This window comes from Natator depressus, chromosome 3, assembly GCF_965152275.1.
Source record: "Natator depressus isolate rNatDep1 chromosome 3, rNatDep2.hap1, whole genome shotgun sequence".
Lineage (NCBI taxonomy): Eukaryota > Metazoa > Chordata > Testudines > Cheloniidae > Natator > Natator depressus.
This window is the reverse complement of record NC_134236.1, coordinates 142,764,606-143,863,678: the sequence shown is the minus strand read 5'-3', so window position 1 is coordinate 143,863,678 and position 1,099,073 is coordinate 142,764,606. Positions and strand designations below refer to the sequence as shown.

Genomic DNA, 1,099,073 nt, shown 5'->3' with positions numbered 1-1,099,073 from the left:
AAAACTGATGTAACCCTACTGATGTCAATGGAGTTACACTGGTTTAACACTGGTGTATGAGAGTAGAAAATCAGGCCCAATATCTGAGTTACCTCTTTAAACAATAACTTTTCTATGGCTAGACTACTAATATTTCACCATCAGGGATCATTATGTTGTTTATTAAAGCATTCACAGCTACCTCAGGATTTTTTACTTGAAAATCCAGATTCTCTTCAGACATGTAAATTGCTATTCTTACGAAGACCAGAGGTGCTGAAAGTAGGACAAAAATAAAAACCACATAAGACATCTTCTAGTGAATGAAGATGTTCTCTGATGCCAGTAGGTTAATTTTGTCCGAGGAGAACATTGTCAGATATTCTCCATCTTCTGAACTGACGCAGGAACATTGTTGAATTTCCACAGAAGCCCAGCGTGTCTCCTGCTAATTTCAGAAGGTAGTAAGGAATTTTTCCAAAGGTTTCACCAGTTCCAATAGGAACACAATTCCCAAAAGACCCTGATATTGTTAGTTACTTATTAGACCATAACATAGATCACAATAATTATCCCAGTAGATGGGGAAGACAAAGGTCAGACTCCCACAGACTACACACATTATGTGCCTCTGAAACTTGCCTTTGGATTGATTGTATTCAATTTTATACACAGTACAATAAAGTCTATGTAAAACAGTGAGCTGTCACAGTCTGTAACTGCTTTTTATAGGAATAGTGTTGGGGGTGCCACCAGAGCCAGTGCAGGATATTTTGCGCCCTCGGCGAAACTTCCACCTTGCGCCCCGGAGAGCTGCAGTAGCAAAGGGAGTGCTCAGAACCGCGCAGCGCACCCTCCCCGGAGAACTTTGCTCCGCCAGGGAGCCGGGAGGTGAAGGGGGAGAGGGGTCGCGGGGAGAGGCAGTGGTGGCTAGTGCTTGTGCTGTTGATGACACAAATCACCAAATTCAAATGTCACCATGGTGAGGAGCCCAGGCAGGCAATCTCTCTCTCTCACACACCTCTCTCTCCCAGGAAGATTGCAGCCACAGCAGCAGCGAGGCCGGGCTGGACGCGAAGCGGGATCGGATGAAGCACAGCACCCTGGCAGAGAGAGGGGAAGCCCGTGGCGAGGCGCAGGGACCTCAGCAACTCGCTCGCTTTGGAGAGGCTCTTCCCCGCACGTTGGAGAGCTCCAGGCTGGGGGTGGACAGAAGCGCCACCGGAATGGAGAGAAGCAGAGTGCCGGGGGAGGGAAGGTGGGGGGACGGATGGACAGAGGCGCACCCTGGAGGGTCAGCCTTGCGCGTTCCACCTCTCCCCTTCCAACCCTGTGTTCCCTGTCCCCTCTGTCCTCTCCCCCCTTTCCTCCATCACTGTGTCTCCTTCCCTCCTCCTCCTCTCCAGCGTTTTCCTCCCTCCCCAGAGACAAGGGAAGTGCCTGGGAAATGCAACCGAGGCAGGTCACCGGAGAGCCAGCCCCACTTGCCCGTGAGAAGATGTGCCCTGCCTCAGGTCCAGGGCACAGGCTTGTGATAAAGTGCGAGCAGCCATGCCTTGCCGTGGACGTCTCCCCAGCAGAGAGAGGCTGGAAGTTTCCCATGGGGGCGATTCCCAAGCCCTCTGATTCCGGCTCCTCGATTTATTTGCCCCAGGAAGAGGTTTTTCCTGGCAGGAGAAAGGAACAAAGATGAACCCTCCTTGCATGCACGGCTGGGTTGCCATGAGGCAACCTGCACACAGAATGGGCCAGAGCTGCCCAATGTAGCGTGTGGAAGAGACAGAGCGCAAGGGAGACCCAGGTACGGGGGAAGGCGGCTTGGGAAAAGGACCGAACTGCGCCCCATCCCATTTTGGATGAAGCAAAAAACAATTTTGGGGCACCGTGTTTTGGCGCCTCCAAATCTTGGCGCCCTAGGCGGCCGCCTAGTTCACCTAATGGTTACACTGGCCCTGGCAACAGGGGATGGATCACTTGATGATTACTTGTTCTGTTCATTCCCTCTGGGGCACCTGGCACTGGCCTCTGTCGGAAGACAGGATACTGGGCTAGATGGACCTTTGGTCTGACCCAGTATGGCCATTCTTATGTTCTTAACAAGGGCTCTTTGTGAGAAAAACACGGAAGAGCATCTCAGTGCCACAACCTCTCCCTCCCCCCAAGCTTTTAGAGGTGGCATGTGTAACGATGCTGGTTCTGGTAGGACCCAACTGAGAGTGCCAATTCAGGACTAATTGCTTTAAGCAGGGCAGTTACAGCCCAAGGCTTGGGTTTTTCCATCTCTAAGGCAAACCAAACCAGCCAGACAGATTGGACTTTGGTTTTACCCCACTGCCACTACAGGACCGTGGTTGCAACAATGATCTATGGGATCTACGGTCCCAGATTATGTCAATAATGTCACAGCATGGGTACATATTATGGTTGCAGACTATCCCTAAACAACCATAAAGATTTGAAACCAAATACCCTTCTCTCTTTGTTTTAACTCCTTTTGTTTTGCCAGCTTTATTTGTAAATAGAACTAACACAAATGTCTTTTTCTGGTAAGCGATTTTAATAATTATTTTGGGGGGCCCATTGTTTTCTTCCTCTTTTTCAATAAATGTTTTATTTTAGGTTCTTCCCAACATTAACATTTTTTGCCTTCATTATCTCTGAGGAACAATTTGGCTTGGATGCTGTTTCTCTCTGAAGGTCATCCCCTAGCACCTCTCTGAGCATAGGTCTTCTACTTACCTTCTGTTGAGCTGCTATCCCTTCATCCATCCCCATGCAGAGAAAGAAACCTACCTGGGAAAATTAATCCATCATCCTAAAGCCCCTTGTTAATTTAATTACTTCTACATTGTTCAAAAAGATGTTCTTCAGAATCTGATTTTCCCTACCCCTGAGCTATACCATTTTGGTGATACACAAAGAGCTTAGTCATATGTCTGTCAGTTCTCTTTGTAAAACTCATTTAATGCACCTGACTAAATGGTAAAACAAATCACTTATTGATACCAGAGTTTAGTTATCTAATCTCTCACAACAACTGTAAAATTCAATTAAATGTTGTTCTTTCTGAAGTTAAAAGAACAATGGACCTTGGCGTTTCTTATTCTCATCTCTTTCCCCTGCATGCACTTCAGTCTTTGCACCAGTGCTCTCAATGAGAGGTTACATAAGACAAGATAACAACATGAACATGAACAAGACAGCTACAGGCAAGGAATACATTTGTAGTTACTATTATTTTATTTGTTTTACGAAGTATAGGCTTAATCCTGCTCCTATGGAAGTCAATGACAAAATTCTCAGAGATTTCAGTAGGACCAGACATGGTCTCTATATGATCATCTTTTGGTTGAGGGGGGTGAGGTGAGGGAAAGAAACTGTCCCAGAAGCAGTGTTTCCCTTCCCCTTGAATTCTGGTGGCCTCCTGTACGTGGGACTGAAATTCATTGTGTTCCTGTATAAACTCCACATAATAACATATTCTGGAAGCATAGTTCTACCTATACTTTCCACTGTGAAATAAATCTGTACTAAAGAGCACAATCCTGCCATAAAATAAGAGAACTAATTCATTATGTTTATATCATTGTAACCCCTACTAGTGTAAATGCTGAAGCACAAGGAACCACAACTCTAGGAGTTCACTGTAGTGTGATCCAATGGATAGGGCAACAGATTGGGATTCATGATATGTGGATTCTAGTCTAGGCTCTACCCCTGACCTGCTGTGTGATCTTGGGCAAGTGACTTCACCACTTTATGGCTTTGTTTGCCCTTCCACCTCTTGTCTGTTTAGACTATAAGCTCCTTAGGGCAGGGACTATCTCTGATTGTGTGTTCATACAGCACCTGGTATCATGGGGAGAGTCTTGGTTGAGACCTTTAGGTGCTACCATAATACAAATCATACATAGACATTTTCACACTGAAGAAATTCTAGGAGCTGTTGATAGGAAGATTAATAAATTAGTTACAAAACATTCTAAGGTCCAGGAAGTGTTCAAAGGGTGCAGTGACAAATTTTTCAAAACCTCCTAAGTTAGTGCTTTTGAAAATGTTTACCCACAATTAAAAACAGATTCAGAACACTGATTTAAACAAACTATGAGTCAATTGTCATTTGTCTGTTTCGAGTAACTGCAAATTCTTGGACAATGGCCAAAAAGGAGACTCCATTCCCTTAGGACAATACTAATGTGATGTTATCTAATTAAAATATAATCATGCAAATCATTATTGCTACCACTGCTATATAATTGCAACGAATCATGTACAAAGTGTGGCGTATGGCCAGAAAGGGTTAAGCAGCTTGCAAGGTAAATAACCCAGAGCCAACCTTTAAAGTCATGACAGGAAAGTATGCAAATGCTAATTAGGGCCATTCAATGGTAGATAGGCTAGAAATTTGAAATGCAAACCTATATTGTTAGAAGTTAGAAGTGATCCTAATTATTTGTGTGTAATCATAAATGTTAGCCATGTAAACATACAGTTCCTGTCTGTCACTATAGCTATTGATTCAGAGATCAAAAGGGAATATGAACATTTAGATGAATCTTGGGTGCAATAATGTCATTGTCTATCTTTAAAGTTTGCGATAAACTGCTTAATGGATAAATTATCTTATGTTAATCCATGTAGTTAATTACCAGTGAGGTTTAGGAAACATATTGTTACATCAAAAGCCTATTGTTCACCCAGGACTGTGTGGTCAAGTGGCTGCTAGAAAACTGTATAAAAGACCCTGGGGTCCCAATCCTTTTTATCTCAGATCTGCTTGAGGCTTCATTTAGGGGAAGCCTAAGCCATAAGGACTGAGATCCCAGTCCTGACTGGACCACCCAGAATATAAACATTGGACTATAACCTATGAACTATTTCTGAAAGAACTTCTTGCATCTACAAAGCTCACCATCTCTGCTCCATCTCTTGCATCTGAAGAAGTGAGGTTTTTACCCACAAAAGCTTATGCTCAAATAAATCTGTTAGTCTTTAAGGTGCCACTGGACTCCTTGTTGTTTTTGTGGATACAGACTAACACGGCTACCCCCTGATACTTGACATAGAGTCATAGAATCATAGAATATAAGGGTTGGAAGGGACCTCAGGAGGTCATCTAATCCAACCCCCTGCTCAAAGCAGGACCAATCCCCAACCAAATCATCCCAGCCAGGGCTTTGTCAAGCCTGACCTTAAAAACTTCTAAGGAAGGAAATTCCACCATCTCCCTAGGTAACGCATTCCAGTGTTTCCCCACCCTCCTAGTGAAAAAGTTTTTCCTAATATCCAACCTAAATCTCCCCAACTGCAACTTGAGACCATTACTCCTTGTTCTGTCATCTGCTACCACTGAGAACAGTCTAGATCCATCCTCTTTGGAACCCCCTTTCAGGTAGTTGAAAGCAGCTATCAAATCCCCCTCATTCTTCTCTTACGCAGACTAAACAATCCCAGTTCCCTCAGCCTCTCCTCATAAGTCATGTGTTCCAGTCCCCTAATCATTTTTGTTGCCCTCCACTGGACGTTTTCCAATTTTTCCACATCCTTCTTGTAGTGTGGGGCCCAAAAGTGGACACAGTACTCCAGATGAGGCCTCACCAATGTCGAATAGAGGGGAACGATCACATCCCTCGATCTGCTGGCAGTGCCCCTACTTATACATCCCAAAATGCCATTGACCTTCTTGGCAACAACAGCACACTGTTGACTCATATCCAGCTTCTCGTCCACTGTCATCCCTAGGTCCTTTTCTGCAGAACTGCTGCCTAGCCATTCAGTCCCTAGTCTGTAGCGGTGCACGGGATTCTTCCGTCCTAAGTGCAGGACTCTGCACTTGTCCTTGTTGAACCTCATCAGATTTCTTTTGGCCCAATCCTCTAATTTGTCTAGGTCCCTCTGTATCCTATCCCTACCCTCCAGCGTATCTACCTCTCCTCCCAGTTTAGTGTCATCTGCAAACTTGCTGAGGGTGCAATCCACACCATTCTCCAGATCATTTATGAAGATATTGAACAAAACTGGCCCAAGGACCGACCCTTGGGGCACTCCACTTGATACCGGCTGCCAACTAGACATGGAGCCATTGATCACCCGTTGAGCCCGACAATCTAGCCAACTTTCTATCCACCTCATAGTCCATTCATCCAGCCCATACTTCTTTAACTTACTGGCAAGAATACTGTAGGAGACCGTGTCAAAAGCTTTGCTAAAGTCAAGGAACAACACGTCCACTGCTTTCCCCTCATCCACAGAGCCAGTTATCTCGTCATAGAAGGCAATTAGATTAGTCAGGAATGACTTGCCCTTGGTGAATCCACGCTGACTATTCCTGATCACTTTCCTCTCCTCTAAGTGCTTCAGAATTGATTCCTTGAGGACCTGCTCCATGATTTTTCCAGGGACGGAGGTGAGGCTGACTGGCCTGTAGTTCCCAGGATCCTCCTTCTTCTAAAGATGGGCACTACATTAGCCTTTTTCCAGTTGTCCGGGACTTCCCCCGATCGCCATGAGTTTTGAAAGATAATGGCCAATGGCTCTGCAATCACATCCGCCAACTCCTTTAGCACTCTCGGATGCAGCGCAACCGGGCCCATGGACTTGTGCTCGTCCAGCTTTTCTAAATAGTCCCGAACCACTTCTTTCTCCACAGAGGGCTGGTCACCTCCTCCCCATGCTGTGCTGCCCAGTGCAGTAGTCTGGGAGCTGACCTTGTTCGTGAAGACAGAGGCAAAAAAAGCATTGAGTACATTAGCTTTTTCCACATCCTCTGTCACTAGGTTGCCTCCCTCATTTAGTAAGGGGCCCACACTTTCCTTGACTTTCTTCTTGTTGCTAACATACCTGAAGAAACCCTTCTTGTTACTCTTAACATCTCTTGCTAGCTGCAACTCCAGGTGTGATTTGGCCTTCCTGATTTCACTCCTGCATGCCCAAGCAATATTTTTATACTCTTCCCTGGTCATTTGTCCAATCTTCCACTTCTTGTAAGCTTCTTTTTTGTGTTTAAGATCAGCAAGGATGTCACTGTGAAGCCAAGCTGGTCACCTGCCATATTTACTATTCTTTCTACACATCGGGATGGTTTGTCCCTGTAACCTCAATAAGGATTCTTTAAAATACAGCCAGTTCTCCTGGACTCCTTTCCCCCTCATGTTATTCTCCCAAGGGATCCTGCCCATCAGTTCCCTGAGGGAGTCAAAGTCTGCTTTTCTGAAGTCCAGGGTCCGTATTCTGCTGCTCTCCTTTCTTCCCTGTGTCAGGATTCTGAACTCAACCATCTCATGGTCACTGCCTCCCAGGTTCCCATCCACTTTTGCTTCCCCTACTAATTCTTCCCGGTTTGTGAGCAGCAGGTCAAGAAGAGCTCTGCCCCTAGTTGGTTCCTCCAGCACTTGCACCAGGAAATTGTCCCCTACACTTTCCAAAAACTTCCTGGATTGTCTGTGCACCGCTGTATTGCTCTCCCAGCAGATATCAGGGTGATTGAAGTCTCCCATGAGAACCCGGGCTCGCGATCTAGTAACTTCCGTGAGTTGCTGGAAGAAAGCCTTGTCCACCTCATCTCCCTGATCCGGTGGTCTATAGCAGACTCCCACCACGACATCACCCTTGTTGCTCACACTTCTAAACTTAATCCAGAGACACTCAGGTTTTTCTGCAGTTTCATATCAGAGCTCTGAGCAGTCATACTGCTCCCTTACATACAATGCAACTCCCCCACCTTTTCTGCCCTGCCTGTCCTTCCTGAACAGTTTATATTCATCCATGACAGTACTCCAGTCATGTGAGTTATCCCACCAAGTCTCTGTTATTCCAATCACACCATAATTCCTTGACTGCTCTGAATCTGGGAGGTAATGTGTCTGATCCTTTGGGATTAGTAGAATTTTTTTATATGATGAATAAGATTTTCAGTAATCCTCATCATATTTAACTTGGGTATCTAGGTGGAGGCCTGAGGCCAGGTTACTTTAAGGGAACGAGTGAGGTTACCCTGTGGCTTCTGGGTAACCAGTGAGGTCTTATAGAAGCTGTTTTGTACTGGTTTGGTAAATCTAAGTATTGGACTATCCACCAGCTTTGGGGATTGTCTGCCCCATTCTTTGCAGTTCCCCCTAATTGAGTGACCCCAGTTGGCTCCCCTGGGACTCCGGTCACAACTACCCTCATTTTCATGGAAAGAATCTAACCATTATTGTATGCCAGCACACCCTGTAGCCCATACGACCCCTGTCAGCCTCCCCTTATTTTGCCCGTGCAGTAAATTTACCTACTTATGCTTTAATCTACCACTGAGAGATAAGAGTGCATGTTGGGTGTTTTCCATGTCTCTGACACAGCTGCATTACAATGTACGTAAACCCATTCCCATACAGACTAGAAAAACAATGTTCTGACAATATATTGGCATTTCTTGCTTTTATTTCTTGGAAACATTTACTCTATTCTGGTCATAGGGAATGAATCTGACTGGACAATGCATAGCATGTACTTGTTACCCCAAGTGGCTAATTTTGTGAGTGATCCAGTTGGTAATAGAAATTGGTGGTAGTCGGGTATTTCTTTGATGCAGTTTTCTTTACTAAGAATATACAAAGTCCTGTGTCTCTGAACACATGAGGAAACAGCTTCATTTGCTCACAGCACCGAGAACACTCTTCACCCTGACCCAAAAACCTCTTCCCAGGTTTCTTCCAAAGTCAGCCACGGCGCTTTCAGCTGCTTCTTCAGGCTGCCTTTCCCACTTTTTTTCAGTTTTCTGTGTTTTCTCTCCCCCATCCCTGGTCACAATGGCCAGTCGAACCCTCTACCCACCTGGGGTACTAGTTTGTGAGCAGAATAGTCTCTTACAACTGTCTTAAATGGGGGACTAATTCACAGGTTTTTTGAGTCAACCCATAACAAGTTTTTGTCCTGCTAATAACATAATATTTTGCAGCACAGGCTTGTATTTTAAAATGCACCTGCTTCACATTTTATGAAGATACTGCAATACATGTAAGGGTTATGTTTAACATATGATCTATTACATCACACAGAGAACATTTAAACAATATTCAATAGTGTTAATGCGGAAATATTTGTGTTTAGCTGAACCCACCAATTCTCTCTCCCCCCAATTTAATTTTGTCATATTCAGATTTTCCCCTTTCAGCTGAATACACAAACACCTGAAATTTGGTTTGATTTTTGCAGATGACAATATACTATGGTTTTGCCACAAACGTTAGCGAACAGCCATACTGCGGAGTGTTACATTTATACACTGAGCAAGCTGTGGATACTGAACAGTTATTTTTATAGCGCCACAGTACTCTCATGAAGGTACTGACCTAAGTATGGGGCTCAGTACTTCCTTAAGCTCCTCAGTACCCCTTGAGCCAATGCCACCCCTCAAGAGAGTGCAGTATATAGTAACTTCTGTGGCTAGCTGTCTCATTTGCCAGGTAAGACGGGGGAGAATGCCATGTGCCTGCTTTCTTCTGTACCTTTTGAGGGTAGCTTCTGCCACCGTTGTTAGGTAGGCTGCTCCTGCTGTCCCTTCTTGTGATCTCCCTGGTTGCCCACCTACACATGCGCATGCGCACACACACAGGTGTCAGGCCTTGGGCCTTTACCTCTTCTGGGGTGGAATTCTGCAGTTTGCCTGCTCTCAGACCTGGACCTGGGTTACAGCCTCCGAGCACCAATCATGACTAATTCAGAGGTGCAACTGGGATTTGACCCTGCAAGGGTTTCTCTTTGTGAACCTGTGATGGGATGATTTGCCCCTTAAGGGTAAGGATGCCTAGGGAGTCAGCCCACCCCTGTCATGTGGCATAGCCTCTTTATGATTTTGGGAGGTCTGACATGCAAAGACCGAGGAGATACTGGGCGAGAGGAAATGGTTCTGGGAATTATTTGCTATTTGGGAGGAATTCTATTCCTGTCCCTTTAAGGGTCCCAGGCCAGGCACCTTGCAGAGTGTGTGGGGCAAGGTTCCCATCTTTCCCCAGCCAACCGGGATAAGCTTTAGGAAGGGAATCCGTATATGCTGCATTCTCCTTTGTAGTAATGCAGGTGTGAAGCAGCAGAAGCCTAAGCTGTTGATGCTGAGCTTTCTGGGGATGAAATGGGAAAGGGGGCCAGCTAAATGGGAAGCGGGGGCTAAAGCCCTGCAGCTGGCCCAGGTTACAAGTTCAGCTTCCAGGAGCAGAGTTGGGTGACTCCTGCCTGGTGGAAAGAGTCAGAGGTACTATCTAAAATACAATCGCAGTTCCAGGAGGAGGGCTGGGGCAACTCATCCCTTAAGGAGGGAAAACCATAAGGGTGGTTTGAAATCCAGCGTAGGGTGTGCCAGAAAGGCTGAGGAGCCACTGAGATCAGGGGCCATAGGCGATGCATAGAGGAGGGCATGTGGAGTCCAGAAAGTGTCCCTCCAGATTTCTGTTTGGCCTGTGGGGGGAAGGAGGCGGGGGCTCCCTTCTCCTGCTGTGCCTGCCCCCCAGCATGCTTGGCCCCTGTCCCTGGAAGCCGGGCCCAGGTGGGAAGCAGAAGGGACAGGACCAGCTACTTCTCAGGCTGGCCACTTTGGGTCACTGCTCTGTGCAGCATAGAGGCTGCCTGAGAGAGCCTGGCTGGGGCGGTGGCCTGGGCCTGGCTGCCCAGGACACGGGCCAAGCAAGACAGAAATGTGGTGGTGGGAGAGGGGGAGCTGTCCTGGGCCGGGCGCAGAGGGGGCGGAGTGGGCCGCTGCCCCAGCCAGGCTCTCTTAGGCAGCCACCGTGCTGCACAGTGTCAGCGACGCAGAGCAGCCAGCTTCAGCCAGCATGAGAAGTGGCTCCCTCCCGCTCCCCGCCGGGGCCTGGCTGCCAGGGAGAGTGCTGAATGTGCTGGGGGGAGGTGCAGCGGGAGAAGGACAGAGGCCACCCCCCACCCCCACCGCCGCAGGTAACTCTGGTGCAGCAGGGAGAGCGCGGCAGCCCTGGGCCAGGTGCAGGGCGTGGAGGTTACTGGACAGAGGAGATATGTGTGACGGTCACATGTCCTCCCCCACTTTATATTGTGTTCCCCCCACCCCACCCCACCCCCAGTGTCAGGAGGCATGAGTCATTTATGACTGGGCTGTCAGCAACAGACCAGGGCAAAGCCCCCCAGGAAGCGAGACCCTCTGGAAAAGAAACACAGGGTCTGACCCGAGGAATGACTTGCAAGAGGAGCACGGTAGGTACCAGGCCAGGAAAACAGTAGGGGGTTGGGGGAGATTGGTAAGAGGGTTAATAAAGGCCTTCAGCAGGGACTCTGGGGAGCGCAGTGCAGCATGGAGGAGCACAACCCTTGAGTTCCAGAGTCATTTGCTAGTATCTTTTTCCATCTGCAGCCCTGGGTCCCTGGCTGCCCCCCGCAGTAAAGGAACAGGTACTCCAAAATCTCTGGAATGTCAGCGGGCAAAGATTTGGCTGCTGGGAGCTGTACAGATAGCCGACAAACAAGAAAATGGAGGCTCCCCACCCCCAGAACAAGATGGCTGCAGCTGAGAGCACTGTGTCTATGATGGGCCTGCTGAACATAAGAACAGCCATACTGGGTCAGACCAATGGTCCATCTAGCCCTGTGTCTTGATTTCTGACGGTGGCCAATGCCAGATGCTTCAAAGGAAATGAATAGAACAGGGCAATCAAGTGCTCCATCCATTGCTGTCCAGGCCCAGACTCCCAGCATCTGGCAGTCAGAAGCTTAGGGACACCCAGAGCAGGGGGTTTCATCTGTCCTTCATGAACTTATCTGGGAGAGTTGCTGCAGACACAGTAGATATCAAGGCCAAAATACAAGTGACTGTTACCTCAATTATCTCTTTTCTAAAAAGCACTGAAAGGATGGGTGAAGTGGGACAGAAGGAAGAATGTCATTGATGGAAGTTCAGGTACAAAGGCTCTCTGCCCAAGTGCAGAAAAGCCCTAGACTTATCTTCTAAATCTAAAGTGGCAGAGCTCGAGGGAAGGTTTCACTGCAATAATCTGAAAATTATAGGAGTATCTGAAGGAGCAGAAAAAGGCAACCCAGTGGAATTTGTTCCCTGGCTCCTTTCAGAAGTACTCAGCTGGGTGGACGATTTTAAATTTGATTTAGAGAGAGCATATAGGTGCCTGGCTCCTAAACCAGCCTCAAATACCAAACCTTGTGCACTGGTTATCAAATTTCTCAGATTTGCTTTTCAAAATCATTAATAATAGTATTGCAGCTAGCTTGTATGGGGGGGGATTATTTTTCAAGATTTTGCAATAGATGTGGTTGAACAACAGAGATCAACCTTTAGAAGAGCAAGGGTACTTGCCAAGCAGCGAGGGCTCAAATATTTTATAAAGTTTTCAACTCAGTTTCACGTCAAGGTGGGTGAGGTGCATCTGTTCTAAAAGCAACAAGAAACAGAATGTTTTTTAAATAGTCTGCAGTGAATTGAGTACCTGTTCTGTTTTATATCAAGTTTACTTCCCAGTTGTTGTCTGCCCTACCTGCACTTATGAGCTTGTCCAGTTACAGTACTATGAGTGACTAACTTACATATTTGAGTTACCTCTTCTGCTCCAAGCTTATACTGTGATATACATGTCCCAAAAGTTAATAATTCTCATCAAACGGCTGAATATGAAGTGCCCCAGCAGGGGAGTTAAGGAAACACCTCATCTCAATTTGATCTTATGGGAGCGAACTGACTGTGAAAAGGATTTATTTTAGGGCTGTCAAATGATTAAAAAAATAGTCACTATTCGTCAGTTTTAATTGCACTGTTAATTCTAGAATACTAATTTAAATTTACTATAAATATTTTTGGAAGTTTTTCTACATTTTCAAATATATTTATTTCAATTGCAACACAAAATACAAAGCATATAGTGCTCACTTTGATTTTTGATTACAAGTATTTGCACTGTAAAATGGATAAACAAAAGAAATGGTATTTTTCAATTCACCTCATACAAGTACTGCAGTGCAATCTCTTTATTGTGAAAGTACAATTTACAAATGTAAAATTTTTTTTACATTACTGCACTCAAAACCAAACCAACATAAAACTTTAGCGCCTACAAGTCCACTCAGTCCTACTTTTTTTTCAGCCAATCACTAAAACAAACCATCACTGGGTACAATCATTTATGAGAGATAATGCTGCCCAATTCTTATTTACGTCACCTGAAAGTGAGAACAGGCATTCACATGGCACTGTTGTGTGTGAAGGGATCTAACAAGCTCCCAGACAATGCCACTAGATTCTGCCAAGTCACTGGGAATCATTGGCTTTCTCTGCAGTGGGTACTGGAAAGTTGTACAAATAACAGTGTGGCTCTAACAGCCTTTACGAAGGTCAGTCCCATAACATGACTGTAAACTGGAGATATACAGGAGAAATGCTACACAATGTCCTGTGAACCTCATCAGAGATGCATCTATACTTACACGTTCTATGTATGGGCGTACACTTCCATAAATCTCCACAGGAGGTGATGTGAGAGATCTGATCCTGTACAGCTTGTCAAAGCTAGATCGATGGCTGCTTGTAGTCTTTGTGCTTTGATGGTAGTGGAGGAAGTAGTGCAGGAAGAAGAAAAACGTGTCCCTGACCATCACTGTGTAAAAACAAGGTGGGAGAAAACAATGTGGGAGAGTGCACTGGGTTCATGGACCAATAATGAAAAACTTCTGCTTTCTGATTATTCCCAAAAGAAGCTGGAGACCCCCAAATCTCCTTATTTCAGGTATACACATTGGGACTCAGTTCTGCACCTATGAATGGGATGGTAAATTGTAGGTGTGAATTGGCATAGATATTGGTCTGTGTAACAAAGAAAGACAAAATTCTCACTTCCAAACAGATTTAAATAATCAATGGGCATGAAGTCAACAGTGTTCACCCTGGATATCTGCCCACCAGTGATGGGTATTTGTGGGAGCTGGGAATTGTGAGGTTCAGTACAGACCAGTGAATCATAATGTGCTCAGCTTCTGGATTCCATCCATTGGAGAGCCTTCTCCAAGAGCCATTGTGCAGACAAAGGTGTCACGGGAAAGGTGTTGTCATGGTTAGGAACACTCTGTACATTTCTAACTGTCCTCTATGGAGCAAGTGATCTTCATGAGGCTGCAGCTGCTGCTTACCTGAGATAAACCCTCTGTATGTTTAATGCCTTCTGCAGGTGACCCAATAGCAGGATTTTGCTACAGCTAAGGCATACTGGATACATAGTGGCATGTTCAAGTGGTTAAACAGAGTCCCCCCCTCCACAAAATATTTTCATTAGGTAACAAGCTCTAGCCCAGTGGTTCTCAATCCATGGGCCACATGCGGCCCAATTAGCACACAGTTGTGGCCCAGCTGTGTGCTAAAAAAGAATTCAAAATTAGCTGCTCCAGTCTGGCTGGGGCTGAGGCCAGGCTGGCTGAGGGGGGTACCGCGACCGGCAGCCCTGCTGGAATGCTCCTGTCATAAAACCATAGACTCATAGAATATTAGTGTTGGAGGAAACCTCAGGAGGTCATCTAGTCCAATCCCCTGCTCAAAGCAGGACCAATCCTCAACTAAATCATCCCAGCCAGGGCTCTGTCAAGCCAGGCCTTAAAAACCTCTAAGGATGGAGATTCCACCACCTCCCTAGGTAACCTATTTCAGTGCTTCACCACCCTCCTAGTGAAATAGTGTTTCCTAATATCCAACCTAGACCTCCCCCACTGCAGCTTGAGACCATTGCTTCTTGTTCTGTCAGCAGCAGGCTGGTGAGTGCCGCAGGGAGGCAGGGTGCGAGAGAATGGGTCTCTGAGAAGGTTTATGGGGTGGCTCTGGGCAGTGAGGGGAGAAGGGGAGCTGAGCAGCATAGGCATGGGAACTGGGGGTTTGCAGGGATATTGCAGCACTCACAGGTTTTACATGGGGCTCCACTCCTGGCCCCGTGCCTGAGGTCCTGGCTGCCAGCCTGTGGTGGGGGTCCCAGCTGCCCCACCCGATGCGGTGGGGCTCAGGTCCCAGCTGCCTGGCGTGGCAGGGTCCAAGGTTGTTTTTGTTTTTTCCTTCAGAGGAGTTCCTTCAGAGGGCTCAAAGAAAGGGATGTTTTGGCAAAGACTTTTTGCCCATCTAAACCAAGGGAGGAGTCAGCCGTTTACTTCCCCACAAGCTGAAATTTTGGAAAAGTGAGCAAGAGAGCTTTTGCCTGGGTCAGGGCAAAGGTGCCAACTTTCCTTGGCACCGGTGGGTGCTCACGCCCCCCCCAGCCCTGCCCTGACTCTGCCCCCTCCCTGCCCCTATTGGACACCTCCCCAAATCCCCGCCCCGGCCTCGCCTCTTCCCCGAGCATGCCATGTTCCCCCTCCTCCCCCTTCCCTCCCAGCTCTTGCCGTGCGAAACAGCTGTTTCCCAGCGCAAGCACTGGGAGGGAGGGGGGAGAAGCAGGACGCGGTGGCATGCTCAGGGAAGGAGGTGAAGCGGAGGTGGAGGTGAGCTGGGGCGGGAGACCAGGGCGGGGAGCTGCCGGTGGGTGCAGAGCACCCACAGAGTCGGCGCCTATGGGTCAGGGTGTTGTAAATCTCTTTTAGACTGTGATAAAAAGCCTTTAACCTCTCATTCCAAAGGATTTGATGAAAATACTTTAGCTGTTTGTTTGCTAGCCACCACTGGCACAGATGTATTTAAGTAAATGTTGTGTGGGTTGGAGTATTTCTTATTTTTATGTCAGTATAGTTACTATAGCTAAACTAAATTTTCATGTGTCTTCACACAGAATGGGGAATTAAATATTTTCGTGTGTAAACATGCGCTGTTACTAAAGGCTGATATTGTGACTTGAACAAACATTTGTTATGAAATGCAAGATGGAATGGAGAACGTGTCCATACCAGGAGCTGTTTCACCCTTTCCAGAGAGAATGGAGAAGCTGTTAAAGAGCAATTGGTACAAGAAGATTTTCCACCTCATAGACCACAACTATAACAGCTGTTGCCTCTGGCAAGGATAATTAATGCCTTATTAATGCTCATCTTTAAAGATTTGTTTTTTAAAAGGGGGGGCAAAAGCCAAGAAATGGTTGTTTGTACATTCTTGCTGAGTCACTTTAACTGGAAATTATATTTTTTTGTAATACTAATTGGATTAAACACATTTTATGTGTATAAAAAAGTCGAGTAAGAAAAAGAACAGTTCAGTAAATTGGGGAGTGACAAGAAAGAGGCAAAGGTTTATTTAAATGTAAATATTTAACAGCCACAAAAACAGGCATGTTTGCTTTATGAATGTTAGAAAAGGGGCCAAAACAACAATAAAATGTCAGTGCTTGTTATTTCTCAGGGCACAAACCCAAACTGCCTGTCATGTTCAGTCCTGTAAACCTGTTACAAGTCATGCTCTTTTTCTGTCTTGCTTATGAGTCACTTCCTCAACAGCAACTTAATTTTTTATGTACTGAACTACTGGAATGTGCCTGTTCCATCGAAATGAAAACATCTCCACAGTGATCTGTGTCTCTGGTACCTTAAGTCTGGACTACTGCTATACTCTGCTGCTAGCTGACAGGGAAGGCCACATAAAATTTGCAATTGGTCCAAAATGCATCAGCCCCTCTCTAAAACTGAAGATTTAGACAAGATCACGTCACATTAGTGGGCTGCAGAGGGTGTGTCTAAACTAGACTTTAAAAAAAAATCCAGTGTTGCTACCACCAGTACAGTTCCAGCAGTGGTAGCGCAGACAAGAGTGCTAGTGTAGAAAGGCTATCAGTGAACATCTGAGCTATAGCCTCCATGTCAACTAGACCTGCTCTGAGCAAACCCAATCCCCACTGAAACATATTACAATAAAAAGCCTCATCCCTGGTATTAGGAGCCCTTCAGTCTTCTATTTCTCTTCTTCCTCCTGCCAAACTGCTCATTCACCATCTCTGGATCCTGGTTTTCCTCAGCAGATTATAGGATCCTGGCAATGTGTGTGGCATGTCTCAGTTCAGGTGCTTGTCCCCTTGCTCTTCCTGGTTCATGGGCCTGGTAACCTTTGCCTCTTTCTTGTCACTCCCCAATGCACTGCACTAAGCCTCTATGATGTCCAGAAGCACCTCGGTCTGAGCGGAGGGGATAAGTTCCAATTATTTGAACCACCTTGTCATAAACATACAGCTAAGGGTATCATAAAATCCCTCCTTACCTGTAAAGGGTTAAGAAGCTCAGGTAACCTGGTTGGCACCTGACCAAAAGGACCAATAAGGGGAGAAGATACTTTCAAATATGTGGGGGAAGGTTTTTGCTTTGTTCTCTTTGTTGGTTCTCTCCGGGTTAGCGAGGAAACAGGACAGGGAAAATACATCTCCCAAAGCCCTACTTGAACTAAGCATCTAGATTACAAAAATTGTAAGTAAAGCAAGGAAATGCGTTAGTTTATCTTTTGTTTTAGCTTGTGAATTTTCCCTGTGCTAGCGGGAGGTTTATCCCTGGTTTTTGTAACTTTTAAGTTTTGCCTAGAGGGAAATCCTCTGTGTTTTGAATCTGATTGTCCTGTAAAATTACCTTCCATCCTGATTTTACAGAGGTGCTTCTTTTACTTTTTTTTTTCTTCATAATAAAGTTCTGTTTTTTAAGAATCTGATTGGGTTTTTAGTGTCCTACAAACCCAAGGGTCTGGTTTGTGCTCACCTTGTTTATTTTTCAAGCCTCCCCAGGAAAGGGGGTGTAAAGGATTGGGGGGATATTTTGTGGGAATAGGAACGCCAAATGGTCCTTTCCCTGATTCTTTGTCTAAATCACTTGGTGGTGGCAGCATACCTCAGTCCAAGGACAAATAGAGATTTGTGCCTTGGGGAAGTTTTTAACCTAAGCTGGTAGAAATAAGCGTAGGCGGTCTTTCATGCGGGACCCCACATCTGTACCCTAGAGTTCAGAGTGGTGAGGGAACCCTGACACAGTTCTTGGCAAAAGGGGTAGTCATAACCCAGACTGACTGCGATAGTTCTAGGCCCTATTATATAGGACTTTGAATCCCTTTATTTTCTCACAACACTGCTTGCTGATCTGAGTGATAACCATTTTGACCAGTTGCTCAGCCATTTGATCAGTTATTAAAATATTGAAAATTACTGACTTCAGCTGGTCCTGGATCTCCTCCTCTCCTCTGATGTATACCAGAGCCTAAATGTCAGTCTCACACCAATTGGCAGCACATCTGCAAGATGGCCTCCTCTGAGACGTGCTGGCAATAATCAGAATGAGGCCAACAAGTCAAAGAAGCTAATCATTGTGAAAAGATCATGCAGCTGAGCTCAATGTTGTGTGGATAAAATGATCTGTACAGGTAAGCATCTTCATCTTGACCTTTGTTTTGTGGAGTACCATCTAAACAGTGACTGATGCGCTGTGCAATAGCAGTTGGAGGAGTATTTGCCCATTGGGATTATTATATCAGGGATCCCCATCCGCAGTGCCACTGTGCTGGTGGAGATTGGCACCATGGTTAGCCTTTCTTTAAGAGAGTTTAATCCAAATGGTGGTTCTAAGGTCTGGATCATGGGGAATGCTTACAGACACCTTTGCTCCACAGCCTGCTGGACTGTACCTGAGAGGCACAGTGCACAATCTAGTCCATAATATTTTAATGTTCTTATAACCCAGACAAGAATAGGTTCAGCCTACAGTACAACTAAGTTTTATTGTATCTCCTCTCAACCGAGGCTGTATCTGCATTAGACTTTCCAACTGCTTTTAACAATGAGGGGTTGACTATGACTTGATAAAACAGATGTTGAACTTGGTTGACCAAGCCCACACCATGGACAACTGAATTCAACATCAGTTGCATGGTGCTTGGGACAGCTATATGTTATACCTATTGACAAACACAGATGAAAATGGTAATATAGACCCAGCCTGAAAGTCCTCGGAATGGAATTACACTGAATAATTCTTTCTTGCCTTGCATATATTTATTTAAAATAGATTCTATATGAATGTATAACTATATGTTATAAATTGCTATGAAATAATTTTAAAGCATGACTAAAATATGTTTACAAGCTGCTGCATACTCTGGTTATTTACCTAAATAATTGATATTTGTTGTTAAACTGACTGTATGGATAACCACTAGCGGAGTAGCTGACAACTTAATAAGGGTAGATTGGTTCTATGGAGTGATCTGGATTGCATGGTAAGATGGGCTGATTTGAACATGTTTAAATGCAGCCAGATGCAAAGTCATTAAGGAACCAAGACTATAGAGCACACCTATAGGCTACGGGACTGTATTTTGGAAAGCAAGATTCAGTAAAAGACTTACGAAGTCACAGTGGATGATCTGCTGAACACGAGCTCAGAGTGCCATGCAGTGGCTAAGAGAACAAATGCAATCCTTGGAGGGGAATATCAAGTAGAAGTAGAGAGGTGTTGTTCAGCATCAGAGAGACCATCGCTGGAATAGTGTGCCAGTTCTGGTGTCAACACTCTTAAAAGGATGTTGGCAACTGGAAAGGGGGTCAGAAAAGAGCTACAAGAATAATTTGGGATTTTGAAAACCTGCCTTACAGTGAGAGACAAAAGAAGCTCAACTATTCCAGAAAGCTTAACAAAAAGAAGGTTAAGAGGTGACTGGACCATAGTGTAAAATGCCTGGTAAAATGGGCTGATCTGAACATGTTTTAATGCAGCCAGAAGCAAGGTCATCAAGGAACCAAGAATATAGATCACACCTATAGGCTACGGGACTGTATTTTGGAAAGCAATTATTCAGTAAAAGACTTACGAAGTCACAGCGGATGATCAGCTGAACATGAGCTCAGAGTGCCATGCAGTGGCTAAGAAAACAAATGCAATCCTTGGAGGAGAATATCAAGTAGAAGTAGAGAGGTGTTGTTCAGCATTAGAGAGACCATCACTGGAATAACCCTAAAAGCTGAAGCTCGACAAATGCAGACTTGAAATAAGATTAAAAAAAAAATTAACAGTGAGTGTAATTCATTATTGGAACAACTTACCTAGGGCTGTGGTGGACTCTCCACCACTCAATTTAAATCAAGAATGGATATCTTTCTAAAAGATCTACTCTAGCTTATCCAGAAATCATGGGCTTGAAGCAGGAATCACTTGGTGTAATTCTCTATGGCCTGTGTTATGCAGGAGGTCAGCTAGATGATCATAAATGGGCCCTTCTAGCCTTGGAATCTAGGCATTAACTATTAATATTATCGGTTATAGCGCTGTGCTACATTCAGTGTGGTTTTGTGGTTAGGCCACAAGAGTCAAGTGACCTGGGTTCTAATCCTGCCTCTTCTGCTGCTTTGTTATATGACCTTAGGGAAGTCACTTTTCTTTTCTAGCTGAGTCTGCAGTGGTAATATTCAGCTCCCTAATTCTCCGCTGGTGGCAGCGATGTTAGACTAGCTGGGTGGGTCTATCAGACAGCTTAGTTCCCCCAGCCAGAGCTCCCAAGTTTTGTTAGCTCTATGTCCTCCCCTGCCACTGCTCAGCACAGGGTGTGTTACCCATTAGTTGAAGTTTGTGGTCCATATATAATTTATTTGCAGATTAGTTCAGTAAATACTTTGCATAAAATGTCCCACATGGAGCTGCACAGCAGTTGATAGTTATGGAGAAGATGAGGTGGAGTTATGTTACTCATAGAAGCATAGTTTTGGAAGGGACCACAAGGGTCATCTAGATTAAACCCCTGCCAAGATGCAGGATTTGTTGTGTCTAAACCATCTGTGATACATGAAGGGGGGGAAGGAGGAGTAGCTCCCTTTGATGGACACGCAGCCAGCCAGTTAGCTGTAAATCCCTCTTGGTCTGTTCTCTGCTTGCTTTACCTGTAAAGGGTTAAGGTTACAAGCAAACAAAAGCATCTGGGGTTAGCACAGAGGAGATCCACAAGCCAAAATAAAAAATAAACCTGTTTGTGTCTCACTAAACATTCCCTATCCAAATAATTTCTTCTAGGTATGGAAGATGAATTTTCATACCTGGTTCAAGCCTTATACAGCATTGCTGCTCCGTCCCTGCAGCCCAGAGAACAATAGACAAAGGGAAAGTTTCTTTCCCAATTTTAAAAAGTTCTACCTTCCCATTGGCTCTTTTGATCAGGTGCCCTCTCCTTTTCTTTTACCTGTGGGCTTGTTAACCCTTTACAGGTAAAGCAAGCAGTGAACAGACCAAAAGGGATTTTACAGCTAACTGGCCAGCTGGGTGTCCATCAAAGGGAGCTATTCCCCCCCCCCAATGTATCACACCATCCAAGACAGATGGATCCAGCCTCCTTTTGAGAACCTCCAGTGAAGAAGCTTCCACAACCTCCCGAGGTGTCTGTTCCATTGTCCTACTGTTCTTACAGTTAGGAAGTTTTTCCTGAGATTTAATCTAAATCTGCTATGCTGTGGTTTGAACCCATTGCCTCTTGTCCTGCCCTCTGTGGCAAAAGAGAACTTTTCTCCATCTTTCTTATGGCAGCCTTTCATGTATCTGAAGACCACTATCATTCCAACTTAATCTCCTCTTTTCCAAACGAAACATACCCAGTTCCTTCAGCCTTTGCTCATATGGCTTGCATTCAATCACTTTGATCATCTTTGTCGCTCGCCTCTGGATCGTTTCTTGTTTCTCTACATCCTTTCTGTACATTGGTGACCAAAATTGGACATAGAACTCCAGCTGAGGCCTAACCAGTGCCGAGTAGAGCGGTACCAGGGATTTCCCTAGACTCCCCCTGAATTTCCCCAACACCCCCTCCCAGGTACATGCAGTGTTGCCAATTTAGTCATTGGTTGGAAATTTGAATTGAAATTGAAACATTAATACACACTTTAAAAGCATATACAGTATATGAGAAAATACTTGTACCTGAGAAAGCATAATAGGTTTGAAAAGTATGAACAAAGACTGGCTTCCTCACATAACTGTTATTTATGACTATGTCAGCACATTTGTTTTGGCTATATTGGCCTACCTACTAATTTTGAATGATTATTTATAAGCAAGGTCTAAATGAGCTCTCCCCTGACCACAAGTGATGAGCCAGTGGTGGGTGGAAAGGCCTCAGGACCAGACTGTATTTACATGCACACACCTACTCTGCCTGGGTATCCAGCAGACAGAGCTGTGCTACCAAGTGATCAATTTTGGCTGGTGTTGGGTTACAGATCACTTAAGTATTAAATGTGGGGGTCATGAAATGTTGTTATCCGTATTGTAGGAGTAAAGGGCAGCAGAACTGTGCTTAGCCTGCCTGAATGAGGGGGTCTCCCTCAGTGCGTAATTTGTGATAGGGCTTGCCAGGGCTCAGCCCCAGCACCTCTAGGCTCAGCCATTCATAGCCCTGGGACCTCGGGGCTTCTCACAACAGTTATGAAAGTAACAAACTTGCTTGAGCCCTGGCACCTCTTTCATTACAAATTAAGCCCTGGTCACCCGCAGCTGAACGGCACTCCCCAAGCAGGAGGTTTGGATGCCATACCCTAGCGAAGAGAGAGAGGGTGGGGCACAGGTATTTTGCTTGGTGGTGTGGGCTCTGCCTAAGAGTCACAGGCACTATTTGACCTGTCCCTCTTGCCTGTTTAGAAATAGAACTGATTAGGCTTCGTAGAGAGTCTTTTGGTTTGTTAAATGACCACTAGATCTGAAATCACTGATAACCAGGTCTAAGTGCTTAGACCTGCTGTGGGAAAGTGTTTCTGTGGAAGAGACAGCCCAGCGTGCACTAGCAGCGAGGTTCCCCCACTGAGAGCTGAAATCACTGAGAGCTGGGTGGAACCTTGAGAGACCAACTCGCAGAGGTCATAGTGGCTGGTGGCAGCAGAAGGTGACAGTGCAGGGCCATTGGGGCAGAGCAATAGAGTGAACGGTGGTACGACAAACAACAGAGGCCAGAGTATTGGACTATGTTTTAGTGACTTTGCTCCAGAATGCTAGATTTGTGACTGGGAAACTTATATAAATATATGTTTCCTAGTAGGCCAAGATTTTAAAAATGCATTATTTGCCAAGGTCGTTATCTCATAACATCACTATCTCAAGAGGTCATTATCTTGGGGAGTTTCTGTACTAAACTTTTTTATTATTAAAATTATTTTTACGTAAGAATGGCCATATTGGGTCAGACCAGTGGTCCATCTATCCCAGGATCCTGTCTTCCAACAGTGACTATTCCAGGTGCTTCAGAGGGAATGAACAGAACAGGGAATCATCAAGTGATCCATCCTCTGTCATCCACTCCCAGCTTCTGGCATACACTCAGAGCATGGTGTTGCATCCCTGTCCATCCTGGCTAATAGCCATTGATGGACCTAACCTCCCTGAACTTATCTAGTTCTTTTTTGAACCCTGTTATAATTTTGGCCTTCACAACATCCTCTGGCAAAAAGTTCCCTGGGTGACTTGCATTGTGTGAAGAAATATTTCCTTTTGTTTGTTTTAAACTTGCTGCCTATTGATTTCATTGGGTGACCCCTGGTTCTTGTGTTAAGTGAAGGGGTAAATAACACTTCCTTATTCATTTTCTCCACATCAGTCAAGATTTTATAGGCCTCTATCATATCCCCTCTTAGTCGTCTCTTTTCCAAGCTGAAAAGTCCCAGTCTTTTTATTCTCTCTTCATATGAAATCTGTTCCATACCCCTCATCATTTTTGTTGTCCTTCTCTTTACCTTTTCCAATTCCAATATATCTTTTTTGAGATGGGGTGACCAGAACTGCAGGCAGTATTCAAGATGTGGGCATATCATATATTCATATAGTAAAAGTGGAGGAGCTTGGGTTGCCAGACTGATCAGCTAAGCCAATATTAACAACCTACATGAAAAGTCTGCAAAACACCATGCCTGTGGACTGTGTCAACATGCAGAAAGCCTTATAAGACAAAAAGAAAAGAAGTACTTGTGGCACCTTAGAGACTAACAAATTTATTTGAGCATAAGCTTTCGTGAGCTACAGCTCACTTCATCGGATGCATTCAGTGGAAAATACAGTGGGGATATTTATATACATAGAGAACATGAAACAATGGATGTTACCATACACACTGTAACTAGAGTGATCGCTTAAGGTGAGCTATTACCAGCAGGAGAGCGCGGCTGGGGAGGGCGGGGGGGGGACGGGACACCAGCAGTTGACAGTTGACCAGCAGTTGACAAGTGAAGAGTGAAGAACTCTCTCACCATATTCAAAATATGTGCATACATGACTGATGAATGCACCAATGCAAATAGGCATCAAGTATTAAGTCATTGCATATGTTATCTTGGTGTCCGTGGTAGTCCAGTAGATGCATTCTAGATGTTCAGGTTATAGAAGACACATCAACTGCATCTGTGACATCTTAGAAGAGTTAAATGCTTGTAAATTGAACCCCAGACAGATGGCTGCTTGTGCATTTGATGGAGCTACAAACTTCTACAAGCTTTGCTCAGAGAAAAGTGTAACCCTAATCTCTCCAGGCCATCTACTCCAGCTAGGGCTAATACAAGCTGCAGAATCTTTAAAAGACATTAAAAAGCCATACATTTAATGGCTTTTTATACTCTTTTTTTTCAGCAAGAGTCCAAAAGGATTGAACGTCTTGGAAACAAATAGACGATACACTGGGATTGAGGTTCAGATTAGTCCAACCTGGGAAAACCTGCTGGCTTTCTCATGAGCGATTCTTAGCTTTTGTCTTAAAATTACTGCAACCGTTATTACTGGCTTTGGAAAGTATCTACCAAGATAGGACAGATCTAAGTAGTGAAGCTGGTGTACTACTTTTGTTACTAACTTCAGAGAAGACTATCACCATTCTCTCTCTTGTAAGTCTATTGTTGAAACCAGTTGGGTCATTAAACAATGTCATCCAGGCATCTGCCTCAACAGTCGTAGATCTTTATCCAGCCACAGAAGCTCTCCTTGGATCAATCAGAGAGCTATCCATTGAAAATGTACTGGAAGAAGAAAAGACTTCCGTCCAGATGTTGACTAACGAAGGTATTTATATTGACTCCTTTAGTGAAGAGGACAAGGAGTGTTTGTTAAGCCAGCTGAAAAAGTACACAGACTTGATTCTTACAAATCTACAGTAGCGATTTCTGGATTCTACTCAGCCTCCACGTAGCTTTTACAGATGCCTGTCTTATAAAACAACTACAGTTGAGTGGAGTGAGGCACTACCAGCAATAGGGCCGCTATGTGATCAGGACAGAATAGAGAAGTTTGAACACAAAGTGGAAGATCATACGACGAACGAATGAAGATTTAACTTCAACTTCTTTATCATCACTAGTGGTTCGACCCAACCTTTGTGCTACGTTTCCTGGGACAAAAGAAGTAGGAATTCATCTCTTGCTACTCCCAGTCACAACAGCTACAGCTGAGCGTTCTTTTTCCTCGTTGAATAGAATTTTGTGTTCTGAATGAAGTCGCCTTCTGCCTGAGCATGAGCATGAGCATATAGTGAAGGACTGGAAGTAACGGACACACAAGAAGACACCAAAGAGTGCAAAATTACAACAAGAAACCAAGAACGTTGTAGATGTTGTGCTTCATAGTAGGCTTGAGTAGCCAACTTTAATTTCTGTGATGATTTTAAAACATGAGTTAAATCTAATAAAATGGTTGTGAAATATTTTTCAGTTTTTACTATGGTGCCATACAGCCAACCTTTGCCCTCACAGTCTCAACCCTCATCGGCCTTCACACCCACCTCCCCCCGGATATTCCAACACCCCCCCTACTTTCAATTCCTGGGGAAAACACTGAGCGGTACCATCGCCTCCCGTGCAGGGACAGATTACCGTATGGGGGGCCCCGCAGGATCGCTGGAACTCTGGCTCTGCTCCCTGCTCCTCCTCACCCTCCCCCCCGGGGCCGTGCATCTGGCCTGGCCAGAGGGCGGGGCTTCAGGGGGAAGAGGACGGAGGGGCAGGGCAGGAGCTGTAGGGTAAGCACATTCCCACCTCTCTTACAGAGCTTCCCCCCCGAGCCCCTCTCCTTCCTCCTTTCCTCTTGTGTGGAGCTGCCCCCCCAGCCCCTATTCTTCCATCTCCCTCCCACGCAGAGCTGCCCTCTCCCCCGAGCCCCTTCCCTTCCCTCTTTCTCTGGCGCAGAGCTGCCCCCAAGCCCTTCTCCTTACTTCTCCTGCCCGTGCTGAGCGCCCCCCCATGAGTCCCTCTCCTTCTTTCCTCCCTCACAGAGCTGCTCCCCCCCCCACTCCCCCTGGCCCCCATTTTACACATGGGTATAGTGAAACACACAGAGGCTAAGTGAATTGCCTACAATCAAGCACAAAGTGAATCAAATATCACTGCTAGTTAGAGAACTCAAGAGTCCTGACTGCCAGTCTCCAACACTTATCAATAGACAATGCTGTTTTAATAAAAACCCTCATGTCTCAGCTATTACAATATTTGGCACTTAGGCAGAGTTCTTTGGCATATATTGGAATTGGAACAGGTTCAGAAAAGGGCAAGAAAAATGGTTGGGGTATGGAACGGCTGCGGTATGAGGAGAGATTAAGAAGACTGGGACTTTTCATCTTGGAAAAGAGATGACTAAGGGGGGATATGATAAAGGTCTATAAAATCATGACTGGTGTGGAGAAAGTAAATAAGGAAGTGTTATTCACTCCTTCTCACACAAGAATTAGGGGTCACCAAATTAAATTAATAGGCAGCAGATTTAAAACAAACAAAAGGAAGTATTTCTTCACACAACGCACAGTCAACCTGTGGTACTCCTTGCCAGAGGATGTTGGGAAGGTCAAGACTATAACAGGGTTCAAAAAAGAACTAGATAAATTCATGGAGGATAGGTCCATCAATGGCTATTAGCCAGGATGGGCAGGGATGGTGTCCCTAGCCTCTGTTTGCCAGAAGCTGGGAGTGGGTGAGAGAGGATCACTTGATGATTGCCTGTTCTGGTCATTCCTTCTGAAGTACCTGGCATTGGCCACTGTCGGAAGACAGGATACTGGGCTAGATGGACCTTTGGTCTGACCCAGTATGGCCGTTCTTATGTTCTTAATGCTGTATTATGTGTACAGACAGCTGCAGCTGTCCACACTCACTCACCTGAAACTACAGGCTCCAAAACTACTGTCATAAGTATCAGCAGGGTTATTCATTCAAAACCAAACAATGTATTGACAAGATGACAACTTTAAGACAGCCACATTTTTAGTGGATTGAACCATTTATTTTCATCCATATTTATTTCTGTGCTGCCTATTTCATATTTGTGTTTGATTCTTTGACATGTAAAGAGACAAGGCTCCCGCCCTAAGCAGTTTACAATCCAGGATTTTCCAATGAATATGTAGCTTATATTTAGAGTTTTTAAACTTCAAGCTGCTTTATAAAAACTTGATTAATCCTCACTCCCTTCTGAGGGAGATAAGTAAGTAAAAATCATTTTATGATGTGGAAACTCAGACAATGCAAAGTTACGCAATAAGCAAAGATCACCAAGCGAGGAAGAGAATTCATTTTTCTGGCTCCGCAGTCTGTGCTCAGATGCCCTGACTACATCAGCTTCTCAAACCACTTGAAAAGGAAAATGCACATATCGTATCTAAGTTAAACAGGAATAATTGACGTATTTTAAACCCTTAAATGTTTTTCTTTGTTAAACTCATTGCAATAAGATAAGCAGTTCTAACTCATTTAAAACAATAAAGGCAGTAAAATAAAGTACAGCAACTGTACACGGTGACTTTGTTGTCTTCAGTAAATAGCTGGTTTCCCCCCAGAGCTGGTTTTTTAAAAAGACTTTTCCAGCCAGCCCAGTACATTACATATAAACTATCTAGGTTTTTCTCTGCTCCCTCTAACCCTCACTCAGATTCATTCCTTCCCTCTTTGAATGGGCCTTTTAGACAACCAAAATTTCCCCTCTCTTTTAAATATATATACGCACTGCTCCTTTGTGCTTTGTCTTTGTAAACAGACCTTCCCTTTTTAAGCCCTGTCTCCCGCCCCTCATCCCCCCGAGGTCCTTTTTGGCAAAACTGGGCATTTGTCCTATTTGTTCTTGCTAACTAATGATTAGCCAGGCCAGGAGGCAGGGCCGTGGGGGGAAAGGGAGGAGCAGGGGGCGGGGCAATGTTCTTTGTGCCCAGGCCCCCAATAAATCTTAATGTGTCTCTGCTCCTGTGACTTGCATGCCATGCCTCTGTTAATACAACCTAAAATTGCATTTGCTTTTTATGCAACAGCATTGCATTGCTGACAAATGGATTTACCATCCCTGCATCCGATGACACACTCTGCCCTCCCAGCTGCAGTGGAAGGCAGACATTTTCTGAAACTGTATCTTGGTTGTACATCCCTCCATATTCCGGATAAAGTTTATTCTGTGTGATGTTTTTGTTAATATCTGATATTGCTCCACACACAGAGGTTATATCAAATAATCCTGTTTGAACTGTGAACTCAGACTTAACTTATTAAATTCTTACAGAGTTTTTAGCACAATAAAAGAAAATTAGATACACTAGTCCTTGTATTTTCTAGATCTCCAGGGCCATGTTTCTAGAGCAACAGTAATGGATTGTTTTTTGCCACAGGTGTTTTTAACAAGTAACAGCCAAAAGCAAATTCTGGACCTAATCCTCCAACTAAAGGAGCCAGCTAGGTTTAATAAAGTTGAAGCTGCAGACCAACAGGGATTTAGTGATAATAATAGCATAAGATATCATGCATGCAAGGATTTAAGATATCTTGTGACTTTAGGAAAGATTAAAGGTGAAATTCAGTACTTCCACTTCCCCACAGACACAGTGCTAGAGTAAAGGGGCTTTATGTGGGTCAAATACATGGCAGTTGGGGGACAGAATCTATCCTCTAACACAAGTGTAGAGCATGGAGTAGTTATGCAGCAGCTATTACTCCATATTCTGGGTTGGAATAGGAGCCACAATCTCTGATCATGCCCTAGGTTGGGGTTTGTAGCCCATGTCTCCACATGACCCCAGACCATAGGTGCTGGAACTAGAGGTGCAGAGGGGGTGGGGGTGGGGCTGTGCTGCAGCACCCCCAGACTTGAAGTGGTTTCCATTATATACAGGGTTTACAGTTTGGTTCAGTGGCTCCCAACACCCCCACTAGAAAAATTGTTCCAGCACCCCTGCCCCAGACTGAGCCCTAGGGTAAACTACAAATACTCATAGAATGTGTAGAGTCACATTTGCAAACATGTTAACTAACTAGAGCGAGCACAGAAGTAAAATGCTTAGCTAGACCAATCCCTAAGGGCTTGTCTACACAGGAAATTTCAACTGGTATAACATGCAGCAGAGTAATTAAATAGATGTATTTTACACTAATTACGTATGTTCAGACTATAGATGTTGCACTGGAATAAACCTCTTACCAGTTGTGTTCCACACTGTGCTGCATTGACTGTAGTGCATTGCCATAGCATAGGTATTCTAGGGTTCCTGGCACTCCTCTAAGGCTCACTGCAGTCTCAAGAATTTTCACTTTTTGTGGAATACCTCTAGGAGGCCAGAGGTGTTGGGGGGAAAAGGGATTCAATTCCCTTAATTCCAATGGAAGTGAAGGGGAGTTTTGCTGGATCAAGGTCTGCAGGACCAGGCTTTCTATATAGTCTACAACTCAAACAAAAATTGTGGGCTTAATGCAGAAACCATTTGGTGAAATTCTATGGCTTTTATTATGCAGGAAGTCAGACTACACATGATCATTAACATAGTACACAAGCAAAATTATGACTTAATTGGCATCACAGAGACTTGGTAGGATAAGCCTCATGATGGAGTATTGGTACAGACAGGTATAGCTTGTTCAGGAAGCACAGACAGGAAAAATGGGAGGAGGAATTGCACTGTACATCAAGAATGTATACATTTGTTCAGGGGTCCAGGAGGAGGTGAGAGGCAAATGAGCTGCAAATCTCTGGGTGGTGATAAAGGCGGGTGGGGAAGGGGGAATCAAAAACAGGGGTGAAGTCACTGTAGGAAATACTAGACTGCCAAATCAGGAAGAGTCGGTGGTTGAGGCATTTCTAGAATAAATAATATTAACAACAAGGGGAAGAAACACAGGCCAGAAGAGGGATAGAACAGATTAAAGAATATTTAGATATACTTAGATGTATTCAAGTTGGCTGACAAAATTCATCCTAGGGTATTTAAGGAATTGGCTGAAGCAATCTCAGAATCATTAGCAATTACCTTTGAGAACTCAGGGAGGATGGGTGAGGTCCTAGAGGACTGGAGAAGGGCAAACGTAGCACCTATCTTCTTGTTTCATATGGCTTTAAAAAGAGCAATGTTAGATTCCAAGTCTAGGTTGGCAATCCAATTGATTGCTTCAGGTGATGCAGAGTGGATAGCAGAGATACGATCATTTGGGACTTTGATTGGTGAAATGTTCCATAGTTTGAAGTCAGTATTCACAGTCACAAATAGGCCCTGTTTATGGAGAAAGAAGGCCATGTGAGGTTTGGATGCAATTCAAAGTGGACTGTATTTTATGTGAGAGTGAAAAGCCACTGGATTCGTCAGTTGGGTCCTTGATGAGGTGTTTATTTGGGAAGCTGGCATCCTTCCACCTTGATCACCATTGATCTTCATGCGTCAGGGGGTACCCCTGAGTCTTTGAGCTTTTATGCTGCAGGCCAAAATGGTTTTCTGGATTTGAGTTGGAATCTCAATATATTATTTAGGTCTTCAAGGAGCTTCCAATATATGTTTCTTCTAATCTGATGGAACTCCCAAAGAATTCTCATGTCATGATGAATTTGAGGTGATTGGATATGTGCCAGTACAGGAAGCCATGGTTGTGACATTGATTTTACTGTACACATAATAATCCACACGCCAGAATTAAAATGAGACTTGTCAAGTGATGTGTGGGAGATATGGCGTCCAGATGGGTGGGCAGTAGTCTGCTATAGAATAGACAAGAGCCAGTGAGGAGGTCTGTAGAGTTTCTGTATCAGCTCTGTGGGTCATTCCTGGATGTGATTTTACATGCAACTTTATTTTGTTGTGAATATTTTTCAGGTAGTGGTCCTATCTGAGGCTTCACTCTAATATCACATCAAGATATTTCTGGGTTGGATTGTGTATTATTTGGTGGCCACAGAAATGCACATGCAGCTCTGCCCTAGCCTTTTGATTTTTTTTAGGTGAAATGCTGACAAGACAGTGTTAGTGGGGTTTAGTTTTAGCCACCTACTGAAATATTCTTCCATGATTTTAAGGTTGTTAGTTACGATTTGTCCTACGATAGGTAAATCCCATGCCTGTGTAGTCTCAGAACAATGTCATAAGCATAAACACATTTCTGTGATGATGTTCAGGGAAGGTTGCTGGCGTAGATATTAAACAGAAATGATACTAGGACCAATCCCTGTGGTAGGACACATTACGAGAGTGCGTGGTCTGCTGACCTGGTCACCAAGGAAAACACAAAACCTACAGCTGGTCAGAACTTCTCAGAAGAATTTTATTGTTGCATTACATGAGATAATTTTTCTGGCTTTCAGAAAGAGGCTGTTCCTCCGCAGGGTGTTGTAGGCAGCAGATAAGGTTACAAAAGCTGCCCCAGTTTGAGATTTTGCTGAAATCCCACCTTAATGTGTGTTGCCAAAGCTAATACTTGGTCAGTGAAGCAGCAGCCTGGCTGGAAACCCACTTGTTCATTTGGTAAAGAGTAGCATAATCCTTGCCAGTCATAGTCTCTCCATAGGCCTGTACAGATCTGCAGAGGCATGATTCAGGCTGGTGCAATGAGGATTACTGGCTGGCTTCTCAAGCTTGGCAATGGTGATAACCATAGCCTCACACCAGATCCTTGGGACAAGCCCAGAGGCATGGATATTGGAGAACTGCGCTGCCAGCCATTTCTGTCCCTTGACTCCAAGGTTTTTAACAAATTCTGGAAAGACATCATCAGGTCCTGCAGCTTTAAAAAGGGGACAAAGAGGACCTAGGGAATTATAAACGAGTCAGCCTAACTTCGATACCTGGAAAGATACTGGAGCAAGTTATTAAACAATCAATTTGTAAGGCCCTAAACAATAACAGCTAATAAGAAATAGCCAAGATTTGTCAAGAACAAATCATGCCAAACTATCCTAATTTTTTCTTTGATAGGGTCACTGGCTTAGTGGATGGAAGCAGGGGGAAGCAGTAGATGTGATATATCTTGATTTTTAGTAAAACTTTTGACACAGTCCAACATGATATTCTCACAAGCAAACTAGGAAAATGTGGTTTGGATGGGTGGGTGCACAACTGGTTGAAAAACATTATTCAAAGAACAGTTATCAGTGGTTCACTCTCAAACTGGGAGGGCATAGCTAGTGAGGTCCCACAGGTGTCAGTCCTGGGTCTGATTTTCATAAATGACTTGGATAATAGAGTGGAGAGTATGCTTACAAAATTTGCAGATCGACACCAAGCCGGGGGGGAAGGCTAGCACTTGGGAGGACAGGATTAGAATTCGAAACCACTTTGACAAATTTGAGAATTGGTCTGAAATCAACAAGATTAAATTCAATAAAGACAAGTGCAAAGTACTACACTCAGGAAGGAAAAATCAAATGCACAACTACAAAATGGAGAATAATTGGATAGGTAGTAGTACTGTAGGAAAGGATCTTGTGGTACAGTGGATCACAAATTGAATATGAGCCAACAATGTAATGCTGTTGCAAAAAAGGCAAATGTCATTCTGAGAGGTATTAACAGGAGTATCCTATGTGAGACATGGGAGGTAATTTTCTTGCTCTACTTGGCACTGGTGAGACTTCAGCTGAAGTTCAGTTTGGGGGCCATAAATTGTGTTAAGGTGTGGACAGCCACCAGAGGAGAGCAACAAAAATGATAAAAGGTTTAAACAACCTGACCTATGAGGCAAGGTTGAAAAATCTGGGCATGTTTAGTGTTGAGAGAAGAACACTGAGGGGGTGGGGACGGACCTGAGAACAATCTTAAAATACTTTAAAGGGCTGTTTCTAAGAAGGCTATGATTAATTGTTCTCCATGCCCACCTGGGACTGACTAAGGAGTCAGAGAGAGACACAGCCAAAGATGGGATCCACTACAGCTTGACTGGCAGACTGTTCTGGCTTGGCCAGGTGGACTAAACAACCTTCGTGTCTCTGTGCTAGCCTAAGGACTTCCAGTGTTGTGTTCCAGTTGTCTAATAATCCCTGCTCTGTATTGAAAATGCTGCTGACTGTTACTGCAGATACCTGCTGTGGTGCATTAGTCCCTGAAGAGCGAACGAGTCTCTGACCATGAGTCTATCTCAGTGTGAACTCGCAGGGCAGAGCTCACAGCTGGAGCCCAGAAACTCAGTCTTAGAGGTGGTCAGGCTACATGGCCAACCATGAAGGAACAATGGGACCCACTGGGCATACTGAAAGGGTTCTTCCAAGAGACTGTTTAAAAGCTGGGGCTTAGCACTGATTCTGTGGACCTATGACACAGGTGAGACCATCCTGTTAGAGATGGTCTAGGTATACTTAGTCCTGGGTCAGTGCAAGAGGCAGAACTAGATGACCTCTCCAGGTCTCTTCCAACCCTATGTTTCTATGGTTCTATAATGGTCTATTAATGCTTCAATATCCATTAATCTATATTATGGAAAGTCAGGGTCATATCATTATGCCTTTTCACTTTAAGTCCCTGTTGAAATCAATGGGAAAGTCTGCTTAAAAGTCAATGGTAGCATATGGCCCTCAGTTCTAGGTTCTTGTATGCTATTATCTCTGCAAAATTAGAGGAGGATAATGTTGACTGTCCCGAAAGAGCAGCAGTTGCTTGAGTTGTTCCTTGAGTGAAGTGCTAGACAGGAGGAAACTAACAATTCCCCCTCTGTGCTATTTATTTAATGGTACAGTCTTTTGAGCCTATTTCTCTGGAGATGGCAGTAAAACTGTCAACCATTCTTACAAGTGAATTCACAGATCCACCCACGTCCCACTGATCCTGAATATTTGAACAAATGATGGATGGCTAGATTCTGCCACCTTTATTCATGTTGAGTAATGCCTTACTCCATGAGCATCCATTAACTCAATGGGACTATTTGTAAAGTAAGGTGCTATTCAGCATGGCAGAATCTGGCCAACACACACCGAATGTGAAAGTTTTGTTAAAAGTTTGACTTAAACTGATGAGGACATAAATATTCAGGTTTGAGATGACTATTCCATCCTTAGCTAATCTAAATAGTCTAAGAATTGGGGTCACTGCATACACCGCACCTTATTAAGGCCGCAGTAGGATCTAGTGGATAGGATACGGTTCTCAGAGTCAGCTATTTCTCCTCCCTCTATTGAAGCTGCAAGTTCTTTGGGACAGGGACTGTCTCTAACTATGTGTTTGTATGGTGTCTAGTTCAAGAGGGCCCTGATTTCAATGGGGGAATCTAGACACCACTGTCATACGAAAAAACAAGATACGATATCTGGTATGTGTAACATGTATGAGTTCAGTACAACTCCTACAATATCTGGTGTGAATCAAAGGCAGAATGGAGACAACAATAACTTGGGTGTAGTTAGAGTAGGAAGCAATTAGGTAGTCTTATTGGATTTGGAAGTTCAGTGGGGATCACTTGCACCTGTAGGGATTCTGATGCACTAATGAAGTAATTAACTTACCAGCTAGATAGCAGAGAAAAAAGTAAGCTGTGTAAAAGGCTGAGCCAAGGACTAGGAAGGAGTTTCCTTTTATCTGCTACCATGTTGCAGTGTGCATAAAACAGAAGGCAAGAAATAATAATAATAATTAATAATAAATGAATATACCTTGGTAGACTGTTTGTGCTACTTAATCACCAAGTGAGCTTACTAGCCAGGGTTTCCAGGGCTGGAGGGGAAACTGCTCACTCTTAGGCCAGACCCGTAATTATAGCAGGATGGTAGCAATGCTATAGTTAAGGCTGAGACTAGCTTTACTACTTAACAGATTGCTTTTCTAAATGCTCTAAAATCCATGTGCATATGTAGATTGTCTTGAAAATTGCTGTGCCTCATAGGATTCTGGGATAGGTTTAGTCATGCAAATTTGGGGTCATTCGGTCAAAGTTTTCCACAGGATACTGCACTCCCCAAAATGCCTTGTTTGTAAAAATGTTCTAATAATTTTTGCACAGGTCTGAGGAATATGCTAGGGGAAGTAGCCATGTGAAACTGACATCAGTGGAGTCACCCTGAGATAAGCTAAAGCCTGTCGCCAAGACCAAGCATCAAAACTCAAGAGCCACAGAGGGAATCTGGAGCCAGAATCTGAGCAGTGAAATGAGTAGGAGTGCTCTAGCTTTGCTTCTGCTGCAGCCTCCTCCCCACCCTCTAGCTCTGGGCTCTTTCCTCCTTCCCTGGATTCCTCCTGTTATCTAGGTCTCCCCTTCCTTTCGGCTGGCCTAGTTGCCCATCACCTCTCCCTGGGATGGCCAGAGGGATGCCAGGGCAGCTGGTGGAGCACAGGAATGATCTCTCAAGCTGGAGGCACTTCTGGGTCTTGACCCTCCACCCCCATGGGTTGTAGGAGGCTCCTGTAGCCCACAAGAATGTCAACACAGCCAGGAGTGGTTGCAGTGGAAGGGTTCCTGCATGTGCTCCACAAGTTGCCTCTTATCCCTGCCCCTTTCCAACTATCCCAAGGTCAGGGAGAGGGGCATAAGGGCAGCTGCAGGAACTGCTGTTACAGTTCTCCCTCCCCTTCACACTGTTGTCCCTCCAACTCTGTCTCCTCTTGTCCTCCTCCATGCCAGTTCAAAACCCCATTGCTCCAACTGTAATGTCACTTGTCCCCCCTGCCTTCTCCAGCTCAGGCTTCCCCTTGTGCCTCAAACCCCCGCTCAAAATCCTTAACTTCAGTTCTGCCCCCCTGACTTCAACCCAGCTGTGACTATTTATTCCCCCCCACCCAGCTCAAAAACCCCTCCCCTTGCCCATCTCTGTTCCAGCTTCTTATCTCCATTCTCACCTGCACATCTCCAATGTGATATATGCCATCATATATATGATATATATGTGATATATGCCATCATGTGCCAGCAGTGCCCCTCTGCCATGTACATTGACCAATCTCTACGCAAAAGAATAAATGGACACAAATCAGACATCAAGAATTGTAACATTCAAAAACCAGTAGGAGAACACGTCAATCTCCCTGGACACTCCATACCAGACTTAAAAGTCGCCATTCTTCAACCAAAAAAACCTTCAAAAACAGACTTCAGCGAGAAACTGCAGAACTGGAATTAATTTGCAAACTCGACACCATCAAATTAGGCCTGAATAAATACTGAGTGGCTGGATCACTACAAAAAATAATTTTTCCTCTGTTGATACTCACATCTTCCTGTCAACTGTTGGGAATGGGCCACATCCACCATGATTGAATTGGACTCGTCAGCACTGACCCCCAACTTGGTAAGGCAACTCCCATCTTTTCATGTGCTGTATATTTATACCTGCTTACAGTATTTTCCACTCCATGCATCTGATGAAGTGGGTTATAGCCCATGAAAGCTTATGCCCAAATAAATTTGTTAGTCTCTAAAGTGCCACAAGGACTCTTCATTGTTTTTAAGTAACAAAGTTATACCCTACGGGCTAGTATCATTTTGTACCATTGTAATGTGGAATTCTCCCATTAATTACTGTGGAGACAACATGGCAGAACAAGCAGAGTCTGTTTGAACCTCTGAAGGCAAGGGAGTAGATACCTTGTTTTAGTTTCATTTACTTTCTCCCTTCTGCCGCATTTGCTATATTCCCAGATTCATTATCCTCGCTGGGAGTTGGCGTACGAGAGAGAGGAAAAAGAGGGAGAGCCTTTTTTGACCGTTATATAGAGGATGGAACAGTGATGTGTTTCTAATGTTTTCGGAAGGGACTCCCATAAAAATGTTCCCCTTAGCTTGTGATAAAACTCATGTACCCAAGGGTATACAGGTTTGTAGGGGATTTATTTATGTGCTTTCTCACTTTAAACAAACACTTTCTTATAACCAAGGAAGGAGCAACAGCACAACTTGGTAAACAAATTAATGTTAAAAGAAAAGGAGTACTTGTGGCACCTTAGAGACTAACAAATTTATTTGAGCATAAGAGATCACTCTCATTACAGTGTGTATGGTAACACCCATTGTTTCATGTTCTCTGTGTATATAAATCTCCCCACTGTATTTTCCACTGAATGCATCCGATGAAGTGAGCTGTAGCTCACGAAAGCTTATGCTCAAATAAATTTGTTAGTCTCTAAGGTGCCACAAGTCCTCCTTTTCTTTTTGCAAATACAGACTAGCATGGCTGCTACTCTGAAATTAATGTTAAATAGACTTTCTTTGAATATGTTTCTACTTGACTTTGGAAAAATGTACTGTGTGTTGTGTTTAGTGTAACACATGCTCAGCTTGTGTCATTTGAAGGGGGTTGGGAAAAGACCTTTCAGGGATTTCAGAGGTATCAATCCTGGAGCAATTCATTTGCAGATATCTGACACTAGATGCAATCTGGTGCATTCCAGCAGCAAAAAGGATTCTCCTCATAATATCTTTGAGCTCTAGAGATAAAAGTAAGTTCTGGCAGAGCTAATTTAGAAATATCTACCAAAGCCAGCCTTTGGGGCTGTGACAAACTCCTCACCCCTACCACTACCATACACAAATAAATGCCACAGTAATTAGGTATCCAGAATCAGGATAAGGAGATAATCTCAACGTTCTGCTTAAGAGTGTGGGCTTGACTCTGCACTGCCCTGCACCTCATGTTGTCATTTGCACCTATGCAGGGATATAAACTGCTCCCTTTCAGATATCTACATAGACTGAAGTGCCGACAGTCACACAGCATGTCAGTGGAAAAGCCAGGGCTGAGCCACAAGTTTCCTGACTCCCAGTCCAGTGGCCTATTCACTGGACCTTGCTGGCTCCCATTCAATTTTGCTTTAACTGAAATATATCCAATGTTGCTTCATAACAAATCCATGCTGTACATCTGCATTAGCTAAGGCATGCTTTGTTTCTTTGCCTCCATATAGCTAACTCACATCATGCAAATTGTTCAGCTTGGATTGAAAAGACTAATGGAAACATGAGCTGAGTCAGTCAAAATGTATTTCAAAGTTGTAACAAACATGATGTGTGTGTCCCCTGACTCCTCCAACAGTCACTTTGCCTGATGGCCTTGAGGAATAGAATCAGATTATTAACAGTAAATCTCTGTCCCCAAAAATAATGAATGGTTTCAGTGCCCCCTTTTTTGAATTGTTCACAATTAAGTCATAATGGTTCCTTCAAGGTCATTATCTGTTGTGGTGCTGAAGTTCAGTAACTGAACTATGGGTACCAGGATAACACAGCACATTGTTGTACAGCACATTGGTTATTGAGGGTGCTGAAGTTCAGTAACTGAACTATGGGTACCAGGATAACACAGCACATTGTTGTACAGCACATTGGTTATTGAGGGTGCTCAGCACATCGCAGGAGATGATCAGCACCTTGCAGAATTGGGTCCTTAATGCCTGAGGTGTCCAGACTGTCTACAAAGCAATAAAGGAGGTATTGTGGTTGCTGAGCTGGCAAAAACGTTAGTCATTCATCTTCAGCAATGCTTGCCACATGGCTTGGGCCATTGACATTAGACCTCTGGCTGCACATGGAAACTGCTCTTTTTCTCAAACCATTTTCAAGAACTAGTCTTGCAGCAGGTTTTAAGATATCCTGTCCTTTAGGGCACACTGCCTCAAGGAACCAAAATGACTCTCTGCAGCCTAAGGAGCTGCAGAATCTAACTTGTGGGGGGGGTTATGCCCTTTCAAAATCAGTTCTTGAAACTGGCCTTATTCTGAAACTATTGTCTTTACGCAGATAGAGCTGATACGTCTTCTCCATCTGATGCCAGCTACCACTTAGATAAAAAATGTCTTACTGCAGTTTTCTTAAGCGGATTCCTTACCGACTTAAACTGTCAAAATAAGACACTCTTAATCCAAAACATAGGTGTCTACATGCAGACGTGCACCAAAACAAAAGGCGTGCATCAAAGCAGAGTGTTGTAGTGATTTTTGGCGCCAGTTAGTGTGTAGACAAGCCCCTAGTTGTTGGAAGTTTTTTGTCTTAAAAAAAAAAAATCTGCAGGTTGGTCTGTAACTCCTCTGCATCACCTAGCAACACTGCACTGCCTGTTGCCACTGTGCTGCATAACTTGGGTTTACAAAAATCGCTTCTGTAACAATGGCAACCACCAAAATCATTGGGAAATTGACTTTAAGTGTGTTGATGTGAGTCCCCTGGTACACTTGGTATTTTGAAAGTTGGGTTTTAAAATGTAGCTTCGTAAGATCCTGCTTTATGACTGTATTGTAGGTGCTGAGGCTCTGCTGGAGACAGACATCTGCAGGGAGATCCGAGGCCTCTGCCCCAGCTGTGCTCCCATGCCTCCTGCGAATAGCTGCTGTCAGACCCGATAGAGAGCACCACATCCAAACAAGTGAAAATAATAAGCAGAGATGCTGGTTTCAGAGTGGCTGTCACAATAGCAATCTATTTGGAGAAAAAAACGAGCCGGTGGAAAATGATCTGCAAGCCCAAACCATCCCCAGCCAAGGAAGATTTTGATTTCATCACCTTTTTTGAACTACTTATTTCTTCTTGATATTCAGAATGATCTCAGTTATTTGAGCAGTTACAAGAACCCAGTTAGAAAAGAATCTGTGACAAACAAGGCAGGTATCAAAATTACTGCACTATCTCTGAAATCAGAGATAAGGAAAGAATTCTGATTGCAAATTTGCAACAAGGAAGAAGAGAGATTTCTTTTTCTCTCCAGATCTCAGTCCCATAACATGATCCCACAGAAACTAACAGGAGTCAAATAAGCATTTCCTTTAATTCCTTCAGAAATTGTGACAGCAGCAGCCCTGTAAAGCTCAGGCTCTTGTGAGAAACCAACATGCCTGGGGACCAGACTGCTAGTGAAAGTCAGAGAGGAAAAATGCATCCACATGAAGTATGAACAAAGTGAGTGAATCATCTGATGTTTGACTTATAACTCATGATGCCCCATGGTGCTCATGGTGGCTGGAGCATCCACGGAGAAAAATTAGTGGGTGCTCTGCACCCACTGGCAGCTCCCCGCCCCGCCCCCCCACCCCAGTTCACCTCCGCTCTGCCTCCTCCCCTGGGTGCGCTGCCACATCCTGCTTCTTCCCCTGGCTCCCAGTGCTTGCACTGCGAAACTGCTGTTTCATGGCGGCAAGTGCTGGGAAGGGGGAGGAGGGAGAACGTGGCGCACTCAGGGGAGGAGGTGGGGCCACGGCGGGGATTTGGGGAGGGATCCAATAGGGGCATGGAGGGGGTGGAGTTGGGGCGGGGACTTTGGGGAAGGGGTTGGAATGGGGGTGGCGCAGGGGCGGAGTCGGGGTGGGGCCGGAGGCGGCCGCGAGCACCCACTAGCGCCGGGACAAGTTGGCGCTTGTGAACGTAAGTCCTGTTAGATAACACTGTGATCCACAAAACCCTACTTCGCTGCCACCTAATTCTGTAAGTACCTAAACTCACTCAGTGCCTATGTTTTCAGGGTAAAAGTTTGCTAGGTGCATATGTTTCGGGCACTAAGCTTGCCTCATTCTACATATCCAGGTGCCTATCTCCCACCTAAGACCCAGAGCAATTCACAAACCGGACGACGTTTAGGTGCTCCTTTGCCTAAATTGCTTGTGAGGCCCGACCCAGTAGGCGTGCTAAGAGGCTGATGCATCTGATGAAGTGGGTTTTAGCCCACGAAGGCTTATGCCCAAATAAATTTGTTAGTCTCTAAGGTGCCACAAGGAGTCCCCATTGTTTTTGCTAATTCCACAGTGTTATTCCTTTTTGGTTTTTTGTTTGTTTGTTTGTTCTAAGCACTTAAAAGTTAGGCACTATGATGCTCAGCGTTGCAACACCTAATCCCCTTAGTGGAGCGAGGCCCCAGTTCTGAACTGAGACTTGATAGGTCAGACTTGTGCTCCATAAAGGTTTCCACTAAAGTCAATAGAGCCCCACTTGGGCACAGAGGTCAATGCTAGTGGATCCTGATGCAAGGGCCTAAAGCTGATGGGGACTCAGTTGTAAGATACACATGTTCATAATGGTTAGTTGTTTAACTATTGTTCTTTAAAAGTTTTAAAATGTTATGTTTGCTATATTTGAGAGAGAGATTGATAATTACTTAGCCATCTATTGTATTCCCTACTACAAATAATACTAACTGATTGAAACTGCAGATGGGCCAGAACTTTGAAATCCCAGCTCAGAAGACACTCCCCTCTTCCCAAATTTTGGAAAAGTTGAAATCTGGATTAATGAACATTAAAGTTTTAACAGTGAAAATTACCAACAAAATGAGGCCATAAAAAATTTCAGAGCTTACAGCAATACTATCTTGGCCATGTTGCACATATGATACTTAGTGTTTTTATTCTCTTTTTAAATGTGTACCATATTAATATTTATGTTGGAAAATGTATACTCTGCAGCTCAAAATGGACACTGCAGTCAAATTACTGTTCCTTGAACGTTAGTTTTCCATTTCTTGACTGGCTGATATTTTCATTGTGTAATCTTAATGTTGCATAAAAATCTCTTTGCATTTAATATTTAGAATGTCAGTGAATCCATCAGTTACCAATAGGGTTGGACAAAGTAGTAATGATACAAGGCTAGTTTAGAACATCAGAGTTTCCTGTGCTGCAAACTGATAACAAGCTGCAAAGGAAGCAAATATGGTAGTGGTGAGTTATTCATTTTTAAAAAATATATATTTTAATCACTTTAGAAATATTTAAGCATCCACCTACCTTTCCTTACAAGCACATAAAAAACCAAAGAAAGGTTAGGCAAAGGCTACCTAAATGTGATGCGTCATGATTTTCCCTGTAACACTTTGACATATAATCAGCTGCTCTTTCCACCCCCCACCTTATGATAAATGTAGCTGGTTGAGAGATTTTGGAACATTCATGAGATGAGTGCAGGACATGAGAATGTGGGAGACTCCCACTTTAGGAAGGATATGTGACTGGTATGCACTCATCAGACTGTAACAATAGCTATCCTGAGCTTGATGCATACTGTGATTATTAATGAGAACATATTGATATAACCTAAATACAAAATGGTTTTGTGTTTATATTTTGAGATTACTAATGAAAGAATTAGTACTAATTTTGGGTCAGAGTTAAGGCTGTTGTGTTGTGAAGAAATATACAGTTCTTTATACTCGATAAGAATAACTTTTTATGTCATGAGTGTAAGATTTTGATGTCCTAAAGTATTCATTTCCTTGCTTTTAAATGACTCGGTTTTACAAATGATCAAGAGGAAAAGTTGCTGTCATTCAGCAGCTTCAATTTAGTTTTTGAAAGTTTTTTTTTTAATTATGTATAGCTAAATAAAGACATCCCATCTCCTGATTTAAAACTTGTAAAACTGTGTCACCAGATTATTAAATTAAAGCAGTGCATGGTGCTGGTCAAGATGAAAGCTCTGGCTGATCCCTACCTCATTCACACCACAGGAGACACACATTCACTCTGCTAAGTTAGTCATGTATTCATGCACAGCCTGCTTTCATTCTTGAATGTTGATGGAAAAAGTCATAGCAAAGTAAGTGCCAGACCAAACACTAGAATCCAGGGTTTTCAGTATTATAGCCTACGCCTAATCTGCTATGCCACAGTACCTCCTAACCACTGAGCACAGAAATGGAGAATCCATAACACCCAATCCTGCTCCAACTGAAGTTAATGGTGCAAAAAAAAATGGCTATTGAAATCAGTGAGAGTAAAAGGACTCGGCTCCAAACTACCCACAATAAAAATAATTAACATCTTTGTTTTACAGCCCTTGTTTTTTTTTCAACTACAGCCATTCCATGAGTTCAAGGAGAGTAAACATCTCTAGCAAGGTATTTTTGAGCTAAAAGGGGCCCAAAGTCCAAAGAAATATTAGACAAGTTCAAATTTCAGATCAGGGTAACTTTTTAAAGACCTATGACTCCAAAACTATCTGATGGATTTTCTTCAAACTTTGCAGAAACCTTCTCTTTTGTTCAACTCTATCTCACCCCTCTATCAGCACACAGCATAGGGGCCATTCCAGGGGGAAGGGAGATAATTAGGGCATCCTTATGCACCAGAGATCCTTGGCTACCCAAACTGATCTTAGAGCTACTCTTACTAGGTCCCATACTGGCTCCTGGCCAGCCCAAGCAAATGAACGATGGTATAAATAACTTTGCCCTCCCATCGCCAGTCCTGCACCAAATGACTGCTCAAGAGAATCTAAGCCTCGGACAACACCCTTTCTCACCTCCATTTTGGATTCAAAACTTCCACCCAATTCAATGTTTTCCCTGCATATCACCTCTTCCGCTTTCTCCTTTCTCTCCCCACATTTAACTCATTTAATTAGATGAGGAGACAGTAACTATTCCTGTCTCTTCTGTCAGGTCGTCTTTTCTCATTTGTCATCATTGGGGGCCTGAGTGGCCTCTCCTTCTCAAAAGCACATATGGCAAAGTTCTGTTTTAAAATATTTCAGTAAGTAGGCCTGGATTGAGCAGCTGCACTTTTAAAAATGGCTATTATGCTATAGGTCACCTGAAGCTATTTAAAACACATTGTTGAATAAAAAATAGATTAGACTCTGGAAGACGTTCCTAGAAGATAAAACGGCCTGATGCTGAAATGGGCTGATAACCCACCATTCCCAATTAAGCAAATGGCAGCTGCAAGTGCTCAGCACCTCTAAAAATCAGGCTACGGTATTTAACTAGACCGAGTTGAAACCTTAACAATATATTCTGTGCTGGTTTAGAAAGCAGTTTCAGGTCTCATACACATCCATTATTCAGCTTGCATTGACATGTGGACACTTCTGTCTCCTCTTCTTTATGCAGCTTCTATCATCATTTAATTGTCTCTTTCTCCAGGAAGTTCTGTGGTGCCCTTTTATATTAAATTACTCCTACTTGAGAGGAGAACAGTAGAGATCCTATTATACTGTTTCTGGTTCATTAAGCCGGTAATTGCTTTGGTTTTGACGTCTGTAATCGATGCATATTTTTAAATGTACGATATGAGTAATACAATTACAGTAGAATCCCTATTTATGAAGTAATTGGAGATTGAGGTGTTCATAAAATGTAATGTCTCAAAATTACATGGTGCATAAGTTAATTTATTTGTTCACTGATAGTGTATATAATGGTAACATATACAGAGTGCCTGATTTTAATTTGAGAGAACTGCATCTCTTCTTTGACACCAAATCATAATCTTTTCACACCTAAACAGTTGCTTGAATGTTGGCTGAAGGACTGAAGTCACATTTGACAGCAAAAAAAATTAGGGCTATCAAGCGATTAAAAAATTAATTGCACTGTTAATAATAGAATACCGTTTATTTACATATTTTTCGATGTTTTCTACATTTTCAAATATATTGATTTCAGTTACAACACAGAATACAGCGCTCACATTTATTTTTGATGACAAGTATTCGCACTGTAAAAAACAGATTCATATGTCCCTTCATGCTTCAACCACCATTCCAGAGGACGTGCAACCATACTGATGATGGGTTCTGCTTGATAACGATCCATGTTCATTTTCATCAGCTGAGTCAGATGCCAGCTGCAGAAGGTTGATTTTCTTTTTCGGTGGTTCGGGTTCTGTAGTTTCCGCATTGGAGTGTTGCTCTTTTAAGAGTTCTGAAAGCATGTTCCACACCTTGTCCCTCTCAGATTTTGGAAGGCACTTCAGATTCTTAAACCTTGGTTCGAGTTCTGTAGCTATCTTTAGAAATCTCACATTGGTACCTTCTTTGCGTTTTTTGTCAAATCTGCTGTGAAAGTGTTCTTAAAACGAACAACACGTGCTGGGTCATCATCCGAGATTGCTATCATGAAATATATGGCAGAATGCGAGTAAAACAGAGCAGGAGACATACAATTCTCCCCTAAGGAGTTCAGTCACTAAGTAATTATTGCATTATTTTTTTAACATGCATTATCAACATGGAAGCATGTCCTCTGGAATGGTGGCCGAAACGTGAAGGGGCATACAAATGTTTAGCATATCTGGCCTTGCAATGCCGGCTACAAAAGTGCCATGCAAATGTCTGTTCTCATTTTCAGGTGACATTGTAAATAAGCAGAGGGAAACATTATCTCCTCTAAATGTAAACACACTTGTTTCTCTTAGCAATTGGTTGAACAAAAAGTAGGACTGAGTGGACTTATAGGCTCTGAAGTTTTATGTTGTTTTGTTTTTAAGTGCAGTTATGTAACAAAAAAACTACTTTTATAATTTGCTCTTTCATGATAAAGAGATTGCACTACAGTACTTGTATGAGGTGAATTGAAAAATACTATTTTATCATTTTTACAGTGCAAATATTTGTAATCAAAAATATTAAGTGAGCACTGCACACTTTTTATTCTGTATTGTCTAATACTTTGTATTCTGTGTTGTAATTGAAATCAATATATTTTAAAATGTAGAAAAGAAATCCAGAAATACTTAATAAATTTCAGTTGGTATTCTTGTGTAATTTTTTTGAGTTAATCATGTGAGTTAACTGCGATTAAGCGACAGTCCTAAAAAGAATACTTCAGTGGCAGAAAAAAAATGGTTCATACAACCAACTGTTCATAAGATTGATGTTCATAAAATCAGGCTCCTACGATAATATAGTTTAATAAAACCAGATAAACTGGATTAACGTGAAGGTTTAGAGTATGTGTCTGTCATTTAAGGATCCGAAATATTGTACTTATCCCAACACCAAGATTTTAAACCCTGGAAATTAAAGTTACTTTAACAAGTTTGCATTTTTCTTAAGTGTAAGAAATGCACAGCTCAGGCACCCAAACAACCTTAACTCTGCCCTGTAGTGACTCCATACAATAATCTTGAGACTATGATTAAGGCATTTTAGTGGTTGTAGCCCCAGATTAGATTAAACTGGCTTTTAAAGTCAGGCTCAATTTTTTTCATATGTTCTCTTTATGGTGTCCAGCCAGGGCTGAGTTAAGGTTGTTTGGGTCTCGTAACAGTGCATTTCCTACATTTACGTGTTTGAATTATATTTTAAGTATAACCTTAACTCTGAATTTCCTGGGTTTATAATGCTTGGTTTGGGATAATTACAACTCTCTGAGTTTTACCTTAAGTTACTGATACATACTCTCAACCTTAACACAAATTTAACAGTTTTTTGTCTGGGAATTTCCTTTAAAAGATATTAAATTCCTTATGAACTCTGAACAAGAAACCCAAAGATGTGATATTTCTACCATGAGATATAGCTTCAAAATCATTAGAAATGTTATCAACCTTCAATTATTCAGTTTTAACTCTTAAAAGTAGATTCACTGGAACACCAAAGCAGCCAGAGTGCATTGGCCAGTTAAGCTTGGTTTATTGTGGTGCAAGAGCAGCTCAAAGTTGCAGAAGAGCACTAGTGAATTTCATCCTTAACTTGAAATTGACTTTATTGATTTAAAAGGCTGAGCTTGGGAGACCAGCCCTATGTAAAGAGTGAATGGAGGCAGGGAGAGTCCAGTCCATGAGCCTGCTCTATGGGCTTTCCCTGTAACCCTAACTCAGTTGCCCCAGTAGAGTACTATGGGAAGCCTTTCATGCACACATGCACAAGTTAGCATGCAGCTTTACAGTCTGTCACAGCTCTTTAATCTACCAGTGGGAACTGTCTCTCTCATACCACTGACTCATTACAATCAATTGAATTTTTGCATGCAAATTAGCTGTCTAGGAAGCATATTAATTGACTGAATCACTTTTCTGACGGGTTCTGTTTAACAGTTGCGTCCATCACCTCTCAGGCTGGGTAGAAGTTCCCTGTATATCAGCTGTGATCACCTTCGCAGATCTGACTTATGGTCAGACCCTGCAGTGATATTCCCTACATAGGCAGTAACTGTGGTAATTCGTGACCAAACAGCTTCCTTTAAGGCAAAGTATTTAGCTATACCAAAAGCATTTAAAAGAAAACAGAGCTTAAAACTAGTAAACCAGCTTTGCTTTTCTCCATGCGTACCATTCTCTGGATCTGGTAGGTCCCAGCATTGCAAAACAAGGCTGACTACAGGAACAAGTATCTTAGAAGCTATCACCATGGCCTATTGTCTTTATAATGTGCACCCGAGTGTCCTTATCTGGAAAGCCATGATATGCTCTTCCCCCATCCCTTTGTTAAGTTAGATCAATACATGCACACAGGAAAGTCTTATAACCCCAGTATAAGGCCTTGTCTACACTGCCACTTTACAGCACTGCAACTTTCTCACTTGGGTGTGAAAAGCAGCCCCCTGAGCGCTGCAAGTTGCAGCACTGTAAAGTAGCAGTGTAGACAAGGTCTTAGTTATACAGTCTCTCTCAATAACTAGATTACATATCAGTATAGATTTTTATGTAGATTCCACTTTTGTCATGTTTTCTCATCTGAAATAAACATAAATGAAATGCAATGTGGAAGTGGTCCAGGGATAGAGCACAGGGCTGAACGTCAGAAGACCTGCATTCTGATACCAGCTGTGTATAGCTGTGTGTGATCTATGCATAAAAAAGGCTCCATAAATGCTAAATATTTAATATTCAAGTGAGGGTTCAAACTGCACCACTTTTCATCCAGACTGCTTGGATAAATCACAGATACAAATACTTTGAAAATTATTTGAAAACATTTCTTCATGAAGCACACTGTATGGGGGAAAAAAAGAAGCAAGAAAGCCAAATTCTGTTAAAATGCAAGGGAGCAACAAAGAATTCCATATTCTTCTTGCAAGAGTTGATAATAGAGAATTCAAATGTATTCAATTTAAACTGACAAAAGCTATTCCAGAGATAATAACGGGCATAGTTACCTGGTGCTCATTTACATAATGTGCAGCTTATTATCCCTACTTGAAACAATGTAAACGGAAAAACATTAGAACAAAGGAAAGCAGGGAGATGGCTGTCATTCAAACATACCTTAAATACAGACTGCAAAGACTGCTCTTTTTCACAATGCTGTAAAAGTGTTCTTTGTTCGGGTGGCAAAAAACAAAAGGCTGTGTGACTTGACTCAGACCATGTCTACACTACAAAATTAAGTTGACCTAACTTACATACAGTCACTGCATACAGTCACTGCAATAATTACATCGCTTGTTTGTATCTAGAGTTTTCTTCTTGTGTCAGCGGTACTCATCCTCACCAGGAGCACTTGTATCGACTGTACTATCAGTGCGTGACATTGTGGGATGGCTCCTGAAAGCCAGTAACAGTCAACATAAGCAACACAAAAAGAAAAGGAGTACTTGTGGCACCTTAGAGACTAACAAATTTATTTGAGCATAAGCTTTCGTGAGCTACAGCATCCGATGAAGTGAGCTTAGCTCACGAAAGCTTATGCTCAAATAAATTTGTTAGTCTCTAAGGTGCCACAAGTACTCCTTTTCCTTTTGCGAATACAGACTAACATGGCTGCTACTCTCAAACCTGTCATAAGCAACACAGTGTCTGTGCTGAGATAACATCAGACTAACTACATTGACCTTGACTCTACACTGCACGTGGAGGTGGAATTAAGTCAGCATAGCAGTGTAGTTACATTGTCAGGAAACCTCTGCTTAACTGCCATCTGTCTCTAATTGTGGAGGTTCCTAAAAATCCCTAGGCACCTAAAGTTTCAGCCTCTGAGCATGGACACAATGCCTCAGGCAGATGTCCAGATGCCTATCTCACACCTAAGCCCTACGTAGGGTGATCCTCAGAGCAGGTGAAGATCCCTTGCCTGTGTTGCCCGCAGAACCCACTCTTGTAGATGTGTGCAGAAAATGCCGAACTCCACACAAAATGACTGGGGGAAAGGAGGAGAAGATGGTAGCCTCTCTTATAATCTTTAGCCCAGGGGTTAGGCTCACCTCACTTAGGATGTGGAAAACCCCACTTCATTTCCCTCCTCTGCCTGATGAGAAGGATTTGAACAGCAGTAAATTTGACCCTCCAAATGTGGACATATCCACAATGAAGTCTTGCCTACATTGAGAATTTTTGGCAATTCTTCCACTTTTGGCCTAGTATAGGTGCAGCGTCTGTTGGGAGAATTGCAAAAAGTTCTCCATTTAGATGGAGTTCCAGTGACATAAAGGGAGGAAAGGGCAGTTGGGGAGAGTATAATAGGAATTTTTCTACCACATTAAAAATAGAACCACCACAACCTAGCACATTCAAGGAGCTCTTCTCATTCCAGGAAAACAGGTCTTGAGAACAACAGTCTGTTATGACTCCAAAAGAAACTCATTGTTGGATGACATTGACCAAAACCACCAGAGATCTAAATATTCTGTAGAGCCTAGGTTTGAAAGCTAGCTATAACTGACAAATTTTATTCAACTATTTTTGGTTGTTGTTAGGAAACTTGTAGTTAGGTCTGTAAAACTATTTTTGACAACATTAAAGTGCAAAAATCTAAAGTTCTAACTTCCTGCCCTTACCTCAAATACATAGTTTGATTAATGTAAGTTATTAAAACATTAAATCAGCACTTGCAGAATGTACCAGACTTCTGCTAGCTAGAAGATGACAAGAAAAATGATTGGGGCAAGCTCCACAGGCTTTGAGATGATGGGATCCCCTTGAATGGTAAATCTTGCCTGTATTACAGTGCTGATAGGGAGGTATTTGTCTCTTCTGACACATCAGATCTAAAAAGAACCTGGACTTGGTGTACACACCCAGAGGGGGGATTCTTAATATTTCGCTTTGGGGGACTATTTTGTGTTTAAACATTTTTTTTCAATTATAAATCTCTGTTTAACATATCTAGGACTTAAACAGCTATAAAAATAATGGTGCTTTGCTGGGGAGGAAAGACCAGCAAATTTAATCCAAAATGGGATAGATTGGATTCTCCATCTCTTGAAGTATTTAAATCAGAAGTGAGTCTTTCTAAAGGATTTGCTGTAGTTCAATGAGAAGTTATGGACTTAATGCAGGAATTACTGAGTGAAATTTCCTAACCAGTTACACATGTCAGACCACAAGATCATAATGGTCCCTTCTTCCCATAAAATCTATGTCTATGACTATACCTTTCTACAGCAGGAAATTAAAGAGGCTTTGCTCTTGAGTGACATCACCACTTGCACCACTTTGCCATTTGAAAAAGAATTAACATGCTGCAATAATTTTTTTTTAATCGGGAAAATAATATATCCTTTTTTTTTTAAAGGATTCTGCATGATAGTAAGCACTGTCAGCTTTGGGGCTGGTGGAATAGGACCCTACTCTCTCTTTTTCTCTTTCATGCCAGCCACAGTATCTCCTTTCTGATATAGGGATAGGAAATTACCTAAAAGCTTGAGTTTCAGAACAAAAGCTTGAAGTGAGGCACATATGCCCTGTCTGTATTCCCAGCTGTTGAGAAGAGAGAGGGTGCTAAGATTCTTTCTGGATTGCTCTGTCTGGATCCTGCTAGGGTACTCCATCCTTTTGTCACCCTCTGGCTAGTGGGTTCCGAGTACATTTGAAGCACCCTACCTATTCAGATACTTGAAGAAAGGAGCTGCAAGGGGGTGACATTCTTCTTTCTAGCCTCATTGCTAATCTGAAGGCTGCAATGGAAGGAGGATCTTTGCTATACAATCCTTCCTTTTCTTTTTTTAGGAGGCTCCTCTGTGCCTGCCTCTGCTGTTGCTCAGGTCATCCTAAGCAGCAACAATATGAAAGTGCCTTTGGCTATTTAAATGATATCATGACCGCGATAAAGGCTATGCATTTATTTGATTTAAATTAAAGTTTAAATTTTGCAGACATTGGTGAGGTATGTGCCCTCAGTCTAATTCAGATATGGTCAAGTCGTGTTCAGGAAGTTAACATCGAAGCATGGAAAATTAAAACTGAGTCCAACAATTGCTATCTACCAGAGGTTTCTGGAAAAGGCTTTTCTAAACAAGCCATTCCTGATGTGTTCCTAGCCCAGACACTGAATCCTTGTGCTAGTGAGTGAGATTCTAGGACTGAAAAGAAAGGAAAAGGAAAAGAAAGACAAGAGGAAGAGGAGAAAAAAAAGCAGGAAAGAAGAAATCCTCAGATGCTCTTCAGGGGTGGCCAAAGAACAGCCCCTCCCGGCCTGAGCGGTGAGCAACTTTGTAATCCTAAAGAGACTACAATTCCCGGCTTGCAATGGTCCGTGGACTACCGGAATCTGCGCTGCAGCGGATGGAGCGGTGCATGCTGGTATTTGTAGTTCTGCGCCCGTTGCGTTTGAGCCCTTGCCCCTCCCCCCCGGACCGCTTGAGCCTAGGGAAAGGTTGAGAATTTGAAAATTCCCGCGGTGACGGTGGCTGCTCTCGCGAGATCTGCCCCCCCTTCCCTTCCCGGTGGTGAGCGGGTGTGCGTCCGGGGGGGGGCCGGGTTGCTGCGCAGACACCGAGTGCGGCGGAACCGGGCAGGCCCGGGAGAGGCAGGCGCCCGCCTTAACCGCTGTGGGGAGATGCCGCCGCCCTGACCGGCACCGGGGAGAGGAGCCGCGCCGGGCAGGGGGCAGACGGCGGTGACACCCGCCCCAGCAGGTACCTGCGGGAGGTTCCGCTGCAGCCCGCCCGGCTAGGCCGGCTCCGGCTCCCCGGCGGGGCGGGCGGGGCGCCGGGCCCGGGAGGGACACGGGGCGGGGGTGGGCAGGGAGCGGCCCGGCGCAGCCGCTGCGGGCCCGGCAGGCGAGGGGGCGGGGGAGCCGGCCCCTTATGTAAGTGACCCCGGGCCGCGCCGCCGCCGCCGCCGCACATGGCGGTGTCTGGTGCCCGAGCGAGGGGCCGCAGCCTGTGCCCGGTGCAGCCCGACCGCGGGTGAGGCGGGAGGGTCGCTCGGCGCCGCCCCGCCAGCACTTGGGCCCGGGCAGAGCACATGGAGGCGCTGGTGGGTGTGTGGAGATCGCGGCAGCCCGGCCGGCCAAACGAGCTGTGCTGCTCCCTGGCAATGATGCTGCCTCGTCCCTAGCCCGTCCCCCTCCCCCGTCAGACAGTTTCTAGGGGGACATTTGGGCAGGAGACACCTTAGGTTTCAGGGAGGGGGGATGGGAAAGTTTGCACGTAAAGCGGGTGCATTTTTGATAGTTGTCGAAATGTAGTGCGTTTTTGTGAGGTTCCCGTGCATTTTTGACTCTTGTAGCTATGTGGCTACAGAGTCGGTGCAACTTTCCATTGCCTGCTGTTGGGTGCATGCTTTTTTAAAGTACTGTATGTATCAATGGGTAGGGCACAAAGTTGCGGATTATAATGATGGTAAATAGTTCCGAATTTCATTTCTGGTTTTCTTAAATCTTAGATATACCACAATAAGGTCAGAACTTCCATCAGTGGGAAAAATATTTTTAACCTTTTGTTGTCTGCTAATTTTCCTAACATCGACAGCCAGAAGGTGGTGTAAAAATGGGGCTCTGCAGCAGGGGCTAGAATCAGAATTCAATTAAGGCTGGTTGCCTGTTAGGGTGGGAATGGGATGGTTTAAGGGGAATGCCTCTCGGGATCTAGTCTTGTCCAGTCTATCAATCTTGACTAATAGTTGTTACTGCATGTGGGCAGCATTACAAGCTTCCTGCCTCCTGGGGTGGCTGGGGATACATCCCCACTCTTTCCCTCCATTATTTCTGTTTGCTTTTGTTTGTCCTGGAATCACTTCTGTACTGCCATACAGTGAAGTTTAGGTTAATCACTGCCATACTGAGTATCAGGATTGAAACTGACCAGAATCTTATTCGGTCAATCAATATGCTGGGTGTAGAACTGTAATAGGTATAGTATTGTTAAAAATGACTGTCAGGTATGGTTCTGTTGAAAGCAGTGATAGCTATTTACTGTAATAGTTTAAGATTCATTGTGTGGTGTAGACAAAAACCTGATGTAAACTTCTTTGTGGCTCTGTCAGGGTTCCTTCCCCACTCTGAACTCTAGGGTACAGGTGTGGGGACCCGCATGAAAGACCCCCTAAGCTTATTCTTACCAGCTTAGGTTAAAAACTTCCCCAAGGTACAAACTTTGCCTTGTCCTTGAACAGTATGCTGCCACCACCAAGCATTTTAAACAAAGAACAGGGAAAGAGACCAGTTGGAGACATCTTCCCTGCAAAATATCCCCCCAAGCCCTACACACCCCCTTTCCTGGAGAGGCTTGAGAATATCATCCTAACCAATTGGTTACAAAATCATCAAAGACCCAAACCCCTGGATCTTGGAACAATGGAAAAATCAGTCAGGTTCTTAAAAGAAGGATTTTATTTAAAAAGAAAAGAAAAGTAAAAATCATCTCTGTAAAATCAGGATGGAAAATACTTTACAGGGTATTCAGATTCAAAACACAGAGGATCCCCCTCTGGTCAAAACCTTAAAGTTACAGAAAACAGGAATAAACCTCCCTCTTAACACAGGGAAAATTCACATAAAACAAAAGATAAACTAATCCGCCTTGCCTGGCTTACCTATACTGGTTGCAATATTGGAGACTTGGATTAGGATGGGTTGGAGAAGATGGATTTCTGTCTGTCCTCTCTCAGTCCCAAGAGAGAATAACCACATAAACAAAGAGCACAAACAAAAGCTTCCCCTTCTCCTCCCCCCTCCCCCCCCCGCCCAAGATTTGAAAGTATCTTGTCCCCTTATTGGTCCTTTGGGTCAGGTGCCAGCCAGGTTAGTTGAGCTTTACAGGTAACGGGATGTTGCTTCTGGCCAGGAGGGATTTTATAGCACTGTATACATGCTCTTACAGAAAGGTGGTTACCCTTCCCTTTATATTTATGACAGGCTCCCCCTCACCCCCAAAAATAAGCCTATACTATAGCATGGTTATTGCCATACGCTTTTTTGGTGCAGTGCTGTTTCTGAATGTATGGTTGAAAATTATTTAAACCTTGCATCAAACTTTAATGTGTATCAAGACTAATAACTCTAATGCTTAGGTGGTAGATTAAGTTTATTGGCTGTAGCTAATGCAGAAGCTCAATGGGCTTGGAGAGGGGATGAAGAAGAGAGAGTCCTTTTTCCCATTTTCACTCCTGCTGCTGCACATAGAATTCCTGAGGCAGCAGAGTGAAACTACAAAAATCGTGGCTCATCACTCCTGCCTCCTTTGGATAACGGCAATAGTGAAATAAGCCTGATTCTTTTTGTATTCTGCCATAGACAAGCTCTCTCTTGCCAGTGGCTTTATTAGAGTGATGGTTAGTTTCTAGATTAAATATCAAGGTTCTCATTCAAAACTTCATGGGTCCTGTGCAGGGGGGCTTGTTTCTGAATACAGGTAGGGATGAGCTTACCAACTGCTACCACCAATAAATCACAAACTTACTTATTCCTTTTATGGGAAGATATGACAGAATTGCTGGCTCATTGAACATGAGCACCATTGTGCTTAAAGTTCCCTCTCTTCCTAACATCCCTCCAGGATTTATCAAATACTTCCGGGTTTAAAACAGAAAAAGCCATAGAACTGGATACCAGAGAAAAATAGTTTTGTAACAGTTTTCTTTACCTAATATAAACTGTGGAGGATGGTGTTTTCCAAAGTGAACTCGCTATCTTCTCTCATTTCCCTTTCTGCAGACTCTTCCCATTTTCCCCCAACATACTAGAGTTTTACACACACTTTTTACTGCTAGTCAGTAAACCAGATCATCTTAACCCCTCCCCGGTACTTGTTGTGTAATAACTGTTGCCTCCCTAAGTATAAAGTATTAGGTCCTGTACTCCCTGGATCAGTGTCAGCTGGGAGCTGCAATGCCTCAAATTGTTTTAACAGATTTCTTGTGTGGCTGATTGAAATGTTGACTTGGTCCAGCAGAAGTAACATTCAGCCTTCCTCATCTAGTGTGATAGATGCTGTAATGTTGAGACTTTCGGTAAATGAAGGATAGTATCTTGGATGATGTCTTTTCTACCCTGCCTCTACTCAGTCCTCCTTGCAAAAGAGCATGTTGAGGATTCCTCTTACAAAGTCCTCTGTATGCCACTGAGCCCTTCTTTGACTTGCTCTGCAGTAGGCAAACAAGACTACTTTTCTGTGAACCAGTCTTGCGGGTACTCCTTTCAGTTGAAACTGATGTAATCTTTTGTCCCAGATCTCTGGCTTTGATAGGTTCATGGCACGTTGACTTTCTCCAAAATAGCCCATGATATGCCTTGAACTGAACTATGTAGTATAGGGGGGAAATGGTTGAAGTGTGAGCTTCCAAAATTACTACTTTGGAACAGGAAAGAGCTGGAAGTTAAAGGTTTGGCTTATTCAAGTACCACTTCAAACTTCCCTGCTGGCTGCCTGTTTTTAGTAGCTAAGAACATACTACTGTCATGCTTACAGGGCTAGCTGTACCTCTACCTACTCTCTGATGTATCTGAGTGCCCCCACTCGAGTATCGGATCTCATGTATTTACCTCTCCTGGGTTGGAATTCTGCAGTTTTCCCACTTGGCCTGGGGCTACAGTACACTGTGTCTAGACCATGTGTACCCAGCAGGTCCGACTGGGTTTGAGCGCTTCTGATTCTTCCTTTTGGGAGTCTGAAACCAGGGTGAGTGTAGTGACCAGACAGTTGTCTTAAACCAAAGTATTGCTGAACCTTAATGGTAGGACAAATCATAAGAAAAAGGATTTTTAAACCAGGCTACATGCACATATCTTACCTACAGTCCTGTAATGGTGGGCCAGGCAGTTCTAGCTTCTTCACATACTTCAGAGTGTGCCTTTGTCAATCTGAACAGCTCCCCAAGAACTGCTTCCCTGTAGAGAGAGTCATTTTTAATCCAGCCAGGGTTTTGATCTGATCTGTTCCTAGTTGTTGGCCCTGCTTGTCCATACTACTTTGGTGAATTCAGCAGGTGGTGGAGTCACGGAGGCAGTGACTTTCCCTTTGTACTTTGCTGAAGGTATCTTAACCTGAACCATTCTTTTGCTTTCCCGCTTGTTTCCCAGCAGCCCTGTTGATTTACTCGGTATACTCATACACTAATGTCCCAATAGTCAATATACAGAATATACCAGGTCAATATACAGAATTCATAATTATAGAGCAGATCCATGTTCCTCACAAAACTTAGAAAACTCCCCTGCTTTTTTGGAGGAAGCCCTAGTGTAGACAAGGCGCAGGCAGCTTCTGACAATTATATGTACCACCATTTAATTAAACCTCCTGAAAAGACAGTTTAATGAAAACTGTGTTAAAAGTGGGGCCAACCGCTGGAGCCCTGTCTTCACAATTCTCATCAGTTCAGCTGAACTGGTGTTGGAATCAGCGGTAATTACTTTTAAATGTCTGCTATAGACAAAGCCATAGTGTCACAGAATAAACTCCTAGAGAAAAAACCCAGGGTTTTTGCTCTACAAATAGCACCTCCCAAAAAAACGCAGCCTTGTTCGTTTTGATTTTCAATCTGGCTCTGCAAAGTTGAGGGATTTCCTTGTGAGCCTGCTGTTTTTTGCCATTACCCATTTGGAAATGCTAAGTGCTATGTTTGGAAAGAAATGGAGCCATATTTGGAAAGCCATTAAAAGCATTCACCTTTGGAGACCCCTGTACTACTCCCTTGGATGTACTCCCTGGCCGGATTGTACCTCCTCTGCATATTATTCTCCCACTAGTAGCTTCAGTATCTTTGGGCACAGTGTGGGTCTTCCAAGGTAGTTATTTCTCTTTTTTCCTTCTAATGTAGCAGTGGTCTGTAGGCTGGTTCCTTGTTTCCAGGTGCATTTACGGCCTCCAGGCTCTTTTGCAATGAAAAACCTAGACTGGGAATGGGTGGTGGATTAGCACCATGTGACTTGCCAGCTTTCCACAGACCCTAGCTTGTGAACCATTGATTTAAGACCAGCCTTTACAATTTATTTTAGTCCTTTAATTAGCTGAAAAAGGGATTGATTTAAATCAACAATTTAAATTTTTTTATCTTTAAGTATCTTAAAGAGAAATTTTGCCTCTTCACCTGGTAGAAGAGACAAAAATCTTCTATCTATTTGATGTTTTAAAAGTATAGTCAACTTATTACCAAGCTAATATTTCCATTTGGTGTCTTGTTCAAACAATGACTTGTTTTTACAAATTGCTGTTCTTTAGTCTTCTTTTTTTCTATAATAAAGGTCTCTGTTGTATTTCTGACTTACTAGACATTAATTTATTCTTCAAAGCATATTCGGTTTATTGTTAGAATTAAACTAAGCAAAGCCATTAATACCAGCATGTTGAAACTTTAAAAAGCCTTTTTCCTTATGGGGTTTTTATAGCAAATAAAAATATTCAGCCCATTTTCACTTTAAAATGATTTAAAAAAAAACCAATAAAAACTCACTGCCAGTACTATCTTATCCCATTAGAAACTCTAACAGTCTCTGTTGTGATTCTGTGTCTTTTATGCTGGCACAGGAAACAATAGATCCAGAATTTTCAGTCTGGCTGACTGCAGCAGCATCCTTGCCATCAGCAACATTCTTTTCAAAATGTTGCCTTGTTCTTGGTACCAGGCTCTATGTCTGTGATACTTTTTGCCATTGGTATATGCTGCTTTTTTTGATGCTGGCAATAGACACACAAACCTTTTTAAACATCTTTCAAATAGGGTCTCTGTGTGATGTGGAATAAGTCAGGTCCCCCAGTCCATCCCACAGCATCCCTTCCCCCTGCCCTCTAAAGCTAGGTTACTGCTTGTACGTAACTTAATTGTAAACAGAAGTTGTGTTCCTTCTGATGGTATGGATGTTTCCACACTGTGTGTGTCTTCCAAGGTAGTTATTGTAAATGGCATCTCAATGGTCTATAACACGGGTGGGCAAACTTTTTGGCCCGAGGGCCACGTCGGGATTGTGAAACTGGAGGGCTGGGTAGGGAAGGCTGTGCCTCCCCAAACAGCCTGGGCTCCGCCCCCTCGCACTTTCCGGCCCCTGACTGCCCCCCTCAGAACCTCCGACCCATCCAACCCCTCCTACTCCTTGTCCCCTGACTGCCCCAACCCCTAACAACCCTCTGCCCCCAAGTAGGCCCCCCGGGACTCCCATGCCTATCCAACCCCCTCCCCCCCATTCCCTGTCCCCTGACCACCGCCCCCTCCCGGAACCTCCTACTCCTAACCACCCCCTGGGGCCCCATCCCCTATCCAAACCCCCCCCCCCCCGGTTCCCTGACTGCCCCGGCCCCCCAACAGGCCCCCCGGGACTCCCACGCCTATCCAATCCCCCCCTCCCATTCTCCGTCCCCTGACCACCACCCCCAGAACCCCTGACCCATTCAACCCCCCCCTGTTCTTTGTCCCCTGACTGCCCCCTCCTGGGACCCCCTGCCCCTAACTGCCCCCCGGGACAACCCCCATCCACTCCCCCCCCCCCCCCCGGCTGCCCTGACCCCTATCCACACCCCCATGCCCTGACAGGCCCCCTGGGACTCCCATGCCTTAATCCAATCCCCCCTGCTCCCCCCCCCCAACAACCCCCCCCCCAAAACCTCTGCCCCATCCAACTATTCCCTGTCCCCTGACTGCCCCCTGGGACCCCCCCTTCCCCTTCTTCAACCCCCCGCTCCCTTACCATGCCGCTCAGAGCAGCAGGAGCTCGCAGCCCCGCTGCCTGGCCGAAGCCAGCCACACCGGCTGTGGGGGAGGGGGGACAGCAGGGGAGGGGCTGGGGGCTAGGCTCCCCGGCCAAGAGCTCAGGGGCCAGGCCGGATGTGGCCCGCGGGCTGTCATTTGTCCACCTCTGGTCTATAATCTCTCTCCCAGCATGCACTGATAATGTAGTGCAAATAAAGCTCTTACAACATTGAGGTTGCAACCAGTGTTATAAGTAAGGCTTAGATTTTGTCAGGGATATTTTTAGTAAAAATCACTGACTGGTCACGGACAATCAGCAAAAATTAACAGACGCCCATGATCTATCTGTGATTTTTTACTAAAAATACCACTGACAAAATGAGGAAGGAGGAGGGTCCAGCACCCACAGCTTCTGGGGCTTCTGTGACCTCTGTGACATAATCGTAGCCTTAGTTATAAGCCCCTGGAATGTCTTAACGTGCCAGTGTCCACATATAAGGTTCTAAATGATGCACAGGTGCTCTCATCACCATTGTGATTGTACTTGTTCAGAGCAAATGCTAAGTACAGTGGCCAAAGTTTTCAAAGCCTAAAATTAGGCTTCTAAATCTGTATATCAGAGATGCTGTGTGTTTGCACCACCTACCAAAGTGAATAGCAGGAGACTAACAAAAATGCCTATGTAACAGTCATACATTTTATTTGTTAAATCTAGATCACCATAGCCCATTTACACTAATGAACCGACTAGTTAATGACAAATTTTGAACAGTAGGTGCTGCTGACTTGATGTTGAAAACAACTTAGTTGCCAGGATGTATGATTCTGCAAAAGGTTGTTCCATCCACACTTAGGGCTTGTCTTCACTACGGGGGTAAGTTGACCTAAGTTAAGCTACTCCACCTATGTGAATAACGTAACTGGATTCGATGTAGCTTAAGTTGTCTTACCCCAGTGTCTTCACAGTGCTGAGTCAGTAGGAGATGCTCTCCGATCGACTTCTCCAAGAAGAGTAAGGGTACTGGGGTCGACCGGAGAGCACTCTGCCATTGATTTCGCGGGTCTCCACTAGACCTGCTAAATCGATCCCTACTGCATTGCAGCAGCATTGATCTCCCCGTAGTGGAGACCAGCCCTAACACTTAAATGGTTATCTGCACCAGTTTCAGTAGCACCTGTTGTCACGGATCCACAGGTTCAGTGCTCTCAAATAGTTCTGGAACAGTCCCAGTGATGACCTCCTTCTGTGTGTCAGTCCCCTTAGGGTATCTCACTCTCACTGGGATAAGTCCCTTGGCTTCACTGCCCCCTGGGACTGAATCTTGGAGCCTTTGGCTCCTCTGCCTCTCGCCATGAACTCCTTGCAGAATCTCCCACCTGGACTGGACCCCAGAAGGAGATTTACGCACCCAAAGGGAGCAATGCACTCCCAGTTTCCTTAATCTGGAGTGACACTCAGCCAGTGTTGTAAAAGCAGAAGGGTTTATTAGATGTCTGGAACACAGAGTGGAAAGTCCTTGGTTATGACAGAAAACAGAAGGTTACAGCATAGTCCATCTGGGTCAGTTCAGAGCCCAGAGCTCTCTGATCCCTTCTGAGTCCCAGTCCAGAAGCTGCTTCTCCCCTCCAACAGCCCACACTTAACAACCCCCCTGACCCTTCCTCAGTCCTTTGTTCTTGTTCCAGGGCAAACACTGTCACCTGGCCCTCCTCCATAGCCCTTTGTTCTCCAGCTGGTCAAACCTGGTTGGTTTCCTGCAGAGTGTGAGCCCTTCATGGTCATTAGTTGCTAGGTGCCAAAATCCGGGCAGTTGTCTTCTGGGACTCTCCATGGACGTGGCCCCCTGGCCCAGACAGCCAGGCATCAGTTACACGTGGATCTCTGCAAAGAATAAACATATATAAAATTAAATAAACTAGTTATAGTGATATAAGTCTGTTATATGTTGCTCAGTTGTGTGAAAAATCCAAACCCCTGAATGATGTAGTTATGCTGATTTAATCCACCGGTGTAGACCGCACTATGTCAACAAGAGCTTCTCTTGTTGACATAGCTACTTCTTGAGGAGATGGATTGACTACATTGACGGAAAAAGCTCTCTTGTCAGCGTAGGAGCGTCTTTACTAAAGTGTTACAGAGGCTCAGCTGTAGTGCTATATGCGAAGGCAAGCCTTTGAGCAAGTGTAGAAGCTGTGGGGGTGCACTTCTGGGGGCTGGGCAGTCCCAGAGTGGCCTGGAGGATTAGCGGGGGGCCAGGAGCAGCCCGCTCTGCTTCTCTTGCCCCAGCCGTATTGCTCGGGGGACGGGGCTTGGGGGAAAGGGTCCCCCCGCACTCACCGGCAGCGGCGGAAGTGGAGCAGCCTGGCCCCAGCCTGCTCCAGTCCGCCAGCTCCCAGCCGCGGCGCTCTGCTTCCCGCTGCAGGTGAGTGCGGGACCTTTCCCCAACACCCCCTGTGACACGGCTGGGGCCGGGTCAAGGAAAGCGGAGCAGGCTGGGGCTGCGTCGCTCCGCTTCCTGCCGCCAGTGAGTATGAAGGGTGTCCTTTCCCTAACCTTCCTGCACTCACCGGCGGCGGGAAGCGGAGTGCCGCATGGCTGGGAGGTGGCAGAGTGGAGCGGGCTGCGGCCATGTTGCTCTGCTTCCCGCCACTGCTGGTAAGCGCCTGTCAGGGGGCGGGGTGTGTGGACAGGGGTCAGAGCAGTCAGGGGACAGGGAGCAGGGGGTTGGGTAGGGGGGTGGGGTCGGGTCCTGGGGGTGATTAGGGACGGGGGGGTCTCTGGAGGGGGTGGTCAGGGAACAAGGAACGGGGGGGCCAAAGGAAGTTCAGTATAATGCTGTCTCACCTATAACGTGGTGAGATTTTTTTTTTTGTCTCCTGAGGACCGTGTCATATGAGGGTAGAGGTATACTTCCAAGGATCACAGCCCTCCTGGCCACAATATCACACTGAGAGCTCATGACTCCCAAGCCCTTTTCAGAGTCACTGCTTCTCAGTATAGAACCCCCAACCTGTAAGTATACCCTGCATTATTTATTTCTGGAAGTATGACTCTACATTTGGCCATATTAAAACACACATTGTTTTTTTACATCCAGCTTACCAAGTGATCTAGATCGCTGTATATCAGTGACCTGTCCTATTCTTTTTTTACCACTCCCCCAATCTTTGTATCATTTGTAAACTTAAATCTATAATGTTGTTTTCTTTCAGGTCATTGATAAAAATGTTCAATGCTATAGGACCTAGAACAGATACCTGGGGAACCCTACTAGGACACACTTTATGATGATTCTCTGTTTACAGTTGTATTTTCAGACCTATCAGTTAGCTAGTTTTTAATCCATTTAATGAGTGCTGTGTTGTTTTTGTATTATTCTAATCAAAATGTAATGCAGTGTCAGAAGTATTAAGTATATTACATCCACAATATTACCATTATCAACCAAACTCATAATCTCACAAAAAGTCATTTGCCAGGATCTATTTTCCATAAACCTACCTTGATTGGCATTAATTATATTACCCTGATTTAATTTTTTTAATTGAGTCCCATATCAGCATTTTGTCTAGGTTCAATGTCAGGCTGACAGGCCTGTAATTATCTTCTTTAAATATTGGCCCAATATTAGATTTCTTCCAGTCCTCTGGAACTTCTCCAAAATCAACACTAATTGTCCAGAGAGCACCTAAGCTAGGTCTTTTAAAACTCTTGCGTGCAAGTTATCTGGACCTGTTGATTTAAAGCTAGACACTTTTAGCAGCTGTTGCTAAACATCCTGCTTAGTTACTGTTGGGATGGTATATTATCATTATATGATATAACTACGTTTGACTTTTTCCAAAATACAGAACAGAAATATTTATTGAAGACTTCTGCCTTTTTTGCATTATTGTTGACAACTCTACTGTTTCCATCTAGTAATGGACGGGTACTACTATTCGGATTCCTTTTGTTCCTGGTACAAATTAAAAATTCCTTCTTATTGTCCTTAACTCTGCTGGCTGCAGATTTCTGTTTTTGTCCTTTGGCTTCCCTTATCAGTTTTCTTCAATTCCTAGCCTCTGATTTATATTAATTGCTATCAACTTCCATTTGCATTATTTTTATTCTGTATATCTGCTTTCACTTTCACTTTCTAAGCCAGGTTGGCTTTTTAACCAGGATGGGCATCTTTCTTGGTTGTGGAATTGTGAGGTTTTGGGCATCTAGTAAACTATTCTTAAATAGTTCCCCATTGACATTCACATTTTTCTTTTAAATTTTTTCTCCTAACCGATTTGATTCAAAATGGGTTCCAGCTTTGTGAAATTGGCCCTTTTAAAGTGCGTGTGTGTGTGTGTATTTATTTACTACTGGTTTGAATTTTATTCTGTTTGCACATAAATATAATCAAGCCATAATCACTTGTAAGCTATCAATAGTTTTTAATTCTATATCAATTCCTCTTTATCTGTCAGATGAGGTCTAATACAGAATTCCCCTGTGTTGGATCCAATACTACTACAGTTAAGAAAGTGTCATGTATAATTTTTAGCAATTCTGAGGATGTTTTAGTCCTGGCAGGATGAGACATCCAGCATATGTCACTCAGATTGAAGTCCCCATGATAACAGAGCTTTTCTTCTTGCGGAATCAAACTCTGACTTCTTGTATCAAAACATTAAAGGTTTTTCCTTCAAAAAGAGTTTCTTGCGGAAAGAGAGACACTTATCTCTACACATGTGACTGCATGGTCTTCTTGAAACTGATGAATTTCCTATGCAGTAAGATAAAGCCATCCTCTGAAATTTGATAAGATGAGTCTTCCTGGGAATCTGAAGTATTATTTGAGTCCCAAAGTACCACATTAAAAATATTCTGTCTGGAGTGTCAGAATACTGTGAAAGGAGTCAAAAAGAAGAGATCCTGGAAAGTTGTGGTCCTAAAACATCAAGCCCTTTACTAGAAAGATCCTAGAGAAGGAGTATTTTGTAGATTTTTTGTAATCCTAACAGTTTGTATCCAACTGTGTTTCGTTTCTTCTAGAACCATTCTGAAATTTATATTATTTCCTCAAATGAGTTTAGTGATAAAGAGGTATCTCCAAGAATAGATTTATAATAGAACCACACATTTGTCATTTTAAAAAAACCAAAAAAAACTGCACAATATCTTACCTGTTGACCTGATTGATAATCTATTGTTGGGTCTGTGTGTGTGATCTGTTTTCTGAAAAACTCTTGAAATCTACACCAGAGGCAATGGAATTTTAGAAAGACTTGATGAGCTAACTGTCAAAGTCCATGAACTCAAGAGATTGTAGGCGGCCCTTATTTGTTGTGTTCTAACATGAGGGATAATAATTGCCAAAGTAAACTATAAAATTAGGCAGGAGGGAACCAAAAAACCAAATGCTTAATGGTAAATTGAAATGTCTTTTAAAAAAGATTGTTTTAACTAGCAATTATTATTTTACTAACAAGTAAGTGGGTAGACTTAAGTTCTTCCTCATTTATTTACCTGCCATGACCTGGCATTAGTACTGTTGCCCTTCAGGTTACTGATGACCTTACAGGCATCTGAAGAGCAAGAAATTGAGCACACTGCTCTGTGGGATCACCAGTTGGCCTTATTATTCCTGCCTGAATGTACAAGAGTGAGTGGCTGAGAAAATGGGACATGTACTGAGGAGCTGATTCAGACAAATGGTTTTATGGCACTAAAGTTTTTGCTTGTTTATAAGCCTCAAGATCAAAAGTAGTCAGCAGTGAGTGAGGGGACAGAGGAATAATTCACTTTTTTTAAATAAAACTTTGGACAATTCTTTCTGATGATCTTTTTTCATCATGAGATGAATATTCCAGCTCTTGGGGAAAAGAAAAATGGTTTGAAAGTCCATCTGTGTCTCCTGTCTTTACCCAAAGGTGGTGGTTTAAATTAGTTGCCAAAGTTTACAAAATGGGCCATTAAAGTTGCTACAACATACTTGTAGGTAGGTATTTAGGAGGAAGTTGTAGGGAGAAGTATTTTGATACTATTGGATATGATGGAAAGAACTACAGATAATTCAGGGTGTTGTATTGTTTGACAAACTCTTTATAAAATGTCAGATTTGTTAGGTGCTGACTAAATATACTTATTTAATGTAGTTCTTTATTTACAGTGAAGTATGCGAGACCTAACCGCTCAGGTAACAAGCAGTCTGCTGCAGTTTCCAGAAGTGACTGTTCAAGCACTTGGAGAAGATGAGATAACACTAGAATCTGTACTTCGTGGGAAGTTTGTTGGAGGTAATCCTCTTCCTCTGAAACTTGTTAATATTGGAATTAATAATTACTTGTGAGTGTGGGTTATCTAAATACATATAGTAGTGATACATTTTACTTGTGGCAGAGTAACAGCCTTTTGTAGTGGTAAACACCCATTTTTTCATGGTTTGTGTGTATAAAAAGATCTTCTGTACTTTCCACAGTATGCATCCGATGAAGTGAGCTGTAGCTCACGAAAGGTTATGCTCAAATAAATTGGTTAGTCTCTAAGGTGCCACAAGTACTCCTTTTCATTTTACTTGTGAAATGTGTTGGCTCCATTAAGATGTATCAGGTGAGTTTACCAATAGCTTTATGAAGCCAGGAGGTTCATATCAGGTGAGTTTTCCCAAAATGCTGCTGTTTTTAAGCTGTTGCCTGTTGTTCAGTAACCCACTTGGTCCTAGCTCTGGGTAGATCCCATTGTTCTTAAATTTCATGTAGTAAAAGAGTGTATGTTAATTCTGTTTTGTATGTGTGTATGCGTGCACAGTCTCAAACTTAGACATAGTAATACATTAAAACTATGTACATTTCTAACTAAACTATTTTGGGTGGACTCATCCCCAAATCATCATCTAATATTTTATAATTTCAAATGAATCCTACTGTGTTTATCATTCTTACATAAACTTTTCCCCTTATTTCACTTTAGGGAGAAATGGGCTGGCTTACTTGGCCTGTGGTCCTCAGCTTGAGGTAGTAAACTCTATCACGGGAGAACGGCTGTCTGCGTATCGTTTCAATGGAGTAAATGAACACCCACCCACTGTCCTTGTGGTGAAGGAATTTTCCTGGCAGAAAAGAACTGGACTTCTAGTTGGATTGGAAGAAGCAGAAGGGAGTGTTCTCTGTCTGTATGACCTTGGAGTATCAAGAGTGGTAAAAGCAGTTGTTCTTCCAGGAAGGGTACGTACTTTTTAATCTAAAAGCAAAGCTTCTGTTCTGTTGTATGCCATAGAATTCTGTTTCGAGGAAGGTTTTATATGGATGGTTGCAAAAATACCAACTTACAGTACATAGTGGACTTGATCTTGATATCAGAACTTGGGTTGGAAGGTACCAACTGTCTCTTAACTAATGCTGAAAGTAAAAAAAAAAAAAATTCACTTGTACTACAGAACAAGATGCTACAGGTTTCTTAGCTGTTGGATTATTCAAAGTGACTCCAAGATGGTAGGGGTTGCTAGCACTTTGAAGGACAGGACTAGTGTTAAAAATGATCTTGATAAATTGGATAATTGGTCTGAAATCAACCAGATGAAATTCAGTAAAGACAAGTGCAAAGTACTACACCCAGGAAAGAAAAATCAAATGCAAAATGGGGAATAACTGTCTGGGGAGTAGTACTGCAGAAAAGTATCTGGGGGTTATAGTGAATCATAAATTGAGTATGAGCCAGCCGTGTGACTCAGTTGTGAAAAAGGCTAATATTCTGGGGTGTGAAAACGGGAGTGTCATATCTAATTGTCTTTCTCTGCTCGGCACTGGTGAGGCCTCAACTGGAGTGTTGTTATAGTTTTGGGTGCCACAGTTTAGGAAAGACATGGATTAACTGGAGCATCCATAGGAGAGCAGCAAAAATGATAAAAGGTTTAGGAAACTAGAGCTATGAGGAAAGGTTAAAAATACTGGGCATATGTAGTCGTGAGAAAAGAAGACTGGGAGGGAACTAAATCTTCAAGTATGTTGAGGACTGTTATAAAGAGAACAATTGATTACTGTCCTCCGTGCCCACCAAAAGTAGGACAAGAAGTAATGGACTCAATCTGCAGCAAGGGAGATTTAGGTTAGATATTAGGAAAATAGTTTTAACTATAAGAATAATTAAAATCTGGAATAGGCTTCCAAGGAAGACTGTGGAATCCCCATCAATGAAGATTTTTAAGAGCAAGTTAGATGTTTGGCTAACTGTTAAGGATGGTCTAGGTCTGCTTGGTCTGCTAGGTCTCTCAAAACAGGGGGCTGGAGTAGATGACCTCTTAAAGTCCCTTCCAATCCTACATTTCTATGATTTTTGTGAGTAGAAGGGGATGAAAGATGTGAAGAACCAGTTGCTCATATAAACCTAAAAACAACCAAACCCTGTATACTTTAGGCCTACTTCCCACACATATTCTTAAAAGCTCTTTGAGTAAAATGACAATATCTTTAATAAAATTGCAAATCCTAGAAATTGATTTGTGTTGTAAATAAATTACAACGACTCCCTTAGAATCTCAAACTAGCTAACCGGAGACTGTGCACTTAGACTTGTGAACTTTCTTTTGTGTTTTGGAATAAGGCAGGGGGCATTAGCAAACAAGTTATCTTCATATCCACAGGTGAGCTTGCATCTAGTGGGAAGCACAACTTCCTTGCAAGTCTGTTTCCTGCATATATGATTGGTACCCCCAAATTAGATAGTATCAATCTAAAAAGAAGCACCTTGGACTTGGGACCCTACTTTCTTAACTGGTTTAACTGTCTGGAGTTGCTCTACTGGGTTTATGACCTTCAGTCATCCTTCTCTTAAGGAAACTAGCCAATAGAAAGTTGTAGCTATTGCTTACTGAGATGGAACAACGATCCCAGTTGGAAATATTGTAACTTTCTATGATGGCACGTTCTAACTTGGATTAGAGGGACTGAAGGAGAATCAGATGTCCACCTTTTCCACAAAACCTATCCTTCCCTCTGTTGACTCATTACTGGCCTCAGCCCCAATGCTACCTCTCCCACAGAATGAAGAATAGAAAGTAGGGATATTGCCCCTTGTTAAACCAGAGATTCTCAAGCTGTGGTTCAGAGAACATTTAGTGGTCTGCAGAGAGTTGTCTGGTCACCTCTCCTTGGTTCTACCTGCTACATAGTTTTGCCAGCTAAAGATATTATACTGGCCTAATACTGCTTTTCTCTGTAATTAATTCCTGTAATTGCCACAACGATGTTGGGTGAGAAGTGGAGAGAGAAACTTGAGTAGTGCAGGCAAAGAACCCATTAATTAACTTAATTATATAAACCTGTTTTGTTGTTGTGGGAAGGATAGAGATCTTTCTAGGCATTTAAGTGACAGTTCCTTCTCCCTTGGACTGGCACGTTTGATTCATGGGTACCCCTCTCACTATGGTTTTGTCTACATTCAGAAAGCTTTCACTGGTATAGCTACCAACTGTTAGTAAATCAATGTAGTTGACAAATATGCAAATTTTCTGAAAGTAGACAATGTCCAAATCAGGTTGCTAGGAGCTTGAAGGATTCTTTGCACTTCAATCATCTTAGTATCTGCAACAATTGGAGTTGCCTTCACAGTGACTACTTTCACTGCCTCCCTTTTCTGAGCAGTTTGAGTCGTCTTCTCTTTTGTAGGGGTTTTTAAACTCTTGAGTGTCATCTGTAGTAGTAAGCATTTATATTATAGTAGCATCCAAAGGGTGCTGGACTAACACGAGACTTCCTTCTCTCCCCTGAAGGGCTTAGTTTACAAGACAGACCATCAAGGGTAGAGGATGGTACATAACATATAAGCAAATTAACGTGGTGAAGAATTGGCATAGTTTTGTTACATGTTTTATTGGGCTTTTCAAAAAAGATTGAGATTCCGGTTGGGAAAGCAATGGGAAGTTAATAAGACAAAGGAAGTAGGGTAAGAGGGATGGTCACAGGTCATCACTTTTCCTAGCCATGATCAGCAAGTAGATTGTTTTATTAGTTTTTCCCCATGCATTAAAAATTGTGTGGAGAAAGCATGAAGGTATTTATAGGAGAGGCTGGCTGTTGGGTGGTAGAGGCTTGGAAACTTCAGAGAGAAGGCAAGGGTTATCTGAATTTTTTTTTTACTATTGATAGCCTTGTGCTCTATATAGACTTACATTATGTGGGATATATTTCATATATGCCCAAGGAGGAGTTGAATAAACAGTATACATTTTTACAAACATGTTTGACCTGTGGCTTTCATTTTGCTTTCTACCAATCTTGCCATTAGACTCAAGTTAGTTTAATCAGGAATTAGAAGCAGTCACTGAATTGGATTGGAATGCCCTGAGCTGTGACTAGGAATGTAGAGAAGCAAATAAAATTCAGTGTAGACAAAACTAATTATTTAATGTGTGTTCAGTCTTTCACTAATTTGCTGTGAACTTCATTATTAAAATATTTAAGCTTTTCTCTTGGCTTTGTAGCCCTGTGTGGGTAAGTTTTGTATTCAACACATTTAACATGATTTAGAACAAATTTTAGCTTTCATTTTCTGTAATTCATTTCTTCTGTCCTTTTTTTAAAAGCTTTAATGAACCCTTGAAATTATGGGCTAGATTCTCAGCAGATAAAAATTGTCTTACCTTTTTAGAAGTCAGTTAAATTATGCCAGTTACACTGATTTGGGATCTCTGATTTGGGCCAAGGTGTCAAACTATTAACACCTAAATCAGCTTTAACATAAGTGTTTTCATATTAAAAGAAGTAATCCTTCCCAAGGAGTGAATTAAAAACAGATTAGCAAAATAAACAAACAAAAAAAGAGTGACTAAAAATATTCTTCAGAAGTGTTTTTAATGGAATCTAAAAATGGACCACATCAATGATACACAGGTTTAGTACTTTAAATGGTTGCTTTGAGAAAGTATCAACAAACATTTTCATGAACTTTTCCGATTTGCATGGTAGCAGAAGAATAACGTTCAGATTCAGTAAGCTGGGGAAAGTTCTCTTAGTCTGCTCATTTCTGGAATATGAGTTGGCAATGGCATAGGGAAAACACAAAAACCCAGGCTGTACCACAGTGGGGAAAAAAATACTCTTTCAGAGGCTCCCACATGGAAAAGTAAATTCGAAATAAGGAAAATGCTAGGAAGATTATATGTTAAAGCAAAAAAAATACTCTTATTTGCAGCCAGATGCTAAAGAAAAAAGCTACATAAAGAAAAAGAAACCAGAAGCAGCATTTGTAGAAAGGGAGTTCAGCAAGCATCCTACTTCAGTACTTTTTCTTCTTACTGCTGCCACTAGGAGTAATTCAGCAAGGTTTTTAATCCATTTTTAAAATTTGTTGATAATCCTTTGACTAGTGTGGGAAACAGGAAGCTTGATTTATAGAGATCTGGACCCAAAGATGGCAATTGAAATTGTTATAGATCGGAATTGCTGTGACTGACATGAATGCTGGACTCCATGGCTGTGTAATCACAATAAACCCTGACGGAGGGTGTGTCTGCAGTGGAGCTGGAGGTGTAATTTTGTACTGTAGTTTTGATTGAGCTAACAAGCTAAAAATAGTGGGGTTGCTGTGGTGGTGGGACAGCCTAGCTCTCTCAAGTATGATCCCATCTGTGACCCTATGTAAGTGCTGAGGGTGGCTAGCCTATACTGCCATACATGCTGCTGATTTTAGTGCACTATCAAAGCTAGGGCATGTATGTCTACCTGAGCTGGAAATTACTTCTCCAGCTCCAGTACATATGTACCCCGTAGCTTCCAGATCCATGTCCCGTCCGTCCCTCCCATCCCATCTCTTCTCGTGCGCCCCCCCCCCCCCCCCCGGCTAACACGTGAGGCAAGAGACTCTTTGGCCTGTTCTTACATAACTAGGGACCTACCAAATTCATGGTCCATTTTGGTTAATTTCACAGTCATAGGATTTTAAAAATAGTCAATTTCATGGTTTCAGATGTTTACATGTGAAATTTCAAGGTATTGTAACTATGGGGGTCCTGACCCAAAAGTGGGTCATGGGGTCAGGGGAGTGTCATAAGACTATTGTAGGGGGGTCATGGGATTGCCACCCTTACTTCTGCCCTGCTGCTAGCTGCTGGCCAGACTCCCAGCTCTAAATCCACACCAGCAGCAGCTCAGAAGTGAGGGTTGCGGGGGGGGGGGGGGGGGGAGTTTACCATATATTCTGGCTTTACTGGCAGCCCCCAACTCGGGTTGGGGGGGCTGAAAGCTGGGGCCACAGACCCCCGCCCAGGTCGGGGGACTTACAGCCACCCTCGCTTCTGTGCTGCCTTCAGAGCTGGGCTCCCAGGTAGTAGCAGTGGAGCTTCCTGCAGCTGGGGGAGTTTCCCAGAGATGGGTCTGACCTGGCTCCGGGAGCAGCCCTTGCAGGAGAAAAGGAAGTCCTGTCCCTCCTCAGCCCGGGCCAGGACTAGTCTGGTGCATGGTAGAACCCCCGGCCCTGTGAATTTGGTAGGGCCCTATATGTAAACCATTTCCCTGTGACACAAAACATTCCATTATTTCTGTTGTGTGTTATGCTCAGCTTCTAATTCATAAGAGAATCAAGGGATAGCATATGTTGCTGTGCTGTGGTACAGTTTTAGTGCAGAAGGCTGCACACATTAAAACTTCTACTGTAGTGTTGAGTATTTTCCTGGGGTGCACTTTAGCACATCCAGAGTCACATTTTTAACCTTAAGTTAACTAGAGAAAATGCTTTCATTACCCAGTAATTCATTTCATTTCTTCCTGTTCAGCCAGGGCTAGCTTTGCATATAAGACATATGGTGGTCTCTCACGATTTTGTTTTCTGCTTGATTTCCTCCATCAGTATTCCCAAAAGTACATTGGGATGTGCATTTAAAAAGACCTTATTTCTGACTTGTTCTGATGATTTTTTGGGGGGGAAGGGGGGTTAGTCTAATCAAATGCAATCTATATATAGATGTGGTTTGCATAGTCTTATCCTGATAATTGCCTTCAGTTGTTAGTGAGAATGTTTAATTATCGTGAAAATGGTCCATCTTTCTAGGCAGGTTAGTCACTACATAGCATAATTTACAGAACACCTAAAACTTCATGAGATTACATAGCAAGTACAATTTATATTTCACAGGAAAGGCACTGTCCTTCACATTGGTAATGTTTTTCATCATATGAGCAGAGGAAGAATCAGCTTGCACTTTGAGTTTTTAATATAAAGCTGCCTTAAAATATTATTTTCAAACAGGTAGCTGAAACTGGTGAGCTGCAATATTAGAGAGCACCATTTAAAGAGTATTTTATTTAATTGTAGTACAATATCTTAGGACATTCCTCTAAAAAATATTAGAGGATATAATGGACTCCCTTCTTTCTCCTGCTCAGGGCTGTAAATTTTTTTTAATAATCTGAGAAAATACTTTTCTTTTGAATCTTATGAATTAGAAAGTAATTACAGAATCATATTCCTAATATGCCAACTTCTGTCCTGTACTACATTGCAAAACTTTATTTATAGTTTGTCAAATGGCTTAAAAATTAACATGCAGTTTTCTTCTAGGTAACCGCTATTGAACCCATAATTAATCATGGTGGAGCCCGTGTCAGCACTCAACATTTGCACCAGAGTCTGCGATGGCTTTTTGGTGTGGCAGCTGTGGTTACAGATGTTGGTCATATCCTGCTGATTGACCTTTGTTTGGATGATTTCTCATGTAGTCAGAATGAAATAGAGGCATCAGGTAAATTAGCATTTTTATATTTAAACAGATTTTCTGGTTGAGAAGTAAGAAAACTCAAGTTTCCTAAATGAGGAATGTGCATTTCCTATCTGATAAAACATAAGCATCCTGTGTCTTTAAGATCTGTTTGGCTTAAGACTGCTTATAATAGTCTACTTGACACCATGAATTCTTAGCTGATGTGCTAATTCTTTCTTTGAAAGATGTTCTAATCTTCTGGTTCTTAAGGCCAAAACTTTTTTCAAAAAAACCTAAATTTAGGTTCTTACGTCCTTATACATAGCCTGACCCTACACCACTGAAGTTGGTGGAAGTTTGCCTTTGACTTCAATGGAAGAAGGTGTGTTAAATGCCTAAATATGATCTTGTACGTAATTTTAGGTAACCGTGTTTTAAAACACTTGGTTTAAATGAAAATTCCTCTGCATGGGCACGTAGAGGAAAGGAGAGGGACATTTAAAAACCCTAATTTAAAAAACAAGCAAACCTGCATTTGGATGTATAGAATCTCTCAATTGCATCCAACATTTCGTTGTTATGGAGATATCTTAGTGGCTTCATAGTGGGGGTCGCTTTTTGAATATGGGCTTAAAGGATATAAATAAACTTCATGCTTGAGGGCATAAGTAAACCACTAACTGACAGGGTCTAGAAAGAAACTTACCCTGTGAACCAATCTTTTTCATAATTGTCTATTATGTGGATTTTTGTACGTTAAAGTATCTGGGACAGAAGACTGGTCTAGATGGACTACTGGTCTAATCCAATTTGATAATTCCTGTTTCTTAAAATGAGCTTGAAGCATAAATACTAATTGAAAACACTGCATAAACTGCACATTTGACAGGGAGTAGGGTATTTGATAATATATAGCATAATGCTAAGCTCTTAACATTTATCCTGAAAAAGCTGAAGAATGTAACCTCTTATATTGCATGATCTTGTGTGTGTAGACCTAGAAGTGATCACTGGGATCCCTGCTGAAATCCCACAAATAAGAGAAGCTGTGACCAGAGAGGGACGACATCTCTGTTTCCAGTTACTAAGTCCATCGGGAGCAGCGGTAACAACCTTATGCTACATAAGCAGGAGCAATCAGCTGGTTGTGGGATTCTCAGATGGCTATCTTTCACTGTGGAATATGAAAACCTTGAAGAAGGAGTAAGTGTGCCTTTATATGTGTGTCAATATCTGGAGGCGGGGAATTCAGTTATTTCACTTAACTGATTTAGGTTAAATAGAAAAGTAACTTTGATCAAATACTGAGTGTTGAAATTCTTGAATACAGTGTTGAAATCTTTAGAAGCCAATCCTAGATTAATCTTTTTTAAGTGGTTTTAACTGATTTTTTTTTTCTTTCTCTTAACTGATTCCTTTAACTGCTTCATCTACAAAATAAACAATCTTGGTTATAATGACTAGAATATGAGAGAACTGCTTTGTGTAAAAATTAAGGCAAAGTAGTTCAATCTTTCAGTAGTGTATAATGAATAAGGGAAATTTAGAAGACATTGATTTTACTGTAATGATTTTTCCAAGACCCTGTCACAGCTAGGTGTACTTCTTTACAAAGTTAAAGTACATTATTTACATAACTGTTAGAAATATCTCTGAGACTACTTAAAATCTTAGATGAGACCAGTGGGACAGATTGAAATTAGGGCTGTCAAGTGATTTTAAAATAATTAATTGCAATTAATCGCTCTGTTAAACAATAATAGAATACCATTTATTTAAATATTTTTGGATGTTTTCTACATTTTCAAGTATATTGATTTCAGTTACAACACAGAATACAAAGTGTACAGTGCTCAATTTATATTTTTGATTACAAATATTTGTACTGTAAAAAACAAAAAATAGTATTTTTCAATTCACTTAATACAAGTATTATAGTGCAATCTCTTTATCATTAAATTTGAACGTACAAATGTAGAATTATAATTGCACTCAAAAACAAAACAATGTAAAACCTTAGTAGCGATTGGTTGCTACTTGTTCAGCCAATCGCTCAGACAAACAAGTTTGTTTACATTTGCAGGAGATAATGCTGCCCGCTTCTTGTTTACAATGTCACCTGAAGTGTGCTAGTTCGTGCATCAAGCACCATTCCAGAGGACATGTGTCCATGCTGATGATAGGTTCTGCTCAATAGCCATCCAAAGCAGTGCGGAGGGACGCATGTTCATTTTCATCTTCTGAGTCAGATGCCACCAGCAGAAGGTTGACTTTTTTTTTTTTTTGGTGGTTCTGGCTCTGTTTCCGCATCAGAGTGTGGCTTTTTCAAGACTTTTGAAAGCATGCTCTACACCTCATCCATCTCAGATTTTGGAAGCCACTTCAGATTCTTAAACCTTGGGTTGAGTGCTGTAGCTATCTTTAGAAATGTCATATTGGTACCTTTGCGTTTTGTCTAATCTGCAGTTAGGTGTTCTTAAAACAAACAATGTATGCTGGGTCATCATCTGAGACTGCTATTACATGAAATCTCTCCCCCCCACCCCCCTCCAAGGAGTTCACTCTCAAATGTAACTATTGCAGTTGTTTTTTTAACGAGCGTCATCAGCACGGAAGCATGTCCTCTGGAATGGTGGTCGAAGCATGAAGGGGCATACGAATGTTTAGCATATCTGGCACGTAAATACCTTGCTTTCAGGTGACGTAAATAGGAAGTGGGCAGCATTATCTCACATAAATGTACACAAACTTGTTTGTCTTAGCGGTTCACTGAACAAGAAGTAGGACTGAGTGGACTTGTAGGCTCTAAAGTTTTATATTGTTTTGTTTTTGAGTGCAGTTTATGTAACAAACTCTACATTTGTAAATTGTACATTCACAACAGAGATTTCACTAAAGCAATTGTATGAGGTGAGTTGAAAAATACTATTTCTTTATCATTTTTACAGTACAAATATTTGTAATAGAAAATAATATAAAGTGAGCACTGTACACTTTGTATTCTGTGTTGTAATTGAAATAATTATATTTGAAAATATTTAATACATTTTAGTTGGTATTCTACTGTTTAACAGTGCGATTAAAACTACGATTAATGGTGATTAAAAAAATTAATCAGTTAATTTTTTTGAGTTAATCCTATGAGTTAACAGTGATTAATCGACAGCCCTAATTAAAACATCTAACAGATCGTTTGTGCCTGAAAAATAGCCTTTCCCACATTCCAGTCATGACTGAGATTGGAGACTGTTCCACCTTGGGACTGGTCACTCTTGTTCTATCACTGCTCCAGTGTCTCATCTATTACTGATGTGGTTAAAGGGATGTATCAGTGAAAACTGGATGGTTATATAGTGGGCCACAGACTCTGGGTGTGTAGATGTGGTTCTACATTATATTCTCTTTTTATAGGAAAGTGGGTTATATCTTCACTGTTGGCTTGTAAAATGCTTAAATAATATATAGCATTTATGCTTTCCAGTGTTAGATGGGTAAGTAATTGTTTTTTCTTAAAAGAATAATACTGTCTTGATAAAAATAGATCCCACGTGTTTGCTAAGATCTTGGAGAATAGAACAAGGGGTGTGCCAATCAAACTTGTGGGCAATAGAAACATGGGGAAGGACCGCAGATATTCTAGAGGCTAGGATTAAAATACATTATTAGATTAGAAAATTAACTTAAATCAAAATGGGATTCATTTAAGCAAACGTGTAATGGCTCACCAGATATTGTTGAATGTGTACATATACAAGGGTGCAATATTGGTAAGTGGTTGTACTAGAAAGAAGGTTCTGGGGCTTCGGATAAGTAGAGTGAGTAGGTCACAAAGACAAATGTATTTAAACCCCTTAGTCTAGAAACAGGTAATTAATTCTACTTGGCACTGATTTGATTTCAGCTGGAAACAATGTGCTAAGTTTTAGGTACCACATTTTGAAAAAAGACAATTCAGAGGAGATAGGCAAAAAAGATAAAATTTTGAAAATCAGGCCTATAATAAAATGCTCAGATAATTAGTTTGAGTTCTACCTTGTCAGGTGTGCAAAGGAGATGTTATAATTTATCCCAAACCACTTATGTTAATCATCAAGGAAAGAAGGAAGAAAGAAATGGTTTTAGGTACCAAGTATCAAAGGGGTAGCTGTGTTAATCTGTATCCACAAAAACAAAAAGGAGTCTGGTGGCACCTTAAAGACTAACAGATTTGTTTGGGCATAAGGTTTCGTGGGTTAAAAAACCCCACTCCTTCAGATGCATGGTAAAACTTCAGTTAAATAGAACAAGCTACTCCATTGTTGGAGATGTTCAAAGCTGGACATTCCTCCTAGAAGTGTCAAAGGAGAGAAAATGCATTGATCCTACAACAATGCAGGGGATAGATTAGAATAGTTGTTCTCAACGGGTGGTATGCAGAGATCTTACAGGAATACGTCAACTCATCTAGATATTTGTCTAGTTTTACAACAGGCTACATAAAAAGCACTAGTGAAATCAGTACAGGTTAAAATTTCATATAGATAATGACTTATTTATATTGCTCTGAATGCTATATCAGAGTTTCTCAACCTGGGATCGCGGGATAGGTTTAGGGGTGTTGCAAGTGCAGGGCTGGCATTAGGGGATGGCAAGCAGGGAAATAGCCTGGAGCCCCACACCACAGGGGGCCCCACAAAGCTAAATTACATGCTTCAGCCCCAGGTGGTGGGGCTTGGGCTGAAGCCTTGCCGCTTGGGACTGAAATCAGACTCTTGAAAGGGGTACAGTAGTCTGGAAAGGTTGAGAACCACTGGATTAGAAGACTCCATTGGAAGGTCTTTCCAATTCAAATGAGTCTGAGGAAAGATTAAGTTTATTTTACATAGCTGGATTAAACAAATTACGTAGCATTTTTGAAAACTTCTGGTCTGATCAAAAGGAAACAGGTAGAAGTCCTAAAAGTAACCCAACTACTTGTTTGCTCTTTTGGTCATCATTGTGTTTCGAGCAGATTTTTTCCACCCAACTATTCATGCTGACTGCTCATTTAACTACAATCACCCAGGAAAAAACATAGAACACATCAATAGGTGTGAGTAGTCCAAATGTTCATAATATTGTACTTATTTACATTGAAGTTTATTTGCGGTCACGTTGCTCGATTGCCTAGCTTTATTAAATCCTTCTGAAATTGTTAAAAATGTTCTCTAAAATTAAAAAACTTTTAAATAATTGTAAGTATTTCTGGCATGAGAAAATGCTGTGGCTTTTGAAGTGCTGCTTGGAACACTTGGAATGATAAATGTCAGACATCTAATCACCCGATTTAATTCCTCCCACCACTTTGTTCTAGATACCACTTTCAGCTAGAAGGAGGGAGGATACCTGTCTATGCTGTTACTTTTCAAGAACCTGAAAATGATCCCCGCAATTGCTGTTACTTATGGGCAGTTCAGTCTACACAAGAAAGGTGAGTGAAGACTGATTTAGAAAACTAAATGATCTGTTGTCCAACTGACTTTGAGAGGGCATACATACGCAACTCTGAACGTGTTATAAATGTAAATCTTTCCCTGGGCTACTAATTGGAGATTTGATCCCTTAATATTACTTTTTTGTTTACAATTGAAGGGCCAATATGTAGTGTTGTAGCTATGAATCATTTCAATCTTTCTTTTTGAATATACTCTGGCATTTTTTAAAAAAATTGTTTTTGATCACTTAGAAAATGTAAGTGTACTCAGTTTAACCTTGACAATGGAACCACAAGTGCCACCTCTATAATAGCTGAGAAGTAGTGAAGCTTTGAAGTGTAACTTCAATCTGTTGCCTTCTTGCTACAAAATGGGATTGTGAATCTTAATTGCTCTCGTAAATAGAATTTAAACCATTATAGCACTGGTGAAATGCCAGTGAAAGTTGCAGCCATGCAAATGACTTTACTTTTTGTATTTTACAAAAAGCTTTATACTTGACTTTTAGGTAGCTTTCATAGATCTCCTGCAAGTACAGAGGGACAGGACCTACTGAGTACTACTCTGATGAACACCTAGAAATGCCTTTTTCCTAGAGCAATTTTCTTGTGTTTTGTTTTGTCTGGTTTTAAATGTCCCAAGTGATAAGCTACTATCACTTGTCTTGGAAGACTATTCGTTATCAAAGGTATTTCATGACCCCTTATTTCTGTCTTTGACATTTATAAGGTACCCATCATCTTATATCTGAGCATCAGTATATATATGTGTGTGTGTATATATATGTTTTATATATATTTTATACACTCTTTTTTTTTTCTTTCCTGTGTAATACTCTCTCCATTTGAGTTGTGGCTTTCAGAGCAGTTTTTTATTGCATTTATTCAAATAGCTGTCTTAGAGCTGTTTTTTTTGTATTTTGGTTGTTTCCCAAGAGCCTGGGGAATGCTTTTATATAAAAACTTTAATTTATTCAGGTTTTCAGAAAGTAGGCAAAACAGAAGTAACTATCCTTTTAATCATTCTTTCTCAAACTCAGAACTTTGGTGGTTCTTTAGTTTCATATCATGACAAAATAATACAATCAGAGCATGCTGTGTAGATTGCAAGTTTAAATTTAAGGCTCTTTTGGTAAAGGTTCTTGCATTAACATTTCATTGTAAAGAACTGATGCTGGTAGTGTTTTTTATAGATGAATGTTAACGGTCTGGAAAATTGTGTGGTTAACATTAATCTGAAGTCCATGGAGTTAAGCAAAAAAAGCAGAGTTCCAGAATTCAGTCAATTAAATACCGAGTGCCAAATGAAAAAATCTTCAAATTTATCTCCTCTTCTCCTACAATTGTCCAAATATGACAAATTGTAATTGTTTGGAAAGTGGATTGTTTTCCAGTTTATAACAGAAACATCATCCTTTTAAATGTGCAATACAATATGATTCTGCTTTGCTTTGGCAATAGCTACTTATCAGATATTTCAGGTGGATTACAAAGGTGCTGAAATTATGCTCAAACTCGTAATTTCTTTCTAGTGAAGGAGATGTTGTGAGTTTGCATCTGCTGCAGTTAGCCTTTGGTGACAGAAAACGCTTGGCATCAGGACAAATCATGTATGAGGTAAAGTATGTATGTCTGTGAAATACAACTAACGTTGTGTATTAATCTAAAATTGGAAACAGTAATATTCGCTGTCATGGTTGGGGCTAGGGATACCATCCTCATGTCTTTCTGAATACACTAATTTCAGGCCTTGGGTCTCATGCCTTACCTGCATGGGTTGGGTTCTCCCACTTTTAGATGGGAGTACTAGGCTGTAGTACCACGTGTATCAACTGTGTTTAGTTCCACTGGACTTGATACCTGGGTTACTTCCCTTTAGGAGCTGGGACCAGTCGTGTATATATTGTAACCGAGACAGCTTTCTTAAATCAAAGCATAGGAGAAGAGGGGTTTTTTGGGTTTGTTTTTTTTTTTGAACAACCCATGTTTATAGATGGTTTGTTTCTTCCCTAAAGGCTTAGGAAGATCAATATAATCCCAGACCCTCTTGCCTCTGGGGTATGGGTGGCCATCAGTACCTCAGTCTCCCTGACCTTCAGGGACTCCCTTTTTAAATCTAGTCAAAGGTCTTTGTTCTTTCCTGTGGCTCTTGGACCTAATTAAACTGATTGGGCTGCTCAGCAGCTGTCTGAGTGAATGTATCTGCATTGTCTCTACTCTCTTGAAGTGTTTGTCAGGAGATGAGAAAATCACCTCTATTTCTTGACAATTCTGCTAGTGAATTAACACAATATATGTATACAATAAATAACACAATGACCTGATCAAGATACAGTATTCATAAATTATTACAGACCGCTGCGAATCTGTCATACTTATACCACATTAATCTTAACAAAAATCACTTTGTGCTGTGCACTATTAAGGTTTGAAAAAACTACTTCTGGAAAGTTTGACGCAAATGACAGAAATCTGACGTAGCAATTCCTCCCTCTTTACCCACTCCATTTTTGTTTTGATACTACTCTTTCCAAATATTTTGAAAGCAGTGTGGATGCATATAATTTACATTAAATTTTTGAAGTATGAATTTAGGATATTTTTGTAGGACTTTACTATGTTGTTGGCTTGAAAAATAGCTACTTTCATAGGCTTAAATCTCCCCGTGTTTTCAGTTTCCTCCTGTCATGTGCATCCCTTACAGCAAGAAAAGCTCCTTTCCCATCATAGTTCATGTGAGTGTTGACTATATAAATGTTTAGGTACTGTTCGAAGATGTCTTTTTCAATTTTGCAAAGTAAAAATTGATAGTATGAGGACAAGGTATAAATATTATAAAGTGATTAAACTTTTTTTTCTAAATATGGATGCCATTGCTTTATCTTAGTTTACATGCACAGTCATAGTGAAAGCAAAGTTCATACACTGCTCTGGATTAACAGAATGTGCTCTGCTTTACCTTAGGTTTTGATTTTTTTAGAAGGGCTTTGCATTGTAATTTAGTCATGCTTTTCGTTTTACATTGCCATGAATGCTTTGGCAGGAGAAGCATGATATGATATGAGATATGGGGAAGTTTCTCAAAATTATTTTTTCTCCCTTCAGCTTCAATTTTCCATGTTTGTGCTTCACTTTATGCTGTTGTACTAGAGCTCTGGCTAAAAAATCTTTTTCTCTGTTCTTCCCTGTGTGTGGTCATCTCCCACTCCCACCCCCACCCCCCAAGCGAACACACACAAATTTTTATACCTCATAAGAGTTCCCACCTCATGGCTTCCATTACCCTTATTTGCCCTGTACCAATGCGTTGACACACAAACTTTGTGTACCCCAGCACTGCTTGATTTCAGATGTATCTTTTGATAAAATCTGACTGGCATAACTATACATGAATTCTCAGAGTTGCTAAGTGTGTGCATGTGAAATGTTCATTTTTTTTTTTCCTCATTACATAAAGCTTGTTTGGATGAGAGAGTGTGATATGGAGGAATGTGTGGATTTATGTTTTGTCTTTAAAAAAAAAAAATCTTGAAAATGTGGGTCGATTAGGATGACTGTAGAAATGTATATTTAGCTTTTTAAGGTGGTTATTATAGGGGTTTTAAAGAAATAAAAAAGGAAAACTTGATACTTAACTATTTGTCAATAGCTACTGCCAAGTCCTTGTAAAACCGGATAATAGTAGGAATTCTCCTGAATAGTGAAAATGATGGACATTATTAGTATTTTGTATCTACTTGGTTTTGTATCAACTTACCAAAATTAGTTCCTCAGATCTAGGGTTATTGAATACTTTATTGCACTTAATCTCTGTAACATGCCAGAATATATTCTTAAAAAGTATGTAATTTGGGATTCCTTTGGTTGACTCATAAATATGGAAGAGACTGCATCTCTTAAGTGTAATATCATACACATTCATTTCAAATAACTTTTATTTGTCTTTCAGGGTTTGGAGTACTGTGAAGAAAGGTACAGTCTAGACCTCACAGGTGGAGTCTTTTCATTAAGAGGGCAGACTAGCAATACCAAACTACTCAGCTGTCAGACTATAGAAAAATTTCGCAGCCATATTGACAGAGAGGATGGCGTGAATGAAGGTTTGTTGCTAGGTCCAAAAAATTTTCCAGTTGAACTGTAACATAATGCTTTTGAAGAAAACAGTAGAGTTGAATTCTAAAAATATCTGTTAGTGCTGTACCCACAGCCCTAACAGTTTACTTGAATAGCTGTGTAGAATAAATATGTTTAAAGACTAAAAGTAAGATTTTTGAGTTGCAATTAATATGGAAAATGACAGTGGAACAGGGAAACATGATACATAAAGTACATGATTAAATTGGAAAAATTATATCTATATCTCTCTTTGAGGTGTAGGCTTTTTGATGTTCAGCTGCCTTTTTAACTTAAAGGTAAGTTAAAAGTATAATAATGCTTTGGAAACAGATTGTCCAAAGCTGTATTCTGGCTAGGCCTTTTTAATGCTGTCCTGCTCTTGTTGTGTGGAGGACTTAAAAAGGAATGTGAAATTCTTGTTTACATACAGTAGTTGCAGGAAAAGAAGATACAGCTATTTCTATAATTAGTAAATACAGCAGGCATAAGCTACAAAGGCTGCCTAAAACATGGAGTTCATATTACTCGCCAATTTCTCCGTAGGCTGTTGTGCATATTCCTTCTGTGTAGACAACTGGGCTGCTTTCAAGTTTGTTTGTATTTAAATAGCCAAATTAGATTGAGCTGTTAAACTCTAGATAATCTGTTTAACTATATACTGAAACCGGAAAGTGGTCAGCTGCTTGCGGTGCTGATGAGCCAAAAGGGGCATCTGTGAAGGAAAACTTCCATGTATGAGGAGAAAGGAGTCGTGTCCCGTCCCCCATCTGTCCCCCGTCCGTCCCCCCCCGGTAGCTTGAACGAACACAATGAAAATTGCTCTCTTTGAGTGGGAAAAAAAGCACTTTAGTTGGGTGATTTTTTTTTTTCTAGGAAGTAAGATGAACTTTAAACACCCATACTCATGGGGAAAAGTATTTGAAAAGTATTTCCCTCCCCATCCCCCTCAGGTAAATCTAAGTGTCTACAACTTTTTGAGGGATAAATGTGCATCATTTTATTTTAAAAATTAACATCATTTTTCTTTATGGAAAGATGGGGTCCAGGATTTGTAAAAGACAAAATCAAACCTCCCTGGACTCCCCGCACCCCCACCCCCACCCCCACCACACATTGTTAACCTGGGGCTAGTCTATGCTTCTCTGTTCTAAAGCATGGAGCCACTAGACTTTCTCAGTGGAACATCTGTACAAATTTAACATTGGCGAAACATCTTTGTTCCCTTACCTTGTTTTCAGAAATGTCAGAACCATTTTTTGTTGTTGAAATCCTTAAAACAACAAATCAGCCCAGGGCAGATGGTTGTATGATTAAACTTTGGCAGTTATAAGCAGCTGAAAACAGGCTCTTACAATGAAAAATGTTAAGCAGTTTTAACTAATGAAGTCCTGCCAGTTCCACCTATAATTATTTATAAAACTTTTGATATTAAGTGTTCCTTTAAACTGCCTCTCTCCCAATCCCCCTTGTACTTATTTCACTTTGAAGCAATAGTCTGAGGCTCACTAATATGACAGATAGGCACAAACTGCGTTCTGAAAATGTCCCCACATGATATCAGTCCAAGTTATAGTTTGCAATTCTCTTCTCCCTTTCAGGTAGATAGTGAACTCCTTGTTATAGTCTTACTTAAGCTATGTCTACACTACCGCCGTAAGTCGATCTATGCTACACAACTCCAGCTACGTGAATAACATAGCTGGAATCGACATACCTTAGGTCGAGTTACCGCGGGGTCTGTACTGCAGGGGGTTGACGGGAGAAACTCTCCCGTCGACTTACCTTACTCTTCTCGTCGGGGGTAGAATACAGGGGTCAACTGGAGAGCAGTCTGCTGTCGATTTGGCAGGTCTTCACTTGACCCGCTAAATCGACCACCATCTCAGAACGTCTGTCCTGGCTGTAGGGTAGACCTGCCTTTAGGTTTAATCTACACTAGAAAATTAGGTTGGCATAAGTCAATCAGGAGTGTGAAAAATCCACACCCCTGAACAGTGTAGTTTAGCTGACCTGCATCCCAATATAGACTGTGCTAGGTCGATGGAAGAATTCTTCTGTCAGCCTACCTACTGTCTCTTGGGGAGGTGGATTACCTATGCTGATGGGAGAATCCCTCCTGTTGGCATAGATAGTGTCTACACTGAAGCGCTGCAGCGTTCTAAGTGTAGAGAAGCCTGTAGTTATTTGAGCCATTGATCTGAAATAGAATAGTAGGCTTCCTGTGAGGTGAGGGAAGAGGAAGACAGCTTCTTTGCACTTAAGATTTTCTGTGAAGACTTTCTGCTACTGCTGGTCAGAGAGCACATGCTGAAAGAGCAAAAGCTGTGTTGTGGTAAACTGATGCAGTTGTTTTTTAAACTTAAAGAATCAATAACTTCAAAGATAATTTGAGCAATTAACAAAACAGAAGATAGAACAGAGGCTCACAGAAGAACACTTGTAGGAAATGGGATGGGGACCCCAGACTGGAAATGATGTACCTAGAAGAACCTAATAATGGTAAAAATATTCCTATATTAGATTTGTATAGTTACTTTTTTTCCCATATTCCCTACACCAATAGGAGAATCTTAATGTCCCGTGCTTTGCTCACATTTAGAGGAAACTCCCTTTCTGTCCCATCAAAAAACAACCCTTATTGGAAACTACTGTAGTATTAGGCAATATATGTTGTGTTTTTAAATTAAGGTATTCCAGTTATGTTATGTGATATTCTTGTGACACTTGTATTTTGAATCTGGTTGAAAAGTGGCTATTCTAGAAGCATGTAAATGAGGCAATTACACAATGATCAATAAATGAATAATGCAAACCACTAATCTGACATTCATCTTAATTTCATATTGATGATACTTGTTAAAGATGATGATTTCTATTTTTTTAACACAGCTACATATTTTGATAAATTAACTGTGGAAATATGGGAAATTCAGATTAGCCTGGTCCCAACAATAGATATTTTATTAAATCTGATATATAAACAAAATGAAACTGGATTATAGCTACTGAAGGATTTAACATTTCATTATCTTTAAGACAGTAAGGCACTCTGCCAAAATATTGAGTTTTGTGTTTCTAAAAAAGTGTTAAACAAGTAGTATGACAAGTTGAACTAAAACTCGTTACTGTGTAGCATTATCTGCTGACTTATTTTAAAGAAATGCCATCTTTCTTACAGTAATATCTCCTGATACCAGTGTGTCAGTCTTCAGTTGGCAAGTGAATACATATGGCCAGGGCAAACCATCTACTTATTTGGGCATATTTGACATAAATCGCTGGTACCATGCTCAAATGCCTGATTCTTTAAGGTGAGACTTCATTGGGTGTATTTTACGTAGCTTTCAAAATGGTTATAAATGATTAATTGACATCTTACTTGTTTGTATTTACTTTATCTAAGACCAGGGGAATTTCTTCATAATTGCCCCTATTTTGCATTATGGTCACTGGATGCTGTAGTGAGTATGACTTCTCCACACCACATCTTGGATATTCTGGTACATGAGCGAAGCTTAAGTCGTGGAGTTCCTCCTTCATATCCGCCTCCTGAGCAGTTTTTTAATCCAAGCACCTACACTTTTGGTATGTATTTCAGCTTAGCTGACTTCAGGAGAGCAAGCTTAAGAGAATTGAGGTTAACTTGTCATTTATTGATTTATTTTTATTTTTTTTGTTTCCTATGTGTGACTTTTAACAATTAGAAACACTTATATTTTACTTTCAAAATATTTCTTTAATATTGGAAAGTATTTTAGACACAGATTGCCAAATTTTGATATCTAATGCCTTTGTAATATGGCCTGTGAAGAAATGATTGTTATAGAAATTAAATAGTTTTAATTTGTGTACTGTGCTAGAGCTGTTCTATATAGTATACAGCTAGGTAAAATTTCCACACAGATGTGTGAATGTTGCAAAATCTGTAAGTGAACTAATGAGCCAAATAACTAGTTATTTAGCTTTTTAATCCACTCCCAATATTAACCCCATTTTTAATAGAAGCTGTTTACTTTGTATTGCTGTACCATACCCTCAAAAATGTAGACTTTTAGCCAAGTGCTCTTTGTTTTCTTAGATGCTACTTGTTTGTTGAACTCTGGAGTTATTCACATGACTTGCACTGGGTTTCAGAAGGAGGTACTACTTTTGTTTTTTTCTTTCTAGCTTTCTTTCTGATATCTAGAAATGTTCATCCTCTGTCATTTGTATTGAACTGACTTATATTTACCAAAGGAGGGGGGAGAGCATTTTGTGCCAAAAGGGCTATATCTTGCCCCATTAAAGTCAGTGGTAAAATTCCTATTGGCTTCAATTGAAACAGGTCCTAAATATGTGTAGATGAGTCTGATGTAGATTTCTCAGGAGGTAACGATAAAACCGTATATGACTTGGTTTGAATTCTAGATTATGGAGAGGTAACATCCTTGTCTCTCCATACATAAGGTTGCAACTGTTTCTTTTAAGCCTGGATTTTCATCATTATACAATTTAGGACAGGTAAAAGATTTGAAAATTTGGTGGATAAGTTAGGATGGAGAGGATTTTGTTTGTGTATTTCATGCATACATGTCCAAGCACAGCTTTCAAGTACTTCATGGATTAGAGCTACTGCAAGAGAGTTTGGACCTGGGACCTTACATTTTTAGGAGGGAAATTCTTTTCTGAGTTGGAAAAGGGAGAACCAGTTACATTTCACCTCACTAAATTTTTGGTATTTAAGTAGCTATAAACTGAAGTTATACATGTAGTAGGTGTTTCCATATGCAGTAGAAATTGAGTGTAGTTCTGTGCACAACACTTGTGTAGAAGAGTCTTCAGCACATGTTTACATTACTTCAAAATATTCATGAGCTGAATACTGTCTAGTCCTTACTCCCTCATTAGCTGGCACTTCAGCAGAAATACAGTAACTCCTCACTTAATGTTGTAGTTATGTTCCTGAAAAATGCTACTTTAAGCCAAATGATGTTAAACAGATCCAATTTCCCCATAAGAATTAATATAAATAGGGAGGGCTAGGTTCCAGGGAAACTTTTCACCAGACAAAAGACTACATTTTATTTAACACACACACTCTCTCTCACAAACAAACAATTCAACATCGTACACAGCAGTGATGATGGTGAAGTTGGAGGATGGGATATTTCCCAGGGAATGTCTTACTGCTACGTGATGGTCTAGCAGTCGGCTGAGCCGTCAAGGGTTAACGCATCGTTAATGCAGCCTCACACTCTACAAGGCAGCGCGAATGGAGGGAGGGGAGACAGCATGGCAGAGAGAGACAGATACAGTGTGTGTGTGAGGGAGACGTGCATTGCCCCTTTAAGTATGCTGGCTCTACTCTGAGTACATTGCCTTTTTAACTAGATTAGCAAATGGAGACAGCAGCTGCTGCCAGCAAGCTCCCTCTGTCCTGAGCCCTGTCGTGTCTCCCCAGCTCTGTGGAGATAAGGTAGAGAAGCATGGGGGCGGCAGGAGCGGAGGGAAGAGGGCACCCTCACATTAGCATCCCTCTCCCCCCCCCCCCCCAACCTCTGCACAGCTAGCTGGAGGCTCCAGGGAGCAGCTCCAAGGCAGAGGGCAGGAGCAGCACACAGCTCTGTGTGTGTGTGTGTGTGTGTCGGGGGGGGGGGGGGGAAGACAGCTGAACTGCCCGGCAATTGATAGCCTGCTGGGTGGCTGCCGTACAGGGAACTTAGGGGAGCGGGGAGCTAATGGGGGGCTGCCGGTCCACCCTGGTTTCAAGCCCCCACCGGCTAGCTCCAATGGGCTGCTCTTTCTGTAAGCAGTGGACAAAGCAGGTGGCTGCCAAACAACTTTAAGTGCGGAGTTACTGTAAACTCTGGGGTGCTGGTTCAGCCACTCAGGCAAAGAGCTATGGCTGATGCACTTCCGACTTTGTTGCTGTCCCTGTGTGAGAAGCACCTGTAGGTTTGTGTGTTGGGGGGGGGGAGAAAAAAAGCCACAAGAGTGTGCATTCTTGGCCCTTGTGGGCATTCCTTTACACTTCTCCAAAGTTGTTCTTGTGATTTAAGACAAATCTGGTAAATTACAACCATGCAGCTCAACTAAGGAGACCAAAAAGTCCCCAAAATTGCACATCCTTTCGGCTGTTTTTTCAAATCTCTTTCTCCCACGGATCAAAACCGAGAGACTCTCACTAAGTTTTTGGTTTGTGTGTGTGTATAATTTTAGCTTTCATTTCTGCTGGGATGCGAGAGGCAACATTTAAGAAGCAGCATGGTGTGTATATTAATAGAGAAGCTAGACAAATATTTAGACAAGATAGTCTAATGGCTGATGTCTTATTTGAGTAAGACTTATTTTGTGAATTGTCATTGTTCAAGTATGTGCTTTGTTGCTTTAGTATGCCATCTTAAAGATATACAGTTGTTAAATTTACATGCCAACTTGGTAAAGTATACTTGCAATGTAAGATTTCTTTGCTGCTTCTATTTTGAGAAGGGAAGCATTTTAGGGGTGTTTATAACATTTCTGTTGTAAATAACTACTCATATTTGTCAGTCAAATAAACATCAGAGTTGAATAATTATAGCTGTCTTAATTTGAAATTTTGTCATTAATGTTTCAGACCTTACATTTTTTAAAGAAATCTGGTTCTTCTTTAAATGAAGCCATTCCTGATAACTTCAATAGATGTCTTATCGCTGGCTTGCTCTCTCCGAGACTTATTGATGTACAGCCTTCTAGTTTAAGTCAGGTGAGTATATATTGGCATTTTGTTTAAATGAAATTATTGTAAAACTACAAGAAAATGTAATGAATATCTTCATACGATTTGCCTGTGGGATAAAAAACACACATATATACTACAGTTGGCTGAAATAATAGATTTTCTAAATAAATGCAAATTAATTTTTATTAAACTGTGTAAGTCCTATAGATCAACTTGAGCTGGAGAATCACTTAATTTGGTGTCAAAAATTTTTGTATCCATTGCTGAACTATGAATATATTGACATGGACTTACTCTTGACCTTCTACTCTAGTAATAAACTTGTGCACTGTGGTGATGTGGAACTTGCTTAGGATTTTCCTTTGATACAGTGTTCTTTTTACGTATAGAAAGAGCTATAGCAAAGCTTTTGAAAGAGAAAGTTGAAATAGCATTTTAAATTCTAGAAATCTGAGCATCATAACTTCTGTGTAAATTACTGTGAATAAATTATTTTTACTGGAAAGGAATGAATGTTTTACAGTGTTCAAGATCAGAAGGTCAAGTAGTCCTAAGGGTAAACCACAGCATAATGATCAGAAGGATTGGTTTACCTAAAATAACAGTAAAAATACACTTGCCTAAAATCAACTGTTCGTTTTAACATTGCATGACAATGCTTAGCTGTTGCCTACGTTTTCTGACAGGAAAAACATCATGCTGTCTGTTGAACTTGCTAGTGTTGAAATTTGCATAGTGGGGTTGAGATAGAGGGGAAACTACTAAAAATGAGCTTAAGCTGAAAAACCCAAACATCTTATTGTAAAGTGTATTGACTTTGAAAACTGTTTCCCACCACCAGAGCTAGGATCATTGGGAATTCCGATGATGGCATTAAAGATGGAACTGTGAAACAAAACAAAATTGGTTCTACCTTCTTCTGCTCTTTAAGGTTGTATTAAAAACTACTTGATGCACTTCCAGCAGAAAGAAGCCACCTTCTTCTTGTTCTCATGAGAAATACCTGATTTTTCACTTACCTTCCTTGTTAACAGACTTTCCCAAGATTATTGGAAAGATGTGATTTTTAGCTGTACTTCTTACTTCTCCAGCCAAAATATGTATTTTGAAGGCAGGAATAGTGAAGTCCTTATATTGTAATAAAACAGTAAAGTGCAAGAAACCCTTACCAAAGAACTGTTTTCATTGTGTTGCTCCTTTTTCATAAAACTGTTGCTAGTTTTCAAATCTCTGGCCAGTAGGGTCAACAAACAGCAAGCGCACAGATGTCTTTCCCCCAGCGCACTTATAGCATATAGGTATTTCTTCCTATTCTTTGGTGTGTCCTACCCCTAATCACAGAGTAAATAACTTTTTAGAATTCAGTATTTGAAGGGATGAAAAGGATAAGAGGCAAACTCTGTTAAACACTTTGAAACTCTGCTTTTGGAACGTTTTATCTACAGCTAAGATGGTCTGGAAAGAATCATCTGGGGGTAAAAAATTTCTAATCATACTTTACTAATTTTGTGCTGATTTTGTTCAAACATAATAACTGATTTGTTTTTGGCATCCAGATACATTGCATACAATTAGAAATAAATCTTATTTACTATTGCTGGCTTGAAAGCATTTGAATCTTTTTTACTATCTATTTTATCTCTGTTACATTTTTAGGAGGAGCAGTTAGAAGCTATATTATCTGCTGCTGTCCAAACAAGTTCTTTAGGACTTCTTACTGGCTGCATCAAACAGTGGACAGCTGAAGGTAATGTTCTGCTTTTTATTAATTTTATTCTTTGTCCTAGACAAGAATTTGTTCTCATGGTTTTTTTTGGTTTTTTTGTTTTTTTAAATAGAACAACCAAACTCAGCTGCTAACCTGCGCTTTGTTCTCGAGTGGACATGGAATAAAGTGATTTACACAAAAGATGAGTTTGACCGAATGTGTAAGTACTAGAGTATAGTAATTTTCCAGGAATTAAGTGTTATATTTCCTAATTTGAATACATGCAGTAATGCAGGTGTATTAGTACTTCACATGATAGTTTGTATGTACGCAGAAATGCTTTTAACTCTTCTCCTGAAGTTGTGTACAGACTAACCATATGATGTTTGTCCTTTATAAGGTGTCCCACTGTTTGATGGCTCATGTAACTTCATTGATCCACAGACTATACAGTCTCTTCAGCACTGCCAATTGCTTCTTAGCAACCTTAGCACAGTCTTGAACTGCTTTCTGACAGAAGCACAAGAGCTCACTGAGAGAGGTTTGTAACAGTATAATCAACTTAAGTATGTTTTATTATGAAATGTGTTTTCTAAGGTAGAGGAATAGGCCTGAAAGCGTGAGCTTTCCCTATTTTCCCTTTTTCAGTTTTACTTTTTTTTTTTCTTAATTTTCTCCAGCTTGCAAAGGAGGATCAAGCTGCTTGTTTGGAACTGGCAATCAGGTTCAGCAGCTGGGAGAAGGATTGAGTTTGTGGGTGGGGAACGTTGCAGTTGTCAGTTAACCCCCAGGGAGGAGGCTATGGGAGGTTGCTTACTGAGTGTGGATGTGGGTGGAATAGGGTAGTCAGCTCAAGAAGTTGTGTAAGAGGCCACTGACTGGAACAGGGGTGGGGAATCTTTTTTTCTATCGGGGCTACTGACCAACAGAAAAGATCAGTCGCGGGCAACACGCAGCCCCGTGCAGGGGCTCAGAGGCTCGGGGCTTCCCCTAGATCCTGGGGTGGGGCCAAAAATGAGGGGTTCAGGGTGTGGGAGGGGGCTCTGGGCTGGGGCAGGAGGTTGGGGTGCAGGAGGGAATGAAGGCAGCTGGAGGTATGGGCTCTGGGGTGGGGCTGGGGATGAGGGGTTTGGGGTGCAGGAGGGGCTCCGGGCTGGGGCAAAGGGGTTTGGAGTGCAGGAGTGGGCTCAGGGCTGGGGCAGAGGGTTGGGATGTGGGTGAGGGCCTGGGGCCTGGGAGGGAGTCAGGGTATGGGAGGGGGGTTCCAACCTGGGGCAGGGGGTTTGGGGTGCGGGCTCCGGCCAGGCAGTGCTTACCTCAGGGTGCTCCCAGTCGGCAGCGCAGCAGGGCTAAGGCAGGCTCCCTGCCTGCCGGGGCTCCATGCTGCTCCCAGAAGCAGCCACCATGTCTGGCCCCTAGGTGGAAGGGTCAGGGGGCTCTGTGTGGTGCACGCTGTCCCCCGCAGCTCCCATTGGCTGTGGTTCCCAGCCAATGGGAGCTGCGTAGCCAGCACTAGGGGAGGGGGCAGCGCGCGGAGCTTACCTGATCGCCCTGGCTCCTAGGACATGCCAGCCATTTCTGGGAGCTGCACAGAGTCAACCGGACTTTTAAGAGCCTGGCAACCCTTGCTTCTCCCCACAGCATGGTGAGCTGTCACGGAGACTTGCTGTGGGCCAAAAATAATGAAGCAGCAGGCTGGATCTGGCCCGCAGGCCATAGGTTCCCCATCTCTGGGTTAGAAGCTGCAGCCCCTAGGGTGAGGTGTATATTAGTAATACCCAAGAATTTTCTTGCCACTTCATGAAGCCTGAAGTCTTGAACAGGGTGAGAGCTGTCTCTCAAAAATAAAGAGGGTGGGGGGGAATCCAGGGCTTAAGGAGCTCTAAAATAGCAAATCCAGGTGTCTCCATAAGAAATGCAAAGGAGAAACTGTAAAGGAACAGTTGTTTCCAAGGGTTGATTAGAAATAAGAAATGGAAAAATTTCTTGAATGCTTTCAATACAATAAAAAAGAACCAGTTTATCAATGTCATCATAATTAATATTTTTGGTAACTGAAGGAGTTGAATGGCAACATAATTTTATAAACTCTTTCCAGGTTTTACAGATTTGACAAATAAGCAGGTTGTAACCAGCCTCATTTCTCAATATTCCCATGTGGTCATTTGGTTCTGCCGATCCAGTCTCCTTCCAGAGGGTTTAGGTAAGTTTTGAACAATAACACACTTCAGATGTGACAGGCGCGTATCACTTTGTGCAATATTTGCTTCCTACAGAAAAATTCTTAAAACCATATTTTCGTAAATTACTTTTATCAACAAATCGTGTTGGTACAGCTGTAATGTATACTTAAGTTTAGTCAACATAGACTAACCTTTTATGTAACTGTGTTAATCCAGTTCCAACGCTGGCTTTACTTTTAAGTATTCCACACATTTTGGTAAATATTTACTTGTGGTGGTAAACTCCTCCTTCCATAAAAAGTCTCTTACTAGGTTTAGAACTTGGTGTATTCAGTTTCCTAGCTAAATGTCCTTATTTAGCCAGTATTTTGATAGCGTTTTTTTATGCCTTAAAAACGAATGTATTGGCTTACATAGATGTAGAAAACAATCTGCCTATAAATGCTCCCTTTACAAATTTAGAAAAGCAGTCCCCATCTGAGATCACCTAAAGATATATTTTATTCTGCTGGGGAAAGATAACACAGAAACTCTTTTACTTCATATGGTCTGAATTACCCAGTAATCTTTATTTATGGGATAATTTTCAAATATGGGTCACTTACTAAATTGAGGAATGAAGTGAACCTTGTGGCTTACTGCTGTCTTACTAAAAAAAAAAAAAATTTAAAAGAGCAGAATTAGAATCACTTTCTTCCAAAGTTGTCAAATTGCTTGTTCTTAATATTAAAAATGAAACTCAGCAATTTAGTCTGTTTCAATTCTTTTAAAATTACTTCAGATTTTATTAAGCTTCTTGAACTACGTACTTTTTCTCTGTTGCATGTAGATGATGATATGCAGTTGTCTAGGCCTTTCTACAATTACCCACTGATACAAAGCTACTGTACTGGTCATAGACAGAAACTAGAGCGCTTGTCAAGGTAAGGTTCGTTCATAAACACACCCACCACTGAATTCAGAGGGACTGCTTTCATATGTAAAGGTGGGGGAGGGGTGTTCTTGGGCCCAGGGCCACTGTTTGTCTGTTTGAAGTAAAGTGAAACAATCCTTGACCTGATTTTAGAAATATATTGGGTAATACTGTAAATAATTTAATCCAAAGGCTAAACTGTGTGACTTCTGCAGTTCAAAAAGGTGGTTTATTTGGTAACGTGGCATTTAATGGTCTCTGATTCAAAACAGATAGGCGGCAGCACCAAGTTTCCAAAATTTTTGTTTCGGCATGCAAAGATGAACTATTCAACAAGGGTTAGCTCTTTAAATGACTATTTGATAAGACATAATGTCTGTTTTAGGACTAAATCCCTTTTTTGGAGTTCACTTGTGTACATTTTTATACTGCAAGAAGGTGGCCCTCACCGTTGTGTTCAGTTGGAACATTTAAAGAACTAGCCCTCTTCTAACTTGGTACCCAGTTAGAAATTACATCTTTATCTGAACTTTTTACAGACTTGTTTATTTTTCATGTGAAATGTCTTGACTAGGATTAATACAGATCTAAAATCACACTGATACAAACCAAATAGAAATAATTATAAAATTTTTCCAGTAGGATTGGAGCTAAGAAAGATAGTAGAGAGAAGGTGGAAAAATACAGCAGACACTCAGGCCTTGTCTACACTACAAAATTAGGTCAACCGAAGTTGATGTACAGCCACCGCAGTAATTAAAGTGGTGGTTCACATGCACACTATGCTCCTTCTGTTGGTCATGTGTGTCCTCACCGGAAGCACTTCCACCGACTGAAGTGGGGCATTGAGGGTACTGGCAGTTCTTGGAGCTCTGTTGTCCCGGGGCTCACAGCCAAGAGACGATGTAAGTAACGCAGTGTCTACACAGACATTGCCTCGCTCTAACTACATCAATTTAAGTGCTACACCTCTTGTAGAGGTGGAGTTAAGTCAATGTAATGGGCGACTTACATTAGCGGGAGCAACGTTATAGTGTAGACACTTTAGAGTAAGGTCAATGTAAGCTGCCTTACGTCGACCTAACTGCAGTGTAGACCAGGCCTTATCCTACTAACTCTGTTTAACATAATTTATCAGAGAGGTAGCTGTGTTTAGTCTGTATCCACAAAAACAAGGAGTCCCGTGACACCTTAAAGACTACCATATTGATGCCCAAATCAGTCTTAGTCTTTAAGGTGCTACTGGACTCCTCGTTGTTTTTAACATCGTTGGGAATTTGCAGGTGGTACTTTTGCCACCAGGAGTCTCCAATGGTGTTTGATGAATGGAATTAAAATTACTATTAAAGGTTGTGTGTGTGTGTGTGTGTGTGTCACTAGACTTCAAACCAGTGTGTTTCCCTTGTTCATATCAACATCTATGTACAGCACAGCTGCATGAAATTGGAATTTTTTCAATGGCAAAAGTGAGATTAGAAAGCAAAACATGAATTTTCCTTAATTTTGGCTGAGTATTTCTGTGTTGGCACACTTAGAAAATACTTTGTGGTGATAGATCTATACAAAAAGAATAGTTGTTCTTCCAGTAGTGTCCCTATGGGTGCTCCACTGTAGGTATGTCTGCGTCCCCGCACTGCTGATTGAAGAACTTCGGTAGCAGCATCCATTGGGCCTGCACATGCGCTGTCTCTCCTTTTGCTGCGCCATGAGGCTAGCCAGTGTGCACGGGCTAACTGTCCTCAGTTCCTTCTCATCTGCCCCTGGTGTGAGAGAGAGAGCCATTAGCAGTCTGTTTAAGGCTATTGTTCTTCTGTTCGCAGTTAGTTTTCCCCAGTTCTGGTTGTAGTTCTGTTTGTTTTTCCTACTTTTCAAAAAAAAATCAACCCCTCTTTCTTCGCCCCCCCACCCGAAAACAAACAAACAAACAAGCCCCCAACTCCCCCCCCCCTTTCTTTTCTTCCCGCCTTTTTCCGCTGGGGAGACCCTTCCCCTTAGTGGGGTATGCCAGGCTTCAAGAAGTGCCACACTTGTAATGAGGTGATCTCGATTGTGGATAAGCACTTTGTCAAGGTTCCTTCCCCACTCTGAACTCTAGGGTACAGATGTGGGGACCTGCATGAAAACTCCCCTAAGCTTAATTTTACCAGCTTAGGTTAAAACTTCCCCAGGGTACAAACTATTTTAACTTTTGTCCCTGGACTTTATTGCTGCCACCACCAAGCGTCTAATAAATATAACAGGGAAAGAGACCACTTGGAAATGTCTTTCCCCCAAAAAATCCCCCCAAGCCCTACACCCCCCATTCCTGGGGAAGGCTTGATAAAAATCCTCACCAATTTGCATAGGTGAACACAGACCCAAACCCTTGGATCTTAAGAACAATGAGAAAGCAATCAGGTTCTTAAAAGAAGAATTTTAATGAAAGAAAAAGTAAAAGAATCACCTCTGTAAAATCAGGATGGTAAATACCTTACAGGGTAATCAGATTCAAAACATAGAGAATCCCTCTAGCTAAACCTTAAGTTACAAAAAGACACACAAACAGGAATATACATTCCATTCAGCACAACTTATTTTATCAGCCATTTAAAACAGAATCTAACGCATATCTAACTAGATTACTTACTGACATTTTACAGGAGTTCTGACCTGCATTCCTGCTCTGGTCCCGGCAAAAACAACACACAGACAGAGAGAACCTTTTGTTCCCTCCCCCAACCCCCCCGTCCCCTCTCCAGCTTTGAAAGTATCTTGTCTCCTCGTTGTTTCATTTTGGTCAGGTGCCAGCGAGATTGTCTTAGCTTCTTAACCCTTTACAGGTGAAAGGGTTTTTCCTCTGGCCAGGAGGAATTTAAAGGTGTTTACCCTTCCCTTTATATTTATGACACACCACCCAAATCACAGATAGGGTGAAATGCTGGCTGTGATTTCTTCCTGGAGCTCTAGGAGAAAACAGAGTTAATAAGACACATGCATCTCTAAATATACTACCGAGTATATAAAGACTAACAATATTTTCCACATCTCAAGGACGATTTTAACCAGTTGATTCTGGGAAACTTTCACGGGAGAGTGCATCAGCCACTTTGTTAGAAGCTCCTGAGATGTGTTGTTTGTTGAAATCAAAATCTTGGAGAGCTAAACTCCACCGAATAAGTTTTTTTTTGTTTTGTTTTTTCCTGTGGCGGTATGAAGCCACTGTAGCGCAGCATGGTCGGTTTGCAGGTGGAAACGCCATCCCCAAACATATGGGCGTAGCTTTTCCAGAGCGTAGACAATGGCGTAACATTCTTTTTCACTGACTGACCAGTTGCTTTCCCTCTCAGACAGCTTCTTGCTAAGAGACACTACAGGGTGGAATTCTTGATCTGGTCCTTCCTGCATTAAAACTGCTCCCACACCATGCTCGGACGCATCTGTGGTTACTGGGAACGGTTTGTCAAAGTCTGGGGCCCTTAGCACAGGGTCAGACATGAGTGTCGCTTTAAGCTGCTTAAAGGCCTTCTGACACTCTTCGGCCCACTGAACGGCATTTGGCTGTTTCTTTTTGGTTAGGTCTGTCAGTGTGGCGGCAATTTGGCTGTATTGCGGTACAAATCGCCTGTAATATCCGGCCAAGCCTAAGAAGGATTGGACCTGTTTCTTTGACTTTGGGACAGGCCACTTTTGGATAGCATCCACTTTGGCCTGTAGGGGGTCGATAGTTCCTTGACCCATCTGGTGTCCAAGGTAAGTCACTCTGTTTAGGCCTATTTGACACTTCTTAGCCTTAACAGTTAGTCCTGCCTCCCTTATGCGCTCGAAGACTTTTTGTAGATGTTTTAGGTGTTCTGCCCAGGAATCCGAAAATATGGCCACATTGTCAAGGTAGGCGACTGCATATTCTCCCAGTCCCGCTAGGAGACCATCTACAAGTCTTTGGAAGGTGGCGGGTGCATTCCGCAGCCCGAAAGGGAGTACATTAAATTCACACAGCCCGACATGTGGGGTGAAGACTGACCTTTCCTTGGCGGATTCATCTAGCGGTACCTGCCAGTACCCCTTGGTTAAGTCCAAGGTAGAGATGAACTGGGCCCGTCCCAGTTTCTCTAATAGTTCATCTGTGCGTGGCATTGGATAGTTGTCTGGGCAAGTTACAACGTTTTAGCTTACGGTAGTACATGCAGAAACGTATCTCCCCATCTGGTTTGGGAACTAGAACCACTGGAGATGCCCATGCACTGGCAGAGGGGCAGATTACCCCCATTTGTAGCATATCCTGGATCTCCCGTTCTATAGCAGTTTTAGCTTGAGGAGACACTCGGTAAGGTTGGACTTTAATTGGGCGAGCATTACCTGTGTCAATGGAGTGGTATGCCCGTTCAGTCAGTCTTGGGGTGACTGAGAACGTCGGCGCATAGCTAGTGCAGAGCTCCTTGATCTGCTGTCGCTGCATACGCCCAAGGGTCATGGAGAGATTCACCTCTTCCATGCCACCAGCACTTTTCCCTTCGTAGTAGACACCTTCAGGCCACTCAGTGTCATCTCCTCCCTGGGCTGTAAACTGACAAACCTTTAATTCTCTGGAATAAAAGGGCTTTAGAGAATTAATATGGTACACCTTAGGCTTTCGGTTGGAGATGGGGAATGCTATGAGATAATTAACAGCTCCCAGGCGCTCCTGGACCGTGAATGGCCTTTCCCACGACACTTCCATTTTATGGGCCTGGAGTGCCTTTAAGACCATGACCTGGTCCCCTACTTTGAAGGAACGCTCTCTGGCATGTTTATCATACCAGGCTTTTTGCTCTTTTTGAGCATCCTGTAGGTTTTCTTTAGCAAGGGCTAAAGAGGTTCGGAGGGTTTTGTAGGTTGGTTACAAAGTCCAGAATGTTAGTTCCTGGAGAAGGTGTAAACCCCTCCCATTGCTGCTTCACCAACTGTAATGGCCCCTTAACCTCGTGGCCATATACAAGTTCAAATGAGGTGATCCCGGTTGTGGATAAGCACTCTCAGCACAAACTGTTGCCTCAGTGAAGTCCAAGTGCACCCTCTGCCAGCAGCTCCGGCTAAGATCCCGCAAGGACAGAGAGCTCCACCAGAAGATTATCTTTGTGGAGGCAGCTCTCTAACCTCAATTTCCTGACCGATGTGAGTTGTCCCCACAACCTTCAACTTCCAAGCGAAGTGGGTCGAAGAAACAGGCTGGGGACTCCTCTTGTAAGTCCTCCAAGAAGAGGACAGGAAGTCCCCTAAGTGAGCCTGGGGATAGCTGCAAGTGATCTCCATCTCACTCGGTATCCTCAGCACCGCTGGCACCGAGACCACAGTCCGGCACCAATGTCAGCTACTGGTACCATTGACAGGCCCGTGGACCCTATGGGCACCGACTCTTTGGTACCGAGAGACAAGAAGGCGCTCCTGGTACCGAGTCTACCTTGGTATCACCAGCGGTGGCTCGCCCAGTACCTGAGAGACTGGTACACACCAGGTTGCCATCTCCCCCGCCATTGGGACATTTGGTACCAGTGGAATTCCATCAGACTAAAGACCTCAGCGTGCGGGATGCACCTGAATCCCCGCCTTGATACCGATATCGTGGCAGCAAGCCTTTACCAGGCACGGGGGATATCCCCTCAATCATGCCATGCCCTTCCACTATCTAGTGAGGATTCAGACAGTGTGCCAAAGGAGGTGGTCTCACAGTATTCCCAGAGTTCTCAACAAGTTTGTCAGGGCTCAGCGGTTCAAGATGGTCACCTTATCAATGATCATTCCGACATTGGAATAGGGAGACTGGTTTTCGGCCCTCAACATCCAGGATGCCTACTTTCACATCTAGATGCTACTGGCTCACAGACAATTTCTCAGGTTCATTCTGGGACAGGATCATTATCAATGCAGAGTCCTTCCCTTTGGGCTGTCATCGGCCCTGAGACTATTTACCAAAGTTCTCTGTGGTAGCCACTCACTTATGCTCAGAAGAGAGAACGAGTTACCCATACCTGGATGAGTGTCCTCAGAGCCTGATCTCTCCAGGAGGCCCACAAAGCTGTCAACACTACGATACGCTTGTTTACAGAACTGGGTTTACAGCTCAACACCCAGAAGTCAACTCTCACCCCCAGTGCAATGCCTGGAATTCATAGGGGCTGACCTACATGCCATACAGGGCAACACCCTCCTACCTCAACACAGGTTCCTATCCCTGGTTTCACTCATAGGCAGTGTTCATTACAGTCCACAGATGCCAGCCAGAGTCTGTCTCCAACTCTTGGGACACATGGCAGCAGGCACAGCAGTGATACCACACACCAGACTACACATGCAATCCCTCCAACTATGGGTCAGTTCAGCTTACAGACCAAAGAGGGACCGATTGGACAAACCCCTGTAACTACCCACCAGCTTCGAAAATTCCTTAAACTGTTGGAAAGACTCAACCAATGTGTGAAAGGGATCTCCTTCTCGTACACGTCACTGTCGTTGCTCCTTACCACCATCACTTATAGGGTAGGGCACACATTTAAACTGCCTCACAACGCAAGGCTAATAGTCACCTACAGAGATGTCTCTGTAGTCTCCTCAAATTGAGAGTGGTCAGGAATGCCTGTGCACATTTCCTCCCATTGATCACAGGATCACATACAAAGATCCGAAAACAACAGAGCCTGCATGTACTACATCAACCATTGTGGGGGCCAGGTCGCCCTCCCTGTGCACAGAGGCAATGAGACTATGTAACTGGTACATCTCTCACAACATCACTTTATCCATGGCTTACCTGCAGAACTCTATAGCGAACAACCTCAGTCACAGATTCCCACAAAATCATGAGTGGGAGATGCACATGTCAGTACTCCACAACCTGTTCACACGATGGGGAAAACTGTACACAAACTTGTATTCATGACTTACCAGAACAAGACGTGTCCCTGCTTCTGCTCCAGGGCAGGGATGGGACAGCTCTCTATGGATGATGCTCTTCTTCTGTCCTTGGACACTTAACTCACAATGGAAGACTCCTGTCTACTCTTAATGGAATTTCCTGCCACGACTAAGCAAAGTCATGCATGGACATGTGACTAGCTCATGTGACTCCAAACTCCATCTTTTACCTGTAATTTTCCACTAGTTGTGCTGAGGGCTTTGTTTGAAACAATGGATTTCCCGCCACATGGCAGAAGCTATAAAAGGCCTTGGATTGGAAACATCTCCATTTTTCATTTTTCCTGCTCAAGCCTCTGGACTATGGACTTATACTTACAGGAGTATTCTAACCAAGGGACTGAGGGCCTTCCAATGATTTGGAAGCAACCAGAGACTTGACTTAAGCCAGCAGTTTATTCCATCACTGCTACAAGCCTGAACCAAGAACTTTGCGATTATTATATGTATTTGATTCCTTTAACCAATTTTAACTTTCAACTTTTTTCTTTTTGTAAATAAACCTTTAGATTTTAGATACTAAAGCAGGGGTGGCCAATCTGAGCCTGAGAAGGAGTCAGAATTTACCAATGAGCATTGCCAAAGAGCCACAGTGATACATCAGCAGCCCCCCATCAGCTCCCACCCCCACTCCCAGCGCCTCCCACCTACTGAAAGCCCCACCAATCAGTGCCTCCCCTTCCCTCCTGATCAGCTGTTTTGTGGTGTGCAGGAGGCTCTGGGGGGGAAGGGAGGAGCAAGGGCATGGCAGGCTCAGGGAAGGGGGCGGGAAGGGGTGGAGTGGGGGCAGGGCTTGTGGTAGAGCCAGGGGTTGAGCAGTGAGCACCTCCTGCACATTGGAAAGTTGGCACCTGTAGCTCCAGCCCTGGAGTAGATGCCTATACAAGGAGCCACATATTAACTTCTGAAGAGCCACAGGTTGGCCACCCCTGTACTAAAGGATTGGCAACCATGTGATTATTGGGTAAGATCTGGGTTATATATTGATCTGGGTGTGTGGCTGATCCTTTGGGATCAGAAGAACCTTTCATGTAATGAAATTGGTTGTAAAGAACCACTCATCTTAAAGTCTATAGTGTTTTTGGTGGTCATAAAAGGACTGGAATGCCTAAGGAAACTGCCATTCTGACTTCTTGTTAGCCAGTGTTGTAAAACAGAAGTTTACTTTTGTTGCTAGTTTGGTATATCTTAAGGGAGAATAACCACCACTTTTGGAGTGTATCTGCCCTATTTCTTAGCAGTTTGTCCTGAATTTGGTATTCAGTTTTGACCCATGGATGCATGGTGACGGCCACCTGTTCATTAACATACCTATCATGAAAATGGCCTTCTTGATAGTGATTAACGCGGCCAGAAGAACGAGAGAGAGCAGCTCTGATATCACATCCCCCTCACAATATTCTTTTCAGACAAGGCCACATCCATAATTCATCCCCAAGGTAACCTCTCTGTTTCACATGAATCAATGGATTCATCTTTCAATCTTCTACCCCAAGCCTCACCAAGACAATAGGGAGGCTCTGCTACATACCTTAGATGTTAGAAGAGCACTGGTCTTCTATCTTGATAGGACAAAGGCCATCAGGAAGTCCCCTAGACTTTTCCTCTCTATGGTGGAAAGATCCAAGAGCTGAGCAATATCAGCCCACAGACTCCTTAAGTGGGTCTTGAATTGCATCGGACAGTGCTACCAAATTCATAACTTGATCCCATCAGACTCTAACAGTCCACAGTCCACAAAGTCGATCTCATCCGTTGCCTTCTTCAAGGATGTCCCTATCTCAGAGATCTGCAGAGCAGCGACATGGGTATCAGTCCACACTTTCGCAGAACACTCTACGATCATTGGCACTGGGATTCCACCTCCAGTGCCAACCTGACACCAAAGTCCCAGCCCTCCAAGAGAGGTATTGCTTGGACGTCGCGTACAGTGGAGCACCCATATGGCCACTACTGGAAGAAGTCACTCACCCTGTACAGTAACGAAGGTTCTTTGAGATATGTGTTCCTATGGGTGCTCCACAACCTGCCTTCCTCCTCCTCTACTTCAGAGTTCCCATTTATGACTCTAGGATAGAGGAGGAATTGAGGACGGTTAGCCCATGTGCGCTGGTTAGCCGTGCGCTGTCACAACTTGTGCTGCGCCACATGTGCGGGCCCAATAAACGCGGCTACTGAAGTTCTGCTATCAGCAGCACAGGGATGCATCTACAGTGGAGCGCCCATAGGGGGACACGTCACTAAAAACCATCGTTACTGTACAAGGTGAATAATTTCTTCCAGTGATTGTATTGCCAAACTCTCTTACAGATAGTAGATTACAGCAACTAACTTAATTTGATGCTTCAATTTACAGGAACGTTCCAACTTTACATTTCCTGATGTATGAAATCACCATTAGCCCTTCTATAGCAAAAATATCTGAAAACCAGGTCATCCTTAATCTTGCCTTAATAAATTGTGAATTTAGAATATCTATTAAAATATAACTTTTTGGATTATTTTTAAACATGACCAACTGAGATGCTATGTTCCCTTTTTAGTTCACTTGTGTAAATGTTCTAAATTCAGTTTTCATATTTTTTGTTGTATAGTGGTTTTTCCTGCGTCTTACCAAACAAAATTTGGTTGGATTTTCTTTAATTGGTAAATGGATTTTCATGACAGGTTGGAATTATCGCACTGTTTTTACGCTATCAAATCCATGTTCTCTTCGATTGCAGAGGGAAATGGAATGCCGATTGCTTGATGATTGATGGACTGCTTTCCCAGTTAGGAGATCAAGTTGAGAAATTGTGGCGAAGAGATGAAGGAGGAACTGGGAAATATCCCCCTGCTAGTTTGCATGTAAGTAAGACTTCTTAAAAAAGCAAAAAAATAAAGATTTTACAAAATATTTGGTTAATTTTTCTTTTTTCATCATAGGCGCTGCTTGATCTCTATTTGTTACAAAATATTGAAGAAACTTACAAACATGCAATTGTATCCTTTTGACAGTGTTGAGAGAGATTGAAGATATAACCATGCAATATATTTGCATTTAAAAGAATGTTTCTTGAATGTGTGTGAGACAAAAGTTTAAGAAATTAATGATAAACACAGTAGCATAAACCGGAGAATTATCGTATTTTGGACAGAATGAGCATAAATTTAGGATTAATGTATTGGAATAATTGTTTTCTTTCTTATACTTTAGATTTTTCATTTTAATGGCTTCATTAAAACGACATGATTCTGTAGCAAGTAAAGGAAGTTATTCTTAGGATGTGATGCCTGCACCAAAATTATGAGACTTCTCTGTTCTCTGAAGCAGCAACAGTTACCCAATACTATTTACGGCAGTACACATTCTTGCTGAAATCAGCAATTCTCCAGCACAGGAAACAATGTTTGTCTCTGTTCTACTGAAAACGCAGGCACATGGACTATTACCCAGAGAAAGGAGAATGTGATGGAGAAAATGCTTAATTTTCAAGCTGCTAAAATATATAAAACATTTGCCTCTGCAAACTTTGTGTTACACTTAACCTAGGTAGGAGGGGACAGTTCGGATTTTAGACACAGCAACTTCACACCACAGTTGTTTTAACCTGTTAACTAAATAATTATGCACTGATCAGAGGGAGCAGGTAGAAACTAGGAAAACACAGGATGCACAGGTTCTTTACAAACCCAGTGAATTTTTTTTTATTTATGGCATGATGGGAAGGCTTTCTCATTCATATTTAATTTTTATTCTCTACACAGCTGAATTTACTGTTACAGTAGAACCTCAGAAATGGAGGTTGTTCGTAACTCTGAACAAAATGTTATGGTGGTTCTTTTAAAAGTTTACAACTGAACAAGGACTTAATATAGCTTTGAAACTTTACTATGCAGAAGAAAAATGCTGTTTTCCCTTTATTTTTTTAGTAGTTTACATTTAACACAGTACTGTACTGTATTTGCTTTTTTATTTTTTGATTTTTGCTACTGATTGTGTACTTCCTGTTCCAAATGAGGTGTGTGGGGTTGACTGGTCAGTTTATAACTGTGTTTGTAACTCTGAGGTTCTACTGTATTTTCAAGTCTAAGAACTTGGTCACAGTATGATTAAAACTTGTAACTGTGTCCCTGTTCTAAAGCATTGGTATCTGAGGCATTAGCTCAATCATCAAGATATGGTTAAGTCCTATATAGAACATATTTGTGTGACTGGCTCCTTTACCTTGACTATTTTTCAAGTAATGGTGAAGCTATCCAGAATTCCATAGCAGTTTCTCTTGATAGAAGTACAGGATTCTTTCCTTATGTGAAGTTAAGTAAGAGCAGCTCTGTTCATTAGTTTTATCACAAAACAGGAGTCCTACATTTAGTACAACTAGGAGTGCAAATCCCTGCTCCATCACAATAACACTACCATTCCAGACTTGTGCAGTAGTGTTCTTTTACTAAAATGGGAAAATATTCCAGCTTCTTTCAACACTTATAAATCAAAAGTAGGTTTTTATGTTAATTCAAAATGCAGCTTTGGGATTAAAACCTGGGTTGGTGGGTTACAGTGGGCTGAAAATTGCAAGACAACTATTTTCTGCTTGTAATACTTATTTTTTTTGTTGTTACCTTCCCTAAATTTATGTAAGAAACTTCCCTTCTTGCAAAGTTATTAGCCTTAATCAAGTACTTACTGTCAGACAATTTATTTGCTGTTAGATATCATGCATTCCTTTCCAAACAAAACGGAGACTTCATTTGACTCCTTCCCAACTGCCTTTGCTATCCCTTGGGGTCTGGTTAGACTTGTTCAAGGTTTTTGGCTTTTGGATCACAATGACTATGAGGTAAATAGTTTACTTTAAGACCTATATAAAGATGCAACGTTATGGTCTCAAGATGAACTTAGGGCATCTAATCACTAGTCAAGGGAGATAAAGGGCTAGAACCTTTACTGTTTAAATATTGTTAATGCATAAATTTAATGGAAACAGAAAGCAACAATAAATTATACTCTGAAGTCTGATTATAATTTTGTTTTAAATGGAATAGTTGTAGTCAATCTTATTTACACATATTTGAATTTTCCTAGCTACCTGATTCATCAAAGCACTTGAGCAAATTTCCAAATATGGTTTTATGCAGATTTAAATGTTTAAAATAGAGCCGAGGACTCTGCACCAAGAAATGAGGCAAAACGCTGTAAAAGTGACTTTTAAACCCAACACAGATTTAAATTGTGTATGTTTTTAATACTTTGGTTAATTCCTTACCTGTGATATTATAGCTAATATAGTATGCTTTTCAAGTTTGGTAGAATAATTTACACAGCAACTGCTAAGAAGTTAAAAGAGCAAATTTCCAAATCTATCCTCAATGAGTAGTATTAAAAGGACATTCTCACAGCTGCCTCCAGAGACTGAGAGACCAAATTGTCAAGAATTAAACGAAGTGCAACCCAAGAAACAATCAACTGAAAGCCAAACAGAAGTACTGAAATGACTAGTGAATAAAGTGCTTAGTACTATCAGTGAAATTTTGATAATTTCATTTGGTTGCAATCATATGTGCATAAAATTATGGGTGGTGTCACTAGCAGTTTAGATGACAAACAGGGTTTTTCTTAACCCGGAAACTTAAGAATTGCTTATTTGAAACTGAAATCATATTATGTGGTTATCTGAATCTGTCTTCTTTCCAATTACTTTATTAAATTAGATTGAAGGGCAAATATGTGTTTCAAATATAAACATACTATTACTTCTAATGTTGTAAATGCACCTGAAAGATGTTTGTTTTCACTTGGGAAGTTTTAGACTTTTTTTGTTGTAAGGGTTAAGTGTGTTGATAGTTTTAATAACTTTCATTTTCTAACTTCTGCAGAGTTCATTGGCCCTTTTATTTCATCCAGCTACAATCAAAACAATGTCATGGCAACATATGAAAATTATTCAAGCCTTGATGTGCCAAGGAGAGCACAGACAAGCCCTCAGATACATACAGATGATGAAGCCATCAATGTCAAGTAGCAGTGAAGTTGCACTTCACCTCACTGTTTTATTGTTTAATAGGTAAAGAAATAGAAAATATATTCTGATTAATATGTTAGTCTAAAAACTATACAAAAAAAATAGAGAACAAATTGTGGCTTTCATTGTGTATTTTATTCAATCTTTTAGTGTTTATTTCTTTTTTAACACAAGTCATGCATCTCTTGCTTCATTAAAATTGTTGATCCAAGTGTTAATCCTCCTCTGCATTTCAAAAATTAATTTCAGGTGTATGGTGGAGGCTTGGAGTCTTCTGCGGCAGCACTCCACCAGGTTAAATGTAGAAGAGTTGTTAAAACACATGTATGAAGTCTGTCAAGAGATGGGACTAATGGAAGATTTGTTGAAACTACCATTCACAGATACTGAACAAGTAAGCATGGGCAAGAATGAAGTCTTAATCAGTTGTTTGGAAAAAGGAAGCAGAACTCTAAACAATTTTGTTTCTCTTAGGAATGTTTAGAGAAGTTTTTGCAAACCAGTGCTGGTATCCAGAATCACGAGTTCCTTTTAGTCCATCATCTACAGCGTGCCAATTACATCCCTGCATTACAGTTGAATCAGTCATTGAAAGTTAATCTCATGGTAAGCTTCAGATTCTGTTAGGGTGGGGTAAATGCATTATGTATCATTTCACTGAATGTTAATTGGTATCATGCTGTAAAAATACTTAGTGCCTACACTTTTAATATATATTGTATGTTTTAAAATGTTTTATGCCGTTCTTTTAAATATTTAGAATAAATTGCCCAGCATGAAATTACAAGAAAATTTAACACTTAAAGTACTTTTCAGACACAAACAAATTCAGAAAGTAATTTTAGATAAAATTAAATGTTACAAAACAATCACATTCTGTATTTGGAGTAATCTGTTAAATTGAATTCTAAGGGATTGCTTCTACTGTTTTTTATATATGCATGCAAATGAAAAATTTCAGTAGATCTCAGTGCTACAAGGTGTCCAAACTACATAGTTCTGCCATTAGGCTTCTGCACACTGTATCTTGGAGTTTTTGCTGTGGGGAAAGTTATCTGATCCCTGCTTCTGCCAAACTTGTTATATATTTTAACACTTATCTGTACCCAGTACGGGAGGCTTATTGAGGAGATTGATGGCTAGTGTTCCCTTTTCTGATTGGGCCTCCTACGGAAAGCAACATGCACTTGCAATGTAACTCTGATTTATATTCGGTTTAAAAAAAATAAAACATGCATTAGCTTAAACTGTAGTCCTCAAACTGCTTAGCCAACATGTATGACTAAGAAATGCCAGTTTTTGTGTGTGTGTATATTAAAATAAACACAAACTTTCAAGGTAACGTGTATGTAATATGCCTTTTGCTTCACTGAAAGTTACACCACTTTCCACGTAGTGTGAGTAATTGTCACAGACTTTGAAGGAAAAAAAATATAAAAAAATAAAATGAAAACGTATAGTCTGGATTGAAGGGTGGAACTTGATCCTCTGTGTCTAATATGTATAAAAACCATACACAAACTTAAACACCCTCAGAATTTCTTAAGATGCTGCAAATATGTCAGTTGTTTGTGTTAACAAACATTTGTTCATAATTAGCTGATGTGCTTTTAATTGGTTGTTCATTAGAATGATCGTGATCCTCGTTTGAGAGAGAGGTCAGTTGCCAGAAATTCTATATTAGACCAGTATGGAAAGATCCTTCCTAGAGTGCAAAGGAAGCTGGCTGTAGAGAGGGCCAAGCCTTACCACTTATCTTCTTCAATTCTGCGAGAAGGTGAGTTTTGCTTAAGAATCCATGAATGATTAATTTCTCTTGGTTAGTGTTCAGAGATTTTATTTTTTTTTTTTTCCCTTTCATTTTTAGTTTCAAGACCCAAGCCATTGTCAACTGTGGCAAAACAAACTACTGCAGGGAATGTGCTTACAAGAGCAACTTTCATTAATAATGTGCTGTCTAAAATTGGAGAGGTCTGGGTGGGAAACGAACAGAAAAGTGATTTCTCACAGTATGATAGGTAAGAACTCCTATGTTACCATATGAAATTGCTGTTCAAACTACTAGGACAAAAAAGAAAAGGGGCAGTGTAGTGCGAGAAATGACTACTTTGTTACAAGACAGATTAAAGTTATGGAAATTAATGGTGTCTGAGTTGTCTTCTTAGGAACTTGTGATACATGCACTGGCAAACTCTCTTGTATTGATAACTGCTTTGAAGTCCATTAACCCTCACTTCTGATAGACAAAGGTGAAAATGACAGTTTTGGGAGTTTAAGGTTGTGGGAAGTGTAGTCTGTTAATTCTGCATATCTGACTTCTGGCTTTCTCTTTCTAAATCCTCGTCTGAAAATGTTGTAACTTTTTATTTGTTATGTTAAAAGAAACCTAAGTTTGCAGAGTCAAGCATTCAAAAGTTAGGAAATGCCGGTTTTAAGGTTCCCTGTGAACCTTAATTCAGCTCCCTTGTGCATCTGCATTGTTGTTCTTTAATTACATGATCAAATACAATTTTTTCAAAGGACATCTGCCTCATTTCAGCCCAAATAGTTAGTTTGGGAATATTATAAGCAATTGGAAAGTGGGGTCTTATAATCAGAAGTGTTGGGCAACTTCAGCTAGAGGCAACCAACTCCAGCTATAATAATTTTTAATCCAAATACCCACTCACAGAACCTACAAGTAGTAGTCAATTATATTCTTCTTTCATTTGCAGTCCTAGAATTGAAGAACCACCACCTATGGCACTGCCTTTCCCTGATACAGAACTACCTGATCCATTTGTTGGCACTCCAGTTACAAAGTCTTCGCGTAAAAGTTCCAGGTATAGTATATCTTCAGACTAAGTATTTATAATGGGTGTGGGAGTATGCTGAATTGTTGAGCAGTTTCCATTCTCAGTGAAAGTAGCTTCAGTTTTACCTAGGTGCTCTCCTGAAAGGAAGTGGTTAATGGAAGGCTTGCCACATAGTGATGTCCCATGTAGACAAGCCCTTAGTTTAAGTTGTCTTCATAACTATTCTAGTCCCTGTTTTTTAGCCTTTTCTATTCATAACATTTCTCATTTTTGTTATTTAGTTCTGTAATCTCTGGGGAAAAAATGTTTTTAAACCTTTGGGTTAAAATCTGCTCTGACACAGTGGTATAAATTTGGAGTGATTCTCAAAGTCAGTAGCTTTGTACTGTATTTATGCCAATATTAATGGGAAGAGGATTTGCCCTCTTTATTTACAAAATACTGTGGATACACTCATGGCAGGGGTAGTCTTTATTGATAAAGTTTGTGAATCATATTAACAATTTAATGTTTATCTGTCTTTCCACAATGGTCATGATTTTAAAAATGATTATAAAATGCAAAGGAACAATAAAATGATACTTTCTTAAATAAAGATGTAGAAAAGACCATTTATTTTTGAATCCTCAATTAAGGAGAATAAATATTTTCATGTAGTACTGTGTCGTAAGCTCAGTAGGTCAGTGTCAATACTGTAGGTTGGAATAGATCCAACCTCTTCTTTTAATCATCTGACTGCCAAGGAGAATCCTTTTCTCTGATTGTTCAGTTCATACCTTTTTTCCTCCTGCTCAGATCAGAATAAGATCTCTCTTTAATTTGCTTAGAGGCATATTTGTCAGTCATCTCTTCAATGCTTTAAATTTGAGGTGCATCTCAAAGTATTCTTCAGGTTACCGCACATCGGAAGAAGAGGATAGAGAGTGGGGAAAGGGGGGCTGGTAGAGTGAAGAGGAATGGGTAAAAATAAAGGGTGGGGCCAGAGTGGAGTTTGTCATGGATATGAAGAGGATGCAGATGAAGGACCTGGGTTTCTGAGAGTAGGAAAAAGAAAAGGAGTACTTGTGGCACCTTAGAGACTAACAAATTTATTTGAGCATAAGCTTTCATAGCTGTAGCTCATGAAAGCTTATGCTCAAATAAATTTGTTAGTCTCTAAGGTGCCACAAGTACTCCTTTTCTTTTTGCAAATACAGACTAACACAGCTGCTACTCTGAAACCTGAGAGTAGGAAGAGGAATAAGAGGATGAAAGGAGATAGAGAATAGAAGGTTAGAATGGAGGGGGAACAAAAAGGAGAGGCTCAGTACAGAGAAAGGATTGTCTGGTGGTTAAGGCTAGACTGGCAGTCAGGAGAGCTAGGTTACATTCACTCTCTCTCTGTGCTTCAGTTCACATTTGTAAAATGGGGATAATATTTCTCCTATCTTCAGTTTAGATTGTAATCTCTTTGGTACAGAGACTGACTGTCTTTGCACAATGGAGAGTCAATCTCAGTGGAGTCTTTTAGGTGCTAATGTAATGCAAACACTTAACAGTAATATAATATAGTAACAGTAATATGAGAAACTGAGAATGTTTTAGACAGGTGATTATAGGATGTTAGGTAATGTGCCCAGCTAAAAGTTGGGCAGTACAACTGCTGTAGCTAGTTGAAGGGAACCTTACTTGTTACCTTTTTTAAAAACAAAAAGTGTTTTCTAATCAGCCTGTTTAACAAATGTTCTGGGACTTGTAATTCACTTGAGTGGATATCTAATACTACATTGTTGCCTTTGGAGAAGTGGAATTTCCTCCTACAAACACTTTTTTCTCAGGAGGGATCATTTCATACATTCCCACACAGCTGCTTGCCAAAGTTGTGAGATTTTTTGTTTTGTAATTGATAAAGAAACAAAATGGCAATAGAAGCAATATCTAGTTAGGCCTCATTGGTGTGTAGTTGCATGCTGCGCACTATTAAGGCAGCTGTAATAATTCAAAAAGTAGAGTTCAAAATATTCTAATCGGGTCACATCTTGTAAGCTATCAGATCAGCTTATATGAAAACAACTTAATTTTCTGTTTTCACATTTTAAATTTAAAATAAGAACATAGAACGGCCATAGTGGGTCAGGCCAAAGGTCCATCTATCCCAGTATCCTGTCTTCCGACAGTGGCCAAAGCTAGGTGCCCAGAGGGAATGAACAGAACAGGTAATCATCAAGTGATCCATCCCCTGTCCCAGCTTCTGGCAAACAGGCTAGGGACCATCCCTGCCCATCCTGGCTAATCGCCATTGATGGACTCTATCCTCCGTTAATTTATCTAGTTCTTTTTTGAATCCTGTTATAGTCTTGGCCTTCACAACATCCTCTGGCAAGGAGTTCCACAGGTTGACTGTGTGTTGTGTGGGAAAAAAAACAAAAACTTCCTTTTGTTTGTTTTAAACCTGCTGCCTTTTAATTTCATTTGGTGATCCCTAGTTCTTGTGTTATGAGAAGAAGTAAACAACACTTCTGTATTTACTTTCTCCACACCAGTCATGATTTTATAGACCTCTATCAAATCCCCCCTTAGTTGTCTCTTTTCCAAGATGAGAAGTCCCAGTCTTATTATCCTCACATGGAAGCTGTTCTATATCCCTAATCATTTTTGTTGCTCTTTTCTGAACCTTTTTCAATTCCAATATATCTTTTTTGAGATGGGGCAACCACATCTGCACACAATATTCAAGATGTGGGTGTACCATGGATTTATAGAGCGGCAATATGATATTTTCTGTCTTATTATCTATCCCTTTTTTAATGATTCCCAACATTCTGTTTGCTTTCTTGATTGCCGCTTCACATTGAACGGATGTTTTCAGAGAAATATCCAGTGACTCCAAGGTCTCTTTCTTGAGTGGTAACAGCTAAGTTAGACCCCATCATTTTATATGTATGGTTGGGGTTATGTTTTCCAATGTACATTACTTTGCATTTATCCATATTGAATTTCATCTGCCATTTTGTTGCCCAGTCACCAAGTATTGTGAGATCCTTTTGTAGTTCTTCGCAGTCTGCTTTGGACTTAACTATCTTGAGTAGTTTTGTATCATCTGCAAATTTTGCCACCTCACTGTTAATTTCTTTTTCCAGATCATTTATGAATGATGAATAGGATTGGTCCCAGTACAGACCCCTGCTGGACACCACTCTTTACCTCTCTCCAGTCTGAAAAATGACCATTTATTCCTACCCTTTGTTTTGTATCTTTTCACCAGTTACCAATCCATGAGAGAACCTTTCCTCTTATCCCATGACAACTTACTTTGCTTAAGAGCCTTTGGTGAGGCACCTTGTTAAAGGCTTTCTGAAAATCTAAGTACTCTATATTCACTGGAATCCCCCTTGTCCACATGCTTGTTTGAAACACCTCCCCCCCCCCGCCCCCAAAAGAATTTTAGTAGACTGGTGAGGCATGATTTCCCTTTACAAAAACCATGTTGACTTTTCAACAAATTATGTTCATCTGTGTCTGACAATTTTGTTCTTTACTATAGTTTCAACCAGTTTGCCCAGTACTGAAGTCAGGCTTACTGGCCTGTACTTGCCAGGATCACCTCTGGAGCCCTTTTTAAAAATTGGCATCATATTAGCTATCCTCCAGTCATTTGGTGCAGAAACTGATTTAAATGATAGGTTACAAACCACAGTTAGTTCTGCACTTTCACATTTGAGTTCCTTCAGAGCTCTTGTGTGAATACCATCTGGTCCTGGTGTCTTATTACTGTTTAGTTTATCAGTTTGTTCCAAAACCTCCTCTAATGACACCTCAATCTGGGACAATTCCTCCGATCTGTCACCTTAAAAGAAGGGCTCAGGTTTGGGAATCTCCCTCACATCCTCAACCGTGAAGACAGATGCAAAGAATTCATTTAATTTCTCCACAATGGCTTTATCGTCCTTGAGTGCTCCTTTAGCATCTCGATGCTCCAGTGGCCAAACTGGTTGTTTCTCAGGCTACCTGGTTCTGATGTACTTAAAAATAATTTTGCTATTACTTTTTGAGTCTTTGGCTAGCCGTTCTTCAAATTCTTTTTTGGCCTTCCTAATTGTATTTTTACACTTCACTTGCCAGAGTTTATGCTGCTTTCTATTTCCTCACTAGGATTTAACTTCCACTTTTTAAAGGATGCCTTTTTGTCTCTCACTGCTTCTTCTACTTTGTTTAGCCATGGTGTCACTTTTTTGGTTCTCTTACTATGTTTTTAAATGTGGGGTATACATTTTAAGTTGAGCCTCTATTATGGTGTCTAAAAAGTTTCCGTGCAGATTGCAGGGATTTCATTTTTGGCCGTGTACCTTTTTAATTTCTGTTTAACTAACTTCCTGATTGTTGTGTAGTCCCCTTTTCTGAAATTAAATGCTACAGTGTTGGACTGCTGTGGTGTTTTCCCCGCCACAGGGATGTTAAATTTAATTATATTATGGTCACTATTGCCAAGTGGTCCAGCTATATCACCTCTTGGACCGGATCCTGTGCTCCACTTAAGACTAAATCAAGAATTGCCTCTCCTCTTGTGGGTTCCCGGATTAGCTGCTCCAAGAAGCAGTCATTTAAGGTGTCGAGAAACTTTATCTCTGCACCCCATCCTGAGGTGACATGTACCCAGTCAATATGGAGATAGTTGAAATCTCCCATTATTGTTGAAATCTCCCATTATTATTGAGTTTTTTTTATTTTTATAGCATCTCTAATGTCCCTGAGCATTTCACAGTCACGATCACCATCCTGGTTAGCTGGTTGATAATATATCCCTACTGATATATTCTTATTATTTGAGCATGAAATTACTATACATAGAGATTCTATGGTACAGTTTGGTTCTTTTAAGATTTTTACTTCATTTGATTCTACGTTTTCTTTCACATATAGAGCCACTCTCCAACCAGCACGACCTGTTCTGTCCTTCCGATATATTTTGTACCCTGGTATTACTGTGTCCCATTAATCATCCTCATTCCACCAAGTTTCTGTGATGGCTATTATATCAATATCCTCATTTAAATCTCGGCAGATTGCTGGATTTGGTGGTTCGTCCTGTTCCTCTGTGTTCTCCCTCATTTGAGAGTAATTGGCAGACACCATGTAGAGCTTCTACTTCATGTACTATATCCAGTCCATTACAGTCAAACTCACGGAGCCCCATATTGCACACGAACATTTCAAGAGCATCAGAATTGAATTTGTTGGAGACTCCTCTTGTGGTTAAGGTATGTAGAATTGGTAAACTTGAAGTATTTTTAAATTTCTTTTATGGGGAAAAAAAACACCCCACAATACATAATGCCAAGCATGTAGGTATTGAATTGTTGGATCTCCCATATGTGCATTTTATTTGTATGTACCTAATTCCATTAGAAGCAATATGTGGAAAACCGACTTAAGGAGAGGAGTATTACAAAATGATAAAATTATGTTATCTATTAACAGTTTACCAAATAGTTTACCAAATAGCTTTATAAAACAAATTTATTTTTATTGACGTGCAGGCAAGAGTGCTGAAATGGGGAATGTCAACATGTCCAAATACTTATTATGCCAGTTATGGAATAACTAGCCCCTAGGGGAAGTTTATTTTAGCCCCTAGTAGCTAGTTTGACTTAAACTCCTAAGCCTGATGGTTTATATCCCTTATATTTTCTTCTCCCATCTACTGTAACTGTAGACGTTTTTATGCGTATAAATGTCAGTCTTTTTGTGAACTTCATTAACCTCATGGCCTCAACGGTGTCTTATGACCATAAGTGCCATTGTTTCATTATTCATACATACATTTTTTGTGTGTTTACAGTTTGCTGCCATATTTGAATCTCTCTCTCTCTGTTGAATAATGAAAGTATGAAGGAACTTTTGATTTATCTATTTGATGCCATTCTCTTTGTACTTTGTCATGACCATACTTATTTGTCTTTGTTCTGAATTACATCCTCAATCTTAAATATCTCTTCATACAGATTACTTTCCATATGTTTAATAATTTTCATGACCCATCTTTCAATGCCCAGTTCGCGCAGCTTGTGCAGCAGTGATGTTCCATGAAATTGACACTTTGCATGTAGTCTTCAGTTCAGAGATCAAATTAAGATGTTTATTCCTTTACATAGAGAGCTAAAGCTTTGGCCACATCATCTGCTGCTTCTGGTTTCCCTGGGTTTACTCTGCAATCTATTTTGAGATCCAGTCTTCGTACCACACCCATAGCAACTCCTTCTGCATCTTCAGGAAGATCAATTACTCCTCCTCTACGGGCAAAAGAACCCAGAATTTCATTCAGGGAAGAGAATGCAACTTCCAAATGGACAGCTGGGGTAAGCTGGGCTACAGTTGGTGAAAGGGAAGTGATGGTGGAGAGTTTTAAAGCTTTGTAGATTGCAACTTGGTGTATGTTTTTTAAAAGCTTATGCAGTATGTCATTGTAGATTGTTCAGTGTATGTTATGTGCGTATAATGGCAAGTCAAAGGATAAGCAAAAATTAACTCAGAAATCAAAAACTATTGTAATGGTAATAGAATTTATGCAAACGGAGATTCAAGTATAATGAAATAGTGCAATGACCTTAACAGTCCTATCACAAGTTTTTGGACAGGAAATACAAGCTGCTCATCCATGTAAATTCTTTCAGGAAATTGCAATCTATGTACCACTGAAAATATTTCAATTGTATAGGAAGAAAAAGGTTATACAATCATTGGCTAGCTGTTCTTTAATGGTAGAATTATGGAAATTAATACTGTTACAACCTGGCCTAGTACACAAGTGGACACGGTAGCTGGGTCTCACATTCTTCTAAGCCAGCTGAGTCTGGGGTAGTGTCTAATCACTGTTTCTGGCTCTGGGACCATTTGGCATACCCTTGAGCTCAGACCTCACATCTGACTCCTTTCATCAGAATGTGGGATGCCACCATCTAGCTGTCCTAGACCCCATATGGTACCTGCTGATCCCCCCCAGTCACTTATACATGCTCCACCATGCTGTGATCACTTAGCTTCTAGTTTAACCCCTTCAGAGACAATATGGTGGGAAAGAAGGAACACAGGCTTAGCAAAGGGATTTCTTAACCACAGAAACTTTACTATTAAAGCACCCGAGAGTTACAGATTTTTGAAAGCAACAGAAGTCCTGGGAAGTACGCTACTCACATCTGATCTCGCACCTTCTGATAGTCTTAAGTTGTCGACATTTCAGGCTGGCAGACTCCCTCCTGGCTGCTCTCTCCTGCTAGTCCTTATGTTTGGCAATGGTCACACCACCTGCATAGAGCAGAACTTTGCTCTTAAGTAAGGTCTCTTATCTTTCTGCCATGTACCCTGCTGAGAATTTCCTTTCCCTTCCGCCCATGCTACTTGCCCCCTGTAGATAAACCATTGTTCTGGGGGCAGGGTGAGCTAACAGTTAAGACAAGCAAAACAGATGGCCTCAGGTTGCAGTCTTGATGGTTTCTCAGTGATAATCCTTCAAAAAGGTGTTAAGTATGTTTCCTGGGCAGGGAAGCTGTCTGGTATTCAGTGCAATAGGCTTACCTCATGGAAGTTCAGATTTGTGTAGTCACACCTTCTTGTCAACTGTTGGGAATGGGCCACATCCACCCTGATTGAATTGGCCTCATTAGCACCGCCACCCCACCCACCCACCCACACACTTGGTAAGGCAACTCCCATCTTTTCATGTGCTCATAGAATCATAGAATATCAGGGTTGGTAGGGACCTCAGGAGATCTAGTCCAAACCCCTGCTCAAAGCAGGACCAATCCCCAATTTTTGCCCCAGATCCCTAAATGGCCCCCTCAAGGATTGAACTCTCAACCCCTGGGTTTAGCAGGCCAATGCTCAAACCACTGAGTTATCCCTCCTACTGTATATTTATACGTGCCTACTGTATTTTTCACTCCATTTGTCTGATGAAGTGGGTTATAGCCCACGAAAGCTTATGCCCAAATAAATTTTTTAGTCTCTAAGATGCCACAAGGACTTCTCATTGTTAGTGCTAAAATCTTCACTCATAGTACAACAGAGATACAGATATCTCAAACAATATTCACCATGAGTTCTTGGAAAATAATATGCCAATTTTGGCTTATTTGCAACTAAAGCCTAATATCGTATCCCCTGTAGGAAGCCCAAGTTTCAGGAGACCATTAAAACAAGGCTAGAAATACTAATTACAAGAAAGGCCACCTCTGAGGGCCTGATCTGTGCATGGTGTAACATTGTTACTGATGGATCTAGAAGAGAAGACTGGAAAAATGGGGAAAGGATCTAAAAGCAGATCTCACTTTGAAACAAGTGTCTGGAAAAAGGCCAAAATTTCATTTATTTGTGTAACCATTAAGGAAAATTATTACAGAATGCTTTATCAATGGTATCTCATTCCATTTAAGCTAAAGAAAATATAAACAAAAGAGTCATAAATTCTGGAGAGGATGTGAGGAAATAGGGACCTTTCTGCATATGTGGTGGAATGTCCTGAAATGATATTTTGGAGAAAAATAATATAAATAGAACTTTCAGGATAACTAAAGTTATGCTACCAACCCAAGGAACCCATACTGGCTCTATTAGGTTACTATCCGAAGGAGGTTATTGATTTGAGGAAGGATCCACTGATGATACAGTTCCTGCTAGCAGCCAAATGTGCAATAGTGGCATGGAGAATTGAAGTATGCGAAATCATTTCAGTGGAAAAAAGAGACAGTCTTATATCCGTATCCAGTAGACTTTATAATATATGGCTACCATTTTTGGAATTTGAACAGAATACACAGATAACAGGTTGACCAAGCACAAATGGTCTTTTAAAGGTAACAAATACAAGTCATGAATAAGATTTATTAATACTTGTATGGAGAGTTCATGTATGTTAATAATTTATTTTTAAATCTCAATAGTGGAGTATGGTCACTTTAATCAACTTGTTCCAGACTGTAAGACTAATGAACACTGAAACCTTTTTATAATCTATATAAAATGGATATTAATTAAAGTGACATTGTCAAGTAGACTAGGGCCAACCTTAATATCTAAGGGAAGTTCCCTCTTTTTGAAAACTTGAAAACAGTAGTGGGTTGGAATATGAGAATCAGAAAGTGAGACTACAAACAGAAAATAAACTGAAAAGGAGTACTTGTGGCATCTGAGAGACTAACAAATTTATTTGAGCATAAGCTTATTTGAGCATCCGATGAAGTGAGCTATAGCTCACAAAAGCTTATGCTCAAATAAATTAGTCTCTAAGGTGCCACAAGTACTCCTTTTCTTTTTGCGAATACAGACTAACACAGCTGCTACTCTGAAACCAGAAAATAAACTGACCACAGTTCACTTTAACCCTCCAAGCTTACTGAAATCAGTGAGTAAATATTGTAGTGAAAAGTCCATTCAATTTTTAAACTCTAGTTTTAAAAGCTAAAATGGTATTAGTAACATGGTTAAGAAATAGCTTTAATTGTCAGTATATTGACTATGTCCAAATATCAGAAATAAGTTTCATATGTCATTTTTCCCTGGAAAAATTTGGGTTTCATTTATGACTCTAATTTATTTGGTTTTTTTTTGTTTTAAATAAAGATGCTGGGAGACTATAAAACAAAACCCCTTGTAGCTTCATCTGAACATAACCTTGGAGTTCAAATGGAGGACACTTGGTCTAAGGACAGAGATAAAGTTTCTCCCTTTACTTTGAGCTGTCCCGAGGAGGATCCTGCAGAAATGAATGAGTCCTCAAAAGGTATAGCAGGAGATGTCCTGGAGAAAATGGAAGTTGGCAAAGAAACTAGTAATTTTTCTGCCAGGTCAGACCAGACTACCTTGGAATATCATGATGCAAGATCACCAGGCGACTTTGAGGATGATGTTATCTTCATAACTTCTAAACCAGCTAATTCTTCCGACGAAGGTGTTGCTATCATAGAGGAAGAGATGGAGGAAGAAGGCAGTGAGGTGGTCAAAAGTGAGCCTTTGCAGTTTGAACAACAGACTTCTTCAGAGCTGGAGAAACAAACTGGTATGTGTTGTCATGTGGTCACTTAAGTAATCTAATTAAATGACCATTTTGGTGCCCTTTAAAAGGTTAAATGATAATTATAGTGGACAGTAGCTAATACTGATATAGTGTGCTAGACCTCCATATTTGAAAAGGTCCTTCCACTGTAAGCCTCTATTTTGAGGCATCCTTAACTATCTCATATGTTGCGTTTTGGGCTGACATTCCTTGTGCTTAGTCTCAGCCAAGAGGCAACAATTTCTTATTTTTGAAAGCGGATATTTCTAGTTTGGGTTTACATGTGGGTTTTTTGTTTTGTTTTTTGTTTTGTTTTTTTGTTTGTTTTTGTTTTGTTTTTGGTGTTTGAGTATGAAAGACTTTTCATCAGCTGCATTTTTACCCATTCTTTGACGCTTAGGATTAAACAGTTGCTTCAGATTTGTCATAGGCTTAGTCCTCATTGAGAAGGCCTTTGATCTGTTTGAAAATGTTGATAAGTTAGACATATTTGAAAACATCATACTGGGACTGTATAGTAATCTTTTCTGTCTATTGAATTGTATCCAAGATACGCTATTTCTGGTAGAGACATGCAAGTGTCCATCTGTTTGTGGCATGGAATTTTAAAATTGCTTTGTTCACACCAGTGGGTTATGCAGTCAGGTATTAATGCACATAGTGTATTTGAATTGAAAGGTTCTGCAGGGTCTGGGGGGCTGATTTGTCGTCAGTGAGGTGCCTCACTCCTATGTCTATGTGAGCAGCAGAAGTTCTCAACTACAGTCTCCACTTATTTACACAAGCAGAGGGGAATGATCCAGGTCCAAATATCTGTAATAAAATAGCTCAGTGACCTTAACGATCATTTGTAGTTGGACAAGAAATACAAGATGCTTTTGCAAGCATAATAATCACTAGGTAATCTTTACAAGAAACCTTCTTGTTATGTTGGGCTGTGATGGAAAGGGTTCTGTACAATTGCAGTATAAATGTGATATTTTATCACTGGCAGCAGCAGAAGGTAGTCTGTGCTGCTTCTACTTAAACCATTTTGTTTGGTCCAGCAGTGTGATCCTAATTCAGGTCACTGAGAGTAATATGAAGAGGGAGAAAGCAGGCACCCAGATCAGAAAGAGGCTAAAGAAATGCACAAAATGAAGTATGACAAGACAGAAATGATAGTGGTGGTCAGTGGTTTAGCCTGGCAATGCATTAGTTTAAGATCAAGCTTTATCCCTCGGTCAAGTGCCAAAAGCATTTGATTGTGCTTCTCTCCCCTCCTACCTTTTGGGGATGCAGGGGAGTAAAAGGATGTTACTAGCATTACCCACCTCTGGAGAGACCAAAGTCAAGCCCATCTCAACCAGGGTGTTCAACATTATGGAAACACAAAAGGCATATTGGAAAGGTCTCTGGTAAGAGGATGGAGAAGAAACAAAAATAAGTTATGGAGATAAATATCCAAAATCCAAAGAAAGGGGAAGAGGTGGACTTTATCTTTTGCTCTTAAAATTAGAAGCTTTTGTTTGAAGTTTTCAGTAGCTAATCCAATTTTTCTTTGACTTTTAATAGTCAACCACTATATACATCTTTTCCTACCCCCTAAAATTTTGTCATTCGTTCATTTGTTGCCCTTGAAAGAAAAATAATACGAGGGCAAAGGTAACAAAATATGACATCAAATTATACGGTAATGGAAAAATACTTCTCAGCAGAAGGTTCTCAACCACTTGAAGTACCTTCCAGCCCTACATTTCTATGATTGTGAGAGAGAGATTAGTTTCTTTTGTAGTGGGAGCAATAACTCAGACTTTTTGTGCATTTAAATCTCAACCACAGCAATGTATTAGTAGATCACTTTTGCATTTTAAATAAGCAAAATAATGAAGCACATAATGAGGTTTGTAATTTAAAATCAGGTAAACTTTTTCAAAGAACTTGAGTTGTGTTTAATGCAAGTAATTACCTGTTGTTCAGCTGTTAACAATGTTGTTCCTAGGATTTCTGGAAAGGACAGAAATAGCGTGTCCTACCCTTCCTGAGGAGGGTATGTTGGTGTTGAATCGCTTAAGCATCTTTCAAGTTGCTGGAGTCTCTACTTGTTTGTCAGCCGGTGAAAGGTAAATATGTAAAAATAAATAATTTGGGTATACAAATGAGTGCCATTTGGCTTTCTTGTACTTTAAAAGCTCTATTGTCTTAAGTTCAGATTGGTTCTCTGCTATTTTACTTTCGTAACCTACATCCTATCGGGGTTCCTTGCTTCTTCCTGCATAAACATAACCTCATTGGTTAATAATCAAACATTAACTCTCAGAAAGACAGTCTTCACAAAGTACTGTGGTTACAAACTGGTTAATTCAATCATGAAGTTATTTAAAACTTTCCCAATTTGAGTCTGTTAAACTGACACTCTGTACTTGAAAGTCTCACTTCTGTCTGAAAATTGTGTACCTCATGTAATTAAAAGTAATATCTAAGGTTCCTATGGCTGAAGAGTTTTCTGGGGGATTCCTTCAGTTGGTTTACTTTTGTGTATTTTGACAACATTTTGTACAAAATCAGTTTCCTTAAAATATATATCTTGCTCTCTCTGAATTAAGTATTTCATTGTATTGAAAAGTCCTGCAAGTACCTAAGCACATGTAGGAAAATTGAATAATTTATGGTAACTTTACTGGTACAGACCTTACTTTTTGTACAACTTGTTCTAAACTTTTGTTATAGTAGTTACATAAATAATCGTTCTGCAGAAAACAGTATTTTTATTACTGTCATTTTTTTAAACGATGAAAACACTTAGAGTGAAGGGACATTTAATACTTGAATCATGCCATTACTTAATGTATGTGTGTAGTTAGTTACAATGAGACCTGAGCTGAATGCTAATATTTTGGGGTAGGGAGTTCCAGTTTTTGTTCTGAATGTTCTGTTATGAGCGTGGACATGAGTGTTTTAAAACTAGAACAAAACATTTTTAAAACGCATACAGAGGTTCAACCTCCTGTTTTTCTGTTTACAAAGTGAAACTGCCACTGAAGAGTCCAAGATGCCATCATTATCAGAAGAAAAAGACCTGCCTCTCACAAGATCACAGGCTTTGGAGGCATCAGGAGGAATTTCTGAATGTATGTATGTTTGGTGTATTTAGCAACAAGTGAAAGTTTTAACTGTTGAGTTAAGGTAGCTGTAGTTAGGTGCATAAAAAGTATTTGAGCTGCCAGGGTTAAATGCACAACTTACCCTGTTACTCCACACTTAACAGATTGAAGTGAAGCTTGGCAATGCAAATTTTTGTCAACTTAGAGCTAGAATATACTTATCAAAGAACCTCTGTTTAGAGGAGGCAGAGTTAACACATACATTTTTATTGAATTGGAGATTTAGGAAAATTGATATTACAATTCATTGTTTCTATGTGCATAGCACACTGCTGCAAATAGTACATCTTTGCTGCAGAATTGAGATCAAGTGTGCAACGGACACACGCTTTAAACACCCTTCTAACTGATGGCAGGGGGCTTGGTACTCAAGCTATAGGAAAGAAGTAGCAAGGAGGGAAGGTGTCTGTACAGTCACTTTTCCTGTCTCAAGTGTTGAGGGCTCTTAACTCCTTCCTTGTGACTCTTTGGTGTGAGGCCCTTTATCTCTACATAATTCAGTCTTGCCAAATGAGGTGGGCTTGGCTACTAGGTTTTGGAACATGGAGCACCTACTCTCTCATCCTACATGGAGGCAGAACAAGATGAGTTCAGTGGCATTGCATTGGCAGCCCATGTGATAGCAAGGCAGAGGAATTGTTTTTCTTTGTGGCTTCATGCCAGCAGAAAATGTTGCTAATACCCTGTTCCACAGCTGCAGAAATGTGGCAGGCATAATGCATTGGATGTAACAGTGAACTAGTTTGGCTGTTTGGTCCTTAGGAAGTAGACCTCCAAAATGATATTTGAGGTAGATTGGTTGTCCCCAAACTTGTAATGTCCTTTGCTAGCTTTTGTTTGGCACTGTGTGGGGGGAGAGCATATAGGTCTTGTACTCAATTTATCATCATCTCCTGGCTGTGTGCGCCGGTTTCTGACTGTTTTTATTAACAGTTCTGAGACCCAGTTCATGCTGTTTTAAGAGAATATTTTGTTACCGAATTTACAGAAAAAGAATAATTTCTTTACTCAAGAACATGAGAATGACCCTATTGGGTCAGTGAAAGGTTCATCTAGCCCAGTATCCTGTCTTCCGACAGTGGCCAATGCCAGGTGCCCCAGAGGGAATGAACAGAACGGGTAATTAACAAGTGATCCATCCCCTGTCGCTTATTCCCAGCTTCTGCCAGACAGAGGCTAGGGACACCATTCCTGCCCATCCTGTCTTATAGCCATTGATGGACCTATCCTCCATGAATGTATCTAGTTCTTTTTTGAACTCTGGCAAGGAGTTCCACAGGTTAACTGTGCATTGTGTGAAGAAATACTTCATTTGTTTTATACCTGCTGCCTATTAATTTCATTTGGTGACCCCTAGTTCTTGTGTTATGAGAAGTTGTAAACACCACTTCCTTATCTACTTTTTCTACACCAGGCATGATTTTTGAGATCTCTGTCATATCTACCCGTAGCCATCTCTTTTCCAAGCTGAAAAGTCCCAGTCTTATTAATCTCTCCTCATATGGAGGCTGTTCCATACCATAGTCATTTTTGTTGCCCTTTTCTGAACCTTTTCCCATTCCAGTATATCTTTTTTGAGATGGGGCAACCACATCTGCACACAGTATTCAAGATGTGGGCGTACCATGAATTTATAGAGAGGCAACATGATATTTTCTGTCCTATTATCTATCCTTTTCTTAATTATTCCCAGCATTCTGTTCGCTTTTTTGACTGCCGCTGCACACTGAGTGGATGTTTTCAGAGAACTATCCACAATGACTCCAAGATCTTTCTTGAGTGTAACAGCTAATTTAGACCCCTTCATTTTATATGTATAGTTGGGATTATGCTTTCTGATGTGCATTACTTTGCATTTATCCACATTGAATTTCATCTGCCATTTTTTTGCCCAGTCACCCAGTTTTGAGATCCTTTTGTAGCTCTTCGATATCTTATCAAATATTGTTGCTAATCTGCCACTAAATGTAAGATAATATAGCGTTTACACTAATTGAAAAATTTTAACTCAGAAAAACTCTTTCTTACAGCTCTGGAACAGTCTTGTTCAGATCGCATGTCAAGAAATGTGTTCCCCTGGTCTACTCTATTACAAAAAGAGGCCCTGTAGAGTACAGCCCAAAGGCCTGGACAGTTTGTCAGTGATACTTAGACTGAGACTTGCAAGCCACAAGTTGCTCTTTAATGTGTCTCCTGCAACTCTGTGCAGCACATAATGTCAACCAAGAAAAGTTATTAAGCAATCAGGATGCTTTTACTATGTTATTAGCCAATTGTGGTTGATAAAAATAATAATCATTTTGCTGTGAGAATTATATAATTTTTATATGAAACAATGAACTCGCACTACTGTGGCTCTTTTAGCTAATTTGGCTCCTGAACCACTGAGATCTGAGTATCCCTGGTTTAAGTGTTAAGTCTCAAATTGGCATTTGGGATTATGCCATACTTCGGTCCATTATAAAATGGTAATTTCTCTGTTATGGCTGCTCATTAGCAAGACAAACTTTTATTTTTTCAATACAGGAAAATCCTTTCGTTAAAAAAAAATGACTTAGAGGACACTTGTGAAATCAGTTGGTCTTAACTGTATGAGGCAGGGATGAATGAATTGTGGATTGAACTGAATTCTGCTGAATCAGTTTTGTCTGACCTGTGTATAAACATGCACGAATATTAGTATTGTGTGGAAATACACTATCCCACTCTGTCAGTGATTCTTCTGTATAAAAGTAGTATTGTTTCCCTATGCCCCACCAACACCCGATTCAAGGATCTAGACCAATGTTTTAAAGAAGCATACCTACAGAGTATCAATTAATACAATCCTCAGTATTTATGCAGCAGTTAAAATGAGTCCAACTTGTGCAGCTTTTTATGTCAGGCAACTTGAAGTCAGAAATTTACTGGGGAAAAAATCTCTTTCAGCTCTGATCAGTATCCTTCACAGTGAGGATATTCCCAGTACTCATTCAGAAAACCAGCTTCAAGAGGAAAGGGTTGAGGACCTACATGAAGATCAGAAGTCAGAGGAAGCTGCAATAGAAGAAAATGTTCTGTTCCTGCAAGAAAAAACATCTACTTCTAAAAGTCCTCCTGAAACTAAAGAAGTTAACGTAAGTGAATTATTTGTCCATTTTACTAAGTTAGTACAAGACAGAAAAACTCTTAGGAAACCTGAGAAGCTTGACAGTTGGCGTCGAAATGTTTTCATGTGACCTGTAAGTCTCTTCAGTTGACTTAGCATGACTATTAACTTCAGTGCTTAGTTAGAGATCTTTGTGTTTCCACAGCACCTCGGACAATGGGACCCCAATCAAGATGGGTATTGCTACAGCAATACAAAAAACTAAGAACACACAGTCAACATCCTCCTTTTCCCAAAATCAGCTTGGACCAGTTACATATTAATCTGATTTGCTTAAATATAAACATTTATGCAAGGCCTTATGTGAAGTGGTCCAAAATCAGACATCTGTTTTAAGGCTAAAAGCAAGTAGAGGGGGCAGTGCAATTTCATTTTAACAAAACTGAGGCTCACTGGGTAAACTTTTCAGAATTTTTTCCACTGTTTCTAATTAGTATAAACAGTTTCTCAGTAATGTAATAATTGGACTGCCAGGTTGTTTCCAACTAAATAGAAATTCTATTTAGGGTTCAAATCCCAATTTATAGAACCTCTGACATTAGTTATGATTAAGGCTACGTTTTAGTCACAGGTATTTTTAGTAAAAGACATCCACGGGTCATGGGCGGTAAACAAAAATTCATGGCCTGTGACCTGTTCATGACTTGTACTATATACCCCGGACTAAATCTTGGCTGCTCTGGGGCGGCCCGGGGGTGCCAGGGCTCCTTTTACTGATTGAGGGGTGGTGGGGCGTTGGCGGGGCTGGCAGGTTCGCTACCTGGCTCTGTGTGGCTCCCTGGAAGCAGCGACACATCCCTAGCCAGAGGAGTGGCTGGGGGGCTCTGCGTGCGGCCTCTGCCTGCAGGCATCACCCCTGCAGCTCCCATTGGCTGCGGTTCCTGGCCATTGGGAGCTGCGGAGCCGGCACTCAGGGTGGGTGTAGTGCACAGACAGTCCCTGGCCACACCTCCGCCTAGAGGCCAAGGGACATGTTGCCACTTCTGGGGAGCCCCCCCAAGGTAAGCACCGCCCAGAGCTCTCGCCCACTCCCATGCCCCAACCCCCTGCCCTAGCCCTGAGCCGCCTCCTACACCCAAACTCCTCCTGATGCTTGGGTGTTGGGGGGGGTGGGCATGGTGGCCCGAGACAGCCCCAGCAGCGGATGATGCAGCTGGCCCAGGGCCTGCCCAAGCTACTCAGGCGGCCCCCGGACCAGCTGCACTAGCTGCTGCAGAAGTCTTGGAGGTCCCAGAAAGTCACGGAATCCGTGACTCCCGTGACAGACTCACATTCTTAGTTATGATTTTAAAGGGTGGTTCACTGCAGTATTCTTAAACTAAAAAATAGAATTGTTAAAACCTCCAGTTGTCTTACTGAATTTCATCTCTGATGTGATTTTTACGACCCCTCTCGCCGCATATGGTTGAAGAAAGAGCTGTGGGAGTTATTGAGACACATGTGAACAGCATACAGGGCAGACTCAGAATCACTGTGCGGTATTATGCCTGTGGTGAGAAGAGATATTGCACTGTTGTCATCTTGTCAGGATCAAAGGGCTGGGTAGGAGGGTACAACACACACGCTCTGAGCACGCAGCTAAGCACAGGGAGGCAGTCTCCATTTCTTGGCTGAGACTCTGAAGGTATATAGACATTCTGCCTTTGCCAGCTTTGGAAACTGGAGGCCAGGGTATAGAAGGTCAGAGTACTCTTGGTTCTAGGAATAGTGGGTTAGGAGCCCTCTGTGGGGAAAAGAAAGGAGCAGCTGCCATGAGAGAGGCAAAGCTGCTGAGGTTGGTGACATAGCTGCTGGTAGAGAGCCACCTGGAGCATAGGAAGGGCTTTTCTACCCTTGCCTAACTCCCACCTCCTTCTCCCACTAGCATACCTGCAGGCTTCCCTCATTGGCTTCTCTTCCCCTATGTTAAAGCCTTGAGCTTAGAGTGGGATGTCTGCCTTTCTGTTGACAATCTTTGCGTCGGTGTTGAAGGTTGTACAGTGTCAGTGTCCCTTGGGTTTAGTCAGTCTCCTAGTCACACTTGAGTGGCGGGTTTTCCTAATAAGATTTCTTAGCAATTGTTAAGAGGACAGGAGGCAGGAAAATGAGAAGTGAATGCTCACTTTTGAGGAGTTCTTAAGAATGTCTGAATATGGGTTTTTGGCTCAACCCTTTTACTTTACTTACATTCCTCTTAGAATAGACTGGAGACAGTTCCTGATCTACCTCAGACTTGTAAAACAATACAGTTGATTCCTTGCTGCTAGAAAATCTTTGTAATTGTAAACAGAAAATCTAAAACTGCTTAACTATCTGGTTCCATGTAATAAATACTTATATTCAGTCCCTTAAATTGCGTGCATTTTGTGTGTAATAGAGAATGATTTGTTTACTTCTAACTATTGTGCTCAATAATGATTCAAAAGAAGGGGGCACCATTGACCTCAATCATATCAAGGCCTGCTGAAAGTTAGTATATGCAGAAACTAATATATGAACATATATTAATATATTACTAACAAACCGGTTTACTTTTATTTTAGATTATTGAAGATGGCACATCTGATGTCCAAGCTTCAGAAGAAACAGCTGAGACACCTCCATTTAATGAGCAATATCCATCAGGCACCCTTAAACTTCAATATAACTTTAATGCTATCAAACAGCAGTTCACTTGTGACTTGCCTGATACTAAAGACACCGATGAATGTGACGCAGCTGAAGGGGATGGAGAGCTTTTCATGTCTGAAAGCAATTTTACTTTAATATTAGAAGGAGAAGAAGGTGAAACTGAGTCAGGAGACCCTACGTTAGATATGTCTACTAAACCAGTTAGCACAAAAACAGAGGACAAGCATATGAATCATGTAGGCAATATTGATAACCAAGAGAACATTACGAATTCAGTGCCCACTGTAACTAGTGATCAGGAGTCTCAGAATATTGCAGAGCCATTCCCATATGTGCCTGAACCTGTTAAGGTAGCTATTGCTGAAAATTTATTAGATGTAATCAAAGACACAAGAAGTAAAGAATTCATTTCTGAAGTAGTGGAACAGTCTGTTCATGAAAGTATACCTTTAATGAGCAAAATGGTAACTAGTTCCCAGAAGTCAGTAAAGACTCCACTAACAACTGGGCAGGAAGCAAATGCAGATAATGCCAGTGTTTGTCAAGTAGACTATGTGGTGACACCTAAACGTCCAAGGGGACGAAAGAGAAAAAATCTAAATATCCCCTCAACAGATGCTCAACAGCTGTCAAATGCAGGCAGACCAGATCTGTTGGGACCGTGTACCCTGAGGAGAAGTGCTAGGCGAACAAAAGAAACTTCTGCGATTCATGAAGGTTCTCATCTTGATTCTGATGGAAATTCTCAAGATCAGCAAATATCTCAGATCCCTGATACTCCTAGGAGAGGCTCCAGGAAAACTAGGGGGAATCATTTAGAAACATCAGACAACATTCATTCTATTGGACAGTCATTACAGATGGTTGGTACTCCAAGGAGAAGGTTAAGGAGAACCAGGGAACCTGCATCAGTACTTTCTGAACAGGCTAATGAGGAAATTCCTCTTGCTGAAGAAGCAATTAAGCTACCTGCTACTTCTAAAAGGACTGGTAGAGGTGCAAAACGTTCAGTAGGGGATCAAGAAAATAGCCAACTTTTTACTGATCACAAGGTAAAAATGGCAGTTAGTCCCAGTAAAAGTGGAAGAAAACTAAAAAGTGTTAGTTTACAGCTTACTGAAAACATCATTACTGATCAGGAGACAGAGCCCTATGAGCAGCAGCTGCCTGTGCCAACTAGAAGAGGCAGGAGGAAAAAGACTAGTACATCATCAGAAGTTTCAGAAAATCGTGAGCTTGATACATCTAAGCCTTCTCATCATCAAATGGAACTTAAATCTTCTGTAACTACTAGACGAAATATTAGGAGGACACTAAATCTGCCTGCAGGTACAGATTCTATACCCACTCTGGAAGACATACATTCAGAGGAGAGAGAGAAAATGCCTGATACCCCCAAGAGAAGAGCAACAAGAGTTACACCTGCTAAAGTAGAAAAAACAGGTACTGGAAAACCCACTCTAGAGAAAACACCTGTTCAGCCAGTTGAGGCATTGGCTGCAACCAGGACTTCAGCAAGAGCTGGACATAGAAACAGAAAGAGGCAACTACAGTCAGTATCAGAGGAAAGCACAGAGGAAGAAGGCTTGCCTCAAGGAACTGATTGCAGTCCTTCTTTGCTAGTTGCAGACCTAACTGAATCAAGACTTGATGAAATGGAGAGAACTTTAGCAGTTCATGGTACTCGTGTTACAAGGACCAGATCCAGCAAAATTGGCATGCATCAGAAGCTCTCCCTAGAGGAAAATGAGTCCTTCTTTTTCTCTCCCCCTCTCACAAAGCTTACAAAGAAATCAAAAGGTACCTGAATTATTTTCTGACACAAAATAGGAATGCTTACAATTTCATTCTTGCCTGTCAGCTACATGAAACATATTTTGAGCACAGTTTTATGTAAGGACCGTAATCATACAAAAGTTAAGATTCATATTGAAGGATACAATTCTTTTTTTTTACTCATGTCTAAGAGTTACGGGACTCGGTTATTATAGAAGCCTCTCAATATGAGGGAGTTGAAATATCACAAGTCCAGTGGAATGAAACTTAGTCTGATCTTTTGTCTTTGTTTTTAATTTCTGTCTAGCTTAAGTATTTCAAATCATTAATTTCATTACATACGCCTGCCTTTTGTTTTTCATTTGTGGAAGAAATAGTGTGTTACTCTCCCAAATTCTATGTAAAGTTTGAGTTCCCCTACTTGTAGCTCCAAAATGAGATGAATCTCAGTAGATTTTGCAGCTCTTCAGTATGTGATTGTCCTTCATGCATCTTGTGTGCTTTGATTGGTTGGGAAGTAGTTATGTGTTAGCTTTGTTATCCCAGAACTAAAGAGTTAATATGTCACTGAAATGATGAACAGTTCACACCTATCAAAGCCAGTGTTTCAGGTTATCTGGATACCCAGAAACAGGCATCATTGGATTAGTTTTTATCTGGCTCACATTTTGCAGTAAGACTTGGGAGACCAAGATGCAGCCGTTATGGGAAAGTACCAGAACTTTGAGCTTCCATGGGACAGCCCAATTTGACCCTTGTTTTAGATTTAAAAAAAACAGATTTTTACTGGGATGTAATCTTGGTTTTGCTATTCCGTGCTTAAATATTAGTTGTATTTTTATCTTTCCCCATCATTTGTATTTACATTAACTGTACATTTTGTCATTGTAGCTGAAAAGGCAGAGCATCCGGTACAGCTCAAGGATTTAGACCCAGAGTTGTCTTCTCAGTTTGTGTTCTCACCCCCCCTTTTGAGGTCGAGGAGGAAACATGTATCCAGTATTTCACGGATTGTGAAAGAATTGGTAAGTAATATTTGTAATTACTTCCTATCAGTTTCAAGCTTTTCTCTGTAACTCTTTTACAAACTATATTCTTTAATTATGACTGTCGCAGAACCCTGTTCTGTAAAACCATAATGTTTTTACAAGAAAAATTTAAAATAAATCAATTAAGTTAAAACTATTTGGCTTTATTCTTGAGAGTTAATTATAATTAATACTTGCAAAAATAAATCTGAATATATTTAAACTAAGAATAAACAAACCTTTGAGCGATATTATGGTGAATGAACTCCTAATATTCAAATCTGAATTTTCAGATGTTGGTACAATACTTCTGATGTAAGGGAAAATAACTGCTAATGTCTTAAGAAATGTGGACTTTGTATTTTTATCAGCATTCTCCTTCAGTAATAATAGAACTGAGGAAATAATTGATTTTTTTCAGTTTGGTCACAAAACAAACCAAATTAGTTCATTTTGAACCGAAATTGAAATCTTTTTTGTTTTTTTTTTTCCCCCTGGCAGAATGAAAAAGCAAAAAAAAAAAAAAAAATTCATTTGAGTCAAACAAAACACCTTGAATGTCTATTTGAATTGACATTTCTTTTTGAAACAGCTTGACTTTTCCATCGGGGGCGGGGGATTTTTCTGGCCAAAACTGTTAGCTGAATTCGGCATGAATTCATGGATAGTTTTGGTGCACTGAAAGATGCATTTTTGGCTAATTTACTATTTGCCCAAAATAATTTGTAATGCTCTATTGAATAACCATTCTCATATAAATCAGATTTTAAAACTGTTTGGGAGTAAGCATGTTTATAAATCAGTCAGCACTCCTTAGGAATGGGAGGGCGTTTATAGTATAAATCATGTATGTTTTCTGTTGCTTTAACACAGGAGTTACCAATTAAAGAAGAGGATAACAAAACAGTAGAGTTTGTGGGAAAGCAGAAAGTGAAGCGAAGAAGAGCTACAAAATCAAAAACACAGAAAGCAAGCAAGTATGAAATGCTTAATACTGTATCATCTTTACAAAAATTGCATGAAAGTGCAAAAATTCTTCATTCTAGGTTTAGGAGGTAAACTTGCAAAGTCTATAGTTCACTCCATACAGTGGAGAGGAGCGAATAGAGAGAGGTTTTCCAGCAGGAAGCCAAAGAACTGCATTTTGAGGACATTTGAATTCCTTGTTTTACAGTTTTGATGGCTCTGTAAGCATTCTCCTGAACAAACTGGTTTAAAAGCACCAGAAATCCTTTGAGAGTATTCATTCACAGTAAATTTGGGTGGGAAGCAATATTGGTAACTGCCAGTTTGAAATATTGATATAAATTTTCTGATACTGTAGAGCTGCTGATTTTTAGCTAAGTGAAAATGAATTCTTGAGTTTATCTTTGGGCCCCTTTGTGTGCAACTGGGTGTCCCATGTCCACTTTTGTTTAAATGGTTGGGGAAAATTACTGTGCCTCTTGATCCATTTATTGTTGGTTTGTTTTTTTAATTATTTTCAAGGCTCAAATATATCAATAGTTGCATTTCCATTGAACAGAATTCTTTTTCTGGAATAAAGTCTTTTTTCAGAAGTAAAGCCTAAATTGCTCTCCACCCACCTGAACATTTCAGGACTTGTATTTAGGACTAGTTTGGCTTTCTGTATCAGGTAAATGAGGAAATTATGCACGGGGGTCTTTTTAATTTAATTTCAGTAAGATTTAAGACCATATAGATGAAGGAAAGAGCCCCTTGCAGTTGGAAAACTGAAGAAGGAAAGTTTAATGATGGTTTAGCATTTTTAAACGAATATCATAAATATTCTTGCTACTTCTAGCAAAACTTCAATTTTATAAACATAGGGAGTACAATGAAAGGAACACTTTAGTGTATGCCATTGTTTCAAGCCATATATTCCAATTTTTTTAAGTCTTCTGTTTCCCAGTATATAAACCAGTTCTCCTCGATGGGGCACATTTTTTCTCTCCAGTACCTTTGGACCAGAATCCACTTGGTCAAGTACAGCCTTATTTATTCTATAGTTGTGTATACCTTTTTGCCTGCCCTCCCCTCCCTGATGGCAGAGTCGTAGTCTTCCCCATTTCCTCCTCTCTAGCAGCTGTATGCAGATTAACTCTAGTCTTTCTTTTTTTGCTGCTCCAATCAATCCCTGACTATGTCCTTAATTAGAGGCATAGTGGTGACAATAGACCTAAATCAGGAACAAATCTGATATGGGACACTTGAGATATGGGACAGTTGACCTCATTTAAGCTCTCAAGAGGCATAAATTTAAGGCAGTATAATCTCATGTTCCATCAGGAGCTATTTATTTGCCTTTTTATCTTCCTGAAAATTATGATCTTCCAGTTACTCTTTTGATTGTCAAGAGCTTCAGTCATAATGTTAATGTAGTTATACATGGAAAAATCTTACTCTTTACATGAAGTTATTAGTATAAATTGTAAGATCCTGCTTGATCATAGAATTTCTTTGGTGTGGAGGGGACTATAATTTTATTTGTTTTAATTTAGCTTTTTGGCTTTGTTTCTATCAAAACATCCAGAAATGTGGTTTTGGGGGCTCTTTGTTTTTTTTTTGTTTGTTTGTTTGTTTGTTTTTAAAAAGCATAATGTAATCTAGTTGGGACGTGTCATTTCTTGCAGAACCACAGGGAAAGAATGTTCTTGGTCACCTCCACCAGTGGAGATTAAGTTCATTTCTCCGTTTGGAAGTCCTGTGGATGGGACAAAAAGCAAACAGAAAGAAACTGCAGAAACAGCAGAAAAGACTCTTCGAAAGAACAAAAAGAGACTGTCTAATTTCCCAAAGCCAGTTGTACGCCGGAAGATGCTATAACTGTTTTTTAATTTGTAATGTACACCACTGTTTGTAAAGTCATCAAAATTGTGTGGATTATTAAAAAAAATCATCTAATTTGGAAGAGAATAATTTATATAAATTATTGTAAAATTTCATAAACGGTCTTCAATAAGTAACTCCATATGGAGTGTGATTTCTTCAGTCAATGCAGTTTTTCTATTTTATATTAAGACTTCATACATTTATATATGTAAATACAGCTTATTTTAGGAATGTTAAATAAAAATGTATACTTCACAATATGCTTATTGTCTGCTAGCTTTTTGAGAGGGAATAATGGTTTGAGTGGACCAAATTGCTTGAGAACATCGTAATGTTGTCTCGCCATAATTACTAACCCTCCAATATTAGGCCAAAACTCTCTTAAAAAATTTGTTTATTCTTACTATAATGATTAAAAATTTAAAACCTGACAGTTGTTTTAAATTTTATAGAAAATGTTTAACCCTTTGGCACCAATAATTGGGATTGTAGAACACAAGCTGCTAATTCCTTACATCATGGTTAAAATGTACTGTATTGAAGTCCGAATGTAAACAATTGTATTGAACCTGTGCAATATTTTTTTTGTATTTGTCTTAAACTTTGGGAAAGCTGCTCTTGAGTTTATAAAACTAGATCACACCTCAGATGTTTCCCTATTTTTTTCAATTTGCTGTGTCAGCATAAACTTAGCTATATAGGTGCTTTGGTATTTTCAATTATGTGCTATAGGATATACATTTAAAGGGACATTGCCTATATAAATTTGGACCAAATTTGAAAAAAAAATTTTTAGCAAACTTTAGAGTAATAGAAATGCTACCACAATTTAAAATAATGAACAATTGTCTGTGAACCTACATGCTTTTACAGTGTTCAAAATGAACACATCGTAGCATTGAAAATCTGTTAGTGAAACTGACTTCAATTATTTTAATTGTCTAAGCTGAGAGCAATGCAAGAAGTATGCAAAGATCATAGTTACAAACCAGATTTTTGTACAGCTATTTCACTGATTATCTCAGGTGGCTGTGAAAGTGTCCCTTTAAAGACTAAAATAGTATGAACAATAGGAAAAAGCTATTCCTTTTTCACGCAGACTTGGGAAGTGCTAGTCTGGTCTTTTAATATAGCAGTCTTAATTCTTTGAACAATTTAGGTGATATTTCATATATGTCAATTCATATCCAGGTGCAATTTTGAAGACTTCAGAACAGTGAAACCTGAAATTAAACTTTTTCAGTTAGTGAAAGCTACTGCAATTACTTTAAGAAATAATTTATCAGGTAACTAGTATCTTGTACACAATGAGAAAATATTAATAATTAATAGACTGACCTCATAAAAAAGAAACAGCTTCCCTGGCTGTGCTTTTGATTTCTCAAAACAGGCTTTCTCTAGAGAAGGAGTTGTATTTACTTTAAATGTTTTTCGGCTTTGGAATATCCTGGGAAGAGTGCAAGTAATAATAGCATGCCAAGCATTGACAGTGTGAAAGTGGCAGTACGCGTGAGACCTTTCAGTCAGGTTAGTAGTTACGTTAAATTTTATTGTACTTAGATTTAAATTTTAATAGGCTCTTAAGGAAAAAAGAGGACGCTCTTAACATGTTAAGAGTGTAATGCTTTGTACCTAAATTAAGTGTACAGAAATACAGTGAAATACTTAAAAATGAATACTAGGTAAAGGAGCAAACTACTTAAAAAGCAAGTGACAGCTAACTTTTTTTTTTTAAATCAACATATGTTCCATGTACCAAACCAAAATGTTTTGTAAAAACCAAGTGCTGAAATCCCTATTAGAATAGAATGAATCAAATCGTAGTAAGCATGGTGTTAGCTTAACAGGGTTTTAACATATTCTAGTTATTTGTCTTTTCCCCCCAGTTTGAAAAAAAATTCACTCTAAATAAGCACAGCAAATGATGGTACATCAAACTGCTACATAAAATGTTTAACGATTTGACTGAGTATTAAAGAATTTGTAAACTATTTTATTTTCAAACTGGTTCTAGTAAAGTGTATATAGTTTGGCAACACTTAGTGTTTGCTCTATTTGGTGGTGATTGGAGTAACAGTATTGACCATATTTGGACCTGGCATTAATTTTGTAATTTCGTAGAAGCTTTAAGATACAATAAATTTGCTTAAAAGAGATTTTGCCAAGATAAATATCATATATTAAAATCCATTTATTTTGGACTATTGAAACTTTAAAACACATTATTTGAACTTCGATGGCATTGATCAGGACTGTACTATCACAAAGAAAGACAAATTTTAAGGAGGCATTTGAATTAAGGGAGTACCAGGCATAGAGTACACGGACAAATGGTAAAACAGGATTTCAGATGGGAATGTTGGGAGGGGAGATATAGAAGGAAATTAGAGCAGAGATCTAGGCATTGGTAGATTGTGTGGTATCCTGAAGGGTTTTTTTGAAAATTGAAGTTGATTATAAGGGATTCTTCTGCCATTATAGGAAATCCAACTCCTTGAGTGGTGGTAACTAGGTCAACAAAAGCATTTTTCCATCAACCTAGCTGTGTTTGCACCAGGGCTTAAATTGGTATAGCTATGTTGCTCAGAGGGAATGATGCTGATGCTGATTAAGATTTTAAGTGTAGACCAGGCCTGATTCAACACTGAGGTTGCTCGCAAGTGTATTGCGGAGGATGATGATTGTGTCTACAGTGCTAGGAAAGGAAGAGGGGAGGGGTTATGTTTTCATTATGGGATAGTATCAGGGACATAATTCCCACTCTTGAGATACAGATTTCAGGAGACCTTTCAGGAGTAAACATGAAAATTCCTCTGAATCACTCAATCTAATTCACCACTAAATGGAAGAATGCTTGGCTCCCAGCATCTGTTCCTAAGCAGAAAATTGAGTCACTTGGCATGGGATCTGGCATTCTTTTAGATTCTCCTTCCTGAAAGGAAGAACTTGAGCTCTCAAGGACACTCCCTTATACATCCTTTCCAATTCAACATCAGTTGATGAGGAATACTGAGACTTGAGAGACAAACACCCATGTCCTTGCAGACTGTAACCCAAAAGGGAACATTAGCTAAGAAGAGACATTACCCTGGGGGGTGGGGGATTTACCCTTCCATAAGGCAAACAGACAATTAGCACAGAAAAAAGACGAAAAAGCATCCCTACTTTCCACAAGCTCTAGCTCCTTCTCCAAAGAAGGGGACCTCTGTTCTTTGGATAAGCCTAAATCACAGAAGGAGACCGCATTCTTTCCCAGATACACGTTTTAAAGTAGGAGAAGGAAGGAGGTGGCTTCTTCTGAGTTCCAGCCATGGAGAGAAGATGAGCAAACTAAAGCCAAGGGCTGATACTTTCTTGTTATGGATGGGAAATATCTTTCAAAGAGGTCATTGAGGAGGAATGGTAAAGGCAAGCCCTGAATTCAGCAGGATCCCTAAAACGCAAAGAATTAAGCTAAAGCGAACTAAGGGCACTTTTACTTCTGAATGAGTGTGTTCACACAGTGGTTTAATGTACTTTAATTCACATTAACTTCACATCTTCGTTAATTCGTCTTAACTTTCCTGAGCATCCCTGTATGGACAAGCCCATGGAAAGCAGGTGATCGTTCACAGCAAACCCTCTATCAAAATTCTCAGACTCCTGGCTGATTAAAGACTTCTATCAAGTTTATAAGGACAATAATGATATGTATAACAGTTTCAATCTTCATTTGACTGATTATGAATTACTGTGTGAATGCTGTTGATAGTCTGGATGTTTCTACTTGGAAAAATCTGCCTACAGACAAAAGCATCTTTGACCTCTTGTCAGTCAAGGTCAAAAAGAAATGTTGATCAGTTTAGGATCATACGATGTAATATGCAATAATCAAAATGCAAAGGAATAAGCTTTCCTTTACTGTCTCTCCATTTTTGTGTGAACCTTCTGTTCACTGAGCAGAATTTTAGTTGTAAGAATATTAGTGGGCGTAATCTTGCTCCCACTGAAGTAAATCAACAGGGTTGTGCTCTTTGAGAAAGAGATGTACTTTTTCAGGATGTACTTTTGAGAAAGAGCATATTACTCCTGGGAGAATTCTGCTCTACTGTGCGTGTGCATAATTGAGCCCCATATATTTTTAATTTTTTGCGCAGAAAAAAGCTTCTGCTGAAATGTTGCTGTAGTTCCACCTTTTGCCCATCAGAGGGCACTGTGGTGCTAGAACAAAGCAGCAACTCCCTGCCAGCAATGGGGGGGAGAAAAAGAGGGGGGGTCTTTGCTGTGGGGCAGGTCAGGAGACAGGGGTTATGGGGAGACATACAGCGTGGGGTGCTGGGGACTGTGGGGGGGATCAGACGGGCTCATAAGGGCTAGTGGGGGAGGACAGACGGGGGCAGCGGCTGAATGGGAGTAGAGGCACAGGGCCACGGGGGAGGGAGGTGCAGGGCCACATGGGGACAAGGAGAGGGGGTACAGGGACACACGGATGGGGTGGCTGGGTGGGGGGCACAGAGACACATGGGGATGGGGGAGGGCGTGCAGGGCCATATGGGGATGGGAGGAGTGGGTGTCTGAGTGGGGTTGGAGGGACGCATGGGGATGCAGGAACACATGGGGACAGGCAGATATGCCTGACTTAATGGGAGAGGCTAGGGGTCAGCCCGGGTCTGCATGGAGGAAGCTCCCTAACAATGCCTCCCCACCCGGCCAAAAACCTGTTCCATACTTTACCTACCCATACCCAACAACCTTCCAAGTTCACACCCAGGCTCCTTTCCAGCAATTTACTTCCCTCTCCCTCAGCTCTTCCATTATCCCTGATTCCTCAAATCCTTTCTACTGCTTCTGAGGTGTGCTGGAAATAGTTTTGTATTGTAGTTTAAATGAATTATTACTCAGAGTTCTGTATTAATATGCCTAGTAAGGAATCTATTTGGGAATGAAATCTATCATAAAACATTTCCTGAATCTTTTTTGTCTGTATTGTTACAGACATACTTGACAGTTATTTTGAAATAAATAACCAAAAAGAATTGAAACTGGTGTGATTTATTTTGTGGTGTTTTGACAAATAAAATATATAGATTTTTTTCAGAATTTTAAAATACTGTGTGTAGACTTTTTGTTGCAAGATTTTTAATTTTTTGGCGCATAATTCCCCCAGGAATAGCATACATAGTGTACCATTCTTTGTTCTGTTATGGCCATACCTACAATAGTGAAGGATTTTCCAACAATAGCTTATCAACATTAATGGCTGACATGTTTACAAAATCAGGAAAAAAGCAAATTTGGACTTGGTTACAGATACTATCTTTTCCGTTCAAATCTGTTTCTATGGCATTTATTCCCTGATTACAGTTAAACTACATTTATCTTGTTTGGTTCAAGAGAAATTTTGTGTAATTTTGTGAAGTTAATGTATTGGACCTTTTATGATGAATATGTTGTGTTATGTGTCCCAGTCGTACACATTCTCCATACCCAAATAACTACAAAACTCCTGTTGATTTTACTTGGAGTTCCACATACAAAGGGCTTGCAGGATTTGGTCCAAAATATAAATTTTGAGTAAGCAACTAGAACTGCTACTGGTTTGATAATGTGATTATAATTTTGATACAGAGGGAGAAGGATGCATGCAGCAGGTGTGTGATTTCTATGAATTCCAGCAGCACAAGCATATATGATCCTAAGAATCCAGGGCACATTAAAACCTTTACCTTTGACCTGGCTTACTGGTCCCACAGTGGATTTCTAAAGGATAAAGATGGCATGCTCGTTTCATCTGGATCCAACAGCAGATATGCAGGCCAGGTAAAATGTATTCAGAGGGCTATTTAATAGCACTTCCTGCCAGTATAAAATGTTAAACAACTCACTTTGTTGGTGATTGCAATTGTTACAATTCCCAAGAGTGGAACTGAGATGAATTATCTGTATCTACTTAATGCATGTTTCAAGCCAACATCTAAAGCTACTTTCCATTTTTATTTATGCTTCCAGTTTCTGGAACTCTTAATATTTGAAGTACCTTAATATGAAGTATATATTTGTCATAATTAAACCAGACTTTCAGTTTAAAATAGTAATTACTAACCTCTGTACTAACTAAATAGCAGTGCTTTTATGTGTGTGCATGTCAAGGTGGATTGATTTAAATTGAAGTGAATCAATAAGCCAGAAGCCTTGATTTTAAATCATGGTTTTAATCATTTTGTTTTGCATTTGTGCTCTTAAGTTATTTTCCTAAAGAAAGGAAACCATTGGTTCTTAACCTTTAAAATACGTTGATTTGCAATTAAATATAGCCCTTCCACAAAATCTGGTGCTTCTTTTTGCTAACCAGGAGTATGCACGATATAAACATTTATTTAAGTAATTATTTAGCTTAATTTACAATTATTCAGATACTTTGTTTTTACATTTTTTGTTATGTTATAAAATAGTGAATGATATTTAACTTTTTTCCTTGTGATTTGTGCCAAGGTCTTTGGATGGATATTTTTCAAATACAGCAGTTCTTAACTAATAAACTAAAATAACTCAGATGTGCTGGATACATAAGGGAAAAAAAAACTTGAGAAAATTTATCAAAATATGACTTGCATTAATAACTGTTTTATTAAACAGAGGAGGTATTATCCGTAGGTTAGTGAATTGAATTGATTGTTTCTGGTTACCATGTCCTTCAAGATATTAGAACTAGTAGAGTTCATCCTCAGACATAGTTTTTATTCATAGATTGGAAGAGGGAAAACAAGATTTTTTTCTGCTTTTGTTGTCTCATTGGTTTCTTCATTTTAATGAACTAATCATTGGACTGAACTAGTTGAATAAACTGAAATTAAGAAAATATTCTCTGCACCTGTAGAAGAGGCTACTGCTGTGAAAAGCTGGTTTAGCACTTCAGCAAATTCTGATTCCAGGTGCTTAGCCAATGACCTCAACTAGTTCAATTGTTTTGATTTTCTTTAAAACTTGGCTGCAGACATATAGTACTTAATATTGTTTTATTTAAATTATTTTAAAAGATTATAGTAAATTTAGGCCTTGTGGATAGTTGTCACTTCAAATTTAATTTTAATTAGGTTTATTTTTTTTAATTAAACCTGTATTTTAAAAAAATTTGGAGGGCTGGGGGGTGTTTAATCATGGTGTTGGGTTGTTGTTTTCTTTGTATCCCATTCTGGTGCATGTGTTTACATTCTCTATTAGTAAAAATGTCTCCTTTTAGAGAGAGGTCTTTCGTGACCTTGGTCAAGGAGTTCTGGACAATGCCTGGCAAGGTTATAATGCTACTCTCCTAGCATATGGCCAGACTGGCTCAGGGAAGAGCTATTCTATGATTGGATATGGTGCAAACAGAGGCATAATTCCAGTTGTGTGTGAAGAGCTCTTCAAACCAATTCAGAACCAGAAGAACAATCAATATCAGGTATGGTGTACACTGTTTTGTTTTCAAGACCCCTCCATTTATGCTCTCAAATTCAAATTTGGAAAAATGCCATTGCCATTTTAAAACTAACTTCCAGCGATAATCAAACATAATGCAAAATAACAAGTGAGCAGTGTTGAATTGAGGGGCTGATCTAAAACAGGAGAACATGAACCTGTCCCAGTAATAGCTAACTTAATCCGGGCATGAACACTTTTTTTTGTTTTCACTGGGTATGACTTTTTAAAGTACCGAGGTAACTGAGGCACTTCTGAAAACTTTACCTACTGTCTAGTCCAGGGGTGGGCAAACTTTTTGGCCCAAGGACTACATCTGGGTATGGAAATTGTATGGTGGGCCATGAATGCTCATGAAATTGGGAGTTGGGGTGCGGGAGGGGGTGAGGGCTCCGGCTGGGAGTGCGGGCTCTGAGGTGGGGCCAGAAATGAGTTCAGGGTATGGGAGGGGGCTCCAGACTGGGACTGGGGTTTGGAGGGTGGGAGGGAGATAAGGGCTGGGGCATGGAGTTGGGACGCAGGAGGGAATCGGGTGCAGACTCCGATCAGTGCTTACCTCAAGCAGCTCCCAGAAGCAGCGGCATGTACTCCCTCCGGTTCCTACGTGGAGTCGCGACCAGGCAGCTCTGCATGCTGCCCTGTCCGCAGGTGTCGTCCCCCAGCGGGGGCAGCACTTGGGGCAAGGGCAGTGTGCGGAGCCCCCTGGCTGCCCCTACACATAAGAGCTAGATAGGGGACATGCTGCTGCTTCCGGGAGCCACGTGGAGTGGGGCAAGCCCCTGACCCTGCTCCCTGGCTGGAGTGCCAGAGCAGGGCAAGCCCTGGACCCTGCTCCCCAGCGGGAGCTCAAGGGCCAGGTTAAAATGTCTGGAGGGCCGGATGTCGCGCCCCCCCCCCCCACAAGGCCATAGTTTGCCCACCCCTAGTATAGTCACAACCTATCTTTTCCACACAGAAGACTACACATTTGAACAGTTACCTACATTTTGAACCTCTACTTACCTACTCCTTTATCTTAGCTGTGCCTCTCCTCAAATGATACAAGGGAAAAGTCTAACAAACAGGCATCAACAGACTTTCCAACCCTCACTACTGAAGGAAAGGAATAACTTTTCTTTTAGTCATTTAAATTGTCATTTATGTTTTGTCAAACTTTTTATATTCAATAGAAATAATGGTCCTAGCATTGCAGCACAGGTTTTGCGATTATTAAATTCTCCCACGTCATCTGTGTCCAACCACAAAAATAGTTTCTATTTTTTCCTTCTGCTCTGGTGTTCCTAATAATTTCTGCATATAACAGAGTAGAAGAGCTTCATAGACTCCAGTAACCATGAGTGTTAGCTTTCACTAGTTACCATGAATAATTAATAGGAACCTGATAGCTCCTTCTAGCTATATTTGAATCTAAGGTGCAGAACACTTACACCAGCTGCTATTCCTCTCGGTGCCTCAATAGCTCAACCTCTCCCCATCTATTTCGGAGTGGTTTGCATCTAAGTTGGTGCTAGTAGAGATCTGGTTCTGCATGCGAGCACAGGAACTGCAGTTGTTGCTGCCCCTTACATAGACATTACCAGGGGGAATCTTCTTGAATTTCCCCACTTTGTTAGGTGCCACATGTGGGTTTTCCACTCTCTGACCTGATGGCAGCAGTAAACTTGGAAACTCATCTATTACCACCGCATTCACCATAATGAAGTGGAAATGCAAAGGCTATTTGGGACTACACTAACATTATGAAACTTTCTCCTCGTTATTGAACAAACAAAAGTAACTCCATACAAGTTAAGTGTGAAAAACTGTGTTTATGCACGATTAAGGCTGCAGTTAAAATCTCAAAATTTAGGAAGTGCAACAGTTAAGGTTCCAACAGCAATGCTTGCTTGTTCAGGCTATGCATAAATTGTGTTTTTCCATTTCTGGTTTCTGAATGAATGTGGCTGGAATATATTGCTGTTTATTTAATAAAATGTGTACCGAAAATCATACAAGTTTGCCACATTGCCAGATTAATGTCTGAATCTTTACCGCTTGCACTTGCTGAATTTTTCTCATAACCATAACGTTGCAAGAATGAAATTTTGTAACTATTAATATCTAGTGTAGTTTGACGAAAAATGATTTATTAAAGTCCAACATTTTCATCTTAAAATGGATAAGCTAATATGGAGTTTTCCTAAGACAAGCTGAGGAGACAAAGGCTATAGATGGAGGAGGGAGGTTGGGGATTCATAGAAACGGGAGTTAGGAGAGAGCAGTGTGGATCTGGAAAACAGTCACACAAACCAACTGTACGCATGGCTTATGCATTGACACAAGATATACCAACTGTCGGTTTAGTTTGAGACAAATGGTTTTTTTGTACAGACAATCTGTGTTCCTTTTACTTAGAGAGAACTGTATATCAAAGGTTTGCTTTTTTCAAGAGAACTTTTTATCTCCCAGCTGTTTCTTATCTTTGCAGGTTACTTTCAGTATGCTGGAAATTTATAACGAGCAGGTAATGGTGTTGGTATATCACGCTAATACTGAATCTTAATCTTTTTCCATTTGTTTATTTACTAACTTACTTGTTTTAAGTTCTCAGGCCTGGTCTACACTACACAGTTAGGTTGACGTAAGAGAACTTATGTCGGTCTAATTATGTCAGCGCACACACTACAGCCTTGTGCCACCTATGTAAGTGCCCTGCTACACTGATATAACTCCACCTCCACGAGAGACATAGTGCTAATGTTGGTGACGTTAGGGTGAGTAGAGTGCCCTACAGTCCTGAAGCCCTGCTGTATATACTCAATTTTTATCAGTCTAGTATCCTGCTGCCAGAATCTTTCCCCACTGCAGTGAAAAGCGCTCACAGTGGGGAGGCAGTGGGGAAAGGTTCCGGCAGCGCTCCACTGCCGGAGCCTTTCACTGCCACGTGTAGCTACACACTGTGGTGGCAAGTCTGGACGCAGCCTGCCTTTCACCGTGTTGCATAGCTACATGTGTAGCACCTGTATTTTACATGCCACCGTAAGTGTAGACGTAGCCCAGCAGTTACTCTACAATAAAGAACCCTCAGTGGGAGGAAAATGGTGTGTCGCCAACACCACTGCTAGCTCTTCCTCTTCCTTCACTTGAGGGAGCCCCCACCAGACAGGCATCCTGACTAGAGGCTTCCACCCAGGCTCTGGTCTTGACTTGTTGGGAATGCAGCCTGCATGTCCCTGCCAATGAAGCAGGCAGTGGGAACTATCTGGTGTGAGAGGTGTCTGTTGGTGGAGTCCCTCATAATGAACGTAAGGGTATGTCTACACTACAGTATTAGGTCGAATTTATAGAAGTCGATTTTTAGAAATCAATTTTATACAGTCAATTGTGTATGTCCCCACTAAACGCATTAAGTCTGCGGAGTGCGTCCTCAATAACGTGGCTAGCATTGACTTACGGAGCAGTGTACTGTGGGTAGCTATCCCACAGTCTCCGTTGCCCATTGGAATTCTGGATTAAGCTCCCAATGTCTGATGGGACAAAAGCATTGTCGCGGGTGGTTTTGGGTACATGTTGTCAGTCCCTCCCTCCCTGTGTGAAAGGAACAGCAGACAATCATTTCACACCTTTTTTCCTGGGTTACCCGTGCAGATGCCATACCATGGCAAGCATGGAGCCCGCTCAGCTCACCGCTGCTGTTGTGAGCATTGTAAACACCTCGCATATTATCCCGGAGTATGTGCAGAAATGAGCTAAGAAACTCCAGCATGAGGACAATTGTGATGAGGACATGGACACAGATGTTCCTGAAAGCATGGGCTGTGGCAGTTGGGACATCATGGTGGCAGTGGGGCTGGTTGATACAGTGGAATGCCAATTCTGGGCCCGGCAAACGAGCACAGACTGGTGGGACCGCATAGTGTTGCAGGTATGGGATGATTCACAGTGGCTGCAAAACTTTCGCATGCATAAGGCCACTTTCCTTGAACTTTGTGAGTTGCTTTTCCCTGCCCTGAAGCGCAGGAATACCAAGATGAGAGCTGCCCTGACAGTTGAGAAGCGAGTGGCATTAGCCCTGTGGAAGCTTGCAATGGCTGACTGCTACCGGTCAGTTAGCAATCAGTTTGGAATGGACAAGTCTACTGTGGGGACTGCTGTGATCCAAGTTGCCAGTGCAATCACTGACGTTCTGCTATCAAGGGTAGTGACTCTGGAAAATGTGCAGGTCATACTGGATGGCTTTGCTGCAATGGGGTTCCCGAACTGTGGTGGGGCGATAGACGGAACATGTATCCCTATCTTGCCACTGGACCACCTTGCCAACCAGTATATAAACCGCAAGGGGTACTTCTCAATGGTGCTGCAAGCACTGGTGGATCACAAAGGACGTTTCACCGACATCAGCGTGGGATGGCTGGGAAAGGTGCATGACGCTCGCATCTTTAGGAACTCAGGGCTGTTCGAGCAGTTGCAAGAAGGGACTTACTTCCCAGACCAGAAAATTACCATTGGGGATGTTGAAATGCCAATAGTTATCCTTGGGGACCCAGCCTACCCCTTGCTCCCATGGCTCAGGAAGCCATACACAGGCACCCTGTACAGTAGTAAGGAGCAGTTCAACTATAGGCTGAGCAAGTACAGAATGGTGGTAGAATGTGCCTTTGGATGTTTAAAAGCTCGCTGGAGCTGTTTGCTGACTAGGTTAGACCTCAGCGCAACCAACATTCCCATTGTTATTGCTGCTTGCTGTGTGCTCCATAATATCAGTGAGAGTAAGGGGGAGACGTTTATGGCGGGATGGGAGGTTGAGGCAAATTGCCTGGCGGCCGATTTTGAGCAGCCAGACACCAGGGCGATTAGAAGAGCACAGCTAGGTGCACTGCGCATCAGAGAGGCTTTGAAAACCAGTTTCATGACTGGCCAAGTTACAGTGTGACAGCTGTGTGTATTTCTCCTTGCTGCAAACCTGCCCCCTTTGTTGATTTTAATTCCCTGTAAGCCAAACACCCTCCCCCCATTGATCACAGCTGGCAAAGGAAATAAAGTAACTATTGTTTTGAAACCATGCATTCTTTCTTTATTAATTTAAAAAAAAAAGTGAGATAACTGACAAGGTAGCCCGGGTGGGGTGCAGGAGGAGGGAAGGGCAAGGCCATATTGCTTATTGTAGCCACACTACAGATCAAAACTCTATGAATGACAGCCTTCTGTTGCTTGGGCCATCCTCTGGAGTGGAGTGGCTGGGTGCCCGGAGCCTCCCCCCCCCCCGCGTTCTTGGGCATCTGGGTGAGGAGGATATGGAATTTGGGGAGGAGGGCAGGCAGTTATACAATGGATGCAGCGGGGGTCTGTGCTCTTGTTGGCTTTCCTGGAGCTCCAACAGACGCTTCATCATGTCCGTTTGCTCCCCCATTAGCCTCAGCATCGCCTCCTGCCTCTGCTCTTTGTGCTAACTTAATGCCTTCCTGGCCTCTGCCATTGAATGCCTCCATGCTTTAAGCTGTGCCCTATCAGTGCGGGAGGACTGCATGAGCTCAGAAAACATGTCATCGCGAGTGCTTTTTTTTAACCTTCTAGTCTGCGATAACCTCAGGGACAGAGACGATAGGGGGAGCATAGAAACATTTGCACCTTGGGGGGAGATAAAAAGGAAGAGTAAAATTTAAGATGATACATTTCTGAGAACAAAAGGGAGACTTTCACAGTGAATCAAGCAATTCACAGCACATGTGCTTTAAGTACAAGGTCGCATTTTGCCTTTTATATTGAGCGCCTGCCAGTATGGTGACACATCACACACGGCTGGGCAACAGAATTTGGTTTCCAGGCAGCCATGGTAAGCCTTTTGGTACACTGGGTTGGCTTCTTCCGCCTTCATGACATGTGGGAATTGTTTCAAACTGCAGCGCCCGCCTTTCCCGTAGCAAGCAATGCCGGTTGGGTTTCACATTTAACAGGAGGGGCTGCGGTTTTCAGGTGGATGTGCAGCACACACCTCTCCGCGCCCCACCGCATGGCTATTCTCTGGGATGATCCCTTCACCCCTCCCCCCGTCGCATGGCTATTCTCCGGGATGATCCCTTTTAGCTAAGCACAAACAACCCTACATGAACGGGGTCTTTTTACTGTTCCCTTACAAAAAATTCCCCTGTTTCAACCAGGTGACCATGAATGATATCACTCTCCTGAGGCTAACACGGAAAGATAAAGACCGAATGTTGCTTGAATGCGACCAAAACCCAGGACCATTCGCTGCCATGCTTTGTGCTGTAATGATTCCAGACTACTTGTCACTGGCTTGGTGTGGTAAAGCGTCCTAATGTGGAGGACGAAATAAGGCAGCCCTCCCCAGAAACCTTCTGCAAAGGCTTTCAGAGTACCTCCAGGAGAGCTTCATGGAGATGTCCCTGGAGGATTCCCGCTCCATCCCCAGACATGTTAACAGACTTTTCCAGTAGCTCTACTGGCTGCGAATGCATCCCAATTCTTCAGGGAAAATCAAACATTGAACACTATGCTTTTAAACCCTGTACTGTAGTTACAAATGTGCACTCACCAGACCTGCCTTCTCTGGCTTCAGGGTTGGGGATCCCGCCTTGGGAGGGTATTGGCTCCAGCGTGATGAAAAGGTCCTGGCTGCTGGGGAGAACGGATTCACTGCTTGCCTGCTGCACATTCTCCTCCTCCTCTTCCTCATCCACAAAATCCTCCTCCCTGTTGCATGAGACCTCCCCCCCCCCCTTTGCAAGTGTCCACGGACAGTGGTGCAGTAGTGGTAGGGTCCCCCCCAGAATGCCATGCAGCTGATCATAGAAGCAACATGTATGGGGCTCTGACCCGGAGCGACCGTTTGCCTCCTTTGTCTTTTGGTAGGCTTGCCTGAGCTCCTTGACTTTCACACGGCACTGCTGTGTGTCCCTGTTGTAGCCTCTCTCCACCATGCCCTGTGCGATTTTTGGCATATATATTAGCATTTCTTCTTTTTGATCGGCGTTTGGCCTGCACAGATTCTTCTCCCCATACAACAATCAGATCCAGTGTCTCCCTGTCGGTCCATGCTGGAGCTCGTTTGCGATTCTGGGGGGACTGCATGGTCACCAGTGCTGCTGAGCTCGTCACGCTGACCAAACAGGAAATGAAATTCAAAATTTCCCAGGGCTTTTCCTGTGTACCTGGCTAGTGCATCGGAGTTCAAAGTGCTGTCCAGAGCAGTCACATTCGAGCTCTCTGGGATAGCTCGAATTGCATCTGCACTACCCCAAATTCAAACCAACAAGGTCGATTTTAGCGCTACTCCCCTAGCCGGGGAGGAGTACAGAAGTCAATTTTAAGAGCCCTTTAGGTCAACGGAAGAGGGTTGGTTGTGTAGACCCATTCATTTTAAAATCGACCTAACGTGGCTAAATTCAACCTAACCCTGTCGTGTAGACCAGGGCTCAGAGAGTTGCAGGAGGACAGGATTTATCTGCGTAGCTTTCAGGGGTATGAGGACTTTATTGCCAGAATGCTTGTGGAAACATCAGGGATGCAGAGAGATGTTAAGAGACCTGGGTAATGAAGAAAAGGTTTTGATCTTTCTAATTCATATTTTAAGCACCAGATTGTTAGATTGTGGTGATTGATGCCTAATTCCAGACTAAAATATTCTTAATTTCCTACTGCATATGACAAGGGTTAGTGCCTCCAGAATATGAGAGGTTACTAATATAGAAGTCTAACAATCAGAGGGGATGAGTTTAAACTCTTATTTCCTTTATTTGGTTGTGGTATTGTCAAATGTCATGTTTCATTCATGCATTGTGACTTTGTGTTGTCTGTTTTATCCTGAATTTTGCAAATGGGTTATTTCTATTGATGCTATTTAGAAAAACCCATGGGCTTAATTCTGCTAGTACTCTGTGCATGAAGAGTAAGTAAGTGCATGGAGAGAAAGATAGGTAGTTCCATATTCAGAATGCTTAGAGGATTGCCATTTCATATTAATGTGCAGAGAGTAACAATTCCATACATATTAAAATGACAGTTGTGTTATATATTCAAAGTAACGAGCATTTTCACCAACTAGATGTGGTTTTATGATGTGCCAGATGGTAACAAACAGTATTTGTATAGTTAATTGCTTTACTGCTTGCTACCTACAAAATCACGCTATCGTTTCTTGACTTTGAAAGATATTTTCCCTTCTTTGTTTGCATGTTCTTTTCAATCACTACATAGCTGTATCCAGTAACACATTTTGACTGTAAATGCCTCTCCGTAGGTAATAGATTTACTATCTGAAACCAAGAAACCCGGTGGCCTCAAGGTTAGAGAAGACCAGCAACAAGGCTTTTATGTGGATGGTTTGAAACTGGTGCCTTGTGACAGCTACGCACAAATTGAGAGGTTAATGGAACAAGGAACTAAAATAAGAACCACAGCTTCAACCAGCATGAATGCTACCAGCAGTCGATCTCACATGGTCATTACCATCCAATTCAAACAGGTTCAGTATGAGGAAGCCCTATTTCCACTATTCAGAATATTTGTTTCACAAGATTAAAATTCTTATTTAACTAATTCTGCAAGAAAGGTTAAATTCACAAGGTAAATTCTCCTAAGTTCATTGCAGACACAAATTCAAAGCCCCTTCATTTTCCTTATATGCTTTGACCACATTTCCTAGTATGTTACAGTAGGTGATCTTTTAATAGAATCTTAAAGCAGTGGCTCTCAACTTTTCCAGATGACTGTATCCCTTTCAGGAGTCTGATTTGTCTTGTGTACCTCCAACTTTCACCTCACTTAAAAACTACTTGCTTACAGAATCAGACATAAAAATACAAAAGTGTCACAGCACACAGTTTCTGAAAAATGGCATACTTTCTCATTTTACCATATAATTATAAAATACATCTATTGGAATATAGATATTGTACTTACATTTCAGTATCTATATTGTTCTAGGTACTATACAGGTCGTATGAAATTTTAATTTGTACTGACTTCACTAGTGCTTTTTATGTAGCCTGTTGTAAAACTGGGCAAATATCTAGGTAAGTTGATGTACACCCTGAAAGGCTTCTGTGTACCCCCAAGGGGTATATGTACCCATGGTTGAGAACCACTGTCTTAAACTGTTTGGGGGTTCACTTACGTTAGATAATAGCATAGAGAGTACACTTATAAAGTTTGTGGACGATACCAAGCTGGGAAGGGTAGCAGGTGCTTTGGAGAATAGGATTAAAATTCAGAATGATCTGGACAAACTGGAGAAATGGTCTGAAGTAAATAGGATGAAATTCAATAAGGACAAATGCAAAGTACTCCACTTAGGAAGGAACAATCAGTTGCACACATACAAAATGGGAAATGGCTGCCTCGGAAGGAGTACTGCGAAAAGGGATCTGGGGGTTATAGTGGATCACAAGATAAAAAGAAAAGGAGTACTTGTGGCACCTTAGAGACTAATCAATTTATTTGAGCATAAGCTTTCATGAGCTACATCAGATGCATTCCGATGAAGTGAGCTGTAGCTCACGAAAGCTTATGCTCAAATAAATTGGTTAGTCTCTAAGGTGCCACAAGTACTCCTTTTCTTTTTGGGAATACAGACTAACACGGCTGCTACTCTGAAACTTGTCAAGATAAAAAAGTCAGCAGTGTAACGCTGTTGCAAAAAAAGCAAATATCATCCTGGGATGTATTAGCAGGAGTGTTGCAAGACACGAGAAGTAATTATTCTGCTCTACTCGGCGCTGATTAGGCTTCAACTGGAGTATTGTGTCCAGTTCTGGGAGCCACATTTCAGGAAAGGATGTGGACAAATTGGAGAGAGTCCAGAGAAGAGCAACAAAAATTATTAAAGGTCTAGAAAACGTGACCTATGAGGAAAGATTGAAAAAATTGCATTTGTTTAGTCTGGAAAAGAGGAGACTGAGGGAGGACATAAGTTTTCAAGTACATAAAAGGTGGTTACAAGGAGGAGGGAGAAAAATTGTTGTTCTTAACCTCTTTGGATAGGATAAGAAGCAATGGGCTTAAATTGAAGCAAGGGAGGTTTAGGTTGGACATTAGAAAAAACTTCCTAACTGTCCGGGTGATTAAGCACAGGAATTAGTTGCCTTGGGAGGTTGTGGAATCTCCATCATTGGAGATTTTTAAGAGCAGGTTAGACAAACACTTGTCAGGAATGGTCTAGATAATACTTAGTCCTGCCATGGGTGCAGGGGACTGGACTAGATGACCTCTCAAGGTCCCTTCCAGTACTATCATTCTGTGATTTGGAAATAATTTGTAATTGCTGTAGTTCTCACTGCTGTGATCATCCTTACACAGAGCTGTATGTGACAACAGGCCTGTCACTATCAAGCTGGTTGCAGGGAGTTCCTCCTTACATGGACTCAGATGCAGATGGAGCTATAGGAGTTCAGGCATCGGATTGCAAAAGTGATGCTGCTGTCACAAATGGCTTATTGCAAGGATAAGCTCCACTTGTGCCAGCCATGGCATTCTTTGTCCACATATGCACAGATGAAACTACAACTGTGTCTGGCCATCATTTGCTGGAATTGCAACAAATTCCCAATGCAGGCAAGGCCAAGATTATTGCAACCTCCTTTAGGTGTCCGTTGTTCCAGTGTGTCTGAGTATGGTATTTGTGTTGCTGGGCAAGTCTTGCTTTGACCTGTCTTTTAGCAAGTATTATTTCAAAGGCTTCTTTGAACTTCTATATACTTGCCTTCTCTGTACACTGTGGTTTGCTCCCCTGCTGATGCTGGTTCATTGGTATGGATGTAACTCTTTGTATCACAGCTGAATTTATCTTCCTAACTCCACCCCTTCTTAAGTGTCTTGCTTAATTTTTACACAAAAGTTCATTCTCCTTGAGCCATAACGTTACTTTCCATATTTTCAATAATTCTCTGCTTCTTAATGCCAGTACATAATCACAATATATTTACTCAGACTATTCACAGAGATTTTAGGTTACCGTACCTTGCTGTGATTTTAAGGATATGGCCTAATACCTCATTTTCCTTTCACTGATGGAATTTCTTTCAGATTTTTCTAGATGAAGATATCACCAAGCAGTCCATTATAAATCTGGTGGACTTGGCAGGAAGTGAAAGGCAAAAGTCTTCAGGCTCTGAAGGGGACAGACTGAGAGAAGGGACACGTGTAAATCTGAGTTTAACCACCTTGGGAAACGTCATCAGGTACAACAGGGACCTTTCTGCAAGTGGCACATAAGCAGTGTTTGTCTGTTCAAAAGGTAGGAATGGCAGCCTTCCCTCAGTTTGTATCTTCTACCTAGTAAGCTAAACATAATTCTTTGCACTTCCACAGTGCATACCATGGAGCAATCTGGAAACCCTTTATAAACATTAATAAATTAAGCTTCACAACATCCCTGAGAGGTAAGTAATTTTATCTCCATTTTAAAAGTGGAGAAACGGAAGCACAGAATATACATTGACTTGCCTATGAGCTCAGCGTCTGGGTCAGATCTGGGGAGAGAAATCATGATGTGCTGCTTCACTTGGTGGTTAGTCAGAATTTTTTAAAGCAACCAGTAGTTTTGCGTGTCTCAATTTTCAGGCACGCAACTTGAGACGCCTTTAAAATGCCCTGATTTTCTGAGGGTGGTTGCTTAGCACCTTTTAAATAAATCAGGTGCTTTTAATTCAAATGGAGGCATCCCAAGTTACTAGTTTTGAAAATCTTGACCATTATTTTTATAGATTAGCTAATGTATGATTATGGTACCACGAGCTAATGTAGTGAAGCGTCTACACAGGTACAGCTAGTGAAAGCATTTCTCCTTGTTCTTTAGTTAGATTTATAGTCAAGAGTATTGTTTAACCCTTTACTCACTCAATCATTTTTCCCTTAGTGCTCTGGCTGAGGTGGCTATGGGGAAGAAAGTGTTACACATCCCATACAGAGACTCTGTTCTAACAAAACTCCTGCAGTCGGCTCTTGGGGGGAACAGCAGGACTATCATGGTAAAGTTGACTGACTTGCTCAGAAATTGGGTTCTGGTATTTTTTTATTAAAATAGGAGCACAGTGGGCTAGATTCCCAAAGGAACTTAGGTGTGACAATGCTCAGCATCATCATGCCTAACTTCTAGGCACTAGAAAATCACTGGGATTCACAAAAGCCTGGGCTAGGCACCTCAGCTCCCTATAGGATGAACAGGGGGAGAGAGAGAAGTGTGACAGATTTCTGTTACCAATCTGCCTGAGGTGTCAGGTGATCAGGCTTAGGCCACAGGATCGTTAAGGGAGGAGATGACACAACACACCAAGTGTCTATGTTTTAAAGCTTTATTGATAAAATAATAAAATAACGGAGTGTGATGGGTACTCCCCATGTCACTCAGAGGAAGGAAGAAAGCATTAGTTCCCAAAGCCCTAACCCACTTTCATACTCACACCCACACTACCTGAGGCTGGGCCAGGCCTGGGTGTAACATAAGAAGAAGAGGGGGAGAGGTGGACGGGAGTTCTGTCCTGTGCGCACAGGTCGTCCAGGGTCCGCTGCCAATCTCTGAATTGCTCCAGCTCTCAGGAGGGTTTTAAGTCCTGGGCTCCTTTGTGGGTGTTCCAGTCCGCGACCTCTGTTCCTGGTGCTCTTTGTGCCAGTCCAAACCAGCCTTCCGTGGCTTCTTCACCTTTCCCAAAACACACCGGTTTCAGGGTTGTGAGACGGTTCTGTTTGTTCCCTGATGGCCTTCGCCATCTCGCTCCTTTTCGAGGGCCCTGCATTTCGCTCAACAACTCTCCTTTCTCATGGCTGGTCGAGGGGGCTGGCCTTGGGCTGGAGTCAGTTTCTTATCTTCGGGTTTAGCTGGAACATCAAGTTAACCTGTTCTTTTCTTCTTTCCTCCCCCTTCCTGGCCTTTTACAACCTGCAAAAGAACCTTTCAGTCCGCATTCATACCTTTAACCCTTTCCTATGTTCTTTCCACTACCTACAAAAGCATTAGCAGCATATGAGGCTAGCGTCTACCCGGCCCCCAACCCCCCTCCGGGGGGGCAACTATATTGTGACAGAAGCGCCTCAAGAGTTGGATTCACAAAAGCAAGAATGGTGCCTCATCTAAGCTAGCCAATCAGAGATGCCAAGGCGAAGGGTCTGTCCTAAGCCCCACCACTCTCTTGGAGATAGGTGACTAAGTCCAGGCTGGAGGGAGCCACCTCTCTCTGCTTCAGATTCTCAGCTGCAAACCTTCTCTTGGCGTTAGGTGCTTATGCTTTTTTAGCAAGAAGTCTGGGCATGGAGGACAGGGAAGGAGGAAGCACTTGCTCATATCTTTTAGCACAATGGTTATGGTACTCACCTGGCATGTGGGAGACCCCAGTTCAAGTACCCCCTCCACCTGAAGGAGAGAAGGAATTTAAACAGGGATCTGCTACCTCTTAGGCGAGTGCTCTAACCACTCGGCTATGGGTTATTCTGATGTGGGGCTCTCTGTCTCCTCTTGAAGCAGTTCCACTTTGGATAAATAATTTTAAAAGCCATTAGATGAGGGGGCCTGGATCCTTGGGTCCTCCCCCTTCCAGGTGAGGGCTCTAACCACCAGGCTGCAGTGTCATCCTCATGCTTGCTTGCTCGCTCACTTTCTGTCCCAATGACCAAGTGTGGCAATTCTGAGAACACCCTCCCTTATGTGCACTGTCAGATTCAAGGCCATGTTCTTTTGACCCTGCTTCCCTCAAGAAGTGTCCCTGTACAGTAATATCTATAACCATTCCTTTTTAAGTCTGTCTTTGCTTTTATAACATAAAAATAAAGTAAACAATGAAACTTATTATCTATACTTCAAGATAAGTTAAAGGCTTTTTTAATAGGACCCTTTTCTTAGTCAGTATTTGAGTCATTTGAAAATCAGATTTAAAAATGTACCTGCATCCTGCACATACCTACCTTTGCACACACAAAGGGTTTGTGCACAAATCAAGGTTTGCTAGCACAGTGGAATTTGCATGAGTGCACAAAAGTGCATGCACATTTTTGTACATGGCCTTTTGAAAACTGGTCTCTACTATTTTCTTTGGAGCCCACTGTTGATCATCCATGCCGTGGGCCAGATTTTGCCATCCTAAATAAAGCAGAACTCCCCTTGATTCTGTCATTGCCTCCAACTGACTATTCATTTCTACAGTGCTGTTAAGTGAGGGTAGCAAGAAAATGAATCGGAAGGGGCTGGTGTGCATGCATGAAAATGCTGACGTCTAAATTTTCATAACTTTTAAATTATTGAGCCAGTTTTCTTCAAACTTGAGTCTTCCATTCCTCGGTGGAGTGTGAAACAAACCAAAGGCCATATTTTCCCACATCTTGATCACACGAGTAGTCCCTTTGAAGTCTTGTAACTATTTGCTTGAGTAAGGACTACCAGTGTAAATAAGGGTATTCAGGATCTAGGCCCACATGACTAATTTTGTACAAACTAGGTTAATCTGTTTAAAATCTCTCTCTTCATTTTCCTTGCACGACCTCTAAAGATGGTGGTTCATCATCATCATCATAATTTCTGTATTACAAAAAGTGACTTGCTGTCTTAGTGACACTAAGGACTCCCTTTATGTTTAAGGGGCTAACCAATGGATTTGTCCTTTGTAAACCTTCTCTGATCTGTAATATCTTTGGTGATTGTAAAACCAATAAACAGAACTCAAATAGGGAATTTAAATTGTACTAACACTTTTTGTATGTATTCACAGATTGCAGCTGTAAGTCCAGCAGACATCTGCTATGAAGAGACTTTGTCAACATTACGATATGCTGAGAGGTAGAGTTTTGTGGTTTTTCAGGAACTGTAAAATTGTTTGCATTTCTGCTGTGGGTCCAAGATGCAGCCAGACACCTAGGCAAAATAACAAGAGACTACAGTGTTTTTAAACTGTTTTTAAAGTTGTATGAAACTTGAATAAACAAAAGCAGTGGATTGAAGTAGTAAATTAGGAGCTCATCCTTAGACATTAAGAGTGAGGTTTCTGATCACTAAATTATACGGAGGGTGGTGGTTATATATTGTCCTGGGAACCTTGGACCTCCAACATATGTCTCTTACTCCACTCCAGCTTACTTCTCTATCTTCCTCACCCTCCTAATCATCTTCTAACCCCAATTATGACTCTTCAAAGAGGTTTCCTTGCTCTCCCAAGACATCCTCACTCACTCTCTACCTTTCCTCAGTATCCAGTCTTTCAGCATAGGTCTGCTGTGGGCTCTGTACCAGGAAGTCCCCATTTCTCAGTCTCTGCTGCAGCATGCACATGTTGCCTCCCCCTGATGTTTCTTGGGCTGAGAATTGGACTAGGAGCCAGCAGTGGGGCACATGTGCAACTGCTTGAGAGGATGGTGAGAGCATGTCCCTGCAAACCCAACTTCTTACCATCCTGTTCGTGTCTTCTGTGTGACTTCAGACTTAGTGCTTTCTTACTTCCTGGTCTGATTTGACATCTTGTTTATATGGTTGTACCACTGCAACAAGACCCTACTAAAAGAGCCAGCTGGGAAAGAAGGGGATGGTTACTGTGCTGGTAGAGGGGAAAAAAGGGCTGGGACTCCTGTTTCCAATGCAGGGGAAGACCTCGTATGCCTGCAGCACCTGAGAAAGTGCTGGGTTTTTATTTGTAAAGTTCCAAAACTCCACTTAATATTTCTGAAAAAAATAGGAAAAAAGCATTTTTGCCTAGGAAAGCTCTTCTCCGCCCGTCAAGGCTCTATGCTGAGGCTGGCTGCATCATGGTGTAATAACTGACTGGCCTCTTTTTTTCTTCTTCTTCTTTTTTCATATTTGCATATGTGAAAGAACAAAAAAGATCAAGAACAAAGCAGTGATAAATGCAAGTCCAATGGAGAAGCATATAATGGAGCTGAAAGCGGAAAATAACACACTGTTGTCCAGACTGACTGGGCTTGGAAACTCTGGGAAAACAGTAGCAGATGAAACCAGTATGTATTACAAAGTTAATCATGCTAAAGGAACTACAAGTACCAGATGCATCCGTTTTTCTCAAAATGGCATCTGGAACCCTTTCTAGTGGCCCCTGGCATTAATAGCAAAGGGGGACTGGTAGAGTTGAAAGGAGGGATAGGTTCATGAGACATTCTGTCTTCTGAACTGGACAAAAGAGAAAGTTGGAGACCCTCTAAGGAACAAGGTAAAGCTATCGTGCATATGTAGTTTTACAGATGGTCACGTAATATTACTAAAAATATTTAACACTGGCATAGCATGTCTCATCAGCTGCTGTCAAAGCACTTTACAAAACATTAAACCCATTATTGCCAACCTCAAGCGTTCAAAAACCATGAGTCAAGCCCTATAAAAATCATAAGATTGGCTTAAAAATCATGAGACTTTTTACTGAAATAGTAAAGTGTATACTCTTTTTACCTGCTTCCAGTTTCTGCACCTTCAGGGTATACCCAGTTCTTGTTTTTCAGATTTTTCTCCACAACCATAAGGGCTAAAAACTGTTTAAAAATATAAAAGCTGAGATTTTCATGTAATCACATGATTCCAGTAGTTGGGGTTTAAAAAAAAAATCACATACACACACCTCCCCCAAATGTAACAAGACTAGCATAAACTCATGAGGGTTGGCAGCAGTAATCTTCACAACATGCTTGTGAGGCAGGCAGGTACCATCTCTATTTTACAGATGGGAGTCAGTCAGTCACAGAGAGGTTATCTGACACATCCAAGAAGAGTAGAAAGACCATTCCAAGGACACTTCTGAATTTAGATCTTTTTCTTTTCCTTTAGCAGAGGACTGCCAAGAGTCCAGCTTGCTTTCTAAACTTTGCATCTGAAAGTTGCTGCATTAACAGAGGGAGCTAACGGAGCTCCTGTATTTCTATCTGTAAATTCGGAGATGCTATATTATGATTTAATCACTTTATAATGGTTATTCAGACATTATCAAAACAGGTACTTCTTTTGAAAGTTAAAAATTAATAAATGAAGATTAAATTCACAGGGGTTTTGTGCCTTTGTATGTACACACATCCTAGCTGAAATTTCCTCCCTCTCTTCCCCTCCAGAAGAGCTGCAATGTTTGCTGGCTGAAAATGAACTGCGGATTCAGACTATTCAGCTAACATGGGAATATCGGCTGGAAGAAGCTCGGAAGGAATGGGAACAGCAGTATGCTGCAATTACTCAGGTAAGCTTTTTCTTTAAAGGGCAGTGCGAATTATAGACTTACTATAGTTCCTTTCTAGTCTTCCTTTGGCTATCATGTCTGTCCACACTTGGCTTGCTTTAAAAGATACAGTACTTTTGAAGTTTTTTTTTTCTTCTAAATAGCATTGCCTCTTCTTGTGCCTTTAAGTTTGGATAAATTGCAAAAGCACGCCACTTAAACTGTGTTTATATAATAATCAGTTATAACATCTTTTGTTTATAGCCATTATTGTTCCATTTAATCTGATTATGAGGAGGAGTGGTTACTTTTGGAAACACAGCATTTGTATATAAAGAAAATCAAGTTATGTACAAAACTTACAAGACCCAGGCCTGTATCACTTCCAAGCACTGAGGGATAGAACTAAAGATTTCCCCTTTAAATGAAATATGAGTTAACTAACTTTAACAAACATTTACAATGTTTTCTGACTTATTCTTTCAAATAATATAACTTTTTTAACTGGAGTGTTAAAAGTAGCCATTCTTAATACAAATTTTTTCTAGACTTTTTTTCCCAAATGAAAAAAGCTTTGGCATGTATTTAAAAATACCATCTTACCTTTGAATTAAGGGAAGGAGAGGGGATAGGAAGATCCATGTTATGGCGAGTTATAAGTTAGCCCCTCCCAATTTATTGTCTCTTGTGTCTTATCTCTTCATTCCTGTCATCTGCAATCTGCTGATGAAGTCTGCCTCCATCAATCATGTGCCTTCTTCTTCCCAAATCGCCTTTGTGTTTTCTTCCAAGACATCCTTTGTTTTGAATGGTCTCCCTGAATTAGTCAGCAAAGCCACTACCATTTCCTCCTTTGAATCCCGCCTCAAGACCCCTTTCTACTATGACACACACGGTAACTGCCAACTGATAATGGCTACATGGATGGCCAGTTTGGATACATGATATTTATTTATATTTTATAGTGTATTTTTAAAAGTTTGCTCACAATTATCTAGCTGTCTGCATAATTAGCCTACATCAGTGTATCTTATTACTGTTTCATGCATCCTCCCCTGTTCTTTCTGATTCACTGTTACACCCACTTTTTGTGTCCAGTCTTAAATTAGACTGTAAGGTCTTAGGAGGCGGGACGATCTTTGACAGGATGTTTGTACAGTGCTTCTCCCTGTGGGACTCTGATCCTGACTGAGCCCTCTGGATGCTAGTGCAATACAAACAATGAAGAATAATAAATATTATGCCTATGCCACTTAACAGATAGTAGGCCAGAGGGAAATTCCTAAAGAGTGCCCTCATTTTGAGCCTATATTTTATTTCATGATATAAAACAGCACCACCAATAACAGAGTGTGAGCTAACATAATCCATGAGTATAATACGTAAAAACAACTGTCTGCATCTTTCTAAAACTTATTAAAGCTGAAGTGAAGCTAGTAATAACCTAAACAACATGAATTGTAATTGAATCATTAATCAAACTAACCATTTTTCTACCCACTTTTATAGTTCCACCTTTGTAGCATCTGGGCATTTTTTGAAAAAACAGTTTGATTGTGTTTTGGGAAATGTTTCTGTGACAATTTATTATCTATTGTTTAGTCTTGTGAATGTTTGGTATTTAGATATTTTTCAGGATGTCCTTGAACAGCCGGTGTTTATGATCTCCTTAACAAAAGAGGAAAAAAGTAATCCTCCATGTATATTATCAGCTGTCATTTGGCGCTTTCCAACATGTCACCCTAAAATAATGTGAATCTGAACTCTTTATCAGGAGAGACGGATGATGGAGACATTCCCATATCTCTTGAATATCAATGAAGACCCTCAGCTCTCGGGGGTTCTCAAGCACTTCATTCAGGACGGTACTCTATTGTATTTGCTTCATATTCTAGTATTGAGAGCTGCACGAATTTACATAGCTCATAGGAATGCTTCTTTCTGTACCTTATGATTCATCGTAACAGAACTGCTGTTGTGCTAATATATGCTCAAGTATCGTGTTGCTCAGCCACACATACATGTAATGAGATTGTCGTGTTTTTTCAGGGTCTAACCTTGTCTAAGCTGTTTTTTTCCGCTGTCAAACGTGCTCCTTTTGTTTGTTAATGTGGCAAAGCTCACTTAAAAGGATTCAAATTAAAGGAATGTTTTCGGGTATTAAAATACAATATAAACCTAACCTGTGAAAGTAATCATCTCAGACTTGCTGGGTGTCAGTCACTAATAGCTGGAAATATGCCCGTCACTTTGCAAGTTAATTTATTGATATCTGATCCAGCTTCCACCATTTGTCACCTGACTCCATCCGGTTCTTTTCCTTTGCCTACAAAACGCTGGTTCTTCCGCTAGCAACATTTTCTTTTCATGACTGCGAGGAGCTGCAGTTTGGAGGGCTGGCTCAACTAATGAGGATCAGGCAGCTCACAGACCAATTAGGCGTTGTGCACATGGCATTTAGTCCACAGGACTAAATATCCTCCGTGTCAGGAATAGCTCCATTTCTAAATGCTATAAAATGCCTCCATAATTATTTGTGGGTGCAAAATCAAAAGCCAAGTGTGGAACCTTTTATATAAATCAGGACCCAGAATACATTAAAAGCATTAAAAATATATTTAATATTCAGATAATAGGAATAACATGACAGGTCTCTCAGTCAAACACAACTCATCAGATTCACATAGGAGAAAAAAGTTGAAATGCAATTATTTTAAGTGGTGAGTGTAACTGTTGTTACCCAGAGCACATCACTTATGCCAAAAACTTAATTCTTTCAGGTTCATGTGATGTTGGTCAGTCAGCCTCAAATGCAATAACCCTTAAAGGTTTAGGGTAAGTATATATACATTAGTAAGAAACAAGACACAATAGCCTGTGTCTTTTTTAACCAGAGGAATGTATGTTATATTGTGTATATATGAGCTGTGAGAACTTGGCTATTGTACCATGAACCCTTTTTATGAAGAATGGAGGAAAAATAGGCTAGGGGGAAACTCATTGAGTGTATTATGTATTGTTTCTGAAAAATGCCCTTTTCAAAACTGTAACAAGTGTGAAGTTAAATTTCAATATTTAATTCAAAGTTCAGCTATTGAATTGTCATAAAGCTAAAAACCTATACAACAACTTCAAAAATACTGATTTATTCTTAATTTGGGGACTTTAGTCCTGATGAGCTAGAGAGACAAGGTGGACGAGGTAATGTCTTTTATTGGATCGACTTCTGTTGGTGAGTGAGACAAGCTTTTGAGCCACTTAGAGCTCATGTTTTCAGGGCCATCAGCCGCTCCAAAACCAGCTACCTCAGTGGCTGCATCATAACCCACCAAGGTAGCTGCATGCTTTTGAGACAGTGCAGCTCACAAAACACACGACAAAACATGAGAGTGAGAGACAAACTTTGTTTTTGTTTTTGTTTTTTTTTAAAAAAAGTCCGTTAGACCTGATCTGAACAGGCTTCGATGAGGCAGCATGTAAAATGCCAGCAGCGCATCTACATTATACTTCCACCATTGCTAACGCCAATAGAGTTGAACTGATTTTAGCAACTGTGACATAGAATCATAGAATATCAGGGTTGGAAGGGACCTCAGGAGGTCATCTAGTCCAACCCCCTGCTCAAAGCAGGACCGATCCCCAATTAAATCATGTTACATGTTACACAGGGCCTTAGCTCATGAGTTCTTCAGGGTATTTATTTATTTGGATTTAAATAGATACACAGTAAGGCTTATCCCGGATTCTGGGTGTCCTTGCCATCAAATAAAAACACACAACAAACATCATTACAGATCTACAACTGCAGCACGTTCTCCCCTGTACAGATAGCCACCCAGCAGCAAATCGCATCACAAACCGAATCAGTATCTCCTCACCCAAATTCCCGAAAGAAACCCCACCACCAGCCAGATCAGCCCTTGCCAAATGCCTGCTCAACAGTCATAGGCTTTGCAGAATGCATTGAAGGTCTACAAATTTATGCTATTCTGGACCAAGTTAAGGGAGTTGAATCCCAAAGTCATGGGGCCCTCGCAGAATGCCCTGCCAGCAGCGTCTTCTGTTCTATTCCAAGGGAGCTTCAGTTTTGGTGCCTCTGCTGATCTCAAGCGTGGTATATGTCCTGTGGAGGAGAGGCAGTTTCTCTCAGGTTGGGTGATGTGGACAGTGCCTACCTAGCACATTGCAGGAGCTACTGGAATACAAGTAAAAGTTTACTATCTTCAAAATTAAAATAAATATTTTTTTCCAGGATTTTGAGATGGGAAATGTTTACTTTTAGCTTGATTCTTAAGAGATCCATGAATTGCAAAAAGTATTTTATCTTTCAGCATTTTAGACAAGCATGCTACATTCACAAATACTGAGGGCAAAGTTACCATAACGCCACGGGAAAAGTGCAAAGTTGTTGTCAATGGTGTACCCATCACTATGAAAACTAAACTGCAGCATTTGGTAAGTTTTCCTGGAGAATGAAAGAATCAAGAATGAGGATTGCAGATCAGAAAGATTCTTAAAAATTCTAACCTGAAATTGTTTCTCTAAGTAGGGAGAACATTATAGATAATTACTGTAACTTTTAATAAATAGGTTAACTTAATAAACAGGAGTAACCATGTGTTTTTAAAAAGACAGGTACCCATTTAAAAAGAAGGTATTTTGGAGAAGAAAAGAGCTAATTCTTGTAATCCTTACTTGCCTGAGTAATCTCTGTCCGGAATATAGCACTAGTGACTTTCATGTTGAGTAAAGATTACTTGTGGGAATAAGAGTTGTAGGATTGGGACTTGAGGTATTCTAGGGACAGTACATTTTAAATGAGTACCTGCCCCTTTTAAAAATACATAGCTCCTATTTGAGTGGCTCTGCATATTCCTACTCATGGGTACCGCGCCACCTTGTGGTACTTTGCAGTAGAACCCTCTTCAAGTAGTGTCCGCTAGAGCAGTGGTTCTCAACCAGGGGTCCAGGGCTCCTTGGGGGGGCCGTGAGGAGGTTTCAGGAGGTCCTCCAAGCATGGCCAGTGTTAGACTCGCTGGGGCCCAGGGCAGAAAGCCAAAGCACCCCTGCATGGGGCTGAAGTCTGGGGCCCTGAGCACTGCCACCTGGGGCTGAAGCCCAAGCCTGACCAATGTTGCTTTGGGAGGGGGGCCCTGTGGCATGGGACCACAGGCGATTGCCCTGCCCTAACGCCAGCCCTGGCTTTTATATGCAGAAAACCAGTTACTGTGGCACAGGTGGGCCGTGAAGTTTTTATAGCACGTTGCGGGGGGGCCTCAGAAAGAAAAAGGTTGAGAACCCCTGAGCGAGAGCGCTCTCACACTCCACACACACCCCACCCCCCCGTGTCCCAACACACTGAGGGTGAGACTATGTGGGGTGGACCACCCTCTCTACCTTGGTTCCTTCCCAACTGCATGCCAGAACAGATGTGAACCCTTCCTGTCTCTTCAACGCTGGGGTCTTGTTTTCTTCTAGTTAGTATTTAGTTTACATATACTAGAACCTCAGAGTTACAAACACCTTGGGAATAGAGGTTGTTCGTAACTCTGAGCAAGACATTATGGTTCGTTCAAAAGTTTACAAGTGAACATTGACTTAATACAGCTTTGAAACTTTACTAAGTAGGAGAGAAATGCTGCTTTTAACCATCTTAATTTAAACAAAACAAGCAAAAAATCTTTCCTTACCTTGTCAAATATTTTTTTAACACTTTCCCTTTATTTTTTTAGCAGTTTACTTTTAACACAATACTGTACAGTATTTGCTTTTCCTTTTGTCTCTGCTGCTGCCTGATTATGTGCTTCCAGTTCCAAATGAGAGGTGTCTGGTTGAGCGGTCGATTTGTAATTCAGGTGTTCATAACTCTGAGGTTCTACTGTAGTTAGTCAGCAAGTAGTTAGGTTATTTCCTCAGTTCCAGGATATGGAGGAACTGAAGAAGCAAAAAAAAAAAAAGCCAGGATTTAAGAGACATGCTTCCTGCACAGCTGTCTTCTCAGTATCATACGACCATGTGCATTTTCTGAAGTGTCTGGGCCATCTGCGAGACCTTCACCTCCAGAACCCACAAGGACAGGGAGGCTCATCTGCAGCTCCTTCTGCTGAAGGAAGCCCTCGGGGCTAGACCTTCTGGACCCATTCAGTCATCTGTTCCAAGGTCGAAAAAGCAGCCTCCGCTCCAGTGGCCTCCAGGTTCTAGCTTACTGCAGGGTTCCATGAAGCTGCAGCCCCTATGAGGACCAGACTCTGTTTCTGCCGCTCCCTCAGTCAAGCCCACAAGGTGAGATACGTCCAAGCCAAGGGCAGCGTGGTCAGATTCTTCCTGTTCCAGAAAACAAGTCGGGGATCAGTTCACCCATCATTGTCTGTTCTGTACCTCTGCAGCTGCAGGACCAGGGTTGGTTCTAAATGCCTCTTCTGGATCCCAGAAGATGGATATAAGCAGTGCCTCTGAACAAGGGCTGCTAGCGCTTTCAACCTCAGATGCTGCAGTATCAACGAAAAAGAAGCATAGGAGCAAGATGGCCAATGTTAACAATGCCAGTTCCCATGCATCAGAACTCTTGCACCTGTCTAATTTGGCTAGGGCAGCTATGGATCCTAACAGGAGACCTATAGCTTCAATAATGAAGGAGATGAGTTCATGTGTATCTTCAGATCTGATGATTGAACCTTCAGACCTGTTGTTGTTTCCTGATCCAGCTTCTGTTCCGGTCCCAGCTACCTCCTTGGTTCCAGAGTGTTCTGTCATTATGGCAGCTTGGGCTGTGAGAAGACCGGTTTCTCGGAATGAAGCAATGCCTATTAAAGATTCAAAGTTGCCCCAGACAGAGTAAGGTTCTTCCTGGGTCTCATGGGGTTTATGGCAGCCAGAACATATGTGACTCCGTTTGCCCATCTGAGAATGAGACCTATGCCCCACTAGATGTCCCAGGTCTACAGTCCAAGTTGGGACAGTCTTTAGCTGTTGAGTACCAGGCCTCAGAACATCATAGCTTCTCTAGACGGGTGGTCAAGTAGGATGAACATGCTCATGGGTGTGCAGTTCAGTGTCCATCCTGGACAGTGACTTTGGAAGTGTCAATCAATGATTGAGTGGGGGGGATACTCATGAAAGAACGTTGCTTATCAATGTACTGGAATAATGTAGTTGCAGATTGTCTCAGCAGGAGCAGCTCCCAGATGCATGAATGATCCCTGAAGGATCAGCTGGTTCAGACTATTCTTTCCAGATGAGATCAACCAATGATGGACTTGTTTGTGACAAGGTTCAATGGAAAATGTGCTATTTCTGTTGCAGAGCAAGCAGGCACAATCTGACTCTGTCAAATAGAATCACAGACTTTAAGGTCAGAAGGGACCATTATGATCATCTAGTCTGACCTCCTGCACAACGCAGGCCAAGGAATCTCACCCACCAACTCCTGTAACAAACCCCTAACTATGTCTGAGCTATTGAAGTCCTCGAATTGTGGTTTAAAGACTTTCCTACTACAGTGAGGGCAGGTTTTAATGTACGCCTTTTCCTTTGATACAAAAGGGGATAAGGAAGATACATAAGGACAGAGAAAGGATGATGCCCATTGCCCGAGCTTGGCCTTGTTAACCGTGGTTCACAAATCTCCTTCAGCTGTCTGGTGGAATCTTCACACGCCTCTTTCTGTCTCCAGATCTTCTGTCCCAGGAAGGGGGCAGCATCTTTCACCAGTGCCTGCAGACCCTTCACCTGACAGTATGGATGATCTGACTGTAACTCTGTCTGCACTTGAGCAGTCATGTTCAGTCAACATCGATGTGTTAAACCAACCTGATATCCTTCTTTGACAAGGCAACAAGCATTGTGGATGGGGGGAAGCAGTAAAAGAAATATATATCTTGACTCTAGTAAGAGTTTTGATATTCTCTTTCCTGACCTTCTCATAAACTAGAGAAATATAGCCTAAATCAACAGTTCTCAACCCACGGGCCGAGTGCAGCCCAATTAGCACATGGCTGGGCCGCAGCTGTGTGCTAAAGGCCGCAGGCCACGCAGATCCAGGTTACTGGCTGCCTGACCACTCAGCACCACAGAATCTGGGCTGCCCATCCCGGCAGGGCACGGGACGGTGGGGTCAGGATCACCAGCCGGCCCTGCATGATGGGGTTCAGCAGGGTATGGGGCTGCCAGCCCCATGTGGTGGGGTTTGGCGGGGTCCGGAGCTGCCGGGTCCAGTGTCGGGGCTGCCGCTGGGCACCACACAGTGGTGTCCAGGGTCCCTGCTGCCAGCCCACCCCGCTTGGAGCTCCACTCCTGGTCTCACTTTGCGGAGGGGGTCTCTGTGTGGGAGGCGCTGGGCATAGGGGTTTGTGGGGGGGATTCTGTGGGGAGCGCACTGTGGTTCTCAACCTGTGGCATGCAGCCCACAATGATAAATAGGTTGAGAACCACTGGCTTAAATGAACTTACTGTAAGGTTGGTACACAACTGGTTGGAAAACCATACTCTGAGTAGTTATAAGTGGTTCAGTCAGGCTGGAAGGGCATATTGAGTAGGGTCCCACAGGTATCTGTCCTGGGTCCAGTTCTATTCAATATCTTCATAAATGATTTGGATAATGGCATAGAGAGTATACTTATGTTTGTGGACAATACTAAGATGGGAGAGGGTTGCAAGTGCTTTGGAGGACAGGATTCGAATTCAAAATGACCGTGACAAACTGGAGAAATGGTCTTAATTAAATGGGATGAAATTCAGTAAGGACAAATGCGAAGTACTACCCTTAGGATGGAATAATCACTTGCACGAATACAAAATGGGAAATGACTATCTAGAAATATGCATAACCACTCAGAAAGAAATGAAAGTTCTTACCTGTAACCAGAATTCTTCAAAATGGCTCTGGATATTCACTTCCCACCCTCCTTCTCCTCTGTCAGAGTCCCCGTGATTGTGTATCTGCCTTTGCGGTGGAAGGAACTGAGGTGGAGAGCATGCTATGCCCCTGTATAGTCTCACCCTCAGTGCATTGGGACACTGAGGGGAGGAGCTGGGGCATGAAAGCGCTCTAGCTGACACTGCTAGAAGAGGGTTCCGCCGCAAGGGGGCACAGTACCCATAAGTGTAACTATGCAAAGCCCATCTTGAAGAACTCCAGTTATAGGTAAGTAACCTTCATTTACTATTGAAGCTTAAGTCAAAAGAATGTCGTTAACCTTAGTATGTTTAGTACAGACCTGAATGTTAACCACTGTTGTTTAATGGTTAAGATGCATGTCTGACTCCTGGGGGCATTCTGTGCCAAAAAATTAAAAATTCTGCACCAAAAAATTAAAAATTCTGCTAAATTCTGCAGATTTTATTTGTCAAAATAACACTACATAATTACACCAGTTTCAATTATTTTGGTAATTTATTTCAAAATACTTGTCAGCAAGTATGTCTGTAACAATACAGACGCACACAAACCCTCTAGCTCCTTCCCTTTCCCCCCAGCAGTGTCTTCTATGTGCGAGCTGAGCTCTGCCAGGTCCAGCAGCCCCTAGTGGCGACCAGCAGCACTGCAGTCCATTTCTGTGAGAGAAAGGAAATTCTAAATGCACAACATTAATTTCTGCAAAATTCTGCATTGCACAATGATGCAGAATTTCCCCAGAAGTAATGTCTTACTCATGGAAGCATCAAACTAGTTGTTATCTAGTTTCATTTTTACTCTGGTAAGCAGTAAGTAGTAGACATGTAAAGTACTGAGCAGGAGCTTTTTTCTATTACAGAAATGGTGTAAGGCTGAAAAGTTAACCAGTTTCTCCCAACTTCTATTGCCATGTTTATTGCTGTCATGATTTCTAGAGTGCTTTGTTCAGTCACTACCCTGTTGTCATTCTTAGCTGTCCTAGGGTACTTCCTTTCCTAGCCCTTAGAATACCGGATATTCACTCTTATCTCCTTTCAGATAGCACATTTCTTCAGTCCCTTCACCTTCCTTATGGGATAGCAGCTTTCTGCATATCAGTTTGCAGATAGCAAACACATAAAGGGCTAAAAAGAGAGCACTTGAAGTGAGAAACGTCACATCCTTGAGTTTAACCAGCACCATGTACTTTAATCTTCAGGATCGTGTTATTTTGGGATCAAACAGTGCTTACCTTTATGTTGGATTTCCTGCAGAACGCACCAATGAGGACTTGGTCAGATATGATTATGATTTCTTTCAGTCAGAGCTGGCGGCAGCAGAGGGCTTCAGTGTAGATAAACTTGGTAAGCATTACTGCTTGTGTACTGAGCTAACATAGTTCTGTGAGGTGAACGGGGGTGTGAGGAGAGTACTTCTAAATCTATCTTTCCTTTTTGCAACTAGACTTAATGTGGTCCTGATGCTGCACTGTGCCTCATGGGAAAGATGAGACCCTACCAATCTCATTTTACCTACCCAAATTCTTCTATTTTGTAAATGTTTTACATTTTAGATTTTTAAAATTTATTCTAATACACAGAGAAAGCTAATTCATTCATTAAAACAATATTTATTATGCATGTTTTGTCTCCAGTATCCATGTACATGTTTTTAAAACCTAACACCTGTAGCATTAGTGTATATTTGGGGGGTTATACTGTACTGTTGTGAATAAACAAAAGATGTTCTGAGTTTTTGCATAGTCTCTCAGAATAAGTTAATTGATTACCTGTCATGTCTCCCAGAATTATCTCTCATTTCAAGTATATGTCAATTTATTACTCACCAGGATTTCCCATGTTATTTCAAAAGTACTTGAAGTATTTATTTAAAAAAAAAAAATCAAACTTCCCCAGTAAGCAGCAATCACCAGCTTCTAAGGCCTGGTCAACACCTAAAACTTAGGTTTACCTAGCTGTCACTCAGAGCTGTGAAAAATCTCACACCCTATGGGTTATAGTTAGGTTGACCTTGCACTCACTGTAGACTAGAGTTCTGTTGACCTAGCTACCACCTCTTGGAGAGGTGGAGTACCTACATGGAAAAACCCCTTCCTTCGAGATAGGAATCAACTATGCTACATCAGCACAGCTGCAGTGCAGACATGGCATAAGAAATTAGATCAGTTTATTTTTAATAACCTAAACACCCCAGACTAAAAGTCCACACAAGATTGTTCCCTGAGAGGTCAAGATTGTCAAGTGAGCAATCCATGATGTGTGTTCTTCTATAGCTGTCTTCCAGAAGGCTTTGTGTGGGCAGGAGCACCAGAAGTGGTGTACCTTTCCCCTTGCTCCACTACTCCTCCTGCAATCAGCTGAACTCAGTTTTGATAAACTGTTTCAATTCTTACTGAGTTGTGTACTACTGGTACAAAGCTTGATAGTAACTTTCTTATATTGTTACTGAAATGGAATTATTCCTTGCTCTTCTCCGAATAGCTCCCACCTAAAATTTGCTCTTCCTCTTCTTGCTCCCACTTTCTTATATAATTACATTTGTCTTGCAGTGCATCTAGGAGATCACTGCAAAAGGTCTTTCCTTAAAATGAAATGTCCGTACTTTTTTTTTTTTTTTAAACGTAACACTTGTACTTGTTCAGTCCTGTAGCAGGGTGGCTACCCCACTCCTAAAATAGAAGGGGTTAAAAGCAACCCTGGAGAGGGCTGTGGCTGGGATAGCTGACTGGGGAAGCAGCCGCAGCTAGGCCACGCCCCAATCAGGCCCCAGCTGGCCTCTATAAAAAGGCTGTGAGCCAGAGGCCCAAGGAGTGGCTCCCTGCCTGACAGGGTACTGAGGGTGGTGCAGGGCTGGGGAAGGAGCAGGCTGAGCGGGGGCGCTCCAGGCTGGCAACTCCCCAGGCTGTAGGGCCTCGTCCAAGCCCCATAGAGGTACTGGGAGGCAGAGGAAAGCAGCAGGTCTGAACCCCCCTTTGCCTATGATGAGTGGACTTTACATTGCAGTCTGCTCCAGGGAGTGGGGACTTGGTGATGACTGGCAGTAGCCCAGACTGAGGCAAGGTGCGTATAGTGGGTTGGGGTTCCCCAGGAAGGGGAGACCCAGAGGCAGAGTGGGGGGGTACTGTCAGGTGGCAGAACCCCAGAGAAAGGGGCACCGGGGTCTGTGAGGGACACTGGGGGCCAGAGCTGTGCGGCCTGCAGAGGGCGCTCCATGCTTTAAAAGAGCTAATTCCCAATGACCAGCAGGAGGTGCCGCAGGGGTGAGTCCCACCCTCTTACAAGTCCCAAAGGCAAAATTTTGGTTTGTGGATATTAGAACAGAGAAATCCTGAGAAGCACTTGTAAATGTAGGAATTTACCATTCTTAAAGAAATGGCTCCCTGCAGTTTCAGTCAAATACACTGGTGTATGTGACTCCATGTGCTAAACTGTTGTCAGGTTGCTGTATGTTATCGAACAGCTGCTATGTTTCACATCTCAGTGGCTCCATTCCAGAGAAAAGTGCAGTGATTCCATATAGTTGTAAAATTATTTGGGAGATAAGGAACTGTATAATACAGTATATTAATTACTACTATCACTGCCTCTCTCCAAAAGATAATAAACCAAAAATATTTCTGAACAGTAACACCTATAAAATTTAGGGAAGCTGGAAAACTGTACCCAACTCCACAGCCAAATTTTGCAAATCTTCACAATGGGTTGAAGCAAAACTCCAGATCTAAACATCCATCCAGACTTCTTGTGTTTAAAATCTAAATCCGGGGTCCAGACTGTTTAGCTGTGACTAATCTCTAGCAAGCACATGAGGACCAACTGACTGGTGAATGGCCGTGCCATTGATACCATATCAAATTTTGAGTACATATTAGGTAGGTTTCCACACATGTAGGTTTCTGGGGAATATTTTACACACACACACACACACACACCCCGATAGTATTTGCCCTCCATGAGTAACCCTAGTTTAAACTCTTCCTGAAAATGGAGCGTCTTCCTCTGTTTAACATTGAATGTTGCATTTCTTAAAGGTGTTGTCAATCATAAGGATGGCAAACCAGATCCTAGCGTTCTTGCAGTATTCCACGATTATATCAAGCTAATGCCTTTGGTTGCAGAAGCAAATCAGATGAGCGAGGAGTTGAAAAAGGTAAGTAGCAGTATACACGTTTCCTCCCCAGCTACTGCTGTAGTTTTCTTTTAAACTAATAGATTAGCCTCTGGAACACGGCAGACAAACAGTGTGAGAGTTTTTTAGCACTTTCATCCCACCAGTGTTCTGGTCTTTCCTCTTTCTCCCATCTTCCTAGCTCTCTGACAGGCAGGGGAGAGAGTTAAGCTACATTATTATTTTTTTCTCTATCAATCTCTCTGTGCAGTTGTTTTCTTGTAACTGTATTAAGTACACTCAGTACAGCCTTTTCTAATACAGTTTGCATGCAGGATATTAGAGAAAATAAAGTTTTTTGTGCTGTATAACCTGGCTAAGCAATTACTAAGGAGGGGATTAGATAACAAACTGCAAGTATTTGAGGAGTGTAAATACCAAAACGGGAGAAGAATTGTTTAGGTTGTGTAAGGCGGTAAAGGTTAGAGTAATGACATGAAATTAAGCAAGGAAAAATTTAGACTGGATAAAAAGAATTCCACACTGCCCTCTGCTGATCCATCACTACTCAGAAGCTTCATCACAGCATGCTTGAATAAAGTAACCAGCCTGAACCTTAGTTCATTCCTCAAGTTTAGTAAAGTACCATGCTGTCTCTCCACTCTCTCTGAAACTCTCCAATAGTCCTTCCTTATCTATAGCAATTCACTGTTTGTCTGTAGCTCTCATTAGGGTGACCAGCACCGATGGCAGCTTGGCCATGATTTTCACTGAGTAAAATCTCCCTGTCGCTGGGGGATTAAGTGCCAAAGCAGGCAAGCTTTGCATTCAGCATTGGAGTAGCCTATTAAGGTTTTTTTTCTTCTTCCAACAAGTAAGGGACCTAGAAGCTCTGGAGCCTCCCTCTGGTTGTTAGAGGAGAGAGGGAAAGCTATTTTACTAGGCTTTCCATTTGAATACTAGCATCTGAGAAGGGACAAATGTTTGTACCCAAGATTAAGAGCCTGTGACGGTGCAGTTGTGGGGAGAGGGTCGTCAAAAGGAAGGAACTTGAGCTAGTTGGATGACTCATTGGAAGGTCAAAACCCACTCCTACGTTAGTACCAGATTTCTCTCTAGTGGTGACAGTAACTCATGTGCTACACTATAAAAGCTGGATCTAAAATGACTGCCTGCAGTACACAGCAGAGTGGCAGTAAGTGAGGCTGAGGAGGTGTCTTCAACATCTGGATGAATTTCCAAAGTTGGAGATGCCACAGTTCCCCTGGGAAGGGGAACTAAACTTCCAGATGTTGTGAGTTAATCCATTGTTAGAATTTCTCTAACTTCTGTCTCCTGTAAATGTATTTGAGATATGCTACCCAATAAAACTTCTAATAGTAATCCTTTAATATATTAGCCCTTTATGTTGCACCATATTGTGACATAGTCTCATGAAGTTTAGCTAAATCCACACTTGGATACTAATGTGCTATATTATATTCTCTTGAGAAACATTCTTTTTTCCTTTACAGGAGCTCAAGTTGGAACTGAAAGTGAAAAATCTAGCATCATCTGACTCCAGAGGTTATGATCTGCAAAAGGAAGTAATAGTAAAAGTGACTAACAAAATGTCTAACCAGGTAAAGAAGCTGAGCCATTAATCATAGTCTTGTGCTAGTAGCAGAATCTTATTGATTCTCTCACTGGAGAGAATCAATAAGATGCAAGCTACACATGACATTTACTGTAATGTACGCTGCAATAAGCTCTGCTCTCCCTCTGTCACAAACAGGGAGCTTTCTCAGTCCCCCTACTGCTTTTTCTCTTATTTGTACACTTACATAACTTCTCCCACCCTTACACGGTGTCCCTGGTTCTTCTTCAGATGATTGCACATATCCATTCCGATTTAGGTGTGCAAGCGCCCCGAGAACAGCTGTCGAGGTTTTTCCCCTCGTGGTATCCATAGGCTCGGCGTCACCCTCCCCCCCCCCCCCACCGGTCGCACGCTCATCATCACGCTGGTGTAATGGGCTCCCACCGAGCCTGCGCTCCTCAGTTCCTTCTTACCGCCTGTGCAGCTGTCGGAACTTCCCCCTTTGCTTTGAGCAAAGTGCTTTTAGTGCTTTCCGCTGTGCCTTCGTTGTAAGTAGTTTCATAGGGTAGTAGTTTAGTTAGTTCTAGGTTAGAGGCGGTCTGTCCCTCCCCCAGTACCGTGGCATGCCTCTGGCACCGGGGTTTAAACAGTGCTCTTCGTGTGGCAAGCCTATGCCTACTAGTGCCCCTCATTTGAGTTGTCTCCAGTGTTTGGGAGAGGGTCATAGACAAGAGCGCTGCAACATCTGCCGGGAATTTAAGCCCCGTACTCAGCAAGGCTGAAAGTCCTACTTATGGAGGCAGCGCTGAGACCTGCCTCAGAGCCAAGATCAGACTGCACTGAGTACTTCGGCATCAGTGCAAAGTGCGCCGTCAGCGGCTAGGGGCTCTTGGCAACGGTCCTCCTCGCCAAGAAGCAGCACTGGGGCCACCGGGAGAAGACTCGCTCGCCGGCACCGAAGGCAGACAAGCGAGCACAGCGGGAAGAGTGAGACCTGTGCCAGGCCACACTCCCTCCCTGGCACCGCAACAACAGCTGGCAGAGACACCAGTGCCAGCACCACAGACTCCAGTCGCGCTTGACAAACTGATGGGTCAGCATCGAGTGGACCAGTTTGCTGTGCCTTCAACCCTGGCACAGCCTATGCTGCCGCTAAGGAGCTAATGTCTCTGCTAAGGTGGCCCTGCCCCTACACAATACCATTTTGGGACCGATTAAGACCGTTTTGGCAGACTCCTGCCTCTGTTCCCCCCACAGCAAAGAGAACAGAAAGGAAGTACTTTGTGCCTGCCAAGGGCTGTGAGTTTGTTCTTTCATCCTCCTCTCGGGTCCCTTGGGGTGGAAGCTGCCAACGGAATGGACCTCCAAGGTCAGATGGGGTCTACCCCAAAGCCAAAGGAACCAAAGAAGGAAGATCTTCTCGGGAGAAAATCCCATTCGACACGGGGGCTCCAGTTGAGGATAGCGAACCAGCAAACGCTGCTGAGTCACTGACTATAATATGTGGGAGGCAATGAACAAGTTCAGAGACGGACTTCCCCAGGATAGTCAGCAGGAGTACTCCACCCTGGTGGCTGAGGGCAGAACAGTGGCCAGAGCCTCCTTGCAGGTGGCCCTTGATGCTGCGGACTCAGTGGCTAGGTCTGTGGCCACAGCTCTGACTATGCGTAGGAGCTCGTGGTTACAGGTGGCAGGGTTCCCCCAAGAAGTCCAGCAGGGAATACCAAATCTGCCATTTGAGGGACCTTCACTTTTTTCGGAGCCAACAGACACCAGGCTCTATGGGGTTAAAGACACCAAGGCAACATTGAAGTCCCTGGGCTTGCAGTCCCAGTTGCAGCCTAGCAATATAGGCTGCAGCAGTATGGCTGTTTTTACCCACACCAGAATTGTTGTGATCATAGGAGGCATAGGAACAAGCGTTCTGGGTGTAGGTCATTCCTGTCTTCCTCCTTCTCTACGGGGCCTTCTCAATCGGCCCAGCGTCATGCGGGCACCTTGAATCACCCATGTTGATGGGTTTGTCAAGGACAGCATACCAGTTCCTCGTGATCCAGTTTCTGTTACCCCTATTTTTTCCCAGTTGTTTTTCCCACTTCCTCCAGGCCTGGAAACGGGTCACCACTGACCGCTGGGTTCTAAACGCTGGAGTTTGGTTATACCCTTCAGTTTATTTCAACCCCGCATTCCCACCCACCTTCCCCTTCCCCCCCCCCACCCCATACACTCCTTATTCATATTGAAGCTGTAGTAAGAAGCTGGGAATGGGCGAGAGAGGATGGATCACTTGATGATTGCCTGTTCTATCATTTCCTCTGGGGCACCTGGCATTGGCCACTGTCGGAAGACAGGATACTGGGTTAGATGGACCTTTGGTCTGACCCAGTATGGCCGTTCTTATGTTCTTTCCAAGTACAAACTCCTGGATCTGCCAACAGGCACTCCTTTCTCAAGACCCCACCCTAATTTCATCACCTAATTCGACTTTGAGCCTTCCTTCAACTTAAATCAAAATGAACTCTCAATTAGATACATTAAGACTTTTGCTCTAGTTTCTGTTTCAGCATTCAGCAATAGAGAAGCTGGTGATGAAATTCATGTTGTTGAACTATTTAAGAGATGAGTACTTGATACCAAAATCTTCTTAAAAAAGAGTTTAAATGCAGAGAGAAGTGGCCAAAGAAGCTCCTATCACAGCTGTGTCTATGCTGCTGAGGGTTTTCTGATGAACACCCATCGTTGCTGTAGCACTTGTTCATTTTCATCAGCACTAGCAATAGTAGGAATGTTAGTGTCCACTGACCGTTGGGGTTTTTACCAATGTATCCTCTAGATCCGCTCTGATGGAGAATTTGATTGTAACTGTTCACAGGCTGCTTGATGATGAATGGAACAAAGCTACAGGGTTAATATAATAAAGGAGACACTTATTAATTTTTCTCTTTACAAAACTGAAATTTTAGCGACTTGTCTGTCTCCATTTACCCTTTATCATTGGGATAGTCATTGTCAAGGGAAGGATTTGAACATCCCTTACATTTTTAATCCCAGAGTTTAGGCACTGGGGAATTCTGGTTTGAGTCCATCCCTATTTGTAACTGATTTATTACAGGAGCATGTTATAATTGTGACGGGATCCCCGGGGTGCAGCCTGGGACTGTGGGACCGCTGTGCCCGCTTAACTCTCCAGCCTGGGCTGTCTCTCTCAATGCTTTGCTAGTGACAAGCAGCAAACTCCTCCAGGTGCTGTGATCACTCAGCACAACCGCACGTGGAGCCCCACACCCAGCTAGCGTGCAGGATGCTCCCAGAGCCACTTGTGAATCATGCAGAGAAAGGCACCAGCCAAATCCCTCCAGCTCCCAGTCTTGTACCTCAGGACTATACTGTCAAGAGGAGCAGTGCAAGTTCACTAATTGGTTCACCACTTCATCAATGGAAAGCGGATATACTCCAGCCTTTGTAAACCTGGGCAGATTTACCAAACACTTCAGGCAAACTCACTCGTAAAGATAAACAGTTAAACAAATTAATTGACTAAAAAAGATTGACTTTTTTGCCTATCACTTAAAATCTAAGTAGTTATCAAAAGAAAAGAAAATATAAGCACGCAGTCTAAACTCTCAACCCTATTAGGTTGGGCAACATATAGATTAAGCAGTTTTTCTCATCCCGCTGGATATTGCAGTTCATAGTACACAGGTTTTATCCTTGAACCCTGGGCCAGTCCCCTCTGTTGGTGTCTTCAGTCTTCTGAGTGTCCTTGTTGCTTGCAGCATAGGTGGGGACAGGAGAAAGGCCAACCATGGGGCCCCCGTGTTCTGTTTTATACCCTTAGTCCATGTGCTTAGAGAACACAAGTCCAAGCATGTCTGGTGGGCATTGCTGAGTCCCCAGGCAAGGTTGAGCAATTCCTCTGGTGTGGCCTTATGCAGGTGAGTCATTGAATTGTAGCTCCCTTGCTGGACTGTGGCTGTTGATGGGTTGTTTGACACCCGCCCGGGCGTTGGTTACTTTCCTTGCTGTTGTCTCTGGGGAGCTAATGTCTGGCCGATTCCCCAACTTACAGCATGTTTTACTGACAACCATACAACACAATCTCATAATTTCATATGCACTAATAATATCCATATTTAGATAGGTTATGATCTGTTGAAAGTCATTGTTCTTTCTCCTGATACTGCACAGGGCATGCTTTATATGCAAGTTCACAATTGTATATAAATGAGGAATATGTGGGTTACAGGGTGCCCTGCTGAGGTATAGAGTGTCACAATAACGTGATCCTTATTTTGATCTGGTATGTCTTCCATGACAGAGTGAAAAACCCATCTCCCCTTTCAAACTATTGCAGTTGTAGAACGTAGTGCAATTTTTCTTCTTAAAGGGTTCCCAGCTTTTCTGTTTGCTCAAATCTGACACGAACAATATAAAGCGATCACGGGTTGTGTTGCTTTCTACTTGCCTTTAAAAGCATCTTGTTTCTCTGCACGTGGAATGATGGCTCACAGGAGTGTTATATTTAAATACTAGAAAGGTAGCCAGAGTGTGTGTCACTGTAGATACCAAAGGGCTGAATTTGGTGCACTGAACTGTAGGTCCTCTTTCTCTTACTGGTGTTCATCCTATGGGTTGCACATAGAGTCACTAGTAAAGCTACCTGAAGAATCCGGGAAATCTGAGTGCACCAAAGTGAGAACCCCATGACTAGGGCCCTACCAATTTCACGGCCATGAAAAATGCATCACGGGACATGAAATAAACTCTTCCCCATGAAATCTGATGTCCCCTTGTTCCTAGGAGCTCCCCAGCAAAGGGGGCTTCTAGCTCCTGCTGCACAGTTGCTTGGGAGGGGGAAACCAGACCTGACCCACTTCCAGGTGCCTCCCCCTGCTGCAGGACGCTCCCTGGGACTGGGCAGCAACCCCAGAGGTTCCTGCAGCTGGAGGAGACTTGTGGAGTTGTGTCCGATCTTCCCTATGCTGCTGGGAGCCCCCCAGCAGGGGGTTCCTAGCTGTTAGTCTGGGCAGGGCTGGGGCAGGACAGGACTTGCTCTTTCCCTGCAGGGCAGCTCTTGGGTATCTCTCCTGGCTACAGATAGCTCCGGACCCCCTTCTCTCCACTCACTTCCTGTCCCCCTCCCTTTGCCGCTGCCTGGGGAGGGGACATTGTACAAGGAACTGTCCCCCTTTCCACATGCAATTATCATCTTATTTCAATAAAAATAGACAGGTGAGGCACTTGTCAGAATTTTTTGATTGACACTTTAGAGCAGCAAATCACTCTCAGGGCTCAGCTCACTTGAGCTTGGTAGATATGGACATTGGAGAGGTTTTGTAGCGTAGTGATCTCAATTGACTGCCTACCAGAAGACACATGCAATTACTGTAAAATGAGTGTGCAAAGTAAATCAGGAACCTCAAATGATTACTGCAACAGATCATGTGGAAGAATTTGGAAGCTAAATTCTACGTGCCAGTGGTGACCAACTATTTTGTACAAGCTGCAATATTTCATTGGATCACACATGTCGGGCAAGGGGTCAGCGCCACTTACACTCGGAAACCCATCAAAGCAGAAAGAGGGCTGGGGAGGGCGCATTGCTGGTAAACAAAAAGTTTAAAAAAAAAAAACCCACAATTTCTTCTCTTCCTAAGAAGACGACAGAGAGCTCTGAGACCCGTCATTTAGCTAGAATGGAACTTGTGGCTGCATTTGCAAGTGCTAATAGTCCATTGGAAAAATTTGATCACCCAAAGCTGCGTGAGTTCATTCAACAGAATGTACAAAATACTGGTTGCTTACCACGTGCGAATAAGCTATGACAGAACTACCTTCCAAAGGTTTTCGCTACACATTTTGAGGAGATAAGGTGTCAAATTAACTCATGTGAGTATTTTGCAATTATTTTGGATGAGTCCACAGATGAGCAAGACAACTATGTACTGCATGGTCTCTTTGATTTTATTTCTGACAAGGCTGAAGATGTACAGACAGGAAAGCTAACAGTGCTCGCTGACTTCATTTATTTGGATGCTGTTAACTACACTACAGTTTCTCAAGTGCTAATTAAAACCAAATTACAGTGTGAACTTTGACAAAGTATCTGCTTTCATAAGTGACAATGCGACTTACATGGTGACATTTTTAAAATCGGTTCTCCAAGGTCTAATGCCAAATGCTGTCCATATTACATGTAATGCACGTATAATTTCTCTTGTCAGTGAGCTGTGGGGATGTTACTTTGGTAAAGTTGATAACTGGTCAGCTACATTAAAAGATCTTTTGACACTGCCCTAGCCGCAAACTTCGATACAGGCAGCACATTGCAAACACGACTGATATTGGGGAAGAAAAAATTGCACTCCCCCCAGAGCCAGAATTACTCTTTGGAATTCCCGGTTTTGGCCTGTACAATACCGTGCAGCTCACCTGAAGTACTACTCCGAGTTCGTCTCAGAAGAGAGGACGCTGACACCAATAATGCCAGTTTTAACAGAACTGTCAACCCTTCTAAATGATGCTCAGCTGAATGAGGAAGTTCAGTTTGTTGCCAAAAATGCCACAGGACTCATGGACTTAATCGCTTGGTTTGAATCTCGACGTGTCAGAACCCACCAAGCGTACAACAAAGTAATGGACGTACTGTTCTGGGCTGGAGCACAGTCAAACAAAATCCACTCTGACAATGCTGAGTTAAATGCCAGTGCTCAGCAGGTGTGTTCTTGCCTGGCAAAGAAGCTCAGACAATATTACTGCTATGGGGAAGAGTCAAGCGATGGAGCAAAAACGGCTCAAAACTTTCAACAACCTGCAGCAAGGTTCCTAAAAGCAGTGCATATTTTTGACCTCGCACAAATGCACCTGTTGATGGTGGATTTCAGCTCGCTTAATGCAGCTCCTGGCTTTCGTAAGAATTGTAGGCTGGACATGCCTCCTTACAAAAATATTGCGAAAGAAGCGGACTGTAATTTGCCTGTGCTACAGTCCTGGAACTCGGCGGAAGGCAGAATCCCCCATCTTGCAAGGCTAGCTAGGCGCTGTCTGACCGTTCCAACCAACTCCGTAGATGCAAAGAGAGCAGTGTCTCAACACGGACAGGTGTGTTCACCACAGAGACAGGGAATGAAGTTGCTGGATGCTCCAGGCTGACATTCAATTAATGACATTTGAAACCAGAACTTTTTTTTTTAACTTAAGGCAATGGTTCACAAGTTTGAGGCTACCAATTGAGATCACTTCCCTACAAAACTCTCAGATGCCCATATCTACCAATCAGGGAGTTGAGACTTGGTGGTGTTTGCTGCTGTAAAGCGTCAATCAATACATCCTGTCAAGTTCACATGACCTTTCTTTATCTTATTGAAACAAGCTAATAATTGCATCGGTGGGGTGGAGGGCACTCTGTACCTCTCCCCCTGCAGCTGTGGACGATGGGAGCAAGAAGTGAGTTGCGGGGTAGGGTGCGGAGCTTTCTGCAGAGGTACCCAAGAGCAGCCGTGCAGAGGAAGAGAAAGTCTTGTCCCTCCCAAGCGAGCCAGGACTAGCAGCTATGAGCCCTGGCTGGGGTGCTCCCAGCAGCATGGGGGAGATCAGACCCATGTCCACCTCTGGGAACCTGCTGCGGCTGCAGGAAGCTCTGTGGTTGCTGCCTTCAGAGTCCAGCTCTGAAGGCAGCACAGAAGTGAGGGTGGCAATCCCATGACCTCCCCCCCAGCCCCAATAGCTTTGTGGCCCCCCATCCCCTTTTGGGTCAAGACCCCCACAGTTACAACACCATGACATTTCAGATTTAAACAGCTGAAAATGTGAAATGTACCAATTTTCAAATCCTATGGCCATGAAATTGACCATAATGTACCATGAATTTGGTAGGGCCCTACCCATGACCGTTTATTTTATCATCTTTCCTGTGTATCTCTAGGTGTGGGTATGGTCTAAGGCCAAGTTCATCAACAGGAAATTCCTAATGGAGGAGGTTTACCAGCATTTTTTAGATGGAGAGGATGTGTATGTGGGCCAAGACAGTGACCCATTTTGGGATCCTGTTGAGGTCATTCATTTAGGATCTGCTCACATTTGGCTTCAGTCACTTGCTTACTGCATGAAGCTGGAAGAACAAACGGAAGTTCTGAACTCTGAAGGAATGGAAGAAGCTATTCTACTTATAAATATAGTTCCATGTTCCAGTGATGGAAGGTAAAGGTTTGCCTTTTCCTTATTTGAACTAGCTCCTATCTAAGATCACTTTTAAAAAAAAATCCAATTCAGGAATTTCACAGGGTGATATGTCTGGTAGGAGATGGAGGCTAAAAACATGGGGGAAAATATAAAGACCATGTGAAATTCAAACAGGTTTACACAGGTATAAACAGGAGCAGGATTTGACCCAAAGACATTAGCACATGGGGAAAATATGCCATGTGACAGTACTGTTGATGTCCAGGTCTGTCCTGATCTCCCTGGGATTGGGCGCTACGATGACAGCTGCTCAGCCCCTGGGAAGGTGAAGTCCCTTGAGTTGTTACCAGGGTCCTACCCTAGCTAAGTGAAAGAACCACACTGATGAACTCTAGAGGGAGCTGCTACCAGACTTCTTTGCCAGATGGAGATGGGTTGTGCAAGGAAGGGCCTTAGTGGGAGATTTTAAAATTGTAAATAAGTGAAGTCTTGTTGGACCTTCTGGGAAAGAGGAACAAAGAAAGTGCATAATGAATAACTACCCATTATCTTCTGTCATACTTTACCTGCTACTGAAAAACTATTACAAAGCACCCTACATACATGAGGTAGTATGCCACTGAGCTCAGCTGTCTCGGAAACGTTTAGGTGGGGAAGCTTTGGAGGCAAGAGTACTGTGTGGGAGAAGGCAGTGGTGAGACTCCAGATAAAACAGGTTTGAGGGGATACAGAGACAATAAACACAAACATTTTTGCACAGGTGATTTTCAAGCTGTGGTTTGTGTGGCTCTGCCCTGTGGGAAGCAGAGCTGGTTTTACCACAGAGGTGAAGCTTTAGTCAGTTTTCAAGCAGTGGCACTTCTGGATAGTTGTAGGTCAAGGACAGTAAGGGTTTCCAAAAAATCATGTGACCAACTACATTTAGAGCCCCGCCCCATGAACGGCAGCTTTGTCTGATGTTTGAAGGTTATTTGTAAGCAGATTTTCCATCACCATAATTGAAGGTTAACAAACGCACGGAAGGCCAGACCAAACCACAAATTGACCTGGAATGCTTAGAGTAGTGGGAGTGGCAGGTGATGATCCTCTCTAGACTGGGGAAGAAGGAGTGTATAAAAAAAAAAGTGTTGGTAACATGTTTTAATTAACAGTATTTTAAACACCACTTAGCCCCGAGTGTAGACCTTGACCAGCTAACACATTTGTAAAGGCATTAAACCCTGTCTACACTAGATATTAAGTGATGTTTATATTCCAGGGCCAGTAAGGGGAAAAGAGTCAGTATCAATGCAGAATCTTCCTTGCAGGGCTTGTCTACTTGGGAAGTTAGTGCACAGCAAGCTAAGGTGTGAATTTACACATCACTAATTACTCTAAACTAACTCCCCATGTGGGCTCTCTTACAAAGTGCCTTTGTGTGCTTTACTTTACTACATGTCAGCGTGTACTAAGATAACTTGTGTCTGCTTTCATGGTTCAGCCTCACATTGTACCACACCCGAAAGCTCTATAGCTTGATAAGGTTGGTTAAACAAATATCTTTGTTTAGTTGTAATCCACTGAATTAGGAAACTGGTTTCTTTGTAAAGACAGTGTGGAAAAATATTTTTGGAAGGTGTTTGTGTGCCCCTTTCTCTTCCCTACCTCTATACTTTATGCTTTTTTGGTCTATTCTGTGTCTCTTTCAAAGATTTTATTGCACTTCCCTTCCCCCCACCTCTTTGTTTTCTCCTAATCCCTGTCTCTCTCACTCCTTCGAAGGATACCAGGCCTATCTCCTAATCTTGCCATCTTGGAGAGCCAGTAGCAAAGGAAATGAGCTAGATTTGTAATATACAGTCCCTTCCACATGGTTTCCTTTCCTATCATAGGTGGTTACCAGACTATTTGTGTGTAAACAGCTGTCCTCTCCTCTGTTCCCAGCCTCCTCCTCACTGACCTGATTCATTCACTAATGTCACTGTCATATATTTGCTGTGAAAGCTGAGCCAGATTTGACATGTTATATCCTTATTCCTACATTTTTAGAGCCTTCGGAGAGGATGATATGATCATTGACCCTTTGGAATTGCTGGGAAGAAGAATTGATTTCCAGATTCACATCTTACAGTGCCTTGGAGTCAAATGGCTTAGAGAAGTCACCGAACGGGGCATTCAGATAGGGTGAGGGGTTGCATTAGTTCACTGCTTCCTTCACATTATGTTCAGTTGGAATCATTGGTGAAAGCAAGAGCAGTTTCATAGTTATCCCAACAGAAGTTTCCAAATTGCATGAACTACTATCATCTGTTAGATCTCTAAGCTGCAGGATCTACTTAATGTCACAGGCTCCAAATCACAGCTGTCCTCTTAAAGGACATGTTAATAGGAGCAAGCCCTGCCTTGAACAGGAATATTTGAACTCATTTGCTCCAAACAAAGGTGAATTTCCTCAGTGAATGGGAGCAAAACACCCCTGTGGGTTGGTGGGGGTTGGGAGGACAGAAAACTTTAAGCTCCATAATACAAAATAAAATCTTGTATCATTAAAGCAAATGCATTTTTAGAGGGTGACAGAATGTTCAGTGACAAACTGCTACAGTCAACAAAATAAACCCTGAAAATGAATCAAGTGAAGTAATATTTTCACATAACATGGTTGGTGAGTGCCTGCACAAAGCATTCTATTCAACAAGAGAGAACAGCTGACCTCAAAATGTTGCCATAATTCTTTTGTTCACATATTCTTTGTTCAAATAGCTGACCTTTCCAAATACTGAACTGGGCAGTTATTTACATTTTATGTTAATGTTTCATTCGCCTAGGTACAGAGTTTATGATCTTCTGCACTCTCTATACACAAAGCCTGTCTGGAAAAACATGAATGCTAAGATTGAAGAGACAGTCCACTTCTCAGCCCTAAGTGCATCCCATGAATTTTTAAATTATTTACAAAAAAATGCTTTAATTGTTGACTTGTGGGGGCTTCAAGGTATTTCTTTATAATAATTCTTTTTAATTTGCATAGTTCTTCATGGCTGTGGGTTGTAAATAGAATCAAACCATATTCTAACATAGTTTTCAAATATAAAACTGCCTGATGGCAAGACAGAGCATGCTCACTTATATTACTGTGATGCTTTAATTCAATATTAATCCAGTATTTAAAGACTGATTAGAATTTGCTTGGCGTAACCATCTTAGAATGAGCATGTCAACCTAGCCTAGAAGGATCCAATCATTTACATCATTTGATGCTTAAAGCAGCCTCTATTAAATAGCTGTGTGGCATCTCAAATTTAAGAATCTCATTGCTTTAGAAACATTAATGAAATAAGTTTCACAACATCCCTGTGAGGTAGATAAGCATTATTACCCTCATTTTAAAAGTGAGGGCACTGAAGTACGGAGAGGCTAAGTAACTTGCCCAAGGCCATACACCAACTCATTGTCAGAGATGGGAAACATATTGTGTAGTCCTGGATTAGACATTAGTCCTTACTCTCAGTCCCCTACTCTTCAGGGTGGGAGGAACAGAGTCTGAAGTGTGACTGCATGAATACGACAGCTCGTAAATACCAATATTCACTTTCATGAGAGTTAGTGATTTTTTTCCAGCAAACACTTGCCAGGACGCAGGCATCAACCCGTCAGACTGGTTTGCTGGATAGAAGCAAAAGTAGAAACGTAGTCTGGTACCATTGTTAAGAGCGTCCATGTTCTTACATTATTGTTTAGCATTTGTGTGGACAGGGTGACAGTTCCCTGACTGTTAGGGAACATATTATAGGATAGGTTTTGATCTAGGCCTAGTGTTATAACCTAAGACAGTTACTGTTCCCTAGCATGGGTATAGTTCCCTAACATGGCCAGTAAGTTGTTCAGTCCATCCTAAAAATAGAAGGTGATTGAACGTGGATGCCAATAAGCCACAGAAGCGAGCAGTTCTTGTACGTAGCGCTTTTTGAAGTATGATTGGGCCCTGAATCTCGGAGGTTTGAGTGCTTAGATTGCACTGCTATCTCTGATATAATGGATCAGGTCAGGACATCCTGGAGGTGCTGTGGCATGACTTGTGACTAAGGCTGTGATTTAGCCAAAGACCTCCGTGACTTCAGCCAGCACTGGCTGGGAGCTGCAGGGTCCCCTGCAGAGGCTGGGAGCGGAAAATGGATCCACCGCGGGCAGCAGGGGGCCCTGGGAGCTCCACTCGCAGCTGCCCAGGGCTCCTCATTTTGTCACGGATATTTTTAGTAAAAGTCAGGGGCAGGTCATGGGCTTCCGTGAATTTTTCATTCATGCCCCTTCACAGTCATCTGTGGCTCCAGACTAACGTGGCAGAATCTGATTCCATCTTTTCATGCTCTCCCCTCTCTCCCCCGCAATTTCTGTTTTTCAATGGCGAAAAGGATGACAAAAGGGCAGAGAGAAGAGGATGGGTAACAGGAGAGGGGAATGAAAGTTCATAACATTTTTCCCCCAAAAATCTTTACTGTTCTTGTGACATTTTGGGGACTATTCTGACCGGTAACCTTGGGGGCCTGTGTTTTGTGCAGCTGTGGTGCAGTTCCCTGGCACCAGTAGCCATCCCCCAAGCTTTTCACCAGCCTAGTTACTCTTTGCAGGGTAACCCAAACAGCATTTCCAGTCCCAAGTCTCCCCAAATACATCTTCCTTGTGAAAAAACCACCCCCCTCAGGGACACAAGTTACCCCTGACATAAGCGCTCTGTCAGCGGGAGAACTTCTCCCATTGACAAGCTTCCGCTGCTTGCAGAGGTGGTTTTATTACGCCAACGGGGGAGAGCATCTTCCCCATAGGTGCTGCAGTGGCACAGCCGTATCAGTGTAACTGTGCCGTTGCAGCACTGTACGTGTAGACGGGGCCTAAAAGTCTGTAGGTTTACAGCCCGGTATCCCATGTATTTAGAACTCTAATGTAGCTACTTGTGAAATTGGTGTCTGAAATTTTCAATGTTTAATTGTTGATGTGTGTGTTTAAAAGAATCAAACATGTGATGTGAGATTTGTTATCCAAATGGTATATGTTGGAGGCAAGTTTGAGGAAATGGAGATTACTGGTGTAAGTTCAAGAGACTTGTCAGAGCTTGGAGCGAAGTTATTTTTATTTCTCCCTAAATATTTCAACTGATGTACAACGCAGATACAACAGTGAAGGCATGTGACAACAGTCTTAACTTGGCTCTCTTTCCCACAATGCAGAAGGGTGCGCTGAATTGGACTACTCCCTACAAGACATGGTCACAAGCGAGGGTACCATTATAGTTGATAATCCAAAAACTGTGATTGCAAAGAATATTGGTCTGGTGAGTCCACTTAAATTATTAGTAACATTCTTTGATAAAATCAGTGGATCTGACGAACCTGCAAGCTTTTACTTCCCTGAGGGCTTGTCTACACTTGTACTGCGAGAGCCGGCACTGCTGTACCATTTCAGCATAGACACTACCTGCACTGACAGGTGGTTGGAAAAATCCACATCCTTGAGCAATGTAGTTAAGCTGACCTTTTTTTTTTTTTTAATATAGACCAGGTCTGAGTAGTTATTTACGCAGGTAGTCCTTTGACCTTAATGGGACTACTCTAGTGATTAAAGATTGCAGGATTGGGCCCAGGAAGTATGCAGCATTTCATGAGAGGCAGTGATCCATATGTACAGCACAGAATCACTGTCATAGATAATGCATCTTGTCCACTCATGAGTTTAATCAAACAGCTACAGTACACAGCCTTCTAGCTGCTGACCTGCTTCAGACAATGCTTTGGAAAGCACCACTGTTACATAGTTTTGTTTCAACTAATTTTTAAAATCTGGGATATATTAGTAGACCCATTTAATGACAAATGGCCATGGGGCTGTCGTCCTCAGGGCGGGAGGCTCCAGCAGCGAGTGTCCCACAATGCCCCTCACAGCTAAATCGGTGGAAGCACACCTGGTGAGGATGTGCGCCGTCGACAGAGGGGGCGTAGTGTAGACATGAACCCCGGCAGTAATTGTTTCAGTGGCTGTACATGGACCTAACTAAAGTCAGCTTAATTTTGTAGTGAGGACAAGGTCTCAATTTGTTTATAGTGGGGAAAAAATATTTTTTATTTAACAAAGAACAGAGATCTGAACGAGAGCAAGCACAAATATTGGAAACAAATGATTATATATAAAATAAAATCATAACATGCGTTCTAGAGCCTAAACTTATAAACTTCATTAGACAACAAAATGTCTTATCTCACTCAAAGTTCTTCTCCTAGCCTTTAACAGCAAGTCTGGCTGTGATCCTCCATTCGTAAAATAAGCCAGCTGGCTGTTTGGCCCCTCCATGAAGGATACCACCCTCTAGTGATGCTTCAACACCACCTAATGATGGGAACTCTAGTTGCCTATTTTGATTAGGAGAGGGACATATTTGAGTGATGTTCCACATGTCACTCCTTCTCCAAGTGGTCTCAAAAAGCTAGAAAGGCACACCTAAATGGAGTGCTCTCTGTAAGCCTCGTTGGACACTGAAAGAAAGGACATAGCTCGACTTCAGCTGGAACTCATCCCAATGATTGACAGTTTGGGCAATATGCCAACTTGAGCCAGGCCTGGAGAAGACAAAGACGCAACCTCGCATTCCAGACTACATATGTACTTGCCACAATATGACCTAGCCACTTCAGGCATACACGATACCTAGGGGAAGGGTGAGCCTGGAGGGACAGACCAAGATGATGAATTGTGTGAAATTGCTCACTTGGTAGAAATACCCACCAACTTGTAGAATCTAGTTGGGCCCAATGAACTCAATTTTTTTGCATAGGTACTATAGTTGATTTTGTTTAGGATCAGACCCAAGTGACTGAAGAGATGTAGTGTGAACCAGACATGATTAAGGAATGGATCTCTGGATTTGACCCCGTTTTCCAGGTAGAGAAAGACATGTATTCCTCTCTTCCCGAGAAGTGTCGCTACTACAGCCATGCATTTGGTAAAAACCCAAGGAGCTAAGGAGAGACCAAAGGGGAGCATTGTGTAACGATAATGCTGCCCTGAGACTACAAATTTCAGAAACTTCTGTGGCTCAGAAAAATTGCCACATGAAAATAAGCATCCTGAAGATCAAGAGCAACAAACCAGTCATGATTCAAAGCTGATAGGATAGTAGCTAGGGTCACCATTCGGTATCTCATGTACTTGGTGTACCTGTTGAGACCCCAGAGATCAAGAATAGATCCCACTCCTCTCTTGGATTTGCAAATCAGGAAATACCGTGAGTAGAATCCTGTCCTTATACATGGACTTCCTTGCCACGATCTCTCATTAGCTGCTGTTGTACAAGAGAGTTAGGGGCCAGATGAGATTAGAAGCACTCTTTGCGGGTTTTAACAGTGCTTCATTTATAAGGAGGACTGCAGAATGTCCTCCAGCTTGTGGGTATGTTCCTGCACAAACTCGTGTTGAAGCCATTCACTTCAGGAGATCCTGATGCAACTTAAAATCCTCAGCCCCTGAAAAGGAAGAGTCCAGTACCGCGGTTTCATTCGGTGCCCGGGAGATGAAATAAGCGGAGCCATTGGAACCTCTCAGTCGAGGTCCCTGGACACGTGGCTCAGGCTGAACCTGTTCTGAGGAATCTGCCTCCATCCGAGTCTGCAAGGAGGGGATACCACAGGCTGGTTGGATGACCTTGCCATGGAGTGTGTTGAGGATTGCGAATTTTCAGATCAAGGAATGTCCCCCAGGTTCCAAGGACATTGGTGACAGGAATATGGCATTGATGGGAATATGGCGGAAGCAGTGCCACTGTCAGTACTGATTGTGATCCATAGGAGGTCTTGACAATCTACAATACTGGTGTCTCAAAGCCAAGGTCGAGGGGGGGAATGTCCCCGAGCTCAATCCTGACCAACACTCAAGTCATCCAAAGGCAATGGGGGAGCCACTGCAGGAGGAGCAAGCAAACATCCAGCCTTGTCCGATGCCCAGTACATCAGCTGCATCAGTACCAAGGCAGATACAGAAGTCGATGCTTTGAGGACTGACATGGGATCACACTCCCACTCGGTACAGTACCAAAACAGAAGACAACAGCGAAGGCTGGGTTGTTACCTATCTTGTAGACATGGTCTACCCTGCAGTCCTCATTGATACTGAAGATAGTAATTGTGCCAAAGGGCCCCTTTGTACCATAAGGAGGTCAACCTTGGCTGCCCACTCTGAGCCTTAGACAATACAGATTATGGTGCAGACAGTTGAGACAAGTCTGCAATCAATCCTGGCAGCACTGAGGAACACACACAAGTCATCCCATCAGCTGAATGCTCCTGAATAACTGGGGAGTCAGGAACAGAGAGGCAAGGCAAGTCTGATACTGCCTACTATGGCAATGGAGTGGGAAGAGCTGGGGCTGCTGTAATCAGTACTGGACTCAACGGGCATCCCATGGACGGTACTGGAGTTTATGGTACAGCTTCCAATTGATGCCACCTCAGTACCTGAGAGTAGGTAAATGCTCCGGCTCCATCCTGTGTACCAGAAGAATCACAGTATCAGTCTGCACTCTTGGAAGAGGAGGCAGAATCTTCCTGAGCTCTGGAGTGGTTGCAGTCCATTTTGTGGGGCTTTTTCCTTGGAGGACCAGAGGAAGGAGAATGATCTCTCTCCCTCCTGGGGAAGACATCAGAGTCTGGCCAAGGAACATCCGCTCACTCTGGTTCTGAGGGGCTAGACAGTCCTGGAGATCCCCAGCATTGTAGGGGTCTCATGGCCTGCTCCATAAGGTGCTGCTTGAAGTGCAAGTCCCTTACCACCTGTGTTCTTTTCTTGATTGATGTGCAGATAGATCACCTTTCTTTAATGTGCACTTCTCCCAAGCACCACAGGCACCATGTGGAGGGTCATATTGGGAATGGACAATGTTAAAACTTTGGAGAGGGTATTGCACCAGGATAACAATCTATCCTAACTAATTACTAGAACTAAACCTAAGGTAGTACTAAGCTAAGTAACTTTCAGCTATGTACAACAAAATCTGAGATAGAAAAGCATGGGGTAAATACCACACACGGCTCCGATTCCAGCTGCAGGTGATTAGAAAGAACAGAGGGAAGGAGATTGGGGTGGCATTGCCCTTAAATAGCCTACGAAGGGGTAAGGGCCACAAAGCACGAGTGCCACTCCTACAGGTACTGCTAGGCAGAGTTCTCCTGCTTCAGTGTGCTGGGCTTGTGCACGTCATCTCCGATGTGCTGAGTGGATTACACGTCTGCAACAGTGTAGTGAACCCCTTGTCCTCTTCTCCAGTTTGCATTTTTTAAGTGTTCCTGGATCTTATTAAATACATTGCAGGGTCTTTCAACATATTGTTGGAGGTGGTACAAGATAAATCACAAACTGCTGGGCATTTTGCACCTTGCCATGCCCGTAAATCAAGGGCTGTTGGAGCCTGCAAAAGACCTGTGGCAGACTCCAGCATAGACTGCAGCTATATCCAAGATGCAGACAGGCCAAGTCTCTGCCAAGGGCTTGGAATACATTTATTCTCACCCAGTACCAGAATCTCATGTAGCAGCTGCCCAGGAGAAATCCAAACCACAAGGGCCTCCCAAAATCAACACATAGGGAGAAAGACCCCAAAAAGTTGGATGTACATCAACATAAAGTTTTAGTCAGCCAGCCTCCAGATGCAAGTAGCTAATTACCAAACCTTTCTCACAAAACGTATTTACACTGGGACATGCTGTCTCAAATTATGGACAGGCTTACTCCTGAACATAGGAATGAGTTAAAATCTATATTGAATGAGGGGCAGCTGATAACTCATACTTCCCTACAAACAGCACTTGACACGTCAGATACGGTGGTACGCACCATGGCTACATCTGTGGCAGTGACAAGATCGTCCTGGTTCCAGGTATCAAGAATGCCCAGGGAGGTCCACATCACCCTTGAGAACCTTCCCTTTGAAGGCAATTAACTTTTTGATTCAAAGACTGCTGAGGCACTCCATTCATGAAAGGTCTCCAGGGCTACTCTGCAGTCCCATGACCTGTACATTCCAGAAGGAAACAAGCAGGACCTCAGAATTCCTATAGGCAGCATAGCACTCCCTCTAGCCACTACTATTAGCAACCTCAGAGGACATTGGAGCAGCTGGGAATCTGGTCTCTCTCTTCTTTACACTCTGGCAACACTTGCGTAGCCTGTTATGCTAATAAAAATCTCATTGAAATGAACTGGTTGCAAAATAAAGTTATTTTAGCTAGTCATATATGATAATTTCTGCTGGAGAAATTAACAGTTTGAGTTACAGTTTAAAGAAAATGAATGACCACTTGAATAATAAATACCTAACTCTTACAGAGCACTTCTCATCAGCTTTCAAAAGAGGTCAGCATCATTATCCATAGAGTGTTAATAAATGAAAGGCAAGTGAGCGTCCCTGTAGACCGAGTAACAGAACTGTAAATCATACAGGTGCTTTGCTGTACACAGACCTGTGTTCTTTATTTTCTGCTTTCAATTAATTTGAATTTATTTAGGATGGCACATAGCAAATGCTCTTATTGGAAAACTGTCTTATTTCTCTTGCTTCCCCTTGATCATTTAATGCAGGACCTGCAGGACTTGATTTTCTAAAAAAGTAAATTGATGTCACATAGTCCCTAATTAGTTAAAAAACAAACCATTGAAGTTCCTACTTAAATGCTTCTCTTTCTACCTTTCATACTGTAGTCACTCTTAGATAGCCAGTCTTTCTGTACACACTTGCACAGTCTTTGTGTTGTAAGATCTGGTATAATTTCTCTTGGTCAAATGACACTGATTATTTTTAAAAATCCGACATTAAAACAGTGAACAGCTGAATCAAACAGTGGTGGAGATTAGGATTTTGTATGGGCAGATGTGGTGCAACTGTAAAATGTGTACACGGGCCTTTGATATCATAGTGGTGGCATATTAATATTGATTCTTTGATTGATAGGTGGATTGAAGTATAAATTGCTCCTCAAACTTAGTTTGCACAATAGCGTGAACAGTGTGTGGTACATAACTGCTTCCATGCAGGGTAGGTCATGATTCCAATAAAACCTTACATCCATCTGCAGAAGGTCTTGAGAGCTAAAAATCCTTACTGGTATTGATACTCGAATGTTTTCTTTAATAGGGCACAGCTAACCAGATATCTGAACTTTACCTGAAGCTGCTGAAGTTGGAAGAGGAGACTGAGCTTCTCAGAGATATTAACAGAGCTTTAAGGGAAGAAAATGCATCTCTTAAGGATAAAGTGAAGAAATGGGAGACAGGACACCATGAAAGTCAGTGCAAAACACAAACCATGCCACAAAATTGCATTTTTCTGTTATGGTTAAGGTGTACTGTGGTGAGAGCCTCCTGGAACAGTTGGTGCTGAGAGTTTGTGCCACTGAATTTTTTTCTCCAACGAGAGAATATGGATGAAATTTCATCACTTTCAGCTAATGACCATATAAAAATGCAGAACAAAATATTTTGTGTCTGTCAGTCTAGGTTTTATTAGTAACTAATAAAATCCCTCCTGTTTTGCATTCTAGGTAAGAAATTAAAGTCTCCTAATAAAAGGGCAATTAAGATGACCAAACAGCCTCTCTCATCAAAGGAAGCTGACCAGATGTGCAACCATCGGACCAGCTATGATGCTGAATTTGCTAAAGCTCTTAAAGTCTTCTACCAAAACATGAACTTAGTGAGAGGGCAATTCCTGAAGCTGAAGCACAGCAAGCCCCCTGTATGTATGATTTTTATGCAGTTGACAGGGACTCTTTTATGACTTGAGTCATTGTGTATACCAAGCTTTGATTACCTAAGAATGAAGATACAACTCATCTTGTCCTTTGCTGTGGCTGCTATTTTCCTTCCTGTATTTGTACTGGAACCAACCTCCTCTCCCCCATGTGCTTTGCGTGGCTGTATTATCAATATCAAGGTCCACAAAGTGTAGCTATCTTATAACATGCTAGGTATTCTAACAGTGTAAAGACGCACACTGCTGATGCTTCAAATGCAAGGAGCGAAGTGCTTACTTGGCTAATGGAAAATGAGTGTTTTATCCCAGCCAGCAAGGAGGAAGGATGTCAATACCTTAGGCTCACAAGTCTTATTCTTGAGAAAAGAAGACTGGGGGGACCTGATAAGTCTTCAAATATGTTAAGGGCTGTTATAAGGAGAACTGTGATCAATTGTTCTCCATATCCACTAAGGTAGGACAAAAAGCAATGTGCTTAATCTGCAGCCAGGGAGATTTAGGTTAATATTAGGAAAAACTTTTAACTATGGGGGTAATTAAGCTCTGGAATAGGCTTCCACAGGAATCCCCATCATTGGAGGTTTTTAAGAAGAGGTTTGACAAACACCTGTCAGGGATGGTTGAGGTTTATTTGGTCCTGCCTCAGCACAAGAGGCTGACCTCTCAAGGTCCCTTCCAAACCTACATTTCTATGATGATGATCATAAGAAAGGACATGCACCAGTTTCTAGTTCTAGCCCCTAGAAAGATGCCTCTGCAGAAAAATCTCCATGGTGTAGTTTTCCTGGCTTGTTTCACTAAAGCCTCATCCCCCGTGAGTAACCTGATTGTGTAAGAAAAATATTTCTACATGAAAAACTCCAAAATGGGTCAGTCCCCTATTAAAAGTTAGTCTCTTTGATTGTGTGGCATAACACTGCTGTTAGACTATAGCTGATAGCCTGGAGCGCCCTTGAAAACTGGCAATTGGAAGGATCACCCCTTTTTTGCATCTCCTGTTTCTGTCAATGGCAGCTGCTACCAACAGTGATTGCCTGATGCTTCTAGGCTTCCCTGACCACCTCCTCCTCCTCCTCTCCCTTACCAAGGCCACAACAACTGCTGTTACTGCTCACTTGCCTAAGCTCCTCCACTCAAGGGCCCACAACTCCCAGCTCCTTGCCAGCCACAGGTTTGTAGCTGTCTTACTCTGCCTACAGTAAGGCTTGGATGCAGAGTGCATTCCCTCGGGCTGCTCAGTTAACCTTGTGTGGTTGCTCCTTCTCAGTTCTTCATAACTAGTTATGTGTACATCACATCTTGCCTACACCTTCTATAGCAACTATAAGAGTCTCTGCAAGTAAATAGGGGAGGGGAATACAATATCTGTGTTATCACAAGGTTGAAGACAGAGATAGGTAGATTGCTACTTGCTCTGGCTCGGTCAGCACTGTGTACCTTACAGCAGCTTAATCAAGATTCTGGGCTATTCCAGGTGTGAGTAAGCAAACTCATGTCACTTCATTGTGACTCAGTAATTATTCATTTTACATGTACTGTACTTCAGCACAACATTAGGAATAAAACAGGGGTGACCTGAAATGGGTAGGAGGGGGTGTGGGGCCTTTTTTACTACTTTGATATTTTTGTGTGTGTGTATTTACATTAAAAAACAGTCTGTTATGGACTTTAGTTGTTGAGAATGGAAAGAAGCATTAGACTAAGTTTTTTCCAAATCTGAACTGAGGAAAAATCTTCGCCTTCTAAATCTTTAGCATTAAATGTTGTAACTTAAATCACCCATAGAGTCTAACAGGGTAGACAAGAGCTGAATTTCTAATGTAAGAAATCTTTTAGACCTTTGTTATACATTCTGAAGCAAGAACACCAAACTCTAAAGGAGACAAACCACAGATGTAGCAACTACCAGCCTGTTACTAGTTCAGCTCCTTGCAAATAACTGTCAGTAATTTCTCTTACATTTGATCCTAATCCTCAGTGGTCTATCTGCAGAAGGAGCAGTAATTTCATTTTGTTTTTTTAAATTATAGTTGCTCAAATGCTGAGGACCCATGCAGACTAGGATACAAAGATGTTTTGCAGTCTGTGAACAGGAGAGTTCAGAAGTAGGCGTTTTGTATAATAGGAATTAAATGTGTATTGCTATATGGAAAACTATTCTTATATCCATGTACAGGAGCCTTTGGTAGTGGGGTTGGCATTATAATAAAGCAAATGATCACTTCTCCAGTTTAAAGTTTGTTCTGTAGGAACAGACATTGTAAAAAGGAGTCATTTAATCTTTTCTGCTCATAGAATAAAAATGTATGATTAGGGGAAAACAGGCATAGTACAAGTCATTTGTTTTCAAAATGCAGTGCACAGAAGTTGTTAGGTCATTAGTACCAGTCTGACAGGGTACCAAAGGAAAATATACACACAAGTCTGTACCTATTTTGACCAAATGTGTGAGGTTTTTTTTTCTATTTCTTGTAGAAACAGGTTGGTACAGTGCTCTGATATTAAATGTATTTGTCAGGAGCCTATTTTGGCGATAAAGAACTAGTAGAAATGCACTTGCTCTACATCACTGCTATTAATTTGTGTGCGTAAACTGATCTTTATTTGGGGGAGGAGGTGTGCAAGTAGTGCAATCTGGAGATCCCTGGAGAGATGAAAAGCATTGCATAGCTTCAACACCACTCACTGCTGCTGATTCTAGCTTGAGGACCTGTTCTGCTCTCCTACTTACCTTTCCCAACTCAGTTACATGTGTGCTATTTTTGTTCAACAGGCAACACCACTGCTACTATGAATCCATCTCTAGCTTTCAATTTAACTGTGATTTGTCCCATCCTTTCTGCTTTAGAGAGAATTTAGTGGTGTTTTAACTATTACCTGCTATTTTTTAGTTATTGCCTTAATCACCACCATGCCACTCTAAGACATCCATGAGGAAAAGATATATAAAATAGCATGCACTCTGAGTCCAATATATACTCATTAATTTTATTGGTCTTTTGCAGGAAGAAGATAACCTTCAGGTGCTACGTCTTTTTACAGAGAGACAATCACACATGTTGAAGGATTTTGGGGAGCAGCTTGAATCTAGCATATGCAGATTGAAAAATGATGTTGCTGTTATAGTTAAAAAGAAGAAAGAAAGCATAGCATAAGCAGTTCTTGAGCAACAGTGACTTATTAACTTTGCAGTCTGCCATTTGTAGGTGGATAGCTAAACAACAACCTTAAAGCATAAAGAGTTAGACTTAGCTTAATCCATACTTGGTGGAAGACCAAGCAGCTCAGCTTTCTTGTTTAATTACCCAGATAATTTGTACAAAGACTTCAATTTTAGAATGTGGTAATTTTCACTGCTGTAGGTCACATATTGTACTATACACAAAGACAGACCAAAACTGCTTGCTTGTCATACTAAATCTTCAAAACTCAAGTTACAAAAGTATTTCCTTCCACATCTCTAGAATCACATGAATAAGATTTATACCATGAAGCACCTATCCTCATAGCTTCTGCACTCACATAACATGTAAGTTAATTTGTTAGCCTTGTTTGATCTGCATTAACAACTCTCTTTATCTTAATTACTCCATCTACTCCTAATGTGTTCTGTTTTTCAGTGTAACTCCTAGAAATAAGGAGCTGGACTTTCCTAGTGTAAAGCCCATTACAGCAAGTTATGGAGAATTACAAGAAATTGAAGCCAGTCTTGTTTTTATAAGTACCAAATCATACAAAATGACCACAGCACAAATACGTGATCCCTTCCCCTAAACAGTCATAAATAATTAGCTAAGGCACTTGTTATCCAGGCCCTTCAGTGGTAAATGGAGTTATTTCTTAAATCCCTTGACTGACAGATAACTAGAACCTACTGTTATGCTAGCTGAAAGCTCTCCAACTACTGCCCCCAATTTACCAATACCTATTAAAATTCTATAGATGATCAGATCTAAAACACATGCATCCCATTAACCTCTTTCAGCTCATATTGATACAGGATTAATTTTTGACATCTAAATAGATGCTGAAGCAGTAATTTCTCTAACACCGCATGGTGTAGGAGTATTAATCTCTTTACATCACTACACAAAATGCTACAATCCTTTTTATATCATTGTTAGCAACAATACAACTGATTTGTAAATGTTTTTATTCGGTTTTAAATCTGAATAAGCTCTTGGTATGTTAGTTCATGCAAGTATAGTTTTCCTTGGAATTAATTTTGAAACTTCAGGCTTCTGACTTGCTAATAACAGAGAACTCAATGCCATGTTTGTTCAGCCGATCAATCAGTTTTGTTTTAGAGAAAGCAGCTCCTGGAGTATATACGCCACCTCTGTTAAATGAATTACAAAACAGGTCAAATGTATCTAATTTGAGTACTTATCAATTATCCCGACTACCAAAGATACAACCATTTGTCTTAACTACAGTATTGCTTATGCTTGTGAATTAATTGAGAGTCTCAGGATTTTGGTGCCTGCAACAGGAGCTCTTGTGATGATGCAAGCTCATTTTGGGGATTTTACAGTCAAGGCAACCTATGGCACGCATGCCAGAGGCAGCCTGTGAGCTGATTTTCAGTGGCACTCACACTTCTTAAACATTTTAAAAACCTTGTTTAGTTATATATTAGACTATTACTGGCCCGCAAAACCTTAAATTAGAGTGAATAAATGAAGACTTGGCACACCACTTCTGAAAGGTTGCCAACCCCTGGTCTAAGGACACAAATCTGCCCTTACCCCTGCCTTCATGGATGGACTGTCTCTATAGCAGAGAGGGGTCTCAAAGCAACAGGAGGCAGGGAAATGCTGCTGCATCGGGGTCCTGGACCCAGGAGTAGTTCTTTAGCGATTCCCTCTGCTTCTTGCTGCCCCAGGACCCTTGATGCTAATCCATCCATGAAGGCAGGGATCACTGACAAGTTATCTCCTGCAGGCTCTCACACAGAGCTCTACCAGCATGGCCAGCCCTGAAGCACTTCAAAAAGGTAACTTTTTTGTATAAAAGCACTTCAAAAGGTAACTTTTTTGATTTATTTTGATAGCTACACAAATAAATATTTAAAATCTCAATGGCCCAAATAACCAAAAATTAATTGTAATTATGCTTCTGCCCTGGATGCAGCAGTAGCTTTTCTTTTACTACACCTCCTTTGTGCCAGCCAGAGAAGCAGCCCCAAGGTAGGAGGGGGAAGACTAATTAAAAATTAAAAAGCTAGTTGTCCACATTTCTAATTACAGAAGACAAGACAAATAATTTAGCTGATAATATTTTATGCAGTTATCACAATTAAAGTTATTTAAAACTGTGAGGATTGGTTATTACAAATAATTATGCACTGAGTTATAGAAAGCTTTGCTTGGCTTGGGGTTTTTCCAGAACTTAATAAGGTGGTTGATTCTGTGAAGACATAGCTCACATCAATCTCTATTGAAAAAAATTGGATAACTCGATACACAAGGAGCATGCTGTGTATTTCTTGGATGTTCATTTTCCAGCTCCATTTTAAATGCACAGAGAACTAGGGGATTAAAAAGAGCCCTTGTCTGAATGCACACATACAGTACACAGGAAAATAAAGACTCACTGTTTAGGAAGAGAACTTGCATCCTTTAGCAGCGCTACACCTGCCTGAACCATTGCTACTGCTGTAGCAACATAGCCAGCATCTGCAAAAAATGTGATAATGGAGTAGATATCGATCTGTTGAGCACCAATAAGGTGTGAGACAGCTTGTTGAAGACTGATGTATATAATTAGATGGAATATAGAGCCCAAGGTGCTAACACAACCCAGTCACTGTTCAGTTTTAAACATGGATCAGAGTTTAGTAGCAAGAGACCTCAGCTTGTTTAGTACCATGGGGGAAAAACAGCATTAAACATAATTTTAAACCTTTTATTAAAGATAAAGGAAACAGTTAAAGCATTTGAATTGTAAAGTATTAAGTAAGGCTTTCATTTTAACAAACAGTTCATGTTCCTTTTCCAGTTGAGAGAATATTTAAAGGAAAAACCCTTGTTTGGCAGAAAGATGGTAATAACTGACTTTTTGCGGGAGAAAAAATTAGTTTAGAGACTGATGCTGCTGCTGAAGTCAGGTCCTATTTCCTCAGTGTTTGGGATTCAGCTGGAGCTGTAGAGGGGGTGGTGTCATCTGGGTCCCTTTCTCTGGCCAGTACATCCCTCACATCCCAGGAGACTGTGGGAGGTGGCAGCCATGTGGTGAGGCTTGCTCTTAGCCAAGCTGTCTTTAAAGACCCACAAAGGGAACAGTGGGTAGAATAGCCCATCCTCATTATTTTATCCACCAATTAGGCCTAGTTTCTGATACTAATTCTGGTTCACTGATTTCTGGTTCCATAGTTCTTGTTTAGCAGGCCTGATCTTAACACAGATCTTGAGTTATACCAGTAGACCTTTTTGTTTGTACTAATTCCATCTGTCTCCCTTTTGCAACTTTTCCTTTCAACATTTATTACTGTAAATTATTTTGACACTTACTTATGGGCTTTCATGTACATTTTACAGGTGAGCTCACAATTAGTCTTGTAATAATTGGGCCTACAACTTTACCCTACCATTAAGACTGAAATCTAGGCGACTGATTTTGATGGTCTTGACTATGGGCCCATCCCTGTGGACCAAAAGTCTCCTTCTTGCAGGCTCCTGTATAGAGAAGTAGCATGACTGGTAGATCTGGAGCTTCCTAGGATGAGCACATGGCAAACAGACCATATTTAAGAGGCAGTGGTGAGGCCCTTCCATGTGCAATGTCAAGGTTCCTTCCCCACTCTGAACTCTAAGGTACAGATGTGGGGACCTGCATGAAAAACCCCCTAAGCTTAGGTTAAAACTTTCCCAAGGTACAAACTTTGCCTTGTCCTTGAACCATATGCTGCCACCACCAAGCGTTTTAAATAAAGAACAGGGAAACAGCCAACTTAGAGACGTCTTCCCCCAAAATATCCCCCCAAGCCCTAAAACCCCTTTCCTGGGGAAGGCTTGATAAGAATCCTTACCAATTTGTACAGGTGAACACAGACCCAAACCATTGGATCTTAAGAACAATGAAAAATCAATCAGGTTCTTAAAAGAAGAATTTTAATTAAAGAAAAGGTAAAAGAATCACCTCTATGAAATCAGGATGGGAAATACCTTACAGGATAATCATATTGAAAACAGAGAATCCCTCTAGGCAAAACCTTAAGTTACAAAAAGACACAAAAACAGGAATATACATTCCATCCAGCACAGCTTATTTTACCAGCCATTAAACAAAAGGAAATCTAACACATTTTTAGCTAGATTACTTACTAACTTAACAGAAGTTTGAGGCTGCCTTCCTGATCTGTTCCCAGCAAAAGTATCACACAGACAGACAACCCTTTGTTCTTCCTCTGTCCCCCACCCTCCAGATTTGAAATTACCTTGTCCTCTCATTGGTCATTTGGGTCAGGTGCCAGCTAGGTTACCTTAGCTTCTTAACCCTTTACAGGTGAAAGGGTTTTGCTTCTGGCCAGGAGGGATTTTACAGCACTGTATACAGAAAAGTGGTTACCCTTCCCTTTATATTTATGACATGCAGGAAAGAGATGACAACACACACACAGAAAAGGTGAGATGAGACTCAGGGAAGGTACATCTCAGGACTTTGTTCTTTTCAAAGATTTGTAACTCTCAGCTGCAAACCAGTTACCTGTGTTCCTTGCTTTCCTCCCAAGTTGTCCCAAAATAAATTAAACTAGAAGCCCAGAGTGACCATAGGCCAGCTGGGAGTTCTGAGGCACTGGTTTCAGAGTCTAGGGCAGCTAGATCCCACATCCCAAGTAAGGGCATCAGACAAGATCTCTGTACCTAGGAGTGAGCACTAGAGTCCCTTACTGTCAACCGCAGTCAACTTTGAAGTACATGGGACCCAGCAGTTGGGTCCAATTTCTATAGACTGGTGACTATACAGTAAGGCATGAGGCCAATTTGTAACAATCATAGACGTATTCTCTCTTCACATCACTTTTAGCTGCTTAGTCTCTCACTTCCTAGGTGGAATATCAGAAACTGCATCAATTTACATAAGTAGTACTGTTGTAATACACCTCTACCTCGATCAACACAACCCGATATAACGCGGGTTCGCATAAAACACAGTAAAGCTCCGACACGCTGCTCTGAGCGGCATGTTAAGGGTGCTGGGCCAGGGCCAAGGGGTTGAATAAGGGGCAGAGGGTCTTGGGGGGCAGTCAGGGGTTCCTCCCCCCTCCCCACCCCAGGTCTGGGAGGCAGCAGTGGGGGGGCACTTTTGGGGGTCCTGCAGTCCCAAGTGGCCCAGGGGATTAGCGGGCGGGCCAGGAGCAGCCCACTCCGCTTCCCTCACCCTGCCCCAAGCTGTGTCGCTCTGGGGACAGGGCTTGGGGGAAGGGAATCCCCCCCACACTCACCAGCAGCCACAGAAGCAGAGCAGCCCAGCCCCAGCCCGCTCCACTCCTCCCACTCCCAGCCACAGTGCTCTGCTTCCCGCCCCAGATGAGTGCAGGACCTTTCCGCAACCTCCCCCGCAGCGACACAGCTGGGGCCAGGGCAAGGAAAGCGGAGCAGGCTGGGGCTGCATCACTCCACTTCCCGCCGCAGGTGAGTACGGGGGATGTCCTTTCCCCAACCTCCCCGCACTCACCAGCAGCGGTAAGTGGAGCACTGCAGCTGGAGGAGTGGAGCGGGCTGGGGCCATGTTGCTCCGCTTCCCGCCGCTGCCGCTGAGTGCCTGTCAGGGGGCGAGGAGTGTGGATGGGGTCGGAGCAGTCAGGAGACAGGGAGCAGGGGGGTTGGGGTCCTGGGGGTGATTAGGGACAGGGGTCTCTGGAGGGGGCGGTCAGGGAACAAGGGGGGAGGGAAAGCAAGTTCAATATAACACGGTCAGATTATTTGCATCCCAAGGACTGCATTGTATCAGGGTAGCGGTGTAATTAGGCCTACAAATATACCTTAATGGTGAGCTCAACTGTGACATATGAGTAAAAGTTCATAAAATGTCACAATAAGCCATAAACATATATTGATGGGAAAAGATGCCTAAAGGAGACAGACTGAATTAATAAAAACAAAAAGGCCTACTGATATAACTCAAGGATAGCGTTAATATCATGCCTGGTGAACATCAGAAGGGTGGGACCAAAAATCAAAATGTATTGTTCTGGAAGTAGGCCTAACTAGTGGACAATATATGGGGATGGGTTATTCCACCCATCACGCCTTTTTTGGAGGGGGAAGGAGAAATCAAGAAGCAGCTGTCTGACAACAAGAGCTGCAGAGAGACTTGCCATCATAGCTTCCACCCCCACTGTCTCCTGGGACACCAGGATCTGCCATAACACACAACTAGGCCTTCATCTTCCCGCTCCAGAGAGGGACCCAGATAACATCACCTCCACCTGCTTCCTCAATCCATCCACCACCTGGGATAAAAGACTTTTTCTTTTACAAACACCATGTGTATCTTTTTCCTTTCCCTTCATATGTCTTCTCTTGTCTGTCTGTCTCCTTTTTTCCTTCTGTCTTAATAAGAGTCTGGTATAGACTATATTTTGCAGCACTGCTGTAAGATTGTAACCAAGAGGCAGTTAAAACCTGTACAAGTTTGCCAGGTCCTAGAGTGGCCGATAAGACCATGTGCAATAGTATTTTTCCAGTAGTGAGGATGGAAGTGAGTCAACACCAGAGAGAAGCTGTATTTTCTATTTTTGCTGGTGTGTGTGTGTCTGTGTGTGTGTGTGTTTTGCTTTTAGGAAATGGGACTGGATTTAAGAACAGCAACAGCCCAACTAACTTCCCCCACCCCAAAGACAGTTATTACTACCTAAACACTGTCAAAGGGGGATGGGGAGTCCTTCTTTAAAAAATTTTCAGCTAGAGGGAAAGGGAGCAAGGCATGTTCCTAAAATAAAAGCCTTAACTGTTTTTTTCCTTCTTATCTATACCTCTAATAAAGGATTTAAAATATTTCTAATGATGTGTTTGCTATGATGCTAAGCAGGTTAAGGTCTCTCTATACCAAACCCTTGTTTAACATTAGACAGTGACAGCATCATATAACACCTTTAACTCTTTGTGCCCATTATATTCCATCAAAATTAACAACAGTACACAGGTTTCAGAGTAACAGCCGTGTTAGTCTGTATTCACAAAAAGAAAAGGAGTACTTGTGGCACCTTAGAGACTAACCAATTTATTTGAGCATAAGCTTTCATGAGCTACAGCTCACTTCATCAGATGCATACTGTGGAAAGTGTAGAAGATCTTTTTATATACACACAAAGCATGAAAAAATACCTCCTCCCACCCCACTCTCCTGCTGGTAATAGTTTATCTAAAGTGATCACTCTCCTTACAATGTGTATGATAATCAAGTTGGGCCATTTCCAGCACAAATCCAGGTTCTCTCACCCCCCCCCCCCCAAACCCACTCTCCTGCTGGTAATAGCTTATCTAAAGTGACCACTCTCCTTACACTGTGTATGATAATCAAGGTGGGCCAGAAAGCTTATGCTCAAATAAATTGGTTAGTCTTTAAGGTGCCACAAGTACTTCTTTTCTTTTTGCGAACAGTACACAGGCACTCTTCCCAAAAAATCATGGAAAAGTAGCTTGTTAGTAGCAATGGCTATGTTGAGCCTTGGAATAACCATAGAGTGAGATGCAATTAGTGTTGAAATTCCAGGTTGCTATATGAAATGGAAGTCCTCCGTAAGTTAAGGTAGTAGGCTAATTTTTTTAATTGTAGTAGTGTTATTTACATCTGGTGGTTTCATTTCTCCAGTTTAACTTCTTGCTTACATAACACCCGCAAGCAGATTTCCTTCCAACATCACTGCCTCTTTAGAACAGCTGGCAACTATACAATGGCTTCCAGCTTTATTCAAATACTCTTTACAATGCTAAAAATAATGGTCAGTAGAAGAGGGGTACATGACAAACGGCTGACCTTGGATTTTTAAGATGGCCATAATAAAGCATTCTGGCTTCTTTACCTGGTCCTTTCACTTGGGTGCAGATTTTTACATTTGGTTTGCCCTGTTGTGGATCTTGGCCCTCACAGTATCCCTCACCAAAAAATGTCATTGTAAAGGATGATCCATCTATCTGCAATGCAGAAAACAAGAAGTGCGTTCATTTACAGAGTAGCCATTTCTTTATGTAATACAACAATTTGTATCTAGAAAGCATACTTCATCTTTTATACCTTTTCATAACAATATATATTACACCAACAACTTTTCTAGTCTCTCAACCCAGATTAACTAACTTGGGCTGTAGGTTAAAAATAGCAAGTGTAGATATTTGGGCTCTAAAACCTTCCTTGCAGGATTTAAGAGCCTAGGCTCCAGCCCGAATGTCTACACTGCAATTTTTAGCCCCAAGAGCTCAAGTCAGTTAACTCAGGCACTGAGGGCTTGGCTACACTTGCAAGTTAGAGCGCATAAAAGCAGCCTCAGGCACCCTAACTCATGACCCGTCCACAATGGCAAGGCACTTCGAGCGCCTGGACTCTGCAGTTGGAGCGCTCCTGGTAATCCACCTCCACGAGAAGCATAACGCTTGCTGCGCCTTGGCTGAAACACCCCAGCGTCAGTGTGAATGAAGTGTTGCATTACTGCACTGCGATCGGCCTCTGAAAACATCCCATAATCCCCTTAAGTCAAGTGGCCACTCTTGTCATTGTTTTGGAATTGGCTGCAGGAATGTGGATATGCCCTTTCAAAGCGCCGTTTCCGACAGCCGGCATGCTTATCTGCTCTAGGACAAAGCAACCATTACTGTGGAATATTGCTTGCTGTGAGTGAGAGAGAGAGACAGGCGCACACGTGTGTGCATGGGGGTGTGTGTGTGCTGCTGTCTGAACTTACAAGACAGCATGCTGACATGCTCTCAGCCCCCCAAAAACCCACTCTCCCCCCCATACACACAACACACACACCCCCCACCCCATTTGAAAAGCACGTTGCAGCCACTTGCATCCTAGTATAGCTTCCACAATGCACTGCTCTCTGTGGCACTGCAAGAGCTGCCAATGTGGCCACGCCAGTGCACTTGAATCTGATAGTGTGAACACACTGCAGCACTTTCCCTACTGAGCTCTCCGAGGGCTGGTTTAATTCACAGCGCTCTACATCTGCAAGTGTAGCCATGTCCTGAAAGTCTCTACCATGGGTTTTTATTGCACTGTAGACACACCCCTAAGTGGCAGACTCTAGACTCTTGCTCTGTAATTTGCATAATAAAAGCAAACACCAAAATGCTGTATAACTGGGGATGAAAAAATTAAATTACCTGCTTTTGTGTTGGTCCTTTCTTTGTAAAATGTCCACTAGAGAAAAATTCTGGGTACTGCAGAAGAAAACCCAAAACTAAAATTAGAAAAAGCAACTGGCCAGCATGTCTGAAATGTTAAAAAATGAAAAACAATACTTACTTTTGTCAGGAGATTTCTTCCAAAGCTAAACTTCACAAGAAGAAAAAATAAAAGGCCAGCAAACATCAGCTTAATAACAGATGCAATACCACCCACTGTTGCATAAGCTGCATACTGCACCTAATGGAACACAAAACGATAATTTTTCAGTAAAAGATTTACATAATAATTACTCGCCTCTCAGCTCTTATCTAAGACAAAAAAAACTATTCCACTGTGCTGATGTCGAAAGATATTCCACAGCATAAAGATTCTGAAGAACCTTCAAACAACTTTTAGGATTGGCCTACACTGCAAAGTTAGGTCACTTAAGTACTGTACATCACTCAAGGCTGTGAAAAATTTCACACGTTATGCAACATAGTGAAGCTTCCCTAAGCCTTGGTATAGACACTGCTAGGTCAACAGAAAAAATGTTTCCATTGATCTAACTACTGCTTCTCAGAGACGTGGATTTAGTATAGCAACAGAAGGACCCACTCCATTCGCTGTACAAAGTATCTACACTAGAAATGCTGCAGCTGTGCTGCTGTAACATTTCTGATATACGCATACACTCAGTTCCGACCATCTCTGACTAATGCTGCATTTTTAGTATTCACAGTGAGTAGAAAAAATAAGGGGAGAATAACTATAATTTTGTGGTGCAAGCTGTAGAGAGGGGATATGATAAACAGAACAGCGCAGAACAGATCTTAAGCCAGACACACATTACTTTTCTTTCTCCTTTAAAACTACATTTCCCATCTTTTTTTGCCTTAACACAAGCAAAACTAACTTTGTTTTAAATGATTCAAGAGACTGCTGGTACTCATCTCCTGTTGAGAAAATGTGTAAAAGCTCAGCACCCACGCACTGTGAACATAGAGCATTTCTCACCTTGATGCTGCCCTCAATCTGCACACCCAAATCCCACAGACATCAATAAAAACACCAGGTGCAGATCAAGAGTGGCATTACCCCCTGATCACAATCTACTTGCTATGCTATACAGACCTGACAGTTTTGCGGGCAGGGAGTAGGGAATGAAATGACAGTATTCCTTAATGCACAGAGGAAACCATTAGAAGATGTTAAACTAGAAGAGAGGCTATTTTTAGGAGTGTTTGATGCTGTAAGTAATGTTAAAATAATAAAGATCTATGCATAATATGGATCAGTATCTAATCTTAACAGATGTTTAAAATGGTGCAGAATCACATGGAATGAGCTAGAGTCAAAATTTGTTATATTTTATGTTTGTAATATGGGCTAACCACCTAAACCTCTGGGCATAAATTACTTCATAATTAGAATGAAAATTATTAACTATATATAAGTCCAACACTTGACTCTGTCCAAAAAAACAACAGAAATAAACTTAAAGTTGCTCCAGTACTTCTCTAAAGAGCATAAACAATATTGTAACCCAACTGCTTCACCCAGTTTTATAAGTGAAACACTCCTCAGCCTTCCTCTAGCAAAAACCTGAAGTAGAAGATTAACTTTACCCTACTTTCCAAGGTGAGCAAACACCTACTCTAATGACAAGAGAGGCGAGTTCCAGGGTCAAGAACTTCTAATGAGAAAACCCTTCCCACAAAGTTTCAGTTTAAGAACTTGTTCATCTCTATCTCATCTGTATGGAAGGTATATAAAGAGAAGCATTCTTAGATAGCCACGGTACAGACCCTATAGGGATTTATAGGTTAACTGTAACTTAAACTGCGCTCAAAAGCAAAGAGGAGGCCATTGCAGCATACGGAGTTCTTGTTTTATGTACTGTACAACATGGCTCACAACACTAAGATGACAAGCTGCAAAGAGCATTTTAAGTAGTTTAGCCTACAGTTGACAAGATTCATAAAGAAATGGCATTAGGTCCACACCTGAAAGATGGTACCCTGCTAGCAAAGCACAGACTGCAGGGTGCAAAAGGGTAAAAAAAACAAAACAAAAAACTAGGACACCACAGCCAGCTGAGATTCCAGGAGCAAATGAGGCTCCCACAAGATCTTTGACTGAAGCTTAGTAAGGGAAAAGACAATGTGTTTGTCCCTTCTCTAGCAACCCTAAATCTGTAGCCAGTCTAGTCTGAAGATAGTTGATTTGAAGAGATGCTTCATGCCACTGAAAGCACTACAAAGAACACAACAGAACACTGATTTTATAAACATAAGAGCAAACTTACAGGTGTTTCTTGCAAATCTGTGTGCAAATACCGTTGAGTTCGTTTTACAACAGAGACATCTGATCCCATGAATGGAATGCAGTACTCTTTGAATTCCTGACTGTAAAACACTAGTCCTCTGAAGGCAAAAGAAACATTAATATTTTCCGTCACTTACAGTAATGTCACTTGTATAGCTATTCTTTTCAAAACTTAGTAAGTTGTAAAACTGACTTACAATTGTAAGAACTTGGACAAAAACAGAGCATTTTCCTTAAGCATTCTTACCCCATACTCTCTCTTTCCTTTGGGTTTAAGTAATAAATAATCCAAAAACCTGAGCCAAATTTATCCCTACCACAAACCAAAGTCAACTGCATTACCAAGGGATGAATTTGACTTACTCCCTGTTTTTGTCCTTTTTTGTCCTTCCATAGCAGTAAGAGCTTTTGAAATGTGATTAAGTTGGTAAATCTAGGATCAAAAGGTACTCCTAACAGTTTCTGTAATAAAGCTTTCAGTACAGGTGATGTTACAAAAAAACCCAATCAATTTTGATGCATTTTCCCCTCATTGTACCTTATATTGAAATATCAGATACATTAAGCCTTTATTTAAACAAGTTATTCCTCCAATTTTACCAGACAGGAAACATTCCTTCTTTTAGAAATTTATATTAAAATATAATATAATTATAAAGCTTTAGGGGAAAGATTAAAACAAAACAAAGTTCTGGTCTTATAAGTTTCTCTTACCTTCTTTTTAGTTTTGCACCAATGATTGGGAGAGGTTTGTGTCCTATCTGTTTTCGAAGCTTCCTCAAATTGTCTTGATCTGCAAGGCCATGAATAGCTGACTTCCAGGTTCCATCATGGATACTGTAACCCTAGTGAAATACCATGAAACTGTAACTATTCCATTATCTAAAATCCTGACCTAATGTTTAATCCAGCCTGGGGAAACACTTTCCTTATTACTACTTTCAACATTTCTCATACTATGTCTACGTGCACGACCAGCTGCATTAAAAAAAAATATCGGCACTGGCACTACTGACAGCAGCTCAGGTTATGTTCTAATGTATTTTGCACATGTTTTCCCCGCCAACTCTTTACAAATGAGCCTTGCTACGATAAATGTTTTTTATCAAAAGACTAGTTATCAGTCACATCAAGACCAATACAATTATTTTTCATCACTACCACAAAGGGCTGGCATCTAGCTTGTTCCATGGTCCAATGTAGCTTCATGGCAGTTTTGCAAAGCTGCTACAAAGGATATGATATTTTGATTATGGGTAAAAAATATTTATTTGGTTAGCTGCTGTCTCACAAACTTTGTAAGTTTCATATTATGTATTCTTGTGGCTAATAAGTATGCAATTTCAGAAGACAATATAAACAAACTAACCTCAGGTCCAGATTTCACAGTCAGGAAACTTTCAACTGCAGTTAGGGTACCTTTAATGGGGGGAAAAAAGTGTATAAAAAAAAAGGTAGCTCATAGCATATGCAGTCATACAGTAGTTCACCCACCGAGGGACACATCCAGACAAACTGTCAGAGGACTGATATCACTAGCAGAGAAGGAAGAGTAAAGTAAGACTCCAGTATTGAAGTACTTTATCTCCAAGGAAAATAAACTAGTACGATTGTGAGCCAAGGTTATTTTACTCACATTGAGTACCACAGGCAAAGTGCTTTTATGAGAGTGTATGGTATTATCCTCACTCACTAGCTCCCATCCTTGTTTTATATAAAGAAAGGACAGCTCAGTAATTAAAAAAAGGGAAAAGACAACATCAAGGCCCAAAGCATTTTTCGCCTTTGTTTTGACATTAAGCATTATGTAGGCTATTGAAACTTAGAAACGAAGTCACAAAATTTGGTAGCCCTTTTGAGTGCCATACTATAAATCAACTTGTTCCACTGCATAAAACTTACTGTATATATTTTACATTTTGCTAAGTAGTTCAATTTTCTGTAATGAACAGCAAAACAAATTTTCTCTTCCAAACCTTAGTTTACTGTCTGCTATATCTTAAAGCCAAGATACCACCTTTTAAAAATTTATAAAAAAGTATCCCCACCTGATTGACTCTTACTAATATTATGAAGTATTTTGAGCTGTATGGGCAATATCAGTACCCTATCAGAAACATATTCCTCCCCCATCCCCAAGGTCCTTGGTATTGCCCAAACAGACCACAAGACAATTAAACAACATCAGAAAGAGAAAAAAGGAAGAACAAATGTCAAGAAAAACCCCCATACATTAGTACACTCATTTTTCTCGCTAATCAAACTGCTAAATACAGATTCATTTTTATTAAAGTGAAAATTAGTATACTAAGATGTTAAGGAAAATCCTTTTAGCTAATAGCAATTATGACAGTAGATATGTGCGCATATATTTTCAAGATAATTAGTGTGGGGCCACTTAAGTGGATAATCGTGTTGACACTTTAAAGGAAGGTCACAATGAAAGGTATTCAGTATACTAAATGCAATTCTGCTGGACACAGAATCCATAACTGAGAGTGGGGTCAACTTACAGCTGAAATGACTTTAGTCATTTCAGCCTAGCTTCTACACATTTGTCCTTCTTAAAGACAAAATAGTGACAATTGAACACTGACAGAAAGAGTATATTATGGCTCCAACATCTACTGCTGTTTCTCTCATAAGCAATAAAAAAGGTTACGATTATTTCACGGAATTTGTGACTTCCAGAGACCTCCGTGACATTTTCTGCCCTGGGGCTGGAATGGTCAGCAGGCAACCCCACAGCTCTCAGCCGCTGCTGGCAGGCCCGCAGCAGCTCCTAACAGTCAGGCAACAAGGGGACTCCGGATTCCCAGCCCCTGTGGGTGGCGAGGGGGAGACCCCCCTGCAGCTGCCCAGACGCTGTGGGGGCGCAAGAGAATAAGAGCTCCCAGCCACTGTGGGTGCTGGACCTTCCTCCCTCCCCATTTTGTCAGGGATATTTTTAGTAAAAATCACGGACAGGTCATGGGCTAAAATCACGCATAGGTCAGAGGCTTCAGTGAATTTTTGTTTATTGCCCATGACCTGTCCGTGATTTTTACTCAAAATATCTGTGACAAAATCTGAGCCTTAGCAATAAACACATGACAAACAAGCCAGGATCAAGGATTGTGAATCTCAGCCCAACATAACTATCAAGATAAAGGTCACACTTAGATAAATCACCTTTCAAATTGTCTCTGGTGTATAAGACTCCCATATCTGCTGGAACAGAGTCAAAGCCACTGCTTCCAACGACATATACCCCCTTTTCTGCAGCTTTATCATTATATTTCAGATACATTCCTTCCAGAAACTGAAAAATATTAAACAAACATTTTAAGACAAATAATCCTGGACTGTGGTGTAATCTGAACTTCAAGGAAACATGCTAAATTAACTAAATTCTAACTTTAACCATAACACAGAGAGAACCTCCTCCTTTTCGGGTTCATTTAGAAGGGAGCCTTACATCACCATGTGCAGGTTAACAGACAGTGCTGCTGAAAAACCTCCAGCTCCGGCACACATGCGCATCCACATTTGGAATACATATAGAGACCATCACTCAAAGAAGTACGGTTTATATTCTAAATAAAATAAAGTGTGGTAGAGGTCTCACTTACAAGCCTATTTATTCATAAAACTCCACATCATACACATATTGTCTTATAACACAAGTCCCATCTGGTGGTAACAGTATAGCCGTAGTCCACATGTATCTATTTACAGTATTCTATGTTCTTTAGTCATAACATATTCACAGTATCTTTGTGTAAAGTATAAGACAATCAAGACATGTATCTTGGACATTGAAAACGAACAGCTCAACTGAAAAGCCACTCAAACAGAAACACTTAGCTTCACAGTAACGAAATATTTTAAATCCGGTGTTTCAGTGAAAGTTATGTTTGTTCTCTTTCCTGTGGAAGATACAGTGTTACATTCTGGCCACCCCATAAGGCCAGTGACTAATTCTGCATAATTATGCTTTCCTCATTTTCCTTTACACAAATACCATAAAGAAAATTATGAGCCATTAAGAGCTAATATCACTAACCAACAGAACATTTTATAATTTTGAATTATAGAACCATCAGACTGGAAGAGGCCGTGAGAGGTCTCCTGAACTCAAGGCAGGACTAAGTATTATCAGACCATCCCTGACAGGTGTTTGTCCAACCTGCTCTTAAAAATCTCCAATGACAGAGATTCTACAACCTCCCTAGGCAATTTATTCCAGTCCTAAACTACCATGACAGCTAGGGATTTTTTCAAGTGAGATTTTAAGCCCCAATCCAGCAAAACATTTAATCATGTGTTTAACTGTAAGCACAGGAGTAGTCCTGCTGAAGTAAATGGGACTACTCATGTGCTTAACTTTAAGAACATGCTTAAATGGTCTGTTGAATTGCGGCCTAAAATCTCACTTGATTTTATTTTTTAAAGCATCATTACTCTGGTAAAACAGAACTGTACAAACTATAATTTATTTTAAGGGAGCAGAACAAGACAGAAAAGAATCACCTTTACTATTTACTTATCTATCCTCTGATCTATCCACATCTGATCAGCCATATTTCACATTAATAACATCTTTATCATCTCCAAGTTCTGGAAGACTATATACATATACCGAGTCACTGAAATGCAGAAGCTGGCATCTTTTAGGTACATATTACATTGCTCAACTTGGGACGGAGGGAGCATTTTAATCAAGATCATCAGACCAAATCCCTACTTTTAAAAATAGTGTACATGGAATGTTTAATGCGCACACACACGGCAGAAAGGAATTCCATTTTAAAGATCTCTTCTAAAACAATTCCATGAGTCAACTCTACCAAGATTTTAACCTTAATCTCCAGCAAGATTAGGTATTTCACATGTGTAGCATAGACCATTAACCCATCTTACGGAAAAGTTACAATCTATGTCTAGGGGACCTACCAGAAGATATGACATTTTACTAATTTTGAATTTTCAAGATTTCCCAAATGATTTAGCTAAAATCATTTCTAAAGTAGAATTTAGCCTCCTAAGTCACTTGAGCACTTTTGAAAATTGTACCCAGTATTATTAATCAGCACTTCTATATGTACTCAAAGCATTTTATACACATGAACTAATCCTTACAACACTCCTGTGAAGTAGGAAAACAAGTGTTTAATATTCCTATTTTATGGTTTGGAAAATAATGCAAGAGTTGAAACCCCCAGATGACATCACATTCAAGGTTGAGATTTAAAATTCATGAGTTCCTGATTTTCAGTCCCACACTGTTTCTAATGACTCTTGACTAAGAGTAAGAAAGGGAAACTAAGAACATATTTAAAATCACAGCTTAGAGACTGGAAAATATTTTTCCTGTTCAGGAATATCAGTGAGAACTAAAGATGTGACCCAAATATATTCAATAAAACGGTCTTTACTAAATTATTCATCTGATGTTTTCAAGCGGTAAGTCATTCATTTGTTCATGCCACATACCTGAGGTTCTCCACTGATGTCAACACAACTTGTGCCATTATCAACACAAGCTTTCACTACTGGCTCTCCAAAAAACCTGTACTATAAAAACAGAAAAGGAAGCTATTTATCTTACTTGGCAAATGTGCAATAAAACAATTTTAGACAGATTTGCTCAATCATCACAGTTGGTTAGGCATTACCATTTGTTAGGATATTTCAACAAAATGTACCAGAGTTTGCCCTATGCTGACCTAAAATTCTTGAACTCATTCTTTGAGGGAATTTAAAGGGATACCATCAACTTGAAATGTAATTGGTTATCTAAAAGACAAACACTTCAAAGTACTTTCAGGCACTACATCTATTTCAGATTCCTCAGCCAGTTTTTGTGGATTTATATTACATATTTCATTTAAAATGTTCTCTCTTCTATTGCTGTGTGAGACTCACACAAACAACAAGGAAAAATTAATTACACTGGGGAAACATTCAAAGTCAATACACACCTGAAGTGCTGTCAAAACAGAAAAACTGTTTTCTTTAATCTCTCAGCTGTAGACATCGGTGTGGTTACTACTGTCTGAAAAATATTTAGCTATTATAGTTGTCTGATAGTTGCTAGTATCCCTTTAAATTTTCAGGTGCAGAATTCCCTCTGCCAACTCATCCACAGTAGATCAAAGGGCAAGAGCTGGAAGATAGGTGTTGCCAAGACGCGTAGAATGGAGTAGAAGAGCACATGATAAATCTAAATTTGTTTTATTATTGTTTTGCATTAATACTAAAGTAGATAAAATTGTCTTTACTGGTTTTATTTTCTAAACAAAACACATGCAACTATGGTGCAATACTTCACGTGCAATAAGCAGTCATTCCAAATTTACTGTCCGAAGCTGCAGCACAATCTCATTAATATTTATTTATTCCAGAAACTATATTTAATTTTCAGAGTTTCGCAGCTCATGTTTTGACTTTAAAAGGCAGCATACTCAGTTATTACATGTTTACAGTATACCAACGCCTTTTGTCTGTAACAGCATGTGAATTGCTTGTTTGTCCATTTTGTTTCTGATACTTAGAAGACTGATACTTACTGGGCCTACACAGTTGAGAACAACAGCTGCCTGTTTAGCCATATCAGCAAGGGAGGATGGGTCACTGACATCACAGAGTATTATGCCAACTTCTGATTTTAGCTCTGGTTTTCCTGAGAATCGAAAGAAGAGTAAGTGTTACAAGAGGAGCCTGGTACTATCAGGTTACTATCCTCATCAAATTTACTAGCTCTTTCTTTTAACTACCATTCTTATTTACGGTATGAATAAAACAAGGATAGGAAGCAAACGGGACGCTTTTCCAGCACATTAACAAACTAGGACTTCTCCCTCCATTTTGTGGGGCAGAGGAGGATTAAACCCCAGTGGTGTCAGAGATAAACACCAGCAACACCCTGTGTAACCTCACAACAGTTGCAAGGGATCTTGGCCTGATTAATGGGGCCAGTAGACTATGACTATTATTACAAATAATAATAATTGCTATCACAGTTGCTCCCCAAGACCCCAAACACAGATGACAAGGCCACCCCATTCCAGCAGGGCTGCCCAAATCTTCTTACTGACCGCTCAGCAGCCTGTGGCGACCAATCTCCCAGATCCCCACTCCATCCACAGGAGCTTGAAGGAGGGCTCCCCAACATTTGTGCCCAGATGCCCTTTCCATCCAGAGTGTTAGGAGTTAAAGGAGATTGAAACAGGAAAAAGAGCTCACCAGTGGAGAGGGGCATGGGACACTGGTATCTGCATGGGGGGAGGGGGAAGTGAGGAGCCATTGGGGAAGTGGCACTGCCATCCCTGTAGGGAATTACTGCTATGCCCACAAGGGGAAGGGGGGGGGGGTTGGGTAGGGGCCAGGCCATGCGGGGGGAACTGCTACCACCACAGGGGGAAGGGGACCAGGCAGGGCCATGGGGGCTGTGTGTGCTGATATCACCACAAGGGGAAGGGGTGACTGGGCAGGGCCATAAGGGGGGATGTTGATATCACCACAGGAGAAAGGGGGAACCCACGCAGGGCCATGGGGGATTTTGCTACAACCACAGGGAGAAGGGGTGACCCAGCAGGCCCATGAGGGGGAGGGGGCGCAATGCTGATATCACCACAGGGAGAAGGGCTGCCTGGGCAGGGCCATGTAGGGAGAGGCCAGGCCGGGGGTGCTGCTATCACCACAGGAGTCGGGGTGACCCGCCAGGGTGGTGGGGGAAGGGGGGGGCCCAGGTAGGACGATTGGGCCGGGGGGGGGGGCGGCAACCAGGCAGGGCCAAGGGGGCGGGTGCTGCTATCACCACATGGGGAAGGGGGGGGCCGGACAGGGCCATGGCAGGGGGGAGGGAAGGGCCAGGCAGAGCGGGGGGGGGGGGGGGGATACTATCACAGGGAGGGAGGACAGGGCCATGACGGGGGGAGGGAAGGGCCAGGCAGAGCCATAGGGGGAAGGGGGGGCCAGACACGGCCATGGGGGGGGGGGAGTGGAGGGGGGAAGGGCCAGGCCAAGCCACAGGCAGGGAGGATGACACTATCACCACGGGGGGGGGAGGGGCTGGGCAGGGCTATGGGGGAGGGGGCGGGTACTGCTGTCACCACAGGGGAAAGGGGGAGGGGGGGCAGGGCTATGGGCGGAGGAGTACTGGGCAGGGCTATGGGGGGAGCAGGTACTGCTATCACCACAGGGGGAAGGGGGGGCCGGACAGGGCCATGGGGGAGGGGGAGGGAGCGGGCCAGGCAGAGCCACGGGATACTATCACCACAGGGGGGAGGGGGGGGCATTACGGGGGAGAAGTGAAAAGCCGGGGTCCCCCGTTTGTTTAGCCCCCGTCAGGCCTCCGCCCTCCTCTTCCCTTCCCTTACCCAGCCTCTCAGCCGCCTTGTCCAACACCCCCTCCAGCTTGTCCCGGCTCCTGCCGGCCACGGCCCAGCGCAGCGAGCCCCGCAGTTCATCCCCGGCCGCCACCCGCGCCACCTCCTCCGCCACGAAATGGCCCGTGAAGCCCGAGGCCCCGAACACCACCAGCTCGAAGGGCCTCCCGGCCGCCGCCCCGCCGCGGGTCGCCATAGAGACAGAGGGCGCGCGAGCAGCTGACTCTGGCGCGAGCTGCTCCGGGACTGTGAACGGTGGGCGCGCGACCCAACGCCAGCCCCGAACGAGCCACAGAAAAGGAATCACGTGACACGCGCCAGCCCACTGCAGCCCCGCCCCTTCTGTGGATGCTCCGGTCGGAAGTTCCGAACGCCGCCGGTATGCGCCGGCCCTCCCCGCCCACATTTTCCATTGAATGCGTTCCATAAAGTGAGCTGTAGCTCAGGAAAGGTTCTTTGTTAGTCTCTAAGGTGCCACAAGTCCTCCCTTTTCTATTCAAGCAAAGTGACTGCTCAGACTGTCGGCAAAATAATTTCAATTTCAGTAGCTTTATTGTTAAGAGGAAGGATGGTTTTGTGTTTGAGTGCCTGATCTTGCATCATTGAGAACAATTTGAGTCCTAGCTCGAGCAGAGACTGAGGAGATTAGGTTGTTAGGCTATAGATATTCAGGCTGTCTGTAAAGGCCTATACGCTAAGAATTTAGGTGTATTCTTATCACTTAGCTAGTAATAGAGGTATACAAGAAAGAATCTGTGTAAGGGCCTTTTCTCACTGTGACAGTCTGAGGCCCTGTTCTTAGGCTAAGGCCTTTGGCTGAGCAGCAGAGGCAGCCATAAGCTAGGAAGCAGCCGGTCACATCCTCACATTCCAAACTAGTCAATATGGGGCTGTTAGGAAGGTGATCCGATCTATCACCTCCAGAGAAAGGGAAGAGCCTAGAAGATGTAAAAGGAAATTTAGGTTGATAGTTTTCTGTCTGGTAAGAACTCACTTATCAATAGACACAACTGGGAAACCCTTATGTTATTATAGATACAGTTGTGAAATCCTCACTTCTGTATCGTTTTGTAATTATAGTTCCCACTTTGCTATTGTTTATTGGCATGGTCTCTGTCTGGTTCTGTGATTGTTTCTGTCTACTGTATAATTAATTTTGCTGGGTGTAAAATAATTAAGGTGGGGAATATAATTGGTTAGCTAATCATGTTACAATATGTTAGCTTTGGTTAGGTAAGTTTCAGTAGAATGATTGGTTAAGGTATAGCTAAGAATATTACTATATAAATTAGGGGCAAACAGGAAGTAAGTTGGGATTTGAAAATAAGGAAAAAGGAACTTGGATTTAAGCTTGCTGGAAGTTCACCCCAATAAACATCTAATTGTTTGCACCTTCGGACTTCGGGTATTGTTGCTCTCTGTTCATGCGAGAAGGACCAGGGAAGTGGGAGAGTGAAGGAAGAAGCTCTCTAACATAGGTGTATAGTTCCTGCTCTGCCACAGGGTTGCTAGAGGACTGGAGTGAACAAGGGCTTGGAAGTTGGGAGGTCTTGAATGACTTCTGTTATTGTCTGGCTACAATTTGCACACATCATATAATTATTTCTTATGGTTTCAGAGTAACAGCCGTGTTAGTCTGTATTCGTAAAAAGAAAAAAGAAAAGGAGTACTTGTGGCACCTTAGAGACTAGTCTCTAAGGTGCCACAAGTACTCCTTTTCCTTTTTTTTTTTTTTTAATTATTTCTTAGTGCATCTTCCTCAACTTACCCCACTTACTTGTCTCATCCAACTGTTATATCTTGTCTTTTAAACTGTAAACAGTTTAGGACAGGATCTGTTATTTATGGTTGTACAGTGCCCAGAACAATGTGGCCTGCTTTAGGCTTTTAGGCAATATAAATGTTAAATGATGATCCTAGCTCTAACGCTGACTCTTGAGTAAGACATAGGGTTGCCAACATTGTAGTTCAAATATAAGGAATTGTTTTCACAGCACCCCACCCAATCATCATCATTAATAATAATAATTCTACACACCGACAGGGCCAATCAGAGTGGGGGCCTAGAAGAGCCTTTTAGCCTGGCCTCAAGCTCAAAGGAGACCTCAAAGGAATTGCTTCAAGAAATACTCAAACTTGGACTCTGTGGGGTGCTTCCTAATATCACAATTGCATTGTGTATTTTTGTCAGTTTGTCTGTATCAGTGGCTTCAGGTGAACGCACCTTCAACGTGTTGAAGCAGGTAAAGAACTATCACTGTTCAACTATGGGACAAGAGCGTTTGAATGGGCTCACCATGCTTAATATCAACTGTGACATTGCACAAAAGCTAGATTTTTCCTCAATAATTAGTGCATTTGCGCAGAAAAAGGCTAGAAAAGCATTTGTTAAATAAAAAAATATTCAAAGTATGCCTCACTTTTTTTTGGTGCCTTATTTTGTTTTCATGTGTCATCATTTTTTATTTTTATTATAGCTAGGGGCCTCAAAAGCTGGAAATGGCCCGGGCCTCTCTGAACCTCTGAGAGGGCCTGCTCACTGACATTCACCAGAGGTATTTCTTGCTGCTTTTTCAGCACTCAGCAGCTCCTGATCTAGTTGCACAAAAATGAAAAAATAAGGGACATCTTGTTATAAGGGATTGTTGGCAATCCTAAAAGACAACCTTTCTGCTCCGTTTCCTTATCTATAAAATGGGGATTATAATATCCACCTCCTGGGAGAGTTGTGTGTATTAATTTATATTTAAGTGCTTTCACCATCTAAAGGATAAAGAATGCTAAGAATTGTTCATGTAAAGCACTTTAGGACCCTTGGATGAAAGGCACTATAGATGTGCAAAATATTAGGATGGAGCTAGACTGTTCTTAGTGGTAGCAGATGACAGAACAAGGAGTAATGGTCTCAAGTTGCAGTGGGAGAGATTTAGGTTGGATATTAGGAAAAACTTTTTCACTAGGAGGGTGGTAAAACACTGGAATGGGTTACATAGGGAGGTGGTGGAATCTCCTTCCTTTGAAGTTTTTAAGGTCAGGCTTGACAAAACCCTGGCTGGGATGATTTAATTGGGGATCGGTCCTGCTTTGAGCAGGGGGTTGGACTAGATGACCTCCTGAGGTCCCTTCCAATCCTGATTTTCTATGATTCTATGATTCCAAGGGGAAAACTTTGGCTTCCTGGAATTAAGGTTAAAAAAAAAGAAAGAAAGAAATCCTCGCTCTTCTCAGAAAAAAATATTAAGAAACAGTTGGAGTTTTATCTAGAAACAAAAAATATGGTAAGTTCAGAAATTTGAAATTAAAGTTCCCCTTAGGCGAAAAAAAAAAGAGTAAAGAGCCTCTGGAAACACATCACTAAGATACATTTCTTGGTTGACTGACTTCAGATAAACATAACTGTACTCACCCCGTTTATTTATTTACTGGAATTTTAGTTTAATTTCCAAACTTTGAACAGTTTTTTGTTTTGGAGAGACTTAAAATGGTCTTTCCTTAGATTTTTTCCCAACCTGAACCATAGGAAAAAAATTTTTTGCCTCATGCTTCTTTACATTTTGAATAAATGTTTTAGAACTGTTTAGTGACAGAAGACTGCATGGAATTTGCAAGATGCATAGGGGTTCTAGCACAGTTCGCAAGACACTGCTCTTCCCCATCTCGCCTAGGCCACTTCCTCCCACTGGACACCAAACCAGCCCCTTGGCTCCCTCACTCTCTCACTTCCATATTGCCTCTTCCCTACTTTAAATTCCCTGCCTGCCACTCCCAGGCAGAGTTTAGAAAGTTCACCACAGGATAATACATAGTTTATAGAAGTCTACATTGGGCATCAGCGATATACAGACTTCATAACATCCACTAGGAGCCATATGTACATTATGAAGTGTGCATTGTAGCTGGCTGCTCATGAAGCATGTAGGCAGGCAGGCAATATATGCAGTGATTATGTTCTTTGGTAAGTATACATTAGTTAGGTATATGTTACCTAAAATGTGCACAAACTCGATTGGGGAGTGCAAAACACTGCAGTACCCTAACTACTCTGAAACTACCATTAATAATTTAATAATTTCTCCTCCCTTATACCTACACATTTAATTAATGGCATCAGTACTCAAAGACAATTAACCAAATGTGAAGTTTCTGTGCCAAACTGTGTTGAGGTAAGCTGTTTTAAAAAATTAATTAAAAAAATATCTAAAAAGTGAGAGAGAAATTGCCTCACTTTTTAGAGCACCCTGTACACACTTATGGCTCCAAGCTGTCCTGTTAAATTGGAACCAACTGATGTTGTTGAATTCCATGATTTTGCCTCATAATTCTGTCGACATCTGATATATGTCAAACTCCAGTTCCCAGTACTAAATGATTATATGAGAATCTCAGCTTGCATTTTAAAAAGTTTCTAGCCTTCTTGGTCGCAAAGCAAAGCTACAAAACATGACCCATAAAGGTGCAAAAACCAGAAGACAAATAAAAAGAACTTAAATTTTATTGTTTTGTAAAATCTCATGATTTTTGGCAAGCCAACTCATACTTTTAGAATATTTGAGGTTGGTCATACTGCAAACTTACCTGTCTTGAACCCTCTTACACCCCACTTTTCCAAAAAGCCTTGTGAAATTCCATTCAAACGCTCCAGAAAAACTTTATGCTGGATTAAATTCATGCCTGTGAAATTTCAAGCAGAAAGGTTTCTGCTTAGCAAATGTAAGGGGGGGTGTCAAAATCCATTTTATAATCAGGATCCTAGAAATCTGTTTCTGTTTGCCACAGAAAAAACACAGAATTTGTGCTTTTACAGAAAGTCTGGAAGGACTTGGGCTAACAGCCCCAGCCAGCAGGGCTCCCTCTGTCAGATTTCATTTTAATTGTGGGAAACACTGATTTTTGTGGGAGTTTCTAATTGGAGAATTTGGGGGGAGGAAGGGGTTTAATCACAGGAAACTAGAATCCATGCTTATAATACAAGGTTTGCTCCAACCTTAACTGGGGCAGAGGTTAGTTACTCTCCATTACTTAAGTGTTGCCTAACACAACTATAATAAATTATTCTATGGGAAAGCAGTGGGTTGTAGAGTTGTTCATTAAGAGGTGAGCTGAGACATAAGTACAGATCCAGTGCCCAGTCCCTGCCTGCAAGGGAGGCTTCCTCGGTTTGGCTTCATCTTAAATTAGTTTTTAAAGCCTCACTTTCTGGAGATGAAGGATTTTGCTGTTTCTTTTATAACCTTGGATTTATATTTTGAAGAAACTTATATCTTCTATAAGTACCAAAATCAGGGTTGCATTTCAAATTACAGTGCAGCCTTGTGAGGAGTAAGAGGTGAACCAGGTGCAGGGATTGAACTAATAGATTTGATGGATGTTCAATATATAAGAAAGAAGAGAGGCTGCATATCTGTAAATGTTTTACAATAAAACAACATTACTAGATTTCCCACTTCTGTTTCTTTTGTCTTCTCTCTCAAGAAATAGTTTGTCTTTTCCATTTAAAAAATAGATTTTGTGGTAAATAATAATATATAATATCTAAAATCTCACTAATTTTTTGAAGTCTCCTTTACAAAAGAGAAGGTTACTCACCTTGCAGTAACTGAAGTTCTTAGAGATGCATGTCCCTGTGGGTGCTCCACTCGAGGTCACAGTGCGTCCCGGCGCCCTTGTCTTCAGTACCAGTGCCTGGCCAGGATGCACGCACTCAGCTGCTGTCTCGCGGCGTCATTAGGTTCTGCCTGAGCATGCGCGTCCTGCACCCCCCTCAGTTCCTTCTTTACCATAGAGTTGTCTGATTAGGACTCCAAAGTAGAGGGGAGGAGGGTGAGTAGTCCGGCACCCACAGGGACACACATTTCAAAGAACCTCAGTTACTGCACAGGTGAGTAACCTTCTCTTCTTCTTCTTCAAGTGCTGTCCCTGTGGGTGCTCCAATCCAGGTGAATGTGAAGCAGTACCCACTATGGTTGGTGGGATTTTGGAGTTGCGGTAGTGATAAAGGTAGACAATACTGTGTGGCCTACTATGGTGTCTGCTGTGGTATCCTGTGTGATATCATGTTTGGCGACTGTGTGGTCAGATGTCCACGTGGCCGCCTTGCATATGTCGGTAATAGGTATGTTGTGGAGGAATGCAATGGATGTTGACATCGCCCAAATAGAGTGAGTTCTGATGCCCTCGGGTGGTTGAACATTCTGAGTCTGGTAGCAGGATCTGATGCAGTCAGAGATCCACTTGGCGAGTCGTTGCTTAGAGATAGCAGCACCCTTTGATCTCTCAGTAGTGGAGACAAATAGCCATGGGGATTTACGAAATGGCTTAGTTCTGTCTAGATAAAATGCAATTGCCCGTCTGATGTCGAGGATATGTAATGCCGCTTCCTGTGGGGTCTTATGAGGTTTGGAATAGAATGCAGGTAAGTGTATTGGCTGGTTAAGGTGGAAGGTAGACACCACCTTGGGAAGGAATTTGGGGTGTGGTCACATTGTAACCTTGTCTTTAGAGAAAATCTTGTAGGGAGGGTAGGCCATCAGGACGCTTATTTCACCGACCCTTCTCACTGACGTTATGGCAACCAAAAAAGCTACTTTCATAGACATGTGGAGCATGGATGAGGTAGCCAGGGGCTCGCAGGGAGGTTTCATAAGACCTCGGAGAACTAGGTTGAGATTCCAGGGGGCTGCTAGTGGATGAATCTTAGGGTAGAGATTTTGCAGGCCAATGAGGAAGCATTTTATGGTGGGGTGGGCAAAAAGTGAATATCCATCCAGCTGATCATGGAAGGTGGTGAGAGCTGCGAGGTGTACTCTGATAGAACTGAGTGAGAGCCCGTCCTGTTTTAGTTTTAAAAGGTAGTCTAAGATGTCAGGGAGGGTCGCGGTCTGGGGTGTCAAGCGTCTGTGGAAGCACCATGTGGAGAGCCGTTTCCACTTTTGCAGGTAAGTCTTACAAGTGGAGTCTCTTCTACTGTGCAGGAGGACGTACTGGACCTGCTCCGAACAGGCTAATTCATGGGTTTGAAACCATGAAGGAACTACACCGTCAGATGGAGTTTCTGGAGCTGCGGATGGAGAAGCCGACCATTGTCCTGGGAGAGCAGAACTGGTCTGTTGTGGAGAGTCCTTGGAGGATGGATGTACATGCGCAGCAAGTAAGGATACCATGTCTGTCTGGGCCAAGCTGGACAATAAGTATGACCCTGGCCTTGTCCTCTCTGAACTTGCATAGAACCCTGTGTATCAGTGGGATCGGCAGAAAAGCGTACATGAGGGATTTGTTCCACGGAATGAGGAACGCATCCCCTAGGGATGCGGTCCCGAGTCCCGCTCTGGAGCAAAATAGATGTCATTTGCAGTTCTGAGTTGTGGCAAACAGATCTATCAACGGGGTGCCCCAGTGGGAGAAGAGCTGTCGTAGTATTGTGGGGCTTTAAGAAATGAGACTCCTGTAAGGAGCCTATGCCGTGGTGTGACGGAGACTCACGATGTGTGAAGTGCCTCGGCGAGTGCCTGCCAAGTGTCTCCATTGTACCAGCCTGAAAACCAGGGCTCATTGTGACAGGGACTTACAGCTAAAAACGCTCCTGATGGAGAAATCTGTGCAGCTGCCTATGGAGACAGGCACAAGTAAACCCTCTCCCTCACGCTCCCCTGCTAGGTCAAAACCGATCGGGAGCGTGGCTTCACTCTCTCAAGCGAAGAGGCAGGAAGCCCCAACGTCTCCGCACAGAGACTTTCAAAAGGGTAAAAGGTCTCCTCTGAGATCTTTTACCCTCGGTGCTGGCAGCGCTAAAAGCAGGCACCTCCGACCGCCCCAGCACCTCAGCCGCGGCTCAAGCGGGGCACAAAAGCAGGGACCCGACTTCCCACAATGGGAAGCTCTCCTCGGCATCAGTCCCGTCAGCACCAAAGATAGACCTGGTACCAGCAGCGCGTTCCACCCTGGTGCCGACAAGAACGTTGGCATCGAGCCTGCCCACCACACCTGTAGCAGACGTGGACCCCATGCAGGGTGCCTATAAACGGCACACAGCACCCGCGAAAGCAAAACAAACGTCGCTGTAGGCTTCTGCTCATACTTTGCACTTCGCAGGGCCACAGCCCATGAAGTTGGAAGGAAGAGTCAAAACCAGGCTTACAAGGGAGAGCCAGTCACTACAGTGACTCCACTGTAAAGTACTATATATAGTGTCTCATTGGGTACCATAGAAATCACTGTTAAGTCTGATCCTATTTAACATTTTCAGTGAGAGAATAAATACCTCATTCATGACATTTGTAAATTGCAGTAAATTGAGAATTGCAAACATGTATCAGGTGAGAGGAGTAATTCAAAGAGACCTAGAGAAATGACCAAATGAGATTCACATTTTTTAAAATGCAAGCAATACATCTGTAGAAAATGAATTTGAAATACACACATCCAGTGGGAGGATGAAGCCTGGGGAGCAGTAATGCTGGAAGAAATTGAGGTATAGTGTACAGCAAATCAGACATGGATTAGTATTGCAGCCTGACATGTAAAAGGTATTTCGATCTTTGGGCTGCATGTATAGTGGCATCAAGTTACAGAGAAGGAGGTAAAAGTGTCGCCCTCAAAAGTTCTAAGGTCAGTCGCATTTAGAATACCGCATTCTTTTCTGGACACCTCATTCTGATAAATATATTGACAAACTGAAGGAAGTTTAGAGAAGAGCAGCAAGAGTTATTAGGGAGCCGGAGAGACTGATTCATAAGGAAAGATCAAAAGCACTATATATGTATAACTTGCCTAAGACATACCTGCAGGCAACTAGGACAACACTACAAGTATTTGGTGGTGGAATTATTTAGGCTGTCACAAAGGGGTATTCCTGAGAGAAATGGAGCAAAAATAGGAAAAACTTAATAGGTAAGTTTGATAACAAGATGATTTCAGCTGTTGAATAGTCTCCTGAGGGATGGGGTGGACATTTAAAACTAGACTGGAGAAAATGTATGCTAGGGAACAGTGTTGCAATAGCAGGGGGTGGACTGGACTGTTATTTTCCATCTTTAATCTTTATTATGATTTTTGGTCATAAAATTATCTAGACCCTTTCCCCTACCATAAACAACTTCCCTTGATCCAACCTCTCCAGCTAGTGCCCCATCCCTATAAATTGTTGTATCTCTTTCCGAGGGGAATTCCCGTGCAGGTGCAATTGCATGGGACTGTGGAAGAATATATGGTGCTATAGAAGGACCACTTCACCCATGTTCACATGGTCCTCCCTCTGCCAGTGTAGAAAGACAGGAGAAAACATCCATTTGGTTCATACAGATGCCCTTGCATAGGAGATCTACTTGGACAGACCTCTGCAGAGGCCGTGTGTGAGTGTGTGTATGGTGGGAGGGACTGCAGAGGTACTGCTCTCTGTGGCACCATCTCCTGCAGGGATTACAATACTGAAATCTGGTGATAGGTAATACACCTTGGAGCTGCATTGTCTACTCCAGGGGGAATTCTACACCAAAAAATTAAAAAAAGTCTGTGCACAATATTTTAAAATTCTGCATGATTCTGCATATTTTATTTGTCAAAATAACACAATATAATCATGCCAGTTTCAATTATTTTGGTAATTTATTTCAAAATACCTGTCAGCAAGTATGTCTGTAACAATACAGACAAAAAAAAAAGATTCAAGCAATTTTTTTTGACAAATAGATTCCTTACTAGGCATATTAATACAGAACATTGAGTAATTCATTTAAACTACAATACAGAAACATATTTCCTGCACCCCTCTGAATCAGTGCAAAGGCTTGGGGGAGTCAGGGGTAACGGAGGAGCTGCGAAAGAGGGAAAGAGCTTGGGAGTGAACCTTGAAGGTTGTTGGGTGTGGTGGGAGAAGTATTGAACAAGTGTTTTGGAGGTCGGGAGAGGAGGGATTGTTAGGGAGTTGGAGAGCCTCCCCCATGCAGATCCTGGCTGACCCCAAGCCTCTCCCAATCAATCAGACACATCTGCCCCTGTACCTCCATGTGGCCCTGCAGCCCTCCTCCCGCATCCCCATGTGCCCTGCAGCACCCCTCCCATTCAGCCCCTGGCTCAATGATGTCACCCCACTAGCTCCTGAGCTCATGTTCCCCGCAGTCTGTCCCCCACTAGCCCATCTTTGAACCTCGCTCTGTGACAACCCCAGCAGCCCTGCGTACCCCACTCTTGTCTGTCCTAACCTGGCTCCATGGACAAGGTGCTGTGACGAATGCAGCCAGCTGCTGGCTGTTCTGGTGCCATAGCTGTCTCTGGTGGGTGAAAGGCAGAACTGCAGCACTTCTAGGGCAGAATGTATTTTCTGTGGGGAAAAAAAATTCTGCACTGGACATGAATTTTGTGTGCGCATAATGGCACAGAATTCCCTCAGGAGTAATTATCTTCTTCTAGGTCTCCTACATCGCTACTACCACGCAGCTACAAGACAAGCCTATGAGTTGTGCTCTGCCAGTAGCGAAGGAGTCAGGGGGCAGCAGCAACCCTCACTGCAAGAGGGCTCCTATCTCTTCACAAAAAGGATTCTAATGGATAGTCAGGATCTGTGGAGTTGGAATGGGGTGTGGTCTCCAAAATCCACAAGTCCCAATCCCCTCCTCTCAGGGCTTGGTTACACTTGCACGTTATACTGCAATAAAGCCTCTACCTTACTCTCCATCCACAATGGCAAGGCATGTAGAGTGCTCTGACTCCCTGGCTAGAGCACTCCTGGTACTCCACCTTGGCGAGAGGAATAACGTCTGTTGCATATTGGCTGAGACGCCTCAGCGTCAGTGTGAACGAAGAGTTACATTACTGCGCTCCTACTGACCTCTGGAAACATCCCATAATCCCCTTAAGCCAAGTGGCCTCTCTTGTCATTGTTGTGAAATCGGCTGCAGGAATGCAGAAGTGCCCTTTCAAAGCTCCGTTTCGGACAGCGGCTGCTTATCTGGTCCGAGAAATAGCAAATATTTATTGTTTGCTTTGAGTGAGTGAGAGAGAGGCGGGGGGGCAGGGAGGTCTGAATTTACAAGACAGCGTGCTGACACACTCTCAGCGCCCCCAAAACCCACTCTCTCTCCCCCCACATACACACAACACACTCCCTGTCACACTCCACCCCACCCCCCCCGCATTTGAAAAGCATGTTGCAGCCACTTGAACGCTGGGATAGCTGCCCATAATGCACCGCTCCCAATGCAGCTGCAAGTGCCGCAAATGTGGAAATGCCAGTGCACTTGCAGCTGTCAGTGTGGACAGACTGCAGCGCTTTCCCTACTGCGCTCTCCAAAGACTGGTTTAACCCAAAGCGCTCTACATCTGCAAGTGTCAACAAGCCCTGAGACAGAGAGGTTCCAGGGACTCTGAGAATTTTTTCTTGTGTATTTCTGTGGAAGGAAGTGATCTAGCCTTCAGACTCATGCTTTACACAGGAAAAACTCCCATCGATATAGCAGGTGAGGATGTACAAGACTGAGCTCAGGATTTGGTCATTAGTGCACATACATTTTCCCATGGAGAACCCAAATAAAACACAGATGTTATGTAGAGCTGGTCTGTCTTCCCCATTTCTATCTGATCTCACATTTTATAGGCCAGTGTTGCTCAGCACCACGCAGGACCAGTGCCTCAATTACCAGAAATAGGAAGAGATCTGAGGTCCTGTGAAGCAGGAAATAGTTGTAATGCAGTGCATTTTGGTCACATCCCTGACCCTTCCCTCAACACACACACAAAACCAGGCCTTTGTAGAGTTCTACACCACCAGCCATATGTCAGGGAGACTCCACTATATAGGATCAGTTTCCATTCATTTTAAGGAAGGCTCTTTTAGAGCTGCGTGAAGGGACTCAATCTCAGTATATTTATTAAAAAAAGAAAAAGGAGTACTTGTGGCACCTTAGAGACTAACCAATTTATTTGAGCATAAGCTTTCGTGAGCTACAGCTCACTTCATCGGATGCATACTGTGGAAACTGCAGAAGACATTATATACACAGAGACCATGAAACAATACCTCCTCCCACCCCACTCTCCTGCTGGTAATAGCTTATCTAAAGTGATCACTCTCCTTACAATGTGTATGATAATCAAGTTGGGCCATTTCCAGCACAAATCCAGGTTCTCACCCCCCCCCCTTTTTTTCAAAAAACCACACACACAAACTCACTCTCCTGCTGGTAATAGCCTATCCAAAGTGACCACTCTCCCTACAATGTGCATGATAATCAAGGTGGGCCATTTCCAGCACAAATCCAGGTTTTCTCACCCCCCCATTAAGATTTTACTTCAGTAAGCAGTGTCATCTTACTTTTCACCTATCAAAGTCTGCTTGACTCACACAAAAATAATGTAAAGTTGAGCTAATTAATTGCTTGTCACAAATAGCTGATTGCATGAAACAAATGACTAAAGTCTGCACAGTCAGTAAAGGTGGTGAGTGACTCAAAGAGAAAGACTTGTTTAAACCCGTAAAAAAAAGAAGGCTGGATGAAGGGTTAGGTCTCCTTTGTCTTTGAGCTCCTTCTAGTGGACTGTATTATGTTTTTCTGTACACAAAACCCTTTGACTTTTAGTTCAGATTAAGGGAAGCAACAAAACAAAAATCAAGTCTTCTTAAGAGCTCGTGCTATATGTCTGCTCTGTAACATGTTGCATCAACGCTTTCTCAACACGTAGGCTGCTTTTGAAGACAAGCAGACTTCTGGACAGGTAAAGGTACAGTACAGAAGAAACCAAATTCTAACAGTTATATACAAAGGGATTGAATTAGAGCAGCTTGCAGCAGCTCAGCAAGCTGGTACCATTTCATGGAGACGACCATCTTGTGCTATATAATTTAAACTTTCAATAAAAAAAATAAAGTCGTTAGTCATTGTAGTGGCAAAAATAATGTTCAAAATGGGAACTGAGGCCCTGTCTACACTGATAAGTTTCTGCGCAGTAAAGCAGCTTTCTGCGTTGTAACTCCCGAGGTGTACACACTGCCAAGCCACTTAGTGCGCAGAAACTGCGCAGTTGTAGCGCTTTAAAAAAAAAAAAAACCCAAAACACACCCTGACAAGAGATGTATTAGGCTTAGACTTACGGCAGCGCTTTAACATTGCCAGCTTTCTGTGCCGGGGCTATAGTGCTGTGGTGCAGTGTAGAGACCATGGCGATTACAGCGCCATGATTGGCCTCCGGGAGGTGTCCCACAGTGCCTGTTCTCGCCTCTCTAGTCATTGGTTTGAACTCTACTGCCCTGCCCTCATGTACCAACTGTCATTCCCACCCCGTACTTTCCTTTGGAAATGTAAAAGTCCCCTTCTTGTTTGATCGGTGATGGGTGCAGTGGTCTCAGCACACCTTTCCAGATGGCCATGCCTGCTCCACACACCAGGCGATCCCCAGCTTGGAGCAATGGTGAGCTGCTGGACCTTGTTGGCATTTGGGGAGAGGAAGCTGTGCAGTCCCAGCTTCGCTCCCATCGTAGGAATTACGATACCTACGGACAGATTTCACGATGCATGACAAAAAGGGGCCATGACCAGACACATGGCAATGTAGGGTAAAAGTGAAGGAGCTGCGGAACGCCTATCACAAGGCATGCGAGGCAAACTGCCTGTGATGTTATTGACAGGAACGGTCACTGTATAGATCATTGTTGCAACCAGGGTCCGATGGTTGCACCAGGTATTGTACAGAGGAGGCCAAGTGGGGTGTCTGTGGAAAGGTTGTAGTTTGCTGGTTATGACTGTGCTGTCTGTATCATTTTTGTATTTGAAGTTATCAGTATTGGATATGTACTTGTTTGATTCTAAGTAGCCTCAGTGAAGCATTTGGTCAGCTTCTTGAGAAAGGACTATTCTCAGTGAGTGCCCAGTCAAGAAACCCTTAACTGACAATGGACTTTGGGAGATGCCAATCCACATCGGAGCTTTCCTGGGAATGTTTAAACTAACATGTGAACAATGGCATTGGCCTGCAAAAAGCTAAATCATCCATAGACATGTGGCTTACCCAGTGGCTACAGACTCCATCTTGTTGTTGTGATTTTGCACAGGAGAACAAAGGGGTTTCCGCCCACAAGAGGGAGAATATAAAAGGCCCCGGAAACCCCTCCATTTTGTCTTCAGTTGGCTGAAAAGATAGCCTCTCCACCCCAAAGAGATGCCTGAAAGAAACTGGAACAAAGGACAGTAACTTGTGAGTGATTGCTGGACCCATACTAGGAAGGAGTCTAGGCTGTGAAAGAAGCGTATTGGAACATCTCTGAGGGTGAGATTTACCTGCATTTAGTTTCCTTCTATATTAGGCTTAGACTTGCAGCAGTGCTTTAACATTGGCAGTGAAGACATGCCCTAACACAGCTTCACTTTTTATGTGTCTCTGAAATAGAGGGGGATGGGAGAGTGGCACACAGGGGCTTGTGGGGGAAATGCATGAAGGAATGCAAGGTGCTCCTGATGTGTGTAATACTCTTAGCCTAGAGAAGCTACCAAATGTGTGACCCCCTTAAGTTTTTCATAGAAAAAATGGAAATTGTTAAACAAAATGAAAATTGAAAATCTAATGGACAGCACACTGCACTAGGAGTTAAGGGACCCAGATTTTCTTTCTAGCTCTGTCATTGGCTTGCTGTGTGACCACTCCACCTCTGTCTCCCACTTTGTGTTCGTACAGTGCCTAGCACAATGGAACCCTATGCTTGGTTGCTGCCCCAAGACGCTACTACAGTATAAATAATAATAATGAACAAACAGTGGAAATAACCATGAGTATTTTCCTACATTGACCTTCTCTGATCTCTTAATATTTTTGCATTTTTCATTGGACCAAATTGTGACTTGATTATCATACACATTGTAAGGAGAGTGATCACTTTAGATAAGCTATTACCAGCAGGAGAGTGGGGTGGGAGGAGGTATTTTTTCATGCTTTGTGTGTATATAAAAAGATCTTCTACACTTTCCACAGTATGCATCCGATGAAGTGAGCTGTAGCTCACGAAAACTTATGCTCAAATAAATTGGTTAGTCTCTAAGGTGCCACAAGTACTCCTTTTCTTTTTGCGAATACAGACTAACACAGCTGTTACTCTGAATCCAACCATGACAGTAAGTTACATCCAGGGCCGCCCTTAGGCATACGCAGCATATGCGGCTGCATAAGGTACCCAAAAATTTGGGGCACCCCTGGGTCTTAGTGTCCATCCTCCTGCCTCTTCCTATCCCTGTTCTGACCCTTCCCGCTGGCTCCCACCACAGCTGGCTGCTGCAGCCTGGTGAGTCTTCCCCTGAAGGGGATCTAGTACTTAAAAGTGAAAAAGCCTTCCAGCTTGCCAGACCTATTAGCACAACACTGAAACTGTTAAAGAGCCATTCAAGTGGTGATGAAGCCATTTAACAGGCATTTGCCAACCCCCAGGTATATACTGTCAGTTTCTGAATTTTCTGACGAAAACAGTTGTGCATGACTGTAATATTTACTCAGAACGTGTTAGTCTACAGGACCTTAGTTTAAAATTTGCTTTAAAAATATTTCATTAGTGTGTTGCTGAAGATTATAAAAATCACATCGCTAAAAAATTCTTGCATAGATTTTTAGATGCACGACAGGTTTCAGAGTAACAGCCATGTTAGTCTGTATTCGCAAAAAGAAAAGGAGTACTTGTGGCACCTTAGAGACTAACCAATTTATTCACGAAAACTTATGCTCAAATAAATTGGTTAGTCTCTAAGGTGCCACAAGTACTCCTTTTCTAGATGCACAATATGAGTATTCATCTTTAGCCTTAGATGCTTGGATCTTCCGACATATGGTTTTCTAAATAAATCCTTCAAAAGACCACCCTTATCTAAAATACACATGCGCGCCCAGGCTGCTGTTGGGCATAGGGGCACCAGTTTAATAATACTGCATAGGACCCCATAAATCCTAAAGACGGCCCTGGTTACACCACCCATTCAAGCCACCCATTTTTCCAGTTTCTCTGCACCACACACATCCAAATCACAGAGTTGCTGCCAATGGCCTATATGTGGCTGTGTGTGATTCTGGCTCCAGTTTATGCTGAATTCACTAACTGCTCCTCTGGGATTCTCAGACTGTGTGAAAGAGAAAGAGGAGGATTAAAATAGACAAACAGGAAGGGGCGGGGGGGAGCTTTTACCACACTAGCCAAGGAGGTTAACTGAGTCAGTTAGAGATGAGCTTGCTCAGTACTGCTCACCTTGGAGGATTGGGACCTATACTTCCATGAAGTTATGAGAACCTCTTGATGGGCACATATATCCTTCTAACTCATGGCTACTTGCGTTCTAGCCTGTCTATGTACTGTAAAACAAATTTAGAAATCGAAGGAAAATATTGCACTTACTACTCTTTTTCCCACCCAAATTCTATTTCAATTGTAGCCCGATGTGCATTACTACTGTCTGTAGTTACATCCAGGACATTTAATCTTCCTTGAGGTTTTAATATAGCTGATAATTTCTGCAAACATTGTCCATATCCTCTGAGAAAGAAAACAACTTGCCACAGAGAAGCCACTAGATGGCATTGTGGAGTTGTTTGGCCTCTGTATTTTGATAGGTTTCAGAGTAACAGCCGTGTTAGTCTGTATTCGCAAAAAGAAAAGGAGTACTTGTGGCACCTTAGAGACTAACCAATTTATTTGAGCATAAGCTTTCGTGAGCTACAGCTCACTTCATCGGATGCATACTGTGGAAAATACAGAAGACGTTTTTATACACACAAATCATGAAAAAATGGGTGATTATCACTACAAAAGGTTTTCTCTCCCCCCACCCCACTCTCCTGCTGGTAATAGCTTATGTAAAGTGATCACTCTCCTTACAATGTGTATGATAATCAAGGTGGGCCATTTCCAGCACAAATCCAGGGTTTAACAAGAACGTCTGGGGGAGGGGGGGTGGTAAGGAAAAAACAAGGGGAAATAGGTTACCTTGCATAATGACTTAGGCTTGAATAGAGACTGGGAGTGGCTAAGTTAATTGTATCCAATTTGCAAATGAATTCCAATTCAGCAGTTTCTCGCTGGAGTCTGGATTTGAAGTTTTTCTGTTGTAATATCACAACTTTCATGTCTGTAATCACGTGACCAGAGAGACTGAAGTGTTCTCCGAGTGGTTTATGAATATTATAATTCTTGACATCTGATTTGTGTCCATTTATTCTTTTACGTAGAGACTGTCCAGTTTGACCAATGTACATGGCAGAGGGGCATTGCTGGCAAATGATGGCATATATCACATTGGTAGATGTGCAAGTGAACGAGCCTCTGATAGTGTGGCTGATGTTATTAGGCCCTGTGATGGTGTCCCCTGAATAGATATGTGGACACAGTGGCAACGGGCTTTGTTGCAAGGATCGGTTCCTGGGTTAGTGGTTCTGTTGTGTGGTATGTGGTTGCTGGTGAGTATTCGCTTCAGGTTGGGGGGCTGTCTGTAGGCAAGGACTGCCCGTTGCCAACTGTGCCCACATATCTATTCAGGGGACACCATCACAGGGCCTAATAACATCAGCCACACTATCAGAGGCTTGTTCACCTGCACATCTACCAATGTGATATATGCCATCATGTGCCAGCAATGCCCCTCTGCCATGTACATTGGTCAAACTGGACAGTCTCTACTTAAAAGAATAAATGGACACAAATCAGATGTCAAGAATTATAACATTCATAAACCAGACGGAGAACACTTCAATCTCTCTGGTCACGTGATTACAGACATGAAAGTTGCGATATTACAACAGAAAAACTTCAAATCCAGACTCCAGCGAGAGACTGCTGAATTGGAATTCATTTTCAAATTGGATACAATTTACTTAGGCTTGAATAGAGACTGGGAGTGGCTAAGTCATTATGCAAGGTAACCTATTTCCCTTTGTTTTTTCCTATCCCCTCCCCTCCTCAGACGTTCTTGTTAAACCCTGGATTTGTGCTGGAAATGGCCCACCTTGATTATCATATACATTGTAAGGAGAGTGATCACTTTACATAAGCTATTACCAACAGGAGAGTGGGTTTGTGTGGGGGTGGGGGGGGTGGGGAAAAAACCTGGATTTGTGCTGGAAATGGCCCACCTTGATTATCATACACATTGTAAGGAGAGTGATCACTTTACATAAGCTATTACCAGCAGGAGAGCGGGGTGGGGGGAGAGAAACTTTTGTAGTGATAAACACCCATTTTTTCATGGTTTGTGTGTATAAAAACGTCTTCTGTATTTTCCACAGTATGCATCCGATGAAGTGAGCTGTAGCTCATGAAAGCTTATGCTCAAATAAATTGGTTAGTCTCTAAGGTGCCACAAGTACTCCTTTTCTTTTTGTATTTTGATAGCTTACTATTTTGTATTGCTGACACTGGCCTGTAGACTGTGAATATGTTTTGTGACCTAGTTAGGATGATTTTCTGTCTTTAGGTCCCAGATTGCAAAGAGTTGTTGACTTTTTTTTCCCCAGCTGTAACTGGGGAGAGGATAGGAGAAGTCCAGAAAAGGAAAAATTCAGTGAAAAGATCTATTTTTGAAGTAGAGTCTTGAAACAACTTACTGTGCAGAGGTCAACCCTTTTGTATGAGGGGGGAAAAACTAAATACCTGCTCCATTTTATGATCTGTGCTAAGGGCACAATGTTATTTTAATTGATCTTTCTGGAAATGGGTGCTGGCTTTCAAAGTTGGTATCCATCATCATTCAAAGGGACTCAACAAAACTGTATAAAATGAATCAAAATACAATAATTAATAATTATACAACAATAAAATTAACGCATGAACAAGTCCTGTCAGCAGCCAGGTTCCTCAACTGCATTATAGGTGTTGAAACAAGACACAAATCTGCGATGGATATTTTAAATGATCAAAAATTGACAATGTTCCCCATGATACTCCATGCCCTGTTTGCAGATATTCAGGATGTCAGGGGAAAACTACTTTTAGAAAAGCACGCAATGTGAGAGGAGGTGCAAATGCCATCAAGAACAGAGAAATAATAAATACAAAGGGCTCTAGAAAGATTAAAAATGTAGGAAGGTAAAATAATCCAAACCCAGATATTGGACGAGAGGGAGAAGGCTACAGTGCTGACGTAGGGTGATAGAGAAGAACAAATTAAAATATGAATTCCTCTGGTACTCCCAGCCTTAGGTTTGCCTCTGCTCTGACCCTTGGCCCTCACTACCTTTGTTGGGATCCTGACAGAAAGTGAAACAACAACCATTAAACTCTAGACTATAACCCTGTTTTCAACTGATTATAATAATCACCCTATCTCTGAATTATGGATTCTAAAAAAGGAATTACCAAAGCTACATGGAATTTTTTTTTTTTAATAAGAAATGCAATGAAACGAAGGAGAAATTGTTGTTAATATCTATAAAAATTATTTTCAAAAGTCTAATTATTGAAACAATTTTAAGATCAAGGAACAAAAAGCCAGGGATAGCGAGTAACCTATTTGTCTATAACTGGAACTAGGTCACCAACAAATTCAATTACTCTCAGTGAGAAAAAGATTAGTTGCAATAAAATAAAAAAACCGCTATTAAAACAGAAGCTCTTATTTTCTAACTCACCTCAAAAAGCAGTAATGCAAAGCTGACTGTGTGATGATGAGAAATGAGGAGTTCTACAGCATTCCAATCACTGAAATATAATATTAAGAATTCAAAAAGAGTAAATGTACTCAGGAATAACAAGGCTTAGAAACAACAGGAACATTATAACAGCAGGTTACAGGGCTTTCAAGGGTCATTCTGCTATTGGTAAAATATCACGTTTGCTGGAAATTTGTATTAGTGTCAAATCTTAGAATGAAGATATTTTACACTTATGTATCATACATGTCTTTCACCAGACAATCTCAAAGCAATTTACAAATGTTAGATAAGCCTCACAACACTTCTGGAAGGCACAGTGGTTTTCATCCTCAGTTTACAGATGGTAAACAGAGGCATAGATAGTTAAGTGCTGAAGGTCACTGAGGATTAGGTTCTAGAAGTCTCTTACATGACTGCACAGTGGTGGTGGGAGGAGGAGTAAGGAGCCTCCTTGTCCTGGCATATCCTGCCCAGTCCTTAAACAGAATTACAGCCACAATACTTGTATTCTATAGCAATAAAAGACTGAAGTTTACAGTAATCTTACTGCAGGATACTGGGGGGAGGGACAGGGTTAAGGGTACATAGAACTGAGTGACCTCTTATGATGGGGCTGAATCCTAGCATGGTAGAAAACTGTCCTCCAGAACAAATTGACCCAATTTGTGGGTGTGAATTCAGATACATTCCATGGGCCATTTCTAGATGTGAGGTTTTGACTTTCAAATGTGGTCACATGGGAGGTTTGCTATATGCCTAAATCAGGGGTGGGCAAACTTCGTGGCCTGAGGGCCACATCTGGGTATGGAAATTGTATGGGGGGCTATGAATGCTCACAAAACTGGGGGTTGGGGTGTAGGAGGGGGTGAGGGCTCCAGCTGGAGGTGCAGGCTCTGGGGTGGGGCCAGAAATGAGGAGTTGTGGGTGTGGGAAGGGGCTCTGGGGTGGGGCAGGGGGTTGGGGTGCAGGGGGGGTGCTCCAGCTGGGGGTGCAGGCTCTGGGGTGGGGATGAGGGGTTGGGGGTGCAGGAGGGTGGTCCGGGCTGGAACCAAGGGATTCGGAGGGCTGGGGCAGGCTGTGGGAGGAGGTCAGGAGTGCAGGCTCCGGGCAGCACTTACCTCAAGCAGCTCCCGGAAGCACCAGCATGTCCTCCCTCCATCTCCTATGTGGAGGTGCGGCCAGGCAGTGCTGCGTGCTCCCCAGTCCACAGGCACCACCCCTGCAGCTCCTATTGGCTGTGCCCAGCCAGTGGGAGCTGCAAGGGCAGCGCTTGGAGTGGGGGCAGTGTGTGGAGCCGGAGTGGGGACATGCCGCTGCTTCCGGGAGCCAGGCGGCGCCACAGAACATGCAGAGTGGGGCAAGCCCCCAACCCCGCTCCCCGGCTGGAGCACCGGAGCGGGGAAGCCCCGGACCCCACTCCCCAGCGGGAGCTCGAGGGCCAGATTAAAACATCTGAAGGGCAGGATGCGTCCCCCAGGCCGTAGTTTGCCCACCCCTGGCCTAAATCATAACCATATAGTAAGGAAAATCCAAAGAGGTGGAATGTCTCTTAACCAATACACATTATATAGTAGTGATTTTTGAACACTAAACTTGGGCCCATCAGCAGTTTACTTTACAAACACTTTTTCAGAACTTTAAAAGGAGTGGTGATCCCATTAATGCTTTTTTCCTGTGGACCAAAGGGTTTGTGGCTTCTTATTTGACTTTTATTTTGCAGTAACTGGAAACAGAATTGAGGCCAGCCTGGATGCAAATTTTCAATGAGCCAGGGAAACAATTATAAGAGAGGGCCCAAGGGCAGAGGCAGTTGTCATGCCTGCCCAGAAGGGTTCATTTATCACTGTGTAGTTTCCCATTTGTTCCTTGGTAGCTCGCTTTGAGAGGCCTGCGTGGATATTTCACGTCGTGGATTTTTCAAGGGACAAATGAAAATTGCTGACTTTTTTTTAGGATTAATCTGTAGGGGACTCAGGAAAAATACTAGATGCCATCTCCCACTGACTAGTAACAAATGTATTAAGAGTTCCAAACATGAGCATATTCTTTGGAATAATATGAATATAGGACCTACACAGCAGTCTTAATCCATAGATATCAATGTACTTTACAAAGGTCGGTAAACATCATTATCCACATTTTAGAGATGGGTGTGGCAAGATGGCCAATTTTAGTCTGGTGGGTCCTGCCCTTTTCTTGGCGGGGAGCTAAGATGCCACCCTTTGCCCCTGCTCTTGGGTGTCGAGGGCCCAGCTGCTAGCCTGGGAAGGTGGTAGAGGAGGGAAGCGGGGGAGGGGTCTGGGTTTGCTCCTTGCTCTGAGTCCCAGGCCCTCTCAACCCCTGTGGGTTTCTTACGCTCATCCCCCTTCGGTGGGGTTACCCTCAGTCCTTAGATGCTGGGGGGAAGGGAGTCTCCCTGTCCTGCTGGGCAGGGTCTCCCTTACTTCAATTCTCAGGTCTTCCAAATCTCTCAACACACCTCCAAGCTCCAGTCCTTTCTCCTCCTCCTCTCTCTGCCTGACTCAGGGGGTTTTATTAGATTCCTAACAGGGCCTTAATTGCCTGCAGGTGCTCCAATTAACCTGCAGCCACCTTCCCTAGTCTACAGGAAACCATGCCTTAATTAGCCTTGAGCTTATATATTTCCCCTCTAGCACTCTCCCACTGCTCCCTGGCCCTCCTGTATCACAGGAGAACACAAGCCTCAAGGAAGTTAAGTGATATGGTTATTATAATATGCCCTGCTAGAGTTGGCAACAGAACGTAGGTCTCCTGAATCTTGTGATAGATGATCTGCATGAGAAACTACTGTAAACAAATCAGAACCCTCATTAATCTTAACAGAAGAGAAAGTCAGCACTACGTTTAACACATTTACTAGTCTGGAAAGTGGAGTTGTGGTAGATCACTGGTGTTTTGAGAGGAAAGTTAGTGCCCTAAGAGGATAGTAAAATCTATCTTTATCCAGTGTTTACAACGTGCTATGGAGGTCTGTAGTTGTGTTGTTCAGTAATATACCCTAATTTCATTCCAGTTTTAGTGCTTAAATGGTAAGAATATTTTGCACATGAATAGTGCTTTCCATTCAGATATCAAAGCACTTTACAAATGTGGATGAATACTATTATTACAGATGGGGAAAAGAAGGTAAACTGTGGTTAATGGATTTCCCAATGTGGCAGAGAGTCAGTGGCAATTCAGAGGAGAATATCCAGCTCTGATGCCCATTCCAGTCCCCTATCTGCTGCAGTACAGTGCCTTCTTGGCTCTGATTTTTAACTTTGTGCACTTACAATTGTATTGTCATTTTTTTAAAAAAATGTAATTTTGCATAAGTTGGGAGGGAAGAGGGTCTATCATGGGGAAATCTAGATCATATCTTTTTCATCTAATAGGCGCTTTTTAAAAAAAATTAAAGGTCCTTATCTTGCAGTCTATTCCCACTGCCTAAACATACACACATCATCATCTTATAGCAGTGGTGTCAAGTGCTGATAAACAATATTTAACTCCATCCCAACCAGTCCTATTTGGGTAATTAATTCAGGTTGTGAAGACTTGACATTGAATTGTAAGGGATAGGTGGGTAGACTGGGTAATCCACCTGCTAGGGTTATTTCCTTTTTCCCATGTGCAATGGAGGTGGCACGTGTTTAACTTTTGATCTCTAATTAGTACCAGCAACATCCACTGTAAAACACAGGACACATAGATCCAAAAGAATGAACATGCAACAGTATTTTAGCTACTTGCTGTCTAATGTGGGAATAGTTTTGACCTACTTCACTGAGTGACTAACTCCATCAGACTTAGCTGTTGCAACTTTTGTAAATGTTTGAAAAGAAACTAGCAACAGAGAGAGCCACTGACTTTCTGCAAAAGAAGAATGTGAAGGTCACTTAGCAAAAGCAAATCTACTGAATTTGTACCTTATGCCAAGGATGCCGAAAACTTTTGGCAAAGGAGGAGGCTGTATTGCCAATTTGCCTAAAATACATCAGACTGAAGCTGCCTTCAGAAGTGCAGCCTATAGAGACCACTGTTTGTAGCATACAGTGGGATATCCCATGGCCTAGATCAAGACAGAACATTGCATGCTGGGATGTGCAGTTTCCACAGAGCATGCCAATTTAAGACAGATGATGGTGGAGGGTGACTGTGTTGTTGACGTCATGGATTACATTTGGCCATAGTTTGGCCATGCCTGCCTTTTACTTTTTGTCAGCTTCTCTACAACAACTGTAAGCCTTCAGGATATGTATCTATCCAAGCTAGGACTCAAGAGCTTTTGTGTGTTAATTATTCAGTCAAATTAATGTGCCTAAATCAATAACCCCTTTTTACTGTCCCTATGCTCAGGTACACAAGAATGATGCATATATACTAGTATAACAAATAAGAAAACTTGTAAAATCACCATTCTGTAGGAGTTTTTAGTATACACACTTCAACTCCAGCCTGGCCAAAAGTGGCCAACAATTCTTTAACCTGATAGACAATGACATAAGGCCAATTAAAAGCAGTTGTTATAGATGCAGTAAAGTGGACTGGGTCCTGGTGTTATCTCCTGACTTACTGTAGTCCAGTAAGCACCAACTTCTCCTCTCTCTCATTCCCAGGGGGAAGTACCAAAACCCAAATACAGTTTATAGACCTGCTAGTTAGTTCAAAGGAACATTACTAACCTGAAACCTACTCAATTTCAAAAAATGAATTAGATGTAGTATCATTGTAACTGTCCTTATTCTATAGTGTCTCCCATTTAACTACAACTCTTTCCCAATAAGGTGACTGAAACTGGACATTACTTTTAATGGGGTCTAACCAGTGCTGTATAAAGTGGTAGCACAATATCCTTAGATATAAATGATATACCCCTCTTAACACAAAGCAGTAGCTTATCAACTTTCTTCACTTTTGCTGCACACTAGTGTGAGAACTCAGATGTTGGAACTGTTGGTACACCCAGATCTTTTCCCTCGCTATAGTAACTAATTCAGTACCATTTAAAACTATACTTACCTCGGGCATTATTTCGACACAAGAGCATCACCTTACACTGACACTCATTAAATATCATGTTCCACTTCTGAGCCCATTAGTACTGTAAAACAGCTGAGTCTACGTCTTAACCTCATCACTTAGTTTCATATCATCTGTTTGTGTGGCTTAACCCAAAAATGTGACTTACATTAAAGCTGTTAAAATCTAAGGGAGGGAAGATCATCCATATTTTTATGAACTAATAACTCTTTTAAAAAACTCATTGCTTCAGCATGAAATGAAAAAAAAAGGCCAAACTGATATTGTATATATAGGACAGAGGTAAAACCAATGTCTTGGACCCATGTTCTCCCTCTACTGGCTCTGTAGTGCTAATTAATTGAAATGCAATTGGCCAAACCAGGCAGCCCTTAACGAATGGACTGAGTAGGGAGCGAAAAATCAAACCCCTTGCCTTTATTCAGGCAAAGGTCCCATTGAGACTAGTGAGAGAATAAGGATGGCGGCATTTGACTTTATGGCATTATAAATGATGCTGATCATAACCATCTCATTGTTAGCTTGTTCTCCCCCAGGTTGTTACAGCCACCTGCTGTCTCGTCTGACACTTAGAAGTTAACCTCTACAGGGCAGGGACCATCATTTGGTTGCAAACTTGCTGGGTTAGGGGCTGTCTGTGTTATTTGTACAGTGCTTCATACAATGGGGCCCTTAATCCCTGTTTATGGCCCTTAGGTTCTACTACAATAGAAATAATAATAACGATAACACAACAGCAGCTGGTACGATAATGAGCAGTCATAGGTGGCTTGCTCAGAACACTTGTACCTTTGGGGAAGCAGAATGGTTGTTAAAAATACGTTGTTCTAGGGTATTGGACAATAGTGAAACCAGAGATGCACATTGACTGTGTGGAGCTCATCTACTAGAGGGGAAAGCACAGGAGAAAGGTTTAAAATATTAAAGCTGCCCTCTGTGAAATCTGCTATTGTATTTGATTACTCATCACAGCACCTCTCTACCTCCTCAGAGAGATCATTTTCTACGTCTGATTAAGAGAGAAACCCCATTCTCTGAGCTTTGACACGAGAAAGACTTTGAAACTCCTTCAACTTTTCTGTATCATCATCATCATCATCGCAGAGAGCCCGATCCTGCAATGAGCAGAGTGCCTTTAATTCACCAATATCAGCATCATCAAACCTGCATAGCCTGTGGGTGACCATCGCACCATTCAGAGTGATCACAGTGGATGGTGTCGCACCAAACATTGGTGTAGCGAAGTTTCCAGATCTGACTCAGTTCTGCAAATCCATGAATCTCTAGGGCAGCGCCATGGACAGTGCCAGGTAGGGTCATGGTGTCCACCCCTTTACATGTTGATGGAGTGTTTGAGAGCACAGTGTGCCGGGATGTTTTTGACCATCCTGGTGACATGGCTGAAGAGTGTGCAATACCTCTTTGGAATATAATGAGTGACTGAAGGAAGCCCAGATCTCTGTGAGATGACGACATTTTGCACAAAGTTAATCCACATTATGCTCAGGATTTGGCACTGAGAGCACATATGGAATGCCTCTAGCCACACCAAGTCTGCCTGTAAGAGGGTTTCTGATCCCTAAAGCAATATAGATAATACCCAGGTTTGATAGATCTCAGTGCAAGTCATTTTTGTATCTATATGTGAGACATGGACTTTCTGTAGGACGTGGCAAGGTCTATTCACCAAAGACTATCTGGTTTGCTGTGACAGTTGGAACTGGTCTTGCAGCCTAGGTAGATGAATTTGTCTATGCTCTCCACTGTACTCGACTCTGTCTGCTCCAGAGGTTCTTGTCACGCAGAGACATTCAACCCCATAGTGCAGGTAGCATCTTGGAGACTTTAGAGGGCAGGGATGAAATTCTCTGACTTCTGCACAAGCAAGGCATCACTGACAGTCCAAATTCAGAACAGTAGTTCTGAATTATCTTCCCACCAGGAGTTGTGCTGGATTATATCCAGTAGCTATTATCGGTGTTTATCTGTAACTCTAAAGAGCAAGGAATGGATCTTCATACTATAAGGTTTTCTTGGCTGTCTATACAGATCTCTTACCATCTCCATTCCCTTGTGCGTAATGTGGGCTGCTCATAATAGGCTCAAAATCATATCTCGTTTGGAATGACAAGTTCTCTTGAAGTGAATTGTGGTCACTGTCTGTCACGAGTTGTTCTGGAATACTGTAGTGAGCAAAAGTGCCCTTCTGTTTCTCAATAACACTGCAACATATTATGCCTTTCAAGTACATCTAAATACCTGGAAAAACAGTCCACTATGACTAGGTAACGATGTACCTGCATAAGTCGGAAGCTAGTCTCTTCCCAAGTCTCTCTAGTAGAAGTGTTTGTACACTGTATGGTTCAGCATCATCATCTCAAGTTGATTTGTACTGGATCTCCGTTCAAAAGTCCAATATCATCAAATCTTCTATCGAGTTCTTCCACCTTTCTCAGTAGGCCAGGGCTGGCCATGGGGGTGGGCGGCCCAGTCAGGGGCCTGGGTGGCAGCCCAGTACATCCTGCCAAAGAAGGCACCGTGCACAGGGTTTGGTATCTGAGTCCCACCTGACCTGCTGAGAGCCAGCTGGGCTGACAGAGGGAGCCAGACAGGCAAGCAACAGCATCTGGAGAGGGCGGAGGGACCAGAGCTGCAAGGGGCAGTTGGACATCCAGCCAGGGGAGCAGTTGGACAACCCTCCTCCAGAGCAGGGATGCCCCTCCCACCTGCTCCACTGCTGTCTGCAGACACCACTGCTTCTCCCTACCCCACTCCCCTCCGGCTATGCTGCTCTGGACCACGAGCATCCTGTCTTCTGTGCGGAGCAGGTGGGAGCCATGAAGGTAGGGTGTTCTCCTCCCCACACCTGTGTACCCAGTCTCCGCTGAGCTGAGGTGGCGGGACAGGGGGGAATCTGTCTGTGTTGCTGCCTCTCTGGGTCAGAAGTGGGAGCTGCCAGCAGCTGCTTGTGTCCGAACAAGCATTCAAGCTCCTGAGCCTGAGTGCTTTCTTAAAGAGAGACAGTGAGATGACACACTCAACCAGGCACACACACACTCCCCTCAGCACACACACACACTCTCACTCCCTCTTTCTCTCACACTCCAACACTCACTGTCTCTCACATACACACACACACTCTCTCACACGTGCTGTCTCGCACACACATGCACAGAACACACTCACACATGCACAGTGACACACATTCCCCCGACACACACACGCTCTCTCACACACTCCCCAACACACACACACACACACACACATTCCACCAACACACGGTCTCCCTCACACAGTCCCCGCAACACACACAACACCAGGGCTCCCTGTATCCAGGTCACTTTCTCCACCTGGGGAGCCCAGATGGGGAAAGTGACCCGGTGCAGGGAGTCCTGATGTTGCTTCTCACTCCCCAGCCCCCTGACACAGCTACCTAGGGGTACACAGAGGAGAAGCATTTGGAGGGGGAGCAACATTGCCAGCTGCTCCATGCATCCAGATCAGTTTCTCCATGTGGGCGCAAGAGGGGGATGCAGGGGTTAGGGGTGCAGGGGACACAGTGCAGGGTGTGGGGTGAAGGGAGGGTGGGGAGCCTTGGGAGCCCACAGGGGCCAGGGCAATGGTGGGGAGGGGAGCGCCAGGCCCATCAAAATACAAGTTCGCCCAGGGCACCGTTTTCCCTAAGGCTGGCCCTGTAGTAGGCCATTCATGGCTGCCACACTGCAACTGAGAAGGTTGCTGGTCTTTGATCACATGCCCTCTGAAGCTTGTGTCTTTGTAAGTTGTTTCTGTAGTGGACTGGCTCATGCAGTTCAGAATACCTCCAGGGCTAGTCAGAGCTGTCAGGTGACTTCAGCTCTGGAAGGGGTTGAAGGTGATTGTAAGTCCCTCTTGAGATGATGGTGACATCAGCTCCTGAGTTAATTTTAAAGTCAGTAGTCTTGCCGTAAATATTCAGTTTTACTCCCCAGGAAGGCTCTATGTCATCACAAGTCATAGATCCCAGAAACAACAGTTCTTGATTGTCTGTAATATAAATCAACTCCCTGACTGCTTTGGTGTAGCGAACAGCTGCAAAATGCCCACAGTTCATGCATTTGTTACCCAATATGTCTCTCACTGGACATGCATCATGTCTTGTGATATGACTTTTCACTGTACCTTGTGCATGTAGGCTGGAATTTGTCCCTCTTAGCCTGGAAGTTCTCTCTCCTTGCTTCAGGGGTCTTTTAGCACTCATGCTGCATCTGTTAACTTCTAAGATAGCTTGTTTTTCAAGTTGCTCTTTGTTTGGCTGTCTCACCAGCTCAGACTGCTTTGCTTTCTGTATAGCTGTAGCTAGGGTTAAATCTCTCTTCAGTTGTAGCTGCTCTGAAGAATGTTTAATCTGTTAACCCAATAACCAGCCTGTCCCTGATATTTTCACATTGTGCATTCCAAAAATCAGTTTTCAGCCAATGTATGCAGAGCTCTTATAAAACATTATGCATTTCCCTGTTTCTTGAATTTTCCGCTGAAAACATACTCTTTCATAAAATCACATTTCTTTAAAGTAGAAGGTATGCAGCAAACATAACCAGAACCCTTTCATAGTCATCTTTGTGACTGTCTTCAGTAAAGTCAAAGGATTTAAAGATATGCTCTGCTTGCTTCCCCACAACATAAATTAAAGAATATACATACCTGTGTATCTCCAGTTTCTTTGTAGAGTTTGTTTGTAATTCAAAATCTTGCCAAATACTGCTTCCAGTCTGCGCATTGTGAAAGTTTGTCAAAGCTGAAGTTCTCTGGAGCTTTGACGAGTGACATATTGATGAGATCCTGCCACCTTTGTTGCTTTGTTCCTTCTGTCTGTAACCTGTGTTGCTGTTTTTCTTCTGTGTCTGTTCTTGGTTTACTCCTAACACTATGTCATGTGCTTCTGTACCAGATATGGACTGGCTACAGAGCTTGTTTATACACAGCAGATGTGTTCATCATAATATTCTTTAATGCTCTGCCAGGTATTGGTGAGTTTAGTTTAAATAAGGTATTATTTTACAGAGAGCCACCTCATGACTGAACAGTAGAATACAATTTAGCATTCACAATCACACCTAAGAACAGCCCATCACAGAAGTGTCACATTAGGATTTTGGAAACAAGGAGGGGAATGGCTGCTTAAGGCACATTTGTCCTGTGTTGGCCCATCAACACGGTAATATTGGGGTTGGCCCTGGAGGAGGCTGTTTGTCCTCCTGCTAGGAGAATATCTTGCTTGTGATACACAATGGCTACATTTGTAAAGTAGAGCAAAAGGCCCTGCACAAAGAAGTCTCTTCCCCAGACGTACAAATCTAAGGACTCTCAGCTGGAACATCCCAGCCTCTCTCTAGAATAAGGGTAATGCATGAAAAGAGAGGCTAAATAAGATTCTCCTGACCATACCATAAAGGCCTTTACACATTTTATCTGGTTTGTGATGGGCTAATCACCTTCTGCTCATCGCTACATACAGCGAAAAAAAAAAAAAAGAAAAGAGCAAGCGGAAAAGAATTCTTGCCTCTTTGGCCGCTCTGTACTGTGGAAGAATAGCTGTGAAATGTTCCTGTGCAGAGATGAGCAATGTGCCAGACTGAGACAGTAGAGTTGGTGGGCTGCAGGTGGCCTCCTCTGAGCGACACTGATCAACCAGTTCACTGTAAACAATAAGTTTGCTCATTTTACTACATTAGTTGATATGGGTGGCTCTTCGTAATGGTGTTGCTCTATCATGGATGAGTCATTTATTGCTAATGGCTGTCTTCTTTTGACATTGTAGGTATGTCACAGGGCCATTATTCACCAGCAAATTGGCTCAGAGATGGGGAAGTGCAGTGTGTGTCATACTTATAAAATAATAGTTTACTGCTGCTTTAATTTTCTCCTGGCTTCCAATTTACAGAGAGCTTTTAACAATAAAAAAAATTGAAATTAGGGTGTTAAAAGCACATTTGAGGGACTGAGAATATATTTGAAATAGTTTTGCAGTTCATGTAGCCAGACAGTGATAATGACATATATTTTATGGTCAAAATGTTTCAGTGCTTCAAGAGAACTTAACTTTTGCTGGGAGATGGAGTCTCGTGAAAGATGGAATAACATTAATTGTTTCTGCATTGTTTCATTTTTGCACTAATGAATTCCTCTTCTTCGAGCATGCAGAGGATTCCACCCAGATTGACAGAGCTGTGAGATGAAGACTGTGGGTCAAAAATGCTTTTGATTTTTAAGCAGAACTTCTCAACAGGGCCTTCTCTATTTATTATTTGTACTTTCCCCCAACTGATAGGACAGAAATAGTAAGGGCCAGATAGTGAATTATAAAATGAATATAAAAACTAGCCCCACAACTCCCTGATGGCAGGATCCCTATGTGGCTTGCTAATGCAATTTGTTTTAATATATGTGAACAGCATCAGTTGCTATGGGTATGCTCACTACATTATTTATTAAATAAGAATGGCATTAAGATTTAGTGCCATAGGCTGGAAAAGAAATTCCCTTACCTTATTACATTTCTTTCAAGGTCACACAGAGGTTAACTATAAAAATACAGAATGTGTACCACACACAATTGAGTCTAAGGATGTTGCAGCAACTCCAAGTTGTCCTTTCAACTTCCCTTATTGGTGGACTCATGACCAGTCCTGGAAAAGGTCTGATCTAGAAGTGTGGAACAGGAGACGGGATTCATGGGTTTTATTCCAGGCTCTGCCTCTGGTTTGCTGTGTGACTTCGGCAAGTAATTTAAATGTCATGTTGTCCCCCCCCCCCACACACACACACCTTATTTACTGAACTACTTTCTCTAGTTTTTCTTTCTCCTTGTTATATTTCTATAAAAGCTAGAGCTAGTTGGAAAATGTGATTTTTTTTTTAAATGACACTTACTGTTGAAAAGCATCTGAGTGTTCATCAAATATTTTTCAGTGGCAATTTGCCAGTCAGCTATAGAGGACTGGTCAGAAAATGAAAACAAATGGACAAAAAGAAGTTTTTTTTTTTGTCTACTATTTTCAGACAAGCTTTAATGGAAGTTCATTAATTATTCCCTTCTGCCCTCTTGGCTAGCATTAACTCAGTTCTTACTTTTTCCATGTGTATTCTTGTATTGCTGTCTCTCTTTTCATTTATTATTTTATTTTTAAAACCTCAGATCTTTGAGACAGTCATTAGGAAGCCACATTGGCCATTTTCTGCTTGCATTCTTCTTTTTCAGGCCAGCTATAGTTAGTATATATTTATGGGGTTCTTCAGAACAATGCTACTATTTTCTACATGGACAGATTTTGTTACTTTCTTCCTCTGGTCTTCACTATATAGATTCCTTAATTTTTCAGAACGTTTATTCTATGAATTCACGGTCTATTACACTGAATGTAGGTGGCTCATGCGGATTAGTTCCAAACCTTTCTCTGTTTTTCTCACATTCTCAGACTTCCTATTTCTCTGTGTATACAGATTGTATCAGTCCAGGCACTGTTGGTAGACTTCCTGCTACAAGTAATAAACAGTGCAAGATTGTTAGAAGGTATGATCTCAACTCTTCATTTGGATTTACTTTGAGTGGTGAACAAAGTGAACCAGTGCCTCACTGAACCATTAATGGGAAGACCCTAGAAGTATCAGACCATGTAAGTTTGAGAATTGCTTCAACTGGGAAACCTCAAACTGGTGAGACTCTTGTGATACCTGCAGGCAAAAAAGGATCTGTCATCGATTCTTGGGGATAAACCTGCAAAATGGCTGCATATCATTTCTTTATCTAAGAGCATGCCAAGAAGAATTTGAGACATGGCTTCTCAAATAAAGGAAAAGCTGTGTGTAAAACAGAATAAGGCCTGGTCTACATTTAAAATTTAGGTCACCATAGTTACATCACTCAGGCATGCGAGCACAAGCAATGACCAGGAAATTCGGTAGTGTTTTGGCAAAAATTAAAATAGTGGCTCTTCATGCTAAGTTCACTCAGTGCATAATCATGAGGCACTAGTTGCCAACAAATGCCTGCAGGGTGGCAGGAATAATTTTTATAGTGGGGGTGCTGAGAGCCACTGAACCAAACTATAAACGCTGTATATAATGGAAACCACTTCAAGCCAGGGGGTGCTGGAGCATCCCCAGCACCTCTAGTTCCAGCACCTATGAATGCCTGTTGATCCGAAAGTCATTCTGAATCAGGCTGTAAAGATGTTTAATTTTATTAAAGCACAAGCACTGAACTCACACTTGTTTTCAGTTTTGTGCATTGAAACAGGAAGTGAACACCAACACCTTCTCCATACAAAAGTGTTATCACGTGGGAAGACGTCTGTTCTCTGAACTCCATTCTGAAGTACAATTTTTCCTTAATTATTTTAATTTTGAGTGTGCTGATTGCTTTGTGGATGAATTAAGCCTGTCAAGACTAGCTTATCTAGCTGACTTGTTCACGCATCTCCATGAAATGAATGCCGGTTACTGGGGCTGAAAACTATGCCTTTTAATGTTCACGACAACATAAAGGCAATGATAAAGAAACTGCAGTTTATAGTACAAGAAAAAGAAAAGCGAAATTGCCAATCACTCCCAAACTTGGAAAATTTTCCATATTGAAAATTCATCCCGACCTCATTGCTGACATGAAAGAACAGTGCCTGAATTTGGTCACCAAGTTTAATGAGTACTTTCCAGACAGTGTAACAAATGAGACCAAATGAATCAGGGACCCCTTTTCAATAGACAACACTCTGCCAGATTGCTTCTTGGCAAAGGACAAGGAAAAGCTGACTGAACTGTCATCTGATGGTGGACTCAAGTTTGAATTCAGTGACTTTTAGTTGAAAAGGAGAGAGGAGGTGTGATATCAGACAGAGCTCTTGACATTCTGGATGCCCTCAGCATGATGTACCTTTGTGAAGCTGTTTTTTCTGCCCTGCTCACCATTAAAAACCAAATCCAGGACGAACCTCAATGCAGAATTAGCCCTTCAGTTGAAGCTGACCAATATCTCCCTTGACATAAAGCAACCATGTTACGTAGCAATCACACCCTTCTGATCTATGGCATGTTTTTCATTTTCTCCTTGGCTACTAAAGAAAAAACATATGTTTTTTGTTATTTAAGTGTTGCAACAAGAAAAGCAAAGTGAACACTGGCTCATATTCAACAATAATCCAGGTAAGGATGAGCAGGATCTTCAAATTTAGTAAAATGAATTAGGGTTAGGGTGACCAGATGTCCCGATTTTACAGGGACAGTCCCGATATTTGGGGCTCTGTCTTATATTGGTGCCAATTACCCCCCACCTCGACCTGATTTTTCACACTTGCTGTCTGGTCACCCTAGTTAGGGTTAGCCATTATAATAATGGCTTCTTCATTGTATTTCTTTTTGATGCAATGTTTAAAAACTTGAGATGTTTAAAAAGGATGTTAAAATTGAACACTTCAGGCTTCCTTTGACATTTATTTTGATAATAGTGTCCAAAAATACTTATGTTAAGTCTATTAAGATATAAACTAAATGTGCACAAAAAGGAGAAATTGGTATGTGGAAATTCAAACAATTTTTTTCCCCTAGGAATGTGGCATGTAACCCATCCCACCCGCCACTCGTGTCTCTTTGCCCCCTCCTTGTTTGGGGAGGCTTAGCCTCTCCTAGCCTCGTACCCACTGCCAATGGGGATGGGAGAATGGTATAAAGGTAGCTTGTAGGGAGGAATGGAGGGATGCAAAGAGACCCTGGTGTGTGCAATGGGCAAGGAACAAAGTGTGACCCCCCGCCCCACCAGTTAAATAAGTGCAACTTGTGTATAAACAGACTGGGCCCAGGATGTAGATCCAGTATTCACCTTTGGACAAGAGATCACAAGAGTTCTGCAAGCCCGCCAGTTCCCCAAAATTATCAACACTCTTTGGACAGATTCAGACCACTGATCCAATGGTGAAAGGTCACTATTCCCTATCTTGGAACCATCTAGGCATTATCTGTTTGAAAATTGTTTAAAATAGCAAACAATGCTTACAAATGAACAAAACATAGGTGGGACTGTTGCTAACTCTCGTGACTTAACTGGTGTCAATCTGGTGATATTTGGTATTTTCTTAAAGCCCCAGATCCAGGATTCATGTGATTACATAAGAATCTCCAGTTAGTTAGTTTTCAGCCTTCAAAGTTGCGAAGAAAAGCTTGAAAACATGAACCCTAAAGGCTCAACAACAACAGGCAGATAAAATGAACCCCCACCTTTTAAATTTTTAAAATCTCATTATTTTTGAACCAATCTCACAAACTTTTCAAGTCTGACTCATGATTTTTTGAAAACCTGGAGTTGGAAATACTGCATTCTGCTCTGTGATACAGCATGGCCAGAAGGCAGCAGGAGAGTGATATAGGAGAGATATGTAAATCCCAGGATGAGGAGAAGCCTTATTTCCTGTAGAGGGAAGAAAGGTGTCTATAGATTAATTAAAAGCACCTGAAAGCAATTAGAGCACCTGAAGCTAGTCACCTGATAAAACCCCCCTGCTTCAATCAGCCAGAAAAAGGAGTTGGAGCAGAGAGCAGTTTGAAGTAGAGCCGTGGCTGGCTAGAAGACCAAGACCCTAGGTAAAGAGACACCCGGCTTGTGCACAGAGAGAGAGAGAGAGAGAGGGCAGGAAGCCCCACAAGATGAACAGCAGGAGAGGGAAGTAGCCCAGGGGAAGGAAGCACTAATTTAAGTGGTTTACCACGATCCCTATGGCCCCTAGGCTGGGACCCGGACTAGAGGGTGGGCCCGGGTCCCTCCCTCTCCACTACCCTTCTCTGGGTTAGTAGTGGGACAGTAAATACCCTAGTTCAGGGGCAGGAAACTGTGCCCTGAACCCCCTCCCCCCAAGAAGAGGAAGCGCGGGACCCATCATAATTGTACTGGCAATTTGCCACAGCTCCTACTGAAGTCATTAAAGGTTTTTGTTTTTCTTTTACATTCAATTCAATAAGAGCAGGATGGGGCCCTGGTCTGTCATTAGAACATTGGAAAGTTACAATCTGCCAATTTGATTTTAGAATGTTGGATTAAAATTAAATTATGGTGCTGAAAACCAACCTAGTTTAATCTAGAAGCATGGCTTTTCATTTAGCAAACAGAGTCCAGGGATTTAGTAAAACTGCCAGAAAAGAGGAAAAACTCAATGTGAGTGACACAAATGCAGTAAAGGTATTTACAAGACAAGTGTTCTTGGATTAATAAAAAACTCTCCAAAATCAACAAACAACTCTTGATTCACAGGCCTGGTTTAGGATATTCCCACTGAGAGTTTCAGGAACTATTTCCTATTTCCTTTCATTCCATAGCCGATCCCTCTTTTTATATCTTTACAAATCACACCACCCAAAAGGTTCAGATGTTTTCTCTGGGACACTTTTTTTATTTTTATTTTTTGCTACAGTATTTAATTTACAAGCTTGGCTGATGGTCTCAAATATACTTATTGCCTTCCTTTGACAAAGGAGGCTCGTGTTAGATTTGTTATAGATTGTAGCTAGTGCCTTCAAATGGTCTTGGTTAACAGAATTAGGCAACAATGGTTTCATATGAGGGTAGCAGCCCTTTTAGTCATTGAGTGGAATGTTCCCCAGTTTTACAAGAAATCCAAATTTCAACCTAATTTGACTTGTTGAGATTTCAAACTTGTCCTTCACTCACAGAGCTTCACTAACAAGTTTCCACTATTTTGTAGTGGCCTTCTCTTTCCCACTGTTGGCTGTCAAGATTACACATACTTCTTCCAGGCACCAAAGCAAAAGAGTGAAGGTATTTGCAAGACTTCAAACATGCTTAGTGAGAAAGGTGGAACAGGGAGGCTGCTGGCAATATGCCTTCAGAGGAACGATCACACAATTTTTCCTTATAGGGACACTGTCAAGTTGAAATCTAGTCATATTTTAAGAAAGAAGTTTCAAGTAGTTTTGAATACCACACCAGCCCCTGAATCGCCCTACCAGTTGTTATGGATTGCCATTGCACAATCCTATTTTGTCTCTCCCCTGTTGCTATGTAGGGAGGGGGGAGGACTAACTGAAATTGGCTATCATATGTACAAAGTAAACAAAAATACTTCCCCCCCCTTTCATTTCTTTCTGTTACAGTAATCTCAGTCATTACTTATTACTAGCTACATAATTTTTGGACAGAAGAGTAATTTCCTGAATTGACGGTTTCCCTTTAGTTTGGATTTACCAGACTGCAGGGCCCTAACCACTCAGACAGAGACTGATGGTATGTAACAATCTAAATAGAATAGAATGTGCAGGAAGGCCACGCAGCTGACCTTACCCACAAACTGTTTTGACCTCCAAGTATAGGTACTTTTGCTATGTTCTTAACCAAGCATTTGATAATGCACCATAGACCATGTGAGCTATTTCTGCTAATAGAATTGTCCTGTAAAACAAGAATTAGTACCATTAGCATTTTACAAAGGAATCTGAATAAGGTTCAGTCCAGGCTCAGATGCCCGGCTACAGCTGAGGGGCATGCTACATAACACAGGAGGAGGGCAGTGTGTGCAAAGATGGCCTTCGGACTCCCTCCAATCCCAGGCTGCTTCTGTGCCGGTCTGGTACCTTAGCATAAATTGGAGCAGCTGGAAAGCTGTTCTAAATTACACCAGCTAGGGACTGTCTGCTCATAATTTCCAGCCACACTCTTTGCACAAGCAACAGGGCAGAGAGAGGGGCAGTGTCGGGGCAGTTACACTGGCTCTATGTCACTGAAGGATCGCCCTACCCTTGGTGATCCTCCTGTGGCCAGTTATGCTGACTCTGGAGTGGCTTTTCACTGGCAACGCAGCACAAAGCATCCAGGCCACAGTGCAGGGTCTGGGCCAGCAAGTGCAAAGTGAGCTGCTTTTTAAAATTACCTTGTCTTTTATCTCTTTAAAATTTACAGTAGAACAGCTTTAAAATAGTTTTGTAATTATATGAACCTAAAGTATAAGGATCTTTGATCTCTGTATCTGATATACTTTTAAATAAATAAATACTTTTAGCTATAACTCTTGAAGTTTTTGGTGACTGGGTGCACAGACATTTAAACCAGGCTATTGGGTTTTTTAAGAGTTGAAATTAACAGTTGGTGCTTTAAACAAACTTAATATGCTGAAACACTGAATGCAAAGTTACACTAACTCAAAAACACACTAACTGCACAGTAATTATAAATGCAGCACTGTAACAACTGAATGCATGCTTATCAACACTCCATCAGCAGTTTACAAAAAAACAAAAACAAAATCCAGGCAAATAAGAGAATTTCTTTAAAATCAATTGGAATTAAATAAATAAACCCAGACTTAAAGTGATGTACTGATCCAGCCAGTAACACTTCAGGATATAAAAGTGACTTTTCCTTTCTCTTTTTAGATTAATCCAGCATTACAATACTGTAAAACACAAGGCCCTTCTTGGGGAAAAAAGAAATTATTGTTCTCATATTTCATTTAGAAAGCAAAAGTTTTGTATTAATCTAGACATTTTAAATGGCTAGTTATAATATAAAGCTGCAAATGAGGCTTCCTAAGGTGTAACTCAACTGAGCTTCAGAGATGGTGTACTTAAAAACAAAAACCACACATGCAATTTTTTCTGGAAAATAGTGATTTCAACTTTCACTTAAAAACAAACACTTAAGCATGAGAGTGCATTAGGAATAGTCAAACATACTAGAGGAACAATCCACCTGCAAATGCGAGAAAGCATGATCATGTTCTCATTCTGAGTGATATTTTGATGATTTCACTTCATGTTATTTTATACAGTAAATGCCTAAACCTGGACATACTCCATCATACAACCCTAGTAAGCATTTACAATATTGGGTGGACTGAATTGGAGCCCCCAAGCATACTGTATCCTGAGATGGATATGTATCATTTCATACTAACACTCACCTCAGGACTCCTCCACTGGCTAGTCCATTATGCCATTAGCAGAAGCAGCTACCATATTCTGGCCATGGCTAGGGTAAAGGGCTCTATGGTCCAACTTTGCCTTTTGCTATCTTGTCAGTGGTTCTCTCCCTTACATATATGAAGGATCATGCACCAGCTAAAAACAGCAGTTCATTTAAAATAATTAATTATTACAATTTAAAAGTAAACTTGTTTCTGCACATATTGGAAAACAACAGGGCGTACTTAGTGACTCACACCTCAGTCCTGGGAGCAAAGCCAGAGTAAAAAGTGCTTTGCCTGAAGGAACTATGAGGGAATTCCTCATCTGTGACTGCAACCCATGTGACCTGGGCACCTGCACAGCTGAGTCACTTCCAGTTACTGTCAAATAAAGATAGCATTAGCAGCTACAGATGGCTGCTCTCCACTTACGCCATGTTATAACAACACAGGTCCTCAGACCATGCCCCCTACATATCCCCATCCCATGGGGAGTTAGTACTGAAGGTGAAATCCTGTCATTGACTTAAGTGGAGCCAGGATTTAAGCCACCCCTGTTGTGGTGATCCCTGTATTGCATAATGGCATTTAGAGTAAAATTTTCTAACCGCATCAAGTATCTGAGATGCCCAAGTCCCATTTTCAAAAGCGACTTAGGCACTTGGACCCTAAGTCCCATTGACTTTCAGTGAGACCTAGGCTCCAAAGGCCTGCTCCTCTCCATTGAAGTCAATGGGAAATTTATCACTGACTTTGATGAGCACAGGATCAAATCCCAAGTGCCTAAATCATATTTGAAAATGGGATTTAGGTATTTTTTGACAAGGTTACCTGTGGAATCCTACTGAATGGGTTCTCCAAGACTCTTGTATCTCTGAACAGTATCTCCTTTTGGCCCTTCTGAAGGGGTGTAAAGCACCTAAGGATTTGATCCTGAGTTCAGCTATTTTCTCCTGACTGGTACATGGGATACAGTGCAACACTAAGGGCTCTTCCATAGAACACATTGGAAACATCTAAAACATGGGAATTTAAAATTTTATTGTTTTTTTTAAATTATGTTGCAAGCCCTCATTGCAGAGTTACCTTTTTGAATATAAATTGTCACAATTCTGCCTTTCCAAGTCTGCAGACAGAAGGAAACTAAAAATTAATATGGAGACGTACGAACTGCTCTGTTCATCTCTGTCGTGTGTTCAGAATGAACCCTAATGGACTAAAATATCACAATTTTAAACTATTTATCTGGTGATGGTTTTAGTGGAAACTTTCAGCTCACATATTAATATATTGTGGTTTGGGTGATGAATAAATATGAAGGGATCTCCCATATAAATAATATTGCAAGTTTTAAAAATGAAAATATCTATATATTCTCAAAATATTTTTTGGTTATTTGTTTTTTCCCCTCAACATGGGATCTGGACAGGAAAAGAAGAGAAAAATCTAGGGAGACTAGATCTCCATGAAAAAAGAGTGATAGGAATACATGAGGGAGTTGAAAGATCTCAGGGTGAAATAAAATGTCAGAGAGATGGAGAGGATTTTCCCCGAGAGAACAAGAGTTGGTGTAATAGAGTCAATTTTATTCAAAATGACTCAGTAAAGCTCAGAGGTGGAAATCTGGAGAAGTTTGCCTCTGAACTTTGCAGCTGGTCTTGGCTATATGCCAGGTTGTACAAAACCTCTGGACATTTTGCACTTATAAATAATAACACCAGAGAGTTCTATACCACGCTCCATCTGTAGATCTTAAAGCATTTTACAGAGGAGGACAAAAATCACTATCTCCATTTTACAGAGGGGGAAACTGAGGCAGAGAAGTCACTGCAAGTGAGTAATAAAGCTGGAAAGAGAACCCATGTATCCTGACTCCGAGTCCCATTCCCCTTTCATTGGCCCAAGCTGCTTTACTATTATTAGTAAGAATAATTTCCTACACTTAGTATTGTGTGCTGGGAATGAATTTTCTTTTAAAAAAATCCCACAATTTTCCAACACTGTCCACCCAATTTGGGGAATAAAATTCCAGAGAATTTGGCAAAGCTGCCTTCAGATTTAACCCACTCATGATAACTGCCACGCACTTAAAGACATAAGGCCAATCCATTTAACTAACATAGTATGAGGGCACTGAAAATGCCAATGCATTCTCCTCACTCCACCCATAAACAAACAGCTCACCAGGACATTTAAAATGAAAAAATACATTAAGACTTAAAAGAAAAATAAGGAAACGTTTTCATAAAACATAGACTTATTGCATGATAGCTGGAGGCAACACTTTTGTGCAAACAGCTGTAAATCAAAATTGTCCTTTCATTAAGATTGCTTACAATGTGTGGCAATGGGAGACTGTGTAGAGGCTAATCAGTTTTCTATCTTCTTCACTTCCCAAAGACGTTGAATGGCTACTTGCTTGGTTTCAGAAGGTGAAGGCAATAACATTTTGCTTATTATTCTCCCGTTCCACACTTGATTTCTCCCCACCTGATTACTAGATTAGACAGTTCTTCTCAACTGGTATTTAAAGGGTTAGGTTTATGTCATCAGCTGTACCTCACCTGAAGGTGGCACATATTACAGAAAACTCGTCATCACAATTTTTTTTAACCTCTCTGGTAATCCTTGGTAAGCCTGTCGGTGTGTTGTCCCTGCTCATTTCAACTATGTGAAGGTTATCCAGTGTTTAAGTTCCTCCACACCCTGCAATATCTGGGTATAGTAAAAGTCCATGTTGGCTGCAAAGTCAGTACATACAGGCGATTCCATGTCACCAAAGGTGCAGTACAGTGCAGTTCCTCCAACACTAAGGAAAACAGTTGCTATGCACAACAGAATCAGCAAAATACAGGAGCCGCCACCTTCATCTGTAAATATAAAACACATGATATATAGTGGATAAAATAAAAGACTACACAAAAGCTTTGTACTTATTGAGATTAGCCATATGAAATCTAGAGAGAAATTTGAGATTTGTCTAACTGGAGGATTGGGGAGTATGGCAGGTACCGGAGTATGTGCATGTCGAAGTGACAAAAAATTACTACAAATTATAGTACATTCAAAAACAAACAAACAAAAAAGTGCGTGTATGTGTTTCTGTACCAATATAACAACCCATCATTAGTCATATGACTTTAATTCTGTAACACCTGTTCTCCTTTTCCTGTCCTCTTCTCGAGTCTTTTCAGATTTAGACCATGACCCTGCAAACACTCACACACCTGGTTAGTTCTACTACCACACAATTTTACTGCTTTTTTCCTACAAAAAAAATCTGACACATTTCAAATGAAAAATTAAAGAAAAAAAAAAAGTTTCCGTTCCAAAATTTTCACAGGGAGAAAAAGGGCCAGCTCTAGATAATAAGCTCTTTGGGGGAGAGAATGTGTCTTTTCATTTGTATTTAACAAACCTGAACCCTTTCAGGTGCTTAACAACAACACTGCTCTCGAGCAGCTGGCACATTCAGAGAAGAAAGTATATCCCAGTACTGGTAGCTACAAGAATTCCCCTTCAGTTCAAGCAGTAGAGATCTTTTAACTCTAGTCTGAAAAGTTTGCCACTTGGGGCTTGTCTACACAGGAAAGTTTTACCAGTTTATATTGGTGTAGTTAAACTGTTATGACTTTTTTTTTTTTGGTTTAGCTTAAATCCCTTCCCAAGTGACATAAGCTAAACCAAAAAGGGCCCTCTTATACTGGAATAAGTGTCTCCACACCAGTGTTACAATAGTATAACTATATTGGTTTAAAATCACACATTATTTTAGACAGGATTAATTATCCTGTGTAAAGATGCTCTTAGTGATGACAACAGAAATATAAATCAAGAACCTTTAACTGCAGTCTTTCCTTTCCTTTTCCCCTTCAATTACCCTGTACCCCAGGAATGCTATAAGCTCTGCAACTAATAACTATAAAATAATACTTTGCTAGACTCTCAGAGAAAAACCTCTATTTTTGGATATTTATGCTGTAAAATGTAAAATCAAGAATTTCAGACATTTGAATTGCTTGTTCAATGGTAAATTATTATTTTTTTACAAAAATGCTTCACTTTTTAAAAAACCTCTCACTGCCCCTCCTACATAAAAATAATGAAAATAACCAAAGTCTGTTTCCATTTTTAACCCCTTTACTCCATTTGGCAATATAAACAAGCCCTTTTGTTATTTGGATTGTAAACTCTTCTGGGCAGGGACTATGTCTTACTATAAGTTTCCACAGTGCCTAGTAAAATGGTGCACTAATCCTGGCCTAGGTGCTACTGTAATAAAAACTCCCTTGGACAGACAGTAGAAACAGATCTAGAATAAATGTTATACATTTCCTCCTCTCTCTAGCTGTTTTCTAGCTAAGATCTAAATTTTGATAGTTGGTTTTTATCTAACAGCATTAGAAACCGATTATATTATAAAGTGAAGGCTGAAACATGGCTAGGAAGCATTTTAAAATATTATGAAATGGCACAGCCATGCATCTCCCACTAACTTAAGTGGAGTTGCAGAGGCTCAATACCTCTCTCTCTCTCTCACTCACTATTAGGTCCTTAGATTGTTATGGCTATAGAGAGAAGGGAAAAACAATCACATAAGAATAAATGGAGCTACAGACATATTTCCCCTTGCTGTTTTATCAGATATATATTGTAACCTACCAGACTGTTTTTAAGTTTGAGATTTTGGGTACAATATAAACATGAGGAGGAGTTACAGAAATTTGCTCAGTGATTTCTCTAGATTAAAGGCACATTACTTGAAGCAAAATGTTGCAGTGGATCCCATGTCAACTGTGGATATTGGGCCAGGAAAATTTGACACTTGGAGAGGAAGGATTATGCTTGTATCTTAAAATATATATTTTACAAGCCTAGAATAGTTCCACTGCCATGCAAGATCTTATTTACAATATTATTCTTATGGATGCTACTTGTACTCTGTTTTGGCTAACCAAAGCAACAAGAGTGAATTGACTTAGCTACAGCTATTTTATGCAGTATCAGAAGACAAAGTTTATCATTTGCTGTAAATACACTCTAAACAGTTTCTAATATAAAGACAAATTCTACTTAGTAACTCTAGTGTTCCGTATCGATGTCTGGAGTTGCCCAGAATCACAGAGCAGAATTTGACCTCTAGAACTCAGGTAGTACTGATTCAGAAATGTAATTGTACAATAGTACAGAATTACCTAAAAGATACATACAAACTATCTAAAACTAACAACTATTCAAAAATATTTACAATAAGAATTATTTAGTGAAAACTACAAGTCTGACAAAACCCAAAAAACAACAACTTTGGACACAGAAAAAGTTCCTACCCCAGCCCTGGAAGGAAGGAATCGAGGTAGCTGGAGCTACATGGACCTGTTATAACCTAAGCTCTGAACTTTTGGTGTTGCAAGAGGGCATTTGTGTGGCCTCAAAGAGATCTGCTTTCCAGAAGTTTCTGCAGCTGTGGGGGACAAACATCCCTACAAGTGGGAGTATGCAAAGGATACCTTGAAAATTATTATTAATTATTTATACAGCACCATAAGGGTACATGGCACTTTTCAGATATTTAAGACAGTCTCTGTCCCCCAAAGTTTACAGTCTATCTTAGAACACAGTGAGAAGGTGAAGATTAGAGGGAAGAGAAAAGAAAAGTTACAATGTAAGATCATGAGACTGCTGATTTAGCTTTTTAAAAAAAAAATTAGTGTTTTCAGTATATCACCATAAAAATGGATCACAACTATAAGATAATATTTACTGACTAAGGGATTCCACTGGGCACTGGGAACATAACTCCCAGCAATAAAGGTAGAGCTGGGCAGGAAATGGGTTTTCCCATCCTGTAAGCATTTGAGATTTTGAAAATTTTCCCATTTCACATCAGGACAAAATCAAAATCTATCAAAGTTGTTTGATATGAGAGAGAGAGAGAGAGAGAGAGAGAGAGAGAGAGAGCGCACGCGCGCGCGCGCTGCATCTTTCACATCCCAGATGAGTGCCCTACCCACCTGGCTACTGGCTATTCTGGGATGGGTCTCTCTCAATCTATCCTGTTAGAGCTGCTCCAGTTTGTGTACATAAATAGTTATTGGGTCAGAAAGAGAGAGTAGCCCAGCAGTTAGGGCACTCACCTGGGATGTGGGGACCCAGGCTCAATTCCCTGCTTTAAATCAGATGGATCAGAGACTTGAGCCTGGGGTTAAACCAGTGGGTTATTGTCTGTTTTGGGGTGGGAATCTCTCTTGTCTGAACCAGAAATTCCATCCTGTACCTGAGAAACCATTTCCGAATCATCTTTTGTTGAAACTGGTATATTCCCATGAAAAGCTTCAGATTCAATGAACTGGCATTTTCTGATGAAAAAAATGTTTCATCACAAAATTCCAAACCAGTTCTAATAAAAGGTGACTTTACAAGGGGAAAGAAACTCTCTGTTTTTGAGGATTTAGAGTTTGTCAGCAAACCAGAAGTTACAACCTTACATGCAGTACAACTAAAACACAACATAGGTACCACCTGGAGAAAAAGGGGCCACAGTCATTGTCAGTGCTCATAGATTTGAAGGCCACATGGGATCGTTATGATCACCTCATCTAAACTCCTGTGTAACACTGGCCATAGAATTGCACAAAGCAGTTCCTGCATCAAGCCCATAACTTCTGGTTGAGCTGGAGCACATTTTTAAGAGAGACGTCTAATTTTGATTTAAAAACATCAGGTGACAGAGAATCCACCACATCCCTAAGTAAATTGCTCCAATGGTTATTCTATTGTTTGCAATGGATTTACAGCAGAGATGAACTTGGCCCAATGAATGTTACATTTTAATCCATGCTTCAACTCACTTTACCTATGTGTTTAAAAATCCCTGGATGCCAAACTTGTAACAGGATAATGTACTGAAATTCCCACGACAAGTTAAAAATACATTGTGGGAGAAACTTTATCCCGGCACTTTCTTGGTAGATGGAAAATTTTAATGTTCATGCAACAGTGGGAGCTACAAGATCTAATATGCTGAAAGTGACCCTTTTAAAATATTTCTAATTATTTGTCTGGTAGGTTACAAAACACTGCCTTGCTCTAAAATCTGTTGAAGTCACTACCTGGCTAATTTCCTTTGCTAATAAAATATTCAACACTATGTGGCAATTCTGCCAAGAGATATCCCTGATATTCTCATAATCATTTGTACCAATTTAAAACCTAGTGTCATACCTCTACTCCCAATGGAGTGGGTTTTCTTCTTCTCTCCCCACTCCCAATCTACACAAGAGGAGATACTAAGGGGAGCAGAATTCAAACAGTCTAGTTAAGAGAAGAAGTAAGAGTTGATGTATCTTCAGGGGAATAACAGGAACAAACAAAGGTAATTAGTATGCCTGCTATTCTATAGGTCCTGGCCTTCCATTGTCTATTGGTTTTTGGTCCCTCCTATGGTTTATGGTGAAAATAAAATAAATTGACAAGTAAATCTAAGTTCTTCTCAGCTCCTTTTCACATTTTACCTACATACAATCAAAGCTTTTGTGTGTGTAGAAAGGCATCTTTTCACACATGTAGTGGCCAGCATCTAACTTCCTCGAAGCTTCAAGCATTGAGAGCTCCTAAGGGAAGAGGAGCCACTCCCTGCACTCATTCCTGACCGTGTTGCCAAACAGTCCTGAAGAACTGGGAGATGGATCCTTCCACTACTGGATCCAACCCCTGCATCCCCATATCCTTCAATCTGACCACAGGGCCATGAAGAAGCCTCTGCAAAGAAGAGAAACAGCCCCAACCATGACGTACACTGAATCGGGAGCCTTAAAGAGGCTGAGAAATGGGACCTCCCAAGACCAAAACTCACCCTCACTAACTCAGAAAGGGGCTGCAAACTCCCTCCTTCCAAACCACAAAGGACAATCACTCTCACTTGTGGGGAGGAGCCAGGACACCTGCAATCCTTGGGAGGAGGAGCCAGGACACCTGACACCTCCAACCCGCACAAGAAAAAGAGCAGACACAAATTCCCTGAATCCCCAAAATCTCCGTGCCCTGACCCTCTCAGAGGGAGAGGAGCCAGGATTAGTTCTCTCTAGGAACCACCACAACACAATCTGTCCTTCAGCCCAGAAGAAGAGAAACCATGAGTTCCTGCCCCATCAGTAAATATTTTAAATACAAATATAAATTCTACTGGTTTTTGGTTAGATGATTTTGGCAAGTATGAATTAGGCCTAGTCTCAGATGACAATAAGACAAGAAGGAGCAATGGCCTCACAAGAAGAAAAGTAAGTTTTGGCTAGATACAGTAACACCGAAAGATCTTTTTGGGCCCCCACCCTGCTCAAGTGTGGAGTGACTCTTATTGCTGCCACGATTGTGATAAAGGTGCTGTGATGATAGTGATGGACTGTAGTAAAACTCATTCCAGTAATGACAGCGAAGTAAGGATTTCCCCTGCAGTTAGTTACCCCATCAGTAGACAGGGATACATTAAACATAATTTAAACCATATTTCAACTGCAAACATATTGACACCTGTGTTAGTAATTATAAAACAAGATTAAAGCCTCAAGCCTTCCAATCCCGTAGTTCTACAAATATGGTTTCTCAGCAGGCCTGGTCATCCTGGAGGGCGAGTTATGTAAGGGGAAACAAACATGCAAGTTTTTTGCATTGCTTTTTTTACATGTTGGTAAGATTAATGAACAAAAACCTACTTTTTCCACTTCTAAGGATTAGAAATTAAATGAAGGGAAATCCAGATAGGAGAAAGCTGTCAGGCATATGAGAGAGAGGAGCATCCCTCCTTCAGCCCCTTTGTTCTGGTTAACTAACTTGTTGCACAAAAACCTTTGCACATCCCTATCCATTTCTAGAATAACTTTTAGTACAGTCCATTGCTACTTTCACTGCATGGAGAATAGCTAGCAAGCCAATACAGGGCAGACAATAGCAATAATTGGTTTAAATCAGACTATTTCCTGCTTTTCTTCCTATTTAACAAATGAAAGCACAGATATGGTTTGTAATTGTATACTATGAAAACACATAAATTAACATAGGCAAGCTACCTTGATCCAAGGTGTCTTCCATTTCTTGGAATCTCACTCTTCTCTTTGGATTTCTCTGCTGGATTTGAGCAAGTGTCTTTCTTTCACTGTCATCTCTCTTCTTTAGAATGGACACCAGTCCCTCTGCTGGGGCAGCCTATGAAAGTTTATAAGAATCATTTGGCACAGAGTGACAAACAGACTGTGTTAGAAATCCAGACACGAAAGCCACTCAGTAATGGCTGTAAGGGGAGAAGGGAATGAGAACCAGCAAAGAAACAGTTTCCCCTTGTTTATTTTCTTGTAATGCTGCTGCACTTGTGAAATTATTTCTTCATGAGTACATCTCCAAATAGATAGGACAACTGCAGTGCCAAATTGCAGTATCGTTCCTTTTCCTGCTGTGTAAGAGGAGAAAACTTCTCTTTAATTGTTCTCTAAGTTAAGTATCCAGAGATCTATTCTCTTGGATCATGTATTATGTTGTAGTCTCTATTAGTTTCTATGTAGCTTAAGGCCTTATATTCATGAGGGATAGAGGTAGTGATGAATATGGGTCTTCAATACCTTCAGCGAACAATAAAAGGACAATAAATTTACTCTCTTTTTCTAAAGGTCAGTAACCCTGCACAGACCCTCACAAACCACTCTTGGAAATTACATTGCTTGATTCATTGCCCAACATTGTGACTCTAAGGCAGCACACCTGGCTCCCCTGGGAGGCAACAGACTAGTCTGGGGACACAATGTACAACAGAGGAACAGCAGGGGGAGGGAAAGCTGCCTGACAGCCACTTCTAGTTTCTCACTGTAATAAGCTCTCTGAGTAAAACAGCAGGCAGCAACTCAAAGGTCTTTGCTCTATTGGCATCCCCATAATGCAGCTGGCCATGGGAACACTCACATAAACAGTGCTCTGGGCAGCAGGTCACTATCCAGTTTTTCCATTCTCTTCCTGCAGCAATCAGGTCAGCTGCAAGAACACATTGTCTACCCCCACACAGCCAACAAAGGATGCCGCCCCTACCCCAACTAGCATGTAACTTTTTGGTGAGAGCAGAAACGGAGAGGGCAAGCAGGTAGGGAGGGAGAAGCAAAAACCAAGAGAATGTGGGAGGGGGAAGACTGAAAATTAAAATGTATTTGGAGAGTTAAAAACAGTATAAAGACGATTACATAGAGAAAACAAAGCTAAAAGGAGAGACAGAGGCAAATGAATTAGGAGATGGCACGATAAGACACAGAGAGGTGCTGGACCACCCAGCAACTGACATGGAGTGGTGGCCATGGAAGGTCTCTATCCAAAAAGGTTGGGAACCTATGTCTTATCGCCTATATTTAGTTCCTAAGACTTCAGTCCCCCCCCACCCCCGGCCCTTGGTTAAAGGACCCATTTTTCTCAGCTTTCAAGAGCTCTGTTCCCGAGTGTCTCTCTAGTGATGGATGTAAAGATGGCTCCCAAAATTCAATAAACTTCTTTCAAAAGGCAGGATGCTTTCCTTCCCTTCCTGTGGGCTTCCCATCTCCTTGTACGATTTCTACGTAAATTAGGCTTCCATAGTTTCTGATTCCATCAGGCTTAATTTTCGGAGACAGGTAGTTAGCTATGACATCCCCTCCTGTCTGGGGAAACTGTACAGCCTAATATCAATGGGCATCCATAACTCCTCATCTAGTGTTAGTACATACATTTCACAATTATATTAATCACTGGTGTGTCATCTGAGTTCTACTGAGGTAAAAGGAGACTGGCTAGCATCTCTAAACAGGGGTGTTTGTAAACTTTTCAAAGTTTTAGCTTTCAGACACCTCAACAACAAAAGCTTCCCAATAGCAAGAATAGATCTGGTATCTAGTTTTTAACAGTGGAGTTCCATGGAAATTCCATTTTTATGTTGTTTTCTATGCTGTACGATTGCCCTTGTAAATAAGTTAGTAAATGCTGTAATCAGATTTCTGTCTGACTGCAACATATTTTAGGATATGTCCTCCCAATTAAACAATACAACAGGGAATGTCTATTATTTATTCATAGATTATAAGGCCAGAAGGGACAGGGATCTCTATGGTCATCTAGTCTGACCTCCTGCATAACACATCCATAGAACTTCCCTGAATTAATTCTTGCTGTAAGTCCAATAGCTGTGGTTGAACGAGAGCATATCTTTTAGAAAAACATCCAATCTTAATTTTAAAAGTGTCAGTGATGGTGAAACCACCATAACCCTTACTGAACTGTTCCGATAGTTAATTATGCTCACTGTTAAAAATTAGCACCTTATTTCCAATCTGAATTTGTCTAGTTTCAACTTCCAGCCATTAGACCTTGTTATACCAGACTGAGGAGCCCATTATAATTTTTTTATTACCGATATATATGTACTTATAGACTGTGATCAAGTCACCCCTTTACCTTCTTTTTGTTAAACTGAATAGATGAAGCGCCTTGAGTTTATCATTAAAAATATTTTTTCCAATCTTTTAATCACTCTTGGGGCTCTTCTCTGACCCCTCTCCAATTTATCAATGTCTTTCTTGAACTGTGGACAAAAGAACTGGATACAATATCCCAGTAACAGCGGCACCAGAGCCAAATACAGATTATGTAACTGCTCTACTCCTACTGGAGTTCCCCTGTTTATACATCCAAGGATCACATTAGCCCTTTTAGCTACAGTGGAACATTGTGAGTTCATGTTCAGCTGACTATCCACCATAACCCTAAGCCTTCTTTCAGAGTCACCGCTTCCCAAGATAGAATCTGCCATCCGGTACGACCACTGTCTTTGTTCTAAGATGTAGGACCTCACATTTCCCCAAATGTTGGTGCTGATCTCATTAGATGGGCACACAGAAGAACATTTCAAAAGCACACCCTGGAGCACAGGAAAACTACTATCTTATTCTAATAAAAACCAGATAAATGGTACCACTGTCATTCAGCATTGGGACGTTCAGGCTGTAGCACCTGGTGAGCGTTAAACAGACATGGTATCAAACTGTCTGAGAAAGAATCTAAGACAGCTTAATAGAAAATAATTGAAAATACTGTTCCTTCAAAATACAAAAAGCAAGCAATTTTTTTTTAATATACCAAACAAACGAAATTATTTGTGCATACTTAGGAGCAGAAGAGACTAGGCAGAGAGATCCCAACAGAACAAAAGTAGGAAAAAGTTGGGCTTCTCAGCTCAAAACAATAATTTTGCAGAATAAAGATACCAAATATGCATTCACTGGTTGACGCAGTAACCAAGCAATTTTTGTTTGGCAAGATTAGGTAATGTCATGAGTTTTTCGTAGAAGACATATTTAAGGTAAGTAAATGGACAGAGACTGACCACAGTATCTGATATATTTGTGGCAGAGAGCCAGATCCTGCATGCAAGATACTGAACATCTCAGAGCATCAGGCTCTGAATGTTCAAGTGGCAATGATTTTCATAATGTTAGCATGATACAATCCCATTGAAGAAGAGTAGTAACGACAGTGATGTAAGAAACGGTACAGGACAATTAGTTGGACATGGTGCTTATAGTCACAGGCCACATTCCTAGTCTAAAGATAGAATCCATGAGACCAAGTAAAGTTTCTGGAATTTGATTTCTTCATAATGAGTTTGAAATGTCTAGAAAAAATAATGACAGATGACAAACTAAATACAACTTTCTGAAGGAATTTCAGACAAGTATGTAGGTCCACTTTTATCCTCTGTACAAAAGAGTGTAAGGTAGGAAAAGTCACAGCATATCAGCGATGCTCAGGTAGTGATGTGGAGCTGTTAACTTCTACTGGCTTCACCTGGATCTATTCAACTTCCAATGGAGTTGAGTATATACAGAGATTCCCATTAGTACACAAGAGGCTAAGTGATCTAAATATAGGGAAGCTATTTAGGGCCATGGCTTTTTAGAAAAATTAGAATCTATTGACAAAATGTGTTTATCTGTAGTTCTACTCATATTTTTGTAGAGACCAAATATTAAGCTCTAAATAATAAGCTGTTTCAATACTAAAGTAACATGACCACTTACAACCAAAGTAGACAATTGTATTTGCAATAAAAATAATTTATTTATATATATATATATATATATATATATATATATAATTGCAGTAACAACTCTGACTACTTCTGGTTAAACAGTAACATATTAAGAGGGTAAAAGGGTACCTACTCTGGGCAGTTAGAGGCTGTAACATATAAGAGGGTAAAAGGTTACCTACTTTGGGCAGTTAGAGGCAGAAACCTACCTCCGCCTCCCAAATTACTATTTTTCAAACAGAAGCACCAAACAATGCTGGCTTTAACTGGCTTCTTAATTTTAGTATTACTACAACTAGAGATGTTCTTTAGTAAGAGTACAGTGTGGTATATTGAAGACTGTGTTGGAATTGCAAGTTATCACTTTTTAGAGTGTGAGAGTAGGGGGTGGGAGGACGGCTGTTTCCTGGTCCTGCTTGCAGACTATGGTGTTCTGTAGCAAAGCATGGGAGACAGTCCTAAAAAGACAGCTTAAAGCAAGGTGGAGTGACCTGTGCCTTGCTGCCTTAGGGAGAAGCCTACATTCTCTCTCTGTTTTTGGGTTCTTGCATGAACTAGGAAAAGAAAAAAGGAAACGTTTCAAAGTAAGAGAGTAGCTAGATGGCGCAGGGAACTGTTGTCTGAGTAGTAATGTAAATGCACATATGAAAATTTGCTTAGTGTGTTAGTGTCATCACTATCTGATAAACATGGTCACAATTGCACAAAAAGAAAAGGTTTTCCAGAAAATGGTATTCAACTGAGTTTTAGACAAGAGCTTTTAAAAAGTTAGTTTATAACATTGTAAGAGGATGCAACTATAAGTGTTCACATTTGCTGGATGTAAGACTTGCACATTTGAGACATCTCTATAAATCCAACACCAAAATGGTAAGGGCAGTAGCACACATTCCCTGTGATCCAGGTGTTGATAGGAACAGTCAACTGTTTAAACACTGCAACTGAGTTTTCAGGATCATATGGCAAATGTGAGAGGCTACTAGTTTACTGACAGACTATGCTTTAGCAAACTTCTAGGATACATAAAGAACATAACATCTCTCACAAATTAAAACACAGAAGCAATAGACAACAAAACTGTGTGAGAATATTCACATTGAATCAAACTAAAATAAGATTTAAGTGCTAGTGTCTGTTCACAAAGCCCTTCTTTAAAACACCTATTGTATTTTCCAATTACTACATAATCCTTTTTGGCAAGAACACCAACTATTTAAAACTGGTGCAGATACTACAATGATGAGCAGTACAAAAAAATCTATAAATAAAACTGAAGTTGTAAGTATACATTATACATAAAACAGAAGTGTGCATAACAACTGTCCCTTGTTGCAGAAGGGAGAGTTACTATATTTTAGTAAAATATTTTAAGTTATCCATGCTGCCCTTTGGCCATTGAATTTCAATTGAGTTAGAAGGTGTGCCTCAATTTTTCCTCCCCAGATATTCCTATTTATAGCCTTCATAGGTTGGCAGTTATGTCCATGCTGGAAATTAACAGGACTTAAAAACAGAAAATGTATTTAGACATGCCCATTTCTGTCCTGACATCATCTTTACTTAAGAAGAAAAACATCTATCCCCCCCATTAAGTTTGAGTGAAATTTTACTAGTACTTTTATACCTACTCTGTATAAGAAGGAGTTAGTAAAAACAGATTTGTTACTCTGAAAATTAGCAGGAGTTGGCTGCCTACATTTATGTTACAGATGAGGAGGGTGCATTAGATATATATGATTTGCCACTGAACCAAATATACCTTTCATCTACTAATGAGGGACAAGACCCAACATATTTATAATCGTCAGTCTCAATTTCACAGAATATGTGGATTCAAAACTCAATATTCCAGGCTACTTTTATGGTTTTGGCCTGCTGTAATACCCATTGTAATCTAATCAAATTAGCAGAGGATATGACAACATGCTGGCACTCTACAGAAATGATAAGGATAGCACAAACACAGAAAACAAGCGGTCTGTTTCACAATTTCTGCTTCCTAAATAACCTCACAATGAGGAGCTACATACTGCATAAATGCATATTCTAATCAGACAGATCAGAGACAGAGAAAGGTCAAGACACTCCACAGAGCTGTGTTTAAAAGCAGAGGTTGATGGCATAATCCAGTAGGCACTGCACCAATAATGTCATTTCGTATTTTCAGCGACTTAACTGGTAAAAAGATAATGATTAAGCTTGGCTCTCGCAGCTACTGGCAATATTTTATAACCATTAGCTAGTCAAACAATTGTTGCATTGAGACAAAGTATAAGTACAAAAAAGGTGCATTTGTACACACTTCAGAAGCATGCAGTTTTAAAACCACATTCAAATATAGTTGAAAGGATAAAGTTAAACTCTGATGCACATTTCCTTTTGATACTCAAAGTAAACCCCATACCCTGATTGTCACTTAGGGGCTTAAGCTATTATTTTTAATGAAACAGTAACAATCAAAAAAGCACATTAAAACCCAGCAAACACAGCGAGAAAAAAAGTGTCTAAATTGGTTATATACGAGATGAATGTTATTTGACCCAGCTGAACTAGAAGTAATTGTCTACGATCAGCTCATCATAATAGAAAAAGACACTTGGGCAAAGCTGTCATTGGTAGTGTTGTTAAATTAGCCTTGCAAAATGCTAATAAAAATTTACCAGCCCAGGCAAAAACACTACTCACACTTCCTTACCATGATAAAATGAAGGGTGAGCAGGGAATGATAGTTTACTCATCTGTTGGGGGGTGGGGGGGAAGGGGAAATGCTTTAGGAAACTAGAATGTTTGACGCCTGAATGTGTTGCTATAATTGTATTGTTTGTGATAAAGAGGATCGATGGCTCCTGTTGAACTGCATAAGGAGCGGGCTAGTTATCACTAGCAGTGTGTTGTTAACTGGTTCAGGTTGTAACTGTGTGAAGTCAGTCTTGCTACTCTGAGTTTCACTCATTGCCCTGCCTGCCGATTGTTATACAGACTGAGTTTCATGTTTTAGTTCTAATACATAAAGGTTATAATACATACTAAAACAGACTGAATCCCAGGCATCTTAGACTTTCAACACCTTATACACCATCTTCCCCATTAAGGAAAGTGAGTGAGGCCTTTCAATCTTGCAGTTTCATGAGTTTCATGTTTTAGTTCTAATACATAAAGGTTATAATACATACTAAAACAGACTGAATCCCAGGCATCTTAGACTTTCAACACCTTATACACCATCTTCCCCATTAAGGAAAGTGAGTGAGGCCTTTCAATCTTGCAGTTTCATGAGTTTCATGTTTTAGTTCTAATACATAAAGGTTATAATACATACTAAAACAGACTGAATCCCAGGCATTTTAGACTTTCAACACCTTATACACCTTATACACCATCTTCCCCATTAAGGAAAGTGAGTGAGGCCTTTCAATCTTGCAGCAGTAGAATTGCCAATGTCTTTACCTTTGAAGTTATGGTCACTGGGATGTGTTAACCCTCTGACCTAACAAGTGTGACAAACTGCCAAAGGCAAGACTACATAGTTAAGCTATTAGCAGTTTCATTCTGAAGTGGACCAAATCTCTTTTGCTATATTAGCAAAAAATACATAATACATATGAATGATTAAACTTTGAAAAGTGGCTATTGGGTAGGTTCACTAGCTGCTGTTCATATTATATTTAGATGCCATCTAACCATTCTTTTCTAAGAAACTCATCAAACGGTTACCTGGGCTTCAGTACATAGCAGTAGAGGTCCTGATCCTACCAATGTTTACACATGTGAACAGTTTTATGTACAGGAATAGTTCCATTGAACTCCAATCTACAGGATAAGGGCTATATACAACAATTAGGAATCTCAACATGGTGTCGTCTCTGGACCTTGTTGGTAGAGATAGGGACACACTTGATTTCTGTGTAACAGCCCTAATATCATCCAAATAATCTGGCCACTCAAACAGGAAGTGTATAATGTAAACATAGACCTTATAGGTCAAGTTGCATCTGTTACATCTGTGAGAGTCTGACCCTTTAATGATAGGTAAAATGATGACTGAGTGGTACCTTTAATTCTGTTCCATTGTGCATACAATCTATTCAACTGCTCTTGCTGTCAATTCTTGATCCTTTCAGAAATAGTAGCAAGCTGACCTGAGAAGACAGCTTCCTCCTCTGAAATCTCTTCCAGCTGATAGTCTTCCACAGCCCAAGTTCAGTGAACTTCAAGGCCCTTTGTTAAGCTATATGTTTGTTCCAACTTTTGTCTGCCTGGTAGGGTGTTTTTTATGATTTATTGGGTTTTTGCTTGGAAAGACCAACATTTAGCAATATTTTACATTTATTGTGAGATTCCCAAGTCCTGAGAAAAAGGCCACCATGTATAAATGCCTGAAATAAAAGTAGGAACTCTCCATTCTATTTGTATAATTAGTGTTTGAATTCAGACTTAGAATGTAATGGGGATACTGTGTGAAATAATTCTCTGATCCAAATATAGGGCTAATAAAAAACCTCTCTTTATGATAAATATTACAAGAATATGCATGTATGCTTTTTATGTATATATAATGATTTTTTATGTTCAATAACTTATTGAAATCTAAGTAACAGTGTCATTAGACCCAGACAATCATACCAAATAGATACAAACCATATGGTAGGGTAAGTCTATGCAACTTATTTTGAAATAATAATTATTTCCCATTTCCTTTCCAAGTCATCTGTGTTCTGTTTTACTCCTGCTGAGACTTGCTCCATGAGAAATTTTACTCTGATCAGATTGACCCATCCAGTACTTTGTAGTCCACTATACATAGGGCCCTACCAAATTCAATGTCCATTTTGGTCAATTTCATGGTCATAGGATTTTTGTAAATTTCATGATTTCAGCTATTTAAATCTGAAATTTCATGGTGTTGTAATTGTAGGGGTTCTGATCCAAAAAGGAGTTGTGGCGGGGGGGGGGTCGCAAGGTTATTGTAGGGGAGGTTGCGGTACTGCTACCCTTACTTCTGTGCTGCTGCTGCTGCTGGTGGCGTTGCCTTCAGAGCTGGGCAGCTGGAGAGCGGTGGCTGCTGGCTGTGAGCTCAGCTCTGAAGGCAGAGCCGCTACCAGGAGCAGCACAGAAGTAAGGATGGCGTGCTATGGCATTGCCACCCTTACTTCTGTGCTGCTGCTGGTGGGATGCTGCCTTCAGAGCTGGGAGCCTGGCCAACGGACGCTGCTCTCTGTGTGCCCAGCTCTGAAAGCAGCACAGAAGTAAGGGTGGCAATACCACAATCTCCCCTAAAATAACCTTGTGATCCCCCTGCAACTCCCTTTTGGGCCAAGACCCCCAATTTGAGAAATGGTCTCCCCTGTGAAATTAGTATAGTATAGGATAAAAGCACACAAAAGGCCAGATTTCATGGGGGAAGGCCAGATTTCACGGCCTGTGATGTGTTTTTCATGGCCGTGAATTTGGTAGGGCCTTAACTATAGGATTAATTAAATGGTTTTGTTTTTCCATTACCACTGTAAAATTTATGCAACGATTTCTGCTTTCTAAATATTACACATTGAAATGATAATATCAAGTATTTCCTTCACAGAATATTGTGTCAATACATACTATTCATACTTTTTGCCAAAACCAACTTCAAAGGTTTCATGACAACAGTGGGAGTAATTACATATTGAGTGCAAAGATCAGTTGACTTGTCAAAATGTTAATGATATCTTAATTTAAATTATTTTTAACAGTACTGCTAACAAAAAAAAAATCAAAATATTATTATTTATTATTTGTATTAAAGGAAATTAACAATAGAAACAAATTAAGGGGCTGATTTCTCAGAAGTGCTGAGCACTTGGAGATTCTGTTCTCTTCCACTGAAGTTGTGGGCTATTAGCACTTCTGAAAATTAAGTCCTAAAATAACATTAAGTGGCAAGATTAACTGGAAAAAAAAACCACACAAGGAAATGGAATACAGATGGGCTATACTGTCTTTAACTCACCCTGCTTAGTCTAACAATTGCAGGCATCTCAGAACAGTGTAAGATTCTGCATACTACACATTGTAACTTTTTTGAGATTAACTCCCCTCCTCCTTTTCCCCCTGATTTATACCTCACAAACTCAGGTCTCCTGCTAAGGATGACTGGAAAAAGACTCTCTTTGGAGCGAACCAACACTGCTCCTTATTTGGCAAGAGAGAATTTGTTATTGAGTTATGCAAGGTACTCTCTTCCCTCTGTCTGAATAGTGCTGCCACAGCACTTAAAGCCCTGGGAGCAGAATGAAACCAGGAATCAAACAAGATTTCCCATAAGAAAGCAATATCATCAGTTCAGTGAGCCAGCACAGGTCTAACTTTGGTGAAGAAACTGGGTAAAAAAATTAAATGGTTAGACCAGGTATGTTTAAACTGCTAACTTTTATAGAATTTATTTAGAATTCCTTTCTATATTAAAATAAATGCTTTAGCTGTGTAGCTCAATATATTGAATTTCCAGAAGGTACCCAACATGGAAGGATGATATTTAAGGGGCTCTTCTTCTATATTTCCACAGGGGTTGGACTGGACTATCTGTAAGGTATAATTTACAAATTTTCCAAAGCAGTCTCAATTTATGCACAGAGTTTTGCACATGCAAATCAGCAGACTAATTAATTCAATGATGCATGCAAATTATGGTGTTTCCACGTGCAAATTCAGGCCCTGATTCGGCAGACATTGGACCCACATACATAATGTTAAGCTAATGAATCCAAAGAGCTGAGGTCAGCCAACTATATGAACGTGGTACCCAGTGAGGCTCCTGATCTCATGCAAGAGGCACTGGAGGAATGCAGTGTGCTCAATCTTGGAGCAGCAGTAAGGAGACCTTTGGGGCAAACTCTGTACTGACAACTCTTGTGATTTTGTCATGCATCTCACAACAGAGAGGATGGATGATCCAGTGGTTAGGGCACTAGCCTGGACTTGGGAGTCCAGCATTCAATTCTATAGTCTGCCACAAGCTTCCTGTGTGGCCTTGGTCTCTTAGTCTAAGTTCCCCATCTGTAAAATGGAGTTTATAGCACTTTCCTACACTTTAAAGATTGTGAGACACTCAGACACTATAGTAATGCAGGCCTTTCTTGAAACCCCAGTTGCTGGAATCGCATGATTATGTGAGAATATCAGCTTTCATTTAAAAAAAAAGTTTCTAGCCTTCGTGGTTGTAGACAAAAGCCTGAAAACATGAACTAAGTATACCCTAAAGGCTGAAAAAACAGAAGACAAACAAAAAAAGAATTCTAAGTATTATTTTTAAACATCTCATGATTTTGGAGGCCTGACTCGTGATTTTTGAATGCTTAGGGATGCCAATACTACACGCTATCCCAGGCCTTTCACCTGCCACATGCATAAGCATAGTGGCTGAGGAAACCTCTGCTTAATCCCTAACATCCTACATTCCTGTAATGGGGCTCAAAGGAATAAGGGCAGAATTTTGCCTTCTATTTTTAAATATTTTAGAAGAGCTTTTGATCTTTAGAATTAATTGTTGATCCTCATTATGGGCCATACTAATACAGCTAATGGTTCCATTGACCAAGCCCTGAGGCTCCTAATTACTTTTGTTTGAACAACAGAATTGACAGAGGTTAGGAAAATTATAAGTACATAAATAAAATGTGTCAGGGAAGGTTTCTTCCTGTCTAGGCTTTCCTGTTCTTATTTAAAAACATATACAGAGATGTATAAAAAAAGAGTTACAGAGTATATTATATAGGTAATTCCCCTCTCTTCTATTACTCACCTATGGGAACAGGCAGTGGAAAAACAAGTGTTACTCTATCAATGAATAAGAATGATTAACACTCAATTAAAGAAGATAATTTACAGCACCTGCCATTTACTGTGCAACTTCTTTGTATAAAATTACAAGGGAAGAAATTATTATGATTTCTCAGCACTCCTAATACCAGTCTCTGTGTATAAAATAATAATGGTAAGAATATTTCATGTTGAGACAGAGTGAAAGTCTGATATTCAGAGGTGCTGAGCCCCCAACAACTCCCATGGACTTCTGTGGGAGCTGTGGATGCTCAGTATCTCTGGAGAAAACAATCAGGCTGTAAATCAATTCAGAGGAAGAATAAAAACAAATAATTTGTTTTCCTTTCATATTAAAAATAAGTAAGTGACGTGTAGGAATATATATTTAACACACATTTTAAAGAAGGCATCAATTTCTAAGATTATAATAAATTCAATTTTTTAAAAAAGTTTTTATAGTTTTCCCAGTGTTTACCTCTGCAATCTCTATCCTTTTTGCAAGTTCATCAAGCGAAGAAAAGCTGTCATCTAATAATAAAGCTTCTGTTGAACTGCATGATGCTTGCTCCAGTGGAATATCTGGAAGAGTTTCAGAGTCCTCTTGGTTTTCTAAATTTGCAAGGGATTCTTCAGTGTCTTTTATGCTACCATTTAAGAATCTGCCAAAAAAATCTTCCGGTTCTTCATTATTTACCTCCTCCTCCTGCTGCTTTGCCATCTCCTGCAGTCCCTTGTATACTTTTGGATGTGCAGGACTGATATGTTCAGGTGCTTTGTTACTTCCATAACACATGTTTTCACAAATGTTTGATGCCGTTCTGTCCTGTGGGGATTTTCCATCCTCATATCCTAAACCAGACTTCTGCTGCTGCTGGTCTAATGCACTGTTTCCTAGCTGGCTTCTGGCAGTCTCAGTAGAGCCTGCACAGTGTTTTGACCTGAGAACATTTCTTTCAGCTTGTACATTTTCATCTTTAGAAATCAAATCAGGAGGGATATAATCAGCGTCCGTTAAAACTAAGGTGTCTACCATTGACTCACCAGAGAGTTCCACTCCAGGCTCCTTAGCCACGTCTTCTATTTTTGCCACATCCTTAGAGAACTGCTTCTCTCTCAGCTGCAAACTGTTATCTTTACCAGCATCCCCAGATGATAAACAGCCAGAACAAGGCCTGCCCACTGTCCCTATAGACTGGGTGTGTGGCTCCAGTGTTGATTCAGCATTGCAGTACTGCTCCTCCATGTGGTCCTTCCCTGCAGCTATTTGAAGACTTGCTGCTTCCATAAGCCTATCAGTTTTACTATCACACAGGGAGCTCGCACTCATCTGTCTCTCTCTGCGCTGGTTTTCTTTTCTTGGTCCAATGCCAGGCCAAGTTTCAGTATCTAAATGCAACAGGAAGACAGTTCCAGCATTTTAAAATGATTCAAAACATCAGTAGTGTGTAGAAAGAGCCCACTATGACTTGATAACACTGCACACAAATGTTTCAGAATAAATTCCCCTCCAGTGCAGATAATGCCGCTCCAGTTAGTAGAAAACTCAAAATACCCAGAATAAATCTTAAAAAAGACCCCAATTCAGCAAAGCACTTAAGTGAATGTTTAAAGTTAAGAACATGCTTAACTGATTTGCTGAAAAGGGATGGGATTACTCACATGCTTAAAGTAAAGAATGTTCTTAAGTGTTTCAAGGAATAAGGGCTTAATTTCCCCCTCAAACATATTTCATGCAAGGAACTACATGTAGATTATTCCAAGATTTCTAGAAGGAAGGGTGGGAAGGTAAGAGGGATACGATGTCATAACTACAGAAGAAATTTTTTTCCTGATTCCACTGCAATGGGTAGCGCAGACATTAGTATTACTGTTATCTATATAATTCACACACTTCATTGAGGTATGTAGGTGCATTTTTAAAAAAGCCTAACATCACAAGAATTGAATGTATTTTCCATGTCGTCCTTTGTCTTCAATATTTAACTCTTTCCTTAAGTTAATGCAAAGTAAAATAAAATATTTGATTACAATAGTCATAGATAAAAGAAATTTTAGCTGTGTAATTTATGGACTTCTGTGTGGGTAGCCAGTATGGGTTATATATTAAAAAACACAAATACAATTTGGATTTAGCTTATGTTTGGTTTCAGATACTTTCAATATAAAATTACCAGGGGAGAGTGATCTCTGTTTACTGAGCTGTTATGGAACTTTATTTTACAGAGAAGTGAGAATAATAATACACAAATACTATGAATTCAAAAAAGTTTAGAGTTACACTCATTTTTGGTTAGGAAATGTTGGTAAATTATTTATCGGTAGGTTAAAGAACTTACAATTCAATAATTATTTATTTCTAACAAAAGTACGAATTTAAGAAATAGTACATTCAGCGTCAATACAATATTGTCATGTAGCAGAAGACCAAAAAGCTAATCTGAGTTGTGACTAAACTTATTAGATATGGGCCTTAACTGGAACCTCAAATCCAACCTTCTTCCCCCCACCCCATCAGTTTTGGGAAGAGAAAAAGGGAGTGTCTGAGATTCAAATGACAAAGCAATCTCTATTCAACAGACATTTTTTTAAATAATACACAACAAATTCCTAACTCAAAATCTACTTAATTGATTTTTTGATTCAGAGTCAAAACCAGAAGCATCTATGGATCAGGTTGATGGAAGAAATCTCAAGCAGCCCCAGAAATTTCCACCATTTTCTGCTGAAGCGTCACAAGATTCTTATAAAGCTCACTTCATCGGATGAAGCTTATGCTCAAATAAATTTGTTAGTCTCTAAGGTGCCACAAGTACTCCTTTTCTTTTTGCGAATACAGACTAACACGGCTGCTACTCTGAAACCTGTCAAGATTCTTATGCCATTCAATCTGAATCCATGCTAGCTATGGATTTTGCATCAAACCTGAACCCTAATGTAAACCTGCACTGGAACAGAGCACCGCCTCCTCTGCTCAGCTCTCAAATATATTTGAAACAGTGCTGAATTTCTGTGTCTTAAAGGAAAGATTATATTTGCTGATAATCCTCATATTTTAAAACTTAATGAAATAGTAGCTGAACATGAAAAGTAAGGTTAGAAATTATATGAAAGACCACGCAGCCTACTTGAGGATGAATAAAAATCCGAACGTTAATAGATGGAAGGGATGCACAGAAGCTAACTTATAGAGGATAATGAAAGAAGAAATGGGTATGAGAGAGAGAGAGAGAGAGAGAGAGAGTTAGTTTTGAAAATTAGGCACAAAGGACAAGACAGCTGAGGGGTTTGTAATGGGATACATGTATAGGTCACAAGTTCAAATACAGCCCAGATTGTCAGCAGCAGGATTTTGTTACCATCTGTCAATTTTTCCCAGTTGATATGACCATGTTACAACAGGCACCTTTGTTGGCAAGTAGGAACACCAAAGATTAAATGGACATGGAAATTAAATCAACCTTTTTACCATGCGAGATGCCCCCTTGCGGTCCGGGTTGAAACAGACAGACATGTCTGTGTGGGGAAGCTTACACTGTATGTCTATGCTGTAACTGTACTAGAGATGGAGGACTCCAATGTCCAGCGCTGTCAGTCTTTTTATGAATATTAAGGCCTATATTTTCAAGAGTGACTAGTGATTTTGAGTGGCTCATTTTTTGGAGAGAGTGAGAGAGAGAGCATCCAATTCAAGTTACCCTAAAGGCAGCTGATTTTCAGAAGTGCTGAGAACCTGCTCTCTAAAAATCAGGCTCCTTTAAGGTGTCATGTCGGATGCCCAAAACCAGAGGCATCCAAAATAAACAAAAATCAGAACTAAATTCAAGTATGGAAGCAAAAACTCAGTCTAGAAAAATAGTATTCTGTTCATAAGAAAGTAATAAATGCTTCTAGCATTATGAGGCATAAACAGAGATCCAGGAAAGCGAGATCCTATGATTGCCTTCAATGTTCATGTAAAATTTTGGGGAGTTTTTTGTAGCTTCCCTGGGAACATTTAAAAATGTTTGTTTGGCCAACTCACATACCTTTTAGCTGATGCGGCTCACACCAACAGTAAACATAAAGCAACTCAAGATATTCGCAAAAATCCATTAAGGCTGCTTTTCAGTAATTTAATGAGGAGAGCAATAATTTATAATGTTGCTGCTAGAGAGATGCAAAAACTTGTCACCTGAAAATTTTCCACTCCCAAAAGCACATTATGGAACTTAAAAGTGCCTTTCCAGGTATGAGTCACACTGAGAAAATTAAACTCTCTTGTGGGTCCTGGGAAGCCACAGTCTTAACCTGTTCCTTTTGTTTGTCCAAGACAGCCTGCCAGAGTGATATCCTGTGGCCACCTGCCAGCTGGTGGCTTGCACAGATTTTTTCCATTTGGGATTAACCTAATAAGGCCTACAAGAAACTGGGAGTTGAGTAGTTTCTCCTGCATTTTGAGGAAGGGCCGAGGGTACAAACTAGACATAAGAACAGCCATACTGGGTCAGACCAATGGTCCATCTAGCCCAGTATCCTGTCTTCCAACAGTGGCCAATGCCAGGTGCTTCAGAGGAAATGAACAGAACAGGGCAATTTGGTGTTTGGTGGAGGCTGGAGGAGCAGCAGCAAAAACTGCTCCACCTGGGGTTGGGGAGGGGGTGAAGAGAAGGGGAAACCTCTCCCCCCGCCCAGTGGTACCCAAGGAGGACCACACAATGTGATGTGCTTGAAATCAGATGAGAAACATTGAGTTTGCATCTCATCCGTCCATTATTACTGTGGACGCTGTCAGGGTCAGACTCTTTGATGCTGTAAATCGTCATCACTTCATTGACTTCAACTGAGCGACACCGATTTTTACCAGCTGAGAACCTGGCCCTTAATTTGTTTTCCAGAGAGCAGAGTACTTGGATACCACAATGATGGGTGACTGTAGTCGGGCCTCTGACCCTTCAATGCACCCCCTTGTGGTTGAGTGTTTGATAACGATAGTCTTGCCCCAGTTTCCCTTTATTTGGGATCATGTGGCCTATAGAGCTTGGCCTCTTTTTACGGTGTTTGAGTCACCCCTTTTGAGGCAGTAAGGGGTCTCACCCAAGGTCCTAGTGGCCCTGTGAGGGGCCTCCATTCGCTGCTCCCAGGGTCTGAATTCTCCCTCTCCCTTCTTCGTCAGAGAAGGGATGAAAAGAAGTCAAAACAGAGCTGTGAATAAAGTTCAATAGCCTGAGTTAGGACAGACAGCCGCAATCTGGGCATCAGCAGTCTTTGCCCTCCTTCAGTGTCGGGGGTGGAGGCCCTCCCTCTCCTCTGAGTCCCAGCCCTAGGGCTTGATAGACAATCAAGGAGTGTGTGCTTAGGTCTCCTGCTGCCCCCCAGGGCTGCTTCCTACCTACAGTGTTCTGCAGATATCTGCTGTCTTGCAACCCTCCCTGAATCCTTCTACCAGGAAAGTGGTCTTGCTGGCTGGCTTTTTCCTATCCAGTTCTGTGGAACTCCTCCACAGTGGCTCTCAGCCTCTCCAGTGCCCACTCTGCTCTGTCTGGGATGCAGCTTTTTATCCCAGCTGTCAGAAACCAGCCATTTAGCTGCAGTGAGGCATTGCTCTCTTCATTAACTCTTTAGTGACCGCAGCCCTGTGGGGCATATATAGCCCATCACACTGATCCTTGTAAAACCTTGATGAAACTAGAGCATGTTGACCCGGCCCTGCAGTTCAGATTACGGGTGTGTAAATTACAGCACATACTAGCGTGTTGCTCTGTAACTGCTCCACGTAGGCTCTGCAAGTGCAAACTAAAAGGTACCTTGTTTACATTAATGTGTCCTGTTTCAGCTAGTGCATGCTGCCGTTTACACCCCTATAGCCCAAACTGTGGGGCCATGCAGACAAGCCCCTATATCGGGGTGGGCAAACTTGTTGGCCCGAAGGCCACATCTGGGTATGGAAATTGTATGGTGGGCCATGAATGCTCACGAAATTGGGAGTGTGGGCTCTGGGGTAGGGCTGGGGATGAGGAGTTTGGGGTGCAGTAGGGTGCTCCGGGCTGGGACCGAGGGGTTCGGAGGGCGGGTGGGGGGGGGAATCAGGGTTGGGGCAGGAGGTTGGGACAGGGGTGCAGGCTCTGTGTGGCGCTTACCTCAAGCAGCTCCCAGAAGCAGTGGCATGTCCCCCCTCTGGCTCCTACGCAGAGGCACAGCCAGGCAGCTCTGCATGCTGCCCTTTCCGCAGGCACCACCCCTGCAGCTCCCATTGGCTGCAGTTCCCAGCCAACTGGAGCTGCGGGGGCACTTGGGGCGGTGGCAGTGTGTGGAACCCTCTGGCTGCCCCTATGTATAGGAGCCGGAGGAGGGACATGCCCTGCTCCACGCGGCTTCTGGAAGCAGTGACAAGCCCTTGACCCCACTCCCCGGAGGGAGCTCGAGGGCTGGATTAAAATGTCTGGAGGGCCGGATGCGGGACAGTTCCTCAGCTTTGTCACCTAAAAAGAATCTCCCTCTCATCCTCAACCGTGAAGACTGATGCAAAAAATTCATCAAGTTTCTCCTCAAGGGCCTTATTGTCCTTGAGTGCTCCTTTATCATCCCGATCATCCGGTGCCCCATTGGTTGTTTAGCAGGCTTCCTGCTTCTGATGTACTTAAATTTTTTTTTGCTATCACTTTTTGAGTCTTTTGCTAGCTATTCTTCAAATTCTTTTTTGGCCTTCCTAATTATATTTTTACACTTCATTTGCCAGAGTTTATGCTCCTTTCTATTTTCCTCACTAGGATTTAACATCCACTTTTTAAAAGGATGCCTTTTTGCCTCTCATTTCTTCTTTTACTTTGTTGTTTAGTGACAATGGCTCTCTTTTGGTTCTCTTGCTATGTTTTTTAATTGGGGGTCTACATTTAAGTTGAGCCTCTATTATGGTGTCTTTAAAAAGTTTCCATGCAGCTTGCAGGGATTTTACTTTTGGTGCTGTATCTTTTAATTTCTGTTTCACTAACCTAACCTCCTCATTTTTGTGTGGTTCCCCTTTCTGAAATTAAATGCTACAGTGTTGGGCCACTGTGGTGTTTTCCTCACCACAGGGATGTTAAATTTAATTATATTATGATCATTATTACCAAGCGGTCCAACTATATTCACCTCTTGGACCTGAACCTGTGCTTCACTTAGTACTAAATCAAGAATTGCCTCTCCTCTTGTGGGTTCCAGGACTAGCTGCTCCAAGAAGCAGTCATTTAAGGTGTCAAGAAACTTTATCTCTGCATCCCATCCTGAGGTGACATGTACCCAGTCAATATGGGGATAGCTGAAATCCCCCATTATTACTGAGTTTTTTATTTTAATAGCCTCTCTAATCTCCCTGAGAATTTCTCAGTCACTATTAGCATTCTGGTCAGGTGGTCTGTAATATATCCCTACTGCTATATTCTTATTATTCAAGCATGAAATTGCTATCCATAGAGATTCTATGGTACAGTTTCAAGTATCAGGGGGTAGCCGTGTTAGTCTGTATCCACAAAAACAACAAGGAGTCCGGTGGCACCTTAAAGACTAACAGATTTATTTGAGCATAAGCTTTCATGGGTAAAAAACCCACTTCTTCAGATGTTTTTATGGTACAGTTTGGTTCATTTAAGATTTTTACTTCATTTGATTCTACGCTTTCTTTCACATATAGTGCCACTCCCCCACCAGTACGACCTGTTCTGTCCTTCCAATATATTTTGTACCGTGGTATTACTGTGTCCCATTGATTATCCTCATTCCACCAAGTTTCTGTGATGCCTATTATATCCTCATTTAATACGAGGCACTCTAATTCACCCACCTTATTATTTAGACTTCTAGCATTGGTATATAAGCACTTTAAAAACTTGTCACTTTTTAGCTGCCTGCCATTACATGATGTAATTGAATGGGACTTTTTTTCATTTGACTGTTTCTCATCAGATCCTACCTGTATTTTATCATCTTCCATCCTCTCCTCCTTATTAGGACATAGGGAATCTCCATTTATAGATCCTCTCCTAAGGGATGTCCGAACCATATGCTCCTCTGCATCTGTCAGCTTTCCCCCAGCCCTTAGTTTAAAAACTGCTCTATGACCTTTTTAATATTAAGTGCCAGCAATCTGGTTCCATTTTGATTTAGGTGGAGCCCGTCCTTCCTGTATAGGCTCCCCCTTTCTCAAAAGTTTCTCCAGTTCCTAATAAATCTAAACCCCTCCTCCCTACACCATCGTCTCATCCACACATTGAGACCCTGCAGTTCTGCCTGTGTAACTGGCCCTGCGTGTGGAAACTGGAAGCATTTCAGAGAATGCTACCATGGAGGTCCTGGACTTCCATCTCTTACCTAGCCGCCTAAATTTGGCCTCCAGGACCTCTCTCCTATCCTTCCCTATGTCATTGGTATGTACATGTACCATGACCACCGGCTCCTTCCCAGCAATACACATAAGTCTATCTAGATGGCTCGAGAGATCCGCAATCTTTGCACCAGACAGGCAAGTCACCATGTGGTTCTCCTGGTCATTGCAAACCCAGCTATCTATGTCCTCATGATCGAATTGCCCATTACTAATACCTGTCTTTTCCTAATAACTGGAGTTCCCTCCTGCTGGAGAGGTATCCTCAGTGCGAGAGGATACCACATCATCATCTGGAAGGAGGGTCCCAACTATGAGATCGTTTCCTTCCGTTCCAGTTGGATGTTCTCCTTCCCTGAAACTTTCATCCTCAACAACAGCACAGAAACTGTCAGACCAGGAGTGGGACCGTTCTACTGTATCCCAGAAAGTCTCATCTATGTACCTCTCTGTCTCCCTTAGCTCCTCCAGCTCAGCCACCCTGGCCTCCAAAGCCTGTACACGGTCTCTGAGGGCCAGGAGCTCCTTGCACCGAATGCACACATACGCCACCTGCCCATAGGGTTAGGATTAGAGTTAGGGTTAGGGCAGTTTACAGTTTGTAAAATATTTTAAAATATTTTAGTAAAATATATATATATAAATATTTAGTAAAATATTTTGTAAAATATTTTACTAAATTCATTATTCATTATTTCGTTCAAGAGAGTTTTCACACAAGACGAATATGTAGGGTTTTGGCCATCTTGAGTTACAACAGGAAAGTATTAAGACTTTCAGACCGGTGCTGAAAAAATGAATACATACAGTATGTGCTCCAACTCTACTATTTTAAGAGCAATACACAGGTTTAGAGGCCCTGATTCATTCAGCAGGCAGAAATCAAGCGCCAGGACCCTGGCAGCCGAAACTGTATGAGAGGGAGGGGTTACACAGCAGCACAAGCTGTAAAATAGGGGAGTCTACACATCCCCCACCATCCTCAGCCAGCTGGGTTCTGATGGAGGCCTGGGTGGAGTTTAAAGCTGCTTTCCTAGGAAGAATCTCAAGGGGGGAACAATGGCGAATCCCCTTTGGAGCCAGCTGTCTTCAAAGGCACAAATTGCAGTCCTTTGCGCATGCACTAGATGAATCCAGCCAAGAGTGACTTAGATTAATGAAGAAGCGGCATTTTCTTTCAAGGATGCTATCACACTATATATATTTTACCTAAATTACATACCTACAGTTTTATATATGTACACAGACAACACAGACATGCCCCCCATCCCCCACTCTATACATGGTAGATAAGTGGAGTCTTTGGGCTTGTCTAGAAGGAAAAGCTATTGCAAAATAAGCTAGGGTCTGAAAATCAAGCACAATAGCTTTCTGCACTCTCTCCCCATGTGGATACACTTATTCCACACTAAAGCCTTGTGAACACAGGCAGTGGCAAGTAGGGTACACACAGCTACAAGCTGCAGTGAAAAGCAGGCTAAACTCATGGTATGGTGGGTAGCTACAAGCTGCAGTGAAAGGCTCCAGCAGGCGGGGTGGCAGTGGGGAAAGGCTTAAACAACTTCCTGCTGCTGGAGCCTTTCCCTGCTGCCTCTCCCGTGCCAGAGCTTTTCCCATGGTGGGAAAAGGCTGCAGCAGTCGGACAATACACTGCTAACAATAGCAGTGTAGATGGGGGAGGCACTGCTTGGGCATATAGAAAACTGCAGGGTACACACCCCTGAGGTTCTGGTGTGTGTACTCCACTTACCTAATCCATGCCTCGCCCTCTACAGTGCTATTTACGCCCATGCTGGGGGGGGCGGGGGGGGCCATGCAGTATATGTACTCTACATGCTACTGTAAGTGTACAAATAGTATAAAGGCACTCTTAGGCTGTTTAGCTGAATCCACTTTGGAAAAGAGCCTTAATGAGTTTATAAATGACCAAATTAATGGCTTGTCTACTTGGGAAATGGCTCAGAATAGCTATTATAGAATTGCTATTCCACAATAGATTCCCATGTGGACATGCTAATTCCATACAATATAGCTTAATCCACTTAATCTCGAATGTCCTCATGGAGCATCATTCTACAATAGCTATTCCGGGCCATTTCCCCTTGTAGATAGCCTCTTAATTTGGCTATTTATCCTCTCACTAAGGCCCTCTTCAAATTCCTTGGAAGTTTCCCTCTCCTTTCTTACTACTATAATCACATTCTTGCCTCTAAAAGCCAAGTGACCGGAGACAGCCAACTAACAGATGAGACAAAACTGGCTTTTTAGTTTCCCAGGTCTCTCCATGCTATTTAAAAAATGTGATAGTCTTTATTCTGGAAAATGTATTTATATTAATTTTATCTTTCCTCCCTCACCCACCCATAATTCTCTTCTTTGTGGCTGCAGAAGAACATGCTGCCCCCTGCTGCTTACATGACTGGATTGTGGGAGGCAATAATAGCTGATTATGATAGACTTTTATTAAAAGCCACTCTTCTCCTAAAGAGATCTGCCAGTGTGAGAGCCAAGGACACATATCCACTGCTTCCCAAAGACATGTGCCAGCATGGGAGGTGGGGAGGAAGTTACATAAACACTCTTCACGGTATTGCCACCTCAGCATTCAAAAATCATTAGTCTGGCCCTCCAAAATCATGAGATTTTTAAACAACTATCAGAGCTTGTCTGGAATTTTTTTGATGGTACAGTTTTCCAGTGGAAACACAGTTTTGTCAAAATGTAAATATCTTGAGGGAACGTCAATTTTCACAAAATTTCAGAGGTAAGAAAGTCTAAATAAATTGTTTTGACAATTATGTCATTTGTTTTGAATTTTATAATATTATAATTTTTATATACAAATATTTTATATTGTACATCATAAAGTTTTGACATCAAAAGAAAACATTTTGATGAGTCTGAAATTAAATTTTTCAGAATTTCTGTTCTGCAGGAAATTTTGCCTTTCGTTCCGATTCTGAAAAAAAAAGTAAATTTAGAAATGTCAGAATTTCCTGCAGAACAGAAATTCTGTTTTCCAACCAGCAATAAAAGTAATAAATTTTGGTTTCTTTTGGGTTTCTGAACCTTCAGGCTGCAGTCGCTTCATGATTTAAAGCTTTTCTCTGCAACCATAAGAGTCACAAACTTACTTAAAAAACAGAAGGCAATCGGACATTCTCATGCAATCTCCTGATTCCAGGAACTGGGGTTGTAAGAAATATACCAACCATTACAAGACTCATGATAAAATTACGATAGCTGACAGCACTTTCTTCAGCCTTGTGAATGAGCTTAGATGCCACGGTAGTGGATGTGCTCTAAGAACCCAGACAGAAAGATAACTGTATGTGTGGGTGGGGATGGTGGTAATGATAGAGTTGTGGAATGGAAGGAGAAGAGACCTGTAGTGTGTAGAGAAGCAGTGGTTCCCTGCCACCATCACCTCCTAGCTTCTGACCCCCCGCCAAATCTCCTGGATGATGGCAGTTGCCACTGGAGAGAGAAAAGCACTGAATTTTAGACCACTTTAACTCTCACCATCTACCTCAGGAACATGCAAAAATCTTTGTTCATAGCGAGAAAAGATGTACTAGGGTTAAATAGCTTAGAAATTAATCTTCCTTCTCCATTCCCATGCAATTGTACTGTATGGGCTATCCTCAAACAGAGCACTACTGTGTCACTGCAGAAAAGGGAAGTAAAGATGAGAGAGACTTCCAGTTATCATCCTGAACAAATATTAATGATGCATTTTCTTTCTTTCAGACCCCCAAATATGCATTTCTTAATTTTTTCTTTGCTGGTATGGAAAATGAAGCTTTATACAGGATTGGTACATTACATGTCAGACCAAAATATGGATCTTTTAAATAATTAATTATATTTAATGGCCACAACTTAGAATATTTATAACAAGATCCCTTGCTAGCCAGGCATTTTATATATTGGAGGATCATTGGGTTGGCACTAGTATGACATTTGTACCTATTAAGAATAGCCTTTTGTATGTTATATGAACTGATATAACACAAAAAAAATTAAAATATTTTAAAATGCTATTTTAAAGTAATTATTGTGAAGACCATTCCCTACCGAGAACTATTCATTATTTATGCTGTGCAAATACTTTATAATATTCTGTGAAAAATTAAAGTTTGCAAAAACGATGTGCACTCTCTTTTCTGCTCCTATTATGTGCTGCAACTCCAAATGCAACAGCTGCACAATATCAACAGGAGTACATTTAAAAATATGTACACAATCTATACAAGATGTACCTGAATCACAAGCAGCGGCCTCTCTTTCTTTTAAATCTTCTGATCCCATTAATTGTCCAAACCGATTGCCTCCCAAGGACTTTTCAGTAGTTATTAGCTGTAAAATAGGACAGCACTTACTGTAACTGTTGATTTTAAATTCAAACACTGCAATTATTTGAGAAGTCTACTCGGTACAAAATTTCCAAACCAACTCTATAAAAAGTATGTCAAAGCACACTAAAGAATACCCTTACTTATATTTTCAATTGGTAAAGCAGCATCAAGGAAAACATAAATTCTTACCTTGTGTTTGGATACAAGTGGCCTGCAGCAATAAAGAAAAGAAGAATAAATGACCACTTTCAGTAACAATATTCTTCACAACAAATGTCACAATAACTACTGCACAAATCATACTAGTCCCTTCCTTGCTCTAATATTAGCACAGAACTTTTCCAACACTGAAACAGTATCAGTGCACTAGCATAGTTTAAAGTATAGAGCTGTACCATATGTTAACATCATTAGAAAGCCAATTATTATGGACGTTGCTGCACGTAATTGAGAAGGCAGTTAAAAGGATAAAAACACATCAGAAATGTTCTAAACTTCTTGTAAATGTGTTTTGAAAGGGACAACTTCAAAAATCATACTTCTGTCTGCAAATGTTTTACCAACTAGCATTAAAAGTAACATCTGCTGTAACTGAAAGAGATTTGGAGAAAATATTACTCCCCCTCTCCCCCAGTTTATTCTAGTTCAGATTTTTGGAAGAATTGTGCACCCATCACTCCCTCTGAAATCAGTGGGACCCACAGCTGGATCAACACCACTGAAAATCAGGCTATGTATTCTACAGCTTTAGATACACAATTAGCTCCATGGTTTATCCTGTATAGTCAGTCCTGTCACACAGCAATAAGGGAGAGAGAATTTGTTTTAAAAATTATTATAAAACCACAACACTTGGCAAGAGGTTTCAGGGCAAACAGAAACAATGTTTAACACATTTTTTTTTTTTAAAAGTGTTTAGATTGTAACTTGACAATATGCCTTAAGGTATACAAGCTTTTTTTTTTTTGCAAAGGCAAAGCAGAAACAGCCCAAAATAGTCTCTTAAAAAAAAAAAAAGTGTCCAGTATGAGCATTTGGATTATAAAATAAATTACTGGAAAAAAAATCACACATCTATGCTCTCAATTAGAAAAACACATAGTTCAAATATTCAAAGAGCTCTATCTTAAAAACAAAACAGAAAAGTGATTTGGATTTTTGTCACCAGGTAAATCTAACTTCAATCCCTAGAAAAAACATGGAACAACTATTAAAAGAATCTATAAACATCTAGAGAATACTGACAACAGGAATGATAACATGGATATTTAAAGAACAAGTTATGCCAAATAAACATGGTCACTAATTTTGATCAAGTTACGTAATTAGTGGAGGAGGGGAACATAGTAGATGTAATGTATCTGAATTTTAGTCAGTAAAGTGAGGACACATGGAACAAATTTCAAGGAGAAAACAGTACTTGTGCTGCTTTCATTTATGCTCAAATAAATTTGTTAGTCTCTAAGGTGCCACAAGTACTCCTTTTTGCAGATACAGACTAACACCGCTGCTACTCTGAAAGGAGAAAACAGTTATTTACAATAAGACTACTATTCTGTGCCTACAGAGATGCTGCTAGATGCTGAGTATATGGGCCAAATCTCCTATTCCAAGCCTATAGTTGGGCCGAAATCCAAACTATATGGGCCAAATCTCCTATCCCAAGACTACATGTAATGAGGCTGTATATTAGGGAACCTGACAGGCACTTGGGCAAAGGAATCCTTCATTATCAGTCAGAGACCAGTAGCAAGCTGCTACTGCAGCCACAGGGCTAAAAGTTGCCTCAGTTGCCCTAGCAGGGTTTCAGGTTTCTGCTTTCCAATGGCTCCATATCAAATGTGCTCAGACGATAAGTAAAGAAATTATTTTTTTCTGACTGCCAGCCAGACAACCTAATCTAGGCTTTGACAGTCAAGCTGTTTTCTTCTTATGCATCACCACCTGTGATAAAGGTTCTGCAAGCCAAATTATTCCCTCAGTGACACATGGATGAGAGCAAGCTGGCTGAAGTTATTGCCAGGCAAGAATGGAAGGGATGGTAGAAGGCTGGAGAAAGCAAATGGAAAATATGGCAAAAACTGTATCTGTCCCTCTGATTAAGCACATCTCTCTGCCACGTGCAGTCATTTTTACAACCTTGGAATCTGGTTAGATTTTCAGTTACTACTGGATGACCACCATTCAGTGATAGCGAAGATGGCTCTCTCCTTTTGCAACTGCCCAGGACACTGTAGTCTTTTCCTACCAAAGCAAATCTCAATGCAGTGATTCATGACTGTCACCTCAAGGCTAGACTACTGCAATATGCGCCATTTGGGGCTCTACCTTAAGTCCATCTGACAAGTGCAGAATGCTGCTTGTTAAGCGGAGGATCCTGCTTCAGTCATATAACAGCCGCCTTTCGGATTTGCACTGGTTGCCTGTGGGTTTCTGGGTGGAGTTTCAGTGCTTTGTTGGTTAATGCCAACACTTTAATGGCCTTGGACCTGCTTGAGAGTTTATTTCTCTTTCTCTGTGCCACACTATCACAGTTGAGATCCACGCAGCTGCCTGCGTTGTAGCACTCTCAGGCTATGTCTATCCTACTGTGGTGAAGTGTGGGGGAGGGATAGCTCAGTGGCTTGAGAATTGGCCTGCTAAACCCAGGGTTGTGAGTTCAATCCTTGAGGGGGCCACTTAGGGGTCTGGGGCAAAAATTGGGGATTGGTCCTGCTTTGAGCAGGGGATTGGACTAGATGACCTCCTGAGGTCCCTTCCAACCTTGATATTCTAAGTCAATCTGAGCTACATGAATAATGTAGTTGGAGTAGACGTAGCTTAGATTGAGTTACTGCGGTGTCTACACCACGCTGGGTCGACAGGAGACGCTCTCCCATTGACTTACCTTACTCCTCTCGTTCCCGGTGGAGTACTGGAGTCCACTGGAGAGCGATCTGCCGTTGATTTAGCGGATCTTCACTAGACCCACTAAATCGACCCCCAGTGCATTGATCACAGCCGCATCGATCCCGCGGTAGTGTAGACATAGCCTCAACATAATAGAAAGGGGACTTTTTGTCCAGGTATACTGTGAAAGCCTCTTTCCTTCAGAAATGGCTCCCTCCAGTCCAGAACAGTCCCAAGTCTGTTGACCTTCAGGCCATGGTGCCTCTTGTTATCTTATAATGTTATATAAATATATTAGTAAGGCTTCTGACACAGTCCTGCATGACATTCTCACATAAGCAAACTAGGGAAATGTAGTCCACCTGAAATTACTATAATGTGGGTGCATAACTGGTTGAAAGACCATACTCAAAACCGTAATCAAACTACAACGAGGACTGTGATCAATTGTTCTCCACGTCCACTGAAGGTAGGACAAGAAGTAACGGCCTTAATCTGCAGCAAGGGAGATTTAGATTGGATACTAGGAAAAACTTTCTAACTATAAGAGTGGTGAAAAACTGGAATAAGGCTTCCAAGGGAGGTTGTGGAATCCTCACTGGAGGTTTTTATAAACAGGTTGGACAAACACTTGTTAGGTATAGTCAGAGGGCTGGACTTGATGGCTTCTCAATGTCCCTTTGAGCCCTACATTTCTATGACACTACGATAAACAAACAAACAAACAAAATAAATAAAGGAGCTAAGCACTATTATTTATTATTAATATAATTGCTTCACGTAAAGAGAGTCCCTGTAGTGCATTCCTTCCCAATGGCACTAGAGAAACTCAAAAATATGAGAGCAGCTCCTCTGCTGTATAGAAAGAAACTACTTAACTCTCATGCCTAAACACCTTGGCTTTAAGGGACCCAACTGTTAGCCACTGATTGATATTACTGTAATCTTTTCTGAATGACTTGCTAAATGCAAGCCATGGCAAGAATTATGCTATGGTTAAAGTGCAAGTCACTAGCATGCTTCATCAGCCTTCTAGTACTGCAGGCACCAGACTTTGAACTTTAAACTTTTAAAAGCTCCTCATTGATGATTTTTATGTTTGAATTATTTGTGTTTGTGTCTTGCCAGAACATGATCAGATAACTACATCAGACGATAGAATCCGGTATCTCTATAGCACACAGTTTTCATCTGCTGTTTTGTTTCATCTTGAATAGTAACTTTATTAGCAAACACTACATCATATCACACTTTATTTGAGGATTGCCATCCCAATATGACTGATCATAACTGTATATTTGGGGACTAAAGGACAATTTTGTCCAACTGAATCCTCACCAGTTCAGCAAAAGAAGGCAGTAATGTGATCCAAGTATAAACTCTTCAACTCCCCAGACTATCAAAGTAATACCTGGACTCTATAGAAATATTTTTAACAATATTAATCCAGTTTGAGAAGTTACTGTAGAACAAAGTATTCTTACTACAGATTAAAACCAAACATTTCCTATCAAGAACAGCATCTGCCTTGTAGTTGTGAATTGATTTTGACCCATTTTAAATCAACTGCTACAATTTTTATTTTGGGGGACGTAGTTGAATCCATTTCAAACATCTGCCATACAAATAACAAGGAAGTACACTTTTACTTGCTAAAGTAATAAAGTTTGCTATACTTACTCTTGATGTGATGTACAAAGTTTAGCAAGATTTTCTAACTCTTCATTGTTAAGTCCTTTAGCTGAATTACTCAGAGTTGTAACTGTACTGGGCACTGCTGTTTTCCACTTTGTTTCTAAATTAAACCACAAATAGTTTTAGCCACACTGCTACAAATTAGCATGTATTTAGCCATAAAAATGTGGAAGCCAAAGAGACTAGTCTATGGCAAAATATGTTCAAGTCCAATTTTGGTTTTTATCAGTAAAACAAATCTGTTCTGTGTATGCTGTACAATTACGAAGAAGACTCTAGATAAAAAGCATATCATCATGACACAATAAATTGTGTTTTCAAGAAATGAAACAAATGTCATGCTAGTTTCACCAGAGAATATAAGAATCGACCATGGTAGCGAATTCAAAGTATAGAAACTGACCAAGATAAAGAATGATCCCTTAAGCATGCCTTTTCTTCACAAAGACGACAGGAGAAAAATCCGAGGAAAGAATAATTTTCTCATGACAGGCTCTTAAAGGTTCTGGTGAAAAAGCTACTTTTGTTTTTGCAACACAGTATTGACTGGAAAAATATTTGTTCTATTATTTAGAAAGAACAAGTTCCATAAGCTTATCTAAAAGATAACTCTCCTCTCCACCACATTAGAACAGACTGTACTTACCCCACTGCTCCTGAATGGAAGAAAGATTTGCAAGTAGCTGCTCATGATATAATCGTTCAAGCTGAATGAACTTCATTGCCTTCTCATCTGAATGGAAGGTTAAAGAGAAATACAGATACAGACAGACATATTGGGATATACTTATATTTGATACCACGTTCAAAAGGACATAGTCTAGTTCTATGACTGAAACCTGGTACATCCATTTTGGTACTTGTGTGAGTGGTTATATGGGCAGCACTCTAATAGACTTGAATAAATTATTAAACTAAACAAAAACTGAAAAAGAGTTGAAAATATATCTTCCTAAAAGCAGCATGGAAGATTCTTTTATTACATTATCATCTCTTTCCACAAAGTTTGACCCCGAGAAAGTATATTTGATCAACTATGAGTCTAAGTGCAGGTACATTATACATTTTTGTGTTAACTTACTTATTGAAAAAAAAAATCACCCCAAAAGCAAAGACAAGCATTACTACACTCAAAGACAGAACCACTCACATCCAAAAACATCAAGTGCATTTCCTCTGTGTTTTGAACAGCACTAAGCATACTGTACAACGGGGGTTGGTAACCGGCAGCACGCAAGCTGATTTTTAGTGGCACTCTGCTGCCTGCCGGGATCCTAGCCGCCAGCCCCGCTCAGCCCACTGCTGGCCTGGACGGATGAAACCCCGGGCTGGCAGTGGGTTGAGCAGCTCAGCGCGCTGCCGGTCTGGGGTTCCATCTGCCGCCCGCGCTGCTGGTCTGGGGTTCTGTCTGCCGGCCCCACTCAGCCCGCTGCCGGACTGGGGTTCTGTCCATCTAGGCCGGCAGTGGGCTGAGCGGGGCTGGAGGCCAGGACCCCGGCTGGAAGGGGCCGGTGGACGGAACCCCAGACTGGCAGCGTGCTGAGCTGCTTAGCCCGCTGCCGGTCTGGGGTTCCATCCGCTGGACCCTGCCAGCCGGGGTCCCGGCCGCCGGCCCTGCTCATCCCGCTGCCAGTTGGGGGTTCCATTGGGGGGCCCCTGCAAATGTAAAATTTATTACTGGCAAGCGAAACCTTAAATTAATGAAGACTTGGCACACCACTTCCCAAAGATTGCCGACCCCTGCTGTAGAAGCTTAACCAATAATAATAAAGTAGCACTTGGAGGCAATTTATCTCTTCCCAAAGAAGACATCTTCACCAAAAACCTGTTAGACAAAACACAGGGCATAACTTTAAAGGACTGCAAGCATTTTGATTTCCCCTTCTTAGGACAAGGACTTCTAATACAGTACTTTGTTTGCACAGCTGCAGTAAGGTGTGAACAGTCACCAGCAAAAGTTACTCCTCAGACAATCTATTTTTGAAGTATGAAGGGGTCTCATTTTTTGTGAAATATTTTGAGATTATGCTGACCATTCCTCCAGGGCCGGCTCTAGGCACCAGCAAAACAAGCAGGTGCTTGGGGTGGTACAGTTCTAGGGGCAGCATTCCAGCACTGGCCATGCCGCCCCTAGGAATGTGCCCCTGCCGCCCTAGCTCGCCTCCACCTGCTCCCCTGACTGCACCGCCATCACCGCTCCGCTTCTCCCCTCTCCCTCCCAGGCTTGTAGCACACAAAACAGCTGTTTGGAGCGGCAAGCCTGGGAGGGAGGGAGGGAGGGAGAAGCCAAGCGGCGGCACGCTCGGGGAGGGAGGCGGTGGTGGAGCAGATGTGAGCTGGGGCGGGGAGCGGTTCCTCTACCCCCCACCGTTACTTCCTGCGCTCTCCCCCCCACTCACCTCTGCTCTGCCTGCTCCCCTGAACACACTGCCTCTCCCTTGCCTGAGAGGGAGGGGGGAGAAGCAGAGCAGCGGCGTGTTCAGGGGAGCAGTCGAAGCGGAGGTGAGCGAGGGTGGGGAGTTGGGGGGGGGAGCCGCAGGAAGCGGGGGGAGGGGAATGTGGTATGCCCGGGGGAGGAGGTGGGGCTGGGGATTTGGGGAAGGGTTTGGGAAGGGGTGGAGCCGGGGTGCACACAAAAAAAAGCGGGGGTGGCCAAAAATGTTTTTGCTTGGGGCAGCAAAAATCCTAGAGCCGGCCCTGCATTCCTCCTTTACCAACCGTCTCTTTCCCCCCCTCTGCAGGGCCTTCACTGTGTCTGCAAATGTGTTCTAAAAGCTGTATACTTTCCTACTAATTCTTCTCCTGCCAAGCAGTATGAAGTTAGCTAACTGTCATTCCATTTTAAACCACCTCTTGCCAGGTGTTTACACATTCAGCTATTTCAAATTCCATTTGGCAATATACTGGAGCTGGAAACAGAGTGAATCAGGTTCTGAGTATATAGACACAATATTTGCATTATTTATACCAAATAAAATACTATAGTAACCACCACAAAGACACAAGTAGTACTTACTCTTTTTACTAACTATGGGATACAAATGTATAGCATGACATAAACAAACAGCACTAAAGGAGTTCATATTCCTTGCCTTGTATAAACTTAGTAGAAAATAAAACACAGAACACAGCAATTGCCTTATTGGATCAGACCAATGGCACATTTAATCCGGTATCCTGTCTCCACTGATGGTTAATATCAGATTCTTCAGAAGAAGGTTTAAAATCCCTATCATGAATAATTATGCAAGAGTATAGTTAGGGGTAAATTCTTTCCTAATTCCACAGAGTTAATGGTTGCAAGAGCTGTTATCCCTTACAAATATTTATTATAGTTAGCATAATTTTAGCTACCCTTACTATTGATATAAATGTCTAATCCATTCTAAATTCTTTGCCCCACTGTCTCATGGCATTGAGTTAGACAGCTTCACTAAGCATAGTGTTAAAAACATATTTCCTTTGACTAGCTTTCAATGTATTGCTTTTCAATTAAAGCAACGTTCTTCTAGTATGAAATGTGAGCACCCATGTGGTTTTCGCTCTACTGTACTTCTGTCATGTTTGCTCTAAACTAAATAGTCCTAATCTTTTAATCTCACTGACAAATATTTTCCATGCCTCTACATTTTCATTTATTTTCTTTCTTTCTTATCCCTTTTTCAGATGGGATGACCAAAAGTAATGCTCAAGGTGGTGACATACATTCTATTTTAAATACTAGCTTTACAGTATTTTCAGAATTATTCTTTATCCCTTTCTAAATACAGTTTAATATCACTTGGGCTAGATTTCCATGTTTAGAAGAATACTTTCTGAGACTTGTAAAATCTTGTATTTTGCTATTTAATCATAATGATTTTTAAATTGTCTTTCTGCTTTATTTTTTGTTTAAGGATATGCATAAGTTCCATGAGTAATGTGATGCACTTAAGTAGCCTCCACACCCATACTAAGGATATATATTTCTTAGCTTTCATCTTTAGGTTCTAAAGAGTTTCCAAGTTTTTTGAAAAACCATACTTCCTAAAGTATAACATCACAGCATTAGGTTTTAGTATGATCAATCCCTCCTAGGATGAAATTAAGTTAGATTATGTTATAGGTCACCATGACTGGCTCAACTCCTGGAATCAAGTCCTGTGTATTATTTAGGAATAGGTCAAGAGTAACCTCTTCCCATGTGTGCCCCAGAACTAGCTGTTCCGAGAAGCAACTGTTTGTGGTTTGAGAAACTATTAAACTAAACTGTATGCCTATGTAACATTTGACCAATAAATGTTTGGGTGGTAAAAATCATACGTTATTGTTTTGCTTTTGTTACCCCCAAGTTCTCCTTCAACACTGTGCACTAGTTATCATTATCCTGATGCAGAGGTCAGTAGAACACACACATAAGGCCCACCATCACTACAGTAGTATTTTTATAAATTAGGATATATATCCTATTTGGATAAGGCATATTCTTAATGCCTAATACTCAGAAGAGGATTTCTCATGTAAAACAGTTGATTTCTTTGAAGCATATAACTGTTTTGCTTATGTCTTTGTTTCTGGCAGGCACTACCAATTATATCAGTACAGCTTTGGGAAGGGGGATTTATTTCTTTACTTGTACTCCAGCTAGCTGGCTAAGAAAGCACAGCAGAAAGCACATATTGTAGGCTTACTCATGTATAAAACATGGCATGTTCACCTTTTCCTAACCCTGATCCACAGCCTGTGAACCATCAAAGTCTGTTTTCCTTTCAAATTTTTATTATGATGCCACTTTACTTTTTTACAAAATGGAGCACTGTTAATTTGGATCAATGAAAGGATACATTCCTCCTCCTGAAAATAGGCCTCAGCTATCTGTAAAGGAAAAAGAAAAAGAAAATAATGTTTAACATCACGATTCTTTGATTCTTTATTATAGTCATGCATGTATAATATTATCTTAATTTTTAAGAGTTCATATTTTATTTGTATACATTTGCTCCATGTTAAAACTAGACATAAAAGTTCTTATTCCAGGAAAGGTTTTTTAAAAGGAAAATCAAATAATTTTACAAACAAAAACCACAAAAACCCCACCCACTATATTCATTTTAAGACAAACAGATATATTTCAAAAAAGTTATACTTTGCAGATGAATATTTGGTCTTTGAGATTAACCAAGTGAGTAGGAAACAATAAATACTGACAAGACCATACAAGTAGCAAATATAACTCCTTTTTCTTATATTCACGGAAACCGATAAGCCCAAATGTTAGTTGGGTTCTAGATCTTTTAAACTGATAGGTTTTTATGCTTAAGTGATTATACAACAAAGAGCTTTATATTAAGGCAGTCTACATGGTGCACATTTTTACTTACATGCAAGGGATGAGAGTATGAATTCTCTTATCAGATATTACTCCCTCAGGACTGCAGGAAGTAAGATCATTGCAGAGAGGGAATTCTTGAGTAATGCTACAGCACAATCTGCTAAAAGGTGAAATGGGGAACACTCTTTCTGAAGGGCCAGTGTCCTGACTTATCATGCAAGAGCAATCTTTGGATAGAGAACTTTAAAGGTGTGGTGGGGGTGGGGGGGGTGCAGCCTGTCACAGACCACAGATATAACTACTCTCCTCTTTAGGTCCCTTTCACAGCACTGTGAACTCCAAACATTTGAAAATCATGAGTTGGACCTCAAAAAAAATGGCAAGATTAAAAATTAAAAAAAAAAAAAAAAAAAAAAACAGGTCCTTTTTATTTGTCTTCTAGTTTTTGAATTTATAGATTACAGTCAAGCTTTTTTCTGCAACTACACAGGCCAGAAACTTTTTTTTTTTTTTTTTAAATGAAAGCTGAAATTCTCATGAAAATCTCAGGATTTCAGGACCTGGGGCTTTAAGAAAAGTATCAATTATTGCCAGACTTGTGATAAAAAATTTTTCTGCAGGAAACAGAAAGGACCAACTGCAGGACCCATGTGGAAGAGCATCGAGCCATCTTTCCTCAATTCACTAAGCCCAGGGTCTTGAGATCCAAAAAAACTTCAACATGACAGCAGGCACAAAATGAAGCCAGATGGCAGTTCTATGACCTGCATTATAGATTTTATGAGGTAGAACCAACTTAAGTCTTTTTCCCTTTTAATGACATTGCTGTAACAGAAGGGGTTAAACATGACCTTTAAGTGACAGTTCTGCCAAAGGAAAACAATGAGAAACACAGAGAAACAGCATTTAAAGACTGTTCTACCAGATCTAGGCTGACCTAACCCATGCGTGTCAGAACAAACAAAAAGCTATCTGGCAGATAAATACAGAAGGCTAGTGAACTTTGCCTGTTCCATGTAGAATCCACAGTACCATTTCAGGTTTAATTTGGAAATCAAAACATTGCTAAGGACAGGTACCGGTAAAAATTAAGTAAGGAAGGAAGACTGATTATTTGAAGTAATATTTCAGAAGATCATATAAAAATGTTTAAGAGAGGTTAGATTAGTCTGTTGGAGAGACATGGGCTCAAAATATGCAGAAGAAAAACAGAGTATATAGTATTTAATTTCTTGAAACTAGAGGGACAGACAATACTGAAAATGCAAAGTTTCGAGTTTCTGGTTTCCAGAATCCAGGAAAATGTGGAAATGGATGATGAAATGAGAGCTACAATAATAAAAGCGTGGCTCAAATGGGGAGAGATAATTGGTTTAGCATGTGACAGGAAGATTAAAAGGGAAAGTCTATAAAACCATGGTCCGTTTGGTTTTAATGTCTGGTGCTAAGTGTTAGGCAACAAAGAAGAAACATGAGCAAATAATCTGTTCCATAGAAATGCAACTGTTGAGGTAGATGAATGGTATAAGTAAGAAAGACCACACAAGGAATGTGTATGTTAGAGAGATACTCAAATTAACACCCATAAACAAAAAATGAGGAAGTGCAGGCTGAGATGGTTTGGTCATGTAAAGCACAGTACTGAGAAACTCTACCAAGAAAAAAAAGACAGACAAGTCAACCCAAGAAGAAGTGGGGGGATGTCATAAAGGAAGACAGGTCAGTATGTAGTATGATAGAGGATATGGCATTGAACAGAGTAATTTGGAGGGAGAGGACTCATAGAGCAGACCCCATTTGATGGGATTAATGCAAGAAAGAAGAAAAAGAAGAGGTTAGATTAACATCTAATCTTTGAAACTCAACCAGCCTATAACCTGAAGCTAAATACCAGAGTGATGGCCATCATCTTGGCCAATGCACTGAGGACTAAAGTGGAGATCTCCAGAGCTAAAAGCATGAGGTGCTACAGCTGCAGCTAAAGAGCTAAGACTTCCCAGCTTGGGGCATAAATAACTCTTATCTTCTGTAGTTTGGCACAGAAGGGGACCAATAATATTCACCAGTGAGTTACCATGAGAAACTTTCCATATCAAAACATGGACATGGAAATAAAACCAAGATATAGTATCAATGTAGTCTTCACAAAACTAATTTTTTAAATGCCGAGTTTACTAGAATGGGTATGTTACTGATTATGTAGCAATGGACTTTCAATTAGTACCGGAAAGCCAGAACTGCAAGTATTTAGCAGCAGCCGAACTCCCAGACAAATAGCCTGAATGCCATAGTAGGATAGGTGTAGAATATAGCAAGTATTTTTGCTTGCCCAAGGTACAAAGCAAGTCAGTGGCAGAACTTGGGTTACAAATTGGGTGTTCCTGGCACGCAGTCCTACTCGACTATTCTGAGCCAACATCTCCAAAGGGGAATTGACAGATTGAATTCTAAGACTCATATTTTTGTATATCCTGACTGCTGCCTGGAATGGTAGTCCCAGAAATTCCTGGAACAACTCAAGGAGCATTTATATTTTTTGTCTTCTAATGGCAGAAACAAATTATGTGCACACTCCTAGAAATCTGAAAAGCATGTTCTGGGGTTAAATATCAAAGGATAATTTTCTGCTTAATTAAACTTAATCCTTATTACACCCTCTAGTATACTGATGCCTGGAAAAAATTATTGTAAGCTTTTTATTATACCATTCTGAATTTTAATGCTTTAGTGATTCTGTAATACAGCAGTTGGTTTTAAATTGCACTTGTTCATATGAAATAAAAAGGTGATTAAAATTAATTCTATACTGGGTGAACAGTTGTGAGACGTTACAGCTCATCATATTAGAAAATGATAGAAACATATTACATATACAAGTTATTGGCAGGCTGTATTAGTAAATCAGGCCCTTCATGACAGATTAATCCATTCCAAAGAAGATGATGCTCTAATTACTGCTCATTTCACAAGAAAAGAACAAGCTTTGTTCTCCAACCATTTGATTTTTTCCAGCTTAATAAAAATATACTATGGCCAACATGTCAAGTACTTATTGACTTTCTTTCAACCATTTTATTAGGGCTTGTTTCACTTGTCTCAGGAAGGACGGTTGGTCTTGTGGTTAGGACACATGGCTGGGAGTCAGGAAACAGATTCTATTCTCAGTTCTGCCAGAGGCTTCCTGCATGACTTTGAAAGAATCTGCCTCTTTGTACCTCAATTGCCTCATGGGGAGAACAACAACTAGAATTTACCTGCTTCCATACTCACAGAGGTGTTGTGAGGATAAATTAATTAATATATGTAAAGCACTTTGAGATCTCTGCACTATTTACACTGCCTTCTTTCTATGGTGTTGATATTCACGAGCCAGCACAAAACTTAGAGACCGTTTCAGGCAAGAGACTAAATTAGTGCTAACAAAGTTTCACATACATAATTAATGCAAGGAAATAGAAACTTTTCACTAAAGCACCATTTTTTAAAAATTGAAAAATTCCACTGCTAATGTAAACTGCCAGTAAAATATTTATTTTTTAATGTAAAATATATTTATGGAAACTGACGCCTATTTTATTTATTACTCATTTTGATAATTTATATGACTGACAACAAGAGGCAATGCAGCAGCAAAGGAACCACTATTCCGCAGAAATCAGCTGAAGAGCAGTTTCAAATGAGAACACTGTTTTCAACAATGGTGGCAAAAGAATAAGTCCATCAAGTAGCACTGTCAGACACTATAAGAAAAAGGAAGCTAAAGTGATCCCCCCAAAATACATCATTCTGGTCAATATGTAGAGCAGGGGATCGGCAACCTTCAGCACACGGCCCACCAGGGTAAGCCCCCTGGCGGGCCGGGCCAGTTTGTTTACCTGCTGTGTCCGCAGGTTCGGCCGATTGCGGCTCCCACTGACCGCGGTTTGCCGTTCCAGGCCAATGGGGGCTGCGAGAAGTGGCGCGGGCCAAAGGATGTGCTTACCGTGGGGGGGCCGCATGCCAAAGGTTGCCGATTCCTGATGTAGAGCCAACATTCAGCAAACCAACACTGTTGAACTGTGTATTATAGTTCAAAAGATCCTAGCCACATATCTATGCTACATTATAGTTACACTCCCAGTCACCCTTTGCAGGGGAGCAAAGCCACTAGCCTATTGGTAGAAATAAACAGCTGTACATTAATTCTCACTTATTTTTCAAATCCACAGCTATACATCTTACAACACTGCCTATTCTCTTGGCCTGATGTAGAGCTAAGATAGTGACTGCACTATGTCAGGTTACATGGAAGAAGAATCATCAGTACATATTAATGGAATAAAAACTACCTTCAAGTGAGTAAGAGTGATCCTTACGATCCATACATTAAGCTAGGTCTGCAATAAGAGTATTTCCAGATTAAAATGCTATTTAGAGAACCAATCTATTATTACTTATACCAATGTCTACAATCTTTTCATGATTTTAAAGGAATGTGTCCCCCCTAAACTGTGTGTAACCAACTCTGGGATAGGGCTGCCAACTTTCTAATTGCACAAAACCAAAACCTTTGCCCTGCCCTCGATCCCACCCCTTCTCCAAGGCCCCATTCCCTCTATGCCCCCTTCTCTCTGCCCCACCCTCACTCACTTTCACCGGGCTGGGACAGCAGATTGGGGTGCAGCTGGGAGTGCGGGCTCCGGGGTGGGGCTAGAAATGAGGGGTTCAGGAGCAGGCTCAGGGCTGGGGCAGAGAGGTGGTCTCCGGCTGGGGGTGTGGGCTCTGGGGTGGGGCTGGGGATGGGGATGAGGGAGGGAATTTGGGTGGGGGAGGGAGCTCAGGACTGGGGCAAGGGGTTGGGGTGCAGGAGGAGGTGTGAGGTGCAGGCTCCAGGAGGGGACTCAGGGTTGAGGTAGGGTGCTGGGGGGGGTGAGGGCGGGGGTGAAGGGTGCAGGCTCTGGAAGGGAGTTAGGGTGCGGGAGAGGGTTCCAACCTGGGGCAAAGGGTTGGGATGCAGGACGGGGTGTGGAGTCTGGGAGGGAGTTAGGGTGCGAGAGGGGGTTCCAATCTAGAGCAAGGGGTCTGGGTGCGGGCTCTAGCCAGGCACCGCTGGTCAGAGGCATAGTGGGGCTAAGACAGGCTTCTTGCCTGCCCTGGTTCCGTGTGGCTCCCGGAAGCAGCTGGACTGTCCAGCTCCTAGGCAGAGGGGCCAGTGGGCTCCATGTACTACCCGTGCCCACAGGTGCCATCCCACAACTCCCAGCCAACGGCAGCTGCAGAGCCAGCGCTCAGGATGGGGGCAGCATGCAGAACCCCTGTGGCCGCCCCTGCACCTAGGAGCCGGCCATGCCAGCCACTTCCGGGAGCTGTGCGGAGCCAGGACAGGCAGGGAGCCTGCTTTTCCCCACTGCGCTGTCAACCAGACTTTTAGTGGCCTGGTCAGCAGTGCTGACCGGAGCCACCAGGGTCCCTTTTCAACAGTGTTCTGGTCGAAAACTGGGTGTCTGGCAACCCTACTCTGGGACCATATCCATAAAAAAAGGTGTGGTTTAACATGTCTATACTAAGAATTTAACACAAGGTAATTTGCAGTTTTAACATGTACTAGATAGTTAAGGAAAACCTCCCCCTTAGGGTTTTCTTTAACCACATAACACATCTTAAAACTACAAATTGACTTGTCTACAGTAGGACTTTAGCATGTGTTACCTAAAACGTGTTAAAGTATTTTTTATTTCCAGCGAGGACACGTTCTAGGACAAAAAATAGTATAAAAATATAATCACATGTAACAACATGCTGATACACGGGATACCTGATGGAGACACAGAGGGAGTATCCTCAAGTCCATCCGTTCAAACTCTTCTCGAAGCATGGAAAAAAGGGACTGCAAAGTCTGTTTTTGTTGCTTTTGCTGATAGTTCACATTTGTCTCATCAGCATCGTCATAATGAACTGAGTCTGTAGCTTTAAGGAGAGCATTCTCTTTCTTGAGTGCTGTGGTGTCCACTGAAGGAACTCCTTTAAATGGAAACAAATACCTAGATTAGGATGCAAGTATTACTAGGAAACTGAAAACAAAGCTGCCGGTCTTGTTAAAGTCAGGTGTAACAGATGGACTGACACTGATGCAGGACTCTATTTGAGAAACACTAACACACTTCATGTATTTTTTCATAGTTATAACTAAAGGGGTGCTGTGGTCCAATTTGGAAAAATATTGAACGAGTTAAAACTGTTCTACATAATTCAGAAAGAGATTAGTGGCCTGAATGACTTCATATAGTGAAGGCTATGACACTTTCTATAGTAATCCTGATTTTGACCCCTTTGAACATTTTCTAAAACTTCCTTTTGAAAAGTATCAAGTGTGGCCTTGGTCCAAAGAGGCATTTTTGTTGTTGGAAGTTTGAGATTGATTAATTTTGGAGACATGGCACTTAAAAGACTTCTAACTTTTTGGTGGGCTCATAACTCAAAAATGGCTTAATTTAAAAATTTCAAAGTTGTTTTGAACATTAGCCTTCATAAACAACAGGCTGATGGCATTTACTATGGCTGATGGCATTTCCCCCCTCCTCCCACTATTAAAGAGCCCCTTCTGACACTCTGGCAGCTACATGAAGGACTCTGCAGATGCAACTTCCCTGAGAGGTTTTGGGGAAGTTAAGAGCAATATATAATTGCAGAGCTTGTAAATTCAGTTTGATAAATAACTATGATTATTTAAGCATTAAGAAGTTATTCACAGTGCATAAACAGCATTTATGAACTCTGCAGATGCAGATGGCAGGACTTGTAAGAGAGAGAGATACAGTTCCCTCACACAAATTCCATCAGCACTGCATCTCACTTATGTTCAATTCCCTGCTAAAGTAGGAAGGAAACCGAGCAGAGATCTCCTGGTTCCCTATGTTAATATCTCACCTCATCATTCACTGGAGCTGGGTGCCTTTAAGTTCCACAAAAATCTTTAGGAATTTGGTATTTAGCAAGCTCAATTGTACATTTATAATAGCTAAAAACTTTGTTTTATGGCCCACTCGCTGAAATAAATTATATAAATAAATAAACCAGGTGCAAATTTGAATGTAGATTAAGCCTTAGCAAGGCAACCAATTCCTCAGCTATCCTAGCCACATTCTAAGTTTGAAGTCTGCAATTTTTGAGCTATTAAGTCTCTCTTTATAAATGGAAAGATTAGTTTTTTCCTTCATCAATAACTCAAACAGCTAAAGAGATTTTCCTCAAACTTTCCAAATTAACAAAACAACCATGAGACCAAGACTCAGCCTAAAAGAGAATAAAATTCAGTTATTGTACTGTGCCTATTTTTTCTTTTGGCGAATACAGAACAATGGCTCATCCAATAAGGAGGACACTCTTTGCTTGCATATCCTGCCTTTGGGAAAGGATGGCAGCAGAAATGGAAATTTACACAATTTTTCTCAGAAAGGAGATCCACTTTGTTTTTTGAATCACCCCTCTATGGGATGATTCAAAATAAAAAGGGATTACAGATGGTACTACAGCAGTTACTTAAAAATGCACAGCTAGTGCCATAAATGAAACCTTTGAAGCACAGTTCCAAGCGGACAAATGTCTAAATATAAAGAGAGAAAATTATGATTTGCATGTTTGTTTGTTTTTAAATCCTAGCAAAGAGGTAAAGGGCTGAATGGGCTTGGAGACTAAGCTACCATTCACCTCTTAAATTCACGAGCACACAGAAGGCTTTGGCTTCCATTCCTGCCAATCATTCACGTTTTTCATTAATGTTTAAAAAGTCACACTTGAAATAATTTGAGAAATATGGCAAGTCTGTTGCTTTACAATGACTAAAAGTTATACTCTACATATTGACTACCACAACTTTCTTAAAATACATGCTTATAATAAAACAAGCAGAAAGGCTCTTTGATATTGGAATTAAATAAAGTCTCAGCCATGTACACAACATGACTGATGTAATTTAAGGCACAAGAGATGAGTAATCAGAGTCCTGAATAAATGAGGTATACAGTAATGACGTATAGACTATTTTTAGTACTGGCATTTAAAAAACCACCAAAAACATCCCTGAGGTGTTTTCAAAAATTTTTAGGCAAAAACTCAAGAAGTATACCTCATCTACGATATAAACTTGAATATATTGATTCATGGCTGGAATGTGCTTCGTAAACTTTGGTCATGGTTGTTTAACTTTCAGAAACCCTTAAAACTGTCTGAAAGCCAGTTTGTGCGAGTTTATGACCTTCTCTATTTTAAAACTGCAAGACTGAGCACCAACACATTTGGTGGCTGTGCTCCAAGCTGTCACCAGTTCTGTAATTGTTGTGCTTTGACCCTGGTTCCTTCTAAACTTTGGAAGCTGGCATTTTGCAGGCCCTCCTTGTGTTCTCTGCATGTGGAACCACATAATGGTGGTTCAGGGATAGAGTGTAGAGCTCAAGAAGTGCTGTCTGTGTTCCCACAAGGATCCCTCTTTTCCATGTACAGTTGCTAAACCTTCTTACCTGCCTAAGTTACTCAAGATAGGAATACTAATAATCTCTATAGGTGGATACATACATGGGGCTTACTGCCCTCCAAAATATGAGTGTAACTTAACACTGCTTCTCCTGTACAAATTTGTGCCTGTGCTTTTCAACTATTAATTCATGCCTGTTTTCAGCCAGATTTGGTCCAAACATTTTTACTGAGGAATACATTAGAGATGGAACCAACACTGTTTCAAAAGAATAGTTTTCTGTTCAGAACTTTGTCATGTCATCATTAACTATGTTTTCTCCTGTTTCTGAATATTGCTTTCAACTTCAGCAAACCTTTACTCCCAAAGAAATGTCATACTTCAGACTGCACTTCTTAACTACATATTCTCTAGTTAAAAGCACAACATGAGCTCTGAGTAAACCATACTCTGCAATTGCTGTCATGGAAAAATGACATTTTAATGAAACCACTGTGGCATCCTTGTTATTAAATTCATTTAGAAAGTATGTTTCAGATCTGCAAGCAGCCATACTGTGACCCACTTTTGGCCAAATTCTACCCTTCAAGTTGCTCCACTGTAATTCTGAAGTAATTCAACTAAAGTCAGTGGAGTTACTTCTGATTTACACCAGTGTAACTGAAGGCAGAATCAGTGCCTTTTTTAGCAGTATAAGCCAGAGCCTTTATCTGTGGCTGTAGCATTTCAGTCATTTGTGTATGTGGTGTAGGGAGGCTGCTTGGTTTCCCCTTTTCATTTTTCTCTCCCCACTTTAGAAGTGTTCCCCTTGCTCTCCTGCCCCCAACCTAGGAAGACCAAATGTAACTTCCTAATATTCAAAGAGTTCATTCACAAGTTCTCCTTATTCTCTGAGGCTGAACTTTCCAGAGTTCTAAACTATTGTTACTTCTAGTGCAAGGAACAGAGCTTAATTCTAAATTGTATTTCCATTTGCAAAACTGCAACACATCACTAGTGGATGGTAGCAATGGCCCATATTACAGGCCTTTCAGTGCAAAAACAAATTCATTATAACTAAGTGAAATGTACTTTTAAAAAATTTGTTACATTTTTAAATTAAATGTAAAAATTAACAGCAATCCAACCGCCGAATGGACAGACAATAAGGTGCTGATTCTGCAACCAATTTATATTGAATAAGCCTGATGAAATTAATGGGTCTCAGACTCAATGAGAATATACATTCTGATCACTGGTCCCGAACCAGCTAAAACTTCAAATGTGGTAGTCCAAGACGAAAATATGGCTGTCCCAGTCCTGAAGCTGTGGTTTCATGCTCTTAACTAAATTTAAATAAAATATTGTTGCTGCTGAGATTGTCTGGAAGCATTTCTCTAAATTCTGCTTTCTCCCTTTAGGGTACTGTGCCTAGGTCTTATTTGTATTCTCTTCTTTTCAGTGTGCCTGATACCCATTTGGTAATAAGTTTTGTTTTGTCCTTGCTTTAGTATACAACATAAAATGCCCCTACCACCACCTGCCTGAGAATGCGAGTCAGAGCTGCCACTATGAAATATTTTATTTTGGCTACCTAAATAATATTATGGATAATGTCCATCTGTTTTAATATAGATTTGATTATATTGAACAGCACTAGTCTACTCCTCCACTAGTGCTTCCAGTTGCTGGTGTTAGGAGCATACTGTGACTCTGTCCATGTTTTGTTTCCTGGTCCTCATGCAATACCTGGGTAAAATGGTCTAGAAAATGGTCAATTTGTTTAGTGCTATAATGGGCTGATGCTTTTTTTTTTTTTTTTTAAATCAGAAGGCCATTGTTTAGATTCAAAGTAGTCAAACCACATGAATAGTGGTGGTTTTAGCCTGGTGATTCTGGCATCCATATTTTCAACGGCATCTTCAGACATATCTAGATAGATCTGATTTCTCTGCAGCTTTACTTTTAGAGACCCAGAAGTCTTTACTCCATCAATTTGCCAACACAAAAGATAAGTTTTCACACATAAGGACCAAGTTTATCTTTCACTGCAGTGGTGATCAAGTTCATCAAGACACAAAATGTGCTCATCTTCATCTCCCCACGAATGCCTTTAACTTCAGCTGCGTCAGTCCCTGACTCAGTTTCTGCCATATATTTCAACTAGGTTATATTCAAATGATGACCAGTGCCTTCAGTGCTCTGGTTTGATTAGAACTCAGCGTTCATGATGGATACCTTCCAAATAGTTCAGTTACAGGAAACAACTTGCAGTTGCTGTCATCTTTTGGGACTTCACTGGTATATAGTGAAAATGTATTTCAAAATAAATTCAAACTTGTTAAAGATAGGGATATTTTCTGAGGTCCATGATGGCAAGTTCAAAGTTGTAGTTGGCTCAGCACACCACACTAACAGGAAAAGTGTCTTGTCTAAACTTGGCCTGCGCACCACACTGGATTTTTACATTGAGATGGAAGAAAACAAAGTAAAAGAGGATACAGCTGTGGGTAGGAGAATGGACATAAGGAGGAAGGGCAGTGTGGATACACTGGCGGTAGAATGGCCATGCCTAATCAGGTAAAGAATGTGATCAAAGCCAAACAGCAAAAATTAAGATGTTTGTACACCAATGCGAGGAGCCTAGGTAACAAAATGGAGGAACTAGAGCTACTGGTGCAGGAAGTGAAACCAGATATTATAGGGCTAACAGAAACATGGTGGAATAGTAGTCATGACTGGACTACAGGTATTGAAGGGTATGTGCTCTTTAGGAAAGACAGAAATAAAGGTAAAGGTGGTGGTGTAGCATTGTATATCCATGATGAGGTAGAATGTAAAGAAATAAGAAGCAATGGAACGGATAAGACAGAGTCCGTCTGGGCAAAAAATCACATTGGGGAAGAAAACTGCTAGAGCCTCCCCTGTGATAGTGCTTGGGGTGTGCTATAGACTGCCGGGATCCGATCTGGATAAGGACAGAAACCTCTTATGTTTTTAGTGAAGTAAATACTAATGGAAACTGCGTGATCATGGGAGACTAACTTCCCAGATATAGACTGGAGGACAAGTGCTAGTAATAATAATAGGGCTCAGACTTTCCTCGGTGCAATAGCTGATGGATTCCTTCATCAAGTTGTTGCTTAACCAACAAGAGGGGACGCCATTTTAGATTTGGTTTGGGGGAGTAGTGAGGATCTCATAGAAGAAATGGTTGTAGGGGACAACCTTGGTTCAAGTGATCATGAGCTAATTCAGTTCAAACTGAATGGAAGGATAAACAAAAAATAAATCTGCGACTAGATTTTTTGATTTCAAAAGGGGTGACTTTCAAAAATTAAGGAAATTAGTTAGGGAAGTGGATTGGACTGAAGAACTTATGGATCTAAATACAGAGGAGGCCTGGGATTAATTCAAGTCAAAGTTGCAGAAGCTATCGGAAGCCTACATCCCAAGAAAGGGGGAAAAATTCATAAGCAGGAGTTGTAGACCAAGCTGGATGAGCAAGCATCTCAGAGAGGTGATTAAGAAAAAGCAGAAAGCATACAGGGAGTGGAAGATGGGAAGGATCAGCAAGGAAAGCTACCTTACTGAGGTCAGAACATGTAGGGATAAAGTGAGAAAGGCTAAAAGTCAAGTAGAGTTGGACCTTGCAAAGGGAATTAAAACCAAGAGTAAAAGGTTCTGTAGCCATATAGATTCATAGATATTAAGGTCAGAAGGGACCATTATGATCATCTAGTCTGACCTCCTGCACAACGCAGGCCACAGAATCTCACCCACCCACTCCTGCGAAAAATCTCTCACCTATGTCTGAGCTATTGAAGTCCTCAAATCGTGGTTTAAAGACTTGAAGGAGCAGAGAATCCTCCAGCAAGTGACCTGTGCTCCATGCTACAGAGGAAGGCAAAAAACCTCCAGGGCAATATAAATAAGAAGAAAACAAAGAAAGAAGAAGTGGGATCGCTAAACACTGAGGATGGAGTGGAGGTTAAGGATAATCTAGGCATGACCCAATATCGAAACAAATACTTTGTCTCAGTCTTTAATAAGGCTAATGAGGAGCTTAGGGACAATGGTAGCATGACAAATGGGAATGAGGATACAGAGGTAGATATTACCATATCCGAGATAAAAGCGAAACTCAAACAGCTTAATGGGACTAAATCGGGGGGCCCAGATAATCTTCATCCAAGAATATTAAAGGAATTGGCACATGAAATTGCAAGCCCATTAGCAAGAATTTTTAAGGAATCTGTAAACTCAGGGGTTGTACTGTATGACTGGAGAATTGCTAACGTAGTTCCTATTTTTAAGAAAGGAAAGAAAAAGTGATCCGGGTAACTACAGGCCTGTTAGTTTGACATCTGTAGAATGCAAGGTCTTGGAAAAAATTTTGAAGGAGAAAGTAGTTAAGGACTTGAGGTCAATGGTAAATGGGACAAAATACAACATGGTTTTACAAAAGGTAGATCGTGCCAAACCAACCTGATCTCCTTCTTTGAGAAGGTAACAGATTTTTTAGTCAAAGGAAACGCAGTGGATCTAATTTACCTCGATTTCAGTAAGGCATTTGATCTGGTGCCACATGGGGAATTATTAAATTGGAAAAGATGGGGATCAATATGAAAATTGAAAGGTGGATAAGGAACTGGTTAAAGGGGAGACTACAGCGGGTCATACTGAAAGGTGAACTGTCAGGCTGGAGGGAGGTTCCTCAGGGATCGGTTTTGGGATCAATCTTATTTAATCTTTTTATTACTGACCTTGGCACAAAAAGTGGGAGTATGCTAATAAAGTTTGCGGATGACACGAAGCTGAATTGCCAATTCAGAGAAGGACCGGGATATCACACAGGAAGATCTGGATGACTTTGTAAACTGCAGTAGTAGTAACAGGATGAAATTTAACAGTGAAAAGTACAAGGTCATGCATTTATGGATTAATAACAAGAATTTCTGTTATAAACTGGGGACGCAACACTTGAAAGTAACAGAGGAGGAGAAGGACCTCGGAGTATTGGTTGATCACAGGATGACTATGAGCACCAATGTGATATGGCCGTGAAAAAAGCTAAAGCGGTCCTGAGATGCATCAGGTGAGGTATTTCCAGTAGAGATAAGGAGGTGTTAGTATCATTATACAAGGCACTGGTGAGACCTCATCTGGAATAGTGTGTGCAGTTCTGGTCTCCCATGTTTAAGGAGGATGAATTCAAACTGGAACAGGTACAGAGAAGGGCTACTAGAATGATCCGAGGAATGGAAAACCTGTCTTATGAAAGAAGACTCAAGGAGCTTGGCTTCTTTAGCCTAACCAAAAGAAGGCTGAGGGGAGATATGATTGCTCTCTATAAATATATCAGAGGGATAAATACCGGAGAGGGAGAGGAATTATTTAAGCTCAGTACCAATGTGGACAAGAACAAATGGATATAAACTGGCCATCAGGAAATTTAGACTTGAAATTAGATGAAGGTTTCTAACCATCAGAGGAGTGAAGTTCTGGAACAGCCTTCCAAGGGAAACAATGGAGACAAAAGACCTATCTGGCTTCAAGATTAAGCTTGATAAGTTTAAGGAGGAGATGGTATGATGGGATAACATGAATTTGGCAATTAACTGATCTTCAACTATTAGTGGTAGTTATTCCCAATGGCCTGTGATGGGATGTTAGATGGGGTGGGATCTGAGTTACTACAGAGAATTCTTTCCTGGGTATCTGGCTGGTGAATCTTGCCCACATGCTCAGGGTTCAGCTAATCGCCATATTTGGGGTCTGGAAGGAATTTTCCTCCAGGGCAGATTGGAAGAGGCCCTGGGGGGTTTTCGCCTTCCTCTGCAGCATGGGGCACAGATCACTTGCTGGAGGATTCTCTGAACCTTGAAGTCTTTAAACCATAATTTGAGAACTTCAATAGCTCAGACATAGGTGAGAGGTTTATTGCAGGAGTGGGTGGGTGAGATTCTGTGGCCTGCATTGTGCAGGAGGTCAGACTAGATGATCATAATGGTCCCTTCTAACCTTAATGTCTATGAGTCTATATGAATAGCTCCTATTCACTGTTGCACCATCTACATTCAGGCCAAATAGATTTGATTTTTTTTTTCCCAGCCTGAAGGAGAAATAGCTTGATCAGTTTTTACAGTGTATGTGTAGAATTCAGTTTGGAACAAATATGAACAAGAGGATGTATTTACTGTATAATTTATCAAATGCTGCCATGAGTAGGAAAGCTAATATGAACTGCACCAAGCTGTGTATTATCTCAAGTGTATCATACAATGGCATTTTACAGCATTTGGTTACAATTGTGCCAGGACTGATCTTTTGGAAATGCAACAAAATAACTCCATAAGGAATAGGAATAATTCTAGAGTTCTTCCTTTGTAAATTTATGTTCCATAGACCTTACTTTTAAGCAGCTGACACTCATGAATCATCATTGCTATTGCACTGAAATTATGGAGGCTCATCAAATGCAATCTATTAATACCCATTAGGATTTCAGTTCCCTCACTTATAAGCTGCATCATCTCCTTAATCAGTATATCCTGCTCAAACAATTTTGAATATATTAATATTACAGCTAATATTAAACTTAGTATTGCTGTGTGACAATATTCTGCCAATGGAATAGGAAAAGAACCTACAAGAGATTCTGGATGCAAAGCAGATGTCTGAGTTTGAAGATCTGCGTTGGATAATTCACGCAAAAGTCTCTAATGTAGCAATCCTAGTGGTCACTTGTTTGTCATTCTAAGAGCCTAATTCCAGGGATAGTTTACTGTGAACATATACAGAAACATTTATAATACTTTGTGCTTCTAGAAGCAATGTTCACAGACTCTTAAAGCACTATACCAAAGGCAGATATGATCTCCATTTTACACCTGGGAAAACTCAGTCACACAATGGAAGATGAACTTCCCTAAAGTCATGAAGCACGTCAGTGGTAGAGTCCCAATGAAAACACATGCTCCTTACTCCCACTGCATTGCTCTAAGCACCAGACCAAGAAGAGAGATGGATACTGTGGTGGTGGAAGTCAAACTTCAGTTTTCTAGGACAACATAATAGCAATGTTTAAAAATAACATACCCATTTGACTTGTCACCTTTGTTTTTAGGGAAATAAGAAAAGGAGATTGACTCAGACTGAACATCAGTGCTTCAGAAGAGGTGACTTCTTTAAAAGCTTCCCCTCCCTCCCCCCAGGCTTGAAAATCTATTCCATACGTATGAGTCAGGACCAACTTGCCCATGATTTCTTAACAGGAGAAAAAAAATTTATAACTTGCTTCCTATGTCTTTTCCCCTTGACAACTCCCCTTTCCATTTTTATAGAACCTTCTCTTCCTCTCTCCATGCCGTGTTTCCACTTGGTAGCTTGGTTTCCTATTCTGTTTCCACTGCTCTTATGTGTAGAGGGACACCCAGATAGTAGAAACAACAAGGACAAAAATACAAAAAAGCTAATTGGATTGTTTTCAGTGTGATAAAAAAAGAAGAAGAAATCCCATTTTATTCAAGCATTTCCCTCTATTTTTTTGCAACAGAAATACTGCTGCATTGTGACAGGGCATGAGAACCAGAGCATGAAACTGACTAAAACAAGGGGCATAATTGGGGTGAAAAGTAAATTAAAATTTCAATTTTGGGTTTTCATTTTTCATAATCTTAGGTGTTATCAGTAAAATATAAGGATTTTGTTTTCAAGCTTCTGATTTTTAAACCTGACAATGTTTCTAATCCTTTGTGGAGTTTTGCCACTTTTGCAGCTAGACAGCTCATTCATCCCTATAGTGGCATTCTATGCCTCTATAGTTCTTTCAGCGAATTTAGTACATTTAAGCTTTCTCTACAAAGCATTCTCTGTTTTTGCCTGATAACATTGCCATTTTATTATGAATATCCTGTTTTATTGCTATTTATTACGCATATCCTGCGTTTTGGAGTCATTTTGTAATAGCTGACTGCATACAGCCTTTAAAGAGAATATGAATGAAAGGGCCAATTTTGCTCCATTGTAGTCAGTGGATGTTTTGCACTCTGTGGGTCTATCAAGAGCAAGTGTGAGACTTGTCAAAGCAGAAAACAGTCTTCTTGGGGACTGGCCCATGCCTAGACACTATTCCTAATAAGAACTGAGAATGGCTGTAAACCTTAACTGCCTTCTGGACAAAAGGAAAAAGCTATAAGCTTCACCACTGTTTTCTCAATGATTTTACTACAATAAATATTATCAATAGAGAAATATAAAAATAAAACCCTCTTTCAGTGCAGAGAAAGGAGGAGAGCACTGAAGAGTGAGACTATATTTAGTTTACCTGCTGGAATAATATAATTTTGTAAGGCCCTCAGTACTATGGCAATGAGTCTGGGAGAAAAGCCTAGGATCATAGGGTTTTTTTTTTTTGTTTTTTTTTTGTTTTTACAGGGAGGCCTTCCTTTATGGCAAAATGCAAGGGGCGGCCCTGAACAATAGGGGTAAGGGAATTTTTTTCTGATATAATAGGAGGCCACAGCATAGAACTACTGGGCTAGGTAGACTAAACAGGGAGAATTCAAGGGGAGCCAGATCAGGCCCTAAGTGAATACCATTTCCCTTTTTCTCCAGTACAAGAGGCTCACTTATAACTGTTTCGCCTAATTCAACCCATTACTTATTTATTTACATTGTTCAAACGTTGTCCTGCCTTTTAACCTACATTCTGATGTTTTACTTCTTGGCCAACCACTAGAGCTGTGTGAGGTATGTTTATACAACAATCTCAAAGCAAGGGGACTAACAGGCAACTGGGGAAAAATTAATATCTGTTCTTTCCAGTTCAAATCTAGGCTGCTGACTGAAATTAAATGAACTGCACTCATTCTGCTCCCTGGAATCAGAGCAAGTGCAGAGCCGAAAAACCTCACAGGAAAATGAAACCCACATGTATTTCACTTTATCTGACCAAAAGTGAAAAAAATTAGTAAAATTAATGTACTGTAAAAAGTAGTTGTTATATGCAGAGCTAGAGCCATTTAGATAAAGAAGCAAGTGCTCCTCGGTTTAGCGACAGACTCCCTGACCCAGTGCCATCATGCCAAAGAAACATACTCAGATCTGGCTTCTCCCTAGAAAGATCTCATGAAACACGCCAGCACAACAGACCTATTACAATCATATGTACATTGCTGATTATTGAAACAAATGTGGTGAACTTGTACCAATTGTAGGACTTTGTTTTTGGGAGCCCATGACACACTCCCGGATATGTCTATGACATGGCTTGGAACTCTCATAAAAAACTCTTCAGGATCCTGCACATTCAGACAAACCAAACAGCAGGGCTCTAGTACTATTCTCTATCTTGTACGACTTTGTCAAGGTTCCTTCCCCACTCTGAACTCTAGGGTACAGATGTGGGGACCTGCATGAAAACCTCCTAAGCTTACTTTTACCAGCTTAGGTTAAAACTTCCCCAAGGTACAAATTATTTTACCCTTTGCCCTTGGATTTCCACTGCCACCACCAAACTTTATCTGGGTTCCTGAAAAAACGGAGTTTGGACACGTCTTTCCCCCCAAAATCCTCCCAACCCTTGCACCCCACTACCTGGGGAAGGTTTGGTAAAAATCCTCACCAATTTGCATAGGTGACCACAGACCCAAACCCTTGGATCTTAGAACAATGAAAAAGCATTCAGTTTCCTTACAAGAAGACTTTTAATAGAAGTAAAAAAAAGAATCACCTCTTTAAAATCAGGATGGTGAATACCTTTCAGGGTAATTAGATTCAAAACATAGAGAATCCCTCTAGGCAAAACCTTAAGTTACAAAAAAAGACACACAGACAGGAATATTCATTCTATTCAGCACAGCTATTTTCTCAGCCATTTCAAGAAATCATAATCTAACACATACCTAGCTAGATTACTTACTAAGTTCTAAGACTCCATTCCTGTTCTGTCTCCGGCAAAAGCATCACACAGACAGACACAGACCCTTTGTTTTTCTCCCTCCTCCCAGCTTTTGAAAGTATCTTGTCTCCTCATTGGTCATTTTGGTCAGGTACCAGCAAGGTTACCTTTAGCTTCTTAACCCTTTACAGGTGAGAGGATTTTCCTCTGGCCAGGAGGGATTTTAAAGGGGTTTTACCCTTCCCTTTATTTTTATGACAGACTTCCTAATTAAATTGACTGAGATTTCTCTAGAGGTCTGGTGCAGAGGATTCAAATGGTCACGACTGTTCCAAATTATTTAGTTTCAATATATCTTTCTACTATTTTAAAAACACTAAGTTTCACTTGACACATCTGCCCTCCACAAATACATCATCTCTTACACTCAGTTTTTGGTGTGTACTGCTGCTGCCATGTTACATATTCAATAGGTTCCTCTATCCTTACAGCTCCTTTCAAAAATTGTTTCAGGCTATGAGGACTACCTACATTATCCAAGTTAACTCTGGAACTTACTGATGTACTTACTGATTTAATATCAATAAAAATCATCTGTATTATTTGCAAACAGATTATTACAACTGTTGTCTTAATACAGTATCTATTTGTTAGATTTAGTTGTTCACACTATAGTTGATAAAATATTTTACAGCTGCCTTTATCAGTATACATTTCCAGTGTAAATAAATAGCTAACATAATACAATGAAGAATTCCTATCTTGTGAAATAACAATTATGGCTGTTGCTACAGCCAGATCTTATTTTTATGACATTAAAAACTGAGATGAAACTCATCTAGAGGATTTAGTTTAAGAGCAATATTTTGCTTTACAAGTGGATTGCCTAGAAGATGGCATGTCATTACATGGGTCTTTAAGGATCAATTTAAATCCGGTCCTAGTTAGAAAACACTAGGAATCATTACCATCTCATCACCTGCAGCTGTGATTTGACTCCCCCATCCACCATTATAGTCAGTCTTGGTCTGATCTTGACCCAGATTTGTGCTCTTGCTTGCCTAATTCCCTTTCAGAAAACCATCTCATTTCCTTCAGCACTGCATTTCCCTCAGTTGTCCTCCACCCTCTCACGATCATTTTATGACCTCTAAGCCATCAGCCTCTCAAATGTCCCGAACTCCTACATCTGCACTTGCAATCTTCACCTTAATCAACTTCAGGGCCTCTACTCTCAACCTCCCAGCCCTGGCTCACTCCTTGCATTCACTTCTGTTATTCCCACTCTACCACTGAATGCATCTAAAGGAAGTCCAGGGACCACATCAAATTTCTCGCTACACATTTCTTCTCATGCTCTGTAGTCCTCCTCGCTAAACAACTCCACTTCACTTATTTGATTAAGTCTTGCTCTTTCCCTCACCACTTCTTCTGCACCTTTGACTTTTTCTCCTTAAAATCCTGTCTCCCCACCCTAAGGAGGGTTGTGAAAAAAACAAACAGGATTTTTTTGTTTTGTATTTCTTGTGAATTTTTTGTTCATTTTTTTAAAACTGTCGCTTTGAAGTATTTACATTAATATTCTACCTACTGAAAAGATTAGTGGGTGGAACCGACTCTCACTGGATATTAACAAGAGGGGCAAAGTACATGGAGCTGTGAACTGTTAGGGAAGACTTAGTTTGACAGAATCAAGAAGCTTCTGGAAAGTGAGCAGATATAATCCAATGTCATGATTCTGTGTAATGATAGCTAGCTCATAATACTTTTAATTTTTCAGTATTGTATTCACTACGGGGCTGTTTCTCATTCTAACTGTTATAAAACATGAAAGCTGATTATCAACACTACAGTTCTTAGTGATGATCAAACATTGATGTATGAATTTAGTATTAGTAGAGGTAAGTATTTATATTATGCAGGCACCTGAAGGATTGGGGCCCCATTGTGCTGGGTGCTGTACAAACACAGAAAAGAGAAAATTGCTGAAGAGTTTACACTCTAAAGTCACAAACATATAAAGGGTAGGGAAACATGGATACCCCACCCAAACAAGTGAATGTGTGGAAGAATGGGAACAGATTTGTTAGTTACATATATTGTAGGGTTTTCATTTCTTCCTCCCCACCACCATCCAGAAAAGTGTTTCCCCACTATCAGATTGGGGAAAGCAGCAACCTGATGCTCAGGATATCACCATTTTCTTGTAAGTGAAAAGTGATGAGATTTGCCATAACCAAGGATACAATTTTGTTATGGAGGTCACAGAGACAGGAGGGTCCCAGATCGTGGGCTGCAGCCCGAGCCTGAATGTCTACACTGCAATTAAACAGCCCCTTAGCCTGAGACCCACCAGCCTGAATCAGCTGGCATGGACCAGCTGTGGGTGTCTAATTGCAGTGTAGACATACGCTCGGCTATCTAGCTCTTCCAAGCAAGAGGAACAAATCATGACATTTGGGAACACAGTGGTTGGGGTGAATGGGAGAGATGAGGGGAGACTCCCAGAAAAGCTTGGGCGTCCCTGGTATGAGGAGAGAACATACAGTACTTATAGAATCATGTGACATAAAATAATTGAGTTAAAGCTTTTCCTGATAAACAAAATGAACACTGTACATCCCTCTGACAGATTATGAGGTCCAGAATATATATTCTGTATATCTGATGCCACTTTAGATCCAGATAATGATAAATTTGCCGCAACACACTTCAATGTCAGACATCATTGTCCTCCCAATTTCATCACTGTTAATAACACTCTGGAATCAGCCTCAGGGCAGTTTCCTTTTCATGTTTGAGAAGAAACAGAAATGGAAATTGATTAAAAATTGCATAGATCTCAATTTCACTACCCATAAACTTGATTTTTCACCTTACAAGGTGATGCCATGAATATTAAATGAGAATCTGACAAATTACAGTGAAAATTTAATATAATATACAATAAATATCTTCACATATAAGAGGATTAATTTCAATACAGGGAATGAAAATTACACCAGTCTAAGGTCCAGGACTTGATATTGTCATGAACTAGTGGTTGAAAACAAAGGGTCAGCCCTTGAACTGATATGCCAGAGCATAGTGATTACTATAACCACAATACTGAACACGGATACAGGTAGATGAATTATTGTAAAATCCTTAAATTTAAAGAATTCCTTTTATTTCACTGTCATTTTCAATGAGTTGTTCTTTACCAAAAAGGGACCACACGAGTGACATCAAGGAGTTCCATGTTTATGCCTCAGTGATTTTCAGATCAAATGTGCTTGAATTAAATGAAAAAAGATGCTTCTTTTTCTAGCTGACAACCCTGCATGCATTGTTATCAGCAATATAGGTTCTGCAAGCCAAATTCTAACCTCAGTGACACATGAGCAACCTGTAGTTGTCACTGAGTTTATAGAACCCTTAGTAAACAATTCTGTTGATATACAGGAAGCAACAGAATCCAGCTCACATGACTGTAACTGTGTTGGTTCTTCAGAGCTAGCAGAAATAGCAAGTTTTAAAAATATATTAAATAAAATAAGCAGCTATGACTCTGAATACTTATATTGCTACTTTTCAGAGTAGAACTGCATTTTTAAAATGTAGCAGACTTGCACACCTTGTGCACCAGAACCTGTGAAATCAACCATACTCTACAGCAGGGGTGGACAAGGTGCGAAGGAGCCAGAATTTACCAATGTACATTGCCAAAGAATCACAGTAATACATCGGCAGCCCCTCATCAGCTCCCCCCTCCCTCGCACTCCCAGGGCCTCCCACCCACCAGTAGCCCCACCGATCAGCGCCTTACTTCTCCCTGCCTGCACCTCCCAATCAGCTGTTTTGATTAGCTGTTTTGTGGCGTGCAGGAGGCTCTGGAGGGGAGGGGGAAGGAGTGAGGGCACGGCAGGCTCAGGGGAGGGGATGGGAAGGGGTGGAATGGGGGCAAGGCCTGTGGCAGAACCAGGGAGCACCCCCCCCCAGCACATTGGAAAGTTGGAGCCGGTGCCTATACAAGGAGTCGCATATTAACTTCTGAACAGCCGCATGTGGCTCCGGAGCCACAGGTTGGCCACGCCTGGTCTACAGGCTTACTCTTTTATATTTACACCACAGTGATGACACTTTGAACACTAACTATAATTACTAAGCATTATAAAACTTTAGGAGAAGTCACAGGAATTTGCCCCTCTGAAGAGAAAAAAGGTGAGGAGAAAAAAGATGAGAAACAAGATTTCTCAGGTCCTGCAGTATTCTGTACACAAGTTTGTCTTGAAGCTCTGCAGTTCTCTCTTTTTTTATTATTTAATTTCCCCTTACTTTCTGGGAACAATATGCATCCCTAGCTAGCATGTGCTTTACACCCTGGAATAAATGAACTGGGCCTTGGGACCTTTTAGAGATGTTGCTACTTTGGTGGAGCAGTGGCAGTCATGTTAGCTAGGCCCCTTTTCCAAGCGCTCACAAACAGTAAGTGTGACTTCACAGAGATGCTATGGGAGGTGCTCCTTCACTCCTCCTCTACCTCCCACCTTATTCCTCATACAACACAAGGCATCATTTTGCCTTCAGTTAATATAATCCTTTTAATATTTTCGCTCTCGTTCAAATTTACTATCGTTATCATTCAGTGAAAAAACCTCAAAACCTGCACCTTTTAGCTTGGTGCAAGATCCAGAGTACTAATCAAGTAAGAGCCACTTTTCACAAGAAAACTGTTTGAAATGGAAGTTTTAATTAAGATTATGTGTTCTACGTTATCTGCTGTAGACATATTGCAATTTCTATGGGATTCCATAGCCCAGTGTCTGAGATTTCAAACTAGTTTCCATCCTGACTCAATATTTCTCTTTTCCACGACCGTTTAAATATTATTTTAAAGCATTTTATTTAAATACTTAAGAATATGTTTTCTTCAGATTGTTTTAGGGTGATCAGATGTCCCGATTTTATAGGCATAGTCCCAATATTTGGGGCTTTGTCTTATATAGGTGCCAATTACCCCCCACCCCCTGTCCTGATTTTTCACCCTTGCTATCTGGTCACCCTAGATTGTTTCTGTAATATGGCTGGCTTATACTGGGCTCTCATGCTGTGAGGATCAAAAATTATTTCACTTTTTAATTATTTTGTTCTGTGCCTTGTTTGTTATGCTTACTTGGCACAGAGGCAGTATTACCTCTGCTGATTCAGGCTGCTGGATCTTTACCGCCCCACAACCTCCAATAGGATGCTTTCATGTATTCCATACATTGTTCAAATATTTATTTTACATCAGTCAAGTTTGTGAGTATGTAGATTTTATACAAAAGGATCTAAAATAGTTTACGTCATGGAATGAATTGCAAATACAACTGCTTGCCCACTGAAGTAGTAGCTAAATTTGCAGCTGGAAAAGGTGGTAGACAAAGTATTAAAGAGAAGCCATTTCCGCCTAAAATCAAATCAAACTGCTTTGCAGCAGCTGCACATCACATTTTAGTTTAACTACACAACCTACTCTAGCTTGGCTGGAAAATTAAGCTGTTTCTTCGCTCTCTGACAAAAAAAATAATTGCTTCTGAAGTACTTGAGGTAGTCAAAAAGTTCAGTCCCCAGCCATCAAATACCTTTGACCAAAGCATAAAGAGATACCACATTCAGAGTATGGTTTAACCTTAAGCATGATATGCAGTGCATTTCTCCATGGTCCCACTAGCTTCTCACAAGGCACTACTTGCATTACTGACATCAGTCCATTGCTTACCCTGACAGGCAGATTAGTTCTACTGCTGTGTTAAGCCTGTCCTCTCCTCTCACAGCAATTCAATTCTGCTGCTCTGCTCAACTCCTACTCATCCCCTTAGCCTGATGCAGTTCAGCTAACCTTATTTCACTTTTACCAAGTCCCTCCCAACCTCTTATTTGATTGGCAGCTCATTGCTGCCTCTCATGTAACTCAGCCCACACCAACCTCCCCTGTTGCCTTTATACAGACATCTACTTGCCCAGATAGCACTTCTACTTTTTCCAACTTTTGTGCAATAAGATTTTTCCAAACCTGGTCTGGATCCAAATGTAAATCACTGCTGTGCTTGAGTACACCTTTATTATCTGCCATTGGCCTGAAAAAGAAAAGTCAGAAAAACCCAGAAACTGGAAAAAACAAAGCCAGAAAAAGAGAGAAAAATACAGAAAGGTGAGGAAATGAACCATAGGATGATGGGAAGAAAAACAGAGAGAAGCTTAGGTGGACAATCCCAGGGAAAGAGGAAGACAAGCAGAAACAACCTTGATGATTCTAATATTAGTATTCCACATTTTTTTCACTGAGAATTTCATCTGATTCAACTTTAGAGGTAAGCTACCAAAATTTAACCTTTGTCTAAAATGGTAAGGTAAGCTCTGTTTATCCTTGGACTGCATGCTCCCTGGGACAAGGTCCCCCCCCACAAATCATTCTTTCTGGAATGTTGGAATGCTTGAAGTACATCACAGCATGAACAAATGATTAATAATAGTAAATAATAAACCTGTTGGTAACATATCCTAGATTACTGCTCAATGTGTTTACCCTGTCAACAGACTTAAAAGAAAGGAACATGGGGTAAATGAATTTACTTTAAAAAATTTATGAGAGAATTGCCTAAATATTCTCTCTCTAGATATGAGGACAGAAGGCTGTTTGGGAAGGAACAGCATCCGTCTCTGCAGCTGACAATGTCTCAAGTACCTGAACAGCTCACAGTATCTGCAAGAAGAAAAGGAGTACTTGTGGCACCTTAGAGACTAACAAATTTATTTGAGCATAAGCTTTCGTGAGCTACAGCTCACTTTATTGGATGCATTGAGCTGTAGCTCACAAAAGCTTACGCTCAAATAAATTTGTTAGTCTCTAAGGTTCCACAAGTACTCCTTTTCTTTTTGTGAATACAGATTAACACGGCTGCTACTCTGAAACCTGTCATTATGCAAGTATCTGCAAGGAGTTCTGTTACTACAAAATTCTTAAATATTTTTATAAACGTAGGGAAAATCCTAGACAAAGTAAACTTTGTTAATTAAGAATGAAGGCTGAAAGAATCTATCAATTATTTCAGCCAAAGGACCCTTAAATCAGTGGTTCTCAACCAGGGGTCTGGGGCCCACTAGGAGGGCTGTGAGCTGGTTCAGGGGGTCCGCCAAGCAGGGCCAGCATTCAACATGCTGGGGCCCAGGAAAGAAAGATGAAGCCCCACCGCATGGGGTTAAAGGCTGGGGCCCCAAGCCCCACCGCATGGGGCTGACACCGAAGCCTGAGCAACTTAGCTTTGCACATCCCCCTATGGCATGAGGCCCCAGGTAACTGCCCTGCTTGCTACCCCCTAATGCCAGCCCTGGCTTTTATATGCAGAAAAACAGTTGTTTTGGCACAGGTGGGCCATGGAGTTTTCATAGCATGGGGAAGGGGCGGGGGAGGGACTCAAAGAAAAAGGTTGAGAACCCCTGCCTTAAATGAACATTACCATTTTCTTAAACACAAAAATTTAAACATCATGGAATTTCCAGGTATAAAGGATCCATTTGGCAAGCACACACACACAAACCATGTAATCGAACAACCACCCGAAACACGAACTATTTTATCCCTCCATACACAAATTAAGTTAATCAGCGACCACAAAAAGTGTTAATACTTCCCTTTTACTTTTCATTAACTTGTGTGATAGAAGGATAAAGCTACCTCAGATTTTCTGGTTGTTCTCAGAATGGTTTCAGGGGACAGAATTAGTTGTCTGGGTGATCTTACTTGACCATCTGAACACTTTCAGTCATTCAGGGCTTGTATTTGTTTTAGGGTGGTCAAGCGATTAAAAAAATTAATCGCAATTAATGGTGCTGTTAATAATAGAATACCATTTATTTAAATATTTTAGGAATTTTTCTACATTTTCAAATATATTGATTTCAATTACAACACAGAATACAGTGTACAGTGCTCACTTTATATTTTTTATTACAAATATTTGCACTGTAAAAAACAAAAGAAATAGTATTTTTCAATTCACCTAATACAAGTACTGTAGTGCACTCTCTTTATCATGAAAGTTGAACTTATCAATGTATAATTATGTACAAAATTAACTGCATTCCAAAATAAAACAAACAATGTAAAACTTTAGAGCCTAAAAGTTCACTCAGTCCTACTTCAGCCAATTGCTCAGACAAACAAGTTTGGTTGCAATTTGCAGGAGATAATGCTGCCTGCTTCTTGTCTACAACGCCTGAAAGTAAGAACAGGCGTTCGCATGGCACTGTTGTAGCCGGCGTCACAAGATATTTGTGTGCCAGATGCGCTAAAGATTCATATGTCCCTTCATACTTCAACCACCATTCCAGAGGACATGAATCCATGCTGAAGATGGATTCTGCTCGAAAGCGATCGAAACCAGAGTAGACCAACGCATGTTCATTTTCATCATCTGAATCAGATGCCACCAGCAGAAGGTTCATTTTCTTTTTTGGTGGTTCGGGTTCTGTAGTTTCCGTATCTGAGTGTTGCTCTTTTAAGACTTCTGAAAGCATGCTCCACACCTTGTCCCTCAGATTTTGAATGGCATTTCAGATTGTTAAACCTTGGGTTGAGTGCTGTAGCTATTTTTAGAAATCGCACATTGGTACCTTCTTTGCGTTTTGTCAGATCTGCTGTGAAAGTGTTCTTAAAATGAACATGTGCTGGGTCATCATCCGAGACTGCTATAACATGAAATACATGGCAGAATGCAGGTAAAACAGAACAGGAGACATACAATTCTCTCACAAGGAGCTCAATCACAAAATTAATTAACGCATTATTTTTTTAACGAGCATCATCAGCAGGGAAGCATGGAATGGTGGCTGAAGCTTGAAGGGGCATATGAATGTTTAGCATATTTGGCATGCAGCAGTGAAAGTAATAATAGATTCTTACCGGTACGGGGGCCGGTGCCTCAGGTGGAAGGGGCAGGGGTGGGGTCAGCCTCCTCCCACCAGCCCCTCCGTGGTGCCTGGGCCCTGCCGCCGGGGGCTCCAGCAGCAATTTAAAAGGGCCCGGGACTCTGGCCACTGCTGCAGTAGCAGTGGCAGCAGCTGGGAACCCCAAGCCCTCTTAAATCACCACCCCCAGGCCGCTGATGGGGGAGGCAAAAGGGGAAGGGACGTTAAAGTGCTGCCACGGCAGCACTTTAATGTGGGCTGCGTACGGGCCAGTACTGCCTCCTCACAGGTACGCCGTACCAGCCTGTACCGGCTCACTTTTACCCCTGCTGGCATGTAAATACCTTGCAACATCAGCGACCAAAGTGCTATGCAAACACCTGTTCTCACTTTCATGTGACATTGTAAATAAGAAGCAGGCAGCATTATCTCCTGTAAATGTAAACAAATTTATTTGTCTCAGCAATTGGCTGAACAAGAAGTAGGACTAAGTGGACTAGTAGGCTCTGAAGTTTTACATTGTTTTGTTTTTGAGTGCAGTTATGTAACAAAAAAAAATCTACAATTGTAAGTTGAACTTTCATGACAAACATTGCACTACAGTGCTTGTATGAGATAAATTGAAAAATATTTCTTTTATCATTTTTACAGTGCAAATATTTATAATAAAAAATAATATCCACTCTGATTTCAATTACAACACAGAATCCAGTATATATGAAAATGCAGAAAAACATCGAAAATATTTAATAAATTTCAATTGGTATTCTATTGTTTAACAGTGCGATTATAACTGCGATTAATCGTGATTAATTTTGAGTTAATCGTGTGAGTTAACTGCGATCAATCAACAGCGCTATTTCAAATATAACCTAGAGTTTCCATGTACAGATACACTTCTCATGTGAAATCTCTGGAACCCTGCACTGAGCAAACTTTGAAGAGAACTAAAGAAATCATATTTTCTTTGCAGTTATCACCCAATATCCAATCTTCCAAATCTTGACGGTCAAACAGCCAGTTTCCTAAGCATTCATTTATATGCTTTTCTGAGAAATTCCCAAGTTTTTATAACATGCCATAGTACTGAAACAGAAGCAATCAGACCATGCTGTAACATTCCCCTTGTAATTCTTCCTATGTCTCTCTAATGATACACTACTTGAAATGTCAATATGGATTTTCACAGGACCTTTTGTTTTCATAGTCTTTGGGTGAAAACCTTTCCCCATTGAAGTCAATGTCAAAGCTCACACTGACATCAATAGGGTCAGGATTTTACCCTGTGAACGTGGTAAGTCATGAAGTAGAGGAAATAAATCCAGACAACAGCAATTCCAAAAAGAAGAATAGAAGATAGCAGATAGCAAGGAGAAGATAGCAGATAATAAATTTAGACATGGGTTTGTAAAGTGGCATAGCCTGGACAGCAAGTACAGTAAGACCCTATACCCTAGAAGGGGAAACCATTCAGTGACCTGGCCAGAGGGCCAAGTCATGAAGAGGAAGCTGCAGCTCCTGGGGGAGACTACAAATGAAGGCATTGGGCCCGGAAGAGAGCTAATTCCCAGAACAGCTGCAGTGAGTAGAAACCCCATGACACAGTCCCATAAGATGTCCTCATAAGCAAACTAGGGAAATATGGTCTAGATTAAATTACTATAAGGTGGATGCACAACTGGTTGAAAGATCGTACTTGGGGCCCTACCAAATTCACGCCGTGAAAAACGCGTCACGGACCATGAAATCTGGTCTTTTGTGTACTTTTATCCTAAACTATACAGATTTCAGAGGAGACCAGCGTTTCTCAAATTGGGGGCCCTGACCCAAAAGGGAGTTGCGGGGGGGAGTCTCAAGGAGGATTAACGGTATTGCCACCCTTACTTCTGCAGTACCTTCAGAGCTGGGTGGCTGGAGAGTGGCGGATGCGGGCCAAGGGCCCAGCTCTGAAGGCAGCAGCACACAAGTAAGGGTGCAATACCATACCATGCCATCCTTACTTCTGCACTGCTGTTACCAGTGGTGCTGCCTTCCGAGCTGGGCTCCCAGCCAGCAGCTGCTGGTCTCCAGCTGCTCAGCTCTGAAGGCAGCAAAACCACCATGAACAGCGCCGAAGTAAGGGCAGCAAACCTGCTAACCCCTACAATAACCTTGTGACCCACCCCCTTTTGGGTCAGGACCCCTAGAGTTACAACACCATGAATTTTCAGATTTAAATATCTGAAATAATGAAATTTATGATTTTTAAAATCCTATGACTGTGAAATTCACCAAAATGCACTGTGGGTAGGGCCCTAATCATACCCAAAGAGTAATTATCAATGGTTCACTGTCAAACTGGATGGGGGTATATAGTGGTTCTCCACAGGGGTCAGAGACTTGTACCGATCACTTGGTCTATTAAAATCTGCCGCACTGCTAGGTTTCCATGTCCTTTCAGAATGTGACACTACTGAAACTTTGGCTGGAAAGACCAAACTATCTGACTGGAACTCATTTGGTTCAGTCTCCGAAGACTTTTTCCTCACTCTGTAGGTGCTCAGAATGGCTGAGACAGTCACTGATGAGGTCATAAATTCACTGGAGGCATTCACACTCTGAGTTTACCATTTGAAGACCAACATTATAACACTTGCAGAGCTACACTGGTGGATGTTTTCCAAGTAGAAAATGGAGACAAACTGCCACCAACAAGGGGTGCATTTATACCTGCTATTATCCAGCAACGGAATGGCTCCTGGAAGAATGAGCATATCCAAAACTACCCTCCCCTATTGGGCACAAAGGGTCTTGGAGGATAAACAGAGCACACTACTTACGTCTGAAGTAACATGCACTCCTGAATCCATCCTTCATCTAATCAAATGCTTATATGCCAAGACCAGATGCTCACCACCCTGCAAATGTTTGGCCAGCAGTCTGTCTTGCATGGGGATGTGCGAGTGCAGTGTGGATGAGGATCAGTGTGACATGCCTAGCAGCAGTGCCCTAGACAGAGATGACACTGCTGATGACTTAGATAAATAAATGTTTTCACTCAGAGATGTCAAGGCTAACTTCCCTAGGATTACCAAAGCAATGCATCCCTGTGTCAAAGTATCATTTAAAAAACATTAATTTGTAAACATGTTCTCAAATATATATCTATATAACTGTTCTAGGTTATCATATTTGGTACCATTGTATTCATGGGAGAAAGGGCTTTTGAATGATACTCAACTTGACCCATTTCCGACGACATATTATCAAAATTTCCAGCAACCAGAGGACCCGGAGCTGGGAGCCAGGAGATAACCAGTTCTCACTGCCACAGTGCAGTGGGTGATACCATTGAAATTATGATTCTGTAGATTTTTACAAATCAAATGACAGATCCCTTACCTTTCCATCACTAATTTGCTCATGGAATAAGATTTTACTGCATTATGCTCCCATGTTAAATATCATTCTGTGGTGTATTAACAGGAGCGTCATATGCAAGTTACGGGAGAGAATTGTCCTACTACTCAGCACAGGTGAGGCCTCAGCTGGAGTACTGTGTCCAGTTCTGGGCACCACACTTAAGGAAAGATATAAATAAACTGGAGAGTGTCCAGAGTAGAGCTACAAAGATGATAAATGGTTTAGAAAACCTGACCTATGAGGAAAGGTTTAAAAAACTGGGCATGTTTAGTCTTGAGAAAAGACGACTGAGGAGGGGGACTTGTTAACAGTCTTCAACTATGTTAAGGGCTGTTATAAAAGAGGATGGTGATCAATTGTTCTCCATGTCTCCTGGAGGTAGGACAAGAACTAATGGGCTTAATCTGCAGCAAGGGAAATTTAGGTTAAAAGGAAAAACTTTTAAACGTGAGGCTAGTTAAAGCACTGAAATAAGGCTTCCAAGGGAGGTTATGGAATCCCTATCATCTGAGGTTTTTAAGAACAGGTTAGACAAATATCTGGCAGAGGTAGTCTAGATTTACTTGGTCCTTCCTCAGTGCAAGAAGTTGGACTTGATGACTTTTCTAGGTCCCTTCCAGCCTTACATTTCTATGATTCTATGGTTTCTTCTTGACAAATCCATGATGGCTATTACTTATCACTCTATTATCCTTTAGGTGTATACAAATTGATTGTTTTATAATTTGTTTTAGTATCTTTCCAGGTATCACAGTTAGGCTCACTGGTCTATAATTCCCTGGGTCTTTTTTGCTCTCCTTTTAAATATAGATACTACATTTGCTCTTCTTCAGTTCTCTGTGATTTCACCTGTCCTCCATGAGGTATCGAAGATAATCACTAATGTTTCTGAGATTGCTTCAGCTAGTTCCTTAAGTATTCTTAGGATACATTGGGTCAGGCCCCTGCTGACTAAAATACATCTAACTTTATAAATATTATTTAACCTGTTCTTTCCCTATTCTTATTTGTGTTTCTTTCCCCTTGTTGTTAAGATTAATTGTGTTAAGCCAGAGGTGGGCAAACTTTTTGGCCTGAGGGCCACATCTGGGTATGGAAATTGTATGGCGAGTCATGAATGCTTACAAAATTGGGGGTTGGGGTACAGACTCCAACTGGGGGTGTGGGATCTGGGGTGGGGCAAGAAATGAGGAGTTCAGGGTATGGGAGGGGGCTCCGGGCTGTGGCAGGGGGTTGAGGTGCGAGGGGGGGGGGGAGGGGGTTAGGGCTCCGGCTGGGGGTGTGGGCTCTGGGGTGGAGCTGGGGGGGAGGGGTTTGGGGTGCAGGAGGGTGCTCTGGGCTGGGATTGAGGGGTTCAGAGGGCGGGAGGGGAATCAGGGCTGGAGCAGGGGGTTGAGAAGTGTGTGGTGGTGGGGGAGGGTCAGGGGTGCAGGCTCTGGGTGGTGCTTACCTCAAGCAGCTCCTGGAAGCAGCAACATTCCCACCTCCGGCAGGCACCAGCTAATGGGAGCTGCAGCGGGTGGCACTTGGGGCGTGGGCAGTGTGCATGTGGAGCCCCCTGGGCAGGCTGCCCCTACACATAGGAGCCGGAATGGAGACATGCCGTTGCTTCCGGGAGCCGCGCAGAAAGCCCCCTGGCTGGAACGCCGGAGCAAGGCAAGCCCCCAAACCTACTCCATGGTGGGAGCTCGAGGACCGGATTAAGAGGGCCAGAAGAGGCCTGCGAGCCATAATTTGCCCACTCCTGTGTTAAGCACTAGGTCACAATTAATTTTTTAGTGAAGACTGAGGCAAAAGAGGCATTAAACATCTCAGCTATTTTATTAGGCATTAAACATCTCCATTATTAGCTCTCCTTCCCTGATAAGTAGCGACCTACACTTTCCTTCATCTGAGTCTTGCTCCTAACGTATTTATAAAACCTCTTCTTATTGTCTTTTATATCCATGGCTAGCTGTAACTCATGTTATGCCTTAGACTTTCTGATTTTATCTCTATATGCTTGTGCTATTCTTTGGTACTCATTCTTAGCAATTTTTCCATGTTTCCATTTTTTGTAGGATTTCTGTTGTATTTTCAGGTCATAAAAATGTTCCTGATGTGGAAAACTATACAGAATAAGAAAAGACCAAGAGTAAATGCAGATACTTTGAACAGACCCATTTAACAAAAAGAAAAGGAGTACTTGTGGCACCTTAGAGACTAACAAATTTATTAGAGCATAAGCTTTCATGAGCTACAGCTCACTTCATCTGATGCATGCAGTGGAAAATACAGTGGGGAGATTTTATGTACACAGAGAACATGAAAAAATGGGTGTTACCATACACACTGTAACAAGAGTGATCAGGTAAGGTGAGCTATCAGCAGGAGAGCGGGAGGGACGGGGGGGGGGGCGGACCTTTTGTCGTAAATAGTTTTACTTTGTGTAATGACCCATCCACTCCCAGTCTTTATTCAAGCCTAAGTTAACTGTATCCAGTTTGCAAATTAATTCCAATTCAGCAGTCTCTCGTTGGAGTCTGTTTTTGAAGTTTTTTTGTTGAAGAATTGCCACTTTTACGTCTGTAATCGAGTGACCAGAGCGATTGAAGCGTTCTCCAACTGGTTTTTGAATGTTATAATTCTTGACGTCTGATTTGTGTCCATTTATTCTTTTACATAGAGACTGTCCAGTTTGGCCAATGTACATGGCAGAGGGGCATTGCTGGCACAGGATGGCATATATCACATTGGTAGATGTGCAGGTGAATGGGCCTCTGATAGTATGGCTGATGTGATTAGGCCCTATGATAATGTCCCCTGAATAGATACGTGGACACAATTGGCAATAGGCTTTGTTGCAAGGATAGGTTCCTGAGTTAGCATTTTTCTCGCGTGGTGTGTGGTTGCTGGTATTTGCTTCAGGTTGGGGGGGATGTCTGTAAGCAAGAACTGGCCTGTCTCCCAAGATCTGTGAGAGTGATGGGTTGTCCTTCAGGATAGGTTGTAGATCCTTGATGATGTGCTGAAGAGGTTTTAGTTGGGGGCTGAAGGTGATGGCTAGCGGCGTTCTGTTATTTTCTTTGTTGGGCCTGTCCGGTAGTAGGTAACTTCTGGCTCTGTCAATCTGTTTCTTCACTTCAGCATTTTTATGGCTGACTTAGAACGCTTCCTCAGCTCTCGTCCCCTAATGCCCCTCTCTACTTGCGCTACATTGATGACATCTTCATCATCTGGACCCATGGAAAAGAAGCCCTTGAGGAATTCCACCATGATTTCAACAATTTCCATCCCACCATTAACCTCAGCCTGGACCAGTCCACACAGGAGATCCACTTCCTGGACACTATGGTGCTAATAAGCGATGGTCACATAACCACCACCCTATACCAGAAACCTACTGACCGCTCTGCTTACCTACATGCCTCCAGCTTTCATCCAGACCACACCACACGATCCATTGTCTACAGCCGAGCTCTACAATACAACTGCATTTGCTCCAACCCCTCAGACAGAGACAAACACCTACAAGATCTCTATCAAGCGTTCTTACAACTACAGTACCCACCTGCTGAAGGGAAGAAACAGACTGACAGAGCAAAAGGCTTATCACTACAAAAGGTTCCCCTCCACTCTGCTGCTGGTAATAGCTCACCTTACCTGATCACTCTTGTTACAGTGTGTATGGTAACACTCATTGTTTCATGTTCTCTGTTCATATAAAATCTCCCCACTGTATTTTCCACTGCATGCATCTGATGAAGTGAGCTGTAGCTCACGAAAGCTTATGCTTATGTTAGTCTCTAAGGTGCCACAAGTACTCCTTTTCTTTTTGTGGATACAGACTAACATGCCTGCTACTCTGAAACCATTTACCAGAGTGAACTATGGACTAACTGTTCCAAATATTTTATGGTACTACAAGACAATGAGTTTAAAGCAGTAGTGGATTGGGTGTGCTCTAACCCAACCAAACACTGGGTCTCTACTAAACTAGACTCCCAAGGATTAATAAATAAAAAAAAAAAAACCCCACCCTCTGGAAATTTATACACATCCTTTAGCAAAAGCTACTTCATGGGTTTGGTATAGAACTGGAGATAAAGTAGGTTATTTTTCCTTGCCAGTAACACACATTGCAAATAACCCGGATCATATTCCAAGTCACAAACCAGATAGCTTTAAAGATTGAGAGCGCCATGGAATACAAATGGTTGACCAACTATTCTGTAAAGAAACTTTTCGAACCTATTTAGAGATCAAAACTAACTTTTACTGGCCCACTCTCCGATAGTACTTAAACTTTCAAGTTGGGCATGTTTCTCAACTGTCTAGAAAAGCTGTTTTAGAAAGAAAGCTAATGCACAGAAGTGATGGTGTCTGGAAACAAAAAATTATAACTCATTTACATCAATCTTTGCAGACAACTTTTGTAATGAAAAAAAAAAAAGTCCATAGATGAAACACTGGGAAAAGAATCTAGATAGACAAATTACTACACAGGAATGGGGTTTGATCTGGAAAAGGGGACCAGCAACCAGAGTCTGTAGCACAATAAAAGAAAATGTCTTTCAGTTACTGTTTCAATGGTACCTTACACCAATTAGATTTAAAACAGATCGAGATTGAATGGGATAAATGGTGGAAAAACTGTGGTGAAACAGCAGATTTTATGCATATATGTTGGATGTGTTCTGTCATTAGAGTGTACTGGGATGCAATTTGTAACTAAATATCACAAATTATTGGACATTTATTACCAAATGATCCTTTGGTAATCCTCTTGGGGCTTTCTTGGGGAAACAGTCACACAGAAGGAAAAGAAGAATTAATCTCACATCTGCTAGTAGTTGCTAGGCTACTGATAGCCTCCTACTGGAAAGAAAAATAATCCAACTCTAGAGGAATGGTTCAAAAAAATATGGGAGGTGGTTGTTATGGAAAAGTTAACACCACAATGATGTACCCAGCAAAACAGTCAAGAGCACAAATAGATGTTGAGATATCGGGTTACCTTTTACTCAATACTCAGAAAAGTACATTCACACCTGCAAAAAAAAAATCCAAGCAAAACCATCTAATGTTCTAATGTTTTTTTCAATATTAACATTGGATAGCCGTGCCTGATCTGTTAAATGTATACAATCAGAGACTTTCCTCAATTTAATAGAATCACTATAAACAACATGTCAGCATAATGTAAAGATGCTCACTCTGCATCTTGGTAACTCCCTGGGAGTGGATGTGTCATTACACAAAGTAAAACTATTTCCCCATGTTTATTTCCTCCCCCGCCCCCCCCCGCCCATTCCTCACACGTTCTTGTCAACTGCTGGAAATGGCCAACCTTGATTATCACTACAAAAGGTTCCCCCCCCTCCCCCACCTCCGTAATAGCTCACCTTACCTGATCACTCTTGTTACAGTGTGTACGGTAACACCCATTGTTTCATGTTCTCTGCGTATATAAAATCTCCCCACTGTATTTTCCACTACATGCACCCGATGAAGTGAACTGTAGCTCACGAAAGCTTATGCTGAAATAATTTTGTTAGTCTCTAAGGTGCCACAAAGTACTTCTTTTCTTTTTGCGGATACAGACTAACAGGCTGCTACTCTGAAAGAGAGGGTCTAATGATTATATTACTGTATAATGTTTCTCTAAACAAAAGCTCACTGTTGTAATGATTGTTGTATTGTCTCTGATATTTAGATAGCCAAGATTTGTAAACTTGTTAAAATTTCCTAAATAAACAAATAGTTAAACGGCTCTTTACAGCCACATTGGCCTCATACTAGTTTCTTCACATCAGGATAGTCTGCTGTTGTATCCTAAATATTGGTTTTCAACAACTGCCAACTCTCCTGAATTCCTTTTCCCCTCTTAGGTTTTCTTCTCATGGCATCTACTAGTTCTCTCAGTTTGTTAAACTCAGCTTTTTTAAGTCCACTGTCTACATTCTGCTGCTCTTACTCCTTCCTTTTCTTAGATCATGAAATCTCTCATTTCACAATCACTTTCACCAAAGCTGCTGTCCATCTTCAGATTTGTAACCAACTCCTCCTTGTTGGCCAGAATCAAGTCTTAAATGGCTGCCTCCCCATTTACTTCCCCCACCTTCTGAAACAAGAAGTTGTTCCCAACACATTCCAAGAACTTACTGTGTTTTCCCATGTTACTTTTCCAACAGATATCTGGGTATTTGAAATCCCGCATTACCACCACGTCTTGTGTTTTGGATACTTCTGTTATTTGTTCTAGAAATGTCTCATCACCTCCTCTTCCTGATTTGGTGGTCTACAATAGACCCCGACCATGACATCACCCTTGTTTTTTCCCCCTTCTGTCTTCATCCAGAGACTTTCAACTGGGCTGCATCCCACCTCCTCCTGGACCTCAGAACAAGTGTATATATTGTTGATGTATAATGTAATAACTGCTCCTTTTTTCCCTGCCAGTCCTTCCTGAACAAGCTATCCCCCTCTATGCCAATATTCCAGCCATGAGATTTATCGCACCAAATCTCTGTGATGCCAATTAAGTCATAATTTGGCTTGTGAATTTAGAATTCCAGTTCTTCCATCTACACCTCATATTCCTTACATTTGTGTACTAACATCTAAAATGTTGAGCAGATGCCCCCAATGTTTTCCCTCTTGTTGCTCCTATTCACCCTACTCTAATCTTCCATTTCATCCCCAACTTTCAGCCCCCTGTGAAGGTCAACTTTTTTTTTTTTTTAAAAACAATACTTACCTGTGGGCTTTTGACACCTGTCCCCTTTGAACCTCGTTTAAAGCCCACTGCACTAGATTGGTGAGTTGGTGTCCCAAAATGCTCTTCCCCTTCATCAGATGGACCCCATCTCTTCCCAGAAGTCCTCCTTCAGGGAACAGCATCCCATGATCAAGAAAGCCACAGGACTCTTGTTGGCATCATCTGTGTAGCCATGCATTCATCTCCACGATGCATCTGTCCCTGCCTGGGCCCTTTCCCTCAGCTGGCAGGGTGCAAAAGACCACCACCTGTGACCCTGTCTCCTTCACCCTCACTCCCAGAGACCTATAGTCTCTACTGATCTGCTTAGGGTCATACATGGCAGAATCATTAATGCCCACATCTCTGTAAAGAAATATGGATGAAATCAAAATGTTAACACTAGAGTCCATCTGTCAAAACACACTTTATACCAGGGATCGGTAACCTTTGGCACGCGGCCCATCAGAGAAAGCCCCCGGCAGGCCGGGCCATTTTTTTTTTTTTTACCTGCCGCGTCCACAGGTTCGGCCGACCGCAGCTCGCCGTTCCAGGCCAATGGGGGCTGCGGGAAGGAGAGGCCAGTGCATCCCTCGGCCCGTGCCAAAGGTTGCCGATCCCTGCTCTACACTCAAGTTACCTTAATTCTAAAATCATCAGCTTCTGGTTTGTTTACACTTGTATGGATTTAAAATCTTATCTCTGACACAAGTCTTTTGAATGCATGCATGTTTTTAAATTATATTCTTTTCTGCTTGCATTTAGTGCTCATTTGTCTTCAGATGTATTATTGAACCAAAATATCTCAAATCCAAGCTTTGGTATGTCTCTCCCAAGAGAAAAGAAAGGGAGATGCCCCATTGCCAATAAGAAACGCTTGGAGAAGCCTCCTGAAGATGAACTGGCACAAACACTATGGAGGCGGACTTTTTCTCCAAGAAACAACTGTAAGTAGTGAGAGGCTATTGTTGGAGTGTTTCTTTGGATAGGGAGGGAGGATAGGAGTGAGAGAGGAACACAGACTTTCATATGGGGCAGTTTCCATAAGTTCAGATAAATATCCAAACTTCTAGATATTTATCCAAACCATAAATCTCCTTAGGCCTTGAATTAGGATACCAATATGAAAACAACCCAAAATTCAACAAAATGCACACCCAATCTCACAGGCAGACCACAGCTTCCCTTCTCCTCCACCGTATCTGGTTTATTTGAAAAATCATTCAAGGAAAATGTTACAAAACACTGGAAACAATTCTCGGGCACAGCGAATCAAGTGTTATAAAACCACCCACCAGAATGTGTTTGTAAAACCTTGGTTTGAACACATGTATTTCTAGGGAAAAACAAAATGATTATTTAGTGGGTAGCTTTGGTAGGGCAAGATGAAAAAAGTGACTTTGAAAATGCCTGCTACTGTACACGGCTAGTCAGTTTAGCTGTTAATTCTCAGCCGAGCGCCCAAAAATTTCAACAACAAAGAGAAAAAAAAATTGTAGAAAAAAACCAGCCTGGGCATTGCTGAATCCTACCTAATGACCTTTAAACAATCCTCCAAGATACCAATGAGGTTAAAACAAAATGCACTGTATTCATCAGTATATTTTGCAACACTACAAAAAGTATAAAACCTGACATGGTAAAATCAATAACAACACAAACATTTTCACAAAGGGAAGGAACATTTAAAAAAAGCAGAATATGTAACAGAAAATTATTTTAAAATTTATCCTTAGCCACTTAGTTTAAAGATCTAAAGTTAGATTTGGAAGAGTGAATTATACAGTCTAAAAACTTGGCAGCAGCTTTACACATATTTTATGGACAGTGTGTTACTCAAGATGTACATAGTAGAAGTATTTATTAAGCTTGGGAAACCTAAGTAAATTCTGGCAATAGCAGTCCAAGATCAAGATATTTTGTGATAGAAGCCAAGTTTTCAAACGTTGATGCCTTAATAGGACACCAAAATCTTGCTTTTGAATACTCAGTCAAGAAACATGTTCTCTGTATTTGGACTTCAGGCAGAAATTCACTTTGTAATTTATCCATTCATTTATTTCACCAGTGTGTACTGTTTACTGTCTCTCACTGGTTTAGATTTTGAGGTCTAAAGGTAGGGATAGTCTGTATTTTGTATCTGGTTTACTATTGTCAGCATGTCAATAAACACACCTCTACCCCGATATAATGCGGTCTTTGGGAACCAAAAAAATCTTACTGTATTATAGGTGAGACTACATTATATTGGGGTAGGGAGAGGAACCACTCCCCGCCCCAGCTCACCTCCGCTCTGCCTCCGCCTCCTCCCCTGAGCACGCCACCGCCGCTCTGCTTCTCCCCCCATCCCTTCCAGGCTTGCTGCACCAATCAGCTGTTTGGCGCGGAAAGCCAGGAAGGAAGGAAGGAAGGAAGTGGGGTGGGGGGGATGGGGGAAGCAGAACAGGGCGGCACGTTCAGGGGAGGAGGCGGAGGCAGAGCGGAGTTGAGTTGGGGCGGGGAGCGGTTCCTCTGCGCCCTCCCCACCCCGGTTACTTGCTGCGGCCCTCCCCGTGCCCCCCCCGCCCCAGCTCACCTCCACTCCGCCTCCTCCTGTGAGCGTGCCGCTCCCACTCCCTTCTCTCACCTCCCTCTCTCCCTCCAAGCTTGCCGCGAATCAGCTGCTGGGCGCGGCAAGCCTGGGAGGGTGGGAGGGAGGGGGGAGAAGCAGAGCAGCGGTGCACTTGTGGAGGAGGCAGAGGTGAGCTGGGGCGGGGGGCCACAGCAAGTAAGGGGGGGGCAAACAGAGGAACCACTTGCGGTAACACGAATTCGGATATAATGAGGTAAAGTAGCCCCGCTCCCCGGAGCGCTGCTTTACCACATTATATCCTAATTCACATTATATCGGACAGCATTATATTGGGGTAGAGGTGTAATACCATTTTACTGAAAGTTGTTGCAACTAAAAACAAGTGTATACATTAGTTGTAAATGTGACTGACTCATGGAATAGAACTAGAGCTTCATTATTCAAAACAAAACAAACAAGAATATATAATTTTTGAAAGTACCTGTAGGTTTTCTAAAGGAGTCTTTTTTGCAAGTTGGTCTTCTTTTTCCATCTGTCCATTTTTCTAGAACAGGGTTTTCCTCTCGATGAATGTCCATACGGAAACTTTCAGAGTTCTTCTCAGTCTCATCTTCTTTGCAGCTTGGTGTACAGTCTCCACTGTCCAGATTTTCATTGTTATTGATATTGTCCTGCTCAACCTTTTCATGCATTCCCATTGCACTGTCACTGCTGGTCAGGACCTCGCTCCTGTCACCATCAAGTTGATTTTCATTTTCATCAGATGAAGAAGCCAAACGAGTTCCCACATTTCCCACACTGTCACCAGCATGAAGTCTGTCCTTTGAGTCTATCAGTAAATCATTTGTAGGAAATTCTCCGTCATCCATTAGAGCGTCTCTTGTTGAACAGCTTAAACGCTGTCAAAACAGTTCTTAGGTCTAAAATATAAAATCAGGAAATATTAACAAATATGGAAGAGAGGGTCTTTATGTCTAATTTCAGGCAATATGGAATTAAGCTTGCCAAGGCAAGTATTCCTCAAAAATGTTAAGAGGCCCTTAAATACAGCAGCACTACTGCCACATCACAACACATATAAAAAGATCTCTCTACATGGTTAAAACCATATTTTATGTACATTGTCAATACTGATCTAGAAGACAGGAGGCTACATTGTGGGCCTTTTTACTGGAATCAATTATATATTTGTATGTACATATGTACGTATGTGTTCTCCACAGTAGTATTCACTATATTATCAGTAACCAGGAAATAAACTCCTTATCTACATTTTTAAACAAATAAAATGAAACCATTTTTGTTGCATAAAGAGATGTGGTTCGGCTGAGGTAAAAAAAGGCCAGTGAGGAATAAAGAGGTGGGAGACAAACAAGAGAACTCCTCTTTCTGCCAGACAGAATATCACTTCAGATGTGCAAAAGAGCACTGTTACAACAGTTAAATATACAAGAAAATTGTTTACTGAATTAAATTATCACATTGTTTTCATGAAAACATTAAACATATTTTAAGCACACAAAGCAGCAGATAGAGCTTTAAGAAACAAACCCCTCCCATATACCTGAGGTCAATTTTGCCCTTTTGTGCATACATAGTTCCAGTGAATGCTGAAATTAAACTGATATGTACAAAAGGCAAAAGTAGACCCCAACAAGAGAAAGTTGTACCGTTCTTACTGAGGTAATTCTACATTTGTATTGACTGCTTACTTCTTTGGCTTTTACAAGCATTGCAGTGCTGATGACCTAAGTTATCAAGCCATCATAATGATCCATCACTCCAATACACACACTTGATAAAAATAATCTGAAGTGTTTAAATAATAAACCTAAAAATGCACTGCATACTTGTATTAAAGCAAAAGTTTAGAAAAACTTCCAAACATTTTAAGGACACACACACAAAAAAAGATGACATTCTACAGAACAAGCCATAAGCAGAATACTTTATCCAGATTTACATAATGCCCCTTAAGAAATCAACATTTCAGATGAAATACACATTTAATAAAGTGTGCCTGTGATTTTGTTTTGCCTTACTTTTAAGTACTTTTCAGTTGAACAAAAGATTGAGTGGCGCCTAAGGAACCCTAGATTTAATATGAACGTTGGTAGGGTCAAATTCACTAGCCTGACACAAGGAATTGTAAATACTGCCATCGTGTGCCACCAAGACCTCATGCACACCAGTGAGTACTGAACCTCAGGGAAAGGAGGTAGTTTTCTCACTGTCACCTGCCCTTTAGGCACTCTCAATTGTGGGGGGGGGAAGAGGGGCGAGGGAAAAAAGCGGATCACCACAGGCAGTAGAGGCTACCAACGGGATTATGTTGAAGCACCATATACACCAGGCTACCAGTTCTTAATTTGTAATGAAAGAGGTGTTGGGGCTCAAGCAATTTTTTTTTAAAATCGTAACTGATGCAGCAAGCCCAGAGATGCCAGCACTATGAACTGCCAAATCTAGAGGTGCAGGAGCTCAGCCCTGGCAAGCTCTGACATAAATTTAGCATTGAGGCTACCCTAATTACACCTTCTAGGCCAGTGGTTCTCAAACTTTTTTTTTCCACGGACCACTTGAAAATTGCTGAGGGTCTTGGCGGACCACTTAATAATCTTTCCATATGCTGTTTGTACCATTAACTAACTATTGTAAAGCACTTTGGATAAAAGCACCGTACAAAAAAAACCCTTAATAATTAACTTTTTTTGTTCTACAAATAAAAGCACATAACTCATATTTTCATATCAGTAGTTTTACCTTTCTAATGCGATGGATGTACTCCCTCCACCCTGTGCCGCGGCAGACCCTGAGCTAGGGCTGGGAAGGAGGGGGCGTCTCTCCCTGCCACAGCAGCCCCAGGCTGTGGCTGAGAAGGAGGGCCATCTCTCCCTGGCAGCCACAACCCTGGAGCTGGGGAAAGTCCCCTCTTTCTCTGGCCGCCGCAGCCCTGCACGTCCCAGATTCCCCCCATCCCTTCTTCCCACCCCACTGCCCCATCCCACCTATTCCCCACAAGGCCACCACCTCACCTTACATGTGCCTCTTCTCCAGGGTCCAGGCATATAATTAGTGGAGCCATGCCTGCGGGGCTCCACTAATTCAGTGGGTGGCCCTTCATTCTCTCGTGTGCAGCCACCCAGGTGTGCACCTTAGAGGGAACTATCCATGGACCACCTGAATGGAGTTTGCGGACCACCAGTGATCCATGGACCACAGTTTGAGAACCTCTGTTCTAGGCAGTACTGCTCACTTTTGGTTCAAGCATTTTCCATTCTGTCCAGCACGTCAAAATAACTGTCTATAGCCATCTGGTTTTCTTTTGGAGACAAGGCCTCCAGAAATCTCATGACAGGGAACATCCTTAAATACATTGTTGTTAAAAAAAACTACTGGATGCATCTAGCTCTATTAAACTTTATTTACAAAGCCAAAACCATACAGAATAGGAAATTTGAAATAAAAATAAAAATAGTCAACCATATTGCACATAAATAAATGAACGTTAGGAGATTTGTTCATGCTGTTAGAAAGATTTGTTACAGAGCAAAATAAACGTAAGATTAAGAAAACTTGAAAGAACCCATTCTTGGAAGCGGCTTGATTCTCAAAAAAGCTAATAATTTGGAGACTGTATTTGTGACTACCAGAGAATGAGACTTTTCAATAGTTTATTCTCTACCGTCATAATTTTCTAAAGAAAAAAAACCCCGCATTTTCCCTATTTTTCTTTTAAAAAAAGCTTGCTTGCACTTCTGACTAGCCATCTTGATTAACTTATTTTAAACACCTTGCCCTTCTTTTGCAACGCAAGTTTTGTTGAACAACTATCATGCAGTGTGCTAGGGTCACTTCTTGTAGCCTAGGTCTCCTTAGAGAGTGGTTATTTCCCCGCACTTCTTAGGTATTCCTGGGCCACTTCATTAATTGCTTTCCTAAAAGTTTTTCAATAGCTTTCAAGGCTTGGGCAGCACAGACTTACCCATATAAAAACCTCCCACAGCATTTACAGGGATTGTGAAGCTGGGCACATGCCAGAAATGTTATGGTGGCCAGTTGCCAAGGAAACTCATAAGATACACATTCTAGAAGTTTTATTGAGAAGGTGCACATAGGGCTGGGGACACACCATCAGTTTGGTCAGTGCAAGTTATTCCTTTGCTTTGAAAAGAAGAATTTTGCTTTTCTTAGTCTTGGTCAAAAATTGGTCATCTTTGAAAAGTGTTGTGTATCTGTCAATGCTGGAAGGTTAATGAGTTGTCAGTCAGGCCCACTTGGGTGGAAAGCAGATCTATGTACTTTTTTTTGCCATCTAAACTTATAAAAATGTCATTTTTTGCATTTCAAAAGTAAAGGAAAGATCTGAGGGTGAAGGAGGCAGCTCAGAGAGTATCACTGTCAAGAAAATGATTCTGTACATCTAGTGGGAAGCACCTTGTTCAAATACATTTAGACCTTAAAGAGAAATAATGCTGAAATGAGGAGTTAAAAGGCGAGAACAAGTAATAAATCAGACCAGAAAGAATAGGAAAAGTTACTAAAAAACACTAGAGTATAATTGTGACTGGGTGTACCTGGCCCTTCCAGGCGCCCTGCTAGAAGCCCTAAGGTCCTACTACATCCCTCCCCAAGAAAGGAGCAGTGAAGGTGGGTCCCCCAGGCCTGCCTAGAAAGGCTGCACAAATGCAGTCAATCAGAGCCCAGCAGTCTCAGATAAAAGGAGCTGCAGGTCTGAGCAGGTCAGTTCCTAGCTGGGGCCAGAGGGGCAAAGAAGGGTGCTTTGCTCTGGACAAAAGGAGCTCAGTGTGCTGCATTTGCTAAACCTGGGAGCGAAAGGACCTGAGAGCTCTAGCCCGAAGGTAATGGACAGAGGTGAAAAGGCCAGGTGGGAAGAGGCCCAGCAACAACCAAGTAAAGGAAGCAGCATGTGGCCACTATTTATAGGATCTCTCGGTTGGGACCCAGAGGAGTGGGCAGGCCCGGGTTTCCCCACCAGTCAGTGCTGGAGTGGCCTAAGCCCCAGAAAGGAGACACAGCTAGTTTAAAAGCCCAAAAAAGGGCCCCCAAAACAGGCCTGAAGGCCCTGGTGAGAGTAAACTGGCAGTTCTGGTGGGACTCTTCACTAAGTACCAGGGTGACCAGATGTCCTGATTTTATAGGGACAGTCCCGATTTTTGGGTCTTTTTCTTATATAGGCTCCTATTATCCCCCTACCCCCGTCCCAATTTTTCACATTTGCTGTCCGGTCACCCTACTAAGTACTAAGATGGGGATATGTTTCCTTTAGAAGCCCAAGCAGAGGGCTAGATTTAAAGGAGCCCAAGAGGGACTGAAGAGAAAAGACACTTTCAGGAAGGAGGGGCTGAGCCCAGCTTGAGCCAGGGATTGGAAGACTTTTGTTTGTATTTGTTTTGAATTTGAATACCCAGAAAGGATTAATATTGACTGTGTGACTTGACCGGAGGGCTCAGCCATTGAAGACCCGCCTAATGAGGTCGACAACCTACAGGGGGTGCCAGGAGAAAAAAAAAAAATTGTAGCAGCACCACACGCAGACGACAAGAGGCATTCACAGAGAGGTGAGTGTCCTCTGTTACAATAATCTTTAGGGATACAAAACTAAAGCTACTAAAGCTATGTTGATTTATAAATGATAATCATGTCTCTATTCAAAATAATAAAAGATTTCTCTTCAAACTCAACCTCTGTCTTGAGACTTGGATTTACAGGTCTGTAAATTGTTTATGATTATGCATTTTATGTTTGCAGTTTTCTTGGGCAGGTGGTAATTTGATTAAATGAACGTACAGTATTTTATTATTTATGTAACACCTGGACATAGAATTACCCACTCAATGCTAATTACAATCTCAGCCATCGTCCAGGTCTATTTAGAAATATCAAGTACACAGTTCAAATTAGAGATTATCTCAATTAGTTCTATCCTTCCTATTAACTGAAAAACTGTTTTTAAAAAAACTAACCAAAGAAAGCCAGTGCACACTGTAATCATTAAGAACAAAGAAAAGTCACAAAATTATTCCATGAATGTTTTAATACTTTGCTTCTTCCATTTCAAAGGGCTTTACAAATATTAAATAATTCTCACAACAGCATATAAAGTAGGTAAGTACTAATACCCCCTTTTCACACATGAGGACACTAAAAGTGACTTGTCCAGCATCAAAAAGGAATCACTGTAAAAGCTATGATTAAAATTTAGGAGGTACCTGGGCTCCATTCCTTTGTTTATACCACTAGACTACACCTTTCTTTCAAAAAACATTCCACGTGGAAGGAGCAAATTTTCAGGAAGAAAAATTAAATCACCTTCTATTATTTTAATGTCTAGCTACAACAGGAAAACTATACTTTCTTTATAAAGAGGTACCGATGAATGTCTGCATCCAACATGGACCAACTACTCTGTTGCTTCATGATTTTAAATTTGTTACTTGTCACAGTAAAACTGGTCTTTAAAAGTATATGCCTTCCCACAGGCCTTCACACTGCTCACAGAATGAGTGAACAAAAATCCAGGAAAGAATTCCTGCAGCAACAATTTCTTTTAGGGCAGTGTTGGGATCTTAATTTTCAAATAGAAACTTACAGATTTTTTTTTTTTTTTTAAGCTACCAACCCAGCTACGGCTCCAATCCTGCTATTCTCTGCACCCATGTGGAGCTCCACTGACTTTAATAAGGCTTGGTGCAGGTGCAGCAGTACACCTAGGTTCTCTGAACTGCAGGAATGGAGTCTAGATCTGTCTAAAACATTTAATTATCCAGTTTGAATTCATGTTGCAGAAATATTTCCCCAATAAACAAAAATGAAATTAATTCACTGGTGCAATGAAAAACAGTAATTAATTGTTACCAGAGAATAAGTATTTCACAGTTTGTCACTGAAAACAATAGCAGCATATAAACAATAAATAGACAAAATATTGTAGACCTTCTTCCTGCACAAAGTTTGCTGGCTTTATTGAACTGAGAAAAAGCCAGCACTGAACAGAACTGTGCTGACATCAAGTGGAGCTGAAAACAAAAGTGCTTTGATTCAAGTTGTCACACAGACTGATGCCTTTGTTAAAAATCAAAACCAGACATGGTAATTACAGTTCCAGTCCAATCCAAGGAGTAATGACAAAAGGACAAAATTAGAAAGGAGGAAATTAGATATATTTTCAAGTTAAAAAAACAAAGACGCAAACAATGGTTATGCATTTCTAAACCACTCTTCACTGGGGTATCTTGGCACTATATTTAAAATTGATTCATTTCAATTCACAAAGGACCACACTCTTCACTGTCCCTTGTTTTAGGATACTTTACTTCAACTGATTTTTTAAAATTGCTTGTTTTTGCGTCGTATTACTGTGCTTTTCTTTTTTTAATTCTTACTGAATAATTATTATAGTAGCTCCTCGCTTAACGTGGTAGTTGTTCCTGAAAAATGCTACTTTAAGTGAAACGATGTTAAGTGAATCCAATTACCCCAAAAGAATTAATGTAAATGGGAGGTGGGGGGTTAGGTTCCAGGGAAATTTTTTTCACCAGAAAAGAGACTTATACATACATACATACAGAATAAGTTTTAAACAAATAATTTAATACTGTATATAGCAATGATAAGTGTGAAGCTTGGTTGAGGTGGTGAAGTCAGGGTGGAAGAGGGTGGCATATTTCCTAGGGAATGCCTTACTGCTAAATGAGGAACTGGCACTCGGCAGAGCCCTCAAGGGTTAACATATTGTTGTTAATGTAGCCTCACACTCTACAAGGCAGCACGAATGGAGGGAGGGGAGACAGCATTGCCCCTTTAAGTATGCTGACCCCACTCTAAGTACCCTGCCTTTTTAAGCTGATCAGCAAGTTGAGACAGCAGCTGCTGCCAGCAAGCTCCCTCCATCCTGAGCCCTGTAATGTCCGTCCCCCCTGTTCTGTGGAGATGGGGTAAAGGAGCAGGGGGAGGGGGACACCCTGACATTAGCACCCTTCTTTCCCCCCGACCAGCCCCGCACAGCAAGCAGGAGGCTCCCAGGAGCAGCTCTGAGACAAAGGGCAGGAACAGCACATGGCAGTGGGGGGAATGACACCTCAACTGCCCAGCAATTGATAGCCTGCTGAGCAGCTGCCGCACAGTGAACTTAGGGGAGCGGGGAGCTGATGGGGGGCTGCCGGCACACCCTGGTTCCAAGCCCTCACCAGCTAGTTCCAATGCGCTGCTCTTTCTGCAAGCAGTGGACAAAGCAGGCAGCTGCCAAACAACATTATATGGGAGTACTGTGCAACTTTAAACGAGCACGTTCTCTAATTGATCAGCAACAAAACAACATTAACTGGAATGACGTTAAGTGAGGAGTTACTGTACCTATAAGATGGTTCTTGCATACAACTCTTTAAATAGGAAAGGCTCAGGGAATATTCCTGATCTTTACATGGCACTTCTATAGCCAAATATCTGCCACCAAGAACATCCTCCATTAGGCCTAGAGAGTTTCACGCAATGTGGTTAAGCATTACTATTCCCATATTACAGAGGGTGAAACTTAGACAAGGTTAAGTGACTTGCCAAAGGACAAAACCGATCTCCGGAAGGTCAGGTAACAGAACCCATGTTTTTTTATTCCTAGTCTGATGCCCTATCCACTGGACCATGCTGCATCCTGAAGCTTGTGTGGGGCCTTCTGTGCAACAGATAGTGTACTGCAGTAATATAACCTGAAGCATAGATCATTTTGATAGTCTCTTCAGAGAAGAATGATGGCATTTTTTAAGCTACCTGAAGATAGAAAAGGGCATTTTTGGTCCCTATCACTATTTGAGCGTCTAAGAGCAGCAGAATCCAATAAGACAAACTCCACATTACGTGGATAATCAGAGAGAATGCCCACAGTAGAGGATAACAGTTTGAGGCATTTCCTTGAAGTATTGTCCTCTCCCAACCAATATCACCATTTTACCAAGGGTGAACATGAGCCAGCTGTTTTTCATCCAGCACCTGAGAGAAATAAGTACGTAGTGTGACCGAAATGCATATGACATGCAATATTATTATGAATAGTGCAGGAATCGCTGTATATTATTCTATGTATATTGATATGCAATAATGGTATGAACACTATGTGACCAGGTCAGTGAGACGAAATTATTCTATATTTGGTTATAAGACTTTCCGGTGTGAATCCATTGTTCTAACTTATACTGGGGCTCTGAGAAGAACAAACAAGGAAACAGAATGGGTTCCCAGATAAGAACAGCTAAGTGTCCACCAGAAAGACAAAGGGGCCCAGCTGTAGATACAGGATTTGGGAAATTATCTCCCTTCAATAATGTTGTAAACCTTGTTTCACGGTGCTGGAACCTACCAGATCAAAAGGCTATAAACAGTGCTTTGATTCCAGGGTGTGGTGGTGATGGGAGGGAGGCAGTTGTCAGCAGCAGTTCAGGGGACAGGCTGACACAGAAAGAGGCAGGCGCTAGAGAGGAGTCGAAAGGAAGTGTGCCTTCTCATACGCAGGGCATGGTAAGTGTTAGAGAAAAGCAAGCATTACATTTTTTTCCCTTAAATGCTTTTGTTCTAAATAAATTATACTTTGCTTTAAGAAAGCTGTTTGGTTACTAGATATCACTATCATGCCCCTGAAGGGAACAGAACTGCAGGGTCTGAGACGAAGCAAAACCTGCTGCAGTGATCATGGTTGATGTAAAGGGGACTGCAAGTCAGTACCCAGTTTGAGATTGGGAGAATCATGTGATTCTGCCCTGAGAGAGGTAAAAGCATGAGGTCAAACACCTGAGGAGGTACACTCAGAGAAACCAAGAGGGGTCAACAGTGTAGTTAGCCCTGTCACACATGGAACATCTGGTTGATGATCAAAACCTTAACACTTAGGAGTTCACTCATCTTATACTACAAAATATATTTACAGACTTCACATGCTTGTCTTCTGATCTTTTCAACACCATTAATATTGTATTAGTCACTATATATTTATTGGAAATAACTGAATTTTAAACTAAAGAATAAAATCAGATGTTTCCAAGAACCTGCATTTGATCTGCATTTCTGAAATTCTTTGTTATATTCTGAGTATTTTTTCCTTCCTCTTAAATCTTCACACTTAAATTTTCTCCAGAAAGCTTCAGTGCCTCTTTCCCTATCCCCAGAAGCGCAAATTGTATTACTTCTCTGGGCTTCACTCCAAATTAAGAAATCCAAGGTTAGACACTGACTGGAGTTACCTAAAGGAAAGAGGAATAGTGAGGAGGAGAGTGGATTATTGCGTGTGCATGCATGTACAGAAAATTATTATTTCTAAGATCCAGGAAGCTTTCCCACTCAATTAACTAACCTGCTTTGCCGAATATAGTGTAAATTAAAGGAATCACAGTTTTGGGGTATTTCTAAATGAGCCATACACATAAAACATATATTTGACAGTGAAGTGAAAATTGTACTGTAATTCATAACTCAGTTGTACATCTCATGCTTTCTGTGCCACATAAAATAATAATGAAGATACATAGCAAGCTAATAATTAAATATATGAATGAGGTTTCAGTACTAGGTTTATCCTCCTCTGCCTTATCCAAGGCACTAGCAGCAATGAAAGTAGGAAGAAAATCTTCTCTTAGCTATTACTGTTCATTCAACCCAAAATTCGATTAGCCCTGCCTTCAGAGAGAAGTTAAGGCATATAAAATATAACTAATCCAGTCATTCAATTGCACAGATGATTTTTTCAATTCATGATCACCATGACATCTGTGAGATCAGTTGATTATAAAATGTGATGGTTGTTGCTCAATAATACTACAATGGAATGTAGTTAAACATAGGATTTTCATGACTAGCCATTAAGAGATGCCTACAATTTAAGTTCCAAACAACACACTAACTAGAGACACCCACAGTATGAGAGGCAGTGCCTTTTTAGTTACAAATTATCCAGCAGCACAATTAGTTTCATTTGTGAGCTATTTTATGCAGCTTGTTGGAAGTAGCATGTCCTAAACAAAATTTTAAACTTAATTTCCAAAGCAATAAGACACAATTAAAACACCGGCAGGGCTGGTGTTAGACTCACTGGGGCCCAGGACTGAAGCCGAAGCCTGAGCAAATTAGCTTCATGGGACAATTGCCCTGCTTGCTATCCCCGAACACCGGCCGTGCCTTTTAATCTATTGGATATGCCAAAAAAGCCAGTTGTTGTGGCACAGGTAGGGTGTTAAGTTTTTATAGCATGTTCCGGATGAGGGAAGACTCAGGAAGAAAAAAGTTGAGAACCTCTGCCCTAAGAGTGTGTGGTGGAGTGTTGTCCTGGTCATGCTTGCAGGCTAGGGACTATGTCACAAAGTGCGTGCTCAGAGTCAGTAGAGAAAAAGCCATCTTAAAGCAAGGTGGGGGTGAGTTGTGCCTTTCCGCTTTAGGAGGCGTGCCATTTTCTCTCTGTGTTTTGGGTTTGTGTGTGTTATTCTGAATTCTAGGAAATACAATAATATTATGTTGCAGCCTTCCAGCAAGAGTATCTATGACAAGCATCATCTGCAAATATCATTAAAATGTTGTTTATTTTCAGTTAAGTTATCATTAACAAAGATGTTGAATAAGACTGGATCTAATACTGATCCGTATGATTGGCTAGTCAACCATCCACGCTTTCCCCAGATGTTGCTGTTTAACATTACCCTTTGATTACATGCCTGAGTTTTCAGTTCACAAGCGACTGCACCCAAGCCAGTTTGCATTGACTTGTTAAATAAACATTTCATACTGCTGTGAAATCCTAACTAAAATTCAAATGTTTCAATCTACTGTGTTATCATCATCCATTTTTATTTAACTATCAAAAATAGCATAAGTTTTTTGGCAAGATTGATTCTTTATCAACTTATGCTACTTCTTACACACAGTTCTGATATCTGACATTTACTTTTTAAAAACATATTTATTCCATTATTTTACTGAAAACAGAAGCTCTATTTACAGATCAGGGTTTTGGAACATTGGCATGGTCGCGGGTTTTCTTTGGTACCTCCCCAGTTGTCTGTGTTTCAAGAAAAATACTCCACGGTAGACTAAATCTGTTCATTAATTCCCTTAAGAATGCATATCATCCAGGCATGCATATGTTCAAATCTTCCAGGTATCCAAGTTTTTTAATGCAGCCATCACCGTATCATCTGAGGACTTTGCTCCTGCACTTATTGAAGTCAATGCAAACCTCCCATTGACTTATGTTGCAGGAACTGGCCTGGAGAGCCTAAGAATATTCCCTTACCTTCTCTTTCCCTATAGTTATTTTTATAGGCTCTCCCTTCAAGCTTTTTTCTTTTCAAAGGATGATTTAAAGAAGGAGTTTAATATCTTAGCCATTTTAAAAATCACTAATTTAGTTCCCCATCTCATTTTTTCATTTTCTCCTTTTTACCACTCCCAACCCCCACCTTGTATTACGTCAGCCTTCTTATTCCGCTTAACTTGTTTGACTTTCATCAGCTCATTGACTGCCCATATCTTTTCTCTGCAAACCTTAACTGACTATTTTTTGTTTACTTACCTCTGCTTCTATTTCCATTAACTTTTTTAAATCTCAAAACTTTCAATCATACTGACTGCTTCTGTCACAATTTGCGTTTAATTTTTTGAAGTTACAGTATGCAATACTATTAACTTTTTATTAACAATTTTTTTTGTTGTTGCTGGGAATTGTCTACCTCAGAAGAAAGAAAGACTCGGCTGACCCTACCAAGATTTAAGCCTACAATTCCAGGAAGTTTAGCTATTTGAGAGTTATCCTTTTTCACTGTTGTAAAACTAGTGACTGCAGTAGTAGAATTAAGACTCAACATTCAAGTGGACATCATCAAGTCAAACAGTGCAAAATTTACCAAAATGTTTTCAACAGCAGCACCAGTTAGTCTTAAACCAGAGCATATTAAGTCAAGTAGTAATAGTCTCTGACCATTTAATAAAAAGTGGGCAAAAATTATGGCTGGGTTGAGTCAGCAAAAATGAAACTCTGGTGGGTTTTTTTGAGGTGTCTGTGGGGGAGGGTTACATTGGTGTTTTTAAGAGACCTTTTATTTAGAGGTTAGTGATATAACGGCCAAGTAAGCCTGGCTGTGAACTTGGATTTTTTTTAAAATCAGTTTGCTTCTCTCATACAAAACTTCAGTGTTCGCATGAAGCAAATTATTGATAACCAAAACCTTCAAGGACCTAAGTTTTCAGTGGTTCCCCTTACTCCTTTCTCAATTTTAAATGACTATCATAGTAAGTCTTGCAGGAGAACACAGTCTATTTCAAATGGTTTTCATTAGTTCAAAATAAAAACTCAGTGTAACTCGTCTGCACCAGACAAGATGGTACTATATGGTTAGACACAGTTGAGCCTATTATATAACATGAATATTCATTTTACCCACACAAAGAATATTAGCCAGAGCTAACGTGGTTACAGAGTACAAGTGAATGGGAAAGCACAGGTATAAGCCTATAAAGCATATATAGTGAGCACAGGTATAAGCCTATAAAGCATCACCTAAAGTGCGGCTTCATGACACAATATGAAAAAGTCAAACTACATGAAATACACCATCTCTGGTTTACTGCACTCATTTAAAAATGACAATTCTTAACTAACATACTGTTACAAGAGCTAATTGGCAAGGAAACTTCATATACCCTTATAAAGGGAAAGGTCTGCTTTTAAAAAAAAGTACGCTCAACCATTTGGTAGTTTTTCCACAACTAATGTTCCCTGTTCCCAGCCAATGGGAGCTGCGGGGGACGGTGCCTGGAGCTGCAGTCAGGGCAACACACAGACTCCTGTTGCCCCTCCCCCCCCACAACACTTTCCAGCCGCTTCCCGGAGTGGCACGGAGGCAGGGCAGGCAGGCAGGGAGCATGCCGGGCCGGAGCCCACCCGCCGAACCCCTCCTGCAGCCCAACTCCCTGCCACACCCCACACCCCTCCTGCACCCCGACCCCCTGCTGCACCCCGAACCCCTGCCCTGAGCCCCCTGCCGCACCCAAACCCCTCCTGCACCCCCTGGGGGCAGGGAGGGGGCGCAGTTGGGGTGGGGATTTTGGGGAAGGGGTTGGAATGGGGGCAGGGAAGGGGTGGGAAGAAGTGGGGCAGGGGTGGGGCCTCATGGAAGGGGTAGAGTGGGGGCAGGGCAGCGGGCGGGTGTGGGGGAGACAATGAGGCAGCCCTCAGGCCAATGTGCTAGTCCTCATGTGGCCCTCCTGGTCATTTGAGTTTGAGACCCCTGCTCAAGAAGGAAAGTATTAGATGCTACGATAGTGCTAGCTGATCATGCACAACTCATTGCTGTGTGCTTGTGAAAGACGGCACATGGAAGAAGAGATGGTGGTGTCTCATTTAACTATCATTGCCTCAGAAAGCTAAAAAACTTCCAGCTGGGGAAGTTCTGTTCTAGCTTGTGCTAGAAGCACAAGACGCAAGGGTGAAAATCCTCTCGGAATGGTTAAGTTTTTTTTTTTTTGAAGGACCAAAAATTATTTTAAGGCTATAGTTTCACCACCCAACCTTCCATTCCTACAGAGATAATTACCACTCTGGACTGTTGCCTCCGCAGCATGAACTCAATAGTGATTTATCTCATCACAGGATAATCTTGTCATGTACAATCTCATTATTGGATATCCTCACTACTGGACAATTTCTAATAGCCTTTTGAGTATGTATGTCAGCTGGCTATATTTCCCTCTATGAAAGAATGCAGTGCAGATTCAAATAACCCCTGAGGAGTCTCTTGCTTCCTTGGTCAGATATTCTGTTTAGTAGTTCTCTCTCAGAACATGTGAAATCTGAGCATTCTTCACGAAGCATACATAAAAAATAGTGGTCTGTCTAATTCCAGTTTATTTTCAAACAACATGTCCGGGCATACACACAGTTTAGTGGTTTGTCACTTTCTAGTGTTATAGTGATATCTGTCAAGTGACATTTACTGGCACTTAATCTTTATATTTATAATATCTATATATCAGGAATAGTAAATCACTAGGAGTCTTCTGAGAAGAAGCCTCCATATGCTGTTTTCAAGGTCTAATTTTCCGAGTTCTACTAATTACACAGCTCTGAGAAGCTGTCCTGAAAATACACCAGACAAAATCTACTCTCCTATGCTTACCATGATGATGTTTTTACTGTAAAATACTGTAAGGCTACATCATCATATGGACAGAAACCACCCCTCTTTAAAAATAACCTACACTCAAATATCAGTAATGTTTTAAATAATAGAAGCGGAGAAGGAAAAGCAGGTGTGAAATGACACAGTAATGTTCTTGACGCCTGCCATTTTGTCGAACTGTATTAGGGCTGATCAACACAGTTAGGGCACAGATTTAACTAAAACAGTTCAAAACCTGTGTTAAGGAAATCAGTGCAACTTCCCAAGTTACATTAGTGCTTAAACTGTGTAGACCAGCCCTCAGTGAGAAAAGATAATACCTACCAACTGTTTTTAAAAATGAACAAACAGAGTACATTATTGTTTTAATCTTTTCAAATGTACAAAGTATTTTCCAGACACTTATGTATAGCTAGTTTTTACATTTGTGTTTTATAAAAATACTTGACATTTTCCCTTTTCAAGTTTCATTGGGGCAAATTCTGCATTCAGCTACATTGTGAATTAAACTGATATAGCAGAACAGAATTTGACCCTTGGTTTTTGTTTTTTAAATGTGTACTAATGGTTTTATTCCTTGTTATTGTCCATAGCAAAACACTATTTTGAAGCGCAATTGCTAAAGACTGGCAGTTAGACCCATTGCTGATTTTCCACATTTTGTGTTCTTAGATCCCAAGACTTACAGCTAAAGGAACCAAGAATTTAACATCTATTGGGCAAGCCCACAAGAAGTTTTTCCTTAAGCCGAGTTTGCATTATATTTTCAGTTTTTAAAAATGTGTCTATTGTTACGTCTCTGAATACATGTACAAATACAAAACGTAATATAAAAAAATTGAGATTCCAGGATTGTCACTCATTTTTTGTGTGTCATTTGAAGCCTAGAATGTCTGAGTTAGCGTGAAACGCTGGAAATAGCTACAAGCATAATTGAGAACTCTTATTTGTTCAGACTATCAGCAAGTTCAATCATCACTGTGATTTGCAGTCTGTTATCATCCAATGTTCAAGTTCTCAGCCCTTTTCAGCTTTTTTTACACTTTACAAATTACATGCGTATGACAGCAGCAGTTTTCATAGAGTATAAAATTTAAGAACTTTCTATCCAAAAAACCTAAGTACATAAATACCTCATCCATGTGTGAAAAATAATTTATGTACTGAAAATATCTTTAAGGATAGATCAACATAATACCATCTGAAGGAGATACAAGCATGGATAACTGTAGAAAGCTCCAAATTGAGATAAATTATTTTAATCCTTGAGAAAAAATGGTGTTTTGGACACCTGCAAATCAAGATCTAAAGGTCTTCCAAGATTGAGAAACCTTCCTTGACAAAGGCGAGAAAACCACCCTCAGTAAACTCCAATTAACAAGTACTACCTGTCTTATCTGAATTGAGCATTAGCTAGCTCACTCTCAGCTAAATCCTTAGCTCAGCCAGGCACTGAGAAAGCTGATATACTGTACCATCTGGATTAGATTAGGAGGAAAATAGGAGTTGAATGCCTTTGGCAAACTGCTGATTCCATAGTCCAAAATGCCTCACTATCCCTGCCACCAATATCACATATACGTTGAAAGTTAGAAGTGACAGAATACCATCTTTCAAAAGAGATCTCGAAGGGAAGATGAGAAGTTACCCAGAAATACCTGTCTGAAATAAGAACAGAATTTTTCAAGACTATTTCCATTCACTCATGCCTGGTTTCATAGTTAAGGAAACAAAACCTCATGATCAGTGGTATTAAAAGCTTCTGACTAATTCAAACAAACAATCAGCACGGACAACACAACTTCTAGTCTCTATACCATATCACAGGCTGCAAACATAAGGACAGGGATAGAGGACATCTGAATGTAACACCTTATGAAACAGTTATGGCCTGCAGGCATTATCTACAGAGTTTACCAGGGCCACAGGTACAGTCTCTCTCTTACTAAATCTGCAGGCCCAACCCGAGGAATTTTCAAAATTACTACTTACTGTTATGGAGCATCACTAACTGACTTCAGTGGGAGTAGTGGCTATTCAACGTCTCTGAAAAACTGTCATTTATTTTATTTGGAAAGGAAGGGTAGTCCAGTGATTAGAGCACTAGTCTAGGACTAGGGAGCGCTGCTCTAATCCAAACTTCTTGTGTGACCTTGAGCAAATCATTTAGCCTCTCTATGCCTCAGTTCCCCAGCCGTAAAATGGGGATAATAGTACTGCCCTACTTCACAGGGCTGTTGTAAGGATAAATACATTAAAGTTTCTGAGGCACTCAGATACTATGGTAATGAAGTCCACGTAAGTATGATAGACAGATATGGATTTAGTTGCCCTTCTTTTAGGTACCAGAATTTGAAAAATATGACTATACCATATTCACACTGATCACACTCAGAAAGGACATCTCAATCATGTTTAACCTGAGAGAAGCAAGCATGTGAGCCAACTACATCTTAAAAACAAATCAAATTCCATTATTGGCATAAAAGGTTGACATTAATAGAGTTGTGGCCACTTATGCCAGTTATGAATTTGGCCCAAATTGATTGATGTCTAGATTATCTCTCTTCCTGTGAGCAGTTACTAAACCATATGATTTTGGTCCTAATTGTCTAAGATGTTGCTGGCTACTGTCTTTCTAATCATTTTGGCAAGGAGTTTTTGGAAAGGTTTCATGGACAAGTTTTTAAGATTTAATTTTTATTCTATTCAAAGTCAAGTACATGGCTTGTTTAGTAAAGGTCTCCTTTGTTGAACAGAAGTTATAATTGAAAATAAACACCCCTATGTTCAGATAGCCGAAGATCAACTAAAATGGGTGTGATGTTATCTGCATGAAAAATTACTTCCACAGAAAAGGCTTCCTGTGGAACTAATAATATACACAGCCTTCCATACAAGGATCTCAAAGCACCTCACAAACATTAATAAAAAGTTTCACAACACCACTGCAAGGGAGGTTTGACAAGAATCACTTCCATTTTACAGATGGAAATATGAAGCACAGTGAGATTAGGTGACAATGAGACAGCAGCAGAGCTAGGATAAAATTACACACAACTGGATTCCCAGTACCATGCTGCTCTAACCACTAGACAATGCTGCCTCTAGGAACCAAAGTAAGAGATTTGAATAATGTTCCATGGAAAGATATAAAATTAGAAGATAAATTAAGCAGCCTATAAAGAAATCAGGGTACATGCATTTAACTAGTCAAGGATCTAAAATGTTCCTATGGCCAAATGTGAAAACTCCATGCTGTGAACTTCAAATACCGCTGCAAGGGCACAAGGACATGTATAACAGAAGTTGCCACTGTATTACTGAATAATTTACAAGCCTTCTCTACAGCTTTCTAGACAGAGGCTATCCAGTTTATGGGTTGACCACAATATGCAAATGTAATTCAAAAGCTACAGAACAGATACACTTCTGGTTCCATGCATTTAGCAATGAGAGACTGGTCTAAAGCAGCAGTTCTTAAACTGTGAGTTGGGACCCCAAAGTAGTTCACAACCCCATTTTAATGGGGATGCCAGGGCTGGATTAGACTTGCTAGGCCCAAGGGCTGAAGCCAAAGCCCAAGATTGTCAGCCTTGGGCAGCAGGGCTCCGGCTACAGACCCCCTACCTGGGGCTGAAGTCCTTGGGCTTCAGATTTGGCCCCCCGCCCGGGATGTTGGAGCTCAGGCTTTGCCCCCACACGTAGGACAGCAGGGCTTGGGCAGCCTCAGGTTTCGGTCCCCCTCTCCTGGTGTAATAATTTTTGTCAGAAGGGGGTTGCAGTGGAATGAAGTTTGAGAACCCCTGGTCTAAAGCATCACAGCATTGCTTTCTAATTGCAAGGTAAAATGTACACACAATTCAAAGATTTAACCATTAGGAAAGAATTCTTTAAGATGTATACTCCAAGTTGCAAAACATTAACTAACAAAATTCAAAAACAGTGATATTCCAGGTTCTACAATGAAATCAACTGGCTGCCCATTTTATCAAGAGGCAGCAAATACTCTGGTTGGTGGGGTTTACAGAAGTACAAGATGATTAGAGGTAAAAAACTAGACAATTACTGTATAAAGTGCATATAAAGGGATTTTCTAATAAAATGTATCCTGTTTATGTCTTCTATGAAAGCTGAATAGATTTTCAATGGAGTTCATCACGAAATTACAGTTAAAAAAAAAAAAAAAAAGACAACTTGCCAAAGAAAATTAAACAAGAAAATTCTATCAAATAGGATGACACTGGCAGATCAAGTGCACACATGGTCAGGTGAGATTTTAGGGGTTTAGCTTGAAGATAAAATAGAGAACAGCATCAGAGCAAAGAAGATACGTGGGATGAGCACAGAAGGGACTGCAAAGAGTTAAGCTACTAAGATGGTTTGCAAACAGGTTTTGGGGATGACCAGGGTGAGTTGAAGCATCTTAGTAGTAATTCTAAACAGGAATTCTGAGACACAATGGGGTGGAAAGGAAAGTGCACTCATTTGCACGCCCATATTCAGAATGCTTCTAACCTGCAGCAAGTCAAAAGGAGCATGTTACAAAAATATGGTTTCTTCACCCTCCCCCCCGCCAAAAGGAATATTTACTGTTAATTTAGTGCTGGTGAAAGGTCCCAGCTCTAATAGCTCGGAAGACTGAAGTCCCCTCTATTCACAGAACAGATACAACAGGTAGAATGGAAAAGGTTGCTCCACTGCCAAAGCGCCTCAACCCATACCTGAAGTGACAATCTCCACGCCAACACAATCCTTGTCCTCTCTACTGAGACTGTCAAAAAGACTGGCCACTTAGTGCCAATGGTATGGTGATACGGACGCTACCACTAGCATCACTGGACACAGATCTGTTCATTAGGGACTGAACAGAGACCACCAGTTTATTTTATTAATTTTTATTTATTTTTTTGCTAGCTAATTCCTTTGTCAAGTCCAATGCAGGGTTTGTAAAGCCAGAATGTCAAACACCATAAAACAAAATATATTATAGGTGGAGTAGTCCTGATATTATTTTACTTCACATCAGCTTGCATTAATGAGGTGCATTCAGCATGAATCTAGTGCTCAGAAAAGGCCTCAAAATGCAACTAACTTGGCATTTCTAGCCACAGACTGCACAGAAGTGCTCCCCACTAATATGCAAGATTGACTCAACCTATTTAAAGGGGAAAAACCTGATAAAGAAGGGGTTAAGATGCTAGCCTGGAAGCTTTTTACATTGTCATATGGCACAGTCAGGTTTCCAAGCAGCCTCGGACTCTTGCTTCCCCGAGTTTTTATAATCCTCAGTCATGAAAGGAAACCAAGAATTTCAGAGTGGCTAACAAGAAGCACCCCTGCTGAGTACATTAGGCTGCTTAGTTTGTTAAAACAATGAACTGACCACCACTCTACACAGATATGTGAATCTTTTTACCTGGTGAAGGTATAAGTCTTCACAAATTAGAAAGTGTATATCGTACAATCAGTCATGTTATTTTTCTATACTATACGCCTTTTCGAGTCATTTTCTAAATAAGAAAATTACAGCACTTACCATTTTCCTAAAACTTCAATAGTTTCTCAAAGATATTGTAAGGACAGCAAGATTTCTTTAGCCCTGAAAGATTCAATATGCAGTTATCTGGCAGGCTCTCATTCTGCAACAAAATTCAGTAAATATAAAGTATTTAAAACAAGATACATTTGGGTACTTCATGACAGTAAGTTCTAACCATAAACAAACATTGTTTATTCTATCTATTTCATGCAAAAATGTATATGTTCCCAGTAACAACAGGGGTTAATAGAGGAAAAATCTCTTTGAATGTAGCTGTGGTATATAGGAGTCCATTCCCAGTTCCCAAAATACACAAAAGAATGGAAAGATGAGAAGTATGAGAAGTCTTATCATAAAACCAATGCTATTATATCATAATGTCAGAACACAGAAGGTTATAAAATTCTTGATGTAAAAGAGTTCTTATTTCTACACCATAAAAAGAGAACAGAATAACAGAATTCCCCTGTTAAAAGGAAGCACAATTTACCTTAAAGTCAACCACAATCCTTAGTGAAGGAAAGGCCTGTACTCAAATAAATCCTGATGTGAAGAAAACAGTAGTGTCTTCTCTATGAAGGACAGCAGAATAAGCTTAGGGCTTGATCATACAAATAGTCCCTGGAATAAGTCCCAACTACTCTGAGTAACCCTACTGACATCAGTTGGACTACTATTTCTGTATTAAGCACTACATTTGGCAAGAAGTGTTTGCAGAACACCTCAGTATCATTTAAAAACAAAGTTCACTGTATTTTCAAAATTGCACAGTAAAACTATATTTGGGGACAGCAGCAAACAGTTTCTCTAAGAAAACAGAACGCTTTATGATCAGTAAATTGTTGGGCTCTCTGTTACTAATTTCTCAATTGAAAACAAAAACCTCATTCAAAAATAGATTGAGAATTTACACAGCACTCAGCTGAACAGATTTTTTTCCCCCTAAGATTCAGTGAAGATTAACATGGTACTCAGAAAGGAGTACTTGTGGCACCTTAGAGACTAACCAATTTATTTGAGCATAAGCTTTTGTGAGCTACAGCTCACTTCATCTGATGCATCAGCTTATGCTCAAATAAACTGGTTAGTCTTTAAGGTGCCACAAGTACTCCTTTTCTTTTTATGAATACAGACTAACACGGCTGCTACTCTGAAACATGGTACTCAAATGCAGTTGCAGAATCAGGGCCTAAATCAACTATTTGATTGGAGATGCCAAAGGGTCAAGGAATTCCAAGTGTCAAAAGCACTGGCACAAACCCCAAAATGTCGTATTTTGTTTCCAGGGCTTGAAAAATTTATACCCCAGTGACCAATAAGATACTTTCCCTGGCAATGGGGTGGTGGGGAAAAGTTTACGCTATCAGTTTCTCCAGAATGTAAGCTCATTAAAAAAAATAGTTGCTAGACTTTATAGTTGTGAAGATACCTTCCAATTATAAAGGACATTTAAACCAATTCAGTCCTGAGTACGCAGATAGTCATCTCCATTGCCTATGTTGCACCTTAGAGCTTTACCACAGCAATGGCGAAAATGACCATTATATGAAGTTTCACAGCTGCTAGTCAAAGCCTGGTGGACAGGGCAATAGTGTAAGTGACAAGTATCATGTTAAGTGCACTCTGTTAGGCCCAGAAGCAGAGGCAGGCTCTGAACCTATTCACAAGTACCAGAAGCCCATTCACCTATGACTCCAGAGGCTTGGAGGTAGAGTGGGTCACTTCAAATTAATCAAATACCTTCTAAAATAAGCCTTCCTATTTAATCTTCTGCTTCATCTGCTGACCTCCAGCAGAATTCCTAAATTATAAGGAAAGCAATATGTAATTAGTATCTTGGTTTATAAGATCACTACAAAAGGTCCCCCCCCTCCCCCCAGCCCTCTCCTGCTGGTAATAGCTCACCTTAAGTGATCACTCTGGTTACAGTGCGTATGGTAACACCCATTGTTTCATGTTCTCTATGTATATACATCTCCGCACTGTATTTTCCACTAAATGCATCCGATGAAGTGAGCTGTAGCTCACGAAAGCTTATGCTGAAATAAATTTGTTAGTCTCTAAGGTGCCACAAGTCCTCCTTTTCTTTTTGCGGATACAGACTAACTCGGCTGCTACTCTGAAACTTGGTTTATAAGGCTGAGCAACCATTGGTGACATTTTCATTACTCACATTGTGCTGCGGTCAGATCATATTAATCTGTATGACTGTCTCTTCCATTGCTCTAGAAGTTACATGGCTTCAGACCCATTCAAACACCAAATAAACAAACACATGAAAATCAGACATGAGGTGAATTTCTAGCGCCGACTGTTAACCAGCCTTTGGACTCCCCCCTGCGCCGGGCGCTCCTGCCCAGAGCAGTGCAGCGACCTCGCTGGCTCCCCCCAGACCAGCCACCCGCCGGGGTCCTCCCTCAGAGCAAGACCCAGCCCCCGGCCCGCCGCCCTGCGGGGTGTTTACCCGTCCCCGAGGGCGGCACTGGCAGCGGGCTGCGCGCCAGGAGAGGCGGCATCTCGGCCCCAGGCTCCTCGCCCTCCCGCGGGCTGATGCGAGAGCCTCCGCCCCGCTCCACGTCGCCCCCCCGCCCCGCATCGACACCCCCGCCCCCCTATGACCCGTCACCGCATCTTCCCGCGCGGCGACAGTGCGCTCTGCCCGCCACAGAGCCGCGGCCACCCGGGCTCCGAGCCCCGCAGCCGCCACCCCGCTTCCTTCGCCTCTGCCCCTTCCCGGGTGACCCCCGCCCGGGGTCCCGCCCCCGGCTCCGCGCGGGCAGGGGAAGGGGGGTAGGCAGAGGAGCCTCCATCTCCTACCTAGGTGCCCGGCTGCCCCGGCAGGGCTGCGGGCGGCCATGGCCGGCGCTGGGTGCGGGGGTCTCTGGCGAGCTCTGCTGCGGACTCCCGGCGACGCAGGGCTAGCACCATAGAGAAGAGGAGACTTGACGGCCCAAAATCATAGAGCGGAGAAGCTTGAGAGCCTGGGACCGTGTACGGCCGCCTGCTGGCGGAAGCGGAAATGACGTAGCCTTGGCGCTTGCGCCCTGCCCTGTGTTTACTGGCCGGGAAGGTCACCCACGTGGGGGTGCGGCTCGGACTCGGAGATGCTGGCCGCGTTGCCGGCCCCGGGGCCCAGCGGGCGGCGCTCGGTGCTGGCGGCTCTGGGGGCCGCGGCCGCCGCGCTCAGGCCCTTGCTGTGCGGCCTCCCCGGCTGCCGGGCTCCGCGGCGCGGCCTGGGGCAGGAGTCGCGGCAGCACCCGGACTCCCGGCTCCAGCTGCGGCTCCCGGAGGCGGCCGAGGCGGCGCGGCTGGTCCTGGAGAGGGCGCGGCCCTCCCCCCCGCTGCGCAGGTTCATCGCCTGCCCCGACTTGGCTCGCGCCGTGCGCGCCAGCCTGGAGTGTGGCCCGGCCCGTGGCCCCGAGTCCGTCGTCCTGGAGTGCGAGCCGGGTAAGCGCCCCCCGCGGCCCTGCCCGTGTCGCTTCCTGCAGCGCCGAGCACGGACCCGCTGGGCCGCGGCAAACCTCGCCCTCATGCGCCGGGGCTGGGGTCGCGGAGGAGGGAGCTGGGAGACTAAGTGTTGCTTAAAAACCTGTCAGTGTCTGAGTTTAAACCTTTCAAACGTGTCGGCTGGGCCTCGTCAACTCTGGGGGAGCCACCTCGAGGCAGGGCCCCAGGCTGGCGGGGAAAAGCCAAGGGGTTATTCTGGGAACGGGGCAACTGCGCCCCAGCTCTTTTATCGTTAGGGCCCTGACCGCATCTGGTGCTGGGTAGGAGCCGCTGTGTTAGCGGGACAGTTGGGCTTGGTGGCTTATGGTCATTGGGGATGGGATGAAGGGAAACCTTGTAAATGTTCACACGGAAATATGAACTTAATATTTTTGGAAGGACCTAAGCAAAACGACGTAAAACATAATGCTGGGGGAAAAAAGAGTGAAGTGGTGGGTCTTGTCCAGTGTCTTCAGAATTGGTCTAATATTCTGGGGCTAGGTTGGCAATCCGCACAGCCTGAAAAGTTAGTGCATTGAACTTAAATCTGATTGCAGGTCTCTGCAAAACTGACTTTAGGCTCTAGTATTTGAAGAGGGATGGTGATTATAAAGAAATTATCAGACTTCATTAGGAGTAGTTTTAATGCTACAAAGTTCTGTTTCAGTAACACGACAAGATCTAGCATCTTTGCTGGAAGGTTATGATCACAGCTTCAAGCTCTACACCCTGATACTGGTTCATATTAAGTGCTGACACTGCAGTGCAATAGTGGGGTGCTGTGTCCTACTGGTTGTTCTTTGCATGTGATATTAAAATTAGGTCCTGCCTGCTCTCTCTGTCTGGAGCTCTTATGGAAAAGTGCCTGATGCTGCCCCACTGATGTGAAAGGAAGCTTTACCATTGGCTTTGCTGGCATTACCTTTCCCTGTTCTGCACATTTTCTAAATATTTCAAACAGAACTCAGAACAGAGTGTCTAAAGTGTAGGGCTCATGGCATTACCACATGGGGAGAAACATTGAAAAGCTAGGGATTGCTGTTGCCTCATTAGTTATTTTCCCTCACCAGTCCATTTAATAAAGGAAAAAGTAATTTTGAATATGCATGAACAGTTAAATACAATTAATTTTAATTACATTATTATTTTGGTATTGTATATTATGTTACCTGTAAGCCTACATTTCAGCATAGAAACATTTTTGACTGAACTACATACACACCTTTTATTTCAAAAACTTCTTATCACAAGTCCAGTAAATGTGGTCTCAGTATATCCACACTGCCTTTTTCTTTACGTTACAACCACACATTTCTCAGTCACTGCACAGGAGACGCTCAGCTGCTAAACAGTAGCAATGCAGGTCAAGGCTGAAGGTCCATTTAGACTGTCAGAGCTTGAAGAGAAAATTGTAGAACAACTGTAGAGATCTCCAGAAATTTGGGAGAGCGTGTCTGACTACTGTCTAAAGCTCTTATGCTGCAAAAATTTGCACACATGCTTAATTTTACTCACATGTTGCAGACTTAGGGCATAATTCTTTATCTAATCTCCGTCCCCCTCCACCTCCCTCCTGCTCCCCCTCCAATATTTAGGTAAACTTATTTTTCTCCTTCTTGAAAGGCGTGTGTACCAGTTATGTCCTTTGGGAGTCCATGTTAAATGATAGAGCTAAACAATGATGATTTTTCCAGGTCCTGGAGTCTTGACCCGGACGCTACTCAATGCAGGTGCCCGAGTGGTAGCTCTGGAGAGTGACAAAGCTTTTCTTCCAGATTTACAGGTATGTTTTTTTCTAAGGGTATCTGAAATTTGCAGTGAGGTAGGAAAATGAGAAATTAATTTAAAATCACACATCTGTTTGAATTTTTTTTACCTGTTACAAGTAACATCTAAGATAGATACAAGTTAAAGATGGCAGGAAAAAATATTTTTTGTTTTTTTAATTTGTTTACTTTCCACATTTGACAGCACTTTGCCTTTCACTGTTTCTCTCATATAGCCAGTCAATTTCTCCTGTTTGTGCAGGATTTCGAGTTGAGGTCTCGTTAAACAGGGACATACTTAGATTTGTGGCTAATAGTCACCTAAATGATCCTGACTGTGTTTTTAAGCAAGATGGTTTTCATGTGGTCTTCAGAAGCTTCTACAAATATTCTTATCTACTTTCAATGATTATTTTACCTGATTAAACTTTTGTCCTGGATCCTGCAGTTGACTCCAGGCAAGTAGACTGTTGGGTCCATGATTTGAGTGGGGCTTTGCATGGGCCTGGAGGTCTGCAGATTTGGAGCTTTTTTTGCTGTTTCGGAGAGACTGAGATTTGGGAGCCAAGATTCCTGCTTGTTTCCAGCTCTGCTATTGACTTGGCATAAGCATGAGCAACTCACTCAACTTCTTCGTGTATATTCATTTTTAGTTGTTATGCTAATCAAATGTTTGTTAAAAATTACCAAAGGTTACACAAGTTTAATAGTGCATTGCAAAGTTCCAGTTGAGCAAATGCTAAATATGTAAAAAATACATCTGCCTTGCATCATAAAAGTAGCTGGCCTACATGCAACATTTCAATAGCTAGGTCTGTGAGCAATGTTTGTTATTTTTAACTAGTATTTACAGAATCTTTTTATTTTAAAGATAATTCATTGAGTTTTTGTTTTCAGATGGAAAAATACCTAGGATGTGTCCAAATTATTGGTGTTGAAAACTTAAAATTTAACTTCACCATTGCTTTCAGTCTCTGGAGAACAGCCTACATGGACAATTAGAAGTTGTTTATTGTGACTTCTTCAGATTGGACCCTTTGGGCTGTGGAGCTATGAAACCACCTGCTATGTACTCTGAGAAACTTTTTGAAAATTTGGGCATCTTGGCAGTTCCTTGGACAGCAGGTAAATTGAAAATCAACCTAATGTTGTGGGTATGTCTTTGAGGCCTCAGAGGCAGTTTGGCAGGTGCTTGAGGGCCTTGCTTAATTTTGTATAAAATGGAGCGGAGTACATCTATCATCTTCTTTAATACAGAGATATGACTCATAGATACTACATGCCCAGTAGTCTGGCATTTTAGTGAGAGGTAAAACAGTGTATGGTGGAATATGTAGTGTCAATTGTTTGCACCTCTTTAATGGAGATTCAGACAGACACAAAGTGCATTCAGTGATGGGCCATACTGTAAGCCATACCTGAGCAACAACAAAATCTGTAAATACATTCAGGTTAAAATAATGCTTGCTCTCGTGGTTGTAACTTACACTTTAGTGTTGTTGAGGTTGTGCAGTACATATTTGAAAATTCAAAGATACCTTTGCTCATTTTCAAAACAGATGTTCCTGTAAAAATTATTGGATTCCTTCCCCAAAAAAAGGAAAGAAACACTCTTTGGAAGCTTATCTTTGTCATGTATGAACGCAGTTCCATATACAGATATGGAAGAATAGAACTGAACATGTTTGTTAGTGAAAAAGAGTACAAGGTATGTTTAAGTACAAGAGATTTCACTGATTAATAAAGAGAAGCTGATGCTTCATTGAAAACTCTAGAACATTCTGTGTAGAGGCATTTTGTCCATGTGTTGCTTAAAAAATGTTCTTCCTTTTTATTTACTTAAGGATATTTTTCTAACAAAAGGGGGAGGGACTGTCTCTCTGCTGCTTGCTCCTCCTGAAGGAATGTTTGTCTGTGAAAACACAGTTTGTTTTAAAGGAAGTGAGTGTCACAAATTAGAGTGCCCTTCATGTGAGGGACAGTCAGTAGAAGCCAGATATACTGAAGACATGCTGGTGCCTGATGGAAAACCAACACTTCTGTTGTATATTTTTTAATGCAGTAACAGTAGTTCCCAGACTTTTTCATGCTGTGACTCCCTTTGGGATCACCTCTGTTGATTCAGCCCCCTCCCCTGGTGTTTGGTATTCAGATTGGCTTTTCACAAATGAACACTCATCTTAACAGTCTACTTTGAAAACTATCATGGGGGTTTACCACCAGACCAAAAGAAAGGGATGGGCAACTGGTGGCCCAGGGGCCACATCCAGCCTGGCATCATTTTTTTTGGCCTGCCACCCTGCATGCTGGAAGAGAGGGATCCAGTGAAGCCCCCTCCTGCCAAAGTCTTCGCAATTGCCCAAAGTTCTAGAGGTCACCGGGCAGGAACTGGGGAGCATGGCCCAACACCTTTTAAGCAGTGATTCTGTATTAAATCAGTATGGCTGCTGCCAGAGTGGCCTGGAGCATTGCTCTGGCTGCATGGTCACATTGCCACTGAAATTTGACCAGCTGCTCCTCTGTACAAATAGGTGTGGCCCAGCCAAATGGTGTTGCAACCCCTGGCACACCGGGAGTCTGTTCCTGTACAACAGGGGAGTCCACCAAGAATTCAACTACTGGTGGCACCAGCTCATGCGCTTTGTGAGTACGAGAGAGGAGTCCCTGGCTGAGAGAGACTCAGCATCCTTGACACGGGGGTGACACAAGCATGGGCTGGAACGCCTCCCTGGCAGGGTGGGGAACACCAGAATTTGCCTTCCCTCCAAGAAATATCTGAATTGGCGCCACTGCTCGTGCTCTTCCAGGGAGGATCTGGCTGAAAGTAATATATATTCTTTCAGTGGGGACCACGTTCCACTGGGAGACCTACACCTGTGATTTTCTTATCTTTTTTTTTTTTTTTTTTTTTTTTTTTTTTTTTTTTTTTACAAACAAATCCTACTAAATCTTGAAATAAATATCAGGTATTTCTGTAAATATTAGGATTTCTAGATGTACCTATGTAATCCAGTTTATCCCATATGTTTCTAAATACTTAATTTGTATTCTCTTTTAAAATAAGAGGTTTAAATACCACTAAATTTGCAGTTCAGCAGTGATTTTCTTTAATGATAAAATGATTGGCAAAAAGGGCAGCCCATTTCTTTTAGTGTCACCACTATGGTGTTACTTCCTTACACTAATTTACCACTCTCTTCATGCAATTTCTGTAACCCCTCCCCCAAAAGCGCCCCCCTCACCTTGATATGAGCTGAATGCCTGTCTTGAATAAATACTGTTGGAATCCACTTCCCTAGGTAAGGGTACATCTGGCTCCATTTTTCAGTTGATCATTGTGTCAAATCTATAGTTAAAAATGAAATCACTCCACAATAGATGCACGCACTTCTGTCTTTGCTCAGTTCAGGATTAACTGAAATGTTGGTTTTTTTCCTTTCTGGAAGTTGTGTGACATATAGTATTGAGTTGAATTGCCAGGCTTCTTATGAAGGTGCCTTAGAAAACCTTTTTGGCATTCATACAATCCATCATCTGGTGCTGTTTCAACAAATTGGCTGCATGATCCTCTTTCTTAGGAATAGTACTAGCTTTAATGTAAAATGAAATCTATGCAATAACATATCCCAAACTTGGGTAATCCTTTGGCTCTTGTAGAGGTAGAGTGAATGGGTGAGTATTTTCTTGTTCTTTCATAAGACTTCTTTCACTCTCTTAGTAAAGAGGTTAATATAGACGTTCTTATGCAGTTTAAGTGGGTAATTTTAAATATTAAAATATTGTACGAAATGAAGTGGTTTTATGGTGGAATCTGTTTTTCTAATGTGTTCATCTGACAGGGAGGCCTAAAATAATGTGTGATGCATGTTGTGTGAGGTCTAAGGTGGAGCTTAAGTGAGTGGAGCTTGAAATTTTAGACTTAACTTTGAGTTTGCTAAAAGAAAAGGAGGACTTGTGGCACCTTAGAGACTAACCAATTTATTTGAGCATGAGCTTTCGTGAGCTACAGCTCGCTTCATCGGATGCATACTGTGGAAATTGACATTCTGCAATTTCCACAGTATGCATCCGATGAAGCGAGCTGTAACTCACGAAAGCTCATGCTCAAATAAATTGGTTAGTCTCTAAGTTGCCACAAGTCCTCCTTTTCTTTTTGCGAATACAGACTAACACGGCTGTTACTCTGAAACCTTTGAATTTGCTGTCTCTTGAGAACTTAAGTCACATTTATAAGGATTTTGGAGTGAATAGATACAGAAATAATCTTCTTTTTTTCCCAACTTTGTCTTTCTGTCAGGTATTGACTGCAAAACCTGGTGAACTAAGGAGTTATCAAGCATTAAGTGTGCTATGGCAAACAGCCTGTGAAATTAAGCTTCTGCACATGGTGAGTATTTTGTACTGTCTATGATGATGTCTACTGAGCTAAATGCTTTTTATAGTAAACAATGAAATTTTCTAAAACACTACATATTTTTAGTTTTCTGTGTTGAAAATGCTTTTATAAGGGTACCATTATAGTTAATGATCTGTGAACATTTTCTTTAGAACTTCCTGTCTTCAGAATTTGTGACATAAAATGTACTTATTCACTCTGTTACCCCAGATATTTACTTTTTTTTTTAAACTAAAATCTGATTGAAATGTTAACAATTATTTTTAGTTTAGATCTAAAACTAGGGTTTTTAAAGTTGGAACATCTTTTCTAAATTAAAAACAAGAAACTCAGCAGTGTTAAACTATGGACAGGTTGCTTTAAAAAGAAACAAAAAAAACCTCCAACAAATGCAGCTTTAAAATGGGGTATTTAAATAAATAAGCCTAGTAGCACTTTTTAAAGTCCCCGGGGCACTTTAGTTTTCTTGGCAGAAGCAATTTTGTGTTTCAGGCTTTTAGAGATTGGCTGCATGCTTTTTTCAGTATTTATTGAAAGGTTTGGGTTGGCATTAAGAGAATAGAAATAACGCTCCTACTTTGTGGGCTGATTGAAGTGTGTTCCAGCTCCTGCTGACTCAAACCCCTGACCCACACTGATTCTTCCTGTCCTGTTCCACTCTCCTCACCCCTAAAAGGCTGGCACCAGCTAACCCATTTGCCTTTGATAGCAGGAAGTCCATCTAGAAAATGGAATTATTTCTGACCTACCTCACAGGGGCTGTGACCATACAGTCATAAATGTATGGGAGATGCTCAGATAAAACAGTGATGGGGGCCAGATAAGTACTTAGACAGAACCCATGGGCAGAGAGGTGCATCAGGTGCACAAGAAAGAGTAAGATGGGTGGGCAGGAAGGATCCAGTCCAGGATGAACAAGCAGTAGGCAGCTGTAGACAGAACTATAGCATATATGAATTGGCAGTTGCTGGACATAAAGGGGATTCGTGCTGGGGTTTCTTTTAGAAATGAAGCCAATACAAATGTTCATGTATAATTTTGGCTGTAAAGGACCATATTTCGAAAGGTGGGAAGAACTTGGAAAGCTGGAGGTATTTTGCCGAGAAATAATTCCTTTCTCCACAGTTTTGCAGCTTTTGGCTCAATTCAGGAAGGTTACTTAAATAGGTGCTTAACTTTAAGCACCCAAGTAGTTCCACTGAAGTAAATAGGGATACTCACATGCTTAAGGTTAGGTACATGCTTAAGTAACTTCCTGAATCTGGGCCATTGTACTCTTCAGTTCATGTTTTTATTTTCAATATATTCTGCCAATTTTAGATCAAGTTTTAGAAACGATATTAGTGTAATATTTGGCAAAAGACTTAAAAAAAAAAAATTACGAAGCCATGACAAAATATTCTAAACTTGAACTTTTTTTTTTTTTCCTCCCAGGAACCTTGGTCTTCATTTTTGACTAATTCAAAAACCAGGGGACTTGCAATACCAAAGAGCATGGTAAGACCCACACATATGGTCTCTTTCTTTAGAGATGCTGTCGAACAATTTAGGCCCAAAATTTAGATTTTGGGGGGGGTTGATTGCATTACAAATTTTTATAAGAAAATTCATGAATTCACTTTATTTAATTGAGATGTTTTTTATTGAAATACTCCCTTTCATTATAGGAAATTCAGACACAATGTGCTCTGTGCATAAAATGTAGGGAGTGGATTTGTGATTTATAAACAAAAGTAAAACTGAACCCAACTAGTATCTTTTTATTAACCAAGGTGACAGAAATGCAGCAGACAGAATAAATGGGAAAAGAAGAAAATGAGACTTTTTGAAGGGACATCTCTTTAAAAAAATATATTGTGTTAGGTGCTATTGATAACGCTTTAGATTAGTAAAACAGAATTGAAAAAAAATCAAAATCCACTTTTACTTCTGATGTTTTGTGTAATACTTGTACTTCACTGTTCAGTTGCAAATTCATGTTCTCATGCTAGCACAATGATGCAAAATTATTTGGGCTATAGATATAATAGTTTAAATTGCCAGGGACAATGTTTAAATTGAAACAAAATCCTGAAGTTTAAAAAAAAATGAAGACATTTGTATCCATTTTTATTGAACTTTGGTGTTAAAACTCATCAGTATATTACATTACCCAATGATGGCTCTTTTTAAGCTAAGATTTTAGCAATAAAACCCATAAAGGACTTTTTTTTTCTTTTTTTTCTTTTTTTCTTTTTTTGGTAATACTGAATGTTACTTTGCATGTTTTGATTATATCATATTTGACAGCTTTGTAGACACATCAAATGTCCCCATAATTACAGCATAGGTCATATGAGGTGACGCTTTAGCTGATGGCTACACACCAAATGGATTGTAAAAGATACGTTCAGATCACTTCATAGAGTCAGGGGAATTAGAGATGGAAATGATCTATTGGGTCATATATCTCTTTTTGCCAGTACAAAACTACCTTTATCTTTAAGGATAAAAATAAGTTATTCATACGCTTCTCAGATGGGAGGACAGTCTTAACAAATGTTACACCACAGTATTCCATATTTGTCCAAAAGACAGATAATTAAAATGAGTTAGATTCAGATTTTTTAAGGCCAGACCATTATGATTATTTAATGTAACCTCTTGCATAACAGGCCAAAATAACCTCATCTGAAAATTTCTTCATCAAGCCTATAACTTCTGTTTGAGCTATAGCATATCTTTTAGAAAGATAACCTGTCTTGATTTGGAGACTCAAAGTGATGTAAAATCCACCATCAGTGGTTAATTACCTTCACTGTTTTAAAAAAGAATTGCACATTATGTTTAGTCTGTATTTATCTAGCTTCAGCTGCCAACCATTGGATCTCATGCCTTTTTCTGCTAACTAAAAGAATGGTTTACTTTGAGAAGTCTTTCCTTGTGACTTAAAGAAATACACTATTTGTATCAAGGAAATACAATCTTAACTATGACCTATTTTCATTAACTCTTTTTGTTGCTGCAGCTGCTGCCAAACGACCACTTATGTTTAGTACGAATGACACCACGGAGGAATTTATTTACAGGTGGCATGACAACCACAAATTCATCTACCTTTATTCTTATGATAAAACAGTGTCTTGCTAAACGCAAGTCTAAACTAATTGATAGACTTAAGTAAGTATATGGAAAAGTTATATTACAGTTTTTCACCAGACATATGACTGAAGGGTTCAGGACAATTTAGTAGTGTTTTGTTCTTAAATGATTATTCTTTACAGTCCAGATACAGGTTTCAGAGTGGTGGCTGTGTTAGTCTGTATCAGCAAAAACAACAAGGAGTCCTTGTGGCACCTTTAAGACTAACAAATTTATTTGGGAATATGATTTCGTGGGCTAGAACCCACTTAATCAGATGTATGGAGTGAAAATATAGGAGCAGGTATACATACATGAAAGGATAGGGGTTGCTGTACCAAGTGTGAGGTCAGTCTAATGAGATAAATCAATTAACATCAGGATACCAAGGGATGAAAAATAACTTTTGAAGTGGTAAGAGAGTGGCCCATTAGACAGTTGACAAGAATGTGTGAGTAACGGTAGGGAGAAATTAGTATCGGGGAAATTACGTTTAGGTTTTGTCATGACCCAACCATTCCCAGTCTAGCCCACGAAAGCTTTTGCCCAAATAAATTTGTTAATCTCAAAGGTGCCACAAGGACTCCTCACTGTTTTAGTCCAGATACAGTTTAGTGTTCCTTTAATTCTATACAACTACATGCAGAATAAACTTACAGTTGCTCAAAATACTATGTGATTGGAAATGAAGATTTTAGCAACAAATTAAAAATTACTCTGCCATTTGTGGGGGCTGAGTAATTGCATGCTGTAAATATTTATTTTTTAAATGCAGACATGCTTGCCAGTATTTCTTTTTCTTGCATAAATGTATTCTCAATTGCAGTTTGCAAACATGCATAAGAATATTAAGTTGCATATCAAAATCAGCATTGCCAACCCACAACTCTGTACCTGGATATTTTTAAACAAATGAAACTATATAATGGAGCTAGTTTAGAAGAGGGGTTCGTGCATTCGTTCTAAAAGAGATCGACAGATAACGTAGTCTGGAAATTTTTAAATTTTATAAACTGTGCTAGCTTCTTGCATGTTAAAAGATTTTCTTCTCTGTCAATTTATTAACAAGTTTCTTTACATGGGTTTGTTTCTGTAAATGCTGATTTAAAATATTAGGGTTTCCCATTATATTTTTGGGTTTGTATATAAATCTGAATTTCAACAAGACATTCTACATAATGCTGCATTAGAATATTTTAGAAAAGTAATTAGCAAAAAATATTGTACTGTGGTGTGCAGGCATGCATTACTGTCTGAATGACAGGCTGGAGCCAACAGCTGGGGTAAAATTGAGGGGTCCCTGTCCTGCCCTAGGGCTGGGCTATATAAACAGGAAGAGAGAGCTCAGAGAGATGGGAGTGGAAGCCATGCAGACTGCGGTGGGTCATGGATTCTTTCCTCTCAGGCTCTAGGAGACTTGTCTAATTAGAGTCTGTGTGGGAACAGATGCAGGATTCAGAGGTGAGGGCCTTATGAACTGTTTGTTTGAATTGCTCCTGTCCTGAGCCTTATTAAAAGAGGATATGCTCTTCTGTAATGTGTGCTGGCTTCTCTGTGCCCCTGGCTATTAAAGTGAATCTGATGCTGTCAAGTGAATTAAGCTGGGCACTCCCACAGTGCAACATTGGGCTGTAAGGGGGCACACAGGGGCAGCCTCACCTTTACATATAGATTAAAAACTGTATCGCTGATAATGGTTAAAGAGAATAATCATTAGGGCTGTCAAGCAATTAAACAATCGCAATTAATCGCACTGTTAAACAATAAGAGAATACCATTTATTTAAATATTTTGGAATGTTTACTGCATTTTCAAATATATTGATTTCAGTTACAATACAGAATACAAAGTGTACAGTGCTGACTTTATATTTATTTTTATTACAAATATTTGCACTGTAAAAAACAAAAGAAATAGTATTTTTCAATTCACCTAATACAAGTACTGTAGTGCAATCTCTTTATCATGAAAGTTGAACTTACAAATATAGAATTATGTACAAAAAACCTGCATTCAAAAACAAAACAGTGTAAAATTTTAGAGCCTGCAAGTCCACTCAGTCCTACTTCTTGTTCAGCCAGTCGCTCAGACAGACAAGTTTGTTTACATTTGCAGGAGATAATGCTGCCCGCTTCTTATTTACAGTGTCACCTGAAAGTGAGAACAAGCATTCGCGTGGCACTGTTGTAGCCGGCGTCGCAAGATATTTACGTGCCAGATGCGCTAAAGATTCGTATGTTCCTTGCTTCAGCCACCATTCCAGGGGACATGCGTCTAGGCTCATGACGGTTCTGCTCTATAACAATCCAAAGCAGTGCAGAACGACGCATGTTCATTTTCATTATCTGAGTCAGATGCCACCAGCAGGAGGTTGATTTTCTCTTTTGGTGATTGAGTTCTGTAGTTTCTGCATCGGAGTGTTGCTCTTTTAAGACTTCTGAAAGCATGCTGCACACCTCGTCCCTCTCAGATTTTGGAAGGGACTTCAGATTCTTAAATCTTAGTTTGAGTGCTGTAGCTATCTTTAGAAATCTCACATTGGTTCCTTCTTTGTGTTTTGTCAAATTTGCAGCAAAAGTGTTCGTAAAATGAACATTTGCTGAGTCATCATCCGAGACTCCTATAACATGAAATATATGGCAGATTGTGGGTAAAACACAGAGCAGGAGACATACAATTCTCCTCCAAGGAGTTCAGTCACAAATTTAATTAATGCATTATTTTTTTAATGAGTGTCATCAGCAGGGAAGCGTGTCCTCTGGAACAGTGGCCAAAGCATAAAGGGGCATGTAAATATTTAGCATATCTGGTATGTAGATACCTTGCAATGCTGTGCAAATACCCGTTCTCACTTTCTGGTGAGGTCGTAAATAAGAAGAGGGCAGAATTGTCTCCTGTAAATGTAAACAAACTTGTTTGTCTCAGCGATTAGCTGAACAAGAAGTAGGATTGAGTGGACTTGTAGGCTCTGAAGTTCTGCTTTTTGTTTTTGAGGGCAGTTATGTAACAAAAATCTACATTTGTAAGTTGCACAAAGACATTGCATTACAGTACTTGTTTGAAGTGAATTGAAAAATATTATTTCTTTTATCATTTTTACAGTGCAAATATTTATGATAAATAATATACACTTTGATTTCAATTACAACACAGAATACAATATGTATGAAAATGTAGAAAAACATTCAAAATAGTTAATAAATTTCAATTGGTATTCTAGTGTTTACAGTGCGATTAAAACTGCAATTAATCACAATTAATCAACAGCCCTAGTAATCATTAAATGGTATAGTGTCCTAATGGGAAAATATGTCAAGTTACATTATGCAGAGTGCAGTAGGGATGCCAATTCGAATAGCGTTTCTGTTAGTGGGAACCTCGCGTAAACTGAAGCACAGAAAGCTAAAAAACCCAGAACAATCAAACTCCCAGTGCAAACTAGAGAAGTTAGACTGTTGAGCTGCGACAAGCAAAATAACCACCACTTTTAAGCAGATCACACAGCAACAACTGTATTAGAGTTGCTCAACCTTATAACTCTTTTTGGGTGAAATTTGGTTCGTATGTTCTCACTCAGGGAATAAACTTTTTCTTTCACCAAAAATGTTTCACCAAATGTGGCTGTTTTTAAAGCACAGGCAGAATAGAATAAGATGTTTTTCTAAACAAAATTTGGTAGTTTTTGTTGTTGTTGTAACAACTCTAAGCCCTAGTAGGAGGCGATGGAAACTTGAAGTTTGGTAGGGACATAGTCCCTAGGTCATAGATATGCCTTTCAATGTTTAGGTGAAAATTGATTTTGATCTGAGTAAGTTATGATTTTTAAAAAAGTAATTCACGTGTGTACACTGTTTTTAAAAGATCTGCCAGCATTACATTGGCATGTCACACGCATGTGTGGTTTAGCTGAGAGGAAACTTCCTTTGAATAGCTGCTCTTGCTATTTCATTTGATTTATGTATATGTGCAGCATAAAGCTGAGTAGAAATTGAGTTTAATATGTACAAAATACCAAACTCAAAAGTAGATTAAATAAGACTGTTGAAAATAGATTGCACAGTGCAGTGGGTCAGACTGGATGCCCTAAAGTGGTTTTTTACTATCTAATTTATAAATTAAGCTTTTAAATTATTTCCGTCAGTTTTGCCTACCAATATTTTTTAGCCCCTCACTCCAAGACATTCAGGCTTCCTTATCCACTGTTACTCCATTTACTCCCTGTGGTGTGGTTATTAGTGTTCTCTTTCCATTCATAGGAAATGAATGCTCCCTGAGAAGAACCAGCCTCTGGTTAACTATTCCAATAAACAAAGTGTTTTTTCTTTCATGTGTTGCCAGTGGTTTGTAGTCAATCTTCCGGTTGGTGGATAATCCCCCTGGCAATATGCTAATGACGTTTTATAACTCAGTCAGCAAGACTGGTATAAAGGGGTATCACAGGTTCCTTCCTTGTAGACTGTCAAATTGACAGGGTGCTTACTTTCCACTAGTTGCTTATGCCAGAATCTGTAGCTGAGCTTGTGTCTCTTAATTTGCAGCTGCTGTGTATTAATAAACATACTTTTTCCTTGCCTTGAAAATAAATGCAGTCAAGATATCTGTAGGAACTGTACAGTTCCTAAATTTGATAGCAGTGACATAATATGAGTGGGAGAGACAGTGGGTACAGTAAAACAGACCACCTCATATAATGGGGGAAAAGGGATTATTAAAAAAGGAAAAGGGTAATTAAACCCTTCAGACTGTCTCACCCTCATAACAAACATGGCTTTCATTGTCCCCAGGCATTGGAATCTAAACCCATTCATGCCCTAGGTTCTGTGTTGTTTCAGTTGTACAATGAATGGAGGGGAAAATGCACCATCTGAAAAGTTTGTGATTAAACTCATGAATCTAATGGACAGAGGCCCCTATCGTCAGCATTCATAGAGAATAATTGGTGTCACCTGAGGGAATTCTTGACAGCCTGAAATTGAGAGAGAATTAATTGTGCCCAGTGTTGCACCTTACTGTTGTTTTCTTTGTAACTGAAAGAAATGCTAAAACATGAATTTTTTTTGTAATGTCTTGTGTTTCAGCTCATGGAGTCCAGACAGTGGGAGTAAACTGTTAAGGGAGCTAGAAATACCGGAAGACATTATAACAGGCAATTTGTACCCAGAAGAGTACAGACGCCTTTTTGAAGCTATGGAACGCTCTAAAGAATTTAGTCAAAGCTGGCTCTATGATGAAGTCTTCGAAAATACCAGGAACATAAATTTCTAAATCGAAACCTGCTGGTTTTGAAACAAATTATTTGTTTCAGTGACTATATTGTGATGCAAATAATAAGAAATGGGCTCAAAATCTTAGAATTCCATCAGTAAAGATTGTGTTGTCTCCTGCACGAATCAGAAGATAGTCGCTTGAGGTGCAACAGCCTGTCTACACAGGGGCAAAAAACTGTTTAAACCATGTATAGGCATGGCAGCTAACAGGTTGTTCTGTGTGCATGGGATTGAAGTCAAACTTTGCATCTTCTCCAGCAGCATAATGGCAACTGTTGTTGCTCTTGGAAATATGGCATAAAAGGAACTGCCTTTTTTGCTACTCTGCTGTATATTTGTTATATTTTAAAGAGTATGAGACCAAATACTTGTGCAATTTGGATTTGCGTGTCAGAATACTTAATTATGATTAACTTTTTCACAGTGCCCCAAAATGTTTAGACCCTTTATAAATATAAGACCTATTTTCCTTCTCCCTGGCCTAAGGAACACAGTCTAAAATTGACATGATACAATAATAGTTATGAACAAAGGGGTGAGGAAAAATGGGAGAGTGGAAAACAGTAGAATAATATGGCTACTCAGGTTAGTTATATGTGTTTCTTGTTTTAATGTATGCTCTGCATTATATCTGTCTACTAGAGCTGGTGTGCTGGGGAGAGGAATATTTATAGTAATTTTTAAAAATTGAAATTTCAAAATTCAGAAGATGTTGATCAGTCTCTTCTACATACCCTGCCACCCATCCACATGCATATAGTCTTTGCTATCTTGTTTGAATCTAAAATTTTTCTACCAGACCTTTGAACATTGTATAAACCATGAAAATTGTCTCCTCCCCACAACCTATGCCCTTTATATATTTGTTACAATGTGTGTATATTATATGTATATAAATACAATCCACTAAAATTGTATTCCTAGCCAGAGTACTTGTTTACACAACCTCTCCTCAGCCACTATACTCCCTCATTAATCAACTCTTTCCTATTTCCCCTGTACATTTGGTGTTGGGGCTAGGAAGTGTCAAGGAATGTTCCTGTAGGGGTGTCCAGGTACAAGACAACAGCATATCTGTTAAGTATATATAGGCTTGGATAGCTCAGATACTGGGAAGTTGTGCTGCTTCAGTCTCTGCTAATAGAGAAGTGTGTCTTGATTCTCCAGGAGGGATGGTGGGAAGCACTGGCTGGGCCATTATCCCTGCTCTACTACTGCAGTCCCTTCTACTGGAGACAGTCTGTGGACAATCTTTTGCAATACTTAAGTGCTGAAACTGCCAGAAGGACTGTTTCATGTAATCTCCGTTCCACCCTACGGAATTAACTATGTCCCAGAGTAATTCTTGCATATTGAGATTATATTCCCATTCACACGTTTCCTGACTGTTAGATATTATAAGCATCTGTATTCACAGGGTGATCACCATTGCAGGAGCAATTTAATTTCTGCTGTAGCAGTAATAGGTGATAACTGAATGTTCTTGCTGACGCAGCCAGCCAGCAAGAGATAATATTGTAACTCCTCCTGTGCGTTTTTTCTCTGGCATCAAATGCCTGGTTCTTGTTGCAGCAAGATACCTGCACTAAATCAAGATGCTACAGAATAGAAGGGAGATGGTCATTATAAAGTAACTGACTTACCTGCGTTACTGATAACGCTAGAATATGTGAGCATTGAATTTGAAAAAATAATTTACTGTCACTCTTAATGCTATTTGTTTACAAAACAATAAGGCAATGCACACACTCCAGGAATCAGTACATGGTATATTGGTTGGAGCAGGGGACTGGGAATTAGGAGATTTGAGTTCTGTTCATGGCTCTGCCACTAACTCTGACCTTGGTCACGTCTTTGTCCCCTTTTGTAAAATGGGGAGAATGATGCCTGCCTTTGTAAATTGAGATCCCAAAAGGTGCAATAAGTGTAAAATACTGGCTTTATATCAGTCAACTTGGACATCAAAACTAAAGTGTCTATAGCTTCACTTCTTTAATCTCATGCACTAGCCCACTGTTGCAATGATCTGTTTGCAACTCACATGAGGTCCAAGTGCCACTCAGTTTTTGCCTGGCCACTTCTCAAACCTACATGGTGCTGTGACCTCATATGCCAAGTCACAGCGACCACAGTGGAAAGCCAGGCCAAGCCCTGGGGAACAGAAGCTGCTGCTGCAGGGTGAAAGCAAGGCGGGCTCACTTTCCACCACCTTCACTCACAGGCCTCCCCTCAAGACCAGGCCTGCAACTCGCATACAACCTTCCCACAACATTGTTCGTGAGACACTGCCTTAAGGCATCTATTGATGACTGCCGTAGAGCAATGGTATAATGATTATATTGGTCTGTTTAACATTAATATTAGAGTAAATGCAACAAGTAAGTGTTCTTTTCTAATTTTTGTTTTTTACCCAGAGTACATGTGGAAGGATTGTATATTTATAAAGAAGTCCTTGTTCCATACCAGTGTAGTGTCCTTCCAGCACTCTTAAAGACAGCACAGTAGTTGGTGCATTTGTATATATTCTGGCATACGTGGGCCTTACTTAGCAGCTGTTCCACAACATGATACAAGAGAATACAGTTGGTGATGATGTAATTGAGTTAACAAGGACAGAAACAGGAGATGCATCCAACAGAAAGCTGATTGTAATTGTGTGGCAAAGACGAGAGAGGGCTGTAGTCATGGGACAGTCATATCCCAAATCTTCAGTTTGCAAAAGTTACTTAATCCAAACAGCAACTAAAAATGATTGGTCATCTCTTGTGTATGCCCTTTAAGATGTAATGAGATGATTGATAGGCATTCTATTGGCAAGTTCAACAATATTTCTACTCAAAGGGCTTGAACTATAACATTGTCTGTCTTGCAAAACAAGTCTTCTTTTGGGATGAAAGTTGAATGCTGACCCAGTTACCTAGTTCTGATTCTTTGCCATGGAGGAGAACCAGTTTCATGTGGAAGTCTGTCTTTGTTCCTGACCAGACTGAGTTCAGCATGCTCAGTTATTGGGGAGAAAATGTATCTGGATTTTCAGTAGTGTCCTCTGCAGGTGACTTAAGGAGCAATATCGATGGGCTTCGAAAGAAGACCCATGTACTTAGATAGTTGTGCTGTGGGAGAAGTAAAGTAGATCAAAATGGGGGTTATTTCAGGGGACCCACAGAACTGCTCTGAGCAGTGGGATGGGGTGGGAAGAGGAATTGTGAAAGAGAATGCTTTGCATCTCTTGTATATCACTGTAGGGTTTATTCTGAAAAAAAATTGAAATTTCGGAAAATATGAAATGTACCTCTATATTATATCGATTGTTTTTTCTAGTTTGTTTCAAATAATTCTAACCATAATTCTCAGAATTTCACATGCCTAAATTGTTTGAAAAGATTCGGTGTCAAGCTGTTTTATTCTTCATATGGTTCAGGGCTTTGCTCTAATAGCAGGGAATCATGTTACATGAAAGAGTAGAACCTATTATCTTAGCAAAATGATCTTGTACTTTAGTGCCACGATAGCCATACACATCACAAAGGATCATGGCAGGATAAGGTAAAGATAAGATGTATCTATCTAGACGCTGATGTGTCAAGAAGCACATAAAGGGAGGGAAAAGTTTGAAATCGCACTTTGATTTGTGGAGGAGATTCCTAATGAAGGTCTGTACAAACTGATGCCATAGGCTTAAATATCTTTTTGAGCATTGGTCCACGACCAATGCTTAGAACATTTCTGCTTGTTCTGCCAAAGTGTTCCTTGACCTTAAAGTAACATAATTCATTATAGTTATGGCATTAACTTGTTTTAACTGTTAACTGTTAAAATGTCTTAAAGAAAGGTAATCCCACTGCTGCTGTTCCCTCTTCCAATAAAATGCGAGAAGTCATTTGAGGCCTAGTCATAAACAGCAGCTCAAGTTGAACCCAGAGAAAGGAACTAAATCCCAATGTGAAATAAATTGAAGAAAAATATCAATACTTCGTTATTCAGACATTTCTCCTCTTAATTTTGTTGAGCCATGGTAAATGCTTTGGATTGCAACTTTTTTTGAACTATTGAGAGGCTTAAAGTTATTGGAAAAATTATTCTAGCTGATTCCCGTGCTTTAATATGTTGCTTCCTCACTCCCAAAATTCTGATGTGATTTTTAGCAATCAGTATCTCAAACAACAACAGCTAGTTTAATGCCATTTGAAAGCTGGAATCCGAGTTTTTTTAGATGGTAAAGCCTTGGATTCCAGTTGCACTATTTGTGATAATAGCTACTATGGTATGTCTGAATTAGAACAGGGGAGCAATATAGTAATTGGAAGGGCATGTACCTGGGCTAGAAACAAATGCTAGCCCTGGTAGCTTTGGAAATATGATGATAAGCCTTTTGCTAGTTGCTTAGAACAGAAAGGCTATTGTGATGCTGGTTCAGGACTGCATACAGATTCATATCCAGTATATATTCAATGACCTTTTGTGCTATGGATTAGATAGTATAACTTTTTTAATTCCTGGAGGACATATTTGGGAATTTTAGAGAATAAAAAATAGCTTCTTCTTGGAAGTGTAGTGCAATATATACTTCAATTCAGTTTCTTCTTGTAATTTTTCTTAGAGGAAAGTAGAGATGTTGCAAGGGAGAGGAGCATCAAATTATGTAATTCAAAAGTATAAATTGTCAAAGTTAGATGGACCATCTTTTTACCTCACAATGAAAAAAGAACACTTAATTTTATGACTGCAAAATATATTTTCATTCTTAAATCTTATAAGCATGTAAACTTAAAATAATCAATTTTGGTACACACGTGTTGGTTTTACTTATATGATTATGCATTCATATAGTGCCTTAAATTTGCACTGAGACATGTTCCCATTTCTAAAGATGACTCTCTCTGGATTACAGCTACATACTACTACACTGTCAGTAGTTTTAATGCTTTTAGCAATTCTAGCTGCAAGATGCACCTAAAGGTGACCTGAAAAGGAGAAAGAAAAGGGGTTAAGCCTTTATTTACTGCCTTATTATGTATAAAAGAGGCCTAAAAATAGGATGTTGGAAGTTTTTTGTTTTCTGAGAAGTGTCTGACTTCTTAAAACTTTAATCCCCAGGCCCCATCATGCATACATGTATAATCAAGCCTACAATCACTTTCATAGTAAACTCAAAACATTCCTTTGGCCAGGATATTTCCATTGACTTCAGTTGCAATTCTGGGTTTCAAGGCTTGCAGCAGCAGTCCTCTAAGAGCAGCATAATGAATTCCCCTGTTTCTGCCAGTTGCACTGAATACATCTCAAGTTCACACCAGATCCACAGATTATCATACTAAAATATTTAAAATTGTGGGATGTCTCCTTTGCATTTTACATATTTTCTTCTTACAGCACTTAATTTAGATGGTATTGTCATATAAAACTGATTTTAAAATTACCTGGGATACTAATTAAGTTGGAAGCTCCTTGAAGCAGAGTCTTATCTCTTATGTGTTGGAACAGCATCTGGACCTCGGGGTGCTACTGTGTGATACAAATAATAAAAGATTGATGTGGCAGTTTAAATTCCACACAATAACATGAATGAATGTAAATAAATCTTTTGAAGAATGTCCATTTTGAATTCACTGATACGTTGTCATGTGTATAGTTTCATGCAGGTTTAGCCTTATTAGTTAAATAATCACTACTTTGTTTCGTATATTGTTTATTTGGAGCACTGTTTAGGCAGACAGACTTGCTATACCAAATCAGAGCAGCAGTCCATAGTGTTTTGTATCTTGCCTGTGGTTCATGGTGGTGAAAATCTCTCTAATACCCCTAACCTCTTTTATAATAACCTTCATCTCAGGGAAAACTTCTTGAATCGCTGTGGTGATCTGTTCATATCTTCAGTTATGAGTTTGGAATACTTATATCCTGGTATATGTAACTACCGGTGTTATTGGTCATAAAATTACCTAGCCACACTAGCTAAGGACATACCTGCCTTTCCTGTGAATTCCTACAGGCTATAAAATGTATGAAGAAGTATTTCACTTTTTTGTAGCCATTAATTTCAGTGGTATAGGATTAATCTATTTTTAATCTATGCATCTTGTAATTTTTCATCTTCTGCTGTGTGTATACATATATATATGTATATGACTTGAGTTCCTGTATTTTTTTATTATGAAATGTATGTACATAATAGATGATTTTTAGCTGTGCTTCCTCTAAATCGAAAGGGCTTTACAAAACTTAATTAACATAATATCACTATGGGCAGAGTCGTTTTCCCGTGTCAGAAAATGGGGAAAATAAAAACAGTTGTTAAGACTTAGATCCTTAAAGGTGTTTAGGCACCTAACTTTCATTAATTTCTGTTAGCAACCTACAGTGTGCCGAAACAAATGGTACGCTCCTGGCCCTGATCTTACACTCTAAAAAGCCAACAGCCAGGCTGGGGGGAAGGAGTACAGCATATGAGCACAGTGATCACAGGGTGCTTGGCCATGCCGTGATAATATTATTTTTAATATAAACCTATATCAAGACTATCCCTAACTACATTACATCTCCCATCAGGACCGTGGGGGAGGTGGGCAGGGACACCACGCCCCTGCTAGCTGCCTGGGGGGCAGGGAGACCAGACCGTCCCCATCATCCTTGGGGAAGGGAAGAGTCCAGCCCTCCCCCTCAGCCAGAGGCAGCACAGTAAGTCCCCCGTCCCTGCGGCGGGCTGGGGCTCTCCTCGCCCTCTGCCCCCAGCGGCAGCCTGCCGCAGGGCGGGGCTTTTCTGGTTGCTAGGCCCCAGGCGGGAAGCAGGTGAAGGCATGGGGCGGGGAGCGGGTCTTTGCCCTCACTAAAGATGGCTCCGGCGGCTACCGGGGCCGGATCACGTGGGGGCCGAAACGGGTTGCGGCGTGGGACATGGAGCCAGGGAGGCTGGAGAAGTTCCCGAGCCCGGGCAGGGGCAGCGGCCTCCGCGCTCTGAAGCGGGCGCGGCCTGGCGAACTGCTGTACCGGGCCGAACCTTTCGCCTGCACCGTCACCAAGCAGCGCCTGGGCGGCGTGTGCGAGCGCTGCCTGCGCAGGTACCGAGCCGGGCCCGGTCCTCCGGCAGCCCCCAGCCGCCCTTCCCGCGTCCCCGCCCGCTGCCCCTCCCCGCTCTGGGAGGGCTTCCCCGCAAACACACCCACCCCCTCCTGTCCCTGCTGGAGCCGCGTGCGGCGGAGCCTGCCCTGCGCGGGGCCAGCCCGGGGCGCCCCCCGCCACGCGTTACAGACCCATAGACCACCCCCAAGCCCGGCTCCCGCCCTGCGCAGCCCTCACGGCCGTGGGCCTCGTGTGTGGGACAGGACCCCCGGTCGCCCGGCCTCTTCGCACCCCGCTGCGCGCCACCCGGGCTGCAGGGCGGGCTGCAGCCCCGAGCCCGGCTCCCCGCCGCTGCGCGCCCCGTGCGCGCCTGCAGCCCGGGTTTTTGGTCATTAGGAGTTTGTATCTAGCGCCGGGCGGGCAGGGACGGGCACTGCCGTGCTGAGTTGTGCTATTGGCCAGTCATAACGCCAGAAGGGAGGGGACGGCAGTGACACAGGGTGAGAGGAAGAGCAGTGGTAAGGGGAGAATGAGATTTATGTCTAGGCTTGGCAGAATTGGATTGTTTTTTTAGATAAAAATAAACATCGATCTCTGATAAAAATTAAGCAGTTCCCCCTGATTTTTTACCAATTCAAATGTTCATAGATATGGGAAATTAGGGAGGGGGCAAACAGTAGGGCGTGTCTGACAATAGTTATTTAATATGTATAGTTGGGATTATGCTTTCCAATGTGCATTACTTTGCATGTATCAACATTAAATTTCATCTTCCAGTTTGTCACCCAGTCACCCAGTTTTGAGAGATCCTTTTGTAGCTCTTCGCAGTCTGCCTGGTTCTTAACCATAGTAATTTTGTTTCATCTGCCAATTTTGCCACCTCACTGTTTACTCCTTTTTCCAGATAATTTATGGATATGTTGAATAGGACTGGTCCCAGAACAGACTGCTGGGGGACACCGCTATTTACCTCTCTCCATTCTGAAAACTGACCATTTATACCAACCCTTTGTTTCCTATCTTTTAACCAGTTACCAATCCATGAGAACACCTTCCCTCTTATCCCACGGCAGCTTACTTTGTGTAAGAGCCTTTGGTGAGGGACCTTGTCAAAGGCTTTCTGAAAATCTAAGTACGCTAAATCCACTGGATCCCCTTGGTCCACATGCATGTTGACCCCCTCAAAGAATTCTAGTAGATTGGTAAGGCATGATTTCCCTTTACTAAGACTATGTTGACTCTTCCTCAACAAATTATGTTCATCTATATGTTTGACAATATTGTTCTTTATTATAGTTTCAACCATTTTGCCTGGTACTAAAGTCAGGCTTACAGGCCTGTAATTGCCGGGATCACCTCTGGAGCCCTTTTTAAAAATTGGCATCACATTAGCTATTCTCCAGTCATCTGGTACAGAAGCTGATTTCAATGATAGGTTACAGACTACAGTTTGTAGTTCTGCAATTTCACGTTTGAGTTCCTTCAGAACTCTTGGGTGAACACCATCTGGTCCTGGTGACTTATTGCTGTTTAGTTTAACAATTTGTTCCAAAACCACCTCTAATGATACCTCAATCTGGGACAGTTCCTCAGATCTGTCACCTAAAAAGAATGGCTCAGGTTTGGGAATCTCCCTCACATCCTCAGCGGTGAAGACCGATGCAAAGAATTCCTTTAGTTTCTCTGCAATGGCCTTATCGTCCTTGTCCAGTGGCCCACTGGTTGTTCAGCAGGCTTCCTGCTTTTGATGTTCAGTACCTTTAGAAAAAAAAAATTGTTATGTTGAAATCAATGTTTATTGACGTTTACTAACAAAAATTTAATACTGCCAAGCCAATTTATAACCATATATCTCAAATGTCCCTCATTTCAACCTCAAAGTATCTACGATCCATACAGATTACATGTCCCCTCACTTTTATTGTGAAATTATTTACATCAAAAGGAGAGTCATGAAAACGAGATTATAGAAAGAGTTGTATACACTGAGGTACAACTTTTAATACATTAATGCATTATTTTGTGTGTCTGATTTTGAGCATAGGCGCCGACTCCGTGGGTGCTCCGGGGCTGGAGCACCCATGGGGAAAAATTGTTTGGTGCTCTGCACCCACTGGCAGCTCCCCGCCGCAGCTTGCCTCCGCTCTGGCTCCTCCCCTGAGTGCACCTTCCCCTCTTCTCCCCCTAGCTCCCAGCGCTTCCCGCTGTGAAACAGCTGTTTTGTGGTGGCAAGCACTTTGGGGAAGGGGTTGGAATGGGGGCAGAGCTGGAGGGGGCAGGGCAAGGGTGGAGTCGGGGCAGTGGGGGTCGAGCACGCACCGGTGCCGGGAAAAGTTGGCACCTATTATTTTGAGTATATGTCATAACTTCTGCCCCAAATTTGGACCTTGACAGGTTGAGAACTGAGAAGAATGATTACAGTAGTAATCAGTTATGATATGTTTCTAACATACACATCTTGTCAGTTCCTTTTTTCTTTTAATAATGAGGTTTTTGTCGACCATATGCACTCGGGTACACTCATAATGCTTTAAACCCCCTCCAACTTTCTGCATTTTGATTATAGTAATCAGTTAGGAAAGCAAACAAACAACCTGGTAATTTATTTATACTGATTATTTTAAGAGTAAGCCTTCCCCTCATTTTTATGAATTGATTTAATGCTGTTCTCATGTTTCCATCTGTTCCTTGTCAGTTTTAGTCTGGAGAGTCTGGGAGACTAATGGACAAGATTAGTGTTGCTGGATTCAATGACAAGTGAAAAGCCTGGTTCATAAACTGCTCCAAAGTGAAGGATTTTCTAGCTGGAGTTTATGGCTTGAGAAACAGGTTATCAGTAAATGAGATATTTTAAAAGATGTGGGTATCAGACTACTCTTGGATAGACTGGACGTTTCCTTAATTTCCATTAATATATCAAAAGATTGTAAATCCAGGCCCAGCCCAGGGATGAGCTCTGCTTTGGGTGCACAGGTCTGCCCACATGGAACTTACTGCAGGATCAGATTCCAAGTTACTGTGGAGAGCCCACCAAAATGCCTCCTTGGTGTCGGAATTCCAGAACTTGTTCTTTCACTGCAGAGCCTTAATAATTATGTGCACTTCACAATCCTGTTTTAGTGGGACTGCACCACCATCATTAGGGGAACCAGTATCCTTGCCTCCATTTTCTAGATGGGGTATTTGAGGTACAGAGACTTTGTATCTCACAAAGGTACAAAGAAAGTATGTGGCAGAGATGGAAACTGAGCTCTACTCTCTGAGATAGCTGGTGTATGTCTTATTCACTAGACTAGCAGTTATTAAACTTGAAAATAATTTTAAAAAATTGTGACGTGAATTGGTGGAGCATCAAGCTCACATACCAGTTTGGGGACCCCTGCACTAGACGACTGGCACCTTTTATGTAGATTGTTTCAAGTCTTTGTACCTAGGGAAATTATAGAATTTGGGCTAATAGGTCCAAATTTTCAAAAGTACCTAGTGATTTTGGGTGCCCAAGTAGACAGACACACATTAAATTGGCCTGATTTTCAAAATGTATTGAGCACCTGCCCTTTGAAAATCAAGTCCCTTTAAGGTGTCTCAGATTCAAAAAATCATTGAAAATTTATGCCAGAATGCATGGCTGCCGTTGTAAAACACTGTGAGATCTGCACATGAAAAAGCACAGGGTAAATGCAAAAATCTTTATTAGCTGCATTTTTCGGATTGGGTAAGTGAGGCTCAGGGAAGTTGAGTGACTTGGCTGGAAGGCACTGCGGCCTAGTGAGTTAGACATTGCCTGTAGAGCTGAATACACCTCTCTTCTAGTCTTGGATCTGATGCATAATTTTGCTGGGACTTCTTAGCTGAATAAGCAACCTGGGGAGCTGAGGATCTTTAATGGCTGTATGAAATAAATAACCACACCTCCTCAATAAGAGCTTTTCTCTTCTGGACAGAAGAGAGTCTCCTGTTGTTTATGAGAAGGACTTTGGAAGTGGGCTTGATATTGAGTCATCCCCTTCTTTGGAAAATTCCTTGTTGTTAAAATTCAACAAAACTAAAATTCCTTTGAACTCTTATAATACTTTAACTGTGCCATGACTGGCGCATATATTGCATTTTCTTCCAACCCTTCTTGTAGCCTAATCAATTATTTGTTGGGATGCAATATGCACTTTTTACAGATAACAGGGAGCTACTTAGAGTTAATTAAGAAGATACATTTGGTGGGTTTTAATTAATACAGACAAATATAATTGAAATCATAGGAAAATTAGTATATAAGTACAGTAAAGTGGTTTCCTGCATTGTTTATACTTACTTACAGCTTTACAGAGACCATTGAAAACAGAGAGATAAGGAAAAGTAAAGGGAATTCATCAGAAGGGTGGTCCTGATTCAGTTTAAACCATCTCAGGACCTGACAAACCCGAGAATAGGGAATTAAATTGAATATGTTATACCTCAACTTTATGTAACCTTCCGGATATACAGCCATATCTGATCAATTTCCATGACTGTAACAAGATTAAAACCTGTCCATTATTCACATTTGGCATTTCGGCTTTCCATAGCTACAACTTTAATTATGAATATTGATCAAGTACATGATACATTTCTTAATAATTCCTGTATTTTATAGTAGGCTAACCACCTAATAACCAGATCGCTAAAGCCCCCACTCCCTGAACTCACTTTTTGTGGAATTCTGCCGTGTACTGTACTTTTTTTGTGGTCACTTAGATTCATAGATATTAAGGTCAGAAGGGTCCATTATGATCATCTAGTCCGACCTCCTGCACAACGCAGGCCACAGAATCTCACCCACCCACTCCTGTGAAAAGCCTCTTCTTACCTATGTCTGAGCTATTGAAGTCTTCAAGGAGCAGAGAATCCTCCAGCAAGTGACCTGTGCCCCATGCTACAGAGGAAGGCTAAAAACCTTCAGGGCCTCTTCCAATCCGCCCTGGAGGAAAATTCCTTCCCGACCCCAAATATGGCGATCAGCTAAACCCTGAGCATATGGACAAGATTCACCAGCCAGATACCCAGGAAAGAATTCTCTGTAGTAACTCAGATCCCACCCCATCTAACATCCCATCACAGGCCATTGGGCCTATTTACCATGACTATTTAAAGATCAGTTAATTGCCAAAATCATGTTATCCCATCATACCATCTCCTCCATAAACTTATCGAGTCTAATCTTAAAGCCAGATAGGTCTTTTGCCCCCACTGCTTCCCTTGGAAGGCTGTTCCAAAGCTTCACTCCTCTGATGGTTAGAAACCTTCGTCTAATTTCAAGTCTAAACTTCCCGATGACCAGTTTATATCCATTTGTTCTTGTGTCCACATTGGTACTGAGCTTAAATAATTCCTCTCCCTCTCCGGTATTTATCCCTCTGATATATTTATAGAGAGCAATCATATCTCCCCTCAACCTTCTTTTGGTTAGGCTAAACAAGCCAAGCTCCTTGAGTCTCCTTTCATAAGACAGGTTTTCCATTCCTTGGATAATCCTAGTAGCCCTTCTCTGTACCTGTTCCAGTTTGAATTCATCCTTCTTAAACATGGGAGACCAGAACTGTACACAGAATTCCAGGTGAGGTCTCACCAGTGCCTTGTATAATGGTACTAACACCTCCTTATCTCTACTGGAAATACCTCGCCTGATGCATCCCAGGACCGCATTAGTTTTTTTCATGGCGATATCACATTGGCAGCTCATAGTCATCCTATGATCAACCAATACTCTGAGGTCCTTCTCCGCCTCCGTTACTTCCAGTTGATGCGTCCCCAGCTTATAACTAAAATTCTTGTTATTAATCCCTAAATGCATGACCTTGCACTTCTCACTATTAAATTTCATCCTATTACTATTACTCCAGTTTACAAGGTCATCCAAATCTTCCTGTATGATATCCCGGTCTCTCTCTAAATTGGCAATACCTCCCAGCTTTGTATCATCCGCAGACTTTATTAGCACACTCCCACTTTTTGTGCCGAGGTCAGTAATAAAAAGATTAAATAAGATTGGTCCCAAAACTGATCCCTGAGGAACTCCACTGGTAACCTCCCTCCAGCCTGACAGTTTACCTTTCAGTAGGACCTGCTGTAGTCTCCCTGTTAACCAATTCCTTATCCACCTTTCAATTTGTCTTCTCAGAAGGAGTGTGCAGAATTTATGACCTAGGGTTATCTCTGTACACCTACAAGATTTCAGCTAAATCCCAGCCTTTAGCATAACTATTCCCACAAAGCCTCATACTAATACAACAGGCCCATAATTACAATAAGCATAATAACCCAGTTATATGTTCTTCTTGCTGTTAAACTTAGAGGAGAAATTATATGTTACTCAAAATATAAACCCTCCAAGATCAGGTCAGGCTCAATGGTCAACATTCTGCTTAATAGGAAAGTTCCAAAGGAGTTTGGGGGTGGGAGGAGGAGGTTGCACACATAGTGAATCTTGGACTTTACAGACAAGAGACATTCTCCCAGTTGTTTGGCCCGAGATTTGCTTGAACTGACCCTGATGGGAAGTCCTTTGTTTGTGACAGCAATACCATCTTTCTGCCACCTGCCTTTTTTACACTGATTACGCCTGTTTACACCATTCTGCCAAGCAGAACAAGAAACGATAATGTGGTTGGTTTGTCTCTCTTGGCTTCTGTAATTACAGGCTGTTGTGTGGTATGTGCTTGAGGAATTCCGGTGAAACTGCTTGAGATTTCAAAGTATAAAACACCATTAACAACTTCTGCTTGGAGCAGCTAGTCCTGGAACCCAAAAGAGGAGGGGCAATTCTTGATTTAGTCCTAAGTGGCACACACAATCTGGTCCAAGGGGTGAATGTAGCTGAACCTCTTGGTAATAGTGATCAGTATATAATTACATTTAACATACTTGCAGAGGAAAAAACCTGAAGAAACCCACCACAGTAGCATTTAATTAGAAAAGGGGGCACTACACAAAAATTAGTAGGCTAATTAAAAGGAATGGTCACGAGTGAAATGCCTGAAAGCTGCATGGAAACTTTTTAAAAATACCATAATAGAGGTTCAAACTATATGTATATCCCAAATATAGGAAAGAAATAGTAAGAGGACCAAAAGAATGCCACCATGGCTAAACAACAGAGTAAAAGAGGCAGAGACAAAAAGGCATCCTTTAAAAACTGGAAGTCAAATCCTACTGAGGAAAATAGAAAGGAACATAAAACTCTGGCAAATCAAGTGTAAAGGTATAGTTAGGCAGGCCAAAAAAGAACTAGCTAAAGATACAAAAAATAACAGCAAAATATTTTTTACGTACATCAGAAGCAGGAAGTCTGCCAAACAAGTCAGTGGGGCCACTAGATGATCAAAGTACCCTAACCCTAACCCTATGAAGTGAGCTGTAGCTCACGAAAGCTTACGCTCAAATAAATTGGTTAATCTCTAAGCATAAGCAAATACTTCTTCACACAACACACAGTTGACCTGTGAAACTTGTTGCCAGGGGATGTTGCAAAGGCCAACAGTATAACTGGGTTAAAAAAAAAATTAAATAAGTTAGTGGAAGATGGGTCCATCAATAGCTATTAGCCAAAATGGTCAGGGATGCAACCCAATGCCCTGGGTGTTCCTAAACCTCTGACTGCCAGACGGTGAGACTGGAGAAAAGGGGATGGATCGCTTGATAAATTGCCCTGTTCTGTATATTCCCTCCTGAAGCATCTGGCACTGACCACTGTCTGAAGACAGGATACTGGTTTAGATGGACCATTGCTCTGATAGAATATGGCTGTTCTTATGTTTATGTTCTAACTAACATGAAATAATTTCCGAATGTAGGCAGACATGTTTATGTATGAAGGTAAACATGGCAGTTATTGGTACAATGAGTGAAGAGGATGGATTGTAGTACAATAATGCTCACTTCTGAAAATATGTGTAATTTGCAGAAGGCATATAACTCTGACCCCTGATCTGGTGGAATAAGGGCAGAAGGGGAAAAAACCCTAAAGCAACAACCGTAAAAGATCTTATACGTATTGTTTCTGCTTGAGGTCTTTTATATCTCATTTTTTGTGTGGGCCATAAACAAATGTAATAGCATTGGAGGTAGACTGAATTTTGGTCACACTCAGTGGAGAGAAGCATGCTACACAGAAGCTTGTAAATCCGATGGGGCAGAAGCTGGAAAATCCTATGGGAAAAATGTCGCCCTTTGATTCTGCGAGGAGAGGAGGCCCAGATTTAGTAGATGGGATCTGGGTGTGCACAGGAGAAGGGGAAGAACACAAGCTCTACGCCCTACTGCACAGTGAACTCTCTCCTGAGGAGGCATAGGGGTGGTGTCAGCTGGAGAGGCAGTAGCAGCAGCATTTCTCCCAGAGGGGCTGTGCCACTATGGAATCCAGGGCTGAGGTCATGAAGTAGTGCTGAGTCACAGGGCCTCTGCACAGTTGGTACTGGCCTCCACAGATCTGAGGTACACACTGTGACGGGTTGGATCACAGAAACCCCCTGGGAGCTGCCACCTGATGTGCCAAGACTACTTCTGCTCCTGCTTTCCTGCCCTGTCAGCTTAGGACTTCAGTGCCCTGCCTGGTTGGAGCCAGACCCGCTAGCCTGCTGCAAACCCAGACCTAGATCTGAACCACGTCCCCTAACAGCTGTGGGCTTAACTGAAAGCAGCTTACAGAAGTGTTCCTGTCTTTAACAGTCAGATGCCCAACTCCCAGTGGGGTCCAAACCCTAAATAAATCCGTTTTACTCTGTATAAAGCTTATACAGGGTAAACTCATGGATTGTTCGCCATCTATAACACTGATAGAGAGAGATGCACAGCTGTTAATACATATTCTGGGTTAATTAATAAGTAAAGTGATTTTATTAAATACAGAAAGTAAGGTTTAAGTGATTCCAAGTAGTAACAGACAGAACAAAGTGAATTACCAATCAAAATAAAACAAAACATGAAAGTCTAAGTCTAGTACAGTAATAAAAACTGAATATAGATAAAATCTCACCCTTAGAGATGTTTCAATAAGTTTCTTTCATAGACCAGACACCTTTCTAGTCTGGGCACAATCCTTTCCCCTGGTACAGCCCTTGTTCCAGCTCAGGTGGTAGCTAGGGATTCCTCATGATGGCTAAAAGAAAAGGAGTACTTGTGGCACCTTAGAGACTAACCAATTTATTTGAGCATGAGCTTTCGTGAGCTACAGCTCACTTCATCGGATGAAGTGAGCTGTAGCTCACGAAAGCTCATGCTCAAATAAATTGGTTAGTCTCTAAGGTGCCACAAGTACTCCTTTTCTTTTTGCGAATACAGACTAACACGGCTGTTACTCTGAAACTTCTCATGATGGCTGCCTCTCTTTGTTCTGTTCTACTCTCTTATATATCTTTTGCGCAAGGCAGGAATCCTTTGTCCCTCTGGGTTCCCACCCCTCCTTCTCAGTGGAAAAGCACCAGGTTAAAGATGGATTCCAGTTCAGGTGACATGATCACATGTCACTGTAAGACTTCATTACTCAGTTGCCAGCACACAGGTATACAGGAAGACTTACAAGTAAAACAGAGCCATCTACAGTCAATTGTCCTGGTTTAATGGGAGCCATCAAGATTCCAAACCACCATTAATGGCCCACACTTTGCATAATTACAGTAGGCCCTCAGAGTTATGTTTCATATTTCTAGTTTCAGATACAAGAGTGATACATTTATACAAATAGGATGACGACACTCAGTAGACTACAAGCTTTGTAATGATACTTACAAGAGACCTTTTGCATGAAGCATATTTCAGTTACATTATGTTCAAACTCATTAGCATATTTTCATAAAATCATATAGAGTGCAATGTCACACACACATCTTAGGGTGTGATTTGTGGATTTAAAGGGCAGTCACCCTGGCAGTACGGGCACCCCTTCTGCTTGATGAAACATGCAGTAAATTTCATGAGTGGGAATTGGTGGAATTTTCTGCCTCCTGTCTGTATTTATCCTGAGTCAGGGATTGAACCCCGGTTTTATTTGCTGAGGTCTGACACAAATAGCCCCTTCTATTCTCTCTCTTCCCCCTCCTCACCCCCAGCAAAAACTAGCAAACCCAAAAGCAACCTGTATGTTTCTAAAAAGGCCATTGCTGTATGATTTTTCCTGCCTTAGCCATATAAACTGGGGAACTATCTGATCTTCTGTTATTTCCAGGCCAATCATTATCTTTTTGTCAATTTTAATTCCTGAAATGGTTGTGGTTAGGAAAAAAAAAGCATGTGTGATGTTTCGGCTTTAAGAATTGTGATAAGAACATACGACCAATGGTCCATCTAGCTCAGTATCCTGTCTTCTGACTGTAGTTGGTGCCATGTGCTTCAGAGGGAATGAACAGAACAGGGCAATTTATTGTGTGATCTTGTTGTCCAGTCCCAGCTTCTAGTAGTCAGAAAGAAGAAAGTATCGTTACCTCGATTTTACAGATGGAGAAACTGAGACATGGGGGCTGGGGAGTGACTTGCCCAAGGTCACCAAGGGGGCCAGTGGCAGAGCCAGGAATAGAACGAATATCTCTGGAGCCCTAGACCAGTTCTCTACCTGCTAAGCTCTACTGCCTTCCTTATAACTCAGCGTTGCCAACTGTTATGATCTTTTATCACAAATCTTCTGATATTTGGTGTTTTTCTTATAGTGCGAGTTCTTATATTGATGTGGTTACCTGAGAATCTCAGGTTTCATTTAAAAAATATTTCTAGCCTTCATGGTTGAAGAGGAAAGATTTGAAAATGTGACCGGGTTCATTAGTATTATTATTTTATTTATTTCATTTAGCAAATCTCATGATTTTTAGCTAACCTCATCGTCTTTGAAACCTGGCTCAAAATTTTTGAACACTTTGGGTTTTTGAACACTTTGGCAATTATGGGTTACTGCACCTCTAAGCTTTGGAACATTCAGGATTGGTAGTATTGAGTTCTTGCTTCAACTGGGATATCGTTTGGTTTGAGAATGAATTTAAGAATGAAGTAGGGTTAGATATAGTTTATAAACAAAGACCCTCTCATTTTGCCAAATGTTCTTGTTTTCTTATAGTTTTCATCCAGTTAAAGCAATTGAAGGCATAATGGAGACATAATGCTGTTATATGATTGAGTTATTACTGATTTGACCCATAATGAAACGAAATGTTCTTCTTTTTTTCCCTAAAATTCAGAAATTTTGCAGAAATTAGGCCCTGCCTAGTAATTCTATTTTCTTCCCCCACCCCGAGTGACATTATTCATTAAAACAATCTTCCAGACCTTTTTTGAGTTGCTAAATATTATTAACTTAGTTTTAGGATAACTTAAGTACTTAATATATTATAACACTGTGTGCATATGTATATTATATAAGTACAATGTTTTAGTTCTTTGTTTCAAGGTTGTAGAAATAAAGGTTGTATACATAGTTTAAAAACAGAAATAACTACTGAGGTAGGCTATAGAATAGAAATGTGTTTTGTGGATTTGGGGTTATATTTATAAACAAGTACAAAATATCCAGTATAGTGTTTGCATAAGGCAAGGCATTTTGCATTTATAAAATAAACTATTGCTTTTCTCTAGGGTTATAAATAGACAAATTCAGTAGCTTAGTTTGCCTTCTTGCACCTTTAATACATTAGGTGGCAGTACAGGAACACAAATTAAAAATACTTGGCATGCTTTTGAAATTTTTGAAGCATTTTGAGAAACTGATTAGAAATCCAGGACTGTTAGATGTAAAAATCAGAATTTGAGGCCTAATCCTGCAACCCTTAGTCCTGCAAATGGTTCTGCTGACTTCCATATTACTACTTGTGTAAATCTAGTAGGATTGGGCCTTTGATTTGTGTAGAAGGCACTTGCGGGTTCAGAGGATTGATTGTGGAGTAAAGAACCTTTCGCTTCTAGATCCCACAGTGAGAGGCATTATGGTGTACAGGAATGAGCACAGGGGTGGGAGTCCCGAACTGTTAAATTCTAATCTTGGCTTTGCTGCTGACTTGTTGTGTGACCTTGGACAAGTCCTTCCAGGACAGGTTTGAGGTATAATGGCAGGGTGGTATTATTATTCAGTCATTATAGTCGGACCTAAGGTCCAACCAAGATAATAACCTCATTATGCTGGGCACTGTACAAAGACAGAGTACTAGATGATCCCTGCCTGAAGAGCTTACTGAAGGTATGCAGATCAGGCCACAAATGCTGGTAACCTGACTTCCTTAAGACATGATAGTAACAAAAAAGGTAACTTAAACCTATTTCCAAATTATATACCATCTATCTCCCAAAAGGGGGAGGATACTTAAGGATCATGAACATTTTGGAATATATTATAATGGCTGTATAAACAATGTGCATATACAATATTTATAAAATAATTAAAACATGTACTGAATTTAAATTGTTTAAAATGTATGTTTGAGAACATTCAGTATACAGAAATCAAATAAAAGGGACAAAAATAACAAGTAAGTTCGCAGCTATTACGAATTTGTAGACAATTAGTCAAATGAACACTGCATTGTGGATTCTAAAAAAATCCAACAACGTGAATTGAGTACAGGCTGGTTGGGTTAATAGCATTGTTTATCATCAAATAAATAATTAAATTATGACCAGATAGCAAAATATGATAGGTCGGAAGCTATGTGCACTGAGAAGGGGAGTTGCAAGGGAGCTACTTGTGGCTCCCAGATCCTGGGGCCAGTCCTTTTTTAATGACCCAATCAGACTCAAATAATTAGGCGAGAGAGACACCCACCCCCTGCCCCCAGTCTCTTAGCCTGCCCTGAGGGCAAACTTAGTTCTTTTTCTCCACTGGTTAGTCATGCAAGATATAGGGGAAACTAAGGCACACCTAGGATTCATAAAAATATTACAGAAAATTCCCACCTGATCACAGCACCAAAAGATAATTCTCTGCATGTAGTAAAAATACCACCTCCAAAATAAGATTGGGAATCTATGATTTTCAGTCTTCATTTTTCTTCATGGGTAAAATATTTTGCAAATGCAAAATTAAAATCAGTGCTATGAGGGATAAGCAAGTACTTAGCATTTGTCCAAATTTTAATCAATGTAATATGCAAGGACAAAATTAGCTTTAGTTTTCTCCTGAGAAAGCAGGAGAGTTTTATTTTATACCAGTCACTGGAAGTTTTATACTGTATAAGAAAATTCATAAATCATTTTAAAATGGGGCAATAATGATGTTTGCTCTCTTGACATGGGAAATTATTCTAATTTGTCATTATTTATTATTTGTATTGCGATTACACCCAAAGGCCTTAATCAGTCTAGGACCCCTTTGTGTTATGTGCTGTACGATTGAACAGGTAATTCCTGACCTGAAATGTTTGTCGTCAAGTTTAAAGCAGGATGTTACAATTGTTCTTAATCATTGTTGATATTTATCTAATCAAAAAACACTTAAATCTCCCCTAGCGCTCTACCAGCCATGTACCGTTTTGGAGTAGGTCTTGAGGAGGGATTCAAAGGAGAGGAGAGAGTAGTGGTTTTACAAACCAGTTCACAGAGTGCACTTCATGTGTCAGGGAAACCTGAAAGAAAATGTGGAGACACTTATGGGAGAAACCACACAAATAGTAGGTTGATTGTGGCGTCACTGGCAAAGCAGAAGGATGACTCAATAAGACAGAAGAGCAGGTCGTTGGAAGGGACAGAATTGTGAAGGGCCTTAAAGGGCAGGGCTAGAAAACTGAATTTAATGAAGAGAAAAAGTGGGAGATAATGGAGGGATTGAAGGAGTGGGTGACATAGTGAGGATGACAGGGGAGGAAGATACACACTTTACAGGGACTGGAGGAGGAGGATATGGGTGTCCCAAGACGAAGAAGTTGCAACAGTCAAGGTAGGAGAGTTTTAATTGTGAAATCACCTGGTATTTTCACTCAGAAGAGTTGTTTCAAAGCCAGTTGAAGCAGCAACTTTAATCCTACAAATGCAAGGTTTCAAAGTTTTAAGTACTGTTTCGGCAATATTCATTGTGACAATAATATCTGCCAGGACAGTTAGATCTTTTTTTACGGATATCAATGTTCAGTGAATGGCTTCTAGCTTTCTACCTAAATTAATCCATGTTGAGCAGAAAGACTCTTGTTTGTTGGGATCCATCTTTTGAGAAGAGGTTCTGTTATTTGAAATAGTGCAAGAGCATCAAGGTCTGGACTGACTTCCCACTTGTTTTTGATGGCTCAAAGAAGACACAGAAGCTGTGGGAGGGATAGCTCAGTGGTTTGAGCATTGGCCTGCTAAACCCAGGGTTGAGAGTTCAATCCTTGAGGGGGCCATTTGGGATCTGGGGCAAAAATTGGGGATTGGTCCTGCTTTGAGCAGGGGGTTGGACTAGATGACCTCCTGAGGTCCCTTCCACCCCTGATAGTCTATGATTCTATGAAGACAAAATATCACATTAAACAGTCCAGGATTATTTAGCTTTGAAAAAAGAAAGAGTACAAGGAGACATAATAGGAGGTAAAAACCACTAATTTAGAGAAGATTAGGTAGGCAGATGGATTCAGACAGGCTGTTGTCCCTTTGGAGTGGAGGTTGCAAGAGAGGTAGGACTGCTGTAGCAGCAAGGCGGCAGCCAAAGGTGCAGAGCTGCTCTGCTCTTGATACGAGGCTTGCAGTAGAATTCCTTCTCTTCTCCAGCCTGTGTCATTCCTGGCTATCTGAGCTTCATGCAGGGAGACAGGATTTAGCCCTACATGACTCCAGTCCAGTTTCTATCTATTTAGGTTATTTTCTATCCACAGTGGATTTAGTACCACTAGCTTCATGCCAGGTGGAATACTGTACAGAAACGTTCTCATATTCTGCAATAAGGTAAAGAGAAATGTTTCATATTCACATAATTTCTTGTTTCAAAAGATGTGCTCTGAATGTTCCTTACTTATGTTGATTTTAAGTTAGACTCTGAGTGTTATTCTAACTTAGTTTCTTCTGTTCAAGAAGTTTTAGGAAATGTAGACAAACCAAATTTTGTTACTAATTGATCTGATTTCAAGGGCTGTGCTTAATGCCGGTAATCATACTTTGCATTGTGCTTCTCTGCAGCTAACAGACCATTCTATTTATAGACTCGAGATAAATTTTTTAAACTCAGGGGTTTCCTGATGAACGTAGAATGAAAGCCAAATGGAACAATCAGTTGAGCACCAGTGCATAATTCCTATACTGACTAAAACTATAATCCTCCCTTCATAGTATATTTAGCTCTCATATTTATCATCTTAATTAGTATCCTCATCCAACTCAGAGTTCATTCTGTTATTAGTTTGATAGTTGGTGTTTGGATGAAGCTAAAGGATAGATAATTTTTAAAGTAAGTAATCAATGTGGCCTTTATATGTCAGAACATCCGATCCTGTAGTCTGTACAGAGGAAACGTTATTATTGAGCATGGGGCTACAGGAAGGAACATGCAGGATTTGGGACCTTTATACGCTAACCAAACGCATAGTCTTGTTACCAGCATTCAAGGATAAAGTTGGAGAAGATGAAAATAGGAATGGCATGTAACCAGGACAGGGCATGATCTAGGGGTGTAAGACCTGAAGAAGGAAAAGAGCTAAACAATGATACTGGGTGGGAGGATGGATGGAAAGGCACCATATTTCCCTCTAACTGCAACCCCTTTTTAAGTTCAGGGGAATACTGTCTAGCTCAAATACTAATATGAATGTGCACATGTGCTCTGAAAAGATCCTCTGTGTGACAAAGTGAGAAAGCTCTTTGCTGAAGAGGCAAGTCTTGTGAATGTAGGAGGGGGTCACTTTGAGAAGGTCTTGGTAAAGAATGTCAAGCATCAGGGGGTAGCCATGTTAGTCTGTCTCCACAAAAAGAACAACGAGTCTGGTGGCACCTTAAAGACTAACAGATTTATTTGGTCATAAGCTTTTGTGGGTAAAACACCACTTCTTCAGATGCATGGATCTGAAGAAGTGGGGTGTTTTACCCACAAAAGCTTAAGCCCAGATAAATCTGTTCGTCTTTAAGGTGCCACCAGACTCCTTGTTGTTTTTTTGGTAAAGTATGGTCCTTGAGAAAGAAAAAGATGCATATTCTGTGCAGTGGTGCTGAGGATATACAGAAAATGAAATATAAATTCCCCATCAGTTGTAACCAAAAAGTCCTTCGTATTAGTTTAATTACATGTACCTAATATTTGTGCTACACTACTACACAGGTAGTGGCTGTAGGTAGCCTAGGCCTTAGGGAGAAATGAAGAGTGAAAGAAAGGTTTTCAGGGAGAATGATATAGTAGTGGAAATTGGGAGGCTCAGGGACTAGGGTTTGATTTGTTGTTTTAGATGGAGGGTTAGGAGGAATAAGTCAGAAGGAAGAGAAGGATCTTGAGATGGGCTTTGAAGAGTCATAATTAATTTGGCACAGAATGACTATTCCAGATGGATGGGCAGGATATTAGTTATGTGAATGTAAAAGAGCAGGGATTTTCTAGGCCCCTGCATGTCCAGCATTCAGTAGAGAGGATTTCTGTTCTCCCCGATAATTTAGAAATACGTCAGACTTTTGACCCTGGGCTGGACTAGGGTGGTGTCCGTCCGTGTCCGTGTCGTTGTGTCCCCCCCCCCCCCCCCCCCGCAACTGTCTGTCCAGCATCTCAAACTACTTTGGCATTTTCAAGCTCAGCGTGGCCAAAAATGAGTCTAAAATGTTTCTTCCCAAACCCTACTTCATATTTCTATTATGATAGATAGCACCATCCTCCTCCTTGAAATCTAGAGTTCATCTTAAATTCCTCCTTCTTTTTCACACACATCCAGGCTTTGATCAAGTTTTTCCTCCATACCGTAACTATGAAATATACCCCTTTCCTTCTGTCCCAGATCAGTTCTCCACACTTTAATCCCCTGCTGCTTCAACTACTGGAATACCCTTGCACCCAGGTCTTTATGGCACAAAGCTCACACTCTCTTGTCCATCCAAAAGAACTGCTGCTCTGATAATATTTCTCACAAATAATTTTGGCCTTCTCTCTCTACTTCTTGGAGTCACTTCAGTTGCTCTTCATTGTGCTGTGCATCAAGTTTTAATGTCAGAGAGTTCAACACCAGAAGGGACCACCAGATCATCCAGTCTGGCCTCTTGTATGTCCCAGGCCACTAACAACCACCCAGCCACCTCTACACAGACTCCAGCAACCAGAATTAAATCGAAGTATTGTAACCCTCAGGAGGCTAACTTGTTGTGTGTCACAGGTAGAGAACAGGAGGGACTGAGGTGGGGGATAGCTCAGTGGTTTGAGCATTGGCCTGCTAAACCCAGGGTTGTGAGTTCAATCCTTGAGGGGGCAAAAATTTGGGATCTGCGGCAAAAATTGGGGATTGGTCCTACTTTGAGCAGGGGGTTGGACTAGATGACCTCCTGAGGTCCCTTCCAACCCTGATATTCTATGATTCTATGAATGCCCAAAGCCTTGGCAATTAGAGGGAAATGATTAAATGAGATATACCCAGATGTCCCTAGCAACTTCTTGTCCTTCCTTTTAAAACTCTGAATTTCTCAGCTTCTGCCTACATCTCAGACCTGGTCTCCGTCTTGCTTTATATTGAGTTATAATTTATGTGGACTATAAATCATTCTTCATATTAGTTTTTGAAAATGTGGTGGATTATTTATTTATATTTTGGGTTGGAGGGGGTGGATGTATGATGGAGTATATATTTACATATAGACCTACTCATTGCATTTGGCTGTCCAGACGAATTTATTAACATCATTCAGCAATTCCATGAACAAATGGCTGGAATAGCGAGCATTGATGGCACTCTAGGAGACCCATTTCCAATCATGAATGGGGTGAAGTAAGGACGTGTGCTCTCTCTTAGCCTTTTTGGTCTATTCTTTGCTGCAATGCTGGAGGAAGCCCTTTTGTGGGTTTTCAAATGGAATCTTTATACCCTTCCACACTGGTAAGCTCTTCAGTCTTTCCCCTCTGCGTGCAAACACCAAGGTGACAGAGATGTTGATCTGGGAACTGCACTATGCTGATGATTGTGCTTGATGGCGCACTCTCAAGCAGCACTAAAAGATCTTACAAACAGCTTTGCTGTTGTGGCTCGTCAGTTTGGCCTAACCATCAGCCGAAAGAAAACTGAGCTTATGTATCAGCCAGCTCCTCAACAACCTTCCCATGACCTATCAATAAACTTGGAAGGTACCACACTCCAAGCTGTCAAACAGTTTACTTATCTCAGTAGTGTGATGAACAATGAAGCGACAAACGACCATGAAAGAGAGAGAGCCAGCTCCACACACAGTCTCTCTATTACCAAATCTAGAGCAAGAAGGAGTTAGTCTACAGATAAAAAGCAAAGTTTATAATGCTGTTGTCCTCACGATGTTGCTCTCCAGGTACAAAGCATACACCTATTCTCAGTAGCACATTAAAAATCTTGACTGTTTCCATTTGCAACAGCTATGGTGATTGTTGGGTACCACAGCACTGGGTTTCCAACACAGAAGTCCTGGTGAAATCTGGTTTGGTCGGCTTGAGGCTCATTTGATCTGCACCAGTTGAGATGAACTGACCATGTAATTTGTATGCCTGAGACAAGAAATTCCTTGTGATATGGGAAATGTAACTTGTTTCACTTTTATTATTAATTTGCCCTCATATTTATGATTGTTGGGCATGTGTTATGTGTATACTTTTTGTGTCTATACATAAGTTACACATTATACACACAGAACTTAAGTTTACTATGTAAATATGGAGTGTGAACAACTGGAAGCCTAGAGCCAGGCATGGAAAAAATGTGTGGCTTAATCAACACAACTAGGCAAATGGCGCTGTGGCCTATGGTTTGTTATGGGATGATAGTTAATCACCATCATAGTTAAGAATTCAACAGCATTTCTATTTGAAGCTGAATTTTCGAATCTCTCCAAAATTCACACTGCTAGTCAGATATGCTTGATAAATGGTATGCCACTTCAGAGCCTGGAGAAAGGTTAAGGCTGCAGGATTGAGTCCCAAGATTTTAGATGGCAGATAAAATTCATATTGGACCAGGAAGGTATCAGTGTCGGGATGATCTCCAGAAGCTGAGCCACTTCCAGACGTAGGTGTCCTATTCTGTTTTTAATCAAAATATGACTCTCTCACCTCCCCAAAAGTAAAAAACCCTCACACCCTAAGTAATAAAGTAGTGTGAAGACTGAAGGACAAGGGGTGAAAGAATTTTTTGTTTTATAGGGACCCATTTAGTGCATGTATTTTAAAAGAGCTATAAAGTAAATATCTGGGTTGTGTGTTTTTTTTTTTGTTTTTTTTTTTTAAGCACAGTAAAAATTCAGTTCCACTAATATAGCTTCTCATTTGGTATAGGGATTTGAACTGTGTTGTAAATTCTTTTGTTTATATTATGCAAGAAGACAACATCTTCAAGATGATCACTGTTGGAAACATAAAGAAGAAAACTCTGTATTTCTCCAACCAGTGTCATCTAATACGTCATATCAAATATATTTCTTTTATACTTTTTATAATTTACATAGTAAGTTCTTGATTGTTATTCTGTAGTACAGAGACTTAACAGTATTCTGTAGGGTCAGGAACGACTACATGAAGAGCTTTAAACTTTCCATTTGGGAACAATGGTGCTTATATCTTATACCTGTCTATTACTTTTTCTTCTCTCATTGTTTTTACTTTCTAAAATGTTTTTACTAGACACATTTTCATGATACAGGGTCTTTGTTTTGAAGAGTTTGTTCTTCTTGCTTATTCCCTATCCTAAGTTATAATTTCATGTCTGGTTTCAGAGTAGCAGCCATGTTAGTCTGTATTCGCAAAAAGAAAATGAGTACTTGTGGCACGTTAGAGACTAACCACTTTGTTTGAGCATAAGCTTTCGTGAGCTACAGCTCACTTCATCGGATGCACTGTAGCTCACAAAAGCTTATGCTCAAATAAATTGATTAGTCTCTAACGTGCCTCAAGTACTCCTTTTCTTTTTGCGAATTTCATGTCTGTGACAGCAAAATTTCTTTCACGCCGGCTAACTGGATTTTTTTCCTTCCACGTGAGCTTTTCACAGAACCTTGGTCTTTTATTCCATAAATTTTTCTAGTAGCATAAAAAATAAGGAAAGAATATGCAGACTACAGGTACAAAAATTAGTTTAAATAACATGTTTTCCAAAGACTTCCATGTAAGGTTGGCATATCTTTTTAACCGAACCAGTAATAGAAAATGAGTGGAGTTGTGTGCTTTCTTCCATCTTTATAAATTATATACTGAATAAGTAGCACAGCCTCAAAAATTCAGTCATGTTTTGGTTTTTCAGCATGCACTGACATTTTAGAAACGCATACACTGTTTAGTATTTCTTAGCTTAGCTGACAAATATTTCCTCAAACACCAAAGTTACTGTGGCTGCTCCGCAGAATTAGAATTCCCCTTACTTGAATTTTTTTAGGCTCTCAGCTACAGCTAAATACAGTGTTGCCAACTCTTGCAAGTTCATTGCAAATTTTGTGATGGTGTTTTTTTTCTTAAGCCTTGGATCCTGGAGTCAGATGATTTAATGAGAAACTTACTTTTATTTATCAATGAAAGCTAAGATTCTAGTCCTTGTGGCTGTGGACAAAAGCTTGAAAATGTGATCCAAGTGAACCCTAAGGGCTCGGAAACCACAAGGCAAATGGAAAAAACCCCCAAAAATTACTATTTTTAAATCTCATGATTTTTTGTGTGGTCTGAATTGTGATTTATGAATGCTCCGGGAAGACAAAGCTGTAAATATGGAGTGGCAACTATAGGCGCGTGACTCTTGCATTTGGGGAGGCTGGGCACAAGCACCTGAAGCTCCCTGGAAGTGGTGGGGAGGCACTGGCGCCCAGACTGTGGCCCCCACCTCCCGATTCGCCCGTGCTCAGCCTCCTCCCCATGAGGCCCTGCCTGCGCTCTACCCTGCTCCTCCCCGAGGCCCCACTCCCACTCGGCCTCTTCCCCCAAGGTCCTGCCCCCCACCCACGAGGCCCCCCTGCACACTTGCTGCTCTTTGCCCCCTCTCGCGCGGCCCTTCTGTCTGCCCACTGCTCACTCCTCTCCTCCCCTGAGGCCCTCTCCGCTCGCTTTTCTCCACTCCCTCCTGTACACTAACAGTTCCCTAGTGCACTTTGATCTCCCGTTTCAAAATGAGGTAGGTCAGAATATACTAGCTGTTAGTGTGCACCAGCAGCATCCATAGAATCATAGGACTGTAAGGGATCTCAGGAGGTCATCTAGACAAGTCCCCTGCGCTTGTGGCAGAGTTAAGTATTATCTAGACCAGTGGTTCGCAAAGCCGGTCCGCCGCTTGTTCAGGGAAAGCCCCTGGTGCACCGGACCAGTTTGTTTACCTGCTGCGTCCGCAGGTTCGGCCGATCGCGGCTCCCACTGGCAGCGGTTCACCGCTCCAGGCCAATGGGGGCTGCGGGAAGCAGCGCGGGCCAAGGGACGTGCTGGCCTCCCTTCCCACAGCCCTCATTGGCCAGTGGGAGCTGCGATCGGCCGAACCTGCGGACGCGGCAGGTAAACAAACCGGTCCGGCACGCCAGGAGCTTTCCCTGAACAAGCAGCAGAGCGGCTTTGAGAACCACTGATCTAGACCATCCCTGACAGGTGTTTGTCTAACCTGCTCTTAAATTGTCAATGATGGAGATTCCACAACCTCCCTAGGCAATTTATTCCAGTGCTTAACTACGCTGACGGTTAGGAAGTTTTCCCTAATGTCCAGTGTAAACCGCCCTTGCTGCAATTTAAGCCTATTGCTTCTTGGCCTATCCTAAGAGGTTCAGGAGAACAATTTTTGTCCCTCCTCCTTGTAACAATCTTTTATGTACTTGAAAGCTATTGTGTCCCCCATTAGTTTTCTCTTCTCCAGGCTAAACAAACCCAGTCTTTTCAGTCTTCCCTCATAGGTCATGTTTTCTAGACTTTTTGAATAATTTTTGTTACTCTTCTCTGAACTTTCTCCAATTCGTCCACATCTTTCCTGAAATGTGGCGCCTGGAACTGGACACAATACTCCATTTGAAGCCTAATCAGTTCCTGCTAATACATCCCAGAATGATATTTGCTTTTTTTTGCAGCAGTGTTACACTGTTGACTCATATTTAGCTTGTGATATCCACTGTGACCCCCAGATCTTTCTGCAGTATTCCTTCCTATTTCCTATTTTATGTATGTGCAGCTGATTGTTTCTTCCTAAGTGGAATACTTTGCATTTTTCCGTATTGAATTTAATCCTATTTACTTCAGACCATTTGTCCAGTTTGTCCAGATCATTTTGAATTTTAATCCTGTCCTCCAAAGCACTTGTAATCCGTCCCAGCTTGGTATTGTCCGCAAACTTTATAAGTGTGCTCTTTATGCCATTATCTAAATCATTGATGAAGATATTTAATAGAACCGGACCCAGAACTGATCCCTGCGGGACCCCACTTGATATACCCTTCCAGCTTGACTGTGAACCACTGATAAGTACGGTTGGAAACCCATTCCCAAAGACTACAGATCGCAAGGGTGCAGCAGGCTAGTACAGGGTAGATTTACATCCCAGCTTGCTGCAAACTAAATGTTCATGTAGATGAGTCCTAAGTATGGATCTGCACTGTGCAGCTTGCCACAGTCTCCATGATGGGTTGACCCCAAACCTGAAACTGTGAGGATGTTTAGAGAGAGAGAGAATGGGATAAAATTTTCAAAAGTGACTAAGAAGCCTAAATCCCCTTGACTTGAATGCGACTTGGGGCACTAAGTGCTTTTCATTTTGGAAGATGGGACTTAGGCTCCTCAGTCACTTTAGAAAATTTTTACTTTCTCTTTATCCTAAAGCTGTCTTGTTGGTTGAGAATGATGTGCAACAGATGGAAAACCAGTGGGAATTATTTTTCTTGTAATATGGAATGAAACTCAACACAAGATGATAAATTAATTTGAATTTCCTGGCCAGGAGGAGAGAATGAGAAGCGCACTGGTTAAAATGTACATGACATCAGCCATGAAACAAATACACCAATAAAGTATATTTTATTGCTCAGGTTTATCCAGCATAGAACCACTAATGTGTTGTGGGTTTTCTGCTAAAACTATTACTTACGTCTGATTGCCAAAAAGTGAGTACAGTACAGTATCTGTTACTCTAAGAATGTTACTTTCCTTGGCTGAATTACAGCTGAATTACACTGATTAGCTCTAAGAGGAGCAATACTATGCCTGGCACAAATGCTGTTTCAGTAATGGCAAGTCAGTTATAGGGGCTCTTAGCTGACAGCCCCTCTTATTGCAAAGAGTTAATTTTGACACTTTCTGGCTAATACATATTTTAGCATTTTGTTTATTAGTCTTACAACAGTTTGTATATTGCTCATATAATAGTGGCTTGTGATCTCCCTTAAAAGTCTTTACTACTTCGGCAGTTATTTTTGTTGAATTGAGCTAAGTATGTTCTATGGAAAATCCTTATTTCATATCCTAATAACCCAATACTAACAAACCCAATTAGATTTTTAATGAAACATTCAAAAGAGTGCTGATATGTTGAATAATGTATATAAAACCTCTTGCTTTAAAGACCTTATGAAGGGTTCAGGTGGAACTGTTTTTTCATTCTTAGATTTTCAAATAAAAGTTTAACTATACAATACTAAAATACAGCATATGCTGATTTCATTTCCAGCAATGAAAACCCCAAAGTAGGGACTTGGAATAATGAAACTTTTTTTTTAAATAACCAATTATGAAACATTTTTATATCCAAGTCGATCCACCAGTATTTGTTCATCTATTAGAAAGCTACAGGACTACTAAGAGCTCAAAAGTTTCATTTTATGGTATTTGACTCAAGATGCATCTGAACAAGCATTCATCTTTCACTTCCCCTGTATTTCTCTATAAAGAGTATGTTCCAAAGGAAACTGTAAATGCCACATGGCAGGCTTGAGACTGAGACCCCCCTGCAAACATCCTGACCCTCTTCCAAATATCATGAAAATTCCTCCTACTTTCTCCTCAGAATGAGGGAGCTCCCTTTTGAATGCAGAGTCGCAAGGTTTTGGGGGCTAGTCTTGCAGACTAGAACTTAAGATAGGAGAACTGTCCAGGTGAAAGTGGAGATGCTTACATCTTTCATATTTAAACAGATGTGACTTGCTGATATGTATAACTGAAGACACTCTTTATGGGATATGCTTTAATGAGCTTGCCAGAAACATGTGGTTAGGGCATAGGATTGGGAGTTCAGTTTCTAAGGCCATATCTATACTTACAGGTTGATCGGCACTGCTGCGATCGATACAGTGGTGTCTATTTAGTGGGTCTGGTCAGGACCCGCTAAGTCGATGACAGAGTGCTCTCCCATCGACTCTGTTACTCCAGCTTCCTGAGAAGAATAAGGGAAGTCGGCGGGAGAGCTTGTCCCATCGACACAGTACAGTGTAGACACTGTAGTAAGTCAACCTAAGCTATGTCGACTTCAGTTACGTTATTCACTTAACTGAAGTAGCGTAATTTAGGTCGACTTACCATGGTAGTGTAGACCAGCTCCTAAGTCTGCCAAAGGCTTCTTGTATGAGTTTAAGTAAGACTCTTGCAGTGCTTATCTTCCTCTCAGGGATGTTGTGAGATTAATTCATTATTCGTTTTTAACACCGAGAGATCTTTAGACGTTCTGGCTTTAAAACTAGGATTGCCAGGTGACCAGTTTTCAACTGGAACACCCAGTTGAAAAGGGGCCCTGGTGGCTCTGGTTGGCACTGCTGACTGGGCCATTAAAAGTCCAGTCGGTGGCGCAGCACGGGCCCAGGGCTAAGACAGGCTCCCTGCCTGCCCTAGCTCTGTGCAGCTCCCGGAAGTGACCGCCAGGTCCTTGTGGTCCCTAGGCACATGGGCGCCCAGGGAGGCTCCGCATGCTTTCCCCAGCCCTAGTGCTGACTCCTCAGCTCCCAATGGCCAGGAACCACGACCAATAGGAGCTGCGGGGGTGGTGCCTGCAGGTGCGAGGGCAGCGCACAGAGCCTCCTTGCTGCCCGTGTGCCTAGGGGCTGCAGGGACCAGGCGGCCACTTGTGTGAGCCATGGTAAGCGCTGCTGGGACCCTGCACCCCGAACCTCCTCCTGGACCCCGAGCCCCAGCCCAAAGTCCCCTCCCACACCCAGACTCCCTCCTGGACCCCAAACCCCTCATCCAGAGCCCACACCCCCAGCTGGAGCCCTCACCTCCCCAACCCCCTGCCACAGCCCAGAGCCCTGTCCCGCACCTTGAACCCCTCATATCTGCCCCCCAGAGCCCGCACCCTCAGTCCAGAGCCCATACCCCCTCTGTACCCCTGCCCCAGCCTGGTGCCCTCTCCCGCACCCCAAATCCCCCTTCCCCGCCCTACCTCAGAGTCCGCACCCCCAACTGGAGCCCTCACCTCTCTCCTACACCCCAGCCCCCTACCCCAGCCTGGTGAAAGTGAGTGACAGAGGAAGGGGGGATGGAGCGAGCAGAGCAGGGCCTCGGAGAAGGGGCAGGGCAGGGCCTCGGGGAAGGGGCGGGGCGGGGGTCTTCGGTTTTGTGCTTAGAAAGTTGGTAACCCTATTTAAAACCAATGAAACATTAGCCATTAGCTAAGAAAAAATTAGGACAAATATGGAGGAAAAAAACCTGAGCTGAAGCCATAAAGGAATACAGAGCAGAAGGTGGAGGCTATTGTATAACATCCTGAAGAACATCAGTCTGGAAAACCTAGTGCACAAATAGACCCAGCAGAATGGATAAGTGATCTAGACAATTGTTCGAAGCAGAGAGGCTGTCATAAATATAAAGGGAAGGGTAAACACCTTTAAATCCCTCCCGGCCAGAGGAAAAACCCTTTCACCTGTAAAGGGTTAAGAAGCTAAGATAACTTCCCTGAGACCTGACCAAAATGACCAATGAGGAGACAAGATACTTTCAAAGCTGGAGGGGGCGGGGGAGAAACAAAGGTTCTCTCTCTCTGTGTGATGCTTTTGCCAGGAACAGAAAAGGAATGGAGTCTTAGAACTTAGTAAGTAATCTAGCTAGATATGCATTAGATTCTGCATCCGATGAAGTGAGCTATAGCTCACGAAAGCTTATGCTCAAATAAATTGGTTAGTCTCTAAGGTGCCACTAGTACTTCTTTTGTTTTGTTTAAATGGCTGATAAAATAAGCTGTGCTGAATGGAATGTATATTCCTGTTTTTGTGTCTTTTTGTAACTTAAGGTTTTGCCTAGAGGGATTCTCTGTATTTTGAATCTGATTACCCTGTAAGGTATTTACCATCCTGATTTTATAGAGGTGATTCTTTTACTTTTTTTCTTCAATTAAAATTCTTCTTTTAAGAACCTGATTGCTTTTTCACTGTTCTTAAGGTCCAAGGGTTTGGGTCTGTGTTCACCTATGCAAATTGGTGAGGATCTTTATCAAGCCTTCCCCAGGAAAGGGGGTGTAGGGTTTGCGGAGGATTTTGGGGGGAAAGACGTTTCCAAGAGGGCTCTTTCCCTGTTACATATTTGTTAGATGCTTGATGGTGGCAGCAATAAAGTCCAAGGGCAAAAGGTAAAATAGTTTGTACCTTGGGGAAGTTTTAACCTAAGCTGGTAAAAATAAGCTTAGGGGGTTTTCATGCAGGTCCCCACATCTGAACCCTAGAGTTCAGAGTGGGGAAGGAACCGTGACAGAGGCTATTAAAATTGCTGTGAAAAATATATCCAAAATAGAAATCACACTAACAAGAGGTGGTGTGGCCCTGGCAGCTCAGGTGTCTAGAGGTGGTCATTGGGAAGTTTAGACTTGAAATTAGACGAAGGTTTCTAACCATCAGAGGAGTGAAGTTTTGGAATGGCCTTCCAAGGGAAGCAGTGGGGGCATAAGACCTATCTGGCTTTAAGATTAAACTCAATAAGTTTATGGAGGAGATGGTATGATGGGATAACATGATTTTGGCAATTAATTGATCTTTAAATAGTCATGGTAAATAGGCCCAATGGCCTGTGATGGGATGTTAGATGGGGTGGGATCTGAGTTACTACAGAGAATTCTTTCCTGGGTATCTGGCTGGTGAATCTTGTCCATATGCTCAGGGTTTAGCTGATCGCCATATTTGGGGTCGGGAAGGAATTGTCTTCCAGGGCAGATTGGAAGAGGCCCTGGAGGTTTTTCGCCTTCCTCTGTAGCATGGGGCATGGGTCACTTGCTGGAGGATTCTCTGCTCCTTGAAGTCTTTAAACCACGATTTGAGGACTTCAATAACTCAGACATAGGTGAGAGGTTTTTTGCAGGACTGGGTGGGTGAGATTCTGTGGCCTGCATTGTGCAGGAGTTCAGACTAGATGATCATAATGGTCCCTTCTGACCTTAATATCTATGAATCTTGGTGGTGGCTGTGTTGGCGTTTGTTGGAAGACTGCATAGATATTGTGAGGATAAATGCTACATAAAATCTTAAAGTAGAGAGGGGTGAAAAACGGAGACCCTGAATAACCTTGTCACAGGACAGCCCACCTCTGTCAGCAGGCTGTACCATGACAAGTGCACCTGCTTCAGTTTCCCCTATCATAGTGCCCCAAAATAGTCTAAACAGTCTTTCTTAGTGCCAGTAGCCCTTCTGGGGTTAGGTTATTACAATAGTCCCCTATGCACAAACCCTAAGAAAACAAGGTCCAATACTAAGTCCAACAACCATAGTCCAGACAAATACCATCAAATACAGACCCAGCATCCCTCATCACACCCCGGCTCTCCAGCACAGCCCCAGCTCTCTATCAGTCTTCTCCCGCTGGAGTGCAACCTTGCTCTTCCCAGAAGAAACCCCACAGCCTCTATACTGGGAGGTCATCTTTACCAGGGGAGCATTCCTCACCCCCCCGGCCCTCTCAGGGTTTCTCTAAGTCCAGCTCTCCAGTTTGAAGACACCAGCAGATAAGCCCCTATGCTGCTCTCCTGCCCTCTCTGTCCCTTGGCTCCAGTTCTCTGGTTTGGAGCCAACCAGCAGCTCCATCTGCTGCTCCTCTTGTCTTCAGCCCTCTCAAGCCCTCTGGCCCTGGCTCTCTGGCTAGAGGAAGTCAGTTAGCACACCTCTGTTGCTGCTCTTCTTGCCTTCAGCCTTTCCCTGGGAAACACCTTCTGCTTCCTTCTGAGACCTTCCACCTGTCCCTGACTCCCACTCAGGCAGCTCTGATTCACCAGATCTTTGTCTCTTTCCCTGACCTTTTATAGCCTTGGGTGCTGCCCCACCCTCTCAATCGGCCAAATGGGAACAACTGTCCTGGCCCAGGGGCTCCAGACCTACTTCATTCACGGGAGCCAGTCCCCTGTGGCACACTACAGACTTCAGCCTTGAAATAGGTTTATTATTTCATTCCCAAGGAACTGGAAGAACTAAATAATTAAAGGCCAAATTCTGTCCTTTGCTGTGAACATACAACTCACAGTAATATCAAGGTTTCATGTTCATAATGCATGGTGGAATTTGGTTTTGTTTTTTGTAAAGAGGCTGCTCTAAGACTTCTAGTGAGTACAAGTCATTTTCTTCTATTCATGAATTCTGACTATGATTCTGTCTTGGACCAGTCAAAATACATTTACAAAATTTACCAATTTTGCAGTTCTTTAGAAAGTCAACTGTGTGTGACTGTCCTGTGTCCTTATTCAGTTCATTCATTCAGTGATTACCCATGGGAGTTATGATAGAGTAAGGAGGAATTTGGAGGTTGCCCTTTCAGAACAGCAGTACTGTAGGATTATTATTTATTCATTTTCAGCTATTCTTTTTAACCCTCTGTGACCCTAAGAACCCCTCAGTACCAACTGGAAAAAGGTTCACTGTCTGTAACAGCAATTCCTATCACACTGCTTTCATAGTATTTATCCAAAAAGGGTTACGTGAGGTGTCTAATAAATGCTTCTGTCTTATTGATCCTTGTAATCATTGTGAGATGTATATATGGATGATATTTAAGGAATTGTTTATAGGTACAGAAAATATATTTCAGAGTCTGTGTCCCAGGCAGGGTTGACAAGCAGGTTTTGCCAGACAAAGGGATATATATTTACCTGTCATCCTAGGTTAATATGTAGATGAAGCCAACATAATGGAAGCCAATTTTGTATATGGAGTTACCACAACTATGTGAAGTCCCCTGACTCTGGGGACAAAACAATGAGGTTTGGGACATATCGTTGGCAACCGTCAATCCAAACTGGATCATGGTTATATGCTTAAGAGGTCTAGTCAGGTGCCTGATGAATCCGCTTATAGCTGACAAGCCCAATTTGAGAGTGACACAGCTTGTTACAAACTTCACAGATCCATGTGGTGTCTGAATTAGAGTCCAAGATTCTAGCACATTACTTTCTTCTTTCTCGCTTTGCTTCTATCCTCTGGATCAAAGCCGCTTCTTGTGTGAGCTGCATCCAGTGCCAGATATTCCCTCCAAATTGGACGGGATTCTGCACGCTCCACCCAGCTTTCTACAATGATGTTGAATGACTTCATATAACTTTTGCACACATCATGGTACTGTCACAAAAGATGACCCCAGCTTCTTGAGCCGTCCTGAATCTCTCTGTACAAAATATTCTTGGGGATATGGTGTCCTCCCATTCTCCTGACATGACCGAGCCATAGCAACCTTCTCCTCTTGATTGTGGTTTCTAAGTGTGCCAGTCCTGCACACTCAAGCACCACTTTATTTTCAGGATCTTATGCTGGCATCTCATGTGAAAGCTGTTCAGTTCCCTGATGTTCCTATTATATGTAGTCTATGTTTCTGAGCCATAAAGCGGGGATGACCACACACAAGTCTCAGATTTGCATCTTCACCATAGTCGATAGTTTGCTGTTATTCCATGTAATAGCCTGAAATTCTGAGCTGCTTTTCTGATTCTATTAGTCAGCTCAGTCTTGTTTTCCATTATTGAGAGAGCAAAGAAGACTGTTCTTTTTGAATTCAGGAACAGTAGATCCCAGCCATGTTGGTTGGTAACGTGGGGAGATTTTGCTTTAGATCAGAAACTACAGACAGGAATTTTAGCCAGCTAGAGTTTAAATTTAACTTTAAGGAGCATATTATACTTCTTATTTTATAGGTACCCATTTCTGTTTCTATTATCCTTACTCAGTATTTCTTAAATCTTTCTTTCTTTGATAATAAACGCATGATTTTCACTATATCTCAGGGCATTGATGTCATAAAGGACCTGATCCTGAGTTCTACCAATCAAGCTGTGTGTATACTGTTCCCATGGGGACAGCTAACCTGGTAATTTCTGAGTGTCTGATGACAGGGGCTGGATACTACAGGGGTATGCTTTCAGTGGGGCTCGGTGGCTGGGTTATACTATTGTTACCTGCAGTAAGGGCTGGCAGAGCTGCGAGGAGATCGTTTATGTAGCTAAAACACTGGGAGCGGACATCCAGCTAAGCACAAGCATGTCTCTCTCTTGCTGAGGGAGGAAGCTATCAAGGTGACTCAGTCCTGGGCAACCTAAGAAACTATCATGCCCTCCCCTCTAGAGACTGATAAATTGTACCTATCTATATATGTTATTTTATGACTCTTGTAGCTGCTGGCAATGAATTTAATGATCACTCTTGTCTATGTTCATTTAGGTGTTAATTATAAAATTCATTTCAAATTCTTTCATAACAAAGGGTAAGAAATGTTTGTTTTTAACTGAAGACTAAGTGCTGTTTTTCCCCCCCGAATCACAACAGACAATGATTTGGCATGAATTCTTAAATCTTCATATAGAAGGCCATTTAAACACTGATCCATTTTATGTCCTGAAGGTGACAGAATTTTTAAAAATCCATCTTATTTTTCAGATACACAGCACAGGTGACTTTGTATCTCCCTCTCTCCCTTTTGCTATAAATTCTCTGAGGCATGAAATAGCCTGCCAGTTGTCTGTTGCACTCAGAAGTTAATGAATGGTTATCAATTTATCATGGGTAATAACCTAGCTACAAATTGTAATGAATGCATCATATCGCTCCCTAGAATTTTTGCCTTAAGAAAATGTCTTGCCAACTGTAGCAGATTTAGTAATACACTGTAATAGAACTTGTGATTTCCCCCCTCCCATCACCTCAAAAGAGAAACAAAATAGTGTTCACTTTATTTTTCTTCCTCTTCCTAGTAGCAGCCAAGGTGGATACCTGTTATAGAAGTGCTTTCAGCTTTTATCATAGCACTTTTTTAGCACAGAATATATTTTGGCCTTATCCTGTGAGGTAATGAACACCTCAACGCTCATTGAAGTCAATGGGCACTGAGGGCACACAGCTCCTGATAGACTGGAGCCCTGAGTGGTCTAGTGTGTCCTTGATACATTCGCGTCTATTGTTAATGTTGATGGAGTTGTGAGCTCCTACTGAGGGGAAGCTAAACTGTTGCAGACACAATCCTACAGTCCCCACTCAGGCAAAACTCCTGTTGAAGTCAATTTTAAGAGCTAGTTTTTTTGTCCTCCTCTAATTCCTAAGTCTGATACAATTAGTGCTATATTTTTCAAAATGTATATATTTTTGTATTATCTATTATGTATATAATCTATTTATAGATAGATGCCCCAAAATGCATAACTGAAGACTCTATTTGTTGTACAGTTACTCTGGACTTTTTTTAAAAAAGTAATTTGCCACTGGTGAAGTGAGTTCTGCTGTAGCAGAATGGAAACTAATAATACTATGTGCTAAGAGAGAAATAATATCTAATGTTGGAAACAGACCCTCAAATCAATTTGCAGCTTGATGAGTTTTGCCAGTGATCTTGGTACAGTAATCACTTTTAATCTCAGGCTCATGGGAGAAACCTTCATATAAAATATAACATAACAGTTATTGGAACAACATTACTGTGTGTTCAGATTTTTTCCTTCTACTTTCCATAAGGATGTTACTGTGTTTTGCATAATTTATGTGGCTGACAAAGGCTCAAATCTACAGAAGGATATGTACTCTTGTTTTACATTCACAGTAACTGTAAATGATGTGTGGTTTAGTACCTATTCTGTAGTAAATGTGCTCAAGGTTTCTAAACTATTTTTTTGAGAGGGGTGAGGATTCAGAATTGTGCAGTCAAATTCCATTGCCTGCTTCAACAGTGTTTTCATTTGTTTAAAAAACAATACCAAAAAAACCCCAAACTTCAGGCGCAAGGAAGTATGTACACATCTTAATCTTGCCACAGTGTAACTGAAGAGGAAATTGGGGGGTTTACAGCTGCTCTGTTGAATGAATGAATAAAATCATTCTCTATGGCAGTGTATCATCTGGGGCAGTCCTTGGGAAGGTGCAGCTCTGGGCTTTGTGCTGTTAGCACAGTAGGAGCCAAATTAGCAATCAGCGTTACCGAAAAGAGCCACAGTAGTGTGAATCCATTGTTTCATTTACTATAGTGCTGTATATTCATATTTAAACAATATGATGGGAAATATTGTGTGTGTGTGTATAATTTGTGTGTGTGGTTTTTTTATTATATACATAATATATATATAGTGACAGGGTCAGGCCAGATGGCTACAGGAGAGTGCAGGAAGGAAGGTACATTAGCCTCAGGATAAGCAGGTCCCTCTTCCCCTAGTAACTGAGCAGGGGTTAATCAGGACATCTGGAGCCAATTAAGAACCTGCCAGAATGGGTTAAAAGCCTTCTCCCCAGCCAGTCAGTGGGGGTGATAGGCGTTGTGAGAGTGGAGGTGAGCTATTGGAGAGCTGAGTGTTGAGGAAGCTGACAAGGACCAGGGGAGAACCCCTCAGGTATAGAGATTGGGGAGAAACCCTACCTTAAACAGGAGCTTAGGACCCTTCCAGGTCCAAAGACCTGAAGAAACGGACCCTGCCAGAGGGGAGAGACTGAGCCATGTGTTTGCTGTGGTGCTGCCACTCCCAGAAGGGCTACCAGAGACTTAAGACTCTCCCACCCCCAGCAGGATGGTCGGGAGGAACCCCGCCTAAGCAAAGTGGGGACAATAAGCCAACAGGTTTGGGGAAATAACCCAGGGAAGCTAGCAGCTTGAGGCTGCTATTTGCAGGGTCCCTGGGTTGGGGTCCGGAGTAGAGGGTGAGACCGGGCCCCCCCCATCCCCTTTTCCTCTCACTGGATGTCCACCGAGGAGGCCAGAAGCCCCGGTGAAGCAGTGAGGGCCTAGCAGCCTCAGAAATGGGAAGGCTTCTTGGGTGGGGAAATTCTGTCTCCACTATAAACAGAGGGGGGAAATTCTGAGAGACGAGACACTATCCTGACCCACTGCTAGAAGAAAGCACGGGACCCACCGAGGCGGAGAAGAAACCCAATTACAAAATATATTATTCTCACCGCAAAATGACTGACCAAGTATTATTTTATCAACTACAATTGGTTAAGTAAAATCATCTTGATTGATTGATATCTTAGCTTGGTTAATAATTAAGTTACGCAGTGTTTTAATATCACGTGCTATTAAAGAGCCACTTGCAGTTCAGGAGCCTCAGTCTGAGTATCCCTGCCCTAAACATTTTAATAATTTTTATTCCCTTGCAGTGTTTGAGAGCCAAACATTGCCATTGCAGCATTGGGCTTAACCCAATGAGAGCTTGAAAGTGAAACTGACTAAAAACAAAAATGAAGTCAACTAGTGACTAAACTTCCTGGTTATACTGGGACTGTTTCAGTTTTTTGTATGATGCCTAGCATCCTAAGAACTACTTTGGGGTCACCCAAATATATTTTTTTATAACTATAAAATATTTGTTCAAGACCTATTGTACTAAGTAGAAATTGCTGTGTTTATTAGGAACAATCAGTCCAGTGAAATGACTATTCAGCTTGATGAACAGTGTTTGGAGTGAAAAGAAATGCCAGAGTGAATGTTAATGACACTTGCTCAGTGTTTCATGGTAAACTCATTTGGAATCCTAAATTACTGGGAAAATAATCTTGCACACCATGAAATATACTGGTATCACTGTTGAGTGACAAGGTGTCTTTGTGATAGTAACACACATTATTTTTTTAAAAAGTGTAATTTTGTTTGTTGTATGACTATTTCCCAACACTTCAAAATGTTAATTTTTAATCTGGAAATACTTTTATGGAGTTTTTCGTTGGTGTAGACCAAGCTGAAGGAAATGTAGAAAGTAAACTAACTTCATAATGGAAAATTAAACGGAAATGATTCCTTAATAATCAAAGGTATTCTTTCTACAATAGACAAGGAAATAGCTGCTTTAATATGATTTTTAAGATGATGTTGTCTCTTTAAAAGAGGTCATTAAAACTTATTTCCGTTTCCAGAGTTAACGTGCCACACTGATTATCCAGCTAAAATCAAAATCTTTTACATTTCATAGAAACAGAAATATACTGGATTTTTTCCCCTCTCTGTGAGTAGTTTGTAGCTAGTTTTATTTTACAAGTTTTTCCCCCAGGCTGTCTTTTGATACTTAACAGTAAGAAAGTTAATGGGACTGAAAAAGCATAATGATACACTCTTAATAAGTTATTTAATTGCATGCCAAATTTCACTGGAAAGATGCTGTGCCAATGCCAGACAAAAACAATATCTGATTTCAAACAGACGGGACATTAATGGCATATTGTGAACATAAATTTCTCTCTCTACTCCACCCCTCCCCCACAATATAATAAGCTAGGAACTACTAGCTCTCAAAGCTATGAATGGCAAATCAGTTTAACAAGAAGATTTTTCATATAGAGTTCATATTATTCTAATGATCCAGCACTGAAGTGACTAAATTTAATTTCAATAATTTGTGGTATTACTTCCATCTGGGAAAAAATGATATGAAGCTTCCAGTCAGTAGAATTTAATCAAATAGAAGTTGGAAACTCGTTTCTTTTTTTGAGTTTCTAGAAGTAGGATGCATTACAGCTAATTTCTCAGCAATTGCATTCACTAATGAAGTGGTTCTCAACCTTTCCAGACTACTGTACCTCTTTCAGGAGTTTGATTTCTTATGTACCCCAGGTTTCACCTCACTTAAAAACTACTTGCTTACAAAATCAGACATAAAAACACAAAAGTGCCACAACACACTATTTCTGAAAAATTGCTTACTTTCTCATTTTTGCCATATAATTATAAAATAAACCAATTGAAATATAAATATTGTACTTACATTTCAGTGTATAGTATATTGAGCAGTATAAACAAGTCACTGTCTATATGAAATTTTAGTTTGTCCTGACTTTGCTAGTGCTTTTTATGTAGTTGGTTGTAAAACTAGGCAAATATCTAGATGAGTTGGTATATCCCTGGAAGACCGCATATCCGCAGGGGTAGTGTACCTCTGGCTGAGAACCACTGTACTAATGGGGTATATATTGGAAGGAGGTAGGTCGGAAAGAGAGAGAGAGAGAGGAAGGTAGAACAGATATTTTGGCTTTAAGTTGGTGAGACGCAGAGGACTAGTTTGACTGGCTTGCTTTTCTTAATTGAATTGTTAAGAGGGTCATTTTAGTACATATTATTGGTAGAACTTGTAAAACAATTTTAGAAATATCAGTACCTATAAAATAATTATATGGCATATGTGGATTGATCAGTGGTAGGTTTGAACTGCACAGGTACCTTTTAACTGGGCTTACTCATCAGAAATCCCATGAAAATATAGGCAAACCCTAAAATTATATGTTAAATGACCATTTATGTGCTAGTGTATATACAGTAAACTGGCCTTTCAGTTATCAGGCAGATCTTTAGACACTGGTGTGGCTTAGGCAGAAGCTGTCCCAATTATGGTAGCACAGCCCATGATGCAAGATTGAGGCCCTGAGGCGGAGGAGTTGTGATTTGGGCTAATTTTTAACCCATTGTCTCAGGTACAGTTTCTCCAGATAGGAAATAAAATACCTTATTTAAATAATTTGCTTTTTGCAGCTCAACTCTGGTCAACTCCCATATCAGCCCTGACTTTGACAGCACTCTGTTTCTGACAGCTGCTGAATGTATATATTTCAAATAATAACTTAAAGGAAATAAACATTTTGAAAAGAGATAAAAAGTCAAGCAAATAAGTGAATGAGATCCAACCACCCCTGAAAGTGAATCAGAAATAAATTCATCACTGGCCTGGGTGAGATCTTCTCTACGAAAAATTAGTGTGATCAGAACATCAGTGATCAAAGCACAGACACTTTCCAAGACAATGCTGGCTGGTGCTCTACAAGCTCTATCTTGACTGGCATCTCCTCTGCACCTCAACTGAGCTGCAGTTTCCAGTTGTACCATATTTTTGGGTGTTTGAAAACACATTTTCATTTGGTGCTAGGATGATGACCACCAGATATAGGGCCTGATCTGATAAGGTATTGAGCCATTTCAACTCCCAGTGAAGTAAATGGGAGTTGGGCTTGATCAGTGTCATGTAGGAGATGTGCAACCTGGTAGAGTTAGGTTGTTATTTCATCTGTGATCTAAGCAGGATTTGAATCCAAGTGCCCCAAAACAAATGCTTGCCGTCAACTCACTGCTTCACCTCTATTTAAAAAAATAAAAATAAAAATCACATTTTAAGTGGAATAATGCCCTCTAGCGTGTGTGGTTATGAGACTATAGCGCACCCATTAAAGTATTGGTTAAGGTTATTGTGAATTACATGTATTCAGCACAAGTAGAATATATTACTTTAAAGCTATTTACTTTGTGCCATTGCAAATGTTTAGTTTGGTTTAACTCCTTAAACAGGCTGTCCCTCGCTTTTCCTTGCCCTCTCCTCTTTCCTCACACATCCTGCCTCTGTCATTTAGCGTAGCTTCATTATTTTCAGTAAAAAAGGGACAATATGAGTCTATGGTGTTTTTCTGGCATCACAAAGTTATTAGGCAATTATTTTGCCAAAGTTAGTCCATTTTCTTTTGTTAGAAAGGCTGACTCCAACTTTGTCCTTTTATGCTTAGTAAAATTATGAGTTTCATTTTAAAAAATCATTTATTTCTATGCAATAAAAAGTCACTGCAAGGAGGGTCTGGAATATTTTTTGTCCACTTATTGTGGTCTGCTCTGGTGGCATGTATGTGTCTCAAAGACATATGGATGACATCTGGTGCTGATGAGACTTCTGGTATGGCTGAAAAAGGCACACTTACTGTAAGTCATTACAGTGTGCCTCTGAACATTTAGTGTGCTGAATAATGATTCACGTGCAGCTTTTTGACAGTCTTTCAGATATGAATTAGGCTTTCATACTTATAAATACCAAAAGCTTTTGGTGAGTTTCTGCTAGTCACATTTCACATTTAGGTCACAAGAAGCAGCAGGAATGATTAGAATATTATTTTAAAAAATCAGTATTTGGTCTGACATTAAAACACTTGCAAACAATTTGCTAATTCTGATTATGAAAAATCATTGCATTCCAGGTACTCACATGGCCCTGTAGTTAATCCTGCACACTCCCACCCACTCTGACTCAGGTCTCACATTCAGTCTCTCACTTTGATGACCAGCAGAGACTTGAGGCATGATTCTAATCCTGACGCTGGTTTTATACAGGTGTATCTCCTGAGATTTGAATCTGTTCCTGGGCATGTGGCTGAGAAAAGGAGCTTAGCTTCTGCAGGGGTGTGTGATTTGCATCTCTTTGTAGAGACTCCTTTGGTCAATGTCGTCCCACTGGTGGTGAGCTCTGAAAGTGTCCTATAAAGCTGCCCATGGCCAACAACAGATCTTCACAATACAGGGCTTGGTGGAGATGTTTTAATCGCAGTAAGGCATAGAGAACATGGGTGTTCTCAAAGCTCTGGAAGCATGTATAGAGGACATTGTGACAGAGCATTTTAACTCTTATTCATTGGTTGTGCAGGAGGTGAAGAAAGGTGTCTTCATTTCCACCACAGCATCTGCAAGACCTCAAACAGCAGAACAATTCTGGGTGATGGACAGGCTAGTAAATCTAAGGTGCTGTCCATTTGGCTACAGAATCTTCTCACTGTGAGGAATTTTTATGCCACTTGTGGATAAAATTGCTTGGATCTAGATGGCTTGAATCTGCTTGAATTTTGGCTGGTCTTGCTCCCTGAGGTTTTGGAGGTAGTAAGGGAGCTTAAGGCTGCAAACTTTGACTTGGAACCATGTCTTTCCTGGTCTGTTAAAGCAAATGGTGAAACACTAGGTACGTTGCTGGAGGAAATTGACACCTCCCTTTGGGAAGGCAGATGCCCAGGCTGTCTTAAGGAGTGCCTGGCTTCTGCTCAATAACTATCTGTGAAAGTTGAAATCTTGTCAGCATCTGATCTTTATCACTTGTGTTCTGGGGGAATTTAATTGAGAAAGTAGTGATGTAGCAACAGTGGAGGTATCTTGAGCCCACCTGTGGTCAGGGATCTCCTAATGAAAGATGAGGTTCTTACTTACTGACTCTTTTAGATCTGCCACCTGCCTTTGTTACTATTGAGTCTGAGGTTTTGGTAACATGGTGGTTCCTAGCAGAAAGTTGCTTTTGAGTGTCTTTCCTTCTGAGAGATCCCAGAGCATAGCATTGGGTGACTGCTTATCTGTTCCCTTGTAGTGATTCTATCTTGGTGTAGTAACTTTTTTAGATCTGAGACACTTAGGAGGGTTTGTCACAGGGTTCTATATTCACCGCTGGGGCACCTCCTTGTGGCTGCATCTGGGGAACAGCTCCGCCCAGCCTGATGCCCCTTTCCATCCCTCGTTTGTGCGTGACCTTTCTCAGGGTGCTCCCTTTTCGTGGCTTGGCTCTCTATGTGGATTTTCCCTTCTGGGGAAACAAAGTCTCAGTGGACGATCTGTCTCGGACAGTCTTCTGTTCTTCTGCCCAGACTGTGCCACTTACCCAGTGCCTGGCAGGGGAACCTGGGCCTGCCCACTACTCTGGGTTCCAGCTTGGGAACCATTGAATCAGCAGCCAAGGTCTACACCTACCCAAATCTTGCTGCCTTTTCCCTGAGCCTTTTCCTGCTCCACTGGTATCGGGCTTCTACTCCACCACCCTTCTGGTTAAACACTCCTTCAGAGCCAAGCTCCCAGGGCTTCTGCTCTTCTCCTGGGTTTCCTCCTTTCCCTGTCAAAGCCCAAAGAGTGACTACAGGCTTCCACACTGCAGCTTCCTTCTGCTCTCACTTCCTGTTTCATTTTAGACTTCCGAGCTTGGACTGGAGCCTGAAGTCTGGGGCCCTCTCACCTTGCATGGTCCTAGAGTCTGGACTTCTGCCTGAGCTTGGAAGTCTACACTGCAATGAAACAGCCCTGCAGCCTGAGCCACGGGCCAGCTGCAGGTCTCTAGTTGCTGTGTAGACAGACATACACCAAGTCTAACTCTCCCTCAGGTGTGGCCTACTGGGATACTTAACCCCTCCTGGGCCATATTAACCCTTTCCAGGCTAGCATGGAGTGAACACCTCATCACGAGATTAATGAGGAGATGTGGGTTGCATTGCTTTCCATATGCTGATGAGACAGCTGTGTCTCTGTCTCTTCTGATGTTGGTTGAAGCAGCTGATTTGGCCTGGTTTGAATCTGGCTGAGATTTATGCTTAAATGAACGCTACCTGGTTAAGGCTTAGTCTGGACAAGCAGGTTGGGGGAACTAACCAGAAGAGATGGTAGAGGTTGTATCAGCTCTTTTGGTTAGAAGGAGCGTACCTGAAGTTAGTTGTTCAGGTTCACAATTTAGATCCTGATTTGCTACATACAAACAGTTCCTGGATTTGCAGATAGCAACTTTGACCAAGACTGCTTCTCCTGCCCCCAGCTGTAGCTGATGAGAAGCTAATCCTTTCCTTGCTTGCTTGGACTTTGCTGCAGCTTTGTGCCATCAAGATTAGGTTATTGTAATGCATTCAGTTACATATTGAGATCATCCAGAAGCTAATCCTGGTGCAAAGTCCATCTGCTCACACCACCAACTTTTTCACAGTGCTCCATGACACCACTGGAGAGCAGCACTGGTAACCAAAAGCAACAGCTAGAAAACAATCAAGCCATCCTGCTATCATCCCTTCATCTTCCCAGTTGACTGACTAAGCACACGCCCAAACATGTGCCCATTCCAGCATTCTAGCATGTGTTTATGCCAACTTTACCCTCTCAAGGGCCACCATACAAATTCCATGGATGAAAGGACAACATGACATTGCCAGACCAAGGAAGTTGGAGAAATGGAATCCTAGCCCTTTCCAGGTTCCTAAATATCCCTTAGCCTTATCCAAATCCCAGGTGTCATTGGAACTGATCCACATCACAGAAATAGTCCTAAAACCAGGCATTTGAAGTCAGTCCCTTAATTGGCACCCTCTCGCATAACATCAACCACCACGGGAGGAGATGACAGCTGCCTCAAGACGATGCTGGTGATTGCAAGATCAGTCACCAACAAAACCAGTATCTTGCATGATCTGATTTCAGACAACACAGCAGATGCTTCCTCCATGATTGAGACCTTGTTTCAAGCCATCTCCAACTTTGTTATAGCCCAGCTAGTCCCCACCAGCTGCCCACTACAACACAAACTGAGAAGAATCACAGAAAAGTGCAAAAAGGAAGTTGAAAGGGCGGCAAATCATGGGGCTCACACAAACCATTTTTGGTCACATTCAGACTCACTGGACCTGATCTTCACATTCCCACCAAATACCAATAAATATTTTGGCAATCTTTGCTATCTCTCTGGTATAACAGGAAACATAATTTACAGTGAAAGGCAAAGGTGTCTTCAAATTATATTTTCCAGCTAAATTCTTTTTCATCTTATGCTGGAAAATTAGCTGTACAATACATCTATATTAAGGGGGGATGGTCTATTTTAGACTCCACAGATAGATTGTGAAATGGCAGTGTGAATGGAAGTGTTGAAAGTCCTAGACCCATAGAAACTTGCTATATTCTGAGAGGTTTCAGAGTGGTAGCCGTGTTAGTCTGTATCAGCAAAAAAAACGAGGAGTCCTTGTGGCACCTTAGAGACTAACAAATTTATTTGGACGTAAACTTTCGTGGGCTAAAACCCACTTCATCAGATGCCTGGAGTGGAACATACACTAGGGAGATATAAATATACAGCATATGAAAAGATGAGAGTTGCTTTACCAAGTTGAGGGGGGGTCAGTGCTCACGAGCCAATTCCATTAAGGTGGAAGTGGGCTATTCTCAACAGTTGACAAGGAGTGGAAATCTCTTTTGTAGTGCTAATGAGGCCAATGCAAACAAGGTGGCCCATTTCAAACAATTGACAAGAAGGTGTGAGTATCAGCAGGGGAAAATTAATTTTTGTAGTGACAGAGGAGAGATTGCTTATGAAGAACCAAATGGCTATGAAGAGAAGAAAACACAGAGATAATCATGCACTGGAAAGAGGGTCCATAAACTGCCTGTGTACCAACCTCAGACAGCGCAGGCCCTGTTTGGAAGTAGACAGGTCTTTTGATGAAATGTCAAAAATCTGTGTGGTAACATTAAAGTATGTAATAGATAATTTTGAGCAAAAACAAATGTGCCTGTGTCCGGAGAGATTGTAACAATGGTGGATTATAAAAATGCAAAACCAAACCCCAAACTTTAGGCAGTATCACAATTTTTTATCTTCTGTATTACATTTTAGGAGGTTCTCCACAAATGTCTGTGTATATCATTGCGGTTTCTGTGAATAACTGAATACACTTTACATCATACATCTGTAGCTCATCACTCGTTTGTGAGATCACAGAATGCTTTGTGAAATGGTTCTGATGGTTCAGAATTAATTTAAAGCACACACACTATGCTATAACAGTAATCTGATCATGTGACATACTTGCAGGAAGAAAGATTTATTTAGTAAAAAGGACTTTGCCAGCTGTTTTTTTTTCTGTTGACAGATATCTTTTGTATGTGTATGTACTTTAAGGGAGTCGAACTTGTTATAGAAGAATTCTCTCTTAACTTCTGCCAAAGTCAGTTCACTGTCATTTCCAGTTAAAAGATGTTCTGTCTTCATGGTTTATGGTCATATCCTTTTTGCATACCAGATGGGAAAAATCACTATTATACTATAGAGAATGACAGAATTTTTTTTACTTTAATTTTGGATCTCAAGACTGTCTTTAATTTTGTAGTATTATTTTCCTTCCAACTATTTTGCCTACCAAAATAAGAGGGCACATATTCTCTAGCCATTCTGTCAAACAAGAAACTAATCCTATTAAGAAACTAATAAGTTCAAGTGGTCCTTTTTATTTTTTTTAAATGGTGGAATATTAGAAGAGAGAGCATTTCACAGGCGGTGGTAGTATTGTGTGTGAGAGAATCTGGTTGAAACTTGGGTGAAATAATGCAAACGCAATTTTGGGTGTTGAGCGTGTGCAAAGTCAACCCTGTGTTTTTAAAATGCAATATATATGATGACTTTCAGGTGAAGTCATTTGGGTAGACTAAGGGAGGCTAGTGGAGATGGCTGTGAGTGGGGTGGGCCTGCCCGCCCAGTGGTTAGAGTCTGTGGCAGGGCCAGCCTTAGGGAAAATGGCACCCTGGGCAAACTTGCATTTTGGTACCAAGTACCAGAGGGGTCGCTGTGTTAGTCTGTATCCACAAAAACAATGAGGAGTCCAGTGGCACCTTAAAGACTAACAGATTTATTTGGGCATAAGCTTTGGTGGGTAAAAAACCCACTTCTTCATGACTCCATACATCTGAAGAAGTGGGTTTTTTACCAACGAAAGCTTATGCCCAAATAAATCTGTTAGTCTTTAAGGTGCCACCAGATTCCTAGCTGTTTTTGCATTTTGGTGCCCCTGGCTCCCTCGGGTGTTGTGCCCCCCCATTGCTCCTGGCCCCCATGGGCTCCCCAGGCTCCCCATCCTCCCTTCGCCCCAAAGGCCTGCTCCCCCTCCTGTGCCCCTTATCCCTGCACCCCCTTCACTCCTAACCCCTGCATCCCCCTCCTGCACCCATGTGAGGAAACTAACCTGGATGCATGAAGCAGCTGGCATTGCTGCTCGCTCCCCCCGGGACTGCTGCTCCTCTGCCCCGCACACTCGTAGGGGGCTGTGAGAGGGAGAGTGAGGAGCAACACCTGGGCTCCCTGCATCCAGGTCACTTTCCTTGCCTGGGCTGCGTAACGGGAGGGCACGATAGCAGCAGCTGCTGATGCCTCACAGCACAGCCCAGGAGGAGAAAGTTGCCTGGATGCAGGGAGCCCTGGTATGTGTGTTGGGGGAGACTGTGTGTGTGAGAGAGTGTGTGTGGGTAAAAACAGCTAACAAAAGCCAAAGCTGGCCGAAACATCAGCTTGTGCTGCTCCCACTAAAAGGGAACCGTCACACCAAGCTTCCCCCTTGCCCACCCCTCTGTGGGGCTGGAGTGGAGCCGCAGTGGCTGAGGGCGCCTCTCCACCCCCGTCACTGCAGGAGCCCTCAGCTGGTGGCCGACTGGCTGAGAGGAGGAGGAGGAAGAAGGAGGGAGCCGGGGGGCAGGGAGAAGGCAGCAGTGGGCCCGCCGGCTGAGAGGAGGGTGGTGGTGGGGGAGGGGCTGGGCCGGGTGCAGAGGAACTAACGCCACTGCCGCTTGGCCGCAGTGCGTAAGTGGAGCGCCAGGCTGGGCCAGCACACGCCACCCTGTTTGGCGCGCTGCCCTGGGCAACCACCCAGGCCATCCACTCCAAAGGCCGGCCCTGGTCTGTGGCGGCAACTCCCCCAGTATGGGGGTAGGGAAACCCGGACCCTCCCACTCCATTGGATTCTAACAGGGGCCCTCTTGAACAGCGTAAGGCAGGAGTCTGCTATGTACAATCCAGCTAGCGCCCTCCCCAGGGTCTCTTCTTGTCATTCTCTCCCCCACCCCACTCGGGGCACATCATGGCTGGCAGTTATCCCTGGCAATCTGGTCTACGGGTCTCAACGGGGTAGGGAGTTCCGGCTCTGCTCAGTAGACCTCTCCCTGGGAACACTTTCCAGCACAGTTCCTCTGCAGCAGTGAGCACAGATCGGCCTCTCTCTGCCAACCCCCCTGCTGTGTTGAAGAGACTTCCTTTTAAGTCCCTTCTCCAACTGCAGCATGCCCAGCCGGGCATGGTGGGGCAGGGCGTCCCAGGCCCAGAGTTCTTCCTGCCCCCTTAATTCTCCAGTGTGGGGTTTATCCACCCCCATCACAAGGGCTTAAAAAACGTTTCTCCTCCTCTCCTTACTCAAAGGGCTGGAGAGCTAAGGCACTATGTGAGACTAGTGCCAATGTCCATTTTACAGAGTGGTAGCCGTGTTAGTCTGTATCAGCAAAAACAAAAACTATGAGGAGTACTCGTGGCACTTTAGAGACTAACACATTTATTTGGGCGTAAGCTTTCATGGGCTAAAATGAAGTGGGTTTTAGCCCACAAAAGCTTATGCCCAAGTAAATTTGTTAGTCTCTAAGGTGCCACTAGTACTCCTCGTTGTTTTTTGCTTTTATTGTCCATTTTTGTATCCTTTAAAGGGGGGAGGAGGGATTTCTGTCCTCTTCCTCCTCCACCAGCCAACACAGCTGACTGGTTTTAGTAGGGAGCTCACATCTCACCCTTTTGGAGCTGTCAGAGCTCCCACTGCCACATGCTGCCTGTCCTGTGCAACCCCAGGTTGAAATCTGACTGGGTAAATCAGAGTAGCTCCTAGGGCTCATGCTGTAGCACAAATCCCATTGCTAGTAGAACAAGTTGTGGCATGCATTATTACTTGCATGATCTATCATGGTGCATTGTTAAGGGAGGCTGGGAGTGACAGAGAGAGACTAATCTGGTGGTCTGACTGCTCAGTGGAGTGGCATGAGCACATTGCACCTGTTTTGCTCACTGAACCAGTTCCCCCTAATCTGAAATTGCATCCAGAAGCATATGGGAAACCAGTGTGGTGAGGGAAATGCAGGTGTCCACACTGACTTGCTCCACTTGCTGTATTCTTCAGTAGCTAAAACTTCCAGCTGGCCTTGAGGAGTAACACACACACAAAAATATATCGGCGTAGTCCAGGGGCGAGCAAACTTTTTGGCCTGAGGGCTGCATTGGCTTTCAGAAATTGTATGGAGGGCTGGTTAGGGGAGGCTGTGCCTCCTCAAACAGCCAGGTGTGGCCCTGCCCCCTATCCGACCCCCCCTGCTTATCGCCCCCTGACGGACCCCTGGGACCCCTGCCCCATCCACCCCCCTGCTCTCTGTTATCTGACCACCCCCGGACCTCTCCGCCCCTAACTGCCCCCCACTGCCCTATCCAACCCCCCGTCTCCTTCCTGACTGCCCCCCCCGGGACCCCTGCCCCATCCAACCACCTCTTCTCCCTGACCACCCCCAGACCTCTCACCGCTGCCCCCCCACCCCATCCACCACCCCCCCCTTTCTGACTGGCCCCCTCAGACCCCTGCCCCATCCACCCCCCCTGCTCCCTGACTGCCCCCCGGAACCCCTGCCACTGACTGCCACCCACCGCCCCATCCAACCCCTCTTCTCCTTCCTGACTGCTCCCCCCCACCCCCAGGACCCCTGCCCCATCCAACCACCCCTTCTCTCTGACGGCCCCCAGAACTCCTGCCCCCATTCAACCCCCCTGTTCCCCGCCCTCTGACTGCCCTGACCCCTATCCATACCACCGGCCCCTGACCACCCCCCAAACTGCCCTGCCCTCTATCCAACCACCCTTCCCTGTTTCCTGCCTCTTTACTGTGCTGCCTGGCGCACCGGTGGCTGGCAGCATGGTTGCACCAGGACAGGCAGCCGCGCCGCCCAGCTGGAGCCAGCCACGCACCGCACAGCACAGAGCACTGGGTCAGGCCAGGCTCTGCAGCTGCGCTGCCCCAGGAGCTCGCAGCCCCGTTGCCCAGAGCATTACGCCCGTGGCGCAGTGAGCTGAGGCTGTGGGGGAGGGAGGACGGCGGGGGAGGGGCTCGGGGCTAGCCTCCCGGGCCAGGAGTTCAGGGGCCGGGCAGAACGGTCCCGCGGGCCGTAGTTTGCACACCTTTGGAGTAGCCTAACATAGGGGTAAGAAAGAATGAAATGACTATAGCGAGTTTGTGCAGCCTTGCTTTGCTGATAATTCTGTACAAAATGCAGGTGAAAAACTGGTATGAGCCATTGTTGCTACTTTACAGTTCAGCAGCAGTCTGTGGTCCAAAAGCATGCAGAGATTGCAGACCTCTTTGGCAAGTGGTGTGCATACTCCACCAATTGATGAAATTGTCAGAATCTTCATCTATTGTGCTAGTTGCTTTCCACTGCCAACAAGCATCACTTCCCTGTTATCTGGACTGAAGATCAGCAAGCATATTCTGATCCAGGTTCCTGCCTTAGCAGGTGTTAGGAAAGCAAAGAAACTCTACAGGCCTGTGTCTGATAAAATGATATAAAGCAGAGCTTCATCAGCATGCTGATGACACTTTAGCTCTAAATGATTTATCTTCCCTGCCAGACTCTCATACTCCTTAAACAGGAAAAGCAACAAAAAGCAACCTTGTGTGACCCTTACAGTAAGTGAGCAACTGCTCAACATCATCCTCTGAAACAGAACACTGTAGTAAAGTGTTGGTTTCTAAGTTCTGGTTCTCACTCTCAGGGCAGATGATAGTTGCTGATTCCTAACATGCTGAAGATATGGTTGTAGCTGATTGCGCTAAATCTTGATATTTTTCTTGCCTTATCAATGATCTCCATTATCAGATCTTGCAGGTGGGTCAGCATCACCTACAGCCATGACTCATGAAACCTTACACAGGAAACCTGGACAGCAGTAAGGAGCGGTTCAACAACAGGCTGTGTAGATGCTGGATGACCCTGGAAGGTGCCTTTGGCAGATTAAAGGCATGCTGGTGATGCCTTTATGGCAGGTTAGACCTCAATGAGGATAATATTCCCATGGTCGTAGCCAAGTGTTGTACGTTGCATAATGTTTGTGAAGCTGAGGGTGAAAGGTTTGCTCAGGGGTGGAGTGTTGAGGCAGACTGCCTGGCTGCTGATTTTGAGCAGCCAGATACCAAGGCTATCAGAGGGGGGCAATCTGAATCAGGGAGACTTTGAAGCAACACTTTGAAAATGAGAACCAGTAATTTATATCTCTGTGATTGGTGCTGCAATGTTACATTACATGTAGTTTTCCAAGGAAGCAATGATGAAATTTGGTGCCTTACATTCCAGTAAGCAAATGATTAAACTGCCTGTGTATATCTCGGGTAGAGCCTCCTATCTCAATTTTTTAGGACACAAATAAAGATGAGTTATTGTTAAAAAATTTGGCATTTATTGCACAAGAAACCGTGCGCGCGCACACACACACACACCTAAAGATGGTTACTGGGAGAGGAGGTACCAAGGAAGGGCAGACTTTCAGAGCTGTGTGTAGGTCCAGCTTTCATTTTGAAAGTTGTCCGGGGGGCGGGGGGGAGTGAAGGGGAAACTGAGAAGTCCCGAAAAGCAGAAAGGAATGTGCGGGTGGAGTTTTTTTTGGGGGGAGGGCACGGAAAAGAGTTCTGAATGTGCTGCAGTGGAGGGCGGGCGCACATCTGCTCAGTCTGCAGCATTATTAAGGACTTCAGCATCTGCGTTTACTCTTCCATGACTTTAATCATCCACGCAGTAGCATCTTTAACAAACTCCTGATATTCTTTTCTGTCCTGCGTTTTGCCTTCTGTCCACTCCTTGCATTCCCTTTTCTCTGCATTGGAGAAGTGCAGTACCTTCCGGAACATGTCTTCTTTGCTCCGTCGTGGGTGTTTTCTTATATGGCGGAGACACTCTGCTGGTGTGTGTGGGCTGTCCCTAAAGGACACATTGGGTGAAGCACGAGGAACAATGCACAGAAGCATGATTGTTAAGTTCACGCGCAGCATTGAAACGTTTCAGTGAAATACGCCTCTGGTAACATAACAATCACTTTCTCACGGACCCTTAGCAAGCCCAAATCTCTGCGAACAACCAAAGCATGGTGAGTGTTGGCTGGGGGGAAGGGAGGCGCTCTACATGGGAAAAAGAGCATTCTGCAAGGGTTGCGGTGCAGCCAACTAGGGAAAAAATTTGAAATTCTCCCACATTTTTCCACAGGCAGGGGTCATTGTAGCAGATATCTCACTCCTGACGGTAAGCAGGGAAGCGAGGGTACATCTGCTACACAGTTGTGGCTTCTGCCCTGGTACCTATGCTGCTCCCGGTGTGCTGCTTTGGTCCCTGCACAAGTGATGGCCGAATGGCTTGGGAAAGTTTCCTACCATGGGGGAAGGATCAAAGCAGCTCTGCTAAGGAATCTTCTGCAGAGGATTGCTGAGTACCTCCAGGAAAGTTTCCTAGAGCTCTATCTAGAGGATTCCCGTGAGATTTGGTGTGCATCAACACCCGACATACTGATTAGCTGCACAGGGGAATGTCTAGCACGCAGAAACACAGCCAGCCTCATACATTTCTATACTCTGAACCCACTTCTGCACTACACAAACCACAGCCACTTACCAGGCGTCTCATCTCCTGCTTCTTGCTTGCCAGAGAGCAACTGCTGAGACTGGCTAGATGCCCCCAGCATGAACAGTTCCTGGCTGCCTGCCCCACTGGGTGACCCCACTGGGGGCTCCACATTGTTGTCTATTTCCACCTCTTCATCAATTACTTCGGCCTCCGGATTAGGTCCTCTTTCTGCCACCTCCAGGCCCGCTGACGTATCCAAGGGGCTTTTGGCGGTGGAGGTGGGGTCGCCGCTGAGGATAGCGTCCAGCTCCTTATAGAACCCACAGGTCTTAGGTGCAGCGCTGGAGTGATGGTTTGCCTCCCTCCCTTGTGGTACACCTGCCTCAGCTCCTTTATCTTTGCTCTGCACTGCACCATGTCCCAGTCCTACCTCTTTTTGCACAAGCCTTGAAAAATCTGCCCAGAGGTATCAAAATTCCTATGGCTGAAGTGCAGGTGGGACGGCACAGCCTCCTCTTCCCATGTACTGAGCAGATCTAGCAGTTCTGCAGTGGTTCAAGCGGGAGAGTGTTTGCTCTGATAAGCCGCCATGGTCACCTGAGACCTCTCCACCTGAGACCACCATGCGATGAGACCTCTCCACCCTGAGCAAACAGAAAATGGAATTTCAAAAGTTTCCGGGGCTTTTAATGGGGAGGGGCGGATGGTGGTTTACCTGGATGAAGGGCAGTGAAGTTCAAACTGCCGTCCAGGGCGGTCAGGATGGGCATTGTGGGACACGTCCTGGAGGCCAATTAAAGTGATAAAATCAAGCGTGGTATCTGCACTGACACTTTGTCGACAAAAATTTTGCACAAAAGCCTTATGTCTCTTCTTGAGGTGGATTTACGCTGTTGCCACAGCAAGGCAGTTTTGCCGCCAAAAGTCTCATCGCAGTGTGAAAGCATTCACTGTTTTGTCGACAGTAGCTGCCTTTTGTCGACAAAACTCTGTAGTGTAGACAAGTTCTAAGAGTCCCTGCTGTCTTTTCACATAAATGATTTAATAGTTGCCAACAAAAAATAAGTTTTAAAATCTGTTAGTTTGCAAATATTGGCTGGATAGTCACGTTGGGAGTGTGCTATTGAGCATGTTACTGAGCATGTACAGTAACTGTTATTGAAATTTGTACTGATATCTTAATGGTACACAGACTATTCTGAACTTTCTGTGAGAGCAAAGTCATGGGGAGCTGAGAGTGAACAGTAATAGGTAGAAATAAAACTAATTGTCAGAGATAAGGCTTCTGAGAGGCATGTATAGAATTTGGGAAGCAATGGAGTAACAGAGGGATGCTGGGAGAGGATCTTAGGGCATGTGTGGGAGAGAAAAGGATTAGAGGGTGGTATGAGAGGACTGATTGAATATCAGAGTAGCATACATGGGAGTGCTGAGAGGTTTGATTTGATTGGTCTGGGGGAAGAGGCAAGATCCTGAAATGGTTGAGAAATGTTGATGGAATAGCTGTGATAAGAAACCGCTCCGCTGGCCATTCTGAGCTGTATGACATTGATTGTGCATTAAAAATAGTGTTCATTGTGAAGCTGAAATAGAGTTAGAACTGCCAAAGAAGTGCAAAGATGGTCTGAATTTCAAGCTGAGAGTTAAATTTAATTTTTTTGCTGGCATTTGCTACTAAATGCATGACTGATCTTTGCTGAAACACAGGATTCTGCAATCTGAGTAGTTATGCTTCATTACTGAGAGAGTGAAAATGCTGCTGCTCCTTATGGATGGACATTGAAAAATAATGGCTTTGTCTGTCTACTATGCCAATCACGGTGGGCTGAGAAACTGCATCCACAACATGAATTAATGATGTCTGGTGATGATCTGAATTCCTTTAAGTATGCTTTTTTTCTGAGTATGAGTAGAGTTCGCAACTTGCAAGAGACAATTCTGAGTTTTGCTAGCTATAGATGGATTTGATATATCTTGGAGCTGTCATTTAAAATATAATTCTACATTTTTTCATGTTTAGGGCTAGTTTTTTGTATAGTTGCTAATGAAAAGCCAGCTGTCACCACAAATTAAAATTTTCTTTCAAGTGTACATTTGTAGAATTCATTAAGGAAAAAAAACTTCATAGATCACATATTTCAGGTTTTGAAAAGACCAGTAATTTCCTGGGTAATAAATTCAATTGTATGCAATATCCATTTTAATTTCCTTAAATAAAACAAACTCTTTTTGGGAGAACAAACAGAATGATTAACTTTCTAATCCATGTGAGACAACTATCTAAAATTCTTTCATTAAAGCACCATTTTAAAATAATCAGAGTTAAACATGTAATCACTTTTTGGAGTATTTTAAATGAATGATTATAAATTAGAAATTATAATGGGCTCTTCATTGGGCATCTCATAACTGCTGCCACCATTGTATGAGATGTTCAAAATGAATGGATCTAATTCCAGGCTTGACAGATATTCTGGATTATTTTTGAATCCTTTAACAAATTATATTGAAGGTAACAAGCATACACTTGAGTAGCCTTGTTTCTGCCACATCCTTTTGGTCTTGGGTTGGAGTTCATTTTATTTTTAGTGAATGTGTTCTATTTTTATTTTGGTTAAAGACGTAATCAAATATGCATTTTATTAAATATTATACATGTGCCATGAGACTTGGTAACAGTGCATTTTACAAATAAAATTCATAACTTCACTTTTTTTTCCTAGGACACAGTTAGAAATTTGGAATTTCAAGAATAATATTTTCTTGTATAGGAAACCAGTTCTAGTAAATGGCAGAAGCAAGGATTCTAAAAGTGTACTCTCATCCAAAGTTAACTACATATACTCAGTGTCAATCAAGGATATTGTTGTTTAAGAATAAGACATGTTTAAAGCAAGAGATGTTCAGTTGTAAAGTGTTCTGGTTTTAGGGCCTAATGCTACAGTCACTGGGACTCTGAGTCAATGGGAGTACCATGAATGTAGCGGATTTCACCCCCCAGTGTAGGGGCCAGAATAATGCCCTCAGTACCACTTAAACCCTCAACACACAATTTAATTTAGACTTTAAAATAATTTAGGCTTTAAAAATGGCACTGTGATGTTCTCTAATGGCTTGTATTTGGAATATAAATGCCTCTTAATTAATGTATTAGGATTACACAACTAACGTAACTAGAAATACTGTTTTAGTGGAGTAGAGAGTGGATAGGAAAAGTGGGTTGGGAGGAGGAATGGAGAGAGAGGTGAACTTGCATCATTCATATACAAGCACAGAAACAGTCCTAGTAGGTTTTGTTTGGCTTGCTAACCCCAAATGATTAAAGGCCTGATTTTGCTGAAACACATAGCATCCACAATGTAGCTGAAGTCAGTGGGAGCTGTGGGTGCTCAGCATGCCTGAAAATCGGACCTTACAGTTTAAAGACCTATTTAAGCCCTTGTTTCAGAGGGATATGTTTTTAGGGTGCTATTTAGAATTTGTTTAGAGAGGGAGAAGGTCAGAATTCCAGCTTCTCAACCTTGACAGTCCCTCTTTAACATTAAGCACACACAAGTAATTTGACTTTTTCAATGCCTTTAAAAGGCTCAGTCCTGCTTCTGTTCCATGGATAAAATTTACTCCAGCTTTTAATCCATTTGCTAGGTTTTTCTATCTACACAAATTCCAGTAGTTACTTTCCAGGTGGTTTCAGAGTAACAGCCGTGTTAGTCTGTATTCGTAAAAAGAAAAAAGAAAAGGAGTACTTGTGGCACCTTAGAGACTAACCAGTTTATTTGAGCATGAGCTTTCGTGAGCTACAGCTCACTTCATCGGATGCATAGCATATCGTGGAAACTGCAGAAGACATTATATACACACAGAGACCATGAAACAAAACTTCCTCCCACCCCACTCTCCTGCTGGTAACAGCTTATCTAAAGTGATCTTCAAGTAGGGCCATTTCCAGCACAAATCCAGGTTTTCTCACCCTTCCCCCCCCCCCCCCACATACACACATACAAACTCACTCTCCTGCTGGTAATAGCCCATCCCTCTTTGAAACCTCTCTTTATAATGCGCATGATAATCAAGGTGGGTCATTTCCAGCACTAATCCAGGTTTTCTCACCCCCCCCCCCACACCCCCCTCCAAAAACCACACACACAAACTCACTCTCCTGCTGGCAATAGCTCATCTTACAATGTGCACAGCAATAATCCAAGTTTAACCAGAACGTCTTGGGGGGGGGGTTGTAGGAAAAAAACAAGGGGAGATAGGCTACCTTGCATAATGACTTAGCCACTCCCAGTCTCTATTCAAGCCCAAATTAATAGTATCCAATTTGCAAATGAATTCCAATTCAGCAGTTTCTCGCTGGAGTCTGGATTTGAAGTTTTTTTGCTTTAAGATAGCGACCCTCATGTCTGTGATTGCGTGACCAGAGAGATTGAAGTGTTCTCCGACTGGTTTATGAATGTTATAATTCTTAACATCTGATTTGTGTCCATTTATTCTTTTACGTAGAGACTGTCCAGTTTGACCAATGTACATGGCAGAGGGGCATTGCTGGCACATGATGGCATATATCACATTGGTGGATGTGCAGGTGAACGAGCCTCTGATAGTGTGGCTGATGTTGTTAGGCCCTGTGATGGTGTCCCCTGAATAGATATGTGGGCACAGTTGGCAACGGGCTTTGTTGCAAGGATAGGTTCCTGGGTTAGTGGTTCTGTTGTGTGGTATGTGGTTGTTGGTGAGTATTCGCTTCAGGTTGGGGGGCTGTCTGTAGGCAAGGACTGGCCTTTCTCCCAAGATTTGTGAGAGTGTTGGGTCATCCTTCAGGATAGGTTGTAGATCCTTAATAATGCGTTGGAGGGGTTTTAGTTGGGGGCTGAAGGTGATGGCTAGTGGCGTTCTGTTATTTTCTTTGTTAGGCCTGTCCTGTAGTAGGTGACTTCTGGGAACTCTTCTGGCTCTATCAATCTGTTTCTTCACTTCCGCAGGTGGGTATTGTAGTTGTAAGAATGCTTGATAGAGATCTTGTAGGTGTTTGTCTCTGTCTGAGGGGTTGGAGCAAATGCGGTTGTATCGCAGAGCTTGGCTGTAGATGATGGATCGTGTGGTGTGGTCAGGGTGAAAGCTGGAGGCATGTAGGTAGGAATAGCGGTCAGTAGGTTTCCGGTATAGGGTGGTGTTGATGTGACCATCGTTTATTAGCACTGTAGTGTCCAGGAAGTGGATCTCTTGTGTGGACTGGACCAGGCTGAAGTTGATGGTGGGATGGAAATTGTTGAAATCATGGTGGAATTCCTCAAGGGCTTCTTTTCCATGGGTCCAGATGATGAAGATGTCATCAATATAGCGCAAGTAAAGTAGGGGCGTTAGGGGACGAGAGCTGAGGAAGCGTTGTTCTAAATCAGCCATAAAAATGTTACCAGCAGGAGAGTGAGTTTGTATGTGTGTATGTGGGGGCGGGGGGAGGGTGAGAAAACCTGGATTTGTGCTGGAAATGGCCCTACTTGAAGATCACTTTAGATAAGCTGTTACCAGCAGGAGAGTGGGGTGGGAGGAAGTTTTGTTTCATGGTCTCTGTGTGTATATAATGTCTTCTGCAGTTTCCACGATATGCTATGCATCCGATGAAGTGAGCTGTAGCTCACGAAAGCTCATGCTCAGATAAACTGGTTAGTCTCTAAGATGCCACAAGTACTCCTTTTCTTTTTTCTTTTTCCAGGTGGTGGCAGACTTCTGATGGCTTTTCTGTCCCAGGCAAGGAGGTTGCAGGGGATGTTTTAGCACTGGAACAGTGCCTCCAGCCACAATGTGTTTGTGTCTTATTCATTTTCATGCTTCTCTTAATCTGACCTTTGAGTAAATCAAGAGAGTTTCATCGCCACAGCTTTGCTGAGTATAGTTAGAGTAGCTCTGTACTTAGCACAAGATCTTAATTAATAAGACTCTGAGTCAAACCTGGTTCAGTGGATATCTTTTGACCTTCCTCTGAGATCATGGTTCTTGAAGGAAGTCTTAGGTCCTGAACGGACTCTCAGGAAATCTGTGTTCAATTCCCAGCTCTGCCATCGACTTCCTCTGTGACCTTGGGAAAGTTGTTTAATCTCTCTGGGTCAGAATATGACTTGGCTAATGCACCTTCGTAGGGGAGTGCAGGATTTGGATGCCTCATGATGACTCTAACCAAAGCAAATTTGTCAAACAGATTCAGGAACATCAGAAGATGGTTTCAGGAGTCTCTTTTACCTCTTCCTCTCATTCCCTGTAGTTCTAAGAGAGGTTTGTAAACTTAATCTGGTAAATGTTCTGTTTACTTCAGAAAGACTTAGCTTTTCCCGGGCACTTATCACTACTTAACCCACTCCAAGAGTTCAAAAATCATGAGACAACCCATAATAATAATAATAATAAATGATAAATGATAAATTATTAATGAGCTTTAAAAACAAACAGTGAAATAACTAAACAGTAGTTATGGAGGAGGATGTTAAATAACATCTACTAAGGATAAACATTTAAAAATCTGCAGTACCAGACAACTTGCACCCAAGAGTCCTACAAGAGTTGGCTGAGGAGATCTCTGACCTGCTGTTGTTAATTTTTAATAAATCTTGGAATGTCAGGGAAATTCCAGAAGATTGGAAGGTCTTGTCTCCATGATTTGTTAGTATGTGGTATGCCAAGCTTTTGGAATACCACATACTAACTCCCTGCAATATGATAGACTGCACTTGGGGACTTTTACCATGTGGCCATTGTTACAATGCAGTAAGTTAGTGTGCAGCAAATTGGTGTGCTGTAGATTCACACTCTGGCTTGCCACACACTAACTGTCTGGTTTTGTCTACACAGCAAGTGCTAATATTAAAAAAGGGCAAGCCGGATGATCTTGGTAACTCTCTAGGCCACTTAGCCTGATATCAGAAAAGAGCTACAAAAATGATTGGGGAGCTGGAGACAGAGCCTTAAAGTGAGAGACTTAAAACGTTCAGTGTGTTTAGTTTATCAAAAAGAGATTGACAGGTATCTTGATTACAGTGTATAAATACATTCACAGGGATAAAATACCAGGTACTAAATGACTCTTTAATCTAGCAGAGGAAGGCAGAACAAGAAAGCTGGAAGCTGAGAACAGGAAAAGTCAAATTAGAAATAAGGCACAAATGTTTAACAGTGAGAGTGATTAACCATGGTAACAAATTACCAAGTGCAGTGATGGATTCTCCTTCTCTTGACATTTTCAAATCAAGACTGGATGCCTTTCTGAAAGTTATGTTTTAGTCAAAGTTATTGGGCTCAATTCAGGGATGACTGGATGAAATTTAATGGCCTTTGATATATAGGAGGTCAGACTAGATGATCTAAGATAGTGGCTCTCAACCAGAGGTACGCGTACCCCTCGGGGTACATTAACTCATCTAGATATTTGCTTAGTTTTCCAACAGGCTACATAAAAAGCATTAGCAAAGTCAGTATGAACTAAAATTTCATACAGACAATAACTTGTTTATACTGCTCTATAGACTATACACTGAAATGTAAGTACAAAATTTATATTCCAATTGGTTTATTTTATAACTACGTGGTAAAAAATGAGAAAGTAAGCAATTTTTCAGTAACAGTGTGCTGTGACACTTTTTTGTATTTTTATGTCTGATTTTGTAAGCAAGCAGTTTTTAAGTGAGGTGAAACTTGGGGGTACACAAGACAAATCAGACTTCTGAAAGGGGTACAGTAGTCTGGGAAGGTTGAGAGCCACTGCTTTAAGGGTACCTTTTGGCCTTAAACTCTATGAATCATGTTGTTTTTTGTCTGGTTTCTGGTATTTGAAACTTGTAGGGCTATATCCCTTTCTCCCCCAAAATAATGTTGAGTGATCATTTCAGATTGAAAATTTAAACCTAAAATATACATACTTGGGGATCCTCCCCATTTCTCCATCTGATAGGAGTGGGATCTCTCTTTCTCTGTCTCTCAGATAGTTACAGTTGCTTAGTGACAGGTTTCAGAGGGGTAGCCGTGTTAGTCTGTGTCAGTAAAAGCAACGAGGAGTCTTTGTGGCACCTTAGAGACTAACAGATTTATTTGGGCATAAGCTTTCGAGGGATATAACCCACTCCATCAAGTTATATCCCACGAAAGCATGTGCCCAAATACATTTGTTAGTCTCTAAGGTGCCACAAGGACTCCTTGTTGTTTTTACAGTTGCTTAAGTGATTGCAGCCAAAAAATAAAAAACAAGTGCTTAAAATTGTGGGACTTGCAACAAAATAGTAAGAATTGGTTCTTCTGTTCAATGGCTATCTAAATCTCTCAGTGGTTTTCTACAAATCTTTCCCAGTTATAATTGGCCACCTCAATTAAAGGCAACACAGATGAATATTTTCCCTCCACAACCTGATAATTTTTGGATTTCAGTTTATACAAGGATTATTCTAGGGCTCCAGAACAAAATTGTTTCCTCTGCGAGGGCTAAATCATCATCAAACTGAGGTCAATGTGATCAGAATTTGCTCCCTAATATTAGACCTATGTTTGCAAGTCTGCTCCCTTAAGACTTACTTTGCAACTATATCATTCCTGATGTCAGGGCTTTTGAAAAAATCCCCTCTTAATCCTGCACTTAATCTCTTCTCCAAGGTCTCTTTCATGTGTCTTCTTAAAGTATCTTGAGCTGTGAAACCTGATTCTGAGGCTTCTAGTATATCTTTAAAATTTAACATTTAACCCTACTGGGTTGCGTTCTTTGAGAGCTGCAGGCCCTGTCCTCCAACTTCTTACTCTTACTCTATTTTAAGTATTCAATAGGATGAACCTATACTCCTTTCCTCAGGCCCTACGCTATCAGCACTCCTAGCTATCTTCGAGACATCATGACTTCCTGAGGAAACTACAATCCATTGGTGATCTTCCAGAAGACACCATCCTGGCCTCTGTGGATGTAGAAGCCTTCTACGCCAACATTCCACACAAAGATGGACTACAAGCCATGAGGAACAGTATCCCCGATAATGTCATGGCAAACCTGGTGGCTGAACTTTGTGGCTTTGTCCTCACCCACAACTGTTTTACATTTGGGGACTATGTATACCTTCAAGTCAGCGGCACTGCTATGGGTACCCGCATGGCCCCACTGTATGCCAACATTTTTATGGCTGACTTAGAACAACGCTTCCTCAGCTGTCGTCCCCTAACGCCCCTACCCTACTTATGCTACATGGATGACATCTTCATCATCTGGACCCATGGAAAAGAAGCCCTTGAAGAATTCCACCATGATTTCAACAATTTCCATCCCACCGTCAACCTCCGCCTGGACCAGTCCACACAAGAGATCCACTTCCTGGACACTACAGTGCTAATAAGCAATGGCTACATAAACACCACCCTATACTGGAAACCTACTGACCGTTATACTTATCTACATGCCTCCAGCTTTCATCCAGACCACATCACATGATCCATTGTCTACAGCCAAGCTCTAAGATACAACCGCATTTGCTCCAGTCTCTCAGACAGAGACAAACACCTACAAAGATCTCTATCAAGTGTTCTTAAAACTACAGTACCCACCTGCTGAAGTGAAGAAACAGATTGACAGAGCCAGAAGAATACCCAGAAGTCACCTACTACAGGACAGGCCCAACAAAGCAAGTAACAGAATGCCACTAGCCATCACCTTTAGTCCCCAACTAAAACCTCTCCAGCGCATCATCAAGGATCTACAACCTATCCTGAAGGACGATCCCTCAGTCTCACAGATCTCGGGAGACAGGCCACTCCTCGCTTACAGGCAGCCCCCCAGCCTGAAGCAAACACTCTCCAGCAACCACACAACAAAAACACTAACCCAGGAATCTATCCTTGCAACAAACCCTGTTGCCAACTCTGTCTACATATCTATTCAAGGGACACCATCATGGGATCTAATCACATCAGCCACACCATAAGAGGCTTGTTCACCTGCACATCTATCAATGTGATATATGCCATCATGTGCCAACAATGCCCCTCTGCCATGTACATTGGCCAAACCAGACAATCTCTCTGCAAAAGAATAAATGGACACAAATCAGACATCAAGAATTATAACATTCAAAAACTAGTCGGAGAACACTTCAACGTCCCTGGGCACTCAATTTCAGACCTAAAAGTCGCAATTCTCCAACAAAAAAACTTCAAAAACAGATTCCAATGAGAAACTGCAGAATTGGAATTAATTTGCAAACTGGACACCATTACTTTAGGCTTGTTTAAAGACTGGGAGTGGATGGGTCATTACACAAAGTAAAAACTATTTCCCCATGCTAATTTTTTTTCCCCTACAGTTTCTCACACCTTCTTGTCAACTGTTTGTTTGAAATGGGCCATCCTGATTATCACTACAAAAGGTTTTTTTCCCTCCTGCTGGTAATAGCCTACCTTAATTAATTGGCCTCTTTACAGTTGGTATGGCAACACCGATTTTTTTTCATGTTCTCTGTGTATGTATATATCTTCCTACTGTATTTTCCACTGGATGCATCCGATGAAGTGGGTTTTAGCCCACAAAAGCTTATGCCCAAATAAATTTGTTAGTCTCTAAGGTGCCACATGTACTCCTCGTTTTTTTTCCTTTCCTAATGTGGCCTCTGAATTTCATCATAGTCCTTTGAACTTCTAGTGCATATTTCGTAAGTTTTAAGGTTATCAAACTTCGAACATACAAAATGCTGTATATGTTCTAATATTGTTACTATGCATATATCTCAGGGAGAGCCCATATTACACCACTTGACCTCAAAAGCACAGTCAGTTATCGTGTAAATGCTTTTTATGTTGGTCATTGTAGTCGTCTACGGAATTCTGAAGTAAAGTGAAAGGTGCATTTGTGTCCACATCTAGCCTGTGTAGATGAGTGGAGGGTTTTGTTGTTGGGTCTTTACCTCTCTGGAAATGATGACAGTTTTTTTGTGGTCCAACTCTATGAGGGCCAAGGTGGTTCCTGCAGTTTTTGTCCTTTATGTCACAGTTACCAACGAATGACATTTGTCTACATAGCTTCATCTGTTTGTTTTTTTGTAAGCATTCCTGCTCGTGTTCTGTTAATGTTAATATTGTTTTGGCTGAACAATTTTGTAAAATGTTCATCATTACACGCACAGTTCTCGACCAGTCTTGCCATTCTCCGCCTGTATAGATCCATGATCTCTCTACAGCAGGGGCCCGCAATCTTTGAGAAGTGGCATGCCGAGTCTTCATTAATTTAAGGTTTTGCGTGCCAGTAATAAATTTTATATTTACAGGGGCCCCCTGATGGAACCCAGACTGGCAGCAGGCTGAGTTGGGCCCCTGGCCCCTCTCAGCCTGCTGCTGGCCCGGGGTTCCGTTCATGCAGGCTGGCAGCGGGATGAGTGGGGCTGGCGGCCAGGACCCCAGCTGGCAGCAGAGTGCCACTAAAAATCAACTTGCGTGCTGCCTTTGGCATGTGTGCCACAGGTTGCCGACCCCTCCTCTAAAGAGTAAGGCCCTCTGGAAGAGATCCAAAGTTAGAGAAATTTACATCTGGTATTTTAAAAAAATGGAGGCCTAAAGTTTAACTAACTTCTTACCTGTATCTGATTCTCTCTTGTTGAGTGATGTCCTCTATTGCCACTCTTCTGGTGAGGAATTTCATATGTTTTCAAGCAGCTTCAAGTAGACTTAGAATGGTGAGCTGTGCTGGTAACAATGAAGAGTGCAGCAACACTATGGGCATGTAGCAGCACATGCATTTACTTACTTGAAAATACAACCACCATTATAAAACCTCAAGGCAGCCTCTTAGCACTCTTAGGAACTGGGGATCTGGGGAGGAATTGACTCCAAAGGAGCTCTCACATTACTGATAAATAGAGAGGACTTTTTTTTAAAGGAAACATTGACACAGTTTGCTTTATCCTGACAATTTTGGAATTCATAAAAGAAAAACGTCTTGCATAAACTGCAAAATATGTTGAAAGAGTAAAATTACAATTGAAATGCAGTGCACTCCTTTTATAAGAATCACATCCGTCCTGGATGATTTGATTCTTATAAGTGATTGATGCTTACAAGCTGAGTGTTTTAGTTAGTATAGGAATGTTTTGTCCCAATGGTTTGGATCACTATGTGTGGTTCATTTTTATGTCAATGATTCTAATGAATGGAGTGCACTGTAGTGATTTCTGATCTATCAATTATGGAAATTAAATTGTTAATATTTTTATTGAATTGTTAATATTTAAACAAAATGTACATTTGTTCCCTGAAGCTCTTTTGTGTTTTACTCTTATTTTTATAGTTTGGGGTGTAGAGAAGAATGGGATGCAATTGCTTACAAAATTTCAAAAAGATTAAAAATAAAATCTGGTTCTTTCTGAGTTGGACTGAAACATAAAACTAACATACAAATCAAATGCTCTGTTCCTGACTGTAGGCAGTGATGCAGGGACCAGTTCTAATAAAATTTGCAGAGACAAAGTTGATTGAGTTTGGACAGAGGTCATGTAGGATCCATAAACTCCAAGGGGCAGTTATCAAAGACATGACTATGTCCAACAGAGCATAACAGAACTAACACCTTTTGCTTATTGATTTTTCACTGGATGATTAATTTGACAGTGGTCACCATGCACTTTGCCCTGGTAGATAAATATGATGGTGCAAACAATCTTACAAGTCATCTGTAATATCCAAGGTGATTTTAAGTTCACAAATAATTATTCATAACTACTGCAGTATTGATCATGAAAATAGCTATGCTTCTTTCCTTTGGTGCGTAAGATATTTGTGGACAGTGACTAAATTTATTCTCAATGCTATCATCATTTATTTCGATGTAGGGGAAGGTATTTATTTCCTGAAAAGGCATTTCAAATCTTTCAGTCTAATTGGCTTGCTGGAGTTCTGCCGAGCTCACTACCACAGGCAGGAGAAAATAACATCTCTGTCAATAAATAACAAATATATATACATGTCAGTTTCGATAACAAATTTCCTTATTAACTGACACATTTTCAATAAACAGGGAACAAAATAATTCACATGAACAATCAACATCCACTACTTTGACTGATGTCACTTCTGAAATATTTTGAAGTATGAAGTTGTTTATTAGCTTATTTTTTGGGGAACTGTTCTCAAATAACTACTTGTGGAGATACTGTTTAGATGGATGACTAATACATTTATAACTGGAACAGAAATATAATAATCCTTTTAGCATTAAAGGAATATAATACATAGATTATAGTTTTAAGCACACTAACTCATGTGTAATATATTTCCTCTAAATATATAGGTATGATGATAATGTGTATTATCTTGTTGAATGTTCTGAGTTTTGAATACTGTTCATCTTGATTTCACCATGTTTAGACAAGTACAGGAGGCAGGAAAAACATGGTTCAGCAGTGTTTTGGATCATTCTTTGAAATATTTAAAGAAACCTGACCATCTTTTATTGGCTTTTTTATTGCACTTTTGTCCCTGTTTTATAATGTGCCCCTGCTATATATGTAAGGTGCATTTGGCTGAAATATATTATGGTGATAAGCACTTTCTAATGCAGGGGTGGGCAAACTAGGGCCCAGGGGCCGCATCAGGTCCTTCAGACGTTTCTGGCCCTCGAGCTCTTGCCGGGGAGTGAGGTCGGGAGCTTGTCCCGCTCTGCACATGCCATGGCTCCCGGAAGCAGCAGCATGTTCCCCCTCTGGCTCGTATGTGTAGGGGCAGCCAAGGGGCTCCACATGCTGCCCCTGCCCCAAGTGCTGCCCTCGCAGCTCCCATTGGCCAGGGAACCACAACCAATGGGAGCTTCAGAGGCAGCACCTGCAGACGGGGCAGGGCGCAGAGCTGCCTGGCCACACCTCCACATAGGAGCCAGAGGGGGGGAACATGCTGCTGCTTCTGGGAGCTGCTTGAGGTAAGCACCACCTGGAGCCTGCACCCCTGACTCCCTTCCACACGCCAGCCCTGATCCCCCTCCTGCCCTCTGAACCCCTTGGTCCCAGCCTAGAGCACTCTCCTGCACCCCCTATCCCTCATTTCCCAGCACCACCCCAGAGCCCCCACCCTCAGCTGGAGCCTTCACCCCCTCCTGCACCCCAACCCCCAATTTTGTGAGCATTCATGGCCTGCCATACAATTTCCATACCCAGATGTGGTCCTCGGGCCAAAAAGTTTGCACACCCCTGTTCTAATGGGAATAGATACATAAATATTCAGAAAACAACACAGTACTAAAAAGGGGTTGTAGATATTTCCAGATCCACATGATTATGTATTTGGGAAACAATGTAACTTCTTGGAACTGTACTGCCCATTCTTTTAATAGTAGGAAAGGTTTTCACAAAGCATCTGGGGTTCTTTAATAATATAAAGCTTATTTACTTGTGATCACTCCCTTGCTGTAAAAGATAATCATCTTGCCAGCCATCTTTTCCCCCCAAAAGCTGCTTCGGACAGGGGAATGTGCTTTATCACCTGCAGATGGTGACTTTTATCATCAACCTTTATGAAGCTCAAACCTCTGCAGAAATGTAAAGGAACCAGTTGTTGAATGTCAGTGAACTGACTGCATTTAACCACAAAACACTAGATGTATTTTTGCATACATTTGTGCTACAATTTGATATTGCTCTGGCTTGTCTCAGTAGGATTCTTTCTCCATTATAAAGCCACTAAAGAGGCACATTCTGAAACCTGACTTCTGCAGAATAAAAATGTCCAGTTTCAGGGATCAGCCAGCTGAATTCTCCCACTTACACTTGCCATAAATAGGAGCAGATTAATCAATAGATTAACTATTCTGAACTCTGTGCCCTAAAGAGGGTCCTCAGCCTGTTGAGCTTCAAACTCCTTTTCAAAATTACACAAAGGGAGTTGGGTTTCCTTGTTCTTTGGTTTATCTAAGGCTTTAGCAGCAACAGAAAGATAGAATTAATAGCAAGGTGTAATTCTTCTTGCTTCTCTCATGTATGTGTAACCTAGATCTTTACAGTGTTGCTTTCAGTTCCCCTCTAGTGGTGGACCTATTGAGGTTTAGAAATCTGCTACTTCCCTCATGCTAACAAGGTCTTTTAGATAAGAGGCAGAAGAAGCTCATGCTTTTAGATCTAGAGATTCAGTCTTGCTGCAAATGACCCATCCAGGGGTGTTGCATTATAAAGGTGGTAGCAAAGGATGGTCATTAGCAGTACAGATTGAACCTGGGACCTCCGAGGCTTATGCATTTAGATCCTGCTGCCGAAGATGGAGTGCCCCACCCCTGTTAGCTCAGTCTGCCCAGATTTGTGAACCTTTGTGTGATCCCTGGGGGGGCAAAGTCTCACTGTGTTAGTGTAGGTTACACAAATATTTTCATTTACTTCAACAGGGATACTGAGAGTAGGATATGGGCCTCGATTTGCATAATATGAAGTAGCACTCAGAGGCCTTATCAGTATTAGGATTTGCTAAAAGCTGAGCAGGTGCTAGCTGACCATGCTCTTAAGTGACTTTTCCATTCCTTGGGTTGTCTTTTGATTTTTAATTTCCTTTTCCTTCTCTCAAAAAGAATGACATGCATGGACAAACCCCACATTTTGCAAGTCATCTTTGAGGTACGAGTGAGGAAGCCTGTCTTAAAATGTTAAAAAAATTATTTTTTTTCACTCCACTCTCCAGTAATTGAAAAATGGCAAAAACCTTCCCCACTAAAGTTCACTGTGTGGGACTGAAAGGCTGGATGGAATTTTTTTCAGAAACTCAAGAACATAAGAATATGGGGGGTTATAATTGAAAGCCCTAGTCTCATGCAACATGAAAGCTAGAATATACTGTATTTATTGTCAGGTAATTTTTTTTGGAAGAACTATTTTGACAGAACAATGGAAAAAAGCATAATAGAGAAATTAGTGGTAAGACTACAAATAACAAAATACATGCAACGTAGCTTAGAATGTAATAAAGATCTTACTGTATTACTGCCAAAAATACCTTTTCCAGTACTGAAAATTGCTATAAAATATCTTTTTAGTTTCCTCAAATATTTTAAAATATTATTCATTGATTTTTATATGGAACTTTCCCTCTTCCCATGGTACAACCAGATAAAGGTGCAGCATATGATATATTCTTAATAGATGTAGTGATATATAAGACCAAACAAAAAGGTGTTACAGAAACTTAGAACGTTTGTCTGCATATGAATAGCTAAAACCTCTTGCTCGGCCCCCCAAGGATGTGGGTATTCTGTGTTTACCAATGTTGGCTGGTAGTGTCTACTATGGCATGCATGACTGTAAATGGAACAGATGTGAAAATAGTGTTTATCTACAACCAGCATTGAGTCTTTGGTCACACCAAAATTATCTGTCTTCCTGTCTAGTGGATTCAGGTCATCCGTAACTATCTATGTTTGCATACTCAGATGCTAGGGGGCCAGTTCATTGCCAGTGTAGCTCTCGAAAGGGCAGTGGAGTTGCACCACAAATGAATTTGTCACTACCCACGATCCTGTATGTACGCAGACATCAGAATCTGTGATATGAATGTGATGTTTTCTGTTTGAGGCAGCCTTTTGCTATTCATTTATTATAATAAATATAAAAAAAGGACTGTTAGCTAACAGTTGATTGCTTGTATTAGTGCTCTGAGGCAGTGTAGTTGAGCCATGTTGGAGGCAAAAACATATTTGCTGTTAAGAGCCACAGGACTGTTGCATAGAAGACTCTTGAGTGCAAGCTCCAAAATGTATTAATCTGCCATGTATATCATCTACATAAATGCTACAGTCAGTTCTCCAAGTGGCTTATGCGTGACTGTTTGTTAAGACAAGATGGTATCAGACATGTTGTTCATCACAGACTGCACATGAGGCAATTAACATCAAGCCACTTGGTTTTGTAGCTTATTTCCCAAGTGTGGAAACTAGAAACAGGTATTCTGTAACAGATTGGGAAAGAGAGCTATTCAGAATGACCACATCATCAGTGCAGATGTATAATGGAGCATCTGGGCAATCTTCAGGCAGGCTGGCAGTCATTTTATATACATTAGTGAAGGTATTGATCCCAGCATGATCCCTGGGAGTACATGAACATAACTTGAGTGTTTGCTATGCCAAAATTTATTTGAGTGTATTTCAGTCTAACGCACAAATGAGTTCAAACAAAATGCTCAGAAAGCCCATTTACACGGTTATTTTTCGATTTACTAATCTGAGTTTGTATATAATTTTTGGACTAGCCCCCTATTAAATTTCAAATCCTGTTGGCTGTGTTATTAAATAGTTAACATAGGTTTATCTTCATTTTAAAATGATTTCCAAGTCTTGCGATGAATAGGTACGTTAGCTGCCTCCTGTTCAATAAAATCATTTTTTTAATATGTCTGAATCTCAGAGTCTGATAGGGAGCAATGTCCATGCTCTCAGTAGGGTGGACATGTTCTGGGCAGACACTAGCTTTTCAGCCGTGGATTGTGCTCCAGCAGAAACTCCATGAAAAGTGTTTTGGCTGAGTCAGCCGGAACCCCCTCTGAAGTTCCCCAGGGAGCAGGGATTACAGCAGCAGCTCCGCCATCCTTTCAGTTGGACATTGCAGGTCAGGTGGCAAGTGGGTGTTTGGGCTTTTCAAGCCCTGGTGTGTATGTGTAGAAGAAAATAAAGGGTACACGTGCACTTAGAGCCGGATGATAGCTTTACTGAGTTAGTAATGGGGAGGGCTTGTGGAGGTGCACAAACAGCCATGGCTGAAGGGCTCTTGCCTACAGAAGTCGAAGACAGAATGAATGCCTCCCAGGACCCTGTGGACCACATGAAAATGTGGAACTACTGCTGCTCTCTTGGTACAGCATATACTTCTTCTAACCTCTGCCCAATCTGACAGTTGGTGCAGGACAGGTGAAGGGCCTCAGGCCAAATTCATTCTGCGGTGGCTCCTTCTGTGCTTGCAGCAGAGTTCTGGCTGACCCCTGCACAGGTCGTTCTCTTGCGCTCTGTCTGCTCTTCTCACCTTGGTCCATTTTTGTCTGCTCCCGCTCTCATTTCTACAGTAGTGCCAGTCTGAAGCCATCAAAAATCATTAATAACCCTTCTCTCCCCCCACCCCCCAGTCTTACTTTAAAAAAAGGAAAGTTGAGATTCTTCCATATTCATGAGTCCAGGAGCTTTAAGAAAAATCAAAATAAAAGTGTGAGAGTTGGTAACACTGATTCAGTGTCCTCTTTACACATTGCTCCTACCTCTTGCTATAAAACCCCTCTTCCTGTGCGCCAAACCTCCTCACTCCCCCTTCAAATCCCTCCTCAAAACCTGCTTCTTTCACCTTGCTTTTTCCTGTTGGCCTTCTGTCCTGTTATCTCCTCCTTCTCTTTCCCTGCCTTAGACTTTATTGCAAATTATTCGTACTTGGAAGGCTTGCTCAGTATATAAGGAGTCACTTTATCTTTTTAGGTTTCAGAGTAACAGCCGTGTTAGTCTGTCTTCGCAAAAAGAAAAGGAGTATTTGTGGCACCGTAGAGACTAACCAATTTATTTGAGCATAAGCTTTCGTGAGCTACAGCTCACTTCATCGGATGCATACTGTGGAAAATACAGAAGATGTTTGTTTTTATACACACAAATCATGAAAAAATGGGTGTTTATCACTACAAAAGGTTTTCTCTCCCCCCACCCCACTCTCCTGCTGATAATAGCTTATGTAAAGTGATCACTCTCCTTACAATGTGTATGATAATCAAGGTGGGCCATTTCCAGCACAAATCCAGGTTTTCTCCTCCCCCCCCCCCCCCCCAACAAACCCACTCTCCTGTTGGTAATAGCTTATCTAAAGTGATCACTCTCCTTACAATGTTACCAACTATTACCAACAGGAGAGTGGGTTTGTTTGGGGGTGGGGGTAGAGAAAACCACATTGATTATCATACACATTGTAAGGAGAGTGATCACTTTACATAAGCTATTATCAGCATGAGAGTGGGGTGGGGGTAGAGAAAACCTTTTGTAGTGATAAACACCCATTTTTTCATGATCTGTGTGTATAAAAACAAACATCTTCTGTATTTTCCACAGTATGCATCCGATGAAGTGAGCTGTAGCTCACGAAAGCTTATGCTCAGATAAATTGGTTAGTCTCTAAGGTGCCACAAGTACTCCTTTTCTTTAATCTTTCTATTTTAAACCTTGTCTCTCCTTTCTCAACTCCCTTGTCTATTATCTTCATTTTCTATGTTTGTCTCAATGGGATTACAAACTCTTTGCGGCAGGGATTATATCTGTTTTATTTACATTTTAAAATCTCACTAAAGCAATTTACAGTGTTATGATGCCATATAAATATTTAAAGTGCAGTTCTCCTTGGCATTGTGACCCTATAAAGATGGTTTTGTGGGGTTTAATGTTAATGACTCAAAGATTTCCTTATCAAATGTGCTCAGTTTACGAGTACGATTCCCCTCTTTCCCCACCCTACTTCTACCCCCCTCCCCCCACCCACTCTGTAAATACAGACTGGAATCCTGCTGGGTTCTTTCCATCTTGTGCATCACCACATTAATAGAGTTTTGAAGATCAAACTCAGTGACACCTGAGCAGCTTTCTGTGGAGTTGTTCACCTACGGGCAAATCTACACTTCAGATGCTGAAGTGGTGCAGTTACACCGCTGTACCACTTTCGTGAAGACACTGCTATGGTGATGGGAGACCTTTTCCCGTCGGCATAGTTAATCCACCTCCTCGAGAGGTGGTAGCTATGCTCTCCCGTTGACACGGTGCTGTCTGCATTGGGGGTTAAGTCGGTATAACTGCATCGCTCAGTGGATTTTTTACACCCCTGAACAGCATAACTATACTAACTGATCTAAGTTTGTAGTGTAGACCTGGCCTATAACTGATCAGAATTCAGTAATAAGTTCTTATGATGATGTAAAAAAAGGAATACAATATAACTTTCTCTCTTAATTGTATTGTCTTTGCAAGACTAACAAGAGAAAATAGCAATGAAAACTTATTTTTGATACTTACAGCAGATATGACTGAATGCTCAGAGCCAGCAGATCTGTTGAGTAGGAAGATGCCATTTTTACATAATAATTTCTCAGATTAAAACCATACTTTAATTCTTGTGGTTTCTCTAACTTTGAAGCCCATTTATGAGAGCAAAGTTAATCAGTTACAGGCTTCTCTACTGCTGGTGAACTCGCTTGAAAAACCTCTAATTATTGTGGCATATGTTTCTGCTTTCAGATTTATTCCCTTCCATCGAATAGCAGCATGGTTCAGATCGTGAAACTTCCCGCTTGACATAAAGAGCTGAACTGCTGACCTGAACAGCAGCTGTTGAACAACATGTACAATAGCTTCACAATAGAGAGTGGCAACACTTATGTTTAAACTTCTTGCAATAAATGAAGATTAAACTTGGTATGGAGACTTCATTAGAGAGAGTCCTTTTTTTAAAAAAAAACAGATTTACAGTGTGTGTATTCTTGATATAACAAGATTAATGCTAGGGGTTCTACTGGAAAAATTATGCAGTTGGTCCATCCACCTAGGTGGACCAATTCTGAAAGCCTGATGTATCTGCCTACACATGCGAGGGGGCAGTACGTATTGCAACATTTTACTGATGGCTGCTTCCAGTAAAGGAATATGAGTCCACATTATAGTTTCTCTTCCTCGTATGTTTAGAATATATTTTTGGAAAGGCTTAGCAAGACTTGCTCAGTTCTGAAAACTGGAAATTCTTGCAAGGAAATTTACACAAAATTGTACATGTGCTGATGCTTTTCTTATTCACTCTGTCAAGGTAAATTGAAGAGGCCAGTTCAGTACTGCATATTTGTGAATGGAGGTCTTCTCAATTGGTAGTAGCACATATGTACCTACTCTGCATTGGAACGTACAAGGTAGGGTGACCAGACAGCAAAAGTGAAGAATCGGGACGGGGATGTGGGGTAATAGGAGCCGAAAGAAAAAGACCCAAAAATTGGGACTGTCCCTATAAAATCGGGACATCTGGTCACCCTAGTACAAGGAGGGGCTGTGTGTGGGGCTGTTATGGGCATGAACATGCCCTGCCTTTGAATCGTTAGTGGAGGGGGCGGTCCCCTCTTCCTCCTACATTTTTTTGTTCAAAAGGTTCAGTTCCAGAATTTGGCCCTTTGCTTGGAAAGGATCCAGCAGCAAATATGTGGAATGATTTGGACCAGTTTAAATAGGGCTGTATATGTATGAGGTGGAATGGTATGTTTTGAGGTCGGAGCAGGAATAACTTGCACAGGGAACGGAGGTGGGGGTTGAATATGAATTTGCTACTCTTTGCTCAGGGAGCATACAAACACAATCGCTGGACCATGTTTTCTGGTTGTTGGAGCACCCTTCCCTGGTTTCTGTCATGGAGGTGATTCTCCATAGAGGTTTTTTTTGGGGGTGTGTGTGTGTGTGGTGGTTAGGATGGAGTGGAAATTTTTCCTACAGGTTTCCTGGTGTATGTTGGCCAACTAAAATGTTACCTTTAGCACGCAGTATATTATGTATTCTGTATTATTTGGTAAACCTAGAAATTGGTCTATATAAATAAAAGTAAGAGGAGTTGAATTTTTCCAGTATTTCTGGTTATTGCTAAATTCAGTGTGAAGTCCAGGAATGAAGGCCAGGAATGGGTCATCACATTACCTTTACAAATATAATGGATAAAAAGAACTAAGACGTCCATGTATTGCAGTGTAACGACACACTCTGAAGTGTTAACAGAATTTACCAAAGTCCTTGTCATATATACTTAATCTTAGTCACTAATCATTTTCTAGTTAAATTGCTAACCTCCTGAAAATAGGACTTCATACTGAATTTAGCAATAACCAGAAATACTGGAAAAATTCAGCTCCTCTTACTTTTATTTATATAGACTGATTTCTAGGTTCACCAAATAATACAGAATTCAAAGAAAAACAAGGAAGGATTCCATGCACCTTATTTGTTTAGCGATTCCTTTGCTTGGTGCAGGGCAGCACTGACTTATCAAAGATTTGAATGTGTGAGCAAGTCTCTCACCTGAAGTGGGCAGCCTGCCTGTTCTGCATGATTGCAGATATCACCCGAGAAAAATGTCTTTATTTTCCAGGTGGCTTAAAGAGTAGATATTGAGATTGCATCTTATATCTGAACTATTTCATCACCACCATTCAAACTGCTGTAATTAAGTTTGTATTTGCATTTCAGTTATTAATATAAACCAATACAGGTCTTATTTATAAACCTTAATGAGGATTTGTGTAGGTAGACTTTATGGCTTCATAGTTTTATACTGTATTTTGAACATGAAGGAAGCATTGATTCATAAGAACATTAAAAATAGCTCAATGATCATTGGAGTATATTGAGTGTGGAATGAATTACAGAAATCAATTACAGATACTCTGTCTCTATTAACCTCTATAACCTTTCCTTTCCTTTTGGTATGATGGATAGAGTGATCTGTCTCATGAACTCACAAGGGTATCATATGTATAGATGTTTGATCCTCTTTCAGATGGAGTTGCTGAATCACTCTAGCAGATGAAGACTTTAGTTTTTTTACCTTAGAGGTGCTATAGTGGCTCCATTGTTAAGTATGTATTCAGTTTTGCATCCAAAGCAGGTATTAAACTTCTTTGTTATGAACACTTTATTGTATCCTTTCCAAACTTACAACACTGAAGTACAGAATTAATTTTCAAGTAAATCTGTTTTAATGAGGACTTTAGGAAATTTTTTTGGAAAGTCTGAACTTCTTTCTATTCTTTTAGCCAATAAATTCCTAATTTCTAAGATTTGAAAATTGACTCCCTTTTAGATTTTTGCGATATTTAAGATATTTGTATTGTTTTTTTATCATTTTATTAATCTGTCCCCTATTAACGCTATTTGTTATACCCTTTTCTATCTATATTGCATTGGTTATCAATGACTGTTTTCACTGACAAATGTTATCATCGTTGAATATATTTGTTATTGAATGGATATTCTAGGAGCTCAGTTTTCATTTAAAAAAATTTCTAGCCTTCATGGTTGTGTAGAAAAGAAATCTGAAAACATGAACAGCAAATAAATTGATACACCATTGCCTTCTTGAGTCTCCAGACCACTTGAAACAATGGATCAGAACCTCAGCTGATGTGGTTTGGCATTGGCTCCATTGAGAGCAATGCAGTTATGCTGATTTACACCGAGTGAAAATCTGGCTCCATGGCTCTGACAAGCATGATCTGACCTTCTTCTCAATGAGTTGTTGATCCCGAAACCTAAAGATGGCAATTTTAATATTGAAACTGATTACTTTTTCACTGTTGACCATGAGCCATTGAACTAGTCAGTGGGGTTACTCGTATTGGTCACTGCTTAACGGTGTGAGTAAAGAATTTACAATTTGGGCCCATTTTAGCAGAAACATCCAATTAATGAGACTGGTGTATTTTGCTGACCAATAAGGTTGCATTGACATTTGCACTTTCAAAACGTACTTATGTTGAATAATTTAGTGAATCCACCCCCCCCCCCCAAATTAACAGCATGTACTCTTTGAGCATTAAAATAATTTCCAGGGAATTTTCAAGAAAATCTGCTAATTGTTTTTAAATGTATGTAATTTAAACTAATGATCCCTTTTTGATTTTCCTGGGCCAGTCAAACCTTTATTTTATTTTTTACAGTGTATTTGTGTACGATCCATAAATTATGATGAATCTGACTGAAACCATTTCTTGTTATTCATAGGTAGTAACTGTAAACATTGTAAAATTGTAAAAATTGATCCACTTGTAAAAGGTTTACTTAAAAGTGACCTGTTTTACTGTTCATGTACATGGAATGAATAATGTGAAAGAGACCATGTACCTTATGAACAGAATCCAACCAAACAAGGCATAGATATGTAGTTCAGCCTCTTCTTAGCTTATGTTCTTTCAATGAAGATCCTTTAACATTATATAACCTTAGGATACTTTATTCTGGCCACTGTGCCTGTTTGCTATTAGATTTATTTGTGTTTATATGGTAATATTTTTGCAAATTAAATAATGCAGTATTCTATATGATCTGTTAGAATTTTTTTTGTCAACGTCATAAAATAGTCATACTCCCTTTTTGATTTTAAGAAATGAAGAAGTCAGTGCCCTGAGTGACTGTATATCCTCTGGCCAGCTAAATGTGACTATACGTCAGTCAGTTACATCTATATTTATCCTTAACCCTGATTCGGATCTTGGAAGTTTTGACTCCTTGGATATATTTCACAAATAGATTCCAAACTGTTCTTGCTTTCTTTTCCATATGTTACCTTTTTATATATGACAATATCAGTTAAGATTGTCATCCATTTGTTCTAAATTAATTGTCCTGACATTTCCTTCCAATGTCCTAAAATAATAATCTTTGCCACTAACAAGCTTAAGTGAATCCCTTTGATATTTTCATAGAATATTCGTATGAGTTTTGGGTCATCTGTTAGTATATATAGTTTAGCAGATGAAGGCACATTTATTTCCCTTGGCAATATTATTAACTGTTCGTAAGATCTTATCTCAGAATCCTTTTGTTTTTCATGCAGTCTCAGAACATGTGTTTGTAATTCCCTTTCTGTCATGAGCATTGCCAACATAAATTACTGTCTTACATCTTAGTTTATAATTCAGTTTAAATGTTCACATACATTTTTCAAAGTTAATTAGTTTTGCAAGAATGGTTAATAACTAGCACTTGATAATTCTGCCTTTCATCTTAAAGTCCTTTACAAATATAAACCTTGCAACATCCCAGTCAGGTGGGTTAAGTAATCTCTGCAGCCACCCCTGGGGTGGAACACAGATGCTGTTTTAACAATGCACAGCCATACCAGGCAGTACTTTAGGACAGGAAGTGAAGGAAAATGTAGTATCCAATAAGAGCAGGAAAGTTCTAGCTGGAATTAGTCCAGTAACACTTGCAATGACTCTTACAAAATTTTACAGTAAGTATTGTGAATTTTCAGTGACCATAAATGGTCAAGGTCTCTGTTTTCTATCTCCTGTGAAAGACTGTCTCCCCCAACACAATGCCACTTAACACCATGCTGTAGATTTGGTCTTGGCGGCGTTAAGTTTGAGAGAAAGAGTGGCATCTACTGAATTGCCCACACCAGTTCTTTGATCACCAAGTTACTCCATGGCAGTGTCTCATCTAACACTGACCCATCCCAAACTTCTGCTTAGTTTGTGAGCTCTGAGAAGATCACCACACAAAACAGCATGGCTGCAGGCCTTTCAATTCGAGTGTGAAGTTTTCCCACCAAAATCCTGTTTTACTGTGATGCAGTAAATCCGTGTTTGATTCTACGTTATATTCTAGCGATGAACTTCACCTCTCTTCAAAGAGCCAGATGTCGAAGTATCCTGCCCCCAGAGCACAGTGACGAGAATGCCAGTCTGAAGGGGCCATCCCAGCTTGAGTGTAGATCTGCTGGAATTCTAATTCTATACTCCAGGCCTTGGGCATTGAGTGTATACTTTTCAAAACCTTCTGGCTTCCTCTCCCATTGATTCAGCCCCCTCATTTGTTTCTGAATGAGCACACCCAGGTGTAATGAAGGGCAGAATTTGGCCTGTTGAATCCTTTTTAATGGTGATGATACATGGGCCTGAAAGAACACAGCTTGACAGGATGAGTGTACAGGGCCGGCCGTTAGGCAAAATCTCATTTTTTTACCTTTTAGATATCTTCAGTTTAAAGTGGAAGCCATCAAGACAAATGGTGAACCTCGGGATACCATTTTTCAGTATCATTTTTTTGAGTATAATTTCCCTTTAATGTAACACTAAAATAACTGAAAGAAAGCTATAGGGATCCTCTGGAAGGTCACTTTCTGATTCAGAATTCTATTCTATATAGATTTGTGTGCCGCTCTCATTACTGTAATATGTAAACACCTTCCAGGAGTGCAGTAAGTGCGGTGACTAATATCTGTTACGTGTCTGTTCTCTCATTCTCTCCTTTGGGGGAGAAGTGTGTGCATTGGAGTGTCTTGTTTTGCTTGGGTGTTTGTGTCTGTGTGTGTGTATATATAGAGAGAGAGAGGGAGGGAGGCTGTTTTTTTTATGGTAGAGATAGCAATGTCAAAGAAAAATGCTCCTTGTATTTGGAGTGGAGGTGGTGAGGTTTTGTGATGCTCCTTAGTTCCTGGGGTGGAGGGGAGTCCATTCCACAGTCTCGGACTGGCCCCTGAGAAGGCTCCATCTCCTGCACAGATGAGCTTTACCTTTATTACAGAGAGTTCCATTGTGCCAGAGGAGCGAAGTTTTCTTGCACTTTTTAGCCTTGCAGTTGGGTTTTTTAAGCGTTTTCACACAGTTCATCCTTCGCAAAACACGAAAGATTTCCACAACACGGCACTTTCAGCTTTGCTGAATTAATATTTTTCTTTGCAAGTGAATATTTTTAACAGTAGAACTCCTCCTTCTCTGGATAGCTGGGCTGTGAACACTTAAACAATCAGATTCTCCTACATTCACTCTAGAATTTCCTGATTTAGAAGCGCAGATGGCTCAGGCTACTGGAAGGGAATCTTTCACAACTGAGTTATTGATTGTTGCATCCTGCCCATGCTGATAGTGCCTGAAATGGATCCTTCAGGCTCTTTAGTGGTCTGTGTGAAATTAGTCAATGGCTTCACTACAATTATTAATGGACAGCCGCCCCCATCGCAAAACAAGCAATATAATTAGCATTAAGGTGTCTGCAAAACAGTCAAAACCTGAATGGGTACTGCAGTTTCACTATCCTGTCAACTATACAGCTGATGTCTTCACCCTACCCCCAAGTCTTGCTTCAGGTACATTGGAGACTAGTGTGAAGAGGCTTGCACAGCTGCTACGTTTATGATATCTCTCCTATTGACAAACAATGCTGCAGATTGAAGCCCTCTATCATAAAGAGAGGTACATGTGTATATATTACTCATAGTTTTAATGTCACAGTTCTGCCAAGCACTTAATAAATATCCCCTTCTTGACTAAAATTCTATTTTATTGTAAGTACTTATTTGGCTTCTATTACTGAAGTAGCTGAGTTTCTCACAATCTTTTATGTATTGTATCCTAACAGCCCTGTGAAATAGAGAAGTGCTATTATCCCTATTTTACAGATGGAAACTGAGAGTCAGAGAGATGAAGTGACTTGCCCAATGACACAGGAAGTCTGTAGCAGAGCAGGGAATTGAACCTGGATCTTCTAAGTTCTAGTCTAAGACTCTGACCACTGGACCATCCTTCCTTTCTAAAGTGGGGCTCTCTTTTTCCTCCACTCTGTAATTAGATATTTATATATAAATCCAAGAAGTTGTACTATAGTCTTTCATGAAAAGTTCTCAACATCTGAGTCTGCCACACCATAGCATCTGCCTTGAGTGAAAGCTGCCATTGAGGTGTTGGGTGGTCTCAGAGGTAGCCATATCCTAGGCCATTTAAAGATTTACAGGTTAGGATAACAACCTTGAAGCTGTCGTGGAACTGGATTGAAAACCAATACAGAGTATAAAATAATCATAGAATCATAGAATGTCAGGGTTGGAAAGGACCTCAGGAGGTCATCTAGTCCAACCCCCTGCTCAAAGCAGGACCAATCCTCAACTAAATCATCCCAGCCAGGGCTTTGTCAAGCCTGACCTTAAAAACTTCTAAGGAAGGAGATTCCACCACCTCCCTAGGTAACGCATTCCAGTGCTTCACCACCCTCCTAGTGAAAAAGTTTTTCCTAATATCCAACCTAAACCTCCCCCACTGCAACTTGAGACCATTACTCCTTGTTCTGTCATCTGCTACCACTGAGAACGGTCTAGATCCATCCCCTTTGGAACCCCCTTTCATGTAGTTGAAAGCAGCTATCAAATCCCCCCTCATTCTTCTCTTACGCAGACTAGACAATCCCTCAGCCTCTCCTCATAACTCATGTGTTCCAGTCCCTTAATCATTTTTGTTGCCCTCCGCTGGATGTTTTCCAATTTTTCCACATCCTTCTTGTAGTGTGGGGCCCAAAAGTGGACACAGTACTCCAGATGAGGCCTCACCAATGTCGAATAGAGGGGAACGATCATGTCCCTCGATATGCTGGCAATGCCCCTACTTATACATCCCAAAATGCCATTGGCCTTGTTGGCAACAAGGGCACACTGTTGACTCATATCCAGCTTCTCGTCCACTGTAACCCCTAGGTCCTTTTCTGCAGGACTGCTGCCTAGCCATTCAGTCCCTATTCTGTAGCGGTGCATGGGTTTCTTCTGTCCTAAGTGCAGGACTCTGCACTTGTCCTTGTTGAACCTCATCAGATTTCTTTTGGCCCAATCCTCTAATTTGTCTAGGTCCCTCTGTTTCCTATCCCTACCCTCCAGTGTATCTACCTCTCTTCCCAGTTTAGTGTCATCTGCAAACTTGCTGAGGGTGCAATCCACGCCATCCTCCAGATCATTAATGAAGATATTGAACAAAACTGGCCCGAGGATCAACCCTTGGGGCACTCCACTTGATACCTGCTGCCAACTAGACATGGAGCCATTGATCACTACCCGTTGAGCCCGACAATCTAGCCAGCTTTCTATCCACCTTATAGTCCATTTATCCAGCTCATACTTCTTTAACTTGCTGGCAAGAATAATGTGGGAGACTGTGTCAAAAGCTTTGCTAAAGTCACGGAACAACACGTCCACTGCTTTCCCCTCATCCACAAAGCCAGTTATCTCGTCATAGAAGGCAATTAGATTAGTCAAGCATGACTTGCCCTTGGTGAATCCATGCTGACTGTTCCTGATCACTTTCCTCTCCTCTAAGTGCTTCAGAATTGATTCCTTGAGGACCTGCTCCATGATTTTTCCAGGGACTGAGGTGAGGCTGACTGGCCTGTAGTTCCTAGGATCCTCCTCCTTAATGGTGTGATGTGCTCTCATCCTCCTAGTACCCTACTAAAAAAGGGCCAACAAGTATGATTTCCGTTTTGCAGAGGAGAGGAGAGGTAAATAGGTGAATTGGCTTGACCAAGGCCACACAGCTAGTATTTATCTAGTTTCTTATGTTCTACACATCACCATGGATTCAGAACACTATACAAATGTACACATGAAGATCTCTTATGAGCGAGCAAGTGGTAGAGCTGGGATAGGAACCATTTGGAGTTCCAGACTTCCAGCCATGTGCTACTTCTGGAAAAAAAAGATTTTTTAAAAGGTGGAGAATTAGAATATAACTATTTTCATGTGACACATGCAGAATGTGGCTATAAGTAGCAAGACTTTTTTTGTCACCTCTGAGATAGGATGAACAATTTAGAGAAAAAAGAGAAACAGAAGGATATTCATTTTATATAGATAATATATTGGTGTTATTTCAAAGTTGTAATAAATGTGAGGCTTTTTCAATGGCAGTGAGCCACTCCTTCCATCCCCAGTTTGGCTCATCAGCATTGGACATGGTTGACTCTTGAAATTAAAAGGAACCCAATTCCTTCAAACCAGGAAGTGCTGGTATTTCATATATTCCGTGAAGGATGGCATGGTTGTCGAGTCTAACATTTTTATTTCACGTCTAGGTCTGCTGTTATTTGTTAACCATATCAACATTGACACAGGTGAGCTAAAACTCCAGCTCACTGCCGATACTTCCCCATCACTAAACCTTCAGCCTCATCCTTTGCTAATAGAGAATAACAACATATTTTTCATTTTCCTTTGCTGTGCTCTACAAAGTCTCATTCCATGGTTGTTGAACTGAAACAAATAATCCTGTTTCACTCATGACCCATTGCAGAAGCTGCAGTAGGATGATTAAAGGCTCACATATCTTGGCCTTAGACAAAATGAGATTTAACTGAAGAATTATAGTGATGTAAATATAGTATTTTCTGGAACATAAAATACAATTTTAACTGAATAATCATGCAAAATCCATTTAAAAAAACACCAACAATCCATATCAATTTGTCACTTCTCATATTACTTCAGACCTCATTGCACTATCTATGCCTCTTTTGAAGCCTCTTCAATACCAGTAACAATTTTTGAAATGGAAATGTGTTCACTGATGTGATGTGATGTGATTGGACGAACTGAGTAGGAAAGTAAATGACAATCCTTTGTCTTATGGCAGATATTGTGACTGTGCAGCTCCTCTTCTTTTTAACCATCTATTTTCAGAGACTCACCTACTATGTGTTGACACTGTTGTAAGAGAGACTGAAAATCATGGTTGGATACAAGAAAAAATGCTGTATTGGAATTCAGTGGCTTTTTTCATAGGATAATTTTATTCCATTAAATAAAAATAAGTCAGATTTCCAAATTTCATTATTTCTGATTCCCATATGAAAGCAATACATTATTTTAGTAAACTGTGTAAGAGAGCAAATGTTAAAAAAAGACAAATGAGAATAATTTCCCACAAATGTAAAACTATATTGGGGTCGAACATGAGGTTCTGAACTATTGGGTAGCTTAGACAGTGTTTACCTTATATTTAAGCTTGGAAGGATTAGAATTTTATTGATAAATGTCAGTAAATGTCGACTTCCCCAAACTGATGAAAAAATCTTTCCTATCGATTATCATTGAAATCTACAGTTAGGCAAAGTTAAAAAAAATGCTGCTTGAGAACTGAGTCAAAATCCAGATTTAGTCCAGATTTAGACTTGAATTAGGCTTGTTACAAATGGAATAGTGAATGAACAGTAAAAACAGGAATGATGTGTTGATTTAAGGATGTTTACTTTGCATATTTTGGCATGTGATGTTGATAGTTGGTGTTTGCTTTACTTCTTTGAATCTTATAATTTAGCAATTGTCTGACCGTCCCTTCATAATTTCCCATAGCTGTAAACATTTAATTAATAAAAATCTAAAAAAAGCTTTAAAATATCAGTATTATCTGTAGAAATTATTTAAAAGAAATTGAATTCTGCCAAGCCTACTTATTTTCAAACAAAATTAGTCAAAAGCTTCTTACAGTTAGCTTCCATTATACACAAAATCCAAAGCAAGAGGTCGGGCATGGGAGAAATTAAGGATAAAATAATCTTATAATATGAATGTTACTATGGTTACAATTTCCTTCTTAGGAATAAGTGTTAAAACAAATTCTGTACATGGATAGACGGTAAAGTTGAAGCCATAGCAACAGTAATGATTATAAACTAGTTCATAACATAGGGCCCTGATTCACTAAGGTGCCTAAGGAGTAGTCCCATTGCAATCAATGCCTTACTGAATCAGGCTTTTATTTCCTAAAGGAAGAAAACTCACTATTAAGATGTTGCTGATTTAGTACTGAGAGTCACTCCTTAGAATTTGGCATATTTGTTTTTAAAGACCTAAGTAGAAGTGGAAACCAGTGAGATGGAAACAACAGAGGATGTAGTTAAAGCTTACTTGACAGATAGGCTTGAATATTTGGTGGTCGTGGTGGTGAAAGGCATGTGAAAACAAGTAATCCCTTGTGTTCTCAGATGTGAAAGTTGTAGTTAAAAAAAATTACAAAAGTAGTGGTAGTTACAGATGTTTCTTTTATTTTGGACTTGGTTTATTAAATTGTTTGTTAAATGGAACTTTGGCAAAGAGAACCTGAGAAGAATATCTGTGTGAAACTGAAGAAAACCTATGAAGTTACATTTTTATCCATAGGATGTCACCAGAGAACAGAGTCAGAGTTCAGAAATGTGAAAGTCATTTGTGATTTGTCTCTTGCTGTTTAGTTTGAGATCTTAGAATCTGATCTTGCAAACCTGTACTAACGTGAGTAGTCCCATCGATTTCAATATACACAATACAGAAATAAGATAAACATTTCAGTAAACCATATGGACATATTCTAGTGATGGAAGCTATTTAATGGCCTGACAAATAAATGCCTCCTTCCACATTTTAAAAATGTTCATATGTATCTAATAAGTACCATAGAATAGGTAGTAAAACTTGGGAGTTCACTATCCTATTCCATGTCTTTCTCTAAGAAAGGGCATAGGTAAGTCTTAGTTAAATCATGCTATCTCCATTATCCTGATTCATGATTTCCTCTTTTTATGCTGTACACTTTCTCCCCAGCGATCACCTGTGTATGAAACACCTAGCCGTTGACTAGGGGGTTGAACAATTCTACAATAGGTGCTGAACCCTCTCAACTCTGATAGAAGCCAAAGGGATTTGAGAGCATTGAACAGGTTATGCTTGTATGGTTGCTTGCCTTATGCTCTGGGAGGTGTTGCCACTGAATTGAGAAGGAGCAACAGGGAAGGAAATGTCACCATAACATGCAATGGTGGCATTTGTGTAGTCTGTCTGCAATGGGATACTAACCACAAGACTGACGTGGTCAGTTCCTGCTGTACCTGGAGACCTTCCAAGGCAGGAGGAAGTTGCAAACAAGTGTCTTATACATACTATGTTATAGCCCTGGAAATGGAAAGTTTAAGGGCCAGATTAATTTAACTAAGTCTCCTTTAAAGGAATCTGGCAGTGTGTATGGGTCTAAAAGCAGGTTTAATATTTATGCCTACTTTGAGGTGCCTTTACACTACCAGTTACATTTACACGCACTCTGGGGTCTCTTTACGTTGCTAGACCATGTAAAGCAGCCTTAGTGTAAAAGAGAATCAGACCTATATATCTTATAAACCTTTATAATAGTAATTTAAACACATTATTTAATTTATTGGGCATTTTTATTAAGTATTTAGTTATCTTCCCAAAAATGTTATGAACGGAGGGACCAAATTCTGCTCTCAGTCATGTCAGTGTAAATGCAGAGTAACTCTGGTGAAGGCAATAGAGTTGTTCCAGATTGGTGCTGGCGTTAGTCAGAACACAATTTGTCCCAGGCACCCCTAAATCTAAACTGAAATTTTAGAAAGAAAAGCCTTTGATGTGTATGTGTTGCAAAAAAACCCCCATCATTCTAATAAGTAGATGAGTTGGCCAGGCTTAGTGTAACAACTGTGATGAAATATTTAATCATAAAACACCTCACCCCGAAAGGGAAAGATGCTATATTATTTATACATAAGAAGTTTTCCCAGGTAGCTATTTCACTGACAAATCAATTTCATCTGTCAGACTGATCTTTACTTCTAAATTGACTTTGACTTTACTTCTAAATTGGTCCACTATTGTCTTTCTTTAGTATGCAGACACATTAGTGGGCATGGCTGGGAGAAGGCAAATAGTGAGAGCTTCAGCATGGTGTCTCTTTAAGAGCTTACTACTTGTATTTTATTTACTTACTACATTGTATTTATGGAGCTTGGTCTCGGTGCGTGGGATATTTACAATGATGATTTCTGTTGGTGGAGCTCTAGATCTCATTCTTCTGTGTATTAATGAGAGACTACACGTGACATTAGGGAAGTGGGCAGGAAGAATACACAAAACAAGGTTATGTGGTTGTTTACATGGCCTACATTATGTTATTTCTGTTTTCATTCTTATCACTGTCTTTGTGTGTGTTTGTCCTAAATGTGGTGTCACTTCAGTTACAATATGCTGAGGCTTCTGTTTCAACTATATATGATTCTCCCCAAGTTTATGTTGGAGAACTGTTGATGGAGCTCCAAATGGTTTGGGTCTAGCTCCAGGTCTGTGAGTTGAAGCATTCCTGGCAACTACTTTCCCCTGTTACCCACAATCAATTTACTCATCCTAAATCCCTCAAAAGAAAGTATAAACACAGCTCTAACTAGAGTAATTGGTACTCAGCCTTCGACAGTCCGTTCTTGTCCAGATTTTCCACTATTTTCCTAAAGCAAATACTGATGGTGTGTCAGTCATCCCATTTTGGCATTCAGGATCCAGTATGCCCTCTCCATTGCTCTATAAACCTTTATAGAGATCTAGTTAACCAACTGCCTCGACACAAAAGGTGATACCTAGCATTTGAGAGGTCATGGCTGAACAAGCAAGGCTTTGTGCTTTTACTGCCCAAGTGAGTTTCTCAGTGAGTTCCTTGGGAATAAGCAAAGCATCTGACAATCTTGTACCATTCAAAACATGCAAAGAATTTGTTGAAAACTCCCCTGTAAGAACAGTAGGTCGCTTTTCCATAATGTCAAAAAACAAACAAACGAAGCCCACAAACCAACTAAAGCCCAGCAACCTAGCTCTAAATTAAAAAAAAAAAAAAAGAAATATAAAGGGAATTTAATAAATCTTAAGACAATCTGAGTGTATTCTGTAGATTTATTTTGTGTTTATGCTGATATGAGTCATACAAATAATGACAGGTTTCAGAGTAGCAGCCGTGTTAGTCTGTATCCGCAGAAAGAAAAGGAGTACTTGTGGCACCTTAGAAACTAACAAATTTATTTGAGCATAAGCTTTTGTGAGCTACAGCTCACTTCATCGCATGCATTCAGTGGAAAATACAGTGGGGAGATTTATATACACCGAGAACATGAAACAATGGGTGTTAGCATACATAGTGTAACGAGAGTGATCAGGTAATGTGAGCTATTACCGGGGTGGGGGGGGGGGGACTTTTGTAGTGATAATCAAGGTGGGCCATTTCCAGCAGTTGACAAGAACGTCTGAGGAACAGTGGGGGGGGGGGGGGAATAAACATGGGGAAATAGTTTTACTTTGTGTAATGACCCAGCCACTCCTTTGTTAGTCTTTGTTCAAGCCTAAGTTAATTGTATCCAGTTTGCAAATTAATTCCTATTGAGCAGTCTCTCGTTGGAGTCTGTTTTTGAAGTTTTTTTGATGAAGAATTGCCACTTTTAGGTCTGTAATTGAGTGACCAAAGAGATTGAAGTGTTCTCCGACTGGTTTTTGAATGTGATAATTCTTGACGTCTGATTTGTGTCCATTTATTCTTTTACGTAGAGACTGTCCAGTTTGGCCAATGTACATGGCAGAGGGGCATTGCTGGCACATGATGGCTTATATCACATTGGTAGATGTGCAGGTGAACGAGCCTCTGATAGTGTGGCTGATGTGATTAGGCCCTATGATGGTGTCCCCTGAATAGATATGTGGACACAGTTAGCAACGGGCTTTGTTGCAAGGATAGGTTCCTGGGTTAGTGTTTTTGTTGTGTGGTGTGTGGTTGCTGGTGAGTATTCGATTCAGGTTGGGGGGCTGTCTGTACGCAAGGACTGGCCTGTCTCCCAAGATCTGTGAGAATGATGGGTCGTCCTTCAGGATAGGTTGTAGATCCTTGATGATGCGTTGGAGAGGTTTTAGTTGGGGACTGAAGGTGATGGCTAGTGGCGTTCTGTTGTTTTCTTTGTTGGGCCTGTCTTGTAGTAGAAGGTTCCTTCCCCACTCTGAACTCTAGGGTATAGATGTGGGGACCTGCATGAAAGATCCCCTAAGCTTATTCTTATCAGTTTGGGTTAAACGCTGCCACCACCAAAGTGTTACACAAAGAACAGGGGAAGTACCCACTGGGAAACATCTCCCCCCCAAAATATTATCACTACAAAAGGTTCCCCCCCCCACTCTCCTGCTGGTAATAGCTCACCTTACCTGATCACTCTCGTTACAGTGTGTATGGTAACACCCATTGTTTCATGTTCTCTGTGTATATAAATTTCCCCACTGTATTTTCCACTGAATGCATCCGATAAAGTGAGCTGTAGCTCACGAAAGCTTACGCTCAGATAAATTTGTTAGTCGCTAAGGTGCCACAAGTACTCCTCTTCTTTATACAAATAATGAGTATTTTGAATGGGCCGATCTATTGCTTATTATAAGTGTAATCAAAATACCTTTACAGATAAAAACGAAATCCTCCAGAGATCAGGATGCAATCTGGGTAGAAAGAAAAGACTTTGTGTAGACAAAAGGTAAAAAGAATATAAAATAGACTTCTGAGAGGGAGAGAGCACGGATGAAAAAATCACTCATATTCCTTTTTTCTCCTTTGATTCAACAAATGAACTGGGGAGATTATAGTGTTGTCTTCTAGTAATCCTAGGCTACCAGTTCTCTTTGCACTAAGCATGCCTAAGGCTTGATTCTTTTAAAATTGTCTAGTAAATTCAGGGTGTACCATCTCAAAGCCTTTGAAAACCACATACTATATCCCAAGGTTAAAGCTTTACCTTATCCTTACAATAAAAAAGGCTCATCCTAATCTGGTAGCACACTTAACCATGAGTATCAATAGCAGAACCAATTAACTCCTCTCTTAGATGGAATAACTAATATTCATCAACCTTCTAAGATACAGAGAAGGTAGACAAATGGATGGCTGTGAATATATTTACATACAGAATCCATGGAAGAAAGGCAAGCAATAGACATAACGAGTTTGATTTTTTTAAAGCATTTGATACGGGGTCTCATAAAACTTCATTCTCAGATCGTTTAGATTGTTTGGATATTAACATTGTAATGTGAAATTAAACTGTCTGTAGGACTGTAAATTAAGGGTATTGATAAACAGCAGAGTTGTGAGTTTGTGCGGAGGTGTGTGGCATTGTATCATAGACATTTGTATTTGTGTTGAGTCCATTCTTATTAAATATATTAGAGGCTGATTTTTGCCTGGTTCTTGTGCAGGGGTAGTGTTTGCAGCGCGCCAGTTTTCCTTCCCACATTGTGCAGGCCATGCAAAGGCCAGGCCAAACTGCTGCTCTCTCCCAGACGTTGCAGTGTGTGCATGGCGCCCCAAAGATGGTGAGAGAGGATATTGGGTCATTGTTCTGTCCGGCCATGCTGGGTGTGGGAGTAAGCTACAGCCTATGGAGGGGTGTTATAGTGAATGTGAGACCTCTGCATGCACAGCCCGCTATTGTCCCTGGGTGATGCAGAGGGGAGCCTTGTCACCACCAAGGCAAGGCTGTGCCTAAATGGCACAATCCAGCCCTTCCTGAGCAGGAAAGGGAAGAAATCTGCATATTGATGAAATATGCAGATGGCAGTCAATTGGGAGAAGTTGTGAACAGTAACTAGAACAGAACCATAATACATATGAATGTAGAGAGAATAAAAACACAACACCCTGTTATCAGAGAGTGACGAGCTGAGGGGAAGTTTTTTGGCAAAGCGTTTTTTGTGAGGAAAATGGTGATTTGTCAATGCCTGGTCCGTTTTGATGAAGCTTTCGTTGGGAAAGGTTTTCATGTCCAGGATGGAATTTCTGGAAGAGAAAGGGGGTGTGTATGGAGGTAGAGTCAGGGGCAGGGACTCCAAAAGAGCCGATAGGTTAGGACATTCCCCTGGGATATGCGAGACACAGGTTAATGTCCCTGTTCTGCCTGATTTGGAGTAGGGACTTTACCTGGGTCTCCCACATCCTAGCTGAGTGCCATAACCACTGGACTATAAAACCTCTCTTGCACACACACAGTGAACATGTCATTATTTATACAAAATGGAACCGCTCCAGTAGGAGTGTTTGAGGGAGTGACTGACACTCTAACCCAGCGTTTAGGGCACTGATTCATAGCAGGGACTTGAACTTCAGTCTCCTGCATCCCAGGTGAGGGTCCTAACTACCAGATTATAGGTTATTTGGAGTTGTGTGTGGGGGGTCTCTGATTTTTTGCAAAAAAAAACTTCAAAAGGTCTCGGGATCATCCTGATGTTAAATGGGAAAACTGAGAAACTGTTTCCCACCCTACTCCAATATAGACAAGTTATAGGGAATTCAGAAAAGATAAACCAAAAATGTTTGGAGGACTCGAGTGATTGGTTTATGATAAAAGTTTAAAAGGATTTTACTTTAGTTTGGCTAAGCAATGACTACAGTGAGACAAATCTATAGGTATTTGAAGGCTTTACACCTTATCTGTCTTAGAGTTTTCCATGGGACATATTACCAAAGTATTTAAGTGCTTATGGATGGAGAATTATTATTTATAAGTGTAAACAGGGATATAACTAGGAGTACTGGAATAAATTTAAGAAAGGGAACATTTAGACTATCAAGAAAAAATTTCCAACACAGATCTATTAGGCCACATAGATTTATCTTCCAAAAAAAGTGTTGGGGCATTTAAAACTTAACCAGACACTGGTAAATGTACAGTAGGGGACACTCCTGCACCAATAAGTTTAATTAGTCCATCACCCTAATGTAGTTCTTAATCTATAAATTCTATAATTCTACATGTCATCCTGTTAGTGTAAAAGTCATGAGAAGACAGTTTTGAGTATCAAGCTGGCTCCCAGCACTCTCTGGATGACATCTTCCAAGACCTAACAAAATCAGACCAAACCTGAGTACAGGAGGAACAAGCTGCCCGTGAGCCAGTGCAGCCAGTTTGTGCTGGCACTTTTATGTGTCATCAGTCATGTCGGATGACTGTGAGAGAAGATTTTCTGCATTTCATTCCTGCTTCCCAACTGTGTTGGATGTGCAGAGAGATGATTGAATTGAATTCTATTTCTTGTGCATCAGCAGCAGAATTGTTTACCAAATCCTAATAAATTACATTTGTGCAAGTCGACTGAAGGCAAAGGGGTGGGCATAGGTATAATTCAGGGCATAATCCGCAGACCGTAGGGATGCACAGGTGAAAATGAGGGCTTAATTTGGACTGTAGAACCTTCATTATTCTTGATGTGTAAAAAGGAAAGAATGCTGATTGACTTTCTGAGCCGAGGCTGAGTTTGCAATTTGCAGAGGCGAAGGAGAGTGGGAAATATTGTTTTATTTGTAAAATGAGCATATTTGATATGGAGTAATTGAGACTATCAAGTTTGCTTGCTCAGTTTTGTACTGCTGCCTAATTGGACTCTAAAGGTTAAGTCATACCTGTTGTTTGGTAGTATGCAGGAAATGCAGACAATCACTTTAGATAAGCCCAATGGCTATCTTCCAAAGATAAGATATGTGTGAATTCCTTTGAAGCCTCTTCTGTAACCACAGTCTAGCTGACAACACCCAGGGAAGGAGTAAGACCCCTAGAGAGAAGCATAACCCAATTCTGGCCGGACCAAAGACAGACAAAGAGACTTGGACGGGGAAGGCTTTGGAATTCTGGAACAAAGATCTTTCAATTGGATTAAAGATCAGCCCCTGTCCCACATGGAGAAGGACTACTTTGGGAGATGCTGTTCGGAAATTAGAGGTAGGGCTTGCGGGTGTGTGGGCTCTCTTCCCACCCAGCTTGGTGTGGTCAGGGCTATTTAACTAAGCAAGGAGAACCTAAAAGGTTAGGTAGGGTTTATGTGTATATGACTCTTCTGTTAGTTTAACCCCATTTCTCAAACAGTTGTATTCCTGTTCACTAATAAATATTTTTTTTTGTTTTGAAAGGGCTGAACTGTGTATTTGCCTACATTTTCTGGTTACAAAGTTCCCAAGAGAGAAGATGCTTGCAGGGAACCAAGCCAAATTGGCTCTGATAAAGGCACCACTGTGAATAACGGGTGCTGAAGCCTGCGGACTCAGTCTGAGTGGTAAATTCACTGTACTGCCTCTTAAATGAACTGGAGGCTCAGGGCCTATCCCTAGGAAAGGTGCACTCACAAGAGACTGTAGAAGGATACAAGGCATAGTGATAGTAAATAAAGAGAATTTTAATCCAGAGTGGCAACTCTAGATTTTGGGAGGTTTATCAGGGACTTTCAAGTGCTGATTTTTCTTAGTTAGGGCTTCAGTGTACAATTTGTAAACTTGAATATGTGTTAGACAGTATTTTTGTAGTTGTTCCATTAGCTGTCTCACTACTCTGATATCTGTTATCACAAGAACATCAGTACATCTTTGTCTATTACGTTGAGCCTAGCAGAGGGCAGATTGGTCTTGGAAGGTAATTATAAGGAGCTGTTTTTCTCCTTGATTCGTGTCTAACCTCCTTTTCATGGTCCTGTGGCTTACTCAGGTGCATTGGAAAAAGAACAGAGTCATAGGTGTTAGAAGAACTATTCAGGACTTAAAAATATCTTGAGGTGAGACGGTTAGGCATGAATGCGTCAGTACTGAAAAGGAGTTTGATCTGGGTGGGCATTAGATACTGAGTGAGCTAGAATGAGCAATGTGGGCAGAGTGTTTTCCTGACTGCAGACAAGAAAGGACCCTGTTATATCTGTTGAAAGAATGAAGCATGTGCTCCTCTTTCCCTGCTTTGGCCAATGTCTGACCATTTCCCCTCCCCTCTGAACCCTACTTGTGGGAATTAGCTCATCTGGTGATGCAAAGACTGGGAATTGTCACTGTGCAGGAGCTCCAGACGAAGTGGAAAATTTCCTGCATCCTTTCCACTCGGTACCATGTTGCTGCACACAGAATCAAGTCATAATCTACCCCTTACTGTATATTTGGGGATGTGTATTGTCTTCGGACTGGCTCTGGTGGCGTGATGAATTTTAAAAAAATGCATTTTAACGAATATTCGGCTGCCTTTGGACATACCGGACCATAAATGTTAATGATTTATTATAGTATGCTGTGTAGCTGTAGGTGTGTCAGTCCCAGGATATTAGAGACAAGGTGGGTGAGGCAACATCTTTCTCACCAACAGGAGTTGGTCCAATAAGAGACCAGCTTTGTGAGGCTTGAAAGCTTGTTTCTCTTTCCAGCAGAAATTCGTCCAATAAAACACATCACCTCACCCACCTTGTCTGTCTAATAATTTATTATTGTAAGTTTTATTATTATTTAAGGACAGAAATGGGTTGGTAACACTATGAAAGACTGAAGTTTACCAGTTGTTGCTTGTTCTCAGTTGCATCAGGGCTTTAAATTAAAAACAAAACAAAACCCAAGTAGGTTTTGCACAGTTCATGTATCAGACTGAAGTACCAATTTACAGCAACAGCTAAAAAAATGCTGGGAAAATTGGTGCAATGTGGCAAGCAGCTGAAAGAGCAAACCTAGATTCTGAAATGAAAAACAGCAAGTAAAAAGATCCTGCATGGTTTTAAAATGAGATCACACTTTAAAAAAAAAAAGGGGGGGGGGGGCTGTGATTTATAGGAAGGGAAAAGTGTGAATAGGTTGAATCACAGGAAAAGCACCGATATGTTCGATATAACTGCACACAGTGTTGTGGGTAGTGTTTATCTGACACCTGGTGTCATGCTGCCTGGAGTGGCTCACTACTGTGAGTGTCTACCTGAGGGTAGACTTTGAAAAGCAGGGCATACACCCCAATTGGTAGTATATTCTATAATTAGATTTCATCAACCCAGTACCAAATATGAACTCCCAAAGTACAACAGTCTTATAATTACTCCTGAGGGCATTCTGCACCAAAAAATTAAAATTCTGCACACAATATTTTAAGATTCTGCAAAATTTTGCAGATTTTATATGTTGGATAAATGTGGAGGATCCAGCATGGTATTGTGGAGCACAGGCCACTGGCTGCAGAGGTGGGACATCACTGTGCAGCTTCCCCCTCTCCCGGTCCCCCCAGGACACAAACTCAGCAGTGAGACTGCACCCAGCCCTGACACAGCGCAAGGACCCAGCCTGCCCCAGAAACACCCCAGGGCCCTGCCCCTCTGTGTGGGCAGGCAGGATCAGCAAGGCAGGATCCAAGTGTGAAGGGGATTAATGTGGGGCAATCCATGTGTGGGTTGAGTGGGTTCTGTGTGGGGCAATTTGGGTTTGGGCGGCTTAGTGGGGGATCTGGGTGCGGGGGGGATCTGGATCCACAGGGGCTTGTTGGGGGGATTCTGAGTGCAATGGTAATGGGACTGTGTGGGGGGGTCCAGGGGAAGGTGGTTGGGGCTCAGCAGGGCAAGTCTGGGTGTTGGGGGCGATAGTGCTTGGCAAGGGGGTCTGGGTGGCTCAGTGCTGGGTCCAGATGCTGGGGGAGTGGGGCTCAGTGGGGTGGGGATCCAGATGCAGCTGGTTTGGGCTCGGTGGGGTGAGGATCCGCGTGCAGGTGGCTTGTTGGGGTGATCCAGGAGCAAGGGGAGTGGAGCTCATCGGGGCGGGGTGAGGCTTGGCAGGAGGGTCTGGGTATGAGTGGTCTGGATACATGGGAGGTGGGCAGATGGGGAAGCAGCTCCCTGTACAGGGATCCCTTCCCCTGCAGCTGAGGAGCAATGGGTGCAGGTGAGGGGGGAGTTTGCAGAGCTTCCTGCAGCCGGGGGAGAAATCTGGGATGGTTCTGACTTAACCCCGGATCCCATGCAGGGGAAGAGGAAGTCCTGTCCTCCCCAGCCCAGCTCCACAGGGTAGGAGCCACCAGCTGGGTCTTCCCCAGTCCCACCTCCTGCCCCACCATGAGGTACCTCTCTGCCGGCTGCCCTGGGCACCCAACACATACTGCTGGGGAGGGTCGCATGACTGCTCTTGTGGCTTCCCTTTGCTTCTCCATCAGGAAGTCATTTTTCGGTGGGGAAGCAAAGATATTTGTGGGGGACATAAATTCTGTGCATGCACAGTGGTGCAGAATTCCCCCAGGAGTATATCATGGAGCAACGAAGAGTCCCCTTAGACACTCCAGTCTGTCTTGCCACCCAGGCAAGTTGGACTATGTGACAAATGGTCACTTACACCAAAAATCACAAAACATCAGATTACATTGAATCACAAGAGACTAGTCACTCACCCAGGTCAATTTGCATCCTAGATCTCACACCAGACAACGCTGGTAGCCAATTCTATTGAGAGGAATGCATATAGAATCTTTGTACATCAACGCAATGACCACTTGCCTTCAAATGTGCAAGAGTTGGTACTTTCTTCCTTTATTTCTTCATTTGTATTACACAAGCCTTCTTTCTCGTTTGATGGGTAGTTTAGTTACAGAGTTATATACAATGTAAATGTTCATTATTACATTCTAACAGAATTCAAATAAGTGAAAACAATTCATGTAGCATTCCATTGGTTTTCATGAAGTTTAGACACGAAATTCATTCTTATATGTTTAACAATCACTTTGATTTATACTAATACACAAGTGAATGGGCCTGGTTGTCAGTTCTCAGCTTTGGCCAGAGCTGGCACTTGGCTTACGAGCGTCACACCTGGGTGTCTCAGCTACCTTGTGAGGTACAAGGCTGAAAGTCAAGTTCGTGCAGTCACTGAGAAGTGCAGGTGCATTATCCATTATAAATGGAACGGTATAGTTGCTTTTATTTAATGTTTTAAAATTGTGTCCTGACCCTTTCATGTGTACTGGATAGTCACACTGTCAGAGCGTTCATTAAAGAAAGTCATCCTCTTTCTTTGAGTGCCTGCTCATGTCCATTCTGTGCTAGGTGTGTACATGCCCTTTACTGGCACATACGTGCCCAGCTTCAAAGGGCTCCAGAGCCAGCCCAATGGATACCACTAAGGCAAAGATCTCCGGCAACAGTGTGCGTGGTACGCACACACTTAGTATGCAATGGACATGAGCAACACATCTCAAAGAACAACAGTTACGAAAGGTTAGTAACCGTTTTTTTCATCGTGCCCATGTTATAATCACAGCTGTTCAATAAATTGTTAGTTTGATTTTTTTTTTTTTTTTAAGGGTGATTTTTGTACATTGTGATAGTGAGGGAGGGACACTGGCAGGAGCCAGACAGTGCGGGCAAGCACGGGGTAAGTTTCTTTGCACAAGCTGTATCAATACACTTCAGTGCTGACTGGCAATTCCCTCTTAGTGTACTGTTCATTTTTGTAAGTACGGGCTATTTTAAAATCCTGATTTAGGCTTCATCTCTCTGATAAGGGGACTAGAGATGGAAAGGCTCATCAGAGGTACTGAAAAATTTGCAGAGACCAGCAACAGCTGCAGTCCTCTTGTTCGTCTCAGCACGATGACTCCTTCCTGCTTGCAGCTCCTAGGACACAGATATCTCTCCTCCCCCCCCCCCCCCCCAACCCCTCCAAATTTGTAGCAGGCAGGGAAATGGGCCCACTCCCCACCTTTGCTGGCTAGCCATGGAGATAAGCACATGCTTTACCGCCCCTAAGGGGAGCTGCTGCCAGCTCCAGCATACTCTGAAGGGCTGCTTTACCGGGATACACTGCATCTAGGTGCTTCTGGTAGGCCGCACTGCCCCCTACTCTCCTGCATTTGTACAGCACAATCAAGACCTGACTGTACTGAATGCTTTTATTAATAGTCTATTCTCTTGGAGAAAGGACATTCTAATGCAATTTTCTTTTCCATCTTTTGGATGTGTCTAGAATATTTCATTTCAGTGCTTTGAGGATTTTTTTAAAGTAAATCAAAACAAATACTTCCAGAAACCTGGGGCTATGTATTTTGTTTGTTTTAATACGAACCCTTCCAGTAATATTTGTGAAATTACTATATTTCCTTTCCCTGTTCTTTGGATTGAGAAAATAGGAAACCCTTTGAGTGATGATAGAAAATATTATTTCTGAATACACTGAGCCAAATGCTATACACATTGCAAATGAGCTGACACCAGTGAGACTAGTCATATGTGTAAGGGAAGCAGTATTTGACCCAGTGAGTGTAACTGTTTCTGCTCATATCAAAACTAACAAAAGTTTATTTGATAACAATTTTATAAATATTTAACGGCTTCTATTAAGTTAATATAGAGTTGATACTGATAGGTAGAAGCTATGCAAATTGTCATCAATTTGTGTTTTTAAATACCTCAAAATACATAAATCCTGTAAGAAGTCTTATTCCTGAATTCTCAATTTCAGATTAAGTACTTTAAATCATACTGTTTACTTTTGTAAAATTCCATGTCAGAATATTAATTGATGCCATAAATCCTACAGATGGAGGTTTGGGAGGGAGTTGGGAGAGAAGCAAAATGCAGCAGTTTTGTCAGTACACGCAGCTGCACCAAACATCCTAAATCTGCTCAACATTTGGGGGATGAGAGTGGGGAGGAAGATGATGAATGGATACTTAATTCATTATACAGTGCCAGCAGGGAGTCAGATTCTTCAAATACTTTGGCTGCTAGTGTCAGATGTTGGAAATAAACTTGAAGTATCTGTATCTTTGTTACCACTTCATTGTTAAATGTTGGTAAAAAAGGACCCAGTCCTGCCAGGTGCTGATCACTGTCATCTCCCATTGGTTTCAGTGGGAGTTGAAGGAGCTTAGCACCTTGCAATCAGGTCCAAGCTATGTGCGTTTTTCAGATGGCAGAATAAAATATTTGCTGTACTTAACTTCAGTTATTTCAGCAAATCTTTGCATCTTTTAGGAAGAAAATAAAATACTGAGAGAAGATATTGCAACGGTATGTCAAGGTCGTACAATACAGTGCTATGAGTTAAATAGTACAGATGCAAGATCTAAATTTTGGATCTGTATTAGAAAGTTCTTAAATTGCTAAGGGATGGATTCATATAAATCATGGCTCTTGAAGGGTCATATTTGTGGTGGATAATGGATTTGAGTATTACTTTTTGGTACTTTAAGATCTTGTTTCATTTCAGTTACTGTAACTATGGATATGTTGCCGAATGTAAATACTAGTTCATCATCATTCCGTTAGAGTGAAATTTACCCTAGCACAGAAGGTCTGCACAAAAACTTCCTTTGCTCAGTCCTTCTGCACCTGGCTGAATTAGGGGTTAACTTTCAAATGATGCACAGAGATTTTAGTTAAGTAGCTCCTAGTAGAACTTGCATGGATAGAATTAAACCTGAGTGTTTACAAAATGATTGCCTGATCACACTCTGTCAAACAATATTATTTGAATGACTAAAGAGAGAAGTTCAACAGAGGCTCTTACCCATTGATGTAGAACACGTTGTATACAGAGTTCCTCATTTCCATAATCCAAAATAAAGAAGACCTAAAGGCCCTGTGATCTGCTTCTGTTCCTGCAAAACTGTGTAATGATGCAGCTATGCAGAACAACTTGGGGAAACTCCAGAAAGTGACAATCTCAAGAATTTTATATGATGACATAGAAAAGGATGTTCGTAGATCTCTACTTTTCTATATCATTCCATGTTACCATACACATTTTCAGGAGGTAGCATTGAGCATGATGAATCTGTTGTGTATGGCTGACTTCCACAATAACGTGTTGATGACCCAGGAAATAGAACTTTTTGTAGCATGTGCTGCCTGTGATTTGAAAGATCTGGAGAAAAGATCTCATTAATGTACATAATTAAAATAAATATGGAGGATTTGCCCCATTTTTAGAAAGAAAGGGTAGATTTCCTGAAGATTATCCTGTATCCTTGACAGAACATGTTGATTAGTATTACAAAATGTATGTCTCAGAAGTAGTCCAGATGGAGATAATTTTGGGTGTGCGTATGCACATCCGTTAATGGTCTCCACCTAGACTATTTCTGACATTCAGATATCTTAGCAGCTCCGAAGAGCAATAATTTTGTCCTTTAATTTTCATACTAAATAAACCTACCACAAAAATGTTTAATTCTTTCCTCCTACATTATACCGATCTGAGATCCAAATCCAGAATGAGAAATATTCAGTTCTTCACCAGTAGCTTTGTTAGAGTTCTGATATTTTTGGGCCCTAGAAATGAGAACTTTATACAATTGGAGAGGCGAGATTTCCAGCACTTGATTCTAGCTTTGGATTGTCCCCAGACATTGGATTCTAAAATCACAACACTGTTTTGTATGGGAAAGATATTTTAGGTACTATTTAGAAGATTTTTAAAATGATTAGTTTTTTTACTCTCCAAGCCCTTTCTAGTTGTACTCATGATACACAGGCCCTTACTTTTGTAGGTAGGGTGAAAGACAGGAGCAATAACAGGATTTTAATCTCAGACATTTCTAAAATATTTTCTTTCTGCTAGTTGTATGGTATTCAGCACATCACACAAAATATTCTGTAAGGGCCTTGGTATCATGAGTTCAACTATAAAGGGGTTGGAGAATAAGAAAGCGAATGCGCAAAGATTGGCACTCATTTGGAATGATCCATCTGATTCATTCGTGGCATCACAACTTGTAACCAATGCAGTTATTCGACCTGATGTAGATAAAATTTTTAAGCTGCTTCACACCATCATATGTAGTTTTATACACTGTGTATTGAAATCATTGGCTTCACTACATTTAAATAATAATGGAAACCCAAATTCATACTTTTATACCACAGTTCACCATAATGAATTCTCTCTAAATATTTCTGTATATTACATAACTTAACTTGTATTTCTTTATTTCCACATAAGTACATGGCTATATTTTAATTCCTCTTATATTTAGTGTATGTTTGACATTCCCTGTTTTCTCCCCCATCTCTTATAAGAATTCTAAAAAAGGCAAAGTTAAATCAGCAATGAGTTTAATATGCCAATACTGGTGCATTTTAGTGCACATTTTAGTGCACATTGATACAATAACTTTGTGCAGAATTTACACCAGTGAGAATTCCACATGTGGAACAAAGGACTTAGTCTGTGCTCAAGAGGGATCTATTTTATTTGGCATTCTGTATTTATTATGTTGTTTTGGATAGCTATAGATTCTTAGTCATAAATTAAATTAATGGAATCAATGGACCAAACTCATTGCTCAGAAGTTATTGGTTAAGGTTTGTGACCAAGTTGGTGCCATCTCACTTTATTTGGACATATGACACTTCGAGGCATTTGCTGTGAATTTAGAGTGAACATAGGGAGTAAAAGTTGTGGGTAACTGAGTGTATATTGATTTAAATAAAGGAAAGAAGAATGGTTCTGTGGTCCAAGTACCAGACTGAAAATAAGAAGTACCAGATTGGATATCTGAAGACCTACTGTAAAATTCTGACCCTATTGAGGTCAATGACTAAATTCTTTGAGTTCAGCGGGTCCAGCATATCACGTCTAGTTTTATTGACAGCTGTGCTATTGATTTAAAGTCTGAGCCAGCAAAGTGATCCACATGGCAGACCCTTATGCCCCCATGGAATCCCTGTAAAGACAATAGGAATCTTACAGGGTCAGGTCCTTAAGGTATAAACATGAGCAAATCACTTTATTCTCTCCCTCTGCCTTCTTTTCGTCATCTGTAAAATTGGGACAGTTATCTGCCTCATGTGTCTTGCAAAGGTTATTTAGGGTATGACTGCACTGCGAGCAAAGGGGTGATTGCAGCACGGGTAGGTATACTCATGCTAGCTTTAATACAGCTAGCCTGGGTAACAATAGCACTGTAGGTGTGGCAGTACAGGTTAGCTATCCAGAGTACAAGCCCTACAGGGAGTCTGGAGTACTCTGAATGCTAGCTTGTGCTGAAGCCCGTGCCACTACCTCTACACTGCCATTGTTACCTGTGCCAGGCAGATTAAAGCTAGTATGGTATACCCACCAATGCTATGATCACCCCTTAACTTGCAGTGTAGACATACTCTTGATGTTTGCAATCCATTTTCAGCTCTTCAAATGGAAGGCGCTATAGGAGTGCAAAAATGTATTAATATAATAATGTTGTGTATAGTGGTTGTCAAACCTAAGCATCTGTCAGACTGGCTATGTGTCTTTATGCATAAGTCTGTAGTTTATTAGTGTAAGAAATGTGTCCAGCTGTCTATTAGTAGGAGTATTTCCACAATGTAGGAAGGACAATCCTACTGTCTGGCTAGCTAGTATGTCCTTAATTTAGTCTCTTCTCTCTTGAGTCTTCTGTTTATAACACCATATTCTCAGTGTCAATATATGCTAGGAAAGCATATGGTTAACTTTGTTTTAAAATATAAAGCTAAAACCTCTGGGCTTTTTGCTGGTGCTGCGACAGCTAAGAAATTGGCAAGAATGTTACTACAATGCATATCCTAATGCCAGTGCAGCTGAGAACAGAATTTGATTTATGACATGTAAATTTGATTAATTTTCTGCATAATTTCATGCTAAATATTTCCTCGCCATCTAATAATTTACAAAACTTTTATTAGTAAATTATATTTTCTCCCCAAGTCAAGTTCTCAGCTTGTCATATGACTTAAATTAAGCCAGCAATCGGGAATCTCACTCAAGCCAAGAGGTGCTTTGTAGAATCATAATTAAAATGTTCATATGTATCTCTGGTTCGAACTTCTCATCTCTCCCCGTGTGCCACCAATAGTCTTTTTCAGATGGAGTTTTTGCTTTAGTCACATTGTTTACCAATCACGAGCAACCTTTTTTTAAGGCATACATTTCCACTACCAGGTCATCTTCACATTGCAAATAACTCAGTGTCACAACTGCAGATTAACAGCAAGAATCTTGCTTAAGACAGGTAGTAGGGTCCTGAATTCTGCCTTGCAACATATTATCATGTTGCTGCGCTCCAAAGACGACAACATCTAGCTGTGCTGCACCATAGTCTGAGATTCTATTGCATTAACCACAAAATCTAATTCCTTGACAGTATTGTAGCAAAGCAAGAAAAACAAATGATTCCTGTTTTATCTCACTGGAGAGTAGGGAGACTCCTCTTTAGTCTAGACTCCGATAATCTTACTGTTAACACACAAGCAGCCCCATTGACACTAGTAAATAAATAAACTATTCATAGGGTAAGATACTGTTTAATATGAGTAAGGAAATCAGAATCTCTAGCCCTTAAGTTCTTGCCTTGACTTCGTATGTAAAATAAATACAATTTGTCCTTTTTGTGGCTCCTTTTTTCCTTCAGATATTTGGAAATATTTTTATTTTTCCTATATAACTAATACCGGATGTTTCTTACAGGAATGAACGGCTGCTTAGATGCTCTCAGTGCAAAATTGCCAGATACTGTGATACACGTTGTCAGGTAATGATCATTTTTAAAAATAATGACAAGCTACTAAAGAAAAAAAATAACCGTTTAGCTGTGGGGTTTTCACTGTGTTGTGTTGCCATTACCCATTAATGGTCCCTGGACATCTATGGAATCCATTAAGTCAACAAGTCATTAACAATGAGCAAAAAAATAAATAAATCACCCTCTCATTGCAGCTTTTGCTTAATGCTTATTCATTTACCTAACTAATATAACTAATGCAGACAATGTTGATATATAACTTTTTCACAGCTTGCCTCTTCCTCTCATTTACTAAGGCTAACACTTTCAAAACTGGATGCCCAAAGCTAGTTATTTGAATAAGAGGCCTGACTTTTGAATACTTACAACTCTCATTGACTTTAAGGCTCTTGAATTTGAATGCCACTTTCTTTCATGTTGGGTTGTGTGGGTGTTCTCTTTTTTTTTTTTTTTTTTAAATTATGGATATAGATCTAAGGCTAACTTTCTTACCTGGTTTTACCCCCCACCTCCTTTTACAGTCAATAAAATAAACTAACAAACAAAATGAAGTTGAAATTGATGGTTAGGATTTACCTGCTCAGAAAAACCTGCTTGTTGTGTTTCCTGGCATACATGCAGAGAAATTAGATAAAATTAGATAAAAACATAAAATACTCTTACTGGTTGTAAAGTAGCACTACTTTATTTGTTGGACATTGATCTATGGGTAGGTCCTGTTTCATGATATAAATCTTGGTGGTTTTGCTTGGTTATATAACTTGCATCACTGGTGGGGGTAGTGAATGGTTGAGGGGGAGAGAGCAGCCCCCGCCATTCTTTCCTTTTTGTGGCAGGGTGCTATTAATGTTGTTTGATCATGTTATGTTAATGCAGTTGCAACTTTTTCTTGCCAGTCTCTGAGGTCTGGATGGTTTTCCTCATTCCAGCATTCCCTCAGCAAAATAAATAAATGCAACCACTCTGTTTGCAGTTTTGGTTTGACTGCCATGATAGGGAAAAGATGCAGTCTTAACGTCATTCTAGTGTGAAAACATATCTCTAAGTTTAGGAGACTGTGACATATGATGCTATGTGATACTTCATATTTCGTCTCATTAGCGCTTTATTGGTTGGGTAGGCTATTAATCATTTTGATGTCACTGTTAGCATATCTAAAATCCTATGCAGGATTTATGTTCGGAAATTTTTTGACAGATAAAGGCTGACTCCAAAGAGCAATTTTAGCTGAAGCAAGATGATAATGCCAATATAATTATATTACACAGAACGATGTCTGGACACTTACAAGCATAGCTTTGTTTCTTTGGGACAAAAGTAATTCTGCTTAGTAGTAGATACTTAACTTGTATTTGTCTGATACTTAGTGACACTAACTGTATTATAATGTCTAGTTGGGGTCATTTTGTTCACTTGTAGAGTTACAAATAAAGAAATATAAGAACAAGGTTCCCATGTGGAAGAAAAAAATATTGACTAATTTATTACTTGTAGGTATAAGAAAGATAGTCCAAAGTAAAATAACTGCTACCTGATATTGACACCTTGTTATTTAAAGTAAAAAATCATCCATCTGATGCTATTCATAGTGTTATATTGTTTATAACAGTGGTTCCCAAACTTGTTGTGCTGCCTGTGCAGGGAAAGCCCCTGGCGGGCCGGGCCGGTTTGTTTACTGCCGCGTCCGCAGGTTTGGCAGATTGCGGCTCCCAGTGGCTGTGGTTCGCTGCTCCAGGTCAATGGGATCTGCTAGAAGCGATGGGAGCGATCAGCTGAACCTGCGGACGCGGCAGGTAAACAAACCGGCCCGGCCCGCCAGGGGCTTTCCCAGCACAAGCAGCGGAACAAGTTTGGGAACCGCTGGTTTATAATCATCTGATTACTCACACAGAACGCAAAATTAGATATTTATTTTCAACCCATCAGCTCACAGATTCCCATGAACTGCCACTTCCAATTTTTGATACACTCTATCCTTCCTTCTGGGGCCATTCATATAGCCAAGCAATGGGAATTCTGCAAACAAAAAATACAGTGACATCTGTCTTAAGGGACTGACCACAACTGGTTACTTAATATAGGTCTAATAGTGGTGGAGTAGTACTGAACTCAGTAGGCCAGACGTGAGTCACTTTACACCAGCTGAGACTCAGGACCATTGTGTTTGTGTTCTGGGATGTCTCTTACAGCCAGAAGTTGTCTGGGATGGTGGTCTCTTGTAAGAGTTTCATAGTCTTTTATGATAAATTCCCACTGCCGGGGTCTTTGTTCCTATCATCTGAGGGATGGGGATTCTTCCAGCTTTAGAATTTTAAAACTATTAAATCACCTCACCAGAGGGCATTGTGCACCTGCCCCTGTTCAAGCATTATAACATCCCTACTTCTCCTACCCATCATTTCCTATTTTACTGCTGATTGTAGAAGAGCTATTTCTGTGTCAGACATCATGCAGTCTGATACTGATAGCTGATACGTGACAGAAATTGTTTTACACAGTTGCTTGTTTCGTTTCTCCTACTGCCTTTCTGTCAGAAACTAAATCGCCTTGTGGAGTCCTATGTTTGTTTTAACTGTTATCGTATCTTTTTGTTAACTGTTTCTTTTTCTCCTTTGCACTTTTATATGGACATCTGTAAAGCAGCCCAGTAGCTTCAGACTTTGCTCTGAATGCCAAAATTAGATGTATACAGGCTTAAAAATCTCCAATTCCATCACACAGACTTTATATGAAACATTAAAAAAGGTCTGGATTGACTAAAGTAACAAAAGCAAACTGAAGGAATACAAAAACAGCCCAACCTTCCAGCATAACGAGAGATGCGCTTAAAGACTCATTGCTGCTCCTGCTCTCCAGTGATTTTAAGGACGAAGTGCCACAGTTCTGCGTATGTGCACACGCTCCCTATATCTCCCCGCCCCCCCGGTATTCCTCTATCCCGTTAAATCTGTTCATTCGGTAAATAGCTTTCTACTAGACTTATTTTTATCAGTTGTTCATTAAAGACCCAGTCTTGCATATACTTACACACAAGCAACTTTACTCTCATGAGTAGCCACATTGATTTCAATAGGACTGCTCATGTGTAAAGTAACTCCATATATAAATGTTTGCAATCTCAAGATCTGAAACAGAACTTTACTTTCGGTTTCTTTTGATTGTTTCCTCTCCCAGTGCTTCTAATTTATTGATTTGTTCCTATAAAGGGTCAAATATAAATCATTCAGGTTCTTGATTTTCTGATTTATCATTCCTTCTGCTTTTAATTTTCACATTCTTTAAAACTGTGAGCAGTTAGCGTACCTCCTTTTAAAATCCCTTTACTTGCCTACTAATGACTATTAACAAATGAGAAACCCCAATTTTTAAATTGAGATCTTAAAAATATTTATAACTGAGTCCTAATGACACCTTGCAAAGATTTCATCAGCCAGATAATAACTGAAGAGAAGAATTAAGTAGTTAAATTGAAGCAGAGTTATTTAATGCCCTAACATAACTGGTGAATACTGATCTGCATATATAGGTCATTAACACTACTGAATGTCCTGGGCCTGATTCTTCTTTCATATTGCTGTAAATCAGGAGTAACTCCACTGACTCAATGAAATTGTACTGGGGGGGGGGAAAAAAACCCAAAAGCACGAGGTAAATGAGAAGAAAATCAGGCTCCATTTATTTATCATATAAAGAAAATATTTTAAATAACTTCACTTTTCCCAGTCACGGAAAGCTCAAGTAGCAATGATGGCATTTATAACATGTTACAGTGTTAAAAAAAAAAAACCAAAGTTAAAAGAAGGTCGTTTACACTGCAATGTCATGCACTCAAAAGTTTGAAATGTTGGATATAGGGTTCCTGTGCAGTTTTAATTCTGCTCCCTTGTTTTAATTCTTGCTCCAGGCCAGGTACTGATGGGGAGCACGACATGAACACTGATACATGCACCCCAGCTCCCTCTGTAATCTATATCATTAGTGTATGTGTTGGTCTGAAATAAAGTGTATGATCTTGTTTTTTTTAACGTAACAGAAAGAAGCCTGGCAGGAGCACAAGCAAGAATGCAAGTGTCTTAAGAGTATTGAGCCTAACTTTCCTCCTGACTCAGTGAGACTTGTTGGTAGGATTGTTTTTAAACTAGTAAGTGACATTCTGTTAAACATATCCCATTCTACAGTTACACAGAAACCGGCTTGCACTGTAAATTTTTAATGTAATTAAAGACTAAAAAGCAGCGGTGGCTGGGTGGATGAACAAAATGGAACATGCATTTTGCATTACAAAATCGCTGATTAATTCCCAGCAACACTGGAAACATCAGGAAATATGAAAATGGACGTAATTAAGCTCCAGGGGCCTGCTCATGAAACTGTTGCAGAAGAGCAATGTCTGTTGAAGTCAATGGAAGTTTCTTATTCAGTGACTATGTAATTGAGTCCCAAAACTCATTCCCTCAGAAATGGAAAGGGAAGAATATCACTTTGGGCTTGATCCTGCACCATTGAAGTTGATGCACGTTTTGGCATGGACTTTCATGGGAGCAGGATCAAGCCCCTTTTGAGTAGAGGTGAATATACAAGATTTTGCATAAGGATTGAATGCTGATGGATATTTTCTTTTGGGGTGTACGATGCTGTGCTCTGCAGACTTGTTAGCTTAGGCTCTGTTAGATTTTTTTGAACTCACCTGAAATTTCTGGGTTTACAATCTTTCCACAATGGTGGTTCTCATATTAATCTTCATGGACTAAATGCTATGCTTACTTCAGCTACCTATGACTAAGAGGTTGTAAATCAGCAAAGAATTTTGCCTTTTTTGCTGGCCCTAGTCCTAATGCCCTTATTCCCAGACCAAAATATATGTATTTGGAATAGTTTGAGGACTTAAAAGATGATTTGTTATATTCTTTTGTACACTGTTATGGATATATGTTTGGCAATGCTTTTAAAGAGAATATATATATAAACACATACCATTCCCTTTATATTAATTACATGAAGTGAAAGAAGCCTTCTAGTCTTATAAATTGTTCCCTATTAAGGGACACAGGGCTGAAGTAAATTACTAAAGATAAACTGCCAAAGCCAAGAAAATAAATTAGTGGGGAAGTCTCATTACAAAAAAAATCATTTAGTATTTTTATGATAGTTTATAGAATATGTGACATGAACAACACAAGCGATTTATGTGACTGCTGTTACTTACTTCATGGTAATGAGTAATTCAGGTTTGTAAAGTGCTTTGGAGATAAAATGTGCTCTATAAATGCTCATTATCGTGCATTCATTATTTTTGTTTTTTCTCTTCAGCTTGGACAATCAGCAGCATGTCCTTCTGAGAAACTCTACTCTTTTTCTGATCTTCAGTCAAGTAAGTAATCACCATCCACATGGCTGTAAATGCATAGTATGATTGGTTTGTTTCCTTCTGGCTCGCCCTTCTGAAATTCTGCTCTGTGGAATAAATTGTAAATGAAAAAAATCGAAGTGTAGAATGGAATGAAAGACCCTCTTTGAACTGCTGAAATTGCAGTGGGAAATTAGGTTACAGTTTTCTACTGCTAGTGTGGGGCCAATTCTTCATGTCTTGCACAACCAAAATTTTCATTGACTTCAGTTGGACTTCTGCCTGATTTAGAGTATTCACCTTCTTTGTTAGGTTTGTTTCTTTAAGATGACATCATATCTGCTAGATTAGGTAGAAATTTCTGAGTGAATCTAGTTTAAAAAAACAAATCCACACGCTTTTTGGTCATAAACCCTTTTTATCTATTTTAGTTTGTTGTTAATATTTTCTTTGTGTATAAAGATTCAACGGAACTTCTAATAAGAGAAAAATGCAACTGTTTGAGGCTCTTATTAAATGTATGTTTTTCTGAAAATTCAGTGTGGACAAAAAGATCAGATTGTGTTTCCATAAGTTTCAGGTACTCGTGGAATGAATCATAGAATCATAGAATATCAGGGTTGGAAGGGACCTCAGGAGGTCATCTAGTCCAGCCCCCTGCTCAAAGCAGGACCAATCCCCAATTAAATCATCCCAGCCAGGGCTTGTCAAGCCTGACCTTAAAAACCTCTAAGGAAGGAGATTCCACCACCTCCCTAGGTAACGCATTCCAGTGTTTCACCACCCTCCTAGTGAAAAAGTTTTTCCTAATATCCAACCTAAACCTCCCCCACTGCAACTTGAGACCATTACTCCTTGTCCTGTCATCTTCTACCACTGAGAATAGTCTAGAACCATCCTCTTTGGAACCCCCTTTCAGGTAGTTGAAAGCAGCTATCAAATCCCCCCTCATTCTTCTCTTCTGAAGACTAAACAATCCCAGTTCCCTCAGCCTCTCCTCATAAGTCATGTGTTCCAGTCCCCTAATCATTTTTGTTGCCCTTCGCTGGACTCTCTCCAATTTATCCACATCCTTCTTGTAGTGTGGGGCCCAAAACTGGACACAGTACTCCAGATGAATGGTTCTGCCTTCTAGTCTTTCAAAGTTAGGCTACTTCTAAAATAGACAATACTGATCCTTTCAAGTCTTTAATAGCTCAGAGTCTCTGTCAGTCTGACTTAAATGGCAAAAAGTACACGTAATTCAATTTATTGCAGCACAAGAGAAAATTAATAGTAAAAGGGACATTGTGTAGATTAATGTAAACATTTTTGCTTGCCTTTTAAAACTGTTCTAATTTGGCAAGGAAACATGGTCTGGATTTTAAGTAACTTCATATATGTAGCTTCACTGAAACATTAAAAAACCCGAAGCCGCAACTACTTATTATGCTATTTTTCTTTTTCTGCTGTAGTGCTTGCCATTGTATTCACCTTTTTGCATAATACAAGGGCAAAGGAACATTAGTAAGGCAACCAATTTAAAAGTGATAACTCAAAATTAAAATGGATTCCTTTTATCAGCTAGTAGAATGCAGTGCTGAATATTCTTAAATGAAATGGTTTAGGAATATTCAAAAAGGGATTAGACACTTACGTGAATAAAAACAGCATTTACAATTACTCTAGTTAGATTACAGAGTTAAAAATTATTGATCCTCATGCTTCAGGATGTTGCTGGAATCAGTAAGAAATTTCCCTTCGTAATATAGTATACGTCTGACCAGGTGCACAGTGAGCAGTGACTTTCCTTGGAACCATTGGGTATCTGCTGCTGCTATGGTACAGTCTTACTTTATGGTCTTAATTTCTTGCATATTAACTGAGGGCACAGTCTGGTAAGGTATAGAGAACAAATCTCCTGACATGCTGAGAGTCCTGAACTTACCTTGCCTTCATCAAAGTCAGTGGGAATCAGGAGTATTAGGAGCTGAAGTAGCTGAAGGATCAGGCTGAGTGTGAATAAAATGATACAGAGTCTGCGAACCGCTGCCAGAAAACTTGCAATAAAATTCTCATTTTTAAGAAAATCCAGGCATTGCACAACACAAGCTGGCTTCCATCTTTGTTACCGGAGACCACTCCATTTTCAGGAATCTTCAGTACATCACAGAGGCATCTAGTCTAGACATCTACGTCACAACTGCAAGTGAATACTTTTACAGAAGTTAATATTTTTGCTGCCATTTTTGTTTGCCATTAGGAGTTGCAAGGGATCTGTATAATGGCCTGGTAGTACCGCTACCTTAATTTGCTGTCCATCAGATCATTACTTTTCAATACTATTATGTACTACTTCTTTGGAATGAGAATTATTTTCTTTGATTTACTGTGTGTGTGGTTTATACACCCGCAAAATCACTTCACCCATTTGCTTCTCTCTCTCCCTCTCTCTCTCTCTGTATATATGCATTCTCCTTTGGGAGGAGCAATATATTCCTCCCCCTCCTCTTTTCAAGATCTACTCTGCCAATTTCATAATCACCCAGAATCTGTTGCACACGCTAAATCTGAGATTAATGGTCTGGAATGTCACCTTGATCTTCTACTGCATTTGCTACTTCTGCATTACTCTTTATGCATTAGTACTTAAAGGTCTAAAATCGGTGCAGGTTCTACAGGCTATAACTCTACTGTGCTTAAATTTACCAAGACTCAAATCCTGTATTATTCTTTAAAAGTCGTAATGCATGCAGAAAGGAGTATATTTACAACATTGTTTGCAAATACTTTGCTGTCTGCCTCCTGCTAGTATCAGCAGGAGCTGCATATCTAAATCCCTGTGCATAATGTAGTAAAGTTGTCACAAACCTTATATAGCATTGTCTCTCCAAGACTAGGGTCTGACACAATTGAGCATATTTCTAAGCACACAGAATTAAGGTATTTACAGGTTCTGTTTCACTTTGATTTTTGCTTTTTGTCTCATGATGAGTTGGGGAAAAACAAGGTCCTGATCATTTGCCATTAAATATCTCATGGGACTTTTTTGCAAGAATTGCTGGTGTCCTGGATAAATTCCAATTTGAGTAATTACATTCTGCTTCAGCCTCTCTAAATACTCCCTGAAGTTTCAGCTGATGCAATATTCTTGTTCACATCTGTCCTAACTGTAGTGTCGCTCTGCATGGGGCTGTTAAATTACTCCTGCATTCTGTCACAGAGTTGGTTTCCTTTCAGTGGTGGGGGGTGAAGTGAGTCCAGTCTGTCCGTCTTCATAATAAATAATAATATTCTGTAATGTGCATTTGGACTATTGGAACTGATGGTTTTTTATAAATGCAAAGTATTATGATCTTTTATAAAGCTTGAAGCTATAAGCAATCTAATGGTCTATTGAGGCCACACAGCATATGGATAAAGCGGGTCACATTTGAAAGGGTTTAGCACAACTGTATGTGTTGAGACAGTGCTCTGATAGTGGCAATTTGTTGGCCCTACTGTAGGTCTATGATCATATGAGGTGGAAGAGTCTGTTTTTGGAGGTATAATTGAGTGAGTAGAATGCCAAAGCACTACCTCTTTTGGATGATTAATTTAGTGTTTTTGGTGATGGAATCTCTACTAATTTATTTTATTCCAACTCCCTATCTATTCTACAGGTGTCTAATATTGCTAATTTTCTCCAATAAATGCCTGCCGAATTATGGTTGTGATTTCAGTGGATTTTGATTTGACCACCTCTTATGAAAGTCATTTCTATTCCCTAGTGCAGCTCAACATTAAAAATAATAGAACCAAGTTGACCCTTGGTGCAGATGGGTGCAACTTCACTGGAGTTTTGCTTGTTCTGCCAGTGATGAATTTAATCAGTAACATATAATACTATACTCACTTTGAAACTTTCCTCTTAGTTTTACTCTATGATTGACATTTAAACTCATCCATGTTACCTTTCTTTCATTACTCCTTGTTCCCTTCGTTGTAACTAGACTCAAAGGAAGGAGGAGACAGGGAGGAAGTGTGGCCCGGTGAACTGAGAGGAAATTTTGGGTTCTTTTCCCAGCTCTGACATTGATTTGCTCTTTGTTTGTTTGTTTGGCAATTCACCTAGCCTGATCTGCAGAGATGCAGAGCACATGCAGCTCCCGTTGTCCTCCTTTGACATTGTGATTTTATTATTTAATATCAGAATAATATTTACTTGCATTAGTACTGGTTTTAAATTTCAGCTTTCTTTAACTCAATCTTTGTGGTATTTTCCCTTTCTATGTGTACCATAGTCCTTGTACTCTGCTTATTCCATTTGTCAGCATAAAGCAATTTTTGACACTTCATAAGAAGAATGTGATATAGAAATGCATCCGGTTGTAAGGAGGATGAAATTGTAGGATAATATGCAACACATTTTAATTGTAACAAACTGAATTGACTAATTTAGTATTTAACATATTGTATCTGCTTACACATCTGTTTTATCTTTAGGCTTTTGATCGTTCATTCACCATAATGTTTGTGATTTGGAAGTAGCACTTGATAAACTCTGCTTAGTGGTGATATGTAGCTGTCAAAAATAGTGGTATATAATTACCTTCTGTCAAAATTAAATTTGGGATTGGACTGCTGCCATTGGGCTTCTTAAAGATGTTGACAGAAGGTTTTATTCATGCTTTGCTGTATTTTTTCCCTAAGATATTGAAGAGTTAAGTGAAGAAATGAAAGAGGGTCTCAGGCACCTGGCACAGACATTGCAGCTTTATTTGAGAGTGGAGATCCAGGATGCTTTTCAGCTGCTACCTGCAATAGACATTTTTCAGATCTTCGCAAAAGTAAGTGTTTAAACTGATTCCTGACAACTCTATAAATTATTTACTTCTCTTCTTGATTTAGTTTTTGGGTGTACAACACATCCATCCAGAAAGCTTTCAGAAAGTGCAGTGATATATGACATAATGTCAGAATGACCAGAAAAGTCTATTCCACTTCAGTAATTATTTAAGCAAATTCCCATCCCTTGAACAGCAGTTTTTCTTTTGATATGATTGTTACTTAAATTAAAATAAGGAATTGCATGAAAAGGGAATTTTAAAATGAACACGACATTTTTGGTGTAATGTAATAAGGGACAAAGATTGAAAAATGACTTGGGATGATTAATAAGTCATTTATTTTCCAACTATCTTGTCTTTTGAAAAAGATGTTAAAGAGTACACCATACTCTGTTTTATACTTCGGAATATTTCTGCAAAACATAACATCCTATAGTTGGAGATACATTCATGTTCCTGTTTTGTCCTTTTAATAACAAGTGTTAATGTGTTCCATAACACTATTACATTCCTCAAATGGTGATTTCAGGTGTCGGAGGCCATCTGTAACGAGACGGTAGACATAGATGATCTGGTAGAAGTACTGGAGTTTCATTTCCACATTTACTAAATGTTCCATACATTATGTGATATATACCATTGACTTTTCCAGTACGTATTTTGTTGCCTTTGTTCTAGGAAGTTTCATTAAACAATTCCTTTAGAGGTATTGTATATGGAGAATATTTACATTTCTACTTAAGAATTTTAGATGGTGGGTTTTTTTTTCTGATTGGTTGCTAGCACATTCATATATACTCCAGCATGACTGATCTCTCTCATTCTCACCTTCACACACACGTTGTGGTCAACTGTTTTTACATTATGATGTTACCCGAATAACCCTTAGACTTTTTTAGTCCTGTAAAAGGGAGAGTCTCTTAATAGTTGCAGTATATAGGTCTTTTTGGCTGTTTGCATGATGGGTTGAATGTTTTTGAAATGGAAGAAAAATTGAAAGAGAATATGAGCCTCATTATCAAATATGTTGTCTAGATTGAATTTTTACAGATTTCTGAATTTGGTGACTAATGTCAATTGCAACTTTCTCTGGCAAACCATGATTATTACAAAGGGTGAAATTTATGGCAGTGAAGAAAGCTCACAGAAAGCCCAATGAGTCACTCAAACCCTCTGTGTAGTGTGTTTAAGTTCCACTAAGAGGCTTTTGTTGTTTTGTGCAAGCCCTCTATTCTGGTATGAATTTTACCAGGTGAATGTTACTTGAAATATACATATGTATTAACCCTGTGAAGAGAATTGGCATCATGGCAAATAAATCTGAGGCTTAGAAAATGAGCCTTGGGTAGTGGAATCAATCAAGTCATAGGTTGCCGTGCTGTGTGGCCTTGTACATAATAGTAATCCATGAAATAGAGGCTGTAATGATACTGGGCCTGTCTCTATTCTTCCCATGGACTTCTTTCAGAGCAGTATTGGACCTATTGCCTACAAATGAAAAATAGTTATTGTAAATTTTTAAAAAAAATTTTTAGGTTTACATAAGTAGTGATAGAATACAAAAGAGAGAGATTCCTATGAAGTAGCTGGAAAATACAGCCTTTAAAAGACGCACATACCTTTCATAGTTCCCACTTTTTGTCCCTTGGGTAATGCCCTCGGACTGTCATCTGGCTTCTCCCCTTTAATGCATCCTCTCGTGGGTGGGCATTTGCCTTAGTTTCCATCTATATCAGTTTAGAAATGTGGCCTGTGGTGCTCAGCCTCTCTCTGTGGCTTCAGCCCTCCCTCCACTTTTGGGGTAGTAAGAGGTGAGTGCTGAAGAGTCCTGTAATGGGCCTCCAGTTGGTAGTCTCAGGCCCGATATGTCCCTTTCTCTCCCTTGTCAGGGTAAGGACAGAGGAAATTGAAGCAGGAACAAAAATCAAGTTAAATAGTCTGATGTTATGACCACCACCCTGAAGCTTCAGCAGTCTCTATTCCCTTCCCTGGGAAGAGTGGTAGGGGGATGGAAGTCTGCCCTCTCCTCTGAGTCCCAGCCTGGGATCTCTGAGTTGGCCAGTCAAGGACTGTTTACTTATGTCTCCTGCTGCCTCCCTGGGCTGCTTGCTATCTCTTGCAGGCATCTTCTGCATGGTAGTCTTCCCCTGGATGCTTCTGCCAGGAAATTGGTCTCTCTAGGCAGCTTTCCCCTGTCTGATGCTGTGGAGCTCTTCAGTGATGGCTCCTAGCCCCTCCTGTAGCTGCCCTGCTCCATCTGGGTTGCAGCTTGTTATTCCAGCAGTTGCTAACCAGCCATTTAGTTGCAGCTGGAGAAGAGATTGCTCTCATTATTAACTCTTTAGTGTCTACTGCCATGTTGGGATCTATACACCCCATCACAGTGACCACCAAATTCTTTATAAAATATAAGGTGGCTGAAATAAATTAAGTCTTTGTAAGATATTAGGAGGATTCTTAATTGTTTATTTAGGACTTTTAAAATATATGTATTTATTCCATGCTTGGCAAAACTGTGTAGACCCTTGATGTTCATAGTTTGGAGAATGAGCAAACCACTATGGAAAAAATTGTAATTTCTATTATATTTTCTAGTAATTGGCAAATATTATGACACCTGTTCCTCTTTGCTGTGTGGTACAGAAAGAAAGAAAATGCAGAGATAATGGTGAGCATATAGAAGTATATATGTCATACCAGTAAGGCAGAAATGACCCTGCTCCTATCTAAGGACAGAACTGCTCCTCCACTGCCTGTCCTCTCCTGCCTTCTAACACTGTGGAATTCCTTGTATGGGTGTATAGAGGGGAGTAGCCACTGCAGCTGGCATGCACCCCTGTGCAGAGCATGGATTTCTTAGCAGAAACTCCTGGGTGACTTAGTGTTGTATTTGTATATTTTTAAACTTAGTGCCTTATCAAATTCCAAGAAGGATTAGCTGGATGATGGAAAAGTTCAGATGTACGTTAAATAGGAAGCAGGGTTTTTTTTTTCAGAAGAGAATATAAACCCTCATGCTTCATGGTTTAACTGAATAAGCTAAGAGATTTTATCTGTAGGCAGATTATTCATCAGTTTTTCCCTATAGGTTTAATTGTATCTTCTTCTCAACTGCCAGTTGCTGGCCGCTGTTGGATACTGGCCTAATTGTATCAATGGTCTGATCTAGTATGACAGTTCCTACATTCTTACGTTCCTGTGTTCCAAATGAGAATTTTTACAATATTTCTTTTCTTGCTTCCAGCCTGGACTGAAACTTCATAGAATTGGAGTGAATTTACAATATATTTTCTGGGATTTTTAAAATTCTGGTTTTGAAAATGAAGGCTCTTTGAGTTTGCTTCTAGTTCTTGTATATCAGTGTCTTATAGGTCATATGAAAACAAATAGATTGGAAAAAAGCTTTACTAACATTTATGAAACTGGTACTAAAGGCCTGCAACTATGTGGCTTGATAAACCTGTATTATTTATTAATATATTTATTTATTTGTATTTGTGGCAGTGCCTAGAGAAGGAGCAAATTATTTGTTTCAGTAGCACCCAAAGGCCCCAATTGTGAGTGAGGCCCCACTGAAGCAGGTGCTGTACAAACCCATGACAGAAAAGTGGTCCCTGCCCTGAAGAGCTTTACATTCCGTTAGACAGATGGATATAACACATGGGTACAACAAACAGTAGGTGGGAGGGAATTGCAAGGTAACAATGAGATGCTTATGATCTACTTGGCAAGCAACAGTCATAGCACATCAGCTGCCTAATCACTGTTGAGTTTTTTTACAGGCCAAGTAGCAGAGGAGAGTTTTAAGGAGGCATTTGAAGGTGGACAATGTGGTGGCTGTATGGAAGTTAATAGGGATCTCCTTCCACGAGTTGAGGCAGTGTGGGAGAAAGCACAAAAGTGCTTGTTTGAAAATTTCCCAATTAGGTGATGGAGATTCACATCAGTGGTAGAGCGAAGGCAGGGGTTGCCAGCTCAATATTATGTTCATTAGAGGACGTGAAATAGTCAATCGTTCTTGAAGTGTATCATAGCAAATTTGATATGCTATGAGAAATGTAGATATTTTTAATGCAATATGTCCCTGTCTTAAGAATGATTTTGTTACCACTGTGCTGAATGTATCTAAGCTACTTCTGTTATTTAAGTTGTAGTTATTACTGCAGTAGGGACAGTGAACATGCTTTTACTGTCAAATTGCCTGATTTCTCCCACTAGTGGCATCTGGCGGCTGGAGCTGTGGACCTCTTGCCTCTCCAGTCTTTCCTCTGCACATCAGGAGGCCCTCAGTCCATTTTAATTTGTTTCTGTTCCCTTGTTCCTTTGCTGCTGTTCCTCCAATTTTATTTTAAGGTTCCGTTCCCCAGCTGGGTTCTGTAAAGGAGTATGGAAAAATATATATATATATATATAGTTTTAAAAAAGAAGAAGAATAAGAATAAAAAAGAGAACTCCCCAATAGGAACTGAATCCAGAGACCACTCTGGAATAATCTAGTCACTGGCAAGACAGCGCTAGGTCGAAACTCTCCCCACTCATGGGGTCTTATTGTGAGGGGAAAGAGGAATATAGGGAGCATGGGCTGACCGTGCCATCAGCTGTAGTGCTGCTTATGTGGACTCATTACTGAACACATGTGATGGTTCTAGGAGCATGGAAAGTAGCTGGCACAGATCTACCACAGCTATGGTTACTTTCTATCATTTATTATAAAAACTGCAATTACCGACAAAAGGAATCTGAATTACTAATTGTACTGACTGGGGACTCACTGGCTAAAACCAACCATACACATTGTATTAAGAACAATATCACATCTCAAGTGTAGTTATAATACTGTATATACCAATCTTTTTGGAAGGTAGTGTAATTAACTGTAATTAATTTCCCTTACATAAATTTACAGTGTACCCTGTTTTTAACAGCATGTGATATACCTGCACATTTTGTCCTTTCCAGTTAAATTTAAATGTTTAATATTTAATATACCAATCTTTGTCTCATATATGAGAAGGCAGCCAATGTTCTCAAAACTCTACCTGTGCTACAGGGGATTTCCTGCCATACAGGCTGAATGCCAGTGGAAAAACATTGAATTCTTCTTAAAATCTAAAAAGAGGATACTCCTTTCTTTCAGGTGAAATTTTAAGGCGTTAGCACTGCGTATCCTGTGATGAGAAGGTTATGTGGCCTCTTCTCTACAAGAGTGACTTTGAAACAGACTGGCTGTTGTGGCTTATATGCATGGTCACAGAATAAAGAAATACTATATCTATGTAGTCTCAGGTCCTAAAATTGTTTTCCGCACCTGGTTGAACATTTCTTTAAAGTTCACTAAGTGCTCCTTCTTAAATTGAACTCCCCTTCTTTTTTTCTTTTCTTTTTTTTTTTTAAACTCTTTTTTTTGGGGGAACCAATCCTTTAACGGCATGCTACAAAAGAATACAGTCAAAGGTCACTTTCATTCTGATAGATGCTAGAACTTCAAGAAGGAAAATAAGCAGACAGCAAAACAAAAGAGAAAAACAGTCCTGCACTGAGATGACTGAATTCCAGACAGCTTCTGCAGGTCAAAAGAACTCTCAAGAAGCTAGCTTTAAACAGTTTTCCTCCTTTTCTGATCTTTGCTGTGTGCGAAAATTTGTTGCTAACTCAAGGTCTGACTAAATTAAACACCCTTGGCTAGTCCAAGTAAGCTGACTTGGGCTTGCGGGACTGTTAAATTGTGGTGTAGATGTTCGGGCTCAGGCTGGGGCCCCAGCTCTGGGACCCTACAATTTTACAGCCCTGCAAGCTTGAGTCAGCTGACACGAATTCCAATTGACATAGGCCAGCCGGGAGTGTTTAATTGCAGTGCAGACATACCTTCAGTTAAATACTCGTGACAACTTAAAAACAGCAACTACACTAAGTGTGAAATCCTGGCCCCATTGAAGTCAATGGAAGTTAAGCCACTGACTTCAGTGGAAGAAGAATTTTACTCTGTCTGTTTCTGTGGGATCAGTTCTAAAGTTTAGCTGCTCGCTTTGGAAAATAGCAGATGTGCTTAATGATATGTTTCAAAACTTGCTCTTATCATGTATATGCAGTTTTCTTTCTTCCTGAAGCTGCCAAACCCTTCTCATGGGCACCATCCTCAGAGCAGGTATCACAGTTTTGCAGTTTGGTTATTAGATCACCCTGTGTGAACTCCAGTATACTTAAAGTAGAGCTTGTCTGATGTACACTTGGGTAGTGATTTTGTTTAATTTCTGATCCTCAATATTAACCACAGATTTGTGTACAATTAATTACATGATAAAAGAAAAGGAGGACTTGTGGCACCTTAGAGACTAACCAATTTATTTGAGCATGAGCTTTCGTGAGCTACAGCTCACTTCATCGGATGCATGCATTCGATGAAGTGAGCTATAGCTCACGAAAGCTCATGCTCAAATAAATTGGTTAGTCTCTAAGGTGCCACAAGTCCTCCTTTTCTTTTTGCGAATACAGACTAACACGGCTGTTACTCTGAAACCTGTAATTACATGATGCGGCTCTAATTCCATTGAGAAATTTGAATGTCAAGATAAATCTTGAAACCGAGTTTTATGGTTTACCGGTGTCTCCATAACCTTGAGCTGGAACTAGTCCTAGGATCTAAGTCTTCAACCCTTCCTGGCTAACGTGGATAGTCCCACTAAGTAGTCAGTTAGATTTCTGTGAAGTGAGTGAGGGCTGGAGGGTCAAGCCTTTATTGTCTACAGTTTTGAGGTATTGGTAGTAGTGAAAGTAACTGCATACATCATTTATTGAAATCTGTAAAACATGGGCCAGATTCAAACCTGGTGTAACTCCACTGAAGAATTACACCACAAATAAAACTGGCCCTCAGAAGAGTCCATATTAGACCAAATTCAGACCTGGAGCTTCAGTAAGTTACCTGCTCACACCAGGTCTGAATTTGGCTCTTAATGTTTGCAAGGTATTCTGAGATTGTGCGCCTTTCATCTGAAGTACCAGTGTTTATTTCAAAGTGTTTTTAGGTGGTGAGGAAATAGAAATAACTAATATTGGAGTAAACTGAACAAAACCGTGACCTTTTAAGTGGTCCCCTCCCTATTCTCAAATCCTTACGTTTATAAAATGTGGGGCCAGATTCTGCTCTTTGTTATACTCCAAAAATCCCTGGATTTATATCAATTGAAATGAGTGCAGAATTTGGCCCATTATTTCTGGTGCTTTCATTCTAAATGTGGGATGGCATGGAGAGGAGAGAGAACTATTATTCTCATAATGGGCTAAATCCTGTAATTCTTACTCATAGGCAAATTCTGCCCTTGGAAGCAGATGCTCTGCTTCTGTTGATTTCAATAGGAGACATACACATCTATGAGCATTGGAGCTATGCATTCCTCTTTATCTGGTAATAAGTTATTAACAACCAGTCCCCTATCAAACGTTGCCTTACATTTTCCTCTATATTTCAGTCTAGACTGATAATAAGAATAAACCTGGAATATTATAAGTTGTTTTTGCAACCATGTAAGGGGGAAAAAAAAAAAGGAACAGCAAAGAGGAGAAAAGTCCATATAAATTAGAATTTCATAGACATCTTTGAAGTGTATCAAGCTAGGTTTTTGTCCACTTTAAATTTTCGAGGTTTATTCTGGACCATGAGGTGAAATAGAGTAAAATATGTAGGTTTTTGTTATATGGGATTCTTCATGCAAAGAGCATTCACTTTTCACTGAAAGATGTTCTGGCTCCTTAGGTAGAGTCTGAGTAGTTGATTTTTATCTTGGAAAGAACTAAAATGGCTGCCAGAGGTGGTAGTCTTTAGCAATGCTTGCTTAAAGTGTATCCTTCAACCTATACATTAAGGAGGCAAAAAATATATTGTGAATTGTAAAGGAGGACTGCTCCCTCCTGATGTGCTGTCCTCAGGATCCTTTTTTTCATTCTTCAAGTCTGAAAGTTTAAATACACTTCAGTAGTACCTTCAGTCTTTGACTTCTTTTTGTTTGGCTTCTTGAAAGAAATTCTTTTCAACATAAATTGAGTCATTGCCAATTTTAAGATTTTTAAATTTGTACAGTTCTGTTTCACTAAAACAAACAATTTCCAAAAAATCACTGGTCAGATCCTGTTTATCTGAAGGAATTTTGGTACTACTTTTGCCTACGCAGGGGAGATGGCAGAGGCTTCGCTTGACCCTCACAGGGGGTTGTTGATGGCAGGGGAAGTGAACAGGAACGGGGAGTCTTAAATTGTGATAATCTATTTAAGGGCAGAGTGAGTGGAAAAAACGGGTTTGATCTTCATGCTACCTCTCAGTCCTCCCTGCCCAGATTGTGGACATTGGTTCTGAGGGGGGGTCATTGCAAACAAACCTTCACTTCAGGATGTTGCTTTTAACACCAACATAGATACAAGCCTCTTCATTGTGCTGAGGAAAAAGCTCCCCGATTCGGTAATCATATTAGTGGAGAAGGAACACCCATTTACACCAACAAAGTCAGGAGGACTAATAGGATATGAGATGTGGGGAAATAATGTAAGGTTACAATTTTATTTTTGTTTTGTTTTTAAAAGGGAAGTGGCAGTGTGGAGTGTCGTCTGCTGTTATGAAGTTTCCAGCACTAACTCTACAGATCTCTCTTCAGCCTCCCCATATTTCGAGTGGTCACAGAACTCTGAATAGTTCTGGTACCATAGTGGTATAAGCAGCTGTATATTTATGAAACAGCTCTGTCAGTGTAACTCAGGCCTAATCTGCCACACTACTGAGACTTGTGCAGAATTATGTATTGGATTTATGGTGTTGATAAATGGCCGTTAGGGACTAGGCTGATGCCAGCTACTTTGTTTTTATTTGTATATTAAGGTATTTTAAAAATAATGCCTCATTCACTGTTGGTTTTTATAATGCTATGCAAATATAATAGCATGTAACTTGAAGAGATCATTACAGTTGACAAAACATTAAGGTGGGCTAAAAATTCAACAGAAAATTACATCCAAATTAACTCATTTAGGTACATCTTTCTACACTTCTTCTACCATCCCTACATTTCTAGCATCAGAAGGATTTTAGGAATTTAAAGTAATGTCATATTCCTACCCATTCATTTCACTCAATTTGGCAGGAAAAAACCCCAAATAATAAAAAGCCAGTTTGTGTCATCTTCCTGTCCAGTGTGTGAGATTTTTTTAATGATTTGTAGTTAGCTTTCGTCTACAGATGCACGGTTGGCTTATCTGGAAAAATCTGATTTTGGTTGGTCAGAATGCGAACATAATGCCTTGTGTGTGTGTGCGTGTGAAGTCCAATGAGAGTTCCATACTGACAGCAGTGTCAGGACCAGACCCAACGCTAAACTCATTAGCTTCCTTTTTGATCCTCTGAAATATCTTGCTCAGTTACTACCTAATGGACTTTGTCTGTAATCTAACTGGAATTTGACTTCCAGCATTGACCTTCAGGTTTGTTTACAGATGAGATGAGTCTTTATGAATTATCAATTCTTTAACATTTACCTTTGCTTCTGAGACGTACTGTCTTGACTCTGAGATTACAGGTAGAGCCAAATCTATTGGCTGTAAATAAAACTAAAAACAAATGAGTGATAGTAACTGCAGCAAGAGGAAATGAAATACAGTTAGTTATTTCTGCTCTATAATATCCATTATGTACTTGAATATTCTGTCAGATACTATTGCTTATACATTTTCTGACTTCAATACTTGAAACTTATTTTTTGTAGACACTTACAGAAACTCTGAACATTTTTAATCACTTCTGCACAGAATAGTTGCTGAATACGTTCAGTCGGGTTTGTTAGATGCAGTGGCTAGGGGCTGGATGGTTCAGGGTTGGATAACAATGTGGAACTATTCAGCCCTGAGCCATTGGTTTGAAAAAAGCCCAGGATGACAGTAAACATAAGTCAATCGTCCAGATGCTGTTTTGGCATAAATCCCATTTTGCATTTTATACCTTACTGGGGAGAGGTGTTACTGAGTAGGTGCAGAAAGAAGAGCCAATGGCAGCTTTAAGGGGAGTCACGCTGCAAAGGAGACTGGGGAAGCTGGACTACACTGTGTGTAAAGATTCATTTCTCTGGCTCTGAAGAGCCATACACCTGCCCCCTTGGCATCCTCCCTCCCCCGCTCTGCCACCCTTGGGCAAGAGGCATTAAGTAAAAAGTCTGAGATTGAAATTGCAGCATTTCCTGGGCCTTTTGTTCTTACATATGGGTTTTGAAGATAAGGTAATGTTTTACACTTGTGTGGTGCGTTCCATTTGAGGATTCTGGCGCACCTTATAGATTAATGACTAAAACCCCAGGGGGAGAGAGAAATATTGTTACTCTCATTTGACAGATAGGCAAACTTAAGTCTCGGAGAGATGTGAGGTGACGTCACCCAGCAGGTCAGTGGCAGAGCCAGGAATAGAACCCGAGTCTCCTGACTCCCAGCTCTGCACTGTAATCACAAGGCAATGCTACCCTTTTTACCATGGATAATGTGGCCTTAAGCAAGCATAGAAACAATTGGTATAGGAGTAGCTTGAGTAACAGCCTACATATTAGCTATTACAGTATGTAACTTCTTAATTTTTCAAGAATTACTCCATAGTGCTGCTGTGATTCATGCAATATTTACTTATATTATGTGCTGAGTTTTTTTTATTTAAATTGAGATCCCCAAGGGAGGCAAAGCCACCCTATGCATCAGCCATAGAAGCAAAGATCTAAATAGATGTTGATAAAATAGTAAAAATGCTAACTAAGACTGGAAGAAATATGGTATCAATAATCTAAAACCATAGTAAGTACTCCCTTAGGAGTACGCTGCATGTACTTTACTGAATGGAAGCCATATATTTTCATATAGCTGTAGTTTGTTTAATCTTGTATGTGACTTTTTCATATTATTTATTTCCACGTATTATCCCAATGATTTACAGTAGGGGAGACAGAATTTTCCATACCATTGCTCTTAACCTTTTAGCCACAATAGCTATTCTTAGGAACCATGGCATGTTGTACCAGAAAATAATAGAAGCAAATCTTAACCGCTCTCTCAAAATAAAATGTGATTTTAATTGTATCCATGTTTGCCCTGGAGTCTGTGAGACACATTAAAGCCTGATGTGGCAAAGACAAGCCTAGAAGAATCCTGTGTTTCAAATTGAGCAGACACTTGTATAGACAGCATACGGGAGGCTATTGCACAGAGAATGGAGAATGCAAACCCCCTGAAATGTAGACCTCACAGTAGAAGGAAAACCATCAAGTAGAGCGGTGGCTTTGGGAAGCAGTTGATTTCATGGAGGATTAGCAGTTATTCTCATGCCAGGCAATTGGTAAAATGCTGCAATCGAACATCATGACAGCAGCGTACTCTTGGTGGGTAATATTGGTGGCATGCCAAAGCACTGTCTGCTTCAGAATCAGTCAGCCATGGCTTCCTACATGAAAAAGTATTTGCTGCTAGTAATCCAGTGGGGGAACTTGTTTCCTCAACTTTAATCAGTGGTGCAAGTGGAATCCATTTCTTACCGTTACGGGGTACGATGACAGGGGAGTGACTCCTCCCCGCCCTACCCCCAGCCCAGGACCCCACGTTCCCTCTGGCCCCTCCCCATGACCCACCCCCCGTACCTGGGCATGGGGGCTCTGTCCTCCTCCCGCTGCGCCTTTGGAACTGCAGCGGCAAAAGGAGCAGAATGTGGGGCCGCTGCTCGGCCCCATGCCTGCAGCTCCTCCGGCGTGGCTGTACCGCTCCAGCCCTTCCACACAGGGTCTCTTCCATCTGTACAGTAGCCAGCCCCGTCGGAGGACAGGGCTGGGGGCGGGGGGCAGAGCTGGGGGCGGTACAGCAGCCACACCAGAGGAGCTGCTGGCGTGGGGCCAGCCAGTGGCCCTAAATTCTTCTCCTTTCCCTGCTGTGGTTCCCAGGAGAGCCTTGCAGCTCAGGGCTCTCCCGGGACTCACAGCAGGGAGAGGAGCAGAATGCTGACAGCTTCTCCGGCAGCGGCTGTACCGCCCCCAGCCCTGTCCTCTGGCGGGGCTGCTGCTTGGAGCCAGAGGAGACGCAGCTCTGTGGAAGGGCAGGGCGCAGGTAGCTGGGAGGGGCAGCGGGGAAAGGAGCAGAACGCTGGTAGCTCCTCTGGCGGTTGTACTGCCACTAGCTCCGCCCCCCCCCTGCAGCCCTGTCCTCGGGCAGGGCTGCTGCTGGGAGCCAGAGGACACCCTGTGTGGAAGGGCTGGGGGGCAGAGGACCTGCTGCAGTGGGGCCACCCAGCGGCCCCACATTCTGCTCCTCCTCTTTCCGGTGCGTCATACCTGCTATAAATACCTTGCTGGTACGGTGGACCAGACCGTTCCACCCTACTTGCACTGCTGACTTCAATTAAAAAATTAAGCAATAAAAGAAATGATAAGGTAGGCGGGCTTCTGTGAACAGAACAGCTTTCTGTCGGAGCCTTGGGTTTCAGAATCTGCGTAGCAGGAAAATGGAGTTAATAGCAGTGTGTTTGTTTTTGGGAAAGCAGTAGGGCTAGCAGGTTAGCTTAAAAATGACTTTTCCTATTCCACTTATATTTTTGCAAAGCTCAGCTCTTTGTATGTTTGTGTTTTTTATTGATTCTCACATGAAGATGAATGCTTTTTATCAGGATGGATTTGATGTAAATCACTAATCAGGAAGACTCTATTTAGTCTTGGATTTCTACATAAAAGTGCATTCTTGTTGGTTTTTATAACCTTAATACATATATTCTTCACAACTCAGAGATAGATGTAGGTTTCATTTTTAGAAGGTACAGACTATACATTTTTCAAGTGATTTATCTTAAAAACTTTTCAGATTAGTTTTACAGCTATATCAGAAAATGAATGATTGTTTGGTTACTTCATTTACCAAAGTTAATTGAAACAGATATTTATGAAGTCATTGGGAGGTCAACAAGTTAATCATTAATATTTGGAGGATTTTCTTGCCATGCTGTATTAGGAAGAGAACATCACCAGACAGACATTTTAAATTGTTTTATTTAACTAAAACAGCAACATTATGTATTCTGGATTTTTTTCTTCAACAGCAAACATATAATATTTTAAAAAACAAGCATATACATTTTTGAATTTAGTTAAACATTCAAGTTTTTTAAAATTAGGTTTGTTTTTGTTAAAATTGCTTTTAACTAAAATAGTTAAATGAAATATTTTTAAAAAAAGAAACAACCAAAAATTAAATAGACTATGTCAGCCAGGTCAACATGAGAAACTTAAAATATTGGCTTTTGCAGCTAACTCAGTCATCTTTACCTTCGTTTTCCTGTTTGTTCATAATCTGGGGGGGAAAAAACCACAAGCTTTCCTGCTTTTTCAGGCCCCAAATGATTTCTCAATTTGGAATGAATTAGTCCAAAGGAAGAAAATATTCTTTCTACGCTAACAGAAGAAGCTACTGCTGTTAATCTCACTTTTATCGCTTCAACAGTCTCTGAATCCAAGTGCTTAAGTGACTTCCACCAGTTCACTGGTGTGACTTTATTTAAAACATCATCAGCAAACACATATTTCTTGAATGGTTCATCCTTAGCGCCGAAGTTGATTATAGTTGGCATTATGGAGGGATGATTCCTGGAAGTCCATGTCCTAGCCTACTCCTCTTTTTCAGTTAAGGTTTGACCTTGGTACCGAGTATTGAGAATATTTGCAAGAAAATGAGCTGGAGATAGTGCTTGTCCCATCTGTTTTTTTTAATGCTTGTAATTTAACTCTGTCACTGCATATTTCTCTTTTTAAGATCTCAGTCAGTTCTTTCCAAATTTCAACAGCATCAGCAATAAAACAGCTATTTCCCTGCATTTTGTTCAAGGCTACAGAAATAGGCTTCAGGGTACTCAACATGTGTTCAACATTTCTCTTACGCCCAACGTTGAGAACTTTGGCTGTGACAGTGCCATCTATTTTTTCACAATTTTATTCACAAACTGTCATCACATTAGGGTCGTGATATAGTGCTCAAAACAGTCCACTACTGAGTTCCATCGCACGTCTTGTGGGAAAGTTAGCTTGGTTCCTCCCACTTTTTTCAGAGCAGCTGCTGCAAAGTGCTTGTTACGGAAGAATTTTGCAATTTCAGCAACATTAGCCTTTATTTCTGGAACACTGAAGTCTTTGGCTGGGAGGTGCATCAAATGAGCACTGCAACCATATATTATTAGCTTGGGACTCTCTTCTAAATTTCTTCTCATCTTGGGTACATTTGCAGCATTGTCTGTGACCAAGCTGTGTACTAGACATTTGAATTTTTTTTCACAGTTTGTTATAGCTTTTACTGCTACTTCTTGTAAGTATTCTGCTGTGTGTGCATTTCCTGATGTAGCAATTGTTTCTCTAAGGAAGACATTCCCTTCTTCTTTTGTCACACAAGCACATACAACAGGATCATTGTGGACATTGCTCCACTCATCAAGACTCAGCTTAACAATTTCACACTCTAGACCTTTTGCACACTGCTCAATTTCTCTTTCATACACTTTATCCAGCAATTTGCCTGCCACATATGCTCCGTTGGGTGGACTGTATCCTGGTCTGAATGATTGAACCATGTTAATGAAGTGTGGGTTCTCAATCGTATTGAAAGGAGAGTTTGTTGAATAAACAAACTGGGCAATTTTTATATTCTGCTGGTTCTGTGGATGTTTCTGGATGATGAAGATTTTTTTTTCTTTTTGCTACAGCTGATATACTGTGGCTACATGACATACATGATGTGAGTGAATCACTATCATTGTCAGAGAACTCTGAAACTACAGAAAATGAGGTGGTGATCTTGAAGGTGGATAGTCTTCAGAATCCTGTATGTTGAGGGTGGATTCTCCTAAACAAAATAAGTCAATGCATTTATTTAATTATTATTACCATACTGCTCATTTAGTATTACTCATTGCATTCACTGACACTCAGTACTACTTTAAAGGTGAAATTGTAAAAGGAAGATCTGCCTATTTCAGCTATTTATTTTTAATCACAACTGCATCTAAAATGATAGTACCATAGAGTAACAACTATATTTTTTGCTCAAACATGAGAATTCAAGTATAGTCCATAAGGAAGACAGGCAGTCTTTAAGAAAGAAGTATGAAATAAAGAAGTTGACCAACCTGAAGATCCAGCATGTTCAGACATGTTCCTTTCATCATCTTCAACACAGCTTCCTCCTGAGAAGTAACACTTCTTATGATGTTGTTTCATTCAGGCAACCAAGCCTTGCATTTCTTTGTTGCACTGTTGGCATTTTGCACGCATGCCTGTCTTACCCACCCTCCATAGGTAGAGGAACTTCATTAAAATATTCCCAAACTGGGTCTCTTTTATGGCCTGCTGTCATTATAGGTTTTCCCTTCTAGTGAGAGAATGGTATGGTAGATTTCAAATCAATGAAGGCTACACTCAGAAAGACCTCAAGACTTCTGGAATATGCTGCTCAAACAGTTTGACTTTTGTTTCTACTTCCTGTCCCTCCCTTCTCACATTCATCTCCAGATTTCTTCTCCTTGTCCAGATCTATTCTGCCTCCAACAATCTTCTGTTCATTGAATTTGTTGAAACTTTGCACTTTTAGAGAGATGTAAGGGATTGACTCTGTGTACACAAATTTGCTGAGGGACAGTAGGGTTGAGGTCTATTATTGCTCACCTATATTATTTATTTTAAAACATTTTTGCTGATAATAAGCATGTTATCTCTGGAGAGACAGATCCCCGGTTTGAGAACTGCAAAACTAAGCATCTCTGATGGTATCTTCTAGACAGAGCACTGAGTCTCATTGGGTAAATAGAAAGATTAATTTAAATAATCTATACAGAAGCCCCTGGAACCTCATAAGATTGGGTCCCTAATCCATGAACTATTGGAACTCATTTACAAAACTTTTCATAAACGTTACATGAATATATTGTCTCATATTATAGAATTAGAATTTATAATCCCTATTCCATGATGAGATATCTTTGAGCTATAATGTATCTTATTAAAGCTATCTTTAGATAGGTTTTTTCCTCAAAAAGTATTTTATAAAAAAAAAATCTGATTTAAATAAAAAAAATCCGATTTTTTTAAAATAATTGATTTTTATCCACTCTGCTTTTTATATAGCATCTTTCATCTCAAAGGTATTGTAATCCTTGGTTTTCATGTGAGGAAAATGAGGCACAGAAGCTCACATTTAAATCTGGATTAATTCCATTTATTCCAATGCGTTTAAATCTAGATTTACACTGGTGTAACTGTGAGAGCAGATCGTGGCCCAGAGAGGTTGTGATTTGCACAAGGTCACGCAGCAGGTCAGCGACAGACCTGGGAGTAGAACCTAGGTCTTCTTGCTCCCAGTGCTCTGCGCTATCCATTGTACACACTGTCTTCTCAATAGAGAGCAGTGTGATGCGAGAATAGAAGCGTTACGAAAAATGAAACAGCAACAAGACCAGGGGAGTTAGGAGTGGGCCAAATTGGTCATTTTGTTAGTAGAAACTATGCATTTGAGCCCTGAAAAAATATTGGCAAGTATTTTTCTAAGGGAAGTAAAATCAGTTTTGATTGAAAACCATAAACCTTATGAAAGTTAATGTCTTGAATGGCAGGGCCATAAATATAAAGTATTTCTCACTGTCTGCAGTGGGGCTGTTTCTCCTCTCATATTGTTGTTAATCAGAAGAAATACTGTAGAAGGCTGTGGCCTTGTTGTGTACAAAAGGCTTTTTTTGCCCCAAACTTCTTACCATTGTTACCATTGGCTTAGCTCCTCTGGTGATAGCAGTGATAGGCGTGTTAATGTAGGCAAGGTGCCAGTGACCACCATCTTTTTAAGCACTGTGTTGCATAGACCTGCTCTGAGCAGGGTTAGGTGACATAGTGCTTAAGAAGTCACTGGCCATCTCGATCCCTGTCTACACTAGCACTCCCACTGCTGCGACCAATGATGCATCCGAACTAGTGGCAGGACCAATTGGAAATATGGGGCAAAAACTCCAGTGTGGACACCGCATATTTTCAACATGAAGCTGGTATAAAAGAGATCAGTCTGGCCTGGTGGACCCTTGTAAAGAGCATCAAAAGATGCAATGTGGCTTCATTTGGCAGCAATTTAAAAAGACTTAATGAGGATAAACATGATATTTTTTGCATTGCCATTCGTGACTCACTTCTGGTTTTCAGTTGAATGTATTATTTGTTTTATTTATATATTTTTGTGTATATGGATACCAATGGAAATATTCTTTTCTAGTTTTCTAATAGAAAATGTGTGTGTGTGGGGAGGGGTGTTCTGTGTTTTATTGTTTAATTTTTAAGCTGGGATGAACTTTGCATTTTATCTCTGGTCACAAATGATGACCTTTTTATTTTTTCCCCCTGCTCCATTGAAGTCCACAGCAAAGCTTTTCCCTGACTTTAAAAGGGAGCAGGATTGGGCATCTGCTCAGTAGTGGATATTTCTACACATCACAAAATCATTGTGGATATTTCTACATATCACAAAATCAAACTGCAAGGGTCAGTTCCGTGGCATCGTCATCCTTTATTTTGACCCTGAGAAAGACGCTTAGCAGGTTTGGGTTCTCCAGGGTGGGTAGTGATGGCAGTAGGGGGAATGGCTCCTGGCCATGGCAGCAATTTTCTCAACAATGCAGAGGATTGTACAGAGTAAAATCATGTTGATCTGTGTCTAATTTTCGCATCCATTTGCTCAGTATGGCTGCAAATGAAAGATCCTTGTTTTAAAACAAAATCATTCATTGTGCATGCATTTGTACTTTCTACTTTAAGAATCCATAAAGAGAGTGATCCTGGATAACTCCTGTTGTGCGTTTGTGACTGCAATAATTTTCCTTTTTAAAATGCTGTACACCTTTCTCCTTCATCTCTCAGCTTTTCCCTCATTTCCCCCTCCAAAGTGACATCCAGGTATTTAAGTAATGTAATTTTGAAAATATTTGAAATCAGTCAAGAGTCCAAAGTTGTTTCTGCTTCCTCTGTATTTCACTTTTAATGCTCCAGGTGATGAATGTATTATTTCCCATATATCTTAAAAAAGAGATATGCCTATGTTTACAAAAATTAAATTATATTTGTACTGGAACATCTACTGATAATATAATGATGTAGCTGGCTTTTCTTTAGTGACTTTGTATCAGTGACAAATATGGATCCAGCAGTTTTTGCTGGCTTAGTGATTCAAGGTTATTCTTCATCCTTCTATTTCCCACTGTGTGGCAGGCCCACTATCATTTAACCAACGTTTGGTTGTTTGTCCAAGATGATATAGTTGGCCAAGTCTTGCTCTCAGTTACCTTGCTGTACTTAAATGAGACAGAAGAGCTAATAGTGCCCAGAGTAAAGCTCTGCAAAATGATGAGTCTGTCAGTATGCTCTGTCTTATCCAAAGAGGAACGCAAACTCACCCTCCAAATCAATGCCAATTTGCAGTCCAGGTCAATTCTTTCCCAGTCCTAATGTGACAATCAACACCACCATGTGCCTGGTAGCAAAAATCACCATGGTTAACCATCTATGTTCTCTTGTATATTCCCAAATGAAAAAAATGCTATCTTTTTTTAAATAGCCACGAATTTGTGTGCGCTTTGCCATCTTCCTTTATTTTCCATTTAGTTAGCATTCCTGGGAACCCTTTTTTACTAAATCAGGTGGGGACAGAGGCATATCTGTTAGGTACCTATATGGCACCCACCACCACAGTATATAGTTGTCAAATACTAAGTTAGTAAGTATATAGTTAGTTACTAAGCATTGCAATGTCAAGGATTATGTGGGTTATGTTTAATAACTCTGCAACTAACTTGTGTCAGCTGTCCTGAATAATTAGGACTTTGCTTGGGTCTCATTTAATGATTTGTTGTGATATATTTATACATAGAATATGTAGCTGAATTTGACAAGTTTTCTCCAGACTTTCCAATCTTTTCCATCCTCATCTGCTATATGGCATCCATTGCTTCAGTAGGAAAATATATTAATTGTCTTAACTCTTGATGTTGGAAGAACAAGTATTTGTTTTGCTTAAAATAGTAGTTAGACCACACAGTGGCCTATTCATAATATCAATATCCAGTACATGATTTCTTTGCTCCGTTTGGCTTGATTTGCAGACAAACAAGTTGTAATATTGTACATTTAAAAAAAGTAAGAGAGATTTGACGTGGTCATGCTTAAAAAGCCACTTTTCCCCAGCAGTTCCCACACCTATGCATTTAGGTTCTCCTTATGTTGATGTAATCTGGGTCTGAATGAGTTCTCCCCCGGCATCTAGTGATGAACTGGCAGGGTAAGACTTCAGGTGCAGACCACATTTGAATGGGGACACTACTCTTCGTACGTATTCAGCAGACAGAGCTACTTTGCCAAAGTGATCCATTTTGGCTATTTTGAGTTAAAATTCACTTCAGTATGGAATGCAGGGGTAATGAAATGTTGTTATCCGTATTGAATCTGTAAAGGGCAGCAGAACTATATCCAGCATGCCCTGACTGAGGGTGTCACCCTAAACTGAACCTGATTCACCAAGCCAGGGGCACAGATGCCAAATCCCAGCGAAAGTTAGAGGGTGTGGGGATAGGTTCCTACTTGATGGTCTGGACTCTGCTTAAAGGATCGTAGACACCATTTGACTCTCGCCCTTCAGTGTTTCAAGACAGAGCCCATCGGTTTCAACTGACAGTCCTTGTTTCTGTTCAGTGACTACGAGAGCTGATGAGCAGGTCTAGTGGCTAATCCTTAGACCTGATGCGGGGACAGTGTTGCAATGAAAAGGCAGCAGCTGAGGGGTTCCCCACTCTCCAGCGAAATCATGGAGAGGTTTGGCTAACTGGTGGAACCTCAGAACATGGCATTGCAGACGTGGCAATGAGTGGCAAGCAGCAGCAGTGATAGCAGCTGCAGAGCTGAGTGGCAGGAGAGAGAATAGTGGCAGCAAGCAGCCAGCAGCAGCCGAGAGAATAGTTCTGGCAGGTGACCAGCAACGGCAATGGCAGTGTTTCATTGAATCTTTCATTGCATGGTGCACTGAAAACCTTGTTTTACCAATTGGCTTAGTTTTCAGATATCTCCAAAATTTAAAGTAGCTCATTTTTTTGAAAGGATGTGACACACATTGGGTCAGAGGATCGTCTCCTGGTCCTAACTTGTCTGCCCTTTTTGCTTTGTTTGTAAAACATTAATGCACTGCAACAGCTTGAGCTGCTTTTTTCCAGACCCTTGATTAAAGCCAGTGGATTTGCACCCAGTGCTACTATTGACCTATAAAATGTTCCCAGCTAGGCTAGTTACAGTACTTCTGTATATAATTTCATCAGTCAACAAGTCAGAAGCAGTGAATATGTTTCAATGAACAGTCTCCTCTCTGCTCTTTAGGATTAAAATTGCACAGAGCTATCAGAAGAGTTCAAGAGAAAGGACAGATGGCTGTTCTAACTCATGTAAACAAATGCTGCTTATTAAATCCATGCAATGATAAATAGTGGGCTTTACAATACTGGGGTACACAGTGGCTTTTGGTTTATTGTTTCAAGGAAAGCTGAGTTTGAAGAAATCTAGTAAAAGATCTAAGCATGGGGTCCCTCAGGGCTAAAACGTTCATTTTGCCCTTTTAAAGTGTGATTGGCCTTACTTTAATAGCTTCTATTGCTCCTCCATCCCACCCCTAACCACCACATAAATTACAAAATTGCCTCTTCAGCCATCAGTCCCTTTACTCTCATTTAATTTGAATGGAAACAAAGAAAATAAATTTATTTTTACATCCAAAATGCTTAAAGTTTGTAGAAATCAAGGGTAGCTGGTTATAACATTAATCAGATAGCTATGTTTACCTAACATTCTGGGCCAGATCCTGCACTGACTTGTGCTCTGTGCAACCGCACAGAATGTAAGTCAGGTCAGAATTTGCTCCCCTGAGTTTTGGGAGGTCAGAGTGATCTCTGTGATTTCCCTTTTTCACCCACATCTTCAAAGGTTTCTTTATACAGCTGGAGATCTGATTGGCTGAATGTTCTGTCTCCCTAAAATGCAGCTAAAGTACTTTCTCCTACCCAGAGGCTAACAGCTGGATCTTAAGAAATATTGATCACCCTTAGCTCCCACTGACTGCAGTGGCATTTGCAGGTGCTCCACACTTGTGAAGATCAGGCTCCTGCGCTATTGAAGTTTTGCCATTGACTTAATGCAGGAGCCAAGACCTAAGTGCACTGCTTCTGAGGTTAGGACAAGTGAGGAACCAACACTTGAACCCCATCCTGATTTACATTGCTAGTAGACTGGCAGCTTGCCCCCACCTGTTTTACAGGTTTGCAACTGTTACTGATACAAAGACAAAGTGTGTTTACTTTTGACTGGTCTGTGCATTCTGGAAAAGATCATATTTTAACTAGTACAAGCATCACAAGAGAACACCTAGAATAGGAAACATAAACCATATTTAACACAAATAGCATTTTTCATCTGGTATTGCTATAGGCTAGGTTTAGGATGAAATAATTAGCATTACTATTATAGTGTAACTAATTTTTTGCAATAATTTTACATTATAATAAGCTCTCAGTCATTGTTTTGCGTAACAGTTGAATGGATCCTGGAATGTGTCGTTGTGCAAAAGAAAGGTAAATTAAGTCAGAATTGCTTGGGGTTGTAGCTCTAGCCTGGGAATCATGTAGGATACATTTAGTAACTCAATTAAACTGGATCTTTATAAACTCCACATGATATATGTAGCTGCGCTTCCAACTCTGGCGTATTTAGAACAGCACACAAAAATCATAGAATCAGAGACTTTAAGGTCAGAAGGGACCATTATGATCATCTAGTCTGACCTCCTGCACGACGCAGGCCACAGAATCTCACCCACCCACTCTTGTAACAAACCCCTAACCTATGTCTGAGCTATTGAAGTCCTCACATCGTGGTTTAAAGACTTCAAGGTGCAGAGAATCCTCCAGCAAGTGACCCGTGCCCCATGCTGCAGAGGAAGGCGAAAAACCCCCAGGGCCTCTGCCAATCTGCCCTGGGGAAAATTCCTTCCTGACCCAAATATGGTGATCAGCTAAACTCTGAGCATGTGGGCAAGACTCACCAGCCAGCCACCGAGGAAAGAATTCTCTGTAGTAACTTGGATCCCACCCCATCTAGCATCCCATCCTAGGCCAATAGGTATATCTACCACCACTAGTTGAAGATCAATTAATTGCCAAAATTAGGCTATCCCATCATACCATCCCCTCCATAAATTTATCAAGCTTAGTCTTGAAGCCAGATATGTCTTTTGCCCCCACTGCTTCCCTTGGAAGGCTGTTCCAGAACTTTACTCCTCTGATGGTTAGAAACCTTCATCTAATTTCAAGTATGAACTTCCTGATGGCCAGTTTATATCCATTTGTTCCTGCGTCCACATTGGTGCTGAGCTTAAATAATTCTTCTCCCTCCCTGGTATTTATCCCTCTGATATATTTATAGAGAGCAATCATATCTCCCCTCAGCCTTCTTTTGGTTAGGCTAAACAAACCAAGTCTTTGAGTCTTCTTTCATAAGACAGGTTTTCCATTCCTCGGATCGTCCTAGTAGCCCTTCTCTGTACCTGTTCCAGTTTGAATTCATCCTTCTTAAACGTGGGAGACCAGAACTGCACACAGTATTCCAGATGAGGTCTCACCAGTGCTTTGCATAATGGTACTAACACCTCCTTATCTCTACTGGAAATACCTCGCCTGATGCATCCCAGGACCGCTTTAGCTTTTTTCACAGCCATATCACATTGGCGGCTCATAGTCATCCTGTGATCAACCAATAATCCGAGGTCCTTCTCCTCCTCTGTTAGTTCCAAGTGTTGCGTCCCCAGTTTATAACAGAAATTCTTGTTATTAATCCATAAATGCATGACCTTGTACTTTTCACTGTTAAATTTCATCCTATTACTACTACTGCAGTTTACAAGGTCATCCAGATCTTCCTGTATGATAGCCTGGTCTTTCTCTGTATTGGCAATACCTCCCAGCTTCGTGTCATCCGCAAACTTTATTAGCACATTCCCACTTTTTGTGCCAGGGTCAGTAATAAAAAGATTAAATAAGATTGGTCCCAAAACCAATCCCTGAAGAACTCCACTAGTAACATCCTTCCAGTCTGACAGTTCACCTTTCAGTGTGACCCACTGTAATCTCCCCTTTAACCAGTTCCTTATCCACCTTTCAATTTTTATATTGATCCCCTTCTTTTCCAATTTAGCTAATAATTCCCCATGTGGAAGCATATCAAATGCCTTTCTGAAATCGAGGTAAATTAGATCCACTTCATTTCCTATGTCTAAAAAATCTATTACCTTCTCAAAGAAGGAGATCAGGTTGATTTGGCACGATCTACCTTTTGTAAAACCATGTTGTATTTTGTCCCAATTACCATTGACCTCAATGTCCTTAACTACTTTCTCCTTCAAAATTTTATTTATTTTTATTTATCTCTACTGAAGATAGTGCACAAAGTATCAAACGTGTGTTTCTGATATCTGCGTTAAAGCTCCAGAACTGATACCTCCAGGCTTGGGATTGGGAATATTTTGCTGTATTATCTTCTGATTGTTCTAAATTTACATATAAACTTTAAACGTGGCTTTAATTGGCATTTGTACATTTTTTTTTCTTTCTTTAAAATATCTGGGCCCCCCGATTTAGTCCCATTAAGTTGTTCGCGTTTGGCTTCTACCTCGGATGTGGTAATATCTACCTCCATATCCTCATTCCCATTTGTCATCCTACCATTATTCCTAAACTCCTCATGAGCCTCATTAAAGACTGAGGCAAAATATTTGTTTAGATATTGGGCCATGCCTAGATTATCCTTAACCTCCACTCCATCCTCCGTGTTTAGTGGTCCCACGTTTCTTTCTTTGTTTTTTTCTTATTTATATGGCTGTAGAACCTTTTACTATTGGATTTAATTTCCTTTGCAAGGTCCAACTCTACATGGCTTTTGACCTTTCTCACTTTATCCCTACATGTTTTGACCTCAATAAGGTAGCTTTCCTTGCTAATCCCTCCCATCTTCCCATCTCTGAACTCTGAATTCTTAAAGGACCTAATGTAAGGGTTGATGTTATGAAGTTTTAGATGCCCTTGATTCATTCTGAGGGTATGCAAAGCTCTCCATAGGAGTTGAAAGCCTTCAGCACCTTGCAGGGTTGGTCCTGTATTTTGGAAATTAGGGTGAGAGCTATATTTAAATAAAATTTAAACCTTTGTTGCTTTCTTGATGTTTCCTTGTGGTTTTTGACGATCACCCTGTGCTTTCTTATAATCCTGGGGAATCTATAAGTAGGGTACAAAAAGATTCACTGTATAACAAACTGTATTTCAGCTTCCAACATATGTCAGATTTTTGAGTCGTTTGGATATTTTTATTTGTAAGAGGGTAAGATATGCTTGGAATTCCAGTGAGATTTAAAAGGCAGTTCTAGCACTCTCTTGTAAGATCTGTCTTTGATTAACCGTTAAAATCTCTGCAGGCGTGTGTCCTCTTACCAAGTGTGCTTTCCCTGATAGACACTTTCTGAGAGAGGAATAGCAAAGCAAGAGATGTTACTAATCTACAGCTTCATTCTGATGTTGGAACATTGCCCAAATTTGTTCTGAAATTGACACTGATGCATTTAGTATTCTGAGTGGTTTGCAGTTCTGACTTCTGAATATTCAGAGTAAGTCCTAAGACTCTTACAAGGAAACATAAAGTTCAGCGAGTTCGCTGTTTTTGGATCAATCGTGCATCCACATACAATGGTCAGGTGGACTGGAAGACACCTTGTAAATAGGATTTTAGTTTTACAGTTCTTTGCACAGTTGAGCTTTTCCATGTGTCTAGGTTCCTTCCCCACTCTGAACTCTAGGGTACAGATGTGGGGACCTGCATGAAAACCCCCTAAGCTTACTTTTACCAGCTTAGGTTAAAACTTCCCCAAGGTAGTTTTAATTAATTTTAACAAATTAATTTTACCCTTTGCCCTTGGATTTCCACTGTCACCACCAAACTTTATCTGGGTTCCTGAGAAAACGGAGTTTGGACACGTCTTTCCCCCCAAAATCCTCCCAACCCTTGCACCCCACTTCCTGGGGAAGGTTTGGTAAAAATCCTCACCAATTTGCGTAGGTGACCACAGACCCAAACCCTTGGATCTTAGAACAATGAAAAAAGCATTCAGTTTCCTTACAAGAAGACTTTTAATAGAAGTAAAAAGAAAAGAATCACCTCTGTAAAATCAGGATGGTGAATACCTTACAGGGTAATTAGATTCAAAACATAGAGAATCCCTCTAGGCAGAACCTTAAGTTACAAAAAAGACACACAGACAGGAATATTCATTCTATTCAGCACAGCTATTTTCTCAGCCATTTCAAGAAATCATAATCTAACACATACCTAGCTAGATTACTTACTAAGTTCTAAGACTCCATTCCTGTTCTGTCTCCGGCAAAAGCATCACACAGACAGACACAGACCCTTTGTTTTTCTCCCTCCTCCCAGTTTTTGAAAGTATCTTGTCTCCTCTTTGGTCATTTTGGTCAGGTGCCAGCGAGGTTACCTTTAGCTTCTTAACCCTTTACAGGTGAGAGGACTTTTCCTCTGGCCAGGAGGGATTTTAAAGGGGTTTACCCTTCCCTTTATATTTATGACACCATGGAAAAGTGAATTCAGATATTTTCCTATTACTGTTTTTGGTAGGTTTGTGAAAGCAGCGAAACAAAAGCTGAGAAGCATTTATGCCAAGTTGAAACATATACAGTAAATATTCAGTTACGAAGCCCCAACTTTCATCTCTTTTCATTCAGTCATTCTCTACTACAAGATTTATTCAGGAATGCTTACCCATTGCCTTGTGAATAAATTCTGAAAGAACAATTTTTGAGGTTAAATTGTCAGCAGAGGCCTTCATGGATTTTGCAGTCATGTTATAGTCCTTCATGTCCTCTGTAAACTGGTCTGTGATGTAAGGAGGGCCCAGCAGCAGGAAGACCTGTTAATATTTTTTGGTCTCTGATGTTAATTTAAAATAATACCAGCCATGCTTTTTTTTGCCTGCAGTAACCCAAGTGAAATATAACACTTATCTTTAGTGGCAGCGTAACTTGTAAAACTTTGCAGATATGTAGATGAGTTGGGTACTCCAAGCTGACAACATGATGAAAAGGGTATTCGCAGGTACAATTTTTTCTATCTTAAACTACCTCCTACTAACTAGCCAAGCCCTCAGCACAACTTGAGTACTTAGCTGAAGGTCAACAAGGATAAAAGGCAATGATGTCCTAATGAATGGGTAAATGACCTTTTAACTTTGGACCTGGAAGGACAAAATGTATGGGTCTGTTCCTTCTCCTTTTTTAATATCAGTGCTATTATCTTTCTGTTGACTTCAGTGGAAGCTGGATTATGCCCTATGGCAGGGGTCTCAAACTCAAATGACCATGAGGGCCACATGAGGACTAGTACATTGGCCCAAGGACCGCACCACTGACCACCCCCACACCGCTGCCCTGGCCCCGCCCCCACTCCACCCCTTCCGTGAGGCCTCGCCCCTGCCCCACCTCTTCCAACCCCTTCCCTGAAAGATTTCCCCGTGATACCACTAGAAACAGAGTGAATAAGAGTCTCAATACAAAATAATTGTAATTGGTATTTTAGTGCACATTGAGCATTGTCAGCAAAGCTAGTTTTGACTATTGGATAATTACAGGGATGTGATTAAATTTGAAAATCCGGATGTAGCAGATTACCACGTGTGAATGTTAAAAGTTGGCAGACTTTTTGGATTTCTTCAAAGGGATGATGATAACCACGCTGACTTTTTTTTAATGAAAACAGTCCATTCCAAAGATTAGTTTTCAAGCTCATTTGCCTTTATTATAGAGGACGGTATCTACTTCTGACAGCTCAATTTGGCTTGTTCTAAATAATATAACCAGTATTTAAATACTCCAGAAACTGCTTTGTTAAAGAAGGCTTTGTTTGTTCTTGTTCTGTTTCTAAACAATCAGCCTCTTTGAATGGGGTGGGACTAATTACTTCACATCAAAGCTCTGGCACCTCTAATCGTCTGTTAAAATGATATAAACTAAGTTGACCTGGATCAGCATTGTGTGATGTAATCGTATTAATAGTTTGTACAAATGTAGCAATTTCTTTTCTTTTCCCCCACTGTTATTGTGTAAGAGAATGTTTTGTTTGTTCATCTTCGACATGGCAAAAATAAATTCCGACATAATTGGGCTCAAATGCTTTTCTCTGCCTTGATAGTCACATAGTATGTGTTTGTAAGAGGAGAATAAAAGGCAAGTGAACTAGGCTTCTAAATTCTACAGTTGTCTGTGTTCCGGTGGGAGTTATGGGGGTTCAGCACCTATGAAAATCAGGCTATTACAACCAGATTTTCAAAAGCACTTGTATCCCAGTTAGGCACCCAAATAAAATGGTCAGCAGTTCTCCTTGTTCTGTTGGGATCTTGGTGCCTAGCTGGTCACTTGTGTGTATAACTAATGTACCTGCATTTTGTTCATGTGCTGGAACTGGGTTCTTGGAAGCCACATGGTATATTTTTTTCCACCAAACCGAAGGGAAGTCTGGGATCATTTTCTCTGCCTCTCTTGGATTCACCATTTGTCTGGTTCCTGATAAATCTTCCCTGCACTAGGGAACTTCATCTTTCTGTGCCTCATAAATGGTCTGAAAAGTAAATTTGTATCCTTTGAAATGGGTCATATTATACACAATGATGGCTATTTTAAAAACATTCTGAGTATGGATAATTGGAGCCCTTTACAGCAATGGTTCTCAACCTTTCCAGATGGCTGTACCTCTTTCCGGAGACTGATTTGTCTTGCATACCCCCAAAGTTTCGCCTCACTTAAAAACTAGTTGCTTACAAAATCAGACATAAAATACAAAAGTGTCACAGCACAGTATTACTGAAAAATTGCTTAGTTTCTTTCTTTTAAATTGCTTTTACCTAATAATTATAAAATAAATAGATTGGAATATAAATATTGTCCTTACATTTAGGTGTATAGTATATAGAGCAGTATAAAAAAGTCATTGTATGAAATTTTAGTTTGTACTTACTTTGCTAGTGCTTTTTATATAGCCTGTTGTAAAACTTGACAGATATCTAGATGAGTTGATGTACCCCCTGGAAGACTTCTGTGTACCCCTAGGGGTATGCGTACCCCTGGTTGAGAACCACTGCTCTACAGAATCTTCACCCAGCTTTCTTGTCATATTGCACTAGCTGGACTTTGTTTGGAATATAATGTACTATATATACTCCCGCTGGTGTATATGATCATATCTCCATTGACTAGAGTGGAGCTATGCTAATTTACCCCAGCTGAGGTTCTATCCTATTATATTTTTCAGGAACAAAGTATAAACACTTCCAGCAACACTGCAGCTCCTTAATATAAGTTTGGATTTTATAGTGATGATGCCTCACTCTTTAGTTATGGAGGAGAAAGATTTTTGGTTCCGTTTTTAAATGGGAAAATGAATTAATACATTCTTCAATTTGCTGTTCCTGTACGTAAGCATGTACACATCTGGCACGCTGGCTGAGAGCAAGAAATGTACAAGCCCTTGTTAAAGTATTATCAGCACTTACTGTTGTTTGTGTAATCAAGGAACTAGCATGCACAAATCAAAGTGCACATTTTTGCAAATGCAATCTTGAAAATGTGTCTCCCTCTTGGTATTTGCTTTATTTTAAAGATATTTTCTTTTTTTATAGCAGCTTCTAGTAAACGTAAATATATTGTTGGATAAATAGATAAGTACACCTCGGTACCCATAATATTCCCTCACACTATCCTATACTTATAGCTGGAAATACTTCAGATGCTGCAGTAAATTAGTTGTCTAAAGCAAATGGTAATTTTTTACGGATGACCACTGTGGACGAGCACTAAAACTACAAAATACTATATTTTTGTGGTTTTCTTAAGGAAAAAAGGTTTCAGAGTAACAGCCGTGTTAGTCTGTATTCGCAAAAAGAAAAGGAGTACTTGTGGCACCGCTCAAATAAATTGGTTAGTCTCTAAGGTGCCACAAGTACTCCTTTTCTTTAAGGAAAAAAGTTGCTCTTAATACATTTTTGAATCTATACTCCTGTTAGCTGGTCTGAGACAGAGGAACACACATACCTAGGCCCCTAGTTCTGCAATCAGATCCATGAGGGAGACCCTTATTCTCATGTACATCCAAGTGTAGGATGGAGACCCAAGTATTTAAGGCACTGATTCTGCAAACACACATGTCCAAATTTACACATGAAGGTAGTCCTCTCATTTCCGTGGGACTACTCATGGGTGCAAAGTTAAGAGTGAACATAAATACTTGCCGAATCAGGGCCTAAATCTTCATTGCTCCACTCCTCTGATCAGATGGCGCTGAGGAGTGAAGCCTGCGTGGGTGCAGCCTTGTTCCCAAGCATGTCCTTACTGTTTCTGAACAGCCCTATCGTTCTTCTGAACAGCCCTATCATTCTTTCATCTCTCAAAGCTTAGGCATGTTCACTTTGTTCTTGTTTTTCATTAATGGAAAACTTATAGTAGCCAAAGGGTTTATTAAAAGAATGAATTAGTATTTAAACAAGATAGCAATATGATAATACATCAGTTTTTCCAGTGTTGAAAACTAATAGGAAGGAGGACATTTCCCGCCCCCCCCCCCGCCCCACCAAAACAAGAACAAATTTAAAAGACTGTTTTACCTTATGTCTGTTCTTGCTTTATGTAGCCTTGGAATATCTTCCATGCTACAATGTAGCTGGTTTTATACCAGTCTGACAACACTATTGTTACTTTTCTTTATAAAAAGGACATGAAGGTCAGAAGCTTTATATTAGTGACTTTTAAAGTTGAAGTTTCCTTTAATGGCTTCTTTACAAAGAATGCGGAGCATTACTGTCGTACCCCCCTCCCCCCGGTTCTTTAGCCCCATTTCAGTAGAAATTCCGTTTCCATTGGTATAGTTCAGCAGCCTAATCTAGATTCAAGGGAATGAAAACCTCCAATCTTGCTTTCCATCCCTCAACTTTGACTATATTCTCAGATTCCTATTATGCCCACAAATATGACCCTTCTTCTGCCCATATATGAATGCCTAGTAACTCACATGGAAGAGCTGTTAAATTCTGAGCGGAACATGCATTAGAGAAACACATAAGAGTTTTCTTAGGCTGATTGCTGATTCCAAGGCAGACCAGACTATAACAGTCATTTAGAATCATAGAATATCAGGGTTGGAAGGGACCTCAGGAGGTCATCTAGTCCAACCCCCTGCTCAAAGCAGGACCAATCCCCAACTAAATCATCCCCGCCAGGGCTTTGTCAAGCCTGACCTTAAAAACTTCTAAGGAAGGAGATTCCACCACCTCCCTAGGTAACGCATTCCAGTGTTTCCCCACCCTCCTAGTGAAAAAGTTTTTCCTAATATCCAACCTAAACCTTCCCGACTGCAGCTTGAGACCATTACTCCTTGTTCTGTCATCTGCTACCACTGAGAACAGTCTAGAGCCATTCTCTTTGGAACCCCCTTTCAGGTAGTTGAAAGCAGCTATCAAATCCCCCCTCATTTTTCTCTTCCATAGACTAAACATCCCCTGTCCCCTCAGCCTCTCCTCATAAGTCATGTGTTCCAGTCCCCTAATCATTTTTGTTGCCCTGCGCCGGACTCTTTCCAATTTTTCCACATCCTTCTTGTAGTGTAGGGCCCAAAAGTGGACACAGTACTCCAGATGAGGCCTCACCAATGTCGAATAGAGGGGAACGATCACGTCCCTCGATCTGCTGTCAATGCCCCTATTTATACATCCCAAAATGCCATTGGCCTTGTTGGCAACAAGGGCACACTGTTGACTCATATCCAGCTTCTCGTCCACTGTAACCCCTAGGTCCTTTTCTGCAGAACTGCTGCATAGCCATTCAGTCCTTAGTCTGTAGCGGTGCATGGGATTCTTCTGTCCTAAGTGCAGGACTCTGCACTTGTCCTTGTTGAACCTCATCAGATTTCTTTTGGCCCAATCCTCTAATTTGTCTAGGTCCCTCTGTTTCCTATCCCTACCCTCCAGCGTATCTACCTCTCCTCCCAGTTTAGTGTCATCTGCAAACTTGCTGAGGGTGCAATCCACACCATCCTCCAGATCATTTATAAAGATATTGAACAAAACCGGCCCCAGGACCCACCCTTGGGGCACTCCACTTGATACCTGCTGCCAACTAGACATGGAGCCATTGATCACTACCCGTTGAGCCCGACAATCTAGCCAGCTTTCTATCCACCTTATAGTCCATTCATCCAGCCCATACTTCTTTAACTTGCTGGCAAGAATACTGTGGGAGACAGTGTCAAAAGCTTTGCTAAAGTCAAGGAACAACACGTCCACTGCTTTCCCTTCATCCACAGAACCAGTTATCTCGTCACAGAAGGCAATTAGATTAGTCAGGCATGGCTTTCCCTTGGTGAATCCATGCTGACTGTTCCTGATCACTTTCCTCTCCTCTAAGTGCTTCAGAATTGATTCCTTGAGGACCTGCTCCATGATTTTTCCAGGGACTGAGGTGAGGCTGACTGGCCTGTAGTTCCCAGGATCCTCCTCCTTCCCTTTTTTAAAGATGGGCACTACATTAGCCTTTTTCCAGTCGTCCGGGACTTCCCCCAATCGCCATGAGTTTTCAAAGATAATGGCCAATGGCTCTGCAATCACATCGGCCAACTCTTTTAGCACTCTCGGATGCAATGCATCCGGCCCCATGGACTTGTGCTCGTCCAGCTTTTCTAAATAGTCCTGAACCACTTCTTTCTCCACAGAGGGCTGGTCACCTCCTCCCCATGCTGTGCTGCCTAGTGCAGTAGTCTGGGAGCTGACCTTGTTCGTGAAGACAGAGGCAAAAAAAGCATTGAGTACATTAGCTTTTTCCACATCCTCTGTCGCTAGGTTGCCTCCCTCATTCAGTAAGGGGCCCACACTTTCCTTGACTTTCTTCTTGTTGCTAACGTACCTGAAGAAACCCTTCTTGTTACTCTTAACATCTCTTGCTAGCTGCAACTCCAGGTGTGATTTGGCCTTCCTGATTTCACTCCTGCATGCCCGAGCAATATTTTTATACTCATCCCTGGTCATTTGTCCAGTCTTCACATCTTGTAAGCTTCTTTTTTGTATTTAAGATCAGCAAGGATTTCACTGTTAAGCCAAGCTGGTTGCCTGCCATATTTACTATTCTTTCTACATCTCGGGATGGTTTGTCCCTGTAACCTCAATAAGGATTCTTTAAAATACAGCCAGCTCTCCTGGACTCCTTTCCCCCTCATGTTCTTCTCCCAGGGGATTTTGCCCATCAGTTCCCTGAGGGAGTCAAAGTTTGCTTTTCTGAAGTCCAGGGTCTGTATTCTGCTGCTTTCCTTTCTTCCTTGTGTCAGGATACTGAACTCGACCATCGCATGGTCACTGCCTCCCAGGTTCCCATCCACTTTAGCTTCCCCTACTAATTCTTCCCGGTTTGTGAGCAGCAGGTTAAGAAGAGCTCTGCCCCTAGTTGGTTCCTCCAGCACTTGCACCAGGAAATTGTCCCCTACATTTTCCAAAAACTTCCTGGATTGTCTGTGCACCGCTGTATTGCTCTCCCAGCAGATATCAGGGTGATTGAAGTCTCCCATGAGAACCAGGGCGTGTGATCTAGTAACTTCTGCGAGTTGCCGGAAGAAAGGCTTGTCCACCTCATCCCCCTGGTCCGGTGGTCTATAGTAGACTACTATACTATAGACTCTGGTGGTCTATAGTAGACTATACTATACCAGGTGGTCTATATAGATCACCTGGTCCGGTGGTCTATAGTAGACTATACTATAGTTCGGTGGTCTATAGTAGACTTGCTTATCAGAATAATCATTTTAGGATTCTGGCATTTATCAGACATTCCAAATGCCATTAAACCATGCCAGCTTCCTTTTACTTTGCCTCTGAAGCAAAGAAATGAGCTTCCCGGTTGCGAGTAGACTGCATAAAAGTATGGACTGATAAGATACCATGGATCTTTTATCAGCACCCATAGTAAACTCAGATTACTGACTCACTCAGTAGGAAAGGGAGGATAATCCAGAGCATGACATTGCTTTTGAGGGCTCTTACAGACTGCAGAGGAGGGCTAGTATGCTGCTAGTTTTGGATAACTAAAGAGTTTGTGGCAAGGAGTCAGAGCTCAGAGTATCATGGCAAGAGTAGAATGAGCACCCGAAGTCAGTCAAAATGGTTTTCCAGTACTGTGAAAACTTTCAAGATTTCAGAACACTTTCCCACATAGGGACAAAGTAGGTATGTCTACACTGCCAACAAAACCCAACCAACCTGCAGCAGTGAGTCTCAAAGCCTGAGTCAACTGACTCAGGCTTGCGGGGGTCTCTGGATCTGAGAGTCTGGGCTCCAGCCCCAGTGGGAATGCCTACACTGATATTTTTAGCCCCTTAGTGTGAGTCCGAGTCAGTTGACCTGCGCTCTGCGACTTGCTGCTGCAGGTTCTTTTTTTACAGTGTAGATGTACCTGTAGTGAAAATTTTCAGCGAGAGAGACAGACACGCACACCAACCTCAGGATATCCAATAGTTGAGATTCAAGTACCTTATCTGCCTGATTTGGAGCAGGGATTTGGACTTTGGTTTCCTGCATCCCAGGTGAGTGCCCTGACCACTGGGCTGTCGAGTCAGTCTCTCTCTCTCTCCTCCAATGAATATTTATTTATATAAAGTGGAACGGCTGCAACAGTCGTGTGGAGAGAGAATGTAGAGGAGCCACGCCTTCTCTCCAGGTCCTCTGAGCCTCAACCCTGGGGAGCTCTGTGAAGGTGCTTCCATGATGGTGTTGGGCGTAGGGTGGAACAAATCACCTAGATGCAACTCTTACAGGAAGGTGGGGCCTCTTTTGGTTTTAGTTACATACACCGTATGATAAATTAAGCATATATATAGTGTCTCACAGCAGGTGTGGTGTATTTAAACTTAACAAGGATTTGAATCATGTAGTAATTGCACATTTTTGTGCATTTGAAATATCATTCTGATTATTCTTGGTGCGTATGTTTTAAATAGATTCCGATGTGGATAAGTTGTAGTTGTAATAACATATATACTATAAATGGTCATTTTGTCATGACACTGCTTCTACAGTGACATTCCACAATGTGGTTACTCTGCCTCCTCCCTGAATAATTTGTGTTTGTTAGTCATTGAATACTGCTGTCTGTCATTTGCTATTCATAACAAAAAAAAACAATTTTATAACATTTATAACAAAAAAAATTTATAACAAAAATATTTTTTACATCCCTGCTTTGGAGTAAGGTCCAACAAAATGCATCTCCAGCAAACAGAGGATTCGCCAAAATATTTCAGTCACTTTCTGTTATGTTCATTCGCTGTAAAGCACCTGGAATTGGCCTCTGTCGGAAGACAGGATATTGGGCTAGATGGACCTTTGGCCATTCTTATGTTCCCCAATTCTACTGAAATAGTTTTTTTTATCAAAAACTGTGTAAGGATAAAAATTATGCCAGGAAAACACAGACATAGTTAAGAAAGGTTAGTACCATAATTGTGATAAAAAACTAATTAGATACCTGTTTGGAATGCACTTGGAAATCTTGGCTGCATAGGAAAGATAACATGGATAAGTATATTATCTCACAGCTTCTTAATAATCTCAGACTTTTTCTGGCCTGTGTCCTATTCTCCCCCCTTTGCTTTTAATCTCCCACCCCTTTAACACTATCTCTTGATGATGACTGATAGACTACATTTATGCTTCGGTCATGTATGCAAGATAACACAAATCATATTTTGATATTTTTCCTGATAGTCAAATTTTCTGGGCGTTTCCTGTATTATCATAAATCTGTGTTTGTAGAGTCATTTTGGTGGAACAGAAAATGTAATATGCAGATAATTAAAACAGTCATTTCTTGGGTTTCAGGAAGGGATCCCCAACTAGTAATATACATGTTTTAAGAATATTTCTTGTAAGGATCCAGCAAGGGAAAGCTCTAAGTGCTTTTAAAAAAATACCCTAAGGAAAATCCACAAAATACACAATGAAGGGCTTGCACATTACCACAGTAATAGTAATTAATTAATAATTTCCCCATAATAATAATAATAAACCATAATAATCCCAATATGACCACTTTGTCCTTCACCCCACCCCAGATCCAAAAACTTGAGACATAAGAATATAAGAACGGCGATACTGGGTCAGACCAATGGTCCATCTGGACCAGTCTAGACAAAAGATTAATGCCCCGATTGCCAAATACACAATTGCAGCTGACTCTGCATGCAGACCCTTGCATGGGCGCGGTTGTTGACAGGATCGAGGCCTAACTTTACAGTGTGCCTGAAGGTTAGTGCGTCTGACCTCTGCTGGGTCAAGGGAAGGAGTGTGTTCCAGAATCAAGGACTCCTGATGGAAAGCATCCTTCCAGTGGTGCCCTGGCTTTAAACCGGAAGGCTTCTAGCTGGGATGCCATCTCTTAGGTAGCTAGCTCTTCAGCCATTTAAAGTTTTAAAAGTTAAAATGAGCACCTTAAACACCATCTGGAAAGTAGTACACAGCTAGAAATGTCATACAGATGATAGGTTTATTGTGCTGTCAGTGTGCAGCAATGCTTAATAGTTCAGAATACTGCTGCCTGCTTAACTTCAAATTCCACCTGGTCTGTAGTTTTAGCTGTGGTTGGAGTATGTTACAGTTGTCTAGTCCTGATGTGACAAAGGCATGGATAATTTTTCTGAGGATCATATCCATAATAAAACAGGTTTTATTCTTCTCGCCAGGTGCTGATCAGAAAAAGGTGCTCTTGGCCATAGTTGCTTGCTGAACATGTAAGAGCACCTCAGCTCTAATAAAACTTTTACCAAAACAACTAGTCTTGATTTAAACACTCCAAGTGATGGAGAATTTACCACAGCCCATGGTAATTTGTTCCAATGGCTAAATACCAAGGACGCTACTGAAACCCTCAGCCTCAGCTTTCTCCTGAGGTTGGCTTTTGTGAGGGTTTTTCCCCACAGGGCCTGTCTGGCCTTGCATCTAGATTCCTCTGCTTCAGAGAGAGATGCCAACACTTGTAATGGCCTGTTACGTTGTGTAACGAATCATGGATTTACTGATAACCAGCACTGCTGATATAATCATCACCAACTGTTCTGGTTGCTTCCCTCAATTTACTAGCATGGCCTGTTATGTCTGAATCATTCCGCAGCCAGATGGATCTTGTCCAGCTTCCAATCACATTCATATACTGAGTCACCAATTTTAATGAATCAACCAGGTCTGATTCATAGATTTTAATGCCGGAAAGGACTGTAATTATCATCTCATCTGCCCTCCTGCATAACAGACTGATGGGTTGGAAGTGAAGAGCTGGAAGTGAAGAGCTGCCTGTGTCTCCTTTCAAACCCTCCTACTAGTCTCCCATGCTTGTTGAACAGAAGGAGTGTCACAACCAGGCAGTATGCTATCTGAAAGAGTCCTTCAGGGAAGATGAACAATTACCCACAATTACCCTCTGGGACTTCTCACAAAGAAAGAAGCAGGGTCCCTCAAGAGCAAATCTGTTCACCCTCTTCTAGGGACTGTAGACATGTCAACAATAATGCATTCTCGATTACATACTTGACTTAACATTTCCTTTAAGATATTTCCTCTATATGGATCTGAATTGGCTCCATTTGTTCTTTTATTCAAGTTCTTGAGTAAAACATTAATCTTTTGTCTTATGTTCTGCAGACCCCTCACAGAGGGATATACAAGACGTCCAAGACAACTTTTTTTTTTAAAAGATTGATTCCAGGTACATTCTACTTTGTTACCTTTTCATCCACTAAATTTGTGGTGAGTGGGAAGAAAGCCGGAGGGTCATCTATTGCCACGTATTTGGAAACGTCACAACATGAACCTTCTCCTATGAAACAACAATGGGATATTTCCTTAAGTGATCTAAATTAAATATAGATCACGTCACTTGACTTCTCGGACATGTAAAGTCTTAACACCTCTGTAGATTTATCTCTCTCCTTAAAGGCCACATTTCCTCAACTGTGAACCCAGCCACAAGAGAAAATTAATCTTTTTCATCACTCTCTCTCTCAGCTCCATGTGTTTCAGGTTACATTTTGTCCAAAAAGTATTTCTTTCCTTCCTAAAAGATATATGCCTTCGACTGTTGCTTTTACTTGTACCAAAATTGCAGTTTAGCAAGATACAGGCTGTCTGTCTCCATGCTGTTCCCTGCAGACGTTTTCTTAATTCCTGCGAGTTCTTTAATCCTTTTACATATATTTTGGGTAATGTCCGTGAACTGAGGCATTCTTTTCCCCCTCATGTCAGATTCCTTGTTGCTTGTGTGCGAGCTTTAGGAATCGCTATGACATTTTGTAGGTACCGTTTCTTTATAAAAGGAATCCACCCCCATGTTAATATTTGTTCTACAAATCTAAATATAATTACATACAAAAAAACTAAGTTGAAAGAATGCTATATAGATTGCAAAGTCAAGCACCGTATAGCTGGGAAATGCCAGATTTATGGTTGTCCTCACATCCTTAATTTTGCCCCCTTGTGCATGTTAATTTAGGCAGAGTTCCTGTGGAAAAAGTGGTATGTGAATATGAAACTTGTATATTTTTAAAAATATGCCATTCCACTAATGCCCCAAATGTAGAACCCACAATTGTAACAACAGAATGCAATAACTGGTTTAAAAAACCCAAGGAATAGCTGACACATTTCAAATTCTGTAAAGAATATATTTACCTTCAGGAACTCTATAATACAATTAGTATTTTTTGAGAATATGAAAATCTTCCAGATTACTGAAGAACAAAAAATGTAGCTTGAAGCAGTAGATGAAGTTCAAAATTCTGTAAGAGATCTTCTATGTGGTAAATTTCCAGAGCTGGGATTGCTTTAGAAGTGAATTCTTTAAATCTTTTTTGAAAATTTTCTAATACCTTCAATACTTCAGATATTCCATCACTCTCCTAAACAGGGAAAATAGCCCAATTCCTGTTTTCAAACCACTAGGGAGAAGTGTAGTAGAGGGGGATTCCAGATGATTGTAGATCATACCAGTCAATTCTAACAAAAGTCTTTTCAAAGAGTGACTGTCCCTAGCTCTTTCACTAAGTATAGCACAGTTAAGTATTTGCAGCAAAACCTCTGTCCCCTCCACCCTGTGCATGAATACTAGCAGTATTCAATAATATTTAGCAGTTTCAGATATCACTTACTATTGGCTGAATATATACTTTGAAATAACATTACATGAGTAAGTGCAGCATCCTGTACCTCTAGTACATATAGTACCAGGCAAACAGAATTCATGAAAGTCATTTATATACAAGATGCGCAGTGATTGATATAAGGGCATTTTACAAGGATGTATGTAGGAAAAATGGTATAATGTGTTATATCTGAGAAACGGTATGTGGTCATGTAATTAAAGACTGTTGCAATGCATATGCGCAAGCGGGCAGAATTAAAGTTGCATAACAATCTTAACTGGGTATTTCCTGATGTTTGAGCGCTTAACCATGCAGCCTTAATGTTTCTCTAACTTAGTTCTTTGGGTGGAATTTTTTAGTTTTAAAAATGAAAGAAAATAAGCTACACGCCACTGGGATGCCCTGTCCCATATGCTTTACCAGTTGCTTAGGAAAAAAACCGTTTACCAGAGCACTTTATCTGCCACACACTTCTGTTCTTCAAGATACACAGACAGTGGCAAGAGCAGAGCCTTGGAAAGCCCATCATCAGTCCCTGTACACTTGGAAGATGTGCAAGGAATGAGGCATGTCTCTGAAGAGAGCTTTTGCCTCATTCACTGCACACTTTACAAGATTCACAAGGGGTGAAGTGAGGGCTCTTGGGGTATGTCTACACTATGAAATTAGATCGAATTTATAGAAGTCGATTTTTATAGAAGCGATTTTATACAGTCAATTGTGTGAGTTCCCACTAAGCTCATTAAGTCAGTGGAGTGCGTCCACAGTACCGAGGCTAGTGTCGACTTTCGGAGTGTTGCACTGTGGATAGCTATCCCATAGTTCCCGCAGTCTCTGCCGTCCATTGGAATTCTGGGTTAAGCTCCCAATGCCTGATGGGGCAAAAACATTGTCGCAGGTGGCTTTGGGTACATGTCATCAGGCCCTCCCTCCCTTCCTCACTCCCTTCCTCCATGAAAGCAACGGCAGACAATCATTTTGCACCTTTTTTCCATGCGGACTCCATACTGCTTTCAGCAGATGGTGCAGTAGGCGTGCTAACCATAGTCATCCACCGCTTCCGCTGCAAATCTGCTCTCCTGCAGATGCCATACCATGGCAAGCGTGGAGCCCGCTCAGATCACCGCAGCAGTTATGAGCATTGTAAACACCTCGCGCATTGTCCTGCAGTATGTGCAGAACCAGAACCTGCAAAAGCAGGCGAGAAGGCGACATCAGTGTGGTGACGAGAGTGATGAGGACATGGACACAGACTTCTCTCAAAGCATGGTCCCTGGCAATTTGGACATCCTGGTGGCAATGGGGCAGGCTCATGCAGTGGAACGCCGATTCTGGGCCCGGGAAACAAGTGCAGACTGGTGGGACCTCATAGTGTTGCAGGTCTTGGATGATTCCCAGTGGCTGTGAAACTTTCGCATGCATAAGGGCACTTCCATGGAACTTTGTGACTTGCTTTCCCCTGCCCTGAAGCGCAAGAATACCAAGATGAGAGCAGCTCTCACAGTTCACAAGTGAGTGGCGATAGCCCTGTGGAAGCTTGCAACGCCAGACAGCTACCGATCAGTCGGGAATCAATTTGGAGTGGGCAAATCTACTGTGGGGGCTGCTGTGATCCAAGTAGCCAACACAATCACTGAGCTGCTGCTATCAAGGGTAGTGAGTCTGGGAAATGTGCAGGTCATAGTGGATGGCTTAGCTGCGATGGGATTCCCAAACTGTGGTGGAGTGATAGACGGAACGCATATCCCTATCTTGGGACTGGACCACCTTGGCAGCCAGTACATAAACCGAAAGGGGTACTTTTCAATGGTGCTGCAAGCACTGGTGGATCACAATGGATATTTCACTGACATCCATGTGGGATGGCCGAGAAAGGTACATGACACTCACATCTTCAGGAACTCTGGTCTGCTTCAACAGCTGCAGGAAGGGACTTTCTTCCCAGACCAGAAAATAACCGTTGGGGATGTTGAAATGCCTATAGTTATCCTTGGGGACCCAGCCTGCCCCTTAATGCCATGGCTCATGAAGCCATACATAGGCACCCTGGACAGTAGTAAGGAGCAGTTCAACTATAGGCTGAGCAAGTGCAGAATGGTGGTAGAATGTGCATTTGGAAGTTTAAAAGCGCGCTGGCGCAGTTTACTGACTCGGTTAGACCTCAGCGAAACCAATATTCCCATTGTTATTTCTGCTTGCTGTGTGCTCCGCAATATCTGTGAGAGTAAGGGGGAGACGTTTATGGTGGGGTGGGAGGTTGAGGTAAATCGCCTGGCCGCTGATTATGCGCAGCCAGACATCAAGGCGGTTAGAGGAGTACAGGAGGGTGTGGGGTGCGCATCAGAGAAGCTTTGAAAACCAGTTTCATGACTGGCCAGGCTACGATGTGACCGTTGTGTTTGTTTCTCCTTGATGAAAACCCGCCCCCTTGGTTCACTCTACTCCCCTGTAAGCCAACCGATCTCCCCCCTTTAATCACCGCTTGCAGAGGCAATAAAGTCATTGTTGTTTCAAAATCATGCATCTTTATTAATTCATTACACAAATAGGGGGATAACTGCCAAGGTAGCCTGGGAGGGGTGGTGGAGGAGGGAAGGACAAGGCCACACAGCACTTTAAAACTTATTGAATGCCACCCTTCTGTTGCTTGGGCAGTCCCCTAGGGTGGAGTGGTTGGGTGCCCAGAGCGCTCCCCCCCGCCCGTGTTCTTGGGCATCTGGGTGAGGAGGCTATGGAACTTGGGGAGGAGGGCGGGCGGTTATACAGGGGCTGCAGTGGTGGTCTGTGCTCCTGCTCCCTTTCCTGCAGCTCAGCCATACTCTGGAGTGTATCACTTTGATCTAACTGAAAGGTCTGAAAATATTGGTTGTAAAAATTCCTTTCTCTGTTTTCAGTTGCCCCCTGCCCTTCCACATCTCTCTTCTACTCCCTAAAGAGATAGAAAGAGACGGAGAGGATCCCTCTTCCCTCTGGCTGTTCCTTCGGCCCTCCCTTCAGTTGCACTTGCTGCTGCTATTTCCATTTGACTGTGCATTGGGACCTTGCTGGCCACCCTGTGATCCCTACCGCCAACCCATTCCCTGTGACTTCCACCATCCTCATACCTTTTATTAAAGATGTTTTGCTGGCTAACACTTTTGGGTGCGTATTAGATGGGTCATTGTTGTGATTAATCCAAACTTTGGGTACCCAGGGTATTATATATTGCAATGCACTGGGAATATATAATACCAGAGCAGATAGATTTATGGGGAAAAAACAGATGATTGAAATCAGGTCTTGGGAGATAAATGACAAATCTTTTTGTTTTTGTTAGTATACTGTCTGTGCACGCACAAACAAACAAACCAAATCAACAAACTGTGCCACTTTGAGCTGTCTATATTGGCTTTATTTCCTGTGGTTCATAAATAACTATTCTTAGAAATTTCTTGCCTGTTGTAAATTATGGACATGCTGTACAGATATCATGTTCCAAGTAAACATGATCAATGACTTTGAATATAGTAGACACATCAAAGTATGTTCTCCACTTGAAACCTGATTTCTTTCTAAATCACAAATGAAGTGTAAGCCTGTTGAAAAATACAGTTTCCTGTTAGACTTCTAATGCATCCAATATAATGGAGAAATCCTGAGAGGTTTTCATGGCGGCAGATATTACAAAAAATGCCAATCAACTATCAAATGCATATTATTTTTGGGTAAAGATCTAATGTTTAATTATTTCAGAACTGAATTGACAGTGTTCAATTAACTTGTTATAGGAATAAAACAACTTTGATCACCGGGGATTAATTAAACAGTGTATGCCTCCTCCATTTGAGTGTTTGTTGAAGTCTAGCAATGGCATCACAGTTGTGACTTCCTATTTGAGGCCACTTTTTTTCCTCCAATGACCGTAAAATCCCAAAGCCCTGAAAGATTGATTAAATGTCACACCAACATTTAATTTGCATGCTGCTAGCATATACTTTGTATTCAATAGATTTAAAATAAAAATTCAGAATACATATAGAGCTAATAACATTTCTCTATTAATAAATTTTGTATCTGAGGCATTCTGACTGTTAAGCATCCTAACAGATACATTTGTTTCATGTTGCTGCATTCATGCTACACAAACTGGGCATCTGGTGTGGTGCTTGAGGTAGCACTGTGGTAGTTTACTGGCAGTGGTGTGTGCTAAGTCTGAGATTCTGTTATATTGTGAACTTTTGAGTCATATTATGACAGTCATATTTTTTTCTGAAAGAGAAAAGAAATGGTCACCAAAGTGTTGGGAGGCGTGGTAAATCAAATGTGGAAATAATGATGGGTGTGTATCGGTCAAAAGCAGGACTAGCTTTAGATGTCTTGATATCTTAGGTGATATCTTTTTGCTCGTGTGCTCTCTTGCAGAAACATTGGCAGGCAGGGGTGTGTGTGTGTGTGTGTTTACGCATCATACACCTCTGTCTGTCTGTCTATCAGTGGGAGATATAGAGATGTGGTATGGTATACAGATTTTATCTGTGTTAAATTTGGGACAGTTGCATTGTTCCCAGGAGGTGAGGCCGCTATAATAGTAGTTACAAGAAAAGCTGGTCAACATTTTTTGGGTAGTTTTTCCAACAAAAAATGACGTTTTGACCAGAACAAAACTTTTTGTGGGGGAAAAAAAATCATTTTAGTAGAAATTTTTCAGTGTTTTGACCCAATAATTTCTAAACAATTTTCATTTTGGAATTTTTTTAAGTTTCTTGGGTTTTGGTGCGCTCGCACCCCTTACTGTGTCTCAACTTTTTTCACTGGAAGAAGGGAGGGGAAAGTAAAACACTGAGAGACAATGGCTCTTTTTCCCATTCGGCAATGCTCTATCTGCTTTGCACAGTAGTAGATTTAGCAATAGGGTAAATTTTTAAAAAGTGATTTATGAGCCTAAGTCCCATTGACTTTTAATGAGACTTAGGCCCCTAAATGCCAATGTCACTTTTGAAAGTGAAATTTAGGATCTTAAGTCATTTAATCATTTTTGAAAAGTTTGCCCTTAGACTTTATGCTTATGCCATTTTCTCACCTTTTCCCCTTTTCCAGTGAAAAAATTTAAAAGGGAGATGGAAGCTGTTGACTTTAGTTTTCAATTCAGATTCATTTCACCTTTATTAAACTTAATGGCAGTTGAGTGGCTAACTTTCCAACCCCTGTGAAATTCTCATACTTTTAAAAGAAATGCTACAAAAATAAAACAATAGGACAGAATTTGAAATCTCCACCCTTGGCTTAGGATCACCTCTGTCTTTTATTATCACAGTGTTGTCATAAGAGCTTTAAGAAATGCTGTTTTCTCCCAAAAACAAACACAACCCAACTACTCCCTCTCAAATATCTTAAAACAAATACTCCGCTAATAAAATTAAACACTATCTCTTTTACTTCTCTCAAAAAACTTAGATTCCACCCTATAGCTTGGAGAATCCTGTGGTCTCATTCAAACTGTTTAGCCACCCGGACAGAAACTTCTGGCCTTTCTTTTCAGGGAGTTACTTATTTAGAGAAGGGTTAGACAAAGCTCTAAAGGACTTTTTGAATCTCAACTTTTTACTCAAAGAATCCTCCTCATCCAATGACTATTTTTTACTACAAATACAGAGGCTCAAGATTTAATTAAATGAAAAAAGGGACCCTGTCAGGCTGCCTAATGAACCTTTTATTAATACTTAAAGGAAATTAAAAGAGATTAAAACACTTGTGTGGAAAGAGGCTTTTGTTCACGTTGTTGGTGTTTTTGCTTTCATTAGTGTTTTTACAGTTCCCCAAAGTTTGTTAGGACCTTAATCTAATAAACAGGTCCATGCACCAAAGAATTTACAATCTGAGGGCCTCATTCTTCACTGCCGTCCATATTGTAGTGTCATTAACACCTGTGCAAAGCAGAAGTAGAATGTTACTAAATCAAAATGGCAGTGTTTCACACCCACTCTGCACAGGTGGCTATATAAGATGCAAGTCAGTGGAGACTCAGGGTCTGCGCTGAAGCAAATGGAGGTAAAAAAAAAAAGGGGGGGGATGTGTGTCAGAAATGAGATAGAATAATGACTCTAGTATAAGATAAATCATGTTAGGTATGTGCACATTTTGAGTCTGGATTGTATGTTTGTTTTGTGGGAAGTTAATTTTTAGGAAGGATTTGAATAAGTTTAATGATACTGAAATTATTAAAAAGAAAAGGAGTACTTGTGGCACCTTAGAGACTAACAAATTTATTTGAGCATAAGCTTTCGTGAGCTACAGATGGAAATTAAGATTAGTTCAAACTAAAATGTAAGGAAGCAATAGTTATACAGATAAAGTCTTTCAAGTTTCTGTCTTAGCTTTGTTTGTTGTTTTTTTTTGTTGCACAATTGGTGTACAGCATTGGCTGCAAGTAGAAATCTGTCTTCCATCCCTGTCCTCTTTTACCCATGAAGTGTCACATAATTATGCCAAAGTTTAAGGATATCTGACTCTAAAGGGAAAAGAAATCTTTGTCTCCAAAGTTCATTGTGAGGAAGATTATAAACAATAATATACTGGAGACATGACAATATATTTTACCTAGTTGTCTAGGATTTTTGTTGTTGTTGGACCCCTCCGATAAACTTTGATTATGAAATTTGGCAAGAACACCTACTGACATAAGTAGATTCTTTTCTTTTATCAAGATGCTGTATGTGCCAATGAAAAGAATAACACCAGCTTTTCCTTCCTTAGTTGTCTTCCAACAATTGCTAAGCTGCACATCAGGCCTTTTGGCATGGCCTGTTAAATCTGATTACCCATTCAAAACCCAGTGTGGGCACACACAGGTTTCGTAAATGTGCTGAATAGGCATCTCCATTACTTTCCATGAGGACCATGCCTCTTTACAACTGACTTTAGACAGAATACAAGTGATGTGATTTCTGTCAATAAGGAATTTTTACCAACTGATTCACTGTATGTCTGAATTTACTTGCTGTAGTTTTGAAATAAATGATTTTATTGGTAACATAGTTGTGCTTACTTGTTTACGCAAGAGGGCAACCATTTCTAGAAGATGCTGTATTTTATTATGTAAAGTTTTCTTAAGTGTTCTCATGCTCAAATTCATGTTCTTTTGAAAATAGAGTATATATTTTATTGCTAGTATCTGTCATGTTACAGTATTTCGTAGATATTAGAAGTATGTTGTCTTTTCTGTTGGTCTTTGTATTGAATACTTCCTCCCCCTTGCCCCCATAAAAATATTAATATTGGAAGGAAAAAGAGAACATTTGAATACTGTAACTTGTTTTGGGGGATAGAAGCTGTGGGATTATATAGCTTTCATACAGGTTACTTGTGGCTGCTGCAGCGTCCATGTCTGTGTCTGTGGTGATTGTCGGGGGAAGTCTGTTGGATCTATTTAGTCAAATATGCACTGATCTCATCCCCCATCCTGTCCATATTGGGTCACAAGGAATGCATCTTCTGTGTAGTAGTTCAGAATTGGAGGGAGGGTTTACCAATTTTGGGGTCTGTCATCATAGTTCTTAATTTCTCTGAGGCCCCTGGAGGAATGATGTTGACTCCTGCATACCCCTCTCGCCTGCACTTGTTCTGTGGAGCAGCCAGCCACACTAGATCCCTGTCTGCTGCCTGCCATTTTGCATCCAATTCTTCCCTAGCCTGCCCTGCTAGCCATCCTGTCCCTAGCAATCCTTTCTTCCTGCCATTTGCATCACCCTGCCACCCACCCAGCTCCCTATGGAAGATGGTGGGGGGATGATCTTCCTCTAAAGCGTGGTGACCAGCTCTGTAGCAACATTACACTTATATTTTGTATTCCCTCTTATTGTCCCTAAATATTCAGTTCCCGTCAAAGTCCCCAGTGAATTCCTATACCAGATTAGTGTACATGGCTTGTTTTCCTTATTAGCTGTGCTCTAAACTGAGTATTTAAAAGTTGATTGATGTAGATTTTTTCCTGCTTGCCATTTTTTATTCTCATGAATTGCCCACCTAACGGTTATTGCCTGAAAAATGGCGTAAGCCATTGTAGTTTGTGTGTGTTGCTATCTTGCTGCTAAAAATATATGCTGCATAACTGCTGGAAATCCATTGTGTATTGCAATATTGAGATCAGAAGAGGCTCTTTGAGTAGATATGAACTGGCATGACTCAAAAAGAGATCTGCAATTTTTTTTTTAAAGTCTTGTTATGACTGTGGTGAGGGATTAGTGAAATTACATCAGCTATTTTTCTGCTCTTCATTTACTTTCTGTTTAATACTGGGGGGGATGGGACAAAAATAGGATAGATAACTAAAATTTAATGAATTGTATTGTTGAATATTTTTAACCTAACAAAGAGATGTAAATAAAACTTGACAATTTGAGTTGTGATGAATGGCAGTGAGGGGAAAAAATGGTTTTTAAGGTACAGTACTGTTGAGAGACATTCAGAGGCCTCTGCAAATCAATGCTGAGAGTGACTGACTCATATATCAATTGTGACTTTGCACCAGCTTGAGTGTAATGAGAGCTTCAGTAATTTGGCTTTGTTACGGTTGAATGCTGCTTCTGGGTGAAATTTCATGAGTACATTAAAAGTGAGAATTGGCTTTTTCAACCTCTTATACTTAGGAGACAGAACTGCGTAATTTTTTTTGTTTTATAGTAATAGTAGCCCTAAAAATAGGACTTGCTTGCTTTGGAAACAGGCATACTGTATTTCTACACATATGTGAGAACAAGTACGTGAACTGTTCTGTAGACATTTGTTCCACTCAATTCTTTTAAAAAACTTTTCGTTTTCAGAGATTTTCCAGTAGAGTGTGTAGAAAAATCAGATCCTTGAAATTTATTGTTGCAGGCTATGGTCTATCAATGCACTTTAAGTAGAATACAGATGTTTTTAATTTTTTTTCCATTTCTCTCTCTCTTCTGGCCTTCTCTTTTGTTTGTTCACTACTACTTCGTTTACTTTAAAAAGTAGCTCACCTAGACAGTAGCTTGATCTCCTTTGTTTATAATGACAGGTTTCAGAGTAGCAGCCGTGTTAGTCTGTATTTGCATCTGTTGCATCCGATGAAGTGAGCTGTAGCTCACGAAACCTTATGCTCAAATAAATTGGTTAGTCTCTAAGGTGCCACAAGTACTCCTTTTCTTTTTGTTTATAATGGCATCACATTTAAGGTACTATAGCCTCTACTACAACAAAGTGAAAAAGGTGCTTCCTCTTTTATTGCTGATAAAACAACAGCTCTATTTTGTGCTGAAATTCCTTCTTGACAATTGGGTTTTATGCTTTTTATTTTAAAAATGTGTTCTTAAGTTTTCCCATATTTTAACAATGCGTCATGGTAAGCTTAGAATAATGGTGATGTGTCTGTATCGTTATACTAAACTGAATATGTATTAGACCAAATGGTCATGCGAGAGCTGTGCTGCCAAGTCTGAGAGAGAGGTTGTACAGTCATGGATTAGCCAGGAAACCATGAGGAGGCTCCCAGGGTCCATGGGATCTCCTTGCAGATTCTCAGGTTCTGTGGACTTTAGAGGATATGCTCACCACCCCTCAAGCCCTTCATTGAGGAGAATCCGGCTGGCCCCCTGTGACTTAACATCTGTAGAGTTCCTCATACAGTTTTTCTCCTCCCATGTTTGTTTTTTCTTCTGTGGAGGGAGAATATATAAGACATCAATTTAAAATAACTGAGGGAGACCGTGTGACCCCTATAGTTTACTGCGCCATCAATATGCTGATGACAGTCAGCCCTAAATTTCCTTAATGTGTGTTTGTATAGCTCTCCCTGCTATACTAACATCTGTGGGAAGATGGAGCCTGTATATAAGCAATTGGGTCAAACAAAATCCTTAAATGATTGAGGGGGTGATAATTGGGATGGCAAGGTGTTTTGAGTAACTGTTAGGGAGTTGCATCTCCTCCTTCCCCTGAAGGCATCTGCCCTCTGTCAAGACAGTGAGCAGTCTTGGTGTACTGCTGGTTTCATTGCTATTCCTGGGCACCCAGATAGCCCTTGTGGTTAGAAATGGTGGCTTCCATCTTCTGCTAGCCAACAAGTCGCACCCCCACCCTCTTTGCTCAAGACCTGACTGTAGTGATTCATGATTGTCACTTCCAGGCTATGCTACTGTAATCCAAGATTGACCCCCAGGGACTGTATGGAAGCGGAAATGTGTCCATCATGCTGCGGCTTACCGCTAGAGTGGGACAAAACAGACAGATGTTGTAATAGGGTATACTGACCCTTAAGGAAAGAGGAATGGGGTGGGCAGAGCAGGGAACGGGTCCAAGCTACCATGTTTCAAGTAGCCCCAACTGTAGAAAAAGCCTTGGGGGCAGCAGGGACAGACATAGGGAGAGAGGAAGTGGTCCTGGGATAACACTGAGTGTCAGTGAGAAGAGACAACTGTCTCTGTAAGGCCCAGGGTCAGGAGCCTTATAGTTAAGAACTCCCTACCCCCTTTTCCAATCAATCAATCAGTCCCCCAACCAATTAAAATAAATCCCTGGGGAAGAGCAGGACACAAGGCTCCCTGTTCTCATGGGGTGACCAAAGGGAGAGACTGCTCTGTCAGAAAAACTTCAGCTCCCTGGAAGGGAAAGGGATGATCTATGGCCTGGAAAGGAGAACGTGGAAGAGGAGCAGGAAGCCACTTCACCCAGAGGGGACAGTGAGAGGAAGAACTTCTGTTATCAAGGTTTGAGTTTAAAATAATTTTGATTTTGAAAGACTTTGACAGCCAGACTAGGTGTAGCTGATGCCAGGAAACTTGTAAGAGCCACCAAGGAATACAGTGGCTTTGGGCGGTAAGCCCATCACCACACTGCTACTTTGCATTGGTTCCCTATCCACTTAGGGATCCTCTGGTTCTTAACTTCAAAACCTGTAGAAAGCTGGAATCACCCTTCCCTGTGATTGTCTTTTTCTCTCTGTGCCCCACTGAATCAGGTGGGTAAATATACACATAGTGACTGATGGTCCTCAACACGAATACCTTGGGGGTTGAGTATTTTCAGCAGAGGGCCCTAGGATTTAGAACTCACTACTATGAAAGATCAGGATGACCTGGAATCCTGATACCTTTAGGGCACAATGCAAGAGTCACCTCTTAGTGCAGGCCTTTCCCCAGCAACTGAACTTCAGAATGACCGGCAACTTCCTCCCGGAAAATGACCAGCAAGGAGTGATCTCACACAATAGAGCAGGGAAATTAAGGGAAAGGAGGAGAATTTTGGCCTCTTGAGGCAGCATCGGTGTGATTCTCACTTGTGTAGCTGGTGCCTACTTGCTACAGTGGTAAAAGTAGTAGTAGAAACACATAGATCGGATATGGCCCTAATTCAATCAAAATTGAGTCAGAAATTAGTGGTATAAAGAGCAACTGTCACTCCATTGCACCAGTATTCATCAGATTAAATTAAAACATCAATCATTTGGTATAACAGAAATAAAGTTAGTGTAATGGAACACTGTCACAGGATCAGTGCAGGGCTGTCAAGCTTTGACAGTTTGAATGAGGAAGACTGCAAAAAGTTATGAGTAAGATATAAAATTAGGTTCACTGAACACATTGCAAAATCTTTCCTCACCAGTGGGAGATGCTTTAAAAAATGCCTTGAAATTAATTGTCCAAATGAGGGAATGGCCCCCCAAAAGAGTGAGATTTGGAAGGTTTCTAATTGTCTCTTGCTTTTAAGAATTAAATGGATCATCTTCACCTCATCAATTTTCCCACAAATGCCTTGTTGTTTGATTTTCAGTGAGGAACTATTATTCTGTGAGGATTTGAATTCCATTGACACTCCTTTAAACTAATTTTCAGTCTAGTCACTATCTTCTCAGCACTCAGGACATGCTTCCTCATTCGTTTGAAGTGCTCTCATTTTGTTCAGGTTGCTGCATCGTGCAGTTCTCAGAATACCGGGGATTCTCTTACATTAGTTGTTCTCCTAGATGGACATTCCACTAATAATCCCATCAAGGGCATTTTCACTTTAAAGAGATATTCAGACCAGTAAATCTACAAAGAGACTTTATTTATAATAAATGAATCTAAACTGTCTAGACATCCATGCCACCTCAGTGAAAACATTTGTATCACAAGAGGCATCAGTATGTATGAATTTATGATCCCTCAGCTCCCATACTTGTCATACTTCCAAATTATCTGATGGTTTAATTTGGGGCCATATCATATGACACCTTAACCTGCATATGGAAAGGACCTAAGTATCCAGGTTTTGCTTCTTTTGTATAGAAAGTGGCATTAGCTGCTTCCATGGTGCTGGACCCTGTGGAAGGCAGTCTATGAACTGGATTGTCTGCATGGGGGAAGGAGCACACAGTGATTAGAGCAGGGGAACAGGCATCATCCCCCCATGTTTCCAGCAGGACTTCCCCATGGAAAAGTAATAGTGTCTTAGTATTGTTATATATATCATTGAGCCTGTTCTGTAACTTCTTTGGAGCGATACTGGAATGTGTTCTGTCATTAGTGGAAGGTGGATGCCTGCATTTCAGATGCCATTGCTCACTTTCATAAACTTATCTGTTATTCATTCTCCTAAAATAAATCGGGCAGAGTATACTAGCCCAAAACTGAAGTAGAGGAACGTGGACCAAGCTCAGGAAAATGAAGGAGTTGACTCATCCCTCTCCCCCCGGCCCCCAGCCCTTGAAAAGCAGTGCTGAGGTCTAAAAACAAGCTTCTTGGCAGGAATCTATCTTTCATTTCATCAGTATGCAACTCTTCGATTTCTGTTCCCTAGTGTTTCATGACAGATTCATAAGAAAAACCAATGCTGCTGCTATGACTGCTCAGAAAGTGGAAAAAGTGACATTATCTAGAATTATATAGCAAAAATGCTTTCATGGAAGGAACCCATTATGTTGTTCAGTTTTCATTTTCTACCATGTGCTTTGCATTTTAAGCAGACCATGTCGGATTTAGTTTTGGAGCTTTATTTTTTTGTATTCAGCCTCCACCAGAGTAGAAGATTAATACACAAAATTTTTTTTCCCACTTGCTCTGTTTGCAGTGCTGAATATTACAATGCTGCTGTCGTTTGTTTCTTGTTTTCATGACCACTGGCATAACTGCCAATTATTTTTATCTAGATAAATTTGTTGTTACATACCATGAACATTTAGCTTCTCAGAAAGTTCTGTTACGTTTTTTGGCCTTCAAACACAAGAGCCATCTCTGGACATGCAATATTATTAGGTAAAAAAGGAAGAACAAAGCCAACCTTATTTGTTCTTTTAAAAATCATACAGTATTTCTTTACCATTTTTTCCATAATAACCACCCTAATAAAGATTAAAGATCATGTAATATTAATCACACAAACTGTTTCTGCAGTTATAATTCATAAATAACACTAGCAATTAAATTCCAAAGAGTCTCTTGGCAGGCACAAGAAAAGCAAAACTGTCTAATTCTGTAATATGGAGACTGCTGTCCTATGAGACAAGTCTGAGTGGAGATAACATGCATTTGGGACTGATATGGAGGTCACATCAGGAGAAATCTTTTAATTTAATTTAAAGTGTAATTAATGCTAGAGAGATTTCGTAACCTGTTACAGTTAGCTATAATGGACCTGCACTGTTTACAAGCCAAAAAGTAAATGAAATTTCAATATTTAAAAGATGAAAAAAATCTTTTTTGCCAAGAAATTTATCTGATGGAGAAAGAATTAGAAAGAGATTAAATATCACTCTGTTGGCAAGAACAAAATAGGCATTTCAAAACCTTGCCTTTAATAATGAAAAGTTAGTGATGTAAAACTTTTCCCAGGCAGGCTTGGATTCTGATAGACTTTTTGGATTTCCCATAGTAAAATGTTCTATATTATAGTGTAAAGAGAAAATCATAAATGATGACACTGTGTTCAGTTAGTTACATAATATTCCATCACAGCCAGTGCTTTCACTGGGCATTTTAAAAAGCAAATTCACAAACACTAGCTAAAATAGAATGAGAATAGTAGTAAGGTAATGCTTAGCACTTAATATTGCTCTACATTTTCGAAGTCCTGGACAAATATTAATCCTAATTAATAAAATAAGGTAACTGCCACAGGGCTTTAACAGAGAATATTAAATAAAGTGTCTTACACTGAAGATTTTCTTGATTGACAAATCCTCATTTCACCAGCTCCCAACCCAGGAAAGGGAGAGGGACAGGGCTTTAGCAGAGGAGGAGCTGCACTCCTTACTTTACACTGGTTTGGCACCTCTTTCTTGCTGAGATGATGCCAAGACACAGGCTTTTATGATGTGATTGGTTCAGTACCTCTAGCATCTGGGCTGATGTCAAGAGACCGCCACCATGGTTTCAGGGCAACTGCACCTCCCCTTAGTGGTTCAGTGAGGTCACTCATTCTCAGGCTTCGGGCTCCCTAAATATTATTGCATTTCTTGCTTGGAGACCTGCCTCTCTCTCTTTCTCACTTTCCTGACTGGGACATTTCCAGGCTGGAAAGTTCTCTGCCTTCGCTGTGTTATTCCCAGCAAAAGATAGACTACCTAAGCAGACCTGCTTGCTTTCTCTTCAGAGACTAATAACAGTGAGACTGCCCACAAGTTATGCTACCCCAGAACTGGTGAGGTGGCAAAATTTGTAGACGATACAAAATTAGTCAAGAAAGTTAAGACCAAAGCAGACTGCAAAGGGTTACAAAGGGATCTCACAAAGCTGGGTGACTGGGCAACAAAATGGCAGATGAAATTCAATGTTGATAAATGCAAAGTAATGCACATTGGAAAACATAATCCCAACTGTATGTATACAAAATAATGGGAACTAAATTAGCTGTTTCACTCAAAAAAGAGATTTCGGAGTCGTGTATAATTCTCTGAAAACATCTGCTCAGTGTGCAGCAACAATCAAAAAAGCTCACAATGTTAGGAACCATTAAGAAAGGGATAGACAGGATAGGAACTATCATAATGCCACTATATAAATCTGTGGTACGCTAGACCTGGAATACTGCATACAGTTCTGGACGCCCCCTCTCAAAAATGATGTGTTGGAATTGGAAAAGGTATAGAGAAGGGCAAACAAAAATGATTAGGGGTATGGAATATCTTCCATATGAAGAGAGATTAAAAAGACTGGGACTTCTTAGTTTGGAAAATAGATGACTTAAGAGGGGATATGATAGAGGTCTAAAATTGTGAATGGTGTGGAGAAAGTGAATAAGTGTGTGTTATTTCCTCCTTCACATAACACAAGAACCGGAGGTCACCTAATGAAATTAATAGGCAGGAGGTTTAGAACATATAAAAGGAAGTACTTCTTCCCAGGATGCATTGTCAACCTGTGGAACTCGTTGCCAGGGGATGTTGTGAAGGCCAAAACTATAACAGGGTTGAAAAAAGAATTAGATAAGTTCATGGAGAATAGGTCCATCAGTGGTTCTTAGCCAAGATGATCAGGAATGCAACCCCACACTCTGGGTGTCCCTAGCTTCTGATTGCCAGAAGCTGGGAGTGGACAAGAGAGGATGGATCACTTGATGATTGCCTGTTCTGTCTCTGAAGCACCTGGCACTGGCCACTGTCAGAAGACTGGATACTGGGCTAGATGGACCATTGATCTGACAGTATGGCCATTCATACAGACATGCTCCAGGCGCTACTAGCACTGCAAACTGAGCAGCTCTGCGCCTGCCCTCCCCTTTAGCCGCTGCTGCAAAACTCTTTCCCATTCGCCCCATAGACACCGCCAACACACTCTTATCAACGTCCTGGCTCCAGTCTATACCCCTCCCCATGCATTCCACCCCTCCCCTGTCAAAGTCCAGCCCTGCGGACTCCCAAGTACCCACTGCACTCAACACCTGTCCCTCTTCAGTTTAGCCCTGCTAAAGTACAGTACCAACTGCACTGTATTCCAAAGGAGAAGGTTGGATATGATACCTGGGCATACACAAATCTTCAACTGTTTGGGGACCCCACCTCCTCCTGGGACCCTCCCTTCCCCCATCCCCCTCAGTGCTGATGTGTTTTTTTGTTTGTCTTGCTCTTCCGGTTGTTGTTTTTTAATAAAAGAATTAGAATCATAGAATATCAGGGTTGGAAGGGACCTCAGGAGGTCATCTAGTCCAACCCCCTGCTCAAAACAGGACCAATCCCTAACTAAATCAAACCAAATTGTTTTGGTTTTCAAACCAATTTTCAAACCAAATTGTTTTGGTTTGAAAGCAATCTTTATTCTTGAAAGCAAACAGAGCCCTGCAAAGCAACAAGCAATTTTCTTAAACCTTCATAGTGCATTGTCTGCACCAATCACAATCACTTCCTAGCATTACAAGCACAGCAACAAATATTAGTGGCTTTCAGCTTCAAATTGCTGCCTCAAGGCATCCTGATCCTTATGGCCCCGTGCTGCACCCCTCTAATAGCCCTGGTCTCTGGCTCTTCAAATTCAGCCTCCGGGCACTGAGCCTCAGCGGTCCAGCCCTGAGTGAAGCTTTCATCCTTCCCTTCACAAATATTATGGAGCGTACAGCATGCGTCTATAAGCACAGGAATATTGTCATCGGCCAGGTCCAGCCTCCTATATAGGCAGCACCAGCGGGCCTTTAAACGGCCAAAAGCACACTCAGCCATTCTGCAGTTTCTCAGCCTGTTGTTGAACCACTCCTTGCTTCTGTCAAGGTGCCCCATGTATGGCTTCATAAGCCACTGCATTAAGGGGTAGGCAGGGTCTCCCAGGATCACAATGGGCATTTTGACTTCCCCTACGGTGATCATCTGGTCTGGGAAGAAAGTCCCGGCTTGCAGCTTCCTGAACAGGCCAGTGTTTCGAAAGATGCGTCCATCATGCCCCTTTCCGGACCAGCCTGCGTTAATGTCAGTGAAATGCCCACAGTGATCCACAAGCACCTGGAGAACCATTGAGAAATACCCCTTCCAATTAATGTACTCGGTGGCTAGGTGGTCTAGTGCCAGAATTGCACGCCATCTATCGCCCCTCCGCAGTTAGGGAAGCCCATTTGTGCAAAGCCATCCACAATGTCACGCACCTTGCCCAGAGTCACGGTCTTCCAGAGCAGGATGCGATTAATGGCCCTGCACACTTCCGTCAACACGAGTCCAACAGTCAGCTTTCCCATTCCGAACTGGTTAGTGACCGATCGGTAGCAGTGTGGAGTAGCCAACTTTCACAGTGCAATCGCCACGTGCTTTTCCAACAACAGGGCAGCTCTCATTCTCGTGTCCTTGTGCTGCAGGGCTGGGGTGAGCTCGGAATGTGGCTTTCCTCATTTGAAAGTTCTGCAGCCACTGCTCATCATCCCAGATATACATCACGATGTGATCCCACCATTCAGTGATTGTTTCCCTAGCCCAAAAGCAGCATTCCACTGTGGTCAGCACCTCCGTGAATGCCAAAAGCAATCTCGTGTTGTAGCTACTACGTGTGGCGAGATCAATGGCAAACTGCTCTTGCCTTTGTAGTTTAAGGAATAACTTCATTGCCACTTGTGACGTGTTAGTGAGAGCAAGCAGCATATTGGTCAACAGTGTGGGATCCATTCCTGCAGACTGAAGAGGCAGGGCGCGCAGTACACAAACTGTTGAAAGATGGCGCCAAATGCAGACGGAGGCACAGGGATTGCTGGGATGCGAAGCAGTGCATCACGGGGCATTGGGACAGGACCCAGGATGCCCCGTGACCCCCTCCTCCTTCCCAGAACTCTTAGCGGAAGAAGAGGAAGAGATGCTCTGTGGGATAGCTGCCCAGAGTGCACCTCTCCGAATAGCTCTGCAAGTGCCGCAAGTATGAACATACTATTGCGCAGGCAGCTGACAGTGTGAACATACAACAGCAGTTTCCCTTCAGCGCTTTCTGAGCGGTGCTGTAACTCTGCCAGTGTAGACATACCCTTAGATGTAGTAGCAGACTCAGAAACCTCTGTACGTGGTCTAGCCAGTTGAGGTAGACAAAGAGCCACACTGTATAAGGTTAGGATACGCACTTCCCCCTAATTGGGGAAGCTTTTCCAAAGCTTCAGAGGTCTACAGCAGTTTTAAAAATCCCATTATGTGCCCTCACATGTGAGGATGCCCCTTATCTGCAGAGGTGAACTGGAGACCTCTGGATGTGAAAGCATGAGCCTTTACTACCATTGAACTGAAGGACAAAGTCCATTGTTAGCTCGGAGGATGATATAGCCACTAGAGGAGAACACAGAGCCTCGTTGTTAGCATAGGTTACACAAGCCACAGGTCTCTTGTTAATTCATTGACTCTATGCTTTTAAGCTGCTGAACTAAGATGAAAGTACCTTACTGTGATGTTGCTGACACAGCACCAATAGTTAATTAATCAAATTAAGACTGGGATCTCACCAGTTCTACTGATTGTAAAGTATTGTATTTGATGTCACGTGTTGAAATGATATTTCATTGTCATGAGTGTAGGGATGTGCCACGGAGGAAGGAAAGAATGAATACAACTGAACAAGTGTATGTGAAAGGAATCCATGGAGCCAAGCAGGCACATGGCTAGCCTAAGGGTATGTCTACACTACGAAATTAGGTCGAATTTATAGAAGTTGTTTTTTTAGAAATCGTTTTTATATAGTCGATTGTGTGTGTCCCCACACAAAATGCTCTAAGTGCATTAACTCGGCAGAGTGCTTCCACAGTACCGAGGCTAGCGTTGACTTCCGGAGCATTGCACCGTGCGTAGCTATCCCACAGTTCCCGCAGTCTCTGCCGCCCATTGGAATTCTGGGTTGAGATCCCAATGCCTAATGGGACAAAAACATTGTTGCGGGTGGTTCTGAGTACATGTTGTCAGGCCCTCCCTCCCTCCGTGAAAGCAACGGCAGACAATCGTTTTGCTGGGTTACCTTTTTTCCTGGGTTACCTGTGCAGACACCATACCACGGCAAGCATGGAGCCTGCTCAGATCACTTTGGCAATTAGGAGCACATTAAACACCACGCGCATTATCCAGCAGTATAGGCAGCACCAGAACCTGCCGAAGTGAAACTGGGCAAGTAGGCGATGTCAGTGCGGTGACAAGAGTGATGAGGACATGGACACAGACTTCTCTCAAAGCACAGGCCCTGGCAATGTGGGCATCATGGTACTAATGGGGCAGGTTCATGCCGTGGAACGCCGATTCTGTGCCCGGGAAACCAGCACAGACTGGTGGGACCGCATAGTGTTGCAGGTCTGGGACGATTCCCGGTGGCTGCGAAACTTTCGCATGCGTTAAGGGCACTTTCATGGAACTTTGTGACTTGCTTTCCCCTGCCCTGAAGCACGTGAATACCAAGATGAGAGCAGCCCTCACAGTTGAGAAGCGAGTGGCAATAGCCCTGTGGAAGCTTGCAACGCCAGACAGCTACCGTTCAGTCGGGAATCAATTTGGAGTGGGCAAATCTACTGTGGGGGCTGCTGTGATCCAAATAGCCAACGCAATCAAAGATCTGCTGATATCAAGGGTAGTGAGTCTGGGCAACGTGAAGGTCATAGTGGATGGCTTAGCTGCAATAGGATTCCCTAACTGTGGTGGGGTGATAGACGGAACCCATATCCCTATCTTGGCACCGGAGCACCAAGCCGGTGAGTACATAAAACCGAAAGGGGTACTTTTGAATAGTGCTGCAAGCACTGGTGGATCACAATGGATATTTCACCAACATCAACGTGGGATGGCCGGGAAAGATACATGACACTCGCATCTTCAGGAACTCTGATATGTTTCAAAAGCTGCTGGAAGGGACTTTCTTCCCAGACCAGAAAATAACCATTGGGGATGTTGAAATGCCTATAGTTATCCTTGGACCCAGCCTACCCCTTAATGCCATGGCTCATGAAGCCATACCCAGGCAGCCTGGACAGTAGTCAAGTACAGGCTGAGCAAGTGCAGAATGGTGGTAGAATGTGCATTTGGACGTTTAAAAGCACACTGGCGCAGTTTACTGACTCGGTTAGACCTCAGCGAAACCAATATTCCCACTGTTATTTCTGCTTGCTGTGTGCTCCACAATATCTGTTAGAGTAAGGGGGAGACATTTATGGTGGGGTGGGAGGTTGAGGCAAATTGCCTGGCCGCCGGTTACGCGCAGCCAGACACCAGCGCGGTTAGAAGAGCACAGGAGGGTGTGGGGTGCACATCAGAGAAGCTTTGAAAACCAGTTTCATGACTGGCCAGGCTACGGTGTGACCGTTGTGTTTGTTTCTCCTTGATGAAAACCCGCCCCCTTGGTTCACTCTATTCCCCTGTAAGCCAACCGACCTCCCCCCTTCGATCACCGCTTGCAGAGTCAAAGTCATTGTTGCTTCACATTCATGCATTCTTTATTAATTCGTCACACAAATAGGGGGATAACTGCCAAGGTTGCCCGGGTGGGGTGGTGGAGGAGGGAAGGACAAGGCCACACAGCACTTTAAAACTTATTGAATGCCACCCTTCTGTTGCTTGGGCAATCTTCTGGGGTGGAGTGGCTGGGTGGCCTGAGGCTCCCACACTGAGTTCTTGGCGTCTGGGTGTGGAGGCTATGGAACTTGGGGAGAAGGGCAGTTGGTTACTCAGGGGTTGTAGCGGCGGTCTGTGCTTCTGCTCCCTTTCCTGCAGCTCAACCATACCCTGGAGCATATTAGTTTGATCGTCCAGCAGCCTCAACATTTGAATCCTGCCTCCTTTCATCACGCTGCTGCCACCTATCATCTTCAGCCCGCCACGTACTCTCTTCAGCCCGCCAGCTCTCCTTGCGTTCATTTTGTGCTTTCCTGCATTCTGACATTGTCTGCCTCCATGCATTCGTCTGTGCTCTGTCAGTGGGAGGACAGCATGAGGTCAGAGAACATTTATCGTGAGTGCGTTTTTTTCGCCTTCTAATTTTCGCTAGCTTCTGGGAAGGAGAAGATCTTGTGATCCTTGAAACACATGCAGCTGATGGAGGAAAAAAAAGGGACAGTGGTATTTAAAAAGACACATTTTTATAGAACAATGGGTACACTCTTTCATGGTAAACCCTGCTGTTAACATTACATACATAGCACATGTGCTTTCGTTACCAGGTTGCATTTTGCCTCCCACCACCGCGTGGCTAACCCCTCCCCCCACCGCGTGGCTAATAGCGGGGAACATTTCTGTTCAGCCACAGGCAAACAGCCCAGCAGGAATGGGCACCTCTGAATGTCCCCTTAAGAAAAGCACCCTATTTCAATCAGGTGACCATGAATGATATCGCTCTCCTGAGGATAACACAGAGAGATAAAGAACGGATGTTGTTTGAACGCCAGCAAACATACACTGCAATGCTTTGTTCTGCAATGATTCCCGACTATGTGCTACTGGCCTGGTGTGGTAAAGTGTCCTACCATGGTGGATGGAATAAGGTGCCCTGCCCAGAAACCTTTTGCAAAGGCTTTGGGAGTACATCCAGGAGAGCTTTATGGAGATGTCCCTGGAGGATTTCCGCTCCATCTCCAGACATGTTAACAGACTTTTCCAGTAGCTGTACTGGCCGTGAACACCAGGGCAAATTAATCATTAAACACGCTTGCTTTTAAACCAAGTATACTATTTAAAAAGGTACACTCACCAGAGGTCCCTTCTTCACCTGGCGGGTCTGGGAGGCAGCCTTGGGTGGGTTCGGGGGGTACTGGCTCCAGGTCCAGGGTGAGAAACAGTTTCTGGCTGTCGGGAAAACCGGTTTCTCCACTTGCTTGCCTGAGCTATCTACAACCTCCTCTTCATCATCTTCCTCGTCCCCAAAACCTGCTTCCGTGTTGCCTCCCTCTCCATTGATGGAGTCAAAGCACGCAGTTGGGGTAGTGGTGGCTGAACCCCCTAAAATGGCATGCAGCTCATCATAGAAGTGACATGTTTTGGGCTCTGACCCAGAGCGGCCGTTCTCCTTTCTGGTTTTCTGGTAGGCTTGCCTCAGCTCCTTAAGTTTCACATGGCACTGCTCCGGGTCCCTGTTATGGCCTCTGTCCTTCATGCCCTGGGAGATTTTGACAAATGTTTAGGCATTTCGAAAACTGGAACGTAGTTCTGATAGCACGGATTCCTCTCCCCATACAGCGATTATATCCTGTACCTCCCGTTTGGTCCATGCTGGAGCTCTTTTGCGATTCTGGGACTCCATCATGGTCACCTCTGCTGATGAACTCGGCATGGTCACCTCTGCTGATGAGCTCCGCACTCACCTGCAGCTTGCCACACTGGCAAAACAGGAAATGAGATTCAAAAGTTCGCGGTTCTTTTCCTGTCTACCTGGCCAGTGCATCTGAGTTGAGAGTGCTGTCCAGAGCGGTCACAATGGAGCACTCTGGGTTAGCTCCCGGAGGCCAATACCATCGAATTGTATCCACACTACCCCAAATTCGACCCGGCAAGGCCAATTTCAGCGCTAATCCCATTGTCTGGGGTGGAGTACAGAAATCGATTTTAAGAGCCCTTTAAGTCGGAAAAAAGGGCTTTGTCGTGTGGACAGGTGCAGGGTTAAATCGATTTAATGCTGCTAAATTTGACCTCAACTCCTTGTGTAGACCAGGGCTAAGAAAAGTTGTATGTGTGCACTGTCACAGCTGGGGCTGCTCTGTAGTGCCCCCAGCGAGGCCAAGCATGGTGCTGCAGGCACTCCCTGTCTTAGTCCATAACTTGTGCTGTTTGCTTGGAGCCAAGAGACCTGTGCCATTAACTCGGCATCAGTCTCTGAATAGTTAACTAATGATAACGAAACTCAGAATTTGGCTGTTGGCACCTTTAAACAATCAATCAAAACTAAAAAGCAAGCATTAGTGCTTGAAGGCAAGCCCCTGGCCTGGCTAGGGGTTCTGGGCTAGCACTGAGGAGCTCCTCTTCTGTCCCAGTCTCACCCTGCACTGCCCCTGAGAAGATGCAGGAAAGCCTTTTTAACCCATCTGGTGGCTCCGCATTGGTCAGTGTCTCCTGCTGGCCCTTCTAGGCCTCTGGAGGACTAAATCTTATTGGTAGCCCAGTCTGAGTGGGTTTTCCTTGAACAGTGGAGTGTCAGGGGGCAGAGAAGGCCTAATAGACCCCAGTCACATGCACATACAGACAGTGCAGGTAGCTGTGTAGGGGGATGTTTGTGAGCTCCCAACTAGGGTTGGTCACATTTTTTTGAACAAAAGGCCAGATTTCAAAACAGGGTGGGCAAACTTTTTGGCCCAAGGGCCACATCTGGGTATGGAAATTGTATGGTGGGCCATGAATGCTCACAAAGTTGAGGGTTGGGGTTCAGGATGGGCTGAGGACTCTGGCTGGGGGTGTAGGCTGTGGAGTGGGGCTGAGGATGAGGATGAGATGGGGCTAGGAGGGTGCTCCAGGCTGGGACCGAGGGGTTCGGAGGGTGGGAGGTGGATCAGGGCTGGGACAGGGGTTTGGGGCATGGAATGGGGGCAGGGGTGTGGGCTCCGGGTGGCGCTTATCTCAAGCAGCTCCCAGAAGCAGTGGCATGTCCCCACTCCAGCTCCTACATGGAGGCACGGCCAGGTGGTTCTGCATGCTGCCCTGCCCCTGCAGCTCCCATTGGCCTTGGTTCCCGGCCATGCTGCTGCTTCCAGGAGTTGCGCAGAGCCATGGCACATGTGGAGTGGGGCAAGCCCCCGATCCTGCTCCCCTGCTGGAGCGGGGCAAGCCCTGAACCCCACTTGCTGGCGAGAGCTTGAGGGCTGTATTAAAACGTCTGAAGGGCTGTGATTTGCCCACCCCTGTTTTAAGAGATGCCTAAAGATGCACCTAATCAGTGTAGGCACTTTTATAATCCCTACAGTTGGTGGTGCTGCTGCTCCCTCTACTGAAAAAAAGGTTGTGGCCTCATATATTCAGACAACACAGTGACTCCTACTACTCCTGTTCGTATTCTCCCACTTGGTGAGACCTCCTTAAGCCAGCTGGTGAAGAGTAGGGTTGCCAGGTGTCCAGTTTTCGACCGGAATGCTTGGTCGAGAAGAGACCCTGGTGGCTCCAGTCAGCACCGCCAATCGGGCCATTAAAAGTCCGGTCGGCAGTGCCGCAGGGCCAAGGCAGGCTAGTCCCTACCTGTTCTGGCACCACGCTGCGCCCTGGAAGTAGCCAGCAGATCTGGCTCCTAGGTGGGTGGGCCATGGGGCTCCGCACGCTGCCCCCGCCCCGAGCACCGGCTGCACACTCCCCATTCCTTTTTTTTTTTTTTTTTTTTTTAACGGCCATACTGGTTCAGACCAAAGGTCCATTATCCTGTCTTCCGACAGTAGCAAATGGCAGGTGCCCTAGAGGGAATGAACAGAACAGGTAATCATCAAATGATCCATTCCTTGTTGCCCAATCCCAGCGTCTGGCAAACAGAGGCTAGGGACACCATCCTTGCCCATCCTGCATAATAGCCATTGATGGATCTATCCTCCATGAACTTATCTAGTTCTTTTTTGAACCCTGTTATAGTCTTGGCCTTCACAACATCCTCTGGCAAGGAGTTCCACAGGTTGACTGTGCGTTGTGTGAAAATATACTTCCGTTTGTTTGTTTTAAACCTGCTGCCTATTAATTTCATTTGGTGACCCCTAATTCTTGTATTATGAGAAGTAAATAACACTTCCTTATTTACTTTCTCCACACCAATCATGATTTTATAGACCTTTATCATATCCCCCCTTAGTCGTCTCTTTTCCAAGCTGAAAAGTCCCAGTCTTATTAATCTCTCCTCATACGGCAGCCTTTCCATACCCCTTATCATTTTTGTTGCCCTTTACTGAACCTTTTCCAATTCCAATATATCTTTTTTTTTGAGATGGGGTGATCACATCTGCATGCAGTATTTGGAGTTTAATTTGCTTTCTTGCCTTTGAGCTTTTAGAGAGACTCCACCTACCTACACAGTGTGTGTGATTGTTTCACGTTCAAAAAGCAATGTTAAATACACATGGGAAAAAATACAGGCCTTGACGTTAGCTGCCCAGAGGGGGACTTCACTTACCATTGCTTAACCTCTGGTCTGAGGGACCTGTCATTCTATCCCTCTTCAGTCTCACTTTTGCTCATCCTATTCCTCCTTTCCCCTTAGTGTCCACTCTTACTCCACACATTCCTGCAAACCCCCTCAGGCTCCCTCCTGCACATCACATTCCAAGCCCTCTTTCTCCCCTGAACCCCTCTTTTTTTCTGCCCTTCACCCCAATTCTTCTGCTCCTCCTAACCCCCTGTGCCTCTTTAGCTTCCTTCTGATTGTCACATTCTCTTGTCTCCTCAAAGCTCTCTCAAGCTCCTTATGCATAGAGCAGCAGCCATTTTTTACTGTGGGAAGCCTTGTTTCCATACCATATGAAAAAAAATGGGATTTGATCGTTGTCTTTCGTGGCTTCAACCCCATTGAGAATAAGGGGAAATGGCAGTCAATTCACATAGTGGAAAATTCATGAATAGGAAGCAGGAATCACTATTTGGAAGACTAAATAAAAGTTTTTGGGAAAAACAACCACCTCTAAATATCACAACACTAGTGATTTAAAAGTGCAGAAGTTCTGCCCTCCCCCCAGAGCCCCTTTCATATGGGGTGCGTCAGACATGGGGGATAGTATGACTGACACTCTATACACTCTGTCTACACCCTGCTCGTGGGCTTCCACTTGGGAGCCATCACCTCTTGAATAAGTTAGTACAGCCCTTCTACAGCGTAGCAAGAGGCAAAGATGGCTTTTAGCCAACATGGCTTTCTCCATATTCTAAGGCAGCCTGCGAGCCTGCCCATCCCTTAACATAAATTGGAGCTCATGCCTCAAGGTTGAATTTGGTATTGGTGGCAGCGGTTCTCAGTGGGGTGCCCATCACGCCAGAACAGCTGGAGCACAGCGTGCTCCAGCCATACCCCTTCTAACTCTTTCTCTTCTCCTTTCCTGCTTCCTGCACCCCCCTGTGCTGGGGTTGCAAGGGGACTGAGCATGGAACCCTAACAACTAAAGACATTCCCCAGAGGCTGTGTGTCTTTATGTGCAAGAATGGTATAAAGGGGCTGGAAAGCAATGGAGAAAGGCCCCTTTATTTTTAAATGAAAGCTTAAATCTTGGGGCACAAAGATGCAGCTGGAAGGGGGATATAGTTGTTTGCTGAGCTGCTGCAACCCGGTTCAATCCTGGATGAGCAGGTTGCATGAGGTGTGCTACTTGTAGTTCATTTCATCCTAGTTACCAACGTTTTGTGTAAGGTCAGGCAGCACAGTAAGAGCAGATTGCAGTGGAGTGGAGAAAAGTGATGGAGCGCTAGCCAAATGGAGTGGGACTGAGGAGGTGTTTGAAGGAGGGGAGGTTGCTTGGTGCAAAAGAATGTAGGGACTGTTTGAGATCTTAGCTGGTGATGTAGGGGGGGAAAAAGCACAAAGTTGGCGATGGAGCGAAAGGAAAAACAGATGCAGAGCACAAGGTGCAAGAAGTGGGAAGTAAAAAGGAGAGAGCTGAGATATGTGGGGGAGGGATAGCTCAGTAGTTTGAGCATTGGCCTGCTAAACCCAGGGTTGTGAGTTCAATCCTTGAGGGGGCCATTTTGGGATCTGGGGCAAAAATTGGGGATTGGTCCTGCTTTGAGCAGGGGGTTGGACTAGATGATCTCCTGAGGTCCCTTCCAACCCTGATATTCTATGATTCTATATAGAGGAAGAGCTTTATGTAAACCCTTGAAGATGATCTGTAAAGGGGCAGAAAGTCACTCTGGCAGAGAGGGAAGATGATGTGGTCAGAGAGGAATATGATTTAGTTTTAGCAGCTGCAGTGCGGATAAATTGGGGAGCAGCTCCTTGCTGTATTCACGTGGAAGCTGTGAGAATACCTAGCAGATTTCTTTGTAGACCTTTTGAAAATACATAGAGTTGTGCTTGTTCACTCGCTCAATTTGCTTTTGAATGGCATATTTTGTAAATGTAATTTAGTTGCCCTCTCTTTACTTGCAGTTTAAATACCTCAGTGCATTTAGAAGTGCCCTTCTGAATCTTTAAAAATGTACCTGAAAGCTGGGGAAGATTTAAAGCTGAAAGCACATGCTGGATGGCAGAAATAAACTTTATGGTTTGAATTTTATGTAGGAGTTATGTGTTTAAAACGTCTGCGCTTCCTTTGAGCACTTTGTTCTGCCTTTGTGAATTCAGACTTCCCTCTGTCCCTCCCTCAGTCTCAATAGTTTCATGATTTATCTTTGCTGCTCAGAGAATTTAACTATCTAGGTCTTGTGACTTCATCCACTGTTGGTGTCAAGGTCAAAATCTTTAATTTTATAGGTAGAGTTGGTACCATAACTCTAGCATCTGCTGCTGTATATTTAAAACCTGTTAGTTTTCTCAGAATGACAGTGTCTTACATTTATGTCTGTCAGTTTCTTTATTGAATTAGTTGGCTATATTTTGTCGGTTTCCTTGGCAGAAATATAACATTAGAAGGCTATAAACATCATGATTTCAAATTGATTGTCACTGTGGCAACCTGACAGATTTTATATTCGACTTTTCTTGTTAAAACAAAACGATTATGACATTAAAGACTTTCCACTGAGTATGAAGAGTTAAACATGGTTCTTATTACAGGCTTTAAATTGAATAGTATGTCTACAGACAAAACTATATACTTCTTAGCAAGAGACAAGAGGCAGTTTAATCACCTAGAAAGATACTGGAACACTGGTAATTTGCTCCTAAAAGTTGATGATTCATTTTCCACAAGTTCTTGTGCTGCCTTACACCTTTTTGCCAATGTATGAAAAGTTAGTTTTGGTGTAACTCCATTATAGGAGAGTTCCTTGTGATAATCATAGTGATGATCTTTCCCTTCATACCTCTGTAAGTATTTATTTGCTTACATAGGGGTCTGTTATGGATTTTAGCTATGGCCCTGGATTTTACCTTCTCAGCCTCTCCATTTTCCACTGCATAGAGCCTGAATACTTGGGCTTTATGTAGATGGAGAGGGGTTCACCCTATTTGGCTATTTTTGAATAGTGAATGGAGCTTTTAACATGTTGTATAAGAATGTGAAATATAGCAGTCACTTTGTTTGACACATTTTTAATCATAGAATCATAGAAATGTAGGGCTGGAAGTGACCTCAAGAGGTCATTTTGTCCATCTTCCTGTGCTGAGGCAGGACCAAATATACCTAGACCACTCCTGGCAGATGTTTGTCTAACCTGTTCTTAAAGACCTTCAGTTATGGGGATTCCACTACCTCCTTTGGTAACCTGTTCCAATATTTAGCTATCCTTATAGAAAGTTTTTTCTAATATCTAACTTAAATCCCCCTTACTGCAGATTAAGCTGATTACTTCTTGTCCAACCTGTGGTGGGCATGGAGAAAAATTGATCAAAGACATTAAGGGCTGTTACAAAGAGGACAGTAAAAGCTGTTACTAGGTCCCCCTATAGTCTTCTTTTCTCAAGACTACACATGTCCAGTTTTTTAACCTTTCCTCATAACCCAGATTGTCTAAACCAGTGGTTCTCAACCAGGGGTACGCAGTGGTCTTCCAGGGGGTACATCAATTCATCTAGATACTTGCCTAGTTTTACAACAGGCTGTATAAAAAGCACTAGCAAAGTCAGTACGAACTAAAATTGCATACAGACAATGATTTGTTTATACTGCTGTATGTACTATACACTGAAATGTAAGTATAATATTTATATTGCAATTGATTTATTTTATAATTATATGGTAAAAATGAGAAAGTAAGCAATTTTTCAGTAACTGTGCAGTGCTACTTTTGTATTTTTATGACATTTTGTAAAGTAGTTTAAGTGAGGTGAAACCTGGGGATACGCAAAACAAATCAGACCCTGAAAGGGGTAGTCTGGAAAGGTTGAGAGCCACTGGTCTAAACTGTTTATCGTTTTTGTTGCTCTCCTCTGGATTCTCTCCAGTTTCTCCACATCTTCCCTAAAGTGTGGCAAGCAAAACTAGTAACAGTATTCAAGCTGAGGCCTCACCAGTGCCAAGTAGAGCAGAACAATTGCCTCCTATGTCTTAGATATGACACTCCTGTTAATACATCCCAGAATGGTATTGGCCTTTTTCAGAAGTGCATCACATTGTTGACTCATTCACTTGTGATCTACTATAACTCTTAGATCCCTTTAAGCAGTATTATCACCTAGCCAGTTATCCCCTATGTAGTAGTTGTGCATTTGATTTTTCCTTCCTAAGTGTAGTACTTTGCACTTGTCTTCAGACTTGTTCTTCATTTTATCAAGGTCCTTTTGAATTCTGAAGTGCCTGCATCCCCTCCCAGCTCAGTGTCATCTGCAAATTTTGTGAATTTTTCCACTCTATAATTCGTAAGTCATTAATGCAGTTATTGAATAAAACTGGCCCAAGCTCCCTGTAAGCTGCATGGCCGTGCAGCAGCCTATTTAGCACAGTGCAGGTGCTCAGGGAACCCGCCCAGGGGACCTGCCACAGCCAGGGACCGGCTGGGGGAGGGGTGCACCTACCCCATCCTCAGCCTATCCCGGCTCCCAACCTACCACAGCTTGGATGGCTCAGACCTGTCCCAGCTGGGGCTCCCCTCCGCCTGCCCCAACTCTGCTGCGGCCTGGACTTGCTGTGGCTGGACGGCCTGGCCCAGCCTGGGCCCAGTCGCTGCCGGGGCGGCCCAGACCCAGGTGTGGCTGGAGCGGCCCAGCCTAGCCCGAGGCTTGGCTGGAGTGGAGCGACCTGGACCCAGGTGTGGCCGGGGTGCCCCTCCCCCGGCCCGAACCCAGCCTCAGCCCGGTCCTGCTGGGGCTGGAGAAGGGGTGCCTATCCTGCAGCACCAGCCCCGGAGCTGCCGCGGTGGGGAGAGGCGCCTCTCCCGCCCCAGCACAGGTGCTGATGTGGGGAGAGAGAGCTGGTGGGAGTCCTTTCTCCCTGCCGTAGACCCAGAGCACCCTCCTGCACCCCAAACACCTCATCCTTGGCCCCAAACCAGAGCTTGCACCCCCAGCCCAGAGCCCTCACACCCTGCATCCAACCATCTGCCCCAGCCCTGAGCCCCCTCCCACACTGCGAACCTCTCGGCCCCACCCCCAAGACATGAAGTTTATGTGCACCAATATGAAGATGATGTGTCACACATCACCTCCATATTGGTGCACATAACAAAATTCATTCAGCACATGGGTGGGAAAAATTAGAGGGAACACTGGAACTGGCCGAAGGATAGACCCTATCAGATCCCACTAGATACGTTTGACAGCAAATCATTGGTAACTACTCTGACTACAGTTTTTTAGCCAGTTGTGCACCCACCTTATTATAATTTCACATAGACATCATTTCCCTAGTTTGCTTATGAGAATGTCATGTGGGACTGTCGAAAGATTTACTAAAATCAAGATATATCCTCTCTACTGCTTCCCCACTATCTACTAGGCCGACACACTGTCAAAGAATGAAATCAGGTTGGTTTGACATGATTTGTTCTTGACAAATCCATATTGGCTCTTGCTTTTCACCCTGTTATCATTAGGTGCTTACAAATTGATTGTTAATTTGTTACAGTATCTTTTCAGGAATTGGTTAGGCTTACCAATCTATAGTTCCCTGGGCTGTCATTGTCCCCTGTTTTAAAAATAGGTAATTTATTTGTCCATCTCCAGTCCTCTGGGACCTTACCCATCATCTGTAAGTTCTCAAAGATACTCACTAATGGTTCCAAGATTGCTTCAGGTAGTTCTTTAAGTATCATAAAGTGATTTATGTCATGCCCTGCCAACTTGTATACATCTAACTTCTCTAAATGTTCTTTCCTTATTCTGGCTTGTGTTCCAGTGATTTTTAAGTGAAAGCACTCTTGTGTGTATCAATAATTTATCAGACAAAGATGCTGTGTCCCCCACTGATTTATTGTCTAACGCTACCTGGAAAACAGAAATTAGTTACCATAGCTTTGTGTTCAAATAACCCTAAGTAACAGGTGAAAACTTAAAGCATCCAATTACATTCAACCTAATAGCCTGTCTTGGAAAGGTGAGTGCTTCCTTAATCTATGATTTTGATCTGATAGGTGAGGAGGAGTTCAAACTTATTGTAATGTACTGTATTGGCCAGGGCTTGTATCTTCACTGTCCTCAGATGTGCACAAGAGCTTGTCGTATTTCTTGGTAGTGGCTGTTTTGAAGATGATAATTATCCTGTAGGCTAGTGGAAGAACCTGGTATTTTGGAAAAGGTGATCCTGATTTGTATTCCCTATGCTGCATTGTCCTACAATACGAAGCACAGATTTCATAGAATCATAGGGTTAGAAGGTACCACAGGGGTCATCTAGTCTAACCCCCTGCCAAGATGCAGGATTTGTTGTGTCTAAACCATCTAAGACAGATCGCTGTCCAGCCTCCTTTTGAAAACCTCCAATGAAGAAGCTTCTATAACCTCCATAGGCAGTCTGTTCCGTAGTGCTACTGTTCTTACAGTTAGAAAGTTTTTCCTGAGATTTAATCTAAATATGCTAGGTTGTAGTTTGAACCCATTGCCTCTTGTTCTGCCGTCTGTGCCAAAAGAGAACAACTTTTCTCTGTCTATTTTATGGCAGCCTTTCAAGTATTTGAAGACCACTATTATCCACCCTTAATCTCCTCTTTTGCAAACGAAACATACCCAGTTCCTTCAGCCTTTGCACATATGGCTTGCATTCCATCCCTTTGATCATCTTTGTCTCTTGCCTCTGGATCCTTTCCAGGTTCTCTACATCCTTCCTGTACACTGGTGACTGAAATTGGGCACAGTACTCAGCTGATGCCCAACCAGCACCGAGTAGAGTGGTACTATCACCTACTGTTACTGGCATGCTATGCCTCTGTTATGCTATGCATAAGATTGCATTTGCTTTTTTTGCAACAGCATCGCATTGCTGACTCATGTTGAAGATGTGATCCACCACAAGTCCCAGATTTTTCTCAGCAGTGCTGCTGCCAAGCCAGTTTCCCCCCATTCTGTATTCATGCACTTGGTTTTTCGTCCCTAAGTGTAGCACCTTACATTTGTCTTTGTTGAATTTCATTTTGTTGTCTCTAGCCCAGTTCTCCAATTTATCAAGATCCTTCTGAATTTTAGCTCTATCCTCCAAAGTATTGGCAACCCTCTCTAGCCTTGTGTCATCTGCAAACTTGATCACTATGCTCTCTCTACCTACATCCAGGTCATTAATAAAGATTTTAACAACACCGGGTCCAGAACAGATCCCTGTGTAACCGCACTTAAGACCTCCCTCCAATCCAACATAATTCCATTAATAGTTACTCTTTGTTTGTGGTTGTTTAACCAATTATGCATCCACTTAACAGTAGCTCTGTCAAGCTTATTCTCCAGCTTATTTAACAGAATATCATGTGGGACTGTGTCAATATACCTGGAATTCAGCAAGACTTTTATGTCCACTGCATTCTCCCTGTCCACCAAATCAGTTATCCTGTCAGAGAAGGAAATCAAGATGATTTGACATGATTTGTTCTTGGTAAATCCATGCTGGCTGCTAATGATTACCTCTTCATCCTACAGGTATTCGCAAATGGAATGTTTTATCTAGTAGCTTCCCAGGTATCAAAGTCAGGCTGACTGGCTTATAGTTCCCTGGCTTCTCCTTCCCCCCCTTTTAAAGATGGGCACTACTTTAGCCCTTCTTCAGTCTTCCGGGGCCTCTCCTGTCATCCATGAGTTGTAAATATTATTGCCAGTGGCTCTGACGTTTTTTCAGCTAATTCCTACAGTACCCTCCTACAGGTGAATAGCATCCGACCTGCTGATTTGAATCCATTCAAATTGGTCAGAAGATCTCTGACGTGTTCTTCACTTATCCCAATCTGCATTCCCTTCCATTTATTGTCTATGGTGGCTTCGCTAGTTGTTCGGACATGTTATTTTTTGTGAGAAGACTGAAGCAAAGTAGGCATTGAGCATCTCTGTCTTCTTCTCATCTTTCGTTACCAGCTCACCTTCTGCACTGAGCAGCGGACCCACACCATCCTTGATCTTTCTTTTTTTTGTCTGATATATTTGAAGAACCCCTTCTTGTGGTCTCTTAACATTTCTTGGCAGCTGTAACTCATTCTTTGCCTTGGCTTTCATGATTTTGTCCTTACACGCTTATGCTATTCCCATGTATACTTCATTGGTGACATGCCCCTCCTTCCATTTCCTGTATGTATCCCTTTTTCTTTTTTAGATACACTTTCTTACACTTTACTCAGCTCACTAATTATATATTACTCTTCCAGCTTATCTGCTGTTAAAAGTTAATTGGAAAGAAATGAGCTATCCATTGATTACATCTTGTATAAAGTTCATATTAAAATTGTAAATTCTAGAGTTGGGTGAATATTGCTAAAGGTCTTCCTCAGATATGCGATTGAATGTACAGATTAATTCACTTTGTCTGTGTTCATATCCCTTTTGTATTCAATTTCTGTTAATATTCTCATGAATGATGAACCAGGGCATTTTAAGCAGATGTTGCAGAATCTTTTCAGAAAGCAAATTTTGAATTTGTATTGGGAATTCTAGGAAAAACATAAGAATTATACGCCTCCAATCAAGGATCAGGGATATACCATTTGACTGATGTATCCAATCTAAGTGGATTTAATCGCTAATATCAAATACTGACTATAAACCTCTTGCGGCTGTTTAACTGTGTTTAATGACTTGAGGGGTAGAACTAGAGGGAGACAGGAAAAATAAGGGAGAATTTCAAATCAGAGTAACTTCTTCAGTTTGATTTTTTTTTTTTAATATAATAATTTTTCAAAGTTTTCAGAAAAATTTCTCCTTAGCCTTTAGAGTATATCTGGCAATTTTCACACCAATTCAGTTTTATAAGCTAGGGTTCTAAGAAAGCTAAAAATTGTTCGTATAATAGAATCCATTGACAACCTTAAAAGACCAAATCGTTCTTGCCTTACTCACTTGGGTAGCCTCATTGACCCTAGTGGGGCTGCTTGTGTGAAAAAAGTGAACTGGATTTGAACAAAAATGTTTTCCATGTCTGCTCAGTTTGGAAGTAAGATAAATTACTCATTCTGTATGAGCAAATTATGGTTGGACTGAGTGGTCTAGACATATGGACATTTGTGTTGACTAAGCTAGTACAGCTCTTATCAACTCTGTCAGCAAAATGGTTACATATTTTTACTGTGGTAGCATTCCAAGTTTCTCAGCATTCCTCTGCCTTTTTCACCATGTGTAAAGAAAATTGCTACATTTTTAAAGAATCATTATTTATTCATTTTCATTTAGGAAATTACCTTATCTGAAATTGAGCCGAAGTTCACATATACATGAGCAGTGAGAACTATATCATAAAGAGAACCAGATGCAGTGGGCCTCTTAGCCTCCTAATGGTCTCCAAACATGTGGTCTAGTGCTTCTGGCTAAATTCCAGCAACAAATTAGGCTTTCAATGCAACTTCTAGCATGGCATCTCACTGCTCTGAACACGATCTGTTAAACGTACTTACAAGACATCAAATTTGAATTGTGAATCTGTGTGGCAACGTTATTTTGCAAGTGGTCAAAAAAAGAGCCAAAGGGGATTATTTCCCGTATTTGTCAGTTAACTATATTTATTAGTGAGTTCAATCTGCAAGTAGCACTAATTTGTGCATATAGTGATGAACGTAGTTTAATACTTACTTTTCCTGTGGATAACTGACCGATTCTTTGAATGCCTTGTTGTGAAGTCCCCCCCATCTACTGACATATGATTCTCAGAGAAGACTAGATATTGCTGTTTTACCTGGACAGGTTCAAGCGTGTTTGGTGCTCTGGGAAAGGTATGCTGTATGACTTCATGAGGAGTTTGTTTTGAAGGACATACCCATGTGCTGGAGAGTAAGCTTTCACACAGTGATGTTGAGTTCTTATGAATGCTTTTCATGAATGATTAAATGTGTTTAATTTTACTGCTGAGTGGTTAATAGTCTCATCACATGTTATTTTAAAATATGTAGTCCAAAAATAAAGCTGAGTTAATCTGTTAACAATTATTGGACTGCTGGGTAGAAATATGTTTTGCCATTAAAATCCGATATAAACTTCTGTTATTCAGACAGTCTGTCAGCATCATATTTTCAGATTATGGGCTTGATTTTTTTCCACCAATTTACACCAGCTTTACACAAGATGTAACTGAATTGTCTTCAATGGAGTTATTCCTGATTTGCACTAGTGTAACTGAGAGGCAAACCAGGCTCTGTATCTTAACACAAATGATTGTCAAAGATTGTGCATTCCAAAGTAAATATATATGACACAACAATTTAATAGGCTGTTTCCTTTGATATGAAAGCATATATGGCTGGAGCAACGTTAACAGCCAACAGGCCTGAGAAATATTTGCAGTTATTAAAAGAATGGATACACCATAAAAAATTGCAAGATGGCAGAGTGGAACGGCTTGTTCAGTAACAAAAGGACACTCTTTCAGTCAGCAAGTTTTTCTACTCAAAATTCTGTGGTTGAGGTTTTATTAAGGGCTGTCAAACGATTAAAAAATTGGGCTGTTTAAATAAAAGGTATTCTATTATTGTTTAATATTTTTGGATGTTTTCTACACTTTCAAATATATTGATTTAAATTACAACACAGAATTCAAAGTGTAAGTGCTCACTTTATATTTATTTTTGTTTACAAATATTTGTACAGTAAAAAACAAAAGAAATAGTATTTTTCAATTCACCTCATACAAGTAATGGAGAGCAATCTGTTTATCATGAAAATTGAACTTACAAATGTAGAATTATGTACAAAAAATAACTGCATTCAAAAATAAAACAATGTAAAACTTTAGAACCTACAAATCCACTCAGTCCTACTTCAGCCAATCGCTCAGACAAACAATTTGCAGGAGATAATGCTGCCTGCTTCTTGTTTACAGTGTCACCTGAAAGTGAGAACAGGCGTTCTCATGGCACTGTTGTAGCCAGCATCGCAAGATATTTATGTGCCAGATGCGCTAAAGATTCATATGTTCCTTCATGCTTCATCCACCATTCCATATAACATGCGTCCATGCTGATGATGGGTTCTGCTAGATAATGATCCAAAGGAGAGTGGATTGATCCATGTTCATTTTCGTCATCTGAGTCAGATGCCACCAGCAGAAGGTTGATTTTCTTTTTTGGTGGTTCGGCTTCTGTAGTTTCAGCAGCGGATTGTTGCTCTTTTAAGACTTCTGAAAGCATGCTCCACACTTTATCCCTCTTCCGATTCTTAAGCCCTGAGTGGAGTGCTGTAGCTATCTTTAGACATCTCACATTGGTACCTTCTTTGCATTTTGTCAAATCTGCTGTGAAAGTGTTCTTAAAATGAACATGTGCTGGGTCATCATCCAAGACTGCTATAGTATGAGATATATGGCAGAATGTGGGTAAAACAGAACAGGAGACATACAGTTCTCCCCAAGGAGTTCAGTCACGAATTTAATTAACACATTATTTTTTAAAGAGCATCATCAGCATGGAAGCATGTCCTCTAGAATGGAGGCCAAAGCAGGAAGAGGCATATGAATGTTTAACGTATCTGGCACGTAAATACCTTGCAACGCTGGCAACAAAAGTGCTATGCGAACTTGATTTCAGGTGATATTGTAAATAAGAAGCAGGCAGCAGTATCTCCCTTAAATGTAAACAAACTTGTTTCTCTTAGCGATTGGCTGAATGAGAAGTAGGACTGAGTGGACCTGTAGGCTTAAAAGTTTTACATTGTTTTGTTTTTGAGTGCAGTTATGTAAAAAAAAAAATCTAAGTTTGTAAGTTACACTTTCATGATAAAGAGATTGTATTACAGTACTTGTATAAGGTGAATTGAAAAATACTATTTCTTTTATAATTTTTACAGTGCAAATATTTGTAATCAACAATAATATAAAGTGAGCACTGTAAACTGTATTCTGTGTTGTAATAGAAATCAGTATATTTGAAAATGTAGAAGAACTTCCAAAATATTTAATAAATTTCAATTGGTACTCTGTTGTTTAACAGTGCAATTAATTTTGAGTTAATCGCGTGAGTTAACTGCGATTAATCGACAGCCCTAGTTTTATTGTATTTATTACAGTGTGTGTGTGTGTGTGTGTGTAAATGCTTTTATGTAAGCAGAAAACAAATAGAGACAATGCCAGCGTGGGGTCCAACCAGCTCTATAACTAGGGCCCTACCAAATTCAGGGTCCATTTTGGTCAGTTTCAAGGTCATAGGATTTTTAAAATGGTAAATTTCATTATTTCAGATATTTAAATCTGAAATTTCACAATGCTGTAATTATAGGGGTCCTGACTCAAAAAGGAGTTGGGTGGGGTGTTACAAGGTTATTGTGGGTGTGTATGTTGCGATTCTGCCACCCTTACTTCTGCGCTGCTGCTTCCAGCGGTGCTGCCTTCATAGTTGGGTAGCCGGAGAGCAAGGCCAGTTCTGAAGACAGAGCCACTGCCAGCACCAGTGGAGAAGTAAGTATGGCATGGTATGGTATTGCCACCATTCCTTCTGTGCTGCTGCTGGTGGGGTGTTGCCTTCAATGCTGGGTGCCCAGCCAACAGCCACCTCTCTCTGGCAGCCCAGCTCTGAAGGCAACGCAGAAGTAAGGGCTACCGTGGCAATACCGCAACCCCCCTAAATAACTTTGCAACCCCCTGGCAACTCCCTTTTAGGTCACAACCCCTAATTTGAGAAACGCTGGTCTTCCCCATTAAATCTATATAGTATAGGGTAAAAGCACACAAAAGACCAGATTTCATGGTCCATGACATGTTTTTCATTGCCACGAATTTGGTAGGGCCCTATCTATAACCAAGAATGAAGGTCTCTCCGTTCTTAGGGTATATTTGCACTGCATTTTGGAGTGCGTGGGAGTGAGCGACAGACTTGGGCTAACGGGGATCATGCTAATGCTCTGGAAATGTCTATATAGATAGTGCTTTAAATTTGCAACTTTGGCTCTGAAGTCTAGGGATGAGGATGGGCCCTACTAGTCTGAGTCTGTTGACCAGGCTGAGAGGCTCGCTCCAAAATGCTGTATAGATATAGCCTTAAAGGCCAACTCTTTTGCCTAGCAAGTATTGATGGTTCTTATTTCCTGCATTCCTACTGGTACACAAGCTTATTTTGTGATATTAACATATTCATCAAAAGAGATAAATAAAGGTTGCATGTGAATAATATTAGTCAATGGAAAAAAACTAGGTTGATGTAGAATTAAGGTTGCTTGGTGGTAGGTCATCCCTTTGCAGAATACTGACTTGATCAAAACTCTATTTTTTGAAAACCAGGAAATGCAAAGATGATGATGTCCATGCATAAGCATTAAATGAAAGCAGAGACTATTCAAGAAGAGCTGAACGCAAGCAGGATAGTCAATGCAGAAAATATGCCAAAATAAAAGTATAAGGTCTGACTAGACAGAGTCCATTTAAGGCTTCTCAACTGAATTGTGTTGTTGCATTTAGTTTTTCTTTGTAGACTGTCTTTGGACGCTATAAATCTGTAACCAAACAGGTTCGACACGATAGACACTCGTATCCACGGTATGGAACAATCCACAGGTCACAATCCACGAATGTCTACAACTGTTGGGCCACATGGCTGCATGAATGTTTGTGGTTAAACACGCACATGCACTGCCTACAAGGATGGCTAACAACTGTTTGCAGACCAAACAAACACATGTTAAACATGATTAACAATGCCTCTCAAGGTCAAGGACTCACTAACCTGGTGGACTCAACCGCACAACCTGTGCTCGGGGACCCCATTCACACAAGATCGTCCATCACAGATGATCACAATGGATGCGTCCCTCATTAGGTGGGGAGCACACATGTAACATTGCACAGTTCAGGGATTATGGTTCACAGTCGAGATAAGGCTACACATAAATCTCCTAGAACTTTGTGCCATCTGCAATGCCTACCTCCACTTCCTACCGTTCATAAGAAACCAAAACATCAGAGTAATGACCAACGCATTGCTTATATGTTTTACGATCACATTCACTATCTACCAAGGCTATGAGACTCTGGAATTGGTGCATCCAACACAATATCCATATCTCAGCTTCCTACCTACCTGCATGACAGAACATCACAGCAGACAAACTCAGCAGATGTTTTCCCCATGAGCATGAATGGGAATTAAACGATGCAATACTGGAATGCATATTCTGAAAGTGGGGCCACCCACAAATAGATCTATTCACGACTTCCCACAACACCAAGTGTCTGAAATTCTGCTCGAGAGCAGGATTGGGGAAGCGATCAATGGGGGATGCGTTCCTGACCAGTTGGAACAAAGCCCTTCTCTATGTGTTCCCACCAATACCATAACTACCCAGAGTAATACGGAAAATAAGGACCCACAAAGCCAGAGTCATCCTAATAGCCCCGTGATGCATCGGTTCGCATCCCAGCAATCCCTGTGCTTCCGTCCACATTTGGCGCCATCTTTGAACATTTTTTGTACTGCATGCTCTGTCTTCCCTTTTGGTCTGCGGAAATGGAGCCCGAACTGCTGAGGAGGATGCTGACGAGTCTCGCCAGCACGTCACGTTTGGCAGTCAAGTTATTCCTTGTGATCCAAAGTGACAGTGAGGGCTCTGACGATATCGACTCGAGTAACGCATATGACACGAGTTTGCTTGTGGCATTCATGGACATGCTCACCACCGTGGAACCCTGCTTTTGGGCTCAGAAAACCAGCACTGAATGGTGGGATCACATCATCATGCAAGTCTGGGATGACAAGCAGTGACTGCAGAACTTTCGGATGAGAAAAGCCACTTTCATGGGACTGTGTGAGGAGCTCGCCCCCACCCTGTGGCACAAGGACACGAGATTGAGAGCTGCCCTGATGGTGGAGAAGTGGGTGGCTATTGCAATCTGGAAGCTGGCAACTCCAGACAGCTACCTATTGGTCGCGAACTAGTTTGGAGTAGGAAAGTCAACTGTTGGAATTGTGTTGATGCAAGTTTGCAGGGCCATTAATCGCATCCTGCTCAGAAGAACCGTGACTCTGGGTAACGTGCATGACATTGTGGATGGCTTTGCACAAATGGGTTTCCCTAACTGTGGAGGGGCGATAGATGGCACATATATTCCAATTCTGGCACCAGCGCACCTAGCCTCAGAGTAAGTTAATCGGAAGGGGTATTTCTCTGTGGTTCTCCAGGCGCTTGTGGATCACCGTGGGCGTTTAATTGACATTAATGCAGGCTGGCTCAGAAAGGTGAATGGTGCACGCATCTTTCGGAACACTGGCCTGTTCAGGAAGCTGCAAGCAGGGACTTTTTTCCCCGACCAGAAGATCACCATAGGGGAAGTCAAAATGCCCATTGTGATCCTTGGAGACCCCGCTTACCCTTTAATGCTGTGGCTCATGGAACCCTGAACAGGGAGCCTTGACAGCACTAAGGAGCAGTTCAACAACAGGCTGAGCCGATGCAGAATGACCTGTGGAGTGTGCTTTTGGCCTTTTAAAGGGCCGCTGGCGCTCTCTGTATCAGAAGCTGGACCTGGCCAATGGCAGCATCCCCATAGTGATATTCGCCTGCTGTACCCTCCATAACATTTGTGAAGGGAAGGGTGAACGATTCACTCAGGCATGAAACTCGGAGGTTAAACATCTGGAGGCTGAATTTGAACAGCCAGAGAGCAGGGCTATTAGAGGGGCCCAGCCCGGGGCTGCAAGGATTAGAGATGCCTTGAGGAAGCAATTTGAGGCTGAAAGCCAACAGTAATGTCTGGTGCCCTGCATGGGAGTGAAGAGCAGTGGTTCCAATGTTAGTAGGAATTCGTGTTTGCTATGCTGACTTGCAGTGCATGTTTCTTTCTTGGGCTAAGGTATCTTTTACTTTATGCAATAATAAAGAATGTTTTCAAAGCCAAAAAATCCATGTATTCAAAAGAAAATTCATTTATTGAAAAGAAACCCAACTGCTTGGGAAACAGAAAGGGCAAGGGGGCGGGGTGGAGAACGGTACAATCACAGATTTGCGTATGTCCTGTTATCATACTCAGCCTTCCTGTCTGGAGTGCTGTGCAATGAGTGTGGCACTTCAGGATGGCTATAATTCATGGTGAGGGGGGGTTGAGTGGAGTGGGTGAGGGTTGTAGTTTTCAGGGCTGGGTGGCGAAGCTACAGGTGTTGGAGGCAGCCGGTGGCAGTAAGAACCCAGATGTTGGGGAAAGTGGGTTGGAGGTGACATGGGGGCACAAGGTAAAGAGTTTTGGGACAAGGGCTGCAGGGGGGGTCGGGCACGGTAGCGCTCCGCCTGCATGGCTACAAGTGCCTGGATCGAGTCCACTTGGCGCTTCATTATGCTTATCAGGCGATCCATGCTTTGCTTTGCCGCAGCACCGCACTTTTGTGCCGGCACTCCTCATTCTGCTGGCGGATCCTCCTTTCACTGTCCCACCATTCCTGCACTTTTTGATTTTCATTACTTGAATGCTGCATTACTTCATGCAACATGTCTTCATTGCCTCTTTCTGATTCTTTGGAGTCTTTCGGCCGGTGATAACACAGACTGCTGAGATCTCAAGGTTGCATCTGTTAAGGCAAAATGCAACACTTACAAGAAGCAGCATTATTCACACCAGACAGAGCAATGATTCCCCCGTACTTAAGGGCAAGCACAGTCTACACAATAGCATAATTTGCCCGTCCCAAAGTGAGCGCACATAACCCACGGGAACCCCAAAATGGTGAGTAAGCACAGGGTCAAGCGTGACTGATTGTTTCACGGCTGTACTGTGCCTTGGGGAGAGCCAAGAGTGGCAAGGGGCCCCTATACTGAACACTGTCCCCACATTTTCCACAGGAGTTCATCCTGGAAGATATCTCGCTGCTGAGGGTGACCTGGGAAGCAAGGCAGGGTCTTCTACTGCAATGCGGATTCCACCCTGACCCATATGCAGCTTGCCTGTGTGCAGCAATGGTCCCCCCCCGTCCCTCAAGGCACAGTGGCGCGGACAGGTTAGCCTTACTGGGACAAGGACCACAGTGGCTCTCCCGAGAAACCTGCTCAAGCGCATTGCCGAGTTCTGGATGAGACCTTTGAAGAGATCACTGAGGCCGATTACCACGACGTGAGAGAGCACATCAACGCCCTATTCTGCATCTAGGCACGCATGCAGCCCTAACTCTCCTCACCCCATGAGCCCGCACCGAATAACTTCCTTCCCAAAATAAAAGCCACTTACCGGGAATCTCCTCTGGTGTTTGTCCTTACCCAAGCACCGGCCGCCGTGACTGGCTACCTTCCTCCTGTCTTGAGAACAGCTCCTGGCTGCATGCATCTAGGGATTCCGGGGTGTCTTCCTCCGCCTCAGCACCCTTGCTCCCACTTTGCTGCTCCTCCTCCCGCCTTGTTGAACTGGGCTCTGAAGTGTCCATGGTGGTACTCGGAGTGGAGGTGGGGTCGGCCCCCAGCATAGCATCCAGCTCTTTGTAGAAACAGCAGGTTGCAGGGGCAGCACCGGAGCGGCTGTTTGCCTCATGGGCTGTGCGGTAGGCATTCCACAGCTCCTTCACTTTAATCCTGCACTCCAGTACGTCCTGGTCATGGCCCCTTTCCATCATGTCCTTTGATATCTGCCTGAAGGTATCATAATTCCTACGGCTGGAGCGCAGCTGGGACTGGACAGCTTCCTCCCCTCAAACATTGATGAGGTCCAGCACCTCGCCATTGCTTCATACTGGGGATCGCCTGGCGCGTGGAGGCATGGTCACCTGGAAGGATTCGTTGAGAGCACTCCACACCTGGCTGAGCAAACAGGAAGGGGATTTTCAAAATTCCCAGAGAATTTAAAGGGCAGGTCTGACGGTTGGTCACCTGAGGGCAGGGCAGTAGAGTTCAAAGTGATGACCAGAGTGGCTAGACCAGGCCTTGTGGGACACTTCTGGAGGCCGATCAGAGCACACTAACAGACCAGGGCTTCCACACTGGTGCTTCAGTACTCCAGTGGGGGTGCAGAAAACGTTATTCCACTTGCCAAGGTGGAGTACCAGGAGCAGACCAGCCGCGGAGTCAGAGCGCTCTATGTGCCTTGCCAGTGTGGATGGGTAGTGAGCTAGTACGCCAGGGGCTCCTTTAATGCGCTGTAACTCGCAAGTGTAGCCAAGCCCTTCATGTAACCTGTGACTATGCATGCCCTGCTTCTTTTAAAAATAAAGTTTGGATTTGGTCAGAAGATCTCATACAGTTGAACAATGTGTTCTGTCACTCCTGGCACTAGCCTTGCTGGGTAGCTGTTTCCTCTTGTGGATATTTTCCTTGTCTTTCTTCCCTACCATTTCGTTACTCCCCTCTGACTCATACCTGAAACTAGCTGAGAGTTCCTTTGGGCAGGGATTGTTGTACTGGGAGCTATCTAGCACACTTTTGGGTGCCATTACAATAATAGCTAATTAAAATGTTACCATCCTCTCAGAGCTTTTTAAAAATTCAGATATTTTCATGAACTAGAAATCATGCCAGCAGGGGTCAGTTTAATACCAGGGGAAGTTGCAGTTGTAGTATTTATACACTTGGGTAGTTAGAATGAATGTGAAGCTTGTATTTTAGAGACTAGAAATGAACTATGTATATAATAAAATTTGGTAGACAGCTGGTAAAATTACCACTGCAATTTCCATCAAGGTTTTTTGAGTGCAGGTCCTCTCTTTATAGGGCATACTGTAATGTCCTAGATAGTGGCTAAAGCCACTATTTCAGTGAAATAGTAAAAAGAGATGTACAGATTTTGTAATTGAAATGAATGTGAATTAAAACGGTCATAGTTTGTTGTTGGCTAAATAGTGATACTAAATACAAGATAAGAACAAGACACAATTTCTGTGATAACTGTCACTTGACATCCATCAGAAAGTCTGGACCTGATGCGGGTGGATGGAAGTCTCTAGGTCAAATTCTGGGGTGACAAAGTCTGGTATAAGTATTGTAGCTTGCACCAATTTCAGATCAGATGTTGTTTCACTTGTAAATGTGAAGTAACTCCATTAGATCCACTGGAGTTTCTCTGAATTGACACTGGTTTGCCTGAGATCAGAATATGGCCTTTGACATTGAGAGGGTATGCAAAATCAGTGTAACGTACACACTGAGGCGGCAGAAGGAGAATGAAGCAGGAAAACAAATAAGAGGGTATAAGACAAAGCATGTTCCTACTACCCTATCTCATATCTTCCTTTTAGTTGCTTTTTCTTTACCCCGTGCCTCGTCTCACCGTAAGCATTACAGTTTTTGTACAGTTAATTACCAGTTTGGTTCAAGTTACATTGCTTGAACAATTATGTTTACATAGGGTGACCAGATAGCAACTGTAAAAAAACGGGACAGGGGGTGGAGGGTAATAGGCGCATATATAAGGAAAAAGTCCCCAAAAACGGGACTGTCCCTTTAAAAACGGGACATCTGGTCACCCTATGTTTACACACCTTCATTTTTAGACCAATTTCCACAGTGCCATTTAGTCCCAAAAGTTTAACCACTTTTATTTGGTCAGTGGTGAGATCTGCAAGTAACTCTAGACTCACCTTTAAAATTAACCAGTCAGAGGAGGATGTAGGAGGCTATTCCTACACTAATGGCAAACGCTTGAGTGGTATTGAGCATTAGATAAAATAAAAAGTGGGAGCTAGAAAAGGCTTTTGAACTTTAATTGCGTTATGTTGGTTGGTGCTAATGATTGATCTTAATTATCAAGCTGTAGAAAGAGGGTATTTAAGGAAATTTAATGCTCTGAAAAATATTAGTCGTTCTTTTTTGTTTTCTTTTTTTTTTTCCCCTTCAATTTAGTTGTCTCACTTTTGTATCTTCTTTAGTGTAGCTAGAGCCAAGCTAACATACTGAAGGACCACTATTGGCTTTAATAGTGTTTCTTCTGATTTACATTGGTATTAATGAGATCAGAATCAGGTCTCTTTTTTAATAAAGATGTTTTGGCCTCAAATCAAAACCTGAATCTGGACACCCAGAATACTGGGAATGTTCAGAGGTGGACCCGGATCCAAATTTGTTGCCTGGAAATTATCTCTATAGTGGGCCAAACCAAAACCCCAGATCCAAACAGCCCTAAGCTTTGGGAGGGTTCAGATTCCTGTCTGGCTCCAGGTTCAAATAGTGCAGCTTGGACCCATCTGTACATTTTAATCTCTCTTCTTGTGGAAGACACTCCCATCCTTACAGGCTGCTAAATCAAATTCACTGCCGTTCTCTAGACCTCTTCTATTTCTGTTACGTTATAATTTTAAGATGAGGTAACTAAAGCTGATGTGACTTGATGCATTAGAAAAGCATATAGTTAAATTATGTTACATAATACTAAACCATATTTACACATAATTTTCTATTTTTATTTCTTTCCATAAATGTGTCTTGACTAAAGTTTATTTTCAAACAGGCAAAATATTTTCCATTTTTATTAATACTCATATCTCAAGTCATTGCATATCTACCATTGTATAAACACTAATTAATACAGCAAATAGCTGAGGACCTATCCAGTTTTCTACAAAGTTGACCATGAACTGAGAGACAATTTTAGGGCATATAAAATATTGGGAACAAGTATTCGAAAGGGAACTATTTCCAGATTAGAGCACAGTATTCTTTGATACAATTGCATGTGAGTTTCTTTACAACTGAATGTAAATTAAATGTTTTTATTTCATGGCAAAGTATATTATATATATATTTTTTAAGATTCTAGATTTCAGAGTTCCTAACTGTCCATACAGTGGAAAGTGAAGTGCAGTATGTGTGTGAAGTGTGGCTAGTCACAGTGTAGTGAATATTACTACATACACAGAGTAAAGACTAATTCTCCTGTGATGGATCTACAAGTCCAGAAAGAAGTCATAACTCATTGATAATTCTGTCCAGTCCAGTCCCTGAACGGAGTTTACAGATGATTTCTTCCGTGCCAATAGTATCTTGTCAGTTCTTCCCAGTATTTGTTTCTAGTGCTTTTTGTTTCTGGGCATTTTTAAAGGGATAGAGTGACAAAACAGCTGGAGGAGGAAGTGAAGGTGGTGGTGGTATCAGTGCTGCATTTATAACTTTTAGCCCAGAGGATAGGGCACTTACCCAGGATGTGAGAGACCTGGGTTCAATTCTTCTCCTCTGCCTGATGTGGAGTAGGGATTTGAGCTTGCGTCTCCCCTCTTCCAGGAGAATACCCTATGGGGCATGCAGGGATAGGCCTCTTGGTCTCTCTTGTTGAAGCTGTTCTGCTTGGTACAAAATACTTGACTAGTCATTGGGTGAGAGGCAGAGTGAGAAAGGTTCTGCAGCCGAATGGTTCAGGCATTTACCTAGGAGTAGGAGACCCAAATTGAAGTCCCTGCTCCAATGAATACTTAATTATTTTTACAAACTGGAACAGCTTCAATAGGAGAAACTGAGAGAAACCTGCCCCAGAATATCCCATGGTCTAGTCGTTTGGGCACTCTCTCCGGAGGTGGGAGACCCAACTTCAAATCTCTGCTTCACATCAGCCAGAATGGCAGCTCAGTGACCCCTTGTGAATCTAGCCTGAACCTTTTGTTTGTTGGGCTGATACTATTTGGCAAATTAGTGTGAAATTCACAGATAGTTTATTCCCCAAAAATGCCGTTTGGGTCAACCTGAAACTATCTGTCCAAAAAATTTCACCCACCTGTGCCCTTGTGTGAGTATTAGCAACAGGGGTGCTCCCTGAGAGGCAACTGCTGGCTCTGTGACAACTTATTGCTCTTCTGCACAGGCTGAGGCCTCTCCTGACCCTGGCCCACCACTATGACTTCAGGTGGTAGGGGTCCACCCTTGAGGAGAGGGTTCTCTGCCCCAGCCTACTCTAACAGAGAGCCCTGTGTGTTTTTGTGCCCAGGATGGGGTGGTGGCAGCAAGATGCTCACCCCAAGAAATGGTTTCAGAGTTAACAGCCTCTTAAGGTGAATGGGGCAGTTCACACCTTGCAGAGTTCGACAGTCTGCAGACTCAGGCAAATGTCACTGCATCACACTCCGTTCACATTTCTGGGGTTTCTTCATAACTGTGAGACTTGGAGACCTAATTTGTTTTAAAATTAAAGCTTTGATTTTGACCTGATCAAACAACTCTGGGAACCAGGGCCCTAGGCATATGTCTACTGTATCTATTTCGTAACATCTTGCACAGGTGTTGCATAGCTCTGTGTGTTCCAAGCCATGGTTTATTCCAGTGCCTCTTTCCTTACTGCACATGGGCACTGTGGCATTTGACACTGATTGCCAAACACCTGGTGTGGGGACATTGAACTGTAAGATGGGGGATGGAAGGGGGGATGGTTAAAATGAAAAATACATCACAAAAGTGGTAAAACTACAAAAGAGTGGAAGTAATTTACTATAATCAGTGAGTATTCTCTAGCAATCACATTATAATTACACACTTTAAGGTTAATAACATGTAGTGACAGAGCAGGAACCACTATGACTGTAAGTGGGGATGGAAATGTTGATTTAAAATATGTCCCCAGTGTATAAAATGGCCCACAGAATGAGAGGCAATAGTAGGGAACTATTCGTTCTGAAATACATTGTCACAAGGTAGGTGGTCTGAATAATGATTTGCTGGAGACTTTGAAGGCCAGAGGATTCTCAGGAGCCCAATGTTTGTCTTTCTATACAACAGAGTCTACAGAAGAGCTGAAATGTGCAAAAACCTGCACTGCTCTGAGGAAAAATATGTTGTACAAAAGCAATAGAAAGATAACTCTATTTACCTACACAGACACACACAATACCCTCCATACAGCTTCACAGCCCAAAAGGCCTATTCCAACTCCCACTGAAGTTGATGGTGGAAACTGGACCACTCCTATTGGTCAGAGAACCAGTGGTACCTCAGGCCTCCAATAAAGTAATTTGGTACTCTAGGCTCATTAAAAGCACAGTCCCCAAAATTCATCAGTAATCTGTAGCCTAATAATTAATCAGGTTTTGCTATTAGTGGGGTATCCATTCTCTGTGGTGGGGAGCAGGAAAATAGGATCAGCAATGGTTAGAAAAAATTAACATTTTCAGTAGACTGTTAGGACCTATTCTTATAAGCACTTATACGTATCAACAACTTTACTCAGGTGAGCACATTGACATTAATAGGACTGTTCATGTGAATAAAATTGCTCATGTATGTTTGCTGGATCGGGCCTTTAATTTGTTCCTGAAAATCCTTTATTTGTGTCCAAACTGGAAAAGTCAAGCAACATTATAACATCACGAACATTTATTCATAATGACTTTCACAGTCCTTGTTCGCATGCAGTGTGCTAATATGAAATTCTGCATTCATAGAAATGAAAGATGTGCTGACTAGAAATCTAGATATTCTTAATCAGAGCCTAGACACTGCATTCTATAAAAGTATTTTAACTGGTAATTAATAGAAGGTTAAGCAGATTTCTAGCAAAGTTCACGATTTCCTGGTAGGAAACCTTCAGGACATAGGCACAAATGCTTAATACATTGAGAATAAATTGCTTTCTAGTGGACTTGATGGTCTAAAAAATGAAGCCATATGGGGAGCTTGGAGTCAGTAGAAATAAATAAATAAATAAATTAGGAGGGGAAGGTGTTGGTGGCATAACTGTGTGTTTTCTATATTGGTTGACAAAGCACTTCCCAAAGTAGTGCGGCCAATTTTAGGTATAAGACTCGAGTTTAGTAAAGTAGCAATTTCATCTTGAGCAAGAATGCTACTAATGTCCTATGAAACCCTACCAATGGAGCCAGTCTCCTTGAGGACCCAGACACACATAAGTGTAACATACCCAAATTAAAAAAATTAATTGTGGCTGCTGTAATGAGCACAGGGGTCTTCACTTAACTGCATTTAGTCAAAGTATTATGCTTCCTTTTGAGCCAAAGTGAGCTCTTAGTTTGTAACCAGAACTCCCCATTTATTTCAGCAGGGAGTTCTGATTAAAAGCTGACCATGTGATATGGCCTTTTTTCAGGATTTCTGACTAACTTTTAAACAATGTTAATGGTTTAGTTGCTAAAACGTAGGTTTTCATAAAGGCAGGATCAGAATCCACTCTTAAGGAGTATAAGTTTCTTTTGCTGGCTTTCTCTATCTGAAAAGGTAGTCAGCATGCCTCTTATCAGAGGCCGAAGTTTAAATGTTAGTTCTGCTTCTTCTCTTTCATTAATACCTTGACAGATTTTTCTCATGATCAGCTTTAATACAAAAAGAGAGCCTCCTGAGAACACACATTTTTCAAAGCACTATGGAACAACAGACGTTTTTAACTGGAAGTGATTGATGGCAAAGGGTTAAATAAAGTTTAAATAAAGTAAGTATGGATCATAGTAGCTAATTCTCAATAGCTTTCTTGCTCTAAAATCTCCCCCCCTCCCCCATGCTAAGACATCAAATCACATTAAGTAGTAAGGACTCTAACTTGTATGATGCTGAGAAACTCATGGATGGGTAGAGGGAGTTCAGTCCCTTTAAGGACTGGATCCTCGTGGCTTCAGATCTGTCGTTGTTGTCATTAGGAAAGTGCGTTTTAAAGGAACATGGTCAACATTCTGTTTTCATCCCTCTTCAAGGAAATAGGAAAATTGATTTAAATTAAATGCTCATTTAATAAGAGAATTACTACTACCCAGACCTATGTCCTTTAGCATGAGATTTAGCCAGTGAATTATAAGTGGTCGATTTCAAATCCATTCAGTAAAGGGTCTTCAATTGAAATGCTGACAAGTGCTATACCTGTTCTGCTCAACACACTTGTAAAAGCCTTTATGGAAATCTTTGAATTATGACTTGCCCTTTGAAGGTAAAGAGAGAGTTTCTCTAAATGATAAGGAGACGGATTGCACAGTAAAGCTCTAATATGAATTCTGTAAATCCAAATACATTTTACTAGGCTTTAATTTCTTCTTTTACCAGGAACACTGTTAAATGATTAGTGCAATGTTTATTTCTAGAATATATTTTTCAAATCTATTCTTGATTATTTACAGACGCTGCTTAAAAAGGGTGTCTCTTTGGGCACAAGTATATTTTTAAAAAGACCAAATTTCTGTTAGATGGAGGAATATTGTAAGTTGTGTTATGGGAAATACTCAGAAGAAAATCAATAGGACAGTACTTAGTTACTGGCAGTACTTAGGATAACCTTGTGCTTTCCAACATTTTATCAATATACATGTAATATCAAATTAAACAAAGCAAAAACATATCTGTCTTAAAGAAATTTTGTTACATACATTATACCAATCCGTTATTTCCAGTAATGGAATAATTTAATAGGGAAAAAAAGCTACATGCTTGTCTAGCCAGTGATGCCACCACACAATAAATGTGTAATGCTTGAGAGAGAGGGAAAGTAGCACCACATTGGTGAGGATGTAGGATAACAAATAAGTATAAATATAATAATAATTTGCAATTCTCTGACAGAATGACCTTTGTAGACTGGGACCGAGTCTGGTAGATTGCTAGAAATGATAGAATTCTCTGGTTAATTAGAGAAAATAATGTTCTAGCATTATTAGTCCTGAGGAACTGCAAAGTCATTTGTTTTAATCAGTTTTTGCCTTTATTTATTCACTTTCAGACAGTATTATTGTCGCTTATAATTTTTCCCAGTAAAGGGACTTTTAGCATTACATATGTGTATTTATTATACTAACTAACTTTTCTTTTTTTTTTTTGCAAAATCTTCCAAAGCAACACATTCCATGAACAAAACATCATCATTGCCCTGTCAGCTGTGAGCATTACTTATGCAAGCTTACAAAAATTGGCAAAACAGCACTCAGGCAAAGTTAGGCCAAGGCAGGCAAAGTTGCCAGGCAAAGTTAGGCCAAGGCCTTGGCACAAGTGTTACTTCATCCAAACTCATTCACTATACATAATTATAATCTGTTAAAGTAAAAAAAACCCTTATTTTTACCATTTAGCAATTCTTCTTTATATTTCAATATCATATTTCAGTATATATGTATCCTCATAACTAATTTTTTTTTTTTTTTTTTTTTTTTGGAACGGGGACGCTGTTGTGACTTTTGAAGAAGACAAAAATGTTGGGTTTTTCAGGGGACTTTCTAATAAAAGTCTGGCATTGTGCTTGTAACTCATTTTAAAAAAAAGTCAGTAATTTTACATGTCACATTCTTGAGATGCTTCTTATTTTAATTTAGTTCAGGGTATTTAATTTGTTCCCAAACGCCTCCCAAGTAACAGCCTTTGTTGTACCGCTTCAATCCTAAAGACCCAGCAAAAGAGATGAGGTTTTCATCAAACAATATTGGCTAACAGGCTCAGGGTGTTTTGGGCCAAGACATTTAGCTAGAAAACAGGATCTTTGTGGCTTAGGAGTTCATCTGTTCCTGAGGCTAATTTCCCACCTCAAGTCAAAATCCTCTATTTATAACATCTCCGTAATCTCTGCAGCACTTCATTGTGATATCCCAATCTAGGATTGCAACTTTAGGTGAAGAATGAGTCTCCGGGACAGAAGTGCTTCAAAGCAACAATTAAGATTCTGTTTTCATGGAAATGTAGCAAAACAAATACTTACATAAAGTTAGAGAAATACAGAAAATTGTAAGTGAGATGTTTTTCAGAGTTTTCTGGGATGTATGAGGAAACATTTTATGTCTTCTTTACCTGCTTCTCTTTCTTCCGGTATATGCAGCACACTCAGAACAGGATTACTGTAAATTTCATATTTCTGCCACATACAAGAACAACACAGGAAGAGACTATGAAGAAAGTTTTGTGAGTAAGTGGACATCTGTGATCCAGAGCACACCTGCTTGGTCACACATTTGGTTGACAAGTCTTTACATAATGTCCCTTTAATTTTTTATGTAGAGTGCAGATAATGATGAACTGCATGAAGTGTTCATTTTAAGTAACAGCAGTGGGAGTATAATACTGCTCTTGGTACCATTCAGTAGGGTGCTTCATGGGTTTAACCTCTGTTGCAGTTTACAGAAAAATAAAGTGTGTACTATATGGAAAGGAGAGACTTGTGTTTGCATTTCCTAGGGTCAAGTCCTGCCTTGCTAATGCATTTTTTGCTATCTCCAGCATTTTCCATTTTTCTTGATCTGTTTCATCTCTTCCTAGATCATTTTGTATAGGTTTGTTAAACTTGCAGATTGATGACCTTGTATGATTTAATAAATGTTTTTCTTTGAAGATTATTATATCTTTGATGGGAGAAAATAGAAAAACTGTTTCAATAAGTAGCCTTATTGGCCTTATCAGCATGAAGTGATGAATTCTTGGCGAAATATGATTTTCAAAAATGTATTGTATTAGAGCTTCTGCTCTAGTCCACACATTTTAAAATGATTTTAGAATCACTTTTAAATTAAAGCTGTAATGCCAAAATACATAGCAGATGAAAATATTATCAATTTACTTCCAAAATCACCATGGTATTAAATATTAAAATATAATTGTTTTTATACTGCTACTATTGCAATGTTCCAGTGTTCTGAAATGCTATAAGTGATAAACGTGTCTCATTTCTAATCTGTAACTGTGTTTTAGATCAAGGTAGTTATCACATATTGGCAGGCTCTTCTCCGTGAGTGGCTGTTTTAAACCAAATTTGTAAATCACCTATGAACTTCATTTCCAGGTCACACTGAAAACATACCTGACAAAATTATTTCATCTTCAGCAGAATTTGTTGGCTGTCCCCACTAATCAGGCTAAGAGAGAGGGATTTGGCTCATTACCAGCTATAAACACACAGTTCATTTAATGCCTGCAACTGTCTGTCTCACTTTTCCATGATGCCCTATCAGACACCATTCTGGTGACATCCTGTCTACCACAAAGAATCATGTGGGAGCATTAAGCCAGTCTTTGCGGGTGGAGTTAAATAAGTGCTTTTTTTTTTTTTACTATTAGATTTGGCTTTCACAAATTTTCATTTACAATTTGTATGTATTTTGAAGGGTGTAAAATAATAAAAGAATAAAGATTTCAATGACAAAATTCTTGCAAAAATTGCACTTACTGTAGCCTATGAAGGCTGCTTATGTTGGGGGATGAACACGTTCTGTGCGATATTCCGCTTAGCCTAGTTGTGGGGGAAACCAAGCATATAATGTTAAGGGTACTAGACCATTATTAATTCCGTTAACAGGTGTCTTTTAAAATAATGCTTTCAACTACGTAATTCTTAAAAAAAAAATGAAATCTTACCGAAGCACATAAGGGTTCAACTCCCCTTCCCTTTTGTGCACTTTGTTGCTGCTGTTGTTAAAATTGTTGTACTATGGTAACACCTAGAAATCTCACACAAGGATAGGGGCCATGTTGTGGTAGGCACTGGAAAGACCAGTAACAAGAGAGACTGGCCCAGGGAAATTACAGTCTAGGTGTCAGACAGGATGCAACAGACAAAACACTCTGATGTGTCTTGGTGGGTTGGAAGGATGAGGTAAAAATAAAACAGAGTTTAGCTGAATACTTGCCTAACCTATGCCAGATCAGTGTGGCATGTAAGCAATACAGCAGAGGTAACTTTTAATGAGGATTTAAAGGAGGTTAAAGTAGCAGCTTTATAAATGTGGATGGGTAGTTTTCCCCATGCATGCTGCTCAGTAGGCAGAAGGCACAGAGGGACTTCTGGAAAAGTGGACAGGTGGTGATCAAGGCTGCCATCATGGGTCAGTAACAACTAGATAACTAGATGTGATATGCAGGAGTGGGCTAAATGATAAAGAGCCGTAAGGGCAAAGACAGGTAGTTTGTTTAATGTAGTGGAGGAGGAAAAGCTGCAAAGAGGCAGATAATGTGGCTACGCAGATGAGTCAAGAAGATGACTTCACAGCAGCTTTTTGTACGGATTTGAGGAGGGTAATGTGGCTAGAATCTTGGCTAGAGAGGAGGAAATTACAGTTGTCAAGGGAAAAAGTAATGAGGGCTTGAACTAGAGAAGTGGTTCTCAACCTGTTTATCACTGTGGGGTACATATTCAGCTCTCTGTGTTATGTGGGACGCATCCACACAATATATATACTACCTATATGACCCTGCGGATGTCACATGGGCTGCAGCTGTGTGAGATCGGGCCACGGGTTGAGAATCTTGGAACTAGAGTGTTGGCAGTCTGGACAGGGGAAAAAAGCCCAAATCTTTGAAATGTCACATAAGTGGAGGCAAGACTTGGATGCATTCCGGATGTGTGGGTCAAGAATGATGGCAAAGAAGATTATGCCCCGATTACAGGGCTGAGTAACTAAGAGAATGATGGTGTTATTGACAGTGATTGAGAGGGAAGCTCAGTTTGGTCCATATTGAGCTAGATTTGTCACCTGGACATCCACTGCAAATGGTCAGAAAGAGAGCCTGAGATATGGAACCAGATAGAGAGTGGCAGGTATCCAGTAGAGCTTTAATACAGTTTCCTTGTTACATGGTTAATTGAATTTTGAATGATCCGAGAGTGTTTGTCATTAAAATTCAGTTAGCGGAGGTTACCACACGGGTATATAAAATTCTGCAGTATGTCTCTTGTCTCCAGAAAAGTTCCTATTATACCAATTCTAATATTTTTCCCATTTGAATTCATCCTATAGTAACTTGTACTTTGGTTCTGAAGCCCTGAAATACTATTCCCCTGAAGAGCATGATTAATATTAAACTCTGTATAATACGTGTAAATTTGAGATGGGTACGTCTTAGTTTTTAAGCATTCCTTTTCGACTCGTAGAATCATAGGACTAGAAGGAACCTCAAAAGGTCATCTAGTGCAGTCCCCTGCACTCATGGCATGTTTTGTAATGCTTGTGAAAGGTGCTGTTTTTTGGCACTTGAAAGTAACGTCTTTGGTTTATTTACATAACAGATGCATCATAGACAACAGCCGAGCCAGGATATTACTCAAATGTTCTTCAATTTAAGGGGTGTTTCTCATTTTAGTCCCAGTCTGCCTGCCTTCCAAACAATTTGGTGTCCCCTTATGATGATTGTATTAAATTACTTACAAGGTGGGTGAGTTAATATCTTTTATTGGACCAACTTCTGTTGGTGAAAGAGACCAGCTTTTGCGTTACACAGAGCTCTGTGTAGCGCAAAAGCTTGTCTCATTCACCAACAGAAGTGATAAAAAAAAATTACCTCTCATATCCTGGGACCAACATGGCTACAACAACACACTTAAATTATTTAGTTCAAAAATGCAGAATTATGAAACTGACATTTCAGGGAGAGTTATTTCCACTAAGAGTCAATCCCCGTGCATTTAAAGCTCCCTACGTTCATAATTTTTGTCTCTCCCTCATTGTGGATATTTGTCATACATTGCAGCTCAAATTTGCACTTTAGCAGGTGGAGAGGTAGGAGTAAGACCTTCTGAACACTGCCCTAGTGGTGAAAGAGTTTACTCTCCACAGTCATATATTCCACTGGGGGGAGGGATAGCTCAGTGGTTTGAGCATTGGCCTGCTAAACCCACAGTTGTGAGTTCAATCCTTGAGAGGGCCATTTGGGATCTGGGACAAAAATTGGGGATTGGTCCTGCTTTGAGCAGGGGGTTGGACTAGATGATCTCCTCAGGTCCCTTCCAACCCTGGTATTCTGTGGCCCCTCTGAGTGTCAACAAGGGTGCCTATGAATGCCAGTGGTGGTGGTGGTTCTGTTGCAAACCATTGTTTAGTGAAACTGATTGTTTAGTGAAAAATGTGACAGGGTAATTACTTTTTTTTCCCTTTTAGAACTCTCTTTTCCAATGTTCCGCAAGGTTTCTTTTTGTCTCTCTTGAAGCTATTAGGGTTAGTGAGGCAACATTGGCTATGGTATTTTCAGTGTGTTAATGACGCCCAGCTTTATATATTCATGACATCTCTCCCAGGTGGTGCAGCTGAGCCTTCTTTCCTGGTGTCTAGTTGAGACTAATGCAGGGATGAGGATCAGCTGGCTAGTGCTCAATACAGATAGGATGGGTGTAATGTTGATAGGTTGAAGGTAAAAGTTTTAAGAAATAGCAGAGTTTACATCTGGCGCTTTGGTTGACACACCTGCCTTTTGTCCCTTGGGTTTGCAACTTTGGAGTTTAGTAAAATTGTGGGCTGCTTTTAGACGAATAAGTAGCAGCTGTAGTCAGGCTGATTGTTTTTTAACCCCTATAAATAATGGCAATAAAGGCGTACAGCATTTTCTTTCAGATGTGGATCTTGCTTTTGTTATCTGTGTGTTTTCCACTTCAGGATTAGATTATTGTAATACACTCTTCATGGGATTGCACTTTAGAGCCAGTCAAAACTTGAAATTTCCGTTCCATGGGAAATTCTGACATTTTAAAATTTCCTTTTGTTCTGAACTAGAGTGAAAAGTCAGAACTTGGAAATTTCCCACAAAACAAAATTTGGAAATATTAAAACAATCTTACTGAAACATTGTTTTGGTAAAGTCCAAATGCTTTGTTCCTGATTCATTGTTTTGGCTTGCATTATAAAAATTGAAGCAATATAGTCAAAACAAAGCACTTTTCAGTGAGAACTGGAGAAATCAATACATTCTTGTAAAAGCTTTCAATTTCTACCATCAGTATTTTCTGACAGAAAACTTCCATCAGCAAATTTACAACCAGCTCTATTTTTAAGACTCTTTTGTAACTTAAATTAGAACAGAATGTGTCTGCCTGCTTCTGATGTGGTGCATCACACCAAGAGCACATTGCACAAATGGTCTGTAGTCTGCCTTTGTTGGCTGTTATTTCTTAGTGAGATTTAAAGTGTTTGTGTTGACCAGTTAAGTCCTCAATGGTCTGGTACCTACTTCCCTGAAAAGATTACCTTTCTCCCTGTGTGATGCTGCCACTGCTGCAGTCAGAAGAATCCCTTGGTTTAAAAGGGAGACGGCTTGTGGTAGAGGATAATAATAAAGAAACTGGCATGTACTTTTTATGACCACTCAAAATCTACTCTCAAAAGTTACTCTTGATTTTACCATTTATTAGCAGTCTTTCTACACATACACTAAATATTCAGAATCACAGTTATAAACGTTATGAGGAGCTGTGCTTTTAAGAATATCATAAAATGTCCTGCTGAGCTCCAATTTAGTATTTCACAGAAAATCACGTTGCTGCAAGACCTCCAGGTCAAATTCTAAGGTTTGTCCTGGGTGTGGAAGCTGTCTGCCTTGGTGTCGATAAAGACCTCCCAGATTGATATTGTTCATTCAAGAGTTGACCACTGATTTGGGTAATGATCAATATTACTTACTTTTAGATTCCCTAGGTGGTGATAGATTTCCCATAACTACAGTGTAGTATTTGTGCAAAGCTAGTTGCTGTAAAGCTAGTTGTTAAGATACTGTACAGTGACTTGACTTTAGATTTCATAATAGACCCCTGTGCAGTACATAGCATGCTATAAAATGCAAACTGGTCTTAAAAGAACCACCAATTATGGTTGATGGTAAAAAAGTAAACATTCCTTGGATACTGTTTTCTCCCCTGTGGTAGTAATTGATTAATCTTACAAGTGAGCAGTTACAGAAACAAAAAAAAACAAAAAAAAAGAGGGGAGACATTTTCCTATTATTAACAATATGAACACACTATAAAAACTTGGAAGCTTTGTGGTAAACAAAATGATTTATAAGAGCTTGTGGCTTGTTCTGACAGTTGAAAAGTGAATATTGGCTGTGTACAGTGCTTGTAGAACTTGCGCATAAATGAACACAAAATTATTCCTAAGCAAATGTCAGGGTTAAATTTATGTCTAGATTTCCTTGTGCATTAATACTTTATATTTCTGCTCTTCATTAAGAATAGAAGGTGGGTTGAGCAGGTGGTATTTGGGTTTAGATTCTGGTCAGGTTAAGGTTTGGGTTTGAAACTGAATAAAGGCTTTGATTTAGTTTATGTGAGATTTTGGCCCAAAACGTGAAATAAGCTGTTCTCATGAGACTTTTGGCTGCATTAGAGCAAGCCCCAGAAAATATGAGAGAGAATAAGGCACAGGTTTCTTCGATTGCACAGCAGAGTACTCCAACTGGACAACCACAGTGCGTGTGCTATGAGAGCTTTGACTATTCTATGGTGACAGGTTTCAGAGTGGTAGCTGTGTTAGTGTGTATCAGCAAAAAAAACCGAGGAGTACTTAATTTGTTACTCTCTAAGGTGCCACTACTACTCCTCGGGTTTTTTTTACTATTCTAGGCTTTTATGCTAGAAAAATCTCCACCATTGCTTGTCATCTCCATTGCTAGTGGCTACGATGGGAGTGCTAGTGTGTACAAGAGGCCCGGGGCTACTGGCATTTTAAATACCCTTTCATCCACCCTGGTAAGGTGGTTGAAACATTGGTGGCTGCTGACACCTTTTCTATGCTAGGGCTGCCTTTGAAAAAAATCAAGCCTCTGGTTATGCACCAGTGTGATAATTCAGTGGTTGCTCTCTGCTGTGCTAGATGAGAAATCCAAAGTGGATTCCTGTCTCTTGCTTACAGGACTGTGGAGACAGGGTACTTAACCACTAGATGGAGGGCTACCTCACATTATAGGGGTCCTCCTGGTTGATTTTAAAAAGCAATGAGGAGGTGACTTAAAAGAATGTCACTAAAACTTTCCTGTAGGAAAACCAGGTGAAGAGCACAGTGAGTCATCCAACCCAGTGCACTCCAACCAATCCTTGCTTCTGCAACTTTATTAAATGTTGCATTGTGGGCTAGAGGGTAGTCATCTTGCTAAGTGCTTACTCTCATTGGGACTGTTTTTGTAAATGCACCAACATGAGTTAGGAGTTTAGGACAAAAATTGAGGGTGACAAGTCTCCACTGTAAAGTCTTTCAATTTACTACTTGGAGGTTTGGTCGGATGAGTATTTTCTGGTTCTAATGGAAAACATCATTGCTGCATCCACAAGTAGCGACATGTCCGCCATTTTTAGAAAAACAGAGCATTCTTTCAAGATTGTTTTTGAGACTGTCGCTTCTGGAAGACCAATATCAAAGTTAATTGAACGTGTGCTATTATTAAAAGCATCAAGCTGAAATGCATTTCTTATATCCTAGATAGATAGTATAAAAAAATCTGTAAAACTCAAGTGAGGCTGCCTTTGCAAATATATTCTGTCGTTTCTTTTCTAAAATCTTTATCAGGTGGACGGCTGTCTAAGTTTAGTTGTCATGCTGCTGCTGTTGTTGTGCATTCATGAGCTGCCATATGTTTTAACAAAGCCTTGATATATCTGTTAACAGACATTCTTCGTTATGGATGGGCAGTACAAGTCAGAAGTGAGCAAAGCTGATTGTTCTCAAAGATGGCCAAAGGACATTTATCACCTTTTGTGAGAATTTTGTGGTTCTTAGTATATTGATAACAAAGAGATGCTATCCTAGGTACTTCTGTTGTGAGCCCCTATGTTGCTAAGTAATGTTGAACTGAAATTTAAGGATCGATCTGCTGGTACAGTAGCTGAGCAAGATTAATGTTAATTGATGGTTTGTGATAAATATCAGTGCTAAATAATATGTCTGCATTTCCCATGTAACACATTCAACTAGACTTTACAGATATATGTTTGTTCAAGTCTAAGAAATCTGAAAACTTCTCCCTGTTTCTTAGAAGACGTTTTTTACATTTAACAAAATAATCTTAATGTTTTTTGTGGGGGGGGGGGGAATCAGGATGAAGAAAATGTACTGTATATCCCAGAAAAGAAATTACTTTCAGGTTTAGGTATGTATCAGCATTTTAAGAATTAAAAAAATATAATTATCTCAAAACTAAGCATTACAAACCCAGGAAATTCAGAATTAAGGTTATACTTTAAAGAAATCGAAAGATGTTAAGGTGAGAAAGCCAAACAACCTTAACTCATCCCTGCAAAGATGTCATGCAGAAAACATATGATTATGATTAAAGAGACAAAGTGGGTTAGGTAATATCCTTTATTAGTGAGAGAGACAAGCTTTTGAGCTTACACAGAGCTCTTTTTCACTAGCTTGTCTCTCTAATATGCTAGGACCAACATGGCTACAACACTGCATACAGTAATGGAAGATTATTATTCACGCATTTCAGTGTTTGTGATCCAAGATTAGAATACAGTCGTTTTTAAAGACACAGTAGATTTTTTTTTTCATATTATTTGTTCTGTCATGGCATCACTACAGGTCAGATTTTATTTGTGTTCCTTATCTGCTTAACCTTAACATGCTTTGGGTTTCTTTTAAGAGCAACTCTCAATTGCCTGTATTTTTAATGCTTGATTTTGTGATAATTACAACAACCCTATAATTTATTTTATTTTTAAATTACTCTCAACCTAATTCCCAGTTTAAAAAAATTATTTAAAATTTCATACAAGAAACCCAAGGAGATTACTACCATGCAAAATTTTGAATTATTTGAAGATATGTAGTATCCTCTTAAATTGTTTTTAAAACGGTTTACTTTTAAGGGCAGCAGATTCGCCATTGCTGCAAAGCAGCATAAAGCAGCCACAGCTGATCAGCCAGTTTAGTTGGGTTGACAGTGGTCTTGCTTTGCCAGAACAGTGCAAAGCAGCCACAATATACTGGTGAATCTGGCCGTTAATTTGAAATTGACTTTGTGGTATAGAAGGCTGTGCTAATGAGACTGACGCTATGTCAAGGGAAGGCAGGGAGAGCTCGATTCTTGGGTCCAAATGTCTCCATGCTTTAAAAGCTGCCCGTGTGCTCCTGCAGTGCTATGTCAATGGGCTGTGGAACTGAGGCAGCAGGGCCATGGGAGCATTTCAGGTGCTGTCACAGAATCTTTAAATAGCAGTGATGTTTGAACCAAGTAAAAACTGCTAACTCTCATGCTGTAGAGGATGGTGACTGAGTTAACTTAGCTATCTCAATGACATTAAGATTTACGGGAGCTGTTGACCTTTGCCTGTCTGTAGTATATATAATAATAATAATTCGATACAACAATTATTAATACCTTAGCTTATCTGCAATCTAATTTATTCAAATATAATTTATGTGCAAGCTTTCAGTTAATTTTAACTATACAGAAAGTTCAAAGAGTCTATGTTAGTGTTTTCTTAAGATCATTCAGGACAAAGAAGACACAGATACTGGATTTCTTAAAGGAGCCTGTTTTTATTTTATTTTAACTTCTAAATGAATCAATGGATTTACTTATGAATTCTCAGAAAATTCATTCTGTACTCCGAGTAAGTGATGTAAATTTGGGGATTATACATTGAATTTTTCATATAAAATAAAGAGCATGAATCCATGCTCTAAATGGAAAATGAAAGTTAATCTTAATTAAAGAGTCGTGATCAGCATGTCCACAATTGAATCAACGTTTATTGTCAAACCTGAGTTTGGAAAACTTAGTTGTTTTTAGCAAAATGTGTTGTTACTGTGAAAATCCTAATTTCAAGATGCTTTTTAGTTTTTTATTGACTTTTGTATTCAACAGAAGAAAGGTTATAGTTACAATCAGAACATTTGTTCTCTTTTAAATATGTTTAAAGTGAGTAAGTAGAGAATGAAGAGGGAATCTTTATTGTTGTTTGTATTGAGGGTAGTACGTAAAAGCTCCCACCAGGGTTCAAGGCCCGTATCTTGAACTAGGCGCATAATAAAAAGATAGTCCATGCCCCACAGCGCTTAGAATCTAGACACGTGACAAGAGACCATATATGGGAAAGAACAAGGTAAAACTGAAATGGTCACATTTGGTATAGTAAGCAATAGTTAGATGTTAAATGTAATATTGTAGCAGTGTGTCCTACAGCTAATTTTTATGCCAGTTTTTAAATCCCCCCTCCCTTCATTACTTTCATGTAGAATCCCTTCCCCAAAGAATGCATTGTCATCTTAAAGTATTTTGTGTTGCAGTTCAAAGGTATGCACGTTTAACCTTATTGGCTCCAAAATCTGTGGAACATAATTTAGAGAATTTTTTGTATGTTGGCATTAATTCTGCTAGCACATTTCAATAGATTATTTTCTCTAATGAAATATATATAAACATGAATTATGTATCTTATGAAGTGTATACATTATGTGCACTTATTTATCTTGCATGAATGATTGTTTGCATTGTGTTTTACAAATTTACAGTAATTGCAAACAACCTTTCATGTTCTATTGTTTTTTCTTAAGTAGATATACAGTAACAGCAGAGATTTGTCAGGCAACAGTTGAAGAAGTGAGGAGTACTGAGCTATGAAAATGAGATTTCAGAAGGGTCAGGATTTCTTGCTGTGTTTGAATAAATTAAATAACTTTGGAGATGGGGAGAATATGGAAAGTGTGGAATTTGCAGAATTACGGCATTTGAAAACTAGAGGTTAATTCTAGAAAATGTAAAATAAAAATTGGAGGGGGGTCAAGGAAGTTGTGTTTGAATCATGGTTCGGTTTAGATGAGTTCAGATTCAAAGTGGAATTCAAGCTAAAGTCTGGGTTCAGATGGCATCAAATTTTGTGTTTCTTGAAATATTTGTCTAATGGCTGAAATCATGCAAGATGGTAAGCTGTCCTCATGAAATTTCTGCCATCTTGGTTTCATTCATATTGTGGTCTGAATATAGGCCCATTATAGGGGTCACTGTACCCTGGCACCACTAAAAACGTTCGTGTTACATTACTGCAGATCCCTGTCTGACAGCTGCAAAATATGAGAGTAGATTGCAGCTCCTTTTGGGTTCATTCTAACTGATCAGAATTGGCTAATCCCACCTAGTCCCTTTTCCTTTCCCAAATCTAGAAGATCCTTCATTCCAAGGGACTGGCAGCTGCTGGAACCCCTAAATCAAGAGACAAATTAGTTTATAGTTGGCATTGAAATCAAGTACTGTTGTATAAGAAAAAGAGGAGAGAACAGATAAAACATAGAGATGTATTTTTTCTATTTCCACATACTGTAGTATAGCTATGAGAGGATGCTCTGTTATGGGTCAGGAAACTATATTTCCAAGATTAAGGGAATGGGATTCTTACATTCTGCTTTGTTTCAGTTCATAGCTATTTTTTGGCTCTGACAACTTCTCTGTTCTCCAAAAGTCTGTGATGTCCTGTTCCATGCAAAGGCAGTTAGACAGTCGAAGAAACAGTAATCCACACCGTGTAGAGTCAAGCACAGGAGTTTATTACGCACAGCGCTGGTGGAGTGTCACTTTGCTTATTAGGCTCAGAGACACTGCCGAACAATTGATTACAATAGATTATATAGGGTACTCACTGGGCAGAGAGAAGTGACAGGGATAGGTTTTCCCAAGCCCCTGGGTAGGTTCTAGCAGCAAGACAAGATAAGCACAATAAGCCAATGGTCTAAAAGATTACATAATAGCTCTGCCCATGGCTCAAATTAACATATTGCTGACACACAGGTAATTTACCCCCAAACTATGTCTATTAAAGTGTAGAGGTTAAATCCTAATTTTGGGGTCCAGGGGAATGAGGTAGCAGCTCTCCCTGTTGACCAACAATTCCTGGAGATTTAAAGCAAAAAAGCAGTAATTAGTATTTAACAATAACAATGGTTTATAAATTTACCCTTGCATTTCCGTGGGCTAGGATTGGCATACATCTGTGTGGGGAGGGTGTCATAACTCATTTCAATCATATTAGGCCTCCCCCTGACCTTTGTCTGGGATCTGAGGGGTATTGTACCACTATCTCCTCCCTGCATTAGGGAGTAACCGTGAGGCCTTTCTCAGTGCTTCATGTGTCTATAACTCGTGATAAGGACGCCCAATTACATTCAGAGTTATGCTGACTCTGCTCACTGACTTGAAACACACAAGGCTATCTGTTTACCCCAGCTTTCTCTTAGCCATGTATAGTTCTCTGTTAGCTAGTCCTCATCTGGGCCTATATGAAAAATTCTTAGCAGAAACTGTAGTTAAGATCTTACATCTACAGCAAGTGGATTTTGGCCCTTCACAGTGAAGCTCAACCACCTCTTGTGTGTTGGTGTCTTGATGTATTATCTCCACTGTACATTTGTTGAGACTTATCCAAACTTGTGCTTTCTAATCCCCTGCCCCTTCCGTAATGAGGAGAAAACCTGTAATGTGAGATAACAGATTTCTTGATCTGGCAGTCTTACCTCTGTGTCCCTAAGGAGCTAATGTAAGGGAAGCTGCACTGTTGGGGTGTTCTGTTTTGGATGAGACACACTGTAAACCCAAGGTCTTGACCATTTGTGATTGGAGCTTATCATATTTTTCACTAGGGATGTAAAATCTTTAATTGGCATGGCATCTTAGCCACAGTGATAACCAAAAGATGTTAGCCACACAGTCCTATATGGGGAGGAGGATGAAGAAACGACCTCTTCCACCCCCACCCCCCATTCCCCTCTGCATCTCATTGTGACTTGACTTTTCACCCCAGCAACAACCATTCTCTTGTCTATGTCCTCCCACTTTCCCCTTCACATGTAAATGCAATACAAACACTTGAAGGCTCTTTAATTTTCCCTTCTATGGTTCTGCTCGTTCCTGCTCTTCTATTGCCATCATGTCTCCCGAATCCTGCCATTATTTCCTCTTATGTGATTCTGTTCCTCCCTGTACTTTGTACTACACATGGCTCTGCCTGAGCCTGGTCCTAAACCTCGTTACACAATCCTGATCATTCTGATTATCCTGACCATTCAGTTTTCCCCCAGCAGCCTGAGTGTTTCCTCATTGTGTTCCCAGACTGCCAACTCTGTTCTGATCTATATACTGGTGCTGTGTAGAGGGGGTAGAAAGTAGCTGTGGTTTTGGGAGTAAGCACTGCGCAGTGTCTGGGGCATTGGAATGTCATCAGCAAATGTGCCTTACTATATTTGGCAAGTGTGTGATAGACCAGTGTGCTCAACTATACATGTCTCTTAGTCATAATGAGTGATTTGGCAGTAGTGTGAGCATGCTGCACATGAGAGGAGGGCCATCTTGCAGTTTAGTCACTCAGGACTGGTACTATCATGGCTATTTTTCTGTGTAAAAAGTATTCCTTTTGTTCTGTAATTGTCTTATTGACCTGGTCAAATGCTTTCCGCTTGTAAATTTTGCTAATGAAAGAAATTGAATGCAAACATATGGTAACACAGGGAGCTTTTTTTTCAGCATGAGTTTCCACACAGAAAGGAACCATATGGCATGATGTAAAAAAGTCTTGTATATTGTAAAAACTTGTATTAGTTATAAGGTTTAAGTGGAGTCAGCAAAAATAAATAAGTAAATAAAAAAACTAGACTTTTTATGACATTGTTAATTATGAACTGTAATCAGACGTAACAAGAGGAGAATTCAGGATTTATTAGTCTTTATGGTGTAATTTTGTATAGATTGATAATAAATAGAAAAAACAATAGCATTTAAGATAGGCTTGCATAAAAACCTCAACCTATTTTTACTTAGTTTTATCTCTTTATTTCTTTTAAAATAGGGGCTACAACCGTTTTCAGGTAGATTGTGATTGTAATTGTCATTTGTGCAAGTGACCAGTATCTTTGTTCTATTGAATAAATTGGCTGGAAATGTTGTTTTTGGAAGGAAAACACACAAATATGTTTTCACCAAATATATGTTGTATAGCAATGACTTCATATGCTATGGCAATTTAGATGCTGTCACATGGCTGGCCCAAAGGCCAAAAAGTTCACAAGCTTCTTTGTACTGTGAAACATTTCAGTATAAATATTGAAACTTAAACTGTCAGAAGCCATAAGAAAAAGACTGGTTATGAGCACAGCTAGTGCAATGAGATTTAATGTAAAGAAGTGCAAAATTAACATAACTAAGGATGATTACTTACTGGTATAGTGATAAATCTTATCTAGGAAACATTTGTGAAGTAAAAGGATTGTGGTAATGGAGGATAACAAACTGAACATGAATGTTCAGCACAGTGCAGCTGGGGGGAAAAAAAAAGACCATTCAGTTCTGAGAGGACTGTGCAGTAGTTTTTCTTCCAAGACAAAGGGAGTAATGTTGCTTCTCTTCAATGCACTGGTAAAAGCACATCTGGAATAACGTGCTTTAGTTTGATCCTCCACTCTTTAAAGAGATATCGAGATAAAAAAGGCTCAAAGCGGAGCTGACAAAAGAGTGCAGTTAACAGAGGGTATAATACAAATGACATATAACAAATAATACTTCTTGTTATTTATGTTTTATTTTATTTTATTATTAGTACTTGGTTATAAAGCAAACATTAAGGGGATTGCATTTATTTAGCTTGCAAAAGCAGCTAAGGGATGCTATAGTAATGTTGTTTAACCACACAAAGACAGATTGTGCCTCTAAGGCACATCCCAGGGTGGTGGGTTGATGTGCATCCACACTGACCCAGGGAGAGCTCAGGGTAGCAATATGTAGTGCAGTAAGGCATAGGGTCTCCTGCAGCACCTGAGAAGCATAGCTGCTGTGCATACTCTTGGGAGACCTCAGCATGCACACCTCTTTGCAGCTGGTCAGTTCCTTTGACCTGTGTATATGTGGGTGGGGAAGGAGGTAAAGGGCCTTGGCCTTGCCGCCGCCTCATCCTTTGGGGAGAGGGTGGGTGGGGCAGAAAAACTAGTTGTGGCCAGCCTCTGCATGATGAGGAGATGGGGGGTGGGATGCAAGGGGAGGAAAGGTTCTTTCCTTGCACCCCTCCCCATCTTGTACACTCCTGCAGGGGCTGGTCACAGTTTGGCCACAACATGGAAGAAACACTACTGAAGGAAATAAGCTATTTACATTGAACGACACTGATCAAGGGCCTGAATCTGCAACCCACGTTCGTGATGAGTAGCACCCAGCCATGTGGGTAATCCCAATGACTCCAACGGGACCACGCATATCAGGAGAGATTACAGTACCTGGCCCACAGTTAGAGCTAATTGTGGATTGCAGGCCAGGATACAATACTTATGCTGATACTAACAATAGTTCCAGGTCAAGTTTGACATAGGTAGTGGAATTTATCCGATGTGGGTTGTACCAGGGAGGGTTGCTGCCCATGTTGAAGGAAGTTTCTTAATTGTGACTTGTATAAGAATTTTGGGCTAGATTGTGCCTACTCATCCTGTGGGCGGGCAGGCAGGGGGGAGTAAGGATTCCTCTCTGTCACTTACACAGTCCAGGTCAAGGCTGTCTGGATCATGTCTGTGAGCATTTGGGGAAAGCACTGGGGCTGCTGGCCAAATGTACCCCATCTTCCCATGGGAGCAAGTGGGTGAGGAGTAGTCAGAGCTTTGACCCAGCCCATTGCACTGGCCAACAGAGTTGCCCAGCCATTGATGGACAGGGGGCATGCTACTCCATAAATGAATCTTGCAGACTATTTTCCCCTCACCTCACAAACATAACAGGGGAGCTCATGAGGTATTGTATCTCTCCAATGCACATAGCTTCCCAATATTGCCCTGGGTGCAGCATGTCTATGCAAAACCCCTTACTCTGGGCAGCATACAAATAGCATTATCTAGCTAATGTTTTGGAAGGAAAATCTGCTTTCGCTGTTCTGTTTGGCTAGCAGGTTTTGTGTTTTGGGATGATAAAATGGATCATAGGATGATAAGGTGAGCCTCAGTCAAACAGATTTGCTGCAAAATGTAGAAGGAAACAGAATATTAAACAGTGGAAATGCCTTTCATCTGCTTGTTCTCTCACCTATTTTGTTATTCTTCAAAGTAATAAATAATTAAACAAAAACGAAAGCTGAAGAGAAAACTAGTCTGAATTATTTTAAAACTTTAACTTGGAATTTGGAGGAAGTACATGGAAAAGATTGTGAGGCGTATAGACTGGGTATCGTTTTATTTTTTTTCTCCCCTCCAGGCTGCAAATGCACCTTGAAGTGCCATTACCTGCTGTAGCTGAGCACAAGGCAATTTGTTATGTGGAACAGCTAATTTTTCATTGCAGTTCCACTGGGGCATAGTGCAAAGCAATTCAGTACTGCTACAATAGTAGTGCAGCAACTTGAATTCAGATCAGGTACCCTATCAGTTTCCATCTCCTGTAACCTTTGGGCCAGTAACGTTGCTGTTTACAGAATTACTTTGTCTTCTAATTTATTCAGTGCTTTCTACTCCCTACATACTATGTGAGCATATGCAGTGAGGGAAAATTGAGTGTAGCCCATAAACAGTCTACTGTATCTGATTAGCTAGCTTTTTACCTCAGTCCGGCTGTCTTAATCACATTCGGCAGTGAAACGACCAATGCTCTGAACGACATAGGAGGAGAGGTGTTTTCGGAGCCAGGTTTGGCAAATTACTGAAATTCTTTGCTGCTGCTGTTGCACATTACAGAGCATAAAAAAGAGCTGAAACAAGGCAGCCTTGTGGCTTGGCGACATGCTGACACTGAAGAGAATCCCAGTTAGGGAACAACTTGAAATAGGAATAGTGGAGCTCTGTGTTCTCAGAAACACAAACAGAGCTGTGGAATTAAGCTTTTTGCATGAATTTTGCTGTGTTGTCTAGAATCTCATCTTTCATTTATAAAAACCAACATCTCATCCCCTTCTGAGTTCAAAGATAGCGGTGACAATGTATGCCTATGTAGTATAGACTTGCTGGCTCTGCACTTTGATTGAATATAGTAATAACATCAAGAAATCTGTGAACTTTCTCCATTCTTCTTAATGGCATATTAACTTTGAGGCCCTATTTATCAGGTACAATGACCATCCACTTTCAAAGTACACTCAGACAACCACAGAATTGGAGGAGGTATGTGGAATTTTCAGTGTCTTGGCAGCTTCTGAAATATATAATTCCTGTTCAGCTCCTGGAAGAGCGGAATTGGATTGAGAGACCTAATCTCATTTGCTGCTGCTCTCTTGAACCTCCAGACTTGATACCAGAACCTCTCCTGCTGGCTTCCTAGTTCCCTAGCCCAAGATCCGCTCTACAACTCTGCTGTTGTTCCCTCCCCTCCCCAAACCTTCAGACACAGATTGTTCCTCAACCCTTCCCACTGTCTGTACTCCTCCCCCCTCACTCTCCCTTCAAACACACACCTGAATCCTTATTTTCCTTGCTTTTTCTTGGACCTCTTCAACTGATGATTGCTGAACCTCTTTCCTGGCTTCTTCCCAGGGTCCTGACTGATCTCAACATGCTTCTCCATCTGTGGCCTATGGAAAGGAAGACATACATGGTCACAAAGTGAGCGGGGCTTTTAAGGGGTTCAAGTTCTTACTGTGCCTGGGTTTTCTTATATTCTTCTCTGCCACAGATGCCCTGATTGGACCTTGTGCAAGTCTCTTAATCTTTCTGAGCCTCAGTTCCCTGCTTCAGAGGTGTTAAAAGGATAAATCTATTAATTTCTGAGGTGCTCAGATAATACTGTGATGGAAAGGGCCATATAAGTATCTAGATACCTAGATAGGCTTGGGTGGACAATTTCATGTAAAATAAGAATAATCTACATCATCACCAAACTTGAACTGAACTCGCATCAAATGTTTTGGGGGTTAATAAAATGTATATGCTCCCCCTCTCCCATTATTTCACATTTTCAAACCCCTTCTTCTTTTAGTTCCATATAAGACCAGAAGTGAAGTGCTGAAAGGATGTTCTCACATTATTTCTAGCCCAATTTGAAGCAGGAAGTTCCTAGAATTCAGAGCTTGTTCTCATGAGATCAGCATGATCAAGGGATGATTCAGTGTAATATGTAACTCATTTTGACAAGTAAAATTCATAATTATTTCCAAATAATAAGACTTTACTCATCTGACTTTATCACTCAGTTCTGCAGACCATCGGGACATTCTTGTGCAGCAGTAAGTAAGCGTCTGTTCACTGTAGTAGTTCAGTATTTTCACTGGAGCAATGTTATTTCTGCTACAGATTAGACTAATTTCCATTCTTTACTAATGTACTACAAGTAATATGTCCATTTTAATCAAATAATTGAAGAATTGCTGTTTAATAGCCCTCTTAATTAACACCCTCCCCCAATACTGCTATGGAGGAGATGTTATTTCAATAGTTCTCACCATGTGCTGTGTTTCATCCAATTGAGCAATCAGATTCATCAGTTGGAAGACTATTTTACGTAGCATTTCCTGCCCCATTAAAATCCCGTCTATCCTGCAGGGAATTTTCTGCCTGCGGGGCAAATTCCATTAAATTATACTGCATTTCTGTCAAAAAAGACATTGCTCTGAGGATGGAAGAATTTTAGGTCTCCTGAATGTTAGGTTGTAACATCAACAGCTTCCTGGGCGCCAGTCAGGGGAGACCATTTTTAAGGTTGGAGTCCGTATCCTTTCCCTAGGTAGCAAAAATGTATTTATATTTGTGTTTTCCTGTTAAGCTAATAGCAAATCCCCAGCAGTACCAAAATAGTGTAAAAAGAAACTTCTGTAAGAGCTTTTACAGTGTTGTAGCAGTGCAGATGCACTGGTGTAATGCTTAATGAAGATGTTACCTGTGCCCTACGCTGATGGGAGAGCTTCTCCCACCTGGGTAGGTACTCCATCCCCCAGAGAGGTGGCAGCTGTCTCGGCGGGAGAAGCCCTCCTGTCAACATAGCTCTGTCTACACCGAGGGTTAAGTCAGTATAACTGCGTTGCTCCGGGGTGTTGATTTTCCACACTTCTGAGCGGCGTATTTACACTGACATAAATTCCTAGTGTAGGCCAAGCTGTAGGGTCCTGAGTTTCCCATGGAAGTAGTCACAATGGGGCCAGGTAGAGAGGAAATGCATTCTTGCAGGAGGCTAATCTCCTATATATGGCACCAGTTTCAACATCTGTAAGCAGCCTGTATGGCATATTGGCCATTTGAAAGAAGAGGCTAGGGGGAGGAGCCACACCGACTGGGATGCTTCCACAACTGTGTTAGTAAAATGGGGCTGCTTCTGTAAGTACGGCTCAGATGAGTCTGGCAAGGAGGATTTTTTCCCCCTATGCTAAAAAGGGATGAATTTAGTATGAATTTAGCTGCTACATGTGACTGATTTCTACTTGCAGAGTGTCTTTTACTGCCTTTAGCCAGGCTTCGTCGTTTCTGATCACTGACAGGAGCAAGATCCTGAAAATACTAAAAATAAGTAAAAATGACTAAAGGTGCATTCTATTTGTAAGTTCGTATTCAGGAATTAAATTTGTATATGTTAGGCTGCTTCAAGGCAGACTATGTCATCAATATTGATCTTTAAACACAAATGAGAACACTAAGCTACTATGTAATTCTTATTGACATAGGTGTTGACATCTTCTTGAGGAAGGTGAAGGCCCTAAATCTCCTAAGTTATTAAAGTATAACATGAACTACCTAATTATTTAGCAATTCATTACTTGCTTGCTGAAATAGCTGTGGTTTTTAATGAGTATCTTTTATGAAAAATAAATGTCAGTAACAGGCAATGTACAGTAAGTGGGATGGCACATCACTGAATTTCCTTGTCATAGAGAAATGTTAGAGATCGGTCTATGACCTCACCATTTTATTTGTGTATTAATTAATAAACTAGGCATTAGAATTCCATGGAAAGATTTCTCTTCTCCTGTCTTCTTCTATGGCTTCATCATCTCTTGGATTGCTTTACATCTTCTGCATATCTGAGGAACACGTGTCTGATGGTAGTAAACTGTATTGCTCTAGGTTACCAAGCTATGGCAATACAAGTCATGAAAAGGAAATTTAATGCTTACAAGAACCTAATTAGAGGGGGAAGACAAAATGGAATTTTATGGCACTGAATCAGATGCTGACTTTGCAGAAGAGAGGTGTATCTATTGTAAACTCACAGTGCAGTGTTTTAAGTTACAGTTTTACTTGAAGAAGTGACTCTGTGAAAGTGGCATCATAGAATTCACTGTCAGTTGTCCATTATTTCATGTCAAGTTTGATAAGAAGATGGTTTCCCTGACTGCCAGTCTTATACAAACCCAGCCAGAGATCTGAAAGTCCAGCTGGATTCTTTCCAGCTCGATCATCACCCAGTTCTGTGTTTGGAACTTAGTAAATAATTCTGTTGATTATGTACCGGAAGGAATAGAATCCAGCTCTCTGTCTCTTAGCTCTTTTGGCTCTGTAGGGTTAGCAGGGCTAAGAAGAGCAGTACAACCACATTTTTTTTCTTTGGTAAAGTCAGAAGATAAGATTTTGAATATATATGGGGAGCAAATTTATTTTCTTTGTGTTCCCAGACACTGTGGTGATGGAGGCCATACAAATAAATAAATCCTCGAGAGGCTTATTAAGAAGCTGTAGCTCACGAAAGCTTATGCTCAAATAAATTGGTTAGTCTCTAAGGTGCCACAAGTACTCCTTTTCTTTTTGCGAATACAGACTAACACGGCTTCTACTCTGAAACCCATTTTTACTTAGTTTTCTGACCATAATTTTCTTTTAAGGAGTTTGGTTGTGACTAGAGTTCCAATTGTAGCAAAGACCTTTAATCTGTTATGGTGGTTGTTATTTTTTTGGCTAATGTTAGTTAAACATTAAAGGAGAAAAAAGATCATGTGCTAGGTATAAATGTGTTTTCATTTGTCTGCCTGTTAGTGTAGCTGTTGTGTTAATTGATGGCTCTTTCTTAATGAGGCCTCTGGTGGTGGAACAGAATTGAAGTGGGAATGTGCTGTATACGTTAAACCCACAAATAAAATATGAATCTGTAGTCTTGAACAGAAGAATTATTTACATGGTAAACTGTACAGATGGCTTGTGTAGGAAAATTACTCTTCCTTCCTGAAAAACCACTTGATAAATCACAGGCTTCTCTTTGTGCTTGCTTCTTTCTCAATATCTAGGTAATCCAAAAGTTATGCAAATGTGTAGCACTCCAATCACACTAAACACCTGGCAAAACATAATAAGTGCTCTTAACAGCTTACCGTAACGTGTAATTTTTTTATTCCTAACATTTGTAAAAATAGGTGAAGTTCTAGGCAATGGGTTTTATTGAAATATAATGTAAAATAAAGTATTTTACATATTATGCAGTTAATACATTTTCTATCCTTTGTAACTGACAGGAGCGAGCTTTTGAAAGGCTATGACACAATATGTGTATGTATTAGAGGTCTACTTCTCCTTTCATTTAAATTGGGAGTAACAACAGTATCAGAGAAGAATCCGTCCCTAGTTTTCATGTCATAATTTCTGGGCTCAAATTTGGTTTTGAACTGATGGATCTTTCAGATGAGATGTAAACCAAGGTCCAACTCCTGCTGTTGGTAGTCACTAAAGGTCCTGTGCTATTGCTTTAAGAGTGAGACGTATGCTACCATTGGAGTGCTGGCCAAACTCCAGATCTGATAATTACATTCTGTCTGTGTAAATTTCCCCTGTGGTTTCAGATGTGTATATGCAATGCTCTACTTCCTGTCCTAAATAGTTGTTTAGTATTACTGTGCACTGCTAAACAGCTGCCATGTTACCCGCCGGGGTGGCTGAAGAGATCTTATTATTAGCTATGTAAAATGTATTGGGATTCTTTGGGATGAAAGGTGCTGTATGAATGATGGGAGGTATTAGGATGGTCTCAGGCTAGTGAACATTTATCTACGTCATTTAGAGTATGTCTTTACCGCAGGAAAGCAGCCATGGCGGGCCTGGGTCAGCTGACTTGGGCTCACAGTGTGGAGCTATAAAACTGAAGTGTAAACATTTGGGCTTGGGCTGGAGCCCAGGCTATGAAACCCTGTGTCCCTAAGGGTATGTCTACACTGCAGTGTAAGCCCAAGGTTAGTATAGCTCGAGTTAGCAGACTCTGGGTTTGTTAACCCAGGGCTGAGCATCTACTCTTATCTGTAACCTGAGATTAGTAATTGTTGAACCCTGGGGCTCCAGCGTCTATACTCCATTATGCAGATTTGAGTCCAACCACCTATATCCCAGACTTCCTAGCGCCTTCCCAAAATGTGGCTGCTCTAGCCCTTTATTCATGGTGCAGTGTGGGAAAACTTGACTGTCCACCAAACTTGATTGTCCAGAGGATAAAGAAAGTTGGCCAGTAAAATTATGGGATACTTACGGTGGACTTCCAGAGCACGAATCCAGTGGTGCTGCATCTACACTGCAAAACAATAGGTCTTGAACTCTGGATCCCAGCTTGATTCAGGCTTGGAACCTCCACCCCCATGGGGTTCTGGGACCCTTGATCCGAGCACTGAGTTAGCACCATTTGTGTGTAGATGGAAGAGGGGTTAGGCTTGAGCCTGAGTTTGAACCGTGGGCTTACATTGCAGGGTTGACATACCAATAGGATTTTGAAGGAGGAGAGAGTAATGGCTTTATGGACGAGTTCATGAGCATCACAAATGTTCAGTCCTGCTAAGCCCTTATGTAAGTAGTGACCTTACTCACACAGGGCTAAATCCTGACATAATGATTGGTCCTGAGTAAGCCACTACTCCTGGAGCAGACCAGGAGGCAGATTGTGACAGTTCTTCTGCTCAGGGCTGCTGGAACAATTTGTATAGAGGGGCCATTGAACCATAATGTAAACCCTGTATATGATGGAAACCACTTTAAGCCAGGGGTGTGGCAGCACCCCTAGTTCCAGCACCTATGCCTTTGCTACTCTGAGGTGGAGGTAAAGATACCTGACACAGCATGTGTTGCTCTGTTGCCCATTCCCAGCCATGTTCCATCCCCTCTTGTCCACCTGCTCTAGAGTGTGGGGAAGTAGCTGCTCTACTTTTGTGCTGTGACCTGTGGTGCAGGTAGCTGACATGAGGTCAGATGGGGGTATCTTCTTGTACCCCTTTATGCCCTTCCATCACTGTGCTAAGCAGGTCATAATCAAGCCCACAAGTCGTCCCACTGAAGCTGGTAGAAATATTCACTAGAGCAGGACTATTCTTATATGTAAAGCTTTATGGGATCAAGTTCTAACATTAAAAAAAACAAAATACTAAACAAACAGGAAAAACAGAAAACCAAATAAAACAAAAAAACAGCAAGTAACAGTATAACACTGGTCTAGTTTATTAGTATTCCTTTCTTTGCAGTAAATACTCCATTTTAATTACTTTGCAAATAGCTTGCTGTTTGTGTTTTAAAAAAAAAATCCACAAGAGAAATATCAAATCGTTGTTAGTGAAAAAAGCCTTAATGCATGTTAAGTGTGTGTTTGAGTCTTCCAGTATTAGCACATACTGTTAAATAGCAAGTGTCCATCTTTAAGCCTCAGAAGAAAAATGTATATTACACTCCTTTCTTTACTAAATGCTTCTACTGAGAACAGGATAATGGGGAACTGAAAGAGAGTGGAGGTAATGTTAAAATTTGAAAATAATATACAAAAACTGTAGCACCACTAGTTTACACTGCTCTTAAAAAAAGAGTATTGAAAGAAAGAAGGTGTTAAAGTTCCCTAGTTCACAGTTTCATGTTGCAGGTCAGGACTCTGTGAAAAACATGTCCTGAAATGCTCTGCTTGGTACTGATAGATGGAAAAACTTCAGGTTCTTCTTTGAGCAGTGTTTTTTTAGTAGTTTGTTTAGGATTAGTTAGTATAGTCAGTTGTTAGTGATGGTTATAGTTAGTTAGTTAGAAATAAGTAGTGAGAAGACTGTTTGGTTCTTCTCCCTCCCCTCATGGAGCCTCATTCTCCTGACAGGGCAGGCGTGACTTGCCAGGTTAAACACTACCTCTCCTGCCAAGAGGATTTATCTGTTAGCGACAGCTACTCTAAGTGTGTCTGTTGCTTGGGGGAGTCCTACTTCTCCCACAAGTGCAACTTCTGCCTGGCCCTCGGTCCAGGACAAAGAAGAACAGGAAGATTAAACTTAGACTGTTAATGATGGAACATTCCCTTCAACCAGCTTCTGTGTCAGGTCAGGTGACACCCCCTCTTCCCCGAACATCTGGTCCGGATAGTTCCAGCGCCCCTTCAGCCTCTTTGCAAGATCCCTTACTTTAGAGGCTTCAGGGAAGATTGCCAAAAAAGAGAAGCAGGACTCTCATGTTAAGGAACCAGCTCTGAAAAAGCCCAGAGCCCCTGGCCTATGATATCTACAGTCTCTGAAGCCTTGACCTCTTGACTCTGTACTATTGAATCAAAGGGCTCTTCCTTTGGTATCAGCAGGGCCAGAAAGTCCCAGAGCTCAAAAGAAAGAGACAGCTCTGACAGGGCCTTGATACCCTCTATGCGGGACAAGGAGGTCAAGCATTCCGGACTGGTCCCATCAGGCTCAGCCCTGCCATCAGGACCTACCAATTTGGCACCCTCTGTACTGAGCAAGCAATGATGCCAGACATCACTGGCACCTGAATTGGTACGTGCCCCATCGATGATACTGTCAGCTTCGGCTACCGTGTCTTCAATTGTGAGGTTGGTACTAATCCTCTACTCTATACCTCAAGAATTCAGATACAGAAAGGACCTGTCTGTAACGGATGAGCCAGAGTCCCCACTCCTCATGGATACTGAGCATCTCTCGGTACAGAGACCCCGATTTCCAGACCACCACTGTCCTCTGGTACCACAGGATTCTCCACCTTTTTCTGTGGGAGCTCCTCCATTGGATGATATTGCGAAGGATGAAGGAGACTTCCAGTCAATGTCTTTTATTTCTGTTCGGATTTCTCCAACGTATTGTTTATGGAACCCATTCTTCAACAGTCACAGGAAAGATCATGCTCATTAACAAGGGTGGTGGAACCAACCCTGCATGCCACCTCTGCTCCCATGTGGCCTCCATACCAGTTACCATACTGGGACCTGTGGACTGCTTATCGGCAGCCACTTTCCAGATCACTGGTACCATAAGAAGGCTAGAGTCAAAGTCCTCTCCTCCCCAACCAGTCCCCCTGTCAAGGTTCCTTCCCCACTCTGAACTCTAGGGTACAGATGTGGGGACCTGCATGAAAAACCCCCTAAGCTTATTTTTACCAGCTTGGGTTAAAACTTCCCCAAGGTACAAACTATTTTACCTTTTGCCCTTGGACTTTATTGCTGCCACCACCAAGCGTCTAACAAATATATAACAGGGAAAGAGCCCGCTTGGAAATGTCTTTCTCCCCAAAATCCTCCCAAACCCTACACCCCCTTTCCTGGAGAAGGCTTGATAAAAATCCTCACCAATTTGCATAGGTGAACACAGACCCAAACCCTTGGATCTTAAGAACAGTGAAAAAGCAATCAGCTTCTTAAAAGAAGAATTTTAATTGAAGAAAAAGTAAAAGAATCACCTCTGTAAAATCAGGATGGTAAATACCTTACAGGGTAATCAGATTCAAAACATAGAGAATCCCTCTAGGCAAAACCTTAAGTTACAAAAAGACACAAAAACAGGAATATACATTCCATTCAGGACAGCTTATTTTATCAGCCATTTAAACAAAACAGAATCTAACGCATATCTAGCTAGATTACTTACTAAGTTCTAAGACTCCATTCCTTTTCTGTTCCCGGCAAAAGCATCACACAGACAGGGAGAACGGGTTCTCCCCTCCTCCAGCTTTGAAAGTATCTTGTCTCCTCATTGGTCATTTTGGTCAGGTGCCAGCGAGGTTATCCTAGCTTCTTAACCCTTTACAGGTGAAAGGGTTTTTCCTCTGTCCAGGAGGGATTTAAAGGTGTTTACCCTTCCCTTTATATTTATGACACCCCCCAAAGGAGGAGATGTCTGAGGAGCAGGAGGCCAGGGAAAATAAAAAAGCCACCCCTCAAACACCTATTTCATCCTTTTCTCCAGATGAGACGGTCCTGGCAGTAGTGGCTGCTTACCTCTGACTAGGAACAATCCGAGTCTTCCCATATCTTGACAACTGACTACTCAAGGGTGTTCCTATGAAGCAATGCTATCTTCCACTCATATGGCACTTGCTCTTTTCCAGGAGTTGGGTCTCCAGCTGAATGTAAAAATATCCGCATTATCCCATGTACAGAAGATACTGTTTATAGGGACAACTTTGGACTTGTTTACGGCCAGGGCCTACCTTCCCTTAAACATTCATAACTTCCTTGATTGTGGCAGGGTCAATTCAGGGGAGCTCTTGAACCACAATAAGGTACTGTCTTCAGCTCCTGGAAAAAAAAAAAGTGGGTGGTCAGCACCCACTAGCAGTCCTGCCTCCCACCTGCCAGCGGGCCCCGATCAGCTCCTCCCCACACAGCGCCTCCTGCCCACTGGTGATCAGCTGTTCAGCGGTGTACAGGAGGTGCTGGGAAGAAGGGGGAGGAGCAGGGGCGGGGCGCATTCTGGGAAGGAAGTGGAATGGGGTGGGAAGAGATGGGGCAGGGTGGGGCGAGGGCGGGAAGGGGATGTAGCAGAGGTGGGCCAAAGTGGGGGTCAGGCACCCCCCGGGAAATCACAAAGGCTGTGCCTGTGCCGGTCAGCGTCATTTGTTTCAGAGGAAGGCGCAAGAACCCTGCGGTAGGCAATTATGAGTCAACTCATAGGGAAAGTTTCCTCCTTTTTCCCGATCTGACTCAGTGCTGTGCTCAGAGATGTGTGGGAAGACATTCACTGTGATTTCCATGGTACCCTAAGCCTTGTTTCTGGGTAGTGCAGGGCACATTTTGCCCCCTCTTTTTTAATTTTGTTAAGTTTATGTAGTGTTTGTGAATAGTGTACAGGAGAGAGAAGTTCTATGTCCACAGAACTCTGAGGATTTCACAGAACTGTTATAATAATAGGAACACATGACATCATGTATCGAAAAATGGTTTTAATATGATTTGTCAAATTCATTTATGGGAGTTAAGGATTGATGTAGACACATCTGATTGTTGGAGTACATTACAGAATACCCATGTTTATAAAAATTAGTTCATAGATTTACAAATGCATGATCATCAATGGGCGTGCACTAAAACTCCATATCCAAATACCCTTGCATTTTGGGGAAATTCAGGTCCAGATCTAAATGTGGAAGCTGTGGATCATTTCTGCACATTAGTGTACCATGCAAAATGGGGAAAAAAAACAAAAAATTACTGCTGCTCTTTGTGTCGCATGTACGCAGATTGCCCCAACCTACTGTGTTTCAGGATTTTTTAACAACCTTTTAAAAATGTTTTTCTTTATCCACACAAGTTGTCATCTGGTGTCAAAACCATGCTAATATGAACAGTTGCTCTTTCACCTTTTCAGGAACAGGGGATTTCTGTAGTCTGTATGGAATTTAATAAAATTAGAAGCCATTAAATTGAAAGAAAATGGAGGGTGTCCATGATACAACCTAATTGATCCTTAAGATATCAGGCAGTTGGTCCACAGAATCTCTGTGGGTCTAAGGACTTTCTGGGATCCAAAGTCATAGAATGAAATCATGGCTCTGAGATGGTAATAACTTTGCTCTGCAATCGTAGCTGCAGAATTATGGAAATCCATGCTGATTTCCTCCTAAGAGCAGAGTATCTGACTCTGCCTAGTCCAGTTGGGCTTCTTGGAAATGAGGTCCAAGGACTTTACTCAGTATGCTCAGGTTTTCCCCTGTTTGGACCGCCTTCTGTCCTTATTTCAGCCAGTTATCATCTGTCAGTCAAGGAGAAATGAATGTCAGTGAATACTGAGCAGCAAGGGAAAATGTTTTATGAAGATCAGAACCCCACAAGGAATTGTATGGTTCCTTGCCACTGTTATTTGCATTTCATATTTTTATTAGAAAATAGGTCCTTAACCCGAACACCAGATCTGACCTGAACTGTGAAGTTTGGATACAGACCTAAATTTCAGCTTTGCTTGTTCAGTCTATTTCTATAATGGGCCTTAACTAGAGTCCCCAAATGAGTCTTTGGGGAAGCTGGGGCTGAGACCTGGATCTGAACTCAGTGACTCAAGCCCTTCTATGAAATGCAGATGGAATGCTTAGCTCTAAAATAGCTTTAGAAATAGTGGTTTCAGAGGGAATAGTGGTTCTGTCCATGTACGTTTGTTGTTCTCCTATATGTGGTGTCCTATGTTACATTACTGTGACATATGTTGTACTGTGGTATCTTTTGTAACCCTGTTGTTTATTTTTTCTGCTGATCAATAACTACTTCTGTCCAGGACACCACTAATACTTTAGGACCTTATACCAACCTGCATTTTCTTCCTGTTCTGGCTTTTAGTCATCTTCTTTCATTCAGCTGCTCTAATGAGTACACAGTACCTACTGTCTGGACTTAAGAGCACTCTCCCAGTCAAAGATTTATGACATAATTCTGTTTTAGCAGATTTAAACCACTGTGTAGCCTTTTAAACAAGAATTTACATTACAGGGTGGTTCATTTTGTAATCTGCTAGACATTTATTGTTTTACAGGCTATATGCAACATTCAGTAGCGGGGAAAATGTAATTTTAGGTGCTAAAATACATACCAGCAAATACAAACCAGTAACCTGAACAGTGTGATTTGAAGACATGACTTCTCTCTATACAGTACATGTTCTTTAAAGGGAGCAGCCACCGCTTTCCAGCTCATTGTAATTCACACCACATCCAGAACTACTGGAAAACTAATGAAAATGCTGGGAGTACAAGGCTTTATTTTACTGTTGAGAATTCTCACAGGTTACAATATTATGTTGTGCCTAATTCTCCTGGTGTAGCATTTTTTTAACATGATTTTTATTTTCAGCCCAGTGATCCATTTCATGCATTAACCCCTTACCCACTGAGTACACTGCGTAGCACAAATGCGCTTTCAAAGGAAAAGGCTTTCACTAGATTAATTATAAATGGGAAAAATCTTTGCAATCAACTAGAAATCTTTTATATTCGTCGTCTCGCAGGCATGAAAATCTGGAAAACTGGGGCTTTTAAGTCCAACTCCAAGAAGATCAAAGTGCTGGGATAGGGCAAGGATGCTGTCTTTCATCCTAGAGTGTGAGAACTGAAGTGATGCAACTGTTGCCATAGTAGAATTATATTAAACTGAATGAACTCCAGTCAACACCACTGAGAAAAAATAAACCAGCAGGATAAATTATTTTAAAATGATTCCCATCACATTTCCCTCCTTGACATAAAATAAAATTTAGGGAGACTTAGTGTTTTTTGAAATATAATTAGAACCAGTGGAAAGTCAGGGGAATATTTTTGGAGTATAATCTGTCTCAGAAATAATTCATATGTTCTGCTAAAAAAAAGTCATTCATGAAACAGCTTCAGTTGTCAAGTGTGTGATAGACAGTCACGTCCCCAGTTAACTGATGCAGTTTTAAAATGCAAAGAAAGTTATCACTAGAATATTATGATTGGTGTCCTTAGATATAAATAAATTCCTTCAAAATTCAAATAGGGATATTTGCCTGCCTTTTTTACAGAAATAAATTATTAGTCATTAGCATATTAAAATGCAGCTAAAGGATAACATTATTATACAAAATATGTATATTAGGGTGCTTGAGAGAGTGAATAAAATCACATGCTATGGTCTCTGCCCCTAAGAGTTTACAATCTAATTTTAGACATGACCGTGAGTGAGAATAACAAACAATAGGAAGGATGTGGTAAATGAAATACCAGGGATATAGTAATAAAACGATGCAGTTACTCAGTTTTGGTATTTGCACTTCTTAGTGGTTCTGTTAAAAACATATTGTAGCACCAGGGGTATTTGAATTAATGAAGTGTTGCCACATTGTTAGGAGTTTTTTGTTTGTTTTAAACAAACTTTAATGCCACAAGAGCCCACACAAAGCAGTGCCTGCCTCCCTGAAAGCTGGTAACAGCACCAAAAGAACACTTTTGCAACATCTACACTGCCTCACAGTTGAAACTATGGGGTATGAATAGCGGTCTGCACCAAGGTGCTGCACTGTAACTCCACCATGTAGACACTGTGGGTGTGAACAAAAAGGTCCCTAGTTCGCATTAATGTAGTTCCAGCCAAGTGGCGGAGTTACAGTGCAGCCCTCACAAGCCCTCAGTTTCATTATCATTTCCCCAGACCTCTCTCTGAAAACATACCCACCTTCTAACACTGTAATAGGGGAGGGTAAGCTCATTACATTGCCCCTTCCTATATTTTATTTTATGTAGGTTTTTATACTGTTCTCATCGATACAGGATCTGAACGACTTCCAGTACTGCATTACATGACACACCTAACATCTCTTGTGTGGTTTGTGCTCTCATCCTCTCCCCCTGGGGAGAATTGTACATGTTGTGAGTGTTTTGTTTTGGTAGGACTTCTGGTTTAGTTTGTATATCCCTGTTGCTCTGTGTTTGTGTTAGAAAAGGCAGGTTGAAGAAGTTCGCCTTACACTTGGAGTGAAGGTGGTGAGGTCTGCGATGGTTTTTAGTTTCTGTTGGAGTTCATTCCACAGTCTCAGAGTGGTTCCCATGAAAGATCAGTCTCCTACACAGACAAGCTTTACCCTTACCATAAAGAGTACCATTGTGCCAGAGGAACAGAGTTGTTGACCTTGGTCCTCATGTTGGAGCTTTAGGGGATCTTTTAGATATCCTAGGTCCAGGCCATGAAGCACCCTTAAGATAAGGACTGAGACCTTGAACATGACTCCATATTATATAAAGACAAGATGGGTAATATCTTTTATTGGACCAACTTTTTTTGGTGAGAGAGACAAGCTTTCAAGCTTACACAGAGCTCTTACTCAGGTCTGGGAAATGTGTTCAGAGTGTCACAGCTAAATACAAGGTGTAACAGTTCAACACACATTTCAAGGGACTATTCAAGGTGGAGTGACCTGTTAACACTCCTCCAGTCATAGAGGGGAAAGGAAGGGGTTGAAAGTAATGGGGGGGGGGGAGAATTATTAGTGGATTATAGACTGTTGTAATAAGCCATAAATCCACTATCTCTATTCAGTCCATGATTTGTAGTGTCTAGCAAAGTTATGAATGTAAGGTTCCAGGTGAGCATTTTCTTTGTCAAGTCAGTGTAGAGATTGGAGGGCCGGTTTTATGTGCTTGTGGTGTCCCATACTGGATATACAACAGTGTTCTGTAGGAGTTGCTTTAGCACTGATGGATTCATGCCCAAGTCCCAGACAAGAGTCAGGCATGAGTAACTGAGACTATAGTATCATATGCCAGGCGGGAATGGAATCTCCTAGCCAACCAGAGATGGCAGAAAGCACTACTCACAGATGCTACTGTGTGAGGAGAGCTTAATATCAGTGAGTAACCCAAGAGCATTCCTAAACTACGGGCTGAATAAACCAATTGTGGGAATATACATTTGTTCCTATTCTCCCACAACAGAGGCAGAAGTTCCAGGTCTATGAATAAGCATCGGCAAGCTGTGGGTGGTCTGCAAATTCTCTGGGGTCAGCATGAGGGTTGGGGATTGTTCAAGAGATGTCTGTTTTGCCACTCATGTATCACACCTCTGGCGCCAACTCTCCATAGCTCTGCAAGTGATCATATGCCATCTTTAACACTGCAGGCTGTATGGTCAGTTTCTGTGCAGTACATCTTCCTACAGCTCCAGGCAGTCCCACTGGCCCCACAAAGGTGTAATCAGTATCTGCTCCCAGGAGGGCTCTGCCCTGCCTGTTTCTGCCAAAAAAGGAGAGCTGAAACCAGAAGTTATGGGCCTGATGCAGAAATTACTGGGTGAAATTCAATGGCTCATGTTATGCAGGAAGTCAGACTAGATAATCATAATGGCCCCCTCTGGCCTTGAAATCTGTGATTCAACTTGCTGTTGAATCTGTCTCTGTGTTACCAGCAGTCAAGGAAAAGTTGTGTCCAATTATCTTTTTATTATTTGTATTACTGTAGGGCCCAGAGACCCAACTTTATGCTAGGTGTTGTACAAACACATAGTAAGAGACAGGCCATGCCCTGAAGAGCTTACAGTTTACAAAGGGCAGTAAAAGGAAGTATTGTTATCCCCATTTTACAGATGGGAAACTGAGGCAATGAGCGGCGAGATTAAGTGATTTGCCCGAGTCTCACAGGAAGTCTGGGGTAGAGCAGGGAACTCCTGAGTCTTCTTCCAGTGTCTTAGCCACAAGATCATCCTCTTTCATTTCCCATGTGCCCTCTCCAATATGCCCAAGCAATCAAGTCCAGTGTTTCTACTAGAAGAAACATGTCTCCCTTGAGGTCTTTATTTTTTTTTTAAAGGCTCAGGCCTTTTTTATACACCCTCAAGAAGCAAAAGTGGGCACAAACATAACCTCCCCCCCCTTTGCAAATCACCTTTAGAATTCATTCCATGCTTTTATTCTAGAAAAGGAGAAAGTAGGATAAAGATGTACCTAATGCCTTTAAAACAATGTTTTTACAATAGGTGTTTTATATAAAAAGTTTTAAGGCTTCTCTAAAAGACTTGACCAGTAAACTGATTTAAATTGTGACAGGAATTGAATTTGAAAGATGGCTTTCCAGACGCCTGAGACTTTGGCCTGGTCTACACTTAAAAAGTTTTGTCACCATTACTATGTTAGTTAGGCATGAAAAATATCATATCCTTAACCGACATAACTAGGCTAGCAAAACTCCTAGTGTAGATGCACATATAGTTATATCAGCCAAAATGTCCTTATTTTGTCAGGGAACTGGTATGAGCTATACTGTCAAAAGAAGGGTTTGCCAGTACTGCCAAATCCTTTCTAGGGTAGACAACGCCTTTAACTCAGGATGTCACCACTACTTTAAAGTCATGATTGGATGGCTGTGTTTGCTTTATTTTGATGTTCTAGAATAATATGCAGCTATAGCACACACACCTTATAGAATAAGAATTCATTTATTAATTAGAGTACAGTATATGTAATTTTCAGTTGTACTGAACATTTATTTTCCTAAGGGTAAGGCCAGCACGTTGTCATTTGGCAATGGGATTTGACTGCATATCTCTCAATTGTCAGATCTGCCACTGTGTGATGGAAGCAACCAAAATATGTGACAATCAAAATGTGGAGCACCTGTGTTTTGTGGCACCTCACACCATAGTTGACAGACTGTAAAGGTTAATAACTATAAATCTGCGTTTAAGGATGTTGTTTTAATTGTGTGAGTTAATCATAGAGTCATAGAAGATTAGGGTTGGAAGAGACCTCAGGAGGTCATCTAGTTCAACCCCCTTCTGAAAGCAGAACCAACCCTAGCAATAAACCAGTTATTAAGAAAGCAACAACCGAGAAAACAGAAAAATGTCTGAGCAGCAATGATTGATCTCTGGAACTTCAGTGCCCCAGCACAGACCTCTACCATTTGACCTGAAGAAGCAAGTGTTATCCTTCAGATGGACCAGCCAGCAACTAGTGGAGAAATGGGCATTCGTTTTGTCAATGGGTTATATAACTGTTGAATTAGGACTCTTGGGTTCTAATCCTGCCCTGGAAAAGGCCGGTATGTGATACCGTGGTTATAGGTACCTAGATTTGGCACATTTTGCCTGAGAGTCAGTTTGGCTGAATGAATGAGACTTGGGTTCTGTGGTCATTTCTTGCAGAAATATAACCTCTCAGGCCATTTATTTATAAAACGGGGATGATACTTGCCTGCGTCTTAGTATAAGCATATGAGGCCATGCTCAAGGCAAGGTTGTGAAGTGCACAGAAATATCAACAGCAGTCAGCATGGAAGAGGTGAGTTTAGAATCCCTGGGTGCCTGGTTCACAGTCCAGGGCACCTAAGCGAAAGGGGATTCTTCAGGAGAATCTGTCCCTTTATGTCTGCAGAACATTGCCTGCCTTGACTCAGCTGATTCACCCAAAATGCAGAACATACTGCGAAATCTGGGACATCGGAGAGGTATAGAATCATACAATATCAGGGTCGGAAGGGACCTCAGGAGGTCATCTAGTCCAACCCCCCGCTCAAAGCAGGACCAAGCCCCAACTAAATCATCCCAGCCAGGGCTTTGTCAAGCCTGATCTTAAAAACCTCAAAGGTGGAGATTCTACCACCTCCCTAGCATTCCAGTGCTTCACCATCCTCCTAGTGAAAATCTTTGATTGACTTTCTTTTCTGATGAGCTGTAGCATACAAAATCAGTCCTCTATTACTTTTTGTTGTTTGTGTTGCCATAGCACCTAGGAGATCTAGTCATGGACAAGGACCCCATTGTGCTAGGTGCTGTACACACACAAAACAAAAATACAGTCCCTGGCCCAAAGAGCTTATAATGTAAGACACGAGACAAAAAGTGGGAGTATAAGGAAACAATAAGGCAGTATTGGTCGGTGTTCTAAGTGGTGAACTGTGCACCAGCGGCTTAACTATGTTGAATGTTTTGAAGATACCCAGGAGAGTTTTCAGGAGGGATTTGAAGGAAGGTAATGAAGTCGCCATTTGGATATTCACATGGAGCTCCTCCGAAGGGAATGTCAGCATAGCACTCATAAGGGAATGAGAAGGTTAGATTTACTTGAACTCTGTCCCATTAAAGATTGAGGGTCTGCTGAGTGGGTCAAAAGGGATGTCTTGGGCTGCAGCAGCAGAGTTTAGTGCGCTCTGAAAAGACTCAGCAGCAACGGGCGTGTGCAAGCTGTGTGTGTTTGTTTTTGGATACTAAGTTTAATAAAACTCCAAATTTAAAACGGGTCTGGGAGTGTAACATCTACACAGCAAAAGCTGTGCATGAGTTAGCCTCCTCAGCGAGCTGGGATAACGGTACCCATGAAGACAGAGTAGCGCGGGCTTCAGAGCAGGCTAGCAAGCCAGCCAAGTGTATACCCAGCGTCCACGCCAGGCTTGTATTATCTGTGCTGAAGCTCATACTGCATCATCTTCACGGCTGTTGAATCCAGCTAGTGTGGGTAACAAGTGAGCTTGGGTGGGCTAGCCCATGAACAGTTTTTACTGGGTGGACATACCCTACGTGTGAGGGACAGCGTGGGAGAAAGCATGACAGTGCTTGTTTGAAAATTTAACAAATGCGTGGTGGAGGCTGGCGTCATGGGACAATTCAAAGGCAGGAATCAATATTTCTATTATAAATGAAAGATGATAGGTAGGGTGGGGCTAGGTTGTGAAGGGCCTTGACAGGGAAGATGAGCTCCTTCTGTGTTGTCTGTCAGAGAAGGGGAACCAGTGGAGGGATTCAGAGAGAAGGGTGATGTAGTCAGACTGACAGGCTCGAAGAATGGTCTTTGCAGCAGCATTTGGAATGGATATGAGCAGGGTGAGATTCCCTTTGTCAAGGCCAGAGAAAAGGTCTTGTTTCTGGAGCCAGAGTTCATAAAGAACAAAAGAATAAGGTCTCTTGCTGCCTAAGTCTGCACATGCAAGGAAGATTTCTGCAGGCAAAGCTTTTCCATACACTTTTTCTTGGAATGAATCTGTTCCCATTTCACTCCAACTCATTTACAGCAAATGACTGGTAAATCTTTCCGCTTCTCATTTCTGATGGAGAAATCAACTTCACCCAGCCCCATTCTCCTAATGGCAGAGCTGTGTTACCAAAGGCATCTGTTAAAGTTTTAACCCTCTTGCTGACAAATGGCGCAAGACCCCTGTCAAGGCTGAATCCCCACTCTGTTACTTCGAGTGCAGAAGGTGGGGGCCCGCAAGGATTCTAAAAATTAATACTTGCCACTCCAGGCTTGTATTAAATTCCCAAGGTTACAGCTTTTCTCTGACCTTGGCTTGGTAAACACTGCCACCACCCAAATGCAAAAACCCCCTTGGATCCAGGAAGGAGCATTTGGGAATTCCTCCCTATGGGGTACCGTCAAACCCTTTCACCCCCACCCCTCAGGGAAGAGCTGAGAAAGAAAACAAAGGAAATTAGCTGTTACCACCAGCTAGTTACACAACATATGCACAAACCTCTTAGGGATACAAAAATCCAATCCTGTTCTTAAAAAAGGTAAATTTTATTAAAAACAAAAAGGAAAAAATACATCTGGAACTTAGGCTTTTGCTGGATTTTAAAAGAGCAATTCCAAAAATTAATCACCCAAAATTGCTTTCTTGGGGGTTCAGTTTAAAGGTTGCAAGCAAACAAAAGCATCTGGGGTTAGCACAGAGGAGATCCACAAGCCAAAATAAGAAACATTCCCTATCCAAATAATTTCTTCTAAGTGTGGAAGATACTTTTTCATACCTGGTTCAAACCTTACACAGCATTCCTGCATATAGCATTGCTGCTCCATGTCCCTGCAGCCCAGAGAACAACAGAGAAAGGGAAAGTTTCTTTCCCAATTTTAAAAAAGTTCTACCTTCCCATTGGCTCTTTTGGTCAGGTGCCCACTCCTTTTCTTTTACTTGTGGGCTTGTTAACCCTTTACAGGTAAAGCAAGCAGAGAACAGCTACCAAGAGGGATTTTACAGCTAACTGGCTGGCTGGGTGTCCATCAAAGGGAGCTCCCCCCCCCCTTCATTTATCACAACCTCTACATCCTATCACAACTCAAAGTTTTTGTAGCCAGGGAATGAATGTTAAATCAAATCTTGAAGTCCTTACTGAGGCTTTCGGCCGGCAAAAGTCACTTTCACTAACTTTGAATAAGGTCTTCAGGATTTGCACCAGGACTAATGGGGTGAAATGAGATTTAGGATGTAAGTGTTGGTTTTCTAAGTACTCCAGATGGTTGTTTACAAGTAGGCTGCCTTTCTCGAGCTTTTACATCAGTGTACAGTGATCTGTGATGTAAGTATCTCGTGTTTATCCTTATGGTCCAAAGTTTCCACATGTATATCTGTTTCTTCTCATCACTCTTCCAGTTTTGGATAATTTAGAAGAGATGCCCTCTATTTTTTTCTCAAACGACAAATTCACTGCGACTGTAGGCCCGAAGTGTATTTGGGCCTTTATTTTCTAAGACAGTAATTTTATGCTCCATCATTAAAACAGGCTTGATTTCCCACTTCAATATATTATTAGAATGTAATGTGTAAAGTTACTTAGGCTATGCTAGGGTGTGGCAGAGTACCACCCCATCCCCTCATATTGCTGTCTTGCAAGTCACTTAACAGCTACAGTTTTTAAAACATTTGCCAAAAATGGCTACGCTAGTGAATTAGCTATTACAAGACAGTTGGTGAAGGAATGGCTAACAGCTAAATTAAAATGACGTCGTAGTATTGATTAACAAGCATATATCGTGATGACTATTGACTGTTAGCGATGGATTAGAGCGTATAAAGCATTTCTTTATGGCACCCTGTGGCAATAACTTGTAAAATAAACCCTTTTGTATTTATAATGAGCTCATTAATTATTTCTCATTGTTTTTACCATTGCAACCATACTATTGTGCTCAGTTCTAGGAGAGTGGCAGCTCAGCCATGTAGAGGCTACCTTTCCAGTTTCATCAGCCCAAACAGGCAGGAAGTTTGTTCTTTCCTCACTACCAGTAAAGAAAAACTCAAGTGAACTTGTTTGTTTTGTTTTTTCTTTTCAGGAAACTGAGTCGGATTTTGTACCTTGTCAATGGCAAAATGTCAGATTCTGATTTCGGTGATGCAGATTCTGATTTCGGTGATGTAAAGTCAGAGTAGTTCCATTAACATCAATTATTGTTACTCTGGACTGGCACCAGATCAGAATCTGACCCCAAGTACATGGAAATGTTTTCAATTTTACAAGTTTGAGTGGTGATGATGTGCAAAAGTTCATTTTATCAAAGGGTCTGATGTAACTTCATTATGCAGATTGTATTTTAAACATATCAAATATACTCATTTAAAAAAAAATCTGTTCTAGTAGGAAACAATACTGTAATTCTGTTGTGGGCTTTTTCTTCCTATCCTATCAGTTGGGAAAAACTTCAGGTCTTATTTTTTCCCTAACAAAATCTTACAGGTTTCAGAGTAACAGCCGTGTTAGTCTGTATTCGCAAAAAGAAAAGGAGTACTTGTGGCACCTTAGAGACTAACCAATTTATTTGAGCATGAGCTTTCGTGAGCTACAGCTCACTTCATCGGATGCATACTGTGGAAATTGCAGAAGACATTGTATACACAGACACCATGAAACAATACCTCCTCCCACCCCACTCTCCTGCTGGTAATAGCTTATCTAAAGTGATCATCAAGTTGGGCCGTTTCCAGCACAAATCCAGGTTTTCTCACCCTGCGCCCCCCCACAGACAAACTCACTCTCTTGCTGGTAATAGCCCATCCAAAGTGACCACTCTCTTCACAATGTGTATGATAATCAAGGTGGGCCATTTCCTGCAGAAATCCAGGTTCTCTCACCCCCCTCCAAAAACCACACACACAAACTCACTCAGCCTATCCAAAGTGACCACTCTCCTTACAACCTGCATGAAAATCAAGGTGGGCCATTTCCAGCACAAATACAGGGTTTCTCACTCCCTCACCCCCAGAGTGAGTTTGTGTGTGTATGGGGGTGGGGGAGTGAGAAAACCTGTATTTGTGCTGGAAATGGCCCACCTTGATTTTCATGCAGGTTGTAAGGAGAGTGGTCACTTTGGATAGGCTATTACCAGCAGGAGAGTGAGTTTGTGTGTGTGGTTTTTGGAGGGGGGCGAGGGGGTGAGAGAACCTGGATTTCTGCAGGAAATGGCCCATCTTGATTATCATACACATTGTGAAGAGAGTGGTCACTTTGGATGGGCTATTACCAGCAAGAGAGTGAGTCTGTCTGTGGGGGGGCGGAGGGTGAGAAAACCTGGATTTGTGCTGGAAATGGCCCAACTTGATGATCACTTTAGATAAGCTATTACCAGCAGGAGAGTGGGGTGGGAGGAGGTATTGTTTCATGGTGTCTGTGTATATAATGTCTTCTGCAATTTCCACAGTATGCATCCGATGAAGTGAGCTGTAGCTCACGAAAGCTCATGCTCAAATAAATTGGTTAGTCTCTAAGGTGCCGCAAGTACTCCTTTTCTTTTTGAAAATCTTACAGGTTTCAGTCGTGCTATACCAGTGATGAATTTGGCTTTGTGGAAAGAAAACAGAAAACTGCATGATTTAAGGATAAGGCTAATAGTAAAGGTTAATGTCATCTTTGTTACTGATGGGTGACTTCTTACTTGTAAGAACCAAACCAACCTTTTGCGCATTCCTTCAAGAGACCCTGAGCTTTTGATATTCAGGAAAGGTGAGGTAACCCACTGCCACTGGCACCTCGATATCACACTACCTCTATCGTTTGCAGGTCAGCAGTAAGGTGGCCCACTCTGCTTCAGTGTCAAGTTGTTGGGTGAGGGGAATGCTCCTTTCCCTGGTGGCCGCATCACAGAAACGTTAGGTGATACAGTCTGTCTTCTGTATTTATTGAAGTGAATGGTGCATTCTGAGTGATATAGAGTAGGGCAGTCCCAGAGGCCTCCTTGGTTAGATGAGAACAGCAGGTCAGAGCTAGACAGAGGAGTACTGCCACCTGGCTATGTATGTTAAAGAAAGGGTGGGTGAACCAGACTAACTCCTGCCTCCAGAGATAGGTAGTGAGCCATGTTTAGGCCATTTCCAGAAATGGCCTAAACTGGAGAGGTGGGGTGGAGTGGGCTAACTAGCCACTCCTGAAGATAATTTTATTTAGATCTAGGGCTTGTTCTCAGGGTGCAGGGGGAGAGATGCTGAAAAGCTATAGGTGGGAATGGACTTTTGCCAGGGAACTAGGAATATCTATAAACTAGAGCTGCTGCTTATAGGCTAGTTTTTTATTGTGAAAATGTGCTCTCATTTAAAATGTAATGAACCTAAAAGCCATACCTTTGATTAGACAGTGTGTAGGTGAAGATTTTTAATACAGTCTGTGCCTAAAAGTAAGAATAGGAAGTTGTGTTTCTTCCAGCTGCATGTTTCCTTTGGCTTTGCAGGTCTTGCAACACCCTGTGCTTCATGCATTGCAGGAGAACATGACCTATAAAGAAACAACAACCACCTTTATTTTCCCTTGAGACAAAAATCAAGGGCATCTCTTCTAAATTAACTAAACTGGAGGAGTGATGAGAAAAACCAGATACACAAGTGGAAATTCTGAGCAATAAAGATAAAACATGAGATACCTGCATAACAGCTCACTCTGCACTGATGTAAAAGCTTGTTGCAGACAACCTGTCTGGAGTACTTAGAAAACCAACTTTGTGCCAGAAACATAAGAATTCTCTTGAGCCCCAAATGAGGAAGGCGAGATGGATTTCGTTTCCTTTATAAAATACTGTTATGCCATCAGTTCTAAATCTTCATGTGGCAGAAGATCCTATATACGGTATGTAGGAAAGACTCGCCAAATTCCTATGAGGAAACCCAACACAAACACCCAGATGGAGAAACATTATACTTATAACCCTCTGTGGCCAAAGAGACTGGAAATGAATGCTACATGTATCTCCCTTTCAAAATATAGGGTTAGATCCTGATCCTATTATAAATAATTGGGAATTTTGCCACTGATTTCAAGGGAACTGGGATTTGGTTCATAGAACATAAGTAGGCTTGATAGAATTAGGTTTTTATTTTTTAATAATTTCGACAGGTAATATCGATGTTGACTTTTAAGCATTTTTAAATGTTTATTGACTTACATTTTTACAGTTGCACAACATTATGAGTTTTAACAATTTTTCTTCCAATTTTTATTGATTTAAATTATGGGGGTGGGGGTCAAGCTGGGGGGGTATCAGTCAATTATTTAGTGACAGCAGAAGTTGAGATTCAAAAAGTTAAAATTTTTATAACCATTAAAATACACATTGTCAACATCATATGTCAAAGTATGCAAAATAAATGGTCTTAAACTCTGATCAATTCTCAAGCAGCATTTTTCTTACTGCTCTTATCTGGCAAATTTAGATTATTATCAATAGAAATATTTTTTTCATTGGTTTGTGTATGTATGGTGAAATTGACATTTTTCAGCATTTACCAATACAAATCTAATCCTTCTAAGCTTAAACATAAGGAAGCAAAATATCTTCTGCAGTCACTCAAGCTGGGCTAAAGGACATGGCAGAAGTGATTTTGAGTGGTTGGAAGAGGATGTAAAAGCTACTATAGTGCTGATTGACTGGCATTTCTTGTCCTGGTTCCATGGCTGTGTGGCATTGCAGTTACCTGGGGTTTTTTTCTGTAATTTCTGGCACGGTGGCAGTGCCCTCTATTTCAGAGTCTCTTTTTTCTTTCTTGTGCAGTGGTGGTATTTAAAATGTGTCCACTACTTTGAAAGTTTGTACCTCTGGAGAGATTCCCTATTCACACAACAGGGAATACTGGCCCACTGGTGGTAACTCTCAAACCAGTAGAAACTTTTAAACCCACAGTACAGCTGCTGTACCTGGCACATAGATACAACTATGATGGTGCATTGCCATCCATGGCTAGTGAGCTAGCTAGATGGACAAGTGTGTAGATGATGATGGGGGGCTTGATTTTAAGGTGTATGCTGAGTAAAGGTGGTCAACATTTCTCTAATGAAATTTTTTGGTCAAAAAATGGCCTTTTAAAAATAACTAACATTAATGAAAAATGTTCTTTCTTTTTCAAAAAAAAAATGTGAAAAAACCTGAAACATTCTTCATTTTTGGACTTCCTCTTTTTCCTCCTTGTGTAATAAAAGGTGGGAAACATTGTGAACATCTTCCATATTGGTGCTTTTCAAAACTTAAAAACAAAACTGTTTTTGAAATTTTTACAGTTTCCTCCCTGTCTTTTTGACAATCTCTAATGTGAAAGATGTTTGAATTCTGATTACCGTTTCCCTTTATGTTGAGCACCAGAGTGTGGCAGTTTAAGCAAAATGGGGAGGAGATTCTCATTTGTTTTCCCCATGAATATTTTTGTTTTCCACTGCTTTCCCATTGCATGGTATCAACTCTCTCTGGGGATGCGTTAGCAGTTAGATGGTTTCCTGCTCTGAAATATTGGAAGTTATTTATGAGGGTAAAGACTATAATGACCAATAAGGCTGATGAAAGGTAATGAACTGCTGCTTCCAAACCACGAGAGTGTCCATTTACCCCAAACCATCCCTGCTGTCCAGCTACCTCTCCAATATTCCATGGTTTGGAGAAGAGATTTAGGTGTTCATTCTGCATGACATTAGACACTTAGCAAAAATGGCCTACTGAAGATTGTTGAAAATGGAGAGGGCATAGCTTGGAGATACTGACTGAGATTTGCCCTATTGAAGGTGTAAGTTGTTTCCAACCTCAAGTGCTTTGGCGACCCGCATTGTGGGTCACATCTCAAAGGGGCTTCTGTGGGGCTGCTGCTCCACCTCCCACATAGATGGACAGGGCATGCGTGAGAGGGTGGAGTCCTGGAATTTCTCTCCTCCCCTGAGCTGACACAGTGGAGTGGCGGGGGGAGGAGAGTAACCTGCACCTGGCAAAGGCTGACACAGTTTGTTTTTCCCCATGGAGCAAGGAGGGATCTAGGGACTGAATCATGGCCCCTCAGAGTCGCAGGTTCCTGGTCTGCACTTGCGGCAGAGCAGCTACCTCCTAAGGATCGGTTGTGTTGTTACAATCTAGTCCCATGTGCTGATAAGTGAGTAGACACCACCACCACCACCACCACGTAACACAGGGTAACCTCTGTAAATGGTTAAGCCTCACCAAAGAGAGCCAAGGGTTTGTAACAATTAAAAAAACAAACCAAAGATTTTTTCCACCCTGAGAAGCATAGAAACTGTGACTGGGTTGGCTGTTTGAAATGGTCACTATGAAAAGCAGAGTAACTGACTGACCCAAAAATGCAACTAGTAAGGCTAGTATTTTAATTTCTATCATTAGGTTGCCTATAGAGGCTGCTAATGGGCATATCAAACAGGAAAATAAAGATATGTTCATTTTGTGCTCTAAATCTTCAGCTGGCCGAACATCAATTAGGGGGATTAGAAAAGCTCCACCAGAGTTGACTGTATAAGATTCCTGTCTGCATAATGGATTTGCCCCCACTACAGCCCCTGGTGTAGCTGCCTTAGTACAACTACCGGTATGAACAGGCAAACCGTTCTTCACACCCATGCATCTTACTCTAGAGTCAATCAGGAGAAAGCTCCACTAGCATAAATAGTGGCTTTCCTGCTCTACACTAGGGCGTGCCTTGGTGCAGCAAGGCCAGTGGCTGGCCACTCATGATTGAAATTGGGGCAAATCCTCAGTGTAGATGAGGCCTGGGTCTTGATAGTCCCCTACCCTCAGTAGAAGAGCTGCCTTAAGTGAATCACGGATCCTGCTAGGAGGAGTGGATAGAGGGATGTTGAATCTCACATGGCCCCTCTCTTTCAGAATAGCCACTTTTCCTGTAACAAGATGCAAACAAGCTGAAGGTAGTCACTAGAATTTCTCTGTAATAGAGTCCTTTGTGGCCATTAATATGTACAGTGAATGTCTTTCACACAATGGGAGTGGTCAAAGGGATACAGTAGGATAATATAAGAAAGACAGCTCTAGTGAATAATTATATGCATAATGTCATGGACACTCATTTATCCCTTATAGCTTAGGAAATATCCAGGAGGTCACCAGAGAGAGGAGGGAACAAACAAATGAACAACAACAAAATCGAGTAAGCCCTCCCCTTCTTCTCCTTTAGACCTCCTTATGCCTGAAATCCCTCTCTTGCTTTAGGAAACCGTGGGTACGTATAACGCTGCACATAAGAAAACCAAACCAAACAAAACATGGCAGTGAGTCTCAGAACCTGGGTAAACTGACTCAGGCTCATGGGGCTCAGGCTACATGGTTAAAATGACAGTGTAGATATAGATGTACTCTGGCTGGAGCTCGGGGTCTGAGACACTCCCCCCTTTCTGGGTTTTAGAATCTGGGCTCAAGCCTGAGCGAGAATCTCTATGCTGATATTTTTAGCCCCTTACCGCTAACCCAAGTCAGGTGATGTGGGCTCTAAGACTCACTGCTGTAGTGTAGATATATCCTAATTATACCGGGGTGCTAATTCAGTTCACTTTTAAGTGCTGAAATCATGAAGAATTTCTGGTAGCAATTAGCAGACATCTAGTCACAAAGTAAGTCTGATCCTGATCCCATTCAACTGAATGGGAGTTTTGTCATTGGCTTTAATGGGAGCAGAATTAGATTGTTAGTAGAAAATAACTAGTAATAAACCTTGGGTTAAAGTTTTGTGGTGGGTGGTCACATGTATGATTTCCCCCAAAGGGTGTGTGTAGCTTATTGGTGTAACATTTGCCTTTTTTCACCTCATTCCATCCCTACGGTTGTTACCCTCATTGTTTATTATCCTGTTTGTTCTTTAAGCTCTTTGGGGAAGTGACTCGCCTCTTGCTTACTCCACAGTAAATCAGGAATAACTCCATTAAAGTCTATGGAGCTACATCGATATGAAACTAGTTGATAGTCTATGAGTGAGAGGAGAATCAGTTTGATGCATTTGTATTTGCTCTATAAAGCACCTAGTGCACTTTTGGGAGCTGACATAATAATAAAGCCACTGTGGAAGTATTTTTCAGCATGTAGCTAAATCACCACAGTCTAGGAGACCATTTCTAGTTTTTAACATTTTTGGAATTAAAAGGGTTTATTAATTCCATTCATCTCCCAGATAAGGGATCTCCGCAGCTGTACCAAGAGTATTTTTAATTTCTCCATGCTCCGAAATCAGAACTACTTTTTGAAGTAAGCTCTGCTACAGAAGCTTATGATGTTAATTAGTTCATTGAAAGTAAATAGTAAAAATTAGCACTTCCAGCACATAGCTGTGACTGAACTTGGTAATCATAAATGGGTCATTTAAACATTCCAAAATATTTGTTCAGTTTTTCATTGCTTTCTTCTACACTTATAGACCTTAATTGGTTCTTTACAAACCTCGTTTGAAAGGAAGTATCCTTACAGAGCTCCACTCTTTGGTCATATGTCCTCATGTGCAAGACTTCAGGAGCTGGAAGTAAATTTCTTGTAGTTTCCTGGACATTACTGAATAGACATTCTGTACACCTGACTTAGAATCACAGAAGTGTAAGGCTGGAAGGGATCTTGAGAGGTCATCAAGTCCAGCCTACTGTGCTGAGGCAGGACCAAGGAAACCTAGACCATCCCTGACAGGTGTCTGTCCAACCTGTTCTCAAAAACCTCCAATGACAGAAATTCCACAGCCACCCCTGGTAACCTATTCCAGTACTTAACTATGCTTATAGTTAGAAAGTCTTTCCCAACGTCCAACCCAAATCCCCCCAACTACAGACTAAGTGGGTTACTTCCTGTCCTACCTTCGGTGGATCTAGAAAACAACTGACCACTATCCTCACTATACTTGCATAGTAATAAACAGTGAAATACAGCATATCTTCTTCCAGGCACATCCATTTAATCCAAATGGCAGCATTTAAAGGTAAATACACACACACACACAGAGCATTCTTTTCCATATGATTATATTTTCTGCCATTAGTTTTTAATAGCCCATTTTGGACATTTTGGGGATTGTTGAGTATTCTTTAATAGAATTATAGTTGTGGGGAAACAGAAGAGAAAGAGTACATGTACAAGGCACCTTTCTTTGATCTTGCCTTCTCTAACATAAACATATAGCAACGTGTTGCTATATATTATTATTAAACAAACACTCCACTGCACACATCTGTCCCCTGGGAGAGGACAAAGGAACAAACAAAAGACAGATGTTTGTCTTGTTGCTTAATACGCTATTGGAAAGCACTTAGATATTATGGTGATGAGCATGGTTTCAGAAATACAGATAATGGTAAAACAGAATAGTAGAGTTGCAATTTTATACTTAATGTAACACAGAGAGCTACTATAATTTATGAAAAGCATATACCTAAAAGAAAAATTACGTGTCATAAATGAGACTCTGAATATAGATGAAGGAAATATTCACAATATAAGATGAAAGTACTGTACTAGTAATTTAAGTATTTAAATAGGGCTTTTTCACTGAAAAATTGCAATGTTTCACAATTTTTTTCCACTTAAAAATGGGCTCCTTCTCCAATGAAAATCAGCTCATCTTTGAGAGAAAATGACCATGTTCCTGGGGAAAGGTGTTTTCCAAAAATGGAATTTTGCATGTTTTCAGTAGGAAAATTGTCGTTTTACAGAAGCTTGCAGAAGGACAAACCTTGAGAGATGCAAAATCACTGAAAACATAGCATTAACTTTTTTGGGGGAAATTTACCAGAAAACTAGTTTCTAGTTTCACACTGTAATGTTTCTAATTTGTTCTGTAACCAGTGGTCAAAAACAGAAGAAATACTTAGTTCTGCTGGCCAATAGAAGAGCCTGAGGTTCTTTTTTTTTTTGTCTGACTTCTCTGCCATTTGGGGGAAAAAATAAACTTCATTTTATTTAAAATCAGGTGCATAATCTATTCCCTATTTCATCTGAAGCCAGACAATAATGGGGCTCATTCTCATAAGAATGACAGGTTTCAGAGTAGCAGCCGTATTAGTCTGTATTTGCAAAAAGAAAAGAAGTACTTGTGGCACCTTAGAGACTAACAAATTTATTTGAGCATAAGCTTTCGTGAGCTACAGCTCACTTCATCGGATGCATTCAGTGGAAAATACAGTGGGGAGATTCTATATACATAGAGAACATGAAACAGTGGGTGTTAGCATACACAGTGTAACAGGAGAGTGATCACTTAAGGTGAGCTATTTCCAGCAGGAGAGCGGGGAAGGGGAGGACGCGGGGTGGGGGGACGGACACCTTCTGTAGTGATAATCAAGGTGGGCCATTTCCAGTAGTTGACAAGAACACCCCCCACTGTTCCTCAGACTTTCTTGTCAACTGCTGGAAATGGCCCACCTTGATTATCACTACAAAAGGTTCCGCCCCCCACTCTCCTGCTGGTAATAGCTCACCTTAAATGATCACACTCTTGTTACAGTGTGTATGGTAACACCCACTGTTTCATGTTCTCTATGTATATAAATCTCCCCACTGTATTTCCACTAAATGCATCCGATGAAGTGAGCTGTAGCTCACGAAAGCTTATGCTCAAATAAATTTGTTAGTCTCTAAGGTGCCACAAGTACTCCTTTTCTTTTCTCATAAGAATGGTTGTCTTTGTAGCTTGCCTGGACTCTGTTTTCCCTTTATTCTATTCAGCATGTAATTTATGGGGACAAATATCATGAATGTCCTGAGCTTTTGGAAATAGTCCTGAGGTCTTGAACTCTCCCTTAAGAGCTTGAGTCTCAGGCTGAAAGCCTGACCTTAGGCAGCCATCATGAGGAATTTTGCGTGCCCTGTTTTGTTTAACCTTATCCTATTTGGAGAAAGAGGAAAGAAATGTACACTAAGCCTAAGAAATGTAAAGCCATCAAATAATTCCCTACAACCGTTTTCAAGTTTCTTTTCAAGAAGAGATAGAGATATGTGTTTATCCCAGAGGCACAAAATAAAATTCTGAATTAAATCAGTTTTCATCTGAATAAAATAATCTTCAGGAGTCCAAAAACCTTCCTTCCAGATCTTGGAGTATGAACCCCTTTGTGTTGTGTGCCACCTCTCAGTATGAGCCTGACTTGAGCTCATGGCAGGTTTTACCCTTGTTACCAGTATTTTAACCTGTTCAAATAATTGAACATGTAATGACAGAATGTATTTTTAAAAGTCTGTCAATTTTTATTTAAAAATCTTAATTAAAATTAATCTGATCTTTATGGGTTTTTAATATTACTACAAAGGTAGGCTGTGTGCAATGTTACTTGTATAAGTGACTGAACTCTTGCATTTTGCACTGGTATAAAATGAAACACTTCCTATAGAATCATAGGACTGGAAGGGACCTCGAGAGGTCATCTAGTTGAGCCCTCTGCACTCATGGCAGGACTCAGTATTATTTAGACCATCCCTGACAGGTGTTTGTCTAACCTGCTCTTAAAAATCTCCAATGAGGGAGATTCCAGGGCTTTTATTAAAACCAGGGCTCTTAAAAACCTCCGATGAGGGATTTCGTTCCAGGGCTTAATCACCCTGACAGTTAGGAAGTTTTTTCTAATGTCCAACCTAAACCTCCCTTGCTGCAATTTAAGTCCATTGTTCCTTGTCCATTAACGTCAGTTCTGAATTTAAAAAAGATGATGATGTTTTGTAGGTAGGACTGCATGACAGCCTTAAGGCAGAGGCAGTAGAATACAAAATCAGCCTGGTTTGGGAATGGGAAACAGCTTTTTTCAGTGCCCTATAAGAAATAGATGATCTTTCCAGTTTAAATTCTAGTAGACAGGATTCCTCATAATTAAAATTACCATCACAATTGGTACCTTCATGGGCAATCAAAGCGGAGTGGCAGTGGATTGAATGGACATGAAGAGTGGTCCCTTGAGGTGGTTCCTCTGTGTCAAGATTGGGTACCAATGCTATATTTATTTTTATGGATAATTACAGGACTTCACTCTGCAGGCTGTCAACCTGGTAACTTTCACAAGCATTATGTTCAATTTAAAAAGAAAAAAAAACCCATTATCCTTTAAGTTACACTCTGGCTTTCTCCCCCTGTCTCCTTGTAATTTAGAGTGGAGGATTTTATGCATTCTTTTGTGTGGTAGTGTATACTCATGTTGATTGAAGACCTAGATGTCTTATGGAATTTGACATCCTTCCAATTTTGATGTCGACAAGAATGGATCTAATCTAAATACAATACTTCCTCCTGCTTTCAGTTTTCTCTTTGGCTGTGTGTGGGCTTCATTTGGGATCAGTTTTACACCATTCAAATTGTTGGCAAATACTCAAGCTAAACAAAAACTGTCCATCTGTTTAAATCTCAGCCAAAACATTAAACCATTCAAAATTAGCAAGCTGTGATGTAATATGATGCATGATTTGACAAGGTGCAAGATAACATAAAAGAAAGAGAGAGAGAACATAATGTATAGTTTACTAAGTAGGGATGCACACAGATCCTAAAATTTATGATTCTGGAAATTTCAAATTCAAGACTGAAAAAATCCCAAGAAAATCCAAATTGTGAATAGGTAAAAGGCAGAGCGTTAAAGACTGATCCAATATTGCCTAGTAGGAGAAAATCACTATCAGAAGAGGAATGCAAGAACCAGGGGAAAAATACAAGTGCTGAGGGGTGGGAATGGTAGAGGGAGGGTTTGAGTTTGTAACTCAGGGCCAGCCACAGGAACATGAGAGAATAGAAAAAACCTGCTGAATATCTGGTCAAGAAATGACTGACTGATTTAATAGTTTCACTGAAGAAGATACTACAATGAAAAACCTTTTTCTTATTAAATAAAACTCTGGCATATCAGCATTTGAAGTAATAGCTGGCTGCATGCTGCTTACATGCTGACTTTGGACTCTCACGCCATTCCATTTCTTGATATTGCATTCACTACACTCCATCCAGTGTGGATTCAAAAATCAAAATAAAAAAATCCTTCCCTCGTTAAATCTGGCACTTGAATGATCACTGTCTACCTGTCTTCATGCCTGCCTGCATCTTTTTAAAGTCACTTTTCTAGAGGCTCAAATAAATACATAAATCCTTTGACAAGCAGCATCCTGCCCCAGGCTCTTCATGCACTTCAATTTGGTGCGTTTATATTGGATGGAGGTCACTGCCCAATGTATGCAGTTTTCTTTTTCTTTTTTTTTTTTTAATCTTAGTTTATCTGCTAAAGCCCAGTTACTGTATTAATGGTTTTGTTTCAGTACGAACTAGCCTGTCTACCTACCTACTTAGTTTAGCTCTGAGGTTCTCAAACTTCATTGCACCCTGACCCCCTTCTGACAACAAAAATTACTACACAACCCCGGGGGGGAGAGGGGGCGGCGGAATCTGAGCCTGTCCGAGCCCTGCCGCCCTGGGTTCGGGGGCCGGAACCAAAGCTTGAGCCCCACCACCTTGGGCAGGGGGCCAAAGCTAAGGTCCAAGGGCTTCAGTGCCAGGCAGGGGGCCTGTAACCTGAGCCCTGCCACCCAGGACTGAAGCCCTCAGACTTCGGCTTTGGCCCCGGGTGGTGGGGCTTGGGTAGGGTTGCCAACTTTCTACTGGCACAAAACTGAACATCCTAGCCCTGCCTTTTCCCCAAGGCCCCGCGCCCCCGCTCACTACATTCCCCCTCCCTCGGGGCTCGCTCTCCCCCACCCTCACTCACTTTTACTGGGCTAGGATGGGGTTGGGGTACGGGAGATGGTGAGGGCTCTAAATGGGGGTGTAGGCTCTGGGATGGGGCCAGAAATGAGGGGTACAGGGTGTGGGAGGGGGCTCCAGTTTGGGGCAGGGAGTTGGGGTGCGGGCTCCGGCTGGGGGTGCAGGCGCTGGGGATGAGGGGTTTGGGTACAGGAGGGGGTTCCAGGCTGGGGAGGGTGGGGCCGAGGGATTCGGAACGTGGGAGGGGGCTGTGGATTGAGGCAGTGAGTTGGGGTGTGGGAGGGATAAGGGCTCTCTGGGCTGGGGGTGCTGGCTCTGGGGTGGGGCTGGGGATGAGGGATTCGGAGTGCAGGAGGGGGCTCTGGTTTGGGGCCGAGGGTTGAGGTGCAGGGTGGGTGAGGGCTCTGGGGTGCAGGAGAAAACTCCAGGTTTGGAGGGGGCTTAGCGATCAGAGTTGGGGTGCAGCCGGGGGTACTGGCTCTGGGCTGGGTGTACGGGCTTGCCTTGGTCTTACCCAGAGATGAGGGGTTTGGGGTGCAGGAGCGGGCTCTGGGTTGCAGGGGGCTCAGGTCTGGGGCGAGGGGTTGGGGCTCAGGGTTGGGGCACTACTGGGCGGCTCCTGATCAGCGGCACAGCGGGGGCATTAAGACAGGCTGCCTGCCTATCCTGGGGCACCGTGCTGTGCCCCGGAAGCAGCTAACAGCTCTGGGTCCTAGGCGGGGGGGTGGCAGGAGGCTTCGCGGTATGCGCTGGTCTCGCCCGCGGGCACCGCCCCCCATCAGCTCCCAGTGTGTGGAGTCGGTGCTCAGGGTGGGGGCAGCACGCAGAGCCTTGTGACACACACCCCCCCTCCCCCTCCACCTAGGAGCTGGACGTGCTGGCCACTTCCGGGGCACAGCACAATGCCCCAGGAAAGGTAGGGACTAGCCTGCCTTGGCTACGCAGGACTGGTGACCGGAGCCGCCAGGGTCCCTTTTCGACCGAGTGTTCCAGTCAAAAACCAGACACTTGGTCACCCTAGGCTCAGGCTTCGGCACTGGGCCCCAGCAAGTCTTAAGCCAGCCCTGGTGACCCCATTATAATGGTGTCCTGACCCACTTTTGGGGTCCCGACCCACAGTTTGAGAGCCCCTGGTTTAGCTTATACCATCCATACCCCTCTTTTAAATACATTCTCCCAGTCTCTCCAGTGCATTGGTGATATTGGCTGACATTCACCCCTGCGCACCTCTTAAGTCAGTATAGGCCTTAGGTGGGAATTAAGTAGTGCCATAGGGCTTTGATCTTTTGCCCAGGGGTGAATTTTACCCACTGAGACTACTGCAGAACAATCTGGGAAATGTTTTGGCTGAAATACCCTCAGGATGTATGTTTGTCAGGGTCAAATGTATCTTCACAAGAGCTCTCTGCCAGTGTCTGTGCAAATGTTTCACATTCAGCATCTGTCCCAACTGTCTTTAGGTTAGAGCTGGGCATGATTTATGTCTGTGTGATGCAGGGGGTACGATACAATTCTGCATGCTGATCCATACATGTAAATAATCGCATCAAAGGGAAATAGATTTGGGGGGTTTTCAATGTATTTTCTTCTTCTCAAAATCCATTTAAAAAATGCCAACATTGTGCTTTACAAACAGATCTAAGACACATTTTCTGCCTCTGACTGATATTTTTGATTGTTTCTAAGGATGATTTTGGTCTGTAGACAATTTGACTTGCACATTTGCAAACTGTAACTAAATGGTGCTGTCAGCTCTTCAGTAAGCATTGGCTGCCATCAAAGAATGTTGTTTGCTATTACTAGATACACACCAACGGTTCCAAGTCCCTAGATTTCAAACAGCTTCTTACTGCTATTTCTGCTTAGAGTCACCATTGACAGAAAAGGCCAGCAGGGAAATAGATGTATTAAGTAATCAGAGTAAAAGGCTGAAAATAGTAAATAATGGAAAATGGAAAGAGAAGAAAAAATACATGCCACAAACAAGTCACAAGGGCTCTGATAAGAGAGTAAGAAAGAAAAAATGTAGCTCCTTAAACCATTAGAGCTTCTAGGAGGCAAGGATCAGAATGTTTCATTGACAATTTAGCTCTCTTGACTACATATAGTATGTTAAAAGAATAATGCATGGTGATGAAGTCTATAGAAGCGGAACAGTTTTATCTTCCTTTTTCTTTCCTTTGTCCATGCAGATCTTCCATGGACACCAGAAAACAATGACTATTTTTTGAGACCTTGCACCCCAAAAAACTTCTTGAGTGACACGAGACATAGGTGACCCTTTAGTCTCCGCTGTATACCCATTGCGTGCAATGGACTGCAGAGGACAATATGCCTGCTTTTGTTCTGCTGTGAATTTTTTTGTTTTGTTTCTTTCCCATGTGAGTACCAAACCATATGAGTAGTTAGACAGGTTATGGCATCAGAATCATGTATATTTTTAGGCTTTAAATACACATCTGTTTGTTTTGATTTGTTGTTAACTTGTAATGATGTCTTGAATTAGCAACTCCCATGTTTATAGTTAAAGGCAGTACATATACATCACTTGAAGCCTTAACTGAGTGTCCATGCACTTAGCAGAATTAGTTTGAAAGTGTACTGCTATTTTCACTTCATTACCCATTTCCATTGGGAACAAGATTGATGCTTCTCTGAAATTCTGATTGTCTAAGCTACCTACTTTTCACTGTCTGTGTAAATTACAATAATATGTTTTCCTTGGACATTTTAACAGATCTCACATTAGCAATTGCGTCATTGCATTTTTAATTTAGATAAACTTTGTGCATACTTTCAGTTTAACATTAGCATTTTTCAACTCCCTCAAACTTCGAGAGTATCAGGTCTTACTAAACAAGCAATGCTCAGACCTATTGGGAGATGATGACCTAATTAGATAGTGTTGTAACATCCACTGCAGAAGAGTATCCAAAAGTTTTCCTTCCACTTACACAAATAAGATCAATAATTTTAGAACAAAGGGATGATAATATAAACGCTCAGATTAAACAATGCCGCTGACAAGGAATGCAGCCAAATAATGTTCTTTTGTGCTCTGACTAAATTGCTTATTTAGGTATAAAATTGTTTACCGATAGATATTTGGAATTGAGTGTTACTGAAGTCAGGAACCAAATGATCTCTGTTTTGTAAGTATTCTAAAATTCAGTGCCAGCTTATTCCCTTCCACCTGAAAAGCTACTGCCTGGTACTTTTTGGGAGAGGATCTTCATAGAAACTCCTTCTCAGAGATTCCTCCCATCAAAGGGAATGGGATTCCCCTCCTTCACATCCAGTGGATCCAGTGACAGACTAGGGCCATCCACGTGGAGGACTTCTGCTCCTGAACCAGCTCTGAGGGTCCCCAGTGGCACTCCCTTCTGGTAGCATGGCTCTGTAAGAGTGACTGATGAAACTCTGGTGTTTTCTCTGAGTGAAATTTACCTCTGTGCTGGGGGCCTGCACAAGGTCTATGTGCCACTTAATTCCAACTGCAGTTCTTAGAATAGAGCTTACCTGGGACTTAAATGTTTCACAGGCCTTTTGTAGGAGGCTCTTTTCTCTCCCCTCTCCCCCATTGGTGTGTTTGGACAGGTAAGTGACCTTATTGAACAACCTGGGATGCAAACTTATATTGAGAGACTAAATATTTGGACCACCTGGGCATTAACATAGGAGGATCTTATGGGTACTAATGGTTCTTCTGAAAAGAGCAAAAAAGAAACAGTGGTGTGGAAATAAACCAGAACAGAATTTTGTTGGAATTAGCAAGGGTAAAGAAAACATGCTTGTATTTGAGATGTGTAAAAAGTATTTTATTGATGCAAATAAGTCAGTTTATAGTGAAATTAATATAAGTGCTACAGTGAATCAATAGGAAAACACAAATCACATGGAAATAGCTCAGTAACATATCTTCTAGATAGAACTAGTCATGTAATAGTGAGAAAATAATAGTGCATAAAAAGTTGGTGGTGTATGTGTGTGAAGGGACAGGAAACAGTGAATATGAATTTCTGCAAAGTATTTTTGAGAAGAAAACATATTTCAAGAATAAACTCATTGTGTGAAATTATAACCTAATATACCATTTGGGAATATGTACAATTTCAATTGCGCAAAAAATTTTAGTGGTTTAGTATGATATATAAATACATTAACTTGTTGCAGAATCCCATTCTCTTGATGTTGCGAATTTTTTTAAAAAAAGAACTAGATAAATTCATGCAGGATAGGTCCATCAATGGCTAATAGCCAGGATGGGCAGGGATACTGTCTCTAGCCTCTGTTTGCCAGAAGCTGGGAATGGGCGACAGGGGATGGATCACTTGATGATTACCTGTTCTGTTCATTCCCTCTGGGGCACCTGGCACTGGCCACTGTCAGTAGACCGGATACTGTGCTAGATGGACCTTTGGTCTGACCCAGTATGGCCATTCTTATGTTCTTATGCTAATTTATTTCTTTTGTTGAATATATTTGTTACTTTATTTATGAGAACAGAATAACAAATGGGGGCTCTGCAATGGGGCTCTGCAATGAAGATCTGTTTCAAATTCACTGTTCGTTTAACTGAAAATGGGCTACACTAGATCAGATATGAGGCCCAAAAGATATACTTTGTATCCATACATGCAATTTCATGGTGTTGAAATTAGTGCAAATGTAATGCAGCTGCATAATGCCCTTTGCCATGCTTAGCCCCAATCTTGCAAGGCAGTTAAGCGCATGTGTAACTTTAAGCAAGGGAGGAGTCTAGCTGAAAGCAATGGGTCCATTCACATACTTAAGTTCTTTACTGACGGAAAATAAGAGGAGTTAGCCTGTGGAGAATGACAAAGACCGTGATGTCTGAGGTGGAGGGATTCCACAGTTATAGGGTGGAAAAAGGATTGCTTGCTCTTTCACCCGCTTTTCCCTAGAAATATCTATTCATAAAGATTAAGCAAATTAAGAGTAACAACTCTTAGGCGATTCGTATTCATCCCCTAATGCTCTCTTTGGTCATTGTTTATTGTCTCAATCACTGAATAATATCACTTAACACTATATACAGTAGTGCTTTCCCTGTTCAAAGTTGTTCTTGCAACACCTCTGTGAAATAAAAATTGCTATTATTTCCATTTTAAAATTAGCAAAGAAGCATAGATTTTTAAGGCTAGAAGGGACTCTTAAGCCCATTTAGTGCTATGTCCTGCATAACACAGGCCACAGAATGAGGTGCACCAAGGTTAACCAATTGTCCCAAGGCTGTCCAACATATCAGTGTCCAAACTAATATTAGAATTGAGGAAATCCTGGCTGTCAGTCCTGTTAGCAGTCCAGGAGAACAGACTCTCCCTAAATCACTTTCTTTAATAGGATTTTAGAGGTCCAAATCCTCAGCTGGTGTAAATTGGCATAACTCTGCAATGCAGCTCTGCTGAATTACACCATCTCAGAAGGCGGCCCAGTATTCACAGAGACAAGAGACTTGAATTTGAATATCTAAAATACAGGACTCTAACTAGTTGGACTTCAAATTTCACTTCTCTACAGGCTCTGTTTGTCTTCAGTCAGCCCTGGGTGAAAAACTACAACTTGTTTTAACACTTAATTTAAAAAATGTAAACACTTAATTTACAAAATGAAGTATTATGCACCTGTTAAACAGCTTTGACTTTTGCTTCAGTCTTGGAATGCAAAACTTAACCCTACTAGTCAGAGTCTAAATTCAAAGCATGAATACTGTAATTGGCCACATTTGTCTGGCATAACTTCATTGCCGTCAATGGAGTTACACCAGTGATACAATGATTTGGCCTATCATTTTCTATTACTGTTGTTTGTTTATTTATTTATTTATATTACAGTACCTATGAGCCCTAGTCATGAACCAGGACCCCATTGTGCTTGGCTGTCAAAATACCGTAGAAAGCATTCTCTATTTCACTTCCTTTTAAAAGATGCTTGCTCAGTCATCTCACACACTCCAAAAACAAACTTTTAGGATATTGATGTTGCTAGTGACAGTTTTTCAGTTGCACACGGTTTGGAGATGTAAAAATGCCTCCAGGGCTGTAGGTGAGAAAGTAGAAATAAAATACTGCATGGTACCATCTGTAAATATTTAATTACAGTAGGAAAATTAGTTGGCAGATTTTTGAGGGGGGTGGGGATGGAGAGAATGGACAACTAAAATTCTAGGTAGCTCACGTTTTATATTTGAAGGAAAATGCTTCATTTGTAAATACTGTCAAGCCCAGGGGGAAGCAAAATTACCGATGAGGAACAACCTTCATTCATTTCATTCTTATAATGGTTTTATTTCTTTAAAAAAAAAATTAAAATAGAGGATTGCTCCTACTTCTTTGCCTTTCCCCAGAACTGACAAAGTGACGCCTCACATAATGTAGATTGAAATAGAAAGAAATTCATCCTGTCAGCTTCATAAACAAATTAGTAATCATTAGGTGGAATCTAACGCCTCGGAACGTTTTTCATTGAAAATGAAGGGCTAGATTGTGCTTTTAGCACAGTTCTTAGTCACAAGCTGCACCAGCCTAGTAGTAGCCCCAGGAAGCATTGTCCCACAGGCACACCACCACCACCTCTCTGAGGCACAACTTCCTCTGGCTCTGTGTGTGGGGGGGATCGTTTGTTGATAGCCGGTACCAGTAACGATTATGATGCCCCCACTGCAGGTCAGCTGTGCTGGCTAGTTACTTGGACAGGTGGAGCCAAGGCTCTGCCAACTCCCCACCCCTTCCCACCCTCATGATCCTGGGGCAAAGCAACAGGTGCACAGCACCTGCTTACTCCTGTTCTTATTCTGCTTTATACCCTTATGCAGGTGCATATTCCTAGTCACAATCTAGCCTTAATAAGGAAGTCATAAATCTGGTGGGACTAGCCAGAAAGTAAAGCACCCTTCCCAAAATACTTTTTCAGCACATATAATTTTACTTCTGCTGCAGTAAGTTTGCGTAAAATTAAAGATGTTTCTGGTAATAGCTTAGGTCAATCACAACATGCTAGTGCCAAGCCAAGACATTCTCATCAGTGTTCTCCTGCCAGTTTTTCTCAGTCAAATGACTCATTCTCCATGAATGCTCAGCATTACTGGGTTGAGCCATATCTACTCCAAACACTAGAGGCAGCCTGAGGCAAATTTTTTTTGGCACCCAAACAGTGGCCCTTCAAGAACATGCTAGATCCCATCACCCCAGTCTTCTGCTTTTAGCAGCAAGGAGCTACAGTTCTGTGTCAGTTCTGATCTTTGTCCACTATTTGATTCCATCCTGCCTCTTTGCTACTCCCTCCTCCTCCTTGTCCAGCAGCAGCGGATAGCAGCTCAGCAGGTCAGCTGCCATTCTTAGCAGGGAGCTTTGATATAGCTGCTCAGATGGCTTTGGTAGCTTCCTCTATGACAGGGGTGGGCAAACTTTTTGGCCCGAGGGCCACATCGAGGTGCAGAACTATATAGAGGGCCGGACAGGGAAGGCTGTGCCTCCCCAAACAGCCTGGCCCCCGCCCCCATCCCCTTTCGCACCCTCCCACTTCCCGCCCCCTGACTGTCCCCCTCAGAACTCCTGACCCATCCAACCCCCCCCCCCCGCTCCTTGTCCCCTGACTGCCCCCTCCTGGGAACCCCCACCCCAAAACGCTCCCCCTGCTCCCTGTCCCCTGACTGCCCCGACCTGTCCCCACCCCTGCCCCCTGACAGGCCCCCCAGGACTCCCACACCCTATCCAACCCACTCTGTTCCCTGACAGAGTTCTCTCTCCTCAGTGGATAGGGTGGGGCCTTTTAATCCCCTGGGACTAATTACTACCCTCCTTTTGTGGCTGTTTGTCCTGGGTTTACCAAATCCCGCCCCCCCCCCCCCCCCCCGCTGAACAGTACGGGGTTGGGCTACTTGGGTCGGCAAACCGTGCACTCTCGACAGGCCATCCGCATTGCCATGTTGGATTCCAGACCTATGTTGTACTCTGAAGTGGAAGGGTTGAAGCAATAGGAACCATCTCGTCACTCTGGCATTTTTGTCTTTATTTTGGTGCATCCACTGCAGAGGGGCACGGTCCGTGACAAGGGTAAACCTCCGTCCCAGTAGATAGTAGCGGAGACTTTCTACGGCCCATTTTATCACCAGGCATTCTTTTTCGACAACGGCATATTTCCGTTCCCTAGGCAGGAGCTTCCTGCTGAGGAAGAGGATGGGGTGTTCGTCGTCCCCGACCATTTGTGAAAGTACCACCGCAACCCTACATCAGAGGCGTTGGTTTGTAGGATAAATTCCTTCCCCCAGTCTGGGGCCACGAGTATGGGGTCAGTGCAGAGGGCCGTCCGTAGATCTGAAAAAGCGTCTTCAGCTGCGGTCGTCCATCTTAGTATGTCTGGGCCCTGAGCTTTCGTTAGGTCTTTTAATGGGCATGCCCTGGTGGCAAAGTGGGGAATGAACCATCTATAATACCCCACTAGTCCCAGGAATGCCCTGACCTGTTTTTTTCAGAGTGGTCAGGGCCACTTCTGTATAGCTTCTAACTTGTTGAGTTGGGGCCTCACCACGCCCCTCCCCACTATATACCCGAGGTATTTGGCTTCAGCTAGCCCGAGCGAGCAGTTGGAGGGGTTTGCTGTCAGCCCCGCCTTCCTCAGGGTATCCAGCACTGCCTGCACCTTCTCCAGGTGTGTCTCCCAGTCGGGGCTATATATGATAACGTCATCAAGATAGGCTGCCGCGTACTTGCCATGTGGTCACAACAGTTTGTCCATGAGCCTTTGGAAAGTAGCGGGCGCCCCATGCAACCCAAAGGGGAGGACGGTGTATTGATATAGTCCCTCTGGAGTTGCAAAGGCCGTCTTCTCTTTATCGGCCTTGGCCAGGGGGATTTGCCAATAGCCCTTGGTCAGGTCAAGGGTAGACAAACCGTGCTTTTCCCAATCTGTCAATTAGCTCATCTATCCAGGGTATAGGGTACGCATCAAACTGGGACACCTCATTCAGCTTTCGGAAGTCGTTGCAGAACCTCACGCTGCCATCTGGCTTAGGCACTAAAACCACTGGACTTGACCGCTGGCTATGAGATTCTTCAATGACTCCTAAGGCCAGCATTTTCCTGACCTCTGTCCTGATCTCCTCTCTTTTGGCCTCCAGGATCTGGTATGGCTTGACGTTCATCTTCACTCGAGGCTCTGTGAGGATGTGATGGTGAACCTCAGTAGTCCTGCCTGGCTTTTCTGAGAACACATCCTGGTTGCATTTAATCAGGCTGATCACTTCAGATTGTTGCTCCGGAGTCAACTCCGGGGATATTCCCACTTGGTTGGGCTGGTTGCTTTTAGGGGATGGTGCTCCTGGCGCAACCACATGCGCTTCTCTATCCTGCCATGGTTTCAGCAGGTTTATATGGTAGATCTGCTCCAGCTTCCAGCGACCCGACTTTCGGACCTTATAGTCGACTTTTCCTATGGCTTCTGTTATCTCATATGGCCCCTGCCACCTGGCCAGGAGCTTGCTCTCTGCCGTGGGTATGAGCACCATTACCCGGTCTCCCACCTGGAACTTCCGGGTTGTTGCTTGGCGATTGTAGTATGCCCGTTGGGCCCCTTGGGCCTTCTCCAGGTGTTAGCGCACAAGAGGGGTGACTTGGGCTATCCTGTCTTTCATTTGCAATACATGTTCAGTGATGTTTCTCCTGGTGTTCGGCTGTTCTTCCTAGCCCTCTTTGGCCATGTCCAATATTCCCCTGGGGTGGCGACCATATAACAGCTCAAATGGGGAGAATCCAGTGGAAGCTTGGGGAACCTCCCGTACAGCAAACAGGAAGTAAGGCAGCAGGGTGTCCCAGTCTTTCCCGTCACGACTAACCACTTTCCGTAGCATGTTCCTCAATGTTCTATTGAAGCGTTCGACAAGACCATCAGTCTGGGGATGATAGACTGACGTCCTGAGGGTCCGTTTATGGAGCATTGTACATAGGTCCTTCATTAACTTAGACACAAAGGGGGTCCCTTGGTCCATCAGGATCTCTTTAGGTATCCCTACTCTGGAAAAAATCCAGACTAATTCTTTGGCTATGGTCTTGGACATGATGTTCCATAGGGGTATGGCCTTGGGATATCGGGTGGCATAATCTAGTACTACCAGAATGTACTGATGACCCCGGGCTGACTTCTTCAGTGGCCCTACTAGATCCATAGCTATTCGCTCGAATGGGATTTCAATAATTGGTAGAGGTACAAAAGGGGCCCTTAGGTGTGGTCGGGGCGCATGTAACCGACATTCTGGACAGGAAGTACAATATCGCTGGACAGCCGCATAAATGCCGCTGCAGAATCCAATCAAGGGTCTTATCTACCCCTAGATGGCTCCCAAACAGATGGCTGTGGGCCAGATCCATCACATTCCTCTGATGCTTCTGGGGGACCAAGAGTTGTTCTACCACTTGCTCTTGGACCTGGACTACTCTGTATAGCAGATCACCCTTAATCACATAATATGGCCCTGCGCCCTTGACTCTCCCCTCCAGGGGGACCCCATTTACCTCGATTACTTCTTTACGAATATTGCTGTATATTGGATCATTGGCCTGATCCTGACCAAAATTCCCGAGTGAGGTCCCCATTTGTCCAAAACCAGGGGGATCTACCTCTGTCTCCCCCTTGGGGAAAACCCCCAGGGAACAAGGTCCGGCTATTGGGTCGTTGATCTCCTGCCCCGCCCTGCTGTCCATTGAGCCACCTTTTTCCTCTACAAGCATAGATTTCTGGTACTGGGTCAAGATCCTTGTTCCCCTCCTTTTATCCGCCCTCCGTTCCCTCTGAGTCTTCCAAAGCTTTCCCGGTGGGGAGAACAAATCCTGGCCAAATTCGTGGAAGGCTGGGGAGGTGTTATCTATCTAGGCCACCCCCTGGGTCCTGGGTTCATTATTTTCTTCCACCTTCTCCCCAGGGAGTACACTATCAAATCCAGGGAAGTCTCGTCCGATAAGGACTGGGTAGGGGAGTTTCGGAACTACTCCCACCATCACCTTAGTGGGGTTTCCGAGAACGTCTGTTTTTACGGGGATGGTCGGGTAGTAACTGACATCCCCATGCACACAGGATATTCCTGAGCGTTTGGCCCGGGATAGTTGGTCCTGCCCAACCAGCTTTCCCAAGACCAGCGTGATTGCACTTCCCGAGTCTACTAACGCGGTGGTCTCTATACCGTTCATCTTAATGGGTCTAGTGTATCTATGAGGGACCATTGCAACCCCTACTAGACTTATTAGATCACATGATCCCCCTATATCTCCCAGTTTGCATTGCATGGGCTCTTCTAGATTTGGGCATTGGGCAGCGATATGCCCCAATTTGCCACATGCATAACATTGGTACCCTGCTTGGGGCAGCCCCTGATTTTTCAGGCTACTGGGCTTTATCTCCTGAGCCTTTCTTCCCCAGTCCTCAAGTCTCTCCGGGATCTCTGGCTGCTCTTCGGCCTCCTTCTTCCCCTCCATAGTCCGGCCTGGTGCTAGGGCAAACCGGGGCCTCGGCGCAGAGTCTTGTCTCCGATTCTGGCGCCTTCCTTCCTCAGTGGTCCACGAAAGTTCTTGGGCTGCTAGGTGTCTCGCTACGAGGGCAACTAGTTCATCATAGGAGGAGGGATTGTTTTGCCGGACCCACCCCCATACGTCTGGCGGCAACCCCCTCATGTACCTGTCCAACACGAGGATTTCCACTGTCTTCTCCGGCCCATGGGTCTCGGGGCGGAGCCACTTCCGGGCAAGGTGGATTAAATCAAATAGCTGGGACCTTGGCGGTTTGCTGTCCTGGTATTTCCACTCATGGAAGCGCTGGGCCCGTATGGCTGACGTCACACCTGACCTTGCCAGGATTTCTGCCTTCAGCTGGGGGTAATCCATAGCTGTCTCTGTGGTCATGTCGAAATAGGCCTTCTGGGGCTCCCCACACAGAACTGGAGCCAGGATACCTGCCCACTGGTCTTGGGGCCAGGCCTCCCACAGTGCCGTCGTCTCGAAGACGAGGAGATATGCCTCTATATCATCAACCGTAGTCATCTTCTGTAAATAGTTGCTTGCCTGCAGCGGCCGGATCCCCTGGGGCCCGTGCGTCAGCATGGTCAGGGCTTTTAACTGGTTCACTATTTCATTCAGGGTGGCTCGATCTTGGGCCGCCTGGTTCATCAGTAATTGGTTCGTCTCTTGTTGGACGCGTACTGACTCTTGCTGGGCAGCCATCTGCACCCTGGTAGCCTCTTGTTGGGCCACAGTGGCCTGTACCAACACCTTCACTACATCCTCCTTTGTGATTTACCCTGCCCTGAGATGGCTTGCCACAGAGCCTTACTCACTCACCGCATCCCACCTCTAACACCAAGTGTGGCAAAATACCTTGTTCGCCTCAGTAGGCTCAGTCCTTTTTAGCCTTGGAGACTCAAGTTTGGGGCAAGGCGAATCCTTATAGGTGGCACAGGGTCCTGCTACTCCTCTCCTCAGTCAGTCCCTTGTGCTTGTGTTCCTTCCCTTCTGGGGAGTGAGTGCAGCCTCCCTACTGGGAAGGTCTGGTGTCTTGCTGCAAACAGCCTACTGGCAGCTTCCCTGCTCCTCTCACTCCCTCACTCTTCCCCTCCTACCACCCAGGGGAGGGTTTAAAAAGGTCTCAAGTAGTTGGAGTCAGCTGAACCTAATTGGTTCCCTAGCAAGCCCTTTTCCAGCTGAACCTTATTGCCCCGTGGTTCTCTCTCCTCAGTGGATAGGGAGGGGCCTTTTAATCCCCTGGGACTAATTACTACCCCCCTTTTGTAGCTTTTTGTCCTGGATTTACCACACCAAAGATGTAGTACAAAAATATATTTCTAAATATTGGTTTGCTGGAAACTACTGTTGAAATTTTTCCACATCAAAAATATAATATAAGTGGTGCATTATGTTTAACTCTCTTAAAGAATCCTGGTGTGACTTTAAAGTTGATTTCCCCGAGAATTGTTTACTGTATTCATACTGCTTCTACAAACAGGCATCTTACTATCCCAGGTTCACATGATCTGGATTTGCTAACTGTCGCTAAGGTATATTTGCTGCCAGAGTCCATGCCAATGCCACACTTTATTTTCTCAAACTATGCCCCTGTTGCTACCACTAATGGAACTGCACAAGTGGTAGTGTAGACACAGCTCAAGGATGATGAGTTGAATGTACTGCGTGGTATGTTTCTGTAGTAATACCCCGAGTGTACAAAATTATGTCTTGCATCCAGTTCACTGCTGCTTTTGTGTAAGTTCCTGACCTGGGATAAAATGGTATTCTCATTTTAATTTGCTCATCCATTGAACAAAGACCAGTAGAGCTGAAAACTCTATTGATTGTTTTAATCAAGGCTATATTTGCTATTGGACTTCACAGAGGAAAGTTCATTAACATAGAGAGAGGTCCGCATTACTGTGCTAGTGTGGGGGAGGTGGGATAAGAGAACGTACACATTTGGCTAAATAGCAGTCTATATGAGAGAGAGAGAGAGAGACTGGAAAGTGAGTAGGGTTTTAGAAAGACAGGCAGGGACAAGCATTCCCGCTGCCTCACTTATTTATAATTATAGTCTGGGCACTCAGATCTCTCTAACCAAGGGTCCAGTCTTAGCCATGATATATCTAAGTACATAAACTTGTGCTTAAGTCTGTCCCTACTCAGCAAAGCATTTAAGCATGTGTTTGTCCATGGAAGTCATAGGGGTATAAGCATGTGCTTGAAGTTAAGCACAAGTGTATGTATTTTGTTGAATAGGTATGGACCTATTCATGTGAATATATTAAGTATGTACATGCTTAAAGTACAGCAGCTATTCTGTGCTAAATGTTATGTATTATACCTTTGTCTCTAGAAATACTGGTTTTCATATTTTTAACAAATTGTTACAATATATTGTCAATGAGGAAGCATATTGAAAATCATTGTTATTAATAACCAAGCACATAAGGGACTCGTTATCTTTCTAAGGAGGATGCACCACTATAACTACAGGATATGAAAACCGCTACAATTTTGTGTTACCTTGTGAAATTTGCATTCAGAATGATAATTCAGGCTAATGGCTTCCAGCTCCCATGGGGCAGCTGGAATAGATTCTGAAATGGCAGAAGAACGGGGGATAGCAAATAAACTCAATGAGCTGTCAAAGAATATTTCTACATCAAACGAGTCTCTGAACCTTTTTGTGCTTCAGACAATGACCTTCTCTGGATGTGAAGCAGTCTTAGGTCACAAAATAAATAAATAAAATTTTAAAAATTCAAATATATACAGCTATTGAAACATAAGGTATTAGAATATTGTGGAGAGATTTCTCTTAATCTACAGGAGAATTGTGAGGGCAAAATGCACTTTGATTGCTGTTGCTAGGCAACCTTTTCATAGCAGATGTACATAGGGCTCCTGATTGTTTAACGCCAAGAGTACTGGAGTCTGTCAACAAAATATGCTACAGCAGCAGAAGGAAGTTGCAACGAGACCCAATTCAAGAACTAAAATCCTATAGTACCTTCCCCTTACTTCTTCCTAAGGATGAATAGTATAAAGTGGATTCCAATGAGAAAATGTATCAATTAGTAATAACATTAATACATAGTTAGTTACATACCTCTTTTCACCCATAGTTCTCAAAACACTTTGCAAAGAGGACAAGTACAATTTCCCCCATTTTTCTGCAGAGGAAACTGACTTACTGAGAAGTTAGGGGACTTGCACCAAACCTGCACAGTAAATCAGTGACAGAGCTGGGAATGGAACCCAAGCATACAGTTTTACTTAGAACTTGGGAATTGTTTAATATTATTGAGCATAATATTGTGGCAGTTCCTTTAGAGCAGTGGTTCTTAACCTGGGGTGCACGCACCATTTGGGGGTGCGAGATGCCCTTTCTGGAGGTGCAATACATGCCAAATTTTTTTAGAAGGTAAATCATCAAAAACACAAATTAAGCACAGGCACGTAAGTACAAGTACTTTGTTTAATCAAACCTATGTATTTATTAACATTATACATTTTTAACAATTACTGTACTATACAAACAAAAATATATCTAGGTTTAAAGAACTGACCTACGTCAACGATTTTTGATAAGGGGTGCGAGAACACATTTTGAGAACCAAAGGGATGCAGGCTGCAGTAAAGGTTGAGAACCACTGCTTTAGAGTGAAATATCCCTTGTGTGCAGAGGGCCAGCTCAAAGCTTAAGAAGGACTTAAAGTGTCCATGTAGATGTTGTCTGCCTTGCATGGGGATTGCCATGCACGGGGATGAGTTTTGCCCTTGAAGAGCTGCAAGTTAAGCATTTATTTAAACCCCCAACCTCTTTTCATCACTTGTACTTGGCACCCAGCACATTTTTGTGCACTCTGACAATGTTTCAAATGAAAAACTAAATCGAATTTATATGGGATGGACCAAGAAAGCAGTGTTAGGGGCTGGATTAGGGTTAGGTGAGGGTTAAAAGTTCACATTTGATGGTGCTGAAATTTGGTGAGCTGTGCTCCTAAGATTTCAGACTGAGAGCGACAAATTCTTGCAAGATTAGCTGATCTCAAAAAGTTTCTACCATACTGAATGATGCACTGTAAATTTAATCAGATTTCTGCCGTCTTTGCCTGCATCATCTCGTGTGAGGGGACATGGCATTCAGAAAAAGATGGGGGCAAAGTAATGAAAGTATGAAAAGAGTCCCTGTCATCAAGCAGGCCAATAGCTAGTCAAACTAAGGTATGTCAGTGGGTGTATGCATATAATGTGGAACTGGTGGTGGGGAAGGGGAGGGTGTAGGATGACATCCTTTGTGCTCCCATCCATCTTTCCTATATCCCCTTCTATCCTAATTTAGTCCAGTCTGTCCACGTTCTTAGGCTGCACTCATCACGGTAGTATATGAATGACTTCTGGTAGCACATTAAACAATGTGACTAACATCTATCATGTGTTTGTTCTCTCATCTTCTCCTGAGAAGAAGAAATGTGTGCAATGGAGTGTTTTGTTTTGATTTTTTAAAACTATCTTTATAAATAGATATATACACACACAGGTTGCTATGCATTTGTTAGAGAAGGCAAGGTCAAAGAAAGGTGCTTTGCTTTTAGAGCACAAAATGGTGATTTTTCTACACTAAATGGAGCTGCATTGATGTGGCAACCATTAGGAATTTTAGGAATAAAAGTCTGTATACTCACCCACTCACACTTCTTACTTGTGTATAAAACTTGTGTATTAAATTTGAGTTTTTTTTCCTTCCTTTACTTATTGTATCTGATCACGATGGCTTCTTACAATATATTTAGCAAAAGATAAACCACAAACACTGAACTCTAGGCTCAAGTTGCAAACTTCTGATCCATGTTTCCAACACTCCAGTCATGGAGAGTTTGGATCTGGGATTTTGGTTTGGCTCCAGATGGAGACTGGATCAGAATTCAGGTTTGGAATACCCGCAGTATTCTGTGATGTTGTAATCTTGTATTTTGATTGGGGACCACCTCTAGTTTAAAATTAGGGAACTGAGTGTTTTGAAAGAAGAATTTTTGTTGGCTTTCCTGATATCTTTTACTAACCAGTCTATGATAGTATCCCTAAAATTCATGCAGCTTGAGGGCAATAGATTCAACCTCTTATGTTAGTTTGTAGAATGTCTGTGTACTTTAAATGGAACTAAATATGGTAATGAGAAATGAGGTTTCAGCACAGCTACATCTTTGCTTACAGGTAATGTAATTTTCTTAAGATCCAAATAATGGCCAACACACAACAGATTATTAATTCACTCTACGGATCATTATTATTCATTCATCAGACTCATAGAATTGGCTGTGCAGATGGTTTATATACTTAAATCCTAAAGATGTTGTTAATTGATCCCAGTAATTTATTATTGCTTATATTACTCCTGACCTTGTTCTTCATTCCTCATAAGAGGTCCGTTAAATGGATATATATTATGTAATACAATGGAAATTAGGTAGCACATAAAGTCACTAGCAATATCAAGAATAGGGGTTTAAATGTTTGTACTAATCAATTGTAGTAATTAATTTATGTACTCTGTAATGGAGATGTTTTATATTACATTTATATTTTACAAATCACTTCCATTTTTTTCAATTAACTTCCTTCAAGATAGGGCAAAGAAATTACTGTACAATTAAAATAATATGGTATATTTTTATGGATATAAATGATCTTTTCATTTAAATAGACCTTTAACATGCTTCAGTAGTGAAGCTCAAAATGAGTAATGTTAGAGTTTAAAAGGGGCTTTCAGTGGTAAGTTTCCACCGCTCCAACTGTTTAAACCTTATGAAATCAACATGAATGATGCCCTCAAAAAACAACTTAGAACAGTGTTTCTTAATGTAATCCTGGTGTGATATAATGGAAATGTACATAACACTTCAGTGGTTAGGCATGAATGGCAATAGAGTTTTAATTACTGCGAGAGGAAGATATGATTGATTTGGGCCAGTACAGCACTTGGTCTCAAGATGTATGTTTTCCTCTTGATGCAAACATATAACTTCCCTTAACATTACTGAGAGTTACACATGTGGATTAAGGGTAAAATATTTAGACATGACAAGCAATGAATTTTGAGGTGATTATTGTTTAACGCTCAAGTGGGTTGAAAGGCACAAATGACTTCGAACACCAGAGAAGTGCAAGAGTCACTCAGAAAATGACTGTTTTCAATGTCTTATTTCTATTATGAATCAGCTGTTATATTGAAAAACCCACAGTTGCAATTCTCCCAGTCCCCAAAAGTCATCACCATTTAACAGCTGTTCAGTGGCATATGTGAAATGTGTTGGTTGTCTCAGTCCAGTTTCTAGTGCACAGATGTCTCTACATCACAAACAGAAAACAAAAACAACCACCCCCACCACACAGCACTATGACAAATTAACTGGCAGCTTTTTCTTGGTACTGAGGGCAGAGGTCCAAGTTTGTATGGGCATGGAGAGTGAATTATAGTAAATGTATTCTTATCCCTAGATCTGATGTGTAAGAACACATCAATGGGGTGAGGCAAGAAACGTGGAACTGACGCTCCCTATGCTGCTGTGCTTGTTCTATACATAACTAGAGAGCTCCATTTTCTACAGATGTCAATCTACCAACTTTCATTGATCCTAAATTCACTTTAAAAATAAAGCAAATTAGTGTAAATAAAGCTACACTTGTGTAAAGAGCTTTCAAGACTTTTCATATTTAAACATTGGGATATGGCAGGCAGTGCATTATGAATTAATAAAACTTGCCAATGTACATTGTTAGGCATGGGATCAATGAAGCAATGTGATCACTACATCTGAAAATGCGTTATATTTTTTTATGGTGCATTCCTTTTGCTTCCGATTTCTTTATTGAACTTGGAAAAATTCAATTTTAAGCCATTATCTAATAGTACTTAATTTCTCCACTGTACGTCCCTAGTTTTATCCTTACAGTCCTTAGTGGGCACTACATGCTGTACACTTGCACTTCAGCTTTTCTGTTTTCTTATTGTATGAATTTTTTTAACTTTGGCTTCTAAAGCAGTTTTGTGTAATCTAATTATTTTCTGAATTTTCCCTCTTAGAACAATCACTATTGTGCCAGTGTACCTTGAGTATAGTAATTTACTGCTCTCTAATATTATGTACTGTCTGATATCATCGCATCTTATAATTTGGTGTCAGGCTGTAGGATCCATTAGGTCCATTCCTAATACAGAATATCCTACCAGTTTGATTGTTTACACCAAAATTATCTATATTCATTTTGAGATTCTCAACAATTTTCTCCTTGTTCAATTCTCTGGTCTCTGAGAGAAGAAACTGTCATACTCTCTGCTTTGCTGTATTCATTTTCCAATACATATCTTAATAACTAAAATTAAAATTGCAATAATTACTAGTTTCTGTAATTTTTTGGTTTTGCTTAGGCACTCATTTATTGCAGGCATAGACAGCTGCAAGTCACATGGATTTCAAGTAAGAGGGGCACCTATTTATGCCAGGGATTTGTCCTTTGGACTCTTGATATGTATTCTCCAGAATCACTGGGGCAGATCCTTGGTCCTGCCTTAGTTCCCTTTTCACTTATTTGGTACAAAGCAGACTTAAAACTGCCTCAAAAGGCAAGTGAAGATTTCCCTCTTGTTGTGGAGGAGGTAGAAGTGAGGGAAGCTACAAGAGTAAGGAGGCAGGGCTGAAGCACTGAGCTGTGGCCAGTTCTCAGTCATTGATGTCATCCCTATGTTGCTCCAGCCAACATAACTTAGAGCTGTTCTTAGGCTGCTTTAAGTTACCACAGGGGTTGTTGTAGCCTTTAATCGTCCCAGGATCAAGAGAATGGAAATATGGTTTTAGAGCCACTTCCACTTTCCCCCACTGCTGTGTTGAGCATTTACTCTCCTCTCAGGGCTGGATTAATGCAGGGGCTTTAGGGGCTGCAGACCAGGGCCTTGGGCGAAGGGAGGCACCACGGGCCAGATGTGGCCTGCTGTTTATTTTCATCTGTCCTGCGGCAAGTCTCTATGCCGTGGGCCAGATACCGGTCCCTGAGCCTCCCCCCTTCCCACCCCGGGGCTGGAGCTGCAAGCGCCGGCTTGCTGATGTGCCCCTGCAGCCCCTAGGCAAGGGCGTTCAGGGAATCTCTGTGCTGCCCCAGCGCCGGCTCTGCAGTTCCCATTGGCCAATGGGAGCTGCAGGGGCGGCACCTGGGGGCCTGGGCAGGGTGCACCGTGCAGAGTGGCCTGGCCCCTCTGCCTAGGAGCCACCTCGTGGAGCAGAGCAGCGCAGAGCCAGGACAGGCAGGGATCCTGCCTTAGCCCTGCTGCGCCGCCGACCAGGAGCTGCCTGAGGTACGCGCCTCCTGGCCGGAGCCTGCACCCCGCATTCCCTCCTGCACCCCAATCCCTTACCCCAGCCCGGAGCCCCCTCCTGCACCCAAGCTCCCTCCCAGACCCCACACCCCTACCTGCACCCCAACCTCCTGTCCCAGCCCTGAGGCCCCTCCTGCACCTAAACTCCCACCCAGAGCCTGCACCCTGAACCTCCTGCTGCACCCCTGGCCCTATCCCAGAGCCCATCCCCCCAGCTGGAGCTGCACCCCAAGCCCTGCCCCAGCCCTGAGCCCACTCCCACACTCCAAACCCCTGGGGCCCCACAAAAATATAATAGCCCTGGGCCCAAAGGAGAGTTAATCCGGCTCTGTTTCCTGTGTTTTCTTTCACCCCTACTCAGTGATATGTAAAGGATACCTCTACTATGACCCCCTCCCCCTGTAGATTTTTTGCTTTTACTCCTTCTCTCATCCTTCTGAACCTTACCAAGCATGCAGATATACTTGATGCATAGTGCAATAAACCTTCCTTTCTTCCCCTCCTGATCCCTCTTGTACAGGTTATAAACTACCCTCTTGACACTGTAGCCATGTCTTTCATCCCACCATGTCTCTCTAATGTCAGTCCAATCATTGCATTATTCTTTTCTTGCAGTTGGATATGGCTTTCTTTCTGTTTTTGCTGAGTCCTGTAATCTTCGCTGATTTTCCTTCCACTGTGCTGAAATTTTAATTAGATCTAAAAACATATTCTTCAATGATGTGGGGACCTTATTTGTACCCTGCTAAACATGCAGAATAAAGGAGCAAAGAAACACATTACTCCAACACAATAATTGAAAAAAATTCACAAAGATTATAACAAGCTCAAAGGCAAAAAGGAGGGCTGAACAGTCTGTGGTTATTTATGAATTATTTGCTGAATACCAACAGCCTTCTTGGTGCTGCCCCAAAAAAGTAAAGAAAAGTATACAAGGGAACAAATAAAGATTAAAAACATTTTAAGAAAAAATGAAATCCTCAAAGACTGTCTAGGGGACCGCTGAACATTTCACACCGATGCTGGGTGTGACCCCAGCTCTCCAATAAACTCTATGACACTGGGGCCCATATTGAACTCCGTTGACTTCTTTGGGGCCCCACATGGATGTGGGAATGTGTCAATATGGAGCTGGCTGTAGGACTGGGGCCTGAGACTTTATTTAAGGACTCTGTAAGTTGTGAACATCTTAGTAGTAGCAGAAGTGATATCCATGCACTGGACTACATGAATGAATCATATCTAAATAAAGACAGGGCCAAATTGAAGTGCCAACCCAGACACCTCTCAAATTTTGATGTATGTATGTTTGCTTTCAAAATCCATATTTGAATTTTGCATTATGTTTATAATGAGCCATCTCAAATTCCCACATTCAAGCCCCCTTGCACTTTGGAGTGTTCAAAATCTAGATGCAGATTTTGTGTTTGGAGCTCATCTCAGTATCTCACGTCCTACTCATAAGAGAACTGACCCACTGACGATCTAATTTCTCCAAAATATTAACATTCCATGAACTACCGAGATTCACTGCTGTAGAAGCAATATTGGATGCAGTGATATGGAACAGGTAGAGGGCACGTCAAGTTGTCTCAGACTCTGAATCATGTTGCCAACCTTTCTTTCTAGTTTCTAAGCCCTTTACTTTAAGTTTCTAGAAAGCCCCTGAACTCTCTTGTGCAGATTTCTCCAGCTATAATTTGATGATTGATTATGCTATTTTAGCTTCTAGTACTGTCTTTTAAGCATCCTGCATGTTGTGACTTTCAAATGTTAAAATACATAAATATATTTTTTCTGGTAAAGTTATTTCTTCAGTATGTCCATTTTTCATTTTTTGGTAATGCACTAGATATAAAGTGATCTTGATTGCCACATAACTAATAGTTTGTCAGAGACAATGACAAATTTACGTGTCTAGGAAAACCTTGAGGTAGGGATTCAATGCAGTCAGTACCTAAATTGCCTTTGTGTACTACAGTAGATGAAAATCTAGAAATAGAATTGAGTATTGATTTTTCCTAATTTTTTGGTATTTCTATCAAAAATCTCTCTTCTGCTTCCCTCAAAAATAGGTTACTCTCTTAATACTAAATTTTTTTACAAGTTGTAAAGAACTCACTTTTGCCACTTTGGTGCACTTTTTTTGGGTATTATATCTACTTAATTCAGAGCACAAAATCATTTAATGCTCTGTTAAAGCTGTTACATTTCTTTGTTCTTCCATGACCAAATCCTGAAGTCCGTACCTGGTTTTTACTCAGTCCTTACTTGGAGGAACTTCGTTTTGATCGTGGAAGGACTGAATCTTCAATTTTTATTTTCATGCGTGGTTTGTTTTCTTCAGAGCTATGAATTACTGCAGAGATCCTTACTCTTGAGTTGTTGTGTCGACTTTGGTACATGATGTCATGCCGTCAGTGCTAGAGAGTAATAGAAAATTTATTCCCCTATAATAAAGCACCAGCAATTAATATTTGTTGGCTCTCTTATCTCCATTTTGGAACAACTGTTTCTTTTCCAAAATAAATGTGGAGTAGCTAGAAAGATAATACTTTTTTGAAGGGGGAGAGGGGAGGGTGTCAGTGATGACTTGGTTAATGTATTTTTCTATTCCTATCATAGATAGAGATTGGCTTTAACTCAAACCATGGTTCTGAATTACTCCAGCCTTTGGGAAAGTTCTGTTCTAAATCCTGATTATAACTTTATTATATTTTATTTTTATTTTGGTAGAGCCTATAGGCCCCAGTCAAGATCGGTATCCCATTGTCACACATGGTGAGAATGATACACCAGTGTCTGTTTATGTGGACCCTGAGGGGGAGTAAGTTGGGGTCAGGAAAGCCAGAAAGGAGGAAGTTCCCAGTGCAGATGTCTCTTCTCTTTCTAAGGGTACATCTATACAGCTCGCGGAAGCGAGCCTCCGAATACAGGTCAACAGTCTTGGGCTAGTGGCATTCGCGCTAGCGCTCTAAAAATAGCTGTGTAGACTGCGCTCTGCAGTCATGGCTGGAGCTACAACTTGGGCTCCAAAGCCCAACTTCAAAGCACTGTCTACATAGCTATTTTTAGAGCACTGGAGCGAACCTTGCTCGCCCAAGTTTGTCGACGAAGGCTGGGAGGCTCACTCAATATACAGAGAGTGATGGTGGCATTTTTCCTTTTCTTCTATTTCAAATGTGCAAGACAGTAGAATGACTGGTAGAAGGACTAATCCAGAATTATATTGATGAGCGCTCCCTTATAGTCCTAGTTGGAATAGAACAGAATAATAGAAAACCATAATTTTCCCTGACCGATTTTTTCATTCTGCATCAACTGAAAGGAGCAGGGTTTGAAGGACTGGGGTATTTTGAGGGAGATGGAACTTTTATCTTTAGCACAAAACAAAATAGTGATTCCTTCTGTGTAATAAAAAGTCTGAAAGAAAATGGACACATGCTGAGAATTACTATTATTGGTGTGCCTTAAGGAAGAACATAAGAATGGCCATACTGGGTCAGACCAAAGGTCCATCTAGCACAGTATCCTGTCTTCTGGACAGTGGCCAATGCCAGGTGCCCCAGAGGGAATGAACAGAACAGGTAATCGTCAAGTGATCCATTCCCTGTCACCCATTCCCAGCTTCTGGCAGGCAGAGGCTGGGGACACTATCCCTGACCGTCCTGGCTAATAATCATTGATGTACCTATCCTCCATGAATTTATCTAGTTCTTTTTTGAACCCTGTTATAGTCTTGGCCTTCACAACATCCTCTGGCAAAGAGTTTCACAGGTTGATTGTGCATTGTGTGAAGAAATACTTCCTATTGTTTGTTTTAAACCTTCTGCCTATTAATTTCATTTGCAGACTCCTAGTTCTTGCGTTATGAAAAAGAGTAAATAACACTTTCTTATTTACTTTATCCACACCAGTCATGATTTTATAGACCTCTATCATATCCCTCCTTAGTCGTCTCTTTTCTAAGCTGAAAATTCCTAGTCTCATTAATCTGTTCTCATACGGAAGCTGTTCCATACCCCTAACCATTTTTGTTGCTCTTTTCTGTACCTTTTTCAATTCCAATATATCTTTTTTTGAGATGGGGTGACCACTTCTGCACACAGTATTCAAGATGTGGGCGTACCACGGATTTATATAGAGGCAATATGATATTTTCTGTATTATTATCTGTCTGTTTCTTAATGATTCCCAACATTGTTTGCTTTTTTGACTGCTGCTGCACACATGTTTTCAGAGAACTATCCACAATGACTCAAGGATCTCTTTCTTGAGTGGTAACAGCTAATTTAGACCCCATCACCCAGTTTTGTGAGATCCAGTTTTGTTAGACCCAGTCACCCATGAGAGGACCTTCCCTCTTATCCCATGACAGCTTACTTTGCTTAAGAGTCTTTGGTGAGGGATCTTGTCAAAGGCTTTCTGAAAATCTAAGTACGCTATGTCCACTGGATCCCCCTTGTGCACATGCTAGTTGACCACCTCAAAGAATTCTAGTAAATTGGTGAGGCACGTAACCAGGTGGTGCTGTTACACAGTCTTCCAAGATTTTATTAAACATGGGAGCAAGTTTAGTTTCTTGGAAGACACGCTGTGTTGTTGTTCTTAGTTTTGGGTTATGCAAGAGTTTGTGTAGAGGCAGCTTTGGGAGAGGGAGCTGTGTGATCAGCAGGAGAATTTATTATTTGCCTTGTGCTCTGATTAGATTTCAGGATAAGGCATCTTTCCTTAAAAGTGGACCTACATTAGGACTTTAGTAGAGTAACCATGGATGGGTCTACACTTAACACGCTGAAGCCCTGCAAGTGCGCCGCTGTAGCGTTTCAATGAAGACACTATTACACCAACAGGAGAGCCGTTCCCATTGGTGTAGTTAATCCACCTTTGTGATAGACGGTAGCTGTTGATGGAAGAAGCCCTCCTGTCCACATAGCGCTGTGTACACCGGGGCTTAGGTGGGTGTAACTGCGTCACTCTAGGGTGAGGATTTTTCACACCACTTAGTGACGTAATTATACCAATGTACATTTATAGTGTACACCCCTAACAGACATAGCTATGCCATAAAACTTTTAAGTGTAGAGGAGCCCTAAATAAATTCGGTACTTCTGAAACTTTTTCCCAGTAGCTGAAGGGGTTAGCTCATCCATCCAAGCATCAGGTTTGAAATGGCTATATGCAACCCTTCCTCCTCAAGATGAATATATTAAGAGACATGCTTACTGTGTAGGGCTCTCTTGAGTGAGACCTTAAAAACTAAGGTAGTGTGTGCTCTGTGTAATCATTTTTAGTTCCCAAACAATTTCATTAACAGGATTTTACTCCTGTTTCCTTGGCCCAAATGTAGTCTCCCACTGTTTCCATTTTAATGGAGTTGTACGTTCCACCAAAAACCTGGGGGTCAATGGCGCTATGGCTTGGGATTGTTTGCAGGAGACCATAGTTAGTCAAATTCTCTGGGATCCTGTGAGATGAAAGGCAGAATAAAAACATGAAATACTATAATTATTAAAGAGAGTCATTGCCATAAGCGTCTTATTGTTTTAATACACAAGAACATGTGCTGCTTGCATAATTTTAAAATAAACTCAAGTAAAGCCCAACTTAATGGAGACGTAGTGGCTCAGAACGAGAATGTCTGGATTAACAAGAATGCTAGAATGAGGGTTTTTGGTTGGATTACAGATTTCTTAAAGATTACTGAAAGGATGGCCTAGTGAGGGGAGTGGGCTTATGCAGAATTTTTCTTCCTGCATTTACTGAGAGCATTACAGTACACTTATTTGCAGCAGTTTAGGGTTTGTGACACGGTTTGTGCTCATTGCAAATAGATGTATATGTTACATTAAAGCTCTGTAAAGGTTTGCTAATAAAATCTAAGAACTAGTTGGCATCCAGCTATATCCCTGCAGTGGTGATAGTGCAGCTCCACCCCAGGCTCAGAATTGCGAGTGCGTCATTTGTAGTATTGCCAACCCCCAGAATCATGATCTGGGGTCCCCAAAATCATGAAACTGGCTTTAAAATTATTTCCCACTTTCAGGTGTTTCTCTGCAGCCATGAGGACTAGAAACTGTAGCTAGATAGATTACATAGGTAAATGAAAGCTGAGTTGGGATTTCAAGAAAAACACGAAATATTGCAAGACTCGTTGTCAGAATTGGCAACACTGCATTTGTGCATGTTGGGTGGGGAGAACAATCTGCTACATCCCTTTAAATGGCACAGCATGCTCTGTCCTGGGCATCTGGCTAGCAAATCTGACCTGGGAGAGAGGGGGAGACCAGTGCTCTGCCTACCTCTCCCCTGCCTTCTTTCCAGTGAGTTGCTTGTTAGGGGGAGAAACACGGCGGCCCTGTGTTCCACCCGAGCACAGGGGCTGCAGTTTTTGCCTACCAGGCCAAAAATGGAGAGGGGGGACTTGGCCACATAAGATGGGACGACAATCTGGTCCTTAATGTTTATGGATAGGTACCCTTAACATAACTATTTTTTATGGAACTTTTCATAGAATCATAGAATATCAGGGTTGGAAGGGATCTCAGGAGGTCATCTAGTCCAACCCCCTTTTAGGAGGGAATAGTCAGTACAGAATGTGCAGATTTAGGCAAGTGACTGCCATCAAAGTTAATGGGGTGGGGATAGGCTAAATCACCCCAAAGTGCATTGCATAGTTACCCTTAAACGTTAAACACACCATTTGGGTGACCTTCATAGCCTGGAATATATTCACTCGTGTCTGTATGTGTTTAATTACAGCATATTACATACAACATTGTACTGAATCAAACACCACTGTTTTGTAGAGATGAGAAAAAACCGACAATAACATGCATCACTCCTCCACAGTTATCGAGATTCCATGAAGGCCAGCGGCTAGAACAGCTGATGCTACCGTACCTGTCGCTGGCCTAATGTAATGTTTCTCATAATGCTCCCATACCATCTGCTTAGTTTACCGTTACAATGGCTGAAACAAAGGGATTCACGCCAGGGCTGTGCAAAATCTTCAGCTGAAAATTCAAAGCACTCATCATGTGCCCACTTTTGAGTCTGCAGCACCTCTGCAAACCTGGGGTGTTTAATTTGATTGAGGATTAATGGTTAATGTTCAGTGTGGAAAGAGGTCAATAAGAGGGGTGACCTAAAGGTCCATTATAGGGCTGGTCCTAAATATCCCCCTATATTAGCAACACCTGTACTTAAGGTTGTTTAAGTATTTCCATTCTAAATCCCCATTTTCAATTGCTTATGCATTTAGGAAATGTTCTGCTTTGACACTGAACTCTTCCAGGCATGATCCTTACCCGAGGATGCGTTTGGGCCAACTTTAATTTCTTTTTTTTTTTTAAAACACCTGAGCTGTTTTGAGAACGATGACCACGGGGGAAGTAAAACCACATTCTGTATTCTTTTTAGCAACTTTTCCTTGAATAGCTTTTGTTCCAAAATGAAGGGGACTAAGAAGTAGAAAGTTGATATGGAAATGGATCTTACAGAGAGAAGCTGCCCTTTTTTGGCCAGGTAAAAATTGGGTTTGATTTGGCTGAGTTATCACAATTTCAGAATCCTAGTTGGTGCATGCATGGTGATCTTAAGCAATGCAAATGCTTTTCAGTAACGGTATCTTAAATGTTTTACCAGAACTTGTAAAGTACACACACATACTTGTCAAGTGAAAATGCACCTTACCTCATTCAGTGCAAGGGAACTTCATATACAAGCAAGCTCAGGAACTCTTCAAGAGAGCAGGTTCATAGTCCTTTACTGTGGAGATCAGGAGCCCTGTGGGAATGGGGAGTCTTTGCACTCACCCACTAGCCAGGGCCAGGTTTTCAGAACTCAGCTCCAAACATGCACCAACTTATGATTATCTGGCCCCTAATTTTGGTACCTAAAAGGGAGCTGAGCTCTTATGAAATCTAGCTCTCGATGATGGGTGCTGAGCACTTCTGGGAATTCTGGCCTTACTGTGCAGTGAATGAGGGAGGAATGCTTTCCTTCTGCACTGCACAGCATAGGTGCTGGAACTAGGGGTTCTTGGGGTGCTGCTGCACCCCCTGGCACTCCCACTATACAAATTGTTCCGGCACCTCTGCTGCACAGTTAAGTGTGCACAGCCTAAAGAAGGTAAAGGCTTTTCAGAAGCCCTGTCCTCCTTAACCTATGGTTTTCTACATGAGATGGTGGGGACCTGGCACAGTTAACAACTTTATGCACCAAGTGCTCTTTTCTTTTCTTTTCTTTTCTTTTCTTTTCTTTTCTTTTCTTTTCTTTTCTTTTCTTTTCTTTTCTTTTCTTTTCTTTTCTTTTCTTTTGTAAAATTAAGGGAAGAATGGGCAAAAGGACAGGGAGGGAAAGGAAAGGAAGGAAGTGGGGCAGGGAGGGGGAAAGGAGATCAACATCTTGGTTTCCATCTGCTAGGAATTAGTCAAAGGTCCAATGCATTTTCAGTGCAGTGGCACGCAAGCCTAGATTCCCTGATGATGGTCTTCTGCTTCCTAGGCAAATTGTCTAGACAAATACTGGAGATACTCTTTCTGGATTTAGGAGTTGTGGGGGGATGTCACTGCTTGGCTGGGGCTCTGGGCTAACCAAAGTAGACTATGCTGTAACTTTCTTTTCTCTGTGTTCATCAAGGGCTTTCTATGCTGTGTTCCAATCCTACTGTTTTTAGGACGCTGGCTGAGAGTCGCTGCAGCTGCTAAAGGTGAGGGTGCATTGCTCCCTTTGGGGGTACAAGTCTCCCTGAGGTCCCCGTCTCAGGTGAACTTGCTGAAGAGAACTCAGGGTGTGAATCAGGGGTTCTGCAAGCTTAGAGATTCGGTCCCAGGAGGCAGTGAAGCCAAATGGCTTACCCTAGTGAGAGAGTGAGACCCTAAGGGGGTCTGGTCCACTGAAGGGGTCTTCCCAGGGACTGTTCCAGAGGATCTGTGACAGTTACTGAAAAGGAGAAAGCAGTGTGAACAAGGTGCATTAAAATGTCCAGCTAAGAACACAATAAAGGAATTCTCTTTTATACAGGGTTATTGTTTTTCTCCTGTTTTTATAGATCAGCTTGTCTCACTAAGAGAAGTTCATGCACCATATCTAATTCAAGTATTTACAGTTGTAAAATGTGGTTCACAGTGTTAATAAAAACAATAATACAGGGCAGGACTGTCTGAAGATTTAAAGCTGGATAGCATGCTCAGCAGAGTCCTTCAGGATGTCATACTTCAGTAAGACAGTTTACTGGCACCGTAACCCGTAGAGTGCAGAATAGATTTGTGTGCATAACAGAGATGCTACAAATACTCGGAGACAGTCCAAAATCTCTTTCTGTAGGATTGTATTCATAAGCACTATTCAGAAAGGGCGACATTCGTCTGTGGTGTAGAGGGCTGGCACAAGGTCTTTTGCGCTGCTTAAATCTTGCCTGCTCCGGGCTCGACTTTAACAGGAGAGTGGGTAAGGGAGGTGTGGGGTGGACTGAGGATGAGGTTTATTACTATAGTGCCCCTAACACTCTGTGTATAGTGGGTGTAGAGTGGCAGAAGCTGCTACAACCATCTGTGGGCTAGTGTAGCGGCAGTGGAGGTGGGCCCTGCTGCTGGTGTGCATAAGCTTTGAGTCTGGTGCTTAGGCCTGTGTGAAGTGAATGGAAAGGCTCGCATTGACTTTAATGGCCTTTGGATCAGGCCCTGAATTCCCACCCCACTTAGTACCCCCTGCACAGCTTGATTACTTGGTCTTTTTGCCACAGGGATTTTCACGCAAAGGGAATATAATTAAACTAGTTCATGCTAGCTTCCTTTCCACCCTCCCTCTTTTAAACTAATATACATTCTGGTATATTAAGAATATCTATTTTCTGACAGTGGAGATTTCATGAATCAGTGAGATAAAAATAAAACTATTTTAATGTGATTTTCGGTTTACTCAGATTGATCAAGAATAGCTTATTAATGACTTAATAAAGGAAAGTGTGCACTGCCCTACATGATACCATAAAATTCAAATTTACTGATGAAAATTATGACCTTTGATAATTGATACCAGTAATTTATTTTTCTGTTGTATGCTGACAGCCACAGATTACGGCCTGATAATTTAGAAGTGCCAGAAGCACTGATGGGGTATGATGACGGGCCTTTTAATGACTAGGGTAGGTTTGATATTCAGTGAGAGCCACTGGAAGTGTTGTATGAATATTCATTGTAATGAGATGCATTGGTAGGCAAATAATAGTAAATCATGCAAAGGGTGAACCTATCTCTTAAAAATTAAATTAAGATACTGTAAACTGTAGACGTTTTATTTAAAGAAGCTCCAAATAGTTTCATTACATTCAGCTGACAATGATAATTTTTCTTAAAACAACAAAAAAACAAGCCATCCCTCTGCTTATAGCCTAAAACTGAGAGCACATTAGCATCATGTGTGTATGATAAGTGGACAGGTACTGCCCATATCATCTGAAATTGCTGAGAGCTGCTAAAATCAGTCCTGTACCATGTGCAAAGGCATTAATCATGTTGCAGGCTACATCTGTTCTTGGGAAAGGGGACATGTTTTGTCTTTGAGGACAGATACCTGGCTCTAAAAGGCTTGCTTTCAATTGCTATGCAGAACAGCAAGTCATCCCATTACCACAGACTGCTAGTCTGTGATAAAAATTAATTGACTAGCAATGCCTTGTTTTCATTGCATTTTTGATTCCCAGAAATCAATGAATAACCTTAAAGCCATAGTATTATTGAGGTCAGTGCTTGCTGGGCACACACACAGTCATATGGTTTGATTAACTCTGGAGTATCAGCATGTTCTGTGTAATTTTTTTCTTTGACTTTGTGTTGTGCTGCACATTCAGAAGAGGTCAGTAGGGCTAACAACTGCACACGTAAAGAACTTTTTGTTGCTCTGCAAGCCAGGTGCAGTGTGGGCAGGTTGCAGTCAGTGCTTGCCCACTGACTTCAGGTGAAGCAGTCCAACCTTCATCTTATGTTGAAGGGGCATTATAATAATACAGTAAACTTCATTATACCCAACTTTGCTCCTGTATTTAGCTACATAATGCAGAATTTTCAAGAGAAATCCAGTCTGAAGAAGGTAGTCCACTAAGGGATACATTCATTAGCAGTGAACCAAATGTTGAAAGCATGGGGAGTACATTCTATTCCTTTAAAATTTCCTTTACACTACACAGGAATTCTGATTTGGCATTTAATCTAGATCTTCAAGATTTGTAACACAGCTTGCAATTTTCTATATGAAAACAGGCTACTTTTAAAAATGAGAAATAGCTCCGCCAACGTTAAATATACCTATGTCCAGTAACTGCTGTAATAATCACTGCTATACTATGCTCTGCAGTATCATTCTCAATCCAACCGGTTTTCCAAGAACAGGTTTTATGAGAAAGGGCAGCTCTGTCATCATAATGTTAATTGGGACCAGTAAACTGGGCTTCAGAGTACATGCTAACAAAAACAAGTTTTTAAGAGGGAAGAGTTGGATATTTTTGTTTATCTCCATTAAGGATGGCAGGAATGTGCTGTGTGGAATATAAAATAGAATGGAGTGAGACGGTAGAAGGGAATAGAACTAAGGGGGAATGAAGGGAGGGAAATGGAATTAAGGGAAAAGGAGCAAGGAAGAGAATGGAATGTGGAGGAAGGAGGAGAGGGAAGTAAAACAGAAGGATAACTGGGAATGGAGAAGATTGAGATAAGGCAGCAGAGAATTAAGGAGAGGGTGACAGTAAGGGGAGGAAAAAAAGGAAAACCAGAGGGAATTGACATAAAGTACCACCAAGTAAGAGAAGAAAAACTGAAGGGGAAAATAAGAAGGTAAAGGGAGAGACAGAAAGAGAGGAGGGAAGAAATGTCTTGGAGAGAAGAATAAAGTTTTGGGTTTGTAGAACGGGAGGAAACAAAGGAAATTTGAACCAGCATAAATAATTACAGAGAAATTAATTATCAGAAACAGACACTGATAAAAACAGTGTAAAGCCAAATCTAAAAGGCGCGAGGGGGAGCAAAGGAGCAGGGACAGGGAAAAATCACAACAAGGACACATACAAAAATATTATTTTGTAGAAAAAGTAGATGACAAAACATACAGAAGTAATAATGATTGTGGTGTGTGTGTGTGTATATGTAATATAAACTTTGTTTATATGATACACACCACACCCCCTCTCTCTTTTATAGCACCAACTGTTGAGCATTATGCTTGTGTATACAATTGATGGGTAAACTTCAGAAGGTTTGTTTTGTTTTGAGTGCGGATGTTTACCCAAACTTTCTGAGAATTCTGCAGACCTCTTCAGTTTGCAAAACTTGATCTCCTGACAACAGGCTGCCTTATGAAATTTCTGACACTTCTCGTGTAGTCAGAAATACAGTGAGAACATTCTCTGTCTCTGTATTTTGCCATTTCTGCTTTCTGTTCTGTCTGATCAAGCAATGTGGAGGTGCAAAACAATGTGAAGAGAATTTTTTTTTTAACCTCAAACTTTTTGGAGTACTGGGCAAAGATTATTGTGTATTCTTGTTTTATCCAAACCAGCTCATCCATCTATAATGCTGTGTATTGTTGAGTGGTTTAAATTATTGTATTAAGCAGCCACTTGTGCATTGTGTATTTTTTCCATATCTACTAATCCGTGAACCAAATAAACAGAATAGAATTTATAGTTAGCTAAATGCAGCAGTTAGTGGTGATCTTTTTTATCATCCTGGTTTGATCTAGGGATTTTCCCTAGTTCTTTAAACCTGCTCCAGGGAAATTTCCTCCAACCATTGCTGTTTATTTTACATACATTTTCAAAGAATAGATTTTGATTAAAAAAAATTCTTCTACCATCAGTTTCAAATGCAAGGGTTATAAAATCCTTAGAAAAAAAGTGGGTGTTTGCTAATTTGCTAATGCATAATAGGTGTTAGGACAACTATCCTTGCATATCAATTATTTTAACTTCTTACACTGATGGGATATACATTATACATTTGTTTTCTATTTAACTTTTTCCTCTCTAGGGAATGAAAGATTTCCATTCTGTGTGGAAAAAAAATTACCAAAGGCATGCTATTAATTTCACTTACTAATTAGTAAATCTTTTTAATAATGTGGGCCTAGAGGAGAGGAGAAAGTATCTCACCTGAGTAGATTCCCACATGGAACAAAACACAGGTAACACATACACTGTTGTTATATAAGTACCCTATTTTTCCTATTGGACTTCTATCCAATCAAGTATATACTTAAATGAAAGTGGCCCCCTTTCACATATTACAGTCCACAGACCATGTAACTCCAATGTAAAATATATGAAAAGTCTCTGGGCGTATGAAGCACAGAAGTCCGTTCTGCATAGCTACTGATATTTGGCCATTCATCACAAAAAAATCAATAATTCCGTTTGTGTTTACTGTGTGGTATTTTTTCATGGTGTGCTGTCTTTCCTTCAATCAGTAGAAGAGTGACTCTTTCAAAGAAAACTGTGCCCATTCTGCTCAGCATAGAAATCTGAAAATTCTTATGGTAAGAAATAGTCTCCGCCCCCCGAACAAACTGTAAAATGGTTTGATATGGATGCAGCGGCAAAATGAGGACAGACACATGCATGTAATTAAATGGCAGGCTGCAACTTTTATTAAATTTTAACACAGGAGAGGGGCGCTACCCGTTTATCACCCATACTCTGTTACACCAAATTTAATTGGTTCCAGTGTGGGGTTACAGAGCTCCTTACCATATACCTGTAACTAGCGTCAGGGTTACAGGGCTCCTTAGCGTATAACCCATAACACAGGGTAGGCTCTCCTCAGCCTACCCCCGAGGACTCAACTCTCTCTGAGTCCTAGCATCCTCCCCCTCCCAATGAGGAGGATAAAGGGTGCAGCAAGGTGGGGATCTTGGCCTGTAAAGGCCACAAGTCTGACCTCGCCCATGAAGGCATCAAGGTCTCACCCCATCACATGTGCCCAAGGCCTAACACCAAAATTTCAGGCCTTTTACTTCTGGGAACCATTCATTTTATTCTCTTGACCGCAAGTTGTGACAAATAAACGACTCCACGCCAGTACCTCAGTTAGGTACTAAGCACCTTTCCTACTCAATCCACTGTGGCTTGAAGGTGCTGTAAGGAAGGCAAAAAACTCCCTGGTCCTCTGCCAACTGGCCCATGGGAGAAAAAAATAAATTCCTTCCTGACCCCCAAACAGGTAATTGGCTAGACCCGTAGTATCTGTCAGGCTGGCTTCCCATTCCTAGTTTGGGTGAGTAGGGTGGGCCGCTGGAACAGAGCCAAAAGGGGCTGCACCGGGCCCCTGCACTGGGCTAAATCCTGGGAGCTGGGGAATGCTGGCCAATCAGCACCCCTGTCCCCTAGCTAGCCAATGGGTACCAGGAACTCCAAAGGGAGGAGCTACCTGTTGTCCCTTGGCAAGTGTCTCCCTCCCTTGCCACTAGGACTGTCCCCCTTTCACCTCTGACCCCATCAAGTTTCCCCACCCATTGATGCAGGCGGATGGTATTTTTAAGAGAGTTGGCAAGCAGATGAAAAATTGTATTTGTAACTTCAGCTGAATGGCAGCTTAATGTAACAATTTGTTAGCCGATTTCTCTTCTGCTGTAATACTGGTTTGTGTTGTTTTTATTTATTTAAAAAAGTAAATGCTTACTATTTAAGAGTCCAGTTCTTCTGAAGTTAGTATATCTGTTATATCCAAGGTCTTAGTACATAAAACCCTTCATAATTTAAGCCCTTAGAATTGAGTGAGTGCCTCAGCTGAAGGTGGGTACTTACAGTTGCCTACGCTGAACCTTTTATTTATGTTCAGTCACATCTAGGATGTGGACAGCACTTGCTCCGGTGAAGGTCTTTTGTGGAACTCCATCCTGGAGAACGTGTTTCAGAGTCCTTTACTGAGGGCATACTGCAAATCCCATTTGTTGCAGTTGTTCTCTGCCCCTGCAGATCTCAGGACACACCCAGAGGCCGGTTCCTCAACACTGCTTCCCCATTCTCCTCATGGCAGCTTAGCTCCTTCCAGGGCAATGCTACCCAATACCTTCTGTCTGGCCAACTGCCCCTCACAAGGTTTCACCTATCAGAGGAGAATAGGCTCAGCATTATGTTACTTGGAGTAAAACATGGGTTTTCAAGAGGACATTACCACATAGTGCATCCACCTCTCCAGCTGCAGCCAATCTTCCCCTGATCCCCACTGCGATCAGGTGAGGAGGGGAGGAAATGGGGCAATAACCGGACATACCAGTCCATATCAACCCAATCTGATTATCGTCTGTTTGAAGCAGTAACATGGATGATCAGGTTCTGAGTAAGATCTGTAGGATTTGGCCCCCTGTAGCTTATATTTGGAAGAGGGTCTTATCATGTTATGTGGATTTTCAGAGTGCTGTGGTAAGCAAATTAGAATTTTCGTTTGAAACTAGAACTACATGGTATATGATAGTTTGACTAATATTGGATCAAACTTCTTTATGTTGAAGGATGTTGGCTAGAGCGGTCGGGCACTACGGGTCTCAAACCCAGGCCTAGGGGCCTGACTCAGTGGGGTCAGATGACTAACTGCAGACTGCTGATTGGTCACCACTAGGCATAAAGCTTTCTGTTCGTGTCCCATCCCTTGTCTGAGCAACTAGTTGCTAGGCCTGTTGCTTCACAGATCCCTGAGACCAAGTCCCTGCCTGGTTTCTGCTTCCTTGCCCCGACCCCAGTATCAGACTCTGGCTTTGACCCTTGGTGTGACCATGACCCTGACTTTACTCCTGGCTCTGACCACTAGGTCAGACAGCCCACAATATGGGCCCTGACAAGAGTTTTCTTTGGGAAGATGGTGTCATTGGTGATTCTGTGCTGTGAGTGTAACGCCGACAGATCCTGGTCGTCGGTGGGCAGGATCGAACCAGGGACCTCTGGAGCTTAGTGCGTGAGCCTCTATGGCATGAGCTAAAAGGCAACTGGCTGTTAGCTAAGGCTGTAGAGCAAACTCATTTCTCTCTCACCCAGGAGGTACGTGGGTTACTTGAGCCTTTTCATGCTCTTATCTTCTCTAGTTGTGTATTATGATTTGTGCCAAATGTGGTCCTGTTTGTTCCATTGTCTTTAGAAAAGTAGTCCTAGTTCAAAATAAACAAGCCAGAGGACTAATAATTAATTATATGATTCCAAACTTGAAATTTTGCAACAGAAATAAAAGTCTTCACATTGTCTATATGAAATGCTACTGACAGATTTTGGCCTAATTGTTTTGAAATGTTCATTAATATTGGGTGCCTCAATTTTTGATTGCTGAATGTGAGACATCTTTAGCCTAATTTTCAGAGCAGCTGAGCATCTGCTCATTGAATTGACTTCAATGAGAGGAATAGATCATGAAAACATCGAGCCACTTTTTAAAATGTAGGCCTGTATAGGGGTTAAATGATTATACTGGGAAAATGTAAACTGCAACCCCCTGATGAATGGTGAATCAAGCCCATTGTTTATGAAGCTTTGTTTATCTTATATCTAGTGAAGGTTCTAAACATAGGCGCCGACTCCATGGGTGCTCCAGGGCTGGAGCACCTATGGAAAAAAAATGGTGGCTGCTTAGCACCCACCGGCAGCCCCCCATCAGCCTCTCCCCTCCCCTCCCCTCCAATGCCTCCTGCTCCCCAGCGGCCCTGCTGATCAGTGCCTCTCATTCTCCGCCTAGTGCCTCCCACTGGTGTGATCAGCTATTTGATGGTGTGCAGGAGGTGTTGCGGGGAGGTGGAGGAGCGAGGGTGGTGCACACTTGGGAGAAGGGAGCAGAACAGGGTGGAGCGGGGTGGGAAGGTGTGGGGCCTTGGGGGCAGGGCCTGGGGCGGGGTCAGGGGCGTACCCCTGGCACATTACAAAGTCGGCATCCATGGTTCTAAATGTCTTGACTATTGTGCTCAGGATATGTGACTAGTTCAGCTGCTATTGCATTGATGCTGATATTTATTTTTTTAGTCTTTTTTGCTTCTATTTGTGTTTTGTATAGTTTAAGTAAGAATTCTCAAAAGAGAGCAAACTTGCAACCATTTTTTGTTGTTAAATGTTTTGTTACAGAACACCCAGGCTTTACAAACAGTGATCTTGATCCTGCAAACCTTTAGTCATGTGAGAAGTCCCATTGGCTTCAATGGATTTTTCACATGAGTGAGGAAATGCAAGTTCAGGCTCAATAGCTTTCTAATTAAGGACTATTTTTGTAAGTTTACCATGATCTATAGTGTTTTATCAAATAGATCTTGATATCAAAGTGTCTTAAAAGATTATTGCTGTAGTTACTCGATTTCTTGTTTGAAATATATCTAAAAGTGTAAGTGTCTAGAATAGGTAAGCTACCTGCACAGCATAATGGTTGAACAGTTTTCTCTGCAAATAATCCATGTGTTATGTGAGCCCATTCAATATTCATATAATGTCTGCTATTATACAGTATATTCTTCTTTGTACACACTTTCTGATGTAAAAAGGAGAGGATTCTGGACATGTTCCTATAACACAGTAAAACTATTAGTGAAATGCAGCCTTCAGTTTCTTAGAGGATTTTGAAACTAATCTAAAATGTATTTAAAATTAATTCTAGAAGACAGCATTGCTTTCTCAGAGGTGTTGGTAGTTATATTTGCAATGGATAAAACATTAGTGATATTAATTATCCAACAGATAATAAAATTGCTTCTGCAAGTCACTCTTTGAGTTGTCTTTGTAACTGCTGAATAACAATGCCACATCACAATGCTGTACGAGACATTTCACTAACAATTTAAAGTAAATCACATATATCCTAAATAATGAATATAAAAATAAGTACAAGCCAAATGATGATCATTTTTAAAAAAAGGAAGGAAGGGGCCATTTTAATACAAAGGGCCAAAACAATTAAAATTTGAAAATATATCTGGAAAAAAAGAGTGTTCAGTTTTTTTGGGAGATGAGGATCAGATTAGCCTGGAGCTGTGTATACCACACCTTCAGACCCAGCACAGCTAAAACATGATCATTGTACTCAGTACAGGAGTAATTGAGGACATTCTATGGCCTGTGTTATGCAGGTCAGACTGGATAATCTAATGGCTCCTTCTGGCTATAAAATCCATGACGTTATGAATCATATAATCTTTGGGAACCTGTAAAATACAAGAGCTGTTGGAGAACAGAGACCTTTTGGGACCAGGAGGTCTCAAATATAGCTAGCATGCATGCAATTCTGTTAGTTAAATAATGACAGTGAGTCTGCCACTTTACAGGCAGCCAGTATTAAGAAATACATAGAGAATATAATATGAGCACAGCTGTTCTTCCTAGGAGGTGGTTTGCAGCTTCATTATGCTGAAAGTGTGAAAGGAACTCTGCTGAGAATCCTGCAAGGGGCAATTACACTAATTGACCCTCATAGTCACTAGGGCATGTGTTCAAAGAAGCTTTGCTGTGATACTTTAAATGAGGGTGGGGTTGAGGATGTGTTTTTTTTATGTACCCTCTGCTCTGAACATTCAGATCTGCAAAGGAGCTTATATGCTTCCCCAGCAGACACTGTTTTTAAGTGGGTTCTGACTCAATGGCAAGCATACATGTGCATCCCCAAAAATGTTATCGATACAGGCAATCATCTCAAAGTGCTACAGTTCCTGGTAAGTAGCCTTTCTTTCTCCTTGTTCAAGCCATGTATCAGAGCTACCTGGAGTTTTCAAAGTAGAGCCCCCAGAAGAAGATGTCCTCGTCTGGCAAATTTTATTTGTCTAAGTAATCCTGACTTATGCAGCCTGTCCCACTAAAACGAATGGGGCTCTATGTTTGAGTAAAAATGTGTGACAGGATCCACTTCCTGGACACTACAGTGCTAACAAGCGATGGTCACATAAACACCACCCTATACTGGAAACCTACTGACCGCTATACTTACCTACATGCCCCCAGCTTTCATCCAGACCACACCACATGATCCATTGTCTACAGCCAAGCTCTACAATACAACCGCATTTGCTCCAACCCCTCAGACAGAGACAAACACCTACAAGATCTCTGTCAAGCATTCTTACAACTACAATACCCACCTGCTGAAGTGAAGAAACAGATTGACAGAGCCAGAAGAGTACCCAGAAGTCACCTACTACAGGACAGGCCCAACAAAGATAATAACAGAACGCCACTAGCCATCACCTTCAGCCCCCAACTAAAATCCCTCCAGCACATCATCAAGAATCTACAACCTATCCTGAAGGATGACCCAACACTCTCACAGATCTTGCAAGACAGGCCAGTCCTTGCTTATAGACAGCCCCCCAACCTGAAGCAAATACTCACCAGCAACCACACAACAAAAACACTAACCCAGGAACCTATCCTTGCAACAAAGCCTGTTGCCAACTGTGTCCACATATCTATTCAGGGGACACCATCATAGGGCCTAATCACATCAGCCACACTATCAGAGGCTCGTTCACCTGCACATCTACCAATGTGATATATGCCATCATGTGCCAGCAATGCCCCTCTGCCATATACATTGACCAAACCAGACAGTTTGTATGTAAAAGAATAAATGGACACAAATCAGATGTCAAGAAATATAACACTCAAAAACCAGTCAGAGAACACTTCAGTCTCTCTGGTCACTCAATTACAGGCCTAAAAGTTGCAATTCTTCAACAAAAAAACTTCAGAAACAGACTCCAACAAGAGACTGCTGAATTGGAATTAATTTGCAAACTGGACACCATTACATTAGGCTTGAATAAAGACTGGGAGTGGATGTGTCATCACAGTTTCCCCATGTTTATCCCCTCACCCCCCCCCCCACTGTTCTTCAGACGTTCTTGTCAACTGCTGGAAATGGCCCACCTTGATTATCACTACAAAAGGTGTTTTTTTTTTCTCTCCTGCTGATAATAGCTCACCTTACCTGATCACTCTTGTTACAGTGTGTATGGTAACAGCCATTGTTTCATGTTCTCTGTGTATATAAAATCTCCCCACTGTATTTTCTACTGCATGCATCCGATGAAGTGAGCTGTAGCTCACAAAAGCTTGTGCTCAAACAGATTTGTTAATCTCTAAGATGCCACAAGTACTCCTTTTCTTTTTGCGGATACAGACTAACACGGCTGCTACTCTGAAATAAAAGGAAGTATTTCTTCACAGAACGCACAGTCAACCTGTGGAACTCCTTGCCAGAGGATGTTGTGAAGGCCAAGACCATAACAGGTTTCAAAAAAGAACTAGATAAATTCATGGAGGATAGGTCCATCAATGGCTATTAGCCAGGCTGGACAGGAATGGTGTCTCTAGCCTCTGTTTGCCTGAAGCTGGGAATGAGTGACAGGGGATGGATCACTTGATGATTACCTGTACTGTTCGTTCTCTCTGGGGCACCTGGTACTGGCCACTGTTGGAAGACAAGATACTGGGCTAGATGGACCCTTGGTCTGACCCAGTAGGGCCATTCTTGTGTTCTTATGTAAGGCTACAACACAGCTGAGACAGGATCATATATAACATTAATTTCCTGAATAAAAACAATAATAGTGACAAACTCTTATGGTTCATAATTCATAAGTGTTTGCTAAAGATTTTCAGTTCATATTAATAAATCATAGATATAACAATTACATGTCAAACCATCTGCTATCCAAGTATTGTTCTGTATAAGGAGACGTACAGATAATTATTTGTTCAAATGTGTTTTTATTTACTATGAAATGTACACTCTGGAAATCAAAGTACTATGAACCTTACCAAAGTGTTAAATATTACAGTAGTAAATAATCCAGACAGTTGAGTTTATCTGTTCAGGTATACTCATTTAGCACAGTTTGGGCCATATATCCTGACACATCAAATAATACAGCAGTGGTATTGTAGTAACTGTTATAGGTGGAGCCAGGTTCTGACTCCTCCATTTGCAGTTACTGTTATGTCAAAGTCTCAGAGTAACAGCTGTGTTAGTCTGTATTCGCAAAAAGAAAAGGAGTACTTGTGGCACCTTAGCGACTAACCAATTTATTTGAGCATAAGCTTTCGTGAGCTACAGCTCACTTCATCGGATGCATACTGTGGAAAGTGTAGAAGATCTTTTTATATACACACAAAGCATGAAAAAATACCTCCTCCCACCCCACTCTCCTGCTGGTAATAGCTTATCTAAAGTGATCACTCTCCTTACAATGTGTATGATAATCAAGTTGGGCCACTTCCAGCACAAATCCAGGTTTTCTCACCCCTACCCCCCCACATGTGGGTTTGTGGGGGGGCGGGGGGGTGAGAGAGCCTGGATTTGTGCTGGAAATGGCCCAACTTGATTATCATACACATTGTAAGGAGAGTGATCACTTTAGATAAGCTATTACCAGCAGGAGAGTGGGGTGGGAGGAGGTATTTTTTCATGCTTTGTGTGTATATAAAAAGATCTTCTACACTTTCCACAGTATGCATCCGATGAAGTGAGCTGTAGCTCACGAAAGCTTATGCTCAAATAAATTGGTTAGTCTCTAAGGTGCCACAAGTACTCCTTTTCTTTTTGTTATGTCAAAGGGGAGTATTAAGTCATTCAAACTGAGCTAATAAATTAATGGTATAATAATCGGCAGTCTTGTAACTTTGCCACAACACACACACACACACAGTGTGGGGAAGGGAAATAAAGCAGTGATAGAGGAAAAAGCCATGAAAATGGTTTCTTTCATAGTCACACAACCAGTAATGTATTGTATCAGGCAAAGCAAATTATTAAGGGCCTGATTTTTAAAAGTAATCTCCCATTTTGTAATCGCTATTACTTTTAGTAATACATTTTGATCTGGTATCTACCTGCATGCTTGGACATACAACTCAAGTGGCTAGACATCTGCATACGATACCATCATTTGTATCCACAGTTTTATTTAAACATCAATCAATTTTAAGTGGGCAGAGGTAAATCAAGACTGAGTTTGGCCCATCATTTTAAGAACACTTTAACCTATTGATTAATGGGGGAGACTTTCAAAGGCTGAAAAGGTTAGCTGGGTACCCAATTCCCATTAAAAGTCAATGGAAGTTGGACATTTAAATCCCATTTGTACGTTTGAGAATTTCCTCATAAATTTTAACTTGTTTAAATAGTTCTGTTTTGAGAGAGACCAGAAATAACAAGTCTGTGTTAAGTTCCAGAATTCTCAGCCTCAGCCTTTGAACTTCTGTCAGCCTCTTTTATTCATTTCATCACAGAATAACTCCAGGGATTCATTAACAAAGTTTTCTTTCAAATTTGAGTTATAATTTGGCTAGAAGTAACAAAGCTGCTTCTGGTTTTATCTTCTGAAGTGCTTTTTATTACATAAAGGAGAGCACATCCTTATCTTGGCGAAAGAGACCTAAATCTAGAAAATATGAATTTGGAATTTTTATCGGTGTCTCCCGATACAGAGTATTTCACAAGTAATGTAAATTAAATTTGTATTTAAGATTCCACATTACTAGAAACCCTCAGAAAATTGTATAAATATTTCTGAAGTCTTACTAGAGCTAACTGAAAAATGTAGGACAATTTTTACAGATAATTTTTGTTGAAATTAAAAAAAAATTTTTTTTCCAATTTTAACCACCCCATAGGCTGGTCAAAAAACAGCAAAATACTTTTACAAAATAATTCCGTTCAAAATCTAACCTAATTATTATCTAGAATTAAGACAACTAGTGTCTATGGGTCAGATCCTGCTTTCTTGGCTCATGTGAATAGTCCCACTGAAATTACTGGGCATTGAAATAAGGGCATGAGACATAGAGCTGCTAAGAGACTGTTCTTTATTGGCTGGCTATTGTCACATGATATGAGTTAGGGATACAAAAGGTTATAGCTCTATCACAGTGGTTCACAACCTGCGGCCCAGTCAGCACACAGCTGCATCCCCTGTGACATCCTTGGGGCCATACAGCTAATCTATATATTGTGTGGATGTGGCCCCCATAACTGAGTGAGAGCTGCATATGTGGCCCACAATGATAAATAGGTTGTCAGATGGCAGGGATCAGAGTCCACTGACTCCTGTGGCTTTTGATACAGGTACTTCTCAGATGAGTAAGAGGAACAGAATTTGGCCCCTATATCTTTAAGGGTGCCTCCTGAATACCAGTGGCAAAGGGTCCTGTGGCACCTTATAGACTAACAGACGTATTGGAGCATAAGCTTTCGTGGGTGAATACCCACTTCGTCAGATGCATGTAGTGGAAATTTCCAGAGGCTCGTATAAATATGCAAGCGAGATAACGAGGGATAACGAGGTTAGTTCAATCAGGGAGGATGAGGCCCTCTTCTAGCAGTTGAGATGTGAACACCAAGGGAGGAGAAACTGCTTTTGTAGTTGGCTTGCCATTCACAGTGTTTGTTTAATCCTGAGCTGATGGTGTCAAATTTGCAAATGAACTGAAGCTCAGCAGTTTCTCTTTGAAGTCTGGTCCTGAAGTTTTTTTGCTGCGGGATGGCTACCTTTAAATCTGCTATTGTGTGTCCAGGGAGATTGAAGTGTTCTCCTACAGTTTTTGTATATTGCCATTCTTAATATCTGATTTGTGTCCATTTATCCTTTGGCCAAACTGGACAGTCCCTATGTAAATGTACAGAGCAGAAGGGCATTGCTGGCACGTGATGGTGTATATTACATTAGTGGACGTGCAGGTGAATGAACCAGTGATGGTGTGGCTGATCTGGTTAGGTCCTATGATGGTGTCGCTGGTGTAGATATGTAGGCAGAGTTGGCATTGAGGTTTGTTGCATGGATTGGTTCCTGAGTTAGAGTTACTATGGTGCGGTGTGTCGTTGCTGGTGAGAATATGCTTCAGGTTGGCGGGTTGTCTGTGGGTGAGGACTGGCCTGCCGCCCAAGGCCTGTGAAAGTGAGGGATTGTTGTCCAGGATGGGTTGTAGATCACTGATGATGCATTGGAGAGGTTTTAGCTGAGGACTGTATGTGATGGCCAGTAGAGTTCTGTTGGTTTCTTTCTTGGGCTTGTCTCGCAGCAGGAGGCTTCTGGGTACACATCTGGGTCTGTTGATCTGTTTCCGTATTTCCTCGTGCGGGTATTGTAGTTTTGAGAATGCTTGGTGAAGATCTTGTAGGTGTTGGTCTCTGTCTGAGGGGTTGTAGCAAATGCGGTTGTACCTCAGTGCTTGGCTGTAGACAATGGATCGTGTGGTGTGTCCCGGATGGAATCTGGAGGCATGAAGGCAGGCATAGCGGTTGGTGGGTTTTCGGTATAGTGTGGTGTTAACGTAACCGTCATTTATTTGCACCGTGGTGTCTAGGAAATGGACCTCCCATGTAGATTGGTCCAGGCTGAGGTTGAGGGTGGGGTGGAAGCTGTTGAAATTGTGGTGGAATTCTTCCAGGGTTTCCTTCCCATGGGTCCAGATGATGAAGATGCATTGTAGTTTTCTCAGGAAATCAGTGGTGTCACAGAGATAGCTAGGAGTGCTGGTAGCGTAGGGTTTGAGTGGAGAGTCCACATATCCGGACAGTCCTTCAGTGAGAGTGCCAGTGCCTGAGATAATGGGGCATCCAGGATTTCCGGGTTTGTGGATCTTGGGTAGTAGATAGAATAGCCCTGGTCAGGGCTCTAAGGGTATGTTGATTTGTTCCTGTGTTAGTGTAGGGAGTGTCCTGAGTAGGTGGTGCAGTTTCTTAGTGTATTCCTCAGTGGGATCTGAGGAGAGTGGCCTGTAGAATTTGGTATTGGAGAGTTGTCTGGCAGCCTCCTTTTGGTAGTCAGACCTGTTCATGATGACAACAGCACCTCCTTTATCAGCATCTTTGATTATAATGTCAGGGTTATTTCTGAGGCTGTGGATGGCATTGCGTTCTGCACGACCTAGGTTATGAGGCAAGCAATGTTGTTTTTCCACAATTTCTGCCTGTGCACGTCGGCGGAAGCATTCTATGTATAGGTCCAGACTGTCATTTCAACCCTCAGGAGGAGTCCATGTGGAGTTCTTCTTCTTGTGCTGTTGGTGGGAAGGTATCTGTGTATCAGTGCACTGTTCAGTGTTTTCTTGAAAGTATTCTTTGAGTCGGAGACGGTGAAAGTAGGCTTCCAGATCACCACAGAACTGTATCATGTTTGTGGGGGTGGTGGGGCAAAAAAAGAGTCCCCGAGATAGGACAGACTCTTCTGCCGGGCTGAGTGTGTAGCTGGATAGATTGACGATATTGCTGGGTGAGTTAGGGGTACCACTGTTGTGGCCCCATGTGGCAGGTAGGATTTTAGACAGCTTACAGTCCTTTTTCCTTTGTAGAGAGGTGAAGTGTGTAATGTAGATCTCCTGTCTTATTTTATTAAAGTCCCATTTGTATGGAAGGTTGGTTATTTATGACCGTCTCCAGGTTGGAGAGCTTTTTTTTTATGTTTTCCAGTTTGCTATATAAGATGCTGATCATGTGGTTCCTCAGTTTCTTTGATAGTGTATGGCGTAATCTCTCACTGTGGTCTGTGTAGTAAGTAGATAGCAATGGATTTTTCACCTTCAGTCCATTTTGTATGACGTCCATCAGTTTGCATTTGGAAAGGAAGATGATATCTGTCTGTTCTTGTGCAAGTTTCTTCATGAGGTTGATGGATTTCCACTCCATACGGCTAAATGCAGTGCCTTGCATGGTGTCAAGCATCAGAGGGGTAGCCGTGTTAGTCTGGATCTGTAAAAGCGGCAAAGAGTCCTGTGGCACCTTATAGACTAACAGACGTATTGGAGCATAAGTTTACGTGAGTGAATACCCACTTTGTCAGATGCATGTAGTTCACACTTCAACTGCTAGAAGAGGGCCTCATCCTCCCTGATTGAACTAACCTCGTTATCCCTAGCCTGATCCTTGCTTGCATATTTATACCTGCCTCTGGAAATTTCCACTACATCCATCTGACGAAGTGGATATTCACCCACGAAAGCTTATGCTCTGATACGTCTGTTAGTCTATAAGGTGCCACAGGACTCTTTGCCGCTTTTACAGATCCAGACTAACACGGCTACCCCTCTGATCCTGGATACCAGTACACAAACCAATCTTGCAAAAATCCCTCCCCCTTGAATCAAGTAGAAAGCTGTTCTGGAGAAGTATGATCAATATAATCAAATTCTCCACAATCTCAGCTTTTATTTTTAGAAGAGTGTTGCTGGATGATGTCAGAACTCTTGCTTACGGCACAGCTGGCTCTGCAGCTGAACTGAGAGGAATAGAGGGATAAGCAGCAACAACCTCACTAAATCCTGCAGGCTCCAGGTTCCCTCTGGGCTCTCCCTATTCTGGGCCCACGGGGAGTGTGAGTGAATACGAGTGCATGCCTCAGAGTCTCCTTCCTTTGAGTCAGATCCATCTCTTTTTGCTGCCCAACTGGCCCAGAGTATTCCTGTTCCACAGCCTGTTCCTCCCAACCGCCCCAGGCCGAAGGAGGGAAACAGAAAAAATGGATTCTTTAGTCTTCCCCAGGAAAGGGCCAAAGATTTCAATAGCTCCAGCAGCCTAGGATGCCATTACTCCAACAGCGTTTAACAGGTGCCTAGAAGGAATTTTGAGTTTGTGGGTATGTATGAATGTGTAAGTGACAGCACAATACAGAATTCAAAACCATTTTACCCCCCGCCATACCCATTATTTTGAAGCATTACTTAATGTATGTTTTTTTGTGCAGAAAATCCCCAACGTGAGATTCCTAGTAAAAAGTTCATGCCAGAGCATCTGTAAGCACGAAGTGTTAATAAGGCATGGAATTTTCATGGCAGAAATGCTTTGACTGAAAATTTCATCTTGACATGTGTAGATGCAGATGCTTGAAATCAGAAGTGCCAAAGAAAGAATATATTTTACAATGTTTAAACTTCTGCATATAAAACTGCCATTGTTGTTTTTCAATATGCTAAATACCTCCTGTGGTATCCTGTAAATATGCTAAACACCTCCTGTAGTGAGTCTCCCACTCCCTTTATAAACAAGAGCAAAGAAAACCTATTTCATATGTTATAGTTTCTTTTCCCAGGTGTAAACCTGCTGATTTGTTTGGCATTATCAACTCAACACCTTGACTGACAGGTTTTGTAGCTTACCATAATTGTGAGCTTTGCTTTCTATCATCATGCTTTAGAAACAGCAGGGAATGATGGTGCACGTTATTTTTTAAAACAGCAAAGGGCATCACAATGCCAACATCTAATAAATCAAGAAAAGGACATATGCTGCGGTTGCTCCTTTTTTCTGTTTTTCTTCTCTCTTGGCATCTTACGAAATACAGCAACTCTGCAATTGCCCTTACATTTATAGCAACACGGTCTGTACCAGTGTAGCTATAGTTGTCTCAGCATTTCCAATACAAACACTGATTTCCACAAGCTATTAAAAAAAGAACAGTCCAAGACCTTTCTGACAGTCTGTCTCTGCTTGTCTGTCTTCTCTTTCTCTCAAGTTTTAAACCTTGCTTATTGCTATAGCATTGGTCCAGGAGCAAAACAAGTGTGGGTAGAAGGAAAGAGAGAAAATCATGCTCTCAAAGAACATGCAACTTAATTCAAAAAATAAAAAGAAAGGGCAAGCCATAAGTGTTACATTTTTGAAAGGAATGTTTTGTGGCCTAATCGTTATGGGAGAAACCCAGCTTTGCAGAGCAAAAGACTGTAAAACGGATTTTCACTCCACAAAAATATGATGGTGCTGAGTAATGGTGTCTATTGCAGCGCAAGTATGAACGACTCCTCTACACAGTGGTTATGGCTAAAGCAAGCCATGCAGTGCACTGACCTACTGTGACCAAGGCCTATCCAATTTCCCACTTATGCAGTCCAGTGGTGGCTGTAGAAGTTCTGAAGAATGGGCAACCCCTGCACAGCAGATGTGGTTTTGTCCATTCGTGGGTGTGAAAGGGCAAATAGAATGTGCTCGAACACTTGAAAAACAAAACGTCCTGACTTATTTGCTAATTAACATACACTACAAAAATGGCACTTTCTAGAAAAAGGGTAAAAGCAAAGTGTTGTAATGAGCTCTCATATTACTCAGAGTCGATTAATTTTTAATGGACTAGGCTACAGGGCAATTTACTAGAATAATACCATGTTAGAAGTTCCCCTAACAAAACATCTTAGGGCCAGATGCTGAGCTGGCATGAATCAGCATAGCTGTATCGACTCCGCCAATAGGCACCTCAATAACAGTAAGCAATGCAGGCAGTCTAAGTGAGGGTCTGCTGCTGAAAAGTACACAGCATCTTCAATTCTAGGATTTCAGTGGGAGCTGAGGTGTTTAGCCCCTAGCAAGCCCAGGCCCTTAGTGTTGATATTGGCCTTTCCATTGTATATGGTTCCTGGTAGTCCAGAATGACAGTCCAACAGGTAGAGGCAAGGTGGTTCGGGAAGTATCTTTGATTGGACCAACTTCTGTTTGTGAGAGAGACAAGCTTTTGAGCTTACACAGAGCTCTTCTTCAGGTCTGTTAAATGTACTCAGAGTGTCACAGCTAAATACAAGGTGGAATAGGTTGTTCTGTGTAAGCTTGAAAGCTTGTCTCTTTCTTTCATCAACGGATTTTGGTCCAATAAAAGATATTACCTCACCCACCTTGTCCCTCTTCTATGCTGGGACTGACACGACTATAACAACACTGTATAATCCACCGGCTTTTCAGTTCAAGGTTTGGGGACTGCAGGGCAAACACAAATTATCATCCAAAGCTTGACATTCTTATGGAGACCTTACTCCCACATTGACTTTAATGGGACTATGCCCTGGTCTACACTAGGACTTTAGGTCAAATTTAGCAGCGTTAAATCGATGTAAACCTGCACCCGTCCACACGATGAAGCTCTTTATTTCGACTTAAAGGGCTCTTAAAATCGATTTCCTTACTCCACCCCTGACAAGTGGATTAGCTCTTAAATCGGCCTTGCCGGATCGAATTTGGGGAACTGTGGACACAATTCGACGGTATTGGCCTCCAGGAGCTATCCCAGAGTGCTCCATTGTGACCGCTCTGGACAGCACTCTCAACTCAGATGCACTGGCCAGGTGGACAGGAAAAGAACTGCGAACTTTTGAATTTCATTTCCTGTTTGGCCAGCGTGGCAAGCTGCAGGTGACCATGCAGAGCTCATCAGCAGAGGTGACCATGATGGAGTCCCAGAATCGCAAAAGAGCTCCAGCATGGACTGAACGGGAGGTACGGGATCTGATCGTTGTATGGGGAGAGGAATCTGTGCTATCAGAACTCCGTTCCAGTTTTTGAAATGCCAAAACCTTTGTCAAAAATCTCCCAGGGCATGAAGGACAGAGACCATAACAGGGACCCGAAGCAGTGCCGCGTGAAACTTAAGGAGCTGAGGCAAGCCTACCACAAAACCAGAGGGGCGAACGGCCGCTCCGGGTCAGAGCCCCAAACATGCCGCTTCTATGATGAGCTGCATGCCATTTTAGGGGGTTCAGCCACCACTACCCCAGCCGTGTTGTTTGACTCCTTCAATGGAGATGGAGGCAATATGGAAGCAGGTTTTGGGAACGAAGAAGATGATGATGATGAGGAGGAGGTTGTAGATAGCTCACAGCAAGCAAGCGGAGAAACCGGTTTTCCCGACAGCCAGGAACTGTTTCTCACCCTGGACCTGGAGCCAGTACCCCCCGTACCCACCCAAGGCTGCCTTCTGAACCCGGCAGGCGGAGAAGGGACCTCTGGTGAGTGCACCTTTTAAAATACTATACATGGTTTAAAAGCAAGCATGTGAAAGGATTAATTTGCCCTGGCATTCGCGGCTCTCCTGGATGTACTCCCAAAGCCTTTGCAAAAGGTTTCTGGGGAGGGCAGCCTTATTGCGCCTTTCATGGCAGGACACTTTACCACTCCAGGCCAGTAACACGTACTCGGGAATCATTGTACAACAAAGCACTGCAGTGTATGTTTGCTGGCGTTCAAACAACATCCGTTCTTTATGTCTCTGTGTTATCCTCAGGAGAGTGAGATATCATTCACGGTCACCTGGTTGAAATAGGGTGCTTTTCTTCAGGGGACACTCAGAGGAGCCCATTCCTGCTGGGCTGTTTGCCTGCAGCTGAACAGAAATGTTCCCCGCTGTTAGCCACGGGGAGGGGGGAGGGTTGAGGGGGTAGCCACGCGGTGGGGGGAGGCAAAATGTGACCTTGTAACGAAAGCACATGTACTATGTATGTAATGTTAACAGCAAGGTTTACCCTGAAAGAGTGTAGCCACTGTTTTATAAAATGTATCTTTTTAAATACCGCTGTCCCTTTTTTTTCTCCACCAGCTGCATGTGTTTCAATGATCACAGGATCTTCTCCTTCCCAGAGGCTAGTGAAGATTAGAAAGAAAAAAAAACGCACTCGTGATGAAATGTTCTCTGAGCTCATGCTGTCCTCCCACACTGACAGAGCACAGACGAATGCGTGGAGGCAAATAATGTCAAAGTGCAGGAAAGCACAAAATGACCGGGAGGAGAGGTGGCGGGCTGAAGAGAGTAAGTGGCAGGCTGAAGACAGGGCTGAAGCTCAAATGTGGCAGCAGCGTGATGAGAGGAGGCAGGATTCAATGCTGAGGCTGCTGGAGGATCAAACCAGTATGCTCCAGTGTATGGTTGAGCTGCAGCAAAGGCAGCTGGAGCACAGACTGCCACTACAGCCCCTGTGTACCAACTGCCCTCCTCCCCAAGTTCCATAGTCTCCACACCGAGACGCCCAAGAACGCGGTGGGGGGGCCACCGGCCAACCAGCCACTCCACCACAGAGGATTGCCCAAAAAAAAGAAGGCTGTCATTCAATAAATTTTAAAGTTGTAAACTTTTAAAGTGCTGTGTGGCATTTTCCTTCCCTCCACCACCACCCCTCCTGGGCTACCTTGGTAGTCATCCCCCTATTTGTGTGATGAATGAATAAAGAATGCATGAATGTGAAGCAACAATGACTTTATTGCCTCTGCAAGCGGTGATCGAAGGGAGGAGGGGAGGGTGAGTCAACCAAGGGGCGGGGGGTTTCATCAAGGAGAAACAAAGAGAACTTTCACACCGTAGCCTGGCCAGTCATGAAACTGGTTTTCAAAGCTTCTCTGATGCGTACTGTGCCCTCCTGTGCTCTTCTAACCGCCCTGGTGTCTGGCTGCGTGTAACCAGCAGCCAGGCGATTTGCCTCAACCTCCCACCCCGCCATAAACGTCTGCTCCTTACTCTCACAGATATTGTGGAGCACACAGCAAGCAGTAATAACAGTGGGAATATTGGTTTCGCTGAGGTCTAAGCGAGTCAGTAAACTGCGCCAGCGCGCCTTTAAACGTCCAAATGCACATTCTACCACCATTCTGCACTTGCTCAGCCTGTAGTTGAACAGGTCCTGACTACTGTCCAGGCTGCCTGTGTACGGCTTCATGAGCCATGGCATTAAGGGATAGGCTGGGTCCCCAAGGATAACTATAGGCATTTCAACATCCCTAACAGTTATTTTCTGGTCTGGGAATAAAGTCCCTTCCTGCAGCTTTTGAAACAGACCAGAGTTCCTGAAGATGCGAGCGTCATGTACCATCCCACGTTGATGTTGGTGAAACGTCCCTTGTGATCCACCAGAGCTTGCAGCACTATTGAAAAGTACCCCTTGCGGTTTATGTACTCGCCGGCTTGGTGCTCCGGAGCCAAGATAGGGATATGGGTTCCGTCTATGGCCCCACCACAGTTAGGGAATCCCATTGCAGCAAAGCCATCCACTATGACCTGCACATTTCCCAGGGTCACTATCCTTGCTATCAGCAGATCTTTGATTGCGTTGGCTACTTGCATCACAGCAGCCCCCACAGTAGATTTGCCGACTCCAAATTCATTCCCAGCTGACTGGTAGCTGTCTGGCGTTGCAAGCTTCCACAGGGCTATCGCCACTCGCTTCTCAACTGTGAGGGCTGCTCTCATCTTGGTATTCATGTGCTTCAGGGCAGGGGAAAGCAAGTCACAAAGTTCCATGAAAGTGCCCTTACACATGTGAAAGTTTTGCAGCCACTGGGAATCGTCCCAGACCTGCAACACTATGCGGTCCCACCAGTCTGTGCTTGTTTCCCGAGCCCAGAATCGGCGTTCCACAGCATGAACGTGCCCCATTAGCACCATGATGCATGCATTGGCAGGGCCCATGCTTTCAGAGACATCTGTGTCCATGTCCTGATCACTCACGTGACCGCGCTGACGTCGCCTCCTCGCCCGGTAGCGCTTTGCCAGGTTCTGGTGCTGCATATACTGCTGGATAATGCATGTGGTGTTTAATGTGCTACTAATTGACAAAGTGAGCTGAGCGGCCTCCGTGCTTGCCTTGGTATGGCGTCCGCTCAGAAAAAAGGCGCGGAACGATTTTCTGCCGTTGCTCTGACGGAGGGAGGGGCGACTGACAACACGGCTTACAGGGTTGGCTTCAGGGAGCTAAAATCAACAAAGGGGGTGGCTTTACATCAAGGAGTATTTAAGGCAGGACTTCACGGAGGGTTCCAATAAGAAATGGTGCACCTAAGTTGTTATTCTTATTGGAACAAGGAGGTTAGTCTGGCCTCTGATTGATACATGGCTAGATTTACCTCGCTGCACCTTCCCTGTGAGTGACTGCAGTGTGACCTAGAGGAATGAGTCCCCTAGACGGGGGAGGGGGGGAAGCAAATGAGTACAAAACAAATCTGGTCTATTTCTTGTTTTGATACACTCCATCTATCTTTTACATCTTTGGCTGGCAGCAGACGGTGCAGAAGGACTGCATGCCATCCACATCTCAGGGCTGCTCGGCAGAAGATGGTACAATACGACTGCTAGCCATCCTCATCTCTTGCCTGCCTGGCAGAAGATGGTGCAATACGACTGCTAGCAATCCATATCGCCTGCCTGCTCACCATAAGATGGTTCAATAGGACTGACTGCAGGACTAAAGAGAATGACTTGATCAAGTCACTCCAGATTTAGTCCCTGCACCCATGTCTGCCCAGGCGCTCCCAGCCGACGTGGCCAGGACCACCTCGGACATGACGATGACGGCTACCAGTCCTACTGTACTGTCTGCTGCCACAAGGCAATGGGTTGCTGCTACTGTGTAGCAATGCAGTACCGCGTCTGCCAGCACCCAGGAGACATACGGTGACGTTACCTGAGCGGGCTCCATGTTTGCCGTGGTATGGCGTCTGCACAGGTAACTCAGGAAAAAAGGTGCGAAACGATTGTCTGCCCTTGCTTTCATGGCGGGAGGGAGGGAACGGGGGCCTGACAATATGTACCCAGAACCACCCGCGACAATGTTTTAGCCCCATCAGGCATTGGGATCTCAACCCAGAATTCCAATGGGCAGCGGAGACTGCGGGAACTGTGGGATAGCTACCCACAGTGCAACACTCCGGAAGTCGACTCTAGCCTCGGTACTGTGGAAGCGCTCGGCCGAGTTAATTCACTTAATGCACTTAGAGCATTTTCTGTGGGGACACACACACTCGAATATATAAAACCGATTTCTAAAAAACCGACTTCTATAAATTCGACCTAATTTCGTAGTGTAGACATACCCTATGATGTGTTTAAAGGTAGGCATGTACTTAAAAACCCTGATTCAGCAAAGTACTTTCAGTGTAGTAAAACTGGAATAACTCTATTGAGTGACGTATTGTGGTCAGTGGAGTTACTCCAGATTTATATCAGTATAACTGAGAATAGAATTTTGGGTCAGAATATGGTTCTTAACTTTGAAATTGCTGCTTGTTTCCCCCCTCTCAAAGTCATATTTAATAATATCTTTTTGCTATCTAGATACAGATTCCTGCATTTTCTTTGATTGCCAGTTTTTTATGTTCCTATATTATTTCAAATTCATTATTTTGTATAAAAATTCTTTGCCTAATTTAGGATTCCAGAATTCTGTATAGATCACACTTGTGCAGATTTAACATATTTAGTTTGCTGTTAAAATGATATAATACTTCTCTGTTCATTTCTTTATTATATAGAACATGGCTTACATGCTGTTTCAAACAGACCATTTTTGCTATTTTATGGTTTTATGTTCAATTTATTCCACTTCCAACAGAAATATTGGGGAGTTTATGTAGTTTCAGGAGAAAAGTGGGTTATATTTTATTTTATTTAAAAGCACCTGATATAAATAGCTCCTGAGTGAGTCTAATATAGTGATACTTATTACCAGGAGAGAGAATGCATTTAGTAAACTGTGCTTACGTTTGCAGCTTTTAGTGAGAGAAAAATCTTTATAGCTTATAAAATCGCAAAAAGTGAAGATTTTTAATATCAGTGTTTGCTAAAGTATACATTTGGAGAGTGTATATATTTTTATATATAGGAACGTGATGCCATTTTGCAGGAAAAGTATATTAAATAAAACCTACATAGTAAATTTGTTCTAGTCTGAATCTTTTAAAAATATAATCTGGAAAATGTTCAAAAATATACATTAAAATATTTAGGAAACTTGAGGCAGTATGTCCTTCTGCATCTTTCTCAATGTATCAGATGAGTGCTTAAATATTTTACGAATTATTTTTTTCTCCTCCATTAATTTTCCAAAATTTCACTTCTGCAGGTGGTGGAAGAAACTAGAAATGAGCTGGTTTTATTAAACATCAGTAGTTCAGCAGGAATACCTTCTTTCACCTTCAGCTGAATGTGGTTATTTTCCTAGCAGAAAAATGTTATCCTTTCTCCCCAACCCTTCAGTTTATCCTGATTGTGGTCCCAATTTTGCAAATACTTACGCTCATATTTACCTTTTCTCAGAGGAATAGTGCCTTTGAAGTCAATGACACTATTCACATAAGGAAAGTTAAACATATGCATAAGTGTTTGTAGGATCAGAGCTTATGTCTTCTTTCTTGGGACACAAAAACATAACAAGAGATGTGCCCAAGTTGCAAAATGCCAGTCCCGATTTTGAATACACCACACCTTGTTTGGATCTGGAGTTTTGGTTCAGCCCTGTAAGCAGCATTTTTTCCCCAACCTACTTCTCTTAATTCAGCCCACAGGGTTTGTAAAGTCCGTGCTTATCCCCTTGCTGGTGTTTGACTTTATTAATGAACAAAGCAAAAAGAAGATAACAGAAAGATCAGCTCCAAAATACTCTCAAAGCATGGCTGCTCCTGGGGTCCCTTCCTTAGGACTTCTCCGCCCACATCCCTGGATCCTCTCTCCTAACAGAGCCACTCAAATAACCTTTTATTCAGCTGGGAGGACTGACTCACTTACTTGACTCAGCAGAACCCAGTTAACACTTTCCCAGCAGGAACAACACTTGCTGAGTGGGTGGAGTGTTTCAGGCACTGCCAGTTTGTTCAAATCCCATTATGAAGATTGGAGCCATTAACAAAATTCAGATCTGAATCCAGATTTATATTCCAGGTGCCTAAAATTTGAGGATTTTGGACATGGGCTTTTGGTTCAGGCCCTTGTCTACACATAAATCCTGATTCTTATTATATATTTTAAGAGTATTTCTGATTTTGGTCCAGAAGCAGGTGTGCAACCACTGGGAGTGAAGAGGAAGAAATGTCCCTCCTCCTCCAACTTCGTTCTGTCTTTTGGTCTTCTCAGTGTGGCTTTTGGGAGTTTTGCAGTCTCACTGCTGGTCCCCAAGAAACTTTCATTGGGATTGCTTTGTTGCCTAGAAAGGGTGAAATATTGGACAAAACCATCCAATGTGTGCTATGTTCCATTGAATCTTCATTTGCACAATGTGCAGCATTTTTTATTGGTCACTAGTCTCAGTGCTGGAGATCTGCTTGGGATGTAATAAAACTTGCACATTATCTTGTGTTGGACTCACATGCAGTCCTCTGATGTAGAACTATTTCTTATCTAGTTGTACTTTTCTAGTGAGCCCTCTGGTTCCATCCACATGTCTAATGCCTTTTTTCTTCTTTATTAAACCAAGTTAACAGTTCAATAAATTTCATATTAATGTCAATCTTCCCAATAATACCTTTCATTTCAAAGGTGTGTAATCATGTTACAACTCTAATTGCTTTCCCTGATGTCTTTGCATAGGTTTGTTTAACCTGTTAATATTCCAGTATGTTAATTTAAAGCACACATCAGCCATGCCTAGTGACTTGTAGCAATCCTTCTACAAGCCATTCTTCTCTCTCCTATTTCTCTCCTGTGGTTATTTAACTTAACAATTCTCAACAAAGTCCATGTTCCGACTTCAGAAAACTTTATATTTTCAGATCTTTCTGTATGAAATATACTGTCAGCCAGTGGATGGCTTCCCCTCCTCCTCCTCCATTCACATACCTACTTTTTTCCTCCCTACGCAGGGACATGCTCTCTCACAGCTTCGCCTTGAATCTAGGACTGCAAATGTCTTATACAGTGCAGTCTCAATTATCCAAACCTCACTCCTTTGAAATCCCCTATTATCTCAACAGGGATAACCCTTGTCATGTGCCCCTCAACTTTAGCTGGAGATGTGCTTCAGATAAGATCAAGGAGGAGAACCACAGTGGGCTAGAGGAGTGTCTTTGATGCTTCACCCTTGTGATGCTTAGAAGCACCGCAGGCGCAGAGCTTTGATCCTGTGATGCTTAAGTGCAAAGCATCTGGGAGATGTTCTCCTCCAGTTGGTGTCTTCCTCTTGGAATTCCCTTTCCTTTCCACCAGGCACTGTCCCATACCGTTGGAACATCCTCTGTTTGACCATAATCAGGGGAGCCAGCCAGCAGGCTTTGAAATCTGAATTAAGTCTGATGACATTGAGTATAGACGTCAATGCTTGTTGGAGCCTTCTGTTATTTAAACATATCTGAAGACTTCTGGTGTCCTCCAAGATAAATTTTGCTATTAATGACTTAGATTATGGTGATGCTCAACATGTGCTAAGTGTTTTCCAAACACAAAGGAAGCTGCAATCTCTGCCCCGAAGAGCAGGCAGGCAAAAGATCTTGGTATAATCAAGGTTGTATGGTACATACTTTATAAACAAAAGCTCTAATGGGCACAGTAAGGGTTAACATCCCATTCACTCCCCCCAATTTTCAGTTGTAAAAACTTTTAATGAGCTCTTTTAAAAACAGCATACTCTGAGTCAAAAGATCAGTTTCTTTTTAATTGAAATATATCTGTTCCGCCTTGTCAGATACAGTGGTGATAAACACGGTGTAAAAAGCTTGAAAGGATAGTCTGTGCTGAATCGTCCTTTCTCTTACCTGCGTGGGGCAGCTTGTTCCTGCTGCTGTTCATGCTGGATTTCTGGGACACAGGGATAAGTTCTGAGAAAATCATGGTATTCCCCACCATAAGAAGAATTTTGCAGAGGTCTTTACTGTACGTAGCCTGTTGTACTGTATATGGGTTTCAACTTGGCAGGATACCAAAGGTTGATTTTAGATCACACATATCAGTCAGCTGCGTTTTAACGTGGATCCCTTTGCTTTGAGTCTCCGTGCTTACATCAGGAAAATGCATTAAGTCATTTCCCTTTTACTTCTTTGATTCTGTTCCACTTTCTAGATGTGGTAATATGTCTTGGTTCTGAAACTTTTAAAATTTGTTACTTTAGCTGCCTGCAGCCTAATTCATGATGATGCTTTGGACTGCAAACTTACATCCTCTCACTCTTTCAAAATCCAGTACACTGTCCCCATCTTTTCCAGCCACTTATTAAGAATAACATTATTTTCTTCTCCCTCTGGGAGTTCTAGCAAATGGAATTTATCTTCCAGTCCTCCATTCTTACTACTTCATTTTGCAGTTTATTCATTGTTAAAGAGTTTATTTTTCAACACTAAAAATGTTTTTATCGAATTCACAATGGCTAGTATTGGACTTACTAGGTGTGCTGGAATTGTGGTCTTACGGTTAAGGCCATAGGTGCTAGAACTAGGAGTGCTGGGGGTGCTGTCGCACCCGCTGGCTTGAAGTGGTTTCCAACATATACAGGGTTTACAGCGTGGTTCAGTGGCTCTCAGCACTCCCACTGTACAAATTGTTCCAGCACCCCTGGTTAATGCATTGCTTTGAGGCCATGATTCAGCAAGGTACTTAAGCACATGCCTAATTTTAAACATGTGAGTAACCCTATTGAAGTGAATGTTCTTAAGGATACACATGTGCATTAGTATGTTGGTGAACTGGGGCCTGAGATGAGATCTAGGTTCTATTCCCAGGTTTTCGATTGATTCACTGTGTAATGTTGGGTAAATCACTTAACTTTTCAGTTCCCTCACTTGCAAAATGGGGATAATAATACTAAACTACCTTGCACAAGTGTTGTGAAGCTTAATTAGTATTTGTAAAACACACTGAGATACTCTCATGAAAGGTGCTGTAGAAATGTAAATAGCAATATTATTATTGTTTTGACAATTGGTAATCTGTCTTTTGGATACCTAGCAATATTGGTTGTACTGCTTCCTTTTCTCCTTATAGGGTGTCTGGAAAAAGGCTGTCATCTCTTTGGTCCCCAGAGAGACATGACACAGACTAGCCATTAGAGTGAGACAACAAGCATTACTTGATGTATGCTCTTATATTTCTTTATTTCATTTTACCAACATCGTGTCAGTGGCTCTAAGTTGAGCCATGTTGATATTTTAATTTGGAGTCTGGGAGGAAAATTAGTTCGCCAGCTGATGGAGCTGCACTGATTTCAGCTTGCTGATATCTTGGGTCACTGGACCTTCCAATAACATAATTACGTTAAAGAAGGTAACATTTGGGACCTCACATTTGACCTCTTAGTTAACCTTGAATATTTTTTGGTCTAACTACATTTCTACATATGTGATTCATAAAACTCTTCCTATGAATTAATTTTTTTAACTAAAAAGCTGCATCTCCAAATATAAATGGGAATTGAAAAGCTTTTCTGAAATAATACAATACAGAAAGACTAGGGGCAAGATATGATGATGGCGTAAGTGGGCACAGCTCCATAAAAGTCAGTGATTTGTTCCTGCTTACGTCTGCTGTAAATTTGGTCTTAGTTCCCCATTGTAAAAGTAACATTAATTATGCAGTTGATTCTGCAGCATTACCATTAAATAATTGACCTATTGGGATTATATAATAAGCATTCTGTGGCAAATCAGAAAGAGAAGGGCTTTAGAAGTCTGGAGACAGTGAAAATGATTAGGGGCATGAAAACACTTTTGTGTGAAAGTGAGATTGAAATATATATGCACTGTTTAGTTAAGGGAGGAGACAGATAAGTGGGGACATGATAAAGGAATAGAAAATATTAAGTGGTATAGAGAAGGAGAATTAGCAACTCCTAATACAAAAGCAAAATGGCATTCAATGAAACTGAAAGGCAACAAATTTAACACTGATTTAAAACATTTTTAAATAGCACATAATTGTCCTGTGGGACTTAATGCCGCATGATATCGGGGCAAAGAGCTTAGCAAAATTCAAATAAGGATTGGGGAGTGAGAACATCCTTGGTTGTATTTGATAAGACTAAAAACAAAAGTAAAAATATGAGATGTAAACACTCATGCTTCATTGTGTATGCCAACCCCTAACTGAGGGGAAAAAGACCACAAATACTCTTGTTCTTTTTGCGGATACAGACTAACACAGCTGCTACTCCGAAACCTGTCGTTACGCAAGTAACTGAGGGGAGTGGAGGTAGGAAGAAATTTCCTTTATGGGTGAATATTCCATAATTGTCCGCTACAGGGTTTCTTGCACCTTGTTAGGAAGCATCTGGTACTGGCTATTGTGAGGCAGAATGCTAGATTTAGGTGGACCTTTGGTCCGATCCAGTATACCAGTTCTATGTTCCTTAGTTTAAGGTCAAGACTTTAATGTATTTTGTTGAACATATGCAATAGAGCTTCTCCAGTCTCTCACAGTGATGATCATATGATGCATAGCTCAGTGTGCATCATGCAGCTGGTTCTCTATTACACAGTATAACTCAATGGAGGAGAGAAGGGGAGCCCAGTGAATACCCCGGTGCAACTAAAAATAGCTCTAAGGGAATGTGCCATGTCTACTAAGTCAGACATGAGGCCATTTTGAGTTACAGGAATAAATTCAGGTCTGTTGTAACTCTGTAGACTTCAAAGGAATTGTACCTGTGTACAGCTGGTCTGAATTTGGCCCATTATGCCAAAAGATGCAGTGTCCTGGATGTACCACAGTATCACTGTATTTGGGATGGGCTGGACTCAGTGGTATGCTGTCTGATCATTCCTAGAGAAATGTATAAAAGCATTTTCTTTTCAACTTAGCAGAAGCATTTTGTTTGCAAAACACGTAGTCCCACATTCATGTCCTCTTCCCAAGCATGGGAATGCATGGGGTGAGATGGATGATAGTAATTTTCACAGCTTAAGTCACCACTTTATCACCAGGGAGCAAATAGAACCCATGCAATGTACGTTCTAAAACAGAACGTGTTCTTCATATAGTATTCGGCTGCAGTTAGAGCCCATGAGATCTCGTTTATGGCTCCTTACTTCTCAGACTCTATGTATGTCAGATCTAGTTGTGTAATTCATTGGTGACTGCATTTAAGGCAACACGTCCCAAATAGGAAACTGGCTGCTGATTGCTACCCTGTACAGCCATTCTTGGATAGAAAAACAGACTAAAAACATCTACATAAACAGAAAAACTAGAATTCCCAGTGCTCAAGGGGATATCAGATGCAACAAAGAGTTTTTCTGTGATAATTTTTACCGAAGTGTGGAATTTGCTGTTTAAGATTTGTGAACTTGAATAGGTCAGATCACAATGTTTCGTTTTCAGTGGGACCCTAGTGTAATTTGTGTTAGGAAAAAGTGTATATGGGGGGGGGGCGGGGGCGAGAGATGCAAAATATCTAATGTTGATTAGAGAATGCAACTTTGGAATATTCAAAAGAACACTGCTGTATACTATAGAACATATTCTAATCACCCTTTCTAATTAAAAAGAGAATGGAGCTCCTAAGTGTCTAAAGTTGAATAAAAATAGTAACTTGTGTGACGGGGCAAGGCCAGATGGCTATAGAAAAGTAGTGGGAGATAAATAGATATATTAGCTCCAGGCTAAACAAATCCCTGGTACCAGGATAAGTGAAATGGAAGTTGCTCCAGGTCAATTAAGACACCTGGGGCCAATTAAGAACTTTCCAGAAGGCAGGGAGAATGCTAGGTTGATTGGGACACCTGAAGCCAATCAGGGGCTGGCTGAAACTAGTTAAAAGCCTCCCAATTAGTCAGGTGGGTGTGGATGTCAGGAGCTGTGGGAGGAAGTTGCGCTGTTGGAGAGGCTGAGTAGTACACACCATATCAGGCACAAGGAAGGAGGCCCTGAGGTAAGGGTGAAGTGGAGCTTGAGGAAGTGAGTGCTGCTGTGTGGGGGAAGTAGCCCAGGGAATTGTACATGTCGTGTTTCTAAAAAGTCAGCTACCATAGCTGATACTAATAGGGTCCCTGGGCTGGAGCCCGGAGTAGAGGGTGGGCCCGGGCTCTCCCTCCCGCCCACCTTTGCTCCCTGATTAATCACTGAGACTGGGAGACAACAGAGACTGTGCAAGGTAGGATAACTTCTCCTCACCTCCCTCGCTGGCTTATGATGAAAATGGCTCAGTAGACTGTGACCCTTGTCTCTAGAGAGAGAAGGGTTACATGGAGGGTCACAGTGAGCCTCTGAGGCTAGCGAAATCTGCCAGGAAATGCAGGATCCACGGAGGCAAGGACAGAACTTTGTCACACTTGTGTGATTGTTAATTATCTTAATGTGTCATAGCTGAGGACAATGGAAATCCAGCTGCTATTGCCTGCATAAAAAGGCAGGAGATTTTCAGTGTTGGTGGATCATAAACTGTATTTTTATTTTTTAAAAGTTTTGGTCATATTCAGATTGGAACTGCATTATCTGGATCATATACTAACCATTAGATTGGACATTCTGCTGAGAAGTATGAGAAAGATGTGACTTGTGTTTAATAGAATTGTGATGATAATCAACTATAAAATGAGCTTCGGGTTTTCATGACCAAGTTTTTGCATATGTATATCTGAAAGCTGTGTTCAGTGTGTGTTGTCCCCTTTTGTACCTGATCCCCAGAAGATAATAGTCCGCTACAGCTTCCAGCTAGGGGACTTATTCCTTTAGCGCAGACTTCCGAGGCTCATGCTCTAGCTTTTGAGGCACTCGGTTCTTCCCTAGTGATGATCAAGATGTCTGTTGTTACATTGCATGCACCACTTCAAACTTTGGTTTGTGCACAAATTTAAAGGTGTGAGATTGTGGGATTGCTTTTGCAGGCCAGGTTGCAATACAATAGGCCAGCATACGTGTTGTACAGTTCACTCTGAGAGTGTTCCTTTATTTTTGAAATTACCTAGTTTATTACTGTGTTGCAGCTCTTCTCAGAGCACATTGTAACCCTAGGAGCAACAAAAAGGGAGAGCTTTTCTAGATACTCTTCACTGTGTTTGCTAAGCGAGGCTAATTTCCTGGCTTCAACAAGTCTTAGGAAACTATTGTAATTGTTTCAGAGGAGAATAAACCATACATTTGCAAAGAGGCTACTATATCAATGTGATATTTAAAAATAAAAGCTAATATGTTTCAAACCTACCCTGGGAGAGCTATTTTAATGTGATGTACAGCCAACAGCGATGAGCTGTTTTAGGAGGATTTATTAACCTGCATATTCTGTTACAAAGAGATCTTACAGCTGTCAGAGCCCTTGACGAGGATAATCTATGCACAATACATCTCTGTAATCTATTCTGGCAGATTGTTTGTTTGCTGAACTGTTCTTTCTTATTTTATCCTTACATGCACTAGACCTGTACAGTAATCCCAGTTCACAATTAATCTTCTTTACCAAGTCAGAAATATTGTATTTGCTATTGAATGCCACATTAACCTGCATCCTGTGGTATCAAAGCAGCTCAGCCCTTCCTAATTAAATTCTTTCCTTGCTTTTATTCTGCAGTACCTGCCAATAATAGGCTCAGTCCTGCAATCCTTATGCAAGTACAATTCCCACTGATGTCATTGGGTGCTGTGCTTATATAAGGATTGCGGGATAGAGGCCAATTTACTCAACTGGTGTCTTTGGTCCATTACATGTTATCTGAATTTTTAGGGAGGGGTGTGTAACAATATAATTTGCTACAGACAACAAACACAGTTATTAGATAAATGTCTCACCCACAGAGCAGGAATCGGAACCTTTGCCTTGCTGCTCCAAAAAGATAAGCCTCTACCACTGAAGAGCTCCTGTTGTGGGTAGGAATATGTCCCTTATTTTTCTGTGAGGCAGCCATTTAAATTTACAAAGTCAGATCAAGTTGTGATTCGCCCCCCTCCCCCCAAACAACAATTGTTAAAATGTGTGAAGTTGCAGTTGCATATTTCATTTGGAAACACCTCACATGGATCCTTGTTTCTTGCATTAATTATGCTAGTAAGCAGCAGTGAAAGTAACTTAAAGGACTTACCGGTACTCCAGAGTCCTTAGGAGGGGCGGGGCCTCAACCAGAAAAGGCGTGGCCTCTACTGGAAGAGGCGGGGCCTTTACGTCTCTGAGCCCTTTAAATCACCCCGGAGCTACCAGCTGCAGAGGTGGCTGGGAGCCCCGGGGCTTGGCGGTGATTTAAAGGGCCCCGGGGCTCCAGCTGCCGCTACCGCAGCGGAGCCCCGGGCCCTTTAAATAACCATCCAAGTCCCGGGGGCTCCTGGCTTCCACTGCTGCCCCGGGCTCTGGCAGAGCAGCAGCCGGGAGCCCCTGGCCCTTTAAATCACTGCCAGAGCCCCACTACTGCTACCCCAGGGCTCCAGCAGCAGGGCTCTGGTGGCGATTTAAAGGGCTCCGGAGGGTAGCGGCAGTGGGTGCTCTGGGCCCTTTAAATCGCCACCCGAGCCCCGCTGCCGGAGCCCCGGGGTAGCAGTGGCAGCCGGGGGCTCCGGCAGTGATTTAAAGGGCCAAGGGCTCCCAGCCGCTGCTACCGCAGTGGAGCCCCGGGCCCTTTAAATTGCTGCCGTGACCCCCAGGGGCTCCAGCAGCAGGGCTCGGGCGGTGATTTAAAGCGTCCAGGGCTCTGGTTGCCGCTACCACCCCGGGTCCTTTAAATCATCCCCGGAGCCTGCCGGAGCCCTGGGGAAGTGGCAGCGGAGCTCTGGCGGCTATTTAAAGGGCCCGGGGCTCCGGCCGCCGTTACCGCCCCGGGCCCTTGAAATAGCCTCCAGAGCCCCGCTGCTGCTACCCCAGGGCTCCGGCAGGCTCCAGGGACGATTTAAAGGACCCAGGCTACTGGTCGAGGCTACTGGTCGAGGCTATCCAGGTCGAGGCTACTGGAGCCCCAGGCCCTTTAAATTGCCACCCAAACACCGCCGCTTCCCCAGGGCTCTGGCAGCAGGGCTCTGGCAGCAATTTAAAGGGCCCGGGGCTCCAGCTGCTGCTGGGAGTCCCAGGCCCTTTAAATTGCTGCCTGGGGAAGCCGATCTGCCCTGATACGTTGCACAGGCTCTTGCTGGTACGCCATACTGGGACGTACCGGCTTACTTTCACCTCTGCTAGTAAGTCTTTTATTTTTCCATTTTTAAAATGTTTGAGAAAGCTACTAGGCTATTGAAAATATTAATATGTTTATACATTAGAACTGTGCCAAAGTGGCTTCATCTGGTGTCTAAGGTTCTTTACAAACCCCAGAGACAGGTCAGGTTTGTGAAATTTTCCGTAGAGCTTGGCTGTTTATGGTTTCAAGCTGAAAACCGGTGAAATGCAGTGGGTTTTGATGGGCTTCATTTGAGACTGGTCTGGAACTTGTGGAAAAGTGAGGGAATGAGAATTGAAAGTGGGTGGGTGGGGAGGAGGATGGGAGGTGAGAGGGAAGGTTCAACTGCCCATCATCCCACCCCAAAAAGCTAAAAGGCCAAGTTACCATGAAGCTCTGCAACAATATACCTATAAACAGCATTAAGAGGAAGCAGTTATTATGCTATAGAAAGTATAATAAAGGTTATTTCTGTATCTGAAGAAACAATCTTGGCAGCTCACTGGAACTTAAGATCAGATTAATAGTGGATATTTCTTCATAATTAGAAATACCCTCTGTTGTACACCATGGGGACAGTTGAATTTTCTCTGGGAAATCCAATTATTCTAACAGAGGCAAATGCTGCCTCCAGCCTCCTGCTCTTTTGTGGACGCAGCTGTGCAGGGCACAGTAGAAAAGCTTCCAAAGGCCCATGCAGGGGTCTGCACCACTATGTGCCATGCTACGATAGGGTGGGCTAGGAAAGAAGCCAGTGGACCCTCTTCCTTTGTGGATGGTAGTCATTTTCCCCCATGTGGAGGGGAGACAATGCAGCTGCTCCACTGATGTTCCAATAGCCTGTGGTGAAAGATTTCTTCTAGCCCAATGAATCTCTTCATTGCACAGCCTAGCTATCTGGGGTATACGATTGCACTGAGGTCAGTATTCGGCTGCATGGTTGATTATACTGAAAGTGTTGAAATCCTAGCACTGTGGCAGAGATGCCCCTGTCAAGGCTGACAGAGTCATTCCATTCGAAACACCTCATCTAAATTGCTTATAATTTTCTAAAATTTTTCTTCTTAAGCAGACATTTTTCTGGCTTTCAGCCCAAAGGTGTGTCTTCCCCCCCACTCCCTCTGCCACCAAATGTGGATGAATGTAGCGAGCTCAGTGTGTGTGAAAATGCTGCCTTTCCCATTGAAAAAAAGGTGCAGGGGAGCCCAGTTTTTTTTCTTTTTGTGCTTGGATAATTCAAAAACCATTGGGATTTATAATGGATTCAACTCAGGAGAGGAATCTGAGCCTTGGAAAGTATTTTTGCTCCAGCAATGTCCGGTGAGTTCTTACTGCCCCCTGAAAATCAAGGGTAGCTGGTGTAAATCTCCTGCTGGGTTGTGCTCATCTCCTCAATGGACCTTCAAAAGACACAAAGCGAAGAGCTCTTGGCCATGCCAGAGCAGCAACAAAGCAGACAAAGTCAGCCGTCGGAATCTGTAACTTCAGGATAAGGGCTGGCCAAATGGAGTAGGTCATTCTGGGAGGGGTTGGAAGCGGGATTGGACCTGAGATCCTGTTGAGTGTCTCCAGACTTGGCACATGCACAGTCTACATGTTTGTGGATCTGGAAGAAGGTAGTTGAGAAATAAGAAATATTTCAGTTAAAAGGATGTTCTGAGTGTGTGGAGCACTCTGTCTTTCATAGGTGATATATGCATGCCAGAGTGGTGTGAGGGGCCCTAGTGGCTGCAGGGCTACCCAAAATCTCTGCAGTGCCACATGCTGCAGCGCCGGCCACACCTATACCAGAGCTTGTGAAGAAGTCTTTGGAAGACAGCTGTAAGGCTGCCCCCAGGTTGAACTAGGACTTTTAGGTCCCCTTTCCACCACTCTGGCCCTTTGACATGGTCCTTTGACATGGCTATGGTAAGGGTAAGTGCAATTCACTGGTGTACAGAGGTCCTGCAGAAGCCCCATGCACCACTTAAATCCCTCTTACTGCTTGTGTGGACTCTTTGCAGAAGAGTGTGTTTCACCCACTGTGAATAAGTATGTTTTCATGAAAGAAAGGCAAGTTCAATGAAAGGATTTTTTTTGGTTCTCTATTTAAACATTGTCCCATAGTGCCATGAACCCCAAAACTAGCAATTGCACCAGTGGAAGAGAATCAAAAAGAGAAGCTGATCAGAACTGAAACTAGCGTGAGAATCAGAACATGAAATTGACAGTCTAGTTTTATTGTCCAAATTGAGTGAAAGGCAAAAGATAAAGAGCACGAATCACAAGTAGTAAACTGGATTGCTGAAATTGTTTAAATGTCATCAAAAATTGTCCTAGTAACACAGATGCAGTAAGAATTTTTTTAAATTACATATGAATTTTATTTAACTACTGTTTCTTTAAACACACTGTCAAATTATAAAAGCTGTATGTTATGGTTGTATAAGTGAGGCCAATTACAGGTCATAATTTCCACCATTCCAGTCAGTGTGTTTGATCACATGAGATGTAAATCAAGGCAGAATTTGGAACATTCTCTTTGTGTTTATTAGTGTATTTTATGTAATTGATTCACAACTGAATAAAGAACAAAAATGGTAATTATCATAGTACTTAAATATAAACAATTTGATATATGCTTAATGATGGCATGTTTGCATTGCTTTGTGGATGTACAAGCCATATGCCCAGTGCTGCATTTTTAAAAGAATCAGTCCTGGAAAGATTTGTTAGGGAAAAATACTAGATTGGAATAATAAGCACATTCTCAATGAGATAACACAACTTTCAGAAGTAGGTTAAACTGGAGTCCTGCTGTTAATGGTTTGACAAGTGCCCTTTTATGTCTTTGCAGGTGCCTGATAGATAAGGCGGTAAAAAACCCAACAGATTCTTCTTACTTCTATTTCTTCAAAGGCAGACTAAAAGCGATGGATCTGAACTTTCTCAGAGTTCAGAGGACATCAGATCTGGGGTTTTGTTCTGGGTTCAACTTTTATCACACAGTATACTTTATTTTTAATTCTTGCATCTTTTATGCTTGTGGTGACATTTATTTTATTTTTTCTTTGCAAATCCAAATCAGCTTAATTTATTTAGAAAATATCCTCATATTTTCTTTCTCTGTTTCTCTAAGGCTACATCTGCACTGCACCACAATGCAGACTACAGGAGTGCGAATTGCTGAGCACACCAAAGTGTTGTGTGATATAACTGCCATGTGTGGATGCTGCTGGTGCGAACTAAAGGTACCTAAAAAGAAAAGGAGTACTTGTGGCACCTTAGAGACTAACCAATTTATCTGAGCATAAGCTTTCCTGAGCTACAGCTCACTTCATTGGATGCATACTGTGGAAAATACAGATGATGTTTTTATACACACAAACCATGAAAAAATGGGTGTTTATCACTACGAAAGGTTTACTCACCAGCAACCACATACCACACAACAGAACCACTAACCCAGGAACCTATCCTTGCAACAAAGCCCGTTGCCAACTGTGCCCACATATCTATTCAGGGGACACCATCACAGGGCCTAATAACATCAGCCACACTATCAAAGGCTCGTTCACCTCCACATCCACCAATGTGATATATGCCATCATGTGCCAGCAATGCCCCTCTGCCATGTACATTGGTCAAACTGGACAGTCTCTACGTAAAAGAATAAATGGACACAAATCAGATGTCAAGAATTATAACATTCAAAAACCAGTCGGACAACACTTCAGTCTCTCTGGTCACTCGATTTCTGATCTCAAAGTGACTATCCTTCAACAAAAAAACTTCGAAAACAGACTCCAACGAGAGACTGCTGAATTGGAATTAATTTGCAAATTGGATACAATTAACTTAGGCTTGAATAGAGACTGGGAATGGCTGATTCATTATAAAAAGTAACCTATTTCCCCTTGTTTATTATTCCCCCCCCCTTCCTCCCCCCGTTCCTCAGATGTTCTTGTTAAACCCTGGATTTGTGCTGGAAATGGCCCACCTTGATTATCATACACATTGTAAGGAGAGAGATTACTTTAGATAAGCTATTACCAACAGGAGAGTGAGTTTGTGGGGGGGGTGGGGGGTGAAAACCTGGATTTGTGCTGGAAATGGCCCACCTTGATTATCATACACAGTGTAAGGAGAGTGGTCACTTTAGATAAGCTATTACCAGCAGGAGAGTAGGGTGGGGGGAGAGAAAACCTTTTGTAGTGATAACCACCCATTTTTTCATGGTTTGTGTGTATAAAAACATCTTCTGTATTTTCCACAGTATGCATCCGATGAAGTGAGCTGTAGCTCACAAAAGCTTATGCTCAAATAAATTGGTTAGTCTCTAAGGTGCCACAAGTACTCCTTTTCTTTTTTCGAATACAGACTAACACGGCTGTTACTCTGAAACCTAAAGGTACCTAGTTTGCATTAACATAGTGCTTTTTCAAACAGGATTTTGCACCAGCAGCATCCACACATGGCAGTTAGATGGCAATGCTTTGGTGCACTCCTGTAGTCTACACTGCAGACATGCCTTTCGTCTCCACTGTTTTTATCCCTGGCTGTTATGCTCATGATAACAATTACCAAGTATTGATATGATTGTAAAATGATCATCTGCCCCATGTATGGGCAGTGAACAGTTGAGCTGCCCAGGAAGCAGACCGAGGAGCAGACTGCGAGCATCCAACTCCCCATTTGTAAAAGGATAGTCTCGGCAAATTAGCGATAATGCCATCATCTTAAATGAGTACGTTGCTAGGGGGCAAATATGCTATCACGGAATGAACGGTAACTCATGTTGAATTAGATTGTCACTCTTTTTATAGAATGAAGATTTCAATGGATTTAAAGGAGACTATAGTTTGAACTCGATTCATTTTTTAACACAGACTGTAGAACTCATTTAAAGTGTGTAGCTAATTAATGAATTTTCATTTACACTATATTTATAAGAACAATTTTTAATTATCTGATTGACATACATAAAATAGGCTTTACACTTCCAAGCAATTACTTATGCCAGTAAATTGCTCTCTCTATTTTAGGTTTTATGCCAAGTTAATATTCGAAACACCTCAGAACCAAAGATTTTGTAACAATTTTTGGAAGTTCGGGGAAGCTTTAAAAACACTTGAAACTACCGTTAAACTTGTTTCCTAGATCATGTAATGAAACCTTTAAAATTGTCATTAGATGCTTTACAGGACCTCCAAAAGTCTGGTACAAAATATTGGTACTTAACCAGAGTGTTTAAATTGTGACCTATCCAGATTAAAAGTGAGCTGCTGCACTTGGAGTGCTCAGTTGTATCTTTAAGGCACAGCTTGGGCTGAGGTGCCCCACCCCAGCAGTAACTACGTTTAGAGGTCTTTTGACTTCAGGCAGGTGTAGTGCCTGTAGGAGAGAGGAGTGAGTATTGCAGAGGCTGAATCAGCACATTCCCCAGCCACCCTGGCCACATACCAGTCTAAAGCCAGTCAAACTGACTTTGGGCTGCCTTTGTAGCCCCGTCCTCTGTTTCGCCCCATCCCCCAGCAGAGGGGAGGTTGCAGTGGGGATTGCAGCCGGTGTAAAAGAAGGTCCTGCAACTAGAACATTACCAGTTTTCCTCATACCTGAGAAGCAATAGAGTTGAGCTCATGCTCTGCACTGTGTTGTCTCTGCAGTGGTAATGGAATTAAAAACATAGTTATGTCCCTAAGTCAGCAGGTCTGACTGCATACGCACAGGGAGTAGATCTGAGTAGGTGCCACTTTCACAGCCACTCTTTGGAGTGTAACTACATTTAAAGCCCTGCATTAAGGGCCTGAGGGTATGTCTACCTTGCAATAAAACACCCAGGGCTGGCCTGTGTCAGCTCACTCAGACCGGTAGGGTCTGCAGGGCTGTAAAATTGCAGGGCAGATGTTCGGGCTTGGGCTGGAGCTGGTCTCTGAGACCCTCCTCCTGTGCAGGGTCCCAGAGCCCTGGCTCCAGCCTGAGCCCGGACATCTACACTGCAATTTTATAGTTCCACAGCCTGATCCCCTTAAGCCTGAATCAGCTGGGTGTGGGTGTTTTATTGCAGTGTAGACATAACCTGAGTGGCATTCAAATAGGATTTTGAACCTTGCCTGAGCTTTCTCCAATGGGGTGATTGCTGCCTTGTGAAAATCACTTTTTATCCTATGAAATGTCACACTGTTTGACTGAAGTAAACAGGTGCAGTTTTCATTTAAATAGTGATGACTTCCCTATATCTTTACCACTTGTCAGGGTCTCTTTCGTTCCCTCACACAGACATGGCAATCTGTTGTCAATCAGAGTGTTTTCAGTTTCTATTTTAAGACAAGTAGAACAATAGTAAATAGCAAACAAAGAAAGTTAATCTGATTCTCTACTGAGAGCATTTTATATAAATATCAGCTAAAAAAAATCAATATAGACCCATTGTATCTTGCTAACTCTTGTTTGGTGTCTGCATAATAAACGGTAGACTATGTTGTGCCCAAATGTGGAAGGGGAATGGTCAAATATAAGGAGACCCTCACCCCAGTATTATACCCTCCTGGCAGGCATCAACCGTATACACAGTCCTCCTCGTATTTCTTGAGTGTGAGCACTGCTCAGCTCCAGTGCTAACAGCAGTTAGCTATCCCAAGGGCCAGATGGTGTAAATTGCAGTGCTGCCAGCTCTGATGAGTTTTACTGGGAGTGCTATGATATTTGGTATTTTTCTTAAATCCCAGCTTCCTGCAGTCACATGATTACATGGCAATCCCAGCTTGCTTTCTTTTTTTAAAGTAAATTTCTAGCCTTTGTGATTGCAGGGAAAACCTGAAAACTTGAACCAAGTGAACTGTAAGGGCTTTAAAACCAGAGGACAAACAAAAAGAACCCCAAAGACATGGTGTATATAAAAATCTCATGATTTTTAAAGCCAATATTTCCCCCCCTCCTCTTTTGGAGTGGGGGCGTGGGGGGGGGGCTGATTCATGAATTTTGAATGCTTCATTTCGGCCATGCTGAAATTGGTGCATTTCCATTGACTTCAGTGAGCTAAACTGATTTACAGTAATTTATAATCTGGCCTCAAAAGAGGATGGAGGGACCTGGGTTGAGGGAGAGGTCATTGCCCAAAAGCACTCCCCATCCTCCTATATACCAGCAGGGCTGGCTGAGCTGGAGCAGGCAGAGTACATGTGGCACGCCCTTTCAGTGGACTCCAGCATAAGTTTCCTGTCCCCTCTATGCCCCTGAAAACCTTGGCGGTAGCTCAATGTCCCAATTTTCCTGTGTATTTTCAAACTGAGAATTTGCTGAAGATGGGCTGGTTATATAACGAATAAACGTAAAACCATAAAATGGTTTCAGTGTAAGTTGGGCACAAAGGTTGCTGGGATTCTGTTCTGCTGCGACTATTTAGTAGTGCTGTGGAGACATGAACATGTTGTTATACTTCACTGAGCCCCAGCCTTACAATTCTGTGAGCTTCATTATCTTTAAGGTTCTTTTTTTTTAATCAGTCCAAGCCTGAGAATGTCAAATAGCCTGGGACTGTAGAATCTGCTCCTATTTTTCATTATGTGCCTTTTTCTCTCATTTTGTAACTGTGATTGTCTGTCTTGGCTGTGATCAGCCAGAAACAGTTTTAGGATTGCTCAAGTCAAAGATTTATATACATGGGGCTTGCCTGCATGGTTCCCTACAGGGCTGTGATTTCTAAAGCACACTAACATGTTGCACATTAACTGGTTTGTGTAGACCCTGCTGGTGCACACCAAAAGTTCCCTAACATGCTTTAACATAGTGCTGTTCAAACAGCTAGGTCCAGATACGGGGCTCTGCCCCAACTCAAAGTATGTCTGCCCTCCTGCGACTCTAATAAGAGAGGCAGTTGGAGTCTTTGCCTTGTTCTTGTGCTACTGGGGACAGCAATACTTCTGTATTTTTATTTCATTTTATATATTAAACTGAAGTTCTTAAGTTAGTTTAATTTCAGACAGGTGCCAGCGTGGGTAAAATAAGTAAATGAAGATACGGGACAGTTAATTAGCAGCACCTGAACACAACCCTCCATAGTGGCGATTGGTTTAGATATATTACCTTGGCAAGTAGTGGAAACTCTCAGGAATAATTGTACCATCTTGCAAGTTCCTTGTTTAAAAAATAACTTTCTGTGAGTTCTAGTTAAACTTCAGTGGACGCTGCTTGACACGTGAATAAGCATGAGGGGCCATATTTTTAGTTCTGTTCACTCTTAAATTTTTCACTTCATCATTATTATAGAGGTGGAAAACCACACAGTTCTCTTACTCTTTACTTCCTGTTACTGCTGGAATGGTTGTGTGTGCTTTATGGGGGGACACTGCTGCTTCACTCCTGCCTCTGCTTTGAAGCACTCATTTAGGATGACCTGCTTAAATTATTTGTGGCTCTGTCATACCAAACTCTCCTACTGATAAATGCTTTCTCCCACAGCAGAAAATAATTTAGTCTTTCCCTCTGTGTGTGTGTGTGTGTGTGTGTGTGTGTAATTTATTTTTGTGCAAACATGCTTTTTCAACTGCACAAGCCAGTACACAGGGAGGCCCCAGTTCATTGTCCTTTGAAGTCAGTGGAAAGACTGTCACTGACTTCACTTGACGTGGGTGAGGCCCAGAATGAGACAGGGTTCCTCTTGGTTCTCTCAGAACTCTGTCTCTTTCAGTGTGTACTCCGTTGTCCTGTTGAGCACTGCTACAGGTGCACTGACCAGTGCAGAGGAAACAGGAATTGGTAGATCAGACCCGTGGTCCAGCTAGTCTTCTACTGTATCCTGCCTCTGACAGTGGCTAGTACCAGGTGCTTCTGAGGAAGGTACAACAAACCTTATGGAAAGAATACTAAGGAAAAACCCTGCCCAGGGAGAAAATTTCTTCTTAATGTCTGTCAGCTAGTGGCTGAGTTATGCCTCAAAACTTTTTAGTGCTTTCTAGTGTAAATGGGGATGTCTTCCTTATCCATTACCATGCCTAATCCTTTTGAAATTGTCTTATGCTCTTAGCCTCGCTAATAATCTTCTTCAATGAACTCCACAAATTTAATCATGTGCTGTGTAAAAACTGAAATGTTTCTTTCATGAGTTTATCTTCCTCAGGGTTGCTTGGCCCACACCCATGGGTGAAGTCAATAAAGTCAGTGGGAATTTTGCTGCTGACTTCAGTGGAGCTAGGATTTCACCCCAGATCCTCTCTCACTATAGAGCCACTGCTGCATTCCTTGCCTCAGTGAGTCGGCAGAACCCATTTCATACTTTCTTATCACTATCTACACCTGCTAGTGGGGTCAGGTGTTTCAGGCAAACAAAGCCCTTGTGACTTCTACAATATCTTTTTTGAAAAGGGGTAACCAGAACTGAACACATTAGACAAGGACCTCAACTGGTATAAATTGGCTGTGGATTTATCCCAGTTGAGGATCTAGTCCAGTACTGCAGGTGAGGGCATGCTGGCGGTACATATAAAAGCCTAATATTTTCAGTGACTTGAAGAAGAGATCTGTGAAGTTTGTTCTTTCCATCAACAGAAGTTGATCCAATAAAAGATATTACCTCACCCACCTGGTCTCTTTCATATCTTGGGACCAACCCAGTTACAACACCACTGCAAATAATATTTTCAATGTCATTTTCCATCTTGTTTTTTTACACCCTAACATTTTTTTCCACAATCACTTCACATTGAGGTTTTTATTAAGCTGTTCAGTGTAATACCTGGATCTTTCCCCTGAATGTTAACAGGGTGTCAGCTAGTTAGCAGCAATGTGTAAGATCAGTTTAAATCATTCTCTCCAACACGCATTACTTTGCATTTATCATCTCTCAATTTCATTTGCCATGGTGTTGCCCATATACTGAACTTCGTTAGGTCCCTGTGGAGTTCTTCACAGTTTTCTTTAGTTTTGAGTATCCTAAAAAAAGGTGTCATTTTCAAATTTTGCCACTTAACTGGTGACCACCTCATTTTCAGATAAAGAATAAATATATTAAAAATCACTCAGATCATGGGACTACATAGCCCTCCCTCAACCAGATTGGTAACATTTGAATTGAAAGGGTAAGCAGCAGAAGATTGCACACCGGCCGGTCTCATTTGGAGAGACTCACAAGTGGATGTTTCTCCCAGAGGGGATTTCACTCTTTGTACTTTTTAAATACTTCACAGCAAAATCCAGCCTCTTTATGAAAATCTCTTGCTCCTTTTGAATCTTTCACAGTTTGCCATGGTGGCTGGATGCCAGACAGGTACACAACTAGAGTTGCTGTACGACAAGATTGGGAAGAGTTCCAAATAGCTGGCAACTCAAAATATCTGCAAAACATTGACAGACAATCTTGCTACCAGCTGTCTCTGTCTGACAGAATGTCATCTTGGGTTAAATCAGAGGAAAGGAAGGGACTTTTTTTTTCCTGAGTGAGCTATAGTGTCGGCTTGACAACTATGCAAGAATTACAAAGGCATATATTTTAGTGAACTCACCCTTCTCTTTAGCAGGCATGTTCATAATCCTTGTAGTGATCTTCACAAAGGACAGGCTGCTATTTGCATAAATATGAATAATATAGCAGGGGAACAAAATATTTTGCAATGTAGCTTCCACACATAATATAAAAGATATTCTAATCACTCCAGCTAATTGCGAAGAAAGGCAAACCAGCAAAACAAAAATGTTGAGATTTATGTTTTAAAAATGTTCTAAAACATGTCTTAAATATAAATAAAGAAGAATGACTAAAAAATTGCTATCTTGACAGTGCGACAACGTATCTGAGGACACAGAGAATCTCTCTCACCATTGGAATGAATGGAAAATCTGATTTTTTTCCCCCCGAAATTGCTATAAGTGACATCCTGTTGTTAAAGCATTTGGTGTTTATAGTTAAACTGTGTTTAAAAATAGAGCTTATAAATATTGCTAAAAATCTCAGACACGCCTTGCTTTTCATTCATCAGAGGCTCACTCTCTTAATTGTCATCTTCCATTTGCTGAGGGGAAGTTCAACACCATTCCCTAATGAAAGTAAGTTCTAAAAACTGTTTGGAAAAGTCATATTAGTGTTCTATTGATGTATCTTTTACAGTGGGAATGGTTTTGCTTCCTCCAATTCCTTCTCTCTTTTAGATACTGTCTATTTGTATTTCATAAGATTATTTACAGAGAGACAGAGCAATGGATCAAGTCTACAGAACAACACTATACGCAAGTATTTGTAGTCATGAAGTGATGTGGGCGAATAGGCAGGTTCTGCAGGGGAATAATCAAAGTGCAGAGTTTTTGAGTATTGTCTAGTATACAACATGGATGCAAAATTGAACACTGGCCTTAAGTTTCAATGGTTTAAATTACCTAGCTGTTGAGTATGAATTGGTATGTGAGTGATGGAAGTTGTGAGTGCAGCAGATTATTATGTATCTAGGGCTCTGTCTACACTTCAGTAGACTGTAGACATCTGCACTGCTGAAGCACTTCAGTGTAGATGCTTACCACAGCAATGAGATGGGGTTCTTCCATCACCCTAGGTAACCCACGTCCCCGAGTGGCAATAGCTAGGTTGGTGGAAGAATTCTTCTGTTGACCTAGTGCTGTCTACATGGCAGGTTAGATCGGCTTAACTATGTCTCTCGGGGTGTGTGCATTTTTCACACCCCTGAGAGATGTAGCTATGTCGATGTAGTTTTTCAGTGTAGACCAGCCCTAATAAATGGAGTATAATTTCCAGTGACTATTTATCTAGATCTAAAATAATATAACTAGACTATCATTGATTCCCAAATCCAAAACACCTCTGATTTTTGGCCGGGATAAAACTCTGGACTTGAACCCACTCCAGATTTTGGATTATGGTTTGTGTCTCTAACTGATCAAACCCAAACATCCATGGAATCTGAGGATGTATGAAATCCAGGTCAAAAGTTGAAATGGAATTTTGTGGCTGAGACTCATCTCTAAGTATATGTAATCATTGTAGTTCTCCTTTAAAGGCTGTATAGGAGACATTTTTCCCCCTTCACACAAGTGCCAGTGCTTACAGTATAAGAACCTGCTGATAGCAACTGTTGGCGGTCCCTTCTTAGTGAGGGAGGAACCCATTGTTTGTAGCTCCATCCTGTGCCCTTCAGTGATTATAATGCTGCTTATTCAGAAACTCAGTATCATTACCTGAACTAACAGGAAAATGTAATCATCTAGTGGTGGTAGCCTCCTAGGAGTCAGAGAAAAGCTACAAAACCCCCAATATAAATTGCACAAAAGCTGTCACATTTATCATACAGATGGATGAGCTAACTGCTGCTGACACACACACTGGGATGGGTTGATTTCCCCTTTTTGCTAGGCTGTTGTAACAACATTCCTAAAAGCTGTTTGATTTTTCCTCTTCATCTCTTATTTTCAATTGGAATTTTTTAATGTGTAAATCAGAGGTGGGCAAACTACAGCCCGCGGGCCACATCCGGCCCGTGGGACTCTCCTGCCTGGCCCTTGAGCTTCCGGCCGGGGAGCCTAGTCCCTGGCCCCTCCCCTGCTGTCTCCCCTCCCCTGCAGCCTCAGCTCGCCGTGCCACCAGCACTCTGGGCAGCTGGGCTGCGAGCTCCTGCTGGGCAGCGTGGCGGTGTGGCTGCCAGTCCTGGTCCTCTGAGTGGCATGGTAAGGGGGCGGGGAGCGTGGGGGTTGGATAAGGGGCAGAGGGTTCTGTGGGGCAGTCAGGGGACAAGGAGCAGGGGGCGGTTGGATAGGCGTGGGAGTCCTGGGGCACCTGTCAGGGGGCAGGTGTGTGGATAGGGGTCGGGGCAGTTAGGGGATAGGGAGCGGGGGTGGGGGTTGGATAAGGGGTGGGGTCCTGGGGGGTGGTTAGGGGCGGGGGGTCCTGGGAGGGGGCAGTCAGGGGACAAGGAGCAGGAGAGGTTTGGATGGGTTGGGGATTCTGAGGGAGGCAGTCGGGGGGCAGTAAAGGAGCAGAAAGTGGGCAGGGGCAGATAGCGGGTGGGGGCCAGGCTGTTTGGGGAGGCACAGCCTTCCCTACCCGGCCCTCCATACAATTTTGGAACTCTGATGTGGCCCTCAGGCCAAAAAGTTTGCCCACCCCAGTGTAAATGAAACCCTGTGAAAAGGTTATCAGCACTTTGCAACATTCCCAAACCACGCACAATGTTAAAAACAGGGACATTTGTTTACTTCTTCGGGAACAGGTTTTGTGTTCCCATACCCTTGTGGGTAACCTCAGCCAAAAGGCCAAGCACTGAGTGGATGGATGTGAAGGCTGAACAACCCTGCCATCCCACCCAGGCAGGAGTCCATCCAGGTGAAGGTGGAGGCAGATTGGCATGGCAGTGTGAGGAAAGCTTTCATCGAGCTGTATAGCGCTGTACCTGTTCTGTGAATAAACAGACGACATGCTAGCTGTGAAATTCAAACACAATGCTTAAAGAAGAGAGAAAACAGTAACACTTTTAGGGCACAATTCTATACTGATGTAAACTGGTGCCACTCCAATGAAATCAGTGGAGCTGCACCGGTTTATATCGGCTGAGAATTGAGCCTTGAAAGCATTGCTGTTTTCTCCCTTCTTCTCTGCTATGGTGGATTTTCTGGTTAGTTTTTTTTAATCTTAATTTTACATATTGTACTTGGACAAATTAAAGAGAATATTACTAGGAAGTGCATAGAAAAATATTGAAAAGATTGTGATAACTAAAGAGCTTTTCTGTAGCATGGCTCTGATAGAGACACATCAGAAATACTGAAACGTATGGTCACACAACAAGCAGCTGTCCCCTTCTTGCACCCAAATGCACCATCACCTTTCTAATATCCCCTAAGGTCTCCTTTCCAACAAAGAGATCCAAACCAATGCCAAATCTACATGTGGGTAGCTGCTTCCAAGGCTGTCAGTGAGCTAACATGCTTGCCTTCTGTCGCAGAGGTTTTCAGTATTGCAGATACATCAATTGAGATATTACAACTTGCTCCAAACTCTGTGAATATTAAAGCAGAGGATTTAAATGAAGCTGCATTTCATGTCCATGTGAAATTCAGCCCTTGTTAACAAAGCCTGTGATCATGCCCTCCTTACTCAGGCACAACTCCCCAGGAAGTCTGTAAGGAGTCAGGAATGCAGGATTGGGCCCCAAACCAGAATGAGGGCCTCCTTCTCTTGAATTCGAATCTTGTCTTTGACCTCAGTAGGAGCAGGATTTTGCCTTTTATTTGTGCTTTCCTCACAATGTTAACAAAAGAATTTGCCCTTCAGTTAGGATAGGTGCTATTTCCTTTCTAAATAAAGAGCAAACTACATAGGATTACTTTTATGTCACAGTAAACGGAAGCAATAAGATTACTAAATCTGAGGATTCCTGTTAATTGCCAGGTCCTGGACAATGTTTCAAGGTGATGTAATGGACTTTTTATTCCACTCTGGCACTAGAAGCTGTGAATGATTCCTCCTCAGATGCAGAAAACCAACTTCCCCCCAGACCGCATCAAAATGCTAAATGAGCTATTTTACATGTTAAGATGATTTTCTTTTCCTACAGTGACAGTTTATGGATCTGCTTAGCTCAGGATTCATCAGGTACACATCAAGGAAAAGCTGTGTCATTTTACATCACAGATGCAAAAGATGTAGGGGGATAATCTGTCTATTTCCTCCCCCAAAAGTAGGAGCATTCAAGATGAGATTCTTCCCTTGGGAATCCGTTTTCCACGCAATTGCCCATGCATGTTGGCTTTCTTAATTCATCCCAGGATTATGCACACCTTGTCAGTTTCCACTGAGCTCTCTTGCTCTTGGTACATACATGGCGTAACTCCCATTCATGATAAAAGGAGTTTTAGGTGTACCTGTCCAGAGAAAAATATAATCCTATTACATGGAATAATAGAAATGCTTAAAGGCAAAATCCTGCTCCTTATCAGAGGGAACTGCTTAAATTAAGCAGGGAGAGGAGTGGGGTCTGCCTTGTACTTGGCTTAAGACCCATCTGGTGGTTTGACTGCTGCACAGGATAGTTCTGGGGGAGCTATTTGGGGATAAAGGATTACTGACTGAGAACCCCTTTTCAGTCCCTCAACAACCCTTCAAAAAGAATGAGGAGTCCTTGTGGCACATTATAGACTAACAAATTTATTTGAGCATAAGCTTTCGTGGGCTAAAACCCACTTCCTCGGATGCATGCAGTGGAAAATATAGTAGGAAGATAGATATATACACAGAGAACATGAAAAAATGGGTGTTGCCATACACACTATAAGGAGAGTGATGAGAGTGATCAGTTAAGGTGAGCTATTATCAGCAGGAGAAAAAAAACCCTTTTGTAGTGATAATCAGGATGGCCCATTTCCAACAGTTGCAAGAAGGTGTGAGTAACGATAGGAGGGAAAAATAAGCAAAAAGAAAAATCCCCCAAACAAAAAAACCCTCAAACACTGATTCCAGCTTGTGCATATGGCTGATCCTTGCATTTAGCAATCTGGGAGCTTGGCCGCTTCCTAGCTTGTAGACAATTCCCCCTTGAAAATGAGGTGCATCAGTTGGTGCCAACAGTAGCCAGTTTCTTCTTATAGAGTTCCCTAGTACGATTATGGAAGGATCCTGTCCTGCTGCCTGCATGAGGCAGAAGTTCCCTATACTTCCTTCTGTCTTAGTGCACCTTTGCAGCACAGGGCGGGGTTTTGCTCTAATTTAGTCTCCACCAGTTGTTAGACCAAAGGGAATTGTTTGGCAACATGTGGTTACAATCCACTTTCAGCTGAATCAGAAATTCATATGCAAAAATCTTGCTCTTAATGGTATCTTGCAGATTGGTGACGTTCCCCTGAGGGGGAGGTTTCCATAAGCCTCCAGATAGATTTCAGTGATCTCTTCATTTAGCATTTCTGTTGGAGGCAGCTCCACAGATACATGCAGAGTGGTGTAAAACATACATAAAAGATAGTGAGAGAACACACCAGGATGGAAATTGATTATGCAGGATGTTTCACTAACATCAGTTATACACGTTTCATTGCTGGGCTTTGTGTATAGGTTGTGATTATAATATTCACAGTAAGAATATGAGGAAAAGAGACAGATTATTTTGCTTTAGAGCCTCATAGAAGTGATTTCATGGTGAAGGTTTAGATGGCACTTCAGTTTCAATTTCCCATTTTCTGCCATGTATGGCTTTCAAAAAAAAAATCTGTAGATTGAAACTTTTCATGTATGGTCTTCATTTAGAAAAAAGAATTAAAGTGATATTTGAAAAAAATCCATTCGTCCATTTTTAAGTTATCTGATCTTGAAAATAAAAATGTTTGGAAATTGTTCATTACTATTTAATGCTCGTGTAATTTGAAAAAACAGTTCTGCAGTAAAACCATCTTGGATGAGGAACTGGAGATGGGTCAAAATAGGAACCTTGGGTCAGAACCCCTTTTATTCAACTGCATTCAGATCCCAGATCTGAAACACCTCTCCACCCCCACCCAAATTGTAGCCCGAAATGGACAGGTTCTGCTTTCTGGTTTGGATGCAGCTGATGTTTCAATATTCCTCCCATTCAAAAAGAGAGAAATCTCCCCATTTGGGACCAAAGTCCCATGAGTTGAGATTTCAAGATTTTGATGCTATTCACTCCAAATCCAAACTTGAACTGCTCTCCTGCTTGAATTCTAGTCTAAACTTATACTGGAGCCATCCACATACCATACCTTCAGCCCATTTTTATTTTGGAAAAAAAGAAAATCATATTTAGCATATTGCCTTCCTTATTGATTTATGGCTAGTGCAATACATAGTGAACTAGATCCTCAGTAGTTTGATATATTGCCTTTGACATCAATAAAGTTATACCAATTTACTCCAGCCGAAGATTTGTCCCCACATGTTCACAGGCGTATATATTATCTATTTCATGCATGTGTTTTAAGTGCCTTGTTGAACTGGGTGATATAAAGCAAATACTCACCAGCAACTACACACCACACAACAAAAACACCAACCCAAACACCAGGACCAAACCCTGCTACAAACCCCGGTACCAGCTCTGTCCACATATCTATTCAAGGGACACCATCATAGGACCTAACCACATCAGCCACACCATCCGCGGCTCGTTCATCTGCACATCTACCAATGTGATATATGCCATCATGTGCCAGCAATGCCCCTCTGCGATGTACATTGGCCAAACCAGACAGTCTCTATGCAAAAGAATAAATGGACATAAATCTGAATCATAACATTCAAAAACCAGTCAGAGAACACTTCAGTCTCTCTGGTCACTCAATAACAGACCTCAAAGTGGCAATTCTTCAACAAAAAAACTTCAAAAACATACTCTGAGGTGAAGCTGCAGAACTGGAATTAATTTGCAAACTGGATACCATCAGATTAGGCCTGAATAAAGACTGGGAGTGGTTGGGTCATTACAAAACCTAAACTTAATTTCCCCAATAGTAAGTTCTCCCTACTGTTGTTCACACCTTCTTGTCAACTGTCTGTAAGGGCCACTCTCTTAACACTTCAAAAGTTATTTCTCCTCCCTTGGTATGCTGCTGTTAATTGATTTATCTCATTAGACTGACCTAACACTTGGTAAAGCAACCCACATCCTTTCATGTATTTATACTTGCTCCTGTATCTTTTACTTCATACATCTGATGAAGTGAGTTCTAGCCCACGAAAGCTTATGCCCAAATAAATTTGTCAGTCTCTAAGGTGCCACAAGGACTCCTCTTTTTTTTTTTTTTTTTTTTTTTATAACCATGAGTGATTATCACTGTCATTATTTTTAGGGCCCAGTTGTACTAGGCATTGTACAAACACACAGTAAGAGAGAGAGTTTCTGCCTTGCAAAGCTTACAGTCTAGCTGAAGGCAGGATGCAACTGGTGGGTGAAACAATCAATCAGAAAGGAATGAGGCAGGGAGGATGTAGGTCACGCTGATTGACAAGGCAGTGCTTGCCACTGCTTTCCGGGTAGGTCAGGAAACCTCTCGGTATCATATATCAGACTTACAATATATACCCTCGAAGGGTATTGAACGTCTGCTCAGGGTAAACACTGCTCAACACCCTTTTTGTGAATTCATGAGCAGTAGCTGCAGAGCTGTGACATGACCTAAGGAGAATAGTAGCCTGGCAAAGGCTAGTCAGTGTTCAAAGTAATTTCTTCTTATCTTTTGTACATCTTGCTGTTGGTGAAAGGTCTCACGTAGGACTACTACTGACAGAAAAAGCAGATGGGTTTACAGCTCAACAGATGCCCCTATTACCTTTTGACATAGAGGTCCCCAGTTCAATATCTTGCTGTAATGAATTTCTTACAAAGAAAGATAATCCTTTGTTTGATGTTTACTCACTTGGTTACCTGGATGTATTCTGGATGATCTGCACCGGGCTTTGCAGTTTTTTTGTTTAATCTTGTTCAAATGTGCTTATTCATGAATTGCTTTCCTTATCATGATGGGTGAGCTGGCACTTTCATTCAGATGCCGTATTTTTATAGTGAATTGCTTGTGGAAGGTGCTGGGCTGACAGTCTTACAGATTAATGTTCACAGAAATGGTGCGGAATGGGCAGGTGCTATGCAAACTTCCATGGACCACAGTGCCTCAACCCTGACCTAGAAGATCACTCCACCTATGTGCAAGAGGTGCCCTTTTAATCCATGTCACTTTATTACTTAACAAACCAAACTAAACGTGTTTTTTCAGAGGTGGGCCTCGATGAAAACCCCACATCCAAATACCCTAGAATTATCTGGATCCAAACTATGTGGCTTGCCTTTTCCTACATAAAATGCCAAACCACATCCCCAGCTCACAACAACCCTTGCACCTTGGGCCCCGTGTTTAGCTTTTCTAAACTTCCTAAATTTGCTTCCTCTCTGACCACTTGGGTGGCACATTTTAGAGCAAAGCAAATTACTATACTGAAGCGGGTGAATAGTGGAAGCACTGACTCCAGCTGAATTACATTTCTATAAATGATACTGTGTTAAGAAAGTAAGTAGGCTACAGTATGATTAAGCTGATCTGTGAATCATGAGCACTAAAGTAGTCCAAAGTGAAGAGCTCGTTTCCTGTATAGATCTTCTGTAGATAAGATTTATAAAAACATACATTTAAAAAATATCGAACATAGAAATACACACACATACCAACACACTGATGGAATTGACCATTTGACATAGCCATATTAATTATATAGGGATAGATCATGATACCCTTTGTTATAAAGATCTATATCTTACTCCATACATAGTCCCAAGTAGTCAGTGGGACTACTTGGCTGAGAGTAAGGTCTCAGTTCTGCAATGGGTCTCGCCCTTTGGCCTTGATCCAGCAAAGTGCTATGTGCTTAATTTTGAGCAAATGAGTAGTCCCATGAGACTACTCATATTCTTAAAGGTAAACACATGGTTAAGTGCTTTGTTGGATTAGGGCCTGAGTGCTCAGCACATTGCAGGGTCAAGCCCTAAAGTACTGCTAAATATGAGTAAGGTTATCACATTCTATCTCACAACTCTTTGAATGATTCCACAAAAATGTATAGAGATATAGGCCATGTCTACACTGCAAAGTTATGTTGACCTAAGTTACGTCGGCATACAACTACCGCAGTTAGTACATTGCTTGTGTGCATGCATGCTTGGCTTCTTGTGTCTGCGAGGCATGCCCCCACCAGGAGGGCTTCTGTCGATGCAGAAAGTGCACATTGTAGGTATCCCACCATCCAGTGCAGGGTCTTTTGGGGAAGTTTTTGCAAGCCCTGATGGGGCCAAAACAAGTCATGCAGGGGTGACTGGGAGCATGGGGTCAACTTCCCATAATGCTGTGCTCTCCATCCCATAATTTCATCTGTATCCTATAATATTTTGCACCTTCTTTTCAAAACCCACACAAACTAGCATGTCCCTCCTCGCTGTCCGCCATCTCCGACAGAAGCATGGATCCTGCACAGCTTTGCACTGCTGTCATGAGTGTTGGGAGCATGGGTCACCTGATCCTGCAGTATTTGCAGAGCCACAAGACGAGCTGCGAAGAGCACGACGATTCCTTGGAGGCTAGATTGCTGTGACATGGAAAAAAACAATTCAAGGTTGTTGGTGGCATTCACGGAGCAGCTGGACATGGTTGAGCGCCGGTTCTGGGCCCGAGAAACAAGCACTGACTGGTGGGATCGCAACGTAATGCAGGTGTAGGTTGATGAGTAGTAGCTGCAGAACTTTCAGATGCACAAGGTCACATTGCTATATCTGTGTGCCGAACTCGCCCCGGCCCTCCGGCACAGGGACACCAAAACGAGAGCTACACTGACAGTTGAGAAGCGAGTGGCAATTGCACTGTGGAAATTTGCAACTCCAGATTGCTCCCAGTCAGTTGGGAATCAATTTGGAGTGAGAGGCCATTGTCAGACAAATGTTCAGGACCATTCATTGCTCCGTGCTACGCAGGACTGTGACCGGGCAACATGCAGAACATGGTAGGTGGCTTTGCAGCAGCTTCGGTGGGGAAATAGAATGGCCCGCATGTCCCTATTTTGGCCCCAGCGCACCTTGCCACAGAGTACATCAACAGAAAGGGCTATTTTTGGTTATGCAAGCGCTGGTGAATCACCGGGAACACTTCAACAGCAAAGTGGGCTGGTCAGAGAGGGTGCATGACAGGTGCATCTTTAAGGATACAGGACTGTTCACAAAGCTGCAAGCAGGGACTTTCTTTCCCGACTGGTGAATTACCATTGGGAACGTTGAAATGCCAATACTGATCCTGGGAGACCCAGCCTGTGCCTTACTCCCATGGCTCATGAAGCCGTAAGCAGGCCATCTTGACAGCTGGGTCCCCCTGATCACCTGTCTCCCATATGCTGCCTCCTCATCCTCATCCATCTCCTACTCCTCACTGTTCACTGCAGGGGCTTGTGACCCGGGCTCCTCAAAAGTATCCACGGAGCTACTGGGGGTAGTGCTGGGGTCTCCACTGAGGATGGCTTGCAGCTCTTTGTAAAAGCGGCATGTCGGTGGCTCAGCACAAACTAACCAAGTAGTGTACACCAGGCCAAAGGGTGAAATCAGGATGCTGTTGAAATCAATAGCAAACTTCCCATTGATTTTAATGGAGCCAGGATTTCACCCATTATTCTTGGACTGTGAGGTGTAAAAACAGCCAAATTAAATATCACATCTTTGGTAAAACTGGAAAGATTACAACAGCCTTGCTGCTGCTTTCTGTTAGTTTGGCAGGATTTTTGCTTTCTATTTTTTCCCCATTTTTAAAGTAGTTAAGACTGTTTTGATGACGACTCCTTGATAAGGAGCAGCACTGATGAACCACTAGCTTCATTTAACCAACATTAAACTCATGTATGATGCTGGCAAAATGAGTAGTTTAAGACAACCCACTGGCATTCTTCCCCCTTTGTCTCCTTCAATACAGTAAATGCAAAAGAGCTGAGATTAGAAAACTTGTTTGATAAAACTCCAGCAATTATCGTTAGGGTTTTCATTCCTTAATGCTCCCTTCTGTTGCCTATGTAAATTAGCATGTTTTGCATTTTGCTCTTTACTGGAAGGCTAATCTTTGATAGTTTCAACACAGACTTTCTTTTTTGCATTATGCTGTTTGTCTTCTATAACCGCAATCTTTTAAAATACTCAACTGGCAATTGCTATTTTAGTTGCTTATTTGAACCAGGCAAATTGCAGAATAAAAGGTTTGTAAATTATATGCTTTATATTAGTGCTGTCCTCAAAAGACTGAAATTTGCTTTGGGAAAAAGCAAAGGGCCAAGTAATCACATTTTCTTTTTTTAAAAGCACTGCCAGGAAGTTAATTTCAGAGAGCCTTTTATTATTATTTTATTATTAAATTTCTCAGCCTTCCTTTCAAACACTTTATTAGGAACATGGCTCATTTATTTGGTGGGGATGGAGGTGGAAAGCAAGCTCATTAATTCATATTGTGGTCTAAGTGTAATGTTAATATTGGCAATGATTTCATTTTTCTAATAGGCTGTCATTGTAAAAGGTTGATTTTTGGTGGGGAACCTTGAAGAAGGGGAGGTTTTGTCTCTCCACTTCGCAGTGTAGTACTCCTGGGAGGAGTACCTGTATTTCAAATTCTTTGCTGCACTCCAGACCCAAGGTTCATACAAGTCTGCATGGCTACACAGGAGGATAGGTGTAGGGACTTTACTCCCCATTGTGTCCCTGCATGGTTGCGCAATACGAAGATTAGAGAAGTGCTCCATGAAAGAGTGATGTCTGTATATTTGTAAATAGTTAATAGCTAAAGTTCCAGGAGAGAGCTCTGAACAGGTGAAATTTTGCCCTTAAAGAGAGGCCATTGGATTGTAGGTTGCAAAATAAATCAATCCTTGTAAGATATCGTAGGGAGTTTGATAACTGCGACTACAGTTATAAAAAGAAGGTGGGACCAGTGCTTCTCTATTACTGTCTGCTGTAGAAATGTGTAACACATGGCTTCGGGGTGCAATTCAAGGTGTTGACTCTGGTCTGTGAAGCCCTTTGTGGTTTTGGTCTTGGCTAGATGAGAGCCTGATTCTCTACCAAACTACCAGTGTGCCTGTTAAGATCATTGTTCTCAACAATACCTAGATTTGAATATCTGGGAGAGTTGCTTAGATACCGGAAATTCTGACATTTAAAAAACCCCCAAAACTTCAGTTCAGAATGAAAAGCTGAAATTAAAAATTTCCCACAAAATGAAAGTTCTGAAATATATTGATTCAGGACCATTGAAATGTTGTGTTTAGCTAGTATTGAAATATTTAGTTAAAATTAAACATCATATGTTAAAATATATTAAAATTAATATTTTAATATAAAAGTCCAATTGAAATGAACAAGAATGATACTAACAAAACTTTTTGACTTTTTCTTGTTGAAAAATTCTGTTGAAATTGACACGTTCCCACAACATGTTTTGTTTTTCAATGGAACGGCATTTTTTAATGACAAACTGTTTCACTGAAATTTTTTTGACCAGCTCTAATATTTAGGGACTTCAGACAAGGCACTCACTGTGTAGGGCCCGTGATAGGGAGGCTATTTGTCCAGTTACAAACCGGAGAGTCCTTTTCTTGGGTGGTTTGTCCCCCACGGTAGGAGACAACACCAGATGTATCAGACAGGGGATGCCATCAGGAAGAGCATGCCGCTCTGCCCGCACCGGTAAGCCCTCACACACGTAGACGACTCGTGCCTCCCCATACTGGTAGAGGGGGAGGGCGGGACAATCTAAAGGGGAGGACAAGGGACTGCCCAACTTGTCTCTTCTGTCCAGAGACTTCTCCTCCCCTCTCCCCGCATCCAGCCTGGGGCCGCTGCACTCTCTCCGTTCCACATTACCTATGTGGGGGTGGGGTGTTTTGTTCTCCCCCCCCTTCCCACCCACCGGGGCACATTCGGCTGCTTGCCCTGGCAGCCAGGCCCAGGCGGGAAGCAGGACGGAGCCACTTCTTCCATGGCTGAAGCTGGCTGCTCCGGGTGGCTGCTCGGTGCAGCACAGCAGTTTCTCCTTCGAACAGAACACCCCTCTGCGCTCAGCATCTTGGTTCGACCTCTCGGCTCAGAAGTATCCCTCTAGGCTACGGGAGAGGAAAAGTGGGGCAGACAGCCCAAGTTATGAATGAATATGCGATATTATTTAAAATGAAAAAATAATGGGGCAATCAGCTGAGAGGAGGCTGCTGGGCTAAAGCACAGCCATGCAGCAACTCCTTCCTACTGTCCTCTGCCCGAGAAAGCTAGCATGGGGCACACCAGGGCTGGTTATGGTCACCACTCAGCAGTCACCCATACACCATGGTGTATGTTGTACATGCTGCTCCCCCACTGGTATAAAATGAGGAATAACTACCTGAAAAGTGGAAGGTAAAAGGTGGTAAAAGAAAAATACTTGCCAGTACTGTCCAAAAAATACTAATAAAAAACAAGTCAACTAGAGTTTGGCCTCAGGAGCAACAGAATAAGGACATTGGGCCTTGGTCCAATAATAACACATACTGTGTTTTTCATATTCTAAATACTGTACAAGTAAAACTGCTCACCAGTTTACCATTCTCACTGTATAGATGGGGACACTGAGGCAGAGAGCTGACATGTCTTGCCCATGTCTACATAGCAAATCACTGGCTGAGCCAAGATTAAAACTCATGTCTCCTACTCTCAAATTTGTTCTACTGGACAATTCAGCTACTGTTGTTACTTAAGAGGGAATCAAACCAGCATTATATTGATAGGGCAAATAAACTGTTGATGTTTTCACATACACTACAAAAAGAAAACAAAACCTAAAAGAATGTTTCTAGGAAATGGTCTACCTTCATTCTCTCGCCAAAATCAGACAGTTAAAAAGAAATAAAGTTGAAGATGGGATGCTGAAATAGAGCAAATTTTGTTTGTTCAAGCACCTGATTTCCTATGTGACTGTCTCGTAACTCATTAGGGTCCATCATTGAGCCCCACTCTCTAGTTACTTGAGCACTGGGCCTTTATTCTTAAATCTCCCCCGACAACTGTAAAGGTTTGCAGGATTGGGTCCCTAAACTGTATTTAAGAAAGAAGTTTAAAATTACAGCAACAATATAACTCTGCAAAGTAATTACATTGAATATGGCTAAAGTCATTTTTTTAAACTGCAATGTAGTCAGTGGACCACACAATTTCAAAATGTGCCAGTTTGCCATGTTCAACGCACCAATGTGGTGACAATGGCACATGTTTTGTTTTGGCATGTGGAAACTATAAAATGTCATGGCATCTGCTGATATATTGGAGAGTCAGGTACATTCCTGACTGATTTTCGAGCTCAGAGTTTATGCAAAGTTCCAGTACGCTGAACATTATAGGGGCAGTATCACTTCTGATTAATGTGCATTATCTTTTTGCTACCATCCTCTTGAATGCATTGAAGCTGATACAATATACTGATGCTCATGCTGATACTTAGCACTTTACATGTTCAAAGCCCCGTACACACATTAACTAATGAATTAACATAAGCCTTCATTTCCATAAAATGGTGTAGTATAATAAGGCATTGTGGAGATTCATTCACCTCCATGGGCTCAGGCCATTGCAGTCTGTGCAACAGTAGTCATTCACTCTCAGTTCTCCACCGCCCATCCCTGGAGCTTCCACCAAAGGTGAGGGCAGCTTTAACTTTGGCCGGGGCTCCACAGAGTCCATGTCACAATTAGGCTGGTTCTGCTCACTTTTTAGGTTGCAGCAGCTTCTTCTCGGCCTCCTCTGGTGGAGCACGAGTTTAGTTGTGCCAATGCAAATCCCTTTCCTCTGAATGGACTTTCTCCTATTGGTGGCTAGAACCTGGAGTTCCAGAAATGAATGGGCACATGTATTTTTAAAGTGCCTGTGTGCTCTAGTGTTCTAGGGAGCATTAAAACACTGTCAATTGCAATTGTTCCATTCATAAAAGGCAAAGGCTATGCCATGTTTTGCCCTTTGCTTGCGGTGTCTTGGGCAGATGTTTCCTTTGGCATAGTGATTTAGAATAGTGGGTTTCAAAAATTCAAACTTAAAATAATATATACATTCCTAAAAGTTAGAAGGTCCAGGAGGAAATGAATCTTAAATTAGTGGACTAGAAATAGGTCAGGTAAAGTAATGCAGGGATCAGTTCAGCTGTGGGTTACATCAAACCTCAGAACCTACGGAGCAGGTTTCCCAGTTGTGGAAAGTCTACCCAGAGAGAATTGTGGTGGTACAAGATACCCACAGGATCCCAGCCCAGCCCTGAAAAGGCATGACCCTGGGGAGATGCATTGACTGATTCAGTGCATTCTCCCAACAGCCTCCACTGCCTCCCATGGACATCCGTTACTACTTAAAGCTACCTTCCCCAGACAGAACCCCCCAGTGAAGGGTGGTTGTACAGATAAAACCTGTTCTCCCTCAGTGGTGAATTTCTCCTGCAGCACAGTAGCCCCTACTGGTGTAGAGCCAGAAAACTGGCCATTGCCTGTGCCATTGTGAGGGTTTATTGAGTCCATAACAAGGCTGCACTGCTTTACTTACAACTCCCTCTTTTCTCATATGGCATTATCAGCTTCTCAGAGCATGCAAGGTAAATCAGTGTCTTTCCTATCACACACTTCCCAGGGCACACAATTAGGCTAAAATGTGGGGAATTGTGCAGAAGGGTCTTAGGCTTCCATCCTGCAGGTTGCAGAGGGGAGAGGCACACCTCCCATCTAATCCGGGGGGTGGGGGAAGGGTGCTGAGCATTTGCAGCTCTGATTTGTAGACGCCTCTCAGGACCAGGATTGCCGTTGAATTAAACCCTGCTTCACAGTATGGTAGTGATGCCATTGTCCAGGACAATTGTAAACCTGCTACAAGCAAAAGTACAGTCAGATCAGTAGTGCTCCACTGCTCATCTTCCTGGAATGTAAGTAGCACAACACCAAGCTAAGTAGCTTCTAGTGAGTCTCCAGTTTCACTCTCTCTGCAGGATTGAGCCCTTGACAGGTAGATTGTAGGGACCAATCTGAGGCTGAGCCATTTGTCTTAGAACATCAAATGGAGTTCTGTAAGGTTGTAAGTCTTATGGTGCTGTGTTGTACTCCCTTCCAAAATTATTTAAATTGTATTCATGAACATGAACATTGAGTTTGCATTTGTAAATCTGCTGTAGATTTATGTTTAGAAGTCACGCTTGTAATGCAAACTGAATGAAATTGAATTTTGTGCAAAACCGTGATTAAAAATATGGCAGGAACAAAAGATAAGGCTTCCTAGGAGTGGAGAGATTAGTCTGAGAGTCACTTCTGGTGTTTGCATTTTATAAGTCATGATTTGAAGCTCTCAGTTGTGGTAGACATCTCTGTTTTTTGTAGTTAATTTTGAAACTGTGTTATATAGTTTGTGAAAATGAATGGGATATGGCAATGGAGAAGAGGATGGGGTGAAATGAAAAGATGAGTAAACATGTATTCATGTATGCCAAAAGGTTATTCTGTGTTTGCCAGGTAGCAATAAATGTACTAGGAGCAACAAAGAAAATGCCAATGTAGAAGAACATGGAAATAGCAGAAGAAATAATTCAAAGGTAGTGAATGTCATATGAAACTTCAAGCATAAAAGAAGAAAAGAAATATTAGAGTGATGTTTCAAATATTTTTTTTGAAGAGGGAAGGGAGAAATGGAGAATGAATAGATGGAAGAAGAGGTTGCAAAAGAACATTTTCATATATATAAAAAACAAAAGAGGAGGGTAGGAAATAAGAGATGGCATGCATAATGGTTTGACAGAAGAGGTATATGCTGCTAAAAGAGAAACAGAAGCTGACTGTTCACAAAAGAGGATGTCTGACAGATTTGAGAAATAGACTTAATTTTGCATTGGGAGGGGCCAAGCACAACCTGTGACTAAAGTGTATCAAAAGTGTGTCTACACAGCATGCTTGCTTCGGTATGAGTACGTCGCTCAGGGATGTGAAAAATTCACACCCGTGAGTGACGTCGTTATACCGACCTTAACCTCCCCATGTAGACAGCGCCATGTCAGTGGGAGAGCTTCTGCCTCTCACAAGGTGGTGGTGTTAGCCGATGGGAGAGCTCTCTTCTTTTGGCTTAGAGCATCTCCACCAGTCATGCTACAGCAGCATAGCTGAATTGGTGCAGCTGTGCTGATGTAAATTTGTAGCGTAGACCTGCTTCTGGATATTTTCAATTAAAATATCTGGACCAAATTCATTGTTGGTGTATCTGAGGAATTTACTGGAGTTGTACACTGGATGAATTTATCCCTCTATTCCCCCCCCTGTCTGTTCAGTGAATCTCGATATTCTTGCACTTTTCACTCTGGGAGTGTTGGGGTGCCTGCTGATTGATCTACAGTGCCAAAGATAATACTGGCAAATCTGACTTTTTAGAAAAGGTGCACGCTCTGAGTCTTTGCCAGCCAGACTAAATCATGAATTGCTGAAACTACGCATTGGGATGAGTGACTTACTCCAACCCACATTATCAATCAGCAAGACAAAGCTTGCGAAATATTGAGCAACCTGATATAATTAGAAAATTGAAATGCAGAAAAATGAAGAGGCAGCCAGAGCTCAGACTCTGAACAAGTTTATGGAGAAACTCTATTAATTATCCAAGAACATGATGAAAAACAGGGTAAGGAGTACTTGTGGCACCTTAGAGACTAACAAATTTATTTGAGCATAAGCTTTCGTGAGCTACAGCTCACTTCATCGGATGCATTCAGTGGAAAATACAGCGGGGAGATTTATATACACAGAGAACATGAAACAATGGGTATTACCATACACACTGTAAGGAGAGTGATCAGGTAAGGTGAGCTATTACCATCAGGAGAGTGGGCGGGGCGGGGGGAACGACCTTTTGTAGTGATAATCAAGGTGGGCCATTTCCAGCAGTTGACAAGAAAGTCTGAGGAACAGTGGGGGGGTGGGGGCAGAATAAACAAGGGGTAATAGTTTTCTTTGTGTAATGACCCATCCACTCCCAGTCTCTCAGTCATTACACAAAGTAAAACTATTTCCCCTTGTTTATTCCGCCCCCCACCCCCCACTGTTCCTCAGACATTCTTGTCAACTGCTGGAAATGGCCCACCTTGATTAACACTACAAAAGTTTCTCACCGCCCCCCCACCCCGCTCTCCTGCTGGTAATAGCTCACCTTAAGTGATCACTGTCCTTACAGTGTGAATGGTAACACCCATTGTTTCATGTTTTCTGTGTATATAAAATCCCCCTACTGTATTTTCCACTGAATGCATCCGATGAAGTGAGCTGTAGCTCACGAAAGCTTATGCTCAAATAAATTGGTGAGTCTCTAAGGTGCCACAAGTACTCCTTTTCTTTTTGCGAATACAGACTAATACAGCTGCTACTCTAAAAACAGGGTAGTAGACCTAGAAGTAAAAAAAAAAAAAAAGGGGGGGGGGAGTATTTGCCACATAGCTATCACAAATATTTCCTTCTTTAATTGTAGGAGTAATCCCAGCAGTTTCTTATTTGTTTGGCAATGCTAACTTTTAATGTTGATTAAGCTATTAGATGTTTGGAGAACAGGAAATCAGGAAAATCAGACATGGAGCTGTTGCAGGGAGACTGAGATCAGGTGAAAACAATGAGATCAGAGATGTTGCTGCTTTCATGTAAGTGCTTTCATCCTGACACTGATGGCATTTTTCAGTGAAGGAGAACACTGTGAATAGGGAGAAGGGATGCCAGATTTCATATAGCAGATCAGATGAGGCAATCATTGAAGTAGAGTATCAAAATTAGTATTGTAATGTAAATATCGCAAGAAAACTGAGAGCTGTGCAGATGAAGTCAGACATTAGGGTATGAAAGTTAAAAAAATATTTCTAGTGTTAATAGGAGTTTTTAAATGTTGTGGGAAACAAACCTTCACTGTGTTTACTGTACTGTTAGCATTAATATTTGTTATTCTTACTTATTTGTTTGTATAGATCCCGGTTAAATAAGATACTTAATCACAGACCTGACCTTAAGGCAATGGAAGCTTGATCCAATGCCCAATTAAAAGTGGATTATTCATGTCAGTAGGCTTTGGATCAGGCTCTGAATGAGGATTCCCACTGAATTCACAGTTTACTACCATACTTAAAGTTAGGCCTGTGCGTGATTACCTTCCTGAATGGGAGCCATAGTGCTTAAAGAATGCTAAGTGGTTTACAGGGAAGAATGAAGACAATGTTCCTGCCAGGAAGAGTTTACAATCTAAGGTCCTGATTTTGCAACTGATAGTCCATAGATGGAGGTCAAGGTGCAGGGATCCCTTCCTTCATTTGTCCAGCTACATCTTCTTGGAGCTTCTTTATACTACAGGACCATAGGACTGTTTAGCCTTAACTTTTTTTTTTTTTTTTTTTTTAGGTACTGCTCCTAGTTATTGCCTAAGAGATTCTTCCATTAAATGTACAGATTATAGTGCTCCACACAGGCTTAAAGAAGGGGTAGTTTTTAATCAGAGATTTTCAGTAGAGGCCCAAATCTACAGAACCTTAGTCAGTACAACCATTGAAGTCAATGGGAGTTTTGCATGAGATTTTCAGGGTCATGTGCTCACATAGAGAAAGCATCTCTTTAAATAGGCAATGCAGTGCAAGTAGAAGTGCATCCTTTTCTTTTCATATTGTTAGGCAGTGACGGTGTTAACTTCATTAACTCGTGTGTGTGGGAAGCCGGAAGCCAACCTCTGTGAGGTTAACAACTGAAGATGTCAGCTTTCAGTGTCTGTTAAAAACTTCAGGAGACATCCTGATTTTTGTGGGTGACAAATGAGCTCTAGCATACTGACTGCAAGTGCCGGTTGAAAAGGGGACCTGACAGTGTCCAGTCAGATCTATTGAGCAGACACCAAAAGTCTGGTTACTGCGTGCCAGGGAGGCGCTGGGCCATCACCCGCACCAGCCCCTACTCAGCCAGGGCTGCCTCCTTCCTGAGTCGGGCAGCTGCAGCTCCCAGCCCTGGCTCCGCAGGCAAGTCCCTCCCGACCTGGGGTCAAGAGGGGAGAGGGGAAGAGGCGTGAATGGGGGCGGGCTTTGGGGGCAGGGGTGGGGTGGAGATGGAGCCTGAGGGGGAAGAGGCAGGGCAGGGGGTTCTGGCACTCCTGCTGAAGTGTCGGGTTTTTAAATATTACAAAGTTGGCAACCGTAAGTGCCCTACATCTGACAACCCCATTCAGCTGAATACATCAGGTGCTCCTATGGTTGGCTGTGCAGCAAGTTAGTGCCTTCCTCAAAACCAGGTGAAAAGCCTGTGTTTTTTCTGAACCTAGTAAAAGTGTAACTTTTGCTCATTTCTTGGGACTGGAAATGCTTTTCCTCAGCTCTGTGTAAATCATTCTGTGTATTGTATTTCAGTTTGCTGGAAAGGGATTTATAACTTAAGAGTCAAAAGAGTCATTTAAATAATTCCTTGGGGGTATCAGGTTGCTGTAGTGAGCCACTTGAGGTGCAGTTTTGTAGTTGCCCCATATGAGGTGCCTCTGTTCCATGGATGGTGCATTTGCACCGCCAGAATCTGAAGGGGAAATCCTGATCCTGCCTCCACAGCCACAAAGGGATGCTTTCAGTCGGAAGATAGCAAACCATACTCATATATTTTGAAATCCCCACACCATTGATTTAATAGTATTGTTCAGCTTAGTTCCCAGGCCATAACAGCAGTCAAAACCTTTTTTTGGCATCCATGGAGATAATTTCATCATGACAGGTTTCAGAGTAACAGCCGTGTTAGTCTGTATTCGCAAAAAGAAAAGGAGTACTTGTGGCACCTTAGAGACTAACCAATTTATTTGAGCATAAGCTTTCGTGAGCTACAGCTTATGCTCAAATAAATTGGTTAGTCTCTAAGGTGCCACAAGTACTTAATTTCAGCATGGTATGTCATCATGAGAATAATGTATTACATGAAATAATCTCCTTACATCACTAGAGGCTTTGTGTATGTAATAAAGCCTATTTGGTTTATAGCCATCAATCTGGAGAGAACCTAGACCAAACTTTCGGCTCTTACTTTTGCCCCACAACTGACTAACAAAATTGACTTCTCTGAAGAACACAGATATGGAGCCTTTCCCAGTTTTATTTGGGCTGCACATCAGAGATTATTTCTGATTTTAAGCTGTAGTGAAATGTTATCTAATAAGAGTCAGGCTGAGTTGATCAGTGAAAGTTTTGCAGTAATCAGTTGTAAAGCCGACAGGGTTGAGTGATTTTCCTGCTTTTAAAGAATGTAGTGCTGATTTAATCTCCTTTATGGTAATATTTTCATTCAGTGTTTCCTCTCGAGCTTCACTGAAGCTTAGGTAATTTAAATCCAATAGGATATTGTTGGTTTTCCTGTGTAGTTTGTTCTAAGGTTAGTTTATCCAAAAAAGAGAAGCATGAACTTTGATGCTTTGCAGTGTTTCTGAAAACAATCAAGTATCTTCTTTTAAAAGTACCTTTTACATTAGTTTGTACCCTATCTTTGCAGTTGTTTATTCAGCTATTCGATATTCTACTACTTAGTATTCTCCCAGACCTTCTATCAGGCTCACGCTAGTTATCTTTCACAAAACAATCACTATAACTTGGCTTCTGAAACATTATTGCATCTTAAGGCTTTCTTAAGGCTAAGCAATTTTAACATTTTTGTATTAGGATTGTCAATGTTTTCTTTGTTTGGAGAACAGGTTGGACAAACACCTGTCAAAGATGGTCTACGTGTACTGCAGGGGTGGGCAAACTTTTTGGCCTGAGGACCACATTAGAGTGTGAAATTGTATGGAGGGCCGGGTAGGGAAGGCTGTGCCTCCCCAAACAGCCTGGCCCCCACACCCTATCCTCCCCCTCCCACTTCCCACCCCCTGACTGCCGCCCTGAGAACCCCTGAGCCATCCAACCCCCCCTGCTCCTTGTCCCCTGACCGCCCCCTCCTGGGACCCCACGCCGCAAACTGCCCCCTGAGGGCCCCAGCCCCATCCAACCCCCTCTGCTCCCTGTCCCCTGATTGCCCCCCCCCGACCCGTATCCACACCCCTGCCCCCTGACAGGTCCCCTGGGACTCCCACCCCTATCCAACCCCCCCCCCCCCCCCCGGTTCCCCATCCCCTGACCATTTCTCCCCCAAAAAACCTCTGCCCCATCCAACCGCCCCCTGCTCCCTGGCCCCTGACTGGCCCCCAGGACCCCCTGCCCTTTATCCAACACCCCCACTCCCCGCCCCCTTACCATGCTGCTCAGAGTGGCAGGAGCTCGCAGCCACACCGCTGCGCTGCCCGGCAGGAGCGGCGGGCCAGAGTGCGGGCGGCACAGTGAGCTGAGGCTGCAGGGGAGGGGGAACAGCGGTGGAGGGGCTGGGGTTTAGCCTCCCTGGCCAGGAGCTCAAGGCCAGACAGGACGGTCCCGTGGGCCATAGTTTGCCCACCTCTGGTGTACTGGGTCCTGCCTCAATGCAGGGGGCTGGAATTGATTACTTCTCAAGGTCCCTTCCAGCCCTACATTTCTAGGTGTCTGATTTTTACTTTTTCCTAAGGGGAGGAAGAGATTATGGCTCTATAGTGTGCAGCAGTAGGGTAGTACCCTTTAAATAGTTTGGGATCCCTCTCTAGCGGCACTCAGTGTGTTCTCTGTTTTAGCAACTGCCAGTATCCAACTGCACCTGCAGTGTGTATAGGTAGCAAGTCCTTGTGTGTCCTATATATTCAGTAAATATGGTTAATTGAATGCCACCATGTCTGTGTGGTTTCTTCATATTATGTTTGTTGTATAAAGAGAAAAATACATAGCTGTCTTCTCTCAGAATTACCTTCCATAATATGGAAGACAAGACACTGTCTTTGTTTTGACTAAAATATTCTTGTGCTTTATTTATAGTGATGCATTTAAAAGACAGAACACTGAGAACCGTTGATGCCCCGAATTGTTTGCTTCTCCCACAACTGACTCTGGGCTATTTTTCTACACAATCTGCAACCCTCTTTCTCAACTGGGCCCCAGTCCTGCAAGAACTTATGCATGTGCTTCACTTTACATGATGACAGAGACTGCTCTTACAGTGCATAACAGGAAGCATGTGCATATGACTTTGCAGGATCAGGGTTCTGCTTTGTAAGGCCTCTGCTCTTTCAAATTTCTGTTTGAGAGCCATTTCTACTACAGTGCCTGGAAGAAATGAGTCAACAAAGGCATTCATTTTTAATGAGAAAATATATATTTTTGCTTTTCTGTGCCATGCCCTAGCTTTTACCACACACACCCATAACTGTATTGGTCACTCTTGTTCTTCCTCTCCCAGGCCCCTGCTTAATGTTTTGGTACCCCTTCATTGCATCCTGTCTGAACTCAGTCTGTAGCTCTTGAGGCAAGGATCAAGTCTTGTTTGTACTGTGAAACCTTGAGCACACTTTTGGGTGCTGTAAAGTAATTCATTAGTATCTACCTCTCTAAAGTTAAAATTTCTTTATTAGAGAGGCTAGTACTAAATACACAGATGCCTGCTCCCTCCGTACAATACTCCTTGTGTTCTGAGGATAAAATCTGCTTGACCCAGTTTCTGGACACTTAAAAGTAAGCTGTTCTTGAAGCCTGTCAATGAGAAGTGAGGTCTCTTGGTGTGAAAATCCTCCCTTTCTCATATACCTGCCCAGTGAAGTTGCTAGGTATTTTAGTTTGTTCTCTAGTCTTTGATGTTGGGTGTTTTCTGCTTTGGAGGAGGTGGCCCTGGGAACTGTCTGAAAAGTGAAGTTTCCAATATAAACTCAAGATCAGGAAACGATCCTCTTTTTTGTTAAAGTTTTGATACCAAATTCTCTGCATATGGCATTCACCCAAGAGTTCTGAAAGAACTCAAATGTGAAATTGGGGAACTATTAACTATGGTTTGTAACCTGTCCTTTAAATCAGCTACTGTACCCAATGACTGGAAGATAGCTAATGTAACGTCAGTATTTAAGAAGGGCTCTAGAGGTGATCCTGGTAATTACAGACCGGCAAGTCTAACGTCGGTACCGGGCAATTTAGTTGAAACAATGATAAAGAATAAAATTGTCAGACACATAGAAGAACATAAATTGTTGCGCAAAAGTCAACATGGTTTCTGTAAAGGGATATCATGTCTTACTAATCTATTAGAGTTCTTTGAGGGGGTCAACAAACATGTGGACAAGGGGGATCCAGTGGACATAGTGTACTTAGATTTCCAGAAAGCCTGTGACAAGGTCCCTCACCAAAGGCACTTACGTAAATTAAGTTGTCATGGGATAAGAGGGAAGATCCTTTCATGGACTGAGAACTGGTTAAAAGACAGGGAACAAAGGGTAGGAATAAATGGTAAATTTTCAGAATGGAGAGGGGTAACTAGTGGTGTTCCCCAAGGGTCAGTCCTAGGACCAATCCTATTCAACCTATTCCTAAATGATCTGGAGAAAGGGGTAAACAGCAAGGTGGCAAAGTTTGCAGATGATACTAAACTGCTCAAGATAGTTAAGACCAAAGCAGACTGTGAAGAACTTCAAAAGGATCTCACAAAACTAAGTGACTGGGCAACAAAATGGCAAATGAAATTTAATGTGGATATATGTAAAGTAATGCACATTGGAAAAAATAACCCCAATTATACATACAATATGATGGGGGCTAATTTAGGTACAACTAATCAGGAGAAAGATCTTGGAGTCATCGTGGATAGTTCTCTGAAGACATCCACGCAGTGTGCAGCGACAGTCAAAAAAGCAAATGGGATGTTAGGAATCATTAAAAAAGGGATAGAGAATAAGACTGAGAATATCTTATTACCCTTATATAAATCCATGGCATGCCCACATTTTGAATACTGTGTACAGCTGTGGTCACCTCATCTCAAAAAAAAATATACTGGCATTAGAAAAGGTGCAGAAAAGGGCAACTAAAATGATTAGGGGGTTGGAATGGGTCCCATATGAGGAGAGATTAAAAAGGCTAGGACTTTTCAGCTTGGAAAAGAGGAGACTAAGGGGGGATATGATAGAGGTCTATAAAATCATGAGTGGTGTGGAGAAAGTGAATAAGGAAAAGTTATTTACTTGTTCCCATAATATAAGAACTAGGGGTCACCAAATGAAATGAATGGGTAGCAGGTTTAAAACAAATAAAAGGAAGCAGTTCTTCACTCAGCGCACAGTCAACCTGTGGAACTCCTTGCCTGAGGAGGTTGTGAAGGCTAGGACTATAACAGGGTTTAAAAGAGAACTGGATAAATTCGTGGAGGTTAAGTCCATTAATGGCTATTAGCCAGGCTGGGCAGGAATGGTGTCTCTAGCCTCTGTTTGCCTGAAGCTGAATCGCTAGATCATTACCTGTTAGGTTCACTCCCTCTGGGACACCTGGCATTGGCCACTGTCGGTAGACAGGATACTGGGCTGGATGGACCTTTGGTCTGACCCACTATGGCCATTCTTATGTTCTTATATATATTAGAAAGCAGCAGGGGGAAAATCATTTAAATTATTTTGCGCTACTACCAAATTCCAGCTTTTATGCCTTTTTGTGGGGGATTTTGTGAGAGTCAGAACACAGCCATGCCTCTATTATTACACAAGGAAAAATAAAGTTGCCCAAGGCAGGACCAGGGTCTGCCAAGCTAGACTCAGACTCGGCCGGAGCCACAGGCTAAGAAAGCAAAATTAAGCAAAGAAACCCGCTCTGGGGTCTCAAGGTTTATTTACAAGTTTTTTTGGTACAGCCAAAATAAAATTCTTTGGCCATCCGCTTCATGTAGCTGATCAGTCTTTACATGCCAAAGCGTACAGTCTGAACAGGGTGCTCTTCTTGTGTCTCCAGGACTCAGTGTCCTGGCTTTCTGGGCAGGCTCTTTAAGGCTCTAAATGTACCAATATTCAGCTTCATTACCTCGAGTGCAGGTAGAAACCTAAGGTTTGCTCAGTTACCCTCAGCTCAAGGATATGTTTGAGATGGGAGTTAAGAAACCCAGTCTTGAACCCACCACTGAGTTTAATCCCAAACTCTCCATCCTGCTGTTTGGTTTGGAGGGCCCTTCTTTTAGGGGCAACATAAATCATGTCAATGAGGGTCTCCCATGGGACAGTGAAGGCTCTGTACATTCCATCATGGTACCCAACCCAGCGCCTTGTAATTGATCATGTTCTTCTTGTGTTAAGTACCGGGTTGCTCCATCCTTGCATCCCATTCTGAGAATGTGTTACTTTTCATGCTGCATGTGATTTAAAAATAGATCTGTGTAATCAAATGCCATAAACTACATTCACTCCTGTATTTTATGAAATGCAACATGAGTTTAACTTTTTGCTTTCTTTGTAGGTAAGTAGCTGTTTTCCTCCTTTTTGTCAGTCCATTGCTGGTAAGTATATTCTGTATATTACATAAAATTAAATTAATCTGCTATTTTATGTCTTTAAAAGGGCATCATCTATCTAGCCATTAAAAAAGTGGTTTCAGATGCTGCACCTGTCTCTAAATTGTTGTAAAATCACATTTCCTACTTTTCAAAGTGTTTCCCCCTAGTTCTTTGTGAAAGACCCACACAAATAAAAGGAATGAGCCAAGGAGACAGAAAATAGTAGAGCTGATGAAAAAACAATTTTTTTCAGTTTGGTGGCTGAACCAAAAAAAAAAAAAAAAATCTGTTTCCAACCAAAATGGAAATGTTTTGATTTTTCTCACTGAAACATAAAAAGAAAAAAAAAATATGTTTCAGATGGAAGTAAATGTTTCATTTGACCTGAAACAGTTTTATTGTTTTAGGTTTTTGTTTTGTCAGGTTTTGGGTGTTTTTTAAATCTTTAAAAAAAAAAACAAATCTAAATTTCAAAACAAAACATTGTTTTGAAACAAAAGGTCAAAACATTACATTTTGAAAATGTCAAGCCAGACCATTTTGATGTTTGTGAAATTGTTGTTTTCAGTTTTGAGTCAGCCAAAACTATTTTCTGAATTTAACCCAAAACACATTTTTGGTGAATTAACTATGTAGCAGAAAATTTTCACCCAGCTCTAGGAAACACTGAAATTGACTATTCACAAAGTCAACAAATGAGATTTCCGCCCCTTCCGTTTCCCTTTACCGATAGTAATGTTAGAGGTTACTTGTAACTATAGCACATGAGGATGCCAGACAGGTATGTGTAATCTCCTGGTGTTTCTCCAGAGGTGAAAGTAAGCTGGTACGCCCCGGTACGGTGTACCGGTAAGAGCCAGTGCGCCATACCGGGACCAGCTTTCCCAGACAGCAATTTAAAGCCCTGGGGTAGTGGCGGCAGGGCCGCGGCGAGGATTTAAAGGGCTCCGGAGCTCCAGCCGCTGCTACTGCCCTGGCCCTTTGAATCTCCACCTGAGCGCTGCTGCCGAAGCCCTGGGGTAGCGGCGACGGGGCTCTGGCGGGGATTTAAAGGGCCCCGGAGCTCCAGCTCCCGCTACCGCCCCAGCCCTTTAAATCCCCGCCGCCGCTACCCCAGGGCTCGGGCAGCAGGGCTCAGGTGGGGATTTAAAGGACCCCGGAGCTCCAGCCGCTGCTACCCCCCCGGGGCCATTTAAATCCCCGCCTGAGCCCTGCTGCCCGAGCCCTGGGGTAGGGGTGGGGGGGCTCTGCCGGTGATTTAAAGGGCCCCGGAGCTCCAGCTGCCGCTACCGCCCCGGGCCTTTAAATCCCCGCCGGAGCCCTGCTGCCGAAGCCCTGGGGTAGCAGCGGCTGGAGCCCCGGGGCCCTTTAAATCCCCGACGGAGCCTGGCCGCCGCTACCCCAGGGCTCGGGCAGCAGGGCTCAGGTGGGGATTTAAAGGGCTCTGGGCTCTGGCAGCCGCTACCACAGCGGTGCCCCAGGTCCTTTAAAGCTCCGCCAGAGCCCCAGGGTAGCAGTGGCAGCCGGGAACCCCCAGGGCTCCTCAGTGATTTAAAGGGCCCGGGGCTCCGCTGCGGTAGCGACAGCTGGAGCCCTGGGCCCTTTAAATCACCCCCGAGCCCCGGGGTTCCCAGCCGCCTCTGCAGCTGGTAGCTTGGGAGTGATTTAAAGGGCCCCGGGCTCCCAGCTGCCACTACCGCAGCTGGAGCCCTGGCCCTTTAAATCAAGATTTAAAGGGCCTGGGGATTTAAGGCCCTGCGTCTTCTGGTTAAGGCCACGCCTCTTCTGGTTGAGGCCATGCCCCCTGCTCAGGACTCCGGCATACCGGTAAGTCCTCTAACTTACTTTCACCCGTGTCTCTCTAACATTTAGAAGTATTGTTGCTTGTAGTCTGTGGGGAATGTCTCCGAATCTCCTCTGCTCCTGCTGTGCTCTGACTTGATAGACGACCCTGTACAATAGTAGACTATCCCAAAATAAAACTGATGTCCAATATGTAGCGCTGTCTCACCTGTGTGGATTCTGCATGTCTTTTTTGAATATTGGCCAAGCAATCTTGATAATGAAACATCCGTTATCAGCTTTTTCCCCACCACCCAACCCCTAGCCTCTCCAGAGGCATGTAACACTTTTTCCTGTTCCCCAAAGGTTTGGAATTTTCTAATTACTGCACATAATCTGCTGTTTCTTGTGGTCCCAGCATCATGGTGGGCCCTTTCAGTGCTTTATAGGGATGCTATTTTGCATGTTTGAATGCCTAAAAAAATTCACTGCATTTTATTTTATTATTTTCTCAGGTCCACTGTTTTCTCCTTGAGCATTTTTCTTTGGATTTTTATGATTCCCACTCAGCTGATTAGACAACTCAATCCTTCTCAAGTCATGGTGGTCCTTTCTTCCATCTTTTCCGTAGCTTGGACAACATCTGTAAGTTTATAATCTCCTCTATTTCTGGTTCTAGTCTCTCAAATTTATGTGCCAGACCAGTAATTTAAGTAGTTTAATTTTTGATGTTTTGTTGTTGTTGTTTTGATGGGTAGGTGGTAGCAATGTGACCTCTTCCAGAGGTGTTTGTCTCTAGCACTGCCTGTGCTTTGTGATCTTTTGTGGTCTGCTTCTGCATATTTTCACCTGGTTTTGACTCTTGGATCAGCTATGGGTTTCTTCCCAAAGATTTTCGTAATTTTTGTGTGTGTGTGCAAGAGTGATTTAGGTTTTGCAGTGGGACTTAAAGATTAGCAGAAAGAGAGGGAACAAATGAGAAATTGTGCTCTGCTTTTAGCATGCATTCTCAACTTGGGGATTGTGAATAGTCTTCTTTTTGTATGTCTAGATGGCGGGGAGAGGGTCCTGAATGTTTTTCGGTTATAACATTGAGTCTTGCTGTAGATCAGGGTGAGAGCCACGGCCTTACTACATATTAAAGGGCCTTTTGTGGATCTTTTCAGAAGCATTGTTAGGAGAGGGTGATGTGGTACAACTCATGCCGGTGTGAGGAGACACCCACAAGGACTGGGCTCTTCCCCAGCTAAGCTGATGCTTTCCTTCATTCAAAGCAAGTTACTGTATAGAGGCAGGGCTGGTCTTACCATGAGGTGGCACCTCAGGTGCCAGACTGTGGGGGGGCGCCACTAGGACCCAGAATATAGAAAATTGTGTTTGTTGCTGGTGCATATGTATTCTCTCTGCTCTAGATGCACAGAGATGGTGCAGTGCTGTGCTGGAGGAAGGAGGGCACAAGAGACATAACAGGCAGGCAGGCGAAAAGGTGAGAGGGAATAACAGAAAGCAGTGGGAGCTGCAGGGAGAGAGAGGAGGAGGAGCCTCTTATGTACCTCTCTAGCACCCCCAGGAGCCTGGACTGATTAACGCCAGCTTCTCAGGGAGCTTCCTGTTTCCTGCTGCTTCCCTGAACCAGTTGAGGAGAACAGGCAATCAACTGAAGTAGTAGGAACCAGTTAGGCCTTTAAGATGCTGATATCTTCCCTCATGCAGGCCCTGCTACCAGCCTGCTTATTTGTCCCCTTCAGCTGAGTGTTGAGAGCCACTATAGCTGGCACAGAACAGCAGTCATGAGTGAAAGAAGGCAGCACTCAGCAAAAGAAAGAAAGCAAAGGAAGCTTTTCTATCTAAGCAGGAAGGAGCTCTCCTGAGATACATAGACACAAATGTTCACAGTGAGCCTTCCGGCCCCAGTGAGGATGTGAGTGGTGAGGAGATTCCTGATCTTCCAGTTAGAGTGCAGGTGAGCTGGCAGCTACTGCAGCATCCATATCTCCATCTCAAATGGATGTAACCATGCACATTCCTGAAGAAAAGTGTAGATCAGAGAAGAGTGTGGTGGAAGCGCAAGAAACAGCTGCTGCTGAATTTAGTTCCTTAAGTCAAGATGATCCAGGACTGTGGACCCACTTGAGCAGTAGCCTGAGGGACTTCCTTGTACTGCATGGGCCACAGCAAGGGAAAAACTTCATGTTCCCCAAAGACAATGAAAATAAAAGTTTCTATCCAACACATTACTGGCGTGAAATCCCCACTGGTGACAAAGTGGAGAGGCCATGGCTTATGTACTCAAAAACCCAGAATGCTGCATATTGTTTTTGTTGCAAACTCTTCCAGTCTAATGTTCCAGCCACATTGGGTTCTACAGGAACAAAGGACTGGAAAAATCGGGCTAGAAATCTGGCATGCCATGAGAAGGCAGCAAATCACCAGAGAGCCTTCCATAGGTGGAAAGAGCTTGAGATGAGACGAAGGTTAAAGGCCACCATAGATGATCAGCATCAAGAGAAGATTACATCAGAGTCTCTTTACTGGCAAAATGTTCTAAAAAGGCTCATTGCCACTGTGAGAATGCTTGCTACCCAAAACCCAGCACTGCGTGGCACTTTAGATCAGCTGTATGTGCCAAACAGTCCTTAAAATTGTGGAGCTGATGGCTGAATTTGATGCTGTACTCCAGGAGCATCTAAGAAGAGTCATCACCCAAGAAACGTACACACACCACTACCTTGGAAAAACAATTCAAAATGAGATTATACAGTTCCTGGCAACAAAAGTCAAACAGAAGATTGTGGCAGATCTGAAGTCAGCAAGATTATTATGTTATTTTTATGTTATTCTGGACTGCACACTTGACATCAGCCATACGGAACAAATGACTTTAATGGTGCGTTTTGTAACAACAACAGAACCTAGGGAAAATGTCCCTGCAATGGTGACTGTCAGAGAGCATTTTCTAGAATTTATTGACATTGATGATACTACAGGAGCTGGTATGACAAATGTGCTTCTTAAAAAGCTGGAAGATACGGGAATTGCAATCGCTGACATGAGAGGTCAGGCCTATGATAATGGTGCCAACATGAGAGGAAAGAACAGAGGAGTGCAGACATGGATCCGAGAGTTAAACCCTTGAGCTTTTTTTGTCCCATGCAGTTCTCATTCATTGAACTTGGTGGTCAGTGATGCAGCATCAGCTTCTAGTGAGGCTGTTGAATTTTTTAATGTAATTCAAAGCATTTTTCTCTGCATCAACTCATCAATGGCAAATTTTGAAGCAACATCTGGGAATATCCTCTCTGACACTGAAACCACTGAGTGCCTCACAATGGGAAAGTCGAGTGGAGGCGGTAAAGCCTATCAAACACCAAACTGGGAAGATAGATGATGCCATAGTTGCCATTATGGAGGATAATGCTATGACAGGAACTGTTTGTGGGAGAACAGTGGCAGAGGGAAATGGAATCACCAGAAACCTACATAACTTCAAATTTCTGTGTGGCTTAGTGTTGTGGCATGACATACTGTTTGAAATAGATGTTGTAAGGAAGAGACTCCAAGGTGTTGACCTTGATATATCTGGAGCAATGGAACAACTGGAGAAAGCAAAGTCATACCTACAGTCTTACCGGTCAGATGAGGGATTTCAAAACATTCTGAAGAGTGCACAGAAGTTGGCAGAAGAACTTCACACTGAAACTATTTTCCCACCCATTCAAGAATACAAGAGTCACCGAAGAAGAAGACATTTTGATTACGAGGCACAGGATAATCCCATAAGAGACCCCAAACAACAATTCAAAGTTGAATTCTTTAGCCAGGTGCTAGATTGTGCAATACAGTCAGTTGAAGAATGTTTCAGGCACCTCAAGGAGCACAGCAGTATATTTGGGATATTGTATGATATTCCAAAACTCCTCACTATATCTGAAGAAGACCTACACCAGCAATGCAGGGCACTAGAGACAGTGTTGACACTTGATGACATGCGCGATATTAATGCAAGTGATTTAGGTGATGAACTGAAAGCCCTTTCAAGATACATTTCAGCAGGATCAACTCCAAAGGCTGTTCTGGAATATATATGCACAAATAAGATGACCAACCTCTTTCCAAATGCTTTTGTTGCTCTGGGCATATTTCTGACACTTCCTGTAACAGTTGCCAGTGAAGAACCAGCTTATCCAAGCTGAAGTTAATAAAAACACATCTGTGCTCCACAGTGACACAGGAGAGGCTGGTTGGTCTTGCAACCATCTCAATAGAGCATGAGCTGGCCCAGACTGTGGACCTTCAGCAGGAAGCAGTTCAAATTTTGCAACCAAGAAGGCACGGAAAGCACCACTTTGATTATTCAAACAGATAAAAATGCCAGTGTTTACTATGCAGAGAAGAAAAGTTACATTTGCTGTTCAGGCTTTTGAAAGTTAAGTGTTACTTAAAATTTTTGAACAAGGCATTTTAAGTTGTTAGTTCTCCTTTATTGGGGTAGGTAGCGGAGCAGTACCATGAGAGGAGTAGACCAGGAAGAAGGCAGAATTGAGACCTTTCAAAGTTTTGGCCCAAGCGAGAGGGCATGGGGGCATCATTTGAGCTCCACACCTGAGGTGCCAAAATGTTGTGGGCTGGCCCTGTATAGAGGAGTGAGTCTGTCTGTCTGTGTAATAGAGAGGGAATAGTTGGTGTAGAGATCTGTATGGTAGAGTACAGATGAAAAGAAAGGGAATTCTTTATTGAGGCCACCAGACACACTAGTTCTCTTTGGCTGTCTGGCTTCCAAACTAAGTACTCAAGATCTCAAGTCCTGACCTAGATTGAGAAGGGTTGGCAGGTACATAAATAGCTCTTCTATCTCAGAACATCATCAGCCTTTTTCGATGAATAGGTTACTTGCATAAAACCTAGAAAAAGCTTGTGCTAATTGACTTGAACATACATTAGTTTAGTAATGACTTTTGTTCACAACTGAATGAGGTTCTGATATATATTTTCAGTACATTATACTTGTTTCTTCCAGGAGAAAGAAATATCGAAGATAGCCCTAGTACTCTTTTGCAGACATTGCTGGTATTATTGCTTTCTAAGAAATATGTTGTGCTCAGTTATGAGCATTTTGTTTTAGAAGCATTATTTTCAGGGGAGCTGTAAAAAAAAATATGGTGCCATACACAGGTTCAACAAAGCTTTCATTGAGTTATTATTCAGGTGATACCATGGTATGAGACTGAAAGTGTCTCTTCACAGCACAGTTAGCTCAAGTTTTAACTTGAGTGTTACCCCTAACTGGTCTCCCATCCACTTGCAAAAATCTCTAGCTCATGTAAAGTGGTTAAACTCGAGTTAGCAGTGTCAACATTGCAGTTCAGGCTCACAAGCCTCGTGAGGTATGTGAGCTTCAGAGCCTGAGCTGCAACATCTATACGGCTATTTTTAGCTTGCTAGCTTGAGCCCGGCTATCACATGTCTATGTACCTTGTCTGGGAGTATAGACATACCCTCAGGTGGGTGAGTTTGTGACAGATTTCTGTTACCAGTCTGCCTGAGGCATCAGGTGATTAGGCTGAGTTCGCAGGATTGTTAGGGGAGGAGATGAAAGAGCACACCAAGTGACTAAATTATAAACCTTTATTAAATAATAAAATAACAGCGGAGAGTGCTGGGGGTTCCCCACATCACTCAGAGGAAGGAAGAAAGCGTTAGTGCCCCAAGCCCTAACCCACTTTCATATTCACACACGTACTACGCAAGGCTGGCCAAGCCTGGGTGTAACGTAAGAAGAAGAGGGGGAAGGTTGGACGGGAGTTCTGTCCCGTGTATGGATCGTCCAGGGTCCGCTGTTGATCTCCGACTTGCTTCAGCTCTCGGGAGGGTTTTAAGTCCTGGGTTCTTCTGGGGGCGTTTCGTCCAGGGACCTTTGTTCCCCATGCTCTGTGTACCAGTTCAAACCGGCCTTCCATAGCTTCCTCAGCTTTCCCAAAACATACCGGCTTCAGGGCCGTGAGATGGTTATTTTTCCCTCGTTGACCTTGTTGTTTGACCCCTTTTCACAGCCCTTGCAATTTTGTTCAGCAACTTTCCTTTCTCACAGCTGGTCAGGGCGGGAGGGTGGTGGACTCCCCCCCTTCTTTCTTGGCAGGTAGCATAGTGTGTGCAATGGCCTTGGGCTGGAGTCAGCTCCTTATCTTCTTTTTTAGCTGGAACATCAAGTTAACCTGTTCTTTTCTCCTTTCCTCCCCCTCCAGCCTTTCGCCGCCTATAAACAAACCTTTCGTTCCAAATTCATACCTTTAACCCTTCCCAAAATTTTTTCCAATACATACAAAAGCGTTAGCAACATATGAGGCGGGTGTTTACCCAGGGGACCCCCTGGGCAGCGCAGCTATATTGTGACAAGTTGAAACTTGACTGCTCAAGTGATGCTAATGCTCAAACTAGTAATGCAGTGGGGACGCAGTAGCTCAAATTACAGTAAATCCTTGGCAGCTAATCCAATCCAATGCTTAATTTGTAATGAAAGAGACGCTCAAGCAATTTTTTTACATTCATAAATAAGGCTACGATTATGTCACAGAAGTCAGGGAAGTCACGGAATCTGTGACTTCCATTGTCCTCCATGACATTTTCTGCTTGGGGTTGGAGCTCCCAGCCAGCCTCCCCGCAGCTCCCAGAACCTGCCCTGGTGGGGGGGACCCCACAGCTGCCCAGCTGCAACAGGTGGCAGGGGGACCCTCTTCAGCTGCCCTGCCATGTTGGGGAATGCCCCTGCAGCTCCCAGCTGTGGAGGGGGGGACCCCACAGCAGCTCAGCCCCCACGGGCGGGAGGACCCCGGAGCTTCCACTTGCCGCGGGTGGTGGGGACCCCCCCAGAGCTCCCTGCTGCTGTCCATGGCAGGGCTCTCTCAGAGCTGCTCAGCCACTGCACAGGGAGGACCCCAGAACTCCCACTCACTGCAGTGGTGGGGGACCCCAGAGCCTCAGCAGCAGTGGGTGCTGAACCTGCCTCCCCATTTTGTCAGGGATATTTTTAGTGAAAGTCAGGGTCAGGTCATGGGCTTCCGTGAATTTTTGTTTATGGCTCATAACCTGTCCATGACTTTTACTAAAAATATCCATGATAAAAACTTAGCCTTACTCATGAGTGAAGCTGGTCTCCTCAAAGCGGCCACTGTTTCCCATTATTCTGGATTGAGGCACTAGGATGCCCTTAGCAGAGATGGTAAATTGTGTTCGTCCACCCCCTGCTCCTCACAGTGCTTCCTAGCCTCTTGACAGTATGGGATATCACCATCTTGCCTGAGGGCAACTTGGCATTACTGGAATCAATGGAAAGCTGTGACCATCTTTGCTTTAATGGTACAACTTCATGCTCTATATACCTTAGCTATTCTATCTTTGATCAGTATGAGATCTTAATTTGGGACCATCTTTTTGTTCCATGTTTGCGAAGCGCTTAGCACAGTGGGGTCCTGGTCCATGACTAGGCTCCTAGGCACTATGGTAATGCAAATAATAAATAATGACAACAATAATAAATAATAGGCCCTGCTGCCCCAGTACTCTTCATTCTCAAAACAGCATAAAAGCAACATGATCAGGAATATGGCTTTACATTTTCCCAAGTGCACTGTCAATATTGTTTTCATCGTAATTGGTTACATTAAATATTGAATTTCAGTGGAAATAATTATATATTTTTTCCCTTCTAGTAGCTGTGTATTTTCTCCCTTACATGGGCAATCAAAATTCAGGCCTTAATTTTGAACTCCTGTCTGCTCGCTAGGATTCACTAGGATTCACTCTGATATAGCAGCAAAACCCAAAGCAGGATGCTTCCATAAAAATCATTACACTGGATCAGTGCATCCCCATTCAGACCTCATCTCAGTAAAGCAGCTAGATTATGAACTTATTAAAATAATAATAAAAAAAGCTGCACATCTTTGTCTCCCTCATTATTTTAATATGTTTCAGTCACATTCCGGACCTAATAACCCCTTTGCTGCTGAAGGTAATTGTAGTTTCTTGTGCTGAAGAAGGAATTCTGTGATTTTTTTAAAAAATGGTTTCCTCAGTTATATCGCTGTGATTCTCTTCTCTTAGAAGTACCCTAGGCCAGTGGTTCTTAACCACGGGTACACGTACCCCTGGGGGTACACAGAGGTCTTCCAGGGGGTACATCAATTCATCTAGATATTTGCCTACTTTTACAACAGGCTACGTAAAAAGCCCTAGCGAAGTCAGTACAAACTAAAATTTCATACAGACAATGACTTGTTTATCCTGCCCTATATACTATACACTGAAATGTAAGAATAATATTTATATTCCAATTGATTTATAATTATATGGTAAAAAACAGAAAGTAAACAATTTTTCAGTAATAGTGTGCTGTGACACTTTTGTATTTTTATGTCTGATTTTGTAAGTGAGCAGTTTTTAAGTGAAGTGAAACTTGGGGTACACAAGACAAATCACACTCCTGAAAAGGGGTACAGTCATCTGGAAAGACTGAGAGCCACTGCCCTAGGCAAACTGTATGTTCTTATGTATTCTTAAATGGCACTCATGTTTTGTGGATATTGGATTGCCTAACTGTAGTCAAATGGATTTTTTTACCTGCTGTTATTTACAGGATTGCCCCCCCCCTTGAATAATTGCTGTGAATAAAAATATCTTAAGTAGGAAGCTTTATGTCATAAGCTCTCATTAGAGAGCTATAGCTCACGACCGTGCTAGAGAAAATATTGAGCACTGCTGCATCGTGGAGCCCAACCCGTAGGGGCTGAGGTACACTGCTTTTTGTCTGTTATATAGCATGGTTTTTTGCAATGTGTTTCATAATCATGTAATTGGCTTCCCCAATCCCACTGGCAGGGTTGAAGGTGGGTGTGGTTTGAGGGAGAGGCTGGGAGAATGAGACCCGAAACAGAATTCTTGTGGTGGATGGCGCCCCCCGTTGCCAGCTCTAGGAGAGCAAGTGCTGCTGTTTTATGGCTGTGGCTGCATTGAAAGAGGTAAGGTCTTTAGACAATGTGTTCTCAGCTCCTTCCTTTGAACTGCTACTTATTTCCACACCTGTGGGTGGGCTCCATGCTCCAGAGGCCTTCTGGTAGTAACAGTGATGTCAAAGAATTCTGCATTCCAGAGTGTCATAGTAGAACAAAGTCTACCCTTTGCTACTTCAGGCAAGCTGAAATAAATAAAAACAGAATACTGCCCCCTCTTCTCTTTGTTGTTTGGGTCTTTCAGCCTACAGAAATACATTTAATGGGTTTTTTAAAAATGAAGTTCACCTTTAATAAATATGGCCTCAATCCCATTGCCAACTACTGTAGTTTAAATGAATTAATTATATTTCACAGACATGAGTATAAAATTATACGATATTTTCCCCAAATCTGTACAAAGCCACTCTGACAGTAGAGCTGTGAAATAAACTGGATTTCAGTTATAATCCGTCCCACCACAAGAGCATTTTCTGTTGACAGTTGACATTTGGATGGTGTCTCTAAGGGCCAAATTCACTATTGGCATACTGTATGTATATGAAACACATATATACCTTATCAATTTTTTCAGTGCTACAATATTATATAGATGGTTTCCAAGGTGTCCTATTATGCAGCCAGTTTTGACCCTACAGTTAAGGTTCCAACCATTCTTCCATTTTAAGCTCTCAGTTTCACTCGGCTTTCTTAAAGAAGAAGAGGAAGATCAGGAACTAAACACTTTTGTTCTGAAAATTTCAATTCGTAAGTCTCAGACCAGATGATTTTTTTGTTTTATTTTTTATTTTTTGGTGAGAACTTCAGGGAAGTGATCAAAGCCTTTTGAAAGTATAAAGCCATGGAAATTTGACAAGCTTTTGGCTTTTAGAAATCATGTCTAGCATTGTTTTGAATGTTTCCTTATGATCTGGTGTCCTGCCAACATTAAAATTGTTTCTGAGTTGTATGAATACTAAATCTCATCCCAAATAGAGAACAGCAATTTTTCTTCCATTTTTATATTACTCAACAAACAAAATCTCCACATTTCTGAGGAAAAGAGGGAAGAGGATGAATTTGGTGCTGGTGAAAGGCACGTAGACAGGCCTATAGAAAAATGCCCTTTTTATCCGCAGAGCAGGTACACCATGGGCAACGCCAGTGCAGGCTCTGTCCCGCATTGCTGTTACAATATGCTTCAAGAACCCTGACCTGGAAGGGCCACAGCTAGGAGTAAGAGGATGTTTTGGTCTCTGTGACTTTCATTCCTTGGCCTATCTGCAGACACTGGCAACAGAGTTTCCAATTAGTGCCAACTGTGATGGTGATTTGTGCAATGTTGGATACTTGTCTGCTTGGGACAGTGTGGAGACTACCAAGAATATTGCATATAGAACAGCAACTGGATGATAACGATACCTATTGATCACTGCCAAACCGGGTTGGATTCTAATCAGCAACCTATGGGTGAATTACTATTTCCCATGATGCTTTCCCTGAGCTATCTATTCTTCCTAAGTCTTTGAAAAATAACCACTTAAACATGTCTTCCAAGCTGAAAATGCTTGTTACATAAAAGTTACAACCTGCAACCAACATATATGACCTATGTCATGGCAACTGTCTGTCTCAAAAGACGGTGGTGTAAGCGCCAAAGCAGCTCAATGTGTCACGCTGAAGCATTGCAAGTAGCTAAAAAGTCCAATCCTTAAGTGACCATTCTTGCCACAAATAGTGCAGGTGTAAGGCCCTGGGCCAGAAGATGAAGCCAGGGCGCTACTAGCTCTTAAGGCTTGCTGCACTTTCTTCTTCACTCTCAACCCTCTTTTGCTCCCTGGTGCAGCGCAGCCCTCCAGTGTGGCCAGTTGCTGGCTGCATCTTCCCAGCTTGCAGGATCGGTGCTGAAAGCTTTCAAGTCCCTCTTGTAAACATCCTTGAATATATATACTCCAGAACATAGTTTGCAGTGATCATGCTGACAGGTCCTTAATCCTGTATGCATACTCTAACAATAATACCATAAGGTATTTTTAAACTGAAACTGACTTTATATATTGCAGAGGAAACTAAAAATTCAACTTACAATTTAAATAAAATGTTCTACTTTTAAAAATTGTATTTCGTGTGGCTGCAACAAAACTCAAATTACATTCCTGCAGTGATCCTCCAGGCATATTGCCATGGGGTTCATACTGAGAAACTGGCATTTCTTAAGCCTGAATGCCCTCAAAATATGGCAGAGCCTCGCTGTGACCGTATGGCTTTTGGTGACCTATTGCTTGACAGAGTCAAAACAGGCTGTCAGCACAGTCCAGAACACAGTGACTGACCTATGTGTCTAGAGCTGTAGAGTCACATACATACACTACTACTCTGTAGTGATAGAGAGTACTATGCTGTTACATGTTTGCATCTTGCTGCAGCGGGGGGATAGGTCATTGCTGGGGATTACACAGTGGGAGTGTTCATGCCCAGATTTATAAACCAAGAACAATCACTACTGGGAACTCTATAAACCTGTGGTAGGATTTTTCCCCAATCTAATTGGTTAATGATGTTCCTGCAGTCATTAATCAGTATCCTAGTAATGCTCCAATGCAAGAAGTACATACATCTCTTTCTTCAGGTGCAGTGTGCTGAGCACCACAGGAGGTGCTGTGTACACATGCAGAGTCTCTTGTGCAGACCCAGGGATTCAAGCCCTAAAGCCAAAATGACCTGATTAGAGTGCTGGTTAGGGCCAATGGTGAGTAAGCCTTGTACCATCATCTCCTCCCAGATGGGCATGAATCCCCAGGAAAGACTGTGTAGCTCAGTGCTGTTGTTTAATTGTAGCTCAGTGTCTTAGAGTTTTCTGTACTTTTGAACACGAAGTAAGTCTACTGTGCGTATTTCAGTCATTCCGCTCCAGACATTATCCAGCGTTTGAGGACCTTTCCATACAAGAATGGAGGATATTTGAGTAAATTTGTGTTATCAGTTTGGCACATTATTTCTGGAAAAAGGCCAGTATTGAACTCTACAGGAGAGTGTCATGATGTGGCTAGGACTACAAGCGCTAACTCTGAATGGCAGTACTAAAGAGGCCGTTAGTAAATGAGAGAAGAAAATTGACAGGAAAAACATTAATAAAATTACCAGAGATGAACATATTTACGAAGGGCATTCATAGTTCAGAGCAGGATTGTATTCCCAAAGAAACATATTAAAGATGTGTTTAAAACACCTAGTTCTGGGACATTGTCATTCAAATTGGTAGTGAGGATTCTGTAGCTTAATAACAATAATACATAGGATCATAGAATCATAGACTTTAAGGTCAGAAGGGACCATTATGATCATCTAGTCTGACCTCCTGCACAATGCAGGCCACAGAATCTCCCCCACCCACTCCTGTAACAAACCTCTAACCTATGTCTGAGCTACTGAAGTCCTCAAATCGTGGTTTAAAGACTTGGAGGTGAAGAGAATCCTCCAGCAAGTGACCCGTGCCCCACGCCACAGAGGAAGGCGAAACGTCCCCAGGGCCTTGCCAATCTGCCCTGGAGGAAAATTCCTTCCCGACCCCAAATATGGTGATCAGCTAAACCCTGAGCACGTGGGCAAGACTCACCAGCCAGCCACCAAGGAAAGAATTCTCTGTAGTAACTCAGATCCCACCCCATCTAACATCCCATCACAGGCCATTGGGCATATCTATCGCTAATAGTTGAAGATCAATTAATTGCCAAAATTAGGTTATCCCATCATATCATCCTTTCCATAAGCTTAATAGCACTTTTCATCAGTAGATCTCAGTATCATTATCACCATTTCACAGATGGGGAAACAGAGCAGTGAAGTGACTTGCCCAAGGTTATCCACAGCAGACCAGTAACAGAGCCAGGAACATAACCTAGTGCCACTCCAGTGTTCTATCCACTAGTCCACGCTGTAGGGTAAGAAGCAGCAAGGAGCTCCTATGACTCAGGACATTCACTGGGAGGAACTGAACTTCAGGGAGTCACAGTGACTCCTGGAGCTCTTCAGCATGCAGAGGTAGCATACCCGCTGTTGCACTCTTTAGAAGGTTGCAGTACGAAATGCTCTGCTGGCTTCGTATGGTGGTGTGGAGGGAGAACTACGGCCCCACCTCTTTCCCATCTTCCTTGGGGTGGCTATAGGGGGATTGCTAGCAAAGGTTTCTTGCAGTCATGCAAGTTCACGCATTAGCCAGCCCTGTGTATTGAACAAGTTAAATAATTTAGGTTTCAGTGTAGCAGCCGTGTTAGTCTGTATTCGCAAAAAGAAAAGGAGTACTTGTGGCACTGGTTAGTCTCTAAGGTACCACAAGTACTCCTTTCCTTTTTAAATAATTTACAGTGTCCAAATGCTGCTGCGTGTAAAGCATCTATATTTTCTTGAATATCATTGTTTGTGTATTAGTCAGCCCATTTTGTGTTCACTGCTTACTAGCTAGTTTATTTTTAATGATTCATGTCTGCTCAATAAATGTTGGCCCTGATCCTGCAAACACTCAGGTGTGGAGCTTCTTCACACTGGTGATAGTCCTCTTGAATTAGTGGGGCTAATCTTATGCATAAAGTTGCTCACATGGTTAAATTTTGTAGGTTTGGGGCCTAAATGAACAGTATATATTGGCACCCCAGTTGGAAATTAGGTAGTTACCTCTAAGTACGATTTTTTTAACATCAGATCACACCATTGTCATTGTCAACTTCCTTCATTTGGCAAAGTTCCTCTGTCTACTAGGGGTTCTATTTTTGTGTCTGGAATGCACCACTGACTCCAAGCTGGAGGAGAGGTGATAAGACAGTTCGAGGAAGCTCACATAGCTTTTAGTCAGGAATACAATCCAAAGGGTTCACCCAGCTTCTTGCTGCTTGAAGATTCACATGGTTTCCTAGCCATGCATCAGCCTTTGCTTCACCACTCCGCTGTTCAGGTTCAGATTTAGACAGCTGATGACTCTGGAATAACGTGGAAAACGGCTCCAGGCAGCTCTTACACACTTCTGCTGGGCTCAGCCTGAAAGTGTATTTTACAGAGCTTTCTTCAGATTTTGAGAGGGCTGTCCGAGAATGTGAGAGTGGCAGGGGCGGTTAGACGGGATGGAGGGGAAGCACAACCACTCTTTCCAGTAGGTCTGAACACCAGATTGCTGTTCAGTTTATCCTTATTTTTTAAGCTCCAGGTTTTTGAACTGTGTTCTCTACAGTGTCCAGTAGATGGCAACGATGTATTAAAAATGCTGCTTAATCTGTTTTTTGACCGGAGGAACTGCTGCTCCAATTCCAAACACATAACTACAGTAGACTGCCAGGCTTGGTGCACTTCACTGCATCATTTTCCTCTACTTTTTGGCATTTCTAACACATGTAACTTTTTAACTGTGTTTTATCTCTATAATTGTTTGGCCTGTGTTTTACAGGAAGTCAGGCTGAATGATCACAGTAGGGTGACAAGGGGTCCAGTTTTCGACCGGAACACCTGGTCAATAAGGGATCCCGATGCTGACTGGGCTGTTGACTGCCCGGTTGGCAGCTCTGCGTAGCGGACCTGGCAGGCTCCCTGCTAACCTCCACGCCACGCAGCTCCCAGGAAGCAGCCAGCATGTCCGGCTCCTAGGTTTAGGGTGATCATCACAGAAGTCCCTTTTGGGCTTAAAATCTAGGTACTGCCATTCTCTTATATATTGAAACAATCACTAGGACCAAGTCCCAAAACTAGAATAAAATAGGCAAATTTGCCATGACTCTGAGAACTCCTGAACTAAAGAGAAATTTCAAATATATGAACCCAGCATTCATTACCTCGAACTTGACAACTCTTAAGATTTTTATCATGAGTCTTGCAATATTTGGTGAGTTTTATTAGTTTCTCATGATAAATTGTTGGCATCGGTGTTACAATTTTTCCCCTATTCAAAATGGCCACCATTTCCCATTACTTTAGTGGAACTGAAGGCACAGAATGACTTCAGTAAAGGCACCTAGTTCTGTATTTAGGCACCTAAATAAACAACGTCATTTTTAGAGGAGGTGGGCACTTGCAATTCCCATTTCCATTAATTCTTACGCACTGAGAAAAGTAGCCCAATTTTCATTTAAGTAAGTGCCCAGTGTTTAGGCACACAAATCTGCAAATATCAGTTTAATGGTTTATCAGTTGAACTATAGTGACTATTTAAAAATGTGCTTATCTTAAGGTTTTTCTGTAGACCTTATCACCAGAGTATCTAAATAAGCAATTACATATGAGATTGAATTTTTAGATTGGCATTATTGATTTGCTAACCCATAATACCTACTCTGGAACTGTTATAATCTTATCTAATAAAACATATTCATGCAGACGTGTATATGTATAGACTTTTTAAAATAAGTATTATTGACCTGGCAGACTGTAAGGACATCTTCAGAGCTGATGAAGTTTATTTTGTCAGTGTAGCTATTATAAAGGTAAATTTAAGGGGGGGGACAGTAATTCCTTTGTAAATTAAGCATAATCACTAGAAGAACAGACCCTAATTTTGTGAGTTTAAAGCTCATTATACGCTTTTGTGGGGGAACAATTACTGTGCCTGTAAATTAGCTGCTTCTCCTAATGAAATAACTGGGCAATTTTTTTTAGCTTTGTCTGATAAGAATTGGAATTATATTGGCAGTGGAAGGTGGAATCATGCTATTCTTGCTGGCATTTTTCCCAGTTCTAAAAGAAAATATAACTGTGAGCACATTTTGATTCAGATTCATCTCAACCTCTAATAAAAGCATCTTTTGTCTTGGTGTTTTTTCAGCTCCTCTTTTCCACCTCTTTCATTAGAGCTTAAATAAAGACTGCTCCACTAGCCTGTCTTGTGGGCTTCTGACAGAAATTCTCTGGGGGCATGTGGGTTTCTCAAACAATGAAGCATCATTACACTCATCGTTCCTGAAGATGCAGCATTTTACCTGAGAGTTATGTTCTGGGGGGAGGAAATGGCTGATTTCACCCTATTAATTTTCCCCCAGAACATCCCTGGGCTTTGCAAAGGCAAATGTATCTGCAATAGAAATCTTCTGTGCAGATCTAGTTTTAACCTGAGCATCCTGACATATGACTTTAGATGGAACCAAATACCTGATATTTTAAGTACCTTGGGTGCAGCTACCACCAACATAAGTGGCAAAATAGGAAGTAATTGTTCCTGAACAGATTGTCCTGTGCCAACCAGCAACACCTTAATGTGCAAATTAACCAGACAACATGGTGCATATAATTCTGCAAATGACACACAACCGTCTGCTGAGCCAGTTGTCGTTATTATGCTTCAGCAGTTAAAAGCAGAGCTCTGTAGACCTGAAACTTGACTTGAAAATAATTTTAAGATTGCCTAAAATAATTGCAAATTTTTTTTTTTACTGGTAACAATGGAATACGTAGGTCTGGCATTTTGCAACCTATTTTCTGACTCATTAGTTTACAGTCCCCATTTTAAAAAAATGTATGGTAAAAGCATCCCAAATAGATGTCACTAGTGTGGTGGGAATGAGCCTGTGGTATTAAAAAATGTCCAGAGGGCAACCTCCCCCATAATGTTTTATTTTTAAAACCTCATGATTTTTAAGCCAATCTCGGGATTTTGGAACACATGATTCATGATTTTTGAATGCGTGGGGTTGGCAGTACTGACACAGTGAGGAGCACATGAAAAGACCTCATTCCTAAACAAGTAGGGATATCTAATAGGACTGTTTGGGATATTTTTAAAATAATTTCTTTAAAAGGTTTTATTTAATTTTTTAAATTTTTGTACAGCAATTTTTGGTTTTCAGCAACAGAAGTTTTAGTTTAAACCTTTTTTAAAAAAAAATCACATTGTGGGGTTTCCATGGAAATGGAAAACCTGAAAATTTTCAACAATAATAATTTTTTTCTTATGAAACTTTCTATGTAGTGGAAAATCATTTTTAATTAAAAACAATTTCAGTGGAATAATTTTGACCAGCTCTGATGAATATCTGAGATCCCAGATGATGGTCCCAATTAATTATCTTGTTAGGGCTAGAATTTTAGATTAAATGTTTATAATGAACTTCATGCATTAAGGCTGTATTGTTATTATTTAGATATTAATTATATATCCTCAAGGACCACATTTTTGCTCCTCTCTTCCTTTGGTACATATGTTAATAAATTGAATGTCCTAGTGACTGCACTCCTAATAGTTCCCTACTTCTACCCCGGCCACTATCATCTCCTAGCCTTTCAGAGCCTGGGCAAAGAGCCACTTTGGTTTCAGATAGGAACATTAACTGAGCAATGCTATAAACCAAGTGGCTAGTATTCAGAAATGTCAGCTAAGTGAATGGATACTTTCAGTTCCATTTTATAGTACATCTTCATTGCTCAGTAGTAATAATGTGTAATGTGCCTTGAGGTCTTATGCAAGTGTATTAAAATTAGTGAAAGGTTAAATGGGTTTGTGTTAAGTTTGATCGATTTGAAAGTTTCCATCACCATGCACGAGCTTTTCTCAGCAGTTAGAAGCAGCTGGTGAAATTCTGTTTTTGATCAAAAAGAAAAGGAGTACTTGTGGCACCTTAGAGACTAACCAATTTATTTGAGCATAAGCTTTCGTGAGCTACAGCTCACTTCATCGGATGCATACTGTGGAAAGTGTAGAAGATCTTTTATACACACAAAGCATGAAAAAATACCTTCCCCCACCCTACTCTCCTGCTGGCAATAGCTTATCTAAAGTGATCACTCTCCTTACAATGTGTATGATAATCCAGCTGGGCCATTTCCAGCACAAATCCAGGCCCAGCTGGATTATCATACACATTGTAAGGAGAGTGATCACTTTAGATAAGCTTTTGCCAGCCCAAACACATACTTTCCACAGTATGCATCCGATGAAGTGAGCTGTAGCTCACGAAAGCTTATGCTCAGATAAATTGGTTAGTCTCTAAGGTGCCACAAGTACTCCTTTTCTTTTTGCGAATACAGACTAACATGGCTGTTACTCTGAAACCTGTTTTTGATCAGTATTTCTTGGTTAGAATGCTGGAGAAAGCCATCAACAATGGTCTTACCCAGGAAGCACCCTAATTGCTCTCTATGCTAAGAATTTTGAAGCAGTTTTTTTTCCAAATGATTTTTTTTGTCTAAATGACTAAATTTCTGCAAAACAGTTTGCTTTTGATGAATCAGCATATTCCTACAGAAATACGTGATGGTGGAAAATTTTCCGACCAGCTCTCCTATCTTTGGACATTTAGCCCTATCCGGGCTCATCCTTCTTGTTTCTTAAAGAGACCGTTGTAAAAATTAAAATTTTTGTAACAGATATTTTGACAAAGTAGTAAAAATATAAGCTCCTGTGATGTGATCTTCTGGGAATTATGAATTCACACTGCTCAGTCCACCAACATCCTCCTCCTTAGGACTGGACCAAGCGTGAATGGATGGCATCAAAAGTGTAAAGAAAGTTCCTGGGTTTTTACTTTTTACACAAAGTGAGGCAGCCCAGCGTTCCTGTTTAATTCTAATGCCTAGAATATTAAGCATTCCCTATGGATCTGAGGGCAGTTATCGACTTGGCTGCCAGTGACGCAAGAGTACGGTGTGTGTCGTCCGTCACCGCCCCCCCCCCCCCCGATCTCTTTAAAAGCTACAGCTTTTTCTAAAGGTCTCTCTTTTTCAAAAGCTGTTAGTTATGCAAAACAGACGATTAGTGTTGGTGCTGTGAAAAAATGCCAGTTAAGAAGAAGTGTGTAGATTACAAATCAGTGTCAGCTAATTAAGTTATGATGTGCTCTTACCATTAGTGGAGCCAGAGAAAGGCGGGGGGGAGGAGGGAAAGAAAAAAAATAAGAAAATTATTGCAACGCTCTCTGAGATGGAGAGTACATTACACCATCTCTACTTTGAGAATTAGGAGGAATAAATTAATAGTTACCTTGTTAAGGTACATTATGGTAAGTCTGTTATTAGGTTCTCCCAGGGTATAATTAATCACTTGGAGCTGCATATGTTATAGACATAACGGTACAGTAGTAGCATTTCATTAAAAACTAGTTCAATAATAATGGGTCAATCAAACTGTCGTTGTCGCTAAAAGACGTTTAGAAGTTAAACACACATTGTTTAATGTCATTGGCTTGTTGCATCAATAATCTGAATTGAATCGAAATGATGCTGCTAGCCTAGTAACTTAGTATTGCTGCCATTTCTGAAACCTTCTTGTTTTGAGAACAGATGCTGATCCAAGACCCTGAATTGGAGGGGGAGGAGGCTGAGTGGATTGCAGTGGCAGTGTAATATATTCAATCTTCAGAGGGGCGGAGAGGCGTAGAAATTGCACCTTCAGCAGTATTCTGGCGGAGGCTTGATGCAGCACTAATGTTAGCTCACCAGGGAAGCTGTAACAGTTGCCTTTCTGACCAGCAGTTTCATGTTGTGCTGAGGTGGCTGCAAGGAGAAAAGGAGGATGGTTAGAAATTGCAAAATCAGAACAGAAAAAAAGCTACATTCCTCCTCCATAGCAAAGGAGTCTTTGTTTACTGAACTGCCTGCTTTTGGAACCACAAATGTGGGACACTGGAAACTAAACGTGATAGGGTTTGTATTAATTTATTTGGCTGTATGAGCAGCTAGATGTCAGTGTTGTTATTTAGATTACAGCTTTACCAAGACACCTGTAAGTCACTGGTTCAAACACAGCTCAGGCTGGTAGTGTCCAAAAGTTATTGCTGTCTTAGTTGTTTACTGGCTTGTGCAAAATAGATTGCTGGTCTTAGTTACATTGCTATTGAAGAGGAGTCTAATTAGCATAAAAACGCCAACACCACACCAAGTTGTCATTAATTGGTGATCTTTTCTGTGCTACTGCTACGTTCAGTTGGGGCTATAATGTCTGCACTATTCTATCAACCTAGAACCAAATCCTACCTGCAGAAAAGAGAGAAAGAAGGGGAGTCAACAAAATGATCGTATGAAGATACTGTGTTTGTAACTAATTTCTACTGATCCATTAGACAGTGAGATAAATCCAGTGGCCAAATTCTGGCCTGACTTACTCTATGTGCAGTCCCAAAATCCTGCCCGAGGTGTAAATAAGGCCAGAATTTAGCCAAAGGTCTGGCCTTGAGGACTGCATGCACTGCACTACAGTTTCTTATTCCCATCCATTCATAGTTTTAATAGAAGACTATTATTGACCGTCCTTAATTTCAAGCCCAAGAAATGCATTTCTATTTTGATTTGTTTTCAGAGTTTAGCAGTGCTTCAAAACTCAATCTTTTGAAGTGGGACTATTCCCTAATTAAAAGACAAAAATGCCCAGGTTCCAGAAGAGGCTTAACATATCTTTGAGGCTTGGAGAGGAAGGAAAGGGATTAAAAGATAGCAGAGACTTTGGATGAAATAAGTAATAAATGAAAGGTCTTTTTCTGGTTGCTGAAAGGAATTTGCAGCCAGTCTTGCATCCTTTACTCATGAATTATTCTTATTCACACAAGCAGTCCCACTGACCTGAGGACAGGGCCCTTCAGCTGTCCTGGCAGTGCTTGGAATGAATGAGTGAAGGAATGAATGGGGAACATGTCTTGTGTAGCCTGATCCTATTATTTTAATTTTGTATTAAAGTTTAAGTAAATGTTCTGTAATCAGTCTTTGCTATTATAGGTTGTCATCGTGAGGCTGTAACAATTAAAGTAAGAAAAATAGAATTTTAGGGAGAAAAACTATAGATAGCTGATCTAGGGTTTATTTTTTATCTTAAATATGATTTACTGCTCTGTGAAGAGAATTAAGAATCCTATTTTATACTGAAACATGCTATTAATGTGCAAATATAAAACCTCAGCAGTTTTTTTATTGAAAGTTATAAATTCTCAGCTGCTCTTGGAATAAAAAAATTAATGAAGGCAACATTCCCTCCCCCATCATTGTGCTTGGAGCATTGTCACATTTTGAAATTAGCAAAATAGAACCTTATTCTAGCAAGGATGGCTCAGATTTATTCTTCAGTTTCACCGAGTCCAGCACAAAAGAAAAATCAATCATAAAGCTTAGATTCTGACTGCTGATGCCAGAGATTGTTGTGCACCATATCAGTATCAGTCATGACTACAACAGAAAAACAGCTTCTGTATAGCTTTAGGGCTAAAAGGAACAAACTGAGGTTATTACAGTTGGGGAATTATGACAAGTTTTATTTTAACTTCAGTTATAGTGTTGTCTGAAAGTATTTGCATATTAAAGGGACATTAAGGGACAGGTATTCAAAGATAGGTATGTGTAATTGTAGACAAACATTTGTGCATAGCTAGCTTATGTGTTCAATTCCATAATATAGGTGTGCAAATGATCTGCATATGCACAGGGCTGCACACATTTGTGTGCACACATTAGGTGTTTGCATGTTTAGTGGCAAGAATCTGGGCCAGGGCAGTGCTGGGGGAGCTTGCAGGGTCTATAGCCACTCCAAAATTTGCCTTAGCCCCCCCCGCCGTAGCAGCTGCCATTCTCTGGCCTCCCAGCTCTGAAGGCAGAGCGGAGAGAGCGGCAGCTGCTGTCTGGGCACTTAGCTCCAGCAGCTGTACAGGAGTAAGCCCAGGCAGCGGGAAGGGCCGGGGTGTTCGAGAGCAGTCCCCAGTCCATTTTCCCCACCCACCGGGGTGTGCTGCTCAGGGCAGGTGGAGGGTTGGGGGCTCCCCACAGTGGCCCGGACTGACCCGCGCTGGCCCCACCCCCTATGGTCACTGTTCCCTGAACGCTGCAAGGGATCTGCCAGCTGTGGAGCCTGATCCCCGCACCTAGGTGACTCTTACTACCTGAGAGTGGCTGGTGCCGTGCACTGCCTGGCTCTGGCTTCTGACTTGGTCGGGGACGGCGCCTTGGGCGGGGACAGGAGGAGCGGGGCAAGACCTTGGGGTGGGGGTTCATGGCGAGCAGGAGCTAAGGCCCATCACAGGCCCCCCTCTTCCTCCCTCCCCCCGGGAAGAGGCTAGCACCACCCTTGATCTGGGCCTAAATGATTCTTAAGATAGTAAATTTACCACAAAAAAAAAAAGTGGAAATAATCTACAATCCTATAATGTTTATTCTGGTTTGAGAGAGAGAGAGTTGGTTCTAGTTCGAGAGAGATTTCCATTTCCAACAGTGCTCTCCATTTTAAGTAAAAGGGAATAGCTGTCAAATCAGTAGAATCTTTGAAACTGGACTTTGAGTTAGTTTCCCAGACCTGAAGAAGAGCTCTATGTAAACTCAAAAGCTGGTCTCTCTCATCAACAGAAATCGGGCTAACAAAAGATATTATCTCACCCACCTCGTCTTGAAAACATTGTAAGTGCAGCCACTGTAATGTGTAGTCACCTCTACATTCCTAAATTGCATCCCATTTTACAGGTATTTTGAAGTCAGTATGATTGTTATGTAAGACTTTTAGAAACCTTGTTCTTCTCAGACCTCAGTCCTCTACGCTGTGCGACTCCTGCACCTGTACTGCCCACGCCACCATGGCTACCCTACTACAATTAGCACACTAGCTCAAGGAGAGTTAGCATGATTATATCTACTCAAGCTGGGAATCACTCCCCCCGCCTCCAGGGACAGACATAGCCTAAAGGTGAAGGGAAATAGAAAAGTCTTTGAGAACATGATTGGAGGAAGAAATTAAAGTGATTAATCTAAAATGTGACCATGGAGATGCTCCATCTCTAGGTAAATCTTTCTTTACTGTGGAAACAGTCTTAAAAAATCCTTTAGCTAGACATTCAGCTGTGAAAAGAAACGATCGTGACCTAACGAAACATCTATTTAATTTGTGACTTTCCCCATTTCTATCACATATACATGCCACCACACAGTTTGATATGCTTTTCTGGATCTTCATCTTCAGAAATCTGACCTTTCCGATTTAAGGGCCAGCTTGTGATTTGCTCATGCAAGTGCAGGGCACAAGGAGGCCAGTGACTGGGTTCTGCCCCTGCCATACTCCCACTTTGACCATGGAGGCATTGTGCTTCACTGAGCAATCCCTTATGTCTTGCTGAGCCACCCACTTTGTCCCCATGGGGATCATCTTCTGCACCCCACTGCTGCTGCTGATGGCACCTTCTCCTATGTTGAACTAGGACCATTTAGCCCTGAAATATTTAGTTCCGTTTTCCCTGATTGGGTCACTGTTGATACTAGAACCAAATATTCATTAGTCTCATGACAGTAGAGCTACAGAAAACCATTTCAGTTCTACAAAATATCATGTACATCTCTCTCAGCATTTTGGAATTGTTCATAATTCATGCCACCCACCTGATTTGGCCATGGCTTCAGCTTTTGACCTATTGTGATGCTCACCCAGAGTCGTCTACTGTCAATCAGCCATTTTAAAAACAAAGCTAACAAACAGGATCACTGCAATGAAGATTAATGTTTTCAAGGCAGAGTCTTTTACAGTACTAAAAGGTATGAAACTGTTTCTCCTCGACTTTAGTCTTCCTTTGTTCACTTTGTCACCTGACATTAATGTTCTCAGAGCTTTTAATCCCAGAGAATCAATGTTGATTTCTTGAATGCTCTTTGCAGAAACTCTAATTATTATCGTAGGGACTGGATTGACTCTGAACTTTTATAAATGGTTTTATATCCCATTAACACAAAACAAAATCACAAAATCCTCACAACTCTTCTTGGAACTTTTGTATCAGGGAATGATCATTTCTGACAGTTATTCCCCTTCTGTATCTAAAAACACCAAGAACAAAGAATACACCCTAAAAATACTTTAAGTACTGTGGTAGTCATAGTTTTGATGACTTATTTACATAATTTCCTATGAATAATTTAAATTTTTTAGTAAATTATTTTACAGTCTCCAATTTGAGAAAATATCCAGAAAGAGTGTTTGACATAAAAAAGACAACTTTTGGCATGATTAGCTTATAAAATGAAATATCTATTTTGATCTCATCAGTGACTCAATTCTATGTCCAGTGAACTCAGTGCGAGTTGGATGAGTCTTTAACAGTTAATAGTGGCAAGGTGATATTTAAGTGACTAAAAGACGAACATTTATAATAAAATTGTTTAATGACTGTAGTATTTATGTGCAAACTGATGGAAAAGTGTTCTCACATATCGAAATTACACTGTACTTTGCAGTTTAATGTCTCACTTGTCTATCTTTTGATTACTGAAATATGTATTCCCTTCTTGTTAGAGATTTATGGATGAAACTTCCATTGACACTAATAAGAGTTATATGTCTAAATTCTAAATGAGAGTTATATGTCTAAATTATGTACAAATTTCTGTGAATTAATAAATGTAATGTCATACAAATACTATGATTAATTTAATCTTTACAATATAGGGCACAATTCTATCACTAAGGTTGGTGTTTTCTTTGAAACCATTATTTCACCTAGTTGTGCTTAGCATGTTTGATTCTTCAACTCAAGGTACTTGTTAATTAATCTGGCCATTTTAGGAAGTGGAGAACTTTGTACAGTGGCTAGGAGGCCACTCTCAATTAAACAAGAACAGCGAGGTCAACGTTTCAGCAACAGTACTGTGCCTCGCAAATCAGGCAATTGCGACAAACAGGTATTTAAGAACAAAGTTACCCAATATTCATATCCAAAGAAGCATTTGAAAATGTGGAGATTTACAGCTATCCCAGTTGCAATCATAGCTGGAAATATGTCCCCAAATGTTCTACTTATGTGAAGAATGCAGTTGAAATTAAAACTAAAATTCTCACACTCAAACTGATAGAAACCACTGTGAGGAAAGAGGGTAGAGACAGGCAATGTAGTACTGTAGTAATAGTACTATAGAACTTCTCAAGGTTAAATTATTCTCAGAGTCAATCAGCTTCATATCTGAGTGATGGTCAACATATAAAAATCTGCTGACAAAAGTTGTCTTTGCTACTTCTGTTTTAAAAAAATCCTTGAAAATCCTCTGAGGCTATTTGAACCAAAACCTCCATTATCTACCAAGATACTAAGAATATTTTCATTCATATTATACTCCTACCCTTTTAAAGATAAGAAAGGACTATATGGTAGAGAAGCAGAAGTTTAGGACTTTAAACAGTTTCTCATGCAGAGATGGTATGGATCTATATAGGTAAATTTAAAACTTTAACACTTTTCTCTTTTTTCACTCACTACTGAAAATATGTCCTTTGTCATGTATTCATTGGCTAATATAGACCCATGCTGCTTCTAGGTTTATATTAGCCATATCTCCTTGTGGTTCCTTTTAACATAAATACTTGGTTTGCAGCAAATAAACATGATATGTGTTTAGATGGTATTTTGCTGGCCACTTTGTATATCTCTTAAAAGTATATAACACACACACAAACATACAATTGGATGCTTTTTAAAATATGCTGAAATTATTTCCAGATTTACTCTCCAGTTTTTTTTTTTGTTTATCCACCTGTGAATCTAGAATTGCCCCTGATGTTATCTCACAATCTCAGCCATATTAAGGGACATTGGGATGACGGGTTTTGAATTATTTGCTGTGCAATATTATACAGTTGCTTTGGTGTGAATAGGCTTTGTATGCCCTTGCCTTGTTAGCCAATTGTTAATTGGCTCGTACTGTACTATCTGTTGCGTAGTAAATGCAGGGTATGACTCTTAATGATAGAATTCTCATGCAATTGTTTAGAAAATTATCACAAATTAAATCAATAAAACCTTAAAATGATTAGTTTACTGCATTTGTTTTATTTGATAGGCCTGGTATTCTGGAAAAAGAAAAGGAGTATTTGTGGCACCTTAGAGACTAAAATTTATTTGAGCATAAGCTTTCGTGAGCTACAGCTCACTTGGTTGGATGCATTCAGTGGAAAATAGAGTGGGGAGATTTTATAAACACAGAGAACATGAAACAATGGGTGTTACCATACACACTGTAACCAGAGTGATCACATAAGGTGAGCTATTACCAGCAGGAGAGAAAAAAAACCTTTTGTAGTGATAATCAAGGTGGGCCATTTCCAGCAGTTGACAAGAACGTGTGAGGAACAGGGGGAATAAACATGGGGAAATAGTTTTACTTTACGTAATGACACATCCATGCCCAGTCTTTTTATTCAAGCCTAATGTAATGGTGTCCAGTTTTCAAATTAATTCCAATTCAGCAGTCTCTTGTTGGAGTCTGTTTTTGAAGTTTTTTTGTTGAAGAATTGCCACTTTTAGGTCTGTAATCGAGTGACCAGAGAGAGACTGAAGTGTTCTCCGACTGGTTTTTGAATGTTATAATTCCTGATGTCTGATTTGTGTCCATTTATTCTTTTACGTAGAGACTGTCCGGTTTGGCCAATGTACATGGCAGAGGGGCATTGCTGGCACGTGATGGCATATATCACATTGGCAGATGTGCAGGTGAACGAGCCTCTGATAGTGTGGCTGATGTGATTAGGCCCTATGATGGTGTCCCCTGAATAGATATATGGACACAGTTGGCAACGGGCTTTGTTGCAAGGATAGGTTCCTGGGTTAGTGTTTTTGTTGTGTGGTGTGTGGTTGCTGGTGAGTATTTGCTTCAGGTTGGGGGGCTGTCTGTAAGCAAGAACTGGTCTGTCTCCCGAGATCTGTGAGAGTGATGGGTCATCCTTCAGGATAGGTTATAGATCCTTGATGATGCGCTGAAGAGGTTTTAGTTGGGGGCTGAAGGTGATGGCTAGTAGCGTTCTGTTATTTTCTTTGTTGGGCCTGTCCTGTAGTAGGTAACTTTTGGGTACTCTTCAGGCTCTGTCAATCTGTTTCTTCAACTTCAGCAGTTGGGTATTGTAGTTGTAAGAACGCTTGATAGAGATTTTTCAGGTGTTTGTCTCTGTCTGAGGGGTTGGAGCAAATGCGGTTGTATCATAGAGCTTGGCTGTGATGGTCACATAAACACCACCCTATACCGGAAACCTACTGACCTGTATACTTACATATGTGCCTCCAGCTTTCATCCAGATCACATCACACTATCTATTGTCTGCAGCCAAGCTCTACGATGCAACCGTTAAAGTGTGTATGGTAACACCCATTGTTTCATGTTCTCTGTGTATATAAAATCTCCCCACTGTATTTTCCACTGCATGCATGCATCCGATGAAGTGAGCTGTAGCTCATGAAAGCTTACGCTCAAATAAATTTGTTAGTCTCTAAGGTGCCACAAGGACTCCTTTTCTTTTTGCGGACTAACACAGCTGCTGCTCTGAAACCTGATATTCTGGGTTTATGTTTCAGAAGGAGAACGTATTATCGAATCTTTGTAGTCTTCATTCATATATTTCTGCAGCACCATGCCGCAGGCGTGGATCCGAAAGAAAGGTTCCCGCCTCAAGTTCCTTACAACCTCATAGTTTGATCCTGCAGGGGGCTGAAGTCAGTAGGAGTTGAGGTCTTTCTGAAGCTCACACACCAGGGCAGTAAGGGCGTGCTCTTGTAAACTGCTTGCTCACCTGAGCAGTCCTTCCTTGCATGAATAAGATATATTTGTTTATGTGGATGTTTGCAGGATTAGTCTTAAATTGACGAAGAATTCTTTTTCCCCATGTAATGATTACATTTAGACAAAATTTCTAGTTAGTTTATACAACACTTCTATTTTAAAGAACACTATTAGAAATCTCTTAATTGTTGTTTCTAACAAGAACACTTGCATAATGCATAGGGCCATACATACTCAAGCACTTTTTTACTTGGTAAAACACCAGTTGCAGCATCGAGCCTATTTTAGTAGTACAATGTGAAATCTAAATAAGTGAGAAGATTTTGTTCTGGGGCAAAGGACGGCATGTTTGATTTTTTTTTATTTTTTTTTAGAGTGTGTGTATGTAAGAGAGAGAGCTCTGCCAGTGTTTATTTTACACAGTAGCCCCAAGCTAGACATGCATTTATTAAACCCTTCTGATATGCAAATTATTTAAATTAGAAAAAATACGAAAAGCTGCTTTAACCTAGTGTATTTATTATGGTGCTTTTTTGTTGTTGTTTAGTTCTCATTACTTCAACCCATTAACTAAATGACCAAGCAGATCGAGAGCCCAGCTTGTGTGCTAGGTGATGGATGCTGTGGTATTATATCCGTTATTCTGAAGAACACTGTCATTTTTAAAAGTCAGAAACTCCAAACTGGTACTTGTGACTGAAAAATGATTGTTGTGTATCAGGAGTGCAGAAAATGAATAAATAAATACAAATGGAGGGTCACAGACTTCCAAATGAGGATTTTGAGCTAATGGACCTGCTGCCCAGCATGGTGCTAGAATTCCCCAGGACTTTAACATCCACACAGAAAATATGAAGGATCTCTTGCCTTGCATGGAAAAATACAGATTTTGTACAAGTCTGTAAATTTATCTGGACAAACGTTTACCAGAGCTTCAGGTAGGATTGGACATTTCTGATGTAACACTCTCCTTCTCTGACAGCCACATTATTTTAGGAGAAGATCACGGCCTTCCCTCCCCCCCACCAGTAGAATGAGCCAACAAAACTGGTTCATCCTTGAAAACTCTTGAATCCGTGTCGCTCTCAGAATGGCTTAGAAAAATAAACTACCAAACCACAAGGTCAAGGAGTGGATGAGTTGGTAGAGCAGAATAATTGCTAGATGTCCACAATCATGGACACCTTGGCCCCAGGTCACCTCCCCCTCCCCCTGCAACTCCACTCCTCAACCCTTCCATCAAGCACAAGATGTCTATGCTTCAGCAATGAATCAAGACACATGAAGCACATAGGAAGAAGACCCGCTTGCTCCCAATATTTTCACCAACAGCATAAGACTTCCTCTCAGACTGTGCTAAAGGAAGCAAAACAATGTCTTCCCTTCCACCATCACAACTGCAAATTCATATTTGGTAAAGTTGTGCCACATTGTGAATTGGCTAATCAACTAGAACTGGCTAATCCAAACACTGTACTCAAATGCTGCCTGCTGTGAAGAGCTTTAATATTTTTTGCAGAAAGTATCAGCCCACTATGAGAACTTCATGACGTGGTAGACTGTAAGCTGGGCCATATGGCAGTAACCACCCTGGTAGAATCTGGCTTCATCACACACAGTGGAGATGTGGAAACCCAAACTATCACCTTAAAAACAAATCTGTGCCTCTCCTGGCTACTGAAAGCCAACAAAACCCAACCTACCAGCCTTGCTAGAAAAAAAAAAAAAAAAGGGAGGGGGTAATTATCTGCCTGGTACTCAAAAAGCCAATACTCGGTGCAGATGACTTCTCCCAACTCTTCTCCTATCTCCAACTTCCTATACCTAGGCAAAATCATAGAGAAGTGTTGGCAGTCAGGCCTAGTGGTGAATCTAGAGTTTGGCCTGCTGGTTAAAGCTGGCTTCAGGGTGGGTGGATCCCAGGAAACTAGACGAGGGTCAGTACCAGGAGAGCAGAAGCCAAATGCCAGAGGGGAGTTAAACCAGTCATAAAACAGGGGCGGAGCCCAGGATTAGTAAAGGAGAGACGTCAACCAGAATCATAAGCCAGAGACTGAGCAGTGGTTAGAGCCAGTCTGAAGCCAGAGGGGAACAGGGGCTGGAACAGGCTGGAGCAAGCATGGAGTTGCGGGGCTGGAAGTAGGCTAGAGCTGGGGCTGGAACAAGGGCAAGTGCAGCTGCGGGCGTGGTATGCATTGAGCAGCCACTGAACTGCTCTGGGGAAGGCTTATAAACAGGGCTGCTGCCATTTGAGAGTTCCAAGGCAGTGCAGCTGGGCTCAATGGTTGCTTAGCAGCAAAGTTAATCAGGGAACAGGCCGGCAGCTGGTCCTACTGGTTTGGTCCATGATGGAAAATATCGACAACCAAACTCCAGCAACATGTGACTCCTTCCAGCATATCAGATGCTTAAGAATCGGGCTTCAGACCAAATACAGTCTAGAGAGAGCCCTAGTAACACTAAAAGACCGGCCCTTGCATGACAATGGATAGAGACTATATCTCAGTGCTCATACTACTCTGCACTTTAGTACAGCCTTGTGAGGTGGGTTGGGGAGTGCCAGTCCCCGAAGTCAGTCTACCTGAGGTATACACAGACAGGCAAAATGCTTCTCCAGTGATGGGAAGACCATGCTCAGAAGTGTTTTCTTTATGGAGATGTACTCCTATGCTGACTGCACTCCACCAACCAGTGTGGAGCAAGGAACGCAGGGCCAGGGCCCCACCTGCCTCCTCCATTGTGTCTAGTATCATTGGTGACAACAAGGATCAGAATCCCAGCTGACCTCTGTGGGGGTGAGATTGTAGGGAAGGAGTCTGCAGTGAGAATATGTAGTCCTATGATGAAGATAGTCCTTGATAAGATATCAGCCTGTTAAAAGAGAAATAAAGAAATCTATTTTGAAATATTTCCCGCAACTGACTGTACTAACAGAAAGCTGAAACTAATAATCATTAACAGAGAAGGAGGGGAAAAAAGGTAGTTTGCGTTGAGGACCACCAGTTGTCTTTTTAACACCATCCATCAACAAATAAGAAATATTTATAAGAACATAACATAAGAACGGCCATACTGGGTCAGACCAGTGGTCCATCTAGCCCATTATCCTGTCTGTGAACACTGGCCAATGCCACATGCTTCAGAGGGAATGAACAGAACAGGTAATCATCGATCTTATAAATAAGGAATGGTGGGTGCAGAATGACTTGGATCAAAGCATAACTCTCATTGAAATAATCAGAAACCTTGGATCCGCATCAGTAGCCAGAGAACAGGCCTTATTATTTACCTGCTAGAAAAGAATGATACTATGTATGTAATTATTTAGGCTGAAGAATGCTTTGAAAAACAGTGAACATTAATTTGCAGCTATTGTTTCTAGCAGCAGAGAAGTGGCAACATTGATCAGTAGGAGTGCAGCTAGGAGTTTGAAAATAGATTCACAGATCCCAAGGCCAGAAGGAATCATTGTGATCATTTCGTCTGATGTCCTGTATAACACAGGCCATAGAACTTCTCCAAAATAAATTCTAGAGCATGTCTTTTAGAAAAACATCCAATCTTGATTTAAAAATTGTCAGTGATGGAGAAACTACCGCGACCCCTAGTAAGTTGTTCTAGCGGTTAGTTACTCTCACTGTAAAAAATGTATATTTTATTATCAGTCTGAATTTGTCTAGCTTCAACTTCCAGTCATTAGATCACATTATACCTTTCTCTGCTAGATTAAAGAGCCCATTAGTAAATATTTGTTCCCCACATAGGTACTTATAGATTTTCATCAAGTCACTGCTTAACTTTCTCTTTGTTAAGCTAAATAGATTGAGCTCTTTGAGTTTATCACCAGAAGCATGTTTTCTAATCCTTTCATCATTTTCTTGGCTCTTCTCTGAACCCTCTCCAATTTATCAAGATCCTTCTTGATTGTGGGCACCAGAACCGGACCCAGTATTCCAATAGCAGTCACACCAGTAAAATAACTCATCTACACCTACTCAAGATTCCCCTGTTTATGCATCCTAGGAGCGCATTAGCTCTTTTGGTCACAGAGTCACTCTTAGAGCTCATCTTCAGCTGATTATCCACCGCAACAAGATTATCCAGATCTTTTTCAGAGTCACTGCTTCCCAGGAGAGAGTCCCCCATTATGTAAGTGTGGTCTGCATTCTTTGTTCCTGGATGTATACATTTACATTTAGCCATATTAAAATGCACATTTTTTGCTTGGGCCCAGTTTACCAAACATTCCAGATCGCTCTGAATCAGTGACCTGTTGTCTTCATTATTTACCACTTGCCCAATTTTTGTGTCATCTGTAATCTTTATCAGTAATGATTTTCTATTTTCTTCCAGGTCATTGATAAAAATGTTAAATAGTGTAGGGCCAAGAACCAATCCCTGCGGGACTCTCCTGGAAACACACTTGCTCGATGATGATTCTCCATTTACAATTACAATTATCAGTTAGCCAGTTTTTAATCCATTTAATGTGTACCATGTTCATTTTATTAGAGAGACAAGGCTGGTGAGGTAATATATTTTATTGGACCAACTTCTGTTGATGGAAGAGACAAGCTTTCAAGTTTACACAGACATCATCTTCAGGTCTGGGAAAAGTACTCAAAGTATCTCAGCTAAATACAAGGTGGAACAGATTGTTAAGCAAAAAGAGTTAACAAATATTGCAAGAGATCATTAAAATTCAGCCCAAGTTCTTTCTGCAGCTACATGTATATAACTTCTTCCCTGTGGCCAGATTCTGCTCTGACACTCATCCAACCCCATTGAAGCTAAAATCTAGCTTGTACTGTACAGTCAGTATTATTTCTAAACACAAAGGAGCATATTCTGCCCTGGGATATGCTTGCCCAACATTCATTGAAATAAATGGAACATATTCTACTTTCAGTTACATCTAGGGCAGAATTTGTTCCATTCTGTTTAGAAAAAATATGGCATCACTGTATAGGCTAATTGTGGTTTCTCCTGCAGAGGTGCACATGAAAAGAGAGAGGACCTTTTCCTCCTTGTATATTATGCGGAAGGGAGGACCGCCAAAGAACTAGATTTTGAACTCCTTGAGTGTGTCTGGAGGTAAAGCAGGCTCACATTGCCTACTGTGTGCATTGCCTTCTTTATACACACTAAAATCACCAGATAATCTGTATGCCTTGCTATATTCCTGTCTTTCAAGAAGGAGACATCTGGTTCACCAGGCTGTGCCTGGCAACAGAATTCTTTCTCAATATTCGTGGAAAACAACCTGCCACTGTGTAGTTTGGGATCAAATCTCCTACTGCCACTGCTTGTAACTGTATCTCAGGGGATATCTACACACGATATAGAGGTGTGACTCCCCGCCTCCTCTACACCTACTTGTGCTAACTCGATGAGAGCAAGTGTGAGTCTGAATAGTAGTGTAGCCAGAGTAACACAGGCGGTGGCAGCAGAGGCATGGCTGACCCAAGCATGTATCCCACGTTTTCACACGGGTTTGTACTCGGCACAGCTCAGCCATGGTTCCACTGCTACTGTCCATGCTACTGCCGCTAGACTACTATTTCTGCTCATGCTAGTTCTCATTGAGCTACTGCGAGTATGTGTATATGGGCAGGGGAATCACACCCCTAGCTCGTAGTGTAGATGTAGCCTCGATCTCTCCTGACTGATCAGCTCCCAACGGGAATTTGGAACTGAATAATGCCAGAGGCCAACTATAATTCCTTCTTCCCATTTAATCCTGGTTCATCCTCTACTTAGTCACTCATTATTTGGAAATGGTTGGAATGCTCCAAAAACAAACACATACTCCCTTATTGGAGAGATCCCCTTTTGGATTTCAGATCTGACCCTGAAACAAAACTGTAGGGTGGGGGAAGGAAGCTGGCAGAATTGGGAGGTTCAGATCCAACCTCCATCAATCTATCTCTTCACCTACATGTTTTGGGGAAGGAGAGAGGCTGGACTGGAATCCCCACAGCTGCCAGCCTCTCCACTTCCTCTCTGCCATCCTACAGTTTTATTCAGGAGTCAGATCCAAATGCAGAAGGGGCCTGTTTTTTGGATCCAGTTTTGATGCAGCTCATGAGAGTGGACAGTCTCACACTGATTTCTGTTCTAAAGGTATTGTCGTCGTTTTGGGATGAAATGCCACATGAACAGCTTGTGATATTTTTATACTGTTGAACCAACCCCCCCAACTCTAGCCGTGATACAGCCGTAAACTGGCGAATAAAAGAGAATTGGTTCCTGACCTCCCACATTCAGGAACTGATTCCCCTCTTCCTTCCACCAGTTTAACTCCATTGACTTCAATTAGATTATTCCTGAATTACACCAGTGTAAGTATGAGGAGAATCAGGCCCCCAGCCACAATTTCACTTCACAGACAGTGAAATTGTGCAACAAGCACATCTTTATCCTTTTCTTTTTACTTCTACCAGATCCTCTTCTCCTTCCTGCTTCCCCCATTCAGAACGTCTCTTTTGGGCAATGGCAGTCTCGCTAAAGGAACAACGAGGGACATCTCACATTCTTCCTAATACCACACAATTGTGTGAGCTGACCCTGAATCCAGTTATTGCGTTGTTCAAGCCTTGAGAACCTGGGGCAGACAAAGGATTGCAGCACCACATTTATGAATGCATTTATCTGAAACTGGATGCACAACATGACCTGCTTTGTTCCATGCCAGCACAAAGCTGATTATAGAGACTATAAAAAGGCATCTCACGGTATACTGAAATGTTATGACTTCTTGTCACTCTTCACTTCCCCCGAATAAAGCTTTCAAAAATATGGCTGAGTGCAGAAGCCAATTTGTTTCTAATGTCATTGATAATCATTTGGTTTGCTATTGAGGACAGGTTTTATTAACCTTGAGACTAAATGTCCGTTAGAGATACTTGCTTTAGATACTTTATTGCTGTTTCAGAAGTTGGTCTATCAGCCCCATGGATTTGAAGGTATTTTCTTCTTGCCCATCCTTTCACAAGCATTGTAGTAATATAGAGCTTCAAATTAAGAAAGAGCAAATTTATTTCCCCCATCTTTATCTGCTTAAGAGCAAAACAAAATATGTACAGCATGGGGTACTCTGAAGAAAAGATTACCTTTCAACAGCCTGCTGAGGTTTGGGTTGCTGATCCTGTGGGTCTCTGGCCATTGGCATTAATGTACAGAAAGTCTTATTGAAGTGTAAGTGTAAGATAATGAAGATAATGATGAGATAAGTTCAGATTGTTTGCATTAATCTTGTTAAGCTCAAATTACATGGTGGGTAGCTTTGTCACAACTTTCAGTGTCTGAAAGTGAATGACAAAAATCAGTCTGCAGGATGTTTACCGGTGTTATTTTGTTCCAGAGCCCTAAGCACACCGTTTGTCTGTCTGGGATAACTGGCTTTCCATTGTTCCTGAGATAGCATTACCTATCTCTCAGGTAGTTCTAAATCTTGTATTTTTCTTGTCTGGGAAACAGAAAATAGATTTTCAAGAGAATTTTATATGTGGATGTGAGGAGAAGATGCAAAATACCCACTATGTGTTACAATAATAATTACAGGGCAAATACTCTTTTTTCCCTGTGGAGACGGCAGTTCCAGTTCCAGTAGAATTGTTCTGGTTCTTCTTTATATGGGGAGTTTAGTATTTGAACTTTACCTCCTTGCACAGTACCTAATTTGGGTTCAGTGCACCCAACACAGGTCAGTACAATCATTGGAGTTGCTCTCTTACTCCCGTAGATTGGCCTGGCACCGCAGCAACTCCCATTCCCCTCTTGATCTTTGTTGAGTGCCATGAAGATCTGGCCCAAAGTGACTGTAGTAGAAGCACTAATAATAGTAATATCGCTCACTGTCAGGTCATCTGTCAGTAACTGTTCAAAGAAAAACTTCCAGAACACTTTGCAAAAACAGGTTTCAGAGTAGCAGCCATGTTAGTCTGTATCCGCAAAAATAAAAGGAGTACTTGTGGCACCTTAGAGACTAACCAATTTATTTGAGCATGAGCTTTCGTGAGCTACAGCTCACTTCATCGGATGCATGCAGTGGAAAATACAGTGGGGAGATTTATATACACAGAGAACATGAAACAATGGGTGTTAGCATACACACTGTAACGAGAGTGATCAGGTAAGGTGAGCTATAACCTGCAGGAGAGAAAAAAAACCTTTTGTAGTGATAATCATTGTAGGCCATTTCCAGCAGTTGACAAGAACATGTTAGGAACAGTAGGGGGAAAAATAAACATGGGGAAATAGTTTTAATTTGTGTAATGACACATCCACTCCCAGTCTTTATTCAAACCTAATGTAATGGTGTCCAGTTTTCAAATTAATTCCAATTCAGCAGTCTCTCATTGGAGTCTGTTTTTGAAGTTTTTTTGTTGTAATATTGCCACTTTTAGGTCTGTAATCGAGTGACCAGAGAGATTGAAGTGTTCTCCGACTGGTTTTTGAATGTTACAATTCTTGACGTCTGATTTGTGTCCACTTATTCTTTTACGTAGAGACTGTCCGGTTTGGCCAATGTACATGGCCAAAAACAATTGCAGATGGACAAGAAGTTAGACATGGTGCTTTCCTATACAGAAATGTAATTAGATTTAAAGTGTCCTGATGCTGCTTTTCACAAAGAATTGAGACACCCATATGTAGGTGTCGTTTATAACCCTGCCCCTCACACTGGAGTTATAATTAGATCTCTGTTTAGATCACTAAGTTGTTTTCAACTTAATTTAAGAATCTCTTCTCTCCGTCTGTGCTTGGCTGTATTTGTCCCAGATACTGGGAATAGTGTAATAATAATACTGAGAATTCTTTTAGTGCTTTACAAATACTAATTACTGTAATTCCAACATCAGTCTCCTGTAAGTACTCTAGTATTCTATGGTTTCAAACACCTCCTTTGCTGCCAAAGGAATTTTAATTTTTTTTACGTTTCTGGAGAGCTATAGCAAGTACTCACTGCAGTTTCTTCTTTATTTTATTTGATGCAGTTATTTCATTGTATTGCATCTACTTGGCTCCTGCCTTACACATTTTCAAGTATCAGTATGATTTAGGGGAGCAAAGCAACTCAACCAAGTTCTGTTATGACGACCACACAGACCTCCCCTTTTCATACTGCAGATATTTTATTTGCTGCCTTCCCCTTTAATGATACTGGTTGCTGCACTGCATGCCGTTGTATTAATTGTAAAAATTCCAAGAATATGTAGTTTTCTGCCTTCTGTTTAATTGTTTTGTTGGTTGGCTCTGCTGAATTAGCCTATGAAATATCTCATTGTACTATCTTAGAGTTGGTTATATAATTCTTAGGATGCTACAAAAACTGCTTACAAAATATAACCTTGCTAGGATTAAAAAAATATAGGGTGAAACTTTGGCCCTGTTGAAGTCAATGGAAGTTTTGATTTCAGTGTGGCCAAGATGTCACATATATTTTTGGCTAAGATAATGCATCAATTTTAACTGTCATACAGAATAAGTTAATAGTGACTCTATACATTTGTTGAAAATTACATGGCACTTAGGGATTTTCCATTAGCACTGAACAGGATTAATGGTTAGCAACTACTCATGGAAATCCATAGCAGATGTGTTGATCCATTATAATTTATCAGTTACCAGCAAATAAGATGACTCCTAGTTTCACAACTTCGAGTTTCAAGTTCTGATGGCTTTAACCTATTTAAAAATATAGATTTTTTAATTCTTTTCATCTGCTGTCTGTAATGTGTGTATTGTAGAGATAATCGATAGTTATCTGCAAAAAATGATATTGGGTACTTGAAAAAATATTAGATTTTTTATATCAGAAGTGTCCTTATTTGTATAAACATTTGTCTAAAATATGTTTAAGGAATGGTAGCTTGGAAAATCAGTGCTACTCAGAGTTGCTTATGAACTAAATCATTAATACACAATTATTGCTGTATGATATTAAGCTCTAGAAAATACAGAGGAAAAATAAAATATATTGAGACTGTTGTGAAAGCTAAAATTTAAAACAGCAAAACCCTTTTATTTTGTTTTATATTAAAATCTTGATGATGATGACAGCCATAATTGCTTTTCTCACAAGTGTGACCTGGCCTATTGTTGTGAAAGATATGATGAGCACAGGCATATTTGAGATTATTGTATACTCTCTGAATGTTATCTGTATTTCTGTTAGCCAGGGATTGTAGGTTCGTTGAGAAGGGGAACAGAGCTCTGTCCAGGAACTAAAATCAGTGGTGGGAGAGGGGACGGTGTAATTCTGCAGACCATGGGAAAGGTAAACAACTCCAGAGAAATACCTGTCAGGATCTTGAACCACAATCCACAGGGCTATTTGGAGCCAGTGAGTTCAAACCTGCCATCCAGTGACCTGTTAACAAGTGCCAGAATTAGAAACTCAACTCCAAAAGAGGACTCTGGTCCTGGGATCTGATTGGTGGAATTCTGGGGTTCCTGATTGCTTCTCTGCTTCTATTTAAACCAAGCACTGGAACTGGAAGTTGTCCATGCAACTGGTTTCTTATTAGCTCGTCAGCCTTCTGCCTAATTAAGCCATTGAGCATTCCTCTCCCAATTTTAAGTCCACTCCTGGGGGACTAGCTAGTATCTTAGTGACCAGAGCGCTGGGTTGACTCTAGGCTCCTAGCACTCTGTCACGTAGCCCTACAGTGTTAATGCTCTTTAGAGGTATTTCACTTCATAAATTTGCAGCATCAAAAAAAAAGAGGAAAAAAAAAGGTTTGGTTGGAAACAAGGGCTCTTTTGGTTGATCCACTTTTATTATGAGCGTTTATGCTCATATCCCTTATGGGGTTACTGGCAACTCTGATAAGTTCTCAATATCATGCAACCAAATCAACAATTGCTTATTAATCCATCATAATCCCATCAAATCCATTATAGAATATATTTCTTTTATCTCATGCACCTGTTCACTTTTGAAGTTGGCAGCCAGAACTGTAAGCGTTGATCCTCAAGTGAGAAGAGCTTGGTATTAATTACTGTTGAAGGTACTGAGACTTGAACAGGTTGTCAATAATGCAACTAACTGTTCACTAGAGCAGGTTGGAAAATGGAGTTTCCTTCCTTTGAGTGTGACGAAGTTCCTCCTCTATCTTGGTGGGTCCTGCGCTTATTGGCAGATTTTGCTCGCCTCAGAGATTCACAGTAGCCCTCAGTTTGACCACTTTCATGGCTCAAATCTGCAATTCACTCAGATAACCTCATCACTGGCCAGCACGGGGAAAAGGAAGCAGAACAATCCCCACAGTCTCTGCTGGTCCACCTAGTGGGTCAGGGGACAGGCCAAGGACCTTCCCCTCTGGTGGGACCCACAGTCCAAGTCAGCTCCTCATGTATCCAATAGGGGGATGGGGGAGAACCCGGGCCAGGCCCATCCTGTCCAGGTTCCAGCCCAGGGCCCTGTGGATCACAGCTGTCTATAGTGTTTTGAGTAACACCTGTGTGACAGTTACAACTCCCTGGGCTCCTCCCAACACCTTCTGTATCCTCACCACAGGACCTTTCTCCTGATGCCAGATAGCATTTGTACTCCTCAGTCCTCCAGCAGCACACCCTCTCATTCTCAGCTCCTTGAGCGCACCTCACTAACTGGAGTGAGAGCCTTTTTAAACCAGGTGTCCTGATTAGCTCTAGCAGCTTCCCAATTGGCTACAGGTGTCCTAATTAGCCTTCCTGCCTTAATTAGTTTTAGAAAGTTCCTGAGTGTTCTGGAATAGTCCCTGTTGTTTTACCCAGGGAAAAGGGACCTGCTTAACCTGGAACTAATGTATCTACCTTCGACCACTCTTTTGTAGCCATCTGGCCTGACCCTGTCACAGGGAAATTCCAACATTTCAAAATTTGTTTGTATTGTGAATCAGAATGAGAAGTCAAAATTTTTCACAAAATGGAAATGATGAAATATTTTGGTTTGGAAGCATCCAAACATTTTGGTAAGGTAAACACATTTTGTTTTGATAATGTCAAAATATGACAATATAGAATATTACATATATATGCACATAATATAATACAAATAATGTTTAATATAATATAAAGTCAAAACAAAAGGAATCAAAGCAGTAAAGCCAAAACAAAACCTTTTTACTTTATTGAAACAAAATATTTCAACATTATTAAAACAAAATGAGAAATGATTCATTTCAACTTTTTTTGTTGAAAATTCATCAAAATTGGCATGTTCCCACAAATCTTTTTGATTTAGATGAGAGTGTATTTCCAGATGGAAAAATGTTCCACTGAAAATTTTTCAACTGGCTCTATTGTCAACATAATATAAATAAAGTGTTATATATTACATCCCATTCAGAAAAGCACTTTCTATTCCAAAGCAGTATGTGCTAATCTTACTGCAGGAATACTGAATTGATAAGTACATTTAGCTTAATTACCTGCTAGCCATGGTATTCAGCTTTCTTTGTTTTCAAAATATGAATGAGGTGAGTAATAATGAGGAAACTCAGCTTTTCTTCAATGTTGTTGATGTTGTATGATATAAATATTATTAAAACTTAAAAAAAAATCAGTTCCAAAAATATATATTGTCAAGAGTAACAAAAACATGTGTTAGGAGATTTCTGTCCAAATCCTAGTCCCAATTACAAAGCCAAGTAAACAAACTATGTACAGTGGACTTGCACATCGGTTGAGAAGATGAAACGTTTCCCCTCCCACTTCAGCCCTGCTGCAGAGGTGAAGTACAGAGCATCAGTTCAGCTGCTGCTATTCTGTGGACTATGGGAATAGCATATGCACTTGCTGCAAACCTTCCTTGTACCTGGACAGAAAGGTTTGGTCAGTGGATATACCTAGTCACATGCTAGCCATTCTTCCAGCCTGGGCCCAAAAGACTACCTTCGAGCCACTATAGAACACTGTTAATTATTATTTTGGGGAAGTTCTATGGCCTGTGTAGACAGGAGGTCAGACTAGAATATCAACAATGGTCCCTCCTGGTCTTGGAATCTGTGAATTTATGGGTGCAGAATCCCCCTGGATGGTCTTTCCATCATGATTTTGCTGCTTTTTGTACATCCAACTCTCCTTCTCGCCTCTTAATTTTTCTGAAATCATTCCACTTTACACCTGCCATCTTCTAAAGAAGTCTCAGCTCTGCTGCCTCCAGCCTTCTCCATTTAATGCAGCTCCTTCCAGACAATAAAGTAATACTGTTAGTACAGTGATTTGATACATTTTCACTTTAATACCACACATAATGTTGTATCAGTCCACAATTCTGTCAGTTTCTGCAGAGCACTTGTGGCTAAGGCAGATCTTCTTTTGACCTCATCCTTGATGGAACCATCAGCAGTGATTAAGCTTCCTAGATATAAAGAAGATTCTATTTGTTCTACAACTTCCAACTTCTGCATTTCAACACTTTGGTGTCTATCATACCATATCTATTTTAAGATTTCTTGTGCCATCTATTTCTGTATATGCAAAGTCATCCCAGTTAAATGAAATCTGTATGTTGAGGTCCCTAGGGGACTTCCAGGACTTTTCATCTCCTCTTCCCAGGCAGAAAAGGAGGCTGACCGTAGAAAACTTTTGTTTGATTTTTAAAGTCGTCGTCATGCCGGTTATGGTGGAGTATTTTCCTAGTGCCCACGAGCCTGCTCTTGCTCCCAGTGAAGCCACTGGAAACTTTTCCATTTAGTCAACCTGTGGAATTCAGTGCAAGAGGGGCTGTATTAATTTAGATGAAATACATGGGCAAAATGTGTTCATATAACTTAGTTACTGGTCAACATCAAACAATGTTAAACAAGGGGTTTAGTGTACAGAGACCTTAAGTTGCTTAGTCTTCTGGCAGACCCACCATTAATTTTTTTTAAACTTTTTATTAAAGATACAGGAAAGAAAGAAAAACAGTTCCAGCATTTGAAATGTAAAGTATTAAATAGGCTTTTGTTTTAACAACAATATTTGTTCTTTCTCGCTTTAGCTGGAGAGAGTTTTAGAAGAAAAAAATCCCTTTGTCTGACAGTCATTTAGATGGTAGTAAATATGCTCCCTTTGCGTAAAGAGAAGCAGTTCGTTGAGATGAACTAGAGCTGCTGTTGTTGCTACTTCTGCTCCCATTTCATTTCAAGTGGTGGTCTGGATTTAGCAGGAGCTGGTAGAGGTGATTATGTTATCTAGATCCCTCTCCTTTTAGCTTGGTCTGTTCAGGACACTTTTTAGGATCAGGGTGACGAAGGCCTGCGTTTCCAGGGAATGGTGTGGGTGGCAACCATGGTGATGAAGCTTGCTCCAGGAGCTTTTGTCTGCTTTTCTGTCTTTTTCCCCCAAGTCTTTTTTCTTTAAGCACTTTAAAAGGGAGTGATGGGTAGAATCAGATTTGTTTTTGATACACCAATTTTGGTATACTGATTTTTGGACTTCACATTTTTTGTTTAATAAGCATGATTTTAACAATTTTTACCGTATTAGTGGGGCTTTTTGTTTAGACTAATTAATTTTTTTTTGCTTTTCTGTACTTTCTTGTTAACATTTGTTACTATAGGTTACTGTGACATTTTATGAGCTTCTACATACTTTTTACAGTAGAGCTTATACATAGAGTAAATTTGTTGACATAATTATAACATAATTCCTTTCTTTTATGGACCAAATCCGCCTAAGACTGGACATTTATTTATAAAACTACTTTACTAACAAGAAACTTTATTTTAGTTTAAGCATTTAGAAAAAGGAAAAGAAAAAGTTACTTGATTATATTTTAAGGTTTGTAAATTTTTTATTCCAAAATTTTGATTTACAGACTTAACTTGATTAAATATTTAAAAAATTACAATTACACTTTTTTGATAACAAAAACTTACAACTTATTTGTACTTACAACTTTATTTGTAGCTGAAACAAAACTTAAAGCTGCTGCTGTTATGTTTGTAAGATGTTTAAGAACAAATTGGCTTTTATTACTTTTTTGGCTGTATGCTTAGAATGGGTAAAAATGATAAAAGATTCCCCCCATCTTGTGAACTTTTACATACGTTTTACAGTTGAGCTCACTATTAAGGTAAATTTGTCGGCCCACTTATTACCACAGATTCAAATACTGGATTTTAAACAGGGTTGGATAATTGTATGTTCACTAATCAAACAAAGAACAATATGAATACTTAACCTCTTGCCTTGGGATGTAAGATGATTGCCTGGGTTGTAAGAGGTCACAAAGGTATTTTCTCTCCATGTAAGGCATTGTACAATTGGCTAGGGTAGCAGCTGTGCAAGTTTCTCCACATTGCCCTGCCAGTGTGCTTCAAACCTGAAAGGAAGGGACTAGATAGTTCACTTTATGGTAAATGACCTAGAAATTGTGCTGATTAGTATCTGTTGTGGCAATTGTTGTGTCTGATGTGGATGCCTGCCAAATAGAAAATAGACTAGTGCAAAGAACTTTTTTAAAAACTGTGTTTTATAGGGATACATCTATAATACACAGGGGGAGGTATGCAGAGTTTTGATATGGTATTATTGTACATAGGTAAGAATACAGGAGCAATGCCATTGTTATGCACAAGTATTTGCACAGGTTTTTACATTATCGTTGTATATGTAGAGGTCTGCAAATAGTCTATATTGTGTTTAAACAGATGGGGAAGCAAGGAGATTGCGTTAAATGGCAAAATTCCAGATCAATTTTATGTTTTTATTTTAGACAAAAGAGAAACTGTTTTCAAATATAGCTTAATAAAATTAAAATAGTGTGTTTACTTATTTAAGCTAAAATAATATGAATACACAAATCTAAATCAAGACTAAGTTATTATTTGCCAGGTGTTGAAATGCAGGTGACATTACTGGAAGATGATATGAATGTTGCATTACAGCTGCACATTTGAAATATGCAGTAATTGTGGGGTAACTTTCCAGTGCACAGGGTCTAGCCAAAGAGAAATGTATTGACATGGAAACAGATGCTGCTAAAGTCTTTGCATTTTGTTTGATACTCTGCATGTTCATGGAAGTCCCATGAACTCAAAACCAGACAGATTAATTATCTTTAATTTCATGCTGAATATTTCATACACGTCTACCTGCAACTTAATTTACAAAGTACAATGGTAACCAGTTCATGATTTATAAAGCAGTGAAAAAATATCATTTTATTTAGATGAGAAACAAAAAAATGCCGAGAAAGTAGGTTCCTATTCTGGTAGTTTTAAAAATAGCTGATTTACAGAATTACATCTCATTAATCAAGAAGCAGTGCTATTCATGAATAACTTTAAAAAGAGATTTTCATACTGAAACAGCTTTAGAAACGCATTAAATTTGCTTACTGTGTACACAAAGCAATTAGCTTTGCCAGTAATTTTCTGTATTCCCATTTTATTACTGAAGCTGCAGCTGATGTGTCAAATTAATCCTTGATGTAATTTCTTTGCCTCACTGGAGTTATACTGGGAATGAAATTGGCCCAGTAAGGGGTACATTTAATTGGTAAAATCATCCGCCACTTCTGGAGACTTAGTTAAAAGTTTTGTTTTGGGACACAAAAGAAAATAGATGAGGGGTTCTCATTCTTAACCCTGATCCTGCAAAGACTTGTGCAACAAAGTCAGTGGCACTTCTGTGAGTAAAGGTTTCAGAGTAACAGCCGTGTTAGTCTGTATTCGCAAAAAGAAAAGGAGTACTTGTGGCACCTTAGAGACTAACCAATTTATTTGAGCATAAGCTTTCGTGAGCTACAGCTCACTTCATCGGATGCGTGCATCCGATGAAGTGAGCTGTAGCTCACGAAAGCTTATGCTCAAATAAATTGGTTAGTCTCTAAGGTGCCACAAGTACTCCTTTTCTTCCTGTGAGTATATAAAGTTAAGCACATGCATAAGCCTTTGGAGGATCAGGACCTGAGTTATGTTACAAACTACTCTGGCTCAAGAGAGAGAATTGTAACATCATGGATATTACAATTCATGGTTGAGCTGGGTGGGAAATGACATTTTACCATCTGCTTTACTTCAGATCTAGTTTTGGGCTCCTTACTGGCACACTTTGTCTCCAGTTCTGCTTTTACTCTTTGTAATGCAGCTTGCCTTGATGTTTAATAGGGATCCTAGAGTTCACTGGATTAGCACTGCATTGGCTTTGCCTGTTCTTGGGGAGACATGGCTTCTATACTCTAGGCCCATGTTCTAAGGAGTAATGAAGCAGAGCAGCAATTGCCATTTTTGTGGGAGAAGGAGAGATTTAACAATCAGCAACAACAGTAACTGAAGTCATTTTGGGTTCCTACAGGCATTTTTCACCACTTTGTGAAAAACAAGTGTATCAACAAAGTGTAACTTTTTTAACAAGTTAAGCTTCTGGTGTTTCCGGTAGCAACGAGTAAGAGTCCAACTTACAAGAGTATGGCACTTCCTGTTAGTTGATTAAAAAGACCTTCCTAATTAAATTTGCGTGCCTTTCCATAATTTGTACAGTCCTCAGTAATTAAATAGGTGGTGATCTGTCAACAGCACCAGACCATGATCCTTAAATTTGTATTCCCTTCGGCAGTATTTACAGTTATATAACAGCATTGCCTCTTTTAATTAAGCCTATTTTAAACCAAGTGTTAGCAGTTATTCCTGGTATTACTATCACAAAGTGGATAGGGAGAAGACAGAAGGTTCCCTGTCCCGCTTTAAAATTGTTGAATATAAAATAGTGATTCCTGCCCCACCCCTCCAAAGGAGGAACAAAGTATTCCTTGGTTATATTCTAGTTCTTCAAATCTCATCTGTGCCTAAATTGTAATTAATAACAGTTGTGGAAGCTGGAATGAACATTGCATTGTTCGTCAAGGAATAAAGGCCAATTTTGTTTTTTATCCTTGGGTGCTTAAAGATAGGCGCTCAAATCCATATTAGGCACCTGAATCAGCAACTTGATTTTCAGAGGTACAGCTCTGAAGTCAGGGAGTTGGCGCTCAAACCCTGCAACAGCCCAACCACTGATTTAGGTGCTTAACTATGGAAGCAGGTGCCTAATTGAAAGCACTCAGGGTTTAAAATGTTGCCTTAAATACATATGCCCATTTTTTTGTTTTTCCAGTCTTTGCTCCAGGCAAATAGGAAAGTAGACTGACCAAATAAAGTGAGTTTTACATTTTCTTTGCTAGTCTTAGAGGTTGGATTCCTTCAAGTTCTAGTGCAAGCTGCCATCTTGAAAGGTTTCCCAAGTACCCTTGTGGACTGGCACGTGCCTGAAAGTAGTGACTAATTTGGGAAATATCTCAATCTAGCACCACTGAAATAAATGGAAAGGCTCCAACGTTGGATCAGGCCCCTTCTCTGATAAGTTAGAGCGAAATCATCCATTCCAAGAGATCACTATACGAATCTCCTCTTTCCTGCCCTTCTCTGCACATGAGCAGTGTGGTGGTTCACTCTTTGAATGGATGATTCTCATTCTTCTCCAGCCACTTGTGGATTTGACTGTGGAAGGAGCCTTCACATGCATATTTCTAACATATATAATAGCCAGCATTAATCACGTATCAGGGGCTAGATTTATACATGTGCTCTTGACTCAAGGTGCCTGGCCCTGGCTGCAAGCCAAACACATGGTTCTCCCCCCCCCCCTTAGTTTCTCCTTGCAGCAACTTTCAGTGATTATCATCCTAACTAATTTAGACTAACACTTAAAGCACGTTTATGCTTGAGCTTGAAGAGAGAGGTCACAGCAGTACATCTGAAAGATTATCCCATAACATACTTTCCCAGGCAGTGTTTTCCGAAAATATCCTGTGTCATGCTTTAATGGGGTGTGTATACTTTGCTCTGAACAAGAGAACTGAACTTTTGAGAATGGGAGGAAAAATACCTGCCCTGTCCCGCCCCGCCCCGCCCCGCCCCGTCCCAAAAAGCTAATGCTTAGGTTTACTAGAGCTAGCATTTGCTTAGTATTGATGATGAGGGCCATGTGACTTGGTACAAATACAGGGGCACAGACACTGTGCTGAGGGGAGTGACCAAGGACCAGAGAGAGAACTGTTTTCTGGCTACAATGCTGGGCACAGTGGGATCACCTAGGGGATCTTGGCAAATGGAATTGTCTCTGTGTGGCTTTGCTGCCATTTTCACTATCTCTCTTCAAGGTACACATGACTTGTGTACATTTTGTGAATAAAAATAAATTAGGAGAAAATATCCAAAAGGAAACTTGCCCATTATAGATCCCCCAAATCTGCTACCTCTTGGCAAAAGGGCAACAGTACATTATAGATGCATGGCGATAATACTGTTGCTTAGAGAACCTAAATGAGTCCCATATATTTTAGAAACACAGCAGTTATGCTTTGAAAGTTTTCTCAGCATGTCGAAGCATATAACTTATAATAAAGAGATAATGAAGCAAATTGTACCTGCTTGAAAATATTATAGAGCCAAGGTGTGTGAGTCACGCTGTTTATTTGGCCAACGTCAGTTGGTGGAAGAGACAAGCTTTCGGGCCACACAGAGCTTTTCTTCTGGTTTATGTTGCTGTTGAAGTGGTGGACAGGGGATTAGAATTTCAAATGAAGGAGTGAGATACACAGGGGGATACACTTGGGTGCAGCATGATTCCATTTTTAGAACAGTTTGGGGTTAAGCTAAACTATAAATGTTAAATGTATAAATGTCAAAACTATAAATGTTACACTAGGTGTTTTTAAACAACATTAATCTTATTTTCCATGTCATGACACTGCATTGTGCCTCAGACAGAAAGGGTGGTAGATTTTATGAGAAGTATTGCAAATGAGGCTAACCTGCCCTGCACCAATGAGGTGACTGCGTTTCAGTGATGCTGTATATAAAAGCCAAGGATCCATCAAGGCTATATTTATATAAATACAATTACAGTGTTCACACTAAACAGTCAGCATTTTTTAACATAGTCCAACAGTTTCCCCCTATATTTACTATGGGAAATAAATGTAGTATCTCAGCTTCCAGAGTGGTAACTGTTGACAAAGGTGGAGTTTTAATAGACTCCATCTTAAAAGATAATCAAATGCATAAGAATTGCATATTAGGCTTGTTAGTTATTGTTTTGCCAGGAATCTAAGCGATGATTTACAGCAACTGGAGGGATCATCTAGGGCCTATTTGCTTTCATGAAGCAAATTGACTGTATTAAATAATGCTGGATTTTATACCTTGACCATATTCAATTATCTTTAAATTGTTACTTTCTCTTTGCTTGGCCCTGCCTTCTTTATTTTACCAGAGATATGGCTGAGTCGAATTACTATAATACTCCCTGCAGGGAACTGCTGACTTTGCTATTCATTGTTCCAACAATACATACATGTTCCACATTCAGAGTCCTAACAGGATTGTCTCTTACTGCATTAAACGCCAAAAGGTTATGCAGATATTTTTCCTGAAATGTATTGTTAGGTATTTGAAAAGTTGCTACCTTGGGTACAGTTGATTCATGTAGAAGATTTTGTGGGACATTTTCAAAGGCTCAGAGGGCCGTCACATGCCCAATTCCCATTGACTTTCTATTGCAATAGGGCACCTACCTGTCTTTTGTGCCTTTGAAAGTCCTTCTTACGGCTGAAAGTTTATTTCAGTTTTGATTTTTATTGCTTACAATATATGAATGTTGTCCATGGCTGAATTATATATGTGATGGGCTAAAAGAATGCACTGCCTTTTAATATCATTTATTTAGTTTTTGGCCCTCCATGTTTCTGGTATGATTAAAAAATATACTTAAAATTTCTTTTGGGGTGGGGTGGTCTAGCTGTAGATTTAGTGGGCTGATACAAATATTGTTTTGAAGAATGATTAATCTGCCAAAACATTATCAACGTTTTGTATTCACTCCATCTGCTTTTGGCTAAATAAATTCCAGTATTTTATTTATGTAATGGATTTTATTTGAATTGCATTTTTACTACTTGCCCAAAAATTTTATGCAGTTTTCCTGTGGTATGATACTATCACAGATAGCTGCTCTTACCTTCATTAAGCACCTGACACTTTCCGAAATCTTTTTGTTCATATAAAAGAATTATATTATCTGTTGTTTTCAGTCCCTTTAATTTGGTATAGTGTGTAGTTAATTTTTCACAGAATACAGGGACAGTGTGAAGGAAGGCTGATGATGGGTTAAACTTACTGGGCCAAATTTACACCTAGCCGAGGTGCTGGAACTAAGGCTACCAGGGGTGTGATTTCCATCATATACAGGGTTTATAGTTTTCTTCAATTTTCAGAGTAGCAACCGTGTTAGTCTGTATCCGCAAAAAGAAAAGGAGTACTTGCGGCACCTTAGAGACTAACAAATTTATTTGAGCATAAGCTTTCGAGAGTTACAGCTCACTTCATCGGATGCATTCAGTGGAAAATACAGTGGGGAGATTTATATACACACAGAACATGAAACAATGGGTGTTACCATACACACTGTAACCAGAGTGATCACTTAAGGTGGTGAGCTATTACCAGCAGGAGAGCGGGGGGCGGGCGGGGGGGGGGGGGAGGAGGAACCTTTTGTAGTGATAATCAAGGTGGGCCATTTCCAGCAGTTGACAAGAACGTCTGAGGAACAGTGGGGAGTGGGAGAGGGGGGATAAACATGGGGAAATAGTTTTACTTTGTGTAATGACCCATCCACTCCCAGTCTCTATTCAAGCCTAAGTTAATTGTATCCAGTTTGCAAATTAATTCCAATTCAGCAGTCTCTTGTTGGAGTCTGTTTTTGAAGTTTTTTTGTTGAAGAATTGCCACTTTTAGGTCTGTAATCGAGTGACCAGGGAGATTGAAGTGTTCTCCAGCTGGTTTTTGAATGTTATAATTCTTGACGTCTGATTTGTGTCCATTTATTCTTTTACGTAGAGACTGTCCAGTTTGCCCAATGTACATGGCAGAGGGGCATTGCTGGCACATGATGGCATATATCACAGTGGTAGATGTGCAGGTGAACGAGCCTCTGATATTGTGGCTGATGTGATTAGGCCCTATGATGGTGTCCCCTGAATAGATATGTGGACACAGTTGGCAACGGGCTTTGTTGCAAGGATAGGTTCCTGGGTTAGTGGTTCTGTTGTGTGGTGTGTGGTTGCTGGTGAGTATTTGCTTCAGGTTGGGGGGCTGTCTGTAGGCAAGGACTGGCCTGTCTCCCAAGATCTGTGAGAGTGATGGGTCGTCCTTCAGGATAGGGTGTAGATCCTTGATGATGCGTTGGAGAGGTTTTAGTTGGGGGCTGAAGGTGATGGTTAATGGCGTTCTGTTATTTTCTTTGTTGGGCCTGTCCTGTAGTAGGTAACTTCTTGGTACTCTTCTGGCTCTGTCAATCTGTTTCTTCACTTCAGCAGGTGGGTATTGTAGTTGTAAGAATGCTTGATGGAGATCTTGTAGGTGTTTGTCTCTGTCTGAGGGGTTGGAGCAAATGCGGTTGTATTGTAGAGCTTGGCTGTGGACAATGGATCGTGTGGTGTGGTCTGGATGAAAGCTGGAGGCATGTAGGTAGGAATAGCGGTCAGCAGGTTTCCGGTATAGTGTGGTGTTTATATGATCATCGCTTTTTAGCACCGTAGTGTCCAGGAAGTGGATCTCTTGTGTGGACTGGACCAGGCTGAGATTGATGGTGGGATGGAAATTGTTGAAATCATGGTGGAATTCCGCAAGGGTTTCTTTTCCGTGCATCCAGATGATGAAGATCTCATCAGTGTAGCGCAAGTAGAGTAGAGGCATTAGGGGACGAGAGCTGAGGAAGCTTGGTTCTAAGTCAGCTATAAAAATGTTGGCATACTGTGGGGCCATGCGGGTACCCATAGCAGTGCCGCTGATTTGAAGGTATACATTGTCCCTAAATGTGAAATAGTTATGGGTGAGGACAAAGTCACAAAGTTCAGCCACCAGGTTTGCTGTGACGTTATCGGGGATACTGTTCCTGACGGCTTGTAGTCCATCTTTGTGTGGAATGTTGCTGCAGAGGGCTTCTACATCCGTAGTGGCCAGGGTGGTGTTTTCAGGAAGATCACCGATGGATTGTAGTTTCCTCAGGAAGTCAGTGGTATCTCGAAGATAGCTGGGAGTGCTGGTAGCGTAGGGCCTGAGGAGGGAGTCTACATAGCCAGAGAATCCTGCTGTCAGGGTGCCAATGCCTGAGATGATGGGACGTCCAGGATTTCCAGGTTTATGGATCTTGGGTAGCAGATAGAATACCCCAGGTCGGGGTTCCAGGGGTGTGTCTGTGCGGATTTGTTCTTGTGCTTTTTCAGGGAGTTTCTTGAGCAGATGGTGTAGTTTCTTTTGGTAACCCTCAGTGGGATCAGAGGGTAATGGCTTGTAGAAAGTGGTGGCTCTCAATGGCTCTCAGCACCCACACTGTACAAATTGTTCCAACGCCACTGCACCTAGCGTAACTTAATTGACTTAAATGGATTTACATTAGAGATTAATTTGCATCCCCATATCCATGCATGACCAATCATCTATTGAGACTCCGTAGATTTAAATGTGTTCCTCCCAGTACCATTAACGGGAGTGACACATGTAAATCCCTTGCACTTCAGTGTAGGAATAGTCCGTAAGGAAGGGCTTGACAATTGCTTTCAAAAAGCTAAACAGATAAAAGAAATAAAAAATCCCCTTTGGTATGCAGTTGAATCATTAACGAATGGTATAGCTGGGACTGCATTCCTGTTTCAGCATGAAGGGTAAAGGATCATGTTTAGTTCACTATCAGTGCCAAGGTACTGCAGCGAAGTGGAAAAAGTGCTGCTCTGCTGGCCTAATTCGAACAGTTATCAGAAATGTGCAGGATCAGGAATTTTATTTGTGGTTATAGGGAAAATATTTTCTTTTTTGCTCTTCTTTTAATTGTAAAAATTCTATCTCACACTTGTACTGAAAACATTCAAGTTGAAAACCGACACTGGAATATTGCACTAAAACATAAGCAGACTGGCTCACTGCAATAAACATATTTCTCACTTATGCTTCAACCCACAATAATCTTAAATTAGATATTTTATTGAATGTTAATAACTTTGGGGACTTCCTCCGTTTCTATTTAGGTCTTCTGAGCTAGAATTTTCCAGTGCAAAAAGATGCCTGCCATATAATGAATGTGGAAGCAGTGTCAGGGGATATTTCTGAGTGCTTAAGCCCATTTGAGGTTTATTAATTTTCTGGATTTAGGTTAACATGGTTCCATGAATAGGCACAAGGCCTGGAGAGTGGGATTAGGAAGATTTCCAGAGGCTCTGAACTCATGTCAAGCAAAACTGTCATGCCAAGCAGCTAAGTCAACTGAATAGGGAAAAGCCTTTAAAGTGCTTTATCAGTGCATAATGTTTGTAAATTTTATTCAATTAATTTACAGCTGCAGGGCTCATGAGGCTGAAATTAAAGTTTTGTAAAGTTTTGATAAGGAAGCAGCCAAAACAAAACAAAAAAAGTTAGATTAGCTGTGGATGTTTTTTAAACGAGTTGGCAGTGGAGCAAAAATAAAAGGTAGTGTTGAAGAAGAAGGTGCATCCAGTACTTGGAATTACTGCAGTCATTTTATGGGTAACAAAATGCCTGCTAGTACCATCTACAGTTGTCTGCAGGTGCACTTTGCATTTACTCCTGGCATTACCAGCGGATGCCACAGTGAAAAGCCGTGTGCCAAAGCAAACCCTCTGGAAGGCGGTACTATCAGAACCATTTGAGTGAATAAGCATTTACTTAGCTCTAGTGTCATTTCCAGAAATTCCAAGTCTGGGCCAAGGCTGTGCTTCTAAGGTGTCAATGCTGCAGAGGACATGCCAACGGGCAGGTACTCTACTAAAATACCTACTTTGCCCAAAAAGTCTGTAGCTAGTGCATGCTTGGAGATGACTGAATTGTTGCACTGGTACCTGCCACATTTCTGCTTTGTTGTTTTTTGTTGTTCTTGTTGTTGTTGGGAGGATCAGGCATGCAGTGTTCCCTGGGCTTTCAACAGAGCTCTGAGGATCTCCATTTAGAGGAATTGAGTCATGTCTTCCCAGAGGCCACTCAAGACAATCTAGTGCCCTAGGCAAAACTTCAGTGTGTCACCCCTTCCAACTCTCTAGAACAGAGGTTCTCAACCCGGGGCAGCGGGGGAGAGTGTCGGTCTTTCTGGGGGAATGCAGTGAGCCTTCTGATGGTTCGGCAGTTAGGGGTCGGGGGGAGGACAAGAAGTCTGAGAATACAGTGAGACTCCAACCCAGATCTCCTGAATCCCAGTCCTCTGATTTAGTCACAAGAGCATCCTCTCTCCCCAAACAAAAAATATTCTCTTGGTCTTTTTCCCATTTACTTTTCCAGATGTTTAAAACATGCTGCCATGCTTGCTGTTCTTCTGCTCCCACCCCGGAAAAGTGCAGACTATCAAAGAGGTCTGCAGCTAAACCTTAACCTCTAAATATCTTGTCATCCTGAGTGAAGGTAGAGAGAAGATGGCTAACATACCAGTTCCAGCAGTTGGGCTGAGCCTGATTGATTGTGACATAGAGAGTTTTTGAAGCCTTGTGCGATGGTTGTGCAAGAGGTAAAAATTGTTTCTTGCCTCCACCATAGTAACCATGATATCCTGGAAAGCAGAACTGTTCCAAGACCTGGATGGCCTGATTAATCAGTTTCTCTAGTGCATGTTAATGTTGTCTTGTTTCAAACAGTACTACATTAAAGCATGCTAAGGAAATTTTAGTGTGCACAAGCCAGTTAAGGTGCATCATACTGGTGTGCATTAGAATTTACACTCCAGCTAGTGCAGACAAGCCCAGGCTTCTCCCTGCACTGTCCCTGACCTTACATGGGGGTTGGTACTTATCTTAGCCCCACCCTCAGTTAGTCCAGTACTATGCTTGGCTCTAAATGGCTGCCACTGGTCTCTGGAGCCCTGGCCTCCCACTGATCAGTTCTCATCACTGCTGCTTTGACAGACTGCTAGATTTGGATTTATGCTTGGAAAACATTTCCAGGCTAAATGGCAGAGGTGTGGATCAAACATTGCTTATTTGAACGAAAGGTACAATATTGCCAACCTCAAGAGATCAAAAATCATGAGTCAGACCCCCTGAAGAGAGAAGAAATCGTGAGATTGGCTCCCCAAAAATCACCATTAAAAAAAAGAGTATGTTGTGTTTCGTGGTCTTTTGATTTTTGAGCTCCCCATGCCCATCCCCAGTGTGTAAGTTACAATAAGTGTCGCCCATTCTCCCAAATTTATTGGGTAATGTGATTTTGGCCCCTGCTGCAGGAGCTCTCACCCCCACATATGTACATTCCCTGCCCAGTGATGTATTCTGCCCCCAACTTCCAAATCAGTCCTGTCCCCCCAAATCTGTCCTGCACAGTCCCTGCATTAGGACTGCCTCCCAGCTCATCTCAGTTCTAACCAGCCCCCCATAGCTATCCCACCCCCACTCCCACCATCATATCAGCCTCCCCACCAGAATAGCTCCCACCAATTTTGACACCCTAAGCAGCCGCTGCCGGAACAGCGGTGGAGCTGCCGCCGAATTGCTGCCGCAGAACACGTACTGCTGCCCCATTCTGAATGCCGCCCCAAGCACCTGCTTGGAAAGCTGGTGCCCGGAGCCGGCCCTGGCTCCCACCCAGCCTCACCCCGCTCCCCATGGAGCTTCTCACCTCCCTCCCCAGGCCTCCAAGGGGGTGGGGGCTGCAGCATGGTCATCTCCTCTATCTTCCCAAGCCTGGTGTTGCAAAGAAAGAGAGAGGGGAGTGGTGGTAGGGAGCAGAGGCGCTGTCCCTGTTGCTCACGATAGAGGAGGGGGGAAGAGGAGGAGCCACTCTGAGCTTCTGGACTCTTTCTCTTCCCCCTCACCAATACTCTGAGAATGGCTTTGCACTGTTGAGGGGAGAGGGAGGAAGAAAGAGACATTTTTTCTAGGGACCTGTGACACACAAGGCTGGGAGTCATGCAGTGTTGCTGCTGTTCGGTCAACTCATACCAAAGATTTTCCTTAAACCGTGTCTGGTAACTTAGTTTTACGGACTGCTGAGCTTTTTATAGTATTTGATTAAGCCAGTGTGTGTTGCAGCTGTCTTTTTTGCTTTCTCTATTTCTGCAATTTGGCAATGAAATCTGTCTTTAATGAAGGTAACTGGCATTGGATGATAGATACTGTTAGGGAGGTTTCCTCAGAGAGAAAATGAATTCTGACCTCAAAGAAATTAGAATAAGAAGTGGGTAAGTGCAAGGGGTCACAGGTTGCAAGTATGTGTGTGGAGATCCTCCTTCCTAAACATCGCCAAAGGATACTGGAAAGAAGTAGGAGAGGCATGTGAAGAACCCCTGACATGAAGGGTATTAGGTCTGGTTATATTTCCTCAGCTACTTCTCCCCTGCTGCCTTCTGGAAGAATCTTTATAGTATGGGCCTTTGTTGACTTCTCCTCCTTGACATTCCATTGCTATGCTTCACAGTTTTCTGTTACAATACAATGACTATCACTGTTCTGGAATAGTAGCTTGATCAACTGTCTTAGAGAAAAGAATACAAAGAACATTTATACTCGACATTTCCCTGTAAATGAGCTGGGTTTCTCTTCCTCAATCTGAGCATTTCTAGCTGCATGCTAGAGCTAAACTCCTGGATTGTTTTTAAAACAAGTTTTTCACCCACAAGTATAGTATTAGTTGCCTGCTTCCTCAGAAATCATAGATAAAGGCTGGTCAATGAAAGGCAGTTTGAAACAAATACGTCTTCTCTAGAGCAAGCAGATTAGTGACAAGATACTGCAGAACTTAGCTGCATTCAAACAACCAAAGAGGATTTCAAGTCAGTTTTTTCAAAAGCACAGTTCCTGGGTAGATCTTTTCCTACTGGTAACAAGGCTTTGAAATCTAAGAATTTAAATAATAAAATAGACCTTTCAGTTATTGCATGACTTTGTACAGCATTTGCCAAAAGTTGAGAGTAAAATATATAATACCTATAGAGTACCTTATGTGTGTGATATTTCATCAGACTCTAGAACATACACTGAAGGTTCCTATTTACAATATGTCCTTTACAGGGCCTCATGTAAGGTCCTAATGACATGTGCTGTACATCATGCAGTTACACCGGTTAAGTGGATCAGACTCGGTTATGCACATGACTGCAAGAGGACTGGCATGGTACTCGAGGGGTTAATTGGAATAGGAAAGAGCAATTAAAGGGACTTGAGCAGGTCTTTGTAAAACTGTAATTGATGGTTCTTCATTCTGAAGATCTCATTAAGCTTATGCAGAGAATTTTTGTTGTTGAAATGTTGACCTCCCATTAAGATTTTCTAATCAGCTTTCTGAAAGAAGAAATTATTATAATGCCATAATTCTCTGAATAATTTTAAATCCTTGTGGTTGTATTCAAGATACTGCTATGCATGTTCTATGTGGATGTGGTTTTCTTGCTCTCAAGATGTGGAAATGGGACTCAGAATATTACTTAGGTATGAGTGACACGATTATACTATTTTGATTTACCCAGCCTACAGGACAAATGAAGATTTAGCTTAGTCTCAGTAATTGCATCCTTGTATTATGTATATTGTGTGATAATTGCTATTTCCATTTTTAAACAGGATGCTTTGCTCTTTACAAGTGCAGAATATAAATCACTAGATCAACAGTAAGAAGCGGATGGATGCTGTGAAGGAATTTTGTTGTCCATTTATTGATTGTGTATAGTAGTTTAATTCAGCTGAGGCCTACCATAACCGTTAGTGCCAAAATAAATATCAAACTGAATACTAGCCAGGTGAAAACAAATTCCTGTTGATTTACAGTATACTAATGTTGAATGCTAGAATAATTATTTGGTTTCACCTTAAACTCTAATGCTGGGATTCAGAGAAAAATATTACTCACAGTTCATGTGCAAAATGATAATTATTTATGGAATAATATGAAAACCATTATCACAAAGAAGTGAGTAGGCATAAATATTTTATATCCCAAAATGCAACACATGTGAAGGAAGAGGACTGTTAAAGGGACACCACCAACACATCATGGTGTCAATTAAAAATAGAAGAGAATTAAAAGTAGTTTGAAGTATTAAAGATGCCCCTGCCAGTTGTGGGTCCCCCTTCCCCACACTTTTTTTCCAATAGTTTTTCTCTCTCCTGTTGCTGGGTGAAAGACTCACAGAAATATAAGAGCAGTTATGCAGGGAGAACAGTGAAACTGACTATGCAAGAAGTGCTGTTAAATGCAGAAATTAAACAAATTAAATATAAATCGAGGAAAACACGTGTTACTTCTTTCATCTCTATCCCTTACAGTAATCCTAGGGTATGGCTACACTAGAGAGCTTACAGCAGCACTCAGCTGTATTGCTGTAAACTCTGTAGTCTAGCCACTCTAAGATGACGGGAGAGAGCTCTCCCATCAATTTAATTAATCCAGCCCCAACGAGCAGTGGCAGCTATGTTGGCAGAAGAAGCTCTCCTGCTAACATAGGACGGCCCACATTTAGCTTGGTGTACGTTATGTTGCTCAGGGGAGTGGCTTATTCACACCCCTGAGCGACATAAGTTATATCGGCATAAGTGGTAGTGTAGACATAACCTTATATGTTATGTGTAGTAATGGTATGTATAAAATTTTCAGACAGAAGAGTGATTTTTAAGTTGTCGATGTCCCTCTAAAATCTTTTAGAGCTACACAGAGACACAAGTTCATAGTGTCTTCCCCATAGTGTACATTATAGCTATTCAGCATTGCTCCAACAATTGGTAAACATTTGATAAATGTTCCAAGTTTTCTAAATACCCCTTCAGAGAAGTAAAGGATTGATTTCAAAGAGATTTCTGAGCACCTTGGCACATTCTGTGTAACTCATGTTGCTTTCCATTTCCAACAAAAGCAACAGAACTGTATAATTTTTTGAAAGGAATAACTGAACAGCTTGCGTCACTCTTAGTCCTGAACAAATCTCTAAGCACAAAAAGAAAGGAGAAAGCACAAAATGTTTCTTTGCCTCCTGTGCCACCCGGGAATTTTATTCCCTTGGGGTATTTAGCCATTTCTTTTGGTTCTGAAGCCCAGAAGATAGTACTGCTCCCTCTGTCTCTTACTGGTGTTGGCTGCAGTGGTATCCTGAGAGAGACTGATTGATTTTAGGGATGTGGGAAATTTTTGGAAGACAAGAGGCCTGGAAACCCATCTAGCACTATCTCCTCTTCCCACTTAGCAACTGCACCCCATTGCCGAATTCTTTCAAATAAACCCTTTAGAAAGCTAGCTGTAGATAGACACATCCGGACCAGACACTTTTTAATGGGGAATGACTGACAAATTCAAAGAAAAGCACTTCCTGTTATTGGCTTCAGACCTCTCCCACTGACCCAGCTACTCTTTTAAGGCCAATTCATATGGCCAATTCAGGGAAGTGCACTTGGAACCAGTGCAGTGATTCTGCTGCACTGTGATCAAGGAGCAGGATGTGGATAGCCCAGCTAATGGGTCTGCACTCTTTGAGTGCTGCAAAGAGCAGCAATGTAAGGAATCTTTGCACCCAAGCATGCGGGAATCTTGAGGAGTGGAAATGGGGGAAGCCAAATCTTGTGTGGAAAAACAGTTGCCACAAAGCTCTGCAGCCTGCAGGAAGGTTGCCCTTTCCCTGCCCTTCCCCAGGCTCCTTTAGATCTCCCCATTGCATATATACTTATTGTGTAGTACAGTAGCACCATTCCCAGCAGCCTGAATTATTTTACGTTATACTTCTTTAGAAACATTGTTAGAAAGCTCAAGAAAAATGCAGGCATTGTAGACAGTGTGATTTAGGGAGCAAAAACAAAGGTAGCCTGATATAGAGTGGTGATCACCCTAATGTGCTGATAAAGGCTGGTGGGGAAAATGTAGTTGTTATGATGTGCATCATCACTGCATTGAAATGAGAATTATGCTGCTTACATTAGGCTTGAATTTAGCTCACAAATTTGTTTAGTTACAAGTATATTCCTAAAAAGAACAGGAGGACTTGTGGCACCTTAGAGACTAACAAATTTATTTGAGCAAAAGCTTTCGTGAGCTACAGCTCACTTCATATATTCCTAGTTCTCTCTCTCTCTCTTTCTCTCTCTCTCTCTCTCTCTCATTAAGAGCTAATCCACTCTAGACATCTTCAGTAGAAAGGCCAGAGGATACAACATATAAAAATTGGATGACAGTGGTAAGTAAAACCTTGTACTTGGAGTCTATAATCTTTTTTTGTGCCCTTGCCAGACACTTAGCCAGCTAAATACCATCTTTTGATAATGACTTGGTTCTCAATGTGATAACAAAACTTAATTTGTACTGTTAATTACTTTCTATGAGTTTATTCCACGTCTTTAGGACTTTCAGGGAACTGTATGTATATATGTACAGTTCTATACAACTTTCATTATCATAGATAAGATGATGAGAGAGGCAGCCTGTCCTTCCTTAGAAGCCTCAGATTAAAAGAAAATAGATTTTTGTGGCTTCCGAAGGACTGAGGCTGTATTTTGCTATTTGTTTCATCTTAAGCAGAAATGCTAATTGAAATAGTTGATGGAATCTGCTTAAAAGTTGATGGCAGGATATGACTCGTAATTTGTGAGTATTGCATGCATTGTTTTCTTTGGGGTGTTTAAAAACAAGAAATTCTGGACCAAACGGTGAAGCCATTGTGAAGTCCTAATGCAGTCAAAAGATCCTATTTAAGCAAACGCAAACTGCAGGATATGTCTCCTTAATGCTTTATTTTGGAAATAATTGCAGCTAGCACTATATCAAATCCATAAATTTAACAATCTGAACGAGGAGTCCTTGTGGCACCTTGGAGACTAACAAATTTATTTGAGCATAAGCTTTCGTGGGCTAAAACCCACTTCATTGGATGACATGCAGTGGAAAATACAGTAGGAAGATAGATATATACACAGAAAACATGAAAAAATGGGTGTTGTCATACACACTATAACAAGAGTGATCAGTTAAGGTGAGCTATTATCAGCAGGAGAAAAAAAACTTTTGTAGTGATAATCAGGATGGCCCATTTCCAACAGCTGACAAGAAGGCGTGAGGAACAGTAGGGAGAAAAATAAGCATGGGGAAATAGTTTTACTTTGTGTAATGATCCATCCACTCCCAGTCTCTATTCAAGCCTAAGTTAATGGTGTCCAGTTTTCAAATTAATTCCACTTCAGCAGTTTCTCATTGGAGTCTATTTTTGAAGTTTTTTTGTTGTAGTATTGTGACTTTTAGGTCTGTAATCGAGTGACCAGGGAGATTGAAGTGTTCTCCAGCTGGTTTTTGAATGTTATAATTCTTGATGTCTGATTTGTGTCCATTTATTCTTTTACGTAGAGACTGTCCAGTTTGGCCAATGTACATGGCAGAAGGGCATTGCTGGCACATGATGGCATATATCACATTGGTAGATGTGCAGGTGAACGAGCCTCTGATAGTGTGGCTGATGTGATTAGTCCCTATGATGGTGTCCCCTGAATAGATATGTGGACAGAGTTGGCAAAAGGATTTGTTGCATGAATAGGTTCCTAGGTTAGAGTTTTTGTTGCGTGGTGTGTGGTTGCTGGTGAGTATTTGCTTCAGGTTGGGGGGCTGTCTGTTAGCAAGGACTGGCCTGTCTTGCAAGATCTGTGAGAGTGTTGGGTCATCCTTCAGGATAGGTTGTAGATCCCTGATGATGTGCTTGAGAGGTTTTAGTTGGGGGCTGAAGGTGACGGCTAGTGGTGTTCTGTCACTTTCTTTGTTGAGCCTGTCCTGTAGTAGGTGACTTCTGGGTACTCTTCTGGCTCTGTCAGTCTGTTTCTTCACTTCAGCAGGGGGGTATTGTAGTTGTAAGAACGCTTGATAGAGATCTTGTTGGTGTTTGTCTCTGTCTGAGGGGTTGGAGCAAATGTGGTTGTATCTTAGAGCTTGGCTGTAGACAATGGATCGTGTGGTGTGGTCTGGATGAAAGCTGATAGCTGACAGTCTCAAAGGTGACAAAATCACACAGTTAGCTTAAGGTACTGTATAAGTGTACTATGGCTAAATCGGGCAGACATCTCAGTGCAGTTTCTTTTATTACAGTGTTTGATTTGTCTTGGGTCACACATTGTTTAGGCCTTTGATAGGACGGTTGTGTAACATGGCAGCCTTTATGTACATCCCTGTTCGTAGGGGTCCATCTTGTCTGTTTTCCTTGGGCCCTGGAGAGTAGGGAGACTCAGCTGGTGCTTTTGTTAGGGGGGTGCATTAATGTTTTCGTTTACCTATGATGCTTCCAGGTTGCTGTTATGAATGGAGTCTATTTTATGATATGTCATTTAAAATGTTTGTCAATGGCACCCAGAGTTTGGGAGGCAGCTCTTCTGTTATTGCAATATAAATTGGAATAAATAAAATTAGGCAATACAGCTCTAAGCCTGAGGCAGTGTTAACTTTTGAGAGGATTCACCACTGGTTGGCGTGGAGGGTGACGAGTATGATGGGTATAGCACCTATTGCTCAGATCCTCAACAAGTTTCCTCCCCAGCTATGGAGCCTCACCCCTATTTAAAGGTCTGATGACAGTGGGGCAGTGAGATGAAGATGGCAGTCCTGCATTCTGCAAAGGAAGGGGGTGAACCACACAGGAAGGAGTCTTCTCTGTACATTGAACCAGGTGGAATGATCAGATCCTTAATTCTAGCTCTGAGGACCTGATCTATTAACTGTTGAAGTCAGTGGGAGTTCCCACATGGACTTCAGTGGGCTTTGGATCAGATCCTTAGTGCAGTGGGCTCATACTTTTGACAAATATGTTTAGCATGACTAGCATCTTCATGTAGTTTTCTCTAACCCACTAAAGCATATGTGTAGCCAAGGGGGTCTATCAGTGCAAGATGCAAATGCTAAATCAATAACATATTTTCTTTGACCAACATAGAAAACAAACTCAGCAAGAATCAAAGCAGATTCTTCCTGTGGGAGCAGGTTTCAGCTTCTTGACTGAAATGAGAATGGGCCCCTTTTCTACATATACACCTGTAGATATGTCTGTTGCCGCTAGAGCCAGGTGCAGTATTGGTAATAATTAATTTACTTCATGATTTTGGCCACTTTTTCCACTTCACTTCATGAGTTGTTTGTTCAGAAACTGTGATTACAACAGGCAGTGTCTTCTGGTAACCCAGTTTGTTAGCAGGTGCTAGAGCCCAGCATGAAGTGGCTGGCTGAGTCCTGCTGGCTGACTGTGGCAAGTGCAGCCCATTAATGCTTCCCTGCATATAGGGAGGTTGAAGTGGCTCTCTGGGCAGAGGGAACCAGAATGGGGGGACTAAGTTAGTGTGCACTAGCACTTCATATTAACTCCCTGTGCGGGCGTTTGTACTGTGCACTAAAAGTGCCGTTGGGCACAGCTTACTGCTCTTTGAAAATTCATTGAGTTAAACTGCCTGCGGGCACAGTAACAGTGTCCACATGGGGAGTTAATATGGAATAGCTCTTGTGCTTTAAATTGACACCCTAGCTTACTGTTCACTGACTTCCCCATGCAGATAAGGCCTAAGATGTCCTGCAGGAAGACCCTTAGGAACAGCCAGTCTTGGAGAGAATTGTTGAGCTGGAATTTACGTTTTTTTTATTATTTACCTGGTTAATTAAGCCAAATCCAGAGAGAGACGGCGTTTGGACTTTATTGTGTGTACTCTTTTCAGAGTATTATAAGTTTTTTCACCATTTGAAACTATACAATGTATATATGATGCAAATAACATCTCCCCAGCTGGACTCTTACAAGCTGTTTGCTATACTAGTTATTTGCTAATGGTGCTGTGTGACTGGTCAGCTTAGTACATGGTGTTGTTTCCAGGCCCTCACTGCCTGGCTGAAATTACACACGCCTTCCGCAAATCACTTTTAGCGGAACTTTTGCACAAACACAGGAGCATTTGGGAGACTTGCTATCCACAAACTTTCTTAAAAGAAATATTAATTCAAGAGAACAGGAACAGCAGTTGTTCCTGGCTCCTGCATAAAGGAGCAAGGCTTTGGGGCGGCTGATGGCTCCTGTCATTCCCCCCCCCACTTGTACGCTCATACAGGGGTCAGCCACAATCTAGCCCTAAAAATAAAAGCTATCAAAGGGGGGCAGTTAGATACGATTTGCAAGTCACCTATGCAAATGAAAATTGAACTAATTTTTGAAAAAATATTTTGGAATCTTCTTGTAATTTTTTTTAAAAAGCTACATTTTCGAACTCTGAGCGGTCTTTTTGCATAGAATGGGCATCGGTGCCATCAATGAGCCACGTCTATGAAGAAAACAACTGCAAAGTAAGCAACATTATAGTATGTGGCCAGCTGACCATTAATTTCAGTCCCCAAACCTTTCTGGGATGTTCATCATCACAACAACGTGCCTAATTTTTAAACCATTTAAATCAGTTCTAGTTATATGCCTTCGTTCATATTGGGAATTTTATTGGAAGAACATTGTCATCTCTGCATATTTATTTATTATAAAGTATATCTAACCTGGATATGACATTGCCTCAATTCCGAGAAGCTTGAATCATTCTGAAAGATTGCAGCTATCCAGTTGTCATCTTGAACAATCTTCTAACCTTTTGGTGTTTTTCAATAGGCAGGATTTTTCCTGAAGTGTGGTGTATGTGTACACGCCCACCCACACCACACTAGCCACTTTACTGTTGAAAGCATTTGATTACAAATAGATGTGTCAATTATTTAGAGTCAGTCTCATCAAAAAAACAAAAAAACCCTCCAAAAAAGAAAACCAAACCACCCCACCCCGCCCCTCTCCCCCAAAGAAAGCCCACATCATGCATATAGCGATGATGCTAGAAAACCCTGGAACCAATCTGTTAAAGTGAAGAGAGTTTGAGATCTTTCTTCAGTTCAGTTTATATGTTTAAGATGGCGATTACAAGTTAACTGTACTGTTTTAATCATTTCAATACAGATGCTGACACATTCACACTGAGGAGCACTTTAAATTAATCTATTTTTAAGGCTGGAAGAGACCATTATCATCATCTAATATTCTAATCTGATCTGCATAACACAGGCAAAGAAACTCATCCCATAATTTCTGAGTCAAGCCCTTAACTTCTGTTTGAGTTGTAGCACATGTTTAAAAAAGTTATCCAGTCTTGATTTAAAACCAGTGATGGAGAAAAAAAAATTGCATCTTATTTTTAGTCTGAATTTGTATAGCTTCAGCTTCCAACCATTGAATCGTGTTATGCCTTTCTTCTGCTAGATTAAAGAGCCATCTGCTATCAGAAATCTCTTCCCCATGTAGGTACTTGTAGACCATGATTGAGTCACCTCTTAATCTTCTTTTGGGTAAACTAAACAGCTTGCATAAACTGAATAGATTGAGCAAAGTAGATACTTACTTTGTGAGAAGTCCTGTTTAAATTAATGAGATTGCTTGTGGAGTAGGTGGTATGTGCATCAGTGTTTGGCTGATGGTAACTCATCTGTTCGTGCTTTGGGACATTTTTAAGGTACATATTCCCTTCTGCTAGGCCATGTAGAAAGCCTTCAAATCTGCAGAAGTGAAGGAGCTAGTCCAACTTCTACCTCCAGACTCTGCAGAAGCCCCTTTACATCTGGGGTATGATCCAGGGACAGGGTGAGAAGGAACCAGGGAGGAGATCCAACTCCAGGGAGTGGCCATAGCATTCTTTCCTCTGCAGAGGATGGATTTCCCAGTGGAAATCTGCACCGTAGTTACTGCTATTGAGGCCATCGGTAATTTCCCTTTGTGCCTGTAACCTCTCTTGGAGAATCAGGGTAGAGCACAGGTGTGGGTGCTGGAGTTGTGCTACTATGAATGGATGGACCAAAAGACTCACAAGAAAAGTATTTCTCTCCATGGGGTTAGGACTATGTCCACATGATACTCTCTAAACTTCCCAGCAGATTCTTGAGGATCTGCTCATTTTACCAGTCATGCAAAATAGAAATGCCTGGGTTCAGAAGAGGCTGTTGAGATGGAAGAAGCAGCACAGAGGGGAGACTTTAGGCAGCTTTTCAGAATAGTGAAGGACCTCTCAGGAAGAACCAGACTGTCACATGTCATGGCCATCGGGGACTCTCATGGACAGATGTTGAAAACGTGTGAAGGACAAGCCATTCCGTATTAAACTGTCCAGAGCTGATGGTCATGCACAGGTTTGAGAGAAATGGCAATGCTAGGTTAGAAACAGAAGAGGGGCCAGTAACACCCAATGAAATTAAAATAGCCATCAAAGGCCTCAAACAGGGGAAAGCTCCTAGGGTTGACAGAATTTAAGCAGAGGTCCTAAAGGCAAGAAGTGAAATTCTGATTGAACAGCTAACAAAACTCTAACAAAATATGGGTGAAGGAACAAGTGCCACAAGACTTGAAAGATGGTATCTCAGAGACATTAGAGAGTTAATTACTTTAAAATAGGAGAGTTTCAAAAAAAGAGTTTTATATTTGCTTTTGTTATTGGGTAAACAATGTTTATCCTGCTGTAACTAGCACTGTGTGTATTGCAAGTGCAAAAATGGTTAGAGTTTTGCATCTGAGAAAGGTTACTCCGCAGTTGCATTTTTGGAGTCATAGTCCCTGGGTGTAATTCTCCTCTCACTTATATCTGTGAAACAACGTGAGGGTGCGTCTATATTGCGTGCCTCATTGGGTGGCATTTAATGTACATACCCATGTAGCTCCTCTAGCACTAGAATAAATAGCAGTGTAGACTCTAATGAGGCATATTTTAGGAGAGCAAAGACATGCCTGTATGGTGTGGGTGTGTTACTTGAGTACACACCTGTCATAAATATAAAGGGAAGGGTAACCACCTTTCTGTATACAGAACTATAAAATCCCTCCTGGCCAAAGGCAAAACCCTTTCACCTGTAAAGGGTTAAGAAGCTAGGATAACCTCGCTGGCACCTGACCAAAATGACCAATGGGGAGATAAGATACTTTCAAAGCTGGAGGGGGGAGGAAAACAAAGGGTCTGTCTGTCTGTGGGATGCCTTTCCCAGGAACAGATCAGGAATGCTCTTCATAACTCCTCAGAACTTCTTTTAAGCTAGTAAGTAATCTAGCTAGAAATGCGTTAGATTTCTTTTTGTTAAATGGCTGGTAAAATAGGTTGTGCTGAATGGAATGTATATTCCTGTTTTTGTGTCTTTTTGTAACTTAAGGTTTTGCCTAGAGGGATTCTCTATGTTTTGAATCTGATTATCCTGTAAGGTATTTACCATCCTGATTTTACAGAGGTGATTCTTTTACCTTTTCATTAATTAAAATTCTTCTTTTAAGAACCTGATTGTTTTTTCATTGTTCTTAAGATCCAAGGGGTTGGGTCTGTGTTCACCTATGCAAATTGGTGAGGATTTTTATCAAGCCTTCCCCAGGAAAGGGGGTGTAGGGTTTGGGGGGAAGATGTCTCCAAGTGGGCTCTTTCCCTGTTCTTTGTTTAACACGCTTGGTGGTGGCAGCATAGGGTTCAAGGACAAGGCAAAGTTTGTACCTTGAGGAAGTTTTTAACCTAAGCTGTTAAGAATAAGCTTAGGGGGTCCTTCATGCAGGTCCCCACATATGTACCCTAGAGTTCAGAGTGGGGAAGGAACCTTGACATGGTGGCAGAGCGGTGAGATCATTTTGAGATTTTTTTTTAGATCATTTTGAAGCAGAAGCACAGTAGGATTTTAAAAGGACATTTTTTTTCCTTTGGGCTGCTTGGAAGCAGGTTTTAAGCTGAAAGCAGTTAGAGTTTTTCTCTCTCTGCCTGGGGGCCAGAGCAGCAGGCATAACAAAAGGGATCGTTCTTTTTGAGCTGGAGTTTTCTCTACCTAAAGGCAGGGTAGTTAACCTCTTGCAGGGAAATTCACCAGTTTTTCACAGACCTGAAGAGGTTTTTTTTTTAGCTAAGAGTAGTTAGAGGATTTTTCTGGAGGCTGAGAATAGCTATCACAGAACATAGATATCAGGTTACAGCACAACTAAATTTTACAAGCCAATTTGTTTTTTTTTAACTCTCGGGTGTAAAGTTAGTTAAAAACAGAGAGGCTAAGATGACAGAACCCAAGGCAGAAAAAGCCAAAGAGGCTGCCCACAGGAGAGAAATGGAGGCAAAGGAAAATGAAATGGAGGCTGCCCACAGGAGAGCTATGGAGGTAAAGGAAAAAGAATGGAAGCATGCTGAGGAGGAAAAGGAAATCTAATGCATTTCTAGCTAGATTACTTACTAACTTAACAGAAATTCTGAGGAGTTATGAAGAGCATTCCTGATCTGTTCCCGGCAAAAGCATCCCACAGACAGACAGACACACACTTTGTTCTCCCCACCCCCTCCAGCTTTGAAAGTATCTTGTCTTCTCATTGGTCATTTTGGTCAGGTGCCAGCAAGGTTACCTTAGCTTCTTAACCCTTTACAGGTGAAAGGGTTTTGCCTCTGGCCAGGAGGGATTTTATAGTTCTGTATACAGAAAGGTGGTTACCCTTCCCTTTATATTTATGACAACACCCTACACAGGTCTCTACTTGCCCAAGCTGTGCCTCCCTGTCTACACTGCTATTTTTAGCAGTGCAGTGTCTTGCTGCTGGAGGCTTTTCCTGGAAAAGCTTTAACAGCAGAGGGAGGCAGCAGAGAAAGGCTCCAGCAATTTTCATTGCCACAGTGAAAGACTCAAGCAGGGGAAAGGTTCTGCCAGCCCCTGGCTGCTTCCCCACTGCAGGGAAAGAGTCCGGCAGCAGGGAAAGGCTGGCAGAATCTTTCTCCGCTGCTGGAGCATTTCCCTGCCACAGGGAAAAAATCCAGCAGCAGAAAAAGGCTTTGTCAGCGGGCGGCAGTGAGGAAAGCCGGAGCCTTTTCTCGCCTCAGTGAAAGGCTCCAGCAGCAGGGCACATGGAGCTGCACCCCGCAGTGCAGTTGCAGTAGGCTTTTCACTGCAGCATATAGCTACAGGTACACTACATGCCGCCAAAAGTGGTGGGTAGTGTAAAGATAACCTAGATTACTCCTGATTTATACTGCTGTAAGCAAGAGTAGAATCAGTCTGCTAAAGCTGGCATGATGGGTTCAAATTCGCTGTGAGTGAGTGAGGCTCCTTCTGTCCTACAGCTATTAAGCTTGGAGAATGGCAGGTGATTATGTTGCCTTCTTTTGGGGTTCCCTTTCTCACCACCCCTCCTGACTAGGTAACTTCACCAAGTTCTTGGGCTGTGCCAATCCCCTGGAGCCATTTTGTGGGTTGTGGCCATTTTGTGCTGCTGAAATGGACTTTCTGCCAAGAGGATAGTATATCAGCAGAAACCAGCATATACCCTGGTGGAGGTGGAATCTAGCTTTTTTTTTTTCCCCACCTGCTTCAGTGCATTAGTGAAAAATCAATCAACAACAGACAAAAATCGGTGGGAGCTGCTTGAAAAAAAGCAATCTACACATCCAGTAATGTAGTGTTCTGTTCATGATGCATGTAGAATAATATGTGTGGGTGAGGGCAAAGCAAGCGAAACACATCTATTGAAGTCAGAGAATATACAGATAATGCTGTAGTGTTGATAGCTTGTATAACTTAAGGATATTATGCTCTGCCCTTATTAAGATGGGCTGTTAGTTTGCAAAATATTTTCTATTTATTATAGTTCCAGAATATATATTTGATTTGTTTGGATTCCAGTGGACTCTTGATCGTTATGAATGTTTATCCCATAGGCAGTATTAGGTGTCTTGCATATAGATCTATTTGTGCTCTTCATGTTTTTCATTTCTCTTCCTAGCTTACGTAAACATGGGCCCCAGCAAGGGTTATGCTCAAAGTTTACATTGCCTGAACAGTTCATGAACTATAGATGTACTGGAGCTCTCCATTTGTATTTGTTATGCCTAGTGTATATGGCATACTGGCAGGGACAGATCAAAGCTGCTGATTCTGTAGTTTCATTACTTCTGTGCCACACAAATCACATTTGTGCCTGTTCTCAGAAGAAATAACATGCTGACCAAAACATGGGATTCAAAGTGGTGAATGTATAAAAATAGAACAGTCTCATGATTGTAAATAATTTAGAGCAAAATATAGAGTTGGGAAATGAGTGAATAAACAGGGATTTAATAAACAGACAAGGTTATGGAAACTGCCTATTTTGTGTAGAAAGCATGGACAGAAAAATACACCAGCAAATTACTAAACAAAAAGTCATTTTTTCTTGGGTTTGCACAAAAACTATGTTCTTGTCTTGGCGATGAGTGATCATATCAGCAATATCCTGTTTCTCATGCACATTTCTGAATAATTGCATTTATTTGGAAAAGAGAAAATAAAGCAAGTCAAGGATCTGTACCACATCAGCTTCTGAATAAGAGAACCAACTCTATGATCTAGGTTAATAAAAATGACCAAACATTGTCAGCTGAGATAGGGCTAGATCAGGATTGGGCAAACATTTTGGCTTGAGGGCTACATCTGGGTGGGGAAATAGCATGCAGGGCCATGAATGTAGGGCTTGGGCAGGGGGTTGGGGTGCAGGAGGGAGTGTGGGGTATGGGAGAGGGTGCAGGAGGGGGCTCAGGGCAAGGGGGTGGGGCACAGGATGGGTGGGGGGTGCAGGAGGGGTGTGGGCTCAGGGCAGGGGGTTGGGGTGCAGCAGGGGGCTCAGGGCAGGGGGTTGGGTGCAGGAGGGGTGCGGTCCCAGGGCAGGGGCTTGGGGTGCAGGAGGTGCGGGGTGCAGCAGGGGGCTCAGAGCAGGGGGTTGGGTGCAGGAGGGGTGCAGGGTGCAGCAAGGGGCTTAGGGCAGGGGGTTGGGGTGCAAGAGGGGTGTGGGCTCAGGGCATGGGGTTGGGGGATCAGAGCAAGCCTTGGGGTGCAGAGGGGTGCGGACTCTGGCCCGGCACCGCTTACCTGGAGCGGCTCTGGGGTGGCAGCGGTGCGCAGCGGGGCTGAGACAGGCTCCCAACGTACCCTAGCCCCGCACCACTCCCAGAAGTGGCCGGCACCACATCCCTGCGGCCTCTAAGAGAGGGGGAGGAAGAGGGCACCGTGCGCTGCCCTCGCCTGCGTGTACCTCCCCCGAAGCTCCCATTGGCCGCGGTTCCGTTCCCAGCCAATGGGAGCTGCATGGGGCAGTGCCTACAGGCGAGGGCAGCTCACGGAGCCCTCTGTCCTCCTGCCCCACTTCCGCAGGGGCCACAGGGACGTGGTGCTGGCTGCTTCTGGGAGCAGCACTGGGCCCGCAGTGCCACGGGGGTGGCAATCCTGCTGGCCGGATCCAAAACCCTGACCAGCCGGATCCAGCCCACGGGCCGTAGTTTGCCCACCCCTGGACTAGATTGTCCCATGGGAGAGGGATGGAGCAAGGAGCCTGCTTCCCACTCAAGAGTCAGGGACAATTATATAAGATTAAAAAATAGCCTTGTGTATCCTAGAACCATCCATCCAGATTCTTCACTGCTTGCTCTTTGTGTAGTCCCTTATACCTGTACAAACTTAGTGCAAAATGGGGGTTAAATGCTCCAAGTCAGAATGGTAACACTGCTGTACACCCTTGTGCACAGATGTAAACAACTAGACAAAGAACAAGGCAGTGGTGAATCACACCCATGAATCTACAGCCAGTTTAAATCCTTATCATACCAGGCCCTTTAAAAATGTGTGGCCATGTCTATCCTGTTGTCAAGCATTTTATTGTGAAATCTGGATACGCCGCCGCTCTGTCTAGACCTTTGATCACATTTGAGGAGTTGAACCAGTGGCGGACTAGCACAAAGATGTATACAATTTTGACTGAAGAAGAGTTGATAAGAAAACAACCCGGATGAAAAGATGGGAATGGCCAAAGAAATTAATCTGAAGTGAGTTGGTCTCTGTGTGAGGAAAGGGGGAGAGACACCTTCAGTTTGTGTAGCTCAGAAAGAAAAGTTTTATCAATTATTATGTAGATTACATTTGACTCCAGTTAAGAGCCATCATATTTTTGCTAGTAGGGAGATGCTCTGTTAGAGGGGTTGCAGGGAGGGGAGGGGGGAACATACTTGGACATGTTATAGTTGTGTCTAGGAATTAGTCAGTTTTGGGAAGAAATTATTCGGGCAAAATGCTGGCTTCCTGGAGATCCTCTGACTTGCTTACTTAACTCTCCAGTCAAGGCTCTGCACTTTAAACAGAATGACAAATTCATTGGTTTTTCATTGTTAACAGCTAGATTTTGTATTGCACGTTACTGGAAAAATGTGACGCCTCCTCCTATGGAATTGTGGTATAATAAAATATGGACTGTCCTTATAACAGAAAAGCTTTCACACCGAGTACTTCGGTGAGATTTCTTGGGGTACCTGAGACTGTGAGTCACCTTGTTACTCCCTGCCTCTAATGAGAGGAACTCTTTCATGTGGTAGCTGGGTGTCAGCATCCAGACACTGCCAGCCCTTCAGCCACTCAAAATATTCTCCTCTGGGCTATGCCAGCCCTTCCTTCTCCTTGCAGGTTAGCGGTAGGTGCTCTCCAATTCCTTTGAATCATTCCCCTGTGATGTCCAGCCCCTAACACTGGCTACTCACAGAAATTCCAGATTCTCTGCACCAGAAGGTGCAGTATATCCCAGCTTACCAGTTTTACCTTAAACCACACAGAACTTGTGAGCACTTATGATAAAACAAAAGGAGGTTTATGTAAGAAAGGATACGGCTTTAACTAGAAACGAGAGAGAGCATGGTGGAAACAAGTATTTACAGTACAAAACAAACTCATAAAACACCAACCTGGGTGTCCGCTTATCAATAGTTCCCTTTCCTATCTAATAAAGCAGATTTATCACCAAAGTTCCATCTGTTGCAGGGTTGGATGGTTTCACAAGACCCAGGATCCTAATATTCATGAAAGCACACCCTCTTTTCCCCAGTGAATGAATACAGAGTGCCTTTCCTTATACTCTGTTATACTGAAAACAGTTATTTGTTTCTTTGCACAGGCAGGGCAAACCCCAGCCTTATTGTAGAGTTTCTTTTCTACCTGTAAGTGATTTCAATTTTTTGTCATTGTCTCTGATGGCTTTCCACTAACTGTGGCAAGGGTAGACAGCAGAACCTTGCATTCCCTTGGTGACTGACATGGGAGTGGTGACAACTCCCTCTAACTTGAATGGGTCATCAACACACATTATAACGTGGTGACTAACTTCTACTCCAGATCCATAAAGCATACCTTTAATATAAATACATTATTCCTTAAATATTATCCATCCATACATCTCACAATGGTTATGAGTCTTGACAAGTTGTGAGCTTTCTGTAGATATCATACCTGTTACTCTGTATGGATAAATATCCTGTAATACATGTATTTGGTGTAGTGAGTTGATCAAGTTTTGGGTAAGAGCTATTTACAAACAACAAGGGGTCCTTTGCCAAGAAGTCTCTGTGTCACAATGTATACAAGAGAAACGCCTAAAAGAGAATCGGTATTTAGAAATTTGCTCACCCTTTTTAACATACTCAGAGGAGGAGGGATTCCCCTGCCAGCAAGTCAGAATCTTTAGCCAGTCCTTTTAATACAAACCTGATTCTGAATAAGTAATGTGTGATACAGTGTGCTTGTGTTTCATTGTAACTTTGGCATTATAAAAAGTTTTAACAAAAGTATGATCATTTGTTTTATTGAGCTACAACAGAGCATAATGGGATATACAAAATAAGGAATCCTGTTACGTGGTATGTGCCACCCCCATTGAAGTGAGCATTAGGCATGAAGGCCTACATTTTTACCATTGCAACACCTGACTGATTCACGAGTGTAAGGGTTTGTCTACGTGGAGCAGCAGTGCGCTACAGGGGTGTGATTTCTAATGCGCACTAATGTGCTGTATGTTAATTGGTCTGTGTAGACCCGCTGATGCGCACTAATGGTTCCCTAGTGCACTTTAATGTAGAACCAACACTATGTTAAAGCACACCAGCACTGTGTTAAAGTGCGCACTGGCAGGGTTTACAGAGACCAATTAATGCATAACAGGTTAGTGTGCTTTAGAAATCACACCCCTGTAGAGTGCATAACCCCATCTTGTAGATAAACTCTAAATCTCGTTCTCAAAAGGAGATTAGGGATTTAGGATTGTCTATGGGATTTGACTGAAAATGGGATTTTGGCTCTTAAATCCCTTTTAAAAGTAAGACTTAAAGCACCTAAATCAGTTAGATGTTGCAGCGGTGAGTGGAGCGATGCCTGAATTCTTTTTAAAAGCTTGGCCTAAGAGCCAGATTTTCAAGTTCTCAGCACCCACAGATAGGACTGGATTTTCCAAAGCGCTCAGCTCCCATTTAGGTGCCTAAACAAGGGCCATATTTCCACAAATGCTTATCCCTCAGCAGTTCCCATTGTGACACTTATGGACAGATTTTCAAATGGGCTCATCACCCAACATGCTGAGCTCTTTTGAAAATCTGGCCAAGATCATAGGTGTTCAGCTCTGTTGAAAACCAATTAAAATGTAGTTACTGTAAATAGTGTATTCTTTTATCCACAAGAATTGAATGGCATAGATTTGAATTGTAGAATTAGTGGAATGTCTGAGCATTTCTTTACCGCCAATTCCACAGATAAATGTAGTCCACCAAGTTGTTTTTATCTATTTCCTTTCAAATATTTTCCAACCTAAGTGAAGCTCGAGGTTTGAAATCCTAAATGTAACTTCCAATCCCTCAAGAAGTAGATGAACAGGCTACAAAAAATAACTGGAATTAGTGATAGTTTGCCATTTCCAATAAGCTTTTAAATTCAACAATAACTCTACATGGATCAATCATCGGTCTGATGCAAAATTAATAATACAATTGATTTATTTTGTCACCTTTACTGAAACATTAAATAACCTGCATTTTTTATAGAGCCCAAAGAAAGCTGGGTCCTAAGAGAGAAATGAATTAAAAGAAAAACTTGAAACCGATCCTACACTTGTCAATGTTATATCCTCTGACTTTCATTAAAGGCGAAATTCTACCTTCAGAACCAACTGAGCTGTTCCATTGGGAGCCCCACACACATCCAAGAGCAGAATTTGAGATTTGACTGAAAAATTAGACCGTTAGTCAGTCTTGGCTACAATGTAATGATTATAACAAATTGCATCCATTTGCCAGGAGTGGTGCAGGGTTTTTTTTAACTTTCAAGAAAAACAAATGTTTTCATTTAGAACATAATAGAACAGAGGCTGGCTGTTGCATTGCAAATCTAGTCCTGATTCTGATCCCACTTAAGACTAAACTTGGACTGACTGTTGACATCAGTGCATGAAGAAACAGGCTGTTTAATGTCGTAAAACAGAAATGCACAGAGAGAGGAATGTTGCTGCTTTGGCCTGTCACGGGTTCTGAAAAGAGCTGTTTATGTGCAGTATATTTTCTTGTCAGCTGTTTCTGTGCATGGTTACAGCCCATGCCATACTGAGCAAACAAAAGATATTAGCTTTTGTGTATTTTCTAGGTCACGAAGTTCCTCTCTTCATGTGGCACCTTAGAGAGTAACAAATTTATTTGAGCATAAGCTTTTCTGAGCTACAGCTCACTTCATCGGATGCATTCCACTGAATGCATCTGATGAAGTGAGCTATAGCTCATGAAAGCTTATGCTCAAATAAATTGGTTAGTCTCTAAGGTGCCACAAGTACTCCTTTTCTTTTTTGCGAATACAGACTAACACAGCTGCTACTCTGAAACCTCTCTTCAAGTGACACTCAGAAAGCTGGTTTAGTTGATTTATGTTTGTACTGAAGATATTCAACTCCTTTAAAAAAAAGCACTCATCCTTTTTACATTCTTTGGTGATGTGCAAAAATGGCCTCTCCTCCCAAGAGACACAGAGTCCAGATGCTGCCTCCCCATGCCACATGTGGCTGTATACAATGTCAATGGGCATAGAAGTGGTATAGTTATGCACATGGAGTGGCACATCATGGAAGACCTGCAGGGGCTGTGAAAATAGCACAGCCCTCCTGTATAGTTAACAGCCATAGAAGGGCTCTGCTAGTGCGATGTGGCCTTTGGAGGATTCTGTTCCACTCAGTGGGATTAAAGTGGTGCATAGGCCTTGTGTTAGATCTCCGTGCAGGGATTAATTTAACTCAGAGTGAGGATTTGGGCCTAGTTCCATGTATTTGGTGAGCCTCTGGTGTGCTCTTCCAGGAAATAATTAGAGGAGACACTCTGGAGGCTGAGATCTTGACTTGGGTCAGTCAGTTCACTGAGTTTCTTGTTGCATTGTGTTAATCGAAATTGCCTGGAAAATTTCTGCTGTAACCCCCTTCTCATTTCTTCCCCTTTATACTTCAGTTTTCCATCTCTAAAATGGGTAGAGTAAGACTTCCTTGCCCACAGATAAGTTGTAAGGATAAATACATTGAAAAGATTATGATGTACTCAGATACTACAGTAATGAAATACCGTAGGTTACTAGACAGACGTTATGGTTAAATAAATGGTTAGTTCTTTTGTCCAGAGGGTCTATAATGATCTTATGCTGCCTTGCTAACCTTTAGTTATGTTCATAAAGACACCCTAGCACATTACTTACATGCTGTTAGGTTTTCCAGTAACAGTGTGAATTAAGTGTGTGTGTGTGGGGGGGGAGGGTAGTAGGGTCCTATAGAAGACAAAACCCCTACTATCAGGACATTTGGTCACCCTATTCAGACCATCCCACAGTCTCATGAAGAATCACAACACCATAAACAATTCAAGCTGGTTGTAGCTGCTCATAGAAGACGTGCATGGGTCTAGGAGACAACAGAACCATCCCACCCCAGCACAGGGAGCAACCAGAATCCAGATGCTTGTGCTCCCTGTGCTCAAGGTGAAGATAGTCATAATATCGCTAGTGGCAGGGCATGATGGGAGCATGACAACTGCCCCACTCCTTTCCACACTAGAGGGCTGCTTGGGGTCAGACAGCAGGAGGCATCTCTGTAAAGAGTGTAGTAGTCATTTGCTCCTGCATGTGCTTACTCTGCTGTTGTAGGAACTGCAGCTCCATACCCCACCCCTGTAACTGTCAGCTTAAAAGATACAGTGACAGCGAAGTAGTGGATACGGTTACTAGGAGCCCCCTTTTTAAAATTTCAATCCACAAATTTAAGAGGGTTGGGATGGTTTCCCTGCCTCCATTAGAGTTGTTTCTCTTCCTCAGGGGATACTGCTAACCTATCCCCACCAGAGATAACTTAATCCTGGGCTCTTGTGGGTATTTGTGAAGAACCCTATTTTTACCACTGTAACTGACTAGGAAGAGCAGGAAGGTATTTTTAGAAATGTTCCAAGGGAAGGATGCTGTTCTGCTCTTATACAGGGTCTTCACTCCACTCCACTCCAAATTACACATGTTGAATGCTGTATTGTATTGGCAATATATATTCCATAGATTTTCTGGGGGTTGAGTAGGCACTGTAAGATAGGTGGGTTGAGATTGACTTATATGGCAATGGGGAACAGGATGAATCCCGTCGTTCATTTCCAAAGATTTCTGATGTTTATTTTTGTTTTTAGAACATTATAGACTTTGTATAATATTAGTTTCGGGTCTTGCTGGCCTCCACTGAAACAAACTTTCAACCGGAACTCTTTTCTAAAAAAGCATTTTGTCAGCAAATTTCCCAGGTCTTAAAATGAGCCCCAAGATTTTAAGTTGGCTTGCTGTAGATGCGCCAAAGAGGGAAACTCTGCTCTGACATTATATGAGACAGATCAAAGCACAGCTCCCTTTCTGCAGACTTTATGAAGTCTGTGGGTGGGGATGTGTGACGCTTCCCGAGGATACCCCATCTTGCAACCACCTGCCTTTAGCGTGAAGAAACCTTCTGAGCTTGGGTCAGCTCCCCAATTCCAACGGCTACGGGCAACACAAACGTTCCCCTCTGGTCCTTACAGGCCCCACTGTCACTCGACAGGTTAGTGATTGGCAAACCCAGCCCACAAGCCCTCCGAGCGTCTCCCTTGAGTATCCAGCCCCTGGTCTACTGGACACTTGCAGTATTCACAGATTTGCTGCTTCCAAAGAAATAGTACACCAGAGCGAACCAGTGTCCCCTCAGATCACTGCTCTGCCTAACTCACAGCACTTAGATACGTTCATAGTGAAATCAAGTATAAGTTGATTTAACAAGGCATAGGGATTCAAGTGGTAGCAAGCAGAAGTATTGGAAACAAATGGTTACCTATAAAATAAAATCATAACATGGATTCTGGAGCAGGGGCAGCCAAACTTTTTGGCCTGAGGGCTGCATCGGATTTCTGAAATTGTATGGAGCGCTGGTTAGGGGAGGCTGTGCCCCCACCCCCTATCTGACTCCCCCTGCTTCTCGCCCCCTGACGGCCCCCCCCGGGACTCCTGCCCCATCCAACCCCCCCTGTTTCCTGATGGCCCCCTGGGACCCCTGCCCCATCCACCCCCCACCGCTCTCTGTCCCCTGACCACCCCTGGATCCCCCACCACCACATCCAACCCCTCCTCTCATTCCTGACTGCCCCCCCCGGGACCCCTACACCATCCAACCACCTCTTCTCCCTGACCACCCCTGGACCTCCCACCCCTAACTGCCCCCCGCAGCCCCATCCAACCCCTCTGCTTTCTGACTTCCCCCCCCCGGGACCCCTGCCCCATGCAACCACCCCTTCTCCCTGTTCCCTGACCGCCCGCAGAACCCCTGCCCCTGACTGCCCCCTGCTGCCCCATCCAACCCCCCCTCCTTCCTGACTGCCCCCCTGGGACCCCTGCCCCCATTCAACCCCCCTGTTCCCCACCCTTTGACCGCCCCAACCCCTATCCACACCCCCGGCCCCTGATCGCCCCCCAAACTCCCGTGCCCTCTATCCAACCTGACCACCCCCTCCCCCCCGCTCCCTGCCCCCTTACTGCGCTGCCTGGAGTACCGTTGGCTGGTGGCGCAGCTGCACCAGGACAGGCAGCTGTGCAGTCTGGCTGGAGCCAGCCACACGCCGTGCAGCACAGAGCACTGGGTCAGGCCGGGCTCTGCAGTTGTGTTGCCCCAGGAGCTCGCAGCCCCGCTGCCCAGAGCATTGAGCCTGCGGCGCAGTGAGCGGAGGCAGTGGGGGAGAGGGACAGTGGGAGAGGGGCCGGGGGCTAGCCTCCTGGACCAGGAGCTCAGGGGCCGGGCAGGAGGGTCCTGTGGGCTGTAGTTTGCCCACCTCTGTTCTAGAGCCTGGGCTTAAATAACAAGATACTCTCTTGTCTTGTAAAGTAATGCACAACCAAAATCCTTGCAGTGCTTTAGAGTCAGGCTTGGCTGTGATCTTCCTTTCATGACAGAAACACACTCTGTTTGTCTCCTAGGTGAGGATTCCGTGATTTTCTTACACTCCATGCTATACCAGAACAATCCCATATCTTTATTCATAAACAGGCCCCCCACTGCTGTTTGTTTCATCCTGTAGATTTCCTTTCTTATAGATTTCACAAGCTCTCATTTCACAACTGGCTAAGTATGCAAATAGGCATACAGTGTGAGGCATACAAAACATGATACCCAGTGGCCAGAGAGGGGGTGAAAGGTGTTAGTTGTCTCCTGCCTGAAAGAGAATTGTCTGAGGTATGTCACCTTCCTAGCTCCAAGATCTTAAGAATGTAATTTTACTGTAGACACATAACTCCTTAAATATTATCTGTATAGAAATTTCACAAGGATTATGATGACTAGTGGGCTATGGACTCTCAGATCTCACATGCCATCCTTTGGTGAACTATTATATAGACGGTCCACCCAGAGGATCCCTGTAAAACCCTATCCACCCTCAGTGCCCTCTGCCAGTTGGCACCAAAGCATCCCTGGGTCCCAGGATGGTAGGGATGGAGGAGAAGCTGTAGCAGGGTGAGATATGGGGGTTAATGGTAGTGGATGGGGAGAAGTGGACCTTTTGTCCACATTGAAAACTTCAAGTGCTTGTAATGTTATATCTGCATATTTTAAATATTTGAAGATTAACATGCAGGAGAACCTCTGTCTTTCCCTGTCCCTTTCCATGCACCACAGTTCACTCTGTCTACTTCACCTTCCACTCCACTATGCCCTGCCAGTCTCCTGAACCCCTTCCCCATATGCCTGACCCAAGAGCAAATGGCACAGCTCAATGCCACCCAGTACGTGCCTCTCCCAGTCTATTGCACAACTACAGTAGAATCAGTTATCCCACTTAAATTATCTGGCCTAGTTTTCTAGACACCTGGAAAATTACAAGACTCTACTAGCCAGGTTTCAGAGTAACAGCCGTGTTAGTCTGTATTCGTAAAAAGAAAAAAGAAAAGGAGTACTTGTGGCACCTTAGAGACTAACCAGTTTATTTGAGCATGAGCTTTCGTGAGCTACAGCTCACTTCATCGGATGCATAGCATATATCCGATGAAGTGAGCTGTAGCTCACGAAAGCTCATGCTCAAATCTACTAGCCAGTTATATTAATTTCTCATAATATCCAGTAGTACATGGGCCATTGTAAATGTTTAATAAATATAGTGAGGTGCAATTCTGTTACCTGCAGAGCAGGAAACTTCTACATCTGTTCACTTTTAGTTTACTTTTATAAATCTTTTTTTTTTCCCCATTAAACTGTTTGTTTTGTTTTTAAATCTCCTGGCTCGCTAAACTGCAATGAGATTTTGGAGTGCACATCCAAGTGCTCTCCCATTGTGTGAATTTCAGACACAAGTGTGCAGCTGGCAAACCGCAAAAAGTTTGGATGCTTATCTGAAGATGTCTTGAAGATCTCTTTGTTCTGGAATTCAGGATGGAAATACTTTGGAAATAATTTCATGGTATTTCAGATTTTCCTTTCCCAGTCCGAGCTAAGAGCAGGAGCTGCAAAGTGCACAAAAATCTAAATCAACAGATAGAAAATAAGTTGAGCGAATTTCAAATAAGGGTCAGGTTCAGTTTTTGGTCTAAGGTTATTTATTAATTTATTTATATCCAACTAGTTCACACACACATTAACTGTCTTGATCTTTATTGGCAAAACAGTAGCCAGACTTTGAACTAAACAAATCCATTCTGGATCCAAACACTCTTCCATTTTGGAAAAATTTCACTCTTAATTTGGATCTGGATCAGATTCAAACTTCATGACTTACTCCTCTCTCTGTAAGGGATCAGTCTAAAAACTGGGATCTCATCACACCTGAAGTTTTGGAAAGCTGATATCCAGACAAGGCTTTGTGGCCTGAGCCTTTCTCTAATAGCAGCATCTTGGAGTAGTTATCCCATGGAAGGAAGGACAAATAAAAGTGGAGTCTGAAACTAGAGAATGCTGAATTATGCTGTACTATGGCTATATCTCTCTCAGTGGACTTCATTCCCTATTATTAAAGAGGACAATTTAATGAATCCAGGTGAAAGAAACATAAGAATTAAAGGGGAAAATGTTCAGATAAAGCTTTTAAGATGGAAGAGAGGGAGGAAGGAACTCCAGGCTTCACTGAGACCTTTGCATTTCTGATATAGGGAGTTGGATTTTTATCTTGTTGAAAGGAGATATTCATATCACTTATAATTATCTATATTAGAGTTAATGATGGGAGAGACTCTCACAGGGCTCGGACAACTGAAGGACACATTCATGTTGTGAAAACTAACACAAACCTCGCCTTCAAAAGGCTTCAGATAGCAGCTGCACAATGTCTGATAATATTGACCTTGCAAGTCTTTGTGGATTACAACAGAGCTGTAAGAAATCACTGCAGCCAGTAAGCAGGGCGTAAGGTGCTGAATACATATTAAACATGAATTAAGCACAAAAAATTAAGGCAATGCAACATCAAAGTTACAGTTAGAATCACAAAACCACAAAATGCAGTGTGGACTCATTCCTATTGCTTATGCTTTTATATGGTATAGAATTTAACATATAAATGGTAATATGTAGTAAACAATGTATTTCTGCAATGTGGTATTAGGTTATGTATTTCTTCTCATCATTTGAAGAAGGCGATGCTTTGGAATTTATTTGTTACTGGAGCACGGTAGGAGTCAGATTTTTTGTATAGCAGGGTGAACAGTTAATTGTTTACTACTATGATATTGATGTGATTTTAATTGTTGTCTGGCTGCCCAGAGCATAGGATAGGCTTACTGAATAATTGGATATCCTTTACATATCCAAATAAATGTAACCTGCAAAATATGATTGGAAAATACAAGTTATACATAATGAAATTGAGTTGAGGACTGGATTTTGCAAATTTATACTCATGCACCTGTTCTTTATTGATGTGAACTATTCCATTGACTCCAATGGGAATGTTCACATGAATAAGGGTTTGCAGGTATGGGCTTTACTATTGCTGTTGGAAGCTAGCCTTTATAATTTCTGGCTGAAATTCTGGCCCCATTGATGTTAATGGGAATTTCTCATTGACTTCAGTGGGACCAGCATTTCACACACTGTGATGTTTAACTGCAATCTAGACATTGCTTTAAGGTAGCACTGTGCATTTAATGTCTTTATTTTTAAAAAAATTGCCCGTGTTTAACAATGCAGTATTTAAATTGTCACAATGAGACTTTGAATAGAATAGACTTAATCAAAATAAGTAGAGGAGAAGAAAGGTGACTTCCCACTTAGTTTGTTTTCAATAGAACTGGTTGGGAATTTTCTGTTGGAATGACTTTCTGATAGAAAATGCAGTTGGAAACTTTTCATTTTCCATCAGGAAAACTGAAATGAAATATTTCATTTCAGGTGGGTTCAACCTGAATTGGAATATGTTGTTGTTTAAACTGACCCAAGTATTTTGTTTCAAATCAGTTAAGGCGCCTCCACCCCCCCCCCCCAATTAAACTGCCTTTCTTTTGTGGCACATTCACTTATCGGAGTTGTATTTTGGGCCCCCATTGTCTCCTTTGAACTGTATTTCCTAGAGGACTACATCCTCCATAGTGCAACATGGCTTTCCTCTGACCAAGATGTGTGTTGCATCAAGGGAGTCAGATGACTCTAGGTGCACTGGGGGAGATGTATTCTGAACAGTGAGCCTGGCTCATAGGGGAGAATGGAGAGATCAGGCTTTTGAACTACAACTCCCAGAAGGCAATGCACCACTGTGAGAAAATGACTTGAAACAAACCAGACCTTTTTGATTTTGGGACTATCTAAATATGTTGTCAATCTAAAATATCTAAACAAAACGTTTCAACATTTTTGAATAAAATGTTTTTGGAATTGCCATTCTGTGAATAGTTCCAACATTTCAACATTTTGCCTCTATATGGGATGAAAACAAATGTTGAAATGTTGGAATTTCCTGCAAGACCAAAATTCCACATTTTGCTCATCTCAAGTTTTCAGCAAGGCTACGTTACCAGGCCAGCAGCCTGTTAGCTACATTGTGATGTCTATATCTTTGTAATAAAAAGAGGGAAACTTCTTTTTTCATATTTGAAAATAAAAGTTTTGGTAATTCAGTGGCCAGGACTCAGTCATTCAAGGTGCTGAGCACTGTGGTCCGGATCCAGTAATGCCTTTAAATGTGCTTAGGTGCTTTGCTGAATTAGGTCCAGAGCACTCAGACCCTTGCAGGATCAAGACTTTTTTGTGGATATTTGGAGTTAATGGCCCAAATCTTGTTCACCTTCTTCACATGAGGTTGCCCATTGATTTCAGTGGCACATCTCATGTAAAGTGAATAGGATGTCAATGTCAAGGCCTCCCCTCCTACTTCAAACTCTCTCTAGTTTCTCAGTTCTTAAGTATTTGAAGTGATTTAATGGCCTTTTAAAATGACGACTTAATGTATTTTGATTAAAAACCAGGAGGACAAGAAAGGAGGCAAGAGAGCTGGATCTCAGTTCCTTTACTTCAAGGTGAATGTTTCTTGTTTAAGAAAAAGACACATTCTTGTTTAAAATATTATCCCAAGACAAGTGATTGGTCATGGGGGAGAATAATTATATAAACAGGTTTACCAAAGCATATGGAAGCCCTCAAAGAAAGTCACTGATGCTGATGGAGGTATTTTTAAACAGACAGACAGAAGAAAGCAGAGCTCATGACTTTGGTTTTATTTATTGTACAATAGTTCAACCAACATCATTAATTTCTTTGAATGGTTCATGAGATTATATTAGGTAATCCATCAAACAGATATTTAGAGTTGTTAACATTCGTTTTCTCTAAGAATGACATTAATGTAAAATGGCTGTTATGAAGAAATAGAAAAAATAAATTGATTAAAGAATTAAAATTATTTTCATCTTAGAGACAATATGGCATATTGGATAGTGAGGTAATGGGCTGGAGATGTCAGGAGAGAAATCATGACATCGAACAGACATTTTAGATCTTGTTCTCTACATTCCTTCTCATTATTATGTACGTTACAGTAGTACCTGGAGAGCCCTAACTCAGCATGGGGACCCATTGTGCCATACACTGTACAAACACATATTTAGAGATGGTCCCTGCCCTGAAGACACAATATGAATAGACAAGACAGACAAAGTGTGGGAAGGGAAACAGGCACAGAGAAGTGTAGACTTGCCCAAGGTCACATAGCAGGTCAACAGTAAAGTTGGGAATAGACCCCAGATTTCCTGAAACCTGTAGAGCTGTAATCACACTTTTCATTCCTTTTTTTCTTTCTTAGAATACCTTTTTTATGGTAGGCCTTAAGATTTTTGAAATTTGCTCATATGTTTGGACAGAAAACATTCTCACTGAGGTCAGTGGGCCAAAACCCAAAGTCCTTACTCAGGTTCCAATCCTGCAAACACGTAAGTGCTTGAAGTCTATGAGACTACTCATGTGCTTAAAGACAAAGTTAAGCACATGCATAAATGTTTAGAGGACCTGATCTTCAGTTTTTACTCAGCCCTTACCAGAGCTGCATGAATAAAATTGTAATAAATAATTTACTGAATATACTTAGCCCTCTTTTTCTGTTAGCAAATTATCTGCAACAGCCAAGTTTTTACTAATCTTGTGGTTTGATCTTATTTGAATAATTTTTTGTGAGAACATACTACAGCCCATGGGTTGGCTGCAAAGTTTTTGCATGTGCTGCTTCAAGTATTTTAAATGCATAATTAGAGCTGGTCAAAAAATGTTTGCTAGAACATTTTCTGTTGAAAAATGGACCAAATCAAAACATTTCATCAGAACATTTCAATGTCACAGAAATTTTCAGTGGGAAATTATCAAAACATTTTGTTGTAATAAGATTGAAATGTTTTGACTTAATCATTTTTACTTTTGTGTTATATGATAATTTATAAAATAAAAGTTTCAGTGGTTCAACTTTTATAAGATAGTTGAAACAATAAATTCAAAACAAAACATTTTGATATGGTTGAAATGAAATATTTTGGAATATTTTGTATTGAGGTAATTCTGAGAGTTTGACTTTTTGTCCTTGTTCAGGACAAAACCAAAATGTTAAATCTCTGAATATTCCCGGGATGGAAATTCCATTTTTTGGGTCCAGCTCTATTTATAACTTGATGTTCAAGCTGATTTGATTGGTCATGCAGGTAACATATTTCTGTTCCCTGAGTGGATGCAAGTAGCTCGTAGAATCAAGTTTCTTTTGCAAATTATAAATTCAGAATTTGCCTACAGGGTACATTCATTTAAAATCCCTGTTTCTGTGAAAATTCCTGTTTGAGAGTGTGGTTCATGGAATATTTGCAGAAATGAACATTTGAGAGGTGAGAACAAAGCTAAAGCAAATTCACCTAAAAATCTGATTGCATATTCATGGCTAATTTTGTCCTCTGTGTATCCAGCTCTAATTCTTACTCAGGCAAAACTTCTACTGACTTCAGTGAGAGTTTTCTGTCTATCTGTGAGTGTGTCTGCAAATAAGCATTGGGGGTTCAGAATTTGAATCATTGGATGTTTTGCTGAGTAAGGACTTCAAGATTTGATCTTCTGTGACTTTGGTTATTTCCATGCTGCTATAATACCTGCTTTAAACAACACAAATATTAAAAAATTAAACAGACATTTTAAAGCATTCCAATAACTCTGTGGATTATCAAGCGGTTATTAAAGCAGGCTGGAGACGTAAAGTTCTCATACATTGTACTCCCATATTGTCAATGTCACAAATCATGTTACAAGATGGCTGCCAAACAGCAGTAGGCTCACAGAGGCCAATACTAATTTAAAACATTATTTTAAAATGTATTTGACAGTTGTTTGAACGTTTGAAATTTCTTCTTTCCCTACAAATTCAAGATACTTGCACGAAAGTAAGTGAGTAAAGTTATTCTGTAACACAGCTTTGTAGCTCATGTCACACTTTGTCAGCTTGTGACACCCAGAAGTCATAATTACCATTCAGAATAACAACCTACACCTCCTGTGTGACTCTGCTTCTCGCCCCCCCCCCCCCAGTTAATGGCTAAATGGATAATGAATAAAGACTATCCATAAGGCTTTGCAGGATCTGGCTCTGCCTCTCAGACAGCTACTGTACTTGCACCATCCAAGATCTGCAGCTGCTATAGCATCACTGTTCAGAAAGAAGCACAAAATTACATGAAAAACAGAGTTTTCTCATGCTATGGCTGTTCATATATGGGTGTATGCAGGCAGTGAAGAGATGCTGTGGCTACTCTCCAAATTTAATCCTGTAAAGGAATGAAAAGTAGAAGGGACTCAGCACTATTTGGCTTGTTTAATCCCAGCTGACAAGTAATTGAGTACTGCTGTGCAGAAACAGGCAGCCAGATACGCCTTTAAATCTCCCTTTTGTCAAAAAAGTGAATGGACAATGAATAAATACTTTGAAGTAGCTCCTCTTCTCTCTCATCAAAACACTCAGCAGAATCAAGGCACAGAATTGGAAAATCTTTAACTTCTTTAAATGCTGGATCAGATACAGTATTAGTGAAACTTGTCATTTAAACAATTAACAAAAGCCAGCTGTTTTTATTATCAGACAAGTAGCGTTGTATAGAACCTTCCCTTACAGTATTTTATCAGCTTCATAATAAAGTAGTTATGGAATTCCATGATAATTCCTTCTTTGTCTTTCCTCCCATATCTATTCTGTGAATACATTATTATATTTGACACAATGCCATTTCCCCAGCAATAGACTAGGACAGGGGTCGGCAACCTGCGACATGTGTGCCAAAGGCGGCATGCGAGCTGATTTTTAGTGGCACTCTGCTGCCAGCCAGGGTCCCAGCCATTGGCCCCGCTCAGCTCACTGCTGGCCTGGATGAACAGAACCCCGGGCTGGCAGCAGGCTGAGCGGGGCCGGCTTCCAGGACCCCAGCTGGCAGAGGCTGGCGGACGGAACCCCAGACTGGCAGTGCGCTGAGCCGCTCAGCCCGCTGCCAATCTGGGGTTCTGTCTGCTGCCCGCGCTGCTGGTCTGGGGTTCTTTCTGCCAGCACCTGCCAGCTGGGGTCCTGGCCGCCGGCACTGCTCAGCCCGCTGTTAGTCTGGGGTTCCGTTGGGGAGCCCCTGTAAATATAAAATTTATTACTGGCACACGAAACCTTAAACTAATGAAGACTTGGCATGCCACTTCTCAAAGGTTGCCGACCCCTGGACTAGGAGTAGGATTTGAGTTTTCCTCAAGTTTCTTTAAGGCTCCTAAATTTGGCTTCCAGTACTAGAAAAGGTTGTTTTTAAGGGATCAACAATGAGAATGTCTTCAAGTGCCTAGTACTATATTTACCCAAGCCCATTTCTGGAGCTTTTCATCATAATTTGAAACATAGCTAATCAGTTTTACCCATTGTCACAGTATGGGACAACTGCATCTGTATTCCCCCTCTGTGGTCCCTTGAGGAAACCCACTCCAGGCTCCTCAGTCATCACCTCTCTTGGGTAGAGACCCGTATCGCTTTCGCTCCTGACTGGGGCTTTTCCAGATTGCACATTTCCCTGTCTACACTGTGATATCCCCAATGACCCAGATTGCCTATACAGGCCAGGATCTGAGCTTTACTTTCTCTCTGAAGGCTATGAACAGCTATAATTATCAGCTGTTATAAGTTACCACACAGCCCTCTGTAAGCAAGCACATTTATAAGAGATAAAAATATTACAGAGAAAACATATTAAAACCAATAGAAGAAATTACATGATGCTAATAGGCTTACCAGAGATCACTCCCAACTCCAATAAAGGCTCTGGTTGAAGTCAGACTCAGTTTGCGGAGAGACCAGAATTATGGCCTAAAGATTGCATCCCAGTCGCTCCCAAAATCCATGCACAAAGGCTGCTTGGTCTTCCCCATTTCTGTGTGGAGGGTGGTGTGACGGGTTCAGTCACAGAGACCCCCTTGGGACTGTCACCTGATGTACTGAAACTACCTCTGAGCCTGTTTTCTTTTACGGCTTAGGACTCCAGAACCCTGTCTTGTTGAGCCAGACATGCTAGCCTGCTGCAACACAGCTTCGGGGTCTGAACCATGCTCCCAAAGCTGCAGACTAAACTGAAAACAGCTCAGCAAGTACTCCTGTCTCCAGTACCCAGACACCCACCTCCCAATGGGATTCAAACCCCAAATAAATCCGTTTTACTCTGTATAAAGCTTATACAGGGTAAACTCATGAATTGTCCGCCCTCTATAACACTAATAGAGAGATATGCAAAGCTGTTTGCTCCCCCAGGTATTAATCACTTACTCTGGGTTAATTAATAAACAAAAGTGATTTTATTAAGTATAAAAAGTAGAATTTAAGTGGTTTCAAGTAATAACAGAGAGAACAAAGTAAGTTATCAAGCAAAATAAAACAAAACACGCAAGTCTAAGTGTAATACATTAAGAAACTGAATACAGGTAAGTCTCACCCTCAGAAATGTTCCAATAAGCTTCTTTCACAGACTAGACTCCTTCGTAGTCTGGGCCCAATCCGTTCCCCTGGTACAGTTCTTGACAGTTCCAGCTCAGGTGGTAACTACGGGATTTCTCATGACTGGCAGCCCCCTTTGTTCTGTTCCACCCTCTTTAGAGCTTTGGCACAAGGCCGGAAACTTTTGTCTCTCTGAATCCCCACCCCTCCTTCTAAATGGAAAAGCACCAGGTGTAAGATGGATTCCAGTTCAGGTGACATGGTCACATGTCACTGTAAGACCACCTCCTTCATTACCTAGTAGATGGAAGACACGTACATCGGAAGGCTTGCAGGTAAACAAACCCGTTCACTGATTCTGAAGCACTGTTAATGGCTTCCACTTAACATGTTTACATCAGTAATATGAGTTTATATCTTATTCTCCTAACTCCAGACATAGAAATAATACATGCAAACAAATAGGATGAACACACTCAGTAGATCATAAGCTTTGTAATGATACCTTACAAGAGACCTTTTGCTTGAAGCATATTCCAGTTACATCATATTCACACTTATAAACATATTTCCATAAAACATATGGAGTGCAACGTCACAGTGGGGGCTCAGCTGCCTCTGCAGCACCATTCCCCACTCCCTTCCAGACCCTCTCCACTAGTTAGGTTCCATATTGGCAAAAAGGATAGACCGGGTATGCCAGGGGTGAGTAATGTGTGAAACAAGGGATACACATTGTACTCTCTCCTGCCAACTCAACCGAGAATCACAAGAGAAGATAATATAACCCCAGGATGTATTATTTTTTCCATGGAATAACCCTTCCCTTTTTCTCCCCAACCACATGCATTGAGGTCAGCTGCAGCTCAGAGGAGTCCTTGGCAGAGCAGAGAGCTTCCACTTGAGTCATGTCAGGCAGGCAGGGGATCAGCCAAGGGCCAGAACTGGTGGGGCCTCCATGTGAATAGTTCTGATTGCCTGTAGATCCCCTAGATCCTGGGAATCTTTCTAGGATTAGGGACAGGCCCCAATGTTTGTTCTGTCAGGGTTGCAAACCTCGCTCTCTGACAGGATCTTCCTGTGGACTTTCTTTTCCAGGTCGTCCTCCCCTGGATTTTACTGCAGGAATGGATGGTCTGAACCTTTGGTCTCAAATATTATGGTCCATGGGCTGGGACCACAAAATTAGGGTCACACATCCATTCTTGAAGCACAGCCGATCTCCAGCTGATATCAATTGTTGATATCAGTTGCCCATTGTCAACAAAAAGAGGGCTCGCATGTCAGAAACAGATTTCCTAGGTGTTAGTAGTTGTATGTTCTGGCAGGGATGCCATCCCCTTTGCTAAAAGTGATGATGGTAAAGTTCTTCATTTAGAAATCGCTTTTACATTCTTATATTGGCCTTCTGTATTATTGGAGACACAGATGATATCATCAAGAACATTAGCAGTAGGTTCAAAAATGGGTAATTTTAATTAAAAAGACATCAAATACATCTTATGGTCTAAGCATAGTATTTATATTTAGTCAAATGTTTCTTTCATAATCAGAAACATCTGATCGTCAGATGTTTCACAGTCTGATGTTTCTTGCCATCTGAATTATTAGTTGAGAAACATTCGTTTTAAAAAAAATCCCAAATTTTGGACATACTATATGCCCTTCTCTATTCAAAAAGATAAGCATAAGTAACTGTCATAGGATGACACTGGCCCTTTAAGAGGGGAGAGGCCAGTGCATTTATGACTCATCAGCTGACCCCCAGTTGGGCTTAAAGGAAACCACTGGGCCATATGACTGGGGAGAGGCCTGGTGAGAGCTGCCTGGCTCAGTCAGGAAAAGGGCAGGTGAGAGCTGCCTGGGGGTAAGAGATCAGCAGGTGAGAGCTGCCAGGGATCAGGAGACTGCAGGAGATCCCTGAAGAAAGCTGTAGGTGGTTCCTGGGGGAAAGCTGAAGGCAAGAGAGAAGCAGAAGGGTGTGCTTATGATCTCCCCAAACCAGAGAGCAAGAGCCAGGGCCAGAGGGCTGGAGAGAGAAGAAGGCCAGAGAGCAGCAGAGGGAGTTGCCTGGAGATTTGAAGCCAGAGAGCTGAAGCTGAGGAGGGATGAAGGCCAGCAGGGAGAGATGGATGCTCTCCTGGTAAGGATGAATGCCCAGCAGAGAGACTGTGGGGGTTCCCTCTGGGAAGAGTGGGGCTGCACTCCGACTGGAAAGGCTGGGTGGCTTTCCTGGCAGAAGGACAGGAGAGGACTGACAAAGATCTTCTCCAGGAGTGGAGAAGGTGCCAGAATGTGGCACGTGCTATGCTGACGGACTAGATGGTGTGGGATTTTAAGAACTACATGCAGCAGGGTGACAAATGGACTATGTTTTGGTCTTTTGTTGTGGATTATTTTGCAGTATGTTTTTGGTAATAAACCCGAAGGGGGCGGAGGGTGGGTATTACTGAGGCAAGAGAACCTGGCGTGGAGTTACTCCGGACTCTGAAGGAGGGGAACTGAGGGAGTGCACCTGTTCTGCCATGGGCTGCCACGGGTGGGTGCTCCAGCCAGGGCTGCCTGATGACAGTAGCCAAAACACAGAGGAAAAAACGTACATAAACTCAGCATGGTAAATATCACCGTATCAAACAATTAGATCTGCATGAAGGATTTGTCATAAGCAACAGTGGACCTGGCTTAAAAATAAACCTAGCTTGCGACAACATGCGCAAATCTTATTAGCCTAAAAAGATGGATAGAAATGTGAAAGGAGTCTGTTGTTGTGTCGCTGCTGCAGGTACGACTTTCCTGGTGGTACAGATGGCAACACCTTGGCATGATCACCTTTGTAGCGTCTACGTCAAGATCCACATATCTCTAGATTAAAAGAAATGTCATGAGGGGCTGTCAAAGACCGGGGAAAGCTGCCAGCCTGCATGAACTGTCAGTGTTATTAGAAACAGACACATAGGGCCAGATAGCAAAAACTGTCAAATGTCATGATTGCCTGTTTGCAACTTTGGAGTGTGCTTTTTCTGGTCTGCTGCAACATTTGGATTCAAATTACTACTGCAAGCTCTCCATGTGCATGATTTCTGGATGAAGTCAATTCTGGCTGGAGTTCCGCAATCTTTAACTCTAGCTTTGGTATAACTGTTTTTCCTAACCAGATAGAGAACACCATATTGCTGTCTGGCCCTCTATCAAGCTTCAGTTGTTTCTGTCTCCAGGACCAATATCTTGCGAGCCCACTACTAGAAGGAAGAAGCAGGTATGGTATTATCAACCCAAAGTGTTCAAAAGTCATGGATTTACGTTGGCAATGTGTTTCCGTCCTGGCTCATGCTGGGAAGAAATCTTCAGAAGACTGCCAAGTAGAAAGGAACCTTCACTCTCTTAGCAAAAGACTCAAACCCCAGATCTGAACACCACCACAATTTGCGGAAGTTCAAATCCAAATATGGTTCTGAACTTTGGCAGTTTGGGCTTCTAAAAGATATGCCCGCGTAGGACCCCTTGACTTCAATGGGAGTTGGGCAAATATGTCTGAAGGCAGAATTTGGCCTTATGTCAACTGTATGAGCAATCCAAGAAGCTGTATGCAATAGTTTTATGTTTTCCCAACTTATATTTAACCAAACATATGGAAGAAACAGTGCTTATTAATTTGATTATTTTTCATTTATCGGCCCATCTGAAACTTATTAAATTTGACTGCCCTAATGCAGTGTTTCACATATGTGATTTATTTATAATATAAAAAATTGACTGGCAGTGCACGCAAAACCAGCTAATACCTACCAGTAGATGTTCAGAAATGCCACTTACCCGTCACAGTTTCTGTTTTCTGCTAGTGAATGTTTCCAAGCTCTGCTAAGTACCAGCTGTTCCAGTGACGGAATATGTAGCATATTTGCCTTCCTATCACATGACTCACTTAGCTGACCACTTATAGAAACATTATGCATATAGTAAACCACTTTTTAAAATCTTAGTTGTTTCCCATTTGCCCTGCACCAGAGGTTTGTTGTGGACATGTGCTTTGAATTCAGACAAAATAATAAGGGCTGATTTAAATCTAGTAATTTAGATAATTGTCTTGTTAATTAAAATGATCTACTCTACTACATTCATGACTAGCAGCATTGTCACCTCCATTTAGTATATCTGGGCTATAGTCCATGTTCAGATGCTTAGAGGGCCCTGCAGAACAATATTGCCTAATCCTTCACAGAATTGAGAAGCTTTGCTGGAAAGTTTGGAATACAATTTAAAATCTCTGTGCCTGGTCCTGTGAGTTGCTGAGTGCCTCCTCAGCACAGTGCTTCTCAGGATTGGGCCCCTAAAAAGCAGCATTATAAATCTTGACACACGGAGTAAAGAGGTTAGGATTTTTCAGAAAAGTTATTGTTCATTAGGATATCAATATGAGAACATGAAAGTAAAAGGGGAAGGGGAGGAAGCTCAGTATCCCCTACAAATTGGGAGGGTCCTCAGATGGAGTATTTTAATTCATACAAAGTCATTCTGTTCCAGTGACATCTCTTTTATTTGATAACAGGTGGAGAAACTGACACAGGTATTATACAATAAACATGGATGTGGTAAAAGGATGCTTTAGTACATTTATTTGCTCTTAAATGCTAACAGGGCGTCGTAAAATACTTTCACCCCCCTCTCAAATAGAGTCCACACAAAAAATCAATAATCATGGTGTTCTGGGGTGTAGGAGCCCCCTCCTACACCCCAAACCCCTCATCCCTGGCCCCACCCCAGAGCCTGAACCCCCAGCCGGAGCCCTCATCCCTCCTGCACCCCAACCCCCTGCCCCAGCCCAGTGAAAATGAGTGAGTGAGTGAGGGTGGGTAGAGCAAGCGACAGAGGGAAGGGGGATGGAGTGAGCAGGGGGCGGTGCCTAGGAGAAGAGGCGGGACCTTGGGGGAGGGGTGGGGCAGAGGGCAGGGCAAGGGTGTTCCGTTTTGTGCAAGTAAAAAGTTGGCAACCCTAGTTTAAATGTACCTAGAGATCGCTGATACATATAGAAAGATTGAAAAAAACAGCTCTAGTTTGGATGCAGCGTGTCAACAGTTGTTTAGTTATGATGCTGCTGTAAAAATATTTGTAGTGAGGCTAGGATGACCAGACAGCAAATGTGAAAAAATTGGGAGAGGGGGTGGGGGTAACGGGAGCCCATATAAGAAAAACTCCCAAAAATCGGGACTGTCCCTATAAAATTGGGACGTCTGGTCACCTTAAGTGAGGCCCTACACTTAGAGCACATTCATACCTGTTTATCTCTGGTCGTTTACACGCTAAACAATGATGTTAAGCAAATTACTTTCATGTTCTGTTTTTTTTACTAAAGTAAAGCCCTTCAGCTATCTAAACAACATTTTATTTTTCCAGTGCTATTAATATGGCATAAAACAGGAAAAGTTGGCCTGATGGGTTGATCATTTGAGTTTCATGACTGAACAGTAATTTTCATAGCTGAGCCATGGTTGATGCTAAGTTATGCCTTTCTGCTCTCCTCACTCATGGAAATTAAGGGAACTTTTAAACAAACTGTCCTCATGAACTTTTATATTTGGTAAGCCTAATATATTTCCGATAAGTGTTGGACAGAGCTGCCAGTCTTGTAAAAAAAACCAGTTTATTTTGCTGTTTTTGAAGTAGCTGATGCATTAGTAACCCTGCCACCTTTGAAATTAAACAGGCTTTTGTCTGCAGTTTAAGCACTCTGAAGTGTCTTCTATTTTTAACTCACATATTAGTATTGGAAATGCCTTCAGTTACCCAATAAATGGGTTTTGTTTAATGATCCCTGTTGTCTATAAACATAGTTTTGGCAGTGCAAGCCAGTGGCAAAGAGAAACAAAAATCATTTGAAATTATTTTTAATTGAATGTACTTAAAAATAACATGGGGGGAAGCAGCGTTCTGTTCTGTGCTACTTCAGAACAACATCATATCAGCAGTGGGTCGGGGGGTATTTTTAAAAAAAACTGTCCCGGGCCCCCAGAGCATTGGATGGGCTCTCATTCAATACAGTTTGTAAAAATGAAATAAATAAATAAAGTTTTGCTTTTGCACCCCAAAAGTTTGATTAAACACCCCCAAAATAAAAAGAAAAGAGTCATGGACCCCACCTCGCCTGATCAGTGTCCTCAGGGATGGTTGGAAAAACGCATTTCTTTCTGTACAGTGCTCATTCTCGTTAAGTGTTCAGGTACCCTGTTAATGAGTATGATATTAATACTAGATGGACAGAGGTAGAGATAAGACCAGATCCTCTTGTGTAACCAAGACTGGAGTGGGAGGGAAGAAAAGTGCTTTAAGCCATGTTTCTGGACATCAGTTGTCCATAGCACGCAAGGGACCATTCCAGCAGCCAACAATTTGCAGGGCATAAGAATGCTCCAGCCACACCCCCTTTTCCCTTTAAGTCCAATGTACTTTAGGCCATTTAGTCAGCTCTAGGGATGCTTTGCACCACCAGAGTGCTGCCTCAGATCTGGCCATAAGCTAGACAGCTTGAAATATGTTTCAGGCTAACTCGATAGCCTGCTACCAATAAGGAGTGAGCAGAAGGTATTGACTGAATCATATCTATTTAGAGGACTAAGGAAAAAAGAGAACTTACCAGTGAGGTGGTGATTAGATAGATAATGAAGCTTTGGAGAAGTGGAGGGTGAGGTGTTAATGTTTCATACAGAAAGAGAAAATTGAGCTAACTTTAAAGTGACCTCTCGTTATGCTGCTGGCGTCCTGCTGAATGCACATTTGTCATCAAAAAGCAAGCAAAAAGTAAAGTTATATTAAGAGAGATTGAATAATAATGAAAATGTTATAATTCCAGTATATAAATCACTTGGTACTGGACTAGGTGGACCACTGGTTTAATGCAGTATGACAATTCCTATTTACAGTGTGGCATGTAGCTCACAGAATCAACTGTGCAGAGCAGAAGAGGGAAGCAATCTTGGTTCCTTTTGGAGTGTGATATGAAATATCTGGAGTGGTCAGGAGATACCTGATCACCTGAGTGTATGCAGTAGTTCTTCACTGAAATGTAATATATTCAGCATGTAGTGTGTGTTCACAAAGGTAACAGGGATTTGACAAAAGTTTGCCAGCTTTTCCTATGATTACTGAATTTGCTTCATGTTGCATATATTAAGAAGGGCTCCCCTTCCTGTCTTTCTAAAACTGAAGTGTTCTGAAGAGCACTGTTTGTAAGTTATGAAATGTCACAAATGGTAAGGTAGTGGTTCTTGGAACTGTCAGACTAGCAAGAAAAGTACCTTATAATTCTTGAAAGAGAAAGACATGGAGTTCTTAAAATATAGCAAAGAAATCAAACAAGGACAAGATACAGTCATCAGAAAGTGCATTTATTGCTATGAATAGGCCAAACAAAAAAGCTACTTTAATCACCCCAACCCCTTTCCCATCATTGGCACCATTACTGCTGTACTGAAATGCCACAAATATTTTCTTCCTGTGTGTGTGTCCTTACAGTTTTTTCTTCCAATTTGTACTCGAAGGTGCAGCCCAAGGTAACAGTGAGATCTGTTGTTATATCCTGTGCTGTAATTGGTAGGATGCATCTAAGTGGTTTGTAATGGATTTTAAAATCTTCTTATTCAGAAAAAAGAAAAGAATTTGCATGACCAGAATAAGGAACAGATTTTTTTTTTTATTATATGTTTCTGACAGTTTGTGGTATGTTGCTTTAAAAACACCAGATCAAATTGGGCCAAGAAAGTGGAAAAGTCAATATGATCTTAAGGGAGCCATTTAAAAAAGAATATTTCTTTTTCTCAAACTGATATTTGTGGTCTAGCCCTTTCCTACGTTCCCACGTAATCAGGAAAATGATGTTAGGATCTGCACTGCAATGAATTGTAATTAGTCTTACATTTATTCTGGTGTACTTTTCATCTACACATCATGGAGCAGAAAATGAGAGACATGCACTATCAGAATCCTCACCGGGGATCATTAGGATTCCCCACTGTTGTCTAATCATGTGCCATCCCATTGATGTGTGTAGTCAACTGATACGATAATTTTGTTCTATGCATAAGACCTCCCAGAATATGGCAGTCTTGTGTTTTAGTTGTTAGTTGAGTCTGGTATGGGAATTGTAGGACACCTTTTAAAGCAGCAACTACTGTCTCTGCTTAAAAAGCAATACAAATGGACAGTTTGGGAAATATTTTTTACTGACAGTTTTTCAGGGGCAAGTTTATAATGCAGCCGTTTTTGTGCGGTAGTTTGACCTAATTACAGATATCTAATTCAGCATTTGATGGCTGTGTTTGTGGTTGGGCTCTTTGTAAAGAACCAGTGAGAGATATTCCTGTAAAATCATCAGGGTCTTTCTTTCCTTCTTGTAATCCTGCAAACAGTTGCATATGGAAATCCTTTTCTGATATAACTGATCATTCAGCTGTGCAGGTATCTAGCAACTGAAATGTGATGATCTGAACCAGTTTGGATTATTTAAAGCTAATGTTGTTTCTTTTTGAGCCAGAGAGCCCTGGAGAGTGGCTAAGGAGCTGTCATGCCTGACCGCTGGTAGAAAGAGGTATTTAAGCCTGTGGAAGGCAAATATTTTGCCTTCAAGACTGCTGGGGTGGGAGTGGGCCTCAGCAGCAGCAGTTGCTACACCAATAAAAAAGGTGTAGTATATGTACCATTGACGACATTGGTTTCCACGCAGTGGCCAGTGAGGCGCAAGGGGAATAGGGCCCCAGCCACGCCCTCACCCACTTACCCTTTTGGACATGCAGTACCGCCAGGTCCCCTTTGTACTCAAGGAGCACAAGAAGCTACATTTTGGCTGCCTGCTGCATGGGCACACTGCTAGAAGGGGGGCCCATTCCCACTCCCACCTCTTCCGCACAAGAGCAACCATAATTTACTCCTCACATTGCAAAATGTTGAACAGAAATAGGCTAAAACTCAAAGGGGAGCCTAATTCTAGAGCGAGGCAAATCACTAGTGCTGGCAGCTGGTAGTCATGGCAGATGTGAGGTGCATAATAAGGTACTGTATATAAATTCACTTACCTAAACTTGGTCAGAGATATTAAACAAATAGCATTTTACACTTTGAGGAACTTGTTTACTGTGAAGTAAACTAATATGTACTATATTTTTCAACAATATTTAACTGGAAGTGTTTTGGTTTCAGGTATTATTTAAACTCAGCAGCCCTAAAAGTCAGATAGACTTAAAAAAAACAAGGCCGTTTAAATCTGCAATTAATTTGGCAGAATTTTGTCTTTCTAGAACATGTCATCTGGGATTTTGACTTTTTGTGCTTACTGTCATCATGTTTTTAGAAAGTTCATGTATTTGGAACTAAAAAACTGGTGGTGGTGGTGGCTGTTTATTTCTTTTATCGGCATTAGTCTGGTGCCCATTACTGTGGTTTCTGGGCATATTGCAAGTTGAGATAGACAAGATCTCAGTAACAGAAACCAACCACCGTGCTCTCCTACAGCCTGCAGCTTAGCAGTTGGCTGGGAACTTATTCATTTCAGAGAACGTAAGCAAAGTGGCCTGGTTCATGTTTCATATGTATCCGCTAGGAGCAAATCAAAAAGGCATAAGTCAGATACAAGAAATCTCCTTCACTAGTAAGGGTTAGGCAACTGTATAGGATCATCGTCCTGTGTTTGGGATGGTAGTGGAAAGCTCTAACCAGTACTGTGAGGCAATATAGAGTGGCCCCAGAGTTAATTTAGCAGTGGCAGCATTGAAATGTATGTTTGTTGTTATTTTATGGTAGCACATATGCTTAGCAAATTGCTGTTTTGAAGGTCAGTCATGGGAGCTCAATGCTTTTGCTAATTACTGCAGCTAACTTCAGCTCTCATCCTGATTGGCTGCGGTTCTCTTATTACAGTTACCTTTTTTTGTTGAGTTTGAAATCTTCTATTAAAAGCAAATTGTCAGTGATAATAGATTAAGCTGTTTCTATTTGGCATTAGCCAAGGATGGGAAAAATGAGGACATAATTTGTTTTTTCTTTCTTGTCTCATCATTGATATGGTAATGCGTGTGTTTGTGTGTGAGAGAGAGCAAGTATTTGTAATTTGTACTGGTAGGTTAATATTTTGACACCTACTAATGGCAAGCTTGCAAAGCCTGCAGCGCTCCAACACATCTAGTACAACTTCCATTTCGGTAGTTGAAGGGCACGGCAATGAGATCTTGCCAATGGCCGCGGTAAAATGGCATAGCTGCCAAGTTAATCTATAATGTGTATTGTGTCACCTATCGTAAATGTTGCCCAACCACACCTGGTTATCAATGGCTTATAATTAAGGCCCTTCGTTTTTTATTTTTATTTTTTAAAAGATTTCCTAGGAATTTATTGGTAAGTATTCAAAAATTTGGGGGAGGGATGCTCGGTAACTCATGGGGGTCAACAGCCAGAGAAGTTACTCATGATGCAATAGTTGGATGGTCTCGGTCGCTGGGAACTGGCTCCCTGCCCATCTCACTCTCCAGGTCACAGAGTCCTGTCTGCTTCCCCCCTTTGCCAGATGGAGTTTCCTCATGGGTTGCAGCCTTCCGCTCTCCACTTGCAGAGTCCCTGCTGGCTTCCTCAGTGCACCTGTACAGAGCAGGGTAACTGCTGGTTGGTGGCTGCTGCAGCTGCATAGCAGAAGAATGAGACAGGCAGGGAGCCTAGTCCTGGCAGCCGATACTCCCTGCACAGAGCCCCGTTCCCTTCCCCTGCTGGACAGAGCCCCCTGCTGACCCCAGCCCTTCAGCGTGTCCCCCGGAAGCGGCTAAGGCTGCACTGAGGTGCCAGGATCAGCAGGGGCTTCTTTTCAGTGATGGGGGGCTGGTGGGGATGGTGGCAGTACTCATGGAGTGTAGCCTCCCCTCCCCTGGAGACCCCTGTGCTTAAGCACAGCCCTGTCCACTTCCCCTGTGAAAAATTCCCACATCCTAAGAAAGTCAGAATTCAGGTGAAAATTGGTATAACCTGAATACTGGCTTTTTCAAAACTGGAATTTTTCAGAGAAAAATCTGTAAATAACAAAAATGAAGGGCCTTACTTACAACATTGAAATTTTTAATGCCGAGTGTCTGCCTGAGGCTGATTTCTTTCTTTCTTTTTTCTTTTTTTCTCTCTTTGAAAGTAGTCCAGCCATTTCTTAGAATGAGATTCGGGAAAAGATACATCGTTTTGCTTGTGTTAGCAAATTCTTAGGGCCATTTTGTTGAGAAACTCTAGTGGCTCCATGCTTTGGAGTAGGACTTGAAATGTGGCCACAGGGGTTGCCCTAGTGTCAGGGTGTGTCTTTTCCATCCCCGAGAAAGTCTGCTCAAACTTGGCCAGTTTATAAGCCACAGAAAAATCGCAGTTCTTATGTACTCAGCAGAGGTGTGTTGGGGTTGGCAGCTTTATCCTCTGAAGATTCCATCTGGACTGAGCATGATCTTTCCTTCCACAGTTTCTACATGCCCACCAGACTGCATATGCTATCCTCACAGAGTGACTGTGCGCCCCTGTAGGGGCTGGGGAGAACTTTTTCTGCAATTGCTCCTCCAGGCTGCCAAGAATCAGAACTGAGAGCAGGGAGAATATCTCCTGAATTCTCCAGCCCATTACCTAGTACCCAGGAGAGAATACATGAGAAGGAGGAGGCAGCTGGATTCAAATTCAAAGGGGGATAAGGAACAGAGGGAGAGGCCAAGCTGGTTTCAATAGGAGCTGAAGGGTACAGGGTATGGGACGTTGGGGGTGGGAGTGGTTAGGAGCTGAGGGATTGCTATCATTTTCGCATTGTTTCCCAAACTTGGGACGTCGCCTGTTCAGGGAAAGCCCCTGGCGGGCCGGGTTGGTTTGTTTACCTGCCGTGTCCGCAGGTTCGGCTGATTGCGGCTCCCACTGGCCGCGGTTCGCCGCTCCAGGCCAATGGGGGCTGCGGGAAGCGGAGCGGGCCAAGAGACGTGCTGGCCGCCCTTCCCACAGCCCCCATTGGCCTGGAGCGGTGAACCATGGCCAGTGGGAGCCGCGATCAGCCGAACCTGCGGACATGGCAGGTAAACAAACCAGCCTGGCTTGCCAGCGGCTTTCCCTGAACAAGCGGCATCCCAAGTTTGGGAAACACTGATTTTAGAATTTCATAATTTGTATAGATCAGGGTTGAACATAGGCTTCTAAGTCACTCAGGCACTTTTCAAAATGTTATCCTAAGTCCAGCTTTTTAATTGATTTAGGAACATAAGAATCTAAATGTCATTGAAAGTCAGTGGCACTTAAGTGTCTAAGTACCTAAGTCACTTTTGCATATGAGAGGTAGGTTTCTAAATCACTTAGGTGAATTTGAAAATACCACTCCTTGTCAGAAGGAATGGCTGCATGCAAAGCTTATGTAACAAAATTCAATGATTTAAAATAGCAGCGAGCATCTTCCTAACTTCCATCATTGTTTCGGATCCATTCTCTGTAAGGTCCTTGCAGGAGCCTTCAAAACAGGCATGCTTCTCCGTAATGTTTCAGATTTAAATATGTAAATATCCTTGTTATTTTTGTTGTGAGGCTTTTTAAACACCAAAATTGATTAGAATACATTATAGATTAATTACTTCCCCAATGTGAATTCATAAATCAAAGTCATATATGATTTATGCAAGTGAAAAGAAATGTTCAAAGAGAATGTTTTATTTTTTCATATATATATATATATACCTAAAAATGTTTTTAAAATATTATCTGTCAGATTTCAGCCTGGAGCAAATTTATGTCTGAAAAAATCTGGATTTACAGATTGATAGACCTTGCTTTATTGCAGCTGAATTATAAAGATATTATAGAGTTATATTTTGGCCCATTGTTTTTTTTTCTTCATTCTGACATATATTCTAGGGAAAATTATGGATCTTTGTGGTAAAACCAAGTGGAAGAACATTAGGCCCAAATCAACAAGAGTGTAAGCCTGCGAATGGGCCAATGGCATTTCGCCAGAGGTGAATTTTTCCACATTGTATTTTTCTTTGAAAAAACCATGCAAACTACAAATTTCAAAATCAGCACTTGGGAGTTCCATCTTTTGAACATTGCGACTCCTACAGTACTTTGTAACTTTATACTGAAAAAACACATTTGCTCTTTGGAAAGCACATCCTGAGGACTTCAAAGAACCAAAGGTCACGCCATATCAAAGGCAGTCTTGTAAATAAGTAAAGCAATATCAGGGTTTTGGAAAGACATCCTCGTTACATGGACAGTAATGTTTGTGGATTCTGTGTAATCTGTCAACTAAAAGAGGCAAAAAGCAGACATAAACATATGATTCATATGAAGATGTTTAGATCAACCAGGAGAAAGTAAAATAATGTAACGCTGTGTTTAAGATGTACTGTCACTTCACTTGAATTCAGTGGGTGGTTATGGAAATGGAGGTTCTGTTTGAATTCTGAAGTCAACTGTGAAGTTCAGAGCTTCTGGATGCAAATAATTGCATGCTAAAGGAAATAAAAACTTCTGACCCTATCTCTTCATGGTAATCTATTCATTGTCCATTGCATGAAAGTCAAATAGAATTTCTTTCTAAACAACAACAAAAAAACCAAGCTAAAATATGGAATCAATAGTTTATAATGGGTAGGGTTGGTGTTTCTTCCCTTCCTCTCCTGTATTACAATTTAGTGTTTTTGTGCACATTTAAACATTTTCTGCCCTAGGATACACTCACAAAACTAATCTGATTATTCATGCACCTTACTAATAGATTACTGTGCTATTCAAAATTATTGGTGTTGGGATCACGAGATTCAAAATGCCAAACTATGCCCTCAAATGCCCATGCATGGCTTTTGAGCCTAGTTATCCTAGTAATGTCAGTTCCTATTTCATGGCATTTACATAGTTATCTATAAGAGGCATTGTGACGTTCCCCTCTGGTGTTATCCGGACTGGTGATCTGCTAGGTCACGCCAATCCTTGACTCTGGGAGCCAGCCTTACCCTGCTCTGCTGTGAGAACCCCCACTCCTGGGCTGTTCACGCACAGCCTCTGGCATGTAAACTGCTTGGATTGTGCAACTGAATGACACTAGCCAATATCTCCGGTCCCAGACACAACCCTAGGAAACTCCGTCTTGCAGTGTCTAGTTATGTCCGCTGGATGCTGCAAGCTTATATGAATTCATTAATTTAACAAAGAAATTGATACGCACCAGGCTTGTTATCCCAAGGGGAGTCTCTGACCCACTTCAAACCAAATGCACTGATTTAGGTAGAATAAACCTGATAGATTTTAAGTGATTATAAGTCAAAGCACAACAAGTCAGATTTGGTCAAATGAAATAAAAGCAAAATGCATTCTAAGCTGATCTTAACACTTTCAGTGCCCTTACAAACTTAGGGTATGTCTACACTGGAAACTTCAAAGCACTGCCGCGGGAACGTTCCCATGGCAGTGCTTTGAAGTGCAAGTGTGGTCATGCGCAAGCGCTGGGAGAGAGGTCTCCCAGCGCTCCTGGTAATCCACCTCCACGAGGGGATTAGCTCCGAGCACTGAGAGCACAGCTCCCAGTGCTTGGAGGCTGTCCGCACTAGCACTTTAAAGTGCTCAGACTTGCTGCGCTCAGGGGGGTGATTTTTCACACCCCAAGCCAGCAAGTTAGAGCACTATAACGTGTAAGTGTAGACAAGCCCTTAGATGCTTCTCACCACAGGCTGGCTGGCTGCCCTTTAGCCAGGCTCTCCCCTTTGATCAGCCCTTCAGTTGCTTGGTGGTGATGTCTGTAGATGGAGGTGGAAGAGAGAGGAAGAGCATGGCAAACGTCTCTCCCTTTTATCATGTTCTTTTTTCCCTCTTGGCTTTGCTCCCCCCTTCAGGGTCAGGTGAGCATTACCTCATCGTAGTCCCTGACTGACCAAGGGAAGGAGGTGACTCTTTCAAGAGTCCAACAGATCCTTTGTTGCTGCCTAGGCCAGTGTCCTTTGTTCCTGTGAGGCTGGGCTGGGTTTGTCCCATACATGCCCTAAGGAGATGTGAACTGCCCCTCTGTTCCTGGAAAGATTTGCCTGGGCTTGTTTTAAGCTACGAGGACACATTTTCAGCCTCATAACTATATACATGAAATTACAACCTACAACATTACTATAACAACAATGCTCAGTGCATCATGAGCCTTCTGAAGACACCCAACATGACAAACTTTGCATTGGATACCACACAATCATATTATAAGGATGAACATGGGGGTGCAGGGTGTTCCCCCAAGATACAGAGTGTCACAGGTGTATGACAGGTTCTGAACTAAGAATGCTAATTTTTATGTCTCAAATCTTAGACAGTCACTACAATTTGTCAACAGTCATGATTTTCAGGTTATAACAGTCCTTTGAATTTTATTAAACTTTGCAAAATGCTTGCGTTTTCCTGAAATTTCTTTCCTAATGAAAGTTGTTCATATTTATATAAATATAAAAAATCCTCTAAATACCGTCCTGGGTGATTATACAGTAGCATGCAGATAGATATTTTTTACCATTGTGAGGTGCTTAGGAGTGTGCACAGCTGCTCATCTCCTCATTCCATGGCCTATGACGGGTTGTCAACAGGCGGACTGTGGACCGAATCCGGACCACCAGATGCTTTTGAATGGATCCTGAAATATTTTTGTTTGCTTATTATTATTATTGTTATTATTTTTAAAATTATTTTCTCTGGAGTCTGGACTTTGGCTATATCTTGATCAAGAAATTTGGACCTTGAAAAAAAATAATTGACTACCCCCAGGTTGGCCACACTCAGTTCTCCATTGAAATCAGTGGAATTAACTCTAGCTTTATATCTGTGTGACACAAAGCCAAATTTGTCCTGTCACCATTAGCTGGCTTTGAACATTCTCTCATCATTGTTACGCTGATGAAATCTTTAACTTCACAGGAAATGGGAGATCTAGAAAGGGCCCTGTTGTGTTATCAGTCCTGGTGAGAATAGATTTCCATTTCTAAAATGAATATGGAAGGTACTAAACTTATTGTGAAGAACAAAGGAAATATCTGTATAATTGTTTACAGATATGATATATGTACCTCAGTTTACCGGCTTGCCTACCAGCTGTGGGTTTTTAATTACAATGTAGACATACCCTAAGAGAACAATGAGGTGAGGTGGTGTAAATTGGGAAATGCCTAAGAGATTTATTGTCCCAATGCCAGAGCCTAGGGTCAGAGGGACATGAATGCATTAAAGACCCTTGTCTAAAGAAGAAAGGGAGCGGGGGAGCAGGCTGCAGCTGCTAGAGGTGAGACTCTGACAGAGAGACGCTGAAAGAATGCAGCAGCACCGTCTGTTTCTCCCAGCTCAGAAGAAAGAGGCCTGGGCTGAGTAGAACTTACCCAGAACTTGCAAGGAAAGGAGAAGGTTTATGTAAGACCCAGGCGTATGGACTTGTTGTTTTATCCCTTTTCTCTGCAAGCTGTGTATCTTTGGTGAATGGACAATACATTTGTTTTGAGGAAGCTGTTTTTGGGTCACTTTAATCAACTGCATGTTACAAGCTCCCAGAGAGAAGATTTCTTGCAGGTATCAAATACATTTGGGGCTGTTGTGTTACCACAGTTGGGAAATGTGAGCTGTGATCCAGAGATGTAGGATAGGAGAGACTGACCTGCAGGATTCCACCCTTGAGAGAGGTAAAGGAAGCCAAGCCTGTCATCTGAGTGGTGCACTCGGGAGGGATAGCAAAGTGGTCAAAAACATAGGTTGTCCTGTCACCCTGATACTTACCATAACCTTGTGACTTCTGTGCTGTTTTATTTTGCCTCCCCTACCAAGTTTGATGCCAGTTCTAGTGGAATTGGAGAAAGTGTAAGTGAAGGCGAGTAGCTCAGCAAAAACAATATGGCAGTGCATGGGTGGCAGGTATCATAGGCAGGGGAAGGCCATGCCTCCCCAAACAGCCTAGTGTGGCCCCGCCCATGCTCCACCGGGCCCCCTCCTGCCTGCTGCTCCCTTCTGAGGCTGGGGCAGGCAGGCTGGGGATCATGCTGCACAAGACGACGCCACACCACCCGTCCTCCCAGTGCTGGCACCACACTAGGGCTGGGGGTGCTCCGGCTGTGCTGCCTGCCTGCCCAGCGCTGAGACCATGCTGGGGTTGGGGGTGCTCCGGCCACCCCGCCCACATGCCCAGCGCTGAGGCTGGGGCGCACGGGGGGTGGGTGGTGTGCTCCGGGCTCCAGCGGGGGAGCAGAATGGGCGGGGCCTTGGGCAGAGAGGAAGGGGCCAGGGGCTAGCGTCCCCCAAGGGCACATTCACCCACTGCCCATGCTGCAGTGTGTGTAGTGATGCAGGCATCTGATGCTACAAATGTGTTCAGAGCAGCCATTAGGGGTAGTTAGGATATTGGAAAACCAGATGACCATGGAGTACCTTTTAGAAATGTATGTTCAGTCAAAAACAGATTGGCAACTTAACATCTTTAGTGCAAATTCCTGAATACATTGTGCTCCCTGGATATATGTGTATTAGGCCTGGGTTGAGCAGTAGGACTGTAAACAAACATGAGGGGTTTTTAGCATTCTGGATGCACAGATGTGGAGCTAGATTTGTGATGCAGTTTCCTCACAGATGTACACACAATTCATAAATCTAATGGAAATGATAATTTAGTCTCTTTGGAAGATATTCATTAAAATACATACAGGATTGTTTTGTCATTGGATATGCAGATTTATTTATTTCAGATTCTTTATTTTTCAGGATTATTGAGGTGCCCAGTCAGTATTTTGGTTATTAAAGAATTAAAATATTGTACTTTCTTACAGGAGAATATTTTGGATGCATTTATCTGCAGTAAAAAGTGTTAAATTATACGTTAACTATAAAAATGCACTATCTATGACTAGGCAGGGCATATCATCTAATCTTCTCTGATAATTGCTTGGCTTTGTCATATGTACCTTCCTTACTTCCTAATTGGATTAATGCAGTGAAATACACTTGTTTTTAAGGCATCTGCATTGAAAAGTAAAATTCAGCAAAGGGGGTCACAAAGTGCATGTCAGCCTTGAATTCTGCTCTCTCCACTGTCTCCTTATTGAACATCAAATCAACTATGAAGTCTTTCTTTTTGTTTGTAAGGCTGTCGTTGGTCTGAACTTATGATACTTCAGAAACAGCCTCACGCTGTGGGATCTTGACTACCTGCCACTGCTCTGTTCATCAAGAACAACAAACAGTATACCTAGGCAAGGCTAAAATATTCAGGCTTTTTAGATGCTAGGACTGACTCACTTTGGAATTTGCTCCTGCAGGAACTAAGAATTATCATACCTAACCACCTTCAGGTACAATGCAAATCTCACTTTTTCGACCTTGTGTCCCACACAGCAACTCATAACCTATTGACACTTTTGAAACCAACAAAACCAGGCACAAAGATAAAGCTAACAATAATAATTGTGTAACATACTTCCCTAGTTGGGTGCTGTGGAGAGAAAACTTTAGTAATGAAATTCACCTTGTATATTTTTTAACTTTGAAAGAATGGTGCTTGCATACCATGGCAATGGGTATGGTACAGAACCCCAGGCTGAATAATTAATGTTTGTAAGACATAAAAATTGAGAGTTCTGTTCATTGTGCCTGCTTTTCTCTTTCATAATTTTTCTGACAAAAAAGCATCAATTTTAAAATAATGTGGAATTCATAATAAAAGATTGATTCTGAAGGCACAGCCCGGTACTTAAAAGCTGGTGCTGCTTATTGGGGAAGGAAAAATGTTGAGTAGAGATTGAGAGGAGCTGTAAGGGATGGGCACAGAAAGATTGAAGTAATTTTTGTGGTGAAAGAAAAGGCTGAAGAACTGAGGACTCCCAAGAATAGCTTCACCGGAGGCTACCAAATCCTAAAGCTGACTGTAAATGTTGCCTTCCTAGTTTCTCAGGCAGTGTCTTTTCCCACCAATATTTATTATTATAGGTTATTTTGACACTCATGAACTTGCATGTACTTTTGACAGTTGAACTCACAATTAGGATAAATGTGTAAGCCCAGTTATCACAGGAGTACTCTATACTAGCTCTGAAACAAATGAGGATACTCACTGGCAAAAAACAACGTATTACTACACTAGCAAATTCCTAGAAAACCATGATTAGAACGTCAGTGGAGAAAAGATCTTGTTGACACTATTGAAGAAGCCGATGTACTTGGAAGCATGGTTTGACATACAGGAAGGCAGAATCTTAACCCTGCACAAATGCCACAAGCTATATTATCCGTCACAAGCTATATTATCCAACACAAGCCTTCCTACATCCTTGATTAGTCGCAGTGTCAGATTGCTTTCAAGTGCAATGGTCCATAGTATTTTGACTGTCTCTCTTCCACTTGACTCCATCTTTTCTTCTCTCCCAAATGAAGAGGAATTGAAGGATTTTAAGACACTTCTCCAGCTATGTCCTTTGGTCAGGGTAATGCTCAGGTCGGACTATAAAAACTTGACAGAAAGATGTACATGGGCTTCAGTGTGACGCTCTGAGCACACATGGGGCAGTGTCTGAAGACCTGTGGTCCTCAAAAGAAATAAAATAGTCAAGGGTTAATTGGAAATAAGAATAACAAGACTCTCATTTCTCCATTTATGACACAAACTCATCCAAGATCTGGATATAGTTGGGAAAAAAAGAGGCTATAGTTGCTTACATAAAAACAGACAGGGAGGCACAAGAAGGACCTAGCAAGGAGACACTGTTTTGTAATCCAGATACAGTAAGTGCCTTGTGCAAGGTCAGAGAAGGAATAAACTCCAGAGAGGCCTAGTATCATGCTTTTGACAACTAGACCATGCTTCTTCTCCCAAAGCAAACCAGGTGGTATGTCCATTCCCAGTGGACATTTGTGTGAATCACAAACGCCATAACCACATTTGCCATTAATTGGCATCCCCTCTTTGGCAGTCTCAGCAGGTCCTGAAAAGGATAACCTGAATATTTCCTCTTGATCAGGGCTGAGACTCTTTAGTGGAGCAGTGTGAGGTAAGCTTGCACCTGCTCTGTGGATAGACAAAAGACTTCATTCTCCAATCCTGTCACTCTAACACCTTAAAAGACTGCTTAATTCGGGCACAACATTTATTCTAGAGACCTTAACAACATGAGAAAAACACAAATGTGCAAAAGGATCTGGGTTGCATTTGCATCCCAATAAGCGGATCATTTACTCTCGGTCTCGTCTTGTCACTTCCCGGGAAATCTAAATCTGATTTAAGTCTAACAATAAAGACAGTAAAAAGAAAAGGAGTACTTGTGGCACCTTAGAGACTAACAAATATATTTGAGCATAAGCTTTTGTGAGTTACAGCTCACTTCATCGGAAGCATGCATGCAGTGGAAAATACAGTGGGGAGATTTATATACATAGAGAACATGAAACAATGGGTGTTACCATACACACTGTAACCAGAGTGATCACTTGAGGTGAGCTATTACCAGCAGGAGATTGGGGGAAGGGGGGGCGGACCTTTTGTAGTGATAATCAAGGTGGGCCATTTCCAGCAGTTGACAAGAACATCTGAGGAACAGTGGGGAGTGGGAAGGGGGCGGGGGGGATAAACATGGGGAAATAGTTTTACTTTGTATAATGACCCATCCACTGTTCCTCAGACGTTTTTGTCAACTGCTGGAAATGGCCCACCTTGATTATCACTACAAAAGCTTCCCCCCACCCCCCTCTGGTTACAGTGTGTATGGTAACACCCATTGTTTCATGTTCTCTATGTATATAAATCTCCCCAGTGTATTTTCCACTGCATGCATGCATCCGATGAAGTGAGCTGTAGCTCACGAAAGCTTATGCTCAAATACATTTGTTCGTCTCTAAGGTGCCACAAGTACTCCTTTTCTTTTTGCGAATACAGACTAACATGGCTGCTACTCTGAAACCTGTCAATTAAGACAGTAGTACAGCTATTGCATAAGTACAGCCATAGCTTAAAGGAACAAATAAGAATAAATGTGTTCACATTTTGGAGGAGAAACATTTCCTACTCATTATCCTTTGGGAATCAGTCAAGCCTCAGTGTTAACAATATGTTGCTGCTGACTGGGCAATTTTAAATAGTGCTTAGAATTATAAATTTTTAAACATCCACATGTGATTCTATAGCAGCGTGTAAGGAAAAATGTCATTGTTCAGCAGAGGGCCAACTTGGCACTTGGAACCTAATTATCAGGCTGATCCTTCACTCTTTATACAGGCAAAATTCCCACTGATGTCAGTGGGATTTTGTCTGAGCAAGGACTGCAGGATCTGTTCCTATCAATATACATATTCAAGCAAACATATGAAAAATATATAATTTGGGGAGGGAAAGGTTTATTTTTTTAATGAAACTTTTCCTCCTTTGTCAAATGTATGCACCTTTTGAGGTGTATCATTATCCTCTTCCATGGGAATTTACACACAGAGGGTAAGTCTCCACACATCTGCATAAGCATATATCATTTAAAATTTATGATGGCTGCAGTGTCTCTTGACGGAAGCACAGTATTTGATGTAATTTATTAGTGTAAGCCTTCTGAAATCCCTTGTCTTCCATATACATTTTATGAATTAATGGCATAAAATGCTACACTCTTAGGCATTGGTTTCAGTTCCCTCCTGTAGGGTGGAGTATGGGATTCTATCATAAAAATATAGGTACTGTGTGTCCCAAAACTTAGCAGTTCAGTTTTGCTCAGAGTTCAAGCTTAAGAAAGAAAAATGAAAGGTCTGAGTTTGTTCATCGAATATGGTTTAGATCATGGTGCTTTTCTGCTCCCCAAATTGCTACTTTTTACTTTTGAATCATGTAAAACTCAGCTAGCAGGCGTTTGATGCCACTTCGGGCTTTTGGCCATAGTGAGTGCAAGGAATTTGTATATTCACCTTTGACAGTTTCCCGTTACTTTTAGCTGCCTTTCTATTCTATTGTAGCATAAGCACAAAGAACAACAGCATAATTTCCCCTGTATTAGAAGGCAAAATTCACTATTTTTTCTTTACTGTTGTTATTATTATTATTACTATTATTATTTACTATTACTTATTTAAGGCTGAGGCCCCAATCAGGAGACATAGCCCCATTGTATTAGCCAAAGTACTTGCATGTAATAGAAGAGCATTCTTGCCAGAGGCTAAGATCCCCAACCCTGAAGGGAATTTCATGGCATCAGACCCCTGCACCCACATGGAGCCTCATAGAAATCAGTATCCTTGTTCACATCTGCAGAGGTCCATCCACATGAAGCTCCTTATAGGATCAGAGCTTAGCCATATAAGGTTTACATGCTTTCCTTGGGGTGCAGCTCTAGTGTGGACAATACTGTAGAGCCACAGTAGCAGCAGCAAGACACAGAACTGAAGAGGAAGGTGGGATTTAAAAAAAAAAATACAACTCTGCTTCCGTTGCCTAATTTAGTAGCTGTAAGTGACAGCGCAGATTACAACTTTGTGGAATTAGTTGGCGGTCCTCTGCAACATATGTCAACCAATGGTGGCAAAGAAAAAAATGGAAGGGAAAAAAAAGGAGTGGGGGTGGATTTCTGCGCTACTGGGCTTCATCCGGATTTGCAGCCAAGATTCTGTGAGGAGGGGGATGGTCACAATTCCAGGGCACATGAAAGTAACGGTAAAGTATAAGTTTTCATCTATATCAAGTTTGGGGCTGTTTGGTAACTGGGGTTTTGATTCAGTACATTATACAGATAAGTCCAGCCACAAAATTCAGATGCGGATCTAAACTTCCCCATTCAGTTCTCTGAATGGCTTGCACTTATCTCAAATATGCACAGAAATGAAAGACAAAATTAAACAAAGAAGATATCTGACTTCACAAATAGAGTGCTGCAAAACTCCTAGTGATTTTCATTAACAAGGAGATTACACAATTCGTTTGTTTGTTTTAATTTGAGTAGATTTGCTTGTCCTTCCCCACCCTGTACAAGGTTTGTGCTGAGCTTCGAAGCAAGACAAAGTCCAAAGCAGAAGACAGCCAACACCATGCAGCTTTGCCTGATTTGGGGTCAATAGCATGCCAAGATGGCTTTCACATGGCTTTGAATGAAACCATACCGTACATCTCACATGCTCTAGACTGGCCAAGATTGCATGGTATGGCAAGAGTTGGGTTAAAAGTTGGCCTAGGATTACTCCAAAGGTTTGCAAGCCTTTGAATGAACCTAGGATGACATTTGGGTTTTAACTAACATAGAGGTAAACCTAAGGCCACACCTCAAATCCAACTTCTTCAAACATAGGAGGTGTTTGAATTCCAAATGTTTGAAGTCCAGTTTTGGGCCCCACACTACAAGAAGGATGTGGAAAAATTGGAAAGAGTCCGGCGCAGGGCAACAAAAATTATTAGGGGACTGGAACACATGACTTATGAAGAGAGGCTGAGGGAACTGGGGACGTTTAGTCTTCAGAAGAGAAGAATGAGGGGGGATTTGATAGCTGCTTTTAACTACCTGAAAGGGGGTTCCAAAGAGGATGGCTCTAGACTGTTCTCAGTGGTAGCAGATGACAGAACAAGGAGTAATGGTCTCAAGTTGCAGTGGGGGAGATTTAGGTTGGATATTAGGAAAAACTTTTTCACTAGGAGGGTGGTGAAACACTGGAATGCGTTACCTAGGAGGTGGTGTGTCAAGGTTCCTCCCCCACTCTGAACTCTAGGGTACAGATGTGGGGACCTGCATGAAAAACCTCCTAAGCTTATATTTACCAGCTTAGGTCAAAACTTCCCCAAGGTACAAAATATTCCACCCTTTTGTCCTTGGATTGGCCGCTACCACCACCAAACAAATACTGGTTACTGGGGAAGAGCTGTTTGGACACGTCTTTCCCCCCAAAATACTTCCCAAAACCTTGCACCCCACTTCCTGGACAAGGTTTGGTAAAAAGCCTCACCAATTTGCCTAGGTGACTACAGACCCAGACCCTTGGATCTTAAGAACAATGAACAATCCTCCCAACACTTGCACCCCCCCCTTTCCAGGGAAATGTTGGATAAAAAGCCTCACCAATTTGCATAGGTGACCACAGACCCAAACCCTTGGATCTGAGAACAATGAAAAAGCATTCAGTTTTCTTACAAAAAGACTTTTAATAGAAATAGAAGTAAATAGAAATAAAAAAAAAATCCCCCCTGTAAAATCAGGATGATAAATACCTTACAGGGTAATTAGATTCAAAACATAGAGAACCCCTCTAGGCAAAAAACCTTAAGTTACAAAAAAGATACACAGACAGAAATAGTTATTCTATTCAGCACAATTCTTTTCTCAGCCATTTAAAGAAATCATAATCTAACACGTACCTAGCTAGATTACTTACTAAAAGTTCTAAGGCTTCATTCCTGGTCTATCCCCGGCAAAGACAAAATATAGACAGACCACATATACCCTTTGTTTCTCTCCCTCCTCCCAGCTTTTGAAAGTATCTTGTCTCCTCATTGGTCATTTTGGTCAGGTGCCAGCGAGGTTACCTTTAGCTTCTTAACCCTTTACAGGTGAGAGGAGATTTCCTCTAGCCAGGAGGGATTTTAAAGGGGTTTACCCTTCCCTTTATATTTATGACATGGTGGAATCTCCTTCCCTAGAAGTTTTTAAGGTCAGGCTTGACAAAGCCCTGGCTGGGATGATTTAGTCGGGGATCGGTCCTGCTTTGAGCAGGGGGTTGGACTAGATGACCTCCTGAGGTCCCTTCCAACCTGATATTCTATGATTCTATATCCTATTTTTTTACATGGTACTTATCTTTAATTAATGACTGCAAAAACCAAACAAAAAACCCCAAACAAACTAAGAAACCAACCAGCTCCAAACACTCCCAGATTTTAGGATGTTTCAAATCCAGATCCAAACCTTGTCTTTATCATTTAGGCCAGTCTGAAACTGAAACCACATTAGTTTCTCATGATTTGGGGTTTGATAAGAAAAGATTCACACCTTTGTTTGCAAATTGTGTAGTGTGCTATTACTGAGAAATGTTAAGTTCGCAGATTGCTGGGGTTGGGGGATAATAATGCAATACTCTCACTTCTCACTGCTACTAGTTTTTAAAAAAGGAAGAAACCATTACAAATATTAAGAGGTGAGGTCACGGAAATTGGGATCCAACCCCCCACCACCCACTTTTTTTCAGTTGAAGCACTAACAAGACTGGTGGTAATCTTTTGGAAACAAATATCTTATACACTGAAATTATGTGCTGAAATTTCCATTGTAACATTGCTTTGAGACTACAGCGGTAGCTGCTGTAGGATAATGTTTATACATACAGTGGATAGATTATAAAGGAGATTTATTTCTTTATTTTTTTCAATGTTTGGTGACTAATTTAAGCCTTGAGTGACAAACTGGGTCCATTCTGCAAACGGGCACCTCCCGTGGTCTGTCAGGTGGCCTGATGTTTGAGTCACATTGAAAAGCCAATCTGGTGAGCACATTGCAAATCAAATGTGCTGCTAGAGGACACCAGCTTTTATGGAAGCAGTGAAGGAATTAAAACAACTTTGGAGAGCTTATTTGCTCTGCATTTACAGGAAAAACACCTTTAGTTTTGGACATTTAGAAGAAAGACATGGAAGTAGCATACGTGCTTCTCCTAATATGCCTAAATGCTCGTTTTGAATTAATGGGGTTCATCACAACACAGACGCCTCACCTTAAAATGAAGCTAAAATGAAAATGATCCTGTGTTATGAGTACACTATATGTGGTATGATTTAACTGAGCAATAATCTCCTTTGAAATCAGTCATTAGCATTAGTTTGTTTGCCTCTAAAGGTTAATGCTGTAGCTATGGTAAGTAATAACTAATTTTAGGGGGATTTATTGCTATTAAAAACTATAATCAATTTCTAATAGCAATACTTAATTTTTTAAAAGGCTGTAGGTTGGTTGAGTGACTGCATTTTGATTACTTTAAAATGGGTATTTTTCTAGGAAATGAATAATTCTCTCTTAGTCAGAATTCAGTTTTGAGCCCTTAGATTTAGCATTTCAATTATGCATTCTTGGTTTGTTTTATTAATTGTTTGGTTACATTTGACTATGCTGAACTATACATGCATGCATAATATATGACATATTATTTCATGAAATTTTCCAAAGTGACAGGCTCCAGTTACTCACCAATAATACAGTCTCTATCACATAATAAATGGAGTAGAGCTACTTTATGTAAGCTTGTTCTAAGTTCTTAAATATAATTATCTGAATTGTTGAAAAGAAATAAATGCTTAAATTACTATGCTGTGCCATGTAGCATTTCAGGGAAAGAAATTCTTACATCTCAGGTAGAACTCTCATAAATACATTTCTGACATAGGAACAAATAAGATAAATGGATGTGTTCACTATTTATCAAGATTAAGGATCACTTAAAACTAGTGCCAACTCCCATTCTTCCGAAGTAAAGGCCTGTTCTACTGGAGCCAAATTTTTTACTGGTATAAATTTGTACATCTTCATTGACTTCAGTGGCACAGTGCCATTTTTCATCAGCAAAGAATCTGGGTTATGAGATACATACCACCTCTGGGTGAGGCTCAGCAGCTTGAAGGATCAGGCTTATAGACTTTAAAATACAAAATAAAGCAGAAACCTTTTGAACTCCAACAGTTCTTACTAGTAGATACTGGGTAAAATTTTCAAAAGTGTCTTGGCATTTCAGGAGCCTAAGTCCCACTAAAGGTCAGTAGAGCTGTTCAGGAAATTTCTGTGAATGTTTTTTCAGTAAATAATGTGGTTTCCACAAAATCAGACATTTCACTGGGAAAATTTTGTTTTCACTGAATTTTTTTTATTTTCTGTCAGGAAATAGAAACAAAATATTCTATTTTGGGCCAAATCAAACCAAATGGAAACATTTTGGTGTGTCAAACTGAATTGAATCCATTTAATTTCATTTCAGGTAAGTTTGACCAATGTATTGGCTAGAACTGTCACAGTGACTCATGGGATCTGTAGTTCTAATGCCTCATGCCCCTGTTCTCCACTATATGCCAGGCTCCCTACCTGGACTACATCTCTCATGATGCCTTACAGTCTCCCCTCTGGCCTAACTACCGCATGCATCATGAGAGATGTAGTCCCGTCAGGAAGCCTGGTCCACAAAGGAGAATGGGAGTGATAAGTACTTGAAAAACAACTCTCAGAAGGCTCCATGGAAGCTCTGGCAGACGCAGTTCAGTGTCAATCCAAAATATTTCAATTCGGGAATGCTGGAACTTTTTTTTTTTAATTGAAAATGTCAAAAGAAAACATATTGGCATTTCCAAAGTGAATTTTCAGAATTTTTCATTCAGCCAAAAATGTCTATAAACAAACCAATCACTTTCCTTGTGGCACATACTTATAGATCTTAACTTATTTCCTTCCTTGATTTAGACAATGGAATCTAAAATGTAAAAATTTGTAATTTCTCTTGGTATCATGCTTCTGTGAAGTGGACACAGTCGTAACATATATGTTTTCCTCTCCCTTCCCCATGATGCGCAGGGTCACAGGTCTCTTACTAAAATCTGTGCCTGCTAGGTCGGTATCACTACGTTTTGCACACTTGTTCTGTCACTAGCTCTTTGGTGTTAGAAATTTATCTGTCTTATAGCTTCAGTACTAACCTACAGCTTCAACCTATTGTGTTTAAATGTCTGTGATGTTTCAATAGCTGCACTATAGTTATGACCTCTGTTCTCTTCCTAGGTTTTTGTAGAGAATCTAAACAATCCAGATAAGTTAGTTGTTACAAAAATGAGTTCTACATACGTACACTTGTCATCCATTGAAATCAGTAAGATGTACTAATGCTCAGTCTGCATTTGGCTCAGTATTTTAAAATGCTTACAAAAATGGCTTTATTTTGCATTATTCGTCCTTGTGGCAAGTTCAGTTTTTTTTAAAACCAGAATTTGCACTTCCACCACTCTAGGACTGGCATCAGAATGAATGAACTGTGTGCCATTTACCCTTCTCAGTGCCAGCTTTGTCTTGAGAATCATAGTTACTGTTATACTAACAGTGTTTCCTACATTCACTTTTTCTAGACAGATAAAATGTTCAAATTTTAGAACAGTTCATTCTTGTATTACTAAAAGAGAAACGGGACAGGTGTATTTGCCTTTTCCCCTGCACATCCTTAAAACTGTAATGAGCACAGAAACGCCTCAGAAATTAATCCTTTCCAACAAGGAAGGTTATACAACAAATAAAAAATAGTTTGAACAGTTTAAAGACTCTACATTCTTGTTCCTTTTTTAATGTTATATTTAGGTGACAATGTTAAAATTAAATTTAGCTCCTACAGTAAATTATCCTGACTGAAATTCATCTCTACTCACTGATATTGGAAATTAATGTAAAAGGATTTTGGCTACATAAAGATAGGGCCCTACCAAATTCACGGTCAATTTCACGGTCATAGGATTTTAAAAACAGTAAATTTCATGATTTCAGCTAGTTAAACCTGAAATTTCACAGTGTTATAATTGTAGGGGTCCTGACCCAAAAAAGGAGTTGTGGCGGGGTCCCAAGGTTATGGGGGGGGGTGTGGTACTGTTACCCAGTACCAGGGGTGCTGCCTTCAGATCTGGGTGCCAGGCAAACAGCGGCCGCTCTCCGGCCGCCCAGCTCTGAAGGCAGCGCAGAAGTAAGCGTGGCAATATCGTGACCCCCCGAAAAATAAGCTTGTGACCCCCCCTGCAACTCCTTTTTGGGTCAGGACCCCCAACTTGAGAAGTTCTGGTCTCCCCCGTGAAATTGGTGTAATAATGGGTAAAAGCACAAAAAAGACCAGATTTCACGGTCCATGACACATTTTTCATGGCTGTGAATTTGGTAGGACCCTTCATATAGGCTAACTTTAAAATGTCATTAAAGCACCATTAGTGTGTACTATCATTTTTACAACTTTTCTGTTCTCATAATTTCTGGTCAGCAAAGGCCAAATTCTGCTTTCAGTTATCTTCAGTGTGAGGTCCTGATACTGCAATTGATAGTGGCTGGGTGGACTCCTAGCCCTGCGTAGAACTCCATACAATTGTAGCACTCTGCCCATATGCTATTGGTTGCAAGATAGGGTCTACAACTGGAGTAACTATACTAATTCCTTTAGGTTTCTCCTGTTATAACTGAAAGAGAATTTGGCCCTAACATGTTTCATGGAAATATCTTTTTTGCCTGTATCTTTAAAACAACTTACTTTGGACATTTCACCAACAAAAAATCCACTACATTCATCCAAGGTTTGGTCTATTCAGCCTAGCTGAATGCTCAGTCAATGGGAATTGGAATCAGGCCCTCAGAAAGAGTATCCCCAGTGGGAATGTCATTCAAGGACATGTCCTTAGACCACAATGCCTCCTTATAATTCCTTCCTTGCTGAGTTGAAATCAGTCAGACAAGGTGGGTGAGGAAATATCTTTTATTGGACCAATTTCTGCCAGTGAGAGAGACAAACTTTTGAGCTTACACAGGTCTGGGAAATGTACTCAGAGTGTCACAGCTAAATACAAAGTGGAACAGATTGTTTGGCATAAGGCATTAACACATATACTTATGCTAAACAATCTGTTCCACCTTGTATTTAGCTGTGACACTCTGAGTACATTTCCCAGATCTGAAGAAGAGCTTGTGTAAGCTTGAAAGCTTGTCTCTGTCACCGACAGAGATTGGTCCAATAAAAGAAATTACTTCACCCAACTTGTCTCCAATATCCTGGGACTGACGCAGCTCTAACAACACTTAAAATCAGTCAGTCAGGGAAGAACCTATTCCTTGCAGTAAATTGAGGGATTCACTGGACCTGTTCATTCCTTCCCAAGACATTATTCCTTTGAGTCCTCATTATACTTATGCCACTATTCCTGTGGCAGTTGGGTAGGCGTGTCCAACTAAAGAAAGGAAACAATGAGCAACCTCCCTAATGGTTTGTCACGAGATATTTGCAGATTTTGTGGGTCTGCAGCTACAGTGGGTGGTGTTTAATAGATCCTACTCTGGTACTTTGTGCCCTGGTCCTACATTGGGATCTGTTAGTGCAGGCTCCTGTGCCCTAGGGTGCAGTCCCATAGAAGTCAATAGGACATTGCTGGGGTCAGGGGCCCCTGTTAGCAGGTCTTGATGCAAGGCTGAGGCTTTAGTGATCAACATTCATGAGCAGTGCATTACATGTTAGTTTAATGGATTTTGTATAAGATAATTTACTAATTTATAAAGTTTGCTGGAGTGACTGGTTATTTTAGTATACTATATAATAAAGAAGGCAGATTAAATATCGTATACCTGAGCCTAGTTACTTTCAACTGTCTTAGTTTAGCTTTTTTAGAGTCCAAGTGGTAGTAAGTGTCAGATCTGTCAGCAAGATATAATCATGGTTAGATGGATCGGGGTAAAGACTAGGTAAGACATCATTTTCCTTAGCTGGAGAGGCTAGTGAAATGCCTAGGTTTTAACAAGTAAGCAGCTGGAGATGAATCATAAACTATTCAGACCAATAGCAGTGAGTGAAAAGACTTTGATTGAATGAACAGGGGAGGGGCACAAACTTCTTCTTGAGGTTAAGAAAAAGATTGCAAATAAAACCATATTATATTGTGGTGGTGGATTATTTTTTATGCGAAGATTCAGACCACAATTCTGACCTGCATTCCTCCTGCGTTACACCACTCTGGTATACCACTCCACTCTACTTCTCCACTTCCTCTATGTAGGGCAAATTCCTAGATGGAATAGAGGCAGCTCAGTGATTTTGCATAACCCCCTTCCATACTCCGTCCTCTCTGCAAAAGGGACATGGACTTGGGTAAAGGTTTGCGAATTATGTTACCTCTGATTAAAGTGTATTTGTTAATGCATTTTTAGGCACTAGCAGCCAAATGTTGTAGTAATTGTGATATAGAAGCATGCTGATTTAGTTGTCAAGAGCCAAGGTTGTCACTGCAAGCATAAGTGGGAGTAACCCCGTTGACTGCAGTGGGATTGTGCCTGTCTGTTACTGGTACTTTGTAACTACAGTCCACCAGATCAGAAAGAACTCCCAGCAGCACCCCAAATCAGCCAAAGTTGCTGGCACATCACAACACAGTTGGTGTGAGAACCAAATCTAATTGCAAAACAATATTACGTTTTAGATATCATCATCCGCTCTTCAGCTTTCATATAAATAGATGTAAGTGTACCACTTCCAACAACACATGTGCAATATATTAAGCACCTGGACTTTTCTTTCACAGTTGTGTATCAAGTTATTCTGTTGAACTGCCAGTTTTCATCGAGTACAGAGATTCTGTTCAAACAGACACCAACTTTTAAAAAAAAATTCCAATTGAAGAAGTGAAATATTTCAAGCAAATTGTTACATTAGTGAGGAAGTCCTGTAGTACCATTTGTCATACAATGAAATTGCACAGTGCATATGAATAACAGCATGCTGTAGGTACCCAGTGAGAAATCTTCAGCATGGGAGTTTTCCTGTGAAAAGCACAATATATAATTTATCCTTCTGTAACATCTGAATAACAATCTTGAATCCTAGAGGATTCCTAGTAGAAATGTGATTCCTGGAGCTGTTCTCTTATTCTGAATGCCAAATATGGTCTTCTGAGACAGAAGAATGAAATCAGTATTCAGTTCAGTGTTAGAGTTTTAAAAAAAATCTATATCCCAATTACTGCTAGCATTTCTACTTTTAAATTTCTCATCTGTGTACCTACAGACTTGCCTAAGGGCTTCATTGTGTGCCCTATTCTACCAAACAAACGTGCTGGCTAACAGAAAACCAACAGAAACATTTCTGAATTGGTTTTCTTTCATGCCTGCAAGCCATGAAGTTTCCAGGATGAATATAAATATGAATATAAATCAATATTTGTGGTAGAGCAGAAGGTGATCTGCATAATTGCAGATGAAGAGAACACTGAAGCTTTCATTCAACAGTCAAGGACACATGTGAATCAATATCATTTAGAGATTTTTAAAATGCACATCAGGATTTTTGGTCTGCGGTCTTAGCTCCTTTGCAGGAAACTGGAGGAATTCTGACCCCTCAACATAAATAAATAAATAAAATAAAAAAGGCAGGATAGATTTCAGGACAGGCCCCCAACTGGATATTATGTGTCACCACTGCAGGCTATAAATGCTGCCCTTCTGCTACTGCAGTGTGGGAGGCAGAGCTTCCATGACGATAAGGCAAATCAAAGGAGTGAAGATTTAAAAATATATAAATATACCCCATAGGAAAACATAGACTTGTTGGCAGTAGGCATGCTCCCCTGTGTGTTTCCAAGCTCCATCTCCTCATCAGTCCTTATTTGGAGGGCTAGAGGGTGTCTGTCATGCTCAATTAGGCCTGTAAGGTAGTTTTTATTTTTTATTTTTGCATTTGTAAAACCTGTTGACCATTGTGGACTATGATAATTAGAGACAGACCAATCTGAAACTCCTTTATCCACACTGCCACCTCCTTCCCACAGAGCTTTGGTGGCTCTAATAAAAGGGGGCCTGGATCTAAACCACGTACGCCAATTCAAATAACCATATTGAAGAACAATGTCTGTTGAAAAGAAAAAGAGAGATTTTATTTACTGGAAATATCCAGTTTTATTACATTTTCAAAGAAGCCTGCCTGAATAACCCAGTAAAAGATCATCAGCAAACAGGGATTTGCTGCCTCGTTAATCCACTCAGCAAAAATGCTTTGTTCTTCTTTTATTCTGACAAATTAGGCCAGAGGCATCAGGGTTTTCATTCACATCCTCCACAAACAATGAATAGTTAAGAGTGGCATGGCAAGAGGGAGCAGACAAACAGTAATCAGGTTCCCATTTGTGCATAACTCCATCCTGCACCTGCAGTACACTCTTATTGCCCATGGAGGTGCATGAAGACTGACAGAGGGTATTACGTCATCTCTTGAAGATAGAAGGAGTCACAGTCTTGGTCAGGATTCTGGTCTTTTCCTGCTCATAGAACAGGAATCCTAGCCATTCCCCAGCTTGTGTGATCTGCCATGTGGTAGCATGAAGATACCTGTTGTGCCATGAGTTTAGCTCTACTTTCCCTCCTGCCTTTCCCTCCACTTTCCTTACCAGCCAAACCTCTACTGAGACATAAAAAATAACTCTATGAAATTGTAACTGTTACATTATTCTGTTGAAGATATGCATGAATATCCTCTCTATATACAGGTGAGTACCATATGCCAAGTTGGAATGAGCTTGATAAAAATATCTCTATATTTATTATAGAGGTACTTGGTGTGACTCCATAGTTCATGCTGCAACAAGGGATCCATTATCATTTCTATTCTTTCCATGCCCCTCTCATTTTCAATAGCAAAAGAAGCTTTGACAACTGTGAATTTTGATGAGGTCATTTCAAGGGGGAGAGAATTTTGTATAGAGTTTCAAAAATCTAGAATTAATGGTTTTGAAATGACAGGAACTCCAAAATTGACTCCTCTACAAATTCTGATCTCATACCTCTCACAATTTTTTAGCCCTCTGATCCTCACAGTTGCTACACACACACATTTGCCCGGGTATAAATCTCCAAACACACATTTGCATAGTAAAGTAGACTGGGTAACTGCTTGTGAAATAATAGTTATTTGTATTGTTCATCATTCCTGACTGGCTCACTGTCAGCAGAGCCACCTTGTAAAGGTTTATGTGGTGTTTTATGAGCTAAAACTTTAAGCACATAAGTATTTAACTGACTTAACTATAAACTAGTGGTCTCCATGTGGGCAAGTAGCCCAGGGTACTGGACTCTATTAATCTCCTTAAGTTGTATGTTACTAGAAGGAAACCAACTTCGAGCCGAGCCAGCTAAGCACTGATGTGTGTATATCTGTTTGCGATGTGTACGTTTAAAGGGTTTGTAAATATGTGCTATAGGTCAAAATGAAGGTTGTTTGTGAAACGCGAAAGGTGAGTGTTAACATGACAATATTGTTGACTGAATGTATGAATTGTAAGAGTAATGGATTATTTATGTTACTTTAGCTGGTCTTTGCCATTATGTTAAGTGCTTAAGTTTTTTTTCTGTTGTAATGTTCTATTTATGTAATTTGCATGTGGGTTATAGCAATTGCTGCCACAACATTAACTATAAATTAATATTGTTGTGTGTGTATAGGAGATAATATAGGAGAGGGAGAGAGAGAGAGAGAGTACATAAAGGCAGTATAACGGTTCTATTGGCATTAATTTCCAATGCCTGCATTACTCAGAGCAGCAAAGGCACAAATGATTTGCTTGAGATAATGCAGTAACTCACTTGGGAGTCAGGTGTTGAAACCAGACTGGACGACTCCCAGTCTGCTGCAGTAATGGTTAGATCACAGTTCCTTCCCCAGATCCATTGTGTGTGCCGAGATGGTCTGTTGTTAAAGAGTGGACTTCATTCTCCATGTCTGTCAGTCTGGTACCTTTCATAAGCATTATATTTATTCAAAGGAAAAAAGAAAAGTAAGGAGATGTGCACATTTATAAGAGAAGTAGTTTTAAAAAAAATCCCAGTAAATTAAACTGAATTGCCAACTTGCATTCAGCACTAATATGTCATACTTAAGACTACATTTTAGTTACGGGTATTTTTAGTAAAAGTCATGGACAGGTCACGGGCAGTAAACAAAAATTCATGGCCCGTGACCTGTCCATGACTTATAGTCTATACCCCTGACTAAACCTTGGGTGCTCTGAGGCAGGGAGCTCTGGGGGGTGGGCAGCAACGTATGGCCCGGGATCCCCGCTGGTGCTGGTGGGGCGGGGGCACAGCACCCTGAGACTGCCCCAGCAGGTGTGGCTGGCCCAGGGGCTGCCCGAGCTGCTTAGGTGGCCGCTGGGCCAGCCGCACCGGCCACTGCAGAAGTCACGGAATCCGTGTCCTCCATGACAGACTCGCAGCCTTAGTCATAGTGTAGATGTAATGACCTGCCAAACACTGCATTTCTTTTAAGTCACACGTCAAGAGCCAAAGCTCTTCATGTGCCATAGCGGAGACGTCTGCAGAATCACTATTTTAAGATGAAGTGTTTTGGACCGTTACTGTAGAATAATGTAGGATTTTTTTTAATATAGAGGAGATAAAACAATTTAGTATCTTCCTTCAGCTGCCCACTTGAGACACCATGGGGTATTTTGTTTCATTCCTGGAAGCAATACCGTTTTCTTTTATAAGAAGATGAACCTTCCAGGAATGATATTTGAATAAGCGCTGGCAATATGCCAAAAGTATTGACATGCAGAGTATCACTTGAATATAGGCACCTGGATGTACTGAGTAATGTCTAATTTTATTTAGCAAGAAATTGATTTTATATAAGCTTATTAGTTACTGTACCTAAGTACTAATGTTAGTGGTCGTATAGGTGACCTGCAGCCCAGAGAATACACTGATGGGGCATTATAAATACAACAGACAGATAACTTATTTCTTAACATGGTATATTTGACTATTCAGCATATGGATTAGACATCACTTAGTCACTAAACTGCTCTGGGTCCACCAACAGTAAATGAAATGCGTAAAATTGTAAAACATGGAGTGTTATGTATCTACTTCTAGTGCCTCTGTAGTTCGGAATCATTCATCATTTTCAGTTTTCAGGGGTATATGAAAATAATTTTTCCTCTGCAGTGAAACCTGATTAAAAGGTCTCAGCGCAGGAAAGCTGTTCTTTTCCTAAAGGGTAAGCCCACTAAGGATGATTGCTTTCCTAAAAACCAGGTGGGCAAGAAGGATGAGGCAGCACTCTGAAAAAACAACCCGCCCTCTTCTGGCTTTTTGCATCCCTCAGTCTCAGCTGTTGACTGAAGAAGAGGCCTTCGCTGTTCTGTGAGAGAGACTTTGTGTTGATAAAAACAAAATAGGCTAGATGCCCAACTGGTCTAAATTGGTGTAGTTCCACTGAAGTCAATGGAACTACACTGTGTACATGAGCTGAGGATCTGGCTCAAAGTATTCATGGAATAGATAGAGGGCCATATTCATCACTGGTATAATTTCATTGGCTTCAAACCAGGAAGGAACTTGCTCTGTAATGTTAGGGGCTCAGCGGCATGGATGACATTCGCTTCTGTGCAGAGTCCACACAAGGTCTGTACACCATTTAAGTCTTATTTAAGCCCTCAGAATTAAGACTAAAATGGGGCTTAAGTGGGGCATAGGACTTGTGCTGTTCCTTTGAATTGATTAATTTCACCCTGTGTGTGTGTATCTGAGAGTAGAATGTAACCCTAAATGCCTTGCATCCACAGAAACAAGGATATTTATCCTTCATACACTCACTCCTTCAAGTGAACATCTGTAAACTGCCCCGTGCAGAAGGTCCTATTTATGGCTTATTCTTAAGGCTTAAGTGGGACTCAAGTGGTGCGCTAACTTTGTATTGGCTCTCTGCACAGAGGTGAATTTCACTCTAATTGCTCTTGACTGATACCACACAACGGTGCTCCAGTATTTCACCAAGAAGCTTTTGTAGGTTGATATTGGATCTGTAACATTATCTAGCATTATTTCTGTAATAGAATAGAATAATAGTCAGATGATCCTACACTATGTATAGCAAAGTTTATGTAGAAACTTGTGCTTTGCTTTTTTTACTAGGTTTGTCTGCAACTGAACCACAGCCATGATTGCAAAATGCCGTGTTTACCCCCTAATGGAGCACATACATATACTGGATATTAAACAGATGTTTAAACGTGGTGGTGTTTTGGTTTCGTCTTTTTCTGGGGATAGCAGACAGTCTGGCTCATTGTTGGTAGAGACCTGAAGGAATGATGTAAGGGCTAATCTGTTTCCTCTTTTGCAATGAGTAAATGGCTGTTGAAATTCAGTAGAAAACCAGAAGACATCCTAAGAAATGTGTTTTTAATTGCAGCGTTGGAGTCAGTTTCCTTGTACTGGAGAATTATCGAGGTGATTGTCTTGTGGCCATCACTGAACCAGTGGTTCTTTTCTGCTGACAAAATTGACTCTGAGAACAGGGCTCATTTTCACTATAAAGCTGGTCATGCAGTTCAACAAGGACCAGAATATCCAAATCCCCTCTTTCTACCCTAAGTCCAAATCTCCTAAAAAAGATGGACTTTCCTGAGGTGATCAGAGGTTTCTGTGTAGCACAAGAAATAAAAGTATTACAGTATCTATTCCAATAGTGATTTGGTTTAAGGTCCCCACAAAAAGATTCCAGCTCCATTTTTGTTTGTACTTGTAGGTTCCAGGCCCAGTCCCTTGATCTTGGGTCTACAGGCGTTGGGTGTGCTGTGGAAGCAACCCACTCATTCTCTGGGAAAGGAGTACTTCCAAGTTGCTCTTTTACACTTTCCCTGAGCGGGTACAAACAGATTGGTGATGATAGTCTCCAAAGAGAATGGCTTTTGAAGGGAGGGTAGAAGTGAGAGGAGGCCCCTGGTGATGGATGGAGTAAAAAAAGAAGAGATTGGAGATATATTTTTGATTCTGACAACTGTGGAATAAATTTAGGTATGAAAAGAAGAACTCAGGCAATAAGCAATAGGAGAAACAACAAATTGTGTGTGTGTGTGTGTGTGTTTGGTGAATTACTGTTAACAAATCTGTGCAATAAATTCCACATGGGCACTCTTCCAATCACAAAGATGATAAAAATAATGCTGACCATATTTGTCAGCGGTCACTCATAGATTTTAAGTCATTGGTATGTGGGTTTCTTCTTGTGTCAGACATTGAACCACAGCTATTCCATGACAGGAATCATTTGCAGAATTAAAGTAACACTTTTGGGTTTCAGATTTCATACAGAACTACTGGGTGAAATTCTGACTCCATTGAAGTTAGTAGCAAAGCTCCCATTGACTCTAATGGAACCAGGATTTCACCCACTATATGTAGCAGGCCAAACCCTTCAGTACTTACTCAGTTGCTTACCCTGTTAATTTAAATAGGAATTTTGAAAGAGTTAGAACTGCAAGATTTAGCCCATAGTGCTGCCAGATTATGTTGCAGAGGGGATAAATTGTGAAAGGCTGGCCATATACTTTAATGCTTTCCTACTGTTAGAACAGCAAATTAGCCATGCAAGTATCCATGCTGCTTGGTTCCTGGGATGGAGTGTTTTGGACCATTTGCTTGATCTTATGTGAAATTCATTTTTTCTGCGCCTGGGGAGGATTAAATTGTGCTCTAATCTTGTATTTCATTACAAGCTAAGTTAGATTGGCTTTCCTCGCCAGTTACAGGAACAGAACGGACCCAACTCTCATTCTTTTAGAAGTCAAAGATCTTCCTATGTGTCTGTGGGTATCTGTCTGGTTCTTTCTGACGCTCCCCTTCCCACCACCCCCCATCCTTATATCAATCACATACCCCTTCCTTTGTACTCCTGGGTTCTTGACCAAGTGTACCGGAGTCTCCTAACCTCCTCTCCTTCAAATCAGTTTGGAGGCTGCCTAAGAGAGGCTAGAGCCATTAAGGCTACTGCCTCTGGTATTGTCTCTGAAAACCCCTAAGTGGAAGCTGTTAAGCAACTTCTATAAAGGGGCTCTTCTTTACTGCTAGAGTATTCCAGATAGTCCCCTATTGGGAAGTACTTAATCAAGAATATTTTACAGGAACATCTTGCTAATGACAGATCCAGAAATAATCATTATTAAAGAACATCCCCACATTTCTCACAATACTTCGTGTTACTGAAACTGGCACCTTAAACACCTTCCTCCCACCAACCTCCCTAATTTATGAAGCAGCTTTGCAGTTCACCTTTAAGAGACTGAGATGTAATGGCTATCACAGTTACTAGTTAGTCATGTTCTTTTATGAAGTCAGTAGTGATAACAATAACTTAGAGGATTGTAATCTTTATAGTAGGAAATTTATTGCAGACACAAAAGATACATTACAAAACCAGGGTGAATAAGATTCCATTATTGCTCAAGACATGCAACTGGCAATTGTCAAGGTTGAGGAATCTGCACTAAGGGAAGATTGTATCTCATTAAAACATTTCCCATGTGAAGAAAAAAAACAAAAGCCAAGTGACACAAAGAACCATTGAGCCACCCAGAGGTGTTATATGTATAGAAACAACCACTCTCCAGAAGGATTAGCTGTATAGAGGTTCAAGCAAAACAAGGCATAATTTTGACTAAGTTGGCTCCCCTGAGAGTTCATTAAGCCACACATGGAAGCACTCATTAGGGCTTGCATCCTTATTTTTCCAGTAACACAACAGAAATAACGATTGGGAGGAAAATGTAAAATATTTTATTACAAAGCTCTGGTGTAAATCAGTGTAGCTTCATTGACTTCAGTGGAGCTGTCCTGACTTACACAAGCTGACGTCATAGATCTGGTCCTTTGTGCATGCGGATGTCACATCACAATACAAATGTCACAGTGGACTGTTGGAATAGCTGTTTTGGCTCTTTCACTCCATTTGCTGAAGAAATGTCTCTTGAGTTCTACACTGACCTAGGTCCTGATAGAGTTCGTCTGAAACCAGAATCATTTACTGAATCTCTCCCCACCCGCTCCCTCGGTTTGAATGTTGGGGGTTTGGACAAAATGGGATCAAACACCGAACTATCCCTGGTTTGGGTTTTCCAAAGGCTGAGTAAGATTTGTTTTTGTTTTAAAACACTCCTGCTTTTGTGTATCTCTAGATCCTTCCCCTCAATCAGTTCCAGAACCTCTAACAACTTTTCCAAGACCACAGTTAATGCTCAAGACCACCTTAAATCAAGCCCTGCCCATATTGACTATTAATATTATTTCTCATGAGATATATTGGATTAACTTGTCATCATTCTCACACTCTTCTCAGGAAAGGCCAATGACCTTCATGTCAAAAGGAACACTTGCAGTTTAGGACCAGGGGAATTAACAGACCTGTTTCTGATACAAACTACCCAGAATTTCAGGGTGTTCAAATTCAGTATGTTGCTTTGGGCCTATCTTTCTCTATGGTCTACAATTTTAGGGCCTCATTCAAAGTCTCCTGAGATCAGTGAGCTTTGGATCGTGCCCTTGAACTCCAGATCCACATGTACTTCTAAGGAAGAAAATGTCTGGGATAATGATAGCAAGAAATAAGTGAAAAGAGCTTCAAGTTCATATCAGCGTAAATGAAAGTCATCTGTCAAGACTTGCCTGGTGAATAGATGGCAGAATGTGAAAGAAGGAAAGGAGAAGTATTATATAATCTAATCAAAGTCTGCAAATAGCAGTATGATTGAAGGATTGTGTGCAAGGGAAGAGGTGAATGTTTTACAGCGGAGATTATTGTGGCCACTTGGCTAGAACTCAGGGCTGTAAGGATGGAATTTTTAAATTCTTTGAGACAAATGCATCTGCTCAACATTATATAAATTGTCATGGAACAAATTTCAGCACTGGACAAAAGACATATTAGAGTATCTGATGTACAGTGATCTTTAAAATATCTTGGGACAAAAGATGTACAAATGATAGAAGCATTTATTATTTTATAAAAAATGTATCAAGACTAAGCACAGATCCTAAGAAAGTCTCAAAGTCCTTATATACCCACTAGTTAGTCGATGACAAAAATAAGTTACATGCCTCAGAATGCCAAATTCTTTTTGAAAGAAAAACAACTGTAAGACTGCAGGAAGGGAGAAGGTAGCTATGGGAAGCAGATGTGTAAGGTGTATACATTTCAAGGAATGTAACAGCTAAGAGGTAATTTATTTTGTGTTTGCATAAAATATGGGAATGTGTTTGAATACATTGGATGAAATTCCATCCTAAGATACATCTGAGTAATAACTGTGTATGCATTCTAATGGCAAAATTTGGCCCATTTTCTAGAAACCACACAGTTGATGTGAGAAGATGTACAATCACCATTTCAAATGTCAGCTTTTGCCTGCAGTACCATACAGTGGTATGTGAGGTACTATATTTATTGATCATACTAAATATAGGGAAATACTGTTGTTTGTCAGATAATGGTGTGGGTTTTGTGGCAAATGTTGACTTTTTAATGGTGATCACTCCAGGCAAAGTGTATGAAGCGAGAATAAAGGAAATAAAGGAGTTTTGATAATCAATACACAAGGTGAGTTTAATTGACAGCACACCTCTCAACCAGAAAAATTGCTTCTCAGTTTAAAACACAGAGTTCTCTCCCACTGATATTGCTATTGACGTAATGGTTAGGAACCTATATGCTAAGGATAGAAAAGTTTAACTGAAATTAATACATTTATTTTAGAGGTAATTGCCAAAGCAGGATAAAGTAGTTTGAGATTTTGTTTTTCAGATTCATAGATTTTTAAGTCAGACTGGACCATTGTAATAATCTGAGCTGACCTCTTACATAACACAGGCCACAGAATTTCACCCAATGATTCCTCCATTGAGCACAATAACTTGTAGTTGAACCACAAGTTATTGTAGTTTTAGAAAAACATCCATGCTTAATGTAACTTGTCCAAGTGATGGAGAATTTGCCACATCCCTCAGTAATCTGTTCCAATGGTTAATAGTTAGAAGTTGAACTTTGATTACTTGAATTTCCAGCCATTGGATCTTGTTACATCTTTGCCTGCTAGACTGAAGAACCCTCTAGTATCAAATATTTTCTCCTTGTTTAGGTAGTAATAGACTGTGATCAAGTTGCCTTTTAACCTTCTGTTCTCGATGTGACTATAGGATTTCTGCCACAGATTAGCACAATGATCCCCAATCACTTGAATATGTTTCTGTACTTATGCTTTAGACATGTGAAACTGGGGCTCTAAACTGTACCTTCATGGCTTAGTTGCTCCAAATGTTTGTTAGTCTCACCATGCAAATGCTTTGGAGCAGCCCAAACCCCATTGCAAGTAAGAGTATGACAACTGAATGAGAGGTGATGGGTGCTGGCTTGTACAGCAGGAGGCATTGGTTACTAAATAGATATAGTAAGGGCCCTACCAAATTCACGGTCCATTTTGGTCAATTTCACCGTCATAGGATTTTAAAAAAATTAAATGTCATGATTTCAACTGTTCAAATCTGAAAATTCACTGTGGTGTAATTGTAGGGGTCCTGACCCAAAAAGGAATTGTGAAGGGGTCACAAAGTTATTGTAGGGCGGCTTGCGGTACTGCTACCTTTACTTCTGTGCTGCAGCTGGCGGCGGTGCTGCCTTCAGAGCTGGGCAGCTGAAGAGCGGTGGTTGCTGGCCGAGAGCCCAGCTCTGAAGGCAGAGCCGCCGCCCACAGCAGTGCAGAAGTAAGGATGGCGTGGTATGGTATTGCCATTCTCACTTCTGTGCTGCTTCCTGCAGAGCTGGGCTCTCAGTCAGCAGCTGCCACTCTCCGGCCACCCAGCTCTGAAGGCAGCAGCGCAAAAGTAAGGGTGGCATGGTATAGTATTACCACCCTTACTTCTGCCCTTCTGTTGGCCGCGTGCTACCTTCAGAGCTGGGCATCCGGCCAACAACTGCTGCTCTCCAGCCATCAGCTCTGAAGGCAGTGCAGAAGTAAGGGAGGCAATATTGTGAAACCCCCCTACCCTAAAATAAGCTTGTGACCCCCCTGAAACTCCTTTTTGGGTCAGGACCCCCAATTTGAGAAACGCTGGTCTCCCCCATGAAATCTGTATAGTATAGGGTAAAAGCACACAAAGGTCATGGGGGGAGACCAGATTTCACGTTCTATGATGCATTTTTCACGGCCGCAAATTTGGTAGGGCCATAGATCTAGTTGCCTGGAAATGTTTGGAACTTCTGCATTTAGCACATGCTGTGTCTGCAGGGCTAAGCCCAAATTACTATGTGGAATGCTGTTAGCATTGCTGCTCCCTGGTTCCATCCTCAGAGCTTTGAGTCCAGGCCCCTCTTTTATTCAATTAAAACTTATCTGGCTTATTGTACCAACTTATTATTTATTTGAAAGTGTCATAAATATGTAAAATATTACAGACACATTATAGACACTGTTCCTGGCTCTAGTAGCTTGCAACCTAACTTAGATTCATACAGTGTAGTACAATATAGTTCAAATGGAAAGGGATGCAAAAATGCTAAATAAGATCACCATTGGAAAGTTTTGTGAAAGAAGGATGTGTTAGGGAGGAATTTGAAGAAAGAAATGTAGGTCACACAGTCCATGAGAGAGAAGCATGAGGCAGTTCTACGTGGTAGGAAGTGGCGTGGGAGAGGGAGATAAAGGGAAATGCTAGGAGGTAGGTTTGGGAGGACCAAAGGGAGAAAAATAAAAATAGAAAAATAAACAAAGTAGAATTGCATAGGTTCTTGAAAGTGAAGATGGAGAATTTGACCTTGTCACAGAAAGAGGTGGAGCCAGTAAAGACTTTGAAGAGGGGGTGATGCAGTCACAACAGTGAGAATGAACAATTGTATCTAATAATCTGTATAAGAAAGCTTAGGATGGGATAGATAATATTTAATGACATGCAGGTGACATAGAATTAAGTAATTGTCATTTGTTTACTTGATGTAACCCTCAGTTTGATATATTGGACTAACCCCAACCCTATTGTAACTCCATTGACGAATTTGATCCATTCTGCCTGATATAAGTGATTAGATGGAAGGGAAGAAAGATGTGAAATGCTTTTGCTTTTTAAGCGTCCAGTACCTCACTCAGTCTTTTGCAAGTTAGTTCTAAATGTTATATCATAAACTATACAAAGAATGTGTTAGTCATTTAATTAGCCATATCACACTGTATAGTACAAGTCAGTAACATAAAAGGTTTGCACAGTTTCCATCGAACACAAAACAACCTTTCTTGTACATTTATAAGATAAAAATCTGTTTAAAGTGAACAAGACTGTAGGGAAAATTTTGATATTGGAACAGCAGATTTTCAAAGCACCGTAACAGGGTACTTACCACAGAATTTGTCATAACAGTGGTAGAGTTGTTCCTCCTATATATTTATTATGGTGTGAAGAAAATATCAAACTCCCAGGAAGAACAGAAATGTTATTTCTGACATGGTTAAACTAAAATCTCCATCAAATTCAATAGTGTAAACAGAACCGCACCATCGATATCCATTAAGTTATATCTGCTTACACCAAGACAGATCTTTTTCTCTGTAGTTGGATTCATTGTAGAATCCCACATTTAGGGGTGACAGACACCAAGGTACAGGCATGGGAATTATATTGATTTGAGTGGGTATGGGTTTGCACCTGTTTTTTACTTTTTATTCATAAAAGATTTTTAAATTCTTGCATGAGAATAAATGAAATACTTAAATTTAAAATATATATGTATGTGGATTGGGTGTTTGTGTAATCTGTGTTAATATACTTGCTCTGAAGGAGGCAAGTATATCAGTTATTAAGAGATTGTGTAAAAGAGAGGCACTTAATGTATGCTAGAACCATGGTATGATTGTCTATGAGTAAGGCTATGTTTTAGTCACGGGTATTTTTAGTAAAAGTCATGGACAGGTCACGGGCAGTAAACAAAAATTCACAGCCCATGACCTGTACTATATACCCCTAACTAAAACTTGGGACAGGGGACCGTGGGTGCTCTGGAGGGGTGGGACAGGGGTGCTGCGGGTGCTCTGGAGGGGGGCCGGGCAGCGGCGCACAGCTTGGGACCCCCGCTGGTGCTGGGGGTGAGGGTTGGCAGGGCTGGTAGGCTCCCTATCCGGTTCCGTGTATCCCGGCGGCTGCTAGGGGAAGGGAAAGCCAGGGGGGCTCCGTGTGCTGCCCGTGTCACAAGCTCCAGCTCTGCAGCTCCCATTGGCCGGGAATGGCAGCCAATGGGAGCTGCGGGAGCAGCACCTTTGGGCGGGGGCAGCAGGCAGAGCACCCTGGTCCTTCTGCCTAGGAGCTGCAGGGACACACCGGCTGCTGCTGGGAGCGCCCCCTGAGCTAAGCGCCACCCCGTACCCCAACCCCCTACCCCAGGCCTGAGCTCCCTCCCACACCCAAACAGCCCCCCCACCAGCAGCAGCTGGTGCGGCTGGCCCAGGGGCTGCCTGGTCTGCTGGGACAGCTCCGGAGCCAGCCACACCGGCCACTGCAGAAGTCACGGAGGTCACGGAAAGTCATGGAATCCGTGACATCTGTGACAGACATGGAGACCTATCTATGAGGTATTCAGGGGTTTCTCATGCATAACCTCTTGTGCAGTGATAAGCCCTAAATATATTTCTAATTCAGAATAAAATGAGAGATCAATTTCTCTTATACCTGAAGTCCCTTAATACTACACATGAAAGAGTGCCATATTTAGTGCAATCGCTATTAAAGTGAAGATTGTTTTAAGGAGGATTTGCATGGAAGAAGAGGAGAAATATAATTGCTTCCAATGTACCAAATTCCTGTCTCATTGAAATCATTTTGCCATTGATTTCAGCTGACAAGGATTTTTCCCAAAAGTTCTCCAAACTCAGATTCGGCTAAGAACTCAGGATGGGTGACCTGAACCCCAGCTTCCGTCACCCCAACATTGAGATCCCAGTCCTTATAACCTCAAGGGGGACCACTTCCCCGATACAAAAAGTGGTCACTAGGATCTTCAGGAAAGGGCAAGAGTCCTTCACCTATCCATGAGAACTGGAGTCCAGTCAGCAAACTCAGCTGCTTGGGTACTAGCCCTGATTTCTCGCAGCAAGACCAAAGGAAACTCCATCCCAGTAAGCAGGGTTTCAATGTATTGTGAGGGAATCTTCATTAAGTATGGGCAGGGGGGGGAAACAACCCTGAGAACGGGGAAAACCTGCCTGCTAAGGGTAGAGCTTCCCTGAATATTGGGGGTGGGTAGTGTGATAGTTCCACCCACCGCAGGCGGGGTTTCATGGACTTTCACTGTACCTTCCTCCTAATTTCCTCTCTGGAGAAATAAGATCATTGCAGAAGGCTGTTCCCTTCTATGCTACCTCAGGTGTTGGGGTGTGTGTGTGTGTGTGTGATTTGGGATATTTCTGGATAAAAATGCTTCATAAATGGAAGAAACTGCAAATATTCAGACTTTGAAGTTTATGATGGTAGTTCTGAAAGCCTGAGTTCAAACACAAAAGCAGTGTACGCTCCTGAGATTGTAAATGTAGTTGGAATGCTGCAGGGTCAGAATAGTTTAAAAAACTAAGAGGCAGGGGATAGTGCCTGACAATGCTTTTCCTTAGATTTTTTTTTTTTTTAAGAAAAAAAAAGGGAAAAAATCTCTCACCTTCAGTTTTCACTAAACAGGTTTCTTGGCGAATCATTCATAGCCCTGTAGGAATGAACTCCAGTTCTCGTGGTGGAGGGAAAAAGGAATAATGGCAATAATATGCACATGCTCTGCTAAGGAGTTAGGAATGAGGCGCAGGAGGGAGAATGTAAGGTTCCCCCCCACACACCTAGAAGAGAAACTGTGGAGTAGAGGACAGTGAGCACTTACTCGGAATTATACAGCAAAGACATGTTCTCAGCCTGTCAGAGCAGGGGCCTACTTTTCAATTGCTGACCTATAAGTGTGCATTTTAACAGGTTATGAAATGCTTTGCTCTCTGATTTACTATGGGAGGCTGATTTGCTTACAACCTATATTGCTGTTCCTCAGTAACAAATCCCTACACTGACTGCCTGAAGGTCATTATCAACGAACATTATCAGCACACAGGAAATTACATGATCACTGTATGGCTAAACATCGAGGCCCTGATTCAACATGGAATTTAAAGATGTGCTTTATTTTACACATGTGAGAAATCCAATTAATGTCACTGGGACTGCTCATCCCATGGGACCTTACCTACCAGTTCTCTGAATATGTTAAAGTCTGTTTTTTTAAAATCCATTGTCTCTATTCTGCTCTTATTCCATTGTCTGCTCTTATTCCTTCCTTTCCTTAGAACCATTAAATCTCTCATTTTGTGATCACTTTCACCCAAATTGCCTTCCACCTTCAAATTCGCAACCAATATCTCCCTGTTAGAATCAAGTCTAAAATAGCTGTCCCCCTGGTTACTTCCTCCACTATCTGAAACAAAAACTTGTCCCCAAAACTTTCCAAGAACTTATTGGAAATTGTATGGGTTTGCTATATTACTTTTCCAACAGATATCTGGGTAATTATGTCCCCCATTACTACCAGGTCTTGTTTTTTGAATATTTATGTTATTTGTCCTAGAAATGGCTCATCCACAACTAAACTTCGCCTCTAAACCTTTCTTTTATAAAATGGGTTTTCTCGCCTCTCTGAATCTAAAGATTGTCTTGTCAGCGTGCAGTTAACTAATTAGAACCAGAAACCTAGATTCAACACCCCTGTACTGTGTGGTAGCTAGATATGGATCTGAACTTGGTAACTCAGGGTTATATTTAAAACTAAGATTTCATCATTTTCCTGAGGCCGTTGTTAAACTGAACCAATAGCACCGAGTGGCATGAACTTCTCTAGGTTATTTTAATAAAAGATTACAATGAACTATGGGCCAGGCATGTGGGTAAAACTATGCCATATTAAACAGTTGAAATTCCATTGCACTGCTTGCACTAGTAGACACTGTGCCCAATAGAAAGTGATGGCAGAATCAGACCCTATAATCTCTCCTATTTAAATATAGAAATTGTCCCAGAAACATTCAGATAATATACTAGAATCACAGACTTTAGGGTCAGAAGGGACCATTATGATCATCTAGTCTGACCTCCTGCACAACGCAGGCCACAGAATCTCACCCACCCACTCCTGTAACAAACCTCTAACCTATGTCCGAGCTACTGAAGTCCTCAAATCGTGGTTTAAAGACTTGGAGGTGAAGAGAATCCTCCGGCAAGTGACCCGTGCCCCAGGGCCTCTGCCAATCTGCTCTAGAGGAAAATTCCTTCCCGATACCAAATATGGCGATCAGCTAAACCCTGAGCATGTGGGGAAGACTCACCAGCCAGCCACCGAGGAAAGAATTCTCTGTAGTAACTCAGATCCCACCCCATCTAACATCCCATCACAGGCCATTGGGCATATCTACCACCACTAGTTGAAGATCAATTAATTGCCAAAATTAGGCTATCCCATCATATCATCCCTTCCATAAACTTATCAAGCTTAGTCTTGAATCCAGATGTGTCTTTTGCTCCCACTGCTTCCCTGGGAAGCCTGTTCCAGAACTTCACTCCTCTGATGGTTAGAAACCTTTGTCTAATTTCAAGTCTAAACTTCCTGATGGCCAGTTTATATCCATTTGGTCTTGTGTCCGCATTGGTACTGAGCTTAAATAATTCTTCTCCCTGCATGGTATTTATCCCTCTGACATATTTATAGAGAGCAATCACATCTCCCTTCAGCCTTCTTTCGGTTAGGCAAAACAAGCCAAGTCTTTGAGTCTCCTTTCATAAGGCAGGTTTTCCATTCCTCAGATCATCCTAGTAGCCCTTCTCTGTACCTGTTCCAGTTTGAATTCATCCTTCTTAAACATGGGAGACCAGCACGGCACACAGTATTCCAGATGACGTCTCACCAGTGCCTTGTATAACGGTACTAACACCTCCTTATCTCTACTGGAAATACCTTGCCTGATGCATCCCAAGACCGCATTAGCTTTTTCCACGGCCATATCACATTGGCAGCTCATAGTCCTCCTGTGATCAACCAATACTCCGAGGTCCTTCTCCTCCTCTGTTACTTCCAAGTGATGCGTCCCCAGTTTATAACAAAAATTCTTGTTATTAATCCCTAAATGCATGACCTTGCACTTGCCACTATTAAATTTCATCCTATTACTATTACTCCAGTTTACAAGGTCATCCAGATCTTCCTGTATGATAGCCTGGTCCTTCTCTGTATTGGTTTTGTGTCATCTGCAAACTTTATTAGCACGTTGTCGCTTTTTGTGCCAAGGTCAATAATAAAAAGATTAAATAAGATTGGTCCCAAAACCGATCCCTGAGGAACTCCACTAGTAAACCTCCTTCCAGCCTGACAGTTCACCTTTCAGTGTGACCCGCTGTAGTCTCCCCTTTAACCAGTTCCTTATTCACCTTTCAATTTTCATATTGATCCCCATCTCTTCCAATTTAGCTAATAATTCCCCATGTGGAACCATATCAAATGCCTTACTGAAATTGAGGTAAATTAGATCCACTGCATTTCCTTTGTCTAAAAAATCTGTTACCTTCTCAAAGAAGGAGATCAGGTTGATTTGGCACGATCTACCTTTTGTAAAACCAGGTTGTATTTTGTCCCAATTACCATTGACGTCAATGTCCTTAACTACTTTCTCCTTCAAATTTTTTTCCAAGACCTTGCATACTACAGGTGTCAAACTAACAGGCCTGTAGTTACCCGGATCACCTTTTTTCCCTTTCTTAAAAATAGGAACTATGTTAGCAATTCTCCAGTCATACGGTACAACCCCTGAGTTTACAGATGCATTAAAAAATTTTGCTAATGGGCTTGCAATTTCACGTGCCAGTTCCTTTAATATTCTTGGAACAAGATTATCTGGGCCCCCCGATTTAGTCGCATTAAGCTGTTCAAGTTTGGCTTCTACCTCGGATGTGGTAATATCTACCTCCATATCCTCCTTCCCATTTGTCGTCCTATCATTATCCCTAAGCTCCTCATTAAAGACTGAGGCAAAGTATTTGTTTAGATATTGGGCCATGCCTAAGTTATCCTTAACCTCCACTCCATCCTCAGTGTTTAGTGGTCCCACTTCTTCTTTCTTTGTTTTCTTCTTATTTATATGGCTATAGAACCTTTTACTATTGGTTTTAATTCCCTTTGCCAGGTCCAACTCTACATGGCTTTTGGCCTTTCTCACTTTATTCCTACATGTTCTGACCTCAATAAGGTAGCTTTCCTTGCTGATCCCTCCCATCTTCCACTCCTTCTAGGCTTTCTGCTTTTTCTTAATCACCTCTCTTAGATGCTTGCTCATCCAGCGTGGTCTACAACTCCTGCTTATGAATTTTTTCCCCTTTCTTGGGATGCAGGCTTCTGATAGTTTCTGCAACTTTGACTTGAAGTAATTCCAGGTCTCCTCCGCCTTTAGAGCCGCAAGTTCTTCAGTCCAATCCACTTTCCTAACTAATTTCCTTAATTTTTTTAAGTTAGCTCTTTTGAAATTAAAAACCCTAGTCACAGATCTATTTTTGTTTATCCTTCCATTTAGTTTGAACTGAATTAGCTCATGATCTCTTGAACCAAGGTTGTCCCCTACAACCATTTCTTCTATGAGGTCCTCACTACTCACCAAAACCGAATCTAAAATGGCATTCCCTCTTGTTGGTTCAGCGACGACTTGGTGAAGGAATCCATCAGCTATTGCATCCAGGAAAATCTGAGCCCTATTATTATTACTAGCACTTGTCCTTCAGTCTATATCTGGGAAGTTAAAGTCTCCCATGATCTCACAATTCCCGGGGGTCTATAGCACACCCCAAGCACTATCCCAGAGTGGGCTCTAGTAGCTTTCTTCCCCAATGTGATTTTTGCCCAGACAGACTCTGTCTTATCCATTCCATCACTTCTTATTTCTTTACAGTCTACCTCATCACTGATATACAATGCTACTCCACCACCTTTGCCTTTATTTTGGTCTTTCCTAAACAGCACATACCTTTCAATACCTGTAGTCCAGTCATGACTACTATTCCACCATGTTTCTGTTATCCCTATAATATCTGGTTTCACTTCCTGCACCAGTAGCTCTAGTTCCTCCATTTTGTTACCTAGACTCCTCACATTAGTGTACAAACATCTTAATTTTTGCTATTTGGCCTCGCTCACATTCTTTACCCGATTAGGCACAGACATTCTACCGCCAGTATCACCAGCATTAGACTGGTATGTACATTACCCTTCCTCCTTGTGTCCCTTCTCCTACCAACAGCTGTATCCTTTCTTACTTCGTTTTCTTCCCTCTCAATGTTAAAATCCAGCGCGGAAATTACCTGGACAACTCCCAACCATCTCCCCCGGATTCCTAGTTTAAAGCTCTCTTAATCAGTTGTGCCATCCTCCATCCTAGAAGTCTATTTCCCTCCTTACCCAGGTGAAGTCCATCCCGAGAGAACAGTCCTCTGTCCATGAATCCTTCCCAGTGGCCATACCTCCCAAAGCCCTCCTTATAGCACCAGTGCCTAAGCCATCTGTTGAGCATCATAATCTTGTCATACCTTTGTTGCCCTTCTCTAGCAACAGGCAGAATCCCACTGAAGATCACTTGAGCCTCAATTTCCTTAAGCATCTTCCCCAGCCTGGCATAGTCTCCTTTGATACATTCCAGCGAGAATCTAGCCATATTATTTGTTCCCACATGAAGGACAATCAGTGGATTCTTTCCCACTCCCATTAGGATCCTCTTCAGCCTCAGTTCCACATCTCGTATCTTAGCACCCGGCAGACAGCACACCCTTCTGTTCTCTAGATCAGCTCTTGTTACAGGCCTGTCTATTCTTTCTCAGTAAGGAGTCCCCAATCATGTAGACCTGCCTTTTCCTGGCAATGGCGCGATTCTCCAGTCTATCCCCTGTTCCCTCTGGCTGCAAGTCCTCTTGATTCCTATTGTCCCTTGCAATCCTCTGCAACCCATCCCGTATCCTCCTGGGGCTCAAATTTGGTGCTGTTATCTCCATTGACTCTTGCTCTCTTCCTATAGGAGTCGCTGCTCTTCTCTTCTTCCTTGCCCTCTCACCTTCAGTGACCACCTGCTGTGCCCCTTCTTCATTTTCCAACTCCCCAAACCTGTTCCTGAGCTCTGTTTCTCCTTCACTAGCCCGTCTTTTCCTCTGCCTGGTTCTCTTAATCACATGCTTCTACTGTCCACTTTCCTCACCCAGCAGTATCCCCTCAGAGTTCTTTGGTCCTGCTTCCATCTGTAAGTCTGAGTTTTTCTCTTCAGCTTCCTCATGTCTTTGCTCCATCATCCGCTCGAATCCTTTTCTAAACTCAACCAGAGTTTCCACCTGCATCTCCAATCCTCTGATCTTTTCTTCCATCAGCTCTATCAGGCGCCACTTCATGCAGACTAAACTCTTTTCAGGTACCCCCTCCAGGATCATGTACATGCCGCAGCTTCTAGTCCTTTCCAGTTCTGCTCTGTCCTGAAGTTCAATGCATTTGCATGGACAGTCCATTAGAATAAGCATGACAGTGATGATGAGTATGCAAGTAATATGAATATACTAATCAGAAGATATTTGAATTTTGAAACTGCCATAAAAATTGTGCTAAAAATGATTTTAACCTAGCAAGTGTTGGACTCTCTTGGGATTTTATGTGTGGCTGTTTTTTTAAAATAATAAAATGTTCCTTAGAGCATGAGTGGTGGGAATTCTGATTAGAAATGGAACAAACATTTTTATAAATGACCATCCACCATCCCTATATTTTACAAGGGTCCCTTGTATTAAAATACTGGGGTACATTGAAGTAGCATAGAAGATAACAGGAAAAATCCTTGGGGGAAGAACATTAGCCTCTCAGGGAGGAAATCCTAGCAGATACCATGTTATCAAATAAATAAAAATATATACAGCTTTTGTTTTTTTCTCAATCCTCTGCCAATCATCAAATCTCAGACTTATTTGGGGCCTGGTCCAAAGCTCTTTGAAATCAGTGGGAGTTTCTCTATTGAGTTCAGTGAGCTTTGGATCAGGCCTTTGTTGCACCAAAATATTTTCACTGTTCTGCAATATTTGAAACAAAAAATGAAGAAAAAAGTGTCATTTGCCTTTATCTCATTGTCCCAAACTTCAGAGTAGTTCAACTGTGCCTGGTCCTGTGTTGGTGAGCAAGGATGGGCAGAGCCCATGTGGGGACTAGGCACAATGTTGGTCCTTGCACCCTCGGTACATTAGGTCTGGGGGATTATGGCCCCCGCACTAAAGGTAGGATGCGATCAGAGCCATGAGGAAGCTCGGCATTTCATTTGTCTGTGGTAGTGCATGCTGTACTCTTCCTGAATGCTCTGGAGGCATTGTGCCTGTTTCATCAGAGAGACCAAGAAGTGAATGGGCCCTGGAAACCAAGCTACCCTCTCGACAATGGAGCTGGCTCTTCTGGGTCATGTTTGAGGCAAATTGTAATGGTAGTATGAGGAAGCCCACGCTATGTGCCAAGGTGGTTGTTTAGTTATTTAGAATCCAGAGTCCAACACTTCTTACTGGCTTGCAGTCACTCAAAAAAATTCAAACCCCGTGTGCCTGAATCTGATCTCATTTACACCCCTTTTATACCTGTGCAATCTGATGATGTCGATGGAGTTACTTCTGATTTACACTGGTACAAGTCAGAGCAAAATCAGGCCTTGCATTTAGAAGTTTATGAGCCTTTACCTTACCATATAATTCATCTGACAACTGGGAATCTTTTAAATCCTGTGAAGTTTTATGTGTAGAGTTTTTTCCATATAGAACTATAATTAAATTAAAATGGTCTTTCACCGATGAATACTTCGTTTACAATAGGAGTAAACAGGGGCCACTCTAGTCATTTTTTCTGTCATTTAAAGGGTCACCATGTAAACCTGCTGCTCCCTTGTAAACCTACATTCAGTAAACACTGCTATTCTCTTTTCCTGTCTCATTGGAGAGGACATTTGGTTAAGTGGGATCACAAAGGGTATAGCTGTTAGGAAGAGTCATGCAGAGGAGGGAGTGCAAGATGCCCACAGTTTGTTTAAGAAACAGTGGCAGCACTTTTTTACATAGCAGTAAATCTTTATATTGCGTGAGAAATTGGTGTCTGTTTATCAAACATAGGAGACAGGATAACGAGAGTCTCCCTCCTGTGAAAGTCCACCTGCGAGGGAATGCTGAATAGCAGTTCACAGACATCTGAAAAGACTGATGTTTCCCTCACTTGGTTTTCTGTTTGATGAACAGGTTTCACATTCAGAAAGGATTCACTTTAGCCTGACTCAGGGCTTATTTACTGCCGGAAACAGAATTTTATAGCTAATAGGTTAAAAGTAACTCTGTATGCCAACAAGGTATTACCACATGGTACATAACTATGGCATGGGTGGGATGAGGTTAGAAATCTGACAAATACCATGAGACTGGATTCATTTAAACCGCTGCTCATTCTTTGCTAAAAGAACATAGTTTAATCATTTAGCATTTTTTACTTTCTCTTCATGTGAATGAGATATTAGCTCTTTATTTCCTAACGTATGTTGTGAATGATAATATGAAGGGTCCTACCAAATCCACGGTCCATTTTGGTAATTTCATGGCCATAGGACTTGAAAATTAGTCAATTTCACCTTTTCAGATATTTACCGCTGAAATTTCATGGTGTTGTAGCACTGGTGGTCATGGGGGAGGGAGGGAGGGAGGGGTGTTGCAGGATTGCCACCCTCACTTCTGCGCTGCCTTCAGAGCTGGGCTGTGAAGGCAGCAGCCCTGGAGCTTCCTGCAGCTACAGGAGGTTGCTGGAGGCAGGTCTGATCTCCCCTGTGCTGCTGGGAGTGCCCCATCCAGGAGCTCCTAGCTGCTAGTCCTCCCTGAGTTGGAGAGGAACAGGGCTTGCTCTTCCCGGCTGTTCTCAGGGGAAGATCAGGCCAACCTCCGACTACCTCCTGAGACTGAGGAAGCTCTGGGGTTTTTGCCCAAACCCAGAGCTTCCTGCAGCCTGGGTAGGAATCCAGAGATGGCTCTGATCTCCCCGAGAGCAGTTGTGCAGGGGAAGAGTAAGTCCCGTACCTCCCCAACCTGGATGGGACTAGCAGCTGGAGCCAGGGGCCTGGTAGGATCCCTGGGCTGAGGCACTCCCAACCCTGCCCCCCCTTCCCTTCCAATAGCTAGATTTCACAGGGGAAGTCTGATTTCATGGTCTGTGACATGTTTTCACGGCCATGAATTTGGTAGGGCCCTAGTAATATGGTTATTATTTTGACTTTTGTGTTCCAGTGGGCACTAAGGGTCTGAGTTTTTACTGTCACACAACACCCCTGTAAAAAAGCTATTATCCTCATTTGACAAGTAGAGAAACAGAGGGCCTGAGCTGAAGCCCATTGAATTCAGTGGGTCAGAGGGAGGTTAAATGACATACCCAAAGACACATAGGAGGTATGTGGCAGAGTCAGGATTTGAATGTGGGTCTCCTAATTCCCTTTTGCTGTTTCTTAACCACAGAAATGTCCCTTTCTTTCACCGTGATGAGAACATCATTAGTGCTGGCAGCTAGTCTCACAATGATCGTTATTGATTGCTAATGCAGGTGACAACCATATTCACTCCAACTAATTTAAATCACGCTGTGCCTTTACTTCTCTTCTCCTTTTGTATTTGCCACTTGTTAATTTTTTATTTTCTTAGGCTACAAAGCTTATTTTAGGAAGGAGATATGTGGTGTGGACTTACTGATGTACCACACCATCTATATCCCACGTATATATTGTGTGATCAGTTCCATTAGAATAATCCTCTGTGACAGTCTGAATATAGCCAAGAGCCTTTCCTGATTTGCATTATTAAAATGTTAACTAATAACTAATATCCCGGGAGATCATTACCAACCTCCATAATCTATTCATTTAAGTAATGTCGTGTAGGTTTCAGACCTTTCCTTAGAAATTCCCAATTGCTTTTTTCCATGATGAAGTCTGAACTTGCCTTACAAACCATTTAGAGGGTCAAGTTAACTCAGATATGTCTCAAATGAGTTGCAGTGGAAGGTCACACGTGAATCTGTGATTCTTGGAGGCTAGCTCGTATGTGGATTCATACTGGAGTCAAATGACTGCTGTTGGCACTAGATCCTACTCCTGGGTTGAGGATGGCTGGGCAAACGCAAGGCCATGGCCATCTACTAGTCTGTGTAACTAAGCCAGCACAGATGCAACACATGCTGCACCCTGTAAAAGTGTATTACAAGAGTTGCTTTGTCCCAAACTCTCACGGAGCCAGAGGGCCATTGTGCTCTGCACTCTCTATGCTGCCAGCTGCAGTGACAAATCACAGTTTAGCTGGTGGATTTGGTATGTGCCTGTGAACTTTTCTGGCTGACTAGAGTCAGGCGTCCAATCATATGTTTATTTTATATTTCCAATTATGTTAACTTACCGATGCTGGTATCTTTTAGTATTTGTTACTTAGTACAGGTAAATAATGTATGGGAAACAACAGAAGGCCAAATTATGGGTTTCCAGAGTTAGTGCATTTATGCCGGAACAGGGTGCTTCCCTCACCTACTGCCCTCAGCTGCGCCACGAGAGGCAGACCCTCCGGCAGGCCCTGAAAGTGAGGGGGAGGGCACTAGTTTCATCAGCAGTGGTCAAAGCCCCCCCACGGAATGTGCCAGGGTGGGATGGGGGAATGGTGATGGTCCTGTCCTTATCGCCCCAACCAATGGCTGGAGGAGAGCATGTTACAGCTTTTCTAAAGGTGGAGCAAGGGCCACTGGTAAGGGTGCTTCTTTCAGTGGCCCTTTAGGCATTATTCTTTTGTCTGTTGTATGCAAAACGATGCTTCCACCCACTGCTGCTGCTTCCCAATCTCCCCAGTGTAGGTGTGGCTTTTAGGGAAATATTCCAAGCTGTACTAAACAGCAGTAGTTGCATTTTCATCCCTCTGTCTGTAAACTGTCAGCTGCCGACTGACTCAAGGTCATGGTACTCCTTCCGCTCCGTGATTCAGAGCTTGCTCGGGAATTGCCTCATAAACTCATTTTTGAATTAAATGTCTCTCTCTCTCTCTTCCCCCCCCCCCATTTCAAATAGAAGGGGCATAACACCACACAGAGTGCTCATTTAAAACCTAATTTTGCAATTTAAGTCTCGTGAGTAGAGCCCTTATAGCCAAGTGGAGTTCTCTCTGAAGTCAGTGAAGCACAACATGGTCACAGGTGCCTGCCCACGTGGATCAGACTGCATGACTTAAAGAATAACCACCTTTAGTTGTTCAAAAATCTTCTTGGACAATATGCAGCTGCAAAATCTCCAGTTGTGCTCAGAGCTTTGGGGGGCACTCAGATTCTGCAATGATGGGTGCCAATATAAGGCCCTAGCTAGATAACGAGGCAGTTTAAGAACCTAGACAGAGACTGTGTCTAGTATAATTTTAGAACGCAACAGTGAATATTAATTTGAATTTTTAAAATGATTGTAGAAATGGCAACATTCATCAGGTATTTATGAGGAATCTTTAAAAACCAAGAGATAATATAAGTATCGGAGAGTGGAGACATTATACCAGTGAGAGAGATTCAGATGTTTTATTTTATTAATACACCCGCAGAGTAAGTCTGAGATGAGTGCAAGAAAAATTGTTCTTATATTTCAAGAAAAAAGCAAACTGATTTTAAAAGCCACTTTGGACATCAGGTCATGGGCCACTAAAATATATCTCCTGTACTTTCTCTTTGATCAGCTCAGCAGTATTACTCTGCAGGGCATTTAGGGTTAGAGCCACTTTGGTTTTTTATTTAAATGTTCTCTGTTTCTCAGATGAGTAACTGTATTTTGGCAAATGAATGACTGTGCTTTTTTTTTTTTTAAGTGCTATAATGGATTAACTGTCATTGCCAATTAATTTTTTATCCTTGTTTTCTTTTTTTCCTAAAGCTTAATTTATACTCATTTTAACAGAGTTCCCGGTGGAGAGGAAGACTGAAGTGAGTCTCAGACAAAAGTAATTCCACAAATGCCAACGGCCTCAATAAGATATTTAACAACAGAAAGAAAGAAAAACTTTGTCTTTGTTAGTCCCTGAGCACTACTGGCCAGATCCTCAGCTGGTGTAAATTGGCATAGCTCCATTTGAAGTCCATAGAACTATGCTGATTTACATCAACTGAGGAACTGATCCAACATCACAAGCCTCCATTTGCTGTCAGATGTAGAACGGGGCATACTTTACACGCATTATCTCAGGAATCTGCTCTCAGTTATACTGCTGTGAATCTAGACTGAAACTCCACCGAAGTGTGGATTTACACTGAGAGCAGAATTTGGCCCCATGTTGTTAAATTAACTTCAGTCACGGATTAAATAAACTTTGTTGAAATTAAACAAGTGAATTACAACTTCAGGGCCACTTGGTAATATCTGAGTGAGGCGAGTTGATAGAGAGAATAGTTTGTAGCAGCTGTGGAAGGGAGAAGAGAATCCAAGAGGAAAATGCAGCTCTGGAAGAGAAGAGAAAGTAGCTAGATGAAGGGAGGTAAAGAAGACACTCCAGTGCATTCCTAATGTAGGGATGGGAAGCAAAAGAGAGGACAGAAAGAGTCTGGGGAAAGGATCTAAGCAGCTCAAACGAAACAAGCAACTCTAACCAACTCTTGTCCTCCTCCAACTCCTTCATTTCTAAAATATGACCAATAACATGGTACGCATTCTCTTCAGCAACATTGTGACTAATATTTATTTACAATATACCTTTGCTTGCATCTATAGTCACAATCATCATGATACTAGCTATCTGCATTAGCATTACAGTACTAGTGCACTTCCTTCTTAGTGGGGCATGCTCCTATCCTTGAGCACTGGTAAGCTGTTTTCTGTTCTTTTTTTTTCTCCTCAGAGCATGTTCTGCTATGACTTGGACATGTCACGGCCTCTGTCTCCTAACAGCTCCAAGTGGCACGAGTATCCAAACAAGTTACATCAGGGTGTGATGTGTGGACATGCATCCCCTACCGTCCAAATAAGGCATTATAAATTTAACTTACAGTGTGTGTGTGTTTTTTTACAAAGTTAAGCTCCCAGCCTGCTAGTGAAAACTCTTTCCAGCTGCTTCAGCTCACGGTCCCAACAAAGTTGTTGCTAACTGTGTTCTAAAGCTAATATGGATGGTCAGACTGAGGCTTTGATGCCAGTGCTCCTAGGATTGTGTATGCCTGACATGGGTAGTTTTTACTCCTATTGGGGTCTCTAGCTATCAAGGCTCACTAAAGACCGTCCACAACAGTGAAAAGTAGTGTCCTGGTGCTGTAACAATTTTCATTATTTTCTATGGGCCTGATTTTATCTCTTATTTGCACTGAGAAATACATTACTGAGCAAGGAGTTCTGTTAGTTTCAATGGGACTACATGCCAAGTGAGCACCGTGTCAGCACCGTGGGCTGAATCCCCAAAGGGAGTTAGGTTCCTAACTTCTCTTTAGGTGCCTACTTTCCATTGATTTTGAGCATTCATCCCAACATGACTAAGTAGAGAACGAGGCCTTGTGTGTTTACTGAAAGAGCCAGAGTGGGTTGGCCTTTTAAGCAAAATGTTATGTACAATACTGCGGTAACAGGTGAATTGCACAAACTAAACACATCATTTGAACTAAATCCTCGTACTTGTAGGTATTTTTTCAAGGTATGAAGTGAAGTAAAATAGCGAAAAGAGGTATGATATGAAATCAGAATTAGGCCATAACCTCTTGATGAACTTCAGCACAAGTCTCTTGAACATGAGAGAATGTATGAGAGAAAATGATATGCATGTGGGTTTGAATAAGAACCAACGCTTGGGGCATGGTGTAAAAACAACTACAAAAGTAAACCACACCATAGGCCCAGTCTTGCTCCCACTGAAGTTAGTGGCAAAACACAGATTTCTTTGGGAGCAGAATCCAGGTTTGTGTATTAGCAATCTGTCCGTAGAAATCAACTCATATTACTTACCCGGTGAAAATGAATAGGGATAATTCTTGTCATATGCAATAAGTAGTTGTGTGATCGCTTTCCAAACAAAAGAATCCTTTCTTTTTCTAAATTCAATCATAAGCAACTTATATTGGAGCCAGAAGTTGCATGTGCTTTCAATATTAACAGAAAAGTATCATTCTGGAAAACAACTTTGTGATGATGGGGTTTTTTTTTTTAAATCACTGCGGGGGGCGGAGGGCGTGTTAGCCTGTCAGATCTGCAAATATATTTTGTTCAGATACCTTAAGCATTTGTACTTAAAGTGGTTTGCTTGTGACAGCTGTTTTTGGTTCAGCTGTTTACGAACTAATCTTAAATTAAAGCTTCTTTCCAGCATTTATTCCCCTGAAATATTTCTAATGTGAATGTATAGAGAGGGAAGAGATTTTGAAAGGTTCACTTTAATGTATGCTGTCAATCTGGCACGGCTTAATTTTTGTTATGATTATGTCTTAAATGTTATAATAGATGTTTGCTTGGCAACACTTTGCCATCAACACAAACACATGATCTGATTCATCAAGGAATTTAAGGATATGCCTAACTTTTAAGCACATGAATATGCCTATTGACTACAGTGGGAGGACCAGTAGTGTTCCCAACTCTTGTGATTTTTATCACAAGTCTCTTGGTATTTAGTGTTTTTCATAAAGCTCCAGCTCCAGGAGTTCAGGTAGTTATGTGAGGGTCTCAGCTTTTATTTAAAAAAAGAGTAGGTTTCCAGCCCTCATGGTTGCAGAGAAAAGCTAACCGTTCATAAACCAGATGGCAAATTAAAAAGAACCCAAATGTTGTTGTTTTTTAAATCACATGATTTTTAAGTGATTCTCATGATTTCAGGGGCCTGACTTGTGATTTTTGAAAGCAGGCCTTAGCAGTATTGCTGCTAATGTGCTTAAAGATGGCACATTCATTGTGGAACTGGGGACTGAAGTTAACCCAGCTACAGCTACCCTGCTCCTCATGACTCCCCCTTGTGAGCTCCAGAAGGGTTCACACCACATCCTACCAAAGCTACTAGAATTCCAGGGCCTAGAAAGGAAACAGCACGGCCCCACAAGTAGGGTGACCAGATGAGACGGACAAAATATTGGGACACATGGGGGAAGCAAAAAAAAAAAAAACAAAACGCCGGCCGCAATATCAGGACACTGCTATCGGTCAGGACGCGGGACAAAGAACCAAAAATCGGGACGGTCCCGATTTTATCAGGATGTCTAGTCACCCTACCCACAATTCTGTCCTTCTTTCCCTTCAATTTCAGGTGTTCTAGGAGTTTTGAAACCATTTCCTACCACTGATGCAGGCATTCCAGGGTCTATGCACCCAAGCCCTCCATTACTGCTGCTTCTGACAAATAAATAACAGGAATTTGTATTAAAGTAGTCTGTAGCATTAAAATTCCACCTGTCCAGTGTTGTCACAATGGATTTCATGGAATTATACTAGGTTCCTTTAAAAAAAAAAAAAGCTCCTTTCATGCCACACTGTTTTTGCATACATTTCTACACCCCCCACCCCCTCCACCCCCAATATAATCCACCTCTGTTCCCTCTGTTTCTCGCTCATGCCTATGTATATATGAATTCAGCATGGTAGCACAATAGATCCTCACTAATCTGCACTGATGGTCGGGGGAGGGTCCCGATGTGGATTGGTCAGATGCATGAGGAAGAACCCTAGAACTATCAGCCTATGTCAGGGCATTACTTAGCCAGGACAAAAAGCACAGAATTCACCTATTTGTCATACCATGACCAACGCTGGCCGTTTTCTAGTACGGCAGCAGAATATCATTGGTCTGTGCTTCCGTGAAATTCAAGGCTAAAAATCCAATTTGACTATGGATTTTGTGGTTTTGTTATTTACCAAAGTACAGTTTAGTGAGGTTCAGCTTTTTAGATACCATAATGGGTACAGTGGGTACAAGACACTAAACAAAATTCTGTTGTATTCTAGATTGTCACTGACTCATTCTGTGACTGTAGCATTACATTCAACATCATCATGACTTGGTTTTACCCTTCTGTACTTCATAGGGCTGTAAAGGATGTGATGTCCTTGGGTGAAAAGAGCTATAAAAATGCAAAGGACTTATGCAAATATTATTATTATTATTATCTGTAATGAACTATTGTCTCAAACTTGTAGCTACAAGAACTGTAATGTCAATACAGTATAGTCATGAGAAATTCTTTGGTATGTACCAGTCATAATAAAAGATGGTGAAAAAACAGGGTTTTTTCCCCATTCCATCAAGAAGTCTGTAATATTACTTAATTTACTTGCTGTAATTTTTTTTTATTCAGAATTTTTATTATGAAACATATATGGAATTCTTTGACTTATTGAGAGTATAATGGGAGACTAAATAAAAAAAAATCCCACAGAACTTAGTTAAAATCATGTTTCCTGGAATTCTCCCTCAATTAATGACTGCATGGGCCCAAAGGGGAAAGGATTATTAGTTCCTAAAATTCCATATTCCTGCTATATCTCTACTTAAACTGATACTTCTTCCTGACAGAGCCAAAGCCCCAATGTCTTCTTCAAACCTTTCTCCTAATTAAATACATTCAATACAAGATCTAAGCTCATCCAAAGAGGTAAGAAAAAACTAAAAACAACTGGCCCCAAAATCCAAACATCATAACAGTCATGGCCGATCACTACTAACCAAGCCCCCAGATGTACAAAAAAACCCATGCTTATCTTTCAGTATATGAATAATTCCACTGGTTTCAATTCATAACTGTAGCTTTTTGTGTGTGTGTTCTGTGTTTGTACAATGCCTTGCACAATGGGGTGCTGGTCCAAGGCATTACCACAATACAAATAATAAATAAAAATCAGACCTTCATGCTTTAAACTAAGTATGTTTGAAGGATAAGGGCCCTACACCACTCAGATTTCAAACACTGAATAGTGAATCTGAGTAGACAACAAGTTCATAATCAAAGAGTAAAAAATAACACACAAAAACAGTGTTGAGTAAATCTGAAGAATTTATAATCAGTTTGCAGACATTTCACAGGCAGAAAAAGAAGTGGAATTTGTAAGGTAAATTCTTTGGTGCAAATTATTTGCTCGGCTCTAATTAGGATAAACATTTTTATTCATACATATCAAGGAAACGAGCAGACTCAGATGTTTATTCATTCAAATCTGCGGCAGTTAGTTTCATTTGTGAATAATTTTGAAACTGATAAATAGTAATGTTCAATTACTATATAGACAGTTACTATGGCTACTTGGATTTCAGGATGTGTGTCTTCTTCACTAACATTTCTGCTAAAGGCCATATTGATAAACAACATGGGTTGTTCATGGGTTTTTGTTGTTGTTGTTGTTTGCCAAAATGCATGAAGATACAGGACAGTACAAAAAATATTCCATCTCACAGAATTCATCCTACATAAGTACCCCTGAGTTTTAGTTTGCATTTTTCTCTTTGTATGTCTCCTGACCTGATTTGCATAAATAGGGCTTGTTTAATATCAGCTTTTATAGTGAGAGTTCATAAACGCACTGTTTTAACACAGGCATACCTGCTTCAGTTTATTCACGTGACTCTGCTAATGCATCTCATTCCTGATTTGCAACAGACCTCACTGCTTGATTCTCGTGTGTCAGAGCTGCTCAGTCCTATCAAATTGCATGGAGGTCTTGTGTTACGAACAAGTCATCCTGTAGATGGTATGACATGTCCACCACATGCAATTCCTCAACTGAACACAAGTGTCCAAAGGTGAAAGACTGTTCCATTTAAGCTATTGTGTATTGCCATGTGCCACTCAGTGACTGTCTTCTGAGAATGCAGGATATGCACAGGCAGCCGTATGTGGCTATGGCACCTATGCTCCATCTCATGCAGAGATATCAGGAGCTTCTGTAGTAGAGAAGTCCTTGCAAGAGACAGCTTTTGCATGACCCATGATCCCTCTGTAGTGGAGAGGAGGGTACGAGAGCCTTTTTGGACACTCTTCCTGCCTCCACTCCCCCCCCCCCTTGCAGGGGCCTCTGTAAGGGCCAGACACAACAGGAGTCTCAGAATTCAGTAGAGTGCATTAACTTCTCCTTTCCCACTCCCTTGTGGGGTGCACAGTACCCCAAAGTAGATGGGGAGAAGGCAGGACCATGTCCTTGCCCCCTCCGTTCAAATCAATGGGATTACTCATGTTTAAAGCTAAACAGGTGTGTAAGTGTCTGCAGAACCAGGGCCTCATGTCTCAAACTGTTACAAGAGCATGGAAGAAAGCTTTATTTCCAAGTTACTCAGATTTCGGACCTCCTAGGTTGTGGAGAGTTTTGAGACAGAATCTGCTTTTCTGTTGAGCACAGACCTTGCTTTTTAACTTTAAATGATCTGTAGGCCACCCTGGTGGAGTTTTCTGTAATAACTGGGATTAAATACGTATCACCTCATATAGAAACAAAAATTATAGCTCTGTTAGAACAGGGATGGTATCTTTTTATTAATGTCTTGGGTGGGTTTTTGTATGGTTTTAATGGATTGTGTAGACTGAAAAGTAGTTTTGGTACAAATGAGTGTTCCTATGGAACCTTGGCATTTGCTTAGAATCTTAAAAGCTTTTGTGGTAAATGACATCAAAATACTACTTTTAGAGATAGCCAACTCTGAGAGGTAGTAAATTCTCCTATAGGTAATAGGATGCTGAGAGAAGGACAACTTGGTGGTGTAACAAAAAAAAGCTTGTGGCGTTTTTAAAGTAATCTTTATAAAACAGAAGAAAAGGGTTGGTATTTATTCAGGAATTCATTCATGCAACTGACTGATACTTTGCATCCTACAGTTAAGAGTACATTCTCCTGATTTGGACAGGCCCTGATCCTACAGTGAGCTCAGTGTAAATACATCCCTCCACTCCTGCAGAATTCATTGTAAGGTCAATTATTTTCCTCAGTGGTTTACATTTTCACAACAGCCCAGGCTCTATAAAGCAGACTTTATCTAGTAGGACCCAGATTTTGATAGATACTGAGCACTCCTTGAAGTCAATGGTGATTTGCTCAACACTTCACAGGATTGGGTCCAGTTCGGCAGTCCTTACTGAGGCAAAACTTCCATTGACTTTCATTCTGTTTTAACAGCGTTTTATGAGTGACTTGCAGTTTGTAGAGGAGGATTGCTTCTTACCTCCAATTTTAATATTAAGAAGTTATGTTGATAACTCGTTTTAGAACAAATTCTGTTTGTTTTTCACAGGAGTGTTTTAGGGTGATCCACATATCGCACCACTTGTGGAAAATATTATGTGGGAATTTTACAATGTTTGACTTGTTTATGGGTTTTGCTGTATTAGCCAAACCCTCTCCTACCAAACCCTTCCCCAAAACAACCTGTAAATCAAAAGCCCATTAAAAAGTAATGTGCCTATTTGAATTTGTTTTTAAAATAAGTTCTCCTCTATAGTTTTACTCTTCGTATTTTTATTTGTTCACCTGCATTTAACTCAGTTTATAGTTTTCATGCCCTACCGCTCTTGACCTTATAGTTTTCTATGTAACCATATGTTTAAAAACAGGAGTTTTCTACTGGAGGATGGACAATGAAATTCAGGGACAGAGACTTGAACAATTAATTTCTGTTTAAAAAGAGGGCAGGATTATTGCTTTAAAAAATCGTATGTCAGTCAAATAATTGATTCAAATGATAAAACAAGTGCTAATAGCTCCATAAACCGCCTTGATGCTCTGCTACCGTTGTGACTGTACACTGTTAAAAAAGTAAATGGAAAGTTTAAGAAAATAGAGTACAGCTGCAGCCTATGCAGTGAAATGGGGACCTCAGGTTCAATTACTCAGTGGTATAATTGAATCGCTAGAGCTCAGAGTCAGGTCCAATAGTTTAGTTTAGATGATCTATATTTGAGATGATGGCTGCTTAAGGACACTATGATGGGGTGGGACTTACCACCCTGGTGCGTCCTGCTGGCTGTGATGAGAATTGGCTCTACTCGCCAGGGTGCCCTCTTCTGATGGTGCCTTGCGGCCGTCACTTTTGTTCCAGGACCCGGGCCATTCCCAGGACTGCGGAGTCCTCTTCATTGACACTGCCCTCCATCTGTGTCACACTCTGTATTCCCCCCCTTCCTGGGGACCTGCATTCTCTGTCCGGCCACTCCCTCAGTGGCAATTGCAGTCAATTGTCCCTGGGGCAGCTTCCCATGTGGCTCCAGCACCCTCTTCTGCCCTTACCTCAGGGTCTCACCTCTAGGTCTCTCTAGCTACCCCAGTCCCTACTTGCAGCACTGCTCTGTTCCAGGTGCTGACACTCCTTCCTCCTGTTAGGAGCATGGTCGTCTTCCCTCGAGCTAGAGCCAACATCTTTACTGTTGTGACCAAACAGTAGTGTGTACTTTCTTGTCCTCAGTGACTCTTACCTGTTCACAAAGACAAAAATGTAGGCTGCTTAAGGCAGCATTTGTGTTTTCTATTCCCTGATGCTATTAGTCTGGCTGGATTGCTGCCTAGGGTATCTGCAAAGATCAGATTTGTTCAGGATGAAATAAGGCCTTAAGTCAAGGTCGTCAAGAATGGTAGATAAAGATTTGCTGACAGTGAAATGAAGTGTTCTGTACATCAATGAAAACTGGTGGGCAGGGAGAAAGAGGAATGCAGTGAATCAAAAGGCATTTTAATTTTGAAAAGCTAGCACAGACATCTCGTCTGTTTAAAGTAAATAACATCATCTCTACATAAGTGTGGCCAAAGCCAAGTTTTTCAAAAGCAAACAGCAGTATTGTCAACCCCTGCTATCCAAAAATCATGAATCAGATCTGCAAAAAAAGACATGATTGGTTTAAGCATCACGAGATGTTATTAAAAATAATCAATCATGTTGGTATTCGCCTGTCTTCTGATTTTTTCATCTTTAGAGGGAAGCCATCAGCCCCCAATTTGTGTGTGATTACACAACCTCTTTTATCCCCCTCAGTCTGCCTCCTGCTCCTCACCTTCCCCATATTTTTCATAGTTCTGCATCCTATTTCCTAACACAGCCCCACTCCTTCCTTCTCCCACAGTCTCATTTTGGCCCCTCCACATTCTTGCCTGGCCTTCATGTAGTGACTAAGGAGCTACCATCTTCCCTGAGAGCAGTCGGACTTCAGCCCAGCTGGAAACAAATAGACGTGGTGGCCATCTTTTCTGGGGCACCCTGACTTTCCCCTGCAGAAGTTAAAGGGATATGGCAGCCATCTTGTTGATGGCAGCTTGTGGATTCAGTCCTACTGACAGTAAAAGGAGATTGGGACCATTGTGGATAGAGGCAGAACTTTGTAAGTTTTCAGGCAGAAAATCAGAGTATAGTGAGAACCCTTAAAATAATGAGACTCATGATAAAACCATAAATTAGCAATATTGGACTAGGGATTTTGAATGCCTTAGTTTGTGGGTTTCCAACTTCAAACATCTTAAAAGGGTCTCATTTTCAGAAAGTGCTGAGTACTCACCCTCTGCAAATCGGACCTTTTTAAGGTCTCTCAAGTTGGGCACCAAAAAATTGAAACAGTAAGAATCACTTGTCACTTTTTAAAATCTTGGCCCAAATTCCAAGTTGATTGTCAGGTTACTAAACTGTAGCCAATGACATTCATACCACTTACGTTGGGTTGTTATTGTTTTATTTTGTTTTTTACTGCTAGCACTTAGACATGAGCTTGAGATGCAGTATTCAGGTCCAGACTTCCAACATCCCGAATGTGGGGGTACTTAAAAGCAAGGTTTTGTTGTGTCTGAAACAGAAGACAGGGGTAAATACAGGGAGCTGAAGTATTCCACTTTCAGAATTTTGAAAAAATATCATCCGTACTTTTGTTGATGATCAGCTTACTATCTCCTCACTTAACATCTGTGTTATGCCATTGTAACTCATGTGACTTCAGTGAAGTTACTGCTAATTAATACCTGTGTAAGGAAGAGGAAAATCAAGCCCTAGATGTCTTAATGGAAAGGGTACTTAGTACTTATAGAGTCTTAACAGGAAGAACTAACAAGAAAATAGATCATATTTTTTAAGGTTATGTCTTTTATTTAAAAAGATCTCATTTACCAGTTGCTAAAATCAGATTTCTGAAAGTTGGCAGTCTGTATTCATGGAGGTGAGGTAATGAGTTTAATTTTTCTTATAAAGCAGGGGTAGTTCTGTTCAACTCCAAAATGTTGCATTTGAGGACATTTCTTTCTGCAAGGGTAAGGGTGGGGGAAGTGGGGAGAGAAATTCTTTCTTTAACTAGACTGTTTCCTGTAGGCAGTGATTATGTACAGGTCTCTGAACTTTGGTCGGCTACCCACAAACATTTGAATTGTGAGCTTAACAGAGTGTTTGTCTAACTCTGCCTTCTTTTGGTAATGTTTCCAAGACATCTGGTAGAAGCCCGTCACAAATGAAGTATGCTTTCTTTCCTAGAGGGGGAAAGATCTAATAATGTAGTTATGTGGGTGGTGGAAGTTCTTTATTTTTATTATTTATTATTTGCAATATCCATTTTTAACTTTATGAGCTGATGTTAATCTAAAAAGTTAGGCAGATGAGTAAGAATTCTGTTATTTCTTTTGACTATAAAATATATTATGTTTATCTCAAAGTTATTGCACATCTCCACTTTTACTTCTTGATTATCTCCAATAAATTCCTGTACTGTATCTGATCGGCCCATTTTTTCCCTTTCCTCTCCTCTCAAAATTCTATAGACAGGATCCTTTTCACTATTTCCTTTGGACATGACTGTGACTGGATATGGCCAAAGCTAAAGGTATACCCACTTCATTCTGCTCAACTCCTTCTTTTGCTTTCTTAGCTGAACAACTAGATGGCCAGATCCTAAGCTCTTACTCAGTGAATTTTCCCAGTGACTTCAGTGAGAGTTTTGTCTAAATTGGGTTTTCAGGATTTGAGCCACATTGGGGACCAGTCTCTGTTAAATGGAAGTACAGGAGGCTGGATTATCCCACTTGGATACACACATAGAAGGCCTTCTTTTCTGTATAGATTCCCCTTCCTGTCCATATGGCAAGTGAGAGCTCTCTCTACTGCACATGCACTCCTGCTCTGTTTGTGGGGAAGTGGATGTGCTAGGTGCAAACTCCCCCTGGATACCAGTAATGAACCCTCTCAAAAATGTCAGGCTGTTTTTTCCAGGGGATCCCTCAGCACTATAAAATACACCCCTTTTTAGGGAGGGATTCCAGGAGCAACAGCCAGTGGAGGAAGCCCTGTCAGCTGAGCACCGTCTTGGGGACAGCCTGGGCCTCTAGTGGACTCCTTGAATGTTTAGTTTCCTAACCCCTTGCTCCACCTCCTTACACTGGCAGGTGACCCTCTGCCACCCACCCCCAAATGGAATGATTAGGTAGACACTTGATAAAATAAAACTTTCAGAACACTGTAACTCCATAAGGAGACACACCTAGCTTCCATCTGACCCCCTCACACCGATTTTTCATCAGGAGGTGGCAATCTAGCTTAGGTGTAGTAACGTTCTAATGAAGGTCCATGCATTTCCCTTTTCAATAAATGTGTGTGTGACGGGATGGGGGTCCCCGTCCAGTGCGGGGTGAGTACACCCCATCCCTCTAGCGCCTGTTTCTTTGGGGTAGGTTGCCTGATGAACTTATACTGATAAGATTATCCTACACAACAGGGCAATAAGGCCTACTGGTCAGAGTCAGTGGCAAATCTCTGGTTCGTGGGGTCAAGGCCTAACTGCTTGAGTCTATAGGGGGTCTCTGATTCGCAGTGTCTCAAGGCCTAGTGGCCACAGTCAGCAGTGGTTCCCTGGTTTGCTGGGTACCCAGGCCTGGTGGCCAGAGTCAATGAGGAGTCCCTGAGCTGCAGGCCTAGTGGCCAGAGTCAATTAGGCATCCCTGATTCACAGGGTAGTGGGCCACCCCCTGGGGGAGGGTGGCAGCCTAGGGTAGGGGGTCCCAGCCCAGGGCCCTAGTCGTGTCAGAGGGTTCCACCACTGAGGTCAGCGGGGATCCAACCACAACATGCTGCCTATGTCCAGGACTATGGCTAGTCCCCCCCGGGCTACTTCCTACCGTGATTCTGGTGGCAGTAGTTGGGGCATCTTTGAATTGCTCGGATGGGGCTGTTCCCGGCATCTCCGACCCCTCCTGGGTATCAGTGGGCACCTGGGCGTTGGTTGGGGCCTCAGCGCTTTGGGCTTCCAGCAGTCAGCACCAACTGAACTGGGCAGCCTGCCTTTATACAGCCACTGCACCTGGAGCATGCCCAGTAGGGCTGTGGGGGCGTGGCTTCCTCAGCTACCAAGGAAGTGTTAACCCCTTCCTGTCCAGTGTGGGGTGAGTACACCCCGTCACAGTATGTATAAAGCATAGAGCCTGAAAATGTTACCGCAAAAATGGGCAGTGCAATTTAAATAATAGCACCTCTCTGAGTGTTGTTATTGGAACAATCAGCCATGGGCATAACAAAAAACACGCATTGAAGAGAGGCAAAATCAGAAAACTTGTTGGGGAAGAGCTATACTCCACCACATACAGGGCGATCTAAAAATAGTGGGCCAGATCCTCAGGTAGCGTAAATTGGGGTAGCACTATTCCATTGACTTTAATGTTACAACATCAATTTGTATCAGCTGATGAGGCCTGGATGTATGCATGTCTGTGTGGCATGCATGTCAGGCGGTTGGGGCCTGAAAAAGCTCTCTTCTTAGCTAAAGTCAATGGAATGGCGCTACACCAGTTTACACTACTTGAGGATCTGGCCTGCCATTTTCAGATTTCCCTGTATTCTTAGGAATCAGTGAAATGATTATATAATTGTACCCCTAAAGGCAGATTTCTGCCAATAGTGGATAACCGTTGCCCAGTGCAGCAATAACTTACAGTGCATATTCTGTAATAGGCTTTGTTTGGTTAACAGTGTATCGCACAAAGTCGTTTGGATTTTCCCAGAGTCCTCCCACATTTCCACATTCCACAACCCTATTTGTGCCTGTGGAGGCTCTCCGGCATGAAGCTATTTTGTATTTTTATTGTTGTCCCATGATTTGGCATCATACCAAGTAGAAGGCCTTAGCGTGTGAGGCTGGTTGTGTAGTAAGTCAATACATTTTCTTCACTCTGTGTCCCCTATTCCTATGGGGAAATATGGCTCATAGTTATCTTTCTAGTAGTTTTCCTTAACTGATGACACAGAATATGGCTATGAGACAGTCCAGTCTTCATAATATTGTATTATGAACCGATATTAGTGATATTATTATTAGCATATTAGTGATCTGAAACATTAATAAACCAAAATACTGGTGCAATGGAGAATTAAAAATAACATTTCTATTAGGAGTATAAAATATTAAATGGTTAAAGTGTAAGCATTAGTCTTACCATTAACCCACCCTAACCGTTAACCCCCATTCCCGGACCGGCCAGAGCAGCGCCAGCCGGCTGACCCCGGCCCCAGGCTGGCCGGCCGGAGCAGCCCCAGCCCCAGCCCCCAATCCCTTTAATTGGCTAACTGGTTAAATGATATAATTTTAATAGTTTAAATGGTTAACTTTTTAAACAGTGTTTACATCCCTAGTTTCTACACAAATATGAAAACAAATTAGGGACAGTGTAATTGGATGTTAGAATTCATCCTGCATCAGGGAAGGAGGCACATTTAACAGTAAGTCACCAGGCACTGATTGTACTTTGTTCTTCCATGAGTTCATGGAAGGAAGAAGGGAAGGATGCAAGGAGCCTTTGTCCCCTTTAATTCCACAAAAGGGCCATTCACAATCAATGCCATCAGGGGAGCACAGGGGCTGCTTTCTCCTAGTGCTTCTGGGGGGCACAAACTACCCCAAACGGTGTGTAAGAAGTTGGGCCATGGCACCCCTTCGCACCTGCTCGATGAGTTAACCAGGCAATCCCAAAGGAGCATGCTGCACCATCCTAAAGCCCCCTGAGGCAAAATCTCTCCCAGATTTATAAATGGGGTGGGAAGGCTCTGCACTACTCTCAAATACACAACTGGCTCCAATATAGCAGAGTGGGAAGAAGTTATTTTGGATTTTTGTTCAGTGAAAAGGGGTGATGTTTTTGGCACTGAGAGGCTCCATTGATTGTCTCTCTATCTAATCATCAAATCAGATTGTCCAAGAATGACAAAACTGGATTATGAAAGGATAAAAATACTGGCGGCACCAGTAGGAAAGAAAGCTGTAGCTGTACCTCTCACCAACTAACTGGATATGTATTGCTTTGAGACTAAACATGTCCAGTGTTGTGGAATTCCAGCAATGACTTTTGTTTAAACTGTTGCTTGACCAGCCCAAAGTTTGAGATAGCCCAAGAAGTACTGAGTTGTGGAAAAAATACCAAAGTTGCTGGCTGGAAATATTTGGGAGTTGATGTGCACAGATAATTATTAATTTCGCTGAGCGTTGTGGGTTGAAAGCTTCTGAAAAGCAGGCCTCAGCATTACTATTGGTTTTAATGTGTTGTGTACCTCGTGTTTGCTACTTACTTTGCACACATCGGCTCTGCTCTACCCTCATAAGGAAAAAGAACTTGACAAATGTTTCTTGCATTAGTGATCTTGCCAGTTCCTAATATGGCTAAGTTTATCCAGCAATACTAGAAGGCGGAGCCAGACCTCCATCAATTTTCCTTTTTTTATCAGAGTGAATGAAACTAGGTTCTAGAACTGTGGTCTGGATTTAACCATCTCTGGCCTGGATTTTGTGCGCTAATACACTTTTTGAAAGATCCCTATTTAGATCAATCATTTGCATATTTGAGTATTGTGTGATTACATACATACCAGGCTCTCTTGTTTCACATCCTTCCCTCCTCCTATTAAACTTCTAATTACCACCTGCTCTTATGGATTTGATGACTACTGTCTGGCTTTAGAAGCCAATCTATTGCACTGGTTATAGAATTCTATAACAAAACGTCTGGGAATATATGGTATAGTGTCAATCTTCATATTTGCTGACCTTATTCTAAGCCCTCTGAAAAAAGGAATTGGGGTGGTCTCAAAGGAATTTTGCAGGCATATGGAAATCAGTGTGTAACAGTTTAGGATGAGAGCAGCTTTATTTATGAAATTCCTCATCACTGTTTTATGAGCAGCTTGTACAATTTAAATATATTGTTTTGTGCATAATTAAAATGACCTGCTTCTGGTTGGTATCCGATGTGCCAATTAGCAGACTTGTACACCATTTTTTTCCCAGCTATATATAACCAATTTATTATTTTGTAAAGGGTTCCAATAAGGGATTCTTAGGGGAAAAAAATTGGACCAATTTCATTCCCTGTTTAACTCCACTGGTGTTGATAGAGTTAAATCAGGGATGAATCAGACCCACTGAGGTTAGGAACTAATACACAATATATTAAAGGATATAGTCCAATTTGAATGGTAGGTAACTTGCACTGTGGGGAAGTAATAAAGGAACATGCAAAAAAGGAAGCAGTGTACAAATAGGTTGCACAGCATTTGTTTATTTTTTGCTTTAAAGAACCAATAAAATGAACAATGATTGTCTTTTTTTAAAAAAAGTAGCAATAGCCAAATTATATGTGGAGATGGGTTGGGGGAAAGGGATGTAGGGGAAATGATTGTGCCACAGTGTTTCTTTATGAAAAACAACTATGGTTTCAGTATAATTTTAGGGTTCAGGTACCTGAATTTTGTACACGAGATCCGCATTTGTAATCTGCCAGTATCCCAGTGGCCATAGCATTCCTAATTTATATAGAAAGGAGCAAATTACAGCTAGCCTCACCTTTAATGCAGCCTGTGGTCTTCATGGGTCCTAGTATACTCAAGTCTAGATGGAACATCACATGCTGGCACCTACAGTCTCTCTATTCATTCTATCACTTTATTAAGAAGGAGGGTGATATCATGCTTAGTTCTAAAACTCTCTGGCCATCCATGCGCTAGGGGATAACTAAGTAGTAACTTGAGACAAGAGCTGGTTGGAAAACCAAGCTCTTTCTTGTGGAAAACTTTGTGGGGGGAAAATCCCCATTTGTAGTTTTTTGGTGGAAATTTTTTTGTTTTTCACAAGAAATTCCTAAACAAATAAAAATGAAAATTGTTGTTTGATTTCATTTTCAAATCACATTTGTAAATGAAAATTTCAACTTATAATATTCATTTCAGTTTTTAGAAACTGAAAAATATTGTTTTTCTATTTTGAGGTTTTAGATTTGCGAACTCCCCTCCCCTCCCGCTTACTGTTTTCCATTTTTTTCCCAATAGGAAAACAGTAAAAGAGTGTGAAAAGTGTCCCTCCCCAACTTTCTCAACTTTCCCTCCTTTTTTCCACTGGAAAGAGCCTGAGGGTGGAAGGGTAGAGAGTAAAAAAGACAGAGAGAGAAGGGACAAATCCCCAAAATCAAAAATGGAAAACGTTTTTTTATTTTCCAAAAACTGAAACTACATTGCTTAAGCAAGTGCTTAAAGTTAAGTAGGTGCTTAAGTCCTTTACTTAACCTGAGCCTTTAATAAGAAGAACTATGACCAAAACTGTAAAAATAATGCAGACAAAAGAAAAGCATTGTTTATCACAATTAACCCTTTTCCTTCAAAATTTTTTGTACTGCAATACAGAACAGATAGATGCTGGTCTTTATTTAAAAAAACTAAAGACAGACAAAAGCAAAAAGGCAATTAAATATTACTGAATGACTGTGAAATTTAACCTGCTCAACTGCACAATCAATTTATATTTGGCTAGGTAGGTGCCTTGTGGCTGCCTAAATCAAGTTTAGCTATTTCAGAGATCAGATTTCACAGTAACAGCCGTGTTAGTCTGTATTCGCAAAAAGAAAAGGAGTACTTGTGGCATCTTAGAGACTAACCAATTTATTTGAGCATAAGCTTTCGTGTGCTACAGCTCACTTCATCGGATGCATACTGTGGAAAATACAGAAGATGTTTTTATACACACAGACCATGAAAAAAATGGGTGTTTATCACTACAAAAGGTTTTCTCTCCCCCCCACCCCACTCTCCTGCTGGTACTAGCTTATCTAAAGTGATCGCTCTCCTTACAATGTGTATGATAATCAAGGTGGGCCATTTCCAGCACAAATCCAGGTTTTCTCCCCCCACCCCACCCCACTCTCCTGCTGGTAATAGCTTATCTAAAGGTTTCGTGAGCTACAGCTCACTGAAAGCTTATGCTCAAATAAATTGGTTAGTCTCTAAGGTGCCACAAGTACTCCTTTTCTTTTAGCTTATCTAAAGTGATCACTCTCCTTACAATGTGTATGATAATCAAGGTGGGCCATTTCCAGCACAAATCCAGGTTTTCTCCCCCACCCCCCCAAAAACCCACTCTCCTGTTGGTAATAGCTTATCTAAAGTGATCACTCTCCTTCAGAGAGAGAACTAACTTTGAATTCTCATTTGAAAAGAAAAATCTTTTCCCGGGGGATGGCAAGAGCTAGAATTTCACCCAAGCTAGCAGGAGGCCTGTGGGTTGCAGCTAGGGGAGCATTTTTGTGGAAAATAGCTTGCATCATTTTTTCCCCCGAATTTCCTTATTGTGGAAGTTCTGCAGAACTTTAAAAAAAACTTAATTCCATCTCCAATATGTACTACTGTTGCACATCTGTAGTTCTTAATTTTGCACTTCTCCGATTCTTAACCAATCTTGCACATGCTAAAGGCAAACAGATTATATTTTACTAGAATGCCCATAGCAGACAGAACATTTCTTTTAGTAATTATGGCTTTGAAATTTGGGTTCTTGTCTAAATAGTCTTCTTTGAGTGATGGTCCCTGTGTGTGTTCCACCTGTGGATATGCATGCATACCATGTGCCTGAGTCTGGAATTTTTTGCAAGCCATGACCATTCGTCCGCACATGTGCCATAGTTCTCCTTGAGCTCCAAACCAAGGACATAAAATGTGGTACAGGCTGATGCCTCTCCGGTTCCTTCTTACTGCCGCATGGTCTGAGTTAGAATCTTCAGTGTCCTCAGCTCCTTTATTGACTGCATTATTGCTGTAATATATTGTATATAGTTAATTTTAGTAGTTGTCACAGTATAGTTAGATAGGAGTTTTTCCCCATTTTCTTCCCCACCCAGGGACTCCTTTCCCCTTCTCACTGAGAAGTCTGGGATTATGCCCAGGTCCCAGGGTTCAAAAACTGTTTTCTGCCCTCACTTCTTTTGGGTGAGCAATGAACATCAACATTGCCTTTACTGCCTGGGTGAGGCTCATATTTCTGCCAAGTGTGACATCTGCTGCTCTTTTTCCCCCAGAACTTGTGAGGGTAGAGAACTGAAACTCAGAAAATGTCTCATGGGGAAGGCGATGAAGCCCCAATCAGATCCAGGCCAGGGGCCGCCCCGTAATCAGTCTCTCCCAGCGAGTAGCACCCCTCTGAGCACAAGCTTGGGAATGGAGGCTAAAACTGTTAAGCCTCAAGAGAAGGCTTCACATGAGAGCAAAGGGCATTCTCATAGACATAAGTCTTCATGTAAAATGGCTCCAAGGAGAAAGGCTCCCTCCCTGACCACATGCATGGATGCTAAGGGCTTAGGCCTGAGATAATCTTCTTGACAGGAGAAGGAGATGCGCAAGGGTATGGGTCTGACAGTTCTGACGTTGGCTCCGATGGTGCTCAAATAAGCAGTTCCTGGTGCTCTCTTCCAACCACCATGGTGCCCAGGGAAGCTCTGGCTTTGCCAGCTCCACCAATGGACTCTCCTTGTACCCCAGGGTGATCAGAGACCTATTTCTTCCTGGTGGACGTCTTCTTACTTATCCATATTTACGCCTTCTATTGGGACCACTTCTATTCCGGGACGTTGGTACACCAGAGGAAGAGACTAACCTTATCCCACCTGCCAGCCTTGAGGAGCTATATCCTAAGGACTATATCATTGTGGTCCTATAAGAAGCATGTAGAAACACAACCAGAACTTAGTTCTGCTCGTGTTTCTAAACTGATCTCCAGAACAAATGAATTCTAATTTACTTATTTTTTTCTTCTACTCTTGAACATCTCATTACAGCTGACATCCAAAATACCATGAGCTAAATTCTGCTATCAGGGTTTTCGTGGTCTGCTTTCCCTAACACCACTGCAAATCTGGAATATAAACTGGAAAAAGTGAGATCAGAATTGGGGCACAATCTCTATTCGTCAGTGGAGTATCTCCAGATTTACAAAAGAATAATTGAGAGCAGAATCTGGCTCAGTATATCGCTGGAATGAGGCCTCTGAATCCATCCAGCAGAGACTTTCCCATATGTTGTCAAGTCATGTATAATTTTCCTGGCTCTTCAATAGATTTCTAATATTCCAGGAACAAAATTTCTTATAGAGCATTCTGCAAGGTGCATCTTTGAAACTGTTAGTAGAAGATTCTTTTCGAGGCAAGAAATTGATATATGAAGAAGTCAACCCTTTGTCTCCTATGGCTTTAGAGAGGAAAACTTAAAAGATTAAGTACAGTTACTGTTATAATTATTATGTATTTGTGTTGCAAAAGCCAATTAGACACCCTCTCATGATCAGGACGTCTAGCGCCAGGCATGGTACAAACACATAGTAAGAGACTGTCCCTGCTCTGCAGAGGTTACAATCTAATATATCACATACCTATCTTGTTTGCATTTTAGTTTTCAAGTTGTCTGAGCTCTGCTTACATGTAGGCCATATAACCATTATGTGGAAATCAATATGGTCAACTGGTGATTGAGAAATTAAGGGGAGAAAGCTTTCTTCGCTCTGAAGAAATGTCTTTTGAATTTCTCCCTAATGAAGTTGACTTCACTGTCTCATGGTGTGATGAAAAAGCTTTCTCACTTTGTCTGCAGTTTGGAGTTCCTCCTATATTGGATGCATACTTTCTTTATACCCGTTCTCTAAATGTAAGACTTGTTAGCCAGAACCCCTGGGTGGCTTACACTGTCTAAATTGGAAGTGGTAGAGCTCCTGATGTTCACTCAAAGGGACTGCATATGGAGTAATGTGTGTTGTCTTGGATTACCACGGCTAACTAAAAAACCCCACAAAGGCTGAAAACCAGTACAGTCGTTAGTGTGTGCGCACATACTCTCAACAGCATGATCAAGAAAGCCGCAAGAAACAATGTCTCTTGTAGTAATTAGTGAGGGTTTGCTTTGTTGTTTTTATCCACGGTAGGGGTTGATCTGTAACTGTTGCCTCGCTTCTTCTCTCAACAGGCTGCTCAACTGTGCTGCTTCCGTAGCAGCATGTAGATTTACCAAGTAGAGCTTTTGTCTAGGCTTTACAAAAGTCTGGAAATCCTGAGGAGTTTTTGTGAGCTGGGGTTTTCTTCAAATGCTGTGTAATGAAATTCATTCTTGGTTTTGTTCCTTGAGAGAGACAAGCATGATAAACTTGCCTAGTCCTTGTCTTTGCCATCTTCTCTTGTAGTGAATATTTAGACAGAATTCTAAATGGTAGGTGCTGATATTTACCTTTGATTTGTGGATCCCCTTAAAGTTTTGTTTAATATTAAATGTTTTTAATGCAGAGGTTTTTCCATAGACTTTTAAAATCTTTGTAACCAGGCTAAAAGACAAAAACAACCAACCAACCATAAGAGGGTCATTTGGGTTGCCTGTTTGATACCTATTAATAGCAGCAGACTGTAGATTAAAATACATGCTTGATCATCCTTAAATGGGAATTTGCCAAGAGTTACCACACATGTGAGATTACCATAGGTTTTTTCCCCGTAAACTGAGACCTGGAAATAACAGTGGTATGTCTTGGCAAAGGTTAACTTTTTATTGTCACAATTGTACCTGTAGCCTACCTCATACATGCATCTCTCCACAGTTGTCTATGCTTTCTGCTCCTCCTTTTAAAGAGAGAGGAAGGATGGTCGAATGGTTGAGGTGTTAGCCTAGGACTCAGCACACCTGAATTCAATTCTCTGCTCTACCACAGACTTCCTATGTAAGCTTGGGCAAGTAATTTACTCTCTGACCTCAATTCCTCATCTGTCAAATGGGGATAATTAGTATTTGGATAGTATTTCACTACCTGACAGGGTTTTGTGAGGGTAAATACATCAAATATGGTGAGGCACTCGTATTGTAATGGGGACCAGATCAGTACCTGAGATGGAAAGGATAGAATTGTAACTTGCCCTACATTGGGCAACTCTTGAAGGCCACTGTCACTGGGTTCCTTCCTCAGGGCACTCACTTGAGCCTCTGGTCGGTGATGTCTGGGCATAGCTGGGTCAGCTGCCTCCCGTGCACCCACTCGTGGCCAGGAGTGTCCCTGCAGTGCCCTGCTAACAATTTCTCCCTCAAAGGGCTTAAACAAACTCTGCACATTCCTTTTGTCCATCCACAACATCCCTTCTTGGGGTCTGAGTTTATTCAGATAAAACAAACTCAAAAGTAAAACTCAAAGTCCCAAATCAAAATCTATTTTTTACCCTCTTGTCAGGTCACTCCCAGGCCTTTCCTGCTTATTGTCTCAGTCCCATGTCCCGGGACTCTCTGCTGGAGCCTGTTTACTCCTAGCAGTCTCTGATCACCCTACTCCCAGGCCTTCTTGCCTGGAACCTTTCCTGTTGTAGCAGGCCACTCCTAGCGCCTCCCTGCCTGGAGTCTCAGTCCCAGGAATCTCTGCTGGAGCCTGCTTATGCCTAGGAATATTTTATCTCCCTGAACATCCCCCTTCACTGGAGGCATCTGCTGCCCTTTACAGGGAATTACCTGATTCAACTCAGGTGTGCCTTGTTCTGTAATCAGGACTGACTAGCTCCAGCCTTCCAGCCCTTAAGAGGCAAGCCACCCTGTAACACTGCATGTTCCAACACACCAATCCAGTCGTAAGAGCCTCGAGGAGCCCTGAACAGCTAGCGAGCCTTGCCCTTTCCAGGGTTCCTAACAAATACAAAAGAAAAGCAAATGAATTTTCCCAGGGATGCAGTTCATCCCTCTGCCTTCAAAGAGGCTTTTGTTGAGTTGCGGCCACAACTAAGCTCACAGACTGATATGGAGAAATAGTCTCAAAAGATGTATGAGGACAAGGTCCTCTCTTTCTTGAGGGAGGGGCCATCAGGGAACAGTTAGGTGAGGGGCACTTGCCTTTAGCCAGCCCTCTCTCCCATCTGCCACCAACTTTTCTTTTTTTCTGTTTCATGGAGAAGCAGACTTGACTAGATGGTCTTCATTAGCGGTGGGCAACATACTGCCCGCGGGCCGCACACAGCCCATCAGGGTAATCCGCTGGCGGGCCGCCAGACAGTTTGTTTACAGTTGCATGGCCGCCCACAGGTCCCAGTGGCCGTGGCTCACCGTTCCCGGCCAATGGGAGCTGTGAGAAACAGCGCAGGCTCGTACTCTGTAAGAACTCGAAACAAAAACACTTCATTTTTCCTTTCTGGAGCGTGACGTATGTCATAATCCTCAACTCTAGGACACAATTCAAAAAAATCCTCCTCCTCTTTTTTTGTTGATATAAATTTTTTGACATTTCTTTTTAAAATTGTTCTGTACTAGGCTTTTGAATTCCTGTTCACTCAAGTTTCAGAGTAGCAGCCGTGTTAGTCTGTATTCGCAAAAAGAAAAGGAGTACTTGTGGCACCTTAGAGACTAACCAATTTATTTGAGCATAAGCTTTCGTGAGCTACAGCTCACTTCATCGCAGAGCATAGAGTGTAGCCTAGAGGCTGGGGAGAGGGGCATGAAGGTAGCGTTAAGCTACCTTTTCCCTTCCCAAATTCTGGGCTGCTCTATGGGCCAGTGTGGCCCCTGGTATAGGTTAAAACAGCACTGAAAGGATTCTGCAGCCGAGAATTGCCTGCACCCGATGAAGTGAGCTGTAGCTCACGAAAGCTTATGCTCAAATAAATTGGTTAGTCTCTAAGGTGCCACTAGTACTCCTTTTGTTCACTCAAGGAAATTTCTGTCTATATCCTTTCATTTCTTACAGCACCTTTAGCTCTGCTGCCAACTCTGGTGTGCTTTTCTCTTTTAAGCTCCTCCTTCCAAATTAGATCTCTCTCACTGGTGTGGCAGGGTGGGACCACCTGCTCATTAATCCTGTGTTGGCCAGGGTGTTTAAAATAGTGTTTAAAATCATCAAATTTTGGTGTAGACCTGTTTATAAGCTGACCCCCACTCTTCGATGCGTCACTTTTTTACCAAAAATATTTGGCTTATGAATGAGTATATACAATATATTTCCTCTCAGTGAACAGTATAGCTAAACTTCCTTCTTGTAACTACTTCTTTTATAACTAACTGCCCTGAAAAAAGTGTGTTTCAATCGTCTTGGAGTTACCAAGTTTCTTATCAGGACTTAAATTTCCCAAAGTTCACAATGGTTGAGTCTAGGAGCATATCTTCTTTTCACCTCGGTAAAATACATTTTGTAATGAAAATCCACATACATTTTGTGCATGTTTACAAAAAGAGGGGAAAATAAAATTTGTTATTTTTCCTGTAAACATTTTTCACCTGAGACTACAAAAATAACTAAACTTATTGGGAAACAGTAAAAGTTCTCGACAAAATCTGCACTATTCAGGAGTCAACATAGTTAATGTAAATACTTTATGGTAATAATGAGTGAGATACCATAGCAGATTTTCTGAAGAGAGGGGATGAATTTAGATCTACTATGAATGACTTATTTTATTGCATAATCCAGTACAGAGAAGAAATTTGGCAATCTGTTCTTTCACTGTATACCGAAGTCAAGACAATATTTTTGTAAGATATAGAATTGCTACTTAACAAGCACTAATCTTAATTCAGAAGTGTTGTCTGGTATTCTATGTCTAATATCAGTAGGAGAGAAGTAATTAAGATGTATGGTTTTTGTAAGTGATCAGGAATGTTTGAATGGGTTACATAAATAACAGACTAATCAAACCATTAAAATGCATACCTTACTGCATATTTGTTCATTTAAATCAGATTTTATTAGAAGATTCTGAAGGAGAATTTTATTTTTCTCTTTATGGTTAACACACTGGCAAATATTAATTTGTGAGTTCCATAGGTAAAATATAATATGATATGTTTCAGTGTATTTCTTTAAACTAGGTATGATTACAGGGCGATTATATTGTATGAAAAAACTCAGTGATTTTTCAAAACTCACACCTGCCAAATCTCCTCACTAACTCTTTTCACCACTCTGCAGAGAATTCATGATGCCAATGGAAAATCAAACTTAAAAATAAAAGATTCAGACATTTTTCTTGTTTATGTTAGGGTATGTCTACACAGCAAAAAAAAAAAAAACCCGGCTTGGGCTGCAGGGGTGTTTAGACTTCTGGGCTGGGGCTGCAGACCAAGTTCTGGGACCCTCCCACCCCCTCATGGTCCTAAAGTCTGGGAATCAGTCTAAGCCCGGCAGTCTACACATCAATGAGAGAGCCCCGCAGCCTGAGCCCTGCGAGCCCGAATCTGCTGCCAGGGGCTAGCTTTGGGTTTTTCTTCGGTGTGTAGACATACCCTTATAGTCTGTTATAACTAGTCATGTTCCGTTAAACAGAAATGTTTGCAAAGAAAAGGGACCAAATTCACGGTCCATTTTGGTCAACTTCACGGTCATAGGATTTTTAAAATGATAAATTTCATGATTTCAGCTATTTAAATCTAAAATTTCACAGTGTTCTAATTGATGGAGTCCTGACCCCAAAAGGAGTTGGGGGGGGGTCGCAAGGTAATTGGGTGGGGCGGGGTTGCAGTACTGCTACTCTTACTTTGCACTGCTGCTGGAGAGCGGCAGCTGCTGGCCGGGATCCCAGCTCTGAAGGCAGAACCGCCTCCAGCAGCAGCACAGAAGTAAAGGTGGCAGGGTCTGGTATTATTAGGGTACCCCTTACTTCTGCACTGCTGCTGGTGGGGCGCTGCCTTCAGAGCGAAGCGCCCGACCAACAGCTGCCTCTCTGTGGCTGACTAGCTCTGAAGGCAGTGCAGAACTAAGGGTGGCAATACCGTGACCGCCCTAACATAACCTTGAACTCCCTTTTGGGTCAGGACCCCCAGTTTGAGAAACGCTGGTCCCCCCTGTGAAATATGTATAATATAAGAAAAGCATGCAACAGACCAGATTTCATGGGAGGAGACCAGATTTCACGGTCCATGACACGTTTTTCAGCTGTGAATTTGGTAGGGCCCTATTTATTAGTATGTAACTGATGACATGCCCCACATGTAATCAAAAATTAAAAAGTATTGCTCCTCCTTTATTCCAAATAAAGTCAGATGGACTCTAACACAGAATTCAGATCCTGGTTTGGAATACTTCAAAATGCAGCACGTTTTTGCATTCTAGTTTTTGGGTCAATAGATTATAATAACAGTGGCCATTTGCAAAATTTGGATCCTGGTTTGGATTTTGAACACCACCAAAGTTCAGATCCAGGGTTTTAGCTTGGGCCCTTCTCTAGTTGCAAGCAATTATTTCTTTTCTCATCTCAGTTCCAAATCCATTTCAGCCCTGAAAACTGTATAAGAGAAAAACACACTCTACAGTTGGGTATGCAATATAAAATGGAAGAAGATATTGCTCTTTTCCTGTGAGAATAATTAATATAAGATGTCTTGTAGCTTGTAACCATTTGAGTTATCCCTCCTTTCTCCACTCATGAAAATAAATGCCATGCAAGAGATCACCCTTCAGGTAGTCACTCTTTGTGTTTACACAGGCACAAGCCGTATTTCCCCAGTCAGTGTAGCTATTTACCTCAAAGCTCTGTTTCATTCTTGGGGCTCCACTGTTTTTCATAAACTGTACTGTGGCAGTTTGGCGCAAATCTGATCTGAAACAGCTACTCTGTATAGCCACAACAGCCACTGTTCCCCACTATATTGTCTATATGCTGTGCTTTGCAGGCTTCATGTATTTCCTGCCCCCCCGTCCCCCAGCCCCCCGGACAGGAAAATAGGGCCTCTGCATGTGTTTAACCTCACATTTTTGCAGGATACTAATATTTCTGCTCTTAATTGACTATAGTTTTACAGGGGAGTGTGTCCCAGATGTGATTGCTCTAAAATGAAAGAGTATCAGTGTTGGGCTTGAATATCTGCAATCTAATTACCAAAATGCCCTTACATTTTATTTTGAAAGTTTCTTTCACTTAGTTATGACATTTCTAAATGGCACTGGTAATCCTGGATTTTTTCACTTGTTTTTACAGGTGACCTGTAACTGTTTCACCATCAGTAATGGAGAAATGCAGGATGTTGGTGTTGGCCTGTATCCCAGGTACTGTGGACACTGTTTCATTCACAGGCAAAAACTCTGTGTGTGGCTTTTTATTTTTTATTTTATTGTTTTTTATTTCTAGCTAGCTAGAGGGGTCACTGAAATAGCAGGTACCATAGCTAAATAAGAAATTAGGAAATGCAAATAAATTACAAGAACATGAAAAACATTATTGAGTTTAAAAATATTTTTAAACTCCTAATTGCAGAGTTTTAACATAATTTAGATAGGACAGCTCTTTATACCTGAATTCTTGTTCTCATGGAGACCCTAATCTCTTCCCGGCAGTGGTAAGGATAAATACTGCCACTAAAACATGAGACTCGGGCTTCTTAAGAAAGTACCAAGAAGCTTGGTTAAATAGTTCCTTGAAAGAATAGGGTTTTTACAGCCCACCACTTTCCTTTTTGTCACATTGAAAGAGAATATAGGATTTTAGATATGAAAATTAAGAATAATCAAGAAAATATTATAATGACACTTTGGTATGCCCACACCTTGATACTGCATGCGGTTCTGATCGCCCATCTCAGAAAAGATACGTTAGAAATGGATAAGGTACAAATCTCAGATGCTGGTATTCTGTCCTCCTGTTGCCAGCTATCTCCTTTGTGCACAGGGGCTGATGGTCAGATGAAATCTCCCTTGCCCAGGGCATAGATAGGTTTCTTTGACCTCCTCAAGATTCATAGGGGCTTCTGTATGGTTCAGTGCAGGACTGGGTCCAGAAATGGTTCAGTGCAGCCCTTGGCAAAGCCTTCCACTTGGTCTACCAGAACAGCTTCCATTTTGGGTGACAGAAAGGTCACTCTCATCAACACTGAATCAGCTGAGTATGATAAAGAAAGAAAGGAGCCCTGCAGGGTGGCCAATCTCTCCTTGCTCCTTTTCACGTACAGCTTTGGAGGGGCTGACTCTGAAGGGTTCCACATCACACAGCTGTTCCTCCCTTCTGGTGTCTCCTCCTTTGTTAGCGGGATTGACGATCTGCTGAATGTATTTTATGCACTCCCTCTCATTCTCATGTCCTCCAGAATATTAAGACAATGGGAAAAGAGGTGTTTTTAATAACTAGTGACTGTGCAGGATCTGGCACTCAGTGCGTCAGCTTTTTTCCAGGAGAGATCACATCCCATTTCCTCTGGTCCCATACCTTCTCTCAGTATCCAGGCCTCCATGGTCCCTGGGTAATGTCTGCCTGAAGGCTAGTAGTCAAAGGTGGACCCTGGCAGAGTGGTGGTTGGTGGCTAAGTGGTAGATATCCCCCGTTAGCAATCAAAAAGCAAGTTATCCGAGAGATACTCAGTATAAGAACCATCCTAGTAGAATTTTCTACAGGGATTGAACTACAGCCTTTGTGGATCTAAAATCATGAGCATATATTGCTTGAGCTAACAGGCTGGACCCATTACCTCAAAGGCAGTAGCACAAACCTCTGTACACAGTCTAACTGCTAAAAGGGGGCAGAGAGCCACATTTTGTTACACAAAGGTGCTGGGTTAAATTTACTTGTTAGTACGGGGACGACGGATGTGAGCCAAAATCCGATTCCACCCTGACGATACTGGAATTCTTTTATGAAGGGTTCATCACCATGACCATCACCATGACAGGGCAAGCTTCTGCCCTGGGTGCTATGCAATTGAGGGCTGCCTGGTAGGGTCACACTCAGTGCTAAGACATCGTCACATGGAAATACGAAACATATAGAGAGACAAATTACTGTAAACCATCTCCTCCGATAGAGAGGACTAAGGAGAGAAGATTTCAGTGAGGCTCCCCTCAGAGTTTCCTCCCAAATTGTTCTATGGAAGGGCATATGTGTTTGTGCATGTGTGTACTACTCCCCATTCCCACATACCATGGAGCAGGCTGCAGTGCCGCCCCACAACTCCTATGGATCCTCTGGAGGCCAGAGTATCCGAAGGGAGATGTTGGATCCCTGATGCCTTCAGTACCACCTACAGAAATATACAGTTCTAGGATGTATTCCATTTCTACCCTGAATTCTGGTGGGGGGACCAATGGGAATGAAACACATTCCCTTGTCTCCAGCCTATATACTCTGCCCTGGCCCACCCCTCTCCCCTCACACAGAGCCCTCACAGGGAGGCAGCAGCCCCCTTCTTCCCCCCCGCCCTTTCCATGCAGAACAGTGAGAAGGAGGAATGAGCAAATGTGCAGGTCAAGGAGAATGATCAAGGCGGGGCTCCTGTTATTAATGAATATAAATCTTCTAAACCTTCATTTTCTTCACCTAACCGACCACACTTGATTACCAGGGATTTTCCTTGTTTGATAAACTGATTGCCTGGTGCATTAGATGTAACTCAGTCAGCTCATGTTAAATAATTCAGGAGGTACTTGCAGTGGAGGATCCTTCTTTCTAATGTTCTCTGTTTCTCTCTCTCCCCCCTCCCACCCCAGCATGTCTCTCCTGAACCACAGCTGCGACCCAAACTGTGTGATCGTTTTTGAGGGACGCCAGCTTCTACTTCGGTCAGTCCGGGAGATCCAGATTGGTGAAGAGGTAATTAACTTGTCCTCCCTTCCATCACTGACACCTGCAGCAGTGACATCTCCCTAAATAAATGCCAGACTGCAGGGCCACCAGTTTAATATTTTGTTGATATATTGATGCTAGTTTCTATCACATAGCTATCAGGGAGAAGATGATAAATAGAATCATCTCTTCACACTGGCTGGGCCCCATAATCATTACATCTCATAAATCACAGGCAGCCTTGATAAATTCTTGTTCCTCCATTCCTCCTTTAGGCACTTAATTTTGTTTGTATTTGAACGCCTTTACCCTGATGGAAATGCATGATATTTCTGGGACGATTGCAACGCTCACTAAGTCATCACAACAATAAGAGTTTGTCAGGCTGCCACCACACTGTAGCAGTAAACCTTTTGTTGGCAGTGAAAGTAGCAAGACAGGGTTTGTTTGCTTGTCAGTTTCATTAAAAATGACTTGGAGAAATCCCTTTCAAAGTGATTTATGTGTTCTGATGTGAGGAATTCTCAACTTTGTTTTTTAGTTGCCATTTGTACTACTTTTAAAATCAGTTGTGATGGCTGAAATATTTCCAGGTAAACAAATATCACACCGACTTGGTGTTGAATTTGCTGAGTAGGGCCATTATCCTGCAAAGACTGATGCATGTGCATAACTTTACGTACACGAGTAGCCCCTCTAAGATCACAATACTTACCAGTTTAAGTCTCTGTAGAACTAGGGCCTATCTTCAATCCAATGCATTTATGTGTCTCAGTGTTTGGGGGATCTGAAGGGCATATAGATTCCACATTTACAACTTTGCAATATCTGATGTTCTATTGTCTTAATGCTATTTTTGTTTTTTTAAAATCATCTACCTCTGAACAACAATGCAATGGAGATAAGTAAAGGGTGAAAATCCTTCATAGCCATAATAATAAGATTCTTTAGGAAAATCAAGGAAAACATCTTTGCAGTACATACTTTTTTTGCCAGGAACAATCTCTCAGGATTCAGTGTGTTTTTCTGCGGTTATCAACTGCAAACTTCACTCTGCCTAAAATTCTTATTCAGGCCAGAAATGTATACACTTATTTTTCTTCCTTTTTTTTTTTAACTACATGCCCTTCTTACTTCTTACCAATTTACTGAAGTGAGTTATTTATTACAAAAAAGAGTGGAGTAAACTTTAATGAGGTCTCCACAGTATCCAAGAACAGATCCTAAACTCTGAAGCGACTTCATTTTTCTCCATGCTTGGATTTTTTTCCAGTTGAATTTCACCAAACATGAACATCACTCAGTATAGCACAATGATGGGCCTAATACAAGAACATGAATTGAATTCTGATTTCCTGATTTGTAAGACCAGTGCACTAACTCTACTATGACTTTGACCTAAGAAGCTATGACACACCAAGTCTAAATTTGGAAGTGAATGCATCACTCATGGAAGCCTCTGGCCGAAAATCAGTGGTGAGATAAGTATGGTGTTTATTAGTCATTGGTTGTAAGCTGCTCAGAAAACAGATGTAATTTGCAGTGACTTTGGCAGGACCTTAAAAATGAATGCAACTTACACATGTGGGAGCAAATATTCAAAAACTCTCAGCTCCCATTTAGGCACTAAAATAAAGGCTAGATTTTCAAAATAGATCAGCTCAATATGTTGAGCTATTTTCAGTTTCTTGATCCAGAGGCAATCCTGGCAAGTAGAGGCTGATCCAGTGGATATAGTGTACTTGGACTTTCAGAAAACCTTTGACAAGGTCCCTCACTGAAGTCTCTGAAGCAAACTAAGCAGTCATGGAATAAGAGGGAAAGTCCTCTCATGGATCAGGAACTGGTTAAAAGATAGGAAACAGGTTTTTTCAGAATGGAGAGAGGTAAATAGTAGTGTTCCCCAGGGGTCTTTACTAGGACCAGTGCTGTTCAACATATTCATAAATGATCTGGAAAAATGGGTAAACAGTGAGGTGTCAAAGTTTCAGATGATATAAAATTGCTCAAGATAGTTAAGTTCAAAGCAGAGTGCGAAAAGTTACAATGAAATCTCACAAAACTGGGTGACTGGGCAACAAAATGGCAGATGAAATTCCATGTTGATAATTGCAAAGTAATGCACATTGGAAAATGTAATCCCAAATATCATAATGCCAGTATATAAATCCATGGTATACCCACAGCTTGAATACTGCCTGCAGTTCTGGTCACCCCATCTCAAAAAAGATAGTTTAGAAATGGAAAAGGTACTGAGAAGAGTAACACAAATGATTAGGGTATGGAACAGCTGCCAGATGAGGAGAGAATAAATACATTGGGACTGTTCAGCATGGCAAAGAGACGACTAAGGGGGGATCTGATAGAGGTCTATGAAATCATGAGTGGGTGGAGAAAGTCAATAAGGAAGCGTTATCGAACCTGTCACATAACACTAGAACTGTGGGTCACCCAATGAAATTAATTGTCATGAGGTCTGAAACAAAAGGAAGCATTTCTTCACACAACGCACAGTCAACCTGTGAAACTTGTTGCCAGGGATGTTGTCAAGGCCAAAACTATAACTTGGTTCAAAAAATAATTGGATAAATTTATGCAGGATAGGTCCATCAATGGCTATTAGCCAAGATGATCAGGTATGCAACCCCACCCCGAAGCCTCTTACTGCCAGATGCTGGGACTGGACAACAGGGGATGGATCACTCGATAAATGTCCTGTTTTGCTCATTCCCTTTGACGCATCTGACATTGGCCACTATTGGAAGACAGGATACTGGGCTAGATGGGCCATCGGTCTGACCCAGGATGGCGTTCTTATGTTCTGTGCTTGTTTTGATGCCTAAATGGGAGCTGAGTTCTTTTAAAAATCTGGCCTGAAGAGGGCAGATGTTGTGGGATAGAGAAAAAGCAACTAACATTGAGGGTTTGTGGTAATACAGGTGCCCCCTCATTTAACCCAAAAATAGTGGATTGAGTTACATGCCAGTTAATTATGCATTCATGTATGTTAGTGGAAAAAATGGATATAAATGATAAAGTGATATTTGGTATGAATATACCAAATGAATACCATTTACACCTGGAGAGGGAAAAAGGAAAAGAAAAATAATCTATTAGGAGGGTGTAAGGAAAGGTAGGGGGCTCTGCATTATTTTTATATCCTCATGTCAATTGGTTTTCCTATTATATCTCTGCCTCTTTCAACCTTCCCTCTGGTATAAGTGAGATCAGAATCTGATCCAATGGGGCAGTACAACGTGCAAGTCAGGGCAGAATCTGGCCCTGTATCAGTATAAAAATAGTGCTTCCAAAATGGATTTAAGGTTAAGATATAAGGTGTTGTTTCAAGTCATGTAGCAACAAGAAAGTTCAAAGAATTTTAAGGATTAGAAAGCCATTTACAGGCAGAATGTGGCACCTTAGGTAATGGCAAATAAAAGTCTGAGTAATCAATTACACTTATTGGGGAAAAAGAATCACAGTAGTGACTCAAAGCCAGGCTATAAAAAGAGCACTCTTGTGTAGTTATCCATACAGGAACAAACTCGATGGGAATTCCGGACCCTTGCCAGGGCAATACGAAGCACTAGAATTTTATATTTTCATTAGACCAGTGAGAAATAAAAATAATGTTGCACTTCTATAGCATCTTCCAACTGAGGATCTCAAAGAAATTTACAGACATCAGTGATTTATGATCCCCATTTTACCAGTGAGGAAATGGAGACATAGGGTATGTCAACACACCTGCTGGGAGTGAGTCTTGCAGCCCGGGTTGACAGACTTGTGCTAGTGGGACTCATGCTAGGATGCTAAAAATAGGAATGTGGACCTTCCAGCTCAGTCTGAAGATAGAACTCTGCAGCCTATCGATAGGGGTGGGCTTCAGAGCCCAAGTGCCAGCTCAAGCCCAAATGTCAAAACAATGTGTACACAGCTATTTTCAGTATGCTAGCCCGAGCCCTGCTAGTGTAAGTCAGTCAGGACAGGCTGCAAGACTCACGCTTTGCAGCTGTGTAAACGTATCCAGAGAGGTTAAGTCACTGGTCACTGGTTTTAGACACTGCTGTTGTGCTCATCTCAGTATAATATAAAGTGGAAGGCCCAGTGTAGCTCTAGTGGAGCAGGTATAACTGAAATCAGAATCAGGCCTAGATTAGGTTCTAAAGCGCTTATCATTTAAATTGGATGATATTGATCAGGTCAGTGATAAACATATATGGTCCATCTAAAAATGGTGCAGCTTTCTTTTTCCCTGCCAGTTTTGAGCAAACTGGAGCTGTCTGATGGTTTTATTCTCTCATCCACTGGGAATTTGTTGGTTTGCATGTTTTTGATGTGAAATCATGTGACACTAGTTTTGATTTCATTTTGCGTTGAACTTTGGGGTTCTTTCAAACCTCAAAACCAAGGTGAATCTCAGGAGCTGTGAAACTGGGCAGGTTAAAACAGAAAAAAATGTTTGCACAAATCCCCGTAGAGAGAAACTGCTGAGTCTGCGGTGACTCTGAATTTGATGAAAATGTAATCACTCTTAACATCACATACAAAATATCCTGGTAATAAATGGGTCTTGTTTATGAAGAATTTAATATAGATTACCCCAAGAATTCAAAAATCACAAATCAGGCCACCAGCAACTCAAGAGATTAGTTTAAAATCATCAGACTTAAAAATAATAATAAATATGGGGATCTTTTTCTTTGCCTTCTGGGGTTTGTGCCATTAAGGATTCACATTTACAAGCTTTTCTCCACAACCACATATGCTAAAATCTTACTGTTTTTTAGATTAGAAGCTGAGATTCTCATATAATCACCTGTTTCTAAGCGCTGGGGCATTAGGGAAAAATGAAATTTCACAAGGCTAATAATAAAATTGCAAGAGTTAGCAACATGGAGAATTATTTGGTTGTTATGTTTTGTTTAGGAAACCAAACGTTCCATAGTGGGCTCTGATCTCAGTTATGTCAGTTTTACACTTGTGAAGTTCCATGGAATCAGTGCACAAACATCCTCTGCTCTCCCAGGTTCCTGCCAGTGCACACTCCATCAAGTGCTCAGAGGGGCAGCTCCTATTTCTATACTGACATAACTGGTACACCTAGGCCTTGTCTGCACTACACAATTAAGACAATCTGTGTTAAGCTGACATACTGCCGCTGCAGTAATTAGTGCGGTATTCCATGTCCACACTACCCTCCTTCTGCTGGTGTTGGCATCCTCACCAGGAGCACTTGCACCAACTTAAGGGGAGCAGTGTGGGGGGCTGAGAGCCTGGGCTCTCAGTTCAGCGTGGAACTTCCAACTGGTGGGACAGCCCAGCTCAGCACCAGGCAACTGGGCTCGGAGCTCAGTGTGGTGCTGACGGGTGCAGACACAGACACTGCATTGCCCTAAGTCAGAGGTGGGCAAACTATGGCCCGTGGGATCGTCCTGCCTGGCCCCTGAGCTCCTGGCCCAGGAGGCTAGCCCCTGGCCCCTCTCCCGCTGTCCCCCATCCCCCACAGCTGTGCCGCCATGGGGGCAATGCTCTGGGCGGCAGGGCTGCACGCTCATGCAGGGAAGCGCGGCAGCGTGTCTGGCTCTGGCTGGGCAGCGCAGCGGCCAGACATGCTGCTCTGAGCAGCATGGTAAGGGGGCCGGGGCCGGGGGGGTTGGATAAGGGGCAGGGAGTCCCGGGGGGCAATCAGGTAACAGGGAGCAGGGGATGGTTGGATGGGGTGGAGGTTCTGGGGGGCAGTCAGGGGACAGGGAGCGGGGGGAGTTAGATAGGGGGTGGAGTTGGTTAGGGGTGGGGGTTCCAGGAGGGGGTGGTCAGGGGACAAGGAGAGGGGGGGTTGGATGGGTGGGGAGTTCTGAGGGGGGCAGTCGGGGGCGGATAGTGGGCAGGGGCCAGGCTGTTTGGGGAGGCACAGACTTCCCGGCCCTCCATACAGTTTCGCACCCTGATATGGCCCTCAGGCCAAAAGGTTTGCCCACCCCTGCCCTAAGTACATCTCCCTAAGCACTACGCCTCTCATGGTGGTTGAGTTATTAGGACGCTTTAGTGGGGGACTTACATCAGCAGGAGCAATGCTGTAGTGTAGACCTGGCCCTAGTAACAGAAATATAGAGCAAAAAGAAAAGGAGTACTTGTGGCACCTTAGAGACTAACAAATTTATTTGAGCATAAGCTTTCGTGAGGTACAGCTCACTTCATATGGAGAATACGAATAGAACGATAAATATTTACACACAGATTAAAAATCAGTACCAAATATAGAATTTTGCAATTTAAAGCAATTTCTACAACAACATTTATTCCAGAATCCTCACACTTCGGGCTTGTCAACACAGATATTTACTTGGTGGCAAGCTAGAGTGTGAATCTACCCTATGTTAGCTTGCCGTGCACCAACTGTCCATGTGCACCCTGCTGACATTAATTAACAGTTCATTAATGCACTTTTTTCTGGTCCCCTTTCAAAGAGGACTAGATCAAAGTGCATTGATAAACAGTTAATGTGTATCAGCAGGGTATACATGAACAGTTGTGCCATAGATTCACACCCCAGCTTGCTGCAAACTAAATATTTGTGTAGTCAAGTCCTTAGAGTTTTAAGTGGCAGATATGGAATTCCTAGGCTCCTTGGAAACATAGGTTTGAATCCCAGCAGGGTCAGTTCAATGTCAGTGTCCTCACAGAGGCCAACATCTTCAATGTTGAGGCCCTGATTATCCAGCATCAGCTGAGGTGTCGCAGGCACTGTGTGCGCATGCCTGATGTACACTTACCAAAAAAACTACTGTATGCCCAACTCACCAAAGGAGAAAGGAAACAAGGAGGCCAAAAGAAACACTTTATAGACACCCTCAAGATAAAGATCAAGAGATGGGGCATCAACACCGCACACTGGGAAACAGCAGCCCAGGATAGAGATGACTGGCGAAGACTTGTCAGAGAGGGAACGTCCACTTTTGTGGAAAATCGCCTTGCCCTGGTCGCAGAAAAATGCCAGAAAAGAAAGGAAAGACAACTGTCATGCAGCAATCATGGCCCAACCCTGTCTTCCAACACCACCTGCAATGTCTGCCAACAGACCTGTGGCTAAAGGATCAGAATCCTCAGTCACAAAAGGACCCATGAAAAATAAAACCCGTGAAAGAGATTCTCTTCCTCCTCGAGGGATCGCTGACAACCTTTCTGATGAGGATGATCAATTGGGTTGCATACAGTATGTGAGGTCCTTTTGGATATGACATTAAAAACCAGTGTCTGGCCTGTGTCCCAAGTTGTACTCTCTTATGTACCCATCCAATGTATTGAAGACGTTTAGAGAAAAAGTCCCTTTGGAGGAAATGGAGCCATGTGGAAGAACCTCCTCCAGTTTTGGAACTTGGAGCTTGTATTTCATTCCCTTGTGAATCTTGGTCCTAGCAGAACTCTTTTACCTTCCCCTTATGGCCTTTCTCCCCTATTGTTTTCCTCATCTCCTTTCCCTGTATTGGGCTGAGCTGTTACGGCACACAGCTTCACCTGGGGTGTAACTAGCAGCACAGTGAAACTGACTGAAATCCTGATGTTTGAAATGCTGGAGATGAGCACCTCTAAGAGCAGGATCTGGCATATGCAGAGCAGAGCAGTAGAGTGGAAGAAGCAGAGGTGAAGAGAAAACAAACGAGGGCTGGGAGCAACTTCAGATCTCCCTCTGCTGAAGCAGGAGAGAGAGGATCTCCTACTGCTCTCTTGACCCTAATTTGTGCCAGATTTCAGAGCAAAATTGAGTCTAATAAGAGGAAGAAGGAAACGATGGAAGTCAGCTGTGGAAATTGCAGTCTGTGTGTCTCTAATGATAACTTAGGATACAGGAGTCTCTCAAATTTGCTTCCAGTCACTCATACCCAATTATAAGACCTTCCTCCTCCTCCTGCTCCAATAATGTCAGTCTTAGCATTGATTTTCCTGGTTTTTGTTACCTTAGGACAGGCCCTAAGCATTATGTAAAGTTTTTTTTCTTTTTAATTTCATTTTTGAAAGAAAGAAAATTCTGGCTAAATATGGGGTGTGGGGAAAAGAGATTAGAACATAGAAATCATTTCCTTGGAGATTAAAGTGGCTCCTTCAGGGGTAAGCTGGACTATCAAATTCATATATATTCAGGAACATTTTTCAAACACGCAGAGAAACCTGCTCTGAAGATGGCATCCAATGCGCCCCTGTCTTAAGTAACCACTTTAAAGTAGCTGCAGGGTTTCCATTGTAATTTTGTCTGACCTACTGTTAAAGACCAATTCTGGTACACAACCAATTTGGGTGGTTGGTTGCTTGTCTATGCTAAGTACACTTTAGAAATTCTTATAACTGGTCCACGGTATGTACAGATTTTCAACCAGAATATCTGTTGTTTAAAACATGTCTTTATAGTATTAACACCCATTAACGGTTATTTGTTACAGTGCAGTTTTTAAATGAAATTAAATTATGAGACCTGGGGCCCAGATCCTCAAAGGGATCATTGGGTGCAGTTGGATGCAGTAAAGCTTTGGTCAACTGAATTAATGGTGTAATTAATACTGTACATCCTACACACAAAATACTATTAAAGGAATGTTTGATGAGTGTAAATATTTCATAATTATGTACAAGTTAAACGAGCCTTGCATCTAATGAACAGATCCAAAATTAAAACAAGTGTAAGAGACAGACTTTAATAAAGGGCTTCTATGTATAACTGATTAAATGATTAGTACACACTTAGTCACTGGGAGGGTGGTCATGTTTTTGAACATTCCATTTACATTTTTCCGTTCAATCTGGCAACAACAAAATATTCTGCTCACTTAGGGCTCAATGCAGCTCCCACTGAAATGAATGGAAACATGCCCATTGATTTCAATGGGGGCTGGATCAGACCCTTTAACTGCACAAAAAATCAAGGGGTTGTAAAGTTCCACATAGTAGGGATTATTAATCATGTGTTGCCTTTCATTTCTTGGTCATAAGTTCAAATTCAGAGCAAGTTGTTAGTGACTGTTATCATCTGATAGCCATTTAGTAGCCTAGAAGAAATAGCTTTCAGTTTAGTTCCTCTTATGAAGTTTCCTGCATCATACTTGGTACTCTTGTCAGGAGCACAAACAGAAAGGAAACAAGGATTGAACAGGTCTGGAGACTGGAAATGGGCAAAGTGGGGGTTGGTTCACTCTCTGTTAGATCTAGGCTGTGGTTTGTGATTCAGGTTTGAGACTCAACCACCTCTAATGCTTAGATTCAGCAGTGTTGAAAGCTTATGACCTTTTCTCTCAATATTTTGGCCCTAAATGGAGGAATCGCACATGAATGGATGTTCCCCACAAGATTTCTGCTATCTTGGACCATGTTTTAGCCAGATTAGGTCTCTTCTGGTTTTGGATATAACCTAAACCTAAAATCATAGGAAGGGGATCAGATCCAGTGATTCAAATCCAACTCCCACCAAGATTTAGGGGAAGGTGATTCAGATTTGAGCTTCTGGGTCTTTATTTAATGGAGGCTGATACACATTCGCACCTTTTCCCAGTTAGGACTGAGGATTATGGGTAGATCAGTGTGGAGAAACATGCTCGTGAAGTATACTTGATCTGATCTGAGCTGAGAGTCATAATCTGCTTCCTGGTTTCCCCTTTGCTCTAAGGGACTAATACCTGGTGCCAGGTCTACACCTGGTGCATCATATTTCCACCCTGTTAAGATTGCAGTCAGGCACTCAGAAGTTTGAAAATGCTAGAGTAAAAGTAGCTTGGGCATCCTTAATTGATCCCTTTATGTGTATGCCTTATGATACACTCTTTAATTACACGACTACATACTATCCCCCGCCCCTCTCCTGCCCCCCCAACCTGTGGAAATTTAGGGTGCTTGACTTTGCAACCTTAACAACGTTCTTTAACATAGTTATTCTATGTTAATATATGTAATAAATATGAAATTATATTCATAATAACAAATGAACAAAGTAGAGGCATTATGCTTGCTTGTTAATTGTTTGTTTACTCATACTACCCAGTAACTTGCAAAACTCAGTAACTGACAATTGGGTCTCCCAGTCATTAGTGAAAATCGGTAAGGTTTCCCTGTCATTTCTGTTTGAATGCAGTCTCATGATTTAACTGGGAGCCATGCAAAAACGTCTCCCTGTTAGCTGAAGTATCTAGGGTCAAGATCTAGTAATGTGACCTGGTGTCTAGTTCTGCCCCTTTTGGAGTACTTCAGTGGTCATTGGGTATCCTGACATATTACTGTGGCTCTTTGGCAATGTACATTGGTAAATTCTGGCTCCTTCTCAGGCTCAGGTTGGCCACCCCTGATATAAAGCATTATATAAATGCCATGATTATGGCCCTTCAAAATTTCTTCTGGCTGGTGTGGAATTTTTTTGTTTGTTTTCTGTTGTTGTTTTTTTAACAAGGAATTCGCTGTTATTCATTGGAATTTACCTGAATGGCATTAGGGTTTTTAAAGGGCTAGAAATGCAGGTATTATTATGTAGTTTCAATCAGGGTTGTTGTGTATCTTCTTGCAAGTACTTGGGAATATTTTTAGCAAGTCTAGATAGGAGGGTCTTATGTTTTTTCAGTCACAACAAAACAGCACTTAAATATTCCAATGATCGGTATTATAGACATACTTAAAATAGTGAGATAGGATTGAAATAAAACTAACCTGGTTGACATATATAGAATAGAATGTATATTCTCAAATAAAAGTGGTATCCTTAAGTCAAAATATTTTTAGACACTTGGATGGTGCTGGAGTCCAGGATTACAGTCAGAGTTAGTCAGAAAATGGAATTTCCATCCCATAGGAAATTTGGATACTTCAACATTTGCTTTCATCTCAAAATCAGGACAAAAAGTTGAAGAATTAAAAGTTTTCTCAAAATTAAAAGTTCGAAAAATGCTTTGAAATGGCAGTGTTAACATGAAAAAAGTATTTAGATTTTCTCAGTGGGATGTATCCATTTATATGAAATCAGATTTTGTGACTGGGTCGTATTTTGGTAATGTTTTTTTTCAACCAGCTCTACTTATATACTGAATTGATGTTTAAGTATAAGAGCTCTGTTTTTTCTGTTTGTTTCACATAGCTCACTATCAGCTATATTGAATCACTGATGCCCAGCAGTGAGCGTCAAAAACATCTGAAACGCCAGTATTGCTTTGAATGCAACTGTCTTCTGTGCCAGACACAAGAAAAGGTAAGTTGAGTAAAATCTCTGGCCACTGAAATATAATTTCCCAAGGCCTGTGACCAACTGCCTTCTCGATTTGTAGGAACCTATCTTTTGTTACTTGTACTGCCAGAATCCTGAACCAAATGGCCTTTGCCCTCAGTGCTGTTGATGCTCCTGTGAAAGACAAGTGTAAATGAAAGAAAAGCAGGCCAAATAATCTACTGATGAGCAGCCTTACTTGCTAAAATGTGTAATGCCTATTGAACCAGAATTTGTTTTCAGTCCTAAATATTGTAGGTCAGACCAGTTTGAGTTTCAGGGACTTCTCAACTTGAGGGTTAATGTGACTTGAGCCATTATTTCAAAAGGAAAATCATTGCTCTTAACTGAAAACAGTTGTATGATTTTAGGAAAAACTATGTCCATCCACACTAGCTCTAAAACTAAACCAATTTTGAAAAATATATACAACAGTAAAATCTTGAGATATACTGATCACCTGCTGCACCCACTGGAGGCAGAATTTGCTCCAGTGTTGTGAAACTCTATTCCCAGCTGGCTCCGCTCCTCTGCACTCTGCATGAAAGTTCCATTAAGAAGATCGGAAGTTGTTTGTGGAGCATTGGGTCACTAAGCTGTAACAGCATTAGAACTGTGTTCAAGACTGCTCCCTAGCAGGGCACAAACAGGCCCCTGTAGTTTGGTTCAAGCATGGTTTAATAGCTGTACAGTGTGAACACAAACTGGGTTAGCTACTTTTCAAAACACGTTGCGAGATCCTGTGGAATATATGAAATTAGTCTGTCTCTGTAGCAGTGTGTATTTGTTCCTCAAACTAAATGTAGAATTTTTTTTTTAAATTGATAATGTCAGCTCTCGGTCCCTCTCTTAATGTAGCTGTGCCTTGCCAACAGACCACAGAGGTGCATGACATAAAGTGATCCAAACATGCTTCTAAGGAATGAGATGATATAATGTGTGATCCAAGATGTAATTTCTACTCCAAAGAACAGAGAGAGAAATTCAGAATTTCCATTTCAATTATGTACTGCCTCTGGATACTCGGTGTCAGGGAGGGTAGGGGTGCTGGTGAGTACAATGCCCCTAAAAGCATGCCAAGTCCTTGAAAAGTCTAACAAATCCTATGGAACTGCAGCCAGCATTTCAAAGAAAAGGGATCATAGCAGAATTATTTGCACACTAAGGGCCATAAACTGCTTTCTGTTCATGCGGAGAACTCTTTGACATCAGTGGGAGTTTGGCATGTGAAGTGATGTCAATGTATGGCTGTAATGTTGGTCTGATATTGTAAACAGGAGAATAAAGGGGAGCAGCTGGGTTTCTGCCTGCTTTTTTAACTGTTTTCTTGAGTCCCATAGCATCTGAAGATTGTTTGGGTGCGCTGCATCCAACACATTCATCTCAGTATGGGTACAGCCACATTTAAGAAAGTTGAGCATCCAAATTCTACCTAAAAATCAAATAGGGGTCTTTTAACAGAGGCTGTGAAGTAGCACAGTAGCGATATTATCGTGAGGAGTGCTCAGCATGTTGAAAAATGGTGAGTGAGTTAAGTAAGATCTGTGGAATATGCTGTACCACAAGTGCCCATGTATCACACTCACTAAATCTTAAGAGGAGTTGCGTGTACTCACCTTGATGAAAATAATAAAGTGCTCTAAATGCCCTTCAGACAGTGATAAAGTCTCTCTCTTTCCCTTAATCTTTTTTAGAGTGAGACTTCTAGGAGAAAATTAATTTTGTGTAATGGCAAATTTCCCAGGGGAAATGTTATTGCAAAATGTTTTGGAAGGCTTGTTCTGGCAGCATTCTGAAATCCCCCAATGTTTCTGTATTACTACAATGTGAAGACCAAAGGCCCAGCCCTGAGGGATGCTAAGAGCCTCATGCCAACTTCTGGGTGGTCTCAATTCCCATTGACTTCTGTGGGAATTGAGGGCATGCCATTCATTGTCTATTAGGAAGACATCTTCCTATTGGGATCAGGTCTAACACCTTTCGATGTGTCCTGCTGTAGTCCCATTGTTAATATCTGTATCTCTTTTGAACACTGTTGGTAAATTGTGCTGACTTAGTAATTGTGATTTCACTTTTCTATTACTGCCACTCAATAAAACCTGGATTTCAGCCCCCAGTCATTTTTATCCATGAACTACATGTCAGATTCAAACTCTTCCTTACAATGACAATAGTTTTATTGTGTTCTTTTAGCCATCTTCTCCTCCTTTGGGATACATTATAGTTAGAGAGAGAGAGATATATATTGATATATATTTTCTGATTCTTAGAAAATCAAGTGGTAACCAATTTTCCATCACCTCTGTTTTCTAATTATATATGAATTCAGAGAATGATTGCATTAGCCAGTTGCTCCATTGCTTTTTGGTGTGTCACTCGTGTAAGCATTATCTAAAGTTTCTGGTGAAAATAGTTTTCTCGAACACAGCAGTTATTCTTTAGTCATAACTCACCATCATGAGTTGTGGATTCAGGATGACTAACTGATCAAAACTGCAAGGTACGTTACAGACGGTACTAGTAACATCTCTGAAGATTATTAAATATAACCATGAAGGAACACATGCTTTGTGAGAGAAAGATTTTATAAATATATTTGTCTGTGTAGCAAACTTGGAAGCCTCCGTCCTCCGTGTTACTCTTGTATTTCTTGCTATTGGTAAGCCAGGAGATATGCTAACACTCCAGTTGCCATCAAGGAACTGGAAGCGTCAGGCCTCTTTATTCTAGAGGCAATCATTTTCAAATTCTGGAATGGTTGGATATGTGTGCTGAAAAGTGCTGCAATCTGTAGTGCAGTGTGCGTTCTCCCTGTGAAGCTCAAGAGTGTCACCTCTAGAATGCCCCTGTTATCCCCCAGCTTTTGTGGGGGTTGTCCCAAAAGTCTTCACAAGCCCAAATCTCCAGCAAGAAAACATGCTACCGCTGTGCCTCTGGGACAGCAAGGGTGACAAGCTGTTTACAGTCCTGTATGGTGACAACAAATACCAACAGTAAATTACCATATTGCTGGCGAACAGAAGGATTTCCCTGTAAATACAGTGGCATAGTCCAAGACAGTATTATTGCATTTTAGCTTGTAAAATTTCATTATGAATAAAAATGCAAATCCCAAGTCGCTGAGGAATGCTTTATTATGTCTCGAGATAAGTCCTTAAATGTTTCTTCCATTGTAATTATCACCCTGAAAAAGCTACAGCATCTCCTTTATATAGAATTTTTAGCTCACTAGCACTTTAGGGACCCAATCTTGCAAGGCGCTGAGCACTCCTGCGAGGTGCTGAGCACTCACTGCTTGCATTTGAGTCAGTGGGTGTGGAGGATACACTCACAGGAGGCACTCAACAACTTACTGTAAAACCATGGGTGAAATCCCCACTGAACTCAATGGGAGTTTTACCATTCTTTTCAATGGGGCCAGGATTTTACCTGGTACTTTTTTATGATACTTTACTTTCAGAGAAGCTAATGCTAAGAGGTGCTCAGAACCTTTCGGGAGGTTCAAATTGAAGTTTGTGTATTGAGAGTACTCATCACTTGGCAAAAGCTGGTCCTTTATGGGGGAAAATCATGTTGTTTCTTTTGTATGTTAAAAGACGCTGTATTTCTAGTTGGTTTAGTAGACCGGTGGATTGGGCAGAGGACTGGTAGTCAGGTGACCTGGATTCTGTTTACAACTCCAGTATTGACTTGCTAGGTGACCCTGGACAATTTACTTAGTTCAAATGTGGCCTCAGTTTCTCCTTGACACCATGGGCCTGATTTCCATAATTGCTGAGGAGCCACCACTCCAGCCGAAGTTGATAGAAGCTTTGTGTGCTCAGTACTTCTGAAAGTCAAACCCAAGGTGTCTTTAATTGGGCGTCCAGAATTCTTCAGATTTTGTCCTTAACCTCTTTTTGCCTCAGTTTCCTCACTACTGAAATGGAGATGGTGATTCTTAATCACCTATATAAAACACTCTGACATCTGCAGGAGAAAACAGACTATATGCATATAAGATAATGATTCCCTTACAAACTCAGCATATGCATGCTGCTCCAAAATGTATGACTTACTGTGTTTTCTCCTGTTCTACATATGGGTCCCTGGGTTGTAAATGTTGGGTTTTTTAATGGCACCCACTCCATTGTAAGGCATTATTATTTATTAGTTCTTCTATCCTTTTTCCCATCTATATGGGGTTGGATCTTCTTCCCCATTCCAGTCTGTCTTGAAGCAGTACCTTGGAAACTCTGCAGTATTATTATTTATTAGTTGTATGACTTAATTATGTATTTTACTTAGTGCCTATTGTAGTGTGGTATCTTAGAGTTCTAATAAAAATTGAAACAAACATATTTTCTCTCAGGGACAGCCATCTGAAATGAATAAATGGATCAGCCTGCAGTCATTAGACTACAACAGAATTACTCCAGATATACATTGGTATAATAGACCTCAGAATCTAACCACTGTGTATACTAGATTTATATACACACAGGGCCAGATCCTGCCCCTCCATTGTATCTGGGGAACTCCACTGAACTCAGTTGGGTCATAAGGGTGCAAGTCAGGACAGCATTTGGTCCATAATATCCATACACGTATGTATGAGGTAGTGGTATCCATGTGGTAAATTGCAGGGCTATATGATTAATTGTGACTCCACAGAATCATGTGATTGAAGTGCACCGTTGACTTCCTCAACTATCCATCTCTGCCAGGTCTATTTCTAAGGTGCCAGGCCTCTGAACAACTTCACACAGCTGCTATTTTAATATATATATCAATCAGGAAACCACAGAATATTTGTTTATTTTCCATCAAATGGGGTATTTTCCCCAAAATTGCATAGAACAGCAATATTCCACCAGTGTCATTGTCCAATGTCTCATGGCTCTTCATGGCTAGATAAGGGAACTTCATACAGCTTAGAAGAGGAGGCTTCCAGTTTTCCAATGGCATAATCCTCCTTAACAGTCCCCTAACCATGGTTGGTGAGCTCTGTAGTTCCCCTACAAAGGGCTTCCATTATCTAGGCCTTAGACTGTAAGATATTCATGTCAGAGTCTGTCTCTTCATATATTTTTATACAGCACCAAGTGTAATGCTGCCCTGATCCTAGCTGGGGATGCTGCACATCAGTATGTATTAATAGTTGTCTAACTATAAATACATATACATGTAAAGACCACACAACACTGTCCTATCACATTCGGTAATGACTGTTAGCCTAGCTCACTACCTAGTCATTGGATGTCTGAAAATGGAAAATTAACATAGTCTCATTGTAAGATCAACAAAAGTAAAATTTAGATTCTTCTTTAGAAAGTTGAGTTACCACCAAATTTAATGGCATGGGTCACAACTCTAACTAATAAAAATAATCAATTTTAATCTACACTGAAGTGCAGGTTAGTAAATGTAATAAGAAAACCTTCAGAAAACTTGCTCACAGGATGCTTGCTGACTGTCAGTAGCTAAGTTATTACTATTGTAATGTCTTCAATTCATTGTACCTCTGACAGGTTTATACATTATTATCTGTTGCAGACATTTTAAGATCAATCTTCAGTATGATTCGGAAACTGTTCTTTCCTAGAAGCTGAACTCTTGGCAGTGTTTTACCAATCCAGCACACGAAAGTCCCTAACATCAGTTATAATTAAAGATGGGATTACAGCGATGACAAACATTTTAAATGAGGGACTGGTTTTTTTCATTGTCATAATCCAAGGTATTGTTAATGTTCTACATTTTCAGCCAAGGATTTCAGAGAGATTTGTGTTTACCGAATCTCTTTGCTATGAGTTGTCCTTCTAATTGGGAGCCAAGATTTAATATTTTAGCCTAGTTTGTTTTTTGAAATCCTTTATTTAGTAGTAGGTGCTGTCAAGGTCAGAAGCAATGAACTTGAATTTGAATCCCCAGTCATTTTTCCATTTGGCCAGCATTTGAAAGTTGCCAGAGCTAATTAAAATGTAATGGCATAAGTGTTTTATTTGTTTACTCATTTTATTGTTTTTCTTTAGTACTCTTTCACTCAGGTACTCTTAAAATTGGGTCTCCTGCACAATGGCCAATCCATCTGCATCTGAGCTAGAATATCCCTTGCAAGTGTTTAACTGGGATTGTATTTCCCTACATTTTCTCCCTGTTACTATAGAGACGTTGCGTGGAATCAGGGCCCATGGACGTTTTGACATTGACTTCAGTGGGGCCAGGATTTCATCTATTATTTAAAACACACAAAGGCATATTCCACCTATTATATAATTGCTGTTGTTGAATGTTCATCACTGGTGGGTTGTCATGCAAAGACTTTGCAGTAGCAACACTAGATTGCTGGTACTCTACAAAATATAGGGAAAGATGCCATCCCTCCCTCATGAAGCATATATTCCAGATAAACCCAAATGACACAGTATAATGCAGTGGTGGGCAACCTGCAGCCCGCAGGCCACATGCAGCCCATCAGGGTAATCTACTGGCAAGCCGCAAGACAGTTTGTTTACATCAACCATCCACAGGTACAGCCGCCCGCAGCTACAGGTGGCCACGGTTCAGCCAATGGGAGCTGTAGGCTGCGTGCGGGCCGCAGGTTGCCCACCACTGATATAACGTATCATGAGATTTCTTTTTGAATTGCTAACTGTGTTGCTGCTGCCTTCCAGAAGTCAGTGTCCAGACTTTCCAGGAGACTTTCTATCCTGATCGATATTTTCAGGTTTACTTATTTATTTTGCATTTATATATATTTGGACTTAGCATGTTCTCCAGGCGCAATATTAAAGATGAAATCTCAAAATCATCCCAAAATATATTGGGGGTGGGGGACAGGCGCATGAAACAAACTGGGACCCAAAGGAGGAAGATCTGTGGCTCTTTGCAAGATTCTGTGAGCGTTGCTGCTAGTGGTATGGTCAAAGACACAAGACTAGTCAAAACTATCCCGTTCCAGAAGATATAACAGATAACTGTTTGTTTCTCTTCTTCCTTTTACAAGTCTGGGAAGGAGAGAGGTCTGCTGGAACTACGAATTTTGCAAGGGGAAAAAGAGAGCCATTTCTTTAGCTGATCTCAAGATGCTGCTTGAGATCAGCTAAAGATCACCCCAGAATTTGAAACACAATATCCCAAATTTTGTCCTGGGGATCAACACTTCAATATTCCACCCATCCCTTCAGTCTGATATTAGCCTCGAGATGTTAACAGAAGTAATCACAAGTTACTGAAACATATCACTGGTTCCTTATCTAGATGACTAGCTGTTAACACAGTTACTCCCTTCTGCAGAGCCATGTGGTGGTGACATGAACCCTGAATCTGTTCCTGAAACTTGACAACCAATCCAACCGTGCTCCGTTCCTTTGAGGGGATCTTATCCTCTTGGGATGCATTTCAAAGCAGTCACGGACAGAGTATTTTTAGTGCCAGAAACGACACTGAAAGCAAAGGCAAACATTTCTAATTTCTAGTCTCAGATGTTGGTTCAACCAACGCTTAATCTCTTCAGCCTTTCAGAGTCCTCTGGTGTGAAGTTTCCTTGGGCTTGATCCATATTTGGAATTTACAGTTTTTCCTGATCAAAGCCTGGGCCAGCAGACTGTGTTAGACCTTGACAAATGGATTTTGATCCCTCTCATCACAAAAGCCTACCTCTCCTGGTTGTTTCAAGACTATTGTCTCTGTGCCTTTGGTCACAATGGGCATGGGTCTGCTGGACTATCCTGGAGGCTCACTTGGGTTGCCAGAGGACACAGAAAATGTACTACAGTTCATATAAATAGGCTGGACTTCAGAGCAGTCTGCCAGAATCTGTTCACATTCAGGGACACAAACCAGTTTCAATTTGGTCTGACAGTTTCACAGTCATAGGGTCTCTGTACTGCCAAAGTAGGAGTTGGAGGGTAGTTGTCTCCTGGGAGTCCAACCCTTTTAACTCATCTGGGAAGAACAGAATCTCATTACTTTCAGAACCAGCCATCTAGAAAAAAATGTAAATCTTCTGACAGATGCTTTAAGCAGAAACTCTTTCCTGCCAGGGGAATGGAGCCTGGTTCTATCAGTGTTTCAGGCTTTTGAGGTGAGAGGTAAGCTCCCACCTTTCTGAATGTCCAGTTCCCATGGCACTGCAGTCAGCACTAATTATTATGTATATTTGTTTTTATTTATTATTTGTATAGTGTTAACCATGCATTCTCCACTGAACAATACACAGAGATGAAGACAGGCTCCCACCCTGGGAGCCAAGAGTCCAAAACAAACATGTAGAGAACAGGGTGCAGTGAGAAAACCAGAAGTTGTTATTTGAAAGACAACACTAGATCTAGTAAACAATCTTCTGGACACTGTTCCCCAGGATATTTTGGTTCACGTATCTCCTCCAAATAAGCATTGAAGCCTGTGGCTGCTTTCCTGGATTCTGAGCCTAACACAAACTCAAATACTCCATCTGAACCTCCAGTTCCTAGATTTGATGGTTTGACATGAGAACTTAATCTTGCTCGGTGAAGGCACCTCAGGAAAGGTTATTAATATCTGTCAACCTATCAGGAATGTTCCTCTTCTTTGAACTTCATATTTGGTTTATAATGCCTGACACCAACCCCCTTATGGACCACTTTCTCACATTTCTCTGAAACCAGTAAGCCTTAAAGCTCTGCTTCTTCTAGCTATAATTTCTGCCATGAGAACTGGAGAATTGTGCAGTATCTTATTTCAGTCCTGTTCTTTCACAAAGTTAAGGTGGTTCCCCATCCTTTCTTGCCAAGGGCAACTCATCTGTTTTTCCTGTAATAGTGTGCTCCCCATTCATGTCCAAATCCCTCTAAATCCCTTGAGAGAAAGTTCAGCTCCCTGGAAGTTAAGAGAGCCATGACATTTTATCTTAATGGGATGAAAGAGTCGAGATCATGCTTCAGTGGAGGAAATCTGCAAGGCTGTAGTCTAGTCCACTATTTGTAATTTTTTTAAAGCATTCCTGAATTAATTACTTTGCTTCAGCTTATGCCACCATTGGGCTCAGGACTTTGCAAGCAGTTTTGCTTCCCTTAAGTTCATTCTTCTCTGACTTTATTTGGATACTGCTACTCAGAGTCAGCCAGCATTGACCAGTCAAAAATAATTCCCTTTACCCTGTAAATGCCTCTTCATCTGATACGACCAGAGGTGTTCTATTCTGCTCCCCTCTGATGGACTTCCAATCTACTTGTTCTCTTTTGTTGATGTGTATGTCTTGCTGCACGTTCAGTGTTATTCTGATTTGAGTATAGTACTGTGATGTAAGAGAATAGTTAATTTTGTCTGAATTACTATCTTATGTAAGACTAGTGGAGATAGGGTATATATAGTATAAATAAGTTACTTTTTAGAAATGAATAAATTCAGTTAATTGAATTTATCCTTGCAATTTACAAAATAAAACAATTTTACCTAGATGGATATAAATAACCAGTGTCGTCATGGTCATGCTATATATCAATTCTGAGGTACTATTGCAAGTCTAGAGTAGTTCTATATGTTTCTTTGGGACTTACTGTCTAAATAATTTTTGAACTATCAAGCCTATAGTCTATATATTTATAAAGTCAAAGTGACACCGATTTGTGATTTCAGTCGACAATATAATATGCTCTCTTTTCAAGAATGTTAATGTAGCACACCTATAGTAAATCCCTGCCTCTACTACAGTCAGAAGATGGTCTGTTGACATTTACATCCTGCCTACATTGCACCCAGCCTGGGTTAGCCAGAACACAGATTGTAATGCAGATAGGCCTAAATGTCCGTGCATATAATGCCATCTTTCCTGCCATAAGTAACAGATATGCTTTTCAGTAAACATCTTCAACTCTCCAGTCACCGTTAGTGCATACACTGTATTGTGTAACTGAATGACAATGCAAATTATTGGTTTAAGAAACACATTAATGGCTACGCGGATGAACACTTGGAGATAATTTTTATTTAAAACACAGCACCAACAATACATGCACCGGATACTTGCCACCTTGAATACTTACTAGCATGTTGTATCCTTTGCCCTTTACACTTTGTCTGGCTTCTCTCCTTTTAGACTCTGAGCTCTTCAGGACTCTTTTGCATTGAGTTTGTACAGTGTCTAAAACACTAGAAGCCCAGCTCTGACTGGGGTTTTGGAACTACTGCAGTATAGATAATAGCAATAATAATGTTTACAGACACAGACGGAGAGACGGTGTGGATTATAGGAAAGCATTTCTTACCAGCAAATTTGTGAGTAATCTGAGATAGCATGAATTTTAGTTAGCCTAACTGAACATTGTTGAAGATAAATAAAAATGACACAGCTGAGATGGAGTCCAAGTTGAAACAGAATTTAGTTGCCATGCTGAAGATTCTGTAGTTCTGTAAGTAGAAGGATATTCTAAAAGTGGAGCTGAAAGAAAACAAAGATATTTTTAGCCATTTAAATCTACTGACATCATGAATTTGACGGATAAGGGAATTCTTTGGAGGCTGGAACCACTTACTAATCTACAGAATGCACCAGTACAATCTCGGAGCACTTGAGTTGCAAATCTAGTTTGAGGCTCATGTAATTATGATAAAGAAGCAGTTCTTTTCTAAAAGCAATACTTTAAGACCCACATCTGTGCGGAATGATAGTGCAGTACCCTATCAATTGAGATGCCTAGTTTCAAAGCCAACTTTGTGAATATCTGGTCCTGGGTCAGAGGAGTCTGGGATTGTTTGAGAGGTGTGTAAGTCTCCAGCTGAGGGAAAGGTACTTAATTTTCTTCAGAGAATACTTGTTAGGAAGACTTAGAAGGGTGATGCCAAACTGGCAGATCACAGCACGGCAAGCATGAGGAATTAAAGGGGAGGAATTTATTTAGTAAAGCCAGATAGTAATTGTCAAATAATGGTTGACCAAACTGTAACTCAGCTGTGGTTCAATGAAAATTATTGAGCACAGAAGTCCATATTTAATTAATTTCTTATCAAGCTTAGAAGTATTTTAGGAGCCCAGAAATTAAAGTTCTGAGTACAAGTAAGTGTAAAATGTAAATAAATCAGATTTTTCTTATTAAGATTAATATAAACCTATTAAAATGAACTTTATTTGAGCCCACAGCAAGCTGGCATGTGGCTTTGGGTAGAGACTGCCTTTTTGTTCTGTGTTTGTACGGCACATAGTACAAGGGGGTGCTGGTCCATGACTAGGGCTCCTAGATGCTACAATAATACAAAATAATTAATAATACTCACTTCTGGTGAGATTGAGCATTAAGAGGAGGAAATTCTGAAGTATGATTTTTCAGCTGACTGCAAAATATGGTAGCTATGATCCATCATATTTGAAGAAGTTTTGCAGTGTATATTTGCTTTTATCCATGTAACCAGCAGCTTACAATCTATAGTAATACATATGTTACTAATAAATACAGTACACAGAGTGCCAAAAACCGTGTGAGAGGAATCTTAGCTAATAACATGGGTTTAATTCTCTGGTAGTCTGCAGTAGAATGGATGTTTTGGTGCGCTGTATTTTCCTAGGAGGTGCAGGAAAAGAGATACTAAACCAATGACATTAATCTTAATTAATATTCAATTTTAATCTCATTGAGAAACATTGCAGGGTCAACTAGTCTTCATGCAGCTAAGCTGGTCACTTGGATTCAGGATCTCCTTCTCCAAGGAGTGGTTGTAGATAGGGACACTGCAGAATTGATGCATTTCTTGCCTGGGAGAGAAAAGCTGATTGTCCTGCTTTTGAAGCATTTCATTGTGACCAGTTCTTGGCGTGGTATTGAGAGTGGCTCTGGTCGGTCAAACCAAACCAAGGGCTATGACTGTGGAATTCCTTTGCTTTTGTTGCTGTAGTTGTAGTAAACAAGAAAACCTCCCTCTATTCCTCCCCCCCGCCCCCATCTTTCTGAAGATAGTAAAGTCTCTACTTATAAAGACCAGTTTGCATTGTTTCCGCCATCTTCACTTCAGTGCCAAAACCTTAGCTGCTGTCCCAACGAACCTTTTTCCTTCAAGAAATATCACAACCTTCAGCTGTGGTTGCTTGTAGACTCCTAGCTGGTGCGGGTCCTGCACACTTCCCTCCAGAGTCTCCCTCTCGTCTGAGGAGAAGGCAGAGTTTATGTAGTGCCAGCGTGCTTTTTTGCTCCAGTCCAAGACTAGAAACTAGCATTTGTGTTTATGGCAGGTGGAGTCTAAACCATTGATCCAGTCATAGAATCATAGAATATCAGGGTTGGAAGGGACCTCAGGAGGTCATCTAGTCCAACCCCCTGCTCAAAGCAGGACCAATCCCCAATTAAATCATCCCAGCCAGGGCTTTGTCAAGCCTTACCTTAAACACTTCTAAGGAAGGAGATTCTACCACCTCCCTAGGTAACGCATTCCAGTGTTTCACCACCCTCTTAGTGAAAAAGTTTTTCCTAATATCCAACCTAAACCTCCCCCACTGCAACTTGAGACCATTACTCCTTGTCCTGTCATCTTCTACCACTGAGAATAGTCTAGAACCATCCTCTTTGGAACCACCTCTCAGGTAGTTGAAAGCAGCTATCAAATCCCCCCTCATTCTTCTCTTCTGCAGACTAAACAATCCCAGTTCCCTCAGCTTCTCCTCATAAGTCATGTGTTCCAGACCCCTAATCATTTTTGTTGCCCTTCGCTGGACTCTCTCCAATTTCTCCACATCCTTCTTGTAGTGTGGGGCCCAAAACTGGACACAGTACTCCAGATGAGGCCTCACCAATGTCGAATAGAGGGGAACGATCACGTCCCTCGATCTGCTCGCTATGCCCCTACTTATACATCCCAAAATGCCATTGGCCTTCTTGGCAACAAGGGCATACTGCTGACTCATATCCAGCTTCTCGTCCACTGTAACTCCTAGGTCCTTTTCCGCAGAACTGCTGCCTAGCCATTCGGTCCCTAGTCTGTAGCTGTGCATTGGGTTCTTCCGTCCTAAGTGCAGGACCCTGCATTTATCCTTATTGAACCTCATCAGGTTTCTTTTGGCCCAACCCTCCAATTTGTCCAGGTCCCTCTGTATCCTATCTCTGCCCTCCAACGTATCTACCACTCCTCCCAGTTTAGTATCATCCGCAAATTTGCTAAGAGTGCAATCCACACCATCCTCCAGATCATTTATGAAGATATTGAACAGTCAGGAGTCTTTGGGCAGTTTGTCTTGAAGCCATTGTTACAAATAGCGACTGTATTTAAATTAGGATAACAGATTGTAAACTCCAGAGGAATTAACCAACAGAATGTGGTTATATATGAAATTTCCTTGCTGACCAGTTTTCAATGATGAAAATGATCAAAATGTAATCCCATCACAAAACACAACATTTCTCACATATGCTCTGGTTGAAAATTCACTTAAAAAAAAAAAGTATTTTCCACATCTGTTCCCTAGGTTTTACCTGAGAAAAAAATCACTTTCCATTTTTGTTGAAAGCAATGAAAATATGAAGGCAAAATGTCTTTTTTTTTTTTTGTCGAGTAACTGGCAAAGCATGGTTTCTTTTTTCCTCTAGTGATGCAAACTTTTTTTTAACTCAGCTTTACCTAGAGAGTGTATATATGTGTTCACAAGAGGACAGTTTAATATAGTATACACATGTGATCTGAAGGGTTTCATTTAATATAATCTTTAACAAGAAATATGGATATAAGGCTCATATTCTTGGCTAACTTCCTGGCTCTTCCATATTTCATTGTGACAAAAAAAGCTCACTAGGTTAGTGAAGTTACAATGCAAGAGCAGTCAAGCTAATTACAAATATCAGATCTTTCTGGCCACAAACTCACTACTAATTAATTCAAGCATCAGTGGTGACATTTCATTCCGCTCTCCATAAAATTCCAAGAAACTCTCTATCTACCATATAAAATCACTTTCACACCAATTTCTTATTCACTTTTCCTCAGTGCTAGTTCCTGTCAACTTGCTTTATCCTCTACAGGTGGGATTTTTCAAAAACACGTATGTGATTCAAGAGTGCAAATTCTGCTGATATTCAATGCAACTTGTGCTCATAAGTCTCTTAGACACTATTGAAAAATCCCTCCTTACCTAAGTAATAGCTTCTAGTAAAGAAATGTGCAGAGTTTTACAGCACAAGTAGGGTTAATTACAAGTAATAATTACAATACTGAGTGCTGATACTGAGAACATTACTATTAACAAAACTTGGAGGTTTACAGATTTTTTTTAAAATTGCAAATCAACGTTTGCATTAGGAAATAGCTGTTTCTCACACCTTTTCCATACAGTGTACTATTGTTTGTTTTTCTCTTATGAAACACTGCAACATTTATATGAAAACACACATTTCATAATGTCTGTTTCTTCTCTTAACATCAGAAGTGGCTTTCTAATGCTTGTGAAAGGTGCTGGATTTGCAGCAGTGCTGAGACTCAAGATGTCTGTTTTCCATAAAAGGGGTACAGCACATAGTAGTGGTCATGCAAGTTTGAGCCACTGATCAAATCTGTTACGGGAAAAAACACTATCACTAAGTTTAAGAGGTTTCTTGGTCCTGCTTATAGTCTAGGAGGCTCTGCAGGGAAGCATGCATTCTGGGTCTTCAGTAGTCAGCCTGTAAAGGGTCAGTCTTTAGCAAGGTGGGTTGAGTTGTACCTCTCTGCCTGCTTTGTCTCTGTTTTTGGTTCTTGTATGTTAGGGTTCTGGATTGTAAGAAATAAAGTAGTGTTATATTGCAGCCTTCCAGAAAGTATATTTTATGTTTTTGTATAACTTCTCTCTGTGTATGCCATGAACAAAACAGTAGGGTGGTCTTATGGTTATAGCACTGGGTACCAGAAGACATAGGTTCTATTCCCATCCCTGCCACACACTTCCTTTGTGATCTTGGGCAAGACATTTAGGCACCTAAATACCTTTGAGATTCTGGGACTTAACCTTTCGGTGTCTCAGTTTCCTCACCTATAAAATTGGGATATTAAAAGTTGCAATCCTTGCCACAGGTATTGTGAGGTTAATTACTGTTTGTAAATGTGCTTGGGAATCTTTGGATGGAGTCTCTTTCCCAATAATTACAAATTTGAGGAGTGTTTTTGGAACGCAGACATCTGCTCACTAGGATCTGAAGTAAGACCACTGATTCATTTTGCATAGGTCAAGTACAGTAAAAGCCATCAGCTGGTAACATCTTTTATTAATGGGCCAGATGTGAACGAGCAACCTAAAGCTCAAGATTCTAGCCCGTTACCAAGTCCATGAACAATCCAATCTCTTTGTTATGTTTGTCAAGGCAAAACAATACAGTCTAGGTCCAGATAGATCATTTTCATTGCAACAACTCTTCATGGTGAAATGGAATATGTTCTTAATCTAGATGGAACAGAGAACTATCTAGAGGGCTAGGGAGGGAGGAAGGTGAATTATGTGAACTATAGCCCCATTGGGCTATGGATCAGGCGCTATGATAGTTCTAAAAATGTTATCCCTCATTCAATGAGTGGCACGTACCATAAGTAATAGCATAAGGGATCCTATGGTTGGGGTCTGTTTACCCAACTGTCACTGCCTTGCTGTGTGATCTTGAACAAATAAAATACACTCTGTGATTCAATTTGCTCTTCTGTAAAATAGGTATAACAATGCCTATCACTTAAGGGTGCTGAGAGCATTAATTATTGTTTGGAGTTTGCTTTGGATGAAAACTACTATAAAGGTGCACATTGTGATTATATTCCATGATTGTGGTGTACTCTAGAGGGAGTGTCCGATGAAGTGCGCTGTAGCTCACGAAAGCTTATGCTCAAATAAATTTGTTAGTCTCTAAGGTGCCACAAGTACTCCTTTTCTTTTTGCGAATACAGACTAACACGGCTGCTACTCTGAAAACAGCATAGAGGACATCTATCCCCTTGCCTTTCTTAGGGAGTATCTACCTGGGGGATTTAATCCACAGCCCTTTTATGTACGTCAGGTAACTTGCAGTATGCAAATCATACCAATTGTGTGCCCACAGTACGCCTGTTCTGTTTTCAGTTTGCATTGTGTGAACACATGGTTGCGGCGAACTTAGGGTGTAGCTTTCTCGGAAAGTATCTTGTTATACCATGCTTTTTATGTAGGCAATTTGTTTTTGAGGCCAGTATGTTCAATATCCTCTTAAAATCTTTGCATAGGCTTTTCAATTTAATTATATTCTTGGTATTTGGGTGAATTAAAAGGTAGGGGTGTCATGCATATAACCAGACCCCTTTTGTATTTGTTTATAGATTTTAGCACTGTGCATACACACATAAAACATTTTTTCTACTTAGGATTAACCTATTCCTCTCTTATTTTTAGGTTTGACTTCTTTTTCCACCTTCCTTTGGAGGCTCATAATTTGAGTCTTTTGGTTTCAGGTAGTTTGTTTGCTGACCTTTATGGTATGTCCTTTATCTGTGGCTCCTTTGTGCTGCCATTTATGGGCAGTTCTCTCCTTCCTCTATTAGTTAGGTAATTTGCATCAATACAGATGCTTTCTGACTTGCTTTTGGATCCAAAGCCATCAGCAGCTCAGAGACTCTGTCTTAAAAGGGACACAATCATCTTTCACCAGAGTTTTGATTTCTTTCCACTTTCAACTCCTGCTTCCAAAACACACAGTGATTTGAAAAAGAAAACACAACCTATGGTGGCTCTTTTTAGGAGCCCTAATAGGATTTTAATTAAGTACAGTAGCATGTTTTGTTTGCATTTTTTTTTACCCCTTTTAGTGCACATGTCCTGGGGGAAAATGCACATTCCTTTCATAATTTAACTTCTATAACATTAGCCATATACATTTTTACATAAGGTGTAACTGTTTCTTTTGTGCTCACAGAGTTTTCATGTATGCTTATCAAAGTGACATTTTGATTACTCAGAACCTTATGGCTCAGTTTTCCTAATGTTGCTTTTTTTATTTTGTGCCCCTTACCCCTGCTGTTGCTCCGGAGGGGCACTATTTTCTTTTTAAATTTCTTATTCTTTTACTACAGCTCTTATCTGCTATTTTGTTACCAAAAAAACAAATCCAGTATCTCTTCCCATTCTCCTGGGTTTGAGTGCCCTGCTGCAAACACGGCTTTGGTCTTTAAAAAGATATTGAACTTTATAAAGCATTGAGGTACCTTAAGGGTTAAATACTAAATACCAAAGCCAAATAACACTAGTTACCTGTGTCTGGCAAAAAGTGTCAGCTCTCTCTGTGCTTCTTCAACTTAACCTTTAAATGTATTGTAAATAGTTTTTAGTGTTGATAGATTTTAGTATTTAGCACAGTTAGTATAGCTTAGCCAGTCCTCGAGAGGCCAGGATGCATATCAACCTACCAGAGCTAAGAATGGTATATCTAAGCAATGCATTCCTTCCACTCATTTGATCCTGTCAGACCCAGATAGTGTCAGGCAACCTGATGACTACATAAACAAACAGGGTGGGGGGAGCAAAATCCCTTCCTCTCTGTGTAGAAGCAATCAACTTATGGAACTGGGTGCATCAGGAGCCACATAACTTTCTCGGCAGCATATCTACCAAGTGTGTAGAATTCCCTGGCAGACAGTGTCAGCAGGCACTTCTCCACAGACCAACAGTGGGAGATGCACAATTCCATTCTGAACGAGATCTTCACCCAGTGGGGAATGCCATTCTGGGACCCATTCGCCTCCCAAACAGATAAGAAATTTCCCCTGTATTGCTCCAGAGCAACTCTGCATCAGGACTCTAAGGGTGCTGCCCTTCTTCTACCTTGTATAAGACCACCTGAGGTATGCCTTTCCTCCAGCCCCACTGATACCACAAAAGAATTGCTATAACAAAGCTTGAATCATTCTCATCATGCCCAGCTGGCCCAGGTAATTTTTGTTTTCTGATCTTCTGAGGATATCAGCCCATCCTCCTATTCACTTCCATTCCTTTCTGCATCTGCTGACTCAAGAAACTGGTGTGACAAGACACCGCAACCCAGGCCCTCTTCATCTCATGGCTTGGTATTTAGATGGATGTCAGATCTAGTGCATTTATGTTCAGTGGCTGTTCAGTCTGTTCGCAATCAAAGCAGAAAGACTTCCACAAGAAAATGCTACGTGGTTATCTGGAAATATTTCTCTACCTGGACACAGCAGAAACAATTATCCCCAGAATCTGCAGGAACTCCTATTAGTTAGACTACCTACTCACTCTCAAGACGTCGGGCCTTTCTGTTAGCTTGTTACAGGTGCGTCTTGCTGCAGTCAGAGCCTTTCATCCGCTATACTATTTTTACTTACCCAACAATAACCAGATTCCTGAAGAGGCTCATTAGAACTTTCTATCGGTGGCGAAACCAGCACCACAGTGCGACCTTAATCTTGTTCTTTCAATACTTCCCAGACCTTCCTTTGAATCACTGACTGCCAGCTCCATGTCCTACTGTGACGGGGTCCCTGGGGTGTAGCCTGGGACTGTTGTGCCCCCCTTAACTCTCCAGCCTGGGCTGTCTCTCACAAAGCTTTGCTAGTGACAAGCAGCAAACCCCTCCAGGCCCTGTTACCACTTAGCCCAACAGCATGTGGAGCCCCACACCCAGCTAGATTGCATGAATGCTCCCATAGCCACTCGTGAATCACACAGAGAAAGGCACCAGCCAAATCCCCCCAGTTTCAAGGACTGTACCCCAGGAATATACCGTCTTGCACTGCTCAAGATGGGCAGTGAAGATTTATTAATTGGTTCACCACTTCATCAATGGAAAGTGGATATACACCAGCCTTTGCAAACCTGAGCAGTTTTGCCACACACTTCATACAAACTCATTGGTAAAGATAAACAGTAAAACAAATTTATTGACTACAAAAATAGATTTTAAGTGATTATAAGTGATAGGCAAAAAGTCAGTTAGTTACCAAAATAAAATAAAATAGCACGCAGTCTAAGCTCTCAACCTATTAGACTAGGCAACATCTAGGGTAAGCAGTTTTTCCCACCCCATTGGATATTGCAGTCCTTAATATACAGGTTTTGTCCCTTAAATCTGGACCAGTCTCCTCTGCTGGAGTCTTCATTCCTTTATGAGTGTCCTTGTTGCTTGCAGCATAGGTAGTGGCAGGAGCAAAGGTCCCCTGTGTTCTGTTTTATACCCTCGGACCCATGTGCTTGGAGAACACAAGTCCAGGCGTGTCTGGTGGGCATTGCTGAGTCTCCAGGCAAGGTTGAGCAGTTCCCCTGGTGTGGCCTTAGGCAGGTGAGTCATTGAATTGTACCTCCCTTGCTGGACAGTGGCTGTTGATGTGGTGTTTGACACCCTGCCCAGGCATTGGTTACTTTCCTTGCTGTTGTCTCTGGGGAGCTAATATCTGGCTGATTCCCCAACTTATAGCATGTTTTATTGACAACCATAAAACACAATCACATAACTTCGTATGCACGAAAGATACACATATTTAGGTAGAACAGTAGCTTTCAGCTGATCATAATCTTTTCCCTGATACCTCACATGGCATGCTTTGTATGCAAAATCACAATTATATACAGATGAGGAATATGGAGGTTACAGGGCACTCCCCCAAGGTTTAGAATGTCACACCTATCTCTTCATGAAAGTTGCTTGCTTAGTCGCCATCACATCAGCCAAAAGGGTAAGCAAACTGGCAGATGCACCATATACCACATTTCATAACGAAAGGGGGTCTCCCTTCACTTTTATCCAAAATTAATCCCTAAAATAATTTCTGAGTTTCACATGAACCAACCTATTCACTCACTGGTATTCTTTCCAAAATCTCATACTTCTGATGAGGAGAGAAAACGTCACTCTTTTTCAGTGTCCGACAGGCTTTGGTGTTCTATTTGCAGAGAACAAAACCAATTAGGAAAATACCTAGACTGTTGTCGTGTTAGCAGAGCTGTCAAAAGGACAAGCATTTTCTGCTCAGAAACTCTTGTGGATCTTTGGCTGCATCATTCTTTGTTACCAACTGGTGCTTATTCCTCTCCAGATGGGATAAGAACCCACTCCACTAGAGCACAGGCTACTTCTGTGGCATCTCTACTGAAAATATGTAGGGCAACTACAAAACATTATGCATTAGTCCAGACCTCTTCTGCAGATGCAACTGTGGGAACGGTAGTATTACAGACATCTACACCCTCATCCTCATCCCCTCCTCTTGTTTGACTACTGCTTACCAATCTCCCACATGTGGAATACACATAGGGACCAGCACTCGAAGAAGAAATGAAGTTACTTACCTGTACTGCAAAAAGAAAAGGAGTACTTGTGGCACCTTAGAGACGAACAAATTTATTTGAGCATAAGCTTTCGTGCGCTACAGCTCTTTGAGCTATGTGGACTCTATCTGAATTCTGCTACCTGTCTTCCATCCCCTCTGCTGCAGATCATGGCTGGATTTGGGGTAAGAAGAGGAATTGGAGAGGCATCAGTCCACATTTCCATTTATACCCTCTGTTTGGAGCCTGAGGAGAACAACAGTGTGTGGACCAACAGACACTACTTGCTAGAAATCTCCCATCTCAGGTGCACGGTGCTCATGAGACGGGAGATTTCTAGCAAATTCCTGGATCAGTTACACAGTATTCAGCAAAAAGAAAAGGAGTACTTGTGGCACCTTAGAGACTAACCAATTTATTTGAGCATAAACGTCATTTATGGGCCTGCGAAAACAGTGGATTGGTGGGAGAGGATTGTTTTACAGACTTGGGATGATCAGCAGTGGTGAGAGAATTTCAGGATGGAGAAGGCAAACTTCTTTGAGATCTGTGCAAAGGTGACCCCAAAGCTGCAGCGACAGTATACCAACTTGTGATGCCCCATGCCCATGGAGAAGCAACTCCCATTGCCATCTGGAAACTGGGGTACAGAAAATTCACGGATTTTATCAGAAGTTCCACAAATTGAGGATTTATTGCCCAAGTCAATTCCATTCCTTAACTAATATCCTCCAAGTTCTTACTAAGCAAGAGTGATGTCATTTGAATAGCGAGACTATAACTTCAGAGGTTTTAAAGCTGCAGGCAGACAGCTTTGGAATGAAATGCTGACTCTTTAATATTGTTACGGTAGCATTGTGGGATATTCGTTTCTTGCCAATAACTTAATTAATATCAAAACAAAGCAGTAACTAAAGCTACAGCTATAAATTATTCGCTTACAAGATTTATTTTTTGCCATAAGTGGGAACTTTTTGTTTTTTAAAGAGCAGCAGGCACACAGAGGCTAAATTAACTCCAGCCATGTGAGTTACATGGGTGGAATGTTGTAATTTGCTGACCCATTGCCGGATCTCCTGTTATTTTCCACAAGATTGCTCAATGGATTGGGTTACGAAGCTATTGTTTTCGCTCAGAACAGTGTCTGCATTGATTTGAGTTTGGGGTGTGTTAATGGTAGCATAGAAGGGGGTCTCACAACACCCTGCCCAAGATTTATCTTACAAAATCATTAAGAAAAAATTGTTGCTACGTCATGTTGCTTAGAAAGACATCAGGAGTGGTGCTTTGTTTTAACCAGAGCTGAGAAGTGAGGGGCAGTATGCAAGTTTCCCAGCCCTCTGTATCCATAGCAAGGAACTAAGCTTTCATTCTTCTCATTTTTCTGATGAAAAATATTACCCAAGGAGGTGGCATTCCAGGACAAGTGAGGAACTCCTCTGAGCTGTGCTACCTGTTGATGTGATTCCATCTACTGCCTAATAGTGTGAGAGCTGGAATCCATAGTCACTAAAAGCATAGAGAGAAAAAATATTGTTAAGCTGAGCTGCTGAACTGGAACATTAGATTGTAGTTAATTCATTAAGATGGGGAGCCATGTGCAGAGTGCAAAGTGAAAACGATAAGCTCTAATCTAAAGAAAAAACAAAACAAAGGTAGAGTTACGGTGGTATTCAGAGGGATGAAACACATCCATCTAGCTATGTAAATGTTTTGATAGATGCAGAAGACATTTTAAGATAGGTGTCAGTTACTTAAAGGTCATCAGAATACAGAGAAATACATTGTTAGTGCATTGCTCAGTTTTAGGGCATTAATTGGAAACACAATTTAAATGATATCACAACAAAATATTCTGCTCCAATTTCTGTGAATGGCTTCTTTTCTTCATTTCTTCTTTTTTTCTTTTCTTCATTTCTTCATTTCTTGCTTTGACAGCATTTCTTAATCACTTTGGCAATAAAATACCAGGCTAAAGTGAAAGAAATGGAAAACATTTCATGATTGGCCATTGCGAACCATACAGTACCTATGTTGTATTCTAGCTGACAATGTATCATTTCATGTACCACTGTATTTTACCTGATGGTTTTACCTACAAGGTGGTAGTCTTGACTGTGAACATTGGTAATTAGTTCATGTACCAGATATGAATTTGGTTGATTAAATCTGAATAAAACACTCAAAACATGACCTTCCAACAGTCATCACGGAAAAGTGCTTGCATCCTTGTCACAAATAGAGATCTTTCACATCAAAATGGACACACTCTCAGACTGAGCCTTAGGTGATAGGTTTGATGCCTTCGCAGACCTCAGCCTTTTGGACATAAAGTTTGGCAAATATTATGTCCAAAGTTTGTTCACCCCTTTGGAATGCCATTGACCTTCTCTGTTTCCAGCTGGCTTCCCTTGTTTACTCTATCCTCCCTGCCCTGGGGCTTATTTAAATTGCAGTTGAGTTGGGAAATAAAGAGGGTTCAGGTGTGTGGCTGTGTCAGGGCCAGAGTATGGGTGGCTTGGCTTAGGGGCTAGAGTTGGGCATGGGCCGAGGGTCCAGGAGCCAATTACCAGCAATTAGGCCAGGTTGTAATGCCAGGAGAACAGAATCGAGAGCCAAACTGGAGGGCAGGGACCAAAAGTAAGGATCATAGACAACTCATGCCTCCCCATGCTGGGGGGGGCACAATCTAAAGGGGAGGAAACGAGATCACCCATGTGTTTTCTCTGCCCAGTAAACACCCCCTGCCCTGTGCCAAGCCTGGGGCCGCTGCTCTCTCCCCACCCCACGTTACCTGGGGGGTGGGGACCTATTTCCTTCTCTTCCTGCACCTCCCCCTGGCATGGTTGGCCACTCTCCCTGGCAGCTGGCGGGGAGCGGGACAGAGCCACTTCTGTCTGAGAGCCTGGCTGGGAGGCAGTGGCAGCCTGCTTTCTGCTTGGGCTCGGGGACAGGGGCCAAGCGAACTGAGGGAGTGGAGGGCGGGAGCCAGGAGACAGTTATCAAGAGTGAGGTCAAGCCAGAATACTGGGAGGTCAGGATCAGAAGGCAGAAACAGCTAAACGCTGGACCAGCAGTGAGTGGCAGGATGAAGCCAGTTGTACAGGCAAATGCCTGTTCTTCTTCAAGGGCTTGCTCACGTCCATTCCACATTAGGTGTGCGTGTGCCGCATGCTCCATTGCAGGGCCTGACAGGTTCAAGCTTATCGAAGTCTAAGGTCAGGTTTCCTAAGGAGGCAGAGCGTAGAAGGTGTAGCCTAGAGGCTGGGGAGAGGGGCGTGAAGGTAGCGTTAAGCTACCTTTTCCCTTCCCAAATTCTGGGCTGCTCTATGGGCCAGTGTGGCCCCTGGTATAAGTTAAAACAGCACTGAAAGGATTCTGCAGCCGAGAATTGCCTGCACTCCAACTATTCACCCTACTACTCCCAGCATGGCCCTATGCCTGAGGCTGCAGGGTGGGAGGCATAGGGCTCTGTATACCAGCTCTGAGCTGCCCCTGCATTAGGGAAATTCCCTGTGACTGCTCTGCCATCTTTATGATGGAAGGGCATAGAGGGGCAGTAGCAGGGGCTTCAATCCCTAATCTTCGAGGGATGGTTTTCTCCCAACCCCTAAAACCAAACTCCAAGTAAATCGATCCCTAGAATCCAGTAGGGTTTTCACAGCCCCAGGCACAAACTGCTTTTCATGCATTAGAACAGAAACAGCCTATGGGCCAAATTCTGCCCTGGTGGGGCAACTCCAGTGACTTCACTGGATATGCTTCTGCATACACTAAGGCTGAATTTGGCTTCATTTTCAGAGGGACCCCTTAAGGGAGTCCTCCTGTAGCTATGGGTACTCAGCCCCCCTGAAAAGCAGGCCACATACTTAGGTGCTTAAACGTGAATTGAGGTGTCTAACTTTAAACACTCACGTTTTAAAATTTGAGCTGTATCTCCCCTGTCGTTTTGCATCACTCTGCCCTATCTCCATTGATTGCTAAGCCACACAGTATGTTGTAATAATGGCAGTCAACAGGAGCCAGCAGCACTGCAGCTACTGAAACATTAAATACAGGCGCTGAGAAATATTCAAGGTCATTATTGTGGTTTCCATGGCATTATGACATTTTTAGAGAATGTCTTCTTCACGCTCCAGGACGCAGCCATTTTCCTCTTTTACATAATAATGACTAAAATGTCATCAATATTGAGACAGAATAATAGTATACTGGAAAGTACAGGAAACAGGATGTTTCAAGTACTCATTTGCCTTACAGACTGTTTCTGGCAGCTTCATTTAAACATTAGCACACCTACCAACTGTAGTTGGTATTAATTGCTGAGGATAGTATGTAATGATTCTCCGAAGCAAAAGTGCTTCATTGTAATTAATTGTAATTCACTGTGCTGCCTCTATTTGAGACACCTTAGACCTGTTATTTGTTTGCACCCAAATAATTTTCAGTCTGTGAAGTATCAAAGTTCTCACTGAGGCAGATTAACTCCTGGGGGGAAAAGCTGCACATACTTTGTACATACAAGGGCTTTGGTTTGATCCAACTGGATTGAAACCCTTTTGTGTTCATGAATTTCCAAAACTTTGAAACTGGTCTGCATAATTCAGGCAAATACATATGTTCGACATTGAATATGTGTATTCAACCCACTGGTGACTTGGGTGATCAGTTTCAAATCATGAATGCCAAATACCGACCTAGGAAACGTTGTGAACACTTCAGAAACAGGCATTTCTTCACTTGTGAGATTTGTCAAATACTTTTGAATACAGAATAGATTAACAAATTACGGGACTGTGTCATATGCGCTTTGTAAAGCCAAAAGTCGCTGTATTTGGTGAACACAATATATTCAGAAAACAATATGCACCAGTGTAATGTTTTTTCTCTTTACCTTGTACTTAACACTTACAGATAACAATACAACAGATACCATAGCAACCACTGCATCATGCTGCTTTTAGGACACACATACCACATGATGATATTATTGTTGTTTAAAATAGATGGGGCTCAGCTCTTGAGGCCAGCATATTTTCAGTAACTACCCAGCCTTGCAATGTACATAGGTCCCCAACTCTTCAAAGCACTCAAGCATATGCTTAACTATAAGCACATGAATAAACACACCCCTGTTCAGCAGAGTACTTAATCAAGTACTTCCATACTGTTGACTTCAATGAAACTTACGCATGTCCTTAAAGGTAACCACATTGCTGAATACTGATGGGATTGTTCAGGTGCTTAATGTTAAGTGAATGCTTAAGTACTTTGACGACTTGGGGCCTCAACTCAGATCCACAAGGGCACTTAGGTGTTGCGATGCTAAGCATTGCATCACCTAACTTTTAGGTGCCTAGAATATCACAGTAACAACACTGCCTTAAATGCAAGGAAATAGTTGTCCCATAATCCCTAGTTTGGTTGATAAGGAACAACTGGCATTTAATATCTGAGACAGCCCTTAATACCTAGCACACAGTTGCTAGGCAACCCCCCATGCTAGAGTGACTTGTCTGAACAGCATCATGCCAGGTTGGCCAAATATCCATAGGACTGTTGGGCTGATGTTGGAAGCTGTGCTAGAACGCCCAAAGCCACAAAGTCTTTTTGGGTGGGTCTGGCATAAAGCCCCACTTCTCCTTTCCTAAGATGTAGAGACATTTATTTTTCATTTTATTGGTTGATAAGTAATTAACCTTTATTTATTACACTTCAGATAGGTTCAGTGCTATTTTTTTTCAGTTTGTAAACACTGTATTGATATACAGTTTGGACTGGAATTTTACAGTATCTAAGCTCCTGGAAATAGGGAGTTTACAATGGGAATACTGCCACAGGCTTAAGGCCTAAAATTACTCCTCGTGGAGTCTAAAGCAAAATTTATGTTGACTTCAATGGGAACAGGACTGGACCTACGGGGCCTGATCCTGAGAGGTACTGGGCACAGTCCGCTCCTACTGACATGAGTTCTGTATAACTGAACTACTGCATGAAATGCTGTGAGACAAGTCCAGGGCTATGACTGGGATAAAAACTCTGTGATCATGTGGACATGGTGGAATTACTGCAGAATGTGTTAAGTTGTAATCTTTCATTTGAAGAGTCTCCAGATCTGCTTAGGATGCTATTGTGAAGTTTACATGTGTCAGCACTATATATTGCTTTAATGCTGACAGATGTCTTTAGATATTATCTTTCTTTCTTCGCCAGGTAACATAATACCCTTAAATGCTGTTGTTTGGTTGCGGGGGGTGCCTTTCCACAATACAATTGTTTTAGTGTTTAATTACACGGTGCACACATAAAGAAGAAAGGTTTTAATATTAATACTTGATCTGTGAGTGTTTATGCTATTAACAAAAGTCAACTGTACTTTGCGGTTTAGGGCTAATGAAAAGAATTTTTGGAGCTCATTTGTATTTGCTTTCTGTAAAAAGATTTATACCTCTGTGCCCTGGAGATTGATTTAACAACAGGTTTAAACATAAAATCACTATAATCATCAATTGTGTGCAGTGCTAACATGATGTTTTCTGATCTCTGCAATATTATAGTGTTACTGAAGCACAGTTAACCTGCTCCCATTGCATTCCGTTGAATTAAATTGGCCTGTGAAAATTTGCGTGTTGATCTATATTTTCTGTAAATACAAATCTAATTTTGAATAATTTTTCTCCCAGAAATGTTATTGCTGCCTCCTTTTAGGCTTCTAAGTAAGCAGAACACAATTCCAAATGTTTCATCAGACACTGTTAAATATTTTTATAGCCCCACAATATAGAACATTAGCCTGTGCTTTCAAATGCTTACTAGTATCAGCACTCTGAAAATGGAAAGTGCTGTATGAATGCCATGTCCTAGTAGCTGTAATTGGGAAAATTAATTTAGCCTTTCTAACAGTATCATAGAATCATAGAATAACAGAGTTGGAAGGGACTTCTGGAGGCCATCTAGTCCAACCCCCTGCCCAGAGCAGGACCAATCCCAACTAAATCATCCCAGCCAGGGCTTTGTCAAGCCTGACCTTAAAAACTTCTAAGGAAGGGGATTCCGCCACCTCCCTAGGTAACGCATTCCAGTGTTTCACCACCCTCCTAGTGAAAAAATTTTTCCTAATATCCAACCTAAACCTCCCCCACTGCAACTTGAGACCATTACTCCTTGTCCTGTCATCTGCTATCACTGAGAATAGTCTAGATCCATCCTCTTTGGATCCACCTTTCAGGTAGTTAAAAGCAGCTATCAAATCCCCCCTCATTCTTCTCTTCCGTAGACTAAACAATCCCAGTTCCCTCAGCCTCTCCTCATAAGTCATGTGTTCCAGTCCCCTAATCATTTTTGTTGCCCTTCGCTGGACTCTCTCCAATTTCTCCACATCCTTCTTGTAGTGTGGGGCCCAAAACTGGACACAGTACTCCAGATGAGGCCTCACCAATGTCGAATAGAGGGGAACGATCACGTCCCTCGATCTGCTGGCAATGCCCCTACTTATACACCCCAAAACGCCATTGGCCTTTTTGGCAAAAAAGGGCACACTGTTGACTCAGATGTCCTGAATAACGGTCAGAGACATGAAATATTGCTTGCTCTGCATCTGTCTACCTATCTCTTTTATCTTGAAAAAAGAAAAAATACAATCTTAATTTCTGAGTTTTTGTCTCTAGTTTTACATTCCTGTGGTTTTTTTACATGAAGAAATCCTCAGCAGCCTCATTCCTGGGGAGAGAAGATTTTGACAGGTGTGTTGGGTGGGTAGGCAGAATGGTGGTGAGAGACTGGTGTGTTTGTGAATGTGACAAGGGGATTGAGTGTCCCTGACTGACTGAGATCAGGCTGCTTTGGTCAGGGGAGAGGTGACTGGTGTTTCTCATAGCAGGCCATGTGGGCTGTGTTTTAACACTCAAAATTTTAAATGTGATTCTAGTAGAAACAGTAATTGATTTAGTCAGTAGGTGTGCTAACAGCATTACACATCACCTATAACAATGACAGTGCTTGGAGTGAACGGGCTAGGGAGCACTTTGACAAAGGGTGAGAAAGTGAGTGGCAAAGGAGAGTGAAAAAAAGGAGGTGGGGAGTAAGATGAGAGAAAGAAGACAAGAGAGGGAGGTCAAAGACAACAGGGGAGGAAGAGAAAATCAGAGCATAGAAGACAATATGTATCCTGTACCCAGGGACAACACTGCTCTCTAGTTGAGAGAAACCACTTTCAGGAATTATTAAGGCACCAAGAAGTAGCAGAAATGACAGGACAGATGTTGACTCGTGTGACCTGTGGAAAAAATTGGAGCATGTCCCATACCTATGGTGAATGGTGTCTATCGATACCTAATACCAACTTTCTGTTATGTTTGCATAGTGCGTAACACCATGGGGCTAGGACCTCTAGGTATGACCACAATACAAAGAAATCATCATCATCAAATGTTTCCCCCTCTTTCTTCAATGTTGTCCCCTTGTTCTTGTTATCGGTGGTCTCAGCTCCACTTCAACAATTGTGGCTAAAAGAACCCTGCACTGGGGAGAGACTGTGATGGCTTATGACAAATGTTGACTTTTAATAACGCCTGTTGTGCAGCAGACTGTTTTCATGAGCGTTTTCAGTGAACACAGCTGTGCACACCCACTTACAAGTTCCTTACATTTAAATTGATGGTGAATATCTATCTACACACTTACAACCTCAAGCTTCACAGTTGCTCAGGAAGATAACTGGATTTACAAGCAGGGTATTCTAAAGGAAAAACAACAAACAATGCTGTCCTGATTTACAATCTGTAGGACTCATAATGTTCAAGCAAATGCATAAGGGATTTGCTAGTCCTGAGTTCTCAAATCCTTTATGGAACTGTACATCTGCCTCAGCTAGGGAAGGAAAAAAACCCAGAGTTTTATCAAAAGAAAATTCTGCTTATAATAGTATTACACATTCCTCTGTACACTACTCACTGTAAACATTGTGAACTGCCAAATTAATTTGAAGGGTAAAATCCTGCCCTTTTGTAGTTATACACAAGAATCTTTGAGTTTTAATTACCTAAAGTGAGTTGGGGGGAAAATGTCTGAAATTGCACAGTATCCTCTCTTTTGGGGTATTAGGGTTTACCACTGCTCAAGACCATTTAGGAGGGATTTAGGTTGGGGCTCGTTTTACTACAAAAGCCAAGTTAGGCTCTGGGAAAGAACATATTTTGAACTGGAAAGCTATTGAAAGGGTAGGCAGTCCACGCAAAGTACCAGAGATATTCTGGGTGGAGACTATGAATCCTCAGGCACCCTGCAGTTAGAAAGCTGCACACTGCTGCCAAAGTTATCCACAAGGAGGGATGAAAGAGGGGAAGAATGCAGAGCTTTCTTGTGCCTTCAGCAGGACAGAGGTTTTACTGTAAGATCTTAGTCACCATCCAGGAGACAAGCTAAGGGCTAAATTTGGGGGCATCCCCTATGCATGGGGAAGTGAGGAAGGTGCAGGGATCTTCTTTCTCAAGATAGCTATTTGGGGTAAGCTACAACACAGATCTTGGGTTCCCTTGACTACTGGATCGGGGGCTCAAGTAGCATGCCCAGTGGCACTTCATGACTTCAAGGGAATGTGGCCAATCATACTGGCGGTGTTGCCAGGTCTGTGTTACCCTATTCTCCTGCTGGCATGTGGCAACAAGCATACTGTAGGACCAGAACGTACTGCAACAGCAAGGGCCATTGCTCAGTGCGCTCCTTCTCTCGGAACCTTTCCACTCAACGTATCCGCTTGCACTTCCCTCATCAGCACACCTCCACATGTGAAACATGAATCTGTCAATGTGCCGGCCTCATCCGCTGGAAGTTCGTCGTGTATCCCTGTGATGCAGTTAATTATTTTTTCAGAACAACACTGGATCCAAATAATCAAATCAATTTGTTCTTTTGAAGACTAAACCCTTGTGTTGAACACCAGTATTGCCAGTGGGGGAAATAATTAGACTGGTGTCACTAAACTTTCATTGTTGTTCAAAGGCTGCTGACTTTGCTACAGGGTGGGTTCTCCATTTCAACAGATGAAAAGACATGTTCCTCTTTACTGCTGGCAACTGCACACCTGGAGGTTTGGCTGGGAACATGCTCTGAAGAGTCACTCTGAATGGATTATTTCATGGACATTTAGATCTTGTTACTGCCATGCTCTTAGATGAAATTAAACAGTTTGGCGTAACTATTAATCATTTCAATTATTTTTATAATTCCTACTCCAAGGCAGCTTTGTATTTTTAGCTGTCTTAGTCATATCACATGGCCAAGATTTTCAGAGCAAAGTCTAAGTCAGTGAAAGAAACAACTTACTGGGAAAAGCTTATTAGCCTGTAAGCCAGAAGTATTTTCACAGTGATCACTCAGTCATTTTGCTGCTTCCGATTGACTGCCTTTATTGAAGGGGTAGCCAGCATCCCCTGGGCAAAGTCCTACAGAAAAGGACAGAAAAAAATCTGTCCTGTCTGAAGTTTGGAACTAGCAACAAAAATATAGGAAGAATCCTCTTCCAAGAATCAAGGATGTTTAATGAGCTAAATCTTTACCTAAGCAAGTCCCCCAACAGCCTAATCCTGAGAACAAAGGCAAATCTCCTACTGAAGTAGTGACGTAAATCTTGAGGTCTTTATCAGGGCCAGAGCTCCCTCCACACCACAGGCTCCTGGGGATGGTGGTCAAGGCCATGCCTCCAGCCCCCTCTAGTGTGATGTGTGCACAGGGTGCAGTTTCTGTGCTCCACCAAACACAGTGCCTGTGATTGTCTTGCAGGGGACATACAGGGTGGGGAGACTCTTTGTATCCTTGTGTCCCATGCTGCTGTGTAAGGGCTAGGGAAAATCTGATTCCATGTCCCTGCAGCTTGCGTCTTGAGATGCTGGAAGAGAGGCATGCGGCAAGAAAAGCAACTCCCGATAGGTCTAAGAAGGTGCAAGTTAAAATCCTACCTTGACATATGCTTTAAACTTATACCATCCATCAGTCCCACAACATGTAAATTAACCCCCTTAACACTGCCTTGTATCTGTGGAGTGACCTGTAATTTCCTGTACACCATTTTACTCTCACCTCTAAATCTGGCCCTGTGCTTGTTATTCCAGTGGTCTCTGAGCACTTGGTTGTAGGTGTATCAGCCTGGATTTTAACATAATGCATATACGTATATAGCAAGGCGACTACTGTGTTTGGGCAAGTGGCTGAGTTACAGTGGCTGTGGGAATTTCCTCCTTTTTGTTCATGTAATCCCCATCCCCCACCTTAATTTTGCGGTCATGTATTATTTAATTTTATGGGCCAAATTTTGTTTTCATTTATAGCAGTGAAAATCAGTGGACCAACTCTGGATTTACAAAGGCAATCAGTGAGCACCATCAGGCCCAATATTCAGGACAGTTTGTCAGACCAAGTTCAGCCTTGTTGTAAGCAATGCAATGCCATAAAAATCAGTGGCGTTGTATCAAGGTTGAATTTGAGTCATTCAGTGTAAGTCTGGTACAAAACTTAACACGGTTAGGCCTGTACTATTAGCTATGCTGACATGGCTACAGCAACATGAGCTCTTCTGTCCCAACTTTGACCCTTTTCCTTTCTGGTGGCAGATTTAGCCATGTACAAAATTATTTCCAGGTGAGCTTTTTTTAATCGGAGAACTGGTTTTTGCATTTGCAAATTGCAATAAGGTAATGCTGCCCTCTTCATACCTTTCTGATGCAGAATGTTACAGAATTGTAAGACAGCTGAGACCAATTCTGATTTAACCATCTCTTGGACAATGCAAGAGTCCAACTGTTTTGCTGGACAGAGTGAAAGACATAACTGCAAAATTAAACGTGAACGTGAGCACATGTGCCCTGCAAATATTTTCTGTTATTTTGAATTTACAATCATTAATTTTCTTCTCCGATTTCTCTCCATTTATGTAGTGCAAGAGAGACATAGATTTTAAACTTCTCAACAGCAGTGTTCTTGTAGTGCCCATGGCGTGTGTATTGGCTCAAAAGTGCTTCGCTAGCTCCTTATACGCAATTTCTTTCATGCAATCATTTTCCCCAGAGGGCTGGTTTTGAGATTATTTGAAATGTTTGGAAATAAGTACAATTTATACTTCTGTAACAGCTTTCATCTGAGGGTACCAAAGCCTTTTGCAAAAATGGGTATTATTCTCCCCATTTTACAGCTGGAGAAATTGAAGCACAATTGGGTTAAAAGCACTTTTGGAAATGCCACTAACTGTGTTCGAGACACCTAAATATCTTTAAAAAATCTGGCTCTAAGTGACTTGCCTAAAGTTACGCAGTAAGTCACTGGCAGAGTTGTCTCGTCATGTCCAGTCCCTTACTGTCACCATTAAGCATTGTGCCTCCATACACTGCATTATGGAAGAGTGATGTGAAAATGTGACTGTTGATACGGTTTACCGGCAGGAACAGGGATAACTGTGATTTACGCCCCTCGCCCACCCCCCCTCCACCCCCCGTAACCTTTTCTGAGCAGCAAACTAATTCACCAGACTCGTGCTTATAATTTGAATATTGAATGAAGCTAGGCTCTTTCTGCTTGCAAACTATCTGTGCTCAGCTTATAGTTTTATTGAAGTCATTCAAAATTATTAGCCGAGTCATTTCTACACATAGTTTTGTATGTCTGTAGACTGTTAGTGAGAAGTTCTTTGTGAGTAGCTGATATCTGAACTGTTTGGTTTGTTTTTATAGGAAACACGAGACATGCTATTGCTTCTATTCCCTGCTCAGATGATCATAATTCTTAGAATCAGCTTTCTGGTCTGCAAACTCACTGCTTATGAATTCAAAATTCACCTTCCTTGATATGTTCTAATATTCCTTAACATTTTCATTATCCTTGAACATTCCAGTGAGTAATCTCATTCATTTAGAAAATTCATGGAAACCAAATACAGAGGAGACACAAACACAGGCCAACAGTGAATTCCATTATTCATTCCAGATATTATTTGGGGGAAAATGTTTTGATACACGGGTCCAACACTCTTTGTGCCAGTGTAATCTTTTATAACCCTTTGTTCATCATTATGGCATGTTCTTACATATTCAGAGTCAACTCTGTTTTTCTTATCAAGCGCTTTTGTTTCTTGCTTTTGTTTCTGTCAAAACAGGATGTTGACATGCTGGCAGGTGAAGAGAAAGCCTGGAAAGAAATCAAAGATGCTGTAACTAAAGTGGGAGACCCAAGGTCACAAGAAGGTATCCTTTCAGTCACAGTCAATGGCAAATTAATCTTCCTTGCTTTTACTAACCATCCATAGCGCCCACCTTGTAAGTTTTTGCACCCCGTTTGGGGTAGAAAACATTTTTTATTTAATCTTCCCTTTTTTCTTTTTTTTTTTAACGTACTCTGCATTCATTTGAATTGTAAACCAAATAATATTTTAATTGTACCAATGATTATGTCATTTTAGGGTTCTTAGCCTATAATCTCGTCATGGCAGGGACTGTCTACCTCTTTGTACAGCACTTACATGACCTTGATCCTAAGCAGAGCCTCTAGGCACTACCCTAATATAATCCATGAGTCATTATAATACTCAAAACAATTGTTAAGCCAAAACTTAATGAGACTGCCTTGTACTAATAAATCATGCTAAGGCATAATGGCAGCCTTGTAAGCGTTTAAAGACAATCAAAATGACCAAGAAACGTTGCGTAGGAGAAACAAAGATTTTTGTAGCTAACGATAGGCATATTGGTCTGTATTCCTCCTTGCACTTACTCCATTCATTTCAGTGGAGTTACACCGGCCATGAATTAGGCTCATGAACTGTGGCAGGATGACTTGCTGTTTTCTGGCATCTTGGTACAGCTCTAGAGCTACATAGGTCAGAATCTCTGAGCGCTCCATTTTGGCCCTGCAAAAAAAGTTGTTTGTTTAGAGATGTCCTAGGCTGGAAAAGAGCAGATCAGTTTTGTACCATTATTTTCCAGAGAAGCTGACCTCCATTTGCCAAAACATAGGATTTTCTTCTAATCAGAGAAACCAATTTATTAGCACAAAGAACGGTCACTAAGTTTTTGATCTAACACTGGGCACAGTTCTGGCACGTTTGCTCACATAGTACCTTGATTTCAGTGGGATTACTTATCTAATAAGGTACTACTCAGTGTAAATTAGAGTGGGTTCTTAGTCTTCCTTTGGCTTGAGGGAAATGGAAGACCGCATAGTCATTGTAAAAGCTGTCTCTGATTTTTCCATAGTTCACTATTCAGATGCCATTAGTGAATTCAAGCATAGAATAATGTGACTGTGTCTTTGGCCCTGATTTTTAGCCAGAATTGAATCAGACCTTTGATAGTGCAGGCATAATTTTAGACATAGAATTTAATGTGGATGCTAAATTGTTGGTTCATCTAGTTGCTTGTGTAATTAAAACTATTTAAATGCTTTAAAAGTGCAGCTAGGGTATACGTGTCTAAATGGATGCAATTGCAGGTGAAATTAAATGTGCCTGAATTTAATTGTAAGAGCAAAATTGTACATGCAAAATAAAATTGTGGGCCATTTTGAAAATTTAGGTGATCAGTTCTGACCTTTTGCTGGGGTCATGAACCAAAATTATTCATTTGAGCTGACATGTTGGTATTTAAAAATGTGACTGAAATTGCCGTAGCAAAAGGTGTCAGGAATGCAGCCGATGAAGTGAGCTGTAGCTCACGAAAGCTTATGCTCAAGTAAATTTGTTAGTCTCTAAGGTGCCACAAGTACTCCTTTTCTTTTTGCGGATACAGACTAACACGGCTGCTACTCTGAAAGGACCATCTTAGAAAAGCAATTACAGCTGTTGATTTATGTGATTTTTCTCTTGGGGATATGCCACCTGAAATGTTTCATCTCTCCTCTCATCAAGTCCCCGTGTTGCAGCAGTGTAAAATTTTGTCTTCTGCAATATCGGAAGACAGGGCTTGACAGATACCTTTGTCCATTCACCAATAGACAGAAGGAAACTTAGAAGGAAACTTTCCCTGCAGAGTGGGGCATTTACCCATCAATTTCTGCAAATGTTACACTGTCTTTTCAAACAAACAAGGGAGTTTTTAGAATTTAGGGTTGGGAAAGTTAGCACCTTCCAAATCTGCACAGAGAGAGCCTTAAACAACAAATGTCCCTTATTCATGATTAAGCACCCAAACAGAGCAGTGAAGGCTGAGCACATGGCGATGGGGAAATGGGGAAAAGGGAATCCTTCTGTATCCCAGATCACGGCACAATGGCTGTGACTCGAGCCTAAGTTACAACTGGAACAGCTAATTTCTCCATAGCACTCGAACTGCTGACTGCAGGTTCTCTAGCTTGTGATTATGTACCTTACCAGCCAGAATTTGGCCTCAAGAGGTTTGGAATATTACACTTTTCATATTAGATGCTACAGAATATATGAAACAATATCTTGAGAAATGAAAACATCTTGAGTGATGCTGAACATCAGCTAAGATGTTGAACTCTCTGGAGTGTCAATGCTTTATGCTTACTACAAACATTTTATCAAGTGAAAATAATCTTGCTTTCTCCTGTTCATCGATCCTTAATCAGCCATAAAGAATACAGTGATGTATGCCTGAGAGAGAAAGATTCAGGGTATGTCTTCACTAGCAACGTTAAAGCTCTCCCGCGGCAGCACGTTAACGTGGCTGTGTAGTCGCGGCCCCAGCGCTGGGAGAGAGCTCTCCCGGCACTGTAAAAAACCCACCTCCACGAGGGGAGTAGCTCCCGGTGCTGGTGCACTGTCTACACTGCCACGTTACAGCACTGAAACTTGCAGTGCTCAGGGGGTGTTTTTTCACCCCCCTGAGCGAGAAAGTTGCTGCGCTGTAAAGTGGCAGTGTAGACAAGGCCTAAGATACATATCTGAAATGACTGTATATGGCCTTTAAACAGAGTTTTTATAAAGGATTCTATAATTCTATATTAAATTAATAACATTATTAATATTACGCTAATCTTTTCTCAACAGGCATAGTATAAGAATTCTTGTCAAATTACTGTTTGCTATACCTGTTTTATAGTTACTCTTTTTAATTAACATTTCAATATAGTTCCTGAATGTGTGTGAGAAATCAATATTCATAAACCACATCATTGTTGGCAAATAAAATAATGATAAGTTTCTTCCCTAATAAAATGCTTTCCATCTAAGGGTCTCAAAACACATAACAAACAATTAATTTAACCTCACAGTAACTGTGCCTTATAGGTGAGTATTATTGATCCTGATTCAGCAAAGCACTTAGGCATGTTGTTAAATTTAAGTACATGAGTGTTCCCATGGTCAGGTAAAACTCATTCCCTCACCCTGGGAGTACTCATGGCGTGCTTGAGTGCTTTGCTGGATTGGGGCCTGTGCTACTTTTCAGCATTGGCATGAGTGTGGACCTATGACCCCCGTGACCTGATTTTAGGGGAGTTTGTTTTGCAAGATTAAACTATACATTATGTGCTAAGCAATGCTAAAATGATTTAAATAGTAAAAATGGAAGCCATTAACGCTGTTACGATAGTAGGGAAACATAAAATGTATACATATTAATATTTAAAGTAGGCTTTATGCAATAGGTTTGAGGCCTGTAGGCCTGAAGGTTAGCATGAATGCTTGACATTCATAAGATTTAGAAATATATAGCTTTTGATAAATAAGTAAACCAACAGAAGAACAAAAAGAAGTTTCAAATAGTAGATTTGGGGGATTATAAGTATGTGTAATCAGGGAGCTAAGTGCACTGATGTATCAAGGCCACTGGGAAGCGTATTGACTAAAGTATTTTGTGTAAGCAGCTCGAACCCTAATTATGGTTCCTTGGAATCCCACACATGGACAGGGCTTGAGTCTTGATCAAACATTGTCCCAGATATGCATGGGTGTAAGGGAAAAGGTGTATAAAAATGGTGTTTGCTTGACCCTAGTTGAGCACACGGGGGTTGACAAGAAGATGCAAGCTGGACTGTCACCTCCCCTCATAATGTACTCCACTGACTACTTTCTTCTGTATTTGTTTTCAGTGGTCTCTAGGAGTTTGTGAATGTGATAACACTACAGCTCTTTATGTTGTATGTATCTTTTTCTGGAACTGCATTAATACTTTGGCTTTTTTGGGTTTTAAATTAAGTCTTCAAGTCTATATTTATGTTACACACCAACCTCACTTATTATAAAAGCTTTATGTCTCCACCTGAGTAAAGAACCTGTCATTAGTGATGTGCAATTTGCCCTCTGAATTAATCAAAGGCTACATGAGGTTAAATAAATTGTGAAGCACTTTGAGATTCTTGGATGGAAAGTGCTATATAAGTGCACAGTATTATTATTTCGTTTGCCAGGGCATATATTAGTATATATGACCTCAGTGGGATTGCTCACATGCTAAAGCTAAGAATATGCCTAAGTGCTTTACTGGATCAAGGCCATAGTATCCATTTTACAGATGAGAAAGCTGAAAACTAGGTCTGATTCTCTTTTTGCTTTTACATGGGCTTTACGCTAGTGTAAGTCCATTAACTCTCAAGGAGTTATTTGTGATTTACACCAGTGTAAGTGAAAGGAGAATAGGTTAAGTAACTTTAATACATGGTGAAGATCAGAGTGGTTTGCAATAGTGAATGCCTCATTCATTTGAATGTGAACCCCAATTCACTTTTCTTCTCTCCCCAGCATACAAAAGAACCTGCTTGTATTGGAGATTAAAATATTCTTTCTCACCAAGATCCTTAAACCTAAGCAACAATCAGACAGTGGAACTGCAATGTTTTCTCTGTTATCCATGAAACCTGCAGTGCTGCTTCTCTGACACAGCCAATTAGATCACTGACAAAACCTTGCTCTCCAGAACTGTTTCAAATAAAACGAAAATTAGGTATCTGCAGGCTCAGTTTTAATTTCACAAGAACACTGAAGAAATCACTGCAACTAGGAAAAGTGTTTAAGAAAATAATAATGTTTCAAATAGCCAAAGAATAATGGTAGCTGGGTTTTGCTTCAGCTATGTATTAAAATAATAATAATAATAATATATCCTCTCATCTTGTCACCTTTCCTTTACTCCTTACCACTCAAAATGCAGCCTTCGTTAGAAGATGGTTTGTTTACTGTAAACAAAATTTAGTTACCTGAGGTACCACTTATGTTTTTTAAGTATGTTTTCAAGAGTTGAAACAGAGCCTGGAATAATGGGATCTCTTTTATCTTATGCCCCATGGCTCTTATTCCTTGCTAACAACATTGAAACTTGTATTTTTTGTTTGATGAAGAAGATGAATCCTTAACTAAGGTTAATAACAGAGTGGGAGCAGGTTCTGGCAACGTGCCAGGCTCTTCTAAATAACAATGCAGATCGTCTTCCAGACACAAACATCTATCTGCTGAAAATGCTTGACTGCGCCATGGATGCCTGTATTAATCTCAGACGTTGGGGGGAAGCCTTGCTTTATGGCAAAAGGACTCTAAAACCATACAGGTAAGAGCTGTGATGACTGTGGTTTATTCAAGTGTCCTACAGGGATGGTCTGTTTATTAAAGTTAGAATTTTTCCCCCCTGGAGACCATTCAATTAAGGATTATCACTGTTATTCCTGAAAGTGCTTTGGTGCACACCTTCAACCGCAATTTCCCAGTGTGCTTTCTGGATTAGCATATGAAATAAAATATCCATTCTGCTTGGATAGTCAATAGAGCAGGATGTGAAATATTAATGGAAACCACAATAGCAGCTCTGATTATCCACAGTAGCCGTTGTCAATATCTGATCTTTTTATAAGCACATCACACCCATCATTCCATCACCAAAAAATCACTTGTTGGTAGAGACTATCACTGTGGGAGCTCCTGTGTTTGAAATTGAGGGTGGGAGTGTGTCTGTGGGGCAGTCAGGTACAGTGTGTAGAGTTCACAGACCGTAATAGAATCAATGTAAATGAATTAGTATGAAGTGTGAAGACAATAGTAATGAATAGCCCAATGTTTAAGAGCATAAGAATGGCCATACTGCGTCAGACCAAAGGTCCATCCAGCCCAGTATCCAGTCTACTGACAGTGGCCAATGCCAGGTGCCCCAGAGGGAGTGAACCTAACAGGTAATGATCAAGTGATCTCTCTCCTGCCATCCATCTCAACCCTCTGACAAACAGAGGCTAGGGACACCATTCCTTACCCATCCTGGCTAATAGCCATTAGTGGACTTAACCTCCATGAATTTATCCAGTTCTCTTTTAAACCCTGTTATAGTCCTAGCCTTCACAACCTCCTCAGGCAAGGAGTTCCACAGGTTGACTGTGCGCTGAGTGAAGAAGAACTTCCTTTTATTTGTTTTAAACCTGCTACCCATTAATTTCATTTGGTGGCTCCTAGTTCTTATATTATGGGAACAAGTAAATAACTTTTCCTTATTCACTTTCTCCACACCACTCATGGTTTTATATACCTCTATCAAATCCCCCCTTAGTCTCCTTTTTTCCAAGCTGAAAAGTCCTAGCCTCTTTAATCTCTCCTCAGATGGCACCCGTTCCAAACCCCTAATAATTTATTTATTGATGTTTATTTAATTAACATCAAGAGGCTGAGGTGGGGAAGGAACGTGCCTCCCTGGTTGCCAGTGCTGGTTCTTGTGCTAAATGCAGGGGGAGATTCTGAGGGCATTAGCCCTGTAGGTTATGGGTACCTTGCGACGCTGGCAGCAGCTCTGGCTGTCACGCCCATCCGACCCTCTGGGTCTGAGTTCAGGAGGCTAGCCTGAGTCTCTGCTGCAGCTGCAATATCCACCCAGCTGTTTTTTGTGCACTAGCTCCACCCCCACTAGTGCAGACACTACACTGTCTGTCTACCCAGTCTGGGAGGCTCACTCCCAGCTGCAATGCAGACATACACTCGTAAGCCAACGGAAGGTGCTATGGATGATCCTGCTTTCTGTGGGTAGGGTTTGGGATTCTTTGGGTCCCAACACTGTCAAACAGCTCTTGGCAATCTGGTAGAGGAGAGATGGGGAAGGAGGTAGCATGGCTGGCATTGGCCTTTGGCTCCCCTGCTGATGCCAGGTTTTTTGATTCTGAATGTGTTGAGTGTTCACAAGTAAGTGAAGTGCCTGTGTAGACACGACACCGTCTGTGCTGGCCCTGTGCGTGGCGTAATGCGTTACAGCTGTGTAAACTGAAAATGCAGTTTTTCATTACAGTATCTATTTCTTCTCTTAGTCCTGCCTCATCATGTGATATTGCAGCACACAATGAGGCTCCGCGACTGCAGTGAAATGCAGGGGGCATGGAAATGCAAAACAATGCATACTGCTGTGAACATGAACATCTCACACCCAGCACATCTTTGATTTTGGTAGGCTGCTGACAGTGTTCGGCATTTTGCTTGGGAACCTGTCCAGTAGCATACTACCTCTGAATAGCAGAGGCTTTGCCTACACTACGCACCTTTTAGCGACACAGCTGTGCCTCTGCAGCTGTGCTGCTCAAAGGCCCACAGTGTAGCTGCTGTTTGTCAGCAAGAGAGACCTCTCCTGCCGACAAACAAACTTCCACCTCCCTTGAGTGGCAGCAGCTTTGCGGGCGGGAGAGCACTCCTGCCAACAAAGCTCTGTTCACACCTGTGCTCTTTGTCGGCAAAACTTTTGTCATTCGGGGGAGAGGGGGACTAACACCCCTGAATGACAAAAGTTTTGCTGATGAAGTTCCAGTGTAGACAAAGCCTTAGACAGGGACTTGAGGTGCATCACAGCTCCATATTGTAAGAAGTGCCTCCACCATATTATAAGAAGCAAAAGGTTTGCATAAGTTGTGGGTGGCAAGAGTGGCAGAAACCATACATCTGTAATGGCCATGACTTGTTATAACGAGAGGGCGTGAGTGCTTTGAAACACCCAAACTCCTTAAGGGTGAAAATCATCCCTGTTCAATAGGCCAGCACAAACCACATGACCACACAAGTCCCACTTCACCTTTCAAAATAGGGCTTAAGTGGAACTTCAGTAAGGCATAGACATTGCATCAGCTCTCTGCGCAGAGGCAGATTTTACCCCAACTGAATGCAATGCCCATTTGAATGTTCACTTAAAAAATCCTCCCTTGTCTTTTCCCCCTGAACCTATTAACAATGACTGTCAGGCCAGCCATACTAAGTGGGTTTCTCCATGTATTTCACAGCATAAAGATTACAGTAAGACAGACTGCAATTTCATTGGGTCTTTTCATAAATCTTCCCCTGTTTGTTTTCTGGGATATGCTCTAGTATTCAAACCACTTAATACGGTAGGGTTGTTTTTTTCCCCACCCTGTACATTCAGCTAAAGTGTCTTTTGTGAAATGTTACATGCGTGAGAAATTTGACCTCTTTTGTACCTCAAGGAAGTTGCCCTTAGTCTTTCTAGATCCGAAAGCATTTTCTGAAGAGAGACATTTTCAGTTTTACTTTATTTCTTTTTACCTTCAGCCATCACGACAAGCTTTAACACACCTGACAAAAAATCCTTAGTTTCTCATTACAACAAATTGCGCCCAACGCAGTAGGAGAGAAAATCCTAGGAAATCTTCTGGGATACATTGACTTTCTCCTATTGAATCAATCTACTGCTTGGCTGCTCCTGCAGTTCCATTACAGCTATTTATTTTCCTTTTTCAGCTCTGGAAAAAATATTCATACCATTCTCCACAGGGATCACTGAAACACTCAAGCAGTCCGTATATATGGGCAATGATTGCTACAATGGTGAAAGGCTCTAAAGAATTGGTCAAAAACAATTTTAATTTTAAGTAATGTGTTTATTGTGTGTCCCCCATTATTTAACCAGCAGGATTAATATTCGCTGCTGCATGCTCGATGCTGTTTTTAATATATATTTTCACTACAATAGTTACTTAATTTTCAGAATCATCCAGTTTATGTTACTGGCACAGACAGTTGGCTAACTTGCATAAAAAACGATTTATCAAACTTATATATTCAAGAGCTACCTTCAAGTTGTAAGGAATTGTAATATTTTATGAAAAATAGTGTCTGGGTGCTGCTGAATATTTCTAGATCTTTGAAAAGAGAGAGGAGAGCTGACAGCTGTCAAAATGAAAAGCTACTGATTCGTTTGCCCTAAACCATAATTGTCCATAATTTGTTGAAACCTACAACATATACTTTCACTGAATAGTCTAAACCAAACAATTTTACACAGCTTTTCTTGTAAATTCCAGAGTAACAATTTGTCTGTCCAAGAACCTTAACAAAAGTTAACAGATATTTACTTAAATGAAAACCACCCCATATCATGGTCAGCACTCAACAGCTTGCAAAAATAAACTTCCTTACAAAAATCCTCCTGAGCCCTAACCACAAAAATAACAGAATATCAACAAGAAGTGCTAGTCAGGTTTGTCATGTCTCACTTAACACATTCACTCTCAGTTTTCACTCCTACTCATAAAGAGCCTGAGCTGAGGTACTTACTCAGGCAAACTCGTACTAAATTAAATAGGATTTGGCCCATAACTACAATCAAATCACATATGCTCAGTTCTGTCTACGTCAAGCATCCAGTCGTTAACTCCAGACAAATATTGGAAGTATGCATCTAATATAAGCAGTGCCTATAAGGACCTGGTATAAAAATCTGCTACACGACATTGGCTATAGCTAAATGGGGAAATTTGGTCACGTCATGGACATATTGGACTTAAGGTGCAAGATACGCAGAGTAAAATCTTGTTTCCCCCTCTTAGTCTGGAGAGGGCTGCAGCTGCAATGGAATTGGTGAGGTTCTGTTGCAGAGGCCCTGATTCAGCAAAGCACTTATGCCCATACTTATGTTCATCCCTATTCGTCACAGTCAGCACTTAATCATGTGCTTAACTTTAAGGTCCCATTCCCTGCAGATGGACCTGCTGCTATCTTGGTCAACAATCCATTGTCCCCTATGCAGCAGCGTTGGGGGTTATTGCAGACTAAGGGCTGTACAGTCTCAGGGTTGAGGGGAGGAAATACCTTTTGTCCCAAGGCCAGTGATTCAGTCTTCGTGGGGAATGAGGAGAGAGGATTTCAATTTGATTTCAAGTCTGTCTAAAGAGAGCTGTTACTTCAAAGCTGGACTGGAGAATATTGCATTAAACTGGCACTGAGTCTATGCACACGAACAAGAGATACACAAACAAGAGAGCATAGAGCAGAGCACAGCAGGACTCCGAATATCTTCTGACCAGATTGTTGAATTTTCATGAAGTATTAATGAAATGTAGAGCAGGTACTTCTCATTTAGAATTCTCATCTAGCAAGTTTGCCAGATCCTGGTCTTTAAATATCTCAAGTAAATCAGCAGACAGATGAATAAATTTGTGATTGCTACAGTTTCTTCTCCACAAACCATCTCGATGTAAAAAGCTGAGTAGAAGTGAGTAGCTGTGGAAGATACTGTTCTAGAAATAGTCACTCAGTTTATTTTTTCTTTTAAAGCCTCCAAGAAGGCTCTATGGTAAAAATGTCATTTTTTTATTTGATTGATTTTTCTCTTCATTTAATGTGTCTTACAAATAAGCCCTGCACTTTGATGTGTGTGTCTTTTGTAATAAGTGTTTGATAGATGCGGTGGCTAAAGACAGTTAAAATAAAACTGTGTTTCGATTGATGTACTCTACAAGATTTGTAGCTGAGAGGCAAAGATTCCCCAGTATAACATGGCATTAAGAGGTGCACTGCCTGTACTTTCTACTAAAAGTCAATCCCCCAAGAATACTGCAATGAAGCAAACTGTTGTGATACATAGCACCACTAGGGGGTGCTGGTGCTTAAAGGTTTAAGTCTAGCAGCCAATGAGCATCTCATGCATGTGGGAGGTTCCAAAGAGAGTTGTGATTGACTGGAGAATATGTGAACATATTGATAGTTCAGTGAACAAAGTTCAGTGGTATTGTCTTGATCTTATAACCTCTGGAGTAAACATAACATACCTCTCTGTTCACCCTAGATTAGAACAAATAATTGTGAAAGTAAAAAACAAAGACTGTAAGAGACAAAGAAAGGGAGAATGATATGCAGCTTTCCTCTCTTATTTATGGTTTGTACAACATGGCAGCATATGTGTATATCTGATAGTTAGAGCCAAATGCTCATTGGAAGAAGAGAAACTGATAACTACAACAAAAAATTAATGAATGAAAAACTGCCTAAAATAATACAGTCTGTGAGAAAAGGCATGCACGGCGGGTATGCTTTCATTCCATCGAAAAATTCAGAAAACACAGTCATTGAGACATGCATATGGTAAATTCCTTCGTGATGTAACTGATCACTCTGGGGCTGGAGTTAATAAATGTGAAAAAATAGACCCACCGTAAAGGGTATTTGTGAATGAAGTCATGACTGGAACTTGAACTGAGACTCAGGAATGATTTCGTTGGATTGATAAAAGATAAAAGAGCAATTAAGTTACACGGCTGTAGAAAAGTAATAGGGACAACTTTTTCAGGCAGGGGCTGCATCTACCTACGTGAATGTGCAGCGCCCTGGGTACTGATCCTGATTAGAGCATTTGAGCAGTTGCCATAAACACAATAAAGCAGAGCAGGTGAGGCTGAAAGGTAAGAAAAGAGAGGGCCTGAATGGCTGAGAACTGGTAGAATGGTGCAGAGCTTTCAGGATGTAAGGCACCAGAACAAACTCACCCCAGGTTACTGGTGACCAAAAGTTACCAGTCTGATGCCTTTTTAGTGGCTTATATGAAGTAAGTTGATAGTCACTGCCTAACTCAGTGGTTCCCAAACTTGTTCCGCCGCTTGTGCAGGGAAAGCCCCTGGCGGGCAGGGCCGGTTTATTTACCTGCCGTGTCTGCAGGTTCGGCCAATTGCGGCTCCCTCTGGCCACAGTTTGCTGCTCCAGGCCAATGGGAGCTGCTGGAAGCGGCGTGGGCCGAGGGACATACTGGCCGCCACTTCCAGCAGCTCCCATTGGCCTGGAGCAGCGAACTGCGGCCACTGGGAGCTGCAATCAGCCAAACCTGCGGACGCGGCAGGTAAACAAACTGGCCCGGCCCGCCAGGGGCTTTCCCTGCAGAAGCAGCAGAACAAGTCTGGGAACCACTGGCCTAACTCTCTATGTCCTGATCGATGGCCTAACTCTCTATATCCTAACCACATGTCCTCCTAGGAAACAGGTTTTCTGGCTCATTGTTTACTTTCTGTATGTCTCTGTCTAGCACTTTAGACATTAGACTCTTCCTATTCTTCCCCGATTTCAGGTGAGACATGTATCAGGAACTATTTGAATCCTGACTCTGTTATTGGTGGATAGTAATTTGTAGTCCAGTTCTAAATAACTCATTTTTTGAATGGAACTTTTTCTTAACTAGATCACAGAGGCTTGCAGAGACTCATCTTTCTCTGGCACAACCACAGGTGTACACTTTTCTCCACCTCCAGTGTAATGCTTGCATAGGATTTCAGGCTCTAATTATGGGAAGAATTTGGGCTGTATGTCATTTAGAGTTTCAAAATGTCTTTAGATGCTTTCCTTTGATTGCATTGTAGGACCTCTTTCAGGTAGGCCATTTAGGACTTCAGAATCTATCTTCTATCTATCTTCTTCCTTTTAAGAGCTGCAGTGTTTTCTTTTGTTGCAGTTAAGAAGGATGAGTTGGAGGTCTCTGTATTGTAATTAGAGCCGTCATCTGTTGTACTGGAAATGTTAATCAAATGGTACTGATTGGAGCTCTTTGCATCAACCTACTTGTATGCAGACACCCATAAAAGGAGACAAAATGCCCAAAATGTAAATGATGATAAAGTACTATAACTGTGCACAATAGATAGCCAACAGATTCTCTGGTCTGATAAATCAATCTAGAAAGACATGAGCAGATATAATGTACACTGCAGAACATATACGGAGTGGCTATTGAACCTACAGCGGGAATGGTTTGTGGAATAGATGGGTTTGTAGGAGTTTTGCTAAGGAGAATGAGAGAGTTCATGGCAGGCAGTGTTCTTTCTAAGCACAAGGGTTGGGATACAAGGTGATCTAAAGACAGGATTCAGAGGTAGGAGGAAGGGAGCAGTCAGGATGATGAAATGGTGAGCAGGGAGCAGGAGGAATGTAGGCGATTAAGGCAATGGTGCACTTGTGGATTACTTTGAAAATGAGGAGAACTTTGAACTTTGTGTGAAAGAAGCCACAGAAGAGAGAGAAGGAGAGGTGGAGGGGACACTGTCAAGGCTGTAGAAAATAAGATGAATTTAGCAGCACCATTTCTGGTGGGTTGAAGAGAGAGAGAGACAAAGGAGAAGTCAGACTATGGAGTAAGCAGTTACCATAGACAAGTATTAAGGTGGGAGAAAGTGCAGTAGGCAGAGAGTTAGTGGGAGGACAATTGTGGTCAGACAGTGTCTAGTTTTCCTTTGAAGAAGTTGACAAAATCTTGGATAGAGGAGATGAAGAATGGGGAGCTGGCAGTAGTTCCAAGAAGGCAGTCAGAAGTAATGAAGACTTTCTGGTAGTGGAGGAGTGGAAGCTGATGAGAGGGGGAAGTTGTCGTAGCTTAGCAAGAGAAAGTACAAAGTTGAGGCAGGAAAGAACAAACTTGTGTGGGGTGGGGGGGTAGAATTTCTCCAGTGATGCTAAGTGGAGTGCAGGTAAAGTTGCCGGGAAGAGAGACAGAATTGGAAGGAGGTGGGGGGTCATGGAGCAGCAGGAACGACGAACAAAATGAAAATATCAGAAAAGGAGGGGAGAGAAAAAGACTCCTGGTCGAGAGAAAAATTCTTTCATCTCCCCTTCCTCCCTCTCCACTCTGACCCTGCAAAAAAAAAAGAAAGAAAGAAAACAAAATATTGTCACAACTGCAACACTTGCCTAAGAGGAAAATCATCTTTCTCCAGCTGTTTAATGCACTCTTGGAAGACATGGTCGACAAGCTGCCAAAAGTGAAGATAAAGTTGTAGGATCAAAGAATGCTTATTACAATCCCATCATGAATACATATCCATATTAATTCCAGTACTTTACCAAGAACGATGCACTCTGAAAACGTAATATACGTATAAGGCTGGTCAGCATTTCAGAAATCTCTAGGTAACTGATGAAAGTGACAGCCAACAAGTAGGAGCATGATAGACAGTTCTTTCCTTTCAATCTTTTCTCAACCAAATTAAAAAAGAAAAAGAAAAAAGAAAAGAAAAGAAAATCTCTTAGTGCAGAAGCATGCTTGGCAGACTTTGAAAAGTGGAATTATATCTTAGACCACTATGAAACAAAAGGCTCAACACACACATTCATGAAAAGGAAAACCATTTAGGAGATTAATTTTATAGTTACCAAGAGAATTTGCAACATTTACCACAAATTTTTTTAGATCATTCCCTTTCAGATAATGGCACGATATGTTTTTGTAAGGTTTTGCTCTAAATCATGCCAGATCCTACTCAATAACTGCGGTACGTTGCAGCATACAAGACGGCCCATCACATATGCCTTGTACCCTATGAAATATGGTGCAGTTTCCCAGGAGATCTTATAAAAGGTCGTGAAGCTTGTGACCACGGGAATGTATGACATGTTAGTTGCTAGCTTTCAAGAATAGTTACAGATAAGTTATCTTAGATCACTTGTCTTACCATTGTACAGTAGTTGTCTAGTAGGCCTTGCATGTTTCAAAGGATTTCAAAATGTAAAGCCACGTTGAGTAAAGTTACTTCTCCTCATTTAGCATGTCAGAATTTTCCGATGAAAAGCACGTGACGTACTTGAGGTGAGATAACATCCTGCATACTTCCCCTTACCTTTATCTATTGCTGTCTGTCTGCACACTGTTGATCTGTGTATTGTCTTGTTGGCATGTTTGCAGCACAGGTGAGCACTACCAATGCTGGAATTTATCAAGAGGTGCGCATTAGCTAGCAAGTTGTGCAAGGCTGCTTTCTGTGTTGACAGAGAGAGACCAGCTTTTCTTTCCTTGTGGAGTAAGGCATAGACAAGACTATGAACTAAATGGAAGTATGTTGTTTCCTAGACAAATGGAGATTTTCAAAATATTATGGACTCAGTAGTGCCTTCAAATCCCTGCCCCACGCTGGGGACAATGCAGAGTCCAACAGCCAGCTCCAGTTTCATGGTGGAGTTACGTCTCCTGGTACTTTGAGGAGGAAAGGAGAGGGCAGCTGTTGCATCTTCTTGAGCAGTGTATGCTTCACACTGCACGCACTTGGCTCTATGAGCTGGTGCAGAGGGTACCACTCATTGCATCCTTTGGTCCCTCACATACCTTAAAAGAGGCCAAAACACAATTTGACCCTAATATTTATCACCATCCAATATCAGTTTGTTCCATTTATCTCTGGATGGATTGAATGGCCTAATTCTTGGCAGTATTAAAATGAAGAGTACGGTCTGTATTAACTAAGTGGGAAAAAGGTATTTTCTAATACCAGTTAGTTTGTAATGTCCCCACTTCACTGTTAGAATCAATGGTTGCAACTCCACTGAAGTCAGTGTCCTTTTGTGGTGAAATCCTGGTGCACTGAAGTCAGTGACAAAATTCTCATTGATTTCAGTGGGGTCAGGACTTCACCATTGGTGAATATGTCTCAGTATGTAGTCAGGGCTGGTTTTGGAGCAGAGTGCACTGTTTCTGATGTGTCTGTTCAGATTCTTTGGGGCTAGAATTTGCTTCACTTTTTAGAAGGAGATTTGTATGGCAAGTGAAGCGGAGTATATAGAGGAACAATGGCATATAAATGTAGTTCATTTCACACATGAAAGACAGTTGATTATGGTGGCAAAAAAAATATGCCAAAGGACAAAAAAAAATTGGTTAATAACTTTCCTAGGTTTTCATCACATTAAAAGTGATGTGAAATAAGAGGAAAATGTCACAGAAAATGATTTATTGCTTGCTCAAGTTCACTTTTTTCTAAAATAATATTTCACAAGCTGAGTGTGCTTTAGTTAAATAAATACCTCAAATTAATAAAAAAGGCCAGCTTCTCAGGTGGTGCAAATTGATTTCAATGGAGCAATGCCCTTTTACATCAGATGAGGATCTAGCTGAAAAATTTTCAGTGGAACAGCATGTCTCAATGGGCATGAATTCAAGTATTCATGCGGCACACAATAACCACATGCAGCAGGCTTCTGTTGTTGTTGCCTTTCCACTCAATAAGTGATCCCCATCAGGGCAGATAGATAAAGCCATTGCCCTGAGCAATCCCCCAATAATTCACCCAATCATTGTATTAGTACACACTCAACTGAGGTCCAGTTATATTGGGTTGTTTAGAACAAAATAGATGCTGCCAAACAAACTGCATTTCAGGATACAGAGCAGACGGTTCATGTGGTGACTTCTGAACGTTCCTCACCTTGACATTCCTGGCTTCAGTAGCTACCCTTTGGCAAATTTTCACTTGGCTTTGTTTACTCAAGGTTTACAAAAGCTATTCGCTTTCCAGGGTCCTTGGCGGCACTGGTGACAGCAATGGCTTATATAGAGATACCTTAGTCTGTATCTGAAACAAAGTTAGAGCATTGTATTCAGTACAATAACATTATCCCAACTTGTGATTAAGTGCTTATTGAGTTCCATTTCCTTATAAGAACTTGTGTAAGAACCCAAGAATGTATGCCACAAGTGAACTAAGCATTAATCTGTCAGCAGCTCAAGTGTGTTTGGGATAGTGCAATGGAAATATGCAATATAGTGACACATTGTTTGTTCGCTGGGAAGCATTTAAGAGCAGATGGAACCCGTAAAATAGACTGATTCATCAAAGTGCATAGCCTGTATCAGCTTCATTAGATGCCTCTTTGTTTTAACCTATATAAACAAAGGACAGAGATTTTGGGATCCTCAGTAAAGTATCAGAAGCTCTGCTTTGGGGAAAAAAAGCATTAATAATATACAAGACTTTATTGGGAGAGGGTATTTTAAAAGACATCCATCTTGGTCCTGAAATTAAAAGTTGGGGGGAAACTACAGTACCTTTATGGAAATGTCTTAAAGAATTGAATGTCGGTGCAGGATGTGATTTTTCAAAGCAACCAAATGGAATTTGGTGCCCGGATCTCAGTAGAGTTTCAAAGGGAATTGGGCACCTAACTCCATTAAGCTCTTTTAAAATCCTACCCTAAACAAATAGGGTTCTGTTGCAATGTGGTGAGGTTCTGGAGAAATCACTAAACACACCAATTAAATTTAAGGCTGACCATTCTACAGGGGTTTTCTTTTTCTAACTATATTACAGAATTCTATAGAAAGTGGATCTAATTATGTGTTGAATCGATAGGGCTTCTCCAAAGGGGTGTATCTGAAAAGAAGAGACCTGGGCATTTCATCCTGAATGCAGATGATCTGGGTTCCACCATTTACAAATTTGTGATGCACAGTAAACAATGTGATGCACTCAGACAGACCTCTATGACAACAGAGCTCCGATGACAACTTCATCACTTTCAGGGTCCTAGCGGCGTCAAGCTGTTAACTGAAGGTGCAACTACCTCTCTGCTTTGTTTTTTTAAATTGAATTGAATTAGTTCAGTAATTTAATGGAAGAAAAAAATCAAATTTGGAGAAGACTGGTTTTGTAACCTGACAGCAAAGGTCAAAATGTTCCATTTTGGAGACCGAGAGGATGTGGATTTTTAGTATGTCTTGCGTTCCATGTAGTACAGCATATACTTGATTTCAAAAGATTTGCAGGGGGCTTGTGTAGGAAATACTGCATATTGTCATAGCATGGAATAGCATGTCAGCATATATCATTGTATTTGTTTGAATTGTGTGTACTGTGGAAAGAGTGATATATTGATTCTTCTGAAAACCCTTAAGTCAATTCATTTTATGCACACTACCTGATGTAGTTGTACTGAGCCAACTATTGCATATGTTTTAGTGTGTTTGTGGATAATGTCCTGGGACGACTGTAATTGTTAAGAGATACTATAAAGGTCGGTCCTCTTCAAGCATATGTGAAAATTGGCTACACGCATATGCTGTAAGTGTAGTTTAGACTGTAGGGCTGTTAAATACAAAACACTGTGTCTCAAACAATTCTTGCCCTGGAATTCTGCATCATGTATAATAATCTTACTACCCAAATCAGGCAAACAGAATAACATGTTAAGGCGTATAGAGATAGTATGCCACTGAAGACCCAGTACGTGCTTGCTATGGCAATAGCTTCAAATGAATTATTGACATTTCAGTTAAAGATTCGTTTTTATTATATTGTTCCACTGCTCACCTTATTGTCGCCTCTGTAGGGGGAGGAGAAAGCCCCTTTCCATCCACTCCCCCACTGTACAGGGAAGAGGTGGGAGTAGAGAAGGAGAGCAAGCAAGAGCAGCCAGAGAAGGTTAATCCCAGTTCTGAGTGTGATAGGTCCCAAATCCAAATTCTCACTTATTCTCAGATCCGTGCATATTCCTCTTTGAAACAATGTCATCAAAGGTCATCTTCTATACTTTTATTGATGTGACTGCTCACAGTTATTGCACTTCTCAATGGAAGATAGGTAATGGTTTTGTTTGTATTGCACTGGATTTATGGAATTTACACAGTGTCTGTGGAGATATTTTGCTTTCCTTGCTGGTTTTTATCCTACCAAATTGCTTCTTACTAAAATCCATGTAATAAAAGTGGTCATGAGGGCCTGATTTTAAAAACAAGGGAAATTTGGAGATAAAGCGGCAGCTTCATCTTTATCTGATCCCTGTGTGTGAAAATATTGCTGTACATAGTATGCCTGTCTTCAGAGACCCTTTGCGATACCAAGGCTGGACTAAATCATATTATATTGCCAGTTTAAGCAAGATCTTCCACTTAATATCTAAGTGAAAACATCAGGTGAGATCCTGACCCTATTGTAGTTAAAGGCAAAACTTCTATTGAGTTCAGCAGGGCCAGGATTTCACTTGTCACTGATAAGTCATATTGAAGTGTCTGGTGTACTTTATCCATTTGTTCTTTATTGCTAAGGACAGTTTTATAGAATCAGGCCTTGATTTTCTTCCCTTACACTGATTTTACACAGGTAAAACTCCATTGCTCTGAGTGACATGAGCATCAAGCCCATCACCTTTGGTTTCTACAGCAGCCTCTGTTGTAATGTATTGACAGATATTTCCAATTCTCCATGTGGTCCATGAGGCATGATCTGCTCTTTAATATTAGCATAGCCACACTTTACAATTGAATCATACTCATTATGGATGAAGACATCTGTTTTTTATAGCCTACTGAAGATTACAAAGTTTTATACTGTGTAACCCATATGAAACAATGATACAAAATGTAAAGTTAAGATTTCCTTAGGCAGCATCAGAATGTACTTTGCAGTTGGAACAAGCAAAGGGATTCTGGACAATGCAAAAAAAGCATCATCAAATCTTTTTTCCTCATTATCTCTCTAGGCTAGCCGTAGCAAGGAGAAAGATACTAAGCTGAGAGATCACGGAAAAGAGAACTTATAATTAATTAATTATCTTTAAGCTGTCCAAACATATTATTTTTCTCTGCTTCAAAGGCACACTGTGCACTACAGGAGGTTATCAGAAGTTATGATCCTTTTCCAAACAGCAGTCCTTAGCAAGCTGATATTCCTGTACATGTATAAAACTCATCACAAACCTTTTTCTCTGAGAAATTCTGTCTCAGCGCTCTGTCTAGATCAGACGCACAAATTAACAGGTAGTGCCAAAAACCACCAAAAGACTGTATGCAGAATTCAGTGATAACATAGTGGTGTAATTAACTTACACCATGGTGACTGATCCTCTTCTCATAGCAGTTTTACACCGATGGACTTTCACTGGCTTCAGAGAAGTTACTCCTGATATTCACTGTAGAGGGTGAGAGTCTCCTGGCTTGTTGGTCAGTCAGAAAGCAGTTTTGGACTGATTTGGCACATAGTGGATGTGCGGAATGAGTGTAACTTACACCTTTTAGGGCTTTACAGCGCTGCACTTTACAGTGCTGCTACTTTCTCGCTCAGGGATGTGAAAAAACACCCCTCTGAGCTCTGCAAGTTTCAGCGCTGTAACATGGCAGTGTAAACAGTGGATCAGCGCTGGTAGCTACTCCCCTCATGGGGGTGGGTTTTTTAGAGCGCTGGGAGATCTATACCGCAACTACACAAGCCATGTTAAAGGGCTGCCCGAGCAGCGCTTTAATGTTGCCAGTGAAGACGTGCCCATAGATGTTCTGTGGGAATGCAGTTCAGCCTTTGGCATAAGCAGGTGAATATCAGATATGTGCCTGCTTACAGCAGAGTTGCATTTGGCCTCAGGGATGTTGGAGATGGTGCAGCATAGTTTTAAGAAGGGAGGGCTGCTTTATCTTATCTTGATGTTGATTGCTTCCTCCTTTGTCCCTCCCTTAACATGCAAATCGTTCTAATTTTGCACATCAGCTTGCACATCACCAAGTTGGCAAAAGGTACCTTACTTTGCCATTTGCAACCACTTATGCCTATCTTCTGACCAATTTACAGCTGACCTGTCACTTATACTGATATATATATATAGGTCAGCAGTGATTTTGGTTGAGAGATTTCTTTTGGAGATGCATCCTCTTCCTGCAGGCTGCATCTGGCATTGTTTGTCTAATAAAAAAATACATTATTGCAGAAAAGTGTTATTAAAGAAACATGCTCTGCAGAACTTTGTCTTGCCTTTTTCCCACTTGAAAAGCCAGCCAGGAAGCAACAAGCTCTCAAGAGATCTGTTTTCCTTCTTTACATTTAAAATGTTGCCTTTTGTAAGCCACAGGGTTCCCTGAAGCACCATTCAAAAACACACAAGCATATGCAAAAGTTGGCCACAGATATGTACCATATGTGTATTGTACATTTAGAGACTCTAGGGCTTTCAAAACTACAAAACCTCAGGGCCTAAGATACCAGTGCTCAGTCTTATCCTGTTTTTTCTTAATGGCCCCTTAATACTTGGTGACATACAACAATGGAATGAAGAGAGACACTGAATTTAAGAAAAAACAACGAGGAGTACTTGTGGCACCTTAGAGACGAACCAATTTATTTGGGCATAAGCTTTCATGGGCTAAAACCCACTTCATCAGATGCATGGACTGGAAAATACAGAAGATCTTTTTATACACACAAACCATGAAAAAATGGGTGTTTACCACTACAAAAGGTTTTCTCTCCTCCCACCCAACTCTCCTGCTGGTAATAGCTTATCTAAAGTGATCACTCTCCTTACAATTTTAAGAGGTTGTTTTTTCTTTTATAAATACAGAGCATTTATGCTTATGGATGAATGTTATTGAAAAAGACATGTATTTGCATATGAATACAAGTTTCACTTTACCTCTTTTCAGAGTGCCTACCGTGGATACCTCTATATTTCAGTACTTTCAGAATGATTCTTGGCTTCCCTTAGCAACCTTAAAATACACAATATGTAGAATTAATTCTGAAACAAAAATGGGAAGGATGGTGATGTGATGTGTTTGTGCTGGACCCATTGCTAACAACGGTGATTAGAGTCAAAGTCCAACCATTCATAATTCCTTTGTAAACTTGTGAGCAAGATGACTGCTATAAAGGGACTCTCTCTCAAGGCTGCTAAATCTAACACTGAGCTAGCGGTGGTGGTTTCTGTTCACAGGTTGCATGTGTGCATGTCACACCATCTCTTCCTTTTGTCTGCTCTGATCAAAGAGCTGGACGCTAGTATATTTCAGTAGCCAACCTGCCCCTGAGGGTGGAGCAGGAGAACTGCAAATCTGTGGATCAGAGCTGGCTATAGATATTATTATGTGACAGTGACTCTTCAGGGAAGAACTAGGTATGTGCAAACAAGCCCACAGAGAAGATCTCTCAAATCACGCCATATGAAATCATAGAATCATAGAATATCAGGGTTGGAAGGGACCTCAGGAGGTCATCTAGTCCAACCCCCTGCTCAAAGCAGGACCGATCCCCAATCATCCCAGCCAGGGCTTTGTCAAGCCTGACCTTAAAAACTTCTAAGGAAGGAGATTCCACCACCTCCCTAGGTAACACATTCCAGTGTTTCACCACCCTCCTAGTGAAAAAGTTTTTCCTAATATCCAACCTAAACCTCCCCCACTGCAACTTGAGACCATTACTCCTTGTTCTGTCATCAGCTACCACTGAGAACAGTCTAGAGCCATCCTCTTTGGCACCCCCTTCAGGTAGCTGAAAGCAGCTATCAAATCCCCCCTCATTCTTCTCTTCCGCAGACTAAACAATCCCAGTTCCCTCAGCCTCTCCTCGGAAGTCATGTGTTCCAGTCCCCTAATCATTTTTGTTGCCCTCCGCTGGACTCTTTCCAATTTTTCCACATCCTTCTTGTAGTGTGGGGCCCAAAACTGGACACAGTACTCCAGATGAGGCCTCACCAGTGTCGAATAGAGGGGAACGATCATGTCCATCGATCTGCTGGCAATGCCCCTACTTATATATCCCAAAATGCCATTGGCCTTCTTGGCAACAAGGGGCACACTGTTGACTCATATCAAGCTTCTCGTCCACTGTAACCCCTAGGTCCTTTTCTGCAGAACTGCTGCCTAACCATTCGGTCCCTAGTCTGTAGCGGTGCATGGGATTCTTCCGTCCTAAGTGCAGGACTCTGCATTTGTCCTTGTTGAACCTCATCAGATTTCTTTTGGCCCAATCCTCCAATTTGTCTAGGTCCCTCTGTATCCTATCCCTACTTTCCAGCGTATCTACCTCTCCTCCCAGTTTAGTGTCATCTGCAAACTTGCTGAGGGTGCAATCCACACCATCCTCCAGATCATTAATGAAGATATTGAACAAAACTGGCCCCAGGACCAACCCTTGGGGCACTCCACTTGATACCGGCTGCCAACTAGACATGGAGCCGTTGATCACTACCCGTTGAGCCCAACAATCTAGCCAGCTTTCTATCCACCTTATAGTCCATTCATCCAGCCCATACTTCTTTAACTTGCTGGCAAGAATACTGTGGGAGACAGTGTCAAAAGCTTTGCTAAAGTCAAGGAACAACACGTCCACTGCTTTCCCTTCATCCACAGAGCCAGTTTCTCATCATAGAAGGCAATTAGATTAGTCAGGCATGACTTGCCCTTGGTGAATCCATGCTGACTGTTCCTGATCACTTTCCTCTACCAGCACTTCTCCCAGGCAGTGTCTGCCAGCTTCTCCCATGGCAGTCTCCGTTTTCTGTCATGATGGCTCGATACAGGGCAACTCTGGAACAGCTCATGCCTTTCCCTCTTCTCCCAGGTTCCGGTTCCTCCCAGCTTCAGCTCACTTGATGGCTATCTAACCTGTTTCCTCCACTTTTCTTCCCATTCAGCTGGGTAAGGATGTGATCAGGGTGCCAGGTGAGCTAAATTTGGTGGCAGAGTTGAGGTAGGATAATTTTCCAAGGTGTTATAATGAGCTATTGCTCTAACAACTTGACAATCTCACCCAAAAACTAATTGTCACCAGTGGCTGGCTTATTTCATGGGAGCCCTTCCCCTTCAGCCAGCCTCCTTGGGGCAGGAGTGAACAGAAGACCTGAATGACTCTTCTCCTCTCTTCATTTCTGAGGATAGGTTACTAGTGCCACCCTTAATCCTCCTTTCAGAAATTGCTGTTGCTGTAGCCCAGGCCAGAGAATATTCTTTACCCCACCTCCCCTGGGGGTAGTAACTTCTTATCTCCTCCCCCTCCTCCTCCTCTACTCAGGCAAAGCAGAAGTGGGAAGAGCAATGCAGCACGATCCCCACCTGGCGATGAATGCTCCTAGTACGGTGGAACTCAATTATGGTTAAGTGAAACTTCACTAGGGGCCTGAGCCAAGAAAACATTCTAGTCAATGGAAAGACTCCCATTGACTTCAGTCGGTATGGGTCAGACTCCGTGAGAGGAGTACTGCTTCACTGTGGGCCAAGATGTCCCCCATCCTCTGTGACTGCAGGTTGTCCTGACCTAGGAAAACAGCTGCAGTTCTGCTGCAGAAAGGGGGTTCTGAAAGGGGTAGCAAAAAAAGACGACTAGAATAAATACTGTAAGGAATGATCTGGCTCTGCCAGGACGATGGACCGGTAATGGAAGTTTTCTGTCTCTAGCTAAAATGATTCCATTATCCTTTTTTCCTTGATGCTGAGTTGCACATGACATTTTACCCTCAACACCCTTTTTTGTACTCCCACTATCCATGCATTAATGTTATCTGCTGCCTTGCATTATCTCTTTGGTTATCATAACAGGCATTTGCCATTCCACAGCTGATTAGTATGTTAGAGCATGTTGGATCCTCTATGGGTATAAAAACTTTTCCTACCTTAGGCAAGCTTTCTTAGACTTTCCGTTCTCACTAAAACCACGCCCGCTGACTGCTGCTTGCATTACTTTGCATTCACCTCACTCTGAGGCAACTCTGAAGTGTTTTTATACTACTGTGATTTTATTGCACCTGTTCTCCCTACACATCTATATTACATCGGATGACATAGCCTTTCATAGGGTCCCTTGTGAGTATGAGTTTTCAGAGGTTTTTTTAAACCAGATATGTTTCCACTTTCAGATCTCTCTCCCTTCCCTCTATTTCCTGTATATACAAATAAACTATTTTATATGCAGAGCCATTATCAACCTTGTCTTTAGCCTTATGATAAAGGTCAAGTAGATTAGTTAGGCAGGCGCTTGCCCTTCTAAATCCATGCTGGTTATCTCCTTTTAGATAATTACTATCTATTTTCTTCTCCTATATGCTCCAGGGTATCGTTTCCATTCCTTGAATACTGCAAGGTTAAATTCATCTACAGCTGACACATTTTGCTAGGTTTCAACTGTTCTAACTGATTTAATACCAATGCTTCTTTGATTAGTCATCCAGGACACTGGAAATAATGCTAGATCAGGAAAAATATTTGTATTATTCTCTGATGTAAATACTCAAATATTTGAGCTCCATAGGCTATTGTTTCCATCCTCTGTAACAGCATTCCTCAGTCTATAGATGTTCTAATTTTGTTGTTCGCTAGTGAGTACGAGGAGCATATTTATATTGTATATAAAAAAGCCACGTAAGTTGAGGAGTAGAATCATAAAATAGACAGTACTAGTATTAACCTCCTTATGACCACCAATCAGAGGGATTTCAAAACACTAGAGAGTCATGGCTTCTCAGTGCTTCATTTTTAAAGAAAACAATAATATTGTGCTATTAATAAACTAAAGATTGTCAACACTTTAAACCTGTCAGGGAAAACAGACAGTATAAGCATAACAGATTTTTTATTTTGCAGTCTGTCTGTATGATGATAATTACAGCATACATATGTGGGCTTTATACACATTTGTACGTGTGAAATGCATCTTCAAAATTACTTGCTTCCAGGGGACATCCAACGTCTGCTGAACTTTCAAGTTGGATAACTAGTGTATTGATAGAAGATATCTTATCCACAGATTACTGTGTGCTTTTTAAATGTTAGTCCTTCTTTTAGTTGCCTTTGATTCTTACTTTTCAGCTCAGCAGGGCACTGGAGAGGCCACACACGGTAGTGTGGCATGACGCAATGAGACAAGTAGAAGTGCTTCTTTCAAAATCACTGGTGTGCACTATGATTTCAGATGAAAATGTCTGATTCTGGCTCAGTGATGCTCTCTAAATATAGTATTGATTCCTAAATTTATGGTAACAAAATGGAACATTTTACTTCAACTAACCTCTAATGTCCCGCTCTGGCGCTTTTACAGCACTGGGGCCAGCCCTCTCCCGATCTGATTTATATCGTCATACCAAAGAAGAGAAGAGAGCTTATCACAGCAAGGAAGTCTCATTCTCTCAGCCTCCAAATAATTTACATTAGCCAGACTGTGCTTAGCTCAAACCAATTACGTTGGATGGGTTTTTGCCTTTGTGAAAAAATAGTTTTGAGAAGCAATCTTGGCCCTCACCGCCCCACATAAATATGCGCACATAGACTCATCGTACGGGATCAGATTCCAGGAGGGACACCCACAAATGATGCTGCAGCCTCCTACTCAAATGCTGTATCTCATACAGCTCGTAAGTGAAGCAGTGAGTTTTAATAGCACTCCTGGCTGGGACAGCTCATGTAGCTGAGTCCAGAAGAAAATAGTCAAAACAACTTCACTCTATGATGAGTCTCCCTAAGTTAAGAGAGAACTCTGCCAACAGGATTTGTATGATATGTCCCTCTCCTATCTCCTCTCTTCTTCCTGTATGTCTTAGGGTTTGTCTACACTGGCACTTTGTTGGCAAAACATTTGTCGTTCAGGAGTGTTAAAAAAACACACAACCCCGAACAACAAAAGTTTTACCGACAAAAAGCGCCGGTGTGAACAGCGCTTTGTCGGCAGGAGCGCTCTCCTGCTGACAAAGCCGATGCAACATGGGAGGGATGGAAGGGGAAGCCCACTCCTGCCGACAAACAGCAGCTACACTGCGCGGCTTTTAGCAACACGGCTGCAGCAGCACGGATGCGTCGCTAAAAACCTCGTAGGGTAGGCATAGCCTTATTCTCACTTCCTTTTTGTGACACAGTGTACATACCCCACACTGTGTCCAGGAAGGGATTAACAGCATGCCAGAGCCTGCTTAACCTGCCAGGTAGGAAGGTTTCAAAAACCGGTGGCTCACTGAATACAGGAAGGAGTGCTAGGCTGTGTGTTCCCAGAGGGAGAAACAACCTCTCTCCCTTCCTCCTTTCTGGGAAAGGACACGAGTAGGAGGATCCTATGCCCAGGAACCAGTCCAGAGACTGAGGAAGAACTGTGGCACTGACCCTAGAGAAAGTGTGCTGGCTGAAAGATGCTGTGAGTTAAAGGCTCTTATTTTGTGCCTGTCCAGGTACTTTATTTAGAGTCTGTGTGGGAGTATTAGTGAGGGCTAAGAATATTTCTTTATTTGGGCTAGGGCCAAGGAAAGCTCTGGTATGTACGTGTCTGTTAAAATAGGTTGGATGCTGCACCTTTGTATATTGATTTCTAATAAAGCCAAACCTACTCTGAAGCTATATCTTCACTGAAAAAACGGTGGGGGGAGGAGGCTGCAGTGGCATAGCTAACAAGCATTAATTGTTCCATGTTAAAAACAGACCCTTTTTTTCTGGCAATGAGGCAAAACCTCTCAAACATCCTTTTCCTCCATGTTTCTTCTTTATTACTCTTTCCTTCCTAAAGGTAAGAGTAGGCAAACATTCCCCCACCCACACACACACACACACACTCCACTCTCTCCTCCGTTGTCTTGTACTGCATGAAGTGAAGTGACCTGTGGAATGATGTTCTTACTACGAAGACAGTCAGCTGGCCCACAGCTATGAAACGCCCCTCCACCAGACTGCAAGCCAAAACGCAAGGACTACCTCTTTGCCTTAGCCTTCCCATATGAGAAACACATGTAAAGAACAAAGAGTTAATGTGCTCTCGGATGGGAGGGATTAAAGAGAAAGCACTGATGGACAAGGCCAGTGAAATGAAGTTCCTGAAAATTCATCTTTTTTCTGGAAAGAGGGAGAGGAAATTCAGTTCTATTCGTAGACTGCTCAGAGGATCATTATAGTTTTGTATGCTGCTACACAGGTATTATGATGTGATGAGTGTAGTGTAAAAACCGTGCTGGATCAGCGCTCTAGCCAATCTTACATGTCTGAATTGTTAAATGACTTTTTGATAAAAGCCATAGGAACACGGATATATTTTTATCTAAATATTTTAGGATTTGCCTGTATTTACAATACTTTGTGCTCTTCCTGAACGGTTAAAGTGTCCCAAATGCAGACAGAATGCAAACTATTACAATATTCGGAGTGATTTTTTAAGAGTTAAAGCCAGGACATTAGAAAACAAAGCAGTAGTCTTGAGTGTGTTAAAATAAACAGTCCAGCCAAGAGCTTTTCATCAGTTTAATGTTGCAGAACTCGACCAAAGAGGCAAGTTTTTGCATTAGATGGCTGCTAACATGAGCACTGCAGCTGCATTTGTGTGTTCATATTCATTATTGCTAGTAGTGGTCCTGGATTACAAATGATCCAGAAGAATTTGAATCTTCATTTTGATTCTAAAGTCTTTTTAATTTTGGAAGGAGCAGAAGGAAAGAATACTCAAAGCATCATTATTTCTCTCTACGATTTGCTGGAAGTGACAGAAGCTATTAAAAACTGAAGGCATACATATCTCATGCTATTCTGCTAACTGGTAATTAAAGTGCAATTAAATTTTTCACAGTGTAGATTGTGTCTGTTTTTCAAAGAACTTAGAAGCTATGAGCCTTTGAGAATTGTGCTCTTAATCTGTAGACATTTACTGCTACAGCTTTTATTAAATGCAATCATTGAAAATGTTTGAAAATTTAACACGTACAGGGGCATGTTTTCAAATAGGTGGCCTCTCTTTTTTAGGTGCAGTTTGTCTCCACAGAATTGGGGTGGCAGTTTTGTTGTGCACTATGATGACTTGTACCTGTAGCTACTTGAGAGTGGCACAGATAATTTAATTAAAAGCCCTACTAATCAGATTTGTGCCCACACTTCATTTTGGAGGATCAAAGTATGGTGCAAATTACACCCACCATCAGGAGGTTGTGACTCAACCTAGCTGAAAATTGAGTCCACAAGATGTTCTTGAATTATTAATACTGGGCCAAGTTCTGCTCTCTGACATGTGTTCGGCCCAGTAAAAGTCAGTGAGGCTTAACGTGTAATTTAGAGCTGAACATATGATTCATTATTTGTTTAGCACCAACAATGAGTCTAGACTTGGGAAAGCGCGTAAGTGGGTACTTAAGTCCCACTGAAGTCAATAGGACCTAAACGTTTGCTTGAAATTAAACACCTGCTTAAGTGCTTTCCTGAACAGGGATAGAATTTGTGCTTAAGTGCTTACCTGGCACTACAGAATACACAGTAGTATAAAGAGAGCACGTGCCTTAGGAGCTTACAGCCTGACGGATAGAGGCACAGAAGATAGTCTTACTGGAAAATCCAGAAGTGGGAGTAATGTAGAGGTTTTTTTCCTGTTGTAATTATTATAATCTCGCTTTGTGGAAGAAGTGAGATTTTAGGAAGGGATTTGAATGAGGAAAGGGCCATGGATTGGCAGACTGGGATAAGGAGGTCATGGGAGGCATCACAGAAGACTGCACAGAGATAAGATTGGGTGAAATAAATTAATGAGGCATCAAGATTGGTATCCTTGGTGGATCAGGAGGAGTCTGGTTGGGGAGAACACAATAGGAGACATGCTATGAATTGTTCAGGGCCTTGAATGCAAGCCCCATATTTCAAGTTTGTATTTTAGCTAAACATTGTAGGACTTATCCTGTGGTCCCTGATCACCTTCTTCAAGATGATTGGTGCCCTCAACTTCCACGGAAAGTGCTTGTTAGCACTTTGCAGGGTCGAGTCCCAGTGATGCATTCACTCATGTTCATTTTGAAGGTTAAGCATATCCAAACTCCTGGAAATTGTGAGGAGAAGGTTTTCTGTCCAAATTCCTGTATTTCACAGTTTAGGATGGATATGCTTTTCTCACACTTCTGCTGCCTCTTCTGACCAAAACTAGGAAAAACAAAGAATCCCAAAGGATGATTTTTTTTTAAATGGAAAAAGCTTATCAGTTTTTTTTGACTCTCAAAGAAAAAGTTTATTTCACATTCAATTCAAGGAATAGGTGAAGGTCCAGGGATGTTGGTTCTGTTCTTATTTTATCCAAACCAGATCCTTGAATCAGTCATCCCTGGAAATGACGAGCTAGATTAGATATATGCAGGGGTTGAGATCTCTATGGTTACTAATGATTCATGAATCTCAAATACTTGCTCACTTTTATATACAAGGGACTAGAATTTCAGTCACTGCTGCTTCAGTCATGCATTTAAAGGCTTGCATTTGTGTGAGCAAAACAGGTAATTGTGCATACATACAACATCCCAGAGCCTTGAACCAGCACTTGTCCTGCTGTGGATTTCCTGACCTGGAGGGTGAGTTCCACTGAATAAAACTGAAATCTTAAAAAGGAAAGGGGAAAAAGACAAATTGAAAAAGCACACCATCTTCCTTCAGGGCAGGTTAAATGTTAAGATTCCAGGAATGTAGCTGAATTTGACTGTAATTGCTCACTTTGTGCATGTAACTCCCTGTTTTCTTGGGTGGGGAAGAGTCAACAAGTGCATCTTGAGTGCTAATGCCTGAGAACTCGGACTTTGATTTGCTAATTAACACCTTAAAATTCAATGCCATATTGATAGGTGTATTCTCAGTAGATAAAATTCACTCACATAAAGACATGCAGCTCAAGGTTTATGCACCTCTTAAGTTCTATCTAAGTCCTTAAAATAGGGTTTAAGTGGGACCAATTGATACATAGGACTTGTGCTGCCCCTCCACACAGGGGTGAATTTCATCCAGATTGCTGACTTGAAATAATTAACTATTGTATTTTGCTATAAATATCTTGTATTGCTTGGATCTACTTCCAAGTTTCCTAATGGTAATGCTGTCATTTGTCTGCCTTGCATAAGCATAAAGGAAATATTGGTACTGTGATGTAAATTAGATATCAAACAAATGAAATGTGTCTTGGAAAAGGTCCATATTCAATAACAATTCAAATCATATATTTTGAACTGTCCCATGCTCTGTAGTCATTATGCAATCTATATAATATCTACAAGGGGATTGGACAGAAAACCCGTTAACACTGATAAGGTAATGGGAAAACACAAATTCTGTAATGGACTAAATTCACCTTAGTCCTTGATTTTTAAGGCACTGACTAAGACATGATATTACTATAGCAACTGATGATGTTTGCTGGTAGCTCTATATTTGCTAGCACATTAAGCACAATCTGCTATTTATAATTAATACTTAATAATTCATACTTAGTGTAGCGTTTATTTTGGATAAAAATAGAAAACCACCAGTTTACCAACCTAATCATGCAAAAGTTATTCTTACATCTAATTTGAGCATATTGCAATTTACCCTTGGGTAGAGAGCCCCATGTCTGTGGTAGAACTTTCTGGAGACCCAGTAATTGTTTTCCATGTTAACTTGTCATTTTCCATCCTGAAGGCACCCTAAAAGCAGCAGTCTTCCTTGCCTTTAAGGAAAAATACAAAGGAAACTTTTCAAAGCCCCTCTGCACTCCTAAGTCAGCTGGGTAGTGGTGGCTGTGAGATGCATAACATTCTCTCCTGTGCCCTAAAGGGCTAAGCATGCTTTCTTCACAATCTGGTAATTGAATGGTTCTGGAAATTGGCAATGGGATATGAACCTTTCACTTCTAGGTCGCCTGTTCAAATCCAGCCCAAGTTGGTAGTAATCAAATGCACATTCTCTCTAAAGGCTTTTCATTGATTTCAAAGAATGGGCTAGTGGTTTTGAGCTAGTTCCTAGTGGACAGAGGTTCCTTTCACAAAATTGGTTGTAGTAGTGGGCTTGGTCGCACTCAAACAGCTATTCAAATGTCATAGTTTAAGCAACCAGACAGCAGGCATTATTTTTATATGTAATACAAGAGTTCATAGTTGAATATTGAATAATAAAATGTGTTTTTCTGTCAAAAATAATGAAACGACAGAAATGCAGTATACAGCATCCTGCAGAAATAGTATGGGATTTTAGATTTCAAACACATTTTGGATCTGCGTTCCAAGATATAGTAGCCTTGTTATTTTCAAGGGGTACCATCCATGTTTTGGACAAATGATTTTGCAGAGATTATTCTGTTTATTCACAGTATCTAATCCAAACTAAATTTTGGGCATTTATTACATTAGAAGAATAGTAGGTTTTTACCCACATTTCATAACTGATGATAACTCCTCCTAAAAGTCAGTGCATGACCAGACATTTTAAATGTTAAAAAGCTGAAACGATGACACTTTTTCACATTTAGATCATATCTTCAGACTGGGTCCAGATTAGTAATATGCAGCAGATGAGCTGTGTGCTAAATCTGCGTGCATACTGGAATAGCCGCTTGTACAATAAAAAGTTATAAATCAAGCCCTCTGGCTTGAATATCCATTTTCCGTGACCATGTGCTGTATTTCAGTCTGAATAGCCTGGCATATCTGCAAACTAGATAGCCTCTCCTTCTTCTGCAAAAATGGCCAATTACAGCCAAAGCAGTAAAATCTGTTTAGAACAGTAAATCAGGAAGGCATGGAGTGTAAAATTTTAAAAAATGTTTATACTCTGAAGTGTTATGTGATATAGTGACATTCAGACAGTGCGGTAATTAATATCAAAGTTATGAATTGATTATCTGGTGGTAAGAACATCCTGATTAGCTTACGCCATATGAATCAGATGGTTGAATATTGTCCAGATACTGTACAGCAATCTGATATGCATAATCTGCTCATGTGTAATATGGCCATTCAAATCTTTTAACTAAAAGACACGGTTTAGGACCTGTCAGACTACAAAAGTGTTGACATTTGGGAAGTAGGGGTTGAAGTGGTTCAGTAGAGTGTACCAGCACATTCTCCCTGCTTTGCTGCTGTGCTCCATGTGTGAGACTCCTGACTAAATAGACAAGATCTCTGATCACTTCAGAGACTGGAAATCTTGGCAGTTTCTCTTTGCCAAACCTCAGACATGGAGTAGAAGTTGAGTAGTGAGGGGGACAAGGGAGTGATGAAATTAGAGACCAGGGAGCCGGAGAGTGTGGCAGGTTGTATGGCGGGGAGTTTAGAGAGGATGTGGTGGTGGAAGCAGGGGGAAAAAGGATGCCAAAAAGAAAAGTACAAGCGTAAGGGGAGAGTAATTGGACAGCGGGACAGAAAGAGATCAGTGTATTCCAGCAGTCAGCTGACAATAGACCACAACAGTGGCCTGATCGAAGAATGCAGATAACCAAAAGCTAGGTGTCACATAGGTATCAGAACCATAACTTATAGCTGAGGATTTTTATTTTATTCTGCTCAAACTCACATTTCTGGAAAAGAAAAGAAAATCGCTGGAATGCCTCTGACAGGCTTTTCATTGTTAAGTGAACACAAGGTAGGTTATTAAATGTAAATAATGGGTATTTGTTAAGGCTAATTAATGTAGGGGAAAAAATTAAAGGAGCAGCTGTCTTCCCAGCTGTTTGAGTAATAGTAATAAGGAAAAAGGGTAATGTTTAGAAATTGAAATTTGAATGATTATATAGCACCCAGCACAATGGAGCCTCAATCTCAACGGGGTGCTACTGTAATACAATCATAATAGGAAAGGTGCCAAGGTCCCAAACATATAGCTAAATTGATATCCTTAAAGTGTTCTTTATAACAGAAAGTGTATAACTTGTATGTTGTTGCTGTTGTCATGACCCATTACTACAGTGTGACTAGTCGCACCACATCATGTGATTTCATGCATTGTTGCGCATACAGACTGGAGCTGCAGGTTAGAAATGAGATCGTTCTTGTGTTTAGTTTAACCAGATTAACTGTATTTACATGATATAAACATTATGTATATTTATTTTGTGAATTTAGTAGTCATGAAAAGTGCTTCCTTGACTTGCCCTGGAGACCAATGACCTCTGTGTAGCACGGGCCCAGCAGGCCTCAGCCGTGAGCTATGGTCAGAGTGACCGGGAAGGACCATGTCTAGGGGTGAGAGAGCAGTTTCGCCTCTAAGGCCTTTCAATTTTTGGCCTCTCTGTTGAGAGTAACAATAACGGTGTCAGTTTAGTGCCAGATGTGGTGATAGTGGTGGTTTTCCTAATGTGAATATTTGTCCACTTGGAACTGGTTTAAAATAAATTATATCATAAATGAAAGGATGGGGGAAATTTTCTAATACTGTCGTATTTCATCTGTCGTGGGTTCTTAGTTGTAAATGCTAATGCAGTCGGTATGTCTGCTTATGTTCCTGTTTGGCCCACCCAACTGTGTGAGCCATAGTGGGAATACCTATGCTGTAGAATAGTGTGTATGCTGTCAGCGCACTTCCATGTTCAGAGGTGCAGCAACATTTCCCTTTTGGGTCATCTCTATTCATAAACAAATGTCACCGAGAAATTAATGCCATGCCATTTAAACAGCCTACTATATCATGCCTCAAACCAGCAGTTGCAAGAAAATGATACTTTGCAAAATTTACTGGCACAGCTAACATAATTTATGCTTTATTGCAACATGTAAAAATGATTATTTGCATAAACAAACTATTCAGCCCTTCTGTTTTATTGCAACTAATTAAGTGTCCGTTGAGAAGTGGGCCTTATTCTGATCTCCGTAGTTACTACCAATTTTACACTGTTGTGAGATTAGAATCAAGCCCTCTTATTTAGTTCAATACATATGTATAGCAAAATTAGCTAACAATTTTTAGTAGGAAAAAAGTGCAATGCTATTATTTTAGCAGTCTCTGTTGGTAGCCACTATAATTAAGGTTGTAAAACATATTTTGTTATTAAGCCCCTGCACTGGATTCAGATCTCAGATGCACCAGTTTTATACCTGCGTAACTTCATTTGCTTCACGGGGTTACTGCTTATTTACGCTAGTGCGCATGAGATGAGATTCAAATGCCTGTTTTCAAACCCTTATAAGTCTTCAAAGAATTCATCTTTTAGAATGAACGTTTCTATGGTTTTTCATCCTTAAAGGTTTCGGGGGGGGGGAGTGGGGAGAGTTAAGTTTGGACAAACACACTTTATCTATTTTTGAGTTATGGAAGAGTGTAAATTATACTTCACCGTTTAAAAAAAAAAAAAAGCTTTAACACTTTCTAAAGACACAACAACAGCAACAGTGAGTCGTATGTAGAACTTGGCATGAACAGAGTCCTTACTGAGGAACAGGTGCTTTTCTCTTGATTTGAAAATAATTGGTTTTGATTTACCAAAAGTATGTTCCTTTGAAAACTGTACCATATGAATGCACCATAGAAAAGTTCCCTGGTCCAGATTCCAAGCTTAATTACATCCCGTGCAGTCCACCTGGACTGGGATGTAAATGTCCTGGATATGCATGTGTGTGAGTCAGTGCAGAATTATAGGGACAAATGTAAAGATAGCTTCTTTGGGCATTCATCTGCAGCTTGCTATGGGCTGTAACCTACAAAGTGCTGATTGCTTCCTGGAAGACACTCAATGCCTTCAATTCTCATTGAGAGAATTAAATGTATGTCCTAGGAGATGTTCAAAACTTTGCAGGCTTGGACCTTACTCATGCATTGGTTGGTTCAAGGAACTAACAAACTCCATTGGAGAGCAAACAAAGCTTGCAAGCTCCACAAACTGAATCGTTCTTAGTTTCTTTTATTTTTCGTTTAATTGTTTTCTTTAAAAATAACAAGTAGGACATTAAAAATTGAAAGCACAGTTAAATTGACTAGATTCTGGTATTCTTTGGTTTTTTGGTGGGGAGATGAAAAGTGAGGGGAATTGCATTTAATATAACAGAAACTGCAAAACAGGGCTGGGTAAATAGTTAAGATCTTAACCAGAACTATATTTTTTTCTGTTGGAGAATATGACCACCACCCCCACGATGGACCAATTCATTGAACTATAACTAAATACAGGGTGCACTAAGGCCAGAGCAGAAGAGCACCATCTGTCGTAATTTTTTCTGGTACACTGGGCCACCAATGAAGGAGTCTTCCCATGCTTGCCACTCAGTACTCTTCTGCCACTAGCAGTGCAGAGATCCACCTTGTTCCCACACCTTCTGTTCTTTCTTGAGTGCAATAGCAAGGCAGAATATGGAAGAGAACACCCTGATCTACTTTCTGTATGGGAGTGCTCTTCTGATCAGTGCTCAGCTCTCCACTCAGTCCTCAGACTTCTAAAGAGGATTGAACCAGTGGTTTGGGAGCACCACAGTTAGCAAGACTAAGAAGGATGAACCCAAAGAGGTCCCTTGGGCAGAACTGAGAGAAGGAAGACATGGATCAAAATAAAATGGGTAGTCTCACAAGGGGAGAGAGTGGGAATGAGCAGGAATTGTCTACCTACAACCCTCTAACAGAGAAAATGTGGTAGCCTCAAGTTGTATATTTTTATAGAGAATGTGACAACTCTTCTATTTGAGTGCCTTCGAGTTAGAGGAGACACTGTGTCTTACTCTCGGCTTCTGAAGCACAGAATCTGATCATGCCTTTTTCAAATCTCAATTTATAAAACTGTTTTCAGCTTTGGAAAATGGAAATTTAACAGACTAAAACAATGTTTAAGTGAGGACAGGCTGTGTTTCCTATAGCTGGAACAGGAAACTCACATTACCACCTCTGTGTGGTGCAGAAAAATCCCCAAGGCTGCAGAAAGAAGAGATCAGTAGCATCACTGCATTGATCTGTCCTGTCCATAGACACCCTGGAAGCTCTAGCAGTCCTGGCAAAGGCAGCGTGGCTTCGGGAGCCCAAAACCGAGGCTGTAACTGGGCAGAGCCAGGGAGCAGCTAATCTCTGTAGTTGTGCTCCCCTTAGGAACAGCAGAATTCTAATGTGAATTCAGTTGTCAGTCAGTCAGTAACTCCCTCTTCATGCCTTTTGTCCTCATTCGAAGGAGTGTATGGTTAGAGGGCATTAACCAATAGCAGTAAGGCTGCTATGAGAAGTGGGCTGCCAGTGTCAAAGAAGAGGCACAGCCCTCTGCAGGTATGGCCTGGAATCCACAGGACTATTCCCGGCTCTCACCACAGACCTTAGGAAGCAGTAGAGTTTGCAGGTTTCTGACCTGCAAAGCTGTCCATCCCACTGACTCCAGGACAGAGAAGCCAGGCTGGAAGTTGTTGGGCCTATCCAATGCAATGAAGTAAATGGTAAGACTTGCATTGAATTCAGTGGGTGCTGGATCAGGCCCAATATGTGGTTTCATAGGATTTCCTCTGGGGTTTAGAGCCTCCCATTGGTTTTTCCCGAGCAGGGTAGCATGTGGGCCCATGCTAGATATGGTCATGCTATTGCTCATTGCATGTCTACTTCCAGAATTCAGCTATGAGTCTGATTCTGAGAGGTGCTGAGCACCTGCAGCTTCTCCTCTCCATCCCAGGCCCTACAGTTCCAATAACCAAAAGTCAACCAGCGGGTGGCCCTTAAAATGAAACGCCTTGTCATTGCAGTGTATGTGTATCCCGAGAGCTACAATAGCAACCATTAGACAGAAGGAAGGCCATCCAAGTCCTGATGAACTATATCCTCACATGCTGTACCCCACACTTTTAAAGATGTTTGGAGTGGCTATTCTGCAAATCCTCCATTTCTATCTTACCGAATAGGCAAATTCAGTAGGTCCCCAGATTCATAGCACAGTAGCTTATACAAATGAATTATTCATCCCTTATCTTGCCTATGCAAATACATCATTAGTTAGACTCAGCCCTCTAAGGGTCCAGTTCTGTAACTGATGCTCACACAAAGCTCGGCTGGCTTCAGTGGGAATTCTGTGTGGAACACTTGGGTTGTGTCCTTCATCTTCCTGTTTCACGCTTCTCTAAACAAGTTGTGCATTTATATTTACATCTTGGGCAGGGACACTAACAACCAGACATCATCAGATGTTTAATAGAACATTTTGATATACATTAGAACAGCAGTAGTCTCTTTCTAAATAGCTCAGATGTTAGACAGTGATCCTGAATCATAACTGGGATCTGACCCCACTCTGAAATTTGGGGTGTTTGAAAGCCAGCTGTGAACCCATCTGGAATGCATAGCATGCAAATGAAATTATGTTTAGCAATGTACTTGCTGTAGAAAGATGCATGCTGCAAGGAAAGCAGCACTTCTTCAAAAAAGTGGAAGATCAATCTTTTAACCCGAAATATTGTAAAATGTTTTTTAAGTTGTATTGTTCTGGAAATTTACACTGTTATTATGCAATCTTCCTATTAACATTAGGTGTAACTTGTATGCAACAAGGCAGACCCTCAGCTATAAAATGACATAGCCCCCTTTAAGTCAATACACTGAATATTGAAGTCAATGGAGCTATGCCAACTTACGTCAGCTGAGGATATTGCCCAAGGTATTTTGCCATCTGATAGTTTCAGCCATTAGGGAGAGTAGCTCACAGACTGTAGCTGGCTATTCATATGAATTACCATGCCAAGCATGAAATCTTGAAAACTGCTTTATCCTGGAAGAACTGAAATCTTCATTTCATGGATGTAATGCCCACTGAACAAATGTCCTTTTAAGAGTCCCCCCCCACCTTGTCCTCCCAAGCGGTAGAAGCACTCATTAACCAAGGTGTACAGCATACCAGCTGACAGCCCCTTGCTCTAAAAATACTTAGGAGTTAGGAGCTGAACATATGCCTCCTGATTACAGACAGACAGTATAAGAGTGCCTCAGTCTCTTGAACTACTTACTGCCCAGCTCCTATTTGTCGTGTGGCAACACAATGGAGTTATCTGGATAAATCTATCCTTTACATTGATAAGTATTTCAGACAGCACTTTAGAACCCAAGAGGGACTACTGAAGACTATTACTGTGCTTGACAGGTCCCCTTTCTTCCTGTGCAAAATGTGATTTCCCCTGCCCCTCTTCTTTCCCCAGCTTTCTTAATTCCCTAAGACTCTTTCAAACAGTTTAGCAGAGAAATTCCATGTGGGCAATGGAAGAAATTTTCTATCCAGCTAAATGACTGCATGCAAGTTAAAGTTCTCCAAATAAGACAGATGGTCTTGGTTCAGCCATTGCATTATAATTGCATAATTTACAAAAAATGTATAATTTCTGATTACTACTGCTGCTGCTATTTTGAACTGCTACAGCATCTTCCACCAGAAGCACTCAAAGCTCTGTACAAACTTTAATTAATTAAATCTCATATCAGCCATGCAGGGTAGATAAATATCCTCATTTTAAAGATGGGAAAACTGAGGCATGGAACGATTAAGACCAAAATACCCAAATGTGGGTGACTGAAGTTAGGCCTTGACATTCCTGTTCATGCACGTAGGCAATGAAGTGTATGGAAACATGTCACAAATAAAAGAAAAGGAGTACTTGTGGCACCTGAGAGACTAACAAATTTATTTGAGCATCTCAGTCTCTCAGGTGCCACAAGTCCTCCTTTTCTTTTTGCGGCTACAGACTAACACGGCTGCTACTCTGAAACCTGTCACAAATAATTATTATTAATAATGACTGGGTGGAATCCGTGGGTAGTGTAAAGCAAATATAGACAGCTCTATCTGCTCGCCACTACACAATGAGAACACGTTGGCTTGAGGGGGAAGGAGGCTGGAGGACAGAACACTCCGGCTGGTGCTCAGCCAACTTAGGACTTATGCTGTCAGCATGATTTAGAGCATTCCTTTGGCCTGTCCCAGGATCAGGGAAGCTTACAGTTGCCTGCCCTACCTCTCTCAGCTGCCTTGAGAGTGAGCTCAGCACAGCTGAGCATTCAGGCCCACGTGGTTTGTTTGTTTGTTTTTATTTAGGGGAGTGGTGTGTTACAGCTTCCGTTTATTGAGATGGGGAGTGTGATCATTGGACAGGGCTTAAGAGTCATTTTGTGGTGTCAGTAGAAATGCTGGACTGTCAGTAAAAATAATCCAATTCAGGGCTGTGTTTGATATGCAGGTTACACCCTGAACTCGTTTCATAGTCTATTTGGATATAAAAACCCCATTGCAAGAACTATGACTGTTTAATAAAATCGAAAGAAACAGGCTTAGCTACTCTGATATCAAATGACAGCACAGCAGGCTTCAACACAGCAGGCCTGAGCTTAGCAGACAATTTGAAACAAGGTGGGCAAACCGATTTGGACTAAATAAGAATGTGCTGATAAAAAGGGCTGGCTGCTTCTGTTAGGGCCCCTTCGCCCAGCCCCAAAACTGAACACAAACCTGATGTTAGATTTTGGGAACTTACCCCCTCTTCTCCCTCTCTCTTTCCATGTTCCCTTTCTACACAAAGTTGCCTACCTGTTCCGTTTCCCTCGGCTGTTCCCATCCATCCCCCGGTTCATTCTCTAGCGCCTCCTTCCTCTACAGGGTTCAGCTCTCCCACTGTAGACACCCACCAATTCCCCCATCCAATCTTTGTGCAACCCCTGCACTCCTCTCCTCTTTCTAGTCTGGTCAATATGTCAATTAGACAGCCAATATGTCTAACTTGTGTCATCACCTCGGCAAGCCTGGGGGGAGGGAGGAGAAGCCGAGTGGCGGCGCGCTTGGGGGAGGCGGCGGTGGTGGAACGGAGGTGAGCTGGGGCGGGGAGCGGTTCCTCTACCCCCCACATTACTTCCTGCGCTCCCTCCCACACCCTCGCTCACCTCTGCTCCGCCTGCTCCCCCGAACGTGCTGCCTCTCCCTCACCTGAGGGAGGGGGAGACACGGAGCGGCAGCGTGTTCAAGGGAGAAGGTGGAGTGGAGGTGAGCTAGGGTAGGGGGGTGCACGGCGGGGAGCCGTAGGAAGCAATGGGTGGGGAATGCGGCACGACCGGGGGAGGAGACGGGACCGGAGATTTGGGGAAGGGGTTGGGAAGCGTCAGAGTTGGGGCGGAGCTGGCACGAAAAAAAGCGGGGGCAGCCCAAAATTTTTTTGCTTGGGGCGGCAAAAATCCTAGAGCCGGCCCTGTTCCTGACTGCAGCTGTCAGGGTTTCATAGGTCTTCTAACATGATGACACAAATTAGACATATTGGCCGTGTTATGGTTAGCATGAAATATTACCCCGTTGTATGAGAATCGTTGAACTCAAAATTTGTCACTGTTGCTGACCATTCGCTAGAGGAGATCTTTAATCCAGCTGGTCTATTGCACACATTCAGCAGACAGCTCTTTTCACAGTTGTACTGAGAATAGCGACCAGTGAAAGTGAGTGCTGATGCTGTTGTTTTTAATTTAATAATTTATAAAATGTGCTTTCTAAACTCAAGATACAGGTACACCATCAATGTCATTTCCATATGATTTTATGCAATATTAGGAGCCAGAGCTCCAGCTGCTGTACAATGCCAATTTATATCAGCCGAGAATATGGCCTCAGAGCATCCTGAAAACCAAATTCATTTCCAACCCACAGTGGGCCCTGTCCAATCAATACGTCTCACTCCTTGTCTCTATTGCATCCTTCTCCCTGTCTCCACATCCTGTTTCCACATGACTCCATATGTCTAGAGCTACCTCTGTGCACTCTGCACACCTCCTGCTTCTCCTCTAAAATGCATTTCTTCTGAAAAGGCCTCTAGAACCAAGACCACTGCTGAATAACCAGATATCTGAACTTTAAGAAAAACTATATGGAAAAGTCCTATTGAATTTAATGGCAGTGAATGTGACCCGGTATGCCTAGGGTAAGAGTCACTGGAAATGCCAAGGTCAGGGCAGGCTGCAAAAGGGAGAGCAGATACTCCCAAGACTGGTGGGTAACACTGAAGTTAAACTCCCCAACCAGTCACAAAATGCTTCTGATCCCTCACTCTGGTTATCAAGAAGCAAAAAAAGAAATCACACAGCCCCCTTTATTGCATTCCAGTCCTCGGGGTCCCAGTCAGCACCTAGGTCCAGTACAGTGAGAAGTTATTTAAAAAACTCTGCTCACATATACAAAATGTTCTTCTAACCCCAAAGGGTCAGCCACATTACCAGTTCAGTATAGGTTTGGTTACCCAAAATACCACTCTGCCAGCCAATCCTTTAGTATCTAAAACTAAAGATTTATTATAAAGAAAAAAGAACAAGAAGAGAGATATTAAATGTAAAGCAGTCACATACATACATACAAAGATTCAAAGTCCATGAGGTTCCTAGCAGTACTGTGAGTTTGCTGGCTTGAAAGTTCCTCTGGAACACATCCACAGCTTGGATAGGTCATTCAGTCCTTTGTTCAGAGCTTTGTAGAAACGAAGTTACTCCAGAGATAAGAAGCAGGAATTAAGACAAAATGGAGAAGATGCAGCTGTCTTTTTTAGTCTTTTGCCATGCGGCTTGTGCTTCCTTTGTCCCAAACACAAGCTGCCCAGCACATGGTTTGGAAGCCTTAGAGTTCTGTCCATAGGCATGTCCCTACATGCCTTGCTGAGTCATAAGGTGTATCCTTTGCCTTCTCTCAATGGATCACTTGTATAGTTAATGGTCCTTAACTACTCCTGCAGGAATTCTGCGCCACTCACATGTGCAGAATTTATTTTCCCCACAGATTTCTTTGCTTCCCTGCAGAAAAATGACTTTTTGATGGGAAAGCAAAGGGAAGCCACAAGAATGGTCATGTAGCCCTCCCCCCCTCTTCCTGCACCCATCGCTCCTCAGCTGCAGGGGGAGAGATCTCTGTGCAGGGAGCTGCTCCCCCATCCACCCAACCCCTGTGCATCCAGACCCCCTCATACCCAGACTCTCCCACTGAGCCTCACCCCCCCTGCACTCACAACCCCTCCCCCGATGAGCCCTACTCCCCCTGCTCCTGGACCACCCCAACGAGCCACCCACATCTGGATCCCCACCCCACCAAGCCCCAACCAGCTGCACCTGGATCCCCACCTCACTGAATCCCACTCCCCCAGTATCTAGACCCCGCCACTAAACCCCCGACAGTCAGACCCCCTTGCCGAGCTCTATCCCTCCCAGACCCCTGCCCACTGAGCCTCAAGCACCTTCTCCTAGACCCCCCTGCAGAGTCCCATTTCTGTTGCACCCAGAACCCACCACAAACCCCTGTGCATCCAGATCTCCTCCGCACCTGGATCCCCCACTGAGCTGCCCGCACCCAGATTGCCCCATACGGAACCCCCTTAACCCAGACCTGGATCCCCCCACATTAAGCCCCTCCACACTTGGATCCTGCCTTGCTGAGCTTGCCCGCCCACACAGAGTGGCAGAACCCTGAGTTGTTTCTGAGGCAGGCCGGGTCTTTGCACTGTGTCAGGGTTGGGTACAGCCTCACCGCTGAGTCCGTGTCCTAGTGGGGAGCTGCACAGTGATCTTCCACCTCTGTGCCCCCAGTGGCCTGTGCTCCCCAATGCCATGTTGGAGCCTTGACATTTTTTTGACAAATAAAGTTTGCAGAATTTTAAAATATTGTGCACAGAATTTTTAATTTTTTTGGCACAGAATGCCCTCAGGAGTACTTAATGGGCCATCAAGGAGGCTAGGCAGTGCTGATGCCAAACTCTCTGGGGGTGTCACTCAGAAGCATAGCACAAATTTTGAAATACATACATACATACATATCTATTACCCATAATATGAAGGTGATACAAACATATAGACCAGATTATCATATCTGGCAAATTATAACATTTTTGCAAATGCCTTACATGGCATATCAGGCACAACTCATTTCAATTTTACAATGTTGATATTCATAATATCCTCAAGGGTCCCCCAGATTCCGTACAGTGTCACAGTGAAAACAACAGGATTTCATAGAATTTGAATAGGCTTCTATACAAGTTTCCCTAAAAATCTATAGAAAGTAATAGAGAATGAGATCTGTTCTATAGGATTTTTGAACCATCCTGAAAATTGATCGTGTGGGTTGAAAAAAATCTGTGGAAAGATTATTTTCTTTTACGCTTGTATAGGATTTTACTACAAGGGAAGTATAACAGCATTTACAATATGTAGAATAAAAACCAAAAATCATGGAGCCAACAATATTGGTGCTCAAATTTACTGTCAGCCACTGTAGTTCGTTTAGCTCATTCCCCATCCTTTGTTTGTATGTTGTTTATTTAGGGCTGGGTTGTAAGAATCCAATGTACCCTGAGAAAGGGACAGCATGTAGCTGTGTTGCCCCGGGAGCAGATCAAGGACTGAACTATGATTCAGAGTCATAATTCACTCCTTGGTTCCTCACCCTTTCCAGGAGGAAATAATCTTGCCTAGCCTTATACCAGTCAAGGATTACTTCCTCCTCTGTGCCAGCTCAGCTGTGCTGGATAGCGCAGTGAAGAGGTGTAGTTAAAGTCCCACTCACCTACCTAGGATGGAGAGTAGTAGCTCTACCAAGACTGCTACAATCTTAACCTCACTCCGTACACGCTTTGGGCCAGGCCTTAGCCTTCATTTGTCTCTGAGAAATGCTTATTGGTAGCATACCATCCATGCTCTATATATTGAAATAATATTAAATAATAATGCCATAGCCTCCAGCAGTGGGGACTGACTGAAATCCAGCCAGACAAGATGCTGCATTTATTCCTTCTTGACACTTACCAGTCACCACATCCCAGCCTGCCTATTTCTGAACTGGCTTGTCTGTGACGTAAATAGAAAATTCCCCACAGCACAAAATAACTGGTCCTGTCTCTTAAGAGCGAAAGCAAGGACAAGGCAGCTGTCGCTCTTCCACGACACTTATGCTTGATGTAATCATGAAGGGGAAAAATACTTTCTTCACCGCCACGCGGGCCATGGTACAGGAATTCTGAATCTCTCTGCACTGCAGTTAACCAGGATCACCAGTGCTCTATTTTCCACCCCACTAGTTTCCTGTGTTGCAGGAAATCTGTACTTTGAGTTGATCTGAGACGATGGCATATGGAGAGAGGACATTGAGGGTTGTGGGCTGAAGATGACAGTACTGTCCTACCAGGTGATCCATGGAGTGGAGCCCTGGCTGCAGGTTGTTCTGAGAGCCAGGGATATGGTCTCCCCTCAATATGTGCCTGAAGCTTCTGTTAACACTAGTGGCAGTTATGCGTGTGCTGGGCTGGCATTGTAATTGATGGGACCCCAAGCTGCAGCAGAGGGCAGAAGAAATTGAGTAGATGAAATTCCCTTTCCACTCCTGGATCCCAGGGTGTAAGGGATCGAGCAGCGAGATTCAGTTCTTTCCAGGCACTCTTGATACTGTTGCTGGGAAGAAAAGATCAAGCCACACTGGGTGTTCCCAAGTCAGAGCGACAAAATGGTCCGCTCACAAAATGCAGGGGCCCAGGCTTGCATGACTTGTGCCTATGGTCAGCCTTTTAATTGCACTCCAAGGGGATGTAACGTACTTAGAGTGGAAGATGGGTGTCTGCTCATTGAGCTACTGTTGGAGAAGATAATGAATGCCAAGGTCACTGTCACAAAATTACACTGTCTCCAGTGTACATCGTTCTCTTGTAATTTAGCTCCCTCTCCCCCGCTCTTCTTTATTATCTTTTACTCTTGCGTTACCATTCTTTTTCTTGATCCTTTTACCTAGTGCCCTCCTCCCTGCCGTTTTCACCCATTCCTCTTCCTTCGCTTTCCTTTTGACCCTTTCCCCGCCTCTTTGGTACACATATTATGAAATAGGTTGCTACATTGCTGACTTAGTGGCCCTGTGGTAATGCCCTGCCCTGTGGGAGATGCATTCTCTTTGCCATCCTGGTCTCTTGCTTTTTTTGGCTATTAGGGGACTGAAGCATTGTGCTCATCAACTGAAAGAAATGAATGCCTGGCACTGTTCAAAATAAGTGAGAGACACTGACCTGGCCCAGCCTGTCCACCTCAGCCAGAAAGATGGTAGCCACAAGGCAGGAATTTGAATATGGGGGTGCTGTAAGGACTCCTCAGGGATCAAGCAGGACATACATGACCATCTCTGGAAAACCATGCCCCACTGCCAGCTCTGAATCAGCATCTTCTTTCCTTGATATCTGAAATCAATAGCCTGATGCCAGGAAAAGGCAGAGCTTTCAAAGTGGACACTTTAGACTGACAGGTTGGGGGCAGGGCAGCTCAGCTGCTGGGTTAGGGATTTAAATTGGTGAGTGAGATGGATGGCGAATGAAAGTGAAAATTGCAGTAGATATTACTTGTGTCTGATTTGCCATTTAGTTAAGTTATAATTCACATTTTAGCAGAGCCAACACCTGAGATGCTATCCATTTGATTAACCTGATACAAATTATCAGCATGTGGAACACAGCAAAAAGACCAAAGGACCGAGGAAATAATTTATTCAATGGGTATCTAATGTTTCTTGTGACTTCAGTTGATTTGGGCATGCGTTTGATTATGTGGTTGTGTTAGTTAAATTACTGAAACAAGGTGTAGTGGGACATTGCTAGATCTGTATATGATGAAGGGGAATTTTGATCCATAATTTAGTAGTGCCAAATCCTGAACTTCCTACTGAGGCAAAAGTCCCATTGAAGGAACAAAAAGAAGTTCAGGATTTGGCACAAGAGTTTCTAAACTGAATGCTCTGGGCCTGATTTTTATTTCCACTACGGCTGCTTTACATCACTATAGCAGTGAAAAGAAGACATAAATTACATTTACAATTCCGTTAAGGCCCTTTTGCACTGTCAGAATTGTGTAAAACAGCCCTTGGCTAAATGAGATTCAGGCCTTCTGCATGCAGAAAGGATGGTCTTGTGGTTGAAACACTGGCTCAGGGCTCAGTCAGGAGATCTAGGTTCAAGTCTTGGCTCTGCCAGAGATTTCCTATTGTGACCTGAGACAAATCACTTAATTTCTTTGTGCCTCAGTTTCCCATTTCTTCAGGGCAGGGGACTCTCTCATTCTGTACTTGTATAGTGCTAAGGAATAGTGGGGCCTGAATCTAGGTGTTACAGTAATATAGCAGGAAGTCACCATTCACTGCTTCATTGTGTGAGAGGTTTTAGAGGGCAAAAATCTTAGGATATTTTTCCCTTTCATTCCTTCTGAGTGCTGGTGGAGCTGTTAGGCATGTCACTCAGACATTACACTAGCAATTAGCACTAGAAAAACCTGACTCCTGGTGCCAAGGAGCCAATTTCACACTCCTAATCTACAGAGGTCAAGTTTGGGAAAGATTAAAAAAAGGGTGAGGCCTGCATTAAATTGTTCACTGCTGTTCTGATTGTTTCAGCAAGACACTGTGACAGGGGAATAAAACGGACAATAAACATTTCAGGGCAGCTGGAGTATATCACCTCTCCCCCAGGTGAAGGATTCAGTCTGCTATTCCAAAATGACAGGCCTGCCACATAGAGGGTTAGGGTAATGTCACGTCCTGAAGGAGTTTAATCTTATCTGATCCACAGTAATAAATGGGAGGTTGTTGAGAACAAAATGAAATAAAAAAAAGCTAGAAAGAATAAGACTTTAAAAAAGGAGATAATCCTGAGCCCACCTTCCCAAACACAGACACAATAGCATGTTAGTCGGTACTGCTTTTAAGGGCTTCCATAGGGGAACCTTGCGGATTATATTCTGCCTTTACCATTTAAAGTACAAAGCAAAATGCTTTAGTCCTGTTTCAAAAATATTTCCCTTCATATTTTCTTTCAACTTTGAATATGTTGAGCTCTCCAGTCAATAGACTGGTGGAGAGACTGTCTCTACACTAAATGCCAGTGCCATTTCTACACTAGCTGCCGGGCAATGCTCTTGCATGGGGCTGGTTAAATTATGTTAAAAGCACTAGAACTGGTTGGTTGAATTATATAAAAAAGTGATTTCAGACTATTTCTTCTGAATAGTGAATTTCCACATATGTTCTACTTCAACTTCAAGTTACTGGTCTTGATGCAGGAATTACCAGGTGAAATTCTATGGCCTGTGTTGTGTAGGAGGACTGCATGATCATGGTCTCTTCTGGCCTTCGAATCTATGACTGAATATAGTTCAGACTACTTTTATTGTTGAGGTCATAGAATTTGTTGTTTGAGTATTCACACAACCACTGATTTATTTGTGGACATGATAATAGATACCACACATTTCATGTATTTTAGCACAAATCATTATTTCTCCTTAAATTTATGCTGAAAATATGTTTCCCGTAATTCTTTTGTTTAAAAAATTTCAGCCATTCAATCAAGGAGCAGAAAAAATATGTGAATTAGGTGACCAATCACACATTGTATAACAAAGAGCAAATAGCTGAGAACAGTTTACAAATAACCGACAGGTTGAAATTTGGTGAACTATTTTGTTGAAATCATGAATAATAAGCATAGTCAAAGAAATCAAGATTGAGTCAAAACAGAAAATTAGGTCAAACTTGTTGGATAATTTATTTACAATGAATTCCACCAGCTTTAGATAATACATTTCCTTCAGAAGGCTGATGCTGACACCTCTGCATTCTGCTCATCATATTTCCTGTAGCCTGGTAGCTCATTCTTAATTCTCTCTCTGTTGCTAGAGATCCTAAAACTGCTTTGGGTCTTCTGTGCTGTTGTATTTACTTAACTTACACCAAGAGACGTTAGAGAACAAATTAAAACCATGTGTAGCACCAGCCCTTAGTGTCACCAAATTAAAAGGTCTTTTAACATTTCCATTATAAACCCTCATTTCAGGGTTTATAAATCCGGAGAGTTTTAAATCAGATCAGACTGAAGACAGAGGTGCAAGTGTGAGCCCCGCAAATTGAATTACAGAAAATAGTGCAAATCTATTAATCTGTTTTAAATTGTAAAGCATCAGAAATGATAGTGGGTATAGATGCTCTCTTTTTTAATACCAAATGCTAGCTAAACTCACAAGAGAATGCAAAATCTCTGATTATTTAGCCAGGAAAGGGTAGGAATTGAGTGGATTTGATTGTGGTACAGTATTAAAGAAAATGAAGTGCATAACTAAAACAAATTAGTCCTTGCTTTTTTATTTTATGGTGTCCTGTAATATGAGGACACCAAGGGGTCCCTCAAAAAAATGAACAGCAGATATATTTGGAACAAAGCAAAGGAAATACTTCTCCACAAAGCATATAGTCAGCTACTGTTGCAGGAGATCATCCAGGCAAAAATCATGGCTGAACTGGAAAAGGAGTTGATTATTTCAAAGTAGTTTGTAGCTATGGAAGCAAAGATAATTAAATCTCATTTTTTAGAATACGGGCCATATATTTAGCAGGTGTAAATTGGCATAGTTCCATTGAAAGCTTTCACCAGCTGTAAGTGCAGTCCCATAACTTGATAGTCTACAGAACTGAAAAGTCTTCCTCTGTAAGGGACTGGGACATAGGCAATCTGGCCTAAAACTCCCAGCTGGGCTGGTGTCCATATGTCAAGGATGGCCACAAGATGGTAATCCATGAGCAGGAGTTGAGGAATCGCTAGAGCCAGATGCAATAAGGAAGAGTCAGGGTCAGGGTCACAGTCAGGCCGGGTTTAGAGACCAGAGATCAGAGGTAGTAGCGGGCTGGAATCAGAAAGCAAGAGTCAGGATAGGATTGAAGATCAGAGATCAGAAAGCAAGGTGATATCTGGAGTTGCAGCAGGCCAGAAGTCTGTATAGTTGCCCAGACCACTTCTTGGGGCACCATCCAGGGTTAAATAGTGCACTTGACCAGTCAGAGGGCTGCAGGGTACTATCACTCAGTGGTTCTCAACCAACGGCTGCTTGTGGCCCAATCAGCACACAGCTGTGACATCCTCAGGGCCATACAGGTAGTATATATAGTGTGTGGTGTTAGGGGGCTTATTCCTTCACCCACTTACTTCCCTGGTCCTTCCCGCATGAACAGAGAGCAACAATACCCGAAGTCCAAAGGTGCAAACAATTTGATGTTTATTGGGGTGAACTTTCAGCAAGTTCCAGTTCCAATAATTCCAGTTTCCTTCCTTAGTGTCTGTCATAAATATAAAGGGAAGGGTAAACACCTTTAAAATCTTTCCTGGCCAGAGGAAAAACCTTTTCACCTGTAAAGGGTTAAGAAGCTAGGATAACCTCGCTGGCACCTCACCACAATGACCAATGAGGAGACAAGATACTTTCAAAGCTGGAGTTGGGGGGGGGGGGGGGGAACAAAGGGTCTGGGTCTGTCTGTGTGATGCTTTTGCTGGGGACAGAACAGGAATGGAGTTTTAGGATTTAGTAAGTAATCTAGCTAGATATGCGTTAGATTATGATTTCTTTAAATGGCTGAGGAATTAAGCTGTGCTGAAAGGAATGGATATTCCTGTCTTTGTGTCTTTTTTGTAACTTAAGGTTTTGCCTAGAGGGATTCTCTATGTTTTTAATCTAATTACCCTGTAAGGTATTTACCATCCTGATTTTACAGAGGTGATTCTTTTTACTTCTATTAAAATTCTTCTTTTCAGAAACTGAATGCTTTTTCATTGTTCTTAAGATCCAAGGGTTTGGGTCTGTGGTCACCTATGCAAATTGGTGAGGATTTTTACCAAACCTTCCCCAGGAAGTGGGGTGCAAGGGTTGGGAGGATTTTGGGGGGAAAGACGTTTCCAAACAACTCTTTCCCAGTAACCCGGTTAAACGTTTGGTGGTGGCAGCGAAAGTCCAAGGGCAAAGGGTAAAATAGTTTGTACCTTGGGGAAGTTTTAACCTAAGCTGGTAAAAGTAAGCTTAGGAGGTTTTCATGCAGGTCCCCACATCTGTACCCTAGAGTTCAGAGTGGGGAAGGAACCTTGACAGTGTCCCCTTTCCCAGCTCTGACACCACAGAGTCTTACCTGTGTCCCTGTTCCCATTCCCTCCCATAGCAAAACGTGATTTCAATTTCCCCACCCCCATTCCCTGTTCCCATTCCCTGCCTACTTCCTGACTGACTGCAGACTATATAGTAAAACTTGAGATCTGCTTAGCTATACCTTAACCAATCATTTTACTGAAATTTAACTAACCAATCCTAACATATTGTAACATGATTATGTAACCAATTATATCCCACCACCTTAATTAGTTTACACCCAGCAAAATTAATTATACAGCAGACAGAAACAATCACAGAACCAGACAGAGATTATACAGACAAACAATAGGGAAATGGGGAGTACAGTGATAGAACAACACAGAAATGAGGATTTCACATCCCAGCTATTGATAAGTGAGTTCTTGCCAGATAGGATGCTATCAAACTAAGTTTCCTTTTACATTTTCTAGGCTCTTCCCTTTCTCTGGAGGTGATAGGCACTATCAGGACAGGATTGTATTCCTAACAGCCCAATAGCACCTTACTTCAGTGTGACTAGTTTGGAATGTGAGGATGTGACCGTTCACTTCCCAGCTTATGGCTGCCTCTGCTGCTTAGCCAGAGATCTTAGCCTAAGAACAGGGCCTCAGACTGTCACAATAAGAGAAAGCCCTTACACCGGCAGACAGTGATTTTGATTCTTTCTTTTATACCTCTATAACAGGCTAAGTGATAAGAATACATCTAAATTCTTAGAGTACAGGCCTTTACAGACAGGCCTGAATATCTATAGCCTAACATGTGGCTGCGGCCCACATAGCACATAGAGAGCTGCATATGCGGCCCACAATGGTAAATAGGTTGAGGACTACTGAGGTAGTACTTCCTGCAGTGCCCAATCTCCACAGTGTTCCCTGGATATGACTCTGCCTGCCCTCCCAGTGACAACATGGCAATGCCAGCCATCAGGCTCCACTGACCAGGGTTCTAGTCCCATGGATCCTTACATCCTCTCAGTGCCCCCAAACCTCTTCATTTACAGTGTTGCCTTACCTGTTAGTTGTAGTATGGGGTTAACTTTCCTTTACACTGTCAGACTTTGGCCAGAAAGGTGGACTCGATGGAACTCTGGGCCTTTATTTCAGTTCTCAGTAAGTTTCTCTGGTCTTACTATACCTTAGGCCCAGATAAATCCATGAAAATCCTTCCTAGATTGAGGCTCTAAGATTCTCTGAGCCTTAGTGCTTTTTAAAGTATGTGTTTCTGTGTAAGGGTCTTTAGCCTCTTAGTGATGATCTTTAGATGTCAATCCCCTGGCTGGTGAATCTGTTCCTGAGTCTTAATTTTAACCACTTGTTTTGATCAGAGCAACTGTTGGGGATAATATATTGGTTCACAAATACCTGAGACATCTTCTTAGTCCTTGCCATGCGCCAGTTTTTTGACAGTACACAGGAATGAGGATGCCTGAAAGAAGCCAACAGTATTTTGCCTCTTCACATTTCTCCCGGAAGAGTTGCATGTTGTACAGATTCGTCTTGTAAGCTTGCCCAGTGCATGTGCCTACACAAAAGATGTTCCAATAGTTCAACAGATTTATTCCAGAAAATGATGATTAAATAGCTATTTCAAATGTTAGCACTAAGGCTTGCAAAATGTAACTAAACACATGCATAAGATCAGCACATAAATCAGCACAGTAAAACAGTTTTGTAAATATTTATGTACTCAGCGCTCTCAGTTTCACGCTTGCTTCCTCTACCACCTCCTCTTAAATTTCCACTTGCGTTAGTTTATGGCTGGAAGTGTTCTTGGTTGTGTGCCTGACATATTGTTTAATTGCCTTCTGCTTCGTCTAGTATCGTATATACCATAATCCTAAATCTTCCTGGATTCCAGTTATCTTAAGAACTGGACACAAATATCCATTTAGATACAGGGACAGATTCTATCTCAGATAAACCTTAGGAAATCTGGTCTAGCTCCACTGACATCAGTTGTTATTATTCAAGATTGGGGCCCCACCGTTCATGACATTCCACAGACACAAAGGAAGAGACAGCTCTGGCCTTGAGAAGCTTACGAGCTAGAGTCACAGTAGCGCATGAGCAAACTGCTATGCCCACACACAGCCCCGCTGAAAGCAGAGGGGCTCTGCACAGGCTCAGCAGCCTGCATGCATGCTAGACCTGGCAGGATCAGGGCCTCAGAAGCCTATTATTATTATGTTATATTCATGTTTATTACAGTCGTGCCTAAAGACCAACCAAGAATAGGGCACTGTACAAACACAGAGTAGCAGACAGTCCCTGCCCTGGAGAGTTTACAGATGGATACAGGATGAGCAGAGGAGTAGAGTACACTAGCAAAGTGAACCGTGTGATGGTAGCAAATGTCATGTTAGTGCCATGATTTCTTTTAGGTAGGTTTAGATAGGAGGGGATCAGATAAATTGAAAGAAAAGGGAAGGAAGGGGGGGTGAAGGAGACAGGGCAGGGGGGAAAGAGGATAGGAGGGGCAGGCGTGGAGTGAAGCTAAGATGAGACTGAGGAAAGGGGAGGGAGAGGTTTGGAGCAAACAGGCAATCAGCATAGGGCACAGGAAGTGCAGTCAAAAGTGTAGAAAGTTCTCGGAATGTCTGGAGGTCCCTTCTTTGGCTGCTTCTGCAGCAGCTCTGGCTGGTTCCTCTCTGCAGTTTTCTCCCAAGGCCACATGGTGGGGAAGGGGGAGGCACCACGGGTCCTAGTGATCCCAGAGCTGTGGGTGGTGGTCTTCCCTACACAATTCTGGATCTATGGGGTGCTGCAGAGAGAGGTGGCCCCAGCTGGGCCCCATTTTACCCCGTCCTCCAGTGTAGCAGTCATACTGACATACAGGTGGTGGGGATAGAGGCATACAATCAGATATGTACCATTTATATGGATATTAGAAGGTTTTACTGAGGTATTGTAACTGATTGCCAGCTAACCATGTCTACCCCCTAAGTCATCGTTATTGAAGTTACTATTACTCCTCTGTAATCACACTGGAATCTGACCTACTCAGCTTCTATTACATTTTTCCGCCAGCATAACTGGGGATGGATGTCCCCATGCCAATAGATGTAACAACCGAAACTGAAAACTAAAAATAAACTCACTGGTTATTTTCAAGTGTTCAAACCAATTGTCTGTTCGGAGCCATGGATTCTTGAAAACTTTGACTGCCATATTCACTAGCTACTGACACTGCTACTTCTTATCTTTTTCTTCACTCTGGTCTAGTGGTTCTCAATTCCTTTTGGTCAGAGAAAAGGCCAAACAAATCATCTTGCAATCTAACGCATCCCCATAGTGCTTTGTAGTTACAAAGGATGGAGATTTTGAAGGCATGGGATAATTTTTTTGGCTATTTTAAGGATGAGTTGGCTTTTGCTGCTTGAAGGGGGGCTTTCTGGGTGAAGAGGCTGTTGTTGCTGGGTCTCATCCATATTGTGCATGTGTCAGAAATACGTTACCTATGTATCTTTGTATATCTTCGTGGCAGCTTTTTGGAATCAACAGAAACTTTCTTTGTGAAAACACTTTACATGATGTTTATATTTCCATACTTCATTTGGAATTTGTAATCAGGGAACTTTCTACTTCATTGCTATTGAAATAGATGCCTATATTTACTCAGGGTTGCATTTTCAGCATAGAGTGAAAGGGGAAGGTAATTTATCCCCCTTTCATATGGATTTTCTGTGCATTTCCTGCACATCCGACTTGTTCAAATCATTTAATTTGTTATCAGTTTATTTATTTTTAATTTCCCCAGACAATGGGCTTAATTCTCCTCTGACCTACAATGGTGTAAATCAGAAATAAATCTGCTGATGTTAGTGGAATCCCATAGGTAAGGACAGGATAAGTGAAAGGAGAATCTAGTCCACCATTTTGAAAATGTTCCTACTGAATTGTAAAAGAAGACATGTCTCTTTCCAGGGATTTTATAGTCAGTGCTTCTTCCAATGATTATACTCAGGAAGAACCTTTAAGAGTTCATTATTGATGTAATGGAGAAAATGGATTATTTATATTGATCAGATGTGATGCTTATCCTTGCTGAATCATCTGCTTTGGTCCTTAATCTTCAATGTGCATGATTAATAAAGATATGCTCTGCAATTTTGGAAATGCAGAATGGTTGCCATACAATACTGACATTTCCACAGTATACTGTGATACCATAGCATTACATGTATTCCCTGTTCTAAACACAAGAGGGCATCTGCTTTCATCTGTCTAAACTAATGTAAGTCAGGAGTGAAATGGAGAGTTGGCCTTGTGTAAAACTGAGATAATTGAGAGCATTTGTGAGAGAGCAAATACATCCTACTTGCTCTTGATACCTTGTCCAGACAATGCCCAGCCCTGTGACTAGAAGCTTCCTGGAACATATTCTCTCCCAACTGTTTTATGGGAGGGAACTCCACAGGTAGCTCTCAAAATCAGCACACACAATGTTTTTGTCATAAGGTTCCCATGCATTTCCTCTCCTGTGGGCTTACCCTGAATGAGGAATCCAGGGTTGGGCTCCATGTTGAAACTTCCCTTTGAAAATGAAATCGCTTTGGTGGTATTGAGACTGAAAGTCTCTCTCTCTCTTTTTTTGAACACCAAGTACAGTAAATGTGATTGTACTATCCAACAGTATTGCATGAGATAATCCCATCCCCTGTCACTTTCTAACAGGATAATGTAAAAGGTATTCCACAGAGACAGACAATAATAATTTGTTAATTCCCCTCAGTATTTCATGCTTCTCAGTAGTGCAGCTAATTTTCTCTGAGTACTTTATTAAAATTCACAATGATTTTGCAGTCCCACCCTAATAGCTCTCCACGGAGGCAGAGACTGTGAAGGTGAGAGCTGACAGAGTGACACTATATTTTTCCTCCTCTTCTCCACAGACTGTATTATTCCAGCTTTCATCCCTTGAGGGCTGTCCAGTTGATGAGAGTGGGCAAATTGCAGCATACTCAAGACATGTTTCCTCAAGCACTGGAGACCTTGAAGCAGGTCAGTGTTGACTACTGTGTTCCTCCCCTCCCATATTCTCCATGAATCCTGCATATATTCCTCCCCTTCCAGCTCTGATTGCACCTTACTCTTCTGAATACCATTCCCCAGTCTTTCTCTCGGTGCCAACTCCCCAGGCAATAACTGCGGAGCGTGGTTATGGGTCATTATTGCTTAGTGTTTCAAGTGCAGGCTTCCTTTAATATCAGTCATTTTTAATTACTAGTCAGTAGCACAAAGGTGCCATTAATCACCCCCTAACCTTGAATGGAAAACAGCTATTAAATCGGAGAAGGGTAAAAATATTTCAGTGCCTTATGCAGTTCTTCCCCCTTCTTCTTATTTCTGACTATGCCCTGAGTTGTTCCTTGTCGGAGTGGGTGTGAAGGGTAAAAAAGAAGGAGAAACTGGTAATGTTAAATGGCCAGATGCTCTTCTTCTCCTACGGGGGAGGAAAAGTGGGTGTAATTCCAATGGGAACTGTGGAAGGAGGATAGCAATGGTTGCGCTGCATTCCCCACCCTCCCTGCTCCCAAACAGAAGCCCTTCCCCACATTTCCACAGGTTCTGGGCTCTGTGAGTTGAGAGAGGAGCTCAATTTGTTTTAACACTTGTGTTTTCTTACAAGCCCCACTTCAAATCAGTGAGCAGCTTCTGTTAATCCCTGCTATTTTTTATCATTCCAATTCTTTCTCTCACTAGGATCTGTTTTGGCAGATGCTTCCTATCTAGTTATATTCCAGGTTTAAGCCGTCCCTGTTGTGCCTGAACTGAGTTTATATTCACTTCCTTCCACCCCAGGCTCTGCTCTGCCATTATATTACCATTATTACCATTTAAAAAATATTGAAGAAAACACACACACAGGTGGTTTGTATCTCTGCTCCACAGCAGCTTTTGGGACATTAGGTTATAAGTCATCTCCCATCGCAAGACCCCAATAAGACTTGCTGCCGCAATGCCTCCTGGCTACTACTTTGTAATATTGATGTTGCCCATTTCAGAGTCAGGCCTGAAGGAGCTACACACAGTGAGGTCCTATCCCAGTCTCTTTCCCCATCTCCGGTGTCTGACACCCTCTCCTTTTTTCCTCTGCTCATTGCCTCAGAAAGCCATCTGCTCCATCCTCTTGTCTTTTTGCTGCTAGGCTAGGACGGGGCTCAGCACTGACGCCAGACAAGGCTTTCTGTTGAAATTGTATCACAAAACACAAGCGCTACACAGCACCTAATTGGTATGCTTTGCTACAAGGCCGGCTGAAGCAGCAGTTTCATTTTACACTCACTCCCGTCATGTTCTTTGTGGGACTCGCGTTCATGTGAGACTTGGCGCTACCCAGAAGCTGCTACTGTGTAGCCGAGCAAGCAGAAATAGCTGATGCTGTACACAGGGGGCCTGAGTCTTCTCTCACTTACATTAGTGTAAATCTGGAGTAACTCTGCTGAAGTCAGTGGAGATACATTGTGGGAGGAGACTTGGGCCTAGAGAACATTTGCACCCCACGGCTCTGTGGAATTCTGGGAAATGTCAAGCCTTTTCATCAGCTTAAGCCATATATCAATAAGGTTATGGCTCCATCAGACCAGGGGCAAGGACATTCATTCTCACAAAGAAACAAAGCCTATTCACCATTTCCACATCCCTAGCATACACAGCCAGAGTCATGGCTTTGGATGCATATGCACAGCTCCCATTGAAGTGAATGGGAGTCCCATGCAGGTATCTGGGCATTATATTTTCCCCATGTGTGTAAGTTAGCAAATTAAAAGAAGTGATCCTCATAGCTGTCTACCCCCAAATCATCACCTTCTGTGCTGTATAATCATTTACATTGAGCTCAGACTCCTCTCCCTCCAGTACTCATTGTACTCTTAAATGATAAATGATTCCTAAAAGCTTCTTAGCTCAGTAGAAAGGAGCAATAGAAAATGTCATAGCGTCAGATGATTGTTACTGAAACAAAGGAGCCCAAGCTACACAGAATGAGGTGGGCTGGGGAGCGAGAATGGCCTTGCGGTTACCCTCTGACTCAGGAGATGTAGGTTCTTCGTATCTACGGTACTTCTATGGCCCCATCACCCTAGTATCTGAGCACCTCACAACACCCCAGTGAGATAGGGAAGCACTTTTATCCATTTTTACAGGTAGAGAAATGAGGCACACAGAGGTGAAGTCAGTTGCCCAACATCACACTTGAAGGCTGTGGTAGAACAAAGAATTGAAGCCAGGTCTCCAAAGTCCCAAGCCAATGCCCTACCCACTGAACCCTCCTTCTTTTCCGAGGGGTCTGTTTCTTGCTCTGCCACGGACTTCCTATGTGGTCTTGGGCAAGTCACTTTGCCTCCGTGCCTCAGTTCCCCACTTGTAAGACACAGAGTGAGAGACAAGCACTAAACAACAGCATGGTACAGGTGAAGATGGCAGCCACTGACAGCAATACGAGCAACATCAGGCTTAGTGTATTAATGGTCACCTGCTGATTGCCTCTGAGGACAGTGGAGCTGCACTGATGTAATGGAGAGCAGAGTTTGTCCCATTCTTCTTAACATTATGTGGTTGGATTCTGTACACCCTGAATTTCAAGATGCAGATGCACTAAGATCATTTTCAAAAAGAAAAGGAGTACTAGTGGCACCTTAGAGACTAACCAATTGATTTTATTCTCAGTTCCATGAGAATAACTGAGAGCACGCTCTGACCCAAAGTATAGATTGATATTATTTTATTTCTTTTCCATTTATCTTTTGTGTTTGTTTAGCAGTGATACAATTGAGGAACTTAAGAGCTGTCTCCTTCAATGCAGACATTGTCTGTGTATTTGTATTCCCATTACTTACCATCCATATACTACATGTGTAACTTACTATTTTATATTCCTTACAAAATTGTTTACAGATTGATTGAGGTTTAACAACTGATTATGAATGTATGTCGAATAGTTGAGAACTTCCATGTTTTTAATAATAAATTAGTATTTAATGTGATGTCTGTCCTAGCTAGTCTTAGTAAGTTAAATCCTCACTTGATAGGTTTAATTTAAATTGTGTCCAATTGTGGTTATTAAAAAAGCTGATGAGAAAGTAATCAATTCTGGTTCCTTTTCATTATTCAGCAGTGAGCCATATGGCTGTCTGGTGCCAGCTAATATGCGTTGCCATTTCCCCTATGACATTTATAGCTTGCGAACATGCGCAGTTCACTGGTCAGGAGACGGAATGAGTCCTCAGTCCGCGTTCAGCTTTCATAGATGTTACTATAACATTCTAGTGGGTGTACGTGCATCTTGCCTGGTATTAGTTTTTCTGATTCTCTTATGTTATTGTAAGAAACTAGATAGAAATGGTCATCAGGAGAATCCCCATAGAACTGGCTGAATGTATGATTCGGATGACTAAAGGAGTGTTTGGTTGTTTTAAACTATATTGCCAGTTTGGGGTCAGCTTGCCACTTTAAGATCTGCCTTCAGTAAGGGGAACAGGAGTACTTGTGGCACCTTAGAGACTAACAAATTCGTGTAGCCCACGAAAGCTTATGCTCAAATAAATTTGTTAGTCTCTAAAGTGCCACAAGTACTCCTGTTCTTTTTGCAGATACAGACTAACATGGCTGCTACTCTGAAACCTTCAGTAAGGGGTGGCACATAGCAGTGTTTCTCCAGGAACTGACCAGGGAGGGAACAGGGAATCACAGAATCACAATCTCCAGCCTTGCTCCCCTCTTTCTTTCATGGGTGAGTAATCTGCTATTGATCTTCACCTTAGCTAATTACTTCCCCATCTGTGCCAGCTCAGCTGCACTGGTTGGGGTATTGAGGAAGCCAAAGCTGAGGGTCCACCCATTCCCCATGCGGCCCGCCCTCCCCTCATCCACCTGCATGAAGCTGGGGAGACCGGTAACGCAGGTAGCCTATGAAGGGGACTAACGGGCTGCCTTGTGCTACCTTGTAAATCAGAGTAGAATGTGGCTTCTTATGCTAAATCCATCCCTGGTGTAACTCACATAAAGTCATAGAGTTATACTGGAGCTGGATTTGGCCCTTTGCAATTAGATAGGTCAGAGTCCCTCCCTGTGTTCAGGAACTGCTATACTCTAGTCCTCTGTTTAATGCATTCCAACACTGAATATCATCTTTCCTGGAACGTTAGCCAGACTGATTTCAGTGTTAGTGTTAAGGAGAAGGATTTGGGATAGACAGAAGGAATTGGGATCTGAGTGAGATTCACATCACTCATGTAAATCCCATGTAATCTGATTTCCACAGCCACTATTCCAGCTTGTGGGTTGACAACCCCCTCTGCATTATGTGTGCAGTGTATTAAGACCCCCGAATACACAAATGTCATGCCCCTTCCCCTTGGCTGCCCCTATTGCTGCATTCCATGTCAGCCTATGTCAGGCCACTGTCAACCCCCGCCTGCACCATTTATCTCTTGTCTCTGCAGCTCCAAATTGGGGGTTAAATGATGCAAAGGACCTTGTAATGGCCCTCTCCACCATAGTGAATTTCTGGCTGTAAGAATACATTAGATCCTCCAGTAGGAAATGGCCACATTACAGGGAGGCAATACTGTACTTCTGGAATACAATCTGAAACTGGCTCATTTTAACAAAGGCAAATTAATTTCTTTTTTTATTGTTAATAGCTAGACTCTGTATTGCTCGTGATTTGAAAAAATGTGACCCCACTATGGAACTGTGATACAGTAAAATATAGACTGTCCTTGTAGTGGAAAAGCTTTCACACAAAGTATATGCACAAGAGAACTGCCAAAAGGAGGATAAGTATTTAGAAATTTGGTCACACTGTTTAGCATACTCAGAAGAGGAGGGCGGCCCAGCTGGCAAGCCAGAATCTTTAGCCAGGTTCTTTGAATATTAACCTGATCCTGAATGGGTGATGTATGATGTAGTATATTAACGTTTTATTATAACTCTGCCTTACTAAAAAGTTTGAAAAAAATAAACACGGGAGAGTAAGATTATAGTTCAGTGAAACGTTTGCCAGCAAATAGCTGTAGCTGAGCTGCAGATTGGCTTTGAGGAGCCAGGAATGGTTCTAATAAATTGGCAATAATGGAAGTGCACTAGTGAGCTATCAGGAGAAAAGATACCTGAAGGAGCAGCACTGTCATATTAGGGCAACGGCAGAAGTGTGTGCCTAGAGCACATGGGAAACCTCTGTCAAGGAGAGAGGTAGGATTGACTTCTAGGGCACTGGTTGACCAAAGCATTAAAAACTGATTTAAATAGTAATCACCTATCACAGTTCAGGAAGGTAATTCCTCACCATTCAAAGCCTGCGCACAGCTGGACTTTGGGCAACTAAGTGGAGCAGGGGGCTGGAATTCATCTTCCATCCCATGGCTGTTCCATAGGGCTGCAGCACCGTTCCTTCTCGGCTTTTACTCTATCCTTGGGGCTTGGATAATGGCCACTGCCCCATCATTCCATGGTTTTGTGACACTTGAGGCCAGATGGCATGTGGCCTTTAACTGGCTGCACAAGGCAGGTTGGGACAGTGAATGGCTGGGCAAAGTTCAGTTTTTGCATTTACCTGAGCACAGGAACTACTTGCTTCTGGGACCTGTTGGGGCAGTTATCACCCCTTAAAAGGCCTGGAAGAAGGACTAGGGTCTCACCCAGCTCACTTACCCTGGAGGACAGAGCACACAGCATCCCACTAACAGGTGGAACTACGTGGTTCGCTTCCCTGTGAACCATGGATCTCTTCCTGAGGAGGTGCAGCTCTGTGAGCAGACGCTCAGTGTGTAACTGGTCCTGTCCCCGGCATCCTAGCCATGCCATTCTATTCAATGCAGAGTCCCCGCTGCCTGGATGTTTTGCTCATGAGTCCCCTGTTACAGCACTAACCTGTCCCTCCACTCTAGTGTGCCCATCACTATAAATGAGCGGGATCAGTTTCTTCACTATAACCCCAGTAGCTGAGGTAGTGGCATGATGTTTATAAACATGCAAATAAGAAAATTTTTATACACACTGTGGTGACACATTATCCAGATGCTGAGCTGTGTCCTTTCCTAGCATAACCCAGCATCATTATTACCCTTTGGTAAGTGGAAAAGAAAGCGGGGTAAACCCTCTCACCCCAGTTGCCATGCAACACCTGAGAAATCCCCCTTTATATAAACAGATTTTTGTTTTAGACCCTGCTTCCATTCTGTGTTAGTAACAGTAGCTGTGATTATTGTAAAATGAGGCTGAATCTAAAGGCTTTTTTTCTTCCTTTGCCCTGTGTAACAAGCATTTGTTTTAATCAAGAGACACAGGCGAAACAAAAATAATTTCTCCAGTACACTGGCCTTCACATTGTACCACATCAGTGCAATGCAGTTTGCTTTCTTCTTTCATCATGATGGAGTGATGCGTCAATACATTTGCATATGGATACATGCATCTTTGATGTTCAGCACCTCGTCCTATCCCAGTGAAAATCAGACACAAATGAATGTGCTGTGCTTTCATTTGCATTCACAGAGGCACATTCATAGCAATCGTCTAATGGGTTTTTATATTCTTGAGGGAGAAACTGTGTGGCTGATGACACCATGCCCTGTGTTGCAGCGGTTCGATTACTGTAGTTCTTCATAATTAGATTTATTCCTTAAACTGAGAGGGAGACCACAAGATCCAGCCTCACCTCTGTTACTTACTGTGGGAAGTCTGAAAAGCTTAAGAGAACAGGTTAGTGTTCCGAAAGCAAAAACTGCATTTGCCTTTCTGAGCTTCAGCTTGGTAGAAAGTGTTTTACACTGCGTGAAAATCACCCCAGGATAGCAGGTCTGCACAAGGCCCTCAGCACCACTTAAGCCCTCCAGTGGCTCCAGGATTAGGGTTTAAGATGTCATTGATAAACTTGCCATTGATTTTAATGGAACCAGGATAGGACCCTTAATGCAGGGTTTAATTGGAGCCCTCTGCAATAAGGTGATGTTCACCCTGGAAAGAGAAAATGAGAGAGACCAGATGCAATATTTGCCATCGTAACGGTAAGGTGTCTGGGAGGGAAGAGAAGTGTTATATTCATTAGTGGTGACCAGAGCTGGGCGAATCACTGATTTTTTTAGTTTGCTGGCAGTTTCAAATCAAGGGGGAAGAAAGGTGGTTTGGGTTGAACCAAAACGCCGAACAAAAAGTTGCAAATTGAAAACGTCCATTTTGGATTAAATGAAACGGGTCGTTTGACCCAAAATGTTTTGTTTCTGGGCATTTTTAAAGGGCTCAATTCATAAAATGGCCAGGAGATGCTGCCTATGTTGTAATGTTTAGCCCCATCGTTAGGAACTCAGCAGGGGAATGGGAGATATAGGTTCGAATCTCCACGCTGGAGCAGGGATTGGAACCTAGGTTTCGCTCTTTCCAGGTGGGTACCCTAACCGCCCCACTCTAGAGACCATCGTGCTTGTTCCCAATGACTGCTCCGGTATGTTATACAAAGAGGAGCCGTTTCATCCCACCAGATTATGTATATTATTTCAATTCCAAATAAGGTTCATAGAATCGTAGAATATCAGGGTTGAAAGGGACCTCAGGAGGTCATCTAATCCAACCCCCTGCTCAAAGCAGGACCAATCCCCAACTAAATCATCCCAGCCAGGGCTTTGTCAAGCCTGACCTTAAAAACCTCTAAGGAAGGAGATTCCACCACCTCCCTAGGTAACGCATTCCAGTGCTTCACCACCCTCCTAGTGAAAAAGTTTTCCTAATATCCAACCTAAACCTCCCCCACTGCAACTTGAGACCATTACTCCTTGTTCTGTCATCTGCTACCACTGAGAACAGTCTAGATCCATCCTCTTTGGAACCCCCTTTCAGGTAGTTGAAAGCAGCTATCAAATCCCCCCTCATTCTTCTCTTCCGCAGACTAAACAATCCCAGTTCCCTCAGCCTCTCCTCATAAGTCATGTGTTCCAGTCCCCTAATCATTTTTGTTGCCCTCTGCTGGACGTTTTCCAATTTTTCCACATCCTTCTTGTAGTGTGGAGCCCAAAAGTGGACACAGTATTCCAGATGAGACCTCACCAATATTGAATAGAGGCGAACGATCACATCCCTCGATTTACTGGCAATGCTCCTACTTATACATCCCAAAATGCCATTGGTCTTCTTGGCAACAAGGGCACACTGTTGACTCATATCCAGCTTCTTGTCCACTGTAACCCGTAGGTCCTTTTCTGCAGGACTGCTGCCTAGCCATTCGGTTCCTAGTCTGTAGCGATGCATGGGATTCTTCCGTCCTAAGTGCAGGACTCTGCACTTGTCCTTGTTGAACCTCATCAGATTTCTTTTGGCCAAATCCTCTAATTTGTCTAGGTCCCTCTGTATCCTATCCCTACTCTCCAGCATATCTACCTCTCCTCCCAGTTTAGTGTCATCTGCAAACTTGCTGAGAGTGCAATCCACGCCATCCTCCAGATCATTAATGAAGATATTGAACAAAACTGGCCCCAGGACTGGCCCTTGGGGCACTCCACTTGATACCAGATGCCAACTAGACATGGAGCCATTGATCACTACCCGTTGAGCCCGACAATCTAGCCAGCTTTCTATCCACCTTATAGTCCATTCATCCAGCCTGTACTTCTCTAACTTGCTGGCAAGAATACTGTGGGTTTCCGAACACTGTTTAAGAAAAGATTCTTCCCCAACAGCAGAATGATTGAAATCTGGTCTCTCAGACTTGAGAACCAGAGCAGGAATCTATCAGAAGCAGTATGAATGAATCGGGAAATGTCTTATGAGATGTAATGGCCTTGGTGTGACTTAAGATGGGGGCATTTCAGGAATTTCTAAGGCAGGGAATCACCAGCACAATAGAAAGGGAGCAGCAGAGTAGGTGGCATTGGCAAGTCCACATGTAGACTGTGTTCCCTAGAACAGTGACTCTCAACCTTTCCAGACGACTGTACCAATTTCAGGAGCCTGATTTGTCTTGCGTACTCCCAAGTTTCACCTCACTTAAAAACTATTTGCTTACAAAATCAGACATAAAAATAAAAAAGTGTCACAGCTTGTTATTAATGAAAAATTGCTTACTTTCTCATTTTTACAATATAATTATAAATCAATTGGAATATGAATATTGTACTCACATTTCAATGTATAGTTTATAGAGTGGTATAAACAAGTCGTTGTCTGTATAAAATTTCAGTTTGCACTGACTTCACTAGTGCTTTTTATCTAGCTTGTCATAAAACTAGGCCAATATCTAGATGAGTTGATGTACTCCCTGGAAGACCTCTGCATGCCCCAGGTTGAAAATCACTGCCCTAAAGTAAAGCTGCAGATGTGAACTTGAAGGTAAGAAATGGTGAACTAACCTGTCCCTTTTCCTCTCTCTTCTCAAGGCTTATAACATTATGAAAGTAACACATGGAGCAGATCACAGCCTGGTGCAAGACCTGATGAAACTTAAGGAACAGTGTGAAGCTGGCATGTGAGCACAGTGAGGATGATCTCAGACTGGAAAACTAACATTCAGGGGAGAAGGAAAGCAAATCTTTTTTGTATTGACATTCTATGACCTGAGCCAAAGCCCTCTGAATTCATTGGAATGACTCCCATTGAGTTTGGTAGGCTTTGGATCAGGCCCTATTTCCTTTGCTAAAATGTTTAATGCTTATTAGCTTTGCTGTTCTACGGTGTAATTTTCCTCACTGAATTCAAATGTGGAGAAATACAGGCCATTTTGAGAGAGAGTCTACTCTCTGGGAAGCAAATAAGTCTTAGCAATTGATGTTCAAGTTACACGTTGGTAATAAAAAACATACCTGTATACCGAATGCTGCTGTGCACAAATCAGCATCTTCTTTGGCTGTTTATGAGGGGTTTAAATGGTTCCTCTCTATGTTTATTTTTTAATAAATGGGCTTGAAATAAAAGCCCAGGTTCAAATGGCTCTGGACATAGGAAGAGTTTGAAATCTAAAGTCAGACCCAGCCAGTACTTGTCTCACCATTCTGTTGGTTTCCTTCTCACACTCTAAACTGAGTTCTTCTTTCCAGGCTGCTCTTTATGTGTAGAATGGCCTCTGAATCCCAGCTTGCCAAATCACCACCGTCCTCCGTGCTTATTCAAATCCCTCCTTAAGCCTGTTTTTTTTCTGCCATGCCCACGATTTGTGAATTCATAATAAAAGAGTAAATATGTAGTTACAGATCCTCATCTGTTGTAAATCCATGTAGCACCATTTAAGTCAATGGCTAATTGACTATGCAAGTTTATACCAGCTGAGAATCTGGCCTCAGATACATAATCAACAGATATATAAAAAACATAAATTATTCCCTCCTCTTGATTTCCCAGCATATCCTGTCTCTGAAGGCCTGATTCAAAGCCCATGGAAGTCAATGGAAAGTCTCCTGATGAGCGGAGTGAGTTTACCTTCTAGATTGTAAGCTCTTCAAGGCAGTACCTCTCTTTAGTTTGTGTCTTGAACGGGGCCCAGCACATGTATAGCACTTCCCGATAATATAACAATATCTATATTTTACAAATGTCTCCTGTCTTTATAATGGACTAAACTGAAGCATTGGATCAGAACATGGCTACATTTAAAAATGTTTGAAATTCTGGTCTGAATTTTGCCCCCATCTCTGTTTTCTTTAAGGGACATCATTATGGTTGTGGGGTTCCTCAGTTCCAACTGCTTTAAAAATGACCTCAGAGACCTCTCCAGATCAGTGATCCTTTTGCCTTCTGCTCTAGGTCCACATACACAGCTTTTAAGGGCTGTGCATGAAACTCCTTCAAGATCTGTGGCTGTGATACATGGTCAGTTACAGACCAAGGCAGAGCAAGAAGACTGTGGATTATCAATTTGCTGCCAGGCCAATTTATATATGGCCAGGGAAAGTGAGGAGCACTGATCAAAATCACTGATAGTGCAGGAGCCATGCATTTTCAATGTGGGAAGGGAAGGAAGGAAAGGACCAATGTAATCCCACTCCTAGCAGCAGCCAGTAGGGAGGCAGGTGAGGGAGAGAAAGGCCCTTTCCCTTTCAACAGCCAGTAGTGGCTGGGATCAGGGGAGTCAGGAAAACAGAAGAGACCACTCCCTGCCAGCAGAGAACCAAGCAAAGGAAAACCTTTCCCTCCTTTCCATGTAAAAGAGAGGGACGTGGAAAAGAGCTGAGGAGACGCTCTTCTCTGTGCCTTATAAAGTTACTGCAACCCCTCATTCTCCTAGATTGGAATTAATTGGGCACACCTGATCTGAGCTGAGAGTGACTTTGCAAAAATCTCTCTGACTCTCTATGCAGGGTTCCAGCACCAGACATCAGATTGATCCAACAGACAAGCCCTGCATTCTCACACAGGGTCCCAGATTCTGAATATAAGACACTTTGTTGGGTCATCACAATGTTTTGGTATGGTGTGTGACAGGATCAGGCCAAATGGCTACAGGAGAGTGATAGAAGGCAGATATATTAGCCCCAGGTTAAGTAGGTCCCTTTTCCCTGGGTAAGATAACAGGGAAGGTTCCAGAACAATCAGGAACTTTCTGGAAACAATTAAGGCAGACAGGCTGATTAGAACACATGCAGCCAATCAAGAAGCTGCTAGAATCAATTAAGACAGGCAGGCTAATCAGGCACCTGGCTTTAAAAAGGAGCTCACTTCAGTTTGTGGTGTGCCTGCGAGGAGCTGGGAGCAAGAGGCGCAAGAAGCTGAGAGCGAGAAGGTGTATGACTGGAAGACTGAGAAGTACAAGCATTATCGGACATCAGGAGGAAGGTCCTGTGGTAAGAATAAAGAAGGTGTTGGGAGGAGGCCATGGGGAAGTATTCCAGGGAGTTGTAGTTGTCACACAGCTGTTACAGGAGCCACTGTAGACAGCTGCAATCCACAGGGCCCTGGGCTGGAACCCAGAGTAGAGGGTGGGCCCGGGTTCCCCCCATCCCTCCCACTCCCTACCTGATACCGGAGGAGTTGACCTGGACTGTGGGTTCCACCAGAGGGGAAGGTCTCTGGTTTGTTTCCTGATCCACTAGGTGGATCAGCAGAGACTGCGGGGATTGTTCTTCTTCCTTTTCCGTATGCTGGCCAGTGGTGAGCTAACTGAGTGATCGGCAGATTTGAGCCATGAAAGTGGCCAAACTGAGGGCTGCCGTGAACCTCTGAGGCGAGCAAATCCGCCAATAAATGCAGGACCCACTGAGGCAGAGGAGGAACTTTGTCACAGGTGGCTCTTTACAAAGTCATTCTATGATGAAGTGGCTTTTCTTAAAGGTTGAGCTGTACTGCCTTAGACCATAACTTCCAATTCAGACCTTGTGTGAGGTCAATGCAGTTACATTATGGAGAAAACTTCACCCACTATCTCCATTTTTCTCTCACCAGTTGTATGTTCTTGTCCATGGGTGGGGTTAAGAACAGATACAGCTTCCTGGATTTCAGTGGAGTTGCACCTACTTACACTAAGCCTGAATTGGAACTTTTTGATGCAGAGGCTAATAGGTTTCAGCTCATGTTTCTGTTAGATATATTAGCTACTTGAGGACCTCTTGTGTTAACTGTTAACAATGTATTTAATTTCTAGAATAAACTGAGAAGTTTAACATCAAGGTAATTAAATACATCCAATGCGTACATAGTAGCTCTCTTCTTTTTTCTTTCAGACCAAGGGTAAACATTTTCAAAAGCACCTAAGTCCCATTTTCAAAAGTGATTTAGGCACTTAGTCCACATTCCATTGTTTTTCATTGACATTTAGGCTTCTAAATGCCCATGTCACTTTTGAAAATGGGACTTAGGAGCCCAAGTCATTAAGGTGCTTTAGAAAATGTTACCTTAGGTCTTTTCTGTAAGTCTGTCCTATCTAACGTTATGGGTCAAATCTGTCCTGTGCAAAGATCTGCTCAGCATGCAGAACAGTTTCTCAGGCTGATTCTCAAGCTGTCCTTGCCCAGATGTAAATTAGAGCAGACGGGGGCTACTCTAACTTACGAGAGCTGGCTATGGTCCCTAAAGGAGCATATGCCAGCTGTAAACTGGCAGAGTGGAGATGTATTATGCCCTGCCTTAATACATCATTTCCTTCCCTGCAACACCTCCTAGGCTGGGGGTTGGCAACTCTACCAGCTTTATACCAGCTGAGAATTCACAGCCTGGCAGGTGCAACAAGATTCTGTCCCCTTTGCACAACTCAGGCAGGACAAAGGGACCAGAGAGTCTGGCCCTATACATTTTGCTTTTCCGATGAATCACTAATTGTAAGCATACTTCAATACACTTATTTCACATTTCTTTAAGCTGCAACTACGCTCCTTCCCTCCGCCCACCCAAAATTATCTGCTGGTATGGTTTCACGTCAGTGTGCGGAAAGTCATTTAGGACATAAGGATGGTGCTGAATTAAGAGATCATTTCACATAGTGCTCACTGGGGGGAGAAGAGCATTTCTTGGAGAGCACGCGTTCTGTTTTCCCCAAGCTCGTCAGCAAGTCAGCTGTTATTGCCAGTGCTGCTGACTTTAATTTTTAACACAGAAACAAATATTAACAAAGCCAAATATTTACGAGGAGCATTTAAACCGAAATAATTTCAAGGCTTTGAAAACATCACTTAAGGTGTGTCATTCCTCACTAATAATTTATTGTGGCTACTGTAGATGTGACTGTCATTTAATTAATCTATAGTCATAAAGTCAGGTTTTTCACACCAGTAACCTGGCACCATTAATTACTATGAGATGAGAACACATTTAAAGCGAACATGAACACTCTGGGCATAATTTATAGGCATGGCACATGACTGCCAACGTTGGGAAAGTTCGCCTGTCAAGATGTTTGAATTTGTTCCAAAGTATGAAGCATCCACTTGCCCGGCAGTAATATTCAAAATGCAGAGCATTTCTGGAGTGCAAAGCAGGACACGAGGCCACAGGCCAAGTTGCTTCAGCCTCCCAAGAAGTGCAATAATCCCCACAGAAATTCATAGCTTCGTGGGGTTTTATTACTATGATGAACAGGAAATTATATGGGAGAAAGGTCAGCCCCAGGCATTTATGGGGATTAGTGACAGAGCAAGGGCATCACTGACAGCCAATCAGAAAAGTCCAGATGTACCCGGAGTTCAAGACCTATTTCATGGTTGTAAAAGGACATTGCCATGTTAAAAAGCACAGGGTGTTATATAAAAATGAGCCTTATCTGTGTTGCTAACACTTTATACGTGTAAAACTGAAAGGCTTGTGAGAATCTTAGGGGTGAGCCGGCTATGTCTTATATAGAATGTGCTGGGTGAGTGCATTCCAGCTGTGATGCATTCACACTCATGTGCATTCTGCATATGCACCAACACTCCCCATCTGTGTTCCAAGCCACTCCCATGCACCCTGGGACCACAGCCAGGCACGTGGGCATGTTTGATATTGTGGAATGGCATGGACTGGGGAGAGACCGCATTAGGCTGAATCTTTCACAGCAAAATGGCTAAGGAATAGGCTAAAAAAGTATTATGCTTACTGTGGAGCAGGCATGAAGGCATACGCTCCAGCACATGTGGGCCTAAACTAGAGCCCACTGAAAGCAATGGGAAGATGCCCATTGACTTTAATAGGTTTTGAATCAGGCCCTAGGATCAGGATGACATCAATACTCCTATAGAGTCTATGCTCCATGCATTGTTCCACCCACACTTCCTTAGTGCAGGAATGTAGTCAGTGCTTTTCATTCCTTATTGTTTGTATAATGCTTACATGTCTCTCAGGTTGGACAATGAAAATAGCCCAGTTTTATGTATTTTATAGTCAGTTGCTGAGCAATTTCACTTTGAAGTTCACATGCACAGCACTAGAGTTACCAGCAAAGCAAGGCAAGGCATGTTGTTGCTGTTGTTTTTCTTTCACAGTTTCAATTCCAACCTATTTTCTTCAAACATATTTTCTGGCATATGAGTTTTCAGAGAGCTTGGAAAATTAGAAGGTGCAGTAACTTAAGTGAGCTAAAAAGATGCTGGCCAACAATTGAAATTTCAAATCAAGATAACTTTTAAAATCATTTGTAACTCAAAAACAGTTTGCATTTCCTTCAGTCTGTGGTGAACCTGCTAAACAGGGGGACTACAACTCCCATCAGCCCCCTCCCCACCGTATTTCCCTTTCCCCAGGTTAGGTAGGAGGAAGGACCGTCCTCTACCCAGGAAGTGACTGGGCAGTCTTGGGAAGGAGCAGGTGCATGTCTACCCAGGAGCTGCAGGAAGCTGGAAGCAGAGAGGAATCCCCAGGAACTATCTGCAGAGTCCTGCATGGCACAGGCCGTGACTGTCAGACGTCCCACCTAGGTGCAGGTTTGTGTTGGGGCTTCTGGGGCAGGGAGCCAGTGCAGAGGGATCCCAATGAGAGACACTGGCTAAGCGTGGCCTGGAAACCTGGAAACTCCTTGACTGACTAGAGACTGGACTGCAGAAGGTGCTCTAGGGATTAGGCTTGAAGAGCCCTTACTCAGTTGAACAGCCTCAGGGGCCCAAACAAGAACCGCTATTGCACACTTTGAACTCTAACCGTTGAAGCCACAGTATCTAGGCTGTTTGCAACCGTTTACTTTTCTGCCAGGCCTAGTAAAAGACCCTTTTCCATAGCTATGTGTGTGGTTACTGGGACTCAGCAGGGCTAGTGAGGCCTATGAGGCCCAGCTGCTGGAAGCACCGACAGTGCTTGCCTCTGAGTTGCGATACAGCTGGTACCTTAGGCCTTTGGTGTACGCCAGCCTGAGCAGCTGTAATAATCACACATCTCTGTAGAAACCACTTTCTTTGACTTCAGAGTAAATGTGGCAATTTTCTGGCTAAGTCAATTTTCCAAGCCAAAGCTATTGGGGGATAGAGGGCTTCATGAAGGAAGCAGATTGAAGTGTGGAGAGCCTGCTTCCTTACTTTAATACCTAAGGTACTTCAGAATCTTTTCAAAAACCATGAAAATATTTCTAGTCACTTTAAGGTTTAAAACTAAATGTAGGGTTAAATCTTGACGTGGCAGCATTCCTTAAGTTAGTGCTTGAGCGGTGATATTGGAGAGCAGTTAAGGGAGTACAAAGTCACTGGAACTGATTTTTTGGAAGGTTGCATAGCACCAGCACATAGGAAAAAAATATGGGTGTGTTACTGCTTTGCCAAAGTGATCAACTGCAATTGAGGGAAATTTCTAACGGTCAGAAGATGATTTATACTTTAAAATGTGTTGCTTTTTAAAGTCCAGTGCAGTGCATTTGATCCGGGTCCTCAGTTGGGTCAGCTCTGCTGATGGAGCAGTGTTATTCTTATTTTAAAAAATAGCTTGAGAGACCCAAATGGAGCACCACAACTCTGAGCAATTGATACTGGAATTTAAATGTGATGCCTGATGTTGTCTGCAGCTTGGGCACTTGTACAGTATTTAATGATTGTGAATTGGTTTTTGCTAAACCAATCTTATGCTCAAATAAATTGGTTAGTCTCTAAGGTGCCACAAGTACTCCTTTTCTTTTTGTGAATACAGACTAACACGGCTGTTACTCTGAAACCTGTTCTATGATGGATGTTTTTAAAAAAGCCAACTTCATTTAAACATGTTGATGCTTTTATACATTGCTTAGTTGTAAAGCCATTCACAAAATACAAAGGGTATTTCCCTCTGCAATTTATTTGGATGAGTTTCTCATCGGTGGAACGTTCTGAATGAGCACAGTCCAGTTTTTATGGAAGTTGTGCCCAATAAGAGGATTTATACTGGATTCCAAAATAATTTTCCCCCTGTACATGGGAAGGAAGAGGTGGCCTTCTGGTTAAGGCATAGAATGTGGAATTCTGGGGCAAATCACTTGGGGTTAGATTGTGAATGGCCCCAGATGCATGCACAACGGGGCCCAGAAGGTAGTTCTAGTCACTGCTGATTCTTGGGAACGCTTCCCTTCATTGCCAAAGAAGGGAAAAAATAAAGGAACAAGATTTGGCTATAGATATGTTTAGAACCTATATGTAATCTAAAAACTTATTGATCTTGAGAGCTCAGAGAACTGTTTGCAGGAAATTAATGTACCTATTGAATGTAGCCAGTTTTTCCAATGAAAAACATCTCTGAAGAGATGACAATTTCCACAAATGTTTTAATTGTTTGCATTTGCATATTTTGTGCTAACATGTGGCATCCTATTGGCTGGACACAGACTGCAATGTCAGGTTTCAGAGTAGCAGCCGTGTTAGTCTGTATTCGCAAAAAGAAAAGGAGTACTTGTGGCACCTTAGAGACTAACAAATTTATTTGAGCATAAGCTTTCATGAGCTACAGCTCACTTCATTGGATGCATTCAGTGGAAAATACAGTGGGGAGATTTATATACACAGAGAACATGAAACAATGGGTGTTACCATACACACTGTAAGGAGAGTGATCACTTAAGATGAGCTAATACCAGCAGGAGAGCTGGGGGCGGGGGAAGAAAACCTTTTGTAGTGATAATCAAGGCCATTTCCAGCGGTTGACAGGAACGTCTGAGGAACAGTGGTGGGGCGGGGGGGGTGTGTGAATAAACATGGGGAAATAGTTTTACTTTGTGTAATGACCCATCCACTCCCAGTCTCTATTCAAGCCTAAGTTAACTGTATCCAGTTTGCAAATTAATTCCAATTCAGCAGTCTCGTTGGAGTCTGTTTTTGAAGTTTTTTTGTTGAAGTATTGCCACTTTTAGGTCTGTAATCGCGTGACCAGAGAGATTGAAGTGTGCTCCAACTGGTTTTTGAATGTTATAATTCTTGACGTCTGATTTTTGTCCATTTATTGCAATGTGTATCGCTTTGAAAACTCAGTAGTCACAATTTGATATTCAGGGTGCTTTGACTGGACACACATAAAAGATGGAATGTTTGTGTTTCGTGGCTGGGTGAGCATAATGCTTAGACAGCAGACTTCGAGTGAAAACCTTCAATTAGAAATGTGAAATTCACTCCCCATTACTACTCCACAAAATCCACCATCAGGAGTTCAGGAATTTTCACTGACAGTAAGGTAGAGATCTTAGACCTCAGAGTGCTTTACAAAGGAGAGTATCATTACCCTTGACTTTAGAGATCATGAAAATGAGGCACAAAGAGATGAACTGGCTTACTCAACTGCTCACCCAGTATCATACTGTGATTAGAACCCAGCTCTCTGAACTACCAGTCCAGTGCCTTGTTCATTGGACCACAAAAAGGCCCAGAGCATCTGGACTGGCATCAGCAGCATGCTGGCCAATGCACTCTGGGAATATAAGACCATCTGAATTAGTTACACAAGCATGATTAGGAAGACTTGTCACTGAGCAAAATAACTATTAGAAACTGGTCATAGGAAGGCACAAGGCTTCTGGGAAGGGCAAAACCGTGGCTGGCTGCCATGGTAATTTACCAAGTACCAAATGTTGCATATGGATGTAAACCATGTACAGAGTCTGATTACAAAATGAATTGAAAGCTGTAATTATATACAGGGGCCTAAGCTATATCCTAGTCAACACACATTCACTGGCTGTGGGATGAGTGAGATCACTTCATAGGTGTTTTTGCAGCTCTAATTAGAAGCATTATGTGATTTTTTTTATTTTATTTTTTTTATAATTGTCTGCACCACTAAATTCTGGTTCCTGTGGATCAGAGTTGAGACACATTAATGGCGCACTGTATAGATTCCTGAGCTGCCCTGGCCTATGCTGTGCCTGCTCTGTGGATAGAGGGCTTCATTCTCTATGGATGTCATTTCAACAAACCCCACAGATCACAACTAAACGCCCAACACTCAGGCTGTAGCCAAGCCCAGCGGTGCTCAGGTCATTTGGCTCACTCTGAGCCCACACTAGACCAAGCCATTCCGCTCTTGTGTCTCATTGGGGAGGCAAAATTGCAACTCCTTTGCCTTTGATGGGATGCTGAAGCCTCACGCTTGACTCATCCTCCTCTGACATTCAGGTTCCTTCACTAAGGTGCCTGAATGAGGAATACCTTGGTTTAATAGGCTATACCTGCAGTTCAGACGGTCTTGTGAGAGCAAATACACAGGAAGTTAAGAAAAGAATATTGGTCAAACAAAATGATACTAAGCTTGTCACCGCAAAAAGCACCACTCAGCAGGCCCCATGCCCCACTGACGGGATGTGGGTTAAGCCAGAGGAACTCCTTTCCTAGCAGAAAGGCCTTTTGCCAGTATCAAGTCTCAGACGTGCACTTGGGCACCACATCATTTCAGGCCAAACCCAGGTTAATCATGTTTGAAATCCATTTGTTATGGCTCAGGTTTCTTTGTCCTTCCAAATAGATAGTCCTGCCTGTTACGTTCACCGCATTCAAGCAGAGACATTAGATAAAAAACAAAATACTCTTTCAGAAAGGTTGTAACGTAACAACCCCACTTTATGTCTTACAGTCCAGAATCTTAGCACACAAGAGCCAAAAGCAGAGAGAGAAAGCAGACTGCTGCCTATGGCAGAGAGGTGCAGCACACCCCATCTTGTTCTAGGCTGGCCCTTTGCAGACTGACTGAGAAACAAGATCACATACTTCCCTACAGAGCCCTCCAGCCTGCAAACAGGACCGGGAAACCCCATAGAACTTACTGTGAGAGCTTGTAATTTTTACACAGTTTTCGATACACCACAGTGCCCAAGAAGGAAGCATCTTGTTTCTTTCTTGTATGATTTTACAGAGTTGATCATCTTGAATAGTGTATTTAAACTGGGCTTTTTGTGAAATGGCCACTAACAGTACACTGCAGATTTTTCCCTCCTTCAGTATAAAAGCCACACCAATGTTTAAGATAGGAATCTGGTGTATCATATTTCCAGCTGTAGGTATCCAACGCAATGATTCCTATTTATCCTCGTCACAGCGGGGTGTTATGCAATTAAGTCAAGCCTAGGTGACGCCCGTTGGTATTTCAGGGGCTGAGTACAACAACTTGGCCCGGTTTGTGAGCAGCATGGTCAAATTCTAATGCTAGCATTCTTCAGAATGTTTGTAGGTTTTAATAAGGACCTTGAGATTCCACTCCCAAAGAGAGAGAATAATTTAGGCTTAGTAATTATGCCCCATACAGTCACTGCTCACATAGAGGAACCTAACAAGTTCTTTATAGCTCCCAGGAGACCAATTAACCTTCTTTTAAGTATATCTATATAAACATACACCAACACTTTCTCAGAAGTCACAGAACCTCCCTATCCCTGTTAATCAGATTCTGATGGGGAAGAACAAAAGGGCTCCAACAACCTGCCTGAAGTGCTGTTGAGCTCCGATGAGGCATGATTCAGAAAAGAACCCCGTTCACTCTCCCAGTGCTGTGTTTCTTCCAGAGGTTAAAGAAAGGGCTGGCAAAGGGGGAAGCATAGTTCACTTCCTCTGCTAAAAGAAGAGGGGGTGCTTCCCCGCCTCTCCTTGGCTTGGGTAAGCCGTACTCTCCCCCTTCTCCTTGGCTAGTGCAATGAGCGCTTGTTTTCCTGTTCCAATCTCTTTTAAGCACTGTTGGTCTTCAATGTTGATAGTGGTAAAAATGGAGCAGAATCTGCTTTTTTTCCAGTGGCTCTGACTCCCAATTCCCATAGGCAGCGAGTATGACGGTGGCATTTTCACACACCTCTCAGGGGAAAGCTGCACTTTAAATTGCACTTGGTTCCTCTTCACAAGTCCACTTGACTTTCAGAGTGTGGCAGTCGGTAATGGAGAGGGGATGGGAGGAGGAAATTAGCAAGGGCTCTCCTCTCCCGCTCTCTTTTCCCTGCCCTTTGTCTTCTACTGCCATCCCTCCTTGCTGGTTTACATTTAATGAACAGTTTAAAGCCTTCCCAGCACTGCTGCTCTCATAGGCTTGTTGGTGTTGTGCTGGATGGCAGACAGGCTGCACTTCCTGAGGTGAACAGAAGCAAGAGGAGGCAATGGGCCTGATTCTTCTTTGCCTTGCAGCCATTTGAGCAAAGTGCGTATGTAATGCTGCTAAATCAGAATCCCTCCCACCCCTGGCCCGTCCCTCACTCCACTGGCAGAGTTTTACAGCCATTTTGTACAGGAAGATGAGCCAGATCCAAAGCTCTTTGAAGCTGATGGAGAAACTCTGACTCCCAGATCCTCAAAATGATTTAAGCTCCTAACTTCCTTTGAATTCCCCTTGTGAATCTAGCCCGAAATGACTGCACGAGGTGCTATGCAGTGGACAATCAGCCCCGATATCCCTAGTAATGGCACAAAACTTAGAAGAGGATGGCGCTTTGGGATCTGGAATTGCACTGATGCAGAGGGTCTGTATATTAAAAGGAGCAATCATTTACTGGTCATGCTTTTCTTTATACGCCTCTCTATTAATCTAGTTTCTCCCCTTTGCCCATCTGACCTCCTACTCCCATTCAATTTCCGACTCAAAATTGCTTCAGGCTCTTAGAAAAGGAGAGGTACTGAGGCTACTGGGAGAGGCACTGTTTTTATCTTTGGTTTCCTGCCATTGGAAGCAAATCCCCATGTGGCATTAGGATCCTCTCACCAGTCTCAATCCTATAACGATGATCGAAATGCCATTACTGGGTAGTAATCTTCCCTTGAACGCTAACGGGACATATTCTAGACTGCAAGTAATTCTTTGTTCTCTGTGTTGCAAAGCAGGATTGTTTGTTTCTGAATAATCAGTGGCCAAAGGCAGCAATAAATAATAATAATAATAAAGTCAATGTAAAGAGAAGATACAAAGCAATATTTTTTGCCTCTTACCAAGTGTTTCTGTGGGGATTCTCCTTGAATTTTTGGAAAAACATAGGCATGATCTGAATTTGTAAATATTTTTTGACCCACTGTGTAGAGTGGCAGCTCAACATGGAGATTAAGAGGGTCGGAAAACACTCCTTAAAGCCCCCAGTGGAAGATCTCCCTACGCAATGGAACATTGCGGGAAATGCTGCCTGGTTTTAGGATCTGACTGAATTAGGTTGGGCTGTTAATAATCAGTGAGGGATAGATCTTTGCTTTACGAGTGGCAATAAGGCTGGCTAATAAAAATGCCTAACGTTAGATGGACATTGTCCAAGTTAATCTCATCACAGTCTCAACAATTTCCATGCAGTCGCTGTAGTGTCATGGTGAAGCATTCAGGTCATGTAGGTTGTTCTCTTTGGGGTTTGAGTCTCATGCTTTGCCACAGTTGATACCTCCAAGTTTTTTGTTCTCTGGTGAGAAACCTCATCAAAAGGCCAACATACCCTCTCTGGGGGATATGCTGCTCAATCAATGGAGGAGTTTTGTCTCTTGTGTGAGCCAGAAAGAACTCTGTTTGACTTTCAGATCCTCGGGTTTGTTTGCAGGGCTGGGGAGCAGAAAAGACATCTGTTTGGAAGTTGTGCTCTAGACAGACTCATTTTTGAATGTGGCCCAGAGCCTCAGGCATGACTTTTTAGCATAGCGCTAACCTGGTCTGGTTTCACCCACAATGGGTGGCCAAACCCTGCTGGAAAGCAGTTTACCTGGGACTGTTTAAACGCAGTTAGCTAGTTGACAAGCCAGTGCAGAGACAGCCAAAGGAATGGGAAATGTTGTTCAGTCTGCTTAACGTGACGGATTCAGTTAACACCTCCCATTGATCTGTGGGGAAAACAATATGCTGAATATTGTACCTTTCATAGTAAACAAAAAAGCTGCCCAAAGCGTTGAATTTCATGCTGTATTGAATGTTCTGTGAATGCCAGATTCCTTCCCATTTGTAGTGTTCCACACCTAAGAATGACAGCTTTGCTTAATGCACTCTTCAGCTTTGCCAGAAGATGTTGTTCCCGAAAGTTAAACAAACTCCAGTCAAGGGCCTTCACACTGGAAACTGTCGGTGCTTCTGCCCTTGTAAAAATATGAGATGTTGGTGTATGTGTGGGAGGGGAGGCGAAGGACAGAATGATGGCTACAAAAACAAAATTCAGCTCTTAAAATATGTGCTGAAAATAATCGCTTCTGTGGCGGCATAAAATTGTTTAGCTTGCTGCTCCCTTCTTGGCAAGTGTCAGAGAATGAAATTTTAACCTGCAATTAGGCAGAATAAAATCTTAAACTCATAAATCGACTATGGATCAAGACAACCCTTTTCCCTAGCTCAACGTTATGGGCTTAGTCGTGTAGTCTTTGGAAAGGAACTGACATCTGTTCCTTCCTGCATGTCTACCTCTGGTGCTATCCCAGCCCCAGGGAGGCCAACTGATGGCTTATTGTTTGACTCTCTTACCACTATTGTACATTGTCACTGTCTTTCAGTGGCGCTCAACCTTTCCAGACGGCTGTACCTTTTTCAGGAGTTTGATTTGTCTTGCATACACCCAAGTTTCACCTCACTTAAAAACTACTTGCTTACAAAATCAGACATAAGATTACAAAAGTGTCACAGCACACTATTACTGAAAAATTGCTTACTTTCTCATTTTTACCATATACTTATAAAATAAATCAATTGGAATATAAATATTGTCCTTACATTTCAGTGTATAGTATATAGAGCAATATAAACAACTCACTGTCTGTATGAAATTTTAGTTTGTATTGACTTTACTAGTGCTTTTTATGTAGCCTGTTGTAAAACTAGGCAGATATCTAGGTGAGTTGATGTACCCGCTGGAAAACCTGTGCATACCCCCAGAAGTACACGTACTCCTGGTTGAAAACCACTGGTATAGATTGTCTTGTATATGTAACTGAATATGCTCAATGCAGTGGACCAACAAAAAATGAATGGTGCAGCTCCTTATTGACTTCAAGCAGGACTTTTGCCTGAGTAAGGACTGAGTAAAATTGAGGAAAGTCTTTAGGATTTGGCCTGTTGTGTGATTTGATAAGTGCTGTGTTTTATAGCTTTACCGTCTGAAAGTCTTTTGATTCCTTAGTGGTCAGTGATCATCCAAATCAGCACATGGCTTAAAAATCCCTAGGCCCTAAAGATGTTTACTCAATCCTTCATGAGCAAGAATTTCTAGGGTCATCGTGGTAATTTAAAGATCAAAGGTTTACAAGCCCAGCAAGATAAAGCAGCATAACGGCCGCCAGGATTTATGGGGGTACCTTACCAAGAAATCTAAACTGCTTTGACCAAGGGTCAATTTTACACAAACTTTCCTGTTTGGAAAAAAAAAAATATTTCCCTCTAGTTTTGACCTTTGCTGTTGGATTGGGGAGGTTTTATTTCACAGCTGGTTTCCTGCTGCTTCCCCACGGGGAAAAAAAATTAGAAAGACTAATGAGACGTGCCTCCCTGTCATGACAGTACAAGTGTTGTGCATCAGTATGGGATGGGATAGATGGCCAAACAGGTGGCTTGTGTAAAACATTTAGCCAAGACTGTGCAATCGCCTGAAATCTGAGTAGGTTCAAATTTCAACCAAACCTAAAAACGTCAGCCCACACACTTGGACATTGAGTGGAACTAAGTGGATGCCTTCTTACAACCAGCAGAGCTTCCACCCATCCCACTTACCACTGATTTCTTCTTGTGTTTGTCGAATGCCCCTCTCCCTAGTAGCATCTGGTGCCCCCTTCCTGGGGTCTTTGAGATGCACCAGGTGGCTTCTTTTACCATCTTTCTTCTTGGAGGGACTAATGGGTAGAGTCGTTGGCCCACAATCCCCTGTTTCTTTTGGGATATGTGAGAGAGAAAATGGCTTAATTGCTGGAACCTTCTCAGACCGAGAAAGAGGGGAGGAGACGGTGCCTTTCTGCTGGCTGCTGTGCGCACTTTGCAGTGCGATGCGTCCTGGAAGTTGAATAGCTGATGGCAGCAAAGGTGGAGTACTTCCTCTCTCTCCTGCTACCTGTGGGGGGACAGGCCATTTCCTGGCTCCTCTGAAAACCCTGTGATTGCACCCAAACCCCTCTCTGGTGCCACCCTAAAGGAAAATGAGGGCGGGGCTACTTAATGCCCCCAAAACACATTGAGAAGGCACCTCAAGCATCCTGTCTCAAAGCCCGGGGGGTGGTGTAACTAGGGGTGCCTGGAGAGGGCAGAGCAATTCTGGTTCCATAAAACCAGATTCTCGTTCCAGGCAAACCAGGAAAAGCTGAGCCACTGCCAGCTTTTGTGCCTGAATCCTTCAGAATCCAGTAGATGCAGCTACTATGAATGAGCTACGAGCTCATCAGGCTTTCAGACCCACTAACAGGTATTTTCTAGCTCTTATTTTCATGACTCTCTGATTGTTGCTGCTGCTGTGGCCAGTTGGCGTAATCTATCCAGGACATATGCGGGTCCCTTGCCTTATGATTTTAGAAAAGAATAAGGAGTCAAACCATCTCCAGGGGTCATAGAGTTTAAGGCCAGAAGGACCACCCACTCAGCTACTCTGATCTCCTGTATATCAGAGGCCACCAGCACCTGGACACTAAACCCAGCAAAAGTATTACAGCCCACAGGAGATTAACCTATCATAGAATCGTAGGACTGGAAGGGACCTCAAGAGGTCATCTAGTCCAGTCCCCTGCACTCATGGCAGGACTAAATATTATCTAGACCGGGGTGGGCAAACTTTTTGGCCCAATGCCACATCTGGGAATACAAATTGCATGTCAGGCCATGAATGCTCACAAAATTGGGGTTGGGATGCAGGAGGAGGTGAGGGCTCCGGTTGGGGGTGCGGGTGCCGGGGTGGGGCCAGAAACGAGGCATTTAGGGTGCAGGAGGGTGATCAGGGCTGGGGCAGGGGGTTAGGGTGCAGGGAGAGGCTCAGGGGTGCAGGCTCTGGGCAGCACTTACCTCAAGTGGCTCCCGGAAGCAGCGGCATGTCCCTTCTCTGGCTCCTACGCAGAGGCGTGGCCAGGCAGCTCTGCACACTGCCCTGTCCGCAGGCATCGCCCCTGCACCTCCCACTGGCTGCGTTTCCTGAGCAATGGGAGCTGTGGGGCCAGCACTTGGGGCAGGGGCAGTATGCAGAGCAGAGCAGAGCTCCCTGCCTGCCCTTACACGTAGGAGCCAGAGGGGGGCCATGCTGCTGCTTCTGGGAGCTGTGGGGAGCAGCCCCGACCCTGCTCCCCAGGGAGAGCTTGAGGGCCGGATTAAAACGGCTGCAGCCCGCAGTCCGTAGGTTTGCCTACCCCGATCTATACCATCCCTGACAGGTGTTTGTTTAACCTGCTCTTTAAAATCTCCAGTGTTGGAGATTCCATGGCCTCCCTGGGAAATTTATTCTAGTAGTTAACTACCCTGACAGGAAGTTTTTTCCTAATGTCCATCCTAAACCTCCCTTGCTTCAATTTAAGCCCATTGCTTCTTGTCCTGTCCTCAGAAGTTAAGGAGCTCTAGGAAATTTCACAGAGAGGAGTAAACGGTACCTAGGACTTTTTTTTTTTTTACTGTGGAAATAAATATTTTTATAGTTCCAATTTTTTAACTATAACTGGACCCTGAGCAGGGTGCCTTCTTGCTGGGCTAGGTTTTTATTTTAAGTATAGTTTGCTTCTGTGACAACCTTCCCTGTAAATCACTTTGTGCCACTTCAGTATTAAGTGTAACTATTTCTGAATGCCAACAAAAGAGGATTTGCTGCTGCCAGTTGTCACCATTTTTTTCAGCTTCTAAACAGAAACAATAGAGATCAATGAACTCAGAAGATATGCAGATTCCAGAGATTAGCAGCTTTCCTGCAGATTTGTCATGGATTTCACTGTACGCGCCAACATTGTAACCGGCTCTGCAGAGAACCTTCAGAACACAAACATCACTGCGCCCATGAAAACCATGCTGGTATTGTATCCAAGTGTTTCTCTCCATGCCTGTCCAACCGCCTTGTGAGTCACTAACCACTACGCCAGTGTAGGGGCTGTTAGCTTTTTCATTGTTCATATAATTGAGATGCCCACCATGGTCCATGGAAAATTTTAGGCTTAAAATGGTGTTAACAATGTTTGCAGCAACAATGCTGGGCTCCTATGATGCCACTTTAGGATACTGGGTTTTCCATCAAGTATGATGTAGGAGCAGCTGAAGCTTTAATAAAACTGGGCCACGGTGGATCTCCCCTTGCCCATGTGGAATTGAAGGATGGGGTATGCCTCCTCCACCGCTCTGTCCTTTGCTACCTTGGTCCCAAGAGGGACCCCTCTGGGGTGGGGCTCAATATATGAAGTGGAATGGAAGGGTCATGAGCATTGTTGCTCCCCACCAACCCCTCAAGGGGGCGCTAGGGACAACAATGGTCAGGAGAATCCCTGGTAGCATAAAGCCGTGCTTCTGGGATGGGCCGGTATATGTGGTGAATGGCCTGCTCTGGCCCTGATTAGTGCAACTACTGCTGAGCAACTCATTTTCTTACAACTGAACAAAGAGGACATCTCCCATTGTTTCCACGCTCCCTGTGTCTTACAGGTAGAGACTAGAGCTGAACAGAGAGAGGCAGGAGGCTGCCCCCATTAAAATTAATGGAAAACCTCTTTGTTACCTTCCACTGGCACAGGAGTGAGGCCGCCTTATTGCTGTCTTTCTGCAGCACATTTAGGAATTAGACACAGACACACCCATGTCTGGCTGCTCCAAGGTAGCTAGGAGATCCAAAATGAAAACACTGGTGTGTGCCAGACACATACAGCTGCATGTGTTCTTTTGCCAGTTGGCTGGCATGAAATCTGCCATATGACTGGATGTGAGGTTTCTAAACCCATAAAATTACCTTCCAGTGAGAAGGGAGAGAGAGAGAGAGACAGAGAGTAATACTGTGAAGCCTCCTTGCCAACCCATTCTTCTATGAATCGGGTTTGCTGTCCTGAGGGCAGTTCCCAGGTAAGGGCTCATTGCTGGAATAGCTGAGGACTGAATGGACAGGAACTCTCCCCTTTCTCTTAGAGGTCATGAAAGATGCCCTTCAGCAGGACAGAAACATGCCCTACTTCAGCCAAAGCTGTAGTGCTCCGTGGCTAGATGGTAGATGTCATCCTCCAGGGCTGTCAGACTTACCCTTCTCATGAAATGGCTCCTGGTAAATGAAATCATTTCACATTGTGAAATAACAGCTCCAAAACACTGTCTTAACTTTTTGTAAAGGAATTAATTTTCATGTAGAGCGGATTGTCTCCTCCTCCTGTGGCTCCAAGCTTTCTGATGCTGCCAGCTGTTTGGGGGACTTGAACATTTTAGAACTCTACAGTGGTATGTGCTCAGCTCTCAGGTTCTATGGTGTGCCATGAGAGCTGAGGTAACCACTTCTGTTTCTCATCCGCTCTATATAGACTCCAGCTCCTTCCTCACCTCCAATGCACTCCGACCTCCCCAGTTCTTCTTTACCTCAAGAACTATGTGCGAGAAGACCCTGCCCCTATTCGTGTAGGTGGGAAGCGCCATGCTCCCTCTCTCCATAGCTGAGTGGGGCAGTAGCACCAAGTGAGATCTTTCTTGGTAGGGCAAATTCTGTTTCCTGACCTCTGCCGGTAGGGATCCCATTCTGGTTCTTCGTTCCTCTCTGGACCCCAGGTCTCTGTTTTCTCTGGTGCTGCCAGCAGTCAAGTTATCGGTGGCAGCCTTACAGGAACCGACACCCCGTGTACCATGGTGCCTAGCCGCCTCTCCATCTGGACAGAGAGATGGTTGGGCCAAATTTGAATGGTGTCTCAACACCAGTCACTGAAATTCTATCTGGCAGCCCCTCCATCAATATGATCATCACCTGAGCTAGCCAGTAGGACATGCCACCTAAACCCTACTCCTCAAAGGGAGGTGGGGCCTCTCTCCACTTGGGATTCACAGCCATGAACCTTCCCCTAGAGTTAGGCACCTAAACCATGTCAGCCCTCTCTCACACAAAAAAGAGAGAGAGGTTGTGGTGTGACACCTTCTGCCTTATAGCTCAGAGGTGAGAGCATTCACCCAGCCTGGCTCTGCCTCCAGGAACAGGGACCCTCCCTTCTCCCACCCACTGTCACAGCAGCCTTGATCCAGCCCTTAAGTGTTAGCCTAGCCTTACGGTGACTTAGAACGGGAAAATGGTTAACTAATTCTCCTAAATGTGGGGCCTGTTTTCAGCCCAAATGTCTAGCTAGGCAAGCAACTCTGTTCCTAGAGCTCAGCCGAAGATACCCGTGATAAAACCTCTGCCTCTGTTTTAGGCACCTCAGGCCTTTTGCTACCAATGCTGATGTGTGGTAGCAATAATGAAGATAAATTACCTTATGTTCCTTTTAAAAAATGCAGTAAAGCCTTTTAGCTATTTAGAGCAAATCAGAACTATTTTGAACAGCCAAAAGAACAAATAAATGGCTCTTTATCATCATTTGCCATAACAGTGGAGAAGCATCAACATTCAAATCCACTGGCCCAGGGCAGTGGTAGTGTTGGAGAGTCAGAGCTGTGGGTTGTGTCCACCGAAAAGTACAAGTGGGAGTAGAAACATTTTCTCCTCTCTAACTGCCAAACCATCTCGTGCATCTTTGAAATCTAGCCTCTATATGGCCACCCCTGGCTTGTCACTTTGAATATGTGGTCCTGGTACGTGACTGCAATCCCTGACAATTGAATGTTATTCTGTAAACTAGCCCCCACCGCCTCTCCAACCTGTATGCAATGGTACAGTAACTCCTCGCTTAACATCGTAGTTATGTTCCTGAAAAATGCCAAGTTGAAGCGAAATGCTGTTAAGTTAATCCAATTTCCCCATAAGAATTAATGTAAATGGCAGGGGTTAAGTTCCAGGGACATTTTTTTCACCAGACAAAAATATATATACATACACACACATACAGTATAAACAATTTAATACTGTACACAGCAATGATGATTGTGAAGCTTGGTTGAGGTGGTGAAGTCAGAGCATAGAAGAGGGTGGGATATTTCCCAGGGAATGCCTTACTGCTAAATGATGAACTAGCATTCGGCTGAGCCCTCAAGGGTTAACACATTGTTGTTAATGTAGCCTCACACTCTACAAGGCAGCACGAATGGAGGGAGGGGAGACAGCATGGCAGACAGACACACACACTGTGTGTGTGTGGGAGAGAAAGAGATGCGCATGGCTCCTTTAAGTACGCTGACACCACATTCTAAGTACATTACCTTTAAAAAGATCAGGAAGTTGAGACAGCAGCTGCGGCCCTGTCCTGTCCCCATGCTGCCCTATATGGAGAAGGGGTAAGTGGAGGGGAGGGGGACACCCTGACATTCTTCCCCCCTCCCCTGCACGGAGGCTCCTGGGAGCAGCTCCAAGGCAGAAGGTAGGAGCAGCACATGGCAGTGGGGGGAGGGACAGCTGAACTGCTGGCAATTGGTAGCCTGCTGGGCGGCTGCCGCACAGGGAACTTAGGGGAGCAGGGAGCTGATAGGGGGCTGCCGGCACACCTGGTTCCAAGCCCCCAGCAGCTAGCTCCAACGGGCTGCTCTTCCTGAAAGCAGTGGACAAAGCAGGCGGCTGCCAAACAATGTTATAAGGGAGCATTGCGCAACTTTAAATGAGCATGTTCCCTAATTGATCAGCAACGTAACAATGTTAACTGGGACGACTTTAAGTGAGGAGTTACTGTATAGCACATAAAACTGATCAGGCCCTTAGGAAAGAGGAAAACAAGCAAAATAGTTTAAATGAAAAAATGTCCTGCCTTAAGTATAGACTATTTAAACAGCTCACAACAGCAGTGTATACATGTCTCCAAGCAGGTGTCAGGCTGTTTCCCTTCCCATTTTCAAAGTGCAGGACCACACAACCTGGGGTGCATTCGTTAGACAATACCCAGTGACTCTGCTTCAAAACCTGCTCCAGAAAACTAAAGCACGTTCCTGCTGGGTGTGTGAGACATTCCCTGAAGGACATTGAGTTATCAAAGGCAATTTTGGAGAGTGTTTAATTGTAAGCACAGCACCTCCAGCTGCACCTGGCACCTCCATCGCTCAGAGGAGTAGGGCTCTTGACCGCTAAACCCACACTTGCAGTACAGCAGGCATCTGCTCTTTGGCCTAAGGGAAACTGACATGACCAACACAGAAAGAGGAGGAGGAGCATAGCCATGAAGCTATTTTTTTCTTGTAGGTTCTTCTTTGCTCCTCGTGGATCCTGATTCCATAGCCCCCTAATTACGTGAGGAGTCTTATCTCTGTGCGTGATCCAACTGACTTGGAGGGGACTAATGTGAGCAACGGTCATGGGGTTAGGCCCCATGGTTGTACTTTCCTTCTGCTGCTATTCGGGGTGCTGTACTAGGTAGTTATTTTTCTGTTCTTTCAGTTCCTCCAACACCAGCCTTGAGGGATCGGTTTCTTAGAGAGCATCTAGGTGGTAGAAGGAGCTGAGTAAGGTGTTTTCACTCTCTCTCTCTCACCATAACATCACAGCATCTTGTGGGTTAAAAAACAAACATTCCCCCCACTCCATAATGAAGCCTTTCATTCCAAGCAAGATTTCCTGGCCTGGGAAGCACAAGTACCAATAAGATAAAAGTAAACATTTAATGCCACTATATTTTGACAATATGTTTCACACCTCATATACCACAAAAGGCAAGAGATTTTTAGCCAGCAAAACAGTAAACTTTACATTTTTAATGGCAAATGGCTCAATGTGTTCATATATGATCAGCTTGCAAATGGCTGCGACTTTCTGGATTCTTAACTTGTCCTCATGCTGTCTGTTTCATCTTTCCATTCTAATAAAATTTAGCTGATAAAATATATATCTGCTACTGATCCATCTTCTTATGGCCATTTCTATTCTTAGGCCCAGTATAGTTTCAGTTTCTATCGGCTTGTCAACTCCACAACCCAGGTTTATAACACTGTCACTATGAGAAAGAACATAGCCACAGACAGAATGAAATGGATTCAGCAAATATACACTTCAATGCATAGCACTTAGATAAGCATTTCCAACCATGATGTGTAAATAAATTATAAAATACAAGCAACTCTATAAAACAAGAACATCCTGAGTTTACAAATAAATTATATCCTTCATACATAGAATATGATGTAGATGTTAGTTAGTTACCAGCAGTTCAGCTACCGGAAAGGAAGGAATTAAAATTTAGAAAAGTTAATAATTATGTATACATAATGTGTGTGTGTGTTATATGTAAATACCCCCCCCCCACACACACACACACGTGCTCTATAGGGTGAATACATCCATATATAGCATATATGTAATATAGGTATAGCTGAAACTGCCTCAAGCACCGTTTTATTACCATTATTATAAAGTTTGCTCAATATCTGAGTAGGACCACTCAAAGACTGTTTGTTCTGGGAGTGTTTTGAAGTTAGTTTCAAAGACAATCACCCATATCTAATATTTTGCTTTGAATACTGCCTTTCCTAGATAAAACAGAATCACCCCAAATTCTCCTGCTGCATCAAAATCACCTAAAATGATCAGCCTGAAGTCCACATCATCAATAGGCCTGAGCTGCTCTCAGTGGAAGATCTAGTGACTTCAGTGGGAGCTAGATCAGAAAAGGTTGCTTTGCTATGATGCTTTAAAAAAAAAAAAAAGTGAAACTGATTTGTTTTCTGGAGACGGGCGAAAGAAGACCAGGTAGTGTCAATAAAATAAAATGGTTTATTATTTTCTAGGGTGCTTGTGGCTATTCAGGTTCTCAGATGACCCTATGGTGAGTGCTCTATAAATGGAACAGACAGGGATTATTAAGCATGAGTTGACAAATCAGTCACAACCTTGTGGCTGGTTTGAAACTTGTTTCAAACCCTAAATACAGGGCATCAGCCAGCTCTGGTTGAGTGCTACTTCATAGGCCCTTTTACTAGCAAAAAAACCCCCCAAACATTAAATTGTAGTTAAGGTACTGCTTGTATTGACGTCCATGGCAAAAACCCCATTGATTTCAGGAGGAGCAGGATTTTTTTGCCCTAAATTTGTGCCTTTATTTAAGGGGACAGAAATAGATTGTGGTAGATAAGAAACAAGGAAAGTCATCCATTAGCTCGTGTATGAAATCATATGCCCACCAATCCATCACAATGAGAATGACTTCCATCATCCCAAACTTCTTAGCAGCCTCAAAAACCACCCTGTCCCCCAAACACAGATCTGCTATATCAGTGGTTATCAACCAGCGGTATGAGTACCCCTGGGGATACCCAGAGGTCTTCCAGGGGGTACATCAACTCATCTAGATATTTACCTAGTTTTCAACAGGCTACATAAAAAGCACTAGCGAAGTGAGAACAAACTAAAATTTCATCCAAACAGTGACTTGTTTATACTGTTCTGTATACTATACACTGAAATGTAAGGACAATATTTATATTCCAGTTGATTTGTTTTATAAGTATATGGTAAAAATGAAGAAGTCAGCAATTTTTCAGTAACAGTGTGCTGTGACACTTTTGTAGTTTTATGTCTGCTTGTGTAAGCAAGGAGTTTTTAAGTGAGGTGTAACTTGGGGGTATGCAAGACAAATCTGATGTGTGAAAGGGGTACAGTAGTCTGGAAAGGTTGAGAGCCACTGTGCTAAACCATTAAAAGATTCATGTTTACTATATTCAATCTGCTTCAAGTCAGAAGCTTAAGGTTACTATTTTACAAGCCATCAGGGCTAGACAGACAAGCTTTATCTTATTGGAGAGCAAAGATTTCAGGCTTGAAATTGCTATGTACACTAGTGCTTTTAACACTGGTGGTTGTAAGATATCCGACCTTAAATCCATGACACCCTGACATATAGAAAAGCTCTTTTGGATCATTTTTGTAGGTTTTAAAATTTCCTTCACTCAGGGGCCTCTACATGGGAATTAAGGCAGCCTGGCTTTATGGGTTGGTGGAAAAAAATAGGTCCAATTGAAATGTTTCACATCTGAGTTTTCTATAAAATGTGGCATATTCCTTACAGTGAACTGCATAACTTACGTCTTTGCCATTTGTGAACAACCAGGCGATAAAACCTTTATACTACCCTGCTCCATCATATCATGTCTCTGTATGAGTCTGCCTGTGTGAATACACATATCTTTATTCCACTGTTGCTTTTAACCCACAAAATCAGAACCATTTGTAGCAAGTGGTCCATGGCTTTCAACTGTCACAGAGTTCAGACTGCAGGTTTAGGGTTATAGTTGCTATTTTTGAATGAACCATGTTATGGAATAAATATTAAAGAAAGACCCTGCATACACCACTAATTCCCATGCAGAGAGTTGGAAGAAAAGACCCTTATTAGCCTTTTTTGCATCTCTCATTCATAGGAAAATGATATCGCAGTTGTACTTCTGAATCTTCTAGCATTTGTCTAGTTGGAAGTTAGAGGAAGGATGTACAGAGGGTTCAGAGGTTACAGGCAAGACTCCCAGAACTGTTCTAGGCCAGGGGTGGGCAAACTTTTTGGCCTGAGGGCCACATTGGGGTTCTGAAACTGTATGGAGGGCCGGGTAGGGAAGGCTGTGCCTCCCCAAACAGCCTGGCCCCCGCCCCCTCCCCCTCCCACTTCCTGCCCCCCTCAGAACTCCCCACCCATCCAACCCCCCTGCTCCTTGTCCCCTGACCACCCCCTCCCGGGACCCCCCCCACCCCTGCCTGGGATCCCACCCCCTATCAAACCGCCCCCCACCCCCCCACGCTCCTTGTCCCTTGACTGCCCCAACCCCTATCCACACCCCTGCCCCCTGACAGGACCCCTGGGACTCCCACGTCTATCCGTCCCCTGAGCACTCCGCCCCATCCAATTGCTCCCTGTCCCCTGACTGCCGCCCAGGACCACCAACCCCTCCGCCCCCTTACCACGCTGCTCAGAGTACCAGGACTGGCAGCTGTGCAGCCCAGAGTGCTGGAGAGGGGACAGCCCGGGGGCCAGATATGGCCTGTGGGCCATAGTTTGCCCACCTCTGTTCTAGGCCATAGAGGCCTTGGAGGATCAAGCTGTGTCACACGAGGAGAGGAGAGAAAAGAAGACTCCTCTCCATTTCTACGACTGGCCGTGCAGTGAGTCAGTGGGCACTTGAAGAAGCTACAAGGAGACTTATTCTCCTTTTCCTCAACCAGTTTTCACACAGCTGTAACTCTAGTGACTTTAATGGAGTTGCTCTTCTGTTATGGCTCTGTAGATGAGAGGTGACTCAGGCCCATTATAACCGTACAGTATTGCTTTAGGAAAGGACAGGACTAGTATCAGTTTTCGCTTACATTTCCTCCACATAATCCTTGCTTACAGTCTAAGTTCTCTCTAAGCTGCGCAGCTGGACAGCCCCCCAGCAGGCTATCAAGTGCTGTACACTTCAGGTGTCCCTCCTGCCATTCCCATGCTGCTCCCGGGAGCCTCCTGCTTGAGAGGGGAGGGGGTCAGGAAGTGCTGATGTCCAAATGGCCCCCTCCCCCCGCCCTTGTACCCCATCTCCACAGAGCGGGGCACACCACAGGGCTCAGGACGGAGCTTGCGGCCAGCTGCTGCTGTGTCTGAACGTGCCCAATCTACTTAAAGGGGCAATGTGCGTCTCTCTCACACACACACACACTCTGTCTTTCACACATACTTGTTTTATTGTCGTTGGTACTTCTTGATACTTCTTTCAAAGTGTGTTATTTTAGTTTTTTGACTGGTCTGTGCATTTCATAATTTTTATTTCTCTCATGCTTAAATTTAATTCTTCGAGGAGTGATTTCTAAAATTCCTAACCTGTCCTGCTTGGAGAAATTATCCTATGGTAACTTTTTAAAAATATATTTTCTATTAGGTTTTTGGTTTCTACTGGGGATGCACATGGATGGAAAAAATTAGTGGGAACACTGCTTACAACTGAATGAATTATTCAAAAATACCGGGTTTTCCATAACCTTTGCTGTGCTCTCCAGTATCTAAAGTGATCACTCCAGCCTTCCACAAAGTCCTCTCCCACTTGGATCTCGGTTTTTAATGTGGCCCATTATTATAGAACATAGGGGACCAGCTGAGCTGTCCACATTCAGATCAGATTCAAACTCCCCCTAAGTCAAGGGTTTTCAGGTCTGGTTTTGATTTAAGAAAAGCCCTGGTCTGATCTTAAACTCGTATACCTCCACTACCTCTTTATTTATGTTTGTGTGGGTAAGCGATTTCAGAATTAGAGCCAAAATGTCTTGTCCTTACAGTGCCAGGGACAGCCATGGCAATGCAAGCCAGTACCTTGATGTCTTTTTCAGTCCTCACTTTGAAACCTGAAATTAGAGAACTGTGACCACCTCCCATTCATGTTAACGGAATGTTCACTTTGAAACCTAATTACAGCCAACGTTGCTACATTCAACTGCTAGTTGCCTGGATGTGCTTCTCACATCCTGTCATTCCATTCATTTGAAAAGATGTTCCAGTATGCAAATCCTGGCATTCTATTAAGCTGCACATGGAGAAGTAAGATACCTTGATTTTAAAAGGACAGTAGAAAGTAAGAATAGCATTTATGTTGGCACTTGCTAAAAAGTGTGGGATTGCCAGGGTGCGGCTTGTAGAATTTTTGGGTCTTCCAGTAATAAGGTAATAAATATTTCTGAGTGATCCATTTTGTGTCTTAGAATGATATCTGAAATATAAAAATAGAGGCAAATAAAAAGCTATTTTCACCCAGGCAGAAATTCTGCAGCTTCAGATGTAAACATGTGGCAGATTTTCATTCCCCTTTATGCATTAATTCTCAAAAGTACAGTAGTAGATCTTGAAGCAGGTCCATATATGCTACAAAGAAATGACTATATATTTTAGCATACAATACTGATGTGTGGTAGAATTGTTCATCCTCATTAACTAAGTCTTTGTCCCATAAGTAAAATGTTTGTAAGCACTGTGATTACACAGCAAATAAATACTACAATAGGCCAAATTCTTCCTTGATGTAACTGCATTGACTTCATTGGAGCTACATAAAGGATGAATTTAGCCTATTGTGACTAACAAAGTTAAGCTAGTAAATAATATATCATTTAAAAGGATTGCTAGAGATACCTTTCAAGCTCCACAGAGCTCTTCTTCAGAGCTGGAAACTCAGACCTGAAAAAGAGTCCTGTGGAGCCCAAAAGCTCATCTCTTTCACCAACAGAACTTGGTCCAATAAAGGACACTACCTCAACGCTCTTGTCTCTCTCATATCCTACATGGCTACAGCAATACTGCAAACATGTTAGATAAATGGGAGACTTCTTTGTAATGTCTTAGAATCTACAGCCGTAACACTGCTAAACATATGGTCATAGCATTCAAGACAGTAACTTTCATGATCACTGAGCCTAAATATTGCAGGTAACAGGGACTGTACTATGTAGCTGACATTGTGCACACCCAGGTGATGAAAAATGATGTACAGAAGCTTAAATCCATACAAGTGATCTGCAAAATGTGACAATATGTGAAAGTTTGGGGCCAGAAGGACAATGCAGTCTACTTACCAAGTCAGATGTCAGGTATTAACATGTTCTCTGTGTTTACTGTTTGCCAGCCTATCACTTTGTTTGCATCCAGTATTTGCTAGCTTTTAACATACTGCTTTCCATTTATAATCTGTCTGTAGCTCCCTAACACCATTGTCTACACACACAAGATACCAACATTATGCAACTGGTTTTCAACTGAGGAATAATTATGCTTCCCAGCCACTCCCTGCTCTGTGTTTGATGAACAGAGTTTACGCAAGTGCATAACGCTAGAGTAATACAACAGAATAGCTGGGATTTCATATGCGCACACGTTAGGAATCTCCAGTTTATGAAATCCACAGTAATTGTTCCATGCGCATGTGTAGAGTTTTCTGTTATTTATTAATCCTTTGCTTAGTGCCATCAGTTTGCTTGATGTATTACAAACAAAGGGCTTGATGTTGTACGTGTCCTGTATGTGTCCAGGAAGCATCAGGCCCACAAAGTAAGACATCCTGAGTCCCAAGGAGCTTTCAGCCTAAGGCCCTGATCCTGGAAAGAGCTTTATGTAGGCGGGGGCTCTGTGCAAAGGGCCCCTTGCATGGAGTTCACTGCAGAATCAACATCCAAACCTGCACCACTGAAGTCAATGGGCACTTCACCATGGACATTAATGGGACATTAAGAGGCCCATAGCTAATAAAGAAGGTATTACATATAGAATGTGATTGAGTTTCTAAACCAGTGATTAGAGGCATATTGGAATATAGGTTAAATTCTGCCCTTATTTTCTCCCAGATAACTCCACTGACTACATAAGCCCAGGGTTGTCCAGGTGTGTGCTTATTGCAATAAACAGAAAAACCTGTGCCAAATAATTCAGTGTGTTATAAAATGGAAGTGCTCATATATGCACTGAAATAAATACAACAGCATTTCTTCGCACATGCAGAGCTGGACCCATTGGCATTAGTGGGACTAAGATTTGGTATGGAAAGTGACATACGCTCCATGCCCAAAATGATGTGTCCACTCATTTATAAGGTGTGTTTATTTCTTGAGCAATTACAACTGAGCCGAGCAAGTGCCCCTCAGTTATAGCCAGGACTGTGGAATGATCCATCACAGAAAAAAAGCAGATGAAAAATGTTTTAAAAATGGAATAACTCAAGAAATGATCAAATTAAATGTCACCAGATATTTCACACACACACACCCCCAAAAATCATTCAGTTTTGGACTGGTAAGCATGAGAACCTCAGTTTAAAGGGTAATTTTCCAGAAAGTTATTAGTACCTGAAAATAGGGGTTTGAGAGGAAGGTGTCTTGTCAGCCATAACTCTGGCATCACCAGGACAAGGCTAAGAGTATATCAAAAAGGAGAACAAATGGTAGAGTTACATCAAATGAAACACATATTGCAGTAGTTATTTTGCAATAGTTTTCTTTCTCCTCTTCCATGGTACCATGTAAAACTCTACCAACAGTAATATTCACAATGTTCTTTAACAGGTAAAACACTTTAAGAGCAAAGAGGGTGCAATCTAACCTCACTCACTGCCAGAAACAGTTTTCGAACCATCTGGGAGAGGTAATGTTCTCTTTGAGTGGCCTTACTCCGGTAACGATAAAAGACAGTTAACATTTATTCATATGCTGTACTGATTAGGAAATATCTCTACAAACACAAGTTACTTAGAAACAGCAAGTCTGAAATAGGAGAAAACACCAAGAGAAAAAACAAGCTGTAAATACATTTCAAAAATGTTTGATTTTGTTTCCTTTGACTAGCACCATATGTACACAAGAAAGTATGAACATAAATGTTTGGATAATAAAGATTTGCAAGGCACTTAAATAGTCTTTCTCTGTAATATTTTTTTTATGAAGCTCTCAACAGCAGTCCATCCTACAACCACCCCTTCCCCTCTCTCAGCTAACACAGGGGAAGAAGTCACTTCTGCCAGCAGTTCTTATTTACAAACATGTCATTAAAAGTGCTCTTTCAGGCTAGGGAAATTGGCATCCTTACGTCTCAGTGTTGTTGCGTTCATCACATATTTGTTTTTTTAATACTATTCTTCGGTGTTATAAAGAAAATCTCTTCTCTCTCACACAGTCAAAACTTGACACCAACCTTCGTCCTCATTCTGTTGTCTTTGGGGTGCTGTTCAAAAGGAGCAGGAAGGGGGGGTAGTAGTTTGAAATTTTCTTGAGGTTGGTCCTTTATCGACGTCTGGAAGTGATGTCAAAGCAGGTGATCATCATGAGGTGGGCCTTGCAGAAGTTGACGCGGTTTTCCAGACGCTCAGTCACGCACTCCAGGGCCTCCAAATACTCCAGGGAATCCAACTCGAATACCTGCTCCAGGTCAACTGTAAGAAAGGAAATAAGGTAATGAGGACAGTGGACAAAACCCAGCACACATTACTGGGACAGATGGGCCTGACCCAAGCCTTTGAGCCCACCCCTGTTATATACATTATCAACTCTAGGTTTGCATTTTCATTTAAAGCGGCATTTCATATTCAATGAGCGTGAAAATAGTACAGTAGCATATTAAATATTAACAGCAGTTTCTTCATCTAATGTCATGCTCTCCCATCTGCTCCAGAATCACTGATTACTGTCGTTGTACCACATCTTCACAGAGCCATATACTCTCCCCCAGAAAACCACCCCCAAATACTCTATAACAACCACAGTGCTCACGGTAAGTACTTTCCATTGACTGGTATGAGGCATGAATGTGGGTGTTTCACTTTCCATGTTAACTTGGTTCTGTATGAAATATGCAGGTGGAACCCTATGGAACCAAATTCAGAAGTGATGTGTAGGGTAAGTTAGATCCATTTACATTGATTTAGTCCCCCTTATACTCAGGCCCTGCTTCAGTCCATCCCCATTCAGCACATGTGCTTAAGTCCCATTGACTTTCTTAAGTGCTTTGCTGAATAGGGATAGATTTAGAGACTTAGGCACGTGCTTCAGTGCTTCACTGAATTTGGAGCCTTACACTTTCTTATGCTTTGAATCCCCTAGACCTGGTTACACCTGTTTTCCCCATTGGTAAGTGAGTCTTACATGTTGGAAAGCGTATGTTAAAGTAGGTTGTGGGCTAACTTAACTTGCAACATTTTATGGCTCCTAAGCACGTGTATTAAGAGAGCTTGGATTCCCTTTCATAGCAGTAGTCTGGGTGAGGGTAGATCTGAGGGAATCTGGCTAATCTACATCACCTAAACTTCACTCCTAAGGTCTGGAGTCTGTACAATGCTTGAGGATTGCCTTGTTTCTCCAATGGGAAATGGAAGCAACGGAGCAAATGACTAAGTGAATGTTGATCTGTGCAAACTTCCAGTGGTCACCTTTAAAACTGTGCGTATGCCCTTGGTAACTAGATTACATGTTTGCAACTGTCACGAGACTCCCCCTGTCAAGTGTACCAAACACTGCAAATTCTGTGGTAATGTTATCTGCTGTACTTATCAAAGGGAAAATTAGAACTTTTGAAAAGCAACTGCTGCAACAAAAGTCCCATTGGCTTGTAACGATTACAAGTAGCAACTACCCCAAATAAAACTGGATTCATTTTTTTAAAATAGATATAGACACACACACACACACACCCCTAGAGTGTCTGAAGCTATGTCTGCACTACAAAGCCTAAGTTCACATACCTTTGTCAGCCTCACTACCTACTGTACACGCAGCATAGGCCAACACAAGGACTTTTTCTGCTGGTGCAGGAACACCGTCTCCCCTAACGATGTCAGAGACTTTGACAGAAGCCCTCTTCTATCAGCAGAGCCGCGTCTACATTGGGGGCTTTGTCAGCATTGCTGTGGCACCGGGGGTGGGGGAGGGGGGGGTCTGCTTTTTCACACACCTAACTGAAACAGCTATTCTGGTATAAGTTTTAAGTGTAGACCAAACCCGATTGTCACTCATCTGCATGCAAGTATGGATTTTTGCATGTTCATTGCAATTCTTTTAATCTTTTTCTTCTAGGCTTTTATTTTTATTTATTTAAGTCCTCCTTGGTTTGAGGCTAGGATAGTGAATTCCTTTTAAGATGAAATTCTATGAACTTTAGCAATTTCTAGCTATAAATAATAAGCCAAATTAATCCTGGATGCAATTCCATTAGAGTCAAAAGACAAATTTGCTTCATAGTGTTATTTGGCAGAAGGATAGTATATTTATTAGACATACACATTATACACTCAGATATAGGTCTGAGGCCAAAAATTAAAAAATAAAGAAATTTAAAAATCTAATTTTCTGGAGCTGTGGACTGAGACACATGAGCGTTAATCTGGCAATGGCAAGGGCAATATTCACCATTACAATGGTGAACCATTCCAGTATTCGGCTCCTGGGCGAATAGGATTGTTTTCAGCTCTGTTGTCAACATTTAATAGGAATTATGTGGGGAATAGTTCTAGAAATACAGTCAATCTAACTCCGGCCCCTAGGTCACATCAGTTCAATTTAGTTTACAAATGTACTAGCTTACATCGCAGCCTCAGCATCAGTCAATCTTTCTGCTTCCCCTCAATGAAATAAACCGAGGGCACTTATGAATACAGGCAATTAAAACAAAGTCCTTACATTCACTAAGCCATTTATTAGGATCCAGCATCAGGTACTGTTTGGTCACCTCCAGTTCCCTCATTAACCACTCGTACTTGGCCCTGACCTCAGCAATCCTCTGCTGGCGATGCTCCAGGATTTTCAGCTTGGCATTGAAGCATATCAGCTCCTGCCAACCAGGAAAAAGGAGAAGGGAAAGACTAGGTGAAAAGGGTAAGAAAAATCCATCCTGGATTCAGTCAGTTTTCCAGTCAATAACAACTATAAACCACTTAACATGGAAGCAGGTAAAATCACTGGCCAGAATAATAGGTGGTTTTATTTTTTGTTTGGTTGGTTTGGTGTTTGCTCTTCACAAGCGAGGCTAGGATATACAGGCAGAGCAGCAAAAGCTAATAGCAGCTATAATAATTTATCAATAATGGGCAACATCTTGAAATCCAAATTAATTCAAGCAAAAAAGTTGCTACAATTCATTTCCCTAGAAGGTTGCTTGGTTGTTTTTAAGTAAGGACATCAGGATTTGACCAAATAGTTAAACTCCTCAGAGTAGGAAATCCATCTTCCGCTGTATTAAACCACCATGCATAGCTACGTGCTATGTAAGTAATAGATACAATATTACAATTCTATAGTAAATAAGAGCTGATAAAAATCAAATTTCAAAAACGTTCAACAAAAAAGGAAACAGTTTTGTGAACATATTTGCATTTTTGACCAACTCTTAATTCATTATCATTAATACTTGTATTTTGAAAGCATCAGATATTTAGGGTGCTGAACAACAATTTAAAATAACGTACAATCTAAATCATTATGAAACAACGATAAAACAAACAAAAGCCAAATAATGTGACATGATTAAAAAAGGGTGGGGAGGGTCGTCGACAAAGGTCAAGAGAGATTATCATGGAAAACTCCATAGCTGGTGTAAGTGTAGCTCCATCGACTTCAAAGGTGCTTCACCAAGTTACACCAGTTGAGAATCTGACTCTTAGACTTTCCAGATGCTTTTTAGAAGATGAGAGGGATGAGCTTGGGAGGATGTCGAGGGAGAGAAAATTCCGCACCTAAGAGCCACAATGAGCAAAAGCACAATCACTCACTCTCCCAAACAGATGGTGGCAGGGCACAGAGGTCAATCAAGATGAGGATCATTGAGCATGTGAGTTTCTGGAAGTTTCTGATAAAAGAAAGCCAGCTTGGTTTGCAGCTGCTCATCTATGAGCTTCGAGTTTTGATTTGGAACCTAATCCTGTGAGATGTTGAGCAGATCCCAGAAGCTGCTCATCACCTTTCAGAATCAGGCCTTTAGGATCGAAATGGGAATCAGTCCTTTGAGGTGCACTCACCTTGCTTTCCCCTCCTCGTCGCCGTTGGAGTCTCTCCACATCGTCTATCTCATAGACTTTGATCTCAAAGGGTTCACCCATCCCCCTCTGTGCACTTCGCAGTGGACCATCTACCCAACGGACCCCTGGGCTGTTGGCAGGTTTTCTTACTGGGGAGGTTGTATCAAGTGACAAAGCCGGGATGAGTCTTCGTCTCTGAGACCCTAAAGAGTGCATGAATTGTCAAGTTATGTTAGCATAGTTAATTCCTCTCATTTCTGCTCCTCCTCCAAAAGAGACCTCTACACACACGTAATATAGTCAACCCTCTTAAATAAAAAACAGAGAGCGAGAACCTGAAGACATGAAGGTTTGGGTTTTCTTAACTCTGAACATAGAGCACCAAGTCACTAAGACCCTGTACACGGGATGGCCCCAGTTTGCAAACACCTCTGTGCATGCTTTACTCACGTGCATACATTTACTGACATGCAGAAATTTCTGCAGCAGGGTTGGAGTCTGCTGGTGAAACTGGCCTGACATGTTCTACTATGGTTTTACCAGGGGTTCCTTTGACTAGTGTGGATTGATTTTTTGGGGGGGGAACAATGCTAGCCAGCCCATGCTAGCCTGCCCCCATTAGGGAATCTAAATCACTTTGGGGGGCAATTTCAAATGGCTGCCAACCTGTCCTTTGTGCCAACTTCCATGAAAAGTCAATGGGAGCTAGGTGCCCAACTATCATCTGTGCCTTTGAAAAGAAACAAGCGTAGAACTACACCTGCAGCAATTGTGCTCTGACTTGGTTTTCACCACCAGAGTTTCTATGGTAGAATTTTTCCAGAAACTCTCTCACTGGGGCACTTGCACCATTGCAGCTGCAGCAGTGGTAGGAATGACATAGTAATGATCAGAACTGCATGGTGAGAGGCCATAGTGGTTCAAATACCAGCAGTTCCCTGCATATGGTTTCTGTTCGTGGCACCGCTGCCGGGGAGGGCAGTGCAACAGTTGAACAGTTTTAGAAAAAAGGCCAGTAGAGACAAAGCTGATGCAGTGTGGAAAGCATCTACTGTACTACTAATTGCAGTAAATATGGTGCTAACCTAATGACGAAAGCAAGCAAGAAAGGTGTGTGTATAGGGTGATGGGAAACAGAGAGAGAGAGAGACTTACACAGGCAGAGAAAAAGGAATCAGCTATATTTTTCTTCCTGGCTTAATACAGTAAAAGAGACAGATGGGGGGTGAGGGGAGAGGGAAACATGGTTGGTTTACTTTCTAGCTGACAGCTACTGTAGTGTTCTTCCAGGAGAGGTTGTGGGGGAGGGGAGAGAAGCAGCCTGAATGAAACCATACACTGGCTCTCTTGGCTGCAAAGACTCAACCTGGTGCCAGCAGGGGAAGGATACAGCATAATCGTGCACAGATTTTATTTTAAAACCAAGATAAAATCATTTAGAGGAATCTCAAAAACTGCATTCATTTTAAGTTCAATGTAAATATCTAGTAAACTACTGGCAAGGCGGTGTTTGGGTAAAAGCTAAAAATCTCTTGACCTTCCAGTATTTGCATTTGCAAATACAGAATTAGGTCTGATTTTCCACTAATGTTTGTACACCAGCAGAAAAATAGGCAAACAAGCATGTCTTGTCCCACTGATTTAGGGAGCTGCAGGTTTGAAAAGAATACTTTTAAACGCTGATGCATCATTTCTCCCACCATTCACCTTCCCTATGAAAAACCTGTGGCTAATCTACAGAGCTTCTAAATTGGAAACAGCCATCCTGGACCCTAGATGGTCCCAATTTAAAATACTCTTCCATACAAAAACTATGTCCAGGCAGTTTTAAAATGAAGCATACAGATGACTAGAAATGTCCAAATTAAGGTTGCCTGTGCAACCTTGTTTCTGCCACCTGTATTTCAAAGCAGTTTTTAATTATATGTTCACTAACTGTGTTCTCTTCAGGATACTTGGAGAATGAGGCAGCTGCTCTAAATATAAACCCTCAGGCTTCTGGGCATGAGCAAACTTTTAAACAAGGGGCAAATGATTCCATAACTGCCCACTTCAGGGTTTCTAGTACCTCCCTCTGTAGCAGCTGGCGCTGGCCCCTGTCAGAGACAGGATAGTGGACTAGATGGACCATGAATCTGATCCAGCATGGCAGTTCCTTTGTTCCAAATGTGTTGTGGGTTTTTTCCCCTTATTGCTCAATTTGCACCCCCCCCATCTCATTCATTGTACTCCAATCAATCCCCTCCAGCTGTCTGCCTCCATCACTATACATCCTTTCCTCGTTCACCATCCAATCCACACATTCAGGCCTGGTCTCCACTTAACATTTTTGCTGGCATAGCTGTGTCGCTTAGGAATATATATATATCACACACACAATTAACTGACATAGGTATGCTAGCAAGCCCCATTGTAGAGGCAGTCACACAAGTAAAAAAAAGGCCTTTTGCTGTGATAGCTCATGGTGTTTGATGAACTGGTATGAGCTATACAGTATCAGCAAAAACACTCTTTTGTTGGTAGAAGCATCCACAGTAGAGGATTTTGCAGGTATAGCTATACCGGCAAACCCTGGTACAGGGTGTCATGCTGAAAAAGAGTGCGTTATCCTGTAATTAAAAAGGTGTATCACAATGCAGACACAAAAGGGGGCAGAGTTAAACTTGTGTGTGCAAACTTAACTTTGGTATTTCTAGTAATAAAGAGCTTCACTTTGCAACTCTAGTGCTTTTTTCATATACTTTCTGTATGGAATTTTCTAGGTGTTTTGAAAAGGAAAAGGATAAAATACAGTGAGTCCATAATATGGAACTATTTGCTAGACAGCAGACGAACCTTCTGCTCTGCACATCATGGGCCTGATCCAAACCCTATAGAAGTCAATGGAAAGACTCTGCTCAATGAGGCAAGGGCTCCTGTGGTGCACAATCTTGAACCGCCAATGACACAGACTGGTATTCTCCTTTTCATATAGTATGCAAGCATGCAGGGAGCCTTGAGATCTTTGTCTCATTCCAGGCATCCTCTTACAGATCACATTTCACATGCACCTACACGGTAAAGGTGAAACTCCACTTAGCGTATCTACTCGTGTGTACACAAGTGTCAGTGGAACACTGGCAGATTGTACACAAGCTGTAACACAAAACCAGTGAGTTTGTGCAAGATACACTACTGGTAAGTCAGTATTAATATTTACACTGTGCCTTTCCTATGGAAATTTAGCTAAACATTTTTTAATGAAAAACAAAAATGAAAAAGTTTGTGGGAAATTTTATTTTGGTCAAAATTTTCCTTTTTTTGGGGTCAAAAATCAAAAACTTTTCTCTCCAGATTTTCAGTTTTTAGTAAAAATGTTTGGCTTTTGTTTCAGTTTTCAGGGAGTAAAATCTGGTTTTGGTTTTCAAAACCCAGATATTTTTTAGCAAAATCCATTTTTTTTAAACTGAAAAAAACCATCAGTTTTTTCATTACCTCCTCCCCCCAATATTTTCCCATTAAATTTAGAAAAAAATATATTTCAGATTTTCCCCATGAAAAATAATTAGCATTTTTACTCGCTCTCATTATTAAGGGTTTATTAATAAACATAGTACAAATAAGAAAACCAAACGGCAGGGGGCCTGCCTATGTACCACCAAAGTCAGTGGAGGTCATGGCAATTATTTCAATGGGCTTTGGACCAGGCTACAAGGTTATGTCTATGTTACCATTTATGTTAGTATAGCTCTGGTAGTGACAAGAACAGTGAAAGCACTGGTTTAGACAGGCTGATGCTTTTTTAACCACCGTGTCATCTAGGCATGCTCTGGGTAGGGTTAGACAAGTGGTGGTTAAAGTGAATCTCTCTAGTGCTCCCAGAATTCCTGCTGCTGGTGGAGTTATTTACTTATTGCATGATTATGTTCCGCCTGCATAGGCAAGAATAAACTATGTAGTAATATGACTTGGCCACAACTTGTGTAACCGTGTAGTTTAAATAGGGCCTGGAAAAATCAGGAGGACTGAGTGAGGAATAGAATCCAGATCTCCTGACTCCCAGTCCCCTATTCTAACCGTTAGATATCTGTTTCCTTCGTATTTTTCATACCCTCTGTTAGCATCACAGTATGGTAAAGCAACATCAACACGGCCTCAACTGAGAAAAGGGGCTGATTCCCTGGCAGGTACTGGAAGAGGTGTGAGACAAACGAGACTAATAAATAGTTTACTGGCTCTCCAGTCCCCAAGCAGTTTTCTGTGGCTTCCTATGACTGGAAATGAAGGGCTACAGTGGTTCTCCCCCGCCTGCTGCTTGCAAAGACACACAAAACTATTTTAAAGGTGTTTTTAACTGGTCCCCAGCACTTTTGTTGTTTGCTTTCTAGGGAACGAGGTGCTGCCAATTGGCACAACAGAAGAGGCAATATGAGCACTCAGAGAAGCTTTGGACTTAAGTGCTTGAGAATGAATTACAGTGAGGGAGTTCTGTGAGGAAGAGGCCTGGTCATGAACCATTCACGTTAACCTAGAGACCAATGCGTACTGCTACCCTGTGTGACAAAGCTACAGATAGAAGGGGGAGACTGCAGAAGAGAAAACTGCAGAAAAGACCCTTAGGGAAAAATCAAAAAACCCATCGGGAATTTTGCCATTGACATCAATGGAGCCAGGATTGAATCCACAGAATCTAACGGAAAATGACCCCCCTTTCTATAGGTTGTTTGCAAGATCACATAGAAATTTATGGCAAGGATACAGTTGTACATTAAATGCTATAGAATCATCAAAAACAAAATAATATCACTTTCTACAGGATTTCTCCATAATGGGAGACTGTAGAAATAGACTTTAAAAATGTATGGCAGACTGAACCACCAGATCAGAAACAGACAGTAATGTAAAACAGAGACACTGGAGAAATTTGCTATCAACTCTGTCAGAACTGCCTTGCCATCCTGCATTCACTTTGGCAACACGGGTAGCCCTTGTCATATCAATAAAGTTATTGAAACAGAAAGGAGAGAGAAAGAGAGAAGTCAAGTCAGGGAGAGACAGACTCTTTGTCTCCAAGCCCCCTATGCTAGGTTAACTAGATGAAGCTGCATCATCAAGAGTAAAATCGACATGTGACGGATGACAACACAGACCCAGCAAGAACTGACCAGATGGCACAGATAAATGTGGCAGTAGCCTGACAAGAGACAAATGCAGCAAAGGCACTGTTTGAAGTGACATGACTAAATTGCAAAGCTAAGAGTGACCTTGGTCCAGTGGCCCCACACAGAGACAACCAAAGGGAGAGACCAGCTGTTAACCAGCCGTGAGATTAAACAGCACCAGGCCAGAGAGTGGTAGAATTCTTGCATAAGAGTATAAAAGGGATAACCAATTTTGTTAAAACACTGAGGGCTTTACTTATGCATTTAGAAATGTACCATGTCACCTACTCTGTCAAGAGCCTGGCATGTTCAGGTTAAAGAAATCAGTTATAAAATAACAAAACACTAACTTTTCAGCTTAAAGGAATATCACCCTCACTTGGTGACAAGTGATACCAATTTTTCTCCTGACTCAAACCAGTCCACAGTGATGAAATTGTTTTTAAAACTAAAGTGTAGCAAATTTGGAGACTGATCTTGCACAGCGTGCTTTCATTATGAGCAGACTGTGTTGGATACTTCCCAAAAGGCTCTCATCCTATTGCAGGATCAAGCATTGGAATTTTTTAATCTGAGAACAAAGCTGTATCTTGCTACTTAGTACATTTGCAATTTTATATATTCATGGAGTCATAGACTTTAAGGCTGGAAGGGACTATTATGATCATCTAGTCTGACCTCCTGTATAGCACAAACCAAAGAACCTCACCCAGTGAGTTTTGCTTCAAGCCCGTGTGTTAATGCATACATCCATTTTCATGTCAGAGGGGGAAACGTATTAACGGTGCTTACGTGTTATTTTTAGTGCTACAAGGGTTCAGTTGAACGCAACCAAAACTCATCCTGGTGGGAACTCCTGCTTGTGACTCATTTAATATCACCTCTGTATAAAGCATTTAGTTTGTATTTTCTCCAGTGTGCATGTGTTTGTTAACACCAATTTTTTATGTAATTGGTGCAGATTTGGGTTCATCTCATAGGAGATGGGACATGCCTCCCTATAGGAGATTCAAGGCCTGATTCCAATGGCACTTATAGTGGTATAACTGCACTGAATTCAGTGGAGTTACCCAGGATTCACATTGCTGTGAGGACAGAATCAGGACCTTATTTGGAAATAGGGGGAAGATGTTACAGGTGTGTGTAGTAAAAGGGTGGTTTTGCTTTTTAGTACTCACACATCCCCATTTGACCCAGTGCGAAAGAGGAATCATATGATCCAAAAGGTGGTTTACATGGGCTCTTACATTAGGCCGTGTGTCCCGGTGACCATCACTAGGTGGACAGGCAGAGTGGACAAGAGTGGCAGAAGCGAATATGAGCTCATTGTGTTTTCCTAGTCAGGATTCCTGTCTGGGCTGCCAGTGGGTTACCACAATAATCTGGCTGTCTGGTCTTTGTTCCATCGAGACATTAAATAAACACAGGCCAGAGAGACCTGATCCGGGTGGGTGGACCCTTACGTCTGCATGGAGTCCTACTGAAGTAAATGCAGCTCGGCACAGACACAGGGGACCATCTGTGCAGATCTGACTACAGGATCAAGGTATGTATGTGTGGGGGGGGGGGCATAAGGGGAGGGTCAACGCTCTTCATTTTTACTGACTCTGGATGATATATCTTTGCTTTTGGGCATGTGTTGGGGAGAAATAAAATGAAACAACTCCTGCATGTTTGCAGTGACGCTGAATGGAACCTAATCTATTTAAAATATGCATTGATTAATGGGCTACTTATTAGCCTGGGTACCTAAGGTATGGTGTATCTTGACAGGAATTCCTACCGCCTCTAGTCCTTCCATTTAGTCTCTGGGGTTTCTCTGATTTCACATTAAATGGGCTGGGTAAGGAGGTACATCCAAAGCAGCATTTTAGGATGAATGCCACAGAGCAGGTGACAGCTTGCTCATCCATGATAACACACAAAGACAAGGATTCAATTGTTCAAACACATATATATTTTTTCTTTAAAAAATACCCCTTTGAAGACACATGTTTATTAATGGGCTCTGTGGGGCTGGGAGCTCATAAATCTTTACTATGTAATTAATAAAGTGCTTTATAGCAGACTACAATGCACCACTCCTCTGCTCTCCAGCACGTTGCTGAAAAAAGGCAACTGTTCAACCTGGAAGCTTGGCAGTATTAGCACACATCCATCCATGCCTCTCCCCCTCCCCCTGGTAGTGGATATATGCAAACACACACAGTGCACCAGCAATCTGTTCAAGCCAGCTGACCCTCCAACAATATAAAAGCATGTCATTCGTTTTCCATTTGAAAAACTAAATGGATATCAATACCTCATCCTAGAGCAAAAGAAATCCAGTCCACTGATTCCACTGCCAAACCAGTAATAGTGGTCTCAGTTATAGTACAGCAGGCTGTTTACTAAATAGCCTCTCCTGCATCTGACTCTAAGGCCAGGTCTGCACTACAGTCCTAGATTAGCATAACTACATCACTCAGGGGCGTGAAAAATCCACATCCTTGAGCAACACAGTTATGCTGACTTAACTTCCCGTGTACACAGAACTATGTTGACGGGAGGGCTTTTCCTGTCAACACAGCTACCGCCTCTCAGGGAGGTGGATTAACTACGCCAACAGGAGACGCTCTCCTGCTGGCATAGGAGTGTCTTCACTACAGCACTGCATTGGTGTAGCTGCACTGCTGTAGTGGTGTACATGAAGACAAGCCCTAGGGCCTTGTCTTCACAGCTAAAACAAGTACCTTTTTTACCTCAGGGTACGAACGTGTGTGAACTAGCCCATAGTAAAAAAACGCAGTGAAGACCAGGCCCTTTATTTTTACCACAAGACAAACTAAACAAAGTCAACTGCAGGTGGGGGATAGTGCCGACCTCAGCTAGTTTACCTCAGGATAGCACGTGTGTGTTAGTTACTGCAACGTAAAAAATATACTTTTTGTAGCGTGACAACAAGGCCTAAAGCTATGTCTTCACTGTAGAGTTAATTTAAATGAGTTACACCCACATTAACTCCTTTCGAGTTAGTCTAAGTTGAGTGAGAGCAGCCACACTGTGAAATAACAGTTTGAGCTGCACAGAGTGACTGGGTTGGCAGCTGATGAGTTGCCTATTCCCCCTAAAGGACTAGCCAATTTAAAAGCCCCACCAGACTGGATTTAAGGCATTTGGCTGGGACTTGAATTGGGCGCAACGCTCAAGTTATAAGTCAAATTAACTCTGTAGTGAAGACAAGTGTTGAGAAGATTTCATCTTTAAGATACTACAGACAAAGGACTCTCAATCAACTAGGTATTTGATCATAATTTGAAGAATATGAAGAGTCGAACTGAAGTCAGTGGAACTAGTCAAATGTTCTTTGCTAAACACGTACCTGAAATCCTAAAAGATAATGGGATTTGCTTAGGTGGTGGATGTCTCAGTGTATTCCCAGTTAGATTGCTTTCTATGGGCAAATTCCAGTCTGAATTTTTAAAAATAAAATAGATAAACGTAAAACAAAAAAGAACAAAAATAAAGTCTCCATAAGGAGCTGAATGTGTGTCTCCTCTGTAGCAGCCTGCATCTGAACTCTGCACAAAACAGTAGCTGCCCCCTAAAATTTCAAGGTCCAATAAATAGAAAAAATCATAACTAAATGCCCCATGACTCCACAACTTTACATTGCAAGTTCAAAGGGGGAAGAAGATAAGATACAGAGCAGGAGCCATTCATTACTACACGAGCTGCTGTTAGAAGTACAGCTGCCTTTGTGTACAGATCTAACGGTTCAGCACTCTCCTGGCCAACAAACTATACAACTGGCCCGAAAGAGATTAAACATCACCACACTAAGTACTGTAGAACAGTAAACCCCAAAACACACAATTTGTTCTACTGCACTGTTTTCAGAGAACACTTTCCTCCCCTTAGAAATAGCACTGGTTTCTTGTGTCGCTTCAGGCCTTTTGTTTGTTTGTGAAGACAGTATGCAGAGTTCCCCCTGCTGTTCCCCACTTTCTAGCAACTGGGCTTCTGCTTTTATTATTTGAGAAAGCAAGACTGATCTCTCCTCTCACTCCTACTTCCTGTGGGGTGTGCCCTTGCAGTCAGTTGCCCATGACCGAATTGCCTCCTCCCTTTTCCTTTGACCTGTTTTTGTCAATTTCCCACTACTCAACCGTTCCTGACCACACACCCCAAACTACTGCTTCCTTTGGAAGCATGCCTGGGGCATAGTGTTCAGAGCCAGTGAATGAGCACTGCTGAAACCAAATCAGGATACAGCACTTCATTTAGCCTGGCTGGTTGACATGTAGTTTGGGAGAAGTCCCAGGGAAGATGTAGATCTCACCGGTACAGTGCTCATCACCCACACATTGCTAGCAAAAAAGTGCCCATAATATAAAGATTTTCCTCAATTTTTATCTTATGGCTGGCCTTTGATGCCGAATGTATTTGTCAGTTTCATGACACTATTTATATGGAGATGACACAGAGCCGTTTATTGTCCTAAGCATTATAGCACTGAAGTAATAGATTCACCAGTCACTTTGCCAGTCAAGCCAAGGACAGGGGACACTGCTATGACCGCATCAGCTCCAGACAGGACAGTGGCAGAGGCATTCCACTGAACTAATTCTGTGCCAACACAGCGAGCAGGTTTTATTTACACTCGCCTAATGGTGTCTGACTCAATCATGCATGTTACATGGAGCCTGCAGAGTTCACAATAGCCTGCTGCCATTTCCTCTATTAAATCATTCCTATGTTCGTGCAGCCGAAAGCTCAGCACCGGCACATGGTAGTCAAGCGTGTAAAAAATGATTACTGTGATCCCTTTCCACACAGATCTGCGGCATGAAATGACCTGGCTTTGACCTGGGAAAATCAATGCTGTTGTTTTAATGAACAACAACAACAACAGAAAATAATTGTGGCTGGGCCCCACTCACCCCTCTCTGCAATCCAGTCAACAGTCACACGTTCAGGGGGGCGGGGGGTCACCAACTCACAAAGATTCATCTCCCTTTATAATTCTTAATGGCACCAGTCATGGCGGGGGATAACGCAGCATGTGAATTATCGTCTTTGTCCTTATCGTCCTCAGTTGTGGATGTGGACGAATTAAGATGCAAGAGTTGGAAATGCCCTTTGGCTTTATGGTGCCAGGGATATTTTGCAGTTCTGAGCTTATGCAGGCTAAATGTGAACTGAATTCCTTTTCACTTGGATGCAACAAGAAAAGCTCTGTCTCTGTGTTTCATCATTATTGCTAAGATCCTGTTTCAGTGCTGCCTGATATCAGTAGCAGGTTTGAGCTGGATTCAAGTTATTCGCTGCCCACAGATTCAATCCGTGCCTGGTATTTTCTAGTATTTTCATTAACAGAAATAGATCTGAAAGTTCTTAAGAGTTGAGGAGTGTTCGGATCTGGAGTTTACAGAACCTCTGAACCCCCATTCTTAAAAACATCTCTGACTCCAGAGAAACCTAGAGTTATAATGGTAGGACGTGATGTAAAGAGACTACAATTATATATAATTATTGTCACGTCTAAACAGTCTGTCATTTTAATGACGATGTTTAGAATCATGTAGTACTTTCCTCTACTCTTGGGGGTGAAACTTAGCACCAAGGAAGAGCTGCCAGCAGCCGTGAAACTTTTACTGCCCAACCCATAAAATGTTTCAGCAAGAAGCTTTAATTATCTACAGTCCAGAAAGGTTCCTGATAAAAAACAAAATTTAAAAAAATCATATCCTGGATTTGTCAAACTTTGTAGGAGACAGAAACCTAAAGCAGATCCCTGCATCCAAACTCCTTTAAATACTGGGACAGTTCAGCTGTGAATCCAAATGTTGTTACTGAGGCCTTGTATTATAATAGACCCAAACCCCTTTAAACATTAGGAAAGTCTGAATTTTGCAGCTTAGGTCCATCCCCACTCTAGATAAGCCTCATTCAGAAGACTGGCTTGTACTTTTAATAGGGATTCTTTAGCTTCTTGTTTTTTAATGACCACTGACATACAATAATGAGTAAGGCAAAATAGGCCCAGACAGACCAAACTTGAAGGCCCTATATACAGCAGCTTCTTCCCTACCAAGCCACCTGGAGAGAATCTCCCTCCTCCCCAGATGGACTCGTCTTCCTCTCACGCCTGAATCCTGATCTTTCCCACAATGAGACAGCCCACCCCATGCCATCAGGCAGGCAGGCAGCCAGCAGCGGTCACTGCTTGCCTCTGACTCACTGCTCTAAGTCCCCCTTTGACCCTGAAGCCAAGATCCTAAAGATCCAAATATGTCACCCTGCTGAAACCAGCTCTGATACACATGCTTTTGCAAACTCAGATTCGATTTGCTTTTCAGTTATCTTCTATTTAAAAAAAAAAATTGGACTAGAGAGAACCAGAAATCTAAACACACACATACTCTTCAGGAGAGAAAACCATCCAGCCCTGAACTACCACTGCAAGCTGTAATTAGTCACAGACATGCCAAAGGCCTTTGATCTAGCCATATAAAACACGGACATGAGACTCTTTTATGCACCCAAACCAATTCCAGAAAGGGGAAGGGGGATGCCGAAGGAAGAGCTCCGTGGTTTCCATAGAAAACCCTCATCCTGTTACAAATTGTACCAAACGCTCCTCTGTGCTATTGGCCCCATGAGAGGGCTCGTTACAGACTCTGCCAGTCTGGAAACATCATAGGAGGCAGGTACCAGGAACCAATAAATAATATACTCAGGGGGAAAAAAACAAAGGCATTCATGTATATTGTATGGGAGTCCAAGTGAAGCTTTGCTATACAGTGTAAATCTAATTACAGGCCTGGATCCTGTTCTAGCCTTACCTCATTGCTGCCAGGAGCCATGCACCTGGAGTTAGAAGTAAAGTTTTTCATATGCCTGAAAAGCTGGCTCTCTACACCCAGTGGGCCAAATTCAGCTTTGAGAGTGACTTCAGTGAGAGCTGTGCCTGCTTACACACAGACTGAATTTGGTCCACTGGTTTTCAGATGCTAAACTCTTTAGAATAATAGTGATTAACATGTATGTCATATTTTTTAATTCTAGAATCCCAATGGTTTGTACAAAGTTGGACAAAAATCATCCTGTTTTATGATGGGAAACTGAGGAATAGAGACATTAGATGAGTTGCTCAGAGTGACACAGTGAGTCATTGGCAGAACAGAAAATAGAATATAGGTTTTACAACTCCCAATCTGGTGCCCAGTCCGCTGCCCCACCTTGCCTACCCCTTAAAGCCTGAAATACTGTCATGACTTTGCAAAAGGGAATTTGCTTGGAGTATTTTTCCTGGTAACATAAAGGAGCCACAAAAGCACTTAGCCTTTACCAGTGACTTCAAGGGAGCAGAGTTAAGGCCATTGTTGCGTGCTTTTCAAATTCCACCCCCATTTAAAAAAAAAAGGTCACTGTTACCTTATAATTTGCATTTATTTCTAACACATGGCTACACTGCTAAAAAGAAGGAGCACTGCACCATGGACATGTGTTCAGAAGCAACCATAGCACTTTGGTTCTCTGGGCTGGAAGTAGCTATTTTGTGGCCTATTCTGTGTGTGGGGATCAAGAGCTGCTGACCAGCGTATTATTATTATTATTTATTTGTATTACCGGAGTGCCCAGGAGCCTAGTTATGGACTGGGATCCCATTGTGCTAGGCGCTGTCCATGGGGAGGGTTCCCTAATGAGCAAAGTCTGGTGTCAGATAATATAGTTTTTCATATGCCTAAACTGCCTTTCAGCATGTGTGTGGGTGTGTGTGTGTCAGTTTTGCCTCCCTACTTTCAGGTGTCACCCGCCTTCACTGCTGCATAATCCCATCCTCCCAGTTGGAAGTAAGTGACTGAGGCGCCTATTTACTCTTAGTGGGGAGTGGTTAATGGAGGAGGGAAGGAACCAGCGAATAAGCAGCTGCACAGATGCCAGGAGGTGCAGAGGCAGGACAGTCTGTCACAAATAGACAATTACAAATCAAACCTTCCGCTCTGTTGTTCTAAAAGGGCAGTGGCATTGATTAGAGATGTGTGGTCCAGTCAGCTGAGCTCAAGGCCTGGAGCCAACCTGCCTGAGGTCTAATCGTGGGTCTATCTAGTCAGCATTAGGGTGGAGGTGACTCTGTGGCCTTGGGCCAGTTAGTTAACCTCTCAGCCTTATTTTCCCCATCTGCAAAATGGGGATTATAATAATACTTACATCACAGGAGGATTAAATAACATTTGTACAGTGCTTTGAAAATGTACAGCCCCAGATTAGTGCTAACTGTAATTATAATTAAATCCCCTCTACCATAAGCAATCATTTCAGAGCAATAATATACTGACCCACTAATATTATAGTACCAGTGTTAAATGCTGGGAAAATTGGGCAACTTATTAAACTGATCTATTAACTTCAAGGAAGAAGGCTCATTGCTTGATGATGTAATCTTGTAATATTTCAGTTTGAAGAGTGGGTGGGAGAATATAATGGAAGATGGTTTGTGTGTGTGTGTTTATACTGCATATACCACGTTAGGCTGCCTATGAAACACACACTTACCTAGATTCTGAAATTTAAACCAAGGCTAAACCTATAGATTATGAATTGGCTTTATCTTTCAAAAGCTGCCATTGTATTTCTGATACCTAGGCTATAACAACCAATTCATAAGTACCTACAAGTAAAAGTGCACTTAAGAACATTAAAAAAACCAAGATCTTAATCACAGAAAAAAATTCTGTCTCTTCAGCGTGTCAGAACTTCAAAAGTAATTGTGAAATCTGACACGACTACTGGTGATTCCCTTAAAGGCTCTTTACGACTTCTCTTAAAGGGGCTTTCTGTAGATTCATGTTGATTATGTCTGACAACTAGCCTTTCTGTTAATAATAATCATAAATAAAGTGGACAAGGTCATCTGACCTGAAATGAGCATATCTACACTGCCGTATCCATTATAGCACAGTGGATCTTTGACAGCAAATCAAACAGGGTCCAATGCTCGTGACACCAAGTGTTAAAATAATATCCATGCTTCAAGAGCTGCACAGCGTTGTATGGTTTTTTTTCATAAAAATATTCCTTAACAGAGATGTTTCAGACTAGTACAAACCTACAGGAAGAGGATATTTATGTAAAAAGAAATGTGCCAAACCAGTCTGGTTCTTGTCCTATTATAAAAATATATGTATGTTCATCATAACGTTGTTCGCCTTTACATCCCAGTTTTTCCCTTCATCTTGATACTGCACTGAAGTCATAATCCTATTTTTATGACATCATAAATCTGTCGACATGTGAAAGATTGTGCTACCACCAAACACAGAATTATGGCTTCACTGCTGCAGGGCCAAATGCAAAGAGGACATGGGTTGTAAGAGAGCTACAGCTTTGTTAGTTGTCAAGTAAATGTTCCATGATGAGAAATGTGTAGACATTGAATTAACTTTTTAATTTTATTTCTAAAATGTGTAAAAATTACTGGACCCATGTCCAGCTCATTCAAAATAATATGAGAATTGGTGAACCAACTATATAAAGAGTCAGCCTCAAAATTAAGCTGTTAAAAATAGCACACATACTCTCTCCACACAGCCACCAATCAAAAGCCTGAGTAAGCAAATGAGCTTTACAGAGTGCCCTGAAGGTGTCAACATGCTCAGGCTCTGTTGGATTAACAGGGTAGGCAGCTTCCAGAGATGATGGCCCTGCACTGAAAATGATGTGCCCCAGATATTCAAATCTTGGGGCCACTAGTGATAGTGACTCATCTGAGCAAACCTGTGACAATGGTGTCTGGGCAGAAAGGACCTAACCCACACAAGAAATTCAAGTTCAAGATCAGTAATTTGGATGGCAGCCAAAAAGCCCCGACAAACTCCACGTCTGGTGAAAAAAAGATAAGAATCAGGTCAGTTTTCACTCTGCTTCAGCACTGGATAGCTCTGAGCAGCTCTGCGCGCGCTCTGTCTGACGATGTAGGAAGAGCACACAACTTCTGCAGAAGTTGGTGGCCTTGCTCAGGAATGTTCCCTACAAGCCCTGCTGTTGATTTTATTAGCCACTAACCTTGCATATGACCTAAGCATTTGGACCCTGTCAAACAATGCTTTATGCTCCTCAGAAGAGGTTCCAGATAAAATCTATAGAATTGATAACAAGGGCTGCACACCTGCCTCTATCAGCAAAAAAAGCCTTCCTCCCACTTTGTCTTCTATACCTGGTAGCAGAGCAACTAGCCATCCTGAGCCCCACAAATGATCCTTCCCTCAGATCTCCATGTTCACAGTCAATGGCATCATTTTCAGCCAAATTATAGCAATCATCTAAGAGGAAGAGCTGCTGCAGTTGAGGACCCAAGCAACGACTAATTGTGAAGGTACACTCCAAAGACAACATAGCTCTCACCCTCCATCCCTAGCTATCAAGAAACAAAACTGCTACCAAATAAAATGGGGGTAGTAGTGCCCTGACACACTTCCACAGTCATCATCCAAACAGAAGGCTCTCTTCACCCACATCTCCTAGGACAGCTACTGGGAAGTTGCAATCCCTATTCACCCAGCCACTGAGATCATACTGATGAAAGGGGAAATGAAATGAAAAGCTAAGGAAAGATCTACCCCTCACAGAGTCACCCGTCTGCCACCTAGCTCCCAGTACCATCCACGCAGACTCTTTACATCTGTCAAAGTGAGAGGTTGCTGGTACCTTCAGACCTTTCACTACTAAGGTGAGTAGAAAGCCAAACCTCAAAAATGGAAGCCAAAAAATAAAATGTCCCCAGCAAAATATCCCATATCACCCGGACAGCCTCCCAGCAATATATAATTTATTGTGCCCTTTCCCTTGTGCGAGTCCTATAGTCTCTTTCTCCCCTTTGCTGGGCTCTAGCATTTGTACTGCAACTTACACAGTGACACTGGTGCAACACCCACCAACCTCTGAAACCTTGTAGTCACAACCAACCTCAGTTCTTGCCCTCATGACATACATCAGCCTTCCTCTCCCTGCTATTCACCATAATAAAAGCCTCCAATTTATGACTGGAGTTTATCTATTTGACAGCTATTTGATAGGGTTTATAGAGAGGGTGGAGGGTTTGTTTCCCAGAAGGGTGAAGTGTTGGAAAGGAGCTTTTTCTGGCTGAGTTCTTGTCTGCATGATTGTTTCGATGCTGCTGGGGCTATATTGTAATATATATTACATGTAAGAACTTTGCATGGGCATCTTTTTGTGAGTTTAAGCTAAAAAAAACCCATCACTAAATATTTGAAAATAGTTCCCATTGTAAAAGTTGCCCTGCTTTCAGGAAAAGGATGCAATAAGAGAAGCTTGAAACAAATAATTTATACTAAAACTGTTGCAATGGAAATGCCTTCATAAAGGAAATGTGGAACTGAGCAGGGCTTGGTAAGTGAATAAACCTAAGACGTTCACAGCTCAAGGGCCTGTCATTAGAATTACCCTGTTTCTAGTTCCAAACAACCACATTAAATACAATATGTGTTCTGCCATTGACCTAGACATCCTTCTGCGCAAGCCTTGCCGCTGAAGAACTAGTTAGCCTGGTGGTCAATGTTATATTTGGACACATCTGCAAACATACCTGTGTTTGAGCGTTTCTTTTGATTTTTGAGACTTCGGCACCTCCCGCTGACAGAGCTGCTGTTCTCACTCATAGAGTCTTGCGCTGAAGAAGCGCTCCCTGTTGCTTCGCTGTCTCTCATCATACTCTCATAACCACTGCTTCCCCCACTGTGGTAGAATAGGGCTGTTTTCCCCATGGCTGGCGGCAACTCCCCACTCAGGATGCTGCTGTTGTCACTTCCATGACCACTGCTACAGCGGTGAGGCTTCCGCGGAGGGGTGATTTTGCTGTAGGGTGAAGGCAGCATATGAACAGCTGGTTTCTCCTCTCCATGAAGGCCACCTCGCTCATCTGTGTCCGAGTTTCCACGCATTTGTAAACCTCTGGCACTTGTGCTCCCTTGGAGCAGTTCGGAAATCCGTCCATTGACAGCTCTGAGGGGCAATTTTGAAGCAAGACCAGAGCCTCTGTTTCTGCTAAGGGACTGAGTTGACCAGGACATGTTCTTCCCATTGGGAGGCAAACTTGAACTCTGCCCCACAGACTGAGGCAGAGACTTGGTAGAAAAGCTTAATGTTTTGGTGGTGGAAGCAGACAAGCTTCGGGCCTTGGGACTTGCCAAAAGGAGTTTGCTAACTGCAGATATCTTAGATTGGCTGGCCTTTGGCGAGGCACCTGCAGACTGGGATATGCCGGAGCTTGTTGGTGAGGACACCGCACTGCGGCTGAGGCTCCTCCCAGACCTTGGCATGGTGGTATCTTTTCCAGGGCTGATTTTGGAGCTTACTGAAGATAGGCTTTCTGCCCTTTCCAACGACAAACACTCATAGTGGCTCACAGTGGACCTGCCCAGGGAATTGGTCCTGCTGGCTAGCTGTTCAAGTTTGGCACTAAATAACTTGCTGCTGCTATTGCTGCTGGTGTCAATGCTGGAGCCCTTCTGCTTCCCATTCAGCTCATCAGGAAAGCTGGCCGGAAAAGACACCGGTTGGTTGGGTGGGCTGCTAGTGCTGCTGCTACAAGCACTATGCTGAGGGCTGGCCCTGTTCTTCTGATCCAGGCTTGATTTTCTCACAGGAGGCAGCGGAGGAGTTCCTCTGGAGCGAGTGAGAATGCAGTGCTTGGGAGAAGTGACTCTTCTTTCTAGGGTAGCCTTACAAGACTGGGAGAGAGAAGGAGAACTCATTCCATTGTTCTCAGCAGCACAGTGATAGAGGATAGCATCAATTTCCTCCTGCTTGCTGACCTTCTGGAGGGCCCTAGGGAGACTGCCATTCTTCAGAGCATCCAGGGAATGAACAGGGCTCTGGGTTGCAGAACTTGGAAGTGCCATCTCACACCCATCCACAATCCTCTTCAGAGGATCGGAACCTGGGGAGCTAGAGGTCTCCCCGCTGCTGCTACTGAATCTGTCAGCTGAGTTCTGTTTCTTGTTCTGCTGAGGCTTGGCTGGACCAACTGCAGTTTCTAGCCTTGGCCCATCGCTGGCCCCAGAGCTGTCTTTTTTCACATCATCTTCCCTCTTTAGCCAAGGGTCTTCAAATTTGATATCCTTCCTAACACTAGACTCTTTCTCCTCATGGGGCTGAGCAACTTTAGCAGCTGAAGTTACTGCAGATGTGGCCTCATCAGTCTCTTGTGGCTTAAAAGGACTAACAGCAATACATGGATAAACAGTAATGTTGGTCTTCATTGGGATGTAGCCTTCACAACCGCTTAGGCTTGCTGTGTTCGAGATTGTGACAGTAGTTTTCCCCAGGGCTGATATTTTGCAACCCTTGAGGGGTGGGACTTTACTGAAAGTTTCCTCCCCCATTTCTGATAGTATGAGCAAATTGTCAGTCACTGGATTTTGCTTGTCATTTACACAAATCATGCTAGTATTCTGTATGGCACCTGCAAACTCAGAAATAGGGGGCTCTGCCATAGCCTCACCATGCCCGTAGCACGCCTGAGCTATGAAACTGTGGCATGATTGTTCACCATCACTCCCTGTGCTCATTTCACTCAGCCACGAGCTAATGGATGAGCGTCTGCTGCTGGCATCCCGGGCTTTGTCATCCAGTCCTAATTTTGGAAGCGGCATGAACTGTGTTATGCTGACCTCAGAAACAGGAGCTGCATTGGAGTAACACTCGAGGTCTTCACTAATGCTACTGATAATACTAACTGGCCTAGACCCAGAGGCCAGAGCCTGCACAGAACAGTCACTGTTAAAACTGATGATGCTGGTCGGGCGTCCATTCTCAAGGACTCCACTAATGGTTAGTTCTTCAACCAGGGTGAACACCAGCTCATCCTCTCCATTCAGCTCTAAGGGTTGCTGCACAGTGACCATGGTGGTGCTCAGAATCTCTTTCTTTGATTCTGGTGAAATATTTTGTTCCTGCTCTTCATCAAGAATGGTCTCTCCAAAATCCCCACTGCTGGAGGGTACTGACTTTTTCAAGATCTGAGGACTCATTCCCACTGGAGGGGTCCGGATCTCTGGCTGCAGCAAAGATTCGCTAGACACCATTCCAGAGTCCTTGCTCAGGGGTGATGGTGCAGGGCTGGGCAATACCCCTTTCTGGGTGTAAACCTTGCATCTCTGGGAAGGAGAAGTTGGTGGCTTGTACTCTGATGTCTTGGAAAGACTTGCAATGCCAAGCCGTGGTGAACCCATTGGCCTAGGTTTGCCTTCTACAAAGCCACAGGTGTTGAGGCTTTCTCTGCTGCTCTGCAGGCTTGTGCTATGGGCTAACTGGAAAGAGCTAAGCTGATTACTAGAGCTGCCAGTTACACTCCTAGGAGAAGGAGGAGTTGAAATGTTAGTGAGAGCTCCAGGAGGAACAGGGGAATGATTTCTCTGAATTTTGTTGGTTGTTGCACTTACATTTTCCCTGACTTCCTTCTCAGGCTGTTGACAGTCAGCGGAGGCATCTTCCTTATCCGATGCTGATAAATGACTGAGACCAGCCACTTGGCTTGGCAGAGGACACTTAGACATCTGATCTGTGCTAAACTGAACAGGCAGCTCTTCAAATGGAAATTTGTTGCTCTCCTCACTGCCATCTATACAGTCCAGCCTCTCCTGTAGCTCAGCAAAGGTGTTGCACTTCAGGCAGTCTCTCTCAGACTTGCTGGAGTCTGTCTCACTCACTTCCTCCAGTTTGCCCTCAGTTTTGGTCTTCTGCAGAGAAGGAACTATAGGGACAAAATCAGGGGGGCCTTCATTATCTGTCAGTTCCTTATCAGAGAGGGCTGTGCCATTGGGGCCAACATAAATCACTGTATCACAGGACTGTTCGCTGCTGGAAGAATAATCAGGATCACTTGATAGGTGCAGAATAGGGAAGTCTGGGTCAACTACATTTCTAGAATGGAAGGGTCTCAACTGGGTTGGCCTCCGCATTCTTCCTTCTTCACAAGAGCTTTCACCACCAGAAGAACTTGATGTGTACTGTGATTGGAGAGCAAATGAAACGTCAGAACCACAAACAGCTTCCATAAAGCACACATACAGCGGAATCCCAACTATCGATGCAGCTGAATCCTAAAATGACTGGAACAATGCATAGTGTTGCATAAATGCGTGACATATAAAACACCAACGTGGTAAAGAATTGTTATGAACTTTGGGGGGAAGGGAGTTAAATCTAACAATAACAAGAAGAACTTATAGTTATATTGTACCCTTCATTTAATTATCTCAAAGTACTTAACAAAGTTGGGTATGTCTTATTAGTGCCATTTTGGAAACCGATGCACACAAAGATTAAGGGTCTTGCCCACATTGTTATCATAAACAGATTGAAATAGACCCAACTCTAACCACTAGATCATGCTGCCTTCCAATGACTGCACTGAATGAATGCATTAAGACCCTTCAGTGGATCCAGTCTTGACCAAAGGAACTAGATCGCTTTCAAAGCACTTAACCGATAAGACTTTGCTGTAAAAGGAGTTCAACCTCGTGGTTCAAATAATGCACAAAATACAAGGAAAATCAAATTTTGATCACAATACACACTTGGGTGTGGTGTGCATCTCTTTCTGTGGCTAGCTTGTTGTGACATGGTATAGATGGAGTCCATTTGTTGGTCTTAGCTCAGATTTAGCATTAATCCATGTAATCATTTTAAATCATGATCACAAAACTCACCTGCTATAACAAGTTAACAGTCCAGGTTATAAAAGAAGCTAGGATTCTGGAAGCATGAAAATGGATATACCTCATTCCCTATTAGTCCACTGCTTGGAAAAATCTACCAGATGTATGCTGAAATAACAGGACTATGTGTGCGTCTAAGCAGAGGTGGAGATTTTGCCTTGTATTACATTGCTCTTGTTGTCTTATGGGAAAAATAGGGAACCTTTTCTTCATTAATCTTAATTTCCTTTAATTCTAAAAAAGTAACATTCATTATTGTTTTATTTACACTTGTAACTTTAATTGAGAAAAGCACATTACCAGCTATATTTGCACTACTAAATGACAGACTTGGAGTTAGGCTTAGAAAGCTATTATAATAAATGTGCTTGAACTCTCCTCTGCATCTTAGGTTGAAGCTTTCTCTCCCTTACTCTCTGCTATAAACTCTAAACCACACAGCAAGCATAAAATACATGCAACCCATACACTAAGGAATTATGAGTACTGACTTGGTTATGTTTCAGGCCTCTCCATCTCACTAAGGGCTCTGTAGGGTCCTTGTTTTCCACTACAAGGAGACAAGGAGTTACACATCTCCTTACCTTAGTTTTCTTTTTCTTCATCCTCAGGACTCGGGATGCAACCTGAATGGTGGACAGTGTTTCAGCATAATTCCCTGCTGCTGCCGAAATGTGAGCTATCATAGTGGTGCGGCAGTTCATGTTCCCCAGGGACTCCCGGAGCAACATTGTGAGCTTGCTATCTCTGCAAAATAAAATGAATTAAGGCTACATTAGTGAGCTGTGTTTCACTTTTTACTGTTGTGATTTGACTTCAGATCTCAGCAAGATTTTTTTTCTCTTTTTAATGGAACACCAGTTAGTACTGTTCTCCAGGTTGGTGCTGTTTTTCGTCCGCAGCTCAGCAAACTGAAAAACCCGTAGGCTAAAATTAGAACTTTTTTTCTTTTTTTGATTCCTCCTCCCTATCTTCTTTGCTGTCCGATTCCCCCAGCACTATTTCCACAGCTAAAACAGAGGGGAGAATGAAGGACCTATGCCCATTATACTTGTTCAAGACTAGTTCTCAGGAAGCACTGTCGTATACAGTATAAAAACAAACTGTCAAAGGATGACAGACAGATGGAGGCTCCAGTTCTTCTCTCACCCACAAGGGTAACAGATTCCAAAGCCAGAAAAGATCATTGTGATCACCTAGTCTGACCTCCTGTATAACACAAGCCACAGAACTTCCCCAAAATAATTTCTAGAGCATCTCTTTTAGAACAACATCCAATCTGATTTAAAAGTAACTCCAGGAATTACAGTAGGGTAAAACGGGTGAAAATCAGAGAAAGATTAGGCTGCAAGAGTTTGAATCATTGTTCATTTATATTAGATCTTTGCCTTGACAGAGGCTGGAATCAGGTTGTGCCATCTTCTGTTCTTGTCATTCACTCCCTCTTTCTGAATAGGCCAGGTTTTGAAATCCTGACATTTTATCCCCCAGGCCTGTGATTATAATGAGTACAGGAAATGGCATACATGACAACTACTTTAACAAGACAATGTTACAAACATAACCCCCTTAGTGTTACCGGTTTAATATTGTGGGAAGTGATGGGTTACCAGTATAAAAGGCATTGCCTCAAATACGTTCTACCTCAGTCAACAATTAATGTGACATTCCTTGAATAAAATAGTCCCCACATGCTTAATGACAACAATTACATCTCCTCCTCCTCCTCCTCAAACCTTTCATCCTTCCATATACCCACTCTTCAGCCCAGCACCACTCAACCTACTAGGCTTGCCTCTCCCTAGGAGCTCACTGAGCTTCCTCTGTGTGACTGCCCTATCTGCACCTCACAGCAGCAGCCATGTTGGCAGACAGATGGTCCTTCAGACTCTGCTGGTGGAAGGCAAGTCACCCTGCTGCCTACGGCTGTGGGAAGCAGATCCCCTATGGAAGTGGGCTGGGTGATCAGTTGGGAAATGGATCCCCTTTGGGTCTTGAAGTGGGCAGGTCTTTCCCAATTGCTAGGAGTCTCCCCCAGCTGGTGTGTGGGAGCCAGTTTCCTAAGCTGGGGCCAGCGAGTCTCCCATGGCTGGTGTCTGGGGTAGAATGCAGGGCAGCAGTAGCTTGACTCTGTCTCCCTTCCCTCTCTTCCTTGTGCATGGCTGGAGCAGCTGGCAGGGTGTGGGGGGATGGCTTGTAGGGATCTTGCCGTGTGTCCCTCGTTCATGCTATAGAGGCACTGTTGGGGAAAACAAACTGTTATGGTCACAGTATAGTGGGCACACACAAGGGGCTCAAAAACTGATGCCAAGCAGAGCCCATCTCAGCATTTTTTGGAGGGCTGAGAAAGAATTCTTTGCTGCTTCCCTTACGCATGTAACCACCCAAATGTAACACCATCACACCATCATGCACAAGACTACCTAAGGATTTCGGGGAGGGTTGGTGAGATGATTCTTTGAGATACAAACCAAACCTACACAATGCAGAACTAGCTCTGTGCCTTTCAAACTTAGCTTTCAGTGCGCATCAGTTGACATGTTTCCTGGCTATCCTCACAAGTAAAAGGGCCAGACACTTACAATACTTTTTGAAAAAAGAAACTTTTGAGTCTCCTTCCTGGGACTCCACAGCCAGCTTTATTAAGAAGAGGCTCACATGAGACCTTAAAACACACCCAAGCTCATCAGTGATTATGCCCCAAGAGGCTGTACCAACACTAAGAGCAAACAGGCCATCTCCTTAGGACGCTCAGTGACTCCTGACCCAGGTTTTTAAATGAATTCCAGTTTGCCTCCACAACTCTCAACTCCTGCCTTCAGACCAATCCAGGTGGCTTCATCAAGACCATAAAAGGACTTACTGTATCTTTCCTTTTGGAATAAACATGGCCCTGACGTGTGATGATAAACAAGCAGGGAAAGAAGCGTAGGTGACTCCAAGGAAATTCTTTTCTACCCTGCCTATACAAGGATATCCTTTGAGTTATGCAAGGGATAGACGGATTCCTGCCAAACACTCTCTTCATCTGTGAGGAAGCAAGCTAGCTAGATGTTAAATTATATATATAAAGCTTAAGAGCTTTTTTTCATAAATTCTATTCATAAAGGTTTGTTTGTAAATTTCCATATTCAGTAAGTGTCTTTTCTTGGTGCGGGATTGGCACAAGTTACTTATCATTAATTTACATGATGGCTGGAGAAACAGCCTACAGCACGGATGGAGCAGTGCAGTCTGACCTGATGCATCTCAACAACGCACACAGAAGTAGTAAAAATCTTAAAAGAGGCAGTTTTCTAAAAATGTCAGGGGAGGAAAAAAATACTAAATTAAATCTAGAGAGGGGCCCAAATGAAAACCCTAGATCTGAATGTGATTCACTGGTTCAAATGGCTGAAAGCGGAGACTATAACAGCTAGCTATTTACTCACTACAAAAAAAGTGGTTTCTTTAGCTCTAGTGGTAGGAGCTTGTACTTTCCAAGTCTTTCCATTGACTTCAGTGGGCTTTGGATCAGATCCTTGGTGCTGAAGGTCCTGGGTTCAATCTCTGTTAATGACCGGTGCTACACCTGTTAAACACCCCCAAAGGTTAGGGAATTCTGCAAGCAGATCCAAACTGTGAGGGTTGAGCTCATAGCTGGACATTAAAAGCTTTGTAGGGCTCTTCTGGATTGGTTAAGCAGCCAACAGTTTGGATGACTACCTGAATATCTTTGTTCTAGAAATAAGCGTAGAAAGCTCATAAATTATGCCTCTTATGAGATCTCCACTACTTTTTGGTTTCAGCTGGGTCAGAGATACCAAAAGAACACTCTCTCTCGGTACTTCTGCTTCCTGACACACTCAAGACTATTTGGTGGCTTTGAGATGTAAACAGATGTCTGTAAGGATTAGACACAGACAACCTCACTCATTTCACTTCGACCTAAGTCAGCTTTGGACCCACAGATCCAGAGATAAAAGGCTGTTTTATCAGTTTACTGCACCCCCTTCCCATCAAAGAATAATTAAGATGTCAAATTCTGTACATCAGTAACTGCCATGCCAAAGCAGAGTTACATGGAAATTATTAACATCGGCACAGAAATCAATAACAAGCCTTTCATTTCATTCAAGCTTCCATCAAAGCAAAACATGCAATGACAGTGGGGAGAGCAACGTAATACATTCTAACCATTTAGATCTCCTGAAAATACATAATCCACAGAGCCATCATCATCAAACTGTGCTATGGCTCTCCAAGAGATTTATATGGTATGAATATAGGGTAACTTGCATCACCTGCAATGCAATATAGGGTAACTTGCATCACCAAAATAAATGCTTGCAGCAGGAAGAGTGAAGGTGTAGAGCAAATTCCTGTGATATAATTCAGCTGGTCCCTTGATATAAATCAAATAGCAACTAAAAGGGGAATTTCATTTATATTATTCTGAAATAACAGCAGCAAAAACCCAGCCATTGCCTGATTTCTGGCTATAAAGCTCACTCATTCAGTATTAACTGGCTTTATTTTGGTTATCAGCTCCACTTTGCTCTGAGATACAATAAGCAGCCTCCTGCTGCTTACAAACGGGATCCCAACAAAAGAATAAAAATATTTGCTAATCATATTTTTTGCAAACATTTTGCATACTGTCATGAGACACATTCCCCCATTCATGGTTTGCTAATCTCGTACAATAGGACATGCTCAGATTTGAAGAAAAGAGAAAGATCAAGGGGAAGATGCCATCCCATAGGTGTTGCTTAGTAGCAGATTATATATATTTTTACTCTTCTTCAGGCCATAAAATTACTGGTAAAATATTTTTATATGGGTCTCAGTATATTCTAAAATATGCCTGATGGATTGTCCAAGACAAGGAGTAAATGCTTTGTTCTTTTGAATGCTGACACAGCATTTATGTCAGAATAAAGAAAGTCTATGAATCATTTCATTAGGGTAGATAAGATGATATTTGCAACAGCTAAATCCCTTTGCTTGTGAGGCGGTGGGTTTTACAAAAAGGAGATCTGGAATAAGTGTCTTTTATGAAGATGAGACCATTACAGATTCTCATGTTGTCCCGACTATGTAAACTAAAGGAACATGTGGGAAATATTAAATGAAGCAACCTCAAGGGCTGCTGCTCCTGAGGAAACATTGTTGCTTTTATGGAGCAGAGGCTGATTTAAACAATGTTTACAGCTCTTCTCATTGGATGGGGGTGCAGTTCAGCCTTCCTTGGAGGATTTCAAGGAATGCAGAGAGTTCCTTTTTATTATCTTCCCAGAGGAACAAAGTGGCCTGGATGATGGACATGATTCCCCCCCCTCATCCATTTTTTTTACCACTGTCTTAATTTTTAAAATTTATGTCTGTCATATCCATTAACGTTTTTATGTTTTAGGAAATTTACCATAAGCCACTTTGCAGCACACACTGCATCACAATGCATGCTCTGTTGCAGAGAACAAAGGATGGGAAACAAACCTCCCTCTTTCAGACCTCAGAGCAGTAATATCATCACAAATATGACTGATACATCCTGCACAGTCAAACACAAAAACAGATCACCGCCACTATGGAGAAAGCCAGGGAAAGGAGCAACAGGGGCAAGAAAACACTGTGAAGTTCCCCTCTTGGAATTTGTGGTAAATCATTCCTTCAGGGGTTGGGATATGGGGGAACCACAGTGAGAAGAGGAGAGACCTTAACACCCTGTGCATCTCCAGGATCTATGTAGAAGCACCCCCGAGATTTGGGGAGGTCAGAGCTGTCCATGTGGATAGCTCCTACCTCCATAGTGTGCCAATATTCCACTTCATTTCCCCTCGAGTAGCTCAGTTCTTCTTGCAGGAGACATGCTGCCATTGCAGATTGCCACACAGAAATGTGGGAGTACAGCAGGGGCCACGTTGCAGAGAGCAAACCATCCTCTTTTCATCCCTTTTCAGACAGATGATGCACAATACCAATGGAAACTGCAATAGGCCTAAACTGCTGTTTTATTATTTGCTCAACAGGGAACAAGGATAGAGGCTACAGCTGATTGGAACCCAGAATCCCCATTCTGTAGGATTTTTTTTTTAAGTTCAAAATTTCCTCCACATTGGAGCAAAAACTCGCAATTTCAAAATTGTGGAACTCCCATAGGGATAGGAAACCATGCCATGTATCTGCTATTGACTCAAACACAACTTTCCATTCCATTATAGAGCTCTTCAGGGATGCCAAGTCACCGCATCAGATCCCACAACATTATGTTCACATTGTGAGGGTGTTTGTACTAACACTGACCACCTGCAGCAATTGTCCTTGTAGATGAGATGGCCAAGAGTTTCTCTGCTGCTGAGTTGAAAATGGCCAGTGAACCCCTGAAAAAGGGCCATTCCGGTATCCTAAAGTGTCAAAAAGTGTTCACTAATTTTCAGTGCCCAATTTGAGATATTAGGCCCTGATTTTTCAGAGTACATAGCATTATTAGTACTGTATAAGTTAAAAGCTCAGCTCCCATTGATTTCAGTTGCAGCTGAGAGTATTTGGCCCTTCTTCAAATCAGACCCCAGGGTCATCGGTACCCAGAAAACGAGGAACACACAACTGGTGAGAGCACCTGTGAAAAGTTTGGTTTAAGTGACTTGTCCAGCATCACACAGGGACTCTGTGGCAGAGGCAGGGATAGAATCAAATTCTCCCAATGCGAAATTCAACTGCCTTAACCATAAAGTCATCCTTTCTTTTCCTGCAGTCTCCTGCCTCATTCACTATACATCTTTCAGATTATACAACAAATGAGGCAAGGGTCCTACAGACAACAGCCTCCTTCACTGCACAACCCTGCCTCAGCCCCAAAGCAGGTCCGTCCTATGCACAGCATGAGGCAGGGGTCTTCCAGCACCACCGCTTCCAGCAGCTCCCATTGGCCTGGAGCAGCGAACCGCAGCCACTGGGAGCTGTGATCGGCCGAACCTGCGGATGCGGCAGGTAACCAAACCGGCCCGGCCCGCCAGGGGCTTTCCCTGCACAAGCAGCAGAACAAGTTTGGGAACCACTGATCTACAGGGAAAAGGACTGCAGTACCACACACAGCAGCAGGAGACACCTAAGAGGTGAGTGCCCCCCCCCATTACAGTAATCGTGTAATTAAAGATGTTCTCACAAAGTATATGCACAAAGGGAGCCAAATGAAGGTTGTTCAGGGAACCTTAACTCTTTCACTTCCTAACTTTTGTGTGCTTCACTTTACAACCCTAACATTCGTTTAATGTATTTTTGGGTGTACATTTTTTATTGTTTGAAAAGGGCCAACTGAAAATTCCATCATGTGGCATCGCAGATACACTCCTTTGGGTCATCAGCGGGGTTAGAACTTTTATATGCACAAAAACCTCGGCCACTTGAGCTAATGGAGCAACTGACAGCAGAAGTAGGTTTTCATCCCCTGTGTGGACCAGCACTAGAGGGGGATGAGACTCACTCATTGCCACTGAGTTTCACAGATATTTGCTGACAGCAGCGGAGTGGAGAGACCCAGGAATCTCGGGTTCCATTCCAGGCTCTGGAGTGGAGTGTTCTCTGGTCAGCACAGAACCTTTGGACAATGTTCTCCCCGCAAAACCTGAACCTTCCACCCTTGTTCCCTCCAACATGTCCTTGGTCTAGTCTTGTCTCTTCCCTCCCCACAGCCTGGCTCCTCATCCCCTTCAGTCTCCTCTCCTAGCCAGTCAGTCTCCCCCTTTGGGGTTCCCCATCTGAGTCCTAATCTTTTCCCCCATCCCGGCTCCCAGTCTCAGTCTCCCTCTCTGTACGCCTCATCCCAGACTCCATTTCAAGCTCCCTGTTCCAGTCTCCTTACCTGGCCAGTTCCAGTTTCCCCCGCACTGGCTTGCAGTCCCAGTCTCCTAACCCAACCAGTCCTATTCTCACTTCCCCCATCTAGTTCCTCATCCTATCTCAGTCTCCCTCTCTGCCCCAGGTTCCCTGTCTCCCTGCCCAGGCAGTTACAATCTCTCACTTAGTTCCAGTCCCAATTTCATTCATCAGGACCCTTGTTCTAATCGACTCCCTCCACCCGCACACGTGTCCAGCTCTTGTCCCCTCTACATTTGAATCAGGCAGCTTCTTCTTCCTTGTGGCCTGGGCCCACAGGGCAGAATTGAGAGCACAGAAGTTTCCCTGTTCTAAGTTTCAAGTGTTCGGTGCCACAGTGGCCCACAGCTTTCCAATGGTTTCAACAGACCTTGGATCTGGCCCTTTGCCGGTGTATTTTTGTAGTGCAATTCCAGTAGGTAATAAATTTTATAAACATCCCAGCTACTGATACCATGGGGAAACAGGCTCTCTCATCCCCATGGATCCTTCCCCTGCACAAAGCTTGGCATGACTGGGCTTCTGCACAGAGACTGCCAAAGATAAACTAGAAGGGTGATGGCAGGTCAGGCATGAGACATACTGGCAGCCCTGAGAGGGCATAACTTGTATAATGTCTGTACTTGCCTTGCTATAGCTGGTGATGTAAGTACTTCAATTTTATAAGAACCAATGTTAGCCAAAGTATTCAAAATTTGATACAAAGAAGAAAGGGAAGTGAGGATTGCTTTTGTTAAGGGAAGTAATGTCAACTCCATCAACAGAATGTGAAGTAGTCAGGGATGGGTATTACATACAACATGCTCAGGAATTTCATAGAAATTTTCATGACCATATTTCATTCACTTGGTGAAGAAAGGAAACTCCTATCCTCCAGATGTAAGAGAAATATTATAAGAAAGAGATCCAGTTTTTTTCCTGGGGGACTATTTAGCCAATCCTATTATGTGCTTGTCCCTGGGTTTTAACCTTATTAAAACAAACATCTTCTTTCTTCTTCTCTCACACATACCACCCCACTTCTTTGAGAACTCTGACCAGTGACAAGAACATTAGCATCAGTGGTAGAAAAAGTAAGGCTCCACAGAGAACATTACATTTTATTTGAGCAACATGACATGTCAGAGCATGTGTAACTACTCTGTTAATCGCACACCTTGGTGTCTTGCTAGGCACTAGGCCAAATGGAGAATGTTGTCAACCACCTAGGTGTGTTATTGTTACATGATAAGCTAATATATGCCCTCAAGTAGTTTGTAATGTAATTATTTATATAGGGTTTATAACATTCAAAAAGTTAGTAAATATCAAAGTTATGTTTGCACATGAAGCTTTAACTCTGCTCCCTCGTACATATGCATGGCTTTATTAGTAATAGTAAACATTTATATTATGGTAGTGCCAAAAGGCCCCAGTTGGTTTCGGGCCATTACATAGGTAAGAGAGAACCCCGTCTTTTAGACAAGTGTGCTGTCTAAAAGACATAAAACAGATGAAGGTATAGGATCGGCATGTAACTTTCAAGCCAACAAATATGGTACCGCTTTGCTAGCTCCATGTTTGGTTTTCTGTTCATTTTTATTAAATTGGGGTAGAGGCAGAGTAGGGAGTGGTGGGAATGGGCAAGTTAGCAAAAAGTAGAAAAAGTAAGGCAGGGGAAGAGGGACAAAGCTTTTTTTTTAGCCATGATCAGTACGAGGGGCTTTTTAGGCTTCCAAGGCAAGATAAGGAGGGATTTGAAGTCAGATAAGGTAGTAGCTTTATTGTTTATATCAGGGAATTCTTCCCATGATTAAGGGCAAAAAGGGGAAAGCGGGGATGAGTTTCAGTAAGAAATTGACTGGTGGGCCTTTGAGGAGGAACTTTGGCAAAGTGAAAGTAGCCATTTACATCATGATAAGTTACTCTTTATCAGCTAGGTAGAGTGGGGCTAAGTTGTGAAGATAAGAAGCTTGTGTTTGATGATCAGGAGAATGGCGATCCAGTGGAGAGACTCAAGGGTGGGGGTGTTGAACAGGACAGACTGACTAGCTAGGAAAATAATCCGAGAAGCATTTGGAATGGATTTGAGAGAAACAGGGTTGCAGGAGTCATGGCAGAAAGGGGGAGGCTGCAGTAAATCAAATCATAAAATGACAAGGGCTTGAATGAGAATTACAGTGTTATGATCATCTTTTACATTTCCTGTCTTTTTAAGAGTTTAACTGAGCAATGTTAATATTGCAACATTGTGTGTGTGTGTGAGTGTGTATGTGTACAATGATCATTTCTTTTTCCCCATTAAAGACAAAAATAAACAGAGCCCCAAAAGTTCAAAGAAAAGCTTCTTTTTTTCTCCATTAAACTTAACTAACCTCTGATCGTAGAAGTGCTTATTCAAGAGCTATAACTTTTGTATAATGGTCTGACTCTTCCCAAGCTGAAGAGACTTCAAACGGCTATGGAAAGAGCCAGAAGGGCTGGACCATAAACTGACAGTAACACACATGCTCTTCTGGGCTTTAGGCTCTTCTGGGTTTCTGTTGTGTAATCAAATTAATTTAAACCTATGTATAGTGGAAACCCTCTCACAGTGAAGCCATTATTATCGTAGAACAGTTCTTCTGTAAGTTACAAGTTAAAGGCTTAATTTTTCCTGATATTGACAGTCCAATTCTGAGCAGCACACTGCTGCACCAGCGCTGGAGAAGCTCCAGGAGGGATGGCCCCTCCTCCACTTCCCTCTTTCTTGACTCTTTGTGGTGCGTTGTACCTCCCAGGAAACACTCACGGATGGAACTATCATTATGACTAGTGCACAACTGGTGCAATGGCCATTTTGAATTTGGAGAGAATGATCCACTCTGTGGCTGGCAGCAAGGACTAATGCAGCTACAGAATATAGCCAGGCCCAGGCAGCTTCTGCAGCCATAGCATTTGATAATGGAAGACAGGTCCAGTGTACTCTACCACCCAAATATCTTTAAGATGAGATTTCCTACTGCAGACAAGGAAGTGGCTAAGAAGTTACCACTCCTGATGGGTCTAACACAGATTGAAATGTTCATCTGCAAACCCGTGGCATCATCTTTCCCCGGCCCTTTGTAACAATAAATACTCAAATCAGTCTGACATGGCATGTTTCCACATACTGTCAAATGTGGCCATCCTTGCACAGTTTTATACTGTAGGTTCTTGACCAAATGCCAACCCAAGCATTCTCCTCCCTACCCGTATCTGAAACAGAGAGCTAAATCCTGAGGCTCTTACTCAGGTTACACTCAGACAAAACTCCCATGGGGTGAGGATTCAGGACTGGGCCTATAGTCAGGAGTACAGTTCCTTAAATTCTTAGGTATGTTACTAATGACCTATGTAAACCCCAGAACTAGAAGGCTTAAACTGAAAAGCAGCAGCTCTCTGGTTGCTGGAAAACTGGCTCATGTAGGCTTAATTTTCTTTAGCAGTGTACACTGTGGCTGGCCCGCCCTGCTGTTGAGTGTAGAGGAGCTGTGAGGAATAGGACCAGGGAGCCCAACACCTCTGGAATGGCTAGCATCCGCTGGGGTGCTAGCAGGGATCTGTATCTGAACTGGGGAAATTGCAATGACAACAATGGTCCTTCTCCCCAGTGTGGTGGGGAAAGCAGCTGAGAAGATCCCTTGTATTCTCCTCCTCATTTAGGCAGCCATATAAAGGGCAGGCACTATCTGGTCCTAAATGCTCTACAATGCAGTCCTCCCCCGGGGCCTATGAGCAGAGTTAACAAATGTAATAATGTTGTTTTTAGGACGTAGATAGTGAACACATAACTACAGCGCCCTTCTCTCCACTTATGCATTAAGCCTAACTACTTTGGTTTAAACAAGTGGAAGTATGTTTACTTTGTTGCAGGTGGTGTTTGGGCAGGGACATATCAGTGCTAAAACAGAAGTGTATTGGCAAGACCAAGGAACTGGCCAATGGGAGCTGCAGGGGCAGCTCACGGAGACACACTGTCCCCCTCCCCCCAGGGGCACACAGAGACGTGCCAGCAGCCGGCCGCTTCCGGAAGCGGCATGGGCCCATGGCATACAGGCGGGCAGCCTGCCTGAGCCCTGCTGCACTGCCGGCTGGGAGGCACCTGCCCCTTCCTGCACCCCAACACCCTGCCCCAGGTCAGAATCCTCTCCTGCACCAAAACTCCCTCCGAGACCCTGCACCCCATCCTGCACTCCAACCCCCTGCCCCAGGTCAGAATCCCCTCCTGCACCAAACTCCCTCCCAGAGCCCACACCCCTCACCCTCTCCTGCACCCCAACACTCTGCCCCAGCCTGGAGCTCCCTCCTGCACCCAAACTCCCTCCCAGAAAGAAACTAATATAACAGCTGTTCTAAGATAAGAAGTAGGCTATTTTGAATGAACTTAACTATATTCTACATGTTTTAAGACTGAAATGAACCACAGAATGGCTTTATGTTAATTAAAAGGCAAGTTTAGTCTAGCGTTAATAACCTTGATGTCATAATTGTGATCATTTTGTTTTAAATTAGGAAAAAGACTTGTATACAGGGGCCCCACAAAATCAAATAGCCCCTGGCCCACAGGAGAGTTAATCCGGCCCTGGATAAAGATGGGTCAGTACATGGAAAACAGTGAGACAATATTAGTCAGCATGATAAGCAGTGAGGAGCAGCATAGATAGGAGTTGTAGACCAATCTGGATGAGCAAACATCTCAGAGAGGTGATTAAGAAAAAAGCAGAAAGCCAACAAACAGTGGAAGATGGGAGGGATCAGCAAAGAAAGCTACCTTATTGAGGTCAGAACATGTAGGGATAAAGTGAGAAAGGCCAAAAGCCATGTAGAGTTGGACCTTGCAAAGGGAATTAAAACCAATAGTAAAAGGTTCTATAGCCATATAAATAAGAAGAAAACAAAGAAAGAAGAAGTGGGACCGCTAAACACTGAGGATGGAGTGGAGGTTAAGGATAATCTAGGCATGGCCCAATATCTAAACAAATATTTTGCCTCAGTCTTTAATGAGGCTAATGAGGAGCTTAGGAATAATGGTAGGATGACAAATGGGAATGAGGATATGGAGGTAGATATTACCACATCCGAGGTAGAAGCCAAACTCGAGCAGCTTAATGGGACTAAATTGTGGGACCCAGATAATCTTTATCCAAGAATATTAAAGGAACTGGCATGTGAAATTGCAAGCCCATTAGCTAGAATTTTTAATGAATCTGTAAACTCAGGGGTTGTACTGTATGACTGGAGAATTGCTAACATAGTTCCTATTTTTAAGAAAGGAAAAAAAAGTGATCCAGGTAACTACAGGCCTGTTAGTTTGACATCTGTAGAATGCAGAATGCAAGGTCTTGGAAAAAATTTTGAAGGCGAAAGTAGTTAAGGACTTGAGGTCAATGGTAAATGGGACAAAATACAACATGGTTTTACAAAAGGTAGATCGTGCCAAACCAACCTGATCTCCTTCTTTGAGAAGGTAACAGATTTTTTAGACAAAGGATGACCTTGTAAACTGGAGTAATAGTAATAGGACGAAATGTAATAGTGAAAAGTGCAAGGTCATGTATTTAGGGATTAATAACAAGATTTTTTGTTATAAGCTGGGGACGCATCACTTGGAAGTAACAGAGGAGGAGAAGGACTTCGGCGTATTGGTTGATACAGGATGACTATGAGCTTCCAATGTGATATGGCCGTGAAAAAAGGTAATGTAGTCTTGGGATGCATCAGGTGTGAAGTTCTGGAGCAGCCTTCCAAGGGGAGCAGTGGGGGCAAAAGACATATCTGGCTTCAAGACTAAGCTTGATAAGTTTATGGAGGGGATGGTATGATGGGATAGCCTAATTGTGGCAATTAATTGATCTTTGATTATTAGCGGTAAATATGCCCAATGGCCTGTGATGGGATGTTAGATGGGGTGGGATCTGAATTACTACAGAGAATTCTTTCCTGGGTGTCTGGCTGGTGAGTCTTGCTCACATGCTCAGGGTTTAGCTGATCGCCATATTTGGGGTCGGGAAGGAATTCTCCTGCAGGGCAGATTGGCAGAGGCCCTGGGGGTTTTTCGTCTTCCTCTGCAGCATGGGGCATGGGTCACTTGCTGGAGGATTCTCTGCAACTTGAAGTCTTTAAACCACGATTTGAGGACTTCAATAGCTCAGACATAGCTTAGGGGTTTGTTACAGGAGTGGTTGGGTGAGATTCTGAGGACTGTGCTGTGCAGGAGGTCAGATTAGATGATCATAATGGTCCCTTCCGACCTTAAAGTCTATGATTCTTTGGGAAAAAGCACCAAGGTGTATGTTTATAAATTTCACAAGTGGGTGATGAAGGCTGGCATCATGACCAATCGGAGGCAAGAGTTGACATCTCGATAGTGAATGATAGGTAAGGTGGGGATAGGTCATGAAGGGCCTTAAAAGTGAAGACAAGTAGCTTGTGTTTGATGCGACAGAGAAGGGGGCTCCAGTGGAAGGATGCAAAGAGAGGGCTGACCAGGTCAAAGCTGCGGGCTAGGAAAATATTCTTTGCAGCAGCATTCTGAATGGATATGAGCAGGGCAAGAGTGTATTTATCAAGATCAGAGAGAAGGATTTTGCAGTAATCAAGGTGCAAGATGAAGAGAGCCTAGCAAGAGATTTAGCTGTGTGGATGGATCAGAAAAACTGCACCTTAAATATGTTACTCAGAAAGAACCAGTGAGATTTAGACATAGCTTAGATGTGAGGACACAGAGTGGTCTGAGTCAAAAATGATACCCAAGTTACAGGCCTGCATGACAAGTAGGATGGTGGTGTTTTCCACAGTGAAAGGCGTTAGCAATTAGGGCTTGAGGTTGTGTGTGGGCTGCGGGGAGGCAGGGATTAAAAGTTCTGTTTTAGCCAGGTAGAGTGTGAAATGATAGCTAGACATCCATGAGGAGCTGTCACAGAGACAGGCTGAGAATTTAGTTTGGACAGAACACAGGTCTAGAATAGGGAGGTTGATCTGAGAGTCCTCAGGACAGAGATGGTATTTGAATTTGCATTAACAGATGAGACTACTTGGAGATAAGATGTAAAGGGAGAGAAGGGGACCACAGGCAGAATCTTGTAGAATCCCCACAGAAGTTGGAGGGCAGATGAAGAGGATTCACCAAAGGACAGACTGAAGAAGTGATTAGGAAGAGAACCAAGAGAGGCAGCGTCATGGAAGCCAAGGGAGTACAAGATTTCAAGAAGTAGAGCATGGTTAACATGGTTGAAGGTGGATGACAGATCAAGGAGGATGAAGATGGAGTACTGATTTTGAGTTTTACCTAGGACATCATTAGAGACTTTGGTGAGAGCAGTTTCAGTAGAGGGCAAGGGGTAGAAGGCAGTTTGGAAAGGGTCTAGGATAGAACTGGAGGGGAGGAATGCCAGACAGCAAATGTTAACAGCAAGTTCAATGAGCTTAAACATTTAAAGGAGATGGGGCAGTAGCTGGGGAGACAAACTGGGTGAATAGTGTCGGGGGGGAGGGGGGTGTTTAAGATGGGAGAGACTAAAGCATGCAACTTGCATTATGAGCGAAAAGAGCCAGAGGAGAGCAAGAGGTTAAGGAGAAGGGTAAGGAAGGGGAGGAAAGTGGGCATGAGGGAGAATAGGACATGGGATGAGATCACTGGGGCAAGTGGAGGGGTTAAAGGAGGAGAGCAGATGAGAAACATCTGTCTCCGTAACCAGGGATAAGGAGGAGAGAGTTGTAAGTGATGAAGGGGGAACGAAAGGCAAGTTGAGGGGAGAGGTAAGGTCATGTATTTTGTCAGTTCTCTCTTGGAAGGAATTGATGAGATCTTGTGCAGAGAGAGAAGTGAGGACAGGAGGAGAGGACAATCAGAAGAGTGAGTCAAAGGTGGCAAAAAGGCAGCTGGGACTGAGGATGTAGGATTCAATTACACTGGAAAATAGAGCTGTTAAGCTAGGAAGATGGCAGAACTAAAAGAGAATGAATTTGTAATGGAGGAAGTCTGCCTGCCGTCACAGGATTTCTGCCAAAGCAGATGTTGGGGGTTACCAGGGTGGAGGAGAGTCAAGGGGGGAGGAGAGCGAAGCATGTACAGAACCAAGAACCACAGCAATGAAAGAAAAGGAAGAGAGGCCAGGGAGGAGGGCTGACAAGAAGTCATCAACACTGATGGATTGGAAGGCATAGAAAGGCTGAGAGTGATAGGGTGAGAGAGGCTGAGAGTGATAAGTTTGGGGGCGGGGGGGGGGGTTGATGGATGTTGCTAAGAGAGACCAGGTGGTGGTCGGAGATGGGGAAACTATGTGTTGAAACCTGACTACAGTACATGACAGAATCTCTTTCTCCTCCATATCCTAACTCCTGCCATTTACAGTTGAAATATCATTAAGAAAGCTATTAAAAAACAAAACCCAGAAACCCTTCAAGATAAACACAAAGAAGCAGAGCTCTAATGCTAAATGAGATTGTGCCTCTTTACAGATGTCAGTTCCCAGTAAAATCTCTATTGAAAAAAGGAAGCTCAGTTAATCCAGTGAGCTAATTAGGTTTCCCAACCATATGTTGGAGAAAACTCCATAGGCAGCAAAAATGGTGTTGGCAGATAAAAGCTCAATAGTAAATACTTTCCTATAAGGTGGTGTTTTTTTAAAATATATATACACAAGTTAACCCAGTTCCAGAATTTAAATCACATAGAAATCTTACAAGTAACTTAACTTTGCATATCAAAATACCACATCTCATTCTCAAATGGCAAATAAAGTGCCCCCCCACCAGCTGTTCCCTCCCCAACCCTTTGATAACTTCACTCCCCCACTTGGAAGCATTATGGCAACTGGCAGAGAGGCCCAATCTTCTGCTGTCTTTTCCCAGCCATCTGGTTGGCTCACATGATTAGCAGACCAGTTGCATCTCCTGATGGAAGGCAGTGGAAGTAGTTTAAGAGTTTGCATTCTGCCCCCCTAGAAGCATTTCTGTTCCTTTGGGCTGCATAGGAGGAGCAAAGCAGGAATGCAGGTGACAAAGTGGCTGGAGAAGGGCTGTGCAGCATACATGTGGCCTGTAAAGAGACTGGCATTAAAGAAAACCCAACTAGTCAGAAAGAGGCAGGAAGAAACCTTCTCCGACAATCAACTCTAGAGACATTTTTAAAAAAAAACATTCTTCTCTCCTTCTTTCATCCATGAAGCATTTGCACCAGTTCCTGCAGTGACTAACACAGGAGAGCAGTGGCTGGACAACAGCAAAGCAATGACCAGCGAGAAATTGGGGCGAGAGAAAGTACATTGCCTTTCAGGGGAGTGCAGGGGTTGGAAGCCAGATTGAAGAAGGTCCAGGAGACTACAGCCAGCTTTGAAAAGGGATCTCTGTCACACTCTGAAGAGCCCCATCCTGCAGAGGTGCTGAGCTCCCTCAGCTCCCACTGATTTCAGAGGTTGCTCAACTGTTTGCAGGATTGGGCGCTTGCACGTAGGGCAGGATGGCCACAATTTTCAAACTTGGGAGCCGAAAGTGAAGCACCTAAACCCACACTTAAGAACATCAATAAGTGACCTACGTTTTTGAGATTCTGAACAGGCCAGTTCCCACCAGCTAATAGCTGTAACTGATCTCCAGCGGCATCCCTTAGGACAGGGGTTCTCAACCTTTTTCTTTCTGAGCCTCCCCCCACCCCAAGATGCTATAAAACCTCCACGGCCCACCTGCGTCCCAACAACTGTTTTTTCTGCATATAAAAGCCAGGGCCAGCATTAGAGGGTACCAAGCAGGGCAACAGCCCAGGGCCCCATGCCACAGGGGCCCCTGCAAAGCTACATTAAGGCTTTGGCTTCCGCCCCAGGTGGCAGGGCTCAGGGCCCTGGGCTTCAGCCCCATGCAGTGGGGCTTTGGCTTTCTGCTCTGGGCCCCAGACAGTTTAATGTTGGCCCTGCTTGGCAGCCCCCCTGAAACCTGCTTGCGGCGCCGCAGAGGGCCCCAGACCCTGGTTGAGAAACACTGATTTAGAAGGCAGGACAGGACAGTGACCGCCTCTGAGCCCAACCTCAATGCCACTCAGTAAATTGGTGAGCAGTAGATGCTTGCCTACCTGGCTGATCATAACCTCTGGGGCCTGTGAAGACCCTCCAGGTCCCAGTCAATGTTCTGGAAAGGCTAGGTCAGCATTTACCTGCCTCTGAGAGCTGTGAGAATAACCAACTTTTCAGTTTCTTGACTGAACTGAGCAACTAAAAGGGGTTGACCCAAAATGAATTTTATTTTTATTTTTCTGGCAAAATGAAAAAGTTAAAAGTATGTTTCAGGTTGAACCAAATGTTACTTTTAATTTTTGAGGTTCTTAAAATTTTTTTAAATGAAATAAAACATTGAAATTCTGAAACAAAATGTCTTTCTGAAATGAATAGTCAAAATATTTAGTGCAGAAATGCCAAAATTAACCATTTTGACATTTAAGAATTTTTTTTTATTTGACCAACACAATTAGTTGACATTGACCTGAACTCACAAATTGTTTTGAGTGACTTTAATCTGTGTCTGTCAGCAAAAGAATGATTCATGTGAAAAACCTCACCCAGCTCTAGAGTTTTTGGTGCAGAAGAAAAGGATCCTTACAGAGACTCTTCAATAAGGGCCGCAGGTAACAGTGTTTTGCCCTCCCCTGCTGGGGAGCATTACAGCTCACATGTACCCAAAGTGGAATGCCAGGGTTATTTCCTCAAGTGAAATTAACATCAAACGTTCATGATTGTTTAATGAATATTCCTGACCTTTCAGGCAGATTTCATAATTGCTTCATTCTGGTTAGACTCATTTGATCTACAGGAGCAGCCAACAGTAGTTTACTTTCCCCCATCAAGATACCAACAAGTTTGCAGCATGACCTTCCCAATTTCCTGCACTGGAGAGCAGCTCTAGTTATCCTAATTGCAATTCCAAAGTGAGTGGTACCTGAAAATAAATTGATTGCTGTTCAATTTCAGAAACCACTCACTTTGGATTTGCAACTAGCACAAATAGGTCAACTCTCCAGGAAACTAGGAAGGTCACTCAGTGAAATACTTAGCATTCTGAGGAGAAAGATTGTGCACGCTAGCCCCTTAGAGTGTTCAATCCACAGCATTACAGTGAAAGACCAGAGAAAGCATAACCATTTATATGCAGCAAATTAAAGACTGACTTTAATAAATGTGCTATACTGCAGAAAGTTGTCCTATTATTCAATCATATCAATAGATAAGTAAAGTAAATCTGGGTATTTGTTACAAAATTTCAAAAACACAACATAAAATAGCGACAATAGTAAACTGCAAAAATAAGGCAAAATAAACTGCCATAGGCCAAGATTTACTGCTATGACTAGTAATTCCCTTTGAGTCCCCATCGTGCCATACTATTCCAAACCCTACCTCACACAACCCCAAAAATCCTGCTAAAAAATGTTCAACCCACCTCCTCCCTAAATGTCCCGGAGGAGCTGGACTTTGCGTCATTTCAAAGTTTAACAAATCTGGGATCTGGTGGATAAATGGTTAAAGCAAATTCCAAAGCTGGAGTCTCTATGGTGGGTGGAAAAGGATCCAGCATCCCCACCTACCACTTGTGAAGCAGTACAGTACATGCTGACGGGCCCAGTCTCACAGATTGTCCAGTCCTACCATCTGGGGCTTTACAGATTAAAAACATTACTTTGAACACCATTTTGAAGTCCAAAGTTAACCAATACACATCTGGAAGCATCTAGAAGCTCTCACTGAAGTCAGTGGAAATTGTGGGTTCTCAGCTCCTCTTGAAAATTAGGTCACGTACCAAGATGCCTAAATATGGATTTACTTGCCTAACTTCAGGCACCCAAGTTTGAAAATGTTGACCATACTCTTTTTAAAAATACAAAAGCTGAGATTCTTCTTCATATTTATAGTTTCCACACACCAGAGGTGCCTACAGCTGCAGGTCTTGCCTCACAGAGGCCAAGGATGGATAAATCTGCAATATATAGTCTGAGGGCTAAAACTCATTCTTGGGGTAACCCCAATGATGTTACAAACCTGCGACCACAGAAACATGGACCTCCTTACTGGTACTGCCAACAGCAGAGTCAATTGGGGTGGGGAGTTTTTAGGATGAGAACTTTGCAGGGATTGAATGGAGAGCATAAATTCATTTCATACAGACAGGGAAGAGCCATCAGATGGCAATGATCTTCACTCACAAGTGGTCTGAGCTGCACTCAGAATGGGCAGCAGGAAATGAAGTTTTCTAGTATTAAAATTGATAAAAATATAAATTCATTTTAGTGATGTTTGAAACTGACTTCCAAATTGCTTACATTTCCCGCACTGCTATCTCAGGCACCAATCCAGTTCCCACTGAAGTCTACAGAAAGGCTCCCACTGACTTCAGTGTGAGGTTTATGCAAACTTAGAAGGATACATGACATAATGAATGAATAAATGTCTTTTGAGAACGAATAGGTGCTCTGTAATTATATGTGGTGGTGAAGTTAACTTTGGAAGGTGATGCCAACTTTTTTCTTACTGTACTATTGGGCCCAATTCTGCACCCACTGAAGTCAGGGGAACTTTTGCCATTGGTGTCAATGGAAGTAGGATGAGTAAATGACCAATTCTACTTTTTAAACTCACATTGAGTAGTACCTTACTCCTAGAGAAGTCCCACTGAAATCAACAGGATTGCTTCCAGAGTAAGGTGCTACTCATTGTGATTAGGGGCCTGGGGCACATGACTTATGAAGAGAGACTGAGGGAACTGGGCTTCTTTAGTCTGCAGAAGAGAAGAGTGAGGGGGAATTTGATAGCAGCCTTCAAGTACCTGAAGGGGAGTTCCAAAGAGGATGGAGCTAAGCTGTTCTCAGTGGTGGCAGTTGACAGAACAAGGAGCAATGGTCTCAAATTGCAGTAGGGGTGGTCTAGGTTGGATATTAGGAAAAAGTATTTCACTAGGAGGGCGATGAAGCACTGGAATGGGTTACCTAGGGAGGTGGTGGAATCTCCATCCTTAGAGGTTTTTAAGGCCCAGCTTGACAGAGCCCTGGCTGGGATGATTTAGTTGGGGTTGGTCCTGCTTTGAGCAGGGGGTTGGACCAGATGACCTCCTGAGGTCTCTTCCAACCCTAATCTTCTATGACTCTATGATTCTGTGAGTAAGAGTGGCAGAATCAGGCCTTAAGTGTGTAATGTTGATTTGTAATGGATATATACTTGCCATTTTAACTACTTGGAGAATTAGATTAGGCTGTATTAATTACATTTATCTTCATCTTTACAGCAATTTAGCATATTAATGTTGCACATGTGGCTTTCATGTTATCTGAAGTTTCACTCCCCATATAAATGGATTCTTGTATCTATTTTGCCCACTACAATACCATTAATTAGACAAGCCCTGTATAGACTTTTGGATCTCTGAAGTGTCAGAGATCTCTTAATAGCTTGTGGCAGCAGGGAGAACAAAACCTTTTAAACTTGCAGCATAATAATTGTTACAGAGTTTGCAATTTTACCTGCGCTAATATAGCATGCTATGAAGCCTGAAAGACATCTGCCATACCTGGAAATCATTCTCAAAGTCTGCAGCATGTGTTAATCTCTCCATGACAGTGGCTGCATCTCCACCAAATAGGCATTCAGAACAGATCGGAGTGTGTAGGAAAGTGACAGAGCCACAAAAGTACTGGTATTATCTATGTATTTATTTTGATTGAAATAATAAAAAGATGGCTATACAAACTTCTAGGTGCCCTAAACATAATTGGTAATAGAACAAAATCTTAGAAGTGTTACACTGATAATTTCAAACAGGAACTGAGCTAGTCATCTACAAAAAGCTCCTTTCAACTCCATCATCATTCTGGGATGCATACCTTCAGCCCTCTCCAAAACCCCTCTCAGACAAGTGTCTTGGTCAGTGTGCCTGAAAGGTCACACCAAATATAGGCTATTTTGTACCAGGGGAGGGAGCCTCACAGAGTTAAGGTCCGCATCCAAAAGGAAATGAAATGCAAAGTTGCAACCTCCTTGCCAGACACGGATAGTAAAAAGCTGACTGAGCCACTGCAGCAACGTGACTGTCGAAGAGCAGAGGAGATCTAAAACCACCCATTTCGTGCAAACCCTAATAACTAATGGTGGACATGCTCCTTCAAGCCAAGGGACTGATATAATCTCCTCCATACCCTGCAGCTGCTTGCCCCAACCCACCACTGTCACCTCAATCAAGCCTGGAGTGAATTCAGCCCACTCACTTGCATCCATGCCCCCCATCATCACAACTAGGCACCAGCTGAGGCACCGATCCAACTTGTCATATCCTGCAAGGAATTGTTATACAATAATTCAACCCCCTGAAGGGCCCATTTGCACTTTTTTTTTTTTAAGACAAAGAAAGGAAAATGAAAGAGGAAGCCAAGCATGGAAGATCCCTTCAAAATAACATTTTCTGAAATTAAAAATGTGCTTCTTTCTCCATCTGATGGAACCTCGTCATTGAATCTCAATAGCAAAGAGACATCTGAGATACCACAGTTATCTCTGAGTCAAAGCATAGCGTAACACTCTGGTATTTCACATATCACTGTGTGGTAAATGTAAGCAAATGCTGACCAGTTAATGGCAGTCACGGTGCCAAGAGATTAGTGTTATAAGGGTTGATTCTTTTAATAGGCATACGTCATAAGTACTAAGGCTAATATTTTGTTTACAGTCTGGATAATCTGTGAGAAGTTAATGGTTTTTTATGTAAAGGAATAGACAAACTGGGAATTTTGGGAGGTTAGGGTCCAAGAACTCAATCTCACTTCTACTGAAGGCAACGGCACAGTTTTGTTATTGACTTCAGCAGAGACAAGATGGAATCCCAAACTGGCAGGCTGTGGGGCAGTTGCTAGTCTTTGGTATAGCACTGTCCAGGTTCCTTGCTCTGAAAAAACATAGAATCTTAGGGACCTCGAGAGATCATCTAGTACAGTCCCCTGCACTCATGTCAGGGCTAAGTATTATTTAGATCATCCCTGATAGGCATTTGTCTAACTTGCTCTTAAAAACATCCAATGACAGAGATTCCACAATCTCCCTACGCAATTTATTCCAGTGCTTAACTACCCTGACAGGAAGATTTTTCCTAATGTCCAACCTAAACCGTCCTTGCTGCAATTTAAGCCCAGTGCTTCTTGTCCAATCCTCAGAGGTTAACGAGAACAATTTTTCTCCCTCCCCTTGTAACAAACTTTTATGTACTTGAAAATTATTATGTCCACTCTCCGTCTTCTCTTCTCTAGACTAAACAAACCCATTTTTTTCAATCTTCCCTCATAGTTCATGTTTTTTGACCTTTAATCATTTTTGTTGCTCTTCTCTGAACTTTCAGGAAAGATGTGGACAAATTGGAGAAATGTGACACCCAGGACTGGACACAAATACTCCAGTTGAGGCCTAATTAGCATGGAGTAGAGTGAAAGAATTACTTCTCATGCCTTGCTTATAACACTTCTGCTACTACACCCCAGAATGATGTTTGCTTTTTTTTTTTTTGCAAGTGTTACACTGTTGACTCATATTTAGCTTGTGATCCACTATGACCCCCAGATCCCTTTCTGCAGTACTCCTTCCTAGGCAGTCATTTCCTATTTTGTATGTGTGCAACTGATTGTTCCTTCCTAAGTGGAGCATCCTGCATTTGTCCTTATTGAATTTCATCCTATTTAGTTCAGACCATTTCTCCAGTTTGTCCAGATCATTTTGAATTTTAATCCTATCCTCCAAATCACTTGCAACGCCTCCCAGCTTGGTATCATCTCCAAACTTTATAAGCGTACTCTCTATGCCATTATCTAAACCACTGATGATGACATTTAACAGAACCTGACCCAGAACTGATCCCTGCAGGACCCCACTCGATATGTCCTTCCAGCTTGACTGATAACTAATCTCTGGAAATGGTTTTCCAACCAGTGATGCACTTATAGTAGCTCCATCTAGGTTGTATTTCCCTAGTTTTTTTGAGAAGATCATGTGAGACAGTATCAAAAGCCTTACTAAAGTCAAGATATACCACATCTACTGCTTCCCCTCATCCACAAAGCTTGTTACTCTGTCAAGGAGAGCTATTAGGTTGGTTTGACACTATTTGTTCTTGACAAATCCATGCTGTTACTTATCACCTTATTATCTTCTAGGTGTTTGCAAACTGATTGATTTATTATTTGTTCCCGGTACTGAAGTTAAACTGACTGGTTTGTACTTCCCCAGGTTGTCCTTATCTCTCTTTTTATAGTTGGCACTATATTTGCCCTTTTCCAGTCTTCTGGAATCTCTCCCATCTTCCAGGACTTTTTGAAGATAATGACTAATGGCTCAGATATCTCCTCAGTCAGGAAGAGATTATTCCTGAGTTTATCCAAAAGAGATTTGCATTGGAAAGGACTTCCTTGTAAATCACCTGGTTTCCAGATTCATTGCAAGCTCAGCATTGAGATCATGTTTGCTGAAAGGTTTGCCGAGTTCTATGCACCTTTCAAGCAAATCTGGGCCCAGTGTAGGAAGAACTTAAACTGATCCATGCTTTTCCACTGAAGTCAAGTTAAATCTAGAGATTTGCATGCCTATTTAATGTATTCTTTCTTTATTTTGATTTATCAAAATGCTTTAAACCCCAAACAAAGCAGTATGAATGGTGGCAAACCCCAAACTAATAGGAGCAGTAGAAAATATTTGCACAGACTCTGGAGAAGTGAGGTCACCAAGTCGCAGACAGATCTGCTCCTGGGTGACGTAGTTTATCTTTACCCCCTGTATTAACCTCACAGCCCTGCCTAAGGGGGGGGGGTGAAACTGGGTCTGGGCTCTGGGAGCCACTGTATTACATGAGGGAAGCACAATCCCTCCCAGAACTACCAGGTGTGCAGGGGATGTATGCCCACTGCACAACTCCTAAGTAGGGTAAAGCATGCCACCCAGCATCTACTCAATCTACTATTGGGGGTGTTGGAAACACACAAGGTGCTAGTGGATGCTAAGGAGAGCACAGGGACAGCAACTGTATCTGTCCCATGCTCGGGGTGAAAGGGAGGGAAGCCTACTTGTCCTCTCCCTTTGCACTTTGCACAAGAGAAAGACACAGTGCACTCCTGGAGGCCTGATCCAAAGCCCACTGTAGTCAATGGGAAGACTCAATGTAAACTGGGCACCTAACCTACTTAGGAGCTTTTGAATCCCACTAAGTGCCAATCTGCATCTTGAGGCAACTAAATACCTTTGAAAATCTGGCCCTTACTCCTTACACTAATACCCCCATTCACTAAATAACTCCTACCGCTCTTCTGAGTTATCAGTATCTCTCCAGTTGTCACAGCCTTGCAGTCTGAAAAATGGAAGACAGATAAGTTTTAATATCCTCAACATCTGGCACCAGTAAAAGGTAAGCGAGACAGGCTGTTTGCTTGAAAAGGCATTTTTCAGGGACATGGAGTTATTCATTCCCCCAGTTACAGTAGCTTCAAAAGATTTACTGTCATAGTCAAGAGCACTGGGTCTTGACATCCTGGAAGATGCTACACAAACTTGAACAGGCTTTAGTACTTAGAGAAAGAGGACTCTGCCACCCTTCTTCATACAGAGTAGTAACTTTGCAATTAGCCCCATTGGGGGCAATAGAACTAAAGGGCCTGCCCCAAATCCCACTGAAATCAATGGCACTACTTGCAGAGTAGGGTGCTACTCAATATAAAGATAGATGGATCAGGCCCTTAGAAAACTAGCAAAAAGAGAATTTGAAAATTTTCTTACCTGCTATATTTGTCTGCTTTCTTACAAGTATATTGATATGATAGAGACTTATGATGGCAATGGATTAATTTTAGTACAGTGGATTAATTTATCTACTCAAAATGCTAAACAATCAAATCACTCAATTTTTCCAGCCCATTGTAAAATTTGTGTTAAAGACTTGGATTTGCAACATTGAAAAAATGTTCCCTAAGGTCAGACCTTGTGACTTCACTGGATTATAATTAGGACCATTGCCTAGCTCTAGGGTTTTGTTTTGCCATTTCTGTGCTTTATCTCTGTCAAAATAAACAGACAACATGCAGACATCGGGCCTAATTCTGCTCTCACTTGAATCACTGAAGGCAATGGAATGACATAAGTAGAAAACCAGAGATCAGAATCAGGCCCATAAACTCCAGAGTAGTATTTCAATTTGTCTTTAGGTAACTCTGGGCTGACCTTATGGACACATCTCTAGGCTGTCCTCTCTCCACACCGGGGCTTCAGTTCAGTTGCTATCTCATTCTAGCCTCGCTTGGATTTATTTGTTCCTTTTCTAGTTTTTGTTGGTGATTGTAGAGATTAGACATTCCATAGAGGAGACAAATGCCTAGATCATGAAGTCCTTACTTAGCCAAAACTCTGACAGAAGTCCTGATCACAGTCCTCCCTCAGCTATGCAGCCTGACCCGGCTCTGTGCCCATGGAGTGGTAAGCAACATCTCATCTTCTCTCCAGTGGCTGGAGACTGTGACTTATCCCCACATCATGTACAGATGTAGGGTCACCAGTGAGTAATGCCAGCAGGAGGTCATCATTTCTGCAATGAACCTATCTGGGGGGTGGAGTCTCCAAAGATGAATGGCTGCCAGAGTTCTGTGGCTGAAGCAAAGGGCTTCCCCTCACCAACAGGGCTGAATCAGAGCCCCCCCACTGGCGGTTCTGAACTGCAGCTGTCTGCCAGCTGGGGACCCTATTAAGATGAAGAAATTCCTCAGCCTCAGATATAAAGCAGCAGAAAAGGGGAGGAAGCAGAACTCCCCAAAGACCCTCCAGACCCACAAGTAGTTTTCCTTGGAGATTAGGGGGATTTACACTGATTCCCTTGACCCCATGGTGGACTGTAAAGCTTCCCAGGTCCCTGCATACAGAAGAGAAAGGATTTAGGATCTAAAGAGTTTTAGTGGAGAGGTGGGGAGCTTATACACATGAGCAGTCATTCCAAACCCCCTTCCATGGCAGCCTGACCATCCGTAGTCAAATCACTGCAGGGTTCCCCTCCAGGGGCAGAGCACCTAAATTGGCATCTAAATTTGTCCCAATAGTTGTTTTAA

At 41.8% G+C, this 1,099,073-nt stretch overlaps 7 protein-coding genes and 1 long non-coding RNA gene across 19 annotated transcripts in view; 5 read left to right on the top strand and 3 right to left on the bottom strand.

Moving 5' to 3' along the window:
- Window positions 1–51,351: 51,351 nt before the first annotated feature.
- AHCTF1 (AT-hook containing transcription factor 1) lies at window positions 51,352–133,700 on the top strand. Of its 2 annotated transcripts, none has more exons than XM_074948952.1 (36): window positions 51,352–51,552; window positions 64,684–64,810; window positions 65,484–65,737; window positions 72,066–72,246; window positions 73,200–73,407; window positions 77,537–77,653; window positions 79,189–79,273; window positions 81,606–81,756; window positions 84,951–85,083; window positions 85,176–85,357; window positions 85,851–85,912; window positions 88,368–88,496; window positions 90,129–90,219; window positions 90,311–90,400; window positions 90,581–90,721; window positions 92,279–92,383; window positions 93,193–93,286; window positions 102,927–103,050; window positions 103,129–103,185; window positions 104,877–105,023; window positions 106,060–106,247; window positions 106,455–106,599; window positions 106,680–106,811; window positions 107,835–107,982; window positions 108,073–108,223; window positions 108,920–109,027; window positions 114,042–114,237; window positions 115,132–115,335; window positions 118,595–119,030; window positions 121,009–121,129; window positions 122,034–122,137; window positions 125,099–125,286; window positions 127,841–129,728; window positions 130,596–130,729; window positions 131,606–131,709; window positions 133,366–133,700. In XM_074948952.1, the coding sequence occupies exons 2-36, from the start codon at window positions 64,690–64,692 to the stop codon at window positions 133,556–133,558; spliced, it is 6,912 nt and encodes a 2,303-aa protein (XP_074805053.1). In that variant the 5' UTR covers window positions 51,352–51,552; window positions 64,684–64,689; the 3' UTR covers window positions 133,559–133,700. The 2 variants fall into 2 exon arrangements, with proteins under 2 accessions (XP_074805053.1, XP_074805054.1); XM_074948953.1 differs by having other exon boundaries at window positions 64,670–64,810.
- A 1,319-nt stretch (window positions 133,701–135,019) lies between these two features.
- On the top strand, window positions 135,020–195,803 carry LOC141984535 (kinesin-like protein KIF28). The gene is made up of 23 exons (XM_074947613.1): window positions 135,020–135,091; window positions 139,172–139,363; window positions 140,784–140,984; window positions 143,469–143,504; window positions 149,238–149,462; window positions 152,021–152,175; window positions 152,853–152,964; window positions 155,692–155,759; window positions 156,786–156,942; window positions 158,068–158,145; window positions 159,899–159,989; window positions 160,905–160,959; window positions 162,456–162,579; window positions 168,216–168,360; window positions 171,048–171,166; window positions 172,639–172,746; window positions 180,628–180,902; window positions 182,913–183,047; window positions 183,689–183,855; window positions 186,086–186,189; window positions 192,031–192,181; window positions 192,437–192,630; window positions 195,654–195,803. Exons 1-23 carry the CDS (start codon window positions 135,038–135,040, stop codon window positions 195,801–195,803), a joined length of 3,096 nt encoding a protein of 1,031 aa, XP_074803714.1. The 5' UTR covers window positions 135,020–135,037.
- On the bottom strand, window positions 195,623–215,955 carry SCCPDH (saccharopine dehydrogenase (putative)). Its single transcript, XM_074948954.1, has 12 exons — window positions 215,673–215,955; window positions 213,861–213,973; window positions 212,785–212,865; window positions 210,481–210,610; window positions 208,679–208,728; window positions 208,024–208,154; window positions 207,290–207,407; window positions 205,120–205,239; window positions 204,978–205,034; window positions 203,678–203,789; window positions 198,245–198,326; window positions 195,623–196,987 (listed from the first exon to the last, which is right to left on the bottom strand). The coding sequence occupies exons 1-12, from the start codon at window positions 215,875–215,877 to the stop codon at window positions 196,882–196,884; spliced, it is 1,305 nt and encodes a 434-aa protein (XP_074805055.1). The 5' UTR covers window positions 215,878–215,955; the 3' UTR covers window positions 195,623–196,881.
- A 32,580-nt stretch (window positions 215,956–248,535) lies between these two features.
- CNST (consortin, connexin sorting protein) lies at window positions 248,536–361,452 on the bottom strand. 7 transcript variants are annotated; one of them, XM_074948945.1, is made up of 14 exons: window positions 361,250–361,452; window positions 360,338–360,672; window positions 360,173–360,233; window positions 358,430–358,532; window positions 338,199–338,637; window positions 303,536–303,741; window positions 297,254–297,284; window positions 293,077–293,163; window positions 292,416–292,530; window positions 288,036–288,057; window positions 287,751–287,847; window positions 275,626–276,536; window positions 263,329–263,464; window positions 248,537–257,136 (listed from the first exon to the last, which is right to left on the bottom strand). In XM_074948945.1, the coding sequence occupies exons 5-14, from the start codon at window positions 338,584–338,586 to the stop codon at window positions 256,934–256,936; spliced, it is 2,196 nt and encodes a 731-aa protein (XP_074805046.1). In that variant the 5' UTR covers window positions 338,587–338,637; window positions 358,430–358,532; window positions 360,173–360,233; window positions 360,338–360,672; window positions 361,250–361,452; the 3' UTR covers window positions 248,537–256,933. The 7 variants fall into 7 exon arrangements, with proteins under 7 accessions (XP_074805052.1, XP_074805046.1, XP_074805049.1 ...); XM_074948948.1 differs by having other exon boundaries at window positions 360,606–360,672; XM_074948947.1 differs by lacking the exon at window positions 360,338–360,672.
- Window positions 321,954–346,543, top strand: LOC141985135 (uncharacterized). Of its 2 annotated transcripts, XR_012638876.1 has the most exons (4): window positions 321,954–322,408; window positions 335,911–336,092; window positions 343,150–343,299; window positions 346,356–346,543. It is a non-coding gene; the product is annotated as an uncharacterized LOC141985135 (long non-coding RNA). The 2 variants fall into 2 exon arrangements; XR_012638875.1 differs by lacking the exon at window positions 321,954–322,408 and having other exon boundaries at window positions 335,715–336,092.
- An 84-nt stretch (window positions 361,453–361,536) lies between the features above and the next one.
- On the top strand, window positions 361,537–377,337 carry TFB2M (transcription factor B2, mitochondrial). The gene is made up of 8 exons (XM_074947071.1): window positions 361,537–361,879; window positions 363,613–363,701; window positions 364,656–364,809; window positions 365,244–365,392; window positions 367,982–368,071; window positions 369,515–369,577; window positions 371,088–371,239; window positions 376,279–377,337. Exons 1-8 carry the CDS (start codon window positions 361,537–361,539, stop codon window positions 376,463–376,465), a joined length of 1,227 nt encoding a protein of 408 aa, XP_074803172.1. The 3' UTR covers window positions 376,466–377,337.
- A 5,988-nt stretch (window positions 377,338–383,325) lies between these two features.
- SMYD3 (SET and MYND domain containing 3) lies at window positions 383,326–1,018,182 on the top strand. Of its 4 annotated transcripts, XM_074947067.1 has the most exons (12): window positions 383,326–383,525; window positions 481,427–481,490; window positions 485,515–485,622; window positions 486,792–486,852; window positions 491,500–491,636; window positions 905,761–905,828; window positions 908,256–908,358; window positions 919,439–919,549; window positions 952,912–952,999; window positions 958,081–958,255; window positions 1,007,934–1,008,042; window positions 1,017,408–1,018,182. In XM_074947067.1, exons 1-12 carry the CDS (start codon window positions 383,362–383,364, stop codon window positions 1,017,498–1,017,500), a joined length of 1,281 nt encoding a protein of 426 aa, XP_074803168.1. In that variant the 5' UTR covers window positions 383,326–383,361; the 3' UTR covers window positions 1,017,501–1,018,182. The 4 variants fall into 4 exon arrangements, with proteins under 4 accessions (XP_074803168.1, XP_074803171.1, XP_074803169.1 ...); XM_074947070.1 differs by lacking the exons at window positions 383,326–383,525; window positions 481,427–481,490; window positions 485,515–485,622; window positions 486,792–486,852; window positions 491,500–491,636 and adding an exon at window positions 726,539–726,670 and having other exon boundaries at window positions 1,017,408–1,018,175; XM_074947068.1 differs by lacking the exons at window positions 383,326–383,525; window positions 481,427–481,490; window positions 485,515–485,622; window positions 486,792–486,852; window positions 491,500–491,636 and adding an exon at window positions 735,440–735,458 and having other exon boundaries at window positions 1,017,408–1,018,175.
- Window positions 1,018,183–1,042,675: 24,493 nt separating this feature from the next.
- KIF26B (kinesin family member 26B) overlaps window positions 1,042,676–1,099,073 on the bottom strand; it is a 423,104-nt gene continuing 366,706 nt past the window's right edge. The window contains exons 11-15 of the mRNA XM_074948941.1: window positions 1,072,708–1,072,870; window positions 1,067,989–1,071,412; window positions 1,051,258–1,051,460; window positions 1,049,924–1,050,074; window positions 1,042,676–1,047,684 (exon numbers count right to left, since the gene is read on the bottom strand). Coding sequence (XP_074805042.1) covers window positions 1,047,536–1,047,684; window positions 1,049,924–1,050,074; window positions 1,051,258–1,051,460; window positions 1,067,989–1,071,412; window positions 1,072,708–1,072,870 — 4,090 coding nt within the window. The 3' untranslated portion in view covers window positions 1,042,676–1,047,535. The remainder of the gene's footprint in view (window positions 1,047,685–1,049,923; window positions 1,050,075–1,051,257; window positions 1,051,461–1,067,988; window positions 1,071,413–1,072,707; window positions 1,072,871–1,099,073) is intronic.

What these genes read in the sequence shown, in the direction of transcription:
- AHCTF1 (XM_074948952.1), top strand. Translation starts at nt 64,690, where the DNA reads ATGCGAGACCTAACCGCTCAGGTAACAAGCAGTCTGCTGCAGTTTCCA. An exon ending in TTCTTCAATTCTGCGAGAAG is followed by an intron (nt 107,983 to 108,072) that starts GTGAGTTTTGCT and finishes TTTCATTTTTAG; the next exon opens with TTTCAAGACCCAAGCCATTG. An exon ending in ATCAGGAGGAATTTCTGAAT is followed by an intron (nt 122,138 to 125,098) that starts GTATGTATGTTT and finishes AATCTCTTTCAG; the next exon opens with CTCTGATCAGTATCCTTCAC.
- LOC141984535 (XM_074947613.1), top strand. Translation starts at nt 135,038, where the DNA reads ATGCCAAGCATTGACAGTGTGAAAGTGGCAGTACGCGTGAGACCTTTC. An exon ending in GCGTGAGACCTTTCAGTCAG is followed by an intron (nt 135,092 to 139,171) that starts GTTAGTAGTTAC and finishes ATTTTGATACAG; the next exon opens with AGGGAGAAGGATGCATGCAG. An exon ending in GGAACAGCAGGACTATCATG is followed by an intron (nt 152,965 to 155,691) that starts GTAAAGTTGACT and finishes ATGTATTCACAG; the next exon opens with ATTGCAGCTGTAAGTCCAGC.
- SCCPDH (XM_074948954.1), bottom strand. Translation starts at nt 215,877, where the DNA reads ATGGCGACCCGCGGCGGGGCGGCGGCCGGGAGGCCCTTCGAGCTGGTG. An exon ending in ACATCAGTGGAGAACCTCAG is followed by an intron (nt 210,611 to 212,784) that starts GTATGTGGCATG and finishes AATATTTTTCAG; the next exon opens with TTTCTGGAAGGAATGTATCT. An exon ending in GGTGCAAAACTAAAAAGAAG is followed by an intron (nt 207,408 to 208,023) that starts GTAAGAGAAACT and finishes TTTTGCCTTCAG; the next exon opens with AGGACTAGTGTTTTACAGTC.
- CNST (XM_074948945.1), bottom strand. Translation starts at nt 338,586, where the DNA reads ATGGATGACGGAGAATTTCCTACAAATGATTTACTGATAGACTCAAAG. An exon ending in TCCCTCTGTGTCTCCATCAG is followed by an intron (nt 297,285 to 303,535) that starts GTATCCCGTGTA and finishes TTTCCTTTACAG; the next exon opens with ATAGCTGAGGCCTATTTTCA. An exon ending in CTATTTTCAGGAGGAGGAAT is followed by an intron (nt 293,164 to 297,253) that starts GTATCCTTTCAT and finishes CCTTCCATTCAG; the next exon opens with ATGAGAAGGCAATGAAGTTC.
- TFB2M (XM_074947071.1), top strand. Translation starts at nt 361,537, where the DNA reads ATGCTGGCCGCGTTGCCGGCCCCGGGGCCCAGCGGGCGGCGCTCGGTG. An exon ending in TTAGTGAAAAAGAGTACAAG is followed by an intron (nt 365,393 to 367,981) that starts GTATGTTTAAGT and finishes TCTTTCTGTCAG; the next exon opens with GTATTGACTGCAAAACCTGG. An exon ending in AAACTAATTGATAGACTTAA is followed by an intron (nt 371,240 to 376,278) that starts GTAAGTATATGG and finishes CTTGTGTTTCAG; the next exon opens with CTCATGGAGTCCAGACAGTG.
- SMYD3 (XM_074947067.1), top strand. Translation starts at nt 383,362, where the DNA reads ATGGAGCCAGGGAGGCTGGAGAAGTTCCCGAGCCCGGGCAGGGGCAGC. An exon ending in AGGACTCTAAAACCATACAG is followed by an intron (nt 958,256 to 1,007,933) that starts GTAAGAGCTGTG and finishes TCTTCTCCACAG; the next exon opens with ACTGTATTATTCCAGCTTTC. An exon ending in CACTGGAGACCTTGAAGCAG is followed by an intron (nt 1,008,043 to 1,017,407) that starts GTCAGTGTTGAC and finishes TCTCTTCTCAAG; the next exon opens with GCTTATAACATTATGAAAGT.